The 1,084,799-nt window shown below is 45.4% G+C and overlaps 2 protein-coding genes across 4 annotated transcripts; one reads left to right on the top strand and one right to left on the bottom strand.

The window, feature by feature from the left end:
* Nucleotides 1–18,940: 18,940 nt before the first annotated feature.
* Nucleotides 18,941–89,259, bottom strand: SLC5A9 (solute carrier family 5 member 9). Of its 3 annotated transcripts, none has more exons than XM_075935943.2 (15): nt 89,111–89,259; nt 80,790–80,996; nt 77,508–77,579; nt 70,262–70,366; nt 67,307–67,471; nt 65,245–65,350; nt 62,549–62,629; nt 61,541–61,746; nt 59,424–59,559; nt 54,313–54,420; nt 53,001–53,151; nt 50,573–50,741; nt 48,436–48,651; nt 30,540–30,699; nt 18,941–22,003 (listed from the first exon to the last, which is right to left on the bottom strand). In XM_075935943.2, exons 2-15 carry the CDS (start codon nt 80,907–80,909, stop codon nt 21,798–21,800), a joined length of 2,001 nt encoding a protein of 666 aa, XP_075792058.2. In that variant the 5' UTR covers nt 80,910–80,996; nt 89,111–89,259; the 3' UTR covers nt 18,941–21,797. The 3 variants fall into 3 exon arrangements, with proteins under 3 accessions (XP_075792058.2, XP_025042097.3, XP_075792059.2); XM_025186312.3 differs by having other exon boundaries at nt 18,941–22,006; nt 89,111–89,258; XM_075935944.2 differs by lacking the exons at nt 18,941–22,003; nt 30,540–30,699 and adding an exon at nt 42,475–42,753.
* A 250,465-nt stretch (nt 89,260–339,724) lies between these two features.
* TRABD2B (TraB domain containing 2B) lies at nt 339,725–880,088 on the top strand. The gene is made up of 7 exons (XM_006126436.4): nt 339,725–339,969; nt 341,553–342,113; nt 639,629–639,775; nt 668,780–668,954; nt 790,752–790,842; nt 832,698–832,967; nt 871,420–880,088. The coding sequence occupies exons 1-7, from the start codon at nt 339,862–339,864 to the stop codon at nt 871,640–871,642; spliced, it is 1,575 nt and encodes a 524-aa protein (XP_006126498.2). The 5' UTR covers nt 339,725–339,861; the 3' UTR covers nt 871,643–880,088.
* The last annotated feature ends 204,711 nt before the right edge of the window (nt 880,089–1,084,799 follow it).

Raw genomic sequence — 1,084,799 nt, 5'->3', positions numbered from 1 at the left:
CTTTGTACTTCCCAGAAATACAAACCACCATGGCAGACAACTTCAGCAGGTATTTTATCCTAAATTGCAAATGAGAGTTAGACTTTTGAGTCCCTACCAAATTTTCCTAACTTAGGGGTTCCCAAAGCTTGACTTTTGCACCACGGTAGCCAACATGGAGTGCAAAAAAAAAAAATCTGCTCCAGAGGTAAACGCAAACCTTTATCTCTAGCAGCCACCTTTCTCATTAAATGGACAAAAGTATTATGCTCACCCTTCGATTCCACTGCTTTTAAAGGTTTTCACCCAGGGTCATTTTGATTGTATCAACTTGGTCAAGACTCATTTGGTTTCTTTTCCTCAGAAAACTCACCTCTTGCCCTTGGTGATGACTCCCAATGAATTTTCAACTATTGTCTCAGCATGCAGGTCAAACACTTCACCCCAATCCAAATGTTCTGTGTCTCCAAGCATGATACCTTGATGATTCTTGGGATTAGAGGTGTTCTGGTCATCAGGAGTATAGACTGTACTGTTAAATACCAGGAAGAAATCCACACGACATGCTTCGCTCCAGGAATGGAGAAGAGAGAATCTTTGGTGTAACCATTATCAAACCTTCACTTGTCCAGTCATCTCTTTCCATACTCTTGTATTTACCTGCTGGAACTGAAGGCATCAGGTCTGAGAGTTCCATCATGCTTCACTTAGAATCCATAACCATTTTCCACTTACCAGTAGAAGGCTTCTCAGTTTTCACAAATCTAACCACATGGAGGTTCCTGAAAAATCTTATGAAACTTTGCTTATAAATTAGAGATCTGTTCTGCTTTGCAGTTTATCTTGTCCTTTAACTGCTCCTCAGAATGGCTAGCTACATGCCCTCTGTTACATTTGCCTATGAAGACTGCATTTTTGTTACCATCACTTTTGCTCAAAGGTTTTGGGAGATTGAGGCTCTAGGGAAGACTCTCCCTTTACTGTTTTCTCCACAGAGAATGTATCATCCAAAACGTTCATCTAAGGTTCCTTCTGAGTTCCACAGTAACTAAACTATTCTCTTTCCAATTTTCTTTAAGTTGTATGAGATAATACCAGAGCCACCTGCCATATGCTAGATGTTAAGAGGACATTTGATCTTTTTTTCTGGACCAAACTGAATCATTCAAGAAGTTCCCTGGACTTTTTGCCTCTGTTGCAGACAGGCCTACGTGATCCACCATCTCTGGGCAGTGACTCTCTAAATGGAGCGCTGCAGTGTAGATCTCAGTACTTGCTTTCCCCAGCCATTGTGCTTTGGCTCATGCTACAAGTTCAGATGCTAAAGTAGGCAATGCAGTCCTTTTGTTCAGTGCTGAACTCTGCTCCAGACCTTCTGCTTTCCTAAGGGGTTATAGCAAGGAAGTCACCTAAACGGAGCACACTCCGTGAAGCACACTCCGTGGTAAGACACCACTCAGTGAAAGAGGAGAGGCTACTCACCATTTGCAGTAACTGGAGTTCTTTTGAGATGTGTCCCTGTGGGAGCACCACTAACTTCCCTCTTGCTTCAGAGTTTACTTTGTGTGACTTTGTGGTAGAGAAGGAAGTGAGGCAGTTTGCCCCCTCAGCCTTATAGACCTTTGATCACAAGACCTAAAAAGGTGTAGGGCACATGTATGGGATGAATGGGCGCTTTTACCCAAAATTTCTGATAAAGGCAGAGGGTGCATGCAGACTTGAAATGGAGCACTGTGGGGACGCATCCAATTACTGCACAAGGTGAATAACCTCTCCTTGTGGTTAGGCGACAGAACTGGGAACAAGAAGATTCTGGAAGTGTGTGGTGAATTGCCCTTCCTCTTTGTGCCTTTGTTACTCTATCCATAAAATAGAGAAACTAGAGGTCTCCTACACAGGGAAAAGTGCTTTGACATCTTGAGGTAGAATTTACTACAGAAGTGATTTGTTACAAAATAAATAACCCCACCAAGTCCCATTTCCTATTCAATAAAAAGAGCTTTACTGTGGATTTTCCAGTTTCTTTCTTTTTAAATCATGTAACAGAAATTAAACAAGCACTTTTTGTGTTGAGGCAGGAGTCTGATGTTAAACCTGACAGAGTCCAGTAAGAAAGCAACTGTACAATTCTGACAGCTTGTGGCTTAGAGACTAATCATTATAATAAAGGTCCTAGCCAGCCTCATTGGTTAAATCTTGATCCTATAAGTCTAATGTTGCATTATTCCATCAATTGTTCCATTGTTCCTACATCTGTTTTTCTCTATCCAGGTTTTTATACTTCAGATATGTGTATATATGTATGCATACTTATGCTGCATATTAATTGTTCTTAACCGAGTTAAGGTCAAAATGTGCTTTGCACTTAGAGTGGAAGGTGATACATCATCTTCTCACTCTGTAATCTTCATTTTCCTAAATTCTAAATTTGATGGTATTTTAGAAACATGGAACTGTGCAAAGCAAAATTTTTCCCGGTGTCCTCTCCGTATATCAATATGATCATATAATGGGGAGTCTTTGAATCATGTGGAGTCTAATACCTGTCTTTATTATGATGCTGTGAGTTTACTTGATCAATCAATAGAAAGGTACAATTTATGAGAGGTTATTATTGAGAAGAATTAAAAGTTGGAATTAGTCGTGGTGTTTGGCAGGGACTACTGAGCGTTTTTCTCTTGGAAGTTTATGTGAAAAAACTCTTAAACTTTAGAAGTTTGTGACCAAGATATTCTCCAGCAATAAAACCACCAGAAGCTAGTTTTTTGGGGGATGACTTGAATTAACTGCCTCATTGATGGAGGTGATGCAGTAAAGAAGGAAGTTTTTAAGATCAATTCCAGTGTGCCATAAGAAATGGATTAATATTCTAGGAAAAGATCTGTAAACTCTTTCAGTAATTCCTATTTTTGTCCTTTGTGGGGCAAGGGAAGGGAGGAACACACAATCTTTTAACAAAGAAGCCGTGGAAGGATTGTGGTTTTGGGACCACTTTCCCAACGCTGATCCATTCTGATGCCTGCTATTAGCTGAGTTACTCTTGCTGACTGTCTCTAGCTTTGAGGCCTAGTGGTCAACCTGTTTTGGTGGAGACTCTTTGATCGTAGAACTTGCTCGCTGGCTCTTCAAAGTGAGGTCCTGTTCTTTGGTTAGGCTTTTATTTAACACTGGAGTTGCTGGGGAGGTTTTACTTAGGATAGTTTGGGATGATCCAAAAGAAGGGGATCTTTGTTCAATCTGTTGAGGCGCAGTTTAAGACTTTCTGTGTGCATCAAGCCACCCAGATGCCATGTATGAGGGGTTCATAAAATAGTTATTTTAATCTCTTTAAAGTGAGGCAGGCAATATCCACTTCACCGAACTTCTGTAAATTGGATGCTAATATTTATATCATGAAACCAACTGGAATTTTTGGACTTTGAGCTAAAATGTGTTGTTTCAAAGGCAATAGTGCTGTGAACTGGTTCATTCAGCACTCCTGCAGTAAACACTTGACAGAAGGTTGCTTTCTCTCCCTGCCTTGTTTTCACCACAATCGTGGAGTGTTTACATACATTTTAGCCTCTGTGCCATTTTTTGAAGGCTTTATTTGTCTCATTTACGTTTTTGGTTTAGATAATACTTAAATATGAAATCCATCTGTGAAGCATATTGTATATTTACGTGGAAGGGTAAAACCAGTTTTTAATTAAAATTTTATACAGCACTTGTATTTCACTTTGTCCTGTTTTATTATGAAACACTTCAATCTTTTTCCTAAAACACATATGTCTTGTACGCTTCAAGATGTTCCTTGTTGCTCATGCAGAACCAGCTTCTGAGCTCTGTCAGCAGAACACCATATGTTCTGGGTTTCCTTTAGCTTTTCTCTCTGGTATTTGTGTAGGCAGCATCTTGGATGCAATGCAAGTGAGCTACATTCCATTCTTCTCTTTTGTAACACTTGTCAGGAGATAAAATAGCAGGGGAAAGAAAACACTGAATTATACTCTAGTGAGTTGCATTATAAATAATTTACGATAATCTGGCCAATCAAGATAAGGTTTTTTGGGTGCACTTGAGGATTTCACTGAATGTAAGGCTTGTGCACAGTATATAAAAGGTGTGAATGTTCCAGTGCAGCCTGATGATCCATCAGAAATTAAAGGCTGGAGAGAAAGATACTGTTTGTATCAATAGGAAATGACACTTGTTATGAGTAGCCAGACATCTGAATAGAATAACTACGTAGAAGTGCAAAAGTTGAGTTCTGCAGAGTATGGGTGAAGATGTGAGGCTTTGCGCACCTGTCCTCTGTCTTTGTGAAAACTACATTTCCTTATTAAATGTCTGCAACTGGAGGCATGTCCCCATGGGCTCGATTGTCTCATCTTGGAAGAAAACCTGCCACCTTAGAAGCAATCCATTCCCACCATACAACTTTGGCTCTCAGCTCTAACAGGCTGTGAACCCAAAAGTTAATGTCCATTGGAGGAACTCACTTGTTCTATTTTGTTTAATTCTTGGCTTTTATAAATTGACCCAATTGTGTGCCAGGACTGCTGTGCTGACATTTTAGCTTCTGCGTAACATTATAAAATCATAGAATACTAGAAGTGGAAGGGACCTCGAGAGGTCATCGAGTCCAGTCCCCTGCCCCCATGGCAGGACCAAATACTGTCTAGACCATCCCTGATAGATATTTATCTAACTTACTCTTAAATATCTCCAGAAATGGGGATTCCACAACCTCCCTGGGCAATTTAATCTAGGATTTCATGATCACTTTCACCCAAGCTGCCTTCCACTTTCAAATTCTCAACCGGTTCCTCCCTATTTAATCTAGAACAGCTTCCCTCCCACCCCCCTCCCCCCCTCGGTAGCTTTTTCAACCTTCTGAAATAAAAAGTTGTCTCCAATGCAGTCCAAGAACTTATTGGATAGTCTGTGCCCCGCTGTGTTATTTTCCCAACATATATCTGGATAGTTGAAGTTCCCCAACACCACCAAATCTTGGGCTTTAGATGATCTAATTCGTTGATTTAAAAAAAGCCTCATCCACTTCTTCCACCTGGGTAGGTGGCCTGTAATAGACTCCTAGCATGACATCACCCTTGTTTTTAACCCCTTTTAGCCTAACCCAGAGACTCTCAACACTTCCGTCTCCTATGTCCCTCTCCACCTCACTCCAAGTGTGTTCATTTTTAATATATAAGGCAACATCTCCTCCCCTTTTTCCCTGTCTATCCTTCCTGAGCGAGCTGTACCCTTCCATACAAACATTCCAATCGTGTGTATTATCCCACCAAGTTTCTGTGATGCCAACAATGTCATAATTGTACTTATTTATTAGCACTTCCAGTTCTTCCTGCTTATTACCCATACTTCTCACATTTGTATATAGGCATCTAAGATACTGATTTGACTTTGCCTCCCAGTTTTGCCCTGACCCTCCTTTCTCTCTGCCATTATAGCCCACGCTCCCTCCCATTTCTGATTCATCTCCCAGATGTCCATGTTCTCCACTTACCTCTGGGCTTTGCTTACCTGTCCCCGTCGAACCTAATTTAAAGCCCTCCTCACTAGATTAGCCAGTCTGTGTCCAAATAGGGTCTTCCCCCTCCTTTAAAGGTGAACGCCATCTCTGCCCAGCAGTTCTTCCTGGAATAGCATCCCGTGGTCGAGGAGGCCAAAGCCCTCCTGGCGACACCATCCTCGCAGCCAGGCATTCACCTCCAGGATGCACCTGTCTCTGCCTGGGCCCCTACCTTCAACAGGAAAGATTGAAGAGAAGATCACCTGCGCTCCAAACTCCTTCACCCTCTTATCAGATAGGAGCCAAATATCAAGCCCCGACTTCCACAATTCAGTGATGTTACAAGGCAGGAGCGCTGGGAGCATTAGCTTTGAAAAAGTGCTTCCTTACTGTTCATATTGTTTAAAGGGAGGTGTCAGTGACTTTTCAGTGTAGTTGTTAGAAGGAGAGGAAGGAAAACTCACTCTTATTCTGACCTTGCTTACATGGGCATAAGTTGCGACCAATACCATTAAAGTCAATGGAGTTACACCTGTGTCAAGATTGTGTAATAATCAGAGAATCTGCCCCATGGAATCTATTACCATAGTCCTCTTCTTGAAGAATAGGTTTTTTGAAAAGCTGTTGACTTAGCATTCAGCTCTTCTGTGTGAGGGAATCTGTTTTATGGAGGTTGTAGGTTTTACAGTGTCTAAGAACAAAGCAAAACTACTGACATTTCTGCTTTGATGTGTGTCTAGCTGCAATTTGATTTTGAAATATGAAAGCAAACTGAAACTGTTGCCAGTTTGTCTTGTTTAATAACCTTTAAAGTTCTCAAAACTTTTTCCCCCGGAGACCAGATAAAATTATAGCAGTAATCTTACTTACGGCTGTAAGTCTATCGAGACAGTGGCTGTAGGTTAATGAAAAAAATGACTCTGCTACTTGCCCGTGCTTCCAGCAGAATTTTTTTTCTTCAAACTGATGTGAACTCTAGCACCGTGTGAGACAAGTCTGAGTCTCTCATATTAAATTGAATGTGCCTCTTGCAAATCACACCGGAACATTCTCAGCAATACTGGTTTTTCAAATCATGCAATAAAAAGTACACGTTTCTCTTTAAAAATAAGCCATCTGTGTGTCTAATCTAGTCCAAAGAATCTGCCTCTGCTGCAAAATCTACTGCTGTATTAGTCCTCAGCATCTCTCAGTTAAGGTAGCAGCTACACTACAGGGTAATGATGCAGGAGATGGGGGTACTGAAATGTCCTGGTGCTCTGTTTGCTTACATGTGGCACTAAGGGGGCTGGAGACACCCTATAGGTCACAGCTTTTTCAATAAACCATGTCTCTCTGTGATTACATTTGCAGCATATTGTGAGAGCACTTGCCTGGCCCTTCTGGTGAGTCTGGGTAGAAATGGCAGGGACCTAGCAGCTCGGCAGATAAGCTCATTCTGATTTAGCGGGCTCCAGTTGTGGATTTGGCTGCCATCTTCATCTCTTTGTTTTCTCCTGGCACTGAGGTCCTATTAGGTGGAGACTGTGCTTGGGCAGTTTATGTGCAGTATGATGATACACCCTGGCATTTTGGTTCTTGATACTGGAACTTGCTGCAGAGACCCACCAGTATCGTGGGGGCAGGTCCTGACCATCTGATAACATGCTTGGGCTGTCATATTAGGATCAAGCCATTTCCAAAAGGACCAGGGATGGATGAGTCTAGTTGGTGCATGGAAGTTGTATGTGGACATGGCGACCAAGAGCTAAGCAGGCCTTTGTGCAATGGTAGAGGACTTCCCCTCAGGCAGCAGGGAATAATTAGTTAACAAGAAAATACCATAGGTTCGGGGACCTTTAGGAATCTTAGGAAGGCACTAGAGGACTGCCAGCCCTCAGGAATTGTTTCAGCACTTTGCCCACCCTATGGATATCTTATTAATGGGTAACAAGACAATTTCTTTGAAATACATAGTAGATAGTTGTCCCTTTCTCTGTCCCCATTCCCTGCAGGCCCAATGGGATTATAGCTCTCCTAGTCTCCCTCTTTGGCCCCTAACTGCACTCTGTGGTCATTCTACAGTATAACTGTCCCTCCTACCAGACCCCTTCCTTTCCACTTTGAGAAACAGTCGAATTCCAGGCACATCCCATTGTCCTGGCATAACCAAACCCTGACTTTGCTTTAAGTTATGAAAAGAGGAAACTGCTTCCCAAATTTGGCAGTCCTAGCTTTTACCATTTAAGAGGAGTTCTTGAGCAAACAAAGTCATGGACAGACGGGCACACAGACAGGCACACATTTTAAAAACAGATAGTAAGCTCTACCCAGTGCACATGAGGGGTGGTAGTGTGTGGATAATGGCTACGTTAAGGGGAAACATGCAAGCTCTTCTTTTTGTTAATTCAAACACGATTAGACTGCTGCCATCTCAACCTAATGGTGTTTTTACTATCCTCAACCAGTCACAGATGTCTACATCCCAAGATGCACATGCGTGCACACTCATAGGATAAAATGCATTCCTTCCTTTTCAGGCAGCAGCACTCAAGTCTCACCTGAGTAGGCTCTGAACAGTATAGAGACATTCTTCTGGATTCGGGCACTTGGACAAATTGTGCCCTCTGACATTGTTCCTCTACTACTTGGATTTTATGTTTGGATCCTGGTTGCAATGCTATGTGACACATTTCTGCATAGATTAGTCCAAGTTAAATAGGATCCTTTGCTTTCTCAATAGCGATCATCCAGAATGACAACTGGATCTTATTCAATGGGAGCAAAATTTCAAATAGCTTATACTTACAGTTGGAGCAGATTTTCCAAAGAACTTGTCACCTACCATACAAAACTCTGAACCTCCAGCCTTAATTTTCTAGCGCTATGACATTTCTATCGGTTTCAACATTTCAATGAGCTGCAAATAACATTTCAAAGTCTTAAAACTCCTTTGGTGCAGAGCAAAGGAAAATCTAAGGAGCTGACCTTCATGAAATTTATAGTAGGTTGATTTCTGGGAGAGGCTGGGATGTTGCAAAAGCTATTGCAGTCTAAAAGCTGTAACGTGTGCTTACAGAAAGCCCCTAGCTCCAACTGTTGTTTTCTCAGCTGACTTGGCAAGTAATGGACATAGAGAAAAATGAACAAACACTGGTTGAGCAGAATTCAGCTGTTCTTTCTACCCCCTCTAAAATGTGAAATGCACCAATACTTAATCTGCTGCAAAACAGCAAAGGCCGAGAAGTTAAAATGGTACCGCAGGCTGTGTGTGTGGATATGTCTAGACTACATCACCAGAGGGATGTAAATTAGACATACCGAAATTGCTAATGAAGTGGGGATTTAAATATCCCGTGCTTCATTAGAATAAAAATGGCCACCGCTTTTTGCCGACGTGGCACTTTGCAGGCAAAAAGCAGCAGTCTAGATGGGGATCAGTCGACAAGGAAAGCCTTTTCCGACCAATCCCATATGCCTCGTGCAAGGAGGTTTACAGGATCGGTCGGAAAAGGCTTTCCTTGTCGACCGATCCCCATCTAGACTGCTGCTTTTTGCTGGCAAAAAGCGGAGGCCATTTTTATTCTAATGAAGCGTGAGCTATTTAAATCCCCGTTTCATTAGCAATTTCGGTATGTCTAATTTACATCCCTCTGGTGACAGAGGGATGTAGTCTAGACATACCTGTGTGTGTGAAAAGTTAAACCAGTACAATATTGAAGCTCTTAAAAGAGGACAATGCAAAGAACTACATCAGGAAATAAAGGTAGATGTCCCCACCTCAGCTCCCATACAACTCTGTCCTCCGTGCTCCAGCTTGTAAATAACACCCAACCCGACGCTGCGCTCACTGATGCACAATGGAGAGCACTTTGCAAACTGTGCATGTGAAGACAGTAGAGCAAAGTCTAACTCCTCTGCTGCAGCAGCAGCTGGGTTTAGAGAAATGGTACCATGCCTTTACCACCCAGAACCCTCCTTCTGAGAGCCTGAATTCACACGCCTCTGAGCCCCGGAGACGACTGTCTGCTATGGCATCAGCCTGTTGGCATTTCACCTGGCACAAAGGCACCTTTGTGGATCTCTGCTGACAAAACAAGCACAGAGCTGAAATGAGACACGGGCACTTATTCAAGGCACTCTCTCCACAGACCACAGCCCCTCGTCTACCCCCGTCCCAACCAATCTTGCCCTCCTTCAATTGAGCTGCATAATGAATGCTGCTAGTGCACTCCAAGACTAGGTAAACCCCCCGCAGGGGCTATTGGTAGCCCTAGAGAGCACAAGGTTAAGACTGTGTGGGTGAGAGTGGCTTGGAATGTAATGCTTCACTTCCTTCTTTTTCTATTGTATGTCAAAGTCTGCATGTGTTTGGGTGCTGAGTGGATCTCACGGTTGGGTGCCCAATTCATTCACCTAACCCACTTGTGTTTAGCCATTCTAACGCTACGACAATCCCAACTCCAGGCAGTAGTGCCTTTTCCCTCTAACCCTATAAAAGAAGTCTGAGAGGAGACATGATAGCATTTTTCAAATACCTAGAAGGTATTACAGGAAGGAGGGAGAAAAAAAGGTTCTCCCTGTCTACTGATGATACGATAAGAAGCAATGGGCTTATATTGAGGAGGCTGAGGTTGGACATTAGGAAAAACTTCCTAATTGTCAGGAAAGTTAAGCACTGGAATAAATTGCCTAGGGAGGTTGTGGACTCTCCATCACTGGAGATATTGAAGAGCAGGTTAGACAGACATCTATCAGGAATGATCTAGATGGTGCTTGGTCCTGCTATGAGGGCAGGGGACTGGATCGGATGACCTCTCAAGGTCCCTTTCAGTTCTAGGATTTTGTGATTCCATGATTGGCTCCTTCCCTGCCCCTTCCACTCACACAATTCCCTGCTCCTGCCATGGGTTGCTCTCCTCAATCCTCACTCACTTTTACCAGGTTTGGGCAAGGGGTTGGAGTGCAGGCTCTGGGCTGGGGCCAAGGGATTTTTAAAGTCTGGGAGGGGGCGTTGGGCTGAGCCTGAGGCAGGGGGTTGGGGTGTAGCAGGGGGGTGTGGGCTCTGGGCTGAGGCAGAGGTGCAGGTAAGTGGTGCGGACTTTGGTCGGCAGAATTTACCTCAACCAGCTCCTGGTCAATGGGGCTCCCTGGTTACTCTTGCCCCCCAGTGCTCCTAGAAGCAGCTGGCAGGTCTCCGCTGCCCTGGGATCAGGGGGGTGTCGGGCCAGGTGTCTTTGGCAGCTGTTCTAATCTGTAGGCTCAGCTCCTGCAGCTCTCATTGGCTGCAATTCCTAGCCAATGGGGGCTGCGGAATCAGCACTCAGGGTAGGGACAGAGCACAGAGAGCTCTCACCCACCCTACTTACAGGCTGCAGGGACATACCAGCCACTTCCCGGAGTGGCACAGGGCCAGGGCTGGCAGCCTGCCTTAGCCCCATTGCCCTGCCAGACTTTTCCATAATTTAGCTGCGATAGCCACCGAGTGATACAGTCCAATTCCTGGAGCTTTCCAGCCAAACCAGGAGGGTTGACATTCCTAGTCCTGGCCTAGCCCTCTGCCTCAGTTTCCCCTCTATTTATAATATTTCTCACCTTGTGAACCGTTTTGCGATCTTCCCTGAGCATAGATGGCTGTTTGACACAGCAGAAAAAGCATAATAAGAACCAGCCTTTGGAAGGGGAGCCCCAGTCAGGCAAGAACTAAGCCACAAAGGCTCAACTGTTGGGGTAGTTGGGATTGGTCCTGTTTTGGGCAAGGGCCTGGACTCGATGACCTCCTGAGGTCTCTTCCAGCTCTATGATTCTAACTGAAATGGTTACTAACCATGGGAACAGCTGTCTTTCCTACGGATGTTACAGCCTCCCCATCCTTGATGGGCTTTAAATCAAGCATGTGCAGTGTTCCATAAGCTATAGTAGCATTGAAACAGGTGGTCTGAAGACAGAGATTATGGGTTCAAAGTCTCTACGCCACCTGTGAAAGACATTGAACTATACCAGTGTAATCCTGAGAGGTCACACACATACCCCATGGGGGTCACAGGAATGGCTTGGGAAGGGGGTTGTGGGGCTAGTGTTAGGGGTAGGAAGCAGGGCAACAACAATATTTTTAAGAGGGCACTTTTTCATCCAAATTTGGGTTCCAGTGTAACACACACCGGCTAGGTGTGGTGCACTGTCCCATGTAGTGGCATTTAGGCCACTTACAGAGAGCGAGAGGGAGTTTGCTCTACAACCTGTGCTGAGAGCCAGCTAGATTCTAGCTCAAGCACTAGAGGCTAATGCATTAAGCTCTAGAGGTCCCAGGTTCTGTTCCAGCTGCTGGTGTTACAAGAGCACAAAAAGGGGTGTGATGGGGTGGAGCAACCCCGCCACCAGCCGCAGGCGGAAGGGCCGCCCGGGCCTATTGGAACCACCGGGTCTGCGGCGGCAGCCCCGGAGAACCCACCTCCGGTCCGGCCTCAAGGCGGGCAGGGGCCGGGGAAGGCTATGGCCGGCCGGCCCGAGGGCGGGGAAGATGGCATGCTGCCGCGCCCAGTCATGACGTTGGCTGACGTCACTGGCGCGATGAGCAAAATGGCCGCCGGGAACCGGGAAGTCGGGGGAACCGCCCAAGGGGAGCATAAAAGAGGCTGGAGGGACCAGCAAGAGGAGGGAGGGGAACAGGAGAGGAACGTAGGGGTAGGTAGTGGGTGGGGAAAGGAACCGGAGGGCGGAGAGCTCGAGCGGTTCACCCCGGGGTGGAGTGGGAAGGATTGAGTCCGCCGCCGGCGGGGTCGAGAGGCCCAGGGAGGGTCGTGGAGCCCGTGAACAGGCGAGTTTAGGGGCAAGCCCCCACCTGCTTCCACTGGGAGTTACAGCTCCTAGTGTTAGGGCCCTGGGCCGGGGTTCAGGAGCGAGGGAGGGCCCGGACCCCACCCGGCTGGCGGCGGCTGGCACCTTAACCCCAAGGCCTCCCCGGCTTTGGTTCGTTTTTTTTTGTTTTTTGTGATTGGCGATTCGGTTGAGACGGGGGGGGGGAGGGGAAGGAACCGTGACAAGGGGTACCAACAAAACACTGGACTAGAAGATCCTACTGCTCCTTTCTGCTTTTAACTCAATAGCTAAACAGTGTTCTTGACCAGAAGCTTTGTTAAACTGGTCTAAGTTTGCCAAAACATGCCAGAGGATGTTGTGAAGAGCAGGACTTTAACTGGGTTCAAAAAAGAACTAGATAAATTCATGGAGGATGGGTCCGTCAATGGCTATTAGCCAGGATGGGCAGGAATGCAGTCCCTGGCCTCCATTTGTCAGAGGCTGGAAATGGGTGATAGGAGAGGGCTCACATAATGATTCCCTGCTCTGTTCAATCCCTCTGGGGCATCTGGCATTGGCCACTGTCGGAATGATGGATACTGGGCGAGATGGATCTTATGTTCTCAAAGGTGCCAAAAAAATCCCTAGGCATAGTAGTTATCCCCCAAAATTTGCGTTAGAAACCCAAGGCTGCGGTCAGGTTAATTTTTCAAGCCGCTCAAATATTTATGTGTGTAGCCGATGCAAAATTAGGCCAGACAACCAACCTTAACTCAGCACCTGCAGCGTTGCTCTGTAATATTCAGCCTCCCACATTAAAAATACTGCAGTAACTTACAAACGTGATTTGTTGGTATTTTTCTCTGCCAGGCTAGCTGTGGTTGCAAGACTTGCCCTTAAGTCCTGCTGTCGGGGCCATAGCAGTGTTTCTTCCTTGTGATGTAGAATAGCACGGATGTTGGGTTTGATTTTTTTTCCATCTCCCCTGAAGCTGAAAGCGTACGCTTAGCACTGTGGAGATGAAATGGCTTGTTAAACACCAACCAGTTGACTGGTGTATGTTTTGTTGCCCCTGTGTGATACACGTGCTGCATTCCTCTAGTGACTATGTAATCACTTTGCAACTGCAGCAGCTGGAGGTGAGCAAAAAAAAACAACAAAAAACAACCACCACCACCATCACCAAACCCGACTCTATTTTCTGATGGGGCGGGGGGTTACAACAGTACTTCCAACCTGGCATCTCAGTGTGCGTGCCCAGAGGGAAGGATGGATTTTATTATTTTCTGGATGAGACACTGGCCAATATATAAGATAAAGTTGTTTTAACCTAACCCAGGAGGCACGAAAGCAGGGAGAATGCGGGGCAGTACCAAATAGTTTGCTTTCTACTCCGGGAATGAACACAGTCCTCTCCTTTCTTCAGGCTAGCAATGGCAAAGGTAGAATGTTCCAGAAAGTAATATGGTTCACTTCAGGCCCCAGTCCAGAAGATGCACCCAGGTATGGACCTATGCATGTGAGTAACCTGCCTGGGCACTTATTAATGGACTTATAAGTAGCCATTCTTCTACAAAGGAATTTCACAAGCCAACTACGGAGACAGTGTGGAATTGACTTTCATATGCAAATTGGACACCGGCTCCCTTTGCTGAACAAAGACTTGGCTGGCTAACATTATAACACCGGCTTTCTTTACATTCAACACCCTACTGACATCAAAAGCTAAGTATAGGACGCTTCTGGCCCACTCAATTAGCCTTGTTAACACCAGGACTCCAATTGACAGGTAATTGGTTTTTTCTTTCTCCCTCTCCCTTCTTATTCTGAGGTTCCCCTTTTTTCTCTCCCCTCAAAATCCTCTCATCTGAGGAAGTGGGTTTTGCCCACCACAGCTCATGATACTATGTTGGTCCCTAAGGTGCCACAGGACTACTCGTATGTGAGTCAAGTTACTCATATCCTTGTGTGGTATGTACCTGAGGGAAAGGACAGACTCAGAAGCTGGAAAAACTTCCTGCTAGGAAGAGCTTGTGGAATAGTCAGCGAGGCTGAGGAGGAAGCCCCATTGCTGGGACACTGAAGACTTGTCAGAGCTGGGCAAATGAGCTACAGAGAGCCAGCCTGCATTGACACAGGAAAGGACTGAGGACACGGCCTGGAACTCCCCCTCAAAGGCTGCCGAGATCCGACTAGCTACCCTCACATTCCGCCTTACCACTATGTACCTTTGTCATGCCCATAAGCACACCCAGGGGTTCAGCCCTTTGAAATCCTTGTCTCACCTAGCCTAGCTGGGTCTGGCTCCCCACTTAGCACTGTTGGATGAGCAAGGAGGTTGAAAAACCCCTCTGTGCCACATCAGTTATCAAGCTGTTACCCACCGACTTGCAAAGCAAAAGCACCTACCTCCTTAACTCAAACCCACCACAGCGCCCACCACCCAAACCCAGCTCCAGTCTACCAGGGTTAGCTCCTGGTGGGCCCCCAGACTCTGCTGTGTGTTTGATGGTCAGTGGTGCCCTGAGGGCACATGTCCACCACTGCTTAGGTTACTCTCACTTACGCCACTCAGAGGTGTGAAAAAGACACCCCATCCCCCGAGGAATGCAAGTGTCAATGCCCTAACTGCTGTCCATACCGACTCTATCTTGGCAGAAGATGTTCTCCCACTGAAAAAGCATCTGCTTCTCGTGCACCCCTCACCTGACATGCTGCACCGTTGCAGCTACTCTGATGTAGCGCATACTGAGCAGCCCTGATGCTTCCTCCCTTACTGTTCAGAGCCCCGGCTGACTCAGCTGTCATGCTGGTACAGCGATTTGGCATGGTGAAGCACCGAGTAAGTGCTATGTAGTATTAGTAGCATATGCATCTGTTCCCATGGGAACTGCTAAGGCATAACCATTTTGTGATGAAATCATTGAGGGACTGGACTTGTGAGTAATCATTCTTCTGAGCCAGAAAGCATTTGGTTTACTTGTCCGCCCCCTCTACTCCGTGGGTTTGGAGGAGGTGTGTGGGAGTGAACATGAAGTTATTGAGCGCAAAAAAAAAATCCCATATGTATATGCTTTTGTGGGCTATAACCTACTACATCAGATGCATGCACCTGATGAATTGGGCTCCAGCCTACAAAAGCTCATGCCCTGATACGTTTGTTAGTCTGCTTCAGCAAAAACAATGAGGAATCCTGTGGCACCTTAAAGACTAAGGCCCAGTATACACTCATAGGGAAAGTCGAAGCAAGATACCAGTTATGTTAATTACATAGGTGGAGTTGACGTGCCTTGTTTTTGTGTTTCCCCGCCATCCCCATGGTGGGATGCCAATGGGAGCAAATGCTCCCCTTGGCCTCCCTTACTTGTTGCACAAGCAGGAATACTGGCAGCTGGCCGGGGTGCCCTCTGAGTTTGATTTAGCGAGTCTTAACTAGATCCGCTAAATCAAACTCCAGAAGATTGATTATGTAAGCAGTGATCTTCCGTTTAGTGTGGACATGGCCTAACACGGTTAGCCCTCTGAAACGTCCCACATGTTTATGTTTATCTTATAAGCCTCTTCAATGGGAAACTTTAACATATTTTGGCAGGAGCAGGCCTAACAAAAACTGGTTATCAGATGTATTTTAATGAAAGAAAATTGCAGCTGCAAGATCCTTCCTTTTGTTGTAGAAACTTCCATAGACCTGTGGAGGAATTCAGTTTCCCACAGCCCCTCTGTGCCCGACCTCCTCTCCTTTTTTCCTACCACGATTCTCATGCCTCCACTGGCTTTGTACCATCACATTGTTCCTTTAGTCTGAGGAATTTACTGACGTACATTGATAGCAAGATGCTGGCTCCTTTGCGACCCCTGAATGCAGCAGACGCTCTGGTTGGCTTCATCAACTGAGAAATGCTTTCTTGACCCTCCGTTGTCACCTCCTTGCCAGAGTCCATCCTAGGGAGGTTAGTAAGACTGTCTGTTTAGACTGACTCAATACTAGATTCCCTCTTAGAAAATCGCAGCAAAGAACTACAGCAAAGATGGCGCCATGTTTGCTCACTTGCCATCCATCACTTTTAAATTTATGGAGTTTCCTTTTTTTAATAATAAAATGTGCCAACCGTAGCGTACATTTTAAATAACATTTTTTAAATATTTTCTGGTAAATTAAAGTGGTGACATGTTTGTAGGGTTCATTGTTAATTTCATTTCCTTTTTTGCTCAGCCAACCAGATAAAATGCAAAGTCATTAATCTTTGTTTAAGCGAAGATCCTTTGCTGAACAGTAATGAATGATCTTGATAGATTTGTCAGGAAAATGAATGATAATCATTTGCTGATAGACACAAGCATAGTAGGGATGATAAATAAGAAAACATGTATTGGCATCATTAATAATGTCTCCTGCCAATGGCCTTGAATATCAATTACAATTCTGAATGCAATGTAGTCCTGTTAGACTCTTGCCATTTATCACCGGCTCTGAGCAACAAGGACGTACGACTCCTTACACTGCAGACAAGTTATTCCCTGAGAAATGCTGGCACGGAAGATAAAAACATTGCCTATTTGGGAGTGGATCGGGGTGTGTTTCTGTCTTCTCTCCTTCTTAGCCATTCCTCTGCTCCCATGCCACTTCAGCCTCTTACACACAAAGGTCCACTTGTCTTCATCTCTGCATTGCAGCAGTTCCCTGTTAATCTGGGCACCATTCTGCAAACCCACGACTGCTTGGGCTAACTCTACGACTAATGTAAATCCCCATAGCGCCTTTGACTTTAGTGGAGGGAGGCCAATTTGCTCCACCATGATCTTCTGGTGCCTAGTTAAAAATAGCACAGATTTCAATACAGGTTGAAACTCTCTAGTGTGGCAACTTTGGGAACTGACCATGGCTGAACCAAGGGAGGTCAGTATTATCTAGCACAGGGGCGGGGCACCTCAGGCTTGCCTAGATTCAGCCCCAGAAGTGCAGCATTGGGGTGCCCATGTTGGTGCCCCAGCCCCGCCCGCCACCCACCTGCTGGAACATACGAAATCTACTAGCCTGGTTTTCCTAGACTCTGGTTTGTGATGGGAATACAGGGAATGTCTTTCTCCTTTTCACTTGTGTGCAGCCCCTGAATGATTTTTCTGTGGGTCAGCGGCCCCTGACCCAAAAAAGGTTCCCCACCCCTGATCTAGCAGCATTTCCAACACGTCCACGGCTTACTGGGCTCTTAGAAGACATTTGGGGGTAAATTAGAGCTAAACAACAGCACAGAACACAGAGAGCCAGGACTGGTGGCTGTAAACAAACTTTACGGAACCACAGGAAACTTATGCACACCCTTGATAAGCAGACATCCAGCTAACTAAAATCATGCCGGACCATGGTTGTTGCCGGACTAGAGCAGTTCAACCTGTATTTGCAAACACACTGTGCCATGCTGTCTTTTGGTTACCCTGTGCGCTAGCCCTGACTGATAGAGCACAAAAGGTTCCTACCAGTGTCTGTGCCAGATGTTTAAGTGCTCACGCCTCTTCGTTTATCCCAGCATAACAGTAGCTCTACTTTAGACAGGCAATGCTCTGAGGGGCAAAACCCCTCAGTGACTGAATGTCCCTGGGGCTTGGGGTGAGTCTCAGAATCTCCGTTCCATCCCATCCCAGTCCGAGTTATCCCAGCTGAAGCGTGACACCCGTGAAAGACATGCTTAGGGAAGGCCTTCACAAACCTGCCTCACTGTCTTTTAAATTGTACAAGAGCCTCTCTACCATCTTTGCCGCCTCATATGGTGATCTCCGAATCACGGCCAGGTTACCTTGCCCTTGCCTGAGTGCCTGCCAGGGCCAGTGTTGTGTGTACCAGCCCCACAAATACCACATGTAAAGACAACATGGGCCATCCAGCTCCAAGAATGACAGAGAAGGATCACTCTGCTTTAATGGCACCACTGGCAGTACTCCCAGCCCTCACTCCCATAAGGCAAAGCAACCTGGGTCGGGTGCAGAGCCTAGAGGGAGCGCAGGTCCGTATCACAGAGTAAGCACTGCGCACTGGCACTGACATGAGAACATCAAAGTAGAGCAAGAAATCTCTGTGTGCTTGGGCCATCCCATGGAGGGCAGGGGGCTGAGGCAACTCCCATCCCCCAGGCCTCATGGAAGCAATGGGCATTTTGCTGCCAATCTCCAGAGGCCGAGTTGCCTGTTATTTTATTTCCTTCCCTTCCTACACCAGCTGAGTTCCATCCTCCTGCTCACAGGGCTGGCAGTTTCCCGGGTAAAACTATTTTAGGGCAGGCTGCTGGCTCTATGGCTTTAAATCCCGGATAACCTGGGAAAGTGGAGAAAATAAAGTTATGATTTAAATAGTCCACTGAAAATGACTGACAAATGCTGAGCAATGTGTTACTAGTTTGTTGCTTGACTGTGTTTCCTTTCATTTCAATGCAACAGACAAGATTACTGCAAAAAACAAAAGTTGCCTTTGCATCCTTTAACATGAACCTTCTGAGGCTGGAAATTCCCCTGTTTCCTTTAAAGGATAAGAAATTACACTGGGTGCGTTGATGAAACATTCTGTAGATTTACAAAAGTATTTTCATATTCACCATCAGCCTGGTTAAAAGACTGACACGTTCTATAAACTCCCCTACCTGCACCCCTGGTAGCACACAATGAAACAGTCAAGCAACATGCGTGGAAGCATATATTCAAATGTTTGTCACATTAGCTCAGGGTTATGAACGATCATGAGACAGACCTTAAAGATAGAGTGGTCAGTATAATTATTAATCAAGGGATTTATCAAGAAGCAAATAACTTGTCCAGTCAATTTAATTCATTTTCTGTGACACTTGACACACTCTACAAAGGCCGGTTGGTGCGTGAGACGGATGGTTGGATCTACTGATAAATGGAAGACTTTTTGTGCCATATAAAGCAAAAATATAAAAATGATTCCATGAGGCAATTACAAATGTTGGCCAACCTCCTTCATTCAACCCACACAGGAAAGAAATACATCATTGGAACAAGAAGTAACTGCTCAGCAAAAATCCCGGCTTTTCTGCCATGTTTACTTGCATTTGAAGCAGAAGACTCACCGTTGCCAAAAAGCAACGTTTTTGTCCACTGTCATTCTGCTGGAGCATGGTGGAAAACCTGCAGACCGCCGTGATGCCATCTGACATCAGAGAACGGGGTGGGATGTTCAGCATCAATGTCCAGCAAGTTCAGCAAGCCTCGAATGAACCTTTTCAAACTTTGAAGACATCCATTCGGGGTTATTTGACCCATGACAAAGTTGGTCTGCGCCAGCATGCTGCATGGCCAACCAGACCTGGATAGGTAGACCACAACCCTGAATGCTTCCAATTGCTTAACACATCAGGGCTCCAACTCTGCATTACTGGCACTGAATGTTTTAGGAGTTATGGACATGAGTGATCCTTGAGAAAACACCAAAGCAAATTGTATACAGGCCTCCTGACACTGACTGTGATATTTATGTATATTAGTATGCTCACAGCAATTTCACTTTTTTATTTCTGCAAGTTTAAATTGCTCTCCTAATCTGCTGCCTCATTTGAATATGTAATGCAATTTGAATATATAACTAAAACTGCGGGTTACGTGTGATAAAACAACTTTTAACATGGAAAATGCCATAAACTGGCTCTAACTAATTTTAATCTGGGTGACAAAAAACATGATTTTACCTGACAAAAACCCACTCTGGTAAATACCATGCTATTCTTCCCTGCTAGGTTTGGTTTTATAAACTCTTTGGGTAAGGGGATTTTATTTTCTATATGCACAACAGCTAGAACCATGGTCTGTAAGCAAGACTTCAGTATAAATAACTAGAAGATTTAGCTGGCATTGCTAGAGTCAGCAGTGTCCCCATACAGATTAGGAGGGGGGTGGAGCTTCAGACCCCCTCCCCAGACTTCCTTGAAGGACCTGGGGTTCAGTATGCAGTCTGCCCTGGTCAGAGAGGACTACCCCAGTCCTCACTCACCACAGCCTGTTGCAGCTGCAACAGAGCCCTTGCTCCCCCCTGTGGTCATTATACAGTATAACTCTCCCTGCCAGCAGAAGCCTCCCTTTCTGTGTTATGAGAAACAATCACATTCCAGGCACATCCCATTGTCCTGACACAAACTCTGGCCTTGCTTTAAGTCATCATGGCTACATCTACACTGGCCCCTTTTCCGGAAGGGGCAAGTTAATTTCAGCTATCGTAATAGGGAAATCCGCGGGGGATTTAAATATCCCCCGCGGCATTTAAATAAAAATGTCCGCCGCTTTTTTCCGGCTTTTAGAAAAGCCGGAAAAGAGCGTCTACACTGGCCCCGATCCTCCGGAAAAAGCGCCCTTTTCCGGAGGATCTTATTCCTACTTCATTCACTCCCTCACGTACAGACAACCTCTCAAATATATACAGAAGATAATGACCTGCACTAAAGGTTCGGCTTTTGTTTTGTTAAAGTTCTTCTTCCACAGGCAATGCTCTTGAAGTATAGCATTAGCCCAATCAATAAATAGGAACATGTTACATTAGCAAAGAAATGCCTATTCAGGATACAAGGTCCTTCAGAAGTGGAAAGAGACAGAACTCAGCTGCAAGAAGGCTTGCAAAAAGGGCATTGTTTGTTTGTTTTGTTTGTTTGGAGTCTTTTGGCCCCACACAGACCCTGAGGTTCTCTCTGATTGGCTAACACAGTTTGTGCTGCCCAGTGTTAGCCTGCAGAGCCTAAGTCTTGGCTTCAACTCAGCCATCTTGGAAGGGTTGGGTGATTACAATACACATGGGAATCTGGAGAATACAACGGGTGAAATTCAGCCCAGAGATGCCAGGCAGGCTTTCCGTCCAGTCTGTGAGGGGTGCTTACAGAAGATAGGTCTCTGTACTGGTCCATGCATGGCCTGCCTAGGAGGTCACGGGGGGATGGACTGGGGAGGTCATGGAACAGGGTGGATTGCTGCAATGTTCTTTGGTCCAATATAAGTTACATTAAACACAGCACCTTGCACCTGATTCGCCCACCCCTGGCATTGCTGGCCCTTAGGCATAAATCCAAGGATGTCAACGGATCTACATCAGTTTACTGTGAGGGGTAGCAGGCCCAAGCTGACTGATCTGGGTCCAGACTCCTCAAGAGCTAAATAGCCTTGAACTTGGCTTTGAACTGAGCTTGGATCTAAACTTTCCACCCAGCCCAACACTTTTGAGTTGAACCAAATCCTGCTCTGCCTATCCTTGGGCAGGCTTGGTTCTGAATCCAAACTTTGGGGACCCGTTCTGACCTCATCATATGTTCACTCCTGGAGAAGCCAAGCAGCTAACTGCATTTCCTTCAATCTCTGAATGACTGAAGCTGTACCGAGGGGAAACATAGAGCCTAATGGACAGTCTATTGTCTCTGTTATCTGCCAGCTCCGGGCTGGGGTTAGGATGAGGAGAGATTAATTTGTTTCCTTCAATTAGTGTCTGAATTCATTGTAAATCAAAGCCAAACCAGCCGAGAAGTGTCTGCAGCCCCGTCTTTCAGCCAAAGTATCCCCACAGAAAGACGTTAATAGCTAGCAGGATTATAGCATTAACGTTGCAAACCGTCCTTGAAAGGGGCCTCTCCGTAATGTTAGTAAGTTTCCTTTCCAGGACTGCTTTCTCTTCCTTGGTCAGTGAGGGTCCTGGGTTGGTGGAAATGCCACAGAACCAGAAGTACATCTTCTTCCAGCATGGCGGGCTTGCTGCTGCAGGAAATCCATACCAAGAGGCAGAATGAGTCCCATATTCTAAACGCTGAGATAGTCCACTCCCCTCCCCGTTGTCCCATGCCCTCAATGCACCGGGTCACCTCTCTGAACATCGCCTATGCAGCACTGTTGCTTGAGGCGCATGGGGTGAACACCAACCACACTGAGCTACATCCTCAATGGAAGGGAACGCTTCACCATCTCAGCCAGGTCCAGGAACCAGTGGCTTGAAGCTCAGAAGGGCTCTGAGCAGGGGCTGTGCCCTCTCACTTTGTACTGGCTGTCAGTGCGAGCAACAGGGAGACGGGGCAGAGAGGAGTGAATGGGAGGGCCGGGGTTTTGGGGAAAGAGGAGCTTATGTTGGAAAGGGTGGTGCTAGGTGAGGGGCCTTGGAAGGGAAAGGAGAGCATGAGCGTGAGGCCTCAGAGGAAGGGATGGTACGAGGGTGGGGCCTCAAAGAGAGGGGCAGTGCAAGAGTGGGTCCTATGGGGACTGGTATAAGGAGGTAGAGCCAATGTTTGGGTGCTCATGCTCCCCCCCTCCTTTTAGGGTGCATTTACACTGCACCGTTATTTCGAGATAGCTTTATTTCAAAATAACAATCCAAGCATCTACACAGCCATTCCGTTATTTTGAAATAATTTTGAAATAATGGAGGGCTTATTCTGAAAACTGTAAACCTCATCCGACAAGGAATAATGCCTATTCCAAAATAGCTTATTTCAAAATAGCAGCAGTGGAGCATCTACACACGCCTTATTTCGAAATAGCTATTTCAGAACTATTCCGGAATCGCTTATTTTGAAATAGCTGTGCAGTGCAGACGTACCCTCAGGGACTTTCCATTCCTAAGCGCTTCATTAAAAGGATTCACCCCAACCAGCATTCATAGTCTAGAACTGATCATGACTGTGTCGTTAAAAAGCAGCTGTCTTCTAAGAGCACAGAGCCAAGTCTTCACCTTCTTGCCAGGGCTGCAGAGGAAGCGAATGGGTAGGCTGGTCAAACAGCACTGCCCAGGCCAAACTCACAGCACAACTTAAACCAGCTGAAAGCACCTTTAACGAGCATGCTACATTCATAGCAATGTGCCAAGTGCTGGGCAAACGTTAGCTCGTCTTTGCCACTTGTTGGAGGTGGCCAAGTGAGTATAGCGGTATACAGAAATGGAGATGCACAGCGGTCAGGTGATTTGCAGAACGGCTACTGATATTTTGCACCTCCGTGTTTGGATGCATCACGCGAGCCATTTTCAGAAGTTCCCCATGCCTCGTATCTCCCAGGGAAGTGGACCAGATGCATGGGATGAACACAGCCACTCAGCCTCTGCTACAATCGGACATAAAGAGTCTTACCGTGAGTCCCCAAAACCAGTGGCCCCTTTGGAAAACAGTTACCCTAAATCAGTGGCTCAGCTACAATTAAGATTGAGATGGTCTTGAACCCCAGTCCTGTGTGCAGTCCACAAATCCAGCCTGCTTACTTTGCTTCCTCAGTCTTAAAGAGTAACCCTAGGAAAATCTGTCCTTCAATGAGATTAAATGAGTCCAGTCATTTGACATAAGCAGTGAGGAGTCCTGTGTCACCTTATAGCCTAACCGAAGTGTTGGAGCATAAGCTTTTGTGGGCAAAGACCCATTTCTTCAGATGCATGTAGTGGAAATTTCCAGAGGCAGGTATAAATATGCAGGCCAGAATTAGGCTAGAGATAACGAGGTGCACCTCCAGATCAGCTTCTAGAAGTGGGTCTCATCCTCTGTGATTGGATCCACCTCATCATCTCTAGCCTGATTCTGGCCTGCATAGTTATACCTGCCTCTGGAAATTTCCACTACATGCATCTGATGAAGTGGGTCTGTGCCCACGAAAGCTTATGCTCCAACACTTCGGTTAGTCTGAATCTGCAAAAGCGGCGAGGAGTCCTGTGGCACCTTATAGACTAACAGGGCTACCCCTCTGCTACTCGACAGTCATTTGACATGTGGTCCTAGTGGGCAAGGCATTGGCCTCCTAAAGCAGGAAGCATAATGGACAGTGTTTCGGTAGGGTAGTGGTTATCGTGTTTGCTTAACACACAGAAGGTCCCTGGTCCAAAACCACTTCAGACACACAACATCTTCTCTTAAGACAAGAAGCAATGGGCTTAAATTGCAGTGAGGGGGAGGTTTAGGTTGGGTATTAGGGAAAACTTCCTGTCAGGGTGGTTAAACACTGGCATAAATTGCGTAGGGAAGTTGTGGAATCACCACCACAGGAAATAGTTAAGAGCAGTTAAGATGTCTATCAGGGATGATCTAGATGGTGCTTGGTCCTTCTGTGAGGACAAGGGCCTGGACTTCATGCCCTCTCAAGGTTGCTTCCAGTTCTACAATGCTATAAAGCAGTTGTTGTGTAAGGAATAATGACCCTTCTTAGTTCTCCCCTGACCAACTTCCACCAACCTCCACAAAACTTGTAGGGTTTCATGGTCTCCAACACAGAACTCATGCCTTGTTTATCATGAAAGAAGCACTGTGTTAATTATACCTTTTAACCGTCACTTGCTGTTCTTTCCAAATATAATCCGCTTTGAAAGGTAGCATGTCATAAAAGCTTGAAAAGCATGTTACCAAACCTCATTAAATTGTTGTATAAGCTGTTCTGCATTTCCTTTCCCGTCACTGCTAATTACCGAATTACCAAGATGTCAGGCTATAAAAAGATGCGCTGGGTCAGGTATAATAAGAATCGATAAGACACGACAGCATCATCCGGAACAGCTACACTATGCTTGAATCCAAACTTTCTCCTTTTCCAAGACATGGAGGTGAACTTTTCTTGTGGTATCTCACTTCTCATTCTGATGAGAACTAGTTCAAGCATGGCCCGTCTACACTTAAGGAAATGTAGAAAATCTCACGAGAGCGGGCTCAGTTTGGAAGATCTCCAGTTTTGAGGACTCAAGGGCATTAAGTTTAAAACATGCACCTGATACTCTGGATGGCTTTCCAAAGGAAGTCTCTCAGCACACCAAGAAAGGGCAGGGTGCTGTTTTCTTTCTAATAAACAAATAATTAGAAGTGTGCTCATAGAATTTGCTGATGCATAGTTGGGAGGCGTCACCGCAGAAAAGAGTTGGAATATTAGACAGGAACATCTAGATCACCTTGAAGATTTAAGTAACAGAAATGGGCTGAAATTCAGTAGTACAAAGTGCAAAGTTATGCATTTAGGGGCTAATAAGAATCTCTGTTATAAATGGGGACTTAGTTGGAACAGAGAAAGGCGAAGGGAGACTTGGGTACGGAGGGTGGCAGGAACAGGCGATTAAAACCATTTTCTGGATGTTCACTGAAGTTTTTTCTCAGTGATTGTTAACTCTTTTAGGCCTAACGCTAAGGCTATGTCTACACTGTCAGGTTCTTGCGCAAGAACAGCCATTCTTCTGCAGAGCGTCCACACTGCCTGCCCGCTCTCGCGCAAGAAGATTTATAGTAAAGCGTGATAAGACAGGGCTTCTTGCACAAGAGCTATGCTCTTTTCTAACAAGTGTAAGCTCTCTTGTGCAAGAGTTCTTGCGCAAGAGGGCAGGGTGGACGCGTGGCAGGGGTTTCTTGTGCGAGAAAGCCCTATGACTAAAATGGCCATCAGCGCTTTCTTGCGCAAGAGAGCATCCACACTGCCATGGATGCTCTTGCACAAAAGCACATGGCAGTGTGGATGTGTTCTTGCACAAGAGTTCTTGCACAAGAACCCTTGCGCAAGATGTTCTTGTACAAGAACCCGCCAGTGTTAACATAGCCCAGGTGCCCTGCCTGTGAGAGTTAAAACCATAGAGGATGGGCCCTAGAGAGTCCCCAGGAATGCTAATAAAGCAGGAAGTGAGTTGGCAAGAGGCCAAGAGTGCCCATGGAAACAGAATATGGGCTTTGCATTGGCAGCAGCAGCTTTCCTGTCCCTGTTGTGTGCCCACAGGAGAGTCTGAAAGGAGCTAGGCATGGCTAATCCAGCAATAGCCATGCCTAGGGAAGGACTAAGTCTTGAAGCTACAGATCTGTTAACTATATGGGGGGCAGAGGGGTAGCTCTGTGGTTTGAGCATTGGCCTGCTAAACCCAGGGTTGGGAATTCAATCTTTGCAGATGCCGTTTGGGGCAAAAATTTGTCAGGGATGGTACTTGGTCCTGCTGTGAAGGCAGGGGACCAGACTTGATGACCGTTCAAGGTCCCTCCCAGTGCTAGGAGATAGGCAATCTCCATTGTCAAGTATAGACATAGACTAAGAGTCACCTGGCCAAAGGACTCAGCTTGGGGCTTTCAGAGCCCTTGGGGAGCAGTGGTGCCTGCTTAGTGCACAGCCCCAGTGACTCCTCTCCTTGCACCATGAGCTAGCCCCTCTCTGCACAGGGCCCCTATTCCCCTCTGCCTGCACACTGGGCTACTCCTCCTGCCTGGACACAGCTTCTGCACCTGCACAGCTCACACTTAGACTCCAGGGCTATGTCTACACTTGTGTCTTCTTGTGTGAGGAATATGCATATGAGGAATATGCAAATGAGGCTAAGCGTTGAATATCACTGAGCCTCATTTGCATAACTAATGAGTTGCCATTTTTGCGGAAGAGGTTCTTGCGCAAGACAGAGCTGTCTACACTGCCCCTTCTTGCGCAAGAAAAACCCTCTTACGCAATGCTGTTACACCTATTACTTGAGAGGAAGAACGGCGTTGCGCAAGAGGGTTTTTCTTGCGCCAGAAGGGGCAGTGTAGACAGCTCCGTCTTGTGCAAGAACTTCTTCTGCAAAAATGGCGGCTCATTAGTTATGCAAATGAGGCTCAGTGATATTCAACGCTTAGCCTCGTTTGCATAATACTCACGCAAGAAGATGCGAGTGTAGATAAAACCTAGCTACCTGCACCCTGAACAGTTTTCACTTTTTGAGCCTCCCTACTCTGAGTTATAATTTTTGGTTGAGCGCTCCCCCCATTACCCCCCCCGCCCTTCCCCGCCCCTGACCCAGATGGGTTGGGTGCCCTGCTCAGATGTGTCAGGGAGTGGCGGTGGCATTCCCTCCCTGGGCGTTGCTGTATGTAGCTGGGCCTCAGGCCCCAAGAGATGTCAAACCATGCTTGTACCCAAGCATCCCCAACCGTTGCCTGGAGCTCCACATCTTCCCCTACAGAGCCCTGGCGTTCTTCTAGCATGTTGCAGGGGCTTCAGAGATAAAAAGAGACCTCCCCCCGCCCCGGGCTAGCTAATACTTAGTCCTGTCCCTATGCAGGGGACTGTATTAGCTGACTTATCAAGGGCCCACATTTCTGTGGGTTCTGTGCTAAGGGACAATGTTGGCACAAGAACAAATGGATATAAACCAGCCATGAACAAATTGCAGCTGGGAAATAGAAGGCGGTTTCTAACCACCAGAGGAGTGATGACCGGGAACAGCCTCCCCACAGGAGTTGGGGTGGTGGTGGTGGGAACTGAATTGATTTTAATAACGAGTGAGTGAGAACTGGAAGCATTTATGAGTGTGATTGTGGGTGGGGTGGGGGGTTTTGCATGGAGGTGTGGGGCAGGGCTCAGCAGCCCTATGGGTTCACTTCCAGTTTATGTCATACGTTCCTAAAGCTCATGCTTCCTGGCTTCAACTGGTCACCGGCAGGGGTCAGGAAGGAATCCCCCCCGCACACACGCACGTAATGGCCTTTTGTCACCATCCTTTGAAGCACCAGCGATAGCTACCGCTGGCGGACTCACCCTGGACAGACTAAACTGGTGCTCTCAGGCGGTGGGGAGAGGGAAGGGGAGACAGAGCATTTTCTCATACTTAGGCACTTGGCTGGCTGGTTCTTATTCACATGTGAACTGCACCATTGTATGTGGCATTGAGACAGAAACCCCCCACCCAGTTACCGTCAGAGTATGCTGCCTGCCTTTCCTGGTGTACCTGGGTATAACCAGGGCCAGATTGCCATCTGGTGAAACCCTGCACCTCCACCCTGCTTCCCCGATGCCTCCTCCCATACTCTGTACCCCTCATTTTTGGCCTCACCCTGGAGCCTAATGAGTCCAGCACAGTTAAAGTGCAGGAGCGGGATGGTAGTGCGAGGTCTGGGTGGGAGGTAGGGTGCAAGAGTGGGCTGGGATTGCAGGGTCCAGGTGGGAGGTAATCAGGCTGGGGGTGTGGGTGGGAGGTCTGGGTGGGAGGTAGGGTGCAGGAGTGGGCTGGGATGTGAGTGGGAGGTTGGGGTGGGAAGTAGGGTGCAGGAGTGGGCTGGGATGTGAGTGGGAGGTTGGGGTGGGAAGTAGGGTGCAGGAGTGGGCTGGGATGTAAGTGGGAGGTTGGGGTGGGAGGTAGGTGCAGGAGTGGGCTGGGATGCGGGTGGGAGGTCGGGGTGGGAGGTAGGTGCAGGAGTGGGCTGGGATGCGGGTGGGAGGTCAGGGTGGGAAGCAGGGTGCAGGAGTGGGCTGGGATGTAAGTGGGAGGTTGGGGTGGGAGGTAGGTGCAGGAGTGGGCTGGGATGTGAGTGGGAGGTTGGGGTGGGAGGTAGGTGCAGGAGTGGGCTGGGATGTGAGTGGGAGGTTGGGGTGGGAGGTAGGTGCAGGAGTGGGCTGGGATGTGAGTGGGAGGTCGGGGTGGGAGGTAGGTGCAGGAGTGGGCTGGGATGTAAGTGGGAGATAGAGTACAGGAGCAGGGTGGCAATGCAGGTCTGGGAGGGAGAGAGGAGGTGGGAGGGGGCAAAGAATTGGGGCTCTTACCTGGTGCTGCTGTAGGGAGGGCTCTACATGGCCCTGTGCTTGCCGGCACCACACCCCTCTGCTCCCATTGGCTGCAGTTCCAGGCCAATGGGAGCAGCAGGCTGGATCCTGCAAGCAAGCGTTGCTAGCGGCGATGTACGCAGCTCCAGTGGGGAGGGAAAGGGAGGAACAGCAGCACGCAGAGCCACTCCCCGCTCCAGACAGAGTCACAGCACGCAGGGGCTTTAGTGGCTGCATTCCAGCGCCCCAGACTAAAGGGGGCTCCCTTCGCCTGGGGTCCTGGGCTGCAGCTCCTAAAGCTACTTTCATAATCCAACCTTATATCTCCCATGGGGGGGAGGGGACACTTCTGCATGGATGCATCTCAGCCCCTCCGAGTCTCTGCCTGTGGCACAGGACAGTCTAGTGTCCCAACGGCTGTCAGACTTCAGTTGGGGTTTCGAGGGTGAGGGTTGGTGGTCTCTGAAATATTGAAGGTCAGACTCCAGGTCCTGGTGGTCCCTTCTGGGCTGAAACTCTCCCCTGCTAACCTGCTTCCTGCTACCTCTTTAGCTCATCTGTACAGCCTCCCTGTGGTCACTGGCGCTTATGCCTGCCACAGGGGTCTCTGGGCAACTCAGCTCCACGCAGTGCTTTTCATCTGGAGCGCTCAAGGTACATTATGTAGGGAGAAAGCCTCAACCCCATTTTATAGTAAGGGAAACTGAGGCACAGAGACTTGTGCACGGTCACAGCGCAGTCAGTGGCAGAGAACCCAGGTCCCCCAGATCCAGTGCTCTAGCCACTGGGTGACGCTGCCATCTTGACACGGTTGCATCCCTGACTAAGTTAGGCTACTAGGGCAGGCTAGGGCGGTTGGAGAAAGCGACTCTAGCAGAAGCTGACAAGCAGCAGCGATGGGGCAGGAAGTGCAGCTGATGCGTGTGGAATTGGAAAGGCAGCCGAGGACAAGTTTGTCTGTGACTGCTGTGCTTCATACAATTTGAATGCTAAAAATTAGCAGCGTCTCATTTACATATTTCATGTGCCTAAGGATGCCGGCAGGTAGCACTATGGAGGCTGTTTCCCCCAAGCCTTTAAAATAGATGGTTGTAATTAGCCCGCCACCTCTCTCTAGCTGCCTGAAAAGCTCCTTGCAGAATTATTGTGATGCCATACCCACCCTGGCAGGAAGCATCCCTGAGAATCAGGCCTATTAACACCTCCACAAATTGCCTAAAATAGCCTGTCTCCATCTAAAAATGTCTTGGCTTTAAAGTCCTTATCAGAGGCCCCCTAGGGCTTAAAAGCAGGTGCATCATTGGTCTAACGCACTGCTTCTCTGGCCCCAGTGGCTGGCACATCAAGCTGGGAAGTTTCCCCATCCAGCTGGCTTGGCAGATGTAGGCAGTTAAAGGCAGGATACTTCGAAAATGCTTTTGCTGGTGCCGGGCTGAGTCCGGCTCATCCTGGCTCGGAGGCCTGGGCAATGTGGAAGAAAGGAATTCAGAGGGAGGAGGGAACATTTCTGGAGAAGGTTGTTTTGATTGTAACTGGAAGTTCTCTGGAACTACACAGAGGCCTGGAATGTTAGAATACACCCGGGGGAGAAGGGGGAACAGGCAGAGTGCAGGTGTGGTGGGCAAAGGTAAATGAACTGAGTACGTCTCTCTCACGTCCCCGAATGTGGCATGGTTAGATCCATGGCCCTAATGCTACTGAGGTCACTGAAAGGATGCCAGTGGGATTTGAACATGGTCCCTACGCCCATGCACATGGTAGACATCCACCTATGTGGCCGCCCCAGCTAACCTACCGTCATGGTCTTTGTTCCCTGAATCTGCGTTCTCTTCCGTCGGCTCCTCTGCATCACTCTCGCCCGTTGATGGGTTGACCTCCGCCAACTCGTTCTTGTCCTTCTCCAGGTCAGTCGTGGGAGCGCTGCTGTGTCGAGTCCACCAGGTCAGGCTGGCCAGCTGGAGGCAGCGATGCAAAGAAAGATGGGGAAAAGCAATTGAAACAGCTGTCAGCTCACAGTCCTGGGCCAGCGTAGGCTGGAAATGGGAGCTGTGAATCATAGACTACTAGAACTGGAAGGGATCTCGAGAGATGCCCTGCCCTCACAGTAGGACAAAGCACCATCTAGATCACCCTGACAGGTGTCTGTCTAACCTGCTCTTAAATATTTCCAATTATGGAGATTCCACAACCTCCTTAGGCAACTTATTCCAGTGTTTCACCACCCTGACAGTTAGGAATTCCCTTCCAGCATGATTGTGAACCTACTTTCTGAGAATGGTTATCCAGCCAGTTATGCACCCACCTTATAGTAGCCCCATCTAGGGTGTAGTTGCCTAGTTTATTCATAAGAAGGCTATGCAAGACCATGTCAAATGCCTTACTAAAGCATAGGTATACCATGTCCACCCTTATCCACAAGACTTGTTATCCTATGAAAGAATCCTTTCAGATTGGTTTGACATGATTTTTTCTTTACAAATCCGTGCTGGCTGTTCCCTATCACCTTATTATCTGCCAGATGTTTGCAGATGATTTCCTTAATTACTTGCTCCATTATCTTCCCTGGCACAGAAGTTAAACTGACTGCTCTGTAGTTTTCTGGGTTGTTCTTATTTCCCTTTTTATAGATAGGCACTAGATTTGCCCTTTTCCGGTCTTCTGGAATCTCTCCTGACGTCCATGGTTTTTCAAAGATGATAGCTAAAGGCTCAGACACCTTCTCTATCAGCTCTGTGAGTATTCTAGGATGCATTTCATCAGGTCTTGGGGACTTGCAGACATTTAGCTTTTCTAACTTTTAACTTGTTCTTTTTTGGTATTTTAACTTCCAAATGTACCCCATTCCCACCAGGGGTGTGTCTAGATTACATGGTTTTGTCAACAAAAATGGACTTTTGTCGACAAAACTATACCTGCGTCTACACTACCGCTGAGTTCTGGCTACATAACGTCGACGGAACTCGGCAGTTTTGTCGACGGCGGTAAACCTCATTCTACGAGGAATATGGCGTAGGAATATGCATCTATACCCTCCTTTGCGTCTACACTCTCATGTCGACAAAGCAGCTTGCTTTGTCGACAGAACTGGCTGTGGTCTAGATGCTCGTTGTTGATAGAAGCTTTGTCGACAGTAACTGTCGACAAAAACCTGTAGTCTAGATGTACCCTAGCATTCATTATGTTAGAAAAAAAACCCCAAACAGCACAGTTTTTATGAGGTGAAACCCTCTCCATTTTAATCAGAGAAGATGGATGGTGACAGGATGCCTAATAGTTCTTCTGTGTTCAGTTGGCTTGTACCATTTTAGTCCTTAGGAGACTACCTGAGGCCACTAGTGCCTGCAGGGGGAGGGGGTGCAGAGAGGGCCACCCAGAGGGGCCGGGAGGGGGCACCCCATTTAGGAACTGACATTTTTGGCAGGAAGACCGGGGCGGTGTATGACCTATGTGCTCCCAGGAGTCCCCTTTGAGACCAACACACTTCTCTGTGTGAAGGCCTCTCTCTTTGGCAGGATCTGTACTGGTTGAGATCTGGATGGGGAGCCCAAAAGATGCATGTGTGGAAGTTGCAGGCAGGGCCATTAGGCTTGGTGGTCATCTAGCGTGCCCCCTGCACACATGCTTTGTCTGGAAATGGGCGACGGGGGAAGGATCACATGGGGATTCTGTTCTGTTCCCTCCCTCTGGGGCATCTGACATTGGCCACTGTGGGCAGACAGGACACTGGGCTGGACAGACCTTTGGCCTGACCCAGTGTGGCCGTTCGTATGTGCTTATGCTCCTTTTCCCCCAACATAGGGTCCAGTGAAAGCCAGGGAAATATTCAGCTTTAATGAATTAAGTTGCTGATTTCTGCCCCACCCTGGCAACCTGCCGAACCACAGCCAGCATCGCAGGTCATTAACTCCTGGGCGCGGCAAGCATCCAGGGTGATGACACAAGCAGCTGGGTCTCCAGGGAGACGCAACGGGACAACGGCCACATTCAGAAGGTCGGCCCGGCCAGACCGGGAGGGCATTTTGCAGTGAAACCCCATCAGAGGAACCCCGCTCAGACCCAAGGCACAACCACCCAGCAGTTCAAGGTTAGAGCAAAGGAACAACCACGAGAAGGAACAACAACGGGACAGGGCAAGGCAGAGGCTGGACCTTCCACCACACCAAGGCGGACCTGGTCATTCAGAGTTAGATGGCTCCCACCCTTATTTGGGCACATGGGAGAAAGAGAGAATGTCCCTCAGCTCTGTTGTATGGATTGTGACTCCAGCCATGATGTGCCCTGCTGTGAGGAGGGTGGAGGGAGAGGGGCTAGGAGTGGGGGACTTCCCAACTTACGAACCGGTTACGGACCAAGCAATTGGTCGTAACTCGGTTCGTTCGTAAGGCGGACCCCCTTTAGTTACACGCAACCGCGCTGTTCGTAAGCGCAGATCGCGTTCGTAACTCAGGGTCCGCCATTTATGACAGCTTTGGTCGTAACTGCGAATGGTCGTAAGTTGACCGTTCGCAATTCGAGGACTGGCTGTATTCTTCAGGGGAAAGCACTGCAGAGAATGCATGTTAAAACCAATACAGGAACCTACAGGCCTTCTCCAAAACTCATCAGAGATCGGCTTCCCCACGCCAACCTCCAGCGGGTGTCCGTGTTTCCAACCCTTCCTTGGGGTTCCCTACCCTGGGATGGAAGGTCCTGTCTGTTTGATGGATAAGGAGCAGGTCTTAGCGGGTGGGGAACCTAAGGCCTGGGGGCTTGATTCTGGCCTCAGGTTTGCCTGGATCTGACCCCCAAGGCTTGGGGTTTTCCCCCCAAGCATTGGTGTGCCATCCCCCTCCGCCATGCAGCTGAGCGTGAAGCACCAATGCTGGCTCCCTGCCATGGGGGGAGGAAGCCCAAGCCTTGCGGGCTGGAATCAGGCAAGCCAGAGCCGGGACTGACCCATAGGCTCTGTCTGGCAGGGGGACAAAGTGACTCACGCCCTGCCACTCCCCTGGCTGGCACAGCTAAGCGCTGCCTGGCGGCTTTTCCCCAACAAAATCTACTAGCCCGCACCCCCCAGGTGCTGGTGTGTGAGGGGAACAAGAGGGAAGCCGAACGTCTGTCTCCTGCTCAGTCGCAGACCATGTCCGTGAGGTGGGTTTTTTACTTTTGGCTTTTTTCCCCCTCACTTTTGTGCACCCCCTCCCCAACTGATTTTTCTGTGGGTCAGCAGCCCCTGACTCAGAAAAGCTTCCTTACCCCTTAAACGCTGGGGATGTAGCCACAAGTCTCTACTCTGTCGGCCTCTGGAGAATCCGGTTTGAAGGAGGAGAGCTGAGCCTCCGCAAAAGGAGATATCTCTCTGGAGGCGATGCAGTCTGAGAGAATTTGTCTCATTGCCTTCCCTCCTCACCCTTCCCCACACACTGGGCTTAGTGCTTGCAGGGGCTGTGGTCACCCTCCCCGAATGGATTTATATACAGTCCCTGCCCTGCAATGAAACACAGACATAACATAGTCCGATCGCCCTCAGAGAGTGCAGGAAATGGCCATTTCTGTCACACTAGCCTTCAGAAAAAAGTGAGCAGCAAGGCAGGGACGGGGACCTGGCTCTATACAGTCCACTTGGCCATTCCCCAGCAAAAAGACGGCAGTGTTGGCGTCACAGAGAACGCTACAGCTGTCCTTTGACAGGCTGGGGTGGAGGAGGCGTCTCCTCCCTACCCCTCTGTAGCCCGTGCCAGGCCTAGCCTGCATGTTCAGGGATTCAAGGCACCCTCGCGCTCTGTGCTGGTCTGGAAACGGGCTGGGAATCAGCTGCAGAGGAAGAAAAAAAAATCCGCAACCTCATAACTTTTACAGCACAGCACAGTCAGTTTGTGCACTGACTTGGCACAAACAAAAGAGACATTCAGCAGCGCAGTCTCTTGCGTTCAGGGGAGCCAGCCGATCTGTCTGCACACGCCTCCTTTTTATTAAAAGCCGGGAGGTGTCACATTCACACCGTAGGACGTGCCAGTTTCCATTTCTCAACGGCTTTTGCAGGCCTGGGAGGCCGTCTCCTGCCTCCGCAAGGAGCAGAAGCAGCTGCTGTCGTCAGAAACGAGCGCTCTCTTTCACGCATCCTTCCCGAGGACCCAGCAATCCCAGGATGGGCCAAAACACTCAGCTGGTAGCAAGCAGGGTTGCCAGATGGTTTCCCACAAAAAAACGGACACGTGGTATTTTTTTGGTCGAGCAAAAAAAAAGGAATGCGGGCTAAAAAGCCCCCCCGTTCTGGGGCACCTAGAGCAGCAATCGTGGCCCCGCCTCCCAACTGGGGTGGGGTGGGAGGAGTGGCTGGACAATCACATGCTCCTAGCGCTGATCGTGGCCCCGCCTTCCAGCCGCTCCCCCCGCCCACGCCAGGCTTCCATCCGGTGCGCAGCCGGAAAAATCAGAGAATCCCTGACATTGCACATGTCCAGTATTCTCTGATTTTTTTTTACCGGACAAAGAGCACGAATACCGGACTGTCCGGTAGAATAGCAGACACCTGGCAACCCTAAGAGATGTGCAACCAAACTCACATGTAAATGCTGGACTGAACCAGTCTGGATTTTCCGGAGACATGCACAGTGTGGGCCTGGAACCGAGCTAGGATTTTAATTGACCTGGGTCCGGAACTAGTCACACCCCTTGGTTTATACTCATTCCCTGCTCTGCCCGTGAGGAGGTGGAAAGCGTCGGTTCTTGTGCAACCCACCGTGACCAGTGGGGGCCTATCGTCACTGTTTGCTTTGTTGTGCTGTATGTGATTCATATTGGACCGGTGCTGCTCTGTAGTGACTCTGTGTGTGTGTAGTGCCCAGCAGGGGATGGGATCTTTGGGGAGAACTCCTGAGGGACGGCACGTAGGGAATGGCCCTGCTGTCCTGTCCCCTGATCCTAGGGGCAAGATGCAACCAGTGACAGTAGCTAACACCTTGCCCAGGAATCTGAACAAAGGAGGGGTTGTCTGGAAGGCTGGGGCCAGTTGCTGGGCATGTGAGTTTAGTTTTCTGGCTGGCTTAGGGAGAAGGGAGTCTAGCTGGCTTGGGGGGCCGAGCAGGGGCCCGTATCCCCAAGACGGAGGGTACTGAATGCTCCTGGTTCCTGCAACAATGAATCTGGGCTAAGCTATGTCCCTGTCAATGAATAAACCTTCTGTTCTATTTGCCAACTGTCTCTCACATCTGGCTGAGGGTGCAGGGCCCGGTGACTCCCCCACACTCCGTGGCACCCACACACCTACAGGGTACGGTCACTGTCCCACAGAGCGGCACGGAGACCACTCACAGAGAGAGCAAATGCTCTACAGCCTTAGCTGGGCGGCCGATGGGTTTTAGCTCATGCTGCAGAGGCTCATGTGCTAAGCTCCAGAAATCCCAGGTTCTGTTCCCCCAGCCGGCATTACACTTACACTTGCTCTTTCCTTCCCACTCGGTGCTGGGTGGTGAAGGAAGGAAACGGCTGCTTTCCTCTGGCTTCCCTTCCCACCCAGCATTACAGAGAGGGAGGTGACTCAGTTAATTCTGATCTGCTGACTTCCCATGGGTTGTGGGAACAGGAGCCACCAAGAGCACTGACACTGGCCAATCTATGCCCGTCAGAGCAGCACTTCTGACGCTGGAGAAGATATACTCTTCCCTTCCACCTGCAACAACCTACTTCTCTGCCTCTCCACCTATGGAGAAAGCAGCTAAGGCATTAGGCCCAGATCCTCAAAGATATTTAGGCCTCTAGTGCCCACGGATTCCATATCATAGAATCATAGAATACTAGGATTGGAAGGGACCTCGAGAGGTCATCGAGTCCAGTCCCCTGCCCTCATGCCTTTGAGGAACTCTCACAGCTGGAATCTGACTGTAGCTGGGAGGTACACTGACTGCAAGCCACTTGTGAGTCATCACTACCCTAGCCCTTACCCACAGTGGTAACTTCACATGCTGCTCTTTGCTGTAGAAGACATGGCCATGAGGACAACATGTCCCGGCCATGCACTCTGTAAACCTACAACCAAGTACAGGAAAAGCTCCTTCCTTCGCATAACACAAGAATTAGGGATCATCAAATGGAATTAATTGGTAGCAGGTTTAAAACAAACAAAATGAAGTTTTTCTTCATGCAGTGCCTAGTTAACCTGTGGAACTCCTTGCCAGAGTGTATGGTGAAGTCCAAGATGATAGCAGGGTTCAAAGAGCTAGATAAATTCAAGGAGGTTGGGAACATCAATGACTATTAGCCAGGATGGGCAGGACTGGAGTCCCGAGTTTCCGTTTGCCACAAGCTGGGAATGGGTGACAGAGGATGGATCACTAGATGATTCCCTGTTCTGTTCATTCCCTCTGGGCATTGGCCACTGTCAGAAGAGAAGATACTGAGCCACTATGGCTGTTCTTATATTATGTTCTTTACAACATCTATGATTCCCTGAGTGTTCTGCAGAAAAGCAACAGCAAACCAGGGCTAACCAGAAGCAACAATGGTGATTATATGATAGGCAAAGTCACTTATTTCTCCCAATATCCGGTTGTTCCTCGCTACCTCCCGAGAAACAAAGTTCTCCTCTGCATCACTCCCAAAGTATCACCATTTTAAATGTAGATTTTTTTTTACACACAAAATCTAGATGGCAATTTCCATCTGACACAAAATGTTGCATAAGTTCCAGAAGATTTATAGCTTTATTTAAATCATTTTCAACCAAGATGAGCATCGGGCAAGACTAATCTTTCTTGTCACATTTTGCTAAATTACTTTGATTTGACGATCCTCATCTTTCCTGAGGTTTTTTTTAGTTTATTTTATCACTTAGGAAACGTCACTGGAACATGGCAAAGTTTCTGAGCACAAAAGAATTCAAGAAACTACAGAGCGCCTGTCACACCCAACAAAATGGCTGCTTATGGATGAGGTTTCTCAGCACCTGGAATTAATATCCTAAGGCCAGACTCTTCCTCCAAGCTCAGAACTAAGTGCTGGTTTTCAAAACAAGTCCCTTCCCATGTAGGCCTCAAAATATGGCCAGATTTTCAAAAGAACTTTGAGGATTTAGGCTTTAGCTCCCAATCCACCAAGGTAGGTTCCTAACTTGCCCTGAAATCAGTGGAAGTTCAGAGTCTACCTTAGACCTGAGCTCATGGCCTTTCTGGGTACCTCTTTCAAAAGCCGGGGGGAGGGACGAGATCCTGGCCTTGCTTAAGTCATTGGGGCTGGGTCTAGACTGGCATGATTCGTGCAAATACTTTTAACAGAAAAGTTTTTCCGTTAAAAGTATTTGCGCAAGAGAGCGTCAACACTGGCACAGATGCTTTTGCGCAAAAGATATCTTTTGCGCAAAAGCATCTGTGCCAGTGTAGACGCTCTCTTGTGCAAGAAAGCTCCGATGGCCATTTTAGCCATCGAGCTTTCTTGCGCAACAAATTAACTTGCCTGTCTATACTGGCCCTCTTGCACAAGAATATTTGCACAAGAGGGCTTATTTCTGAACGGGAGTGCCGGAGTATTTGCGCACGCACCACTGATTTTGTACATCACAAAGTCAGTGTTCTTACACAAATGCTTGCAGCCAGTGTAGACAGGCGGCAAGATTTTGCGCAAAATCTTTCCAATGTAGACACAGCCTCGTTGTTTTGCCTTTGACGTCAACATTTCACTCCTGACATTGATCTCCCTGTCTAAGTGAAAGCGGAACTTTGTGGATGCTGAACAGTTAAGAAATCTGGAATACGATTTTTGGAAGAGCCGTTAAGTAGACAGGGGAAGGGCGGGAAAGTGACAGAGCAGAGCTAGATACTCAAGACACATTGGAGCTGTGTGCGCCCCTCTCCCGGCAACCTTCCCTTTCAGAGGTAAAGTTGCTCGTGGAAGTTTGGTGCCTAACTCCCATGGACAGTCACTTGGAATGAGACACCATGAAAATCTCCCCTGGCAGCTTTAGCTGACTTGTCACAAAATGCTTTCCCTTGCACTCCTGTGCCCCAACATGCCCTCCCCCGCTCACCTTTGCATTTGGGAACTTGTCTACCCGCTGTCATTTTGAGGACGTGTCTTATCCTGTGTCCTACCCACCAAGCAACGTCCTAGAAACAACGGCAACAGCTTGCCTTCAACCCTGCCAACCCAAGGACACAGCAGCGGCATGTCTAGTGAGCTCATTAAGCTCCATCGGTATGGATTTACTAACGGGCGATCATGTCTAACAGGGCAGCTATTTTGGAGTAAGCAAAAAAAAAAAACCCAACCCTCTGCTGACGGGCGAAATTTAGCAGCATCATTTATTTGGACCTTCGGACAGTCTTTGACGCAAGAGTCCGGGTGGAGCAGCAGAGCTGGGATGCAGAGGAAACAGACTTGACTGCTGAAGGCGGGGAGGGGGGGCTTTCGGATTGGAATCAGTCACGCTACCAAGAGCCCTTTGTCTTGTTCCTGCGGCAAGCGCCCAGGAAGCAGGGACTAGATTCAGTGTGGGGTCACGCTGGTGCCCCCCTGCCACCAGCTGGAAGCTGCAGCCCTACCGGAGGCCCCCAAGCTCCCCACACAAGGCCCAGAGACCGTGTGGGGATGCACCAAGGCTAGCACACATTGAGCGGGAAGCCGCCTAAGCCCGCCAACAGGAAATGCTGAGGAGACAGGCATGGAGGACGCTCTTCCCTGCAAAGGGAGTTAGGTGCCTCCCTCCCAGCGGTGTTGACAGGGGGAGCAAAGGAGGCCGATGCCCCAGGGCCTAGAGATTTAAAAGGGCCCAGTGGCAGCTCGAGCTCCTGGCCCCTTATATCGCCGCCAGAACCCCACATCGTGCAGTCCGAGTGGCTCTGAGGGCTGGCTGCGCCTAGCCCCGCCCCTTCCGCACAAAGCTCCGCCCCTTTATGGAGGGGGAGACAGGGCTGAGACCTCCCTACCCCACACTGCCCAAGTCCCAGCAGAGTCTGCCAGACCAGCGCCCTCCACTCTGGGAAACCTCTCCTGCAGTTAGGTGCCCAAGCCGAGTCCGTCCTCTCTGATAAACAACGAGGAGATGTGATGACACCCAGCAGCCAGGAATGGGCCACAGGGGTTGGATCGCTTGAGGATTATCTCCTCTGTTCATCCCGTGAGGGGTGCCTGGCATTGGCAGGGCTGGCCCTACCGTGAGGAGAACTGAAGTAGCCGCCTCAGGTGCCAGACTGAGGGAGCGGGGGCGCCACCAGGACCCAGAGGCTGTGTCTAGACTGGCCACTTTTTCCGGAAAAGCATCTGCTTTTCCGGAAAAACTTGCCAGCTGTCTACACTGGCCGCTTGAATTTCCACAAAAGCACTGACGATCTCATGTAAGATTGTCAGTGCTTTTGTGGAAATACTATGCTGCTCCCGTTCGGGCAAAAGTCTTTTTCTGAAAAACTTTTGCGCAAAAGAGCCAGTGTAGACAGCAGAGATTTGTTTTCCGCGAAATTGGCGATCGGGGCTTTTTTGCGGAAAAGCGCGTCTAGATTTTTTGCAGAAAAGCGTCCTGCCAATCTAGACGCGCTTTTCCGAAAATGCTTTTAACGGAAAACTTTTCCGTTAAAAGCATTTCCGGAAAATCATGCAAGTGTAGACGTAGCCAGAGTGTATAAAATCGTGTCTGCTGGTGCATATGTATTCTCTCTGCTCCAGATGCACCGAGATAGTGGAGTGCCATGAGAGGAGTAGAACAGGAAGAAGGCAGAATTGAGACCTTTCAAAGTTTTGGCCCAAGCGAGGCGGCATGGGGGTGTCATTTGAGCTCCCCACCTCAGGTGCCAAAATGCCAGAAGACCAGATCCTGGCCTAGATGGGCCTTTCGTCTCACCCAGTATTTTTGCTCTGCCAAACACAGAGGTCTCCCGAGCCCTCACAAATGGTGTTCTCCCATGGATTGCTCTCTCCTGCGAAAGCCAGTCTGTTTGGAAGACCCTCCCCGCTCCCCTCTCTCACCCCCCCGGAGGAGTCTGGATCCCAGACTTTTGTCTGAGCCCATGTCTCCTTTGCACACGCTGAAGGTCTGATTTTCAGAGGCCAGGAGACTTCCCAAATCTCCACCTGGCATTGTAGGAGCGCAACGCCTTGGCAAACCTGCCACCTCATGTATCAGTCTCACTCCCTGGAGCAGAGCCATTGACGTTCCTCGTGCCATAGACCACAACACAAGCACGGGGCCTGGGAACGTAGCAGGAGACCAGCCTGGGTGGCCCTGTCATTGGCAGCATGTTGCCACACGATTGTGCTACTTCCTTCCCCTCTCTCTTCCCCCTCTCCTTCCCCTCCCCCTGCTCTCCCAGCCCAAGGGACTTTGAGAGAACTTGGCAAAGTGAGAATAAATCCTTCTGTTCCAAAAACGCCATCTGGCACCTGACAGTTGTGTTTCAGCTTCACAGTCTCCAATTTAATTGTAAGCTCTTTTGCAAGGTTTTCAAGGACGGCCTGACACAATATGGACTACCTACAATGAAGACATATGAACTCTTGAGCATACCAAACAAATTCTTTGCATATTTGTTTCCCAGCACAGCATCAATCACCCACAGGGATGGGAGAGGGTCCAAAACAGCAGGGAAAAATGCTACTGCTGGCAGTTCTTGGATTGTAATTCATTTAGAGCTCGGTACATTAACTGCCCCTCTCTGATGCAGCTATAAAAGCGCTGTTTTTCCCTGCTACGCATTGCTATCTGCACTGAGTATATCCATAACTGATGTAAACTGGCCTAGTGCCATCAAAGTCTTAGTATTTTAAGTCAGTGACGCTATGATGACAATCTATATCAGCTGAACGTCTGACCCATCAGTACTTTTCTTAGGCTTTGTGGTGGCAGGTCTTGTTTATTTCACTTGGCAAAATAATACTGCTTCCTAGTTCTTAGCTGGCAGTTTTCATCACTAGGTCTCCAGGCATTTTGCCAAGGAGCTGAGTAGCAGTATCCCAGTTGGGGAAACTGAGGCACGGAGCTGCAACATGACTTGCTCCAGGGAACCAACAAGCCAATTTCAGCAGCTGGATGAAAACCCTGGGGTCCTGAATCCCAATCAGAGCTCTATTCACTAGGCCCTGCTGGCTCCCAGGCTGTGTCTACACTGGCATGAATTTCTGGAAATGCTTAAAACGGAATACTATTCTGTTTTCAGTTTTTCTGGAAAAGGAGCGTCTACATTGGCAGGCTGCTTTTCCGGAAAAGCCCTTTTTCCGGAAAAGCGTCTGTGGCCAATGTAGACGCGCTTTTCCGGAAAAGAGAGCCGATTGCCATTTTTGTGATCGGGGCTTTTTTCCGGAAAAGACTACTGGGCTGTCTACACTGGTCCTTTTCCGGAACAGTGTTCCGGAAAAAGGACTTATGCCCGATTGGGAGCAGAATAGTTTTTCCGGAATAGTGGCTGATTTTGTACAGTAGAGCATCATTGCTTTTCCGGAAATTCAAGGGCCAGTGTAGACAGCTCGCAGCTTATTCCGGAAAAGCGGCTGATTTTCCAGAATAAGTGGCCCAGTGTAGACACAGCCCCAGTGTATAAGCAGGGAGCTGGCTTAGGCCGGGAAAGAGTTATGAAGCTGTTTCATCATGAATTCGTTTGAGTAATCGTCTGCTCAAACCCAGGCAGGCATGGGGCATAAATGTCAATGTTTCATTTTTTTTTAAATCTAATTTTAAAATTCTTTTTTTTTAATCAAATACAAGTTTATTTTTAAAATAAAACCCCACCCTATTTAAATTAAATGTTTTAATAGATTTGTGATAAATTTAGGCCATAACATAGGTTGTCATTTTTTCAAATTCAAATTAAATGAAAAAAAAATAGAATTGAGCGGTATATATTTGCTGCCAAGTTTTAAAGAACGTCAGATCACTAAGCTGGTGGACATCAATGGCTAAGAACCTGGAACAAGAGTATGACGTGCTAAACCAGCTTTTGACAGCAGTAGCCTTTTCTCTAAGAACAGAGAGAATATTTCCTTCATTTCGGTTTATTCAACTAGCTCCGGCCATTCAGCGTTAGAAACATAGGTCATTCAAAGTTATGAATCTAATTGGGAGATACAAAAGCAGAAAAGTCTACTTGCCTCTTTCAATCAGTGAATAAAAACAGAAGAGCAACAAAAATGATTAAAGGTCTAGAAAACATGACCTATAAGAGAAAACTAAAAAAACAGGGTTTGTTTAGTCTGGAAAAGAGAAGACTGAGAGAGGACATGACAGCTGTTTTCAAGAGTGTTACAAGGAGGAGGGAGAAAAATTGTGCTCCTTGGCCTCTGAGGATAGAACAAGAAGCAATGAGCTTAAATTGCAGCAAAGAAGGTTTAGGTTGGACATTAGGAAAAACTTCCTACCTGTCAGGGTGGTTAAACACTGGGGCTACATCTTCACTGTAGCCTTCTTGCGGAAAAGCTTATGCAAATGAAGTGCAGCATGGAATATCACCGCACTTCATTTGCATAAGTAATTAGCAGCTACTTTTAAGCAAGAGGCTTTTGCTCAGAAAGGAGCTGTGTAGATGGCTCCTTTTTGTGCAAAACCCATCTCTTGCGCAAGAGCCATTCTTCCTGAACAAATGAGGAAGAACGGCTCTTGCACAAGAGGGGTTGCTAATTATGCAAATGAAGCGTGGCAATATTCCATGCCGCGCTTCATTAGCATAAGCTTTTCCTCAAGAAGGCTACAGTGTTGATGTAGGTTGGGGGTGCATCTACACTGCACCCTAAGTGTGAAATAAGAAACACAATTTGCACTATGCAAATTGCATATCTTATTTCAAATCTAGTTCAAAATATCTTATTTTGAAATTTGGTGCATCTACATGGCGCCAAATTTCAAAACACTGTGCTATTTTGAGTTATCCCTTCTCCCTCGTGCAATGAAGTTTACTGAGATGGCAAAATAGCATGCCCGTTATTTCGAAAAATTTTTCAAAATAATGGGTGGCTTGTGTAGACATGGGGTAGCTATTTCAGGATACTCTCCAGTATCCTGAAATAGTCATGCCATGTAGACGTACCCTGGAATAAATTGCTTAGGGTAGTTGTGGAACCTCCATCACTGGAGATATTTAAGAGCAGGTTAGATAGGCATCTATCAGGGATGATCTAGATGATGCTTGGTCCTGCTGGGAGGGCAGGGGACTGGACTTGATGACCTCTTGAGGTACCTTCCAGTTCTAGTGTTCTATGATTCTATGGTGTGAAAGGACAAAAGGACAAGATCAGCTTGTTCTAAAACCTTAAAGGATATGGAGAAAAATAATCAGTACAACTCACTAACTACAGATAATGCTGCCTTTGTTGAATAAAGCAATTAGTGTTAAATGCAAAACATGTTTTGAAAAACATGTTTCTTATATAGCCATTATATTATTAATTATTATTATTATTAGTCAATTAATCACAGTTAACTCACATGATTAACTAATTAGGGAGGTTGATTAATCACAGTTAACTCACATAATTAACTCAAAAATAATTTCTCAGAGGGGTAGCCATGTCAGTCCATAATTTTAAAAATAATGAGCAGTCCTGTGGCACCTTAGAAACTAACAAATATATCATATGGAAGTTCATGATATATTATATTTGTTAGTCTTTATGGTGCCTCAGGACTGCGCGTTGCTTCAAAAATAATTGTGATTAGCAAAATTAATCACAATTATTCATCATTTTAATCACATTGTTCAACAATAGACTACCAATTGAAATTTATGAAATATTTTGGATGTTTTTCTACATTTTCATATATATTGTGTTCTTGTTGTATTATGGTGTAGTTGAAGTCAAAGTGTATGTTGGCTTTTATTACAAATGCACTGCAAAAATAATAAATAAAAATACTATACAAGTACTGCTGTGCAATCTCTGTTCTGAAAGTGCAACTTTTAAACAAAGTTTTTTTTCCATATATAACTTCACTCAAAACAAAACAATGTAAATCTTCAGAGCCTACAAGTTCACTCAGTCCTACTTCTTCTTCAGCCAATCACTAAAAAACCAACAAGTTCATTTTCATTTACAGGAGATAATGCTGCCTCTTCTAATTTACACTATGACAAGAGAGTGAGAACAGGCATTTGCTTGACACTTTTGTGTTTTACACTTTTTGTCAGATGTAGTATATTTGAAAATGTGGAAAACATCCAAAACATAAATACATTGTATTCTATTATTGTTTAATGGTGTGATTTATCACACAAGTAATTAGTAATGTTAGTGATATGATTAATATTATTATTATTATTAATAATAATAATAATAATAATAATAATAATAATAATAATAATAATAATAATAATAATTATTATTATTATTATTATTATTATTATTATTGGAGCATTTTAACTGAATTTGAATTTGCCTTCAAATAGAGTGTCACACAAATCACAAGTATTAAATTGATTATCATCTAGTTAATAAGAAATGCATCGTTTTCTAACAATGTCAAAATTAAGAATCTAAATAAATACACATCAAGCTACCCAACTAATCAGATAACCAGGAAGGTGAACCAAACCTACAAACGTTTATGGAAAAGAAGCCCCACATTTCATGTAAAGGCTATATTTAGCTGGAAATCAATGTTTTAATGGCTACCAACTGGTGAGAATAAATCACTCTTTTGGAACAAACTTAAAAAGTATCAAAAGACACAATTAAACAGGGTGCTTTAAATCAAAGTTACTTGCCTCCTGATTTCAATCATGATTAAAATGTCAGTGATTTAAAGCACTGTGATTTAAACCTGTCTCCCTGAAGCCAGGGTGCAATACCCCAAGGTCACTGTCCTTGGATTACTGCTCTGTGGCCTATCTATAATGGGGCCAACAGCCTGGCTGGGCCCGTGGGCAAGGTGGGGGAGGGGGTTCCTACTCTGAACCCTGGAAGGGCAGAAGGGACAGGGCTGAAGTTTGGTAGCCCTCTGGGCTTCCGAGAAAGAGCTGCGGTTCCCCCAGAGATTTAAAGGGCCTGGGGTTTGGGGCCCTTTTGTATCACTAACCTCCCCCGGTTGGCAGGCCTGCCTATGTCCAGACAGCGGTGTCGGTTCAGTGACGCGTGCAGAGGCAATACCATCCCCATGGCCACTTCCCAGGCCTCCTCCTCTCACCTTCCCAGTCTCAGCACATAGTCCACAGACAGGAAACATCTCCCTCCGGCAGCACCAGGGTGGGACAATGTAGGGGAACAGTCCACCCTGTGTAGGGCTGCCACTGGGCACTGCCACCTAGGGCACGTGACAGGTCGGATAATGGCGCCCAGCTGGACTGCCCTGGCCGAGCTCAAGGGACTCCATCCTCCAGCCCCATCACAATGGCCATGTCATGGGCTCGGAGGAGGCAGTGGGTAGAGGATTCCCCATCCAGGGGCTGTTGGGTGGAGATGAATTAGGGCTTGAGTGTCGCAGCCTTACTCAGCCATGCAAAGGCCCTGCTAAGTGCCCGGCTCAAAGTGCCATACGCCTGCAATGGGGAGAACAGAGCGATCCCCACTGGAAACAAAGAGGTTTAGAGGGGCAATGAAGGAAGAGCCCCGGCCATTCCCGTCCCTTACGCACCAGCCAGAGTAGCTGGCCAGGGGCACAACAAGAAGACAGCTGCTCTGCCCCAAGTGCCCCAGAGCAAAGGGGGGAGGAAGAGAGGGGCAGGGAAGAATTGGGACTGAGAGGGGCTGGCTGTGCTCGGTCTGCTGGAGACAGCATGCTAAAAATGGAAGGGTAGCCGTGGCAGCAGGACCTAGCCTCTCCAAGTACAATCCCAGCCGAGCCCTGGGCAGTCAGCTCCTCCTGCCGCATGCACTGCCATAGCCGCCCTTCTACTTCTAGTGTGTTAATTAGTGCCTCTATCCACCCCCCCCCCGAGCTGGAAATGGCCCCTCCTGCCTCCATTCTTCCTCTACTCTGCTCCTGGCCCAGACTGTCAGGTTCCCCCGGACCCCATTGGATTGATTTGCTTGCTCCTGGTGCACAGTTCCATACCTTCTGGTCCGATTTACACTGAGGCATGAAGAAAAGAACAAGACCGTATCCTGACCCAAGGGCAAATTCTCCATCACTGCTGCTTTGGGATGCATTTCTGAAAGATCTGCTCTAGGAAATAGTCATACGATGACCACAGTGGTCCATTCTGGCCTTGGAATCTAGGAATGTCGTTCTCTCCTCCTCCCCTACACATGGGATCACATTCACCCCATGTAACTCCACTGAGGGGAGGCATCGGGGCTCCATGTGGCCCAGAGAATCTGTGTAGCCCATACCCCATTCAGAAAGTCTTTCTAAAAAATTACACTCATGGAACACAGTTTTGCCTGATTACTGTTTGTTCTCTTCCTGCCCTCAATTTTTATTGCAACTGCTCAGCAAACCAAACATCCTCAAACCCTAAACTACTTAGTCTTTTAGCGGTCACCTTAACCTTTATGCACAGTTTTGTTTTAATACAGTAAGTGAAGGAAAGTTGCTTTCTTTTGTACCAAGACGCTGCCTTGTTAAATGTAATTGAGATCACATTGGGCTGGAAGGCTATTTCTCTTATGCCAGTGTTGTGAAGATATTCATCTTGTTTGCTTGCAAGACTGATGGGGACTTTGCTGAAATAGGGCAGCAGCTTCAATTAAAGCCACTTACGTCCTTCTCAGCAACACACTGTAATATGATTTCGCTCCCTTCCCCCCATTTCTTTCCCTTCTCTCCCAGACAGATTGTATGCTGGTGTCTGCATGGCTCTAAGCACAGCACAGGAACTTGTACAACCACCACTGAGCAGGTTTGAACCTGGGATGTCTGGAGCTTAGTATAGGAGGTGCTACAATTTAAGCTATAAAGCCAGCTAGTCAATACTTCATTAAGCCACAAGCAGTGCTGATGCTATGGCTGTGTTTAGACTGGCCAGTTTTTCCGGAAAATCAGCTGCTTTTCCGGAAAAACTTGCCAGCTGTCTACACTGGCCACTTGAATTTCCGCAAAAGCACTGACTTCCTACTGTAAGAAATCAGTGCTTTTTGCGGAAATACTATGCTGCTCCCGTTCGGGCAAAAGTTCCTTTTGCACAAAACTTTTGCTCAAAAGGGCCAGTGTAGACAGCTGAGATTTGTTTTCCGCAAAAAAGCCCAATTGCAAAAATGGCGATCGGGGCTTTTTTGCACAAAAGCGGGTCCAGATTGGCACAGACGCTTTTTCGCAAAAAGTGCTTTTGCGGAAAAGTGTCCGTGCCAATCTAGATGCTCTTTTCCGAAAATGCTTTTAACGGAAAATTTTTCCATTAAAAGCATTTCTGGAAAATCATGCCAGTCTAGACACAGCCTATGGGTATAGCTACACAGCAGGGAAATTTCAGGATACAGGAAGTATCCCGAAATAGATAACCCGCGTCTTTTGAACACACCCGCTATTTTGAGTTAGGTCTCGCATAGTGGACGTGCTATTTTGGCATCCCTGTAACCTTTGTTCCACGTTATTTCGAAATTTGGCGTTGTGTAGACGTGTCAAATTTCAAAATACGCTATTTCGAAATAAGATACGCAGTTTGCATAGCACACATTGCGTATCTTATTTTGCGTATCTTATTTTGAGCACCCTACGAGTTGTGGAAAATGGAAAGATTTGGGAAAGATGCTCTTTTGTAGAGGTGTGTGATAGACCCTGAGAACTCCATAATAGGAGAGACAATAGCGTTCTCTTGGACCCTCCACTATAGTGGGGCTGGAAAGCTTTGAACCACAGAGCTGCTTACCTTTTCCTCTGGGATGGGTGGAGTGCAGAAACTGACTAGGGTAATGATGATGCCTGTGAGCACGCAGAGAATGAGGGCAAAGTACAGGTAATGCACATCCTTTAGGACAGCTGGTCTTAGGTCCTTCTCGCCACAGGATGGCACTTTATAGGAAAACTCCATGATCATCCGAATGGCACCTACTACCAAGCCGAACATGAGGCCCCAGAAAGCACCCTGCAAAGAAAACATGGAAGAGAAGTATGAGGAAATGAGGGCTCATTAAAAATGTCAGTTGATGACCAGTTCCAGTTTTATAGGGACAGTCCCGATATTTGGGACTTTGTCTTGTATAGACACCTATTACATTACATTAATGACATATTATTTTATATGGCCACTTTGCCTGAATTTTTCACAGTTGCTACCTGGTTGCCCTAATTGAACGAAGCATCTTTGTGAGTTTTTTTTATAGTCCCTTTCTAGGAATGGCTCTATCTCCTGAAAGTCAACAGAGCAGGACAGCAAAGGAAGGGAATTCATTCATGTCAGGTACCTTGAATTGCCCAACAAACTTGCAAGCCACTCATTTCCCCTTATGACTGCAATCAGACCCAACCGAGCTAAGGGCCTTCCATTGATTTCAGTGAGGTTCTGTGTGGACACCAAGTTCTGTTGATGTTCCACTCATTGCAGGACTGGTACCTGTTAGTCCAACTGTGTGTCTCAGACAGTGGCCATCCCACCTGCTTCAGAAACAGGGGTAAAAGCCTTTGAAAGAATCTGCAGTCCTTGCATGAGGGAGAAATTTGTTTCTGGCCACATCATAAAGGAGGAGCTACAAAACCAATGGAAAGGTTAGAAAGATGGTTTGAGCTTCATATGGGGTTGCTACCGGAAAGGGGAACGGGATTTTCATTTTCACTACCACTTTGTTTTCCAGGGTTCTAGTGAAAAGTTCTGACGTGACAGAAATAATTGGGGCTGTGAGCTAGGTTCTGAAATACGGTCGGAAATCCCTTTTGGGGTTTCTCCTGCCTCAAAGGCTGAGCTTGTGTCAGGAGCAGAACCAGACCCCAGTGGAAGTTTTGAAACAGTAGGATTAAGCAACCCCATGATGCTCCTCTCTTGTGTGGAAAGAAGAAGGCACAGAGAAACACAGGGCAATGGTACAAATCTGGTTTCCCCCTCTTCCTACTGGACTGGAGGGAAGCCAAACACTGTAGGTGTTTTATACATGAATTCAAACTAGTGAAAGATGCTGGATGGATAGACTTTAATGGAGCTAGGGCAAGGATCTGTCTCCTAGAGACTAAAGTAAGCTCCTCAAAGTTATGGGAGCTAGGAACCTGAGGCCCTATGAAGATATGGGCTGAAGGCTCTCTCTGTTCATAGAATAGTCACAGCACAGACAGTGGAAATGCAAGTTTGCTTCTCACAGACTGCCTTCTCTAGGAATATGAAGCCAGTTCAGTTTCCATGGCCCCTCTTGCTGAGGCTGACAATTAGCCTCAGGCCACATCTATACTTATGTACTGGAGATCAATCTTCTGGTGTTTGATTTAGCGGGTCTAGTTAAGACCCGCTAAATCAAACGCTGAGGGTGTCCTCCAGTCAGTGCCAGTACTCCTTGCAGTAGTGAAGAGTAATGGAAGCCGATGGGAGTATTTGCTTCCGTCAACATCCCACTGTGAAGACGGCTCCAAGCCGACTCCAGCTATGTTATGTACGTAGCTGGAGCTGTGTAACTTAAGCTGACCTTTCGGGTCTAATGCAGACCTAGCCCCTGTTGTGGTGGCTTCTGTAAGGGGGATACCCATCCAACTGAAACAGGGCTATGGCCTGCTAACTCAGGTCACTAAGCCACTTTGTGATGGTCACATCTTTGCTGGGCTGAGTCTGAACAGGTGACCTAGCGATGAAAGGGTCTATAGACCAGTCCCATCCCTCAACCATCACGTCCTGTGAGATTTCCTGTCTAAAATCATTGTATTGGTAAGCCCAAACAACTGGAATGAGTTCTAATTTCTCTGATTTCTAATGTTTCCAATTACTGGTATGCAACAATGTTTGCAAAGAATTCACACAAACACCTCCCCCCATCCCAGTGAGGCGGTGCCGTTACCCCTACTGGCCCAGTCACTGATTCCTCACTTACGGGCTCATTGATCCTCTTGCAGAAGATAGCCAGGATGAAGAGGGCAGTAATTGGTGGGGCTAGGTAGCTGGTTATGGACTGAATGTAGTCAAAGAGCTGACCGCTGTTGGACGTCTGAATGATGGGAATCCAGAGAATACTGACGACGACAAGGATGAGAACAAACACCCTGGAAGACCAGAGATTGGAACAAAGGGTATTAGCTCTGTGTGCTTCAGAATCCACCCGGAAACGCACTCAAGCAAGACATACATCCTTGCTTTTGCAATGACTTCCAAGGGAAACCATCATGACTGAAGTCCTCATCTGAGGCAAAATCTAGGACAGGTTTCTCCTTGTAACTGGAAGCAGGACACACCTTTCATTCACCTCTGGGGGCTGGCAGGCAAACAACCCTGGGCGGAGATCTGGTCAGAATGCACAGATCAAGCTAGGGAGGCCTTGTCAGGACCTGAATAGGAGAGCTGCAAGGAGAACCAGAGCGTGGCAAGATGTGGTGCTGGTGGTTCTGGGAAGGGCACCCTTGGGGCTGGCTGAATCATTACTGCCCCACTAGCCCTACACATTGCAGTGGGAACTCTTCTGCGGGAGGCGTTGTCTCTTGGATGAGGCATTGTCTCTTAGATGACACCTTGTGGTCATAAAATGCCACAGCCACATTTCAGAAGAGTGGAGGTGTTAACTCTGGCACCTCCCCCAAATTCCAGCTTTGTCACTGCCTCCTACTTACATTCCCACAGAAGCTCAGCGGCACACAATACCCTCTTCCTTCTCTGCCTTGAATTGGCCTCCTGTGTGCTCTTAGCTGATGCTTCCAGCCCCCTCTGTCCTTCACCTAACTCACATGGGTGCTCTGAAGCTTTCTTAATATGGGTGACCTCAGCAAAAAGGCTAGAATATTGTGAACAGTCTTAGCGGGAAGGTTTTACAGTCTTGGTGTAATGCAGTACTGGAATCTGCCATTAGAGGGGGCCATGATTTCACTTTGGATTATGTTTAGGAAAGGAACCTCTTACAGATTTAGAGAACACAGAAGAAATGATCTCTCCAGATCTGTGGCAAGTTGAGCCTGTCTATATAACTGAATCTACTCCAAGTAAAGTTGGGAAAAACAACTCGGCTCAGATTTTAAGTTTTTTTTTATTAACATGTCCTAGGCATGTTCCTTTCCGCCCATTTCCCCCCTCCCACTAAACGTTATGCTCTAGTTCAAACGAGATTTGATTCAGGGCAGTTCTCTGACTTGTGTTGTACAGGAGTCAGATTGGATGACCACAATCAGGACTGCCCTTTGGATTTATGGGGTCCTACGTAGTACTATTCGATTGGTGCCCCTGTGCCCGATGGCAGTTGGAGTGGGCAGGACGATGATTTTTTTAGAGATGTGATTTTATAAATTTCAGCAACACGCTAATGAAATACAGGCAGTCCCCGGGTTACGTACAAGATAGGGACTGTAGGTTTGTTCTTAAGTTGAATTTGTATGTAAGTCAGAACTGGTACATATTGTAGGGGAAACTCTAGCCAAACATTTCTCCAGAGCTCAGTTTTATTCTCCCACACCTCACTTCCCTCAGTCCTTTATTCTCAAGCTGAGGTGTCTGCTGAGAAAAGCTGCTCCGTGTCTCCCTGGTCTGCTGGGGGGGGGGGGGGGCGCTAGCTTTGCGTCTCCCTGGTCTGCTGGGAGGGGGGGGCGCTAGCTTCGCGTCTCCCTGGTCTGCTGGGGGGGGGGGCACTAGCTTCGCGTCTCCCTGGTCTGCTGGGAGGGGGGGGCGCTAGCTTCGCGTCTCCCTGGTCTGCTGGGGGGGGGGGCCGCTAGCTTCGCGTCTCCCTGGTCTGCTGGGGGGGGGGGCGCTAGCTTCACGTCTCCCTGGTCTGCTGTGGGGAAGCAGCTAGTGCGGGGTTGCCTCACCCTGTTTGTAAGTAGGGATCCGATGTAAGTTGGATCCATGTGACCCAGGGACTGCCTGTAGTTTTAAAGTGAATTTTAAATGAAGATCCTAATATGGTGAATTCAGAGACTGACAGTCTAGACCTGGGGTTGGCAAATGCCTCTTCGTTACCACTCCAATGGCTCTTTCACAGGTTCAGTGTTCTGCTGATAGCTCTGGCAGGCTTTTTCACTTTGAAGCTAACTAGATCCTCTCTGGAGGAAGCAGAGCCACAGAACAGGGGTAGGAAGAACTGGGTGGATGGGCATTAAGACCCAGTGGTGCCCCAAATTTTCAGGTGCCCCACACAGCTGCATACTCTGCCAATGGGTGAAAATGGCTCTAATGGCAACGATTCCTTCTGACCTTGCAGTCTCTGACTTTTGGTGTAGCCATTAGGATATTTTGGAGAGTTTAAGACCTGCCGTCAAAACAGAAACAACAGAAAATGGTGTCAGCTTAAAATGCTCAGTGAAGCCATAAGGAAGTGAGAGGACCTGCCAACAATCATGAGCTCCTGCTCCGTGGCTTTCTTGCGGAGCCGTTGCCAGATATCTATGGCGAAGAGCGTGCTGCTGCTGTTGAAAATCGAGGTGAGGGAACTCATCAGGGCTGCCATCATCACGGCGATCATCAAGCCCCGGAGTCCTGGGAAACGAACAAGGATCATTAGGTACAGCTCTTTGGTTGTTTAGCTCCTGTATCACATGCTGCCTATGAAAATAAGCAAAGGCCAGAGAACTCTTAGGATCTGTGGCTCAGGCCTGGGTGTATCTCAACTTTTGAGAGCTAATCAACATTTAAAGTCAAATTCTTTTTTTTTTTTTAGTGTCTTTTTTTGAAAATAAAAATTTTACAGGAACTTTTTTTTTTTTAGAACTTTAGTTTCATGTAAAGATGTGAAACATTAAAAAAATCTGTTAAAAACATAGCAAATGTCCACATTTTTAGACACTTATGGGTTTTTTGTTTGTTTGGGTATGTCCACATTACAGAGTTTTTTCAGAAAAATGGCCGAAAAAAATGCGAGATAGTGTCCCTTCAGTGTGGACGCTAGCTTTCGAAAAAGTAGATTGCTTTTCTGATGTGCTTTTGCTGTGTAGATGCTCTTTTTTGGAAGAAGATTTTTTGGAAGATCACTTCCAGAAATCTTTTTCCAAAAGAAGCCTGCAGTCCAGACATAGCCTTTGTTTCTTTTGCTATTTTTCCACAGCAGATACTGTATTCTTTCCCATTCAGCACGGTTACTTCTATTTATCCGCCTATCTGTCAAACGCACATGTACACACATACTCCTACACAATGGAAAAGAAACTTTGTTATCTCTTATTTGTTTACCAACCCAGCTGATAGTTGTAGGAGATTAGTTCTTCACAGAGATAGCTCAAAAGGCACTCCTTTCTGTGTACACAACTGTTCAGTGCTGATACAAACCCATACCAGGCCCGACTTATCCATTAGGCACAGTAGGCACAGTGCCTAGGGCCCACGATATTTTTAGGGGCCCACAAAAATGTTTTAATTTCTTTTAAAATCAGAAGAAAAAAAAGAACTTTTAGGGTCGAAGAAAATATTTTAATTTTTTTCTCACATCAGAAAAAAATGAAACTTTTAGGGCCCAAGAAAATCTATTAAATTTTGCCTAAAACAGAAAAAAAATAAAATGTTGAAGTATTTAAAGTTATATCAAAAATAATTTTTAATATTTTTTTTGTATGGAGGAAGGGCCCACTAAGGTAAAAGTGCCCAGGGCCCACGAAAGTCATAATGCGGCCCTGACCCATGCCCCTGGGAATATAACTTTCTCACCTACAGGCATGAGTCCCATTACGAGCTTAGGGTAGGCGATGTTAGAGCAACCCACTTTAGCACCACAGACGGCTTCACAGATTTTCGGGTCCACACATCCCACTTCATCTGTAGCGGACAGAAAAGATTAGAAACGGACCAAGCCATCTTAAATCTCCTTTGTGGCCTATCTACTCCAGCTATTGTCTTAAAGGAATTGACTCTTAATACCTTATATATATAAGATAAGTCGGTAAAACAGCAAAGACGGTTTTCCAAGCTATAGCAGTGGGAGCCAAACAACATTCTGGGTGGAGCTTGATCGTTACCCATTGCAAACTTGGTTGTGAGCACATGAAACTCTTCACCCTTAGGTGGGTTGGTGGCATTTGGGGTTGAACCAGGGACCTCTGGTTCTAAGCACAGGGGTCTTTTATGGCCTGTGCTAAAAGAGTCAGCAGTGTTATCTAAAGCTCACAGCAGGCTCACTCAGATCTATCTGTGGCCCAGCCATCACTAGAGGCCGGGTCTAACACAGCTTGCACCTTGGTGGCAGAGATGAGGGGATCTTGGTTCTTTCCACAAGAAGGAGTTCAGCCTGGCCGTTGCCTACCCTGCAGAACCCATGACGAAGCAGGATGCGCTTTTACGATTGCATCAAAGGAAGAAACCAGATTCTGTACCTTACTCCCCTTACGTCTGTAATGGTGAGTCTACACTGCACTGTAAACCCACATCCGTGGGACCCAGGCTTGTGGACTCAGTGTTTCCAAGCCAGGCTTGATCACCCACACTGCATTGTAAACGTGGGCTCAGAGTGGCTGGATGTGCAATCGCATCCGTACAGTGCTACGGAGACCTGATTTGGATCTGTGGCATGACCTGCCTCCTCATAGCAAAATGGCAGGGCAAGGACCCAAGTCACAGCAGGATTCAGGCTCCGATCCACCCCCCTAGGAGTTTTCTAGGTCCTGAGTGCTCGCTGATCTGAATCAAACCAATTTGTGTCGTTTTTGTGACGGTACACCCTGGGACAGTGTCCCAGCACCTATTTTCCCATCTTACTTGAATTGAATGGGATTCCCCTCTGGCGTACCGGCACCTATTTCCTGGGGCGGCTTGGCTCCAGATGGAAGCTTGCCCGGGACACCATGCCCTGCCCTTAAAGTGTGACTACAGGGCTTTGGGAGTACGGGTGAAGGAGTTTGGAGCGCAGGTGGTATTCTCTTCTATCCTTCCTGTCAAAGGTAGGGGCCCGGGCAGAGAGAGGTGCATCCTGGAGGTGAATGCCTGGCTGCGACGATGGTGTCGCCAGGAGGGATTCGGCTTCCTTGATCACGGGGTGCTCTTCCAGGAAGGACTGCTTGGCGGAGATGGAGTTCACCTTTCTAGGAGCGGGAAGGCCTTGTTTGGACACAGACTGGCTAACTTTGTGAGGAGGGCTTTAAACTAGGTTTGTTGGGGGCAGGTGAGCAAAGCCCACAGGTAAGTGCTGCATGTGTGGGACTGGGAGATGGGTTGGAAATGGGGGGGACTACGGCCTATAATGGCAAGGAGAAAGGAGGGTCAGGGCACAACAGGGAGGCAAGATCAAATCAGTATCTTAGATGCCTATATACAAATGCGAGAAGTATGGGTAATAAGCAGGAAGAACTGGAATTGCTAACCAATAAATACAACTATGATATCATTGGTATTACAGAAACCTGGTGGGATGGGACGCATGATTGGAATGTTGGTATGGAAGGGTACGGCTTGCTCAGGAAGGACAGACAGGGAAAAAAGGGAGGAGGGGTTGCCTTGTATATTAAAAATGTACACACTTGGACGGAAGTGGAGATGAATGTAGGAGATAGCTGTGTAGAGAGTCTCTGGGTTAAGCTAAAAGGGGTAAAAAACGAGGGTGATATCATGCTAGGAGTCTACTACAGGCCACCTAGCCAGGTGGAAGAGGTGGATGAGGCCTTTTTTAAACAATTAACAAAACTATCCAAAGCCCAAGATTTGGTGGTGATGGGGGACTTCAACTATCCAGACATATGTTGGGAAACTAACACAGCGAGGCACAGGCTATCCAATAAGTTTCTGGACTGCATTGGAGACAACTTTCTGTTTCAGAAGGTTGAAAAAGCTACCAGAGGAGAAGCTGTTCTGGATTTGGTTTTAACAAATAGGGAGGAACTAGTTGAGAACTTGAAAGTGGAAGACAGTATAGGGGACAGTGATCACGAAATAATAGAGTTCATGATCTTAAGGAAAGGTAGAAGGGAGACCAGCACAATTGAGGTAATGGATTTCAGGAAGGCAGATTTTGATAAGCTCAGAGAACTTGTAGGTAAGGTCCCATGGGAAGCAAGACTGAAGGGAAAAACAACTGAGGAGAGTTGGAAGTATTTCAAAGGGACGTTGTTAAGGGCCCAAAAGCAAACAATTCCGCTGTGTAGGAAAGATAGAAAATATGGCAAAAGACCAGCTTGGCTTAACAAGGAGATCTTGCACGATCTCAAAATAAAAAAGGAGTCATATAAAAAATGGAAACTAGGACAACTAACAAAGGATGAATATAGGCAAGCAACACGGGAATGCAGGGGCAAGATTAGAAAGGCAAAGGCACAAAATGAGATCAAACTAGCTACAGGCATAAAGGAAAACAAGAAGACTTTTTATAAATACATTAAAAGCAAGAGGAAGACCAAGGACAGGGTAGGCCCACTGCTTAGTGAGGAGGGAGAAGCAGTAACAGGAAACTTGGAAATGGCGGAGATGCTCAATGACTTCTTTGTTTCGGTCTTCACCGAGAAGTCTGGAGGTGTGCCTAACGTAGTGAATACAAGCAGAGAGAGGGTAGGTTTAGAAGATAGGATTCACAAAGAACAAGTTAAAAGTCACTTAGGAAAGTTAGATGTTAGCAAGTCACCAGGTCCTGATGAAATGCATCCCAGGATACTCAAGGAGCTGATAGAGGAGGTATCTGAGCCTTTAGCTATGATCTTTGAAAAATCATGGCAGACAGGGGAGATTCCAGAAGACTGGAAAAGGGCAAATATTGTGCCCATCTATAAAAAGGGGAATAAGAACAACCCAGGAAACTACAGACCGGTCAGTTTAACGTCTGTCCCAGGGAAGATAATGGAGCAGGTAATTAAGGAAATCCTATGCAAACACTTGGAAGGTAATAAAGTGATAGGGAATAGCCAGCATGGGTTTGTGAAGAACAAGTCATGCCAAACTAATCTGATAGCTTTCTTTGATAAGATAACGAGCCTTGTGGATAAGGGAGAAGCGGTGGATGTCATATACCTAGACTTTAGTAAGGCATTTGATACGGTCTCGCATGATATTCTTATTGATAAACTAGGCAAATATAACTTAGATAGGGCCACGATAAGGTGGGTGCATAATTGGCTGGATAACCGTAGTCAGAGAGTTGTTGTTAACGGTTCTAAATCCTGCTGGAAAGGGATAACAAGTGGAGTTCCGCAAGGGTCTGTTTTGGGACCCGTACTGTTCAATATCTTCATCAATGATGTAGATATTGGGATAGACAGTACGCTTATTAAGTTTGCGGATGATACCAAACTGGGTGGGGTTGCGACTTCTTTGGAGGATAGGGACATAATTCAAAATGACCTTAGCAAGTTAGAGAAATGGTCAGAGGTAAACAGGATGAGGTTTAATAAAGAGAAATGCAAAGTGCTCCACTTAGGAAGGAACAATCAGTTCCATACATACAAGATGGGAAGCGACTGTCTAGGAAGGAGCATGGCAGAAAGGGATCTAGGGGTCATAGTGGACCACAAGTTGAATATGAGTCAACAGTGTGATGCTGTTGCCAAAAAAGCAAATATGATTCTAGGTTGTATCAACAGGTGTGTTGTAAGCAAAACTCGTGAAGTCATTCTGCCGCTCTACTCTGCACTAGTTAGGCCTCAGCTGGAGTACTGTGTCCAGTTCTGGGCGCCACATTTCAAGAAAGATGTGGAGAAATTGGAAAGGGTACAGAGAAGAGCGACAAGAATGATTAAAGGTCTAGAGAACATGACCTATGAAGCCAGGCTTCATGAACTGGGCTTGTTTAGTTTGGAAAAAAGAAGATTAAGGGGGGACATGATAGCGGTTTTCAAATATCTAAAAGGGTGTCATAAGGAGGAAGGAGAAAATTTGTTCCTCTTGGTTTCTGAGGACAGGACAAGGAGTAATGGGCTTAAAGTGCAGCAAGGGAGGTTTAGATTGGACATTAGGAAAAAATTCCTAACTGTCAGGGTGGTCAAATATTGGAATAAATTGCCAAGGGAGGTGGTGGAATCTTCCTCTCTGGAGATATTTAAGAACAGGTTAGATAGACATCTGTCAGGGATGGTGTAGGTGGAGCTTGGTCCTGCCTTGAGGGCGGGGGGCTGGACTCGATGACCTCTTGAGGTCCCTTCCAGTCCTATTATTCTATGATTCTATGATAAAGGGGCCGTGACCCGGTGCATCTTTTTTTTTTTTTTTTTTGCATAACAAACTTTGAGCCTGGAGTACCGGCACCTTTTTTCTTACAAAAAAAGCACTGGACATGTGCAGTGTCTACAAGACAATGCGATGACAGCTGCCCTTTGCAGCTGTCCCAATGGCATAGGCCAGACATGTCCTAAAGCAGCACCCCAAACCCGGAAGTCGAGTCTGGGCCTTGAAAACTCCCTCTGAATTGCTAAGGCATGTGAGTGCCGGGTGGGGATAAACGTTGGGGCCAAGTGAGCTGCCAGACTCGCCAGGCTGCTGGGCAACGTATTTGTATGTGTGTGTGGGGGGGGGGGGAGAGGGGGGGCTCTACGCTCCTAGAAAGGACAGGCCCTAGGGCAGAAGGGGTGGGGCTGCAGCAGCTGTCCCTCAGCGCCATCCAAAGCACGCTGCCCCTCCCTCTTCCGTGCCATCCCATGCTTACTGCCTGGAGCTCTGCAGCACTCCACAGTGGGCCCTGGGGGAGCTTTAAAGGGCCTGAGCCTCCAGCTGCTGCCACGGTAGTGGTGGCTGGCAGCCCCAGGCCGCTTTGAATCGTCAAGCCCCAGAGCTGCAGCATGTCTGCCCCCTCAGGAGGCTTCGACACAGAGAATCCCTGCTCCGTCCAATGGTAGGACACATGAGCGTACCTGGATATAGAGCTCGGCTGATCATCCCCGGCATGACCACGAAAAACATTGGGAGCATTTTCAAATAACCTGCCAGCACCGATCCGCCCTTGGCATGGGAGAGACTCTTGGCAGAGAGAGACCTTTGCACTATAACCTGCAGCCAGTAAGAGAATGGAGAGAGTTAAAAGAAAACCCTGCAGAGAGAATCATCATGGAGTGCAGGATGCGTTCGTCTCAAAGGATCCCGAAGCCCTTCGCAAGCCTATGGTGAAATTCTCCTCTCTGAGCTGCACTGCAGACTAGGGATGGAAGTGACTAGTTGACTATCCAATAAGCATAAGCTTAGCAGATGGTCAGTTAGTCCCTCAACTAGTCACGTCCCCACCCCTTGCTGCGGGGTGGGGAGAAGGAGCTGGTTCACCATGTCCGTGGGGGCAAGGGAAGCCGGCTCTTAATATATTTAAAAAGCAGACGCGCAGCCGACGGGACCCAGCGTGAGCCAGGACTCAGCTGTTCCAGCTTGCTGTTCCCCTTCTGCTTTTGAAATGTATTAAAAGCCTGCCGGCTCTAAACACTTTTAAAAAGCAGAACCGCAGCAGGGTTAGCTCCCAAACCTGCAGATCTCTCCTGCAGATCTCTGTTGCATGGGTCAGTCTTGCTGGCACCAGCGAGGGTCTGTTGGCAGTGAGGAAATTTCTCGTTGCCCTTTACAGGAGTCACATCAACTTGCAATGCAATGCAGCCACCTCTAGGGTGAAATGCAGCCGCTGCTCACCGGTGCCCTCAGCAACGTGAGGCAAGAGGTCAGAGTAGGGAGCGAAAAAAAGAACATGGCATTTGGTTATGAATCCCACTGGATTGCAGTGAGCAAACCTGAATTTCCCACCTTTGAACACTGAGGACTTGGCCTACAATGCAGCAGAAGGTTGACCTAAGATACACAACTTCAGCTAGGTTAATTGTGTAGCTGGAGTCAACATATCTTAAATCACCATCCACACAGTGGGAGGTCGACAGAAACAAACACTCCCCTCAGCCTCTCTTACTCCTCTTGAGGAGCAGAAATACCAGTGCCGATAGGGGCACCCTCTGAGTTCAATTTAGTGGGTCTTCATTAGACTTGCTCAATCGCACGCCAGAAGATCAAACACAGCAGCATCAATCTTCCCCACAGTGTAGACGTGCCCAGAAAGCCAAGCTTTCTAAAGACATGCCCGTTGCTCTTTGCTCTGAGCCCACACTAGGCTTTTGTGTTTGCTCTGTAAATTTCACAAGAGGATCCTAATTCATGATCAGATGAAGGACTTCAAGTGGGTGGGGATCAGCAGCCATGCAATACTTCACACTTCCTCAGCGCCTCATGCGCAGGAATTTCAAATGAATGGCTTATAGATGAGGACTCCGATATTTAAGCAACTTGCACAGAGTCATGCTCCATAGTTGGGACTGGTCCTTCCTGGAGCAGGGGTTGAACTACAACAGCCATGGTCAATCCGCAGCTCTTCCCTGCTTAAAGTGTGGCTCGAGAAGCCTCCCCCGTGGCTCGTGAAGCTGCCCCTGTGTCCCTAGAAATGGCCTCCGGTTCACTGAGCTCATCCGGCATGGCAAAGCAAGATGGTGCCAGCTGATGGGCACCTGATGTGGCCAAAAAGCCAACCCAAGGCTTTCTTAAAGGAGCAGTGGTTTTTTTTTGTTTTTTTGCTTTCTTCAACAGCTTTGCTCAACAGCTTTTGTCTGTAACAGGCTGGCCACCTCTGGACTAGAGGACCTCCTGAGGGCTCTTCCAACTCTAGTCTTCTGTGATTCTATGGTATTGTTGGCCGAGCTAGGAAGAACACAGACATCCTGGCTTTTACTCCCTCCCTCCATAAAGAGAGCGCACATGCTCACCAGCGCGCGGTGCACATGGGGGGAAAACATGGCAGCCTGTTGCTCCCCACCATTAAAACCACCCCTCCTAGAAGCCCTGAATGGCAACAGGAGCTGACTAGCCGTGCAGCGGTGCTCCCCCAAAAGACAGACAGATGGACACACATGTTCGCGGAGTTGGCAGCCAGAGCAGCCAGCTAGGGAGGAGGTTATTGGGACGAACGGTGGCAGGGGAGAAAGAGAAAGAGAACAGAGACTTACTTTACCTGGTCAGTGCACCAACACCAAGTAGCCAGCACAGAGAGGCCGAAGATAAGCCCTGGCCAAGGTATGTCTCCGGTGATAGGGTTCCTGAGCATGTGGAAGGCGTCAGTGCGTGGGAGGTGGCAGGTGGTATTTGGGACTATGACACTGGGTATCGCGGTGCTGTATTTCTCTTTCAGGCCTTCCAGCCAGCCGACTTTTTCAAACCCTGCGAAGGAAGCAGCCCATGGGTTAGGTCCGATACCCGGGTCCCGGGTCGTTTGTCCATCTTGTTCTCTCTCCTTCTTGCTTTGCTTTTCTCCTCGCTTCCTCGCCGTCCTCGCCCCTAGATTCTGGCGGCCCCGTTGTGTGAAGGGGCAGCTGTGTGAGGGGGCAGGGTTCCACCCAGAAACTCTGGGATGCTAATGGGGCATCTGTGATATTCTGCTCCGATTGGTGCATTCTGTGGGGAGCCAGCACCAACACCACAGAGTTCCCTCCACAGTGGCATCATTACCCGGACTGGCAAGGAAGTGTCTCTAAAACCCTGAGTCTCTGATCAAAACCTTCCGGAAGAGCTGAGGCAGAAAAACATGAAGCCACAGGAGGCAGCATTTGGGTTGCTGTTTGGCTGGAAGGCTTAGAGCCAAGTGTAGTTTTTATGCCAGTTATTCACCTGTTCCCCCAGAGTAACGCCACTGAAGGAAAGCAGTAGAGAGGGCTGAAACTCAACGAGTTACGCACACACGTGTAAGAGCCAAGTCTGACTCTGTGGCTCTGATCCAGCAAGCTGCTCCATCAACTCATGAAGGGAGCAAAAGGCGCTCTGCACCTTGCATGACTAAAATAAGCATTTTGGAATAAAACAAGGAAGAGGAGGCACTGGCTTGGTTTATGGAGATGGGTGCCAACTATGCTAGTGCCTCCAATACTCTGTAGAAAGAGGGGGAAATGCTCCATAAGGCCTAGCTCAAGACCACGAATGTGGTTTGACTCAAGCTGGAGGTAACATGGCTCGTTGTTCTTCTTACCTATAAACGAGAGAACCGAAGCTCCGAGGACCATGATCACTGTCTGCAGCACATCGGTGTACATCACAGCTGTTAAACCACCTGGAGGGAGAATGCCAAACAATGGAGTAAGAGCGAGGCAAGGTTGGGGAGGTGATGTCTTTCAACTTCGGAGGGTGGGAAGGGAGAAGCTTTCCAGCTTTTCTGAGGCTAGGTCTACACTGCTGCTTTTCTTCGGCAAAAGGTACACTAATTGCTCTCTGCAATAGTTTTGTCGGAATAGGCTTTTTCGAAATTTTGCCCGTCTACACTGGGCCAAATTTCAGAAAAAGCTCCTCTTTCGGAAGAGGCCTTCTTCTTCGTGGAAGGAGGAAGACAGGGCTTATGAAGGAGTGCGTCTGTTCTTCCGCAAAAAAAAGCGGAAGAGCAGACACGTTCTCTGGACACGGCGGAGTTTTTCCAGGATAACTCCCAGAAAAACTCCATAGTCTAGCTGTAGCGTGGGCTCTTCCTCGGATCTGGAGAAGATGAGTGTATCCCAGCTAAATACAAGGGAGGACAGATTGTTAAACATATGGGTTTCAGGCATGCTGTAGGAGACCGCTTAAAAATGAAGTGGGCAATTAAAGGCTAAGAGTCAGTAGGGTGTGTTACTAGTTTTCTGGCTTTCCCCAACAATTTGTGTCTCCGTGTTTAGTCAAAAATAGAACCCTACAAAAGACTATCTGCCAAAACCCCACAGATCACCACAATTGCCTCCACTGACCTAGCAACCACTCAGACAAACCAATACATCTGTTCTGTAAAGCCAGGCCCTCTTTTTTGAAGAGAAAATCTAGGATACAAGCTTTAAAGCACCTTCCCAAAACAGAAGACAGGACTATGCAGCACTTTAAAGACTAACAAGATGTTTTATTAGGTGACGAGCTTTTGTGGACCAGACCCATTTCCTCAGATCAAATTGTGGAAGAAAATTGGCATGACCATATATATTTCCAATTTTCTTCCACTATTTGATCTGTGGAAGTGGGTCTGGCCCATGAAAGCTCATCACCTAATAAACCATCTTGTTAGTTTTTAAAGTGCTGCATAGTCCTGTCTTTTGTTTCAGCAAGAGCAGACTAACACGGCTACATCTCTATTACTTCCCAAAACAGGGCACTGTACCAGAGATCTAGATTGCATTATGAAACGAGCCTCTCAAAGGGTGTGTCTAAACTACATGGCTCCGTCGATGGAGCCATGTAGATTAGGCTGATCAGCAGAGGGCAATGAAGCCGTGATGTAAATAATCGCGGCTTCATTTAAATTTAAGTGGCTGCCACGCTGAGCCGACAAACAGCTGATCAGCTGTTTGTCGGCTCAGCGTGCTAGTCTGGATGCCTCGTAGGATGAGGTTTACTGGGGAGGTCAATAAAGGGCTTTCATGTCGACAGGGGAGCGTCCAGACTGCCCCGATCTGCCGACAAACAGCTGATTGGCAGAGCGGGGCAGCCATTTAAATTTAAATGAAGCCGCGATTATTTAAATCGCGGCTTCATTTCCCTTTGCCGAACAAACAAATCTACATGGCTCCGTCGACGGTGCCATGTAGTCTAGACGTACCCCAAATGTCCTACAGAGTGTGTGAAATCCTCATGCTTCATTGTCTGTCCCAACTTGTGTTTTGCTCAGATGCACTGGTCACTTTCTGCAGGTGGGAAGTACAACTCCATGAAGCTCAAAAGCTTGCCCCCTTCGAACACTAGAAGTTGGTCAATAACTGATATGACCTCACCCACCACATCTGCGTCATCTCCTGGGCCAACCTGGCTACAACCACAGAGTAAGCAGGTTGCCATATTTATATAAATGGCCAAATCTTCTGAGTTACCAGCCCAATCTGAAAACTCTTTCCTAGGTCTCAATTCTGGCATTGAGAGAGGGCAACCAGAGAATCTTAAGTTAGTATTTATACAGCCCCAGTTGCTGCACAGCCTGAATACCTCATAATCACCAGTGGCTCTGAGCCCCATGATGCTACGGTGACACATAGGAACATTATCCGCAATTTAGCAGAGGGGAACTGAGGCACAGTTTAAGTCCTTTGCTCACAGTCATGCCAGGAATCAGTGGCTGAGCTAGGAACCAAGGACTCCAGAATCACAGTCTGGTGTCCTACCCACTTGACCATCATCAAAGGACCCTGCAAATGACACAAATCTTTGGACCAGGGCCAGGAGGTTTTGGCCTTCTCTGGGGACCAAGGGGCCTTCTGTTACCTCAGAAGCACCCCAGAGAAACAATCTGCTCCTAGAGCTCTTCAAAGGCCAATGTCCAACTCAGGGAGGCTGGGAGAGAAGGAGAATTGTTTGCATCTTGGAGCGAAATGTTCAATGGCCCATGCAACGGGTCAGTTGCGCAACAGTAATAGCCATTATTACTATATGCTTCTTGCACATGCTGCAGTTCAGGGACTGCATCTCCACCCTCTCTCCGTGCAGCCCGGTAGTCCTGCCCTGTAGAGACACAACTGAGCCCTAGCATTTCCCTGTTCGTCTGTGAGTTAGGTGGTGCTAAAGGGCCTGATCCAAAACTCAGATCAATGGACGTCTCTCCATTAACTTCAGTGGGCTTTGGATTGGACCCGGAATGCACCAATGTTAAATGCGTGGGGGGGAAGCTATTCATTCCCAGGCTCCCAGATGAAAGTGATGCTATCAAGGCAGTATAATTACCAGCGATGGTGTAGACCGCTGTCACCACTAGCAAGATCACGGTGGACAGGTAAAGGTTCCAGCCCAGGGAGACTTGGATGAACAGTGCTCCAGAGAAAATATCCGTCTGGAATAAGGAGAGCAAGAAGAGTTGCAGTTTCTAGTGGAGTTGAATTTATTAGCATTTCTCTGGCATAATCTCCCATCCACTGGCAGGTTCAAAACCCAGATTATCTCCCTAAAATCCATCTTTCAGTCGACCTCCTGAGCTTCACAGCCGTCAGACACACGAAGTGGAGGCAGGGGGCAACCTCCTTTACATAATGGACGCCCAAGCTTTGTCTTCTCAGCAGGAAATGTAAAGAGAACTGCATCCGCACATTCTGACACCCCCATTTACTCCGCCCTTCACGCTTCCCGGCAAGCAGGAGGAGGATGAAACTGAGCAGCAAAGTGATTAACCTACTTTCCAGCAGGAAGTGCGGTGCGAAAAATCCCCCTCGTAACTGAACCTCCTGCTGGCCAGCCAGCTGCTAAATACACACTCTGAAAACAAAGGTGTTGCCTCAGAGAAAACACTTACGAGGCCAAATAGCTAAGCCAGGCACACCTGCCAGACGCGTAGGAATTAGCCTTGGATGAGAGGTCACTGAGAATAAGCAATGAAGGCCAAGCACAGACCTCTGAACCGAAAGGCGTTGAAAAATATTGCTCCCCCCTCAAGCCACCTTGTAGCTGTAATGGGCCTGGATTGCTGTTGGCGCCCTCCCTCCCAGTCTCTGGAGACCTACTGTGCAGAGGAGCCTGCAGGTGATGGGGCTGTTCTGAAGCACGGATGGGGAGTTGAAATTAAGCTCCTCCACATCCCAGAGTCCCTAGGGAAGGACCACGGAGCGAGGTCTTTGATGCCCCAGAAATAGAGGCCTAGAGACTGAAGTTCTGTATTTGCCCATGGAACAGGCATCATACAGGCAACACAAGCTTACCTGGACTGCCCCACCAATGTGGCCCAACTTTGGCCTTGAAGAACCCCTCTAAGGTGCAAATGGAGCTGTGTCCATGGTCTATTCATTCCTTCACTTCTCAGCCAACCCTGTTCACTAAATAGCTCCTATGTCGTACTGCACTGAGGCCAGCTGTACCTCTCACAGAAGCTGACCAGAAGTCATCAGGCCAGAAGGGCATTTAGGCCCAGATCCTCAAAGATATTTAGGCTCCAAACTTCTACAGGTTAAAGGATCTGTGAGGATCCGGGCCTTAGTCACCACAGACCTAGGTGGATGGAACAGTAGGCCAGGTCTACACTAGATCTAGAGGGTTCAGGTTAAGGTACGCAACTCCAGCTACATAAAATATGTAGCTGGAGTTCCAGCTATGGAAAATAAGTAGCTACAATTGGCTTAACTTAAGCTGAGCCTGGCACCGTTTTCACAGAGAGAGGCCGACAGGAGAAAATGCTCCCATCGCCTTCCCTTAGGTCATGTCTACACTAGGAAATTATTTCAAAATAACTTATTGCAAAATATGAATTCCCAAAATAACTATTTCAAAATAGTGTGTCCACACTACAGGGAAGCCTCGAAATTAGTCCGAGGCAGGCTCCCTTAATGTGGACGTGCTACTTTGAGTCCCAGGAAGCATTGGGGAGTAATAGTAATGACTTTGAATGATTCTGGGGAGTAGTTATTTTAAAATAGCAGAAGTGGAGTGTCCACACTTACGCTATTTTGAAATAACTGTTTCGAAATAAGTGCTATTCCTCGTGGAAAGCAGGAGTTATTATTTCAAAATAATCCATCCCGTTATTTCAAAATAACAAGCTTTTCTGCAAAGAATTTAATCCACACAAGATACAAGGGATCAGATCCTCCTAGTCAAGGGAGCTAAGCTAATTTACACCAGCGGAGGCTCCTGTCTGATATATGGGGAGGAGTACGAGGGAGGCGAGGATGCACTTAGGGTGCATATTCAATCCCTTCATTATTTGTACTGTGAGTGTAAGGTTCACAGAGCGACTGTTCTGTGTATGTCTGTGTGCCAGCTCGCTGAAGATGCTATGTTGCTTTAACAATGGGATACATACTGATATCTTGGTGAATATATAGAGAATGAGGGACAGTACGGACATGTAGATTTGAATCCTCTGTCCTCCAAATCTCTTCTTCAGGTACTCAGGCATGGTGACAACTCCGGCGGCGATGTAAACAGGCACAAAAATCCAGCCGAGGGCCAGCAGCGCCCATGTAGCCTGGCAATGGGGAGGAGAGGAAAGAAAGGGCCATAATTAAACACATGCAGTAGGCTGTCCACAGTGGACACTTTAGAAAATAAGAATATAAGTACGGCCATACTGGGTCAGACCAAAGGTTCATCTAATCCATTAACCTGTCTGCCAACAGTGGCCAATGCCAAATGCCCCAGTGGGAGGGAACACAACAGGTGATCATCACATGATCCCTCCTCTGTCATCCACCTCCAGAGAAATAGAGGGGAGGGACACCATTCCTACCCAACCTGGCTAATAGCCATTGATGGACATAACCTCCATGAATCTAAATACTGGAAGATACTGGACAGTATGCGAATATGGCATCTCGAAGGCAGGGAATGAGGCTGCTCTATTGGACAGGAAGGCAAGGGTCCCGGGATGCAGGGGTTGAAAGACAAGGTGGTAGATGGATGAATGAGAACACGGTGAACACTGCTGTCGGTACAGCAACAAGCCTTTCGAGGTCTCTCGTGTCTCTCTTTTTATAGGTTGCCAGATCCTGTTCCACTTCCGTGCCTCCTTGGCAAGAGTCCATTTCATTGCACCTAGGTCTATAAAAGGAGATGTCATATCGGGAGACCTTTGGGCTCAGGATGCTGTCACTCGTGCCCAGAAGCTAAGGACAGTAGAAGCCAAAAACCTTGGAGCAGAGGTGGGCAAAAGGGCCTTTGCAGGCAGTCTCCAGCCTGCCAAGCGGGTGGATCCGGCCCACGGAGGCCCTGCCGCTCCTCGCCCCCAGGCCGATTAGGACCTCGGCGTGGGGAGAAGCACATGAAGTTTCCTCTGCCCTGCCAGGAGCATGAGGCACTTTGGAGCACTGCAGGATCCTGGCAGGGCAGGAGGAGACTTTGCCTCAGAGTGGAGGAGCACAGGAAGTCTCCTCCCACTGCCAGGGGTATGGGAGCTTAGTGGGAAGGGGAGGCAAAGGGGCTCCCTCATCCCCAGACCAATCATGGGTTGGGGAAGCCTGGAAGCATCCTGGCCCCGCCTCTTCTCTTTGAGGTCCTGCCCTTTCTGGTATAGCCAGGGTCCACTTCAAACATTTTTCAGAAAATTATTGCCTATCCCTGCCTTGAAGGATCTGGGCCTAACTGACCTTCAGGCTCTCTCAGCTTTGAGCAGCTCATGGTTTTTACAGGCCACTATGGCTCGATTAGCAGAGGGGGATGCTGAATGAACAGACTGGAGTAGAGCAGCAGAAAGAGAATCGACAGGAAGACCTCAGGACAACTTCCTGGATCTGCGCCTGCACATGGTAAAACAAGCGGCAGACCCAGCAACGAAATGGATCATTTGCTTCAGAGGACGCATGTTTTGGGAGATTTAAAGTACTCTCTCCCACTACACCCTGCTGCTCCAAAATCCAGCCCTGGCCAAAATGGAGAAGTTAAAACGACTGGCGACACATTTGTTCTCCGGGACCATCACAATATACCAATGCTGCCAACAGTGTGAAGACGGGCCCACAGGACCCAGGTTCTGCAGAAAGGGCTTGTGAGTGCAAGTTGGAATTTGCAAGGGGACCCAAATCTCAACTCCGGTAGATGCTTTGAAAATGCCAGCTGGAGTGAAAGTATGTACAAGGAAATAGATTTTGGTTGGCCCCCTACTGGCCCTTCGGAGAGAATCTGGCATCCTTATCAGGCCCAATCAAAGGAAGTCTGGGAATGGAATAGGAGAGATCTTGAGTGATCAGAATATTGTGTGTGGCAGGAAAACTAGCATTGGACTCACTTCTAGCCAATGCATCTAGTAATACTTCTTGTACTAGGCCGTGTTTCTGCTCCCAGAAGGGTCAGTGGCTTACCTCCCACCGATTTCAGTAGGGCAGAATTAGCCCCCAATTTGCATCAAGTTGTTGAACACAGACACACACATTTTGGAACCTGAAATGTTATTACAGTGTTGCTAGAGCTTGCGGCCTTATGGTGAGTCTTGTGGGAAAGGGTTGCCAACAGTCCTTTATTACAAGAGACCTCCCTTATTTTTTCATCTCTGTGCAGTAAGACCAGGAGTTGCTGCTGCTGATAATAATTATATCAGGAGGAAGGGGTGCTAAGAATACACTCTCTTATTTTCAAAACATAGTGCTGGCGCATTACTTGCAAGATGAGCTGTTTTGCCTATAGCCCCAGATCCTGGAATCTTGTTACTAAGGCCTTGTCTAAACTAACAGGAAGATCACTGCTATCGTGATCGATCCTCCGGAGTTTGATTTAGCAAGTCTAGTTAAGACTCACTAAATCGATCTCAGAAGGCAGCCCCAGATGGCATCTGGTACTCCTGCTTTGTGAGGAGTCAGGGAAGATGAGGGGAGCGTTTGCTCCCGTCAGCCTCCCGTTATGGGGATGCCACCGGCCTCGGCTTAAAGTAAGCCAACTCCAGCTACATATTCTACGTAGCTGGAGTTGCATATCTTAAGCCGAACTACTGTGTCTTGTGTAGACTTGGCCTTGGAGAGAAGCTCAACTTTCCTCTTCCCCCTAAAAACATGGTTTCTAACCTTCTTGGATGCAGAGCAAAACTTACAAATCTGACCTGAGATCTCCCTGAAGGTTTAGCAAGCAGAAGATACAGACACTGAACCACAAAATGGATGCATTTTATATTTCATGATTTTTAAGCCAGTCTCGTGATTTTAGGAGGCCTGTTTCAGGACTTGTGAGCCCTGGGGGGTGGGGGTGGGGGTGACAACACTATTAACTACTGATTCATGGAATCCCCACCACATCTCCTTGTAACCCACTCCAGGCCAGCCTAGATTCTTACATTCCACTCAAAGCCTCCGACGGCGAGACCCCCAGCTGCCCCTGTGCCGGCAAGGCCAATGAACAAGCCACTGCCCACATTGCTTGACATCAGGGAGGCTCCGATCTGAAACACAAAACACAGGCAGAGCATGCAGAAAGTCAATGCACGTAGCTTCTAAGTGACAGAAAGCACTTTGCCACGGCCCGGCTCTCTGTCGTGTAAGAGGCTATTGTTGGATGGATTTTATCTAAGGATACCCTGCTTTGACTTCTTAAAGAAATCGAATGTGTGTGAGTCTACCCTCTGGTGCAGGGCCTCCTTTGGTGTGTTCTTCTTCAGTCTTTGGGTTCAGTGGGAGTTTTTCCTTTAACAGACACCGCTGAGGGGTTGTCTTCTTGAATTCTGAAGGCTGGAATGGGAGCTCAGATACGCCAGAGAGCCCTGGTCTACACTAGGGAGCTATTTCAAAATACCCTCCCATCCTTATTTGGAAATAAGCAGAGTCCACACTACTGAGCCAGTTATTTTGAAATAACAGGCCGCTTATTTTGAAATCTGTACTCCTGCATTCCTCGAGGAATAACACTAATTTTGAAATAGTTCTTTCGAAATAGTGGTGATGTGGACGCTCCGGTGCCGCTATTTCAAAATAATTACTCCCTGGAGTAGTTTGAACGAATGATTCCCCAGTGTTTCCCAGGGCTCTAAGTCGAGAAAGCGTGTCCACACTAACGGAGCCTGCCTTGGACTAATTTCGAGGCTCCCCCGTAGTGTGGACATGCTATTTCGATTTTGCTATTTAGGAAGTTATTTCAAATGTAGTTCTTTCAAAATAATTTCCTAGTGTAGACATGCCCTGAGCGATACCCTGGCTGCTCCATAGGTAAATAGATTGATGAGGTCTGAGCACAGATTCTGGATGGGGCTCATCTGAAACAAACATTTGCTTCCTATGTAGTTTACATATTGCAAACACATACAGGTTGAACCTCTGAGATCCAGGACTCTCTGGTCCAGCAACATCCCTGGTCTGGCAGGACCACCGATGTCCCTGAATCAGAGAGCCCCAGTGCCCAGGAGCATGAACAGCCTGGGACCTCTGTCCCGGGGAGCCCTAGTGGGCTGGAGCCCAAGTCCAAGACCTGTAAGCTGGACCCCAGTGGCAGTGGTACCAGAGCAGAGCCAGCTACAAGAAGGGGGAGCATCCTGGGAGGCCAATGGCAGGGGACCTCCCTGATCCGGCAAATTCCCTCATTCAGGAAGGATCAGCTCCCGAGGGTGCCGGACCAGGGAGGTCCAACCTTTACATCATTGCGGAGCCTGTTTATGGCTCACTCCAGCTCTGGCTGTGATGGAGTCAAGTTAACAGGGCCCAACCGCAGCTGAGACTCCACAGCAGGTTGAATGCAGCTCCAGGCGGTGGCATGTTTTCTGGATACGCTCTGCAAGCGTGGGGTGGGGGAAGTGCATGTGTGTGAGCAATTTGCATCTTAAGCCCCGCCTTCTTCTCCTATTCGGGCCCCGCCCCCTGCGCAGGTCTCGCCTCCCAGACCAGCCGATGGGCTAATTGCAATGTCACTAGTGCTGCAGTGTCTGAAATACAGGGAGGGAAGGTGCCTTAGAGGCACGGTCAGCGTTTAGCTGCCAGTTTGCAAAGCCCTTTCACTGTGTGCTGTGTATCCCTGTGTGAACACTCCCCATGCTGTATATTCACGGCGTGACGCAGCTGCCCATCGTCGCCCAGTGCTCCATGGAAATGCAACGGAGCAGGAATAATGGCTGCAGAACCAGGGACCACATGTGTGAGGGCCTGTCAGATTAGCAGGTGTTGGGCTGATACCACATGTGCAGGACAGCTGCCTGGGGATCCATCTACACCACGAGCGTTTGCGGCAGAATATATCCTAATGAAGGACTCCTTAGCATGTCACAATCTCATTTGCATATTTTCTGCTGATCCGTTTTTGCGCTAGGGGTTTTTGCGCAAAAACAAGCAGTGTGGACGCTTCCTTTTTGCGCAAGATGGGTAGACCTCCTTTTTTGGAGCATAAGGATCATGCGCAAAAAGGGGGGTTTGTGCAAAAAGGAAATGTCCACACGGCTTGTTTTTGCACAAAAACCCCTAGTTCAAAAACAGATCGGCAGGAAATATGCAGATGAGATCATGACTTATGCTAATGAGCCCCTCATTAGCATATTTTCTGCTGCAAAAACACATAGTGTAGATGCAGCCTGAGTGGCCTCATTGGCTGATGTGAGAGAGGCTCAGTGAGATAACCCAAGGGGCAGGAATAAAAACCTCTGTTTGTGCAAATCAAACAGCCCTTCGCAGCTAAGGCCCTGGCGGGCTCCTTTTAGTGCTGCTGGCTTCTTAACTCTGGGTTAGTAGAAAGACTCGTGTTTCACAAGGGTCGGTGAAACTGCTGGGTGACACTCAGGGCCAAAGGGAAGTGTTTGCAGGCCGAAGGGCAAAGTTTATCCAAATCTCCCTGCTCTGAGTCTGGCAAAGTCAGGGGCTGCAGGCAATTTGCTCTTTCCCCTGTGTAACCCAGAGGCACTGAGACGACTGAGTGGGAGCAGGAAGTCTGCTCTCAAGAGGAAGCTGGCCTCAAGCAGCTGTGGTAGAGCCTTGTCGCATCAGACCCACAAGTCCCGGGTTCAATCCCAACAACCTAGGCCGGTTAGCATTACACCTAGCAATACCTGGCAACGTCCTTTCTCCCTGTGGGCCAAACCTGCCCTGGGCCCATGCAGGGGGTTGTGAGGGAAGAAATCTCTGAGAAGAGGCCCTCACAGAAACCTCACCTCTCTTCCCACCACCCCACCAGTCTGTGGAGGCCTGTCCCCAAACATGGTAGTTCCCCAGGGAACAGGCCCTGAGCTTCTGCACTGGCCATAGTGCCCCATCTGGCCCCAGGTCTTTGTGGGAGCTGCAGTACCAGAAAGGCCCCACAGGGAACCATGCTGAGAAGATGACACAAGGCCAGGGGGATAGAGGGGTGACATTATGTGTCAGATACCCCCATCTCCATCCTGTCTCTGCATGGCTGCCCCAAGCTCACAGCAAGGCCTTCATGGGGGTCTAGGGAGAAGATGGCACCAAGGAGGTGGCTGACCCTTTCTGCACAAGAGGAAGGGGGGAGCCGCATTCAGAGTAAGCCTTCCATCTATGGGGCAGTTAAGGATCTTTGTTTTTCCCTCAGGAAAACTCTAATTGAGTTCTGACCAAGTTAGGAATGAAGATGAAATCTGGTCTACATGGAAGTGAATATGAACGGCAAAATTCCCATTGATTTCAAAGGGGACAATGTTGCCTGCTATCAGGCCAGTGTGGAAGTGAAAGGGTGCCAAAAAAAGGGGACTTTTGCATTTATAATCTCAGCAAATGCACTGCCTTTCTATAGGCAAATATTTACATTCCGAGCCTGGACCTTGAGCGGTTCAAGAAACACTCTCCTGGAAGGAATGCTACATGTATCTTAAAGAGCGTGTGACCTGCAACCCCTGCATAAGTGCGGGTCTCGACACATATAGATGGAAAACTGCAGGAGTCTGGAAAATGTTAACACCTTGGGTTAATTTTAACAGTGCCCCTAGCATGGTCCAGTGATCCCTTAACCAGCTAGATCAAAGCAAGGGCTCTTCACACAGGATCAAGCATCTCTGGCTTTAGGTATTGATTTCCTTGGGGGACAAAGATTTGCCACACATGTCCCTAGGCCAAATTCATCTCAGGTGGCCATTGACGTCAATGGAGATACACCAAGGCTACGTCTAGATTGGCATGATTTTCTGGAAATGCTTTTAACGGAAAAGTTTTCCGTTAAAAGCATTTGCGGAAAAGAGCATCTAGATTGGCATGGATGCTTTTCCGCAAAAGCACTTTTTGTGGAATAGCATCCATGCCAATCTAGACGCACTTTTCTGCAAAAAAGCCCCGATCGCCATTTTCACCATCGGGGCTTTTTTGCACTAAACAAATCTGAGCTGTCTACGCTGGCCCTTTTGCGCAAAAGCTTTGCGCAAAAGGGACTTTTGCCCAAACAGGAGCAGCATAGTATTTCCGCAAGAAGCACTGATTTCTTACATGAGATCGTCAGTGTTCTTGCAGAAATTCAAGCGGCCAGTGCAGACAGCTGGCTAGTTTTTCCGCAAAAGCAGCTGCTTTTGAGGAAAAATTTGCCAGTCTAGACACAGCCCAGGGGTAAATCCAGCCTTGTGTTTCCAGTGCTTTGGTGTCCCTCCTGCCGAAAGTTTGCTTTCCAGCTCCACCTTGTCTGAACAGCAGATTCCGAATATGCCACGGCTGAGCTCCGCGCGAAGAGTAATGGAGTTTGACCTGCTTCTCACCCTCTGAGCAAGTTAAAACATGAATATTGCATGAAGCCGGAAGTGAACACTGCCAGCTGCCTGGCTTCTCCATATAATAAACAGCTGATTAACAGGCTGACTGCTGTAATGTGAAATCATATCTTGGGTAAATATCCTGACTCCCAAGAAATGTAAATATCTTCTCCAATGCACACTTCCGACTGTAGCGGACACAGGTGTGTGGAGCACAGAGGATGGAGAGGAGCGAGACAATGGCCTTATTATTTACTCTGGGGTTGCTTTGTGTCCACACTCACAGGAAGATGCAGATGCTCCAAGAAAAATAACCCTGAAGCCATGGAAACTATTGTCTGCAGATCCACAATCCTTCATGAGACCATGGGGAAGGTGCCTGTTGGACCTCACCGTGGTATTTAACTTATGGGGCTAAGGTTTATAATGTTTTCAATAGAAAAACTTCAGTAGGAAGAAGGTCACACCCTTGTTACACTAATGGAGAATCAGGAGTAACATCACCACAGCCACTGTGCCGTGGGCCGGACAGCCTTCGCCGAGGGTGGTTTTACACGGAGGGGACTCCAGATGTCAGTGGAGTTACTCCTCACTGGAAGACGGGAACAAAAGCTATTGGTCAAAAGCTTCAAATCTGGCTGCCTATCCTCCAGCTGTGGAGGCCCTGTTTAAACATCTGAGCTTCAGCGTACCTGCAACTCTCCCCCCCCAGTCAATGGGAACTTCAGGGGTTAAAAGCCTGTGACTGAGATAGGCCATGTTGAATTAAGGGATTCAGGAGCCCCGGTTGGGGTTCAAGTATCAGAACGATAGCCGTGTTAGCTTGAATCTGCAAAAACAATGAGAAATCCTACGGCACGTTATAGAATCAATAGATTTAGTGGAGCTTTCGTGCATGCATCTGACAAAGCGGGTCTTTTCCCACAAAAACTTATGCTCCAATAAATCTGTTAATCTATAAGGTGCCACAGGACTTCTTGTTTCTTCCGTTTGGGGTTGTTGGCTACATTTCTTCAGACTGTCAGCTATGGGAGGGAAATAGTGCAAAAGGAATATGGGCCCTATTAGATCAGGAGGCAGATGAGTTCTGAAGTCAGAGGGTCATGAACTGGAAATGCTGTTTGGGCCAACCCTTTCTGGAGGAGCTTTGGTACCTCAGATGATTTCAGCTCCCGTGGCCTGCCTTGGAGACCACCTCTCAAGGCCAAACCAGTTGGGATGTCAGTGTTTGAAGCTGACACCCTGAAGAAGCCAGAATGTTGCTCCCCTCTCAAAAAAACAAAACAAAAAAACAACAACCTGGAATTTCCTGGGATGCTAGGGGGTTCACTTTGAGATGCCTGCAAGGAATGCTGGGATACTTCTATTACCACAAGTGCTCAGAATATGGCACCTTCCACAGCAGAGCAGCCCTCTTGCCACATTGCATCAGCGTTTTAGCATGGACGCCGGAGGAAGCATGCCATAACTGGACTCAAGTAGGGCCCAGCACCTCGGAGAATCAAGCCCGAAGTATCTCAAGATGAGCCCAAAAAGCAGAAGCCGGCAAATTCAGAGGCTCCCTTTGATCTAAGTAACTTGAAAGCTGCCAGCTAGTGAATAAGAGAACCAAGACTAGAACCACTCATGTGTTCTAACCACTTGGCTGCATGGCCTCCTAGAACGGTCCAGTCACCAGACACAATGAAAAATAAGAACAGGAAGGATGCTGGGAAAAGCCAGTTTCCTTTCAATGTCTTTTAATACTTCCACTCTCTAGTTACTGAATCACCCCTAACGCTTTTCCCTAACCGTCACCAGGGAGAAATCGGAGCAAAAAACACATTAAAGCAATAACAGCTTTTATATATACGTATGTGTTGCCAACAGACGGTTGAAATTTTAGCCTAGCCCTTCAGGATTTACAGGCTCTGTGTACACAGAGAAAAGTTTTTGGATGAAAACTGTTTTCTGTTACTAGCGACTCATGGGAGAGATATATGGCTGTATATACGGCAGCTGGATGAAAAGGCTATTTATTCCTGTGACACCTTTATTCTTTTAAAAAGTTTAAATTATTTGTGTGTGTACCTTTTGCTCCCATGAAAGTGTGCCCTTTGAGAGGTTTATTCCTTTTTGGGGAATCATTTCAGAGATTTATATTTTTGGGTTTGGAGCCCAGTTTTACTCTTCACATGGTCAATCGTGCGGACTTTACTCCACACAAGGAGGGAAGAAGTGACGGGCCCGACCACGCGATTATTTTCTTCGCAGGCTACAGATGATTTTTACCTCCCCATGTAGACCAGAGTCATCTAGGGTACGTCTACACTGCAACACTATTCCAAAATAACGAGCGCTATTCTGAAATAACGTCATCCGCGTCTACACAGCAGGCCGTTATTTCGAAATAGTGTCAAAATACTGTCAAGCTGGAGGACTTCTTACTCCGACTCCTGTACCCCTCATTGTATGAGGACTAAGGGAAGTCGGAGGGAGTGTTATATTTCGAAATAAGTGCTGTGGAGATGCTCCCAATTTCGAATAATAATCGAATCTGATGTCGCTCAAGTGGCGTAGCTTATTTCGAGTTAAGCCCAGCACTGTAGACGCACCTTTAGTGCACCCATGGATGTGAGCTGGGAACAGCGAGAGATTCTACAGCTAGGAGCGGAGATGGGGGCCCATCACAGAACCTACCTCACCAGGTACCTCATGCCGCTGACCTGAGCAAAAAAGCTGAACGAACTGATAGACCAGGGAGACTCTACTGTCCTTGGCCTCCAAGTAGGGGTCCCTGTAGTTCAGGTCTGAGGGGATTAGGCCCAGATATGGGCAGGTGGGTATCCCTTTGCTGTGCCTGCCCTCAGACCTTTCCAGCAAGTACCTGGATTCACTTGAAACCCAATTTGAAAGTAACAAATGAAAGCACGAGACTTACAGGCCACCATGTCATGGACCGTCCGGCGAGGAAATACCCTCCAACGGTTCCCCGGCTTGCCCGTATGGATGACTGAAATACAGAAAAAGCATTACGTGCTTTCTCCCACGCTCCCATCCATCACACTGGCCCCCCTCTCTTGAGGTGTCCTGCCAACAGCATGTCGGGAGATATCTCAGTTCTACCCTCCCAGCTACTGCTAGAATTTACAACAGGTTGGACCTCTCTAGTCCGGCACCCTCGGGACCTAACAGTTGCCGAACCAGAGAATTCACCGCACCACGGGAGGTCAATATTGTCTAGCGGCATCACCAACACTTCACTGCTTGCTGGGCTCAGGGAAGATATTGAGGGGTAATTTAGAGCTAAATAACAGCACAGAACACTGAGAGCCAGGACTGGTGGCTGTAAACAAACTTTACGGGTCAGCGGGAAACTTGGCCACACCCATGGTACATGGAATGCGGCTAATTAAATCATGGTGGACGATGGATATTTCCAGACCAGACAGTGCCGGACTAGAGAGGTTCACATGTATCTCTCCATACCCAGCTCAGCTCACCCCTATCCTCTGGCTTCTGGAGGATTCAATTAACCATTCTGCAGACGCTAACGGCCAGAGTTAAAATGGGGAAATGACACCCTGCGATCCAGCAGGGTGAAACCTCAGGCCACCGCCCAACCATTCCTGAGAACTCACCTGCTAGCGGCCCTGGTCAGTCTACTATAGAGTCTACTACTCTACTACTACCCTAGAAGGGACTGTGGACAGAACTGAGCCTTAGGAGAGCCAGTCCTTCCCCACGTCTCATTGCAAGGTTGAAACGCATGCCTGGTCCCCTGCACCCACACAGCCAATGCTTCTGGCCAGAGAGCAAGGGACTGCTTCACGCTCAAGGAGCTGATAGAGGAGGTATCTGAGCCTTTAGCTATGATCTTTGAAAAATCATGGCAGACGGGGGAGATTCCAGAAGACTGGAAAAGCGCATATATTGTGCCCATCTATAAAAAGGGGAATAAGAACAACCCAGGAAACTATAGACCGGTCAGTTTAACGTCTGTCCCAGGGAAGATAATGGAGCAGGTAATTAAGGAAATCATATGCAAACACTTGGAAGATAATAAAGTGATAGGGAATAGCCAGCATGGGTTTATGAAGAACAAGTCATGCCAAACTAATCTGATAGCTTTCTTTGATAAGATAACGAGCCTTGTGGATAAGGGAGAAGCGGTGGATGTCATATACCTAGACTTTAGTAAGGCATTTGATACGGTCTCGCATGATATTCTTATTGATAAACTAGGCAAATATAACTTAGATAGGGCCACGATAAGGTGGGTGCATAATTGGCTGGATAACCGTAGTCAGAGAGTTGTTGTTAACGGTTCTAAATCCTGCTGGAAAGGGATAACAAGTGGAGTTCCTCAAGGGTCTGTTTTGGGACCCGTACTGTTCAATATCTTCATCAATGATGTAGATATTGGGATAGAGAGTACGCTTATTAAGTTTGCAGATGATACCAAACTGGGTGGGGTTGCAACTTCTTTGGAGGATAGGGACATACTTCAAAATGACCTTAGCAAGTTAGAGAAATGGTCAGAGGTAAGCAGGATGAGGTTTAATAAAGAGAAATGCAAAGTGCTCCACTTAGGAAGGAACAATCAGTTCCATAAATACAAGATGGGAAGCGACTGTCTAGGAAGGAGCATGGCGGAAAGGGATCTAGGGGTCATAGTGGACCACAAGTTGAATATGAGTCAACAGTGTGATGCTGTTGCAAAAAAAGCAAATATGATTCTAGGTTGTATCAACAGGTGTGTTGTAAGCAAAACTCGTGAAGTCATTCTGCCGCTCTACTCTGCACTAGTTAGGCCTCAGCTGGAGTACTGTGTCCAGTTCTGGGCGCCACATTTCAAGAAAGAAGTGGAGAAATTGGAAAGGGTACAGAGAAGAGCGACAAGAATGATTAAAGGTTTAGAGAACATGACCTATGAAGCCAGGCTTCATGAACTGGGCTTGTTTAGTTTGGAAAAAAGAAGATTAAGGGGGGACATGATAGCGGTTTTCAAATATCTAAAAGGGTGTCACATGGAGGAAGGAGAAAAATTGTTCCTCTTGGTTTCTGAGGACAGGACAAGGAGTAATGGGCTTAAAGTGCAGCAGGGGAGGTTTAGATTGGACATTAAGAAAAAATTCCTAACTGTCAGGGTGGTCAAATATTGGAATAAATTGCCAAGGGAGGTGGTGGAATCTCCCTCTCTGGAGATATTTAAGAACAGGTTAGATAGACATCTGTCAGGGATGGTGTAGGTGGAGCTTGGTCCTGCCTTGAGGGCGGGGGGCTGGACTCGATGACCTCTTGAGGTCCCTTCCAGTCCTATGATTCTATGATTCTATGATTCATTATTAACCCTTTATTCAGACGATCCTGAGCTAACTAGCCTCTCTGGGTCTGTGCCAAGGTCTGGTTGTTACTTTGCAAGTTGCAAAGCTCCTGGGTCTGTCAGGATCTCTCACCCTGAGTTTCCTATCCCGCAGGGAGTCGTTGCTCAGCTCTGATTTGCACAGCATGCTCAGTTGCATCCCGGTACCCAGAACACATAGCAGCCCGGCTGCTTGGAGGCATCTAAAGGTTTGGTCCTCGCTTGCAGCAGACCCAGGGAGACTGGGAGCTGCAGAGTTCTGGCCGAGCTTTTCCATTTTCCTTCCTCCCCTTCCTAAGGAGGATGGCTGCAAGGAGCTGCCTTTTGACTGGGTAAAGGGGCTTCTAGTCCAGTTAGCCATCTCCCCATAAGTGCACATGTTGGGAATACAAACCTATTTCCCCAGCTACACCACTAGGCCTGTCTTCCAAAGGATCTGGGTCAAAGAACATGGGGATAAAATAAAAATCGTTCCAGATTTGCTCAATTCAAGTCCTTTTCTCTTACACCACAAAAATCCCCTAGCTCCCTTTTCAGCATCCATTCCCCCAGGATGCCTCCGCCCCCCCCTTGCTCCCCAGCCCACGAGGGGACCCAGCAGTTCTGAGGGCACCACCCTTCCCTGAATGCTGGTCAGAGGGTTACAAGGAACAGAATGAGAGCTGCCTCCTGCAAAGATGCACACAAGTGTGGGGGAATGTGCCTGCTCCCAACCCCCCTGCGGAACCATCCAGGCCTGCTCCTGGCTCCTGTAAACGCCACGGGCAAATAGAAAAGCAGGCTGTTGATACGCCGCAATCTTTGCACCCGGGAGATGCCGGCGGCTTATTACACACACTGCCTGGCCGCTGGACTCACCCATATCCCAATGGCGAGGACGAAGACGAAGTAAATGACGATAACCACAATGTCCACCACCTCGAAGGTGAGGCTCTTCTGTCCTGGTAGCTCTGTGGAGGCCGGGGTGGGCTGGCTCATGGCTGCGAAGGAAGTGCCGATTCTCTCTCTCTTTCGCTCTCTCTCTCTCACACTGGACTTTGAGGCACGTTTTCCTTCATTATCCTCCTTTAATAATTAACAGGTTTGGGAGAGTGTCAGTGGAGGAACAGAGAAACGTGGGGGGGGGGGAGGGAGGGAGATAACATTGCTGGCAAATTGGCAGTGGTTGGGTTCCCGCCCCCTGCATGCATAGGCATCCTGTATGGAGCTCACCAGCCGGAGCTGAGGATGGGCAAACCTTCCCATGGCTTGGCAGGTGGGCTCAGATAAGCAAGATCCAGGGATAACAAGTGAAGGGCATTAGCCTGGGAATTTAGCAACCCTTGAATTCACGGATAAATGGGCTTAGGACAGCAGGATTATTTTGATTGGTACCAGTAAGGAATCCCTGTAAGAATAAGGGATTCTCCGATAAAGGCTGTAGGACTAACTGAACCTACAATAGGCTGGGGCCAGATCTCTCCACAATATTGAAGAATCATGGAAGAGACCTCAGGAGGTCAAGTCCAGCCCCCTGCCCAAGGCAGGACCAATCCCAACTAAATCATCCCAGCTAGGGCTTTGGCAAGCCGAGACTTAAAAACCTCTAGGGATGGAGATTCCACCCGCTCCCTAGATAACCCATTCCAGGGCTTCCCACCCTCCTAGTGAAATAGTTTTTCCTAATATCCTAGACCTCCCCCACTGTAGCTTGAGACCATTGCTCCTTGTTCTGCCATCCATCACTACTGAGAACAGCCTCTCTCCATCCTCTTTGGAACCTCCCTTCAGGAAGTTGAAGGCTGCTCTCAAATCCCCCCTCACTCTTCTCTTCTGCAGACTAAACAAGCCCAAATCTCTCAGCCTCTCCTCATAGGTCATGTGCTCCAGCCCCTGAATCATTTTGGTCGCCCTCTGCTGGACCCTCTCCAATGCGTCCACATCCTTTCTACAGTGGGGGGCCCAGAACTGGACACAATACTCCAGATGTGGCCTCCCAAGAGCCGAATCAAGGGGAATAATCACTTCTCTAGATCTGCTGGCAATGCTCCTCTTAATGCACCCTAATATGCCATTAGCCTTGTAGGCTACAAGGGTACACTGTTGACTCAGACCCATGCACTGTCATCCCCAGGTCCTTTTCTGCAGAACTGCTACTTGGCCAGTTGGTCTCCAGCCTGTAACAATGCTTGGGGTTCTTCCGTCCCAAGTGCAGGGCTCTACACTTGTTCTTAGCTCAGGGCAAGGGTCGCTTTTCTGTCCTCCAAGGTGCCATCAGAATGCAAAGAATAAATTGTACGGGGCCTGTCCCAGCAGCTGCTGTAACAACTTCGCCAGCACGTATTTTTCTATCCCCAGCCCCGGGAGTCCGGTGATTCAGTGAAAACAGCAGCCCTTATTAGGAAAAAAAAAAGCCCATTTCTTGCCTGACTGGCTACAGAGAGCAGCTTGAAACTGTAATCCCAGGGCAACTGGAAGGCTCCAAAACCAGAAGGAAAACAAGAGATTTGAAAGGTAAGTATATTTGCGGGGTTAGGGGCTAACATGATTTCTGAATGCTTGTGCTTGGCCTTTCTAGTCTAGGGCAGCTGGCTCAGGTTCAGGGTCCTGGTGCTTCTGAGTGCCTATTTATTACAGCCAAGTACTGTCCGGAACCTCAATGCAGCATTAAAAAAAAAGACAAACCCCATCAATTTCTTTTTAAAGGTGAAACAAATATGTAACCAGCGCACATTTACACATGGCTCAGCGCCACCTGGTGTACAGACGAGAGAACAGAAAATTGAATGAGAGTCCAGCACTTCGATATACACATTTCTTTTTGGCCCTCTAGGGTTACATCCGCAGTACAAAGGAAGATCGAAGCTGCTGCTGTAGATCTTCCAGGGTTCGAATGAACGGGTCTAGTGAAGACCCGCTGATTGGAACTGAGGGGTGCTCTGATCAATGATTGTACTCCTGCTTTCACGAGGAGTAAGGGAAGTCGAAGGAAGAGTGTTCTCCCCTCGACTTCCTGCAGTGTAGACATCGTCCAAAGCCGAGTTAAGGGACTTCGACTTCAGCTATGCAATTGACGTAGCTGAAGTTGCGTAGTTTAATTCGACTTTGTCCCATTGTGTAGACGTACTCTCATAAGCAAAGAGTCTTGCTGGCAAATTCACCCCAGATAATGAGACATAAACCAGAGGTCCTAACTACCAACAGTCCTTAAAGATCCCCTGGCACGGTTCTCCACTGCAGGGCCTTACAACCTGGCCAATTTGCAATTTGCAGGGTTGCATTCTATTTCCCTGCTTCTCCCTTGCAGGACAGATTAGGTTTGGGATTCAGCCTCCTCTTCTGCCTTACCCTGCTATGTGCTGTTCTATGTGTTGCCTAAAGTGGCGGCGTTCCGCACCAGAACCAGCTGCATTTCAGCAGCAGGAAAAGAATGACTGTGACTATAACTAAAGTGATTCCAGTGCCGTGTACAAGGTGCTTCCTCCTCTTTCAGGAGGAAAACTGCTATATGCATCTAATTATAAGCTCTTAATTATTACTGGATTCTGCCACCTGCTATAAAATCAAATAGCACATGCAAACAATTGATAAGAGTTTCTAAAGTCCATTCCCTTCGATAGGAATTAAATATGAGCATCAGGGCAGAGCGGGTAGTGCTTGTTCTGCCCTACCTATGGAACCTGCCACACACAAGCATGGCACTGATGGATTTAATTTGCCTAATTTGAGCAGCAGGTATAGTCCCTGGCAAAGAGCTATGGAGTCAGCTTGGAAAAGCAGCTGGCTTTGTGCATTAGTAGTGGTTACGTAAGACCCCCCATACTGGGTCAGGCCAAAAGTTAATCTATCCCAGTATCCTGTCTGCTGACAGTGGCCAATGCCAGATGCCCCAGAGAGAATGAACAGAATAGAGAATCATCAAGTGATCCCTCGCCTATCATCCTTCTCCAGTCTCTGACAAACTGAAGCTAGGGACACCATTCCTACCCATCCTGGCTAATAAGTATTAATATACCTAACCTCCACGTATTTATCAAGCTGTTCTTTGACCTCTGTTATAGTCTGACCTTCACAACATCCTCTGGCAAGGAGTTCCACAGGTTGACTATGCTCTGTGTGATGAAAAACTTCCTTTTCTTTGTTTTCAACCTGCTACCTATTCATTCCATTTGATGACCCCCTAGTTCTTACAGTATGGGAATAAGTAAATAGCTTTTCCGTATTCACTTTCTCCAGACCAGTTATGATTTTCTAGACCTCTGTTGTACTCCCTTCTTAATTTCCTCTTTTCTAAGCTGAAATGTCCCAGGTTCTTTAATCTCTCTTCATACGGGACACATTCCAAACCCCTTATCATGTTTGTTGCCCTTTTTGGAACTTTTCCAATGCCAATATATCTTTTTGGAGATGAGGCGATCACATCTGTATGCAGTATTCAAGATGTGGGCGTACCGTGGATTTGTACAGAGGCAATATTCTGTATCCCTTATTCCTGGCATTCGGTTTAGACCAGGCACACCTCACCCAGGGTTGGCCAGGGAGCTGTAAGCGCTGTCAGGTGTGGCAAGCTTGTAACTCCAGTTCCTGCACTGCATCCTGGCAGTGCCATAGGTCACCTGGCACAGCGGGGGACGACGCCCGGCTGGCAGGAGGGAGTTCTGCATTTATGGGTGCCGCCCTGGATCCTTCAGCCTCAAGCCAAACAGGACCTGTTCCTGCTCCCATTGTCTTCAGGGTAGCCCTCCCGGCAGGAGATAGGAACGGAAGGGAGCCAACACATTCAAGGAGCAGCTGGGTCCTTTAAGCACTGCCACGGCCTGCCTGCGGCTCAGACAACGCAAGGAGAATGAACGTGAGGGAGCAGGGCTAGTGGCTTATCCAGGAAACCAGCCCCAGCATCCCCGGTTCCACCATTGACAAAGGGGGCCTCACTTAAATAGGTTGCCTCAGTTTCCCCAGCTGTAGGGGTGTGTGTGTGGGGGGGGAGATAAGGAATGGGTCTGAGGCTCTTTGTGCTACTGGTTCCAACTGTAGGGAGGGAGCAAAGTGGGCTGGGAGCGCCGGGGGTGTGAGATTATAAAGATGTGGGTGTAAATTGCTGGGTGGGTTGTTCTCACGGTATCACAGACGTCAGCTCAGTTTTCATGGCAGGGAAGTCTCCCCGGCCATCTGTGCCAGGTAACTACTGGAGCCGGTGAGGGTTAGGGTGGCCAGGTGTCTGGTTTTGAACCAGATAGTCCAGTATTTGAGCTTCTGTCTGGTAAATAAATTGAGAAAATACCGGACAGATAAATGTCCAGTATTTTCTAATTAAGTTAGTTTTATGATCTTGGGTACCAGTATGTAGTTGCATTCTGCCTGGCTGATAGACACGCTCACGCTGCCTGGCAGTGTGCAGCTATGCAGTAGTGGGGGGTGGCGGGGGTGGGGGCAGGACTGGGGGTGGGGGAGGGATGGAATCCCTGGGGCCAGACTCGCCCATGCGCCCTGCCGGGACCGTGCGTGGGACGAGCAGCACCCCAGGACCTGCATGAGCCCTGGCCAGCCCCGCTCACTGCAGGCCAATTCTCTCCTCCCCTGCTCCCCCCCTGGCCAGCCCCGCTCCCTCGACCCCCTTTTGGACAGCCCTGCTTCCTGCTGGCAGTTTCTCCCCCCCCCCCTCCTGGCCAGCCCTGCTCCCCTCCTGGCTGGTCACCCCCCATCTGAGATCAAGTGTGTCCGGTATTTTTTTTAAGCCATCTGGTAACCCTAGTGAGGCTTTGCGATGGCCAGGCCGCCCTCTTGGCTGACGTTTCCTAGACGGCTCCAGGGACCTCCGTGTGAGCTGCGACGGCTTGAGCTGAAGAGCCAGGCCACTCTAACGAGGGCAGGAATAGACTCGTCTCCTCTGCACATGCAGCGCAGAGGGGCCAGCCCCTCCTCGATGGGTTAGCCTGACACAGAAGAGTTTCCCTTTTCCCACACACTCTAGGGATTGGAAGTGCCAACAAGTCCTTTTGTCTAGCCCCCATTAGCTCCATGCCAGGAACAGCAGCGCTGAAAGATCTCCAAGCTGCTGTGTCAATCCAGGCTCCAGGGGCTACTTCTCCTCCTCCCAAAGTCACGTACAAAGGGCACCACGTAACCCACAGAGGGGCAGCAACTGGTCAAGAGGATTTGGAGAAGATGGTAGTGAGCTGCACCAGAATGTAGGTGTAACCCGCACACCTGCTGGGTGTGGTTCACTGTGCCACCTAGTGACACATAGGCCAGGTCTACACTAGAGGAAAATTTGAATTCGAATTAAGATATGCACCTCCCGCTACATTAATTGTGTAGCTGGAGTTGTCATACCTTGATTTAAACTTTGGCGCTGTCCCCACAGTGGGAGGTCAACATGAGAAATGCCCCCGTTGACTTCCCTTAGTCCATGCAAGGAGTAGGAGTATCAGTGCTAATGGGGGCTCCCTCAGCATTTGATTGAGCAGGTCCTTACTAGACCTGCTAAATCAAACACTGGAAGATTGATCTCTGGTGCATTGATCTGTGGGTAAGACTAAATACGGCCTTTTAGATCACTTAGAAAGAGAAAGAATGAATGTGCTCCACAGCCTTAGCGAGCTGGCTTTTAGCTCAAGCTGTAGAGACTCATGCACTAAGTTCCAGAGGTCCCAGGTTCGGTTCCACCTGTCAGTGTTACGTAGGCACATTGCCAAAGCTCACACGCTGATGTGAGGTCTTAACCAAAAGATGCTCAGCCCCCAGCATCATTTCATAAGAAGAGGTCCACTTGGTTGCTATTCCAGATTTAGCAGTTTCTGTCCTCCAGCAAAGTTCTCCTAGAACTTACGCAGCACACTGAGGGGTTTGTCTGCACAGTGTGAGAAGAGTTTCCTGCTCTCGCCAACTAAAGGAGAACGCCGGAGGAGATGCGACGTCTGCCCCATGAGGGTGTTCAAGATTTCAAAGCATTTCCCGGCCCGGAGCCCAAATCCCCAAAATCTCAATCCAAGGCTTTAATTTCCACGTTGACCTTTTCTGCTGTCATTACAAATTCAATTGCCTCGTGGAACAAAAGGTCATTGTGGAGGCTAAAAAATGGAATTTTTGGCTTCAGAATGGGTCATTGCAACAACTTTGAAACTTGGGGGGGGGGCGGGGGGAATCAGACTAGGAAAGTGGCCAGAGCTGACCCTGGCCCAGCAAAAAGCTCTGTTTTGACAAATTGCCCTTTTCCAATGAATGAAGATTTCCCGCCCACCCCCAGCTGTGGGGCTGCTCCCTTGCTGCAGGTCTCTGGGGTTTTGGCTCTGCCACTAACTCAGGAGGGGTTGCGACAGAGGGTTGGATTTTAACAGTGCCAACTCACTTCTCGGCCCATCTGGTTGTACACCCAACCCCTGCATGAGTCTGCACACACACACACACACACACACACACACACACACACACACACACATTAAAAGCCCGGTCTCAGAGTGTCCAGGCAAGTAAAAACGATCCCCAATGCTCTAGGGGGCTCTGAGCACCACAGACCCAGCCTCTCAGCATCTAGGGCAAAATCCAGCCCCGGATCCATACTTGGAAACAGTTCCATCTGGCTGCCCACGGGTTCGTCGCTTGTTTCAAGGCGGCGTTTCCTGCCGGGGAGCGGAGCTGTGCAAGGCAGACCTTGCCTCTTTTTCTCCTTGTCGCTACAAGGAGCCTTTTTGGAGCCGTGCTCTGTTCCCTCCTCCCATCCTCATTTGCATTGGGGACTGATTCAGGACTACCCTGCCCCCCTCCCCCACCAAGGGTCCCATCTTCTAAAGCCTCCAGGTCACTTATTGCTCTGGGATTCATTTTCTTGGGAATGCAGGCTGCTAATTTGCTAACCAATTAGTTTTCCCCACTAAGCCTCATTTGCATAAAGCTGCCCAGCAAAACCAAACCCAAAGCAAATTCACCTGCTGAAAGAGGCTAAGAGATTCCAATCGATTCCAATCCGCCAAAGTGTAATTCCTGTCTATTACATACGTTTGTGTGTGTGTGTGCGTGGGGGCTGGTGAAAACTGACATAGAATCATAGAATCCCAGAGTTGGAAGAGACCTCAGGAGTCATCAAGTCCATCCCCCTGCCCAAGGCAGGACCAACCCCAACTAAATCAGCCCAGCCAGGGCTTTGTCAAGCCGGGACTTAAAAACCTCTAGGAATGGAGATTCCACCTTCCCCACCCGCCTAGGGAAATAACTTTTCCTAATATCCAACCTAGACCTCCCCCACTGTAACTTGAGCCCATTGCTCCTTGTTCTGCCATCCATCACTGCTGAGAGCAGCCTCTCTCCATCCTCTTTGGAACCTCCCTTCAGGAAGTTGAAGGCTGCTGTCAAATCCCCCCTCCCTCTTCTGTAGACTGAACAAGCCGAAATCCCTCAGCCTCGCCTCCTAAGTCACGAGCTCCAGCCCCCTCATCGTTTGTGCTGCCCTCTGCTGGACATCTCTCCGCACTGCCACAGTGATTGCCGGGGAGCCGGCAGGCCCCTGTCACCCTTACAGCGGAGAGCATTCGGGTGCAAAGACAGCATCGTGGGATGTGCCAAGTCCCTTCCGAAGAAAGGCCGGACCGGCGCACCTGACACAGAGCGGATCCCAACAGGCCTGTGAGGCCCTCAGTGTCATGGGCTAGCATGAGTGGGGGGTGACCCCGTGGTGTGGGGAGGCTAGCTCCCCGCCAGCCTCTCCCACCAGAGCCATGCTTCTGCCCCAGTTCAGCCTCCTCCCCCCCCACCCCTGCAAAGCAGTTGCTGGTCTTTGCCCCCTCCCTGTCACAGGGTGGGGCCCCCAACTTTCCCCGGTCCGAGAGCTCCAGAGAGCAGGTAGGCGGCTCGGTCCCCAACTTGCCTGTACCAGCTCCTCATTTCACCACAGCAGGCTGGGGGAGTGGGCCTGGGGGCCTCCGATGGAGACAGGTGTGGTAGTTCGGGAAGGCAGTGCGTTCCCCTGCCTACGACACCCGCTGCCCATGTGGGCGAGCTCCCCAGCTTGCAAAATCAGGATCGTTCCACCGAATCCAACTTGCAGCCGCCGAGGAGCCAACCCCAGGGGGTCAGAAGTACAGTGGTTCTTGGCGTTTCTTCGTTAACACGTTGGCCCAAATCCAGTGCCAGTGTGATAATGCCAAAAGTTCCCCCTCAGAGAGGAATTCCAGTCCTTGTTACCAGGCCTCAGAAGGGTACAATACCTTGAACCGGTCTCCTGTGGGCTCCCTCTGGGACTGTGCGCTCCCATAATCACCTACGTTTCTTTTGGCTCCTGCCGTAGAGGCGGAGTGGCCTGAGGGAGGCACAGCAAAGCAGAGGCACGCCCATGAAGCAAGCCAGTTTCCCTCCTCCGCCCGCGACAGGAGCTGGTGTTGCTCCACATTTGCTTCGCCGGGGAGTGTTTTCATCCACCTTGCCAATTCATTCCAAGCCACCCATCCGGAAAGACGGCTTATTGTGTACACACTGAGCAGCGAACCTTAACTTGGGACGTCTGACAGGCTGGCTCCGTGTGGCTGCAGCATTTAGCTCATGTTCCCTGGCTCGCCTTGACATTAAATTGCCATCTGAGTCAATTACCTGAGCAAATGTTTGCTCCTCCCCTCCCTCTGCATCAACAGAGGCTGAAGGTGGTGATCAGTGTTAATTTCACAGGCCCAGGCAACAATAAAAGTTTAACAGAGCTAGCATGTGAGGAGGGAATGTCACCTCCATCACTTAGTGCCCCTGTGAGAGGCATTGCCACAAATGTTACAAGGCCGGGGTATAAAATCAGCCTGAACTCTATTGACTTCAGTGGTTCTGCCCCTGTGAAGTCTTACTAAACCAATACAACGATGCTTAATATTATTTGCTCTCCTCCCGCCGTAGCAAAACCGGCAGGGCATTTGTCTCCTCTGGTGGAGTGTAGTTTGCAGCTCACGTCACGGCAGCAGAGAGAGAGAGACCTTTGCCGGAATGGAAATTACAAGTGGCATTTCTTCAAGTGCAGCTAAAAAAGTGCTAAAGAGCAAATGTTTCTGGGGCCAAAGGATGTTTGGTTAAGTGACAGGCAATTAGTTCCCATAGGGTAACAAATAGATGGGCTTCCTCTTCATTAGGAAGCTAATTCAGAATCGCCAGCAAAGAACTGTAGGGATAATTAGCGGCTTTATATGTGTATTGCAAACCAGCGTACCTACAAATGACAGCAGAGCCCGGACAATGCAAGAGAATAATCACACCTAACCACTTACATAAGGCATTAGTATCATTAATTCCTTCCTTTGGGGTTTTTTCTGGAGCATTAGAGTTCATCTGGCCCTTCATTTTTGCTTAGTCTTTGCTCACTGGAGTTTTGCTTGTGTAAAAGCAAATTCTAATTTGGTGTCAATTTGGTTTACATCCATAGGGAGCAAACTGAAGTGGCCTCAGCGTAGCTGAGATCAGCAGTTGGCCCTGAGTTGGTGCAGTCTTCATGGACAGTGATTTTAGCAGGTTTGGGCCCTTTATTAAGGAGGTTGCGATGGGTTGGTCACATGAGACGAATGGAAGGAGAAGGTATCCCTAAGAATATGTAGTGAGATTCGTGACGTCGGTAAAAAATGAGGTCGCCCTTCATGACAGTATCATGCTGTCAAGCATTTATAAATCTCAACTACCCACCCAGAGAAATAAAAAAGCAAATTGAAAGAGCCAGACGAATACCTAGAAACCATCTACTTCAAGACAGACCCAAGAAAACCAACAATAGAACACCACTTGTCATCACCTACAACCCCCAACTTATACCTGTCCAACACATTATCAATAAACTACAGCCTATATTGGAACAAGATACCATACTCAAAGAGGCTCTAGGAGACAGACCCATAGTCTCCTATAGACAACCACCTAACCTCAAGATGATTCTTACCAACCACCACAGGACATACCACACTAATACCAACCCTGGTACCTTCCCTTGCAACAAACCCCGTTGCCAGCTTTGTCCACATATTCATTCTGCTGATACCATTATTGGACCTAACCAAGTGAGTTATAAGATCAAGAACACATATTCCTGCGCATCCAGAAATATAATCTATGCTATCATGTGCCGAAAGTGTCCGTCTGCTATGTACATTGGACAAACATCTCAGACACTTCGCCAAAGGATTAATACCCACAAAACAGATATCAGACAAAATCACAAAGAGAAAACAGTTTCTTGCCACTTTAACCAGAAAGGACACTCTCTAAATGACTTAGCCACCTGCATTCTGCTACAAAGACCTTTTACATCTGCACTTGAAAGGGAATCCTCTGAACTGTCAATCATGTTAAAATTCGACCCTTGCCAACAAGGACTTAACAAGAAGTTGAACTATCTCACCCATTACCAAGACAGTTTCCCCAATTATCACCTGTAATACCATTAACTCACAAACATCCCACTCTCCCTACCTTTAATATCATCAATTCACAGACACTTACCTTCCTTCCTCCCCCTCCCCCCCCCCCCAGATCCCCCTTCTGTTCTGCAATGTGATTTGTCCTTTTCATATTTGTTCATTTTTTTAATTGTATCCTTTGGTATATATGGTTGTGACTACTTTCTTCCACTATTTGATCTGAGGAAGTGGGTCTGGCCCACGAAAGCTCATCATCTAATAAACCATCTTGTTAGTCTTTAAAGTGCTACATTGTCCTGCATTTTGCTTCAGCTACCCCAGACTAACACGGCTACATTTCTATCACTGTAAAAATAGGGTGAGTCGATATAGAAAGCTGGGAGGAGAGTGCAGAACTCCATGGGAAGGGAACATCTGGCACAGACGGAAACTCACCGTGATGTGGCTTTGGTCCAGAGGAAGGAAGCAAAGCGTGAAAGAATTCAGCGGGGTGCTGCAATCTTGGAGTCCAACAGAGACGATGCCGGGATCCGTGAAATGAGTAGCAAGCGGCGTTGCTCTCGCATTGGGCTGGTTAGCCACAAGCGGGTTTGTCAGGCTGGTGACTGGACCTTTGAGGACACCGTGATCCTGCAGCCAAATGGTCGCCACACAAAATATCCTCTCAATGGGGTCATCAGAGACCATAATGAAAAACCGCCCTCCATCCTAGGAGAGTTACATGGGGATGCTTCAATAGGTGGTAGTGCCATCAAGCCAGGGGATTAGGGGTATGCTTACATGGCCCGCGGCAGCGAGTCTCCCAGCTCGGATCAACCGCTTTGGGATTGTGGGTCTCATGCTAGTGCTCTAAAAATAGCTGTGTAGATTTTTGTTCTCTGCAGCACATCTCCAACTGCCTTAAACACAATTTAAGAAACACTGCTTTAGAGGCTGAGCTCCAGCCCAAAGCACTGAGTTCAAAATGGCTGCCCTTAAAGGGGCAGGTAAACTTTTTTTCTCAGTAAATTGCCCCCCGACTTTTTTTTTATCAATAACTTTTCCCCATCCTCCCTCCTTTTTCTCTTTTTTTTTTTTTTTTTGCTCAACGCCTTGTTTGGCGTTCCTCGGTCTTAAGTTTAAGAAACACTGCTCTAGAAACACTGCTCTAGAGCCTCCCCCTCACAGCAGGTGACTTCATCCCAAGCCACTGCTTCAAAGTGGGGTCTACACAGCTATTCTTAGAGCACGAGTGGGAGCCCAAATCTGTCAAACCAGGCTGGGTAGCTCGCTGCCATGGGCTGGCTGGACATGCCCTCGGAGTCCCTATGTAACCCACACATCCCTGGGTATGGTTCATTGCCCCATGTAGTGACACTGAGACCACTTATAGAGAGAAGAATAAATCTGCTCTGCAGCCTGAGCTGAGAAGCAGCTGGCTTTTAGCTCACGTGGCAGAGGCGCCTGTTCTAAGCTCCAGCAGTCCCCGGTTCAATTCCCCCTGTCCTCACTACCTCTATCAGGAAAGGCCTTAAAAAGCAACTGGGCTAGCTCCATGCCATGCTCAGCAGTTGGTGATAATTAGGGGGATGAGTCATGGCCATGGCATCTCAAGCCAGGGAGAGTCCCTGCAGGTCAGCTCCAACTGAGAGAGCATTACCGTGGTCAAGCCTTATGGGGTGAAGTCTGCACCTTCATTATGGCCTCTAATAGGCAGCAGGTTTAAAACAAACAAAAAGAAGTTTTTCTTCACTCAGCACACAGACAACTTGTGGAACTCCTTGCCAGAGGATGCGGTGAAGGCTAGAACTTTAACAGGGTTCAAAAAAGCACTAGATAGATTCATAGAGGTGAGGTCCATCACTGGCTATTAGCCAGGATGGGTAGGAATGGTGTCCCTAGTCTCTGTTTCTCTGAAAGTGGGAGACAGGAGAGGGATCATGTGAGGATTAACTGTTGTGATCCCTCCCTCTGTATTGGCCACTGTTGGCAGACAGGATATTGGGCTAGATGGACCTTTGGTCTGACTCAGTATGGCTGTTACTTATGTTCTTCACCACCACCACCCCTCCCCTCTTCCAAACTTTCTCTGCTGTCTGACTGCGCCAGCGGGCCAGCTGCTAAAACCAGAACGCGACTGCCACAGTGTAATTCCTGGACACCACCTTGTTGGGCCCAAACGCTGGACATCATGTTTCTGGCTGAAAAGTGCTTGTTGGCAACCAGGATCTTTCTTCTTCAGAGCATGCTAATTGTCAGAGGCGATGCCAGCAGGTAAGGCAGCCTTTCCAGGCCTCTCCTGCTGGTGTGTCTGCAGACGTGTCCATCTGGCCCCTACAAGGCTCGGTTGCCACATTTCCTCCTTGAAAATGCTACCCGTGGCCAGAAACTCAGAGGGAACCAAGTGCCATTAGAGCTCATAGCTCATAGCTCTCATAGCTCATAGCTCTGTTGAAGCGAATGCAATTAAAATGGCCCCTTTCCACGCTCCGCAAGCCGCATTTTGATCTCACTTACTGTGCATCAGCGCAAACATGGCGTAACTCGATCAGGCTTGACTCTGGCCTTCCTGGCACCCGCGTAAAGGGGGTGTAACTCCATCAAGCCAATGGGATCAAACTGGCATAAACCCAGCATGCGACTAGACTTCGGCATACTGAGCGAAGTGGCGTTTCTCTGGAAAGACTCCCCGAATCTACCAAGACTCTGGCTTCAGAGAAGTCCCTCTGTCTTGGCTGTGGCAGAATAGGGACGACGGATGTCATCCGAGTCACTCTGGGTTGGTGTAACAGCACACAAGCTGGCTCCGACTCCCCTCTTGGATTCTGCGTACGGATGTGGTCCCCTCATCTCCAGAAAGATATCTTAACACTGGAAAAGGTTCCGAAAAAGGGCAACAAAAACGATTGAGGGTTTGGAACGGGTTCAGCTGGGGCTGTCTCCCCTTTAAAGGGCCAATTGGCCTGGGGTGAGCCCCGGCACAATCCACCCCAGCTGGGGCCATGAGGCCCTGTCGCGATATAAATGGTCAATCATAAGAAACAAAGGGAGGGGCTGGGGCAGGGAGGGTGGAGTTCTGGTGACAGGAACATGTGGGGGAAAGACACTGGAGCTCTCAGGGATCCCTGCCGACCCCCGGCTCAATCGCTATCCAGAGAGCCACTAAGGGGCAGGGCCCCTCTGCTCCGTACCCAGCCCAGGAATGATCGAGTGACAACTGAATAGCTCAGCTAGTCTCCGACCTAGCTGCTGGTGGCACCCAAATCACCTTGCAAGCCCCCAAGCAGCGGACCCCCCATGCCCAGGTACTAATAGGCTCCCAGATGGGTTGGCGGCAGTGTTCCCTGTAAGCTGCATGCTTGGGCAGACGCCCAGGAGAGATTCAGCTGATTAACAGAGTGCCCATAGCTATCCACAGCACGTGTTTCTATTGGTGGTGCACATCTGCACATGCCTCGGTGCACATGATAAAATGCATTCCGCACCAGGATGGAAAAATTAAAGGGGCCATTGGTTGGCGGAGTGTGCCTGGGGACTGCACAGCTCACTGCCAAAAAAGCAAGAGAATGAAATGGGTTTCAGTTGGGGGGGGGATTAAGAAGGGAGTGGGGTGGGGAGCGCAGGGCAGCAACGGGGCGTGTGGCTAATTGTCCCCCTAGAGAGATCGTCCTCTCCGGTTGTGTGCTCAGTACGCCAGTCCCCAGCACCTGCTCCTGTCAGGTCCCTCTCGCCCTGCCTGGCGCTGTTGGCCGCAAAGGGTTGTGCACGTCGTGTGGTTTCCCGCTTTGCCCCTAATTAGGGAGAGATCATTGCAGGCAGGCTGCGAATGCCAAACGAGCATTTCTCAGCCCCGGAGGCAGGCGTGCGTCAGGCCGCGCCCCGGCCATCTGTGACAAGGCGCACCGAGCGGCGTCTGTGCTGAAGGACGCGTCAGTCTCCGCTGGTGACACATTAGCAGCATCGCGTGGGGCACAGCCAGGAATGGGGCCAGCTTTTCTCCTTGCAGGGAGAGCAACGGCTTGGAAACACACTGAGCCGTCTGGCGTGCCTAAAGAAAGATATTGCCAAGAGCGGGCCAGCAGCCGGCGTGAGCACGCCTGCCCTCTGCTGGACCGACTATCCGCTCAGCTCAATCGTCTTCCTCTTGCAAGCCCACAGACCATGTCAGCCCCAGTGGGTTCCCCACCTGTGGTAGGGCCGGGGGGGGGGGGGGGAGCAGGGGGTTGTGGAAAGGGAAACACGCTTTCTGGTACTTGCCGATATGGCTGAATTCTGTCTCGCCAGCCCCCGAAGTTCAGATATCAGGAGAGAGCCCCAAACCACAATCTCATCATTAAAAAAAAAAACCACACTCAGGATTTGGGGGCCAGTCTTTCGATTGCTCAACTCTCCCCTCTCCAGGGTGTATCTGTAGGAGAGAGAAACAATTCCTATTGCTCACTCCCCTGACCTTAGAGAATACAGGAAGTCCCCAACCTACGCAGGGGTTGGGTTCCAAACCTTTGTTTGCAAGTCGGTAGTTTGGAACTGGGAATGCATTTTCCCATCGAGACAATGTTAAAAAATGGTAGGTAGGTTCCTTGGCTAGCCCCAAAGGCCGCTTTAACCCACAATGTAGCTGCAATGCTGCATATCTGCAATGAAAACTAGTAGAAATTGGGGGGCGGGTTCATTTACCCGTGAGTGCTGGTGCTTGAGAGAAGGCAGGTTTAATTCGTGGGTGGAGATCCTGAGGGGACTTCTGGGCATCTCCCAGCCACCAGCCCTCCCTCTATGGCAGTGGTTCCCAAGCTTTTCGGCATCACGCCCCCTTTTTGATTTTTGAGAAATCCTCACGCCCCCCCCCCCAAATAGCAGCAAAACTTGTTTGAGAAAAAAAAAAAAGAAACTGACCAGGGCTGAGAAGCAAAAATAGCAGTGAAACTTACAGGGGAAGATTGATGGGGGACGAGGGGGCTGGGTTGCCTCACGCCCCCTCTGGAATTTCTTCAGGGAACCCATGCCCTATGGGCTCTGTGTGGGCTCCTATGGCCAGCCCCATCCCCCTCCTCGGGCTGCACCAGCTCACCAGGAGCCGGGCCAGGGGACTCCAGAAGCGGCAGTTTCGCCTTCAAAGCGCCACTTCTCTCCAGCCGCTGGCTGTGTGACCACCCCCCTGCTCCACCCCCCTGCTCACCCCCACCTGTGCCTCTTGCCGGCTCCCCAGGGCCGCAGGTGAGCTTGTGGGTTTCTGTGGAGATGTGCCTGGGTACGGATTTTGGCTCCTGGCCCAGGAGCTCGCCTCTGACTAGCTGCCTGGTGGCAGGGCGCTTCCAGCGCCTCCCTGCACCCCAACAAGCTAAATAATTAATCGGGTGTGTCATTCCCAGCCTCGCGTCTGTGCCAGCAATTGATTACCCACCACTCCCAGCCTCCACAGGAATTCTGTTCCCTGCCCTACCGCCTTGTCTGCTCTTCCTAGATTTCTTCACTTCCCCCACTCCAGCCCCACATGGGGACAGATTAAGGAATTCATTGCCCTTCCCTCTCTCTTCCCAGGCCAGGTGATGCAGGAGCAGGGACAGGAACAGAGAAGACATCCTGTTGCTCTCTGGAGTGGGGATAGAGAAGCAACCCTGAGGTACAGACTCTTTCTGCTCCTTCCTTGCCTCCGAGGTTGGCTCCTGAGGCAAGGGCTCTGCTTGCTTCCCATACCCATCCTGACTGGCTTCCCTCCTCCAGGAGATGAGCAAGTGAGAGCTTTTGGGCCGGGCGCTGCCTAGAAAGAGGCCCGGGACTCAGAGCAAAGAAACTGTCTCCTGCTCCTCTCTCTAAAATCCACCCCTTGGAATTTCAGAGAGATGGTAAAAGGCAGCCAATGAGAAGGCTTTTCCCCAGGGCAGAGCTGGCATTTGTAAAAGCCCCGGAGCACTGTGGTGCCTCGCCAGATGGACTCCAGCCCCAGCCACAATGAGAATACCACAAGAGTCGACAACACTGAGAACGATCCACCCCAGGTCAGGGCCTCCTTGCATCGGGCACTGCACAAGCACATAGTGCGGTACAGTCTCTGCTCCAAGCCGCTTACAATCTAAATAGACAGGGCGAAGGAAGAGTTAGGACCCTAATTTTACAAAGGGAGGGGTCCATGGAAAGGTGCTACTGCTTTTGGGTAGGAAGTCAGGATACGGGGGTCGTTCCTGTTAGATGGAGACATTGATGATGGAGCCAAGTATTTCTGTGCTACAGTCCTACTGGCAAAGAACGTACAAAGTCCCGTTTTCCTGAACACAGCGGAAGACCGTTTCTTTGCTCACCCTTCCAGGCCTCTTTCCAGCCCGCACTCTGCCCAAAAGCTATTCGATTTTTCTCAATGTTTCACAGGACGTGCTTTCTGGGCCTTCCTTACCACCTATTCTGTGTGCTCCTGCCCCTCCCCTCTGTCTTTCTTGCACATGGCACCACCAAGCAACACTCTGTGTACATGCAGACCCCCTGGAGACCACTCAGACCCCATGGAGGAGGGACTCCGACTCCAGCCTTCCATGTGGCCTATGATTTTTGGGGGTGGGTTCTCCTATTGTTTCAACCATCTCTTCCATCAAGGAACTTCACTGCTTCTTACATTATCCTCAATGAAGGTTGCCTGTTACGCTTACCAGCTTCCAAGGAATTCCAACCAACCTGAAGCATAACAGACGGCTCAAGTGACATGCCCATGGCCACACAGGAAGTCAGTAGCAGAGCAAGGAATGGAATCCACATCTCTTAAGGTGAGTGCCTTAATTACAAGACGGTTGCAGCATTTCTAGCCTCTGATTTCAGTAAGTCTCATCTGCCCATCCCCAATTCAAACAGTCTGTGAAGTGGGCAGGGTAGATTAAACACTCTGCTTACTTAGCGTGGCTTAGTATACCTCACAGGAGATCTTTGGAGGGAGCCTTAATTTCTTAGGAGTAGCCAGTAAATAAAATAGGGGCATAAATTAGTTCCAAGATTCTCAAAGCCAAGAGCATCCTGGGTGTAATTGCATGTGACTAGCACAAGCTGTGAATGAAGGACTAGCCCAGGCCGGTGCTGGAAGAACGAAAATCAAACATAATGAATTCTTACAGCTTGTGGGTGTGAGAAAACAAACTCTGGAATAGCCCAAGTTGTCAAACTGTGAGGTAGGGTTACACTCCCCCTACCCAAGTCTGCTGTGCTGGCCTGATTAGGCGAATGAACTCTGGCTGGCTACAGGGTAATCAGTCTTGCTTGCTGTAACCTGGCAAAAGCTAATCAGCCTCCAGAAATGACAGCTCCCTCCTGAGTGCTATTTCTGTAGAAAAACGGCCCCATGGCCGAGTTTCAATCCTGGGGAAAAAATACTCCGACATTCTGCAATAACAGCCCTGAACACTAATCAGCACCGTGATCATAATAACAATAAATACTCTGACGCAGGGCCTGAATCCAGAGGAATAGTTCCAACTGCTTTTCAAAGTTGATGTGCCGCTACGGTCTGTCACTCAAATATAAAAATATCTAGGGCAGGCGGTAGTCGCTAGCTCCTAGTGTGCAGCCTCCGGGAAGAAGTTTAGAACAGCGATCAAGAATTCCATATTTAGTTGGAAGTCCAAGGAAGATGTCAGATGGACGGAAATGGGATCATCCCAATTGGGACTTGGCCAGGACTCCTGGGTTTAAGATTTGCCTCTTGCGGAAAGTGTCGTGGGAGCTCCAACACTGCCAACCCAAGCATTCAAAAATCATGAGTCAAGGAAATACTGATAGATAGAAAAATAGTTCCATTTCTTTGCCTTCTGACTCATGTTTTGAGGGTACATTTTTAAGCAGTTCTCCATAATGACAAGGACTAGAAATGTACTTTTCCATGCAAGCTGAGTGTCTCCCATAATCACATGATTCCAGGTGCAGGGGCTTCAGGATAAATAAATCACCCTATATCCTGGACTGTGATAAATTTGCAAGTGCTGGTGACCTTAACACTTGGAGGAGCGCGAGTGGTCTTTCACATTGTCTTACAACACAGGCCCCTAAAAGGCTAGGCTCAATGTGTCCTTCCCCTGCACTCTGGTGGCTGGCCCACAGAGCTACAGATCTTGTGGAAACCCAAGACGGTACTAGTAGGGTTTTAAGAAAAATGCCATCCCAGAGACCCCAGTGCCACTTCCTGCTAGGCCTGGCTGTTTCCCAGCTGTATTATCATGCAATAGAGGAGACAATCACCCTGAGCTAGCTGAACATCATGATCCCAGACCAAAGTGCTGTTTGGGGCCATTTGTGCAATATATTCTAGTATTAATTTAGGGCCTCTATGGTTATAGTAGGGTAACTTTTGAACTAACCCCAATTAAATACAAAACCCTGGAGAAATACTAGACATCTTATTATCAGTTTTACTTTCTTCGAACTTTCTGCCAGATCTAAGCTGTCGGGAAAAGAAAGCAACACATTTGTACGGGGATCGGTTGACACGCATTCTCTGTCTTTGGCCCGAATCCAGCAATGCTAGTAAGTATGTGTCCAATAAGCATGAAATTGGTCCCTTTGAGGTCACTGAGGCTGCTCAAGTGCTTAAAAGGTAAGCACGTGCTTACCTGGCCTGAGAGCTATTTTCTTTCCCTTGCTGCTGTGATCTGGATTCCTCCTGCACCTGACGCGGTTCATGTCTAGGGTAAATTAGGAGCGAAGGGGTATGTCCACACTGCACTACAAACCCAGCTCGTGGTGTGGTGTTTCTTAGCCTCTACTTGAGAACGCACACGGCAAGGCAAACCCAGGCTTATCGCGGCTGGAGCCAGGTTTCGCCACTGGGCTAATGTGTCCACACTGCACTACGCAGGTCTCCGGATGCGGGTCTGAAACTCCAGCTGCATTCACACTGCAAAATGACAGGGCTTAGGCCCAAATCACAATGGGACTTGGGCTCTGACACACTCTCCCCCAACCAGGCCCTAACCCCCAAATCTTGAGTACTTGCTGAGGGGCAGAGGGAGCGTTCTGTGTGGACGGAACGGGGGCTTGGAGCTCAGATCCGAGTCAGACTCTGGGCTTAAGGTACAGGGTGAACATTCCCTCAAGGATCACATGGAAAATAAATGAATTCACCCTGCCCCAAAACATCAGGGAAATAATCCTGCTCTTCACACTGGCCAGTAGATGGCAGTCGTGGCTCATTAAGCGCCTCTTCAATTAATGCAAAGGGGGGAAAACCTGATTCACACCCCCACCTGCCTCTCTTGCGTTCCTGTATAAATTCTGATCCAGATCAGGCACATGCAGAGTGGAGTGGGAAGGGAACCCCTTTACCTACAGATGTCCCTGCTTGGGCACACGGTGTAGAGTTTGCATGGGAGGACTTGTCAGCTGGGCTGCAAGAGGGGGTTGGCTTGGAGGCAGGAGTAGATGGGACTTGGGGCTGGAGGAACATCATCCCTACTCTCCACCCTATGGAAGCCAATCAGGCTGAACTATCGTTTCTGTGCCCCCCTCAGAGGGTCTAAATGCAGCTGTGATCTGCTGGCTTTGTCTCAGCAGGGCTGGATTTCCGATGTGCAGAGGGGGGCTGGTGTTCTAGGGGTGCCTAAAAGTTAAAAGTGGGTTCGAAATAAAAAAGTGAAGACCTACCCAGTGAACAGAGGCCGGCCTGAGCTTATTTTTAAAATAATAAACAACTCAGTGATACTATGACCTGGGACATGGGAGAGGACATGGGAGAACACCACACCGGGGGCCTCATATTGCACATGGGACCGGCTCTGCTTGTTTGTGATTGGCCAGTGTCATCGCTAGCGTTAGCGGCTTGTGTGTATGCGCTCCACTTAGCTACCTGCCCGCATCTATGCTTGCAGCTCTAGTCACCTGTGTCTGCGGAGGGGGAGCTGATGACATTTCCAGGCCCCCCCTAGGCAAGCTGGGAGGGGGCTCTGCACTCCTGGAAGGGGCGGGACCTCAGGTGAAAGGGGCGGGGCTGCCAAGAGCACACTGTGCCACACCCCCTGGCCAAGCCCTTAGAGCCACCCAGAGCACACCGCATGACAAAGAAGGAAGGCAGCCAATCAGAGGGGGATTCCCCCATGCAGGACTGAAATTCACAAGAGGGCTGGAAAGTCTCCCATCATCCCCTTTTGGCTCCAGAATCACATTGCTCATGACGAAATGGTGGGAGGTGGGGGCATTGAGATTTGTCTCAGCTGAGTCCCTCCCTGTAGTTTTTCCAGGGACAGGCCAGAGCTAGACCAAAGGGAAATCCTGAATGCCCAGGCCTTGTCAGATCGGAAGTAGCGCTGGCTAGGCAGGTCCTCAAGCTCCATGTTACTCGGAATGGTTGGTCCCTCCAAAGCTGCCTGGATCTCCTTCACCCAAGCTCCTCCACTGTCCCTTTATCCTCATCCCTTGTGTTCCTCTGGCCTCTCTTGCCCTTTACCATTTTCTTACGCCCTCTCTGCCACTATCTCACTCCTTCAGGCTCGCCTTTCCTGTTTGCAGCCCTCATCTTGCCTCTTTCTCTCTTGCTGTCTCTGTGGTGCTGCTAGCATCAGGTGGAGTGTCGTGGAGCAAGGCGCCCTGGAAATCCCAGCATATGATTAACTGAGTCATTTGCAATTAGGGCAACTACAGACTTGAGGAGCCTTTTTGGAAGATGCATGGAAGCATGGTAGATGGAGCTGCATGAGAACTCGCAGCCAATCTAATCTAGATTCGGTTTTTCCAAGAGGCCAAGATACTTCAGGGTGAGCTGCATGTGCTGATCTCTTAGACCAGGTGGCTGTTCTAAATGGAGGCACCTGAACTGCACTGGAACGGATTACCTAGGGAGGTGGTGGAATTTCCATCCTTAGAGGTTTTAAGGCCAGGCTGGGACGATCTAATTGTGGTCGGCCCTGCTTTGAGCAAAGAGTTGGACTAGATGGCTTCCAGAATAACTTGCCAGCTGTCTACACTGACCCCTTGAATTTCCAGAAAAGCACTGATGATCTAATGTAAAATTGTCAGTGTTTTTCCAGAAAAACTATGCTGCTCCCGTTCGGGCAAAAGTCCTTTTCTGGAAAACTGTTCCGGAAAAGGGCCAGTGTAGATAGCACTGTAGTGTTTTCCGCAAAAAAGCCCCAATCGCGAAAATGACGATCGGGGCTTTTTTGTGGAAAAGCGCGTCTACATTGGCACGGACGCTTTTCCGCAAAAAGTGCTTTTGCGGAAAAGCATCCTGCCAATGTAGACGCGCTTTTTCCGAAAATGTTTATAACGGAAAACTGTTCCGTTTTAAGCATTTCCGGAAAAGGGTGCCAGTGTAGACACAGCCCTAGGGTTGCTTTTGCGCAAAATCTTGCCAGCTGTCTAAATTGGCCACGAGAATTTGTGCAAGAACACTGACGATCTAATGTAAGAACTCTGATGCTCCCTCTCGGGAAAAAGCCCTCTTGCGCAAGTGTTCTTGCACAAGAGGGCCAGTACAGACAGGGACAGGGATTTTTTGCGTAAGAAAGCCCCGATGGCGAAAATGGCCGCTGGAGCTTTCTTGCGCAAAACCGCGTCTGTACTGGGCACAGGTGCTTTTGCGCAAAAGCAAATCTTTTGCGCAAAGGCACTTGCCAATATAGATGCTCTTTTGTGCAAATAACTTTTAACAGAAAAACGTTTCCGTGAAAAGTATTGCCGCAAAATCATGCCAGTCTAGATGCATCCCTACAGTGGGCATCTGTATGTTAGCGTTAGAGTCATCCTTTGGGTTCTTCGCAACTTCCAGATGCAGCTACAGTGTATGCTACGTACTGGGAAGAATTTCACTATTAATTTCAAGGTAAACTTGGCTCCCAATTTTTAGTGACACACCGGTTATAGATCAATCTCCCTGATTGATTTCATCTTAGCCCATCTCTTCTCTCCTTTCCTTCTGGCCGTTTGCACTGGCTCTGCGTGTATCAAACCAAATTTCTGCCTCACTTGAGCGTCAGAGGGCAGCAGCTATTCACGGATGCAGTAAGATCTGCATCTTGGGCAGCCTTAAGAACGCGAAACGGCTGCTGCTGTGTCACCTCCCACTGATCCCCTTGGAAAACAAGGGACAGAGCATCAGGCCTGCGTTTATTTCCCCCTCAGATTAGAGCAGCCTGATTTTAATTGAGAGATCCGCCACAAGCAGTCATGCGTGTGCAGCTGTCATCAGAAATTCATGTGGCTTTTTTTTTTTTTTGGAGGGGGGGAATATTTACTCAAGCACCAGCACCTCAGATCTCAAGCAGGGCGGGTTTGCAGTCCATACAAGAGCTCTCCATGGCTTGATTTCACAGGACTCTTTTCTGCTTGCAAGAAATGCCCTTGCTGAGGGTCCAAATGTGTTTAAGAAACTGCTGCCCTGCAGAACTAAACTGAGTCCGTTTGATGGGCTTCCACTGTATCTAATACTTGGAGCAGACGCTCCCATTGTCTCTGCTTTCCTGAGGGAAGAGCCTTCTGTGCAGTCCGGCAGGCTGTTCTTTCCTTCCCTAAACCTCTTCTCACAGGGATTTTCTTTAAAATGATCCCTGGGCCGAGGGTGGTTCAAGAATGATGAAAGGTCTAGAGAACATGACCTATGAGGGAAGGCTGAAGGAATTGGGTTTGTTTAGTTTAGAAAAGAGAAGACTGAGGGGGACATGAGAGCCGTTTTCAGGTATCTAAAAGGGTGTCATGAGGAGGAGGGAGAAAACTTGTTCATCTTGGCCTCTGAGGATAGAACAAGAAGCAATGGGCTTAAACTGCAGCAAGGGAGGTGTAGGTTGGACATTAGGAAAAACTTCCTAACTGTCAGGGTAGTGAAACACTGGAATAAATTGGCCAGGGAGGTTGTGGAATCTCCATCTGTGGAGATATTTAAGAGAAGGTTAGATAAATGTCTATCAGGGATGGTCTAGACAGTACTGGGACTGGACTCAATGACCTCTCGAGGTCCCTTCCAGTCTTAGTATTCTATGGTTCTAAGTTATAGGACTGGTAAGGAGATGTAGAGAGCTTCCCTAGCCGTTGATTACTTATTCCCAATATATGATCCACACACTAGCTAGCACTGTGTGCTGTCTAGAGGCGTATTTGTCAGTCCAGGGTTTATTACCTGCTGACAAAGCCAGACACGTGTCAGGGAGCTGTGTGTGTGTGGGTATGTATGTATGCAGGGATATACACGTGTCAGGGAGCTCTGTGTGTGTGTGTATGCAGTGATATACACGAGTCAGGGAGCTCTGTGTGTGTGTGTGTGTGTGTGTGTGTGTGTGTGTGTGTTTGCAGGGATATTAATGTAAACTCTCCAACGCTCAGGTCCTTCTTATCCCTTACCGTCTGTCCATAACCTCCTCTCTGTGCTGGCTTCCCACCTCCTCTGTCACTGGCCCTGTGCTGAGAAAAGGCCTCTTCCACATTAATCGCTGCAGCTCAAATCCTAACCCTGGCATTGTTCCTCTCCATTGCGGCCCGGGAGACTCCTGCTTCCAACCCTGCACCATCTACTCAGTACCATTTTAAGCCACTCACCTGACACCTGGGGCTGCACACCCTTGGATGGAGGAGAGAGGAAGCATTAAACCTGACACTGAAAACTCTCCGGCTGGATAGCCCCTGCAGGTGATGGAAATGCATCATCCAAGACACGGTTGATATCTTGTGTATTATCATAGGTGTAGATTTTATTATATTGCCGGTGCTAACTACCCCCTTTACTGGACTAGTTCTATGTAACTTGGCATTGCTTCCCTTTACTATTTTGTATATAATAAAATTAGAGGCAGAGTTTGTTCTCGGTGTCTACTGCTCCTCTCATATCTAAGATCTCGAACACACAACACATAAACGCTTCCAATATTCCCTGGCCAATTGCGTGCATTATTCCCACATTACCCCTCAGCACATGTGGGGATTAAAGTCTGAATTAAATGTAGTAAGTTGAGGGTCAGTAACATGGAGTCAGCAGGCCTAAATAGAGGCCTATAACATGAAAACAGCAACAGGCCTGCAATCTAGTGAGCAAGACTTTGGTTCAGTAACAGGAGCCAAGAAAGAGGCCCTAATGATAACTGTGTGATTGTGTAAGTTAGGTCGAGCATGGAAGGATACAGGGAGGCACTGGGTACAGACTGAAAGCCAAAGGGGAGTAATGGAACATCTTAATAAGAAATGTCTTGGTACAAAAACTCCCTAAAAACTAATGCACAGACCGACCTAGGTTCAGGACTGGGTCGAAATTGACAGCATGAAGGATAGTAAGTAAGTCCCCCTTCCATAAGGTGAGGGGTGGTAACTAGGCAACAGAGGGTGGTAACCTGGTGCGTAAAGAAATGATGTAAGTTGTTTGTACCTGTCTATAAAAGGACACTGCAGAGGGTGCTCTCCGGCCGACCTTGGGTGGGGTGCACTAGGCACCTGAACGGCAGGTGTCATTGCCTAAACTTACAGAATGCACAGTAGCTTAACTTTGACTAAGTGCTGTTAATATTTGATATATGGCAATAAGCCTGCCTGGTGTTGGTACCTTGTCAACACGGGCCATAGTGCCCAGTGGTGTAACATTGTACTGATCTCTGTTACCAACTGGTAGAGCTTCGCATTTGACAATAAACCTGCTCGATTGATTTCAAACCTTGCCTGCATCTGTCGTTTCCGGGGCCTCTCAGAGATCTCTTGTGTTGACCCAAGTGCACGGGGTCTAACGCTCTAGATAAAGGGAGTACCGATTGTTACGCACGCAGCCAAGAGTTTAACAATGGAGTAGAGGTCCTGTCAGGAGCGCGCCAGGACAACTCTGACCAGACGATGCTGACACTGACAGTCCAGACCACCGAAGGTACCGAGGTACGAGAACACCGAGGTATGACACTAGGCATGTTCAGCAGTGAGCAAAAACATGCAGCATCCCTAAGTCTCCTGAAGTAAGCGCAGTCACACTAATGCTCCGTCCAGACTCCAAAACGCCAGTCGCACTGCTCTCTTGCCACAGGTTGCTGACTTGAGAGAAGTTTCACTGTGACCTGCCGGACTGTTTGTTTTTCTCCATGTTTGGTTGGTTTTTTCTGGTGTGGTTGCTCCTGGTTTATTTTTTCCATAAAACAGTTCTGCCCTAGGTTGGTGTTGAAATCAGCAGGGAAGGAAATCTGTGAAAAGGACTGCATCTGTCTAGGAAGAATTGTGGTTGAAGTTCATGTAAGTGACATTTAGGGGCAGCCTCCGCCCTGCCCTCTCCCCTGCATTCATTCATAATTGAAAAGACCTGAAAAGCCTGGCCATTTGGTTCATTGTGTAGCCAAACTGGGGCCATATCTTTAGCTGGTAGGAGCGGAAAATATTTGTAACTCTGAACGGTTCTGCAGCAGTTCAAGGAAAATAGGAACAGGGTGTAAAAATACAACCCTTGTCCGTTGCTGTAGCTGGGACATATTGTTTGAGGGAGGCAGTGTGGTCTAGTGTGGGGGGAGGGAAACATTTTTTGGTTCGGGGGCCACTGACCCCCAAAAAATCAGTTGGGAGCCGCCCACAAGTGAGACTCAAAAAACACCCACAAAAAAACAACCTCCCTGAGATGGCCACGGACTGAGAAGGAGAAAGTCTCTCCCCACATTCCCAGGGGGATAGCAGGGGAGGCAGCCCTGAGTCTCTGAGCTTCTGGTAGGGGTAGCCCTGAGCCTCTGGGGCTCTCTCTGAGGTCAGGGGACTGGACTTGATGATCTCTCGAGGTCCCTTCCAGTTCTAGTGTTCTACGATTTCCCACCGAGGTATGAGGTCAAGTTGTAGCCACACTAAAGCCAATGAGAGTTTAGGCACCAGCTGCAATGGGGCCAGGATTTCACCCTCCAAGCTTAGCAATTAAAATGGTTCCACACTTGTTTCTAGTCTATAGCTTCGTTGATTATATAGTTGGAGCTCATTAGCTTCAGCAGGCCTAACCACATGCTATAAACTTGGTGCTGTTTCCAAAGCCTCCTTTACTCGGGAGTTTTTAGTTGTGCAGGTGATTCCTTGGCTACAAAAGTGGGCAAAATTATCCTTGGGGTAAGTCCTTTGGACTCACAATTCATTTAGCTCAACTATTTGTTCTGCCTGGTGCTGCAGATGGAAAGATGTCTCAGCTGGGTCAGCGCTGAGGCCAGTGAGAATGTAGTATTATTGGATTTACCGTGATGCAATCAATGGAGGGTTTAATTAAATGACTGACTGTAAAGTCTCAGAGTTGCTGACCTTCACATTTAGCAGGTACTTGTGACACTTTTATTCTTTTCCATGGCAGTTGGTACTACAGTGATGAGACCTGTTGAAAACTCTTATACAGCTAGATGAGCTTCGAGTCACAGGTCAGCTGAAGTTTCTTTCATTCATACAGAGAGAGTTGGTCAAAATGTTTTGTCAAAAATTCTGACGAAAACGTTTCCTTGTTGGAAGCAAACACCTCTGTGGAAATTTTGGGGTCTTATAAGATGGTTTTAATCAATGACAAATCAGGAATCATTTCTCTCCCCACCTCCCCGATGAATACATTTTACTAAAATCAGTTTTTGAAAACGGAAAATGGTGCAGTTTTAGTTTTTGTTGAAAAACGGAAGTGTTGTCTTGGGAAATTTTGACCAAACAATTGTGTTAAAAATGAAAGCTTTTTTTTAATGATTATTTCAAAATTTCATAAAAACAAATTGCTTGGCTCTCCCCATACATCATTGCACAGAGTTGTTCCTAATTCTAGACGTGTCTCAGAGGATACTTAGCCAACTCCATTTGGTTGATGTTTGAGCCCAGAGTCTAAATTATAATTCTAACACTTTGCCCACATACTCTTTACCACACCATGCCCCTGGAAGTCTAGCCCGCATTGGTAAAGCTCCATTCACTCATGGGACTGAGCTAATTTGGCTCAGGATCTGGCCTACTACGGGTGTGTCTAGACTACTGAGTTTTGTCGACAAAAGTGGACTTTTGTCGACAAAACTATACCAGCATCTACACTACCGCTGAGTTCTGTCGACATAACGTCGACAGAACTCAGCAGTTTTGTCGACGCTGGTATACCTCATTTTACGAGGCATAACACCTTCTGTCGACAGAGTTCTGTCAACAGAAGGTGTTATTGCCTATAGGGTTGCGTCTAGACTACAGGGTTCTGTCGACAAAGCAGCTTGCTTTGTCGACAGAACTCAATGTGTCTGGACGCTCTTTGTCGACAGAAGTTTTGTCGACAGTATCTGTCGACAAAACTTCTGTCGACAAAACCCGGTAGTCTAGACGTACCCTACCTGACAGAGGTACCGCGGCCTGTGTGAAATATTGCTGAACTACGTTACCGTTTCTCAGTATAGTTCCTAGTGATATGTCCAGTTCAGAGACATGACATCATCACACACTGAATAAGCCTGAATTTACTATGAATTAAAAATAGGGGGCTGAGCCCTCAGCTCTCTATGTTCACCTACCCCTCATCTCGTTGGCCACTTTCGCTTCTCTGAGAGAGCTTCTTGTCACTGATGACGCCAATGACGTGATGACCTCATTCTATCGCCCTGCCGGAACATTCTGTCATCCGTCAGGAAAAACTTTTTTACATATAGAGAGTTCTAGCGCCCAGAGGCCACTACCAAGTTGAACCCTGTCATGGTAGGTGCTGTACAGATATATAGTACATAGCCTCAAAAAGTTAATAGTCTGGAAGCTAAGGTGTAAGAGTTGGATCTCATCAACAATTGGGATGGGGTAGAATACAAATAATAAGCAAACATACAAATAAATATATGTATTTGTAAATGAAATATGTGCAAATTCTTAGTTCATCAACAGTAGCAGTCATAGTTCTCCATGTGCCTAATAATTACTGTTGTAGATGATTAATTAATACTATTATTAATAATGACATTTAGCTCTTATACAACACTTTTCATCAGTTTATCTCAAAGTGCTTCACAAGCCACACAACATCCCTCTGAGGAAGGGCAGTGTCATTCTCTCCATTTTACAGATGGAGCATGGAGGCACACAGATGCAAAGTAACTTTCCCATATTCAGCCACAAAGCCCCAGGGGGAGGGATAGCTCAGTGGTTTGAGCATTAGCCTGCTACACTCAGGGTTGTGAGTTCACTTCTTGAGGGGGGGGCAAATCTGTCAGGGATAGTACTTGGTCCTACTGCAAGGCAGGTGAGTAGACTTGGTGACCTCACAAGGTCCCTTTCAATTCTATGAGATGGTGCATCTCCATATATTTATACTTCAGTCTCTGCTTGGACATGGGTCTCAAGTCCGAGACTAGTGTAGAAGGGATCTGAGCATAGGTGTGGGAACTAGAGGTGCCTACTGTCCGGGGATCCAGCTGCCATCTTGTGCATCAGGGTTTCCGTTCCCTGCCCTGTATGCTGCCAGCCCTGTGCCTTGGGTCCAGCCTGCTGGGCCCATGTGCCAGGGACTCTGCTGCCACTCCACATGCTGGGTTCCTGGCTGCTGCCTCAGTCAGGGGCTCTGTTTCCTTGCATGCTGGCATCCAAGTTTGAGCCCCAGAGACCTCAAGCGCTGGCCCCATCCCCAAGGTCCCAACTACCAGAACTATGTGACAGGAATTTGCTCCTGGCCTCAGCTGGGGGTGGGCTTGGGTGGGGGAAAGGGACCTTAGTACCCTCACTTTTTAAAATGTTCCTACATCACTGGATTTGAAGGAGGACAAGATGGTAGCTTTATGGATATCAACCGAGAACTTTTCCTCCCATCTTGCAAAGGATGTTTTTCATGGGAGAAACAAAAATGCTTGGTGGAAAAGCAGCCAAAGAAGTGATGGAGGCTGAGTGAAGGCAGACGCTGAACCGTGACAGTCTCATATGTTCTTCGGGTGCATACAATTGAGTTGTGTGCTGTGTTCAAGGTCAAATATTACACCCTGGAAGGAACTCTATAAACATCAACTAGTATTGCTGCACGAAGTAGAGTAATTTCCTTTGGAGAGCTCGGAGAACTTGCTTTCTGTCAGATGTTCCACAGTCTTGTTCAACAACTGTTTTTGTATGTGTTGTTGCTGGGGTTTTTTTTAGCTGAAATGCAAGAAGCTGCAAAACAGTTTTAAAAAATGTTGTTTAAATTAAATCAGCCAAGAAGCACCAAGGTCATTTCCACCCTAATCAAGAACAGTAGGTGACAGGGGCAGGGAGGGAGAGAGGAAGGGGAGGGGAATATCAATGTAATACCATTAGGTAAAACATTATTTTTAATCCACATATGGTAGAACCACTGTCATGCCTATTTCATCATAAATGAAGGATAATATGTGGAAATGTTATCTATTTAGGATCAGATGGTCAAAATTGCTCAGTTCTCATTTAGGCACTAAACTAAGTGGCCAAAACATGGGTGCCGAGCCCTTAGTGAGTGAGAAATCAGAATTCTTTTCAGATGTCTAGCAGAGTTCTCCAATGGCTATTTACACATCAAAGTCAAGTCACATGGTTGGTCCCTGGCATATGAGTGATGGCTGGCCCGTTTTGGGGGTAAAGTGCTACGAAATTCATAGCTTCCCCATAACATTTCGTTCACATGCTCTGAAGACAGAAAAAGAAAATAGTAAATTGGTTGGTAAATGGTAGAGAGAAGGTTTCCAATTTGTAGTGGTTCCCATTGTTTTTCTAATTCTTGGCACAAGTTGACTTATGCCAATTTTTGGCCTAGTCCTGTTCAACTTTTTGGCCTAGTCCTGTTCATCTTTTTTTTTCTTCCATCAAATTCATAAGAGTGGCACATGGGAGCATTTTGGCTAAGGGGGAGCTGGCTAAGAGAGGTTGCCTGTTTTAAAATTAATTTCCTTAGGTGTAGGAGTGCAGCTCATAGTTAGAATAGGGCTAGAAAGTCTTTGTTTAACTTAACGGAGCATAATAAGCTAAGTGTTGCAACCTGGCTTCCTTGCTGCGACCTTCTTTTTCCATTTGCTTAGTTGCGCCCAAAGCACATGCCATGAATAAGCTGTTGAGAAAATACAGCTCTAGTGACACAATCCAGAAACTAAGCTGGTGGATGGTGTGTTCTATCCACAGCCCTTATTTGCACTGGCAAAGGGCACTGAAATTGGTACGGAAGAAAATAGACCCATTTTTCTTGCTGCAGAGGATGGGGGGGGGGGAGATGAAAAAGGAAGGCTGCTCATGAGACCAGAACGGAGGGAAGAAAGGGGGAAAGAGGTGAAGAAAGTGGAGCCGTGAAAGAAACAGCAACGGTTAAATGACAAAAAAAAACCATGTCATTGCCAGTAGGAAAGCAGGTGATGCAAGGTGTATTGTCAATGTCTTAGGTTAAAATAAATGCTGGCACTATGTACGGGAAAAGGCTAAGCTTTTTGTGAATAATACTTGCATAGAAAAAGGGTCAGTGTAGCCTGTTGGGGCTCATGGAGGGGCCCTTCCCCTTCCAGGTCAGTGGGGGGCCACTCTGCCTAAGTCCTCAGAGCCCCTTTAGTCCTGGGTCTCGGGCCTGTAATCCAGCCTGATCAAGGGCAGTACATCAATCTCTGGAATGAGAGGCCCAGGTGGGCCAGAAAACAAGCAGTCACAGAGTTCTGTAACCCCGACCCGGGTTCAGACAGGGCAGCAAACAAACAGGTATGGGGTTCAAGAGCCCAGGCCTAAGTTCAGGGCAGGCAGCAAACAGCCAGCCGGGTTTCCTAGCTAAGGCGGAGATCTGGCTAGCACGGGTGGTTCGCCTGCAGTGGCAGAGGGGGGAGACTGCCACCCGGCGGTTGGGAGGCAGGGGGGGACACAGGCCTGCACACTCCACTGCATCCCAGTCACGTCCCTAGCAGCAGCCGCAGAGCGGCCTGCTGTGGGGACAGCAGGGATCCAGTCTGCAACATGCTGAGCCCAGCTCTAGCTCAGCCAAACGGTGGCCGGCTATCCCTGGGCTACTTCTATCCTCCCGCTCCGCACAGACCTGGTCTCCCAGCAGATCTGCTGGGGTGTTGGGGATCGGCAAATCCAGCAGGGGTCCTGTTGGTTCGGGCCAGTCAGGCCTGAACACACAGGAGCCCAAGACAGTTCTCAGCCTCCCAGCCCAGGAGTACAGGGCAGACGTCTGGTCCCTCTGCTGGCTCAGGCCTGACTGAGCTCCTGGGCTGGCTTTTTATAGCCTTGGCCACGCCTCCTGACTTCCAGTCATGTGTGGGAATAGGGTCAGGCTCAGCCCAAGAGGACTCAGATAGGGGCTCTTCCTCTTCCGGGTCAGCGGGAAGACATTCTGCCTCACTACAGTCAAACATACATCCAATGTACTTGAAGTCACTAGAAAGTTTCCCATAGACTTTACTGACTTTTGCATGACGCCAAAAGACGTTATCGTCCAATATTGCTTTACTTGAGGTCAATGGCAGTTTTGTTGTTGATTTCGGTAAGTACGCTTCTAATCCATGTTTCTCCTGTATTAGCTACTCCCTTTACTAACATCACCACCAGTGTGAAAACTACATTCATTTTCTGGAGCTTGTGAATAAGGAAAACGCATGTCATGAAATTTGTTGTAAAGGGTTTTTGAATTTTAATTATATGTATTACCTGACTCTGATATTGCATTTTTTCACAATACTGTCCCCAAATGGGCATTTTCTTATACAAATTGCCTGAAATTGCTGTTTGGACAAAAACATCAATTTTGAACAAACAGAAACATTTTGAAACTTTCCAATTTTTTTTTAAGTGAAGAGAGAGATTTTCTGCTCACAAGATTATTTTAGTTCTGACTGAAGAGCCGTGACTTGTCAGTATGTTTTTTAAAGGAATGGGGCGACTTGGAAAATAGGAAGAGAAAGGCAAAAACTTCAGTCCTTATGGATTTTCAATGTTTCGTACACCCTTTTAGCATTCTGCCTGGAATGTCCTTTTCAGTAGGGGATGTTATGAATTCCAAATCATCGGGTTTGAGTTTATTTGAGAAGTTTTGAAACTAAAGACTCATCCGGTCGATTAGCCAACAACTGCAGGAAATGTTTCAATAAAACAACAAACATTAATAATACCTACAATTCTGCTATAGCCAGGAGATCTCAAATGGCTTTACCAGAGAGATCAGTAGCATAATCCCCTTTCTAGAGATAGGAAACTGAGGCATAGGTTGGCAAGCGATAGTTGCCCAGTGGGCCGGTGAGCTGGGAATAGAATCCAAGTTGTATAAACAAATAATAAAAAGATTTTCCATTTCCATTGCACTTCCCATGAGAGGACCTTAAAGCACATCCCAAACAAAGACCCAAAACTTCAGCTCCTTACTCCCCAGTGCCAGAAGCACAGCAGAAGCCAGATGCTGTATAAGTACATAGACAAAACCAGATAAACACAGGCACGATGTCTGGAGCCCTAAAATGGCTATGTAGCAGTATGAGGCTCCCAGAGGAGCTGTGTTAGTGGTGTACAGTTTATAGCTCAGGGTGGATAACAGAGTCTCCTCCCTGGGAACAAGCAGGGGAGAAGAAGTGTAACCACCACTGGGCAGATTTGAACCTAGAACCTCTGGGAGCTTCTACAACTTGAGCTATAAAGCCAATTGGATGACAACTTAGGCTGTAGAGCTCCCTTGTTCTTCTCTCTTGCTGTAAGTGGTCTCAGTGCCACTACATGGGACAGTGAACCACACTAAGTGTACATCCACACTGCATGGCTATTTCCGGACACCAGATGTATCACGAAATAGCTACCCCATGTCTTCACAAGCTGCCCAATATTTCAAAATATTTTTTGAAATAACGGGTGCGCTATTTCAGCATCAAGGTAATCCTCATTCTATGAGGGTCAATGGGTTGTCTTGAAATAGCACATTATTTCATAATTTGGTGCCGCGTAGACATGTCAAATTTTGAAATAGCCTATTTCAAAATTCAATCGCAATAAGATACGCAATTTGCAAATAAGACATGCTTGTTCTTAAAGGGGCTGGGCTTCAGAACAGGGCTAGCCTCAAGTTGCCTGGCCCTGGCTCTGTTACAAAGCCCTACATGAAAAACAATGATAGACTCGGATCTGTCACTAGCCATCACCAGAAGAATCCTGACTCCAGCCATGACCTTCCACATCTATTCCACCATACTCACTACTGTGCTGCTACACAGCCCTGTATGCTACCAGATAACCAAATATCTGTTTTGGCAGGTGATAAATTAAAGACCATACATGCAGCCAGTACAAATCACTGGTCAGCCGATGGATATGTTGAATGTAGCCAATAGGGAATTAGTTATTAATTGGCACTAAACACACATGATTGACTCTCCCTTTCTCTCTGTTTGAAGAATGAATTCTGGGTGGCAGAGATCTAACTTTCTTTTTTCAAACTGGTCAGTCTCTATGAGAGAGAACTAATGGACACACATCACATATCCGAAAAGGCAACACACAGAAACCTGTTGGGGAACATTTTAACTTGCTCTGGCACTCATTAATGGGTCTCCAAGTCACTGTATTGTTTCAGGCCAATTCCACAAGCCAACTCCATAGGGAAGCCTTAGAACTTAACTTCATTTACAAGTTTGATTCCTATAACAGAGGTATGAATAAAGACATTGGCTGGATGGCCCACTACATTCCACCTCCTAATGACGTAAAAAACTAAACAATGGGTACTTAAAAACACTTAGTACCTTCTCTATCAGCTTCATGTAGCATGGACACTTTGACTATTTCTTTCCCCTTTTTTTTCCTTCTTTTTCTCTCCTCCCCCCATTTATTGGGAATTGGATCTTTAATAACTCCATTCATCTGAAGAACTGGGTTGTGCCCACGAAAGCTCATGATACCATCTACATGTTTTGTTAGTCTCTAAGGTGCTGCAAGACTATTAGTTGTTTTTTTTAAAAGTTTTTCTAGTTACAGACTAACTCGGTTCGCCCTCTGAAGCTTTCTTTTTTCAGACATGCTCACAATTAAAGAACAGCTCCATGCCTCGGGTTCCTATTTTGCCTGTGTGAATTCCACTCATGATCCACGTGTACCTCATTCACGTACGGTTGGAATCTCAGCCAGTATTTATTTGTAGCATGCCTGCGTGCAGCCAGGAACCATGACATGGGTGGTCAGGCCCAGTGGGTGGACCTGGAGTCACAGCCAAAGTAAGGAAGCCAGTCACCAAAAAAGCTGGAGCCAGGAACTGAAGCCAGCGGTCACAGACAGAGTCGGTATGCTGGCAGGGAAGCAAGGGTGGGGTGACTCGGCAAAACAGGAGGAAGGTTGGGAACAAGGCAAGATCAGGGCTGGAGCAAGGCTAGGAGCAGGGCCATGTGCACTGAGTAGCCAGAGATCACTTGGGTTTATGAACTGGCTTGCTGACATCCTTGGCCAATCAGGCAGAGTAGTCAATTGGGTGGTCCAGCTCATATGCTGACTGGGCAGGCACAGCAGCAAGTCCTCATTCCTAACCCATCCTGCATGTTTTTATGCCCCCCACACCTGAAGGCATAAAGGGTGCCTGCAGCTGCCCTGCTCCTATGCCTCCTCAGTTGGAAGTGCCAAGAACATCCTTAGGTGCAAGCCCTATTCTTAAAGAATCCAAGCCCTATTCTTAAAGAATCCTCTACCAGGTGCATGCTCACCATTCAAGGATTGTGGATAAGGAGGAAGCGGTAGATGTGGTAAACTTAGACTTTAGTAAGACATTTGATACAGTCTCATATGACATTCTCATTAATAAACTAGGAAAATACAACCTAGGGGTGGCTACTGTAAGGTGGGTGCATAATTAGTTGGATAACCTTTCCCAGAGCACAGGTATCAATGGCTCACAGTCATGCTGGAAGGGCGTAACAAGTGGAGTTCTGCAGGGGTCAGCTCTGTTCAATGTCTTCATCAACGATTTAGATGATGGCATATAGAGCACGCTTATAAAGTTTGAGGATGATATCAAGCTGGGAGGGGTTGCAAGTGCTTTGGAGGATAGGATCATAATTTAAAATGATCTGGACAAACTAGAAAAATGGTCTGAGGTAAATAGGATGAAATTCAACAAAGACAAATGCAAAGTATGCCACTTAGGAAGGAACAATCAGGTTCACACATAAAAAATAGGAAACGACTGTCTAGGAAGGAGTACCACAGAAAGGGATCTGGGAATCACAGTGGACCACAAGATAAATATGAGTCAATAGTGTGACACTGTTGAAAAAAAAAAGCAAACATTATTCTAGGATGTATTATCAGAAATGTTATAAGCAAGAGACGAGAAGTCATTCTTGTGCTCTACTCTGCGCTAATTAGGCCTCAACTAGAGTATTTTGTCCAGGTGTGGGTGCCGCATTTCAGGAAAGATGTGGACAAATTGGAGACGGTCCAGAGAAGAGCAATAACAATGATTAAACATCTAGAAACATGACCTACAAGGAAGATCGAAAGAATTGGTTTTTTTTAATTTGGAAAAGAGAAGACTGAGAGGGGACAGGTTATCAACTTTCAAGTACCTAAAACGGTGTTACAAAGAGGAGGAGAAAAATTGTTCTCCTTAACTTATGATAGGACAAGAAGCAATGGGATCAAATTGCAGCAAGGGGGGCTTAAGGTTGGACATTAGGAAAAACTTCTTAACTGTCAGGATGGTTAAACACTGGAATAAATTGCCTAGGGAGCCAGTGAAACTTCCATCACTGGAGATATTTAAGTGGTTTTTTTTTTAGACAAACACTTGTCAGGGATGGCTTAGTCCTGCCATGAGTGTAGGGGACTGGACTTTATGACCTCTCCAGGTTCTATGATTCTATACATGGGATTCACATGGACAAAGACTCAAAGACGAACTACCATTGTGCTTATCTAAATTCTGCAGGCTGCACTTAGATCATACATCAACTTTTTTTGCTATTAACAATATTTTTGAAGAAACTTTTCATAAAGCCAACAATGTAGGAAAAAGATCTCTTTGCACTTATGAATGAATATATTTAAAATGCCTTCCTTCCAGACAGTCTACTGCACTCTGTACTTATTTGGTTGTTGAACCTGGAAACTTCTCAAATGCTTCACATCTGGGTAATTCATGAGTTAATACCAGTAATGAAATGCCATGTTACCAACTTGCAGAAATGTTAGACAAATATAATGACCATATTTTCCAGTTACCTAATACACACTTACAAATGTAAAAACCAAAAGAACAGCATAGTTTTCATTGCTATTAACCAGACAATATTGTTCCAACTAAATATAGTAAGTGATGAAACCAATTTAAATATTCTTCAAGTATTTAACACTGTAAATATTAGACTTCACACTCCATAAATATGTACTTTGATGATGCAGGATTGACAAAAGGAGTCTAGTTAATTACAGATTACGTCATGGCAAGGATAGGCTCATTTTAGGGGCAGCTGTGATGAATAAGGGGTAAAAAATAAATGTAATAAAAAGAAAAATAGTCTCTGTTCAGTGTTCACCTTTCATCTTTATTTTTAGGAGGGAAGGAAAAGGAACATAGACACAGATAAAGAATTCTCCTGATCTTAACTATTCTGCAGTTTGGGCCGGGTTCAGAAAAGCACTTAAGCGTATGCTTAACTCTAAGCATGTGCATATTTTCCATTGTCTCATTCAATAGGATTTCTGCGAGCATAAGTCCTCTCCCAAATACATATGCCTTCTTGAACTGGGGCCTTCTTCTGTTAAATCTCTTCTGCTGGGCGTGTTGTAAAGAATAATGGTATGGCAATGTGTTTCAAAGGGTATGGAATGAATGACCAAAGCTTTTGAGATGGATTAATTACCAATAGCTTCAGAAGGTTACTTACGTTTATGAGCGCAGAGAGGCATACCAAGGAAAGGGACAGTTTTGGGGCTTTATGAGCCTGATTCTTGTCTCACACCAATTGTACTCCGGTGTAAGTCTACTGGAGTTACTCCTGATTTACACCTGCCCACACAAGAGAAAAATCCAGCCCTACATATTCACGAAAGGCACAATTTCTGTAATACATGATGGATAGGGTGGTCAGACATTCCCAAAGTCTGGGAGAGTATGTCTACACTAGCCCCCTAGTTCAAACTAGGGGGCTAGTGTAGACATACCCAGAGAGCATTTGGAGCTGGGCTTTGACTCATGCTCATCTGTAATAGTCACACACACAAACAATGAAGGACAAATTGCCTCTTGTGTTCTATGGAGGCACAAGGAAGCCAAAAACTAAACACACCTCCTTAGCTGCGGATTCCCTCCCAACAGGAGAGCTGAAACTGGTTTAAGGAAGTGTTCTTGAGAGGCCTGTGCATCAAGTTGTCCTTGGCTTGATCTGTAAAGTTGTTTATAAAAGTCGGCAGACATCGGAGACAGCTTGACTGGTACAAATTGGATGGTTTAAGTCCAAAGAGCTGTGCTAAAGGGTAAAGTCATGGGCTGGCATAGCAACGAGCCAAAAAAAATATATTCAGAAATGAGAGAAAAGATTTACAGTTGCTATCACCAAAATGTGTTTGGCTTGGTTCATGGTAATGCGAGGTGGCTACCTCAGGTTGGCCACTGACAGGAATGTGGGAGAGGGACACATAAACTGGAAGAAACAGCTTCACCATCAGGGCTGCCACCCCATCATCATTTTGTGCCCCATCTTCATCCTACGAGGCATTTTTGTCAGACTAGGCCAAGGAGAGAGGAGTAAATACCATCACCATCTCCACTGCCTTTGGGTAAATCCTGACCACCACTGAGGGGTATGAGAACATAAGAATGGCCATACAGGGTCAGACCAAAGGTCCATCCAGCTCAGTACCCTGTCTGCCGACAGCGGCCAATGCCAGGTGTTCCAGAGGGAGTGAACCGAACAGGTAATGGTCAAGCGATCTCTCTCCTGCCATCCATCTCCACCCTCTGACAAACAGAAGCTAGGGACACCATTCCTTACCCATCCTGGCTAGTAGGCATTAATGGACTTAACCTCTGTGAATTTATCTAGTTCTCTTTTAAACCTTGTTATAGTCCTAGCCTTCATAACCTCCTCAGGCAAGGAGTTCCACAGATTGACTATGTACTGTGTGAAGAAGAGCTTCCTTTTATTTGTTTTAAACCCATTAATTTCATTTGGTGGCCTCCTAGTTCTTATATTATGGGAACAAGTAAATAACTTTTCCTTATTCACTTTCTCCACACCACTCATGATTTATAGACCTCTATCATATCCCCCCTTAGTCTCCTCTTTTCCAAGCAGAAAAGTCCTAGTCTCTTTAATCTCTCCCCATATAGGACCTGTTCCAAACCCCTAATCATTTTAGTTGCCCTTCTCTGAACCTTTTCTAATGCCGTTATATCTTTTTTGAGATGAGGAGACAACATCTGTACGCAGTATTCAAGATGTGGGCGTACCATGGATTTATATAAGGGCAATAAGTTATTCTCCTTCTTATTCTCTATCCCTTTTTTAACGATTCCTAACATCCTGCTTGCTTTTTTGACTGCCGCTGCAAACTGAGTGGATGTCTTCAAAGAAATATCCAGGATGACTCCAAGATCTCTTTCCTGATTAGTCCCCATCATATGATATGTATAGTTGGGGTTATTTTTTCCAATGATCATCACTTTACATTTATCCACATAAAATTTCATTTGCCATTTTGTTGCCCAGTCAGTTAGTTTGGTGAGATCTTTCTGAAGTTGTTCACAGTCTGCTTTGGTCTTAACTACTTTGAGCAGTTTAATATCGTCTGAAAACTTTGCCACCTCACTGTTTACCCCTTTCTCCAGATCATTTATGAATAAGTTGAAAAGGATTCGTCCTAGGACGGACCCTTGGGGGATACCACTAGTTACCCCTCTCCATTCTGAAAATTTACCATTTATTCCTAACCTTTGTTTCCTGTCTTTTAAGCAGTTCAGTCCATGAAAGGATCTTCCCTCTTATCCCATGACAACCTAATTTACGTAAAATGCAGGACAGCTACCCCAGACTAACACGGCTACATTTCTATCACTATTCTAATTTACGTAAGAGTCTTTGGCGAGGGACCTTGTCAAAGGCTTTCTGGAAATCTAACTACACTATACCTACTGGATACCCATGTCCTTGCTGGAAGCCCGGCCCATGTTTGCCATTTTCCTTCCTGACGCTACTCCATTTCTCCCCCTACCTCCCCCGCCCTTTTCTGTAGTAAGAGTTTGGCTTAGCCGGCCAAGGAAACACTGTATTATGCAACACCAGCACTTTGAGCAGCGAAACAGCCCAGAAGCAATGCCTCACGCAGCCCAATCCTGGGACAAGTTTGCCGTGCCTCAGCATGGCGAAGGAAACCATGGGTCAGGCCTGTGTTTTTCCAGTAGCAAGGCTGCAAGTGAAAGTCATCCCCAGAGACTGATGCTCCGTTCTCCCTCTGGGCCGTTCTTTTCTCTCCTCTTCTGTGTTTGTCTTGCTTTGTCCTAAGGGAAACAGAACCAGACTTCAACACAGTCACACCTAGATCCATCCAAACTACCATTCTATCCCCCCACCCTGCCAAAATAACCAGTTAATATAATCTTTCATAGCAGCTAAGGGAGAAACCAGAGTTTCCTCTGTAAGACTCTGTGCCTTTCTGGTGAAAGAGAATAAGAGAACCTTCAAAAAAAATGAGACCCTTCACTTACATGCTTTAACAGTTTTTTCTTCCCAGCTGCAACACAAAGTTAAAATGATTTTAGTAGTGGGTGTCACAAAGAGCATCGCCAGCCACAACTTCACACAAAACCCTAGACCACAATTAACTGTTTAATGTTGCAACAGTGAGCAAGGGATTTATTTACACCTTGCACCTTGTTGGGCTAGAGTGGGACCAGCTAAAGAGTTTGTGGGGCCCAAGACGTCCTGCTGACAGCAGGGCCCGGCCGCTGGATGGCATGTGGCTGGCTGCACCGTGTTGCAGGACAGCTCCAAGCCAGGGCAGTGAGTAAGCAGCTGGCCAGGCAGACACCAGCCAGCAACTGCCTTGTTCGCTTTGCCCTACGGCTGGCCTGGGCTGGACTCTGCCCCCAGTCAACACTGCAGGAGTGGTACTGGGTCCTATGACACTCCTGTCCCAGGCCTACGTTGGTGTCATGTTGGGTTGGCACTTCAGGAGAATATGACTGACCGGGAGGTTCCCTGCTCATACAGGGTCAGTGTTTCACTTGTTCTCAGCAAGTGGATGGGCTTACACATAAAAATGGAACAATGGGAAATAGGCTCATGCTTAAAGTTAAGCACGTGCTTAAGTGCTTTTCTGAACCAGAGGCAAAATGCAGAATAGTTTAGATCAGGGGAATTCTTTACCTGGGTCTGTTTTCCTTTCCTCTCTCACTCCTAAAAATAAAGATTAAAGGTGAACAGACACCATTTTTAATTTTATTAGTCCACACACAAGACTAGTGAAGTGCACCCTTAACGTTGCAACCGTGTTTCTTTTCATGCATTATTCAGTAAGGGAGAGACAGTGCCGTCTTGTGGTTAAACCAGTGTTTCTCAACCAGTGGTATGAGTACCCTTAGGGGTACTCAAAAGAAGTCTGGAGAAGTACACCAATACAACTAAAATTTGGAGGAAATGGAATTTTTGTTTGAAGTTTTACAGCGCTTTATTATTTTTGTACTTTTTACACTCAAAAATGTCATCGCCCGCCCGGCTATGATTAAGTTGTTTAAACAAATGTGTTGCAATGGTAGGGGAAAAAATAGTGTGTCTGAAAACTGTAGGTACTGGGGGTACTTATCATTTTGTTTAAAAGGGGTACTTTATAAATAAAGGTTGAGAAACACTGGGTTAGATCACAGCACAGTAAGGCTACGTCTACACTGCACGATTATTTCGGAAGAAGCTATTCCGGAAGAAATACTCTGAAATAGCTGATTTTAAAATAGCGCGTCTACACTACAGGGAAGCCTAGAAATGAATCCGAGGCAGGCTCCCCTAATGTGGACACACTACCTCAATTTAGAGCCTCAGGAAGCACTGCGGAGTAATTACTTTGAATGGCATGGAGGAGGAGCTATTTCAAAGTAGTAGCACTAGAGTGTCCACACTACTGCTATTCTAAAATGGCTCTTTCGGAATAGGCATTATTCCTTGTAGAATGAGATTTACTAATACCGAAATAAGCCGCCCATTATTTCGAAATAATTTCGAAATAATGGGCTAGCTGTGTAGAAGCTCGCATAGTGATTTCAGAATTACGCACGTTATTCCGAAAGAACGCTGCTGCGTAGACTTACCCTAAGTCATGAGATCTGGGTTCTGGCTCTGACATTGATCTTGAACATCTGCTGCCTTCCTTTCCTTTTTGGGTCCATCTTTCTCAGTTGGATTGGAAGCTCTTTGAGATAGTGCCTGTCTGACACTATGTTTGTACAGCACCTAGCACCAGCTGTGGCCCCTGACTTTGGCTGTGGCATCTATTATGGTAATATACATGATATTTGTATCTCTGTAAATCAGAGGAGTGTGTGTGTGTGTGTGAGAGAGAGAGAGACTCTAGAATACTTTAACTGCGAGATCAAAAATATATAGTTCTTTGGCATGCTGGATGGATAACACAATGTCATAAACTCTCTCTCTTACTCTGAAGTCAACTGGCCTGATCACTAGAGCTCTGGAGATTCTGGGAAGTATGGAAAGCCTCACCATAAATCCCCGACCTCGGATGTAATCAAATAATGAGGCTGTTTGAGGACATTACTTGTTAACATATTAACAGGTACAGGGCTAAGTGAGTGTTTATTTAGTCCTAGTGTAAAAGCATGTCTAAAATGATTTATGCCGGAACCCCTTCCTCAGCAAACAGGCTGCTTTCATGAAATCAGGTCAGTCAGTCGCCGTCTCCCTGCCCGCCCTCATAAATCATAGTCAGGTGCTAATATAACCAAAAAGTGGATATAATCAGCACAATCAGCGTGGAGGCTGGGTGGACACAGCAGCAGCTCGCCTGGGTAACCACCTTCTGCTTGGAAGGCGGATGTTTCTGGTGGGCGAATGATTGATTTAAAGTAAAAAGAAAAGAAACGAACTTCCCTGCTACAACCTTGGAAGTCGCAAAGGGTGGCTACTTTGTGTGATAGGATTAGCACACCCAGATCTTATATGCGGGGGAGGGAGAGAGGCTGTTTTTGTGAGGATAGAGTAGGTCTGTCTTTTAGAGAAAACTAGCTGGAGTTACCTGGCGTTGCTCGGGGTGGGTGGTGGGGTCCTGCTAGGGGTGCTCCGTGTGAGGGGCGGGAGGGAAGGGGCACAGGACCTACGGTGGGGGCAAGCAGCCCAGCTCATGCCCGGGGCTGCAGGTGCTGTGGGGGGCAACGACCCCACCGCCTGCCCTGAAATTTACCTGCCGCACCATGGGGCCACGCCAGGGTCTCCCCTCTCCCACGGCGAGCAGGTGCCAGGCTCCCCGCCACGCGACCAGGAAGCTGCGCAGGACCCTAGGCTGCTCCCAGTACCGCCACCGCTGCCTCCCCGCTGGGCTCGCCCCGCTGCACGCCCCCTAGTGGTGGCCACGAGTTCCAGCCTGCCGCTCAGCAACCCTTGGCCGCCACCAGAGGGGAGGGGCCCGGGCCGAGTGACATCACGGGAGGGAGGGAGGAGGGGGCTTCCCCACCCCAGACGCACCTGCACAGTGGAATGGCCTGGTAGAGGCGAGTGGACAGCTGCTCGGAGCGCCACCCCTCCCCTCGCACCTCTGCCGCCAGCCTTAGTGAGTGACTGTCCCAGCTGTTTCCCCCGGGAAGCCACTTCTCCACACAGCAAAAGTACCTCGAAACCTTCTCCTGGAGGAGAGGTTACCCCATGCAAAATTTGGTTGCGGTAGCTCTTATAGTGCCCAAGTTATTAGTGCACAAACTTACAAACATTCTCCTTTATATATTAGCCTAGTCCAGTGTTTTAATGTAACTTAGACAGATGCCAGAACCACCACAAGATACATGGATATCCGATTCCTGCTGCACATAACCCGCCCATGGCAGCTGGCTGGACAGTGGCACATTGGGGAACCTTAGAGCATGCTCATCGATGTTGCCCTATCTGTGAAGAGCTGGACAGAGGGAGCCATTTTCAGGGCACAACCACCACCCTTTGAATTGGTCCCACAAGGCCTGCTCGCAAAGTCGCTCGTTCTTGAGTGCCATTGTGACGGGGTGTATCAGCCCCGCACTGAAGCTCCTAGACTTTAAGGTCAGAAGGGACCATTATGATCATCTAGTCTGACCCCCTGCACAGTGCAAGCCACAGAATCTCACCCACCCTCTCCTAGAATAATCCTCTCACCTAGATCTCAGACATTGAAGTCCTCAAATGGTTTCAGGACCCCAAGATGCAGAGAATCCTCCCGCAAGTGATCCATGCCTTGTACTACAGAGGAAGGCGAAAAACTCAGGGGTTGCCTTGGCCTAGCTGGCTGAAAAGCCCCCACCCCCGCAGCCCTGCTGGGCATGCTCCCAGGGGAGGCAGACTATAAAAGCCCCCGCAACAGTTCGGCCGGGGCTGACTGCGGAAGACGAAGGAGGTGCAAAGAGAGCTCCAGAACCAGGGGAGCAGACGTGGCCAGACCACACCGCAGCAGCTGGGTTGGGAGAGGCAACCTGAGGAGCCACGACACCCGAGCGAGACAACAGGGAAGAACATCGGACAAGGAACGGTAGGAAGTAGCCCAGGGCGGGGAATTGTTCTCCGGGCACTCAGCGTGTTGGGCAGGATTCCCCGCTGAGCAGGCAGGGCATCGCGCTGCTGCCAACAGGGCCCTGGGCTGGGACCCGGTGGAGGGGGAAGGCCTGGGTCCCCCAACCTCCCTCATAGCTAGCCTGTGTGGGAAAAGCCTTCCTACAGGCCTATGGACTAGGCCTTGGGGCCATATTATCCCTAGTAAAGGGGACTTGTCTATGGACTAGGCCTCTGGGCTGTTTTACCCAAGTAAGGGGAATGGTTTTTTGGACTAGGCCTCTAGGCTATAATACCCCTAAAAAAGAGAACGTGAATATGGACTCTGGCCACTAGGCCATATTACCCCTACTAGAGCCAACTGTGTATGGATCCGGGCCACTAGGCCATATTACCTTTAGTAGAGGGGACTTGGGTATGGATCCTGGCTGCTAGGCCGTATTGGCCAAGTCACGTCCTTAAAGGGGATTAGGCTCAAGGGGCCTCCCAGGATAGGGCACCCCTCGACAGTCATCTACTGGCCCACATTCAACTGGCATATTCCCAAGCATCTCTTGTAGATGCCAGCAGCTTATTTGTGGCTGTTGGTGTGAATGTGGCATTGCCTCCACTGAATATCATGGTACATTTGTAGTTTGGAATCATCGTCATGAGTAAAAGGCCCACATAGGGGTTCGTTTTTAGTGGTGGGATCATATTTGTTAACGACAAGCTTCTGGTAAACTGATGATGGCCCGTGAATCACAAATTGTATTGCAATGATAATTGGCACCAAAAGGGCATCATTAGTTATTTGCTACTCATTACTCAATGTTTGTTATCATGCAGTGTGACAGTTTCAGTTATCCAATCAAGCAGCAGAAAAAACAATACCATGTGGCTTAAAAGGCCAGTCACCATGATGGATGAATGGCTGACATGAATGGATAATAAACAACTCGATCGCCTGAAAATGGCTTGTTCAAACCACCTAGCGAAGAGTCATCTGTAACTGTATTTGCAGAAATGTGAAAACTGCTTGTGAACAGCAAAATAAAATGGGGTCACTTAGACAGAGGCTAAGCAGACACATCTCTCTGCTTTCTCACCCTGAGTCTGTTTAGCTTGTAAGTTCTTTGGGGCACAGACTGTCTGTCTCTGGCTATGTGTATGAACAATGCCGAGCAAAATAGGATCCAGCTACAGTTTGGTTCTCCAGGCTACCACAATATGAATAATACGTTTGAAATTATAGCGTTCACAACAAACCAGCTTGATTTGGTTGCTAAGTGTCCTTCCTACCGATGTATGTGAAACACATACATCGTGTCATACAAGCACCCTTGCAAAAAACTGCATAAAGATCATAAAAGTCAATTGATATTTGATGCTTTAATTACACTGGACACGCACATTTTCCAGTGTCTTTTCATTTCACCTCTGTTCTCTCAGCACCGTCTATTGACTTAGTTACTCTGCAATCCTCAGAATTAAGGTAACCTTGAACTTTGACCAGCCCACTGACACAGAAATCAATATAATAGGAGACATCAATAATATACCAATTGCCAGTGCTTAGACAAGTCTAACCAGGTTAGCCAGCTGATGACATATATAAAGCACTGTTGCTAAGCAAAGACTCTGTCATTATCTATTAATATAAGAGTAGCTATCCTAGGTCAGACCAATGGCCCATAACCCAATATCCTGTTTCTGATAGTGGCTAGTCCATGACGCTTCAGAGGGAATGAACAGAACTGGGAATTTTGAGTGATCCATTCTCTTCTGTCCAATCCGAGCTTCTGGGATCTGTACTTCAAAAAACCTGGGAAAAGAACTGGAAACAGACATTACAGAATGGTGAAGAAGATTGAGTCACCTTGAAAATCTATGACGTAATGTTCCATCTGGATAAAAATACAGAAGTATACCACATTGTTTATCCTTGTACACAGGAATATGGTATATTCAGACACAGTTCACATGAGATATGATAAAGGTGGTATTTATTTCAAAGAGCAATACAAGAACAAAATCAAATATTGACATCTGTTGAGATGTGTATCAATATTTATTGACCTTGGATAAATTAAAGATCAAGGAGAAGACACTGGACAATCATTGTCAATATTCACCAACCTAAGAACACAGAATACATATTATTTCATATACCTTATATTAGTCATGGCCAACAATGACTGTGAGAAGAGAGACAGGAAAGATAGGCAGAAGCATTAGAATTAATGATACGTACTACAGTAGCCCCTTCAAGTCCCAAGTGAGATCAGGACTCTGTTGTACTCTATAGTCTACAAAATATCTAGTGTGAGAGACGGGCTACCCAAAGAGCTCTTAATTTAAATACACAGGACAAAAGGTGGGAATAGAATGAAAGAGACGAAGCGTCTCAGTCAATAAGAATGGCCATACTCGGACAGACCAAAGGTCCATCTAGCCCAGTATCCTGTCTTCCAACAGAAGCCAATGTCAGGTCCCCCAGAGAGAATGAACAGAACAGGGAATCTTCAAGGGATTCATCTCCTGTCACCCATTCCCAGCTTCTGATAAACAGAGGATAGGGATACCATTCCTGCCCATCCTGGCTAACAACCATTGACAGACATATCCTCCATGAAATTATCTAGCTCTTTTTTGAATGCTGTTAGAGTCCTGGTCTTCACCACATCCTCTGGCAAGGAGTTCCACAGGTTGACTATGTGTTTTGTGAATAAATACTTCCTTTTGTTTGTTTTAAACCTGCTACTTATTAATAAAACTCAAGGACAAAGGAAGCAGTGTCCTTACTCAGGATTTGAACCCAGATCTCTCTCACCCTAAGTGAGGCTCATACCACCCTTAAGCAACTCTAGTGGGATTTGAACCCAGACCTTTGAATAACTGACCTTGCTCACGCTCACCCCATGGCTTAGAAGTCCAACACACTTCCCACTGCACTTCAGAGATGCGCATTTAGAATCCAAGTCACCTGAAACAGCCCTGTGCCCACTCTGCTAGAGGTTGGGTGGCATTTTAACACAGAGGAGGAAGAAAAGGAAATTAGCCGAGAAAAGATTTTCTCCTGGGAAAAGCAGAGATGATGGAGCATAGACATCGTCAAGACTCTTCCCTACCATTGGGCCATTTCACATCAGCTTGGCTCCTGCACACGCTCTACACAAGGTGAGGAACAATAGAAAGAAGTGACCATTTGCTCCCTGGAATATAGTTTAGTTACCGTGCATGAATCACATATAAGCGCTTGCTGAGTAGTTTGCCAGGCAGTGGGCGGGACTTTTTTCAAATCTATAATCACACCCATCCATCCCGCATGAATAATCTCTGTATATTTGCGACATCCGTAGCATAACCATGTGTACATTACACAGCCCATTAGTCTAGGAATGGTATAAATTATTTAAAGCAGCCTGTATTGGAACGGTTTTGTTTTTTTTTAACATTTCTCATGATGCTTTTGTACTATCTAAAGCCCCCTTCCCAAATGCAGCCAAAATGTAAAACACATTGGGAGAAAATGTAAAACATACCCACTTGATTAGAAGGGGTGCTCTGGATTCTGTCACACACAGTGTTCATTTCGAGCGCATTCCAGTGGCTTCGTCCCTTCCCTCCGCATTCAGTACCAATCTGTTGGAGAAATAGAACACAGACAAAAATAAATAAATAAACACACACACACACACACACACACTGACAGCCTGCCGTGTGTGCAGCGGGGATATGTTCTGGCGATACAGTTTAGAGAGTTGTTTTCCATTAGGAACTCTACATGGTGGGCTGGTGTGTGAGGCTCATTTGCATAATGCCTTCCTGCTGGGTAAACAGGATGCACAAATGGCCAATCCCAGGAATAATGTCTCTGGCTGGTTTAGCATGGTGGGGCGGGGAGGGGGGGGGAATGGAGAGGGGTTGCCTCAGCCCTCTCCAGTCACGACGGGAATGATCAGGACAGCACCGTTCATTGATAAATGGCTGCAACTTAATGAAGTATGTGTGACGTTGTAGCCGGATGCGATTAATGAGGGTAGAGAGGAAGAGTGGCCTTGTGGTTAAGACGCTGAAATAGGCCTCGGGCGATCTGCGTTGTATTCCTGGGATTTTACGGACTTCGGGTGTGACGTTAGGAAAGTCACTTAATCTCTCTGTGCCTCCATTCTCCATCTGTAAAGTGGGCTGTGATGTTGGGTCAGGTTCCCCCTTCTGGTGGCTCACCGGACTTCTGTGAAGAAAGTGCTGGAGTTATGTCTACACTCACGTCTTCTTGCACGAGAAATATGCAAATATGGACTATTGCCAAGCCTCATTTGCATACCGAACGAGCCACCATTTTTGCAGAAGAGGCTCTTGCACCAGAAGGAGCTGTCTATACTGCCCTTTCTTGAAAACCCCTCTTGTGCAATACCGTTCTTCCTGAAAAGTAATCGGCGTAACGGCATTGCGCAAGAGGATTTTTGTTGCGCAAGAAGGGGCAGAGTAGACAGCTCCTTCTGGCGCAAGAGCTTCTTCTACAAAAATGGCGGCGCGTTAGGTATGCAAATGAGGCTCGCGATAGTCCGCACTTAGCCTCATTTGCATATTTCTCGTGCAAGAACCCGCGAGCGTAGACATAGCCCTGGGTGTTTTAAGCCTCCAGAGTCAGACACACCTCACAGTGCAGACGGTCTCTCTAGAATCCCATGTGAGCAGCCTTCCTTTTTCCCATTCTCTGTCGGGTTCCTTTCACTTGTGCGCAGTTCAGAGCCGGGACTGCCTCTCACTATAGGTTTGCCCAGTGCCTAGCACAGTGAGCTCTGTAGAATATAACTATTTATTATTCTTGTTGCTCCTGTCTTGGATGATGGTGAACATGGGTGTACACTTAAAATGCCGTGGCAGCACCAGTATGGTGCTTCAGTAAAGATGCCTCATACATTGATGGGAGGTCTTCTCCTGTGGGCATGGGGAATCCCTCCTCCCTCAGAGATGGAGCTAGGCAGAGGGGAGAATTCACCCCTTGACTGAGCGCCATATACATGGGATAGTAGATCAGTCTAACTCTGTTGTTCAGGGTGATGGTTTTTCATACCCTGCACAACAGAGCTATGCCAGTGTGATTCCCTAGACTGCTCCAGAGTGCTTGTAGGAAGCTATTTTTACTTCCTATCAACATGGTCCTAAAGCATTTCTGAGAGGTGTCAACAACAGACCTAGCCAATTCCCTCTACCTGCCCAGCTCGGTGTGTATGACACCCCATCCATCACTGTAGTACTTGCATATATATTAAAGGTGTAACATCTCTTCTTAAGACATCACAGCATCTCCATGGCATAGCTACAAAGTCCAGCACCAGCTCTTCTCCGTACAACCCCTCAGAAAGGATTTCTTTCAACGACAGGGTATCAAGGGGAAATTCACCCCTCTTCTGAAGGCTGAAGGCTGATTTGAAAATAAAGAAGGAAAAGTTATTTACTTGTTCCCATTACGTAAGTACTGAGGATCACCAAATGAAATTAACAGGTAGCAGGTTTAAAACAAACAAAAGGAAGCTTTTCTTCATGCAGCACCAGTCAACCAGTGGAACTCCTTGCCAGAGGAGGTTGTGAAGACCAGGACTTTTACAGGGTTCAAAAAGAACTAGAAAAATGAATGGAGGTTAGATCCATCAATTCTTATTAGGCAGAATGGATAGGAATGGTGTCCCTAGCCTCTGTTTGTAAGAGGCTGGAAATGGATGACAGGGGAGGGATCACTTAATGATTACCTGTTTCTGTTCACTTCCTCTGGGGCATCTGGCATTGGTCATTGTCAGAAGACAGGATACTGGGCTAGATGAACCTTTGATCTGACCCAGTATGGCCGTTCTTTTATTCTTATATTCTAATGATTTGTATAGGAAACAAGAATTTGTATTGGGAGCGATGTTTCCACTAATCTTTTTCATCCATGTGCAGATTTTTCCATCCATGTGCAGAATATTTTTTCTGTGTGTACTGAGGCATGTGCACCAACTGCAGAAACAAAAAAATGTAGCTGTGGTCACTCTGCCAATCAGCTGGACAGCCTCTCACTCTCTCTTGAGTGGCCACACACAAGTTCACAGGGAACACTGATTGAGACTGCATATGTAGGTGCCTAATTAGTGGTGCAAAGCACATGCTCAGAGCAGCTGATATAATGTCAGCAGACCCCGGTCATCTGTGGATAGAATGAAACCTGGGATTTACGGAGCTTAGTGCATGAGCTAAATGCTAGCTGGGTACCACACTGAGGCGGTGTATGGGTTACAGTGATGTTCAGATTTGCAACCCCAATTCATTTTGCCTGAGCAAAATGGCAGGTTCCATTTGTTCACACAAAAAGGGAATGTACATATTTCCAATCCAGTGGCTGGAGAATCAATATGACAACTCTACTGCTCCAGAGTATTTCGTGTAGGATTTTTAAAAGCACCCAGAATTGACCAAACTCGTCGATACTAATTTCAATGGTAACAGAGTTAAGCAAATACTGAGTGCTATTGAAAAACCACAGCCTTAAAGTGTGGTTGAAAAGTGACTGTGTGAAAATCGCCCCTTGTTACTTTAGAGGGCTGTCTTTTATGCATGCTCACTGTTATCTACTTAAAATACATTTTTACTACTTTTTAGTAGTGTGTGCCCTGAAGAGTCAAAAAAACTATGTGAAAGTGGGCAGGATTCTAATCCAATGGCTCAGCCAGCCACAGATTTGGAGCTAACTTTCAGCAGCCGAGGCCATGGGGTTGTACAGGTATGAAAGTGCCATCTTTAGCTGGGATTTCAATAGGGGCTCCCACTGAATTTCAATGGGATATTGGTAACCAGCAGGAAAGAACCCAGCTTGACTTTGAAATCTCAGCTCTAGCCTGCAGGGAGGATTGTTAAAGAACTTCTCCATGTATCACATTAAAAAAAAAGCCATCTTAGAAAGGCTGATCTTGAAACGACTGTGATATTGAAGATGAAACGGAAGAGTGCCATTTTTACAGCCATTTTCCAGAAGAGAACTGCAATGTAAAGATCCATTCTATTCACCCCCACTTACGGTCCAAATGAAAGTTAACTTGGCAAACCTAAATCAAGCATCTTCACACATTTTAATTGTTGGTTTTTCTCAATCAGAGCACCCGCCACGGGGCAAAATTCAGTGACCCACAACTTCTTCAAAGCCAGTGGATTTATGTTCTTTTACTTCATGTCTGAATAAGATTCCCAGGATCTAGTAATGGAGGAGTCTATTATGCTCTGAAGCCTTCGTTTTTACATAGACAAAACTCACACGTGGAATTGGTCTTGTGGTGACATTTCCTAGCATTCAGCTTGCAACAATGTGAGCTAATAGACGGCAAGATGTTGTTAGTTCCCACAGCTCTGGACATAAGGTCGGTTTGTGCTGACATACTACCGCTAGAAAATGGCTGCATGACAGCTACTTACTTTAAGGTTTCTTCTATTTCAAAAACCTTTCTCTTGAAGCAAGTTTTTCTGCACACTTTCATGGCATTTGGGTGTCGGGTTTATGTAGTTCACCTTCTAGCCAGTAGGTAGAGCTCGCAAACCTCACATCGACCAAGTTAATGCTTAATATTAAATTTTTCAGAAATCCAGATAACCACGACTTCCTTTCCCTCAGCCATTCTCTCAGGCAAAGTATTGTATTTATTAACAATCCTAAACTACTCTTTAGGGAAGGAAACTTATCACTGCCGGATAGAACTGTATTGCTAGCACCGCTGACCTTGTGTAATGAATGTTTTAAGCATTTATCGTCTAATATAAAGGCACGCTGTGGAGATAAAGTTCAGAGCCCAGCTCTCTGCTGCTGTAAATCACGGCAGGTTCACTGAAGTCAGCAGAGTTATACCAGTCTCCATCAGCTGGGAATCTGACCTCACTGTAAAGTGCTTTCAGATCTATTCATGAACAGCTATACAACAGCTAGGTATTATTATATGTTTTAAAAAAAATGTCTTTATGGTATCAGTGTTACTACTAACACAGCGAGAGAGATAGAATGACCAAGTTCTGATCATTTATTTTTCCCTCATCATGTTTGTTTTATTGCTTGAGTTTCACTGACCATGGACAATGAGACTAGCTGAGTCAGTTTCTCCTTTGTTTTGAGTCAGTTTTCCTTTATCCTCCCTGCCTGTTGGACAGTCAGGGAATTGGCTCAAATAAGCCTTAGAGCACCTTTTGACTATGTCTACACTCGCGGCTTCTTGCGCAAGACATATGCAAATGAGGCTAAGCGTGGAATATCGCCGAGCCTCCTTTGCATACCTAATGAGCCGCCATTTTTGCAGAAGAGGCTCTTGCGCCAGAAGGAGCTATCTACACTGCTCCTTTTTGCGCAAGAAAAACCCTCTTGCGCAATGCCGTTATTCCTGAAAATAATCAGCGTAGTGGCATTGCGCACAAGGGGTTTTCTTGCACAAGAAGGGGCAGTGTAGACAGCTCCTTCTGACGCAAGAGCCTCTTCTACAAAAATGGCGGCTCATTAGGTATGCAAAGGAGGCTCGGCGATATTCCACGCTTAGCCTCATTTGCATATTTCCTGCGCAAGAAGCCGTGAGTGTAGGCATAGCGGCTGAGGGCTGGTGTCTCGCCTGCTGTTCCCTGTTTGTGTTAATGGTTCTGCCACTTTACATTAAGGCCTGCATCCCTCCCAGAGCATGGCACCCTCCCCTCTGGGTACCACAGCACCTCCACGCTCTGGGGTCCTGCTCCTCAGGGAACTCCCAACCCCCTATACTCATCTTGCCTCAGTGACCCTGCTGCCAGTCGTCCTCAACCCCTTACCTCAGGGCCAAACTGCATCTGAAATGTCCACTCATCATTGGCATGAGGGTGTGGGGCTGCTGCTTTCTCCTGCCCTGGCTGCCTCCCTGCAGCTTTAACACCCTAAGGTGCCTGTCACTGGGCCTTATCCTGGGATTACTCTGGCCGTAGTTCACCTTGTCTTTCCCCAGCATTGCTCTGTGTTCTCTCAGCTGGCAGGCAGCTAGGTCCCTCCCTCCAAGGCTGGAGTGAGAGCGAGCCAGTCTACACCTCTCAGGAGCCCTTCCTATACTGCCCTCAGCCAGGCCCTATTGGCTGCTATCTGCTGCAGCTGCCTTCTCCACAGCCCCATTGAACCCGTCTTAGGCCAGTGCGGGACAGACACCCCCTCCCAGTCCTTCTCTGACTGCTTCCACATTCAAGCCCAACAGCGCTTCTCCTTCGTATGTAGGAGCACAAGTCAGACTTATTTTCACAGCTTTGTGGAAAGCCCCGTTCTGTAACCGGACAATCCCCAGTGTTGCTAACCCCAAACCTTACTCAATCACGAATCCAGCCCTGAAAAATCTGGAGATTTTCTTTTCTCCCAAAAAAGTCACTGTTTTAAAGCCATGTTGGGCTCCTTTACTTTGCCTTCTTGGTTTCGAGCTTTAGGTAGCACTCGGGATGCAGTTTCAATCACTCTTCTGTGGCCATCAGGTTAGAAACAAGTATTGTTTTTTAACCAAGAGTCCCATTTAATCATTTGTCTCCCAGATCAGGGGTTTACTGGGTAATATCTTGAGAGCTGCTATGAAATCATGAGCTTTGACAATGCTGCAGACCTCTTCATGCTTTCTTTGGAAGCCTTTCACACCTTCTTTCTGTTCTCTGGACTCTGCTGCCAGTTTGGTTTTACTGATATGAGCCAATTATTAATAAAGCTTCAGTTTTCACTGGAGCTGCGTGGCCTTTGGCATATGGCTGTAGAGTGAAAAAAAACAGTCTGTTGGCTCCTGGGGCCTTTGATCTGTGGCAGGTGGGAAAGTATGGGTAAAATCTCTGTTCTAAAGAGGACCTCTGTGCTTTCCTAGGTGGTGTTCCCTATTTGCTTGGGGTTTTCTGTGCTGCTAAAGACACTAAGGCAATAACGCCTTATCCACATGGTGATTTGGGTTCTGGCTGTTTGGTGGAGGGAGGGGACAGGGAGCTGGGGAAAAGTCTGTCTTTGGCATCTGTCTCTCCCACGGTGGGAACAACTCTGGCTGCTCATATGAACATGTGGTCCCTCCCTTCCCCGAACAGCTCATCTGGGACTCAGTCTGCTGAAGCAATCTGGTAACCGCTGTAGTTTGTGCCTCCGTATTCACTTTCCAAACAGGACACAGCTTGGGGAAAGACCCTCCCTTTGAAGTGTATCACGGAGGCTGCAAACCCCGTTACTTATCACGCCCAGAAATAACTGTCTTCGTGACTTTGACTGTGGCTGAGTTTTCCTCGGCACCCACAATGCGGAGTGAGCTGGGGAGGTTGAAGGGTATGGAAATCCCATGCCCTACACTTGAGACCAACTTTGAATCATAGAATCATAGAATAATAGGACTGGAAGGGACCTCGAGAGGTCATCGAGTCCAGCCCCCCGCCCTCAAGGCAGGATCAAGCTCCGTCTACCTTGAAAAATCTGCTTGTCTCCATAATGGTCACACCCAATAGTTTCCTCATCTGATGGAGTAAGGAAGGGTTAGCTAGACACCTAGGGCTACGTCTACACTGGCCCCTTTTCCGGAAGGGGCATGTAAATTTCACCTATCGTCGTAGGGAAATGCGCGGGGGATTTAAATATCCCCCGCGGCATTTAAATAAAAATGTCCGCCGCTTTTTTCCGGCTTTTAAAAAAGCCGGAAAAGAGCGTCTACACTGGCCCCGATCCTCCGGAAAAAGCGCCCTTTTCCGGAGGCTCTTATTCCTACTTCAAAGGAATAAGAGCCTCCGGAAAAGGGCGCTTTTTCCGGAGGATCGGGGCCAGTGTAGACGCTCTTTTCCGGCTTTTTTAAAAGCCGGAAAAAAGCGGCGGACATTTTTATTTAAATGCCGCGGGGGATATTTAAATCCCCCGCGCATTTCCCTACGACGATAGGTGAAATTAAATGCCCCTTCCGGAAAAGGGGCCAGTGTAGACGTAGCCCTAGAGGCACCGAAAGCCTTTATATATGTGCTGGTCTGTCAATAAAACTACACTGACTAGCAGGAAATTCTAATCATGGTTTTGCAGGGAGATGCTGATGCTATTTTAAGAAGGCATTTCCAGAAAGTTAGTGTAGGCAGCAGGCCAGGACTGGCTATCTGGGTGCTTAGTTCACCCTCATTCCTCACTGTAGTAACTCAGCAACTGAGATTTATTCTCACAGCATCCCAGGGAAATAGGGACACGTCTCCCCTGTTTTCTCAATGGGGCACCAGGCCCAAAGTCACACAGGAGGTTTGCGGATGTGTAGTGAACTGAACACAGATGTGACACCCAGGCCAAAGACCTGTCTGCCACTCTGCCAGAGAACTCTTGGCTGGCCCCACCATTTAAGCGTGACTGAGCCCCCAAAATGAGGCTCGGGTGGGTGTCCATTTACAAGGGAGAGGGACAGAGATTAAGTTTATTTGCAATCCAGCAGGGCTAGGCTGACATGGGCAAACTGATGGAAGCTGGTTTCTGTGGCTATCAAGGCCCCACTGTAACCCCATTGACGGCAAGAGCCATTACCTCAGGGAAAAAGATGGCTGAGGAGTTCACTGCTCGTGCTCAGACCGGCAGATAACAGGAGAGGTCTGTGTCCCCGAAGAGCACACAACTTTCCCTTATTTTTCCACAAGGCCAGCCACACGTAGGCCAGAACAGCCATTTTCACACTCCTCTGCCCAAATAAACCTGCCAACTGCCACCGTCCGGGTGTCCCAGCCAGCATCTCTTCAGAAGCAGAAACGGGACCATGGAACTAATTTGGCTTGCGGCTTGGCTCCTTTTCCAGCTCACGCTTTGCGATGTGAAGCACAGGTGCCTTATCCAACCTGCCTTCAGGCTCAGTCTCCTGAAACCCTGTGGTGTTTAAATGCCAGCTGGCATGCCCCACATCAGGCAGGTTACAGAATCCCACACAACTGGCACATACAGGCAAGTGGCTGTAACCTCCCCTCACCACCAACCAAAAGCCAGCAACTAACGGTATGTGGACACTAGAAACACTACAGCTACAATGTAGGAACAGAGACCGTTCCCATAGCAACAGAGGAGGTTTTTCCATCCTGTCGTAAATCCACCCCTCCTACATTCAGTAACTAGGATGATGGAAGAATTCTTCTCTCCGCGTAGTGCTGTCTACACTAGGGCTTAGGTAGGCTGTACTACATCACATGGGGCGTAATAGTTTTCACAGCCCTGAGAGACTGAGATTAAGCAACCTAACTTTGTAGTAGCACCACGGCATAAGGATGAAATTTTGGCCAGGATCTCTGCATTGAGTTCCCGCTAATGTCCCACGGAGCTCCCGCACATGGGCCATGGATTTAAAATGCTTGACACTAAGATCTTTGCAATAGATATTTGGTGGGTTCATTCCTTAATAAACTTTCATGCTTCCAGGGGTCAGCTGATCTCATAAGTCCGGAGAAGTTCTCTACTCATACAACCTTGCACAATTGCCCACATTCATTTATAGGGTTTTGATTTCCTTCCCGGGAGGCATGGATTATGAGCTGAGACAGAATACTTGAGCGACCAATGGAGCAAGCAGGAAATCCTGTGTGTTAATTTTGATAATTAACAGCCATCTTCGTGACATCAGAGGGTGGCATCAGCAGTTGGGCTAAAAGGCAACAGGGCTAGAATAAGGGTACATCTGCACTGCACGCTTATTTCGGATAAAGCTTATCTCGAAATAGAACGTCCACACTACACGAAGGCCTCGAAATTAGTCTGAGGCAGGCTCCCCTAATGTGGACATGGTATCTTGATTTAGAGCCCCTGGTGAGGAGCTAATTCGACATAGCAGCAGTGGAGTATCCCCACACACCCCCTTCCGAAAGAGCTTTTTCGGAAGAGGCATTATTCCTGATGGAATGAGGTTTACCAATGTCAGAGAAGAATATAAGAACGGCCATACTGGGTCAGACCAAAGGTCCATCCAGTCCAGTATCCTTTCTGCTGACGGGGCCAATGCCAGGTGCCCCGAGGGAGTGAACCAAACAGAGGCTGGGGACACCATTCCTTACCCATCCTGGCTAATAGCCATTAATGGACTTAACCTCCATGAATTTGTCGAGCTCTAAAAAGCCCTCTGTCATTTCAATTTTCTTTCAAAATAATGCAATCGCTATGTAGACCCGCGTATTGTTATTCCGGATTAACGGTGCAGCATAGATGCATCCTTAGATGCAATTTGGAATGAGTGTGAAGTCAGATGTTAGGGCTTCTCACAAGGCACGGAAACAAAAAACTGGGGGCGACTACAGGGTTGGGGAAATTAAGCACAATCTTCATTGGACTTTTGCACCCCCAGTTAGCAAATATCTGTGACACCATTACTCAAGTCTCTCTCTTAATAGATTTGACTTCAATAATTAAATTTTCAAAAAGCCTCGGTCTCCATGGGCATCTTGGTCTCCTCTCTTGCTCTATCTGTCAGATTTGTCACCACCACCGATCTGCTGCGGCTCCCAGACTGCTGGCCATATTTTGGTTCATTAAACCACTTATAATTTACGAGTGCATTTTTTAATTTTGGTTGAATGCTGAGCTCGCTTGGTTTCCAAAGGTGACAGCTGAAAAATGTGTGTCCAGAGCATGTCCAATTCACTTTATAAAACAAGCAAGAAAACAGAGCATGCTCTTATTTGCCTTTGTTGGAATGAAAGTGACATTCCCCAACAATGGAGCAGCAGAAAGGTTGGCAGAAAAAAAAAAAAGGAATATCAGAGATAAGGGTTTCCTCACCTTGATCAACATTTCAACAACTGGTCCGGAAGAAATGATTTCACCTTTATTTGTAGCGGCAGATCACTTCTGGTGGCAGGACACTGATGTACATAAACAAGAGGCTTTGATCTTCTCACAGAAAATTGCCAGGGAGCTTGGCCTGCTAATTTTCTCATTTACATATTTGCAAGGAAGAATGAGCATAAGGCTTTGGACTTAAGGCGTTGGTTCGATATCTGCTACTGCCATAAGCTTCCGGTGGGGTCATGTGCACGTTACTGAGTCTCACCGGACCTCAGTTCTCCATCTGCAAAATGGAGATGTGTAACAAATGCAGTCCTTGGGGGCATAGGCAGGGGAGTACCAGGTAGAATTCGTGAGGATAGTACTGGCGGGATAACTAGCTTCTGCTGTGCTAATCCCTTCATGAGTGAATCCCCTATTGGCACTTTGCAGGGCCCCTAAGCATAGCATAAGCAACTTGCTGCAATGTAATGCTACAGTTTCTCAAAGAACACAAATCACATCAACAATCTTGAGCAAGAAATTGGAAGCAGCTGCCACCTAGTCCCCGGAACGTCCTGTATCTTCAGGTGCTTATTGGTCCCCATCACCAACCTACCTGGAAATGAGACCTCCATCAGGAGACTTGCGGGGTCTATTCCAAACTCTGCAGCTAAGGTGCTGTGTGATCTCCAGCAAGTCTTTGGGCACCATCCCTCTGTTGGCCTCAGTTTTTCTGTCTGTAAAATAGGGGTGGTGATCATTCCCCTCCCTCAGAAATGCAGAGTCATCATGTAGGACTCACAAATTCGAAGAGGAGGAGGTGAATAGAGAACACAGACCACAAAATGCCTACCCTCCATATTCAGACAGTCTAACTCTAGGTCACACTCAGCTGAAGTGTAAGAGGGAGAATCTTCTAGAACATTCGTTGAGTGGCTTTTCACATCCTCCTGCACTTAACCGGTGGTATGTGAGACTTTCCATCGTGTGAGCCAACCTCTGAGGAGCTTAGAGGCATAGGGGAAATCTCAGAGCTTCTAGGTTTATGTCTACAGAGTTATCCTGGGTGAGTGGTACCCACATTAGCCTAGCCTGAGCCTGATCAGCCACGAACCCCAGCGCGACCTGAGATACTGGGTCTCCGTGGGTGACACACTCCCTGGTGGGAGTTGTACTTGTTAGGAAACCTGGGGGCATAGCCTGTAGTTCTTTCTGCGGCATAAAATTGAGCCATGCTATAATTCTTCCCTCGTGAATTGTGGGAGAACTTTTCTGTCCTTCTGGGCACTCAGAGGGAATTGTGGAAAGGCAATGGAGGACTAGCAGCATCCTCATTGCAAAATAGGTGGGTTACCAGCTGCCCCTCAGCTCTAGCTAGTATCTCCAGCTAGGCTAGCTAGCTAGGGCTGAAAGTACCAATAAGCATAGGTGAGTAGAATGTGTCTGTCGACAGAGACAGGAGCAGAGTTAAGGGCTGCATCTGACAGGCCATGTCTACACTAGGAAATTATTTTGAATTGATTAAATTCAACTTCTGGATTCCTGATTTAACAAATTCGAACCTCCGTGTCCTCACTACAAGGAAGCATTGAAATTAAGCTATGTCTACACTACACTTCTTTTTCGGAGAAAGTGTTATTTGCTTACCTTTTTCTGATTCTTTTTTCAGAAGAGGTTTTTCCGAAATTTGGCCCACCTACACTGGGCCAAATTTTGGAAAAACCTCCTCTTTCAGAAGAGCCCTTCTTCCTCATAAAATGAGGTTTATAGGGCTTTCGGAAAAACTACGTAGTGTAGACGTAGCCTTAGTCTGAGGCCGGCTCCATTAATGTGGACGCGCTACCTCAGACTCAGAGCCCCAAGAAACAATCTTGGGAGCTGTGGGAGGCTCCCGGAGGCCAATTAGTTCTAATTAATGGCACCAGAACATCCACACTAATGTTATTTTGGACTTATAAGTTCAGGAATAGCATTATTCTGCATGAAAAGCAGGAGTGCAGAATTTGAATTCCATAGCCCCCTATTCTGGAATAGTGGGCTTGGTAGTGTGGACGCATCACTTACTAATTCGAACTTGGTGGGTGGGTATTGTGGACTAAGGTCATAGTGTAGACCAGGGCTCAGAGTGAGCCCAAGTAAACTGGTACGGAGACATTACAGCGAAGGAGGGAACTCAGTGACTGATCAATTAAGGTTGAGGAAACAGAGCCAGCCTTTGGGATCTGTGAAATCTGCAGCCTGCAAACCGAACCCCCTGAATGTTGGGAATCTATGCACAGTGAGGCTAATCTTAGCTTTCGGGTGGGTACATGTACTGACTATAACTCTGGAGCAGGACTCTAGACAGGAGGAGGCCAGAGAAGGCCTTTAGCAGAAAATTTACGGGAAGCAGATCAAATAGCTTTATTGTTATTATTTGTACTGCTGTTGCATCTAGGAATCCTACGCTCAACCTAGGGGTCCACTGTGCTGGCGCTGTACAAACGCAGAAGAGGAAGATGGTTCTAGCCCTAAACTGCTTGCAGTGTTTGCAAGCAAGCTTTAGCAATAGAGCTGTTTGCCCTTGGTAGTGTTGTTTACCATTCAGTGAGGGTATGTCTACATTACAGCGTTATTTCAAAATATCTTACACACAAAATGCATTTTGAAATAGCTTTTTGCTATTTCGAAATAGCGCGTCCACACTGATTGGATGCTGAATCGCATTTAAGGCCAGCTGGAACTGGTTCCAGCAGGGCATCAGGTCAGAAGTTACCTTGTGGCCAGGGCGGCCAGCAGGGCACCCTGGGAAGGGCTGGAGTCTCCCTATTTTGAAATAAGCATCTACACAGCGCTTATTTCGAAATAGCAATTTCGAAATTGGCCCTATTCCTCATGGAATGAGGTTTACCAATTTTGAAATAAGGCCTCCGCTATTTCAAATTAAATTTTGAAATAGCAGTTGACTTGTGTAGACGCTAGGAAAGTTATTTAGAAATAACGGCTGTTATTTCGAAATAACTTTGCTGTGTAGACATATCCTGAGAGAAAGTGGCTCTTACTGAAAATCTTTACGAGTGTCACACAATTTCAACTTTTTTTTTTAAGCGGTGAGTTTTTAGCCTTATTTGTGAGGAAGAGGCACAAAGGCCGGGGCTGAACATTTGGGTATAGAATTTAGAATATATAAATTCTTACGGAAGAGCAGAGAATAAGCGTTTAACTCCCAAGTCCTTTCAACTTGCGGCAGCCATCACAAGGAGGCATATATCAGCGTGCGAAGGGTCGGAGAGTGGGGGAAATGCTGCTTGCAGTATTTCAGTCCTAGGGAAATGGTTCTATTCAGGTCATTAAAGATGAAAGATGACAAGTGATTTATTAGGCAGCGAAACATAAACACCTTCTCCACAATGGTTACATACTTTGGTTCCTAATAAAGGGCACAGTGTGGAAGGAAAGGCTTCTGGACAGAGGCCAAATTACCCAAATCCCAACTCACCTGGCATTCAACACACATTCACCTCACAGAATTTCACCGTGCTGGTCAGGGGCTTGGAGAACTAGGAAAGTTCTTGGGAGCAGATGGGTTTGTAAATGATGGTTGGGCAAAACCAAGAGCATTCATGCAGGTTCTCACAGGCTGGAGTGGGCCATTTGCTTCAGTAGAAAGGGGAGGTGTTGCTTTGCAAGGGTCCCTGAGATTTTCCTCCTCTGTGAATTGTTTCTTCTCTCATTAGCCTGCATCACTCTACTCCTTCCCATCTAGGATTGCGAGACTGTCAATGTACGCGAAACATATTTGGACTTCACCCTAAGAGTTGACATCGAGGAAGTGTCAAAACTACACCTCTCTGTCGACAGAGTTTTGACGGAAAAACGGCCATTTTGATGGGAAAACTTGAGGAACGGCCACACTGCAACTGCGTTCTTCTGCAAAATCAAAGGAACAGAGGAGTTTTTCCAGCATTGGTAATTCTCATTCTATGAGGAAAAAGGCGTGTGTGGACAGGGAAGAGGGCGTTCTTTCAAAAGAAGAGGAAAAAGCACAGGTGCCCTGGTGGCCATTCCGTCCATAGCAATCACAGCTTACATGCATCAGAGCACCCATTCAGCCTGGACACTGTCTGTTTTGACGTGTCTGTTTCTTTACTCATGGCAAGGAATTTCAACTTTGAGGTCTCACACATCATGACAACTACTTATTCCCCACAATAGTCAATCCAGTCTGCTCCTAGCTGAACTACTGAGTCCTTCCCACTTGTTGAAAGCAAAAAGATTAGAGGATTGGTCCAAAAGGAATCTGATGAGGTTCAACAAGGACAAGTGTAGAGTCCTGCACTTGGGACAGAAGAATCCCAAGCACTGCTAGGCTGTGTCTAGACTGCATCCCTTTTCCGTAAAAGGGATGCAAATTAGACACATCGCAATTGCAAATGAAGAGGGGATTTAAATCCCCCCCGCTTCATTTGCATAAACATGGCTGCCACTTTTTTCCGGCTCAGAGCTTTGCCAGAAAAAAGCGCCAGTCTAGACGCGGATCTTTTGGAAAATAAAGCCTTTTCCGAAAGATCCCTTATTCTTCTTAAAATAAGGAATAAGGGATCTTTTGGAAAAGGCTTTATTTTCTGAAAGATCCGTGTCTAGACTGGTGCTTTTTTATGGCAAAGCTCTGAGCTGGAAAAAAGTGGCAGCCATGTTTATGCAAATGAAACGGGGGGGATTAAAATCCCCGCTTCATTTGCAATCGCAATGTGTCTAATTTGCATCCCTTTTACGGAAAAGGGATGCAGTCTAGACACAGCCCTACAGTCTGGGGACCAACTGGATAAACAGCAGTTCAGCAGAAAAGGACCTGGGAATTACAGTGAATGAGAAGCTGGATATGAGTCAACAGTGGGCCCTTGTAGCCAAGTAAGCTAATGGCATATTAGGGTGCATTAGGAGGAACATTGCCAGCAGATCTAGAGAAGTAATTATTCCCTTTGATCCGGCACCGGTGAGGCCGCATCTGGAGTATTGCGTCCAGTTCTGGTTCCCTATTACAGAAAGGATGTGGATGCATTGGAGAAAGTCCAGCGGAGGGCCATAAAAACAATTAGGAGGCTGGAGCACATGACTTAGAAGGAGAGGCTGAGGGATTTGGGCTTATTTAGTTTCCATAAGAGAAGAGTGAAGGGGGATTTGATGGCCACTTTCAACTACCTGAAGGGGGGTTCCAAAGAGGATGGAGAGAGGCTGCTCTCAGTAGTGACCGATGACAGAACGAGGAGCAATGGTCTCAAGTTGCAGTGGGAGAGGTCTAGGTTGGATATTAGGAAAAACTATTTCCCTAGGAGGGTGAGGAAGCACTGGGATGGGTTCCCTAGGGAGGGGGTGGAATCTCCATCCCTAGAGGTTTTTAAGTCCCAGCTTGACAAAGCCCTGGCTGGGATGATTGAGTTGGGATTGGTCCTGCTTTGGGCAGGGGGCTGGACTCGATGGCTCCTACGTCTCTTCCAACCCTGGGATTCTATGAAAAGATAGGGCTAGGCTAGTTCTCCTTGCTGCATAGCCGCAAACGAACCACGAGGTGTTAACGAAGTGCCCATTTGTCACATCTGGGCACAGAGCAACACACCAAGTGGTGATGAGTCTCCAGGTGCACGCGCCATGGCCACAAAATCTTGGCTCTGGAAAGCAAAGCTGCTCGACAAATCCCTATCTTCGAGATGCGCCCGGCTCAAATGGAAAAGAAAAGAAAACACGCACGACGTTTTTATTACAAGGTCCAAAAGGTTTGTGGTGTAGCTGACAGAGGCCATATGTGACCTGCTTAGCGTTCGCCGGGGCTGCTGCGAGATGAAAAGTGAAAGGCGCGTGATGTGAAGGTAAAGTTATACCTCACCTTAATGAGCAGGAGAACTGGGGGGCCGATCGGGTTTCCAGTGACCTGCGCTTCAACTTCCTACATCTTCAGATTTATAGACACGTGGCTGGGAAAGGCAGAGCTCTCTGGGGGAAGAGGGTGACTTTCTGAAGTGGGGGTCTTCTGATGCATAACCTGTGCACCCATTGCTCACCACGGCCTGCAAATCAATGGAGCAGAAGTAACAGCATTTGTGTCTTCCCTGGAGGAAAAAACACCCAGTGTGGACAAGGCACATGCTTACAGATGAAGCTGGGTTTTTTTGCAATGGAGACCCAGCCTCCTTTGAGACCAGCCTGCCTTGTGCTCTCAGTGACATTGTGTACATCAGGAGGAATTAGCCGAGTCAGTGGTGTTTACCCCAGCAGCTGGAAGAGGTTGCGAATGGGTAGCGCATTGCATGCTCAATTTGGGCAAACGTTAGGCAAGGAAAATCAGTCCCCCTCTGTCCATGTGTCAGACGCCACTGGCCCTGAAGCTGACCATCTCAGCAAGGAGAGACAGAGGGTATGTTTCCACTGCAGTGTAAACCCAGGGTCCATGGGCCCCAAGTCTGCGGACCTTGGATTTGAAAGCCCGGGCCTTGAGCAGCCACACTGCATATTGCCCGGAGGTTGAATAAGGAAAGTTGCTTTCACTTCCTGGGAGTTGATTGGCTGCTCTTTGGATCGGGAGGATAAAGGACATCAGCCCAGGAGATTGTGGAATAATGTTGTGAGCCTCTCAGGGCCCAAATGTGGAAGGGGGGGGGGTCAGGCCCAAGTTGCATCCACACTGCAAAGCAATGGCATTTGGGGACCAAGTCCCAGTGTGACCCAGGTTTGAGCCAACCCATCCACCCTGCAGGGTCCTCAGGCCCAGCCCTGCTTCACATAGAATTGTGTGTAGACAGAAAGTGGATCCGGGCCGAAGCCAGAATCTGAGCCCCGGGTTACACTGCAGCGTAGACATAACCACAGTGACCTTCTCACCATTATAGGCATTGGGTAGGCAAGCAGCAAGCTGAGATGTCTGGCCCTCTGTTTGACTTGTAGCTTTGCATCCCCTTCCTGCCCTCCCCGTTGATCTGTTTCATCCCCTTGGGGTACTCTGTCTAGTGCTGAGGCAGGGACTTTGCTACTTGTCTGTACAGCCCCTAGCACCGTGGCGCCTTGATCTAGGCCTTCGTAGGTGCTGCTGTGACAAGAACAACAATAATACAATTATTGATTCATGACAATATCTCAATCATTATCTCCATCATCCGGAAGGCTCACACCACACTTCACAAATGTTGGCTCCGCACGCCACCCATCCACTGTCAATTGCAGGCTCGGATGAGTGAAATCTCCATAAAGCCATTCCCCTCTCCTCAGATAAATCCCTCCTCAAGAGCTTCTTCTGTCTACCGCAAACTGCCGGCCAATGGCAGCTAAAAAGAGGCCAAGTCACACAGAGCAGAAATATATTTAAAAATGAATGGCGATATTTACCCTTGTCCAGCCCCCTTTGGATCTTTTTTGTCTCTTTAGGTCTGTGCTCTTTGCAGTCGACACTAACACCCACGCTACAGGAAAATGCCTAGGATAGTACAGGTGCCCCACCCAGCTAATTCAAATCCCTATAATTCAGCCTGCAGATAACAACAGCCTTCAGGTGATGACATTTTGCATGTTTAATGGTTCGGTCCAATAACTCAAGCTGCGTTAACAGCATGAATGAACTAAGACTTTCAACACCTGCGTGAGACAGATAACGATTATCCTGGTTTCACAGATGGGAAGCTGGTGTCAGAGATTCTGATTTTGTTTGCATGAGTGAAAACCTGGAGTAAGTCATTGATGAGGAGCATTAATGGTAGAGACTGGAACATCTCATTTCTTGGACACAAAGGGTAATTCTACACTTTGGAGCTATTTCAGGATATGAGGAGTATCCCCAAATAGCTATTCCGTGTCTATTGAAGCAGCCTATTATTTCAAAATAGATTTTGAAATAATGGGTGACTTATTCTGACATTGTGGCATCTCTCGTTCCATGAGGGGTTTTTCGGAATAGCGAGTTATTTCGAAATACACTCAAAATAAGCTACACAATTTGCATAGCACAAACTGAGTAGCTTATTTCGAACTAAGGGTACGTCTAGACTACAGGCTTTTGTCGACAGAGGCTTTGTCGACAGATACTGTCGACAAAGCTTCTGTCGACAAAGAGCATCTAGACGACATCCAGTTCTGTCGACAAAGCAAGCCGCTTTGTTGACATAAGTGTAGATGCAAACGACAGTGTAGATGCAATAACGCCTTCTGTTAACAGAACTCTGTTGACAAAAGGCGTTATTCCTCGTAGAATGAGGTATACCGCTGTCCACAAAACTGCCGAGTTCTGTCGATGTTGTGTCGACAGAACTCGGCGGTAGTGTAGACGCAGGTATATTTTTGTCGACAAAAGTCCATTTTGACGACAAAACCCTGTAGTCTAGACACACCAAAAGAAAGCTCCTCTTTCTTGCTGATTGTGCGTATGGATCTTTTTGTGGGTAAGATTAGACCCAAGTGGATTGCTGCACCCATCACTAAAAAGCACCCACATCTTGGGTGGAACAAGGTGTGTGTGTGTGTGTGTGTGTGTTATACAAGTGAGGCCACAAGTGAAAATTCTGCAAGCAGAACGAGTGTGATTGCTCAGGTTGGAAAGACACCAGGGCTAATTCAGCTGACTGCTGCTGGGTCAAACTCATCCCTGATGTAACTTTTCACTTCATGTAAAAGTTTACCAGTGAGGCAGGTGAACCGCTTTGCCCCACTGCACATACATGCCAGAGAGATCCCGCTGTTAAAAAGGTTAATGCAAATGAAGGTATCAAATGATCCCCTTGTTATTTATTGTTTCTTCAAGTAGCAGCCCTTGCACAGCCCTGTAACTCTTTGGCCTGAAATATTATTTCACATAAGTCATGTGGACAGATGTACAAGCAGAGAGGGGAGAGATCTATGGCATCCTGATGTCCCGTCATTATATATCATGTGTTTCTCGCCTCCCTCCCACCCTCCATCTGTGGAGAGGCAGCTTGGTGAAGCTGGCAGGGTCCTTTGATTAATGACACAAAGATAAACAGCTAATTTTCTTCATGGATAGAACTAATTATGAGTGTGTTTGTTTTTATAACCCATAGATTTACTGCCTCTGAGAGAAACATGGCTAATTGAAAAGAGGATTTGTTTAAAAACAGAAAAACAACATCCCAGGTTTTGCCTCATGTTTCTCGATCCCTCAGAACAAAAGGGGACAGTCACAGGAGACGAGATAAATTAACCCATTGGTGTTTTCTTCCCTGGCCTTCCCAGCACTCTTCTACAAAATATCATCTGTGTCCTCCCTAATTTCCCCTTTTGCCATATTATTATTTATATCATAGTTGCTCTGTAGAAACATCCATGATGATAGCTGCTAGAGGTGAACATAGTAAGAGATAGCACTGGCCCAAAATAACTTATCATTTAGATAAACAGGAGAGGCAAAGGTTGAGAGAGGAAACACACACCCAGCAGTTAAGTGATTTGACTAAGTTCACATCGCTCGCCAGTGACAGAACTAGGAATAGCACCCAGGTCTTTTGATTCCTGGCCTCATCACCTGCTCACTAGACAACATTGCCTCTCCAATTATGAGGTGAACTGCCCAAATGGGGCTTCATTTCTGCTCTATTGCTGTTAAAGATCTTCACACATCTGATGAAAACTTGCCTCCTGGCTTGTATGGCTCCCCTTATTCATGCCGGGGGCTGTGTTGCATCAGTGAGCCCAAAGGCTCTTCTGATTTGCTGCTACATGCTGCCCGAGTAACATGACACAAGAGCTAGGGGTCACCAAATGAAATGAATAGGTAGCAGATTTAAAACACACAAAAGAAAGTTTTTCTTCATGCAGTGGATACAGTCAACCTGTGGAACTCCTTGCCAGAGGATGTTGGGAAGACTAAGACTTGAACAGGGTTAAAAAAAAGTATTAGATAAATTCATGGAGGTTAGGTCCATTCATACTTATTAGCCAGGATGGGTAGGAATGGTGTCCCTAATCTCTGTTTGTCAGAAGCTGGAAATGGGTGACAGGAGAGGGATCACTAGATGATTCCCTGTTCTGTTCACTCCTTCTGAAGTATCTGGGATTGGCCACTGTTGGCAGACAGGATACTGGCTAGATGGACCTTGAGTCTGATCCAATATGGCCGTTCTTCTGTTCTTAGTTTTCACATCCCTCTCCTCTTCTGACCCTTCTTTCTGACTCACTGAAATCGGTCCCTGCTGAATTCAGTCTTATACTGGAAGGAATCTGAGTCTCCTCTCATTGGGTGCATCTACACTGCACCCATAGCTCAAAATAAACTATGCAAGTTGCATAGCTTATTTTGAGTCAATTTCGAAATAACCCGCTATTCTGAAATGTCCTTTACTCCTCGTGGAATGCGGTTTACAGGGACGTCGAAATAGCGAGCTCGTTATGTTTCGAAATAATGGGCTTGCGGTGAAGACATGGGATAGTTATTTCGGGATACCAGAGGTATCCCAAAATAGCGCTGCCGTGTAGACGTAGCCATGAACAACAGGAGTAATGTGGCTGAACCCAAGAAAAGATCGGGCTGGTCCCTGAGATGCAGGAGCAAGAAAAGGACTTCTCTGCACTCTCTGCAGGCTGGTGGGAAGGCCTCTACCAGCCCCTCGCCCTTGCAGAGCACTTAGGTTCAAGGCCTACTCAGGCTTTGAGCAGGAGAAATTTTGGCTGTAGAGTGTAAAGCCACTGGATGGATGCTTGAGAGATGCTACGAGAACACCTGGCCAAGAGGTCATAAGTACCTAAAAGGATGTTGTACGGCTAAGGGAGAAAAATAGTTCTCCTTGACCTCTGAGGAGGGCTGAAAATGTTGGTATAGAATTTTGAAATAGCAAGGGAGAGTTAGGTTGGACAATAGGGAAAACTTTCTAACTGTCAGGGAGGTTAAACACTGGAATAAATTGCCTAGGGAGATTGTGGAATCTCTATCTCTGGAGATATCTAAGAGCAGGTTGGACAGACACCTGTCAGGGATGATCTAGATGGTGCTTGGTCCATCCATGAGGGCAGGGGACTGGACCTGATGACCTTTTGAGGTCCCTTCCAGTTCTAGCATTCTATGGGTGTGTCTAGACTACCTAGTTTTGTCGACAAAAGTGGACTTTTGTCAACAAAACTATACCAGTGTCTACACTACCGCTGAGTTCTGTCTACATAACGTCGACAGAACTCAGCAGTTTCGTCGACGCTGGTAAACCTCATTTTACGAGGCATAACACCTTCTGTCGACAGAACTCTGTCAACAGAAGGTGTTAGTGCCTGTAACATTGCGTCCAGACTACGGAGTTCTGTCGACAAAGCAGCTTGCTTTGTCGACAGAACTCAATGTGTCTGGATGCTCTTTGTCGACGGAAGTTTTGTCGACAGTATCTGTCGACAAAACTTCCGTCAACAAAACGCGGTAGTCTAGACGTACCCTATGATTCTACAATGCTGGACTTCACATTGATCTGGGGAGTTTTCTGTTTCCACATCTACTCCTGTGAACATCTTTTGCTTGTTGCCAGCACTATGCCTCGAGGAACAGATGTTAGTGGCTGATGTGGTGTCTGCTGAGTCACTCCTCCACTGCCTGAAATCCCCATTAAGAAGTTGGATGGGGCTGATCTACAATTTCTCAGTGATGGTGCTTGGAGAGCTGTCATTTGGATGTGCCAAATTCTGTGAGTTACAGTGGGATCCCCATGAAAGTGAACAGATTGAATTCTCCTTTTTGGTTCCCAGGGTTTAATTTTTCTGTGTTGTTTTAGTCAGCTTGGGTGATCCCTTGAGGTGGAGGACGATCTCTTCCACAAGTTTTATTTTTATGGGTCCTTGGGTGACTGAGGAGCCCGATGTGTAAGTCTCATGGTGAATTGGCCGATGTTGCAGGAGGCATTGAAATTCAGGGCTAAGCCACGATTGGGCTCGTTTTTGCTTTCTTTTCTGGCTTTTTTTCTGCAATGAGGGCAAGGTGATTTTCCTCAGAAGTGGATGTTCTTTCTTTGACAAGCCTTTGCCAGTTATCCCTGTCCTGGTCTCCCCACATGTGGTGTCAGTGCCACATCTCTTGATGCTGGTCTTCAGGGACGTCTTTAATGTGTTTCTTTTCACCTCCCTGTTTCCCTTCTCCTTTGGTAAGTGTCCGTACAGCAGTTGTTATCGGCATGTGCACACAGTGGCCACTCTACCTCAGCTCATGATGGACAGTCAAAGCCTTAACACTGAAGATGTTGGCTTGTGTGAGGAGATTGACATTAGTGAAGCAGTCCCCCATTTTATGTTGAGGGACTTCCGAAGAATGTGCTGATGCTGATGTTATAGATTTTGACTTGTTTTTCATAGGTCACACAAGTCCCACAACCATAGAGGAGAGCTGGAATTACCAGCCCTTTATAAAGTCTTAGTAGCCCTCTTCCCCAGGCAAATCCATTGAAACCTCTGCTGAACCGTAGTGTCTACATTTAGTTCGTGCTGAACTGGACCCCAACTAGCCTAGCAGAGCCAGATCGACAGGGGAGAGAGAGATGCATTCAGGTCCAACTCATACATCATTTAAAAAATCGTATTCTCGGGTCTTGTAGCCCGGCGAGTGGAACTGGAGAGAAGGGTTGGATTTCAGGAAGGACGTCGTTTGGTGGGACAATAACGCGCTCAGGAATGTGAGGTGAATCCAGACTGCGAGGCCTTGAGCTGTAACGTCAGCCACTCCGCAGACAGTACAGATCTCCTCCCTGGCTCTGCCTGCCACATCTCCTAATGCTAATGGGATGAAACTGTTCTGATTGCAGATCTTTATGGTAGATGGTGCATGAGCCAGATGCACCTGCTGTCCAGATAGCAGGCTAAGTGCAACAAGAGGGGGGGGGGAATCTTATTACTTATATACTGAGCGGTTTGGATAGAGACCCAGCACACCCAGAACCCAGTAACGCCATTTTGTCAAAGCCACTTCTAGGACAGAACAGCACCTCAAGGCAATAGATTCTCTAACGCCTGATGTTTTCAAACTAAGATTGGACATTTTTCTGGAGGATATGCTTGTCAGCCGCAAGTCATTGGGCTCAATTCCCAGGCAAAGGGATGAAAATGTATGTCTTGCATGAAAATGTATGTCTCACCTTCAAAACTGATGAATCCAGGACCATTCTCGCATCCCCATCTCTGTAGCCGTGTGGCAAGGGAGCAGTGCTGGTTCATAACCCCAAAATGCTAAGTGAGGTTCTAACCAAGCCTGAGAAGCCCAGCGTGGCTAGATTCAGTCACAATGCTGCCACGCTAATCTGTTGACTCAGCCTTAGAGAGGCGCTTGCTACAGAGCTGAGAAAACCAGACAGACTTTCCCCCCATCTCAACTCAGCAAGACTTTTTGGCACCAATATCTGCAGCATGCAGTGAGTCTTCATATGCGCATGACTTCTAGGTGCTTTGCAGAGGCCTCACCATACAATGAAAGAAGCTCCATACATCAGCAGTTTTCAAACTTTTTTTCTCAGGACTCCATTGAAGAAAATTGTTGATGCTGTGACCCAACGTAATTTGAGTAGAGTATGGGCTCCGGGGTGGATGCAGGAAGGGGCTCCGGCTGTGTGGGGGGTCAGGGCTGGGCCAGGAGGGGCTTAGCTTGAGTGGCTCTTGGTCAGTGAGTGTGCTAAGGCAGCTTCCTGCCCCTCCTGGCTCCGCAGACCATGCTGCGCCCCAAAAGCAGCCAGCAGCAGGGTCCCAGCCAATGGGAGAGTGGAGCTAGTGCTCGGAGCAGGAGCTGTGTACGGAGCCCTGTGCGCTCCCCCCACTACCTAGGAACCGGGCCTGTTGCAGCTGTTTCTGGGGTGCAGCACAGTGTGCAGTGTCGGGACAAGTATGGAGCTGCCTTAGCACTTCCACCGGTCACCTGATCCTCTTGCAGTAATGAGACCCAGCGCCCGACATTCCACCGCCCAGTCCTGGGGCACGATCCTTAATTTGAAAACCCCTGGCCATAAATCCCCAATGCTTCTGCCGGCATAATAAATCTGCGCCAGGCCAGGCCACTGGCCGCTCCCAAAGCCTGGTAAAAAAGAACGCTGCAAAGGTGCTCTGATCTCCTGACCATATGCTTTCCATTCCTACCACCTCAGCTCCTTCCGCTGTGATCCGTGGCATCCCACCCAACCTTCCCACATCACACTCTGGACATTTCCCATCCCACCTCCTCCCACCAGGAGATGTCTGAAAGTGCTTAATGAGTTGCTATGTCTCCCCCAGCTTTTCCTCCCCTTTGTTCTGCCTGAGTTATGTGGTGCCAAAAGCCCCTCACATCCAAGGCACAGAGAAGGAAAGAGCAACGCACACCGAGAAAGAGAGAGAGGGACGTTACCGGATATTAAAAAGTGCTGACCCTTAAACAATGGCTGATGCTGAGTGCGGATTCTTTTTCACGTGGGAGGGTTGGGTCATTTTCACACACTCACTGGCTGTGTGGGGACCAGGCAGCATTTGACAGCAATAACAAGTTCTCCGGTTTCCTGCCCAATTCCCTGGAGGACTGGCGGAGAAGCCGCATGTGACGCTTTGGATCAGGCCCTGCTGGCCATTGGCAGGCGTTTGTGAAGCCAAGCCTAGACATGCTGTGTGACTCGAGTAACAAAAGTCAGCCCCTCTCCCACGCTGCTCGGCACGTCCTTCTTCCAGATCCAAGACCAGACCCACAAAGACTGCCTGCTTACTGGAATGGGGCTGAGGGGTGTTCTGAGGAATAAACAATGGCACCCCTCACAGCTTAGATAATCAGATATTTGAGTGGTCCCTCATCTGCCTCTCCCCTGTCTTCATCCCTGGATTATAGTTGTGATGGGGTGAGGTCACAGAAGACCCCTTGGGGGGGCTTCCAGAGGGCTGACATGGCCGCTTCCCCTCTCCTTCCTGCTCCCTGGGCTTCTCACTGCTCTGTCTTGCTGAGCCAGCATCCTGCTCTCCCCCGGTCAAGACACAGAGCTAAGATCACTGCCCCTCCTCAAACTATTTGGAGTGTTCTGTGTTCCACGGTTTAGACGTCACCAGAACCCTGCAGAGCAGCAGTCTACATATGTTGCATGTTGCAAGCATGGTTATTTGACACTGTGTGTGCCCATGTGGTTCCTGTATGTTACATATGGGCTACGTCTAGATCGGCATGATTTTCCGCAAATGCTTTTAACGGAAAAGTTTTCCGTTAAAAGCATTTGCAGAAAAGAGCGTCTAGATTGGCACGGATTGCGCAAAAGCATCCGTGGCCAATCTAGACGTGCTTTTGCACAAAAAAGCCCCGATCGCCATTTTCACGATCGGGGCTTTTTGCGCAAAACAAATCTGAGCTGTCTACACTGGCCCTTTTGTGCAAAAGCTTTGCGCAAAAGGACTTTTGCCCGAACGGGAGCAGCATAGTTTTTCTGCAAGAAGCACTGATTTCTTACATGAGATTGTCAGTGTTCTTGCAGAAATTCAAGCAGCCAGTGTAGACAGCTGGCAAGTTTTTCTGCAAAAGCAGCTGCTTTTGCGGAAAAACTTGCCAGTCTAGACACAGCCATATTGTGTAAAGAGTAAGAGACATAACAGACCCCTTGGACTGTAAGATCCTTAGGCCAGGGACCCTCTTTAGTTCTATGTTTGTACAGCACCTAGCAGAATGCCATTCTGGTCTATCATTAGGGCTTCTACAGGCCCCAGTAATGCAAATAATAACTAATATACAGGCTGAGGCTCTATAAACCGGGATTCTCTGGTCCGGCAACGTCAGCCCATGGATGTTCTAGGATCAGAGAGTCCTGGCACACTGAGAAGGATGGAGGGACCAGGAGCATAGCTCGATGCAGTGTGTGTGTTCAGGAGGGTGAGAAGTCCGGCACATGGCTCAGCTGGTCAGGGGAGGCGGCTCAGCTAGGCAGCGGCAAGGAGGGGAAGGCCAACGCACAGCCCAGCAGGGCTGCAGGGGAGATAAAAAGGACAGGAATCCTGACATGTGATTCGGGATGATCTGCCTGGAGGAGTCAGGAATCTGGTGGGACAGCAGGGCAGGAGGTGAAGCCAGCAGCATGGGGGCTAAAAATGATCTCCCCAGGTCTGGCAAAATCCCTCATCTGGGACTAGTCAGGTCCCAAAGGTGCCGGACCAAGGAGGTCCAACCTGTACCTGTAAACATGACATAACTCCCCCTCTCCTCACTTTGTGAATACAGTACAACCTCAGAGTTCCAAACACCCCGGGAACGACGATTGTTCAGAACTCTGACATGTCCGTGTCTCTCTACACAACGTTACGCTGTTATTTCAAAAGTTTACAACTGAACAGTCACTTAATACAGCTTTAAAACTTTACTCTGGAGAAGAAAAATGCTGCTTTCCTTTTTTTTTAGTAGTTCATGTTTAACAGAAATGTGTGTGTGTGTGTGTGTGTGTGTGTGTGTGTGTGTGTGTGTGTGTGTGTGTGTGTGTGTGTGTGTGTGTGTGTCCCTGATCCTGCCTGATTGGGTGCTTCCAACTCCAAATGAAATGTGTGGTTGACTTCTCAGTTCATATCTCTAATGTTCATAGCCCAGGGGTTCTCCTGTACCATTCTTCTGACAAATCGATATACAAAAGGTCGATGAAACCAATAAATCTCTATAGAAATGACTTTAAAAGTCATATAGAATTTACCACACAAATGGTGCCCTTTCTGCTTTTTAAAACCATGGACATCATTACCTTTTAAATGCTAGGGCATGGTGAAAGTACCTTCCAGAAAAATTACACTCTTCTATTAATCCTCCAGGTTTTCTCTGTAGGGCAAATCTTCATTCATGCAAACAATGGCTAATGACACTCCCAGCTTCCTTTGTTGACAGACAGCTGCCACCAGCTGTGAAGACACCACCACAGAGCTGCCTGTTTTCTAGTGGTGAGTGACTGACTGTGAGTGGAGTCTAGAAATACTCTGAGTACTATATTGCTGAAGCTTTCAGATATCATGTCCCCTAGAGCAGCATAATCAGGAGATGCATGTAGAATCAGACACGCTTTGATGTGGACATTGATTTAACGGTCACAAGAGGGGTGCCCCAATCCATACTTGTGTGTGGTATGCTCTTGACTTGCTGGCATGAGCAACGTTTGGATATGACTCCATGCTGCCCGTGGGTGAATTGGTCTTCAGGCTATTTTCTTGAAGACAGGGACTGATGTCACCATTGCAGTTGGCATTCATTGGCCACCCCTTTGGCAGTCACCGCAACAAGTCCAAGGAATGAATAGGCCATGGAGATTAACGCCTCTGTCACTACTAGAGATCGTGAACTTGCTTGAGGGACATTGGCTGGATAGCGTTCAGGAAACCAGCCCTACCAAAGCCCCCCACAAATGAAATGGAAATCAGTAAGCTACATGGTATAGTGAATATGTTCACAGTCATATAACTGGGTTAGCCAATCAAAATTACGGAGATTTGAAGACTGATTTGCATTTTTTCCCACTACAGCTTGAACCTCTCTAAACCGGGACTCTTGGACCACGGATGTTCCTGGACCAGAGAGTCCTGGTAGAGGGCAGGTGGCAGGAGCCCTTCAGGGGCCCAGAATCCAGCCAGGCTGGCTGAAGGGGGGGCTGGTGGCTGGGAGTGCTGCTGTGAAGTTCAGCTGGGCCAGCGGCAGGGTGGCTGGAGCTCCAGTGGGCTACAGTGGGGCAGCGGGCTGCTGCCGGGACCAGGAACTCCAGCGGGGCAGTAGGCTGCTGGCAAGGTCAGGTGCCCAGCAGGGCTGGCAGGGCAGTGGGGCTAGTGGCTGGGGGAAGCTGGCAGGGATGCCAGCAGCAGAGCTGGGCCAGTGGCAGGGGGGGAGCTGGTGGACGGGGCAGGAGTGGAGCCAGGTTGTAGGGCTGGCTGCAGGGTGACCAGAAATGACCTTCCCTAGTCTGGCAAAATCCTTCATTCAGAACTATTCAGGTACCGAGGACCAGGGAGGTCCAACGTGTATTATGGAGATGGCAGAGACAAACTTAGAAGCAGCTGGCGCTGGTTTGTGATTTGAACACGAGCATCCGGAACTCCCTATGCATTTGTGACACTAGATCTTGCCTGGTTACATGATGCCATAAATCACACGGGTCATTAATGGCATTGGCTTCATGCTTAGATAAAAGCCTTGATCATGTGCTAATTGAACTCTAGAGGGAAAGATGGAAAAATGTGTTTCACTACATAGTTGTGGCAGCGGTTAAAGGATAAACCGCACTGTGGTTAGATGTTGCTGCTGCAGAGCTTATTGAATTTGAAACAGACATAGAAGAGCAAATCACTTTGCAGGTTCTTACAGATGTCAGGGAGCAATTTACTCTTCCAGGAACTTGATCCTAAGAGCACCTGCATTTCTCTGACTCTGAGACACCAGCCAACTCAGTGGTCCTAGAAAATGAATGCGAGAGAGTGAAAGTATGTGTACACATCAGTGTTATTTTGGAATAACAGACATGTCTACACTACAAGCCTTTATTCTGAAATAATGTCAAACTGGAGGACTTCTTAGGGTGTGTCTAGACTACTGAGTTTTGTCGACAAAAGGGGACTTTTGTCGACAAAACTATACCAGCGTCTACACTACCGCTGAGTTCTATCGACATAACGTCGACAGAACTCAGCAGTTTTGTCGACGCTGGCATACCTCATTTTACGAGGCATAACACCTTCTGTCGACAGAGTTCTGTTGACAGAAGGTGTTATTGCCTGTAGGGTTGCGTCTAGACTACAGGATTCTGTCGACAAAGCAGCTTGCTTTGTCGACCGAACTCAATGTGTCTGGACACTCTTTGTCGACAGAAGTTTTGTCGACAGATACTGTCGACAAAACTTCCGTCGACAAAACCCAGTAGTCTAGACGTACCCTTACTGTGACTCCTGTAACCCTCATTTCATGAGGAGTAAGGGAAGTCAAAGGAAGAACACTCTTCCTTGGACTTACTGCTGTACACACATTGCCAAAAGCAGAGTTAAACTATTTTGACTTAAGGCACGCAACTGACATAGCTGAAGTTGCGTTGCTTAATTCAGCTTTAGTCCTGCTGTGTAGACAAGCCCTGAGTGGCACCCGCTCCCAGTCAGGATGCAAATCATCCTGACCCCTGTCTTTTTAATTTGCTTCTCGCATCTGTTGGCAAATGTGGCAGTTTCAGTGTGCAAATGCATTACTATCTGCTGCAGCATCTGCCCAAGTGAGCCCACATCTACACTTGCAGGAAGATCGGTGCTCCAAAAATCAATCTTCCAGCTTTCAATTTAGCAGGTCTAGTAAGGACCTGCTCAATCAAATGCGGAAGGTGCCTGTCAATCCCAAAACTCCTCTCAGTAGCAAGGAGTAAGAGAAGTCGATGAGAGAATTTCCCCTATCAAACTCCCATCGTGGGGCCACCCCAGAAAATCGATGTAAAGTACGTTGACCCCAGCTACGCAATTCTTGTAGCTCAAGTTGCGAATCTTGCATCGATTTTCTCCGCCAGTGTAGACCTGGCCTGAGAGAACTGATTTGCCTTTTGCAAAATTTAGCCAGTTAGTAGGTGTTTTTCTGCCCTAAGTGATGACTATTTGTGTTCTCTGTCCTCAGAGTCAAGAAGGAGACTCCTCCATGTCTTTCCCTTCTTTGGGCCACTTGACCTGACCGTTACCCTTTTCCAGTGCCTGAGCCATCTGTCCAGCTTGCCCTGCAGCTTCTTCCTACAGCCTGTGTCCTCAGGGGAGTAGCTTCCAGATGGCAGAGTCTTCTGACTAGGCGGCCTAATCTTGCAGTGAAAGTTTGCTCCATTGTGGCACCCCTCTGAGACATTATGTCTGAGGTGACTGCCAATGAAGACTAAAGCTGCTTCTGTAGGCAAGATGCTACTAAGTGATTGGTGAAAAGAGTTCCGCACTCCAAATGAAGAGCATCTTTAATTCAAATGTCTCCTCTTCTCTTTAGTCCCAGCCCTGAAATGACCTTAGCAGATGCTGACTGACTAGAGGCCTGGTAGATTTGACTAGCTCTTTGGCATGGCTGTCTCTGCTTTGCTTCGGGACACCCAGCCTTTTATTTTCCTCACGGGGGACGAGTAAGGATTCCATCAAAAACCCATCTTGCCTTTCTTCCTACTTCCCCTGCTCCCATTTGTTCTCTCCCCCTCCTGCTCGGTGTGTGTCTGTTCATAATGCAGTGCTGGCTCGTAATCCAAATCTCTGGCCAGCCGCTCTCTCTGGAAGTTGTGGGAGGGTAAGCAGTAGCCTTGGCTTTGGCAGTGGAGAATCACAGCCGTGGGAGTATCTTTAACAGGACATCTGTCCCTCTCACTTTATTACAGATGTAGATTTCTCCCACACACAATCCCATCCATTATTATTCTAACCTTCCTATGTTAAAATGTGCTTCACATTTGGGCCACTGAGACTGAGTTCCCTTTGATCTTCAGTTTGTTCACTGTACTATTCAAAGGCCTCTCAGAAGCTGAGGTAAAGATGCCCCAAGTTACTTACATCTGCAGTGTAATGTGTGTTCCTTTACTCATCTCTTCCGTTGCCTTCAGGACAGGTCATTCCAGTTTGTACTTTCAAGCAGGGGTGGGCAATAATTTTGGATGGAGGGGCACTCCAAGATTTTGGTAACTGGTCAAGAGCCGCACTTTTCTTTGGAGGGGGTACAGGGTCTGGGTGGGGGTTGGGTCCAGAAGGGAGCTTGGGTAGAAGACTAGGGTGCAGGAGAGGGAGTTTGGGAGACTAGGGTGCAGGAGAGGGAGTTGTGACCTGGAGCAGAGGATTGGGGTATAGGGTCCAGGAGGGGGTATGGGTGCAGGAGAGGATTCTGGCCTGGGAGAAGGGCTTGGGAGGGGGTGCAGGATTTGAGAGAGAGTTCTGACCTGTGGTGGGGTGTATGCAGAGTGTCTGAGTAGTGACCTAGGGTAGGGAGGAAGTAGGATGCTAGGGGCAGACTCTGGCTAGGTGTGGCTTACCTAGGTGGCTCCTGACCAGCAGATCAGAGGGACCCTCAGGCAGGCTTTCTGCCTGCCAGCAGCCCCAGACCACTCAAAGTGGCTGGCAGCTCCCTGTGGCTCTTCACAGTGCATGGAGGAGGCTTTAGCCTACTGTCCCTGCCCCCAGCACAATCTCTCAGCTTTCATTGGCTGGTTTCTGTCCAATAGGAGTGGAGAGATTATTCCATAGGCAGGGGCAGCACATGAAACTTCCCCACCTCCCCAGCATGTGGTGCAGAAACCACACTGAGCAATCAGCCATTATGAGTGGCATAGACCTCTGTATGCAGGTCCTGGTGGAGAAGGCCGCAGGCTGGATTAAAAGGCTTGACGAGCCAAATAGAGCCCAGGGGCCATAATTTGCCTGCTTCTGTCTTAGAATCACCTACCTCAGAACAATCTGTTTTCAATGGGAGGCACAAGTCAGAATAGAATGAGTGACACAAACCTCTTTTCCTAACCTTTAATACTAGATTTCCCATGAAATACTCTGCTTCCCAGATTGCATGCTAAGATCAGATCTGTCAGGGTGTGTCTACACGACAGTTTTGTCTGAAACATGGCCATTTTTCAAACAAAACTTGAGGAATGTCCACAAAATCGAAAGAACAGAGGGGTTTTTCTGGCATCGGTAATCCTCATTCTACGAGGAAGAAGCCTTTTTGCAAAAGAGCTCTTTCGGAAAAAGGTGTGTGTGGACAGGGAAGAGGGAGTTCTTTTGGAATAAGAGGAAAGAGGAAAAAGCACAGGTGCTCTGGTGGCTTTTCCATCCATAGCAATCACAGCTTACACGCGAGAGAGTGTCCATTCAGTCTGGACACTCTCCTTTGAAAAAGCAGATCGCTTCTTCGATGCACTTTTGCAGTGTGGACACTCCCTTTCGGAAGAAGTTTTTTCGAAAGATTTCTTCCGAAAGAAGCCTGTAGTCTAGACACAGTCTCAGAAGAAGTGCCCAGTTTGTAAGTGAGGAAGCACAATGGTTAGATCAGGGGACTGGGCATTGGGCATGCTGAGGTTTTATTCCTGTCCCCAACTCACTGTGGGACCTTGGTCAAGTCATTAAAATCAGGTGGCACCCCAAATTTCACATTAGTAAATACCTACTTTCACTTCAGAGCTCTTATGAGGCTTAAAAGGGTGTGTGTAAAACAGTTTGAGATCCTTTGGACCAATTGTAAAATAGCATCATTTAGGGCCGTGGTCTCCAACCTTTTTAAGCATGAGATCACTTTCTGAATTTAAGTGCAATTCAGGATCTACCTCAAACCCAAACACTCTTGCCCTGCCTCCTTCCTGCCCCTTCTCCAAGGTCTTGCCCCTGCCCACGCCATCCTCCCTCCCCAATCCTCACTCACTTTTGTAGGCTGGGGGAAGTGGTTTGGAATGCAGGAGGGATTCAGGACTTGGGATGGGGTTTGGAATGTGGGCTCCAGCTGGGCACCACTTACCACATGTGGCTTCTGGGTGGTGGTGCAGGGGGGTAAAGCAGGCTCACCTCTACTCTGGCCCTGCCCCACTCCCAAAAGCAGCTAGCAAATTCCCTCCATCCCTGCCCCACTCTGCTCTGTGGAGATGTAGTCCAGGGCGGAGGGAGGGATACCCTGACATCAGCACCCCTCTTCCTCTTCTTCCTGTGCCCTGCACAGCAAACAGGAGACTCCAAGGGGTGAGGGTCACCTCCAAGGCAGAGGGCAGGAGCAGCACAGCAGTGCTTAAAGGGGCAGATGAAGTGCTTGCATTTGATAGCCTCCCGGCCAAACCAGTCAGGATCACCTATCAAAGGCTCCAAGATCTACCGGTAGATCCCGATCGACTGGGTGGTGACCACTGATTTAGGGTGACCATATTTTTAACATAGCTTCCCACCCCCACCCTCCGCCACCCAGGCACTTCTGTGGTAGCATCTTTTAGGGATTCAGAATACTCAAATAAAAACCAAACGTGCCTCTTCTAGAATTGTGTTCTGACATTGCTCATGCCAGCCTTTAGCTCAGCCTCAATGTGTCGATTTCTCAGAGACGAGCGTTTTCCCCTACAAATTTAGTCTTCTGAAAAAGTTTATCACAAAACACTGACCAAAGGCTGTTAACAGAGTGGACTGAAAAATGGAATTCCCACCCCAAAGGATATTCTGTGTTTTGGTTTAATCAGGATGAAGAGTTAAAACGTCACAACTTTTTGCAGAATAGAACGCTCCTGAAAAGTTTTGGTTCAGAAGCTCCAGATACATAGCAGCAGCTCAGCTACTCGATGCATCATAGGAGATGTTGATCATTTGGGAAGTGGGGCACACAGGGGAGAAGGTGAGTAGAGGTTTTTGGAATACCAATGCACCAGCGCTGCTCTTTGGGATGCAGAAATTAACACTCACCGGAAACAAATTATTTGATGTTGGGTTGGCCAACCAAAGTTTCATCTCACGGCATCCTGAAACGATTTGTTTGGACTTGCCTGACAGAAAATGCCACCCTCCCTTTCAGATAAGAAAATGTTTTGTTCAAAATTTTTCAGCTAGCCCTAGAGTTTTTTTGAAGTGTTGCTGCATGAAAACACCCTGCCCGTACCTAGAAAGGACAGATTCCTAGTAGTGGCACTATTGCAAGTTATTCTCATCAGCTCTGCTTCAGAGTCAAGCCCCAAAATCTCTCGAGTCATGCTCAGATCCAGCACTTTAAATTAAAACAAGCTCCTGGGAAATTATCCCCTCTTCAGCTAAATAAAAACGAAATGATTGCGCTTGGAGAGCAACTGATCATGAAATACAGCAGGGCTAAAATCTACAGCCCCGCTGACCCTCTCTCCTTACCCCTCCACATTCCCAACAGACAGATTAAAATCGAACATGTGGCTTAACTCTTACACACAACATACTGTGAAGGATGGAAAAGGAAGGAAGACTGTAACAGCATCTGCCTGGGAGGGAGGTCTGCTCCCTTCAGAAACTAGCTAGCTCCCAAAGGCTAGATAATAGTTTTTAAATAAGAGCCCTGAATAAGACTATTAGACCTACAAAAGCCTTCATAAAGATGAGGCTGCTGCTGTGCAGAGACTAAAGACCCATATGCTGACCATATTGTCTCAGTAAAAACAATGAGTCCTGTGTACCTTAAAGACTAACAGATTTATTTGGGCATAAGCTTTTGTGGGCAAAAACCCACTTTGTCAAAGGTGAGACTCCATGCATCTGATGAAGTGGGTCTTTGCCCACGAAAGCTTATGCCAAAATAAATCTGTTAAGACTTATGCCAAAATAAGTCTTCACTACGCAGAAGATCAATGCTTGGTGCGGTGGATCTTCCAGGGTTTGATTTAGCTGGTCTAGTAAAGACCCACTAAATGGAACTCAGAGGGCACCCCTGTTGGTTCAGGTTTTCCTGCTCGACATGAAGAGTAAGGGAAACCAATTGGAGTGTGTGCTCCCATGGCCTCCTGCTTTGTGGATGGCGCAGAAACGCGATTTAAGATATGTCAACTCCAGCTGTGTAATTAACATAGCCAGAGCTGCGTAAATTAATTCAGCCTTCCGCTGTAGTGTAGACCAGGCCTTAGTCTCTAAGGATACGTCTACACTGGCCCCTTCTCCGGAAGAGGCATGCTAATTTTGAACTTTGGAATAGGGAAATCCGAGGGGGAATTAAATATCCCCCGTGGGATTTAAATAAACATAGCCGCCGCTTTTTTCCCGGCTTGGGGAAAAGCCAGAAAAGAGCGTCCAGACTGGCACGATCCTCCGGAATAAAGCCCTATTCCGGAGGATCTCTTATTCCTACTTTCAAGGAAGAATAAGAGATCCTCCGGAATAGGGCTTTATTCCGGAGGATCGCGCCAGTCTGGACGCTCTTTTCCGGCTTTCCCCCAAGCTGGAAAAAAAGCGGCGGCCATGTTTATTTAAATCCCGTCGGGGATATTTAAATCCCCCGCGGATTTCCATATTCCAAAGTTCAAAATTAGCATGCCTCTTCCGTAGAAGGGGCCAGTGTAGACACAGCCTAAGGGTATGTCTACACTGCATTCCTCTTTCGAGAGAGGAATGCAAAAACAGCTGAGCAAAATTGCAAATGAAGCGCGGATTTGAATTTCCCGTGCTTCTTTTGCATAATCGCGTCCGGCCGCTATTTTGAAATACCCTATTTCGAGATAAAAAACGCTGTGTAGATACGGTAGTTTTGAAAGAAACCCCTTCTTTTTTTAGGAGTAAGGATTAACATTTATTTCAAAAGAAGGGGTTTCTTTCAAAACTACCGCGTCTAGACAGAGTTTTTTATCTCGAAATAGGATATTTTGAAATAGCAGCCGGACACGATTATGCAAATGAAGCATGGAAAATTCAAATCCACGCTTCATTTGCAATTTTGCTCGGCTGCATTTGCTTCCCTCTCTCGAAAGAATAATGCAGTGTAGACATTCCCTATGGTACCAGAGTACTCCTTGGTCTTTTTGTGGATACAGACTTACATGGCTCCTCCTCTGATATTGTCTTACTGTTTACTTATAAGTTCCTTGTGCAGGGACCATTTTCATGTTCTGTGGTAGGCACTGTCCAAACACACTAAGAATCTGGTGTGGTTGTGATGCAGAAGCTCTAAGGCAAAGGACCCCCAATTCTTTGTAAATAACTCTCATCTCAGAGCTGAGAAACTCGCTACACCAAACAGATATCTTGAAGGAAATGTATCCAGAAAGCTTAGAATGTAAGGCAGGGCTACTCGACACATGGCCTTTGTTTGCGGCCCATGGTGCCGTTTGGGCTTACGCTCCACACGTGGCCCGTGGGTAGGATCCTTTGAACATGGCCTCCATTGGGAACACACTTCACAATGGCACGGCATCTCCCAGGCAGGGTGAGCACTGAAAGACACAAGTGGACGGGCTGGCTGGAACAGACGGGTACAGGGTGTCAGCATTTCTAGCCCCCAGGGAGGAGGTGCCGGGAGCACTGGAGTATTGTGGGAAATATAGGCTGCTTAGCCTTGTGGGAAGAGCCTGAGAGGTGCTGACTGGCTCAAACTGGCCACGTTTGGGTCTAGCACCATAGCTTAAGCCTTAATCTTTGTATTCATGCCCATCAGTGTAAAAGAAGCAATTTGCATATATTTGCATGTATATGAAACCCTACTTAAATTGCAGCCCTCGGCATGTGCTGTGAGTATCATTGTGTCCCCCGAGGCTTCCAAAGTTGAGTGGCCCTGAGGTAAGGTATCTACAGAAAGCTTGTCACTTGTTAAGCTCCCCACTCCCTGCGAGATGTATGTACAGGTCTTATTTAAGGAACAGTGGAAGTATGCTTAATGGACTTGCAGTGAAAATTCATCACCAGGGCATAAAGTGTCTCCAGGGTGGCCCATTCCAGCAAGAAGATGCCATCCCACCCCGAACAGCGGGGGATGTAGCACGAGGCTGAATCATCTCACCTTGTTCCTTCCTAAAGCTTTGACTGAAAATCCACCCGACAACTGCAAAGAATCGAAAGTACCCCACATATGGCCAAAGACAAAAGGCTGTTTCAGTATTACAGAGTGGGCAAGGCACACTGAGGAGGTACTTTGAGGGGCAGAGGCATCTCCTGAAAAACAGGATCCTGAGTCCTTTGATGCCAATAAATGGAGGGTGGGGGTGTGGGACATGCTTGATTAGATAGGCAAGGTAACATCGACCCACTTGCATCTGACGAAGTGGGTCTTTGCCCACGAAAGCTTATGCTCCAACACTTCAGTTAGTCTATAAGGTGCCACAGGACTCCTCGCTGCTTTTGCAGATTCAGACTAACACAGCTACCCCTCTGATGCAAGGTAACTGTTAATGAGTGCTTGGGCCAGTTCTATTTTATGATTTTGTTTTGTGTTGTCGCCATCTGTTCTTGTCTTTCTCTTGTTTCTAGTAGAATCTCTATCTTTGTGTCAACAACCCTTCTATTGTTTTATTACAGGGCCGTGTGTTATACCAGAAAGGACACTCTCTCAATGACTTGACCACCTGCATTCTGCTACAAAGACCTTTTACATCTGCACTTGAAAGGGAATCCTCTGAACTGTCATTCATGTTAAAATTCGACACTTGCCAACAAGGACTTAACAAACATTTGAACTATCTCACCCATTACCAAGACAGTTTCCCCAATTATCACCTCTAATACCACTAACTCACAAACATCCCACTCTCCCCACCTCTAATATCATCAATTCACAGACACTTACCTTCCTTCCTTCCCCCCCCCCCCCCCCCCGCATCCTCCTCCTGTTCTGCAATGTGATTTGTCCTTTTCATATTTGTTCATTTTTTTTAATTGTATCCTTTGGTATATATGGTTGTGACTACTTTCTTCCACTATTTGATCTGAGGAAGTGGGTCTGGCCCACGAAAGCTCATCATCTAATAAACCATCTTGTTAGTCTTTAAAGTGCTACATTGTCCTGCATTTTGTTATACAGGAGTGATGGTTCGAGGTGAAATGGGGCACGCTATTCCCTGGAGGGAAGAGGATCTGAGACTTCTGTGAGCAACCAGTATCGGGCTGGTTACCGCAGGGGAATGCTTCAAAGGACTCAAGAAAGAGAGCGCGCCTATTGTTAACCTGTGAGGCAAAGGCAGGTCAGGCATAGCCTGGAAGAGAGCGGTTGATACACAGGTGGCGTTAGGGTGCTACCATGCAAGTAGGTGCCGGCGATACCCCCCTCATCTTGGAGATGGACTAACAAGGGACTTACAGTCCTGGGTTCCCCAAGAGCCATCAGGGTTGTGCAGAATAAAAAGCCTCTATAGGATGACTTCCAGGGTGTGTCTAAGACTACGCGACACCATCGACGGAGCCATGTAGATGAGTTTACTAGACATAGCAAAATGAAGCGACGATTTAAATAATTGCCACTTCATTTACATCAAAATGGCCGCCGCGCTAGGCCGATGATCAGCTGATCCGGCACAGCGGGGCAGTCTAGATGTGTCGCGGTCAACAAGGGAAGCCTTTGTTGACTGCTCCGGTATGCCTCGTGAAACCGCTCTGGTATGCCTTGTCGACCATGGCACGTCTAGACTGCCTCATTGTGCTGGATCAGCTGATCGTCGGCACAGCGCGGCGGCCATTTTGATGTAAATGAAGCAGCGATTATTTAAATTGCTGCTTCATTTTGCTATGTCTAGTAAACTCATCTACATGGCTCCATCAACAGAGCCGTGTAGTCTAGACACACCCCCAGGGTCCACAGCTGAACAAAAGCCCCATTGTGTAAAAAGGGAGTTTTGCTCATTTCAGGATGGTAGAAATTGGGCCTAAATAGCTTTGGTTTTTTGAATATCTCCTGTCTTGTGGATCTCTGTCCTGCTGGACATTTTTTATCCCTACTTTTCTACTCTTGCAAACAACACAACTCTACCTGTGGTAGCCACAGCAGAAGGCTAGCAGAGACTAATCTCTTACAATTGCTACCCTCATGTTGTCCAGCCCTGCTAAGAGAAGGTCTAAACCAGCGGGTGGTAAATATGCCAGTGACCACCGCCACTTTGTCTCTCTCTTGGGACCATCAAGGGAGCCCCAGTGATGTTGAAGAAATCTGAGGCAAAAGGGGCTGGATTGGCTAAGGGAGATAATGTGTCTTGGTGATGGGGGCATAGGAGAGGAAATCAGTTCTGGGTTCTAATCCCAGCCTTGGCTGTGATTTTGGGACTGTTTCTCCTCCTCTTTTGCATTTGGGCTGTCAGCTCTTTGGGGCAGAGACTGTCTTAGTCTTTGCCTTTGTACCATGCATGGAGCGTAGGCACTAAAAGAGTCTTAATAACTAAGGGCGTTGGAGTAGAAGACATTTGCTGAGGCCACAGGCTTTGTTTCTCTGCTCTGAATTGCGCTGATTTCATTGGCAGCTCTCCGCAAATAGCAACAAACAGCTAAATGTTAATTGCAACACTTTTCTAAATCATTCCACCACATGCACAAAAAAGGGAATGAGTCCAAATTCATCCCCAGTGTAACACCATTGACTTCAAGGGAATTACTGATTTGAACCAACATTTGAATATCCCTTCTGTTTTTTTGTTTTTTTCCCCTGCAGAGTCAGAATTCATTGGAGACCCAATCTGATTCTGGCAGATTTTTCTCTCTCCATGGACATGGGCAATTACATAGGCACAGTGAAATAAGGTGGCAAAAAAAAAAGGCTTTTTTTATCTTTTCCAATATTTCAGGTGCTTAACTCCACTTTGCAGCTCCTCTTAGTTTAAACGGCGTAAATTATACCATTCTGGTTCCCATCATCAGGAGAGGGTCTGCAAATGAATTGCAGGTAGCCTGTTTGCATTCAAAACAAAATACAGGACTATGTAGCACTTAAGTGCTACATAGTCCTGTATTTTGTTTCAGCTACATCAGACTAACACGGCTACATTTCTATCACTGTTTGCATTCGGTGTGTTTAAAAAGGATGCCAACAATGGGAAAGGATGTAATACAGTGAACACGCACTATATCAAATGGCAAGATTTCTGTTCCACCTGCCCAAATAACAAGTCAACCTCTTTGGTCAATTTTGGAGGCATTGTCTCCCCAGTAACATGTCCAACTGCTCTATGAGTCGTTGTTTTCTTTTCCAGCTTGGCTGGATTGCTCACCATCCAACTGATTGAAACCTCCCCCCACCCTACAAATTACTATCTTTGGGAAAAAGACAGCCTTTGTTCACAGCTCATGGATTAATGATATGCTGCAGATTTATAAGTACAGCAATGAGAAGTCTCAATAAATTAATTCCCCCTGCAAACCTGACCCCTGCTTGCTACAGATGTGAAAAGCGACTTGTGTCAGCTCCCCCAGTGGCTGTCAGGCACTTTGCTATAAATTGTGATTCAAATGTCAACAGGTTTCATTTTTTATTGGCCGCTATGTGACTTCAGCTATCACAGAGCCACCCTGTTCACAGTTCAGCTGCAAGGCATAATCTGCTTTCCTCTAGGATAATTCCTGATGCATAGAGCCTTGCACAGATGCAAAATTTTGTATGCGCATCCACACCTGTATCTGCAAAGATGAGCCACATCTGGATATCCACGGATATAAAGCAGATATCTGCAAATTTGCAGGATTCTAGATACAACATTTGTATCTACATTCGCATCCATGGATGTGGATACCTGGGGATATAAAGTGGATATCCATGGATTTGCAGGGCTCTCCTGATGCACACGCCTTTCTCTCTGTGTGACAGCTCTCCAGAAACCTTCTCTGGGTGACGGTGATTTACGTCAGCAGAGGATCTGGTCGATAGGTGTAAAGCAGCCATCCTGTACAGTGAAGTGGCTTGTCACTCTCCTCCTGGACCAGGGTAATATTTGAAAGATAGGTGTAGGCCTGAGATCAGGCTTGTCGGTAGTGACAGGCACCTGGTAATAAAGGGATTCACACACAACTTGTCATGCATGCACCAGGGGAGGAACAAACTGGAAAGTGCAAATCCTCTGACCATTACCGTGCTTGTAACGTAAAGTGCAAATAGATGAAACACCCCACTCAGCTCTTGATTTTAACTGGAGGATCAAAAGCTTGCAATGTTTAAAACAAACCTTCTCACCAGCTAAAATGTCAGCTTGAAAATATCACCCGGATTAATGGCTTGGAAAAACACAAAGGGCAGTTGGTTTAAGTGGAAGGTATTTGGCAACATGCTACATTGTAAAGTGTTTAATAACATGCCAGTAAGACCCTTGAAGCGCTCGTCTCAGTTTAGGACCCTGTGCAGTAAACAACTTGTGCTCCCATGCACTGGATGTATCTTTTAATTTAAAAGGTTTCAATTGAGTTTACGGCTCAGGAAAGGTGCTGGCTTGATGCTGCTATTTATTTATAGAGCATCTACTGCAGGAGTGGGCAAAAGAGCCTTTGCAGGCTGGATCTGGCCTGTGGAGGCTCTGCCACTCTCCCGTCCCCAGGCCAATTAGGGGCTGGGGGTGGGGGAAATGCACAAAGTCTCCTCCCTTCTCTAGGGGCATGGGATGTCTAGAGGGAACCTCTGTGGTGGGGGCAAAGACTTCACGCACTCCCCCACTAATCGTGGTCTGTGGGCGGGGAAGCAGGGAAGGATACTGGCCCCGCCCCTTCCGCTTGAGGCACCGCCCCTTCCAGTGCAGCCTGCGGCCACTTCAAAAATTTCTGAAGTGGCCCCCAGCAAAAAATTATTGCCCATCCCTGAGCTACCGCATAAACAAAGAGAACCCCCACAGCAAAGCTCCTGCCAGTGTGCCTCTGTCTGGAATATGAGGGTTGCTCTTTCCCCAGGAGCCATTCATTTCCTGCTAAGAGTGTCCAAGAGGCTCTCTCAGCTCTTGGGCGGTGGTTCTTGGGCAGCGAGAAACTGGAGATCCCTTTCATGTGGGGAGGCTTGTAAAATGGTTTGCTAGAACTGACCTTGATCAGGGCCCAAATGCAGCTGTCACTGATGTTCCCAATCCAACAGACCGACTTCCCAATCCCCATGGAGACATCTTGCACCAGTGTAGCCCACCATCATGGGCTGTCATCTTATGATGCAATTAAATATTCTTTAACATGTAGTGGTTGCCTGGAATACAAATGGTTTGGACTAGCAACAGACCCTTCCCAGCTCTACACAAGAACATAAAAGCAGCCATACTAGGTCAGCCCAAAGGTCCATCTAGCCCCGTATCCTGTCTTCTGACAGTAGCCAAAGACAGGTGCTCCAGAGAGAATGATGAGAACTAGGAATCATCACATGATCCCTCCCCGGTTACCCAATCACAGCTTCTGACAAAAAGAGGCTGGGGACATTATTTCTACCCACCCCAGCTAATAAGTATTAAGGGAGCTATCCTCCATGAATTTACCTAGTTCTTTGTTGAACCCTGTTAAAGTCCTAGTCTTCACAACATCCTCTGGCAAGGAGTTCCACAGGTTGACTGTGCATTGTGTGAAGAAATACTTCCTTTTGTTTGTTTTAAATCTGTTAAAACTCGTTGCCTCTCTGTATGCTAAAGCCAACACTTATCAGTCTTTAGGGCACAGTATAAAGCTAACCAATTAGGTTTTTTTTTTAAATGAATTACAGTCTTGTTAGTTGGAGGTGGGCACCTACTGGAGGAATAGGTATTAATTATGTAATACATCATCCTTGTGGTCTATGAGCCATTTTGTGTTATTTTGCAAAAATCTGAATACTGCAGAAATCCCTGAATAAACAACACTTGGAGAAATTCCGCTGTGTGTACACAGTTCTGCTCCTATGTAATGTATTGCCTGTTTTTATCGAAGAAATGAAAGACTCGTGGGCACCAGCCCAGTTCCCTGTTGGTTTTATAGGGACGGCTCAACTTCAAAGTGTTGGAAGCTTCAGTACAAAGAACAACAGAACAGCATGATACTTAGCTCAACCCTCTGAGCGGAAAGTCTCACGAGAACAGCCCTCTTGTGAGAGTTCAGCGACCACCCACTTCCAGCCGGGGCAGGCAGTCATATGATACTCTAGCCCTTCCATTTTTGGCTCCAATTGGAAGTAAAAACTGCAAAAAGTGGAAAATATTGAGACTTAACCAAAGTTTTAGAAATTTAAAAGACGGAAAGGCTTGGCTCAGAACCAGAGTGAAAGTTTGGGCCAATTCTTATTTTATATTTGGTCTTCAGTAGTTTGCCGGTGTGATGTAGAGGGGGGCTTTCCACTCTAGCTTGGGCACTCACTGGTTGCTATGTGTGTTGTGGGTGACCCCTACTGGCCTGTGTCTGTAAGCACTGCCCAGTGGGTGGTCTCCCCTGAGCCCCAGCACCAGCATCTTGACAATGACTGGCGAAAGTTTCTCACTTGACCACGGGAAGAGGGTCTAAACAAAGGAAGGGGTGTGGCTACCTGAGGGATGTGTGTTCTGTGGTTTTGAGAAGGGGCAGTCTTGGCTGGGAAAACATGAAGAGAACAGACTAAGCGAGTACTGGGGGTTCAGAGGCCTGCAGACCCCTACCCCAAGAGGTCTGAGGCTGCCTGCCCCCTTACTCTGATGTCCACATCGAACTCGGCAGTGCGGTATCTTTGAGAAGCAATAAATCCTCTCTATTCTACCGGCTGGCGGAGTCACATCTTGCTGTAGACGGAGTGCAGGGTTGGGGGGGTCCCCGACTCGCTGTCACACTGGTCCTTAATTTTGACTAATATTCTCTGGCCTGTAATTATATTTTAAGGGCTGTCTTATGGATAAAGCCTTGCATTGGAACTCATAAATGGGTTCAGTTCTCAGCTCTGACACAGGCTCCATATATAATGTTGTGTCTTTGTCTGGTTTATAAATTCTAATGCACACTAGAGTGTTGTACACTAAGGCTACATCTACACTACACAGTTATTCTGCAATAAGCTATTCCGTAATAGTTATTCCGAAATAGCTTATTTCGCAATAGCACGTCTACACTGCAGGGAAGCCTCAAAATTAGTCCAAGGCAGGCTTCCCTAATGTATACGTGCTATCTTGATTTACAGCCCCAGGAAGCACTGGGGAGGAATAACTTAGAATGGCCCTAGAGAGGGGCTATTTCGAAATAGCAGAAGTGGAGTGTCTACACACGCCTTATTTTGAGATAGCTATTTAAGAATAGGCATTATTCTTCATAGAATGAGGTTTACAGAAGTCGGAATAAGCCGTCTGTTGTTTTGAAACTATTTGGAAATAACAGAATTGCTGTATAGATGCTCACATAGTTATTTCAGAATAACGGCTGTTATTCTGAAATAACTTTGCTGTATAGATACACCCTAACTGGCCAATGGGGACCATGTGGACGTTCACTAAAAGTTCTCCAGGGCATTTTAATATGATGCAGTTTATGTCCTATGGAACTTTTAGTGCATGCCAACAGGGTGCATATGGGCCAATAAGGGTGTGTCTAAACTACATGGCTCCATCAATGGAGCCATGTAGATTAGGCTGATAGGCAAAGGGAAATGAAGCCGTGATTTAAATAATCGCGGCTTCATTTAAATTTAAATGGCTGCTGCGCTGAGCCAACAAACAGCTGATCAGCTGTTTGTCTGCTCAGCGCGCTAGTCTGGACACTCCTGCGCCGACCTGAAAGCCCTTTATCGACCTCCCCGTTATGCCTCGTAGGATGAGGTTTACCGGGGAGGTCGATAAAGGGCTTTCATGTCGGCAGAGGAGCGTCCAGACTGCCCCGATCTGCCGACAAACAGCTGATCAGCAGAGTGGGGCAGTCATTTAAATTTAAATGAAGCCTAAGTATGCAAAACATTGTGGGAATTAGAATTTATATGACAATTCATGCAGACTAGGTTACATAGATAAGCCCTAAACCTCCCTGTGCTTCAGCTCTCCACCAATTTCAATATTTCCTTCACCTGTCTTGTCCCTTTACATTATTTTGAGCAGGGATTGTTACACGCCTTGGCCATGCCTACACTAGGAAACTTTTTCGAAATTACTACATTCAACTTGAGAACTCCTGATTTAACAAATTCAAGCTGGCGTGACCTCGCGATGGGGAAGCATTGAAATTAGTCCGAGGCAGGGTCCTTTAATGTAGACACGCTCCCTTGCACTTAGAGCCCTAAGAAGCACTGTGGGGAGCTGTTCAAATTAACGACACCAGGGCATCCACACTGTTATTTCGAAATTAGCGTTATTCCTCATGAAAAGCGGGAGTACAGAGCTGGAATTCCGTGGCCTATTCTTTCGAAATAACGAGCTTAGTAGTGTGATCGCACTGCTTATAAATTCAAATGGGGGCGGGTATTTTGGAATAAGGTCCTAGTGTAGACCAGGGTCTTGTTCAGTGAAGTCCTGATCTTCGGTAGGGGCTTCTGAAAATGGTCAATAATACCACTACTAACTAACTCACCTGACCAACTACAAATATGTCCCAGATCCTCATCTGGTTGGAACTGGTGCTCTGCTGATTTACACCATCTATGTGTAGTTTTGAAACACATAGCTCTTATGTTACAGGCACCTCCACTTTATCATTACCAGGCATGACTTTTTAAAAGAGGGAATATAATAAGTACAACATGGCAACCAGAGGCTATAGGCAAAAAGAGAACTGGAGTGTAAGGGCTGTCACAGGAAGTTGGAAAACATTGGGGGACATAGTTTTCTAGTTTGTTTAAAGTTGTTTTTCTTTTATTAAAATCAACTGTGCAAAAACTTAAGTTGGTGGGAAAAATGGCCTCTGCCAAGTGTATCCATCTCTAGATGAAAAACCACCAACCAGGTCTTTAAATTGTGGTATGAATGTTATTTCCATGTGGGTCATTAGTGAGCATTTCAACAATACAAACCCCAAAAATGGTTGAAAGTTTCTACTCTGGCACCACAAGCAACAGACTTTACCACCTCTATTATCAGCCTATGCTGTAGTGCCAATTTGCAGTTATGGGCCTAAGGGAGCACAGAAATACCTACAAGATGCTGTTAACATTTATAATATCCCCCTTACTCAGAGGGCAAGAGGTGTACATTACTGAAATCTGGGGCTACTTTCTCATGCTGGATAAGTCTCAAAATAAACACAGTTTAAAAGGGAAGGATAATTGTTTCAGCACAACTCTTAGTATGGAGACGTGGACAAAGAAGGTAAATATTTATTCCTACTTTTATGTCTTGGAAAGTTCTCATGGGCGTGAGTTGCTCCAGGCTTGGAAATTGCACTGCGCTAGCGAGTCCCAGATCTCATCTCAGAGAGATGAGAGCTTGGTGTGCATGTCCCAGGCAGCACAAGCTTCAGATGCTTATCTGAAATCTTCTCCTCAGGTCTTGGGACCACAATGTTGGACTGGAGATGTCATGAGAATTGGCTTTCTTGCAGGATCGTTTGGGTGCTTTTTGGGAGGCTGGCAGTACGAGGAGAACAGTGGTGCAGGGAGGTATTCCAGCCAATCCACTTACCAATCCAGATCAGAACCAGGAAGTGCAGGGAGGAGCAAAAGTGAATCATAATGGCTGGGAAAAGGCGCATATTTGGGGTAAGGTAGAATTTTGGGCAAAGTATCTATGGCACACAGATAAGTATCTATGCACTGGTTCACCAACAGTGAGAGAGGAGAGGACAATTGCCCCAGGACCTGGCAATTCAAAAGGGTCTGTTTCTCCTGTCCACTGCTACTGTGGCAGGGGTGGCAGTCAGACCTGTGGGCCCTTTAAATCACCACTGGAACCCCAAGCAGTGCACTCTAGGTGGCTCTAAAGGCCTGGCGGGGGCGAGGCTAGTTCCCCTAGCCCCGCCTCTTCCACCCAAGGCCCCACCCCTTACAGGGCATGGAACTGGACCTCTCACTTCAGCAGGGGCCTGACCGTTCTGTCAACCCTCTCTCCCCCCCCCGGCCAATCTGTGCAGATAAGCTTTAGTCAAACTCAGATTACTGGGATCAATACACAAGTGCTACAGCCTGTGGTATACAAGAGATCAAACTAGTGATCAAATGACTCCTTCTGGCCTCAGAATCTGTGACCCATGTTGCTTATTCCTCAGTAAAAGATGACCGTGAAAGGAAAAAAAAATAGATTTAAGCCTCTTTTTGGTTGATTTATAGTGACTACAAAGGGACTACACTTATTATTTTTAATTTCCTGCCTATTCTTAATATTAGAAATATAAGTTTTGTCTCCCAGGTTATTTCGTGTTAGGATCTATGGACAACTAGAGATATAGGAGATTTAAAAAATCAGAGACATTATGCAAGCCAATGCTGATTAACTGAGGGGCAATGTTACAGAGACAAGATGGGTGAGGAGATATCTTTTATTGGACCAACTTCTGTTGGGAAGAAAGACAAGCATTTCCATTTACATAGAGCTCTTCTTCTGCTCTGGGAAATTTACTCCTAGTGTCACAGCCAAAAACAGGGCAACGCACTGTTTAGCATAAATAGTTAACACATATTTCAAGGGCGCCATTTATGGGGGGCTAGGGAGGCAGCAGGCCCCCCTCCTGAGTTTGAGCCCCTGGATTTCATACTTGAGGTCTGCTTAAAGCTGCAGCTCCCGAGGCAGTTCTTAAATGCAACAGAGTTTGAGCTGCTTGCGGTTTTGCCTTTGGAACAGGGAGTTTGTTATAAAAAGAGGGAGGCAGGTGATTAAGTATAACAAAAGGCTGGGCATTCCGGTAACTGAAGAATCGTTGGATCATCATGAAAACATTGCCAGGTACTCCACTTAAAATAAGGAGGGGGAGGAGGGAAGAGTAGAAATGAATGTTGTGCTGCTGGGATTTACATGTGGATCACTGCTGTTAAACTTCTTATAAATGTTCTTGAAAAAGGGGTAAACAGGGACTAATCCAAAATTGACTGCAAAGAGTTACAAAGGGATCTCTCAAAACTGGAAGCTTGGGCAACGCAAGGGCAGATGGAATTCTATGCTGGTAAGTGCAAAATAATGCACATGGAAAAATATAATCCCAATTATAGATACAAAAATGATGGGGTCTAAAATAGCACTCAAGAAACAGATCTTAGAGTCCTTGTGGGTGGGTCCATGAAAACGTCTGCTCAATGTTCACTGGCAGTCTGAAAACTAAATAGCTAACAGAATATTGGGAATCATTAGGAAAGGAGTAGATAATAAGATAAAATACCATATTGCCTCCATATAAAGGCATGGGAGGCCCACATTTTGAATATTGAATGCAGATTTGGTCACCCCATCTAAAAAAGATATATTGGATTTGGAAAAGGGACAAGAAGGGCAACTGGGGGGTAAGGAACAGCTTCCATATGAAGAGAGATTAACAAGACGGGGACTTTTCATCTTGGAAAAGAAATGACTAAAGGGGTAGGGGGATATGCTAGAGGTCTAGAAAATCATGCATGGTGTGGAAAAATAGAATAAGGAAATATTATTCATTCTTCACTAATCTTAATTTGTCTAGGTTCAATTTCCAGTGGTTTCTCCTTCCAAAGTCCAGATCTGAGTTTCCAGACTTGAAGCGCTAGCTCTGGCTAGTCCTCTCCCTGGATCTGATTCATTGGAGACTATTTCATGTGACTTTCCCATAAACGGACATGATCATTATTTGTTATTTGCATGAGGACCTCACTCATAAATCGGAGTCTCATTGTGCTAGGTATACAGAGCACAGAACAAAAACATGATACCAGCCGCAAAGAACTTCAAAGAGCTACTCTTTAAATCAGCCCCTACTGGGCAAAGATCATTAAGCTTAATTCCATTGTAGCTGTCCTTTGTTTTGCAGTAAAGCACCAGGATGTGCTAAATATTAATTACTAGAAGATTTACTGGTGTTTGAGTCCTTCAGGTTTGCCCCATTCTACCTGCCCAAGTCTACTACTGGGGAGCAGGGTATGACCAGAGATGAATTTAAGCAATGAGCTCAAGTTGACGCACAGGCGGTAGGATCCCTACTCCTGTCCTAATAACATTGGGTTTCTAATAACCATTCCTACATTCAGAATATGTGCATTCTCTTGCACACATTTCTGTAGACTCTAGTTAAAGCTTGTGTTTGCTCATTAGGCCAGTGTCCAGCTCGTGAAGGCCTGGCTTCAAACGGAAAGATTTCAAGGTTGGGGTGATTTCTCTGAATTAATTAGAAAAAATAAAACGAGCTCATCAGAGATTGGGTTGTTTTTGGACCTGAGCTTCCGCACGACCGAGTGTTGGGAATCTGTAACTGCACCAGTGTTCTGTCACTGTTTTAACCAAGCAGGCCTCAGGAAGGGCTTGATTTACCAGATAAGATCGGGGCTGGGAAGCTACTGGGCCCATTAGCAAGGAGATTGGATAAAAGAGCACAGGAAGGAAATGGGGCAGAGGGGGAGGAGGCCTGATTAAAGGGAGTTCTGTGAAAGGAGGCACTTCCCTCCTTCCTCTTTCACGAGAAAGGGATGCCGGATGGTTCTAAACACCATGGCTGCACTATCAAACTCCCTCACCTCTGAGCACTCTGGGAAGCTAAGCACTCCCTGCTCACTCTGACCACACAGGGCCTGGAAACTCCTCCCGTCTCCTGCCCCAAGCAGTTCCACGTCTTTTCTCCTGCTCCCTCAAACACCACCTCAGGCTCCTTCCACGTGGCTCACTCCCCCTTTAGTCAGCCTTCCATTGCTGACTTCCTCTTTACCGCTTCTACACACAGCCTGACCTTGCTCCCTCCAAGCACACGCTGTGGTGCTCTTATAACCCGTATCCTCCCCATAGCTCCCTTTGAAAGCCCTGCTGGCTTCTCTTCTCAAGCAGGAAAAGAACAGCTCCAATCCTTCTCTTCAGGTGGTGAGGTGGCTCCAGTGAGCCTCCATCCCCTGTGAAGCAGCCATATACAAGGCCTACTCGGGCTATGACCGGAGTAAAATGATATTGGCCTCAGAAAGGAAAGCCACTTTTCTGGAGAATATAAAAGACTCTGACTATGGATGGGAAGAGGTTTATCACCAAGTGGAGCAGTCCCTCTCCAGAATGAAATAAATATTTATTTGGTCCCGGCTTTTGTAAATCTCCCGTAATGGTGTGTGATTTTTATTTCCTGCCCCCTTTTTCATGTTGGGTTTTCGACAAGGCACATGAAAAAGCCATCTCTCTCGGCTGAACGAGAGACCGTAACACCAATGGCATTATTTTATTTCCAACCTTCTGTTGCTCTTGACATAAATCTTTCTAGCCAGGCTACTTAAAAAGCAGCGGGGCACCCCCCCAGGCAACCTTTCCTATTCTTTGCTTCCAACATACCCTATTTTTATTATAAGGCGATCTCAGAATGGGGCAAGTTTTATTATTATTATTACTATTATTTAATTCTTGCTTTCTATAAATACAAGGGGATCAAGAGCTGAGATCATGTCAGACAGAGCTCTGCAGAGATCTGTGGAGTTACGTTACATTGTGTATCTGTGTATATTTGTGTGTGTGTGTGTATATTTAACCTCCCTCTTGCTAAGGCTATTTGTAACACACTCCCCCCTCTTCCCAAGTGCTGATGGAGTTTTAAAATTCAGGGACTCAGATATTTTAAACCTCAGTATTAACTATATTTCCCCCCTGGGACAAACTATGTAAGCTAGATGTTGATTTTCTTGGCATGCTTAGCTGAGGTTTTATTATATCAATGGTTGTGTGCGTCTCAGGTCACCGGATGACAATTCTCAACCAAGTGTATGTTAAGAAAAAAATTCCATCAATTTTAGGCCATTGTAATCTAGGGATGGGAGATTATTCTCAGGTCTTTATTTATTTCTACATAATGGGCAAAACGTGGAGGATAAGGCTCGTGTCCCAGGGAACTCGCAGCTTAAGAGGGTAAGCAACTTCCATGGAAGAGGTAGGAAGCTGAACTGTAGACACACAATAGCTAATTGAACCAGTTAGTGCAATCCCTAGATGTTTCTCTGTCTAAAAGGAGGAGGATCTGAGGAAGCTATATCCTGTGGAAGGAAAGATGAAGATGGTCTGAGGAGGACAAATAGAGGAGAGATTTCAAGGGGCTTCAGTGTTGTCACAGCAGGGGTGAAAGAGGTGGAAAAAATCACAAGAGCAGATATGAGGGATCGTGGCCCAAGCACCCAGAAGGAATTATCACCACTGGTTACCACCACCTTCAGTTCCTCCATCCCTTTGGCACGTCCGACCAGTGGGGAATAGGGTAGAATTGTGCAAACATTTTTAATATACTGCACAAAGTGAGAATTTAAGGGATAAACACATTTGTCTGAGTAATGCAGCCTTCACTGTGGGACTGAAGCATTGTGCGCGAAACGTTATAAGCAAAAATCATGCAAGACGACGATGCTTGTTCAAGGTCAATGTTAGGGCCAGGATAAAAACACTGGAGTCTTGATTATCTATCCATGAAACCCCCAAACAATAGAAGAACCTGTCACATGCAAACAGGTTCTAATGCATGATGGGAAGCTTCATTGTCTACACTGAATGCTTATTTCAAAATAAGCTATTCTGGAATAGTTACTCTGAAATAGCTTATTTCAAAATAGCACATCTACACTGCAGGGAAGCCTCAAAATTAGTCCGAGACAGGCTTCCCTAGAGTATCTTGCTATCTTGATTTAGACCTCCAGGAGGAAAAACTTAGACTGGCCTTGGGGATGGGGCTATTTCGAAATAGCAGCAGTGGAGCATCTACCCAAGCCTTATTTTGAAATAGCTATTTCGGAATAAGCATTGTTCCTTGTAGAATGAGGTTTACAGATTTTGGAATAAGCTGTCCGTTATTTTGAAATTATTTTGAAATAACGGAATGGCTGTGTTGACTCTCACATTGTTATTTCAGAATAACGCTAGTTATCTCAAAGTAACGGTGCAGTGTAGACACACCCTAAGGCTACGTCTACACTGGCATGATTTTCCGGAAATGCTTTTAACGGAAAAGTTTTCCGTTAAAAGCATTTTTGGAAAAGCGTGTCTAGATTGGCAAGACGCTTTTCCGCAAAAGCACTTTTTGTGGAAAAGCGACCGTGGCCAATCTAGACGCACTTTTCTGTAAAAAAGCCCCAATCGCCATTTTCGCGATCGGGGATTTTTTGCAGAAAACAAATCTCTGCTGTCTACACTGGCCCTTTTGCGCAAAAGTTTTTCGGAAAAAGACTTTTACCCAAACGGGAGCAGCATAGTATTTCCACAAAAGCACTGACAATCTTTCATGAGATCGTCAGTGCTTTTGCGGAAATTCAAGCGGCCAGTGTAGACAGCTGGCAAGTTTTTCTGCAAAAGCAGATGATTTTGAGGAAAAACTTGCCAGGCTAGACACAGCCTAAGGGTACATCTAAGCTATATCCCTCTTTTGAAAGAGGGATGTAAATTAGACATTTCAAAATTGCAAATGAAGCCGGGATTTGAATTTCTCATGCTTCATTTGCATAAACACGTTACGGCGTTTTTTCGAAAAACTATTTTGAAAAGAAAAGCCTTTTTTGAAAGATCCTCTACTCCTCAAAAAAATGAGGTTTATAGGATCTTTGGAAAAAGGCTTTTCTTTTCGAAAGAACCACATCTAGTCTGCGGTTTCACTTTCGAAAATAGTGTTTTTCGAAAAAAAAAAGCCGTGACACGATTATGCAAATGAAACATAGGAAATTCAAATCCAGGCTTCATTTGCAATTTCTATATGTCTAATTTACATCCCTCGTTTGGAAGAGGGATGTAGTCTAGACATAGCCTAAGAGTGCACCAAATGTTCCAACCTGACAATGTGCAGCACACCCTCAATTCCAATTAGCTTCCATGACCATGGTCGTCTTCTCTCTCTCTGCAACCAGCTAACTGCAACTGTGCGCCTTGTCCTGACGGCGCCTCCCCATCCTTTTCATCAGTATTTTATAGCTTCACAAAGTCCATAGCACTGGCCTTCCAGGCTGGGCTATTTTTGCAGCCAAATTTTGTGGATTGTTGGGGATGGGGTGTTGGTTTTGCGGCACCCCATGTTGCCATGTCAGAAATCTGGCGTCAAAATAAAAGGTTCTCTCCTAGCAATTATCCACATACAAGTGGCATCCAGGATCCCGCAGGGGAAGGAATGAGGCTCCACACATCTTTTTATTAGAGTTTATCCATGGGAGGCAAGGGCAATGAGATGAATTCATCCATAAATCTTGTCAGCATTAGATTCTGAATCAATATCCATAGTCAGTAGAATTCTCGGCCACCGCAAAGTAGCTGGTCTCATACTGGGGGCCCTTCTTGGGGAATATATTATTAAAAACAATGACATATTTAAAAAAAAATTGCAGAAAGCGCTCACTCAGAAAATAAAGACACTCATCACTTACATGAATAAGCTTCCCTAACCTAAGTTGTCCTGCTGGCCCACATATATCTGATGTACTGACAAAAAATGCAACCCTATTGCACCAGGGATACATTTTAATATTTGGGGACAGGAGATAAATACAGTGGAGGCAACTTGAAAAGCAGACGCACTCCAGACTAGAGCGGGCAAATAGTTTGTAAAGAATCATTAATTGGTTTCTTATGTCACTCTGCCCCAAATTCTCTGTTAGCCTAGTTCCCCAACAAACACAGCCCTTCTTTCTTCCATGCTGTGCCTTACTCAAGGAACACTCTGTCTGAGCCAAGAAATGTTACTAATCGCTCTGGTACCACAGAGATCCGCCTTAGCAACAAGGTCTTCAGGTGTGCCTCACTCCAGTGCTCGGCTCCTCTGTAACAATGACTGCAATTTGCTTCCCCCACGCCCACATCTTGGCAGCTTTCCTGCTCGAGAAGCTACTGTAAACCTGTGTAACTAGGCAGCCGTAGAGCAGACAGTCAATATTATGCCCCTTTTGTTTGCTTCTTTCCTCTGGCCTGTGCCAGAAAAAGACATGGAGCCATTACTTTGCAAAATTCTTGTCTGCCAAATATTTGACCGTGCAGAAATATGACTGTTCAGCTTCCTCGGCTGTCACTTCGGATTTCACAGCTCCATTGCTCTCAACAATAGAGTAAGCTAACCAAACGGAGCAACAAACAATTCAGGAGCACAAATACAATGAAGCCCAGACATGACAGTGGGAAGGGATCATATCTCATATACAAAAATCTGTAAAACCCCTAGATCAGCGGAGGGGAACCTAAGGTCTGGGGCCATATGTAGCCCCTGGCTTGCGTGGATCTGGCCCTTGAGGCTCAGGGTTCCCCTCAGCATTGGGGAGCCTCAGTGTTTTTTTTGTGAGAAAAAAGGTGCCGATACTCTAGGGCAAAGTTGTTGAGCAAGAAAAAAAAAGGAAAATGTGTTGAGCCAAAAAACCCCCATGCTGGGGGACAAAATTTGGTCCTGGCCCCTTCAAGTGCTGCACTGGAAGCTGGAAGAAAAAGTGTGCGTCCCAAGCAAGCTTCCGCCAGGAGCCGAGCCACCCAGGAAAACAGGTGCCGGTATGCACGGCAGAAATCACATTGCCTTTCTGTGGGCTGGGAAAATAGGTGACGGTGCACCATTCTGGGCTGTACCGTCACAAAAAAAGCACTGGGGAGCCCATACTAGAACTCCAGCACCACCATCCCCCCCCCCCCACACGTTGTCCCTCTGCGGGACTGGAGCACACAAAATCTACCAGGCTGGGTCCCCCTAAGTTCTGGTGTGCAAAGGAAATATGGGGAGTGTCTTTCTCCTCCTCAGTCAGGGGCCACATCAGTGAGTATTTCTTTGTTTGTTTCTCACTTGTGTGTGACCTCCAACTGATGTTTCTGTGGATCAGTGGTTCCAGACCCAAAAAAGGTTCCCCACCCCCAGGAGCGGTCTGAGGTGGGCTGCGGCAGCTGGCGCCCCAGGCGGAACCCGCGATCGGTACCCCCTCCTGCAAGGCCGTCAATGGGCCGTCAATGGGGTGACGTCATCATCGGGCACCCCGTGACATCATCATTGCCGAGACATCATCATTGGGCGCTGTTGAAGGTGGTGCCCTAGGCGACAGCCGAGTCGGCCTATAGCCACGGGCCACCCCTGCCCTAGATAAAGAAGGAATCACTAGTCCACAGATACAATCAGCTTTATTTACACTCTTTCCAAAAGCTAGGCTAGCCATCACTTAAACTATCCCCTCTGCCAGGAATAACTGTTCTCTAGAGTAGATCTAGTGTTTTGACCTTCCTGATTCAAAGGACTATGAAAGATGAGTCCTCTCCTGCTTTCTGGAAAAACCTGACAGCTCTCACTGTTGCGATACTTTCACCTACATTTTTCTTTAGTTAATTTAACCTCGCTGCTCCTTCCCTTTGGTCCCGTGTGAAGCAATACTTCACTAAGTTTATTTCGATTCACACCTTTCATATATCTAGATAAAGGATTTTCTTGAGTTTATAGTCCCTACTTACTGTTACAGTTGCAAAAAAAGCAAACATGATTCTGGTGTGCATTAACAGGAGTGTTGTGAGCAAGACACGAGAAGTCATTCTTCCGCTCTACTCTGCGCTTATTGGGCCCCATTTGCAGTATTATGTCCAGTTCTGAGCACCACATTTCAAGAAAGATGTGGAAAAATTGGAGAAGGTCCAGAGAAGAGCAACAAAAATGATTAAAGACCTAGAAAACATGAGCTATAAGGAAAGGCTGAAGGACTTGAGCTTGCTTAGTTTGGAAAAGAGAAGACTGAGAGTGGACATGGTAGCTGTTTTCAAGGATCTAAAAGAATGTTATAAGGAGGAGGGAGAAAAACTGTTCTCCTTGGCTTCTGATGCTAGGACAAGGAGCAATGGGTTTAAATTGCATCAAGGGAGATTTAGGTTGGACATTAGGAAAAAATTCCTAACTGTGAGGGTGGTTAAACACTGGAATAATTGCCTAGGAGGGTTGTGGAATCTCTATCACTGGAGATATTTAAGAGCAGGTTAGACAGACACCTGTCAGGGATGATCTAGACCAGGGGTAGGCAAAAGGGCTTCCACGGGCCAGATTCTGCCCGCCAAGAGGTGGATCCGGCCCGTGGATGCCCTGCTGCTCCCTCTCCCCAAGGCCAATCAGGTTCTAGGGGCGGGGCAGCGTGTGACTCCTCCTCCCACCCTGCTGGGAGCATGTGACTCTTTGAAGCGCCACGCACTGCTCGCAGGACGGGGGGAGAGCAGAGGAGGTTTAATGTGTTCCTGTGCCCCCAGGCCAATCAGTGCCTGAGGGCGGAGGAGCTGCGTGAAGCTTCCTTCACCCTGCCCCAGCCCTGTGAAGAGCCCTACGGTGCTTCAAAGTGCCACATGTCCTCGCAGGGTGGAAGAAGGTTTCCTGCACTCCCCCACCCCCACCCCCTGATTGGCCCGGCGGTGGGGGAGCGTGCCAAGCCTCTTCCAGGGCACAGGTGCCTAGTGGGAAGGTGGGGCAAAGAGGCTCCCTCACCCCCGGACCAATCATGATATGGGCGCATCCCTTCCTTTTTAGGCCCCGCCCCTTCCCATTTAGGCCCCACTACTTCTTACTACTCCACTACTTCACTACTACTAAATTTTTGAAGTGGCCTCGGGCAAAAATTATTGCCCACCCCGATCTAGATGGTGCTTGGTCCTGCCATAAGGATAAGGGACTGGACTTGATCTCTCGAGATCCTTTCCAGTTCCAGGGTTCTATGATTCTATGATTCAGATACCTCATTTCCCAGTATTTTCTAGAATAAAGAGGTTCAAGTGTGTTAATTATTTATTTATCTGAATACAAAGTGCCTCTTGTGCACTCTAGATGGCTTTTAATCAACATCTCTTGACACATGTATGTGCATCTGTAGTCTTACTTTGCCCTCGTATTAATCAACCACTGACCTTACAAAATTAAGTTTCCCTTATGGAGACTGAACAGTCGGCAACCTCTTCTGAGTATCTGTTGATCTTCATTGTGGAGCTACTGTTCTGAGAGGGAAACAGTCTCACTAGAAGATGGGTCCCAAGTAATTTAAGGCCTTAATCTCTATCCTGAAGTCAATGGGTGCCGATCATGAAGCACTAGTGCCATGTGCACCCCATGGCACACTGACCTCAGTGGACTTCTATGGGGATAAATGAACTCAAAGCCAGAGCCAAGGATTTTAGAAACTAAGAAATACAAACATCCCTTTCTTAATATGGGAACTGTTTTATGTTCAAAATCCTTAAGCGTCTTCAGCGCGTACTGTCGTGCGCTTGATCCCACAGCATGCTGGTGTCAATGGCACAGAAGGAATGACAGGGTATGTCTACACTAGCCCCCTAGTTGGAACTAGGGAGGCTAATGTAGGCATTCGAAGTTGCAAATGAAGCCCAGGATTTAAATATCCCGGGCTTCATTTGCATATTCCGGGGAGCCGCCATTTTTAAATGTCCCTTAGTCCGAACTCCGTACCCACGGTTACACGCAACACGGAGTAGGTAGTTCAAATTAGAATCTCTAATTCGAACTACTGGTACACCTCGTTCCCCAAGGAGTAACGGTAGTTCGCGGGCACGGAGTTCAGACTAAGGGGGATTTAAAAATGGCGGCGCCTGGGAAGATGCAAGTGAAACCCGGGATATTTAAATCCCGGGCTTCATTTGCAACTTCGAATCCCTACATTAGCCTCCCTAGTTCGAAATAGGGGGCTAGTGTAGACATACCCACGCTGATTCCACTGTCCTTTGCATCGGCAGGGTTATTTTCTACAACTTTGGTCCAGAAAGGTCCCGTGCTCCAGGGCAGCTTCCTGCAGGAGTTCAAAGTAGCAGGCGTCTGAAGAGCAGAGCCGTTAGCCACACATGCGGAACAATGGTTTACCCACCCAGGCCAAACACAATGTCAACACAAAAACAAATAGAAAGAGGGGGCTGCGGAGAGGGGGGAAATAGTGTTTCAAGTCTTATACCTACTCTATTTGATTTTTCAAACTAGCAGTGAGCAAGAAGGGGGGGCACTTGCTTGTTTAATGAAAAAAAAATTGAAACATTCCCCATCGTACTCCTATATTGTGTAGACGGCAAAGCTCATGATTCTAGTCTGATTTGCTTTTAACTGGCTTCATTAAAACTTTGTTTATATAGTCACGTTAATTACAGTCAGACCCAAACCTGGGATTGTTCTGAAGTGTGGAAATATATGAAAACAAATAAAGAGCCCAACTGTTAAAATAACCCCACAAAAGGCAAGAAATGTCGGGTTACATTTCTGTTTCTAACTAATCCCTCTCTATGCATAGGTCTCATAATAGTACCTGCTCTTGTAAAAACAAAAATAATAGATGGCATTTATACTGCCTCTTTTATCCCCAGATCTGAGAGTGGTCTGCAAAGGCTGGGAATGTTATTGCCCCCATTAGCACGCTAGCCATGTGCATACAGACTGACTTCCTGGTCCCTCCTCCAGACTCTTCCCACATGCAACTTGTCCTCCTCGTTCCCCACCACATGGAGGTTGTTACATGAGGAACAGAACCCCCATCTCTGTTTCCCAGTCTTCTCCTATAGAACAAGGGGCTTGTCTACCCTGAGTTTTTTTGCCAGTGTAGCTACCTCAGTAAAGCTATGCTAGTGCAAAACTGCCTACTGCAGACCTGTGGCCATGTAGTAAACAAGTGATTCATATACAAAACGTCTACAATAGAGGTATGTCTAGACTACATGCCTCTGCCAACAAAGGCATGTAAATTAGACTACCCAACATAGTCAATGAAGTGGGGATTTAAATATCCCCCGCTTCATTAACATAAAAATGGCCACCACGCTATGCCGGCTCAGCTAATCGTCGGCACAGTGCAGCAGGAAAAATGCGGATCGATCGACAAGGAACGCCTTTGTTGACCGCTCTCTTATGCCCCATGAAACAAGGTTTACAGGAGCGGTCAACAAAGGCGTCCCCTGTTGACCGATCCACATCTTGACTGCCGCACTGAGCTGGCACAGCGTGATGGCCATTTTTATTTTAATGAAGCAGGGATATTTTAATCTCCACTTCATTGACTATGTCGGGTAGTCTAATTTACATGCCTGTCAGCAGAGGCATGTAGTCTAGACATACCCTAGAAGCTTGCACTAGTGCATCAGTGCTGTAGCTACATAAATGTAGCTCCACTGGTGCCAAAAAAAAATCCACCGTGTAGACCAATCCTGAAAGAGACCATGTGTGACTTTGGGGATCTGCCTATCTAGGTTTTTCTATAATTTCTGTGGCAGGTCATCCTCCACAACTTTTTCTTATGGGACCCCATTTCTAAGCACTCCATGGTGGACACTGGTAAAAATCTTAAACAATAGCCCCAAAGGAAATATAAAACGCTGTCCCTCCCATCTCTCTCCCTCAAGGTTTCAGATCCAATGGTGACGCCAGGTGCACCATACCATCAATAGATCAGTGTTGCAATGCAGCCAGCCACTAGGTGGTGCAAAATATCAATTCAAGCTATAATTTCCCACCCAAAAAATGATAAAATCACCTTTTGGATGCTGCTAGCAAGTCCCCTGCTAGTCCAGGTGGGAGAGTCCACGTATTCAAGTGATCGTTTGCAGCATGTGGAACCTATTTCAGTGGGATACACCGGCTGTGGTGTCAGGCTGCATTAACTTCAGCTCTCTGCATTTTTTTTTGGCACTGCTGCATTTTCCACACTGAAATCTCTGCTTAGGACAGGACTGGCCTTACCATGAGGCGAACTGAGGCAGCTGCCTTAGGTGCCAGACTGTGGGGGGGGGGGGGGGGGTGCCACTAGGACCCAGAGCATAGAAAATTGTAGTGTAGCGAGAAGACATGGGGGCATCATTTGAGCTCCCCACCTCAGGTGCCAAAATGTTGTGGGCTGGCCCTGGCTTAGCAACATGACTCAGTGGTGGGAACACACTTCAATTCAGACCCACGAATCAGCTCCATTTGCTCTCATCCAGTACAATGTCAAGAAGAAAAAGGGAGGGAAGAATTTGTGCTGTCAGAACAGACCCAGGAGATATCTTGGGTCGATCCTACAGCCAGCTGGTTCACAGGACCTCGGAGAAGCTCAGCTGTTCTTCGGGAGAACAGTCTGATGACATTAAGAGGACAAGACTGACCAGGGAACAGTGGTGTCGAGATGTTCTGACTCAGCATTGAATATTCCACCCCGCAAGAAGGGCGCAGGGCCATTCAGACTTGCTTGTGATTCCTAAGTGATCCATGAATGTTTATGGGGGTGGCATGTCTCTGGCTCTTGAATGGGAAACAAGCCAATTTATATAAAAAGATACCCTTGTACTCTTGGCATATTTTCACAGGACTGGATTCTGCTGTGTGTGTATATTATACGTGTTCCTATGATTCTGTGATTACACAAGTCTACATTTATTTTATGTTTCCAGTTGCAGGGCTCTGTGTGGGAGTTTTATATAACATCTCTCAGTATTTATTTGGCTAAGTTCGACACGATTCTCCGGCAAAATGATTCTCTGGTGCTAGACCCAGCTCCTGTGATTTGAAAGCAGTTTTAAGATGTTGCTCTTCTGCCAGGTTGAGGTGGCAGCAGTATGGGCCAGGTTCAACATCTAACTATTTCTCTTAACAGAAAACAGAGCCAGCTCGAGCACCACCTAATAATCTGAGAAAACTAAATACCACCCCTGAGCTAAGTGCCCTGTAAGCCGGGTGGCCGTGCAACTGCCTGTTTAGTGCCACCCAGGCACTGAAGGAACCCATCCAGGGACCTGTCACAACTGGGGGAAGGCCACCCCACCCGTGGCTGCAACCTAGCCCGGCCCCAGCTGCAATCCAGCCCATTTCGGGGTGGGGAAGGGGTACAGATCCTGCTGCCTCAACTCCGGAGCTGTCCCGGTGGGGAGAGATGCCTTTCCCTTCCCCCACCCACCCCAGGATTCTCCTCACAATAGCTCTGGAGCATCCTCCTTCACCTCAGCCGCCTCCACCCAGCCCCACCTTGTAGCTTGCACTTCAAGCATTCTCCCTTCACTCCAGGTGCCTCCCGAATGAGTGACATGGCTCGAATGGTCCGAACTGAAAGCAAAGAAGAATTAGACTGCTAAGACTGCTCCAGCGGGGATGAGTGACGAACCTGAGATGACTGACAGAACAATCCCAACGTTAGGCTGAATATCAGCAGAACAATCAGTAACTATTCAGCAGGGTACAATGGGGCCTTCTGCCATGCAGTTATTGAAAAGTAGGCCGACCAAAGATGACACACTCCTCATGGTAGATGTAGCACTTTAAAGACTAACAAGATGGTTTATTACATGATGAGCTTTCGTGGGCCAGACCCACTTCCTCAGATCAAACAGTGGAAGAAAATAGTCACAACCATATATACCAAAGGATACAATAAAAAAAAATGAACACATATGAAAAGGACAAATCAAATTTCAGAACAGAAGGGCGATGCGGGGGGGGGGGGGGAGGAGAGATGGTAAATGTCTGTGAGCTAATGGTATTAGAGGTGATAATTGGAGAAGCTATCTTTGTAATGGGTAAGATAGCTAGAGTCTTTGTTGAGCCCCCCGCATAGAGTGTCGAATTTTAGCATGAATGACAGTTCAGAGGATTCCCTTTCAAGTGCAGATTTAAAAGGCTTCTGAAGCAGGGTGCAGGTAATTAAGTCGTTGAGACAATGTCCTTTCTGGTTGAAATGGCAAGAAACTGTTTTTTCTTTGTGATCCTGTCTAATATCTGTTTTGTGGGCATTGATCCTTTGGCGAAGTGTCTGAGACGTTTGTCCAATGTACATAGCAGACGGACACTTTCGGCACATGATAGCATAAATTATATTTCTGGATGCACAGGAATATGTGTTCTTGAACTTATAACTCACTTGGTTAGGTCCAATAGGTCCATTTTTTAAATTGTATCCTTTGGTATATATGGTTGTGACTATTTTCTTCCACTATTTGATCTGAGGAAGTGGGTCTGGCCCACGAAAGCTCATCATCTAATAAACCATCTTGTTAGTCTTTAAAGTGCTACATAGTCCTGTATTTTGTTTCAGCTACACCAGACTAACACGGCTACATTTCTATCACTATTCCTCATGGTAGAACACTGGGAAAACGCACCTAATGCCCCCGTCTATACGGTACATGGTGTGATCTCTATTGTAACCATTTCCCAGCATTTTAGCCTATATAGGCAAAAGCGGCAAGGAGTCTTGTGGCACCTTATAGACTAACCGAAGTGTAGGAGCATAAGCTTTCATGGGCAAAGACCCACTTCGTCAGATGCATGCAGCTCATGCTCCTACACTTTGGTTAGTCTATAAGGTGCCACAGGACTCCTCGCCACTTTTGCAGATTCAGACTAACACGGCTACCCCTCTGATAGCCTATATACGGTGAGCAAATCTTCAAAATCCCGAGCAGGCCACAACAAGCATTTCTCTTTCTCCAATGCAAGCCTAGGAGCATTCATCAGCCACATGATAAATATTTATCATAAAGGGCAGCTCTAGGGGAGCTGCTGATGTAGGCGAAAACTGGCCCCTAGCAGCCCACAGAGGGTATGTCTAGACTGCATCCCTCTGTCGGCAGAGGGATACAGATTAGGCAGGTTGACATTGCAAATGAGGCAGGGATTTAAATATCCTGCACCTAATTTGCATAAAAATGGCCACAGCGGTTTGTGGACTCAGCACTTTGTCGGCAAAAAGCGGAAATCTAGAGGGGGGGATCTGTCGAGAAAGGAAGCCTTTTTCGACAGATCCTGTAAAACTCCTTGAAGGAGGCATAAGGAAGCTGTCGAAAAAAAGTCTTTCTTTCTCGACAGATCCCTCTCTAGACTGCCACATTTTGCCAACAAAGTGCTGAGTCGGCAAAATGCGGTGGCCATTTTTATGCAAATTAGGCACAGGATATTTAAATCCCTGCCTCATTTGCAATGTTGACCTGCCTAAACTGCATCCCTCTGCCGACAAAGGGATGCAGTCTAGACATACCCAGATAGTTCCTGAACACTTCATTGTCCTAGAGGACTGGCTATCTTGCCTGGATGGGGGAACGGTGCTCATCTTGGTGGCCATGACGTCCAACATCTTGTCCTAAAAATCTCACCTCTAAGCCCGTCTGCTAGCCCTTAAGCCAAAAGAGCGTCTCAGCAGACAGAAAGGAATCTCTGTGTGAGGTGAGACTCCAGGCTCCATTTGAAATGGACAGTGAGAAAAGGAAAACCAGCTTGGAAGTAGCAGAGACACCTCCCTCCCTGAAGACAAGCCTAGATCACTTGTACTCTTTAGGGTTAATGCAAAACATTGTGGACGGGGAGAGCTATTTTAGGGTTATTCGCCATGCCCAAAAGGGCAACATCCATCACACACTGGAGTTCCTGTGTAGGAAGTAAAAATAATTATTCTGTTATTTATTGCTGTAAAAAAAAATCACCTCACAGAAGAGGCCTGAAAAAAAAAACCCAACCAGCATGAAAATATTCTGCATTGGTTGATAGAAGAGCCTTTGCTTTGGATATTTCAAACAAGCCTGTGTGTAGATGTCACAGCATGTCTCACTTAAACATGGACTTGAACCAATACTCAGGATCCAGACACAGTTGAACCAGTGTTCCCTCTAAGATTTTTCCAACCATGAGCCGAGTGAGTTTTGGCTTGGGCACCAATAGAGAGGTCATGTGCGCTGGTTTGGATGTGTGCCACTGTGGTACCCAATTTATTAACACACATGGTCCCGGCTGCTGGAGCAGACCTTGCCCGCCCCTCAGCCATGTGGCATGTCACATTCCCGGCCCCAGACTCCTGCAGAACAGGACCCGGCCCCCCTGCCACGTGGCAGTCCCAGCCACCAGAGCAGGCCTCCTCCCCCCCCCCGCCATGCATCCGTGGCAGGTCCCGGCCCCCTTACCCCAGCGCCTCCTGCTAATGCCGTCTCAGCTGTCCCCGCCTGCCAGAGCAGCCAACTGCCATGCAAGTGCTGCTTCGTGGCTCTCCAGAGGAGGTGGGCTGTGGAAGAATTTTTTGTGCCCGGCTGCACACCTTAGCAGGAACTATGATTTGAACTTTGAGCAAGTTCAGATCCAAATGTTCGCAGTCCATGACCTGTGCCTCACGTCGCACAAGGGGCTGAATCAAGGCCCCATATCCAAACACGCCCATGTTGTGGAAGATTTAAATCCAGATCTGATCTCTGTAGCTTGTCTCCATCTCTCAGCAGAATACGCGTGGAAGGTACTGGCTTGTATGGTTTCTGCTTCAGTCTAGCATCTTGCTGGAGTTATCTAATAAGCTGGGCATGCACTGGAGGTCAAAAACAATATGAAGCGAGTTTATTTTCCATCCTGGAATGTTTTCGGAGAGAAAGCAACCCCACTGTGGCTGTGTCTAGACTACATGCCTCTGTCGGCAGAGGCATGTAGATTAGACACATAGGCAAAGGCAAATGAAGCCGTGATTTAAATGATCGTGGCTTCATTTACATTTACATGGCTGACGCGCTGAGCCGACAAACAGCTGATCAGCTGTTTGTCGGCTCATGCGCTAGTCTGGACGTTCCCCCTGTCAACATCAAAGCCCTTTGTTGGCAGCCCCATTATTCCTCGTGGAATAAGGTTTACCGGGGCTGCCGACAAAGGGCTTTGATGTCGACAGGGGGAACGTCCAGACTAGCGCGCGAGCCGACAAACAGCTGATCAGCTGTTTGTCGGCTCAGCGCGGCAGCCATGAAAATGTAAATGAAGCCGCAATCATTTAAATCGTGGCTTCATTTGCCTTTGCTGAATAAACAAATCTACATGCCTCTGCCGACAGAGGCGTGTAGTTTAGACGTACCCTGTGTGAATAAATTCTTACCGGTGACCTACACGACTCCAGTGGCAATACGGTGTGTGACTAGGAGAGAGACGTGGATTTGAGTCCCAGCTCTAGTCTTTCATTTCCCACGCCACTGGGAAACAGGAGTTCTGCAGAGATGGCATGTTCAGATCTCATGGGGGTAATGGTAGAGGCTCCGCTGGAGTGAATCAATGGGGCTATGTTAATATCAACCATCAGCTGACTATCTGCAGCCCACTGAGTTACTCCACGGTGAGCTTTCTAGTCAACCAATTTGGCAGGCAGCAAAGAGAATTGAATAAAGCAGTGACTAATAGAGATTCCAAGAGCTTCTGTAGAAATGTAGTCATTGTGGGCAGAATATCTCTGGCTACAACGGGAGCTTCTGGCTCCCACCCCTACGGCTCTTCAAGCATCTGGGACTTTAAAGACAGAGTCTTGCATACTCCTTATCAAATGTGGTAGGACCATGTGGGATGGAAGGCAAAGTTCTCATGGCAATGTCCTCCAAAACTGTCGAAATAATGACTACCTTCAACCTGTCCTATAATTGAATAGAACGTGGTATTCTGTCTATATAACTCTACTGGATGTTTGATAAACCCCTAGTAATGTCTCAAGAACATCTCATCTGAAGTAATGGGTTTTGCCCACAGAAGCTCATGTTACTATATATATATTTGTTAAGTCTCTAAGGTGCCACAGGACTACTTGTTGTTTCCATAGTAATGAGTCTATAGTAATGAACCTTTCTCTATTCCATTTTCTAGGTGATTTACCTAGAACTCTATGGACACCACTAGACATCAACCTTACTACAATTCTATAGGATTTTCCATAAGGGCATATAAAAAAGACAGTTGACAGTCACTGTGAGTTAGCAGCATGGGAAGAGGATTGTTTCAGAGTTGTTCCTACACTGGACCTCACTCAAAGGTAGTGCCGGATTAAGGGGGGAGGGGTAGCCGGGCAGCTGCCCGGGGTGCCAACCTATGGGGGGCGCCTGATGGCAGCTGTAAGGGGCACCGCATGCCGGGGGGCGGGGCCACGCATGCGCCGTGCGCCCGGGGGTGGAGCCGCGCATGCGCGCACGGCGCAGGAATGGCTCAAGCCGGCCCTGGCCACGCACCTGGGACTCGGGGCGCAAGAATGGCTTGAGCCGGCCCTGATCTAAGGAGGTTTCTCTTGAAGGGAAGTTCTGTCCTATACTTTCGAGACTGATTCTATAGGAACCGGAAGGCTGATGGCTGCCTGTTTTAAGGGATACACTTGGAGATGCCAGGCCTCAGGCTATGAAAGGACTCATGGGGTCCTGAGTTCCAGTGCAGGCCAGCACCCCAATTTCCCCTGACTTCAATTGGTGCTATGAGTGCTCATCTCCTGTGGAGACTGGATCCCACTGAGAAGCTGCTCCAGCTGTTCTGAGGCTTGGCTTGCTCTTGTGGGTCATGATGGATGACCCATTTTGGGCACGGTGCCACTGCCACCATGCTTGTGCTTTATAAATCAGCCTGAGAAGCGACCTCCCAATGCTTTTGCCTCCCCAAAAACAGCAGCCATCACAATGCAGTAATAAGTACTACAAATAAAACCAAAACTTTCCTTAACTGTTCTTTCCTAGCCCCAAGAAAGCCATGGCATTAGCTATTGCAATACACACTCTCAGGAGCAACTGGTGTAACCATACTAAGAGCGGCATGTGAGTATTGACTAGGCTTATCAAACTACTTGGACCTACGTACAAAGGTATCAGATCCACCCAGTGACTAAGACCTTGTCTACACTAAAAAAAAAAAAAAAAGATTGCCGCTGCTGCGATCAATCTTCCGGAGTTTAATTTAGTGAGTCTAGTTAAGACTTACTAAATCGAATTCAGAGAACACCCCCGCTGGCATCCAGTACTCCTTCCACTGTGGGGATGCCGCCAAGCTCAGCTTAAGGTAAGCTGACTCCAGCTATTTACTGTACATCACTGGAGTTGTGTACCCTAAGGCAAGCTGCCGGGTCTAACATAAACCTGGCTTATAATGAAAAATTAAATGCTATTAGATCACCCTCCAGGGCATTAGCTTCATGCAGTTTAAAGACTTATTTTCAGGAATCTGTTTATTTCCCTGAAATATATTTCACATTTACCTGTGAGCCACAAATTTAGGTCGAAGATTTCCAAAGGGGTCTGCACCTGCGTTCAAAATGTTAAGGATCCAGACCTGGAAAAAGGATGAAACCCATGGGTCTAAGGTGTTATCCATCTTAAGGCTCCAGCCTCTCCAGGGGGCTCTCAAACCTCTTTCTGACAGGAGCCGCAGAATCATTTCAGTCTCATGGATGGAGATGACGTTTGTGGTTTTGGAAAGAGCTGGAGGCCAGGATATCCACAGCTTGAGTGATAGCTCTGCAACTCAAGTTAAGACAAACACAGCCTGCCGCCTGCATCACTTTGGGTTTCTGACGGTTTCCCAACAGGAAGATGTTAGGTCTGTCAACTTGCCCAGAAGAGTGAAAGGATTTTCAGCTGGCTGTCAAAGGCCGAGGAGGGATGTTTTACATTGGCTTCAGGGGGAGGCGGGTGGGACTCTGACATTGCTTCATGAGAAAGTGCCTTTGTCTCTATAGGCAATTCCTAACTCTAGTAAAGGAGAAAAGAGGAAGGATGCTAGAAAGCCATATGCATGGCCTTTCAGTAGAGGACACTGGAATTGAAGGATTTCAGCAGAGCTTAGGTTGCTCCCGGCTGCGTTACCAAGTCTCATTATTTTACTGCCAGTCTTATGCTATTTGATGTTTTAATTAAGGTCCCCGCTTCAGGAGACAAGTGGGGTGGGACTTGCAGCTTCCATTAAAGAAGTCGTTAGCTCTCAGAACACTGGAACAAAGCCTGACAGCAAGATCTGAATGTACCCCGCGGACTATAAAAACCACAAAAGAGCAAAGAACAGAGAACCAAACATTTGTTATTTTAAAATCTCATGATTTGAGGGGCCTGACATTGAATATTTCGGATTGGCAAATGGTGCCACAGTCAGTGAGACCGAGCCACCAAGGAAGAATGAGTCGTAAGGCGTCTGCTTGTCCAGACCTCAGCATATGGAAACAATGAATAAAACCAATGTAAGGGTCAAATTCATTCTTTTCTGGTGATGCCAGGGATGAATCTAGCCTGGCAATGTAGCATCTGGGTACCAACGCAGATCACGCCTAGGGGAGAGAGCAAAAGAAGAGGACAAAGTGCTGTTGTATTAATTTAGATAAATTATATGGACCAATGGTGCTAACATTAGGAATGTGAATGTTTAACCAGTTAACCAGATAACTGGTGGGGGCGCCTGCCACGGGCAAGAGTTTGCTCCATCTCCCCAGGGGGCCTGCTGCAGAAAGGTGTGCGTGGGGGGGGGGGGTGTTCCAGCTGGACTGGAATGACCCTCACCCTCCTTCTCCTTTAATTGGTTAACCAGTGAAATAATATGTTTAACCAGTTAATCAAGTAAATGGGATTTTACATCCCTAGTTAACATAAGACACTCAGGGTATGTCTACACTGCAGAGTTTTTTTTCGGAAAAACAGTCGTTTTTCCGAAAAACTTCACTTACATTCACACTGCAATTGCTTTCTTTCGGAAAAAAAATCGAAAGAACAGAGGGGTTTTTCCAACATTGGTAATCCTCTTTCTATGAGGAAGAAGCCTTTTTCTGAAAGAGCTCTTTCGGGAAAAGGCGTGTGTGGACGTTGAAGAGGGAGTTCTTTCGAAAGAGGAGGGAAGAGGAAAAAGCACAGGTGCCGTGGTGGCCACTCTGTCCATAGTAATCACAGCTTAAATGCAAGATAGTGTTCATTCAGTGCGGACACTTTTTGAAAAAGCGATCACTTTTTTGATGCACTTTTGCTGTGTGGACACTGTCTTTTGGAAGAAGATTTTTCACAAGATCTCTTCCGGAAAAGCTTCTTCCAAAAGAAGCCTACAGTCTAGACATAGGCTAGGTCTACACTATAGCTTTTTCTGACTTTTTTTTCTTTGGAAGAGGCTTTTCCAAAATTTTGTCCATCTAGACTGGGCCAAATTTCAGAAAAAACCCTTTCTCGGAAGGCCCCTTCTTACCTGTGCAACGAGGAATACAGAGGCTTCCGAAAAAGCACGTTTGCTCCTCCATGAAAAACAGCAGAAGAGCAAATGAGTTCCCTCGACACAGTGGGGTTTTCTGGGATACCTCTGGTATCCCAGAAAACCCCCACAGTGTAGGCATAGCTGTAGCCTCACTGATCATCAGGAAACAATGTTAACCAAGGTTCGAGGTTTGGTGTACAGAGATCTCACTGTTTTTCAAACCACGGCAAATATACCATTAAAAGTCACTTCAACCTTTTATAAAAGGGTACAGAAGAAAAGGGGAAACAGTTAAAGCATTTCCTGAAAAGTGAAGTATTCAGTAAGGCTTGCAGTTGAACATTTCTTGCTCCCTTTCCCTTTAGCCGGAGAGAGTTTTAGAAGAGAAGCCACTCCAACCTCCGCCCCCCGCCTCCCCCCGTTTTCTGACAGTCTCTTGGCTGGTAAAGCTGGTATTAACTGTCCTTTTGGATAAATGAGAAGACATTAGCTGACATGAGCTGGAGTTGGTTTTGCTGCCATTAAAGTCTGATCCTGTTTTATCTCAGGTGGGGTTAGTCATTCCGCTGGGGCTGGTAGAGGAGACGATGGAATTTAGGTTAATCTCTCTGGCCTATTTCGGCCAGGAAATCTCTCAGGATCAGAATGAAAATCCTGGATTCCAGAAAATGTCAGTGGTGGTGAATTCTATGATGGTGACTCTTGAAGAGCCGGCCCAAGCTACGGGCTGACCGGGCTACCGCCCGGGGTGCCCCATTATAGGAGGCGCCACGCGGGGCTACTGCTAGTGTCACACTAGCTCGGCTCTCCAGGTCCAGGTGAGTTGAGAGATGGAGCTGAGAGCTACCCTGAGAACTGTTCATTCTCTCGATTAGCAAAATAACTGCAGGGACTTCAGTGGCATTTAAAATTCTTATAGAAATAGACGCTGCCTGTGTCCGAAATGGTTCAGTGGAAGTGTGGCGAGCACCATTAGCATCACACGTCACTAGAGAAACTGCTACCCAGTCAGGTCAGCTAAATGCATCTACTGCAATGACAACTGACTCCGGGTTGCCGGGTTTGGGCTGTCGGACTCAAAATCGCAGCGCCGAGGTTTGGGCTCGGGTTCTGAGACACACTGTCCTTTCCGGAGGCTTCACAGCTTGAGCTCCAGCTTAAACTTGACTGTCCACACAGCGATGTGCAGCCCTGCAGGCCACGTTCCGTGAGCCTGGCCTCAGCTGACCTGGGCCAGCTGCAGCCATGCCGTGGGTCTTTTATTACAGTGCCTCTGTGCCTCCATTCTCGCCTTTGAAATGTCCGCAGGCCACAAACGGAGGCTAACGCTGCCCAGGGCATTGCGGCATCTCCAAACTTTTCAGAGCAAAAGGCGCATGGGAGGAAGTTTGATTGAGCCACTTTAATAACCGTCTTTTCACAGCTTTCCTTGGGTATACGTTAATGTCCTAACTGCATGACCTACTCTGATTCCAGACCGACTCTGTTTTAGTTCTTCAAAGGCGGGACACGGCCCCTGAAGCAAACCAAGTGGGCAACCCTAGAAGAAAAGGGGCATGAAGGCGGCAGAGGCCAATGTTACGGAAGGGTTTAAAACAGCTCGGTTTCCAACTGATGCCCTGAAATAACTAGAGAATAAAATTCTTGATTCTGAAATGAGCCAGGGCAGGGCCTTGGGGATGGTGGGGGAGGGGGTGCAAAGGCTGGGGGACAAGGAGCATGTTCTTCTCACCCAGCCCACTCCTGAGGCCTGTCTCCCCTCTCCGACCATTCCCCCAGCATGCACTGGGCCTGTTCTCCCTCCCCCCCCGCCCCGGAGCCTGTTCTCTCACCCCAGTCACTTCCCCCAGCCAGCCTGGGGCCAGTTCTCTCACTCCCGGACCACCCCCCTAGCTGCCAAGGGCTTTTTTCTTCCCTCTTCACCCCCCAAGGGCTTGGAGGAAGGAATGTGTTTGGAGCAGGGGTGCTACTTACCAGTGTGCTAGCAGGCAAGATGGCAGAACCCCACCCTGCTGACCACTCCCTTGGTGGTATGGCTGCCCCCAGTGGACACTCTGCAGGATAGCTCTCCCCTTCAGGCTCTCTGCCCCTCAGTACCCACACTCATATGGTGTCCCCCCCGAACAGCAGCCCCTCCCTTTTCATGTTATGGAAAACAGTCCTTTTCCTGGGGCTTCTGGTTGTCCTGGCACAAGCAAACTCTGGCCTTGCTTTAAGTTAAGAGAATAAGAAGCTGCAGAGCAAATTTGGTGTCCCTAGCTCTTAGCGTTCAGGAGTTCTTGAACAAATGGATTCGCAGACAGACACAGACCGACAGACACACTCTAACATGTAGATCTAACAAGCTTAGATCCACATGGATAAGACTTCAACTCTTTTTAGCTCACTGCCTCTCTAGGTACATACACCATTAGCCCTGGTAATCAATGGAAAGTTTGCATTATATTTTCTACTGCAAAATCTTGAGTTGTCTGTCTTTAAATACTGGGAACATTTCTCCCTGTGAGTGCTTTACCTTCATGTACATAAACTAGTTCCTATAACTAGTAAATTTGATTGATTGCTCTGTGTGCACTCAGTTGCCAATGGCTTGATTCTAGGTCCTTTTCTTCCTTATTAATCTATTACTTTTATTTCCATTAATAGGGAGCCCTCCCTCCATTTCTCACGGTAACACGAGAAGAGAGGAGTAGGGACAGAGGGTCTCTTTAAAGACGCCTGGCAGCTTTCATAGTGATGCGGTAATAGCTGCTAAGCAAAAGGACAATCAGTCTGGGGAGAGGCTCAGGGCAAATTGCATGTGTGCTGTATTCCCCAAGGAATGGGACACCAAAGCTGTCTTTCCACTCTGCTGTCTCTTTAAATCAGCAGTTCTGCCAAATGCTAAGCAGCAGGCTTTTGTAGTGAGCCAGGTATGGAGGCTGGAGGGGAGCTTAAGAATTCTGCCACACCACAACAGAGGGCTGTGGTACCGTTAATCCATAAAGTCCTTCGATAAGCTTCTTGCTTGATCAAGACCCTGGTCTGGGAGCGTTAATGCTGGTTTCTCTCACCAGGGCCCCTGCGGAGCTGGAAGAGAGAGGTAAGGCAATATGGAGAACCGCTTATGCTCCTGGTTAGCAAAGGAATACACAAGACTCCGTCGATTGTCCTTGATGAAACAAAGGCGTGTTCTTAGAACTGGTTTGGTGTCAGTGACTTTCCCGCAAGGGGGGGAAATTGGAACAGCATTGGGTGGATGAAGGGTTATCAGCAACCCAGAGCTTTGCTGTCTTATCAGGCCAAAAGATGGGTGAAAAATCTGCAGAAGTTCTTGCTGGAAGACGGCCGACATCTTCATGCAGGTACCCTGGATCTGATTGCTTCCACCTCTAAAAGGGTGTTGTTTCTTGTTCACCCCCCTCTTTCCTCCTGCGCAAGTCTCAAGTGGGGCAAATCCAAGCTCCTCTGTGAGGATGTTTCCAGATAAGGGCAGCTGAGGGTGCTCACACTCATGGGGAGGGGGAGGGAACGGGTTAGGCGTTGGGTGCCTGCTGGGGGCAGACAATAGCAGTGAGGCACTTAGAGGTTGGATGAGGTAGAGGCAGAAGAGCAGCTGACTCTAAGAAGGCTGAGGGCTGAGAATCCCAGCAAGCTTGGACTTCAACAGAGATCTGAGCAAGGTCTCTTCCCTGGGCCGGATTAAGACCTTTAGAGGCCCTAAACACTGAAGAGATGGCCCCTTGTATGTAATTCAAAATAAAAACAATACTATACCGTCAAATAAAATTTTATTTTTCGAAATGACACAAAACGTATGTGTCTGCTGAAATTAAAATAGCTTCTTTCTAGATTTTCTGATTGCAAAATTCTGGATAAGTTCATCAAAGCTGACTCGACGAAGCATGTCCACTTCCGTACACAATAGGGAAAGTGAATCAAGTCTGTCCTGACACGTTGTTCTCTGAGGGTTTTTTATTCTTTTCAGCTGAGAAAAAGAGCGTTCTGCGGCGTTCTGATTTTTATCCCATGATGACGACTTCGATATCAAATTTTTTCCAACAAAAAAAATCTCATTTTTTTTTGGTGCCCCTGCTTTGCTGGTGCCCTAAGCACTTGCTTAGTCTGCCTACTGGGTAATCCAGCCCTGTCTCTTCCTTGGCAAAGCTCATGCCCTAGGGGCGGTGTAACTGCAATAGGTTTTAATGGAAGGATCCCATTTATAGAGTCCCCTAGGGCAGTGTTTCTCAACCAGTGGTGCGAGTAGCCTTAGGGGTACTCAAGAGAAATCTGGGGGGGGGAGGGGTATGTCAACACAACTGAAATTTGGAGAAAACCAAATTTTTGTTCCATGTTTTATAGTGTTTTATTATTTTTGCGCTTTTTACACCCAAAAATTGTATCACCCACCCAGCTATGATTAAGTTATTTAAACAAATGTGTTGCAACAGTAGAAAAAAAAGGTGTGTCTGAAAACTGTAGGTACTGGGGGGGGGTATTTATAATTTTTTTTAAAAGGGGGTACTTTATAAAAAAAATGGTTGAGAAACATTATCTTAGGGGCTCAGAAGGGAAGAACATGGAGCTAATTTGGGGCAATGTGTAGAGAATCAGTAAGTATAGTGCTTTGGCCGCGTGACAGGGCATCCCAAGGAAAAAACCAAGCAAGAGTCCTGAGCCAACAATAACAACATCTGCCCGAGTCAACGACCTTCGAGAATGCTGTGTTGGGGCTGTGAAAAAGCACAGTTTGTGAGAAAGCAGGATGTGGACTTTTGGGAAGTTGAGAGGGTATAAAGATAGTTGTAATCTTGCAATAAAATGATTTCCTGCTTGCACCGGCCGGAGTCCGTGCCTTCATACACCACAGCAATGTTAAGAAAGGAAGATAGTATCTGTATGTACGAGAACCAAGAAAGCAAAAGTCAAGATTAGAATAGCTTTTTTAAAGTGAAGATGCATATAAGGGACTTATAACAGATGATTTCCACCTTCAACAACTATTAGAAATTTCAGTTATATTTTAGAAAGCTCCACACCAAAAAGAAATTAAGAAGGAAGAAGAAGAGGCAAAGGGGGAAATGACTGAATACAACTGATAAATTAAAAAACAACAGCATGAAGTTTGTCTTTTGAAGAGGTTTGCATGTTGGCTTCTATTAATTCTGTGCAATGTTTGATAGCAAAGAGTTATACGTGATCTGTGTGCAGTGATATTCTGCAGGTATTTTTATGCTAGTACGGGTATTGTAGTCATAAAGACAGTAAAACTGGGGTTTTTGAAAATTGATCTTAGGGGTTATGTCTACACAGTAGTGTGTACCTCAAAATAAGCTACGCAATTTGAGCTACACAAATTGCGTAGCTTATTCCGAAATAGCTTATTTTGAAATTTGGCGCAGTTTACACATTGCTATTCTGGCGTTTTCTTTCGTCCTCGTGCAGTGAGGTTTATAGAAGGCCGGAATAAGAAGCCCGTTATTTCGAAAGTATTTCAAATGGGCTTCTTGTTAGGCAGTGCAGAATGCTATTTTGGGATAACAGATGTTATCCCAATATAGCACTGCTGTGTAGATGTACTCTAAGAGAACAAGACTGGTTGAGAGGGAGACTGGGGCAGTGGTTCGGGAAGCAGCATAGCTCTTTCCTGTGTTCAATTCCCTGCTCTGCCACAGACTTTCTGTGAGATCTTGGGCAAGTCACTTCATCTCCCTGTGCCTGGGTTCTCCCATTGGAAAAGGGAGACAATAATAATTCCAACCTCACAGGGGTGCTGTGAAGAGAAATATAACAGAGTGTGAGGCTGCTAGAACGTAACGGATTCCACATAGTGTCTATGAGCTGCTGCCACGCACACATTCCTTCTAGATTTGTCTCTCTGAACCCTGCCACACTTATGTCCCTCCAAAGTAGGAGAAGAACAGTAGTTTTTCTTCTCACTGACCTACCATCTGGGCACTGGCACTGAATGACTCGGTGGTTGCCCGTTAAGCAATATCCTGTTTCCCAAAAGCCCTCTGGAAAATATGAGGCCAGACGGCAGAAGGAAGGAGTTCATAGGAGTCCTAGGCAAGAGAAGCTGAGTCTTCTGCTTCCTTCTGAGGTGCCATTGGAGATTGTCCTGAGAGCTGGTTTCAATTGAGGCCATTTCTGGGCCTTGCGCACCCCTCGGCCAGCCCAGGGCCAAATGTGGGATGGAGCGCGTGAGAAGGACCCTGGGAAATGTGTTCATGCGTGAAGTGTAGAACTTGGTGGGGTTCCTTCCCTCTGCATCACGCAGCTAGCTCTGCCTGGCGCCTCAGGGAAAGGATTCCTTACCTCAGAGGCCAATCGAGTGTGTGCCTGGTGGTCACGGCAAATTTCTGTGCAAACGGGAGACGCTGGACCTAAAATGACACCACTGACGTTGGCCCCGGCAGTGAAATCACCAGGCTGGTGGGAGCCCTGGGTCTCGTGGGGGAGAAGAGGCTCCCTGGGAGCTGGGATCGTGCATGCCACCTCCTGTTCCTATCCTGCCCCTTCTCCCACCGTGGCAGGCCGAATGGGAGGTCCTCTACCCCTGCACTCTCCCTACTCCGCTATACTAGGCTCAAGACGTGAGGCTGGGAGGCTCTGTCCACACGCAGAGCCAGGCAGATTCGCCAGGCCCCTGGGGAAGACTGAGGCAGTGGCTCTGTGCTCCCAGAAGGGGCAGGCAGAAGGGACCAGGCCGGCTCTCAGTGCCGACCAGACTGCTCCTGCCTCAGTGCTACCGCAAGAGAAACAACCACCAATGCAGAATCCTGGGCATCAGATAAAGCAGGAGACAAACCCTTGCAGAAAAAAATGGACATTCAACCTCAGCAGCTGGATTTTTCAGCCTTGGGAAGCGTAGCTTGTAGGAGTAGCTCTCTTCATTATTGTCTTTATGCCTGTCAGTGCCCGCTTTAAAAAGGAGGAGCGAACCTGACAGCCTCCCCGCACGCGCGTCGCCTGGCTGAGAAGCACAGGGCTGCCTTGTTCCGGAGCCCTGTGAGGAGGCCTGCTGACAGCAAAGGGTTAGTTCACCGCAAACTGGCTGTGCTGATAACTTGTTAAATTGCGCCGGCAGCCAGGCAACTTGCAGCTGTCAGCCACCCATCACTAGGCGTGCAGAGCGTCTCCTGCAACCGCAGGGTTGTGCACTGCCCTGTCAGGGAGGGGAGGGAAAAGCCAAGGGAGCAACACTAAGGGGAAGCGAAGTATGGAACACGTCCAACCCACTTAATTAGCCTCATTAGCCCTGGCCCTACAATTTTCCTCCCTTCTTTTTCTGTTATAAATTCTGGGTTGCTGTCGTCCCTCTCCAGCTCATCTGATGAAGTGGGTTTGGCCCATGAAAGCTCATGATCCAATATATTTTGTTAGTCTCTAAGGTGCCGCAGGACTAGCTGTTGTTTTTAAAGTTACAGACTAACACAGCCACCTCTCGGAGACAGTTTGAATGTAGGTTTATCTTTTTCAGGAACAGATTTTCATTTGCTTCCACCACTTTTAAATGAATTCCAAGCTTTGCAATTAGCATAATTGTGAGGTGCCATTGTTTTTAATTATGATTTTGTCGTTATTTACAGTAGGGTAGGACATGAAGGTCCCAAGCAGATATGAACCCCCGCTGTGCTGCCAGCTGTACACATATGTGGTAAGAATCATCCCTGTATCAAGGTGATAAGGTATAAGATAAGGCACAAGTGGCTGTAACATAGAAGCATGGCTGGAAGAGAGGGAGGGAAGGGGTGGCAATAGTAATATTAAGATATTGATTTGCATAGACTATGTGTGTGTTTTGCTAGCATAGAATCATAGAGCTGGAAGAGACCTCCGGAGATCATCAAGTCCAGTCCCCTGCCCAAGGCAGGACCAATCCCAACTCAATCATCCCAGCCAGGGCTTTGTCAAATTGTCCTGTTTTCAAATCACAAAATCACAGACTTAAAACAAAAAAAATTTGCACGCTGAGCCTTACAAGTTAGGTGAAAGTGTCAAGACTGGAATGAGAATGCTAAACACAGCCCTAAATGTGGGCAGCAAGCAATATGTTAATACCGCTGATTAACTGATTGTTGGCAATTTGTTAATGAGCTTAGTCATTGTGAGACACAGGAAACTCCTGGGTTATAGACTTATAAGGGACTGGAGTGATCATCTCCTTTAATTCCCGCATGCCACAGGCCGTAGCATTTTAGTGAATGATTCTTGAATTACATCCAATCACTTGGGTTTGATCTAGAACATCTCTTAGGGTATGTCTACACTACCACCCTAGTTCGAAATAGGGTGGTTAATGTAGGCAACCGAAGTTGCAAATGAAGCCCGGGATTTGAATTTCCCGGGCTTCATTTGCATCTTGCCGGGCGCCGCCATTTTTAAATCCCGGCTAGTTCGGACTCTGTGCCCGCGGCTATACACGGCACGGACTAGGTAGTTTGGATTAGGCTTCCTATTCCGAACTACCTGTACATCTCGTTCCACCCTTAGATAGTAAGACATCTGGTCTGGATTCATTTGCGTACAGCTCCCAGCACACACCTGATAGGGACCCTCAAGTTCTACTCTAATGTAAATAATGGCAAAATTCATGGGAGAAAGAATCCACCACATTTTCAGGGGTTAACTACCCCGAGTGTTGACATTGTGCATTTTCTTTCCCATTATAACGGAGGGAATATAGCTCGGGTGTTTGTGTTTGTTTATCTTTTTATTCCTTTGGTGTAATGTGTGAAACTGAAATGCGTAAAGAACAAGTGTTTGAGATCATCAAAAATGAAATCTCCCCACTGAGCTTGGGTCTAACATTTTGCTCATTTTTCAGACAATTAATTTTTCACATAAAAATGGTGATGCTTCCTTGCAGTGACGATTAACTTTTGCTGACAGCAATTTTATTTTCTTGTTCGCCTCTTGCACATGGGTGGTGTTGTTGAAGTCAGGAAAGAGCATTTGCAATGCTATGAAAAAAGCGAAGATTTTATTTATTTATCCATTGTTGTGTGGCAACTAACTCTCTGCCTTAAGTAGTCGCCTCCCCAGCTGTAGTGCCCACAAACATAGTGGCTGTGTCTAGACTGCATCCCTTTTCCGCAAAAGGGATGCAAATTAGACACATCACAATTGCAAATGATGCGGGGATTTAAATCCCCCTGCTTCATTTGCATAAACAGGGCTGCCGCTTTTTTCCGGCTCAGAGCTTTGCCGGAAAAAAGCGCCAGTCTAGACGGGGATCTTTCAGAAAATAAAGTCTTTTCCGAAAGATCCCTTATTCCTTTTTTTCAGAGGAATAAGGGATCTTTCGGAAAAGGCTTTATTTTCCGAAAGATCCCCCTCTAGACTGGCGCTTTTTTCCGGCAAAGCTCCAAGCTGGAAAAAAGTGGCAGCCATGCTTATGCAAATGAAGTGGGGGGGATTTAAATCCCCGCTTCATTTGCAATTGCGATGTGTCTAATTTGCATCCCTTTTACGGAAACGGGACGCAGTCAAGACACAGCCAGTAGGTATTTATCCTCAGTGCCACCCCATGAAGTGGGGAAGAGAATGTCTGGGCTTGGAACTAATCCATATTTAAGCAAGAAGCAGGCAATCATTCCTGACTCTTAAATACAGTACACTAGGCAGCCATGTACCAGTAATCCTCTCTTGTCAATCCAGGTGCTCATTGCATCCTGTCACTGTTCTACCTCCCAGGGAGGCTCACCTTAACCCACAAGTCCCTTTTCTCCTGCAGCACTTAGCAAAGTGCTGACACTATCATTATGGCTGACACTAGGCTCGCGTTTTCATCGCGTTTGTTGCTGCTCATTGATCATGCATTCTGTCACTACACTCTGTTCACTGGGTTGAATGCACGTTCAACCAGCCATGACTTCTATCTCGTGTTTGTGCGTGTCAAACATGTGAGAGTGCCATCTGGTGTCTGTCCGGCAGATAAGTGTTTCGGCTTTGAAATGTTGCCCCTGGGAACACATGAATGTGCTTCTGCACCACCATCAATAGAAGAAGAATTCCAGTATTTGTGATGACGGATGTAATCGTGCAAGTTGTAAGCAGATATTGCTTATTATCTGTACTCGGGGACAGAGTTTATTTGTTTTTAAAGAAAGTTTTAAGTAATAGGATGAAATGAAGCAGACACAATTTCAGAAGGATAGGACAATGAGGTGCAGAGCCAAACCTGGATTTTTAGCATTAAAATGTTTGACGTTTCATCGTTACAAATTGGGGAAACGATTTTCACCATTCCTGAGTTCCAAGATTGGATGGAGAGGAGCCCAGTCATTAAGAGTGATCACTTCTGTGCAAACTCCATCATGCTGCTTCCGGACATGGTGGGAAAGGAGGGTGGAATATTTAGAACCTGAGCCAAAGACATCAGAAACAATCAGAGTCTTTCCATTGATTTCAGTGGGCTTTAAACTTGGCCTTTACAAGTTTACTTGGTTCTTACAAGATCCCTTAAATAGATCCCTGCAAGGCCCTTAGTTAGAACTCTGATTTCAATGGGACTATATATGAGCACAGGGTCAGCCCTTGCTGACCATTGACAGGATTACTGGCCTACTGGATGGGGGGTGGGAGGAAGCTGTAGATGTCCTAGGTTTTGATTTTAGAATGGATAAACAGTCCAACATGACAGTCTCATGAGCAAATTAGGGAAATGAGGTCTGGATAAAATTACTATAAGGTGGGTGCAAAATTGATTGAAAGACTGTACTCAAAGAGTAGTTACAAATGTCTCCCTGTCTAACGGAGAGGGAACTATGCAGGGGGACTATCAGGGTCTGTCCTGGGTCTGATACTATTCAATATTTTTATTAATTACTTGGATAATGAAAAGGGGAGTATGCTTATCAAATTTGTGGGTATCAGCAAGCAAAGAGGGGTGGCTAACATTTTGGAGATCAGGTTTGAGTTCAAAAGGATCCTGACAAATTGGAGAACTGGTCTAAAATCAACCAGATGACATTCAATAAAGCCAATTCAGAGCACAACACTTAAGAGGGAAAAAAATCAAATGCACAACTAAAAATGGGGAATAGGCAGGGATAGGTCAGTGGTTTGAGCATTGGTCTACTAAACCCAGGGTTGTGAGTTCAATCCTTGCAGAGGCCATTGGGGGCAAACATTTATCAGGGATGGTCCTTGGTCCTGCTGTGAAGGCAGGGGACTGGACTCAAGGTCCCTTCCAGTCCTAGGAGATAGGCAATCTCCATTAATTATTTTAAGTCCCAGATGTCAAAGTCCAGTAGGGATTGGTCCTGCTTTTTAGCAGGGGCTTGGACTCCATGAACTCCTGAGATCTCTTCCAACCCTAGGTTTTTATGATTCATGCTCTACTTGGCACTGGGGAGCCCTTTTCTGGAGTACTGTATCCAGTTCTGGGCTCCACAGTTTAAGAAGTATGTGAACAAATTGGAGATAGCCCAGGAGAGAGCAACACAAATGATGAATGCTTTGGAGAACCTGACCACTGAGGAAAGGTTAGAAAATCTGAGCATGTTTAGTCTTGAGAAAGGAAGACTGACGGGGGACCTGATAACAGTCTTCAAATAAGTCATAGGCTGTCATAAAGAGGGCAGTGCTCAACTTTTCTCTGTATCTGCTGAAGGGAGAAGAAGTAATGGGCTTACTGTGCAGCCAGAGAAATTGAGGTGAGAAATTAGGAAAAGCTTTCTAATCCTCAGGCTAGTTAAGCTCTGGAATTGGCCTTCAAGGGTGGTTGCGGAATCCCTATGCTTGAGGGTTTGTAAGAACGTGTTAGAAAACTACGTGTCAGGAACCGTCTAGGTTTCATTCGTCCTGCTTCAGCGGAGGGGGCTGGAAAATGACCAGCCCTGCATTTCTGTCATTCTGTGCTCAAATGAAAACAAGCGCAGAGCACTCTGACTAAGTAAAGGAAAGGGTATTTCAGAAATTGAGGCATGGCAGTGAGGATATTTAAGGGAGACAGATAAAACCAGGTCATGTGTCCGAGACATGGTTCGATCCTCACCAAGACTTAGGAGCAAACAATGAAGAATCCAGCCCTGCAGGTTGACAGTTACACTGGACCCCGGGGTAAGGTGTGTGTGTGGGGGGGCTGGCTCCATGCCCGGAAGGGGTGGGGCCTCAGGCAGAAGAGGCAGGACCGAGGGCAGTCAGCCCTTAGCACTGCCCAGACCATAATGTGCCTCTCTGCCCCCATCCTCCGGGTCACATGGAGCAGTGGTGGTGGCCAAGAACCCCAGACCCCTTTGAATCTCTGGGCCCTGTTAGTGGGCCTGATCCAGACCACAGAAAATCCATCTCAGGTTTTACAGAGGCAGCAGTCCATTCTAGAGCAGGTTGGGAATTTCGCTGAGGCCGTATATATGCTCTGATGTCATCTGTGAAGTTTCTAGTTCCCACCTTCACTACGAAGACTCGATTTAAAGGTCTCCGGGCAAATGACGATATGACAAGTAAAGCTGAGTGACTAACCGAGCATTTGGTTCAGTGGCTGAGCTGACAAATTTGACAAAGAGAATGGTGCTGTTCGGTACAAAAAGTTCCAAACGTCAATTCAGAATGATGGTTTTGAAGTGACATATTAAAAGGGTTCATTTAAAAGATGTTGGAAATGTTTAAATGTTTCAGAATTATTTTTTTTCAGACTGTATTCAGCTTAAATGACGTGGTGAATGTGACCCAATTTTGCAAATAGTTTCAGCATTGGGGAAAAAAAAGAGAGGAAAGAGAGAGAGAGAGAGAGAGAGCATATGGGGACAAATTGGCTATCCACCGAAAAAAAAAGTTCACCCAACTCTAATAATAATGAAGTCAATTTTTGCTCTGAGATTTTAAGGCCTGATAAGATCATTATAATCATCTAGTCTGACCTGCTTTGAACTTCACCCAATGCTTCCTGCTTCAGTCCAGTAATTTGAAGATGATTATATCTTTTAGAAGTACATCCAATCTTCATTTAAATACTCCACACTCAGTTACACCTGTGGAACCACACTGAGGTCAACTGAATTACATTGGTTCAAATATGACCAGCATTTTCCCCTAAAGACTTGCTGTGTTGAAGTGATACATTACCTTGCTTAACCCTAAATCAATCTATCTAGAATCATAAGCAGTATCTCTCGCTTTCAAAACGTACTCGGCTCTTTAAAGGTATCATTAATCTGTCAGCTTCCAGATGCCCACATAATTTTATCAGGCTATGCATCAGGATCTGAGCCTACTATTGTACCAACATTATTACAACTTTGCTGGTGCCTTAGGGTTGGCGTTGATGTTTCTGGGCTCTTGATTTGTGGAAAAATCAATAAAGATTTTAATCACAAAAAGCAACAAAACCAAAACCCTAAGATGAATTTGACAAGCTTTCCTTTTACCACTTTCTTTTGTTGAAAAAAATGCGTAAGAACATTTAAATTAGAGCAAAATATTAAAAAGTGGTTTCTAATTAGCTGTAAATAATGTTGCTGGAGGGGAACGGCTTTTTTCCTGTTTCAAGTTGCGTCAGTACTTTATTATTATTCTTTCCTTCTTTCCATTTCATTTGGCAATGATCCTTGTAGAACTTTTACTAGAAGTATACCGTTAGATGTTCTGTCTACTATGAATCCTGGCTACCTCATCTGCAAATTAAATCAGCTATACCCTAGATGGTGAAAATAGAATCAGAGAAACTTAAGTCAGAAAACAGTTGTAGGCTTTGCTTATGAAACCGTAGCATCACCTAGGCATAGGTGAAATGATGATATTTACATGGAACCTTCCATTTGAAGGTTCTCCAGTAAGTCAGTGGAATTGTGTGATTTTGGACGCGTTCAAGGTATTTTTAGGTGGGAACAATAGCAAATCCAAACCAAAGAATAATTGCCATTCAATCAGAGCCAACACTAAAATCCACAGAAAGGCTCCATTTTTCCTCAGTAAGTTTTGGATCAAGCTGTTAAAATTCAGGGCAAACAGAGACTTTGTCAGGATACCTGAAAATCAGTGGTATAAATGGGGGTATATTCTCCAAGTGGGGTGGACTATATTTGGCACATGGGTACTGAACTCTGTGCTGCATGTAGCATGGAGCCATTTTGTTTGCAGTGTTGCTGAAGCTTGTGAAGAGGAGACCTAGACCCTGTGCTCTCTGCCTAGATCTACGCTGCAATCAAAGAGCCATGAAATGGCCACAGGTCAGCCAGCTCAAGCTGCAGGGCTATGCAGTGTTTGGACATTTGGGCTACATCTAAACCAGGGATCTAAAACTCTATGGCTGTGTCTACATTGGCACCCTTTTCCGGAAAAGGGATGCTAATGAGACACTTCGGAATTGCAAATGCCGTGGGGGATTTAAATATCCCGGCGGCATTTGCATGAACATGGCTGCCGCTTTTTTCCGGCTCGGGGTTTTGCCGGAGAAAAGCGCCAGTCTAGATGGGATCTTTTGGAAAATAAAGCCTTTTCCAGAACATCCCTTATTCCTCTCAAAATCAGGAATACGGGATCTTCCGGAAAAGGCTTTATTTTCCTAAAGATCCCGTCTAGACTGGGGCTTTTCTCCGGCAAAACCCCGAGCCGGAAAAAAGCGGCAGCCATGTTCATGCAAATGCCGCGGGGGATATTTAAATCCCCCACAGCATTTGCAATTCCAAAGTGTCTCATTAGCATCCCTTTTCCGGAAAAGGGTGCCAGTGTAGACACAGCCCACGAGGGGAAGGAGATCTCAGAGCTCAGCCTCCCAGGGCCCAGATTCTGCCTTTTCCCCAAGGTACCTCCCAAACAGATCCTTATGTGAACTGCAAAATCCAAGTCTGACTTCCTGCACAGGAAAGGTGTTTAGTGAGTGGTAAAATGTGTTACTGGGTGAGGAAGCATAAACACACATGTAACCCCCCCACCTACTGAATGTAGTTCATTGTCCCGTAGAGTAGCTCTTAGACCATGCACAGACAGAAAGAGAATGAGTTTGCTCTATAGCCTTAGCTGAGAAGCAACTGGCTTTTAGCACAAGCTGTAGAAGCTCATGCACTAAGCTCCAGAGAACCCAGGTTTGGTTCCATCTGTCAGCATTAAACATGGACGTGTGGTCATATACCCGTTGGCTCTTCCTGTCCCACCCATGAAAGCTTGTAGCATCCTCATTCAGACCTGGGCCAAGAGGACACGTTAGGTGCACCATGCAGTCCCAATACAGGAAATCACACCGATTGCATGGGGGTACTCCATGGTTCAGTGGGATCACTGAGAGTTATTTCCATCTCAGTCACTTTTTGGCTGGACCACAGCAAAGCGGTAAACCCGGGAATGTAGCCTTCAGCACATAGGAAACTCCAGGTAGTTCAGAACACGGCAACTTCTCTCCTCTCCAACATGGACTACTGATCTCGGCTCTACTCTGGTTGCCCATTGAATTTCAAATCAAGTTCAAGGTCTGTCCTTATCTTCAAGCTGCTTCATGATTTGGACCCTACAAGTCATGCTTGAGAACTCCACCCCTCTGGCATAACGGAAATCCCAACGATAAGGGGAAGAGTCATCTATGCCTGACAGGACTTTTGCCCTGTTCCAGCACTGTGCAATGAGCTCTCCGGAGATCAAAGGACCAGCCCCAAACCTCATCAAAGCCCATATAGAATAAAGAGGAGTATCTGGCCTATTGGGCTTTATTGATGGGGTAAAATTCACCCTGGGATAAATGGATCTGGAATTTGACCAGGAGTTTGGCTAGAACATGGTGCACAGAGTCAAGAAATAAGGGGGAAGTGACTATCTAGGAAGGAACACTGCAGAAAGGGATTTAGGGGTCATAGTGAACCACAAGCTAAATATGAGTCAACAGTGTGACATTATTGCACAAAAAGCAAACATGATTCTGGGAGGCATTAACAGGAGTGTTGTGAGAGACATGCGAAGTCATTCTTCTGCTCTTCTCTGCACTGATTAGGCCTCACCGGAAGCATTGTGTCCAGTTCTGGGCACCATATTTCAAGAAAGATGTGGAGAAATTGGAGATGGGCCAGAGAAGAGCAACAAAAATTATTACAGTTATCTAGAAAATAAGACATATGAGGGATGACTGAAAGAATTGAGCTTGTTTAGGTTAGAAATGAGAAGACTGAGAGGGGACATGAGAGCACTTTTCAGGTATCTAAAAGGGTGTCACAAAGAGGAGGGAGAAAAATAGTTCTCCTTGGCCTCTGATGACAGGTCAAGAAGCAATGGGCTTAAATTGCAGCAAGGGAGGTTTAGGTTGGACATTAGGAAAAACTTCCTAACTGTCAGGGTGATTAAACACTGGAATAAATTGCCCAGGGAGGTTGTGGAATCTCCATCACTGGAGATAAATATCCGGTTGGATAGACATCTGTCAGGGATGATCTAGACAGTGCTTGGTTCTGCCGTGCGGGCAGGGGACTGGACTAGATGACTTCTCAAGATCCCTTCCAGTTCTAGGATTGTATGACTCTAGGCGTATGTCTACACTTGCACCCTAGTTCGAACTAGGGATGCAAATTCAGGCATTCAAAATTGCTAATGAAGCGGGGATTTAAATATCCCGTGTTTCATTAGCAGGATCTCGCCAGCATGCTAGTTCGAATCACAGCTGATATGAACCAGGAAGTGAATGCCGGGATGCGTTAGTTCGAACCAACCCCCTCGGTTGGTTCGGTGAGGGTTAGGTTCGAACTAACGCGCCCCGGTGTGCAGTTCCTGGTTTGAATCAGCTGTGATTCGAACTAGCCCGCTGGCGAGATCATGCTAATGAAATGCAGGATATTTAAATCCCCGCTTCATTAGCAATTTTGAATGCCTGCATTTGCATCTCTAGGTCAAACTAGGGTGCAAGTGTAGACATGCCCTATGATTCGAAGTGGTACCCAATGAGTGTCACTGCTAATCTAAAAGGAGTGACACAGTGTTGAGTCGTGCCCATAAGGAAGCAGGAGATGGACAGGAAAAGTAGCCTAGTTTGTTTGTCGTCTTCACTATTTTCTTTCCCATTTCCTCCATGTTCTTCCAATTCCCCCTCTTTATAAAGCTACTGCTTGGCTAAGCTTTACACAATTTGTACTGACACAAAACATTCCACTGCCATGGCAGTGAAACCCCACGATATAAACAGTTTATTTCTCCCAAAATCTGTAAGGAAAACAAACCGTTTTACAAGCCTCCGGCTTTCCTCCCTCCCCGTCCTCTGCATAGCCTCAAAGGGTTGCCAGTATAAAATACAACGGAGAAAATAGACCTTAAACAAACAGAAACGTGAGTATTATTTACTATCTGCTGGTTATTTGCCAAGTAGACATTGGCCAAGCAGACATTAGGAAAATATTTATGCAAGCGTTCATATATTCTTTACACATGACACGTTGCACGTCATTATTTAGTTGTGCTGATAACACCAAAGCTTTATTACCCGGACATTTCTTCCTGTGCTTAGAACTCTTTAAAGCATGTTAAGCTTGCCATTAAATCACCACCAGGTTCACAGATATATTTTGTATATACATGCACATTCCCCATCCCCCACCCCAAAAGCCATCCCAATCTTGAACAAGTCACGGTGTTGAAGGATCTTGTCTTTGCATTCCTGTTTCTTCTGGGTAATTGTATTCCTCCTTCAAATAACCCTTTCTCGCACATCCTAACTATCTTCTCACTGCTCCATGAACATCCGTCCTTGCGATTCCAAGCCTCAGCAAGGTGGCTGGTCTGGATGGATGAGTGAACCAGAAAAGAATACAGAAGACTCCATCCAAATCTTTTCGGACGTTCAAAAAAAGTTTGCTTAACCTTTCATATTTCTAAAATGTTCCTGTCTAGAACTCGAATCTGAAAGGCTTTTACAGATGAAATTATGGTATTTTTGTCCCCCATGGGGGTTCAAAAATGAAGCTCCTAAAATCTCATGTGTAGTCTTGTTCTTCCTAGGGTTCATCTCAGTTGAGCAAATCCACAAGACTGGAATAGTTCACATCTACCCTTGGTAAGTGTTCAAACTTGTGGATGTCTTCTTACAACAAAATATCAATTTATGGAAATATCTACAACATTACTGGCTAAATTGGCACTGTTGTGTTCAACACAGAGATGTAGATGTAGAGGGTATGGCAAAGACACACAAAGTCGATGGGAGAGCATAGAACAGGAGATGGTCAGCACAAAGCTTCTGAAATGATTTGGTTCACTTGAAGACCCCCATTTATCTATTGATCTATGTCATGCATATGGACCAAACCTCAAAATGCTCCCACATTCTTTCCATATAAATCCATGGTATGCTCAAACCTTGAATACTACGTTAGATGTGGTTGCCTCATCTCAAAAGAGATATCTTGGCACTGGAAAAAGTTCTAAAAAAGGCAACAAAAATGATTATGAAGAGAGATTAAAAAGATTTGGACTTTTTTGCTTAGAAAAGATGAGACTAAGGGGGGATATGATAGACGTCTATAAAATCATGACAAGTAAGGAGAAAGTAAATAAGAAAAAGGTATTTACTTGTTCCCATTACATAAGAACTAGGGTCACCAAATTAAATTAAAAGGCAGCAGGTTTAAAGCAAACAAAAGGAAGTTTTTCTTCTGGCAGTGCTCTGTCAACCTGTGGAACTCCTTGCCAGAAGATGTTGTGAAGACCGGGACTTTAACAGGGTTCAAAAAATAACCAGATAAATTCATGGAGGAGAGCTCCATCAACATGTATTTGCCAAGATGTGCAGGAATGGTGTTCCTTGCCTTCGTTTGTAAGAGGCTGGAAATGGGTGACAGGAGAAGAATCTCTTGATGATTCCCTGTTCTGTTCACTCCCTCTGGAGCATCTGGCATTGGTCATTGACAGAAGATAGGATACTGGGCTAGATGAACCTTTGGTCTGACCTAATATTGCCGTTTGTATGTTCTTATGTCAATATTGTGGAGAGAGGAAACTGAAGCATGGAGAATTTTAGTGGCTTGGCTAAATTCATACAGAGAGTCTATGGCATTTTCAAGGACAGGAGCCAGGAATTGTGACTCCCTGTTGCTTGCTCAAACTCCCAGGCTTTCATCAAATGCTTTGAACTATCTTTGCAAGCTGCAGATTTGTGTAGGACTGTAAAGGAACTCGTAAAGTTCCTTTTCAAATGACTTCTTAGGCATGCAAAGGCCTAAAGTTAAAACTTTCTGAGATAAGTTGTAACTTACATTGCCACACATGCCTTCCTGTTAATCCATCTTTTCAGAGTAATGTCACAAGGAATTGCAATCACATGTCTTAAAACAACTCTATTGGCTAGTCAGTCATATGGAGTTTTTCTTTCCCTAGGAATTTGTCACACTTTTTAAAAGGGTTGATCAATAATGTCCTATCAACTTATCACATTCAGAAGGGAAAAAGAGAAGGAAATTGTTAACTCAACTGGATTATTCCCTTCCTTAAAAGAACTGAATACTGGGTCTTGCAACATTTCTTGTGCCATCCGCCAAAGGTGCGTGTAATCACTTGCATCTGTGATCTGGCTTCTTAGCTCTTGGATCAGAGGGAAAACTTCAAAACAAAACAAACAGAGAGCTTTAAGAGAGTGAATTGTTCCAGTTATGCTCATGGGTGTAGGTTAGAATTTTGCCATGGGTAACACACCCCAGCTGTACAGTTGACAGAAAGAAAGGAAGATTTCTTAGAGAGAAAATCTAAGCAATAGGCTATCCTACCAGCCTTCTTTCTTTCTTTCCATTGCAAACATCTAGGACACATCTACACAACATGGAAGCTGCTGCTGTTTATCTTCCAGGGTTCAATTTTCTTGTACTACAGACCCACTAGATTGAACTCAAAGGGCACCACCGTTAGGTGCCAGTACTCCTATTCCTCATGAGGAGTAAGGGAAGCCGATGGTAGCATTTGCTCCCGTCGATCCCTCCCCCCCACTGTGTGGACGGGGATTTAAGAAACATCGACTCCAGCTATGTAATTTACATTGCCGGAGTTGCATATCTTACTTTGACCTTCCCAGATAGTGTAGACCAGGTCCTAGAGACCTCAGAAGAGGATTCTGCATGAGTAGCATCACCAACATGAATAAGGATACTCCACATATAGAGAGACAGCAGAATAGGACCCACAAATTATTTACACCAGTGTAACAAGTACAGCCGCACCCCGAGTTACGAACAAGTTACGGACCAACACTTGGTCCATAACTTGAAGTGTTCGTAACTTGGATCCCATAGAGTTACATGGCAACAGCGCTGTTTGTAAGTGCGGATCGCCGTTCGTAACTCGGATATGCATTTACGACCACTTTAGTCGTAAGTACGGATGGTCGTAAGTGGAGATGGTCATAACTCAGGGAGCGGCTGTAAGCCTATTCACTTCAAGGACCGGTGTGATGATTACAATAGTTTTGGGTTCATAGATTTTAGGGAACCACTATGATGAACAAGTCTGTTCTCCTTTATAACACTGGCCTCCCAAATGCATGCAGTAATTTCTGCATCAAGTCCAGAACTTCTGTTGAAGCTAAACATATCTTAGGACTACTTCTCATAGGAATACACTCAGTCTTGCTGTAAAGGCTTTACGTCTACATCTACACTATCAGGTTGTTTCAAAATAAGTTACTTCAAAATAGTTACTCCCGAAATAACTATTTTGAAATAAGCTTATTCCTCTTCACAAGCAGGAGTTATTTCAAAATAACAAGCCCCATATTTTGAAATAACAGGGTTGGTAGTGTGGACGCTCCTCTTGTTACTTTGTAGAAAGGGGAGTTATTTCGAAATAACTCCCCAGTGTAGACCTGCCCTAAGGGAGAAAGGATCGACCACATTACTAGGTAAGTTGGTCCGATGCTTAATTAACCTCCCCATTAAGATGAATATCAGTTGTAAATATAGTATCCACATTTTCTTGCTTGAAAAGCTAACCTGACTTCCAGGAGGCATATTGCACAGTGGCTTATTTTATTTTTGTTGTGAAAGCCACTGGCTTCTAGTATATATGTATTTTCAGCATTTTTCACCATTAAACACTGACATCAATTAATCCAGTTCCTTCTATGCTCATAGGACATCCATCTCAAGTCTGACTGGTGGAAAATTGGTTGTTGATGCTCAGGAAATAACCGATTTTCCATCTATTATAATGTGGCCTCACTGAAAGTATACATTGCAGAGATATAAACCACTGATTACAGTTTCTAGTTAACAAATGGGTTTTGTCAATTGCCCCAGGCAATGCCTAACAAAGTTGTGATTAACTACTGGTAAAGGCCAATTTCTTTGGGGATATTGCTTAAATGGAGCACAGCTCTACTGTACACAAGCATTGCTATTCATTAGGCACTGGGAAAAAAAATGTGGCATGAAGCCAGAAATGTAATGCAGCCCCATAAGTTGGCAGAGTAGTTTATAATTACTGCTATTAAAGATATATATAAGATTTGCTGAGATGTAAAATGCCAATGTTCATTTCAGGGTAATATTTCTAGAATGATTTCACTCTGTGATTAAGTATTTAGGAAGGAAGAGACAAGATATTAATTAAAGCAGACGAATAAATGCCTTCTTAATTAAGCAATGAAATACAATTTGCATAAAGGTGGAATTTTCCTGGTAACTGCTGAGCGTGTTTTATGTAGTTCCCTCTTTCCCTTCTGCTGTCCTTGGAGAATTCTAAACAAACATTTAGGGCCTGATTCTGATCTTCTCCCACTTTTTATTTCTTTTGACTTTGGTAGCTTTGGCTTTATTCCTGATTTGTAATAGTGTATATCAGAGGAGAATCGTGCCCTTCAATTTCTCCTTTATACAGCTAGGTAAAATTAAACGTTCAAAACAATTAACTGTGAGATATTATCCATTTAAAAACCACTGCCTTGGTTCCCTTACTGTGTAAATCTGTATCTGCCCCCTTCTTTCTTCTCACCCCTTATCTTCTTTAACTCCTTTCGCAGTGGCTTTCTCTATATCCCCACTTGGAAGTCTTGAGGAAAGATGGTTTTGGGGTTAAGGAAGTGGCTAGAGACGTGATCACATATGATTTTTACCATAGGACCCCGCCTCATTCAGTAAGGCTGAGCAGGGCTCACTTAATAAGCTAGAATATTTTGTTTTATCCAGTGTTCAATGTGTGTTCTCTGCTGATTGTTCGGGGGTTTTTTTATTTGTTTGTTTTATCAGCGTTGTTCATTTTACTGGACACTGTTCAAACCCTGCTCTGGAGACAGAATGATTAATGCTCTCTCTACGGCCTGCACACTAGAGTATCAGAATCCCTCACAAGTATTAGGCTATGTTTAGACTACAGGGTTTTTCCGGGATACCAGGGAATGCGTCTGCTCTTCCGCTTTTTTTTGTGGAAGAGCAGACACGTCCTTCGGAAGCCCTGTCTTCCATGAGGAAGAAGGGCTCTTCAGAAAGAGGAGGTTTTTCTGAAGTTTGGCCTAGTGTAGACTATCAGAAAAAGGTATGCAAAACTATTGGAAAAAGGCATGCAAATTTTCCGATAAACCCCCGGGCTGTGTCTAGACTGGCAAGTTTTTCCGCAAAATCTATTGATTTTGCGGAAAAACTTGCAGGCTGTCTACACTGGCCGCTTGAATTTCTGGAAAAGCACTGACGATCTCATGTAAGATGGTCAGTGCTTTTCCAGAAATATTATGCTTCTCCCATTTGGGCAAAAGTCTTTTTCCGAAAGACTTTTGTGCAAAAGGGCCAATGTAAACAGCACAGTAGTGTTTTCTGCAAAAAAGCCCTGATCGCGAAAATGGCGATCGGGGCTTTTTTTGCGGAAAACCGCGTCTAGATTGGCCACGGACGCTTTTCCGCAAAAAGTGCTTTTGCGGAAAAGCATCCTGCCAATCTAGACACGCTTTTCCGAAAATGCTTTTAACGGAAAACTTTTCCGTTAAAAGCATTTTCGGAAAATCATGCAAGTGTAGACTTAGCCCCGTACTCTAGACATATCCTTAATGAATGAAAGTTCACAGCACCCTCATGAGGCGAGGGAGTGGTATTACCCCCATTTTACAGATATGGGACTGAAGCAAAGGGTTTAGGATCAACGTTTCCACTAATTTTGAGTGCCTGCGTAAGACGCCTACCCTGAATTTCCAAAGAACATAGTGTTCTACAGCACGTCACATGTTCAAAGCCCAGCTCTGGCAGCTGGGAACACTCCATGCTTCTGTAAATCAGACCCCTGCGTCTCAAGGGGGGCAGCCAAAAAATGAGGAACTTGCTTTATAGTGACCACCTGTGAAAGTCTGGCTTCAGTAGCTCACCCAGCATCCCATGAAGCAGAGGCTATGGCAGAATCCAGTTCTCAAGGGCATCATTCAACTGTCTTTACTGTGAGATCATCTTTTCTGATTTAATTGGGGTCCTACTTTGAGCAGGGGGTCAGACTAGATGCCCCCCTGAGGTCTCTTCCAACTCTGATCTCCTATGATTCTCCTCCCACAACACTCTGCCTCATTCTCCACAGAGATTTCAGCACGTACAACCAATGAAGCAAGAGTCTTACAGACAACAACAGCCTCTTTCAGTACACAGTCCTGAGTCATCCCCAATGCTGGTCCACTGTGTCTGAATGAGGCAGGAGTTTTGGGAGGGGTGGGGTGGAGTAGTGTGTGATCATGTAATTAAAGCCTGAATCATAATGCGTAGGCATCAAGAGACTGAATCCAGAGTAATGACCAAGCCCACTGGCTGGAGGCTGGGGGGAGGTAAAAGGAGGCAGTTGCCCAAGGACCCAGTGATTCAAAAGTGCCTGGGGCTCATAGCTGATGCCACCGTTACCTCAGGAGCAGCGGTAGCTGGAGCGTGCTCCGGGCTGCTCTAAGGGTGGTGGTGGGGCCAACTTAGTCCACTTTGAGCAGTGCTGAAAGCTTACTGTCCCCAGCTCCGCCCCTTCCACCTGTGGCTCCGCCCCTTCCACCTGTGGCTCCGCCCCTTCCGAGTGTGCAGAGTCCTCCCCCACTCCACCTTGCCCAAGGCCTGGCATCTCCGTCAGACCTCCTAGTAATGACAGACTAGGAGGGCTGCTCTAAGTTCTCACTCATTCAAGGCCTTTCATTTTCAGTTTTTATTTTGTATACAATTTCCTGGGAATTGGCTACCACGGTTTACTTAAAAAACTGGCGAAAAAACAGTACAAGAATTTAACGTCACAATTTTCTGGAGAAGTGTTGGGGTTAATATTGGGGGGTTAGGAAACCCAGAAAAAAAGCAAGAAATGGAGAAACATAACCGTATTGAAAGTCAAAGCAGTTTAACTCTGTGGTGTACTTCATTAAAACTACATAACATATGCATGTGTTTGCGTGTGTACCTCCACTACAATGCCTTTCTTTACATGCCAGACAACCTCGCATTTACTTAGACTAATTTATTATTGACATAAACACATCTGCCTCATGTCATATACTGGATTTTCTCAACATATTCAGTATCCTCATGCATTTGAGTGGGTGAAAATTGGGAACAAATTGAATAATAGCTTTTGGAAACCCAGAGATTTTTCAGTACAAAGTAATAAAAACTGAAAATAAAGGGCTTTGCACAACTTGCAAGGCGCCGCTAGATCAGCACCCTCCTTGAGCAAATCTATGTGCCATTCAAAGCTGCCCCCTTTGCTTATAAAATCCAATGTGGGTTTATACTAGCCTCCAAAATGGAGCTTTTGTCTTGTCTTTCGACTCTCATCCTAACTATGGAATTCTCTCTGCCTTGTCATATGACATTATTTCCCACTGTTGATATAAAAATCTTCTCTTCAGCAGCTCTAGAGATACAGTACCGCCTTTCTAGTCTGTTCTCATCTGGTTTTCATATTGTACGAATCACCATGGTAGCTGTATTCCTGTAGCTCTCTGCTTCATTGACTCTATAACTTTTCAAAGCCCCTTTGAAAATGTATCATTTCTGCTTGTTTTTTACCTTCTAGTTTCCTTCCTGCTAGGATTACTTACCTTTTTTAACCATTTTGGGTTATGATTTTACAAAAGAAGCTAGGTTTGAAATAAGACAGCCTGTTGTGATGTTTAATTGGAAGCTGGTGTGCGCCTACCTCTGGGTTAGGGCCTGACAGCCATGTAAGGCTACGTCTACATTGCAACGCTAATTCGGGATACAAAAGTATCCCGAAATAGCTATCTCGCATCTTACCAGCAAGCCTGTTATTTCGGGCTCGCTATTCTGATGTCCCTGTAAATCTCATTCCACGAGGAGTAAGGGATGTTTTGGAATAGCGGGTTATTTCAAAATTTGGCGCTGTGTTTCAAAATAAGATCGAAATAAGATCCACAATTTGCTTAGCTCAAATTGCGTATCTTATTTTGTGCTATGCTGCAGCGTAGATGCATCTGAACAGTGCACAGCAACAATATGAAAACAGGAAATATACTGTCCAGTTGAAAGTGCAGCGGGATTTGAGGGAAGCCGAAAGTAGCTACCTGAATTGGAAAGCAGCCCAGCTCCAGATTAGCATTGCTGATCTTGCAAAAATGGGCACGAAGATGATAATGACTGAAAGTGGGCTGGGTCTCAGCGGATGTCTAGCCGGAAAGATCTTAGCACAGGGAAAACCTAATATTGCAAAATAGTGCATTTTGGATGGGGAAATCTTATTCCTGCTATGCACTCAGCGAATGATTTCCACAAAGATAAATACTGTTCTGTCTATGCCAGCACCTTTTATTTGTAGGACTTGAAAGAAAGACAAACTCATTTGGGGTTCTTTTGCGAACCACTTGGACCCATGCCCAACAGTTGGTTTTCATTTATCCTCGACATTTTTGACTGCTCCCATTGAAGTGAGATAAAGTAGCACAAAGGAAAACAAACTCCTCTCTTTTCCCTGACTCCTTGAGTCACCAAGCCGTCTCATTTCAGACTGATCCAAGAGGGTATTGTGCAAACATACATGTCCACTGTCCCAGATGACTGGCCGATAGCTGGTGGAACACTGATTTTTCAAAAAGGCTCCAAAAGTGACACAAAGCCTAATTTCAGTACCAGGTAATTGGCTGAGACGATCGTAAAGAAGAGAATGATCAGACACGTAAATGATCACAATGTATTGGGGAACGTTGAGATGGTTTTTGTAAAAAGAAATCATGCCTCAGCAGTCTACTAGAATTCTTTGTGGGCTTCAAGAAACAGGTCTACAAAGGTGGTCCAGTGGGTAAGGTATACCTGGACTTTCAGAAAGCCTTTTAGCAAGATCCCTTATAAAAGGCTCTTACGCAACTTAGGCAGTCATGGGATAAGAAGGAAGGTCCTCTCGTGGACCAGTGAGTGGTTAAAAATAAAAGGCGTGAGTAGATGGTCAATTTTCACAAAGGAGAAAGATAAACAGGTTCCCCAAGGATCTGAACTGGGTAGGGTTTCCAATGGTCTAATTGCACTCCTGCCTCACCTCTCTGACCCACCCCTTCTCTGAGGCCCCACCCCTTCTCTGAGGCCCCACTCCCAACCACTCCATCCCCCTTCCTCCGTTGCTCACTCTCCCCCACCCTCCCTCACATTCACCGGGCTGGGGCAGGAGGTTGACATGTGGGAGGGGTGGAGGCTCTGGGCTGAGAGGTGGGGATGAAGGGTTTGGAGTGTGGGAGGAGGCTCTGGGCTGAGTGTGGGGAAAAGGGTTGGGGTGCAGGAGAGGGTGTGGGGGTTTGAGTGTTAGAGGGGGCTCAGGGCTGGGGCAGGGACTTGGGGTGTGAGAGGGCATTTGGGGCTTTGAGAAGGAGCATGGGTGCAGGAGAGGGCTCAGGGCTGGAGCAGGGGGTTGGAATGGGGGAAAGGAAAGGGTGTGGCCTCTGGCCAGGTGGTGCTTACCTTGGGTGGCTCCTGGAAGCAACTGGCATGTCCAGCTCCTAGGCTCAGGGGTGGCCAGGTGACTCTACACACTGCTTCTGCCTGCAGGCATTGGTCATGCAGCTCCCATTGGCTGTGGTTCCTGACCAATAGGAGTTGTGGATTGAGCACTCAGATTGGGGACAGCATGCAGAGACTCATGGTCACCCCTGCACCTACAAGCCAGAGGGACATGCCAATCACTTCCCCCTGTGCGGAGCCAGGGCAGGTAGGGAGCCAGTTCTGCTGCATTACCAATGGACTTTTAACGGCCTATTAAAATCTCCCAGATGGATTTCAGTAGCCACTGGGAGATTGATTCTAATTCCAGGAGATGTCCAGCCCATCTCGGAGGGTTGGCAAACCTAGTACTGGCACCATTGCTGCTTAACAAACCCATAAATTTTCTGAGGATAGGACAAGGAGTAATGGGCTTAAAGTGCAGCAGGGGAGGTTTAGATTGGACATTAGGAAAAAATTCCTAACTGTCAGGGTGGTCAAATATTGGAATAAATTGCCAAGGGAGGTGGTGGAATCTCCCTCTCTGGAGATATTTAAGAACAGGTTGGATAGACATCTGTCAGGGATGGTGTAGACGGAGCTTGGTCCTGCCTTGAGGGCGGGGAGCTGGACTCGATGACCTCTCGAGGTCCCTTCCAGTCCTATGATTCTATGATTCTATAAATGATCCAGAAAAGGGAATAAACACTGAAGTGGAAAAGGTTACAGAAAATACAGAATTACTCCAAAGAGGCCAGTCCAAGGCGGACGGTGGAAAGTTGCAAAGGTATCGCAGAAAACAGTGATGTGGCAACAAAATAGCAGATGAAATTCAGTGTTAATAAAGGCAACGGCATGAACATGGGAAAATAGAATCCCAACACCACACACAAAACGATGGGGTCTAAATTAGCAGTTATCACTCAAAAAAAGAGATCTTGGAATCATTGTGAATCATTGTGGGCAGAGGCGCTGGAACAATTTGTAGAATGGAGGTGTGACAGCCATTGAACCAAACAGGAAACTCTGCATATGATGGAAACTCTTTCAAGCCAAGGGGTACGGCAGCATCTCCAACATCCCTAATTCCAGCACGCATTGAAGCACCCAGGAATTAAAGACAAATCTTTAATTAAAGAGTATGTCGTGATGAAATCTCCAGGAACACATCCAACCAAAACTGGCAACTCCAGTTGTGAATAGTTCTGTGACAATATCTGCTCAGTGTGCAACAGCAGGTCAGAAAAGCTAACAGAATGTTACTAACATTGGGAAAGGAATAAATAATAAGACAGAGAATATCATATTGCCACTGGATAAATCTCGGGTACACGCAGAAATTGAGTACTGTGTGCAGTTCAGGTCAACCCATCTAAAATATATATATATTAAAGTTGGAGAAAGTACATAAAAAGGGCAACAAAAATTATTAGGGGTATGGACAGCTTTCATATGAGGAGAGCTTAAAAAGAATGGGATTATTCATTGCAGAAGAAGAGATTAATAGGAGGGGAGATCTGATAGAGTTCTATAAACTCATGAATAATGTTTCAGAGGGGTAGCTGTGTGAGCCTGTAACTGAAAAAAAACCCTTAAATAATAACAAATAGTCTTGCAGCATCTTAAGGTGTGTCTAAACTACATGGCTCCATCGATGGAGCCATGTAGATTAGGCTGATCGGCAGAGGGAAATGAAGCTGCGATTTAAATAATCGCGGCTTCATTTAAATTTAAATGGCTGCCGCGCTCTGCCGACCAGCTGATGATCAGCTGTTTGTTGGTAGATCGGGGCAGTCTGGACGCGCCGCTGTCGACAAGGAAGCCTTTGTCGACCGGCACAGATAAAGCTTGACGGAGCCATGTAGTTTAGACACACCCTTAGAGACTAACAAAAAATGTAGATAGTAAACTGAGGAAGGACCACCTATTGCTTCAGACACTAGGCTAGGACATAAGGCACAGGGGTTTCATTCACAGTTCTTCTGAAGGCTCATTGTGTGACCTTGCACAAGCCAGATTAATGTGAACAAAAATAACTTCTTTTTCGTGCATGGCACAATTAACCTGTGGAACTCATTGCCAGAGGATCTTGTGATAGCCAAAAGTATAAATGGGTTAGAAAAAAGAACTGGATACATTGAAGGGGAAAGAAAAAGGTAAGTCTCCCCAAAATTGACCTTTTCCATACACTTTCCCTACAGGTCTGGTACTGGTCGCTATCAGAGAGAAGCCTAATCCGAACTATCTAGTCCGTGCCGCGTGTAGCCGCGCGGCACGGGGTTCGCACTAGCCGGCTTTTAAAAATGGCGGCGCCGGCTTTATGCTAATGAAGCCCGGGAAATTCAAATCCCGGGCTTCATTAGCAAGTTCGGTATGCATACATTACCCCCCTAGTTCGAACTAGGGGGGTAGTGTAGACATACCCTATGCTACTAATAAATCTTTAATTGCCCAGATCTACATGTCCTCTAGCTTTCCGATGGCTTCCTATTGGCTAAAGCTTCCAGAAAGAGATTTAAATCCATTTGTGAATCTATATACTCATTTACAGAGTTCAATTCCCTATGATTCATAATGCCATGGTGTTTGTGGGTATTTGTACATCACCAGCTCTTTGTGAAAATATTTATGATTCCCAAACGTATTACAAACCTTACCCTGAATCAATATTTGTCTCCAGAATTGCCATGCGAGTTTAGTTAATCTCCCGTTTAAAACCTTCCAGGCATCTAATTAGGAAGCAAACACCGTCCTAGGTTACTAATCATACAGCATGAATAATGAATATCAAAAGAGAGCACTTTGTCAGCTCAGCACACCAAAGGGTGGGAATGCTTCATCAAAACTAGTCAGCAAAACACAAATAATTAACACAACTGCTGATGTCAAGACCCGTCTGCTAGCCAAAAAGTATGTTTGGATCTGGTGTCCCAGGTCTGGCCATTGTGCTGATGAAAAATTTGGCATCTTGAGCAAAACTTCCCCGAGTATTGGCAAAGACAGACATAGAGGAGCTTTTGACCTTTTGCCAGACTGGAATCTTAGCTCTTCAGATGAGAGAACTGTTATTTTGACTGACACACTGGGATTTGAACCAGGGAACTCCAGAGCTACAAGTCCTGAGATTCTACTGGGTGAGAGAGAAAACTCTCTAGACTCCTATCTTCTAGATATTTATTATAGCCAGGACTTGTAACATGCAGTCAACAGTGGGTTACACTTGCATGGCTTGTATTAAAAGTGCATTTTAGTAAGTGCTTCCAGCCTCTGTTAGTTCTCCCAGGCAGATTCATGGCAAGCCTTAAAACCAAATAAATCCTTTTAGTGAAACTTCAGTTACAATTTAGCATATACGATTCGAACCTCTCTAGACCAGCACTCTCTGATACAACATCATCCATGGTCCAGCATTATTTTAATTGGCTGGATGTCCACTGATCATGGGTGTGGCCAAGTTTCCCGCAGTCTCATAAAGTTTGTTTACAGCCACCAGTCCTGGCTCTCAGTGTTCTGTGCTGTTATTTAGCTCTAATTTACCCCTCAATGTCTTCTAAGGGCCCAGTAAGCAGAGGCAGTGTTGGTAATGCTGTTAGACAATACTGACCTCCAGAGGTTGGGCAAACTCTCTGGTTTGGCACTGGTCAAGTACGGAGAGGACCAAATTAGAGAGGTTCAACCCGTATATAGGTTGTTTTATTCTGCAGGAGGAACATGTATGTGCCTGTGAGCCTTTTAGAGTGTCTTTTGGGTAAGTGTGATGTATTATTTAGATCGACAATGGTCATGCTTGCTTGTGTGTGAACTACCCATTTAAAGGTCTACACGTCTGCTCTCTGCACCTATAGGGAGAAGCAGAGGTCAACACAGACTGTCATTTAGAATCTTTAGGGGGTAGCTGATATAGTCTGTACAGGATAAACTTAAAAAACAACACATGGTCTGGTAGCACTTTATGGACTAACAAACATGTAGATGGGATCATGAGCTTTCATGGGCACAGCCCACTTCTTCAGATGAAGTGAGTCATTTAGAAGACACACATCCTTTGCTCTTTCTGGGACACCTTACGTTTGCTGCTGTTCTTTTAATGTAAAATAAAAGTCAGCCTGTCTGAAAGGAAATATAAGCTCTTCCTAAATGGGACCTGCCTCCTTCCCCTTCATGCTGCAGTTTGGAGGGTAAGTGTGAGCAAAGTGACTGGGCGGATTGTTCATCTAGAGCTCAACTGGATTAACTTTGTGTTTAGGAAGGAAAGGTTTTCACAGGTGGTCAGGACTGGCCCATAGTGTATGGGGAGGGGAGGCAGGGTGTGAAGTCAGCTAGTTCATATGAAATGATCGTCTCTGGGTGCTCCATGCACAATGGGGAGCAACTCCTGCCTTCACCAGAACAAAAGGTTTTGCAGTCCAAAATAATGATAGCTACTCAGATGTCTTCTGCATGCCTCTGCGTTGAAAGAAAGAAAGAAAGAAAGAAAGAAAGAAAGAAAGAAAGAAAGAAAGAAAGAAAGAAAGAAAGAAAGAAAGAAAGAAAGAAAGAAAGAAAGAAAGTTGTATTATATAAACACAAAGAAAATGCAAATCTAGATCATTAAATCTACAAAGGCTATAGAATGCCTGGCACTTCAGAGACTAAATTCAGAGAGGGTACGTCTAGACTACATGCCTCTGTCGCCAGAGGCATGTAGATTAGGCTACCCGACATAGTAAAATGAAGCGTCGATTTAAATAATCGCCGCTTCATTTAAATTTACATGGCTGCCGTGCTGAGCTGACAAACAGCTGATCAGCTGTTTGTCGGCTCAGCGCGATAGTCTGGACGCGCGGGTGTCGACATCAAAGGTATTTGTCGACCACCCAGGTAAACCTCATCCCAGGAGGCTTACCTGGGTGGTCGACAAATACCTTTGATGTCAACACCCGCGCGTCCAGACTATCGTGCTGAGCCAACAAACAGCTGATCAGCTGTTTGTCGGCTCAGCGCGGCAGCCATGTAAATTTAAATGAAGCGGCGATTATTTAAATCGACGCTTCATTTTACTATGTCGGGTAGCCTAATCTACATGCCTCTGGCGACAGAGGCATGTAGTCTAGACGTACCCTCAGACGTAACAGAAACAGGCATGAGTTTCATTGATATCCATGTGGCTGGTTTACTGCATGCTACATCAGAATTTAGTGGCAGGGAATGAGTCACTTGCTTGAAATGGCTCCCATGCTCATGACATGGCAATGGCCAAATGGCTAGTTGGTAGAGGCCACTACTGTATGCATGATACAAATATAATCTATGGCTACGTCTACACTATGAGTTTTCGCTGCAAAAAATATGCTAATGAGGGACTCATTTGCATGAGTTGTGATCTCATTTGCGTATTTTCTACGGATCCATTTTTTCCGGGGGGTTGGGGTGCGCAAAAAAAAGCAGCATGGACATTTTCTTTTTGTGCAAAAACCCCTTTTCCCACAAGATTGGTATACCTCCTTTTTTGGGGCATAAGGATCTTGCGGAAAAAGGGGGGTCGTGCAAAAAGAAAGCATCCACACTGCTTGTTTTTGAGCAAAAACCCTAGCACAAAAATGGATTGGCAGAAAATATTCAAATGAGGCCGCGACTCATGCAAATGAGTCCTTCATTAGCATATTCTTTGCTGAGAAAACTCATAGTGTAGATGTAGCCTTAGTGTAATAGACCTGGGCACATACATGATTATTTTTGGTTCGGGGACAATTCTGGAAAAAAAAGTAAAAAGGGATTGTGGTCGAACCAAAGCTAAAACTTGTCAATTTTGGGTGAATTTTGTGGGGGGAATACCCATGCATTTCAGATCTGTTCCAGAGCAGGGATTATTGAACCTTGAATCTCCAGCATTCCAGGTGAATGCCTTAACCAGCAAACTAGAAGTACTAAGTACATGGGGCAAGGCTGGGGGAAGGAGCCGATATGGGACTATTGCAGCAGCCTCTGCTTCTCTGGCTGAAACGATTCATGACCAATTTGCAGTGAATGTCAGGTCACTCAGAACATTTTTTCCCCAGCCAATAAACTATTAGCCTTCAACATTTTGACGCATCAAATATTGTGAACTGCATAGTGATCCCTGGGTTTCAGTGCAGAAACCCAGCTGAACAGGACCTAAGTCTGCCTTGCTCTTCTCCGGAGGTGTAAATCAATAGAAGTCAGTGAAGTGCCACTTGTATAAAAGGCACAATCAGGCCCATAGTTTGCACTGAAGAGGGATGAATTCCCCGCAGAACTAACAGAAAATATCTTAGGGAAATCCGAAGCTCTCTAGAGGCAGTCATTACACCGTGACTATCAAAAAGTTCTAATCATCTATGAAAACTTTACATCTTTTCCTCCCCAAACCTCATATTAGGGAGCATTAAAACTTGGTTACCTGCAGGAACACTTGGAGACGGACTGAATTAACATGCTGTGAACTTCAGAGCGGGTAGCCGAAGCCAGGGCTAAGAACCCAAGTGATAAAGCAGACGTGTGCTATTTCCCCAGCGCTGTTCCTTATTCCCAATTTGTTTATCTGCCCTGATTTGTGTGCAGCTGGCTCTCTTGTGAGTCAGCGCAAAACATTACCTCATCAAACTGGTCAACAGAGCACCAGGGATGAGTGCTAAGCCGCTTGATCAAACACAGCCAGACACCTGATTTAATCTCCTGCTTCACTGGGTGTCTTAGGGTTAAAAGATGGTTTTATCAGTGTTTATTTACCTGGTTAGTCCCATTCAAAACTCCCCTTAAGAAGTCAGCTCTGCAGCTGATGGGGACTGCCTGAAATACTCCCCTCCCATTCCACAGGTCCCTCTCTTTTCAATGTTGAAGTTGGGGGTCTGTGATTTGTGAAAATAAAGGGAGATCAAATAGGATTAGGCCAGATTCCCCACTGTGTGGTTAAGCTCTGCTAGCCCACCACACATGCTTTATGTTTTAATGGGAGCAGGAAGATGAGTCAGAGCTTCAAAGGGAATAACAAGGCTGCTGAGAGTGGCCGGGACTCCTTTTAAAAAAAAAAATCAGCCTTAATTAAATTTGCTTCTTATCTGCGCCGATCATTTTAATTTCATAAAAGACAGGAGGTTAAACCGGACAAAGACAATAACACAGGGGGAGTCCGAAAGAGTAAATAGAGCTTTTCTCTGCAGGCAGCAAGTCCTCTTTGTGCCACTTTTTTTAATCATCTTCTGTACACCCCAAAGACAATACAAGGCCCACTAAGGCCAGAGATGCCCTCGTGGAAACAGATGTTTGCATCGGCCTTTGATTCCCAGTTATCTTTGTCCTTTGCTGCTTTGCAAATGTGAGCTCTGCTTCCCCCTCTTGCCCTCCCCCAATGTCTCTGTACCAGAGGGCAGCACTAACCTGTTTTAAGCAAGTCTGTGCTACTTGACTCTTTCGGGATAACGTTGGCACACAGCGGGTACGTCTACACGACGGGAGAAGGTTGAATTAAGATATGCAAATTCAGCGATGTTAATTGCGTACAGGGCTGGCCCGAGACATTTGTGCACCCCGGGCCTCTGGAACACAGTGCTGCCCCCGGGAGCATGGCACATGCGCAGCCCCGCCCCCGCCCGGCCCGGCAGCGCGTAGCACGCCCTACAATGGGGTGCCCTGGGCGGTAGCCCGGTCAGCCTGTAGCTTGAGCCGGCTCTGATTACGTAGCTGAAGTTGAAGGACCTTAACTCGACTTTTGGCGCTGTCCACGGTGAAGGAAGTCGAAGGAAGAACACTTTCTCTTCGACTTCCCTTACTTCTCGTGGAAGCAGGTTATCAGCTTCGACTGGAGCGCTCCTCTCACTTCAAATTAACATGTCTTTGCTAGACCCTGGAAGATTGACAGCAGCAGCTTCAATCTTCTCTGTAGTGTAGACGTACCCGCTAGCGACTCTTCTGACATGAGAGCTCAATTCAACTCCCCAATGAAATCTGCTGAGAAGAAAAGGCTTTGGGGCTTCCTCATAACAGAACAATAATACCTCAGTTATGAACACCTTGGGACCAGACGTTTGTAACTCTGAAAGAAACATTAGGGCCATTATTTGAAAAGTTTACAACTGAACATGGATGTAAGACAGCTTTGAAACTTCACTACCCAGAAGAAAAATGCTGCTTTAAATTTAAATGAATGCTCTTAATTTAAATGAAACAAGCATGATGACAGTTTCCTTGCTTTGTCAAATCTTTTTTAAATTTTCCCTTTATTTTTTGTAGATTATTCATAACACAATACTGTACGGGGCTTGCTTTTTATTATTATTATTTTTCTTCTGATGCTGATTGACTATTTCTGATTCTAAATGAAATGCGAAGGTACGTCTACACTAGCCCCCTAGATCGTTCTAGGGAGGCTAATGAGGGTGACCGAAATTGCAAATCAAGCCCGGGATTTAAATATCCCGTGCTTGATTTGCATGTTCTCGGCCGGTCGCCATTTTAGAAATTGACTAGCCTGAAGTAACTGCCCGCGTCTATACGCGGCAGTGAAACGGGAGTCCAATTTAAAGCCCTAACTCGAATTAGCTGGTATTCCTCCTGCAATGAGGTTTACCAGCTAATTTGATTTAGGGGCTTTAAATCAGAATCCCATTTCACTGCCGTGTGTAGACGCGGGAAGTTACTTTGGGCTAGTCAATTTCTAAAATGCTGACCACTCGGGAACATGCAAATCAAGCATGGGATATTTAAATCCCAGGCTTGATTTGCAATTTCAGTCGCCCTCATTAGCCTCCCTAGATCGATCTAAGGGGCCAGTGTAGACGTACCCTGCAATTGAGGGACCACTCAATTGGCAATTCTGGTGTCCTACTCGAGTGAAGGGAGAATTCGAAAGATATACTTCAGTAAGTATTTTATATACTTCAGTAAGTATTTTATCAAGGACCCCGAGGTCTTATCATCACCAGGAAAAAAAAAGTTCATTCTTATTTTGTGTTAGCAAACACAAGGATCAAAATCTGGAGTTTTAGCATTTTGGCTGCTTTATTTGACTATTACATTGTATCAGTTACCATGCATTAGCTAACTTAAGGTAAGAATGTACCATTTTTCCTAGAGAACATGCACCTGAACCATCAGTCTCCATCCAATCGCCGTTCCATTTCTGGGCCTTGGATTCCTCCTTCATTGTTCTACAAAAGGGCCACAGCCAGAAACAAGGATGCCATAGAAACAGAGGACAGAAAACGAAGCCACCAGAAATCTTAAGTCTCTGACTTTGGTTGGTTTAGAACTCATCATTTCCGGTTCCACTAATGTGGATTGTTTTGTTTTCTAAACTAAATGTCTTTCCCCTCCAGGGGAAATTCTTCCAAAGCCATGATAGAAGAAGCCACTTGGCATTAACAGTGATCCTGTCTTATGATCGAGAGCCAGATGTGTGAACAGCTACCATACCCTAAGGGTAACTGTTGCTACCCTGTCATAGACATGGATGGGTGAGATCATGCAGCTGTTACTTCTGACCTTTCTTTGGCAGTGACATAGATTTAAAAAAATAGCGTTCGTTGCTGCCTCTTCATCTTTAATTGTTGTTATTACAGGCTCTGGGAATTGTGCAACTGAATGCTAGGAATTGCACAGCTGAAACCAAGGACCAAGAAAAAAACAGGAAAAAAACCCACCAGCAAATAGTATCTAGCACATGGTGAAAAGAAGGTTTGGAAGGGACACATTATGGCTTCTGTGTATAGTCACCCTATGGATGTCATTGACATAGGAGATTGTCTAGTCAAAAGCTCAGGCCAAATTACATCATGACCAGTCTTATCAAGCTAAAATAGCCTAATCCAAGTGATTTTCAAACTTTTTTTCCTCATGACCCAGTTGAATAAAATCGTTGATGCCCATGACCCAATATAACTTGACTAGAGCGGTGGGGTGGGGCTGAGGCTGAGAGCTTTGGGACATAGGAGAGGGCTCCGGCTTTGGGGGGCAGGGTCAGGACTGGGGTGGGAGGGGTTTACCTTGAGTGGCTCCCGGTCAGTAGGGGGGCTAAGGCAGCTTCCTGCCTCTCTTGGCACCGCAGACCGTGATGGACCCCAGAAGCAGCCGGCAGCAGGTTCCCAGCCAATGGGAGTGTAGAGCTAGTGCTTGGAGCAGGGGCAGTGTGTGAAACCCTGTGCATTCTCCTTCCGCCCCCCCCCCCCCCCGCCCCACCCTGACTAGGAGTCTGGCCTGCTGCTGACTTCCGAAGTGCAGCACAGTCTGTGGTGCCAGGATCCCCATGGGTCACCTGATCACCCTGCAGCAATGAGAACCAGGGCCCGACATTCCAGGACGAGCCGTAGTTTGAAAACCACTGGTCTACTCTGATGTCATTCTTTGGAGCAGGCACTGACGAATGGAGAAAACTGGCTGGAATAACAGGCATGGCAGTTTGGTTTGGTTTTCCACTAAACCAGATTTGGACCATGAAATATGCTAGGGATGGTACAGCAGTGTCATTTCTGGTGATATCGAAGGCTAGACTGGACACTAGCTGCATTCAGAGACACTGGAAATGAATGTGAGAATGATAGGTAAGAGAACATCAGAACGAGAGAAAGCTGGTGCAACTTAAACCCTGAAGGAGACAAGTCTTCCACAGAGAGGTGTAAGAAGGTGCGAGATAATTTATTCCTTTATTCATTTATCTATAATCATAAAGGTCCCTTTCTGGCTTTAAAATCTCCATGGTTTTGTTTGTTTTTCTTCCTAATTAAAACATATTTAGATGATGAAACAATCTGGGGGTGACACATAGATACACATAAATATTAAGGCCAGAAGGATCCTTTATGATCATCTAGTCTTGTCTGCATAACAGGGAACATTATACAGTATGGAGCTATTCACTCCCATTGGACACCAACTTACACCACCAGGAACATCACCTCTGATGCCCTGTCTCACCCATTTACTCCTCACCTCCTAGAAATGATCTAGAAGTAATGTAGACATCCTACTCTGCTTCACCAGAACGCATTGGATATTCCTCCAGGCACTTTTCCGCTCAAGAGGCTCTATTGTTTTAATATTTCATTGGAGAGCAGTTTGACTGAAAACTGGCACTTGCTCACTTGGGTATACGAATATCTCGGAGGAGGTGAGATTACTTTTTGGCTCATGCTGGGGTTTGTAACAGAGACTGGCGTGAAATCCACGCTTTCGTTCTGGAAGAATTAATGTGATACTCTCTGATGGAAGGATTTGAGATTTTGGTTAAATTTGTAGATCCCCTAGGTGTAGAGGCATGTCACTGTGGGCCATGAAGGTTTCAGAATGGTATGAAACTAACAAAAGAAAATGATGGGATATTAAATGATTCCATTATTCATTGAGGAGGCAATTTGAACAAACCAGCAATTTCCTCTTGGCCTTTAGTTTATGAGTGATTCTATTCAAGCCTTTATAATAAAAGGAGCACAGGTGGGTAATTAAGAAGGTGTGAAATGTGAAGAAATAGCCAACTTTCTTTTAGTGCTCTGCCCAATACTTTGTATAGGGCTTCTTCATCGATGTCGTGACTGATGGATTGACCTTACAGACTGACCTGGGGTCACGTTTTCTTTAAAGCAAAGCAAGACAGAACAGATTCCGTCAATCTTTTGCTGTAAGAACAGCTTACAGCATGGATAGACCAAGAACAGTTTAACAAAAGTACTTAGCTGGTATACAATGCTTTTCATCCTTAAATCTCAAAGTGCCTTTCAGACACAGGTAGTTATCATTATCCCCTTGATTAGTGATGGGGAAACTGAGGCATGGATGATTTGCCCAAGGTTCATGAAGCAAATCAGAACTAGTGTCTGAACTAGAACAGAATCCAGGTTTCCTAATTCTGCTATCCATTTACCCAGACATCCTCCATTTCTGGATTGTTATTTCCTCTGATTCCTTTAATTACTATTCTTGCTCTCATTACACTCTGACGACAACCATGTTCTCCACCCCTAACGAAACAGGAATGCTTGAGGTTAAATAAAAGAAACAGAAGCCTTTTTCTAATTGGAAATTGCACGTTTGTTTTGTTCTTTTCCATTGTCTATTTTGGTTCATGTGAAAGTAAAACTAAACTCAGTAGCACTGCTGTGTAAAAACTCCCCTACAGTTTCTCACATCCACATTCAGCAAGAAGAAATGCAGCCTTAATGTTTCAATACCATAGAGCTCTGGATCCTTAAAATTGCTTCTTATGTGGCTTCATTTTGGGGAGGGGAAGGCCAACGATTGTTTATCTCGTGCTCACTTTCTGCCTCTGGTATAAAATTGGATGAGCTGCTAATCACTGTCTGCATGTTTTACTAGAAACCATGAAAAATACCACTGCTTTAATTTCCATTCTGCCACTTTAGGTTGTGGGGGTTTCATAAGCATAATTTGGAAGTCAGAAAAGGTTTCGAAGCCACAGGAATACAGCACTAATGGGAAAATTGCTATGTAGTCTTTCCTTGTTGATACAAGTTAGTGATTTCATTTTCAGGAGATGATCTTTAGGGACCATCCTTTCAGTGATGGCTAGAATCTCTTTTCCATTTTGACCTTCTTCTTTGTAACTCATCAATGATGACACAATTGGGCTGGCTTCTAAGTCCACTGATTTAATAGATCTTGAATCAAGCCCTAATTGTAATATATTATTGGTAGGTATTCCTCCCAGTTGTTGCTCAGTGTCATAATTGCAATAAAAAGATAGATTGTAAGCTTATTAAGATAGGGACTGTCCTTTTGTTCAGTATTTCTACAGCATTGTAGTGTCCTAGTCGATTATTAGGACCCTATGTACTTCAGTAATACTAAAAAGCAGGAGGAAGTTGATAGTAATTAATATGAATAAGAAGTTAGGAATTGTAGAAAATTGATAAGGGAGGAAGAGACAAAAAAAACCCAAAACAAACAAAAAAATCTACTACGAGCAGAAGAGTTAAGAACAATAAGGAGTTTTAAATGTGTATTTGGAACAAAAATAATCCTAACATTAGCATCGGTCCATTATTAGACAGAAACATTAGAATTATCAGTAATAATGGGGGAAAAAAACCAAGCCAATACATATTTCTGTCCCTTATTTGGGAGAATAAAATGCAAATTAGATAGTCATATCATCATATATAAACCAAATACACTAGGTGTGTGGGTTACAATATCATATGATAATACTTACTCTTTCTAGTCTAGTATCTCATGATACTGTTAAGGGGAAGCCACTACAGTTAGATAATTGTAAAATCAGGGAGTCTGGATAATTTTCATTCAATAATTTTAAATGAGCTGGCTGGGTAGCTCACTGGGTTGTTAATGTTGATTTTCAGTAAGTCTTGGAACATCAGGGAAGTTCAAAAGATGGGAAAAATGCAAATGTTCCTTTATTTTAAATGGATAAGTAGGATAACCTGGGTAATTACAGGTCAGTCTGATTTCTATCCTGGGCAAGATAGTGGAGTGGCTTGTGACTTGATAATAAAAAAAATTAAAGGATATTAATATAATTAATGCCAATCAACATTGATTTGTGAAAAACAGATCCTTTTATACTAACTTGATTTCTTTTTTGATGCAATGACACATTTGGTTGGCAAAAGTAATAATATCAATGTAATATACAGGTTGGACCTCCCTGGTTCAGGCAGCGGTTCCGAATGAGGGGATCTAACAGACCAGGGAAGGTCCTTCCCCTCGTGGACCATGCTGAACCTCTGCACCTGGCTAGGGCTCCAGCCCGGCCCCACTGCTGCCTTCCTGGCTGTGACTCACCTGGGCCAGAGTTCCCCGATTGCCACCAGGGCCAGAGCTGTGGCTGGGTCCAGAGCTCCGTGGTCAGGCCTGGAGCAATCTGACTGCTGCCGAGGCTGGAGCTCCACTGCTGTGTGGCCACTGCAGGCACCCTACTAGTGCCTGGCTGCTGAGGCCATAACTCCCCTCTGTGCCTCCCCCACCTCGCCCCTCACCCTTTCCTTCCCCTGTCACTGGACTCCCCCTGCCGCACTCCTGCCCTGCAGCCAGTCCTCCCTATACCTGGGCTCTGTGGTCCAGGAACATTCGTGGTCCTGCCAGACCACAGATGTTGCTGGACTAGAGAGTCCCGGTTAAGGGAGGAACAACCTGCATTAGAATTCTGTATGACATTTGACTTGGTACCTTATCACATTTTGGGTGTGTCTAAACTACATGGCTCCATCGATGGAGCCATGTAGATTAGGCTGATCGGCAAAGGGAAATGAAGCCGTGATTTAAATAATCACGGCTTCATTTAAATTTAAATGGCTGCCACGCTGAGCCGACAAACAGCTGATCAGCTGTTTGTCGGCTCAGCGCGCTAGTCTGGACGCTTCCGCGCCGACCTGAAAGCCCTTTATCGACCTCCCCGTTATGCCTCATAGGAGGAGGTTTACCGGGGAGGTCGATAAAGGGCTTTCATGTCGGCGCGGGAGCATCCAGACTAGCGCGCTGAGCCAACAAACAGCTGATCAGCTATTTGTCGGCTCAGCGCAGCAGCTTTTAAATTTAAATGAAGCCGCGATTATTTAAATCGTGGCTTCATTTCCCTTTGCCGAACAAACAAATCTACATGGCTCCTTCGACAGAACCATGTAGTTTAGACATACCCTTTGATTAATAAACAAGAACACTATACAATCAATGTAGCACACACTGAATGGACTGAAAGTTGGTTAACTGAAAATCTCAACATGTGATGGTAAAAAGGGGATATTTATAGGGGGTCCTTCAGGACGTGGCTGTATGCTATTCAGTATTTTTTATTAATCACCCAGAAGAAACCAAAAAATCATTACTGATAAAAATTTGCAAATAACCCCAAAACTGGGGAGGCCTAAACAAGAGGGCAAGTCACTAATTTATGGATGTTCAAACCGTTAACTGGTTACACAATGGCACTGGACCAGTTAACCATTTTAAACTAGGTTTCGCTGCCTGACCCGCTGCCTGACTCATTGCTGGGGCCCATTGCAGCTAGTCACAGCTGGAATTAATTGGCAGGTGCCAGTGAACTGGTTAACATCTCCATCCCAAGAATTCTGGATCGCTTGGTAAACTGGGTCAGTAAAACAGAATGTTTTATCTCCCAGGGGGAAGTTGTGGGCAAAAGGGTTAACCAATCCTTGGATGCATAAAGGGGATTCTCAAATGGGAGAAAAGAGGTTGTCTTTTACATATTTTACCTTTGTATTTCACAGACGTGTCATCTCTTTGGAAATACTGTGTCCAGTTCTGATGTCCACAATTCACAAGGGAGGTTGAGAAAATGGGGAGGGGTCATGGAAGATTTTTGAGAATGAATGCCATGCTAGCAACTCACTGCACTAAAGCATAGACCACACTACTCTGTGCGGAGACTCACAGATATTGTCTCCTGCTTAAAACTAATAAGCGAAAGTTCTTCTTCACATAGCTCCTAGTCAATCTGTGGAACTCCTTGCCAGAGGAGGCTGTGAAAGATAGAACTATAACAGAGTTTAAAGAGAATCTAGATAAATTCATGGAGGTTAAGTCCATAAAAGGCTATTAGCCAGAGGGTAGGAATGGTGTCCCTGGCCTCTATTTGTCAGAGGCTGGAGATTGATGGCACGAGACAAATCGCTTGATCATTGTCTGTCCACCCCCTCTGGCACTGGCCACTGTTGGCAGACAGGATACTGGGCTAGATGGACCTTTGGTCTGACCCAGTACAGCCATTCTTATGCTTAGCCCTCTCCAGAGGCTGAACTGTTTGTGGATCCAAACTGTGACTTTTCAAGCTCAAATGGCAAGTGGTGGCCTTATGGTTGGAAGAACCTTCCCATCTGCTCATAGGGAATCCCCACACAAGTGCTTTCCTTTCTTCTGCTTAGGCCTAGTCCGGCATTATAAGACCAATGCCTTTCTAACCTTCCCCAGGGTGGATGCTTTGCTTTTCTGAGGCCACGTCTTCAATCTGGGGAAGAGCGACGCTGCTGCAATCAATGTTCCAGAGTTTGATTTAGTGAGTCTAGTTAAGACTCACTAAATTGAACTCAGAGTGCACCCCTGCTGGTGGCCAGTACTTCTGCTTATGTGAGGAGTAAGGGAAACCAGCAGTGAAACTCCAAACAAGGTATGTCAACTCCAGCTACGTAATTAATATAGCCAGAGTTTCATATCTTGATTCATTAATATAGCTGGAGTTGCATATCTTGCTCCCTTTTGGTGTAAACTTGGCCTGAAAAGCCACATAGAATACAGCTGTCCAGGCATGAGCAGAGGCGTAACATTTTGCTGGGATGATCTGGGAGGTGCAAACATCCCCAGGTGGCTTGACTTAGCAGGTCACGCCTGCAAATCTTCAGAGCCAACATAGACAATGGAAGGAAGCATTAGAAACTGCAGGGAGATGGTAAGCCAAACCAGAAAAAGGGTGGGGCGGACTGATCACCACTCACCTGCTTAATTTAAAGAGGAGGTAGATAAATAAATAGAGGTCAAGACTCTAGTGCAGTCAGTGAAAATCACAGTCTGTCTCAGGAAAACCAGCCAGCTTTTATTCTGTCAGGCTGGGTAAATGAGTCACTGAAACCCCTCAGTCACATAATAAAGAATCCACCCTCTTGCTATCAGGACTTTTTGTTACTCTCAGCCCAGTGGGTCTGATGCAAGCCAATTCTTAGGGGTTAGCTGGATTTATTTATTTTATCAATCAGCCATTGTAAACAGACACGACCTCTGCTTTGCAGCAACATAGAGTGCGAGCTAGATGTCCACTAGCCAAACCTAATTTTCAGGGGAGTCAAGGGACATGCAGATCAGGGAACGCCTGTCGGAATAACGATGAATGAGATGGTGCAAAAGAACACATCCGATAACTGAAAGTCAAAGCTTGTTAGCTCTCCAGTTACATCATTAGTATTTGCTCTGGAGTAAAAACGAGTGACTCTTCCCATTCAATCCCATTGGTTTATTTCCCCTGCAAGAAACTTCTTCAGCTAAATCACTGGTTTGTTCTCCTAGTGAACATTAAAGCCATTATCATGGGAGCCATGGAAGAGTCACTTTAAACACCATCCATCCTACAACACATAAGCAAGCCGTGTCTCCAGTCGGGCCAATGCAGCACGGATTCCATCTCACAGCATAACGTAAGCGTTGTTAGTAAAATTACATAAGAACATAAGAACGGCCGTACTGGGTCAGACCAAAGGTCCATCTAGCCCAGTAGCCTGTCTGCCAACAGTGGCCAGCACCAGGTGCCCCAGAGAGGGTGAACCAAAGACAATGATCCCTCCATCCCTCTCCAGCCTCTGACAAACAGAGGCCACGGACACCATTTTATCCCCTGGCTAATAGCCTTTTATGGACCTAACCTCCATAAAATTATCTACCTTCTCTTTAAAATCTATTATAGTCCTAGCCTTCACTGCCTCCTCTGGCAAGGAGTTCCACAGGTTGACTACACGCTGTGTGAAGAAGAACTTTCTTTTATTAGTTTTAAACCTGCTACCCATTAATTGAAATAATATGGATCCTTAATGTTACATGCTCACTGAGACCGAGGACGGGAACCTTGCTGCTGCTCAGGCTTTTTGGCAGGTGGTGCAAAGCAGATGGGAACTGCTGCAGTACTGGCTACTCTGCCTGACTTCCCAACAAAGGTTTGGAGGCATCCAAAGCCTTCAGAAAAACAGGTATGAGGGAGGTGCAAGGCGCTGGCTGGTCCTCAGAACAGACTGCCATGCCCAGTCTTATTTCTAGGCTGTTGGACAACTCAAACATAGGCAACCTCCTCCCTACACATTCTCAGCCCACCCTGGGTTACAGCACCCATGGGAACATCCTTGGGCCTCTTTTGATTCTTCCAACATGACTCCCCATCTGCTATTAACTGAGTACCATCTCCCAGAGATCTCTCCCTGGACACTCTTTTCTCATAGCAGATTCCCACCACCTCCCCTTCCTCAGCAGTCTGGGAGAACTTCCTGCTTCTCCTTCTCCTGCCCACCCATCCTGCTGGCTGTTGGCCTATCTGTCTGCAGGGAGCAGGCCGTGTCAGCCGACGGTCAGGGTAGTGTGTGTGTGTGTGTTTCCGAGAAAAGGTTTAACGTCTGTGTCTTTACTGCTAGGACTGGGGTCCCGTCGCAGAGGGTGGCCAGAAGGCCAACAGACGCCTTGTTATATAGGAAGAGCTTATTACGCTTTAGATTTTAGCTGCTAGAACACAGGGGTTCCTTCGCGGCGGGCAGCCTAGGAAAGGCTGAAAAGGTGCCCCCAACGGATCTTGTCACTTGGGAGTGACACAGATCCAAACGCTTAAGCTTTCTTTATGTCTGTCTTTTTATGACCGGCTGAAGTTCTTTTAAATTGTGCTTGGTTCTATTACAGCAACTGAAGGAGTCAGGTTAAAGCTTAAACAGTTACAGGTTTATTAAAGAAGCTTATAAATCATATGGTTACAATGGCTATTGCTCTATTTCTTAAATGCTAGCAAATATATATATATATATAGGTCTTAAAAATGATTACAGGAAAAAGGTAAAGATAGAAAATAGAAATAATGGTACCAAGTGACAGCTTAATCTTTAAAGAGCTCTAACACTATGTATATATATACTTAAGCAAAGGACCACATCCAGGTACAATTTTTACCCCTTTCTGTGCCTCTCGACTCCAGCGTGTCAAGCCAGGGCCGGTCCCTCAATTCTTAGGAAAGACGAATACGAGGTGGGCGTCCCCGTGGAACCTCGGGAGATCAAACACCTAACCCGACCAGCAGATAGATGGTAGATTGACACTCAGAGAAAATGTGCTGCTGGACTTACCTATATACCTCTGGGGGCCCATATTCTCTTTCTTATCTAAGAGGCTAAATTCTACTGGTCCGTTTTGTGGCGCCAGTTCTTACAAGCAAGTTTCAAATTAATTTATACTTGCAAGAGAGATAACTAAATTGTGAGTACTAGACATTTTTTTACTGGGTGAGAGATTCCTCCCCCCGCAGATGGATGTGTGTTTGTATCAATATGGGTTTGAGTCAAGGGCACTCCTTGGCAGCTTCTTGGTCAGCAATTGGCGTATCTCTGTTTACAGCCATTCATGGTCACACAGCCTGGGCCTTCTGCTCTGTGTGCCCTGCATGCTCCAGGCAAGCAAAAATGGATGTTACAAGGGGGAGTTCCTGTCTGGCTACAGGCCGCGAGGGTCCCAAATCTGTGCTTACCTGCACTGACTCCTTCTCTGCCCCTTTCCTGATGAAGTCATGGGCATGACTCACCCACGTTTCCCCTCCAGGGTCCAAATGTCTGTTCTTATACCCCAACTAGGGGCCTTCCATCTTCAAGAGACAAGGCCAGCCTGGGTGGGGGTGGAGGATCAGTGGATACTGGATGAAATTCACCCTTGTGCAGAAGGCTTTGCAAGGATTATGAGTAAAATGTTCTTATAAAACAATGTTTCTTAAATCGTGTTCCGCAGCACACTGGTGTGCCACGAGGCAGTCGGAGATGTGCTGCAGAGAACAACAGAGTTCAAAATGGCCACCCTTAAAGGGGCAAGAGACTTTTTTTTTTGCTTAATAACTTCCCCCCCGACCTTTTTTTTATTAATAACTTTTCTCCCCCCCCCCCCCCCGCCTTTTCTTTGCTCAACAAAAAATCCTTGGTGTTCCTCAGAAAAAAATATTGTTTGGTGTTCTTTGGTCTTAAAATGTTTTAGAAACACTGTTACAAAGCATATTTAATCCCTTCCTATAGCAGATAGTCCACACAGAGGCTAAAAGTCTACTACAGCTACCAGTTTGTATCAAGTGGTAAAGGTCTGTCTGTGCTTTGGTTTGGGAGATCCTGGTTTCATACCTGTCTGATGACCTATGATGGAAGTTATTATATAAAAACTATATAGCTAGGTTAGGATGGCTTTTGTGGGATTTAGATGGTGCAAAGGAATTGTATAGCCTCTCTTCACAATGGTGAAATTCATGCACGTTGCTCATGGTGCTTGTGTCTAACTAGCTGAGCCAACTAGCTGAGCCACTGCCGGTGGCATAATAGAGTTTCGCCAGTGTTTAAAAATGTGTCTTCCCCCCTCCCCCCAGAAGTGTGTGCACATCTGATGATGAGCAACCCTCCTAAAAATAAAGTAAGTATTGACCCAAACTTTTGCCAAGAGCATGAACTGAATCTTCAGTTGAGGTTCAACATAATACAGTCAACTTTCCTATTCATCTTTTTATAGCTCAGCAGTTTCCTGATGCCCAGAAACCAGGCCACAAAACTTTGGGGGAAAAAAACAGTGCCTAGGATATTCCCAACCAACATGTTACAGGGTGAATGTACAAGGTGCTTCTCTTATACATCTGGAATGTCTTCACAGAAAGGTCCAAATCTTTGAACACTTACCTGAAATTCAGTAAAGATGAATGAGAACCCAAACCTTAGATCCTAGCACTCCTGAATTTGATTCTATTATTTATTACATCACTCAAAAAGATTTTCTAGGTGCTTTAGGGTACATCTACACAGCAGTGTTATTTCGGAATAACTAACATTATTCCAAAATAACATAGTCCGCGTCTACACAACAAGCAATTATTTCAACATACTGTCAAAATAATATCAAGCTGCAGGACTTCTTACTGAGGCTTTGTCTACATTGCAGGGTTTTTGTGCAAGAAGCTTTTTACAAGAGATCTTCCACAAAAACTTCTTGTGCAAAAGCGCATCCACGCCTCAAAAGTGCATCACACAAGTGATGTGCTTTTGCGCAAGAGAGTGTCTACATTGCATGGATGCTCTTGCGCAAGAAAGTTCTGATTGCTGTTCACAGAATGGCCATCAAAGCACCTATGCTTTTTGTGATGGGCTCTTTTTGCACAAGAAACCCCTGTTGAGTGTTCACATTCACCTTTTTGTGCAAGAACTCTTGCACAAAAAGGAGTTTTGCTTCGTAGAAGGAGGTATACCTATACCGCAAAAAGCCCTCTGTTCTGTCGATTGACTAGATTTTCTTGCACAAAAATGCTCAAGGTGTGGACGCTTTGTGGGTTTTTGCACAAAACCAGCTGGTTTTGTGCAAAAACCCTGTAGTGTAAATATAGGTCAGACTTCTGTAACCCTCATTTTACAAGGAGTAAGGGAAGTCAGAGGAAGAGTACTCTAACTCAGACTTTCCGCTGTGTAGACAGTGCCAAAAGCCGAAATAAGCTATTCCAACTTAAGCTGCACAATTGACGTAGCTCAAGTTGCGTAGCTTATTTTGGCTTTAGTCCTGCTGTGTAGACGTGCCCTTATAGAGCAACTGGGACCACATGCTATCTGGACTACATTGCTTATAATGTAATATTAAACATGATGGCTACGTCTAGACTGGCATGATTTTCCGCAAATGCTTTTAACGGAAAAGTTTTCCGTTAAAAGCATTTGTGAAAAGAGCGTCTAGATTGGCACAGACGCTTTTCCATAAAAGCACTTTTTGCGGAAAAGTGTCCGTGCCAATCTAGACGCGCTTTTGCGCAAAAAAGCCCCGATTGCTATTTTAGCCTTCAGGGCTTTTTTGCACAAAACAGTACTGTGCTGTCTACACTGGCCCTCTTGCGTAAATGATTTGCACAAGAGGGCTTTTGCCCAAATGGAAACAGCATAGTATTTCCGCAAGAAGCACTGATTTCTTACAGTAGGAAGTCAGTGTTCTTGCCGAAATTAAAGCGGCCAGTGTAGACAGCTGGCAAGTTTTTCCGCAAAAGCAGATGATTTTGCGGAAAAACTTGCCAGTCTAGACACAGCCCATGTGACAAGATAGAGATAACAAGTAGTGGAGAGGTCCTGGAAAGAGAATAAAAAAAGTTATAAGATCAAGAACACATATTCCTGTGCATCCAGAAATATAATTTATGCCATCATGTGCCGAAAGTGTCCGTCTCCTATGTACATTGGACAAACGTCTCAGACACTTCGCCAAAGGATCAATGCCCACAAAACAGATATTAGACAGGATCACAAAGAAAAAACAGTATCTTGCCATTTCAACCAGAAAGGACATTGTCTCAACGACTTGATTACCTGCATCCTACTTCAAAGGCCTTTTAAGAATACACTTGAAAGAGAATCCTCTGAACTGTCATTCATGCTCAAATTCAACACTTTACACTTAAGTTTGAAGAAAGACTCTAATTACCTTACCATTACAAAGATAGCTTCCCCAATTATCACCTCTAATATCATTAGCTCACAGACATTTACCTCCCCCACCCCATCCCTCTTCTGTTCTGAAATTTGATTTGTCCTTTTCATATGTGTTCATTTTTTTTAATTGTATCCTTTGGTATATATGGTTGTGACAATTTTCTTCCACTATTTGATTTGAGGAAGTGGGTCTGGCCCACGAAAGCTCATCACCTAATAAACCATCTTGTTAGTCTTTAAAGTGCTACATAGTCCTGTTTTTTGTATTATCTTTGAGGACATGTGATTGCTTTGGTGCACATCATGTTAGTTTAATTAGAATCATGGGGTATCCTCCTCCTTTCTTCAATAAGGATTGTTATTCGTGTGTTTCTGGAGGTGTTGTAGAAGAGGTGGGTGTGAAGGAGGAATCTGATGGAAGAATGAACAGTGTCTTCTTTGTGGAAGTTAGGATTTGCAGCTTAACTTTGTCTTGACCTCTAGCTCTACTAAGATGATCCTTCACCCTGGATTCTCATAGTGCTTGGTTTGGGAGCAGCTTAGATCTGGATCCAGATTTTATGCCTTGGCTCCCAATTCTTTTCTGTAGGGAATCCCTCCAAATGAGGTTATTCACTCTTCACATAAGAATTAGAGGAATAATTGTATTTACTGCTATTGTATTTACTTCTTCCTCCATTCTCAAGGTTCTACATAACCATCATCATTCTGGTCACCCGGGAAGATCAAATTCTGTGTGATGTTTATCACACACCACAATTTCCTTTACCATCCCCTCCTCACTGTAGAATGGTGATACATTTCTTCAAGAGCAGGATATGCGCACAGCACTGCCAACCGCTTCTAGGGCTTACAGTGGAAATCCAACAGAGCTGGTGGGAAAACTCAAGGCAAAGGTTTTCTGACAGAAAATAGAATTCCACGGACATCTAAATACTTCACAAATTGGAGTTGAGGGTTTTTTTCCAAAATCTTGTTATGGAGAAGAAAGAGAGAGGAGTTCTGACAATATCGAAGACTCTCTAAACGCCCATCAATTGGAGCAGAGTTGATGGCTCACAGCTCCGCTCTAGCAAAGCCAGATGCCTCATAGGATCAGGCCTTCGTTTACTTTTCAAATCTTGAACAGAGCGTTATGGAAACCCGAAGGACCTTTCATTTCCCAAATTATGCCTTAGGATGATGGGTCTTTTCATCTCCTGTCCCTGGATGAAAAAAAGTGTTGTGAAGTCTAAGACTAGAACAGGGTTCACAAAAGGGCTAGATAACTTCTTGGAGGATACGTCTGTCAATGGCTATTAGCCAGGATGGGCAGGAATGGGGTTTGTTTGTCTGTTCTGTTTGTCAGAAACTGGGAATGGGTGACGGGACGACTCACTTGATTTCCTGTTCTGTGCATTTCTGTTGGGGCAGCTGGACTTGGCCACTGTCGGAAGACAGGATACGGGGCTGAATGGACTTTTCGGTCTGCCCTGGTAGGGCTGTTTTCCGGTACATGTGGTCAATAGAGCCAGGGCGTTTGTTTTCCTTTCAGTCACATGTAATAGAACAAAGGAAGTTTTGGGGTGGAATTATGGGCAATGGGTGAACTGCGGACTTGGGGGCTAGCCCCCACCCAGTCGCACCCCTTTCACATGAGGCCCTTATTCCATGCCCACCAGAGCCCAGCCCCTTCCATAGTGGCCACTACATCTCCAGCAGGGGGCGCCAAGCTTTTTAAGCATGAGATCACTTTTTGAATTTAAATGCAACCCAGGATCTACCTCAAATACTGTTACCCCACCTCTTTCGTGCCCCTTCTTTGAGGCCCCACCCCTGCTCCCTCCCTCCTCCCTCCCTCCCCCATGCTCACTCTACCAGGCAGGGGCAGAGGATTGGGGTGCAGGCTCTGGTCTTGGGTGAAGGGATTGGGGAGTGTGAGAGGGGCTCTGAGATGAGCTTGGGGCAGGCAGTTGGGTGCAGTAGGGGGTTCTAGGTGCAGGGTCTGGGAGGGTGTTTGGATGCAGGGGTGCTCGGGGTTGGGGGTGCAGGATGGGGTTCATGACTGGGCTGTAGGCTCCAGCTGGGCTCTGTTTACCTCAAGTAGCTCCTGGGTGGGGGTGCAGTGGGGCTAAGGCAGGTTCATCCCTGTCCTGGCCCTGCACCCCTCCCAAAAGCAGCCAGCAAACTCTCCCCTGCCCACGTCTTATTGTGCCCCCTCTCTGCTCTGTGGAGAAAGGATACAAAGCAGGAGAAGGGGGCACTTTGGCATCAGCACCCCTCTTCTCCCTCCCGTGCCCTGCACTGAAAGCAGGGGGCTCCTGAGGAGACAGCTCCAAGGCAGAGCGCAGGAGATGTGCAGCAGCAGGGGGAGGAGCAACTGAAGGGCCCCTTGACAGCCTCTTGGCCAAACCAGTCAGGATCCCCTGTCAGAGGCTCCAAGATCTACCAGTAGATCCCGATCCACTGGTTGGTGACCACTGCCCGACAGGTTATGCCCCCTCAGAGCACTGCAGGGCTGGACAGTAGGGCCTTGCCTTCCCAGTTACAGAGTGCTGGGGGGCCAGGCAGTGGGGCCAAGCCACCCCAGCCCTAGAACACCCCACTGCTGCAGAACACTGGGCAGTGCAGCCCCAGCCTGAGAGCATGGGGAGGCCAGGCAGCCAGCCAAGGATGGACAGCCCTCGGGAAAGGGAGGAGGAATGGCTGAGCCACACCTAGCTGTTTTGGGGATCCGCCTGCCTCTGATCCTGACCGCCCACGGGTGGAATGATGATTTTCTGTACTCTTCTGCAATTCCACCCACCTCCTCTCTCCACCGCTCTTTTCAAAACAATGGATTTTCTAGTCCATTAGGACCCACCACTAGCCCGAGCATTTTTCGCTGCTCTTGGCAGCTGTCATGCTGGCAGAGTTCCCTTTGCCTCCTCAACCTGCTGCTGACGGATCCCCGTAATCCAATCTGTTTCTAGCGAGGCTCTTCCACTCCAATAAAAACAAGGGGCTTCACTGATTGCTGGTTTCAGTTCCAGCTGCTGGAGCCCCGCATTGAAAGAAAAATATTGTGTCTGTGGTTTTTTTAAATGGTGCTGGCAAAAATAAACAGATGCGCTGCTTTTATGAAATGAAACTCAAATGGAGATGGTCTAAGGCTGATATTGTATACACGGCGGGTGCCTCTCTTTTATCATTGCAACTGGTTTTTGTCCTCACATAAATATATGACAGGGACAGAAATGTCAGGATTGCCTTTTCCGGGCCTTTAGGAAAAACAAGCCTGAAGTAACTTGTATCGTATGAGACAGTGGACAGGCCTAGTGCTGCAAACACTTGATAGATCCATACCTACTGAGATGAGAAGGGAATACAGTGCTCATCTCACACGACCTCCTGCATTACACACAACAGAGAACCTCACCCCAGAAGTGGTGACTTCAGTTTGAGCTATAGCAAGATAGCCAATTTTGGCTTGCCAGCTGCAAGTTATGGAGAATGCACGATGTCTCTAGGGCCTGGTCTACACTACAGTGGAAAGTATCAGAGAGGTAGCCATGTTAGTCTGAATCTGCAAAAGTGGCAAGGAGTCCTGTGTCACCTTATAGACTAACTTTTAGTCTATAAGGTGCCACAGGACTCCTTGCCGCTACTACTGTGGAAGGTCAACTTAAGATACACAACTCCAGCTACATTAAGTTGACGTATCTTAAATCGTCGTCCACACAGTAGAACCACCACAGGACCCGATGATCCCATTGGTTTTCCTTACTCCTTGTGAGGAGCAGGAATACTGGTGCCAATGGGGGCACCCTCTGAGTTCAATTTAGTGGGTGTTCACTAGACCTGCTAAATCAAACCCCGGAAGGTCAACTGCTAGTGTTGTTCTTCCCCATAGCATAGACATGGCTTAGGTGAGTTGCTCCAGTGGTTGATTACCCTCACAGTTAAAATTTTGCACTTTATTTCAAATATGATTTGGATTAGTTTCAGGTTACAACCATTCGCTCTCATTACAGGCGTCCCCCGACTTACAACCACCTGACTTACGACCTCCTGCATTTATAACCATTTTTTTCCATTCGAGATAGCTCCTAAAAAACTCCAATTTATGTCTGCAGCTCGCATTTATGATGGTGTACGATTCAGACTCCACGCATCATCCCAAAACAGGAAACGTACAAAGTCAGGCAGACTCGCCAGTCTGCAGCTGCTGCTTGAACTGCACACATCTCCACCACATCGGTCTTCACTTTAGTTATTTTTGTGCATTATTTGAACTTTTTAGTTTCATTTTCCTCCATTTCCATAGTGAATTTTGGTATTTTTAGGGTATGAAATGGTTTTCCAGGCACAGAACCATTGTGCCTATGGGAAATAAGTGTTCAATTTACAATGGCTTGACTTACAATGGTTCTCCGGGAACCAATTAGGCCATAAATGCAGGGGTCACCTACATAACTTTTTCTATTACTTTAACAAGCTGTGTACTATCAAAAAATCTCTTTCCCATAGAGATACTTGAAGACCATGACTTGATGAGGTCACTCCTTAATATGTCACCTTCCATAGAATTAATTGATCTTATTAAATCTCTTACTATAAGTCAGGTTTTCCAAACTTTGAATCACTCTCATAGTTCTTTTCTGAGCAGTTTCCAAGTTTTCAACACTGTTCATCACTCACTACTTAGGACAGTGTTTACTACCATTGATGTGAGTTGCAATATTAATAGTGGTAAGCAGTATGTGGGGTGATATTTGCAGCAGCAGACCCTTCTTTGGACAAAGGACAGCCCCAAATGCCTGACAGCATTAAAAGTAACAAGACAGTGGACTGTATGGCCTGAGAAAATGAACTATTGCTGACAACAGGTACCAGAAAACCATGGTTAAAGACCATTTGGAGCAAGCAATGGTTCTGGAAAGACATGGCTGGATTAAGACCTGCTAAGGCCCTGAGCTCTGTCAAGTTTAAAAGGCCCCATAGCATTGCCAAAAAATGTGTATTATTCTAATAGCAAGGACAATTACATTAGCAATAATAAAGTTTTATATTTGACTTCTCGAGGTCCCTTCCAGTCCTAGTATTCTATAATTCTGTGATCTATACTGGTACATAGGCAAGAATGCAACTAAAAGCTAGCGATCTTTTTTTTATATTTAGAGGCCCCTCATAATCTGAGGCCTTAAAATGTAGCTTACTTAGTTTGTGCATAAATCCGGCACTGGGAATAAGTGTTGATCGTGTTTTGGCCACATTTGTAGTTACGTTGCATTCAGAACCAGCTCAGCTGTAACTGTTGTTGACACTAGCTGTCAGCAGTGGGTAATATTCTTAGTCTAGATAAAGCTCAAATGTTAGAAACTGGAGAAAACTGCAGGGCAAACACATTGAGTTGTTAGCAGCCATTCTCCAGATACTTAAAGAAAAAACAGAAAGGGGGGTGGGAGACAGAGCATCAGTCTCTCTCCCCCCTTTCCCTTCTCCTATTTATTTCGAGATTTCACATCCCCTACTCATAACTCTGGTCATCTGAAGAAGTGGGCTGTTCCCATGAAAGCTCATGATCCCATCTACATGTTTTGTTAGTTTTTAAAGTGCTACTAGATCATTTGTTGTTTTTGCATTGGGTGTGTCTAGACTACAGAGTTTTGTCGACAAAAGTGGATTTTTGTCGACAAAACTATACCTGCGTCTACACTACCACTGAGTACTGTCGACATAACGTCGACAGAACTCAGCAGTTTTGTCGACGCTGGTAAACCTCATTTTACGAGGCATAACGCCTTCTGTCGACAGAGTTCTGTCGACAGAAGGTGTTATTGCATGTAGGGTTGTGTCTAGACTACAGGGTTTTGTCGACAAAGCAGCTTGCTTTGTCGACAGAAGCTTTGTCGACAGTATCTGTCGACAAAACTTCTGTCGACAAAACCCTGTAGTCTAGACGTACCCATTGAGTTGTGAATGCCATGTAATATCAATAAGGGAAGATCGGTTGAGGGCACAGGCAAAAAAAGAAAGAGATGTTTTCACGTGGCATACGAAAGGAGAAGGAGAGTGATAAGACCCAGACACAGGAAAGGCTCTTGAAGGTTTTACTCGGGAAAAGGGCTCCTGTATCATCGGAAGTGAGGTTGCAAGAAAATCAGGGCCAGGTGAGCTGTTTCAGAAAGGGCAGAGGAGGGAAAGAGGCAAGGTCTGGGAGGATAGTTTTTAAGACAAGCCAAGACATTAGGAATTGGATTGTGAGATGAATGAAAGCTCCTTGGGGATATATAATCTTGAGCTGCATCTCTGAGGTTGCCAATAGTGTTGAAATTAAATAACGCAAACAGCAGATGAGCGGGGCTGCCCACAGAGACGCAGAATGAAGCAGTTTCAAGGTTTGCAATGGGGAGTCAAATTCTGCGATTTTTAATCAAGTAAAACTGTTGCTGGAACAGCCCTTGAGCTACATCCCAAACTCAATTGTCTCAGCTGTGTGTATATAGGTACATCTACACGGCACAGCTATTTTGAAATAAGTTATTCTGGAATTGTTATTCCAAAATATCTTATTTCAAAATAGCATGTCTACACTGTAGAGAAGCCTCAAAAGTAGTCCAGGCAGTCTTCCCTAATGTTAACATGCTATTTCGATTTAGAGTCCCGGGAGGCACTAGGAAGGAATAATTTAGAATGGCTGTGGTGAGGGGCTACTTGAAAATAACAGCCGTGGAGCGCTATTTTGAAACAGCTATTTCAGAATAGGTGGTATTCCTCATGGAATGAGGTTTACAGAAGTTGGAATAGGCCATCTGTTATTTTGAATTTATTTCAAATTGATTTCGAAATAACAGAATTGCTGTGTAGACGCTCACATTGTTATTTCGAAATAATGTTAGTTATCTCAAAATAACGGTGCAGTGTAGACACACCCGTAGTAGGAGATGGGATCTTTTGGTCACCCTGTCCTAGATTCCACATAACAAGGTCCTACTCCTTTACTGCACCAAATTTTCTGAGGCGGTTTTTGTTTTCAATGATTGCCAGGCTATGTAGCTTCTGTAGAGCTGATTCAGCAGAGTAGGAGAGTCAGTGAGGAAGGAAATGGCAGGAAGAGGATTTCAAAAGTGAGTGATGGTACCAAACTCCCAGCTAAGCACACTACCAGGGACCCTATTAAAGCACCCAAGGTGCGTCTACACTGCACCCTTATCTCGAAACAAGCTATGCAATTGCGCTACGCAAATGTTAAATTTATTTGATTTGGTGCTGTCCACACAGTGCCAAATTTCAAAATAAACCACTATTCTGAAACTTCCCTTAATCCTGGCAGAATGAGGTTTACAAGGATGGCAGAATAGCGCGCACGTTATTTTGAAAGATATTTCGAAATAATGGGTGTGCTGTCAAAACATGGATTAGCTACTTTGGGATACCAGAAGTATGCTGAAGTAGCGCCGCTGTCTAAAGGCACCCACAGAGAAGTAACACTCAAGTGATCCAAGATTAATGGTAATTAGAACTAGACTAATAATAATAATAATAACTTCAATAATCTTAAATATATGTAATACCTCTCATTTTAAGGGATCCCAAAGCACTTTCCAAGCTGTCTAGGGTTCAGCTGGTGAGTCATGTGATGACACACATCTCATTTCATCCAGGCATTGGCCTAGAAGTGGTCTGTGCTCTAAGCTGCAGGGAGAAGATGGAATTCAGTTTCATGGCAGTTTGTGGGTCTCTAAGATGAACTTTCTTCCTAGTAGGACTTTGATCAGATGGCTATTAGGATGAAAATTCACCATTGTACTGAGTGCTAGTGAAGGTCCTTATGACACACTTAAATCCTACTTACACCTTACACCCAGGTGACTTTCCCCCTGAGTATAGGCACACAATTTGGATTTTAAAAACCTCACATGGTGAAAAAGGTTTTCATGCTATGTTCTTCCTAAGGTAACAGTTTTCTTAATGGACTTTTAAACTTTTCCTTGCAGTGTCTTCAACCCACACAGAATAATATTGGGCTTGGCATGATTTACAGAATCTTGGCCATTCATAAGCAGGGCGTATTTATTAGAGAAAACAGCCACAAGAAAACAAACAGGCTTCCACAGAGTTTGAGTCTCAGATTTGTCTCCTTTGTTTACCAGGGAGCACAGGAACTCTGGATAATACAGAATGACATTCAGAGACAGAATAACTTATGGGACATGAGCACACCATCAATGCTACACTTGAGAGCCAGAAAATGAAAAGGACTAGATTCAGAAAATAAAGCTATTAAGCCTTGTTTCACTATCCAAACAAGGTGACATACAAAACATATGCAAGCAGCATTTTTGTTCATCATGCAGCCGTGTGGTCCAAGGGAGAGGCCACTCTATCGGGAATCTGATCTTCTCTATTTTCAGCTGTGTGTGATCTTGGCTTACTCACTTCCCCTCTATTTTCCCTCCTACTCTGTCTGTTTTGTCTCTATAAACTCTTCAAGGCAGAGACTCTCTCTCAACATGCTTTTATAATATTGGCGCTGTAGTAATCGGTGAGCCCAATTTTAATGTTTTTGGTTTCAGTTGTAATAATCTAAGATACTACAAATGCTCTGAGTAAGAAGTTGTTTTAAACTTTTGATTTGTATCCTGACTATGTTCCTTTAGTTTATCACAGTTATCAGAAACCCCCTGCAAACTTTTACACATTCAATACTGAAGCACTGTACGTGAGCAGAAAACAATAACTTCTGAAAAGGAAACTGAAATTGAGGGTCAGGAATGGCAGTTAAAATGCAGATAGAATCATAGAACACTAGAACTGGAAGGGACCTCGAGAGGTCATCGAGTCCAGTCCACTGCCCTCTGGGCAGGAAAGCTAAGATACAGGCCTCAATTCAACAAAACAAGCTCTTATGGCTTTACTGAGCCAGATTTTCCAAGGCGGATTTTGGTTTCAACGTTTGCCAGGCTGCGTAGCTTCCGCAGAGCTGATTCAGCAGAGTAGGAGAGTTAGTGAACAAAGAAATGGCAGGAAGGGGATTTCAAAAGCGAGTAATGGTACCAAACTCCCAGCTAAGCACATTACCTGGGAGCCAACATGGTTTATAAATGTAAGTGTAATGCCGACAGGTGGAATCGAACCTGGGACCTCTGGAGCTCAGTGCACGAGCTAAAAGCAAGCTGACTCTCTGTTAAAGCTGTAAAACAAACTCAGGCTATGTTTATACTACACTGCTTTATTGGGAAAAGGTACGCAAATTGCGCTCTGCAGTTTGCACACCTTTTTCCGACAGTTTTTTCAGAAGAGGCTTTTATGAAATTTGGCCTGTCTACACTGGGACAAATTTCGGAAAAAAGCACTCTTTCAGAAGAACCCTTCTTCCTCATGGGAGAGGAAGACAGGGCTTCTGAAAGAGTGCATCTGCTCTTCTGCAAAAAAAAACGGAAGAGCAGACACGTTCCCTGGACGCGGCAGAGTTTTTCTGAGATCTGGAAAAACCCCGTAGTCTAGACATAGCCTCATTCTTCTCTCTGTAAGTGGTCTCAGTGTCACTAAGTGGGACAGGGCACCACACCCAGAAGTTGCGTGGGTTACATATGCACTGTGGATTATGCCTGGAAACTTTGACAGGTAATTGGATAATTGACCTTGATGTCAGAGTAGATTGTAGAAGTCATAATTAACAATGTGTCAGATAATATATTAATAAGGTATCAGAATAATTCTGTTTATGGAATCTAAGAATCACCGTGTGTTTGCTTACAATGGACCTGGATGCAGAGAAAAGATGGTTCTTGACAAAGTAGGATGAAAGTCTCAGATTGGTTTAGTTCATTGCTCCGTGCAAACCATATCCTGTAATGAAGTTGGCTTGATATGAAGGTTTTGTAGAGCTATAAATAAATATATTTAATAGGATGTTACTGTCTATACAAAAGTGAGGTTGGTGAGCTCTTTCTGTGCCATTTCCAATACGATTGTACAGCACCCAGCACACTGGGTTGGCTTCTAGAACTACAATAGACATGTTAAAGGTCTAAGTGGTTTAGAAACAGGAACAGGGTCCAATTCATCACTGTTATAACTCCGCTGGTGTTACTCTAGGGACGACGCTGACCTTGGGCTCCCTGTGAAACTCTAGGGCAAGTAACTTAATTGCCTTGCTCCTTTGTTCTCCTATCTATAAAATAGCTGCAATAATATTTACCTCCCTTACAGGGCTTCTGGGGACCTTCACTGCATGAAGTATTGGAGATTTGGGGGGAAGAGCTACAAATCAATCATGCGCGCATGCCAAAGAAAGACAGAAATGATCAGGAGGGCATGCTGTTATTTTACTTTCCAATCAAAACTGAGTTGGAAATCCAATGCAGCAATCAATTCGTTCTTTTAATGAAACTAAAACCTGGTGTTAGCAATTGCATAAGATCACGTTGTGAAAGTCAACGGTGAAAGCTTCTCCATACCAGTAGTGTCTTCCCTGGCATGGTAAGTACTAGGGATGTTAGTGACTAGTCAACTATTCGACTATCTGATAAGCAAAAGCAACTAGTCTCTTCTGCCCTCCCCCTGCTGCCTCTATCAGAGGCAGCAAGGGGGTAAGGCAGGAGCCAGTGTAATCTTCAAGGGGGACAGGGGAGGCAAAGGGGTAGCTGGGACTGGGCACGAGCTGGGAATCAGCTCATTCCCGGCTTGCATCCAGTCCCAGATGCTGCGCCTCTGCTTTTTAAATGTACTAAGAGCCTACCGGCTTTTAGTACATTTAAAAATCAGAAGTGCAGTAGGGGGAGCCTTTTTATATTTAAGACTGGTGTGCAGGGGGACCTTGCGCTGGGTTCTCCTGCCCTCCCCCCGACCTTCCACCGCTGGCCCAGCCTTTTAAATGTATTAAGAGCTGGCAGGCTCCACAGGAGTCTGTTTTCGGACCGGTTCTGTTCAATATCTTCATCGATGCTTTAGATATTGGCATAAAGAGTACAGTTATTAAGTTTGCAGATGATACCAAGCTGGGAGGGGTTGCAAGTGCTTTGGAAGTTAGGGTCATAATTCATAACTATCTGGACAAACTAGAGAAATGGGCTGAGGTAAACAGGATGGAGTTTAATAAGGACAAATGCAGAGTGCTCCACTTAGGAAGGAACAATCTGTTTCACACTATTCTATTATCTGGACAATTATACTGTGAACCAGAGTTGTTGACTCGAGTCCCACGACTTGAACTCGAGTCCGACCTAAGTCGCCTAGGTGACTCGACTTGAGACTCGACTCTGGTTCATTGTTTGTGACTTGAGACTTGACTTGAGACTTGCTAATTTTGTTAAATTGACTTGGTGAAAAAATTGTCCGAAAATGCTGATATTGATGGCTTGTACAAAAGTGACTTGACATTTTTTTAAATTAAGACTCGAGACTCGACTTGAGACTTGAACTGTAGTGACTTGACTTGGACTTGACAATGATGACTTGAAGACAACACTGCTGTGAGCATCATTGGATCTGAACACTTATCTGGACTGAGGCTTTCTATTGCTTTAATAGAGGACAATAAACAGCTGCCAGATGGTGGAAATAAGAGTCATGCTTTGCTGTTTTCCTCTGAGCATCTGAAAGGACATTGAACAACTTTTGGTCACTACCAAGCTGGGATGGATTTGACCTGTTGACCTCAAGGTGAAAGGCTCTGGATCCTATTACCTTTCCCCTGAGCTAGACAATCCCCTCTGAAGTCTTGCTTTGTAGCTAACATGGAGACAGAGTAGCTACAACTGATTACAGCTGTGCAGAGATAACTATGATCGGGGGTGAGGCCCTTTGCTTTACAACTAATCATCGGAAATCAGCTAAATTGACTTAGGGTAACATTTGCCCTGGGTGACCTTTTGCCATTTTCACTTGCACAGAGAGCCTTGAAATGAATTTTCTCAGACACAGGGGAGAAAAATGGAAAGGAACTCAAACAGGTTGTGGGCAAAAATTGGATGTCAAGCTTAATGGTGAAATTGGGTTTTGTTTGATTGGTTGGTTTTTGCCTCATGCTCTCTGTGTGTGAAAACTTGGCATGTGTATTATTTCTTTATTTGGAATTTGATAGCCCTTATACACATCAGGCGAGTTGGTGCGGCACTTTGTGAGGTGTTGTACACATGGAAAATATGTTCCTTCATGCTACAAGAGACCATGTGGCTACCAGCTGATATTTATATACCTTTGTGCTGGTTCCCATCAGCTGGTTCCCATCAGGGTAGAAAACATCTCTCACAGACCCCCTTCCCCAGATTTAAACAACACACAAAACCACAACAAACCTGTCTTTCACTCTCTACACCAGGTTCCCATGTAAGTCCAAGCTCTTGATCCTTATCTTGGCCATCAGGGCTAAATGATTACCTGATGATCCTAGATAGACCGGGGCCAATAATTCCAACTCCCAGGCACCAGGGAACTACCCATGGCAAAGGTAAAATTCACCTGTGCAGGAGGTTTCTCAGGGAATGGTTAAAGGCTGTGGTATGAATGTCTAACCTAACAATCATTATAAAATCCATCCACCTGTCTCTCCCAGTGCGTGGCACACTTCTCTGATCTGCCTTTGCTAATGTAAACACAAAAGGTGGAGTAAGCATCATTTATAAGAAAGACGGAGCAAAAAAACCCACCAAATCTAAGTGCCCTGGTGCGCTTGCAGTAGATGTTTGCCACGTTTTCTATAGAGCTTTTGGAAGATGCTTAGACACTAGAGCATAACACTGAAATGTCCAAGAGAGGAAAAGTGGTTACTTCCAACATGCTTTGGTATGAACCCTGCAAGTGAATGGGAATTAGATGCAAAGAAGCAGTGATATTTCCACCCCCCACTTACACATATTCATATATCAATCCTTGGTCTCTTTGGAATCTCTCTACAAGCCACCGGACCCTGCTGGGAAAATTCTGGAAAAAAACAACTCATGCCAACTCTTTCTGTGGAGCTGAAAGCACATTCCAGATTCTGTTTGAGAAGGTCTTTGTGATGAGATCCATTGTGCATTTTCACAGCTGGATCTCAGCCATCTGGTTGTGTCTAATTTACACATTTTGGCAACATATACTCTTATTTCTCCCAATTTCATCTGTGACTTGAACAACAACAAAGTCATTAAAGAATGACTTCTGTTAGGTTTTCTGTCCTCGGCATAGTAGGAAGCTAATGAAATGGAAAGCCAAGGGAGGTGGTCGAAGCCACATTCCTGCAGATATGGAACATTAGATGTAGAGCTAAATCCAGACGGCTGACTGAGGAAAGTGGTGTTTCCGTGCCCAACTCTGTAGGAATCCATAAAGGAGGGGTAGGCGGTTTGGATCGGACTCTAACTCTGGGGTGGTCATTTCTGAAGCAGGCACAGAAGTGGCCAATACCAGTGTCTTTCAGACGAAGTAAACAATTTCAGGGAGAATGAGACAGTGCCATCATGGGGAGGTGAAATGGATGCCCAGGCCTTTTGATCTTATTTGTGACATCAAGGAGAGACAGAAGATGAGATAGGCCATTAATGGGAAGGAGGGAAATGTGACTCTAAGACAGGGCGAAAAGTGGGGAAAACATGTTCATTCTATCCTCTTTGACAAAGGGTGGGCTTTGGCTTCCACAACAGTCTGAAATCAACTCCAATAGTCAAGCTCTTCTGTAGTAAATTCCTCCTTTAAGCTGCTAGGCATCAATTCTCACTGGTGAGCTGTATAATGTTACTCTTAACTCTATATTCATGGGATAATATTCAAGAACATCTTTGGAACAGGAAGACTTGGAGTTCTCTTTTTCACGTAGGTCAACCTACTTGTGGTCCTGGATTGGTTGTTCACACTGGCCGTTGGAAGGATATCTATCTCCGATCAAGAGTTGGCCTGCACAGACCTCTTAATAAAAGACATTTATTGGTCATTCACTGGGCAGTTCAGAATGTTTGGCACAATGGAGAAGGGGAATACAAAGGTTCTCTTTGTTTCCTTCCAGTGCCATCATTTCAGGGGGAAAAAAATAACTCATCGTAGATTTAAGGGATCATCCCAATCAGACACTGGAACCATGATAAGTTCCTCCCTGATAATGGTCAACCAGGGTTAAAAAAAAAAAAGGTCATTTTGATGAAAACATTAGTTTGAGAGTCAGCTCAAAATGGAAGCTTGTCTGAGTTCTGTTCAAAGTGCTGGGTGTGCACAGTCTCTATGTAGCTGAATGGCGCCTGATGTAATGGAATTTACCAGTATATCATGACTGTTCTGGCACCTCTTTCTTTGCAAATGTTATAAATCTCTGACGGGTCACAGAACACCCTAAGAGAAGGAAAAATGTTCTTGGCCAGGTTTGGAGGGGGACAGAAATTCATGCCTCATCCAAAGAAAACTCAGCTTGGTTCTGTGCTGTAAATGACTCAGCTGGAAAGCCCCTTCCATTGTGCATCCCCTGCAGAGGACCCTGGGATATAACCTGTTAAACCCTACCAAGAACACAACATTTTGGCTTTAGAAGCATTGCTCGTCTCTAAGACAATTACCAAGCATAATTGTTGTTGTTAACGGTGCAAAATCCTGCTGGAAAGGGATAACAAGTGGAGTTCCTCAAGGGTCTGTTTTGGGACCTGTACTGTTCAATATCTTCATCAATGATGTAGATATTGGGATAGAGAGTACGCTTATTAAGTTTGCAGATGATACCAAACTGGGTGGGGTTGCAACTTCTTTGGAGGATAGGGACATAATTCAAAATGACCTTAGCAAGTTAGAGAAATGGTCAGAGGTAAACAGGATGAAGTTTAATAAAGAGAAATGCAAAGTGCTCCACTTAGGAAGGAACAATCAGTTCCATACATACAAGATGGGAAGCGACTGTCTAGGAAGGAGCATGGCGGAAAGGGATCTAGGGGTCATAGTGGACCACATGTTGAATATGAGTCAACAGTGTGATGCTGTTGCAAAAAAAGCAAATATGATTTTAGGCTGTATCAACAGGTGTGTTGTAAGCAAAACTCGTGAAGTCATTCTGCCGCTCTACTCTGCACTAGTTAGGCCTCAGCTGGAGTACTGTGTCCAGTTCTGGGCGCCACATTTCAAGAAAGATGTGGAGAAATTGGAAAGGGTACAGAGAAGAGCGACAAGAATGATTAAAGGTCTAGAGAACATGACCTATGAAGCCAGGCTTCATGAACTGGGCTTGTTTAGTTTGGAAAAAAGAAGATTAAGGGGGGACATGATAGCGGTTTTCAAATATCTAAAAGGGTGTCACAAGGAGGAAGGAGAAAATTTGTTCCTCTTGGTTTCTGAGGACAGGACAAGGAGTAATGGGCTTAAAGTGCAGCAAGGGATGTTTAGATTGGACATTAGGAAAAAATTCCTAACTGTCAGGGTGGTCAAATATTGGAATAAATTGCCAAGAGAGGTGGTGGAATCTCCCTCTCTGGAGATATTTAAGAACAGGTTAAATAGACATCTGTCAGTGATGGTGTAGACGGAGCTTGGTCCTGCCTTGAGGGTGGGGGGCTGGACTCGATGACCTCTCGAGGTCCCTTCCAGTCCTATGATTCTATGATTCTATAAGCAATGTAGATAGGAGAAAGAAGAAACCCAATGGCAGCTTTGAGTCATTTCCCAGTTCAGATATCCAACTACATTTTTCAGTTCTAGTTCCCAAACATCCCCGTCTATAAGATTTCCCATTGGGTTGAAATTCCTCAGCCAGCTGTATGCTGGCTTTCAACATCTAGAACCAGGCTGCGCTAAACGTTACAACTTTCTCATTTATGTTTATGACACTTTTTTCATGGAATAAGAAATGGACACCTAGATTCATAGTTGAGTCGTACATTGTAAGTTGGGTTGTCCTGTGGGAAGTCTACACTATAGGGGAAAGTCAGCTTACGATACACAACTCTAGCTATGTTAATTAGATAGCTGGAACTCCAGCTATGTAAATTAGATAGCTGGAGTCAAAGTATCTTAAATCACGTTTTGGTGCCGTCCACACAGTGGGAGGTTGACAGGAGCACATGTTCCTGTCCACTTCCCTTACTCCTCATGAGGAACAGGACTTCTGGCACCTACGGGAGCACCCTCTCAGTTTGGATTAGCGAGTCTTCACTACACCCACTAATGTAAATCCCAGAAGATCAACTGTGGCAGCGTCAAGCTTCTCCATAGTGTAGACAAGTCCTAAGAGACAGGATCTGATTACTGTTGTTCTATTTGTCACATGCCAGCACTGTGCTTGACCATGAACAAAAGACAGTAGGAGGGTTACTATCCTGAGGAGATTTCAGTCTATAAATGAATGATCTTATAAGTGGGATTTTAAAAGTTACTGAAGGGACAGAAATTAATGGAAACTGGGGGACCCAACTCCCCAAACACTTGATATATATTCCATTGAAATCAGTAGAGACACTCCCACTGAGTTTTGGATCCCGTTGGGAATTGGTTTGCCTCTAATACTAATGGCATTCCCTTACTAGGCATGTCTACACTACAGCCAACTCACATTATTTCAAAATAACAAGGTGAACATCCACACAGCAAGCCTTATTTCACGAGGAATAACACCCATTTTGAAATAGCGGTAGTGTGGGTGCTCCACTCAGGGGCAGCCCGTGAGCCTAGGTGAGCTAGGCAGCTGCCTAAGGCACCACTGGCCCGGGAGCCCGAAGATGACGTCACGGCCATTGATGGCCGTGCAGGCAGGGGTGCCGATTGTGCCGCCCTACCTAGGGCGCCAGCTACTGCAGCAGGCCTTGGGCTGCTCCTGGCTCCACTGCTGCTATTTCAAAATTGCTCCTCCCCCAGGACATTCAAAGTAATTAATCCTCAGTGCTTCTTGGGACTCTAACTTGTGGTAGCACATCCACATTAGGGGAGCCTGCCTCAGACTAATGTCAAGGTTTCCCTGTAGTGTGGGCGTGCTATTTCAAAACCGTTATTTCAGCAGTTATTATTCCAAAATAAGTTATTTCAAAATACCCTTGGGTTGTGTCTAGACTGGCAAGTTTTTCCGCAAAATCACATGATTTTGCAGAAAAACTTGCCAGCTGTCTTCACTGGCCGCTTGAATTTCCGGAAAAGCACTGACGATCTCATGTAAAATCATCAGTGCTTTTCCGGAAATACTATGCTGCTCCCATTCAGGCAAAAGTCTTTTTCCGAAAGACTTTTGTGCAAAAGGGCCAGTATAGGCAGCATAGTACTGTTTTCCGCAAAAAAGCCTCGATCGCGAAAATGGCGATCGGGGCTTTTGCGGAAAACCGCGTCTAGATTGGCCACGGACGCTTTTCCACAAAAAGTGCTTTTGCGGAAAAGCATCCTGCCAATCAAGACGTGCTTTTCCGAAAATGCTTTTAACGGAAAAGTTTTCAGTTAAAAGCATTTTTGGAAAATCATGCCAGTGTAGACGTAGCCTTGTAGTGTAGACATACCCACTGTGAATAAGAGGAGAATGTGCATGAATTCCCCTTGATGCCTAGTTGGGGGTCTGGAAGGACCACAATGGAAAGGCATTCACACAAGTGCTAAATTAGTTTTGAAAATAGGCAATGAAAAGGTGGTGACAACAATGCTCTCTTTTAGGACCAGAATTCAACCGCAATGCTTGAACAAATTGAGGTTCCCTGATACCATGAGACTGCACATGCACAAATCATGGCAATAATTCGGCAGGCTTTCTTCAGATGGTGACTCAAGTGAGCACAAAAAAACCTGTCTCTGATGCTGACAGACCAGAAGAGAGTGAATTGGAGCAGGAGATGGTCATGTAAAATGGCTTTCTGAGACCTGTTCTGAAGTAATTAGTGGCAAATGTCTTCTTTATTTTTCTTCATACAGAAGCTGTTCCATGCCCATCATCATTTTTTATGCCCTTCTGATTTTGTGTATCTTTGAAGATGAGGACAAACAGAGCTGCACGCAGTATTCAGAATGTGGGTTTACACTGAATTTATGTGGTAACATTATATTTTTCGTTTTGCTGTTAATTCCTTTCCGAATGGCATCTGACATTCTGAGATTGATTGACAGGATCCTGACGCCTGAAAACTCTGGCTTTGTACCTAGTTCTGAACGTTGGAATTTGAGCTCATTCTCAATGCATTCAGGAAAATATATTAAAAAAGTGTCCATTGGACAAAAATGTTTCCTTGAAGAACATAAACGAAAAGATGCTTGATAAAGACAGCAGAGTGCTGGCACATTTTTGGGGGAGGAGGTTTGAGTATGGAAAATCTGGTGTTCAAAAGATCCTGCACAGAAGAAAAGAAGAGCTGATTTCTCACTGTTTCTTTTCTGAGTCCTCTCCAGCTGCCCTGAAACAATTTACACCTTCTTTGTTGGAGGTAAGAAAAAGAAAATGTACTTCTTAAAATGTTAAGTCAAACTAACAGACTTGAGATTTTTGAATAGATAATTCCCCCTTTCAACACTGGACTCAAGTAAAATAAGTGGTTTAACCATCAAGATACTTCCTGGAATTAAACATATTAGTGAATTGGAATGATTAATGAAAGACTCCCTCTCGAACTCTCTTCATCTGTTTTTTATCTTCGCTTTTATCTCAGACCCTCCCACCAACCCCTTCTAATCATGTTATTACGAGGCTACTAAAAATACAAGGAGTGAAGACAGATGTGGAGCATTCCTGAATTGTCACCATTAGACACACGTCATTACAGAGTATTTCGAAAAAGACTCCAGAATGCACCATGTCCTAGCCATGTTTACACACTGGACATTCAGCATGGTCACCTCTGCATCTTCTTGTGTGACTGGGGGTTGTGCCACATGCTAGTTACAGTATAAAAACTCAGTTTTATACAGAATCTTTCTTCAAAGCCGTAGGATGCATTGTCAGCAGGAGTAAACTGATTTAACTGAGAACAATGGAGTTAGGAGGATGTATATCCGCTGAGGTTCTGCCTCTGAATCTAGCATGAAAGAGTCAGGAAAAGACTTTGTTCTTCACACCCATTATTTTAATGCTGGGTTCATACTATGGATGTCTCTGCTCTACATCCATGTAAGAATCTTGTTGCTCAACAACAGCTGCTGGCAAACATCTACATTTCAAAGTATTGCTAACTTTGTCAGCATTTTTCAATTATGTCCAGAAATGCTCATCAAAAATCATAAAAGAATTTGTGATATTTTCTTTTGCCACCCTCTCCACCACAAAGACGTGATGCAAAGCCCATTGAAGTCAGTGAGAGTTTTTCCATTGGCTTTGAATTAGGTCATGCATGGCTTGCTCTGACCACAAAACTTGACTAGCAAATTAAGCAAAGATTGCTCATCACATTTTAACTTCCCTCCTGAGAACACTTAAGGGATTTCCCCCCAAAATAAATATTCATGTTAGGGATGTGAAAGGTTAACCAGTTAACCTTAGCGGGTGATGCTTAGCAGTTCTGGTGCGCTCATTGTGGGCAGGGATTTGCTCCAGCCCTGTGAGGCATGACCTGGACAGGGGCTTCTCTGGGCATCTGGCTTTTGAACCTCCTGCTTTTGTTTGAGGCTATGTCTAGACTTCACGCTTTTTTCAGAAGAAGCTTTTCTGGAAGAGATCTTCCGAAAAAACTTATTTCGAAAGAGAACGTCCTCACAGCAAAAACGCAAAGAAAAAGAGATGTGGTTTTTTGACAGATAGTGTCCACAGTGATTGGACACTATCTCGCATTTCTGTTGTGATTACTGTGGATGGAATGGCCACCAGGGCATCTGTGCTTTTTCCTGGAGGTCTCTTCTTTTGAAAGAACTCCCTCATCTGCATCCACATATGCCTTTTTCCAAATAAGCTTTTTCAGAAAAAGGCTTTTTCCTCATAGAATGAGATTTACTGCTGTCAGAAAACCCCCCTCTGTTCTTCCAACTTCCTGTCAAAAGAATGCAATAGCAGTGTGTAGGTAAGTATTGTTTTTCCAGAAAAACGGCCATTTTTCTGGTAAAAATCTGCTGTGTAGACATACCCTGAGACTGAAAACAGAAATACCAGGTGGCTAGGCCTTGACCCAAGATGTAAGCTCCCGATACCTCAGAATCCACATCTGTAAAATGGGGATAATAATGTTCAGTTTACCTTGGTAAAGCACTTTGAAAATGAAGGATGAACATCCCGTAAAAGGTGACATATTCATTATTCACAATTAAAAAAAAGGTATTTTCTCAGTATCTCATAACTGGCCTAGCCAAATAATAGAAATGTCCCACGAAAATTCTCATGAGCTTTCCAGCTTATTTTTTACCCCAGAGGGATACATTTAACTCAAATCAAATTCCCTCTTTGGGAGAGGGATGGTCTTTTTGTTCTATGTGTATGTGGTGCCTAGCACAGTGTGGTCCTGCCCCATGATTGGAGCTCTTAGGGATTATGATCATACAAAGAATAATTCAGACTCATGAACTCGAAGGCCAGGAAAGGACCACTGTGATTGTTTAGTCTGCCTTTCTGTATAACACAGGCCAGAGAGCTTCCCCAAAATAATTCCTAGAACATATAATTTGGCAAACCATTCAATCTTGATGTAAAAAAACTGTCAGTACGGGAGACTTCACCACAACCCTTGATAAATTGTTCCAAAGGTTTATTACCCTCACCATTATGAATGTATGGCTTATTTCCAGTCTGATTTTGTCTAGTTTCTGCTACTAGCCTTTGGACTGTGTTGTGCTTTTCTCTGTGAGACTGAAGAACCCATTTCCAATTTTTTTTTCCCTCATGGAGATACTTCTTTAATTGTGGATGCCAGAACTGGAGACAATATTCCAACCGTGGCCACACCAGTGCCAAATAAAAAGGTAAAATAACCTGTCTACTCTGCCTAGAGATTCCCTTTTATATAGCCAAGGATAGCATGAACCCTTTTGAGGCATATCTATACTAGGAAACTTTTTCAAAGTTACTAAAATTGATAAAAATCAATATGGTAACTAAAATTGATATGATAACTCACAAAATAACAATCAAACTTGTGTGTCCGTACTAGAGGGAAGCCTTGAAATTAGTCCAAGTCAGGCTCCGTTCATGTGGATGCACTACCTTGATTTAGAGCCCAAGGAAGCACTAGGATGTAATGAGTTTGAATTACTCTGTGGAGTACTTATTTCGAAATAGCAGCACTGGAGCGTCCACACTCATTTCAAATAACTATTTTGAAATTCACGTTATTCCCCGAGGAAAGCAGGACAGATTTTGAAATAACCAGCCCATTATTTCGGAATAACGGGGTAGGTAATGTGAAAGCTCCCCTTATAAATTTGACCTAAGGGTGGTTATTTTGAAATAACTCCTTAGTGTAGACCAGGGCTTGATGACCTCATCACATTGGGATGTTCAGCTAATTATCCACCCTGAGCCCCAAATCTTTGTCAGCGTCACTGCTTTCCCAGGTGGAGTCCCATATCCGGTAAGTGTGGCCTTCATTTGCAGTTCCTAGATGTATACATTTACATGTGACTGTATTAGAACCCATTTGTATACAGCCCACCGAGCAATGCAGTTCACTCTGTATCAGTTAACCTGTCCTCTCCATTATTTACCATTCCCCTGATATTCATGTCACCTGAAAACTTCATTCATGATTATTTTGTTTTCTTCCAGGTCATTAATAACAAAGTTAAATAGCACAGAGCCAAGAACTGATCCTTGAGGGACCCCACTAGAAACATACTCATTTGGCAATGATTTCCCATTTATCATTACATTTTAAGATCAATCAGTTAGTCAGCAAAAGTCATGTGGTACCAAGTCAAATGCCTTGCAAAAGTCAATGTATAAAACTTTAACCTACTACCTTTATCAACCAAATTGAACACAACATTCGAAAGAAGATCAACCAAATTGTAATCTTAGGGAAAAAAAGATATCAAATTAGTTTGACAGGATCTATTAGCCAGAAACCCATATCGATCAGATGTAATTATACTGCCTTCCTTTACTAATTGAGCCTTGTATCAACCTCTCCAATATCTTGCCTGGGACTGATATCCCCCTAGTTAGCTATAATTATCTGTATCAGCATGGTTGTCCTTTTAAAACATTGGCCCAACATTAGTTTTTCTTTCAGTCTTCTGGAACTACCGAGGTATTTAAGGCTTATTGAAGGATGGAAGATTTCAGAATCACATTCTAATAGACATTTTGGCTGGTCCAGGCCTGGTTTAAACCAGATATGCATTGTTGGATTGGGCGCTGAGGTTTAGCATTTCAATTGCCTGAATCCATATTTACACACTGTTCACAAATCCGTTATGCTGAAAGGATCCAGTCATTAATTACAGAATACAGTCAACCACATTCTTTGAGATCCATTCCAAGTTTATTTAAAAAGAGGAAAAAGTGATTATGGAAATGACTATAACTTTTTTTTATGAAACTGGTCTTTTTGTGTGTGTGTGTGTGTGTGTGTGTGTGTGTGTGTGTGTGTGTATCCTTAAACCACAAAAATGCTCATCAGTTTTGTAGTTTCCTGTCAAGGAAACCTTTCAAGTTAAGCTGTTAGTTAGAAACATGGATGTGGAACACTCCAAGTGAAAGGGAGGGAACACCACCAAAATGATGTCCCCTCAAGGCAGATGAATGTTTATGTGGTGCCAGGATGACTCAGTTCTCTGTGGTGCAGAGTTCTCTACTGACTCTAGTCTTCCTTAGAGATGTGTGAGTGCAGAGTGTATTGAGAAATCTCTCTCCAAGGGGACTGTTTGCATCTTATTTTTAAAAAGAAGTAAATATTGGCAATCTCTTATCTTTAGGTGAGCTGGCAGTTTGAAACCTCAGGATTTCCCCAGATGCTTCTTACTAGAGATACATTCTCCCATGTCTCTTTGGTTGGGGTTTTATGGGAAGTGTATGCACAAGGAAGGAATTAAAAACAATGAGCAGTCCTGTGGCACCATTTAGTATCATGAGCTTTTAAGGGCAAAAACCACATCAGAGGAGCTGGAGAAGGATAACAGAATTGTCAATTGTTAGTCTTTAAACTGCTACTAGACTATTTGTTGTTTTTTAAGTTTTTCCTGTTACAGAGTAACTAGGGCGGCTCCTCTGAAGAATTGTCAATTGTTGTTCTGGTGCTAATTAGGCTAATTAAGTGGGCTGGAAGTGTCCCATACTTTGCTTTTGATGTAAAAATGAAGTGTGAAATGCAGGGGAGGCTGGCTTTATAATATAACATCTAGTTAATGTCTTTGTTCAAGCCCATGGAAATGGTCAAATTTGCAGATGAATGTCAATTTCTCTCTCTCTCTCTCTCTCTCTCTCTCTCTCTCTCTCTCTCTCTCTCTCTCTCTCTCTCTCTCTCTCTCTCTCTCTCTCTCTCTCTCTCTCTCTCTCTCTCTCTCTCTCTCTCTCTCTCTCTCTCTCTCTCTCTCTCTCTCTCTCTCTCTCTCTCTCTCTCTCTCTCTCTCTCTCTCTCTCTCTCTCTCTCTCTTTGTTATTATTATGTTGATTACAGACCTTAGGCTACATGAGGCATGAAATTGTTTTATCATCCATGTATTAAAAAATCCTACTTCACAATCAGAATCTTGGAGTTTTGTTTAGACTATACATCTGTGCCTCCCTACTCACCTTCCTCATTTAAAAACTTAAAAAACAACAAATAGTCTAGTAGCACCTTAAAGACTAAAAAATCATGTAGATGGTATCATGAGTATTCATGGGCAAAACCCACTTCTTCAGATGACCTCATTTAAGACATTCATTTACCACATATGCAATTAGCACAAAATAAACGCTTTGGCTCTGCAAAGGTGCTGTCCTATCATAAGAGGCTATTCACCCATTATACCTCAAAAGTGAGAAAGATTGCTCTTCTGGCTGAAGAACTAGATTAGGATGAGTCAGGAGACCTGTAAAAACTTAAAAAACAACAATTGTCCTGGAGCACCTTAGAGACTAACAAAAATATATAAATAGTGTCATGAGCTTTCATGGGCACCAGCCACTTCTTCAGATGAGAAATGTGGAGCAAGCGGCCCAGTTTTTGAAACATAAAACAGAAAAAAAGGGAGAGGAGGAAGAGAAAGAAAGGAAAAATTGTTAAGTAAAGTGTCGGTGCTAAATGAGGCGAATAGAGTAGGCTGTAAGTGCCCAATACTTAGCCGTTGATGTCATTTAGTTGTTAAATATAATGGCCCAGCCAATCCATGTCTTTGTTCAGGCCTTGCGAGACAGTATCCAATTTGCATACAAAGGCTAGTTCCACAGATTCTCTCTCTAATTGATTCCTGAAATTGTTTTGTAAGAGAATAGCCACCTTTAAATACATTAATGAGTGCCCAGGCCAGTTAAAATGTTCTCCCAACAGGTTTCTGAGTGTTACCATTTCCAGCATCAGATTTGTGTCCATTAATTCTTTGTCATAGAGACTGTCTAGTTTGGCCAATATACATGGCAGAGGGGCATTGCCGGCACTTGATGGCATAGGTCACATTGGTGGATCACATTGTGCAGTTGTATGAGCCTCTGATGTGGTGGCTTATGTGGTTAGATCCTGTGATGATGTCGCTTGTGTAGATGTGTGGACAGAGTTGCAGACCTGGTCAAAAAGTTTGTGGGGCCCAAGTTGGCATGTTGTGGTTGGCTTCACCAGGCGGCTCCCAGACAGGGTAGTGTGCAAGTAGCTGGGCAGGTGGACGCTGGGCAGCATGGGGCCCAAGACAACCACCTTGCTCACTTTTCCTTAAGGCCGGGCCTGCAGAGTTGGCACCGAAGTTTATTGCAGGGGTGGGTTCCTGGGTGAGTTTGTTTGAGGTGTGATGTGTGATTGCTAGAAAGAATTTGTTTCCAGTTCGGGGGTTGTCTGTAGGCGAGGATGGTCTATGTCCAGCCACCGATTCCTTCTGTGACCTGGGAAAATTCACTCTGACCAAAAATGTTAGGAGTATCCCGAGACCAGTGTTTCTTAAACTGTGTTCCATGGCACACAGTCAGAAATGTGCTGCAGAGAACAGAGTTCAAAATGGCTGCCGTTAAAGGGGCAGGTGACTTTTTTTTTCCCCTCAATAACTTTCCCACAGACCCCCCCTTTTTTTTCCTCATCAAAAAAACCTTGGTGTTCCTCATTAAAACATATATTGTTTGGTGTTCCTCGGTTTTAAAAAGTTTAAGAAACACTGTCCTAGACTCTGGGTAAAGCGGCATGATTTTTTTTAGGGGGGGTCACCATGTAATTTTGACTAAAAAGAGCTTCCTTTGAATACTACCATATTTGGGGGGGCCGGAACAACTTTTTTTTTAAATTGAAAGTCATTTATTTTTTAAATGAAAATATTTTTGTACATCAAAAATGTTTCCTCGCTTGTTTGTTTAGTTTTGTTTTTTCCCATCCGATAGCTGTATGTGGGAGAGTTAGACAAAAATGATTTTTGTTTCAGATTTCCCATGAAAAATAAGTGGCATTTCTGGAGCAGATCTAAATTTGGGTACCTCGTGTTCTGGCCTCCCATCTTGAGACAACTTAATGTGGCAACTGAGCACCCAGGAGACAGGCCCTTTCTGAAGACTCACCTGATTTGTCACATGCCAAATGGGAAGAACAATATCATTTCACAATTGTAGCTAAGCAGTAGTGGGAGGATACATTCGTTAATGTTAGCAAAGGCTTTGATACTATGGTGGAGAGAATGTTAGAATACCTTAATGTATAAACTAAGATGAGCAGATCCAATTGGTATTTGGTAGTAATGGGAAAGGTAAACTGGTTACCTGGTTAACCAGTGAGCACCACACTAAATAGGTAATGCGTGTTGGTTCTGGTTAACCATCACATGCAAATGGCCTTCTGAGTACACAGATCCAAGTCCCGCATGAGCAAACAGTATTGTTTGTATGAATTCAGAAGCAGGATGAAAATGTGACTTTTAAGGTTTTGATATGTCTTGGTTGTGAAAAGACGGTGTGTCACGGGGCTGCCTTTCCTGCCCCCTCTGGAGGGCAGGGGTAGGACTCCGAGTTGCTATATAAAGTCACCGGCCTGAGTTTCTATGCAAAGTCATCCAGTGGTCCTTTAAGGCAGGGCCTACTGGCTCACTGGCTGGAGTCTCTATGCAAAGTCACTGGTCAGCCCTTTACGACGGGGCTGCAGGGGCTGTGACAGCAGGTCACTGATGGGGTGGGGCTGCACGCCTGGTAGGGGGACCCGGGCCCACCCCACTCCACTTGGTCTCAGCCAAGGATACAGTGAGTGTGGCAGGACGGTCCACCACTCCCTCGGCGGGGAATCCACCCGAAACATGCCTATGATCTCTGGGTAGGAGAGGCCTCTCCTGCACCCTCCCTGGGCTACTTTCTACCTGGTCTGACAGGGTCTCGTCCCATGAGCTCATAGGGTCCTCCACATTCCTGGGGGTGGCTTCTCCTCTATAGATGTCTGTGGACATGTCCTAAATGGCCCCAGTGTCTTCACTGGCTTCTGGAGCCGCTACCTGATTCAGGTCAGGGGCTTGCTTCCAAAGTCCTTCCCCTCGAGCAGTCAGCCCAGATTGAGGCTCTCCCCAGGCTTTTATAGCTGGGCTACAGTCTGAGCAGGGCTGTGGGATTAGGGCTTCTTTAGCCAGGTTACCCTGGCTAACCCCTGTGAGTTCAGTACGGTGCTCTTTCACCCCATCACAGGTTGAAATTGCTAACAAACCCTGAAAACCAGGCAGCCCCGAAACTAGGAGAAGCTACTGTTCCATTGGTGTGGTTCTAAAACTCACATCATCCTAATGAGAGTAGCAGACCGACATAGGAAAGCACTAGACCATATGTACATCTGTATTGCCAATCTCATGATCACAAGTCAGGCTCCAAAAATCAAGAGATTGCCTTTAAATCAAGTTTAAAAAAATGTTGGGTATTTTCCTCTGATGTCTGTCTTCTGAAGCCCCCTTCACATTTTCAAGCTTTATTCAACAACCAGCAAGGCTAGAAACAAGTTTATTTGTGAAATGAAAGCTGAGAGTCCCATGCAGCCTCGTAACACATGACAAGCTCATGAGAGTTAGCTACTCTGTGCACATATTTAAACACAGATGTGTGTTACGCTGTCCCTCTCAGCTGCTGTATGTGCTCACAGTTCCTTGCCTGGTCTTACTGAGATTCACCAAGAAGAATAGTGATCATGATAATTTCTCCTCCTAAAACCGAAAGGCAAACCTTTAAGACAAAACTCTTTCAAGTCTTTGCATGGTGAATTCCATCAATGCCACTATATCACACCTTCTAGCACCAGGCAGTAACAAATGTGCTTAAAACCAAAGTCCTTTGAGAAAGAAACAAAGATTAAAAATAAAGTCAACGAAACAACCTTTCATCTTTTCCCAGAAAGCGTATTCCACAATCTTTTATTTGCATCATACTTAATTTTTCATTACACTGAATATATATTTAGGATTGTTTTTTTAAATCCTTATATACCATTTTTCAAAGTCTCTATTTATTTTTGTTAGCCAATTGATTTTACGTCTCTCATCTGACAAAAAGGAAAAAAAATGGCGAGAGTATGGGTTTTATCTGTGTAATAGTTTCTCTCTAAGGTATGCCGAAGAACTCCGGTGCAAAGTCTGAAACTTTAATGGGAAATTAACTGGAATTTGTGGATTCAATTGATGATGTTCTTTCTTGATGAGGTTTTTGAAGCAAAATTGCTACGGGATCACTACAGAAAGGAATATGAGGGTTGATTCTGCAGTCACCTGGATCCTGAACTAGAAAAGGCATTTGTCTTCTGTGCTTAACTTTGAGCATATAAATTGCCTCATTATTTGACTAAGAACATAAGAATATAACAATGGCCATACTGGGTCATACCTTCTAGCCTAGTGGTTCTCAAAGTGTGGTCCTCGGATCACCCCTCGCCCCCACACACACATCAGGGGGCCCATGCTGGTACTTCAGTCAGCCACATGGGCCCCCTCCATGAGGTTGGAATACAGTGCCAGATTCCTCCTGTGGGAGAAGAGTGAGCTTTGCAGGCCGAACCTGGCTTGCAGGGAAAGGAAGCAGCTTTGCACACGACCACTCCTCATCCCCTTGGCTGAGGCAAAGGCAGTGCAGGAAACCGGTCACTTGGAGGCTTTCTCTGCTCGTTCCATTGGCTGGAATCATGGCCAATGGGAGCAACAGAGGGCAGTGCCTGGGTGCAGTAGGAGGCACCAGGTAAGTGGTGCCCATCCTCTTCATGCCCAGACCCCACGCCCATCTGCCCCTTAATACACCCACCCCAGTTCTGCACCCATTTTGTCATCATGAGTGGTTGGCTGATGGTCTGTGGAAAAGTTTGTGTTGAGCGGTGTGGGCCGCAGGCCAAGTAGTTTGAGAACCATTGGTCTAGTCCAGTAGCCTTTCCTCTGACAGTGGCCAGTGCCAGATGCTTCCAAGGGAATGACCAACAGAGGGAAATTATGGAGTGATACTTCCTCTGTTGTCCAAACCCAGCTTCTGGCAGTCAGAGAATAAGGACATGTCTACGCTGCAACTAAACACCTGGGACTGACCTGAGCTGACTTGTGTTTGTTTTCAATGTAGGTGCCCAGACTCCAGTAGGAGACCTGACTTTCCGACCATGCAAGGCGGGAATGTGGCCAGAGAAAGGAGAGTCTATCCTTAATCATCTTGGCTAACAGCCATTGGGGTACCTGTCCTTAAACTCGTTTAATTCCTTTTTAAATCAAGTTCTATTTTTTTGACCTTCATGGTGTGTCAGGCACCTGCTTCCACAAGTTGACCTTGCATTGTGTGAAGAAGTGCTTCTTCTGTTGTTATTGTTTGTTTTAAACCTGCTGCCTTAATTTCATTGGGGGACCCCTGGTTCTCATGTTCTGTGAAGGGGGAAATAACACTTCCTTATCCTCTTTCTCCATAATTTTATAGCTCTCTGTGATAAATGGTTTGCTGGACTGAGACCTTGCACCTCATAGACTTTAAGGTCAGAAGGGACCATTATAATCATCTAGTCTGACCCCCTGCACAGTGCAAACCACAGTATCTCACCCACCCCTCCTAGAATAATCCTCTCTCCTATATCTCAGATACTGAAGTCCTGAAGCAATGGTTTAAAGACCCCAAGATGCAGAGAATCCTCCCGCAAGTGACCCGTGCCCCATGCTACAGAGGAAGGCAAAAAACCTTCAGGGCCTCTGCCAATCTACCCTGGAGGAAAATTCCTTCCCGACCCCAAATATGGCGATCAGCTGAACCCTGAGCATGTGGGCAAGACTCACCAACCAGACACCCAGAAAAAATTCTCTATAGCAACTCCTATCTTCCCACCATTGGCCTATTTACCACTGATCGTGAAAGGTCAATTAATTGCCAAGATCATGTTATCTCAGCAAACCATCCCCTTCATAAATCCATCTAGCTTAATCCTGAAGCCAGATAGGTCTTTTGCCCCCACTACTTCCCTTGGAAGGCTGTTCCAGAATTTCACTCCTCTAATGAATAGAAACCTTCATCTAATTTCGAGTCTAAACTTCCTAATAGCCAGCTTATATCCATTTGTCCTTGTGTCCACATTGGTATTGAGCTTAAATAATTCCTCTCTCTCCCTGACATTTATCCCTCTAATATATTTAAAGAGAGCAATCATATCTCCGCTCAGCCTTCTTTTGGCTAAGATAAACAAGCCAAGTTTATAACTCCAGTGAAACAATGGCATTGCCCTAGTGTTCAGACAATACAAGTGAGAATAGAATTGTTCCCCTATCTCAGAGCCAAATTCTGGACGAGCACCCTGGATCAAACAGAACTAGAAGCTTGTAGAAATGTGGTTGTTTCGGGGATAGTGCTACATTTAACCACTATACCCTGGCCTAAAGATATGATGACAACACTGTCAGTGCAATCAATATATATCACTTGTGAATTTGGCCCGGAGGGTGCTTTTTAAATCCATTATACATGCCAGAAACATGCTGCTAAGAATGTACACTATCTTAATTGGAGGAAAAAAGCAACATCTTGTGGCTTATGTGACCAAGGGCACCATCACTCAAATTTCGGAGGCTGAATTTCAAAAGGTGAGCCAAAGGATAAAGAAAATAATAAACAAAATTTCTTTGGAATAAGGATTATATTGGAGAAAATCGTGATCTGCATCAACACCTATGAAAAAAGGTTAAAATTTTTTGAATAAATTATTCCTTTTTTCATAACTAGCTGAATGCACGGAAAGAGAAAGAGAAAGAGAATTATAGGCACAGATTAGACAGATTAGACAGAGTGACAAGGAATTAATATCCAGGAATATGCACGTTTATTTTTTATCCATTGAAATGGTCACTGAAAGAGACAAATGCTGATTTTTGCGTTGCTTGCATTGTACATATCTTTGAACTCTCTTGGAAGGCACATTGACTGCTACAATGCATCATTTCTTTTAAGGCCATGAAAAAGGAAGTTGATGTTATTATACTCATGATAGACACACACTTCTAGAGAGGTTTAACCCATTCAAAGACAGAAATTAATAAGACATAAAGTTAAGCAAATCTGGAGCCAGATCGCCAGTGGATATAAATTGGACAAGGCCTATTAAAGTCAATTTACACTAGGTGGGGATCCTCTTTAAAGATAAATCAAGAAATTGATTCATTATATTTCTGGTAAAAACAATGCAATGTTTTATACATCTTAGAGGCCTGTGACTATGTCAACAAACTCACCTCTTTGGCATAGATAGAATCACCAGTGAAATATTTCAACAAGTATATGCAAATTACTTCATTCATTGCCCTTATTTATTTCAGACTACAATTTGATCCAAATCTGATCCGGAAAAAAACCAATGTTGCCTTTCTTGTCTATTTCAGATGACAATAGCACCTATGACTCTCTGCAAGGTCAAGTTACCCAGATGGTAAAAAGAATCAACTAGGTAACACTGTGAGTTTGCTAGGAGCTGACTTCATAGATACATCCAAATAGATTACAAGGCAAATGGTAGAGAAATGACCAGAATAATTCCTTCTAAAAGGAAAACAAGCGAATGACACAAATGCTTTCTAACTTCTTCTCATGTATTTGATTAGGGAGCCCTTCTGCATCTGGAGAAAAATTAGTACTACCTAAAAAGCTACCAACCATCTGTTTGGGACCTATGACGCTATTTTGTCAATTTCCTATCCTCAGATAAAATTTGATTTAAGAGAGTTACAGACAGAGAAAACCTGGTAGTCTATCCAATCTCTGTCCCTGACAACACATGTAATGTAAATGTGTTTCCAGCCCTGAGCCTCTTGGGAAATCATCCACAGCTTCATACATCTTATTGTAAAGAAACTTTTTCTGATATTCAATTTAAATTTCCCCCATAATAGCTTAATTGATTGCCCTATTCATACACCCAAGTTGTCATCTTCTTAATTCTTGCCACTTCCCTAGTCATAGTTGGCTTGGGGACTTTTATAGACTTCTTCCAACACCCATGACCATATGCCAGGTTGTTGTTCAGATTGGTCTGCTCTGATATCCAGTCTTGGTACCATGTCTTTGGTCTCTTCTTTGGTCATCCTCCATCCACAGGCATTGCAAGAGTCATCCTATTGAAATAGCTCTCCAGTCTCTGGCTACGTCTAAACTACACCCCTCTGTTGGCACAGGGATGTAAATTAGATGTATTGAAAGTGCAAATGAAGCTGGGACTTAAATATCCCATGCTTCATTTGCATAATGGCAGCCGCCGCTTTTTTTCGAAATCGGGCTTTTCGGAAAAAAAGACAGTTTAGATGGGGCATGTTCGACAGAAATGCCCTGTTTTGAAAGATCATGTACTCCTCACTTATCACATCCATGACAACTGCCAGCAAAAAGGATCTCCGTGGTCACCCCAGTTGCAGGCTTATGCATATGCCCGTGTGCTATGAAAATTATTTCCATGACCTTACTCCCTGAGCAGTGAAATCAATTTCACTGGGACTGCTCATGGAGTAAGGTACCATGCAATGGGACTAGATCCTCAGGTCATAGCTCTAGTGATTTCAAAGCAGCGATGCCAATTTACACCATTGAAGGTTTTAGGCCCGTATGGGTAAGAGTAAAAAAACTAGACTTTGGTGTTTATACTCATCAGATGTCCATAGAGGTGCCTTCTCCTTCCTCCCCCCCACACACACCTTATCATCTTCTGATCTCAGTTACACCAGAGTAACTCCATTGGCCTCACAATATCTGTAGCTAGTAGTGCTTTTAATTGTTACCTCCAGCTACCTGATATCACAATTTGCTGTCCATTACCACGCCTACATCATTTTCAGCATCACCCAGGCTTCTCCCTGTTGATTAAGTTTGCTTCAGATTATTTTTCTCCACATATATTGGCTTGCTTTCATCCAGTCCCCTTAGGTGTCTTTGTATTGTTTCACTGTCCTGACTGATGTTTGCAATATCTTCAAATTTAGCATCACCTGTAGATTTCATTGAATGAAATGCAATACTGTTGAAATGTTATTTCCTCTTGCCAATCTTTGTACAGATGTTAATCAGACCTGGGTGTATACTGATACTTATGGTAGCCTACTGGATGGCCACCTACAATTCAACACACTGCCTTTTATTTAAAAACTCTTTTTATTTATGGTTTGAGGAGGCAGTTTTCAGCTCAGTGACAGCACTCCACTCCAATCCAACTTTGAATAAATTTACCAAGTCAAATTTTAGAAGAATCAATGTAATTATATATTTTCATAACATCCAAATTGCGTCACAAAAAGCAATCCAGTTTGTCAGTCAGGAATCATTTTTTTATAAACCCATGAGGACTTTTGATCATACGTCTACTCTTACTGAATATATTGATTAGCTTTCTCTTTTTATTTCTTCCATTATTTTAAAATTATAGATGCTAGATGTATGGGGCAGTAATTGTCAGGATTGTGTCTATTTCCTTTTTTGAAGAGAGGTACTATTTGTTCTCCTCACTTCTTTCAGTACATCCACAACTATCTATTACCTCAAAAATAACAGTCTGTGGTATGGTAAGTTTATTAAGGCATTTCGTAAATGTCTCTAGGATGCACATATTCTGAACTAGATGATTTGGAGTCCTCCTAACAACCTTGTTCCATCTTCAGAGAAGACTAACCCATGGCTAACCCTTAACTTCGGGGTTTACGGTCTTCATAGCTGGATTCCAAGCAGCACTGAAACCCACAAGAAGGAAAATGGAACCACTAAGCCATTGGTCCCATGTGGGGGATGCTGACTCAGGACAAATGAGGACATCTGTCCTACTCTGATGGAGACAAAGTAATGTTCATGGGATGACTTCAGTAACTCCTATCTCCTAGAACTGGAAGGGAGCTTGAAAGGTCATCAAGTCCAGCCCCCTGCCTTCTGATGAATTTTTGCCCCAGATCCCTAAATGGCCTCTACAAGGATTGAACTCACAACCCTGGGTTTAGCAGGCCAATGCTCAAACCATTGAGCTATCCCTCCCCCTGAAATAAATTGGGTGCCTCAGTTCTCTGCCCAGGTGCTATACAAGTACCTATGGCACAGCTGTTTTCTTGGCCAGCACAGCTAGGGTGTGTCTAAACTACATGGCTCCGTCGATGGAGCCATGTAGATAAGGCTAATCGGCAGAGGGAAATGAAGCCACAATTTAAATAATCGCGGCTTCATTTAAATTTAAATGGCTACCGCGCTGAGCCGACAAACAGCTGATCAGCTGTTTGTTGGCTCAGCACGAGAGTCTGGACGCTCCCGCGCCAACCTGAAAACCCTTTATCGACCTCCCCGCTATGCCTTGTAGGATGAGGTTTACCGCGGAGGTCGATAAAGGGCTTTCATGGCGACAGGGGAGTGTCCAGACTGCCCCGATCTGCCGACAAACAGCTGATCAGCAGAGAGGGGCAGCCATTTAAATTTAAATGAAGCCACGATTATTTAAATCATACTTTCATTTCCCTTTGCTGAACAAACAAATCTACATGGCTCCATCGTCGGAGCCATGTAGTTTAGACATACCCCTAGTGACCTCCAGCGCTAAAAACACAGACCGCGTAGAAGGGACAGACTCGTCACTGAAATGACTCCTGCACAATCACACCGGGACTTAGCTCTGCCCGTTGGTGTGTGCTCACTTTGTCATCACCATTACAGGTGAGCCACACCCGCTCTGATTTTATTAGCACGGATGTTACACTCCCATCTCTGTACCCCTCCCTTTCTTTTTCTCCAAGCATCTCACAAAAACTTTTGCTCTAATAAATTTTGTTAGTCTTTAGGGTGCCACCAGATTCCTTGTTGTTTTTACTGGTACGAGGGCGAGATGCCCCCTGCTCACTACACTTGCCAACCCCCCTCTGTCTGGGGGTAGGCAGTTCTGGCTCTCTCCCTGGCTGCCGGGGTGGGCTGGGCTGTGGCCGCAGAATGGTGGCCCCAGCCTGCTCCCCCCACTGCCGGACCGAGGCCGCACCTTCCCCAGCTCTCCCCCCTGCTGTGAGCCAAGGCTGTGGCAGCCCTGTTTCCCCATCCTCCATCCACCTGGGAAGGCCAGGACAAGGCCACAGCCTCCCCAGTCCTCCCCCTGGAGCACCGGGGAGGGGGTGGGAGGGAGAGAGCCGCACAGCTGAGGGTGGAGGCAAGCGGAGGGAAGCAGAGTGATGTGATGACATCGCTCACTCATCCCACTGGAAAATTTTTATATAGAGAGAGATCAGAAAAATCAGAGCGAGGCTGACCACTTTGTACAAACTTCTAGAGGGCACTATAGAGTCAATCTCTGTAGGTAATCCATGTTTGGGTTACATGTGCTGGCCTTACTCTGAATTCTTAATTCAGGGTGCTGTGCTGCTAAGAAGTAGAAAGTTAGGTGAGCTGAAAAACTAGGATCCTGACTCTGTTCATGATAGATCCTGCCACAGGTTTCTGAAGAGCAGAGGTTGAAGGAGATAATATAAGGAACACCCTGAAAAATCTCTTCCATCAAGCTTCAACTACAGCAAATAACTGTATGGGATGGGAGGTAAGGCGGAAACAAAGGAACTGATCCATGACTAAGTCTCATGTGAGACACCGTGCCCTTTAGAACTGTGAGCTCCAGTACATTTAGCTGTGGTTTATGTATGAATTCCAGATATTATCTCACATGGCCTCCTGTTTCAGCTATGTGTTATTTCCTCATGTGATTGCAACTAATTTTTCCAATTTTTTTTAAACCAGGAGAAATAGAAGCCCAATCATTAAATGCAAAGAACATAGATACATGCACATTAGCCAATCTGTCTTAATTGGAGAGGGGCCCCAAACCAAACCCTACAGCTGAGTAACCCCATGTTTTTGGGGAGGGGGGTGGGCAAAACAAGTATCCAACCTTCAAGTGTGGGTCCAGACTCACATTTTGTTGCAGCCCCGCTGTCTATAATTCACCAAACTAGAATCCTAAATCCCAGCTCCCTCCCACCTCAGGGGACTTCAGATCTGGAGCCTGACTCAAAGCTTGCAGTTCAAACCAATCTCTGATTTTACTCCTCCCTAAGCCTCATCCATTTTTTAAAATGTTTTTAACCTTTTCCATCACTAATGACACAATCCAAAAACCTTGGGAAAGGTTCAGAAAAGGACAACAAAAATGATTAGGGGTTTGGAATGGGTCCCATGTGAAGAGCAGTTAACAAGACTGGGACTTTTAAGCTTAGGAGAGGAGACTAAGGGGGGATATGATAGAGGTCTATAAAATCATGCCAGGTATGGAGAAAGTAAATAAGGAAAAGTTATTTACTTATTTGCATAATGTAAGAACTACTGGGTCACCAAATGAAATTAATAGGTGGCAGGTTTAAACCAAGCAAAAGGAAGTATTTCTTCATGTAGTTCACAGTCAACCTGTGGAACTCCTTGCCAGAGGATGTTGTGAAGACCACAACTTTAACAGGGTTCAAAAAAGAACTAAAAAAAACTCATGATGGGTAGAAATGATATCCTCTTTCAAGGCTGAGACAGAGTGACAGGGGAGGGATCACTTGATGAATCCCTGTTCTGTTCACTCCCTCTGGGGTATCTGGCATCGGCCACTGTCAGCAGACAGGATACTGGGCTAGATGAACCTTTGGTCTCATCCAGTATGGCTGTTATGTTCTTATGCTCTTTTGATGTCAATAGGGATTTCCCCACTGACTTCAATGGGCTTTATGTGTTTCTCACTGAAAAGGATGATTTTTGCTTCGCTTTTTTTTTTTTTAAATGAAGCGCTTAAGTTACCTGTAACTAATGTTTTTAACTGTCTTGTGTGGCCAAATCTCCCCACTTCCTGCTTTATATCTGGTTTATGCTATAAACATGGCATAAAAGTTCAGTTATTCAGCCTCAGGGAGTGATTCAACTCTGGCACACTAATATGCAGGGAGGAATTTAATCTTTCAGAAGGATGCACCTACAAGAAGTTTTCTGAGATGCATACAATCAGGAGAACCCATTGAGCAAAGCCAACCACCTTGCCAGAAGCCAGGAATCTCCTCCCTTCTCTGATCATGTCACCACTGCAATTAGTACTCTGCAAGTAACGACTAAAGATGAGCAAATGGCCCAGAGATTCAATTTCACTAAACCTCCAAATGTTCAAGTCTCTGATCCTAGGCTTCACCCTAGAAGGCTTTGGATCAGCTCAGTGCACTATGATGCAAAGCAACATCAGCCCCAGACCCTGGTAAGACCTAGATCCTGACACCTAGATCATAGATTGTGAACTCTTTAAGGCAGAGGCTGTCTTTAGAGTATTTCAGAGTTCCTAGCACACTTCTGCCATAATCCCTCTCTGCTGTCTACAGCAGCTGGTCTGTAGCAGCTCAGCCAATGTAATAAACTATTTCCAGATTTTGCTGCCAGCACCTTTAAACTAACAAATGCCCAAGAGGTAGCTGATTATTAATCCAGGGCCTTAATCTGGCCCTGGAGTTTTGGACATGAACTGAGAAGTTCCTCTCTCAACCTCCCTCAGCAGCAAACTGGCCTTCAGAAGAAGCAGACAGGCCTTCTTAACATACCTGCCAGCTCCTGATTGGTCAGGATCTTTCTAGTCCTTTGGAGGACTAAGTTTTGTTGGGCTTACTAGGACATGTTTCTGACTTCACTAATACTATCCATGTGCTTACGTTTAGGCATATGCTTAAGTACCTGGGTGACAGAAAGCCCTAGTGAATTGCTGTGAAATTCTCAAACGGAAGGTGCTGTATTACTGTAATTACTGGAGCCTTCTCTTGTTAGACTCCGTACAGAAATAAGGGCATGCAAAAAGTTTTGCTGGAAGGAAGGTGAACGGTTTTAAAAACAGTAAGAATAATCAGTGGACATACACACTAGCAATGAGAGAAACTTGTAAGTTGCCAATGGTGGTTTAAGTTCAGATCACCAGCCAACTAGCAAACTGTGTGCATTTAAGCCCAAGTGGCCTAATTGACAAAGCATTGGCTACCTAAGCTACTGTGTGTGGGTTCAAGTCCCACCTGGGGGTGAAAAGCTATGTCCTTCTTGGATAAGCAGTGGCATAAATTGCTTAAGAAGATTATGGTACCTCTGTCATTGGAAATATTAACAGAGTTTAGACATCCTATTAGCAAGGATGACCTAGATGGTGTTTGGTCTTGCTGTGATAGCAGGGGACTAGACTTGTTGATCTCTCTCCCAATTAGCCTGTTTTATCTTCTATATATTTGAGAGAGTTTGCCCGAGTTAAGCTCTCTAAATTTGGTATACAGCTTCCTCTTATCACAGCTTACAACAATATAAGGTTTTGTGCCTGGACTGGGATTGCTTCTCATAAAATCTGTGGCAAAGTCAAACCAGAGGTCTGCAATCTATAGGAAAAGGCAGCCCTAGAAGGGTAAAAAGCCAACTCCCCTGTTAATTAGAAGTGAGTTACTGCAGGTAAGGCAGGAGCATCTGGGAAGAGTTGTTTCAGACTGATCAGGATCAGCTGGGACAGGACCATCTTGGACCAATGAGGTTCCACTAAAGGCCTGCCTGAGACCTTTTAAAGCCTCCCCCATTGGGTGGAGGAGAGACAGGTAGATAGAAACATCAACAGCTACTGAGCTAAGAGGCAGTGAGGGGGGTAAGAGTGCCAGAAAGAGAGGTTGGGTTCCCTATCCCAGGGAAAGACTACAAGCTCAACCCCCTACTAAGAGCAAGGCTGACTGCCCAAACACATCACATAGGGGGTCTTTTACTTGAGGCCCTTCCTGCCAAGGGGAGAAATGCAGAGACCGGCAAGGGAAAAAGGGCTCTTGCCATAAACCATACAGAAAAGCGGCAGAGCCACCAAATTAAGTACAGCCCTCAAAATTGATACAACGGAGTGAATGGTGAAAGAGACTGAACCAAGATGAGCCAGAAAAACAGAATGTATCTGAAATAGGATTGCTTCTCAATAAACCTTACAGAAATGAGATAAAATGGCGAAATGTGGAGTAGTGCTGTTTTGGCACAACTACGTCAATGCCTAAGGCTTGAAAACTAGAAAATGATATTGGAAACCAAATTGACTAGGGACTTTTTTTGTTAAAACAGAGCAAATGATAAGATTTTACAGGGGAGAAGAAACAAAATATACTTGATCGGATTCCCAAATTGCAGATCCGAGCAATGCTGGGTAAATCTGCTAGTTATTTCTATTGAAGGAAAACTTTAAAGATCCAACCTAGACTTCCCCCACTGCAATTTACCATTGCTCCTTGTTCTGCCATCTGTCACCACTGAGAACAGCCTCTCTCCATCCTCTTTGGGACCCCCACTTCAGGTAGTTGAAGGCTGCTATCAAATCCCCCCTCACTCTTCTCTTGCTGACTAAATAAGACCAAATCCCTCAGCCTCTCCTCGTAGGTCATGTGCTCTAGCCCCCTAATCATTTTGGTTGCTCTCTGCTGGACCCTCTCCAATGCATCCACATCCTGTCTGCAGTGGGGGGGGGGGGGCCCATAACTGGATACAGTACTCCAGATGTGGCCTTACCAGTGCTGAATAAAGCGGAATAATCTCTTCTCTAGATCTGCTGGAAATGCTCCTCCTAATGTGCCATTTATTTAAATTTGTTTGCTAGTTCCTAGACTACACCTTCCAGAAACCTTCTCGCCAAACATTATAGTTAGGGGTTAATGTGAAATGCTGATTTGAATTCAAGCCAACCTGGTTCTCAGATGCATTGCACAAGTGCTGCCGTGGATAGATTTCCTAAAGTGAGCTGCGATGGGTGTCGTGCACCTCAGGTTCAAATTCAACCACAAAATGAGTCAGTTCTCCATTAGTGACTGTAAATTGATGTGCATTGCACAACCAGCTGACTGGAAGTCAGGAGTGAAATTCTGGGATGGGGGGATGGAGAAGACAGAATCACCTTCAGGGAGGTCAATCTAAAGACCTTAAACCCAATTCCAAGAAGATTGTCATCGGTATTTCCACAGCCTTTAGGAAGAGGGCAGGAGGTTAGCAATGTGTGGACTGAAATGTGTAATCCCTGGACAAAACATGAAACAACTCAACTATGAAACGAGTAACTTCCACTGTCAAGTCCCAGGAGGGAATGATGCAACTTTGCAATGTGCGGTATTGGCCATCCAAGCTGTCTGACCCCTACAACGGTTTGTAGAGTGACGTGATAAATAACAGCTGGAGGAGAGAGCCATTCAGAGGCATAGACCAGGGAGAAAAGATGAAGCCTTCAGATTAATTTTGAAAGAGATGGAGCCAATGAGGTACAGAGCTGCTGGGAGTCTGTTCCGGATGGTAGACAATGGAGAGGAGATGGTTCTTGCACAAAATAATTAGTGGTCCAATTGTCACGAGTGGAGGTTAAATGGAGAGAAGAATTTGGGTAGGTGCATGGTGGGTCGCTTAGCGGCACTTCTTCAAAGAAAGCAACATCACGCTGCATCCTGAAAGGACTGCAAAATTAGTAGGGTAGTTGGAGGGCAAAGATGATACAATATATTTTCCTTGTAATAGTCAGAAAGCGTACGGCGCCATCGTACAGATCAGAGTCTGGACTGGCAGGACCACCAGAACTGCAGTAGTCAAGGAAAGTGGGAATGGAGCAATTGGTGGCGGATTTCAACGTTGGGTAGAATCAAGGGTGTGAAATATACAAAGCTGGAGAGACAGTGATGCCTTTAAGACATAAGTGGTAGGTGGAAAGCTCAGCATGACACCAAGCGTATGTACACAGGGGGTACCTGAGTGGAAGGGGAAGATGGAGGTTTGTGGGAGAGCTCCCCCTACCAAAGAGAAACACTGCAACATGGAAATATTCAGCTGAGCCTAGGCTGAGGAGAAGAGGTTTATATTACAAGGACAGAATTCTGGGGTTCCCTCACAACTAACAGTGCCTCCTGCTGGCCACCCTGGGAATGAGCCGTGCTCCCCAACTGGCTGCGTCTTCCCCCAGGCGGGGCTGGCCTGCAGCTCCTCTCACGACTGGGATTGCAGTCTTTTCTGCACAATTTGGCCCTCTAGCCCGGTAATTACGTTCCTTCCGCTTCCAGGGAATTCCAAATTTTTGCAGACCCATTCTCTGGCTTCCCACAGGGTCATACAGGAAACTAGGCCCACCTCTTCCCTGGGTTCCAGCCCAGCAACTTCGTAGCTAGTAGTCACGGTCTCTGCATGGTTTTTCCACTCCTCAGCCTCCTGTTCCGATCTGTGACCAGCTTCCTGGTGTTAGAGACCCTGCCTGTTCCTGCGCAGATGAGCCTGCATGTAATCAGTTAATTGCCTGCTCCCTCTCTTCTCCTCCAGCTGCTGCCTAGGGAGTTAATTGGCCAGCCTGGCCATTTCAACCTCTTCAAATCCCATGCAGGATGAACACCCCATTACAGATAACATAAGTAGCACATAAACAATTCCTTCATCAGACACCAAGAGATCAACAGTCTGGATGGCTTCAAAATCATGATGCAACAACTCAGTATCTTACACTTAAGATGCCAGCGTATCAGAATAGCCATCTCCAGCCACCCACACAATTGACATCAGCAAGTCACATGAAAATTCACTTGTGGGGTGTGATATTGTCCCTCTAATATCTTGTCTTAAGACAAAACATATGTGATCTCGGAGAGAAACCGATTTCTGTTGCATTTTTAAACAGCTCCTCTCGGAGTCATAGTAAATGAACACACATGTGCGTGCGCGCGCACACACACACGCGCACACACCCACACAATGTCGTGATGGAATGGAGAACAGTTTGGTTGCAATTCCAGCGCAGGAGCTATCTCTGGAATGAAAGATAATTACGAGAAGGACAGCACTGTTGGCTCTGAACAGACGCCAGCTGGCAGCTACCCTCAGCAGCAGTGGCCTGCAAAGCTTCAGCCTTCACATTGGATTCTCCTCCGTTGGATACAGGGAGAGAGAATCTCCCAGAGCACGCTGGGATTTCACTTGTTCAGTGATACATCTTTGGATTATAAGAAACAGATTTAAGAATGTTTAGGATACCTTATGGGCCTTGCGAGTCAGACAGCTACTATTTTGGCTCATCTAGACATAGCACAATGTCCCCGCTATCAGAATTGTACTGCTCTCTAGGAAAATACTTGAGACTATTTTCCTTTCTGGACTCATTATTTCACAAGCTGCAATTGCACGTCCCGGGTAAACTGTTGGGGATAATGGACGTGCCTTCTTCTGAGCATAGGAGCAGTGGCCTTTTGTTGCCGATGCTACCGGCCTGGAAACGGGTGGTTTAGTGGTAAACTCACTAGAGTAGACCTTGGATAATGTTGGTTCATCTTTTGGCTTTGTCACAGATTTCTTTTGTGCTCTTGGGTACACTGTTTAGGGTGGGCATTTCACAACTGACTTATTACTATGTGCCTTACCGTAGCATCGAGAAGGTACAGTCATGGTCCAAGACCACCTGGGGCAAGGCTCTGCACAAAACACAGAGCAAAAGTCAGCCTGTGCTCTGAGGAACTTACAGTCTAAGATTGCGTCTACACTGAAGCATTTTTCTGGAAAAACGGCCGTTTTTCTGGAAAAACAATATTTGTGTCGACACGGCCATTGAGTTCTTTCAACAGAAAGTCGAAAGAACAGAGGGTTTTTTTCCCACAGTGGTAAACATTCTACGAGAAAGAAGCCTTTTTCCAACAAGGTTTTTTCAGAAAAAAGGCACGTGTGGACGTAGACGAGGGAGTTCTTTAAAAAGGAGAGGCCTCTAGGAAATAACACAGGTGCCCTGGTGGCCACTCTGTCCAGACTTTTTCATTGCGCTTTTGCTGTGTGGACGCTCTCTTTCGAAACAAGCTTTCCCGGAAGATCTCTTCCAGAAAAGCTTCTTCCAAAAGAAGCTTGCAGTCTAGGGGTACGTCTAGACTACATGCCTCTGGCGACAGAGGCATGTAGATTAGGCTACCCGACACAGTAAAATGAAGCGGCAATTTAAATAATCGCCGCTTCAATTAAATTTACATGGCTGCCGCGCTGAGCCGACAAACAGCTGATCAGCTGTTTGTCGGCTCAGCGCGATAGTCTGGACGCTCCCCTGCCGACATCAAAGGTATTTGTCGACCACCCAGATATGCCTCATCCCAAGAGGCTTACTTGGATGGTCGACAAATACCTTTGATGTCGACACCCGCGCGTCCAGACTATCGCGCTGAGCCGACAAACAGCTGATTAGCTGTTTGTCGGCTCAGCGTGGCAGCCATGTAAATTTAAATGAAGCGGCGATTATTTAAATCGCCGCTTCATTTTACTGTGTTGGGTAGCCTAATCTACATGCCTCTGTCGCCAGAGGCATGTAGTCTAGACATACCCTAGATGTAGCCTAAGTAAGAGACAGCAGCTGGCTAAAGGAGTACAAGGGAACAATGAGACAATAAAAGTCTTCAATGGGAACAGTTAGGTTACAGAGGAAACTCATTCATTTATTCCAACCATGGCCAACCCACGGCTCGCAAGCAACATGCGGCTCTTCCCCCCCCCCCCCGAAAGCGCAGCTCGTGAAGCCGCCCCCGTGGCTCATGAAGCCGTCCCTGTACCCCTGAAAATGGCTCCTGGCTCCCTGTGCTCAATGTCCAGCGTTGCCATTCAAAATGGCATCTTCAAGATGGCTGTGCCCTGATGTGGCCAAAAAACCCTGTAATTGCATTTCTTAAAGGGGCAGGACTTTTTTTTTTTTCCTCGACAACCTTCTCCCTCCCCACTTCAACTCTTTGCACTATACGCACCACTATTTTGGCTCTTTGCCTGTAACGGGTTGGCCACACCGACCTATTCTCTCTCTCTCTGTAAGTAGTTTAAGTGCCAGTACATGGGACAGTGAACCACACCCAGTAAGTGTGTGTGGGTTACATTTTCAGCCTAATTACCTGATTGGGCCCACCTAGCCCAATTCAGTTCATGCAGGGCTAGTGTGGGGATCTCACCCCATCACAAATATTTGCCTTTTTCTGGAGGCCTCCCATCCAAGTGCTGACCCAGCACACCGCTGCTCAACGTATGAGATGCGATGGGACCATGGATAGCAAATAAACCCCACCTATCACACCCACTTTCATAGGCTTGCTGAGAATTGTAGTGCCTTCAGATCAACAAGGAAGGCATTTGATGGGAGAGATTATGGGATTTTCTGGGGTTTATTGCCCAGTGAGTGAATAGATTTCAGTGCAGCTGACAGCACATCACAGCCAGCAAGCCTGGCAGTTTGGCCACAGGTTTCCAGCACTGTATCACTCAGAGATGAATTGGATTAAGGCTAATCTGTGTTGTGAAATCCTGTACAAAATGCCTTTGGGTCTCTGTGGCATCCAGAATATAATTCTCCGGCACTGAAACAGCCGATGTTTATTTGCACAGGTGTTGGACACGAGGTGCGTGCACGCGCGGGGGAAATACATGTGTTTGCCATGTGATGTGACCCAAGAAAAGATGAAAGAAAAATGGTGAATATCTCTAGCACTGTGTCTCCAATTCCACTTTAGCCAACTGTCTAGCGTGAAAAAAGCCATCTAATTCCCTTCTCCAAATTGATTTAAGAGGCAAAACACCACACGCCATCTCCTACACTGTGTGATTTAGACTGTCCTAAATCCTTGAGACAACAAATAAAAAATATCTACATATAGCTCAGATTCCTGCTTTTCTTACCTTAGTTTACTTTAATCTATGAAGTTGGTTTTTTGCTTGTTTATTTGTTTTAGTGCTGGCTTGACACCTCTGGAAATTGAAGTAGATACTCCATATAAAGTATCAGAGGGGTAGCCGTGTTAGTCTGAATCTGCAAAAGCAGCGAGGAGTCCTGTGGAACCTTATAGACTAACTGAAGTGTTGGAGCATAAGCTTTCGTGGGCAAAGACCCACTTCGTCAGATGCATGTCACATGTCACATGCATCTGACGAAGCGGGTCTTTGCCCACGAAAGCTTATGCTCCAACACTTCGGTTAGTCTATAAAGTGCCACAGGACTCTCGCCGCTACTTCATATAAAGTCATTTAATCAGCCTCAATAGATAATTATGTACTAATTTTCCCACAGGGTGAAAGTTTTTTCCTGACCACTGCTAGTTAGTGGATGCCTTATGTCCTAAAGCAGTGGTCACCATCCAGGAGATTGGGATCTGCCAGTAGATCTTACAGTCTCTGACAGGGGATCCTCATAGAATCATAGAACCATAGAGCTGGAAGAGACCTCAGAAGGTCATCAAGTCCAGCCCCCTGCTCTAGGCAGGACCAATCCCAACTAAATCAATCCAGCCAGGGCTTTATCAATCCTGACTGGTTTGGCCAGGATGTATCAAGTGCTGGCACTTTAGTTGCCCCTCTACCCACTGTCATGCTTCTCCTGCCCTCTGCCTTAGAGCTGCCTCCCTGGGAGCCTCCTGCTTGCTGTGCAGGGTGTGGGAGGGAGAAGAGGAGGGGTGCTGATGTCAGGGTGCCCCTTCTCCTCCCGGCTTCTGTACCCTATCTCCATACAGAGAGAAGGGTGCCTGGCCATGCAAATCTGTCACTCTCACACACTGTGTGTGTCTGTCACTCTCACAAACACGTTGGCTACGTCTAGACTGGCACGATTTTGCGCAAATACTTATAACGGAAAAGTTTTTCAGTTAAAAGTATTTGCGCAAGAAAGCGTCTACACTGGCTTTCTTGTAGACAGAATACTTGAGCAAGAGGGCCAGTGTAGACAGGGAAGAACTGTTTTGTGCAAAAAAGCCCCAATGGCTAAAATGGCGATCGGGGCTTTCTTGTGCAAAATCACATCTAGACTGGCCAGAGATGCTTTTGCGCAAAAGCACTTTTTGCGCAAAAGCATCCATGCCAATCTAGATGCGCTTTTGCGGAAACACTTTTAACGGAAAAACTTTTCCGTTAAAAGTATTTCCGCAAAATCATGCCAGTCTAGACGCAGCCTATGTGTTTGTACAATGCCTAGCACAATAGAGTCTAATGTCAACTGGGACTTCTAAGATCTGCAGTTAATACAGATACACAAACACATGCACGCACAAAATAGCTATGTGGAAACTAAACACACAACACCAATGCACTTCAGCTGGGTTTGTAAAACTACACTGGAATACTCTTTCTTGTGATATTTCCAGTCCTTTCTGCTTCTTGCTGGGCTGGGAATATAGTGCCAGCAATCTCCCGCTGGTGTATCCAACCCCAGCCAGGACTCCATGAGCCTGGGGAAGCACATAAATTAAAAATAGCGCTCCACAGTGAAGAAAAACATTTGGAACTTTAGACTACATGCAGATGATTTTTTTAAAGGTTTGTTTTTGTGTGGTCTCTAATTGTAAAATGTGTGAACGCACCAGTGCCCTCAAGTGGGCAGAATTCTAACTATTCAGCTGCGACTCATGGACCGGAGTTCTGCTGCGATTTTGATTTAGCTCACGTTGTATGACCCTGAACTTATATAGGCAAAGGAGTGCTTTGGCCATTAGAGTTTGCACATTTTCATGTACAAAATAAGCTGTATGATGAATGCACTTTTTTCCCCCAATATAGCTGCATCTAGACTAGGCCTTTTGCCAATATAAATTTGTCATTCCAAAAACAATCACCCTCCCCCCCCGCCTCCCAATTCACTTTGCTACACTGGCCAAAGTGCCTAGTGTAGGCGTGGCCTAAATTAGAAGCAGGATCAGCCTTGCTGGGTTGCCACCCTGTTGTTTTCTCTGGACCAACTCCACTTGCACTGAGATTCAGATCACATACCTTTGCAGGAGAGAGAGAATGCACTTAAAGGTACAGAACCATACAAGTTTCTAGGACTTGTCTACACACAGAAATTTCACTTGAATTGGTTTGTAACCCTATTTAATTAAACCAGTGAAAACCGCCTTTGTTCGGTTTAAAGGTGGCTTATTATTTGTTTAGCTAAATTTCTTCCTAACAAACTTGAGCTTAATCGTCTAGCTTCTGTTGATTTAAGAGGGTCCACACGACCTTATAATTCAATCCATTTTAAGTCCAGTCTTTCATTCAGCAGTGCACCCTTACATGTTAACAAGCCCACAGAACTCATTGCACTTAAGTAGCTGCAAATTGGTTACATGGTTCTGATAAGACAATCTTGCCCATCAGGTCAGCAAATATCCCTACAAAACTGTCAGGACTTTGCTCTGAATGCTTAAGCCTGAATAAAACAGAAGGAAGATGGTAGGAAACCAACAGCTTTCTTCTGGGCTGTTTCATCCAGTTAAGAGGCCCTGCTACAACACTTTGGAAAATTCAACATTAATGAGAAATGGCAAAGAAATAAATAATGTTCTTGACAGTTCAGAGAGGGAGGGAATGTATGCTTCAAATATTTCCAACTCAGAATTAATTAGATTTTAAACATGTCCATTTCCTACCCATCAGACTCTGTGTGCTATGGATTCAGTGCCAAAAATATGACAAATGACTTTTTTTTTCTGCTCGCTGGAACTTTTATCTGAATTATCTACCAAGTTAGAGGTCCTGGGCATAACACTTCATTTTTCTCCATTCCACAGATACACCAAGCAGGAATGTTAGTTCCTAAGCCATTTCACAGGCCTGCTGTCATGAAATCATGCAAAAGAAAGTAACTCACAATTTGCTGCCAGTGGTCCGGAGGATGAGTTTTACTCCTCACTGACTTATCTGATCTTTTTTGTAAGCTAACACTCAGATAACGTATGGTTAGATATATTCACTCCACATGACCAGTGCAGAAAGAGTGCAGGGTGATAGACGGCTCTAGACACAATTGTCTCTCAAAAGCTGATTCTCAGATACTTTAAATATTCATTTGGAGCCTTTTCTTAAATCTAACACTGAAATGAGTGGTCTTCTTTTAAGCAATATGTGGGCATGACTTACTCCTAAACTTTTCTGTCCAACTGATTTGTATAATAGAGGGATTTGTGCCACACCTCTAGAAGCAGAGATCTTGAGAGAACCTTAAATACAATGATTTTTTTTCTACACCCACTCTAAGGTCAGTGTCTTCTGCTTAGAAAACCTTGTAAAGACTAAACTAGTTTAAGGAAGAATGTCTCCTTCTCAGTTAAGGCGGCACCTTCTTGTCAAGCTTTGAAAACTCCAGAACATTAGGGAAACAAAACAAGGCCGTGTGAAATGCGAAACTATCCCAGACAGTCCACTTAAAATAGAGCTGGCATACCTAGAACCAGAGTCATTTTGTTAGATGGATTGCAATGGACTGGGTATATATTATCCAAATTATTGGTCTAATATATCAAGCAGAGCTTCTGCTTACAATGCGTGTCAGCACATCGACTGGCTTATTCAACTTCCTGAAAACATCATGCGGAGATAAACCATGTGTGGATATCGTAATCCCCAGTAAGTCCGTGTCGTCTTGTGTAAAACGGTGACATTTACAGGGCACTGATCATTGTCAGATGTTTTATTGAATTCAGCTGAATGGTGAGCGAGACCCGAAGGCACAGGAGCTGTGCTGAGCTTTTCCCAGCAGGAAACTGTATCTGGAGAACTTCCTTGTTGTTTGCAGTCATGTTGTAGCCTTATTGTCCCAGGATATTAGAGAGGCAAGGATGGGTGAGGTAATATCTTCTGGTGGACCATCTTCGGTTGGCAATGGAAGCTGGTCCAATCAAAGATATTACCTCATCCGTGTTGTCTCTAATCTCCCTGGATAAATTACTTCCCGCGGGCTCATGTGGACTTATTCCCTGCTCACACCGCTTTTACTTGTAGTAAATTGAACCGTGCGTGGACACATCACCAGTTGTGGAGTCTTTTGTCAGGGAAGGCAGACCGTTGTCCTCTCATCCTCATGGCTTTTGTGATCATATTTTACCTGTAGAGTGACACCTGTCGTCTTAGGATCTCAAGTCACTTCTTTCAGGTATGTCTACACAACATGCTTATTTCAGAATATGCTGTTCAGGAAGATCTATTCCGAAATAACTTATTTTGAAATAGAGCGTCCACACTACAGGGAAGCCTCAAAATTAGCCCAACGTAGGCTTCCCTAACATGGATGTGCTATCTTGATTTAGAGCCCCAGGAAGCATTGTGGAGGAGCTATATTGAAATAGCATCCGTGAAGCATCCACACCGCAGCTATTTCGAAATAGCTATTTTGGAAGAGGCATTATTCCTCGTGAAATGAGGTTTACAGAAGTCGGCGTAAGTCGCCCGTTAGTTCGATATTATTTCGAAACAACGGAATTGCTGTGTAGATGCTCGCGCAGGGCTGGATTACCCAATAGGCAGACTAAGCACATGCTTAGGGCACCAGCAAAGCAGGGGCACCAAAAAAAAATGAGATGTTATGGTATAATATTGTTTTTATTTTGAATTACATATGGGCGGGCACCATAATCTTTTCAGTGCGTTAGGGCCTCTAAAGGTCTTAATTCGGCCCTGTGCTCACGTTGTTATTTCGGAATCATGCCAGTGATTCCAAAATAACGGTGCAGTGTAGACGTACTCTGACTGGCGAATGAATCAGCACCAGGGTCATTATTCTCATTGTACAGATGTGGAAGCTGAGGCAAGGAGCGGCACTGAAATTTGGAGAGGAGGAAAATGAAGTGTGAGGGTAAGTAGAACATGGGTTAGCTGCGCGGGTAGCCTAATAAATGTAAGGCAGGTCTCACCCAAACACCCTCTCCCTGCTGCTGTTCCTTCCCCTTTCTGCCCCATTAAGGCACATTCATGCACCACCTGAGGTCCCGTGCATGCAGGAGCTTGCTCTAGTTTGCATACGCTCTTAGGCAGAGACAGGCAAAATACAGCCCGTGGGCTGGGTTCAGCCCACCAAAGCTTCCAACCTGTCACGCCATGACCCTTGGGGCTGCCAGTGTCCTGTGGCACCCTCGGCCCTCAAAGCGGCCAGCTGCTGGGGCCATGTGTGTCTCTGCAGAATGCCTTGGGGGCATCTCCACATGCAATTCTCACAGCATCCATTGGCTGGAAACCGAGGGCCCCATTGGGCTGCTGGCTGGGAGCCTGGCATCCCACCGCCTCCCACACTCCAGGTCGCAACCCAAAACCTCTGCACCGCCTCTTGCACCCCTGACCTTGGCCACAACACCCTCCCAGACCCTGCATCTCTCCCCCAGGTGAGAAACCGCTCCTGCACCCAACCCCCCTCCTGGATTCTGCACTCCAATCTCCTGCCCCAAGTCACAACCCCCTCCTTCACCCAAACTCCTTCCCAGACCCCACGCCCCCTACTGCACCCCAATCCCTTACCCCAAGCTCCCTTCTGCACTCAGCCTCCGTCCCAGACCCCCCCATTAATATCATAGAAGAGTGCAGCCCTTGACCACTTCACCCCCCATCAAAAATTATTGCCCACCCCGCTCTAAGGGATCCAGTGGCAGAAAGAGAGGCAGAAGTAGGTGCCCAGAAATCTGGGCCAGCCAGGGCAGCAGAATGACCCCACTGTGTAATAGGAGACCGCTTGTTAATTTTAAAGAGCAGATCTATCCATCCAGGCTACTGCACTGCAGTGGGATGTTTGCCAGGATGTTACCTGAGAAGCGGTTGCTGCTTATTAAATGTGTGAGCGGCTCCTGGAAGAACAGATGTCTCTGCGGACTCACGCTGGTAGGCAGGAGCCACAGCGTCAGAGATGGCAGTGCCTGTGCTCACTGAACCTGACAGCCCCGTGGCTCACCTTGCTCGTCTCGCCTCCATTTGGGGGGCTCCCGTAGGAGGCGAGTGCTAATGGGGTGGTGGTAAGGCAGGAGCTGCTGCTCCTTCACACCAATGTTTGCTGTATGCTGGGTGCTTGGGCAGCCGCTCAGCAGAAATTCCAGTGCTGTTTTTTTGTGTCTACAGGTGGGGCACATTTGTGCATGCCTCGGCGCACATAGAAAAATTTATTCCACACACGGATGGAAAAAAATCCACTCATGGATGGACGAGATTAGAGGGTACATTGACTACACCCTTGGCCTGGGCAAGTTGGGCCCAAATGGACTAAGTCCCTAAGGGGGCATCATGGAGGTGAATATCGTACAGAAGATCTAGGGAGCAGGGGGACAGGAGAGACCATTTTCCTCAGAGACACTAGTGGCAGGGTTGCCTTGGGCTCACCAGGAGCTAGGCCATTCCTGTTGAGGAGCCAGGGCTGGCTTGGCAAAGGCAAGTAGCACTCAGCTGTCTACCCCCTTGGCTTTTGTTTCTAGCCAGGCCCTTCTATGGAGTGTTACAGTCACGCTGCCCCAAGGCCGTGAGTGCTGAGGGAGGATCCAGGTGCCTTGGCAACTGCCCCCTCCTTCTCTGGAGCATGCAGAACCCACGTGCTTGTGCGCGCTGACTGAGGTAAGAGCTATGCCTGCTGCACCTCACACCCCAGGAGGGGCGTGGCTGGGCAGCGCCGAGGCCTGGCCCTTTCTGCCCCTGCACTGAGTGAATAGCGGAGGCTGGCGCTAGGGGAAAACACGATGCGTCCAGATTCGTCCCTACACATGGCTGTGTAGGGAACCGAACATGCAGGGCACCACAGCGTGTCCGATCGCTGTTGCTGAAAAAATGAGGAGTACGGGATCTTTTGAAAAAGGGTTTTTTTTTTCTGAAAGAACCACACCTAGACTGCAGTTTCACTTTCGAAATACCCTTTTTCGAAACAGCGATCAGACGTGAATATGCAAATGAAGCACGGAATATTTAAACCTGCGCTTCATTTGCACTTTCAATCAGGCTCATTTACATCCCTCTTTCGAAAGGGGGATGTAGTCTAGACATAGGCTACATCTAGACTACAAGCCTCTTTTGAAAGAGCGTCTAAACTACAAGCAGATTTTTCAAAAAAGTAAGCCGCTTTTTCGAAAGAGAGTCTAGATGCTCTCTTTCAAAAAAAGCACAGTTTGCATTCAATAGCGCTTTTTTCAAAAGAGCACTTTTCAAAAAAAGGCATTATTCCTCATAAAATGAGGTTTACCGCGATCAAAAAAACTGCCATGTTCTTTCGATTTACTTTCGAAAGAATGCGGCTGCAGTCTAGACGCAGGTGAAGTTTTTTTTAAAAAAAGGTACAGACACATCCATAGCCTCTGTCCACCACCACCATAAAAAGCAGCAAGAAAGTGGCATACAAATCAAGTGTGTGCGTGCGGGTGAGTAGCTAACCAGAGCAAAGGAAACTCTGTGCTTCCAAACATGGGAGCAGACCTAATGCTCAAGCAGAATCGCATTTCCTATAGTGAGATATGCAACTCCTATTTTCTCGAGGACAATTTCACCCAACACCACATGAGCTCCTTCATATGAATGAATGTGTATCTGGATATTGTGTGAGTGAATTTTCAAATGAGCTTTACTGTCTCCTTCTAGAGGGGACATGCACAACGCTAGACAATTCACTAACACACATCCGCACGAGTCTTTCGTAGACCAAATGCTGATGTAAACCATAATGGAAAACATGCTTTGGTTTGTGGAGTATTCTCTGGAGACTTGTGAGAAATTTTCCCCTCCACGCTTCTTAATGATAGGTTTCAAATTGCAACTCCAGGTCACCTAAGATCTTAAAGCAATTTCAGCAGACTTGTCATTTACAGACCTGAACAAACAAATAGGCTGCATTTAGACTGGCAAGTTTTTCCGCAAAAGTGGCCGCTTTTGCAGAAAAACTTGCCAGCTGCCTACACTGGCCAGTGTAGACAGCTCAGGACTGTTTTGCGCAAAAAAGCCCTGATGGAGAAAACGGTGATTGGGGTTTTCTTGTGCAAAACCTCATCTAGATTGGCACGGACGCTTTTCCACAAAAAGCGCTTTTGCGCAAAAGCGTTCGTTCCAATCTAGACGCTCTTTTCTGCAAATGCTTTTAATGGAAAAAACTTTTCCGTTAAAAGCATTTGCGGAAAATCATGCCAGTCTAGACGCAGCCATAATGTATGTGGCAGCAATAAAATATCAATGTTTCACTGCCACGTCCTCCAATGTGTCAAATGCTCTATTGTGAAAGGATGTGAGTTTTTACAGTACAAGCCACTGGCTGGATAGTCCTCAGTCTTAGAAGGCCCAGATCTTTGTATTTCCTTAATTCATCCTCCTGGGACAATGGCAGAAGATGTCAATGACTCGCAGATACTTTGTGTAAAGATTTAATATACCACTGGGAATACGTGTATGGAAAAAAAAATCTAGCTGCTCAGGATTTGATATAAAGATTCAAGTGATATTGGGCAACCAAATAGATCTAACTAAAGCCTGATTTTAAAGTGTCCATTTTGTAAAGGAACGTCTCACCTACTTTCCCTTTGTCGGGGCTCGTGAACATTCAAGTAAAAAAAAATATGGCTGGAATTAAACAACCAGTTCCCAGTGAAGTTCACCTAAGATTCTTAGGCCTTTTTTAAAAAAAAAAACTGTTTGTGTATTTAAAGCATTTCCTTGCTAACACAGTAGGTTGGATGAAAGCAATTATCTTTATATCACGTGTTGGATGCTTTATAGATGTCTACTTAATTGGAAAGGAAAGTGATTTTTATTCAGAGTATTTCAAATTGCAGATATGGGGCCTGTTTGCTATTTGGCCATTTTTGCAGAGGAACATTTGGGATAAGACTTCTCTGATAAAGAGTCATCAACCTCACAAAATACTCTCAGTTCATATTCTGAAACTTCCAAAAAAGTGCTTTCGTGAAACCAGGCAAGCTCTATTTAGGCTTAGCTCATGTGCCTAGCACTCAGCCAACTTTCAGAACAGACTAGGTAGTTCTTTTATTTGCACCCCCTAACATTTTTAAAATAATTTTTTTAAAAGCCACAGACTCAACTTTGAGTTCTTTTCATGAAGCAAAGACAATTACTTGATTTGTCTGAGATTTACTTGTATTGCATTTAAGCAAGCAATCATTCCTTCATTTAAAGTGAGAGCATTTGAATTCCTGGATCTTTGTGAATACTTCATCTTAAAAAAGGCAGGGCTAGATGCATTTCACAATCCACATGCCCCAATGCTGCCCTGAGCTAAATTCCATAGGTGTTGCACATATTCTGAGGGAAGCCAGAACTGCACCCCAAACATCTCTCTTGGAAAAGGATCAGTTGAATGCTCTGAATTCAGAACAAGACCGACAGCCAAATGCCACCCTCTTTGAACACCAAATAATTTAGTCATTACCGTGAAAGTCTGCAAAAATATTGGCACCATCCCCACAATGTTGACTTAGCATTGTTCCTCATCATTTAAAAATAGGACCCCTTCTTCATTCAAGCCGTACAAAAGATGAATCTGTTTAAACCCTTCAGGTCTGCATTTTAAAATAACAATCCTTCAACGTTTTTAATCTTCCTCCAGTAGGTGGAGATAGATGTGTGTTGGATTTCCTCAGGGAATACAAATGAGTGATGCAACTCATAAAATAACTCCATAGGCATCTAAATGACATATCTGCCATGCATTCAATAGAACCTTTGTGTTTTCATCCAGTTACCACCCACTTTTCTCACAAATGTAAAACATGCAGGAGGACGGAGGAGAGATTTTCTGAGGATCCTGGTGAAACACGCCATTACAGCGTCAAGTTTTTGAGGTTAATGATGGTCTAAGCCTACCTAGACGGGTCTGTGGGACTCAAAATAGGAAGTGACCAGAAGGTCCGGTAGCTTTTAATGTGTATTCTCATTTCTACACCTTTCTTCACAGCCTCCATTTTGAATCAGGGGCTCAAAATTACCACAGGAAGGGCTGTTCTCCAAAAAACTTCCTGCTCAAAGCGAGAGCCAAAATGGCAGTCAACAGAACAATTATAGTATACAGTAAGGATCCTGCTCTAAATATGCCATTAGGTGCCTATCCAAACTTTTACAAAATAAGCTTCTTCCATTATGGTCAGCAAATACTTCTGGGCAGTGGTCCTCACCCTGTGGGTCAGGACCCCACAGTAGGCTAGCTTATACTTGCAGGGGTCAGGCCAAAGTCAAAATCCAAGTTCCACACTAGTGGCCAAAGCCCAACTCCCACCATGGGACAACGGTGCCCAGGTTATAGGCCAACCATCTGGGACTGAAGTCCTTGGGCTTTAAATTTGACCCCAGTGAGTCTTGGGCCGACTCAGGCTGCAGTCCCCCCTCCTGGGGTCGTGTAGTAATTTCTGCTCTCAAATGGGGGGCACGATGCAATGAAGTTTGAAAACCTCCTTTTGTCAGTAGCTTGTTTTCTTAGACAGTCTCTCACACCAGCGCATCCATTCTCTTACGCTCTCCACCTTGGCTGTTGTGGAGAAATCCATAGACAGTTAAGCGGGAGAAAGTTTCCATGAACTTTTCCCCAGAAAGTTTACTCCAGAGTTGTCTCGTGGGTAGAGCTGATGTCAGGTTTGATACCCTGCGGAAAACAGATTACAAACTTTACAGATCCTGGAATATCTGACAAAATCCAAGGTTATCCAGGCAGACACCATGTGCTTTTGTCCCGAATGTGAGTCCCTCTCTATTCCCTAGCAATGCAGTCCCTTTGAAGTCCTATGACCAAGTTTTTTCCCCTGAATGTTGGTTGCTTGGGGAGTCCATTAAAAGTTTCCAAGCATGAGGCTGCAGAAAAAGAATAGACACTCAGGCTAAATAATGTTTCCACCCTAATCTCTGCAGAGCAGATGGGAGGGATAATGTACAGCTTCAAGGCCCTCCCCCCCGACTCACCCATTCTTCCCTGCACCATATCCAAACCTGGGGGAACCTTCTGCAAGGTCCAGGAGGTGTTGAAATGTTGATGCAGTAGCATGGATCTGTGCACTATGAGTTCCCATCTATACATGGATCCCAAAGGCACCACTGAGCCCAGAGACATTTCCTAATTAGGTACTGGTCTCTAAACATAATTACCCTGTGCTGAACAGCTCTAGAGAGAGATTTTAGATTTAAAAAAAAGCCTGCCCATTAGAATAACCATTAAACAAAAGTGCGTCAGAAGAGAAAGACCCAAATCCTCCAAGAATTGTAGTCCAACCTGCAGCAATTCCTGGATTGTCAAAGGATTAAACCGAGCCTCACAAGACTCACCCACAGCTTCTGGAGAAAGTTACTTAATGGCACAAAAGGGTGAGGTGAATTTTCCCTTCAGGTTTCCTTTCCGGTTCCGTTCGAAAAAAGATTTGCTCTGGAGAAGCTCAGTTGTCAACGTTAATGGTTTAATCGGCGTTGATAGATTCTGTTTATCCTGGGAGAGGACTCAGGTGGCTCATCATAATGTAAGCATTACGCTGATTGTAAACAGCGTCTCTCTCTGTCTGCACTTCACTTGAGGCTCTTGCAACGCATTAATGGACCTACGCAAAGGGAGAGTCCTGGATGATGACCGAGGGTGGGCCAGCTGGCTTAAGAGGTCATTTCCAGCTCACAATGGCTGTGGTCCTACCAACAAACTAGGAACTATTTCCTGTCCTGTCAGCTACCCCAGAATGAAAAGATTTGAGGGGCTGTATTGTGGTCTCGTTCTCCACTCTGGGAGCAAAGGGGAGGTGGCATGAGCGGAAGCATGACCCAGTGGTCAAGACATTACCTTGGGACTTCTGGGTTGGAGGCCCGGTTTTGAGACAGGGCTTGACATGTTTACAGTATGGATGACATTGTATGATACGGTTGCTAGGGTGCAGCGCTTAATGGCCCTTGGGGTCTCCGTGTGCACAATGAAACCCGAGAGGGTAAAGAGAGATGCCTTGTCTGCTGTATCCCCCACAGACTGTACTGGGACCCAGGCCTGCAGTGAAGGGCTTAGCTGAAAAGAGGCCTTGACCCTAGGTCTGTGGTAAAGGGCTTAGCTGGAAAGAGGCCTTGACCCCAACATAGTCTCTTGCTCCACGACACTCAAATGGCCAGACTGCACAGCTCTTACTCATGCAAGTTGTCCTATTAACTTCAACAGGGGGGTTACTGAACTCAGTCAAAGCAAAAGAACAGCCATACTGCCTCAGACCAGGAAACCCAGTATCCTGTCTTCCAGCCGTGGCCAGCTCCACGAGCCCCGCTCCTCTCCCAAAACAGAGCGTTTGCCATGAAATCAATAAATGACAGAGCCCAGTTTTCAGAGCCCTTTCCAACTTGCAATACCAATGGCAAGTGCAGGCCCAGACGCAGTGGGGGGTGCGAAGGGTGCAAATGCACCCCTCCCCCCAGCGGTCCTTTTATGGTCTGCCATGGGGCCGATTCTTGCTGGCCTGACGAAGGCAGGGGTGGCGCACTGCCCCAGCCTCCTTCCCCTGTGCTCCAGCCGGCGGAAAGCAGAAGCGATGCATTGCCCATGCCTCCACTGCACCGTGCTCTACACAGGGAAAGGCTGTGATTGATTCCTCCCTTCACCTTGCAGGAGCAAGGCTGGGGGCGGTGCTAGGCGATGGGGGCGGTGCTGGGCTATGGGGGCGTGGCAGCCATCAGCCCCTCCCACAGCTTGCACCCCCACCCCAACCTGAAATTCCTGTGTATGGGCCTGAAGTGTGATCCCATTTTACATCTGAATACACATGTTTCTTCTTTGTGTTACCTACCACAGGGCATGTCTACACTGGGAAGTTACTTTGAAATAACCTCCCTTATTTCGAAATAACAAGGGAAGTGTCCTCACTACGGGTATGTCTAGGCTGCATCCTTCTGTCGGGAGAGGGATGCAGATTAGGCAGGTTGACATTGCAGATGAGGCAATGGAGGTTTACAGGATCTATCAAAAAAGGCTTTCTTTCTCGACAGATCCCCCTCTAGACTGCAGCTTTTTGCCGACAAAATGCTGAGTCGGCAAAACATGGTGGCCATTTTTATGCAAATTAGGCACAGGATATTTAAATCCCTGCCTCGTTTGCAATTTCAACCTGCCTAATCTGTATCCCTCTGCCGACAGAGGGATGCAGTCTAGATATACCCTATCAAGCCTGTTATTTCACAATAATAACTCCTGCTTGTGAAGAGGAATAAGCTTGTTTCAAAATAGTTATTTCAGGAGTTATTATTTAGAAATAACCTGGGGGACATAGATATAGCCTAAGGTACTGTATGACTCCCATTAGCATAGCATTTGAACACCTTGCAATCTCTAATGCAAGGATATGCAGTTATACCCATTCCACAGAAGGAAAACTGAGGCAAAGAGCATTTGAACGACTTTTCCATAAGTCTGTGGCACAGCGGGGAATTGAACTGGGCAGTTTTTAAGATCCAGGCTCAGGCCGCAGATCCTGACCCATTCTTCCTCTAACAGACCAGTGCACTCAAGTGAAAATGGGGACCCACTGTACTAGATACTGTACGTACCCATAGCAAGAGACAGTCCCTGCCTAGCAGAGCTTCCTTCTAAATTAGGGCTGTCAATTAATTGCAGTTAACCCAAGTGATTAACACAAAATGAATTAACCAGCTTGAACAGAAGATCGTCACGATTAGTCGCAGTTTTGATTGCCCTGTTAATAACAGAATGCTCCTTTAAATTTATTAGAAATACTTCTTTGGATTTTTTTTTCTACCTTTTCAAATATATTGATTTAGAGTACACATGACACAAAGTGTACAGGGCTCACTTTTTCTGATGATTTTTTTAATTCAAACATTCACACTGTAAAACCGATTTTAAAATGAACAAAAGAAATGGAATGGAAAAGAAATGGTATTTTTCAACATAAATAGGAAAAGCAGGCAAAGGGTGGGAGGGGAAGCAGGTGGAATGGCTGCTTAAGGTGGCATGGCAGGTGATTGGAGGACATGGGAATGGAGCCCACATGTCCTGAGTGCCACCTGTGGATCCTCAGCATAACATGGAGTTTATGTTTACAAAATCTTACAGCTGGGACCTCCCTGGTCCGGCACCCTTTGGACATGAGTGGTCCGGAACCACGGAGTTGCTGGAACAAAGGAGATCAAGGCTCCCCTACTGGCTGTTGGCCCTGCTCCCCTGCCAGTCCCGTTGCCCCCAGCCCTGCCGAGGCTGTGCTCCTACTGGGGGTCAGAGCTGTGCTCCCCACTGCACTGGGGGGGCACCAGGCCCCACTGTCTCTAGCCCCACTGCATGTGGCCTGACTAGGACCAGGTTCCCTGCCACCAGCCCCAGCAAACCAGAGAGTCCTGGATTTTAGAGGTTTAACCTGTACTACGCTCTGGACTGATTAGCTGGCAGGGGCACAGAAGGCTGGAGCAAAGCCCAAAGAAAGCTCCATCCCTTGAGCTTGCCTTTACAGGCTGACTTCGCTTCGGCAGCGCCGATAGCCTCTTGGCTCAGGGCTCCTGACCAGCAGCTGGTAAACGGTGGCTCCTCGTGTTCCACTCTGGGAATTAGCCTGCTCACCGAGCCTGGCACGGCAGGAGCGCAAGTAATGGGCAACCCAAGGCAGCGTTTGAGGGAGAAATCCCATAAACCTTTTGAAAATGGGTTTGCCTTCGCAGATCCAGCTGGGACCGGGTTAAAGGTTCACATATAGGTTAAGGGTCTGTTGGTATTTCTTATTCGCACTTGTTATTGGATTGGGCAGGACAGCAGCATGGTCCACTGGGCGTAGAGGACTGGGGTTAGAAGTCTATGCCAAGCTCCGCCACTGACTCTCTGCATGATCTCAGGCAAGACTCTTCCCCTCTATGTTCCCATCTGTAAAATGGGGACAATGATATTTACCTTTCTGTGCATAGTGTTTGGCAGTGGCAGAGCAAGGTGGTACAGTCAAAGGTGCCTCCATAACAGAGAGTGCATGACTTCCTCCACGGCCAACTCTTCCTCACCCGCTTCCAGGGGCCCAGACCATGCTAAGCAGCAGCCTCCAGCCTGGTACCACACTGTGATATAGTTGGGATTGTGTTCGCTCTGTTAGGTTGCATGTGATTCCTTCTGTCCTGTCCTGTCCTGTTCTGTTGTAACCCCATGTGTGTGCCTCAGTTTCCCTGAATGTTGGGTGTGGCTCTCACTGGAGGCGGGGGGTGTCCCAGGCTGCCTCATCTTAGCACTTACACAACAATAGCTCAGGTTGTCTTGTAACCTGAGTGTAGGTGGAAGATTCAACTGGGTGACACAATTTGCCCAGGAAGCTAGACAAAGCGAAGCTGCCTGCAGGGCTGGGACTGGCTGCTGAGTGTATGAGTTAGTCTCAGATGGCTTAGGGTGCAGGGAGGAGGCCCAGGGCACAGGTGACTCTCCCCCACTCCGGGACATGCTCATCACCCTCCTGGTGCAGAGACGGAGGTGGGTTGAGCAGGGCAGAGAGCTGGAGATCAAGCCAGACCCTGTACTCACCTGGTAATGGTGGCTCCTGTCCCACTGGACTGGGCCTAGTTACACTCACGAGGCCTTGCGGCCGGGTGTAGGGAGTATCAGCACCACTCAGCTTTGGCCTGGCTATCCCTCCCTCTGCCATGACTGAGGAGTGGGCAAACAATATTTGAGCGAGTGGCATTTCGGCATGGGGCATAAGGCCTTAGTACCTCATGCGCCAGGTTGCAATGCTCAGAGCAGGGAGCCAGGCTCAGCGCCGTGGGATAGAAAACACGAAGAGTGTGTTTGCTCTCCAACTCCATCTGAGAAAACACAACGCATTCACCTAAAGGCCTCACCAGGGTAGCAGCTACATCCTGCCCTCTCGTTAGCTCTGCTACTGGTGTGTGGACAGAAAGCCCTACCCAACGGCTCCGTATTATTTTCTGAGGGCTTGGTGGCACCGTCAGCAACCTCCAGAGCGTTGAGGAGAGACGGGGACCAATCCACCATCAGGAAGGTGACGCTGTTTACAAATATGACGGTGACAAAAAATTGTAGTGGCTCTGAAGAGAATGTATTGCTTCATTCTGTTGCTCCTGAACCCATGTAATTTAAAAAGAAATACCCAGGGGCTGTGGTTAAACTGCTATCGATAGGGAACAAAACAAACAAACAAACAAACAAAAAAGGCATCTGCTGGCAAGCAGTCCTTGTGTTAACAGTGGTGGTTTTTTCCTGTACATTGCCTGAGGTGTTTCAGAGGATTCACTTGACTCTTGCTGACTTTCTCGCACGTCTCTTGGCCCAGCATCTCAAACTGTTACTTGCTCTCTGGGGATGTGTCTAGACTACAGGGTTTTGTCGACAAAAGTGGACTTTTCTCGACAAAACTATACCTGCGTCCACACTGCCTTTGAGTTATGTCGACATAACGTCGACAAAACTCAGCAGTTTTGTTGACGTATGTAAACCTCATTCTACGAGGAATAACGCCTTTTGTTGACAGAGTTCTGTTGATAGAAGGCATTATTGCATCTACACTGTCCTTTGCGTCCACACTGTTATGTTGACAAAGCAGCTTGCTTTGTCGACAGAACTGGTTGTAGTCTAGACGCTCTTTGTTGACAGAAGCTTTGTCGACAGTATGTGTCGACAAAACTTCTGTCGACAAAACCCTGTAGTCTAGACATACCCTGGAGCTCCTTAGGCCCCCAGGGCTATGTCTAAACTGCAGGCTTCTTTCGGAAGAAGCTTTTCCGGAAGAGATTTTCTGGAAACACTTCTTTCAAAAAAAAGCGTCCACACAGCAAAAGCGCAACGAAAAAGCGATGTGCTTTTTCGAAAGATAGCATCCACATTGATGGGACGCTATCTCGCATTTAAGTTCTGATTGCTGTGGACGGAGTGGCCACCAGGGCACCTGTGCTTTTTCTTGGAGGCCTCTTCTTTCGAAAAAAAACCCTCTTCCCTGTACACACATGCCTTTTTCTGAAAGAGCTCTTTTGGAAAAAGGCTTCTTCCTCATAGAAAGAGGTTTACTACTGTCGGAAAAACCTCTGCGTTCTTTGGACTTTCTGTCAAAAGAACTCAATTGCAATGTGGACGTAAGGGTAGTTTTTCCTGAAAAAGGTCCATTTTTCTGGAAAATCTCGGCAGTAGACATATCCCAGGAGTCCTGCAGACATATCTCAGGAGTCCTACGAATGAGAGTTCTTGTGGTAGAAGGTGCTATTCGTTTGGCCAGCCTGAAGCCTTGATGGCTAGTTCCTCCCAATAGGACTCTTACGGAAGTCAGTGGTGAGTGAAACTGCTCACCAGCCTGCTTGAGGGACTCAGTGTGACGAGAGGTATTAGAATCCAGTTTGTTTTCACCTGCCTCCCCATGTGAACTCTGTCTGATCCCATGCGCGTCTTCCCCCCACCCCGACGGCAAGACAGAGCGTGCCAAATTCAGAACTGCTGCGCCTTGGGTTGTTGACTTTAGTCGTAGAATCCGAGGGTTGGATTCTCAGGAGATCAGAGTCCAAGCCCCTGCTAAAAGCAGGCTGAATCCCAACTCAATCATCCCAGCCAGGGCTTTTTCAAGCCAAGATTTAAAAACCTCTCAGGATGGCGATTCCACCCCCTCCCTAGGGAACCCATCCCAGTGCTTCAATAGAGTGAGATGGGCTCACACTAGATCTGAATTTAGCCCAGTCCAGTTATTATAAACTCTCCTTCCTAACCCTGATGCATGTGGATGATTGAATCCTGAAGATTTCCATGCCTTTGCGAGAAAACCCTGTTTATGATGATAAAGTAGCCACGGGGCTGTTGCCATGTAAACGTCACGTTTGATCCTTAATACAATCACAGTAAATGGGTTTTTTTGGCACAGGATCTGCCCATTCCTTGGGTCTCTACATCCCTTCCCCCATGCGATACATAAACGGACACCACAACTCTCTGTCCAGGGCCAGTTTTGGCAATGGAGCCAACAAGAAAAGAAACAGCCTGTGCTCTAATAAGAGAAATATTTATGGCTTTCCCTGGCCAACATGCCTTCTCTCTATGAAATATTTTCCCCTTGGGGGTGTTGTCCATGATCTCCCTGACTGGTTCTCTTTTCTCCCCTGCACCAACGGGGCCTGTTCTTCTAAAGCCTGCTGACACCACTCATGAGTTCATTAATTGTTAGAATCTTTAACACTTCATTAATATCCTGACTGAGCTCAACATCCCATTGTGGAAAACAACATACATACACACAGTAAGAGACCGATCTAGCACAGCTCAGTCAATGGACAAAGGAAGCATTTTTAATAGAGATGGGCAAAAATTTTCATCTGAAACTTTTTTTCTAGTGGAAAAGTACAGATCCAGTGATACGGAAAATGTTTCCATAAGTGTTTGTCTGTTTCACCACATTACTTCAGTGAGGGGGAAGGAACCTCTAATGAAACCAAACAAATTCAGAGAAAATCAAAAGGTTTCATTGCAAACACTTTTAAAAAAACAGATCATTTTGATTTCTCAGTTCAAATGGACTTTGTTTCAAAATGTCCTTTATCAGGTTTTTTATTCATTAAAAAGGTTTAAAAACGGTCAATGTTGAAACAGAAACGGGGTTTCAATTTTGTTGAAACCACTTTGTTCAGCCTGAAATGAACCAGGTTTTTGCTTTTCAATTTGCCAAAAAGTTCCTTCCCAGCCCAGTGCGGCCAGAAACAGTTTTTATTTTCTTTTTTGATTTTTGCAGAATTGCCAGAGAACAAACAAACAAAAAATCAATTTCTCTCCCGTCTGTGATGACTAGCCCCCACCCTGCTTTACAGATGGGGAATGGAAACACAAAGCTATTAAGTATCTTGCCCAAGGTAACCCAAGAAGTCTGTGAGGGTATGTCTACACTACAAAGTTAATTCGAACTAACAGACGTTAGTTCAAATTAACTTTGATAGGTGCTACACTAGCGATCCGCTAGTTTGAACTTAATTCGAACTAGCGGAGCGCTTAATTCGAACTAGGTAAACCTCATTCCACGAGGACTAACGCCTACTTCGAATTAAGGGGTGTGTAGCCACTTAATTGAACTAGTGGAAGGCTAGCCCTCCCCAGCTTGCCCTGGTGGGCACTCTGGGCACCACCAGGGAAACTCTTTTGCCTCCCTCCCGGCCCCGGAGCCCTTAAAGGGACATGGGCTGGCTACAGTGCCCGTGCCAGGTGCAAGCCTGCCAGCACCCAGCCAGCAGACCCTGCACCTGGCACGGCTCGAGCCAGTCACCCGCTGACACCCAACCCTCTGCCTCTTCCCGGGACCAGGCTGGCGGTTCCCGGGAGCCTGCCCGGGTCCGCAAGAGGCGGGCGCCCGCCTGGTCAAGTGCAGACATCGTGGACCTCATCCACGACCTCCGCACTAGGCACAGGAAAGTGGCTGTCTAGGGCAGGAGAGCTGTCAGCCTGGCCACCCAGGAGCAGGTTGGCATGAAAATCAAGGTGGTCCACTGAGACCCCCGACCCTGAGCCCTGAGCTTAGAATGGCCGTCCTGGGTCAGACTAAAGGTCCATCTAGCCCAGTAGCCTGTCTGCCGACAGCGGCCAACACCAGCTACCCCAGAGGGGATGGACCGAAGACAATGACCAAGCCATTTGTCTCGTGCCATCCATCTCCAGCCTTCCACAAACAGAGGCCAGGGACACCATTTCTACCCCCTGGCTAATACCCCCTGGCTAATACCACTAACTTCTCTTTAAACTCTGCTATAGTTCTAGCCTTCACAGCCTCCTCTGGCAAGGAGTTCCACAGGTTGACTATTTGCTTTGTGAAGAAGAACTTTCTGTTATTAGTTTGAAGCCTGCTACCCATTCCTTTCCTTTGGTGTCCTCTAGTCCTTCTACTATGGGAACTAATGAAGACCTTTTCTTTATGCACCATCTCCACACCACTCATGCTTTACTAGACCTCTATCATATCCCCCCTCAGTCTCCTCTTTTCTAAGCTGAGAAGTCCCAGTCTCTTTAGCCTCTCTTCATATGGGACCTGTTCCAAACCCCTGATCATTTTTGTTGCCTTCCCCTCTCCCACTCTCTCTCTTCCCCTCTCCCACCTGCTTTTCCCAGTCTCCCCGAGTTTTGTTCAATAAAGAGAGTTTCTATTTTTGACCACACGTGTCCTTTATTTTGTACATCAGGAAGGGGGGCTAGGGAGGGGTAAGTGGAAGGAGGTGAGGGAGGAATGGGGTACGAGCCCCCAATGAGGAGGACTGGGGTGGCTCTATGGGCTCCTCGGGATGGAAACTCTCCTGCAGCCCCCCGATTGACCCCCCTGGATGGCAGCCTGCGGCAAGTGCAGCTGGGCTGATGGCCAAGTGCTGTGATGTGCCAAGTGTGGGCACTCAGGGCACTCCAAGCCAGGACTGCTTTGCAGGCGGGGAACCCCTGAGAACTGTCTGTCCGGGGTGGTGGTCAGGTCCCTTTAAGCACAGCCCTCGACTAGCCTGAGACCGCAGCTCCACTCTCTAAGTCCTATCTGATGCCCTGCCGGCACTGCTTCCGGCCATCCATAACCTTGGTTCAGGGTCCACTCAATGTGGACATGCTAGTTCGAATTAGCAAAATGCTAATTCAAACTAGTTTTTAGGTCTAGATGCACTAGTTTGAATTTGATTAGTTCGAATTAACTAATTCGAATTAAGTTAGTTCGAATTAGCGCTGTAGTGTAGACATACCCTGACAGAGCTGGGAAATAGAATCAGAGGTAGGAGTCTAGGATGGAACCTTTAATCCCAAGACTTTAGAACACTGAGTCTGACACATTTCTTTCTTCCACAATCAGAAATCTTTTTTAACAAAGTCCCTGAAATACCAGGGCCAATCACAGGAGCTATGTGCTATTATTTGACCCCGAAGAACATAAGCAACCACTGCAATTAAAGGGGCATCTTTATTTACAGATACTCACATGTTAGAAAAGTGCCATCTTCTTGCACCCTCCCTTTCAAACTGTTCCCCAGAGCTCCCCTGACAGCTCTCAAGCATGTATTAGATTTACCCACTCTCGCGCCATCCAATTAACATAATGTACAGCACCTGACACCCAGTTCCGCTCCACCGACTTCCAATTATGGTCTTACTCACAGAACTCTTATATGGGCAACATGTCCTCTCAGTCACCTAAGACAACTTGACCCTGCATCCCTTGAGGTCATTGGCAAAATTCCCATTGTTGCCAACAGAGTAGAAACTCAGAAAGTTGGCTGCGCATCAGTAACATCTCTAATTCACTCAGCTACTCACACAAAAGAGCAAAGCTTCTAAAACAAAAGTAGCTCATTGCTCATAGTCCAAGAGTTTGTTCCTTGGGATTGTTTGGCTCGATCCAAGCTCAGTGGCGTAAAGGCAATGGGTGACAGCAGTTACTTGGTGGGGCTGAAGTTTCCTGTGCCAGGACACTGGTGAAGCTTGTCTTCTGTCAATGTGCTCTCCTGTTTGGGAGTGGAAGCTGGGAGGTCCCAAAGGGCACGTGAGGCTGTTGACAAGGAAGCCCTGAGAAGTTCTACTCCCAAGGACACCATGTCCCGATTGCCGACCAGTCAAGATGTCCAGTCACCAATCACACTTGGTAGCCATCTAGGCCCCGTTACTGTCCATCACAAACTTCTGGTGTTTTGATACTCACAATACACCTATAAGATGCTAGAATCTACGTTGTTGGTGAACAACCTGTGACCCACGTGAACAAAGGAGTAACACATTTTCAATCCATCCATGATCCAAGCCTATGCTACCAGAATAAGGGAGGGGGAACTTTGTCATTTCAAAATTCACCAAAATAGGCAGGCCCCGCTGCCACAGATGCCCTGGGTTGCAATGGCTGACTCTGGAGACCTCCTCCACATTGACTCAAGCAATTTACTTCAGCTTCCTCTCAAAAGCCTACAGCTAGAGAGGTAAGTGTAAGTGAGGTGCCAAGGCCCATACAACCCTGGGACTCCTTACTTAGATCACCAACTTGAAGAGCAGCTCTGCTCAGTTCAAAATCTTGCCTCTTCCCCAACGCCAGTTGGTCTGTTAAAAGGCATTACTGCCGCGTCCTCCTTGCCTGTCACAAGAGACCACGAGCCTTGATGGGTCTTTCTGAGTTGGACACATGCTCCTTGGGAGTAGGACAATCACCTGCTAGTCACTGGCCTAGCCCTAGGGTTACAGTTCCTAAATAGAAGGCTTTTTCTGACTAAGGTTATGGTCCCTATAAAAAATGGTCCCCACCCCAGGGTTACAGCTATTATGGGGAGGATTGGGGTCCTTTAGTAAGGGTCCCTGTCCTAAGGTTCAGGTTCTTATGCTAAGAGTTCTTCATGCTAGGGTTAGGATCCCCATCCGAAGATTAGGGTGTATGCTATATACAAGAATGACCATCTGTATCATTGCTACCAATGTTGTACAATTACAACCCATAGTGCCCAAAGTATGTCATGTCAGGGGTCAATGGAAAAATTATGAATTGCCAAGTATGATTCTCCTGTTTATATTCATGTGTCATCTTTCATGGCATTTGAAGTTATGGATATTGGCTGTATAATGGTATTTTACACATGCTGTATGCCTGGGTAACTCTCTCCCCCGAAATTACATCAAGACCAGACAGCTGTGTGTTGAAGGCTCATCGAGGACACTTAATTCTCCCAATCACCCATAGAAAAAAGCTCATTCCATCCAGAGAGCTTTTCCTGGGGACACTTTAGACCGCAAGGAGCCAATGGCCATGTAAGGACATGTGATATGCTCATGTGACCCTGGACTCCGCTTAGGCCAGTAACTTTCCATAAACAAGGGCTTTGGGTTTTCATGGCCTTTGTTTGGGACAATAAAATTCCATGCACATGGCAGAGGATATAAAAGGACCCCTGAGATATCTCCATTTTGTCTTCATCTCCTGCTTCATTTCTCTGGACTGGATTTCAACAAGGAAACTCCCAACAAGGACTGATTACCTTTGATGTGTTTGGGTATTTCCAGAGAGACACTTGCAAGCTAGCAGTTATTCCATCCTGCTTCAAATCTGAGACAAGAAGTTTGCTATCCCTTGCATTTATATGACTGATTCAACCTTTACAAATTCTCTTCCTTTCTTTAACTATTAAATCTTCAGTGTTTAGTTGCTAAAGGATTTGGCATGAGAGTGAAGATCTGAGACAGATATTGTGGTAGCTGATCTCTTGGGACTTGAAAGACCCTATATCCCTTATCATGAAGTCCAGCGTTTGGGAAATGAGCCAAGGACCGGAGTGCTTTGGCAGAGTGTATTTTGTTTTCTAGGTAACCAGTGTGATAAAACAGAAGTCCACTTAGATACTGGCTACGTATAGTCTAATGCAGGCATATGGAATGGTTTGGGGGTCAGGAGCTGCTGACCTACAGAAAAATCAATTGAGGGTCACACCCCAAAAACCTCTCCACCTCACTGATGTGGTCCCCAACTGAGAAGATGAAAGAGTAGGCTCTAGGATGGGGCCAAAAATAAGGTGTGTGGGAGGAGGCTGCCAGAAAGCGAGCTTGGGGTGTGGGGTCTGGGCAGAAAGGAGGGTGCAGGAGTGAGCTAAGGGTGGGAGGACTGGGTAGGAGGTAGTGTGCAGAATCAGCCTGGGAGTGGGAGGGTCTGGGCACGAGGGGGATGCAGGAGCCGAGTGGGAATGTGGGGTCTGGACATTGGGGGGCACTTACCTGACACAGTTCCCCAGAGACACACGTCCCTGGCTGCTCCCAAGCACTGCCCCCTGCTGCTCCTAGTGGCTACAATTATGACCAATCAGAGCAGCTGGGGAAAAGCCTCCAGGCAGCACTTTGCTGCAGCAGCCAGCGGGAAGGGAAAGGGCAGTGCCCAGAGCCACTTCCTTCTCTTCCCGCCTCGTCCCCAGCAGAGCCTCTGGGTCAGCTCTGGCCCTGGCTTGCCTGATGTCAGCCTGTGAGGTGGGGGCTCTGTCCCCCCACAGCAGGGAACCAGCACAGGTGCTCCAGTCCTGTTGGGGAAGCACAGGGCGGGCATGGTGCTGGAACACCAATGTGGTTTCCCCAACACTGCAGGGTGGAGGAGCCCTGAACCTTGGGGGCTGGATACCATATCCAGTCTCTGGGCTTTAGGTGCCCCACCCTGGTCTAATGATAGAATAACCACCCATTTGGGGTGAGTTTGCTCAACTTCTCAACCTACAGTGGCAAAGTGACATAGGGTTCTTATGAGAAGGGCCCTAGACTCACGTCCCCTTAGGTAAAATGCCCTGCACCGGGCTAGTGGATCTTATTGGGAAGGCTCTTCTGGCTAGGCTTAGGGTTGCTCCCATACGGGTCCCTGTCATAGGGCAAGGATTCACAAAGGCAAGGCTGTCTGCCATAGAGTTAGGGTTTCAAAGCGGAGGGCTATTCTTGAGAGGATTAGCGTTCCTGGGGTAGAGTTTCTCACACCGGTGTTGGGGTTCCTATCCTAAGAGCACTTGGATCTAGGATTAAGGTTGCCCAGGGACATAGTTGGGACAAAGGTTAGTTTTCCTCTGGAAAGGGATTCCCAGTATAGGTTTAGGATTTGTATGGGAAGGACTTCAACCCCTAGGCTTAGGGACCCCATGAGGAGGGCTCCCTACCCTAGAGTTAGGTTATCAATGGGGAGGGTACTTGGACCTCAAGTTAGAGCGCCTCATGGAAGTTCATGGTTCTATTTATTTTTGTTAGTCTCTAGAGTGCCACAGGACCACTTGTTGTTTTTAAAGTTCTTGTCAGTAAAATACTTAGAACGTCATAGAATCCTAGGGCTGGAAGAGACCTCAGGAGTCATCAAGTCCAGCCCCCTGCCCAGAGCAGGACCAACCCCACTATATCATCCCAGCTAGGGCTTTGTCAAACAGAGACTTAAAAACCTCTAGGGATGGAGATTCCACCCACTCCCTAGGGAACCCATCCCAGCGCTTCCCCACCCTCCTAGTGAAATAGTTTTTCTTAATATCCAACCTAGACCGCCCCTACTCTAACTTGAGACCATTGCTCCTTGTTCTGTCATCTGTCATTTCTGAGAACAGCCTCTCTCCATCCTCTTTGGATCCTCTCTTCAGGAAGTTAAAAGCTGCTCTCAAATCCCCCCTCCCTCTTCTCTTCTGCAGACTAAACAAACCCAAATCCCTCAGTCTCTCCTCCTAGGTCATGTGCTCCAGCCCCTTAATCATTTTGGTTGCCCTCTGCTGGACCCTCTCCAATGCGTCCACATCCGTTCTACCGTGGGGGGCCCAGAACTGGATGCCATACTCCAGATGTGGCCTCACTAGTGCTGAATAAAGGGGAATAAAGGTTAAAGCTTCTTGGACGCACACTTGGAGTTAGGGTTCTTCACATTCGGGTTTCTATCAGTAGGTTACTTGGAGCTAGAGTTTATGTTCTTATGGTTGGGGTCCTCTGAGCCTTGGTTAGGCTTTCTATAGATCTGGCACTTAGAGTGAGGATTAGGGTTCCTATGGGTAGTGTTCTCTCTCCTCTGTGTTAGGCTTCCTATGGGTATGACTTTCCCTCTTCCAAGGTCAAGTGTCCTAAGGGCAGGTCTTCCTCTTCCCCACAACCATAGCTGGGGTTCCTATGGGCAGGGCTGTTATTTGGGGATATTAAATTTAAAGCTATGGTAATGCCTTTGTTTCTTAGGCAGTGTGAGGAAATAAATCAGTGGGGGACACAGACCTTTGTTTGATAAATGATTGGTCTATACAAGAATGCTTTTATTTAATTTTTTTATTGAGTATAAAGCACATATTAAAATCAGCAGTACTCTAACACACTCAGATACATCAAACGTGGCGGTGGCATTGAACTAGTTAGCTTGTTTGGTGGCCAGCTATTATTTTAAGTCACTGAGGAATTTGAGGCTAGCTTTTTCCTTGTGGAAAATTTTTCTGAAAGTTTAAGCTTTTAAAAAAATGTTTTTAAATTCGTTGTTACAGGGTTTTTTTTAATTAAGCATATAATTTATAGCAGCTTTTAATAGGCCAACCATTTCTTAAATTATAGCCTCGCTAGAGTGAATAATTTATTATTTTACTCATTAGCAAAGCAATTTTAACAAGTAACTTGCAGGTTCAGGCATTTCATATAGGGTGGACTTCCCTGGTCCGACATCCTCAGGGTCTGACTGGTCCCGAATGAGTGAGTTTTCTGGACCAGGAAAGGTTGTGGTTCCAGCCTGCCTGCCACTGGCCCCCAAAACCAGCTTTGCTCCCAGTCCTGGATGCTGCCCTCCTCCCTCCCTGGTTGTTTCCCCACTGTGGTCACTGGCTGGCTGGGCTGTAAGACCCCCTCTCCCCCGCACCTGCAGCTCCACCCCAGGCCAGACCGTTGGTCCCACTGCCACTGTCTCTGGGACAGTTGCTACCCGCCCCCCCCACACACACTGCCTGGTTCTGTTTTCGGCTCCACTCCTGACCCCAGCCTGGCTGCCTGCTCCTTTGCTACCTGTCTGCCGGTCACCATTGCCCCTCTGACCAGCCCAGACAGGCTCCTGGCCCCAGCAGGGCTCAGAAAGGTTGGCTTCCCTGTCCGCAAACTTCGGGTCATTGGGGCTCTCTGATCCAGGAACATCCTTGTTCCTGCCAAACCAAGGAAGTTGCCTGGACTAGAGATTCTCAGTTCAGAGAGGTTCAGTCTGGCTGTGTCTAGACTGGCCAGGTTTTCCGGAAAATCAGCCGCTTTTCCGGAAAAACTTGCCAGCTGTCTACACTGGCCGCTTGAATGTCCGCAAAAGCACTGACTTCCTGCTGTAAGAAATCAGTGCTTCTTGTGGAAATACTATGCTGCTCCCATTCAGGCAAAAGTCCCTTTTGCGCAAAGCTTTTGCGCAAAAGGGCCAGTGTAGACAGCTGAGATTTGTTTTCCGCAAAAAAGCCCCAATCGCGAAAATGGCGATCAAGGCTTTTTGTGGAAAAGCGCGTCTAGATTGGCCACGGACGCTTTTCCGCAAAAAGTGCTTTTGCGCAAAAGCATCCATGCCAATCTAGATGCTCTTTTCTGAAAATGCTTTTAACGGAAAACTTTTCTGTTAAAAGCATTTCCGGAAAATCATGCCAGTCTTGACGTAGCCTCTGTGTATATATAAGTATGCGTCCTGGTATCTGCATATAGATACCTAACTTTAATCGATGAATTTGTCCTTTTATTTTGTTTATTTTAGTTAGTAACACTGCAATTGTGCAGATGTTTTACTTCCATTTGCCTAAGCCAAGGACAGATTCTCGTGACTCTTTTGGGTCCTCACTTTCCGCTTATGGGGGGGCCTACGAGCACAAGATGGTTCCAGATTATGCCAAATCCCATTCTCTCCTAAGACCCCCTCCTTGAAGTTTTATAAGAAGACCTTTTATATTGTTGCTATATAAATCCATGGAGTGCCCGCATCTTGAATAGTACGTGCAGATGTGGTTGCCTCATCTCAAAATAATATATTGGAATTAGAAAATGTTAAGAAAGGATCAGCAAAAATGATTAGGAGTATAGCACAGCCCCTGTTTGAGGAGAGATGAATAAGAGCAAGACTTTTCAGCATGGAAAAGATAAGATTAAGGAGGGAGATGATAAAATCATGACTGGTGTGGAGAAAGTAAGTGAATAAGGAAGTGCAACTTACTCCCCCTCATACACAAGAACTAGCAGTCACCAAATGAAATTAATAGGCAGCAGGTTTAAAACACATCCTAATGACATTAAAAAACCCCAAACAATGGGTACTTAAGAAAAATTAATACCTTCTCTATCAGCTTCATGTAGACTGGACACTGACTATTTCTTTCCCCTTTTTTTCTTTTTTCTTTCCTTTTTTCTCCCTTCTCCTCCCTCCCTCCCTCCCCCCCCCATCCCCTATTTATTTAGAAACTGGATCTTTAATAACTCCATTCATTTGAAGAAATGGGTTATGCCCACGAAAGCTCATGAAACCATCTGTGTTTTGTCAGTCTCCAAGGTTCTGCAAAACTATTAGTTGTTTTTGAAGTTTTACTAGTTACAAACTAACTCAGATACCGCTCTGAAACAAAAGGAAGTATTTCTTCACACAACACATAGTCAACCTGTGGAACTCCTTGCCAGAGGATGTGGTGAAGGCCAAGATTATAACAGGGTTAAAAAAAGAGGTAGATAAGCTCACAGAGAACAGATCCATTAATGGCTAGAGATGGTGTCCCTAGCTACTGTTTGTCAGAAGCTGGGAATATGTGACAAGGAATGGATCACTTGATGAATCCCTGTTCTGTTAATTTCCTCTAAGGTACCTGGCATTGGCCACTGTTGAAAGATGATATCCGGAGCTAGAAGAGCTTTTGGTCTGATCCAGAGTGGCTGTTTTTATGTGTAAATCATAATTAGATCATTGGGGGAAGGAGGTAGGGATTTCAGCTGAGCTTGTTGGATTTTTGTCCCTATCACAGAATCAACCCCAAATCTGGACTATGCTGGAATGGAGATTAGTTCCAGAATGCCCAGCTATGTAGCAAAATTCAGAAAAAGAAGCATGATATGGGATTAGAATTTCAGTACAACAGCAAAGCCATTGGGAAGACCAAGACTTGAAACTAGAATAGCAGAGGGGGCTATAGGTACAGTGCAGTCATGCTTTTATAGTACCGGATGATATTTGGTATTTCTAAAGCCCCAGCTGCTGGAATCACGTGAATACATGAGACTCTCGACTTGCTTTTATTTTGGGAAGGGGTGGGATGGAAGATACATTTCTAGCCTTAATGATGGCAGAGAGATGCTTGAAAAGGAGAATTAGGTGCCCCCGATGGTTCCCACACCACAAGAGCCAGAATAGATTTACAATCAAATGACTTGGGGACCTGTGAGGGGGCACCTGTCTCACCCTGGTCTGACCCAGATTAAATCCAGCCCTGGGAGAGGGTTAGGGCAGTGGAACAAGCAGCTGAGGAAGATACAGCCAATTAGGGCTCAGCTGGGGGTGGATAAATAAGGACTCTTGGAGGGGTGGAGACTCTCACTCACTCTTGCTCCAGTTATGGAGCAGGAGGGACTTAGCTGCCAGGGAAATTAGAGACTTCTGGATACAGAGCAGGGCCAGGGAAAGACAGGCAGGGCTGTGGAGCTCTGGCCAGGCAAGCTCCCAGGCTGAGGCTTTGCTCTCAGGCTACCAGGACTACAGGGAGGGCAGAAGAAGGCAACAGGTCCACACCCTCTTTCCAACGAGGCGTGGCCATTTCAGATACAGTTTGCCCCTGAGGTAGGGGCTAGATGATGATTTTCAGTGGGGTTGCTGAGGCAAAGTGAGTTTAGGGCTTTGGGATTCCCTGAGGAGGGGGGCAGAGTGTGGGGGGCCCTGCAAGGAGGATGGCGATGTCTGGGAGGGACGTGGGTCTGCACACAAAGTGCAGGAGCCAATAACAGGTCACAGAAGGTGCGACAGCAGCCAGAAGGGGGCGCTCTGGGGCTGAAGAGCTGATTCCTGGAGTGACCAGCAGGGGGCACTGCGGTGGCGAGTTGTGCTCTGTTGCAGGAGCCCAACAGGATTTTGTAACCTGTGGGGTTGGCAATACCGGAAATGCATCAGGGAGTCGTGTAGACTGAATTAGTGCAAGGAGGAGAGATGGGGGCCTGAAAGGCATTATGAGTACAGAAGTGACTTGCCTAAAAATCACACATGAAGTGGTGTGGGAGCTGTGTGGGGCCCAGGTGGGCCTCCCCCATCTTGGATCTAACCAGCATCTTTAATGCCTCACTTTCAGCAGCCTGTCCTTTCATTTTCAATGAAAGAAAATAACATCAGGCCGTTTGTGTCACTTCTAATGAAATTACGTGCCATTTTTTTTCTTTTTTTCAGCAGCCTGAAAGGAAATGAACTAAAATACAGCCGAAGGAACGATTTAGGAACACTTAATAAAAAGGGCCGAAGGGAGACAGATGCAAACAAGAGAGCCTGGTGCAATAGATCTTCAACCGGGTTTTATTGGCGTAACAAACGTGCGTATTTAAAAAAACTGCCCCACAGGGCATCTATTCAGTCACCAGCGCAAAGACAGTCAGGGAATTAAAAGGAGGATAGTGTTTTGAATTAATCTAGAACGTTTTTTGTGGATTAATTTACAAGCACAGAACGCCTCAGGGGCTGTGGAAAGAGCGGAGCATTGAAAGCAGGAGGCTGTCTTTTTCCTTCAGCTGGTGATTAGTTCATCTCTCTTTGACAGCCATGTTTACAAGTCCCTAATTGCCTCATTAATACCTCATTATTACTTAGCAAGTGAAGAAGCTTTTAGCTTTGAAGCTGCTTTGCCGCACTTGAAGGGGAATATAGGGTGAATTTTTGAATGTGCTGGTACTAATTATAAGTGAAGTCTCTTTCCTGTTGCTTGTGGGTGGTGTTAATAGCTTCAAAGAAAAAAATGGGCCTCAATGTATATTATACTCTCTCACTGTCACACGCACAGCATTTAATAGTATAAGGCCTAATCACACACACAAGGGACAAATGCAAGGTCCATGATCGTATACAGGGGTCATCACATTTTTAAAGTGCTTCTGGATTACAAAACCTAAAATGCTGGGAAATGCATCTATTGTCCTTTCATGGCTGCACTGTGTGTGCAGTACCCATCTGTGGAGTCAAACCAAATACACACAGCCAGCAAGAATGCAAAACTGCCTAGAATGCAAAGGAGACTGACAGGTCTGATGGAGACATTTTCCCCAATATTAGATCACTTTCAAAGCAAAATCCCACAGATGCTCTCCAAACATGTCAGTGATTAGCAGCTCATCTCATGAGCTTTCACTTCCATAGCCCTGCCTATCCTTTGTGTATTGTCAGCCTTTGCTGCCTTCAATCTAATCTAGGGCTACAAACCTACTTCCAGCCAGAAACACAATCCCTTTGAAGGATATCGAGTAATCTGCATTGCATGCAGTAGTAAGTGTTTCCAGCCCTGGGCCCTTAGGTTGTCAGAGTTTTGGAATACGGATCTACCATTTAAAACACTGAGCACAGCTGAATTGGGACAGGTGCATGAGTGGGCGGAGAAAAACACACAAAAATCTTCTTTCACACCCCATGCAGGGGGAAAAAGTAGGAACTAGCATTTAACTACAACTGGATGAAGATCAGCAAGGGAATTTTTTTTTAAGTTCTCCTGTAAGTTTCTCATGATATTTTCTTTTAGTTCTGCAAAAAATTAAACAACTTTTCAGGCTGGTAAACTTGTTGATTTAAAAACAGCTTTTGGTTAGAAAAAAACAAATACTGAAAATATTTAATGTTAAAAATACATTTGATTGAAAATTAAATGTTTTCTACCAAAGGGAAATAAAACCTTTTTACACAAATAGCTCTTTTTTTCATCAAAAGTAGTTTGCAGTGGGGAAAAACTCCAAGCAGATCTACATTTAATCTACCCTTAAGCAGTAGGCAGTGGGTTTGGTTAACTCATCCAGCATAGCCCCACTGGACTCAGATAAACCAGCTCAGTAACAAACATTTGGCAGTGTCTACACTGGCACGATCTTGTGCAAAAGCGGCTGCTCTTGCGCAAAAACTTGCTGCCTGTCTACATTGGCCACGTGTTCTTGCGCAAGTAAATTGATGTTCTTATATATGAAATCAGGGCTTCTTGCGCCAGAACTCTGACGCTCCTGCTCAGGAATAAGCCCTTTTGCGCAACTGTTCCTGTGCAAAAGGCCAGTGTAGACAAGCAACATGAATTTCTTGCTCAAGAAAGCCCTATGGTTAAAATGGCCATCAGAGATTTCTTGCGCAAGAGAGCGTCTACGCTGGCATGGATGCTCGTGTGCAAAAGCACATGCCAGTGTAGACGCTCTCTTGCATAACTACTTTAACGCAAGAACTCTTGCGCTAAAGAGTTTTTGCGCAAGATCACGCCAGTGTAGACGTAGCCAAATTCTTTACTGGCAGGCAATGTTTCCTCTAAGTTTTTCCATTTGTGTGTAGGATAAATTTTGTTCCATGCACTGAGGCATGTTGCATGTGCACCACCAATAGAAACACATGCTTCTGACTGTGGGCATTTTGCTAATTGGCTGGGTGGCTTTTGAATCTCTCCTGGGTGGCTGCCAAATGCTCAGCTTATAGAGGGGGGAACACTGGTATCAGAAAATATTTTTCTGTTCTGTTTGTACATCACCTAACAAAATGGAGTCCTAACCCAGTAATAATATCCCCCCACCATCTTTAACGATTAGGAAGGCAGGATGACCTAGAACACTTTGCGTCTTTGAGTTTATTCCCCTTTTGTCTCACATCCCTTCCATATGCAAGGGTAGAATTTTGCTCTTCGTCAGTTTCTATATTAATAATCGGCAGTAGCCACAATTTAAAGAAAAGACCACCACGTGATTTTTATCTTGACAGTGACCCTTGATATATGGGATTGTAAATAATAATAATGTTGCAAATACAAAGCAGCAAATTCACCTACGAGCCTGGTCAAAAGTCCCATGTACTGCTGGGTGGAATCAGAAAAAAATTCAGTTTATTTACATTATATTTGATTTATACGAAACAGAAAACAAAACAAAACTCATTAAGACAAGCCAAGATTCTGCTCTTGTCAGCATGCAGAGTTTGCCCAAGTAGACATATTTAAAATATCAATCCAATCTGTCTGTTTATAGCCTAATGCTGTGTTAGATTGGAATGACTCAAACACAGCACAGCCACAAAACATCTGCTCTAGTCACATGGCACAAAAAAACCTGGGGTACAAAAGATGTCCTTCTGGGTGCTCACTTTGAGCACTTTTGTTCTTGTCTGAAGATCTGAAGTGAAATACTGGGATGGGAGCATCATCACTGGAAGCAGTATATGAAGGTTCAGGACTGAGAAAACTCAGGCCAAGTCTGCACTACAGCTGGAAGTCAACATACCTTAAATAACATAGCTGGAGTCAACATACCTTAAGCCGAGCTTAGCGCTGTCTCCACAGCAGCAGGTCAATGACAGACTCATTCCCATCGACTTCCCTTACTGCTCACAACAGCAAGGAATACTGGCACCGATGGGGATGCCCTCACCATTCGATTTAGTGGGTCTTTACTAGACTTGCTAAATCAAACCTTGAAAGATTGATCACCGTAGTGTCAATCCTCTGGAAAGTGGAGGCATGGCCTCAAAGAAAAGCTCTCCAACCCCTAACATTCTTGCATTCCTTCCTAGGGCAGGTCTTAGACTTTTCACAACACATTTCAGGGTAAGACTTGTCAGTCAACCCTAAAAACCTCTCACAACTATAATTTAATTGTGTTGATTGAAAACATGGTTAGCATGCTGTTGGGGATATGCCTGAAGACTTCCATGTGACTAGCCAAACAAGGACCGGTGAGAACATGGTGATACTTGCCATAATGTTCTTCTGGTTCAGCAGAAGATGATCTATTGGTAGGCACTTCCACGGTGAGGTTATGTCTACACTGGTGGGTTCTTGCGCAAGAAGATTTACAGTACGGCGTCGGAAGACAGGGCTTCTTGCGCAAGAGCTATGTTCTTTTCTAACAAGTGTAAGCCCTCTTGCGCAAGAGGGCAGTGTGGACGCACGGCAGGGGTTTCTTGCGCAAGAAACCCCTATGCCTAAAATGGCCATCAGAGCTTTCTTGTGCAAGAGAGCGTCCATTCTGCCATGGATGCTCTTGCGCAAAGCACATGGCTGTGTGGTCGTGTTCTTGTGCAAGAGTTCTTGCACAAGAACCCTTGCGTAAGATGTTCTCGCGCAAGAACCCACCAGTGCAGATATGTCCTGGGAAAAGAGATCATAGAAATGCACTGGGTTTTCTTCCACCACTGACCCATAGAGATTGGCTCTGCTGAAAAGCAAGAGGGAATAACACTTTGAACTGCACGGGGATAGTAAAGCCAGAGAATCAGCATGTGCAGCCAGCTTGTGAGGTCAGGCTCCAAATCACTGGAAGGATTTGCATCGTCTTCAGTGGCTTTGATTGGCTCTTCAATAGGTATCTCGTTCACCCCTCAGTCTGTACAGAGGTCAAGAGAGAAGCCAAGGGAAACGGAAGAGTAACAGATCATCTAGAAGAAATCAACTGGGTCGATGGGTCAACATGCCAGAACTAACCAGGAAACTCGTAGTCTGCTCGGAGTAGAACGTGCTTCCTTTTGGGAGCATAACCATAGCAGTGGGCAAGTAAGCTGATGAGTCTTGATACATGAAATTAAAATAATGAGATCCTGGCCTCTGGCAAGACCAGACCAATGTGAGCTAAGGAACCCATGGAGCAGAAGCTGGATCATGAATAATAATGCCTAGCTCTTCTCTAGCATGTCAGTAACTGTTGCAGTATTTTTCAGTGGAGATCCATAGGATTATCCCCATTTTACAAATGGGGAAACTGATTGCCTTGGTCTTCTTTGGCACTGAAGAGATCCAATAGGAAAACAGGCTCATTCACCCTGCTGGCTCTCCAAGTCCTCTAGGGCAGAAAATGGGATGACTTGTGTCCTGTTTTCCCAGCACAGGGCCAGATCCTGAGCTGGTGTAAATCCTTATTACTCCTTTGAGGACAAAGAACTTTACTGCTACACTAATTTACATCAGCTCAGGATCTGGATCATTTATTCAGGGCATAATCTATTCTCTACTAGCCCATGCAACCTCTTCTACAAAGGTATATTAGCAAACTGCAGACATGCCTCTTAAATGCTTTCAAACACTCTTATGAAAAGAGAACACTGACTTTCAGGTGATTCTCATGGAATGTAGCATCATAGTAGATGGGGGTGGAGGGAGTGTGAGTGCTTAATTAAAAATACATGGTTCAAAGTTCCCTAAATACTGGAATAGATCTGCATTAATTTTTTATACTGTGGATTCCAGTGCTGGTTTACCTGGCAAAAAGCCAGTGGAGTTTTCAGGGATCTGTTACTGTCCCCTGTAGATTTACTGCTTGAGGAATAATATTTCATTTTCTTTATTGTTAGTGCCTTACAAAAGAGTGAAAATATATTGAAGCCATTCATAGGTCATCTCCATGAGGGCAAAGAAAGGTAATAAAGATAGCTCACAATATAGCATTTTACCATTCAATTTATCAAATCAAGCATTTACACAATGACTTGAGGATTAAATGCCAATATTTTTGTTCTGTAGGACAGCTTAGGAATTTGGCAAAGCGATTTCTGAAGAAGAAAGTCAACTAGTTTAAATGGAGTTGATATAAAACCAGGCACTTAAAAAGTGCTTTCCCCTAAGTTTGCAAAGAGTTTTGAACAACATGAATTGATCCTGAGCATCCCAGTGAAGTCGAAAAGTTGTGTTGTCCTTACTTTACAGTTGGGGAAACTGAAGTGCAAGATATTACTTCTGTAGAAGAACTGGGACTAGAACACAAGATTTGTAACATGGTGTCTGACACTCTGGCTACACCTAGACTACTCACAGCTTCCAAAAGAAGATAGGCAAATTAGGTGTAAATTTGCATCTCTTCCAATACCTTTTTTGGAAGAGTTTTTTTTTTTTTTTTTTTTTTAAAAGCTGTCTAGCTGGGGTTTTCACACAAACCACCCTTTTTCGAAAGAACCCTGATTCCTCAAAAAAAATGAGGTTTACAGGGTTCTTTCAAAAAAGGGTTTTTTTGTGTGAAAACCCCCATCTAGACTGTTTGTTTTTTTTAAAAAAACCTCTTCCAAAAAAGGGATCAGAAGATATACAAATGTGTGCCTAATTTGCATATCTTTTGGAAGCTGTGGGAAGTCTACACATAGCCTCTTTGAGCCCTGGTCTACACTAGGGATTATTTCAAAATAAATCCCCTTATTTTGAAATAACAAGCGGAGCATCCACACTACCAAGCCCGTTATTTCAAAATAACAAGCTGGTTATTTCGAAATAATAACTCCTGCTTTCCATGAGGAATAACACTTATTCTAAAATTATTTCAAGAGTTATTATTTCAAAATAAATTATTTCAAAATAATTTCCTAGCATAGACATGCCCTAAGTGTTTAGATGCTCTCTACTGTTGTAGCACCTCATAGACTTGCATTAATTTATTCCTCCCAACATCCCTATGAAGCAAGAAAGTATCATTACCCTTTACATATGGGCAGTGTCTAGACTGCATCCCTTTTCCGTAAAAGGGATACAAATTAGACACATCGCAATTGCAAATGAAGTGGGGATTTAAATCCCCCCCACTTCATTTGCATAAACATGGCTGCCGCTTTTTTCCGGCTCGGAGCTTTGCCAGAAAAAAACCCCAGTCTAGACAGGGATCTTTCAGAAAATAAAGCCTTTTCCGAAAGATCCCTTATTCCTCTTAAAAAAAGGAATCCATGTTTATGCAAATGAAGCAAGGGGGATTTAAATCCCCGCTTCATTTACAATTGCGATGTGTCTAATGTGCATCCCTTTTACGGAAAAGGGATGCAGTCTAGACACAGCCATGGGGTACTGAGTCACAGAGAGAAAGTCTCCGGCCACCTAGAACTGTATGGCAGAGTTGGGAATTCAGTGCACAGCAGCTGAATTCCAGTTCAATGTCTTATCCTCAAGATCAACAACGGAAAAATCATCAAAGAAATACTGCCAGTTTTAAATGTATCCATTACAACGTTTCTAAGCATATCAAACTGGATTGTTCAAACTTAGATTCATGAAAGAGCTTGGCACTAGACATGAAAAAATAAAATAATACCGTAAGCATTAATAATAATGTTTATTTCCACAGGGTTTGCAAATAAGCAAAACCTTTTTCATCAGAGAAAGACAGTTGCTATGCACACACTCCAATTTGCAATAGAAAACATTTCTTCCAGAAAAGAATTCTCATCAAATTCATGACTTTTGCCTCTGGAAAGGAGTTTGGTTGATTTTAGGGATGTAAAGGGTTAACTGGTTCCCTGGTCAATGTTAGCCTTCCTGGCATGCTAACCTGGTGGCTTGGCTTGGCCCAGCTGAAGCAACTCCCTACCCCATGTTGTGCTGTGGGTGTGGGGGTTGCTCCAGCCCGACCAGTCCCATTGTACCATGTGCGGCGGGACCCCTTCTTGGGTCACAAATCAACCAGAGACCCTTTCTGGTGCCTTTTACTGTCAGCGCCAATTTCCCACATCTTCTATTTACAGAGCTTTTCTTCATAGCCAACTCATCCAGCCTCTCCTTCTGCCTTGGTGCATACTCAGCCATACCCTGGCTACTTGCTCTGCCCCTTCACTTCCCCTCTGGTGGCCTTATCTAGCCCTCTGGCTAATGAGGCCCACAGCTGCTTCCATTAGCCCTTCAGGCTTGGGCTTGCTCAGCTGGCTGTAACTGGCCTTTTCAGCCAGGCTGTAGTGGCAGAACTCTAGGGTTGCCAGGTATCCAGTATTGAACCAAACAGTCTGGTATTTTCACCTCCTGTCCAGTAAAAAAATTCAGAAAATACTAGACACCTAAAATGTCAGGTACTTTCTGATTTTTTCCTGGCCAGGAGGCAAAAATCCTGGGCTGTCCAGCTCAATACAGAGGCAACCTGGCAACCCAAGTGTTTACTGGGGAGCTATCCAGCCTGGTGCCGGGAGGCAAGATGGCGGGTAGCTGCCGGCAGCCTGTTAGGGCCAAAAAGCCTTACTATGGGGTGTGTGTGTGTGTGTGTGTGTGTGTGTGTGTGTGTGTGTGTGTGTGTGTGTGTGTGCACACACAACTCTCGGGGGGCCTTTTTTTTTTTTTGCTCAAACTTTTTCCTGGCATATTTTTTGTTGTTGTTTGGTTGGTTTTTTTAAACCATCTGGCAACCCTACAGAGCTCTGGCTTAGCCAACCCTCTGTCACAGTATTAAGAATGTTGCCACTCTATCCTGAGCCACTGTTAATCACTTTAGTCCATCTATGTTTGATGCGTTGTGTTCTTTTAATTAACACACATATATATATATATATAAGGAATTTGGGGACTGTGCAAGAGTGAAAGATAAAGATTACTGAGACTGAAATTCTGCACCTTCACTCCAATGACTATAGCCAGACTGTTCTGTACATTACAGTCTGAAAACAGAAGAGGTGTTAACTCCAGAAGAAATAAACAAGTAGCTGGAGAAAACCGGGAGGGTATTTTTATAACGTGGGGGAGGAAGGAGAGAGTCTCAGAATCTCCAAAGTATTATATTTGAGGGTGTGATTGAATAAATACACTAAAAGGCTATCATACAGATCTGAGTGTTGGGAAGACTTTCCCCAGCAAATTCAAATAGGAGCATATTTATCTGGCTTTAATTCCAGTTGTGTGTCTCATCTTTACCCACCTTCTGTACTTTTTAAAGCATAGTTTTTCTAAAATGTACCGCTTTGGAATCTTGCAAAAAAGACTTTCACAGTGAGGGTCTGAATTAATGCCTATTGAAATCAAGGCGAGGCGTTCTACTGCTTTACCAGGCATTGAACCAGGCCTTACAAGAGCAACCTTTCCAATCATCAATGATGTCTTCCGTACACAGCCTCTAGCACAGGGGTGGGCAATAATTTTTGATGGGTGGCCACTCCAAGATTTTGGTAAGTGTTCAAGGGCTGCAGTTTTCTATGGAGAGGTGTAGAGGCTGGGACGGAGGTTGGGTGCCAAAGGGATCTTGGGTGCCGAAGGGATCTTGGAGTAGGGGGACTGGGATGCAGGAGGGGGAGTGGGGTCTGGGAGGGAGTTTGGATGAAGGAGGGGGTTGTGACCTGGAGCAGGGATTGGGATGCAGGGTTTGGTAGGGGGTATGGGTGCTGGAGAGGATTCTGGCAGGAAAGGATTCTGGGTATAGGAGGGAGTGGCAGAATCCAGGAGGGAATTGGGTTGTTGAAGGGGGATGCCAGAGGCAGTCTCTGGCTGGGAGGTGGTTACCTAAGCAGCTTCCAGCCAGCAATTCCAGACCGCTGGCTGTGCTGAGTGAGCTTTGCTCTCTGTGCTGTCGGGAGGTGGGGGAGAAAGTAGAGGCTTCACACGCTGTCCCCACCCACAGCAAAAATCTCTCAGATCCTATTGACCAGAATCAGGCCAAAGGAGCTGAGAAACTGAGCTGCACTGCTCCTGCCCCTAGCAAAATCTCCCGTCTTCCATTGGCCAGATGGTGCTGATGCCTCTTCCTCCCTCCCTGCAGCACAGAGAGCTACAGGAAGCAGATAGCCACTTTGATTGGCACTGCTTCCTGCTACAGGGGGAAGGATCTGGCCTCTGGCCCTGACCTCGCCTGCCTTGCTCCATCACCAGCTCCACAGCATTAATTTCCCTTCCACATCTTATTTCATTTTCCCAAGAAAAAAACCTGGGAGTTTGAGTGACCTTTGCCGTGTGTTTTACCAGCCAAAAATTCTGGGCTCTTCACAAGCTAACTATCTGTACCACCTGGCTTCCAAAGACTGATCCGCGTGCTTAACTGGAAGCAAAAGTAGCCCCATAGAGTGAACTATTAATTCAGCAGCACCCTGGGCACTTTGATGAAATGCCTCTAACTTCAGATACCATGTGACATGAATAATATCAATCTATGGTAGGGTTGCCAGGTGTCCAGTATTGACCCGGACAGTCCGGTATTTTTGCCTCCTGTCTGGTAAAAAAAATTCAGAAAATACCGAACATCTAAAATGTCTGGTATTTTCTGATTTTTTTTTTTCCTGCCAGGAGGCAAAAATACCGGACACTTGGCAACCCTATGACACACTCAGCAACTGGGCCCGGCCTTCCCCCAGGCCTCCTGCTGGGCCCCGTGGATGCTCCCCCAACCTCCCTGCTTACCTGGTTCCGGTATTTTTGGTTAAACCATCTGGCAACCCTAATTGACAGGCAGCTAGTGGATACAATCCACGGGCTGTAGAATACACCAATCCGCTCCCAGAAGAAGAGGTTTCCCCATGTGACCCGGGGAGTGGGCAGTTAGCCTTTCAAAAGCTGCCCATGTACCTAGAGTGGTGTCTCACTTCAGTACCGCAACATTTACATCTGTGTTTGGAGAGTGCCTAAGCACACGCACCCTGCCCCTCCCTCACCCAATCTCAGCTGGTGCCCGTTAACACAAATAAGTAATACGGGACCATGACAGCGTCACATGAGCTGTATCCTAAATTATTAATTAACGGTGAAACCAAAACCCCACCAAATCCAAACACCACTTTGATCTTTGGGAAAGGTCAGCTCTTAGGCCCAGATCCATCATATATATAGTAGCCCAACCTATGTGTGTCTGTAATGCTGAAATGCTGGCTGTTCCCTCTGGGCGGCGCTGTTGCCTGAAATGCTGGCTGTTCCCTCTGGGCGGCGCTGTTGCCTGAAATGCTGGCTGTTCCCTCTGGGCGGCGCTGTTGCCTGAAATGCTGGCTGTTCCCTCTGGGTGGCGCTGTTGCCTGAAATGCTGGCTGTTCCCTCTGGGCGGCCCGTGCTGCATGAGAGGTGCGGGGCCCAAACAGCCGCTTGCTCCCCTGTAGCGGCCCGGCTGAGCGGTGCAGAAGTCAGCCGAGTGCCACGGCAGAAGGGGACATGTGGTGTGACAGTGGCTCCAGGACCCACCCCCTGGCCATGAACGTTACCACCGCACCCCCCTTCATCTCCCGCCATGGCGCTCGGCTCACTTCTGTGCCGCTCAGCCAGGCCGCCGTGTGGGAGCAAGCGGCGCAAGCGACCATTTGGGCTCCACGCTCTCCATGCAGCACGGGGAGTGGGCTCCACGGTCCCACGAGTGAGAGGCAGGAGGGGGAGGAGAAGAGAAAGAGAGAGGCAGGATGGGGAGGAGAGCTGAGAGGGGGGGAGGCAGTAGGAGGAGGAAGAGAGAGACTGAGAGAGAGACAGAGAGGGGGAGGCAGTAGGAGGAGGAGGAGAGAGAGAGACGGAATGAGAGACCGGAGGCTCAGGAGAGAAGACCGACATGGAGGAGAGACACGAAAATCCCATTTTCTGACAGGCTAATTGGCTAGTTGTTAAAGAAACAGGAACAAGATCAACGCTGAGAGTACAGTGTTTTTTCGTGTGATGTTAGAAAACGTTTCCTGATACAATTTATTAACATACAAGGACCTTGCAAGACAGAATGACCTAGTAAATTTATAACTAATCAGGCTTTTGTTTATTTGATCAACAGATGGTGTTTTTCTAACCTCACAGCTATTTCACATCAAGGCACTAATGTGACTTGTAGACAAAGGAAATTCATCTCGCAATTAAAAGACCCACCAGTTTAAAAATGAGCATGCCTGCACATGGAAATGCACGTGCAACAAACATAAGACATATTTAATGTCACAGGCCGTAAAATAACGTAAGTTGTGGTCTTTTTGTAAGCAGAACTACTAAATAGGTGAATTTCATGAGTGTACGGTTTCATGTACAAAAAGTAGCACTAAAAGTCCAGAGATTATTCTTGCAATAGTTAAGATATTTTTAAAACTCCAAGTCATAGCCAAATTCCATGATGGGCTATTATACTTTGCCTATCTGTTACCTCTTCATTGGATGTGACATTTTTTCATTTCCTGTCTTAAACTTCTGACTACTGTAAGCTGTTAAACAGCTTCCTTGCTCAGCCCCAGAATTGGTTGCATTTCGGTGGTGATTCAAGTGATTCCTAACAATTAGCAAAACAATTTGGGAGCATTTAGGATGAGACATATGATAGAAATATACACTGATGCTATTCAATACTATACCCAAAAAAGTCACATTGCACATTAACAATGAAAGATTCTAGACTCTCCCTCCCCACCAAAGAATGATTATTTTAATGGAATTTATTGAAATTCAAAAATAAATTCCTGTTACAAAATCATTAATTTTCTTTTCTAGTTTGTTCCTCCAGGTAATTTTTTTGCTAGCCTTTTCTGCCAGCACACTAGTGACTAAACCATTAACTTCTTTTACAGGCTTTGGGGTTTCTCACACAGCCCTTAAATGGCTCTAGTTACAAACCTACAGTAGCAGGTAAAGAGCTAGACACATCCAAAGATCAGAACAATTATTTAATGTTTTTGGTAAATATTTACATTAGAAGAGGACTAACATCACTTCAGATTTGCCCTAAACTGCTGTGTTTAAATGAGTAGTACAGGAACATATGGAACTGATCTTAAAAAGAAAAATTACAAGTATACCAAAGAATTAATTTCCCTTGCTGCTGCAGAAGTGATGGCCTCGTAAAAGTCATCTGTCTGCGGCGTGCGTTGAAGTCCTAGGTGAGATGTCCTGATGGATGGCATGCAATTTGCGGTCTGCCATTCCTGCTCCCTTGGAACGTCGACTGAAGTTTCTACAGCCCGACTCCGGCACTTTAATAGGACACTTTGGCTTCTGTCTCCTGCTGGGATGTACGTTCCTTTTCTCTTTACAGTCACTTTAGTCATCTCACCCGCCAGCAGTACAAATCAACAAGTGGTGCTTGCAACTTAAGGGCCAGTTCAGGGATTGTCCATAAAACAGGTATACGTTGATCCCAATGCACCTGCCTTTTACTGCCCTGCCCTCGTGCACAGATAGATCTAGTCTTGTTAGGAGCACTGCGAGCTGGGCCCATACACAACTACCGCCCTTGCTGGAGTGGCACCAATATACTAGGGGACCGATTGAGATTTGCACCCTCCCCAGGATAGGGCATGGGGGGGAATGGACAAATCCTTAGGCAGGTGGGCATAGTAATGCCAAGAGTCAAATGTTCCCTCCCCAAAGCAGAAAGAAGCGTAGCTCATTCATTCCTTGTTCTGCTAATGGGGTGATACAGTGTGACGCTGCCCTTGCAAGGGGTCAAACCGAGCATCACGGTGGTGCTCAGGGGAATGGCAGTGCCATATCCTAGTTACAGTCTTTAGGACAAAGAGCATGTGGAACAGCTTGCTGCACGTGGAACGGCTATGGGGAACAGGACCCTCGGAGGAAGATCAGACTGGGTGTACGCACAGTTGCCATTGCTGGCACTGGCATGAGAAATCCCTTCTCCTGAGCAAGACCTAGTGAGTCCACACTGCATCCTCTCTCAGCAATTCTGAGATCATAGAACCATAGCACACTAGAACTGGAAGGGATCTCAAGAGATCATTGAGTCCAGTCCCCTGCCCTCCCAGCAGGACTAAGTACTGTCTAGCTCATCCCTGACAGGTGTCTGTCTAACCTACTCTTAAATATCTTCAGTGATGGAGATTCCACAACCTCCCTGGGCAATTTATTCCAGTGTTTCACCAGCCTGACAGTTAGGAAGTTTTTCCTAATGTCCAATCTAAACCTCCCTTCTTGCAATTTAAGCCCATTGCTTCTTGTCCTATTCTCAGAGGCCAAGGAGAACAATTTTTCTCCCTCCTCTTTGTGACACCCTTTTAGATACTTGAAAACAGCTATCATGTCCCCTCTCAGTCTTCTTTAACAAGCCCAGTTCTTTCTGCCTTCCCTCATAGCTCATTTTCTAGACCTTTAATCATTTTTGTTGCTCTTCTCTGGACCTTCTCCAATTTCTCCACATCTTTCTTGAAATGCGGTGCCCAGAATGGACACAATACGCCAACTGAGGCCTAATCAGTGCAAACTAAAGCGGAGGAATGACTTCTTGGCTACGTCTACATTGGCATGATTTTCCGGAAATGCTTTTAATGGAAAAGTTTTCCGTTAAAAGCATTTTCGGAAAAGCACGTCTAGATTGGCAGGATGCTTTTCCGCAAAAGCACTTTTTGCAGAAAAGTGTCTGTGACCAATCTAGACGCGGTTTTCTGCAAAAAAGTCCCGATCGCCATTTTCACGATCGGGGCTTTTTTGCGGAAAACAATACTATGCTGTCTACACTGGCCCTTTCGCGCAAAAGTCTTTCGGAAAAGGACTGTTGCCCGAACGGGAGCAGCATAGTATTTCTGGAAAAGCACTGATGATTTTACAGGAGATAGTCAGTGCTTTTCCGGAAATTCAAGCGGCCAGTGTAGACAGCTGGCAAGTTTTTCCGCAAAATCATGTGATTTTGCGGAAAAACTTGCCAGTCTAGACACAGCCCTTGTGTCTTGCACACAACACTCCTGTTAATGCATCCCAGAATCAAGTTTGCTTTTTTTTTTGCAAGTGTCACACTATTGACTCATGTTTAACTTGTGGTCCACTAAGTCCCCTGATCCCTTTCTGCAGTACTCCTTCCTAGATAGTCACTTCCCATTCTGTATGTGTGAAACCGATTGTTCCTTCATAAATGGAGTACTTTGGGAAGGGATGTTTCATGGGGTCTAGGGACAGCAAGGGAAATGGTAGAAAACTACTGCTCCAGCACCAACAGTATTTTTGCCCTTGGCCACGTAGCAAGGATTTCACCTCTTCCGACAAACTGTTAACCTCTGAAGGGTTTTATGGAAAGAAGAGGGAAGATTCACTGCACAGTCCCTGTCCTTATCTGGAGGGGTGGGGGACACACCATCTGTTTTTCTCTAAAGAAAGCACCACACGCTGCAACTGGTTGAAAATAAACACTCAGTTCTACCAGAGTAATGGAAAGAAGATAGGAAGGAACAAACAGCTTTGGATCCTGGACTTCACAGACAGCGGTGATGTTTGACCAATGGTCCCTATAATCTTTTCCATCCATGTGCAGAATAACTTTTAAATGCCCCAAGGCATGTGTGAATGTGCACCACCAAGTAGAAACAAAACAACCTAGCTATGAGCACTCTGCTACTCAGTTGGGTGGGATTTCAGTCTCTCCTGAGTGGCCACACAAGCACTCAGCTTACAGGGAACACTGCTTCTGACCCTGTTTTGGTGTTGTGTTTACAACATAGTATGGTATTCACAGGGCCGGCCAGAATAATTTGTGCACTCCAGGAGCAAGGCGCCACCCGCAGGAGTGTGGCGCATGCGCGGCCTCGCCCCTGGACACACAGCGGCCCCGCCCCCAAGCGCCCGGCACATGCATGGCCCCGCCCCCTCCTGGACCGGCAGTCCCACACGGCGCCCCCTACAATGGGGCGCCCTGGGCGGCAACCCGGTCAGCCCATAGCTTGGGCTGGCTCTGGGTATTCAAGTGAGTGAGGCAGTGACAAACCTCCCAGGTTCCCTCCATACAGGGCATGAGAGATTATGTGCATACATCTTATTCCTTATGCGGCTTTTTGGATTTAAGCAATGGAGAAGCTTCCAGATTAAAAACTGCAAGTGTCCTAATTATCAACTCAATTTACCCCAGCATAGTGGCAACCATCCAGCGGCAGTAAATACTCATCTTCAGGTAACATGTTTACTCAGCCAGGAAGTAGCATTAACTAATCATATACAAAAGTTTCAGAGGGGTAGCCAAGATCGTCTGTCACAGGAAACACTTAAAAACAACAACAAATAGTCTGGCAGCACTTTAAAGACTAAAAAAACATGCAGATGGTATCATGAGCTTTTGTGGCCACAGCCCACTTCTTCAGATTCCCCCCCACCCTCTTTCCCTTTATTTATTCTTGATTCTGGACTTCCAACACTCCAGTTGTCTGAAGAAGTGGGCTGTGCCCATGAAAGCTCCTGCCACCATCTTTGGTAACATGTTTTGTTAGTCTTTAAAATGCTACCAGACTATTTGTTGTTTTTAAGTTTAATCATATAGAGATAAAGCAGCCAGTCTCACTAGGAACACACCCATGGCCTAGCAGTTTTGCAGCCTAACGGCTTTTGCAGCATGCCCTGGAGGTCACCAATGAAGGGTTATTTTAGACCAAAGATGGAAGTCAGTTCCAAAGCTGTCACCAAAGGATGGTTCGTCAGGCCCGGAAAGTGAAGTGCCCAAGAATTCCCCAATGCTACAAAGCACATGTTGCGTGCATAGTCTCGGGCACATAATTGCTAAGTGTTTCCAGCTTTAAGAACACACTGTGAGGTGACTGAAATGGCCCACCCAACCCTCCCCTCGCAAGGCCGGAACATCAGAAGAACGTGAGGCTCGCATCTTGGAACAGGCGGGGTGCCTCAGAAAGCTGCCTCGTTACCGCGGCGATTTACCATGCCCAGGAGTCACTTCACAAGGGTGTTGCTATGGTAACCGGGGGGGGGGGGGAGGCTGCAACATTCAAGCCTGAGAGTGATTTACAAGGGGTGGGGATGCATCCTGCACTCCCCTATTTCCTACCCCCACTGGAATATGCATGAGGAATCACTAGTGAGGCACGCAGGCCTGTCTCGCACGCCCCTTGCACTAGTCTGAGCAGTGGTGATGGTACTTCCAGGTTCTTCACTATAAATAAGGCATGCTTTAATAGTGATTACATCATACAAGGGTAGAGGTGGAAAGAACTGTCTCATGAGTTGCGCCTCGTCCATCAAAAAAGTCCAGAGCCTCCACTGGCCCTCGCTGAGAAGGCCTTGCCAGCACAAAAAGGCTGGGGAGTCCAATTTAATGCTTCTGGTACGTGCAGCTGTGGCAGTCAGCACCCAGGAGAAATGCACTCCTCCTGCTGCACGCGCATGCAGCCGATACACATGTTTACAAATTCAAACCTGGCACCTGCAAAGAGCTCTGCATGGGAAAAGCCATGGTGCAGTTTGCAAGCTTTCCAGGGCTCTTGTAAAACCCTGGTCCGGTACAGACTTACATGCGTAAGGCACTTTACACACACGGTTAGCCCCACCGAAGTCTCGACCAAATCGTGGCCTTGCTGGGAAAAGTCTCTTTCCCTGCCGTCTGTGTGTGTTTCCTATCTCTAGGATCGGTCTGATAAATCCATGGGTCTAATTTTCCTCTATAAAAATGTGCCACTGATATCAAAGCTATTGTTAGGAGAACACACTGTGTTCATATCTGGAGGCCAGAAACTGAATCCAAGCAAAACAAATCTGATTTGCTTTCAACGTCAAAGCCCCTTCAGTCGGCGGGTGTAGTTACAGTTGTTTAACAGTAACCACAGTGACTGATACATGTGACGTCATTTCAGTCTGTGCCCTGCTTTTAGAAGAGTCTTATTTATAATTAGTCAGAGGGACCCGATCCTGCCAGCTGTCACCTTGCAAATGCCCATTAACAAAAAAGAATTTTGATTAAAGGACACAGGAAATAGTACGGGATTTGCACGAGTAAGGAACTAACTTCCTTTTTTTGTTATTAAAAGGCCAGTCACCTTCAATTGCTTCTAGTACAGTGGGCATGTGATACGCACAAAAAGAACACAATACCTGCCCTATGTAGATTTTATGTTTTAACATAGAGCTAAGCTTTGGAAGCTCAGATATATAAACATCTCCAAGTTTTGGGGAGTGTTTAGATTCAGGATTTGGCTTCCTACCGATAGGGACCAGCTGTTTTCTGGATGTGGGCATTTGCAACTCAGCTCCAAGCCAAGATATATACCATCAATTTTAGATTCAGGGATTCCATGTGCAGAGGGGTAACATCAAGGCTGACAAGAGTCTTCATCTCCACCCACCTGAAAGGGGTAGGGCCTTGGATGGAAGGGGCAAGTTTGGAGGCTACCCTCCCCACCCAGCCCTTCAGCACTTCCGAGGGCTCCAGCAGTGATTTAGAGCAGTGGTCTCCAAACTTTTTTGATCACGCACACCTACCGGTAAAAAATTTTTGAGCATGCACCCCCAATATAAGTACATTTATTAATAAATATCTTATAAACCTCTATCTTTTCTCTCTGCTGCCATATCTCCTCCCCTTGCTCCATCAGCTCCCCTGGTGCTTTCTGCCCCCCAACCCCACACCCTCCTCTGCTGTTCTGACTCCTGCCCTTCTCACTGCCTTCAGCCCTGCTGCGACCTGCCCCCCTCCACCAGCCCTTCTCTCCCCTGTGCACACTCCTCCAGTAGCCCCACTCTGATCATGTGAGGTCTGCCTCCTGATCCCCTCTCCTAACACCTCCCTCTACACACCTGCCCTGCCTCTGTCCTCTGGTGCTGGTCCCTCCCCTGCAGGTGTCTGCCCTTCTGCTTCACCCCCAGAATCCCCTGGCACCTGCACCTTCCCTTACCCCTGCACCCTCCTGGTGCTTCCACCTTCCCTCACTGCCCCTGCCCCCTTTGCCCTCTTTCCCCCCCCGATGCCCACCCCCTCACCATCCTCTGCCCCCATTCCTCTCATGCCTATGCCCTAACGCATGACTTGCTCCATCCCCATCTTCCTCATGCCCACCCCTTCTTTCAAGCCTTGTCCCAGCCCCCCCCCTCCTCCTTCTAGCCCCCAATGCCCTTCCCCTCTCCTCTCCCAGTATCACTCTGTCCCCCCTCCCACTAACACCTCCCCTCCTGCCCTTTTCCTCATTGTCTCCACTTGGCCCCCTGGTATTTGTCTCTCCTGGAGGTCCCTGTCCCTTGCCCTTTATTCTCCTGACCTTCCTCCCTCCCCTCAGCACAAGCCCTTTCCTCTCCCACCCCTTCCCCCTATTTTTCCCCCTTCCCCTCCTCCACCTTCTGCTTTCCAATTTGCGAGGCTGGAGTCTGTGATTGGGTCCCAGAAGTCCCTGCAGCCCAGTCCCCAGATGCTTCCAGGGCTACAGACCACGTGCCAGGCTGACCAGTGCAATGCTGGGCCAGGCATTTTTAAAGTCCCGGGCCTTGACGTCCTGCCATGCCTGGGCATCTCCCCTCTCAGCTGTTGCACAGCATTTGAGCATGCTGTACATGCGCTCTGTTGGACCCACCTCCCTTGGCCCCACTGTGCCCTGTACATGGCCGGCACCAGGGAATTTTCTTCCCGTGCCCCAATGGATCATCTTGCACACCCCTTGGGGTGTGCACACCCCACTTTGGAGACCACTGATTTAGAGGGCCCGGGGCTTGGACTGCAGCAGCTGCCGAGGTTACAACAGTGGTGGCCAGAAGCCCTGGGCTTTTTTAAATGTCTGTTCCTGGGGCAGCTGCTTCTTTTGCTCCCCTCAGTAACGTTCAATTTGTCCAAGCAATAAGTAAATGGAAGTGCTGGTGAAATCCTGACCATGATGAAGTCAATGGCAAAACTTTTATGGACTTTAATTGGATCAAGATTTCACCTGCCAACTTCATTCCAATCCTGTCAGCTCTTGGTCCAAACCACCCCTCAGAGCCACTTGGAATTGGTGGCAAGCCACACATGCTTTGAGATTCTTGGACAGGGTCTTACCTGAGTGTCTTCGGTTTGCAAATTGGGCTCAAGCACTTTTTGAACCCAACATACTTTCTCATGGGGCTTTCCAGCCTAATTTCAACCCCCAGGGCCAAAGGCAGCTGCAAAGGGGGATGGATGTGGGAAAATCCATATTCAACAGTTTCAAAAGCTTAAAAGTAAAGTTGTGGTTTGATTCTATAATAAAGGATAGGGGTGCGAGGGAGAGGCATCTGTAATTTTTTTTTACAGTTTGGGGAGAAGGACTCAGAGCCAACTAAAGGAAACACATTCCAGGGTAATGAATTAGACAAACACCCACATGCGATCCTGCCCAGAGCAAGAAATAAAACTGCAGGAGAAAAAAAAATCTTCCTCTTCTTCTCCAGCACTGAGGAGAGAGGTTGGCAGTTTGACAATGATTTGAAAAAGAAACTCACCTGCCCAGACTAATTGAGGGAGGTGTCTTGGACCTGTATGTCCAGAGAGAAAGTCTCAGCCCTTCACTTCCTCCCGTTGCAGGTGAAAAACCAGGCTGCTCCCACTGGGGATAATTGAAGCCCAAGGCCCTGAAACTAGGAACCCAGCTGACGGCTCCAGCTGGTCCCTTTGCAGGCAAGGTGAAGATGATTGTGGATTACGCCTCCAGCGCCAGCTGGTTTAGATGATTGAGAAACAAGCGCCCTCTAGCGGCGCCGCAGCGCCACAACCACCAAAAAAAAAGTTCCAGGAGGATGGGAAGTTTGGGAAAGTTGGAAGTGGCTGGGAGTTTTTGCCTCCTCGCTGCGCGTGTGAGAGAGCCTGACATGCAGATCAGTACCCGCCTTCCCGTGCCTGTTCAAATAGCAAGCCCCGCATCCATCCTCACCCGCGGGGCTCCCACCCACCCCCCTCCCGCCACGCGCCTGGGCTCTCCCACCCCCTTCCCCACGCCGACCAAACTTGCTCCGGCCAGCTCCGGAGTGGCTCCTCCGAGTTGCACGGGAAGCATGGCGGAGGCTGGGGAGCAGCCGCAACGCGGGGCTCAGCCTCTGCGGAGCCTCGGCCCCTCGGCCCAGCCCTGAGCCCGGAGGGAGCTCCGGGCGCCGCCAGCCCCTGGCTTCGCACTTGTCACCTGCGGACGGGACGGGCAAAGTTTGTTTGAAGAACAAGCCGGGGAGAAAGTGGGGGGGACTGAGCTCCGAGGAGACCCAAAGAAGCCGCCCGGGAAGGCTCCGCTGGGGAGAGGCAGGATGCGACCCAAGCTGGCGCTGCTCTACCTCGTCTTCGGGGGGCTCCTGCCGGGCGTTGCACCCAGGAGGAAGCAGATCGACACCGGGCAATGTGAGCTGCCTCGATCGGTGAGCTAGTTTCCCCCTTCCCCAGCCTGCTTGGAGCCCACGCCCCGAGCACGAGCAGACCTTGGCGTTGTCCTCCAGGTGCCACTGTGTGTGGGCGGGGGGTAATTGCTGCTTTCTGCCCTCCCCACCCAAGTCACCCCCCTGCCCCATCAGAGTAGGGAGACCTTTCCAAGGACCCATCCCTGCCTTGCTTGCCTCCCTCTCCTCTGCTGGACCAGAGCTTGCTTCCAGGGGCACAGGATGGCTGCCCAGTTCACTCCAGGCATGCCAGCTACCAGGGTGAGATCCACACATGCAGAGAGCTAGTCCAACCACACCTCTATGCACACCGGGCTGTGCCTCTCGATAGACCCAGCCCTGTGGATGTGGTGCCTACGCACATGTGGCTATGACTGCAGGCTGCATGGCAACATGCACGTTTTGGGTGTCTTGCTTATACTTGGGTATCAATACAATTTCTGTGTTTGTGTACACACACACACGCACAGCCTCCCCTTAGCCCTGCATGGGTATAGGCACTAACATAGCTTCAGTATATGTATTACATCTATAGCTATGTGACTTCGCCATCATCACATGTATCTGTCTGGTTATATACTTACTATGCAGAGGCAGGTACATAGAACTATAGAAACACAGGTAAATATAGTTACAGAAAAGCAATAATTTTTTTTTATGAATTTGCCAAGATACCAATTAGATTTTTAAAGCTGAAATCTTAACCAGCTAGATTTGCTAATTGGATAAGTGTTATTGCCAACAGAAAATGGAATCTAAGCATATTACCTCCCTGTTATTGAATGCAGGGAGTGCTAGCTTGCTAATTTTAAGGCTGGATTCCTTTCAGGGCAACTTGGAAATTGAACTGTATTTCCTAAATATGAGCCCTTGCTTAATTCTTAACTAGCCAACAATTTATTAATTCACCCAGAGCTACATTAGTACATGCTACTGCTACTCAAGTGGAGACAGAACCAAAGTTTTAGATGTGTACTGCACATGAAGTATTGTACGACAAGCAAATAACAATGCAAATGACTAAGATTTCATATACAGATAGGTACATGCACAGAAGCTTTATTTTTTCTGTACGTGTACATTATAGAGGCTCAGAATATGTGTGTGTGGAGTGTGTGTTTGTGTGTTGCATCTGGATCTGTAGAGATATACACCAAAACAGTCTACCTCATAGACATCTCGGCTGATGCAGTGTATTATCCTCAAGTTGGTAGTGTGTGTTGTAGATAAAGTGTGTACAGCAGAGTCGTTGTATGTAAAATTCTCTCGTATTCTATCCTTTGTCCGAGGGGGAGCCGTATTGGTCTGTAACTTTAAAAACAACGAGTAGTCCTGTGGCACCTTAGAGACTGAGGTATCGTGAGCTTTTGTGGGCAAAACCCCCTTTTTTTTTTCTCCATTCAAGCTCATCTGAAAATGTGGGGACTCTCAGATTTTATAACCGAAAAAGAAGGAAGAGGGGAAAAAAAGTACCTGTCAATTGTAGTGCTGGTGGTAATGAAGCTGAAAGTTTTGTGGCCCTGCATCTTGTCCCCAAAACTGACTCTGCCTGTTCCCATCCACAGCAGGGAGAGCTAAATTCCTTCTTGTGGACCATCCGTCGGGACCCCCCGGCCTACTTGTTTGGCACCATCCATGTGCCCTACACACGGGTGTGGGACTTCATCCCGGAGAACTCCAAGGCAGCCTTCCAGGCCAGCACCAATGTATACTTTGAACTGGATCTCACAGACCCCTACACCATCTCGGGCCTGGCCAGTTGCCAGATGCTGCCCCATGGCGAGAACCTACAGGACGTGCTGCCTCGGGAGCTTTACCGTCGCCTCAAGCGGCACCTGGAGTACGTCAAGCTGATGCTGCCGCACTGGATGACCCCAGACCAGCGGGGCAAGGGGCTGTACGCCGATTACCTCTTCAACGCCATCGCCGGCAACTGGGAGCGCAAGAGGCCCGTCTGGGTGATGCTGATGGTCAATTCCCTGACAGAGACGGACATCCGCTCCCGAGGAGTGCCTGTGCTAGACCTCTACCTGGCCCAGGAGGCCGAGCGGATGAAGAAGAGGACAGGGGCTGTGGAGAGGGTGGAGGAACAGTGTCACCCATTGAATGGGCTCAACTTCTCCCAGGTAAGGGGGGCTTGGCCCCATGGGTCTCTTTGTCCATCCCAGCATGGGGAGAGGAAAGCTGAGAAGCACCAGGCTAAGGGGACTCAGGCAGACACAGCATAAGCTAAAGACCGTTGAGGCTGCAAAGACCTTTAGAGCAGTCCCTTAGCAACCGAACACTGATGGTACCGTCTACCTGCAGAGGTGACTTTCCCTCAGTGCGTGTGCGGGACAGCCACCACAACACAAATGCACACCCACCCCACTCTATCTCTCTTTGTGATATTCGGAAGCTTGAGATGTGCTGTCCGTAAGTTAATAAAAATGCAAGGGAAATGCAAATTTCTGCAGCAACTTGGCACAAAGTTTTACCAACATCCTCTCCTTCCCTGCAACTAAGAAGTAAAATTATGAATTGAAAGGTGCCCGGGGGGAAGGGGTATAGTTTTAATGTCATTTTCTGGGTGTTTAATGTTGTACAAGCGGCTTGGGTGTCCTTGTGTTATTCCATGCCTAAAGATATGGACTTTATATAAGCTGTTGTGCGCTGAGAGAAATGGAATTTTCATTTCTCGGATCTGCAACGGGGAGGAGGCTTGTTAAGAGGAGGAGAAGTTTGGAAAGCGATGGACAGATTGAGGAGCAAGGGTTGGCGTAGCTTGAATCCAGAATGTCTCTTTCTGTTGAAGATTCAGCTTTTAAAATCAAATCCCATGCCAGTGACTATTTGGCTTGAGTGGATTTAACTTTGCTCTGTGAAATTGACCAATTAGACAGACTGGAAATTCTGAAAATGAGCAAAAAGAGTGGGAGGGGAAATATTCCAGTGAAAACTATGATTTACAATTACAGTGTATCAGTTTTTGTAACCGGCTTTAATCCTTACTGTAAGTGCAGCTATTTCCAGTTGTAACCCTGCTGTCCTTATTTAAACAAAAAACCCTCAGGGGCCTTTTCAGTGGAGAAACTGTCACCAACTGATGCTTTTTTTTCTCAATTATTTAATGGGGGTTTTGCTTTACAGGGAAAAATCACTTTTTTTTTTGTTCTTTTTGCAAAAGTAAATTCATTTCTTGTTCCCTGTGGTTAGTCTAGCATTATATACAAAGTTCCCATAATAAGTCTGAGAGAACCTGGGCTCTCAGGTATGGAAAGTATACAGTTTGAGTTGTTAAAAATTGTTATTTCTAAACCAAAACCTACAGATATCAGTGTTTTCTGACCAGGCATTTGCTTCTACCTTTCCTTCAAAGGGTTAACTGCCTTTTCTTTTGGTTGATCACATACTACTTTAAAACTGAAGTCTAAATAATTAACCACTGTCCCTCCCAATATTGATCGAGTCCTAAGTTGGCCATAGTAAGTCAAATAGTACTTAAAATGATACACATGAAAAAGCCTTAGCTAAAAATCTACGCTTGGAAACCTTTTAAATGTGAATCCTATTGTACATTTTTGTGTGTGTGAGGGAAATAGAATTGTGCAAAAAAAAAAAAATCATAGCACTTTGAAGATGGAAATTCAACTTATTTTCCTTTTTAGTCACTAATTTTTAAAATGTACCTAGAATCCCCCTTCCTTTTTTAAAAAAATGGGGCAATTACCAACTTTAGTAAAGGAGATTTTTTTTTTAATGGACAGGAAAGGTGAATGTTGTGGAAAATTCTGAATTTATTAACACAGTGTTAGGTTTTGATTATTGAATTTGTCTATTTGATTATGGATTGTTGATGTTGCTGTGAAAATACGTCACCATTCAAGAATCATTTTAAACATGTTTTTTTTCTCAGCGTGAAGCCACTTTTGGAAAGGTGGCTCTTAAAACAACATGAGACAAAATTAAGTAAAACAAACCAGATAGCTCTTTGCTTGCTTCCTTTAGGATGAATACATCCTGGCACCTGGCAAATTGTTTGGTGGTAGTAATTTGTAATGTTATCACTATGTCTGGCAGTCCCACTGTTTGGAGTATTTCTGTGCTAATTGAGAGGTGTGGGTTCCTATAACTAGATTTCTCTCCTCTTCATTCTAGATCTTGGATCTTTCTGTAAGAAACACATAATTAACCTTACTAAAAATGGAAATCAGAACTTGACCAGTTCTTATATTCCACTCCGTCCGTCTATGTGTGTGGTTTGAGAACATCTGCGCTAAATTACACTTCCAAATCTGCTAAGGGCATCAGCACTTTTTACCTGCTTTCAGCATTACTGCAATATCGCATATATTATATAATATTTGGAAATTAAGTCTTGTAATTGTGCCTCATTAAAACCTCTTCATGCTTGTGTTTTTTAGGGAAAAATCCAACTTATTTCCCTAGTAAGTTTAAAAATAATCATTTGCTTCCCCCTCCTCCCCCCATTTGAAAGGCAGCTTTGTGTCTTTGCAGATTTTAAGCAGGACTTTGTATACTCAGTCCATTAATCTGATACCATCAGGAAGGGAAAAGCTACAAGTGATCACCCAGTTGTATTTGACTTTGATTTGTTTCAGAATGAAACTGTCGGTATTTGCATTTTTAACCAGGAATGCTCCATGCCCAGAGTTCCTTCGACTTCTGAATTGTTTCATGCAGATGAGAAAATTAAGCTGTATGCTGAAACTGACTGCTTCTTTGAGAATATCGTAAATCAGTTCCCCATTGGTCAAGTTGGCACTATGACTTTTGTAATTGGGTCCTCTATTTTGCCTGGAACTTCTGTACAGTATTTCCTACTGATATCTGGAGACCTTGTGGTTGCTATAATGCTGCTATACCATTGATTTTAATTGCCCTCCAAATGTTGTTAAAATTGAGAGACGGCCCCCTTCAGTGTGTACAAGCACCCACAATTCTAGTGACTTCAGGGAGAGTTTTGGTTCCATAAGGAATGCCGGACTGGGCCTTGGATATTAGTAAGTAGCAGCATTAGCCAACCACACAGTGCATTATGTGGCGGTGAAGGTTCCTAAATCCAACTGTGATAAGTAAAGGTGGCTCAGAACCCCCTATTCTAGCATTGGGGAAGTCTGGATGCTGATTCAAAACAGATCTGAACTGTATGGAACTATCTGCTTAGCAGCTTTGATTCGGAGTGAAGTTTTTGGGAGAGACCTCAAAGGTTTGGTGCCTAAACCGGTGGGAGGCTCTGGGCCTGTACAATTAACAGACACTGTCCTGAATCTCCAAACTTAGATCCTGCTCCATATTTTGAACTCGCCCACACCTAGGGTGGCCATGGGTCCAGTTTTGAACCGGACAGTCCAGTATTTGAGCTTTCTGTTTGGGAAACAAATGGAGAAAATAGAAATGCCAGGTATTTTCTAAATAAGATGTAATGTCGTTTGTGATGTCATGTCAAGTGTGTCCGGTATTTTTGTTGAAACCATCTGGCAACCCTGCCTGCACTTTGTGGAGTCGCCTGGAATCGGCAGTTCTCATTGAGGCCCAGCTCCCGTTTTTAGGCTCCTAACGTCCTCTCTTGCCATTTAACCTCAGATGAGGAGGAAAGGTGTGTTTATGAAAGCTAGGGATGTGAGTGGATAACCAGTTAACTGGTGTCCTGGTAAGCCTCACCCTTAATGAACCTGTACTGGCTGGGAGCTGGCAGCTCACCCCGCTTCCTCTGCTGCTGCTTCTGTGCCCCTACCCAACCCCCGTGCAACGCTGCCAAATCCCAGCCTGCGTGGCCTCTCCTGCCTGGTTTTGGCAGGTGTTGGGGGAGAGCTGCCCCTACCAACGCAAAACACCATCTTGGCTTAACCACGAGGTCTTGCATGATCTAAAAATAAAAAAGGAGTCCTATAAAAAATGGAAAATAGGACAAATGACAAAGGATGAATATAGGCAAACAACACAGGACTGCAGGGGCAAGTTTAGAAAGGCAAAGGCACAAAATGAGCTCAAACTAGCTATGGGAATAAAGGGAAACAAGAAGACATTTTATAAATATATTAGAAGTAAGAGGAAGACTAAGGACAGGGCAGGCCCAGTGCTCAATGAGGAGGGAGAAACAGTAACAGGAAACTCGGAAATGGCAGAGATGCTTAATGACTTCTTTGTTTTGATTTTCACCAAGAAGTCTGAAGGAATGCCTAACATAGCGAATGCTAGTGGGAAGGGGCTAGGTTTAGAAGACAAAATTAAAAAAGAACAAGTTAAAAATCACCTAGAAAAGTTAGATGCCTGCAATTCACCAGAGCCTGATGAAATGCATCCTAGAATGCTCAAGGAGCTGATAGAAGAGGTATCTGAGCCTCTAGCTATCATCTTTGGACAATCATGGGAGACAGGAGAGATTCCAGAAGACTGGAAAAGGGCAAATACAGCGCCCATTTATAAAAAGGGAAATAAGAACAACGCAGGAAACTACAGACCAGTTAGTTTAACTTCTGTGCCAGGAAAGATAATGGAGCAAGTAATTAAGGAAATCATCTGTAAATGCTTGGAAGGTGGCAAGGTGATAGGGAACAGCCAGCATGGATCTGTAAAGAACAAATCATGTCAAACCAATCTGATAGCTTTCTTTGATAGGATAACGAGTCTTGTGGATAAGGGAGAATGGTGGATGTGGTATACCTAAACTTTAGTAAGGCATTTGATACGGTCTCGCATGATATTCTTATCAATAAACTAGGCAAATACAACTTAGATGGGGCTACTATAAGGTGGGTGCATAACTTGCTGGATAACTGTACTCAGAGAGTAGTTATTAATGGTTCACAATCTGGCTGGAAAGGCATAACAAGTGGGGTTCCTCAGGGGTCTGTTTTGGGCTGTTCAGTATCTTCATCAACGATTTAGATATTGGCATAGAAAGTACACTTATTAAGTTTGCAGATGATACCAAGCTGGGAGGGGCTGCGAGTAATCTGGAGGATAGGGTCATAATTCAAAATGATCTGGACAAATTGGAGAAATGGTCTGAGGTAAACAGGATGAAGTTTAAAAAGGACAAATGCAAAGTGCTCCACTTACGAAGGAACAATCAGTTTCACACATACAGAATGGGAAGTGACTGTTCAGGAGGGAGTACAGCAGAAAGGGATCTAGGGGTTGTAGTGAATAACAAGCTGAATATGAGTCAGCAGTGTGATGCTGTCACAAAGAAAGCGAACATGATTCTGGGGTGTATTAACAGGAGTGTTGTGAGTAAGACAAAAGAAGTCATTCTTCCACTCTACTCTGCGCTATTTAGGCCTCAGTTGGAGTACTGTGTCCAGTTCTGGGCACCACATTTCAAGAAGGATGTGGAGAAATTGGAGAGGGTCCAGAGAAGAGCAACAAAAATGATTAACGGTCTAGAGAACATGACCTATGAAGGAAGGCTGAAAGAACTGGGTTTGTTTAGTTTAGAAAAGAGAAGATTGAGGGGGGGATATGATAGCCCTTTTCAGATATCTAAAAGGGTGTCATAAGGAGGAGGGAGAAAACTTGTTCATCTTGGCCTCTGAGGATAGAACAAGAAGCAATGGGCTTAAACTGCAGCAAGGGAGGTTTGGGTTGGACATTAGGAAAAAGTTCCTAACTGTCAGGGTGGTCAAACACTGGAATAAATTGCCCACGGAGGTTGTGGAATCTCCGTCTCTGGAGATATTTAAGAGTAGGTTAGATAAATGTCTATCCGAGATGGTCTAGACAGTATTTGGTCCTGCCATGGGGGCAGGGGTCTGGACTTGATGACCTCTCGAGGTCCCTTCCAGTCCTAGTATTCTATGATTCTAGCCAGAGGGCTGGAACGTCCCCCTTACCAGTCCCCGTTTAATCAGTTAACCGGTTAAAGGTAACATTTCGCCAGTTGACTAATCAAACGGGATTTTACATCCCTAACGAAAGCTAATGGGAGCAGCAGGGACTTGACCACGAATGTTCCACGAGGTTAGAGGGAGGATAATGCTTCCTGGAGCTCTAGAAGGATCAACATCTCCTGGTGCTCTTGGGACCCCACTGTTTCAAAACTCCATTATAGTTATAACAAGGGCTTTCCAGGAAGCTAAAGCACCTGTTGAATTTTGAGTAGAGATGGACCTGACCCCTCACCTGATCAGGCTGAAATTTGGGGAAGTTCTCATTGAGATTTGGATCTTAACTTTGCAGCAGGCTCCCAACTCTGGAAGGGGACCTGGCAAAATCAGGTGTCCATTAAAACCAATAGGACTGTTGCCATTGACTTTGGTGTGTCTGAGCACCTTTGATTCCCAGGGGAAGGTTTGGAACTTCGCTACTAGGTCCCGCCTGGAGCCCATTGTGACTGCCAAGAAGGTATTTACTGCCCTCCCTCTAATTCCTTCCTATATATTATCCACTTCGTGCTCTTTCATCTCCCATCACTAGTTCTTTGTCCACACAGTTAATCCACATTCAGCTGGTGGCAAAGCCTTTAGTTACTATGCTTCCTGCTTGCAAAGTAAGCCTCCCTGAGTTGTCTTGACAATTTTAAACCTACCCTCTCAATCCATACATGGGGAAATATCCCTGACTGACTGAACGAAGGCTGTGTTCATTATCCTCATGCTGTCTAGGCTTTCCTACTTAGTCATGAACCCGATGATTATCTCGATGGTATCACTTCAAGCTGTGGCGGGATAAATTAAATGAGAGACGTAATACCCAACTGTAACTGACTGGATCAGAGAGAGTCTCAAAGAACGGAGGGCTAGATAGAGTCAGATCAAACTTCACACTTGGCTGTTCCCTTCCTTTCATTTCGACCCTCCCCTTCCCCCCACTCTCTGCACAAATAAACATTGTTTTCCTACGTTCCACCAAGGAGAGTCAGAATGAAGTGGACGAAATGACTTGGTTAACAAAGTCAGTCTTCATTTCCCAGGTCCTGTTGTTGCATCAAGCGCTGGAACATGGCAGGTCTGATTACGCTATTGATAGGATTACAGAGAGTACAAGCACTGCTTAATAAAAGGACAATGGGTGGTCCGTGATGTTTGGCCACTGACATCTATCTGCACTCTTTACATTGGGTCCTGGATTACAAAACCACATGAAATATTGCTCTCCGGACAGGACAATATTATGGTATGCCCGGTATGCCTCCTTTTTAAAAAAAGACAAAATAGTTTTACCTCTGCAAGGCAAGAGTGTAAATCCCATCTAAAATGTTTAACCCGTTAACTGGGATCCTGTAGAGGGGGGCTACTCTGGTTGGGCTGGATCCCAGTTAACCTGTTACCCCAGTAATATGCCCTTTACATCCCTACTACAAGGGCCATAATCTTTAGATGACACAAACTGCTGTAGCTCTGATTTCTGTGGAGCGATGCCAATTTACACCAGCTGAGGATCTGGCCCAGTTTAAAAAAAAAACAGAAATAGATGGGAAAAGTTAATTTGTTTTTTAGACCTAGACACAATTGTCTGAACAAAAAAGATTTTTGCTTTTTTGGGGGTGGGCTAATGTTGGTGGAAAAATAGGATTTTTGTCAAGCAATTTTTTTGCCAAAAAGCCCCAAATATTTCAGATATTGGTTGCTTAAATACCTGAAGATTTTTGTCTACCTTTGCCAAAAGTCTCTCCCATACCTACGTTTTATTCTGTTTTATTTTTTTATGAAAAACTGAATTTCTCATGTGCTTCTGTGGGGGGGAGGGGGAGGGTGTAATTTCTCAACTAGCATTAGTAAATTTATAATGAAAAGGGACATGGCAAAATTAAAATTATTCTGTGTTGTGTCTGGGGGTGATAGAGAGCTAATGAGATGGAGTCACTTTAAAACCTGAGCAAGACAACTCTTGAGGGTAAAAATATGTACTCAGAAAAGAAATCAGTAGCTGCTACTAATAGTTATACCCCAAGTTATCAAAATCTGAATGATTTATAGAATCTAATTTACTTTTCATACACATCTCTAGGGCCATGATGTTTTCCTCCTTGAAATCTCTCTCTGGGTCCTGCTCTGTCAGCATGCCTACTGGAAAAGAAGAAGTTAGACAGTTAATAATGACTTGCAGTGCAGTTGGCAATTCATCTGCTATATTGATATTTAATTGAAAATGTGTATAACAAAATGCATTTACTTGGTTGTATCACTTTACCCATCCCCACAAACCTTCATGTGTCCCTTGAGTTCATAAGCCCCTGTCTTGGTGTTATATTTTGTTACTGTGCAACCTCCATACCTGAAAGGTCTCTATCATTAGATCCAATGGTAGGCTCAGAGTCTAAGGTCACAATGCCGTTTGCCACACTGGAGATTGATCTCCTGGCATTTGATTTAGTGGGTATAATAAAGACACATTAAATCGAACACGGCGGGCACGCCCCGGTCAGCACCGATACGCCTCACGGTTGCAAAGAGTAAGGGAAGCCAACAGGAACAAATGCTTCTGTCAATCTCCCGCTGTGAAGACGGACCAAACTCAGCTTAACGTATGTCAACTCCAGCTATGTTGTTTATTCCAGCTGGAGTTGTGTACCTTAAGCCAGCCTTCGGGGTCTAATATAGACCTCACCTGAGTTTGCTAACTCTTCATGTGTTTTCATGACACTCGTTATAATAATGGTGTGCTGATCCTGGCCCTTGAACATTATTTCAATATAGAAATGAAATTGCAGTAGTTGATATTTATGCCATTTGTCTTCCTTTTTGGATTACAGTCACCGTGTTGCCAGCCTCACACATTCAAAACTCAGGAAACTGGCCCCCCCAAATCAAGAAATACTAAGCTCTTTTATCAGAGGGGTAGCTGTGTTAGTCTGTATCTGCAAAAGTGACAATGAGTCCTGTCGCACCTTATAAACTAAACTTCATGCACATGCTATGAAGAAGCTATGGCTGCTACTCCAAGGCTAGTAGTGAGTTGAACTACAGACCCATTCTTCAGTGTCAGGTCAGGCAGGGTGATATAATGATCCTCATGCTCTCTTGTACTTAGCCCCATCGGAAAATCTCTGACCTAAAAGAACTAACTCATCAGGTCCCTTTGAACTGGTGCTCCCAGTCAAAGGAGACTTTGCAGAAGCCAGACAGAACAATCGCCCGTATGTGCCGTTGAGTATTGGAATACGTGAGACAGATCCATTGGCCTTGGGTGGCATGTCCGAGGCACAAAGGCATGCAATGGATGTCCCGTGTGCTTTGCCAAGACAGGCCACCTCATTAGACTGCATGTTCCTTTGTCAAATGGAAACTGAAAGGCTTTATCTGAATGCCTCTGAGTTCAGGGGTTTCCACTTTCCTCTGTGCCTTTGCTATTGTAACCCGCACACCTGCTGGGTGTGGTGCACTGTTCCATCTAGTGGCACCAAGACCACTTACAGAGAGAATGAATCTGCTTTACAGCCTTAGCTGAGAAGCAGTCAGCTTTTAGCTCATGCTGTAGAGCAATGTTTCTTAAACTGTGTTCCGTGGCACAAAAGTGTACCGTGAGGCAGGCGGAGGTGTGCCGCGGAGAACAACATAATTCAAAATGGCTGTCCTTAAAGGGCTGGTGACTTTTTTCTCTCAATAACTTCCCTCCACTTTTTTTTTTCCTCAACAAAAAATCTTTGGTGTACCCCATAAAAATAAATTGTGTGGTGTTCCTCGGTCTTAAAAAGTTTAAGAAACACTGCTGTAGAGGCTCATGCACTAAGTTCCAAAGATCCCAGTCTGCCTGTTGGCATTACACTATCACAATTACATTAATGGAGATTGCCTATCTCCTGGAGCTGGAAGGGACTTTGAAAGGTCGTTGAGTCCAGGCCCCTGCCTTCACAGCACAACCAAGTACCATCCCTGACAAATTTTTGCCCCAAATGGCCTCTGCAAGGATTGAACTCACAACTCTAGGTTTAGCAGGCCAATGCTCAAACCACTGAGCTATCCCTGCCCCGTAGGTGCTATAATCCCTGATGTTGTCTGGAGGCCAGTGATGCAACAATCCAGGGCAGGAGCTAAGTGTTTCATTTTTGTTTTGTTTTTTAAACTGCACATTCAGGGAGAAACAAAGGTATCTATCCTGATATCTGAGCTGCCTGCTCCCAGGGGCTGGAGCTGGCTTTTTATTCTGTTCATGTAGCGCCTGATGCGGTAGGGCCAACGTCTGGAACTCTACTGCCATACAAATTATTAATAATCCTTGGTGGCTGAAGAGGGCCTGTTGGGAGCAGAAATGGTACAATTCTGCTGTGTAAAGGAGGGGAGGCAAAGTATGTCCTCCATACAACCCAGAGCACTGTTTCCCACAGCCTCATTATGCAGAAATGCATGGGCAGAGGGTAAGAGGATTTTGCAAGGGATCTTCATAACACCCACTGGACTAAAAGCATCATCTGGGGAGTTGACTCCTCCTCCCAGCTGCCTGCCACACGGTGGATAGGAGCCCAGATCAACAAAGCTCCGTCGGCTCCTAACTACCCCTGATTTCAAAGGCTGTTAGGACTCTAATCACAACATTGTGTTTAAACCTTAAGAACCTCAATTCACATACAGTCCAACCTCCAGCCCTCAGTGAAATCTTTAACAATCTTCCCTCAGTCCCTGGCGGCTAGCAGTCCTGCATTATAATGCCAGCCCACATCATTCCGGCTGGTCGGTGGTTCCCATACTGAAACGATCTGTAAGCAAGGGCATTAATTCACTTCGTGCTCCCGGTGGGACTGGGGTCTGCAAGCAGCGCTCTTGGCAAGGCAGGTCTGGGAACCTCAGAGTGATGTACTGTGTTGTAGACAGCAGAACAGGCTTCCCCTGTATTGCACTTCAGGTTCCAAACCCTCTGTCATTAACCTCTTGGCTCATTGTTTGTGGTTGTCAGAGAAAGCGATGTGAAGGAGAAATATTGGTTACTCCACACCTACACTTAATAAATATGGAGGATTTATCCTGTCTATTGACTTTATGGCATGCTTTGACCAGGGTTGTTGCAAAACTTCCGATTTCTCTTTCTCTCTCCTTTCTCTCAGGGTATGTCTACGCTACAGTTTTTTTTTCCCCCAGAAAAATGGCCATTTTTCCGGAAAAACAATACTTAATGGCCACACTGCTATTGTGTTATTTCGACAGTAAGTTAAAAGAATGGGAGGGGTTTGTCCAATGTCAGTAAACCTCATTCTACAAAGAAGACGCGTTTTTCCGAAAAAGCTTTTTCCAGAAAAGGTATGTAGATGTGGAAGAGAGTGGGGTTTTTTTTTTCGAAAGAAGAGGCTGCCAGGAAAAAGCACAGGTGCCCTGGAGGCCAATTCTTCCACAGTAATCACAGCTGAAATGCAAGATAGCATTCACATTGATTGGATGCTATCTTTTTTTAAAAAAGGGTGCTTTCTTGTTGTGCTTTTGCTGTGTAGACGCTCTCTTTTGAAAGACGTTTTTCCGGAAGATCTCTTCCAGAAAAGCTTCTTCCAAAAGAAGCCTTCAGGCGAGACGTAGACCCCCTTCCCCCCCACACACACAGGGTAGGGACTAATTATACACATGAAGAGAGAGATCATTTCACAGCACAAGAACTGATTATTCACAAACACACATGTCCCCCTTTTAATAGTGTAAGTGCAAGAAATTCAAAGGTGAGCCCTGATTTTTTTTTCAGTGCCTCCATTTTTGAATTCCCAATCCGAGGGACTTTACAGGGGCCTCATTTTGAGGCTGCTGAGCCACCTCCTATCCGCTGAAAGGCAGACCCCTTAAACATCAAGCGAGTAGGGGATTCTGCCTCATTACTCGCTTTTGAAAAATCTTGTCCTAAAAGGTTTGAAAGAAAGCTGTTCATAATGAAACTGAAATCAAAAGGGATGAATATATAGTAGCAGTAGAGACAGATGGGCCATCAGACTGAGGTAAGAGAAGATCTCTGGCACCTTGGTTCACGTTTACAGCAACTGAAGTTCAAGAAGTTGGCGGGCCTTTTTTGTTTCAATTTTTTTGAGCCTTTTGACTCTCAGACTCCGGCCATGATAGCAGCTAATTTGATACACCAGAAGAGAGGCAACCAGAAGTGCATTGTATCAGAAATCTCACTCCCGAATCTGCACTCCAAACTATTTATTTCCAGCCTCGTTTTTCAGACTTAAGTGTCGTGGATAAGCTTTTGTAGTCCCATCCCAAATGTCTAGTGTCTTTCCAGAAACTTCTACAAATCAGTTCACTTGGAGACACTGATTGAAGGATAGACATGACTGGTAAGAGCCAGTGTTCTTTTGACAAGCAGTTATGATGGGGATTAAGCTAGGGACTCTACAGTTTAAAGGCATGAGTTGCGAGAGCTTAAGCTAAAAAGGCAAGGCTCTGTAGCAGCCTCCAATGCGCTGCAGATTGGGCACAGAGGAGACCCTGTGTCACACACTCATGAAAGGGTTACCCAAACTCAGTACAGTTCAGCTATCTTGTTCTTCCTTGGATTTCCATCCTCTACTCCCTCTAATGCTCAGGTATGTATTGCAACGGCTTACTCCTGCTCTGCTTGGTTAGGATAGCCTCAGATGGCATTTTGAATCCTCACAAAGTTATAAATTCCTTTGCTGATGCCTCTGCAAATGGCATCAGGTCCAGACTGTTCAAAAGCTCATTTCAGTCACTTTTCTTAGCACTGGTTAGTCTAACCATGTTCTCTAACAGCTGTATTTCCACTCCGTAGAGCATCTATGTTTCTTTGTGGTCCTTGGAAAAAGCATCTCTTGCAAGTCATGTCATTATCCTAACGTGATATAAATGAATGCTGCTAAAGTCTGTAAATAAAAACCATACACTTGGCATTTTGAGATGGTACTGCTGCACGTTGTTTGGCTTGCATAAATCCATCAGCACACATCTTTGTTGATATAAATGATTGGAAAGCTTTTTCATATTCAGATGTTCCAGTATGAGACTGGTTTAACACGGGTTTAAGCACCCATATTCTAACACACTGTTTCTCAACCAGGGGTACAAGTACCTTTAGGGGTACTTGAGAGAAGTCTGGGGGGTACATCAACAGAACTGAAATTTGGAGAAAACTGAATTTTTGTTTTAAGTTTTACAGTGTTTTATTATTTTTGTACTTTTTACACCCAAAAATTTCATCACTTGCCCGACTACAATGAAGTTGTTTAAACAAGTGTGTTGCAGTGGTAGAAAAAAATGGTGTGTCTGAAAACTGTAGGTACTGGGGGTACTTATACTTTTTTTTTTTTTTCTAAAGGGGTACTTTGTAAAACAATTGAGAGACACTGTTATAACACATACAGGCCATGCCTTGAGTTAATTTCTGACATTCTAGCTAGCTTTAGGGTAACTTTGAAAATGTAATTTTTTATTGATTTCCTACAAATAAACTTCACCTGAACACCTCAACCCCTGGTGGGTGAAAATCTGTCTCCATGAAGGACAATGAGAATGCTTCAATTCACTTCTTTTGACCCAGGAAAGCATCCCATATATGTAGGGAGTCAGAAAACTTCTACTGATTATGGGCCAAATCCTGCAGTTCTGCTCACTCAAAAACTTCCTTCAGAGTCTTTCTGTGTGAGGCAGGGATGAGTAGGCAGGGCAGGGTTTGCCCAGGAAATATGCATGGTCATACACAGAAGGGACGAAACAAGTATCTGTAGAGCTACTTATCTAGCCCCTATCACAAGAGTATATGAAAGCCTCATAATCTTTTAATGAATCTATCTTCACTACACCTTTTGTGGAGCAACAAAGTGCTATTACCCTCATTTTGCACATGGGGAACTGAAGCATAGAAAGACTAAGTGACATACCCAAGTTCAGACAGGAATTCTGTTTCAGAGAAGGGAACTGAACACGGTTTCCCTAGTCTTGGCTATGGGCCCTAATCACTGGACAAGGCTTTCCCCTCAAATGGAAATGAGAGAAATTTTGATTTTTTTTCTTGTCTGCATTTTGTTAACAAAATTTTGGAAACAGTGGTCAGGACTTTCAAGTGATCCTGAGTGCATTCAATTGTTTGGGGGGGGGGGGGGGGCATCTGGAGACTTCGTCTTCAGAAAGTGCTGAGCTCCCAACCACTGAAAATCAGACTTCCTCCCAGATGTTGTCACTTTAGCACCCCAAACTGGAAGCACCTAAAATCACCTGAGGAAGTGGGTCTGGCCCATGAAAGCTCATCACCTAATAAACCATCTTGTTAGTCGTTAAAGTGCTACATAGTCCTGTTTTTTGATTCAGCTAGACCAGACTAACACGGCTACATTTCTATCGCTGTCCCTTCTGGGTATTCTGGCCAAAATGGAATATCCTGGCCAAAATGTTTGCCATATGAGCAGCATTGTTCACTGGATTCTGATTAATCGAATTATCTAATCTTTCTCCCAGTCGCTCTGTATCCAAGTTCTTCTATAGCAGGGCAATAATTTTTAATGGGGGAGGGGGCACTCCAAGATTTTGGAAAGTGGTTGAGGGCTGCACTCTTCCATGGTATTAATGGAGGTGTTCTGGGGTCTGTGATGGAAGCTGGGTGCAGAAGGGATCTTGGGGTAAGGGATTGGGGTGCAGGAGGGAGTGGGGTTTAGGAGGGAATTTTGACCTAGGGCAGGTGACTGGGGTGCAGGAGTTTGGGTTGTGACCTAGAGTAGGGGGGGATTGTGATCTGGGATAGGCCACTGAGGTGCCAGATCTGGGAGGGGGTATGGGTGCAGGAGGGAGGCAGAGGGTTTGGGTATGTTGAGTGGAGGGGCAGAGGGCTGGGGAAGGGAAGGCAGGGGTGCCAGAGGCAGGCTTTGACCAGCAGACTTACCAGCCAGCAGCCCAACCAGCCTGCCTGTTTGCAGAGCTTAAAACGTTTCTCAGCCAGCATGCCTGCCTACCCCGTGCCTGCACAGGCTGCAGGGCCATGTGCTTGTGTGAATAAATCAGCTGAAGGCAGAAACTGGCCAATGGGATTGTGTGTGGGGGCGGGGGGAGCAGTGCCTGAACCTCCCTCCACCCTCCAGGATCACAATTTTGAAAGAAAAACGGCCCTGCAGCCGCTTTTCTGAGCAGTGTGGGGAACAAACAGGGGAACCCGCCTGGGCCAGATCCAGTGGCTTGGTGGGCCAGATACCATGCCATATTTTGTCCAGGCCTGTTCTACAGAGTCTACTGTTGTTGTATTGGGGTGTTTATAGAGGACAAAATTACCTGCAGACCATAACTAGAAAAGAAAACTGTCTACAAAAAACGGTGAAACTGACCAGGCTAGTTTTTATGTACAGCAAAGTGCAAAACAAGTAAACCAAATGGTCAGTATGTTGATTTTTAAAGATCTTTCCATTTTCCTACATCAGCTTGCCATTAGTAATAAAGAGGAGAATATTTCCTTATTTAAAGATTTTAAATCTTTACAGCACATTGCCAATATTTTAGGGACTGCACTAGCCCTTATAACTCACCTAATGAGCTATCATGTTTGTTAGCAGTCTGATACTAACTGAAACTGATAATTTGCTGCATGCTAACTGATACTGATTTGCTGTATGCTAACTGATACTGATAATTTGCTGTATGCTTTCTGCAGCTAAGACATTTTTGCTTCCCTTTGATTTTTTTTTCATGGTCATTTTCTGTAATAATAGGTGACAACATAATAATGCAGAAGATGCCTACTCAACGTTAGGCAGATGCAAAACTCTCAGAATAAAGAAGATGCAAAGTCAGCAAAGGGAAAGAGAAAAACGAGACTTGAGAAACATAGCTGAGTTACTGAAGGCCTTTGTATTTTTTGGCCTGTAGCTGATTTACCATGTTTAAAAAAAAAATCAAGATAGTGATTTTTATTCCACTAGTCAAATGTAATTTGAGTCGTTGGGCCAGATTCCCAGCTGGATATTGGCATGCATCTTCGAATTTCAGTAGAGCGGTGTCAGTGTGCAGGTGAGAATCAGGGCCATGAATTAAGTAGCATGAGTGTGTTCAGTGGGGCCGTCAGACTTCCTGGGACTCTTGGCAAGGTGGCGGTAGGAGCCTGGTTCTGTGCTCTTGTAAGGGGGACCTTAGGTAGAAGGGACAGGGGAGGGGAAGCCAGCCCTCAGCACCAGCCGGAGTGCACCGTGCCGTGAGGGGCTCTGGCGGCAATTTAAAGGACCCCTGGCTCTAGCCGCTGATGTAGCCGCAGTAGAAATAGTGGTGGATGGAAGTCCTGTGCCTTTCTGAATCGTCAAACCCTGGAGTAATTGCTCTTTTTGTCCCCCTCTGTCAGCAGGCCTGGGTGCGTTCAGCAGAAATTACTGACTAAAGCGCAGTCGACTGACTAACGCGCATGTTTTCTGGGATACCACAAGTTCAAACAATGATGAGATATCTCTGCTAAGTGCGTATTATGCCATTTAATCACTAGCTGGGTTTAGATATGAAAGAGCTGGGCTTGATTACTCTTCCCCCACCTTACTGAGTAGAATGGGAATCAGAGTTGGAGAGAGACTTTTTCAGAAACAATCATAAAAAGGCTCATGTAGAAATAGGCTAAATGGCAAATCAGGCTACCAGTCCCTGTATTATTGTCCAAATTAGTCTAAAGGGACATCTGTTCCATACGGCGTTTGAGACAACTGTGACAGTCTGTTGATGCAAAGAAATACGAGTCTGGGGTTAGTTTTTTCTTTGCCAGTTTCACTGCTCAGGAATAAAAGCCTGTGCCAGTGGTCTGAGGGGCGTCTAAGGGAATGGGCCCTATGGGCGGATGATTTAGAACACAAGTGGCCGGCTTTTTCTCCAAGGAGCAGCTTGGGAATATAGGTTGGTAATGAGCTTTAAAGCTGCCCAACACTAGATTTCTAGATAGACACCAGTTCAAACGGCAAACACCTTGTTTCCATTTGGTGACTGTGACGGGGGTTTGTGGGAAGAACTGGTTGTCTCAGCTCAGTGCCCACTCAACAAGCTTGACATCAACAAAAATCACTGGTGCTTCTCCGCACCTATGCTGGCATTCTTGAGAGAGAGCAAGGACTCAGCGGGCCTTGGGGACTGAGTTGAGGACCATCTTGCCCTTCAATGGGATACCCTCTCTCTAGTTCTGGATTTAGTTATGGGAGTGGGATGATGCCAGTGGGTTTGGTTCTGTTCTGAACCTGGCTGTGCCTGTCCCATGGCTAAAAGAAGGACTCTGTCTGTGGGCTGAAAAACTAGCACCATCTGCCAGGGTTATATTATCTTATAGGCCACGTATACACTACATGGAAGATTGACGCAGTGGCAGTCGACCTTCTGGGGTTCAATTTAGCTGGTCTAGTGAAGACCCCCTAAATCAAACTCAGAGATCACCGCCATCGGTGCCAGAACTCCTGCTCCTCCTAGGAGTAAGGGAAACTGATGGGAGCATTTGCTCCTGTCGACCTCCTGCTGTGTGGACGGTGAGTTAAGATACGTTGACTCCAGCTAAGCAATTGACGTTGCTGAATTTGCATATCTTAAGTTGACCTTCAGCTCTAGAGTAGGTCAGGCTTGTGCGATTGATGCTGGTGTTAGGCTGTGGCTCTGACTACCATAGTCTAGAAGAAGTTAACCTCCTTTTGTGTCCTGCATGCCCACAGGCCACAACCAGGTAGTGGCACCAATAACTGACCCCCGGCATGCTTTGTAAGTTTTCCATAATATTTACTGAATGGACTTGTATAAGCCACCTTTGATGTTGCCTAACAACACCCCTGTGAGGTAGGGACGTGTTGTTAGCCCCATTGCACAGATGGGGAATGGAAGCACAGAGAGATTGAGTGACTTGCCCAAGGTCACACAGGTTCATCTGCAGACTCCCTATGTCTCCCAGACCCAGGGCTAGCGCCTTAACCACTGGACAGCCTCTCTCCTTGCCTTTTCCCTTCTGTCATAAGAACCTTTCGAGGGAGTAGTAATTTCACAGAGTGCTTCATTCCACATCCAAACATTTCTCCCTGAAATGAGTTCAGAATATGAAGTGCAGGTCCTTAAGCAACTAGGTGTCCTCAGTGGGCCTAGCTGGCTGGCGCTTCAGAGGTCAATTGTGAGAAACCAAGTATCAGAGGGGTAGCCGTGTTAGTCTGAATCTGCAAAAGCGGCGAGGAGTCCTGTGGCACCTTGTAGACTAACTGAAGTGTAGGAGCATAAGCTTTCGTGGGCAAAGACCCACTTCGTCAGATTCATACATACATGCATCTGACGAAGTGGGTCTTTGCCCACGAAAGCTTATGCTCCTACACTTCAGTTAGTCTATAAGGTGCCACAGGACTCCTCGCCGCTTGTGAGAAACCAGTGTCTTCCTTACGGCTCCAAACAATAGCCCATCTTGAATCTGTATTACGTTAGCTCCTCAATATATTTTTTAAATCCCAAATATAGAGCACAATGTAGCAGTTAGTTTGTTTTAAGGCAGTTATGTAAGTACCAGGAAGTCTAATTAGGCAAGTGAAACCTTCTTGGAATAACTTACTCTCCTTGTCAGAGAGGAGAATTGAAAGTCTAAGGGCAGGAGTGTTCCTGGATTTGTGCTGTCGTCTGGCTGTGTGTTTGGTTTGTGGCAGTGACTTACTGCCTGCCGAGGCTGACTGGCTCTTTACCCAGCTAATTGTACGAGGCCAGAGAGGTTTTTCGTTATTAACTCAAGTGGCTTGGCTGTGAAATGAGACATACTGTACAGTCCATAACTCAAGCTTGCTTTTAGAGGCATTTGTTTCATTCTCAGTCAAGCATGGCGTCCAGAGAGATGTGAGCCTTTAATGTCTCTCTCTCAATGTAATAATTTAGCCCCAGTAATGCACAGTGGTTCTGGTCCCAGTAATGAAAGAGAACTTGATAATCTAGACGGGCCCTTCTGAAAAATAAACTGACTGCTTGGAGTGCTCCCTATGTGCTAATTATGATTGGACAAGCTCATGAGCAATTTAATATGCAAAGCTCTGAGCTGGTATGGCTATGAATTTGTAAGAAAGCAGAGATGGGCCCAGGCCACTCAATTCCACCCCGATCTGGGTTTTTGAACATCTAAAATTTCAGGGATCAGAGTCCACTGTGCCCACTTGGGTATGGAGAAGAGAAAGAGCTGAGCTTGAGATGTTGTGTTCCGACCAGGTATGGCTGCTGTCACGAAGACAAAGGATTGAAGTGTGAGATCTGGAAGAAGAACACTAAAGAACCTCCAAGACCTACTTGAGATTCTGGTCTGCCCTTCATCCAAAATCGGTCTCATTTTCCTTTTATTGCCCTGGAAAGATTCTTTTATTAGTGGACTACAGTGGTTTTTTAATTGAGGTGTTGTGCAGCACGTCAAGCTGCGATCTCCTAACACATTGTAAACTGTGGTTAGCTCACTATGGGATTCCAGATGAGTCAATGCACCAGTCATGGCCACAACTCATGAATGGCTCAGCAGTTCTCTTTGATACCTCACTTGACGCACACCAGCTCAAGCCCTTGCTATGCACAGTCAACTCTGGTTAACAGGAAAGTAAGTACACAGAGCAGAGACCTTGATGAAATAAAATGCTCGGCAGATGATTCACCGAGTCCTTCCATAGAGGTTTTAGGCTGTCATGGTGCTATCACCAATTCAGAGACACATGGACACATATCCCTTTGTATTAGCATCTAACAAACTGCGTGACCTTGGGCATTAATATGTGCTTCTAACCAAGCTGTGTTTACCCTCTGTAGCTCCAAGACAGCTGTATAGCAAACAACTAAACCAGAAGAAATATGCCAATAAATATTCAACAGAAGTATCCTCATTGGAAATGGAAAAGAGAGAGTGTCACATTACATGCAAAACATAGTATCAGGTAGCCTGCCAGTATAACAGCTATGCCAGCTGTATCAGGGTCATAGAATCATAGATTACTAGAACTGGAAGGGACCTCTGGAGGTCAAGTCCAGTCTCTGGCCCTCATGGCACAACCAAGTACCATCTAGATCAGTGCTTACCAATTTTATTTGGCCACGGAACCCCTTAAAAAAATGCCAGAGGGAACTGGTCTATTCCCGCCCCCCAAAAAGGGGGGAAAAACTGTCAAGCAAAAAAACCCACAAAAATGCCGGCCTGCCCCTAAGACCGTGGCGGCTGGCGGCCCCTTGAAAATAGCAACCCCGGGAGACCGCCTGGCTCGCCCACCCCTAAGACTGGCTCTGGGAGGGAAGAGTGAACAGGTTCTCGCGGAACCTTTACTTTCACTTGGAACGCCGGGGTTCCACGGAGCACTATTCAGAAAACACTGATCTATATCATCCCTGATAGATGCTTATCTAACCTGCTCTTGAATATCTCCAGTGATGGAGATTCTACAACCTCCCTAGGCAATTTATTCCAGTGTTTAGCCACCCTGATAGGTCGGAAGTTTTTCCTAATGCCCAACTTAAACCTCCCTTGCTACAGTTTAAGCCCATGGTTGCTGCTTGTCCTATCCTCAGAGGTTAAGGAGAATATTTTTTTTCTTCCTGCTCCTTGTAAAACCCTTTTAGGTACTTTGAAAGCTGCTATCATGTCCCCGCTCAGTCATGGCCATGTGATCTGGAACTCACTGAGTTTCAGAGACTGTGGTTAGAATGAATCGGTGGTTTATTATTGTGGGCTGGTGGGTTTTTGCTTTATTTTTCATGTGGGTTGCATTTGGAAAGTCTTCTCTGGCACTTGAGAATGCTGAGCCCTGCCGTGCATTAGGGATATTGATATTTTTTTCCAGGCCCCAGTCGCATGGTCCAGATCATGGTAACAAAGTGTTATGTTCTTATTTGCACTTCTCTGTGTTCTACCACATCTAAAAGAAGGAAGCAAGCTAGGTAGATATAAAGTGATGCCATCATTAAGACAGTGATCAATTAATTGTTCACCCTTTCCTCAGAAGGTAGGACAAAAAATAATCAGCATAATTTGCATCAAGGGAGATTTAGGTTGGATATTAGTAAGAAACTCCCTAACTGTCAGGGTGGTTAATTCCCAATACAAATTAACTGGGGAGGTTGTGGAATCTCTGTCAATGGAGGTTTTTCACAATGGGTTAGACCAATAGCTGTCAGGTACAGCCTATATCAGGGTGGGCAAAATACAGCCCACTGCCGGAAAACAGTGTCCAGTTCTGGTATCCGCAGCTAGGAATGGTGTTGGTGAATTAGACAGGGTTCAGAGAAGTACCACAAGAATGATTAAAGGGTTAAAATATGCCTTGTAATTACAGACACAAGGAACTCAGTCCATGTAGTTTAAATAGATAGGGTTCTTGATTACAGTCTAAAAGTATCTACATGGGGAACAAATCTTGAATAATGGTCTCTTCCATCTAGCGGAGAAAGGTCTAGCCTGGTTCAATGGGTGGAAGCTGAAGAGAGACAAATCCAGACTGTACATAAAGTGGTAAATCGTAAATAGCAAGAATAATTAACAATTGAAGCTGTTTACCGAGGGTCCTGGTGAATTCCCTACCACTGGCAATTTTCAAAATCCAGAATAGATTTTTTTTTTCCCCCTCAAAGATATACTCAGGAGTTGTTTTTGGAGACATTCCATGGTCTGTAAAGAAGGGCAAATTCAGTGATCACACTAGTGCCTTCTAGCCTGGGAATCTAAGAATAGTTAGTTCATGAAGCATGAATTCAGCCCCAGTTGTTCACACGAGGCTAACCCAAATAGATTTTGCCCCATGTACTTGCTTAGACAAAATGCTACCTTAGGTAGTACTATGGCTTCATGACCTTAGGACCTGAACACCCCATCATCTTTAATGTATCCTCCTCATGCAGAGCTATGAGCTCCATTTTACATATAGGGAACTGAGGTGTAAAGAGAGATGAAGGCTGAGTTCATCAAAGGTCTTGATTCACCTAACTCCCATTGAGGATCTAGGCGTACATGGCTTGTCCAACATCACACACGGAGTCTAGTAGAGCAGGGAATCGAACCTGGGTCCTTGACTGATACCTTCGCTACAAGACAGGCTTTCACATTAATACCCTAACCACCTAAAGGCAGCTTACGTCTGGAAAAGACTTTAAGGTGCACCATCATAATACCTTCTCCTTGTTAATGTGTTTGTTCCTCTTATTGGAAAATATATTATTTGTGGGACCTGAACCAGGGAATTGGTGAGGAAAGGTCCACAGTGGAAAGTATGATTAACGTCAGTGGGAATAATCATTGCAGAATGGAGACCGAGGATGCTAGAAGGCTGGGGTTGGTTCATGACACATTCTTCTATCCCTCAGTGTCTATTCTATTTGTCTTAGCCCAACCCAGACTTTATTGCAATGAATTCTTTATTCTACAGCTCCATTTTTCCATACACATGCACAATTTCTGGCAGGTTTTCATGCCAAATTCTAATGAAACAAATCCCCAGTTAAATTGCATTCTTTGAACCATACCCCTTCCGGAAAAGAAAATGACTCATGCTGTGTAAGTAGTAACCAACAGATTCCTCTTGTGTTGTAGTCACCTCTGTCAAGGGGGATATTATTCCAGGTTGATCTGTTGAAAATCAGCTGATTTTGGCCTGGGCTATGTACAGTAAACTTCCTATAATCCGGCACCTTTAGGACCCAGGGGGTGCCGGATTATCAAATATGCTGGACTATCGGAAGGGGGGCTATGAGGGGTCTGGAGTGGAGTGGGGGGGATGCGCCCCTCGGTGCTGCGGGACCAACCCGGCAGCACCCCAGATGCTCTGTCCGGGTATGTCTATACTACCGCCCTTGGTCGAACTAGGGTGTTTAATGTAGTCATTCGAAGTTGTAAATGAAGCCCGGGATTTAAATATCCCAGGCTTCATTTGCATCTTGCCAGGCGCCACCATTTTAAAATCCCCATTAGTGCAGACTCCGTGCCCGTGTAGCCTAATTCGAACTACCTACTCCGTGCCGCATGTAGCCGCGGGCACGGAGTCTGCACTAATGGGGATTTAAAAATGGTGGCACCTGGCAAGATGCAAATGAAGCCCGGGATATTTAAATCCCGGGCTTCATTTGCAACTTCGAATGACTACATTAACCACCCTAGTTCAAACTAGGGTGGTAGTGTAGACATACCCCCCCAGACTTCCCCAAGTCAGCTGCTGCTGAAACTGACCAGCGGCTGACTCGGTGAAGCCGGGGACAGAGCAGCTCCAATTGTCCGGCTGCCCTGAGCACTTCCGGGTTCCAGATGGTGCCAGACCATCAGGAGTGCCGGACGACTAGATGCTGGACAACTGGAGTTTTACTGTAACTTGAAATGGCCCATTTTGTCTGTCTTGCTTTGTTCCCATGTGCTACGGTGTAGCACGGAGTCAGCTTCTTCCGATATCCTTTGATTTCCAGATGTCATAACAAATAAGTTTGCCATCTTCCATTTGTTTATACTGGCATTGCTATGTAGAAGCCAAAATGCAGAGCTGCACCGATTTTTTCAAAAGGATTTAATAGGCCTCTCTGTAAACAGCTCCAAATATTTGCTCGAGTGACATTTATCGTATCACACGTCTTGTGCTCGCATTTAGTTCTTGCTTTGCCTGTGTGTTTGCATTCCCTTGTAAACATTAATGAAGTGTCTGAATGCAAATGAGTGTTTTTGCGCCAGAAGAAATCAAGAGATTCAGGAGATAAAGGGGCCTTAGTAATAATGCTTCAACACATAATCATTTCATAGAATCCTAGAACTGGAAGGGACCTTGAGAAGTCATCAAGACTGGTCCCCTGCTCTCCTGGGAGGACCAAGCAACATCTAGATCATCCTTGCTAGGTGTCTGTCTAACCTGCCCTTAAATTTTTTCAATGGTGGAGATTCCACAACCTCCCGAGGCAATTTATTCTAGTGCTTAACCACCCTGAGAATTAGGGAGTTTGTCCTAATGTCCTACCTAAATCTCCTTTACTGCAGTTTCAGCCCATTGCTTCATTTCTTACATTTTGACCATGACCAAAAATGCTTTATTTATGGGTTACATATGTACACAAAGAGGAATCTAATCTCTTCACTCCCATGTGAAATGCAGCTATCTCTGGGTAAGGAATGAAACAGTTACTTCATAGCTTAATAAATTGCAAAACCAGAAGGGAACAATGTGATCATGTTCCTCTGACCTGTTGTATAATACAGGTCATAGAACTTCCCTAAAATAATTCCTAGGGCATATTTTAACAATGCACAACAAAACTACACAGCTATTTACCACTTGAAGTGAAAGGAAATTCCACATCCAGCTGAAAGAAGAAGTGTACGGTCTGGCTACCTAATGCCACAATATGATTAAAGATGGACGGGAACTGTTGTTCTTGTCCCACAAGAATATTGACACTTTCAGCAACTTTTTCTGTCCTGAATCAGACATCTTGAAAATTTTTATAAAACGAAAATCCACCCCCGTAAAATTCCAGATTGTGCCAGCATTTCAGTCATTTAAAAAGATTTGGTTTTGCTCTCTCCACTTTCTGAAATAGTGAAACTTTGAATTTGCAAAGTCACGTTGAACCAAAAAGCGGAAAATCACAAAATGTCCCTTTTCAAAACACACTTCTTCCAAAGCAATATCTGAATGAGAAATAGGTCAAAACTTCCCCTTGCCCACAAACAGTTCTGGTTTTGATGAATCTGCATTTTCTGACCAAAAAAGAAAATGCTGAAAAATTCCCAACCACTTCTAATTGTGACTTGGACAAAGTGTGGTTTTGTGATGGAGTAGCCACTTCTTCCAGAGAACACTGGATCTAGGTGCGTAGGAGCAAGCAGGACTCCCTTCTTGTAGCATGTAGGCAGAACGTGGGTGGGGAATGGATTTGGTCTCTAAAACCCCATGCTCCCTGGCCAGAGTGGGGATTGTCAAACATGCTTTGGATATAAGCTAAAGGCTAATTAGCTGCTCCATGATAGGATTGCCAGGCGTCCAGTATTGGCCTGGACAGTCCAGTATTTGTGGTCTTTGTCCGGTAAAAAAACACAGAAAATACTGGACATGTAAAATGTCCATTTTTTTCTCAGATGGAAGGGGCCAAAGGGGACATTCTTCCCCTGCCGTGTCTGATGGGGGCAGAGGGAGCAGGGAACATGGGTATTTAAAGGCGCAGTGCCTCTTTAAAAAAAAAATTTTTCTGAACAACTTTTGTCGCCCCCTCCCTTTTTTTTCTCAACCAGTTTTTTCCCTGCCACATTCGGTATTTTGTGTGAAAGTACCTGGCAAACCTACTCTATGCTCACTGGTGCCCGGAGCTAGCAGGGATGAAATTGTGACTCAGCAGTACCACAATGCTTCTTGGAACAACTCCCTTAGTGATGCAGCTTATATCCTTCACCTTGCTTATGGCTGTGCACAAAGGTGCCATCTGGTCCCTACACTGCAATCATAGATGGGCAGAGCCCTGGACTATGACTGGTCTTGGACTGCCACCTCTTTGTGAAAAGCACCCCAAAATCTTCACCCATCAATGACTCTCCTCTGTTTCCAGCTAGGAGACATGCAGCTATTGCCCCTTTTGAGGTCAGGCTGCTCCTTCATTTAACATTTCCAGCTTCACCAGCCAAGCTTACAAGAGCAGCGGTTGGACTTAATTAAGGCCATGGAGAAAAGAGATTCCACGGTAGCCAAGAGGATCTGTTCAGTAATTCCCCAAACCTATGCAAATAAATATTCAATTCCTCGGGGCTGGGAGATGTGTGACAGCAAACGAGGCCTTGCATTTATGTTGTAAGGGGTAAAATTTTAATCAAGGCTGGAAGGAAATCAAAGCTCTTTTTAAAAGAAGATCTCTTATTAGTAATAATAATGAAAACCCCATGCATGACATCTGCAGACCACAAAGCCACAGAAGTCAGACGCATAAGGTTTTATTTGTTTATTGCTTAATAGTTGGACTCTGCAAAGCTGTGGAGTGCTCTGTCAGCGGGGCCGACAGATTTGCCAGGCTCCTGGGTGAGGTGGAAGGGGGAATGACTCTGCACTCCTGGAAGGGATAGGGCTTAGGGTGGAAGGGGTGGGGCTGGGGCAGCAACCCCTCGGAGCATGTGGTGCTCTGGCCGCCTCCGCTTCTGAGGTAGTCATGGCAACGGCTAGGAGTCCCGGGCCCTTTCGAATCACTGGGCAGGCCCTGGGGCCAGTGGTGGCCTGTCAATACAGGCAAACTATGCAGTCATCTAAGGCACCAAGATAAACAGGGCTTTGGAGGTGAGGGTGCCGATTGCGCGCCAATTGCATGTTTCGCCTAGGGCGCCAGTTGCCGGCAGCTCGTCTAGGGCCACTCCTGCCTGGGGCATCTGCCCCATTTGCCCCTCTGTCAGTGGGACTGCTCTCAGTACAATGAGTGGGGTGGGGGCAACCCCCCAGGCACCTTAATCTGGCTAACTCTAGAAGGGGTTAAGAAAATGACCATGCTGATCTAAAGATTGTCTCAGCTGGACTCAGCTGTTCCTATTTTAATGAAATATTAGTCCTAGAAATACCCTTTCATCTTTCTTAATTACTGCGTTGGCTTGTTAAATCCATGCGTTCCAAGATTCCCCCTCCACACATTATCCACATCTGAGTTCCCTCCTTCTAATGGGCTTGTTTGCACAAACCGGAACTCTTCATCTCAGAGTCAAAACGTCGCTTGAAAGAATTCTCCTAAAATCTGTGCCTACGGGAACGCAGGCTAATTGCTATTGATAGGATGCCCAGTTTTTTGTTTTGGTTTGGTGTGGTCGATCTGGAAAAGGGATTAGGTGCTAGCTTGTCACTGTTGTCCACATTGGCCAATAAAAAGAGATTAAATTTGCTGTGTTTTGTGAGGACTCTGTATGTGATGAATGAGAAGGGGAAGGAAGGGAAGAAAGGGATATTTTTGTCATCCTGGTGTTATGATGTGCTAATGAAGGAATCTGCTGTAATTTATATACAATGCGCTCAAAGGTTCCTGCCTCTCTAGCATGCTCTCCAAGACTACCTCCTTTAGACAGAACACAAAGAAGAAAGTGTAGTTGAAACTCATTAGAGTCTTAATTTTATTTTATTTTTTGGATTCCCTGCCAGATTGGAATCTAATCCACAACATATGTTTACAGGCTCTCTCCGTGTTGGAATTAATAGTGATACAGTCTGAACTAGAGTAAATACCTTCTGAGACCTTTTATGATCCTTTGTGTTTATGCCAACACCAAAAATACTCCTTTGGATCAAGAACATGCCCTTTCCCTTGTTTCCAGCCTTTTGAATTTCCTGCTGCATTTGTGATGAAGCAGATTAGGTCTCTGCACTTGTTCCCACCATTCTTACTTTGAAAACAGTCATCCCAACATATGTTACTAAGCCTCGAGACAGGCTGGACAAGCACTAACATGGGTAGGGATCGCCCAAGGTTTGAAAATTTCTGGAGACTCATTATGGTGTTGAGTAGTGTAAGCCAGTGCCCATTTATAAGGCCTGTTTATGGTTTGGATAGGCCTCCTTAGAGTTTGGGACAGGGTGTGCCTGTGGGCACCTCCTGACTGAGTCTATCTTTTAAGTTTGGAGTTCAAACCTGAAACTTAGAACTTGAGAACGTAAGAACGACCATAGTGGGTCAGACCAAAAGTCCATCTAGCTCAGTCTTCTGACTGTGGCCAATGCCAGGTATCCCAGAGGGAGAGAACAGAAACAACTAATCATCAAGTGATTCCTCCCCTGTCATCCATTTCCAGCCCCTGACAAACAGAGGCTACGGACACCATTCCTACCTGTTTTGGCTAATGAGTATTGATGGACCTAACCTCCATGAATTTATCTAGTTTTTTCATGAACCCAGTTGAAGTCCTGGTCTTTACAACATTCTCTGGGCAAGGAGTTCTGCAGGTTGACTGCATGAAGAAAAACTTCTTTTTGTTTGTTTTAAACCTGCTGCCTATTAATTTCATTTGGTGACTCCCAGTTCTTATATTATGGGGACAAGTAAGCAATTTTTCCTTATTCACTTTCTCCATACCTGTCATGATTTTGTAGACCTGTGTTATATCCCCCCGTAGTCTCCTGGGTGTGTCTAGACTACAGGGTTTTTCAAAAAAACTTTCCCTGTGTCTAGACTGCTGACGCATTATTTCGAAAGTAAATCGAAAGAACGCGGCAGTTTTTTCGACTGTGGAAAACCTCGTTTTACGAGGAAGAACGCCTTTTTTCGAAAGTGCTTTTTTGAAAAAAGACGCTATGTAATGCAAACTGTGCTCTTTCTAAGGAGAATATCCAGACTGCCTGGGTGCTCTCTTTCGAAAGAGTGGCTTGCTTTTTTGAAAGTACTGGTTGTAGTCTAGATGCTCTTTTTCGAAAGAGGCTTGCAGTCTAGACGGAGCCCTCTTTTCTAAGCTGAAAAGTCCCAGTCATTTTAATCTCTCTTCACAAGGCCCCTTCCAATCTATTAATCATTTTTGTTGCCCTTTTCCAAACCCTTTCCAATTCCAATATATCTTCTTTTGAGATGAGGTGACCATATCTATACACAGTATTCAAGATGTGGGTGTATGATGGATTTATAGATGAGCCGTAAACTATTCTCTCTCATTCTCTATCCTGTTTTTAATGATTCCTAGCATACAGTTTGCTTTTTTGATTGCTGCTGCACATTGAGTGGATGCTTTCAAAGAACTATCCACAATGACTCCAAGATGTCTCTCTTGAGTAGTTGTAGCTAAATTAGTCCTCCTCATTTGTATCAGTAGTTGGGATTATTTTTTTCCAATATGCATTGCTTTGCATTTATCAACATTAAAATTCATTTGCCATTTTTTGCCCAGTCACTTAGTTTGGTGAGATCCTTTTGAAGCTCTTCACAGCCAGCTTTGTTCTTAACTATCTTGAGCAGTTTGGTATCATCTGCAAATTTTGCCTCCTCACTGTTTAGTCCTTTCTTCATATAATTTATAGGATTGGTCTCAGGACGGACCCTTGGGGGACACCATTAGTTACCCCTCTGCATTCTGAAAAATGACCATTTATTCCTATCCATTGTTTTTTGTTCTTTAACCAGTTATCAATCCATGAGAGGACCTTCCCTCTTATCCCATGACAACTTACTTTACTTAAGAGCCTTTGGTGAGGGACCTTGTCAAAGGCTTTCTGAAAATCTAAGTGCACTATATCCACTGGATCCCCCTTGTCCACATGCTTGTCAACCCCCTCAAAGAACTCCAGTAGATAAACTCAGAACATCTGAAGAAGTGGGCTGTGCCCACGAAAGCTCATGATACCACCGACATATTTTGTTAGTCTTTAAAGTGCTACCAGACTATTTGTTGTTTTTTAAGTTTATCCTGTATTGACTAACTTGGCTACCCCCTGAAGTTTCTTATAGATTAGTAAGGCATGGTTTCCCTTCCCAGAATCCATGCTGACTTTTCCCTAACAAATTATGTTCATCTGTATGTCTGACAATTCTATCCTTAAGTATGGCCAGTTTGCCCAGTACTGACGTTAGACTTACTGGTCTATTATTGCCAGGATCACTAATTTCCAGAAAACTTCAGGAGACATAAATTTCCATTAACTGATAGGGAATACAGATTTGTACAAGCCCTTGTCCCCAGGACACCAAACTCATCCTTTTCACACAGCTCTTGGCATGTCATTTAAAGCAAGTGGTTTGCTTCAGGATTCATCCACCGCAGAAAGACAGAGCTGTGAAGGAGCTAGAGTTTGGAGTGGCGGTCAGGACTCCTCGCTTTTTTCCCGACACTTGTTTGTTGTGGGATGTTGGCTTGGTTAGTTTGCTCATTTGTGTCTCCACTTAGTCCATTGCAAAATATAGATGATCCTGTTTATATACTGCAAATGAGTGCTGGGAAGCTAAACGAGTTAGTGTTTGCAAAGTTGAACACTCTTAGAACCCCAGTGAAAATTCTGCGGAAGGGCAAACTCATGCCCCTATTTAATGATGGGTGGTGTTTGACAGGCATGAATTCTTCTATGAAGAAGATAGGTGACGACTATCACTATATCCCAATATTACGGATAGGGAAAATGAAGGTGAGTAACTTGGTTGTAACTTGCCCTCGCCAGCAAGCGGAGAGGGTGCCATAGGGTGGGAGTCCCATTTGACATCAGCTTAACTCGGTTTACTCAATAGCATCTTCACGGATGTTTAAAGAGGTGAGATCAGGATCAGGCCCAGAGTTCTCATTTTGCTGGTATGAGTCAGTGTGGAAGAGATGGAATCTTTTTTGCATCAGGCTGCCAACAAAATATAAAGAACTAGGGAAGGAAGCATGGTCCAATGGTTAGGCCAGTACCCTGGAACTCATGAGACATCAGCTCAATTCCCTGTGCTGTCATAGACTTGCCATTTGACCTTGGAGAAGTCACTTAGCTGCTCTGTGCCTCAGTTTCTCCTTTGGTACACATTTCCCTCCCTCATAGGGGTGATAGGATAAATACATTCAAGATGTTGAGGTGCTCAGGTACTGCATTATAGGGGCTACATAAGAAACAAAGAGAGTATAGGAATGAGATGGCTTATCTATCTATGGCCCTGCTTTGCCACACGTCAGTTTTTATTCCCATTTTTACCAGCTGATGAAGTGGCCTGTATCTCAGACTCCAAGGAAAAGGAAGTATTTTGAGGTTGTGTTTTTTCCCCAGTGTATTCCCATGGGACTAGGTTGTGTCCTTGCTCTCATTAAATAGTCCTGTACACTGAGTAGCCTCATTGGCATCAAGGGACCTGCGGCACGTGAAGGAAGTTTCTAGTCAACGGCCATCTCAAAGAGTGTTCGGAGAAGCCAGATCTTACCTAGTCTGCATCCAGTGCTCCCCTTGAAAAATTAAACCCCATCTGGGCTAGATTCTCACTTGGACACACTATGTGAATGGGAGCCATCTATGTGCATACCTAACTGTCTCTGCACTGATCCACCGATAATATGGGTTGTTACAATCCCATGCTGCCGAGCTTTAGCTCTTTAGTTCAAGCAGTAGCAGGTCATGCTTTCTGGAGCTTCCTAGTATTGTCCATGGTGTCTTGGCACTCACACATGCCAAGGTAGAGTCTGGCCCTTGCCCGGTATCCCACTGCACCAGTATCTTGCCTCTTGTACCTTCCTGAATGTGAAAACCATAAGAACATTAGAACGGCCATTCTGGGTCAGACCAAAGGTCTATCTAGCCCAGTGCCCTGTCTTCCAACAGTGGCCAATGCCAGATGCCCCAGCAGGAGTGAACAGAATAGGAAATCATCAAGTGATCCACCCCGTCAGCCATTCCCAGCATCTGACAAACAGAGGTTAGGGACACTATTCCTGCCCACCCTGGCCATGAATTTATCGTGTTCTTTTTAAAATCCTGTTCCAGTCCTGGCCTTTACAACATCCTCTAGCAAGGAGTTCTGCAGGTTGACTGTGAAGAAATGCATCCTTTTGTTTATTTTCAACCTGCTACCTGTTAATTTCAGTTGGTGACCCCTAGTTCTTGAGTTATGGGAACAAGTAAATCACATTTTCTTATTTACTTTCTCCACACCAGCCATGATTTTATAGATTGCTAGTGTATCCCCTCTTAGTTGTCTCTTTTCCAAGATGAAAAGCCCCAGTCTTATTTATCTCTCCAATCTTACAAAATCTTTTCTTGGAATTTTGAAAGCCATATTCTATCTTCCCAGGGAGATTTCTTGAGTCCATCAATGTCCTTTAACAGTCTTTATCCCTCTACTCTGTGTTCAGGTTTTCAGTTGGAATTTACACCTTTTCCATGTGTTATTTGTGTTGCTTGGGCAAGGCCATTTCAAAGTAATTGACAAATCAGTAATCCATTGACTCAGCTGTTTGTAGATTTACCTGCACCATGATAAGTAAGAGTAAGATAAGTGAGAGCAACCAGTAAAATCACATGCTGATTAACACCGCAGATATGGAACCTTGTGTTTTGTTCACTTTGTTCTATTGCAATAAAGCAACTTCCTCTGACTTAGGGATGTTTTAGCTTTTAATTGCTTGTGTTACAGGGAATCTTTTATTTGTTAAGTAGCCACTGAATATATCTGACTGAATTCTACTGATTGGTTTGGGTTAACAGAGATTAGAAGCCGCAGGGGGTAGCTGAGTTAGTCTGTACAGGATAAACTTAAAAAACAACAAATGGTCTGGTAGCACTTTATAGACTAACAAAACATGTAGATGGTATAACGAGCTTTTCTGGGCACAGCCCATAGAAACAGACATAAGCCAATACCAGAACAATCTGATCAAACTGCCTTTGACCTGTATGTGAATCAATATCACTAATGCTAGAATCACAATCTCTAGTCAGAAAGGACCTCTTGAATTACTCAATTCACTCCTTTTGTAAGAGTGCTGGATTGGTCACAATTCTAATCACTTAAATATTTTACTTGACTATTCAACACCTTTTTCTAATGCTTCCTGAAGCACTCTCCTTTGGCAACTTAACCCATTGTTTAAGTAACTTCCATTATTTGAATGTTTTTTTCCCTTTTAATGTGTTTAGGATTTTCATTTACCTAGTTCCAGATGTAATTCCTTGTTACACCACTTTTATTCAGCTGAAATATTTTCTTCCCTTGGTGTTAGTACTCCTTATTAAGTTGTATATAGGTGTCACAACATATAGAATCACAATATTCTGGAGGCATTTATTTAAAAAAAGAGCAATTAAAACTACAGGCACAAATTAATAAGCTTCCACATGGCTTGAGTTACAGTTTTGTCTTGTTTGTTGACCAAGAGCCTCCTAGTCACTGAAAATCTACAGCTTACAGAGACACCTAGTGGGTAACTAATATACTATAAAGTATACAAATAGTTACAATTAGAGACCCCAAACCCTGGAATGTTAAATTTTTGAAATTGCACTCCACACAAACAAAAAAGGGAAACAGAAATTCAATCGCATGTCCTTATTGTCTGCTTGGAAGCATCAACTATTCTCAATACATTGATGCACAACAGCTGATTTTGCTTATAAACCTGCTGGTCTCCTACGGTGGATCCTGAGATTCCAGAATGTCATTTCGTAATGGGATGTAAGAGAAGGATGAGGCGACTAGTCAGAACGGGCCTGCTTCAAAAAACGTGCTGAGTACCTAAGCCTCCTGTTGATGTCAGTGAGAATTGTGAGTGCTTAATACCTTTGAAAATCAGTCCCAGGGGGAATCTGTCATAGGTTCTTATGCTAAACAAACCCACCCCACGGCTTCAGATTTCAGTTCCTTCACCAACGTTCAAAAGGAAACTGGGTGACTCCTGGAGGCCTTCACGAATAAAAATATTCAGATGAGCAACTGTCATTTGAATTCTGGGATAGCCAGGTATAATAGAATTGCCAGGTGTCCGGTATTGACCCGGATAGTCCAGTATTTTCACCTCCTGTCTGGTAAAAGAAATTCAGAAAATACCAGACACCTAAAATTTCCGGTATTTTCTGAATTTTTTTTTTCCCAGCCAGATGGCAAAAATACTGGACACCTGACAACCCTAAGCAACCAGGCTCAGCCTGCCTGCCCGCTTTCCCCTCCCCGCCCTTACCTGGTTCTGCGGGGGAGCTGTCTGGTCCAGAGCAGGGAGAGAAGGCAGAGCAAAAAGCTGCCCCTCAGAAAGTCATACCGAGGGTGTACCGAGCATGTGTAGTGCAACTGAGCATCCTCAGTAAGAGCTGCTGTTGCTGTTGCCCTCACTCTGCCACTACACTGGCAGTCTGTTAGGAAAGGCAGAGCCCAGTTCCTGTTCTTAAAGGGCCATGCTGGGTTTATTTATTTATTTATTTATTTTTGCTCAACAACTTTGGTCTCAACTTTGTTTTGAGCATTACTGAGGCAATTGTCCACCCCAGCTGTAATTTTTGTGCCCAGCCTGACTCAGAGAGAATCCCCTGCAGCTTTATCGTTTTTACTTGCTTCTTGAGCCTCTTTACCGGTTGTCCCAATTCACATCCTACACCGTATTTCCCTCATGCTTTTCTATTGTCTGGTTTTTTGAAAGAAGCGAAACCCCTTTTGCTGTCTGGGCAGCTTCCCTCTTTTCCAGTTCACAGCCCTTTCTCTTCCAGTGGTGGGTGGGTAGACTGCGTGTCGTGACTTTTCCTGTCTCTTGAATTCATTTCCTTTGGGTAGGGCTCTCTACAAGTGATAGAGACAGGTACTTCAGACACCACCATTTCGGATGCCTCTCCAAACTCTGGAGCATCTCACGGCTGTGAAGAAACAGGGGAAGGAAGGGTCCGGAAGTTTGGAGCTGGGGCAGGAGATGAATTGTGTGAAGTGAGATTTTAGAGTGCTCCGCAGTGGTTCCCAAACTTTTTGGCATTACGCCCCCCGTCTTGATTTTTGAAAAAAATCCTCACGCCCCACCTGCCAAAAAAAATAAAAAATAAAAAGCAGCAAAACTTGTTGAGGAAAAAAAAAAAGGGCTCTGAGCTGGGCAGCAAAACTTGATGCGGGGGGAAGGGGGGAGGCTGGGTCACCTCGTGCCCACCCTGGAATTTCTTCATGCCCCCCTGGGGGGACCCATGACTTAGAGAAAACAATGCCACATCAGCCCAGCACACACCTGTAGCTAATCAGATGGGTTTCTGCCGTCACCCTTATCGCTGTAGGTTCAATCGTTATTAGAATGTCTATGTGAACAGTGAGTTTCTTAAAGTGAAAGTGACTCCACAGAGGTGTAAGCATTGTCCTTTTTCAGAGTCAAGGGCTTTGCATGTCCTCACCCCAATTAACATTCCCTCTAATCTTTTCCATCCATATGTGGATTTTTTCTACCTATGTGCCGAATAAATTTTTATGTGCACCTCAAGGCATAGGCATGTGCACCACCAGTGGAAACATAAACCTAGCTCTGGGCACTCTGCTAATCAGTGGGAAGGCATCTGAAGCTCTCCTGAGCAACCGCACAAGTGTCCAGCCTACAGGGAACACTGCCCCCCAATTCTCTTCCGTCTTTGTCTTTTAGACTCTGTGATTTCAAAGGCTGAGACTGCCTCTTCCTCTCTGTTGAGTCTACCACACTGGGGATGCTATTGCAATTTGCTTAAGGAGTAATGATGACTTCTCTAACACACACAGGGTCTGATCCTTAGATGGTGTGAACCCCCAACTTCAGTGGAGCTAGGTCAGTTTACTGCACTGGAGGATCCTGCTCCCCCCGTTTTATTCCAGTGGGTTTTCCACGCTGCTTCTCTGATGCCAGTTCTCGTCCTCTCCATGCACTGAACTAAAAACCTGCCCGGCACTGCCTTCTACCTTGTAAAGGGCACATTATGCAGGGAAGCACTAAGGTCCTTCAAGCATTAAGTTTTCCAAAAAGCTCCTGTGTTGATTTCAACTTTCCCTTTCGAAATTGCTTTGACAGCCCAGTGCTTTTCTAGTTGGCTTTGTGGAATATTGAGTCCGCCGTTGGAGTTATTTGAATTGTGCTGAAAGAAAGAAGGGCCTGTTTCCCTTAAAATTCCATATATTGTGTTGCGGAGGCTTTTCATATTCCATAAACAATGCCCTCTTTTTCTACCCCCCCCCCCCCCCCGCCAGAGCCTTGCTTTCCCAACTTTTCTTGACATGGACAACTTAACATTTACGTGGGGAGCTAAGTCTGATTTTCTGCAGATTCCCAAACAAGATCTTATGAGAAGCCCTCAAAATGCACAGGTTTGGGATACAAGTAGCTTGACCGAAGTGAGATTGACACATGCCACATGAACTGAAGGACATTCTGTTGGAGAATCTGGCTTAACCTGTTCTTTTTCTGAACTTTCAAAACTTTGCCTTAGCAGGTCTTTTTTGTTACCATAACTTTTTAGCTAAACAATGGGCTTGAATTGTGGCAAGGGAGTTTCAGGTTGGACAGTAGGAATACTTCCTAACTGTCAGGGTGATTAAATACTGGAATAAATTGCCTAGGGCGGTTGTGGAATCTCCCTCTATGGAGATATTTAAGAGTAGGTTTGATAGACATCTATCAGGGATTAATTAGATCATGGGTTCCCAAACTGAGGATGGGGGGCGAGGTGACCCAGATCCTCTCCCTTAATCCCCCACCCTTCTTTTTTTTTTTTTTTTGCTCAACAAGTTTTGCTGCTATGGGAGGAGGGCAGGAGGATTTCTCAAAAATCAGAAAGGGGACCACTGAACTAGATGGTGCCCCGTGAGGGCAGGGGACTGGACTCGATGACCTCTCGCGGTCCCTTCCAGTTCTAGTGTTCTATGATTCTATGAGCAAGAGATGAAAAATGAACTTTAAAAAGTGCATACAAGGAAGATACTTATGACCATACAAGCTGGTTCTTTGCAGTCTATTGATGTCCCAATCAAAGCTCAGTAAAGCAGGGCTTTCAAACTCCCAGCCTGCAGGCTAGTCCTGGCTAGTGCAATTGCACAATCTGGCCGGGGACTTCAGCGGTCTGTTATCAGCCCCAAGTGCCCGCCCCTTCCTGCCATTGGCCCGGCCTTCCTTCCCCCCCTTAGCTATAGAGTCTCATGATCACAGCAGGGCTTCGGTTCTGTTCCAAGACTTACCATTCACTTGCTGTGTGGCTTGGACCATTGGCAAGTCACTTAACCACTTTGCACCTTAGTTTTCCCTCTCTCTAAAAAGATTTGGATCATATTTACCAACACTGCTCAAGAGGGCTGTTATGTGTCTTTGAAGTGCTTGGGGGAGTGTAATTTCATCTGTCAGCAGTGCGGACAATGCATTCTGCCTCATCTTCCTGGCACACTCAGCAGCAGCAGTGAAAGGGTTAACACAGTATCAGACCTCTTAACAGGCCATTTTCCAAAAGCCCATCCCTGGTAACCCTCCAAGCCGCAGTGCCATAAAACTGGAAACGCGACACCCTAAATATTGATAAATAATATAGCTGCTGGATGCTAATGCTTTTTTAATCTGCAGGCTGCCTTTAAAAATTGCCTTGCTGCCTGGATACTTTGTGGTGGACCTGAGAGGTCCTGGGTTAATGTAATCTAATGCATCCTAATGGGTAGTATAAATGTAACTGCCGTACCAGCTGTCCTGAGGGTATTTAACTCATTTATAGGGAAAACACAGCATGGCAATTTACAGTGTGACATGAAATACTATCATTTCCCCGAGTACTGCATTTTAATTGCAGAAGCAAGACATTGTCTATATAGAAATACCAGGGCTATTCTGTTGTTTTTCACCCAGTATCAACCCACCCTCTTGAAGCACAGATGGCTGAATAAATAGACACACATGGAACCAGGCTGAGTGTAATTCAGAGAGGGGCTAAACCAAGGACAGAAATGCCAACAGGGCAGGCTGGGCAATCTATGGAAGGGTGACCAGACAGCAAGACAAATATTGACAAGCTTCCAGGCTGATGTATAAGAGCCATTTTGATTCTGGTGCAAATCTGGAGCGATGCCGTTCGTTTACACTGGCATGGGAAAGCAATCAGGCTCAGGATGGAAATTAATGGCCTCTTAGATGAAAAATCAGCTGATGCTTGGGGTCCCACAAAGCCTGCCAACAGAACATTCCTGCCCTTGCTTGCCTAGCTTACGAATTTCTCCCTCGTATAGCTGACTGTGTGCTTTACAGGCTGTGCAGCATAGTGCTCTATTCATAAGGGGCCAAATTCGGGAACCTCAATGCAGCCTGAGTGCATGGACTGTGCACAGAGGCCTCTGGGCAGAAGCTGGAGGAGAGGAAATTTCCTCCACCCAAGCCATGTAGTGTAGTCGGACCCTTCAGGGAGAGAAAGGATGGTCTAGTGGTTAGGGATGCTAACCTGAGACTTAAGATTTGTGAAAACAACAAGTTTGTTGCACCTTAAAGCCTAAAAAATTTATTTGGGCATTTCTGTCTATTTCGGACTCCAGGCATCTGATGAAGTGGTTCCGACCCACAAAAGCCAATGCCCAAATAAATCTGTTAGGGCACATCTACACTTGGAAATGATTTCAAAATAACTAAATTCAGAATAACGGCTCCTGAAATAACAAAATCAAAATAGCCTGTCTTCACTATGAGGGAGCCTCAAAATGGGTCCGAGGCAAGCTCCGTTACTGTGGATTCACTACCTCGACTTAGAGTCCCAGGAAGCACTGAGAAGTAAATCCTGCAAATTACTGCGGGGAGTTGTTATTTAGAAATAGCAGCAGCAGAACATCCACTTGACCGCTATTTCGAAATAGCTATTTCAAAATGAGTGTTATTCCCTGAGGAAAGCAGGAGAACAGATTTTGAAATATGCAGCCTCTTATATCTATAGTAGCCCAGTGTCTGAGAGTCTGTAACGCCGAAATGCTGGCTGTTCCCTCTGGGGGGCGCTGTTGCCTGAAATGCTGGTCGTTCCCTCTGGGGGGCGCTGTTGCCTGAAATGCTGGCTGTTCCCTCTGGGGGGCGCTGTTGCCTGAAATGCTGGCTGTTTCCTCTGGGGGGGCGCTGTTGCCTGAAATGCTGGCTGTTTCCTCTGGGGGGGTGCTGTTGCCTGAAATGCTGGCTGTTCCCTCTGGGGGGCGCTCTTGCCTGAAATGCTGGCTGTTTCCTCTGGGGGGCGCTGTTGCCTGAAATGCTGGCTGTTTCCTCTGGGGGGCGCTGTTGCCTCCCTGGTTGTTCCCTCTGGGCAGCGCTGTTGCCTGAGTCACGTCCTTCGCCTCCCACCATGGCGCTCAGCTGACTTCTGCGCCGCCACACTGGGCTACCGCGGGGGAGCCCAAACAGCCGCTTGCTCTGCTTGCTCCCCTGCAAAAGCCTGGCTGAGCGGCACAGAAGTCAGCCAAGCACCATGGTGGGAGGCAAAGGGGGGCGGGGCAGTGATGTACATGGCCAGGGGGTGGGGCCTGGATGAGCATGCATCCCCGATGGAAACAGAGGAGAGCTGAGAGAGAGGGGCGGGGAGGCAGGAGGAGGAGGAGGAGAGAGAGAGAGACCGAGCGAGAGACCGGAGGCTCAGGAGAGAAGACCGACATGGAGGAGAGACCTGAAAATCCCGTCTTATGACGGGCTAATTGGCTAGTTTAGAAATAATGGGCTTGGTAGCATGGATGATCTGCTTATTTCAAAATAAGGGGGGTATTTCAAAATAACTCCCTAGTGTAGACCAGGGCTTAGTCTTTATGGTGCCCCAGGATTCCTCACTGTTTTAACAGACACAGACTAATACGGCTACTCCTCTGCCATTTAGGAAGTGCGGGTTCACTTCCCTGCTGTCAGACAGCTGGATAGGTCAGTTAATTCTCTTCAGGCCTCAGTTTCCTCCCCTCAAAAGGGGACTATTAGTACGTCCTTGCTTACGGGGGGGATAAATGTGGTACAGATTTTGAGGTGCTCCGATATCTGGGCTTGGATGATCAAAACCGGAGAGAGAGATTTGCAGCAGCAACGGTGAGGCTGGGCGTGTTTACCCAGGCCTCCCTCTGTGCTATGGAGGTTGCTAAGCTCTGCATAGTGCCAGTTCCCCCTGTGGGCTCCCCACATCCTGCCTTTCCCCAGGCAACAGCAGCACACAGATCAGCCGTGCTCCATCCCTCCCATGCCAAATGTGTTCGTAAGTCGGGGTATCTGGGAGGCTAGGTCTTGAGGGGACTTGTGCCTCAAGCACTAAGGACCAGACAACAGGCTCCGAAGCACTGAGCTAGCAAAATTCAAGTAATACTTCAAAATACTGAGGTATTATTCTATGCAGTCACTGAGAGAAGTATGCCTCTCTTGGAAAGACTTCGCCGGCTTGGCATTTCATCGCATACACCTGGGACGGACTTCCTAGCCACACAGGCCTCCTTGGTACATAACACCTCGAAGCAGAGAAGAAACCAGTTCTGGAAGGAATTTCCTTGCCGTGCCTGGAGGCCATTTAACTTCTGCTGGACGTAAACATGCTACAGGGCATGGGAGCCTACAACGTGGGCGATGGTGTCTCCAAGCCAAACAGTGCCATGTGCCTGATGCATGATCTTGTCAAAGACAGAGTCCTCTGTAATCTCTACCACAGCCTCAGCTGAGATCAGTGAATACACGCCAGGCCAGCCAGCTCTACAGTCCAGGTGGACTAGCACTCGGATGCATTTCAGTCTTGGGAAGAATTTTTTTTCTGCTCCTGCCCAGTAAATACAAAGGAGATTTGCAGCCTTTTCCATTTGAATGTCATAACTGCAAATCACTTCATTTCTAGAGATTTTAGAGATTCTGCGACTGGTGACATTGAAGGAAGAAAACTTGCCTATGTAACCCACACACCTACTGTCCCATGCAGCGGCACTAAGATCACTCACAGCAGTGGTCACCTACTGGTAGCTCTTGAAGCCTCTGACGGGATCCTGACTGGTTTGGCCAAGGGACACTTCAGCTGCTCCTCTCCCCGCTGCTGTGCATCTCCTGCGCTCTGCCTTGGAGCTGTCTCCTCAGGAGCCCCCTGCTTTCTGTGCAGGGCACGGGAGAGAGAAGAGGGGTGCTGATGCCAAGGTGCCCCCTTCTCCTGCTTTGTATCCTTTCTCCACAGAGCAGAGAGGGGGCACAACAAGACGTGGGCAGGGGAGAGTTTGTTGGCTGCTTTAGGGAGGGGTGCAGGGCCAGGATAGGGATGAACCTGCCTTAGCCCCACTGCACCCCCACCCAGGAGCTACTTGAGGTAAACAGAGCCCAGCTGGAGCCCACAGCCCAGTCATGAACCCCCTCCTGTACCCCAAGCCCCCCTGCATCCAAACACCCTCCCAGACCCTGCACCTAGAACCCCCTCCTGCACCCAACTGCCTGCCCCAAGCTCAGCTCAGAGCCCCTCTCACACTCCCAATCCCTTCACCCAGGACCAGAGCCTGCACCCCAACCCTCTACCCCAGCCTGGTGAAAGTGAGCATGGGGGAGGGAGGGAGGATGGAGGGAGCAGGGGTGGGGCCTTGAAGAAGGAGCATGAAAGAGGCAGGGTAACAGTATTTGGATGGAGGTAGATCCTGGATTGCATTTAAATTCAAAAAGTGATCCAATGCTTAAAAAGGTTTGAGCCCCATGACTTACAGAGCCAGCAAATGAGTTTGTTTTATAGCCTTAGCTGGGAGCCAGCTGGTTTTTAGCTCAAGCTGTACAGGATCATACCCAAAGCTCCAGAGGTCCCAGGTTCAATTCCCCCTGTTGGTGTTACACACAGGTTTTGCAATAGTTCTAATTCAGATTGGCTGTCAATGCATTTAATGGATGGCTCTGTTCCTGGTGACTGGATTAGCTGTAGGGGTTGGGTGAAAAGCTCATGGAGGCTTGAAAAAGGAGCTATTCACGGAGCCAGAGCCCAGGAGTTTGGTGTTTTCTTGCTTAGTCCAAAGGAGAAGTTCTGAGTGTGTGTGTTTGTGCCTGTGTATATAGAATGAAGGATGGTCTACTCCTTTGTTTCTCTCTCTCTTTGCTCTTCTTTCAATGAGGGCATCAATCTATATTTCTTACACTGCAAAACCCTCCCTGGTGAAAAAGACTGATCTTATCCATGAAAAATTACGGCAGGATGCATTGTCATGGGAGGGGAAACAGGATAGAAAGCCTGAAAAGAAAACTGAGTATATATAACAGAGCTCTGAGTCATTGTTTGGTACAAGGGAAAGGAAATGAGGGCTAAGTTAAGAAGCCTCAGACAACTTTTGTACAGTACCCACCCAAATACATATCCTCTAAATACTTACATAACCCACAGCCACTCAGGCCACATCTATACTTACCGTACCGGAAATCAATCTTTCGGTGTTCAATTTAGCAGGTCTAGTTAAGACCTGCTAAATCGAATGCCCAGGACGACTCCGGCCAGCACCAGTAGTCCTGGCAGTCGCTAGGAGTAAGGGAAGCTGACGGGAGCATTTTGCTCCTGTTGGCCTCCCTCTATGACGGTGCCAAGCTCGACTTAAGGTATGCTGACGCCAGCTATGTATTTTAGGTAGCTAGGTTTGCGTACCTTAACCTGATCTTCCAAGTTTAGTATAGACCTGACCTCATTGTGGCACTCTGTCCCTCTCTAGGGCTGGCTGGAGGTTCGTGAACCTTCTACAGACTTGGGTAACAACATCTTTCCGTTCCGGTAATGGAAGCTTGTGGTTTTAGTTCCGGAAGTCCTCGCTTCTATTTCCCACTGCTGTCAATCCACCCTGGATTGCAGCATTACACGTACATCCTCTTAGAGTAGTTTTTCTTTATGTTACCATGTGGAAGCCTTTTCTCTTTCTTTGATGATGTCTGCTCTCCTCATGTTGAGTGAAATAAACCATCAGAACAACTATACAATCACTAGGGAGCGTAACATTGCTTGCACAGGGAATGGTTGTACTTATATCAACAATAACAATGTCTAAATGAAACATGCTTGAGTTACAGTCATATTTTATTACCATGGGTTTTTTTTTTTTTTTGCAAATTGATTAAAGTTTACTGACCTTTTTTGAATATCCATGAGAAGGTCTGGTCTGGCTTTCCTTTCAGTGCCGGGTTCAGATTTAGGTAAATTTGTACTTTAGTTGAACTAGTTTGAATATATGCTTTATACTGAGTTAAGAGACAGACTTTCAGAGATGATAGAATTGCTCATTACAAATAGTATTAGTTGTGAATTTATCTCCCTTTTTCTGTTCAAAAATTAAGTGAGAAGCAGACCTGATTTCTGTGTATGTATTAGCTGTTCATAAGAATTTGGTGGGTGTTTTGGATAAATAATTTTTGACCTAGCATTTGTTCAGCAAATTTGGTCTCCATTATTGGTGGTATGTGATTGGTCACCTACGACACATGGCAACATTTCTCAACTCTGTAAAATAATAAACGTTAACTAAGCTCATAAGCAAAATCCATTTCCGATCTGGTGAGTACTACTTCCTCACAGTTGGATGTGGTTTGGTCTAGTGGCTAGGGAACTGGACCAGGAAACCTGGGTTTCATTCCTAGCTGTGCTGCTATGTGATGTCTCCCCACCCATGTGTCTCCCCGGGGGAGCAGACAGCCTCACCAGGTCCGTGGGCCAGGTGTAGAGGGAGCTTGGATCTCTGCTCCCAGAAGGGGTGGGGCCTTAGGTGGAAGGGGCGGAGCTGAGAGCAGCTAGCGGCCAGAACCATAGCACTCCAGTGGTGATTTAAAGGGCTGGGAGCCCCTGGCACTTTTGAATCATTGGGCCCCTTTGCCCCCTCTCCCCTCATCAGTTGGCCTGTACCTCCTTGTCCACTATTTGCTGCCATATGTTTGTCTTACCTGGTTAGACTGCAAGCTCTTTAGAGGAGAAGCTCTCCTCAGCTGTTTGTACATCACCCTGCGCAATGAAGACTTGACTTAACCAAGGCCTGTGGGCATTACTGCTGTATAAAAAGCAGAGCCGATATAGGGCATAGCATTCCAGTTTTAGAAAACAAGGTCAATACTTGAACAAACAATAAATCTTTGCTCAGGATTTGTACATATAAAGTATGGAATCTAGGATTAGAAAGAGCCTAAACCATCAACCCCTCCCAACCAAAGGGTTCTATCCCTATGTGACATCGTAATTGTAAGCGAAATTAGGCTTGCCACATGCTTTCATCAAAAATCCCCAACATGGCGCAAAAAAAAAAAAAAAAACCCCAACAACAACAAAAACCACCCAGGGAGATCAAACTTGTTGAGCAAAAAAACAAACAAAAAATAAGGTGACAAAAGTTATTGAGCAAAAAAAAAAAAGGCACTGCAACTTTAAGAATCCCTGTGTGCTCCTTGCTTCCCCCTGACCCCATGCCAGGTGCAGCACAGGAAGATTGTCCCCGCCAGCCTTCCGTCCAAGAGAAGCAGAAAATACCGGACATTTTACATATCCGGTATTTTCTGTTTTGTTTTTTTTTACTGGACGGAGCCAGAAAAAAAGGACTGTCCGTACAAAAAACAGACACCTGGCAACCCTAAGGAAAATAGACGAGATGTTCCAAACATGCCGGGATCTAAATAACAGGATTTTGAAAGCAACTCACAGACTGAAAAGTTTGCCATTTCTTAGTGGGTTGTGCTGTGAAAGCAGGTTGAAAACAAGAACTACGGGTGACATTCACACACAAACATACACTCAGGCACCCACAAACCGGCCTACCTAAGAAGAAAAAAAGAACAGGCCATTAACTTCCGAATGAGGTTCGTGCTTTTTCCTTCCCTCTGGGAGCCTTGTTAGTTTTACTACATAGAGGGGAGTATAGAGTTTATCCCAAAGTTATTCTGCACCTGTTTGAAGAGAGCTAGAGTCAAGTTCAAGACTTCAGGCCTGGAGGCAGCACTGCATGAGGAGTAAAACTTAACTGCCCTCACGGCAGGAGGGAAAATGTGGCCTGGTAAGTGATTCTCCTAGATGGGAAAGAACTGAGAAAAGGCTACCAGTCTCTTCAAAGAGAGAAGAGACTCAGAGGCCTGTTTTCCCCAATTGCTGGAAGATTAATGACCATTCATGTTCCCCGTTATGCGTGCTCCAAACTTATTTGATCTTCAGCAATGGGTTTATTTGCCTAATTTATGGTGGCTCTTAGACTTTTACCTCCTCAAATATAAATTAAAGACTTTTGCTCTGTGTGATTTAAAACAACAGTATCCTGTATGACCTATGAAGCCAGGCTTCATGAACTGGGCTTGTTTAGTTTGGAAAAAAGAAGATTAAGGGGGGACATGATAGCGGTTTTCAAATATCTAAAAGGGTGTCACAAGGAGGAAGGCGAAAATTTGTTCCTCTTGGTTTCTGAGGACAGGACAAGGAGTAATGGGCTTAAAGTGCAGCAGGGGAGGTTTAGATTGGACATTAGGAAAAAATTCCTAACTGTCAGGGTGGTCAAATATTGGAATAAATTGCCAAGGGAGGTGGTGGAATCTCCCTCTCTGGAGATATTTAAGAACAGGTTAGATAGACATCTGTCAGGGATGGTGTAGACGGAGCTTGATCCTGCCTTGAGGGCGGGGGGCTGGACTCGATGACCTCTCGAGGTCCCTTCCAGTCCTATTATTCTATGATTCTATGGATGTTGAGTCCAGCAATTGACTTGGCTTCCAGTTTTCTCTGGGCTATTGAAATGGCCATGTCGTTCTTTAATGTGTGTTGTGGAAAAGGGGGCTTTAGATACAAATTGTTAGGTGCTTTTTTTTCTAAAATAAAAATCAGCGTCATCTGCCAAACACTAATGAGAACCTCTGTAATAACAAGCCCGTTGGTGCTAATTTAGCATTATCGAGCAACCCTACAATAACAAATCAGTATTACAAACAGCCCTGACACAAACTATTATCCAAATGCCCCAGAGAGAACATTTCGACTTGGAAACAAATTTGGCTTTCAAACTTCTATGGGATCATAAAGAACAAAGCCATAATGTGTTACAAATGTTTATTAAAAATGGAAAGTCCAAACTATTTTTTCAACACTGATCTGAGATGAATGAACAGATGGGGAATGGACAGAAGGCCTGTTGCATGCCCGGGAAGTATTGCAGGATTAAACAAACTCCAGTTTAAAAAGTAACGATGTAGTGTATGTCCTGACAAGGGGGGAATTAGAAGACCATACGTCGTTTTCAGTGCCATAACAAGGGGTTTATGCATTTAGGATGGGATTTTCCATGGAGGGGAAGGTCAGTAGGTGTTCATCCCGTGTTAAAACTGAATGGTATTTGGATGTCTAAGAATTAGGCGCTTTTAAAAACCCTAGTGTTACGCCAGGGGTGTAATCATCTGCTAAACACTAGAAGCAGCCCACGGAATGAATGCAGTTCACCAGGGTTAGTACCTGGTGGGCTGCTGGAATATGATTTACCTGCACATCTACAGGTATGGCCGCTCACCGCTCCCACTGGCTGTGGAACTGTGGGGACGCTGCTTCCTGAGGCTCCTATGGGCTGGGAATGGCAATCGGCAGCCAGCAGGCGCTGCAAGCAGCCATATGTGCGGATGTGTGGGTAAATAAAGGGCTGGTGACCCACCAGGGAATAACCCTGATGAACCATCTCTGGCTTATTGCCCACACCTGTGTTACACAGATATTCAGCAGTGATTGTCTAATAGTGTTGGAGTGAAGCAGTGTGGCATGGTGGACAGAGCACTAAAGTAGAACCCAGGAGACCTGGGGTTTAGTGCCATCCTGCTGAGTGATCGAAGGCAAGTCACTGCTGCTCCATGCCTCAGTTTCCCCATGTGTAAAATGGGGATAGTGATACTGACATTTGTGAAGTGCTATAGAAGATCTATGTAATATTAGTACTGCCGAAGCAACAGGGATTGAGAAGAAAGGGGTCTGTAAGCACGGAATGCTGCTACAACGATAAGAATGATTTTGACAAGCAGATCTTTTCATGGTCCCGTTCTTCTCTCGCTCTCCTCTTCCTGAAACCACCGGTAATTAAATTCCTCCAGCCTTTCCCCCACCCCTTCCAAAGTAACTGAAACATCGTCTTGAAAACAATAAGCCAAATGTGATACAGCAGCTCTAACTTAAATATAGGGATCAGCCTCCAAAAAGCCAACAAAATCCCACAGACCAAGTGATAACGACTGTTGCGCTTGCTTAAATCTCCCAGTAATCTAGGGGATGAACAGGCTTCGTCGCTGAGAACTGGTCGTCTCGCCGATTCACGGGGGGTTGTTTTTTAATATCAATTTTTATTAAATGTGAAAGAAATCCTTGCGTAAGATTTGCCAAAGAACATAAGGGTTTGTCATAATGGATCAGACGGCTGATCCGTCTAAACCCTCTTTCCCATCTTTGCCAGTGGCAAACAAGTACAGCACTAGATACTTTGGAACAGAGCTGAGATTTTTCATGCTGGATGGCAGGAAGCAGAGATGGAGTTTGCTATCGCCTTGCTGTTGTCCTAATGAGGGCGGTAAGTCAGTGGGGATGCTCCTGTGGATGCAATTTCAATGGCTCTCTTTCAAGTAAAGCGATTCGTTCTTTTCTCTCTCCTTTGGAAAAGATAGGTGAGAGACCATGACTATGACTTATCCGTTTTATGGGCATTTGGTTGCAAACCAAAATTCTCTCTCTGTGGTCAAGGTTCACATGGGGGGGGGGGCGTGAAAAGGTGGTGCTGCTGTAAAATTTCACTCTCAGAATAAGGGCCATACATGCAAGCTGCCAGAATAAGACTCCACTCACAGTAGATTGCACAAATGTTGAAAAAATTCATGGTCTGTGGGCACCCTCTGATGGAAATTGGATAGGTCCATGGGTTCTGCTAGGCCGGGGTGGCCAATCCATTAAACAAAGAGAGCCAAAACAGTGGCGGAAAAAATGCAAAGAGCCGCACCAAAATTGTTGACGCCCCCCCACCCCGGGACACCGACCCTTTAAAAACCACAGGTAGGCTTTTTGGCCACATCAGGCTCCCGTCGGCCCCTGCCATTTTGCCATGCCAGATGGCTTCCCTGCACCCGATGAGCACAGGGGGTTGGGGGCCAATTGTAGGGGTGTGTGGGGCGGCTTCGTGAGCCGCACTTTCCGGGGTGAAGAGCAGCATGCGGCTCACGAGCTGCAGGTTGGCCACCCCTGTACTCGGCCTTCTTCATGAGTGGGGTGTGGGAAAAGAAACACATACGTGATGGTAACTCCCACATCCCAAATTATGTGGTTCACTGCAGCTCCCCGCCCCTTTTCTTACAGGAGGATGAAAGAGTCGATAATGTTGACACTTATATTATCGCCAATGTGCATCAGAGTTAACCCGTCACTGGGATGACTAGGGCAGTTGACACCTCTCTGAAACTGAGGGAGAAATGTCTGCCTGAGTCTGCAAGAAGACTGAAATAACAGCTCACTCAGGTCACATTTCTCACATTTTCTTCACAATCGTAACAGTTAGACTTGTGTTTTCGTTGAATGAAAGTTTAATTTGGCTCTTCCCTTATCCACCTTTCCTGTGGGACCTGAACAATTGCACTGTGGCTTGGTTTGCTCATCTGTCTGATGGGAATAATAATTTAGAGAGTTATGCTGCTAATTTGTGTGGGTGCATGTGGTGTCAGTTATGAACATTACTACTTTGAGATCCTTGGGCGAAAAAATATAAAAGAGTTCTTTGTAGTTTAGTTTTGGATAGTGCTGACACATAGACTTTAAGGTTAGAAGGGACTGTCATGATTATCTGGTCTGACCTCACACCAAAGGAGTACAATGATACTTTATTGTAGGTCCATGTTAGCCTCAAACAAATGACATTAAATTTACATACTCCATTTGGAAGCCCAACATCTACACTTTCAATGTGTTCTCACTCCTAATTGGTGGTTAGCATTCTCACTACTTGAAATGATTGTCTTTGCTGCCTGAATATGGGTAATGTCAGTCTGCTGATCTCTAATAGTCACAGCCAATGTTCCCTCTAATGTTTTTCATCCATGTGTGGATTTTTTCCATCTATGTGCAGAATAAATTTGTATATGCGCAGAGACATGTGTGAATGTGCGCCAGCAGTAGAAATAAAAAAAAAAACCTAGCTGTGGGTGCTTTGCTAATCAGCTGGGCAGCATTTGAATCTCTCCCCAAGTGGCTGCAAAGGTACCCAGTTTACAGGGAACACTGGTCACAGCACAGTTCTGGAGAACCAAAGTACTGTTGTGTTGAACACTGTGGAATGCTGGATTGGGTTTTTGAGACTCAGGAGTTAGTTGTTGTTGTTTTATAAGCACTGCTTTTCTCAAGAACACGGATTAATATAAAAATTTGAGGAGAAACAACAAGGTAGAAGCGTGGATTTATTAAACCTGGCCTGATCAGAAAGTATTTCAAACAAAGTGGCTTTTTGATCAGTGCCTAGTTAGCTGAGGAGAGGGGAAGTTAAGCAAGTTAATAAGCTACACATCCCAGACTCTGGATGCAAACACCTTTGGGCTTTAGGAGCCTCTAGATTCTGATTTGTATTACAGGTGTTCCCGGTCACAAGGGGTAAGGCCCTGAACTTTGCATCTTACTTTTGCAGCTCAGCCATCTTTCTACGGTGGTTGGACCAGAAAAGCAGATTGCTTGACTCCCACCCCCACTGGAGGGGAGGAAATTCAAAATCCAGATCCCGTTCTGTGCTTTGTGGCTCAGCTCCATCTGACACCTAACAGCTTTCCTTTAAAGGATGTGTGTGCTGGCTGTATTTGACAAACAGGTGCTGACTCTTCAGAACAGGTTACTACTCCAACATCAGGAGAATTATGCCAAAGAGGTCAGATCTGCAGGGAAACCACACAAAAGACTCCATTAGCCCCCGGCACTGGTGTGTCAGAATTGCAGAGAGTCATTTATTTTCCTAAAAACTCCTGTTGGTGTAATGTGTGTATTTGGAACCTCGGTGAGGACACATAGCAGCCTTCGTTTGAGTTCTTCTCACTGGTCCGTATTTTAGAGCTTTCATAGCATCATCGGAGTTGTCATAATGCATCTGAGCGGTGGGCCATCTACCCTGATTTGGGGGAACATGCAAGAAATCCTACAACAGGCACGTAGGGATAGACCATCCTAAAGGAGCATTTCTTCCTAACCCTCATTAAACACAGAATTGTAGTAATAAAGGGCTGGAAGGGTGTGTCTAGACTACAGGGTTTTGTCTACAAAAGTGGACTTTTGTCGACAAAACTAAATCTGCGTCTACACTACCGCTGAGTTCTGTCGACATAACATCAACAGAACTCAGCAGTTTTGTCGACGCTGGTAATCCTCATTTTACAAGGAATAACACCTTTTGTTGACAGAGTTCTGTCGTCAGAAGGTGTTATTGCATCTAAACTGTCCTTTGCGTCTACACTGCCATGTTGACAAAGCAGCTTGCTTTGTCGACAGAACTGAATGTAGTCTAGACGCTCTTTGTTGACAGAAGCTTTGTAGACAGTATCTGTCGACAAAACTTCTGTCGACAAAAGCCTGTAGTCTAGACGTACCCGAAGGGACTCTGAGAAGTCACCAAGTCTAGCTTGTTGCTAGAGGCAGGGCCAAGTAAACCTAGATTATCCCTGTCAGGTGTTTGTCCGACCTGTTCTTAAAAGCCTCCAGTGATGAGGACGCCACATCTTCCCTTGGAAATCTATTCCGAAGCTTAACAAATGAATGTCACCCTTGCTGTAGATTAAGTCCATCACTTCTTGCCTTGCCTTCAGTGGATATGGAGAACAATTGATCACTGCCCTCTTGATAACAGCCCTGAACGTATTTGAAGACTGTTCTCTGGTCCCCGCTCTGTCTTCTTTTCTCAAGACTATGTCCATTTTTTTTAAACATTTCTGTGTGGGTCAGCTTTTCTGTTTGTCGCTCTCCTCCAGACCCTTTTCCATTTGTCCTTGTGTTTCCTAAAGGGCAGCACCCAGAAATGGATGAAGTACTCAGACGCTCCCTATAGTAGGGGGAGGAGGGAAAATACACTCGCACCTGTCACATCGCCTCCGTCCCATGCTCGCTTCTCTCCCTCCTCATTTCCCTCTCATCGTTCACCCCGCTGAACGTGGAAGTTCACAGCTCTACCGCTTTAAGGGTGTGTAGCCTACACCTCTCTGTCGACAGAGAGATGTCGATTAGGCACGTCGAAATTGCTAATGAAGCCGGGATTTAAATATCCCATGCCTCATTCGCATAAACATGGCTGCCACTTTTTTTGAAATGGAGTTTTTTCGAAAAAAACAGCAATGGAGTTTTTTCGAAAAAACCAGCAGTCTAAACGCAGATCTGTTGAAAATAAACCCTTTTTCGACAGATCCTGTAAACCTCATTTTTTGAGGAATACGGGATCTGTCGAAAAGGGGTTTATTTTTGACAGATCCACGTCTAGACTGACATTATTTCAAAAAAAACCCCTCCGTTTTGAAAAAAAGCGTCAGACATGTTTATGCTAATAAGGCATGGGATATTTAAATCCCGGCTTCATTAGCAATTTCAACGTGCTTGATTTGCATCCCTCTGTCGACAGAGGGATGCAGTCTAGACGTAGCCTAAGAGCGATGGGCCATGTCTTTCTCTTCCCTCCCCCGCCCTCCCTCCCCGTTTCAGCATCCCTGGCAGGATTTCAGTTGAAGCCATGGAGAGTAGGACAATTACATCTTACATATGACCCAGGAGACTGACAGACCTGCTGGGCCCCAAGGCAAGGTATGTGAGGGATGGGGGAAGCCTGGCTCCGTGCTTGCAGAAGGGGATGGGCCTTGGGCGGAAGGGACAGGAGTGAGGACAGCCAGTTCTTATCACCACCTGGAGTGAACAGTACCAGACACCCCCACCGTAGACATCCCTCAGAGCCCCCCGAAGTGGCAATTTAAAGGGCTTGGCCCTTTCCAATCGTTGGTCTCCAGGGCAACTACCTCTTTGGTCCTCCCTGTTGGTGGGTCTGCATATAACGCTCCTGTCAATATACCCGTGCATCTAACCCTTTTTCACCACTGCATCACGTTGTTGGCTCCCTCCATTTGTGATCTACTCCAACCACGATCACTACCCTTCCTCTCAATAGCGCTCCCGCCTCGCCCGTGACTCCCCAATGTGTAGCTGCCCAGCTGAGTTTTCCTTCCCAAGTGACGTACTTTGCCTTAGTCATTCCTGAGTTTCATTTTCTTGATTTCGGACTCGCTGTCTAATTAACGTGGAGTTGCTTGAGCCCCGACACAACAAAGTACTTCATCTAAAAAATGTCCTGCTTGTTATCCATGCAAGTGATTGAACTCCTGGCCTCAGAGCTACGTAGAGAGTTTGACAGGCAGGGAAAAAAATATTTCTTTTTATCAGCTTTCAGGTTGTGCCCTGCCGCACGACTGAACGTGTCGTTTATTCAGACTAAATTACGGGCCTAAGAGTAACTAAGGATCTCACCAGTGCAAAGACTCGGAGTGGGAGATCTCTGGCACATCTAAATAGTAAAGGAGAAACAACACAGGCAGGTGAGACTCAAATACAATGTAAGGGGACTGTTAGCCTCTTACTAAAACTCTGTGGGAGTTTTTGGTTTGCCAGCTCCCAGTACCAAAAGGGGAAGGGTCCATGAGAAATCAGGGCCCTGAAATGGACAGACCCCAGAGACAATGGAAAGCAGCCAACATGCCAGCTCGGCCTGATTGACAGATGGACAGGCTAGTGAGGAAAGTAAGAGGCCAGGCCCCATCCTCCCTGTGAGCTGGGATTTTTCTGGGTCTCTCTGAGCAAGGAGAGAGCTGAGAGACAGCTAAGAGGAGCAAGCTGTGTGAAGAGGCAGTCCTGCAGCAATAGAGCCAGGCACACACAGCCCAAGGAGTACAAGCTGTGCTGAGGGGCAGTCCTGCAGCAACAGAGCCAGGCACATACAGCCCAAGGAGTGCAAGCTGTGTGGAGAAGCAGTCCTGCAGCAACAGAGCCAGGCACACACAGTCCAAGGAGCGCAGACCCTGTGTTGAGCAGCAGACTGGCAGTGCTGAGAGAAGCCAAAAGGGACAGAGAAGCAACGCAAGGAGCTGGAGACTGGCAAAGCAGCACAGCCTGCAACTGGGTGTGGTGAGCAGCTGGGACCAGCAAAGTGCGGGGAGAGGCTCTGGGCGGGGAGATATCACCAGCCAAGAGGCCCAGCAGGCCAGACTGGGAGAGGGGTCGGGCCACTGAGAGCTTGAGGCTGTGTGGTCGCTGCCAGAGCAAGCGTGTCCAGCCTGCAGCCTCCCTGCAGCACATCCAGGGCCTCTTATTCTTTTCTCTTTAATCAATTGATGTTTAATAAATTGAATTTACTTTGAACCTTATGAAATGATCACTGGGCCAAGAAAGCATCCAGTGAGAAGAGAGCACCCCGGAGTGAGGACACCCTAGCTCCTGCCCCTAGTGACTACAAGGTCGGGGATTAAGCCCCAGGAAACCTGGGCCCAGCCTTGTTGGGGTTTTGAGGACTCTGCTACTCAGGAGAGTGGAGGGGGAGCCCTCAGGGTCAGGGAAGCTGTTGGGTAAAGGAAGTGGGAGCGGGGACTCAGATCCTTTCGCTGGCCCATTTCACCGGGGTGGTTTAGAAGCCAGGAAAGTTCCCCACAATAGCGGGACCATTTCCCCGCTTACAACAAGAAGACAAAAGACAGTCGCCAGGGAGAGTTCATTATGGAGAACCCTAAATCAGCGGTTTTCACACTTTTTTTCCCTCTCATGACCCAGTTGAAGAAAATCGTTGATGCCCCTGACCCAATATAATATGACTAGAATGTGGGATCCGGATGGGAGCTGGTGGAGGGGGCTCCGGTTTTGGTGGGGAGTCCGGGTTGTGGCAGGAGTGGCTTACCTTGAGTGGCTCCTTGTCAGTGGGGATGCTAAGGCAGATTTCCTGCCTCTCCTGGCACCACAGACCATCCTGCGCCCCAGATGTAACCAGCAGCAGGATCCCGGCCAATGGGAGTGTGGAGCTAGTGCTCAGGGCAGAGGCCATACATAGAGCCCCGTGCGCTCTTCCCCCTCATCTAGGAGTCATTCATTCCAGCCGAGTCTAGACCTATTAACTTTCATTGTGACTGGGCAGCCTGGTCGTAGCATCTGTAATGAAGACAGGAACCTGTGTGAGCTCAGAGACGGTGTCAACCTCTCCCCCTGTCAACGTGGCAGGAGAAGCAGATGAGTTCCATATGCCTGGCTCACGGTGTGCCCACTTGTACTTTGGCTTTGTGCCACAGGGACACTGACCTGCATTATTCATGTCGGGGGAAGAAGCGAGATCTGTAATGCACTACCCCCATCCTTCAAAGCAACACACGTGTCTTGGCAGCAGTCAGATCTGGGCTGTTGGATCAGCCCATAGAAATAGAGGGCTTCTCTGTGAGACATGGGCCTGCCCATAGGTCCAGTTTTTGGAGGTGTCTAGGTCCAACCCCACAATGCCGAACTTTGGGGCATTTGAAATTTAGACAGCATGTTGTTTTTTCCGCTTCTCATATCCTACCCCCCCCCCCCAGTAGAAGAGCATCATTTTCATTCCCCACATGCTGTTGCTGAGTGTAACCCTTGTTAAGCGTGACATGCTTTTGTGGGTGAAGGAGACTGTAACGATCTGCTGTCTAGGACTTTACGGGAGTGGAGACAGCCGCCGCGCAGTGCACTCTGTGCTGGGGCTTGGGAGGAGGGCTGTGAGGAGCCCTATCCAGTTACCAGGGTTAGTGGACCCCAGCTGGAATTCTCATGGTCACACATCTGGAAGCGCAGACCTCCGGTATCTGCCGCCCGTCCACAGTTAGCAGCTCCCAGGTTAACGCAAATGAAACTACCAGTTGTATGCGGAAGGCAGTTCCTGAGGAGCAGAGACGAGCTGCAGGGAATCTATCCCTGTGGAGTGCATGTCTGAAACCAGGGGAAAGAGGAGGAGGAGGCGGCCGCATAGTTTATTGTACTAAAGGAAAACAGTGAGGACCTTCTCGCCGTGATTATTGACACAAGCTGCACCAGTCACTCTGGGCTTCCCTTCCACTTATGAGCGACAGACAAAACAAGCCTCTGGCCTGGGGAATCAGGGGCCTGGTGCCGACAGATTTGTTATGGAAAGATGGATCCGCTAGGGGGATTTGCCAGGTGTGACTGGGCAGGAGGGGAGAGCTCACAACTGCAGGTTACTTTATCAATATCCCAGAAAGGGAGACAGAAAAATTGAAGCTGATTTTTCCATTTTGGATCGTGGAACAAAGATTTTCTGGCTCCAGAAAGCAAGCATTATTCCTATCAAATTCACTTTCCGTTTTAGATAGTGTTTGTCACGCAAACGATACCCTCAATTAGATAAAGGCTACAAAGGTTAACGTGTTGATTTAGTTATTATTGTTTAAGTTTGAATAATAAAAAAGTAATGGAAGAGCTCTGGATTGTTACTGGTTATGAGTAATAACCATCCAACTGCATATTTCAACTGGCAAGAATTCCCTTTTGCCAATGAATTAACAAAGCCAGCCAATGAACCAAAATAGCAAAATCGCCTTTTTAAGGCACCCACTTAGCGATGTGTCCTCAACTGTCTGCTAAAATTCTCTCAACTCAATGGTTTTTGCAGTGCGTCTCGTAGGTGATCAAGTCCTTGCTATTTTGGGCCAATGGGAGGGAGGAAGGACTAATGGGAAGGAAAGAGGGGGAGGGGAGCGTACATAAGGAAACAAGCAGGTCTTAGATGAGGTATGGAGAGAAATGGAAGGTCAGTGGGAGACGGATAAAGGAGAGGATCCAGGAAGAGATCTGTCAGGCGTGGCAGAGAGGATGGCTCTCCCACTCCAGCAGTCTCCAAGAATGTGCAGATGGATCAGAGATAGCAGCAGAAGAACTGCGGAGGAGGTTCAGAGAAAACAAGGTCTGTTAGGCTATGTCTACACTGCAGGTTTCTTGCACAAGAATTGTTTTGCGCAAGAGTACATCCACACTGCCATGTGCTTTTGCTCAAGAGCATCCATGGCAGTGTGGATGCTCTCTTGCTCAAGAAAGCTTTGATGGCCATTTTAGCCACAGGGGTTTGTTGCCCATTCACACTGTGTTCTTGTGCAAGAGGGCTTATTCCTCATGGGGAGAGGACTAACTATTGCACAAGAAGCCCTTTTTTCTGATGCTTTCCTGTAAATTTACTTGCGCAAGAATGCACGTGCCGTGTAGACGCTTCACAAGTTTTTGCACAAGAATGGCTGTTCTTATGCAAAAAGCCTGCAGTGTAGACGTAGCCTTCATGTAGAAATTCCATAGATGGTGTTACAAACAAAGGAGGAAATTTGGACTAGACGGTTCAGCAGAGCCGTCAGAGGACGGAGGTGAACACTGGAAGCCATTTTGTGTGTGTATATGTGAGGAGGCTCATGGATTCATAGAGTTTAAGATTATTAGATCATTCCTCTGACCTGTATGTCACAGGTCATTACATTTCGCCCAGTTGACACTACATTGTGCACAATACTTTGTAAAACCAATGAGAAGTCCTGTGGCACCTTAGGCTTTGTCTAGACAGCGGGGCTATTTTTGGACACCAGAACTATCCTAAATTAAAAAATTAATGGAGATTGCCTATCTCCTAGAACTGGAAGGGACCTTGAAAGGTCATTGAGTCCAGCCCCCTGCCTTCACAGCAGGACCAAGTACCATCCCTGACAAATTTTTGCCCCAAATCCCTAAATGGCCTCCATAAGTATTGAACTCACAAGCCTGGGTTTAGCAGGCCAATGCTAAAACCACTGAGCTATCCCTCCCCCTAAAATATCCTGAAATAGCAATTCCGTGTCTTTAAACGTGTCCATTATTTCAAAATAACTGGTGCGCTATTCCGTCATCCCAGGAGCTCTCTTTTCATGAGGGTTAAGGGACTTGTTGGAATAGTGCTTTATTTCAAAATTACCTCAGCATAAGCTACTTACTTTGTAGCTTATTTCAGAGTAAGGGTGCTGTGTGGACACATCCCTAAATACTAACAGATTTATTTGGGCATAAGCTTTCGTAGGTCAAAACCACTCTGTCTGATTCATGCATCTGATGAAGTGGGTTTGACCCACAAAAGCTTATGTCCAACTAAATGTGTTCATTGTTAAGGTGTCACTGGACTGACTCCTTGTTGCTTTCACAGCTACAGACTAACATGGCCACCCCTGTGAGACTTATCACTGTAATTTGTGCTTCTGCTAGAACCCTATCTTTCTGAAAGGCATCCAGTGCTGATTTGAAGACACAAAGAAATGAGGACTCTATCACGTCCTTTGGTAGTGTGTCGTGATAGTTAATCACTCTGATTGGTACAGAGATGTTTTAATAGGTCAGAGTCAATGCACAGTGGGAAAAAAATTACCTCAAAGCTACAGTTAAACGAGATAGTAAATGAAGGTCAACACAAGTGTCAGCCCTGTGCAAAAGAGAAAAAACATGTTTCTTTGGTGTTTTGTTCCAAGAATAATAGACACAGGCTGTTTGTTTACGGGTGTGAAGCATCAGCAAACAGTGAAGCTGCCAATCACAGATGAAAACCATGTGTGAGTTGCAGCAGGTGCTCTTCAGACCTGACTACAGAAAGAGTCAACCAGGAAGGCACATTTCTTTTCTGAACTTTGTGAGTGAAAAGAAAACGACGGTTTCTTGGCTAGATAGGGAATGATGGGAGAATAGCTGTCCTCACCCTGTAACAGAGCAGCAGTCCATCCTCTCTGGGATCATATCTAACAATGGCCGGTGGCGGGTGCTTCAGAGAGAGCACTTTAAAAAGTGGAATTTTCCATTTGTGGGGAATGTTGCTGTTCCAGCACGAATTTGTTTCAAATGGGAATGAAAAGCCAAAGGCTTAAGGCTTAAAAAAAAATTGCCAACATTGTGAACAGTGTGGAAAGGGCCCTTCTTTCCTTTGCCAGGGGTTGAGGCTTCCAGCTGATTCCTGGAATAGGGAGCCCAGCCATTCCTTCTGGGTCTCCCTCCCCTGCTGTGTCTAGTTCTGTAGCTGTTGGTACTTCCCATGTCTCTAATACTCCACACTACACCCTCTAACCGGGGAGGCCTCCTGCTGACCTGAAGTGGAGTCAGCTGGCCCCAATCTGCCCCGGGCCAGCTCCCTGCCAGCTGCTCCTAATTGCCCTGCAACCCCCCTCATCTAATTAGTAGGCCTTTCCCCCTTTTTGGGCTCCCTTTCCCCCACACTGTACCCACCCTCTGGTTTTACCTTGGCACAACAGGAAGAGTTGAGGTACAGACATGTTTGACCAAAATGAAACGATCAGACATTTTGCGATTCACATAGATCTGTCAAAATGCAAAGGCTCATTCGGTACCATTTGAAATGTCAGTTTGAAGCTGCACCTTTTGTTTCCACTCTCCTGATTGGAATTTTTTTTTGTAAATGGACATTGACCATTTCCTGTGAATTTCCATTCACTGAAGATTTGAACCACTGAACATAAGTTGTCTCTAGTGTTTTGGGGCTGACAGCTTAAGGAATCCGGGCTTGTTTGAATCAGTGAGGCTGGCAATATGCAGTCTGAATTCAGTAGTTCCTTGCAGCTGCAGATAAAAATGATGTCATGTAAGAGAATGTCTATTCCACCATGCCTTGTTACTGGGAGAATCACATCTACAAAGAGAACTGTGAGCATCACGGTAATTGGATGAGATTACGTGATTGGATTTCTGAAAGCAGTCCAAGTTTGTATAATATGACTGTTTATAAGTATTCCAAGGTATAATAATCAAGAATCCATTTCCAGGAGCCATGTGTTGTGACAGGGAGAGATGGTAGGTCATTTTGCACCTTCTGATTGACGTGTACATTTTGCAAGCAGTGGCGCATAAATCATGTTAAACCTATTGTGTTTCACACATATCCCATTTCTGACACCTTTCTTCCGGGGATATTTTACATGGTTTTTATTATCTTAATTATCCGCCACCCACTTCCGAATCCAAAAATCTGTGCTGCTGACTTTAACGATCAAATTCAATTGCTTTCACTGGAACTACTCATTTAAAGCAAACAGTGCTCAGTCCTATGAAAATTGGATTTTTTAAAAGTTTCTGCCTCTTGGTACTGCAGTATTCAAATGCTCCTAAGTTTCTACATCTCTAAGAAGATTGGTTCCTATAGGACACCACACCGCACTTGGACATCTAGAACTGGTTTCTATACCAGACGTGCCCAGGGTGAAAACTGAAGGCCATGAATTTCTTAAAATGGGTGTCTAAAGTTGGACAATTAAAGCCAAGAATTTTAAATGTAATTGGTGTTTAAGATGATTCAATTTTTTGGAAGCCCCTCTTGGGTCACCTCTAATGAGGCCTACTGATTTTCAGAGAGCGTATGTTCAGCATCTTCTTTCGAGGCATCTCAGGTTGGTAACCCATAAATTAAGATGCCCAAAATCACCGATCACTTTTGAAAAACATAGTCCTAGGTCTATATTTAGGGTGTCATTTTGATAGATGTGAAGGGCAGAAGAGGACGCTGTGGTCACCTAGTTGACCTCCTACATAATTCAAGCCAGAGAACTGCATGCACTAATTCTCTTAGGAAGGGTTCAGCTTTTGTCGGAGCTATAGGAGATAATTTAGAACAGTTTCTTAAACTGTGCGCCGTGAGGCATTTGGAAGTGTGCTGCGGAGAACAACAGAGTTCAAAATGGCCACCCTTAAAGGGGCAGGTGACTTTTTTTTTTGGCCCAATAACTTCCCCCCTGACTCCTCTTTTTTTGGTCAATAACTTTTCCCCTCCCCCCCCCCCCTTTTTTTTTCTCTCAACAAAAAATCCTTGGTGCTCCTAATAAAAAAACTTGTTTGGTGTTCCTCAGTTTTAAAAAGTTTAAGAAACACTGATTTAGAAAGTCTTGATTAAGGACTTCACGTGATGGAGAGTCTACCCTATCACTGGGACAGTTGTTCTAATAGTCAATTCATTGCCAAAGTTTTGAGCGTTCACTTGCTGCTCTTGCCTAGGGTAGCCATTGTTTCCAAAGGGAAAATGGTATACTGGGGGGGGAGGCTGTCCTGGATGCCCCCCTCATGAGGGGTTGGCCTCAGCTGCTCACCTGATCCCTGCCCCCTTCCTGGCATGGTGCTGGTATCTCCCCTTACTTTAGCACTGTCTGCTTCCTGCGTAGGGCTGGCTCATCACTCATCCCGCACAAGTTTCTCTGCACGCTCATTGTTTGACAGTGTGTCATTTGCCCCTTCACCAGCTGACCAAGTTGGCAAGTGCAAATGGCCCAATGCCCACTTTGGCCAAAACTGTTGGGATGGCTGGGTCAAGGTTTTAAAAAGGGACTGTCTAGATGTATGGTCACACTAAGCCTTGTTCTCAATGGGAGTTTCTGGATGCTTAGAATCCCTGGACAAAGCAACATGCTATTTCTTAATGATGGGAGCCAACCAATGTATTAAAGTCGCTTTCATTTTATACGTGCAAGGATTCTCTAAATAAAGGCAAGTTCCGTCCTTGAAACCGTAAGGAACTTCAGTTGCATAATCAACACAGCATTCATCATCAGTGTTCCCTGTAAACCATGTGATTGTGTAGCCACTTAGGAGAGATTCAATTCCACCCAGATTAGCGGAGTGCCTACAGCTGGTTTTTTTGTTTCTATTAATGATGCACATTTGCATGTGCTTTGGTGCAGATAAATTTTTTATTCCGCACATAGGTAGGAAAAAAATCTGCACATGGATGAAAAAGATTAGAGGGAACACTGTTCATTATCCCCGGAGAAAATATCCGTGGTGCTTTTACTTCTGCTGATCACATGACTCATAAGCCACACATGCTTTGTTCAGCTAACATATGGCAACTGTGTCCTTGTTTATTGTAAACATGAACCATAACCCGTGGTGTATTTTATTGCTTGTGGTTTTTATTTTGTCATATGCAGCAATTACATGCATGGCGCCGTCTTTCCATGTCAATAAAATGTTTCATTTTCAGAGAGCAATGTAATAATATTCCTCGCCTCTCTTGAAGTGCTACTGTGCTAAGCTAAACATTATAATAATCAGGATGAGCACTTGAAAGGCAGACTTATCGAAACAGTAGCATCATTATGGAATTTATTTTTATGTAGGAATACTACAGCTTTTTAGGTGAAAATGTTTGGCCCAATTCTCATCTGATTTATAACTGTGTAACTGAATCTGAATTAGGTTCATTTGGGGTTAATGTTTGTTGACGAAAGTAGAAATGAGTACATGCTGCATGCACCTGTGAACATGAGAGGGAGTCCCTGTTAGGATTCCAGAGGAAGAGAAGAAAGATGGTGGAGACACTTAATTTTTCTGAATTTATTTGGATAACAAATCCAGTTTATTCTTCTAAACTGCCTAGTTACTTAATCAAAACAAGGCACAACGGGACTTCATGTAAATGCTGCGATATTACTAGTTTCCCTTCTTTCACGCTGGGTTCTTCTGTGTCTTTATTTATTTGTATAGTGCATACAGATGTACACAGATCAAGTTATCAGCCAAAAATTGAGAAGAAATCTGCACAAAGACCAGAAACTGGTAGAATAATAGACTTCACTGGGAAGACCGAAAGTGTCTAGTCGTTAATCGATAAAGATATAGATAGATATATTTGGTTTAGTAGTAGAACCAAAAAAGTCAGGAGAAAACGGGTTTGTTTAAAAATGAAAGGTGTTTTTGTTTTGTTTGTTTGTTTGTTTCTCACTGAAATGAAAGAAAAAGCAAGAATTTCATTCAGGTCAAACAAAACTGAAAGAAAAAAGTTTTGTTTCAATTATTGTCAAAATACTTGCACACTTGCAAAATTTCTGTTTGTGGGGTTATTTTCAGCTGACACTATTTCCCCAATTTGACTAGTAGTGGTGCCCACTAACATGCATTTTTTGGGGCAACTTTACTGTTTGCTTATTGACAGCAGTAGACCTTTCTTGCTTTACACAAATGTAGGACGTAGCCCAGTAGATGCAAAATGTTTTTACTATCATGATGTTGATAAAGTGAGTTTGCAGGGAAACTTTGAAAACCTGGAAAGAAACTGGGGGCATCCAGTGACTTTTTCAGGGGCTAGTAGAAGAGATTCTTCTGTGTTTTAAGTCTTGGCCTTTTGTCAATGAAATCATGACAGGATGTGCCACAATGTCATGTATGATGTGTGTTGGAAAAGTACCCCATTTCTCATGTGTCACTGTAATGACTTTAACCAAGATAAATTGAACACCATTGTAGATAGCAGCTTGTTTTTTTGCCATCAATTATTAAATGTTTTCATTCCTAATCAGAAGGTGGAAGTGGGGCAAAGTAATGATACATAAATAAAATCTAGACTTCTGCATCTCAAAATTATTTACAACTAGGAATATGCAAATTGATAGATCGAATGGGACTGTCTGAATTTCCTCTCCTGAAGGGAACTCAACCTTTTCCTCCGGGTTTGATGAGGTCATTTAACTTTCCATCATGAATAAATTATTTCTTAATTCAGATGGGGGCAGGGAGCAGGTACGTTGAACCATCATGAGAAAGGCAGGGCTCTGGAAAATATTCATTTAGGTCAAAAATCTGTTTTCATTAAAACATTGCAAATGCCTCTTATTTTTAAGACTCACAGCACAGATGCAAATTACTACAAACGGTGGCATGAACATACGTACATCAGTTTATTTCCTTTGAACAGATGTCCAGATGAAAAGAACTTTTGATCACAATCAACATGACTTGGACTAAATCAAAGGACAAACCAAAAGTTTCTTATTTTCTATGAACCATGCAGTTTCCTTTGGGTTTTTTTCTGCTTTTTTATCATAATGAATGGAGATACTTTTGAGTAGGTAGAAATCAGATTTGCAGAATGTGCTGAAATATGTAAATCGTCATATTTGGGGGGAATTTTTAAAAAATTATATTCATAAACTATAATTGCGTTCTTTTGCAGATATAAAATCCAAGGCTGCGTCTAGACTGGTATGATTTTGCGCAAATACTTTTAACGGAAAAGTTTTTCCGTTAAAAGTATTTGCTCAAAAAAGTGTCTATACTGGCATGTGCCTTTGCGCAAAAGATTTGCTTTTGCACAAAAGCATCCGTGCCAGTGTAGACGCTCTCTTGTGCAAGAAAGCTCCGATAGCCATTTTAGCCATCGGGCTTTCTTGCTCAAGAAATTAACGTGGCTGTCTACACTGGCCCTCTTGAGCAAGAATACTTGCGCAAGAGGGCTTATCCCTGAGCAGGAGCATTGGAGTATTTGCACAAGAACCACTGATTTTGTACATTTACAAAGTCAGTGTTGCGCAAATACTCACGGCCAGTGTAGACAGGCTACAAGATTTTGCGCAAAAGCGGCTGTTTTTGCGCAAAATCATGCCAGTCTAGATGCAGCCCTATAGTTTCAACTGGTTCATTCATCCATAATTTTTAAATGTTCTCCCCATACTTAATAATAACGATAAAAGGGAGAAAAATCTGATGACATAGGCTAGTTGGAAATTTTGAGGAAAAAGAATTTTTGGATGGAAAATTGGGTTTTTGACTACATGAAATGAAAAAAATTAAGGAAATGTTCATGAATTTATTTTTTATTGATTCCTCTTCTAAAAATCATTTTGGAAAAGAAAATGTTTTTGAGAAAAGTTTAGAATTTTTGGTTGAAAATGTCAATTAAAGCATTTCTTTGTTTTCATTGATGTTTTCTTTGGAAAATAAACCCGTCCTACAGAGAATTGTGAGAATACAGTGCTCTTTCTAAAGTGCATATCAATTCAAAGACCTCGATGCTAAATCTATGTGCTAGAATCTTAATTGAGAACTTTTTAGATCTCTCGAGCCAAGGAGGATCAAAAGTGATGTTAGACACATTGAAGTAAAACCTCGGGTTGACAAACCTAGTTCAGATAAAATAGGTCCCATCCAATCCTTGGCCTGAATCGAAACAAACCCAAATAAAACATTGTTTGAAATTTGGAGGAAAAAAAATCTTCTTTTTGCCTTAATTTTCCATTTCTCTGTCCTGCGGTTGGCAACTGATGTAACAGAATACCATGAGAAAAGAACAGTGTTCGTCACATTCTGCTCTATCTGAATCTATACAGTCAATATAAACAGATAAAACAAAACAAAAAATTCCCAACCTTCCCCCAAGCCCTCACTAGAAAGCCTGATTGTTTAAGATGGGTTGTAGTCCCCTAATTGTTCCTATTTGAATCCATGGAGGTCTCACCATTGACTTCAGTGTGGGCAGAATTAAGACAACTCAGAGTTCTTTCACACATCTTTCCCATCCATCCCCAATATTTTTAGTGCACATTCCAGACCAGAGAGGGTCCAATTCATTTGGTTAAGTGTCCAAAATTTGGACACTTATTGCTCCTAGAGATTATGGCAAAACTTGAAAGGTTTAAAGGTTCTGTTTAGCTAGGATATTTGCAAAGCAGACCTGTCTGCTTGCAGATGTTAGGTGGTGATGAATAACAGTGGTAAAGTGGCTGGCTGGATATTCTCCAGCCCTCTCCTGATTTAAGGTTTCTTTAAAACCCATCATACATACCCACCGATAGATGGTTTCAATGATTTCTGGTTTGGGTTCAGTAAATGTGCTTAATTACTGGCTCATGAATGATAGCAAAACCAAAACCCTTTGGGCTCAACAATCTGGTCCTTCCTTTAGGAGCAGATTTGCAGAAGGTAAAAGCCCAGGTATGAACACGGGAAATTTGTGTGCAAAATATGCCCCCGGTATTTGAATGGGCTAAGGTACTTAACCAACCTTTGAGGGGTGCCAACAGTGATGCCGGTCCCCTGGGCAAGGTGGAGGAGGGCTGGCTCTGTGTTCCCAGAAGGGGTGGAGCCTCAGGCAGAAGGGGCGGGGCCAAGGGCAGTTGGTCCTTCCCAGTGTTGCCTGGAACATGCTATGTGGTACCCCCTAGACAGCCATAAGAGCTGCCTGCAGCATTCCACACGGTGCTCCGGTGGGGATTTAAAGGGTTTGGGGCTCCAAGTGATGCTGGTGCCCCTTTGAGTCACCAGGCCCCCAGAGCAGCTGGCCTCTCCCCCCATTGGTGGGCCTGGCAGCCCTATTCAATTGGCACATAGAAAGGTGGTAGCTGTTCACCATTTCCGCTGCACTTTTGTATACACGTTTTTTATGCACTGGCTCCAGACGTCCATTTTGAACAGTCAAGGGGAGATCCTCACCTGGCATGAATTGTTGTCTCTCCAGTGACATCCTCTGAGAAATTGCCCTCATCGGCCCATGTGGTGTTAACAGTTGTTTAACTGTGTACGCTCAGCAGCTCTGTTGACTTCCCCAGTGCCCTTTCAGACTGGGAAAGAAAGGCCTAGTCAAAGTGCCTCTCTGATATTGCCGCCTGAAGCTCAGGAGCATCTCTTTGTACACAACTTGCGTTTGCACATAGGCATCCAAGCACAGATTTCTGTTGTTCCTGGAGGCGTTCAAGCATATGGCCAATAGAGCTGCAATGGATTTGAACCTATTGCTTCAGGAAATGTTGTTACAAATTGGTTTTCCACCGCAGCACGCTGAGGATTTTCCATGCCACCTTGGGGGTATGTTCTAAAATTCAATTGACCGTCCGAGGAAGGCGAGGCCAGAAAGGTTTGAGGCAATGTGAAACCCATCCACTGCTTGGAGAAAGTTATAAAGGCGCCACCAAAACATGTCAGAATTTAGAAAAACAACAACATTGCCCCTTCCTCCAAAACTATTGCTCAGAATTCAGCGAAACCATGTTTCTCTAACTAACTGGATTAATTTACAGCGTGTGATATAGAAAGAAATAGAAATTACTTAGAATGCAACAAGCCGTGTTTTTCTAACTAAATAGGTTAGATTACATCTTGCAACAGGGGAAAGAAAGCCAACCTAAAACAACCCTGATATTTATTTTAGTGCCCGAGGCTGGTTGGGTTTCTTATGTCTGTGCTTGTTAGCCATAGTAAAATATTATCATTGTTGTCAGGGGCCCTTCTCTGTCAGCCAAATCTTACCCCTGAATTGCTTATGTATTGAAATTTCCTGGGGGAAACCTATGAGCAGGGTACAGTGCTTTGATTCCTGCTCATCATCTGTCTCTTACCTCTCCTCACCTTCTCACTTACCTCTCTCCAGCTTTGATTGGCGTCTTTCCACTCCCTTCAAAGGATGTTGGACGTTTATGGCCAAGCCCTTTTGACCTGTGTGCCAAGTTCCTATGCCTTTCCTACCGTCTCTCAAGGCCTTTGTGTCTTTGGATCAGGACACACTCACACAAAAGCCCCTTTTCCACATAAAGTCCTCATCCAGTTGCTCCCCTCCAAAATAACAGGGCTGGATCCTGCTCAGGTGTAAATGGTCACTGCTCTGTGATGCAAGTTTTCATGGGATTTGAACCCAGGCTTGCAGGGCAACCAGGTCTCATTGTTACTTGTGGCCTACCCACGCACTGTGACCCATAATCCACAGAGGATCTGTGGCATAGGAAGTTCCGCCTTAAGGATCTGACTGACAGCTGTCTTGGACATCCCTGATTGGCTGCTTGTACCTATATAAGCCCATGGGACATATCAGGAGGTATCCAGGCAACAATGTGGATCCCTTGATAGTTGCTTTATCTGCCCTGCTATTCTGCTCCTGAACTCCCCAGTTCTGACGTAGTCTCTGATTTAGATCCTGGCTCCTAATTGACCTCTGGGGCCCCATGACTAGCCCTGATACCAGGTATTGACCCTCACTCTCATCTAGGCTTGCCAGATACGTTCACCAAAAATCCCAAACATAGCAGGAAAAGAACTTGGTTGAGCAAAAAAAAAAAAAGAACCAAAAAAAGGTCGCTGCCCCTTTAAAAATCCCCATGCTCCTCGCTTCCCCCTGCTCGCGCCAGACACAGTGGGGGAACAGTGTCCCCACTAGACTTCCATCCAAGAAAAACAGAAAATACCAGACATTTTACGTTTTTGTTTTTTTTTTTACCGGACAGGGGCCAGAAATAACGGACTGTCCGGGTGAAGACCGAACACATGGCAACCCTACTCTCATCCTTAGCTTGACTCATGAGTCTGACATTGATTCTACCTTCTGGCTTATGTTCTGGTATTTCAGGCTCCTGTCACTAGTTCTGCCTCAATTTAGCCCAGGACGCAGTGTTCCCTGTAAACTGTGCACATGTGCGGCCACTCAGGAGAGAGTCCAGTGCCGCCCTGCTGATTAGGCCTGTGCCCACAGCTAGGTTTGTGTTTCTCCTAGTGGTGCACATGAACATATGCCTTAGTGCACAGAGCAGAATTCATTCTGCACATGGGTGGAAAAAATCCCCCCATGGTTGGAAAAGATTAGAAGGAACGTTGCCCAGGATCTTGACTTTAATGGAGCTTTTTCCAGTTTACACCAGATAGTAGGTTACACACCCTGGCTTTGAGTCCTAAGAAATCAAACTCAATCTCAAACCCAACATGCAATCGTATATAGGAGTAACATACAGATCATACGAAAATAAGGAACAGCTTTAATTCATAAGGGAGTCATTCTTTTATGGAACCTGGGTAGAAAAAAAAAGTTTAGTCATATTGAAAAACTTTTTGACTCCACAGGGCTGGGATGAGTTTCAGTGTGTACTAACCTTAGGCATCCAACTGTGACTTTAGAAAAGTCAGGACGGATTTATTTCATAAGGCGAGTATAATTCACTTTCCCAGGATTGCTCAACCGAGCTCTACTAATAGCAAGCCCGCACCAAAAGCTTCCTTTTTTAAAGGGTGAGGAGCACAAAGGACTCTCATGGGGTTGCATCAGTGACTCAGTTCAGAATCTACCCCTGAAGAGCGTAGGGATCAGCTGGAACTGATCACTGGTAGGGACAAGATACTGGCTTTACCCCACTGGTTTGGTTCATTCTGGTAATTCCTATGTCCCTAGGGATGCAAAAAGTTCAATCATCTTCTAAATATATTCAGTTCTTGAAAAACATTACCTCCTGGGCAAGAAGAGCATCTCTTAAATGTTCTCCACAGCCTGCTATAATTACAACTTCCAGGGAATAGCGTCACATAGATGAGACATGTACTACACACCGGCTGAGCCATCCAGACCGATGTGCTGCAGAGATAATCCAGACATGGGCAAGCACTGGTGGAGGAGGTTGGTACTGAGAACCAGAAAAATGGGTACCCCAAAATGTTGATGAGCAGCCTCCATAAACATGGAGCAGAAAGAAGGCTCTCTGGGGAAGAATTCAAAATTAAACAACTAGAAGAATATGTCTACCTTGAATGCCTGCTAGAACCAAATAGGAAGCAGATGGGAGACTTTTTGAAGAAATCCAAGCTGGCTGGATTGCATTCAGGCAGATAAAAGGCATCACAGAGAACAATCTTTCACTTAATGGGGAGAGGAAGTCCTACAATTCATGTGGGCTTCACGTGATGACACGTGGTTCAAATAACAAGGTCTTCCTCTAAGAAAACAGTGCAAACCCTTGTCACCACCCCTCCAGAAACACGCAGAAGGCAATGGCACTGCTATCTCTATCCTGCAAGATGGAAAGCAGAGCCAGTGTATCTGATGACAACAGATGAACTGATCATATGTTATGGGAGGCAATTAGCAAGCAGTGGCCAGAACACGTCGTCCCTAAAGAATTTATCCTTACATGATGTAGACACATGGGGCCAGAATTCATCCACAGTTTAACTCCATTAAAGTCAGTTGGCTTACCCCAAAAAAGGGATTTGGCTTATGTATCCTCAGAACCTTGCTTTGCGAAAGACTGTGCGCTTGATAATATTACACTGGTGCAGCAACTCCAAACTAAAATGATGAGCAGATTTCTAATGGTTTGCTTTCTCCTGACCCATTCTACCACCACGGCTGCACAACTATATCTGGGAACACATGTTAAAATGTCCTCACTGTGACTCTTTAAACCTATTTTGCGTTCTATGTCCTAGCCGGGTTCTAGCAGACTAGCGGAAGAAGGAGCAAGGTTTAAGAGGTGGTTGTAGAATGTTCCTGAGACGCAAATTCTGAAGAATGTAGGTGCAAAGTATTTGCATCAGAAATCAAACCCTAAAAGGTGGGCTCCCCCCAATCAGGGAGAGATGCTTACTTTGGAAGCTGTTGTATGTCCCCAGTCAAAACATCTTGATGTTTGAAAGTAGAAGAGTCACAACAAATGGCTTGTAAACAAGTTGCATTCCATTAATTGCTGGTATATATTATTCAGCAAGGAATCTACTACAGGTTGGACCTACCAGGTCCAGCACTCACAAGACCTGACCAGTCCCAAATGAGGGAGTTTGCTGGACCAGGAGAGGTTAATTCTGTACTTACGCTGATGGACTCCAGGCTCTCCCAGGGTTCAGCAGTAGACCCAAATGGGTTCCCCTCCTGGTTCTTCACCCCACAGTAGGGCTCCAGGCTCCATAGCCACTGGGGCCACCAAGGCTCTGCCACTCTAAGGCTGCTGTGGCTGCCGTGGCTGCTACCGCCCCAGTTCCACCGGTGCTCCATGGCCGCTGGGGCTGCATGATTGGCAGGGCTCCACTGCCCCAGGGCCACTATGGCTGCCATAGTTCTGGGCCGCCAGTGCTCCAGGGCCACTGGGGCTCTGCCACCCCAGGGCCACTGGGATTCTGCTGCTTGGGGCCAGCTCAGGCCACCTGGCTCCACTTGCTTCTTATAGACTCCTAGGGCTCTCTGGTCCAGGGGAGTTTTCTGGACCACAGATGTTGCTGGTTCAGAGTGTACCGGACCAGAGAGGTTCAGGTTGTATATATCTGAGACTGTTTGTCTGTCTGTTCAAGAACTCTTCCTAAATGGTAACAGCTAGGGTCACCAAATTCAATACAGGCAGTCCCCGACTTACGCGGATCCAACTTACGTCGGATCCGCACTTACGAACGGGGCTTTCTCGCCCCAGAAGTCGGGGCGAGAAAGCCCCGTTGGTAAGCTGCTCCGGTGCCCCTGGTCTGCTGGAGACCGTCTCCAGCAGACCAGGGGCACCGGGCGGGTTCCCGCGCTTCTGAGGCTTTGCTCTGGCAAAGCCTCAGAGGCGCGGGGAACTGCCGCTGCTGCCGCTTCAATCTGGGTGCCTGTGGTCTGCTGGGGACCGTCCCCAGCAGACCACAGGCTCCCGGACTGAAGCCGCAGCCGCGGCGGGGTCCCTCGCCTCTGAGGCTTTGCCAGAGCAAAGCCTCAGAGGCTCTGCTCCCCGTGTCCCTGGTCTGCTGGGGAGGGGCGGGGCAGCTAGTGTGCTCCCCCCCCCCCCAGCAGACCAGGCTTTTGTTTTGGACTCTGGGGCAGAGCAGCTGGGGCGCTGCCGATTGGTCCTGCAGCGCCCGCTCTGGGCACTACTGGACCAACCCGGCAGCACCCCTGCTGCTCTGCCCCAGGTCCTAATTCAGCCGCTGCTGGTCAGTTTCAGCAGCGGCTGAATCAGGACGCCTGGGGCAGAGCAGATGGGGTGCTGCTAGGTTGGTCCAGTAGCACCCAGGAGCGGCGCTACTGGAGCAACCCAGCAGCACCCCCAGCTGCTCTGCCCCAGGCGTCCCCAAGTCAGCTTCTGCTGAAACTGACCAGCGCTGACTACAGGAAGCCCCAGGCAGAGTTGCTCTGCCCCGGGCTTCCTGGAATCAGCTGCGATCAGTTTCAGCAGCAGCTGACTTGGGGACGCCTGGGGTTCTTAAGTTGATTCTGTATGTAAGTCAGAACTGGCGGTCAGTTTCAGCAGTGTCTGAATCTGGACGCCAGTTCCGACTTACATACAGATTCAACTTAAGAACAAACCTACAGTCCCTATCTTGTACGTAACCCGGGAACTGCCTGTACACAGCTTCCTCTTATCATACCTTAAAGTATGGTAAGGGTTTGGTTGTGTCAGGAAAATGGGATGTGCCTAGAATGGGATTGCTTCTTGGAAAACAATGCAGAAAAGAGACAGACTCGCTAAAGCAAGTACAGTCCTCACAATTGACATAACTGAGAAAATGTTGAAAGAGACTGAACCAAGATGAGCCAGAAAAATAGGATGAACGTGGAACAGGATTGCTTCACAATCCACCTTACTGAAAAGAGAGAAAACTGAGACATTTGGAGTAGTGCTCCATGTCGGCGCTCCTGGGTAACGCTGGGTAAATCTGCTACTATTTTTAAATACATGTAAGGCAGTCAAGATAAAGTTTTTGGAGAATTCACAAAGAGAAAAAGCGATCAAATTAATTGAGAGTAAATTATTCACTATGGATTATCCCCCCCCCCCCCCAGCTCCATTCCAAATTCCATGAGAAGGATTCAAATTATACAAGGAAAGCTCTCATTTAAATATTTCCAGCCTTTCCAGAGGCAGCCAGGACTGCAATTCCACTGAGACCGTTTGTTCTTATGAGCCGCACAGACAGATTGCGCCTGTGTTTTGGATAACTGTTTCAAACTTGTGAGTGCTTATGAAAAACCAAACCTGAATTCGGAGCCTTTTGGGGGCCGCCGTTACCATGACTGGAACAAATGTCTCGCCGCGCTCCTGTCTTAGGCTGACCACAGTCGGTTCATATGCACAAATGTTGAGTGTTGTATGTGTGGTAAGTGAAATGTGAGCCAAAGCAGCATCTTGCGATGGAGCCCTGGAGAATTGTAGTCCGATAAGTGCAGCCTCATTTCACTCCTGGCGATCGGGAGAATCCTCACATGGATTTGACCTTTGGCTTTTTGAAAGGGCAGCCATTTCTTCCATTCCCAGCGGGCCTTTCCACAATGGTAATAGGTTTCTTTTCAATGGCGTGCCCTTCACAGCCAGTCTTTCCACTTCCCCATTGTAAAAAACCTGCTAAGCGTCAGGGGTCTATTAAGGTGCTAAGTGTGTGTATGTGAGACACATGTGTTTAATCCACCTAGTTTCTACCGGAGGGGATGTGAAAGTGTGAGTTTAGAATTTAAAACAGAGCAGTTTGGGATTATAAAAATTTAGCTTGGCTCACAAAGGCGGTGTGTAAGCAGAGGCTTAATTGAGTTCTGCTGTCTGTGATGGACCTCTGCCAGTCATTCAGGCTGGGTCGACACGCTGTCACGTAATCTGTGCATTGGGGGAGCCGGACCAATAGTTCCACAATTCAAGCCTTTATTTTAATCGCCCCCTGGAGGGCCAGCCTTCAACATAGGCCCTCTTGGGAAGCTCTTTGTGAACAGCAGCGTTCACCTGTCCTGCCTTCCCGACTCCATTCCTGTTTAATCTGCAGCCCTTGCCTGGTCCTGACACCACATTGTTTCAGTATCAGGTCTTACAGTCTGTGCGGGGTTTTTTCAAATTCTTGAAGAAACTCTCTTCTGCCATAATAGAGGTTCCTGAAGAGCAAAGCCTCTGGAGTGTGTGGAAGGAGGGGTTTAGAACAGAACTCACACAACGGTAGGTGGACACTGTTGTCTAAGAATGTCCCATTAATTTAGGCCAGCGGTGGGAAACCTCAGGTCCAGGGGCTGGATGCCACCCCTGGCTTGCCTGTGAGGAGGGTCTTTCTCCTTCTGAGTCAGAGGCCATGTCCTTGAGGGTTTGGTGGGTTTTTTTTTGGCTTCTCACTTGTGTGTGGCCCCCGATTGATTTTTCAGTGGCCCCAGACCCCAAAAAGGTTCCCCAGCCCTGATTTAGGCAATAAAAGAAATTCATCCCCAAAGCCTCCATCCTAATGAATGCTTCCAATTCCTATGCTGAGGGAGTTTCCCTGTTTCCCTATATTCTTTATCAGTGTCCATTGAGAGCTCTTTATTTTTCATAACTGGCTTCATATTTTGGGGGTTCTCGGACCCTCTGACCCTGTACTTCCGGCAGCAAACTGAAATCATTGCATGCAGGAAAATCGTAGAAAGAAATACGTCAAACAAAATTTTATACCAAATTCTAAATTTGAGCTGACCCAGTTGTCTGAAAAGGGATGTTTCCTAGTTTCCTGGTTACACTGAATATGAGGTTCCAATGAGTCGAGGCCAAATTCTGCTCTCACACTTGGGAGTGACAAGTCTGAGGGGTAGCCGTGTTAGTCTGTATTTGCAAAAACAGTGAGGAGTCCTGTGGTACCTTAAAGACTAACATTTATTTGAGCATATTCTTTCGTGAGTGAAAAACCACTTGGTCAGATGCATGGAGTGGAAATCAGAGGCAGAGATAGGTAGAGGTAGAGTCCTTATTCAGTCCTAATTTGATCATACTAAATTTGCAAATGAATTGCAGCTCCACTATTTCTTTTTGTAGTCTGTTTTTTTTTTTGTAAAATGATGGCTACTTTTAAATTTACTAGATGGGCCGGAGAGGTGAAAGTGGTCTCCTACTAGTTTTTGTATGTTATCTTCCTTCGGACATGTCTATACTCAGAAGAAGATCGATGCTCTGGAGGTCGATTTTCTAGCATTCGATTGAGCAGGTCTAGTATAGACTCCTAAATCGAATGCTGAGGGCAGCCTCCCCTCCAGCATCCGGTATTCCTCCTTCTCTGAGGACTAAAAGAAGCCGATGGGAGATTTTGTTCCCATTGACCTCCCACTGTGTGGATGCTGCCTCAGCTCAGCTTAAGATAACCTGACTCCAGCTACACATTTTACGTTGCTGGAATTGCATACTTTAAGCCAACCTGCCTGGTCTAAAATAGATGTCTGAGTGAAGCCAGTAACTTGGCCCGTAGCTCTATTTAACGGTATCTTGAATCAATATCATATCCATCTGTCCCATCACGTGGGCATTGAATGCTGAGTGTCTACCAGGTATTTAAGGGTATGGTTGCCAACTGGATTCCCTCAGACACTTTTGCAAATCTCACCCTGAAAGTAGCATAGCAATATCCTTGACTATGTCTTCACTGACAAAAATATGATTTTACTATGAAGTAATCAAGTGCACTGGCTAGCCCACTGGAAAAATCTTAGTAGTTTTGATCTTAAGTTATACCAGGTAAGATTATCCAGGGGCATAGAATATTACACTGTCCTCCCCTAGGTACCTCACAGTAAACACGACAGGTACCTTGTGTCATGGCTCCTTCCCCACTCTGGCATGATAAATGCAGAAGTGGGGGCCAGCAAGTGTACCCCAAAGCCTTATCTACCAGGCTTTGGTATAAAACTTCCCCCCAAGATCTTAAAAACTTAGATTTTGGGAATAAAACTTCCGCTGCCACCACCCAAATGTTGATAAAGAAATCAGGGGAAAGATCATTTGGGAAATCTTACCCCTAAAATAAAAATCAAGGCACACAATTAACCACTGCCAGGTTAATGAAAGAAAAGAAAGAACTTTTATTATTACAACAATATTCCTGTTGCAACCATGATGACTAGATAGGGAGGTAACAAAATATACTCATGGAGAAACTCCATGGGCCTAGAACTTAGTTACAAAGAAAAGCCAAAACATCTTTTAAACAGTGCCAAATCTCAGATCCCATACCCAATCCTTAAAACAATAAAACCTAACGAAACTGCCTAAACTTTACCCTACTTACAGAAAATGAAGAATGGTGTCTTGGAGAGAGAGAGAGACATGCTTGTCCCTCTCTGTAGCTGCAGAGAACTCTCTCAGAGAGACAAAAGGGAGAAAAGAAAAAAACCCCAAATTCCTTTGTCCCAGTTGGAAAAGTCCCACCTACATTCCTACTGGTCACTCCACCTGGCTAGGTGTAGTTAACCCCTTAATTCCCAGGCTGCTGGCTAACCCTCATAATCATGACACCTTGTCTCCATTTAGAATTGTACAGCAAGATAACTGTTGCCTATTTGTTACAGTGCTGTAAAAAAACCCACCCTTTTGTCTGTGAAGACTTTGTCTTTTTTACACTTCCCAGTTTGTAGGAGAAATACCTTAATTCGTTGAGTATTAAAACTGTACATTCAGTTTGTGTGTGTTATTGTCTGGTTCTAAGCATGCGTATGTGAAGAACTAATTCATGGAAAGGTATGTTGAAGAAACGAGCTTTGAATGTAGCCCTGAAAATTGTGAAATCCACAGTCTTTCTCATCTTACATGATTATAACTGATCAAAACACGTCAACTGTTTTTTATGGGAAATTTTGGATATTTTAAAATGTCCTGGGGGTTGGGAATTTTTTGTTCAGTCAGAAATACAACTGCATGCCTGCTTCTTTTTCTGCTATCAAAATGTTTGGTTTCCAAAAATTACAAAGTGGAATTTTGTACAAAAAACTTCAGTTTTATTTGGTTTCTGGTTTTCACTGAAACTAAAAAGAAAATTTTCAATGACAAAAAAAGTCTAGTTTTCAAAACCACTTATTTTGATGAACTCTTGATGTTGACCAACTGCTCTTGTGAGTTCCATTTTATTTGTGCCAAGAGTTATGTTTAATGTTATTTTAGTGCTTAGGTCATTACACTGATACATATGGAATAATGATGGATGATTTCATGATTCCCTGTTCTGTTCATTCCCTCTGGAGCATCTGGCATTGGCCACTGTCAGCAGACAGGATACTGAGCTAGATGGACCTTTGGTCTGACCCATTGTGGCCCTTCTTATGATATTTCCCAAAGCACCCAGGATATTAGCCACACAAATCCCATTATTTTCATAGGAGTTTGTGTGGCAAAGTCACTTGAGTAAGCTTTGAAACCCTTAACCAAAGGTTTGATAGATTTCCCTTTCCTCTGTGCACAAGGGGTATCACGTTGTTTTGCTCCAAGTGAGAAGGAATGATAAAAAGATTATTGTATGCAAAATTAAACAAGAAAGGCTGGACAGAAGAATGAAAACACTTGGGAGAAAATAAGAACTGTGCCACAAGGGAGACAGAGAAGTCTCTACTGTGTATCCTTACGTAGAAACCATAGCCATAGTCTACGCTAGGGAGTTATTTCGAAATAATAAGCAGAGCGTCCACACTACCAAACCCATTATGTCGAAATAACAGGCTAGTTATTTTGAAATAGTAACTCCTGCTTTCCTTGGGGAATAACTCTTATTTCAAAATAAGGTACTTAGAAATACTTTCCTAGTGTAGACATACTCATAGAATCATAGAGAAGTTGAGTTTAGAGGGGCCTCAAGAAGTCATCAGGTCCAGTCCCCTGTAGTGAAGCAAGGCCAAGAAAACTTAAATCATCCCTGATAAGCGTTTGTCCAACCTGTTCTTAGAAGCCTCCAATAATAAGGATTCCACAATCTCCCTTAGAAGCCAATTCCAAAATTTAACTACCCTTATAGTAAAAAAGTTTCTCCTAATATTGAAATCTCAATTGCTGCAAAATACGCCCATTACCTCTTGTCTGCCTGCTAGAGAACGATTTGTTAAACACAGTTGTGGCTGGGTCTCTCTTGCAGTGTGTGTGTGTGGGGGGGGGGAGGACCAGTGGATTTAACTGGCAGAAAAGGGGTGCAGACCCCCTACTGCTGATGCCCCGGGCCTAGGAATTCTGGCCTACTATCTGTGTGCAGGCCTTAAGTTTGGAGTGTGGCTCCATGCATCCAAATTTCTCCCTCCTCAGTGAAGGTTTTGAATAGGTTCCCCCTTTTTGCTCCAGGGAGTGGGGTTGGGGGCTTATTTGCTTCTGTGGCTTTGGCTCAGTTCCTGAAAACTGCAGAACCATGATCCCATCTCCTTTCTGGTTAGGCCTTAAGTGAGCCAAGCTCCTTCCTTTTATCCTCCCTCCAGGCCTGGCATTGGCTACAGGTAGGGAGGGGTGGGGGGAAGGGGCTAGCTGGGCCAAAAGGCTTTGTTTGACTCCCTTACAACAATATACAGCATAACATGTATAGAGAGAGGGGGCATAACATGTAAATCTGAAATTTGGGCCAAGTTGATCAAGGTCCATGAATTTTTCTACACACCTGAGCCAATTTGGCAGTAGGCTTGGGGTGACCTTTGAGTGAACTTGGGGTGAGTTTAGTCTGGAGCAAGTTATGGTTCCATCTGGAAAGTGTGTAAAATATAGTGGTTTTGTAAGGTTAAATAGGGGCATGATCCCCCCTTCTCACTGTGAACACTTAGGCTGAGCTAATCAATTCAACATTTTTAGGCTTATCTAGGCCTCCTGAGACTCATCCATCACTACAAAGACAAACTCAGGGTATATCTACACTTGCACCCTCTTTCGATGCAAATGTAGACATTCGAAATTGCAAATGAAGCCAGGATTTAAATATCCCATGCTTCATTTGTATATTCACCTTATGGCGCTATTTCAAAATAGCGCTATTTTGAAAAAAGAAACGCTGTCTAGACGCAGTTATTCAAAAGAAAACCCTTCTTCTGAACCTCCTTATTCCTCCTACAATGAGATTTACCAGTTATTTCAGAAGAAGGGTTTTCTTTCAAAATAACTGCGTCTACACAGCATTTGTTATTTCAAAAGAGGGTATTTTGAAATAGCGGCGGTCTGCGATTATGCCAATGAAGCATGGGAAATTCAAATCCGCGCTTCATTTGCAATTTCACTCCACTGCGTTTGCATCCCTCTCTCGAAAGAGGGTGCAAGTGTAGACATGCCCTCATAGTGAGAAGCCTTTCATGTTTATTTGTATCTTACTAGCACCTAGAGGCCCAGGGCTCCATTGCACTCGGTGCTTTACTTACTCATAGCGAGAGGCCATCAAAGAAATTGCAGTCCCAATAGAACAAACCAAGAGTTGGAGGGGAAGCGACTCACCCAACCTCAGCAGGTCAGCAACAAAGCACGGAACTGAACCTGTGTCTCTTGAGTGCCAGGCCTTTCCATTGGATCATGCCACATTTTCCAAAGCCGCAGAAAGGTTCCAAGTGGATCCTTCCTGGGGAGAGTTTTCTCTCTTCCCCATAAGTACACTTGCACATGGGCAAGCAAGGGAGAGGAAAACAAAATGTTCAGCTAACATCCGAAATTGGAGGCAGAGCAAGTAAGAACATATGAACGGCCACATCAATGTTCCATCTAGCCCAGTGTCCCGTCTGCTGACAGTGGCTGGGGTCAGGTGCCGCAGGGGAAATGAGCAGAACCGGTGAGCATGAAATGATCCATCCCCTGTAGCCATAACGTGGAACGCTGCCGCTACATGGTATGGATCATTCTGGTGAGTGGGAGTGCAGGTGGCAAACTCAATGTTGTGAAGGTAAAAAACAAATTCTCTGGGAGCAAGAAGCCAGCCTAGCAAGCCCAGGCTAAGTGAAACAGACACCACGAAATGAACTGGGAAATTGGTGTTAGCTCTGTCTCTTAATTCACTAATAAGATGTCATTCGATGAAAACTAAAAAGGGGCGATTTCAAAACTAATAAAAGAAATACACCTTTGCACAATACACAATGAGTGTGGGGAACTCATTGCTCCAGTGAATCACTGAAGTAAACAACTTAGCAGGGTTAAAACATATTAGACATTTATATGGATAAGAAAAATATCCACTTATACAAACCCTCAAATTCCAGGGCGTAAGATAAATGCTGGCGGTTGAGGATTAGAGACAAATTGTCCAAGGAGGCAGGTTACTTCATACTTATCTACAGTAAAGTTTCTTCACTAAAGTTGCTGGGACTGGCCACTGTCCGAGGATACCAGACAAGAATATAGTTTACTACTGTGATCCTGTACGGCAGTGTTCTTGCTATTGGTATTAAGATGCATGGAACTTAAGATATCCCAGCCCGGAGCAGAGCAGAGTGGGCAATGGTTTTTTTCCATCTCACAATAATTTTCTGAGAGTTTGAATTTTTTCCGTCCCAAATCAAGACAAGAACTTGACGTTTATTTAGGAACTTAGCCCCCCCCCCCCCCCACACACACACTTTGCTATTTTGAAAAGTTGTGAAACTTTTTTTAAAAGGGTTGAAATATCAAAGTTATCAAAACTAACCCTCCCCCCCCAGAAAAAAAGTTTCAGTGTTGACAAATTGACATTTCCCAATGAAAAGAATGCTCCATTGAATAATTCCCAAGTGGCTCAGATCTGGAGTATTGTTTGCAGCAATGATTACTGTACCATAGAAACATATCATCACCTTTAGAAAATGCATTTAGGCTAATGAGGAGGCTCACAGATCCCCATATTTAAAATGGGAAAGAAAGGTTAAGAGAATCAGGTTTATGTCAACAGAGAAAGAAGGCGCTAAAAATAAAGGTGGTTCTTCAAGTGATGTCCCCAATGGTGATCCACTCTAGGTGTTGGGTTGCCTCAGTGCTGTGGATTAGAATTTTCCATAGCAGTAGCCAGTTGGGGTGCATATGTGCTGTAGGCATCTCATGCTGTTCACACCCTCTGCTTCACTCGCGTGGCCCAACCCCTCTTCAATTCCTTCATTGCCACCCTCGCTGCAGGCGGGAACTCGCCTCGCTCTTCGGAGTCTTTGCCTAAGAACTGCTTAGTTAATTAGTTAGCGTTAATATCATAGTTTTTAAAGTTCATAGTTAGTAGTTGTCACAGTTAGTTTATTAATACAGTTTTTTAAAAAACGGAGCTACAAAGTCCAACAGGCTGCAGCCTCATAAAAAAAAAAGAGAGAGAGAGAGAGAGAGAGAGAGAGAGAGAGAGCGAGAATAGGAAAAGAAAAGAAGAAAATACAAACAACTCCTCCTACTATGCCAGGCTCTCCAGGTTTTAAAAAAGCGGCGAGGAATCTTGTGGCACCTTATAGACTAACTGAAGTGTAGGAGCATAAGCTTTCGTGGGCAAAGACCCACGTCGTGAGATGCATGTAGCGAACGGAATGGGTCTTTGTCCGCGAAAGCTTATGCTCCTACACTTCAGTTAGTCTATAAGGTGCCACAGGACTCCTCACTGCTTTTGCAGATTCAGACTAACACGGCTACCCCTGTGATACTTGACAGGTTTTAAAAAGTGCAAGAGCTGTCACAAACCTTTTGAATCTATCTGCCCAGAATCAACAACACCATGGCAGACACTTTAAGCAGGGTTTTCAACATAGACTATGACTAGGAAATAAATTGGCGGGTACTTAGTCCCATATTTCAAGACTGGGGTTCTCCCCAGATCGATATCTTTGCCTCTCGCACCAATGCCAGATGTCCGGAGTACTCTTCCAGAGTGGACCTAGGTCACGGTTCTCTAGGAGACATTTTCCTGATATCTTAGAAAAATCACCTGTTTTACACTTTCCCCCAATCCCATTTCTCCCAAGAGTCATCAACAAGATCAAAAGGGACCATGCCCGAGTAATTCTCAAAGCTCCCTCCTAATTCAGTTTCCCTATCTCTCTCGGATGTCTCTTCAGCCCCCCCCCCCCATTCCCTCACCTGCCGGCCAAATCTACTGACCCAGAATGGGGGGACCCTGCTACACCCCCATCCTCAAACACTGCATCTAACAGCTCGATGGTTCCAGGACTCAGAAACGCTCTGTTCAGACAGAATAAAACATGCCGTCTTCCACAGCAGGTGCAATATCACTATGCTACCTACTTCCACAAATGGATGAGATTTTCACAGTGGTGCACGCAGTTATCTGCTACCCTGTACATAGCTCCATTCCACGTGATCCTAGACTACATCCTTGACCTAAAACAATCTTGACCATCCTTTCAAGTCCACCTTGCTGCCATCACCGCACTTCATCCACTGGTGGATGGACATTCGGTACTCACACACCCCAGACGATTTCACCAGATGATTTCTCAAGGCCCTCCAGGACCTAATCCCACCTTGCCAGACCTCCACCACTGTCATGGAATCTGGAGTTGGTGTTGGATTCATTATCTCGACCTCCATTTGAACCCTTAGTGACCTGCTCGTTAGCTCTCATGACCCCCAAAGTAGTTTTTCTTTTAGCAATAATGTCCGCTCACAGGGTCAGTGACCTCGCAGCCCTCATGGAATCACCACTGTGCATGGTTTTTACCAAGGACAGCGTTACATTACAACCTCATCCATTTTTTTACCGAAGGTATATTCAGACTTCCGTATCAACAAACCAATCATTTTACCTACCGCGCTCGTCCGCACAAGAGGCTCTCCTCCACACCTTGGATGTTAGGAGGGCTCTCTCCTTTTATTTTGACTGCATGAGACCCTTCTTCACTTCAGTGACTCTTTGTCTCAATGGCAGAGTGATGGAAAGGCAGCGCACTCTCCTCACAATGCATACCTAACATCATAGTCTCCTGTATCACACAGTGCTACACTCTGTCATAAGCTTCTTCTTGTCCAGCCCAGGGCACGCTCCACCAGGGCAGTAGCTACGTCCACGGCCTTCCTAGGAGGAGACATCTGCTGTGCGACCACATGGTCATCAGACCATATTTTTATGAAATGTTGCACCATACTCCAGCATCTTTCCGATGATGCCACAGTAGCCACCACGGTACTTTCCATTATTAACAAAGGGTGACTCGGAATCCCGCCATCTTTGCTTCAACGGTTCATTGCTATGAAGTCACCTACAAAGCAATCCCGTGGGGATGTCACTCGAAGAAGAAAGGGAAGTTACTTGCCTTGTGCAGTAATTATGGTTCAAGGTATGTGTCCCTGTGGGTGCTTCACTACTCCCCCCCTTCTCCCCTCTTCTTTGGGAGGTTTCTCTTTTTTTCAGACACTTGGGCGTTCATGAGGAACTGTGGAGGGTTCGTACCACGTGCACAAAGCAGAAGGCATGGCCCAACTAGCTACTGCTATGGAAAACTTGGATCTGCAGCACGGGGGGGACCCGACACCTACAGTGGAGCACCCACAGAAACACACATCTTGAAGAACCGTTGTTACTGCACAAGGTCATTTGCAAATTTGACACTTCAAAAAACAAAGAGGCTATGTCTAGACTGGCCCCTTCTTCGGAAGAGGCATGCTAATTTCGAACTTTGGAATAGGGAAATCTGCGGGGGATATTTAAATATCCCCCGCGGGATTTAAATAAACTTGGCCGCCACTTTTTTTCTGGCTTGGGGAAAAGCCGGAAAAGAGCGTCCAGACTGGCGCGATCCTCCGGAATAAAGCCCTTTTCCGCAGGATCGCTTATTCCTACTTCAAAGTAGGAATAAGAGACCCTCCGGAATAGGGCTTTATTCCGGAGGATCGCGCCAGTCTGGACGCTCTTTTCTGGCTTTTCCCCAAGCCGGAAAAAAAGCGGCGGACATGTTTATTTAAATCCCGCGGGGGATATTTAAATCCCCCGCAGATTTCCCTATTCCAAAGTTCGAAATTAGCATGCCTCTTCCGAAGAAGGGGCCAGTCTAGACGTAGCCAGACTGTGAATGGCCAGCCAACTGCAAAATCAGTTTCTCCTCTCTTGGTGTTCACACCTACACATCAGCTGCTAGAAGTGGGCCATATCCTCCCTGACTGAATTGACCTCGTTATCTCTGGCCTTCCTCTTGATTGGTACTCCTTTATGTTCATGTGGCTGTATATTTATACCAGCCTCTGGAATTTACATGCATCTGACAAAGTGGGTCTTTGCCCACGAAAGCTTATGCTCCAATAAATCTGTTAGGGTACGTCTAGACTACAGGCTTTTGTCGGCAGAGGCTTTGAGCGTCTAGACTACATCCAGTTCTGTTGACAAAGCAAGCCGCTTTGTTGACATGAGAGTGCAGATGCAAAGGACAGTGTAGATGCAATAACGCCTTCTTTCAACAGATCTCTGTCACCAAAAGGCATTATTCCTCATAGAATGAGGTTTACCACCGTCGACAAAACTGCTGAGTTCTGTCGACATTATGTCGACAGAACTCGGTGGTAGTGTAGACGCAGGTATAGTTTTGTCAACAAAAGGCCACTTTTGTTGACAAAACCCTGTAGTCTAGACACACCCTTAGTCTATACGGTGCCACAGGACTTGTTATTGTTTATGGAGATTCAGACTATCATGGCTACCCCTCTGATACTTGCACAAGGTGAGAAACTTCCCTATCCATATTATGCCCATAAGGTTGTTAATGTTACTGGAAAAATCAGTGGAACAATACAGGCTTGAGGAAGTCCTCAAAGGAAGATGCCGTTATTTTAAGTTCTGGGTTCCCAGCCAGTGTGAATACAGGACATTCTAAAAACCCTGGAAGAGAGGTGGGAATATGGCAGAAGAATTTCACTGAACAGGGGAGCTAAACATATGAAAAAAGTTACCGGGGGATGAAAGCAAAGAATATGAGTGAATTCAAGGGAACAGAGGACTGGTGGAAAGAGTAGGATGGAGGGGGCTGCTGAGAAGTGGCAGGCAGATTGAGCCTGATGCCCCTTTTCCTGTTCCTAAATATTCTACCAGCCTCATGAGAGGAAGAGAAAACAAACCTGGGAATGGTAATGCACAAGGCTATGTAATCAGTGTCAAGGTCTACTAACCTCACTGCTAATGGTTTACGGGCATGCTCAGCTGAATAGCTGCCTGGATTTTTTGTTTATACCTGATCTCAGGGGCTTTCAAACTTTTTTTCTCATGACCTGGTTGAAGAAAATCGTTGATTACCCAACGTGATTACCCAACGTAATTTGACTAGCGTGGGGTGGGGCTAGGGATGAGAGGTGTGGGGCGTCAGAGGAGGGCTCTGACTTTGGGGGGAAGGGTCAGGGCTGGGGCAGGAGAGGCTCACCTTGAGTGGCTCCCGGTCTGTGGTGCAGCTTGGGTGCTAAGGCAGCTTCCTGCCTCTCCTGGCTCTGCTGCATCAGAGTCAGCCAGCAGCAGGTTCCCGGCCAATGGGAGTGTGGAGCTAGTGCTCATGGCAGGGGCAGTGCACAGAGCCCTGTGCACCCTCCCCCCCCCCCCCCCCCAAACACACACCTAGGAGCTGGGCCTGCTGCCGGTCGCTTCTGGGCGCAGCACAGTCTGTGGTGCCAGGATAGGCACGGAGCTACCTTAACCTCCCCCCCCCCCGGGTCACCTGATTCCCCTGCATCAACAAGACCCAGGGCCCAACACACCACCACCCAGTCCTGGGCCTTGACCTGTAGTTAGATAAGGTAGCGGTTTTCAAACACATGCCCAATGACTCCCACCCAATACGCAGGAACTTCTTTGGGTGCTTTCTTGAACCCAGCAAGCCGGGTTTGGGAGTGTAGAACTGAGAGAGACCTTTCTAAGGTCCAGAGCAAAGTCCACGTCTACTAAAGCAGCAGGAAAGGCTGTATGGGGTCACTGCATTGCAGCACATTCATTGGACCTCTGCACAGAGCCCCATATCCTGTGTCTGCCCATCTGGGCGGGGCAACTCCTTGGGGAATGGGAAAGGTTTCTTCCTGCTGGTGAGGTGCAGCATCTTATCATTTGCTGCTGCAGAGAGGGGGGTGGGTGTGGGTGTAGGTGTGTGTGTGTGTGAAACCCACACACCTAGTGCGGTTCACTGTCCCATGCAGTGGCACCTAGACCACCACAACTGATAAGAACAAGAGACCTCTACAGCAGAGGGCTGAGAGCCAGCTGGCTTTCAGCTCAGAGGGGAGAAGCTCCTATACTAAGTTCCAGAGGTCCCAGGTTCAAATCCGCCTGGTGGCAGTTACATGTGCACACCCTGGATCCTCACTGCACAACGTTGCTGGGGAGCTGGGATTTCTGGCATGTAGGGAGATGCACAATACAAATTGTTAAATCATTGGCATAAAGAGGGGCAATTGATTTCACAGCTGAGCCTGAAGGACAGGTCAGTGGAAGTATTTCCAATGGGCTTTGGACCAGGTTCTGTAAGAGGGTTTCAGTGTATCTTACCCAGGCACAAAAAGCAGAGGCTACTTCATCATTTGACAAATCACAGCTTCACTTCTCAAGTGCCTATACTGCTCCTTGCTGAGAGGAGAGAGTTGTCCGATTTCCTAATCGGCACAGTATGAGATTCCACGGAAATGACCACATGAGTGCCCAGGTGTTGTGGGAAGGAAGGATTTAATCCGCGGTTTGTGCTTTTCATAAATATTTACCGTGTGGTAAGTTTTCAGCAGGAGATGCCAGATTCAGTCTTGTGTGGTTCTCGTCTATGTGAGATGAGGGGCTCGATCCTGCGCAGAATACTGGATGGAGCCCTGTGGTTCAGTTTAGCACTGTGCTTCCCCCCCCCCCCCCCACATGAAAATATAAACTGTAAGTCACAATTCTGGTGAATACACAGTCAAACCTGCCCCAGGGAGCTGTGCTGACACACCACCCCTCTCTTAAGGAACCATTTTGATCTGTCCTCGAAGTCCCCCATGCAGTTTGCCTGACTTTTTCTTAAAAGAGTTGCCAGGTGTCCAGTTTTGAACCAGACAGTCCGTTATTTGAGCTTTCTTTCCAGGAAACAAATTGAGAAAATCCTGGACATATAAATGTCTGGTATTTTCTAATTAAGTTTTATTATTATCATGAGTATCAGTATGCAACTACACAGTAGAAAGAAGGGAGGTGAGGGTGGGGCCGGGATGGGATGGAATCCCAGGGGCTGGACTCGCCCGGGCGCCCTGCCGGGGCTGTGCACGGGACAGGCAGCACCCTGGGATCTGCATGTGCCCTGGCTCAGCTCTCTCCTCAGCCAGCCCCGCTCCCCCCGACTCCTTTCCGGCCATCCCTGCTCCATGATGACTGGTTCACCCTGGCTCGCCACTCCCCCCGAACCTGTCTCAGCCAGCCCTGCTTCCCTTCGGCTGGTTCCACCCCCGGCTTCCTCCCCTCCCCTCCCCACTCTCCCTGACCCCCTTCCAGCTAGCACTGCTTCCTGCCAACCGTTCCCCCCCCCCCACCGCAATCTCCTCTGGCCAGCCCCACTCCCCCCAACCTCCTCCTGGCCAGCTCCGCTCCCCTCATGGCCGTGTCCCCCGCCCCCCATCCAAGTGTGTCAGGTATTTTTTTAAAATCATCTGGTAACCTTATTTTTTAATCACCATGTGTAGTAGGCAGTCAATTTTGCTGGTCCCTGGGGTAGTTGCTAAAGATGCTCTAGATGATGCTTGGCGTAAGTTCAGGAGACAGGTTTTGATGACATCTCAAGGTCCCTTCCAGTCCTAGTGTTCTATGACTCTATGCTGTTGCTGTAACTGAACAGGTTACCTGGAAGTACGGCCTAAGGTTGAAATCAGAAAAGTCTCAGTTCGGTAAAGCTTGTAAGTATGCTGATTTTTTTTTTTTAAGCCAAGGATCTGCATATTAAAAGCAGAGAGATCCTAGTTTGGATGGGTGCAAGGCAGATAGCTGATGCTGATCTGCTTCACCATCTTTTGTCTGTCTTGTTTACCAAGATCATAAATCGAGCAGGTCAAAACTCAGAATTTCCATTTAGCAGGAAATTCTGACACTTTAAAATGTCCTTCTGTTGTGAATCAGAAAAGAAAGTTGAAATTTCAAATTTTTGGCAGTATCAAAATGACCTTATTAAAATATTTCATGGCTATAAAGTCAAAGCGCTTCTTTTGACTTTGTGGTATAAGTGTGATAATGTCAGATTTGAAACAAAGCACTTTGACCTTGTCAAACTGAAAATGTTGTCAGAATCGATACTTTCCCGTGAAACATTTAGATTTTATTAAACCAACATTTTCAGATGGAAAAAATCTTTGATTGGGGGGCAAAAAAGAGACTGACTCTAGTTATTGATAAATTTCAGCTCAACATCCACAAATATCCCTGTTGACAGTTTTCTGTTTCCTGTCTTTTGTTTTCATAACTGGATACTTTTCAGTCCTTACTCTGTGGGAGGCCATTTGGCCCTTCCTGGGACACTGAACAAAAATCCCGAGCAGCTAAAAAGCCCCAGATTAATTAGTAAGACAAGGAAAACCAAAAGAAGAAGAAGGATCCTTACCTGCCTTTAATAGGAAGGAATTACTGCAGGAATTACGACAATGGTACTTTTGCAGTCAGGATAGTTGGCGGCAGGAGAGAAGATAATGTCATATCTCTTTATTGCATGTTGCAAGCTACAAGCTGAGGGACTTATTCGAATTGCAGGTCATTAGGCTCCTATAAATTATCTGTGACATTCTAGCTGAAGACCTAGCATTTCCTCCCCATCCATCCCTCCCTCCCTGCCACTCAGCTTTCTTCATGCAGGGGCTAAAACACTGGTAGTAAAGATATTAGGTTTCCACTTCAGTCAGTGCTTTGATGTTCAAAGCTGTTTAATATTCATTAATACTGCTCTTCAGAAGTAATGGCAAGAAATACACTTTTTTATGCTTGCCTGTTAGGGGAAAGGCAGTTAAAGCCATTGCCACAACTGAAGTGTGTGTGTGTGTGTGTGTGTGTGTGTGTGTGTGCGTGTGTGTGTGTTTAGGAGAGAAAGATATCAAGCACTTAGGACTAGCTCCAACCTTTAAAGAGGGTGATACAGGCGTGAGGCCCACCCTCTGAAAATGTATACTTAGTAGGGCTCAGACTAATAGAAACTGGACCGATTGGATCTTGTAATCCAAGAAGCAATGGACTTAAATTGCAGCAAGAGAAGTTTAGGCTGGACATTAGGAAAAACTTCCTACCTGTTAGGGTGGTTAAACACTGGAATAAATTGCCTAGGGAGGTTGTGGAATCCCCATCTCTGGAGATATTTAAGAGCAGGTTAGATAGACATCTACCAGGGATGGTCTAGATGGTGCTTGGTCCTGCTGTGAGGTCAGGGGACTGGACTTGATGACCTCTCAAGATCCCTTCCAGTTCTAGTGTTCTGTGTTTCTATGATTTCCTGCTGTACATGCTACTAATTCCGTAATGTGACCTACAATTTCTCTTCTAGCAAAGGAACATATATGACTCCCCATTTCCATAGTGCCTGAGCATCTCACCATGCACCTTTGAGGTAGGACCGTGCTGTTATTGCCATTTAATAAATGGGCAACAATGAAAAAGCAGAGAATGGAATCAGTGTTTTGTAAGTGATAGATTAGAATACAAACTTGGCTGGCCATCTTTACTCTTCTGAGTCACGCTTTTCTGTAAGTTTTTCAGTACTCTCTGGGCAGAAATTCAGCAGGGATAACTTTTTCTCAGGGTACTTTCTTACTTCCATTTCACTTCCCAGATGGAATAGGGTAGTCCAGATAAGGGAATAATGATAAATGCAAAGCTAAAACATATCAGGGAATGGGAAGGGAGAGGTCTGTAGAGTAAAGGAACTTGTCAAAACTCAGAAGAGCTTCCGATCAGGTTTGCTTTGTGTGTTGGTTGGTTTCTATTGTGCCCATACCTGACAACCAGAACGCTGGCCTCTCGGATGTGTTGGGAACATAGGGATGGCTTTGCTGTATCACAGAAGTGGTCCATGTACTTCAGCAGTCTGCCTGAGGCTGTGTTCAACCTTTGAAATCGAGTTTGATGGGGTGTTTCATAGAACAAAGAACTTTGTCCATTTTGAAACAGCAAAAATGCAGGAATGGCAGAAAATAGAAATTGAATGATGAATTACTGAATCTGATCCGCAGTAACTGAGTTTCTAGGGTGCCATCCACATGCTGTACAATTAGTGATTTCCACCATGTCATTAAAGCCCGAACTTTTTAAAAAAAATCCAGAGTTAGGCCTTGCCAAATTATGGTTTAAATTTTGGGGATTAAGCCCTAAAACTAGTAACTGAGAGTTGATTTGTATGGCAATTTTTGAGCCTTTAATGGTCACCTTTTCAAACTTTTCTGCACAGCTATGAGGACTAGAAACCTACTTTAAAAATGCAAGCTGAGAGTCTCACATAATCACCTGACTCCAGAAGTTAGGAGAGTCTACAACCCAGCTATCACAAGACTTGCACAGAATCATGAGACTCAGAAACTTTGTAAACCCTTTATTAACAAATAAGGATTCAATGTGTCAGTCTCCATGTTGTTAGACAGGGGTGGGAAATAATTTTTCATGGGGAGGCCACTCCAAGGTTTAGGAAAGTGGCCAAGGGCCGCACTTCTCTATGGAGAGGGTGTGGGGTTTGGGACAGAGGTTGGATGCCAAAGGGAGTTCAAGATAGGTAATTGGGATGCAGGAAAGGGTATGGGGTCTGAGAGGGAGTTTAGGTGAAGTAGGGGATTATAACCTGGAGCAGGTGAACCACCACTCATCATCCATTGCTTGCTCAAGCTGCTAATGGACCAAGTGCTTGCTCACCCCCTCTTCTCGCATGGCTTGGTCTCCCTGCTGTATGCGGTTGGTTGAATCTGACTGAGGCAGAATGCACTATCCATCATTTTAGTGTGGTTGGGAAGCTTCCAAGCTATGTCATTGACGGGGGATTCCTTTGTCCCTTTTCCAGCCTGGGAGAGGCAGTTGTAAACATGTGCACACTCCTTGAAACGTTTAGAACCTGCCGTTAGAGCAGGTGGCAAGAATTTCAGGGGAAAGTTTTCCCTCTTTGATGTTACAGATTGCGTTGGGATCTTGGCATAATTCAACTGTGTGCTACAAGGGCTGTTGCTCAGTTCAACATGCCATCCATCAACTACAAAAGAACCACTGTCCACCGCTTAATCACTTGGACTTCATGTCCTTAGTGGAGTCTGGATGGAGTACAGTACATGCAGCCCTAATATAGGCAATTAATGTCAGTCAAATATTACCCCCCCTTCCATCTCCTTTTGAACAAAACTAACATGCTTAATTGCAGAGGTTCTTTTGCACTTAAAAGTATGTTCCACTTAATGGAGGTTTTGCTTACACTGAAAATCAGCTGCAGCAATCCCGTTCCTATTAAAAACCTATTTTCTGCCGCCATTTCCCCCCCTCCCCTCACCCTATCCTGCTCCACTCGTCAAACGTTTGCTTCCTTCATCTCAAAACTATGTGCAGACCAGATGGCTTCAGCCAAAACTAATTTCCTTCCCTGTCTTAGTGAAGCACTCATGTGAAATCTTTGACATTTGACAAGGTGATATTGTGCCCAGTGTGTTAGCATAGCTTCTAAGCCATGCACCGGGAGTTAAAACTACTCTTGATGGATTGCTGAGATGCCTATGCAAAGGAACGAGTAGTTGACACATGGGCAGGTGCAATTACTCAATGCCTATACTACGGAGACTAAGATGGTATAAGCATGGAAGCATAAGGATTCCATGTCAACCCAGCTATACCAGTAGAGCCCCTCACATAGACACTGAAGAAGGACTGTTGCTAATGGAGGAACCCAACCCACCCGTACCATGTTCAGATCTGGTGACAGAAGCCGTCTGTTGTCATACCTGCATCCGCCCTGGGGGTTTGTTAACATTAGTGTGTTGGGTAAGGAATATGGTCTTTTCCCACACCCAGGGTCCACCGAGCTCTGCCAAATATAGGTTTTAAGTGGAGCTGAGGCCTTCGAGCTGAGACCAAAAAGATTTAGAAAAAAGGCAGCTTTAAAATAGTCAGGCTCCACACTGCTGAGCTTTTAAATGAAGGACTAAGTCCCAGATTATTTTCCCTCAATGAATTTGCTTCCGTGTGTATTGTAGCGAGCATCAAGGCATATCCCGCTCTCGAGACAGCCATGACCAGCTTGCCACGCTGGGATCTACTGGGTTCTGTACAACTGAGGTCACTCAGCTGACTCCAGTTCCAGCTCCCAAATATGGGTGACTTAGATGCAAGTTCAGCACAATACCACATGTGAAGGCTGTTCTCTCTATTATCAGACCATGACGTAAGAGTCAGTGTAGGCCAAAACACGTCATAGGCTTCTAGGCCATGCCATCCCTCTGGAGACTGAAAAATGCTGCTTTCCTGGCAGGGAGTGAAGCTTTGAAACCCTCGACTGCACATGGGCAAAGGAGTCACAACCTGCTTTCCCTGCCACTTCACCTACCTTCCCTAGGAGAGGAGAAAGACCTGGCTGTTTCTGAGCTTCTACAGACTTATCTCCTCTTTGGGGTGAGGCTCAGTCAGGCTGTGATTCAGGCTGGATCCAAAGGGAGTCTTCCCTACTGATGTCAATGAGTGATGGATTAAGCCCTGTGGCATCAAGGAATCCATGTTTTGATTCCCTTCACATAATGCATTCTGTACGGTAGTATTACGGTAGCCCCTTTCTGGTCAGTGCCCTGTGTTGCCGGGCACCGCACAAACACCTAACAAAAAGACAACTCCTGCCTCTTTTACCCAAGAGAGCGTCAAGTCTTCAAAGTTGCCAAACAGGAAGGGAGGAGCTATCAAGGCAAGAAAGATGTAGTGTTATGGGGGAGCGTTTTATCAGCCTAGCCAGAGAGAAGATGGAGAGATCTTTTCCTCTACCGTAAGCCATTAAGATTGGTGAGGGTAATAAGAAGGGTGGGGGAAGGAATCTGTGCTCTCCATTGCTCCCTTGCCATTATTGGGCTTGATTCTAGGTTGCAGTTCTTCTTCGTGATGCTGCTCTGAGAGCAAATTGCCTTCATGCTCACTTCTGGTCCCCTTTCTATTGGATGAGTGGCCTAAAAGGAAGCTTCATGCTTCATGTAAAGAACAAATCATGTCAAACCAATCTGATAGCTTTCTTTAAAAGGATAACGAGTCTTCTGGATAAGGGAGAAGCAGTGGATGTGGTATACTTAGACTTTTGTAAGGCATTTGATATGGTCTCACATGATCTTCTGATCAATAAACTAGGTAAATAAAACTTAGATGGGGATACTATAAGGTGGGTGCATAACTGGCTGGATAACCGTACTCAGAGAGTAGTTATTAATGCTTCACAATCCTGCTGGAAAGGTATAACAAGTGGGGTTCCGCAGGGGCCTGTTTTGGGACGGCTCTGTTCAATATCTTCATCAATGATTTAGATATTGGCATAGAAGGTACGCTTATTAAGTTTGCAGATGATACCAAGCTGGGAGGGGTAGCGACTACTCTAGTGGATAGGGTCATAATTCGAAATGACCTGGACAAATTGGAGAAATGGTCTGAGGAAGATAGGATGAAGTTTAATAAAGACAAATGCAAAGTGCTCCACTTACAAAGGAACAATCAGTTTCATATATATGGAATGGGAAGCGACTGTCTGGGAAGGAGTACTGCAGAAAGGGATCTAGGGGTCATAGTGGACCACAAGCTGAATATGAGTCAGCAGTGTGATGCTGTTGCAAAGAAAGCAAACATGATTCTGGGATGCATTAACAGGGGTGTTGTGAGCAAGACACAAGAAGTCATTCTTCCGCTCTACTCTGCACTGGTTAGGCCTCAATTGGAGTATTGTGTTCAGTTCTGGGCACCGCAGTTCAAGAAAGATGTGGAAAAATTGGAGAGGGTCCAGAGAAGAGCAACAAGAATGATTAAAGGTCTACAGATCATGACCTATGAGGGAAGGCTGAAGGAATTGGGTTTGTTTCGTTTAGAAAAGATTGAGGGGGACATGATAGCAGTTTTCAGGTATCTAAAAGGGTGTCATAAGGAGGAGGGAGAAAACTTGTTCATCTTGGCCTCTGAGAATAGAACAAGAAGCAACGGGCTTAAACTGCAGCAAAGGAGGTTTAGGTTGGACATTAGGAAAAAGTTCCTAACTATTCCAGTGTTTGACTACCCTGACAAATTGCCCAGGGAGTTTGTGGAATCTCCATCTGTGGAGATATTTAAGAGTAGGTTAGATAAATGTCTATCAGGGATGGTCTAGACAGTATTTGGTCCTGCCATGAGGGCATGGGACTGGATTCGATGACCTCTCGAGGTCCTTTCCAGTCATAGTATTCTATGATTCTATGCAACAGAGGATCAGTACTGTTGGCTTCATCATCCTACGTGGCAGTGTAGGATGATTGAGCGAATTTACCAGGGCCCCAGGCCCTCGTCAGTCTAAAGTAAATGTGTAACGTCCGGCGCCAAAGATACAAAGTGGTGTTGTTATTAATAATAAACTCAGAGCTAATGGGCATATCTGAACGTACACATGGATAAGTGGTCATGCATTCTGGAGCAGTGAGACACCGGCCATGCCAGCAAATTAATGTTCATATTTGAAAGGTATGTTTTCCTTTAAAGAATTGGACAGGGTTGTATATAATAATAAAGCACTCGTACAGTGTTTATACATAGACCATATTTTATGATGAAGAAGGCGTCTGGTCTGCACTCTCTGAGAGGACTCTTCCCAAAATGTGATCTACATCATTAAAATATCCCCGTACATTGGCAGCTCAACTGGCTTGAATAATCTCAAAGAGGTACGTGCAAAATCAGAGTAGCTCCATGAACGTCAAAAGGAGTAACACCAGCTTATGTTGCCTCAGAATATGGCCCAGAATCCTTTCTGTTCACCTAGAGCTGGGACCAGTACCCAGACCAAATCTTGGATGGTTAGCAGCATTTGATGTTGATGTTGGAAAAACTTGGTTACCTCCCCTTGCCCCACTATTTTATTTTTTGTGTCTCTGTATTTCTTGGGCTTGGCCAAGTCTGGAAGTTCGAGTGTTGAAATACTTGCAATAGAGCTGTTCTCACAGTACTTCCTGATTGATCAAAAGCAAAAATTCTTAGAAATGTTAGGGAAAGACCTGTTTTTTGGTGAATTCCTTCCCCTCTTTGCAAATCCAAGAGGTCTATATAGTTCACAGCCAAATGCTGAGTTCTTATGCTATCAGAATCCCAAACCTAAGTTTTGCCTATCACACTGCACCCTGTGGATGTTCCCACTCGCTCACTTTTTCATTTTCTTAACAAAAACAATATATTTCAGGGTCTTAATATAACATAGCTACTGGATAGGGTCTGATGAAGAACCAAGCCACCTAGATGGAGCCCTAGCGAGTCATGATTCTTCTCAGAGCTCTTAGGAAGTACAGTTGTTACACCAGTCCTCTGTCTGTCAGTCTAGCATTCTATGGTTTTACACACTCGCCTATCAGCACAGAATCTCAACTCCCTCCACCGTAAAGCAAAAGATAATAGGAAAATGTCTGGCAGACTCTGTGTGCAGGGGTAATTATTCCTTCCCACCATTTTTACGAGACGCTAGTATCCACAGGAAGTTTTGGCCAGTTTCCTGAAAAGCACAAGAGCCATGCAGGCTGGCCCTAATCTGTCTTTCGATCTTTCTAGCCCCTTCCTAAAATTAACTTAGTGGCTTTGAGGAAGATTTTTTTTTTTTTTTTTTTTAGACTGCTGAAGATTAAAATCCTCTCAAAATCAGAGATAAAATAACATGTTAGATCAGGATGTTTTCAGAGAGATCATGCAATATTTTTACAGAGCATATCTATGGGAAAGATGGGTGGGGAACGTCCATGTGGTCTGGAAAGGAATATCTCTTGGATTGCTCCTCTTGTGTGGAATCCATTCTATTCACAGTGTGTGCACTAGTGGAATGCAACTCCTGAAATGAATTATACTCTCCATCTCTCTTTGAAAGAAGTTTTGCCATAAGGCAGAAATGCACTTTTATTATTCACATGTAGGTTTACATCTCAGAGACCAAACATGCTTAAGAAGGTGATGGTTCCTAGCAAGAGATGTTCCCTTGAGAGTGTAGAATATGATATTTGCCTCGTTGGAAAAGTATTGTAATCAGAGCTATTGAAAGGCTGCATGCAAACCTTGGGTTTGGTGTAAAGTTGTACTGGTTTGTGCTTCCTCAGTTTTGCTTTTGAGTTTTGAATGAAACCACAGTTTGACTTGGTACAGTGAGTTCTGTATTGTTTTTGGTGTCGAACCATAAACCTGCCCGGGGTTCACTGGAAGCAGGCTAACGCTCACTTCAGACATTCATAAATGAATATTACAGGGCTCCTGGCAACATTTTTGCTTGGCTTTAGGTGCAAGTAAGGCCAGGAGAAAGAGTACTCATGTGAAAAACTTTACCTTTCTCATAAGGAGAGACAATGAACCATAGACGAGAGGCATTACCCATCTGAAGTAGAGCTCTGTGTAGCTCACAAGCTTGTGTCTTTACCAAAAAGAGCTGGTCCAATAAAGAATAATACCCTGCCTTTGTCTCCCAGATGTTCGTCATGTCACTTAATAAACTCCTGCAAATGCTCAGACACTATGGTGATGAGGGCAGTAGGCCTTCATTGGGCTGAGTGGATAGTGTCCATTCAGCTATGGAGGAGGGTTAGTGGTAGGGAAGTACAAGACCACTACCCCACTGGGCTCTGACCTAGAGTCCTAGGAGGGTCAACAGCGTTGACCCTAGGGCAGGTTGTGGACTATCTGTGTTATCCGCCCTGGGTTGTTTTTAGGCCTGCCAGGTGTCTGGTTTTTGACTGGAAAGTTGAGTCAAGAAGAGGACCTGGAAGTGTCTAGTCAGAAATATTGACCAGACACTAAAATTTTGGCCACTGAGGTGGGGTGGAGGCATTGAGTCTTCAATCTCCATCAATCCTACTCAACTGGGGCTCTCCTACTTACATTTCATGGGCAGCCAGCTCCAGATCAGGTTGTGCCCCCCAGCGAAGAGAGAACCAAACTGGGGTGGGAAGGGAGGTGGAGAGGGTCAAACAACAAGGAAGGGGGAGGAGAGAGAGCAGTGAGCGAATAGGGGCAAAGCCTCATGGAAAGAAGTGGAGAAGGGGAGAAGCCTTGATGAAAGAGGTGACATAGGGCCACAGTCTGAAGGGAAGAGGTGAGTACGGAGGTAGAAGAGGGCTGGGAGGGCATTATTCAGACGTTAGAAAGTTAACAACTGTGGTTGCTTCCTACCACTCTTCTCTCTACTTCTAGTCCCTGATCCGGTGGAAAAAAATATATAAAAGGGAAACCAAACCTTCAGCCCCAATGGGACTGAGCATCAAGTCCTTTGTGCCTCAGGGAGGTATCTCTACCTCCTTTTTCAGGAGCCTGCAGGGCAGATCTGCACTTCCCCATCTGTGCTGGGTTGCTCCCTTTTCAAACGTGTCTCCAGCTGGAGCTTGCTCTGCAGACCTGGAGGGATGGTGCTACCTGGAGACACGCTAGTCTTTTAACCCTTTGCATGCCCCATCACAGTTTGTGTAAGAACCACCACAGCAGCGATACTCAGACCCAGAGGTGCAAGCTGCAAGTGGCTTTTTAATGTGTCTCTTGTGGCTCGTGTCCAAGCCATCCAAGAGGCTATCCAGCCTCTTTTTGAAAACCTCCAGTGAACGAGCTTCTACAACTTCCTGAGACACCATTGGCCTTGTCCTTACAGCTAGAAAGGTGTTTGTGAAAGTTAACCTACAGCTGCTGTGCTGTAGTTGGAACCCATTGCCATTTGTCTTGTCATTGTGGCAAGAGAGAACAATTTTACTCTCTCTTTGTATGGCAGTCTTATCGAAATATTTGAAGAGTATTAACAGATCCTCCTTAATTTCCTCTTTTCCATACTAACCTTGCCCCATTCCTTCAGCCTTTCATAGAACACTAGAACTGGAAGGGACCTCAAGAGAGCATCAAGTCCAGGCCCCTGACTTCACAACAGGACCAAGCACCATCTAGATCATCCCTGACAGATGTTTGTTTAATCTGCTCTTAAATATCTCCAGTGATGGAGATTCTACACCCTCCCTAGGCAATTTATTCTAGTAGTTTACTATCCCGACAGGAAGTTTTTCCTAATGACCAACCTAAACCTTCCTTGCTGCAATTTAAACCCATTGCTTCTTGTCCTATCCTCAGAAGCCAAGGAGAATAATTCCCACCCCTCCTATTGTGACACCCTTTTAGATACTTAAAAACTTCTATCATGTTCCCTCTTAGTCTTCTCTTTTCCAAGCTAAACAAGCCCAATTCTTTCAGTCTTCCCTCGTGTTTTCTAGAGCTTTAATCATTCTCGTTGCTCTTCTCTGGACCTTTTCCAATTTCCCCACATCTTTTTTGAAATGTGGAGCCCAGAACTGGACACGATACTCCAATTGAGGCCTAATCCATGCAGAGCGGAGCAGAAGAACGACTTCTTGTGTCTTGTTCACAATACTCCTGTTAATGCATCCCAGAAACACGTTTGCTTTTTTTGCAACAGTGTCACACTGTTGACTCATATTTAGCTTGTGGTCCACTATGACCCCCTAGATCCCTTTCTGCCATATTCCTTCTTAGACAATCACTTCCCATTCTGTATGTGTGAACTGATTGTTCCTTCCAACTCATATGGCTTCCTTCCTTTGCTCATATGGCTTGCATTCCATTCCTTTGATCATCTTTGTCAATCACCTCTAGATTCTTTCCAGTTTCTCTACAGCCTTTCTATACATTGGTGACCAAAATTGGACACAGTTCCCCATCTGAGGCCTAACCAGTACTGAGCAGAGAGGTACTACAGCCTCCCCTGACTTGCATGCTATGCCTCTGTTTGTACAATCCAAATTTGTGTTTTTCTTTTGCGACGGTATTGCATTGTTTATTCATGTTGAGGTTGTGATCAACCATAACTTCTTGATCCTTCTCAGCAATGCTGCTGCCAAGCTACTTATTCTGGTTTTTTGTGCTTTGTTTTTTCTTTCGTAAGTGCAGCATTTTACATTTGCCTTTCCTGAATTTCATTTTGCAGTCCATGGCCCAGTTTGCCAATGTATCAATTTTCCCTGGAATTTTAGCTATATCCCCCAAAGTGTTTACAGGTCCCCTAGCTTTTTTCTTGTGAAAATTTGGCCCATATGTTCTATAGTCATACATCCACGTAATTAATAAAGATGTTAAATAACACAAGATCCAGAACAGATCCCTGCAGAACCCCACTCAAGCCTTCATCTAACACAATTTCATTGACAGTTATTCATTATTTGTGGGGTTTCAACTAAATAGTATTCACTGGGTAATCCCAATAGCATAAATTCTGGAGCGCCCTGTATAACAGCGAGACTTTCTCCATAACAAAGATCCGTTCTGCTAAGGGAGGCCAATGGGAAGATGAGAGAAGAGTTTGCCACTTAGAAGAACTCTTTGTCTAATTCACGGCTTTGCTGTGTGTCTGTGTCTGTGCGTGAGCCCCGCTGATCACAGCCTGACTCCATGACCACTCCCAGCTAGTAAAATATGGCTCTTTAATCTGGGTTATATCACCGCCTGCTTTTAGCTCTGGAAGAGCCTTGTCCAATCCTTGGTGTGTTAACCAAGATGGTGGCCATTGCATGTGATTGTGACTCAGTGACACAGAGAGAGGTGAATCCATGAATCCATAGAGTCTGACAGTGTCTCTTAATTGGATTGGCTCCTAAGTGAGCTGCTTCAAGTTTTTCTCAGCTGGAAGTCACCTTTTTTTGCATATGTGCACATTATTAGTGATGTGTTGAAGACGCTCCAAGACTTTTTTCTAGTTTCTAACATGTATTAATCAATTATGACTTAGAACATATGCATAACATTTAAAACTGAAATTAAGAAATATATTTACATATTGTCAAATGTTTATCCAAACTATCCAAGCCTTTTAGGGCTGCCAAATTGGGTTGGAAAACTTGGAAGCACAGCCTTTTCTCATGGGTAAACAATGTAAAAAACACGTAATGGTATTAAGTGCATGATACAAGATATCTTAAAGAGGCCCAATTCTCAGAAGAAGGGGTATCAGCAGGTTCTGAAAATCGGGCCCCTTTCAGGGTCTTGGCTTGGACACCCAAAGTTGCTAGCCGCTTTTGAAAATTTGGCCCATAAGGTTGCCAATGCTTGCTGCTTCTATTGTGACCCAAAGTATCACAACAGCTTGGTGTGTTTTAGCAGTTTCATTTCCAACCCAGGTGGGAACGAGGAAGAGTAGAAGTGTTAAACTCTGGATACACATTTAACACTTCCAGATACATCTCCATCTCCTGATCTGGCCTTCATCTCTATAGCATACAAGTGTGGATGGATTTATCCTCCACTCCACCCCTGACGGGGAGAGAAGTATGATCCACATTTTAAAGATGGCAAAATAGTAGTGGAGTCTCCATCCCTAGAGGTGTTTAAGCCTCAGCTTGACAAAGCCCTGGCTGGGTTGATTTAGATGGGATTGGTCCTGCCTAGAGCAGGGGGCTGGACTTGATGACCTTCTGAGGTCTCTTCCAGTTCTATGATTCTATGATAAAATAAGACACAGGGCAGGGTTGCCCAAGCTCTTAGATGAAGCTTTTGATCAAGACTGGAGGGTCTCCTGCATCCTTGTCCAGATATCTGATCACCAGACTCTCCTTCCATCCCCAGGTTTGTGCTGTGCTTTAAAAAAGGAAGAGAGTACAGCAGGGTGAGCAGGATGATCTAGCTGGTTGGTGGGACAGGAGCATCAGTCCAGGACTGACCTGTGACACAGGGAATATGGAGTAACAGAAGATCAAGCTGAGGTAGCAAGAGATGGAAGGGATGTAGTAAGAGAAGATCTCCCATAAATAGGTGGGTGTTTTCATCACCATGAATGGACAAGGGGAGATAATTTATAACTAACAAGAAGGCCTTATAGAGAGGTGACTACATGCCACTGGTTGTGCCCAGCTGAGTACCTCTCATGCCATGCTCCAAAGTGCAAGTTTTTTTATTAGCTGGACTGTTTTCTGCTTGTGGTCTCTGCAAACCGCCTCGCGGCAACAAGAAGTTCATTGTCTATGCGGGGCAAAGAATGGCATTTGAGAATGGTGTGTTGAAGCACCAATCACTTTTACATGCTACGCCCCAAAGCCCTGCATCCTGGATACAAAAGTAGTTGTGTTTCCAACAGGAGGTTAGTATGAGGTAAAGCGCCGGGGTGTGAAGCCAGCCATGCATATAAACCATTAAACAATGTCAATGCAAAGCTGCTCAAAATGTCTATTAAACTTAACAGTACCATTAAACATCCACTTTTAAGGTTTCTTTGTTTCTAGAAAAGGCACTTTGACACGTGAATAAGGTGTAACAAAAATTAGCCTTTTCTCAGTACCTATGTTTAGGCCAACGATGAAATGCCGTTGTCCATCCCCCCACCGTTGGTCTTGGTCCAATCCTCTGCTCGCTTTTAAATTTTCTGAGGTGTCAATGTTCTCTTTATGAAATGGGCTGCAGTCTGTGCCCATGTACCTTTTTCCTAAAGAGGTGTTACTTTAATATATGGAAGGAGGACATTTCATTTCACAAAGATAGCTTGTTCAGAGTGGGAAGTAAAAAAAATTCACTGGACAAATGCAGCGTCTCCCAGTGATCTTCAGCTCCAAAGGCGGAGGGAAGCGGGACAGAAAAGCCCATAATACTCTTCTGTATTCCCTGCCCTAAAGTACAGGTGGCTTTGGATAAAGTTTCCTGAAAACTAATTCTGTGGTATAATGGTAGCCACCTAATAATTTTTGAATGCATGCATAAGCACAAGAATGCAGCCTGAAGGATGATCTCTACAAAGCAGCGGAGGCTATGCAAAGAGAAGGCATACCATTCTGTCCAGGATGGTCCGTGGTAAACGGTTTCATAGGAACCTGTCTGATGGCAAGGGGGGGAGCAAGCACAACCCCGATACTTGGAATCAGCTTCTAAGAAACAAAATGTCTGTTGGTGTGAATGGGTACTCCTCCGTTGCCTTCAGCAGAGCTTTGATCTTTCAGAGCAGCTGTTGGCTCAACATCTTTCCAGCTTACATGGGAAATTCTAATAGACACTGTGTGTGGGCTCAAGGTGCAAAGTTTGGATTTGGCTCTCTATCTAGATTATTGGGGTGTAAGCTCCCGAGGTATGTGCAACCTACTATAAAGGTTTGCAAAAAGGGGCGTGAGATCTGGATCTGTCCTGCGAATACTTCCCAGTTAATATTCTTTATTTCTGGGGTTTGGGCTAGCTGTCAATTATTTCGGACTCTGGGTCCAGGGGATATGTGTCTGGTTTACCATTTTGGGAAACAGCTTAGACTAGAGGAATGGGAAATCTTTAGTGTTACCTATTAAATCAACACAGGAGCCATTCTCCAGAAATTGTTGGGGGCTGACTGCTGAGCAGAGGAGAGGTTGTGCAAATTTATTCCGACCACATTTCTCAACATCATGTTTGTTGTGTTTGGAATGAGCTGTAGCGCTTTGGTCTCTCTCTCTCTCTCGGCACATAGTAACTACACTATGAGCTTACTGGACTGACGAACCAAGGTTGTTTCATCCTTCTCATCATTTGAAGAAGCGTGGCACAATGGGGAACCTTAAGCCAAAACAGTCATTTGTTCAATAAGCAAAAACATTTTGTCAAGGACAGCATACAGCCTAAGAAATTTAACCCTGTCAGTGAAAAAATAAAGTTGTGGATAGCATGTCAGGTTTATCTGGGTATATCTCACATAATCCATTCTCTGCCATTACAGGGGGTTGAGGCCAGGGGTGGACTGGCCTGGTGGGATACCAGGAATTTCCCGGTGGGCTGTCGTCTGGTGGGCCGTCGTGTCCACACGCTGTTGCTCCTCACTCCGAGCGGCTCCGCATCTGCGCTGTATGTGGCACGCAGAGCCCGACCCGCCACCTGTGCCATGTGCCAGACATAATGCAGTGGGCGGGGCTTGAGGGGCACGCAGGGGTGACGTCATGGGGAGGACCATTCTCAACCCGTTTCCCGGGCCTATTTTGATTGCCTGTAGGCTCCTGGTTGGAACCTCTCAGAGCATGTCTACACTGGGGAGTTATTTCAAAATAACTTCCCTTATTTTGGTCCGCACTATCAAGCCTGTTATTTCGAAATAATGGGCTTGTTATTTCAAAATAATAACTCCTGCTTGGCCATTATTCCAAAATAACAGTGTGAGCATCTACATAGCAATTTTGTTATTTTTAAATAAATTCTGACATCTGTAAACCTCATTCCACGAGGAATAATACCTATTCCCAAACTAGCTGTTTTGGAATAGCAGTAGTATGGACACTCCACTGCTGCTATGTTGAAATAGCTCCTCCCCAGGGCTAAAGTAATTACTCCCCAGTGCCTCCTGGGGCTCTAAATAGAGGTAGCATGTCCACATTAGGGCTGTGTCTAGACTACATGCCTCTGTCGTCAGAGGCATGTAGATTAGACACATAGGCAAAGTCAAATGAAGCCGCGATTTAAATGATCGCTGCTTCATTTAAATTTACATGGCTGCCGCGCTGAGCCGACAAACAGCTGATCAGCTGTTTGTCCGCTCAGCGCGCTAGTCTGGACGCTCCCCTGCCAATATCAAAGCCCTTTGTTGGCAGCCCCATTATTCCTCGTGGGATGAGGTTTACCGGGGCTGCCGACAAAGGGCTTTGATGTCGGCAGGGGAGCGTCCAGACTAGCGCGCTGAGCGGACAAACAGCTGATCAGCTGTTTGTCGGCTCAGCGCGGCAGCCATGTAAATTTAAATGAAGCCGCGATCATTTAAATTGCGGCTTCATTTGACTTTGCCAAACAAACAAATCTACATGGCTCCGTCGACGGAGCCATGTAGTTTAGACGTACCCTAGGAGAGCCTGTCTTGGACTAATTTTGAGGCCTCCCTGTAGTGTAGACGTGCGATTTTGAAATAAACTATTTCGGAATATTTATTTTGGAATAGCTTATTTCAAAATAACTGTACAGTATAGATGTACCCTCAGTCTCTCCTGTTGTTTGCCAGTGGCACACAATAGGCTAGTTTTCGGAGGTCTATAATGCTTGGCCTAGCATTGGTGGTTGGGTTTAGTGTGAAGATGGCTGGCTGGTGTTTGGTGGCCTGTGATATCCAGCAGGCCATTGTCGATTAGCGATGCGCAACCAAGGCTAATGAGTGGGCCACATGTGTGGCCCTCCATCTCAGTGGGCCACAAGATTGAAATCGGGCATGTGCACTCACCATGATCCCAAGAAGAAGATGAAATACGTTGCCTGTATTGCCTTTGCAACACATAGTGATCCATTTTTAGGAGGACATTAAATGGCTGGCAAAAGTAACATAAGGAAGCAGAGGGAGCCTGTGGCTCTCACAACGTTGTGTGCAATCGTCATGCACCTCACACATGCCCTTACTTTAAATGTCACTTCTCGACCCTCCCCTCTGCTACAGGCCCCGCCCCCACTCCATCCCTTCCTTCAAACCCCCAACTGGCCTCTTCTCTGCCTCCTTTCTCCAATGCAGCCCCACCCTTCTCCTCCCCGTCCCTTCCACCATTTCTGAACAACTGCGAATTGACGGATTCGTGCCCCATCTCTGCTCCTCCCCCACCCTTCCAGAGTGTGAACATTGTGAATCAGCCAATTCACAGAGCTCTGGACATGCTGGGAGTGAGGGTGAGAGGTAACTAAGTGCAAGGTCCCCAGAGCGTGAGAGGAGTGGGCAGAGGTGGCAGTCAGAGGCGGTTATACAGGCCATATGTAGAACCACGATGGGCTGCATATGGCCTGTGGGCCATTGCCCACTACTGGTCTGGTTAATCTGGGAGGGTTCTCATTTGGCCTTATATTCTATGATTCTAGATGCAATACTTTCTGTTCCCCAAGTGGATTTACAGATTCAAGCATAATCAAGAGGAGACAATAATAAGTATGGCAGATCCAAGGAGAGAACCCCAGTCCAAAAGGCCTTTCACTGCATTATGTGGCCATCCACCATCATTGATGCTTCAAGGTCTAGTGTAAGAAATAGTCTGATCTGAGGCTTGCAGAGAGCCCCTGCATATAACCCATGGCTCGGGAGACTACAATTTGGCTCCCAAAACGAATAGTAAAAATATAGAGGAATTTATTTTTAGTGGTAATGTCATTGGACCAGATAGGATCTTCTCTAGTAATAGAAAGACTATCTGGATGCCAAATGACTTCTGATCTTTTTTTGGCACCAATATAGCAGTTCTAAAATAAAATTTCTTGTTATTTCTTCTAGTTTATTTATTATTTTTATGAAATGTAGCTGTGCATGAAGCAGTATCCTCAAAGCATAGACCGCAACGAATGACCTTTCTCACCAGAGTTATGAAGTGTGACCTTCAGACTACTAATTTCAGGGAATTTCTCATGGACATTTTACTGCTTTTAGTCTTGTAATTTATTGTACCCCCAAATCACCTTTGTGTGAAATTTCAATTAAACGGCTATTTTCACTTCAAAAGCACGTGACAAGTGCAACAGCTAAGGTTTCTTTTTTTCCCATGCAAAGTTCCCTTCCACTCAAGAAGCAGGCCTGATTTTGCCTTAAAAAGAACCTCAGTTTCATCTAAAATTGGCAACGTTTTTGTTTGAAATACCTTTGCAACATTTTTTTGCAAAGATCAGCTCATTTTAGTTCATCACAAAGTGCAAAACCACATGATTTTTTTACACTGATTTTCATTTTTTCATGGATATTCCATGCATCTTTATTACTGCATAATTCAAATCTTTCGTCTTTCTTCTCAGTTTAGTTGGAGTATAATTACCTAGAGAGGGCTTATATAAAATATTTTTTAATATGAACAGTAGTTATTAAAGGTTGAAAACTTACAGATATAGAAGCAGGAAGACAAATAGCATACACCTTGGTTATGTACTAATGCAGAACAGTGAGATGTACTATAAGAATATAGCAACTAGGAGAAAAAGAGGTATGGGAGATACTGCAAGTTTAAAATGCTTAGGCAGCTCATTTCATTCATCAAATCCATCTGGTGGTTAGGAGAACTAATTTCTGTTCCTAATCCTGCAACTGGTTTGTTGCATGACTATCAGCAAGCTACTGCACCTCAGAATAGGAGTTATGATCCTTACCTTCCTGTTGCAAAATACTTTGAGATTTCTGGATAAATAGCCCTAAGAAGAGACAAGGTTATTTCAGGTAAAATATCTCCATTTAGAGAGAAATGTAGTGAGCAATCTTTTATTCCCTGTAACTACATAGCAAGAACAATGCTCAGCACTTCTGAAAAGTGAAACCAGGATGTCTTATGTTTCAGAAGTTAGAAATAGTGGGGAAAAGGCATATTTCTGTGACTAATTCTTGCCACTTTTCACAGAAATATTTTATCACAATTTCAAAAATTTGGGAAATTTTGATCATTCTAGTAGCTGATTAGAAAAGATCAATCAACAAAATCTGAGAAAAATTTCTGCAAATTTTTTGTTGTAGAAATTTTGAAAATTCAAAATTGCAACCAGCTCTAGCGATTTACCTATGATCACACAGGAAGTCTAATGAGAATCCTGATCCCTGTTCACCTTGATTCCCTCTTCTGTTCATCAGCTAAAACGCTTCTCCCTCTCTGCAAGGGACTAAGAGGATTCTAGAATCCACCGTATAGCAATTTTGAAACACTTTGTCACATACATTCAAAGGATGACCTGAATTCCCTGAACACAGATTAACTCAAGTCAGTGGTGCGGCATGGAGTTTCTCACACACTGAGGAAGCAGTACCTTGTATAGTAGGGCAAAATCAAAGAGGTCTGATTCTCCATTGCCTTGCACCCTGTTTAGTCATTTACACCAGTTCAGAGTAAGGGCAAATTAGGTGTAAAATACCATCCTATCAGAATGGTGGGATTTTATACCCACTTAGCACTTAGTTGCCCCTGGTATAAATGACAATATAAGCTCATTCCTTAACATATCCTTTCATAGGGTAAATATGTATTCAGCCATGTAAGGCAGAATTAATTGCTTTAGTTTTCCTTTCACTCAAAGACTGAAGATTTCTCCAATCTTAAAAAATATATTCAGTGGGTTTCTTTGCTCTGAAGGAAACAGCGGGGCTTTTTTTAAATACTGCGCCTTCGCCTTTTCAGAGTTAGTTGTCACCATGTGAGATTGTGAAATATTCAATGGTTCAATAAGAGCAAAAACTCCAGTCTCTTTTTCTTCTTCCAAGAGATGCTATGGGAATGGACTGGAAGAAGCATTTTTATTATATCTTATAATCATGCTTGAGTGTCTTATTTTGGCTCTTTGCTTCAAGACCACCCTGAAGGTGACCCTCCCCCATGCTCACACATGCAAAATTTTGCTGTGCATAAAGCCGTAAATTTATAACAAAAAATAGGAACTGAGGTTATTGGAGGATTGCAAGGCAGTGTGCATTGAGTTGTGAAGTCTGTATGTGTGTGAAGGAACACCACCTGTTACATTCAGCTGCATATGTATCTCTGGCTTTCCATTCCCACATAGGGAGTAGAAATATACCTACTGTAGGAAGCAGGGTAGTGTGAGAAAAGGGTTTTACGGGCATAAGTGAGGAATGTGTGAGTGGCAAAGACAAGTGAGCTTTGGAGGCATTTCCAAATGTGTGCAAGAAAACATTTACACCGCATTGGCCAGGCCCCACCTTTGGGCAAGGCGAGCGAGGTGGTTGCCTTGGGCTCCATGCTGCCCAGCTCCTGGCTCCGCCCACCCGGCCGCTCACTTGCTGCCCTGACTGGGAGCCGCGCAGCCACGCGGCTCAGCCAACCACACCGTGCTGCCTTGGGCCCTGAAAACTTTTTGGCCGGGCCTGACATTGACAATGAGAACAGCCCCAGAGATGTTACAGGGGATTAAATATAGTAGGGATAGATAAGTCTTCATACTTCATGGCATAAGCCAGCCACTGACTGTTGCTGGGCTAGGGAGGAACATCTCCTATGGGCACGTAGTTCCCTACATACTCATTCTGGAGCTTTCTTGCACTATTCTCTGAAGCTTCTGACACTGAAATCTTCAGAAGCAGGACCCATTGGTTTGACCTGGTCTGAAACATCCTGGCTGTGTCTACACTGGGCCACTTATTCCGGAAAAGCAGCCGCTTTTCCGAAATAATCTTCGAGCTGTCTACACTGGCCGCTTGCTTTTCCGGAAAAGCAATGACGATCTACTGTAAAATTGTCAGTGTTTTTCCGGAAAAACTATGCTGCTCCCGTTCGGGCAAAAGTCCTTTTCTGGAAAAACTGTTCTGGAAAGGACCAATGTAGACAGCACAGTAGTCTTTTCTGCAAAAAAGCCCTGATCGCGAAAATGACGATCGGGGCTTTTTTCCAGTAAAGCGCATCTACATTGGCCACGGATGCTTTTCTGGAAAAAGTGCTGGTCCGTTTTAAGCATTTCTGGAAAAGGGTGCCAGTGTAGACATAGCCCCTATGTTCTTCTTATGAATTCTGTTACATATTGTACAGAGTTTGTAAAAGATTTGATTGCAGCCCTTTCTCACATTGCTCTGCTTATAATGCTGTTTTCTTAGGGTACGTCTACACAATGCGGCTATTTCGGACTCGCTATTCTGACATTCCTGTAAATCTCGTTCTACGAGGAGTAAGGGATGTTTTGGAATAGCACTTTATTTCAAAATTTGCTGCTGTGTAGACAGGCCAAATGACAAAATACCCTATTTCAAAATAGCATTGAAATAAGATGCGCAGTGTAGATGCACTCTTGGTGTCTCTTCCAACTCCCATTGAAATCAGTGGGCATCTTTCCATTGATGTTTATAGGAATTGGATTGTTCTCCTATTTACTATGGGCACGTCTACACTACAGCGTTACTCTGAAATAACTCACGTTATTTCAAAATAAAAAACGGAGCGTCCACACAACAAGCCCATTATTTTGAAATTATTTCAAAATAACAGGCTTCTTATCCCAGAATAGTAAACCTTCATTTCATGGGGAATAATACCTATTTTGAAAATGCGATTTCAAAATAGCAGCAGTGTGGATGCTCCACTTCTGCTATTTCAAAATAGCTCCTCTCCCAGGCCATTTAAAGTAATTACTGCCCAGCGCTTCCTGGGGCTCAAAATCAAGATAGCGCATCCACATTAGGGGAGCCTACTTTGAATGAATTTCAAGGCTTCCTTATAGCCTTGGACATGCTGTTTTGAAATAGTTATTATTCCAAAATAACTTATTTCGAAATACCCTTGTAGTGTAAACACACCTTATGAGTTGAAGAAGAAGGGAAATTATAACAAATGCATTATAGAAACCTCTAAAACTGATCTAAATTAGCATTATAATATCCTGGGCTAGAATAAAAAAAGCCATAATGCATCAGAAAAGGTAGCATCTGGGATTTCTAATAGTAAAAACTTGCTACTCTAAAACCTAGGTTGTGCTGAGATTTTGGACTTTATACATGGCACTGGGCCAGAAATGAATCTTCAGCCAACCTATAAATGTACACCATGGCTGTAGAGAGGGTTTTGGGCCTGTTTAAAAATGTCTTTTGATTTCAGAAGCACCCAATGAAGTTGGAAAATGTGCTTTTAAATATGACTTACTAGAGCTACTAGACAAATGCAGAATAATTTTTGTGAGAGAAATTGAAAAAAATGCTTGCCAACATTTTAAAATGTGTTTGAGTCTTTTGTCGAAATCGTGAACATTTGAACCCTAGCCTGCATGAACTAGAAATACCACGAGTCCATAAAGCTACCACATTCCTCCTGCTTCAGGCTAGTATATGTGTGCTGGTCCCTGGGAGAGATGCATTGAGTCAGGCATAGTTCCAGTGTAGAGTACTTCTTTCTCCAAGAAGCAAGTGAGACACTGAGGCTATGTCTACATTATAGCCTTTTCCGCAAAAACATATGCAAATAAGGTGGTGTGGACTGTCTCTGTGCTTCATTTGCATAATTAATTAGACTCCGTTTTTGCGCAAGAGGCTTTTGCACAAAAAGGAGCCATCTACATAGCTCCTTTTTGCGCAAAACCCCCCTCTTGCACAAGAGCCGTTGTTACGGAAAAAAAATGCGGAAGAATGGCTTTTGCATAAGAGGGTTTTTTTGCACAAAAAGGAGCTGTATAGCCTTGTGCACAAGGCTCTTGTGTAAAAACGGAGCCTCATTAATTATGCAAATGAGGCACAGCAATATTCCATGCTTCACCTCATTTGCATATGTTTTTGCCGAAAAGGCTATAGTGTAGACATAGCCTGAATCTTTACATACACACCCCTCACCTCTCTGAACGGTTTCAATTTAGGTATTCTACTACAGTGCCCCATGGGAGCTGTAGTTCAGTTTCCTTGTGTCCCCTTTCTTCTGTATGGGCTGAATTCCACAGCCAGAATACAAATCCCCTGATCTATCATGTCCAGGAACTCCCAGTATGCAAAACCCTCTTCACTACAAGGGAGGCAATAGTGCATTATGGGAGATGTAGTTAAGAAGGCCAAGATCTACAGCTCTGCTGAAGTACCATGACAGTATTTCCAATTTGAAATATTTCAGTTTATGTCGATATCAATATCAATATAGATGTAGATAAAAAGGACATTTTCTGATTTTCTCTAATTGAAAATCAAGATTCACCTCTTCATTTGTCCTTGGGGTAGCAAAAAAATTTTGCCCTTGCACGATGCTTGTGGTAAACCCAGGGTTCACACTGATATAACATCCATATATAAAGAAGTGTTATAAAACCACTCATACAACACTGATATAACACCGGTATTGGTATATATATCAGTGTTATACTGGTGTTACTGCTATAATGCTAATATATAACACGGATATAACTCTGTGCTGTACTGACATCCCAGAAACTTATGATCTGACCGTGCAAGGTCAATTTCACACATACAGAATGGGAAGTTACTGTCTAGGATGGAGTACATCAGAAAGGGATCTAGGGGTCATAGTGAACCACAAGCTAAATATGAGGCAACAGTGTGACACTGTTGCAAAAAAAAGCTAACATGATTCTGGGATGCATTAACAGGAGTGTTGTGAGCAAGACATGAGAAGTCATTCTTCCACTTTACTTTGCACTGATTAGGCCTCAGTTGGAGTATTGTGTCCAGTTCTGGGTACCACATTTGAAGAAAGATGTGGAGAGATTGGAGAAGGTCCAGAGAAGAGCAACAAGAATGATTAAAGGTCTAGAGAACATGACGCAAGAAGTAAGACTGAATGAATTGGGCTTGTTTAGTTTGGAAAGGAAAAGACTGATGGTATGTCTACACTTGCACCCTCTTTCGAGAGAGGGATGCAAATGAAGACATTTGAAATTGCAAATGAAGCCAGGATTTACATATCCCATGCTTCATTTGCATAATAACGTTATGGCGCTATTTTGAAATACAAAACGTGGTGTAGGTGCAGTTATTTCAGGAGAACAACCTTTTTCCGAATTAACTGTTAAACCTCATTTTATGAGGAATAAGAGTTATTTTGAGGGAAGAGTGTTCTCCTGAAATAGCAGCATCTACACTGCATTTTGTATTTTGAAATAGCGCCACAACACGGTTATGCAAATGAAGCACGGGATATGTAAATCCCGGCTTCATTTGCAATTTCAAATGTCTTCATTTGCATCCCTCTCTCGAAAGAGGGTGCAAGTGTAGATATACCCTGAGATGGGAAACGATAACAGTTTTCAAGTCTCTAAAAGGGTGTCACAAGGAGGAGGGAGAAAAATTGTTCTCCCTGGCCTCGGAGGATAGGACAAGAAGCAATAGGCTTAAACTGCAGCAAGGGAAGTTTAGGTTAGACATTAGGAAAAACTTCCTAACTGTCAGGTTGGTTAAACCCTGGAATAAGTTGCCTAGGGAGGTTGTGGAATCTCCATCACTGGAGATATTTAAGAGCGGGTTAGACAGACATCTATCAGGGATGGTCTAGATCAGTGTTTCCCAATTTAATTTGCTCATGGAGCCCCTAGGGCCCCACCGTGTTTGGTCGAGCACCGCGTTTGGCTCTGTCACTTTAAGAGGGGGCAGGGGAGTGCCAGCTCTTTGCGGAACCCTTGCTTTCTCTTCGCGGAACCCCAGGGTTCTGCAGAGCACCAGTTGGGAAACACTGGTCTAGATGGTACTGAGTCCTGCCATGATGGCAGGAGACTGGACTCGATGACCTCTTGAGGTCCCTTCCAGTTCTAGTGTTCTATGATTCTAAGGTGCCCTTGACTTCTACGGGAATGCAGGGAGCTCCCCCTATGGGGATACCGAGCACCTTGAGGGGACTGGTCCCATTGCTTTTTGCATATGAGCTCACTTTGGTGGGACCAGCAAGTCAAACCATGCCCCTGGTCTTACTGAAGTCCATGGGAGTATTTTCATTGACTTCAGCGGTGGGCAGGCTAGGCCCTGATCCTTCCGAAACATCAACCTTTACATACTAGGGCATGAGAAGGCCCCTAAGCTAATGAGGGGAAATGGGATAATCTTCCATGCCATTCTGAGCCTATGTAATGCTGGGAAATGCACTAAAAAGCACCAAGTGTGCTCATTTATGCATGCACCATTCTTAGTATGCTGGTTTCATGGCGCTCCAGACATAAAGTCAAATTTAAACCGTCGGGCTTTGCTGTTTGATGCTTTCATTCAAAAGAGTGAGTGTTTTGGTACCGATTTCCATAGAAGTATGATGGGGCCTTTGGAAAATACCTATGAGACCTCTGTTCCTCCTTCGAGATTTCCCAAAGGACCCTCAGTGAGATAGGCACCCAGTTTATTCAATGGGCATTGGGTACCAAAGGGCCATATTTACGTGCTTAATGCAGAAAGTCACCATATGGGATTTTCAAAAGCACGCAAGCAGGTTTGGCACTTCAGAACACTTGAGTGTGATCCCCAGCTCTACCACTACCTTGCTGGGTGACCTCGGGCAAGTAACTTCATCCCCTCCCTCAGTTTCCCCATATATAAGATAATGATACCAACCTCCTTTACAAAGTACTTTGAGATCTGATGGAAAGTGTAATAGAAGTGTTACTCACATTATTATTAGTTTCAACTAGAGTGGATTTAGATTTAGATAGCATTAACGGGACCCTGGACAAAGGGAGTCCCATTTTGACACCATTTTGTCTAAATATGCTGGCCTGCGAATTCTCTAGTTATTAAGGAGTGGTGTATCTTTTCAGCTCTTTTTTTCTTGTGTGTCAGTGATCTGGAGCCTCTGTAGAGCAAACAGACTGCAGTAATCTCTTTCATATGCTTCAGTGTCTGTCTGTCTATACCCTGGGCCAGATCACAAGTGACTAGGATCATGAAAACCAGAATAAAACAACACAGCAGCCATTCAGTATGAAACGATGGAAATTCGTGGGTGAGAGAGTCTGGAGTTTTAATTTTTTTTTTTTTATTTGGAGAATTCATCACTGATCCTCAGTTGTCATTTATTAGACTTAAGTGTGCTGCGGCTCAAACAAACCATTACGTAAATAAAACAGAAAGGGAAACATTTTGTCAATTTCAGAAAAGAGCCATATGTTGCAATCAGATGTGCATGAATAAGAAAAATACCACCAAGAAAGGGCTGTGTATAATACCAAAGGAAGACTTGGCTCATGTTCTGAAGAACAGAACCACGTCTCTTGCTACTCGCTGAATTTTTCCTAGCCCGTGTGCTTAAGTATTTGGTCGTAAACTAGGTTCAAATGGGGCAGATGACAGAAGACCACCGGTAAGTAGCAAAAAGGTAACCTTACCAGAGATCTAGCTCATTCAAAGGTGTCAAAGGGCCAGATTTTCAATGATATTTATGTGCTTAATGATGCAGAATGTCACCAAGTGGGATTTTCAAAACCACGCAAGCGGATTTGGCATTTTAGAACACCTGGGTTTGATTCCCAGCTCTACCACTACCTTGCTGGGTATCCTTGGGCAAGTAACATCACCCTATGCCTCAGTTTCCTCATATACCAACCTCCTTTACAAAGTGCTTTGAGATCTGTTGATGGAAAGTGTAATAGCAGAGTTAGGTAATAACAACAATAATGAGAATAATTCATAGAATCATAGAACGCTAGACCTGGAAGGGACCTAGAGAGATGATCAAGTCCAGGCCCCTGCCCTCACGGCAGGACCAAGCACCAGCTAGATCATGTCTGATGTCTATCTAAGCTGTTCTTAAATATCTCCAGTGATGGAGATTCCATAACGCCCCTAGGCAATTTATTCCAGTGTTCAACAACCCTGACAGTTCAGAAGTTATTCCTAATGTCCAACCTAAAACTCCCTTGCTGCAATTTAAGCCCATCGCTTCTTGTCCTATACTCAGAGGCAAAGGAGAAAAATTGTTCTCCCTCCTCTTTGTAACACAACACCTTTATAGAAAGGTGCTGCTGTCATGTCCCCTCTCAGTCTTAGTTTCACTTAGTGCAGATTTAGCTTGTAGACAGTATAAAGAAGGTCTTGGGCTTTTACTGGATGTGGACAAGAGACATGGCAAATTCAAAGTAGGCTCTAAGGAGCAAAAAGAGGGAATTCAGTGGGACAATCCTCTCAACATCTTAAATTAGAGAGACAAGAGGGATGAAGCATTTTTTTCTTGAACCAACAGAAGATGCCCCAACGCAATACAGTACTTCATTTACCATGTCACTCTAATTGGCTGGGACTAACACAGCTACAATAGCACTGCAAACATCTTAAATACCTACACACCAAAGAAAAGAGTATGGGGATGAAACACAAAGAACTGAAAATATTAGTACATAAGCAAAATTATGATGTAATGGGTGTCCAAAAGAATTGGTGGGTTAAATCTCATGGCTGAAACTGTGGTATGGAGGAGGTATATTGATAACTAACTATCAGTATGGCTTTGTCAAGAAAAATCTTATCAAACCAACCTAATAGCTTTCCTTAACAGGGTAAGAAGCCTTGTGGAAAGGAGGAAGCAGTAGATGTAGTATATCTACTTTAGTAAGGCCTTTGATACTGTCTCTCATGAACTCTCATCAACAAACTAGGGAAATGCAACCTATTCACAGGACTGTTGTAAATAAGACTAATTCTTTTACCCACTCCACGCTGATTAGGTCCCATCTGGAGTATTGTGTCTAGTTCTGGGCACCACATTTTAGGAAAGATGTGGATGAACTGGAGAAAGTCCAGAGAAGAGCAACAAAAAATATTAAAAGTACAGAAAACCATGATCTATGATGGACGTTTGCAAAACAAACAAACAAACTGGATTTGTTTAGTCTGGAGAAGAGAAGACTGAGAAGGGACATAAAAACAATCTTCAAGTACGTAGAAGGTTGTTATAAATGGGATAGAGAAAAATTATTGGCCTTAGCCTCTGAGGATAGGACAAGAAGCAATGGGCTTATATTATAGCTAGGGGTGTTTAGGTTGGACATTAGGAAAAAAATTCCTGTCATAATGGTTAAGCACTGAAATAAATTGCCCAGGGAGGTAGTGGAATCTCCATCATTAGAAATTTTTAAGAGCAGGCTGGACAAACATTTGTCAAGGATGGTCTAAATAATATTTAGTCCTGCTTTAGCACAGAGGACTGGACTAGATGACCTCTCAAGGTCCCTTCTAGGGCTACAATTCTAAGACTCTATGTTAGTGAACATGTTGTTGCTAAGGGCAAACCTGATTTTGCCTGTGTGTGTTGAACTAGATAGGCAGCAGAACTGGTAGAGATGTATTAACAGGAATACCTTCAATGAATTAATGGATGACAAGATGATATGTTTCTGCAAAGTGGTTGCTAATCCAATGAATTCTGCAGAATTGTTCATGGGAGAGGGGGATCCAGTAACCACAAAAACTATTGCAAGCAATGGCATTACTCCACTAAAGGATGCCTATCCATATGAAACACCTGACATTAGCAACTGTCAGAAGCCAGGGTACTGAGTAAGATGAACTACTGAAGATTGGAAGATGTTACAACAATGAGAAGTCCTGTGGCACCTTATAGACTAACAGATTTATTAGGGCATCAGCTTTCATGGGTAAAGACCCACTTCTAACGAACAAGACCCGCAAAAGCTTATGCTCCAATAAATCCGTTAGTTTATAAGGTGTCACAGGACTTCTCACTGGTTTTGCAGATTCAGACTAACATGGCTACCCCTCTGAAGATGTTACAGGAAGTCTAGCTAATAAAAGTAGTATCCGTATGTAGGTAGATAAGAACATAAGAACGGCCGTACTGGGTCAGACCAAAGGTCATCTAGCCCAGTATCCTGTCTACCGACAGTGGCCAGCACCAGGTGCCCCAGAGAGGGTGGACCGAAGACAACGATAGTGATCATAAGTCATTCATTGGTACATCAGTTTAGGGTAAGTAGTATTGCTTATGGTTCAATAGACTTGTCATTATACATTGCACATGGCTTTCTCTGGGCAGCTCTTAATGGCAGAGTCTTTGCAGATGTACCACTCAGGATTTTACCAAAGAATGGACTTCCGAATTTGATTTAGCAACATGAGACCTTGCTACTCAATCTGTTATATCTTTGTTGTAAAGTGGAGAGAAGCCACTGTGTCATATCTTGCAAGAGGAGTTAGTTGCTCAAGTTTGAGGATTAGCAAGATATGAATTAGCAAGGTTCCACAGCATTTAAATTTCTGCCCCCATGGTGCATCAGTTTTAAATGGGAATATCTCGCTCCACCAGATGATATAAATGAGCCCAGAGCCATTGATTTCTGTCCAACTATGTCAATTTATACCAGTAAACGTTCTTTCCCTTTTGCATTTGGCAAGAGTGTACAAAAGTGTTTTGGGCTTTTTTTTTAATGATGACCCTACCACAGTTTCTGCATCATTTCCTGGTATTGTACATTCAGTAGGGCGTGTAAATCCAAAAAAAAAAAAAAAAAAAAAAAAGCAGAGCACATGGTGGGGAAGGGGGGTGGGGGGCTGAGCACGAGAAGTTACTAGATGCCCTCGTAAAACTTTAAAAGGCTTGAATGTCAAATTGAAACCCTTGGGGCCCTAAAACTTGAGTCTCAGGGCACTTCTACCTGCTGTTTCATCACATAAGCCTTTCACTGTTCATGAGCTGCAAACCCAAGATGATTATGACTTCCATTTCCCTGCAGTGTATTTAATTTCCCTTTACTGTTGTCATCAGACCCATGCCTGAACCACCTTTCATCTCCTCCTACCACTCATCATCCTTTCAGTTGCAGCCAGTGATGCATAGTCTTTTTAAATAGAGTGTTCCTTGTGGGCTCTTATATCAAAATCTGTTTAACCTCTTGTGCTTTCCGGCTTAAGGAGAAATCAGCATGCATTAGCCGCTTAATGTGTAACTGCACTCAACAGGAGAGCCGGGGAATCTACATAGGGATGCTGGCGTGTACAGGGATAAATGCCATCAGGGACAGCTGGCTGGCTTGCTCTCCCGCTTCGGTGGATTTAATGTTTGTACGCTGATTCGGACCCATTCCCGCAGAAAATATCCCTGCTGGGCCAGACGCAAGGCTGTGCGTGCTTGCTGGGTATTGACCGGTGAAGGTTCTCGGAGGAGAATAAGCCAATGCAAATGACCTGCGTACCACTGCATCTGCTAGGCTTGGTCCATATGCTCATTCTCCATTGGGACTGGGTGTGATTCTTCCAGAGAAGGGTGTGGGTTTCATGTATGGCTGGGATTGCTTCAGAGCATGATGTAGAACTGTGTTCTGCGGGACACTGGTTGGAGAGAGTTTAAAATGGCTGCCTGTAAAGGGGCAGGCAACCTTTTTTTTTTTTTCAATAACTTTTCCCCTGACCTTTTCTTTTGTGTGTGTGTGTGTGTGTGTGTGTGTGTGTGTGTGTGTGTGTGTGTGTTCCTCATAAAAAAATATTGGTTGGTGTTCCTCAGTTTTAAAAGGTTTAAGAAATACTGATATAGACATACCTGATAGAGTGAAGAAGACTGGTTTCCCCTCCCCCGACATCACTAGTTGTTTCCCAAGGGCCCTTCCTCCCTAATCACCATGCTGACTGGGGAGCCTTCCTGCTTCTCTTCTACTCCCCATTAGTCTATCTATTTATTTATAATATGGGCATGGGCGACATTCACCGTGGCTTCTGCTATGGTGTAATAATAGCAGAACATAGGGACACCGATGCTTCAGAGATGATTTACCTGACCTGCAGGGCACCACTAGGGCTCATTCCCAGGTCAGGGAAGCATCAGCAAAGTAGCTGAATTAACTACTTATTAAGAATCCATGTTTCTGCTGTGGGCCGCTGCTCTCCAGTTATATGAGAGCCGTATGAAATTGTTCTCTTCACTTGGCCACTTGCAAGTGTTTTCAGGGAAATTCTGAGGTGAAAATGACACAACCCTACCTTGAAGTCTGCTCTTGGCTTGCTCATGAAATGAGGCTCTTTTGGGCCATTTTCATGGACAGCTTGAATTTCTCACAGGGATGAGCTCCCTTCCGTGTCTCATACTGGACCGGTCCTAGTACAAACCACTTGGCAACCTGCAGCAAGCTCACGCAGGGGCAGTTTGTACAATCAGAAGATGGGAGAAGATGGAGTTCTGAATTCAGCACCATGGTATGGAAGTGGGAACACCCTTCTGAACTCAGAAATTCATGCCACCTGAAAGCAATAAAAGATTTTTGACAATTCTCCTTTTTTCCCCCTCAAATGTTTTCCAAATAACTTATTTAGCAAAACACATTCCAGTTTCAAGTTAGTTAACGTTGGCGTCCAGCTTCCATAGTAAATCCTATAATTTGATAACCACCCTGAAAGAGAGATGGAAAATCTCCATAAATAATATATTTCTTAATACCAGTGAGGCTCTGATTATATTAGGGCTTCTTGTACATTTCCAGCCCACTCATTTATTTACAGCATGCTAAAAATAATTTAGAAGGTTTTCATTATGTGCTTCAGAAAACCATCTGTAGGTAGTAGCTTGCAGTGTTTCAAAGTACTTAGCTCATGAAGTCTTCAGAGACAAGAACTCCACCTCTCTTAGGGCACATCTACACTACACGGAAGCAGTCAATCTTCTAGTTCAATTTAGTATAAACCTGCTATATTGAACTCAAAGGGCACCCCCATTCATACCTGTACTTCTGCTCCACATGGCTAGGTCTACACTGCCATGTTAAATCAGAAAAATAAACTTTTTCTGATTTACTTTCAAAAGAGGCTTTTCCAAAATTTGGCGCATCTATATGGTGCCAAATTTCAGAAAAAAGTGCTTTTTCGACACATCCCTTATTCCTCATAAAATGAGGTTTACCAGGATGGTGAAAGAGCCTGTACACGTTTTTGAATTTTTTTTCAAAAATGCCTTGGACTTGGCATTGCTTTTCCGGGATGCAGTCTAGACATAGCCCATGAGGGCTACGTCTACATTGGCACCCCTTTCCGGAAAAGGGATTCTAATGAGACGAGTCGGAATTGCAAATCCGCGGGAGATTTAAATATCCCCCTTGGCATTTGCATTTACATGGCTGCAGCTTTTCTCCGGCTTGGGGATAAGCTGGAGAAAAGCGCCAGTCTAGACGCGATTCTCTGGAAAATAAGCCCTTTTCCGGAGGATTTCTTATTCTTACTTGAAATTTGCAATTCCGAAGTGTCTCATTAGCATCCCTTTTCCAGAAAGGGGTGCCAATGTAGACACAGCCGAGGAGTAAGCATTTGCTCCGGTTGGTCTCCACTGTGTGGATGGCGTGGAAATGCAATGCAAGATACATAGCTGTTTACATAGCTGGAGGTGTGTATCTTACTTTGAGCTTTGCATGTAGCGTAGATCAGGCCTGAAAGTTTCCCCATAGTTGCATCCAAACCCAAAACTGTTTTTGGCAATTCTGAAAATGTGGGTTTTTAGTTTTTTTTTAATATTCATCAATGAGTTTTTACTTCCCCCTCATCTCTGACCTCTGCTTCTGCATTCAGACATGGATAAGAGCAGCTGGGCTGAAATATCCTGGGATTGGCTGATCTCTGGTGTCCAGGTACAAACAGCAGCTGTGAGCACTGGAAATTTTGTCAGCGCCTCTACTTCAGAATAATTATTTGTTGGTGCTTGAGTTTGCAAACCTCCAAGAGGGGTGGTTTTGATCTGGCCTCCATTGTATTCGAACCACCCCCACTGTTTGTGGGAAAAGAAATGCTGTGCTTGAAATTTCCTGCTTCATGCTACCTTTAATTCTTATCCAACCCAAATATAAAGTCTGAAGCCTTTAAGATATCTCTATCACTAACTGTACATAAAATGTAGTAGTGGACTGCAGTAGGTTGAGCAGACAAACTAGCACATCGAAGATGTTCATCATCTGTTGCAGGATTTCCAGGTTCTCTTTTATTTGACCAGAATGGTTTTCCTTTTAGCCACAGAAATCCCACACACATATTGGACAGCTTCAATTCCGATTTAGGCTGAGAGCAAATCTGGCCTATCTATTCCACATATTGTTCTACTAATAGCTGAGTGAGTGATTCCTCTTGATTCTCCGTCCTATGAAACCCCACTGTGCTTCAGCTTAGTAGTGGACTCGTGAGCCCAAGGTGGTGCAGATGGGTATATTTTGGATGTGAACCACATTCAGCATCTTAAGACGATCCCATATGACTTCACTTCCAATTTGCACACATAAACGAGTTAATAGCAGGCAGGAATCTTTTATAAGTCACTTTACTTTAATTGACCTATCATTTTAATTGGCAGTTATCTTAATTGATATACAGGACATAAATACCATGCTCTGGAAAGCTTCCAGTCCTCCTTTATTAGAGTATTAAGCCACAACATATGCAGGTTACACTGAAATACTACTGTAGCCATTGTTTCAAGAAATCTCTCTCTTTCCATCTCTCTTTTTTCTTTTTAAGACTGGAGACTTGTAAAATGTAGACTGTTCTATATAAATGCAGAAAAATGATCATAAAGACACATTGAATATAATTGTCAACATCGTCTCCTAAATAATTTCAAATGATCCCTTCTATGGAGCTTCCACAAGTTTTAACACTCTACTTTTGTGGAAATCAGCTTTCAATTCAGTCAGAGTGGAGATTAGATCCAAAGATTTAAAACCCCCATAGATCAAAAGCAGATGCTCTTAGAAGACATTTCAGCCTAGACAGGCCGTCTGGGGACATTGTTACAGCGGGAAAAGACAATTTATCATTAAAACATGAAAGGCGCAGTTCAATAATAACCAGATGTATATGAAAAAAAGCATGGGTGTCAGGATCTTGATTCATTTGTCTCCCCTTAGAAATCATCTTTATCCAGTGCTTATGTCCAGAGTGTGGATGCTTTGATGCCAAGACATAATATAAGGAAAACTGAAACATTTCACATTGTAAATCCTCAGCAATTGTCAAAGAAATTTTAATCGGATAAAAATCCAGAGTGCCTGAGGCAAAGATAAGGAGCAATCCACCTGAAGAACAGAGTCCACAGGTTAAAATAAAGACAGAGGCAGTCTGGCAAGAGTCTTCCAATGTTTTCTCCTTTTTGAACAAGGGAAACCGAGGCACGGGGTGGGGGGAAGACAAGTGGCTTGTCCACTTGTCGGTGTGAGAGTCAAGTAGCAGAAAGGAGAAATCCTGATTTCCCAATCCCTTGCTCTAACCACTAGAAAGCATTCAGTCCACAGCAAAGTGCATAGCACCATCACACCGAAAACCCAACTGTAGTTCCCTGTGTGGAAAGTAGATCACCGTCTGTATTCTGCATTTTAGTTTTAGCTTACCTGTCATGCTCTGGGATAGCAGATGTAATTAATGGCAATATGTGTTATTAAAAGTTTGAAATGCATCAGAGCAATTCAGTGGTCTTAAGCTGCAGCTGAATTAAGAAGGAGTTCATCTGAGCAATTAGAGCAGGCATCTCTTGCTCTTTCATCTTGGCTCTGTTACTGAATAGGTCCCAGATCAATGTGTGTGTGTCTCAGCTGACCCATCTGTAAAATGAATATAAAACCTCTTGCCTATCTCACAGGAGCACTATACGATTATGGATGGAAAAGGCAACATATATATTCTTATTATTGCCTCAGGAACTCCGATTTCCTATTGTGTTGGACAGAGCTTGTCAGAACTTTTCCAACTACATTTTTTTTCCTCTAGGAAATACTGATCAGTTGAAACCCAGATTGTGGGAAAGGATCAGGTTTGAGGCATCAAACCTGATCTGAAAAAAGAAAAGAAATTGAAGCGAAATGGTGACAAATTGTCAAAATGGAATATTTTGACTTTTTTCAAAATGAAAAGGATTATTTTCCAGTGCAAGACACCCTTTGCAATCTGAAATTTTAGTTTACGTATACTAAAGGCAGCAACAAAGGTTGGGGGGAGGAAGTCAAAGGGAAATATTTTCAAAATTATCAAAAAACCTCCTGATTCACCAGATCTGATTTTTGTTTACCGATTGGTTCATGACAATTTGGGAGATTTCAAATTTCTGTTCCAGGTTGGGACAGGACAAAACTAAAAATCACAAACACTTGAAGATGTAAAACCACTTTCTTTCCAGAGTTAGTGCTGGAGCAAAGGACTAGGCCATGTACCAGGTGGTAGTTTGAGGGTAAGAGGTAGTTTGAGGGGCAGGTGCTGGATCAACTATTCTAATTCTGCTGGCAGGGCTTTAGCCTCTAAATTTTAACATGTATCCACTCCCCATCCTGGGGCACTCACCTACCCGTTCCCTAACACTTCCAACATGCTCGCACAAAGCCCAAGCAGCCTTTATTGTTCCCAAGGGCTTAAGGTAGCTGCCTGGTTTCTCATTCACATTTAATGTCTGGAGGTTCCTGCCCTGGGGTTATCAGAATGTGCTTTTGGCTAATCTTGTCAGGAACTTGCCTCCGGAATGGTTTCCTAGCAACCCAATGACCTCAGCTGGGCCCAATATATCCATACTAAGTGACTTTTCTCTTTCATTTTCCTTTGACCACTAGGCCAGACTCCAGCCCCTAGGTCGCAGTGCTTACACCATGGTGTGTGCGAGACAAGCCCTGTGCTTTTGGGGTGGGAGAGTCACCAGGTCAGAACCACTCTTTGATGTGGGAACCGAAAGAGGTGATACACTCCCTTCCTTCTTACACTGAGTAGCTCTGCCCTTGGCTGTACCAAAGCACAGCATATAGTATCCCATAATTCCTTGCATGCCAGACTGACTGTCTAGTGTCCATGGCCAATGTAACTATAAGACCCTAGTGCATGGTTAGGCAATTTCCATTAGTTCACGGGGAGCTTCACTAGAGATAATGAGACACGTACTCAGTAGAGTTAGGGTTCAGAGAGAGTTTCCTGCCCTGCTGTCTGACATGCATTCTGCCCCCAGACAGCAGGGCAGGAAATGATGAGCCACAGGTAATGGTGAGCCACAGGACCTGAAAACATAGGGGCTGTGTCTAGACTGGCAAGTTTTTCCGCAAAATCAAATTTGCCAGCTGTCTACACTGGCCGCTTGAATTTCCAGAAAAGCACTGACAATCTCATGTAAAATCATCAGTGCTTTTCCGGAAATACTGTGCTGCTCCCGTTCAGGCAAAAGTCTTTTTCCGAAAGACTTTTGCGCAAAAGGGCCAGTGTAAACAGCGCAGTACTGTTTTCTGCGAAAATGGCGATTGGGGCTTTTTTGCGGAAAAGCGCGTCTAGATTGGCCACGGACGCTTTTCCGGAAAAGCATCCTGCCAATCTAGATGCGATTTTTCCAAAAATGCTTTTAACGGAAAACTTTTCCGTTAACAGCATTTTTGGAAAATCATGCCAGTGTAGACGTAGCCACAGTCCCATGGGTAAAGGGGAAAAAAGCCAACTGAACAGAGTAGGAAGCTCTGCGAAGTTGCAGGGTGAGAGGAGGTATCTGGGTGAGATAGAGAAGGTAGAAGAAGGAAGGGCTGTATGACTAGAAACTGCCCAGCTATGCTGGACTTTGTAGTCCTGGAACCATCTCTGAGAACACAGTACAGGTTAAACCTCTCTAGTCCGGCACCTTCGGGGCCTGTCCGGTGCCGAACCAGAGTATTTGCTGACCCCCAGGAGGTCAGTATTGTAGCGAATGGGTCTCTATTTTTATTTCCCTGAGGTGAATAAATGGAATAGCGTGTGCAACGCTGCTTAAAAGTATGACTGTTCTGATACACTCCCTATAAGCCTATGCTTCACCACAGCAGATCAGCTCTCTTCATAACGAAGTCCTGGTGTTGTGACACAATTTTACTGTATTGGCACAAGAGAGGAAGGAGATAAAGCATACAAAATATGCTTACACTTGGCAGCATTACCAGCACTTTCACTGCTTGCTGGTCTTTAGAAGGGGTAGTTTAGAGCTAAATAAAAGCACAGAACACTGAGAGCCAGGGCTGTTGGCTGTCGCTTAAACAAACTTTGCAGAACTGCCAGAAACTTGGCTGCACCCATGATAAGTGGACCTCTGGCGAAGTAAAATCATGCCAGACCCCGGATGTTGCTGGACCACAGAGTGCCGGACTAGAGAGGTTAAACCTCTAGAAACCAACGGCCCACCCTGCGTGCTCTATTTCAACTTCTTGCAAAGCCCTGCTCGTCCACACTTAGCCAAAAAAGCTTCAGCTACAACATTGAGTGAAGATGTCTGGTGGTTAGAAAAATTATCCAGTGAAAATACATACCACTTCTGCCAAGGCTGTGGTAAGACGCCTAAAAGCTTGTCAGCTTAGGAGGAATCTAGACTTGCCTGTTAACAAGAAACTGTGGAAGCCTCCAGCAAAACAGTGCTGTTTGCTGCACCCATGTGTGGGGAGTGGGTGGGAAGGGGAGAAACATACTCTAGGCTAACAAGAACTATTTATGTTAGGAAACGGACAGCTTTCCAGAGAATGGCTTCGGATGAATGAAGAATTTCCACTCTGGAAAAATGAAGTGATTCGTATTTTTGCTTTCCCTTCTGGGTTCCTCGTGCTACGTGTTTTGTGAGATACTATTAGGGTGGCCAGGTGAACCGGACAGCCCAGTATTTGAGCTTTCTGTTCAGGAAACAAATTGAGAAACTATAAATGTCTGGTATCTTCTAAATAAGGTGTAATGTAGATTGCGATGTAATGTCAAGTGTGTCCGGTATTTTTGTTGAAACCATCTGGCAACCCTAGACACTGTCAGTCAAAATACTGAGTTTATGGTAATAACATAGGTGCAAATGATTTAGGAAGCCTGAAAGGGGTCGGGGTTGGACTCTCTCTCTCTCTCTCTCTCTCTCTCTCTCTCACACTCACACACACAAACACACACACACACACACACACACACACACACACCCCTATCTCTCTCTCTCACACACACACATACATACACCTCTCTCTCTCACACATACACACACACACACCTATCGCTCTCTCTCTCGCCCGCGCGCGCACACACACACGCACAACATTTTAATCTCGTCGCTGTCCCTCTGATGTGCAGTTGCAGAATGGATATGTCACATGCTCTCTTCTGGTTCTCCATATCCTGATTTTTGGAAATGGTTGCCCCTCCAATAGCTTTGCAAAATGCTACCTCCAGGTTTTATTGAGGGGTAGAAATACACTTTAATGTCCCAAAGCTCAAATGGTGTGTGTATGAGCCGGGGGAGGGATTGGTATCACTTTTCTCATTCATGTCTCAGAAGCAAGTTCTTTGCACCTGCCAGAAATGCTGATGAAGCAGAGCTGGGCTTGAATAGTAAAACCTGGATCAGGTCTTGAAGGCTGCTAATACCGTAAAACAGTGGCACCAAGGAACCATATTCTGTTCCCCACTTATCTCCCCCTCCTCCTTCAGGGACTCCAAGCCTGTGTCAGTCAAGCAGTGCCTGACACGGTACCTGTGTGGCCTATGGAATTTTGAGCAAATGCACAAACTTTTGTGCCCGGCCAGCCCTGTCCAATCAATGCCACTGCTTCAAAGGTCAGGGTATTGCTTTTCTCTAGTAATTGATGAATAATTGAGATGGGAGGAAAGGGCATGTATTTGGGGTCAGGGGTCAGAATATGGATCTCAAATAGAAACACAAGCTCCATATGGTTCATGTTGACCTCTGCTTGTCAATAGACCTGACCAGGGCCTTTTTGATGAAACTGCTTGCTGGAAAGGATCGGCTTAAATGAATTTTCAGTCTCAAAAGGTTTTGGGGAGGAAACGTGGTCACGATGTGCCGTTTTGAAATGTTCTAAGCAAAAGAGTGTGGCTCTTTGTTTCCCATCGGTTTTGAAATGTTTCATTTCAATGTCAACCTTTTACACTTTTTTACTTTTGTTGTTGTTGTTGTTGGAAATTTTAAATCAACGTCAAGCACCAACCCGAAGGTTGTCTTGGAACCAATGTGCTTGGGTCAATCCAACCTGAATATTGTACTGATGTTCCGAATATTCCGTTCGTGAAAATTCTTAACATTTCAAATCTTCGGCTTCATTTAAGGCAGGGAAAACCTCCTGAAAAATTCCCATTGAATGGGGAAAGTGTTTTCTGCCCAGTCCTACTTCTAAGGCTGAGGCCCAATGACAGGGGAGGGAAGGGATGCAAAGGGGGCAGTTGCCTCAGAGACCAGCAATTCAAAGGGTCTCAGGGCTTCAGAATGCGACCGTGGTTGGATCCGCAGGCCCTTTACATTTCCACCAGAGCTTCACATGGCTGCACTACAGAGCCCTGGGCAGCACACTCCGGATGCCACTGAGCAGGGGAGGAGCAGTCCAGGCCCCACCCCTTCTGCCTCAGGCTCCACCCCTTCTGGATACTCGGAGCCACCTCCCCCTTACCCTAGAGGCCTGACAAGGCTGTCGGCTCACCCACTAATGCTCAACTCTTCTTGATCTGTCTAGGGATGACTAATGAGCCCATCACCCCAGTGTCTGAGCACCCACATGCCCAATGGGCATGAGTTTTAAAAAGAAGAGCTACGCTTGCATATACATTCCTATACACATTCACGGTCACTTAGTTTTGTGTACATGATTGCTATGATTGTGAATGAAAATATCTAGTTAAATGTTCAGCTAGCTATTAGCTTGCACAAGTATCCAATTTACCTCAGTTTATCCACACAGTTTGGGCAAAGAAATGCATAAATATTAGTACACCAGTGTATGTACAAAAATTAATGTGGACCGCAGACCTGCTTATACCAATCAGCACATAAATCACACAAAATAAGCGTGGTTTTTTTTTTACAAGCGCTTGAGTGCTGTTCAACTAAAGATTTCCGTTTGGAAAACAAAAACACACAATATATTGAAAACATGAGACTTAATTAATATCTGGAATATAAAATACTCTAGAGTCTTATGCGTCCAGGCTTCAATTTAGATTTGTATTTAATTTTAGCCTTTTTTTAATTTAAGCAACCTTGACTCGTCCTTTAGTGGAAGGTGCCTTTAATATTCAGACTACCACTGAAAAGTTCTGTTCCAGGAAGGTTTTGCCCAATGACACAGATGTATGAAAACACCTTGTGGAAACACATTTAGTAACCAAGAATTTTCCTCCGCTCAGGGTAAACAAATAGTGTGATCTGATCCAAAATGTCTCACCAAAGTTTTGCTGTTTCAAAACACAAATTTGCCAGTTCAGAACTTTTGTATCTGTGATAGTATACAGGGTTTAGATACATGTTTACCTCCCATTCATAAAAGATTCTCAGCTTTAATATTTTGTTGTTTGTAGACTTCACAGCCCTCTTTGGGGATAGGTAAGAATTTTCATGACTATTTTACACCAGTTGCACTAAGGAAATGACTACAGAACTGCATACGGATTGCTGTGGCTACATAGTGTAAACTTCTCCTACATCAGTGAAAGGATTTTTCTTTTTCCCATGATGTACGTATACTGTCTCTCAAAGGGTGCATCTACACAGCACCTTGAACTCGAAATAAGATACGCAATTGGGTATCTTATTCAAAACTATTTTGAAATTTGGTGTATCTACACAGTGCTAAATTTCAAAATAACGTACTATTTCAAACCATCCCATATCCCTCGTGTAACGAGGTTTACCGGGATGGCGAAATAGCACACCCATTATTTTGAAAAATATTTCAAAATAATGGGCAGCTTGTGTAGACGCGGGGTAGCTATTTCGGGATACTCCCAGTATCCTGAAATAGCCTTGCAGTGTAGACGTACCCTGAGAGGCAGTAGCTAGGTTGATGGTAGAACTTTTTGGGTATGTCTAGACTACATCTGTTTGTCGGAAAGAGCTCTGCATTTTGCGTAGCTTTTTCCGATACTTTTGTCGGAAGAGGCTTTTCCGACATTTGGCCCATCTAGACTGAGCCAAATGTTGGGAAAAAACCCTCTTTTGAAAGCCCTCTTCTTCCTCGTACAACAAGGAATACAAGGGCTTCTGAAAGAGCATGTTTGCTCTTCTGCAAAAAAAAGTGGAAGAACAAACGCATTCCTTGGACGCGGTGGAGTTTTTTCAGGATACCTCTGGTATCCCGAATTCCCCCCCCCCACACACACACACAGTCAAGCCGTACCCTTCTTTGGACCTAGCTACATCTACACTGGTAGCTAGGTTGACCTTACTATGGAGTGAAGGCACAAAATTTTTCACGATCCTGAACAATATTGCTAGGTAGATTTCCAGTATTTCTCTTTTATTTAGGAAACGAGCCTAGAACAAAGCAGGTCAGGGTTCAGTTCATGGCTTTGCTGCAGTCTCCCTGTGAGACCTTGGTCACATCACTTAACATCTCGTTGTTTCAAATACCAAGTATAAACAGAGGATAATAACACGTCCTTTTTTTCCCCTCTTGTATAATTAGACTGCAAGCTCATCAGACCTGGGGCTGTTTCTTATAACATAATGGGGCCATGGTCTTGGTCAGGGTATTTAGAACATTACTACAATTAAGAACAACAACACTAGAAAATGCTCATCCTGTTTCTCCTGCTGCTACCATTTCCTTTCCTACAATTTCATTTAAACATCCCTGGGAGCCTCCCTGCATTTGTTGTCTTCTTTCTAAGCAAGACACTTATTTTTTCAGAATCCTCCTTTTCCCACTTGCTTGACTGTAAAGGCCGGGGTGATTGCGGGGGTGACCTAAAATAAATGTGTTCTGCTGATAAATGAGCATAATGGTTCAAGACTACTCCAGTGAATAAACATGATTTGCCAAAGCCAACTGATGCATGAGAGTGGCCTGTGATTAAATAGTCTAAGTGCTGCATGCTACTGGCGCATGAAGCTGTTATTTATCAGCCAAAAACTTGTGCTGGAAATGAGCATAATTCATTGAGCCTTAACTGGAGACCACTTGAGCTTTCCTCTCATCGTACCACTTTGTGGAGAGACGTGTAATGGAAGTTAGAGTAAAGCCAGACAGAGCAGGGGATTGTTAGTTGAGGAGACCTGGGAAAAAATTTCATCTGAAACATTCTTTGGTGGAAAACGGAGATTCGGCAGCAGCAACGTGTTTTGCAAATTTGTGTCAATTTCATGAATTGTTCGTTCTGGGGGGAAAAGCGAAACCAAACCAAAAAATGTTTTGTGTCAGATGATTTTTTTTTTCAAAATGAAACATTTCAATAGTTTGGTTTGAAACAACCTTTCGTTCCACAATGGTTTCCTTTTTTATTGGTAACACCAAGAAGATTGTAAAATCATCACAATGAAAATGAAACATTTCAGTTTCGTCAAAGCAAAATGTTTCTTTTTTTCTATCTGAAATAGATTTTTGGATGATTTTCAAAATTGCCAGGGTCCTGAAAAATCCATTAGTCACTCAACTGTAGTCTGCTCTCAGTTCGGTCACGGTGGGTGTGTCTACACTGCAAAGAGAACCATCTGATGCAAAATCCCAGAGCTCCAGGGGCTCAGGCCCTAGAAAGGGGAAAGGTCTCAGAGTTTAGGGTCCAGACCAAGGGGGAATGTTTACACTGTTATTTTTTGCCCTATGATCCTAGCCTGAATCAAATGACCAGGGTTCTGAGACTTTCTCTTTGCAACATAGACATAGCCAGAGTCTGTAATTTTCCTGAACACCCACAAGTTCTAAAGTGGCAATTGGATGAGCTGCTTCTAAGAACACCATTGGCCTTCATATATCCATGTGCTGTGAACAGTTACTTGTATGCCCTGGTGACTTGAACAACATGATTTAGTTCCTGAACACCCTGAAAGGTCCACTCAAGCGAACTGATGGAATATAGGCTGGGGTCTCCCCAGTGGCAGAGCCCACGCAGAACTATCGGGGGGTGAACTTTGCACTGCCGTGAGCTTTCTCACCTGCAGGGCAGGACTGGTCCTTCTGCATTGAGCCAGAAACTGAGAGCAGACAAAAGGGATCACTCAAGATCGCCCTGTTCTGTTCATTCCCTTTGAAGTCGCTGCCCAAAGACAGGATACTGGGCTACATGCACTATTGGTCTGACCCAGTACGGACACTGTTCTGCTCTGCTCCAGTAAATGAGAATGCAGTTAATTACTTGCACCGACAAGGATTTTTTTTTTTCATTTTCGTGGGCGTGAGCTGGGGGTGGAGATTGAGCAAAGTGATCGCCGGATCTTGGTGCCTTTCAGGAAGTTGCATTTCACAATGCTAGAAAGGATGGGTAGGGAGTGATATTGCTAACCACATATTTTTCACCAGTCTGCTTCAATACAGTTCTCAAAGGGTACTTCCCGTATCCCAAAATAGCTATTCCACGTCTTTTGAACAAGCCCGTTATTTTGAAATATCTATTGAAATAACGGGTATGCTATTCTAACGCCCCTGTAAACCTCATTCCATGAGGATTAAGGGACATTTTGGAATAGAGGTTTATTTCAAAATTTGGTGTGAAATTACAAAATAAGCTATTTTGAAATACACTAGAAATAAGCTATGCAATTTGCATAGCTCAAATTCTGTTGCTTATTTCAAGCTAAGGGTGCAGTGAAGACGAAGGGGTTTCACTGTGATCACTGAAGGCTCTGTTTGCCCATGTCATGACTTCTGTACTAAAATGGTAGAATGGGCCAGGTGTCACACAGATGAAAGTCAATGAGGTTACATCAGTAAGGAATTTCTCCCACAGTATACAATTCTCGGTGTAAATCAGGACTGGGAAGCAGTTGACTCTTTTCCCAATAGTCTCAAAACCACTGTGATGAAAGTCCTTCTCACCCACTTTGCACATGCAGCTGAACACCTAGAACACAAACCAAAGTAATTTCCTATCCCTCATATCATTGTATTACCGCGTTCACACGTGTGTGTGTGTACACACATGCAAAATATCAAAAGTATTGAATGTTCAACCTACACTAACTGGTCAACACCAACCAGTTTTAAAGGGAGAGAAAAGGAAAGGCAGATATTTTTGGCAAGGGAGGTGGAGATGGGTGTAGGGAATTTGTAATGAGGCATAGATGCAGTTGTGGGGATTTCTAGCCCTCTGAATAACTAACTATGCATATCACGAGCTATGGAGCATGATATTTCCCTAGGCGGGTGGTGAAGCACTGGGATGTATTCCCTAGGGAGGCGGTGGAATCTCCGTCCCTAGAGGTTTTTAAGTCCTGGCTTGTCAAAGCTCTGACTGGGATGATTTAGTTGGGGCTGGTCCTACTGTGAGCAGGGACTCAATGACCTCTTGAGATCCCTTCCAGCCCCATGATTCTATGATTCTGTGAGCAGTCTGGATGCTCCAGGATCACAGCATACCCATAGAATGCTAGAAACATAGCACTGGATGGGACCTCAGTGCATCATCTAATCCACTCCTCTTTGATGAATGACTAAGTATTGTCTAGACCAGCGATGGGCAACCCAAGCTAGTGAAACAAAAAACAGGACTATGTAGCCCTTTAAAGACTAACAAGATGGTTTATTAGGTGATGAGCTTTCGTGGGCCAGACCCACTTCCTCAGATCACATAGTGGAAGAAAATTGTTACAATCATATATACCAAAGGATACAATTAAAAAAATGAAAACATATGAAAAGGACAAATCAAATTTCAGAACAGAAGGGGGATGGGGGGAGAAGGTAAATGTCTGTGAAGGGGTGGATATAGGGCGGGGAGAGCGGGACGGCCGCCCCGGGCCCTGCACTTCAAGAAGCCCCGCGCATGCTCCGTGGCGCCACCGTGCATGCGCCATGTCAAAGGGGGGGCCCCGCAAAATTGTGCTGCCCTGGGCCCCACAAAATCGTCATCTGCTCCTGTGTCTGTAAGTGGCTCTCCTTCATTTCAATGGGTCACAAGATGGTTATTACCAAGACGGTGTCCTGGGATATTGTAATGATTGACCATCTGCGTTTGCATGCCTAGAATGTGTGGGGTGTACTAGTTGAACCATAACAGCCCTTTGGTTGGATGCAGAGAGAGCACATGGCTCTCTCTCTCTGAAAGTTGTGCACCATCAGAACGCCCCTCACTTCGCATGCCCTTCCTTCTTTTTTAGGAAAAACTTGCGGAAAACCTCCCATCTGCTTTTGCGGAAAAACTTGCCAGCTGACTACACTGGCCGCTTGAATTTCCTCAAGAACACTGACGATCTTATGTAAGATCGTCAGTGTTCTTGAGGCAATACTATGCTGCTCCCGTTTGGGCAAAAGCCCTCTTGCGCAAATGATTTGCGCAAGAGGGCCAGTGTAGACAGCACAGTACTGTTTTGCGCAAAAAAGCCCTGATGGCTAAAATGGCGATCGGGGCTTTTTTGCACAAAAGCACGTCTAGATTGGCACGGACGCTTTTCCACAAAAAGTGCTTTTGCGGAAACGTGTCCTGCCAATCTAGATACTCTTTTCCGAAAATGCTTTTAACGGAAAAGCATTTCCGGAAAATCATGCCAGTGTAGACGTAGCCCCAGTGGGCAAATCCTTCACGGGCTGTCAGGTCTGTGAAGTGGGGCTAATAGAAATGCTTCCTTTCTCTCACACTCCCTACTCACCTTGTATGTTCTTCAGGGTAGGCACTCTATGCAGCCAGGGATTTCTGCAGTGCCCAGAGCAGGGGTGGGCAATAATTTTTGATGGCTGAATAATTTCCACTCTAGGATTTTGGAAAGTGGTCAAGGGCTGCACTTTTCTATGGAGGGGTTGCAGGGTCTAGGACAGAGGGGAGCCTGGGGTAGAGGATTAGCATGCAGGGGGCAGTGTGGAGTCGAGAGGGTGTTTGGGTGAAGGACGTGGTTGTGACCTGGGGCGGAGGCTTGGGGTGCAGGATCCGGGATGGGGTGTGGGTGCAGGATTCTGACCTGGGGAAGGAATGCAGAAGGAGGTGCTGAGGGTTTAGGTTCTGACCTGGGGCAGAGGATTGGGATGCAGCAGAGGGTGCAGGGCTGAGAAGGGGGTAGGATTCAGGAGAGGATTCTGGCCTGGGGGTGGAGGGGAGGGAGGCTCAGGGAGGGAGTTGTGACCTGAAGTGGCAGGAGGGGTGCAGAAGATTTGGGTGGTGACTTGCAGCAAGAGGGGTGGTGACCTGGGACAGGGGTTTGGGGTGTGGGAGGGGCTGGGATGCCAGATGTAGGCTCTGGCTGGGAGACGCTTACCTAGGCTGCTCCCAGCCAGCAGCCCAGTGGCTCCCTCAGGTCGTTCAAAGCGGCTGGGGCCATGGGCCTCTTTGTGCTGCTTGCTGGCTCCTGTCCAGTGGAGCTGCAAGGATTGTGCTGGGGACAGAGGCAGCACGTAAACACCTCTCCCCGCCCCCACAAGGGGCTCATGGCACCTGTAGGCACCTATGGCACCTATAGGCACATGGCCCCAGTAGCCTGCTGCTTTGAGTGGCCTGGGGGTACGACAGGCAGGGAGCCTGCCTGAAGGTCCCGACAGGCCGCGGGCCAGATCCTAAGGCTGGATTTGGACCACAGGCTGGGTTTTGCCTTCCCCTGGCCTGCAACAATGATGTCCCACTGTGGGTTGGGATCTCTGGCACTCGTGTAATACAAATCACTAACAACACTGCCGCACACCACGTCTTTCTAAGAGGTGAATAGTCCAACAGCTGTCGTGCTTTCCCTCTAAACTCCAGGATGCCACTGAGCAAGCCACGCCAAGCGTTTCTATTCCCTCAAATATGTCCTGACTTACTGTAAAAAAAAAAAAAAAATTAGAAGCTGGAGCTATTTTTGAAATATCCATTAAATTTTTTTTCCAGAATAGTTTACAGTCCCTGTCGCTAGCGTTAACAAAACACTCATGTCAGCGGCGTTTCCCTGCTGAGCCCCAAAGGAAACATTATTGGAAGGGCAAAAGACTGCTGCTTTATTTTATGTTGCCAATTAGCATGTTTGCGTAACTTAATGGACACCATGTCAGGCATGAATTCCAGAATGGATCAGCCTTTGAGCTTGTGTTTGACTTCATGGGTAAGCAGCCGTAGTTCCACAAGGCAGCAACGGCTTCTACAGCAATGGCTTCTGAGTTGGGGTTATCCATCAATGTCTTCGGACCGGCTTTCTGTAAGGGAACCACGGTGAATGAAAACATAGAAAACTGCCCACTGAAAAGCTGACTGATTGCTGTTTGGAAGGGAAGGTGGGCGATACATCCTGTTGGGAAAAATAGCTCCACCCCATGAGGAATGCCTTCAAATACTTTAATATGTTCATACCTCAGAAGACCGTCCTTTACCGGGATCCAAACCCAGCCCCGTGGCTGTGGGAATCCTTTTTGTGAAACTCCAACGTAGGCCTTCGTGCTGTGTTGTCTCAGCTGCAGTGTATAAACTGCTGGTGAGGAGGAAAACCACCCATGAGTGTGCTATTTCCTGCCCCATGCGCTGCAGGTTTTTTTTTTCTTTTAAGAAAACAAGCTGGGTTCTTCCAAAACTTGTTTTCTGTGCTCAGAATAATTTCCCTGCCAAGTTTACCTGATCCAGCTTTCGGTAAGGTCAGTGCAAGAATATCCATTGATTTCAAGAGAGGTTGAGGCCTAAAGAATGTTTTCTTGAGAATAACGGACCAGACATTGGTCGTTAGTGGCCTCACCAAACTTGCTAAAAGCTAACTACTCACAGACATGTGAATTATTGCTCAGTATTTGACTCTGATACTTCTTCTTTGCATGACAGTAGAATCTTGCAGCCCTACTGAGGTCCTCATTGTGCTGTTCAAATGCAGAACCGAAAGACACTCTCCTCAAAAAAGCTTGCATTGATAGGAACTGGATTATGACACCTTTGTTCACAGTGAATAGTACTTACTCCCCATGTAGTCCTATGGAAATCAAAGAGAGAAAGGAGGATGGTCTTGTGGTTAAGGCTTTGGACTGAAACTTATGATTTGGTTTCTCTTAACAGTCTGTGGCCAGCTAGGAATTTCTTGAAACTCTTCCTTGACAGACTGGTAGGCTTGAGTGTTTCGTGTTGTCCCTCTTTCTTCCTGGCAGAGTTTCATCAAAGATTTTCTTACTTGTTAGTAGAGCTGGTAAAAAATAAGCTATTTTTGTCCTCACCATATTTTTCCTTCCTCCCTCCCACACACACACAACTGAAACTAAACTTTAAGGCTACGTCTACACTGGCAGCTTCTACACTGCAAAACGTGCCAGCTGTCTACACTAGCAAGCGTTGTTCCAGAAGTAAATTTACAGTGTTGTAAAACAGAGCTTCTTCCAGAAGAGTTATTCCTCTTCCCCATGAGGAATAAGCCCTCTTGCACAAGAGCTCTTCCAGAAGAGGGCAGTGTAGGCAGGCAACATGAATTTCTTGCACAAGAAGCCCCTATGGTTAAAATGGCCATCAGAGCTTTCTTGCGGAAGAGAGCGTCCACACTGCCATGGATGCTCTTGCGCAAAAGCACATGCCAGTGTAGACGCTCTCTTGTGGAAGAATTTTTGCACAAGAACTCTTCCACAAAAGAGTTTTTGTGCAAGAAGCTGCCAATGTAGACATAGCCTAACACTTTTAAAATTCAGAATTTCCTCCTTATCTGAAACATTTGGACCAGTTCTGCTGTCTGTAGAGTTTCTCTGGGGGAAGCTGACTGCCTACATATTGGGGCCTCCAACCATTCTGTTGACATTTGCTTCTTTTTTTCTGTGTAGATCCCTCCTACTTTTTAAGACAGTCAGCCTCTCTTCAGATAATCAAATTCCTTTACCGTCTGTGTATCACTCTTTTGTGTTTTGCTACTTCGTTTTGTTTCACTTTAATTTGTTCCTTAAAAGGATACCAGGAGGCTTCTGGCCCAGGGAATAGTTTTCTCCTCTGTTATTCAAATCTAGTTCCGGTCATTATCATGACCAGATAAATCCTAATGAGAAATTTTTTTTGTGCCTTGAAATACATTTGCAGAATATTTTAAAGATTACTAGTAGGTGATTATTCTACAAAGTTTGTCTTGTCCATGATTGGGGTTAGACTTGATTTAAGTTTAACAAGATACCTGAGAACGTGCCTATAAAATACAAAGCACTTCGTATGTAAATTGACTTCAGAGAACTGGGGGTGGATTTTATTTTTTTATTTTTATTTGATCATATTTGTACATGTATATATTTAGGAAATATGTAACTAATATACTTTATCTATAAATAGAAGCCATCCAAATTCTGTTTTTTAATAAATCCCATTTCTGGTACAAAAATGTTTTATTTGGACCAACTCCTTTCTACTGTATTGCATATTATGAAAAGGCTTTCAAATGTCTACTTTCTAAATGGCTGTGTGCAATGAAATATCCATGCATTTACTGCCCGGGGAACATACAGATTTAAATGTCCTTTTGAGCTAGTTGTATTATTCATTACAAATCTATTTAATACATTTAGACTTTTTGTTCCTGTTCACAAATGCACAAGAATATTTGCTGTTCATAACTGTTTCCAGACCGACTTATGTGAATGGGTTCCAGCTTATGCATTCTTCATAACCTGCTGTTGATGACTTTTTGCTGCACATTGATTTGTGTTTGGTGGTCTAAACACATAATGTTGACTTTGCTCTTTGATTGGATGGCAGAAATATGTTGACTAGAAAAATGAATGAAAAATTCTTGTTCACCCCTTAATGTATTTGACCACCTATGCACACAGGCATCATATATATAGTAGCTCAACGTGTGTGAGTCTGTAACACTGAAATGCTGACTGTTCCCTTTGGGCAGCACTGTTGCATGCAATGCTGGCTGTTCCCTCTGTGTGGTGTTGTTGCTGAAGTGCTGGCTGTTCCCTCTGGGCAGCACTGTTGCCTGCAATGTTGGCTGTTCCCTCTGGGCGGTGCTGTTGCTGAAATGCTGACTGTTCCCTCTGGGTAGCGCTGTTGCTGAAATTCTGGCTGTTCCCTCTGGGCGGCCGGTGCTGCATGGGGAGTGCGGGGCCAAAATGTCCTCTTGCGCCGCTTGCTCCCCCGTGGCGGCCCAGCTGAGCAGCACAGAAGTCAGCCAAGTGCCACGGAGGAGGGAAAGGAAGGTGGGGCAGTGACGTACATGGCCAGAGGGCGGGGCCTGGCCGTGTACGTCACCACCCCGCCCCCCTTCGCCTCCTGCTCCCGTGGCGGCCTAGCTGAGCGGCTCAGAAGTCAGCCGAGTGCACGGCAGGAGGCGAAGGGGGGTGGGGAGGTGACATGTGACATGTGACGTGACAGCGGCTCCAAGCCCTGCCCTCTCGCTGTGATCGTCACCGCCCTGCCCCCCATGCTTCCCACCGTGGTGCTCGGCTGACTTCTGTGCCACTCAGCCAGGCTGCCGCATGGGAACAAGTGGCGCAAGCGACCGTTTGGGCTCTGCACTCCCCATGCAGCCCAAACGGCCATTTGGGTTCCGTGGTCCTCCGAATGAGAGGCAGAAGGGGGAGGAGAAGAGAAAGAGAGAGACAGAGAGAGAGGCAGGAGGCAGAGGAGAGCTGACAGAGAGAGGGGGAAGCAATAGGAGGAGGCAAGAGAGAGAGACGGAGCGAGAGACCGGAGGCTCAGGAGAGAAAACTGATGTGGAGGAGAGACCTGAAAATCCGGTCTTATGGTGGGCTAATTGGCTAGTTGAGAAGAAGAATGGATATTCGGCAAACATTGCTGAGAACAAATGCCCGTTCATGTGAGTGTTCACCATTACGGGGTGACAATTTTGTGACAATTTGTTTCTGTAATTATTGACCGACTCTACTCGTTTTCACAATCCTCAGCTGGTTTTAAATCATCATCACTCTGAAATCAGTGGAGCTTTACAAGTATCTTGTCCACTGTGTGTTTTCACATTGTACAACAGCAGTAACAGGAGGGCAGGTCATTTTAGGTTTATAATTGCACTTTGTTGGTGACTGAAGTCGCTCAGCCTATAGGCTCATGCCTACAACCTTTAAATATGTGCTACTAGAAGACTTAACATTGCCTGAGTCTTTCAGGGCAGGGGGCAGGCAGGGCAGGCCTTTGAGGATGTGGCGGGGGCTCAGGACAGGAAGATGGAAGCATGGGGGGGGGGTTCAGGAGTCAAGGTGGCGGGTTGAGGAGGGGCTTAGGACAGGAGGCTGGGAATGCAGAGGGGGTGAGAGAGTAGGGTTGCCAGGTGTCCGATATTAACAGTCCGGTAAAAAAAATCAGAAAATACCGGACACCTAAAATGATTTTTTTTTCCCTGCCAGAAGGCAAAAATACCAGACATCTGGCAACCCTATGACACACTCAGCAACTGCGCCCAGCCCCCGGACCTCGCCCCAGATCTCCCACCGGGCCCCTTCTCCCTCCCCCCGCTTACCTGGTTCCTCAGGGGAGCTGTCTTGTGCCCGGAGCAGAAAAACAAGATGGCCGCGGGCAAAAAAGCTTCTTCTTAAAGGGGCCATGCTGGGTTTTTTTTAAATTATTTATTTATTTTTGCTTAATTTTTTTTCTCTGCTCAACAGAATTTTTTTCCCGGTGTGTGTGTGTGTGTGTGTGTGTGTGTGTGTGTACAGTATTTTTGGTTAACCCATCTGGCAACCCTATGAGAGAGTGAAGGTTGGGGTAAAGAGGATGCTCAGGGCAGGGAGAAGGAAGACTCAGGTCACAAGGTAGGGTTGGTTACTGGCTTTTCCTTGGGGTCAGTCCAGAGCAGAAGGGATCACACACACATCCCACTGGCCAGCTCATCCCTGAGGGATGGTAGGGGCTTTCTTCTTCACCTCTCCCTGGGCAGTGGACTGGCCGGAGGCTGTCTTCCTCCTCCGTCTTCTTCTGGCATGGGGGAGACTGGCGGGATCTTTCTCCCTCCCCCATAACCCCTGCCAGGGTGGAGGGGAAGGCAGGGAGCCTACTGGGAAAGGGGAGGTCTGGCAGGGGATGTCTTTGAGGTCAGGGGGCTCCACTTACCTAGTCTGGTGGCAGGGAAGATGGAAGAGGCCAAGGCCTGCTGGTCACTGCCTTGGTGTTGTGGCTGCTCTCAGTGGTCACTCTGCAGGATAGCTCTCCCCTCTGGGTTCGCTGCCCCCAGTGGCCACTTTGGGTATAGCGTCTGTCTGAACAGCGTCTCCCTTTCAGTGTTACAGACACAGTCCCATTCCTAGCACTTCCAGTTTTCCTGGCACAATCAAACCCTGACTTTGCTTTACATTAGGAGAAGAGGAAGCTGCCTACCAAATTTGGTGGTCCCGACTCTTACCATTTAGGAGGAGTTCTTGAACAAACAGACTTAGACACAGACAGACAGATGTGCATTTCTAAACTATATTTAGCTAGATAAAGGCCTGATCCAATGCCCGTTGGAGTCAATGGAATTCTGTCTATTATCTTAAATGGCTGCTGGATCATAGTCTAATTACCTCTGCAATCACTTAGAGATGTCTTATTGATTTATAGGAGAACCGAGTTCTGGTAATTAAATCAGCGAACTCTGGAACCGTGAAATCCATTTTGTTCAAAGATAGTGTCCTTGTTGCCAAGAAGGCTAATGGCGTATTGGGCTGCATTAGTAGGAGCATTGCCAGCAGATCGAGGGAAGTGATTATTTCCCTCTATTTGTTACTGGCAAGGTCACATCTGGAGTATTGCATCCCGCATTGGGTTCCCAACTACAGACAGTGAAGCAGAGGGCAACAAAAAGGATGAAGAGGTTGGGGCACAGGATTTCTGAGGAGATATTGAGAGAACTGGGCTTATTTAGTCTTGAGAAGCGAAGCGAAGAGTGGGGGGAGATTAGATAGCAGCCTACCTGAAGGGGGAGTTGCAAAGGGGATGGAGCCAGTGACAGATAACAGAACATGGAGCAATGGTCTTAAGTCTGGATGGGGAAGGTCTAGGTTGGATATGAGGAAAATCTATTTCACTAGGACATTGGTAAAGTACTGGAATGGGTTACTAGGTAGATGTCTGAATTTTCCATCCATAGAGGTTTTTAAAGCCTGGATTGACAAAGCCCTGGATGGGATGATCAGTTAGGGTTGTTCCAGCTTCAAGCAGGAGGTTGGAGATGACCGCCTGAGATTTCTTCCAACATTTATCTTCTGTGATGATATGGCAGACTATGGGGGTTCCTCATCTACTGCCCCAATGCTACTGGATCCATACAAGTCCAAATGTAGTAGCATCCTTCACCAACCAATTCCTGATGGCTCCCCCTTTGCAAAAGTTTATTTCGAGGCTGGCATGGAGCATGTGGATGATGTACCAGGATATGAAGACTTCTTATGAGCTCTCTGTGTCTGAGATCTGTGGAAAAGCAATACAAAGCTTAAGCGGTATGGGAACTTGCTTAGGCCTTTTGCCTCTGGATAGATTTTATGCTAAATGCCTCCCTTGCAGCACACACAGTGAAAATATCAATAACGACTCGATTATCTGAGCAAAGAAGAGAAGAAGTTTAAACATTCATACTGTCTGTTAGTTGGCCAGCTCTGCAGGCGAAGTTTCGAGCCATTCAGCAATCTCTGTTGTGGATCTGCAGTTGATTCGTCTTTACTATATCAGTTGCATGTGTTTTTGCTATTCTGTTAATGTGCCATTCTGACACAGTTCTTCCAGTCTGAAGGATTGGGGGGGGGGGGGGCGGGGGAGAAGGAAGGGGAAGATGGGGAGAGAACGCGTGGCTCCTTTTTAATTTAATTTAATTTTAATTTTTTTAATGGCTAGGAATCAAGTTGCTCTTTGTATAGTTGGCAAGCAACAGGGCTAAGACATGCTTAGAAAAACCTATATCCCATGGAATGCTTGGCTTTCTTTCCAAAACTGTGGCAGGACATCCTGATGCTATGAAGTTACATGGAAAACAAAATCACTAGCACAAAAGGTCTTCTCTCAGTCAGGGTTAGGAGCTGTATTACTGAAATGTATGTGATAAGTTAATGCATTGCTAGACATTGTATTATGGTGAAAGCAAACCACATCTTTTTAGGGCTCCGTGGGATTATGATATGAAAAATGCCAAGCTCTGGAAAGTTTTAAATAATAGGCAATTTACATTTAATAACTCACCTCCCGTGACCCACAGGTACCATGCCTGCCCTTACAACAGAAACATCTGGCTCTTCTGCTATGCTTATTAAATAATCCCAGGGATGTGGGGAGAAAAAATACAGGGGGGAATTGAGGGGGAAGACAAGCAAAAATAGATGAATTTGCAGCAATAGGCAATGAATAATTCATGGACTGTCATCCAAATTACACTCTCTTTTAATGAGAGTGAGAGCATATGGACCAGCTGTTTTGCAGATGACCAGAAATTTGGAACATGCTACTTGGACAAAGATTTAATTAAGATTTAATTTTGCTAATGCTCTCCTCTTTTCTTATTGTTTTAACACACATAGCATGCATAGAAACCAATAACAGTAATCATTAATAATAAAACCGGCCGTGATCGTCTATGTATACACAGTCTTATTTCAAGCTCACTGAAGTCTATGGGAAAGTTTCCAGTGACTTGATTGGGCATTGAAGTAGGCCTATATGGATCATCTGACCAGACAACAACATCCATTTGTTGTTACCCTATTCCTCTTTGAGAGGTACTAACTCTTGTAGGGGTGTGTCTGCCCTGCCCTAGAATTTGCACTACAAAGGTGTGACCAGCGGAGTACATCCCCTACGTGGATGCTGTTGACATGAATCAAAGTGCTCCTATTTCAGTCATGTCTGAAGAGGACCAGGTGAATGCCAACTCTGAACCATTTCTTCATGTCTGCAGCATCTCTACGGGTGAATTACAGCACAGCATTTCAGTGAGCACTGCTACTTACATTCCAAACTATCAGACAGTGTAAACATGGTCAATTATACCCATCCTACATCTGGGTAAAGTGAGGAACAGAGCAGTTCAATGATTGGCAGACAAAGTTAGGGTCATAACCTAGAAACTCAGTATTTCCATCACCTCTTCTAACTGTTATCCTGTGCCTCTTGAGTACCATCTCTTGTGTAGAGCATGCTTTTGAAGTTAGATTTTAAGTAGACTTGAAAAGACTCCAGAAACATTTGCTAGTGATCAGGATTCTCCTAACAAATTACCTTAATTAGCTTGCCAGGTTCATTAGCCTAGTGAATGCCAAAGGAAGGCTTTTACAAGAGAGTGTGCATGTGATAATTAGGACACATTAGACATAAGAGAGACTGGCTCTTTTCCATTTATAACTTTTATTATTAATTAACTTTTATATTCTTGTAGAATGTAAAGGCCAACTGGCCAAAGCTGCATTCTACTAAATGCTGTGAAAACACAGAACAAGGAACAATTCTGGGCCCCAGCATCTTACAACACATAACAGGTGAATAAAACAAAGAAGTTAGTTACAGTAGAGACAGGGGAAGTAGTGGAAAAAATAAAATAAAGCACAGTTTTTAGCCAATTAACTCACTTGCTGTCTAACTAACTTCTATAATTCAATTCATTGTTTGAGCCGCTGTCATTTCCTTGCTAAGAACTATTTTTATATGTAAAAAAGAAAAAGAATCCATAGTTTGGAGGTGAAAAATAGTTTTACAGTATATTGAACACAATATATTATCCTGTGGTGAAAAGGAAACAAAGGTGTTTTAAAGAAAAGTTACCATTATTTCAACATATGAATAACTTGGACAGTTTTGCATTTTCCCAATAGCAACTTACTACATATTCTTGGTTTCTCGACATCTTTCCATAGTTACTGAAATCTAAACTGCTCATCCCTGATTAATCATAAATGCAAGCTCTTGAAAAATAGAGAGACCCTTGGAATAGATTTTATAATTTCAAGTAACTGCATCCAGAATAAATTTCATCCGACAAAGCTGGTATCATTATATCAGGTAACATTGGTGTCTTACATTTCTAAAATGTTTTCTAAAGGGCAAAGTGGCTATGTTAGTTCTCTTCCTCAGTATATCTTGAGTTTGGAACAAATAAATCCAGACATGTACAGCAGGGCTACTCAACATGCTGCCCGTGGGCTGCATGTGGCCCATGGCCTGTTTGTTTGCAGCCCACAGTGCAAGTTGGGTTAACGCAGGGCTCAACACACGGCCCAAGGCCGGGATCCTTTGAACATGGCCTCCATTGGGAACATGCTCCACAACAGCAAGGCCTCTCCCAGGTGGGGTGAGCACTGAAAGACACAAGCGGATAGGCTGGCTGGAACAGACGGGTACAGGGTGTTGGCATTTCTAGCCCCCAGGAAGGCACGCCGGGGCATTGTGTGAAATAAGCTATTTGCATATGTTTGCATATATATGTGCATGTATAAGCAATCACGCTTAAGTTGCAGCTCTCAGCATGTGCTGTGAGTATCATTGTGGCCGCCAGGGATTCCAGAGTCGAGTAGCCCTGATGTACAGTGTAAGCTTTATTATCATAGAATCATAGAACTGGAAGAGACCTTTAGAGAAGTCTAGTCCCCTGCCCTCGTGGCAGGACCAAGCACTGTCTAGATCATCCCTTACTGGTGTCTCTCTAACCTGCTCTTAAATACGTTAATGGACTCTTGCTATATTAACAGCATGACTGATCCAATGCCTGTTGAAGTCAGTGGGAATTGTAATATTGACGGCACTGATTTTTGATCAACCCCAAAGGCAGATTCATGTATTAGATCCAAGTCGTGCTATATAGCCCCATCTCATTCCCAGAGGAGTCAATGGAGAGCTTTCCACTTATTTCCCTGTTCTTTGGATTAGACTTTTTCCTGTTGATCATATAGCTCACTTTGGGTCTTAAAATTCACACTGGAAGTACTTAGGAAATGTAGGCCAGACTAGATTTAATTGGAAAAATGAGTTCCCATGGATTTGCTGTAAAAACTCAACTTTGACAAATCACATTAATACATTTTTTAAAAAATGAACAATGTGTTCTCCATTTCCACACATGGGCCATGGATGTTAAAAAAAATGGATGTAACTAATGTATTTACCAAATGCTTCAGGCTCTACAATGGCAACCCCCCACCCCAGGCCGAGGTATTTTGGATCACAGCAGCACATGGAGACCTCAATGGAAATCAGGGTCCCATTGGTCTAGGTGCTGCGCAAACACCTACCAGGAGATGACCCTGGCTTGAAAAAACATTACTAGATCAGGAGTGGTACAGGAAACAGTCACAGAGACATGGCGTGACATGCCCAGGGTCACACAATGGGTCAGTGGCGGAGCTAGGATATACAAAGGTCTATCCTCTCCCAGTTTAGTGCTGTATCCATGGGACAAGGAAGGTATTCCAGGTGGTGTGCCCTTTAGTTTTTGTTACTTAATATTGAATTGTTACATGAGTACCACTTTGCTATCAGTTAGGGTTAGACACTTATCTACTTTTATCCCTACAGTATCCCATATTCTGCTCTTTTTTTTTAGTGACGGGTCTGCTTTTCTAAGCAAATGCATCTCTTTGCTGGCCCACAGCCATGTTTCTTTGGCCCATATTCTCATTGTGTCTTGCAGGCTAATTAAGTACAGGCATGTAACACAGTCTGCTCCTGGCTTCTAGCCCCTCTTCATTGGCTACATATTCACTACGCTGTTATTTTGAGTTCCCTCCACCAATGTGTTCACAGTCCAGTGTGACAGAATTATTTATGACATTCTCTGTACTTTCAGCCCTCTCCTCAGGACCTCAGAAGAGCAGAATTTTCCCTTTCCGGGGGCCTCTGAAACTGGCTAATCTAACCTGGTTCCTCGCTGTCCTCTGGCACATCCATCCCGTGCCCTTTTGTTAGTCTGGAGCCAATCGGCTAATTGGCTCATTAGCTGACTCAGCACACCTGCCTAATCACCTTCGTCTGAAGTGGGAGGTGGGGAACTGATGGTTGTCAGAGTGATCAGAGTCCCTGCGCTCTGTCTCAAGGCTAGATCAGTCCGTGGAAGGGAGATTATCTAGGTGAAGGTAGGAAATATTGAAAAAGATTTAATAAGCAGCAGGACTTTCCTCTGTGAGTCAGTCCTGAGCCAGTGACTTAGCACCGTGTTGAGAAGTCCTGCCTTCCAGATGAGAGGTAAATTCGTGAGATGCTTTTCCCGTTGTGGTCGTTAATAATCTCTTGGCTCTTTAAGCACGAGAGTGCTGTACGTATAAAAAGAAATCAGATGTTTAAAGATGAATAGGGAGGAACACGATAAAATCCATAAAATAATGGATAGGATAGAGAAGGTAGAATGGAAATGTTTGTTCTCCCTGGCTCAAAGCACAACGGCGGGGGGACATTCAATTAACGTAAATGGTAGGAAATTCAAGAGCCATACAATGAAATTCTTTTATGAGTCATTGAGACCAAGAACTTAGCAAGATTCCAAAAGGAGGGGGATGTGTGTATAGATGTCATCTTTAAGGAAAGCAAACGTTCCAAGGGAATATTAAACGTTGCGCCCGTGTAACTCTATTGGGGACCAGGATAAGCGCTATTGTGGGGGCTTATATTATCTTACAGCTGCTCCTCCAGGGCTCTCTCACCTTCTTTTGAAGCATCTGGGACCAACCACTGTTGGTGACAGGAGATTGGACTACAGAAGTGACAGATGTGAGCCAGTTTGGATATACTTAGACAGGTTGAACCTCTCTAGTCTGGCACCCACGGGACCTGACTGGTGCTGAACCAGAGAATTGGCCGGAGCATGGGAGGTCAATATTGTCTAGCAGCATTACCAACATGTCCACTCCTTACTGGCCTCTGAGAAGACATTTAGGGGTAAATTAGAGTGAGAAAACAGCACAGAACACCAAGAACCAGGACTGGTGGCTGTGAACACACTTTATGGGACTGTGGGAAACTTGGCCACACCCACAATAAGTGGAATCCAGCTAACTAAAATCATTCTGGACCATGGATATTGCTGGACTAGAGTGTGCTGGACTAGAGAGGTTCAACTTGTATTCCTTTGCCAGGGTTCTTGACTCCCACCCTATCCTATATCCATTACACCAGGGGTAGACAATAATTTTTAATGGGAGGCCACCCCAAGATTTCAGTAAGTGCTCAAGGGCCGCACTTCTGTGAAGGGAGTACGGGGTCTCGGGCAGTGGGTAGGGTGTAGAAGGGAGCCTGAGATAGAGGACGGGGGTGCAGGAGGGAGATTGGGATCTGAAAGGGAGTTTGGGTGAAGGAGGGGGTTATGATCTGGGATGGGGGCTTCGTGTGCACGGTCCTGGAGGAGTTATGGGTTCAGAAGAGGATTCTGGCCTGGGGGGTATAGGAGGAGGTACAAGGTCTGGGAGGGAGTTGTGACCTGGGAGAAGAGGGGCGGGGGAAGGGGCTGCAGAGGGTGTGGGTGATGTGGGGTAGGGGAATGGGGTATAGGATCAAGGAAGGGTATGTGTTCAAGAGAGGATTATGGTCTGAAGGGGACATAGGAGGAGGTACAGGGTCTGGCAGGGAGGGGAAGTTGTGATCTGGAGGAGGAGAGGAGATTCGGAGGGTTTGGGTGGTGGCCTGGGGCAGGTAGTTGGAGAGAGGGGTGGGGTGTGGTGCCAGAGGCAGGCTCTGGCAGGGAGCTGCTTACCTAGGTGGCTCCCGGCCAGCAGCTCAGCTGGAACCTGAAACAGGCTCCCTCCTGTGCTCTCGGCTGCTCCACATGGCTCTGCTCCATCACAGGGAGGGAGCAGGGAAGGTGAGGGAGTGAGGAGTCTTCATTCGCTGCCCCTGCCTTCAGCAAAATTTCTCAGTTCCTATTGGCCAGAAACTGGCCAATGGGAGCTGAGGGATTTTGCTAGGAGGCGGGGACAACACACAAAACTTTCTCCTCCCTGGCCAGACAACTTAGCAATTAGTATCCTGCTGTTAAAGCAGCTGCAGCTGCTCTCTAATAAGCATGCTCGCGAGGCGGCCGCGGGCTGGATCCCGTGGCTCAGTGGGCCGTATCCAGCCCGCTTGCCCCTCTTGCCCACTCTTGCATTACACCGTGCTACTATCTCACCTTTCCATGCCTTCTAGGCAGGGGCACCTGAATAGGAAAATCTCCTAGTGTGTTCAGGATGGAAAATGGAAGGTTTGGTTTCCAGAACATAAGAACGACCATACAGGGTCAGACCAAAGGTCTATCTAGCCCAGTATCCTGTCTGCCAACAGTGGCCAATGCCAAGTGCCCCAGAGGGAATGAACAGAACATGGAATCATCAGGTGATCCCTCTCCTGTCGCCCATTCCCAGCCTCTGACAAACAGAGACTGGGGACACCATTCCTACCCATCCTGGCTAATAGCCACTGATGGACTCAACCTCCATGAATTTATCTAGATAAATCTTGTTAACGTCCCTTCAGAGCATCAGTGAAGAGATCACTGCCTACAGTGGAATAATGTGGGACACATATGCCTCTGTCCATGGGTATGTCTACACTTCGAACTAGGGATACAAACGTAGGCATTCAAAATAGTCAATGAAGCGGGGATTTAAATATCCCGTGCTTCATTAGTATGATCTTGCCGGCGCGTTACTCCAATCAACAGCTGTTTTGAAAGTGAAAGTGCATGTCGGGACGCGTTAGTTCGAACCAAACCCATTGGTTCGAACTAACGTTACTCTTCAAAAAATGAGGAGTAACGTTAGTTTGAACCAAGGGGTTTGATTTGAACTAACGCATCCCGGCACACACTTCCTGGTTAGAATCAGCTATGATTCAATAGTCTCAAGTTGTGGTGGGAGAGGTCCAGGTTGGATATTAGGAAAAACTATTTCACTAGGAGGGTAGTGAAGCACTGGAATGGGTTACCTAGGGAGGTAGTGGAGTCTCCATCCCTGGAAGTGTTTAAGTCTTGGCTTGACAAAGCCCTGGCCGGGTTGATTTAGATGAGATTGGTTCTGCCTAGAGCAGGGGGCTGGACTTGATGACCTTCTGAGGTCTCTTCCAGTTTTATGATTCTGTGATAAGGGGATGGTTTGATGAGAGAACATGATCTTGGTAACTAATTGACCATTCATTATCAGTGGGAAATAGGTCAATGGAGGGATGATAGGAGTTACTATAGAGAACTTTCTGGGTGTCTGGCCGGTGAATCTTGCCCACATGCTCAGGGTTTAGCTGATCGCCATATTCGGGGTCGGGAAGGAATTTTCCTCCAGGGTAGATTGGCAGAGGCCCTGGAGGTTTTTCGCCTTCCTCTGTAGCATGGGGCACAGATCACAGCTGGAGGATTCTCTGCATCTTGGGGTCTTCAAACTATTTGAAGGCTTCAATATCTGAGATATAGGTGAGAGGATTATTCTAGGAGGGGGTGGGTGAGATTCTGTGGTCTGCACTGTGCAGGGGGTCAGACTAGATGATCATAATGGTCCCTTCTGAGTCTATCCCTAGTTCAAACTAGGGTGCAAGTGTAGACATACCCCATATGTTCTGGTGAAAGCATACGTCTATTTTTTCTAATGCTTTACTGGTTGCCATTTGACACACCTGCTTTCCTTGGCTGCTGTCTCATTGGTACCATTGGCAGAAGCCACATTGAGAGGATTGAGCTTAGGGCTGGAGGAGTCAAACCCCCAGACCTGCTCCTGCTGCCCAGGACTCCTTGGAGCCAAGTGCCCCCACCACCGTAGGGGCGGGGAGCCCCAGCCTTCCCTGGCTCCAGTGGGAGCATAGGGTGGGCGGGTGGTGCATGCTCCCACACTCCCCAGCCCTAGGAGGGCTGACCGCACAGCTCCAAGCCTTGGTGGGCCTAAAGCCCAGGCAGCCCTCGGAGACTGAGGAAGATGCTTTGAAGAGGTGTGGGGCGCTGGGGCAGGATGTGGGTGGGGCAAGCTGCCAGTTTACATGAGAACATAAGAACGGCCCTACTACGTCAGACCAAGGTTTATCTAGCCCAATATCCTGTCTTGTGTCAGTGGCCAAGAGTATCCTGTCTTCCTAAGTGTGGGAAGGCATTGCCTTCCCTTCTTCTGATACCTGCCCCCATGTTTGAGAGACAGAGCTTGTCACAGCAGACTTTGCCTAAAAGTAGCTTACAGCCAACGAAACCATCAACAATAAGGAGATAACAGGAGATTTGAAGATAGAGGAGAAAATCAAAGTAACATCTGTTCCTTTTTTTTTTTGTTAGTGGTTATTTGCTTTCTGGGCCTCAATAATTTATTGTTCGTTTTTTGTCCAATACGAGAGATGAATGGGACTGAATTCTTCGATGAAGTGAACATACATTTGGAAACATCATTTTAGTATCAAAATGACATTTCCATATGACATTTCTGAATGAAGCTGTAACTGTATGGCTTGAGCACTCTCTAGGCAAGAAAAATGCAGGCGCTCTAGTTTCGAGTTTGCAGAGCTAAATCTTCCTGTCGTTCAACATTTTCTTGAATATTTTTTAAAAAAATAAAACTCAATTTATTGCTCGTGAATTGGACAGGAAACTAAAAGCTCTCTGTTTATCCTCAGTGTTGGTGTGAGACGGTCAGGTCAGTGCAAGGAAACCGCCATGCTGCCCTCTGATATGCTTCAACCAAGGTCCACAGCAAAGGCGTGGTTAGTTGCCCTATTGAACCACAGGGGGATTTTCACAGCCACAGATGACACGCAGGCGCCTATGTAACCCACACACTAGGGCTATGTCTATACTGCACCCATTTTGCGCAAGAAAAATGCAAATGAGGCTAAGCGTAGAACATCGCCGAGCCTCATTTGCATAATTAATGAGCGCCCGCTTTTTGTGCAAGAGGCTTTTTGTGCAAAAAGGAACCATCTACGCAGCTCCTTTCTGCTCAAAAATCCCCTCTTGCGCAAAAGCCATTCTTCCGGAAAAAAGTGTGGAAGAACGGCTCTTGCGCAAGAGGGGGGTTTTGCGCAAAAAGGAGCTAGTAGATGGCTCCTTTTTTCGCAAAAAGCCTCTTGCACAAAAAGCGGGCACTCATTAATTATGCAAATGAGGCTCAGCGATATTCCATGCTTCGCCTCATTTGCATATTTCTTGCGCAAAACGGGTGCCGTATAGACATAGCCCTAGCGTGGTTCACTGTTCCAGGTAGTGGCACTTAGACCACTTATTGTGAGAGATAAGAACAAGGGAGCTCTACAGCCTAAGCGGAGCGCCAGCTGGCTTTATAGCTCAAGCTGCAGAAGCTCCTGCACTAAGCTCCAGAAGTACCAGGTTCAAATTGAATGCTGCTGAAAGTCAATAGGAGCTAGGGCCGCATCCCTCAAAGTTGTTTAGGTATTTGTGTCCCAAAGAAATCAAGAATCATGCCTCTCAGTACTAGGAACTTACCACTGGTGCCTTTAAAAACCTCTGGCTGTGTCTACACTGGCATGAATTTCCGGAAATGTTTAAAACAGAATAGTTTTCGTTATAAGTTTTTCCGGAAAAGGAGCGTCTACATTGGCAGGCTGCTTTTCCGGAAAACCCCTTTTTCCAGAAAAGCATCTGTGGCCAATGTAGACGCGCTTTTCCGGAAAAGAGCCCTGATCGTCATTTTCGTGATCGGGGCTTTTTTCCGGAAAAGACTACTGGGCTGTCTACACTGGCCCTTTTCCAGAACTGTGTAGGCTGTGTCTACACTGGCCCTGTTCTGGAATAAGGACTTATGCCCGAGCGGGAGCAGTGTAGCTTTTCCGGAATAGCGGCTGATTTTGTACAGTAGAGCGTCGTTGCTTTTCCGGAAATTCAAGGGCCAGTGTAGACAGCTCGCAGCTTATTCCGGAAAAGCGGCTGATTTTCCGGAATAAGTGGCCCAGTGTAGACACAGCCTCTTTGTTTTGCTCTCTGCTAGTCTGCAGTCTCTGCTGTGATGGTTATCAAGGGTGTCTGCCGTGATGAAGGGTTTGTGTCCACACTTGTGGTTTTAAGTACCCATCACCTTAAATAGGCCATTGTCCGGGCATTAGGCAATAAAAATGGTTGTGACTGTTACCAATAGATCTGAGCCCCCTCTCCAGATCAAAACGCCCCTGAACTTGGGAATGTTTAGATCCAGTTTTGAACTTTGGGTCTTATCCCCTCTTTAGCTGCTGATAATCTGGGTAGATGTGAGATGGAGACATACAGTGTCGCTGCTGTACCCTAAGACAGTATGACCTAGTGAGTAGGCCTCGGGAGCTCTGGGTTCTATTCCTGGCTTTGCTGCTGGCCTCCTGAGTGATCTTAGATGTGTCACTTATGCCTCGGTTTCCCCATGTATAAAATGGTTGTCATGATATTGACCTGCTTTGATACCCGTTAATGAAAAGGGCGAGGGCTTATTGTCATATCAGAATCACTCCTCTGAAATGCTTCATCTTTGTATCTGGGATCATCAGGTCTGCTTGCTACTTCCTTACTCTCCCCAGTGTCTGCAATACAGTGGTGGCGTGCAGTTCTCCAAAGAGAGAAGCTAATGGTTCGGAAATATTTTGTCTTCCTTATGCAATAGTATATATTTTAGCGTGCATAGGCACTGATCGAGCAAAGCGCCTAGGGGCGCGTATACCGTTTAGCTTGAGCAGTTCCATGGTCTTCAAAAGCTTGAGCAGTTCCATTGTCTTCTGTTCTTAACGTTACACGTGTGCTGATGCGCCCAGGCCTGATTGGTTTGGCCCTGAGGCATCTAGCCCAAGAAGCCACTGATAGCCCTTAGCTCATGCAGCAGAGGTCCATACACTAACCTTCAGAGGTCTGCTTGGCAGTGGGTGGAACTGTTCTACAGCAGGGCTACATCAGACCCCTGGGCTACATCTAGACTGGCCACAAATTCCGGAAAAGGGATGCAAATCAGGTAAGTCAGCATAGGGAAATCCGCGGGGGATTTAAATATCCCCAGCGGATTTAAATAAACCTGTCTGCCGCTTTTTTTCCGGCTTGGGAAAAAGCCGGAAAAAAAGTGTCTAGACTGGCGCGATCCTCCGGAATAAAGCCCTTTTCCTACCTGAGGTAGGAATAAGAGATCCTCTGGAAAAGGGCTTTATTCCGGAGGATCGCGCCAGTCTAGACGCTTTTTTTCCGGCTTTTCCCCAAGCCAGAAAAAAAGCGGCGGACATGTTTATTTAAATCCCCCGCGGATTTCCCTATGCTGACTTACCTGATTTGCATCCCTTTTCCGGAATTTGTGGCCAGTCTAGACGTAGCCCAGGGGTCTCAACCTCTTGGCTTGTGGGCCATCCCTAGTCAGAGCAGTTGCACAATCCGGCCAGGGAGTCCCAGCTAGCTTGGGGTTTACTGGAGGGCCTGGGGTACCAATAGCAATTGGGTCCCCCAGCATTCCTTGAGGGAGCTGTGGAAAATTGGGGGGGGCACAACTTCTGTTGTCACTGTGCACCAGGTCCGATCCCATAATCCCTGGGGCCATGTCTCTTGGGGGATGGAGTGCCAGGGGGAGGAAGAAGAAGAGGGGGCTGTGATGGGAAAGGGTGGAGCTTGGAGGATGGGAGCAGACAGCCTCCCCCTCAAACACCCAGCCTATGGGCAATCCTCAGCCAGAGCAGTTTCACAATCCTACCCAGGAATACTGGTGGGCGTGAGACCCCTGTTCTACAGGCTCAAGGCTGTAGTGAGCAAGGGTATGTACACACATGTACACCACTTCTCCTTACTGGCTGAAACTGACTGTGAGTCATCATAGGTACTGCACTTCAAGCATCAGAGAATGAAAACTTTTGCAGCAGAAAGAGTCTTTCTCTCTCTCCCTACTAGTAGGGTTGCCAGATGGTTTAACCAAAAATACCGAATATTCTCCTCCCTGCCAAACCCCCCCCCCCAAAACAAAACAAAAAAACCACACATACCACATGGGGGAAAAATTCTGTTGAGAAAAAAAAAAGGGGGAGACCAAAGTTGTTGAACAAACAAACAAACAAACAAAAAGGACCCCGAGAGTTGTTCAGCTAAAAAAAATGAAAAACAAAACAAAACAGTGTGGCCCCTTTAAGAAATGCTTTTGAGCCTTTTTGGCCCTAAAAGGCTGCTGACGGCCCTCCGCCATCTTGTCTCCCTGCTCCGGGCCAGCCAGCTTCCCTGCAAAACCAGGTAAGCACCCAAGATTTTTGTCTCGTGGCTGGGAAAAAATCCGAAAATACCGGATATTTTAGGTGTCCGGCATTTTCTGAATTTTTTTAGTGGACAGGAGGTGAAAATGCTGGACTGTCCGGGTCAATATTGGACACCTGGCAATCCTACCTACTAGTTCTGTCCTGGTCATTTAGTGTTTGTTTTGAGGAACCATGATCTGTAGTTTGGAGAAAATTCTAAGTGGTTACAATATAGTTACAATATATTCTTTCCATATTTTGTATGCTTCAGGGGCACAATACTAAGCGTTTCAAAGTGTATCATTTTTTCATCAAGGGTGAAAATCCAACAGCCTTTTCAGTCGGACTAGAAATTATGAGGCTTCTGGAATCTATTAGCGCATAAATGTCAAAGTAAAATTAATGCCGAGTATTTGCTGAACCTTCTTGTTTTACTCCCCAGTGTCTGTCTTCCTTGTTTTGTTATCTGTGCTTTTGTACAGAGGTTGCAGAGACAGGAATCCATCCTGAAAGAGACAACAAACCTATTAACTATTTTTCCATGTCTCTGCAGCGAGCACATCATATTTTTTTCCATCGAGATAACTCGGCTGAGAAGAATGTTGTGGTATCAAAAAAAAAAAAAAAAAAAAAAAAAAGAAACACGAGTGAGAGAAAAGTAAAAGAAATCAGGATACCAGAAAACCAGAACTAAATTCTTTCTCCTCCACCCCCCGTTAATATTTTTGAATGATTCTAGTAACGCGCCATAACAACAAACAACATGTTTTCGTTAAGTGTAAGTAGATTTGCTGTTCAGGAAGTCCGTGCCAAAACTATTTCTGAACAAGCAGATGCCAGATGCCTAAACAGATTCTGAAATGCATTAGCCATGACACATTTCACTTCCATTCAAATGGAAGGGCCTGAAGACAGAAGGCTTATTAAGTTTTACTAGGTTGTCTGAGAAGAGCTTCCATTTACACCACCCCTCCGTGGGAGATTGATTGTGGCAATGCAGGAGAGGCCGTTCCCGAGCTCAGCATGGAATAGCTGATTTTCCTTTTAAAGCTCTTCAAATGTCTTGGCTATAGCTACAACAAAGTTCCATCATGGAGGACCAGATCATCAGATGCTGTAAACTGGAGTCAGTCCACTGACTTCCTTGATGCTGGTAGGGACCTGGGTTGCAATAGGACAGTAGCTGTAAGAAATTTTCAGTTACTTTCGCTGTGTGCTAGCCCCGTATAGATCAGCCGAGGATCTGACTTACAGAGGTTGTCTATTCCCCCATTTTTAAGGACTGCCTCAATGACAGTACAATTTAGGGTACGTCTACACTGCATGGCTATTTCGGGATCCCGAAATAGCTACCCCACTTCTACACAAGCCGCCTGTTATTTCAAAATATTTTTCAAAATAACTGACACACTATTTTGGCATCCCAGTAATTTTCATTCCATGACGGTTAAGGGATGTCTTGAAATAGCACGTTATTTTGTAATTTGGTGCTGTGTAGATGTACCAAATTTCCAAATAAGCTATTTCAAAATAGATTTGAAATAAGCTACACAATTTGCATAGCACACATTGCATATCCTATTTCGAGTTTAAGGTGCTGTGTCGACGCACCCTTAGGCTAGGTCTACTCTGCACTATAGAGGTTTTGCACAAAAATTCATGGAGTGTTCACACCTCAAGCACGTTTTTGCGCAAGCAAAATGAAAGAAGAAAGGGATTTTTCCAGTGTAGGTATTCCTCCTTCTACGAGGAATAACTCCTTTCTGTGCAAGAGTTCTTGTGCAAAAAGGTGTGTATGGATGGGCAACAGGATTTTTTTGTGCAAAAACAAGAAAGAGGAAAAAGCACAGGTGCCCTGATGGCCATTCTGTGGATAGCTATCAGTGCTTTCGTTCGAGAGAGCATCCATGCAGTCTGGTTGCTCCCTTGTGCAAAAGTGCATCGCTCTTTCAATGTGCTTTTGCAGTGTGAACGCTCTCTTGCACAAGAAGTTTTTGCGGAAGATCTCTTCCACTAAAAGCTTCTTGCGCAAGAAGCCTGCAGTGTAGACGTAGCCTTAGAGATAAACGAAACCAGCAGGACAAATCATACCCTCCACATTGAAAAAGTTAAAGATAAAGTCCCACTTTTCTGGGTAGCAGCTACCAGGGTCCAGGGAATGCTGGGACTGCAATCTGTGGTATTGATGAGGATGAATAGACTGTAAAGGTTGAATACATTATAAGCTTTCGTTTCTCCACTTTCTTTCTAGAGAGTTGCATTTATTCTGGGGTCAGGGAGAGAAGAAATTTGTTCTAAATTCAATCTGATAAAGAATATTGGGTCTGATTCTCATTTCCTGATTCTCATTTGTGCCACGGCTCCTCTACCCCATGAAGATAGTGCAAGTTACTGCTGAAACAGTGCAAAAAGGTTCTTTAGTGTAAATAAAACTCTGGCCTGTTTCATACTGCACCCTCTGAAGATTGGCAAGCTATTTATTTTCCATGTTTGCAAAATACATACGGTCTGAAATTCTCAGAAGTGATGGTTCTGGATCCAGGCCATGGAGAGAGGGCCAGTCTCCATAGCTTTTCAGATTGAACTGATGTTTTTCTATTCAAATACCTAGAAATGGCCTGATTATCAAAGAGCCACATATCCAAACTTCCTGGATACATACAGAGCTGAGCTACAAGCGATGAAATCATCTACCAAGATAGAAATGTGTTGAGTCCGGTACGTTTGGTGTAAGTCAATACCAGGATCACTAAAACCCGATAAAATAACATTGTGGTCCTTAGAAAATGAGGTTGGTGAGACCGCAGTTGTACCACAATCCAGCGATCAATTCAACCATCCTTAGGTTATGAAAACATACAGTGTCATTAGGTTCCAACTTGTGTGAAATCTTGTCCAGGTCTTGTCCTGTCATTATCTTGTTAGTTACATTATAGGATAAGCTTAATAAATTGTGGCAGGGAAACGGATTTAACAATTTTAATACATGGGTTAACATCTTAGTTTTATTATGCTTCTTCCTATTTTGTGTCCTACAATTACCTGGTCTAGGCTACGTCTAGACTACAGGCTTCTTTTGGAAGAAGCTTTTTTCGGAAGAGATCTTCTGAAAATCTTCTTCCGAAAGAGTATCCACGCTGCAAAAGTGCATCGAAAAAGTGGTCTGCTTTTTCGAAAGAAAGGGTCCAGACTACAGGCTTCTTTCAGAAGAAACTTTTTTCGGAAGAGATCTTCTGAAAAAACTTCTTCCGAAAGACTGTCCACACTGCAAAAGTGCATCGAAAAAGCAGTCTGCTTTTTCAAAAGAACAGGTCCAGACCTAATGTAAGCTGTGATTGCTATGGATGGAATGACCAGCAGGGCACCTGTGCTTTTTCCTCCTCTTCCCCGTCTGCACACGCCTTTTTGCGAAAGAGCTCTTTCACAAAAAGGCTTCTTCCTCGTAGAATGAGGATGACCAATGCCGGAAAAACCCCTCAGTTCTTTCGATTTTCTTGTGGAAGATCACAATCGCATTGTGGGCGTTCCTTAAGTTTTGTCAGAAAAACAGCTGTTTTTCCGACAAAACTCTGTCGTGTAGACATAATCATAGACACTACACTATTAGTGATAGAAACAAGCATATACACCAGTGTTGGAAGCCATGGAACAACGCTGATTTTTCATCTGTTGTTCTATCAAGGTCTGTGCTGCTTTGGTTTGGTGTGCCTAGTCCATGGGAAGTGAACTTCTGATAATGAGCGTGGAGAGATTGGGGCAAGGGAGCCAACAGCCTGCGCAGGCTTTTGGGCAAGATAGGAGGAAGACCTGGCTCTGTGCTCCCAGAAGGGGTTGGGCCTTGGGCAATAGGGGAGGGGCCTGTGGCAGCCAGTCCTCTACACCACCCAGAGCGTGGCATGCCACCCCCCTAGCTCTCAGAGATGCATAGAGCGCTCTGGACAGCACTCCAGAGGTGATTTAAAGGGCCGGGGTTTCAGCAGCCACCACCATCAGGGTAGCCGTGGCAGTGGCTGGGAACCTCAGGACCCTTTGAATCAGATCCTGAAGTAACTGCCCGCTTCTCTGCCCCCGTCCCATCTGTGGGCCTGCATCGGGGGGTTGTTTGAAAGCCAGAATGGGGGAAGTTTTCTTTCAGGAAGTGGTTCCCACTGAGTATAAGTTGTGGTGGTTTTATGATACCCCATATGGGTTCAGATGTGAGGTGGTAGGTGACAACGAAGGGTGTGCGGTCACAGGAGGGGTTATTTCTTTATTGAAGCAGGTTCTCTTGGGATATTTGGGTGACCCTTTTCATAATGTGGTCTACTCCATTGGAGTGTCCTTATTGGGTGAAAGTGATTCTGAGTGGGTTAATGTATATACCCTGGACTTTCTCCTTGGAGCATATTCTGTGATATTTGAGTGCCTGGCTGTAGATAAAAGACTTCTAGGTGTGTTTAGTGTGGTTACTGTTCCTAGGGAGGCAGGTGTAGTAAGTTGTGCATTTCTTTTATACAGTTGTCCATAGAGTTTCATTGGTGAAGTTGATTGTGGTATCCAGGAAGTTGATGCTAGTGTAGGAATGAGAAAGCTCAATGAACCAGTGATGGTTGTTAAAGTTGTGGTGAGAATCTGTGAAGGAATTTGTCACCTTCCTAGAGGGTGACAATATCTTCAGTGTTATCTCAGATGTATTATTGGTTTCATGGCACATTACTCCAGAAATTCTTCTTCAAGGTGACCCATGAAAAGAATGGCATATTTGGAAGCCATCCTAGCACCCATGGATAGTCCCATGTTTTGGACATCTAACTTTTAAACAGATCCTAAAGTTTTCTAAGCTAGCACTATATTCTCTAATGAATACAGTGACTACAACATTAGGAAGAAAGGACAGCTGGATGGGGAAATGGTTTTCTCACCGCATGAAAATCTGTAAGATTTCCAGAATGATTCTCATCCTGAGCCAAAAAAAAAGTCAAATTTTTAAAAATGTTCATGAATCAAAATCTGCAAAAAAAAAAAAAAAAAAAAAAAAAAAAATCATCTTGGGTTAATTGAAACATTTTATTTGAATAATTTTGAAAGGTATCATTTTAGTTTCCACCATTAAAAATCTTTTTATAATAATTGGTGGAAATTTTTAAATTAAAAGTAAGGAAGTGATATTTTTTGTTTAGAAAATGTAAAAATAGGCCCCTCTCACAATATAAAGGGTTTTTAAAAAATGCTTCAAGTCAAGAAATTAATTGATACTGACTGTTTCTAGAAGAAAGTTTTAGTAAAGTTTCATTAAAAAAAAGTCTCACTAATGCTAGCAGTGATTAATATGGTCTAGATCTTAGGAAAGATTTTTTTTTAAATCTTGTTTTATGCTCCATAATAGTTTTAAAACAAATATATCAAGCTTTTGTGAATATTGTTTATAGTTATAGATCCTAGGATAGTCTTTGACACCCACAAAGCCCCAGATTGCATGAAAGGTCATAAAAACATAATTTACAGAGTAAGGGTATGGCTACACTGCCACCCTAGTTCGAACTAGGGTGGCTAATGTAGGCATTCGAAGTCCACAAGGAGTAACGGTAGTTTGAATTAGAGAGCCTAATTCGAACTACCTACTCCGTGCCGCGTGTAGCCGCAGGCACGGAGTCCGCACTAAGGGGGATTTAAAAATGGCAGCGCCCGGCAAGATGCAAATGAAGCCCGGGATATTTAAATCCCGGGCTTCTTTTGCAACTTCAAATGCCTACATTAGCCACCCTAGTTCGAACTAGGGTGGCAGTGTAGACATACCCTAAGGTATTAATTATTGAGCAATTTATAAAGGCCCAGACGGATAGATACACAGATTTTTCAAAAGCTTTTAGATTGTGTGTAGGGGTGGGAATTTTGTCAGTGAAAAAATTCAACACGTAAGTAGGGTTGCCAGATACTTTCCCCCAAAATCCCAAACACGTTGGGGAAAAAAATTGGTTGAGCAAAAACAAAAAAAAACCAACAAAAATGGGGGACAAAAGTTGTGGAGCTTTAAAAAAAAAAAAAAAAAGAGACCAACCTTGCTGAGCAAAAAGAAGAAGAAAAAAACTGTCACTGTACCTTTAAATCCCCCCTCCCACACTCCCGCCAGATATGGCAAGGGAAGAATGACTCAGCCGGCCTTCCATCCCAGAAAAACAGAAAATACCGGACATTTTACATGTCCAGTATTTTCTGGTTTTTTAACCGGACAGAAGATGCAATTACTGAACTGTCCAAGTGAAAACGGGAAACCTGACAACCCTACACGTAAGGCAAAATGTGAAGTAGAATGGATTTTAACAAAGGAGTCATTGGAACAGCCACATAAATCTGAATATGATAGAGCAATAAAAGCTATACAGTAAGGAACAATGCTGCACTGTCTGGAAGAAGGACAGAATAAGCTAATTGGTCTTTTTCATCTCTCGTGTATATTAGCCAGATCCTCAGATGGCGTAAATTGAACTAATTCTGAGGATCCAAATCTATGATTTCATGAAGGAGGACAATATTCCATCAATAGAAGAAAGCAGATTCAGGAAAGTACATGAGGACCTGACCCTGTTGTATCAGGGTAGCTCTGAAATCGATGGCACTATAGTGGTATATACCTGGTGTGATATTGGAATCCAGCCCTTTCTGGCCTTTATTTGATGATCAGAAACATGAAGGGGAAAATATGAGGCGAATCAGTGAAATATGGTGTGACAAATTGATGGGAATTTATGGTGAGCCATTGTTCAACGTGCACATCGCATCTAAGATGATGTAAAATAGCTGTCCCTTCCTCCCCCCCCTCCCCCATCCGCCTCCCACACTTCCTGGAAACAATTGGTTCTGTCTCAAAATCAACTCCAAAAGATATTGTCAGTCAAATCAAAAGGTTATTGGGCAAATATTGATTTGGAGTCAAAACTTTGTTTTTAGAATGGTGTTCATGCCTGAGCACCTAACTTTTCCAGACCCCTTTTTATTCACATGAGTAGCCCCCAAAGCAATTATTCATGTGAATGGTGTGAACGATTAGGACCTTCCTCTAGAACGAAGTGGGGGAAGAAGTGTGTGTGTGGGGGGGGGGGGAGACGGAAAGAGGGTCCCTATTTCAAGGATTTTTGATCATCTTGCCCTATGAGTTATATCATACCCTATCAAGAAAAACACAGCACAGTAGCTTGGAAACTCCATGAAATGTCTAAGAGTGAGGCCCACCAAGTCCAGCAATGTCCTGAAATCTACAGACAAATCCCAAAGATCTTGGGGCAGCCTTGGAGGTCAGAAGCATCTTCATGGAAGTCCTGGTGCTTCTTTACTTTTCCGTGGCCTCCCTACAACCAGGGAGGGGGGATCTGCTATCTTCCTCCTGGCTACTGCTCCAGGAGTTTTCCTGCAAATGTGGTTCAGTGTGAACAGTTGATGCCCCCAGTTTTGTAGAGCTGGGGCATCAACTCCTACAGGCCAGAGGTTGGTCGATGGAAACTCCCAGCTCTGTCCTCCATTTGATCACCAGGAAAAGAAAATACAGGAACAACACTGGACAACAAAAGAAGAGCACTAAGGAGGAGGAAAGTTAACCCTTCAGATACGATTCAGTACTCATCATATTGTCACACTCCGCCTGGTCTCAAGTCAATACTGAAGTCTTATAGGAGATCTCCTAGGGCATGTCTATACTAGGAAATTATTTCGAAATCATAACTCCCAAAATAACAACATCAAACTGGCATGTCCCCACTACAGCGAAGCCTCAAAATTAGTCCGAGGCAGGCTCTGTTATTGTGGACCCGCTACCTCGACTTAGAGCTCCAGGAAGAACTGGAGAGTAATTAGTCTGAATTATTCTGAGAAGTTGTTATTTCGACATAGAAGCAACGAAGCATCCACGTGACTGCTATTTTGAAATAAGCATTATTCCCCGTGGAAAGTAGGAGTACAGATTTCAAAACAACCAGCCTGTTATTTCCAAATAACGGGCTTGGTAGTATGGACGCTCTGCTTGTTATTTCAAAAAGCTCCCTAATGTAGATCAGAGCCTAGAGTTTACCTCCTCTTTATTCCCCCAGTTCAGACTTGTACATCTGCTGCACATCTCTTTGTTTAACCTGTCTCCCTTTAAGGTCCCCTGTGCCCCACCTTCAACCTAACCAGCTGCTGCTCTGCACTCACATCTCCTCTTTTGCTCTCCTTCCTGGCCCAGCCCTCAGCTGCAATATTACGAGGACAGCGAGGTGCACTGCCAATACCAGCAAACCAGGCACTCATATAAAACTTTCCCTCTTGGCCAGCGATAATACCCCTATACCATATGTACGCATGGGTTGCAGATGGCCAGATTGGGGCCTCTAGTCACTTGTTTTCCTAGTTAAATGAAATCACATTATCAAAACCATATCCAAGGAAGGAGGCAGCACCGTTTGGCAAACGTATGCATATTCAATATCATTGCTGAAAGCATTTAGACCTTCTCCCTGGCACTCACCGAATAGGGAGGGGAGCAAAGCATCCCAAAGAACAGCAGGTCCTCTTTGGAATCCTTCTGAAGGCGCCTAACACCGAGCACAATTGGGGGCCATCCTCTCCCATTTTCTCTTTAAAAGCAGTGTCCTGAATGCCAGGAAGTCATGCCCAGCAGAAAGGTTTAAGCAAACAGGTTGTTGCAAAAAATACTGGTAGGGCAGCAAATCTTTGTTTGTAAAATGGTGTCCGTGCCTGAGTGATTAATGTTTTCCAAGCTTCTCTTACTTACATGAGTGGCCCTATGAACCTCAAAGCAGTTACTCAGATGCATACAGTGTGAAGCATTAAGACCTCCAGGAAAATCAACCCTCCTGTTTTCCTGGTGTTTGGCAGCGCCATTTATAAGGGGGACTTGGGATTCCATCCAACAGGAATGCCCCAACATTTCCATCTCCTTTTGCCTGTTCTCAGAGGTGAGTTCTCCCCAACTTTCCATCTGGAGCATTGCTAAGGCTTGAATCCAGCTGAAACAATGTAAATCAGGTCCCATAGTTTTTTACCCAGCAGGAAGCTAGTTCCAGCACAGCTTAGGACTTTTTCTTAGTCATTATGAAAGTGTGAGTATTACCACCCAGGAGCTCTTCGTTCCATTTTTGCTGCAAGACTCTCACTTGGGTTTTTCCTAAATTCCTTGGGAAAGCAGCGGCTTCACATTAGACCTGCAGCTGAATACCCGATTAAATCCAAGTTCTTCACATCCTATCTGCACAGGAGGGGGTAGATGGGATAAAGTTCTTTTTTAGGCAGAATAGTGTGTCGACAAATGATCATTTCATGGTGGTCAAGAAAGCAGGAGAACTGCAAAGTCATTACAATTCCACTGAGAGAGACACAAGGAAACATTCGCAAAGAACTTTTATTTGTTATATACAAACCAAACTCTCAGGCTTCCAAGCCTTCTGGCTTTTCTGAAAAAAAAAAAAGAAGAAGCAGCAGCTTTGTTACCGTATTTTCCGGTGTATAAGGCTACTGGGCATATAAGACGACCCCCTAATTTTTTAGTTAAAAGATAGGGTTTCGTCTTATACCCCAGCGCCCCTCCGCCTCCCCGGCTTTGCTCCCGGTGTCCCTGGTCTGCTGGAGACGGTCCCCAGCAGACCAGGGACACCGGGAGCAAAGCCTCTGAGGACGCCCCGGCAGCGGGACAGCCCCGGCGTGCCTGGGATGCCCCGCCGCCGGCTTCCCCCGAGGCTTTGCAAAGCCGCAAAGCTGTATACCCGGCGTATAAGACGACCCCCGATTTTTGGGGGATGTTTTTTAACATCAAAAGTCGTCTGATACGCCGGAAAATATGGTACATCCCAAAAGTCCAGTCATCTGAAGAAGTGGATTGTTCCCATGAAAGCTCATGATACCAGCTACATGTTTTGTTAGTCTTTACGGTGCTATTAGACTATTTGTTGTTTTTTAAGTTTTTCCTGTTACAGACTAAATCGACTACCCCTCTGAAGCAAAAGTTCTTTGTTTGGTTTCAGGGCAGTGATATAGATTGCCAAATTCATTTCTGAGGACTGACAACAGTGTGTGTGGGACTAGTTTTGCTCTTGTGCTGAAGAGACGTCATTAGAGATGAGTTGATGCTCACATTGAGAGTTGGTCTGATTTAAAGAAGTGCCTATTTTATACCCCTTTGCCTGTTTCATCCACTAATCTTAACTCATGGAACAAATGAAGGTAAGTATAATTGTTCCTGCTTTAGAGGTGGTTAAATGTCCTTAAAGAGTAAACGCGAGTTACCCAGAACTGCAGAGTCACTTCTACCTCATGTTCTATGATCCGTTGACTGAAGCTTCCACCTCAACTCGATGTTCAACTGCTCATCAGAAACTTACAAGGCCTGCTACAAGGTTCCAAAAGAATCACACAAAAGGTGGAAAGCTGAGCTCTTCACAAGACTGGGTGTCAAGCAATTGGTATTTTGCCCCTGGTAGTTTATCACCGACTTCCTGTCTGGTCTTCGCTAGATGCAATTGCCACCTCAGCAAAGATATACAACTGGCATTGGGCTAGTTTTTTAGGCTCAGCTTAGTAGGAGAAGACAACGAAGCAGTAAAAGTAGCAAGATAGGCCCATAAGAATGCAAAAATGGCTGTGCAAGGACGTGGTCTATCCGGCCCGTATCTTGCTTCCAACAGCTGCCAATTCTGGAGGCTCCAGGGGAAGGTGTAAAAGCCCCAGTAGGCTAGAGAGGGAAAATTCTTCCCAACCCCAGCTGCTGATCAGCTTATACCCTGAAGCGTAAGCATTGCTATTGCTTGTGATTTGATCCAGGCTTATGTCACTGCAGATGCAGTCTCCGTCACAGCAAGCATCTACTTGTAAGGTAATTGGCCACAGTGTGAGAGATGTGTTGAAAGCCAAAGGTGATTGTGGGTAAAACAAATCAAGTTCAATTATCTGTGACAGAAGACTCTGTTATAATGGGAACACAAGGTTTGTTGTGCCTGAAAGCTGTAGATATTGGTCTTCTGCCATTTCTGTCTCCTCCTTTTCAGCTATCACTGTTTTCGGCGGTTGCAATTTCATGAGCTGCAGCAGCTGCTGTGAAGCCAGAAGCTGGTTTTTCAGAGACATTTTGGAGGAGAAATCTGGCCTAGTGGGCACAGGCTAGGTTTCTCTGTCCCTGTGCTTGCCTTCTGGTCTCAGTCACTTCATGGACTGGCCACAGTGAGGCACTATCTCCAGCTCCTGAGTGGTCATTGGCTCTAGTTCAGTGCCAACTTACTGGGCTTAATATTCCCTCGCATAAAAGGGTGGGGAGGGAAGGGGAATTCCTTCCCTGGTAGGACTCCCTGGATGAAATTCCTTGACCGGTTCTATGCACAATATCAGTCTAGAACTTGATGGCACCCTTCTGATTTTAAAAATAATGAGCTTCTCAAAATGCAAATAACAAAACAGTATAATCTATTGCTCTTTAGGTTCAGTGGGTTATTGACCCCCCGAACTGATACCAGTAAAAAGCAAGAACCTACCAGTAGAAGCTCTGGAAGGAATGCCTTCCATTTCTCCTTAGCCGGAAAGATGGCAACTCCCATGTTGTTTGCCATCAAGTCATAAGGCATAGCAAGTAAGGGAAAGTGGAGATCTTGAGCGCCTACAGGGTATTGGAAGATTTAATCAGGGGGAAAACCTCAGATAAGAAAAGTTTCTCAGGGCAAACTTCAGAGGATTATATAATATGCTGTATAAGCCAAACTCATTCTGGGCTGGTTCCCTGCAGGCAAGGATTCATACAGCTCAATAAGAGCATCTGTAATCAATCCATCTTGCCAGAAAATTCATCCCAAATGGTGCAAAATACCTTGTGTCACTCCCTCTGAGTTCTCTTATCTGTCACTTTATTGTTTCCCCCACTCACAGAAGAATATAGTTCCCATTCATATCCATTAGCCATGTGGTTGAGGTGCCGGCACTGCATGTGTACTGTGGCATATTGTATGTATTGGCTGTAATAAGGAAGTTGTATTTCTGTTTCTCCAGCTCTACAAACCATACCCAGAAATCAAATGCTCCATCAAACCTCCACATTCACTTCACCCTTTAGGAAATTTTCTTCCCCGCCAAATACCTTGTTAGTGGTGGCCTCCATTCAACCCAAAAGCCGTTTTGATTGAACAAAGACGGCGCTTATGCAGATTCAGCATTGTGGTGAAAATTCCTAAGCAAATACCAACCCGTCGTTTTGTTTTGTTTTTATTTTAAACATTTCTGCCGTCTTCCTCCCAGCTTCACTTGTGAGAGGCCAGCAGCATCATGGGGATCTATAGGACTGCAAAATGTTGTGGCCCTCGTGGTTAGCAACAGAAAAAAAAAATCCCCTGGAATGGATGTGGCTAACCAGCTGTTGAAACCGGGGTCTGTTCTAGCCTGAAAATTGACAGGGAAAACCATCTAACAAGCATACTAATCAACTCCGTACAGATCTTGCATCTCTCCCACATCCGTCTCCATAGCCCCCCCATCCACGTATCCCCCCCCCCCAGCCTTGTTACTTCCAAACGGCAGATCATTAGCCCAGCGGCTGTTTGCTTACATTGGGTTTGTGTTTGTAAAACTCTAGCCCGCAGTGTTAAGAGGTTCTTTTCAGTGAAGTGGTTGCTTCCCTCTTGGAAACACAGTGCTTAGTTCATGGATCGCCAAGGACATTATATAAGATGCTCAAAGGGTGGCCTTAGAATGGTCCTTTTATCTCTGCTGGTTCCCAAGAGAAGGGAGGGCTCATGACTATTATTTGTCAGATTCTTTAGGTGGGTTCAGGGCACTGTTCAGATAGTGTCAGAATCTGGAAAATACCTGCAAGCATCTTCATGTTCCATTGACACTATGTCCTGGAGAATCCACTCCATGGAAGACAACCCTCTTCAGTGGACCTATGGGCCTGCCCTTGCAGGGTTCTGAGCGCTTCTTACCAAGTGCAGAGCATCCTCCATGCCCATCAATTTGGAAATTAACTGACTGGTAAAGAAGTAGAGTGGAGGACATTCACCATCCGGTAGGAGGTGCTGAGCTTCTGGAAGTCCAGCCTTTGTTTCTCATGCACTGTGTAAGCGGTACCTTGAGTAAAAGTCTGTCAAACTGGACCCTGGGCAGGGGGTAGGAGAGACAACGGAGGGTGTCTGAACAGAGATGAGTTTTGTTGGAAAGTGAAATGAAAGAATACTGCGGCCAGATTCTACTAGGGAGTTAATTAGTCTTGTTGGCATTCAGCAGAGTACATAGTAGGCCTCACATACCCAACTATCAAAAGTGAACTAGAAGGGGGGAAACTAGCACCCTGCTTCCACACTGGGTTTGTTTGTTTTTTAACCTTGATTTTGTGAATTATTTCTAGGCCTGTTCCAAAGATATGGTGAACACCTACAGGACCCAGGGGAATCTAGTGGAAGATGTGTGGATGGTCAGGTCTCCCTCATGATTTGACCCTTAGGCCGGGTCTACACTAGACCTGGAAGGTTGGCTTATGGTATACAAGTCCAGCTACGTAAAATACATAGCTGGAGTCGGCTTCCCTTCAGCCGAGCTTGATGGCATCCACGTGGCAGGAGGCCGACAGGAGAAGAACTCTCCCATCAGCTTTCCTGACTCCTTGCAAGTGCAAGGAGTACAGATGCTGGTTGGAGCTGGCTTCAGCGTTCGATTAACGGGTCTCAATTGCACTTGCTGAATTGAACGCCGGATTGTCGATCTCCAGTGCGGCAAGTGTAGACGTGCCCTTAGTTTGAGAAAAGTAAGGACTAAGAATCTGATCCTGCCAAGGTGGTGAATTTCTCATTGATCACGGCAACTTCTATTGAAGTCAAGGGAACTGTCCAGAACCTTACAGTGCCAGGTTCTGATACTGTATTGCTATCTATAGCTATGCTTATGGCCAACAGGCACATGAATTTGCTACTTGGTTTGACCTCATGTGGAAGCAACTCCCATGGTGAACCTCTTGAGCGTAGATGTGCAGTCATGTTCTAGCCTGCCAACAGACATCAGCAGACAGGGATAAGATCACTGAAACAATTTTCCCTTCTCATTATCCAAGATGGCCACTGTGAGAGCTATTCCATTGGATAAGGAGATCATAGGGCCCGGTGAGTTTTAAAAAACAAACAAAAAAGAGATCCATCAGCTGACAATAAATGAAGCTGAAGTACATTTGGAGAGGAACATGCTCTTTTTTTTTAAACAGCATAATAAAACGTATATTGAGTAAGGCTTTTAGTTTATAAGGTATCACATTGTCCCTTGGGTTGAAGAACTTGAAAGCAGTTTCTTTTTTCAACCTGCAAGACATTACTTTTCTACTGTAAACCTCAATTCTTATTAATGAGTGGTGTGTGTGTGTATGCAGATAAATAATTGTGTGTATGATTGCATATAGAGTGTAGGGTTGAGACCTAAACTTCGTCTTAGAAGTACTTAGAACAATAGTGTGAACCAGATGGCGATATAATCCCACAGGAGAAGATAATGCAGTAATGCAGACCTTCTGGCAGGAGGCGGAGTGCAGCTCTAAGATGAGGATAAATTTCATATTTAGGCATGATGCCTTCACATTAACTTTCCTTTCTTAAGTGAATAGTTTCAATGATATTTATTTTATGAGGTAATCTTATTATTTCCTCTCAAAACCCTAACTCTTGGTCTAGTGCTGCTATTATCATCAGATTCTCCTGGTTTGCCTTCACCAGCATGTTGCCTTCTGATCGTTCAACCCTGGTCTATAGTAGGGAGTTATTTCAAAATAATCGCCCTCATTTCAAAATAATATGGAGTGTCCACATTACCAAACACATTATTTTGAAATAACAGGCTAGTTATTTTAAAATTGGTACTCCTGCATTCCTCGGGGAATAATGCTTATTTTGAAGTAGTTATTTCAAAATAGTGTTAGTGTAGACACTCCGCTGTTTCTATTTAGAAATAACCACTCCCCAGAGTGATTCAAACTAATTACTCCACAGTGCTTCTTGGGGTTCTAAGTGGAGGTAGTGCATCTGCATAAACGGATCCTGTCTTGGACTAATTTTGAGACTTCCTGATAGTGGGGACACGCTATTTTGATTTTTTTTAATTTCTGGAGTTATTATTTAGAATTTAGTTTCTTGCATCCTAATCTGTATATGTCCCTCCATGTTTTATATTGATCCAATCCTCTGAGCCTTTGTGTCTAATTAATATTGTGTATCCAGTTACCAGTGTTGGCGATATTTTAACAAATGTATGAGAAATTGTCAGTGAGACCTTCCACATTTGCTTTGTCTTGTGTAAATAATTTGGGCTTCTGATTTTTCCTCCCAAGGATTCAATATATTCAGCCGATGGGCCATCTCTTCCATGGATGTAAACTGAAGTAGATCTATTAATGTTTATAGAGGCAGTTTGATTTATACTGGCTAAGAATCTGGCCATATGCATATATCTAACTATGACATACACAGACATACTTACCTCCATATACTTTCCACTATGAAAAGAAAAAACAACAACCCATGAATGGGAATGATTTTTCTGCAGTCTCCCGATAACCACTGGGCATTAAACGTACTGCCTGCAGAGGCATGAAAGTATCAGTAGTTGGGTGTCTATGTTATATGCATGAGAATTATGCCTATGTTTCCAAATGTCTGTTTGGAAGGGAGGTTTGCCCAGGACTGAGTTTTTGTGGCTTTCAAGGCAATTAATCGGAATACAAGTATCTGTGTGTCTTTGCAAAGTGTAAGAAACGGACTGTAGCAAAGCATCAAATCCTGCCTTACGATGTCCAGACCATGCTCCCACAGAAGTGAGTGCTTTCTGAAGAATGTTATATCCACGCTGACCAATTACTGGCCTGGCTGTAGCTACAGGATAAATACTCAGTATCAAGGGAAGTGCATCGCTGCTCAATGTTTTTAACTATTAGAATACTAGAATCCTAGGGCTGGAAGAGACTCAACAGATCATCAAGTCCAACCCCCTGCTCAAGGCAGGCCCAATCCCAACTCAATCATCCCAGCCAAGGCTTTGTCAAGCCGGGACTTAAAAACCTCTAGGGATGGAGATTCCATCCCCTCCCTAAGGAACCCATCCCAGTGCTTCACCACTCTCCTAGTGAAATAGTTTTTCCTAATATCCAACCTAGATCTCCCCCACTGCAACTTAAGACCATTGCTCCTTGTTCTCCCATCCATCACTGCTGAGAACAGCCTTCCTCCATCCTCTCTGGAACCTCCCTTCAGGGAGTTGAAGGCTGCTCTCAAATCCCCCCTCACTCTTCTCTTCTGCAGACTAAATAAGCCCAAATCCCTCAGCCTCTCCTCGTGGGTCATGTGCTGCAGCCCCCTCACCATGTTGGTTGCCCTCCGCTGGTCCCTCTCCAACGCATCCACATCCTTTCTGTAGGGGGCGGGGGCAGAACTGGCCACAATACCATTGCTCATATACCCAGGTGTGAACCCCAGCAGGTGTAGTATCGGTCAGTGATGGATTGAGTTCATGTAATAGGAAGCCGCTGGGAATTTTGCCATTGAGTACTCTCTGAGAAGGCCACTTATGGCCTCAGTAGGACCGCTCACATGAGAAAAGATTCAGGTCCTTAAAACACCCTTTTACGGTGATGCTGACAGAGGGTGGTGACCTGCTAACAGCAGGGCAGGGGGTGAGCAGATACTGCCACCTCATTGTGAAAAGTTCACCTCACATCATCCCCCCTCTCTCCATGTCTTTGTTTCACCCGTCCCTTGTGTCTTGTCACTGCCACAATGCAGCTGCTGTCTTTGTGCAGCCTGTGTGGACAATGTTCAGCACACTCCTCCTCCCCCGACTGGGTGAATCAGTAATACAAATGTGAATCAGAGGCGTAGAAGAAACTGCTTCCACCACCCCCCTAGGCAGTCTGTGCCATTGTCCTACTGTCCTTACAATAGTGGCAGCTGGTTTAAAATGACTTGTGGATAGGCCCGATCCTTTAGGGTGTTGAGCGTCTACGACTGGGTGCCGTGAACCATTGATTTCCATTAACACCAGCGGGGAATGGATTGCATTCATCTCCTTGCAGGATTCAGCCCATTGTTTGTGATCAACTTCTCTGTCTCATGGTGTGTCTAGACTATGACCCTCTGTCGGCAGAGAGATATAAATGAAGCACTTCAAATGTGCAAATGAAGCCAGGATTTAAATATCCCGCGATTCATTTGCATAATCACGTAATTGCGCTCTTTCGAAAAAGCACTATTTCGAAATTGAAACCGCAGTCTAGACATGGCTGTTTCAAAAACGGGACGCTTTTTTGAAAGATCCTGTAAACCCCCTAAAATAGTTTACATCCCTCTGCTGACAGAGGGATGAAGTCTAGACGTAGCCTCGTTCAACACCAGGCGCCCAAATAAGTTTCCCATGGGTTATCATCTATAATCTCTCGCAAGGTGATTTCAGTGCGGCTACCCCTGGAAAATAAATCCTTCAGGATTTTGTCTTGTGTATTTTTCTCTCTCCAACTCGGCCCAGGTCTGTCCTATAGACCAGTGGTCCCCAACGCGGTGCCTGCGGGCGCCATGGCACCCGCCGGGGCATTTATGTGCGCCCACTGAAACATCTGGGCTGGTCCCGCCCCCGGTGCATGGCACATGCGTGGTGCTGCTCCTGGGCACGTGGTACATGGTCAGCCCCTGCCCCAGGCACGCAGCACATGCACGGTGCTGGCCCCGGGAGCAAGGCGCATGGGCGGATCCTGACCCGGGTGCGTGGGTGTCCCCTGCCACAGGTGCGCAGCACATGTACGGTGCTGGCCCCTGGCGCAAGGCACGTGGGCGGCTCCTGACCCAGGTGCGTGGGCAGCCCCGCCCCCGGACACCCGGCAGCCACAAAAGGTTGGGGACCACTGCTATAGACCCTTCTGAGTGGAGAAAATAGTGCAAAAGTGCATTCCCCCTTTTTCTATGAACTCCTCTGTTGCACATACTTCTAGCAGAGCTAGGATTTTCCACTCCAAATCCCTGTTAAGTCCTCCTTCCCCTTTCAGGTCTACCAAGGAACACAAATGGCACTGTGTCCCTGGGAAGTCTGGGAGCAGGGAGTGTTTCAGGCCTGGTGGAAAGAATCAGGCTGGCTGGGCTTAGCTAATCCAAATGGGCAAAGTTCCCTTCTGTTCATAATCATGCTTGCCAGGCTAAACTTTCAATTATCGTGCTAGATTGGAAGTTGAAAAATAAAGGCATATTAATAATCCATATGGAAAGCATGTCGTAAATTAACATTCCGAAGGGGCTGTTTATAGCAAGGACATTTTGAGGTCTTTCGAGTTGGGGTCTTGCCCATGTGAAAGTTTCCCTGCTGCATTTCTTCTGGCTCCCCCGCTGAAAAAGTTAAAAAGGGTTCCTAATAGTTGAGGGAAAAGACGAAAGCTCCAAGAATTCTGCCCATATTCTCCTTTTTGACTATGATGTCTGCGAAACCCCCAGATCTGGCTGTCAGCTGGGAGTGAGTGCTCAGTCTGGTATGGGAGGAAGTAACATCCATGCTGTCTCTGTAACTCATTAGACTGTGGTAGGGTCTTTCCAAATGAAGGCACGAATCCTGCTTTCCCAGAACTCCCAGTAAAATCAGGGAGTGTTTTGCTTTGCTCCTAAGCGGATTTACTCAGGTGCCTCTGACACTCCTTTCTCAAGCAAAACTCCCATCAGGAGTTTCTGTTCCCATGTATTAAATTGCATCAAAGAGAGCTCTGAAGGATGATACCACTGAAGTGGTCCTATTAGGACTTCCACTGGTGGCTCAAAGGCATGGAGGAATACCAAATGCGGTGCTTAAACAACTAACCCATCCCTGTCCTGGGGAAGGCATCGCATTCTGGGTCTCTAAAAAGGAGCAGGATTCACTCCAGTGTGGTGGAAAGAGGCCTGTCCTACAAGTAAAATGAAGCGGCTTCAGTGAGGATGTACCTTTTGTGCTTGCATCCGGATTCCCCACTCCAAATGAAAAATGTATTTTAAAAATAATCTGCCCCCAGAACACCAACTCCTTCACCCTATTGTCTAGCTCCTTGTGGCCGTTAGCATCCGTATTGTGTATGGACATCCAGTGTCGTTCATTTTCTTTTCATGAAGCCGGAGTATGGATAATGCCAACAGATGCTGGTTGTCTGCAGGTGGAGCTGAACTTGGGTTCTCTGAAGTTCAGTACATGAGCCTCTCCCGCATGAGCTAAAACCCAGCTGCCTGGTAGCTAAGGCTGTAGAGCAGGCTCATTATTCGCTCTGTAAATGGTCTCAGTGACACTGCACGGGATAACATACCTCCCCACGAGGTGCGAGGGCTACATGTGCAGCCTTTTTCGGAGGGAAGGAATTGGAATCACTCACCCTAAACAGGGCCCAAGCATGGAGACTGCAGGCAGCAAAGCCCACTAGTGGCTCCTAGTCTGAGGTCTTCGTTTCCCCTTCACACCTCTGTATCTCACAATGGTGGCTCCTGGGACTGGGCCAACATCACCCCCAGTCCATCCCCAATGCCACCCTTTATTTGGGCCTACACTTAGCAGTAGGGTTGCCAGGTGTCTGGTATTCACCCAGACAGTCTGGTATTTTCGCCTTTTGTCCAGTAAAAAAATTCAGAGAATACCAGACACCTAAAATGTCCGGTATTTTCTGATAGTTTCCCCAACCAGGAGGTGAAAATGCTGGGTACCTGGCAACCCTACAAACACTCAGGACCCGGCCTCCCTGAGCCCCACCCCTCGACCCTCAACATCCCCAGCCCCCCGACCCCAGACCCCATGTTTACTTGGTTCCGCAAGGCTGCCGGCACAAAATGGCTGCCAGCAAAAAGACCAAGGGGAAGCAATGCCACCCCTGGGTCTTAGTGCTCAACCGCTCCCCTGTTCCTTGGAGTCCTTTTTTTTCTCAACAACTTTGGTCTCACCCTCTCCCCTTTTTTTTCTTCAACAGAATTTTTTTTCCAGTGTTTTTTTTGGGGGGGGAGGGTGTTCGGTATTTTTGTTTCAACCATCTGGCAACCCTACTTAGCGGCTCTGGAAACCCTCTGGTCAGTATAGGCAGCACACAGGGCTCGGTGATGCAGAAGGCCTTGTGTTGTCTCACCACGCCTGGGTGATTTCACCCTTTGAACTAGAAGGTAGCGGCTGACTAATGAATGCCCAGAAGCAGAGAAAAAGAGGTCACAAGGGGTATGTCTACACTGCCACCCTAGTTCTAACTAGGCATTCGAACTTGAAAATGAAGCCCGGGATTTAAGTATCCTGGGCTTCATTTGCATATTCCCGGGCACCGCCATTTTTAAATGCCCCGTAGTTCAAACTACCTGCCCGTGGCTACACACGGCACGGACTAGGTAGTTCAAATTAAAGCTCCTAATTCGAACTACCGTTCTTCCTCCTGCAAGGTGGGGAGATCAAATGACGCCCCTGTGCCCTCTTTTCTCCTGCCTGCCTGTTAGGTCTCTTGTGTCCTCCTTCCTCCAGCACAGCACTCCACCATCTCTCTGCATCTAGAGCAGAGAGAATACATCTGCACCAGCCGCAGACACAATTTTCTACACTCTGGGTCCTAGTGGCACCCTCCACTCTCCCAGTCTGGCACCTGAGGCAGCCGCCTCAGTTCACCTTACGGTAAGGCCAGCCCTGGTCAGCATAGAAACACATAACAAGATAATCCCTATCCTGAAGGGCCTGAAGTCTAAAGTCAAGACAGACAAAAGGTGGGAAAGGAAGGTGGAGGCAAAACAGCTTGCCCCGGGTATCTAAAAGGGTATTATAAGGAGGAGGGAGAAAAATTGTTCCCCTTAGCCTCTGAGGACAGGACAAGAAGCAATGGGCTTAAATTGCAGCAAGGGAGGTTTAGGTTAGACATCAGGAAAAACAGGTTAAACACTGGAATAAATTGCCTAGGAGGGTTGTGGAATCTCAGTCACTGGAGATATTTAAGAGCAGGTTAAACAGAAACCTGTCAGGGATGATCTAGACGGTGCTTGGTCCAGCCATGAGGGCAAATGACTAGACTCAGTGATCTCTGGAGGTCCTTTCCAGTTCTAGTGTTCTATGTCAGAGAGAGCTAGGATTTGAACCCAGGATTCCTGAGGTCTTAGGGTTCACCAGCTCTAGCCACTAGTCCAGACTGCCTGCCTCTTGCTAGGTACTCCAAACCATGCTAGTTTAAAATAAAATACCTAAGACAATGTCCTTGCTTCCTGTGCCAAATTTCACCTCAAAATGCAGATTTATGGCTTCCATAAATGACCTTGAAGATAAAATAAAAGAAATAGAAGTTTCTGGTAGAAAAATCCCTCCTTACATTTATGATCCTTATTTATTCAACTCAACTAAAATATCATTTTTAAAAAGCAAACAGGAATCATTCTATGAGGCAGGGTCTGAGTCTTTGCATGTGTTTTCCACAGTCATGCACAACCGGGCCGCAGTCTTAATCAGAGGCCTCTGAGCTTGACTGCAATTCAAACAGTAAGCCACTGTCTTCATCTGCAGTGAGCAATAGGAGGAAGAAAAGAAAGTAGGAAGGCCGGGTGTTGATTCACATTTTCTAATTCAGTTCTGAGATGGAAATCTCCAAGAAAAACAATGTAACAATGCAGCTAGATAAGGGTGTGGACTGGTGTTTCCCTCCTTAATTCTCTCTGCCTGGATTACAAGGAGGCTTTGTCAATTAGACCCAAAAGAGAGGGAGGAGTGAATGAAGAGACTGAGCCATGTGCATTCAATGAAGAAGAAAAAAAAGCTTTAACTGAATTGGTCAACAGAACAATTTCCCCTGTAGCTGACTTACAGTAATTAGGAAAGTCACTATGCATTGCTAGTATCGCTGACCTTAAAATGTTCAAAAATCTTGAGTCTGCCCCTCTAAAACTCATGAGATTTGTTTATCGGTTGCAAGATCGACCACGCTTTCTAAGATACCACAGTTATTTCCTCTTCTAAACACAGGAGCTCTACGTTGTAAATACAGGACGCCACGTTGTAAATACAGGACTGTCAGAAACCACAGCGGGGCCTGTCCTGGTTAGTAAATGTTGACTTTTTAATGGCAACCACCGCTGAACCACCTCAAAAGCTTCACAGACACCTGCTTGTGTTTACTTGGGTACCTGTTGCATAGAAGCTGTGCCCTTGGAGGCAGCTAGCACCAGATTCAAAGCAGGTGGGCAGCTAAGAACCCTTTTGAGTTTTGCTCTCGATGTAGTTTCTCTTTAGATTAGGAGAGAGATGTGTGAGCCTCTTTAGCAAATTTGTCCGATTGAAATGATCCACGCTCTTTGCCATCCTGATGACATTCACAAACTGGCTTTCAAGCTATTTGCCTCTTTACTGGAGGGATCTAAAATTTAGAATGTGAGAAAATCCTCAGAGACTGAAACTTTTTGCCCAGATGAGGTAATCTGGTACATTCAGCAGGACTCAGTTTAGGATCAAATTGTGGGCTAGTCTACACAAGAAACATAACATGGGCATTGTTATGTCTCTCAGTTGTATAAGTCCACACCCCTGAGAGACATAATTTATGCCGACCTAATCTCCTCTAGTGTAGAGAGTGCTAGTGTAACACACACACCTAGGCTATGTCTACACTCGCGGCTTCTTGCTCTAGTATGGCCGTTCTTGCGCAAGAATCTGCAGAGCGTCCACACTGCCCACTCGCTCTTGCGCAAGGAAATTTACAGTACGGCGTGGTAAGAGAGGTCTTCTTGCGCAAGAGCTACGCTCTTTTTTAACAAGTGTAAGCCCTCTCTTGCGCAAGCGGGCAGTGTGGACGCTTGGAAAAGATTTCTTGAGCAAGAAAGCCCTATGGCTAAAATGGCCACCAGAGCTTTCTTGCGCAAGAGAGCGTCCACACTGCCAGGGGCGCTCTTGTGCAAAAGCACAGCTCGCACATGGCAGTGTGGACGTTTTCTTGCGCAAGACTTCTTGCACAAGAACCTTTGCGCAAGATGTTCTTGCACAAGAAACCACGAGTGTAGACATAGCCCTAGCGTAGTTCACTGTCCCATGCAGTGGCACCTAGATTACAGCAACAGATAAGATCAAGAGACCTCTTCAACCTGGGCTGAGCACCAGCAGGTTTTATAGCTCAAGCTGTAGAGGCTCCTATACTAAGCTCCAGAGATCCCCGATTCAAATCCACCAGGTGGTAGTTACACTAGGTTGATGGAAGAATTCTGTCACATGGTCCTTAGCTCTTAAAAGCATCTCTGGTCCTCCCCATTTTAACTATCAGGACTTTCACACCAACTTCTCATCCATTTCTTTGTAACCCAGTCTATAAGAACAATGTCATACAGGATCCAACCAAAGGTTCACCTAGACCAGTACCCTCCTTCTCACACTGGTCACCAGCAGATACTTGACAGGAATATGCAAAACCCATATAAGGAGCAATTATGCACTAAGATATTAATCCTAATAGCAGCGGTCTTCCCAATGGAGAAGTTCTTTGTCACACAGAGAGAACCATTTATGATTGACCTTATATAATGGATTCAGAGATGCCTTTCTTTCATCCTCACTGTTTGTTTTCTATCGTCCTTAAAGTTGAGGGTGTGTCTATACGGTATTAGCTTCCCCCTTACAGAATCAAAGCCAAAAGCTGTGGCATCCCCGATGGATCAGACTGCATGCCGTCAGATTCCGTTATATCAACCCTGGCTCTTAGATAGTTTGGCATGTTATCAAAGGACTGGAAACATCAGAAAGATTTAATTTACAGCAACTAAGGCCTAGTAACATGTGCCTCTTTTTTTTCCTCGCTACGTACTGTTCTTATATCTGTGTATTTCATCACAAAACCAATAAGCACCCTTCATGTAGGTCCCCGCTATATCCTTTCTAGTAGCTAGGGTAGGAGCATTCCACTAAGCAAACACAGAAATAACGACACTACTAGGTGACCCTGGTTCTATTTTGACCTGTCAAACTCAAGATCTGTTTGGTGAAAGTCTGCTCTGTGTTCACAACTAGCTGTTCAAACACAGATGCTGCCTGTGTCAAGGAGGGTTTTTTTCCTGCCTCGAAAGTACAGACAAATATTGATTCTCTATTGAGCTTGGAGAGAAGGGCTTGAGCAACACAATGACATGAGATGGAGCCTGAAAGGCTTTCACAGCTGAGGAATTTAGGCTACTAAAGGGCATCTTATTTGCTGATCAGGCAAAGCCTGACATGCATTTAATCCCTCTGGCCCATGTGGTCATGGAGGTTCAGCTTTAACCAATTTCTAATTAAAAGTGTTTACAGATGAGGGCTTTGTTTAGCCAGCATTCATTAGAAAGGGCTTTACTCCAATGAGGAATAAGAAGTGTCTTACCTGCTTTAAGAAAACTCTCACTGGGACCCAGCATCCTTCAGAAGAAGCCATAATAAAGTGACTATAATGACATCCTTTGTGATGTTATCCCAGGTTGATGCGGCCTGGGAGGCAGCATTTCCACTATGTATGCTCTGATTTTCTTGGGTTTATAATGCCTCTCGGACAATTCTGGCTGGCTGGGAACTTGCCAATTACCATCCAAGGTCTGGGCCCAGAAGTCCTTATTTAAACCCCCGTGTCATCACGCTTGGGGGATGCAAGTGTGAAAGGAAAGCCAGGGCGATTGTCTGATTTAAGATGTTTTCTGACATTTGTGGGATTCAAAAAGGGCCTTGGTTCAACAGATGAAACATGGCACAGAGCAGAGGAGGATGGCTTTCCAATTGCCAAAAGTTTGCTCCCAATAGGTGCCTGCACTGTTGTGAAGACCTGAGTGACAGACATAATTGCAAAGGGAATGTTTGGAAGCAGCTGAAGGCACAGGCATTGGGGAAACATTAGCTTGAATGTCTATTGCATTCTACATACATTCTTACAACGGCCCTTATCAGCATTCATAGAATCATAGAACTGGAAGGGACCTCTAGAGGTCATTGAGTCCAGCCCCCTGCCCTCACAGCAGGACCAAGCCCTGTCCAGATCATCCCTTAAAGGTGTCTGTCTAACCTGCTCTTAAAAATCTCCAGTGAAGGAGATTCCACAACCCCCTTAGGCAATTTATTCCAGTGCTTACTCACCCTGACAGTTAGGAAGTTTTTCCTGATGTCCAACTTAAACCTCCCTTGCTGTAATTTAAGCCCATTGCTTCTTGTCCAATCATCAGAGGCCAAGGAGAACAATTTTTCTCCCTCCTCCTTGTGACACCCTTTTAGAAACTTGAAAATCACTATCAAGTCCCCTCTCAGTCTTCTCTTTTCTAAACTAAACAAGCCCAGTTCTTTCAGTCTTCCCTCATAGGTCATGTTTTCTAGACCTTTCATCATTCTTGTTGCTCTTCTCTGGACCTTTTCCAATTTCTCCACGTCTTTCTTGAAATGTGGTGTCCAAAGCTGGACACAATACTCTTGTTGAGGCCTAATCAGTGCAGAGTAGAGTGGAAGAATGACTTTTCGTGTCTTGCTCACAACATTCTATTGTAGCTAAGTATCTCCTTGCCACGCAGCAAACAATCCATCACCCAGGGCAGCTTGTGACACAATGTTAGATGTTGTTTAAAATTATTTTCTTCTTATCTGAGAGGACGTTTTCCCTTAACATTTGAAGTTAAAAATCCCCTTGTCGCTCTCTGGTTTGGGAACTGAAGGATAATGTCACCTGTTATTTCCCGTTCTGAATTCTGTCTTCCCAAAGGATTTGAGGGAATGGGATGCTGAGATATTAGAACAGCTACGATCTGCCATGTGAATATAGCATTGGGTGGGAGCATTCTGAGGTGGATGGGGTTTACGTTAGAGACCTGAGGAGATTTTGGTCAATCAAGAAATACGTTTACCCAGATGCTTTTCGAAATGCAGGGACATGTGTTACCCAGGCCGAGTGTGTGTGTTACTGTCTCCCTCCACACCAATCCACAAGAAGAGGGGCTGGTACAGAGTTGTAACATGCGTTGAAGTAGCAGGTGCATAGCCTTTTAGGTGTGGAGGTCCCCAGTGGGTTAATCAAGAGGGTGCCCATCACATATGCCTTCTGGGAAAAAAGTATTAACTGTCCCTTTGCTTCTTCTCTTATTTATGCTGGATTTTCTCCCCAGGGTGATGAGTGTTTTGAGCCTGATGAGCCATCTGAGGTCATCTGTGAGTAAAGTTCCAGCTAGTCCACAAGCAAGGGTCTAATCAGGTGACCCAAAGGCAGGTATATAGGTTCCTCCTGAAAGTAGCCCCTCCATTCTGCTTCATACTACTACCCACTAGGTTGGTAGCCTGTTACTATTCTGGTCCTTACTCCAGCCATTTTTGGTTGTCCTGACACTCAGCTAGCAGATAATTTCAAGAAGGTTCTATCACCAAGCTCCTCCAAACCATCTCCTTGTGCTCTTGGCTTATTGCAATACTCCTCTCAGATTTGTGGCTGCTTCTTGCTTACCAGTAATTCCACAGTGCACTCAGACCCTGATCTCCCAAGGAAGTTTGCTCAGGCAAGCCCCTGAGTCCACAGCATAGCTGCCTGCAAGCTCAGAAATTTGCCAGCACAGAGTTCAATGCAGGATCATGACCTTATCTGCTCAGCTTTCTATCTTCTGCACTCCCTTTGCTCCTGCGGGGATTCTGTGCCAAACAATGAAAAGTTCTGCTCACAATATTTTAAAGTTTGGCAAAATTTGGTGTATTGTATTTGTCTAAATATCACAATCTAATTGTGCTTGTTTCATAAGAACATACGTGCAGCTACATTGGGTCGGACCAAAGTTCCATCTGTCCCAGTATCCTGTCTTCCAACATGGCCAATATCAAGTGACCCAGGGGGATGAAATGGAATCGAATGTGCCATCATGAAGTGATCCATTCACTTTTGCCCATTTCCAGCTTCTGGCAAATAGAGGCTAAGGACACCATGCCTGCCCTGCCGGGCTAATAGTCACCAATGGAGCTTGTTTGTTTATTAATTATTTTGGCAATTTAATTAAACTACACTTCAATGAATGGAAAATGTGTGTGCAGAGCATGGGAGAAATTCTCCAAATTCCCTTGCCCACTTGTAATGTAGCTATGTTTGACCCTTTATTTCTAGTCACGAGTCACTAACTATATGCAGCCCTATGCTTGATATTACATCAGAGGCAACTGAAGAGCAAGTGAATCCAACTCACAATTTATATTGGCTACTGACCATCTCCAGAAAGGTCAGATATATAGGAGCAGCCTTAGACGAGCTGCCAGCAACTGGGGCCCTAGGCGAAACGCGCGATCGGCGCGCGTTCGGCACCCCTACCTCCAAAGCCCTCAACGGCCGTTTATCTTGGTGCCCTAGGTGACTGCCTAGTTTGCCTGTATTGATGGACCGCCATTGCATATACACTTATAAGGCAAATGCTGTCCTTTACACAACTCTGGCATGGTCCCTTAGACCTTAGACCAGGGGTGGGCAAAAGGACCTCCATGGGCCGGTTCTAGCCTGCCAAGCTGATTGATTCGGCCTATGGAGTCCCTGCCTCTCCTCTGCCCCAAGGCCAATCAAGGCTTGGGGGTGGTGGGGAGAGTGCGAAATCTTATCCCGCCCTGCTCCCGTCCTGCAGGGAGTGCGCGGTGCTTAGAAGCACCACGTGCTCCTTGCAGGAACAGGGCAGGGTGGGAGGAGACTTCACGTGCTTCCCCCTCCCCCAGTCTCTTCCTTCCCTGAAAGGCGCGTGGTGCTTCTAAGTGCCGCGTGCTCCTTGCAGGATGAGGGCAGGGTGGGAGGAGACTTTGCACATTCTTCCCTCCCCCAAACCCTGATTGGCTGGGGCGTGGAGGGGAGTATGCAAAGTTTCTGCCCACTGTCAGGGGCACAGGCACCTGGAGGGAACCACCAGTTGTTCAGAACATCCGGTGGTTCTCTCTGGGGAGGAGGGGGGCGGCATGGGCAAAGACTTCACATGCTTCAAAAACTAATGAGGGTCTGTGGGCAGGGAAGCCTGAAGTGTCCTGGCCATGCCCCTTTTGCCTGAGGCCCCATCCCTTCCAGGGTAGCCCAGGGCCACTTCTAAAATTTCTGAAGTTGCCCCCAGTCAAAAATTATTTCCCACCCCACCTTAGACCATACCGTGCTTTTCAGCAGATTGGATACCCATATTCTCCATGTTTGCTTATCAACTGCCATGTCCTAAGCCCTCCCATTTCAAATTACATTTTCCTATGACGTTGATAATCTTATGCTTCCAAGACATCCTAGGTCTACCCTTGTTGGCTTTTCTGGCTTCCCACTGACAGCCATAAATGGTTGTCGATTACGATCCATTCGTACCACGGGCCCTAGCCATTGATGTCTTCTCTTACAAATTATTGGCAACAGAGACCTTGTATTAGCCATTTTTTCTGTTTGTTTTTCTTTCCTCAGTCCTTACTCCTAACATTCTCCGCAAGCATTTCTGATGAAATGTGGCTAACTTCTGAGCATCTGTTTTCTTAAGTTGCCGGGTTTCCCTGCCATAGGTTGTTATGGCCACAATGACAGCTGAGTAGAGACTCTCCAGCTCACTGTTCCAATAAGCACCTATCTCTGTCTCTGAGGGTACATCTACACTATGGGATAAGGTCGAATTAAGATACACAACTTCAACTACGTTAGTTGCGTAGATGAAGTCGAAGTACCTTAACTCGACTTTTGGCAGTGTCCACACTGCATGAAAGTCAAACGGAGAACACTCTCCATTCGACTTCCCTGATTCTTCATGGAAGCAGGACTACCGACATTGACCGGAGTGTTCCTCTGAGTTCGAATGAGCATGTCTTCCTTAGACCCACTAAATCGAACCCTGGAAGATCGGCAGCAGCAGCTCGATCTTCTCTGTAGTGTAGACATACCCAGCGACTCAAAATGACTTCCCTGCCTAATCAAAGGAAGTAATCATTGCTCCGAAAATGGGTCAGTATTTAAAGGGATGGGTCACAGCTGTTGCAAGTTTTAGCCTTATAGATCTACAATAGCTTGTATCATGTTAATGCATTTGAGTGCCTACAAAATGGGGATGAAATTTTGCACAAGTAATTTGTAAATACAGAATTAGCCTGTAACGTAACAGACACCATCTACTCATTAGACTCAAATGATTATGGCTAACTGGCAACTCTCAACAGAATATAGCCTCATATAAGGTCATCTCAGATTTCTTCCTCCCATTGCCCACTGAGCTCATTTGTCCAGAAGCTAAAATAACTGTAAATATGGAACTTGTTAGATAAATGCTCCAGGGAATCACCTATCAATTTGAACAAAAAATGACATGATTACATTTTTAAAGCATGATGATGAAATGTGTACATGAGTCAGTTCAGCATTGACCGTTATGGATTAGAGAACTAATTGTGATAGTGTGGGCTGAGCATAAATCAGGTTGATATATAGGAAAAGCAGGGGAAAAAGAGAAAATATTTTTAAAAAATTCTGGGAGGAAAGATGTCAGTGTGGTTAAAGAGCTCAGGAATTCTCAGGTCCGACTCCCTGTATGACCTTGGAAAGTCATTTAAACTCTTTGGCTACGTCTACAGTTGGATGATTTTCCGGAAATGCTTATAACGGAAAAGTTTTCCGTTAAAAGTATTTTTGGAAAAAGTGCGTCTAGATTGGCACGGACGCTTTTCTGCAAAAAAGCCCCAGTCATCATTTTTGCGATCGGGGCTTTTTTGCAGAAAAGTAATCTCTGCTGTCTACACTGGCCCTTTTCTGGAACAGTTTTCCAGAAAAGAACTTTTGCCCAAATGGGAGCAGCATAGTTTTTCCAGAAAAGCACTCATGATTTTACATTAGATCGTCAGTGCTTTTCCGGAAATTCAAGGGGCCAGTGTAGACAGCTGGCAAGTTATTCCGGAAAAGCGGCTGATTTTCCGGAATAAGTGGCCAGTGTAGACACAGTCATCAGGTCTTAGTAAAATACCTTTTCTCCCTCCTTGTAATTGTACCATAATCTCTTTGGGGCAGAGACTGTCTAATCCTATGTACAGCACCTAGTACAATAAGGCCTTGATCTTGGATACATCTTTTAAGAGTGGGCTACATAATTGATTGTTCAGTTCAGAGGCAGAATCAAAAAGTCTGGGGGGAAATGGTTTGGTTCAAACAAATTCTTTAAAAAATAATTGGGTCATTTTTTGGATTTTTTTGCCCTTTTTATGTTTTTTTTTTAAATAACTGAATTTCAAAATAAATGCCATTTTGAAACAAAAAGATCAAAACGAAAGTTTTGATGATTTCAAAAATTCTTTCTTTCTGTTTTTCAGTGGAAATTGTCTGCTGCACTTGACCCAAACTCATGAATGGTTTTAGTACCTCAAGAAGGAGGAGTCCTGAGGCACCTTAAAGTCTAACACATTTATTTGAGCTTACGTTTCATGGGTTGGAACCCACTTTGTGAGATGTAGGTTTAGTGCCCCAAAATTCATTTTGTAGCACATGCACTATTTTTATAAATTACAACAACGAACGTAAATGGGCCCTTTCATTTGGATTGCATTTTATTAGGAAATGACTCATTTCCTTACATTTCAATTTGTATCTGTTTCTTTAACAGCGACAACGCTTGATTTAGCAGCCTGTAACCATCTGTGCATGGATGCTAAGTGCGTTTTTTCCTCTCCGTGTCTTTAATACATGTGTCATCACTGGTGAGCAGGTGAGCCCAAACTGGAAGACAACTTGCTATGTCACTGTATCTCCTACTTTGATGCATCTCAGATCTGGTGTTTTATTGAGACTTTACCTGGCAAAGAATTTGCATAAGACTTTATTATTCAATTTTGCAATCCCCTAGTGATCTTTAGGATAAAGTTGAGTTCTACACTGGTGCCCTGTCTGCAATGAATACGCCTGTGAAAGCCTGATTAATGCCAAATTATACTTTAGGGAAATCTTTACTTTCTACTACAATATTGTAAATTACTGAATGCTGCAGAGAAAACTACCACAGGGTCCTTCTAAAAATACTTACCTCTGTCATAGTCATAGGACGCTTCAAAGTTTTGTATCAAGGGGCTATGGGAGATTAATTTCCGCTAAAGATGCAATTTCCTTATTTAAAAAAATCATGTAAATGGCTGTTTTAAAAAGGAAAAAAAAGGAGGTTCTTATGAAGTAAGGGCCATGTGCTGCTGAGAAAATTGCAAGACTTTAATATTCAAACATAAACTAAAAAAGGAGGACTTAACGGGATCAGGGTTTGGTAACTGCAACCTTTTTCCTCATCGTCACTGGTTCGAAGGAAGCCCTCTATGCATAGAATGTCCACTGACGTCAGTGGATGTCGGACAGAGTCAGGTTACAGATCAGTAACCGTTGAAAGTCAAGATCACTGGGTTGTTTGGTGACACTGCCATGAGGTGTCCTAATGATTTAATGCAGCGGCACTCAGAGTCCCAAACCACATTCAGGCCCTGTTATGCTACGTGTTATACACATGCCTAGCAAGATAGTGCCTTTGTCCTGAAGAGCTTATAATCGCAGAGACCAGGCAGACAAACGGCGTGAGAAGGAAGGAGTTATTTATTTTACATGGAAATTATTGTGATCCTATGGAGAGGGGTGACCGTTGGGCTTTACAGACAGGAAAATGAGGTGCAGAAATACCAGTGTCAGAGAAGGAATCTGTGTCAAAGATAGTCCAGGGCCTTGGAACCAAACATCCTTCCTTCTGAAACTGCCTGAGTTGGTGTTCATTGGCTGGGAATTTCTGGAGGGTAACCCATGTTACACAAGTATGATAGAACCTAGCCTATCCGTTCACCCTTAAGTCTGTCCTACCGTAGGGAAATTACCTACTACTGACAGCATATGCTAGCAACATTTGCCATTGCACTGGCTCCGACAGCAGCTGAGCTGTGTGTGTAGACTAGGCAGACTGTTCAGTACCACCCAGAACAGCAAGTTGAGTATCCTGTAAGTTGCATGCATGTAAGACTGGAGGGTCGCAAAACATTTTCTCTGCCATTTTACATATCAGGAATAAAGTTTTTGCCAGTCCCTCATTGCAAGACCCGTGTGACTTAATGGAAATCTCTTCATACACAACGCCATTGCGCTTTTCATACCACAAGAGTTTGGGTCCAAAGTTAGTGGCATTGCCTAGATCAGTGTTTCACAACCTTTTTTTCTATAAAGTACGCCTTTTAAAAAAAATTATAAGTACCTATAGTTTACAGACACACACAATTTTTTTCTACCATTGCAACACATTTGTTTAAACAACTTAATCGTAGCCAGGTGGGCGATGAACTGTTTGGGTATAAAAAGTACAAAAATAAGAAAGTGCTGTAAAACTTATAACAAAAATTCAGTTTTTTCCAAATTTCAGTTGTGTTGACCTACCCCCCCAGACTTCTCTCGAGTACCCCTAAGGCTACATCTACACTGGCACCCTTTTCTGGAAATGCTTAAAACGGAACAGTTTTCCATTATAAGTATTTCCGGAAAAAGAATGTCTACATTGGCAGGATGCTTTTCCGGAAAAGCACTTTTTCCGGAAAAGCGTCCATGGCCAATGTGGATGCGCTTTTCCGCAAAAAAGCCCCAATCGTCATTTTCGCGATCAGGGCTTTTTTGCGGAAAAGACTACTGGGCTATCTACACTGGCCCTTTTCCGGAACAGTTTTTCCGGAAAAGGACTTTTGCCCGAATGGGAGCAGCATAGTTTTTCTGGAAAAACAATGACGATTTTACATTAGATCGTCATTGCTTTTCCGGAAAAGCAAGCGGCCAGTGTAGACAGCTGGCAAGTTATTCCGGAAAAGCGGCTGCTTTTCCGGAATAAGTGGTCAGTGTAGACCCACCCCTAAGGGTACTCATACTGCTGGTTGAGAAACACTGGCCTAGATGCGTGCTTCTTCATTTTCCCCCTTTACTCCAGCTATTTTATTTTAAACAACAGGGAAAGTTGTGAAAGATGATATGAGTGGTATAAAGATCTCCCCTAGTCTCTGAGTCCTGGTTCACACTAGGGCTTTATTTCGAAATAACCCCCATCCCAGGCCGAATTAATAAGCAGAGCATTAGACTACCAAGCCTGTTATTTCAAAATCATGGGCCACTTATTTTGAAATCTGTACTCCAGCTTTCGTAGAGGAATAAAACTAATTTTGAAATCGTTATTTCGAAATAGCGGTGGTGGGGATGCTCCGGCACAGCTATTTGGAAATAACTACTCTCCAGAGGAATTCAAACTAATTATTTCCCAGTGCTTCCTAGGCCTCTAAATGGAGGTAGCATGTCCACATTATCGGAGCTCGCCTTCGACTAATTTCAAGGCTTCCCCATAGTGTGGACACGCTATTTCAGTTTTGTTATTTCAGGAGTTATTACATTAATTTTAGTTATTTTGAAATAGATTCCTAGTGTAGACATGCCCTAAGGGTATATCTATGCTGTTCTGCAGTTTGGATCTCTGTTGAAGGGGGACTAGCTGTGTGAGAACTAGGACCTTTCAGTTTGCATGGGCAGTAGCCACATGGGGGAGTCACAGAGTAGCATTTTGGTGCATGCTGCCGTTCACGCCCCCAATAACCGGAATTGTCAGGCAGTGTAGCAATGTCTTCAGAATACATTGTAGAGTCAAGCTTGGGCAAGAGACTAGATGAACAGCTCTGAAATACAATGGTATGGGATCTGTCTTACCCTGTGATTTGTGAGCCGCAGTAGCTTCACACTATGAGGTCAGTTTGGGTTAAGCAAGCAAAAGTTTGGATGCGTTTCCATGTGATGCTAGCTAGACGTGAGCCCAGACCAAAACTTGGATCTCGATGCCATCAACTTCTGGGAATGTTTTGCCTCCTGGGCTTATTCACACTCTTCAATCCATCAAAACTGAGATGGCAATCTTCATGGGATAAAAATATTAACAGTTCCACAGCACTTTATATGTTCAGTTCTAGAGTGACTTAAGACATTTATCCCAGAGGCATTCCTATGGATTAAATGGCTATATTTGTATGCATTCACAGTGCACACCAAGAAGTTTTATTGGTTCTCCAAAACCTAGCAAGTGCTACATATTCACGAGTGCCATCTACTGAGTGTCTTCCATATTAACCATTTCCATAGGCAAATATTTCTCATTTAGGGTACGTCTACACAGCAGCGTTATTTTGGAATAACTGACATTATTTCCAAATAACATTTCCAAATAACCATTATTTCGAAATAATGTCGAGCTGGAAGATTTCTTACTCCGACTTTTGCAACCCTCATTTCACAAGGAGTAAGGGAAGTCGAAGGAAGAGTATTCTTCATTCGATTGCCTGCTGTGTAGACAGCGCCTAAAGCCGAATTAAGCTACAGGCAGTCCCCGGGTTACGTACAAGATAGGGACTATAGGTTTGTTCTTAAGTTGAATTTGTATTTAAGTCGGAACTGGCTCCAGATTCAGCCGCTGCTGCTGAAACTGACCAGGGGCTGACAACAGGAAGCTGGAGGCAGAATTGCTCCGCCCCCAGCTTCCTGGAATCAGCCACTGATCAGTTTCAACAGCGGCTGAATCTCAAGCCTGGGACAGAACAGCTGGGCTGCCAGGTAGGTCCCTGCAGGACCAACCCAGCAGCACCCCAGCTGCTCTACCCCAGGATCCACAACAAAAGCCTGGTCTGCTGGGGGGGGCGCACTAGCTGCACCCCCCAGCAGACCAGGGACACGGGGAGCAAAGCCACAGCAGCGGCGGGGTGCCGCGCCTCTGAGGCTTTGCTCTGGCAAAGCCTCAGAGGCGCGAGACCCCGCCGCCGCTGTGGCTTTGCTCCCGGTGCCTCTGGTCTGCTGGGGACCGTCTCCAGCAGACCAGGGACACTGGGAGCAAAGCCACAGTGGCGGCGGAGTCCCGCGCCTCCCCGGCTTTGCCAGAGCAAAGCCTCAGAGGCGTGGGACCCCTCCGCCTCCCCGGCTTTGCTCCAGGTGTCCCTGGTCTGCTGGAGACGGTCCCCAGCAGACCAGAGGCACCCGGAGCAGCTTTTCTTGCCCCAGGAGGTCGAGGTGGCGGGACCGCTGCGCTCTGGGCGGTCCTGCTGCCTGCGAGCTCTGGGGCGAGAAAGCCCAGTTCGTAAGTGCGTAACTCAGGGACTGCCTGTATTTCGACTTCAGCTACGCAATTGACGTAGCTGAAGTTGTGTAGCTTAATTCGACTTTTGCCCAGCTGTGTAGATGTACCATTAGAAAGCTCCTCTGTAACACTTTCTTTCCTCTAAAGGAAATTGACTGATTCCAATAAACTCTAGACCCTCTGAAATAACTAGGCATCAAACTCTTTGCATGAGTCCATCCTTAGTTGCTTCCTTCTCCAGAAGTTTTCCTTATTGAGATTTGTTGTGTTACTAGATTTTGTGGCACTACCTTTTCCAACCCCTATGTGTAGCCACTATGTCTACATCTACACTACACAATTATTTTGGAATAAGCTATTCCGGAAGAAATATTCCGAAATAGCTTATTTAGAAATAGCACGTCTACACTACAGGGAAGCTCAGCAATTACTCCAAGGCAGGCTCCCCTGAGGTGGACTTGTTACCTTGATTTAGAGCCCCAAGAAGCACTGGGGAGTAATTACTCTGAATGACTCTGGGGAGGAGCTATTTTGAAATAGCAGCAGTGGAGTGTCCACACTACTGCTATTGCGAAATAGCTATTTCAGAAGAGCTGTTATTCCTCATGAAATGAGGTTTACAAATGCCAAAATAAGCCATCTGTTATTTCGAAATTATTTTGAAATAACGGGCTAGCTGCGTAGATGCTCGCATAGTTATTTCGGAATAATAGACGTTATTCCGAAATAACGCTGCTGTGTAGATGTACCCTGTTTGAGTCCACTCATAGTCATTGCTTGTTTCCTATGCAGATAGCACTCATGTAATGGTAGCTATAGATCATTGTCCCCATTTTACAGATGGAAAAACTGAGTCAGAAGGCAGTATTTTGTCCAAGATTGGACACAGAATATGTGATAGAAATGGAGTAAGAAAACAGGGTTAGAGCTGGGGGTATAATTGATCTTTTCGCTTCACTGACAATTCTGGAGGAGGGGAGCAAGAAGAGGAGAAAGTTTGGGTTGAACCAAAACCAAAATATATCTTTTAAATTGGTGAATCAAGAAGTTAAAAAAATATCATTTTGGACAGAACATTTTATTTTACTTTTGAACATTTAAAAATGTTCTACAAATAAATGGAAGAAAATTCTGAAACAAGTTGTTTAGAATTGAAAAACAAAATCAAAGCATTTCATTTAAAAAATGTCTAAATGAAACATTTAGATTCTTCTGAATTTTTCTTTTTAACAAAACAAGTCAGCAAAATTGACATGAATTCAGGAAATATTTTAGGCTTGCTTAATTTGTATTTTCAACAACCAAAGATGTGATGACAAAAATATTTGCCCAGATCTACTCTGACCTCCTGTTTTGTTTTTCATCCAGAGTTATGTGCAGATTTCTAAGAACATTGCTAGCAGTCTCTGCTTCTCGCCGGGTTAGCTATAAACAAATTTTAGTAGCTTTCCATCAGAACCAGAGAATGCAGAAAATCATAAAAATTAAAAAGAATGGGCAGGAGAAAAAAAAACTTTACCAAAACATTCCAAATCTTCCAAGATTCAGCTTTAGGAACAAAATGTAGGCTTATGCTAAGAGAAGAAAGTAGGTGTTCTGTTTTCACTGTGCTTGAAAGTGAACTGAATTATTTCTTTCTTGGGAGACAGACAGACGGACAGACATATGTCTTTAATTGTCCAATGGTAACATAAAAGATTGAAATGTTTGGGGTTTTGGTATGTCGGAGAGGAGGGGCACAAATCCGTTACTGTATGGTGCATCAGGTCTAAGAAATGCTTTTCTCTCTACTCATTTCTGCTACATGTGAACAAAGAAATCACACAGGTACATCAAATTTATGAAGCTGCCGGGCAATGTGTCTGTGCGGTTAATAAAAAAAATTAGCCTGCAGTGTGCTAGCACACATTTCGCTTTTGTCACGGTGCAATAATGAATCAAAGCCTGCAATGCCATATGAATTTTATATGCCCCGTTTCCTACATGTTTGGAACAGTGGAACCAATTTATAATGTAATGATTTTTCCATGTATAATTTCTTTCTGATGAATTCCACAATATGGAGTTTTCACTGTGTCCAGGGCCAAAGGCAGCCTCATAAATGATATGAAAAGGGGGCTGGTTAAAGTGTCTCATAAAAGAAGAGTTTGAGTGATTTGCTTAGGTGCTCTTACAGGCTCGATTACACCTTGGATTTCTCATCATGCAGCAAGTGATAGCAAAGAGAAACCCCACTTTATGCTCCCTCAGGGCACATCCACGCTGCACGCTGCTTTCAGAAGAAATACTCTGAAACAGCTTTTTCAAAATAGTGCGTCTACACAGCAAATGCCCATTGAAACAGCCGTGGGGCAGCGAGGCTTTGCTCTGCACCACGCACACGCCGGGTCCAGACTTGTATCCCTGCTTGCTGGAGGAGAGGGGGGCAGAGTGTTGGGGGGAGGTGTGTGAACAGCAGATGCTCCCCTGCCTCATTGCGCTGTCCCTGGGAGCTGATACTGGGGTGTGTGTGTGTGTGTGTGTGTGTGTGTGTCCATGTCCCCAACCGCCTTCTACTGGTGGCTTTTGGACGGAGGGTGTCCCACACTGATGTTGGGAGTAAGACAGGCCTATCCAGACACCCTGTGAGGAAGAGAAGAAGGATCCTCTGTTGCAGCCTCCTGGGGCAGTATGCCCCGGACTGGCACTCCATGTGCACCCGTGTGCTCTGCAAACCCCAGGCCAAGAAGGCCGAATGAGGAGGGTGCAACTGCCCCTCACTGCCCACCACCTCCACCCATGTGTGTCTAGGGAAAGTAATGGCACTCACCTGATGGGCCTTCCCCGGCTTCAGATGATGCCCAGGAGACATCCTGGAAGGGGGGTGCGGTACCAGCTCCAGGGTGAGCATGACCTCCTGGCTGGCAAGCATTGAAATGCTGCTGGCCTCGTCCGGCTCCTCTTTCTTCTCCTTTGCAGCGGCTCTGCCCCCTGGGAGGGCGATAACAGGCGTCTCCAGCCCTGAGTCCACAATGAGGGGAACAATTGACCCATCCCATAGGATGTGGTGGAACTGGGCATAATATGGACTGGCCTGCCGTGCCGCCCCTGAGCTCCCTGGCTAGGACATCAGCCTGCCTACGTTCTTTAACTTCCATGCGCCCCTGCTCCTGGGTGCGCATGTGGCCCTGCGTGGCCAGACTGCCAGCCATCCGGCCGTACACATCTGCATTCCTGTGTCTGGGGTGGAAATCCTGGCGGTTTCCGTCCCTTCCCCAGAGCTCAGGAAGAACCAGGATCTCTGCACCAGACCAGGAAGGCGGGCGCCTTTTTTGTCCCCGGGCAGGGTCCTGGACGCTGGCTTCAGGCTCCCTTGCCGCCGTGGGGGGCTCAGTGGGAGCAATGGGGTCGCTCGTGGTGGCTGCCAATGGCTTCTCTGTGGCTCACTGCTGTCAGGGCCTGCTGTGTGCCACAAGCCCTTACCCCTGCGGTTGCAGCTTTAAGGGCTTCAGGGGAAGGGGGACTATAGAGTTCTGAGTCGTGTGGACAGAACGGCCAGCACCTGTGGGATTTTCTGGAGGCCTCTTACTTCGAAATAACTTCAGCTGCCCTGTCTACACACGCCCTATTCCGAAACAGCTACCTTAGAACAGGAGTTATTCCTCGTAAAATGAGAGTTACAGAATCTGGAATAAATATTATTTCAAAATAACAGGCTTGCTCACATAGTTATTTCGGAATAACGTCCATTAAACCGAAATAATGCTGCTGTGTAGACATGCCCTGAATGGACTCTGTGGACTTAGAATCATAGAATCATAGAATCATAGAATAATAGGACTGGAAGGGACCTCGAGAGGTCATTGAGTCCAGCCCCCCGCCCTCAAGGCAGGATCAAGCTCCGTCTACACCATCCCTGACAGATGTCTATCTAACCTGTTCTTAAATATCTCCAGAGAGGGAGATTCCACCACCTCCCTTGGCAATTTATTCCAATATTTGACCACCCTGACAGTTAGGAATTTTTTCCTAATGTCCAATCTAAACCTCCCCTGCTGCACTTTAAGCCCATTACTCCTTGTCCTGTCCTCAGAAACCAAGAGGAACAAATTTTCGCCTTCCTCCTTGTGACACCCTTTTAGATATTTGAAAACCGCTATCATGTCCCCCCTTAATCTTCTTTTTTCCAAACTAAACAAGCCCAGTTCATGAAGCCTGGCTTCATAGGTCATGTTCTCTAAACCTTTAATCATTCTTGTCGCTCTTCTCTGTACCCTTTCCAATTTCTCCACATCTTTCTTGAAATGTGGCGCCCAGAACTGGACACAGTACTCCAGCTGAGGCCTAACTAGTGCAGAGTAGAGCGGCAGAATGACTTCACGAGTTTTGCTTACAACACACCTGTTGATACAACCTAGAATCATATTTGCTTTTTTTGCAACAGCATCACACTGTTGGCTCATATTCAACTTGTGGTCCACTATGACCCCTAGATCCCTTTCCGCCATGCTCCTTCCTAGACAGTCGCTTCCCATCTTGTATGTATGGAACTGATTGTTCCTTCCTAAGTGGAGCACTTTGCATTTCTCTTTATTAAACCTCATCCTGTTTACCTCTGACCATTTCTCTAACTTGCTAAGGTCATTTTGAATTATGTCCCTATCCTCCAAAGAAGTTGCAACCCCACCCAGTTTGGTATCATCTGCAAACTTAATAAGCGTACTCTCTATCCCAATATCTACATCATTGATGAAGATATTGAACAGTACGGGTCCCAAAACAGACCCTTGAGGAACTCCACTTGTTATCCCTTTCCAGCAGGATTTAGAACCATTAACTACAACTCTCTGACTACGGTTATCCAGCCAATTATGCACCCACCCTATCGTGGCCCTATCGAAGTTATATTTGCCTAGTTTATCAATAAGAATATCATGCGAGACCGTATCAAATGCCTTACTAAAGTCTAGGTATATGACATCCACCGCTTCTCCCTTATCCACAAGGCTCGTTATCTTATCAAAGAAAGCTATCAGATTAGTTTGGCATGACTTGTTCTTCACAAACCCATGCTGGCTATTCCCTATCACTTTATTACCTTCCAAGTGTTTGCATATGATTTCCTTAATTACCTGCTCCATTATCTTCTCTGGGACAGACGTTAAACTGACCGGTCTGTAGTTTCCTGGGTTGTTCTACAGACCGGTCAGTTTAACGTCTGTCCCATGTATACAAGATTACGAGGGGCTATTTCCCTGTTTGTTCCTTCCTGGGAGCAGGTGTGAGGGGAAGTGGGTGGGAATGGGGGAGGGAAAAGGCAGAGCGTTAGGTCCACCCATTTACTGGCTGGTCCGTACCTTGGTGGGAGGGGGTTGTAACCTGCTCCTGGAGTAGGCCGGCCAGAAGTTCCTATCTCCCATGCATGGTTCACAGAGGAAGAATTACAGGGCAGAGAATCTCTGCATCACACTGCCTTTTGGTGCTGTTCCTGGATTGGTAACAATGATACCCTACCCTTTATCAAGGTTGTGCTTCAAGGCACATCCTAACCCGACCTATAATTACCCAAAGCTTTGCAAGCCGGTTTGCTTGTCTCTGCCTCTCCTTCCCAGCTGCCTGCTTCTTTATGCAGCACCCTTGGTATAAAGCTCTGAATTCAAGCCAGTCAGAAATTGCTATTTCACTTTTGAAGCCTGATCCTCTTTCCATTGAAGACCATGGCAAACAGGTGCGTTCCTTTCGTCAGGACCTCAATCCACTCTTGCAGACGAGGGCACTAAGGGACACAGCAGAAGAGAGTGAGCAAAGAGGCACAAGGAATCCCCGGCCTTAGAAAGACCAAATTCCTAAATCGGTGGCATTCGCTCCAAGGATCCATGCTCTTCATAGCGACTCGGGATCATTTCCCACAATGGATCCGAGGGTGGATATTGGATCCTGAGGTCCCAGCCTGCTGAAGTATAATTGAATTTATTTTTTTAATAACCTCGCCTGTATTTTGTTAAACTGGAATGAATGTAAAGGGCCCTGTTTCTCTCCCAGCCGAACGCTTCAAGCCTAAATGGCTGTGTATCAAAAGCTGCAACGTATCCTGCCAATAAAGTAATCTAAGAAGCTGAGCCTCAGGAGAAAGCTGAGAAACTGTCCATTTCACAGATCCGATGAGCCAGATTTGGCTGCCTTTCATAACTCCATGGAAAAAAACGGGTGGGGAATAGGCATGTGTCTATCTTAGCTCCCTCTGAAATTCCCAACATCTGACTTATGCAGATTTACCAAGGGTAGGTGGTGGGAAGAATAACAGCTCCCCCACTTTCCGTTTCTGATGTTTTCTTATTACGTGAAGGGGAAATGATCCCGCTATAGAAACTGTATTTTATACACGTGTGTCTATAGTTACTGTCAGCCTTATTCTATTGCACTGACTACAAACTGCTTTGGAGGCCATTCAACTTTCTTTTCTGCAGACCCAGGTTTTAAAACCAGCTTTAAAGAACCATTGGCATCGCTATGCAAACTATAGTAAGTAAAGGCAGAATTATTTTAATAACATATAAAGCAATTGTTTTGTATTAGATTTAAGGGCAGATGTGGTCACCGCAATGCTATAAAATCAACACGTTCTAAATCAATAGATTGGCTGTCTGGAAACAGCAGATTTCCAAAAGAGATGCTTTTTAATCTGAAAAGTCTTTACGGCAGATTAGCACCGTGTAAAATTGAGGCTAGTGATAATTATTACTGAGTGGGGTGCATTACACACACCAATTTCCTCTTTCACAGCCAGTCAGTTCAAACAGCCAGTTTCATTTGGCTTTATGAGTTGGTAAGTCGTTGGTTAGGGATCCCTTCTGCCTGCTAACCAGTGGCGGACACTGGCGCAGATCAGATTATGGGCTGCTTTGGCCATTGTTTCCGTCTCGATTTGTGTCCCTCGTGTTTCTGCAACCAGCTATTCTTTAGCAGCAATGTGGAACACCCATGCAAAGGATTCCCTTAGCCCAGTGGTTCCCAGCCTTTTGAGCATATGGATCCCTTTTCAATCTGTTAACGTTTCACGGACTTCCTTCCTTAGAGGAGGAAAAAAAAAAGGGGAAAATAAGGAAAGAAAAAGAAGGGGAAAAAAAGAATTGTGCCACTATGGTGGGCCCAATTCTTATTTTTAAACTTTCCACAGATCCTCTGAAACACGATCGCAGACCACCAGGGGTCCATGGGCCACAGATTGGGAGCCACTGCCTTAGTTCAAGCCAAGTGGATCTGGGTTAGGCTAGTCTCAGTAAGAAATTGCCTGCTTCCCAGGATAGTGTTTCTCAACCCTTTTGATCCCAGAGACCAGCTTCCTTCCTAAACTGCCTCAGGGCAGTCTCTGGTAAGATCCCTGCTCATTGAAAAGCTCTGTCCTACCATACGCTTCTCAGTCTGCACAGGAAAACTGATTCTGGCCTCCTCACTAGTATCAGCTGTCCCTGACTTAGACACATGAAGGCTGTGTCTAGACTGGCAAGTTTTCCGCAAGATTTTGCGGAAAAACTTGCCAGCTGTCTACACTGGCTGCTTGAATTTCTGGAAAAGCGCTGACAATCTCCTGTAAAATCATCAGTGCTTTACCGGAAATACTATGCTGCTCCCGTTCGGGAAAAAGTCTTTTTTCGAAAGACTTTTGCGCAAAAGGGTCAGTGTAGACAGCACAGTACTGTTTTCCGCAAAAAAGCCCCTATCACGAAAATGGCGATCGGGGCTTTTTTGCGGAAAACCACGTCTAGATTGGCCACGGATGCTTTTCCCGCAAAAAATGCTTCTGTGGAAAAGCATCCTGCCAATCTAGATGCGATTTTTCCAAAAATGCTTTTAATGGAAAACTTTTCCATTAAAAGCATTTCCGGAAAATCATGCCAGTGTAAACGTAGCCAAAATGTGTTAGTGATGCAGCCAGCCTCCCTGGGGACTGTACTGGGCTGGGAACCAGGAGACTGAGGGGGTTTATTTCCAGCTCTGCCACTGACCTGTTGTGTGACCTTGGGCCAGTCATTTCAACTCGCTGAGCCTCTGTTTCCTGGCTCTCTCTTGCCCATTTGGAGCACCAAGCCCAGTGGGGCCTTCGTATGCGGATGTATTAAACACAGTTGGTAATTATTTGCAAACTGCCGCCTTAGGGCTAGTGAGGGCTTCCCAAATCCTGGATGAACAGGGACACTCCATGTGCAAGGAAACCACTCCTCACCATTCTGACTGTGCTGGTTAGACCTGTGTTAACCAGGGCTAACCGGAGAGTGGGTTTTTTGCATTATCCTGAGTGACACACAGCAACAGTTTCAGGCATTGTGCTGCCCTCTTTGGCTTTAGTTTTTAGAACAGCCTCTGTTTTGTGCCTTTAGCTGAAATGCCCGTGACTGGGTTTTATCACTCTGGGTATGGCTGCCCGGGAGCTGGACAATGTCATTTACAGCTCGAGGAGATGTACTGGAATTAGCTCTGACCGAGCTAGTGTGCTAAAAATAGAGGCATGACCGTGGGAGCGATGGGAGGGGGTACCTGCCCTAAGGACAGTCCCATTTGTGGCAGTAAGTACCTTCTTAGGCAGGAAATGGATGACAGGGGAGAGATCACGTGATGATCACCTGTTCTGCTCATACCCTCTGGGGCACCTGGCATTGGCCACTGTCGGCAGACAGGACACTGGGCTAGATGGACCTTTGGTCTGACCCAGTATGCCCATTCTGATGTTCTATGTTATGTTCTTGGGGTGGCTAATGCTTCCCACTGCTTCCCTCCTGCCCACAGCCACACGTCCATTTTTCGTATGCTAGCTCCAGGTACATCTCCTGAACCTGGAACTTCCACCTTCCAGCTCCCACGCAGACAAAACCAAATCCATAAGTGACCTGATTCTCAGAGACACAGAGCACCCAAATCCAGGTTCTCCAAGGTATTTAGGTGCCTAACTCCCACTGGAATCAATGGGAGTTAGCTGTCGGGGCCTCAGGTTCAACACACGTCCCACTGCCTGTGCTGTAAAATGTGTCCAGGTTAATTTACACTTCCATAATTGGGCCCCCAATTACTTCTTGGGCCAACATCTGCAGGTATCAATTTAGAGGCCACATTTCAAAATTAGGCACTTTCCCTTTAAATCCTTCCTCCCCTGCCCCGTGGTCCTTCGTTTTGTGGCGCACTGAGGTGGATGGCCAGGAAATGGAGACTATGACAGCGTGTTGATGTGGGTGTACCTGTGCATAAAATCTTTAATATGAAACTCCTTGCCACTTATGTACAAAGGCTACAGACCTCCATTCAGTATTCTGCGTGCAATTTATGAGTCTCCACTCCCCCAGACGCACATTACAGCCATGCTGCAACACCCAGGTGACTAACATTCCTCTTTAATTTAATTTCCTTATATAAATAGCTTCATTAAGGATCAGTTATATACAGGCTGAGAAAATAGTGTTTGAATGGGTAAGACTCAACCAGTGAGTCCTGCGCTCTGCTACTGTTACAATCGTGAGCCTGTATCCTGCAGCGACAGAATCCAGTGATAACCTCTCCCTCTGCTCTCGCTGTGTAAATTAGGAGTCACTCCACAGATGTCCGAGGAGTTGCTCCAGAATTAATCCAGGATAAAGTCGGGCCCCTCTTTGTTGCCTCCTCCCACCCCCATGAACGTGGTCCAGAATAATAGCCTGTCCCTGTTCTGCTATAAACATCCTGAGTGACTCTGGAATAGCTGCTTAGGTCTTGTCTATACTACTGCAACTTTGGCTACTTGGATAACGTAGTGAAGTCAAAGAACTTAGGTCTGCTTACTGCTGTAACTTCACCATGGTTGACAGGTGACGCTCTTCCCTCAACTCTGCTAACTTTTCTCATTTTGCTGGAGTGGCGGACTCGACAGGAGAGCACTCGGCAATCAATGTATCGCATCTACACTAGACACGATAAATCAACCCCCGCTTGATTGATGCCCGTCGATGCAGACTGTAGCTAAGACATGTCCTTAGTCTCCCTCTTTGCCTCAGTTTCCCATCTGTCCAAAGGGGATGATAATGCCCTTCCTAGCTCACAGGTGTGTCATGAGGGAAACTACATTAACGACTGTGAGGTGCTTATATATAAATACTTTAGATAGAACGGTGCCACCACCGGCATGTCTGTGATCTCACATTGGCTTAGTCCAGACCTGGACAAAATATGGCCTGCAGGCCAGATCCGGCCCATGGACACCGTGGGGAGCCCCAGGCAAGCTCTCTGCTTGCCTTGCCCCAGCTGCATGCTGCTCAGAAATATGACTGGGGGTGTGTTTTCTTTAAAAACTGAGTCTTGAAGGGAGGGAGGAAAGCTTTAGGAGCTGCTCCCTTTCCCAGCACAATCCCATTGGATGGTTCTGGCCAGAAACTGGCCAATGGGAACTGCCTGTTTCAATAACAGGCAACCACGAAGCACAAGGGGCGCCAAAGCACATGGCTGTTTCCTGTGCAGGGGTGGGGCAGGCAGGCAGGCAGCAGTGTTCACTCTAAACTGTGGGGCAGCCAAACTTCACAGGTGATTAATCAGCCCCGCCCATCAGGGCTCCCTGCATTGACCTGACTGCTTGCCTGCACAGGGCTGATTAATCACCCATGAAGCTGTGCTGCTGGGCAGTTTAGAGGGAACACTAGTAGGTAGGGAGGTTGATTCAGGAACGGCTGCTGGCTGGTAAATCTCCTGGCCAGAGCCTGCCTCTGGCACCCCAGTTTCTCCCTTCCCCAGCCCTCTGCCCCCCACTCCTGCCCCCTACTCCATATACCTTAATCCTCTGCTCCCCTCCTGTACTCATATCCCCTCCCAGATCTGGCATCCCAATCTCCTGCCCCAGACCACAGTCTCCTACTGTCCTAGCTCACAACCCAAATCCCTGCACTCTCTCCTGTACCCCAATTCACTGCCCTAGGTCACAATCCAACCCCCTGCACTCCACTTCAGTGCCCCAGGTCACAACTGCTTCCTTCACCCAAACTCCCTCCCTTATCCCAAGCTGCCTTCTGAACCCAACCTCCATCCCAGGTCCTGCACCTTCTCCATTAATATCATGGAAGAGCGTGGCCCTCAACCACTTTCCAAATTCTAGAAGTGGCCCCCCATCAAAAATTATTGCACCTCCCTGGTTTAGACTGAGCCTTTTGCAATGACAATGAACAAACCAGAGAGAGAACAAGATATCTCTCTGTCCTCTTTCATCATGGGCTATGGGGAAACTTTCTTTTGGGTGGATTCTGTCTTCTATTTTCATTCTGTTGGGTGCATGCAGCACCTAACTCAATTAGGACCTAATCCCTGTTTTGCATTCTAAAAAAGATGGTGGATGCAGTTTACAGCATGGGGATATCAGAGGCTTGATTCTCATGTGAACACCCCATTCTTACAGAAGTGCCTGATGGGCACCTCTAGTGAGTATCATATTACCTCAAGTATTGGGGTCAACCATCCATTTTTCTTTCCTAAGGCAAATCAGAGCAGCACCCCCCCAAAATTACCAAAGCAACATGAATAATTAATTACAGGCTCCTACCCTCTGGATGGTCTTTCGCTGCCCCCACGTTCACCAGCTGCTGTTGGCACGAGGCATAAATGAAAGGGGTGCATGTAATTAAACAAGGATCAACGTATTGATCGGACGTCAGGCGGACTTATTGCTTGTCAGCGTCCCTGCTGCAAGTCTTGCGCTCCTGCCAAAATCACAAACAGAAGCATTGTCTGGGGGCAGATGCCGCTAATGGGTTTGACACTTCCAAATGTTCTCCCCACAAGATCATGCTGTTCTGTGTCCATTTCAAGAGCTTAGTAGGACTTAAGGAGAATTAGATACTTTTAGGGATATATCACAGTTATAATTTTTTATCCTCTTTACTGTAAGGGATATAAACTCTCATGCTCCAGGATAAGAGCCAACTGCTAACTGCCTGGGGTTGGGAAGGAGCACTCCTTGTGGGCATGTTATTGCATAATTAGCCATTACTAGGGATTTATACCTTCCTATGGAGCTTCCGGTGCTGGTGGCTCTCAGAAACAGGATACTGAGCTGGATAGCCCATAGGTCTCATCTGGTGGTGTGATTTCTATGCCCTCTAAATCAGTCCTAGAATAATAGACTCATAGGGTACGTCTAGACTACATGCCTCTGGCGACAGAGGCATGTAGATTAGGCTACCTGGCATAGGAAAATGAAGCGGTGATTTAAATAATTGCCGCTTCATTTAAATTTAAATGTCTGCCGCGCTGAGCCGATCAGCTGTTTGTCGGCTCAGCACGGTAATCTGGACGCTCTGTGGTCGATATCAAAGGCATTTGTTGACCTCCCAGTTAAACCTCATTCCAGGAGGCATACCTGGGAGGTCGACAAATGCCATTGATGTCAACCACGGAACGTCCAGACTACCGCGCTGAGCTGACAAACAGCTGATCGGCTGAGCACAGAAACTATTTAAATTGAAATGAAACGGCGATTATTTAAATCGCCACTTCATTTTCCTATGCCCGGTGGCCTAATCTACATGCCTCTGTTGCCAGAGGCATGTAGTCTAGATGTACCCTATAGAGTTCATCTACACAGCAGGGCTAAAGTCTAATTAAGCTACGCAACTTCAGCTACGTCAAATGCGTAACTGAAATCGAAATAGCTTAATTCAGCTTTTGGCGCTGTGTACACAGCAGGAAGTCGAAGGAAGAACTCTCTTCCTTCGACTTTCCTTACTCCTTTTGAAATGAGGGTTAGCATGAGTGAGAGTAAGGAGTCTTCCAGCCCGACATTATTTTGAAATAAAGGCTTGTAGTGTAGATGTGAGTTATTCTGAAATAAAGCCGCTGTATAGGCATAGCCATAGAATCCTAGGGCTGGAAGGGACCTCAGGAGGTCATCGAGTCCAACCCCCTGCTAAAAGCAGGACCAACCCCAACTAAATCAGCCCAGCCCCAGGAAGGGGGCATTTTAAAAGCCCCGCTGGGACTTAAAAACATCTAGGGATGGAGATTCCACCACCTCCCTAGGGAACCCATCCCAGTGCTTCCCACCCTCCTAGGGAAATAGTTTTCCCTAATGTCCAACCTAGACCTCCCCCATTGCAACTTGAGACCATTGTTCCTTGTTCTGCCATCCGTCACTACTGTGAACAGCCTCTCTTCATCCTCTTTGAAACCTCCCTTCAGGTAGTTGAAGGCTGCTATCAAATCCCCCCTCACCCTTCTGGTAACTAAAGAAGCACAAATCCCTCAGCCTCTCCTCATAAGTCATGTGCTCCAGCCTCCTATCATTTTAGTTGCCCTCTACTGGACTTTCTCCAATGTGTCCACATCCTTTCTGTAATGGGGAGCCCAGAACTGGACACACACCCAGATGTGGCCTTACCAGTGCCGAATAAAGGGGAATAATCACTTCTTTAGATCTGCTGGTGATGCTCCTACTAATGTACCCTAATATGCCTTGGAAATGGGAATACATAGTTCTTGGGGCATATTGTTTCAAAGACACTGCTGTATGTCCTTGGAAATGAGAATGCATTTTTGTCAAGGCGTATTGCTTTGCCTCACCACTCTGGAAGACACTGAGGGCACGCCTAGACTACATGGCTCCGTCGATGGAGGCATGTAGATTTGTTTACTCGGCAAAGGGAAATGAAGTGGCGATTTAAATAATCTCCGCTTCATTTAAATTAAAATGGCTGCCGCGCTGTGCCGATCAGCTGTTTGGCGGCACAGCGCTGTAGTCTGGATGCTCCGCGGTCGACATCAAAGGCATTTGTCGACCTCCCCGGTAAACTTCATCCCACAAGGCAGAACGGGGAGGTTGACAAATGCCTTTGATGTCAACTGTGGAGCATTTAGCAGCCATTTTAATTTAAATGAAGCGGTGATTATTTAAATTGCCGCTTCATTTCCATTTGCCGAGTAAACAAATCTTTGCCTACAACCCTAATCCTTTGCCTACAACCCATTGATGGAGCCATGTAGTCTAGACGTGCCATATGTGATGACTAAGGCCTTTCCTTTCCTTTCCTTTCCTTTCCTTTCCTTTCCTTTCCTTTCCTTTCCTTTCCTTTCCTTTCCTTTCCTTTCCTTTCCTTTGTGACTAGAATGAGGCTTGTTTTTACCTGTGGACAAATCATAGGCCAGGCTCTGGCTCTACTTTGCTGTTCTCTCCTGGTGCCCTTCAGAAGTGCTTGCAAGTATAGCCCCTGCTCACAGGAGATGTGTGACAAACTGACAGTGCTTTTCTCAACACACCCACCTGATGAGCAAGCATTGATCCTGCAGGGACAGAGATAAGTGAGCTCCACTCTCACGCTGAGGCCAGTGACTTCTTACTTCACCTGGATAGAACAGGGTGGTTCTCTTGTGGGAAAATGGATGTAGGCTATGGATTGAGGGAGGAACCCATGGGACACCAAGTATCTTGAGTTGCTCTTTGTAACCCAAGCTGTATTGCCTTTGCTAATGAACCCAAAGCTCAGGATGACAATGAGTTTGGACTTGATATAGGAGTTGTTTGTGTGGAGCTTGTTGGGAAAGTCATCTGCTCCGACGGCAGCGATGTATAATCTCTACCCTCTCTTCAGTGCAGAGTTGCTCCCTTATACTATAGTACTTCTCCAGGTTTAAACAATCCAAGGAATGGTGTGTCCGCCACTTCCTCTGGAGGCCTATTAGGCTGTTTCTTTCCTAACATCCCACTTACATTTCTCTTTTCGTTCTTTCATCGCTCTACCCCCTTTTTTGCATGGCCCAAACCATCCATTGCGCCTTAGCAAGTACATTTCTCCTACTAAGCAGCCCACAGCAATCAGGACTTCAGTCATGCCTGTTTAATCTCCAGGACATGCAGTTATTGTTCACTCTGATGCATGCTCCAGGAGAAAGTGAATGATTGACGATGAGCACGAAGGCTTATGGGGTTAAGTTGCTAATGTGTCACCGGTTTTAATTGGTCCCATTTGGGCTGGAGGAATATGCCAGATACTTGACAAGAATGTTGCCCCATTCCCATTGTTAATCACTGAGAGATACCTCCCACCCCTGCGGCTGCTTGCATAAGCCCCAAGGCCTGGAACAATAGTGAAGACTATTTTTGCCATAAACATGTGGGCATGCATCTTTGCTGCTCAAGGAGCCGGATCTTTCTGCTGCAATCTGCCGTTTTAAGTAGTCACACCCTTTCCAATGCCGTCAGTGTTCTCTCTTTTTAGGAGACCTTTAGTAAAGAGCATCCCGCGAGGCCCTGCTTATTTCATTTGGGCCCTACTCCAGCAAAACAGGTCAGCAGTAGGGTTACCAGATGGTTTCAGAAAAAATACCAAAAAACCCCCCCCCCCCAAAAAAAAAAAAGCCCTGGCCCCTTTAAAAATCACGTGGTGAGGCTTTTGGGCCCTAACAGGCTGCTGGAGGCCACCTGCCACCTTGCCTCCCTGCAAGGTGGACAGCTCCTCTGCAGAACCCGGTAAGCATTAGCATTGCCAGGCTGCCTCCGTGTTGATCTGGACAGCCCAGGATTTTTGCTGCCTGGCCGGGAAAAAATCAGAAAGTACCCGATAATTTAGATGTCTGGTGTTTTCTGAATTTTTTTACCAGACAGGAGGCAAAAATACTGGACTGTCCGTTTCAATACCGGACACCTGGCAACCCTATTCAGCAGGTGCTCAATTTTAAGCACAATGAATAATTTCAAAGACTTCCCTGGCATGGTTCACGTGCCTGATATGGCTTTGCCGGACCATGGCCTAAATTTGCTCCCTCCAAATGAAATAAGAAAGGAATGAAAATGCGATTTCTGGCGAAGGTCTGCATCCCTGAACTGATCGTAGAGATAGACGGAGTGGCATAATTCAGACTGAGCTGCAGCTGTGGATTCTGAAGCTACTGAGGTCAGGAGCACTTGGGCATTTAGCTCTTTTATAATTGAGAGTGAACGCATGCATCCAGGCCCACCGATGGGGGAGAGCAAAGGGGCAATTGCCCTGTGGCCTGGCAATTCAAAGGCTCCTTGGGTTCCCAGCCACTGCTGCTGATACTGAGTCCTGAGGCCTTCAAATCACTGCTAGAGTGCCATGTGGAGCATTCTGGGCAGCTCTTAGGGTTGCCTGGGGAGGCAGGGGTACTGCACCGTGTACTCTGGGCAGCGCTGAGGGCTGGGGAGTAAGGGCACATTGAGGTCTAGGTGGCACAGAGGGTTGGCTGCTCCTACCCCACTCCTTCCACCCTCCCTCCACCACATATAGACCGGTGAAAGCTGGGCCAGAATGCATCATTCTGTCCCAAAAGTTCATGTCGAGTTTTGTGACTCAAAAGTTCCATTTGTGTATTCTCCAGCATCTGAGATTTGGATTTGAACAAATGTAAGCGGGGGAATGGTCCCGCTCTTGTGGGGAACTTTCCTGGCTTCTATACACCCCGGTGAAATGAACCAGCGAAAGGATCTGAGTCCCCGCTCCCACTTCCTTTACCCCACGGCTCCCTGATCCTGAGGGCTCCCCCTCCACTCTCCTGAGTAGCAGAGCCCTTGAAACTCCAACAAGGCTGGGCCCAGGTTTCCTGGGGCTTAATCCCTGACCTTGTAGTCACTAGGGGCAGGAGTTAGGGTGTCCCCACTCCGAGGTGCTCTCTTTACACTGCAGGCCTTCTTGGCCCAGTGACCACTTCATAAGGTTCAAAGCAAATACAATTTATTAAACATCAACTGATTAAAGAGAATAGAATAAGAAACAATGAGAATGGTTAAATGAGAACACACAGCCCTGCTCTGTAGCACAGGGACATTAACACAGCAGTCTGCAGAGTGTAAGGACAGTTCACAGTCTCTTCCTTAGAAGCCCTGGATGTGCTGCAAGGGGCTGCAGGCTGGACACGCTTGCACTGGCAGTGACCACACAGCCTCAGTCTCTAAGTGGCCAGACCCCTCTCCCAGTCCAGAGCCTTTCCCCACACTTTGCAGGTCCCAGTAGCTCACCACATCCAGCTGCAGGCTGTGCTGCTTGGCCAGTTCCAGCTCCTTGTGTTGTTTCTCTGTTCCTTTTGGCTTTCTGAGCACTGCCAGTCTGCTGCTCAACACAGGGTCTGCACTGCTTGGCCTGTCTGTGTCTGGTTCTGTCGCTGCAGGACTTCTTCTTGTACTCCTCTCTCAGCTCTCTGTCTTTGCAGGACCTCTTCTGCACACAGCTTGTTTGTTCAGAGACAGAGCCAGAACAATCCCCACTTACAACCTGTCAGTCAGGCTGAGCTGGAGTGTTGACTGCTTTCCATTGTCTCTGGGGTCTGTCAGTCTCATGAACCCTTCCCCTTCTGAAGCTGGTAAACCAAAAAACTCCCACAGAGTTTTAGTAAGGGGTAACAGTCCCCTTACACAAATCCCCAAACTCGACATGAAACTCGGCCCGAACGGTTCAATTTTGCCCGAGTTTAGGTAGAAACCAGTAGAATTCACTTTGTTTCCATCCCAAACCATAACTTGGCCCATGCTCACCTGACAGTCAGTCCAACTTTGCCTTTAACTCAGCTGAAAGGTTTATGATTGTCGCTAGCCTGGCCTCTATTTCAGGTTGGAACAAAACCTCTCCCCGGACTGGTGTTTCCTTTTGCAGCGATTCTGTGGTGAATGGACTATTTCAGGCATAGAAAGTTGAGTAATTAAATCCCTTCTTTTGGTTTCAATGTATACAAATCATAGATTGCATTTGTATTTTCTAAAAGATCATATTTTGAACTTAATTGAAGACTATAAATCATATCCAAAACTAAACAAGAACAGCTGACTCTAAGCAACTGTTAGGCAGCAGATGTGGCAGCAACCTGGCCTTTCGAGCCAAACCTTTACTTTTAAATGTGGAAGGAGCCGGGACACTGTTGTAGATGAATACTTCTGGGGCTACGTCTACACTGGCATGATTTTCCGGAAATGCTTTTAACGGAAATGTTTTCCGTTAAAAGCATTTTCGGAAAATAGCATCTAGATTGGCAGGATGCTTTTCTGCAAAAGCACTTTTTGCGGAAAAGCGTCCGTGCCAATCTAGACGCGCTTTTGCGCAAAAAAGCCCCGATCGCCATTTTAGCCATCGGGGCTTTTTTGTGCAAAACAGCACTGTGCTGTCTACACTGGCCCTCTTGCGCAAATGATTTGCGCAAGAGGGCTTTTGCCCGAACGGGAGCAGCACAGTATTTCTGCAAGAACACTGACGATCTTACATGAGATCATCAGTGTTCTTGTGGAAATTCAAGTGGCCAGTGTAGACAGCTGGCAAGTTTTTCTGCAAAAGCAGATGATTTTGCGGAAAAACTTGCCAGTCTAGACGCAGCCCAGGACATCCTTTGCTTTCCTATGACAGCTGGGTGGTGTTTTTTTCTAGCTAGAGGCCCAGAATAACCATACTTTGACCATATAAAAACTGATCAATTAAATAACATCACATGTCGACACCAGTAGCTCTAGAAGGCTTATGGCATCATGACATCATCAAAGATTATGATGTAGCCGCTTATGTCATGGGGGCTCATTAGACCACTGCTACTCAGAAAGCCATTGAAGCCCAGTGGAAGTATTACTGAAATGATAATAAATTACATTTAGTAAAAACATGTGAACCAAATTCCTACAAACCCAAACAAGAACACCTGAAATATTCATGAAGGTTTTTTTTTCTTATAGAAAAGGCTCATTCTGTGTTTCTTAGTTTTTAATCTATTCAATTCAAGCAAGTCTTTCTTAGTCACATTCAGTAAAACAGGAAAGAATATGATTTAGGATCAACCTCTTTTTGATCCGGTCATTAAGATGAGGCAGAAATAGTATTGGGAAATGGTTCTGGGTTATCCCCACGAAAAGATTAATGTTTTTTCTTCTATTTTTATTGCTTGTGTCGTGATAGTGCCTCACCCGAAGAAAATAATCTGCTTCCTAGAGTCAGCAGTGATTTATTGCCCTCTTCATGAAAAAATAAATGTTATAATTCATCAAGGAAAGACATTTAATGTGCTGGGAGTGGCAGTGTTTATACCATGGAGACTAGGCAGAGAAACACGGAGGGGTTGTTCATTGTGTAGGAAAGGTACCACTGAATTCTCACCCCCAAGGAATTAATGCCTATAGAATGTGACACAGAAAAATGTAAGGATGGGAGAAGTGTTGCTAAGAGGTCTGAGGAGATTTTATATCATTCAATGGGTGGTTCAAACCCAGCCCATGTCAGCGGTAACCAGAAGTTGCTATGAAGAGTACTGGGACTTCCTGTCTACAGGCAGTCCCCGGGTTACGTACAAGATAGGGACTGTAGGTTTGTTCTTAAGTTGAATCTGTATGTAAGTCGGAACTAGCGTCCAGATTCAGCCGCTGCTGAAACTGATCAGTTTCAACAGTGGCTGAATCTGGACGCCAGTTCTGACTTACATACAGATTCAACTTAAGAACCCCAGGCTCCGCAGCTTTGCTCTGCTTTGCTCCCCGTTCCCCTGGTCTGCAGACCAGGGGGACGGGGAGCAAAGCGGCGGAACACGCGGGCAAAGCAGAGCAAAGCCGCGGAGCATGCAGGCAGTGGACAGCCCAGACGCGTCTGGGTTGTCCGCTGCCCGCGTGTTCCGCCGCTTTGCTTCCTCTCCCTGGTCTGCTGGAGACCAGGGAGAGGGAGGGCTCCGTTCGCAACTGCGGATCCGACGTAAGTCGGATCCGCATAACTCGGGGACTGCCTGTATATGATCACAGATACAACTAGTGCATGTGCACTTCCTGGTCGGCACCTTTAAGGTCGGTCTCCATATGCAGAGGTAGGCAGACAGTGAACATGATCATCATAGAACCATAGGGCCCATGAGGGTCATTTAGTACGACCCCCTACCAAGTTGGGCCTTCCAGTTTGGTATATTAGAGGGATGTGATGGTCAGAAAGCAGGGTCTTGCCTCAGAGCCAGTCTCTGGGCAACCGAGCCCAGCTGACTGGTGATATGCTGCCTGATTGGCGACACTGTCTGATTGCTTGGAAGAGTCAGCTGACCGACTCTTAAGCCCAGCAGCCCTAGTTGGCAGGTGGCTGCAGCAGTTATTATGTGTGCTTGTTCCTGGCTGTACTCCCACCTGGCTTTGACTCAGAATCACAGAACACTAGAACGGGAAGTGACCTCAAGAGGTCATCGAGTCCAGTCCCCTGCCCTCAAGGAAGGACCAAAGCACCGTCTAGATCATCCCTGACAGATGTCTATCAACCTGTTCTTAAATATCTGTAGAGATGGAGATTCCACAACCTCCCTAGGCAATTTATTCCAGTGTTTAACCACTCTGATAGGTAGGAATTTTTTCCTAATGTCCAATCTAAACCTCCCTTGCTGCAATTTAAGCCCATTGCTTCTTGTCCTACCATCAGAGGCCAAGGAGAACAATTTTTCTTCTTCCTCCTTGTAACACCTTTGTAAGTACTTTAAAACTGCTCTTGTGTCCCCTTTCAGCCTTCTCGTTTCCAAACTAAACAAGCCCAATTCTTCCAGTCTTCCTTCATAGCTCATGTTTTCTACATAACTAATAATTTTTGTTGCTCTTCTCCAATTTCTCCACATCTTTCTTGAAATGTGGTGCCCAGAACTGGACACAGTCCTCCAATTGAGGCCTAATCAGTGCATAGTAGAGTGGAAGAATGACTTCTCGTGTCTTGCTAACAACACTCCTGTTAATGCAGCCCAGAATCATGTTTGCTTTTTTGCAACAGTGTCACACTGTTGACTCATGTTTAGCTTGTGATCCACTATGACCTCTAGATCTCTTTCTGCTGTACTCCTTCCTGGATAGTCACTGTCCATTTTGCACAGAGTCCTGACTCTACCTGTGCTTTTTGATTCTGGCACCCATCCTCCAATTCCCGTTCTGACTGTGGGCTTTGGTTCCTAACCATTCCTGGCTTGACCATTTAGCTCGACTCCTGATCAAGCCACAAGATATGACCATCCACGCCCGGGTCATGTAACAGCAGCACACCAGGAAAGTTTGCAGTATAGTTCTAAATCAACATTCTTAACTTTATAGTATCTCCCTGAGAGCTCAGGTGAGACACATGCCAACATTGTATGCTCACATAGATTATAAAGTCATCAGGGTAGAAATTGTGTCTTGCTAACAGACCAACAGGAGGCTAAAATTGTTACAATATCTCAATTTACCAAGGGTCAGTTTAGGCAGAGAGGCCCAGCGGTTTTTAAAGGTATCCCAGCATTGCTCAGCTCCTAAGTGACCCTACATCTTCTTTTCAAAAGGGATCTAAGCATTTACCAGTCTAAATTCCATCACCTGTCAATAAGCCAAAGATTTTAACCTGGCACCTCCCACCACCTTTCAAATCAAGGGGGAAAAAAACTAGGAAAATGATCTTCTGGATATTGATTTTAGTTTTTGCGTGATGTTTCGCAACTATATAATTTTTAAAATAACTATTGCTTTTTAAAGCAAAATCATGAGACCCTTATGTCACGGAGCGTGGAGGAGCCACCAGAACCTGCACCCCAGGGCCAGCCCGAGGCATTCATGCACCCCAGGCCCCAGTAGCATGGCGCCACCCCCCGGGAGTGCAGTGCATGAGTGGCCCCACCCCTAGGCGGGCGGTGCCCCCGGGCCCCAGGCACCCGGTGCATGCGTGGCCCCACCCCCGGGCACCCAGCGCATGCATGGTAAACCTGCGTGGCGTCCCCTATATGGGGCGCCCCGGGCGGTAGCCCAGTCAGCCCGTAGCTTGGGCCGGGCCAGCTCTTCTGCACCCTATCTACAGTCACATGTGACTCAGACAGCAGGTAGAACAGAAGGTTTACAGGCGACCCCCACACTTATGACCTAATTGTTTTCTGGAGAACTGTCATAAGTCGAACCCTTATTTTCCATAGGCGCAATGTTATAAATGGCGGTTCTGTTCCTGGAAATCCATTTCATACCTTAAAAATGCCAAAACTGACTACGGAAATGGAGGAAAACTAAACGAAATAGCTCAAATAATGCACAAAAATAACTAACAAGTGAAGACCGATGTGGTGGAGAGGTGTGCAGTTCAAGCAGCAGCTGCGCACTGGCGAGTTTGGCTGACTTTGTACGTTTCCTGTTTTGGGATGATGTGTGAAGTCTGCATCGTACACCGTCAAATGCAAGCTGCGGATGTCAACTGGGGGGTTTTAGAAGCTATCTCGCATGAAAAAATGATTGTAAATGCAGGGCGGGGGGCGTTGTAAGTCGGAGGTCACCTGTATTGATTCACAGGGAGATAGCGTAGCCCGATTTGTTGTTACAGGAAACAGGAGCATTCAGTACAATCCATCTTGGGGAAAGGGGGGAACCACAGCCCCGGATGCCCCAGGCCAGCTAGGCTCCCTTCTACCTAAGCCAGATGAAAAATTAACTCACAGTCACAGCCCCTGCTCCCAGCCCTCCAGGCTGTTTCACCTCCTCCTGTGTTCAGATTCCCCGGGCAAAGTGTCACCTGACTGAATCCTCCACCTAGCTCAGGTGCCAGGCCGGCCTGGGCCATTGCCTCCCTGTCTCCCTCAGGAGTTCCCCCTCAGAGATCCCATCCCCCGCTGGGCACCACACATACCCACACACACACACAAAAAGTCACTGCAGAGCAGCATAGGACACTAGGAATCGCACACAGCCCAACAAAGCAAACAGTGAATGTACAAACAGAGTGAACACCAGAGTACAAGAGTGGGCAAAATCCCCGCGACGTCACACCTTAGAAAGAGGCTTTGATCATGAGCCATATTAAAATATATCAAAATGTCTGGCGGTTGTGTTTTCTCAAGTGGCTCTGGCATTTTCCACGAAACGAGGAAGTGAAGCTTGCCAAGGGCTCTCTATAGCTTAGGACAACGAGCAAGAAAGGGAGGTCACTGGTGACCTGACTTTAACAGGAATGAAATGGCCAATTTCATGTCAGATGGATGCTAATAAAAGACAGCCCTGCGTTTCCCTTTTCCTAGCCCCTTGGATGCTCAGCGCACAGAGTCAGGGGCTGCTTTCAAGTCAGAATGATGGAAAATGGAAGATACTTTCACCACTTGAATCAACATTTGCCTCTCCATAATCTAGTCTGTACATCTCCCCTGTATGTTCCGCCCTTCTTCCAGGCTTAGAATGGCTGGAATAGTTAGGTTTAGCCCCCTTCCACTGTGGCTTAGAAAGAAAGAGGCTATCTCCATCTCTTCCCTGGCCTTTCGTATATTGATAGCTTTAGTCCCTACAAACAAACCACACACATGCCTGTCCTTACTCAGGCTCTTCTTCTGTGTTTCCTTCTGCTCCCCATCTCCTTGAAGCCTGATCCACAGCCACTTCTTTTAACTCCATGGATTTCAATTCTACACTGGGCCACTTATTCCAGAAAATCAGCCGCTTTTCTGGAATAAGCTGCAAGCTGTCCACACTGGCCGCTTGAATTTCCGGAAAAAGCAACGATGCTCTACTGTACAAAATCAGCCGCTATTCCGGAAAAAACTATTCTGCTCCCGCTCGGGCATAAGTCCTTATTCCAGAACACTGTTCCAGAAAAGGGCCAGTGTAGACAGCCCAGTAGTCTTTTCCGGAAAAAAGCCCCGATCGCGAAAATGGCAATCGGGGCTCTTTTCCGGAAAAGCGTGTCTACATTGGCCACAGACGCTTTTCCGGAAAAAGGGCTTTTCTGGAAAAGCAGCCTGCCAATGTAGACGCTCCTTTTCCGGAAAAACTGAAAACGGAATAGTAATCCGTTTTAAGCAGTTCCGGAAATTCATGCTAGTGTAGACACAGCCCAGGAGTCAAAGGAGCGATTCTGTGTTACAGTGTCCGATCGCCTGTCAATCCATTGTCTCTTAAAATTGTAAACTCCGTGAGGCTGAGTCCCTCTATTGGAGCTGACCACTCTGTGGCCCCAATCCTCTTTGTGCTACCGTCATAACAATACTCTTAATTTCACCCTGTGCTATCCCATTTAGGGCCCAATCCTTTAGCTTTTGCTCCTGTGGGAATTTTCTCTGAAGAAGGGCAGATAGATCAGTCCAGTTTTGCTTACTAAAAGTGTGAGGCTGAGACATCATGATAACAAAAGCATTGTCAAATAGGGTAGCTTGCATTTTCTGTAGCAAAGACAACATATTGGTTCAAGAGAGACAGCAGCTGATATTTCCTGCTCCGGCCTCAGCTTCTGCACCACTAAAGGCTGGGGAAGTGTTTCCTTTGTAAAATTGCTTCTTGGTTTTCCCTCAGGTGTTTATAACTCACCTATCAACATTCCCTCTGAAACCTCAGTCAGCCTTAATTGGATTGGAGACATCATAGACTCATAGACTTTAAGGTCAGAAGGGACCATTATGATCATCTAGTCTGACCCCCTGCACAGTGCAGGCCACAAAATCTCACCCACCCCTCCTAGAATAATCCTCTCACCTATATCTCAGATATTGAAGCCTTCAAATACTTTGAAGACCCCAAGATGCAGAGAATCCTCTAGCTGTGATCTATACCCCATGCTACAGAGGAAGGCAAAAAACCTCCAGGGCCTCTGCCAATCTACCCTGGAGGAAAATTCCTTCCCGACCCCAAATATGGCGATCAGCTAAACCCTGAGCATGTGGGCAAGACTCATCAGCCAGACACCCAGAAAATTCTCTCCAGAACTTCACTCCTCTAATGGTTAGAAACCTTCGTCTAATCATATCAGGAGTTAATGTGATTTTTATTGTTTGTTACTTCATCTTATGTAAACAAAACAAGTTTAAAATAGGGGTGTTCGCCATCTCAGAACTGCAGAATCCGATCCTGTACTTCCCCCTCAAACAGAACCCCTACTGATTTTTAGCGAAGAGTTCAGGATTGGTCCTTCTGCCGGGCAAAGGATTAGTCTGTACCATCAGGATATTATTGGCCCCATTGCATACACAGTGACCACCTTTCCTTGTAGCGCTGGTGGTAGGGACTCTCTCTGGCCTGGTCTACATTGGAGCGGAAGGTCAACCTACGATATGCAACTCCAGCTATGTTAAATTGTGCAGCTGGAGACAAAGTATCTTAAATCCTTGCCCACACAGCAAGGAGCAGGTATACCGGCACCAGCAGGAGTGCCCTCTGTGTTCGATTTAGTAGGTCTTCACTAGACCCATTAAATCAAACCCTGGAAGATCGACCACGGTAGCATCAATCTTCCCCATAGTATAGACATGCCCTTTATGTAATGCCGTCTAGATCCAATGCCCGATGCGTAAACTTGATTCTGCAAACCTGTCTCATGTTACTAGCCTTTACCCATAAAAGTAAGATCAGGACTGCACAGTGCTGACACAGGTAATAAAACCACAGTGTAGCAAATCCAGAGAAGTAAGTCAATAGAAGCCACACATTCTCTGTACGGGGTGTTGAGGTCAGTGGGAATTTTGCCTGAATCTGCCCCAAGTATACACCGTGTAGGGATTTCACCCACAGAGTGCCCTTCTCCTGCCCTGTGCTATGAGGATTAGGTGTTATTTTTATTGTTGATAGTACATTTAGCGCTGGTACAACGTGAGTGTTGAAAGCCATGGAAACGAAAGAACTTTGTTTATTATCCAGTCCAACAATTGGCAGAAGAGACAGAATCAGTCCCTAGGCCAATCCAAATATGCTTCACTCCTGACCTAGAAGCACCATTTTTATAGGCTGAGAGTGATTTGGGTTCTGCATCCATTCAGTGCTGAGTCTGTGGCTTAGTTCTCCAAGTAAGCATCATCTGATGGGTGCTAGTTGGACATGCCGTAGACTCAGAGACAAGGCCAGAAGGGACCATGGTGATCATCGAGTCAGACCTCCTGCACATTGTAGATCATCACACTTCACCCATTCACTCCATAATCTCTGGCTACATTACCAAAGTCCTCACATCCCAAGTTCAAGATTTTACATTACAGAAAATCCACCTTTTGCTCTCATTTAAACCAGCAAATAACCAGTGTCCCATACTTCAGAGAAAGTTGGAAAACCTACAGAGTCTATGCCAACTTGATCTTGGGGAACTCCGGATACCCCCAATATAATGATCAGTTAGCCCCTGAGCATATCGGCACAACCCACCAACCAGACACCTGGAAAAGAATTCACTGTAGTCATTCAAAAACACAACCACCACCATCCTCCTCCCCATAGAGTCCCATTTCCAGCTGTTGGGGACATTTGCTACTAGCAGTTACAGATGGGCCATGTGCCATTGTAGACAATCTCATCAGACCATCCTTTCCATCAACGTTTCAAGCTCAAACTAGAAGCCTGTTAGTTTTTTTGCCCCCACTGGTCCCCTTGGAAAGCTATTTCAGAACTTTACTCCTCTGATGGTAAGAAACCTTCACCTAATTTCAAGCCTAAACTTGTTAATGGTCAGTTTATATCCATTTGTGTTTGTGACTGCATCGGCATGTAATGCCACATACTGCCATTTATCACTCTCTTGCTAATCCCCAGCAGACGTAGAAGCACTAAGAACAGGCTTCCATCTCCCAGTCATGGACAGTTTTCATATCACAGGTGTGAAGGCCCTGAGCTACACAATTCAGACATGCCCTGAAATATTGAGCTTTGAATTAGTCAGGAAGGGTGCATCTACACGGCACCCTTACCTCAAAATAAGCTACTCAATTTGAGTAGCTTATTTCTTGGTTATTTCAGAATAAAGTGCTATTCCAACAAGTCCCTTAACCCGATGGCTATGTCTACACTGACACCCTTTTCCGGAAATGCTTAAAACGGAAAACTTTTCCGTTATAAGCATTTTCGGAAAAAGCGCATCTACATTGGCAGGATGCTTTTCTGGAAAAGCACTTTTTGCGGAAAAGCGTCCGTGGCCAATGTAAACACGCTTTTCCGCAAAAAAGCCCCGATCGTCATTTTCGCGATCAGGGCTTTTTTGCGGAAAAGACTACTGTGCTGTCTACATTGGCCCTTTTCCAGAACAGTTTTTACAGAAAAGGACTTTTGCCCAAACAGGAGCAACATAGTTTTTCTGGAAAAACACTGACCATTTTACATTAGATCGTCAGTGCTTTTCCGGAAATTGAAGTGGCCAGTGTAGACAGTGTTACAGGGATACTGGAATAGCATGCCCGTTATTTTGAAATATATTTTAAATATATTTCAGTATCCCAAAATAGTCCCGCTATATGAACATAGCCGAAATGTGGGGGGAGGGGTGGGTCTGGGGTTCCCTCATTTGCTTGGTTTGTCTTTTGTTTCTGCAATCCAGTTTTGATGGGAATAAAAGTTTCATTTCAAATCTTCAAATATTTTCATGGTTTTCCCCCTGCCTCCCCTCCCCCCCTGAAATTCCCAGGCTCTCCAAATTTCAATTTTCATCAATTTAAAACTGAAAAAAAGGAGCAACAATAAAAAAAAAATCAGCTGTTGGCTGAAATCTTTCAGTTTTCTGAATGCAATCCCTGACACATTTTGCAAGTGTTGGATGTTTCCCGTGGACACTTCCGTTTGGATGGGAAATTAGTTTAACACTTGAAAAAGTGCTTTGAATGAAATATTTCAACTAGCATAATTCAGGGTGTTTGGGTCAGGCCCATTACTATTCATGACTGACCAGGAATGTGATTGGGGAAGACAACTGTATTTTAATTCAGGGAGTAAGTTTGTGGCCTTTTCAGATGAGGTACTGTGCTTGCTTTGGCTTTAGATGTGGGGATTTCCTTACCAGCCTCTCCACTTGAAGCCATGGAGCTTTCGAGAAGCACTCCTAATGAGCTATGATTTCCTTTCCCCCTGCAAGTTTTCTTTCATTCACATGCCAGTCGCCAGTGTTAATGTCTTTCCTGTGTTTTCTTGGAGACTTAGATTTTCCAGGCTCACCTGCGGTGTTTCTCCATACGCTTCTTCTCTGTTATGTCTTATCGTTGGCAAAAATCAAAGCTGGCATCACTAGATTCTATCATAGCCGTGGCTCAGGTTTATTTACTGATTTTCTCATCACCTAGTGAGTAGCCCGCGTGAACAATATTGATCTATGATATAGGTATGTATCTTTAAAAACTTTCTTCATTTTGTCTAAAATTCCCTAGTTCCCCTGGGCCACTTTCCATGACAACTACTGGGAAACTGTTCAATAGCTCCACTCTTTAGGTGCTGTGAGTCAATGCAACACTGTGGAAATTAATTAAATTGACACTGATTGGACAGTTCTGTTTGGCCCATGGACTTTTGTCGAACATAAAGACAATTTACACAAATCACTGGTATTCCAATACAGGCAGTCCCCGGGTTACATACAAGATAGGGACTGTAGGTTTGTTCTTAAGTTGAATCTGTATGTAAGTCGGAACTGGCGTCCAGATTCAGCCGCTGCTGAAACTGACCGCCAGTTCTGACTTACATACAGATTCAACTTAAGAACCCCAAGCGTCCCGAAGTCAGCTGCTGCTGAAACTGATCAGCAACTCTGCCTCGGGCTTCCTGTAGTCAGCGCTGGTCAGTTTCAGCAGCGGCTGAATCAGGACGCCTGGGGCAGAGCACTGGGGTGCTGCTGGGTTGGTCCAGTAGTGCCCAGAGCACCGCTGCGGGACCAACCGGCAGCGCCCCAGCTGCTCTGCCCCAGGGTCCACAACAAAAGCCTGGCCTGCTGGGGGGGGCACACTAGCTGCGCCCCCCCGTCCCCAGCAGACCAGGGACACGGGGAGCAAAGCCGCAGCGGCAGCGGCAGCGGCAGCGGCAGCGGAGTGCCGTGCCTCTGAGGCTTTGCTCTGGCAAAGCCTCAGAGGCGCGGGACCCCGCCGCCGCTGCGGCTTTGCTCCCGGTGTCCCTGGTCTACTGGAGACGGTCCCCAGCAAACCAGGGGCACCGGGATCAAAGCCGCAGCCACGGCGGGTTCCCGTGCTTCTGAGGCTTTGCTCCCGGTGCTCCTGGTCTGCTGGAGACGGTCCCCAGCAGACCAGGGGCACCGGGAGCAGCTTTTCTCGCTCTGGAGGTCAAGGTGGCGGGACCGCTGCCTGCGAGCTCCGGGGCGAGAAAGCTCCGTTCGTAAGTGCGGATCCGACGTAAGTCGGATCTGCGTAAGTCGGGGAGTGCCTGTAGTTAAATTAACCAAGGGAAAATGTAGGTGGGATCCCAGGAAAATGTACACATCCACAAGAACCATATGCAAGAGAAGAGATGCGGCATTTGAGAAGGTGTTATTAGGAGCTATATTAAGTATAATTAATATTATTAATTAATTATATTGATTACTGTATTAACCAGCTGTTGCACATTCCAGAATGAAGAACACAGCAAAAAGCTATATCGCTCTCAGAAAGAATGCTCAGGTTGAAAACCAGCCAGTTCATGGGATTTCTAGCTCAACTTCTGATTCAGCTATTTTGGTGTCCTGTCCACTTTAGCTCTACTTCTGCTGTGTGAACAAGTGACAGTAAATAACGGATAAATTTGTCTCTTTTTATCTCAGCTCAGGAAGTAGCCACACACAACCCGTGATGTCCTGAAATTTATTCATTATTCAGGAAGTGATTCAATAGACATGGACCATTCTCTGGTTGCTATTAGCTGTCTGAGCTGTGATTGGTCAGATAAGTCACCTGGCTTTGTGTCCATTCCATGAACTGATAAGCGAGCAAAACATCCGCACAGGTAGGAATGCAAGATGTGTTGGCTACTGGTATTCCAAGAGACCTCAGGAGTCATCAAGTCCAGCCCCCTGCCCAAGGCAGGACCAACCCAACTCAATCATCCCAGCCAGGGCTTTGTCAAGCTGGGACTTTAAAACCTCTAGCGATGGAGATTCCACCCCCTCCTTAGGTAACACATCCCAGTGTTTCACCCCCCTCCTAGTGAAATAGTTTTTCCTAACATCCAACCTAGATCTCCCCCACTGTAACTTGAGACCATTGCTCCTTGTTCTGCCATTCGTCACTACAGCCTCTCTCCATCCTCTTTGGAACCTCCCTTCAGGAAGTTGAAGGCTGCTATCAAATCCCCCCTCACTCTTCTCTTCCTCAGACTAAATATGCCCAAATCCCTCAGCCTCTCCTTGTAGGTCATGTGCTCCAGCCCCCGAATCATTTTGGTTTCCCTCCACCGGTCCCTCTCCAATGCATCATGAACCATGGGTCATTGCCCTGTGAAAGCACTACTTGTGCTGGTTCTTGCCTAGGGGCAAATTTCTCCCAGAATGTGTTGCAGTATTGACTCCGGTCTATGCAGTTCACTGGCTGCAATCTAGTTCATGCCAGACATAAAGGTTCTTACCACAGGGGTAGCTGGCCGTGGATTGGACCACTGTTCTGTCCATCTGTTTTTCTACATTGTCTGTTCTTTATTGGTTTCACATGCACCACTTCATCGAAATGTAGTAGTTCAATGTGCCAGAAGCCAAGTTTCCATCTATGTCCTAGCTTTAGACTTAGCAACTGATCCTTCCAGGGGCAGCTTTGACTGATATCACTTGGGTTCGGGCTTCCCAGATATGCCTTCAGCTAGCACAGTTTTCTCTGCACTGGATATTCGCTTCCGGGCCCTTTGCATCTCTTCCAACTGTTCTTGCCTCTTCTATGAGTGCCACGTGTAGAGAGCCAGGTTCACCTCTCTTCTCACGAGTCCTAGTTTCCCTCTGGGTATGTCTACACTACCACCCTAGTTCGAACTAGTGTGGTTAATGTAGGCAACCGAAGTTGCAAATGAAGCCTAGGATTTGAATTTCCACGAGGAGTAACGGTAGTTCGGAATAGGAAGCCTAATCCGAACTACCTAGTCTGTGCTGCGTGTAGCCGCGGGTACGGAGTCCGAACTAGCAGGGCTTTAAAAATGGCGGCTCCTGGCAAGATGCAAATGAAGCCCAGGAAATTCAAATCCCGAGCTTCATTTGCAACTTCGGTTGCCTACATTAACCACCCTAGTTCGAACTAGGGTGGTAGTGTAGACATACCCTCTGAGATTAACCCATGCTGGTCATTCTGTACTTCTGCTCTTTGAGCCCGGGTTTTGATATTTGGCTTCTTCTGCCACCCATGGCTTCTTTCCTAGTCTTTGTGGATGTCCATTTTAAATTGTGCTCAGTCACTCTTCCAGCACTTTTAATACCATGGCCCATATCCTGTACCAGAGCAAATCCATTGAACTCAATGGGCTTGCAACAGAAATAAATGAGAGCTGATATGTTTGTTCTGGAGGTTAAATACAACTATGTTCCTGATGAATTGGGCACTGAGTTTGCTCAGCATTGTTCATTTTAGTAGGCTGAACCTCTCTAGTCTGGCACTCTCTGATCTGGTAATGCTCATGGTCCGGCATGATTTTACTTAATGATGTTCACTTATCATGGGCATGGGCATGGCCAAGTTTCCCACCATCCCATAAAGTTTGTTTACAGCCACCAGTCCTGGCTCTCAGTGTTCTGTGCTGTTATTTAGCTCTAATTTACCCCAAAATGTCTTCTAAGAGCCCAGCAAGCAGTGGAAGTGTTGGTAGTGCCACTAGACAATATTGACCTCCTGTGGTTTAGCAAATCGTCTGGTTTGGCACCGGTCAGGTCCCGAGGGTGCCAGACTAGAATGGTTCAACCTGTAGTGGAATGTGTAGGATTAGGGCAGTGTCCTTTTCAGGTACTCACTCTGCTGTAAGTTTTAGAAGCTGTCAGAAATCAGAATATAAGTCAGAAGTCAGAGATGCAGAATATAAACAGCTAGAGCTAGCATAAAAAAATCTTAAAAAACAAATGGTCCTGTGACACCTTCCACACTCACAGAAAATATAGATTATATCATGAGCTTTTGTGGGCACAACCCACTTCCTCAGAAGACGGTTATGTAGCAACTAGCATGGTAGCAAATAAGGGTATTTGGGGCACAGCTGGGATTGTGTGGCTTCTTCATGGTCCTTATGTTCAAAGAGCTAAAGGCCCAAAACAGGCCAGGTTCTCAAAAGCAGGACAGCAGACATCACGGGGTAAACTCTTTCCTCTGACCCAGGCCTTCCAATTGCATACTTCATCTGAGAGCATGTAACCTTTCATGCCTCCCCTCCACCCTGCACCAGGTATGCAATCGTGTTAGCTAATAACAAACAGTGAGCAGGACTGGTCGTTCTCAAGTTTGGGAATGAAGGAAGAACATAATACATGGCACATTGACCTGCCCCTAAAGGTACTTGGAAGGCATGAAAATAGCTTCTAAGCCAGCCATCTAGGACCTGAGAATTGTTTCCAAACTGTTGTCGGTATGAATTATTTTTTACTGTATCTAATAACTACCAAGAAAGTATGTGTTAGTTATCCACACTGACCTTTTAAACTTCCAACAGAACTGCATATTTTCTACGGCCCCTTGTAGGGCCTATTAATAATAATTCTCCCCTACTGAGCACCATTGATTAGTTCAGGTCCTGTTTCACACTGGTTTTTTTTTAAAGGTCTCTAGAGTTTCTGTGCACGCTTTTCTTCTTGCATTTAGCGCGCCTTGACTACAGATCACACCCCTCTGCTAGCACAGAGTTTGGGGCATGTTGATTTATCACGGAGCAGTGGCTCTGAAAATTAAAGGGGGAGACAAGGTGAATGTATAAATTGGGTGGAAGCAAAAACCCAGGGATCAGATACAGCACCTGGATTTAAACTGGAGTGATGGGAGTCAAGCAAGAGGCACAGCTGTACATTAACAACAACCCATGGCTACATTTTCATTTCTGTTAGCGAACATTTCTTTGTGAATAAATCTACTTTCCTGGCTGGACTGTGTTAGTACTTTAGTTTCATTAAAGAGCCTGGAAACACCCTAGTGGCTCAGCCTTGAGATATAGAATACTGCTAACACAGATTTGTTTCATAACCCACAAACTATTAAAAATATTAGTGTCCCGCCGAGAGTTCCTCTTAAAGATTCCCTTTCTCTTTCTCTCACTTTCAGATTGGGGCTAAGAAAGCCAGCAGCACTGCAAGGCAAGCTGGATTTATCCCGTTAAAAAAAAAGAAAAGAAATAGATCCCAGGATATTTTAATACTTCTGAAAACTTTCACAGACTGAATGTGGCTTTGTGTTCCAGTGTTTGTCCAATGTAAATAGCTGTTGTGGAGAATGGCTGGAGGAATGTGGGGGCATTTCAAAAGGCAGGGTTTACCTTTTTGTAGTGAGAACATATTCTATTGGAAGTGAATGCCATCTAGGACCTTGTAACTAGATATACTAGCCCTTTAAGACGGAGCTGGGAACACACCAGAGAGTCAGTTCCAGGGTTTGAGTTCTACCTTGGTGAGAAAGGAAACAGTCATGGAAAGAGAAGTAATAGTTCTGGATGGCAGTTTGTAGGGTGGGGAAAAATCCCAGGCTGCTGACTATGTCTAGGGATAAAGATGTGAGCTTTGAAGCCTGGGTGGGTCTAGAGTCTCTTCTCTCTCTCTCTCTCTCTCTCTCTCTCTCTCGCTCTCTCTGCCCCCAGGACTCCTGGGAAATGTAGTCCAAGGGGCTGTTTGGCTTTGTAAGACTCTGAGGCCTGGTCTACTCTACAGTGGAAGGTCAAAATAAAATACACAACTCCGGCTACATTAATTACGTAGCTGCAGTCATGTATCTTACATTGCGTTTCTGCATTGTCCACACAGCGGGAGGCTGACAGGAGCAAACACTCCCATCGGCTTTCCTTACTCCTCCATCCTTGACCTGCTAAATCGAATGCCAGAAGATCGACCTTTGGAGCATTAATCTTCTGCATAGTATAGACGTGCCCTGACAGGAGGCATGCAAGAAAGCGAAGCAAGCTGCAATAAGCCTCCTGTCTCTCATGACAAGAGACTGCAGAGGGAGTTAGAGGTGCAGGCAGTCTCTCCTTGACAGGGCGAGAGCTCCGAGCAGATGTTTTCTTTTAAGTGCCAGAACTCTGTGGGGAGAATCTGGAACCTAGCAGGATTTCTGGGAGGAGGAATGGTGTTTGAGCTTGAGTCTCAAGACTTGTTTTCACATTGCTTGTTTGGACTTTGCCACCCAACACCAGAAGAGAAATCCAGACCTATGGGACAAGGAAACAATCCTGGAGTTCTCCCGAAATTGGAAGCCCCCAAAGAGGAGCCATATTGTTCATTTACTTGTAAAACAGATGTAACGGATGTGGCATTTGCTGACCATTGGCTTGGTACTGGTCCTTATCAGCAGTGCGCGCTGTCCGAGGGTGCTTGGCAGAGCTCGACAGTGACTGTCCCTTGAGCTCAATGCATTTGTATTCTGGTCACTCGGGGCGTGACGTAAGGGATGCCAATTTCCAGTGATGTCAAGGGGGATTATAAGACAGAGGATGGGGACTCTATATCAACAAGGTGCTGTTGGAAGATGAGGATGCTTTTCATCTGATCCTTTTTCCAATCACGGTTTTACAGTTTCCCTTTTCTTCTGCCTATACTCGGTTTCTCCAGACTGGCAGATGGTGCTGGATGAATTTTGTTGAAATATTGCTTTTATGTTGTTCCCTTACATAGGACAAGAAGCAATGGGCTTAAACTGTAGCAAGGGAGGTTTAGATTGGACATTAGGAAAAACTTTCTAACTGTCAGGGTGGTTAAACATTGGAATAAGTTGCCTAGGGAGGTTGTGGAATCTCCATCTCTGGAGATATTTAAGAGCAGGTTAGATAGACATCTATCAGGGATGGTCTAGAGATGATACTGGGTCCTGACATGAGGTCAGGGGATTGGACTCGATGACCTCTCGACGTCCCTACCAGTTCTAGTGTTCTATGATTCTATATTGTTACAAGTGAATGAAAGACACAAAGAAAATACATTAGAATGAAATTTTCTGTATAAAGTAAGAAACACACCAAATCTTTACCCTGGTGATTCAAATGGGGAGAGGTGGCATTCATCCCGAGCTTTCATTTTCTCTGAACTCCAAGGATCTGGTCAGAATTGAGGGGTAAAAAGATGGTTTAAGAGAGACTGTTCTAGTGGCGTATTGATTGTTATATTCCGGTAGCACTTAGAAGTGCCAATTGACACCCCATTGTGCTAGGCATCGAACCTACACATTGTATAAAGTAATCTCTGAACCAAATGCTTATAGTTTAAATAGATGGCGTAAGAAAAGTATGGGAGAAAAGATTTAACAGAAGGGAAACTGAGGCACATAGAAATTAAGTGATTCACTCAAAGTCATGAAGGGACACAGTGACAGCGTTAGGACTTGAATCCATCCTAAGTCCCCATCCAGTATCATAGTCACAAAAGCATCCTTTCTAGTTCTGCTGGAAGCCAGCGGTACAGCTATCCCTGCCTGAATCCTGGTTAATTTGTCCAGCATAGCTTTGATTTCCGTGAGAGCTTTGCATAAGATCAGCAATATTTAATTCCACCAGAGAAACCCAATTCTGAGATTTTCAGACAAAGGATCTGATCATCTAGATCGTTTTAGGAAGTGCCTGAAGAAACACCTGAACTTCAAAATCCAAATCGGAACAAAAATTTTTTGAGCATTCCTCACTGCAAACCATGAGAACATCCCTCCACATTTTGTGCGCTCTCCTTGCTCAAGAAGGAAATACAGTAGCACTGTTTGACACAGAAGAAATTAGATTTAGGTGGAATTCCCTTTCCCCGTGTCTCTCGTTTTATTTCCGCCAGACCTGAAATTAACAATTGGCAATGTTTCCTTTTCAGACAGTGTGGTTCTTATTATAGAGGCCACGGGAGTTGAAAACATTCTCTGCACAAACAGCGTACACAACAACCTAACCCATTTTTTATTTCCCTGGGCAGTGCTAGCATTGCAGATGTTGTACGAAATGTGTTAGATGACACGGGTTTTATTTGTCTTCATTACAAGTAAGAAACACATCTAGTGACATCTGCTTGGAGTCTTTGATTTCAGATAAATGGAACACATCTTTGATGAGGAGCTGGCTTTTGAGTAAGGCTTATGTCAAAATCTGGCAGCAATAAACAAATGGAATCTGACATCGTAAAGTAACTCTACTTTAATCAGCAGGTGTGGACAGCGCCACTTTACTATTAGGTGGAATTCAAACCCCTCCCTCTGACAAGACATCCTTTCCCCGAGTACCAATCCAGCTCTTTTTTAAGGATTCAAATAAGGTCAACTTTGCACAACTTGGAGTTAGAAAAGAGAAACCAAATCTCTGTAGCAATTCCATATGTTAGACATTTCAGTCTAAGTAGTACGATGTGTTCCCTTCACAGCACTTTGATCATTAGGATACTCTTGATTTCTTTTTTCCAGGTGGAATCTATGGAAGTCAGAAATTATTACACAGGGAAACATGTATTTTCTAAGAATTACAGCATCTTAGGAATGTCATTGAAATATAACTGGGTGTTTTGTGGGTGTCTAAATAATGTCTAATCCCCCATTTTAACACTAACACGAAGGGCATGTCTACACCGGGGAGTTATTTTGAAATAACTCCCCTTATTTCAAAATAACAAGGTGAGCATCCACACTACCAAGCCTGCTATTTCAAAATAATGGGTTTGTTATTTCGAAATAATAACTCCTGCTTGTGAGGAGGAATAAGCTTATTTAGAAATAGTTATTTTGGGAGTTGTTATTTCGAAATAACCTGGTAGTGTAGACATAGCCTCAGAAGGGACAGCAGTGGCTTTAGAACTGGATTGCTGGATCTGAATGTGTTCTGTAGATTTTGATTCAGGGTTAGGTTCAAAGCTGGTAAGAACTAGCTTTCAATTCTGGTTAAGATGTGGCTCCAAAATGGCTGATCTCACAAGATTACCATAACCTCGGTTGAATGCCTCACATGAGACTTCCGAAATCCTGCAGGTGAATCCTTGTCCTTATTCGGTTTCTTCATACCTGCTTCTCAGCCTACCGCTATTTACTAGTTTCTACATTAATGAAAATGTATACAATTTTCTATGATCTAATTCTTTATACATACAAACTAGGCAGCTTAATTCCAAGAGCTCTATAATGTATCCTCTGAAAGAAGTGACATGTTAAGGAATTGACTTAGTCTCCCCAAGATGGCTTTATATCCCCAACTTTGTCTCCCCAATGTAAACATAATCAGCAATACATCAGCAGAACTATTAATACTAACTCTATAAACTCTCAGCCTTTGGCAGGTGGTATGATCACATGACAGGTGGTTTTGGCTGCATCCTTGCAGGATGTGGCATAGTTCATTAACTTCTTATGGTGAGGAGCAATCCTAGCAGCAAGACACACAGGGCCTAATTCTGATCTCCTTTCAGATGCAAATCAGGAGACCTCCAAAGAGGTAACATCATAGAATCACAGGGTTGGAAGAGACCTCAGGAGGTCATCGAGTCCAACCGCCTGCACAAAGCAGGATCAATCCCAACTACATCATCCCAATCAGACCTTTGTCAAGCCAGAACTTAAAATCCTCCAGGGATGGAGATTCCACCACCTCTCTAGGGAACCCATCCCAGCGCTTCATTACACTCCTAGGGAAACCGTGTTTTCCTAATATCCAACCTAGACCTCCACTGCTATAACTTGAGACCATTGACCCTCGTTCTGCCATCTGTCACCACTGAGAACAGCCTCTCTCCATCCTCTCTGGAACCTCCCTTCAGGGAGTTGAAGGCTGCTATCGAAGCCCCTCTCACTCTTCTCTTCTGTAGACTAAATAAGCCCAAATCCCTCAGCCTCTCCTCATAAGTCATTTGCTCCAGTCCCCTAATCATTTTCATTGCCCTCCGCTTGACCCTCCCCAATGCATCCACATCCTTTCTATACTGGGGGCCCCAGAATTGGGCACAATACTCCAGATATGGCCTAGCGGTAACTGGTGTAAGTAGCAAAACAGGCTCAAGGGTGGTTGTTTTTTTAAAGAGCCAGAAACATGCTTAATCCTTTTAGAAAATAATAACTTGTAGCAAAAGGAATTAGCTGCCTCAGGGTATACAAATACAGAACAGCATTGCCAAGGAATTGTAGGTAGGGTTGCCAGATGTCTGGTATTCACCCGGACAGTCCAGTATTTGCGGGCTCCATCCGGTAAAAAAAACCCAGGAAATGCCAGACATGTGAAATGTTCGGTATTTCCTGTTTACCTGGAATAAAAGCCAGGCAGGGACAATTTTCCCCTGCCGCATCTGGTGGGGGAGTGAGGAGCATGGCAGACGAAGGGGGGCACGAGGGGGCACTTGCCAGGTGCCGTTCTAGGGGGGTGCCACGTTGAGATGGGAGCAGAGCACACACTGCTCTGGCCCACGTGACCAGCAGAGACCGGGATCTGGCTATGTGATGCTTCCCTCTATACAATGCGAGCCAAGGCAGCTGGGCCGGGAGGCAGGAGCAGCCACTTTAAAAGTCAGACTGTTCCTCTGTGCCTGGCTCTGCTGGGGAGAGAGGGGAGATTTGATTGGGGCGGGGGCTCCCGATGCTGGGGATGCCTGCCTCAGGGGGAGGAGGGAGTCCACTGGGAGGGGGGGATGCTGGGGAGCTTAGGCTTGAGGCAAGGGTGAGTGCATTGGAATGGGGGAGCACTAGGGGACCTGGCTCTGAGGCAGGGGTGAGTGAATGGGGATGGGGACACTGCTCGGCCTGGCTCAGGGGGAGGGGTGGGTGCATTGATGGTTAGTGTGTGGTCTGAAACTGGAGATAGTGGTGCAACTTTTGCTTAACAACTTTGGTCCCTCCCCCCAACCCCCCTTTTTTCTTTTTACTTAACAACTTTGGTCTCCCCCTGGTTTTTTTCCTTGACAGATTTTTTTCCCGGTGATTTTTTTGGGGGGAGGGGGAGGAGGCAGGGGGGTGTTCATTATTTTTTGTTAAGCTATCTGGCAACCCCAATTGCAGGTTTCAGATGGCAGGACTATTGGAAGCTCAACATTTTAGACATTCCAGCAGAGCAGAGACGGGGGCGCCTCAAAGTACCAGCCATCATAAATCTTCCCTTCCAAGAGCAAGGAAAGCCAGAGCCAGGGCCACCGATGGTGGGGAGACAGCAGCAAAGGGGACAGCTGTCCCAAGGGCCTAGTACTTTAAAAGGGCCCGAGGCTCCCAGCTGTTGCTATCTTGACAGTGGCTCACCAGAGCCCCGGGCAGTGGATGCCTGGTGGCACAGGAAGGCTGGTTGGGGGAGGCTAGCGCCCCATCTCTGCCCCTTCTGCCCAAGTCTGGGCCCCCCCTTGGCCTGGGAAATTCTGTCCTCATCCCTGTCCAGAGCATAGGTTTTATCCGCCATGTGTTAAGTACACCTGACACAGCCTTTAAGAAACTTTTAAGCATGAAAGGTTCTGCAGGAGAACCTTTTGGAAAAGAGAGAAAAACCTCTGTTATGTAGAAGGGCCTGATGTTTCCACTGCAGAGTCCTCAGCCCTCAAATACAAGGCTACACTGTGGACGGGAATGCTTCCCCAGTGTGCTAAACAGAAGGCTTCCTGTGGAGACGTGCTTACTTACTTGTGACACTATTGATGAGGTGCTATGTCAGGGCTGATACCTGCTCTGGCACTCCGAGTGCAGAAGGTGGAGACCCACAAAGACCATAAATACCTTGGCCTCTAGGCTCTGCTTACACAAAACTCCCCAGAGTCACGGTTTTACTGACTTTGGGGGGCAGCTGCCTCCATCAAGTGATTTACCCTAAAAAACCAGGGGGAGAACACTTGAATTCTTCCCCAGAGGTACCCCAAGCTCTTTTACCACAAGAGAGCTTGAAAAACAAGAGATTTTGACAACAACTTCTCTCATCCAACATGTCTACTTTCTGAGGAAGATATTCAGTTTTTGGCAAACTTGAAATATTGAGGCCCAACGGGTGTTTTGGTGTTTGGTTAAAATTGTTTCATTTGTTTTCATTGAAAATTTGGAGTGCCCTCCTCTCCCTCTGCGCACTATTTTCCTACCATCTCCAGCATTCAGCTCCCTGTGCACCATCTTCCTTTGTCATCATCAGAAACCAAAAGGCATTTTTGGTTATGCATTTTTAGAAAAGGGTTTTTGAACTAGCCATATTGCAAGAAAACAGACATAGGGAAAGGGGGTGGAATTTTTCATGGGACAAAATTCAGACAATCTTCCTCCCAGTGGGAATTTTGCCCGAATAAGGATTAATTTCTGCCATCCATACACAAACCTGTCAGCCAGCATTTCAATCAGATTGGTCATTCCCTTAAAGACCGGACAACATGTATCTTACAACATTGAGACTTTAACACCATATTACAGAGGGAGACCTCAAAACTTTTATTTATGCTAAAATTTGACACATTGCTAATGGGCCTTAATCGAGACCATAATTATCTCACACATTACAAAGACAGCATCCCTACCTTTTGATATTCATAGTGACCCCAGATTAGCCACTTAATTGACTTTTACAGTAAGCAGTTTCCTCCTTTGTCACCTTCCCTTCGCCCCCACCTTCTGTTCTATGTCGCTGATTTGTTGGTTTGTAATTTTTTTACTTTTTTCACTGTATCCCTCTGTTATATAATGATCATGCCAATTCGCTTCCAGAAAATGATCTGAAGAAGTGGGTCTGCCCCCACTCATCACCAAGTAAACTATCTTGTTAGTCTTCAAAGTACTACTGCTTTTTCAGTTTTACCAAGATCAGACTAACACAGCTATCTTTCTGTAACTTACTAACCAAGTACAGGTTGAACCTCTCTAGTCTGGAACCTCTCTAGTCGGGACCCAACTGTTGCTGAACCAGAAAATTTATCAAACCACGAGAGGTCAATATTGTCTAGCAGCATTACTGATGCTTCCACTACTTACTGGGCTCTAAGAAAACATTTAGGGTAAATCAAATCTAAATAACAGCACAGAACACTGTCCCACCGAATTCAGCTCCTCAATATACCATCAAACCCATTGGAACTATTTACCCATGAAAGTCATGCCAGGGCAAAGGGGGGTGAAACAAAGCCAAAGCATCAATTATTTCCTCTTTCAGCCCTGAAATGGAGGGAAAGATGGGTGAGTGTGTCTTGTGTTGGCTCTCTGCCCAGGTGTGAATTTCAGCTCATCATACGTGATGGTCACCATCTTGGCTAATACAGGAAGGCCGTGAACCTGGGCTCTCTAGAGCTAGAAGAACGTGCTTATATAGATAAGCTAAAGAACTGTGGTTTCCCTCCGGGCGGTATAACAAACTCTTATCCTGTGTGGATTGGATACAGAGAAGGAAGTGTAACAGACACTTGCAATGGGTTACAAGAGCACAGCACAATGGGCTGAAAATCACCTAAATGTAGATCATAAGATCTATAACCCAAATCAGCTCATTGAGCTTCTGCCTGGGTTGGAATTTCTTTCTGTACCAGAAAGGGTGGAAGTTCAAAACAAGAGTGAGGGTCCCAAGATGTGATACAATAACTAGGCCTTCATCCCATGCCCTCACACTTTATACATGAGTGTTACGCAGCATACATCTGGTTCTTCATAATCTCCCCTTTCATGTGGCGGGAAGTGCGTTTCGATTTCGCAGAAGGCGTTAACAATCCTGACTTTATAAGACTGTTTATTGATCTCCTTTCTGTATTTCTTTCTTTTTCAAAAACATTAATGCATTTTTAAAGATGTATTAATTACTTTGCTTCTGTTTAAGTTTAACAGCATTTCCAATCCACCAGACTTGTGGTTTTTACAGCGCCTTCACTATGTTTTGTTGGTTAAAAGAAGGGAAAAAAAACCCTTTTCTTGACCGACTGTTTTAATTCCCTTCTCAATTTGCTCTTTGTTTTGAGCAACTCGTGATGTAAGAAGACCTGGCCGGACCTCGAGCCAAAAAAAAAAAAAATATGGAGAAGGGAGCATGTGAAACCAGGAAAGAAAAATATCTCTCCGACTTTTAGCCTATTCACAGACTCTTTTGAAATTGTCTTCCCATTTCACATATCATAATTCCAAGTAATTAATGTTCGTAACCACAACCGGTATCATTAAGAGAGGCTGAAAAGGGTGCTGAGGTTTGGTTTCTACTAAAAAAAAACTGCTTCCTTTCAGCAATCTTCAAAGACCTTGTTGGGTGAGATGCTGCAGCTATGAATACACGATGATTTGTTTAAAGAAAGGGGCATCTTGCAGTTGCAAAGAGCAACTCACTTTAAAGCATTTGAAAGTGCTTCCTAGCCAATGACCTACATCTTGTACTCCATGAGTATGTCTACACTTCATTCCTCTTTCGAGAGAGGAATGGAAATGCAGCTGAGCGAAATTGCAAATGAAGCACAGATTTGAATTTCCCGTGCTTCATTCACATAATCGTATCTGGGCGCTTTTTCGAAATAGCCTATTTCAAAAGAAAAAATGCAGTCTCGACAGGGTTATTTCGAAAAAAAAAACCCTTTTTTTGAAATAACCCTTAAATCTCATTTTATAAGGAGTAAGGGTTATTTCGAAAGAAGGGTTTTTTTCTCGAAATAACCACATCTAAACAGCGTTTTTTATCTCGAAATAGGGTATGTCAAAAAAGTGGCTGGCCGCGATTATGCAAATGAAGCATGGGAAATTCAAATCTGCACTTCATTTGCAATTTCATTTGTCTGCATTTGCATTCCTCTCTCGAAAGAGGAATGCATTGTAGACATACCTCATGTGAGCAAAGTAGCTTATGCTAGTGGATCAAACAGCAGGACTAATGTCACAGAGTGGTGAGCTAGGAAAATGTTGCACGCACCAGGCCTGCGTCTGTGTCTTTTAAAGTCAATGACAAAACTCTCTTCAGCTATGGCCCAGGTGCAGGACCTTAGCCTCGTAGACAGTCTTGGCCACCTCTCTGCTTTCAGATAATTGAGTTCAGGCCCTTGCCCTCATGGCAGAACCAAATACCACCCCTGACAGGTTTACCCCAGATCCCTAAGTGATCCTCTCAAGGATTGAACTCACAACCCTGGGTTTAGCAGGCCAAATGCTCAAACCACTGAGCTATCCCTTCCTCTGGGTGCTAAGAGTGCAAAGAAGGGCAGATATAAATTCCTGGATGCAAAGGACTCTCCATGGTAGGAAATATTGACAGAGTTCCCTGTATGCCATGTAGGCAAAGCCAGGCTACACCATGCTCCTCCCAGGGACGAGCGATTCTTCCTAAAAGTGGGGCAGAGCATGAAGCTTTGCCCCTTCTGCAGCCACGCCTCTGCCCATCCATGCGGCCCTGCCCCCTGGCCAAGCCAGAAGCTGGAGCCAGGCCAAGGAGCCCACAAAGTCCTGCCACATGTCTGAGGTTGAGGGGGGCTAAGAGCAGCCCCAGGCCCATGTTCCTGCCCCCTGAGCCTCAAACCCAGGGGAGGTGGAGGGTCTGGGGAGGTGGAAGGTCTATTGCTCCTGCCAGTTGCCTGTGATCCACAGGCTACTCTTACCCATACCAGGGCATGGAGGAAGCTTGAGGGGCAAGAGGAGGGGCAGGGGGATGGGCTTGTGGCAAAAGGTGGATGGGCCAGATCCCTTCACTTTCAAAAGTGTGAGAGCCATGGCCCATTGACCCCTCCGGTTCTCTCAAAATTCCTAACCCATAGAGAGACCCCGGAGAACTGCTCTAGCTGGGGGAAGTTAGAGCTATCCTTAGCGATGGCCACAGGGGGGCAAAAATCAGGGGAGAAGAAAGGTGACATAGAATGAAGCGTGGTTGAAACCAGAGATCAGTATCCCTCTTTTCCTCTGTCCAACGACACTCGAGTCATGTTTGCTCTGGACGCAGGGATCCAGGTCTGTGCCTCTTCACTTCAATGTGGGTCCATTTCAGGCAAAGCAGGGGAGATAGCTCCTCTGTTAAGACAGCTCTTTTTTCACGGATACATAACGGCGAGAGACGTCCACGTAGACATCCTGGCGCATTGGGCAGTATGAGCTGGGGAAGAGGCAGAGTATGTTGGCTTGGAATGAATTCTCCCCACAGCAGTGTGCTTAGGTATAATTTTGTGTGCAAGAGGAATTAGTGTGACAGCCCTTGACCTGTGCATATGCTCAAGGGAAGGGGTACAGCAGGGATGGCTAACCTCAGGCCCAGGGGCCAGATGTGAGGGTTTTTTTTGTTTTTGTCTGTGTCCCCTCCCGACTGATTCTTCTGTGAGTCAGTGGCCCCGACCCAAAAAGTGTTCCCCACTCCTGGGGTAAAGGATTGCAGTTGTCAATCAATTAGGGGTGAAAACAGCCAGCAGAAATAAACGCCCTTTTAAAGTCAATTTCCTCTAGTGGAGCCTACCCTTAGCTCCATTAAACAGCCCCACAGTTCCTAGGACATGAAATTTTACAGCTCCTAGACTAGATTAGTAGATAGGAATGTGGCAGGCGCGGTTTTGTCAAAGTGAGATCCAAGTCCTCTTTCAGCGCAGGGTTATGGTTTTTTCTCTCCTTGCGGTTATGAAGCATCTAATAGAACCAGCAATATGTGGCTGGTTATATTATAGGGTACATGCAAAGCATGAATTTAAACCGGAATCCCAGGAACTGGCATCTTAGCCTGAGGCACTAGGAGCAGCTCTATTAATCCAGCACATTAGTTGCTGAATAAAAGTTGAAATTTAAAGAGCCAGACTCTCCTAGAATTAGTTTCTAGCCTTTCCACAACAGGCAGGGCATTTGCTCCGGTGTTTTTACAAGTCACCTGTCTCTTTCTGCCGTTTAAGAGCTGCTGTTAGCTCATGATCCTATTTACTAGGAAGGCCATTCACGATGGTGACTTACTAATCAGAGAGAATGAATGTAACCCCTTTGCATCTGAGGGTACATCTAGACGATGTTCTTCTTTCAAAACGAAATATGCAAATGTGGCACTAATTTGCATATCTCCCAATTGCTTTTTCGAAAACAATTTTTTTTTCAAAAAATGAGATGTGCAGAGTTCTTTCAAAAAAGGGTTTTTTTTTCAAAAGAACCACGTCTGAACTGCTTTCTTTTTAGAAAAAAAATGCTTTAGAAAAAGCGATCGGAAGAAGATATGCAAATTAGTGCCAAATGTGCATATCTCCTTTCGAAAGAAGAACGTCGTCTAGATGTACCCTGAGGAGCTCAGAGTTGTTTGTAAACTAAAATGAGGTCCCCCAGACAGCAGTGAAGCCTGTCTTTATGCTCATCAGCCCCAGGGTGCAGGCATGGAACATGGGCGGCGGGTATAAGAGGCAAGAGGTGGTAATGTCTCTCCTGGGTCTTAGTGCTCAACCGCTCCCCTAGTCCCATCTATATTCTGACTATTCCTGAGGGCTCCCCCAGCACGTAAGTCATAGCTTGCAAACTGGTGACTCTTTCCTGGAAGTCTCAGAGGTGTAGCCGTGTTAGACTGTAACTGAAAAAACAACTAATGGTCCTGCAGCACCTTAGAAACTAACAAAAAATGTGGATGGTATCATGAGCTTGCATGGGCTCAACCACTTCTTCAGATGAAGTGGATCTCTTAGCATAAAAGTGAAAAGCCTTCCAGCTTGCCAGACCTATTAGCAGGGCTCGACAAATTATACAATCTACTTGCCCATAATGAGCCGGGTTTCGGGGATCTGCGCATGCGCAGATCGCCGGACAGCGCGGCTGGCAAGCGGGGCTCGTCGCGGTTCGGCGAGCCTTGCCTATTAGCATAAGCCTGAACCTGTGAAAGAGCTGCTAAGTGGTAAGGGAACCATTTAAGAGACATGAGCAAACCCTGAATTTAATTACAAAAACAGTTGTGCATTACTATGTCTACAGGACCGTAGTTTAAAATTTTCTTTAAACATTTTGGTAGTTTGTGGCTAAAGATTATAAAATCTCATCTCTAAAAAAATCCATGCATAGATCTCTAGGTGCACAGTCTGAGTACTCAGCTTTAGCCTTACATGCTTGGATCTTCAGACGTATCGCTTTTTCTTCAAAAGGCCCCCCTTATCTAAAATACATGTTTTAATTTTAATTACTATCGTACAGAAACTTGCTTCCAATGTCTTCCTGTCCTTTCTTATCCATCCCTACTCTCCTTTAGGGTTGCCAGATGGTTTCACAAAAAATACTGGCACCACCCTTCCAAAAAAACCGCCGGGAAAAAATTCTGTTGAGCAACAAAAAAGGCCGCAGGAAAAGTTGTCCCAAGTGGCTTTCCAAGCCGGGCCTCAGGAAAAACAGAAAATATCGGTATTTAGATGTCTGGTATTTTTTGAATTTTTTTACCGGATGGAAGGTGCAAATACCAGTCTGTCCAGTTTAATACCGGACAGCTGGCAACTCTACTCTCCTTTTACTCCTCCCTCTGCCCCTCCATTGAAGAGAGATTTTATGGGACAACATTCCTTTTCTTCCAGATAGCCGGACAAATTAATGTTCCTTTTTATATCTGAGTATTTGATGAACTAGTTTTAAGAGAACCCTCCACCAAAATCAGGACCTTAACTAAGATATAACATCCTTTGTTATGCCTAAAATCTTTGGAAATGCATTTTAACATAAACATATAGTGAAATTTCATAAACATGTCTTGTTGTGAAAACCACACAAAATAAATTAACGTTTCCTTTTTCTGAAAGCAATGACCTTTGTTATGAACACACTAAACTGCCCTGGCTGATTACCTAATAATGTCTTTTTTTAGTAAGTTTAAATCTGGAATGATTACTTTATGAAGAGTTAAGATTATATTTAAAATATACTTAAATATTGTATAAATTATACAGTAAGGAAAATTGTATACTTAAGTATATATGTATACTTAATATACATTTAAAATCAGCTTAGAAATACTGACAACGAAAATGAGAAGAGAAGGGCTGCATCGTGTATTCCATAATATTTAATGTTGAATTCAGAAGGACAATTGACTTGCCCTTTCTACAAAGTTTTTTGAATAAATCTCTGACAAACTTCAGGGGAGATTAAAAAACCCACGATTGATCTTTTTTATTCCCAAATTTGGTGCTTTTAACTAAGAACCCTCTGTGTGTCCGATCTTCCACTGGCAGGCAGTGGAAAACATGCTCCATTTTCTTTAGAAAAGAATTTTAGAAAAGTGGTGGGTTTTTTTCCCCAATTGTCATTTGCTGCATTTGGCTGGAGTGGGTGAGCAGAGGGAAGAGGGAGACAGTGGAGAAGGGGTGGGGCAGTGAAGAGGGGGTGGGGCCTGAGCAGAGTTCATCCCCATTCTGTCAATCTGGGGTGCGCTGTTCCATAAGAATTCCCATCCCTCGTCTCAAGATGTCCAGGTCCCCAAAGAAATGCCATCACGACCGGCAGGGTCAGCCCGATGAGATGTGACACCTCCATGGTGAACCCTCAAGCTACCGAACAGGAGGAACGATCAGGTCTTGCGGGAGATATTTTCCCTTTGCCACCTGCAACCCAGTGAAAGTCAGATTTTGCAGCAGCCAGGCAGTGCAAGCGTCTGCAGATGTTGGGGAAGGGAAGAGAAACAGATGCAACCTTTTTAACCAGAGAGACTTCACTTGTGAACATCTGCTTTTTTCCACAACTCACCTCGTAGTGGTCATCTGGATGGGTCATCAATGGGGATCCAGTCGGGGATCCTGGATCTGAACATGCAAGCCTGTGCCTGCGCTGGAAGACCCAGCTCTGGAGGCTGAAGCAGGCTTATCCCCCAGGAGATAAGATCCAAACTTCTTCAGAATACGGGGTGAACTGGGAGGGTCCAAACTATGTACAAGGGGTTGTGTGGCATTCTCCCTCCCCCCCCCCCCCCGGCTATGAACTCTGCACCAGACTCAGGAAGGAGGGATCACATAGGTTACCCCTTACCCTAGTACTACATCATTAAATCCCTACAAGAGGATGATGCTCCTGTGTCATGCCAGGCCAACCTCAGGGAGCCTTTGCGTGCTTGGTGTAGCCAGAGCCCAGCCCGGGATGTTTTCAGAGCCCTCGTGAGAAAGGAATACAGAAGACTACATCCATATAAGCTGCCCCAGGTTGGTCACGGAGCCCCTCTGGCTTAGAGCAGACCTGCATTTAGCCCAGGGCAATTAGCTCTGCTGCACCTTCACAAACTCCCCATGGATTTGTTGATGCCGCTTCGTTACATTCCTGACGTCATTCAGGAAAATGAACAGTGACCTTTTTTTGACCCAAACCATGAAAGAAAAGCGGTTTCCTATTTCCCGGCTGCTTGGTGCACCCTCCTGATGGCGGAGGAAAGGATGCCGGGGAACTTGCCACTTGGCGTGAACGGAGAGCCGGGAGACTTTTATGGACTGTTTATTATGTGACACAGTGATAACGGTACCTTATTAGTCACTCAAGTGGGCAGCCCTAGAGCTTTCTAAACAATAAAAAAGGGAGGGAACAACAATAAACTCACCAATGGTTGCAAGTCACCCGTAATAATTCATCTCTGCATCTCAAACACCCATTGCGCCCTCCCCCCTCTGATTGACAATGACGGTGCCCATTCACAAGGGACTGTAAAGCTATGGGGTCATTAGCTGTGCAGGTGCAAAGGAGTAACGGCCCCTGGAAATCACGGGCATATGTGAGAATGGAATCAGCTTGTGTTCCATTCAGATTTCAGTGGGAAATGGCAACATTTTGTAACGTGTTTTTTGTTCCAACTTGGTTCTGCCACTGATTCCCTGTATGACCTTGACCATGTCACTTAGTATCTTTGCTCCTAGGGTTACTATATTTGAATTTTCAAAAAAAGAAGACAATCCCGAGAGGGGATGTATCTGTATCAGTAGCTACCAAGTCCTGTTGTATTAATGTGTTCTATATACTGTAAAGTGACCAAGAACAGCAAAGCCTTCAGGATTAAGCAAGGGAATCAGGACCTCATGGCACAGACTCTTGTATCTTCAGGATCTTTACACAAATAGGTTCTTCACTCAGGGTACGTCTAGACTACAGTGTTTTGTCGACAGAGGCTTTGTCGACAAATACTGTCAACAAAGCTCCATAACTCTCCTCCTTTAGGGCTTGGTAGGGGAATCCAGGCTCACCTGCTCCACCAGACTCCAACCCAGGGTTCTGGTAAGTCCTGTGCCTGTGGCCTGGCTCCCTGGAGGATTTCCTCCCAGTGCCCTCTCTTCTCACCACATAAAACAATTAGCACAACGACGACACCCTTTCTGACTTGCAGAGGCCCCAAGATCCCTCGTGTGTGCGCTTGTCAAGTCACTATCCCCACATCTCCGGCAGCAAGAGCTCCTGTGATGCACCTGATAGGTTAACTCACCCCTATTAGCTGCCTGCAACTGAGAGGGAGGCTCCTCCAGATCTGATGGGTGGGGCTGCCTGGGCCCAGGGTAGCTCTTTAACCCCTTCCTTTCCAGTACGAGATTGTACACCCCATCCCAGGGCTCCTGAAAGATCCCCCTTATCTGTATGGTGCTGCGAGGCACTGACATATAAAGCAATGCTTCCTTCAATAAATAATACTTTGTTTCCCTTTAAAATTTTCCTGCCATTCTAGGGGAAGGGTGTGAATTGAAGGTTGACATTCTAGGGGAAGGGTGTGAATTGAAGGTTCTCACCTGAATGGAGCAACTCTCCATCAATGCCTACGAAAGCTCATGATACTATATGTATATTTTTGGAAAAACTTAAAAAACAACCAATAGTCTAGCAGCACCTTAAAGACTCAGAAAACATGTGGATGGTATCACGAGCTCTCATGGGTACAACCCACTTCTCCAGACGAACGGAGTATTAAAAGTCCAGTTCCAAAATAAATAGCTTAGTCCCTAAGATGCCACAGGACAACTCATTTTTAAAGTTACTGACTAACACAGTTACGTGCTCTGAGACTTTCGACATCAGTGTGTGACTGGTTCTTGAAAAGTCTGAGCACATCAGCAGTTTTTCTGGTTCATCATCCACAAGTGATCCAGAATGATTTGTCCTAGGCTGGGAAATTTTCTCTGGCAGTAAACGTTATCCTTCCGTCTAGAGGGGAGGCTGCCAAGTCGGTTAGGCCACAAAGTTTGGTTCTCTGAGTAAAACAACATAGGTTTTGCAAGGCTTTCTATGAACAGCACTGTGAGCTTGACTTTCGAAATACATGTGAATTGGTCACTTCTTATTAAAGATCAGCAGACTGTTTCCCCCTCTCCCCCCCAAAAAAGTCAAGCTAAGAATTACTCCCTTGACTAAAGCTGGCAGGATTGGGCCCCTGAAGTGTGACTAGTTTCAAAAGCAAGGACATGTTTTTGTTAACTATATAGGGCCAAATCATTAACTGGTGTAAATGAGCATGCCTTCACTGGAATCAATAGAATGATGCTGCTTTACACTAGCTTGAGGCTCTGGTTCTGTAATGGAGTTGCTATTTCTGAACTGTCCCTTTTGTATAAAAACCCCTAGCTCTGTCTGTCCCATGTAAACATCACTGAAAATCCAGGGCATTATTTGGTATACCTAGTGAAGATCCGGGAGTCCTTTTAAACTCTTCCTAATTGATGAAGATCCCTATGTGATTAGCTAATGTGTTCTGTGATTGCTCCCCGCCCCACCCACACATACTGTTCAACATAATAATTGGCACCATCCCCCCCACCACCCTAGCCCAGCTGTCTGATCCTTGCTGGGCTAGAAAGTCTCAGAAGCTGCTTTCTGTCAATTTGTTGATGTCTTCTTCTTTTGCGCCAGCCTGCCACTGGATCTGCTTTTGTTAGTTTTCCTTTCAGTAATACATATGCACTTCAGCATGAGGTCTGGCAACCTTTCCCCTCCAGGCATGACTAATTCCCATTTACAAGACCACTACAAACTCCATCAGATCAAAAACATCAAGGAGCCAGGAAAACCCCTGCCTGTCGGGTTGGCTAGCGCCGCTTTCACTGTGCTGCTTGACAGAGGCGCTCTGTTGGCCCTGCTTTGTTATGATAAGGTCAAGTAAAAATGGCACTTGGAAAGAATGGGGGGGGCGGGGGAGTTTATACTTTTCTTTTCAAACCCAGCAGCCACTGTGGCTGTAATCCTAGCCAGGGTTAAGGCAATGAGAGAGACTGCAACTGAGGACTTGGGAGAGATTTTGCAGCATAAAAACTAGGGGTGCTGGTTTCTATGACTGTAATTGAGGTTGTATGTAGTGTTGCCAGTTACTTTCAGAAAAAAGGCTGAACGTGATGGGAGAAAAAAAAATTGGTTGAGAAAAAAAAAGGGGGAAAGACCAAAATACACAAAATCCCCTTGCTCACCACTCCCCCCACCCCCACCAGATGTGGCAGGGGAGGAATGTCCCAAGCAGCCTTCCGTCCGAGAAAAACATTTTACATGTCCGATATTTTCTGTTTTTTTTTTTTTACCGGAAAGAGGACGCAAATACCGGACTGTCCGGGCCAATGCTGGACACCTGTCAACCCTAGTTGTATTTGAAAATAGAAAACTAATCAGAAGAAAGCCCTGGCTGGGATGATTAAGTTGGGGTTGGTCCTGTTGGATCAGAGGGTTGGACTCTTCCTACCTTAATCGCCTATGATTCTGCAAGTCTATGGCAGTCGCTCCTGATGCATGGGAAGGAGTCTGAAGCCATCTTCTGTGGTATTCAACAGAGCGAGTGAGGGACGTGCAGCTTGATTTTGGGGGGGCAGGATGTTAAATGTTTAACCAATAAGCACGAGGCCTTGCTGGTGAACTCCAACAGCAGCCAGATGGACTGGGCCGGAGCAGTCCTGGCCGCAGAGGGCTGGTGGGCCAGGCAGTGGGACCCCATGGCCACAGGGCTGGGCAGCAGGCCCGGAGTTAAAACAGTTAACCAGTTAACCAGGTTAACATTCCTCATTTATTTCTCATAGTGGCTGGCTTTCCTATGACGGATCTCTCCGAATACTTTAGGCGGCTAGCTACAGCATGGGCCGGAGGCCTAGAAACACTCAGCTTTGGTTTAATTCAGCTATCCTGGAGCTCAAACTCCCATTGGCTTCAATGGGAGCAGAATCTGGCCAATGATGAGATGGAATAGGTCAATGGCTATTAGCCAGACTGGGCGGGGGTGGTCTGACCCAATATGATTGTTCATATGTCCAACTATGAAGAAGGGGAAAAAACACAATGGGCCCAAACCCAGTTTACTGTTACATGTGACATCTACAAAGTTTCAGTGGATGGAATCAGGACCTGGGAATGTATGTTGGATAAAATCTGGAGCACAGCAACAAAACAGAGACACAGATTAACAGCTGATTCAGCCGCTCTGTTGGCTTCCTTGCATGGAGCCATTTGCAGGACCTCACTGTGCCTTCATAATCGTATCCCTGCAACTTGGTACGGAGCTAGGCATGGCCAATTTATGGTGCTTCTGTTTTTCCGGCAAGCACTGGATTTTCTCTCTGTAGAGGTCTGATCCACCACATCCCACTACAATCAGTACAAGTCTTTCCATTGCTTGCTGCATTAATTTCTGAGCACTGAAGGTAAGCTGACTGGTCTGTAGTTCCTTGGCTTCTCTTTATTCCTCTTTTTATAGGTTGGCACTACAGGCAGTCCCCGACTTACGCGGATACGACTTACGTCGGATCCGCAGATACGAACGGGGCTGCCCCAGAGTACACGGACTGCGGGACCTCGCGGTCCTGCCGCCCGTGTACTCTGGGGCTTTCTCTGCGTCTCCCTGGTCTGCAGACCAGGAAGACGCAGAGCAAAGCCATGGAGGGGCTCGGGCAGCCCAGGGGCGCCTGGGCTGCCCTCGCCCCCCCCTCGCCCCCCAAAGCTGCGGGGGGGGGGGGGAGGCTCGGGCAGCGAGGCAGCCCAGGCGCGCCTGGACTGCTCCGCTGCCGGCTTCCCCGTGGCTTTGCAAAGCCGAGGGGGGGGGGCTCGGGCAGCGGGGCACCCCAGGCGCGCCTGGGCTGCTCCACTGCCGGCTTCCCTGAGGCTTTGCAAAGCCGCGGGGGAAGCCGGCAGCGGGACAGCCCAGACGCCCCGCGGCTGTCCTGCTGCCGGCGTCCTCGTCTCCCTGGTCTGCTGGTCTCCAGCAGACCAGGGAGACTGGGAGCAAAGCCGCGGAGGACCCAGGCGGCGGGACCGCGGTGTGTCTCGGTCCGCTGCCCGTGTCTTCCTGGTCTGCTGGAGTGGGGGGGGCGCAGCGAGTACGCCCCCCCCCAGCAGACTAGGCTTTTCTCCGGACACCTGTGGCAGAGCAGCTGGGGTGCTGCCGGTTGGTCCCGCAGCGCCGCTCTGGGTGCTACTGGTCCAACCCAGGAGCACCCCAGCTGCTCTGGTCCTGATTCAGCCGCTGCTGGTCAGTTTCAGCAGCGGCTGAATCAGGATGCCTGGGGCAGAGCAGATGGGGTGCTGTTGGGTTGGTCCAGTAGTGCCGAGGAGCAGCGCTACTGGAGGAACCCAGCAGCACCCCAGCTGCTCTGCCCCAGGCGTCCTGATTTAGCCGCTGCTGAAACTGACCTGCGCTGACTACAGGAAACCCGAGGCAGAGTTGTTCTGCCCCGGGCTTCCTGGAATCAGCTGCTGATCAGTTTCAGCAGCAGCTGACTTGGGGACACTTGGGGTTCTTAAGTTTATTCTGTATGTAAGTCAGAACTGGCGGTCAGTTTCAGCAGCTGCTGAATCTGGACGCCAGTTCCGACTTACATACAGATTCAACTTAAGAACAAACCTACAGTTCCTATCTTGTACGTAACCCGGGGACTGCCTGTATAACTTCTGGCTTCTCCACAGTCTTCTGTGACCATTTGAAAATAATTGCTAATGGCTCAGATACCTCCTCAGTTTCTTGAGTGTTAGAGGCTGCATTTCATCAGGCCCTGGTGACTTGAAGTCATCTAACATACCCTAAGTAATTGTAAGCTTGTCCCCTTCCTCCCAGACAGACACACACTTTAGCCTCTGAATTCTATCTCATTTTCGCAGGCATTCACTATTCTGGACGTCCACTCGCTACTAACTCTTTTGGTGAAAACTGAAACAAACAAAAAAGTCATTTAGCACTTCTGCCTTTTCCACATTTTATGTTATTGTCCCACTGCCCTGTTGAGTAATGGGCATATGCGGTCTTCAGTCTTCCTCTTGCTTCTAATGTGTTGGTAGTGTGTTCTCTTGTTACTCTGTATGTCTCTAGCTAGTTTGAGATCATTTTGTGCCTTGGCCTTTCTACAAATTTCTGTTATTTCTTTATATTCATCCTTTGTTATTCAAACTTGTTTCCACTTCTTGTAGGACTCTTCCTTGAGTTTCAGATCAGTGAACTTCTCCTGCTTAAGTCAGAGTGGTCTCTTGCCATATTTCCTATCTTTCCTACACAGAGGGATTGTTTGCTGTTGTTTTCCTACTAACGTCTCTTTGAAAAATAGCCCGATCTCTTGAACTGGTTTTCCCCTTATATTTGCTTCCCATGGAACCTTATCTAACAATTCCCCAAGTATGCTAATGTCTAACTTCCTGAAATCAGTTATCTTTATTGTGTTGTTTTCCTTCCTACCATTTCTTAGATGCTCGAACTCTCTGATTTCATGCTCCCTTTCACCCAAGCTGCCTTCCACTTTCAAATTCTCACACCAGTTCCTCCTTATTTGTCAAAGTCAAATCTAGAACAGCCTCCACCCAATAACTTTCTCCACTTGCTGGAAACCCCCCCCCCCCCAAAAAAAAACCACCTTTCTCTAATGCAGTCCAAGAACTTGTTGAATAACCTGTTCCCTGCTGTGTTACTTTTCCAGTAGGTGTATGGGCAGCTGAAGTCCCCCCTCCATCACCAACAAGTCATCTTCTTTAGTTCTATGACAAGCCAGAAGTTTGCTACAGTGTGGGTAAAGGCAGCCCAAAAGGGGAAAGGCCTGCTAATTAGAGGCGGAGGGCTGCAGGGCAATTAAGAGCAGCTGGCAGGGAGTTGGCCCAGGTGGACTGGGCCAGCTGACTCTGCTTCAGGCCTGCCAGAGGCCTTTAAAAGCCTCCCCAGCTAGCAGGTGAGGGAGAGAGTAAGGTGAAAAAAAGAATGAAGGGGTTAGAGAGCAAGTGTTTGAGACAAAGTACTAGCAGTTATAGAGCTAGAGACACCAGGGGAGGGAGTTCTTGAAGGGGTGGGTGGGCTCCCTAGCCCAGAAACCAGCCACAAGCCCCACCCGTGGCAAAGGGCTGGGCAGGGAAAAAGGGATTCTTGCCACAGTTCTGACCATAAGCATGTGATGAATGGACTTTAATTTAAACCCTAATGTGTGGGCAAATGGTGGGCAGGGCCTAGACATAAGAATGTCTCCAGCCTCTAAACATTACAGCCACATTAGAGGGGGTTTAAGGCAGCAAATTGAGCAGGAAAATCCCATGCTGTTGGTGAAACCCACACTCCTTCTGGGTGTGGTGCAGTCCCACCTCGTGGTACCAAGGCCACATACAGAGAAAAGAATGAGTCTGCTCTACAGCTCTTTAGCTCCAGCCGTGGAAGCTTATCCAGAGGTCACAGGTTCGGTTCTTCCTGCTGGCATTCCACTGGAATTTCAGAGGTTATATTTCAGAAGTCCAGGCACCCTCATTCAGAAAGTAAAGATGTCCTTGAAGAAGTTTGAGACTAAAGCAGATATCCCTTATCAGCACCATGTTGTCTGAGTGCAGCTCCTTCTGACTGTAGCCACTTAGCATTTTTCATAGAACCAACATCTAGATAGCACCTCAAGGGTCGTCTTGTATCGTTCTCTGCTAAGGCGTAAGGAGCTTGTATTTGGCTTCTCTCATTTACACTAGTTTTAGACTGGTATAACCCCCTTGACTTAAAAGAAGTTACTCCTGATTTACACTAGTGTACGCTAGAGGAGAATCACTCCTAGATATTAAATAACTGTCTCTCGGGCAGCTGTTTAAATCGCTAGAAGGTCACAGCTGAGTTACTCCAGTTTATACCAATGTAGATTCAGGCAAGTTCCACTCAGGCAAATGTGGGGGCAACATAGGGGTACCTCAGGCCATGTTTCTTTGACCTGATGATCTAGACAGGATGTCTTTTGAAAAGATGGGCTCTGTAGTAGTTTAAAATTACAAAAGTTACTGACCTTACTTCTAAAATCACTCGGTGAAATTCTATAGCACGGATTGTACAGGTCAGAGTAGCAAATCATAAAGATCTCTTCTGTCCGTAAAGCCGGCACTAGTTTGAACTAAAGCTCCTTTCAGTGACTTCAGTGGTATCAGGCTATGGCTAAGGAATTGACCTAGATGTTTAATACTGACTCTATTGTTTAATACCAAATCAATTATTATTTGTCTAATTAGTTTCTATGTAGAATTTCATAATATTATTAGACTTTTTTTTTTTTTTTTTTTTGGTGGGGGAGCGAGGGATAGGGTTTGTGGTGAAAGTAAGCTTTTGGGAGGCTTTTAAAATATCTACTGGCCTAAAGACGTACATTCATATTTAGTAGGAAGGTTTCCTTTGTCGTAGTTCTGAGTGGTTGTGTAAGAAGACTGCGACTAAGGTTTTGCTAAATTGAAATTGCTCATAGCTTGCCATGATAATCAAAGGGGCCGTGTGTTGTTATAAACACACTGTCATTTTTCTTCGGGCTTGCAGAGTTGTTGTTAAGCCAGAGGTTCAGAAGTTCAGGGATTATAAAGGGATAATTTGTACAAGAAGAGAAAGGCGTTTATTTCACAAACCCTGATGCTTCCACTGGGAATCAGCAGTAGCTGGGGTCACACGGAGCAACCATGTATTCTGCTCCCACTTAGGAAGCTCCTAATTTTTAACTTTTTAACAGCCACGGCCTTAAGTTTCTAGCAATAAAATGTGGCGGGAATGTTGGAGGAGTTCCTAGTCAAGAGAAAAATAACAAACTTCAGATGATGATTGACTCTCTTTTATGTCTCTAGAAGGGGCCCAATAAATCCCCACAGTTTTCTCTTCAATGGCTAGTTGTTCATTTTGCTTAGTGACAACTTTTATTTTAAGGGGGCATAATTCTTCAATTAACCCATGTTTGGACTCAAGTCTCCTTGTTTAGCTTTGCCTAGGCCTCCCACTGATATATTAAACCCTAACATAGCATAATAAATTTGTGCCTACTTGATGGTTGTCATTAGACTGCATGCCATGGGGCCATTTAAAAGTTATTAGGTACAGCAGGGATGGATCTTTGAACCTCCTACTTCTAAAAGCACAATCATGTGTTACTAAAGTTTAGGGGAATCTTCCTCAGATGTTAGTCCTATAGACCTATGGAACACAGTTGAGCAGGGAGAATTCCATCCACTAGAGGTCAGTGATAGCCATTCACATGAGACAATTAATTACCAGGTAGAAGGGTTGCAAAAGTTCCTCTTTCATATTACAACTCTGGGGGACGGAGCAAGTTGATGGGGAAACAAACACCTCTGATCCCTCCTCCTTTGCAGTTTTTAGAATGGAAGCTGAACTGACCGTTTAAAATGATAGGGACTAAATTAGCTGTTACCACTTGAGAGAGCTTCATCATGGATGGTTCACTGAACACATGCACTCAATGTGCAGCAGAAAAAACCAGAATGTTAGGAATAATTGAAAAAGTGATAGAGAGTAAGGCAGAGAAAATTGTATTGCCTCTATATAAATCTATGGCACACCCACATCTTGAATACTGTGTGCAGATGTGGTCACCTAATCTCAAAATTGGAATTGGAAAAGGTTCAGAAAAGGGTAACACGAATGTTTAGGGGCATAGAACAGCTACTCTGAGGAAAGATGAATAAGACTGGGACTTTTCAACTTGGAAAAGAGATGACTAAGAGCGGATATGATAGAGGTCTATAAAATCATGACCGGTGTAAAGTAAATAAGGAAAAGTTATTTAGCTGTTCCCATAACACAAGAACTAGGGGTCACCAAATAAAATAAATAGTAGCAGTTTTAAACCAAACTAAGGGTGTGTCTAGACTACCGAGTTTTGTCGACAAAAGTGGACTTTTGTCGACAAAACTATACCAGCGTCTACACTACCGCTGAGTTCTGTCGACATAACGTCGACAGAACTCAGCAGTTTTGTCGACGCTGGTAAACCTCATTTTACGAGGCATAACGCCTTCTGTCGACAGAGTTCTGTCGACAGAAGGTGTTATTGCCTGTAGGGTTGCGTCTAGACTACAGGGTTTTGTCGACAAAGCAACTTGCTTTGTCGACAGAACTGAATGTGTCTAGACGCTCTATGTCGACAGAAGTTTTGTCGACAGATACTGTCGACAAAACTTCTGTCGACAAAAGCCTGTAGTCTAGACGTACCCAAAAGGAAGTATTTCTTCACACAACACACAGTCAACCTGTGGAACTCCTTGCCAGAGGACATTGTGAAGGTCAGGACTTTAACAGGGTTCAAAAAAGAGCTAGATAAATTCATGGAGGATAGGTCCATTAATGGCTATTAGCCAGGATGGGTAGAGATGGTGTCCCTAACCTCTGTTTGTCAGAAGCTGGGAATGGACAACGGGATGGATCACTTGAACATTACCTCTGCTGTTCTTCCTTCTGGGAGACTTGGCATTGGTCACTGTTGGAAGACTGACCCAGTATGGCCTTTCTTATCTTCTTATTTCAACCTTCTACAATTTAATCTCTGGCTTTATAATTGTGCCTTTTCACACTTCCAACTTCTGAAAGTTCCCAAAGTCCCCCAGAAAAGTCCCAAACAAGAGCAGCCACTTCCACCAGCACTATCGAAAATCTTTTCGCCAGCTATGCCAATGTGTGGATTGGGGTCTCTTAGGTTCTGTGTGCTCCTAGTGGTATGCACTTTTCCAAGAGCGAATAAGAAGCATATTCTGGTGCCTGCCTGTGTGTGGCCTGTAATATCTGCAATCTCTGTGTTATAGCCTTCTGTCAGTGACCTGTTATTCAGTCCTGGGGCGTAATTCTTAAGTCAACATCAGCTTAGGTTTCATGGAATCCTGAATGAGGCAGGATTGCTCAGGTCTATATTTGTTCTGCCAGAGAGAGAGAAAAAAAATCATATGGATAATGCAATATACTACTAAGCATCTATCATCTCTTCACAGGTAGTGAATTAAATCGGGGTTGAATGGAGCACTAAGGCAAAAACTCATTGCCCTGTTTAGATCTCAATCAGCAATAGTTAAATTAGTGATGTATGCAGAAGGATCAATGCAACTCCCAGTGATTTCAATTGTTTCCACCCATTATTTGAATTCATGCATTCCTCTTGTACGGTTACTTGCTAACATTGAGGGCCCGATCCTGCCAGGACTTCTCTTGCAGCTAGTGTGTCTGGTCACACCTGGGTGTAAATCAGAAATGACCCCACTGACCTCAGTGCAGTTACACTAGTGTAGCTGAGATCAGAATTCATTCCAGTGCGGTTGCAAGGATATGAAATGGAGGAGATTTTGGCCCTGGGGGGTTTAAATGCACTATGGTTGGTACTTTCAAAGGAGCCTATGGAAGTTGGGTGTTAGAATGCAAGCTCTTTGGAGCATGGATTGTCTTTCTGATTGTACAGCGCCTAGCACAATCCTGTCATGATCCACAATGGAGCTTATAGGTATTTCTGCAATAAAAATTGTAGTAACACCACTAATTAGTAGTTGTCCAATCCAATTGACATCATTCCTGTAGGTTTTTTTGAAAATCCCAATCGAAGTTATGAAATCAAAGAACTGAGAAAGTCCTCTGATGTTTTTCCAACCTCCACATGCAATTTCATGAGTTCATGAAATAATTTTGAACTGTGTGCATTCGATTCAGTGATTTTTGTTTGAGATAAATTGATTCATGAAATGACCTATGCCCTTTCAGCTTCCTCTTGCAAAGCATCATGAGAAAATAAAGAACCTCTCACCCCACATTTTCCCCAAAACTTGAGCCATGGCTTGTAGAAGATTTTGGAAAATGTGGGGTGAATGGGTCAGTCGTTCGTTCATTCGTTCGTTTGTTTGGGATTGTTTTTTAAGTTCTCATTCATGATCAGAGACAGGACAAAAATATCAATAGCTATTCTTGTGATACTTCTGTACTGACCAGAAGCAACCAGTGTAGTGTATTTAGCTATGTAAGGGTACATCTACACTAGTCCCCTAGTTTTAACTAGGGAGGCTAATGAGGGCGACCAAAATTGCTGATGAAGAGTGGGATTTAAATATCCCGTGCTTGATTAGCATATTCCCAGCCGGTCGCCATTTTGGAAACTGACTAGCCCGAAGTAACTGCTTGCGTCTATACACGGCAGAGAAGCGGGATTCTGAGATAAACCCCTTAGTTCGAATTAACTGTTACTCCTCGTGGAATGAGGTTTAACAGTTAATTCGAACTAAGGGGTTTATCTCGGAATCCCGCTTCTCTGCCACATATAGACGCGGGCAGTTACTTCGGGCTAGTCAGTTTCCAAAATGGCGACCGGCCGGGAATATGCTAATCAAGCATAGGATATTTAAATCCCGGGCTTCATTAGCAATTGTGATCACCGTCATTAGCCTCCCTAGTTCGAACTAGGGGGCTAGTGTAGACATACCCTAAGGCTACGTCTACACTGGCACCCTTTTCCGGAAATGCTTAAAACAGAACAGTTTTACGTTATAAGTATTTCCGGGAAAAGCACGTCTACATTGGCAGGATGCTTTTCCGGAAAAGTGTCCGTGGCCAATCTAGACATGCTTTTCCGCAAAAAAGCCCCGATCGTCATTTTCGCGATCGGGGCTTTTTTTAGGAAAACACTACTGTGCTGTCTACACTGGCCCTTTTCCAGAACAGTTTTCCGGAAAAAGGACTTCTGCCCGAATGGGAGCAGCATCGTATTTCCGGAAAAGCAGCTGATTTCTTACAGGAGATCGTCAGTGCTTTTCCAGAAATTCAAGGGGCCAATGTAGACAGCTGGCAAGTTATTCCGGAAAAGCGGCTGATTTTCCGGAATAAGTGGCCAATGTAGACACAGCCTAAGAGTTATCATTTTCTTTCCCATGCATTGCACTTTTACATCCCCTAGAACTCTTCTGTCTGAAGAGAAAGGCAGCCAGTTTATGGTCATTTCAGCTCTGCCATCTACAAAGGACACAAATACACACTCTCTCAAAGAGACTTGACTTTTGTTCTTTCTCATGTGTTCGTTTTCATTGATCTCAAATAGAAGTTATTTAAATTGAAAAGGTAGAGTGCGGGAAAAAATGTAATACCCAAGATTAAGGCTTGTCCATTTTTGTATTCTCTGCAGTACAGTTTTTGGAAGTTCTTGGAAGAGATTTAGTAAACATTGAATAAGCACTCAGATTTCTGGGTCCTCACTGAAATAAAATTTCGGAACCTTTTCAGGTTCTCCCATCAGCACTGTGCATGATGTGACCCTTTGCTCTACAATAAGTAAACTGTCTGTCTTCTGACATATCCAAGAGGGAAAATGCATTACAGTGGCTTCTTGAGTTATTGCAGCCCCCATTGCTAATGGCATGTATTTTTAGACTCCTATATTCTCAAATTAACACTGAGAACCATATCTCTAAAGAAACAGCAATATATTTCCCCCTACCATGTATAGAACATCTTTCGATGATCCAGACCTATAATATTTACTGTTGCAAGTATTTCTGTTCGCATACGAATAATCCCCCTGACTTTATATCTTTGCGTTGGACTTGGCTTAACTTTATCATTTTTGTAGACAAAGGGCAGTGGCAAAAAATAACTTGGAAAAAAAAATCCATGGTAGTTTTTGTTGCCTTTCGACTTTTACGCTTTACCCTACTGGAAATGCTGTGAAAGACAATTGTCTTGGGCTTTTCTTCCGGGGACGTTTAAAGAGTAAATACATCTTTGACAAAACTAGCCAACATGTAATGGACAGATTGTTGTGGGGTTTTTTTATTTGACATTTTTGCATAGATTTGACACTGCACATTTCTAACTTAGTGCATATCAACTTTAAAAAGAAAAATCAGTGTTAAAAAGGCCGGTAGGTTAATGGAGGTACCTTTTACTTGATGTTATTGATTCCTTTTCAGTATCTCTCTGCCTGGGAAAGATCAGAGCTCTGACTAAGCCCTCATGGTCAGAGCAAAGAAATGTGATTATAGGAAAAGAGGCAGACAGGAATGTAAAGTAGCTCAATGAAAGTAATCACAGGGTCAAGAAAGATCACATAAACAGAATAAAGAAGTCAAAGCCTCCAGTTTAATGAGGAAAGCATTAAATGTTGGTGCTCTGTTGCATAGAATCCAGTAGCATTTAGTTAACAGAGAAGAGCAAATCATTGTTACCAGGAAACTTACCTCTTACTCTTTGTATATATTCAAAAGCTTCCGACAGGGAGCTGAGTTAGTCTGTAACTGGAAACATTTAAAAACTAACCAATAGCCTAGCAAAGACTAACAAAACATGTAGATGGTCTCATGAGCTTTATATGGCTAGTGGTTGTGTGGATTTTTGTTCTCCCATGTGTTCATTGTTGGAAATCATTTGATAATTCTAGCCCTGTAGATTCCTATTAGCAGTTACAATATTTGATATTTCAAACTGAAGCTGCAGTGGTTTAAATGTGACAATTATATCTCTTGATTAAAATCTTGGGGGGAATGAGATGACAGACAAAATATAAATACAGGGCAACATTCTCTACTGGAGCAAATCAGTATTGGTATACTGAACTAAATGGATTCATGTGAATTTCCATGAACAGAGAATATAGCTTATAAAGAATGGCTAATTACAGTCTAGTTCGGGGTTTTTTACAGGGCCATCGTGACTTTCTTTTGTGGACTTTTACCAACTTGTTAAATCAGCAGCCCAGAATATCTCTTCTGTCTGGGAAAACTATGTCCTTTGGCTGTCAGTGGTTACGGTTCCTCACCCCAGACTGGGGCTGTCTCTGGAAACTCCAATTTACAGTGGTTAACCTGAGCAGTGAGGAGATAGATGATTGATTTAGTCTTCGCTTTAGAGGGGGATGATTTTCTAAACCCTTAGGCTGTGTCTAGACTGGCCAGTTTTTCCAGAAAATCAGCCGCTTTTCCGTAAAAACTTGCCAGCTGTCTACACTGGCCGCTTGAATTTCCGCAAAAGCACTGACTTCCTGCTGTAAGAAATCAGTGCTTCTTGCGGAAATACTATTCTGCTCTCATTCAGGCAAAAGTCCCTTTTGCGCAAAAGGGCCAGCGTAGAAAGCTCAGATTTGTTTTCCGCAAAAAAGCCCCGATCGCGAAAATGGCGATCGGGGCTTTTTTGCAGAAAAGAGCATCTAGATTGGCACAGACGCTTTTCCACAAAAAGTGCTTTTGCGGAAAAGTATCCATGCCAATCTAGATGCTCTGTTCCATAAATGCTTTTAACGGAAAACTTTTCTGTTAAAAGCATTTCTGGGAAAACATGCCAATCTAGACGCAGCCACTGTGGATGATGTGTATTTCCTAATAGCCCGATCCTCCCATTGAATACACAGACCTACCCAGAGAGCTGGATGGGAAAAAAAAATTTCAAAAATCAGATTTGGGTCAGTTGAAATATTATGAGAATTTGTATCAAATTTTATATATATTGCTGTTGGGGAAAATAATCTTTGAAAAAATTGAAATGTTTCCTTCCAACATTTTCAGATGAAACCTGATTTTTCCTTTTGAAATGACTTTTGGCTTTGAATTTTCTTTCAATGGTATTAAAAATAAAAACCACTGAGAAAGGTTCCTATGACTCAGGACTTTATTATTTATTTTTATGGATATTTTGATTTGGTAAAAATTTATTTTTAATCATTTGATCTTTACTACTGTTAAAAATTACCAGAAACAAACAAACAAAAAAAATCAAATATTTGTACAGCATTGTCCATGAACCAGAGAAGGATTAGAGCTCGAGACCGAGAGATGAAAGAAATAGTTCTCCAGCATCAGTCTCCCAATCCATCCTCTTCTTTCTACATTATAGTGTTTAGCAAATGCAAATCAGCATTAGGTTTAAAACAAACAAAAGGAAGTTTTACTTCACTCAGCACACAGTCAACCTGTGGAACTCCTTGCCAGAGGATGCGGGGAAGGCTAGAACTTTAACAGGGTTCAAAAAAGAGCTAGATAGATTCATGGAGGTTAGGACCATCAATGGCTATTAGCCAGGATGGGTAGGAATGGTGTCCCTAGCCTCTGTTTCTCTGGAGATGAGTGACAGGGGAGGGATCACATGAGGATTACCTGTTGTGATCCCTCCCTCTGGGTATCTGGTATTGGCCACTGTTAGCAGACAGGATACTGCGCTAAATAGACCTTTGGTCTGACCCAGTATGGCCGTTCTTAGTGAAGTCAGTGGAACTTTCTGCCTTACAGCAGCTGGGAATCTGGCCCTGTATTGCCTGTTTTTTTTATGATGAATAGTACACAACCTGATATAAAATCCAGGTGCAAAAGCAGCATGGTTGCAGGAGTGTCAATCAATGCAAAGAGGGAATCTGTAATCTGCGCAGCACATCCCGTATTTGCACACACAAACCCCCATTGCACATTCTGTACCCGTTCCACAACAGAATTCCCATTGACATCAGTGGAAGTTCCGTTCCGGGGATAAATGCTGAATCTCTACCAGCTGTTCTTGGTGCAGAACAGTCAGGAAAATTCTGCCTGGAGTGTGGGCTCAAAATGCCCAGCCCCGGTGCAGATTGATAAGCAGATCCCAGATCAGAAGATAGGGAGAGAATTCCGTGTCACTAGCGTTTCTCTACACACACTCGCCTCCATGCAATAACAATTCCTGACCTTGCTTTGTTCCGGGGCTCTCTTAACTTCTCGCGCGTGCTTCCACAAATACAAAGCAGTCTGTCGCTTGAGGGTTTGCTGGAGGATTTCCTGTGAGACGCAGCCGTAGACGGAGCAACATGGTAAGAATTTATGAAGTGTTTTGGGGAATGGCAGCATGTGCCAATTTGCTGCCACATATGTGCCTATTTATGGAACATCAATATTAATCAGGCAAGCAATTGGGGAGAGACTGGCCCTTCCAGCGATAGACACTGGGGATACTTCCCATTCTTTGGGAGGGCGAGGGAGGAGAGTGTAAAACAAAACTGCAAAGCAAAAGATAAATGTAAGTTGCTTTCCCCAGCTGCTTTCAAACCCGTTCTGAATTTCTGTGCATCGTCTTTGGCAGATCGAAACATGGAAAGTGATCGATTCTCTCATATCTGACATTCACAGGAGGAATGCCTCCACTTTCAGAAGTATTTCTAGCCCTTTATCAGGCACTTCCTCATACCTCAAGGCTACGTCTAGACTGGCCACATAAGACGGAATAGGCATGCAAAGCAGGCAAGTCAGAATAGGGAAATCCGTGGGGGATTTAAATATCCCCCGCGGGATTTAAATAAACATGGCTGCCGCTTTTTTTCCGGCTTGGGGAAAAGCCGGAAAAGAGCATCTAGACTGGCGTGACTTGCAAGTAGGAATAAGAGATCCTCCGGAAAAGGGCTTTATTCCGGAGGATCGCGCCAGTCTAGGCGCTCTTTTCCGGCTTTTCCCCAAGCCGGAAAAAAAGCGGCGGCCATGTTTATTTAAATCCCGCGGGGGATATTTAAATCCCCCGCGGATTTCCCTATTCTGACTTGCCTGCTTTGCATGCCTATTCCGTCTTATGTGGCCAGTCTAGACGTAGCCCAAGAGTAGAACTGGTTGGAATCATTCCAACAAACATTTTTTTCCCCAGAATTGACTGATGAGCAGAAATTAAATGTTGTGTGGAGATGGTTCCATTTTGATGACACTCCAATGGAGTTGCTAGCTGGGTTTCAAACCCTTACCTGCCCACCAGGTTTCCCTTAGAACCTGCTTGGATTCCTGCCAATTTGCCTGCCTACCACTACCTCAGATTTGAGCACCACAGGGTTTCTAGATTTTTGCAGCTGCCAGGCATAGCTGGGGACTTCAGGGCTCCTGGAGTCTGGGACTCTGTGGCAGCCAGACAGCCAGGGTATGTCTAGACTACGAGCCTCTTTTGAAAGAGATTATCTAGACACCCACAAGACTTTCAAAAAAGCAATCCACTTTTTTGAAAGAGAGCACCAAGGAAATCTGGACACTCTCTTTCGAAAAAGCCCTGTTTGCATTCAAGAATGCCTTTTTTCCAAAGAGCTCTTTCGAAAAACAGCATTCTTCTTCATAAAATGAGGTTTATCTCTGCCAAAAAAACTACCGCATTCTTTCAATTTAATTTTGAAAGAACGCGATGGCAGTCTAGATGCAGGTGAAGTTTTTTTCGAAAAAAGGCTACACACACCTTGTACTTTTGACTCCCTAGCTATGAGGAAATTAATTATAACACACAAAGGTCCACCTTTAAGGAAGCGGCTATATTTTTCTTGTGTGTTTTGTTCCCAACTGGAAGCACATTTGGAAATACCCAAATCCCTGTGAATGTGAATGAACTTTCTGGGTGTGTAAATTAAAGCAAAGAGACTTCAATGAATAACCTAAAGTTACACAATAGTTGTAAAGGGAACAGAACCCAGAAGTCCTGATTCTTAATCTCCTAACATAACACTTCATCTGCCTGCGCAGCTATTCCCACAAATGAATCAGGTTTGCCACAGTAAAAATGGAGTTGTTTATTTGTGGTTTAAATCCCCAGTGAAAGCACTGTGTCTGTATCTATTGCATGTCCCTATTCACAAGAAAAATACAGCGGCTTCCATAAAGCTACAGAGTTAAAAGTATGAAGTGAACTCAAGCATCTAATCTTGTCACTATGGGGTACATCTAGACTACAGGGTTTTGTCGACAGAAGTTTTGTCGACAGATACTGTCGACAAAGCTTCTGTTGACAAAGAGCATCTAGACTACATCCCGTTCTGTCGACAAAGCAAGCTGCTTTGTCGACATAACAATGTGGACGCAAAGGACAGTGTAGATGCAATAATGCCTTCTATCGACAGAACTTTGTCGACAAAAGGCGTTATTCCTTGTAGAATGAGGTTTACATACGTCGACAAAACTGCTGAGTTTTGTCGATGTTATGACAACATAACTCAAAGGCAGTGTGGACGCAGGTATAGTTTTATCGACAAAAGTCCACTTTTATCAACAAAACCCTGTAGTCTAGACACACCCTCTGAGCTGAGAAGCAGAGAGAATAATCTATCACCAATTAATTTGCATGAATTTCTCTTTTCCTGTTTGTAGCTTGGCTGCCAATAGATCATTATTTTCCTGAATGTGTTCACTGAATAAGTCATGTAACTTTGATGCTTAGTTCACAATGTATTTTGAACTCATTTTACAAGTCCTGGTTCATTCAAGGGAAAACTCCCATGCACCAAGGGTGGAGCTCTTAGCTTGCAAGATTAATAGGACTCTTGACAATGAGTGTGTCAATTCTGTGTCTCCTCTCACCTTCCACGCTTTGTGAGGAGAATGATGTAACAATGGAAACAGTGGATGTTATCAGGGAAGGTTCACAAGTCACAACTCCACATTAAATAACCATTCATCAGTATTGGGTTGCATGTGCACTGGGGAGCATTTTGAAGAATACATGTTCCAGGAGCAGAATCATTGCTTTCTAGACTCAACAGTTGTTCCACAGTTGTTCCCCGAAGGTTTTCCTGAGACAGTCTAATGGTGTAACTTTATCTTTCTGCCCTGAACTCTCCTGCAAAAGGCTGTACGTCTGGTTGTCTGTTGTATGAAATATGATTGATCACCTTAGTTGTCCTTTCCCAGGCTTTGATAACGTAAGCGTTCAAGCGGTTATCCTTAGGATTGCTGTAGTCAGCTACTGCTACTTCAGGGGCCTTAATGTCACGGACTAATTGATTTCCTGACAGCCTTCTTTACTCTGGTTTATTGCTGAAAAGCGAGATGGTTTTGAAGGCAGCAGCCGGAACTCAGACGGTCTGCTTGCTAAGAATCTGATCTTGCAGCACCAAACATCAGTTGTTGTCTTCTTGTTGAGCAATATGAGGCCTTCAGACTCATGTATGAAAATATTTGGGGACAATCCCACATCCTCAGTTGACTAGACATAGAAGACCATGGGTTTGCTCAGTACCTGGACCTTTCTCTGAGGGTATGTCTAGACTACATTGTTTTTCAAAAAAATGGCCCTTTTTTCGAAAAACTTCACTAGTGTCCACACTGCAATTGTGTTCTTTCGAAATGAAATTGAAAGAATACAGGGTTTTTTCGACATTGGTAAACCTCAAATTACGAGGAAGAATGCCTTTTTCGAAAGAGCTGTTGGTTGTCTGTCGTATGAAATATGATTGATCACCTTAGTTGTCCTTTCCCAGGCTTTGATAACGTAAGCATTCAAGCGGTTATCCTTATGATTGCTGTAGTGAGCTACTGCTACTGCAGGGGCTGTAATGTCGTGCACTAATTGAGCTCTTTCAAAAAAAGGCATTTATGGACACTGAACAGGGTCATTTTTCAAAAGAAGAGGCAATTGAGAAAAGCACAAGTCTGGACGCTCTCTTTTGTAAAAGCAAATCACTTTTTCGAAAGAAACTTGCAGTCTAGACGTACCCTGAGAGATTTTAATGACACGACCCTTTTTACACAAGCACCCTTTAGAAGCCATACACTCCACTACTCCTGTGCAGACTAAATCTGTTTCAAATTACTTCATGGGCTATGTCTATACTGGGCCACTTATTCCGGAAAATCAGCCGCTTTTCTGGAATAAGCTGCGAGCTGTCTACACTGGCCCTTGAATTTCCGGAAAAGCAACGATGGTCTACTGTACAAAATCAGCCGCTATTCCGGAAAAACTATTCTGCTCCAGCTCGGGCATAAGTCCTTATTCCGGAACACTGTTCCGGAAAAGGGCCAGTGTAGACAGCCCAGTAGTCTTTTCCGGAAAAAAGCCCCGATCGCGAAAATGGCAATCGGGGCTCTTTTCCGGAAAAGCGCATCTACATTGGCCACAGACGCTATTCTGGAAAAAGGGCTTTTCCGAAAAAGCAGCCTGCCAATGTAGATGCTCCTTTTCCGGAAAAACTGAAAATGGAATAGTATTCCGTTTTAAGCATTTCCGGAAATTCATGCCAGTGTAGACACAGCCTTAGGGAGTAGGACATGGCAATCTTCTATAGCTGAGGATGGCAGAAAAAGATCAGAATTGCTCAAAAGAAATGATGGAGATTGTATTGTTTTCAATATAATGGATTTGTTTCATTTAATTTTGTCTTTAGTTTAAACAGCAAATTGAAGGAACCAGTGGCAGACTCGGTGTCTTCCACTTAATTTAACACCCAGATCTTTGAACCTTTACTTCAGTAGTTGTTACTTGCACATGCAACCCAATTGACAGTCCGCAGGGCAGATGAATGCCTCTCCTGAGATACACTCCGACAGAAGACAGGAATCTGGGCCGATGGATGCTAGAACCTTGAATATTCATCGAGTAAGGTCAAACCCAGAGGGGTTTGAGTACCCATCATACTTACTACCACTCTCCACTTTATTCCCTTCTCTTTCCAACTTAGAAATTAGGGTCTTTGAGGTTTCTTAATTGGTGGATGCTTAGCAAAATCTTAAACCCCGGCTCCTTTAATGCATCTCAGGTGGGATGCTTAAAAACGGAGGCACCAAAATCGCTACCCACTTTGAGTGGTATCTGTGGAAGTACGTAAGTGCCTAAACCCCAGATTTAGGCACCAAAGGCTCTGTTTTAGGTGGCTAGGTCTCAGTTTGAACACCTCAAAACTCCTGGTGTCTAAACTCACTTGGCACCTGAGTGTTTCAGAGTAGAAGTTCCCTAGGAACCCATGTTTCAGCTCCTGGTTGTGTACACTTCAGCTGCCTCCCTCTGGGTGTCCTGCCTATCTCTCCACACACAACCCCTCCCAATTCAGGGAAAGACAGGCATTGGGCCACATGCAGGATCTGGGCTGGCAGGCATTCTCAGAAGTGGCTCAGGTCCCGTTCCAAGTGTGGCTGCAGGAGAACGTACCTAACTTGAAGGCCAATGGCTAGTTCACTCACTGGGGATTTGGGAAGCCCATGTTCTAATCCTGTCTGTTTGAAGAGGGGTCTCCTTCCTCATAAGCCCATGCTCTAACCATTGAGTTATGGGCTACTTGGCTGTAGGGCTCCCTTAATCTTTCTTGTGGATAAATAACAGAAGAACGGTTGGAGCCAGAAGTGGGACCATGGATCTCCCATTTCCCAGGTGGGGGGTCTTAACCTCTGGCCTACAGTCTCCTTCTTACTCAGTCCGAATGATTCCTCCATTGTGTAGCCACAGTATCAAGGTCACCATCTCCTCGTTTTCCAGCCTCCTTGTGTGGAGCAAGTCTGATCCCTCGCTCCCTTCCTCAAGTAACACTAAACCCGTCTCTCTTGAGGGTGGTGGATTCTCACTTGGGATTCACTAAGCCTTTCTGGAGCCTGACCTTAGGTGCCCACATGTCCCAGTGTCAATGTTGACAGGGGAAACTGAACCTGGGACCTTTGCAGCTTAGTGCATGAGCCTCTAAGGCTTGAGCTAAAAGCCAGCTGCGTCTCAGCTAAGGCTGTAGAACAAACTCATTGGCTATGTCTACACTGGCGGCTTCTTGGGCAAGAACATCTTGCGCAAGGGTTCTTGCTCAAGAAGTCTTGCGCAAGAAAACATCCACACTGCCATGTGCGAGCTGTGCTTTTGCGTAAGAGTGCCCATGGCAGTGTGGACGCTCTCTTGCGCAAGAAAGCTCTAATGGTCATTTTAGCCATAGGGCTTTCTTGCGCAAGACATCCCTGCCGAGCGTCCACACTGCCCTCTTGCACAAGAGCTCTTGCGCAAGAGGGTTTACACCTGTTAAAAAAGAGCGTAGCTCTTGCGCAAGGAGCCCTCTCTTACCACGTCATACTGTACATTTCCTTGCGCAAGAGCGGGCGGGCAGTGTGGACGCTAGGCAGATTCTTGCGCAAGAACAGCCGTACTTGCACAAGAAGCCGCGAGTGTAGACATAGCCATTGTCTCTCTCTGCGAGTGGTCTAAGTGCCGCTCCATGGGACAGTGACCACACCCAGCAGATGTGTGGGTTACATCAGCATCTCTCATTAGCCAACATAGGCAGCTTCCTGTGTGGCATTCACACTTGTAGCCCGCATACCTAGGAGCTTTCTCCCAGTTTGTGGGTACCTAATTAAGCTTTGGAGATCGCCGTGCTGTTCCTGTGATTTTCTGGGCAACTAAACGTTAGACGCTGTGACGCTCAGCATTGTCATGTCGAAATCCCTTTGTGGGCCCCGTGCCTGGATCTTTTTCTTTAAGGGCAGGTCATCTGTGGGTGTGACATGAGCTGATTCAAACACTCCCCGTCCAGAGACTGGTTTATTCCCAGATTTCTTCTGTTAACTTTGTCACAAATGTAACAACAATCCCCCTCACCTCCCAGAAAAGCTTTGCTTGTAATCTGCAAGCACAAACAAGGTTTCAGGTTCTTGGGAAGGTTTTAACATTTCCCCTTTGAAATGAACAATTGTGAACGTGCGACAATGTGTCCATTTAAGAAGAAGGAACCTGATCGTGGGCACTGCCCTCTTGGTCCTAGGCAGACTGCCAGGTGGTGCTTTCTGGAAATGCAATTGCTGTACAGACTACCAGAGTCAACTGACTAATTGGTCTGTCTCGTGTGATTTTCAAGGAAGTCTGCATTGCATAGATTAGACAGCTGGATATTGATAAACTAATTGGCACAAGCATGCACAGTATGTATTTTAATGATAGAAAGAAATTATAGAGTGATATTTCAGTGATATGACTGGAACACAGGGTCATAAATCCCAAGGGCACATATTTATTCTAACTTGAATGTGTTCCAAAGACCTTTGGGTTCCTTCTCTTCTCAGTCATCCTCATGTAATTGCACTCAAGTTACTGAAGTTGAACCTGTGGGTATAAAGAGGGAAGCTGGCCCTCTGAGGTCATGTCTTCGCTACATGGAAGATCCATGCTGCCGTGGTTGATCGTTCAGGGCTCAATTTAGCAGGTCTAGTGAAGACCTGATAAATCAAACTCAGAGGGCACCCTCATTGGCCTCAGTCCTCCTGTTCCTCACAGGGAGGCTGCTCCCATCAGCCTCCCACTATCTGGAGATGCAATTTAAGATATGTTGACTCCAGCTACGTAATTAATGTATTTTAATGCGTATTTTAATTTGACTTTCCGCTGTAGTGTAGACCATTCAACCTTCTGCTGATCTTAATTCAGCCTTATGCTGTAGGGTAGACCAGGCCTGAATGTAAGGTTTTGACTAAGGATGTTACATTTTGACTAATCAGCTAATTGAGTAGTTGATAGATTTTCACTCTGTGCCCCCTTCCTAGAGAGCATACAGTGGAGAACCCGGGATGAGCGGGGGCTCAGGCAGTCCCCACTCATGCCAGGTCTGACTGCTGCTACCGTGCCTTATGGGGCTCTTGCTACATTTAAGAAACTGAGGCACAAAAGTCAGACCTAGATTGAATCCACGCTTGCACCGTTTCATGTGCTGTGCCTCTATCTCCCTTGCCCCCCTGCAGAGACAATGCTGGGGGGGCAATCAGCTTTTAAGATGGCTCCCCCCAGCACTGGCTTCTGCTCTCCCCCCCCTTACTGCCTCTGATACAGAGGCAGCAAAGGGCGGGGGAGCGACTAGTCAAGTAGTGATTCAACTACGTGATAAGCCTACGCTTATAGGTTAATCAACTAGTAACTTACATCCCTAGTTGTGATACTGACCAACCCAGAGCAAAATACGGGGCAGCAAATGACGCTAAATGAAATTCTGCCTTTATTTGCATGCATCCAATGACATTGGAACCAATGGGTCAGTTCTCAGAGAGTTACATATCCAAGATCTACACTAGATGCCCCCTTCTCAGATGGTACACATGAGATTGACTTTAAAGGTGCTATGCATGGGTGGATGTGCTAGTTGTGTATGCTTTTAATGGCTGTCTTGATAGTTTTAACTGAAAAATAGCACATAGGTGAATCTGATGGAAAATCAAATCCAGTTTCCGGAGCACTGGCAGCTCACTCGCTCATTAGGAACGTTTCTTTTTCTCCCTCATATAAACATGGAACATGCAAGGGAATATGTAAAAGCTGCAATTTACACAGTCCAGATTGAGTTAATTAAAAGCTGATTTCTGGCTTTAGAATTCTTTTCCCCCCTGGTAGTTTTTGGGCGCTCAGCTGTATGGCCTCTGAGATTCCAAAGTGGTAAAATAGTATTATTGTTATTTGCCTAGGATTAAAAACAATGGCTTAAAAGTCTCCCAGCGGGTTTACTGCTCCTGGGCCATATTAATCCCTGGCATAAACATTGCAAACTTGGTTAACTTTTGAGAGGAGGTGTACCAGGTGCCCCTTGCTGAAAGCCCCCTGCCTGTAGCATATCCTGTTCCAAAACGGTGTCCTTTGAGGGATGGAGTGGGAAGAGAATACCAAGTTTAGATCTGCAGGAGGGGCCTAGAAAGGCCACCCAGGATCAGCTGCAGGTGGAGCCAATAAGAATTGATCCTCCAAGGGCTAGAGTAAGCAGAAACCAATCAGGACCTAGCAGGCAAGATAAAAAGGGCTGGCCGCTTCATCTGGGCATCTACTGCTGGGTGGGGCTAGTGAAAGGGAAGGAAGGGTCACCCCTTGTCTTATCTCAAGGAGGCTGGGTGAACTCTGATGGTTCCTTTTAGTTTGAATCAGTGAAAAGGTCTTTGGTTTACATTGTGGTGTATAAGTTCCAGATGGGCCATCCCAAACTGAATATTCAGTTGACATCTGTAGAACTTGGTGAGCCTGTGACAACAGCACTGGAAAGACAGCCATTTCCAACAGATGTGAATTTGTTGGAACGGTTCTCTTCCTATTTACCTATCACTATGATAGCAAATTGCCACAGAATTACACTCTGCAAATAGATTGTCCTTGTAAATACTTCCTGCTGAGCACTGAAGGCAGGTAATTGTTTGTTGAACAGGCTTTTATATGCTTTTATATGGCTCCTCTACTGCAAACAGTTAGACAGGCAAGCAACTTTATTCTTATCGGCAGAACCTTTGAATTCACAGCAACTTTAGTGAATAAAGTTTCCCACATTTCACAGACGTGGGGTCCTGGGTTCTTATTCAGCGAAGTACTTGAGTAATGTGCCTAAAGCTAAGGATATGGGTAAGTACCCACTTATGATGAAATAGCATACATTATTTCAGGGAAGATTTATGGTCTGTGTTATGCAGATCATATGGTGTTGTGGCTTTAGAATGAAATTGACTAGAGATTATTTGTATTAGTTTTTCATTTTGGTTAAACTGTGAACTCCTCCTCCCATCACTTCTTTATTTGCAGAGCTTCCTTTTGAGCCGTCACAGAAGCTAAACTCATCCCTTTAGAACTAGATTTCTTTGCTGTCATTGACAGAAAAGGAGAAATGTCAGCGTGTTTGTATGTTCCAGTAAATAAAAGGTTTATGAAACACAAACAGGAGGTAACCCTAGTACAAAGTAAAGAGACCATGTTACCCTCTGTAAATTATCTACACTAACTATTCATTTTCTTCTGCACTGAACATGTTGTGCATTCAAGGGTCACGGGCATTTAGACATTCTTGATTAATAGCTTTATTTTTAATGGAGCAGAAGAAAGTTGGATGATAGCCATATGATTTATTTGCTGGATACTTATCATAAACTAAAGCTCTATGTGGAGTTAATTTTTTTCCAGTTAAAGTAATACGGGGGGGGGGGGGGGGGGGGAGAGAAGGGGAGGAAGAAGTCTATTCCCTATGCAATTGACATCATCACAGGTTAAAGGGGAAAATATGATTTTATATTACAGTGGCCCTTAGAGCCGTCATGCCTAGGTTCTGTGCAATCAGATGATAAAATGACAGTCCCGCCCCACAGTGCTTACAATCTAAGGGTAAGAAGAAAGACATAGTGACTACGTCTAGACTGGCATGATTTTCCGTAAATGCTTTTGACGGAAAAGTTTTTCCGTTAAAAGCATTTGCGGAAAAGAGCATCTAGACTGGCATGGATGCTTTTCCGCAAAAGCACTTTTTGTGGAAAAGCGTCTGTGCCAATCTAGTCACGGTTTTGCGCAAGAAAGCCCCGATCGCCATTTTCACGATCGGGGTTTTTTTGCACAAAACAATACCGCGTTGTCTACACTGGCCCTCTTGCGCAAGAGGGCTTTTGCCCGAATGGGAGCAGCAAAGCATTTCCGCAAGAACACTGACGATCTTACATGAGATCATCAGTGTTCTTGCGCAAATTCAAGAGGCCAGTGTAGACAGCTGGCAAGTTTTTCCGCAAAAGCAGAAAAAGCTTTTGCGGAAAAAATTGCCAGTCTAGACGCAGCCTGTGATTCTATCTATCTCTCATGGTTCTACCATGAATTTTGGGATATTATTTCCACTGAAAGCCTCACCTCCTTGAGTCATGTTGGTCTGTGAGAATCTCACCTTTTGCGGGGGGGTATAAACAACTTGAGAAGTTACCAACTCTCAAGACAAAAGAGAAATGGGATCTCATAGGGCTCAAACACAACCAGCCACCAAACCATTGCCTAAAAAAAGGCCAATAAAAAGAACACGGTTTTCACTCCAATGATCTGAAAGCCAGTCTCGTGATTTTGCTCATCCTGACTCAGGACATTTGCATGTTTGGGGCTGGCAATTCAACAGGTGGATCAAACAGACAGTGGACATAGGGGAGCTAACAGCTACTCCAGGCCCCTGAGCAAGGTGAGGGGTTGGCTCCATGCTTACAGAAGGAGTGGGGCTGCAGGCGGAAGATGCAGGGCTGGCTTAGCCAGCCTTCGGTGCCCCCTCCTCGGAGTGGGCCAGGCCTCCCCACTCCAGCCCTAAGAGCTGCCCAGAGCATGCTGCATGGTGCTCCAGCTGCAATTTAAAGGGCCTGGTGTTCTGAGCAGTGACCACCAGGAGCTACAGGCCCCGTAAAATCGCTGGGACCCAGGGCAATTGCTCCCTTTGCCCCCACCCTTCCTGTCAGCGGGATTTAACAGACAGCACCAGGTAATGAGATGATGCTGATCGGTATCCAATTGAATATACCTCTGACCATTTGTGCCCTTTCTTGAGATGTTCCTGTGTAGTCGGTTGGGATAGTGAATCTACACTGGCCATTTTCACTTTCTGTTTATACAGAGAAAGCTTTGTTATCCGGCACTCTGTTAACCAGAAAACGTTGTTAACCGGCATTGCCCCCAGCCACAATACTGTCACATCTTCAGGTGCACAGGCCTGGCTTGGTTTACCATCACTGGCTTAACAATTTTTTATTTAAGAAGCACTAATCCTCCTTAACTCAAAATAGAAATGTGAGACCAACTGCCACACACTACAAAACCACCAATATTAAAAACGTGAGCTTTACTATTGTTGTCCATTGTTTTTTCTCGGTTGATGGGACCCTCAGATAACTGGAATTTTTAGATAACTGGAATGCCCTAATCTCCGAGCGTGCCAGATAACACAGGTTTTACTGTAATAGGGATGTAAAATCCCATTTAGTCAGTTCATCGGTTAAACACCAGGTTTAACCAGTTAACTGATGAAGCAGGATCCCGAGCAGGGGACAGCTCCAACCCAGCTGCAGCAGCTCTGCCCTGGCCCACAGCTGGGTGCTGGTTAACCTTTACTAGGTAAGCATCACCCGGTAAGGTTAACTGATTATCCGTTCACATACCTAGTTTATAATCAGTTTTACTTTCTCAAGCATGCGGGCACCAGGCTGTACTGAGGGCTTCATTTGTGTCAGGGGGTGGTTAAATTAAACATGTTTTCACTGACATAGGTTTAAGGACTGAGAAAGGAGATGGAAAGGAGAAGACTGAGAAGGGGACATGATAGCAGTTTTCAGATATCTAAAAGGGTGTCACAAGAAGGAGGGAGAAAAATTGTTTTCCTTATCTGAGGATAGAACAAGAAGCAATGGGCTTAAACTGCAGCAAGGGAGGTTTAAGTTGGACATTAGGAAAAACTTCCTCACTGTCAGGGTGGTTAGACACTGGAATAAGTTGTCTAGGGAGGTTGTGGAATCTCCATCTCTGGAGATATTTAAGAGCAGGTTAGATAGACATCTATCAGGGATGGTCTAGATGGTGCTGGGTCCTGCCATGAGGGCAGGGGACTGGACTTGATGAGGTCCCTTCCAGTTCTAGTGTTCTATGGTTCTATAAGGAGAGGGACCGAGAGATAAAAATACAGCCTCAAATTGTACTTTATAAAATCACTATTTTTAAAGTGAAATCTGAATGTGGACTTTAATTAGCTCAGAAACTCCAAATCATTAGCTTTGCAAATAAAGATGATGGGCCTGATACATTAATACTTTATCTAGATCCTAATTAGCACTCTTCATTAGTAGATCTCCCAGTACTTTACAAAAGAGGCCAGTGTCATTTCCCCCATTTTACAGGTGGGGAAACTGAGGCCTAAGATGTGACTTGCCTACGGTCACACAGGAGGACAGTGGCAGAGCTGGGAATAGTGCCCCTTAGTTTCAGCCCCGTGATCTATCCACTAGGATGGACAGCCACTTCTCTGCCCCTTCTCGTATTTCAGCCTAAACCTCAATTAAACCTGATTTCAGTGACAATTAAGTGCCCAAATGACTTTGAAGATCCAGGCCAGTGGTTTTCCAGCAGTGGTCCACAGATCCCTGGGGGTCTTCAGTAAGGCTGTCCTTAGGATTTATGGGGTCCAATGGAGTACTATTACATTGGTGCCTGTATGCCCAATGGCAGCCCATGGGGAGGAAAGGTGATGCTTTTACAGAGATGCAATTTTATAGTCTTCAGCAACACACTAAAGAAATACTAAGGTCCTGTGAACTAACACAGTAAATTCAGAAACTGACAGTCTATACCTGGGGATGGCAAATACCTGTTAAATGGCTTCATTACCACTCGAACGGCTCTTCCGCAGGTTCCATGTTTGGCTAATAGCTCTAGCCGGCTTTTTCATTTTTAAGTTACCTAGATCCTCCGTGGAAGAAGCAGAGCCACAGAACAGGGATAAGGAGACATGTGAGGGTGGGCATTAAGACCCAGTGGTGCCCCCGATTTTCAGGTGCCCCACGCAGCTGCATATTCTGCATATGGGTAAGGATGGCTCTGGTCTGCAGCCTATGCCTAAGGGGTTCGTATCATAGGACAGTGGTTTTCATCATATGCTCCACAGACCCCTAAAGGTCCATAGACTCTACCTAAGGTTTTCAAAGGGGGGTGGACTGCATTTGGGTTGTCCTAGAGCAGTATTTCTCCACCAGCGGTACGAGTACCCTCAGGGATACTTGAGAGAAGTCTGGCGGGTACATCAACACAACAGAAATTTGGAGAAAACTGAATGTTTGTTTTAAGTTTTACAGAGCTTTTTTATTTTTGTACTTTTTACACCCAAAAAATTCATCGTCCGCCCGGCTAAAAATTAAGTTTTTAAACAAATGTGTTGCAACGGTAGAAAAAAAATTTGTGTGTCTGAAAACTGTAGGTATTGGGGGTACTTACAATTTTTTTAAAGGGGGTTCTTATAATTGTTTGTAAAAGGGGTTCCTTATTAAAAAAAAAAGGTTGAGAAACACTGTTCTAGAAGCCCACAAATAAGAAAAAGTAGAAGAGCACTGATCTACACCTTTGGGTACAAGTGACGTGTCCCCCTTGTGGTTTTCCTGTAGCGTGGCTGAGACCAGCTATTGCTGTCGCTCATCTAGCATAAGTAGAACTCTGGCTGTGAAACAAAGGGGCCAGTGGCTAGTCCCTGGAGTAATTTTGCTCTAGCAATGGCTTGCAGTCCATGGATTCACTGCACTGCAAAGTGAGAGAGAAGTTGGGTTTGTACTGTCCTCTTGTCACCAGGACTGTGGAGTGTGATGATCAGGGGTCCAACACTGTGAAGCCCAGGGAAACCTTACCCTTGCTATTAGCAGGAGAGTTAAGTGTGCAAGGAATGCAGGATCGCTCCCTACTGCCTCGTAACTTCCCAGCCTCTAGAAAACCCATCCTGTGGCTGCATGGTATTGACACTGAAGCATCGTACCACATCAACCCCAAGTTTCAGCCCGAATCGCACTGTAGGTTATGTCGCGGTTACAGCGAGTTTTCAGAACTCCGCTGTCAGATTTGTACCATGTTTATTAAACTGGTTAATTAGCCATTTGAAAGGGAAAAACCAAGGTCTTAAGGTCTCCCGGGTCAGTGCCAAGCCACAGCCTGTTAACTACTCCTGCCTTTCAGAAGCAATAAGTGAGGCTTTGGGGAACATATGGAACCAACTAGTCAAAAGGCTTTTATGAGCAAATTTAATAGAGGGCACAGTTTTGTGAGCAGAAATTCCAGTGGATGAGTTAATAGTTTCACTTTTCTTTGGCTGCTGCTTTTATAGAAACAACACCACCAAAAAAGTCACAGTCGCTCCTCCTTAGTGGCCCAAGTGCCCGATATTCAGAGGCATCCAGGGTTTTTTTTTCTGGACACTGGAGGCATCTTTTAAGACAGTCCCTCTGGAACCATTTTTCAGAGCTATTTCCTGCTGCTGACCTCATTATGTGAGTTTCACAGCTCACTAATTCCTTGCAATAGCACTTGTGCGTCAGGGACCATATGGGGGGACTGCCCATCTTCTGGGAGCAGTAGGGATTTGGGCAAGCGCTTTAATGCCTTTTGATAATCCAGAATACCCGCATTTTTTTGCCCTTCTGGCCCCTTATTTTGCCCTAAAACTCTGCATTTCATTTTCTGTTCAACTCATGAGACCAAAAATACTCAACAGCGGTAAGCCACAGTCAGTACTCACCACAGCCAGGAGTACTGGAGTTGTTGAAGGCCTGGGACTTCCTGAGTTCTGATCCCAAGCTGGACCCTGTAATGGTAGGTTAACTAGACAGTTGCCTGTTGTGATTTATTTGCCTTGAGGAGCTTCAGTTGTAGAACAAGATGCCATTGTGGTAGGCCCAGAATAACGAGATGGTCCCTTTTCCCAAACGCTTAACTCTAATTTTGCACTGTCACCGTATTATTATAAAGTGTATGCCACCTCATGGTTTTTTCCCTAAATCACCAGCTTTAGGAGTCATGTGACTACATTGTTCGTATAGCTAAATGGCCTCTATGGCTCCCATTGCGGTAGTAGGTGAATGTCTCACAATTTTAAATGTATTTTATCCTCAGACAGTGGGGCTGACAGACTTGCTGGGCCCCTGGGCAAAGTGGGGAGGTTGCACTGCACTCCCGGAAGGGGCGGAGCCTCTGGTGGAGGGGGCAGGGCTAGGACCACTGGCAGGGGTAGATGACCATTTTGCGGGGCCCCGGGCAGCATAATTCCGCGGGGCCCCCCCCTTTGCCACGGCGCATGCGCAGTGACGCCATTCGCAGGCGCGGTGGCGCCACGACGCATGCGCGGGGCTTTTTGAAGCGCGGGGCCCGGGGCGGCCGCCCCGCTCGCCCTGCCCTATATCCGCCCCTGACCACTGGCCCTCAGCGTTGCCAGCACCGTACCCTCCCCCTCCGGCCGCCCTCAGAGCCACCTGGAGCGCACTGCATGGCACTCTGGCAGTGATTTAAAGGGCCCATTTGAATTGCCACACTCTGGGGCAGCTACCCCCTTTGCTCCCCCGGCCCCAATCGGCGAGTCTGTCCTAAAACACTCCTGTGAGGGAAGGGAATGTGATTGCCCCCATTGTCCAGATGGATAACCGAGGCACAGGGAGACGGAGAATATGTCAGCACTGCTGCTAGAAGTGTGCTTCCCAGTGTAGCTAGACAGACATGGACAGCACCTCGGCTAGCATGCTAAAGCAGCAACATAGCCAGGGCTAGTGCTGGCTGCAGCTCATTCTAGCTGCCATTACATGTAGCCAGGGAATCAGAGAGGGTCTGTGCTCAGACATTTCATCCAAGCCGTTATCTCTCTCTCCTCCCCACCGACTACCCTGCTGTTTTCCGCATGCTCCCTTGATCAGATCCAGTTCACCTGGTTACCCCAGCTAGGACACCTGATCCCAGGTGCAATGTAGACCCAGCCTAAATGTCCTGCCTCAGGAAGTTCATACAGAGAACTGAACGCAAGATCCTAGGTGAAGTGCATGAACCACTAGGCCCTGCTGCCTTGGTGGAAGCTGGTGAGAAGGGCAGGAAAGGTTGTAAAGAGAGTAGACGTTCCCAAACGTTTTCTGCTACACCCCCTTCTCCAGGGGAGTCACATAACAGCTGCCCCAGCTATCAGAGGCAGTAGGTAACTCCCCAAGAGGTTTGGGTGGCTTGTGGCAGGATTTGGCCGGTTCTATCCCCAAAGAGCAGAATGGAGCAGGACTCCTTGCTTTCTCCATGTCCCAAGCCTCTTCCCACTGGTCCCACAGGGTTTTAAATACCTGGGACTGTGGCCAGCTGGGCATCCCGGGCAGGGCAGAGCACGCTGGGAGTACCCAACAGTGAGGGGCAGGGAGAAGCAATTGTCAAGCTATGATGGGGGTCTCTGTGCACCCCCCCCCCACCCTGCCCTACCTGGGCTTGGATACCCGTTCAGCTGCAACCTTGCATCCCACTGCTCACCCCCTGATAGTCTGGAGCAGGGAGGTTGCCCACCTGCCCCACAATTTAAAAACCCATAGTGCAGAGGATCCCAGGTCTGGACATGCAGGGGACCTGGTGGGGCAGGACAGAGGGGCTGGAGCAAGTTCTAGGAGGATTTCAAGAACTAGAGCATGTTTTGAAAGAAGGGAAATCTTTAGGGACTCTTTAAATGTGGCCAGACAATGGCAAGGGAGAAGTTTATGCCCTTCCTTTACTTTGCTGTATCGGATGAAGAGGGCCTGGATTTCCCTTCCCCCTCCTGCCCCCTCCAAAAGAGTTTTTGTCTTTCCCTGGTGCATTTTTTGTCTTCGTAAGCTCAGGAACGCCTAGTTTGATTTCCCCTAGTGTTGCCTGATCTCTTGATGATATATTCGCAGTATTAGTTACTTAAGAATTCCTGTTAGCATTGTGTGGTCTGGCAGCAGGCCCACTGACAGGGAAGAGCCAAGGGCTCAGTTTCCCCAGGGCCTGGCAGTGTAAACAAGCCGGCCTGGGGCTCCCAGCTGCTTGGACTGTCGCAGTGGTGGTAGCCGGAGCACTGGGCTGTTTGACTGGCTGCCGGAGCGCCACGTCACACACTCCGGGCAGTTCTAAGGGCTGGGCTATGGAAGACGCCGCAGGGGGACACATCAGTTGGAAGTAACAGAAGAGGAGAAGGACCTCGGAGTCCTGGTTGATCACAGGATGACTATGAGCCGCCAATGTGACATGGCTGTGAAAAAGGCTAATACGGTCTTGGGATGCATTAGGCGAGGTATTTACAGTAGACATAAGGAGGTGTTAGTGCCATTATATAAGGCATTGGTGAGACCTCGTTTGGAATACTGTGTACAGTTCTGGTCTCCTATGTTTAAGAAGGATGAATGCAAACTGGAACAGGTACAAAGAAGGGCCACTAGGATGATCCGAGGAATGGAAAATCTGTCCCATGAAAGGAGACTCAAGGAACTTGGCTTGTTTACCTTAACCAAAAGAAGGTTGAGGGGAGATGTGATTGCTCTCTCTAAATATATTAGAGGGATAAATGCCAGGGAGGGAGAGGATTTATTTAAGCTCAATACCAATGTGGACACAAGGACAAATGGATATAAGCTGGCTATTAGGAAGTTTAGACTCGAAATTAGGCGAAGGTTTCTAACCATCAGAGGAGTGAGGTTCTGGAACAGCCTTCCAAGGGAAGTAGTGGGGGCGAAAGACCTATCTGACTTCAAGATTAAGCTAGATGGGTTTATGAAGGGGATGGTTTGATAAGATAACGTGATCTTGGCAATTAATTGACCTTTCACTATCAGTGGTAAATAGGCCAATGGTGGTATGATAAGAGTTACTATAGAGAAAGTTTTTCTGGGTGTCTGGTTGGTGAGTCTTGCCCACATGCTCAGGGTTCAGCTGATCACCATATTTGGGGTCAGGAAGGAATTTTCCTCTAGGGTAGATTGGCAGAGGCCCTGGAGGTTTTTTGCCTTCCTCTGTAGCATGGGGCACTTGCGGGAGGATTCTCTGTATCTTGGGGTCTTTAAACCATCGTTTGAGGACTTCGGTATCTGAGATATAGGTGAGTAGTGGGTGGGTGAGATTCTGTGGCCTGCACTGTGCAGGGGGTCAGACTAGATGATCATAATGGTCCCTTCTGACCTTAAAGTCTATGAGTCTATGAGTTCAGGTGGCACTGAATGCTGGCTGCACTAGCCACGCCCCTTCTACCTGAGGCCATGCCCCTTCCAGGAGTGCAGCGCCAGGGCCTTCCCTACATTTTGTCCAGGGGCTTACGGAGGCTGTCGGTGCCTCTGTCTGGAAGCGTCTTATCCCTCAGACCCAGCGTTAGTAGAATCATGATTAATCTAGGGAGGCTGATGTGCACGGAAGGAGCAATGACACCGGGGAGGGGGGGAAAACGTTGGGATCTGCAATTGTTTTATTAATACCATTAGTAAAGCTGCAGAGATTTCAGCCCAGCAGAAGAATCTACGACGAGTGTCTGGACTATACTCACTACGAAGTATTCATCAACCTCCTCCTCATTTCCTCATGGCCTGCCGTCAGTATCCTGAGCACGCAGGCTGGGATGCAGCTTTTATAACGTGTTACGCAGATGCCCCTCTACCTAATACATATTCATTTGGGGTTTCAGCCCCTTCTCCTTATTTGGACTTCAACACCCCTCTACCGTCGAGGTGCCCTTCTCCTATATGTTACAAGACCTCTTACCTCATACTGATTTGCATATACGTCAGTTGGCTTCCATGGTATCCTTGTGGTTAGACATCCACTGATGTTCCCAGCTTAACATACCTCAAACTGGTATCAAGTGTCATTTTGTGCTTACCTGTCAACAGCCAGTGCCACCCTTACGTGTACATAGAATACAGAGCTAAGCAGGGCACTTGAGAATTTGGGGCACCTGTGGGTCTTAATGTCCGTCCACCTGCCTCTTCCTTTCCCTGTTCTGTGGCTCTGCCGTTCAAGTGGTAATGACGCCATTTAACAGGCATTTGCCAACCCAAGGTCTATACTGTCAGTGTCTGAATGTACTGGGTTAGTCCACAGGACTAGAGCTTACAATTTGCGTTCAGAATATTTCATTAGTGTGGTGTTGAGGATTATAAAATCACACCTCTACAAAAGTTGTCCTCACCCCGGCGGCCATCAGGCATAGGGGAACCAGTTTAATAGTGCTGCCTAGGGCCTCATACATCCTAAGGATGCTCAGCAGCTGAGGCAAACTTGCTTGATGCAGTGTTCTATCGTGTGAGCTACTTAGGTCAAGGCTTTGCTAGCCCTGCCTAAATGTGGCTATGCTATTATTTTACATACCTCGAGGCAGACACACAATGCACTTCCAAGCCTCAAATTCTACCTCGCCCTCACCTTGCAAATACTTATTCCTCTGGGCCACACGGGTTTTGCCAGAAACCGTATTTGAGGCCTCAGATTTGGGTTGTGAGTTTTCTCACTGTTCCATTTCTGACCTTCCTCAGAGATAGCCAAAAAGGGCACTGGCACAGAGTGAGTGCTGTTAGCAGCTACAGATGAGCCTCACTGGAAGCCAGAATTGGGATCACTTCAACCGGAGGGTTCTGGCTGTAATTAGAGGAGGACAGACATCAAAAGTGTGAAAACAATGAGTAGTCCTGTGGCAAGTGGAAGTATCCTGAAATAGCCATTCCATGCCTTTAAATGCACCCGTTATTTCAAAATCTATTTCAAAATAATGGGCATACTATTCTGGCATCCCTGTAACCCTCCTTCCACAAGAGTTAAGGGACTTGTCGGAATAGTGATTTATTTTGAAATTTGGCGCTGTGTAGACAGCGCCAAATTTCGAAATAAGCTATTTCGAAATTACCTCAAAATAAGCTGCGCAATTTGCGTAACCAAATTGTGGCACCTTATTTCAAGGTAAGAGTGCTGTGTAGATGCCCCCTTAGATGCCAACCAAAATATATAGAATCATGATCTTTCGTGGGTAAAACCCTCTTCATCAGAGGAACTGGAGAAGAAATAAAAGAAACCAAGATATGTAAGTTCCTGTCAATTATAGGACCCATGTTAATGAGGCTGATTAAGTGGGCTGGATGTGACCCATTCATAGCTTTTGATATGGAAATGTACATGTTAAAGGCAGGAAAAATTAACATGGGTCCTACAACTGACAGGTCTGCTGTCATATATATAGATATTCGTTTTTATTATTTCCACTCCAATTCATCTGATGAAGTGGGTTTTACCCACAAATGATCATGATTCTGTATATATTTTGTTAGTCTCTAAGGGTATGTCTACACTACCCCGCTAGTTCGAACTAGCGGGGTAATGTAGGCATACTGCACTTGCAAATGAAGCCCGGGATTTGAATTTCCCGGGCTTCATTTGCATAAGCTGGGCGCCGCCATTTTTAAATCCTGGCTGGTTCGAACCCCGTGCCGCGCTTCCTAGGCTTCCTAGTTTGAACTACCGTTACTCCTCGTGGAATGAGGAGTAACGGTAGTTCGAACTACCTAGTTCGTGCCGCATGTAGCCGCGCGGCACGGGGTTCGAACAAGCCGGCTTTTAAAAATGGCGGAGCCGGCTTTATGCTAATGAAGCCCGGGAAATTCAAATCCCGGGCTTCATTAGCAAGTTCGGTATGCCTACATTACCCCCCTAGTTCGAACTAGGGGGGTAGTGTAGACATACCCCTACACAGCTACGCCTCTGAGATCAGCAGTGTGAGTCTGGCAAAGGACCATGCCCTCATGCCCTCATAAGTTCACCTACAGAATAGCACTGAGAAGAAAGCCAGCAGTATAAAAGGCTTAGTGAGGGAGAGAGGCCCTTGGTATAACTGTGTTGTGATGTACCTAGCGCATGTGTAACGGCGACAGGCAGAACTGAACCTGGGACCTCTGGTGCTCCATGCATAAGCCTCTGCTGCATGAGCTAAAAGCCAGTACGCTCTCAGCTAAGGCTGTGGAACAGACTCATTAGCTTTCTAGTTAATTCAGCTAGAGGCTCTCCAGGCAGAGTTTCCAAGAGCTGAAAGGGGAACCCATATGCAGGCACAAACCCATTTCTTGCAGGCACTTTTAACTCTCCCTCTGGTCCTTGTGTATAAACCCTGAACTGAATGGCTATTGATCATTCTAGCAAAATGATTTAGACCTATATTAGCAAGGCCTTGGGAATTTCATCTGGCCTTCAAACGTCCACGTCTTTTCTGAAAGGTCTCCTGTTGGCAGCCACAGGCCCGTGTGCAGATGTTACCACTTGAGACCCTGACTTGTATTGCAGCAGGGCAAATTCTAAAACCTAGCAGATGGCTTGAAGGCCATAGTGCTGCCTTGAGACCGCAAAAAGGTTGTGGACATGGAGCCAAGTTGTCACCAAAGTTCAGTGGGTTTCAAGGTCTGTTAAAAAACAAAACAAAATGGGCTTTTGCCAAAAAAATCCTTATTTCATAAAGTCACGGATTTTAAAGGCAGAAGGGGCCATTATAATTAGCTGCTTTGCTGCATAGCAGAGTTTAGAGAGCTGCACTCAAGCTAGATACCGCAAGTGCTGTCACTTCTGTTTGAGCCATAACATTTCTGTTTAGCAAAACATGCAGCCTTGATTCAAAGCTGTCTAGATAGCACTGGTTGAAAACCAGGATTTCCTTCCCAGAGCAAATGCCAAGAGTTTGCAATTTGTTTGTCCCAAACTGAGGCTAAAAAGGCAAACATCTGAAATTTTCCACATAGCAAAAGTGGTAGGAAAGAAAAAAAAGTGAGTCGGGAACATCAAGATGAGCGATCGAAATGTTTTGATAACGTTTTGATGTTGTATCTAAATAAGGACCAAATACCTCATTTTGAATTTGAAATGAGATAACCAAACAAGCTCCATTTATTCCCCTCCGTGACATTACTAAATTTAGTTGAAAAAAAACTATAGAGGTGTTCGCATCCTCACGGTATTTGGTGATTGTCCCAGAAAATAATCCACAAATAGAACAGAATCGGTTACAAAAGTGGAGTGGAAAGTTATCTCCTGTGTGATGTGAAAGGGAAAATAATTGGGCACCATGAAAGAACGGTAAGTATCGTGTAAATGAATCCAGACAGGCAAAAGTTTCAGGCAGGATCACAATAAGAAGAGCTAGGATTTCTTCTCTTGAGCTGCAGCAGACATGACGCTGCTTTTAAAAATGACCTTGGAACTCTCGATTTGGTGCTGCATGTTTGTGGCACAATAAAATGTGATTTATGGATGCTTCAGAGGGTTCTTTAGAACAGGTGGAATTTCAGCTCACCATATGCTGTTTCCTAAGGTGGAGGATGAAGTAAATCCCCTGTAGAAGAGGCTTTTATTGCAACATCCCAGATTTTCTGCACATCGCCTATGTGCATGCACTTCGCCTCCTAATTGGCAAAGGTGGGAAAGATTTCTTGGGTCTATTTTCTTTAAATGGAAGTGCTTGATCAAAACCATCATCTCTTTAAAACCTCAGGCCCCTCCTTCTGTCTGCTGGTGGCAATGAAGTTCAAGCTGTACCAGTACACATTTCACAGGTGCCGCTCCTGTTATATCCATGTAGATGCTTTTTTATAGAATGCCAGTCCCCTTTGACACACTTGCAATCCAGCACAGCTTTTCTGTATCAATTTTTAGTCCAGGGTGTTTTTTGCATTTCATCTTTTGAAGCTGGAAATAAATGGATTAACCATTCATGTGGAGCGGTACGTGCATGTGGGTGTTAGATTTTTGTAGCTCTTGTTTTTCATTAATATCGGAATCCCTTTGGTGAGATTTTTTCCAGAGGAAAAACATTTCCTCGGTGTCAGAGTAACAGGTTGAGTTACTCGCTGTGGTCCCAGCCTGGCAATTGGGCCTTCATAGAGCCCTTGATCCTGCAGAAAAGACAGCACTGAAGAAAAAAAAAAGCATCTATCACCACAGACATTATTTATGATTGAGGGCAAAAATGATTGGCAGGGAACAGAAGTTTCAGAGACTAGCTGCCAATGTTCCTTCTAATCTTTTTCATCCATGTGTGGAATAATTTTATGTTTACCAAGGCATGTGCACCACCAGTAGAAACAAAAAAACCTAGCTGTCGGTACTCTGCTAATGAGCTGGGTGGCATTTGAATCTCTCCTGAGTGGCCACACAAACACACAGCTTACAGGGAACACTGGTAGCTGCATTTGTCTGTTTCTTCAAAAATAATGAGGAGTCCTGCAGAACCTTAAAGACTAACATGTTTATTTGGGCATCAGCTTTGTTAGTCTTTAAGGTGCCGTAGGACTCTTTGTGGTTTTTACTGAATAGAAACAATGTCTTGATCTTGTTCTCCTATTGACTTCTTTGTTAGCAGAATCCTTCCTAACCGTGAATGAATTCTTAAGGATTTTACAAGCTAAGCTGACCAATGCAATAATATACACAGAGAGCACCCTGGAGGATCAGAAGCTGCAAGCGTTGTAAAAATAGTGCTGATCAAAGCGTTGATGTTCACTGCCTACATAGGAGTGTTTTTTAAAATGGGGATTAAGAAGGAGAACATGGACAGAGTAAGACAAGGAATTACATTCCATGCACTGTAGCCCCTCTGCCAACAAATTAATTCAGTTTGACAGCAAGCTCCTTGGGGACACAGGTGGACTAGACTGGCAAGTTTTTACACTAGCTGTCTACACTGGCCGTTGGAATTCGCGCAAGAACACTGACGATCTCATGTAAGATTGTCAGTGTTCTTGCGGAAATACTATGCTGCTCCCGTTCGGACAAAAGCCCTCTTGTGCAAATGATTTTGTGCAAGAGGGCCAGTGTAGACAATGCAGTATTGTTTTGCGCAAAAAAGCCCCGATCGCGAAAATGGCGATCGGGGATTTCTTGCGCAAAACCACGTCTAGATTGGCACGGACACTTTTCCACAAAAAGTGCTTTTGCAGAAAAGCGTCCGTGCCAATCTAGATGCTCTTTTCCGCAAATGCTTTTAACGGAAAAACTTTTCAGTTAAAAGCCTTTGCAGAAAATCATGCCAGTCTAGACGTAGCCGTGGTGTTTGCCTTTCTTTTTGTACCTAACATCAACAGAACTCAGCGTTTTTGTCGACAGCTGTAAACCTCATTCTATGAGGAATAACGCCTTTTGTCGACAGAGTTCTGTCAACAGAGGGCGTTATTGCATCTACACTGTCCTTTGCATCTACACTGTCATGTCGACAAAGCTGCTTGTTTTGTCAACAGAACTGGATGTAGTCTAGATTCTCTTTGATGACAGAAGCTTTGTCGACAGAACTTCTGTTGACAAAAGCCTGTAGTTTAGACGAGACTAACCAAATTATTAGGGCCTCAGCTTTCATGGGAAACACCCACTTCATCAGATGAACTGGAATGGAAGTTGCAGAAGCAGGGGTATATATAAGGAAGAAGTTACTTATGTAATCAGTCTAATCAGGTCAGGTTGGGAGTGGGTCATTCACAGCATTTGGGTGTGGGGGACTTATTTGCTGTGTGCTGAGCTTGTGTTTGTCTGGTTGGTTGGTTTGTTTGATTGTTTGTTTGTTTGTTTGAGGGAGCTTCTAAAAGGTTTGAAACCTAGAAGCTTCTGTTAATTGGCTGAGCCTCAGTCAGGGGGAGGGGCTACCAGAGCTATATAAGCCTGTGACTCAGTGACTAGGGAGCTTGCGAACAGGAACAGCTAACAGGAGAGTTTGGAGAGAGAGTTCTCCAGGTAAAACAGGAGTAAAAATGGGACCCTTGTGGTAAGTGGCTGTCTGAAGTGTGTGTTTGTGTGGGGGGGAGTTATTTGCTGTGTGCTGAGCTTGTGTTTGTCTGGTTGGTTGGTTTGTTTGATTGTTTGTTTGTTTGAGGGAGCTTCTAAAAGGTTTGAAACCTAGAAGCCTCTGTTAATTGGCTGAGCCTCAGTCAGGGGGAGGGGCTACCAGAGCTATATAAGCTGGTGACTCAGCGACCAGGAACAGCTAACAGGAGAGTTTGGAGAGGGAGATTAGAGGGGGAGGTTAGAGGGCACTACTGACTTCGGACCTTTTTAAAACATAACTCTTAAAATCTATATTCCAGAGGTTTAAAAAGAATCCCAGTTTACACTTAAACTTATTCATTAGAAAAATGGAGACAGAAGCCCAGCAGCAGAGTGGGGGCTATCCTGTTTATTGCGTCGAGTGTAACATGTATGATTACCTGCCCTATGGGTGGGTGGCGTATGTGTGCACTTGCTGCAAGGAGCTCCTGACCCTCAGAGACCAAGTTCGGGCTTTGGAGGCCAGGGTGGCTGAACTGGAGGAGCTAAGGAAGGTAGAGAGATATGTTGCTGAGACTTTCCGGGACACTGTAGTACTGTCCCACCTCCAGTCTGAGAGCCCCAGTGCTCTTAAGGAGGATGAAAGTCTCAAGGGAACAGAGCATTCAATGGGAGCAGAGGGAAATCATCCCGTAGTTGGGACCCTCCTCCCAGAGGATGTTGCGGTATCCTCTCGCCCTGAGGATACCTCTGAGGGGGAGGGAATGCCAGTTAGGAAGAGGCAGGTGTTAGTAGTGGGTGATTCGATTGTTAGAAACATAGATAGTTGGGTTTGTGATGACCGGGAGAACCGTATGGTCACTTGCCTGCCTGGTGCGAAGGTTGCGGATCTCTCGAGGCATCTAGATAGACTTATGTGTAGTGCTGGGGAGGAGCCGATGGTCGTGGTACATGTTGGTACCAATAACATAGGGAAGGGTAGGAAAGATGTCCTGGAGGCTAAATTTAGGCTGCTAGGAAAGAGACTGAAATCCAGGACCTCTATGGTGGCATTCTCGGAAATGCTTCCAGTTCCACACGCAGGGCCAGATAGGCAGGCAGAGCTTCAGAGTCTCAATGAGTGGATGAGACGATGGTGTAGGGAAGAGGGTGTTAGATTTATTAGGAACTGAGGACACTTCTGGGAGAGGGGTAGCCTATACAGGAAGGATGGGCTCCACCTAAACCAGGGTGGAACCAGACTGCTGGCACTAAACATTAAAAGGGCCGTAGAGCAGTTTTTAAACTAAGAGATGGGGGAAAGCCGATTGGTGCGGAGATGCACGTAAATCGGAGGGAGACTTCTCTTAGAGGAGAATCCATTGATAGAGATTCTCTAATCTGTAGTCAGAAAGAGAGATGGGGAGAGGACAAACCATGGGCCATAGCAGACAAACAACCGCATTCAAAGGAATCCAATGAATCAGGGAAGGGCAGACAAATAACCAATGGCAAATTTTTAAAGTGCTTCTACACAAATGCTAGGAGTCTGACTAATAAGATGGGTGAACTGGAGTACCTCGTATTAAATGAGGAGATTGACATAATAGGCATCACTGAAACCTGGTGGAATGAGGAAAATCTGTGGGACACAATCATACCGGGATATAAAATATATCGAAAAGATAGAGCAGGCCGGATGGGTGGCGGAGTGGCACTGTATGTGAAAGAGAATGTAGAATCAAAAGAATTAAAAATATTAAATGAATCAACATGTTCCATAGAATCACTATGGATAGTAAACTAATGCTCCAATAATAAGAAATTAGCAGTAGGGATAGATTACCGACCACCTGACCAGGACAGCGATACTGACATTGAAATGCTGAGGGAGATTAGAGAGGCTACCAAAATAGAGAACTCTATAATAATGGGGGATTTTAATTACCCCCATATTGACTGGATACATGTCACCTCAGGAAGAGAAGCGGAGATAAAATTTCTCAGTAGCTTAAATAACTGCTTCTTGGAGCAGCTGGTACAGGAACCCACAAGGGGAGAGGCAATTCTGGATTTAGTCCTGAGTGGAGTGCAGGATCAGGTCCAGGAAATAACCGTTACAGGACTGCTTGGGAATAGTGACCATAATATAATAACATTCAACATTCCTGTGGTGGGAAGAACACCTCAGCAGTCCAGCACCCTGGCATTTAATTTCAAAAAGGGGAATTACACAAAAATGAAGAGGTTAGTTAAACAGAAATTAAAAGGCACAGTAACTAGAGCCAAATCCCTGAAAGCTGCATGGAAACTTTTTAAAGACACCATAATAGAGGCCCAACTTAAATGTATACCCCAAATTAAAAAACATAGCAAGAGACCTAAAACAGTGTCACCGTGGCTTAACCGCCATGTAAAGGAAGCAGTGAGGGACAAAAAGGTATCTTTTAAGAAGTGGAAGTCCAATCCTAGTGAGATAAATAGAAAGGAACATAAACACTGTCAAATCAAGTGTAAAAATGTAATAAGAAAAGCAAAAAAAGATTTTGAGGAACAGCTAGGCAAAAACTCAAAAAGAAATAACAAAATGTTTTTTAAGTACATTAGAAGCAGGAAGCCTGCTAAAAAATCTGTGGGTCCCCTAGATGATCAAGCTATAAAAGGAGCAATCAAGGACAATAAAGCCATTGCGGAGAAACGAAATGATTTCTTTGCTTCAGTCTTCACAGCTGAGGACGTTGGGGAGATTCCCGAATCTGCACCGTCCTTTGTGGGTGATGAATCTGAGGAACTGTCCCAGATTGAAGTGTCATTAGAGGAGGTTTTGGAACAAATAGAAAAACTTAATGTTAAAAAATCTCCAGGACCGGATGGCATTCATCCAAGGGTTCTAAAAGAACTCAAATGGGAAATTGCTGAGCTATTAGCTGTGGTTTGTAACCTATCCTTTAAATCGGCTTCCGTACCTAATGACTGGAAGGTAGCCAACGTTACGCCAATATTTAAAAAGGGCTCTAGAGGCGATCCTGGCAATTACAGACCGGTAAGTCTAACATCAGTACTGGGCAAATTAGTCGAAACAATAGTAAAGAATAAAATTGTGAAGCATGTAGAAGAACATAATTTGTTGGACAAAAGTCAACATGGTTTTTGTAAAGGGAAATCCTGTCTTACTAATCTATTAGAGTTCTTTGAAGGGGTTAACAAGCATGCGGATAAGGGGGATCCAGTAGATATAACATACTTGGATTTTCAGAAAGCCTTTGACAAGGTCCCTCACCAAAGGCTCTTGTGTAAATTACATGGCCATGGGATAAGAGGGAAGGTCATTTCTTGGATTGTGAACTGGTTAAAAGACAGGAAACAAAGGGTAGGAATAAATGGTAAATTTTCAGATGGAGAGGGGTAACTAGTGGTGTCCCCCAAAGGTCAGTCCTGGGACCAGTCCTTTTCAACTTATTCATAAATGATCTGGAGAAAGGGGTAAGCAGTGAGGTAGTAAAGTTTGCGGATGATACCAAATTGTTTAGAATAGTCAAGACAGAAGCAGACTGTGAGGGACTCCAAGAAGATCTCACCAAACTGAGTGATTGGGCAGCAAAATGGCAAATGAAATTTAATGTGGATAAGTGTAAAGTAATGCACATTGGGAAAAATAACCCCAACTATATGTACAGTATGATTGGGGCTAATTTAGCTATGACAAATCTGGAAGGGGATCTTGGAGTTATCATGGACAGTTCTCTGAAAACTTCCACGCAGTGTGCAGCGACGGTCAAAAAGGCAAATAGGATGCTAGGAATTATTAGGAAAGGGATAGAAAATAAGACCCAGAATATCTTACTGCCCCTGTATAAAACTATGGTACGCCCACATCTTGAATACTGTGTACAGATGTGGTCTCCTCACCTCAAAAAAGATATTTTGGCCTTGGAAAGGGTTCAGAAAAGGGCAACTAAGATGATTAGGGGTTTGGAACGGGTCCCATATGAGGAGAGGTTAAAGTGACTGGGACTTTTCAGTTTAGAAAAGAGGAGACTGAGGGGGGATATGATAGAGGTCTATAAAATCATGAGTGGTGTGGAGAGGGCCGATAAAGAAAAGTTATTTATTAGTTCCCTAAATAGAAGAACTAGAGGACACCAAATGAAATTAATGGGTAGCAGGTTTAAAACTAATAAAAGAAAGTTCTTCTTCACACAGCTTGTAGTCAACCTGTGGAACTCCTTGCCAGAGGAGGCTGTGAAGGCTAGGACTATAATAGAGTTTAAAGAGAAGCTAGATAATTTCATGGAGGTTAGGTCCATAAAAGGCTATTAGCCAGGGGATAAAATGGTGTCCTTGGCCTCTATTTGTCAGAGGCTGGAGAGAGATGGCAGGAGACAAATCACTTGATCATTGTCTTCGGTCCGCCCTCTCTGGGGGACCTGGTGCTGGCCACTGTCGGTAGACAGGATACTGGGCTTGAAGGACCTTTGGTCTGACCCAGTACGGCCGTTCTTATGTTCTTATATCCAGATAGGGGAAATTGCCTTTGTAATTGAGTTGAGATCCTTATTCACTCCTAAGTTGATAGAGCTCTGAGAGTGATCAAGTAAGTGCCACAGTGTGATAGGTGAAGTGTGTCTAAAGAGTTTATGCAGAGGTCAAAAACAGTATAGAACAAAGCCTGATTTTTGGCTCCCTTGACCTTAAATACACATTCGTGTTGCTATTAGCACCCACCCTTAAAAGGTCTTATTCCAGAATCCAATAGTTTGGAAAGGAAAGGTGGAAAAATTGTGAGGTTTTCAAACTTTGGTTTGGATTCTATTGGAGTTTCTTATTTCAGAGCAACTAGTTTGTCCATACTTAAGCGGTACAACTGTTCCTTGATGGGCAGAATTTTGATCATCTCTTTGCCTTTGTGGTTGTGACTGTTAGGTGTAAACACTTCCTAGAATTCATTATGAGCCTTACTTACTACTTCATGCAACACACAGTCAACCTGTGGAACTCCTTGCCAACTTTAACAAGATTCAAAAAAGAACTTGGTAAATTCATGCAGGTTAGGTCCATCAAGGCTTATTAGCCAGGATGGGTAGGAATGGAGTTCCTAGCTTCTGTTTCTCGGAAACTGGGAATGGGTGACAGGGAGGGATCACATGATGATTCCCTGTGCTGTTCACTCCCTCTGAGGACACCTGCCATTGGCCACTGTAGGAAGACAGGGCACTGGACTAGATGGACCTTTGGTTTGACCCAATATGGTCATTCTTATGTTCTTAGGTTATATTCTTTCATTGAGGTGTAGCTTTTGTTTGGTGGAAATCTATCTTAATTAATTACATGTCCTCGATTACTGTAACTTTAATACACATGATGCCAGAAAGTACTATTATACCCATTTTACAGATGCAGAAAACTGATACACAGAGCCTGAGCATATCTACACTGCATTTGAAGGCCTGTAGCAGTGAGTTACCTACCGAGTCAAGCTCACACTATGGCAGTAAAAACAGCAATGTAAACCTGTGGACTCAGGCTGGAGCTTATATTCATTGACCCAGGTTTGAAACAGTGTAGGCGTGCCCCAGGAGACTTTATTAAAGGTTAGCCAAGAAGTCTGTGGGAGGCTGCAGCACTGAATTAATGTCTTCTAACTCCTGGGTAGTGTCTTAAACTGTGAACTAATGAGACTTTTTGTATAGGAAAGTGCTCTGCATGTGGAACAGGAGGTCCACAGTCTGACAACATCTGACCCACCTAATGTTTTCTGAGTTTATTGGCTTTAAGGCCTCTTTAGAAAACTGGAGCCAGATACTGTTCTGGAGAAACTGCTTCCAAAGCGCATGCCTACATGGATCATAAACTGCATGAATGAAAATGTTCTTTCTCAAAGGCCAAGTTGTAATTCTCCATCTCTTTCCCCGAACAAATGCATCCTGTTATATTTATTAGGTGGGGCCTTCCATAAGCAGTCAGCTCTGAGTATATTTATTTTGAAGTCATTTGTTCGATATGCGCCTCTAGCGGCCATCACTAAGAAAGAGAGTTAGGCTAGACATCACCGGCGTTGAGATGGAGCAAAAGGAGAGAAATGACACGGTTTGGGTGACATCAGCCAAGCAGTCAGAAAAAAATTAATCTAATCTTGACAATGGTGTTAACCTGACCCCAGAGGAAATGGTCCATAAACTTCAAAGCATCGGAACAAGAGTCCAGCACCACAGCCAGGTTTGAACTATGGGACGGAACATAGGGTGTTTACGGCTCTTGCAAAAGACAAGGGAGTCCTTCCTTTGACTGGTTTGGGGATTTGTATGTCTGCCTGACTGTAGTAACCCACTTTCCATCCCCCAGTAACACCTCTTAGGCAGAGGTGAAAGTGAAGCAGCTCGTTCCGGCACATCTCTCTGGGAAGAAGGAGCCAGCTGGCAATGGGGCGCTCCATGGTAGGAGGAAGGGCGGTATGTTTCCAGCTGGGCTCCAGGGCTCTCCTTCAAGCTGCCACACCAAGCAGCAGCAGCCAAGCAGGTGATGGGGCTGTCTGGGTGTGTGTCTTCCCCCTCCCCATCAGTCCAGGGCTGTCCCAGAACTGAGCCCCCCCCAGTATTCCTCTCACTCTGGCTGGGGAGGGCAGGGGGCAGATGAGCTGTGCATGTTCCCTTTTGCTCCCTGACAGGAACAGGAAGGGGAGGAGCAAGCAAGGTCCTGGTACGAATCTCGGGGGTGGGGGCGGGAAAGGTTTTACCCCTCCCCTCCCTGTTCATCTCCACACACACACACACACACACACACACACACACACACACACACACCCCAACCCCCTGCACTGAACCCCCCATACCTCTACCCCTAATACCTGCACCACCACGTGAACCCCAAACCTCTGCCCTGAGCCCCTCCTCACCGCCCTCAACCCTGACTCCTGCACCCTCCCGTCACATTCCCATACCCCAACACTCCCCAACCCTCTGCCTTGGCGATCCCCTCCCCCCGCCCACACTGCACCCCACACTTAAATTTCTTACAGGTACTGTTGTATCACAACCTCCTCCTCCCCCACAAACCTCCTGCCTGGGATATGACAGTCGCTGTCTGAAATTTAAGTTACTTTCCCTACTGCTCAGGGGTCACCTTCTGGATTCTTCTCTCGACCCAGAGAAAGCCGGGGGAAGCGTTTCAAAGATCGAAACCCACATTTTCAGCCGCACCTACCCCTTCTTTCTTGTCTAAAAGTACACGCTTGATCCCCGCCCTAGAAGAGCTTTGTTTGTGACATTTGTGGCAGATCAGTGGGGCTATTCAGTTGCATGAGTAGGCCAACATAACCTCTAAAGTACTTACTTCACTTGAAAGAAATATTACCATTTTTAATCCGGTCATTTAGAAATAACTCCAGTTTAAAGCCCAAAGTCTGATTTTCATCTACTGGGAATCTAAATACCATTGGGGTGCATTGGGTTCCCTAAGAGGTAGTGATAGTTGCAACCATGGAATGGGGCACGACACAGGCAGACCTTGCGTCTATTGATTTACAGACTTGTTTTGATTCCTCCTTTCCTGCTTTTTCAGGATAGAAATGCATGCAGTTGTGCCAAGGATGTAACTTTTAAGGCATGCTCTGTGTTCACAATGCTGTCTTCCTTGCCCCCTTATCCATTCCCATTCGCTCTGCAGTATACATACAGGGTGTGTACATGTATACATACATCTGCTTTGCCCTGTGTAAATTGTTGATTTAAAGTGTTTTGTGATGTGAGAACTGCCTACGTCAACTAAAACACTGTACGTCGTAAACAGGGGCGGGTATATTTGTATGCATCACCTGGTTATAATTGCGCATTATGTGGGTGTTCACATTACTTAATTAGGGCTTAAAGGGTGATATGATCAGTAAGTGTATTTACATACTAAGATAAAAAGGTGTACCTGTGGTCAATTTGTTGGTCACTCAGGCTATGTCTACACTGCCGAGGGGTTTTCGGCAGAAGATATGCAAATCGTGCTCTCGTTTGCATATCTTGTGCTCTCATTTGCATATCCTCTTCCAATCCTTTTTGCAGAAGAAGTTTTGCTGCTAACAGGCCCCGGGTAGATGGGGCCATTTGTTGGAAAAAAACCCCTTTTTTTGCAAGATCCTGTAAACCTCATTTTTTGAGGAATAAGGGATCTTGCGGAAAAGGTTTATTTTCCGTCTACACAGGGCTTTTTAGCAGCAAAACCGCTTCCACAAAAAGGATTGGCAGAAGATATGCAAATGAGAGCACGATTTGCATATCGTCTACCATAAAACCCCGGCAGTGTAGACATAGCCTCAGATCCCAGGGTGTGAGAGGATCCATGACAGAACAAGTATCTGCAATAAAGGAGTCCTTCTTCCCCATCTGCTTCTGGGTCCCCTGTTCTTTTTTTAACAAATACAAATTTAGGCTCCTAGATAAGTGCCTTGATTTTTTTTAAAGGTTCTGAGTACCTTTAAAACAAGAAATCAATGGCACCTTTGGGTCTTCGGCGCCATTAAAATAACAAGCCTTTCGGGTCCTTATTTAGCAAAACCACCCACACTTAACGTTGAACGGGCACGTTAGGGATTTATCATTGAAAACAAATGGTTGACCAAACAATATTCAGACCAAACTGAATTCAGAGCTCAAGAGGGTGTTTGGTCTACAGCCCAGCGGCAGACACTGCACGTGTGAGGTCGCGATTATGACTGGTTCACTCTGTGACTTTACGTGAGTCACAACTTTTCGGTCCCAGTTTTCTCATCTGGAGGGTGAGAGAGGGGGGAAGAAGGGGGCGGAATATAAGACCCTACTGAGTTTGTTCATAGTCTAGAGAATACTTTGAGAGCCTTGGTACCATGGCAGTGTCAAATATTTTATTACACTATATTTATACACTATATTTATAGGGGGAGGAGGGATAGCTCAGTGGTCTGCTAAACCCAGGGTTGTGAGTTCAATCCTTGAGGGGGGCTGTTTAGGAATTTGGGACAAATCTGTCAGGATTGGTGCTGCCATGAGGGTAGGGGAGTGGATTCCATGACCTCTCAAGGTCCCTTCCAGCTCTATGATATAGGTATATCTCCATGTTTTATTATTAGTATTATCTGTAACCTCCTGGCTGGACTTCAGTGTCTGTAGAGAGTTCAACTGTGAAAAGAACAAGTTCTCCTTCTAGGTTTTGAGTTCTGGCAGAAAGAAATGCTTTGTCATTTCAAAGATCAGTAAGTACAACAAAAGCATGATTTAGGATGCACTAAGAGACTTTAAAAATAAAGCTCTGTTATGTTTTATTATAAAAACAACACTGTTAAAAATCATTGTAGGTGAATTAAAATAACGAACTTTGGCAGATTTTTTTTTTTTAATTTTGACAGGTCTCAATGTTTTATTTGTAAAAAATTGTTTCCATTTATTTTTTGGGGTGTTAAGCATTTTTTTAAAAATGTTGTCAATGTAAATGCACACGGTCATGGGAAGTCACAAGTGGACTAGACAATGGGAGAGGAAATCAATACCTTCATGATTGCAGGCTCAGAGTTAAAGATTTATAATTGAAAAACAAATTGTCAAGAAGGCAATATTCCAAGCAAGTATCCTTAAATAAAGCACTAATAAGTTCGCAAGCAGCACTCTTCTTATTTTAAGCCTTTCTGTAAATTTCCATTATTAGAGATGAAAATATTTTTCCACTGGCTTCTGTGTGAATGGTGAAATCAACCTTTATCAACACTACTGTTAAAAACCTAACCCTTCTAAGCCTACCTAGATGTTCACAAAACCACAACACAAAATAGCCAATGCACCAGAAAAAATGTAAAAACGTTGGAGGATATTTTTTTAATATCCTGTACATTTGTGATGTATCCAGTAAAGTTGTTGGCCCTGGATCCTGTTGTTGGTCTTGTTGCAGAACCAGGGGCTAATATCCCATTGTAGCTTCTTACACAGCTTTCAACTTCTCTGCAGGCTCTGCTACAAAAAATCCAGTCCTTCCCCCACCCGCAGTCTACATTTCAGCATCTTTCATGGCCCATAAAATCCAAGCTGAGCATATTTGTAATTTGAAAAAGCTGTGAAAAGCATGGTTTAAAGGATGTTTAGCCTTTGGAAAGATCTGAGTTTAGCCTTTGGAAAGATCTGAGCTTTTTCCCAAGGGCAATAGCCAAAGGAGGAAACGTCTCATCCCAGGATTTCCTTTGGATTCTAAACATTGGACTAATAAAAATGAAAGCTTTAGAAAAATGTTAATGGGGAAGCGAGAGCAGTGCTTTCCCTAATATGCTTTCACTGAAAACCTTCTTGCAGGCTGACAGTTTTTAACAACACTGCTCAGGTGTGGACGAGTGTGTCCCACATGGGAAAGGTAACATAGCCTTATAACTTTTCTTCTTCATGTGCTGTTATCTTTAGGAAGGGAAGAATTTTTTTCTTGTTGGTAAAAGTGGGTACATTTCTATTTCACTGAATCCACAAATGGTCAAAATATTTGCATTAATGATCATTAAAATTTGCAGATGGGAAAAGTAAGAAAAATGCTCCTTTGGGAATGTATGGAGTTGTATTGAAGGATCTCTGCTTTACACATTTGGACATGTGATGACAATTTGATTTTGAACAGTCATATAAAGCTTTAGCTTTTTGAAACTCAGCATCTAATCTCACTAAATAATTGCCTGATCTCCCTTGGCATTGTCTGCCTCAGCTGTAATGTTTTGCAACTGTAACCATTTAAATGTATTTAAAAAAGCTTAAAACCTATAATTTTGCCATCAATTTAAATTGGGAGGGGGAGCTTAAAAATAAAATTAATATCTGTGGAAATCATATATGCAAAAATTCAAATTCAGCCAAGGCTGAATGCCAACAGCTGCATTATTTTATTTAAAAGGATGTTGCTGTCAGATCAAATTTCATACACAACTTAAGTTGTGTGGAGGGATGGTTTTACAAAACCTAAGACCAAAAGAATGTTTCCCTTAATTAAAACACATGCCCACTGGCAATGTTTTTTTAAACAAAGAAAGAACTCAGTCTAGTAAACATTTATGCGCAATTGGTTTTAAGCACATGAACACACCTGTTGTATTCACTGAGATGCACTTCCATATTTGAAGCAGGTTAATAAAGCTCGGAAGGAAAGGGTCAGTAAACCCAATCCTGCAATCCTAAATCCCTACACATACATGGGGAGGTTGCTGTTGGACATTAGGAAAAACATCCTAACTGTCAGTGTCGATAAGCACTGGAAAAAATTGTCTAGGGAGGTTGTAGAATCTTCATCATTGGAGCTATTTAAGAACAGGTTGGACAGACATCTATCAAGGATGATCTAGATTGTCCTTGATCCTACCTTGAGGGCAGGGGACTGGACTTGATGATCTCTTGAGGTCCCTTCCTGTTCTAGTGTCCTATGATTCTATGAGTAATTCCTCTAAGATCAGAAGGGTTTTCTGTGGGAGAAGGTAAGGACTTTCAGGGTCAGGATCTGACGAAGTGGGTCTTTGCCCACGAAAGCTTATGCTCCTACACTTCAGTTAGTCTATAAGGTGCCACAGGACTCCTCGTCGCTTTTGCAGATTCAGACTAACACGGCTACCCCTCTGATACAGGGTCAGGATCAAACACCCTTCTGAAGTTTCTGGGATCATTCCGGTGAACCAGAAAAAATGAAACTGACTAGAAATTAAAGATGTGCTTGGAAGGGGAGGGGTGGTCCACTGTGTGCTGAGCCTAGGCCGAGAGCTTCCTAACGAGGCTGTAACCTGCCATCCTTTGATCCCTCATCCCATCAGGATCCCTTGAGAAGGGAGAACAGGGATTTTAAAAAACAGCCCCTAAGCAACCAGAGTAGTTTGGCGAGAGAGTGCGAGAGCCAGACACTCCTAATAAATATTTTCTAAACCTAGGCCAATAACCCTTCCTTCCCCACCTCCACCACCAACTTCACTCCACCACCAACTTCACACCCCACAACAGAAACACTAATCCAGGAACCTAGCCCTGCCGCAAACCCCATTGCCAGCTCAGTCTGCACATCTACCCTTAGTGACACCATCCCAGGACTTAACCACATCAGCCATTCCATCAAAGACTCATCCCCTGCACATCTACTAATGTGAAACACACTATCACGTGCCAGCAAAGCCCCTTTGCCATGGCCATCTGACAAACCGGACGGCCTCTCTGCAAAATGGACACAAAACAGACATTAAAAACGGCAACAGCCAAAAGCCAATGGGAGAGCGTTTTCACCTCCCTGCGCACACAGTTTTAGATTTGCAAGTTGCCATTCTCAGACCGAAAAACTTGCGGAACAGACTGCAGAGAGAAACTGCTGAGCTGGAATTCATATGCCAATGTGACACTCTGAATTAAGGTCTAAACAAAGACCTGGAGTGGTTCTCCCAGTTCAATAGGTAATTTCTCATTCAGATACTCCCAACTTCTCACCACTGTTGGAGAGGAGCCGAATTCACTCTGGTTTAATTAGCACTGATGTCACACTCCCATCTCTTCATCTTTTTTTTCCTGTCTTTATTTTTTGCTTTAGCATGAGGAATTGAGTTGTAGCTCACGAAAACTTACACTCTAATACCCTAATAAATTTGTTTGTCTTTAACGTGCCACCTTGTTGTTAATGGACTCCTTGTTGTTGTTAGGAAGACACGGATAGTAGCAATGGGGAATTTAATTATATGGAATTGTTGAGTGTGGGATGGCCAAGAGAACCTCATGGTGAATTGCCTGAGAGCTGCAAAGATTTCAGTATTCTCAGCACATGTAGATAGGTATTCTGGTAGGGCTGGACAGAGCTGGTAGCAATGGCAAATACAGGGTAGTGGTGACATAGTACGATTGAAGAGAGGTCCTGGAGGCCAAAGTTAGGCTGCTTGGCCAGAGATTAAAGTCAGGCCTGGCCAAACAGTGTGGCTATGTCTACACTGTAGGCTTTTTGCACAAGAACGGTTCTTGAGCAAAAACTTGCAGAGCGTCAACACTGCACGTGCATTCTTGTGCAAGTAAATTTACAGTACAGCATCAGAAAACAGGTCTTCTTCCAGAAGAGTTATTCCTCTCCTCACGAGGAATAAGCCCTCTTGCTCAAGAGCTCTTCCACAAGAAGGCAGTGTAGACAGGCAACATGAATTTCTTGCGCAAGAAACCCTTATGGCTAAAATGGCCATCAGAGCTTTCTTGCGCAAGAGAGCGTCCACACTGCCATGGATGCTCTTGTGCAAAAGCACATGGCAGTGTGGACACGCTCTTGTGGAAGATCTTTTGCACAGAACTCTTGTGCAAAACACTTCTTGTGCAAGAAGCCGCCAGTGTAGACGTAGCCTGTGTGGGGCCCCGGGCAGCATGGCTGAGCCAGGTGTGCGGGGCCGGGAGTAACGCAGGGCCCTGAGTGAGCGGCTGGGTAGGTGGGGCCGGGAGCTGGGCAGCACAGGGCCCTGAATGCGTGGGGCCCAAAACAGCCACCTCGCTCGCCTTGCCCAAGGGCCAGGCCTAGTCAAAGTCCGACGTTTACATGGTCATTACTCTCTAACGTGCTTCCAGACCCACACGTAAGATCCCGTTAGGCAGGCAGGAAAGCACACTGAGACGATGGTGTTCGGAGGAGGGATTTAGGGTTATTAGGAACTGGGGTACCTTTTGGCAAGGATGAGCCTATACAGCAGCAATGAGCAACCCAGATTAGTGAGGGGGCAGGATAAGTGTCCTTCCGTCATCTCACTGGGCCGCAAGATTGTCCTACCCAAGACAGTCTCCTGGGATTGGGTAGTTTTGCTCACAGCGTGTGTCACTTTAGTAATATCGATGGGTAAAAAACGATGTGTATGGAAACCAGCGGAATCTGGCAACCCCACGTATGAGCAACAGTAAATCACATGTCTTGCGGGCCACGCATAGAACCCTTATGGGCTGCATGTGGCCAGTGGGACGCAGGTTGCCCACCACTGTTCTACAGCATAGGCAGCGGGTGACACTTCTCCTGGTGAAGGCTAGCTCCTTATCCCACCTCTTCCACCCTTGGCCCCATCCATACTCTACACCCGCGCCACCCTAACCCCACGCCGCCCCCTACCATCGCTTGCCACATCCCTCCTCCCCTTTCCCTCCCACTGCCACTCACCGTGTGCACCTCTCTCCTCTTCTTGATCTAGTGACAGCAAGGGGCCTCACTTCCCAACCGAGCAGTCTCCTGTTGGGAACTGAGGCTGGGTTTCTGAAGTGCTGGGCACTGAGAGGAGGCTTGTGGCAAGCCAAGACCATTGGCAGAGCTAATGTTTGGACCTAGTGGTAGAGAAAGGGGAGCTGCTGAGTCCTGCTGAGGGAAAGCTGGCAGGATTCACTCCTGATCTACCAGAGCTCTGACTCCCTCAATGCCCTACAATCCACTACCAGGGCATCTCCCTAGCTGGCCAGCCAAGGAAGCCTGCTACCACACAGCCACTTCACTCAGAATGCATTTCCTGGACAGCTTTGGGCACGGCCTGCCACTGCCACACTCTCCAGCCCTAGAGCTGGTACTGGGAGCTGCCATGGTGGGCTGCACATGACGAGTGGAGGCACAGGGGGTTAAGTGAGGAGAAAGAAAGGCGAGGAGGGATGCAGCAAGTGGTGGAGTGGAGGAGAGTTGGAGAGGAGCAGCCAGGCAGCAGTAAGTATTCAGGGCCTTGGGGAAGGGGAGGAGCAAGGAGAGAAAGAGGCAGGTTCACCACAGACCAGGTGTCCAATGGTAGGGGCAGCAATGGCTGCACAGGGGAGGTTTGCCTCCCTTGCCTTATTATGCCCACCACCATCAGGAAGGATTGGACCCACCTAAATCAAAATGTAGCCAGAAAGGTCACAGAGGAGTTCTTAATCTGAGGATTGGAGGAAAACTGACAGGTGTGGAGGAGCAAATGGTTTGGACGGAGATATCCCCTAGGGGACGATAGAGTCAAGAGGATGTTCTATCCTAGTAAAAAGGCGAGGATAGAAGTTGATAAAGTACAGAAAGGAACTGAGGAGAAACCGTCACACAAAAAAGCCCCATTCAGTTACATTGGAGGCAGACAGTTAAACTGTGACCAATTTTCAGAGGGGTCGCCGTGTTAGTCTGTAACTTTAAAAGCAACAAGTAGTCCTGTGGCACCTTAGAAACTAACAAAAATATGTCGCATCATGAGCTTCCATGGGCAAAACCCAATTCTTCAGATGAGATGAACTTGAATAAGCATTTGTATATACATGTTAGAAGTCTAAATACTAAGCTGAGTGAGTTTGAGTGCCAAATATTGAAGGAGGATGTTGATATAGTAGGCCACACAGAAATTATATAGAATGGTGCTAATCAAAGCAACATGATACAGTAAAACTCCAATAGTCCGGCATCCAATAGTCCGGCACTCCTGATAGTCCAGCATCAAAATGGCAAGAGCCTAGTGAGTGATCTTTGGCAAAAAATGAGTCACAAGGTAACAGCGGCAGCAGCTGAACTGAGCAAAAAGGGTAAAAAAGGCTTAAAAAAACTAAAACATTACAGTATACTGTATACAGCATGTACAATAAAAAGGGTTAAGAACACTTTCTATATAGTATATAACGTATACAGTATATATATATCCAGTTTATAGTACCTTTTGATAGTCTGGCATATTTGATAATCCAGCACCACCTAGGTCCCATAGGTTCCGGATTATCGGAAGTCTACTGTAACAGGGTATAAAATATGTAGAAATGACACCATAGGTCATGCTGGTGGGAAAGTGACACTGTGAAAAAGAACATAGGGTTAAATATAGTAAAAAACTTAAATGTCTTGACCTGTACTATACAGTCTCTTAGGAAAGAAAGTCCATGCTTGAATAGTAAGAATATAACTGTAGGAATATGCTACCAACCACCTCACTAGGATGGTATGGTGACTGTGAAATTCTTAGGGATTGGAGAAGCTAAAAAACCAGAAATATTAGCAATAATGGAGGATTTCAACTATCCCCATAATTACTGGTACACATTGCCTCAAGACAGGATGCAGAGATAAAAATTCTAAACACTATTAATGGAAAAGCTGGTATTTGGAACCCATGAGGGGAGAATTTGTGATTTAATTCCAAGTGGCGCACTGCATCAGATCCAACAGGTGACTATAAGTGAACCACTCCATAATAGTGACTGTAACATAACTAAATTGGGGGGGAGGGAGGAATACCAAAGAAACCCACCACACTAGCATTTAACTTCAAAGAAGGGAACTACCACAAAATGAGGTGGAAATGAAAAACAACAGCCATAAGAGGGAAATGCGTGCAAATTGCATGGAAACATTTAAAAAATACCATAAAGAGGTTCAAGCTAAACATATACCTCAAAAAAATCAGAGAACCAAAAAGAATCCCACCAGGGCTAAATAAAAGAGCAAAAGAGGTACTCAGAGGCAAAAAGATATAATTTAAAAATTGGAAATCCAGACTTTCTGAGGAAAATAGAAAGGAGCATAAACATTGGTAAGTCCACTGTAAAAGTATAATTGGCCAGATGTAACGGTGGCCATAGAGAAGTCCTCCAGGCAGCTAGAGTGACTAGGAAGAAATCAGCCAATCAGGGATCAAGAGGGACTATGTAATAAGCTGCGGGACTAGAGGCATTTCAGTTGCATCCCAGACCTGGAAGGGAGGTCAGGGGTGGCTGGCAGAACCAAGGACAGCTCAGAGTGGGGAGCTGTTTAGAACATTGTCTCAAGGAAGAGAAGCCCTGAGGTACCACTCTCAGACTGAGTGGAGAAACAGACAAAAAGAATGGACCGGACTCAGAGACACTCTACCAGAGGCCTCTGATAAAGTATATACCCCGGAAGGGGTTGTGATTTTTCACACGTGGCTGTGAGACTCAATCAGAGTGCTGAGTAGCTGAAAAGGCCTTTTAAAGCAACAGTGCAGGCAAATGCACTCTACCAAACAGGGGCACTCAGTGGAGTGGAGTGCCACACCATTACAGCAAGCCAAAAAAAAAAAAAGAATTTGAAGAGCAACTACCAAAAAAAAACACAAAAATGTTGTTAAAGTTCATCAGAAGCAGGGAGCCTGTCAAAGAATCCATGAGGCCAACGGACAACTGAGAGGCCGAAAGAGCACTCAAGGAAGATAAGGACGTTGTAGAGAAGTCAAGTGAATTATTTGCTTCCATCTGCATTGAAAGGAATGTAACGGAGATTTTCATCCCAAAGCGGTTCTGTTTTGGTGGCAAACCTGAAGAATTGTCACAAGGCTTAGGCGGGCTTTGAGCAAATTGATAAATTAAACAGTAATAAAAAACCAGGACCAGATAAGGGTCACCTAACAGTTCTAAAGTCAGACTTGACATGGCAGAATGGTGGGATGGAAATCAGGCTCTGTACCAGATGACTGGAGAGTATCTCATGGAATGCCAATTTTTGAAAATAAGGCTCCACATGTGATCCTGGCAATTACAGGCTTGTCAACCTAACTTCAGGTCCAGGCAAATTGGTTGAAGCTATAGTAAAGAGCAGAATTATCAGACCCACAGAAGAACATGGTATGTTGGTAAAGAATCATCACAGTTTTTATAAAGGTGTGGAAGATAATGAGCCTTCACTCTGTGTTGTGTTTAAGCAACAAGTTGCCAGAGGCAGTTTATTTGAGCAATATTGCAAGGGAAGACAGCATAAGCGGATCTTCAAATACAAAACAATTAAAAATCAATATACCGTATTTTCCGGCGTATAGGGCGACTGGGCGTATAAGACGACCCCCTAATTTTTTAATTAAAAGATAGGGTTTCATCTTATACCCCAGCGCCCCTCCGCCTCCTTTGCTCCCTGTGTCCCTGGTCTGCTGGAGACGGTCCCCAGCAGACCAGAGGCACCGGGAGCAAAGCCGCAGCAGCTTTGCAAAGCCTCGGGGGAAGCCGGCCGGGGGGCAGCCCAGACGTGCCTGGGATGTATACCCGGCGTACAAGACGACCCCCGATTTTTGGGGGATGTTTTTTAACATCAAAAGTCGTCTTGTACGCCGGAATATACGGTATATACCTTTCCGCTACATATAACATTAAACAATTACTTCCCTGCCCACTCAGTTCCCATCGGACACTGTCTTATCTCCAAGGTTCTCACTGAAGTCAGGAGAGCGCGGCAGAGAGGCGAATGCAGCGTCTCTTCTAGCTCTCGCGTTAGCAGGAGTCAGAGTGAACCAGACGCTTGCTCTGCTACTGACAAACCCTGAAATGGCCACCCAAATCCCCTCTCCCTTAGTCCTGCTTCCACACTGGGAAATCATGCCTGCCCCATCTATTAGAAGTCTTCAAAAGGGTCAAGAAACACGTGGACTAGGGTGATCCAGTAGATATAGTGAACTTGGGCTTTCAGAAAACCTTTAACAAAGCCCCTCACCAAAGGCTTTTAAGCAAAGAAAACTTTTCTGGGATAAGGTGGAGGGTGCTCTCATGAACTGATAACTAGCTAAAAGACAGGAAACAAAGGATAAAAATAAATGGTCAGTTTTCACAGTGGAGAGAAATAAATAGCGGAGTCTCTAGGAATCCATACTGTGTTAGTCAACGTATTCATAAATGATATGGGAAAGGGGTACATACTGAGGTAGCAAAGTTCTCAGAAAATATAAAATTTCTCAAGGTAGGTAAGTCCAAAATGGACTGCAAAGAGTTAAAGGGATCTCCCGAAACTGGGTAATAGAAGGAAAAAAAGTCAGATGAAATTCAGTGTTGATAAATGTGAAGTAATACACATTGGAAACTGTAATCCCACCAATACGTACAAAATGATGGGATCTAAATTAGCTGTTTCCACTCAGGAGATAGATCTTGGGGTTATAGCGAATAGTTCTCTGAAAACATCTGCTCAGTGTGCAATGGCAGTCAATAAAGCTACACTTTTAGCAACCAAGAGGAAAGGGATGGATAATAAAATAGAAAATATCATAATTCCACTGTCTAACGTCAGGGTACATCCACCCCTTGAATACAGGAAAAAGTGCAGAGATAGGCAATAAAAATGATTAGGAGTATGGAAAAAATTCCAGATGAGAAGAGATTAAAAAGACTCTGTCTCTTGAGCTTAGAAAAGATACAAATAAGGAAGGGATATAGCAGAGGTCTGTAAACCCATGAATAGTCTGGAAAAAGTGAATAAGGAACTGTCAATTATTCTTTCACATTACATAAGATCCAAGGGTTACAGAACAAATAAGTGGTAGGTTTAACGCAAAAATAACATAAGAACGGCCAGACCAGATCAGACCAAAGGTCCATCTAGCCCAGTGTCCTGTCTGCCGACAGCAGCCAATTCCAGATGCCCCAGAGGGAGGGAATACAACAGGTAATCCTCACGTGATCTCTCTCCTGTCATCCATTTCCAGACAAACAGAGGCTAGAGACACCATTCCTACCCATTCTGGTTAATAGCCATTGATGGACCTAACCTTCATGAGTTCATCTAACTCTTTTTTTGAACCCTGTTAAAGTCCTCATTGTCACAACATCATCTGGCAAGGAGTTCCACAGATTGACTGTGGAAGTACTGCATTCATTCGCAGTCAACTAGTGGAACTTATTGCCATGAGATGTTTTGAAGGCTAAAAGTAAAAATGGGTTCAAAAAAGAATTAGGGAGCGATCTTCTAGGAATTTATCAATGGCTATTAGCCAAAATGGTCAAGGATGTAACATCATGCTCTGGGTGTCTTTTACCTTCTGACTGCTAGAAGCTGGGACTGAAAGACAAAGGGGAGAATCATGCAATAATTTTTTCACTCCTTTTTTTCACTCCTTCTCAAGCATGTGGCACCAGCCACAGTTGGAAGAAGGATACTGGACTAGATGAACCATTGGTTTGACCAAGTGTGGCCATTTTTGTGATAAATAAATGGGATCTTTCATTTGATTATGGAAGTGAAATAATAATGGAAACAGCATAAACCATGAAAAACAATGACAACCAAATCATATACATGTAATTTGATCAAACCTTGTACTGTTTACCTTAAGCTTGGTGTTAACAGTGTATGGGGCCTGATTGTGTTAGCAGCTTGTGTTTTCTTTTACACTTGTGCAGAGAGTACATTTAGGTGCCAGCCACTGCATTTCTTAATTGGTAGAGCTGTAGATCCCCTCTGCATGGGTGTGATTGGCTGCATTAAGGACAGGGCAGCTCGCACTAAAGACCGAATTTCAGTTTAATTTGACATTAGTGCGACATATATTTTGTTCACTACGGACAAGCAGCGAGCGGTGTGACTGGAGGACGGGATTTCTTCTCTATTACATGTAGAGCCATCTGACAGTGAAGTGAGATGTCTTTTTTGGATGCAAAATTCTGCCTTCATCAGCCATGGTCTGAACCTTGTTGTGTCACAGGCCCACTAATGGCAGGGTGGGGGGAGACAAAGGGGGAAATTGCCCTGGGCCCGGCCATTCAAAGGGGCCTGGAAATTCCAGGCTGGTGCAGGAGCGGCGGCAGCAGCGGCCGGAAGACTAGGGCCTCTTTGAATGGGGGCAGGAACTCCAGAGCCTCTCTACCCAGCTTTGAAGGCTGGAGAGGAGGGGTCCAGCACCACAGTCTGGGCGGTGCTAAGGGATGACTGCCCTAAGCCCCGCCCCTTTTGCCCTCAGTCCCACCCCTTCCAGGGTACAGAGTTAGGCCCCTGGTGGCTGTCGGCCCCACTGTTGCATTATGTAGCAGAAATAATCAAAACACAATCTGCAAACGTGATCCTGTTCTGTGACTTGATAAAAAAAAAAACCTATGGCCTAGTCATATAGGGTACCTAGTCAGCCGAGCACCACAGCGAGAGGCAAAGGGGAGTAGGGCGGTGACGTACACAACCAGGGGGCGGGGCCTGGACGAGCATGCATCCCCGACGGAGACAGAGAAGAGTGGAGAGAGAGTGAGAGGTAGGAGGGAGAGAAGAGAGAGATGGAGAGAGAGGCAGAAGGCGGAGGAGAGCTGAAAGAGAAAGGGGGAGGAAGTAGGCGGAGGAGAGAGAAAGAGAGAGAGACACGGAGCGAGAGACCAGAGGCTCAGGAGAGAAGACTGACGTGGAGGAGAGTCCTGAAAATCCCATCTTATGATGGGCTAGCTGGCTAGTAATGAAAGAAGAACCCAGCACACTGAAGTGGTGGCATGTGCCATTGAAAGTGCTCTTGTGTTGCTATAAACGAGAGCAGAAGAAACTGCAGGAAAACGTAGTGCAGATGGACCTGTGACATGTACCGAAATAACCTCCAGGATTACAAAACCAAATACTTCCTAGGAAACCCTCCTGTAAAACCACCCAACAACAGGAACTGATCCATGACTCGGATGCCTAAGAGCTATGATCATACAAATAAATAACAGAGGTTCTGTTCGTCCTGCCCACGCAGATGCTGTTCTTCCAACCATTCTTAGACTGTCCCTAGAACAGCTGGTCTGTCAGGATCTTTGAAAGCTTGTTCTGTAATCAGCATAAATCTCCCCCTCCCCAAAGTCTGCCACTAATAAGCACAGGTAGATGATCACTCATTTTAAACGTAACTGCCTTTTATGAGAGATGGAGACAGAAAATTATACAAATGAATTTTTTAAAGGAAATGTTTTATTGCACGGCAGCTCAGATACTTGTGCATTTCAAGATGAATAACCATGAATGTTCCAATCGGCTTAGGTTTCTCAGCTCATATATTCCCGTTGTATTTCCAGATCTGCGATGAGAGAGCTCAATTAGCCCCCTGGGACAGTGTAACAACTTGACTCAGCCATTTATTTTGTTAAAGGGGGAAGCAGAAAGGTGCTGGAGGAAGCGGGAAGGGAGAGTGTATATTCTGCCTGTTTCACAAGTGCCGGTTCCCTGGGGATCTGGAAGGTTCCTGTATGCTGCTTATTATTTAACAACAACAGAAATGTCTCAATACACCAGAGTTTTACTATGAATGATGTTAGGAAGCTACTGAATGACATCTACCAAGATTTTTCCTATTTCTCTTTGGCTCTGGATTTTCATTAGCTGGTGGGGACCCTATAGTGACATATTCCAAACCCTTCCCAGTTTTCTCTTCTCTTCTAAGCTCTGCGTCCTTTTGACTTGTCTTTCCATTTGGGGACTGATCCATGTACAGTAAAACTCCAATAGTCCGGCATCCAATAGTCCGGCACTCCTGATAGGCCAGCATCAAAATGGCAAGAGCCTAGTGAGTGAGCTTCAGCAAAAAATGAGTCACAAGGTAACAGCGGCAGCAGCTGAACTGAGCAAAAAGGGTAAAAAAGGCTTAAAAAAACCTAAAACATTACAGTATACTGTATACAGTATGTACAATAAAAAGGGTTACAAACACTTTATATACAGTATATAATGCATACAGTATATATATAACCAGCGTATAGTACCTCCTGATAGTCCAGCATATCTGATAATCTGGCATCACCTAGGTTCCATAGGTTCTGGATTATCGGATGTCTACTGTAGCTCCTTCCTGAGCCATTCCCTTGGTTGGCCAGAGGGGATCGACAGAGAGCAGAGGGCCCTCATTTAGGACTGATTCAGGTGCCTTTGCAGTGCTTCTTGCCTTCTGCTGATCATTCATGCTCTTGTGAGCTCCACCGACCCATGTCTGTCTGTTGTGTGTGTTTGTACAGGTGCTGTTTGCTTTGAACCAAACCTTGCTGCAACATGAAAGTCTCCGAGCGGGCAGCTTGCAGGCCCCATACACTACTGAAGATCTCATCAAGCATTATAACTGTGGAGACCTGAACGCTGTCATATTTAATCATGATACTTCTCAGGTAAGAAGGTTCTCGTAGGGTAGCACCTCTCCTTAAAACTTAAGGCCGGGCGTTGTATGGCAAAGCATCATCGTTATTGTTGTTAATGATACCGCTTATCTGGTTTGTCCATCTCGCGCCCTCAATGGCAGCTGTGAAATCCCTATCCGGTGGTGTGTTCAAAATCAAATCCCAGATTAGTCTCTAATTTCTGACAGGGCCCCTGTCGCTGTAACAGAACACATCAAACTGACCCTCAGCTTAAAAAATCTGTATCTAGCTTTCAAGTTTGCATTCTTGGCCCATGGAAGGTTTAAAGTACCCAGCTGTGTTCAAGAAAAGGCTTTGCAGCCTATCAGGCTAGTTAAGTGCCCATCCTCACCTCACCCCTGTGAGGTAGAGAAGGAGTCCAGAGATAGGGAAACTGAGGCAGACAGCAATACAACGCATAGGGAGCCAGTAGTCAAGCAAGGAAGAGAATCCTGACTTTGAGTTCCACTCACATTCCTTGACCACAACCCCCTCTTTCTTCACCCATCAACGTGTTCTTCCTATTCCTCTTGTTCCTTTTTTTTTTTGTTCTCCATGGCTGTGTCTAGACTGGCCACTTTTTCCGGAAAATCAGCCGCTTTTCCGGAAAAACTTGCCAGCTGTCTACACTGGCCGCTTGAATTTCCGCAAAAGCACTGACGATCTCATGTAAGATTTTCTGTGCTTTTGCGGAAATACTATGCTGCTCCCGTTTGGGCAAAAGTCTTTTTCCGAAAAATTTTTGCGCAAAAGGGCCAGTGTAAACAGCAGAGATTTGTTTTCCGGAAAAAAGCCCCGATCGCGAAAAAGTGCTTTTGCGGAAAAGCGTCCTGCCAATCTAGACGCTCTTTTCTGAAAATGCTTTTAACGGAAAACTTTTCTGTCAAAAGTATTTCCGGAAAATCATGCCAGTGTAGACATAGCCCATGTGTGTCTCATTTGTCGGGGAAGAGCATGGTTTTACCTTTGGGTTGCTTTATGCATGTGGGGGGGGGGGGGAGGGAAGGGGGCGGTAACAACCAAAAAGCTTTGCTAGGAATGTGTCCAAACAAAAGATGGAGTGAACCTTATGTAAATAGCCTACGAGGCTAAATAACTTCTCAAACATGCCACAGTCCAAGAATATTATATGTGTCTGTTGCAGCCCTCCGGTCTATGTTGATTTTAGTTATCTGGTGCTAATAAAGGCTTTCAGTGTAGCTGGAACCTGTCCTTTGCAGACCAGCTGATGGCTTGTGGCAATCTGTGAGAGAGCATTCTGGCTTATTATGTATACGCTGATTTTTTTCTCACTGTTAACTGTTTGGGAGCAGTCTCAGGATACATCTATGCTGTTGCACATTGCTCGAAATAAGCTACGCAATTTAAGCTCTGCAAATTGCGTAGCTTATTTCGAGAGCGCCTATTTCGAAATGTGGTGCTGTCTACACCGTGCCAAATTTCAAAACAGAGCACTGTTCTGACAAGTCCCTTAAACTTTGTGCAACGAGGTTTACGGAACATTGGAATAACAAGCCCGTTATTTCGAATGTATTTTGAAATAACGGGCTTCCTGTAAAGATGCGGAGAAACCTATTTCAGGATAACATCTGTGTAGATGTACCCTCAGAGGGATGGCTGTGTTAGTCTGTGAGCTGGAGTGGAAATAACAGAACCAAGATATTTAAAATAGGTGGGAAATCCACCAGTCCTACAATAGACAGGTACTCTTCCCCTGTCTCCTCTCCCTCTCCGCCCTCCCCCCCCCGCCATTATAAATACCTTGTTTCTTTTTTTCCCCCACTCCAGCTCATCTGATGAAGTGGGTTTGACTCACAAAAGCTCATGATACTATATATAGTGATAGAAATGTAGCCGTGTTAGTCTGGTGTCGCTGAAACAAAAAACAGGACTATGTAGCACTTTAAAGACTAACAAGATGGTTTATTAGGTGATGAGCTTTCGTGGGCCAGACCCACTTCCTCAGATCAAATAGTGGAAGAAAATTGTCACAACCATATATATCAAAGGATACAATTAAAAAAATGAACACATATGAAAAGGACAAATCAAATTTCTGAACAGAAGGGGAATGAGGGGGGAAGGTAAATGTCTGTGAGTTAATGATATTAAAGGTGATAATTGGGGAAGCTATCTTTGTAATGGGTAAGATAATTAATGTCTTTGTTTAAGCTTAGGTGTAAAGTGTCAAATTTAAGCATGAATGACAGTTCAGAGGATTCTCTTTCAAGTGTATTCTTAAAAGGTCTTTGAAGCAGGATGCAGGTAATCAAGTCATTGAGACAATGTCCTTTCTGGTTGAAATGGCAAGAAACTGTTTTTTCTTTGTGATCCTGTCTAATATCTGTTTTCTGGGCATTGATTCTTCCCCAATCTGGGTCTGGCCCATGAAAGCTCATCACCTAATAAACCATCTTGTTAGTCTTTAAAGTGCTACATAGTCCTGTTTTTTGTTTCAGATACTATGTATGTTTGTTAGCCTCTAAGGTGCCACAGGGCTACTCATTGTTTGGAAGCAGAATCTGTGTTTCTTGGGCTATCATCTACTGCTGCTTTGATTCAGGGCGACTTCACAAAGAGGACACTGGACCGCGACTCAAGAGGACAATGAAGATAATGGGATAAAGTGCTTTGAGATCTATGCATAAAAAGCTCCATACAAGAGTTACGTTGTGCAGGGGCAGGGAACCGTTTTTGAGCTAGGGGCTGCTGAAAAGTCCATTGGGGGATGCACACAAGTGAGAAACAAAAATAAAATAAAATAAAACAAAGTCTCACTGATGTGGCCCCCGACTGAGAAAGAGAAAGACTCTCTTCACATTTCCCTCACACACCAGAGCCTAGGTGACCTCACGCTAGTCGATTTTGTGTGCTCCAGCCCCACAGATATCCAGTCCTGGGGGAGAGAAAGGGGGAACCCTGAGCCTTAGTAGCTGGATCCAGACAAGCTGGGGGGCCACATCCAGCCACCGGGCCTTAGGTTCCCCACCCCTGACGTAGAGTAACATGAACACCCAGCTTAGCTAGGTCTTACCTGCCCCTGGGGAAAGAGCTGTCTCTTTCTTACACCCCCGACAACACTTATATAGGTTATCCTGGCATACGAGTCCCATTGCGCTGCAATTCAGACAGCTCTGTGATGTTAAAATATGCAGAGAACATGCTGTTCCGCCAAGGGAGAACCACACGTTAACGAACTAAGAAGCATGGATCCTTTTGTCAGTCTAAGAAGAGGCAGCCGAGAACCTTCCATCCTTTCGGGGCCTGACTCCGACTCCTCTACCCATGTGGAGTAGCAGCACCCTGTGTGAGTGGTCACGCTTTGTCAGTGGAACGCTGGACCCTTCGCTACCCAGCATGCAATGAGTGAATGTGGCCAAGTTGGGTCATTAATTCAGCGGTTCTAAGACTGTGGGGTTTGGACTAGCAGAAGCCCCTCCTGAGTACTGCTGAGAAGACAAGCAAAGGCGTCACTTTCCCAAGGTGCCGGTGGTGCTCAACCCCTCTCTTCAGCCCCATGGAAAGAAAACCCTAATCACTAGTTCTTGTTGTGTGTATTAGTGTAGTGCCTCAGGCGACGGCTAGACTACATCCCTCTGTAGGATGCAAATCAAGCACTTCGAAAGTGCAAATGAAGCTGGGATTTAAATATCCCGTGCTTCATTTGCATAAACGTGGCTGCTGCTTTTTTTTAGATGGAGTTTTTTCGAAAAAAATGGCAGTCTAGACGCAATCTTTTGAAAATACAACCCTTTTTCGAAAGATCCCTTATCCTACAAAAAACGAGGTTTACAGGATCTGTCGAAAAAGGCTTTATTTTCTAGACTGCCTTTTTTAAAAAAAATCTCCATAAAAAAAAGTGGCTGCCATGTTTATGCTAAAGAGGCATGGGATATTTAAATCCCGGCTTCATTAGCAATTTCAATGTGCCTAAACTACATCTCTCTGTCAACAGAGATGTGTAGTCTAAACACACACCCAGATTCTCAGGCATGGACCGGGATCCCACTGTGCAAGGCGCTGTACAAACACAGAACAAAGATGGCCCCTGCCCCAAAGCGCTTACAATCTAACCAGAAGGCAAAAGATGAGAGAGGAAGCAGACAGATATATGGAGGAGTTCAAAGAAAAAAGGAGGAATTTGGGTCCGGCACCACCATACCAGCTGCTTAGTTATTCTCTAGTTAATGTTTCTGGAGGGATCATGGTAAAAGGATTTGAAGGAGCATAGTGAAGTGACTTTCAGGGTATTAATGAGGAGCTCCTTCAAAGCATAAAGGGCGGCATGGAAGAAAGCACTAAGGTGTTTGTTTATCCTTCCATCATCTACTCGTTACATTCACAATCAGAGATGGGAGTCGACCCTTTGATACTGAATAAGGGATGATAGATAGGGTGGGTGTAGACCACAAAGAGCCATGAAAGAGAAGACAAGTAGCTTATGTTTAGAACCACAGAGTTAGGAGGGACCTTTGTGTGTTGATGTATTAGAGAAGAGGATACCAGTGGAAGGCTGCAAAGACAGGATCTCAAAGTTATTTGGGGCAAATATATGACCATTTCACAGATGGGGACCTTAGAGGCTCAGTGATAAGTTGGCCAGGGTCAAAAACAAGTGGCATAATCAGGAGTAGAATCAAGGTGAGTAGATAGCCTGTCTTACCTTTTCACCACTTTAAAACAATACAATCTCTCCAGCAATATATCCATGCTCCAGAGAGCAGTTTGCCATTGTTCCCATTGATTGCAGTGACATATAGGAACTCTGTGTCAATAAATCGCAGATATCTGCAATTGACCTGCATTTTAGACTAGCGAGGAAGAGAATTTTTTTTTTTTAAAGTTCTTCTCCTTGCAAATTCTAGGATCAAATACTAAGTTAAAAACATGCCATTCCACCTCAGGGGAAACAATAAAGGTTCTAAGCAACCTCTCTAGCCAGAGTACCACAGAGCAGTTAGATTAGACCAGTGTTTCTCAACCTTTTTTTTTATAAAGTATCCCTTTTTTTAAAAAAAAAATTATAAGTAACTTCAGTACCTACGGTTTTCAGACACAAAATGTTTTCTACCCTTGCAACACATTTGTTTAAACAACTTAATCGTAGCCGGGCAGGCAATGAAATTTTTGGATGTAAAAATTACAAAAATAATAAAACTCTGTAAAACTTAAAACAAAAATTCAGTTTTTTCCAAATTTCAGTTACGTTGATGTATCCCCTCCAGCCCCCTCCTCCCCCCCTCCGACTTCACTGGTTGAGAAACACTGGATTAGACCACTTACAAGCCGAGGAAATTTAAAATTCCGTAAAATACTTCAGGCTACATAGCAAAATGTTGTCAGTGGCAGAACTCTTGTTGACTTGACTGGGGACAGAATCAGGCCCAGTAAGTCTTTTTTTCAGATTATTTTTTTTAAAGGCAGCTTTAGATTTCATGAAAGACAAAAATATGCCCTTTGAACTACTCAGCATAGCTCCAAAGTTTGTTCTGGTTTGGTGTGTTTTTTTTCCAGGATGCATGGAAATGCCATGTGATCTGGCTACCAAATTAGATTAGCCTTTATGAAGTATGTATAAAACATATCCTTTTTCTGGAGCACAAAGGATTCTTGGCTTGACTGTAAGCAGTGTGGTTTCTGATGAACTGATAAGTTTGCAACCCTACCCAGGATGTTATGTACAGAACATGATAGGCCCACAAGTAGAAAAAGACTGTACATTCCAAAAGCACAAATATCATTACTTACATTTCTGGGTAAATACAATATCTCCTTATCCTGGTGGTAGAACTGTCAGCCTTCTTGGAAGATGGCACCATTCTTCTGTGATATCTGTCAACTGGGGCACCATTTCAGAGCTTCAGGCTAGTCTGTGCAGCTGGTACCAGACAAAGTACACTGTGAAATGTCACATGGAAACAAAACATTGTTGGAGTGAATGGTTTGGGGTGTAGGACACTAGGTATAAATTAATATCCGAGCGCAGTAATTCAGCTAGCTAACATTTGCAGGTCATGCTGCCACGCAGAATAATAATTTACCCAAGATTTAGTTCCAGCCTGAAAGATGCATGTAGGATTTTTTGAGAGATCTGTTTTACAGAGGAAGGATGAGCCAATGGTTAGGACAATGGAAATGTGGGTTCAGGTTCCTGATCCTTCTTGCATGTGCTTGAACAGGTCATTCAGGGTATGTCTAGACTGCATCCCTCTGTCAGCAAAGGGATGCAGATTAGGCAGGTCGACATTGCAAATGAGGCAGGGATTTAAATATCCGGCACCTAATTTGCATAAAAATGGCCGCAGCGTTTTGCCGACTCAGCACTTTGTCGGCAAAAAGCGGCAGTCTAGAGGAGGATCTGTCGAGAAAGCAAGCCTTTTTCGATAGATCCCTTATGCCTCCTGCAAGGAGGTTTACAGGATCTGTCAAAAAAGCCTTTTTTTTCTTGCCATAGCCTCCTCTAGGCTGCCGCTTTTTGCTGACAAAGTGCTGAGTTGGCAAAATGTGGCTGCCATTTTTATGCAAATTAGGCACAGGATATTTAAATCCCTGCCTCATTTGCAAAGTCAACCTACCTAATCTGCATCCCTCTGCCCACAGAGGGGTGCAGTCTAGACATACCCTCAGTGTCTCAGCTCCGCAAGGGGGATTAGAACTTTGCTACCTCCCGGGGTTGTTGTGAAGTTAAATGCATTCAAGTGCCTGCTGGCAATGCAAGCCCTAAGTGCCTTCTGTAGCTATGGGCCAGGTGATCAGATGGTGTAAATTGGCAAAGTTGTGCTGAATTGAATGGTGCTATGCCAGTGTAGACCAGCTGGAGCTCAGGGTATTAAAGGTTCCAGGTGGGTAGCTTTCCATCTTACCGGATCAATTCATAACACAGCTGTCTTTGACTGCTGAAACTCATGCTGATGCACCTTTGGATGGGGGAATGGCTTGGCTGAAGACAGCTAGCTGAAGAAGGTGTTCTAATATCTTGAATACTGTGTACATACTGTGTATAGATGTGGTCTCCTCACCTCAAAAAAGATATTTTGGCCTTGGAAAGGGTTCAGAAAAGGGCAACTAAAATGATTAGGGGTTTGGAAAGGATCCATACAAAGAGAGGCTAAAGCGACTGGGACTTTTCAGTTTAGAAAAGAGGAGACTGAGGGGGGATATGATAGAGGTATATAAAATCATGAGTGGTGTGGAGAGGGCCAATAAAGAAAAGTTATTTATTAGTTCCCATAATAGAAGAACTAGAGGACACCAAATGAAATTAATGGGTAGCAGGTTTAAAACTAATAAAAGAAAGTTCTTCACACAGCGTATAGTCAACCTGTGGAACTCCTTGCCAGAGGAGGCTGTGAAGGCTAGGACTAGAACAGAGTTTAAAGAGAAGCTAGATAATTTCATGGAGGTTAGGTCCATAAAAGGCTATTAGCCAGGGGATAGAAATGGTGTCCCTGGCCTCTATTTGTCAGAGGCTGCAGAGGGATGGCAAGAGACAACTCGGTTGATCATTGTCTTCGGTCCATCCTCTCTGGGGCATCTGATGCTGGCCGCTGTTGGCAGACAGGCTACTGGGCTAGATGGACCTTTGGTCTGACCCAGTACGGCCATTCTTATGTTCTTAATAGTACGGCCATTATTGCCACATAAGTGGGTGCTAGACAACAAACTTTCTCCTTTTGAAACTTGGATTCAACCCTGCATCACTGGGCAGCATCTGGAATAAACTGAAGTATCCCCAGCACAAAAGCACACTGCGCCTTGTCAGTGCCAGCAGACACAGCTGCCAACAGGAATGGAAGAGCAGAGGGTACTCTCTGTTCGTACTGAGTGCATTGGCCAGACAGATGGATGGCAGAATGGGAGTGCATGCTGCATTTGGGAATCAGGTTGATTCGACAGAGCTGGATGAGAGAACCCGTACAGAATACTCCTCATTAGAGCCCTGCCAATGCACTCAGATCTGCTTGATATCTGTAGCTGTGGATGCAGATATCCGCGACTCATTTTTGTGGATACAGCTGCAAAAGCGAATGCTAATTTTGTGTCTAGAACCCCGCACATTGGTGGATATCTGCTTTATATCTGCAGGAATCTGTATCCGCTGCTGTAGATGCAGATAGCCATGGCTTGTTTTACGGGTGTGGGTACAAATTTTGTATTTCCACAGAGCTTTACTCATTATTGCCCTGCCGCATGTCAGTACATTCAAATGAGACCCTTGCGTTCCCCGCCACTAAATAAATCCACTGCCATTTTTTTAAATCCATTCTTTTTAAAGGGGAATAACTCCAAACCCTGTTGGCTCTCTGCATAGCCAATCACAGTCTCTCCCTGTTCATAACTCCTTAATTAAACTGAATAAACCACAGTAGGTCCAACCTTATTCAGTTAGACTGTGACACAGAAGTTGAGAGATTTATGCCGGACAGTCTGGGCGGAGAGTCAAAGCGATACTGAAATGAAAATACTATAAATGTAGAGATGGGGAAGGAGTGTTCTGCTTTTTGGCCAGGCTTTATTTTTTCCCTTTATGGAAGAATGCTGTGATATTCAAGCAGGGGTAGCCCCACCAGATTAGATCAACAACTGTCTTGTTGATTATCCTTTTTCACAATGTGCTCAACCACAAACACTTCAGAAGAAGGCGCAGAAAAAACTTTTTTTGTCATGATCCAGTTGAAGAAAATTGTTGATTCTGAGACCCAATGTAATTTGACTGGAGTGGGGGCTCTGGGATGGGGCTGAGGAGGAGAGATTTGGGGTATAAGAGAGGGCTCCGGCTTTGGGGGAGTCAGGGCAGGGGCAGGAGGGACTTACCTCAAGCAGCTCCCGGTCAGTGGTGCACGGGGGTGCTAGGGCACCTCTCCTGGCATCTCATACCAGCTGCACCCCAGAAGAAGCCAGCAGCAAGTTCCCAGCCAATGGGGGTGCAGAGCTAGTGCTCAGGGTAGGGGCAGCACACGGAGTCCTGTGCGTTCTCCCCTTACCCCGACGTAGGAACTGGGCCTGCTGCCGGCCGCTTCTGGGGCACAGCGCAGTCTGCGGTGCCAGGAGAGACAGGGAGCTGCCTTCACCCCCCCCACAGCTCACCCGATCCCCCCGCAGCAATGATACCCAGCTCCCAACATTCCACCCCCCGAGTCCTGGGGCATGACACCTAGTTTGAAAACACCTGCATTAAGCTATTTGACTTCAGTGGTATCCTATAAGGGGGAGTTCCACCAGTGAACTATGTATGAATTTAACTATGGGTTAATGGCCAATGTGGTAACTTATTGGCTACGTCTACACTGGCATGGTTTTCCGGAAATGCTTTTAACAGAAAAGTTTTCTGTTAAAAGCATTTTCGGAAAAGCACGTCTAGATTGGCAGGATGCTTTTCCACAAAAGCACTTTTTGAGGAAAAGCGTCCGTGGCCAATCTAGATGCAGTTTTCCGCAAAAAAGCCCCAATCGCCATTTTCGCGATTGGGGCTTTTTTGCAAAAACAGTACTGTGCTGTTTACACTGGCCCTCTTGCGCAAATGATTTGCGCAAGAGGACTTTTGCCCGAATGGGAGCAGCACAGTATTTCCGCAAGAACACTGACGATCTTACATGAGAGCGTCAGTGTTCTTGCGGAAATTCAACTTGCCAGTCTAGACAAGGCCAGTATGTATGAATTTAAGCATCCAAGAATTCCTTTAGTCCATTTGAAATGGATTGCTTCTCAGGGTAATTGGATTTTTCTTTGCTCTCGTATTGAGAGAGGCTACATAGGAGGGCCTCCTTATTATTTTGTCTACCTTTCTATCCAACCCCCATCATTGGCTTCCTTTTTTGCCCTGGATTCCATTTCTACGTCACCTCATCCCTCCTCAGAAGTCTTCTGACTTTCTGCCCTCCTCCATTCTCAGCCTCCCTCTCTTGTGTCCTCCTCTTGGGCCGTGTTGAAGCTGGACCGCTTGTGAGTCCCCGTTTCTGCACTGCTTTTTGGCACCAGTTTTGGTTAAACTAGATCCCACTGGATACTGAGGTGTGACATGCCTGGGCTGCTTTATTGAGATGGCAACTCAGCAATCATAATTGATGTGTATGTAGAACCTTTACACACTGTGCACCGTACCAGGCCTGATCACAAGCCCTTTGAACTCAATGAGGCATCTTTCCAGTGACTTGAACGGGTGTACGATTAGCCCTGCATTGTGCAGCAACTCAGTGGGAGAAGCCTGCCCCTTGTGTAGTGCATGTAGCACAACTGCATGCTCCTGAACAATAATAATTAATATCTAGCTCTTCTATGGCCACGTCCATCTGCAGATCGCAATGCGCTTTATGAAAGAGGTTGGTATCATTATCCCCATTTCACAGCTGGGAAAACTGAGGCACTATGATGTGTCTTGCCCTTCAAGCCAGTGGCAGAAATGGAAAGCCTGAGTCCAGGGCTGTATCTACTACATCACACAGCCCTCCAATTACATTTCCCTACAATCTGGCCCAGAAAATTTCCCTCCAATCTGGCCCAGAAAATTTGTTTTAAACCGCTACTGTGGCAGCCATCACTGTGCACCGAAGTGAGCTGACAGATTTTTGGGGCCCCGGGACAAGGGGAGGGGCTGGCTCTGTGGTCCTGGAAGGGGCGGGGCCTTGGGTGGAAAAGGTGGGGTTGGAACTGCCGGCTCTCAGCTCCACCTGGACCGTGACATCATCCTCCCCCAAGTACAGTCCAGAGTGCACCACCTGGAGCTCTCCTGCATGGTGTGTGGGGTTCCTTTTGAATCACCAACCTCCAGAGAAGTTGCCCTCTTTGTCTGCGGAGGCCCTACCGTGCCTCTCCCCCACCCCCCTCACACCCATCCAATTAGGGCCTGGGAGCGGGGGGAAGCGCACAAAGTTTCCTCTGCCCTGCCCCCGCCCTGCAAGGAGCACATGGCCCTTAGAAGCGCCACGCCCTCCTGGCAGGGCGGGAGGAGACTTTGCAAGCTGCCCCGCCCCCCAAGCCCTGATTGACCTGGGGGTAGAAGGAGAAACGTGCAACGTCTCCTCCCACCGCCAGGGGCATGGACGCCTAGGGGGAATCTTGAGGGGGGAAGAAGTCTTCACACTCTCCTCCACCCCCAGACCCATCATGGTCTGTGGGTGGGGAAGCAGGGAAGTATCCTGGCCCCGCCCCTTCCACTTGAGGCTCCGCCCCTTCCGGTGTGGCCCAGGCCCCAGTAAAAAATTATTCCCCCCCCCCCGATCTAGATCATCCCTGACAGATGTCTGCTTTTAAATATCTCCCATGTCACATCAAAGGAGTCTGCCCCCTCTATCCCAAGAGGAAAGCTGCGGCGTGTCACTTTCCAACTCGCTGGGTGTCTGCAAATCACTTGGTTGCGATACGTATCCCTGGAGCAACGTTCTCTGAGCATCCTGCATTTCACCTGCCCTTGGAGACAGAAGGGTCCTAAGAATTCTAATCGCGTCATTCACTTGCCTCTGTGCCAATGCTGGAGAAACACCATGGCGTGTCTGGCTCGCTTCCAAAGCGAGTCAGTGAACCTGTAAATACAAACCGCACGGCTGAAGCCATTAGGTGACGTGTTGAATGATAAGCAGGCCCCTGATGCGTCTAAGGCATGGAGCTTTATGGAGGCGAAAGAAAATAAATCTGCTGCATGCCACGTGGGAAGCTATTGAAATGGGGCTGTTGGGAGCCATCTAATCACCTTCCGGGCTGAGGAGTGTAGATGAGCTATCATGGCCCCTTGTCTTTCCTTCGGAAGAGATTGCTCTTTCCAATGAAGCTCTGCCCAGAGCACTCCTGGGCGCCCCACGAGTTGACCCAAAGGAGCTGTGTTCCAGACAAAAATCAGTCCTGCAGCCCTTGTGCAGGTCTTCAGGCCAGCTGAAGCCAGGAGGTCACCCATGATCGGGCCATTATGTCTGGTCACCAGAAAAGCTGATCTGAATTGTGACATGATTGTTCGCACCAGTTCATGCTCCTGGGTGTGAGAGAACACCAGCTTGCTGCATCCTTCCGCACTCTGGGGCAGGAAAGAAAAGAAAGTTCTTCTTCACACAGCGTGTAGTCAACCTGTGGAACTCCTTGCCAGAGGAGGCTGTGAAAGCTAGGACTATAATAGAGTTTAAAGAGAAGCTAAATCATTTCATGGAGGTTAGGTCCATAAAAGACTGTTAGCCAGGGGATAAAATGGTGTCCTTGGCCTCTGTTTATCAGAGGCTGGAGAGAGATGGCAGGAGGCAAATTGCTTGATCATTGTCTTCGGTCAACCCTCTCTGGGGCACCTGGTGCTGGCCACTGTCGGCAGACAGGATACTGGTCTAGAAGGACCTTTGGTCTGACCCAGTACGGCCGTTCTTATGTTCTTATGACACTTTTAGGAAAATCTTCTGCTCCACTGTGTGCATGAACCACAATTTTGGATCCTCAGATCTTCCGACTTTTTAGGCTTTGGGAACAAGACCCCAGATTGAGAGCCAAACGTTCGCAAAAGGCTGCTAATTTTCACAATGGGTCAAACCAAAACACCAGCTATCTAAACAATCTCAAACTCTGGCCCAGGGCCAGGCATGTCGTTTTTTGGACATTTGGATCCAACATTTTGCAGGTTGGGTTCCGTTTATTTTGAATAGCTCTGGTCCAGAAAAAACAAACACGAGCACCAAATTTTTTTCATGGGGATAAAAACTGCGTGATTCAAAATGGTCATCCCAGAAATGGTGGAAAACCATTTATTTTGTTTTTTTGAAACCTTTCATAACAATGGAGTTTCAAAACTTGGAAACCAGAATGCATTTATCCATTCAATATTCATGTAGTTGGAGACATTTTGATCGGCTCTGCTTAGCTACAGGGGAGCAAAGGATAAAAGAGGTGCTGTAAAGAGAACAAGGGCTTGACTATTACAGTGGGTTTGCTAGTACAGGTTGAACCTCTCTGGTCTGGCAACACCCATGGTCCAGCATGATTTTAGTTAGCCAGATGTCTACTTATCATGGATGTGGCCAAGTTTCCCGCCGTCCCATAAAGTTTGTTTACCACCACCAGTCCTGGCCCTCAATGTTCTGTGTTGTTATTTAGCTCTGATTTACCCCTACATGTCTTCTAAGAGCCCAGCAAGCAATGGAAGTGTTGGTAACGCTGCTAGACAATATTGACCTCCCATGGTTAGGCAAATTCTCTGGTTGGCACTGGTTGGGTCCCAAGGGTATTGGACTAGAGAGGTTCACCCTGTATATCAATACTGATATAACTAGTGGAGTTTTTCAGATAGTATAGATAAACCTATTATTTTTATGGGTTTTTTTGTTTTGTGTTGTTGCCGGGTAGTTTTCTTGGTTAGAGTGTGTGTGTAGTATTTTGGAGTGTGGGTGTATTGTTTTTTCCCCACACACACACCTAGCCAACATAGCCAGGCTGGTAAAACTTTTGAGTAGACCAAAATTCAGTGTAAGATGTCCTCGGAATCCAAAAACATCTGTCAGTCCTGTGTCAACTGCTGCAAAGCGTTTGAACAGTTCCTGGCTTTTAAGGTGCTGTTTTTATGAAGTTGGCCTTGGAAGGACTTATTTAATCCTACTTGTTCAAGGGAAATGGGAAGGACTTGTTTGTTTTTTAACTCTATTGTAGCTTAACGATGGGAGATGCTGTTTCTCTTTTGTATTGTAGCCAGAGGACATTTTTGTGACCTCATTATAAAAAATAAAGCATTTGACTTCCCTGACTTGGCAGGATTAGAATTCAAGCATTCCACAAGAACTCCCACATGCTACTTGAACACCATAGGTCAGATCCTCATTGAATGTAAATCAATGTAACTCTGTTACAGTCAATGAAGCTACACTGTCTTACACCAATTGAGAATTTGGTGATGGCTAGATTTTAATCAGTGGGAAGGGTGCATTTGTGTATAGACTAAGGTCAAATCCTGGATGGATTTATATGTTATACAATTCTACCTTGCACAGAAACTGGTTGCCTTGATCTGCCCTGCGGTAATGACATTGGTCTCATTTGGAAAGGGAATCACAACCCTATTTTAATGGGGTTGCCACGGTTGGTTTAGGGATTTGGAATGGGTCCCCTATGAAGAGAGATTAAAAAGACTTGGACTTTTCAGCTTAGAAAAGAGGAGACTGAGGGAGATATGATAGAGGTCTATAAAATTATGACTGGTGTGGAAAAGGGAATAAGGAAAAGATATTTACTTAGTCCCACAACATAAGAACTCGGAGTCACCAAATGAAATTAGTAGGCAGCAGGTTTAAAACAAACAAAAGGAAGTTTTTCTTCACTCAGTGCACAGTCAGCCTGTGGAACTCCTTGCCAGAGGATGTTGTGAAGACTAGGACTTTAACAGGGTTCAGAAAAGAGCTAGATAGATTCATGAAGGTTAGGTCAATCAATGGCTATTAGCCAGGATGTCCCTTGCCTCTGTTTGTCTGGAAATGAGTAACAGGAGAGGGATCCCGTGAGGATTACCTTTTGTGCTCCCTCCCTCTGGGGCATCTGGCATTGGCCACTGTCGGCAGACAGGACACTGGGCTAGGTGAAACTTTGGTCTGACCCAGTATGGCCGTTCTTATGGGTTAGATGTGCTTGTGATAAGGGCCCAAGCTCAAGCCACATGGTCCGAGCCCTGTTTCAGCCCTGGACACCAGGGTTCAAGTTATAGGTCCCCTTCCTGAGGTCGAAACCCCTGGGTTTGGACTTTGACCTGGCTGTCTGGGATGGTGGGGCTCGTAATTTCGCTTCCCACTTGCTTGGGGTAGAGGGCTTAGGGCAGGGTCCGGCTTCGGCCCTTCCTCTTGGGATCATGTCATAACTTTTGTTGTCAGAAGGGGGTCACAGTGCAATGAATATAAGAATGGCCGTACTGGGTCAGACAAAAGGTCCATCCAGCCCAGTATCCTGTCTGCCAACAGTGGCCAATGCCAGATGCCACAGAGGGAGTGAACTCAACAGGTAATGATCAAGCGATCTCTCTCCTGCCATCCATCTCCACCCTCTGACAAACAGAGGCTGGGGACACCATTCCTTACCCATCCTGGCTAATAGCCATTAATGGACTTAACCTCCATGAATTTATCTAGTTCTCTTTAAAACCCTCTGGCAAGGAGTTCCACAGATTGACTATGCGCTGTGTGAAGAAGAACTTCCTTTTATTTGTTTTAAACCTGCTGCCCATTAATTTCATTTGGTGACCCCTCGTTCTTATATGATGGGAACAAGTAAATAACTTTTCCTTATTCACTTTCTCCACACCACTCATGATTGTATATACTGTTCTTATGTTCAGTCCAGATGCAAAAACTCTCACAGCTTAATCAAGCAGCAGAGGCTCCTAGAAGGCCAGAGAGAGAGCTGGGCTAGTCCTGTTGCAGAGTTAATTCAGAGTCCATGCTTTGCTGGGGTGTTAAAGTCTACACTTCCTGAATCAAAATGTCAGGGCCTCAAATCCACCAGGTCAGAGTTTGGAAGAGGAACCCAAATTGGGTGCTGAAACTTGCAAAAGGCTCATAACTTTCCTCATGGCTCAAACCAATGTACCAGATTTGAGTAATCTTCTTTTGACTGGGTGGAGTACATTTGGATATAGGTTTTCAGTGCTGTTGTTGCACTAATCTAGAATTCCTCCTAACCTTCACTGGGAACTTTGCTTTTTGTGGAATTTGACAGACCTCTTACAAACTGTATCTTTTGGGTTACGCTTTTTGGAGGGGGGGGGGGTTAAATCACGTTTCTAATGCTTTCGAAACATCCAGGCTGGCCACAAACATTGCAAAAATATAAGAATGGCCATGCTGGGTCTTCGACCATGGCCCAATGCCAAGTGCTTCAAAAGGAATGGATAGAACAGGGCCATGTGAAGCAATCAATCTCCTTTCATCCAGGCCTGTTTTCTGGCAGTTGGAGGTTTAGGGACACCCAGAGCATGGAGTTTGCATCCCTGACCATCTTGACTAAAAGCCATTGATGGACCTGTCCTCTGTGAACTTCCCTAATCCTTTTTTTTAACCTAGTTATACTTTCAGCTGTCACAGCATCCCCAGGCAGTGAGTTCCACAGGTTGACTGAGCGTTGTGTGAAGAGGCGCTTCTTTATATACTGTCTGCCTGTACAAAACAGATATATATATATATATAAGCCACATGGCCATTTGCCCTCAAGCACAGACAACACCTACTCATGAAAAACCATCCCAACCAGCTGTTCTCCCAGTTTGTAGCAGAGAGTGAAATGGAAAATACCTTTTGAAAAAAGAATGAAAGGTTTTAATATACCACACGCACACAGAAGAGGGGAAAATAGGGCTGGCCACAAGCTCCTGGCTTTATTGCCACGCTCTTTCCTTTGATCAGGATCCTCAGTTGGGCGTCTTGGCAGCTCCAAGGCGCTGGTTTTAGTGTCGGAATAGCAGAAACGTTTTGTCAAAGGAAACAAAGGGTTTGGAAGAAAAATAGAAAGACATGAACTTTTCCATATGTTTGCAGCTGGCAAGGGTTTGCCTCGACAGTCCCAACTTTGGGGGCTTTCAGGGGATATTAGTAAGCATTAGGGGTTACCCTCAAAACTGAAACCTAACCTTCGAGTTGCATATCCTGGAGGCTTGTCATCCTTATTCAATTAATACCTGGATCCCAATAATCCGGCCCTAAGTATACACTGCATACTTGGGTGACGCTTGTAGAAAGAGGCTACGCTCATTCTGACTGTGTTTTGTTAAGCCTTCTTTAATCAAAACACTCATTCAGATAGGGAGGCCGGCTGCATATTTTGGCATCGCTACCAAAGAGGGAGAAAGGGCGGGGGGGGATGTTGATTTCTTTTTCCTTTAAGTGCTCGGAAAGTGACTATTTAACTGATGTGGAAAAACAAATAGAAAACATACATGGAGGGCAGGACTTCGCCGAGATTCACTGAATATCTTTGAACAGCGATAAACACCCCATGCGCCCCAAGTGTTTGCGAGACGCATGGCTAGTGTCTGCAACCATTCGCCCTCCTCCTACCACGCCGCACGCATAAATTCCTAACAGTGAGGAAGGGCAGAAGGAGGTTGGTTCTGGTGTCCAGTCAGAGCCGAAGTGGCAGAAGGCTTTCTGCAGACCTGCTAACGTCACAGCCCCAACTCTGAGGAAGCCAGCTGCTCAGTTCGGGCCACCTCTGCTGGGGTGGAGCACCACTGACGTTGCTGGTGCTTAGTGGAGGTCCCAGCCGATACTCATCCAGGGCTGTTCCAGAGATATAGGCCTGTTGGGGTTTTGGAAGCATCTCTGTATCTCTGGAATCACTGGCGGAGGGGGGAATTGGCCTGTCAGGTCTGTCACGTTTCAGTCCTGGAGAAGGAGTAATTGAGCCTGGAGTTCCTTCCCCAGTGCTTGCTGCCCTCAGCGTTCTTAGCTATGGTAGAAGCGACAAGGAGTCCTGTGGCACCTTATAAACTACAGCCATATTGGAGCATAAGCTTTCGTGGGCAAAGGCCCACTTCGTCAGATGCATGTCATGCATCTGAAGAAGTGGGTCTTTGCCCACAAAAGCTTATGCTGCAATACATCTGTTAGTCTATAAGGTGCCACAGGACTCCTTGTCGCTTTTGCAGATCCAGATGAACATGGCTACTCCCCTGATACTTAGCTATGGTAGAGATTTATAAATCAAGATGCTTCAAGGCCACCAACAGTCTAGACGAGATGAGAGAGGCCACCTAGTGGCTGTCACACAGGCCTCCTGAGCTCGGAACCAGCCACGGACACAGGTTCGTCGTCCCAGTGTTTCCCTCCCCTCTTCCCGCCGCACATAGCTCCTCCTCCATTCCCCTCCTTCTTTTGTCTTTCTAAGAACATAAGAATGGCCATACTGGGTCAGACCAAAGGTCCATCTAGCCCAGTGTCCTGTCTTCCAACAGTGGCCAATGCCAGATGCCCCAGAGGGAGTGAACAGAACAGGTGATCATCATGTGATCTCTCCCCTGTCACCCATTTCCAGCCCCCTGACAAACAGAGGTTAGTGACACTATTCCTTCCCATCCTGGCTAACAAGTTAATGGACTCATCCTCCATTAACTTATCTAGTTATTTTTTGAACTCTGTTAAAAGTCCTGGTCTTCACAACATCCTCTGGCAAAGAGTTCCACAGGTTGACTGCAAAAAAACACTTCCTTTTGTTTGTCTTTCTTACTCCTTCCTGCCCCTTCTGTATCCTTCCTCCCATTGGGGCCTGGGCCACATGAGGATCATGGGAGATATACCTATCTCATAGAATTGGAAGGGACCTTGAGAGGTCATCAAGTCCAGTCCCCTGCCCTCACGGCAAGACCAAGTACCATCCCTGACAGATTTGCCCCAGCACCTTAAATGGCCTCAAGGACTGAGCTCACAACCCTGGGTTTAGTAAGCTAAATGCTCAAACCACTGAGCTATTCCTCCCTTGGAGCCTTTTCATTTTCTTCCTCCCACCTTGTTTCTTCCTGGCACTGCTTGTCTCCAAGGAAAAGGGACACAGGCCGCCTACTGTTGCCATGTACCACAGAGAGCAAGTCCGGCCTCCTGCTACTTTTCAGCTGATCAGGTATGGGAGGAAGAGCCGTCTTCGCTAAGGAAGCAGAAAAGACTGCACATCAGCCCCTGGCTACTAGAATTTGTTCCTTCAGCCTCATGCAAGTGTAAGTCAGCCTGCGGCTCACAATGAATTTGATATGCGTGGTCTCAATTGCAGCACCAAGAGGAGAAGCGAGCTGCCCAAGGTCCCATCGCTAGGAGTGGAACCCTGGTTTTATGACTTCCCTGCCATTCCCAATTGCTGAGGCCGTTTTGTGACCGGAGGAGGAGGCAGGTGCCCTGGTGCCTTGCAGTGCCTTCAAAAAGTAGATTCTCACTGAGCATCAGCAAAGGGCAGGATGGAAAAACGATTGCAGGGCTGGAAATGCTGACTGAGTCCAAACCGCAACACCACTTCCTGCCGTGCTCCCTCCCTGGAGCGGGGCTTGGGACAGCTTGGCCTCGGACAAGGTGGACATTCCAGGGTAGACGTTCACAGGAGAGTTATTTGTTTTCCTGACACTTCTCCCACTGAACATGGCCGCTTTGTGACTGAACAGAATGAAGGCTCTACCCTGAGCTGGGTGGGAGGGTGGGAATGAAATCCGACGAGTAAGGCCGTGAATGTGTTTTAATAGTTTGAGATTTCTGGCCCATGCGAGTCCCAGGACAGATTTATGCCTCATGTTAAGGCTCCTGTAAACCTCTCCCACAGCCTGCCTGCCAGAAGATCTCCCTGGTGGGATCAAGCTGGCTTAACACTTCCTGGCTGTGCCCTCTTCCCTTTCCAGCATGCCCTGCCTGAGCACTAGACACCTCCCCACTCAGAGCTGTCTCCAGTTCTCCACAGCTTTGCTCTTTGTTTAACCACTTACAGCTGTGCAAAGTGGGTATGAAAAGCCGCCCTCCAAACAGACCTATAGGATGGGGCCTGGTCCGGCATCTAAACTGTGGCCAGTGCCAAATGCTTGAGGGGCAAGAACCCCACACCAGGCAGATGTGGGGAATTGAACCCCATTCTGCTTCAGAGCGAGCCGATTTTGCCCTGAGTGAGATGAAGGAGTAACAGAGCTCATTTCTCCACCTTCGCATAGAAAACCCTTTCACATACCTGCCAGGCTTCCGGGGTTTTATTTTTTCCGTTAGAATCAGCAACAAATGGAAGACTCGTTTGGCTGGTGGCAGGACGATAATCTACCCACCACTGTACATCGCTCCTTGACGGTTTCCTCTTTCTCCATTTGGTGTAATGACCCAGGTGTTGAGCTGCTCGGAAGCCACCGGCTTTGGACCATGCCAAATTAATTAGCTGCCTCTTTTCTTGGCTCCTGAGAGCCCTGGTGGAAGGAAACTCAAGGCTCCTGGAGCAGAAACTGTTGAGTCAGCAGCAGTCATTTCAGCAACCACAATCCCATGTCAGCTTTATCCTTCTCTTAGCTCCTCTGATGCTCCCAGTTTATTCGGCATGTGCTAGCGGAATTCTTCTCATTACGGTAACCATAGATTGTTCAGCCAGATGTGAGAAATGTCCATAAATCAGCAGAGAACAGGTGTCTCCCAAGTCTAAGTAGTATATTTTGTAGCACTGGAATAAAAAAGCAATTCCCTGTTGACCTTTGTTAGCAGTAGAGTCCCTTCCCCTGTATACAGGACTATGTAGCACTTTAAAGACTAACAAGATGGTTTATTAGGTGATGAGCTTTTGTGGGCCAGACCCACTTCCTCAGATCAAATAGTGGAAGAAAATTATCACAACCATATATTATACCAAAGGATACAATTAAAAAAAAATGAACACATATAGTGGGTCTGGCCCATGAAAGCTCATCACCTATTAAACCATCTTGTTAGTCTTTAAAGTGCTACATAGTCCTGTTTTTTGTTTCAGCTGCACCAGACTAACATGGCTACATTTCTACCACTATTCCCCTGTATAGGCCATGATAAACCTGTCTTAAATAACAAGTAGTCCTGTAGCACCTTAGAGACTAACCAAAATATATAGAATCATAGACTCTTAGGGTATGTCTACACTACATGCCTCTGTCGGCAGAGGCATGTAGATTTGTTTGTTCAGCAAAGGTAAATGAAGCCGCGATTTAAATGATCGCGGCTTCATTTACATTTACATGGCTGCCGCGCTGAGCCGACAAACAGCTGCTCAGCTGTTTGTCGGCTCACCGCTAGTCTGGACGTTCCCCCTGTCGACATCAAAGCCCTTTGTCGGCAGCCCCGGTAAACTTCATTCCACGAGGAATAACGGGGCTGCCGACAAAGGGCTGTGATGTCGACAGGGGGAACGTCCAGACTAGTGCGCGAGCTGACAAACAGCTGATCAGCTGTTTGTCGGCTCAGCGCGGCAGCCATGTAAATGTAAATGAAGCCGCGATCATTTAAATCGCGGCTTCATTTGCCTTTGCTGATCTGTCTAATCTACATGCCTCTGCCGACAGAGGCATGTAGTCTAGACACAGCCTTAGGGTTGGAAGAGACCTCATGAGCTTTCATGGGTAAAACCCACTTCATCAGATGAATTGGGGGTGGAAATAGCAGAAACCAAGATAGATAGATAGATAGATAGATAGATAGATAGATAGATAGATAGATAGATAGATAGATAGATAGATAGATAGATAGATAGATAGATAGATAGATAGATATAACAGCAGAAAAAGTACCTGTCAATTGTAGAATCCATGTTCATGAGGCTAATTAAGTGAGCTGGATGTGTCCCATTCATAGCTTTTGATGTGAAAATGCCAATGTTAAACGCAAGAGAAATTGTGTCAGATTTGAAGATGAATTCTAGTTCTACAGACTCTCTCTATCATTGCCCAGTGAAATTCCTTTGTAGGAGAATGGCTACTTTTAAATCCATGATTGAGTGACCTATAATGTTCCCCTATAGGTTTTTGTGTGTCATTTCTGATGTCTGGTTTGTGTCCAGATTTGTGGACTTCTCGTTGCTTTTAAAGTCACTAACACGACTACACCTCTGAGACTTTTTAACGTCTTAAATGTCCTGCCTTTGCTGAAAAACATTGGTATAAACTAAGGGCAGCTCAGCTGGGCTCAGTTCGAATCTCACATACTATGGCGGGCTGGCAGACTTTAGAACTCCCCTTAACGTCTTGAGAACCCTGTTTGAGCATCATCGTCAGTTCTTGTGATTTTAATCTAAAGTCTCCCGGTGGCTGGTGTTTTACTTACGGCTCCGGATTTCAATAAAGCAAAATTCTAGCCTCTATGGTTGCAGAGAAAAGCTAGGCAATGTGAAGTATAAAGGCTCAAAACCCAAGGCCAATCAAAGTGGATGATCTTTAAAAAAATCTCACTCTTGTTTAAGGGCTTGACTCGTGATTTTTTCATCTCACCAGCTTGGCAAGACTGTTTATGGGCACAGGGCTCTTCTGACATGTCCTGTCAATTGAGAAAGGATGGTCTTGTGGTTTTAGACCCTGCATTCGACCTCAGGAGTTCCATGCCATGGACTTTCTTTGATCTGGGGCATGTGGGATACTGCATGAGTTCTCAGTTTAGACTGTGATATGTTTGGAACAAGTACCTTACCTATTCTGTGTGTGTGAGAGAAAGTGTGTGTATATATATATATATGTAGTGGCCCAATAATGGGAATTAGAATTTTGAACCCTACCTGCAAGTTAACTAGGATTAGTGCTTGTGATGGGGTGTGCTCACAGAAGTCCCTTGGGGGTTGTCCCCTAATGTGCTGATCATGCCACTCACACCCTCCTTTTCTCTCTCTGGGGCTCCCCACTACCATGTCCTGCTGGGCCAGATCCTCTGGTTTCCCCTAGACCAGGCACAAAGTTGAGGTAACTACCCCCACCCCTGAAGAGCAATGCAGACTCTGAACCACTTCAGCTCTCTGTGGATGCAGTTACAGGGCTCAGCACACAGGAAACCAACTCCCAAATGGGACCAAATGAAACTATAAATAAATCCATCTTTCTCTGCATTCAAGTTTTACAGAATGAAAATGTATCATGTAATCTCCCTTTATGAAAGAGAGAGATGCACAGTGGTTGTTTCCCCTTAGTAACAATTATTTAAACTAGGCCTGTTAGTAATCAAAAGTGTTTTAATTAAATACAAATACTAGGATTTAAGTGGTTGCAAGTGAAAAAACAGATCAAAGTAAACTGCTACATTAAGATGAAAAGAAAATGAATAACTAGCTCTACTTCACAACATCTACGTCCATACTGCACCTGAAAAAATGAGGAAGAATGGCTCTTGTACAAGAGGGGGTTTTGTGCAAAAAGGAGCCATCTACACAACTCCTTTTTTCACAAAAGCCTTTTGCGCAAGAGCGGTCCCATATTAATTATAAAAATGAAGTGTGGCAATATGCTAATCCACACTTAATTTGCATAAGCTTTTGTGTAAGAGAGGTGCAGTATAGACGTAGCCTAAGAAACTTACTTCATGCAGAATCTTACTTTAAAGAGCTGTTCTTATTTCAAGCATAATCTTCAGGTCAAAGACAAAGATTTTTACTCTGTCTTGAGTCTCTGCCCTCTTTGCAGAGCCATGACAAGGGTGGGGCAAGTGGGACACTTGCCCCAGGCTCAGTACATTTACATAATTAAAAATTAGAAAGTTAAAATATTATTTCATTTATATCTTTACTATCATCTATTTGCGATCTCAATATATGTGCAATTAATATGTGCAATGAATAAAATTAATATGAAAAATTAATAATTTTATCATGGGGAGGGGCAGTTCAGTAGCTTGCCCCAAGCACAGAAAACCTTAGTTTCGGCTCTGCCTCTTTGTACCATTTTAGGGTGTGCCAGGCCATTTCCAAGGCAGAGTCACCTGGCCTGGGGAGGAATCTGTGTTTGACTTTTTTGCCAGTATTGCCAACTTGTGTTCCCTGTAAGCTGCAGGGCAGCACCGCTTCACAACCCCACCCAGTCAGTCAGCGCCATGCATGGAGCCCTGAGCCTCTGACTGGGTGGGGCTAATTAAACACCTCTGAAGATGTGCCACGCAGCTCAGTGAACACAACGTCAGGTGCCAACCTCAGGAAAGGGACTGTGAAGTCTGCATAGTGCAAACCTAACCAGCTGTGACACTGGGATGTCTTCAGTCAGGTTTCTCTGTTTTAACGTGGAGGTAACTGAGCAGAATTTGAGGGGTCCCTGTAACATATTCTTATCTCGTCCTCATCCTCCCAAATCACAAATAGAATAAAGCTTGATGGGTCCCACCTCTTCTTCACCCCACCAGTCACACCAAAAGCTCAAACCAGACCAAATACGGATGCCCAATATCCAGGGCGCGACAAATCCGTTTATCTACTTGCCCGTGGCGAGGAGATTTCAGCCAGTTGCCCCATTCACCGGCAGTACAAACATGCGCAGTGAGGGTCTGGCACATGCGCGGTGCGGGGCTGGCGAGTGGATTTTGTCGCGGTTTTTCGAGTCCTGCCGATACCTGTGCAAGCGTTTGGGCTGAAGTCATCTATGACTTTAAAAAGACCTGACTCTGGTTTCATTCTTACTGGTGCAAGGCTATGGTCCTGAATGGAGCTAGTCCATATTGAGTAACTAGAGCACGGGCCAAATAGGATGTAAGTGTTTTGGGAAACAGAGCTATCTGTAGCTTGTCATAAATAGTGAAAATTGCACCATTCTGGTGTCTGCTGGACCTCATCTTGATTTCACAATGGTGTCAGTCATGAAAGGGCAGTCAATAAGGGTGTTATTCAGGGATAAGGGAGATCAGAAACAGTCATTTCTGTTGTGGCAGGGGGGAAAACTAACTGGGATTGTAAAAGGCCTATAAGTATAGAGTGGTTCTGCTTTGTTTGATTCACCCACAAATTTGACTTGAAATGTCTGCACTTACACGTGTCCGAGAGAATTGTTTTCAGGCAGATTTGGTCAATCACTGATTCTTTGGGTGAGTCTAAAACTTCTCTAACCATTTAAAAAAATGCCCCTGGGAAAAAAGGTATTTCGGGGCTTAGAACAGCTCCATTGTGTTATGTCAAGAGCTAGACCGTTACCCCTCTCTGTGTTTTGCTTCCTGTAGGATGTTTTCTCTCAGCAGGATTGCACGGTGGTGTTGTGGAGATCAACATGACATGCTTTACTAAGTTGTGGCGTTTTACAGCTCTTCATGCAGGCAGCTGTCATAGAACCATCTTCAGATAACATTTACAGTCATTCAGACCTATAATCTGGGGAACTTCTTTAACCTGGACCTCTTTCTACTTCCTTACATCTGAGTTATGTCTAGAATTTGTGGCAGAATGCTACAGTTCAATTGTTCCCATTGTACAGATGGGTAACTGTGGCACAGGGAGACTAAGGGTGCATCTACACTGCAACCTTAGCGCGAAACAAGATACGCAATTTTTTCTACGCAAATTGCGTATCTTATTTCAATTCTATTTCGGAATAGGCTACAGCCTCTCACTGAGTTACGAACGAGTTACAGACCAAACACTGGGCCATAATTTGAAGTGTCCATAACTCGGACCCCATTGAGTTACATGGTGACCGTGCTGCTCATAAGCGTGAATCGCGTTTGTAACTCGGGGACTGCTTCGGTTGTAAATGCAAGCGGTTGTAACTCGACCATTCGCAACTCAGGTACTGGCTGTATTTTGAAATTTGGTGCGTCTACACAGCGCCAAAATTGAAAATAACACACTATTTCGAGACATCCCTTATTCCTCCTGGAACAAGGTTTACAGGGATGCCAAGACAGCGGGTCCCCTATATTTCACAATAGCGGACTCATTCAAAAGATGCAAGATAGCTATTATAAAATGTGCAGTGCAGACGTACCCTAAGTGTCTTGTCCAAAAATCACACAGGAAATCTACGATGATCAGGGACTTACGCATAGGTCATCTAAGGACAGGTCTATGTCTGCACTGCACCTCGCATCTTTTGAATGAGTCTGTTATTGTGAAATATAGCAGACCCGCTGTCTTGGCATCCCTGTAAACCTTGTTCCAGGAGGGATAAGGGATGTCTCAAAATAGTGTGTTATTTCCACTTATGTTGGCAAAACTTTTGTCGCTCAGATGTGTGAAGAAAACATACCCTGAGTGACTTAAGTTTTGTCAGCATAAGCGCTTGTGCACAGCACTATGTCAGTAGGAGATGTTCTCTGGCCAGCATAACACGACAACATCAGTGGTCTTACAGCAGCGTAACTGGATCAGAGTAACTGTGCCACTGTAAAATTGTAAGTGTAAATGTGGCCTGGATCTCAGATTAGTGTCCTAGCCATTGGAACGTTCTTCCTCTTTCTTTCCTAAACTTCCCACTGACTTCCGTGTTGCAGGTTCCTGTCAACAGAACCCTAGAACCAAATTCTTACGTACATGAGTAACTTTATCTGTGGGCCTCCTGACTGGGAGTGTTCATCTGGGTAGAATTATATATCTAGTTTAGGGCTTGTCTACCCGCAAAAATTAATCTGGAATAAAGTAGGGTGTGAATTAGACTGAAATAAATATTCATGAAAAATTACAGCCTGGACTACACTAAAGGGGAAAGTTGAATTATGATACGCAACTCTGGCTATGTACTTAACGTAGCTGCAGTCGATATATCTTAAATCGTGTTTTTGAGCCATCCACACAGCAGGAGATCAATGGGAGCAAATGCTCCCGTCAACTTCCCTTAATCCTTATGACGAGCAGGACTATCACTGCCAACGGGCTGCCCTCTCAGTTTGAATAAGCCGGTCTTCATTAGACCCACTAATTTGAATGCTAGAAGATCAACCTCCGGATGGGTCGATCCTCTCCATAGTGTAGACAAGCCCTACATGAGTGGACATTCTGACTCTAGAAGAAGAGGGTTTTGTTCCCCTTCAGTACCAACTTTGTATTCAGCTGGCTACAAAAACCGCCTTGGTCAAAGGTTCCAAAATTATCACATGCTGCTCTTCGGTTGTACCAAATTCTGATGCCCACCCCAAATCAGCAGGACTGCAAGGAGGCTGAATGCTTAGCAAAGAGGCTTCATATTCACTTTCCACTCCGCTCCTGCAGAGAGCGTTCTCTCCACATGATGCTTGCCAGTGAGTTCCCTGAATATCTAAATGCTTCTTGAGTAGATTAATAGTAGGGTTCTAACCTGAGACTTTTATCAGCAGTCACTGCTATATAAAGCTACCAACACATCTTGCTTAGTTAGTAGCACTAGTAGGTTGTTTCCTTTTAGCAACTCAGCCAGTAGTGGGGGTGGCGACATATTAAACATGCTCCACTAGGTGGTGATGTATATAATTCATCTCAAAATTTTTAAAGAACGTCTTTCATGGAGGGGGAAAGGAGAATGAAAACATCAGGCCTTCCAGGGAACACTTAACAGGAGGGCATCAAATCCCCCTGCTGAATTCTTGAGGTTGCACTTTTACAATAACAATCTGAAAAAAAATTAACTCCCGGCGACGGTTAACAGCTTGCTAATTGCATGCAACTGTTTCTTGAGTTTCTGATCCCTGTCTGGTGGTTAAGCAGGCAAAAAGCCTTCATAAATCAGCAGAAGCAGCTGCCTCCTTCGAGCCAGGCATGGTGTATGTCACAAACTGTAGAAAGGAACTGAGCTATTGGAAGAAGTGGAGATGATTAATGGAGTAGCCGTTGAGGTTCGGCGAGTGCTTGCACTGCTGTATAGCGCTATGCACGCTTCAATCGTTTATCTTCTCTCCTCCTGCTACCCCCCTCCCTTTCCCAAGCAAGGGGGCAGTTATGCGAAATGTGGTGGCCATTAGACTAATTTACAAGGTGCTTAAAGACCCGGCATGGTGTTGCCATTGTTGACTCTTAAATATGTCCCTTCCTAGTGTTCTTTGGGAGGAGAATGGAAATGGATTCTGGAAATCCAATGCCAGATCCGAAAGGACTGCTCTGGCTTCCACAAATGCTTTCCTGCTCAGGAGGAGAAAAATCAGTGTCCCTTTGGCGTACAGCGGTTGATCGGTTTATTGTTATGCAGAGCAGGCATCTCAGTGAGCAAAGGATAGGAGAAGGACAAGCCAGGAGCAAAACAATTAAATGCAATTAACAAGGCAATGTGTCTTGATTCTAGTAGACTGGGTTGTAGCTGGCTCTATGCAGATGGGGTGGGAATATGGTGCAGATAACTTTCTTTTTGACCCAGAGCTTCATATAATTTCCATCCCTGTGTTTTCTGGACTGGTGGAGAAGGTGAGCTCCAGCAACAAAGCTAGCCTTGCTATGGTGGTGTGGTGAGGGTGGTCCACCATCCTACATCGCTGGTCCTATATTCATATTTTGCAAGGGCCACTGATCTAGAGGTATCCTACCTCATTGCAGAATAAAGCTCTGTCTGCTTCTATAGAGCCTTCATTTCCTTTGGGAAGTGAATGGAGAAGATTTTTCCACTCCTAGGTGCTGGGCCTCCAGACATCCTTAGACCTGCTGAGATATAATTTCATTGTCCAATTCAGTGTCTAAAAGCTCCTGCACTGCTGGCTATGGTCCAGCGTCCTGATGCTCATTAAATATGGACCCTTGATGTACAAGGAAATACAAAGGCTTGTAGAATTTATGTAGAACCAATTGATTTTGGGCTTTCCTTTACAGCAGATACTGTGCAGAGTGCCAAGTGCGGAATGGCTATGATTTACTCAAACATCGTCCCAGGGATAGGAATCTGTGATTGGCTTTCCTCTTTCCTTGGGATTCGAAGTGGATGTGCCTTTTGCTCTTGTAACCAGAAGCTTCTCCCCCCCCCCCCCCGCCGCCTTTAACATCCCTAGATAATTTCTCAAACCCAACATGAAACGAGTCTCGTTTTGAAATCCAGAGACGTTCTGTTAATTTTTTTGGTCCTGTTCTTTAGTTTTCAGTTTCATGCTCTCTCTCTCTCTGCACCTCACAGATCAGTCAAAATTCCAATATTAAAAAAATTATTGTGGAGTTTCCTGCAATCTCACAAGGTTTGCACACCTTGGATATGTCTACACTGCAACACTATCTCGAAATAACTAGTGCTATTCCGAAATAACGTGGTCTACGTCTACACAGCAGGCCATTATTTTGAAATAGAGACAAAATACTGTCAAGCTGGAGGACTTCTTACTCTGACTCCTGTAACCCTCATTGTACGAGGAGTAAGGGAAGTCGGAGGAAGAGTGCTCTATGTTGAAATAAGTGCCGTGTAGACACTCCCTATTTCAAAATAAGCTATTTTGAAATAAGCTATGCAATTGACGTAGCTCAATTTGCATAGCTTATTTCAAGTTAAGTCCTGCAGTGTAGATGCACCCCCTTGTGAGCAGTGCAAAGAAGTTTGGGCAGCTTAAGTAAGCTTGGGTTAAAATTTTGGATGCTTAGCAGAATGAACCCAATTCTTTATTCATGTTCTCCTGCCCCAAGCCTGCTTCCTTCAGCATATGTTTCTCTCTATCTCTCTCTGTATCTGACCCGCAGAATTTCTTTCCATTGCAGCTCCCCAATTTCATCAACACAACACTCCCTCCACATGAGCAAGTGACAGCTCAGGAGATAGACAGCTACTTCAGACAGGAGCTCATTTACAAGAGAAACGAGAGGATGGGGAAAAGAGTGATGACCCTTTTAAAAGAGAACACCGACAGGAGTTTCTTCTTCGCTTTTGGAGCAGGTAAGGAAGCAAATACCCTTGTGTGTTTCTTTACATGGACTATGCAATTGAAATCAATGGCTTTCAATAGGGGGTACATCACTGTAAAACTTGGCCTTCAGTTTGGAATTCTTCCTCTTGGGAATGTCTAAGGCAGAAGCTCTTCTCTCCATGACCTATTTCAGGCCCTGGCAGTGATGTGGATTGAAACATAAACTCTTTGCACTTCCACAATTTGTTTTAAATGCCAACATATGTTCACTTATTTTTCTCCCCTTGTTGTAAATCTGTTCATGTTTTAGAGTCAAGACATTCTTGGACTTTATTAGTAGATTTGATACATGCCAGGGTACATAGCAGCCTTCCAAATCATTGCAGAACATCTTCAGTGTTCCTTAGCATGCACGATCTGCTCCCAAAGGGACTCCATACAGAAAAGGTGCCCACGATAGCTTGTTACCGAGTACACCACTGCCCCTTTTTCTTTTTTAAACACAGTAGAAACTTTTCTAAGGTGTAAACATTTACCTTTCTAACGTCCAATTTAGCCAAGTCCTTAAGCACCTGTTAAAAGTTGATCACTGAAGTTAGGATTCATCTATGCTTACCGGAAGATTGATGCTCCAGAGGTTGATCTTCTGGCATTTGATTTAGCAGGTCTAGTATAGACCACTAAATGGAATGCTGAAGGCCACTTCCACCAGCATCACATACTCCTCCTTTTGTGAGGAGTAAGGCGTTTGCTCTGGTTGGCCTCACGCAATATAGACCAAGCCAAGGCTCAGCTTAAGATAAGCCAATTCCAGCTATGCAACTCTATTTTGCATAGCTGGAGTTACATACCTTAAGCTAATCTTCCCAATCTAGTGTAGATCAGGCCTAAATGACTGTCATGCTCCAAACCCATCGTGAATTCCTACTCTCTCTTTTCTGGCTCTTGGTCAGTCTGTGATCCAGGACAAAAGTTTGCCTCTCACACCATGACTCTTGCAAAGCCTGTTGGCAAAGTCTACGTTTGCAATCCTTACTCAGACAAAGCTTCCATTAACACTGGTGGAAATGTTGCTTAAGAAGGACTGTGGCGTTTAGTTCAGACCTTCCATTGTTCCTTGTTACAGAAACGACACATTTTAAATTTTTTTTCAATAATTCTAGAGCAGGGGTTTTCCAACTTTTTTTCTCATGACCCAGCTGAAGAAGAATGTTGATGCTGTAACCCAACATAATTTGACTAGTGTGGGGGCTCCGGTTTAGGGTTAAGGATGAGACCTTTGGTCTGTTGTAGGAGGAAGCTTTGATTTTGGGAGTGGGAGTGTCAGGCGTAGGGCGGGGGGGCTGACCTTGAGCGGCTCCCGGTCAGCGGTGCAGTGGGGGTTCCGAGGCAGCTTCCTGTCTCTCCTGGCACCACAGACCAGGGTGCGTCCCAGAAGCAGCTGGCAACAGGTTCCCAGCCAATGGGAGTACAGAGCTATTGCTCAGGGAAAGGGTAATGCATGGAACCCTGTGAACTCTCCTCCACCCCACCTGGGAGCCAGGCCTACTGCTAGCTGCTTCTACGGCACAGCACCGTCTGTGGTGCCAGGACAGACAGGAAACGTGCATCTCCACTGCTCACCTGATCTCCCTGCAGCAACGAGACCCAGCGCCCCACATTCCACCACTCAGTATTGGGCTGTGCCCCGTAGTTTGAAAACTATTACTCTGGCTTGAATTTTCTCTGGCACTTTTATTTTCCTATTCCCTGGTGTTTCCATGTTTTGGGAAACTGAGTTTTGCCTAGCTTTTCCTACTGTAGGAAAATGCACTTTTTGAGATGAAAAGAAGGGGGAACAAGAGAGAAACAGAAAGGGACGTGTCAGATGTTTAACAGCGAAAGTGCTAGAAATAACACTACACAAAGGTCACTGCAAGCTTATTTCGGAAAAAGCTATTCCGGAAGACATCTTCCAGAAAAGCTTATTTCGAAATAGAGCGTCCACACTACAGGGAAACCTCAAAATTAGTCCGAGGCAGGCTCCTCTAATGTGGACGTGCTACCTCGATTTAGAGCCCCACGAAGCACTGGGGAGGAATAACTTTACAATGGCCCTGGTGAGGAGCTACTTCGACATAGCAGCAGTGGAGCGTCCACACACACCCTCTTCCGAAAAAGCTTTTTTGGACGAGCCATTATTCCTCGTGGAATGAAGTTTACCAACACTGGAAAAAGCCCTCCATTATTTCGATTTTCTTTCGAAATAACGCAATTGTTGTGAGGATGGTAGTATTGTTTTTTTCTGGAATAATGGCCATTATTTGGGGAAAACAGTACAGTGTAGACACACCCAAACACAAAACTACACACATCTGTTCCTAACAGTCATGGCTCAACTGTGGAAGTTCAGGACTGTTTTGTAGCATCCAAAATGGACAATCTGAAGATTATCCAGACTACTTTAATTGGAGAAACTGGGTTAAACTCTCTGCCAGGAGACATGTTTCACCATATAATTTTCACTATAGCCCGTTTTGAGTGTGTTAGAACTAGCCTTTGTCACGACTCTTCTGCAGCCTGTTCTAGCGGCAGCCAGAAAGAACAGATACAAGCAAAGGTGGGGAGGGGGGAAGTTTGGTTGATTTTTTAAAAATGTAATTCAAGTACAGGCAGTCCCCGGGTTACATGGATCCAACTTACATCGGATCTGTACTTACAAACGGGGTGAGGCAACCGCGCACTAGCTGCGCTCTCCCCCCCCCCAGCAGACCAGGGAGACGCGGAGCGGCTTTTCTCAGCAGACACCTCAGCTTGAGAATAAAGGACTGAGGGAAGTGAGGTGTGGGAGAATAAAACTGAGCTTTGGAGAAATGTTTGGCTAGAGTTTCCCCTACAATATGTACCAGTTCCGACTTACATACAAATTCAACTTAAGAACAAACCTACAGTCCCTATCTTGTACGTAACCCGGGGACTGCCTGTATCTACTTGCAGGTCCTTTAGAGGAAACACATTAGATCTTCACTGAAACAGTGTTTATTGTGCTGCAGAAGATAAATTGTCCCCAAACGAGGATCTCCCCGACTTTTGCACGTATAGCTTCGGGTAACTTTCATTAGCACTCGATTGATTTACAGAGCTGAACAAAAAAAAAAAAATTTTTTTTCCTGCAGGAAAGTCCAAACTTTCGGCTATTTATTTTGTCCCAAACCAGGATGAAAAATTGAAAGATTGATTTTTTTTTTTAAGAACAAAATTTTTTGAAATATTTCATTTTGGAAATGCTTGTTTTGGTTTTGTTCAGCCAAATGGATTTTTTGTTTGTTTGTTTCAGGTTCACTGTTAAACAAGGACCCTTCGAGGTTCCAAAGTGTTTCTCAGGCATTGTTATTCTAATGCTGCAAGTCCTTATTCTTCCTATGGGCTGGGCTCTATGGCTCGAAGTCAGCTCTCATGAAGCACCATGTCGCTTGGTGAGAGATCACAGTGTATCATGGGAAGTATAGATCAGGCAAGGACTCTGCCTATAGGAGAGAATAAAGCATGAAGCACATGAACTACAACTACAACCTGACTCACCCTAGGTAGGAGAGGGCTGGCATCAAAGTGACTTGAAACAAACTATTTGGTTTCAACCTGTCCTGGTGGAAAACATATTAATACTAATAAAAATCAGTAAAATCAAATTTTCCCATGGAAAATTCCCAACCAGATCTCATTGTTTGTCACCCACTGAGCCAATACGTGTGTCTGATAGAAATGGCCTAACTTGTGATGCTCTATATAGGATGCAAGGTATGTGAGGCCTTGTCTACACTAAAAGGAAGATCACTGCTGATTGATCTTCCGGAGTTTGATTTAACGAGTCTAGTTAAGACTCGCTAAATCAAATGCAGAGGGCACCGCCACTGGCATCCAGTATTCCTCCTTGCCTTAAAGTAAGCTGACTCCAGCTACATATTGTAAGAAATCTGCTTTACTTATCTATTTTGTCCATCCCTCCTTGGTAAGCCTGTGCATCTCTGGACAGAACATGAAGGGATGAAATCTATTTTTCAGTGATTCAAGCTGTGCAGCTTCTGCCACTTCCCTCAAAGAGACCATTTCACAGTCTCTTAGGCATCATTATGAGCATTTTTTCTTTTGATCATTTTAACCGCATTGCATTTAAACATCCCAGAGCTGAGTGCTGAGCTAATAAACTGAATATTAAATGCCCTTCGATGTTCCCGAGATCTCTGGTTCTAAATATAACCTAGAGTCCTCCACTATTCTCTGGTCTATTCAACCTTTATGGAGTAAGCATTGGGAGAGATTATGGATTCTTCCTTGCCAGAATGTTGCTGTGGTTTTGACACACGAGTTCATTTTCCTTTATGATTCAGCTACATTTATGGTTGAAAAATTGCCAACTCCCAAAAAAATCACAAGTTTGGCTTAAAAATCATTTTTTCCCTAAATACCTCTTGGGTTCTTTTTTATTTGCTGTCTAGTTCCTGCGTTTAGGATGCATGCAGGTCATATTTTCAAGCTTTTCTCTATAACAGGGGAGGACAGCCTGCAAGGCTTATGTGGCCCACTGGGGCTCCACCTGCAGCCCCCCATCTGCTGCCCTCTCTCACAGGCTTCTCACACACTGGCCCTGCACTTCCTACTCCTCCCCCTCTCTCCCAGTGCTTTTGGAGCACTGTGAAGCTCCTGATTCGTGCGCTGTCCCTGCTCCTCCCCTTCTGTCTCCCAGTGCTGAAATGCTGTGAATCGGCTGTTCGTGACTGTTCAAGGTCTGGGCGGGAGGGAGAGGAGCAGAGAGCAGCGCAAATCAGCTCACTCATGACTTTGAAAGTGCTGGGAGGACGGGGGAGGAGCAGGAAGTGCACGGATCCTGTGCCCCAGCATGTGAAAGGCGTGTGGGGGAAGGGGGCAGAGAGGGGATGCATGGGCCAGAGGTGGAGCTCCAGTGGACTGTGGGCTGCTGTGGCCCATAGAGATAAAGGAGGGCCACTCAGACAGCCCACTCACTATTTTCAGTTGCCCGTCTATAACCATGAGCAAGGGTGCTGGAAATAAGGTTGCTGGAAGAATTACTCCTTATCCACTGTGCCACTGGAGGAGCCCCCCAACCCCTCTACATTTTGGGCCCCCCAACCTCACTGCATTCTGGGCCCCCCTTGTCCTCCTTTTGTTCCAAGGGTGCCTAGTCCAAGCTGTTGGCGGTGGCTGTCCCGGGAGGGGCTGGCGGGCTCGGCCCCTCCACCTTTGGGATTCAGACGGGGATGGATTCTATTCCGTGCTCTGCCTCTGGATGGCTGGACCAAGTTCCATAAATCACTTCCCCTCTCTGTACAATGGGGAGAATGATATTGACCTCTTTGTAAAATAATTAGCGATCTGCTGATGAACAGCACTGAAAACCCATCACACCCTGGCTCAACTGGTTTCCATCATAGCCAGGGTTTACAGTTTGGTTCAAAGGCTCTGAGCACCCCTATTAAGGGGTGCATCTCCCCCCCCAATTTTGGGCCCACCTGTCCAGGCTCCCTGGCTACTAATGCCTACGCAGCCCTTGCGGCCTAGTCATAAAGTTAGGGTCCCTCTATCAGGGGATCTACTGTCCTTGTGGTCTAGTCATAAAGTTCAGATCCCTCTCTTCAACGGATCTATGTCCCTTGTGGACTAGTCATAAAGTTCAGGTCCCTCTATCAGGGGATATACGGCCATTGTGGACTAGTCATAATTTCAGGTCCCTCTATCAGGGGATATACGGCCCGTGTGGACTAGTCATAAAGTTCAGGTCCCTCTATCAGGGGATATACAGCCATTGTGGACTAGTCATAATTCAGGTCCCTCTATCAAGGGATCTATGGCCCTTGAGGCCTAATCATAAAATTCAGGCCCTCTCTCAGGAGATATACGGCCCTTGAGGCCTAGTCACCAGACTATGGTTCCTGCCCACTCGGTGGGGAATCCGGCCGGTACACGCCGAACCGCACTATCGGTCCCCTGCCCTGAGCTGCTTCCTACCCCGCCCTGGCACCCCTATGGTCTGTTGGCCTTCCGGACCGGTCCATACCGGGACTGGTGCTGGGGCTGCGGGCGCTCCTGCCTCACCGGGGGCAGCGGCTGCTGGCTCGGCTCCGGGGTTGGCTGTGGGCGGCGACTCGAGTCTCAGCGGCTGCAGAAACACTGGCGCGGCCTGACCTACACCTTCCTCCAGTGGCTTCCCCCCGCTGCAGGGCTCTCTCTGCCTTTATACTCTGGCTCTGCTGGGAGCATGCCCAGTAGGGCTGGATGGGCGGGGCCTTCCCAGCCAGCTGGGCCTGGGCTACTCCCCGCCCTTCAGCACAGGACCTGTCCGCCCCGTCACAGCCCCCCACCATAAAAATTGTTCCAGCACCTGTGACCAAGAGGGCTAGAAATGTACCTTTAAACAAACATCAAAAGAGCAGAATTTCTCCCACTTTCCCATGACCCCAAGTGTTGAGGCTCGAAGCAGCATGCCATATAGCATGGGAAGCACAATAAAATGGCGAGAACTGGTATCTGATTTGTTTTACAAGGTTGCACAACGTTGACTGATGCCATTTTGCTTACGGACCCAGTGAGTTTTGCTCCATGTAGTTGCTGAGGATTGTCCATTCTGGAGCCTGATTTGGAGTCTTGCTTCAGTGCAAAGACAGCTTCTCTTGCAGAGCAGAAGATTTGCATAATGTCCATATGACTCTACCCACTCACGATGCAGATGCCCCCATAAACTACAATCTGGTCGAATTCAGCCTACCCCTTTCCACGATGCTGACAGCAGGACTTGTATAGAGTAGTGTAAGAAACGATACCCTTGTTTAGATTAAGAATATGATGGACAGGGGCTCATGGTGACCATAAGCCTAACGGAGTTGACAGGTTACATGTTGACTGTAACTATCGCACATCAAGACATTACGCTGGCTAACCACTAATGCAGAATCCCAGTGCAACCGAGCTAGCGGTTAGTTCTGGAAAATCCCAACTATTGGCAGCAAAGGGTTTGATTAGTCAGTGTTGTGGGTTTGGACGGGTGAAAATTCCTACTGGGATAAAACCTCATGGCAGCGTAGGGCTCAATCTTCTTAATATGGAATTTCCCTTATCACTAAAAATATAGACCACAAATTGTGGCACAATGTTACTATGCACCAGAGTGTGATTTCTCCTTGCTTGGCTGTGCAGGTGTGGGAAGGCACAAAAAAATCTTTCTCTGTGTCAATCTTTCATCCCTTCTGCATGGGTTTGGCCCGTTTCATTGTCTATTCTCTGCTTAGAGCCGGGGCTGCCTACCACTATTGTGTCTCATCTACATTGGAGCCGGAAGGGGTATTTCGAGGGTAGCCCCAGTGGCAAGGATGGGGCTTGGGGAACCAGGTGTAGTTCAGATGGGATGTGTCTTAGGACTGTTAGTCTGTCTGGCTTGCTTGCACAGCTCTGCCTCCACAGCTGTTTTTAGCACTTTGGTTCAATCAAGTGTGACTCCTCCCAAATGATGCTGAAGTGGCTCTTGTCCTCAGTAGCTCATGAAATGGGAGGTCCTGCCGGCCAGCCGCAGAGAGGCGTGCACTGCACAAGACCCCTTCTTAAGGGGTGGTGAAGGGAGATTGCTCCCCTACAACTTGGTTAGCTCATGTCAAAGACATGGTGCCTTTCATGGGGTCAGTGGGTTACTGTCGATACAGAACAGTAATTCCCAACCTTGACCTGGCCCGATACGCATGCTAACCACTCCTTTATGTTACAGAGTTGCGCTGTCACCAATCTCATTTTACTGAGCTACAATTGCATTCTAAACCCATCCGCTGGCTTATAACCTTCCGCCTTGATTTTTTCCCCATTGATGCTCTACAGCCTAAAAGTAAAAATCTGAGGGCAGTTCTAAAGCAAAATCCATCGGGGGAAAATGTTCTCAACTCAGACCCCCCAATAAAGACTCAATTTGGGGTGTAGAACATGCCCAGATATAGAATTTAACAAGCACAGATGACAGAGGATTCAGAGTCCTGCTAGGGTTTCTTCACAACTTGGCCACTCACTTCAGCCACATTTTTTAGCTCCACGTTTGTATAAGTGGCCTCAATTTGTCCAATGTGAGCCGGAATGAAACATTTTGATGCTGTCCAAACATTGTGTGTCGATAAGAAATGCTGAAAATGTTTTGGCATATTTGCATTGACATTTTTGTTGTGCTGCCAAAATATTTAGGGGTTTTGACCACTGGGAAAAATAAAATTTCCAACCTACTCAATGCACAATGCTCACATTTGCAATGCCCTGGAACAGGTCGAGACTTTCATTCTCCTTCTTTATAAAACACACCTGTTGCAACGGAACATTTATCCTACCCTCCTTTCTATTCCTTGCCCCTCCCCCCAGGAAAAAATATAGTTGTAGCAATGTGGAGAAAAAAGGACTCAGCTTTGAAACATGGTAATTCTCCAAACTCCAGACCTGTCCTTCCATGATTTAATCTACCCAGCGAGTCTTGCTGTGTGCTCCAGCATACGATACGGTTTTCACTGTTCCAAGTCAACGCCTTGATCACCTCCCTTTGTGGTGAAATCAACGAGATTAAAGGAAGCACTTTGAAGCCAAGTTGGTCTTTGCTTGAAAGACCCATCCTCAGGAGTCTAAATGCAACAGCAAAGAGCCTAAAAGTTCAATTATATGGGGAATTTTTCAAAGCTCTTTTACAATCCAGAAACAGAGAAGCAGCCAAGAGCACATGGGCTGTTAAAAAGAGTTAATATTTTGGCAACTAAGAATATACACATAAAATCAATGTTCACTTCTGGTTTATTTCATTTTTATGGACAAGTAATTTTCAAGTAACACTTATGATAACAGATGGATAAATTTATGTCTGCAGTTAATTTGAATGATATTTTCCTTAGGATGTTTTACTTTCTCATGTTCATTTCTATCTCTTTTTTTAATGGAGCTCTGTCATTTTGGGGGGTTGATGGCTGTATTTATCACCTCTGACGGTCAGATGCTGTTCCAGTTCACAGTGTGGAATAACAGTTGCATCATTAGCGTAAAAGGCAGAGCTTTGCTGCATAAAAGAAGGATATTGAAATCAGTGGTTGTCCTCAAGTTAAAGGGGAGCATCCATAGCTAAGCTGCAAAAGTGACTAAGTGACTACTAAGTAGCTTGATTTGCAGACTGAGCAATCATAAGTCTGCTTCCCTGTGGCCAGGTCTATACTAGACCTGGAAAGTTGGCTTTAAGTATGCAACTCCACCTACGTAGAATACGTAGAATACATCCCTGGAGTTGTGTTACCTTAAGCCAAGCTTGGCGGTGTTCATACAGTGGAAGGCTCCCATTGGCTTCCCTTACTCCTTGTAACTTCAAGGAGTACAGGTGCCGGCTGGAGCTGCCCTTAGCATTTGATTAACAGGTCTGTATTAGACCCATTAAATCAAACTCCAGAACATTGATCTCTGGTGCAGTGAGTGAAGACATGCCCTGTGAGTTTAAGTGGCTAACCTTAGGCGCCCAAGTTTGAGACTTTGGCCGCCATGTCTATTATACAAGACCAAAAGAGCCCCACTGTGCTCTAGATATTTCTGTGCCCAAATCACAGCTGAGAATTTCAGCACACATTAAGAACATTGTTTTTTATAGGTTCACAGAATTGGAATTCCTATCATTATCTTCCCATGCAACTGAAATTATTCTAGTTTGAACTGAATTGATGGCGTCATTAATAACAGGGAGCAATATAACGTTCACAATTATGTTAATAGAATGTCTCAGTTGTCATATTGGAAGGCTTTTGCAAACGGTACCTGACTCAATATACAGCTACATTATGAGGAAGACCAATAGTATCCTCTATTGGGGAATTTGAGGCATAATTTTGAAAGCTCATCTATGAGCAGAAACCAGTATCAAAGTTGGGCTTAGAACGTAGAACATCTTTATTCCTAGTCCTATACTCACCCTGCACATCTCTTGTGTTCCCTTTCATCATTATGCGATGGGTCTTCAGTGCTGTTCATCAGTAGATCTCTGATTACTTTACAAAGAGATCAATATCATTATCCCCATTGTATAGAGAAGGAAAGTGATTTATGGAACTTGATTCAGCCATCCAGAAGCAGAGCATGGAATAGAATCCATCCTCTTCTCAGTCCCACTCCAGTGCTCTGCTTACTCCTTCACACTGCCTCTTTCACACTACTGGATCACAAAGTGCCTTACAAACCAAGAGGGAGAATTTTAGGAAGTTATTAGCATCTGCCACCCAGATGGAATCTGGCAACGGGATCAATAAAGGTTTACTATGGGATGTGTAGGTTTATTATAGAGCAAAAATATAGTTATTTCAAAAGGAACACACATCTATATATACATTCATAGACTGATCACCATTGTTCATGCAAATGACCTGCTAGGGGATTGGCGGTCCAAACTGAAATAAATTTGCATGCAAATTAGGCATAAAATGGCATCCACGCTCATGTGCATGAGGAATCAGACTTGCTGGAAGAGCTGCACACTTCTTTCCAGTGTTCATTATCCTTCTTTTATCCCCTGCAGAATATGTGTGTGTGTGTGTGTGTGTGTGTGTGTGTAGAACTCAACAAACTGTGGCAAATCCACTCACCAGCCCTGCACCGCGCATGCGCCAGACCCACACTGTGCATGTGTGCATCTCTGGTGAACGGGGCGACCAGCTGAAATCTACTCACCATAGGCGAGTATATATATTTGTCGAGCCCTGTGTGTGTATATATATACATAAGTAGAGAGAAAATCTCCCAATAACAGAGTATGAAGAGACTCTCATCCCAGAGTACAGCTCCCTGCTCCAACATTGCAATGAGCTGAAGTGGGGATGTCTTTAGCAGCACCACTCAGAGTTGTCTCAATGGAGCAAGAAATTGGCGACCATGTGTCTGAGCTTGGCAACACCACAAAAGAGCAGAAAAGGGTGAATTAACAGTTTGCAGATGCCAGAATCCCTTGCGTATATGTTTATTTAGGCATGCAGATCCTTGTAGTAAAGCTGAGCTGCTTTGTTTCTTTTAAGGCAAAATGTCACGTACCTTTAAAAAACAAATGCTCATTTTCACCGAGCTCTTGTAACTTGCATTTAAAGGTCTTAATTAAAAATGAGGGGTATGATTTGTATATCAGCTGCTTGGGTGTAAAACAGGTATAGCTCAGTGGAAATGCAAATCCAGCCTTTTAAAAATACAGGGAACTTGTCTTATACATGGAACTTTTATCACAGGGATATTTGGAAGCCTCTGCAATTATATATATAAATAATATATTTCCCCCTGATACTGCACAAAGAGAGAGCCTGAATCAGAGAGGCCAAATAGTAGAAGAAACCCAGCTACAGTACCTCATTTGTTCAAGGAAAACTGCAATGATTAATTACATCTAAGGATGTTTCCTGCCGTGCTCCTTCCCCACAGCATGCCTCTTACTCTGGGATTGGCTGCGGGAAAAGCTGGCCCAAGAATTGGGTTTGCTGATTTTATGCCAGGTGAGAATTGCAGTCCATCCAGAGAATTGTCCGCTGGCCAGTTCTGGTGGATGCTGGCCCATTTGTACTCCCAGAGTAGCATTGTAGGTCAGATTCCTAGCTTCCTTGTAATGAGAAGCATTGACCTCATTACAATGGCTACATCCCATTGCAATTTTGCTTTTAGAAATCCCCACCTCGCCGCACATATTTGGCATGCTGTTGTTTGATGCTTTGTGGGATGAGTGAGACTGTCTGTTTACAGTGGAATCTTGGGTTTTAAAAACTCATCTGTTAATGTCAGCGCCTTGAGATCCCTGACAAAAATCATATTGCATCATATTTATGATTACATCCGTGCCACGTCCTCTTGTGCTTCTCTCATTCTGAGTACCACCTCTCCTAAAGGAAGCCAATCTCTGTTCTCCCATTTTGTCATGCAATATACAGACTTGGCTGTGTGCTGATCTTTTTTTTTCTGGGGCTGGCAGGACATTTAAAAGGACTTAAGAACAGAAGAGAGTGATTCAGGAAATCACTCGAAGCAGGAGTTGATTCAAGCACATGCAGAGATGCTGTGCTGAACAGAGATCGATTTAAACCCCTCCTGACGTGTTTTTCATACCTCCCTAAACCTCTGCATGTAACCCACTTGTCATCAATAATATTTTGGCCTTGTATAATGCTTCTTGTCGGGGGATCTCAAACACTTGTCACGCGTTAAATGGAGAACTCTCACAGACCTGTGAAATAGGTGCTACTATGAGACCCATTTCCTCAGATGGGGAAACTGAGGTATGGAGATGTTACAGGCAGATTGTGGCCCTTTTATTGGTTCTTAAGAAGGTTCCACTGGAGTCAATGGAAGTACTAGTGTGAAGGAAGCTTTGTCAGTGCTTAAACTGCAGATGTGGCCATGGCACGAACACCGGGAGAGAGATCTCCCAGCATTCTCTGTAAACCACCCCTGCAAAGGGAGTAGCTGTAGCTTGGTTCACATTGTCATTTTACACCGCTGTAACTGACTGTGCTCGGGAGAGGAGGGTGTTTTCTCACACCCCTGAGCGAGGTTCCCTCTAAGCTACGTGGCAGGGCAGCCCTGCAGCTGCTTAATGAGGCCTTAATGCTGGGTGAAGGGAGTCAAACCAATGGAACTCTGTGTGGGGTGTGGACAAATTCCACACTTGCATGAGGATTGCCATTTTGAGGGGCAATGCTCCCTGTTCAGCCTCCCTCAGACTATGCACATGTTCAGGACTGGAGCGGGGCAAATAATGGATTTGTCAATTTGCTGGCAATTTAGATGAAAAAACCCCAACAACTTGTGTTGAACCAAAAATGATTTCCAAAAAATCAGCAAATCAAAAAGTGATAAAGAAGTGATTTCCGGTTGGGCACCATGTTTTGTTCCATTGTCAAGCATTTTAATGCTTTTATTTTAAAAAAAAATGTAAACTAAACTAAAACCACATTTAAAACCATAGAATAGAAAAATCAGAGACTCATAGAAGACTGGGGTTGGAAGAGACTTCAGAAGGTCATCTAGTCCAACCCCCCTGCTCAAAGCAGGACCAACCCCAACTAAGTCATCTCAGCCAGGGCTTTATCAAGGCACCTTAAAAACCTCTAGGGATGGAGATTCCACCCCCTCCCTAGGTAACCCATTCCAGTGCTTCACCACCCTCCTAGCGAAATACTTTTTCCTAAGATCCAACCTACATCTCCCGCACTGCAACTTGAGACCATTGCTCCTTGTTCTGTTATCCGTCACCACTGTGAATATCTTGGCTTCATCTTTTTTTGGATTCCCTCTTCAGGAAGTCGACGGCTGCTATCAAATCCCCCCTCACTCTTCTCTTCTGCAGACTAAATAAATCCAGTGCCCCAGCCCTGTAATTATATGTGTTGCCCTCTACTGGACTCCCTCCAATGTGTCCACATCCTTTCTGTAGAGGGGGCTCCAAAAGTGGACACAATACTCCACAATACTGGCCTCACCAGTGCCAAATTGATGGAAATAATCACTTCACTAGATCTGCTGGCAATGCTCCTACTAATGCACCCTAATATGCCATTAGCCTTCTTGGCTGCAAGGGAACACTGTTAACTCATATCCAGTTTCCCATCCACTCTAATCCCCAGGGGTATGTCTACACTACCCTCCTAGTTCGAACTAGCAGGGTAATGTAGGCATACCGCACTTGCAAATGAAGCCCGGGATTTGAATTTCCCGGGCTTCATTTGCATAAGCGGGGAGCCGCCATTTTTAAAACCCCTCTGGTTCGAACCCCATGCAGCGCGGCTACACGGGGCTCGAACTAGGTAGTTCGAAGTAGGATTCCTATTCCTAACTACCGGTACACCTCATGGATTTGTCTAGGTCACCCTGGGCCCTATCCCTGCCCTCCAGTGTATCTATATTTCTCCCCAGATCAGAGCTGGCCCAAGCTACGGGCTGACCAGGCTACCACCTGGGGCGTTCCATTGTATGGGGCACCGCGCGGGACTGCTGCGCATGCACCGGGTGCCCGGTGTCGGGGTCGTACATGCGCCACACTCCCGGGGGCGGCACTGCGCTCCCAGGGCCCGGGGCACACGAATGGCTCGGGCCAGCCCTGCCCCAGGTTAGTGTCATCCGTGAACTTTCTGAGGGTGCAATCCATCCCCTCATCCAGGTCATTAATAAAGATGTTAAACAAAACTGGCCCCAGGGTCACTCCGCTTGATACTGGCTCCCAACTAGATACTGAGTAGTTGATCACTATCCATTGAACTTGTCTATGTAGCCAGTTTTCTATCCACCTTCTTGTCCACTCATCAAAGCTGTACTTCTTTAACTTGCCTGCAAGAATACCGTGAGAAACCATACCGAAAGCTTTGCTAAAGTCAAGGTATATCACGTCCACTGCTTTCGCCATAGCCACAAAGCCAGCTATCTCATCACAGAAGGAAATGACGTTGATCAGGCATGACTTGCTCTTGGTGAATTCTGTTGCTGACTGTTCCAGATGACCTTCCTCTCCTCCAAGTGTTTCAAAATGGATTTCTTGAGCACCTGCTTCATGATTTTTCTCGGGACTGAGGTGAAGCTGATTGGTCTACAGTTCTCTGGATTCTCCTCCTTCCCTTTTTTAACAAACTATGGTACATTTGCCTTTTGCCAGTTGTCCGAGAGCTTCCCCGGTAGCCAAGAGTTTTCAAAGTTAATGGCCAATGGCTCTTCAGTCACATCAGCCAACTCCCTCAGCACCCTCAGATGCATTAGATCTGGCCTCATGGACTTGTGCAAGTCCAGCTTTTAGGAATAGCCCCTAACCTGTTCTCTCACTACTGAGGGATGCCCATCTCTTCCCTATCCTATGCTAGCCAATGCAGCAGTCTGAGAGCTGACCTCGTATGTGAAGACCCAGGCAAAAAAGCATTGAGTCCTTCTGCTTTTCCCACATCATCTGTTACTAGGTTGCCTTCCCCATTCAGTGAGGGTACATCTACACAGCAACATTATTTCGAAATAACTAGCATTATTTTGAAATAGCTCAGTCTGTGTCTACACAGCAGGCAGCTATTTCGAAATAATCACAAAATACTGTCAAGCTGGAGAACTTCTTACTCCAACTCCTGTAACCCTCATTGTATGACGAATAAGGGAAGTTGGAGGAAAAGTGCTGTATTTTGAAATAAGTGCTGTGTAGATGCTCCTAATTTCAAAATAAGTTATTTCAAAATAAGCTACTCAATTGATGTAGCTCAATTTGTCGCTTATTTTGAGTTAAGCCCGGCTGTGTAGATGCACCCTAAGGTTACGTCTACCCTGGCATGATTTTCCGGAATTGCTTAAAACGGAACAGTTTTCCGTTATAAGTATTTCCAGAAAAAGCGCGTCTACATTGGCAGGATGCTTTTCCGAAAAAGCATTTTTTCCGGAAAAGCGTCCGTGCCAATGTAGACGTGCTTTTCCGCAAAAAAGCCCCGATCATCATTTTCGCAACCAGGGCTTTTTTGGGGAAAACACTACTGTGCTGTCTACACTGGCCCTTTTCCAGAACAGTTTTCCGGAAAAAGGACTTTTGCCCGAACGGGAGCAGCATAGTATTTCCGGAAAAGCGGATGATTTCTTACAGAAGATCGTCAGTGCTTTTCCGGAAATTCAAGGGGCCAGTGTAGACAGCTGGCAAGTTATTCCGGAAAAGCGGCTGATTTTCCGGAATAAGTGACTAGTGTAGACACAGCCTAAGGGTATGTCTAGACTACAAATCTCTTTTGAAAGAGAGCATCTAAACTGCAACCAATTCTTTCAAAAAAATGAGCCGCTTTTTCAAAAGAGAGCACCCAGGCAGACTAGATGCTCTCTTTCGAAAAAACCCTGTTTGTATTCAAAAATGCCTTTTTTTGAAAGAGAACTTTTGAAAAAAGGCGTTTTTCCTCATAAAATGAGGTTTACCATGGTAAAAAAAAAATGTTGCGTTCTTTTGATTTAATTTCAAAAGAATGCAGCGGCAGTCTAAATGCAGGGGAAGTTTTTTTGAAAAAAGGCCACATTTTTCGAAAAATCCCTGTAGTCTAGACACTCCCTAAGAGTCCCATGCCTTCCTAACTACCTTAAAGTGGCTAACATACCTATAGAAACCCTTCTTGTTTTGCTTCACATGCCTTACTAGGTGCAACTCCAGTTGCACTTTTGCCTTCCTGATTGTTCGAGAAATATGTTCATACCCCTCCCTAGTCATCTGCACAAGTTTTCACTTTCTGTGAGCTTCCTTTTTGTGCTCACTCAAGATTTCTCTTCAATCACATTTTTTTATTCCCCTCCTCACTTACATTTCTTAGTTTTTGAGTGGGCAGGGTTAGAGAAACAATTTGGTGGAATCTGTGGAATGGCTGGGTGGTCACTGGATCTTTATTTCTCATAAAAAAATAGGCTTCATTCAAAAACTGTCATCTATTCCTACTTAGGAGTCTGGGCATCTGCAAATTAGACTATTTTTACTGGCCCTAAAAATGGCCAGTTCCTATGCATTTTTAATGGGAACTGTGCATGCATGCACAGCCCTGTGATGGCTTTCAAAATCTCAGCCTAAACATTAATTTATGGATCTAACTTTGACCCCTCTGGTTTGAAAATGTTAACAGTTAATTCCCGGTTCTGACCAGGTGTAACACCCTATGCAAGATTTTAACAATGGACACTCCTGAGTCTGTTACTCCTCTGCCTAAAAGATCTCTGCCGTTGTACAAAAACCAGGATGCAGTTCTCAATAGGAGGATATGACCATGGGCGGCCAATGGCTATAGGCAGACTCAGCCGTCGCCTTCAATGGCGCCGCCTTCAATGGCGCCCGATGATGATGTCACGGGGCACCTGGGGTGCCCTATGATGACATCACCCCATTGACCGTCCATTGACCGCTATGCAGGTGGGGGCACTGATCATGCGTTCCACCTGGGGTGCCAGCTGCCGCAGTCCGCCTCAGGCCACTCCTGGATATGACGCGGCATTGCAAAGCATTCTGGGCCCCCTGCTCATTTGCCGTAGAACAGCATAGACACAGTGACTGCATCACCCACATCCCCATAGTTGCAGTGATCAGGAACACGAGAATATTTTCATCAGTGGATTTTGTCCTCCTGAACCTGCACTGCAGGATCAGTAATTTTCTGATGTTTATTGACTGCATGCTTTAAAGTACCATAATAAATCCCTGACTGCTGAAATTATTGACACAAGGCAGCTAACAAAAAGCACTGGGGTCTTGACCAAAAAATAAACGAATGCACGGGGACCTGCGTGACATTGCAAACTGGCAAAAAGTGACATTTTCCAGCCTTTAGCGAAATTCCTGCTAGTTGATGATGATGCCTTGCTGTTTGAAAAGTCCCCCATTGTGAAGCCGGGGAACAATAGAATTCAATTCTCTTTAAACACATCTGGAAGAGCACAAATTGTTTCTGAGCAATTGTGTTTTAGGGCGATTTCTTCCTAATTATCCCTAATATAGAAATGAAGTTGATTATTCTCAAAGAAATGAAAAAGAAAAATGTCCCATGAGATAGATAATACTGAGGCTCCGTCTAACTTCAACAGGAAGCAGATTTGATTTGACACTTCTATTACCCCCTTAACTTTGCTTCTTTGTACCTACCTACAGAGGTAGAGCCTTGCAGAAAATCTCCTAAGATGTATATTCATTCCCATAGGTTCTCTTTGGGACTTTCCCACTTGGCACCGGTTCTAGCCCTGTCCTTCCCTCTCATCTCCTGACCCAACACGTACGTGGGGAGTAGTTGTTACTACTTGTACTGCTTGCAAAGTGGGTTCTTTTTCGTTTTTGACTTGTCCGTGCATTTCATAACTTTCATTTCTCTCTTACGCTTAAATTTAATTCTTTGAGTAGTGAGTTCTAACCTGGCATGTCTGGAGTCATTAACTCTGTGGCAACTGGGTTCCTTCAAGTGGCTGGCATGTCCCTGCAGCCCCTGAGAAAGTCAGAGCAGGGGGTCTGGAAGACCAATATTGCAATGTCTGCATTACAGTGGGTTTAATAATACAGATGAATAGTTGGTTTGACACATTTTTTCAAGCAATGTTTGCATCAATCCTTCCTGGCGAAAGATCCTTCCCCTTGTCTGAGTAGCTGAAATGAGAACAGACCTTAGAATCACAGAAAAGGGGAGACAACAGTAGGGGAGGATGGGTCTCCGGTCTCTTGGTGTTTTGTAAAGATCTGTAGCTGGCGAGTGCTCTCTGAATAACGTGTTTGTGGTTGAGAACTTCCTTTGCTAGGAGCCACAATGCCCACAGCTCCGTGGAACTTGGAGGGAATGATTGACAAGAGCTAGGAGGCTTGGGAGGCCTGAGGCACTGGTTTGGGGGACCATGGTAGCTGCACTGTGGAGACTCATACCCAAAAGAAGCGCTCAAATAATAGGGCTGACCCTGGGAGTTCATATCTAGAAATAGTGACTAGACTCAGTTATCTTAAAAACACGTTGGACCCAATGGTGGGGTCCACTTAGAGCAGACTGGTGCCCATACAGAGGGGGACTACCCCACAGGGCCATATAGCTTTTTTTCATCATTACATTGCAGAGTGCCTTAAGGAAAGCAATATCATTAGCCCCATTTTACAGATGGGGAAATTGAGGCAAGAGATGGTGAAGTGACTTGCCCAAAGTCATGCAGTAGGGGAGAGCTGAGAATGCAACCGTGGAACAGGCTACGGCTAAGAATACAATGAGGGCTCCTTATTCATCATCGAGTGTGTGAGCCTTTGGGCCACACTGCAGCCTGAGAAGACCTTTGCCCCCCTTCTGCAGGAAAATTTTTCATTAATATTAGCTTCATCCACCTCCAACGTTTCTATTTAACAATCTAAACAACAAAGCTTGCCTTCTAGAGATGCTAATTCAAAGGCGAGAGAAGTTGTGGGCAATGCATAGTCATTGGGCAATAAACAGTCATTTAAGTCTCGGCTTGACAAAGCCCTGGCTGGGTTGATTGAGTTGGGATTGGTCCTGCCTAGGGCAGGGGGCTGGACTCGATGGCCTCCTGAGGTCTCTTCTATCCCTGGGGTTCTATGATTCTATGACTGGCATGTTTCTATTGGATACAGCATTCTTCATTTCCAGTCCTAAATCACTGTGGACTGTTGCTGTTTGTTTTTAAGGCTCCATCTGGTTCAGAATCAAGCTCTAACTTAGCTGTCTGATTCATGATTCAGAAGGGATGCAACGGATATTGCAAGTGGATGATTAGCAAATGTGGGTAGAATTAGGAGACCCTATAGAAGTTTGCTTGTAAGTTGGATGGAGTCTTAAGGAAACATTGTCGGTCCAAAAATGAAGGATGGACGTCTCATTAAAACGGACAATCTTGTGAGAGTTCCAGTATTGCCCGACTATGGTTGGGCCAGAAGTAACAGGAGAGCAACCTTGTTGAAAAGTGCTTAAAGATATTGGCCCAAATCTTCTTCCCGTTGAAATCAAAGGTTGTTTGACTTCCATTCTGATTTTTGGGTAAGATACCCTGATCTAGATCATTTCTCTGACATTGCTGGAAAACACCATCTTCCTTTTTTTTTTTTAAATCTGTTGAGTTTGCCCTCCAGCATTATTTTCTCTATGGCAGTGGTCCCCAACACGGTGCTCGCAGGCGTCATGGCGCCCGCGGGGTCATCTGTGTGCGCCCACCAAGTGCTCGGGGCTGGCTTGGCCCCGGGCACATGGCGCACGGTAAGCGCCGGCCCCAGGAGTGCCGCGGATTGGCCGCCCCCGCTCTGGGCACGCGGTGCATGGGGGAGGAGCGCCGGCTCCGGGTTTGCGGCACTTGGAGGGGGCACCAGCCCCGGACGCGCGGCTATGGGGGGCCCCGCCCACTCCGCTCCGCCCCGCCCTCTGGCGCCCGGTGGATGAACGGCCACACCCCCTGGCACCCGGCAACCTTAAATGGTTGGGGACCACCGCTCTATGGGATCAAAAGAGGTGTGTCCAAAATTTAAAAAAAAAAAAGAAAAAGAAAAAGAAAAAGAAAAAGAAAATATGTATGTAATAGACTTCTCCCTCCCCTTTTCCCCCCTCCTCCGCCCCCAACTCCCCACTGCCCAAATATTTAAATGTCAAAAATGTAAAGGAAAGGCAGAATTACGTAAAGAGGCAGAAGGGAAGTAATTAGAACACCAGTCAGGTGTACCAAGAAGAAATGTCAGAAACTTCTTTAGCTATTAATGTCTTCTTGATATTAAGGAGGTAAATTTCTACCACTCTTCACCGGTTATTCCGAGGCCTGTGCGAAAGTGCTAAGGCATGTTTCACCCTCGTGGTGAAAGCTGAAGATGCAAATCCCCAATCCAAACTTCGGAGAACTTCAGGCCCTGCTGTGTCTCTCAGGCCATGTCTACACTAGGGCTACATCTACACTACAGGATTCTTGGGCAAGAACTGTTTTGCGCAAGAGTTCTTGCGCAAGAAGGCGTCCACACTGCCATGTGCTTTTGTGCAAGAGATGTGCTTTTGCGCAAGAGCGTCTATGGCAGTGTGGATGCTCTCTCGCGCAAGAAAGCTCTGATGGTCATTTTAGCCATAGGGGTTTCTTGCTCAAGAAACCCCTGTTGCCCGTCCACACTGCTTTCTTGCGCAAGAGCTCTTGAGCAATTGAGCTTATTCCTTGTGGGGAGAGGAGTAACTCTTGTGCAAGAATCCCTCTGTTCCGATGCTTTACTGTAAACATACTTGCACAAGAACACGTGTGCAGTGTAGACGCTCTGCTAGTTTTTGCGCAAGAACAGTTATTCTTGCACAAAAAGCCTGCCGTGTAGACATAACCTAGTAGATTATTTTGATTTACTAAATTCCGCTTCTGGGCACCCAATTTTACAAATTCAAACTTCTGTGTTCTCACTATGGGAAGCATTGAATGTAGTCTGAGGCAGACTCCATTAATGTGGACGCGCTACCTTGGCCTCAGAGCCTCAGGAAGCACTCTGGGGAGTTGTGGGAGGCCTCCCAGAAATGAAGCCATTTGAATTAGTGGCACCAGAGCATCCACACAAACGTTATTTTGGACTTAGAAGTTTGGGAATAGCATTATTCCTCATGAAAAGTAGGGCTACAGAGTTCAATTTCTACAGCCCCTTATTCTGAACTAATGGGCTTGGTAGAGTGGACGCACCACTTATGAAGTCAACCTGGGGTGTGTGTGTTATTTCTGATTATAGTCCTAGTGTAGACCAGGCCTCAGTCTGGCCTCTTCTTTATGTGATGGGCCTAATGGAAAACCTGGATCAGAATTAGAGTTGAGGGAGACAAGCTATTCTATGTGGTGGAGGATGTAACATTTTTGATATTTGGTTTTGTTCCAAGCTGGAAGAAGACACCAAAAATTCAATGTTTTCCATGATGAGGAAAGTCCTGGAGTCCTTGGCCCAGGAGCAGTCCATTGGACAGGCTGCCGTCGAGCCACAGATGATGGAAGCCCTATGATCCCGGGCTGCCAAAGAGCCATAACTCTGGAAGCACGAGTGAAATGGAGAAAGTGAATAGGGTAGTGTACCGTATTTTCCGGCGTATAAGGCTACTGGGCGTATAAGACGACCTCAGAAGCGCGGGACCCCGCTGCTGCTTCGGCTTTGCTCCCGCTGCCTCTGGTCTGCTGGGGACCATCTCCAGCAGACTAGGGACACCGGGAGCAAAGCCTCTGAGGACGCCCCGGCAGCGGGACAGCCCTGGCGCGCCTGGGTTGCCCCGCCGCCTGTATACCCGGCGTATAAGACGACCCCCGATTTTTGGGGGATGTTTTTTAGCATCAAAAGTCATCTTATATGCCGGAAAATACGGTATGTATTCCTGCACATAACTCACAACTAGCCATCACTGGTGAAATTAAGAGCCAGCAGGTTTGAAACAAACAAAAGGAAGCACTTCTTCACACAACACAGAGTCGACCTGTGCTGCTCATTGCTGGGGGATAAGAACATAAGAACGGCCATACTGGGTCAGACCATCCAGCCCAGTATCCTGTCTGCCCACAGTGGCCAATGCCAAGTGCCCCCAAAGGGAGTGAACAGAACAGGGAATCTTCATGTGATCCCTCCCCTGTCACCCACCTCCAGGCACACAGAGGCTAGGGACACCATTCCTACCCATCCTGGGTAATAGCCATTGATGGACCTAACCTCCATGAATTTATCTAATTCTTTTTTGAACACTAGTAAAGTCCAGGTCTTCACAATGTCCTCTGGCAAGGAGTTCCACAGATTGTTGAATGTTGTGAAGGCCAAAAGTCTAACTGGGTTCGGAAAGAATTAGATGAGTTCATGGGAGATAGGTCCATCAATGGATTCCAATGTCTAGATGTCCCTAAATTTCCAGAAGCTGGGACTGGATAACAGGACTCAAAATAAAAGGAAAAACTATGTAGCACTATAAAGACTAACAAGATGGTTTAATAGGTGATGAGCTTTCATGGGCCAGACCCACTTCCTGAGATCATATTCTGAAAGAGAATTGGCATGACCATATATACCAAAGAAATACAATGAAAAAAGTGAACACATTATTAAACTGACAAATCAGATTTAGTACAGAAGGTGGGGTGAGGGGGAGGGAGGGAGGAAATAGCTATTTGAGTTAATGAATGGCTAATTAGGGGTGATAAGTGGGAAGCTATCTTTCTAATGGTTAAGGTAATAGCTATTCCCTCCCTCTCTCCTAGGCTGCGAGAAAGCTATTAGGCAAAAGCAAAGCTATAGACAGTGCTTTTCGTCTTGTTTGGGTGAACCCCTAGCTTGGCCATTGGGGGGTGACTGGGTTCCAAAGACAAGGGCCGTCCACCAATACAGCCCACTTCCCTCCATCCTGGAAATGTCTCTGGTCAAAATCTTCCCAGCTGGTCCTAACTGTTATGCCAAGACCTGCAACCAGTCATGATTTTACGGGAGGTGTTGTTTTTGTGGCGGAGGAGCTGTGATTATAGAAAGGTTATGAGTAGCAGCCCAAGGAGTTGCATTCTCTCCACCTTTATGAAGGCACAGGGCAGATGGACATGGTTGTGCAGAAGCGTAAAGCTTTTCCATCTTTTCTCACTTGCCATCTGCAGGGTGGGAGAGCTGTCTTTGGCTTGTGGAGAGAGAGTCAGTCCCAAGCCTGGCCCGTATAAATAAAGTACACTCTGCCGTGAGAATGGTATGTTGTTTCTCTTCGCTACGGAGGGGTGTGTGTTTCGTTGGTCTGGGAGCAAGGGAGAAGAGAGCGAAAATGAAAATTTCATTGCAGCTGGAATGCCTGTTTTTCCCCAACTTACATTGGTATAAATCAGGAGTAACTCCTTTGGATCCAACAGTGTAAGTGAGAAGACAACCAGGTTCATAGTGTCTTTGCAGTTTTTGGAGGCTACTTGTTTTATTGTACATGAGACTTTAAAGGGAGCAGGAGAATACAACTAAAATAAGAGCTGAAAAAAGAACTCCAAATGGAACCACTAGACAAGATTCCACTTCAGAGACGCTGCTAAGCACCTCTTGCATTTCTGAAGTGCATCGCCTGATGCAAGCATCTTATGTAACCCACACACCTAGGGTACATCTACACTGCATGGCTATTTCGGGATACCAGAGATATCCCAAAATAGCTACCCCATGTCCTAACAAGCCGTGCTATTTCAGCATCCCGAGAATCCTTGTTCCACGAGGGTTAAGGGATGTCTTGAAATAGTGCGTTATTTTGAAATTTGGCACTGTGTAGATGCGCCAAATTTCAAAATAGCCTATTTCGAAATTCAATCGAAATAAGAGACACAATTTGCGCTATGCAAATTGTGTATCTTATTTCGAGTGTAGGGTGCTGTATAGCTGCACCCCTAGGCTATGTCTACACTGGCGCGATCTTGCGCCAGAGCTATGCAAATGAGGCTAAGCGTGGAATATCGCTGAGCCTCATTTGCATATCTAGTGAGCCGCCATTTTGCGGAAGAGGCTCTTGCGCAAGAAGGAGCTGTCTACACTGCCCCTTCTTGTGCAAGAAAAATCCTCTTGCACAATGCCGCTACGCTGATTATTTTCAGGAATAACGACATTGCGCAAGAGGGTTTTTTTCACAAGAAGGGGCAGTGTAGACAGCTCCTTCTGGCGGAAGAGCCTCTTCCGCAAAAATGGCAGCTCATTATATATGCAAATGAGGCTCGGCGATATTCCACGCTTAGCCTCATTTGCATAGCTCTGGCGCAAGATCGCGCCAGTATAGACATAGCCCTAGAGTTGTTCATTGTCCCATGTAATGACATTTAGGTCACTGACAGAGAGAGCTAAGAATGAGTGAGCTCTACAGCCTATACCATGAGTCAGCTGCCTTTATAGCTTAAGCTGCTACTGCACCTACTTTAAGCTCAAGAGGTCTCAGGTTCAAATCTGGCCAATGACTTATACAACTTCTTCCTGAACTTATATTTTTAGAAGCCATTCATCCTGCACAAGAAAAGACTATTTCCCTGCATTTTTTTACCTTTTGGCTCTCTTGTCAAACGGGAGCCCTCCCTTGTAACAGTTTTGTTTTTCTTTACATCTGCCAATCATGCTGTTTGCCTTTGCCCAAAGTTTGTTGTCTTTGCAGTTGGTCACAGCATGAGCTACCAAAAAGCTCACGGAGCTTGACAGGAGATTCTGTTAACCTAACCTTAGCATGTGAGCTGGCACCTTACCAGAACACAAAGGGGCTTTTCACAAGCTCGCTAGAGCTTGAATATTTCATTTCACGTGTTACAATTAATCTGTATTTATTACCACTTATCTTAAATGGCTACAATATCAAGACTTTAAAAAGTGCTTTTAATGTCAAACTGGGTCAATTAAAAGTCTACTTAAAATATTTGCAAAACTTCGGGCCTGAAAATTGCTCCCTCCCTCTGCTGCTAACCAAAATGTCTTAAACAAATACACTCCGCTTAAGGAGAATGGCATTTTGTAAATTTCCCCTTTAGATCTTTACAGATTCCAGGATCGATTTCCCATGCTTTTGCACTTTTATGCTCACTGGATTCTAAATATATGTAGTAATAACAATAATTAATAATAATTCAAGGTGGTTATAAACATTTGACAAAAAAATTCCTTCAATCCATTAAAAAACAGGAGACCGTTTCATAGATTTTAAGGCCAGAAGGGAACATTAGATCATCTAGAATGACCTGCTATATATCACAAACCATAGAATTTCATACAGTGACTGTATTGAGCTAAAGGACTTGTTTCGCTAATGCACATCTTCCACAAAGGCATCTTGTCTCAATCTGAAGATTTCATCTGGAGCTCACTTTGCAGAAAAGTCTTGTTGAGTACTGCAAAAAACGTGACGATGAACGTGTGTAGGAATTCAGTTCAGTTCAGCTGCATTTGCTGCCTGTAATCATTAGAGATGAGCAAATAATTGATTTTTTTTTAAAATTTGGAGACACACTGAAGAATCTGAGGGAAAAAATTATTCAGTTTCAATGAAATGTTTTGTTGAACCCATTATTTTTGCATTTTGGGGGATCATTTTTGAGTGTCGCTCATTTCTCTCTCTATATAGATATATATTTAAAACAATTTTTGGTGGGATGACAGAATGACATCATCAGCATCCGCATGCCACCGCCTTTGTCCTCCGGTGCTTGCTGTGGCCAGCCTTGGCACCATCCACTCCGGCCATGGGCTTTTCTGACTCCTGCTTTATGCCCCATGGGAGGAGTTGATGGATGGATGGGTCCCCTCCATCATCCGAGCCTGACCCCACCCCACCCCACCCTGCCACCCCACGTCCCCTCCATCATCTGAGCCTGACCTCCCCCCCCGGGCCTTCCCATATCCCCTCCACCATCAGCACCCCCAATGTGTGTCTACTTATTCATTGGCATGTGTAGCATTGGCATGCCCCAGGGGGCTGACTGCCTGGGGCACGAAGCAGTTCCAATCTGCCGAGTCTCTCTTCACACATAACTTTTCTGTGTCTCTAATCATTTTCACTGCCTGGCCTGCAAATCTCTCCCTGTCTGCTACATGGTTCTGGAGGTAAGGTGACCAAAAGTGAAGACAGACAGCACTGCTGGGGAAGGCAAACTCTCAATTTATAGAATGGCATAGAAATAAAGGTTCTCAATGAATCGGAGTTAACTCAAGTGATTAATTACACAGTGTTCCCTGTAAGCTAAGTGCCTGGGCGACCACACAGGAGAAATTTGTATACTACCAAACTGATTAAGAGAGTGTCCACAGCCATCCACAGTCAGCAGCATGTTTCTCCTGGTGGTGCATAATTTCACATGCCTTGGTGCACATAACAAAATTTATTCTGCACATGAATGGAAAAAGATTAGAGGGAACTTTGCCTCTGAGCCCAATTTCAGGGCAGCCTGCACCCTAAATCCCTCCTCCCTGGGTCCCACCACAGATCCTGCACCCTCATACAGAACCTTCACCCCCTTGCATGCTAAGCCCAGCCTTCTGCTCCTGCACCACAAAACCCACATCCTGGCCCACCACAGAGCCTTCATCCACAGTCAGAACCCTCATGACTCCACATCCCAGCCCTCTACCTGAACCATGAGCCCCGTCTCAAACACCAAATCTCTCAGCCACACCTCTGCCGTGCATTATCTTTGTATTGGCGCACATAACAAAATTCATTCCGCGCATGGACATAAAAAATAAAGGGAACTTTGCACAATGTCGTCAGTCACGCATCAAGAATAACGAACAGCAGAAAGTTGGCATGAAGAGTTTGCAGAAAACCCATAGGCTGAAATTTGCTTGCGTAAACCAAAAGGGTGCAAACAATGAATCAGGAACATGCCTAGCACTGTCCCAAATCTTCAGAGTCGACCTCTGTCAGTCTGGTTTGCAATCTGCATATAGTGCAGAAATTATTCTGACCTGGGTCATTGATGTTCTCCTGCTGGGGGCAGGAAAAATCGAGTGTCGAGGCTGATTTTTATTTTATAGATCCTTCCCTGGCCTTTGATAATGCTACCCAAGAGGTGTTGTTGATATGATGATAGACATCATCAGGGAGGAAGATCGCTGCTTCGGATTGGATGGCCTCACGCCTCTCAATAAGGAGCGCTGTGAGTGGTTGCTGTTTGTCAGCAAGAGCTCTCTTGCACGGGGCACCAGTGTGTTCTGCTCTATCCCTCCATCTGTCTAATATGAATCATAGACTCATAGGATCTTAGGGCTGGAAGAGACCTCAGGAGGTCATCGAATCCAGCCCCCTGCCCAAAGCAGGACCAATGAGGCAAGTCTGAGAGATGATCACCCTTTTGGAGGACTCAGCAAATCAGTGGAGTATGGTAGAAAGTCTGATTTGGGGAGGGGGAAGATGAAACATCATAATTTTTGAAAATATTGTATCCAGATTTGGCCATCAATAAGTACAGACATTCAGCTTTGCTGTTGCACCCCCCGGCAGCTCCCATATTTGGAGAGATAGCGCACGTAAACTTACTTGGATAAAGCAGAGGTGATGATGGTAAGTTGAGAGAAACAACCTCTGGCAAGAGAGACTATTTTAGTGTCTGCGGATCTTACATCACTGAACATTTTAAAACTGTTGTTTTACAATCTCTTCCTGCCAGGAGATAAAGGCAAGTGGGAAACAGGGGGCAAGGAAACTTGGGGCTTGAAAATTGGTGTGTATCGGGGGAGACATTTTAACTGCTATCCAGATCTAGGCTTGCATCCCTTTAACTGTGGGAAAATGTGATGAGACAGTGTAACCAAGCACATCTGCTTTTTCTGTGTTCATTCTGCTCCGGCGTGTTTAAACCGACAATGATGGATTGTCCCTGGGTTTTGCTGGTCATATCTAAAAGCCCTGGATTGAATTGTCCTGTGTTTATTGCACAAAAGGAGCGAATTACGAGCCAGGCTGTAGCATCCTCAGTGGAAGTCATTAGTAGCACTGCAGAAAGCAGGGATAAAACTCTGTCAGTGGGACACACCCCCTCTCCCGGGCTCTACTGGAAAAAGCTTGTGAATTCACTACCTCCTGCCAGTGAAAGCGCAGGGTGAAATGCAGAACTGAAAGCAGCCAACGGTTCTATATTCAATTCAGATGTTGTTGGGATTTCATTGTTGTTGGGTTTTTTTCTTTGTTGAGTATGAGCTCAGTTGGGGAAAGGAGAAGAATTTAGAAACCCAGAAGAGAAATAGCCAAGGGAAGTGTTTTTCTGATCATTGCCGGTTTGTGTATAGAGTTGGCTGGGATGTGCCGGAAGGGATGTGGAGGAGAGTTCTCAGTCTGATTTTATTAATCTTAACCTAGGCTTGTGATGTTTTCAAAGCAAACAGCGATTATCATGATTGTTTGTATTAGCTTCATGCCTACGGGCCCTAGCCATGAAACCCAGACTCCATTGTGCCCGGTGCTGTACAAACACAGAACAAAAAGGCAGCCCTTGGTCTGAAGGAACTCACAGATTAAGTATCAGAAAAGAAAAATTAAAAAAAAATAGTCTTGCAGCACCTTAAAGAGTAACAAAACATGCAGATGGTATCATGAGCTTTCATGGGCACAACCCACTTCTTCAAATAGACTGTGGTCAATTTGCCTACATTTACCTAGTCAGGCAGCTCTTGAAATCGTTTTAAGCTAGGCATAGCGTCGATCCAGAGGGCCAGGGCCCCAGTGGCAGATATAGGGCAGGGTGAGCAGGGCGGCTGCCCCGAGCCCCGTGCTTCAAGAAGCCCCGTGCATGCGCCGTTTCAAAGGGGGGGCCCCGCGAAATTGTGCTGCCCTGAGTGCCGCAAAATCCTCATCTGCCCCTGCAGGGCACAACAGGGTTGTAGATTCGCTTCAACACAGTGCCGATTAGGAATCATATACTTTATTAAGCTCACTACTCCACTGCTACTACTCTTCACAGGGTACACTCTAGCAAGCGAAAGCACTACAGAACAATGGTTAAAGGAGTAAAAGGCTCCTTGGAATGGTTATGGCCCTTCAGGTCTGCAGGGAGTCCCGTTCCAGTTACCTCGCACCCGGCCGCAGTGGACGTGACTGCAGCATGAGGGGAATCCCGGTCACCCCTCAAGGTTGCGGCCCAGGGTGAGCCTCAGCTAGGGGTGAGACTTTCTACACTAATTATACTACAGTTGTTTACCAGGTGTGCGCGTACCTCGCTCAATGCCATTCTTATCACTGAGACCGAGGTCACATTTATTTACCGCTTTGCAGTTTCCCAGCTCAAGGCCTGGGTTAACACTGATAAAGCCCACAGCTGTTGTTTGGGCTTGCAGTGTCCCACACTATGCTAAGGTGGGTACGGCGGGGATGGAAACTTCCATCTTAGGCCTCCTAAGCTGCAGGACCCACATATGACTTTTATGTGACATGTAGGGCTGGGAAAATGCGGGTTCGTGCCCGGCCTTTAAGACGTCAGGATAAGTCATTCAAAGAAGGGCATGGAATTTGTATTTTTCCCCCTTTCGTTTTGTCTGTGCCTTCCACTAAACCACTGCAATTCACTTATACGGGAGTAGCAATGAAGTGGGCGGCGTGTGCAAAATGCTGCCCTCTGCTGGGAAGTATGAGCACTGCTCCGGTGTCTTACAGACTGTTCGCTGCTAGCAGCAAGTGGCTGTTCTCCTCCAGGACTTGAGTCAATGGGAAAGTTCACGTGGACTTGAATCTTGCAAGATTAAGGCAGGTGCTCAAATGCTATGCCAGTTCTTTGGGAGGGTCTGACTTGGTTTTTCATGACCACTGTGAAGTTATGATTTGCAGCAATATGACAAGCATGACATTCCAGATACTTTTTGGGTAAGGACGTTGGATATGCACAATAGCATTATATACTACATTTGTACACCTAGCATTTAAGTCTGTGCACCCACACACCCATATGCACATATATGCCTTTATAGAAGGCTTCTGTGGATTTATAGAAGGTTACAACGTTGCTCAACATTCTGTTCCAAATATATTAATAAAAAAAATCCAGGAATCTAATAGCACCACTGGGTAGCATACATAATTCATTTCACTGAGACCCTATAGGTGTGTTTGCCCATCACAGACTGGAAACTGTCCTGTCAGGGGTGGTCCGTGGATACAGGCAACCTCAGCAGTTGCCTAGGGCACCACATGGAACACGGCGCCCAATGATGACATCACGCCATGGCGGCCTATGGAGGCGGGGTCACCAATCACACGTTCCGTCTAGGGCGCCAGTTGCCGGCAGCCCTCCTTGAGCCGCTCCTGTGTCCTGTTACTTAATAGCAGCTAAGAAGAGCGATTATGCCACATGTCATTGTGACAGGTGAGTGATAAGGACAGGGATTCACAGAATGTCTGTGGATGTGACCGCCCCCCCTCCCCCCAGGACGCAGACAGCTATTTTTGTAATGCCTTCATAGGAAACTGAGGTCTGTGCCTCATGAAAAAATCAGCTGTTGACTGAACAGAACAGTCTATATTCTCCCTCCTGTAGCTCTACTGATTTACTCTGGGTTGCTCATGAATGACACAGCTGTAAGGAAGAGTAAGAGGTGGCCCGACAAGATTTAGCAATGAGGGATTTGGAAGACGGTGTTATGTTATGTTGTCTCTAGGTGTGTGTCTAGACTCCAGGGGTTTGTCAACAAGGGTACGTCTAAACTACATGCCTCCGTCGACGGAGGCATGTAGATTAGCCAGATCGGCAGAGGGAAATGAAGCCGCGATTAAAATAATCGCGGCTTCATTTAAATTTAAATGGCTGCCCCGCTCTGCAGATCAGCTGTTTGTCGGCAGATAAGGGCAGTCTGGACGCGCCGCGCCGACAAAGAAGCCTTTCTTGATCGGCACAGGTATGCCTCGTGAAACCAGGTTTACCTGTGCCGATCAAGAAAGGCTTCTTTGTCGGCGCGGCGCATCCAGACTGCCCCGATCTGCCGACAAACAGCTGATCGGCAGAGCGGGGCAGCCATTTAAATTTAAATGAAGCTGTGATTATTTTAATCGCGGCTTCATTTCCCTCTTCCGATCTGGCTAATTTACATGCCTCCATCGACGGAGGCATGTAGTCTAGACACACCCCAAAAGTGGACTTTTGTCGACAAAACTATACCTGTGTCTACACTACCGCCGAGTTCTGTCAACATAACGTCGACAGAACTCGGCAGTTTGTCGACGGCGGTAAACCTCATTCTACGAGGAATACGCCTTTTGTCGACAGAGTTCTGTTGACAGAAGGCGTTATTGCAGCTACACTGTCTTTTGCGTGTACACTCTCATGTCGACAAAGCAGCTTGCTTTGTTGACAGAACTGGATGTAGTCTAGACGCTCTTTGTCAACAGGAGCTTTGTCGACAGTATCTGTCGACAAAGCCTCTGTCGACAAAAGCCTGTAGTCTAGATGTACCCTAGGAGTCTGGAAGGTGTTTGGTGCTTCAGTGGGGAAAGTTGAGAGTTAAAAGTTAGACAAAAGTCCCATGGGGCTGGGAATGTTTTCATGGTTGCTCCTCTAGCACCCCAAAGTACATAAAAATGGGGTGCTGCCACTGAACCATAGGATTAGCTAGGACTGCAAAGGTAATTTAGTCTGACCCCCTGCCAAAATACGGGATTCAAGACAGTTGGCTTGGCCATGAAGAGCTTGTAATCTGAACAGATGTAAAGCGGGCGTAGAGAGGGGATGTTGGGTGCACACTCTACCCTTTCTGAGGCCATGTTTACATGGGAAAATTGACCAGGATCACGACTGTAACAAAACCTATTCCGCAATATCTAGAGTGGAGCAGCCGCCCCCATCTATTCTGGAATAAAAGTGATTTAATTCCAGAGCAATTATTCCCCTTTATAAACAGAATAATTATTCTCCAGCAAAGCCACTTTTATTCTTGCATAACGTTAATGCTGGGAGCTATTCCAGGGTGGTTATTGTGGAATAACTTTGACCAGCATTGCTCTTTGGTGTATTTCTTCAGTGTCAACAAGCTAATATTTGCTCCTGCTCAATCCCCTTACACCGGAACCCCAGAGACAGATTCTCAGGGGCTCAATGACACCACCTAGGGTTTTATTTTCTAAAATGCTCAACTCCATTCAGCACGCAACAGATTTTCTGATTCGAAGGGGTCCGGGTTTCCTAGCCTCCTTTGAATCACCTCAGCGAGTGTGTCCTGTTAGCGCCTGGTGATACAACTGCATTTTCAAAAGAATTTTAAATACCCCATTTGCCCACCTTTGAATATATGGCCCTTTATTTTGGTGTCAAAAAGGGAGCAAAACCCGGCCGGTCCTCAGTATGTAACATAGAGTTACAAATGCTTTGTAATTCTTTGCATGGCCATTAAGCACAATGAGACAGACGGTTTTTTATGCAGACCTGCCAATGGGGGAGGGGAGCAATTGCCCCGGGGCCGGGTAATTCAATGGATTCTGGGGCTCCCAGATACCTGTATTGTTCCTGCAGCAGCAGCCAGAGCCCCAAGCCTTTTAATTGCCACTAGAGCGCTGCCCCACAACCTCCCAGCAGCACTAAGGACTGGGAGAAAGGCACAGTGCCACACTCTGGGCATATCTGAGGGCTGGCTGCCCCCAGTCCCGCCCCTTCCTCTCAAGGCCCCGCCCCTTCCTCTCAAGGCCCCACTCCTTCTGGGAGTATGGCTCTGCTCCCCCCCCAACACATACACACTCCTTGTCCACGGCCCCAAGAAAGCTGCCAGCCCCCCTTGCTTATATGCACATGTCTTCAAAGGGCCGCCTGCCTGAGAGACACGGACTCCAGCAGGATCTGTCACAGGATCAGGCCTCTGAAAGGGTGTCCCGTGAGCACCAGGCTCAAATCATTCCCAATGCCAGGATTCAAAGTGACAAGCCATAGGGCGAGGGGCAGCGGGAGCATCTTCCTCCCTAGGCGTTTCTCTATAACGGAACAAAAACCCCACTTGATGAGTGTCTTGATTTATAAGGGAACATTCGCTAAAGTCAACACAAGGCGGTATGTCTCTCATTTGCCAATGAGGTCATCTGTTTCTTTGTTAGGAAAGAAAAATGTGTTTCCTTGCCGACGCCAGGGTCACAACGCCGGCAATGTACATGAGCAAACAAAGACGAGGGCTAGCACCACTAAATAAATAAAGTACATGCAACCATAAGTGGCCACCAAAGAGCGTGCTGCGCTGCCAGAAGAGCTGGGGGACCAGTGCCAGAGGGCTGCTGTTTGCCAAGCCTTCCCAGCTCAGCCTCTCCTGCATTGGGTGGGGGCGAAGTCAGTGACTTATGGCCTAAGTAAAGCATCTGTTTGCAGCAAGTCAATTTCTGCTAGAGATGAGCAATAGAACAGGCGGTATGTCTATACTAGCCCCCTAGTTTGAACTAGAGAGGCTAATGTAGGCATTCGAAGTTGCAAATGAAGCCCAGGATTTAAATATCCCGGGCTTTATTTGCATGTTCCCATCCGGTCGCCATTTTTAAATTCCACTAGTCCGGAGTAACTGCCCGCGGCTACACATGGCAATGAAACGGCAATTCGAATTAAGTCCTTAGTTCGAATTAACTGTTACACATCATTCCAGGAAGAGTAACAGTTAATTCGAACTAAGGACTTAGTTCGAATTACCGTTTCACTGCCGCGTGTAGCCGCGGGCAGTTACTTCGGACTAGTGGGATTTAAAAATGGTGACCGGACGAGAACATGCAAATGAAGCCAGGGATATTTAAATCCTGGGTTTTATTTGCAAGTTCGAATGCCTACATTAGCCTCCCTAGTTCGAACTAAGGGGCTAGTGTAGACATACCCAGGAACAGTAATGCAGGATTGTTGATTTCATAGAATCATAGAATCTTAGGGCTGGAAGAGACCTCATGAGTCCAGCCCCCTGCCCAAAGCAGGACCAACCCCAACTACGCCACTGTTTAGTTACAGCCTTTGTGAAAAGTAAGTAGGCAATACTCCAGGCAGCACAATTCTGATGGCTGTAATAACTGTCTCTTTTCCGCCTCCTAGTAAGAGATGGAAGGCCTGATTCTGATCTTTCCCACCAGCTATTTTCCAGGGCAAGTTAGTGAAGTTACTCCTGATTTACCTCTTTGAGATCAGAATCAGGCCCAGAGGGTTCCTGATACAGTGTGAGATTTGCCAGGCTGACCGGCAGAGCAGCTACCAGCTACAGACAGTACCTCACCATCTGCCAGCAGGTGAGAATCCCCCCGGAAAGGCTGCAGTTCAAAGGAACAGTGAAAGTGACGTGGTCATAATCTACCCCAGAGCTCACTGCAGAATGAGCTAACCCTGAATGGCTTGAGACATTACCCCAGTCTGACACTGAGAATGTCTCCATCACAGTGCAAAGATCACTGGGAGAAGATTCTCTTTCTGAGACTAAAGCTATTGCTAGAAACGATCACTTCTCTATCCTGGACAGATTGTTCTGAGATCGCACGTTTCGGATATGTTATATCCCAGGTGAGGGTGACAGTTGTAGCAGTAAATCCAGTAATAGTTGCCAAAGCAAATTTCAGTTCATATGGTGACCCATTTCTCCTCCACATCCTACAGGCACACACTTTTGCTCCTCTTAAGATCGTGGTCACCAACCAGTAGATTGCGATCTACCGGTAGATCTCGGAGGCTCTAAGAGTAGCTCTTGAGCCCTCTCTGAACTGCATGCCTGCGCAGTACATTTACATTAGATTTCCTCATTTGAGGAGCAGCTACTCACTGAGCAACAGCACAGGTAAGTAGCTGCGAAAAATGGTGGGAATTTTTTTTTAAAGTAGCAATATAAGGATTGGGGATAGCAAGTGATGGAGAAGAGGAGAATAGAGAGGGCGGGGCTTCAAGGAAGGGGCGGGGCGATAGATCTTGGCTTGGTCTGTCAATTAAAAAGTGATCTTGGGTGTAAAAAGGTTGGAGACCACTGTCTTAGGGTATGTCTACACTACATGGCTCCGTCGACAGAGCCATGTAGATCTGTTTATTGGGCAAAGGGAAATGAAGCGGCGATTTAAATAATCCAATTAACCCATCCCCTTAACCACAAAACTATCGTTCCTCTTATTGAGGAGTGGATAATTGCCCCTCAAAGACAACTGTTGCATTTGATTATTTAGAAAAGGAAAAGCCCATTTAGTTTAGACAGACAGCTATGCAACCATCACCTTGATCCCTAGGTACCAATATTACAAGCAATACTGTCCAGCCCCTTAATGCGTCCCCCTCCTACCATGATTTAATTGCCTGCTAGTAACATCTCAGTTAGCCTCTTACATATCTACACAACAGGGCTAAACTCAAAATACACAACAGGAGGTGCGCTAATTGCGTCGCTTGCATTGAAATAGCTTATTTCGAATTTGGGTACGTCTACAGAGCACTTATTTCAAAACAGAGCACTCTTCCTCCGACTTCCCTTGCTCCTCGTACAATGAGGGTTATAGAAGTCGGAGTAAGAAGCCCATTATTTTGAATTTATTTTGAAATAATGGGCTTACTGTGTAGACGCACACTACATTATTTCGGAGTAACTGACGCTGGTGAGTAGACGCAGCCTTGGACACATAGTTGTAAATTAGCTTCATTCTAATTCACAGAACACCAGTGCACCAATGTATCCACTCTCCTTGGGGTTCCATGGCTACAACTTTTTGTCCAATTCAAAGTCCCCCCCCCCCCGCCCATGACTGTAACTATATCCACCAGGGGATCACTAGTCAAACTCTTCTCCCCTGATGGAACCCCACTGTCCAGAACACAGCCCCTCCAAGTGCTCAATGGGGGGCGGGGATCTCACCAATACCACAGTGAGACACAGTTGCCACTGAGGGGCCGAGGTAGCTAGCTTGGGTCCTAGAACAGCCACAGACCAGGCAGGGAATATAGAAAAATGGCTGACACACAAAGCACCACTATTCATTTGGATCATAACCAATTACCAGAACCCAGCTCATACCATTGTTTCTATTTACCCCAAAGCCTGGTTAGATGAAAGCTTTGGGATGTTCCCCAAGTTATTTGGGTAAACAGGACAATACTTCATTGGGCTCTATAGGTGTAGGCCCCACATTCAAATCCAGTGCAAGCTGGTAGTGATTGAAAATAGTTACTGTTTGGTGGTCTCAGACTAGGCCCCACTTCCACCCTCCCCCTCCAAAAAAGGAATTTAGTCGATATGGCCCCCTTCGTGGGAATCTACAGAGCAACCAATGGGTGAAAGCTCCATCCAGCACGCATTGAATTCAATGGGTAAATTCCCATTGATGTTACTGGTACAGGATGGAGCCCGGAGTTGGTAACGTGGCCCTGGCAGGTGATGGTTCAGAGAACTTGGTAGGACAGTTTGATGAGGCTGTTTCTCCTGTGCTTGTAGCTGGAGGAGGGTTGTCTGAAGGGCTGTCTGTCTATCTTTTGCCATGATTTAATTGACACCGCAGCTTTAAAAACGGAAGAGAAATTACAACACGCTTCCAGTGCAACTAGAAAGGGACAACACTAAATCTAGCCTCTGCTTAAACTTTTGAATGACTGAGGCATGATGCATGTGGCTGATATTCCCTTGTTTTGCAACCTCCTGCATACTGCCATGCTGCTAAAATGAAACTCGGTGTCCAACTGTGTCCATTATTTTTAGTAGAAATTCATCAGAGGCCCTGCAAATCATATTTTGCTGCACGGTTTTGATTACAGGCTTGTAACACATTTATTGTGAATAAAAAGCCGTGATGAGTGTGAGAGAGTCCGGGTAATTCAGCAGTTGTGGTATATTCGAGGAATGGATGCAACTGTTGAAAAACAAACTCGTTGAAACGGTTTTCTTTTATGAGCAGTTGCTCATTTATGAACTGTAGCAGAGGAGTAGATAAAATCCACTTATCAAAGGCAAGAATCTCCAGTATGGAACTCCATTGGGATTATTAAAGCTGGAATGTAGTTCTTCAGACTCTGAGACGGCCAAGAGTACCTATTCTGTGTAGTGCCTAAGCACCTGCTTAATCGGAGGCCTGGGCTTAATGGGACCTTAAATGTGAATGTACTGCTCAAATATTTTGGTTTACAACTCGTTCAGGCTGCATAAGGGCCTGATTTTAGGGTCTGAGTGACTCCTGATGTGTGCAAAGAGACCTTGGCAACCTCTATGGGAATTAAGGACCTGAAACACCTCACAAGATGGTGCCTGTATTGAATATTTTACACATGGGGTGATTAATTCCAGGGATCCCATTTCTGAACTGGTGGCTGTGGAGTCTCACTTTTTACCTGACTAGCTTTCACTATGTGGTAAGACCTTGTGGGCACAGATGACTCTAAGGACTCACATGCCCACAGCCGCTAGAGCGGGGCTACTCAACATGCGGCCCACGGCCCGTTTGTTTGCAGTCCGTGGTGCGGTTTGGGTTTACATGAAGTAACAGGCTTAATCTGCAATACAGGACATGAAGTTAGGTGTTAGGACAAACGTGCTCTCGGTTTCCCTTCCAGCTCTTCGTTTCTCTGACTGTCTTTTAGGCACAGCTTGCTCCTCCAGTGTACTTGGGAGGTGGAGTTATGGCCATCCCCTTCCCCAAGCCTTCTGGGGTAGGGGGGGGGGTCTGTACACCCCTTCAAGGAGCCCTTGCAAAACTCAAGGGCCACTGCAAAGGCGACTGCTTCAGAAATTCTTTATCTGTCCTCCTTTCACCCCCCTTCTCCAAAAGACTAGGTGCAATCTGGGCTTTGGGCAGCGTCTTCCACAGCCCCTTCCAGAATCTTGTTCTCATGTGCAGTGAGGGTGGTAGAGGATAGTCAGCTTGGCTTTTAGCACAGACAGCCCCAAACAGCACTACCAGATCTGAGCACCCCCAAGCTCTGGGATGTTTGGAATCCCAATCTGGATCCAGATCCTAATGTGGCAGCTGAATCCTCTCTCCATCATGAGCCACACCAGAACTCCAGCCTCAGACACCATGGCTACGTCTACACTGGCGTGATATTGCACAAAAACTCTTTAGCGCAAAAGTTCTTGAGTTAAAGTAGTTGCGCAAGATAGCGTTTACACTGGCATGTGCTTTTGTGCAAGAGATGTGCTTTTGCGCAAGAGCATCCTTGCCAGTGTAGACGCTCTCTTGCGCAAGAAAGCTCTGATGGCCATTTTAACCATCGGGCTTTCTTGCGCAAGAAATTCATGTTGCCTGTCTACACTGGCCTCTTGCACAAGAACAGTTGCACAAAAGGGCTTATTCCTGAGTGGAAGTGTCAGAGTTCTGGTGCAAGAAGCACTGACTTCATACATTAGAACGTCAGTTTACTTGCGCAAGAACACGCGGCCAGTATAGACTTTTTGCGCAAGAGTGGCCACTTTTGCACAAGATCGCACCAGTGTAGACACAGCCCCTCAGTGATATTTTCAAGGAAGGGGTACAAAATTGAGACCCAGGTCTGACTTGTGGGAAGTGGGTCTGCATGGACATCCTAGCCCTTGTGCTTTCGGTGAGACAGCAGCAGCTGTGGTTGATTTCAGAGGCCCACTGTTTGTTTTTTCACTCCAGGCAATGCCCTGTAGTCTTTATTCACACAGCTCATTCCATGTGGCTACCCAGCAGATACTTAGCTGGAGAGGAGCCCACAGTTGAGTTAAGGTAAGAAGGCTGATAACAATGCATCTGTAGCCTCTGCAATATAGACTACACCCAGTAATCCAGCCTGACCTGGGTTAGAGGTGGCAAATAGACCCTACAATTGCTGGCATGGCTCTTCCATAAAGGTACAGATGATGGGATATAAAACAGAAGGAGGCAAATGTCAATGGATGGACAGACAAGCAGCCATGGAATGACCGAGCTAAGTGTGGTTCTAAGACAGCTTACAACATCCAATGGGTGTGAGCCAGCAGCCTGAGGCATGGTGCCAATGGATGCATTAACTGGAGTGTTGTGAGAAAGATGTGAGAAGTCATTCTTCCACTCTACTCTGTGCTGATTAGGCCTCAGTTGGAGTATTGTGTCCAATTCTGGGCACCACATCTCAGGAAAGATGTGGAGAAATTGGAGAAGGTCCAGAAAAGAGCAACAAAAATGATTAAAGGTTTAGAAAGCATGAGCTATGAAGGAAGACTGAAAGAATTGGGCTTGTTTAGTTTGGAAAAAGAGAAGACTGAGAGGGGACACAATGACAGCTTTCAGGTACCTAAAAGGGTGTTACAAGGTGGAGAGAGAAAAAATATTCTCCTTGAGCTCTGAGGACAGGACAAGAAGCAATGGGCTTACAATACAGCAAGGGAGGTTGAGGTTGGACATTAGAAAAACTATTTAGCTGTCAGGGTGGTTAAGCACTGGAATAAATTGCCTAGGGAGGTTGTGGAATTTCCATCACTGGAGATATTTAAGAGCAGGTTAGAAAAACATCTGTCAGGGATGATCTAGACAGTGCTTGGTCCTGCTGGGAGGGCAGGGGACTGGACTTGATGACCCTCAAGGTCCCTTCCAGTTCTAGGGTTCTATGACTATCTAGGACCCAAAGACTCACATCTGCTGAATCAGAACATGAGAATCCCCCTGGCTACAGCTCCCTAGCCCCCATTTCTTCTCCCAGACAGAGGTTACTGTAAATAAACTCTGTTCACATGGCTTTTGGCATCTGTATGGAGACACTTATCTGAACCCCTCCCTACCCCCAGGCCTTTGCTAAATGAGCCTGTCTGACTGGGAGTCATTCCAATGGCAACTCCCTCTTGAACTGATAACGAGTTTAATGAATAGGCTGTAAGGATGGTGACATAGGCAGGTCATAATAATGCTGCAAAGCTACAAAGTCCCTGAGCTCCTGGTCACACTGCAGATTAACTCTGTGAGCAGGAATCCACCCTCAGCCCCCATGCCAGAATGCCAATCTCTGTCCTGGATGAAATGCTATTCTCCTAGGAAGTTCAGAGCTTCTCCATAGTTAATAGTTACCAGCGGGGGCAGCTAGTTAGATGGGCCCATAGTGCCCAGGCTCTAGGAATATTCCTGGTCTAGTGACCTGGCTGCAGCAAAGTTGAGGGCTGGGTCTCTTCCCTGGCCACCCCTGTATGCTCCCCCACTGATTAGTGACCAGAAGGGACCTGTTGGCCAGAAGGGACCACAAATGACCATTCTATCTCATTCCCTGCAGAACACGGGATGAGTTTTGTTATATTTCCTTTCTTCCTCCAATGATTTTCATATCATGCCATCCAGACGGAAAAAGGCCAGGAGGGTAGACATACCATTAAAGGTGCAGGTTGAACCTTTCTCATCCGGCACTTTCTGCTCCAGCAACATCCGTGTCCGGCACGATTTTAGTTAGCCAGATGTTCACTTTTCATGGGTGCGTCCAAGTTTCCTGTGGTCCCATGAAGTTTGTTTACAGCCACCAGTCCTGGTTCTCACTGTTCTGTGCTGTTCTTTAGCTCTAATTTACCCCTCAATGTCTTCTAAGAACTCAGTAAGCAGTGCAAATGTTGGTAATGCTTCTAGACAGTATTGACGTCCTGTGGTTTAGGTCTGGTTTGGCATCGGTCAGATCCGGAAGGTGCGGGTTAGAGAGGTTCAACCTGTATTTTTTCCTTTCCCTGTGTTATTGGGATGAAACAACGTAAACGATCTAAGCTACTTTTTGTCATTTATACTCTTTGTTTACTTCATGGAGGTTAGGTCCATAAAAGGCTATTAGCCAGGGGATAAAATGGTGTCCTTGGCCTCTGTTTGTCAGAGGCTGGAGAGGGATGGTAGGAGACAAATCGCTTGAACATTGTCTTCGGTCCACCCTCTCTGGGGCACCTGGTGCTGGCCACTGTCGGCAGACAGGCTACTGGGCTGGATGGACCTTTGGTCTGATCCAGTACGGCCGTTCTTATGTTCTTACTTACTTGCATTTTGCTCGTTTTGGATAGTGGAACGATGTTGGTCAGTTTCCCTCAGTTTAAAATTAATTTCATCTGCTGGTTTCTATGCTGCAGCATGGAGTTGCTTTGTCTGGATTCCAAACATTGCCAAAGAATGTTTACATTACAAATAATCTTCTTGTTGAATTCTGAATCTTGAAAACACCCCCGTGGAAGCCAATCTGCTTCCATTAGGTTATGTCTGCACTAAGACCGAGGGCTGTTTTCCTGGCTCGTGTCCTCAGGCTTGCACTAGTGCTCAGCAAGCGAGCATGAGTATAAATAACAGTGTAACGGCAATAGTATGGATAGCAACAGTGGAGGCATAGCAGAGCCAGGTCAAGTGCCTACCCACCGTTTCCAAGCGGGTGTGTGCCTCCTGGTTAGGAGATACGGGAGAAGAGCCAGCACGGGTCTGTCCGCCCATGGTGAGGAATGACAAGCTCGCTCATAGAGTTGATGTAACCCAAGAGTAGAAGTCAAGTCCTCAATTGTAGCATCTTCGCACTAGCTGGGACCTCTCATCCCACCCCCCAGCTGATTTTGGATCATACTCCAGTGCCGCTCTAGACCAGTGGTTCTCAAACTTTTTTTCTTACAACCCAATTGGAGAAAATTGTTGATGCCCAGGACCCAACATGATTATGTCTTTGGGCGAGAGTTGGGTGTAGAACCAGGGATGAGGGTGCTCCAGCTTGGAGTGAGGCTCAGGGCTGGAGTGGGGGATTAGGGTGCAGGGTTGTAGTGCGGGCTTATGTGTGGGGGCTCCCAATCAGCAGCACAGAAGTGGTGCTAAGGCAGTTTCCAACCTACCCTGGCATGGCGGATGACACTACAGCCCAAAAGCAGCCAGCAGCAGGTCTGGCTCCTAGGCAGAATGGTGCAAGTGGCTCTGCAAACTTCACTAGCAGGCAAGCACCACCCCCTCACTCCCATTGGCTAGTACCTGACCAATGGAAATAAGGAGCTGGTGCTGGGGGCAGGGGCAGTGCATGGAGCCTCCTGCCCACCTCCTTCCCCTAACTATGAGCCGAAACTGTGGCTGGCTGCTTCCAGGGTGCAGCCTGGTTCACGGTGCATGGACAGGTGGGAACTCTGAAGGTCACCTGGTCACCTTACAGCAAGGTGATGCAGTATTTGACATTCCGCCACCCAGTACTGGGTCCCCATCTTTGGAAACCACAATATTGGCCTGTCCTCCCCCCTGCTGCTTCTACGTTCCCCCACCCCCCACAATCTCCCAAGCAGGGGAGCCAGCACAGTTTGTATAGTGGGGGTGCTGAGAGCCATTGAACCAAACTGAAAACCCCTGTGTGATGGAGCGTAAATGCCCTGCCACTGGTTGGGAGCCACGGCGAGGAGCTGTGGCCGCCTAACCCCACCCCTATGCCTGTGCGGCACATGCTCACGCCAGATTCCAGGTATTTTAAATGCCGGTGGTGCGGCAGATGGGGAGGGCCGAAGCCCACCCGAGTCGGAGCCCGGGAGCAGTGCAGGTAATCGGGGGAACGCTCCATCCTTGTGAGGTGGAGAGCGGGGCGAGCCACCGCTCCAGGAGGGAGAATGGTCCTTTCAACCGGGGGAAGAGCAGCCAGTGGAAGCTGGCCAGTCCGGCGACTCTTTGCCAAGTGAAGTGGTTGGCCCCCCCGAGAACGACACCCTGGATCCAAGTGTACAAGGGTGAGTGCGGGAGTGGTAGGGAGAGGTCCAGAGTGGGCATTGGCCGAAGTGGTTGGAGGGTGGCCCCCAGCCTTAAAGGGTTTGATGTCTAGACCCATAGGGCTCCGGGCCGGGACCCGAAGGTGGGGGCAGGCCCAGGTCCCCCTACCCCACCCTAAGCAAGCATTGGGAAGAACCTGACCTGAACTGAACCGGGCTGCATGGTTCTTAGCAGCAATAAACTTACTGACAACCCAGCCTCCTCAAAGGGCGTTGGACTGGAAAGGGGAGCATTCGAGGGACACTCTGAGTGAACTGTAATCCCTGGGGGTTATAGATGGCATGAGGGGTGTGAAGCCTGAAGGGTCCGGACCGAATTAGGCACGCCTAGGGCAGAGGAACATCTGGCAAGAAGCATTGGCTTCTCTCGTCCCACGGACGTCCCTCCAACGGGCTAGAGTAGGAGGGCGGCGCAGCCCAGATGGTCCCCCTGCAGGGGGAGGTAAAAGGGGTCATGGCGGGCCACCTCCCGACACCCTGCAAGCCAGGATTGCTGTTGCACTTCTGGATTGCCCCACACCTATGCTGCCACACTGCAGTCCCCACCTTTCCCTAGCTTCTCCCCTGTGCATGGTGCAGTAGATGGGGCACAGTGGTATCATGGGGCCAGAATGGTGTTCCAGCATCTTCCTTCTTCACTCCTCCACCCCCGGAGAGTGTCGGTGTGCTCCCACGGGCAGAAAAGTGGCTGGCGTGGAGGAGGAGGCTTACAAGATCTGGGATCTAGTCCCAGCTTCTCGGGGAACGTATTCAAGTGATTTTGCCTCTATTCCTTTGTCTAGATCACGCCCTCAGACTGCAAATGGTTCAGCGCAGCCGTTGTCTTTTGCTACGTTCCCAAGTCTCGCAGGGCCTTCATCTCGGTGGGAGCTTCTCGATGTTCCTCTGATTCCAATAACAATCGGGGTGGTTCGTTTTACCCCCGTGCGAGAGCAGGAAACAAATAATTTTTTAAAACCCTAACTTTTGCATCCAAACTCTTTCACCGTGGCACTTCCACTTGGTGTTGTTTTGCTTCCGAAAGGGACGAGAGGGGTGATGGATGGCAGGCCGCAAAAGGTTTCAAGTGCTCCCCAGTGGAAAAACAAATATTCAGGCAATTACAATGACTCTTGTTCAAAGACCAGATGGAAGCAAACGGCCGCCCTTCTCAGGCTGTGCATTTCCAGGGGTATGGGATAATCAGCACCACAGCATCCCAATTGTGTTCGATTATTTGCCTCTCCACCTGCCTGAACTCTCCCTCTCTCAGCTGATTAGCATTTGATTAGCCCACTTTTAAAATACCCTCAGAGCTGCAGCAAGGGGAACACTTCCCAGGAGTGTTTTCCTCTTCCCACTGATTGCATCTGCATTAATTATGCTAAGTGCTGAGACAGGAACAATATTGATGTAACAGAAGTTTGCTAGGTTGCTATGGTCATTCAGCCAAAAGGGCTTACAGGGCAGCCTGCCCTTTGGATTTGGCCTCCTCTGTAGGAAATGTCAATCTCATTCATATTCCAATTGACCTGGTTTGGGTCATTTCTGTCTGGGAGAAGAGGTAGTTTTGGAACGTAATTAGCTTATGGACATTTGCATGTTAATAAGGTGCTTGATTGTGTTTTGCTGTTCTTCACTTTAGGGTGCAGGAGCGGGAAAAACGGGTGGTGCTGAAGGATTTGTAAACTCGCTAGCTCCATTGAGGGGGGGATTTTTTGGGCCTGGGGGCCACTGAGCCACAGAAAAATCCGTCGGGGGCTGCACACAAGTGAGAAGCAAAGTGAGACACCCCTGACTGAGAGGGAAAAAGACACTGCTCATATTCCCCTCACACACCAGACCCTAGAGGGCACCAAGCTGGTAGAATTTGTGCACTCCTGCCCTATGAGGGGATGGCAGGGGGACTGGAACTCCAGTGCAGGCTCCCCAATGTGGGGGGGAACCCTAACCCTCAGGGGCCGGATCCAGACAAGCTGGGAGCCACATCTGGCCCCCAGGCCTGAGGTCCCCCACCCCTGATTTCGTGTTTGCCAAAGTATTTTTCAATTGGCCGTGGCCTTTTTTCTCTGTGATTTCAAGCTGTTTTCCCACAAGCATGGTGGCTATCTGCTACAGGGGTGGGGAACCTTTTTTGAGTGGGGGGTTGCTGACCCACAGAAAAATCAGTCAGGCGCTGGGGGGCTGAGGTGTTATAGCTGGAGAGCCACCATGAGCTCTCCAATGCTGGGGAAGGCCCGAAGCCTCGGGGCCAGATCCAAGCAACCGAGGGGCTGCAATTGGCCCCCGGACCTTAGGTTCCTCACCCCAATCTACTATATAGATTAAAAGATTATACAACTTGAAGGAACCATTGTGGTCACCCAGGTTGACCTAATGCGTAACCCTGAAGTTTTAGCCTTGTTTAACAGAGCTAGGGCAAAGGGGGGAAATGGGACAAGTGTGGTATAGTTCAAACCCAGATCTCTATGGCCACAGGGGTATGGGAACATACTTTCCATTCCACTGCAGTGGGATGTGATAGCCAGAAAGCCAAATTCTCTTTTCTGTCTCCTTCACCAAAGAGAAAGACAAGGCTCTTTGTACAACTTCTGTACAGCATGACTTGGAGCATTGCATGCTTTCAGGCCCTCTGCTGCTGGAAAAGAGGCTTCACAATATTACTTCCTGCATGGAGAACTCACTGATCTGCATTTTATGACCATTAACAATGAGGCTGACATCTCGCCATCTGCCTAGATGAGGGACTGCATGTAGTTATGAAGCCCCGTGTCATAACCATGAGGGGTAGCAGCAGCCTGGGGACTAAGGGGTTAACTGTACCTAGCCAGGTAGCAGTCAGCCAATAGAAATGCAGATAGGGATTTCAAACTGAGACAAAGGAATTTTCCCTCTTTTGTCCCTGGGTAGTTGACTCTTCAGATACTGAGGCGGAGAGACAACATGTCTCTCTCTACATCACCTCTAATCCCATTAACTCACAAACCTCCCACTCTCCCCATCAATTCACAGACACTTACCTTCCTTCCTTCCCCCCCCCCCCTGCATTCCCCTCCTGTTCTGAAATGTGATTTGTCCTTTTCATATGTGTTCACTTTTTTTTTTTTAATTGCATCCTTTGGTATATATGGCTGTGACTATTTTCTTCCACCATTTGATCTGAGGAAGTGGGTCTGGCCCACGAAAGCTCATCATCTAATAAACCATCTTGTTAGTCTTTAAAGTACTACATTGTCCTGCATTTTGCTTCAGCTACCCCAGACTAACACGGCTACATTTCTATCACTCTCTCCAGGAAAAGATTCTTCACTGTCTGTAAGTAGGGTAAAGTCTAGATAAATCCATTAGGTTTTATTGTTTTATGGTTTGGGATTGGGAATCTGATGTCTGTGCATTTAGAAATGGGTTTTCCTCTCTTTCATAACTAAGTTTTGTTCTCATGGGAAAATTCCCCATGAGTTTATTAATTGGTGGCTCTTACCACCTAGCCAATCCAACTATGCTTGAAACAGGAGTATTGTTGTGATAATAAAAGTTCTTTCTTTTTTATTAACCTGGTATTGGTTCAGTTCTGTATCCTGGAAAATCTGTCTCTGGGATCTGCATTCCTCTGACTGCAGTTTGTATTTTCTCTTTTCTTTTTCAAGTTCTTTGGGGGAAAAGAGCTTGGGGTGCTCTGGGGTTAGTTTCAAATATCCACCCCTGTTTGTGGGTTCAGAAGCACTTGATTGTGGCAGTGGATTTTTTAACTCCAAAATCTAGGATTTTAGGCTTTGGGGGGGAAGTTTTATACCAAAGCCTGGAGAGAGAAGGTTTGGGGTACTTTTGCATGCCCCCACTTCTGCATTCAGCGTGCCAGAGTGAGGAATCAACTATGACACCTCGGGAGAAGATCGAGTGCTAAATTGTGACCCAGAGAGCAGATTTTCCATGGGGGACATAGGGATCTGGGACTTTCTGAGGGCACAAATTGCTTCTCCCTTTGTGCTGGTGGGTGCTTTTGGGGGGAGCAGAGTCAAAGATCCCCAACTCCTCCTCCTCCTCTGCTTGACCACTGGTCTCATGAAAGAGGGCAGGGCCTCAGAGGAAGGATGAGAGAGGGGTGTGGCCTTAGGAAAGGGGGTGGGGCAAGGGTGTTTTTGTTTGTGTGATTAGACAATGTGTAACGCTAAAGCCCAAGCAGGGGCAGGCCTTGGAATGGGGAGGAGAGGGGGCATAGTTCAAGTGCACCTAGCCTCCACCAATGGAGGTGACATGCACCACACATATGGTGGGTGGGTGTGTGTGCGTGTCTTCTGCCCCATCTCAGTTCATCTCTCTCTCTCTCTCTCTCTCTCACACACACACACACACACACACACACACACACACACACACACACACACACAGAGTGTGGACCTTTCTGCTCACATGTCCCCTTTGTCCTAGAGGGTGTGCGCTTAGTTATCTTATTGCTATCTTAAATGAAGGGTGGAGCTCATGCCCAATGGCTTAAACAAGACTTACCTAGGGCTGCCAAATCGATTGCAGTCAACGCACATGATTAACTCAAAAATGAATCACCGTTAAAAGAATTCATCACAATTCATTGCCGTTTTAATTGCACTTGAAACATAAAATACCAATTGAAATGCCCCTGTTTGCACATTGGACAAACAGGACTGTCTCTGTGCAAAAGAAGAAATGGACACAAATCAACAGTAACATATAAAAACCATTAGGAGAGCTCTTTAACCATTGCAACACTACCTGGTCTTCATTTATAATTTACCCTGCTGATTAGCTCTCTACTAGTTCTGCACCCAGTCCACCCTCCCCATGCCATTCCTAGTTTGAAGGGAAGACATCTTAGGGTACATCTAGACTGCATGCGCTTGTTGGAAAAAGTTATGTAAAATGCACTCCTGTTTTGTGTAGCTTTTTCCAATACTTTTGACAGAAGAGGCTTTTCTAACATTTGGCCCATCTAGACTGGGCCAAATATTGGGAAAAAACCCTCTTTCGAAAGCCCCCTTCTCCTTCGTAGAATGAGGAATACAGGGGCTTCCAAAAAAGCACATTTGCTCTTCTGCAAAAAAAAAAGCAGAAGAGCAAACGTGTTCCCTGGTCTCCCGAAAAAACCCCCTGCAGTCTAGCCATACCCTTAGAAAGCTTTAGCTTGTGATGACCAGAGATCCTAGTTTTCCATGAGGAATAGTCTATGAAAAGGGAAAGGACCATTTATATAGTTGTTGCTACCACTGTAACAAACCAACATTTGAGAAGTTGTCCTCTACTAAGTAGGATTGCCATGTTTCTGCACACGGATCCTCTTTGTACATGAAGTCATGAAACTTTGCTAGGTGATGTTCTGTTACTTGGGTGACACCCACAAGGCAAATTTACATCCAGACTCCTCATCACCCCTATTTTGGGCCATCCATGTGGTGATGGGCTGTTCAGCCCTTCCTGAGGATGCCTCATACCTACCTCACACATAGCTACCCTATGATTGACAAAGTGTGTCAGGACAGGTGATGAGGTCATGTGATCTAAGATGCCATCTTTTGCTAGTAACTTTCCATGCCCATGAGAGGAGCTATAAATGCAAGCTGTGACATCACAGCTTTGTCATCATTCCTGCTTCTTATCTCCAGACTGTAATATTCTAAGGGAATTTCGGATAAAGAACAGAACAAACTCCAATCCACTTGGGTGAACCAGAGAGCCTAATTACAAGCTAGCAGATTTAACATCACTAATATTATCCTGACCTGCAAACTCTGAATATCAAGGTCAGGTATATGATTCCTTAACCATTTAATAACTCTCTTCTTTTCTTTTTTACTATTAATAAAGGCCTGACTGGGATGATTTAGTTGGAATTGATCTTGCTTTGAGCAGCGTCTTGGACTAGATGACCTCCTGAGGTCTCTTCCAACCATAATCTTTTATGATTCTAAAACTTTAGTTAATTTACTTAGGATTGGCTGACAGAATGATTTTGAGGTAAGATCAGAGTTATGTACAGGCAGTCCCCGGGTTACATGGATCCGACTTACATCGGATCCCTACTTACAAACGGGGTGAGGCAACCTCGCACTAGCTGCTTCCCCCCAGCAGACCAGGGAGACGTGAAGCTAGCGCCCCTCCCGCCAGCAGACCAGGGAGACGCGGAGCGGCTTTTCTCAGCAGACACCTCAGCTTGAGAATAAAGGACTGAGGGAAGTGAGGTGTGGGAGAATAAAACTGAGCTCTGGAGAAATGTTTGGCTAGAGTTTCCCCTACAATATGTACCAGTTCGGACTTACATACAAATTCAACTTAAGAACAAACCTACAGTCCCTATCTTGTACGTAACCTGGGGACTGCCTGTATTGACCTGGGGAAGTGATTGTCCTTTGGGATTAGAAGAACTTTATATATGATGAGTCTAATTGTCTAGATGGTTGATAGATGAAAAGGACTGGGTTGCCTACAGGGACTGTGTTTTGACTTCTTGTTCATTAATGCTAAACAAGCTCATTTTGTTACCAGTTTGGTGAAATTAATTATAGACTAACCTACCAGTTTTGGGAGAGTGTCTGCTTCTTTTCTACCATTTCTTTTGACTGGTATTCTCAGTGGTGATCCATACCCGGCATGGTCCACACCACGATAAAACAAACAAACAGTATTCTTTGTTAAAAAACACATACAATTCCACATTTTTCCATGATTAATATGAAACACGGAACTTTAGTTTCCCTAGCCACAATGTAAACAAGTATCAGTTGAACACAATGTTTTAATGAAATATTTACATTTTTAAGCAAGTTCAAAGTCCACCATTATAATAAAATTAATGTAATGATGCAGTCACCGTACATTGTTTCCTTACTGTTGTCTGTGTCCCTGCTGTTTCAGTCACTTGGTTTTGTTTCTTTTCATGCAGTTTATGTTTAGCACTTCCCGTATGGTTCACAATTGCCTGCCTTCAAATATAATCTATAGCCATGCTACATACAGTACAGAGTAGCATATTACCATAAATGTGAAATTTGTCCTTGCCGAACTCCGTGGCGTGATCTTTAGGAGTGAATTTTAAAGGTTTCAGCACCTTTTCATAAATTAATTGCTTCTGGAGATTGAAGTGAAAGTTGAGAGATATTAAAAGTTGAGCTCTTCTATGCCATTGAGTAATGTCGATACGCTGGAAGCACTTTATTGGTTTATTTGTAGGCATGTTCATTTAAATTGCATTTAAAAGTCAACCACAAGAGGGGGAGGTTTCATACATTGAGTAAATGACACTGGTACTTTCAGTAAAATGTAGTAAAATGTATTCTATGTTTTTATGTTTTCTCAAAGTGTAAAAACTGAAGATTCCCTGTAAAAATGTAAATTCCATGTTCTTCCATGTTTTTCTGTGGCAAGCAGATTTCTAGGCTAGTGATGACGTGACTGGTAATAAACCTAGTCTGTACTTTTAATCACATCTGGGCATTTTCCCTTGCTTACTGTGCTTGTTTTCCTTCTGTATATTCATCAATATATTTTAAAGTGAGTTAGGTTGTCTTTCACAGACGATATAGATCTAATGGAAAAAGAAGTGACATAATGGCTAGATTGTGGATGAAAGGTCACATGTGGAAACGTTCTATAAGAACGACCATACTGGGTCACACCAAAGGTCCATCTAGCCCAATATCTTGCCTTCTGATAGTGGCCAATGTCAAGTGCCCCAGAGGGAATGAATAGCACAGGGAATCCTCACATGATCCATCCCCTGTCACCCATTTCCTGCTTCTGACAAATAGAGGTTAGGGATATTATTCCTGCCCATCCTGGCTAATGGCCATTGATGGACTTATCCCCCACAATTATTTTTTAAACCCCATTAAAGTTCTGATCTTCACAACATCCTGTGGCAAGGAGTTCCACAGTTTGTGCATTGTATGAACAGATACTTCTTTTTGTTTATTTTAAATCTTCTGCTTAATAATTGCATTTGGTGACCCCTAGTTCTTGTGTGATGGGAACAAGTAAATAACTTTTCCTTATTTACTTTCTCCACACCAGTCATCATTGTATAGACCTTTATCATACTTCCCTTTAGTCATCAGTGTTTCAAGATGAAAAGTCCCAGTTTTATTAATCTCTCTTTATATGGCAGTCATTCAATACTCCTAATCTTATTTTTGTTGCCCTTTTCAGAATTTTTTCCAATGCCAAGATTGTTTTTTTAGATGAGGCAACCACAGTTGCATACACTATTTAAGATGCAGGCATATCGTGAATTTATATAGAGGCAATACATTTGTCTTATTCTATAACTCTTTCTTAATGATTCCTAACATTCTGTTTGCTTTTTTGACTGCTGCTGCACATTGAGTGGATGTTTCCAGAGAACTATTCACAATGACTCCAAGATCTCTCTCTCGAGTGGAAACAGCTAAATTAGGGTATGTCTACACTACCCTCCTAGTTCGAACTAGGAGGGTAATGTATGCATACCGCACTTGCTAATGAAGCCCGGGATTTGAATTTCCCGGGCTTCATTAGCATAAGCGGGGAGCTGCCATTTTTAAATCCCCGCTGCTTCGAACCCCGTGCAGCGCGGCTACACGGGGCTCGAACTAGGTAGTTCGGACTAGGTTCCTATTCCGAACTACCGTTACTCCTCGTGAAACGAGGTGTACCGGTAGTTTGGAATAGGCACCCTAGTCCGAACTACCTAGTTCGAGCCCCGTGTAGCCGCGCTGCACGGGGTTCGAAGCAGCGGGGATTTAAAAATGGCGGCTCCCCGCTTATGATAATGAAGCCCGGGAAATTCAAATCCCGGGCTTCATTAGCAAGTGCGGTATGCATACATTACCCTCCTAGTTCGAACTAGGAGGGTAGTGTAGACATACCCTAAGTTTCCACAGTTTTATATATATAGTTGGGATTATAGTTTCCAATATGTGTTACTTTAATGTTCAACATACACATTCAACTGCCATTTTATTGCCCAGTATAGGGGTTTCCCTCAGGGGGAGGGGCTTACGTCCGCCCTCCCTCGGTCCTTTATGGCAGTTGGTGGCCGGTACACCCGGCTCGACTCCCCTCAGCTCAGCCGGTTGGGGGAAGGAGGTCCCGGCCCACCCTTGCTCCGGACCCCGGCCCAGGGCCCTAAGGTCAGGGATAGACTCCCTACCTAACGGGGGGGGGGTTGAAAGCCCTAAACTCCCCCGCTCTCAGGGTCCACGTCCCCGCCCTGGGCCACTTCTTCCCCCAAATTAAATGGCTTCACCCTGCGGGCCTCCACGCCGGTCCCGCCCAGGGTCTCCAGTACCTGGCTTCTTCCACTCACCCCCGGGGTGGGTCCGTTGCCTCCGCGTCCTCCCCTCTCGCTGGTCCACTGCATCCTTTTGAATTCCCCGCCGGTCGCAGGCAGATGACGTCACCCCCCTCATCGGCTGCCGGCCCCCCCCTCTGGCCGGCCTCCCCATGACGTCACTCCTGCGACCTCCTTTCCCTGCCCCACGTCTGCGCCGTCGGCCGACCCTGGCTCGTCACCCGGCCGGTGCGCCGGCCCCCCCACTTGGGGGGAACGGACGGCTATGCACGTCGCGCCGGGGAGTGCTCCTTTCCCCCGCGGACGCGGCGCCCCGGCGGCCTCCGGGAGGGGCGGGGCTACCCCGCCATACCCAGTCACCTTGGTTTTTTGATCATTTTGAAGCTCTTCACAGTCTGATTTGGACTTAACTATCTTGAGCAGTTTTGTATCATCTGTCAATTTTGCCACCTCACTATTTACCCCTCTCTCCAGATCGTCTATCAATATGTTGAATAGGACTGGTCCCTGTACAGATCTCTGTGGCACATCACCATTTTGCTTAAGAGCCTTTGGTGAGGGACCTTGTCAAAGGCTTTCTGGAAATATGAGTACACTATATCTACTGAAACCCCCTTGTCCACATGCTTGTTGACCCCCTCAAAGAGTCCTATTAGATCGGTGAGGCATGATTTCCATTTACAGAAGCCATGTTGACTTTTCCCCAACAAATTGTGTTCATCTATGAGTTTGACAATTCTGTTCTTTAGTATAGTTTTAACAAATTTGCCTGGTACTGAATTTAAACGTATCAACTTGTAATTTCCAGGATCACCTCTCAAGCCCTTTTTAAAAATTGGCACCACATTTGCAATCCTCCGGTCATTTGGTACGGAAGCTGATTTAAAGGATAGGTTACAAACCACGGTTAGTAGTTCTACAATTTCACATTTGAGTTCTTTAAGAACTCTTGGGTGAATGCCATCTGGTCCTGTTTAGTTTATCATTTGGTTCCCAAACTTCCTCTAATGACACCTCATGCTGGGCCAGTTCCTCAAATCTGTCACCTAAAAAGAATGGCTCAAATTTGGGAATGTCCCTAACATCCTCAGCTGTGAAGACAGATGCAAAGAATTCATTTAGATTTTCCGCATTGACCTTATTGTTCTGGGGTGATCCTTCAGCATCTTGATCATTCAATGGCTGTTTAGCAGGCTTCCTGCTTCTGATATACTTTAAAAAATTGTTGCTATTATTTTTTGAGTTTTTGGTTAGCTGTTCTTCACATTCTTTTTTATCCTTCCTAATTATATTTTTATACTTCATTTGACAGTGTACCTGTCTATTTTAGGCTCCTTTCCATTTTCTTCATTAGGGTTATAGAATCATAGAATCATAGGACTGGAAGGGACCTTGAGAGGTCATCGAGTCCAGCCCCCCGCCCTCAAGGCAGGACCAAGCTCCGTCTACACCATCCCTGACAGATGTCTATCCAACCTGTTCTTAAATATCTCCAGAGAGGGAGATTCCACCACCTCCCTTGGCAATGTATTCCAATATTTGACCACCCTGACAGTTAGGAATTTTTTCCTAATGTCCAATCTAAACCTCCCCTGCTGCAGGTTTAACTTCCTCTCTTTACATGATGCCTTTTTGTGTCTCAGTGCTTCTTTTACTTGGTTGTAAAGTCACAGTGGCATTTTTTTTCATTCTGTCACTATGGGATTTTTTTTATTTGAACTATACACTTAAGTTGGGCCTCTATTATAGTATCTTTGAAAAGTTTCCATGCAGCTTGCAGGAATTACACTTTCAGCACTCTACCTTTTTGTTTCTTTTTCACTAACCTCCTCATTTTTGTTTTGTTCCCCTTTCTGAAATGAAATGCCACAGTGTTGGGTTGCTGAGGTGTTTTTCCCACCACCTGGATGGTAAATTTAATTATATTATAGTCACTATTTTCAAACAGTCCAGCTATAGTCACCTCTTGGACAAGATCCTGTGTTCCACATAGAACAAAATCAAGAATTGCCTCTCCTCTTGTGGTTTCCAAGAAGTAGTCATTGAAGGTGTCAAGAAACTTTATCTTTGCATCTCATCTGGAGGTGATGTGTACCCAGTCAATATGGGGATAGTTGAAATCCCCATTATTATTGATTTTTTAAAATGTTTATAGCCTCTCTAATTTCCCTTAGCATTTCACAGTATCACTATCAGTATCCTGGTCAGGTGGTCGGTAATATATCCCTATTTGTATTATTAGAGCATGTGATTACTCTCCACAGGGATTCTATGGAACCATTTGGTTCATTTAAGATTTTTCCTTCGATTGATTCTACACTTTCTTTCACATATAGTGCCACTTCCCCACCAGCACGACCTGTTCTGTTCTTCTGATATATTTAGTACCCTGTTATGACTGTGTCCCATTGATTATCCTCATTCCACCAAGGCTGTGTCTACACTGGCATGAATTTCCGGAAATGCTTAAAACGGAATACTATTCCGTTTTCAGTTTTTCCAGAAAAGGAGCGTCTACATTGGCAGACTGCTTTTCCGGAAAAGCCCTTTTTCCGGAAAAGCGTCTGTGGCCAATGTAGACGTGCTTTTCCGGAAAAGACTACTGGGCTGTCTACACTGGCCCTTTTCCGGAACAGTGTTCCGGAATAAGGACTTATGCCCGAGAGGGAGCAGAATAGTTTTTTCCGGAATAGCGGCTGATTTTGTACAGTAGAGCATCGTTGCTTTTCCGGAAATTCAAGGGCCAGTGTAGACAACTCGCAGCTTATTCCGGAAAAGCGGCTGATTTTCCGGAATAAGTGACCCAGTGTAGACACAGCCAAAGTGTCTGCAATGCCTATTATCACAATACCCTCATTCAATACAAGGTACTCTAGAACAAAGTTGTAGCTGGTTAAGGTATGGCATCCAAAATGTGTGAAAGCCGTCGCTGATGTGAAAACAGTGATAGGAAACATGGATCACAACTGCCTCTTCAGGTTGCTGATTTGTAGACTCTGGTAGTAACAGCTTTCATTCCCTCTTAGGGATCCTTGAACTGCATCCAAGATCTACGACAGGCAAGAAATAGGCTCTGAGTTTTCAGACAAGCGCTATAATTTCCTTGCTCCAGAGGTGGTGACAAGACTTCACCAGGCCCTGGGCCATGTGTGGGGAGGGGAGCTTAGCTCTGGGGCCTTGGATAGAAGGGGCAGGAATAGGAGCAACTAGCCGTCAGCACTGCCTTGACTATGCTATGCCTCCCCTACCCAGCTTTCAGCGTTGTGGTGGCAATATAAAGAGTCTTTGTCTAATAGTTGAGCGCAAGTGTAACCACCACCAGGCAGATTTGAACCTGAGACCTCTGGAGCTTAGTATAGGAGCCTTTACCCTTTGAGCTAAAAGCCAGCCCGTTACACAAGCTGGATATAATATGTTCCCATTCATCTATGGGAATGGAGAAGTGTCTTCTGATAGTGTTTATACCTTCTTTGCATGCACCTCTACTCTCATCTTCATCCCATGGCCTCCTGCTACAAGCCTCCTTCTAATCTAGCTGTTAGGAAAACAAAGCTCTCATGAATATGCTCCGTATTTATGATGCTGACTGGCTATTGGTATTGTGTTTATTACTCACACCCTGATGCAGTAAAAGATCAAATATAACACATACGGCTATCCTATATTATTGAATCCACTCTGTGGCTTCTACTTTAGCTTCGCTATGTTCCGTTCTTTCCGATGAAGGCTACAGATAGACACGTGGCTCACCTCCACCCTCGTTATGTAAGATATCATTGTTAGTATTATTTACTGGATGTGCCTATTGCTGTGCCATTCATTGCACAGTAACCTCATCACCAGATCTCGCAAGCCAGGAGGCCCAGTTCTCATCTGGTGTAAATTGCCGTAGCTCCAATAGAACATAAGAACGGCCACATTGGGTCAGACCAAAGGTCCATCTAGCCCAGTATCCTGTCTTCCGATGGAGGCCAATGCCAGGATCCCCCAAGGGAGGGAACACAACAGGTAATTCTCGCGTGATCCCTCTCTTGTCACCCATATCCAGGTGGGAGGCTGGGGACGCCATTTCTCTACGGAAGCATGGGGATGCGGGTTTTCAAGTGCTCCAGGTACCAACATGGGATTGTTCCCCAGTGCTCCAGAAAGTTCTTGGAAGTGGATGTGGCCTCTCGGCCATCCCGAAAAGAATATGTCCACTCTGCTAGCAGCATGTGCCTATTGAAGGGGCTTGATGCTCTGAGTCACGGGCACATCAAAGCATGCCCTGGCTGCATGTCCTTCAGACCCAGCTTGCAAAATCCTTTGCCTGGCAGGCAGAGTTCCCTAGGAAAAAACAAAACGTAGGTGAATCCAGTGCTTAGGAATTCTCCAAGGGTACTGCTTGAGTCTGAGTTGTATTCCAGTGGGCTGTGTTGTCCCAGGCTATGCTGGCCCCTTTCAAATTGGCTCCTTCCAGCTCACCTGTACCAGTCCAGGGGCACCCTAGATTGGTAGTGTCATGAGAAGAGCGGGACTGCCCCCTGGAGGTCTAAAGGAGAGAAAGCCCAAAGGGAAGGGGATTCCAGCGTGGGAGAGAAGGACTGAAGGGGTAAGTCTAGACTACAGGCTTTTGTCGACGGACGTTTTGTTGACAGATACTGTCGACAAAGTTTCTGTCAACAAAGAGCATCTAGACTACAGCTAGTTCTGTTGATAAAGCAAGTCGCTTTGACGACATGACAGCGTAGACGCAAAGGACAGTGCAGATGCAATAATGCTTTCTGTTGACAGAACTCTGTCAACAAAAGGTATTATTCCTCGTAGAATGAGGTTTACAGCCGTCAACAAAGCTGCTGAGTTCTGTTGACATTATGTCAACAGAACTCAGCAACAGTGTAGACGCAGGTATAGTTTTGTTGACAAAAGTCCACTTTTGTTGACAAAACCCTGCAGTCTAGACATACTCAAGGGCTGTGTCTAGACTGGCAAGTTTTTCCGCAAAATCAGCTGCTTTTGCGGAAAAACTTGCCAGCTGTCTACACTGGCAGCTTGAATTTCTGCAAGAACACTGACGATCTCATGTAAGATTGTCAGTGTTCTTGCGGAATTACTATGCTGCTCCCGTTCGGGCAAAAGTCTTTTTCCGAAAGACTTTTGCGCAAAAGGGCCAGTGTAAACAGCACAGTAGTATTTTCCGCAAAAAAGCCCCGATCGCGAAAATGCAGATCGGGGCTTTTTTGCAGAAAACCGTGCCTAGATTGGCCATGGATGCTTTTCCGCAAAAAGTGCTTTTGCGGAAAAACATCCTGCCAATCTAGATGTGCTTTTCCAAAAATGCTTTTAATGGAAAACTTTTCCGTTAAAAGCATTTCCAGAAAATCATGCCAGTGTAGACGTAGCCAAGGTGTTTAAAAGGAGAAAAGCAACAGAGCTGTCCTGGGAACTTCAGGGAAGGGATGCCCCTGAAGGAGGGAACAGTGAGAGCTCCCTAGTTGAGCAGGGAGGCAAGGAAGGGCGGAAAAGAAAGACAGTAATCTCAGAAGGACTCACCAACAAACTTTCCCAGGCCAGGGAGCCATGGTCAGAGAGGACTGAAGGGACTCGAGGCCAAGAGCAACAGAGAGAGATGCCTACTGCTTCTCTGGGATGGAAAGCGGAAGCCAGAAGGCCCAAGGGGCTGGGGAATGGTGGAAGGCTAAGCAAGCGAGAGCTCACAACAAACCTGCAGCACAGAAGAAGGTGGAAAAGCACCCCCCAGCTAGAGGTAGCTAGAGATGTCAGAGTCGAGTGCAAATGGGGGGAGAGCTGCAACTGTACAGGATGTCTGGCCACGATAAGAGAGGCCAGAGCCATACTCAGTGTAGTGAGGAAGTATTGGAGCTCAGAGGAGTGACTGTCATGTTTGGAACGTGCTGGCATTTCTGGCTGTGGGAATTTTGCCATAAATTCACCCTGCAAACAGCTGTTTATATTGCCATGGACAACTGCCTCCTGGTTGCCCTTAAGATCAACGTCCTTAAGATCATTGATCTTAAGGGAGATCAGTGATCTTAAGATCTTAAAGGAGGTTCCAAAGAGGATGGAGAGAGGCTGTTCTCAGTGATGACAGATGGCAGAACAAGGAGCAATGGTCTCAAGTTGCAGTGGGGGTAGTCTAGTTTGGACATTAGGGAGAAACTATTTCCCTAGTGAAGCACTGGAATGGGTTGCCTAGGGAGGTGGTGGAGTCTCCATCCAGGTTTGACAAAGCCCTGGCTGGGATGATTGAGTTGGTTGGTCCTGCTTTGGGTAGGGGGCTGGACTCGACGACTCCTGAGGTCTCTTCCAGCCTAGACTTTTATGATCAATACTGTGCATAATAATAGCAAGAGCTTTGTCGTGCTCCATGCAGACTCTGTCTGAGAAGCTCAGCCTTTAAAGACACAGACCACCACCCCACCATGCTACAAAGGACTTATTTGCTAATATAACAGTGACCATGACAAAATTTAGTTTTAAGGCTCATGTCCAGGTGTGAGACTCCTCTATGGAAAATCCGAGGTGCTGCAGGAAGCATTGGTGGTTAACTAGATAGGACCTTGAGTTAGTACTGAATAAATATACTCCTGGGGGGTTTAAAACAGTGGTCACCACCCAGTAGATCAGGATCTACCAGTAGATCTTGGAGCCTCTGACAGGGGATCCTGACAGGTTTGGCTGGGAGGCTGTCAAGTGCCAGCACTTCAGCTGCTCCTTCCCCCTCTGCCCTGCTGCTCCTGCCCAGAGCCTCAGAGCTGCCCCCCGGGGGCCTCCTGCTTGTTGTGCAGGGTGGGGAAGACAGAGGCGGGGGGCGCTGAAGTCACTCTGCCCCCCTCCTCTGTCCCCCATCTTCACAGAGTGAGGAGGGCAGGGACTCAGTGAAGGGGTGGCGCAGGGTTTTGGGTAAGGGATGGGGCAGGGGTGTTTGGGTTTGAGATAGCTCCTGGTCTTAAATTCAAAAAGTGATCTTGTGCTTAAAAATGTTGGAGACCCCTGGTTTAAAAGATACGGTGTGATGGGTTTGCTTGGAACGGAGCTAGTGACAATGACGAATGTTAGTCATTACCATGGAACTCACTGCATTTTTCACAAAACCTGGGGTGTAGGCTGTTGTCATCTGCCTTCATTCTAGTTATGGTGAGCATGTTCTGCAACTGAATTAGCCCCGTCCTTTCGTCTGGAGGCTGTTTTGTTACACAGCTGCTACGCTCTTCCACAAAGACCACTGCGAGCAAAAAGCGATCCAAGCAGTACCCCTTCCACTCCCCTTCCCCGCCGGAAGAAAGAAGTGCTGCAGAAGTAAAACCGATCTCGTGACTATCACCGTCGTTATTTTCACGATGGACAAGGGTCCACTTTCCAGGCGCGATGCGTATGTGTGGCGCCCGTCTGCCACACATGGGATAGATTTAGCCCAGAGTGCGGGTGGCAAGGCTGTTGTTTCTCGTGATAGGTGGAATTTTAAGCCACAAAAATGCAACCACAAAATCAGCAGATTACAATTCCCATTTGCAGGGCATAAATAATAATTATGGAGTGATGGCCCTGGGGAATTAACACGGCTGCTTTCAATTCCGCTGTTCAATCTGCTGCTACATTTCTTCAAGTACTTCTCTTCCTTTTTTTCTTTCTTCGCCCCTTGGTTGTCATGGTGATTTATGTTGATGACTCACAACTCTGTGTTGGGGTGCATGTGCACAGCTATCCGATGCACCTGTTAGTGACCATCAGGGCAACAGCACACCCAGAACCGATGGGGCTGTTTCATTCCGTTGCCAGGTGGATTTACAGGGTTTGCTAATTGTCCCTGATAGATCTGCTCTGGCTTATTGCCAGTGGGATGCCTGGCACCATAAATCATTCTTGCACCTCAAAGGGGAGTCCTACCTCTAGTTCAACTTCCCAAGCAGCAGAGCCTCCTAAATTGAAACAAATGTTTAAAGAGGTGGATTCTTTCTAACACAGGCAAGCAGTCGCAAGCCCTGGATAGCATCTCTCCATCTGAATCAGTCAGCCTTGGCTTATCCTGTCCCATCCTGCACTGTACTGAGCGCCCTCCACTCCCACAGATGTGCACTGCAGGACTGAGATACAAACTGTGGGTATGGCCAGAAAAATTGACGAGTAAACATTGTCGCCTGTTTGGTCCAATACCTGGGCACTTGCACGGTTGTTTCTGTTAAGTGGGTAAATGGATGACACAAAGCAGGTATGTTCTTTGGAGCAATCTTCCACCTTGGAGGAGAGCAATCTTGTTTGTTTACAGATGTGTGTGTATCTATAGCCAGACAATGGGAGTAGTGATGCTTGTGCTTGGGGTGGGAGCAGAATGCAAAGTCCCGCCCCCCCCCTTCCCAGTGCGCAGTGCAGGGAGGCTTTGAGCAGCCTGGGGTTGCTGCAGGAAGAGAGTCTACCTGAGGGTCCTGGCAGGCTGCGGTCTGGATCCAAAGTATATCTACACCAGGCAATTCCTTGCACTAAATCCCCGAGTCACCCCAGCAAGCTCTGTGCCTAAAAGCCCTGTCACTGTGATTCCTCTCAGAGGCAGTGGTTACAACTTTTCCCTCTGGCTTTCTGCATCCAATTAATACAGGTGGCAAAAGGAAGCTCTAGCTAGAGCAGTCACAGCAGGGTACCATGGGATGCCTCCCGGAAGCCAATAGCCTCAACTTTCGCCAACGCTGTGTGTATGCTACTGCAAACTCAACCATGCGAGGTTGGGAATAGCGTTACTCCTCGTGACATCAGCAGGAACCAACGTCGACCTCAGCGGCCCTTTAGATCCACGCAACAGGCTTGGTAGTGCGGACGCATCGTTTAGAAAATTGACCTCATGAGGCTAAATTCGATGTAAAGTCCAGGAGAGGGATAAGGATATTGTGCAAAAAGGGGGTTTTGCGTAAAAAGGAAACGTCCACACTGCTTGTTTTTTGCACAAAAACCCCTTGCGCATAAATGACTCGGAATAGATTATGCAAATAAAGTGCAACAATATGCTAATCTGTGCTTCATTTGCATTGCCTTTTCTGGCAAAAGCCATAGTGTAGACAAAGCCACTGCCTGGGACAGTAACCTACACCCAGCAGGTGTGTGGTTTCTACTAGAATTTTATATCTAAACAGTGTGACGATCAGCAATATAATATAACAGGGTGTTGCTGGAAACCCAGTAACAATGATGAGAGCTTTTCCTCACCCAATGTATTTCTTTATTTCAATTTCTTCTGTGCTTTCCACCTCTCATTAGTCATCAGCAAAACACTTAACCACATGCAGAACTTTAAGCCCATGAGTAATCCCATTGACTTCCATGGAATTGGTGCCTGGCAGAGTACTTTTAAGTGAAGTCATGGTCCACATTAGCAGATCCAGTTTTGCTGAATGGAAAACCTTTCCTAAGGGTGAGTCTCATGATTGAATTGGGGGCCCCTGCATTTAAAATGGGTTTGAAAATATCTCACTTGGGCGAATGGGACCTGCTCAGGGGTGTCCATTTATAGAGTTTGCATGGGGCAAGCGTGGGCAAAAACTTGTGAAGTGGCCCTGGGCCGCCGCAGAAGGGGTGGGACCTCAGGCGGAAGAGGCAGGACCAGGACACTTCCTGTGCTCCTCTGCCTACAGACCATGATTGGCCGGGGGAGAGGGGAGGAGCATGTGAAGTCTTTGTCCCTTGCCCTCCCCTCTTCCCCCCGTGCCTAGAGAGAATCACCAGCTGTTTTGAACAGCTGGCGGTTCCCTCTAGGCACTGCATGCCTAGAGCAGCAGGAAGGGACTCCACGTGTTCCTCCATGCTCAGACCCTGAATACAGGGGGATCCCCCACCCCCAGGCCCTGCAAGGGGCATGCAGCACCTAGAGTGAACTGCTGGGTGTTAAAAACAGCTGGCGGTTCATTCTAGGTGCCATGCACCCGTGGCGGCTGGAGGAGACTTTGTGCACGTCCCCCATCCCAGGACAATCAAGTCAGGGGCGCGAGGGAGTGTGTGAAGTCTTTGCCCTCTGCCTCCACCATGCGAGGGGTGTGCAGTGCCTAAAGTGAACTGCCAGTTGTTCAAAACAGCTGGTGGTTCCCTCTAGTGCCGGGTGCTGGTGACAGGAGTGGGGAGAAGACTTTGTGCATTCCCCCATCCCTATGTCTCGATTAGCCTGGGAGCAGGGGAGTGGCAAAGCATACATGGGCCAGATCAACCTGCTTGGCAGGCCATATCTGGCCCACAGAGGCTGTCTTGGCCACCTTGGCTTGAGGTGATAACTGAGCCTGGAGGAGTCCTGTGGCAGCTTAGGGTATGTCTACACTACCCCGCTAGTTCGAACTAGCGGGGTAATGTATGCATACCGCACTTGCTAATGAAGCCCGGGATTTGAATTTCCCGGGCTTCATTAGCATAAGCGGGGAGCCGCCATTTTTAAATCCCCGCTGCTTCGAACCCGGTGCAGCGCGGCTACACGGGGCTCGAACTAGGTAGTTCGGACTAGGTTCCTATTCCGAACTACCGTTACTCCTCGTGAAACGAGGTGTACCGGTAGTTCGGAATAGGCACCCTAGTCCGAACTACCTAGTTCGAGCCCCGTGTAGCCGCGCTGCACGGGGTTCGAAGCATGGGGGATTTAAAAATGGCGGCTCCCCGCTTATGCTAATGAAGCCCGGGAAATTCAAATCCCGGGCTTCATTAGCAAGTGCGGTATGCATACATTACCCTCCTAGTTCGAACTAGGAGGGTAGTGTAGACATACCCTTATAGACTAACTGAAGTGTAGGAGCATAAGCTTTCGTGGGCAAAGACCCACTTCGTCAGATGCATGTAGTGGAAATATCCAGAGGCAGGGATAAATATGCAGGCCAGAATCAGACTAGAGATGACGAGGTGGATCCAATCAGGGAGGATGAGGCCCACTTCTAGTAGCTGATCTGGAGGAGTGAATTCCAAGGGTGTGTCTAGACTACATGCCTCCTTCGACGGAGGCATGTAGATTAGCCAGATCGGAAGAGGGAAATGAAGCCACGATTAAAATAATCGCGGCTTCATTTAAATTTAAATGGCTGCCCCGATCTGCCGATCAGCTGTTTGTCGGGGGAGTCTGGACGCGATGCCCCGACAAAGAAGCCTTTCTTCATCGACACAGGTAAACCTGGTTTCACGAGGCTTACCTGTGTCGATGAAGAAAGGCTTCTTTGTCGGGGCATCGCGTCCAGACTCCCCCGATCTGCCGACAAACAGCTGATCGGCAGATCGGGGCAGCCATTTAAATTTAAATGAAGCCGCGATTATTTTAATCGCGGCTTCATTTCCCTCTTCCGATCTGGCTAATCTACATGCCTCCGTCGAAGGAGGCATGTAGTCTAGACACACCCCAAGAGAAGAGAAGCTGCTTTTGTAGTTAGCGAGCCATTCACAGTCTTTGTTTAATCCAGAGTTGATTGTGTTATACTTGAAGATTAACTGTAGCTCAGCAGTTTCTCTTTGAAGTTTGGTCCTGAAGTTTTTTTGCTGAAAGATGGCTACCTTTAGATCTGCAATTGTGTGTCCAGGGAGATTGAAGTGTTCCAGATGTGTACCCCGAAGCCTCCTGCTACAGGACAAGCCCAAGAAAGAAACCTACAGAACACCACTGGCCATCACCCAGAGTTCTCAGCTAAAACCTCTCCAATGCGTCATTAGTGATCTACAACCCATCCTGGACAATGATCCCTCGCTTTCACAGGCCTTGGGAGGCAGGCCAGTCCTTGCTCATAGACAACCCGCCAACCTGAAGCATATTCTCACCAGCAGCTATACACTGCGCCATAATAACTCTAACTCAAGAACCAATCCATGCAACAAACCTCGGTGCCAACTCTGCCCACATATATACACCAGCAACACCAACACAGGACCTAACCAGATCAGCCATACCGTCACTGGTTCGTTCTCCTGCACATCTACTTACGTAATATATGCCATCGTGTGCCAACAATGCCCCTCTGGTATATACATCGGCCAAACCGGACAGTCCCTAGGTAAAAGAATAAATGGACACAAGTCAGATATTAGGAATGGCAACATACAAAAACCTGTAGGGGAACACTTCAATCTCCCTGGACACACAATTGCAGATCTAAAGGTAGCCATCCTGCAGCAAAAAAACTTCAGGACCAGACTTCAAAGAGAAACTGCTGAGCTACAGTTTAACACAATCAACTCTGGATTAAACAAAGACTGTGAATGGCTAGCTAACTACAAAAGCAGCTTCTCCTCTCTTGGTATTCACACCTCCAGATCAGCTACTAGAAGTGGGCCTCATCCTCCCTGATTGGATCCACCTCATCATCTCTAGCCTGATTCTGGCCTGCATATTTATCCCTGCCTCTGGATATTTCTACTACATGCATCTGATGAAGTAGGTCTTTGCCCACAAAAGTTTATGCTCCAACACTTCGGTTAGTCTATAAGCTGCCACAGGACTCCTCGCCGCTTTTGCGGAATTAAATTTAAACCCCCACAAATGTAGGCTGAATATCATGAAGCTGTTCATCCCAGTGAAGTCTTTTGGGCCAGACACTGTGAAGTTCTGAGCATCAAAAAGCACTGAGACCTTCAAGTATGGAGGAATCTCCCAAGGAAAATAGTGGAAGGGTCCCATTATGAATCACCTTCAACGGACTTCACAAAGCACAAAAGCATGCAGTGGGAAAAAAATACCACATCAGCATGATCTAGAGGGCAAGATACAAGGCTGGGACTCAGGAGACTCACGCTCTGTTCACCGTTACGTTGTGTGATCATGAGGAAGTCCCTTCCCCCCTGTTTCCCCGACCACGTCTTGTCTTTCTTGTCTATTTTGACTGCAAATCTCCGGGGCAAGGAACGACTTGTTTTCTAAGTTTGATACAATGGCACCATGATGACAGTAGGGTCCTGTTCTCCATCAAGGCCTCTAGGGGTTCCACGTACTGCTGTTTAAATGATTATTAATTAGCCGAGTCGGGAAAAAACGGCCGAGTTGATCTAATAAGGTTTTAATGTGACTTTTGTTCCTAGTCTGGAAATATAATAAACGAACAGCTACTCACCACATCCTATGTAAAGTCCAGCTGTTGCTATGGTTCTAGAGTGCCATTCTCTGTGTCCTTAGACAGATTGGTTTCCCACGGCTTTCATTCAGCTTTTTGCAACCCTCTCTACAGCTGATCAAAACCACAACCCATGATGCTAACTAAGTTCCTATGACAAAGGCGCACCAGAAAACTGTCCGAATATCCACATAACTGATTTGGGGACCAGCCCATTGATATGAGAGTCTGATAAATGAAATGACATTCTGATTTACTTGAGTATTTGGGACTTTTTCCTCTTGTTTCAGCTGTTGCCGCATAAATGAAGTTGTGACTAGGTCTCTGAGGCCAGTTTTCAGTTTCTGTAGTAAAATACTTCATTACGAGAGCATGCATTCCCTCTGGGGATCGTTCACCCATATAGTTCATTATAAGCATCTGTGAAAAATATAGAAATAAATAAAATTCATTCAGGTTCCTGACTTCAAGAAAAAAATTAATTAAATGGAGGTTGCGTCCCTATGGAAGGTAAAGAGGCAACTTTAAAGACACATTAAGTTTTGGTCTTCAGGGTTTCCCTTCCCCCTTTTTTACCTAATAAACTCCAACCATGGATTATGTTTCACAGTTCAGATGCTAAAACGCTTTTTAAAAGACACTTATGCAAAGGCACAAATGCTTAACCCAGACATTTTATGGGATGTCATACTTTTTCAGCTGTTTGGAACATAAATATAAAACAACTAAAAAAAATACTGCATGTTCCTTTATCAAAAAGCAAGTTGATTTGTAATTCCCACAGTAGATTCATGAAAATACCTCAAGAACCATAAGGGGAAAAGACATTTATGTACAGTAATAAAATTAGCTGACTGTAGAACAAATTTGCTGAAGGCTTTTGGAGTAGAAAACACCTGCCCTTGCCCACCTCATAAATCAAACATAAATATTCATTTTATAGACCAGCAAAATGCCTCCTCTGACAAATCAAAGCCCTTCTTTAGGGAGCCAGTGTTTTCTCCAGCGTTAGCCTGGGAGAGCTTTAAGGCTCTGACCAATGGCGTCATTGGTAAAATGTCCACTGATAGCAGAAGGAGCAGAGTTGAGACCTTACAGATGGCCTATGGAAATGAAGCTCAGTTCAGTCCTGTCATTTCCCTCGCTGAGCTCTCTGGAGACTGAGGGTGCCTGACCTTGCATAGCACTCAGGACCTGTTCCGAGTGGTGGCGAATGCCCTCAAGCCCTTTGCCAGCCAGCAAGAACTGTGGATGATCCACACCTCGCAAGACCAAATTCTCTGTTCGGAGAGAAGCAACATGGCTAAGCTCTCTTTTCAAAGTTCAGAGCCACATACTACCTCCTCCCCCCAGCACACAGGTGGAACTTAAATTGAAGTTCAGGGGACACCCATATGGACTTATATCTAATGTGAGTCAAAACACAACTCATAAAGTCATAGGCTACGTCTAGACTGCAAGCCTCTTTCGAAAGAGGCTTTTTCGAAAGATACTTTCGAAAAAGCCTCTTTCGAAAAAGAGCGTCTAGACTGCAAGCAGTACTTTCGAAAAAGCAAGCCTCTTTTTCAAAAGAGAGCATCCAGGCAGTCTGGATGCTCTCTTTCGAAAAAGCCCTGTTTGCATCCAAGAACGCCTTTTTTCGAAAGAGCACTTTCGAAAAAAAGGCGTTCTTCCTCGTGAAATGAGGAGTACCGCCGTCGAAAGAAAAGCTGCGTTCTTTCGATTTAATTTCGAAAGAACGCGGCTGTAGTCTAGACGCAGGTGACGTTTTTTTGTAAAAAAGGTTACTTTTTTGGAAAAAACCCTGCAGTCTAGACACAGCCATCGTGTGAAGGCTGGAGGGACCATTAGATGATCCAGTTCCTGTTTGTCGCTGACCTTTAAGTTACATAGTGTAAGGGTTTTCATCAAGGGGAAGTTGACCTTTTGCTAGGATGGCAATGAGGCGTGAGGCCTGGCCAGCAAAGAGCCTGCTTCCACACACCCCAGCATCGCACTGGGAGGTCATTGTTAAGTTGTATGTCCCCTATGACTCCTAAATACAGAGTCCCTGCCTTCAATGATATAATTCACCTATTCCCGAGGGGTGGCCTGTATTCCTTGTTCTTAGGTATCTAACTTTGCTTTTGGCTACATTCAACCATTTTTTCCTAGCTTATCCAGAAAGCAAAAAAAGTGACATATGGCTGCCTCGTCTTCTCCATCATTTACCACACTACCAAGTTGTGTGTCGTGCACAAATTTTATCCACGGTCATTTTATATTTTCTGCTAGATCATGTATGAAAATGTTGACTATTATTGGACTTAGGACTAGCCCACGTGGAACCTCACTAGAAACACCCCCATTTCAGAGCAATTCGCCAGTGAGAATTACTTGTGGAGGTCTTCTGGGCAGCCAGTTATTAATCTACTTGACGTGCTTCCTGGCACAGTGGGGATTGTTTGAAATCTGAATGTGGTGCAGTACTAAAGCAAATACCTTACAAAAGTCCAAGGGGCTGTCTTCACTACAAAATTAAATCAACCTCCGACAGGTGGCCTTACGGCCACCCAAATGATTACTAGGGTGTTTCATGACCACACCACCCTCCTTCTGTTGTGGTGCCCATCCTCACTAGGAATGCTTCCACCCTCTTAAGATGGGCAGTGTGGGGCACTGAGATCCAGGAGTCTTGGCCCTGCATAGCGTTACCTGCCGGGACCCAGCTGTGACTGGGATTCTCAGTGGAGCTCCCTGCCAGGAACCTGACGGCTCCCCAGGCTTGTGACTCCCCACTCCCTGGCAGGAATCAGGGAACAATATGGGCTCTGTGCATGGAACTCCTTGCAGAGAGCAGGAAGCTCAGACCCTGGGCAGTCCTGAGCTCCCAGTGGGAACAAGAGAGCCTGGAGTCCAGATGGCAGACAGCCTCCAAGCGGGGAGTGGGAATCTGAAATCCCACACGATCGATAGATTCCCCCAACTACCCCATGTGATGGACCCTGTTGTGAGCAGAATCCTGGGTTCAAAACAGGATCTTGCCAGCCTCCCTTTCAATTTCACAGCTCCAGCCTGGAGCCTTGAAATTGACCAGAATGACAGCCAGCCACCGATGTAAGTAATGTAGTATCTAAACAGACAGCGCATCAGCCTAACTACACTGACATAAAACCTACAGCTCTCATCATGCAGGTGGAGTTACCAAGCTCCTATGGCAGGGTCCTTACATCAGCTCTGTAGTGTGTTCATTATGCTGCCTTACTTCAATCTGAGTAGTGTAGATCAGGCCTCGATGCATTTACCTTTATTGACCAAACTTACAATTTCACTAAAATAACTAACTCGGCTTTCAAGTCTCAGAGAGTGTCCGTCTGCATCTGCAGAAAAAACGAGGAGTCCTGTGGCACCTTAGAGACAAACAGATTTATTTGGGCATCAGCTTTTGCATGTAAAACCCACTTTGTCAGATGAATTGGAGTGGAAATTACAGAGGCAGGAGGAGCTGAGGAAGTGTTGTCCGAGGTCAGCCATAAAAATGTTGGCATACTGTGGGGCCACACACCACACCACAGAAACATGGACCCAGGAACCTATCCCTGCTACAAACTCCATTGCCAAGCATCACAATCACATGACCTAACCACATAAGCCTCATCATTAGGGGCTCATCCGCCTACACATCTACAAATGTGAAATATGCCAGTAATGCCCCTCTCTCATGTATAGTGGCCAAACTGGATAGCCTCTGCACCAAAGGATAAATGGACACAAATCAGACATCAAGAAAGGTAACATTTATAAACCAGCAGGATAACACTAGCTTTCCTGGAGACTCAGGAATGGATTTAAAAGTAGCCACCCTTCAATAAAAACCAGACTACAAACCAGACTACAAACATAAACAGCAGAGCTGCAATTCATTTGCAAGTTTAACATGATCAAATTAGGTCTGAATAAGGATTTAGATTGGTTCTCTCATTACAAAGGCAATTTTCCCTCTCTTGGTATTCACACTTCCCCATCAGCTGCTGAATTGGCCTCGTTAGCACTGAATTGGCCTTGTTAGCACTTGTCCTACACTTGATAAGCAACTCCCTTCTTTTGATATACTAGTACATATATATCCCTGCCTCTGTAATTTCCACTCCAGTGCATCTGAGAAAGTGTTTTTTGCCCACAAAAGCTTACGCCCAAATATATCTGTTAGGGTACATCTACACAGCAGCGTTATTTTGGAATGACTAACGTTATTTTGAAATAACATAGTGCATGTCCACACAGTAAGCCATTACTTCGAAATAATGTCAAGCTGGAGGACTTCTTACTCTGACTCTCGTAACCCTCATTTCATGAGGAGTAAGGGAAGTCAAAGGAAGAATGTTCTTCCTTTGAATTCCTGCTGTGTAGACAGCGCCAAAAGCCAGGTTAAGCTATATTTACTTTAGCTACGCAATTGACATATCTTAATTCGACACAGAACTCATCGTTGTTAAATCAGGTTTGTGTAACAAGACTTACTTTCCCTAAAACCATCTTGCCTGGCTTTAATTATATCCCTATCCTTTGATTCCTAATTAATTGAATCCAATATAATCTTTTCCATTATTTTGCCTGTAACTGATGTCAGGCAGCCTGGCAAAACTGAATTGGAATACAAACATAGCTCAGTGGTTACGATTAGTTGGACTGGGTTTTTAGTTTTCCTTGTCATCAGATCTTATCTGTTTGTTTGTTCTGTATAATGCAGCAGATGCTAGAGGAATTTTTTTGGACACTGATACTTAAACAGCACAGAAAAACAAAGACTTAATGTATTTCCTTATTTTGGATCAGGGTCTAATCTCCATCTCAGAGCCTGCACCTGAATTATTGCAGAACCTTTCTTGCATTCAATTAAATTGCAAGTGTTTGGGAGATTCATTTAAGTGACAGAACATATGCTTTCAGGATTCTGACATGTTCCAGAACTATAGGCTGATTTCCCTTTTGTTTTCAATTGATTATTTATTCAAGTTTTTTTTCCCTATGTCCACTCAATGATCCAGCTTTCTTTAATCTCATGTGAAATTTACCATATGTCCTGATGTACCTTTCTTAGTTAATAAAAAACGAAGCATCAAGTCTTCAGCTTCCATAGGCTGGCCTAGATCTCTAGGAATCATTGGAGGTATAACGACTTGTACCAGCTGAGAATATGGCTCAAAGTGATAACATAGCTCAGGGCTACTCAACACACGGCTCGTGGGACACATGCAGCCTATTTGTTTGCGGCCCGTGCTGCAGTTTGGGTTTCCGCAGGGCTCAACCCGTGGCCTGTGGGTGGGATCCAAAACAAAAAAGTCGTCAATATAATGGTCAGCTGTTGATATGGGGTTTAGTAGTTCAATTCTGGACTGTCATTGCTCATTAAAAGTGCTGTCCTATGGGTGGAAATCGGGTAAATATTGCATGTTATTAATAACAGCAGAACTGAAATGGGGCCTGCGGGTTGTATACATAAGAACATAAGAATGGCCATACTGGGTCAGACCAAAGGTCCATCCAGCCCAGTATCCTGTCTGCCCACAGTGGCCAATGCCAAGTACCCCAGAGGGAGTGAACCGAACAGGTATTGATCAAGCGATCTCTCTCCTGCCATCCATCTCCACCCTCTGTCAGACAGAAGCTAGGGACACCATTCCTTACCCATCCTGGCTAATAGCCAGGGCTCGACAAACTATAGAATCTACTTGCCCGTAATGAGTAGATTTCAGCCGTGCGCCCCGTTCACCGGCGGCATGCGCATGCGCAAAGTGGATCTTGCACATTCGCAGTACGGGGCTGATGAGTGGTTTTTGCCACCATTTGTCAAGCCCTGCTAGTAGCCATTAATGGACTTAACCTCCATGAATTTATCTAGCTCTCTTTTAAACCCTGTTATAGTCCTAGCCTTCACAACCTCCTCAGGCAAGGAGTTCCAGAGATTGACTATGCGCTGTGTGAAAAAGAACTTCCTTTTATTTGTTTTAAAACCTGTTAAGTAGTCTAAACCTGCTAAATAGTCTTGCCTTAATCTTTGTATTCATGCCCGTCAGTGAAAGAAGCTATTTGTGTATATTTGCATGTATATTGGCCTGTATATGCGAGCACACTTAAGCTGCGGCCCTCGGCATGTGCTATGAGTATCATTGTGGCCCCCAGGGCTTCTGAAGTTGAATAGCCCTGACATAGCTATTTAAAAGTGGCTGAAGTTGGAGAGGCAGGAGTAAGAGACATTCTCTTTCTTCCTCTCAGATCCTTCAGAAAGTACATGGGGATCACTTTTGGCTAGTGACTGGAGAAATGGATTTTTAGTTCTTTTTAGTTCTAATCAAAGTTTGTGCCCTTGGAAACGTTTCCTTCTGCAGATGTGTGTTCATAAGTCAGTATCACATATCAGAGGTTTTTTGATGACAGCAAGAGTACATTTTAAATTGCACATGCCTGCTTACAGAAGCATCCTCAGCCCTATGCAATGAAGCAGATACAAATGAAAAGACACAGGATAGGTCTGCCCTGTTTCTTGAAACCCAGGGCAGTGAGTCTCATCCCCTGGCCTACAGACTTCTAGCTTGCTTTGTGGCACTAAATGCAGCAGAGCCAATGTTGCCGCTCGAGCGGGAGCTCAGGCAATGCCGCCCATCCTTCTTCCTGGGTCTCGGAGCCCTCACGCAAACCTCTGCAAGCTGTTTTTAGCAATGTCGTGCAAGCCCCGCAGACTTCCTTCTGCAGTTCCAGGCGCAGAGGCTTGCTGCTGTGGGTGTTAAAACGCCCTGGAGACATGCCCCAAAGAACTGACAGGGTTAAAACCTGGTTGAAATAAAGCCATACATAATCTCCATGTGTTGGGGAAAAGAAATAAAAAGGTGAGCAAAATCTACTGTAATCTCTACTTTCCTGGACTGAGGTGAGTTTTTTAAGGAGTAAGGGGACCAGGGAAATAAACAGTGACAGCTAAGACAAGCGGGTGTGTAGGTGTGGGTGTTCTGGAGCACTTAGAGACAAAGCAACAATGCAGAGCTATAGAAGATGGCCAGATGAACTACTGACACACTGTCATCATTCACCTCTGCACTAGTTGGCCAAGTACAAGAGCTTTGGTTGTGCCTGCCTGCAGTAACAGAGCAGGAGGAAGCTCTGTGCTACTAGCTAGGATGCTGGGAGAAGCGATGGCAGGCAACTTGCACCACTAGCCAGATGTGATCTGTGTGCCCAAAGGGATCCCTAAGAAATTCCATCAGAACCATTTACACCTGGGTCCATTTGACTGGCAGATTCAAACCAGATCACTCACGGTAGGGATTCTTGGAACTACCGACAGTGGCCAACAGGAAGCAACAGAGACCAGATGAAGGGTTTCAGTGGAATCTGATGGAATTTCCACTAAGAGCTCAGCATTTTAACCCTTGATTGGTTCATTCATTTCATTCACATGGGAATGAAATACCTAAGAAGGCTAATTCACAGTCCTTGTCAGGCCACACGAAAAGACATGCTAGATTTTCAGCAACTGGATATTTCCCACAAATCCCAGTCAACAACAATCACATCCTCTTGGGCTGTTAATTAAAAAAAAAACATTTGACAGCAAATTTATTGTATTACGAATTATCATATAGTGAAGGGTTGTTGTCGGAAAGGTTTTCCTGCTGATACACAGGCCCTGTGTGTGAGTCGGTGATCTTTTAGTCCCCACCAGCACCTCCTTTTCTTAATCCTTCTCCAACATCCTGTCCTTCCCCCTCTGATGCCTGGTCGAGTAGGAAATGAAGAAACACAAGGGAGATGATATAGGGTGTCCATTCCCTCAATGTAAACTTCCTCAGGAATTGAAGGTATTTGAGAAACAGCTGCTTGAAGGACATTACAATTCAGATCTGCACTGTACACATCTTGATGGACCAAACCAAAACACACACACAACCCTTCCGCCACATAATAAAACAAGCCAAAACCATAACAATTGACGGTCTCACTATTATTTTGACTTGATCAATATTCCCAAAGCAAACTAACATGCCGTTCATACTTCCTGCACATGTTGTTTCTTTGCAAAAATATTAACATTTGAAAGTCTCTGCTGCATTAATCTCAGACTGAATGCAAATCCAGTGCCTGGCTCCTGAAGGAGCAAAACTTAACCCCCAGATTTTCAGCACAGGAAGACTTTTGTGGCTTGTAGTATAATCACATATTTTTCCTCATTCACATTCCATAGTAGCTCTGAAAAACAGCACTACCCTCTTGATGTGTGTTGCAAGTGTATTGAGAAACTCATACCGTTGATGTTCTTATTCTTAAAAGGCACTTAAATTCCTTCCAGTGACTTTACTGGAAAGATAGGAAGGATACAGCTGGACAGGAAAAAATTTTCCCATCCCATAAAAATTTTCAAGATGCCAAAACATCTTTGCATCCTGAATTGGAACAAAAAGATTATTTTTAAGAAAAGAAAAAAATACAGACACAGTTTCCATTTGAGAAAATTGAAATGATTCACTTAGCTATTTTGACACATCTTGTTCTGATTTTAAACCCCCTTTTAACTTTTTTTTAGTGAAAATTGAGTTAAATTTTGAAATGAAAAGTCTTTCCAAGTGAAAAAAAATGAAACATTTTGTTTCAAAAAAATGTTGCATCAAGAGAGTGAAATAAACCGACCCTGTTTCAGGAACTGTATTGGTTTCAGTAAACTGGTATTTTTCGGAGAGAAAATGATCTGGCAAAAATTCCTGAGCAGTTCTACCAGGGATATGTTAAATGGTTTGTGTCTATCCCCATGCATGAATTAGGGACAATGAATAGTCCCGTAGTACTTTAGGACACGCCTACACTAGGAAATTGTTTCGAAATAACTAAATTTGGAACAATAACTCCTCAAATATTAAAATCAAAATAGTGTGTCCTCACTATGGATGTGTCTAGACTACTGAGGGGTTTTTTTTAAGTAATCTTTTTTCGAAAAAACTTCACCTGCATCTAGACTGCCACTGCATTCTTTCGAAATTAAATTGAAAGAATGTGGTGTTTTTTTTGAAATTGGTAAACCTAATTTTACCAGGAGGAATGCCTTTTTTTGAAAGAGCTCTTTCAAAAAAAGTGTTATTGACTGCAAACAGGGCTTTTTCGAAAGAGAGGCTGAGGGAGGACATGATTGCTCTCTTTAAATATATTAGAGGGATAAATACCAGGGAGGGAGAGGAATTATTTAAGCTTAATACCAATGTGGACACAAGAACAAATGGTTATAATAAGCTGGCTAGTAGGAAGTTTAGACTTGAGATTAGACGAAGGTTTCTAACCATTAGAGGAGTGAGGTTCTGGAACGGCCTTCCAAGGAAAGTAGTGGGGGCAAAAGATCTATTTGGCTTCAAGATTAAATTAGATGGGTTTATGAAGGGGATGCTTTAATGAGATAACATGATCTTGGTAACTAATTGACCATTCATTATCAGTGGTAAATAGGTCAATGGAAGGATAATAGGAGTTACTATAGAGAACTTTCTGGGTGTCTGGCTGGTGAGTCTTGCCCACATGCTCAGGGTTTAGCTGATCACAATATTTGGGGTCGGGAAGGAATTTTCCTGCAGGGTACATTGGCAGAGGCCCTGGAGTTTTTTCGCCTTCCTCTGTAGCATGAGGTACAGATCACAGCTGAAGGATTCTCTGCATCTTGGGGTCTTCAAACTATTTGAAGGCTTCAATATCTGAGATCTAGGTGAGAGGATTATTCTAGGAGGGGTGGGTGAGATTCTGTGGCCTGCACTGTGCAGGGGGTCAGGCTAGATGATCATAATGGTCCCTTCTGACCTTAAAGTCTATGAGTCTATGAAAGCATCTAGATTGCCTGGGTGCTCTCTTTTGAAAAAGCTGCTCTCTTTTTCAAAACCCTTGTGGCTGTCTAGACAATCTCTTTCAAAAGAGGCTTGTAGTCTAGATGAACCCTATGAGGGAGCCTCAAAATTAGTCTGACAGAGGCTCCATTATTGTGGATACAATACCTCGACTTACAGCTCCAGGAAGTACTGGGGAGTAAATACTTCAAATTACTTTGGGGAGTAGTTATTTCAAAATAGCGGCACTGGAGCATCCACACTACCATTATTTCAAAATAACTATTTTGAAATAAACGTTATTCCCTGAGGAAAGCAGGAGTACAGATTTCGAAATAACCAGCCTATTAGTTTGAAATAACAGGTTTTGGTAGTGTGGATGCTCCGCTTATTATTTTGAAATAAGGGGGGTTATTTCAAAATAACTCCCTAGAGTAGACCAGGGCTTCGAGACTAACAACAATATATATAGTATCATTAGCTTTTGTGGACAAAACACTTCTTCAGATGAGCTTTAGTGGAGAAAAAAAGGGGGGGGGACCTTCACAATTTATAACAGAAAAAAGAAGGGAGACGAAAAGTACATGACAATTGTAGTGATGGTGCTAATGAGGCTTATTGGGCTGCAAGTGCCCCATACTTAGCTTTTGATGTCAATGGGGATGTTGAATGTAAGGAAAGCTGGTTTTATAATGGGCTGTCCAGTTCAGGTCTTTGCTCAAGCCCAGGGAAACAGCGTCAAATTTGCATATGAAGGTTAATTCTGCACAGTCTCTCTATAATTAGCTGGTGAAATTCCTTTGTATAAGAATGGTTATTAATGAGTGCTCAGGCCAGTTAAATTAGGGGGACAGTAATTAATACAAATGAATACAAATTCAGGGCCTGGTTATTATTTCTTGCTTTTATTTGTTTATTGGGGGGAGGGAGAGCTCAGTGGTTTGAGCATTGGCCTGCTAAACCCAGCGTTGTGAGTTCAATCCTTGAGAAGGCCATTTGGGGCAAAAATTGTCAGGGATGTTACTTGGTCCTGCTGTGAAGGCAGGGGACTGGACTCGACTCAGTGACCTTTCAAGGTCCCTTCCAGTTCTAGGAGATAGGCAATCTCCATTAATTTATTTATTTAGCATTACCAGGGTAAAGACTAGCGCAATGTTTCTTAAACTGTGTTCTGTGGCACACTGATGTGCCGCGAGGCAGTTGGAGGTGTGCAGTGGAGAACAGCAGAGTTCAAAATGACCACCCTTAAAGGGACAGGTGACTTTTTTTCCCTTCCTCAGTAGCTTTCTCCCGATCCCCACCCCTTTTTTTGTTTTTGCTCAACAAAAAATCTTGGTGTTCCTCATAAAAAAAATGTTGTTTGGTGTTCCTCCATCTTAAAAAGTTTAAGAAACACTGGACTAGAGGGCCCTGCTATGCGAGGCACTGTACATACACATAGTCCAAAATAATTTTAGGAGGGTTTAACAATATTTTTCAGTAATCTCTTCATGAACTGCGCTGTAGGTATGTGCAAGGCAATTTAGAAATTGCTGGTATTTATGTATACCTCTTGATCCAGATGCTAGAGTAATGGAGCTTTAATGACTGTTTATTACCGAGGGTGACATTAGAATGATGTGACTGAAAACAGTGGCTTAGGTTACAGCATTCTGATGATGCCTGGAGGTCTAAGTACCGCAGCATGAAGACCAACTGGTGTGAGAATTCTCCGATGGATTCAAACTGAATTCCTTGTTAGCTGAGAAATCAGAGTTAGAACCTTTCATCAACTGAGTGATGTATGCCTTGTCAGTTTCAAGTTAATCTAAGGACTACAAAATTTGGAAGCATTTCGTATTGTGCATGGATTTTCGAATGCCATGGGCTGTGAAAAAAAATCCTTTATTTTATTTATAACCTGAGTTTGTGATATCAGCATAGCTAGGAACTAAGTAGCTTAGGTAGAAGCAAAGAGGGAAACTTCACGTTGTATTATAAAGTTTAACATGATGTCCCCATTTTTGGTCTCCTCCCAAATTGAACTGTTCTCTCTGGGTGGAAAATCTGAATCACTGGTAGGCATCTGTGACAATTGTATAATCTATACAAGCATAAGGAAGCCAGATAAACAGAAATTAAAAGAAACAGTCACAAGTATGAAATGCTTGACTGCAGCATGGAAATATTATAAAAATACCACAGTCAGGGCTAAAATTAAATACAAAGAAAAAGAAAAAAGAAACCAGCAAGAGGACCAAAAAATGCCACTGTGGATAAACAACAGAGTAAAAGAGGCATTTAGAGATGGAAAGACATGCTTTAACAATTGGAAGTCAAATCCTACTGTAGAAAATAGGAGAGAAAATTCTGGCAAGTCAAGTATAAGGTATAATTAATCAGGCTAAAAAAAGAATGTGAAGAGCAACTAGCAAAATACACACAAATTAACAGCAATTATTTGAAGTACATACAAAACAGGAAGCCTGCCAAATAATCAGTGGGTCCCTGGCCAATAGAAGTCCTAATGGAGCACTGTCCAGAAGCCAAATGAGTTATTTGCATCCGTCTTCACTGCAGAGGATGTGAGGGAGACTTCCATACTGGAGCCATTCTTTTTAGGTGGTAAATCTGAAGAACTGCCTGGACTGAGGTGTCATTAGAGGAGGTTTTGGAACAAACTGATAAACTTAACAGTACCAAGTCACTGGGACCAGATGTAGAATAGTGATAGAAATGTAGCCGTGTTAGTCTGGTGTAGCTGAAACAAAATACAGGACTATGTAGCACTTTAAAGACTAACAAGATGGTTTATTAGGTGATGAGCTTTCGTGGGCCAGACCCACTTCCTCAGATCAAAGACTGCACTTGAAAGAGAATCCTCTGAACTGTTATTCATGCTAAAATTCGACACTTTACACCTGAGTCTGAACAAAGGATCTAGTTATCTTACCCACTACAAAGATAGCTTCCCCAATTATCACCTCTAATATCATTAGCTCACAGACATTTACCTTCCCTCCCCCCCATCCCGCTTCTGTTCTGAAATTTGATTGGTCCTTTTCATATGTGTTCATTTTTTTAATTGCATCCTTTGGAATATATGGGTATGTCTACACTACCCCGCTAGTTCGAACTAGCGGGGTAATGTAGGCATACCGCACTTGCAAATGAAGCCCGGGATTTGAATTTCCCGGGCTTCATTTGCATAAGCCGGCCGGCGCCATTTTTAAATGCCGACTTGTTCGAACCCCGTGCCGCACGGCTACACGCGGCACAGGCTAGATAGTTCGAACTAGCAAGCCATTCCACACTATCTGTACGCCTCGTGGAACGAGGATCGAGGAACGAGGAATGAGGAATGTGGAACGAGGCGTACAGATAGTGCGGAATGGCTTGCTAGTTCGAACTATCTAGCCCGTGCCGTGTGTAGCCGCGCGGCACGGGGTTCGAACAAGCAAGCATTTAAAAATGGCGCCGTCCGGCTTGTGCAAATGAAGCCCGGGAAATTCAAATCCCGGGCTTCATTTGCAATTGCGGTATGCCTACATTACCCCGCTAGTTTGAACTAGGAGGGTAGTGTAGACATACCCTATGGTTGTGACAATTTTCTTCCACTATTTGATCTGACGAAGTGGGTCTGGCCCATGAAAGCTCATCATCTAATAAACCATCTTGTTAATCTTTAAAGTGCTACATAGTCCTGTATTTTGGGACCAGATGGCATTCATCCAAGAGTTCTGAAGGAACTCAGATGTGAAATGGCAGAACTACTAACTGTGGTTTGTAACCTGTCCTTTAAATCATCTTCTATACCAAATGACTGGAGGACAGCTAATGTGATGCCCATTTTTAAAAAGGGCTCTAGAAGTGATCCTGGCAATTACAGTTTGGCAAGTCTAATGTCAGTACTGGGCAAATTGATTGAAACTATGGTATGGAACAGAATTATCACGCACATAAATGAACATAATTTGTTGGGAAAAAGTCAACATGGTTTCTGTAAATTGCAGAACTAGTAACTGTGGTATGTCACCTATCACTTAAAGGAGCGTCTATATCAGATGATTGGAAGATAACTAATGTGATGCTGATTTTTTTTTAAAAGGCTCCAGAGGTGATCCTCCAGGATGGCAAGTCTAACCTTTGTTCTAAAGAAATTGGTTGAAACTATATTAAAGAATAGGGTTATCAGACACATAGATGAATGCAACATATTGGGGAAGGGTCAACATGGCTTTTGTAAAGGGAAATCATGCTTCACTAATCTATTAAAATTCTTAGAGGACGTCAAAAAGCATGTGAACAGGGCGACTCAGTCAATATGGTGTACTTGAACTTTCAGAAAGCTTTCAGCGAGGTCCCTCAACAAGGTTCTTGTGCAAAGTAAGCAGCCATGGGATAAGAGGGAAGGTTCTCTCGTGCATCCGTAACTAATTAAAAGACAGGAAACAAAGAGTAGGAATAAAAAGTGAATTTGACAATGGAGAAAGGTAAATTGTGGGTACCCCATGAATCCATCCTGGGACCAGTGCTGTTCAGGATATCAAGCAAATGTCTGGAGAAAAGGAAAGGTGGCAATATTTGCAAATGATTCAGAATTATCCAGGGTACTTATGTCTAATGTTGATTGTGAAGAGTTAAAAACAGACCTCACAAAATTGGAGGATTAGGCAACAAAATGGCAGTATTTATAAATGCGAAGCAAATCACATGACAAAACATAACCCTAACAATTCATACAAAGGTTCGGAGGTAGCCGAGTTAGTCTGTACAGGATGAACTTAAAAACCAACAAATTGTCTATTCTTGGCCCTCTATCCAACCGCCTCCCCGCCACTCCCCAGTCCCTGACTGTGACACCCGAGGCTGGTGGCATTGCAGCTGCGCCACCTGGAGCATCAGAGTGCTGACTGCATTGCACAGGCACTAGGGAGCTGAGGCTGCGGGGGGAACGGGGTGGAAGGAGAGGAACCGGGGTCTAGTCTTCTCTGTGCACTGTCCTGCCCAGGAGTGGGACTGGCTCCTCCTGGCAAGGCAGTTCCAAACCGGCCCCCCACGTGGGAGCCAGATTAAAAGCTGGATGTGGTTTGTCCCCCTCTGCTTTATATCATATGTTTTATATGGGTCCTGCCATGAGGGCAGGGGACTGGACTCGATGACCTCTTGAGATCCCTTCCAGTTCTAGGGTTCTATGATTCTATGATTCATCCCACATTATTTAAATAGGGATAGGGAACTTTAGGCCCAGGGGCTGGATTCGGCCCCTCTCTTACCTGGATCCAGCCCCTGAGGCTCATAGTCCCCCCAGCATTGGGGAGCCTGTGCTGGCATTCCAGCCTCCTGCTACCGCACTGCAGAGCTGGGGCACCCAAAATCTACTAAGATGCCCCCCCCCCCGGCTGTGGTGTGCAAGGGGAATATGAGGGGTGTTTTTCTCCTTCTCAGTCAGGGGCCACATCAGTGAGGGTGTGGCTTCTCCCCCCCCCCCCCCGTTTCTCACTTGTGTGTGGCCCCTGAGTGATTTTTCTGTGGGTCAAAAAAGGTTCCCCACCCCTGGGCTGTGTCTAGACTACATGGCTCCATCGATGCAGTCATGTAGATTAGGGTTGTAGGCAAAGGCAAATGAAGCCGCGATTTAAATGATCGCGGCTTCATTTAAATTTACATGGCTGCCGCGCTGAGCCGACAAACAGCTGATGAGCTGTTTGTCCGCTCAGCGTGCTAGTCTGGACACTCCCCTGCCGACATCAAAGCCCTTTGTCGGCAGCCCCGTTATTCCTCATGGGATGAGGTATACTGGGGCTGCCGACAAAGGGCTTTGATGTCGGCAGGGAAGCATCCAGACACGCGCGCTGAGTGGACAAACAGCTGATCAGCTGTTTGTCGGCTCAGCGCGGCAGCCATGTAAATTTAAATGAAGCCATGATCATTTAAATAGCGGCTTCATTTGCCTTTGCCAGAAAAACAAATCTACATGGCTCCGTCGACGGAGCCATGTAGTCTAGACATACCCCTGCTTACCATGTTGCCTGTCATTAGATTATGTACCACTTCAGTCACCAACTATTTTCCTGTAGTGATGGCGAGCCCCAGAAGGAGGAGAGTTACTGGATGGCAGATAATAATCCTATGCACCATATTCTTTATCAGCAAGAAGCTAGAGAAGTGATGGGTTCAGACCATTGTAAAGTGAAGGGTGTACGTGAGATTCTTACTGACTCATTTGCATCGTTGGATCCAGTTCTGATTTGGAAACCCCTCAAGCGCTGGATTTAGGCCTGTCACTGCAATTTATCATATACTCCTTTGATGTCAAAACGAGGTGTTAAATGCAGAGAAGGTTGGCTTTATAATGCAACATCCAGTTAATGTCTTTGTTTAAGCCCAGGGAAACAGTGTCAAATTTGCATATCAATATCAATTCCACGGTCTCTCTCTCTAATTGGCTGAGTGACATAATTCTTTCACAAGCCAATTATAGAGACTGAGGAATTGATATTCATATGCAAATTTGACTGTCTTCCTAGGCTTGAACAAAGATATGAACTGGATGTCTCATTATAAAACTAGCCTTCCCTGCATTTACCACCTCAGTGACATCAAAAGCTAAGTATGCAACACTTCCAGTCCACTCAATTAGCCTCATTAGCACTGGTCCTACAACTAATAGGTACTTTCCCTTCCCCCTTCTTTTTCTGTTATAAATTCTGGGTTCCTGTTTTTTCCACTCCAGCTCATCTGAAGAAGTGGGTTTTGCCCACAAAAGTTCATGATACTGTATATATATATTTGTTAGTCTCCAAGGTGATGCAGGACTACTCATTTTTAAAGTTACAGACCATCGCTCTGAGACCATACATTCTCTTGGTATTAACAAGTCGGGGTAATATGTAATTGCGCATTAAAGTCTACTTTGGTATTCTCCATCCTTTGTTATCAGTTGCTTCAGCTATTAATATGCTTACGCACTCAGCTGTGGTCATTGCTGTGTCTAAATGTGCCAATAGCAGGGAAGTGTGAAAATGGGAATTTATAGCAAAAGAAGGGGAGGGGGTTATCCCTTATTTAATGGCATGCAGGCTTTGACCTGAAGTGTAACTTTCTGCACATTTAAGGCAGATAAAGTATCTTTAGCAGTCAAAGAAAAGCTCAAAGGTAACATTATCTAGCTAGCAAACAGATGGAGGAGTTAACATTCTTGGTAGCTGAAATGTTGGATTTTTGCCAAAGCCCGTTAATGGGTTTTTTTGAGACTTCATTCTCTTTCTGTAAGCGTGCTGGAAGCAGATGAAATATATATATATTAAGGAGAAAACATCTATCTATATAGAGAAGAGCAAGCAAAGATATTGAACTGCTAATGTAAGACATGGGAAAAGGGCTTATTTTGAAACACAGGGGCATGATGGATAAAGTAGAAAGGACTATGGTAACACAGCTAGATGGGCCTGTGTCATTGGGTGAATGACATAGAATATCCTGTTTATTAGTAGGAGAAGTTTTGGCACAATAAGGTTGCACCTGTGCCTCAGATGCTCTTCTCCTTTGTGTGAGATTTGTTACAGCTACATGATGGAAGGCCTCTTGTGAAGGGTTTTTGCTCTGGTTGAGTAATATAAAAACAAAACCAAATCCTGATTCATGAATATGATCATGAATGAAAACTCAAGTTTTGGTGATGGTGATTCCCAGAATTGTATCGGTTGTGCTTCTTGAGGATTCAGATGGCTGCTCAGAGTGTGTGGCAATATTCACAAAGCCCATATATTTCATGAATTTTAGCAGGAATGAGAATGTGTCTGAAAACTCGTTATGCAAGTGTGATTGTTCTCCTCTTTACAAGGTTTCAGCCTTCCAACCAAGGAACGTGCGCAGTATCACCATGCGACTAAACTAACCAGTTGCACGACTTCATTTGTAAGAGGTCAAAAAAATTAATTTGAGAGTCATAGAATCATAGGACTGGAAGGGACCTTGAGAGGTCATCGAGTCCAGCCCCCCGCCCTCAAGGCAGGACCAAGCTCTTTCTAGACCATCCCTGACAGATGTCTATCTAACCTGTTCTTAAATATCTCCAGAGAGGGAGATTCCACCACGTCCCTTGGCAATTTATTCCAATATTTGACCACCCTGACAGTTAGGAATTTTTTCCTAATGTCCAATCTAAATGTCCAGTCAAGTGATAGAAGACAGTTCCGCAAAGGGCAACAAAAATTATTCGGGGGCTGGAGCACATGACTTATGAGGAAAGACTGAGGGTTTGGGCTTGTTTAGTCTGCAGAAGAGAAGAGTGAGGGGGAATTTGATAGCAGCCTTCAACTTCCTGAAGGGAGGTTCCATAGAGCATGGAGAGAGACTGTTCTCAGTAGCAATGCATAGCAGAACGAGGAGCAATGGTTTCAAGTTATAGTGGAGGAAGTAGGCAAAATTATTTCACTAGGAGGATGGTGAAGCACTGGAATGGGTCACCTTCGGAGGGGGTGAAATTTCCATCCCTAGAGGGCTTGACAAAGCCCTGGCTGGGTTGATTTAGTTGGGATTGGTCCTGCTTTGGGTAGGGGGCTGGACTTGATGACTCCTGAGGTCTCTTCCAGCCCTGGGATTCTATGATTCTATGATTGGTTTCAAACAACTGCATGAAAATGTGCAAGTTACAGACACACCTTAAGAAAATGGAGTCAGTTCGAGATCTGGCTTTGCAAAGAAAGGGCTAAAGTTGCAATAAATGTTTGCATACACTTAGTATGACCAGTTCTCCTCTTTTCTAAGGTTTGGGAGAGCACAAATGATCTTAATACTCAGAGAGACGAGGTGGGTGAGATAAAACCTTGAAATCTCCTAGGACCAACCCAGTTACGACAGAACTTGATACTCTGCCGCAACTACACATACTGAACAAGCCACATGGGACCAATGCCTTCAATCCTGATCACCCAGGATTGGGGACACCATTGGATTGGGGTATGATCGTGGTAGCTTTCTCTTCTCTAACACACTGTCTCAGCACTCCAGATCCCAGAACATTGTGAGTGTTGGGTTCTGGTCTGTTTCCAAATAAATACTGGGGCTCCGGAGCATCGGTTTAGAGATCCCACATTACATTAAATATTACGGAAAGTGCATCGGAGCCCAGGAGACATTTCATAGGGGGCTTTAAGCCTGATCCCTTATTGCAGCGAGTAGACAGAATGCCATTGACTTGACCTTTAAATCAGGCTCCTGATTAAACCCACCAGTTGTGGTCTTTAGCTTGTCCTCTTGCTCCCCTTGCTGTTGGAAGGGCTGGCACCACGGCTGCATGCTGTGGTGGGGCTCTCGACCCTGGAGAAAGCGGGTGTGAGAATGTGTCAAATTCAGTTAAATCTGACAGCTTTATGCATGGCAGGGCAGCATGCCAAATGTGCTGTGTTTTGGGAAATGGTTTTGGGCTTCACCACAGCGCAGTTGTGGAGAGAACACGAGATGTCTCACCAAACTCCACTTTAAATATAGCACCGGAGCTTTTATTTTTTTTTAATCACTCCACTGATAAATTATCTGCCCAGTACAAGGCTGTATGGATGGCAGAACAAGGAGCAATGGTCTCAAGTTGTAGTGGGGGAGGTCTAGGTTGGATCTTAGAAAAAACTATTTCACTAGGAGGGGAGTGAAGCACTGGGATGGGTTCCCTAGATAGGAGGTGGAATCTCCATCCCTAGAGGTTTTTAAGTCCCAACTTGACAAAGCCCTGGCTGGGATGATTTAGTTGCGATTGGTTCTGCTTTGGGCAGGGGGCTGGACTCGATGACTTCCTGAGGGCTCTTCCAGCCCTAGAGTTCTATGGTTCTATTATTCTAAGGTTAAAGACTGGATAGTGAGCATTGTGAAGCCTCCATGGATGTAAAACACAAAATTTATTTGGCAAATAATAATACAGAATCATAGAACACTAGAACTGGAAGGGACCTCGAGAGGTCATCAAGTCCAGTCCCCTGCCCTCCCAGCGGGACCAAGGACCATCTGATCATCTCTGACAGATGTCTATCGAACCTGCTCTTAAATATCTCCAGTGATGATAATTGTCCCTAGACAATTTATTCCACTGTGTAACCACTCGGACAGAAAGTTTTTCCTAATGTCCAACCTAAACCTCCCTTTCTGCAGTTTAAGCCTATTGTTTCTTGTCCTATCCTTGGAGGCTAATTTTTCTCCCTCCTCCATATAACAGCCTTTTAGATAATTGAAAACTGAAATCATGTCACTTCTCAGTCTTCCCTTTTCCAAACTAAACAAGCCCAATTCTTTCAGTCTTCTCTCATAGCTCTTGTTTTCTAGACCTTGAATCATTTTTGTTGCTCTTCTCTGGACCTTCTCCAATTTCTCCACATTTTTCTTGAAATGTGGTGCCCAGAACTAGACACAATACTTCAAATGAGTCCTAATCAGTGCAGAGTAAAGTGAAAGAATGACTTCTCATGTCTTGCTCACAACACTCCTGTTAATCATGTTTATAATATATAATATATAATACAATCATACAACTTTTCACCTGAAGACCACAACAGGCTGTAGAAAGGATAGTCCAGTGGTGGAATAATATTATTTAAATATTTTTACCCCACCTTTCTATTTAAAATATTCAAGGCGGCTTACAAAAACAAACAAAAAATACAAATATGTATCAAAATTTAAAATATGAGAATTTGAAATATGAAACCCCAGAGGGACATAACCAGCTAAAAATATATAAAGAGGAGGAACACACACATACAGACTCAAACATTAATAAAAGCACGAGTAAAAGCATTCACCTAGGAGATGTAAGGTCAAGTCCCTGTTCTGCAACAGACTTCCTTTGCCACTTTGGGCAAGTCATCTATCTCTTTGTGACTGAGTTTCCCACCTTTAAAATGGGAATAGCATCACGGCCCTATCTTACAGGGCATTTTGATGCTAGATTGTATAGTCTTAGGAACCACATAGGTACCTCATGCCGACAGAAAGGTAAATAAGTAATATCACCCTGAAGAACCTAGGTTGTAAGTTCTTTAGAGTTGTCCCTTGTCTTTAAATAACCATCTGCAGCTGTGGCACTGTAGACAAATATTAAACAACTACTGTTCTCTCTAGAGAAAATGAGGCACAGAAAAGTTAAATGGCTTCTTCAGGGTCTCCCAGGAAGTCAGTGGTGGCGTCAGAACCAAGATCTCCATGCTCTGCTCAAAAACAAGGTGACCTTCCCATCGATGTGTGCAAGGACTGTGTGGTGAGGCAGTGTTAGTCTCCTCAGCAGTTATCTGTTTGGGGCCCATGTTCAAATCCTACCACATGTGAAAATGAGCAAAGCGATGATTTTCTCCTGTCTGACTATGGGAAAATCACCCATGAAGAGAAGATCGCTGGAGTTGTCTACACCCATGGGACCTGCTCCTGGACTCTTTCCATCATCTTCAATGGATGGTTGTTCAGGTCTGGTCCAGGTCTGGCAAATGTTGGACATCAGGAATTCGGTGCATTGGAAATGGTGCCAAGTGAAGCAGCATTTGAAGGCATGCCATGAATCAAACACCGCACAGAGCATCTCCACTTAACTTCTGCAGGGCACTGGGTGGCGGTTTCATCACAGTATTACGGAGATCAACAAACCATTGTTCCACTGCTGGGGACAGGTCCATGCTTTCAGGACCCCGGCATCCCACAGCCCCCGCTGATCCATTGAAGATGGTGGAAAGAACCCTGGAACATGTTGCATGAGTGAAATAAATGCAGTGGCCAATGATGTCCATTTCAATGGGCCTGATTTGATTGGGGGCTCAGTCAGACAGTGACATGAGGACAGCATCCCCATTCTTCATGAGCAAAGGTGTCAAAACGGAAGCATTGCTATTGCCTGGCTGGTATTCAGAAATATTCTCATGAAGGAGGACATCAAAGTGAGTTTTTCACAGGAGTGATGCTAACGCCTGTGGAGGTTCTTTGAGTTAGGTGTGTTCTCACATGATTCGGGTTAGATATAGGTGTATTATTCTTGCAACTCTATGATCGCTGCATTGCCTCTGAGCGTATATGTCCATATAACATTTTTCAGCTATCGCAACCCTCCACTGGTTAGTACAGAATCTACCAGACCCTCTTAAGTAGCTTATAGACTATTCAGGAACAGTTGGGTTCTCCTGGTTTTCTTGCTCACCTGTTTCCATAAGCACCAATAAAACTACTTGATCCGAGGCAGAGCGCTGGCTCGCACAGAAATAACACTGCTTGAATACTTTTGAACCATATTTCATATGCGTTAAGGAGCAGGTGTTTTGAAAAGATATCTGAGCTCCTCAAGCAAAAAGCTTGGGAGTGGAGGGGGAGGGCCGCCACAAGCAGAAAAGTTCTGGGATTCCTCAGTAATTAGAAACAGATTCTGACTTTTAAGAGGGGGTGGGGAGAAACACGCTGAACAACTATGGATCTGCCTCCATGTACACACACTTTACCCTACTGTCCCTCCCTCCCCCTAGTCTTGTGCGCCACGCCACCATCTCATCCAGCTCAGATTCTAGTCTCTTGTGGATAGACACCAGCTGTAAACAGATCAGAAAACGTAGACACTCTTTTCTTGGAAAGAAGCGTGGATTTTTTTTTTTCAAATGTAAGCACACTGCTGATTTCAAAGCCATGTGGTTTGGGTGGTGGCCCAGACTTCTTGGCTTTCCATTCTCCTTGCTCATCTTGTGAAATATAAATCTTATTTTTCCATGAAATACATACATATATATGTAGATATTTATAATATGTATGCATATCAGTGAACTTTCCATAACTAGATAGTGGATACGGCAAGTTCATCTCATCATTCTGCCAAAACCGAAAGGAACATATAGTCTCCTTGCATAGTGGTCACCTCCCATGTTGACCTCTAGCTAAGGATCTCTGACTGTCTGATTGGATATTTCGTTGATGCCAATCTTATCTCACCACTGAGGCTTTTGGTGACCACAGGGTGACTTGCCGTAAGGGGACACTATAGAAAAGTGATTCGTTGATGTAAACAAGAATGAGCTGTGTGAGTACTTCTCTGCCATCTAACTGCACATCTGTTAGCTGAATGCAGCCATGCCACTGCAAGCTGGGATCTACAGCTGATTGGCGTCGTGATCTTTGGGACAGAAGCATCCCAAGCATCGTTACAGGCTGGGAACCGACTGGCTAAGCAGCAGTTCAGCAGAAAAGAACCTGGGGATGACAGTGGATGAGAAGCTGGATATGAGTCAAAAGTGTGCCCTTGTAGGCAAGAAGTCTAATGGCATCTTAGGATGCATTAGGGGGATCATTGCCAGCAGGTCTACAGAAGTGATTATTCCCCTTTATTCGGCACGGATGAAGCCACATCTGGAGTATTGTGTCCCATTCTGGGCCCTCCACTACAGAAAGGATGTGGACACATTGGAGAGGGTCCAGTGGAGGGCAACCAAAATAATCAAGGGGCTGGAACACATGACCTACAAGGAGAGGCTGAGGGATTTGGGTTTATTTAGTCTGCAGAAGAGAAGCGTGAGGGGGGATTTGATAGCAGCCTTCAACTTCCTGAAGGGAGGTTCCAAAGAGGATGGAGAGAGGCTGTTCTCAGTAGTGAGGGATGGCAGAACAAGGAGCAATGGGCTCAAGATACAGTGAGGAGGAGGTCTTGGTTAGATATTAGGAAAAACTATTTCCCTAGGAGGGTGGTGAAGCACTGGGATGGGTTCCCTAGGGAGGGAGTGGAATTTCCATCCCTAGAGATTTTTAAGTGTTGCTTTGCTTCCTCCCCTCAACTGTCACCTGGCCTTACTGTGCCCATGGTTTGTAGATTTTCAACGGTAGTTGAGGAGATTCCCCAGATAGGATATTGTTAGTAGACACAACTTTTAAAAAGGGAGGAAATCAGTAAACTGGCTTTCACTGAATAATGGCTATTGGATCAGGAATCCAAGTAGATTCAAGAAAATCTTACAGATTTTGTTAATAACCTGTGGAGATAATCCAACATCCATCTCTTCTCACTGTTCATCTACAAAACGGCATGCTGCAGAAAACACATCCCATTTCCTCCTGGTAAATGAAAGGCGGGTGTTCCAATAGATGTGCTAGAGTGGGATGTTTGCAGAGAAGTTTTTTCCTTTCAAGAAATAACACTAATGCCAAATGATTACACACAGTTCATTGGGGAACCTCTTCATCCTTTGACATTACCTGCAGGAGAGTTTCCTGCCCTTTATTGTCCAAGAGGACTTCTTCTGTGTTTAATACAGATGTTATATGCAATGCAGTAGCCAGGCTGGTCCCAGAATACTAGAGAGATATGGTGGGTGAGGTAATATATCATTTTGAACCAACTTCTGTTGGTGAGTAGACAAGCTTTCAAGCTACCCCAAGCTCAGAAGAAGTGATTTGTGTGACCTGATCAGTCACTTTACTTTTCTAATATGTTTCTCTTTTGCAATCTGTAAAATGGGCGCAATGGTTATGTCCTGGTTCCTCCAAGGGCGAGGGCGAGAGACAAGCTTTTGAGCTTACAAAGGACTCTTCTTCAGCTTTGGGAAATATCACAGGTAAATATAAGGTGGGGCAGCAAAATTAGTTTACACAAATTTCAAGGGACCTGTCCTGAACTCATAGCTGTGCCTCCTTCTCTGGGTCAGAGGGAGGCAATAGAGCCTCACTGTGTCACTGGGCTCACAACCTACAGGTTAAACAGCTTTAGTCTGGCACGTTTGGGATATGACCGGTGCTGAACGGGAGGTCAATATTGTCTAGTGGCAGTACCAACACTTCTGCAGCTTGCTGGGCTTTTTGAAGGCATTTGGGGGAAATTAGAGCGAACGAACAGCACAGAACACTAAGAGCCAGGACTGGTGGCTATGAACAAACTTCATGGGACCACGGGAAACTTGGCCACACCCATGATATGTGGACATCCGGCGAATTCAAATCATTCCAGACTACGGATGTTGCCGGACCAGAGAGTGCCAGATTAGAGAGGTTCAACCTGTAATATTAGGGGGAGTCAGCAAATCAGTGGCTAGGGTCAACCCCTTTAGCAGGTCAAATAAGCAATCTCTAAACTCCAGCCCATAGGCAGGTCGGAGCAAGAATACAGTCTATTGATCTGTCCCTGAGGCAGGAGAGAGCTGACATCAATCTATAACACTATGTTGGGGAGGTTGCTACCCCAGAGGTGGGGTGGCAGTCATGGGGGAAAGCAGGCCTGCTTGAGTCCAGCCCAGGGCCCTGACATTGGGGGAATGTCCCATCACTGGATCAGCGGGGATCCTCCCTCAGCATGCTGTTAAGCCACAACACCGTCCAGCCAAACCCCTGAGCGACTTCTGACCCGAGTTCCAGATCAGGCTCTGTGCTATCAGGCTTCTCTGTTTTGTCAGGATACTCCACTGCTGGCAATCCCACTAGCTCCAGCGTCTCTTGGCCTCGGGCCGCTCCAGGTCCAGGGCACTGCATTGCTCAGCAGCAGGGTCAGTGGGCAACAGCCAAGCGGGGCACATCGGGCTTCTTCCCTGGCTCTATCCCGCCTGAGTTATGGGGGCTGCCTTTTGTACTTCCTGTCCCACCTCTCAACATCCAGTGGGAAGGCTGAATGCCTGGGCAGAGACATTGATTCCTCCCACATTGGGAAGACACGCTGGCTCGCTATCAGACCATTCAAGGTGAAGTGACCCATGAACACCCCCCCAGTCACAGGGAGAAAAGGAAGCAGGTTAGTGGCTTATAGATAGTTGCAATAAGCATAAATCCAGGGGAGAAGGGGCTTTTACTTGTTTGCACAGCACCCGGTGCAGTGAGGCCTGAATCTCTGATTGGCACCTATGGGCGCTGTTATAATATAAATAGCAAATAAGTCATATTGAGTCTGCAACTAGACACATGCTCATGTTGGCTAGCCGTCCCTCAAACAGCCCTGTTGCTTTCCATGGGACTTCGTGCATAAATAACTATTACTCATTGTACATGCAAGTTACAGGCTGAGGCCGTAATCACTGGTTATGAAACACATCAAGAGCCTATTATTAGTGCTCCTCTTTGCTACTGATTTTTATCTATTGTGAAAGTTGAGGTGAGGAGATGCTTGAAAGTCTGCTTGATATCAGGGTCAGGGCTAAACTATGGATTAATATTTTCCTGAGCAAGAAGATTCACATTTTGAAAGTTGCTTAAAGGATTGAGATGCTCAGCTAATGAGAACTACATGAAAAAATCCCTTAGGTATGAAATTATCAACCTAAATTCAGTCTGTCACAATTACAGGGGTTGGCTGTCTCCTTTCAGTTGTTGCTGCGGGCATCTAATTCATGTCCTTCTGAGTAATGTTCCCTCTATTTTTCCATTGTGTGTGGAATAAATTTTGTCAGGTGCCCTGAGGCCTGTGGGGATGTGCACCACCAAAAGAAACACATGGTGGCAGCTGTGGGAGGCTGTGGGTGCACTGCAAATCACCTGGGTAGCATCTGAACCTCTCCCACCCAAGTGCACAGCTGATAGGGAACACTGATCTTGACTAGTCTTGTTAGTTATTTGACTCAAGGTAAGAATGTACTTTTATTTTTTCCTTAGTGAAGACCAACCCATTCAGTCTCAGTGTTTTATAATCATTGTCCTGATTGATGCCTGTGTCTCCCCTTAGGAAAGAGTGTTTGAAATGGAAGTGAAAGCACCTGGCCAAAGTAAGAGAGCTAGTGATGAGCCAGAAGGGACCTCGAGAGGTCATCAAATCCATCCTCTGTGCTATGGCAAGATTAAGGATTTGTTTACACTAGTACTTTTGTCGGCAAAACTTTTGCCTGTCAGGGGTGTGAAAAACACACACCCCCTCCAACCAACGTAAGTTTTGCCGATAAAAGCACCAACGTGAGCAGCTCTTTGATTGCACACAGACAAAGCTCTCACACAGACAAAGCTCCCACCGAACATTGGAGGTGGTTTAATTATGCCGGTGGAAGAGCATAGAGTGGCTACACAGGAGACTGTCTAGAGGCACACTGCAGCACTGCTTTCAGGCCCATAGACTACGTCTTCACTATGAGGTTTTGCGGGAGAAAATATGTTAATGAGGGACTCGTTAGCATAAGTCACAATCTCATTTGCATATTTCTGCCTATCCGTTTTTTCGTTAGGAGTTTTTATGCAAAAACAAGCAGTACAGATGTTTTCTTTTTGCGCAACCCCCCTCTTTTTGTGCAAGATCCTTATGCTCCCAAAACTCATAGTGTAGACATAGCCAATAGTGTACACATAGCCTAAGAGGTTTGTCTAATTCGTAAGCATCTCAACGGATGCAGATTCCACAGCCTCTCTAAAAGTAGCCTATTCTAGTGCTTAACTATCCTTATACAGTTTTCCCCCCTAATATCCAGCCTAAATCTTATGATCTGTTCAGTTCAGCTTTAATGTCTCCATTACTATCATGTATTTAGGTCTAAAAATTTGTTTAAAATGAATACAACAAAACATTAAGAACTGAATATTTAAAATAACACATTATTGCTTATGGAAAAGAGGTTTTACTGCTTACAAATGGGTTGGCAGGTTTATTTATGGCTTATATTCTGTGGAACAAAATGGCAGCTCTCTGGTACAAAATTGTGGGACAATGACTTATTGCCCACATTCATATCGCCTAAAGTTTTTTTTTTCCTGTGAAAATTTTCAATAAAACCATTTCCCCCACTGTTTTCTGACAACAATTTTCCTCAACGTTTTTGTGGTTTTCATCACATCTTTTTTTTCGGTCTTTGGGACTTCATCGACTTTAATTGACCACGGCCAACCTAAACCCAAATTCCTTTTTAGTTGCCAAAAACAAAAATGAATTTTGAACAAAAATGAGAAATTTCTCAATTTCAATTTGCCAAATTTCTTCTAAAACCGTTTTTCTTTGGCTGTATCTACTCACTTGTCTACTTCCCAGAGAGAGGGCGGAACGTCAAGAGACAATCATATTTCAGGGTGCAAGATAAGTACTCTCCTGAACTGTGCTAATTCTCTGAGTACCCAGCACTGAAGGCACTTAGAGAGGGAGGATGGATTCATGTTTCATGGGCCATAAACCAGGGCATGCAAAAATTAATTCAACTGCACGTGAATCCTGGTAATCTTGAGCACACGCTACATGTACATGCAATTAATCATCGGGAAAAATGAACCCTCGGATACAGAGGTATATGTCATGAAGAATATTTAACTTCCACAGTGAAATGTTCAAGATCGATGTACAGTGTTGTCCAGCAAAGACTGTCATAAAAGTTAATGCATATAATGTCACTATGAGTTATTAGCTTGGAGCTTGACTGTTCCTGTTCAGTGTGTTTTGATGCTATGTGGCAATTATTTTCCAGGGTGGTTGAAAACCGTAAAATCCCTTCATTAAATAACATTCTACTGCTGCTTTGTGGGATGGTTTTCCTCCGATAGCTGCCTGGGGTCTTTTTAAGATGACATTGGCAATCTGTGGAACTGATATTGCAAAAGGTTTGGAACGCGAGGTCGGGGCTCTGATAGAGCGCCGAAGTATTTTGAAGTCCACATAATAGGGAGAGAAGAGGGCTCTTTTCAGAAGCTGCTTCTTTGATTGCTGGAGCCTTAAAAGTGCAACTATGCAAAAAGAGGCAGGAGGGGCAAACCCCATTATTTAGTTATTTGTGTTTACATTAGCATCTTGAGGTCCCAACTTTGACCTGGGACGTGTTACAGTAGGTGCCATATAGTGAGGTACAGTCCCTGCTCCAAAGAGTTGACAATCTAAATAGACAAGACAGGCAGAAGGCGGAAGAAAGGAAAAATCATTATCCCCATTTAACAGGTGGGGATCCAACGCAGGAATTTGAATGATTTGCCCAGTCATATGGGAACGCTTCAGCAATGTTGGAGCTTGAAACTGGCTCTCTTGAGAAGCAGTCCTATGGGATAGGAATGATAGTTGAGAGCATTGTATCTATGGAAGTGCAATATGTTTTCCAAACCAGTTTGTCTATCAACATATTGAATGGCCAACTCTTGTTATGCTCTTTCACTCGCTCAACTCATCAGTCTCGTGTAGACACCCCAGCAACAAACTTAGAAGAATCATGAGGGATTAGGTAGAACAAGCCAGAAAGAGAGAGTGAATGTGACTTCTTGATTGATCTTGGAAATTCACAGTGCATCTTGAATGCCTCCAGGAATGTTTTTCTTGTCTCACTCCACAAGGCATCGGCTCTGGCATGGGAAAAAAAACACCGTTTTTAGAACAAGCCCTTTGCATTTTTGTGGGCTCTGTATTGCTCTTGTCACTGACCCAAAGCTTTCATGATTTTTTTTCAACGTTCTTGAGTTAATTGGCCTCAATGAAAAGTGTTTTGTTTCCTGCAGAAACTTGGATGAGCGGAAAAAGCGTGGAGGCTGGGAGCAATCTACCAGCCTGGTGCCAAAGGGCTTATATAATAGAAAAGAATAGTTAGGCAAAATATAGTGTGTGGGTTTTGCCTGGAGAGCTGGGGAGGAGAAAATGGCTTTGGGAATAGGGCAAAAAATCGGGTTATGCAGGCAGTGAATTTTCTTTTCTTCAGCCTAGGATGATCTGAGTTTTAGCAATGAAGGCAGCAAACTTTTCCAAAAGACCCAATAAACTGTTCATCTAAATGACTACAGAAACACGTATTTTCATTTTGCTTTTTGTTCATAACTTGGGCCCTGGTTCAGGAAATCATCCTGGTCAACTCTTAGCAAGCACTTAAGCCCTGGTCTTGCACCAAAAAGATCAATGAAAACCACTGATTTCATACAAGTCATAGTTTTTTAGGGGACAAATGGGAGCCTTATCCTACTCAGACCTCCTGCTTTCCTACGTTTGGGCCTTCATGCAGAAGATGAACCATACATGACATAGGTAAAAGTGACACAAACCAGCAATGGTACAGAATCTGCTCCTTCAAAGCTACCCTCTGGCTCCAAGGCTGCAGTCCCCCGGGTTTATTGTTCCATTCTATATAGCGGAGTCCTAGCTGGGATGAAATCCGTGAGCTGGGCTGATTTACGCCTGGTGTAGATTGAGTACATATGATGCACAGTAATTGTCTGATGCCCCACTGAAGTGAATGGGCATTTTTCCATTGACGCTTGTGGGCTATGTCTACACTGGCATGATTTTCCAGAAATGCTTTCAACAGAAAAGTTTTCTGTTAAAAGCATTTTCAGAAAAGCACGTCTAGATTGGCAGGATGCTTTTTCACAAAAGCATTTTTTGCGGAAAAGCGTCCGTGGCCAATCTAGATGTGGTTTTCCACAAAAAAGCCCCGAACGCCATTTTTGCGATTGTGGCTTTTTTGCGGAAAACACTACTGTGCTGTCTACACTGGCCCTTTTGCGCAAAAGTCTTTCTGAAAAAGACTTTTGCCCAAACAGGAGCAGCATAGTTTTTCCGGAAAAGCACTGATGATTTTACATTAGATCGTCAGTGCTTTTCTGGAAATTCAAGAGGCCAGTGTAGACAGCTGGCAAGTTTTTCTGGAAAAGCGGCTGATTTTCCGGAAAAACTTGCCAGTGTAGACACAGCCGTGGAGTTTAGATCTGACTCCACATTCAGAGAGTGACACCAGAGGCTCGTTGGCAAAGAGTCCCCTGTTCTTCGCAAACAACAATCACCAGAGACGTGACCGATTCGCTACACCAAACACGTGTGGCGGGATATCTCTTCATAAATGGTCACGTATTAAAGTACCTACAGGAAGCTCATAACTTTCCCAGACTCACAAGCTCAGTGAGATGCATATCCAGTTAATATCTAAGGATTAATGAAACTATATTGACAGCATCCTTTATGAACTGGAGTAAACCTTAGTCACTAGGGGTTGTGTCTTGATGATGGCTCAGTCAAGCAGGAGGCAGGTGTCATCCTGCCCTGATCAGCTGGTGATCATAGAATCCTAGGGTTGTAAGAGACTCAGGAGGTCACCAAGTCCAGCCCCCTACCCAAAGCAGGGCCAGCCCCAACTCAATCAACCCAGCCAGGGCTTTGTCAAGCCGGAATTTAAAAACCTCGAGGGATGGAGATTCCACCCCTCCCCAGGCAGCCCATTTCAGTGTTTCACCATCTTCTAGTAAAATAGTTTTTCCTAATATCCAACCTAGACCTCCCCCACTGCAACTTGAGACCATTGCTCCTTGTTCTGCCATCCGCCACTACTCTCAGAACAGCCTCTCTCCAGCCTCTTTGGAACCTCCCTTTAGGGAGCTGAAGGCTGCTCTCAAATCCCCCCTCACTCTTCTCTTCTGTAGACTAAATAGACTCAAATCCCTCAGCCTCTCCTCATAGCTCCAGCCCCTGCATCATTTTTGTTGCCCTCTGCTTGACTTTCTCCAATGTGTCCACGTCCTTTCTCTAGTGGGGGGCCAGAACAGGACGCAATACTCCAGATGTGGCCTCACCAATTCCAAAGAAAGGAGAATAATCGCTTTCCTAGATCTGCTGGCACAGCCCGGAGGAAACCGAGTAGCTCATGGACTGGTGGTGTTGGGTGCAAATAGGCCTGCCAACAGGGGAAGGTGAAAGAAGGCAGTTGCCCTGAGGACCGGCAATTCTAAGGGACCCAGGGTTCCCAGGTACCAGTGCTGCTGCTAGTGTAGTCACAGCAGCGGCCAGAGTCCAGGGGCCTTTAAATTGCTACATGACATCTGCAGAGCTCCGCTGAGGATGGGGGGCATGGTCCGGAGGGCGGGCTGTCTCAGCCCCGCCACTTCTGCCTGAGACCCTGCCCCCAGCTAACCCAGGGCCCAGAAAGTCCGTCTGCTCACCTGGGCGTGAAGCCCAAGCTACTATGGGCAAGTGTACTTCTTACTAGTGGCTGTGGGTAAGAGGATGACTCAGAGCCCTGGGCACTCTGAGTACCAACCCACAGGGCTATGGGGCCACTGGCTCTGAGAATAGTGCACTGGCCCAGAACTGTGTGAAGTACTGAAATGAAGAGGAGCAGTCTCAATCTAGCCTGGAAGGAAATGTTATTTTCATAAATATGTAGCTGTAGATTTAGACCCAAATTTGTTCCTTTGAAGGCAGCAGGACATTTTAGTAAGGATTTTGGCTCCGTTTCCCATCTCTGCTGGACATCGTAGCACTGGCCAAGCTCTGAGTAGGCCCGAAGAATGAAAAACGTCACTCCTCACGGTGGCTACTTAACCCATCGTGGGATGAAATCTCACGTTGCACCTACCAGAATTCTTACAGCAGAGAGGAAGGATGGTGGTTCGGTGGTTTTAAGGTTCTGGCGTGGGTTCAGCTCCCCCGATCAGACACAGAATTCCTGTGTCACCTGGGACAAGTCATGTAGGGCCAGTTTTTAGACGCTATTAAGTCATAGAACTGGCACCCAGTGGGACTTTTAAAAGCGAGATTTTGGCCCGTTAAAAAAATCCCGGTAGTTGCCTAAAATCTAGTCCTAACTGTATTTGTGTTTCAGTTTGTGAAAGAATTGTGAAGTGTTCAGGTATGATGGTCATTGATATCACATAACCCCAAACAGATAGAACTGGGGAATATTTTTACAGGGGCGGCTCCATTTTTCTTTGGTCCCGCTTCATTGGTGCAGGTTCGGAAACCCAGATTTCTATGAGTCTTTGCGATTTGCTGCTGCAGTTACCGCCACCATCATGAAGCTTCCTGGGTTGGGATGGGGTCATGGGTGGTTTGGAAAGAATGGAAAGGAGAACTTGTTTTGCTGCTGCGTTCGTTAGTAAAACTTTCTGTCTTATGCTGTAGGGCAGTGGTAGGCAACATGAGGTTTGAGGGATGCATAGTCCATCAGGGTTTGATGTGTGGCCCGCAAAACATTCTGTTTGCTATTGCCTAGGTGCTGGGTTGCCAAATTACATGATTTTCTGTCTGCATATTTTTTTTCCTGCTGGTATTATAAAGTGACACATACTTAAAGAAAGGGCACATGAAGGGAGGTGCATGTTGATTGCACACCGCATTGCCTGTGAGAACTGGGCGCTTCCTCTGCAGCCAATCAAAGCGCTGCTACAGTTCAATCCGCACCACCCGCCAATTCTAGGTATGCCAGCACAGTGAGCAAAACTAGCCCATCCTAGGAGACCATCTTGGTTATGACAATCGTACGGCGCATTGAGAGGAAGGAGAGTCACTCCTGCAATCCACTCGCTAGCCTCGGTTGCCCCTCGCTGCTACAGGATATCATCTGATTATATATTTTCTTGTTGTCAGCTAGGGATAAGTTTGTGTTTTGTTTGGAGCAGGGGTGGAAACAGTTTCCGAACCTGTGAGAATTTCTGACATTTCAACAACGTTTCCCTTCCCAGGATGAGATGAAAAAAAAATCATAAAAAGTGACATTAAAAATACATTAAAAAATACATAAAAAAAAGCCAGAATGGGGTCAACTGAAATGTTTCATTTTGATTTTGACGTTTTAATTATTATTATTATTTTACTACCAGTGCACTTAAACTTTAAAAGGAAGTTATTTCAACCTGAAAAATGAAAATGGTCATTTAGGACAGCAGTGCACAACCCGTGGGTCACGACCCCCTTGGGGGTCACGTCTGTCTTCCTGGGGGGTTGCAGCATAGGGTCAGCTGCCATTTTGTTTTCCGGCTTGGCACCCAATGTACACACTCGGGGATAGGCAGGCGAGTGGACCATTGCTTTAAATTAAAAGCACTGCAACAAAATGTTCCCGGCACTTTTTTTTTCTCAACAAAGATTTTCCCGGCCCTGGGGGTTGTGAATTTAAAAAGGTTGAGCACCACTGATTTAGGAAATGGTGAAATGGGTTATTTTGAGCCTTTCCAATCATTTCCCTCCTCTCCCCCCGAAATGGTGTAAAGCAGGAAATTGGTCAAAACCAACCCTTCTTGGCAAACAAATTTGGTTCTGATGATTTGGCATTTTACAGTGAAAAAATGGTTTGCCAAACCATTCCCAACTCACTCTCCCTTTGGTGTCTCCAGCTAAATAATGAACATACATACATGCACCACTCTTCTTTTTAATGGGATGCCATCCAGTTGATAGAATGGGAGGCTGCATAACTTCATGTGGACAGTGCAGCTGTCGTACTTTGAACATGCTTGCTGGGATGGTTTATTCATAGGGGGCTGAAGTACAGCATCGAAGGCTGGCAGGACTCATCACATGACCTAGGCCAGGCTCCTATGCATCACAGGCCACGGACACCAACCAACATCTGCATAGGGGCAGGGCAGTTCCTTCCCGGCCTCCACATGTGATGATCAGTTAGACTTCAAGCAAGAAGCATCCAGTCATACTTGGTGCTATCTCAGAGCACTGCCCCTCCCTGACCAATGTCCCATCTCCAGCTATGGTCACCTGTGATGCTTCAGAGATGGAAGACAAAAACAGAAACAACCCCTCGCTCCCCTCCACACAAATTGCCTGTAATATTTTGAGGCAGGGGAGAGGATAAGTCCCTTCCTGACCCTTGAAGATGAACCAAAGCGTCAGCCCTTAGGAACACAAGGCATACACCCCAATGAACCCTCTGGGTTTTCAGACTTCTCAATTAAACCTATTTTCTTTCCATAAGGCAGTGAGCGTCTTTGCTGCCTCCCTAGTAATGCGATGTCCATTAATCTGCTCATCCATCTTTTATATTCAGCAGACACTATTGCCAGTTAAAAAAACTGTATGTGCATCTGAAAGGCCTGGATAATTATTTAAATGCCCCTATGGCTGTCAGCGTCTAAGCCAAATGTGAGAAAACGAACTGGCCCAACCTAAATTACAGCATCACAGAAACTTTGCAACTCACCCAATATGGCTGAAGTGGCTTCTGATGTCTTTCAGTGCGGAACCTGGTCTCTCCCGGAGTAGAAGTGCTGTCCTCAGCTACCGGATGCTTTTCAGGGTGGAAAGTCCTTTTGTCGTTAGCTACTAGAGCCACACTGATGAACAGCTGTGGATTGTGTTTCATGGCTGGGTGGGGAGGAGGGAAAAATAACCCTATTCGGTGCTCCGATTCAATTAGGATATTACTGTGAAGGCATTAATGCTGGATGAGTTATTGATGGCAGTAATGACTAGTTCATACTTAACAAAAAGTAAATTTTCATTGGTGTCAGAAATTTAATCCTTAAGTCAACTGTAGGAGACAAGAAACTAGTTTCAGTTGCCATGTGTGCAGGACAACGCATGGGCTGGAGGCCCGAAACATTTCAGTTCTGGGAAGAAATTCTGTATCTTCTTTTCCCTCCACTCACACCCATGTTTACATGTATGTCCTTCAATATTTTGCAAAGCTTTCCTTGCTGTGACATGCTGGGTATATCCCCCAGGCTATAATAAAGCAGCCTTCCTAGAGAACTGGATTTCTGCTGGGTGGTATATTTGTTTCCAGATGTTTTCATATTCATAAATACAAATTTGATCAAAGGGATTATTTTGCCCACAAATCATCTACTCTCGACACTGGGAAATCTTATGAAGACAAGGACAGGCAGTCCAGTCTGTGGTAGATTTTGCAAGACCTGGCTCCCAAAGACCCGACTTCATTGTTCTACAATAAATATGTATTTAATCCGCTGCTGAAACGTCCATTTGGATCTGAGGCTGCTTGCACAGCAGGAGTGTCAACCTCACAGGGAGGAGGGAGCCGGACTCCATGTTCAGTTATGCTATGTGGGCTGGGCTATACATTCCAGTCTGGATTCTCCCTCAATCCACAGCCTTTCTCTGGTGGCCTGTCGGGAAGAGGTTTGCACAGAGATCAAGGGCAGAATGCAGCTTCTGTGAAGTAATTAAATGTGTATCAATTGTTGATTCAGAATTTTATTGTCACATTTTGTCTCTGCGCTGGAAAATCTGCTCTCTTTTAGATCAAATCTACTTCTGCTCTTGGCTTTTCTTCCTTCCCCCAACTGCCCTAATCTTTTCTCTGACTTTGTATGGAATCTGCTTTTCTTTCCCACTAGCAACTGGAGAAGATCCAGCGGTGGGCAACCAAAATGATTAAGGGGCTGAAGCACTTGACCTATGAAGAGAGGCTGAGGGAATTGGGCTTATTTAGTCTAGAGAAGAGAAGGCTGAGGGGGGATTTCAACTGCTTGGAGGGGGGTTCTAAAGAGGCTGGAGAGAGGCTGTTCTCAGGGGTGACAGATGGCAGAACGAGGAGCAATGGTCTCAAGTTGCAGTGGGGGAGGTCTAGGTTGGACATTAGGAAAAACTATTTCCCTAGGAGGATGGTGAAATATGGGAATGTGTCACCTAGAGAGGGGATGGAATCTCCATCCCTCGAGGTTTTTAAGTCCTGGCTTGACAAAGCCCTGGCTGGGTTGATTGAGTTGGGGTTGGTCCTGCTTTGGCCAGGGGGCTGGACTCGATGACTCCTGAGGTCTCTTCCAGCCCTAGCATTCTATGATTTTCAGCCCCATGAGTTTCAAGATCACCTTTCACCTGCTAATCTGATCAGCAACGGAATAGTTAGTGCTGACCATGAACTGTCCTCATTGGGCAGTAAAGGTGATTCTTGAATCGGATTCATAGGGGGCAAGGGAGCTCACACCTGTGAGTTCCTGATTCAGGCTGGACCAGAAGGCTAGAAATGTATTTATTACAAAAAATGAAACCCTTAGTTCTGTATAATCTGAATATGTCACATAGATTAAATAAATGAATCTTGCGGGGCACCCGGCAGGGTGTAGGCGAGGTACTTCCCTCACGACTATTGTTCTGTCTCTTACTTGCGATCCCAGATTCCTATCCAATGCTGCAAAATAGCTTTCTGCAGTAATATAGCCTTCCAAGCTCCAAACTTGTGTTTAAATCAAATTGTTTAAGACTGAACCAAATAGATAATAGAGGACTGCCATGGGGGTATTCAACAGATAGATGGAAGGGATGGGAAGTTGCATGGGGACTTAGAAATAGAAAAGCTCTGACCTGTATTCAGGCCTTAGTCCAAAACTCAAACTAATGCAACATTTTCTGAGGTTCTGAAAGCTGGGCTGGAGTTTGTTTATTCATTCTTGCCTCCTTCGGCATGCCTTGCTATGATCCAGTAGCATGCATGCAGAAAGGCTCGGAGAGAAACCGGATCTCCAGGTCTGGTGAAATATAGAATGAAGTAAGGCCATGGTCCCTTCTACATGCCCCTACACACTTCTGCAATGAAAACAAACCATAACAATAAAGAAACCTGGCCTTGAAGATTTCCAGCAAGAATTCTAGACTTTTGGGGTGTTTGTCTAAAGAGTATTCAACTTCTCGTAACTGTCTCACCTCTGCTGCAAACATCATGTAGCAATGTGGGACCCTGGAGGTGTTATGACTCAGAGGGTGTTGTGACCACCCCTCCTGCTTTTACAAATTCTCATAGCAAGGAGGTATGTTGATTGGTTGGTTTGTTGTGGGGTGGGATTGGGTTCCCACTAGACCAACAGGCCAAATTAGGAGTAAGAGCTAAGCTTGGCATGAATTCTCCCCAGTAAATCACACAATTTGTGACATCTTTGAAGAGAGTGAACAAGCCTTGAAGAACTGAAAGAGTTGAGCCTCGCTAGCTTTTAGGGGTGAGCCAGGTGCTTCATGGGCAAATTATTGCATAATTGTCAACTTTGGGGTTTGCTGGGACCTTCCTGTGAATCTGATACTAACCACTGTCAGAGGATACTAGACTATGGATTCTGGACCTTATCTGATATGGCAGTCCAGAGAGGCCTGTCTATTTCAGGGCAGAGAAACAATCCCTCATTACTGGGCCCATCTTCAACATGTCCATGGCAGCTCCATTCCATGGCACCATGGAGACATCTAGGTGGAAACTGACAATCAGGTACTGAAGGATTTCCTACACTGACAGATATTCTGGAAGGGTGATTTCCCCAAATCAGACATCCAATATTGCATTTTTCTTGACTTAATGAGACAACAGAATCAGAAGTGTCAGCCCATTATTCTGATGGTGTTAAGAGAACAAGCATGTGTGTGTGGGTGGGTGTAAGCATTGTTGCACCTTTATAAATAAGAAACACAGACAATAGTCAAAGGGCTTTTGGAGGGATCCCATTTATCCTTAAGGAAACTTTTCTGGGAAGGTAATTCTCATGCGTGTGTACGTGCGTGTGACATGTTTTCAATTTATCAGTTGAAAAATTAAAGTGTTGGATCGTCCCCTCTGTCCTTAGTTATGTCTTCCTTTCTTTATCTTGAAAGTCGATGGCGTATGCTGCTACAGCTTAATTTACATCAGTTGTGCCCCTCTGCTCTTAGGACATGATTCTGTAAAGCACATAATTAATTTTAGGTGGAAGAAAAGTCAACGAGACCGCTCATGTGCCTTTCAAGTTAAGCAGGTGCCTACGTGCTTTGCTCAATTGGAGCATTAAACAGTAAGGTGATGGCAACTTCTTCAGTTTTCTTATTTCTTGGATTTATTCTCCTTTCTTTTGGTATGTGTGTTTTAAATATGGTCCATTCCCTCGGACACTTTATAAACCATGGCTTACTCAATGTGTGCAATTCATTTAAAAAAAATCATTCTTCATACCCCTTTCAACTCCGTTATCCAGAGCGCTAACCTTGGCCAAGCTAATAATAGATATTTTAAATGGTATATACATAAACATTCATTATATCTTTCCTGGGAGGCTGGGAGAAGGAATGGCTTGGCAGTGCCAAGTTTTGTTCAGCCGTGTGGGTTTCCAGCTGTGCCAGACTCAGATTCTCTTAACATACTGTTAAAACAAAATGTAGGCTTTGCTTGAATGTTGTCCAGCGTTACTAAAAGAAATATCAAGCATAATCTTATTAAGGCTGCCACTCAGGAACCATAAGGCTGCAGCGGTGCTGTATCTCTTTAGTCCGCATGTGTGAACAATTTTGCTCCGTGATGTTTAAACAGGGGCTTTTATTCTGTAATGAATAGCTTGGATAAGAAGAGCTAAAAAATTGGACTGCAAACCTGTGTGAGTGTGTGATTTAAAGGGGACTACGCAGCAAGATTGCGCTTGCTTGCTTTAATTTGAACATCTGACTCAAGTACCGCTTGGGTCCACCTAACCACAAGGCTTTTTGAAACCTGTTGTGTATATTTTGAGGTTTCCAAACATCCGTAATGACTTATTCAAACCACTAAACTATTGAAACTGACCAAGCATCATAGGGGACAGCCATTTCTTGTGAAACTGATACAAATCTCAAAATTCCCTGCTTTGGTGTAGCTTCCCAGACTATCTAATAGGCCAAATTCAAAAAGGGATAATGAGGAAAAAGATGCAGAGTTTTCAAATATATAACGCTCTTCTTCTGTTATTGATTTTTCTACTTTAATGCATTGTCAACAAAAGGTAATCATAAAAACCAAGAGGGTTTATGATAGTGTAACACCAGAGTAAAGCAGTGGTAAATGAGGTCAAGTTTCACACTTCCCCCCATTAATATAGGTATGGAAACCAGTATATCAGTTCACTGATATTCACAAAACACTGAGACTCTCGGAGAACTCTGTTAGATGCACAGCCATCCATATAACTGAGGACAGAATGTGATCCTTGGGTACACTACAAGAACATGAACAAAATAGGGTGTCGGTTTACATTTGATGGGCTAATTGGCGATTAATAAGTAGTAAAAATACCTTGTAGATTTAATTTGTGTAAATGAATAGTACTCTGAGGCGCAGAACTTTCCATTACCTGACTTTTTTACATTTCCATTCATAACCCAAATATTACATTAGTAGAGGCCCAGTCCTGCAAACATTTATGCACATGAGTTAATTTTATTCATGTGAGTTCTCAACAGGACTGTTCACGTGTAAACTAATGCACATGTGTAAGTGACTGTAGGATCAGGCTTGTAGCTTTTTTATTATATTTAGAATGTATAACACATGTATGTAACTTTCACATTTAACAGTGAGAAGGATTTGTAATTATATTGTACTTTGTACCTAGGGATCTCAAATACAGTGAGGAACTCTACACATAATTCCTGCTAGCTATTACATTACTGTCCCCATTTTATAGATAGGAAGGCAGATGTGTCAAGAGGTTAATTGACCCAGGTCACAGAGGAAATCTGTACCATGAATGGGAAGAGAACCTAACTTGTATGACCTTTAATCACATGACCCACCTTCCCTTCCATCTAATTTCTTTCTTTTGTTTTCCATTGAAAGAAAAAGAAAATAAAGAGTAAAAATGTTTGCTGGTGGTTTCTAATATTCCAGTTTCTGTGGTCCCTTTAAACACTGAAGGACATATCTAAGGCCACATCTCCACTTCCTGCTCTGGAGATCAATCTACTGGCGTTCAATTTAGCTGGTCCAGTTAAGACCTGATAAATCAAATGTTGAGAGTGTCTCTGTTCGGTGCCTGTAATCCTCGCAAGAGAGGCCATCGGCCTCCCTCTGTGAAGATGACACCGAGCTCAGTTTAAGGTAAGCCGACTCCTTACATAACTGGAGTTGCATACCTCAATCTGACCTTCCGGGTCTAGTGTAGACCTGATCTCATTGAGATTGAATTGAAGGGGAAAGAGGAGAGAAGCAGGAATGATTCATGCAAACGGACAGGGTGATTTGTTGGTGCGTGCATTGTGCAGAAAGTCCTATGCATTTGCCTGCAGAGTCTGGTGGAATGCTGAATGATACTCATATGTTGACACTAAGTTCTGTACTTTTAGGCTCCCACATCAAAGAAACCCAGTCACCAGCCAAAATAAGTGGTGTTGGCAACCTCAGATAAACAGCCATTTGCAGACTTGAGTCACTTTGCCTCTGTCTAGTCACAGACTTATTTGTGAACTTCCTTCTGTAGTTTTCTGCAACAACGACACCCAGTGGCCAGCTAAATTATTCCAGGAAAAAGCATGAAGCATCTATAGCCTAGGTCAGTGTTTCTCAGCCAGTGGTACGAGTACCCATAGGGGTACTTGAGAGAAGTCTGGGGGGTAGGTCAACACAACTGAAATTTGGAGAAAACTGAATTTTTGTTTTAAGTTTTACAGCGCTTTATTATTTTTGTACTTTTTACGCCCACAAATTTCATCGCCTGCCTAGCTACAATTAAATTGTTTAAACAAATGTGTTGCAATGGTAGAAAAAAAAATGTGTGTCTGAAAACTGTAGGTACTGGGAATACTTACAACTTTTTTTTTTATGCGGTACCTTATAAAAAAAAAGGTTGAGAAATACTGGCCAAGGTGATGGGTCCCATTATTATTGAAGTGTCAGTAGCTCCGTGTTTTAATAACCAAGGAGGGCTTGAAAAATAGCCTGATAAAATGGAATATGGCACCATTCTTTTAAAAGGATTGTTGTTTGAGGTTTACTTCCTACCAGCTGCTGTTCACCTGAAGAACACTAACTTAGGAAGCAGTATAGGAAGCACTCAGACTGCTATGTCTCAATGTAGGGGTACGCCCTGTATCGCCGCAAGTACAATATGGTCAGCATCTGATGAGTGAGTGTCCGTGTTGTTGTTCAGAGGCACATTGTGTCTCCTATGAAACAGCCCATTTCAGTTTAAAGTTTTATAGTCACCACCATCCAGATGAGCCTATAGAAACGGATTCCTCTAAGAGGTGAAGGACATCAATTTAACCTAAAATAACCACTCAAAATCAGTTTCAAATTACAATTCAGATTCTGGGAAACCTGTTCTGTGCACTTCAAGGTTTCATTTGGGGTTTTCAGTCCAAACATTAAAAAAAAAGGGTACGGAATGTAATAGAAAATGATAACCTTTCAGTGTTCGGTGTGATTGTAACCATGTCGCTTACTGGCTTATTGTTGGTCCAGTAAAAGATTTTACCTCCTCTACCTTGTGTCACTAGCCTTTCTATGGATTTTTTGAATTTAGTAGAGAATTATAGCAATACCAACAAAACCTATAGGATGGTGCAAAATTCCATATAGAGGGATTATCATTTTTATATTCAGTTCAGTAGATCTTCAGAGGAATAATTATCCATCCCTACTGATTTTCTGAAGGAGCCTATTGATTGCATCATTATTAAATTTCAAAAGGCTTTTCTATAAAGATGCCCATGCGCTCTGTAGTCTTCAGCATGGGCCATACCCAGATCCCATTGCTGTAGGACTGAGTCCTAGCTGAGAGCGAGAGAGAAATATTTTAGAAAACGGGCGGACATGTTCACAGTGCAAGAGCAGTTTTCCCTGTCTGTCAGGATCTTCCCTCAGCCTCGCCCTCTGCTGAGGTCTGCCTCGGGTTTATCGTTGTGTTTGTTTTAGTAACATGTGCACCTCACTTCAGTTATCTTCGTCACAAAGAAGGGAGCCAGACTTATGAACTCTGGAAGTGGTTCCCACCCCTGGCTTTTGGCAAGCAAGAACTTGTACATTCCAAAATAGCTTGGAGGATTTGCGATGGGATATGAAACACTTCACTTGGAGGTTACCTGTCGGAGTCCAGCTGCCGCGATTGGAACGCCGTTCCTAGCCCTCGGGCTTTTCAGTGGCGTGTGTGAAATGAGTTGGTGATCTCAGTCCAGATCGTAAGAGGCTAACTACTTCATCAAAATCCACAACCCCCAGTAATGGATACCCTTGGGAGAGAGGCGGCATCCTCTTCCAGATGGCGAACCCCATCCAACCTGTGGATGGTGCTCCGCTCATTTCTCAACGTGCTGTCTTGAGCAGCCTGTAAATAACGGTGAAAAACATCTGGTTCCATTAAAAGGACAAACACGCTCTTTTCCTCTGTATGAGAAATGTCTTTTGTAAAAGGGGGAAAATACTATTGGCCACAGTCTCTGCTGAGTCTCCTTACTCAGGGTGTCATAGATAGTGAACTAATCTCATACTCTGGGCCATCTTTACCCAAATGCAGAATATGCAGATGCATAGGGCACCCAGAAATTTGGGGCACCACTGGTCTTAAGAACATAAGAATGGCCATACTGGGTCAGACCAAAGGTCCATCCAGCCCAGTATCCTGTCTGCTGACAGTAGCCAATGCCAGGTGCCCCAGAGGGAGTGAACTGAACAGGAAATGATCAAGCGATCTCTCTCCTGCCATCCATCTCCACCCTCTAACAAACAGAGGCTAGACACACCCATTTCTTACCCATCCTGGCTAATAGCCTATTAATGGACTTAACTTTTAAACCCTGTTATAATCCTAGCCTTCACAACTTCCTCTGGCAAGGAGTTCCACAGGTTGACTGTGCACTGTGTGAAGAAGAACTTCCTTTTATTTGTTTTAAACCTGCTGCCCATTAATTTCATTTGGTGACCCCTAGTTCTTATATGATGGGAACAAGGAAATAACTTTTCCTTATTCATTTTCTCCACACCACTCATGATTTTATAGACCTCTATCATATTCCCTCTTAGTCTCCTCTTTTCCATGCTGAAAAGTCCTAGTCTCTTTAATCTCTCCTCATATGGGACCCATTTCAAACCCCTAATCATTTTAGTTGCCCTTCTCCGAACCTTTTGTAATGCCAGTATCTATTTTTTGAGATGAGGAGACCATCTTAAAGTCCACTCACCCACCTCTTCTACTACCTGTCCTGTGGCTCTGCTTCCTCCAGGGAGGATCTAGGGAACTTAGAAGAGAAAAAGCCTGCCAGACCTATTAGCAGGACACTGAACCTATGAAAGAGCCATTTGAGTGATAATGAAGCTATTTAATAGGCATTTGCCACTCCCATATATACTGTTAGTCTCTAAATTTACTTTAGTTTAAAATTTGCTTTAAAATATTGAATTAGCGCATTGCTAAAGATTATACAATCATACCACTTAAAAATCATCTATTTATCTCCCCCCAACTCTCCCATTTGCCATTGGGCATAGGAGCACCAGTTTAATGGTATTGCATAGGATCCCATAAAGCTTAAGAATATCCCTGGTCCCATGCTTGGAAAAGGACCTGCCCACATGGTGTTTTCCCTAGGGATTTCATTTCCACGTGCTACCATTCCAGCTCCTGTCACCAGTAGAGATGATTGAGGGTTTGCCAACAAAAACATTTTTTCCTCCCAAAATGTCATTTTATTTAAATGAAAACTTTCTGTGGAAACTTCAGTTTCCACTACCTTTCATTTTGGGAATAAATATAAAAAAAAAATGAGGAGGGTGAAATGTTCTGGTTTGACACTTTTAGAATAGAAGGTATCGATTTCTCATTTGGAAATGACTTTTCATTTCAAAATGTATTTTAGTTCATATTATAAACATGAAAAAAGATGAAAAAAATAAAAAGAAGCTTTTTCCCCCCCAACTGACCGTAAGTGAGTTTTTTTTTTAAATTGTCATTCTGTGGGGAATTTCTACATTCTTCATTTTCATTCTAGTTCAGAACAAACTTTGAAATTCACAGAATTTCCCACAAAATGGATCCCATACAATTGTAATCACAGGCAAAAGGGAAAAAAATATTTAAAAGGCTTGTCTCTTTAATGTCCCCTGCAAAAAAGACCCTGTTCACACTTTAAATAGATTAATTGTAGGTTCACTTAGCATCAGCAAGAGGAGTATGGTGGTATCCCAAAAAAAAATCAGGACTAGATGATAAGATAATGGATTGTGTTTATGTAAAAGGTGGACACCTTTCTGTATTGTATTTCTCTTCCCTTTAGAATCAAACCTCAATGCCCCATCAGCAGTTAATGTATTTAATGTATTTACATTAAAAAGTCCTGAGCATCCTTTGTTATACTCTCTGTCAGTAGGGCTATGTCTAGACTGCAAGCCTCTTTCGAAACAGCCTCTTTCGAAAGAGAGCGTCTAGACTGCACGTTGAACTTTCGAAAAAGCGGCTTGCTTTTTCGAAAGAAAGCATCCAGTGAGTCTGGATGCTCTCTTTTGAAGAAGCCCTATTTACATTGAAGAATGCCTTCTTTCGAAAGAGGAACTTTCGAAAGAAGGCGTTCTTCCTTGTGAAATGAGGTTTACCGCCATCGAAAGAAAAGCCGCGTTCTTTTGATTTAATTTCAAAAGAACGCGGCTTGAGTCTGGACGCAGGGGAAGTTTTTTCGGAAAAAGGCTACTTTTCCCAAAAAAACCCCTGAGTCTGGACACAGCCTAGGAGAATTCCACACTATGCTCCATGTGCATTAAACTGTAATGCCTCTGTTTTCCGTACCCTCTTGTTGAGCTGCTATGGTACATTCTGGAAGTCCTTGGCCATGGTGCATAATGGGAAATGTAGTTCTACTGGGGAACCCAGACTATAGAGTGAGGGTCTGACACAACCAAATTCCATTTCCCTTGAGGAATTGTGATGGGACTTTTTCACTGACCGGAGACAGGGGGCGGGGAAGAGAAAGAAGAGGACAATTGGCCAAAAATGACTTGAGTTTTCTTGTCTTTTGGTGAAATATCAAAATTTTCCTCAGAATCAAAACATGTTGTGTGTGTGGGTTTTTTGTTTTTTGTTTTTTTTTTGTTGGAAACCTATTTTCTCTTGAGAAATAGAGGTGACAGAATGGGAGAAGAAGCAAAGATGACACAGTAGGAGAAGGACACAGATACATAATCAAGAGGACAGGGCATAATGACGGAACTGCAAAGGGAATGCATGTGCTGAAAAAATGAGTTTTTATTACATCTAGGAACAGTGAGAAACAATATCTTGGACCGATTCTCTGAGAGTCTGTGCAGGCTTGGGGGAGGGGGGGGTAAGTCTCTTAGTATAGCACTACATTGCAGCTCTAAATGAAACAAGAGGGATCAAAATCTGCTCTTAGTCACATAGGCGTCTGTCTGGAGAAACCTCATTGATTTTTGGTTTTCAGTCGCTCTCTAGCCATCTACAGTACAGCCCTGGTCCGAAATGTATTATGGAAGTATAGCCAGAGAAGGGATTACACGTAAGGAAGGAATGAAGTGGGGAATGGGACCCATATGGAGTTGCTCAGTGTTCAAAGTGTTACGCTTTTTGCCCTTTTCTGTTGTATTTCTTCATTCCAGCGGCAGTGTCCAGATGCAGTTAGGAGTCAGAATGTTGCACTGCCGAGAATAACATCAACCAGCATGGGAAAAAGATTTCTGCCCCGGCCCCTAACCCAGAGCCACACTGTGTGTTTGAGAGCCTGCTGCCCAAAACCAATGCCCATAGTTTGCACAGAAGTCCTTTAGCACACACTTTAGTTGCAGTTCTTCCCACCCAAGATAAAGAATCAGAAAGGGCCCCCTGCCTCACCACCACCCCCTCCCCATTCATACAATTCTTTGAAATGCAAAATATTATTCTGACTCTTGTTCCCCTTCTGCTACGATCAGCTTTTCTGGAAAAGGACAGGTGCCACCGGTGACATTTTGTGTTGCAGTGGAAGAGGTGCTGCATGGACCTTCAGCCCAGGAACGTTGCTCCCTCCTTTTCTTGGCCTCTTCCAGGGGCTGGTGCAGCCTGCAGCCTTGCCAAGGCATCTTTGGAGGGGCCTTTTTAAATGCAGCAACCTCTCCAGGCTGCCTGGTCTCTCTGAGTGCTGCATGCTACACCCACAACCCTTGAGGCAGACCTGCCCCCATCATGCCCTCTGGGCCATGTGCTAACGTTTGTGAGAGGGTACCCAAAGGGCACAATTTTCCACAGAGCGTAAGCTGAGGGAATCTTCCCCTGGGGTGGACTGGGGCTTTTAGGGCTAATTAGTGCCACTCCGGACTTTTTGCCTGGCATAAAGGGGCAAAAGAGAATTTAGGACGGAGGCTCGTTCCACAGGTTTCATGTGGCTTGTGGCTGCAGATTCCACCTGGGAGGAGGCGGGGTTGGAACAGCTGGGGGCGTTGAAAGGAAGTTTGGGTGTGTTAAGCAGGAGTGTCCACCCCGAAGTGGGGGGAGGTGCTCATGGAGAAAAGGGAGTCTAGAATGGCGGAACTGCTGCCAATCTTAAACTTAGCAAACTACATCCAGGAGCAGCAGAAGCTCCGTAGAAGTGGGGGGTACTATGGTCCTGCCCCCTGCACTGCCTGTTCAGCCTGAGGCCTCATCTCTACTCCACCCCAAGCCCCCACCCTCATGCTGCTCTTTCTTCCAAAGATCATATCCTTGTGCCACCCCGTCCTCTGAAACCGCACCCCTCCTCTTCCCTTCCCCCTCTCCCCCCACCCCATTCCCATGCCCTTGACTCCATCTTCCAACTAATTAGGTTTTTTACTACCACTGCTCCTATTAGAAGGTTGTTCCAGGATCTCACTCCTCTGATAGATAAAAACGTTCTTACAATTTCTGACTTCAATGTATTTATGGCTACTGCAGACCCCAGTTGTTCTTCTGCCAACATTGCCCCTTGGTTTGAACAGTTTAAATCCACCCTGGCTTTCTTGAAACTGGTCCCAGTTTCTTTTTTTTCCCCTTTTTTCTTTTAAAGCACCAGCCTCGGGGAAGCTTTTGACTAACCTTGTCTGCGTTTCCTTCTGGTTTATTATGGATCCAAACCCGATGAGCTTTGTAAGATTTTCGATTTCATTGGGCAACATTTTAAACTGCCTGGAGACATACTCCTCCGGCCCTGAAATCTATTCATCCTGGACCAGTGCACTCAATTCATTTCATTTTATATTCATATGATGACTGTGGCGGGCCCCTCCCGCCTGGGTCCCCGACACCCTTGTGATACAGTCTGGCCCTTTAAGCCAGGCCGAAGGCCCCCTGGCCTGAGTCCCCAAAACAGTTTATACTTGGCCCTATAAGCAGGGCCGAGTCCACAAAGCAAGTTTATCGTTGTAGCGGGGACACCCCCCAGGTAGGGGGACCCGAGCCCACCCTACTCCACCGGGTCCCAGCCCAGGGCCTTGTGAGCGACCAGGTACCGGGTCACTCCCTCGGCGGGGCCATCCAGCCGAAACGTGCCGAGGTTCTCGGGCCGGGAGAGGCAGCTCCCGCTCCTGCCCTGGGCCACTTCCTACCTGGATCCCCGGGCTTCCTTCCCCTGTACTTGCTCAGCTGGCTGCGATCTCCAGGCCGGCGTCCCCTCGGCAGGCAGTCTCCGGGTTGCACCAACTCGCCTCCGCCTTCCTTCCGGCCTCTCCTGGAGTCCCTGGCAACCACTGAGGGAGAGCTCCCTTCTCCAGTCCTTCTCCTTCGGCTGTCTCCCCAGACTGAGTCCTGGCCCAGGCTTTTATAGCCCTGCTGCAGCCCGGGCATGCTCGGTAGGGCTGTGGGGGAGGGGCTTCTGCAGCCAGGTAACCCTGGCTGGGCCCTGTAGGTTCAGTGCGGGGCTGCCTCGCCCCGTCACAATGACAAAACACTTTGCAGCAAATGGCAGCTGAAGAGGAAAGGGAATGTTTCGACTCACATGGGTCCAGATTGCAGAGACTGGAGCTGCATTTAGCTCCAATGTTCTTCAGACTCCAGCAGTTGTTGAGGGTGACTGAGAGAGAGTGACTCGGAAGGATGAAAGAACCTGTTAGCAGATGGGGCAACTTCTGGACAGCCAAGTGCCCCTTCGAGTCTCAAATATGGTGCATAATAATGAAAAGATAGATAGGAGCACAACATTTGAAGGAATGGAGTTTGTTGGCAAGGGGGTATGTATGAGGTCACCAGTGGAGTGTGGAGTGACACAATGGAGGGGTTAAAAAAATCCAGAGGTCAATACTTGCTGGTCACCTACTACAGTCGCATGGTGCCTTTCTGATGCACTAATCAATCAGCCTCTGCAAATGTTAAGTTAGACCTGTCTCAAAAAAATACACAGTTTGGAGAAGCAGTAAAGGAGTCAGTAAATATTTGCTGCAACAGTGACTATACAGCACTCGATTTTTGCATCTCCACTGATTGCTTAATTCTCGTGAAATTCAACTACAATAAACACTCGGGTTGTGCCAAATGTACTGAAAGTCAGTGTCCGAGAGAACGTGAAGTAATGACTTCTGGCTTCTCCTCTGAAGGAGCCCGAGGCCTAAAAGGTAACAAAACCTTATACTCAATGTCTCATTCACGACATGGAGAATGTAAAGAATTGAGACCTCCCGACACAGTTTACATTGGTCCTTTTTATGACTAATTGTGCAGAAAATAGCTCAGCTTGTAGTGTGCACGGAAACAGTTCAGGTTTCTGCTGTGTGTCAGCTAATGGCCTAGCAAGCCTTTCCTAGCCTAACTTCAAAGGCTCTACAATGGAGGCCTTTTGTGTGGGAATTATCTCTTGCTCCTTTGTACCATTTTATCCCTGTAAGCCACAGAACAATGAATCCTGAAGTGAACAGACAAAGTAATTTGTAGTAGCTCCCCAAATCCAGATAAAGCACATAATGTTTGCTTAGAAGCATTCTTCTTGCTCCTGTCACCTAAGGCAGATCGTATTTTTGTGTGTAAGAACTCCTGGGCTTATTTAACTTCTAAGGATTGTGGTTTGGTGCTTAGATACAAAGCTAATGGCTGAAATAAAAGACAGAAGTATGTAGCACTTTAAAGACTAACAAGATGGTTTATTAGGTGATGAGCTTTCGTGGACCAGATCAATATTGATCTGAGGAAGTGAGTCTGGCCCACGAAAGCTCATCACCTAATAAACCATCTTGTTAGTCTTTAAAGTGCTACATACTTCTGCCTTTTGTTTCAGCTAGACCAGACTAACACAGCTGCATCTCTATCAGTAAAGCTAATGGCATCGCTGAATATGCCTAAGGAAGCGCATAAAATGTGGATCTCTAGGACTACTTGCTTGTTGCTCTCAGAAGTGTTTGGAAAATGTCCCTGCAAGTCCCACCCAAAATATTTTGCCAAAATTACAAATGAAAATAATTGTATAATGATTTTCAGTGACAAACTTGGACTCATGGCAAAAAATTAAGAAAAAAGGGTTTTTCCCCCTGTTCTTTAGTCAAAAACTGTCAACCCTTCTCCACCCTATCATGCATTCATCCTCACCATTGCACTGATTTTCAGTTTTCCAATGAAAAAAAATCACTTTTTTTAAAGGAAAGCAGACACATGCCCTGAAAATGTCCATGTAGTCCAAACAGCAGTTTTCCAGTAGAAAAAAAAAGAGATGAAATAGGAAAATTTTGACCCACCCTAGGCACCATGACACACAACGTCTTCACTGAGAAATGCAGATCATCTGACCCTAAAACACAAGTTCGTACCTCTTGAGCGAAAAGGTGAAATCCTGATCCCAGTTAAGTCAAGGGTAAACTCCTATTTACTCATCTACACAAAGAGATATTCTGTGGCTACGTCTACACTGGCATGAATTTCCGGAAATGCTTAAAACGGAACAGTTTTCTGTTATAAGTATTTCCGGAAAAAGAGCGTCTACATTTGCAGGATGCTTTTCCGTAAAAGCCCCTTTTCCGGAAAAGCATCCATGGCCAATGTAGACGCGCTTTTCCGGAAAAAAGCCCCGATCGTCATTTTCGCGATCGGGGCTTTTTTGCGGAAAACACTACTGTGCTGTCTACACTGGCCCTTTTCCAGAACAGTTTTCCGGAAAAAGGACTGTTGCCCGAGCGGGAGCAGCATAGTTTTTCCGGAAAAGCAGCTGATTTCTTACAGTAGATCATCAGTGCTTTTCCAGAAATTCAAGGGGCCAGTGTAGACAACTCGCAGCTTATTCCGGAAAAGCGGCTGATTTTCCGGAATAAGTGGCCCAGTGTAGACACAGCCACAACGTATCCAGTTTAATAAAGTAAATTATAGCCAAACTTTGAGTTCACTGAGGCTGCGTCTAGACTGGCATGATTTTCCGCAAATGCTTTTAATGGAAAAAATTTTACGTTAAAAGCATTTGTGGAAAAGAGAGTCTAGATTGGCACGGATGCTTTTGCGCAAAAGCACTTTTTGCAAAAAAGCATCCGTGCCAGTCTAGACGCGGTTTTGCGCAAGAAAGCCCAGATAGCCATTTTAGCCATCGGGGCTTTTTTGCTCAAAACAGTCCTCCCCTGTCTACACTGGCCCTCTTGCGCAAATACATTTGCACAAGAGGGCTCATCCCTGAACGGGAGCATCATAGTATTTGCGCAAGAACACTGACAATCTTACATTAGATCGTCAGTGTTCTTGCGCAAATACAAGTGGCCAGTATAGACAGCTGGCAAGTTTTTCCACAAAAGCAACTGCTTTTGCGGAAAAACTTGCCAGTCTAGACACAGCCTGAATGTTTAGCATTGGAAATTACCCTCTAGCAAAGGCCTTTAGTATCGTCTTGTTTAAAAAGCATATGGATTACTTTTACTCCCCATTCCTGTTCTGCATTGAATCAAATTCAGTGAAAAAGGGTAGAAGTTGACTCTAAATATGCGTCAATTCAGGACATGTTAATTAGAAATGTAGTGCGGCAGAGTTTTCTTAAGAGATGTCTCAATTTTAAATGTTGTACAATACTTATTACAGTACTAACAGCTATTTAGACTTCAAACAGTCATGAGTTTGACTCATGTTTGTCATGAGTATTATACATACAGATGTATTTATAGGCTTGGGACAAGTCTATTTTTTAAAAATTTTTACAGAGTTTTTTATATTTTGATCTTCTTAAATTTCCACAGTTGTGCAAAATTATAGGTTCATTACATTTTTGTATGTTTATTTTAAATGTTTAGAGTTGCACTATATTATGCACAGGTCAGGTAATTGCTTAATGACACTAAATGTTGAAATTCAGAAAGGTAAAGCTTCATAACCATTAAAACACAAATTGTCAACGTTGCATGTCAAAATACACAAAGTAGATATCCTTATATCAAACTCTCATAAACTCTCAGGCACCATTTTCTTATTTTCCCTTTATTACCATTTGTTTGCAACAATGAAGCTCATTTTAACTTAAATTGTTAATGGAGATTTTGCAGTATTCATGTTAGTGCCTCATATATACGCAATACCACATAAACTTCTGTGTAGCAGGTCTTTTATTTCTCCTTTCAGCTGCTTTTCTCTGCATATTTACTCGGTATTCCCAGGATAGTAGATATTCTGACCTTTTTAGCATTAGCTCTCATCAACTGTCACACTAAATCAGGATAATATGTAAAGAATTTTTCATCCAAGTTTAGGATAAATAGTGAGTAGCGGCTGAGAAGATAGGTTATCTATCTATCTATCTATCTATCTATCTATCTATCTATCTATCTATCTATCTATCTATCTATCTATCTATCTATCTATCTATCTATCTATCTCCAAAGTTTTCAATGAGTCTAACTTCCTAAAGCTTTTACCTTTGGCTATGTCTAGACTGCAAGCCTCTTTCGAAACAGGCTTTTTCGAAAGATACTTTCAAAAAAGCCTCTTTTGAAAGAGAGCGTCTAGACGGCACGCGGAACTTTCGAAAAAGCAAGCCGCTTTTTCGAAAGAAAGCAGCAAGTGAGTCTGGATGCTCTCTTTCTAAAAAGCCCTGTTTGCTTTCAAGAACGCCTTTTTTCGAAAGAGCACTTTCGAAAAAAGGCGTTCTTCCTCGTGCAATGAGGTTTACCGCCGTCAAAAGAAAAGCCGCGTTCTTTCGATTTAATTTCGAAAGAACACGGCTGCAGTCTAGACGCAGGTGAAGTTTTTTCGAAAAAAGGCTACTTTTTTCGAAAAAAACCCTGAGTCTAGACACAGCCTTTGAGGATAACATTTTCCAGGCTTCTTCTCTAACAGAAAGGGAATTATTTTGGAAAGTATTAACAAAAAGGTGTTGCTATTTTTCAGTAAGTGGAGAGAGAATGAAATATACCCAAGCTACTACAGGTTGAACCTCTGTGGTTCGGAACTCTCTGGTCAGCAACCTCCATGGTCCGGCAGAATCATGGATGTTTCTGGACTAGAGAGCCCCAGCACAGAGGTTACCGGTGCTTGTGAGCAGAGCTGGCCAGTGGGGCAGGGGAGCCCACAGGGCACCAGAGCCTGCAGCCAGCCAGGCTGGGAAGCCAGAGCCCATGGGGCAGGGAGGGCAGTAGAGTTCACAGCCGGTGGAGCTAGGAAGACAGCAGAGCCTCCAGAGTCTGCTTATAGCTTATATCAACTTTTGGCGCTATCTACACAGCAGTTATTTCAAAATAGAGCAGTCTTTCCCTGACTTCCCTTACTCCTCATACAATGAAGGTTACGGGAGTTGGAGTAAGAAGCCCATTATTTCAAATGTATTTAGAAATAATGGGCTTACTGTGTAAATATGCACAACATTATTTCGGAATAAGTGACATTATTTCAAAATAACTCTGCTGTGTAGACATAGCCTTTAAGACCAGCTCTTCTGTTTCCATGGTGATGTTTCTGGGAATGCTTAGTTCCTTGAAGAGACAGTCTTTTGGACATTAGAATAAGTGGGTTCCAGCTCTTGTTTCCTGTGAACTATCTGCTTTGAAATATATTAATCTCATGAACAATCTTTGATTCTGAGACTTAGCAGTACCCTCTCTTATCCTCTGCAATTTCTGGGCAAATCTAAAGCACCACTGTGATACCATTAAAAAGTTTTCCTAATGAATAATTAAGGCAGAGGACTGGAGGGCTCAAGGCAAAGTGATGGATAGCAGATCTTTTTCCATTTATATGTCTGGTTTGGCTCCTTCTAGGTAAATAATGAGCAAATATTGATAGGGTCCAAACAGGGTTGGGCGACATGATTAATAGTCTCTGTCCTCATCCTGGAATTAACAGGTAGCAGATTTAAAGGAGAAAGTATGTCTTCACTCAGGCTGTGTCTAGACTGCATCCTTTTTCGTAAAAGGGATACAAATTAGACACATCGCAATCGCAAATGAAGTGGGGATTTAAATCCCCCCCGCTTCATTTGCATAAACATGGCTGCCGCTTTTTTTCGGCTCAGAGCTTTGCTGGAAAAAAGCGCCAGCCTGGATGGGGATCTTTCGGAAAATAAAGCCTTTTCCGAAAGATCACTTATTCCTTTTTTTAAGGATACAGCCACAATGAATAGTCAACCTGTGGAACTCCTTGCCAGAGGACATTGTGAAGGCCAGGACTTTAAGGCTATGTCTAGATTATGGAACAGGGAATGCGTCTGCTCTTCCGACATTTTTTTCAGAAAAGCAGACACACTCTTTTGGAAACCCTGTCTTCCTCATGCCATGAAGAAGAAGGGCTCCTCCAAAAGAGGAGGTTTTTCCAAAATTTGGCCCAGTATAGACAGGCCAATTTTTTGAAAAGCCTCTTCCAAAAAAACTATCAGAAAAAGGTCTGCAAATTGCGTACCTTTTGCCCCCCAAAAATGGTAGTGTAGACCTAGCCTAACAGGGTTCAAAAAAGAATTAGATAGATTCATGGACGATTGGTCCATCAATGTCTATTATCCAAGATGGGCAGGAATAGTGTCCCTAGCCTCTGTTTTCTTTGGTCTGACCCAGTAGCCATTTGAATGTTCTTATGTTCTGGTGGATAGGTGTCTGTATGAAAAAAAATGTTAATTAATAGAAGCCAGCCCCAACACTGTTGTATTTCAGCCCACTACAAATGGCAGAAGACAGAGAACAAGTGTGTGCAATATTTGGAATGCAGCGAGAAGAAAGCTGCCACCACCCATACATCCTTCAGCCTATATAACTTAGGTACTCAACAAAAGCCAACTGACTTCCTAGATAGCATCCTTAACAGTCTTAACAGAGAGCCCAAGGGATCAGAAGGCAACAATATCCTCTCTCCCCAAATGTACTTAAAGTGTTTTGTTGGGAAGCTTATAATGCCGTTGCCCAGGTCATGACTGTAATGTAGATGCGGATTTACGGTTGTCATTATGCTACTTTTGACCAGGACTAAATGAATGAACAACTATGAAGGATTACAATTGTGTTTCTTTTGGCATTATAATGTAAAGGTCACAGGTTAATAGAATTCAGGACACTTGTTCTCACAAAGAAAATAGTTGGCACTGAATATTCCATTTCATGAAACACTAGGGCGTTGGAAGATGAACACTGACACATCTTTGTTCCTTCCTCATCCCGCTTTCAGGCCTCTGTTTAATTGGCGGTAGGATTGAGCCATTGTTTGCTCTGGCGTTGCTTAAAAAACCCCCAGCACTGATCAGATCAAATTAATCAGTCTCAAATGTCGTACGCTCTCACTCTGAGGGTGTGGAACACATTTTTGGGACGGCTCCGTTGGCTTTCAGTGTAAGCAAGTTAGCCAGGGGAAAAATCAAATTTTGATTTTTCTGAAAAGGAGGTAATGGAATCCTGGAACACGTTAGGGCCTGCAAATGTGATTTTAATCGCTTGAAGAAATGTCTTTTGGCTAAAACGTGTTTACGATGCTTGCGGGTTGCACTAAAACCCCTCTCGCCCCCTCACCCTCACAACTGATACTAATTAGCATCCTTGTTGGCAGTTTAAGCAGGAAGGCCAAGGCTTAAAAAGACTGGAGACTGAATTACCCTTGAATTCTCAGGGTGCATCTACACGCAAGTGGTTGCCCACGGCAACAAGAATCAGAGCCCAGGTTGACAGACATAGGCTTGCTCTCCAAAAAATGCCTAGGGAAGGGGCTAAAACTCTGAAACCTAGAGGTGGGGGGGTGCACTTCAGAAAGTCTATGGACAATGCCCTGTGGGAGGGCTGAAGAGATCCAAAAGGTAGAAGAACATTTTTGTTTGTTCAGAACATTTTAGTTTGGACTCTTGGTACTCGAGAAGAGATTACACTTTTGTGACTTGGCTGGAGAGCAAAGTCACATCTCCCACCCAGATCTGTATCTGGGACACTGAGAAGACCAACCTCAGAGAGGGAAACTGAGGCAGGGGGTGTCAGCCATAGAACACCAAGCCAACATGGCAGTCTGAGATAACTGCACCCTTGTGACAAATCCCAAAGGCTCAAAACCCCACAGTCCCATGGAAACAATCCAGTATGCATATTTATTGGTCTCGTGACGTATTAATATGTGGAGTGAGCAATGCTGCAATTCACCGATGTGCAGAAAACCAGCTTAAGATCTATCCATTCTGGGTCCCACTTAAGCCATTTACCCTAGAAAAAGAATTATGTCCTAAGCCATCATGCAAACATAACCATTCACACAAGTATTAGGAACATTAAGTAACAAGGAATATAAACACGGCCAGAGAGCACCGTGGTATTTATCAGAGTATTTGTGTCCTGCGTTCCACCCATGCCTACTCCTGAATAGAAACCTAATACAACTAGGATAACTAAATAATCTTTCTCTCACCTTTTGCAGGTACAATTGTACTACAAGTTGAGCCTTGCTAGTCCGGCACTCTCTGATCTGGCAACATCCGTGGTCCGGCAAGATTTTAGTTAACTGGATGTCCACTTATCATGGGTGCGGCCAAGTTTCCCGCAGTCCCATAAAGTTTTTTTACAGCCGCCAGTCCTATCTCTCAGTGTTCTGTGCTATTATTTAGCTCTTATTTACCCCCTAAGGGTACATCTAAACTACATGGCTCCATCGACGGAGCCATGTAGATTAGTGTACTCAAAAAAGGGAAATGAAGTGGCAATTTAAATAATTGCTGCTTCATTTACATCAAAAAGGCTGCCACACTGTACAAGGACTTTCCTTGTCAACCGCGGAGCATCCAGACTTCCGCGCTGTGCCACCAAACAGCTAATCGGCATAGCACGGCACCCATTTTGATGTAAATAAAGCGGTGATTATTTAAATCACTGCTTCATTTCCCTATGTCTAGAAAGTTCATCTACATGGCTCCGTGGACAGAGCCATGTAGTCTAGACATACCCTAAATGTCTTCTAAGAGTCCAGTAAGCAGCTGAAGTTTTGGTAATGCTGCTAGACCATATTGACCTCAAGTGGTCCAGCAAATTCTCTGGTTTGGTACCGGTCAGGTCCTGAGGGTGCCGGACTAGAGAAATTCAACTTGTATCTGTGTGAAGAGATTATTTTGAGTGTGCATGTACATGTGTGTGTTTAAACATTTGTTCCTGCCATGAGGGCAGGGGACTGGACTCTAGGACCTCTCGAGGTGCCTTCCAGTTCTAGTGTTCTATGATTCTATGAAAATTGCAGCCCTGCTGGACACCCCCAACAACGTGCAGGTTCCAAGATACAGTTGGAGAATTGGCCCTTCAGTTGCTCGCCCATCTGATTGATCTGTTGCCCACATAGGTCAGCGCATTAGGCTACCAGTTGGCTAGTCTCTTTCCTACTGCTCAAAGAGCCATAGTGGACCAAGCTGTGAGAAGCTGAGTCCTGTTCAGGAGTCAGGACCTCCGTGCTTGTGTCCAAAGGAGGAAGGGCCTTCCCCAAGCAGTGTGAGTGATGCTGCTGTTTTTATGTCCCCGTTTTAGGTCATTTCCTGGGTAACAACACCGTGATTGATGTGCTGAGACAGGCTGGCTTTGAAGTGGAGCATACCCCTGCTGGACAACCTATTGGAACGTAAGCAGCGGCCTGTAGATCCTTTAGCCTCTCTCTCTCTCTCTTTTTCTGCAAGGGAGCAAGGTTATGTTATTGAATGGGGAGGGTGCATTACCTTCTTCCCTATGTAGTGACAGGTCCTTGTTTCAATGGACGGCATCTGAAATGCCAGCAGCTCTACATCGATTGTGCGACACTGTGGCAGTAGGTAGTTCCTGTCACTGGTGTTGACATGGATGCTACTTATTCATGCCAACGGTGCTGCAACCGTTCATGTAGTGGGGGGTGCTGAGAGTCATTGATCTGAACTGCAAAACCCTATAGATGATGGAAACCACTTCAAGGCAGGAGGTGTAGCCGCCCCCCCAGCGCTCTTAGTGCACATGAGATCAGATGCACCATGGTAGACACAAGAACAGGTCAATGCATTGAGAGGTGGTACCATTCCATTGTTAAGAATTACCCTTGTCCTTGTCAGTTTCTTCCCCGGTCAGCTTTGCAACTGCCTCTTCCCCTATCCCTTCACCTCAGCACGTCAGGGCTGTGGCGTATTGCTGGCGATGCACCTGCCATGGAGCTAATATTGATGCTTCTTTATGCTTGGCCCCCCTCTTTTCAAGAGAGGGATAATGATTTTCCTATAAGGGCTCGTGTGTGCATCTGTGTACCAGACAAAGTGCCCACCTAGAGAGGAGTTCTATCCAGGGAAATGCAGCTAACATTGGCGGACATTGTTTCTCCATCAGAGTGTTAGCAAACCCATGTGTAACCCACACATCTACGCTGCGTCTAGACTGGCATGATTTTCCGCAAATGCTTTTAACGGAACAGTTTTCCGTTAAAAGCATTTGCGGAAAAGAGCATCTAAATTGGCACGAACGCTTTTCCGCAAAAGCACTACTTGCGGACAAACGTTCGTGCCAATCTAGACGCGCTTTTGTGCAAAAAAGCCCCGATCGCCATTTTTGTGATCGGGGCTTTTTTGCGCAAAACAAATCTGAGCTGTCTACACTGGCCCTTTTGTGCAAAAGCTTGCACAAGAGGGACTTTTGCCTGAACGGGAGCATCATAGTATTTGCACAAGAACACTGACAATCTTACATGAGATCGTCAGTGTTCTTGCGGAAATTCAAGCAGCCAGTGTAGACAGCTGGCAAGTTTTTCCACAAAAGCAGCTGCTTTTGTGGAAAACTTGCCAGTCTAGACACAGCCCTAGTGTGGTTACTGAGCAATGCAAGTGGTACTTAGACCACAGCAATAATTAAGACCAAGAGACTGCTACAGCATGGGTTGGGAGCCAGTTGGTTTTTAGCTCAGAGGGTAGAGGCTCCTATACTCAGCTCCAGAGATTCTAGGTTCAAATCCACTTGGTGGCCGTTACAAGTGGTAGCAGTTACACATGCTAGAAATAAGTTCTAATGGCTCAATTCTGAGCAACTTCAGCTGTGTTCCCTCCCTATGGCCTGTGAAGGGCACCCACTCTCAGCTTCTGGCTCCTCAATCATCACCTTTCTTGGGCAGGGGCTTATATCTCGTTCGTGCCTCACTAGGGTTTTTCCTGGCTGCACTGATCCCTGCCTACAATGTGCGATTCCCAGCAAGCTAAATGGCTTAAATAGACCAAAGTCTGTGCTTTGCTTTGGCTCCAGAGGCCATGAACAGCATAATGACCTACCATGGTACATTAGTACATCACTCTGCATCCACAAGAACATTTATTGTTGATGTTAAAAAAAATCCAGAGAGAAAAAAAAATACGAGAACCTAAATGCATGCTAAAAGGTTTACCCAATGTCATCCCAGTTCCAGCCTTTCAGGTGTCAGTCCTTCAAAGTCCACTGCTGGGTTTTACCGACAGGTTACAAGTTCATCACAGTCTCAGATTCACAACCAGCATGGCCCGGAGTAGTTCAATCTTTTCTTTATACAGCTTGGGCCTTTGATCTTGGCCTCTTGTAACAGATGATTGGAGGACAATGGTCCACTCTTTGGGGAATACTTTCAAAAGGCTGGATTTGTGCATACCCAGAGGTAAGGAATTCACATTCACATCTCCCGAGAAATTCCCGAGGGAAACAGTTTAATATATTTTGTTCCCCAAACCCATTTTTGCCTAGCACATTCTTCTATATCAGGGATGGCCAACCCATAGCTCATGAGCCGCATGAAGCTCTTCAAAAAGAAAATTGTGGCTCTCGTACCCGTAGCTCGTGACTCTGAAAAGGGCAGCGTGTTTCTGTCTGCACGGGACGCTGGTGCAGACTTCAAAATGGCCACTCTTAAACGTGCTGCGGCTTTTTTTTGAAGGGGGGAGGTTTGCTCAACAACTTTTTTCCTCAGCTCTTTGTGCTGTATCCACCGTTACTTTGGCTCTTCGTCTGCAACAGGTTGCCCACCCCTGTTCTTTAGAGTCCCTTTAGCTTCTGGCTCTTACACTTCACACATCTCCCCCCATCAAGAGATTACATACAATCATAAGAACATAAGAACATAAGAACGGCCGTACTGGGTCAGACCAAAGGTCCTTCTAGCCCAGTATCCTGTCTACCGACAGCACCAGCACCAGGTGCCCCAGAGAGGGTGGACCAAAGACAATGATCAAGCGATTTGTCTCCTGCCATCTCTCTCCAGCCTCTGACAAACAGAGGCCAAGGACACCATTTTATTCCCTGGCTAATAGCCTTTTATGGACCTAACCTCCATGAAATTATCTAGCTTCTCTTTAAACTCTATTATAGTCCTAGCCTTCACAGCCTCCTCTGGCAAGGAGTTCCACAGGTTGGCTACACGCTGTGTGAAGAACTTTCTTTTATTCGTTTTAAACCTTTTAGTCCCAGCTCACAAGCATATATAAATGATTCATTCAATACAATGGACTCTTAGGATACTTAAACTTAATTCAATAAGGTCTCTCTAGGATATTGCAGGAAGTTGCCAAAATCTGCCAATTGGTAGCATTTTCCTGTCCTTAGTGGGACCAACAGGGTACAATGCTAAAATGAGGTGAGTTTCAGTATGCAGGAGCAATTGCAAGGTTAACAAATCTTGCCTGTTTGTGCTCTGTGTATATAGACGCTGTCAAGATTGATACAGTCCTAACATTTGGCTGATTGAACCTTGTTTGCAAAATTCCTGCAATCCTTCATATGGAATGGGATACATTATTTTCCTGCATAAGTATCCTTGACGCAAAGTTTATCCTAAATGCCACACACACAGAGTTTGTTCAGCAATAAAACTTCAGAGTTAAATAATATCAGGAGGAGAGAGAAATGAAAAGGCATCAGAATGAAAGAAGGACATGCGGTCAGCGATGAAATGGAAAGTCACTAGGGACAGAAAGACTGAAATACTTAGTAAATGGGAAGAGTTTGTGGAGTTTAACTGAAAAGAGTCGGAAAAGGTCCTCGCCCCTTCCTCACCCATGGCAAATGTGGATGAAAACAAACTACTGGGTTAGCGTTCATCAAAATTTTAATGAATAATGTTGATGGTTAATAAAAAACATAAAAACAAAGATTCCTAACATTTTGAGGGTTGGGGCTCTGCTTTCCAACAAAAAAAAAAGTAAGACCTTTTCCAGTAGCAGTGTCAATTGTTTGAAACCTACTCTTCTTTTTGTAAAAAAAAGTTTCATTTGAAGATTTTTGAGCAGCCCTAATTAAAACCATAAATTCTTGGTGCTCCAGTCCAAGAGAGTATGACGTAGAACAGAGCCGAACTAAGGTACAGGCCAACCAGGCTACCGCCCGGGGTGCCCCATTGTAGGGGGCGCCGAACAGGGCTGCCGGGCCAGGCAGGGGCGGCACTGCACATGCTCTACGCACCTGGGGTGATGCCACGCATGCGCCAGGTGCCCGGGGGTGGCGCCGCGCTCCCGGGGCTCGAGGTGCGCGAATGGCTCGGGCCGGCCCTGATGTAGAATTATATGAGAGACTTAGTAAATTGCTGTATTCTGTCTCCTAAACCCATGGACTCTGTGTTTTTGTTGTTCTCCGCTCCCATAAAAAAGAATCGTAAAAAACTTGCATGCTATGGAGTAGCAAGGATATGAAAGGAGAGGGAGGAGTCCTGTGCTAGATATTTATATGTATGTTAGACAAATAGCTACCAGGGATGGTCAAGGAAGTTTATATAAACTTGCCTCTGCATGGGCAGATGGATTACATGACATCCTGAGATCTCTCCCAGCTCTCTAGTCCTATGATTCTATGTGAGCTAGATTAAACTAGGAAGAGTTGTTGTCTAGTAGTATACTATGGAGTTTGGGTATGGCATTGGTGAATAGGGCATAAATGCCTAAAGAGACATAGCCATAGCTGTGGAGATTTTACTCCATGTCTTCACCAAGTGTAAGTCTACACAGCAGCATTATTTTGGAATAACTGACATTATTCCTCAATGATGAAGAGCATGTCTATGCTGCAAGCCGCTATTTTGAAATAATGTCGAGCGGGAGAACTGTTTACTCCAACTCATGGTAACCCTCATTTCACGAGGAGTAAGCGAAGTCGGAGGAAGAGAGTTCTTCCTTAAACTTCCTGTTGTGTAGACCTGTGGATGTATGGCAGGGAAGAGAGATTATCCTTTAGGTAGCCAACGCATGTGGTTTTCATTATTTTCCTTTCAGGTCACTAGGTTCCATGTCTCCAAAACAAATCTCGCTTTGCTATTTTCTACATCTCTCACTTGCTAAACGTCACTCTCCATTCGGAGTGATGTTTGCAAATCAGTGTTACCTGTACATTTCATGAACATGCCATTTACACCTTTGTATAGACCACTGCGGTGCGTCTACACAGCAGCAATAAAGCCGAGTTAAGCTATTTCGACTTCAGCTACACAGTTGATGTAGCTGAAGTTGCGTCGCTTAATTCAACTTTATTGCTGCTGTGTAGACGCACCCCAGTGGTCTACACAAAGGTTAAATGGCATGTTCATGAAATGTACGGGTAACACTGATTTGCAAACATCACTCCGAATGGAGAGTGACGTTTAGCAAGTGAGAGACGTAGAAAATAGCAAAGGGAGATTCATTTTGGAGACATGGAACCTAGTGGCCTGAAAGGAAAATAACGAAAACCACATGCACTTCCTATCTGAAGGATTATCTCTCTCCCCTGCTATGCGCCCACAGGTCTCCTTTGTAAAGGAAAGGCAGCTGTTGAGAAGTGGGAGCCATGGAAGGTGCTTCCCCCCTTGGTCTGAAATAATCGGTATTTGGCCACCTCTGGGCATGCTCAGGGTATGCTCCCAGCATAACGAGGAGCAGAAAGAACGATTTTTGGAGTCAACTGACTGGCTGAGTTCCTGTCTGACTGACTATTTAATGGTGCTGAGTGTATGTTGTAATATGGAGTGGTAGGGAGTCTGAAGTTTGTACAAGTGCCTCTATTTTTTAAAGCTATTTAAATTGATTTAAGTACAAATACACAAAAAGGGAGGGAAAGTCCTGGGAAGTCCTTTTGCTGAAAGAGACACCTAGTGGTGGTCATGGACAACAAATATGAGCGTGGCTCAAAACAAAAGTCCCATACACTTTTGAGTCACATGCAGGGAGACATAAATTTAAGGAACCTGGTTGCTTTTGCATGAACTTCGTAAGACTGCACACGAAATAATAATGGGTCTGAGTGTCCTCTCATTTGTGCCAATGCAGACTAGGAGAATCTCTGCTGATCTGAATGGAATTACAGTGGCATAAAAGAAGAGGAAATCACTGTGTTGCTATACTGGCAAAAGTTAGTTGAGAAACTAAAAGGAGTTCAAAAAGGAATAGCCTGGTGGCACCTTAGGGCTTGTCTAGACTATGCTGACGTTTCAAAAGAGGATATGCAAATTCCACGGAGAAAACTGCGTAAACCTCATTTTTTGGAGGAAGAGCGGCTTTTCGAAAAAGGAGGGGGTTGCCGAGAAAACTGTGTCCCGACGACTTTCACTTTTGAAAGCTCCACTTTCGAAAGTGAGATCGGAAGAAGATATGCAAATCCGTGGCAATTTGCATATCCTCTTTCAAAACTTCAGCGTAGTCTAGACATAGCCCTAGAGACTAACAAAAATGTATCTAGTGTCATGCGCTTTCGTGGGCACAACCCACTTCCTCAGATAAGCTGGAGTGGAGAGGAAAAAAAAGGAGTTCAGTGAAGATTGGCTGGACTCTTGATTGGCCGGGGTCATGGGCAGAATGGATGGCTTGCGTTGCAAGAAAGATTTAAAATAGTTCCATGTGTCTAGCTTGGCCAAGGGAATGTTAAATGAGAAGATGGGGAGGACAATATCTGAAAAGGGGAACATTGATGGAGAGAAATCATTTAGGATCGCACATGGAGGCTTATGTAAGTGTAAAAGGGGCAAAATTAAAGAAGGGAACATTTAGTCTAGACATCAAAAGAAGTTTCCAGGCAGTAGGTTATATTAGACTAGAGAAAAGTCAGAAGGCCTCCTATTTGGAACTTTTCAACTAACCTTGACAGGACATCCTGCTCCATGCTAAAGGGAACAATCCTACGTTGGCAGAGCAATGAACCAACAGGCCATGTTTGTCTTTAGGGTTTCAGATCCTGGGATTTTATAAATAGTTTGAACTAGAATAGTCTACAGGAAAATTAAAGAAAGCTGCAAATAGGTTCCTAGCCAAGTGATCGCACCTGAGGTCATTTCATTTAGGCTGTGAAATCTGTTTGAGTTTCAGAAAGGACAAGTATATGCTCAGCTTCTCTCTGGAAGTACCTACTGGGTTTGATCATGTGTGTTAGAAGAAGTGTGAGACTCAAATAGCACCAAAGTAGAATCCAAAGAATAAAATCCAAAGTGTTCTACTTGAAATCTTAACTATGTACATTCAACCAAATATGAAATGTAATTGAGGCCAAGTCTGTACTGCAGGGGGAAGGTCAGCTTAAATAGAATAGCTGGAGCTGATGTACCTTCGGCTGAGCTTGGCACCATCTCCGCAGGGGGAGGTCGACAAGAGAAATGCTAAATCAAACCCCAGAAGATCAATCGCCAGAGCGTCGATCTGCCTGTAGGTGGAGTCATGGTCTGAGAAGAGCAGAGATGATCCTTTTCCCAAGCCCATGAAAATGAAAGATCAGCTTATGAGCAGGCTTTTCAATAGATCTATATAGAAAGACTCCAGGACACATCTCACCTGTGCTGGACAACTGTGGTACCCAAACTCTCCTGTGCATAAAGACTTCAGGACAAGCCATCCCAAAGGCCATACTCCTCACCCACGAGCAAGTCATGGAAGAGTGTGAATGCTGTACAGTTCTCTGGACTGGCGCAGCATGTAGGTTCATTCCAGGTATCAGCTGCTGCTTCTACTGATATGTGAGGCCTATGTAGGAGGATGGTAATTAATTTCTGCAGTATAGCCTCAAGAGATGAAGGACGGAAATAAAAGCACAGCCTATATTCTCCTTTTCACTAAGAGCATCCCATTAAATATACAACCCAGCAGAGTTAGTTGTTCGATGGAAAGGGGTACTACCATGCATTTTGTTGGCCTACGAGACTGTATCCAGGACATAAAACTTTGGCACACGGCTGAACGGTGGAGTAGATTCTAAGAATTCTTGAACAATAGAGAATCACTGGCCACAGGTGCTTCCTGAATTGATCTTTTAGTTCTGCCGTTTCAAATTAAATTTGCAGCAGCTGCGGCAACTGATCTGCTCAAGCGATTGGAATCTTCTAAGAGGCAGAAAAGTCCCCCTCCCTGCTTTCTGAAGGAGCGGCGAGAGAGAGAGAAGATTGATTTTCTGTGGAATGTGTTCCCTTCCTCAGTGAAAGAGGCACAAGCCAAATATGTTTGCTGTTATCTTGGGGCGAGGTTACCAGATACATGTTTAGATGTTCATCGTCAGAAGCCTCTGTTTAGGGGCTCTGATGGGATCCAAAAAGGAAAACAAAATGCAAATGTTTTTCCAAGTCACCCAGCAAATATACTTTGAGGACAATTTTTTTTTAGGTTTAAAAAAATAGTTCCAATTTAAAAAATATGCATTGCATTGCAGTCCACTCAAAGTGCATTTTGATGTTGTTGATGGAGCGGAGGAACTTAAGGAGGGCATTTTCAGAGCGCCTAATGGTCATCTTGACCAAGGTAGTTAGGCAGCTAAAGTTTATAGATTAGAGCCCTCATGGAATTTACAAAATGCCCTGGCAGGCTAGACTCCCATGGAAATCAAAGTATTTTACCTGCGTCAGTACAGTTGGACATTCACTAGCTGCATCGTTAGGTGTCCAAATACCTTTGAGAATCTGGCTCTTAAGCACTTTTGAATATCATAGAGTCCTAGGGCTGGCAGAGTCCTCAGGAAGCCATTGAATCCAACCCCCAGCTCAAAGCAAGACCTATCCCAACTAAATTATAACAATGATTTAGGCAACAAAACTGAGTAGGGATTTGAAATGGGTGCCATATGTAGAGAGATTAAAAACACTGGGACTTTTCAGCTTAGAAAAGAGGAGACTAAGGGGGGGATATGATAGAGGTCTATAAAATCATGACTGGAGAAAGTGAATAAGGAAAAGTTATTTACTTGTTCCCATAACATAAGAACTAGTGGTCCTCAAATGAAATTAATGGGTAGCAGGTTTAAAACGAACAAAAGGAAGCTTTTCTTCATGCAGTGCAGAGTCAACCTGTGGAACTCCTTGCCAGAGTATGTTGTTAAGACCAGGACTTTAACATGATTCAAAAAAGAACTAGATAAATTCATGGAGGTTAGGTTAATCAATACTAATGAGTCAGGAGAGGTAGGAATGGTGGCTTTTGCTTCTGTTTATCAGAGGCTGGACATGGATGACAGGAGAGGGATCACTTGATGATTCATGGTTCTGTTCACTCCCTTTGCAGCATCTGGCATTGGTCACTTTCAGAAGATAGGATTCTGGGCTAGATGGACCTTTAGTCTGACCCAGGCTATGTCTAGACTACAAAGATCTATCCGAAAAAGATACGTAAATTGCAAAGCGCAATTTGCGTATCTTTTTCCACTTTTCTTCCGAACGAGGCTTTTCTGACAATTGGCCCATCTACACTGGGCCAATTGTCAGAAAAAAAGCCTCTTTCAGAACATCCCTTCTTCCTCGTAAAATGAAGTTTACAGGGATACCGAAAAAATGCATCTGCTTTTCCAAAAAAATTTTCAGAAAAGCAGAGCTTTTCTGGGATATCTCAGCTCTGTAGTCTGGCTGTACCCTCAATATGGCCATTCTTATGTTCTCTTATGCCACCCTAAATGAAAAGGCAATGGCCTCCCCTTATTACTTCCATAAGGCTTGTATTTTATGGGTCATGGTGAAACCTATCTGATTCCTGTTGTCCTTTTAATTCACTTCACTGATGTGTAAGTTCCAGAATGCAAGAGATCTGCACGTAAGAGTAATAGCCATAGTGCAAGCAAACGCACTGTGCCCCTAAATATATCTACCGCAGCCAGGGTGAGTAGCAAGCACACACTGAGCTGCTGAAAGTACAGGACGAAACAGGCAGGCTACACCTGGAATGCAGCTTATTGACCCTTGACATTCAATTGATTTTAAAGAAATATTCATGGGGCACTGACCCCATAGAAACAATGGTGCTGGAACAGGGTGCTGAAAGCTAGTGGTCCCCTATTTTTTTTATCTCAAGCCTCCCTTACCTCTGTCCACTCAAATTCATACACCCCTCCAATCTGGGGCCAAAGCTCCCTTCGTAAGTTGGTGCAGACAGGAGTTGAGGGGGCAAGGTTGGGATAGGGAGCAGAGCCCCAGATGTGGGGCCCAGGACCTGGTGCCATGACCCTGGGCACAGGACCAGTCACTGCAACTCCTGGCCCAGGATCGGGAGCCTAGTCCTGTGCACAGAGCAGACAGCAGCCAGGACTTTGAGACTGTGACTGGTAGCATCCAGGATCCCAGGTGCGTGGCCAGCAGCTACAACCTCAGGCACTGTCTAGGGATGCTGCAGCTTTGCCCACACCCCTAGTTTCTATTCTTATCATAGAATCATAGAATCCCAGGGCTGGAAGAGGCCTCAGGAGGTCATCAAGTCCAGCCCCCTGCCCAAAGCAAGACCAATCCCAACTAAATCATCCCAGCCAGGGCTTTGTCAAGCTGAGACTTAAAAACCTCTAGGGATGGAGATTCCACCCGCTCCCTAGATAACCCATTCCAGTGCTTCACCACCCTCCTAAGGAAACAATTTTTCCTAAGATCCAACCTAGACCTTCCCCACTGCAACTTGAGACCATTGCTCCTTGTTCTGCCATCCCTCACTACTGAGAACAGCCTCTCTCCATCCTCTTTGGAACCTCCCTTCAGGAAGTTGAAAGCTGCTCTCAAATCCCCCCTCCCTCTTCTCTTCTGCAGACTAAACAAACCCAAATCCCTCAGTCTCTCCTCGTAGGTCATGTGCTCCAGCCCCCTAATCATTTTGGTTGCCCTCTGTTGGACCCTCACCAATGCATCCACATCCTTTCTGTAGTGGGGGCCCCAGAACTGGACGCAATACTCCAGATGTGGCCTCATCAGAGCCAAATAAAGGGGAATAATCACTTCTCTAGATCTGCTGGAAATGTTCCTCCTAATGCACCCTAAGATGCCATTAGCCTTCCTGGCTACAAGGGCACCCTATTGACTCATGTCCAGCTTCTCATCCATTGTAATCCCCAGGTCCTTTACTTCAGAACTGCTACTTAGCCATTCCGTCCCCAGCCTGTAACAATGCTTGGGATTCTTCTGTGCCAAGTGCAGGACTCTGCCCTTGTCCTTGTTGAACTTCATCAGATTGCTTTTGGCCCAATCCTCTAATCTGTCTAGATCACTCTGGACCCTAACCCTGCCCTCCATCATATCTACCTTTTCTCCCTATCTTAGTGTCAGTTGCAAACTTGCTGAGGGTGCAATCCATCCCCACATCCAGGTGATTAATAAAGATGTTGAATAAAACCAGTCTTAGAACTGATCCTTGGGGCGCTCTGCTAGAGACCGACCACAGAAGAAAACCCTGAGGGGCAGCATCAAACAAATGAGCTGAGTGCTACAGTTTTGCTAGAGAAGAGGTGGCTAAATATTAGGGAAAGGCTTCAAAATCAGGGGCAGGGAAGCAGAGATCTCGGTGAAAATGTAAAGACTCTCTCCCTTCATAGCAAGTGATGAGTTATGGCCAGTCTCTGCCATGCTGTTGATGCCACACGCAGGCTCCTGGGCACCTTCTGAAAGAAAAGATTAGTTTTACCAGGAAAAAAAATGAAATTATTCCCAGTTCTGCAGCGCCCCCTACTGGGGAGCCCTGGCTGCCAGAGTCTCGTATTCCTAGGCAGCCTTTTGCACGGCGCTCCTAGAGCTCCTATGATCCCAGGTCCTTAGCCTAGGAAGCTACAGCTGAGGTTCATCGAGCTAATTCAACGGCCCTTAAAGGCAGTAGAAAGCTGCCGCTCAGGCCTGACAATGAGGAGGGAGGCCAATTGGCCAGCAGTTCTAAACTAGCTGGAGCTCCCAGCCATCTTGGCTGCTACTGCAGCAATGGAGGTGACCAGGGCCCCGGGCCCTTTAAATCAGTGCTGGCGCCCTGTGTGGTATGCTCTGGTGAGCTCTGAGGGCTGCCTGAGGGAGGCTTGCCTCAGCCACTCCCCTTCCACCTGAGGCCCCGCCCCTTCCAGGTGGGGAGTGCCGTCCCTTCCTCCTCCGCCTTGTCCAGGGCCACAGTGACTCTGCAGCACATCAATGGTCTTTCTATCTGGCCCATTCTGGCTGTTTCATGGCCTACAGGAAATGGGTTGCTTTTTCTGGCCTGCCTCCTAGGGGATCGCTCTCCACAGGACAGGAGCCAGTGCTAGAGCTGGCAATAATAAGGCAGCTTTGTTGGTGTCCCCATCAGGGAGGCTACCGAATGAATCAGAAAGGAGAAAGAATGACCCTCTAGCTCTAGCAAAATGTAGGACAATGTAGCACTTTAAAGACTAACAAGATGGTTTATTAGATGATGAGCTTTATTGGGCCAGACTCTAGCCCACGAAAGCTCATCATCTAATAAACCATCTTGTTAGTCTTTAAAGTGCTACATTGTCCTACATTTTGCTTCAGCTACCCCAGACTAACACGGCTACATTTCTATCACTATTCCTCTAGCTCTAGAGATTCTGGACCAAAATCGGTCGATGTAGTTGTGCCCAGTTTACACCAGTGGAAAATTTGGCCCATACTCGCTAAAAACAGGATTGAGGCAAGAGTGATTACGTGGGAGATTGTCCTGTCAGTGATTGCATTGCACTTGTCCTTGGGTCTGTTTCATTCTCCGGTGATATCAGTGCGGACTAAAGGGCTGCTACACTTTGTACCAGCTCAAGTGGTACGAAGCTATCAAGTGGCATCTTGTGATTTGAAAGACTGTTGCGTTTATCTAGGCAAGCCTGCAGTGTGTTTGCAGTCACTCAGTCTACCCAATGTCGACTTTCTCAACCCACGTTATCATACTGTCATGCAAAGAGGCCTCACACATTTGACCTGCTAGCTTTTCTACTTCCAGAACCATCCCTTTTAACAGCGGCGTCTGTGGGATGTGCTGTAATCATTAGAACTACTCATCAGCACAACGGCAAGTAATTCCGCATGATATGTAGAAGGAAGTGTTTGACCTGGATGGTTTCCTACAAACAAAGAGGGAAGAGAGAGATTCCAAGGTCTTTTCTCTATGGCTACGTCTAGACTGCAAGCCTCTTTCGAAAGAGCATCTAGACTGCAACCAGTACTTTTGAAAAAGCAAGCCGCTTTTTCGAAAGAAAGCACCCAGGCAGTCTGGATGGTCTCTTTCAAAAACGCCCTGTTTGCATTCAAGAACGCCTTTTTTCGAAAGAGCACTTTCGAAAAAAGGCGCTCTTCCTTGTGAAATGAGGTTTACCGCCGTCGAAAGAAAAGCCGCATTCTTTTGATTTAATTTCGAAAGAACACGGCTGTAGTCTAGACACAAGTGAAGTTTTTTCAAAAAAAGGCTACTTTTTTTGAAAAAACCCTTGAGTCTGGACACAGCCTATATTAGCCTTCTGGCTGACATTCCAGCAAGAAAAAATTCAGTTCGCAAGAATAGTTGCTGAAAAGGAAAATGCTGAGAATAGTCGCATTTTCACCATGAATACACCTACAAACACATTTTCACGTGTGCCATGGTGCATGGCCATCTTGGATGTCCTATGTGATTTTGGACGTCATCTAGGCCACACTAGACCTGGAAGGTCAGCTTAAGGTACACAACTCCAGCTACATAGAATTTGTAGGTGGAGTCGGCTTCCCTTAAGCTGAGCTTGGCACCATTCACACTTTGGGGGCTGAGGGGAGCAACAACTGCAAATGCCTTCCCTTACTCCTCGTGACTGCAAGGAGTACAGACGCTGATTAGAGCTGCCCTCAGCATTTGATTTACAGGTCTGTGCTAGACCTGCTAAATTGAACACCAGAATGTCAAACTCCGACGCAGCGAGTGAAGATGTTCCCCCAGAAACAAAACCATGGGACTTAGGTGACCTGTGATACTGGGCTAGATTGTGGAGTATTTACGTTGTTGAGTGTCTTCACTTCAGTGGAACAAGTGGTGTAAGTAAGAGTTCACAGATACAAGTAAGCACTCCTCAAAATCCAGTTGCAGAACTAATGAATGACAAATGGCAACTATTTGACGAACCAGTCGGCAAGTAATTTACATGCCGGAATGCTTGCATATAAAGCCCAGTGAATTGTTATGACTAACAATCAAAGTACATTCCTGATCATTTGAAAAGATCAAAATCCATCATGTAACTGTTTTGCTGCAAATAGATTATCAAGCTCCCCTTCTGATATATGTTAGACCAGTGTTTTTCAAGCTTTTTTTTCTCATGACCCGGTTGAAGAAAATATTTGACTACAGTGTGTGGGCTCCCGGCGGAGCTGAGGAGGAGAGCTTTGGGGTGTAGGAGGGGGCTCTGGCTTTGGGGAATGTCAGGGCAGTGGCAGGAGTGGCTTACCTCGAGTCGCTCCCGGTTAGCAGGGGTGCTAAGGCAGCTTCCTGCCTCTCCTATCACTGCAGACCAGGCTGCACCCCAGAAGCAGCCAGCAACAGGTCCCCAGCCAATGGGAGTGTGGAGCTAGTGCTAAGGGAAAGGGCCGTGAGCAGAGCCCTGTGCGCTAGACTCCCCCCACACCTAGGAGCCAGGCCTGCTGCCAGCCACTTCTGGGGCACAGCACAGTTTTGTGCCAGGACAGGCAGCCTAACTTAGCCCCCCACTGCTCACCTGATCCCCTGCAGCAATGAAACCCAGTGCCCGACATTCCACCACCCAGTCCTGGGTCATGACCCATAGTTTGAAAACCTCTGGGCTAGAGAAGCAGCCAAAGTTGTTCTTCTTTCTGTGAGCCAAAGGAATTGTCAGAACCTTTTGTGGTTCACCCTTCCCCACAGTTCATGCTACTTCCAAGTGAGGATCACACCAATCTGGTTTCCATTTCCTGGAGATTAAATTCCTGTGTTTCACATCATTTTAGCTTAGTCAGAACTTCCCAGCAAAGCAACTCCTCCACTTTCTATGTGTGTCGAGGGCAGCCTCCTGCGTATCAGTGCACAAGGCAATACTTCATGCTTCCTGAACTACAGGGAGCACAAGTTCAGCTCTTCTCTTTCCCCCCTGCAAACTTAATTAACATTAATCCTTTCGGAAAGACACTAACTTTTTCCCCTTTCACTCCCTGATGTGCTACATCTCAAGGAGAAGGAGGAATGAGAATGTCTCTATGAAAAAAAAGTTGGCAAAAGGAATCAGGTAGGTATGTCTGGGGCTACATCTAGACTACAATCATAGAATCGTAGAATACTAGGACTGGAAGGGACCTCAAGAGGTCTTTGAGTCCAGTCCCCTGCCCCCATACAATACTTTATTGGAAAAAGGTACGCACATTGCAGAGCGCAATATGCGTACCTTTTTTGATAGCTTTGTCGGAAGAGGTTTTTCCGAAATTTGGCCCGTCTATACGGAGCCAAATTTCGGAAAAACCTCCTCTTTCAGGAGAGCCCTTTTTCCTCATGGAAGGAGGAAGACAGGGTTTCTGAAAGAGCACATCTGCTCTTCTGCAAAAAAAAGCGGAAGAGCAGAGGTGTTCCCTGGACGCGGCGGAGTTTTTCCAGAATACTTCCAGTATCCCGGAAAAACTCCGTAATCTAGATGTAGCCTGGGAAACAAATGAACAACTGCCATCTATCGAAACAACAACTCGATAGTGCCAATATGAAGATGTTCTTTTGAGGAGAGAGATTTTTCAGTGAGGCGCCCCAATACTTATTAGCCAGGATGGATAGGAATGGTGTCCCTAGCCTCTGTTTGTCAGAGACTGGAAATGGATGACAGGATGACACTTGATGATTCCCTATTCTGTTCAATCACTCTGGGGCATCTGGCATTGCCCACTGTCAGAAGACGGGATACTGGGCTAAAGGACCTTCATTCTGACCCAGTCTGGCCGTTCTTATGTTCTTATGATAGAAAAATCCAAATTTGGGATTGGCACACACATTTTTAGTGAAGGGGCAAGGCAAGAAGTTAGGAGAGCCTGGTGAAAACTGAATTTTTTCTGCTTAGGCCTTTTCCTAGAATTATTATTAGTAAACCCATTGACTTCAGTTGTTCTACTTGGGAGATGCACGGCTAGAATCATAGTATCATAGAACCCTAGAACGGGAAGGGACCTTGAGAGGTCATTGAGTCCAGTCCCCTGCCCTCATGGCAGGACCAAACACCATCTACACCATCCCTGATAGATGGCTATCTTACCTGCTCTTAAATATCTCCAGAGATGGAGATTCCACAATCTCCCTAGACAGCTTATTCCAATGTTTAACCACCCGGACAGGAAATTTTTGCTAATGTCCAACCTAAACCTTCCTTGCTGCAGTTTAAGCCTAGTTTCTTTTCCTATTATCGGAGGGCAAGGAGAACAATTTTTCTCCCTCTTCCTTGTAAAACCCTTTTAGATAAAGAAAACAGCTGTCATGTCCCCTCTCAGTCTTTTCCAAAGAGAGTTCTACCCCAAACAAGTAAAAATTCTTCACCAAAAAAAAAATTCTGCACATACTATTTTAAAATTCTGTAAAATTTTGCAAATGTTATTTGTCAGTAAATAAATGTGGAGGCCCCAGCATGGAAGGGGGAAATAGGGATGTCAAAATGCAATTACTTTTTTAATGGATTAGTCAACAGATTTTCTGTCGATCAGTCGATTAGTCGATGAGGATAGGCAGTCCCAGCATTCAGCCTGGCTAGCGCCGGTTCACAGCATAACCTCCCCAGCTGGTGCTTTGCATTGCACAGCCTAGGGAAACCTCCTGTGAAGGCGCTGAGTTGGTCTCTGCTCCACCCATTTCTGTTTGTTCATCACCACAGAGACGCCAGGCTGAATGAAATGAAACACATGGAGGAGAGACTGTGCAATGCAGAACGGTAACTAGTGTCTGTGTGGGTACGTCTATACTACATGCCTCTGTCGCCAGAGGCATGTAGATTTGTTTACTCGGCAGAGGGAAATGAAGCAGAGATTTAAATAATCGCCGCTTCATTTATATTAAAATGGCTGCCGCGCTGTGCCGATCAGGTGTTTGTTGGCACAGCACTGTAGTCTGGACGCTCCGCGGTCGACATCAAAGGCATTTGTCGATCTCCCCGGTAAACCTCATCCCAGGAGGCATAACAGGGAGGTCAACAAATGCCTCTGATGTCAATCGCGGAGCGTCCAGACTACAGCACTGTGCTGACAAACAGATGATCGGCACAGTGTGGCAGCCATTTTAATTTAAATGAAACGGCGTGGAACGAGGCGTACAGATAGTTCGGATTAGAAGCCTAATCCGAACTATCTAGTCCGTGCCGCGTGTAGCCGCGCGGCACGGGGTTCACACTAGCCGGCTTTTAAAAATGGCGGCGCCGGCTTTATGCTAATGAAGCCCGGGAAATTCAAATCCCGGGCTTCATTAGCAAGTTCGGTATGCATACATTACCCCCCTAGTTCGAACTAGGGGGGTAGTGTAGACATACCCTCAGAGGGAGTGAACAGAACAAGTAATAATCAAGGGATCCCTCCCCTGTCACCTATTACCAGCTTCTGGCAAAGAGAGGCTAGGGACACCATTCCTACCTGTCCTAACTGATAAATTCATGGAGGCTAGATCCATTAATACTTATCTAGCTCTTTTTTGAATCATGTTAAAGTCCTGGTCTTCACAACATCCTCTGGCAAGGAGTTCAACAGGTTAACTGTACGATATGTGTGAAGAAATACTTCCCTTTTTTGTTTGTTTTAAACCTGCTACCTGTTAATTCCATTTGGTGACCCCTAGTTCTTATGTTATGGGAACAAGTAAATAATTTTTCCTTATTCACTTTCTCCACATATTCATGTTAAATAAGAATTTTACAAATGAATCAAGGGACGATGATACAGGTTGAACCTGTACTGCAGCATTCTCTGATCTAACAACATCCGTGGTCTAGCATGATTTTAGTTTGCCAGATGTCTACTTATCATGGATGTGGCCAAGTTTCCAGCAGTTCTATAAAGTTTGTTTACAGCCACCAGTCCTGGCTCTCAGTGTATAATTTACCCCTAAATGTCTTCTAAGAGCCCAGTAAGCAGTGGAAGTGCTAGTAATGCTGCTAGACAATATTAACCTCCTGTGATCAGCAAATTCTATGGTTTGGTATTGGTCAGGTCCCAAGGATGCCAGACTACAAAGGTTCATCCTGTACTTCCATTCTAAGACACGACTGATGTATATGTCCAGGTATTTAGGATAGGATTCAGCATAAGGTGGCAATGTTGTGTATTCTTTGGAATAAATGCAGTTAGAAGAGTCAGAAAAATCACCTGATGTTTACTTTGCTCTTCTTATCCTGTAAAAGCTAGGAAAAGGCATGGAATTCCTCATGTGGTGTTCTCCATTGTAGACCTATGGTTCTGTAACTGAGACGGCTGCCCCAGGGGGTTACAGAGCCTGGGACTAAGCCAACCTGATTGCAAAATGTGACCCACCTGTGGGGGAATCAGGCAATCAGGTGTCTGGTTGCTGGATCTTGCCCTCATGCCTGGGGTTCACGTGATTGCCACACTGGACATTGGGAAAAAAATTTCTTGCAGGTCAGATTGGCAGACCCTGAGGAGGGTTGGTTTTCTTTGCAGAAGGGGGCCAGGGTCACTTGCTGTTTTAAACTAGAGTAAATGGTAGATTCTCTATAACGTGACGTGTTTACATCATTAACTCAGCCAGAAGTTAGGGATGTATTACAGGGGTAGGCAGGAGAGGTTCTGGGGTCTGAGATGAGAGAGAGAGGGAGATTTGTGTATCTGCCTGTCTGCAAATTGTGAATCCATTTGTTCAAGTACGCCTCCAAATTTGGTAGGCAGCTTCCTCTTATCCTATCTTAAAACAAGGCCAAGGTTTGGTTATACCAGGAAAATGGGATGTATCTGGAATTTGACTGTTTCCCATTACATGGAAAGGGAGGGGACTGAGTGAAGGGGTGTTGTACTCACAGTCACCACTGGGGGCAGCGAGCACAGAGGACAGCTATACTGCAGAGTGACCACTGGGGGCAGCCACGCCAGGAGGGGAGTGGCCAGCTGGGGATGGGGCTCACCATATTGCCCAGGTAAGTGGCTCCCCTGCCCCAAACTCCTACCCCCAACCCTTAGCCCTTGCCTGAGGAGCGCCAACAGAAAGCTTGTGACTTCCCCCCTCGTCTAGTAACCAATAAAGAGCAGAAGGTGGCGGCCTTCACAGAGATGAAGGGCCAGGCTTAATTGATAACAAATCCCAGGGAATAAGTTCCAGGTAGGAAGTTCATAGCAGCTAGGGGAAAGCTCCGGATGAGACCCTGATTAATCAGGGAAGAGACAGAGACCCAGAGGGTAATTTAAGAGTCTGAGTAGGAAGGGAAAACGTCAGGACAGCTAAAGGAGCAGAGCTCTCTGTTCAGATCAGGGTCCAGAGTCAGACTGGGTTCTGTTCCCTGACTGGCCTTGAGGAAGGGTGTGGACAAACCCACTGCAAAACGTATCAAGCCCCATGGAAGGCTGCAGGCTAAGTCCCAAAGAGAAGCTGAGGAAAAGCCCTGGAGATGGCAGAAGGCTTTTATCTGCCTGAGAGTCATTTGGGGACTTTCACTTTGGACAGCTGTGGCCCCAGAAGGGGCAGACTTAAAACAGTTGCTTAGCCAGGGGCCTGAGAGAAACCAGAGCAACTGTTGGCAGGAGAGCAAGTGATCTGTTAGGTCATGGTTGACCACAAGGGGACACTGAGTACAGAGAGCACCAGGGCCATCCTGAGGGAAGCCTGAGGCAGCACCCCAGTGCCCCAGACATGGGGCAACGTCCTCTCACAGGCCCCACCTTGCCCCCACTCCACCCCTTCCACAGGAGTATCTCCCCCATTTGGTAACAGTATAGGGCACAGGACGCTGAGTTAATTCTGTCCAAAAGGATTCATTGTTACAATTTACTTTAAGAAAACCCATACAGAGATCTGACTGGAAATCTGAGAGAAAGTTTCACATGAAAAGCCCTTCACTACCAAACAGGCATTGTGTTCTGTCTTACATAAACACATTAGCAGAGACAACACTGCACTGTGGGAAAGGAAAAATGAGCAAAGAGGCTTCCAAGCTGTCCTAGCATCGCACTACAGTACGGAAGCACAGCACCCAGAGTGCTACAAAGTAGCTAAATGCCTGGCAGGCTTTCAGTGCTAGCCCTGGTGTTGCTTGAGGGGAGGGATGTTACGCTGCTACGTTGCACCATGAATGAGACGCCAAGATACCTGCTCCGAAAACTGGCACTTGGATAAAGCATTTTCAACCAAACAAACATATGCTCCAAAACACACACGCAACCAGAAAGATGCTTCTGAAATGACATCGCAGGCTCCGGGGAATGACACCGCAAGTGGTTTTCATTTGCTCGATGTTTCATTTCTTGTGGTATGGGGTTTTCCTTACAGGAAGCAAGCTGAACTTCCTTGCATCCCCGAGCAGAAATCATGAAATGTTGTTTTTGTTCAAAAACACGTCGAGAGCCTGGTGTCTCTCGCTCTTGTGAAACAGCCTCAGTGAATAGTCAGTCCATCCTCCCCTCCTGTCTCCTGTCTGAGTCCTTTTTTGTCCTCAGCAAATGCAATCTTCAGAATACACACATAGTATTCCCTGTAAGCTGAACATCTGGGCAGCCACCTAGAAGAGAGTCAGGTGCTGCCCAGCTGATTAGCAGAGTGCCCACAGCCAATGGTCTGTGTTTCTATTGGTGGTGCACATCAGCACATGCCTTGGTGCACAGAACAAAATGTATTCCGCAGATGAAAAAATGAGAAGGAGCATTGCACACAGGTCTCCCGAATGGTGCTGGTGCACAGGGGCATCAGTGAATGTGCCTGATACTCCTCTAAATCATGGCGGCTTTGCACTGCTTTACCAGCACAAAGCTGTCCCCTGGCCAGCCACGGCAGCCTCCCCCAGTACAAGAATATTATCTCCTGATACAGCCACCATCGTCATTCCCACCATCCTCTTCCCCCTGCAGTCAGCAGCAGAGGGTGTGAGCAGGGACAATAGGATGGGGCGCCAGTGATCCCTGGCCATTGCTGCTAGTCAGGTCCAGTAACAGCCACTCTGAGCGGGTCAGCCTGAGGCTCAGGCAGCCTCCAAAGTCAATGGTAGTTGAGAGAGCCCCTGAAAGGCACCATGGGACCTTACCGCAAAGTCCCAAACTTTTTAATCGCTCTTCATGTGGGACCCGTTCCAAACCCCTAATCATTTTTGCTGCCCTTCTCTGAACCTTTTCCAATACCATTGACAGCAATGGAACCAAGAGCAGAGCCATGTGACCTGCGCTGGTTTAATGGTGTATGTTGTAAGCAAGTGTGAAGCGGCATACTACTTTTTAAAGGGCCAGGCTGTGGCTGGCAGCCTGGGGTAACCACGGAGGTCTGCTGGGGTTATTTAAACAGGAACACTTAGCTGTCTAGGAAGATAGGGGAGTACCAGCTGTGAAGGCTGCAGAGAGTGAAGTTTTCTCTCTCAGGCTTGAGGAGACCAACATAACCTTGATGTGTGGACTTGAAGTTTGAGAGTTCACAATCAGGGCCCTATTCACTTTTATCCTGAAACCTCATTAGAAGGGGACCTGCTCTTCTGTGAGGTTATGTCTACACTGGCATGATTTTCCGAAAATGCTTTTAACGGAAAAGTTTTCTGTTAAAAGCATTTTCGGAAAAGCGCGTCTAGATTGGCAGGATGCTTTTCCACAAAAGCACTTTTTGCAGAAGAGCATCCGTGGCCATTCTAGACGTACTTTTCTGCAAAAAAGCCCCGATCGCCATTTTCGCGATTGGGCCTTTTTTGCGGAAAACAGTACTGTGCTGTCTACACTGGCCCTTTTGCACAAAAGTCTTTCGGAAAAAGACTTTTGCCCGAACGCAGGTCACATGGCTCTGCTCTTGGTTCCATAGCTGTCAATGGCATTGGAAAAGTTTCAGAGAAGGGCAGCAAAAATGACTAGGGGTTTGGAACGGGTCCCATATGAAAAAGACTTTTGCCCGGGAGCAGCATAGTATTTCCGGAAAAGCACTGACGATCTTACATGAGATCGTCAGTGCTTTTGAGGAAATTCAAGCGGCCAGTGTAGACAGCTGGCAAGTTTTTCTGGAAAAGTGGCTGATTTTCCGGAAAAACTTGACAGTCTAGATACAGCCTCAGTGTGTGTTGGCTCCTCCTTGCCCCAGGGCATTAAAGTTCACCCATTGCTGCCTCAACTGCAGGAAATTCAGCGAAGGCCAAGCCAGGTTGCAAGGGGGAATATGGGGACGCCACATGACTTTACAGAAGGGATTCCCTGATGTTTGCTGGCACAACCTCAGTTTAATGATGTATCTCCTGCTGGAGCCCCAGACAGAATGGAGAACGCAATTTTGAAGAGCAAAATCATGTCCTCCACACAGCATGACTTCACACACACTGAGGGTATGTCTAGACTACATGGCTCCGTCGACGGAGCCATGTAGACTTGTTTGTTTGGCAAAGGGAAATGAAGCGGCGATTTAAATAATTGCGGCTTCATTTAAATTTAAATGGCTGCCCCTCTCTGCCAATCAGCTGTTTGTTGGCAGATCGGGGCAGTCTGGACGCTCCCCTGTCGATATGAAAGCCCTTTATCGACCTCCCCGGTAAACCTCATCCTACGAAGCATAACAGGGAGGTCGATAAAGGGCTTTCAGGTTGGCACGGGAGCATCCAGACTAGCGGCTCAGTGTGGCAGCCATTTAAATTTAAATGAAGCCGTAATTATTTAAATCGCGGCTTCATTTCCCTCTGCCAATCAGCCTAATCTACATGGCTCCCTCGAAGGAGCCATGTAGTTTAGACACACGCTGAGTGTGCACTGTCATGCTGCACGGGGAGCACCATTTTGCTCCACAACATGGCATCCTCTGCACCGTGTGATCTTGTCCATTGTGCGGCGCATTGGACACCATGTTGTACAGCAAAATGGAGTCCTCCGTGCATTGTGACCTCACAGGCACGGTGTATATGAGGTCACCCTGTGCAGAGCAAGATGGCATCCTTGGTACATAAGGGCTCCCCTCCCATCACCTCTGCTGTTATGCAACCCCAGTTGGGATTGCAACCCATAGCTGGGGAGCCTGTACCTTTCAGCAAGGTTTTAAACTCTGATTTAATCATGATCGTTACAAATTAGTCTTCTGTTCCCAATAGCTCTGTTCATGACCTAAAATGTTTGCCAGGCACTCAAGTTGTGTATTAATCTCTATTCAGATAGAGTTTTATTTCTAATGAAAGAGGAGACTAAAGCATGCCTTTTTTTCTCTCTCTCTCTCAAGGACTTGGCATAGTGGTAGAGATGTAGCCGTGTTAGTCTGGGGTAGCTGAAGCAAAATGCAGGAAAATGTAGCACTTTAAAGACTAACAAGATGGTTTATTAGATGATGAGCTTTCGTGGGCCAGACCCACTTCCTCAGATCAAATAATGGAAGAAAACAGTCACAACCATATATACCAAAGGATACAATTTAAAAAAAAATGAACACACATGAAAAGGACAAATCACATTACAGAACAGAAGGGGGATGTGGGGGGGGGGGGGGGGAGAAGGAAGGTGAATGCCAGTGAGTTAATGATATTAGAGGTGGGGAAGGGGAAATGTCTGTGAGTTAATTGTATTAGAGGTGATAATTGGGGAAGCTATCTTTGTAATGTGTAAGATAGTTGGGGTCTTTATTAAGTCCGGTGTGGAGGGTGTCGAATTTTAGCATGAATGCCAGTTCAGAGGATTCCCTTTCAAGTGCAGATTTGAATGTCTTCTGAAGTAGGATGCAGGTTAGCAGGTCATTAAGACTGTGTCCTTTCTGGTTGAAATGACAAGAAACTGTTTTCTCTTTGTGATCTTGTCTGATATCTGTTTTGTGGGCATTAATCCTTTGGCGAAGTGTCTGAGATGTTTGTCCAATGTACATAGCAGACGGACACTTTCGGCACATGATAGCATAGATTATATTTCTGGATGCGCAGGAATATGTGTTCTTGATCTTATAACTTACTTGGTTAGGTCCAATAATGGTATCAGCAGAATGAATATGTGGACAAAGCTGGCAACGGGGTTTGTTGCAAGGGAAGGTACCAGGGTTGGTATTAGTGTGGTATGTCCTGTGGTGGTTGGTAAGAATCATCTTGAGGTTAGGTGGTTGTCTATAGGAGACTATGGGTCTGTCTCCCAGAGCCTCTTTGAGTATGGTATCCTGTTCCAATATAGGCTGTAGTTTATTGATAATGTGTTGGACAGGTTTAAGTTGGGGGTTGTAGGTGATGACAAGTGGTGTTCTATTGTTGGTTTTCTTGGGTCTGTCTTGAAGTAGATGGTTTCTAGGTATTCATCTGGCTCTTTCAATTTGCTTTTTTATTTCTCTGGGTGGGTAGTTGAGGTTTATAAATGCTTGGTAGAGATCCTGAAGCTTCTGGTCTCTGTCAGTGGGATTAGAGCAGATTTGGCAGAAATGGACAAGCTTTCTCTTCCAGGAAACTTAATGAAGAATGGATTTTTCCATTCGGAAAGATTGTTTATGATGGCTTGTTTAGCAAGTTTGTGTTAACACGGGGCTATGTCTATGCTGCCATTTTTTGCGGCAGAAGATATGCAAATCACACTCTTATGTGCATATCTTCTGACGATCCTTTTTGCGGAAGAGGTGATAGCTGAACAAATGAAGTTTGGTGGGCTCTGGCTTAAACAACATACTGCCAGGTAGCATGCTATGATTCCGTGTTTCAAGAATAAGTTCTGAATGGAGTTGCCTGCAGATAGTTGGATGTGTCATCTTCTTATACAGGATGAATTTCTCTAGTCCAGCACACTCTGGTCTGGATACATCTGAGGTCTGGCATGATTTTAGAGAGCTGGATATCCACTTATCATAAGTGTGGCCAAGTTTCCTGCAGTCTCATAAAGTTTGTTTACAGCTACCAGTTCTGGCTCTCAAAGCTTTGTGCTGTTATTTAGCTCTAATTTACCCATAAATGTCTTCTAAGGGCATGTCACTACATTAGGAAACTCTTTTGAAATAACTAAAATTGATTTAATAACTCCAAATTACAAAATCGATATAGCGGGTCCACACTACGGGGAAGCCTCAAAATTAATCTGAGGCAGACTCTGTTAATGTGGATGCCCTCCCTCGACGTAGAGCCTCGGGAAGCACTGGGGAGTAATTAGTTCAAATTACACCGGGGAGCAGTTATTTCGAAATAGCACTGGAGTGTCCACATTACCGCTATTTTTAAATAACTATTTTGAAATTAATGTTATTCCCTGAGAAAAGCAGTACCGATTTCTAAATAAGTGGCCCATCATTTCGAAATAATGGGCTTGGTAGTGGATGCTCCACTTATTAATTCAACCTAGGGGGATTTATTTTAAAATGAAGCCCTTGTGTAGACCAGGGCTAAGAGCCTAGTAATCAGTGGAAGTGTTGGTAATACTGCTAAACAATATTGACCTTCTGTAGTTTGGAAAATTCTCTAGTTCAGCACCAATCAGGTCCTGAGGGTGCCAGACAAGAACGATTCTACCTGTACTAATCTAGGATTTGTATTAGTCTAGGAAAAAGTGTCTTGGTCTTTTCTGAGTCTCTCGGGTCCAGTGATAAAAAGATGTAGCTATCTTCAGCAACATTTCTGGAAGGATTCACTTAATCCCTATTTTAACTCAGCAGCTAGAGTGTTTCACTGTACAAGTTTTGTTCCTTATGGGCTGGAAAAGTAGATTCAGTGTAACTTAGATGTCAGGCTCTTCTGACAGATATCAGGTTCCACACTGCACCTACTATATAATCGGAATGATCCCTGTCTCTCTCACTGTTCAGAGTTGAAAGCAGCTCGTCTTTCATCTCGTAGATTTAAAGACACAGATTCAGCAAGGTGCATAATGCAGAAATTGCTACATTGGATCAGATCTGTGATCTATCTGGTGCAGTGGTAATCAGTTTGCAGTGGTTCGGCAGCCACAAGAGTGTGAATTAATGTGACGGGGAAATGTTTCATTCTATATTTTTCTTGCAGCAAAATATCTGACCAAGTATTGTTATAATAGTCTTCTTCTTAAACCCTTGTACTCCGAGCGGAGCATAAGTCTTCTACAAGTCTCCGCCACTTCGCTCTGTCTTGAGACTAAACTTCTAGCTGACTCCAGGAGTACCCCAGTTGTTCTCCTTCAATCTCAGTAGATCTTCTCCATGTTTGAGGTCTTCCTTTTTTGCATTTTCCTTGTGGGTTCCATATGAGAGCTTGACTGACTATGCTGGTTTTCTGAGAGTGTAGCTTAGCCATCCCCATTTTCTTTTCTTGATTTGAACGTCAAGTGGTTCTTGTCCTGCTCTGTTCCAAAGCTCCTCATTTGTGACAAAGTCTTGCCATTTGATTAGTAATAGAGAGGTAGCTGTGTTAGTTTGATCTTGCTAAACAAAAGGGAAAACTATGTAGCACTTTAAAGACTAACAAGATGGTTTAATAGGTGATGAGCTTTCGTGGGCCAGACCTACTTCCTCAGATCATATTCTGAAATAAAATTGGCATGACCATATATACCAAAGGAATACAATGAAACAAGTGAACACGTTATTATTGTCAGTTTAATAATGTGTTCACTTTTTTCATTGTATTCCTTTGGTATATATGGTCATGCTAATTCTCTTTCAGAATATGATCTGAGGAAGTGGGTCTGGCCCACGAAAGCTCATCACCTATTAAGCCATCTTGTTAGTCTTTAAAGTGCTACATAGTTTTGCCATTTGATGTGAAGGATGTACCTCAAGCATCTGTTTATGAATGTCTGCAGCTTGTGATTTGAAAACTTTTTAGTATGCCAGGTCTCGCATCCATACAAGAGTGCACTCTTCACATTTGGGTTGAAGTTTCACGGTTTCATCTTCGCAGATATTATTTGTGAGCTCCATAGGGGATGAAGAATCTTGAAGGCAGCTGTTGCTTTCCCTATCCTAGCACTGATATCCTTGTCTCTTCCTCCATCTCTGCCCATAATACTTCCCAAGTAGATGAACTGCTCCACATCTCCCAGTGTGATGAGCACAATAGTACTGATTGACTAATAACTTCGACTGGTTAATAGTTAAATCATACAGTGTTTTGAGCCACAGGAGATACATGAAAGAGCCACTTGCAGTTCTTGAGAGCCAATCTGAATATCACTGATCCACAATGTCTTGTCTCCACAGTGGCAAGTGCCAGAAACATCAGGCCACCTCCGATAACTATAGGCAGACATGGAATTATCTGGCCATAACTTAAACTTAAAGTCAATGGCTGTGTCTAGACTGGCAAGTTTTTCCGCAAAAGCAGCTTCTTTTGCGGAAAAACTTGCCAGCTGTCTACACTGGCCGCTTGAATTTCCACAAGAACACTGACGATCTCATGTAAGAAGTCAGTGCTTCTTGAGGAAATACTATGCTGCTCCCGTTCAGGCAAAAGTCCTTTTGCACAAAAGCTTTTGCGCAAAAGGGCCAGTGTAGACAGCTCAGATTTGTTTTGCGCAAAAAAGCCCCGATTGAGAAAATGGCGATCGGGGCTTTTTTGCGCAAAAGCTTATCTAGATTGGCACGGATGCTTTTCCACAAAAAGTGCTTTTGCCGAAAAGCGTCCGTGCCAATCTAGGCGCTCTTTTCCGCAAATGCTTTTAACGGAAAACTTTTCCGTTAAAAGCATTTGCGGAAAATCATGCCAGTCTAGACGTAGCCAATGGGCTTACCTATGTGCTTCAAATTAGTCCACGTCTACACAGGCGGAGAAAATCAATGCAAGATATGCAATTCCAGCTATGAGAATTGCGTAGCTGGAGTTGACGTATCTTGCATGGATTTTCCGGGGCAGCCCTACAGCAGGTGGTTGATTGGAGAGTTTTTCCTTTCAACTTCCCTTACTCCTCGCAAATGCAAGGAGTTCTGGGGTTGACAGGGACATCCTCAGCATTTGATTTAGTGGGTCCTTACCAGACCCACTAAATTGAACACCAGAAGATCAATCTCTAGAGTGCCAGTCTTCCTGCAAGTATAGATGTGACCTTAATCATATGCTTCAGTACCTTGCCAAATCAGAGCCCATGTCTGGAGTTTTTTTCAGATGGGAAGGTAAATTTCTGCTTATGCACATTTCTATTTTGAAAGAGAGTACCCATAAGAGTATAAAACAAACAGATCACAAAGGAGGAAACTGGGCAACAGAACTAGAGGTGGCCCTTGGTCCATTAACACCCATAGTAGTCTGGGGAGATGGGTTTCCATTAGTCAGTATGCTCAAATGATTCCTCAGAAATGCCGACCCTACTTTCAAAATGCTGTGAAATTAGAGGTGGACTAGAATCAAACTCTCAACTCAAAACTTTGGCTCTGGGTCTGGGGAACCTCAGTTTGGCAGATTGGGCCATCCTGAGGATGCGTTATCTGGCTTTTAAAACATAATGAACAGTGTGCTAGGAATGGTTTTGTCCAGTATCAAAAACATGTTGCTGTCTATGACTAACATGACATCATCTTCTCTAACACTGAACCTTCCAGCTCTGAGGGAAAATAGGGAGAGCAAATAGCGATCTCATACTCTAATAATAAATTTGCCATTTTTCTTTATTAAAGTAAGACATGTGAGTATTAAAAACTCATGTTACAAGGGGGAAAAGTTGCATGTTTTCTGTTGCTACTGATCTTTTTCAAGCCCTGAGCCAGAGCAAAATGGATGGAATAAAGTTAGAGAGCATTCGTCTTGTTTAATAAAATGTAAAACTACAATCCTGAAACAAGGATATTCTCTGATCCTCCATATTAATGGAAAGCTCTAAGTGAATTAGATTTCCATCCCATGGAAACTTTTGATATATGAACTTTTCTTTTTATCAAATCAGGACAAAACCCCTGCAATACCAGTATTGTTTGTGGAATAAAATGTCCTGAAAAAAAATCAGAAATGATGACATATTTCAGTTTGTCAGGTCAACTTTAAACTCTCTCTCCCTCTGGGGGTGCATTGCCTCATGGGAGCAGCAATTTGAAACTGATGATGCCAACTTCCTCTATGGACAGGGGTCCCTGGCTTAATTATATCTCCCATAATGCACATGCAGTCATGTGACTCCCATGATCCATCACACCACTCGGTAGTCTGGTCTACACTAGACCAGGCAGGTCAGCTCAAGTTACACCATATGGCTATGCAAAATGCGTAGCTGGATTCAACTTGCCTTAAGCCAAGTTGCCTCAAAGGAGGCTAAGGGGCGCTCATGCTCGTTGGCTTCCCTTACTCCTTGCAGATTGAGGAGTACCGGACACAGGATCGGACTGCCCTAAGCATTTGATTTAGGGGTCTACACTAGACCTGCTCAATTGAGTGCTAGAAGATCAACCTCCAAAGAGTTGATTTTCTCTGTAGTGTAGATATGCCCAGAACTACTTCATTGTGTGCTAGATATTCTTTAGCTAGGAAAATGGGGCTTCCGATCTTTGAATACCACTCCCGGGATGTAATAGGATACTACAGAGGGATGCAATTTAATGTTAAACTGCCTCAGAACAAAACATTTCAGGTCAGTTTAACACACTGAAATATTTCAGTTCAGGGGAAATGGGAGAAATATTTCATCTTGGCAGGACTGGCCCACAACATTTTGGCACCTGAGGCGGGGAGCTCAAATGACGTCCCCATGCCCCTTTTCTCCTGCCTGCCTGTTATGTCTCTTTTGCCCTCCTTCCTCCAACACAGCACTCCACCATCTCTGTGCATCTAGAGCAGAGAGAATACATCTGCACCAGCCGCAGACACAATCTTCTACACTCTGGGTCTTAGTGGCGCCCCCCACAGTCTGGCACCTGAGGCAGCCACCTCAGTTCACCTCATGGTAAGGCCAGCCCCAGAGAAAAATCACAACAATTTGGCACAGTCCCATCAGAAAGTCTTGATGTTGCAGAAACGTGTGTTTCCTAGAAACATCCTGGAATCTGTAACCTCGAAGCGGCGTGCTTACCCCACGGGTGCTTACCCCACAGAGATGATATCCTGAAGCCATAGTATCACACATGTACAGTCTCTGCTACAATACAGAATTATATTTGGAGTCAGTTCTTTGTTTGCTCTAAGTAGTGTAAAAGGTCCTTAAGCGGGGTCATATAGTTGCCAGGTGTCCAGTTTCAACCAAACATCTGGTTGATAAGGGACCTTTCCCAGCATGGTGAAAATGAGTGATTGAGTAAGGGGGGGGTGAGCAACCTAAGAAGGGGGGAGGGTGGAGAGAGCAGGGTGGGGCCTCACAGAACAGGAGGTGCAAGGTTTCGTGCAGTCAGAAAGGCACAATAACAACTCCCAGAGCTGTGTCAAGAGGTCTTTTGTGCAGGTTCTGGACTAGAAGTACAAAAGTCCTAAGAATTCACTAAACACTGCATGGGCCTTATTCTCATTTATGCCTCAACAAGAGCTGAGGTAAATTTTACGACCAAAACTTTTTTTCAGGAAAAAAAATCAAATTGTGCATTTCCCAAATGTTGGTTTTGCCAAATTGTTCAGGATGGGTTTGGTTGATTGTTTTTTTTTTTTTTTTTAGGGGGGTGGGGGAAGGAGGGAGAGATTCTCAGAATGGTTTGATCTGACATTCTTCTGCTCATCTACTCTGCCTGATGCATCCTTAGCCCAGTTGTCAGCTAATTTCTAAGTGCAGAATCTTTCTGGTGAACACTGAGCAGAAGGAAAAATTGGGAAAATCCTGATGCCTCTGGGGCATGCGGGCAGAAGATGAAGGACATGTGTAAGTGAGCAAAAATTCTTGACTTGACAAGCACTCCCCAACTGGAATTTATGAGAATCCAGATATAATAAAATGATATTAGCTAGCATTTGGCTGTACTCTGTGTGCAGCAATGGAATGATGGCACGGAGACGAAGCTGCCACATCACACATTCTTGGCTTTTACCACAGCTTCCCTATTGAGGAAATGAAATCTTTCATTTTGTCGGTTAAAACTATAAAATACAAAAAAAATGAGACAAAAAATCAGTAGGCTTGGAAGGACAAGAGACAATAAGGCAGCTTTGCAAGTCAGGAGTTTCGTTTTCCCCAACTAAAAAGAAGAGATGCATATAGCAAATTGCCAAGCTGTGTTTTAAAAGGTTCTCTGTGCATCTTAGGGAACATAAATATTTCAGTAAAATAAGGGAAAACTTGGTCTTGGATTTTGGGTGTGTCAAAGCCTAAAGTGCATTTATGTCTAGAATAATATGTAGAAGTATCATCTTGCTGAACAAACAATGATGCTGTAAAGAGCGGGGGTTGGCTTATGAAGGGGTCATTGCGTTTTACCAGTTCTTTTTTAGCATGGGTGGGAGTCGGCAAACTTCAGTTCCCCGCCCAGCACTGCAAATCGCTGGCATGGCAGGACATTTTAAGTACCTGGCATGTCTGCAGGCATAGAGCCCCTCAGCTCCCAAGTCGCTGCTGTTCGCCGTTCCGGATCAACAGGAGTGGCAGCCAGCACATCCCAGAGCCTGCACTGCTTCCCACAGCTCCTATTGGCTGGGAACGGTGAACGGCAGCCAATGGGAGTGGAGAAGCTCTGTGCCTGCAGGCAGTCCAGGTAAACGATACGTTCCAACATGCCATTGGCTTATGCTGACGAGCTGGGACTGAACGTTTGCCATCTACGTCAGCTTATAAATATGTCATTGTGATTTTTACCAATTTTTTTTAACTTGGGAGGGTTGGCTTATGGTCGAGTACATACAGTACCTGCTTGCAGTTGTAAATTAATAGCAGTTGCACTGAAAAAAGTGTATTTTGCCCATTGTGTCTGAGTCATATTTCCTCACTTACAAGCAAAAATAGGACAAAAATCCTGGCCCATTGAAATCAGTGGGGGGGGGGGGTTGCCATTGTCTTTAACAGGGCTAGGTTTCTATTACAGTTAACCCTGATGAAGCCAATGGGAGATTGAGTGGTAATCTATTCTGCTCTGATGCTTTCTTAACACAATTGTCTGCTCATTTCTAACTGCAGAATCATTTCTGCTGGTGGCAAAGAGGCAGGCAGAAAGAACTCCAGAGGTGTGGAAACTAGAGGTGTGGGGGTGCTGTAGCACCCCCAGGGTCCCAGCCTGCTACCTGGGGATCCCAGCTGCTGGCCTTGCATGTCGGGGCTTTGCTCCCAGCCTCAGCAGGGGGTGGGGAGCAGAACAGGAGTAAAGGGGTGTGTGTCAGCACCCCCACTCTTAAAAATGTTCCCGCGCCACTGAAGAACTCAGCCAGATTTTCAAGCTTCGGGTTGAGTGTGGCGCACCAGCAGCTAGGAAAGAAGCAAAGCAAAACAATTAGATTTGGAACCATTGAGAGAGTTTATATGTGCAACTCCCAGATGTCACTTGTACAGACCTGCTTTTCTGACAATAGCTGCAGCTTAGCTCAGCCTGGTGATGTTTTAAAACTCAAAGGTAAATGGCAACACGCAAAGAACCCAGAGAACAAAAGTGAGGAGCCCTGAAGCAGATTAATCTGAACCTGAAATATCAGCCTGGCAATGTTTCATTAACCCTTGTACAGGATTGACAGCAGAAAAGCTAACAGGAGCGAAATATGACACTGAGGCCTCTCACTGTGTCTGGACCAAGAGTTTTACAGAACTAAGACGATTAAGTCTTCCCATAAGACTGAAGCCTCAAAAAAACCAATGTTTCTTATATCCCAGGAGCTCCGAAGAGAATGTGCTTATGGGTTTCCACCTTGATTTCATGATCCTCAGCCTTTGATTTACCAAATCATTGTACAGAAGCAAAGTAGAAAGTTAAAGTCTGTGTGAAAAACTCATCCATATGCCAGGAAAGTCCAGGAATTTCTATTTTCAATGTTCCATAAGGAGAAGTGGGTTTGGGAAAGGTGGGTCCTTCAAATCTGAAAGTCCTATGAAACAGATGCATTTGTGTCTAGGTGTGGAATTTTCTCACTGGTCTTAGAGAAAATATCTCCTGGCCCCAGAAAACCAAGAGCTATCCTTCTCAGAGGAGTAGCTGTGCTAGTCTGTAACTTTAAAAAACTTCAAAAAACAGTGAGTGGTCCTCTAACACCTTAAAGACTAACTATATATAGTTAGTTGATCGGTTGACAGGGAACACCTTTGCCGACCGATCCTGTAAAACTCATTTCACGAGGCATAAGGGATCAGTCAGGAAAGGCTTTCCTTGTCGAACAATCTGCGTCTTGACTGCCGCGTTGTGCCGACGATCAGCTGAACCAGCACAGCGTGGTGGCCATTTTTATTTTAATGAAGTGGGGGATATCTAAATCCCCGCTTCATTGATTATGTTGGGTAGTCTAATTTATATGCCTCTGCTGGCAGAGGCATGTAGTCTAGACATACCCTTATAGGAGCCGGAGTAAGAAGTCCTCCAGCTTGACAGTATTTTGACACTCTTTTGAAATAACTGTCTGCAATGTAGACGCGGACTAAGTTATTTCGAAACAGCGTTAGTTATTTTGAAATAGTGTTGCAGTGTAGACATACCCTAAGGTGCTACAGAACCACTTGTTGGTTTTTACATTTTGTTAAGACTTATCCTTGTTTTCTTCCTTGTCTCTAAAAATGGCCTGGTTAATAATAGTGAAAGATAATAGTGAAATAATAGTGAAAACATCTGCAAGTGGGGTTACCTACCAGTATTTGCTCTATTTTTTTCCATGTGTGGGTGGAATAAATTTTGTTATATGCATTGATGCATGTGTGGATGAGCACCACCAGTAGAAACACATGCTGCCGGCTATGGGCTCTCTGCTAATCAGCTGGGCAGCATTTGAATCTTTCCTGGATGGCTGCCCAAGTGTTTGGCTTACAGGAAACACTGTTACCTACTACATACTAATACATGGATGTATTAACACTAGTGAACAAAGATAAGAACTGAGGCCAGGTTTACACGTATAGGGAACATCGAATCAGGATACACAACTCCGGCTATGTTAATTACATAGCTGGAGTTGACGTATCTAGTTTTGCATTTCCCTGCTATCCCTATAGTGGGAGGTTGATGGGAGCAAAAGCTCCCATCGGTTTCCCTTACTCCTCGCGGGAGTACCCAGGGCTGGCCTTACCATGAGGCGAGCTCAGGTGCCAGACTGTGGGGGGTGCCACTCGGACCCAGAGTAGAAAATTGTATCTGCTGCTGGTGCATGTATTCTCTTTGCTCTAGATGCACAGAGATGGTAGAGTGCTGTGCTGGAGGAAGGAGGGCACAAGAGACATAACAGGCAGGCAGGAGAAAAGGGGTATGGGGGAGTCATTTGAGCTCCCCGCCTCAGGTGTCAAAATGTTGTGGGCCGGCCCTGGGAGTACTGGCAGTTGGAAGGGGCACTCTCTGAGTTTGATTTAGTGAGTCTTAATTAGACTCACTAAATCAAACTCTGGAAGATCAATTATGGCAACAGTGATCTTTTGTTTAGGGTAGACATGGTCTCAGAGAAACCAGAATAATAGGGAAAAAACAGTACAAAAGTCAATAAATCTAATGGCAAATTCCCTCCTCTATAATCTAATTGAAGCCCATTTCTTTTTAAAAATTAATTGCTTATAAAATCAGAAAATAAAGAAATGTGCAAGCCCTTCATGTAGGGCCAAAGCCTATTGAAATCAGTTCCCATTGACTGATGTGAATCCTATCATGGTTTGACAGGATAGATTACAAATATTCATGTAATATAGCTGGATTAATTTTCCATGTTCAGTTAAATTCCATTTTTGTTTATATTTCTGGTTAAATATGTTTGGGATAATGATCAGATGGGGGGGGGGGGAAGAAGGTCTCTGGAATTTGATAAATCAATTTCAAAATATTTTTACTTTTATGCTACTTAAACACTTTTTGTTATTGTTGTTATATCCAATTTTTAGGGATTTCCCTTTACTTACTTAAATAATCACTTGATTATGTTTCCACTCCTAAGTGACTTTATGGCCATATTCGCTAGGGTTCATCTACACAGCAGCATTATTTCAGAATAATGGCCGTTATTCTGAAATAACTATGCAAGCATCTACACAGCAGTTCCATTATTCAGTATTTGGTCCTGCCATGGGGTCAAGGGACTGGACTCGATGACCTCTCGAGGTCCCTTCCAGTCCTAGTATTCTATGATTCTATGATTATTTCAAAATAAAATTGGAATAATGGATGGCTTATTCTGGGTTCTGTAAGCCTCATTTCACAAGGAATAATGCCTCTTCTGAAATTGCTATTTCGAAATATCACTCCACTGCTACTATTTCAAAATAGCTCCTCCCCAGAGCCATTCCAAGTAATTACTTCCTAGTGCTTCCTGGGGCTCTAAATCAAGGTAGGAGAGTCTGCCTCGGACTAATTTCAAGGCTTTCCTGTAGTGTAGACCCACTATTTTGAAATAAGCTATTTCAGAGTATTTCTTCTGGAATAGCTTATTCTCAAATTACCCTGCTGTGTAGACGTACCCCTACAGATGTATTTCCACCTCAGATTCATAGTCATTTATTTTCTAGCATTGTCATTCCTGGGGGGCATATTCTGGTGATCTTTGAGGGGGTATAGGCCACAGATCTAAGTGTGCAATCACAGACTGATCTACTAGGTCTTAGTGAGATAATGACTGGTACAAAAATAATAGAACAAATATTAACCAAAGGTAATATACAGCTCTCACAACTCAGCTGGTCACAATACACCAGACACTAAACAAAAGAGTGGTTAGGTTTATGACCCTCTGTAGGGTATAAAATTTTATAATTGTTCCACTATCCTCTTGCTGAAGAATGTTCCAAAATATCGAGTTTACAACCCATGAGTTTTGTAACAGCAGCGGAAGGAATTATGACAGAGAGTTTCAAAGATACCAATGGGATTGGTTGCCCCATTAAATTTAATGGGAATAGGTCATCCAACTCTCTGGAAGGGGTTTCCAGAATTTCAGCCTACAACGTTTCCTCTCAACTTGCTCCAAAATTTTCTAGGAATTTGAACACTGTGAGCTCTTGAAACAAGGAAAATGGTGACAACGTCTCAGTACACCTTTGAGAAAACATTCATAGAGTCCAAGGTGAAAGGGAACCATTGTGATCATCTGGTTGGACTACTCTTTGCATCACATAAGCTAGAGAACTTCCTCCTACATGAGCTACAACTTCCAAATTTCCTTGTAGAAATCAGCATATATGGCACTTTGTTTGGCATGTACTGGCCAGGGGTGGATGAAGAGATTGTGTGGTACCTTTTAGCAGATTTTTCAGAACATTGGAAACATTTTGGGAGCTGTGGAAATAAATATCAACAGAAAAAAATTCATAAAAAGGTCATGTGACTGGGAGATAGACAAATGCTATTACCCCCATTTCACAGATGGGGACTTGTGGCACAAGAAAGAATTAGTGAGTTGCCTGAGATCACACAGGAAGTCTGTGGTGCAGCAGGAAACAGATCCAGGTCTCTTTGGCCCTAGGTGAGAGTCTTCACCTCTGTCTCTGACAGCCACACTCCCCCTTAGGTACATTTACATCACATTTTAGCATCCTTCCGTCACTCTCCTGGAATCCCTTTACATCACAATTATCACCGTGGTATCTCCTTAATATCACTGTGCTTACCATGCTTAGTAATATACTAGTGTGTCTATATAATCACGATTTTATCCCTGTTACTGTCACAGGGAGAGAAGCATAAATGCTCAGTGGGAAACTGAGAATGTAGGGATTGATGAGGTTGGCAAGGTAATATATTTTATTGGACCCACTTCCTTTGGTCACAGAAACAAGCTTTCAAGCTACACAGAGCTTTTTTTTCTGATCTGGTTTTGTTGTGCTGCCCAGTCACCCAGTTGTGTGAGATCCCTTTGTAACACTTCTCAGCCTGCTTTGGAGCACTTTTGTACCTTCTGCAAACTTTGTCGGTTCCCTGGTCACCCCTTTTTTCCTCCAGATCATTTATGAATGGGTTGAACAGCATTGGTCCCTGTACAGATCTTGGGGGCACACTGCAATTTACCTCTTATCATTCCAAAGACTGATCATTTATTCTTCCTCTTTGTTTCCTATTGTTTAACTAATTAGGGTACATCTAGACTACGGTGTATTTTTGAAAGAGGTGTATCTTCTTCTGATCTCACGTTTGAAAGCGGGTCTTTCAAAAGTGAAAGTAGTCCGGATGCATTTTTTTTGGAAACCCCCCTTTTTCGAAAAACCACTCTTCCTTAAAAAATGAGATTTACGCAGTTTTTCAAAAAGGGGAGGGGTCCAAAAAAACTGCGTCCAGACTACTTTTACTTTTGAAAGACCCGCTTTCGAAAGTGAGATCAGAAGAAGATACAGAATTTGCATATCCTCTTTCAAAAATACACCACAGTGTAGATATAGCCTTCCTAAGTCATGAGAGGACCTGCTGTCTTATCCCATGACTGCTTACTTTACTTATGAGCCTTTGTCAAGGATCCTTGGTGAAGGCTGTGTGAAAGTCCAAGTACACTGAACCACATGCTTGTTGAGCAATTCAGAGAATTCTTATGGGTTGGTAAAACATGATTTCTCTTTACAAAGGCTGTTTATTCATCTGTCTACTCGTTCTGTTCTGTACCACAGTTTCAGTCAGTTTGCCTAGTACAGGCAGTCCCCGGGTTACGTACAAGATAGGGACTGTAGGTTTGTTCTTAAGCTGAATTTGTATGTAAGTGGGAACTGGTACATATTGTAGGGGAAACTCTAGCCAAACATTTCTCCAGAGCTCAGTTTTATTCTCCCACACCTCACTTCCCTCAGGGTATGTCTACACTACCCCGCTAGTTCGAACTAGCGGGGTAATGTATGCATACCGAACTTGCTAATGAAGCCCGGGATTTGAATTTCCTGGGCTTCATTAGCATAAAGCCGGCTCCGCCATTTTTAAAAGCCGGCTAGTGCGAACCCCGTGCCGCACGGCTACACGCGGCACGGGCTAGATAGTTCGAACTACGTAGTTATTCTGAACTATCTGTACGCCTCGTGGAACATACTACTCAGTGAGTAAAGGTGTCAGAATTTGTGTGTCTGAAATTTTGAAGTGTCAAAAAATATCGGATCTTTCTTGAAATTTCAAAACAAACCTTGAGAACTTAGTGAAAGTACTCTTCTAGCTGGTGTAGGAGCATTATTGAGCTCTGAAGAATCTTATTATTACTTTGAATGATAAAGTTACTGTGCTTTTGTTCATAAGTCTTCTGTAAGTAACAATGAATACCTAGTAGCAGTGAGGATCCAGATGAGTGACATTGGAAAGACTTTTAAGGGCAATATGAGATAGTGGAAAGTGACTTTGACTGTTCTGAGTGCTGTCTTAATGGATTTAAGAACAAATTAGCGACTAATAGTAGTAGATATGAATCTTTTTTGGACTAGAAGAAAATGTTCCATAATGAAACATGTGGTTTCACTTTGAAGCACATTTTGTAAATTGTCACCAATAAAGTTAAGAAGCTTTTGTTACTCGGTGATTTCACTCAGGAAGCAAAACTTTTAACTGGGCTTTTACTGTTTTTGCCAAAAAAGTCATCGCTTCAGTGTACAGGCGGCTCCCGACTTGCAACGCAATTGGTTCCTGGGGAAGTGTCGCAAGTCGGGGGCATCGTAACTGGAACCTGCATTTACGATAGGCACCATGCGCCGTCATAAATGTGGGCCGAGGGTGTAAGTAGGGGGTTTTTGGCCCCTTCCTTACTTACAAAAATCATCATAAGTGCAGAGTGTTGCAATGTGGGCCATCATAACACAGGAGTTTCCTATAATAGACATAGTTTTCCTGGCCACATTGACTACATGTTTTTAGCAGTACCCTTTGAGCCACTCTTTGAATAGTAAAGATTTGATCTTTCCCCAATTGAACCATCACTCAAAACTCAAATCTAACAACTTTTCCTGAAGTTATGAACAGTTTCCATTTGTTGTATTATTTTGTATGCTTTGTTTTGAGTACCTTAGCATTCTCAGGAGTGGGAGAATGTTGTATTGTGTTTCTAACTTCACCATAAGCAAGAATTGTGGAATTATGGAAAAATGGGAAGCGACTGTCTAGGAAGGAGTACTGCAGAAAGAAATCTAGGGGTCATAGTGAACCACGAGTGAAATATGAGAACAGGGAGAAAAATTGTTCTCCTTGGCTTCTGAGGATAGGACAAGAAGCAATGGGCTTAAATTGCAGCAAGGGAGGTTTAGGTTGGACATTAGGAAAAACTTCCTAACTGTCAGGGTAGTTAAACACTGGAATAAATTGCCTAGGGAGGTTCTGGAATCTCCATCACTGGAGATATTCAAGGGCAGGTTAGACAGATACCTGTCAGGGATGGTCTAGAAGATGCTTGCCTCTGCCGTGAGGGTAGGGGACTGGACCTGATGATCTCTCAAAGTTCTCTCCAGTTCTAGTGTTCCATGATTCTATGATTATTGAAAGTTTAGCAAAACAAAAACACACAGCAGCAACAACAACAACAACCCACATTTCTCATTGCAGTGCCACCCAAAGCGTACAGGTACAAGGTGGTAAAGGGACTCAACTGCTCTGGGTTCAGGTCCCACCACAGGAATAGACTTCTTGGATGATGTTGCTCGCCCTAGGCATAAAATGGAGCTCACAAATAATCATACTGAAAGCAGGTCTTCCACATCCCCATCCTAAGTCCTGGATCATCCTTCCTCAAACGTAATAGGGTTTGGCTGCCCACATGCAATTACCATGTTTTCTTATCAAAGTGGAGGAAAGGAGAGAAATAGAGCCTATATACCGCTTGACTTCAACGAAGGTAACCACTTGTTAGCAACAGCGTTTTTTTCCCTCCGAAAGAACACAGCCGTACCATATAAGCCACAGACCACAGTAGGTGGTGATACAAAATCAATTGGAAGATCATTAGTGTATGGTGGCATAGCAGGTTGAGCACTCAGTGCGACGCCTCCTGCTGGTCTAGCCAGGAATGAGTTCTTCCAGCCCTGGGGTGCCCCCTGTGGACTGGTGGCTCCTCCTTAATTATTTGTCTTCTGCCCCGTGTCCCTCCCAGCCCATGGGCCTTTCCTCACAGCATAGTCCCACAGTAGTGCCCCGACACTCTGGGGACCTCCCCTCCCAGGAACCCCAACCCCTATTCCTCAGTGACCCCACTGCCAGTCGTCATCTAGCCTCTGCTTCAGTGGCAAACTGCATCTGAAATGGCCACTCCTCATTGGCTAGGGGGTGTGGACCTGGAGCCTTCTGCCCTGGCTGCCTCCCTGCAGCCCCTAGCACCCTCAGGCCCCTGTATCACATCTGCAGCCTGGGGGTTGGGTCAGGCGAGAGCCCCACAGCTCTGTCTGCCTGTCCCCAGCACTGCTCTGTCTCAAGGACCCTCTGTAGCTTCCCAGGCAGCCAAGTCCATCCTGCTGTGCATGTGTGCTTCAGCTTAGCATCCCCTCTTTATACTGCCCCATCTGGGCCCTGAGGCTATGTCTAGACTGCAAGCCTCTTTTGAAAGAGACTTTTGAAAAAGGCTCTTTCGAAAAAGAGCAGCTAGACTATAAGCAGTTCTTTTGAAAAAGCAAACCGCTTTTTCGAAAGAGAGCACCGAAGCAGTCTGGATGCTCTCTTTTGAAAAAGCACAGTTTGCATTACATAGCGCCTTTTTCCGAAAGAGCACGTCTTCCTCGTAAAACAAGGTTTTCCGTGGTCAAAAAAACTGTCGATTTATTTTCGAAAGAACGCAGCTGCAGTCTAGATGCAGGCAAAGATTTTTAGAAAAAAGGCCACTTTTTTTCGAAAAATCCCTGTAGTCTAGACACACCCTAATTGGCTGCTACCTGCCTCAGTTGCTTGTGCACAGTCTCAGCCCTCTCCCAGGGCTGGGTTTAACCCTTACTTTACCTGGGGCAGGCAACCATCATGCTGTAGGATGCGGGGTGGGATGGGGGGAGTGTGCAAGATGCAAGAAGGAATGGAATTATGGTTCAGCTATTTCCCTTTGCTCTTTAACTCATCTTATTTAAAGATGCATCAATCCCCAGGCCAAAAGGGACTAATCTGATTATCTGTCTAACACCTTCCCCCAAATAATTCCTAGAGCAGGTTTTCTAGGAAAACATCTCATCTTGATTTTAAAATTGACAGTGGCAGAGAATCCACCTCAGCCCTTGGTAAGTTGTTCCAATGATTAATTATGCTCACTGTTAAAAATGTCCACACTATGCCCAGTCTGAATTCAGATTCCACCCCAGAACAACATACATGCATGGAGGACAGGCCCATCGGTGGCTACTAGCCAGGATGGGCAGGGCTGATGACCTTAGCCTCAGTTTGCCAGAAGCTGGAAACGTACGATGAAATGGCTCATGTGATGATTGCCTTTTCTGTTCATTCCCTCTGGGGTATCAGGCATTGGTCACTTTTGGAAGACAGGATCCTGGGCTAGATGGACCTATGGTCTGACCCCATATGGCCATTCTTATGTTCTTATGTCAAGCTTTTCCTGACATTGGAACACATCATAGTTTTTCCTGCTAGATTGAAGGTCTAATTACTGGGAAATTTCTGAAGGAAAAAATGTTTCATCCAAAAATTCCCAGCCTGCTATAGGAAAAGCGTTTCTCCTCCTCGTCTACATTAACAATGGCAGGGAGCATTCAAGCCCTGGTGGTTTAGCTCAGGGGTTTCCAAACTTTTTTCAAAGAGGGCCAGATTTGATGAAGTGAACATGCATGAGGGCCGACCATTTTGCCTGACATTCTTTGAACCATTAAAATTAAATGCAAATTAACTATTTTATGCAAAGTTTATTGCAAACGGCATACTTTTCATTTCGTCACATGGATGACAAATCTAAACAGGTGTTAAATCACTCTGCCTTTCATATCTGAAGGCCAGATGAAAAAAAAAATCCAGGAAGCTGAAATATATGTCAGGAACATTGTAAAGTACATTACATATTATTGGTAATAAAGGTTGTCTGTCAACTTTTAAGTTCAAAAAATATGAACAGGAACATAACACCAAGTATATATGTTGTGTCCAAATATATTTATAACTGATTTAGACCAACTGACATTAACTGAGATTTTACAATGTATTCATCTCAATACATATGGATTCGTTGGGGGCCATAAAATATAGATATTGCCAAATTACCTGGGGGGCCGTATTAAACCGGACGACGGGCCGCAATTGGCCCGCGGGCCGGACTTTGGACATGCCTGGTTTAGCTGAAGCGCATGCCTATCAGGAGGTTTTTGCTTAGGTCACTCATTGACACGTTGCATTTATGTGTGTTTTGCAGCTCTCAGACAAAGAACACAAGCCCTTCTTCAGTGGGGTTCTCAGGAACAGCGGCATCTGCGGTCCATATTTTTGAGCACGCACCGCTGTCTTCTCCCTCTTCGATGCCTCTTCAGTCCGATGAAGAAGACAATCTTCCGCCTCATCTCCTGTTGCCAGATAGCATCAGCCAGCTGGAAGAGTTCGGCCGCCAGAAGAAATGGCACAAGAAACAACACAAACGCCATCGCCAAAGGCAGTTCAATGACCTGTGGGTCCGAATAGAAGACAGGTGAGTCATGGCTGTCACCCCAGCATTTTTTGGCTCCTCATAGTCTGTTTTACAGGTATTGACCCCCATCGATTGGCTGAAGTAACAATCCATGAGTCATGAAGGGAATCTAGGGGTAAGGCCTGAGCGCTCGGAAGTGTGATGGTATTTTTCAGGAATGGGGGTGGGGATATCGGAATTGGGATGAAGGCTAAGATGCAATAGATACATTGGATCAAAACCAGAAAGGAAAAGAGAAACGTTGGCTGGGTGGTGTTTAAATTAAGGGTAACAGGCGGGCTAACAAACCAAAGGGAATGAAACAAACATGATTTGGAACTGGCTACCTATCTATCAGTATAGCTCTCCATCTTAGGTTACGTCCTAGTACCCATCACAATGTCTTCCATCTAAAATTGTTAGCAATAGCATGGAGTCTCTAGTACTTCTCCAGTGTTGGGGTGAAAACTGTGCTGGGGGTATTCCTTTTTTGTTGCGTATTGTGTAAGGCAAGGGTGGCCAACCTGTGGTGCCAGAGCCACATACAGCTCTTCAGATGTTATGAGGCTCCTTGCATAGGTACCAAATCCGGGGCTGGAGCTACAGGTGCCAACTTTCCACTGGGCCAGAGGGTGCTCCCTATTCAACTCTGCCCTGCCACTTCCTATCCTCTCCACTGAGTCTGTCATACCCATGCTTCCCCCCTCCAGTGTCTCCAACTGAGAGAGAGCTGATCCCAGTGGGCAGCAGGAAAAGGAGAAGAAGGCATTGACCAGTGAGGCTGCCAGCGGGTGGGATGTGCTGATAGGGGTGATGAGAAGATGATCAGGGCTGGTGACATAGAACTGTTGCTCTTTGGCAATGTACATTGGTAAATTCTGGCTCCTTCTCAGGTTTAGGTTGGCCACCCTGGTGTAGGGTTTGTCAAATTATTTTATTCTGTGATTGGTTGATATACTCATGACACTAGTTTTATGTCCCATTTTGGGTGGGAGTATGGACAGACGGGGGTGTCATTGTTGTGAGTGCTGTGATGGCGGAAAGGCTTTTTTTGGAGATGGAGGCTTCGCAATGTCTCTTAAAGAGAGATGGAGTCTGGATTCTCTGGGAAGGTTGTTCAATGGAGGGAACCGCTTTCTTCCCAGCTTCCATGTACCCAGCCCTGGGTTTTGTGATCTGAGTTATCTCCAAGGAGGGCAACCCCTTTGATTTCCATTTGAAGAGTCCCAAGTCCACCAGTGTCCTTGCATTCCATAGGACAATCTATCCAGGCTCAACTGAGAATCATAGAACACTAGAACAGAAGGGACCTCGAGAGGTCATCAAGTCCAGGTCCCTGCCCTCGTGGCAGGACCCAGTATCATTTAGACCATTCCTGATAGATGTCACATGGGACAAAATGGTATGTTAAAGGGTCAGATTTGGCTGGGGCACGGGTGTTATCCACACTCCCTGAATGATCTACGTATTCAGCTTAAAGAGCAGGACACCTGCTATATTGTGTAGCTCTGAGTTCAAATAGCTGGATGGAATGGGATGTTTGTTTTTGTATTACAAGTATTGCCTCCAAAAATGGTTTGGAGAAGGATGGCTCCCCAGCTTCGAGTTACAGCAATGTTTCACTCCCCCTACAGGATCTCTTCTCAGTCCCAACCTTTTTACTCCTTTCCATTCAGTGACAATTGACGAGATGGTAAAAGATCACAGTCTACTGGCTCACAGAGCCTATGATGAACAAGTTTTAGCATGACCTTGGCTTTACGGCAGTGTTTCTAAGGAGGTCGATGTGGGGTTCAGTGGGAGACCAAGGACCTAAAATGAAGCAGGGGAACAAAATCTGCTTTAGTGCTTTCCGATTTTATTTTATTTTGCTGATCCAATTCTAAAGCGACTTCAGTTAAAAACAAATTACAAACTGTTAATCCAAAACCAGAGGCTCATGGGAAGCATTGGTTTCCTAATAAAATGGATAGGCTATTGACATTTATAAAACAGCTGCTGCATTTTGTGCAGTTGGCAGTTCTGTTTCATCAACATCAGTTGCATTTTGGGGCTGGCACTATGCATTGGACAGAGTATTATTTTTTAAATGGTTCCATTCCATTCCAAGTTATTAGAGTCTGTAGACCTATTATTCCCTGAAAGGATGGAAGAGAATAATTCTTAGGCTGACTTGAATGGGATAGATTCACAGCTGAGCTTTGTGGATTTTACACCATCTCGGACTCTGGACCAATATACCAAGAATGCTGGTCCAAATCATGGCTGTTTACTAGCTTCTTTTTTATCCAGTTGTCACACACTGGAAATGTGGGAAGAGGAAAAAGGGCATAAACCTGAGATAAGTTTGGGGGAATCTGTGTCTTTTTAATGATTTCACATGAAAACCATGTAAAACGCAGTCGATTTCAAGCCAAAGCCTTCAAAATTCAATATTTTCAGTTGAGTTTCAACCTGAAAAGTCAAAGCCAAATGTGTAGGTGGGGGAGCAAGTATGCACATTTAAACCAGATTAAAGGTACTTGCTTGAACCCCACTGAACTATGAAGTCATTGTTTTTCGGAGCTCTTTTCCAAAGCTTTACTGACTATGGATTAGAGGACTTTATGAGCCATGAGTTGCAGGGCTTTTATGGACTGTGGCTTACAAGTCCATCTCCTACACTTCCATGGAAATCTTAGGGTGTTTTTTTAAGCTTCCAATACAGAAACAAAGGAAATGAACAAATGAGAACAATGTTATAGGAACATCAAAGGTTTGATTTCAACCTATAAAAGTCAGGAAATCCATAATTAATGGTTCCACTAAGGCCTTAACTCATATAGTTTTTCTAGTCTGCTCTAGGGTTATAACCACCATATGAAATAGTCTAATAAAAATGAGTCATCATTTAATCTCATACATTATTATTATTTATTTTAGAGGTTGTCTCTCTCCTTTTCTTCTATCCTGAGAGCTGGGACCAGCTGTCACACATAAACTGATATTCTCTAGATTTGTTTAATGTCCTGGTGTTTTGCTGGAAGGTTTCTAGATCTGGAATTCACCTTTTTCTGTTTCTCTGACAAAGCCAAGATGTATGCAAAACCAAACTATTTCATATGGGGGTACAATTTTCTTTCCACAACATTTTTAAAGGGAACAATTTCATTCAAAAATTTGTCGGGGCCAAATGTGATTATTGTTATTTTAAAACAATCCCCCCTCACCCCCCACGCTTAACATTACATTTTCCCTTTCTAACTCCAGTGTTAGTTGCCAAAAATCAAAGGAAATGAATTGAGATTTGTAATTAGAAATGTGGTTTTCATTTCAATTTGTAGACATCTTTGTTTTCTTTTAAATGTGTTTCCCTGCATGGAATATTTTGATTTCCATAAAACTACATTTTTGATGGAAAAAAAATATTGATCGGTTCATCTACTTGAGCAAAAGTGGCTTTTTTGGGGTGGGGAGGGAGCACGGATAGATTGTATTGAAAGGGTCATGGCTTCTGTCAGATGGGGAGAGTTTTACTCTTCTGTTGACACTATTAGCTCAGTTTCCTCTTCTTCTACCCCCTCCAGTGCAACAGGGAGCCGACACTGGTACTCTAGACCCCCTCCCTCTCCCACCTTTGTGAGGTTGGAGCCCCAGTGCTGGCTTCCCAATACAGGAGAAGGGAGAAGCCCCAAGTCTCACAGGCCAGATCTGATTGACAGGATAAGCTAGCGAGGGGAATGGCAGCACAGGGAAGCACAACCTGGAGGCTTTCCCCTCTGCTTCCATTGGCCAGAATCATGGCCAATGAGAGGAGTGGGAGGTGGTGTCTGAGACACAGAAGGGGATAAGCATCCCCCATTCCCTAATGCCCAGACCCTGTGTCCTCATCCTTCTCATGCACTCCCCCGATGAGACTCCGCACCATCATCCCCTCCAGCACCCATTTTGTCTTCATGGGTGGTTGGCTGGTGGTCCACGGAAAGGTTTGTTCTGGCCCCCCAGCCAGCAAGTTTGAGAACCGCTGTTCTAGGGGCAGAGAGGTTGGTAAATGTCTGACTGATTCAAGAGTTGTGATAGCTTGGAAGAAGGCAGCGAGTCTGGGGAAAGGGACAAATAAGAGGAGTAGGAGGACAGACTGGATAGAGCAGAATGAGAGTCGGGGGCAAATCAGTGATTTACAGCTGCGTCAAGCTTGGGGTAAGCGCTGTTCGTGGGGTGGAGTTATGGAGCACACAGGGCTGGATTAAGCCATGGGTTAGTCGGGTAGCTGCCCGGGGCGCCAACCTGTGTGGAGGGACTGAACGCGCACCTTTATAGCTGCCATCAGGTGTCACACGCCCGGCTCCTGGATCGCGGGCTGCAGCAGCTCCCAGTGGCCATCCTGCAGTGGCTGCCTGGGGCAGGGGCCGTGTTAACCTCCACAGTGCCAGCCAGCAGCGCCCTTCCCCCCACGGCCACAGGGCCCTGCATGGCCAGACTCTGCCTGCCCCGGGCGGCCCTCGGCTCCACGCCAGCGGCAGTAGCCGGGCTGGGCCGAGCCAGGCACATGTGGCCTGCCGCCGCCTACTCTGCGCACCCTCCCCCACGCGCTGTGCAGGGGTGGGGCTGCGCATGCTCCCTCTCCCACACACCGGCGGGGCCGTGGATGTGCCCTCCCTCACATGCCGGGCGGAGGCGGGGCCATGCATGCACCATCCCCCACACGCTGGTGCAGGGGCGGAGCCATGCATGTGCCCTCCCCCAACCCAGAGCGCAAGTAACCTGTGCGCCGGGGCGCTGGAATGGCTCGGTCTGGCCCCGGGAGCACATTGAAGGTGAGTAGAAGCTTCAGCAAAATGCAGGATGAAGAATAGGAGAAAATGCATAAAAGTTCAAGGAGGAAGGAGAGTTGGTCAGAAAGGAGGAAAAGGACTGTGTCCTTCTGATGGAGCCCTGGATCTGCAGGTCTGTTATTGGCTGAAAATGAAATAAAATCTCCCTGGAAACAGGAATGGTGTTTCCTTGATATCCCATTGGTTTGTAGCATAACAAACAGCCGTCTCTTTTCCATGGGGCAGCTATTTCAGCCTAAAAAAAATTAACCCGGTGATGAATGAAGAGTGACAACATGCTGTAAACCACCCTAATCATGCCCGTATACACTGAACCTTATCAGCCAGGCTGGAATTTCAGCTAGTTAGTCTGTTATCCTTTCCTTTGAGACAATGTTGTGAAGGAAAACAGAATGCTGTCAGTTCGTACAAACTTTTAATTCTGCTTAACTGCGCCTGAAAGGTAAATTTCAGTAAATGAACCCAAATTGTTTCCTTTTCACAACACGCCGGGCTGAAATATGGTACTTAGTCTCATTAAAGAGAAGGCGGCTTTTCTTTTTTAGGAGAGCCAGCCACTTTTGAAGTGTAACAGGTAAATTGTGGTCAGATGACTTTCTTCCATTTGGTGGGTTGGAGACTGAAAGTCCATAACTGAGATTTTATTTGTTTAAAATATTCCTTGCGTCTCTCTGTTTAGTATAGTGAATGCTAACGGGGCTGCATAGCCACTGATGAACAACATGGGCTCAATTCTCTGTTCAATACAGGAAATGGAGCGGGAGGTGCTTGATACAGGAAATGGAGGAGGAGGGTGGCTCTCTGGTTTGTGTTCCCCTTGTTGTCAGATTGGGTAGAGCCCTGTCTAGACTCCGGCATTAGTTAGGGAGTAGTCTTGGGACCAGTTACCTAGGAGGCCACAGAGCCACCAGGGACAGAGAGACTTAAGCAAGGTGTGTCAGGATCTCAACATAGGCAGTCGGGACGTGGGTCAGAGCTAGGGCAAACAGAGGCTGGGAGTAGCAGAGGTGTGCATCGTCAGGTTCCAGACCAGGGCCAATGCCAAGGATCAGAGTCCAAGTGAGATTTCATGCTCTGAGTCACAAGGTGAAGTCCAAATCGAGCTGAGGTCAAAGCCAGGTGTTGCGGAACAAGGAATGTTCACGGTCGCTACAGAGAATCCGCATTGTTGCCTAGACTCTTCCTGTAATACCGCATAGGTTTATATGGGGGGGAAGCCAATCAGAAGCCATAGGACTGGTGTCTGTCAGAGTCTTTGAGGCGGGACTTCTGCTGGTCTGTGTCCACGGCTGGTCATGGGCAGCAGAGCACAAGCCGATTACAGCATGAGGATGCCAGCTTCCTTGCAGCTCTGTGCTAGACCCACAAGGCTGTACAATGCTTGTCTTTCCAAACCCTGGCTCCTTCAGTCCACCTACACTAGAGAGCTGCAAGATGGGAAAGCAGAGCTGCTACTTGTCCTGCACCACCTGGAAATTCCCTCTGTGCTCAGAGAATTCTCTGGTGGCCATATCCACCCCTTTGTTATCCTCTTTGCACCTCCAGAGAATCATAAATGACGTGATCCTATATCTCACCGCAGTATGTAACCTAAAGAAGTTACTGGAATTTGTCTCCACTTCCAGGTTAATTGCTAAATCCAGCATTTTCTTCTTCCTTCTACGCAGCATTTTTTTTTCTTGTCAGATAGCTTTGTGATATTACCATGAGTGCTCTCAAACAAGACGGGATATTGGCTTGATTTCCTTCCAACTTGTTAGATAACATGCTCTCATGGTAGCTCTTCAACAAATATTTGAGTGGCTACGAAATGCACTTAGTTACTAACCAGTTCAGTGTACACATCAGCTCTCAAATGTCTTCTGAGCAACTTGGGGGTTCTTATGCTCTTTCTGGGCACCACATTTCAGGAAAGATGTGGAGAAATTGGAGAGAGTCCAGAGAAGAGCAACAAAAATGATGAAAGGTCTAGAGAACAGGAGCTATGAGGGAAAACTGAAAGAACTGGTTTTGTTTGGAAAAGAGAGGACCAGGAAGTAACTAAAAGGATGCTGCCAGGAGGGGGGAGAAAAAGTATTCTCCTTGGCCTCTGATGATAAGACAAGAAGCAGTGGGGTTAAATTGCTGCAAGGGAGGTTTAGGCTGGATATTAGGAAAAACTTCCTGTCAGGATGGTTAAGCACTGAAATAAATTGCCTAGGGAGGTTGTAGAACCTCCATCACTGGAGATATTTAAAAACACATTAGACCACCTTCTATCAGTCCCACATGGTCTAGTGGTTAGGATTCCTGGTTTTCACCTACGCAGCTTGAGTTTAACTCCCGGTGTGGAAATGAGAGAAGCTTTTTTTAAATGGGTAGCGGGATTAAAACACAAGGGGCTGCGTCTAGACTGGCAAGTTTTTCCGCAAAAGCAGGTGCTTTTGGGGAAAAACTTGCCAGCTGTCCACACTGGCCACTTGAATTTCCGCAAGAACACTGACGATCTCATGTAAGATTGTCAGTGTTCTTGCGGAAACACTATGCTGCTCCCATTCAGGCAAAAGCCCACTTGCGCAAATGCTTTTGCGCAAGAGGGCCAGTGTAGACAACGCAGTATTGTTTTGCACAAAAAAGCCGTGATCGCGAAAATGGCGATCGGGGCTTTCTTGCGCAAAACCGCGTCTAGATTGGCAGAATGCTTTTCCGCAAAAAGTGCTTTTATCCGTGCCAATCTAGACGCTCTTTTCCGCAAATGCTTTTAACGGAAAAACTTTTCCGTTAAAAGCATTTGTGGAAAATTTTGCCAGTCTAGACGTAGCCAAGGCAGTATTTCTAGAGAAGTGATTATTCCACTTTATTTGGCGCTGATGAGACCACTTCCGGAGTATTGTGCCCAATTCTGGACCCCCCGCTACAGAAAGGATGTGGATGCAGTGGAGAGGGTCCAGTGGAGGGCAAACAAAATGATTAGGGGGCTGGAGCACATGACCTATGAAGAAAAGCTGAGGGATTTGGACTTATTTAGTCTGCAGAAGAGTGGGGGGAGGGAGATTGAGAGCAGCTTTTAAATACCTGAAGGGAGATTCCAAAGAGGAAGGAGAGAGACTGTTCTCAATGGTGACAGATGGGAGAATGAGGAGCAATGGTCTCAAGTTACAGTGGGGGAGGTCTAGGATGGATATTAGGGAAAACTATTTCACTAGGAGGGCGGTGAAGCATTGGAATTGGTGATCTGGGGAGGTGGTAGAATCTCCATCCCTAGAGGTTTTTAAGGACCGGTTTGACAAAGCCCTGGCTGGGATGATTTAGTTGGGATTGGTCCTGCTTTGGGCAGGGGACTGGACTCGATGACCTCCTGAGGTTCCTTCCAACTCTATGACTCTATGATCAGCAGTGATTTGGATGGTAGGTGATTTGGAAGGGCAACTAAAATGATTAGAGGTTTGGAACGGGTCCCATATGAGGAGAGATTAAAGAGATTAGGACTTTTCACCTAGGAAAAGAGGAGATTAAGGGGGCATGTGATAGAGGTCTATAAAAACGTGAGTGGTGCGGAGAAAGTGAATAAGGAAAAGTTATTTACTTGTTCCCATCATATAAGAACTAGGGGCCACCAAATCATATTAATGGGCAGCAGGTTTAAAACAAATAAAAGGCAGTTCTTCTTCACACAGCGCATAGTCAATCTGTGGAACTCCTTGCCTGAGGAGGTTGTGAAGGCTAGGACTATAACAGGGTTTAAAAGAGAACTAGATAAATTCATGGAGGTTAAGTCCATTAATGGCTGTTAGCCAGGATGGGTAAGGAATGGGGTCCCCTGCCTCTGTTTGTCAGAGGGTGGAGATGGATGGCAGGAGAGAGACGCTTGATCATTACCTGTTCGATTCACTCCCTCTGGGGCACCTGGCATTGGCCACTGTCGGCAAACAGGATACTGGGCTGCATGGACCTTTGGTCTGACCCAGTATGGCCATTCTTATGTTCTTATTGTGCTTGTTCCTGCCATGAAGGGAAGGGACTGGACTTTGAGGTCCCTTCCAGTTCTCGTACTCGATGATTCCATGATTCTTAATCAGATCTTTTTGTATGAAATGAAGTATGAAGTTCCTAGCCAAATCTTGCTCAGTATTCTCTCGTGAATAGTCCCCTGGAAATAGCTGTGTGCCATTTTGATGAGATGGTGTTGCTTTCTCAATTTAAAAGTAAGGAGGTGAAACCTGAAGCACGTGTGTATCTCTATTGCATGAAGTCCCAAACACACGTACTTAAAGATGTACTGGATCAGGCCCTGATTTGCTTTGCAAAACGCAGACCACTGGGAATCTTGCTTACTCTGTGCAGTCCCTCGGACTTCATCTCGACGACTCACAATTAGATCTGATCTGGAATTTTTCCATGAATTGTTCCATGAATTAATGATTGAGAAATGCTGGTTGGTCTAAACTGAAATCCAGGTGTTATGTAAAACATTCATTTTATTATTTATGATCGCACTTTATTTATTAATCAGAGCCAGATTCCCAATCAGAACCAGGAATCAATCCTCTATTATTTGTTGGAAACTAATTAATCCTGTGTACCAAGCTCAGAGACGGTAATTCATACTTATGCTCGATAATATCAGAATATTATCAAAACTATTTGTACTTTGAAAATGTAAGGTGGGATTTTCCAAAGCATTGTTCTGACAGGCCTTCCATTGAAGTTGGTGGTAAAGCTTCAGTAGCAGCATTGTCAGGCCAACAGTGAGTGTGAAAATCCCAGCTGTATTCGAGATTCTATGCTACTGGCTATACCCCGAATGTTCAAACAGCTGTGAAAGGGTTGTTTTTTTAAAATAATGAGTGTGAGTTCTTTTCATTTCCCTTCTGGTTTCTGTACCATCAGGGTGCATTTTGGCTTTGTTTTCAAGCTGATCTCTGCAAAGATGAGGGCTAGAAACTTGTATTATTTAAATGGAGGCTGAGAGAAAAGATGGGCCATTGGACATGGTAATAATCTAAGATTTGAGCCGACCTGTGTTCAGTTCGCTGCTCTGCTGCAGACTTCCTGTGTGACCTCTGATGAATCTCCTTGCCTCTTTTGCTCAGTTCCCTATCTGCCCAAAATGAGACAGGCCCTGCCCTGCCTCACAGGGGTGTGGTGTGGAAAAATACATGAAAGACCATGAGGTGCTGACTGACAATAGCAAAGGCCTTGTGAGGTATGTGCTTCAGATAGATAAATTCTCATGGGATCACCTGACATCTAGGCACTGAGTCGTTACATCAACTATCAGGAGAGTCACCCTAATGTCATTTGAACTGGCAACCCAGCCCCCTGATGGGGGTAGGGTTGCCAAGTGTCCAGTATTGAGCCAGACAGTCCAGTACTTTCACCTCCTGTCCGGTAAAATTCAGAAAATACCGGACACCTAAAATGTCCAGTATTTTCTGATTTTTTTCCCAGCCAGGAGGCAAAAATCCCGGGTGCTTACCGGGTTCCACAGGGGAGCTGTCTGGCCCAGAGCAGGGAGACAAAATGGGCAGATGGCCGCTGGCAGCCTGTTAGGACCAAAAAGCCTCAAAAACATTTCTTAAAGGGTCCTTTTTTTTTCTCAACAACTTTGGTCTCCCCCTTTTTTTTCTCAACAGAATTTTTTCCTCGGTGGTTTTGTGTTTGTTTGTGTGTGTGTGCGGGGGGGGGGGAGGGGTGTTCAATATTTTTGGTTAAACCATCTGGCAACCCTAGATGGGGGGAGTCAGGGACAAAGGTGGCTACTGCCCTGGGCTGCGGCAATTCTACAGGGCCTGCTACTGGCAGAAATGAGGGCTGGTTATCCCTGGTGCCATCCCTTATACACAGGGCCCCTTCCTGAAGCATGGAGCTCCCCTGCCCCTTTTGCCCAGGGACCTGGGGTGACTGTTGGCTCCCCAGTGGCAACCTTAAAACAAAACCCCTTTAACACCAATTAAGAGAAATGTTGGATTGGAAGGGGCCTCAAGAAGTCATCAAGTCCAGTTTCCTGTGCTTAGGCAGGACCAAGTAACCTAGACCATCCCTGACCGGTCTTTGTCCAACCTGTGCTTGAAAACCTACAGTGATGGCAATTTCACATCCTCCTTTGGGAGCCCGTTCCAGGGCTTAACTTCCCTTAGAGTTAAAATGTGTTTTCCTCATATCTAACCTAAATCTCCCTTATTGCTGATTAAACCCGTTACTTCTTGTCCTTCCGCCGGAGAACAAAGAGAAAAACGATCACAGTCCTCCTTGTAACAGCCCATTTAAAGACTGTAATCTGGTCCTCGCTCAGTCTTCCTTTCTCAACACTAAACATGCCCAGTTGTGTTAATCTTTCCTCTGAAGTCAGGTTTTCTGAGCATTTTATCTTTTTTCCCTCCCCCCTCCCGTCTGGATTCTCTCCAGTTTGTCCTCATCTTTCCTGAAGTGAAGCGCCCAAAATTAGACACAACTCTCCAGCTACAGCCATCCCGATAATGACCTCCTGAGTGTTGCATACAATGTTTCTGTTAATACACCTCAGATGGACATTGGCTTTTTTTCTCAACTCCATCTCATCATTGACTCATATCCAGCCTGTGACCCACTAGAACCCTTTCCGGAAGTACAGCTATCCAGCCAGGTTTTATTCTCCACTGGGTAGCTGTGCGGCTGAGTTTTCCTCAAGTACTTTGCACTTGTCCTGACTGCATTTCGTCATGGAGACTGTTGCTAGAGGAATCCATTCTCATCCCATTTACACAAATGCAATCGCACTCTTATTAATGATTGTTATTCGTTTATCATCATCATCCTCATCAAAGTGCCTGGAAGCACTAGTCCTCGATCTAACCCCCCTCCCCGCAATGTGCTAGATCGGTGGTTTGCTACAGGTTGTGACCCAGGACTGGGTCGCAGAATGTCAGGCCCTGGGTCTTGTTGCTGCAGGGGGATCAGGTGAGCAGGGGAATCAGGCTCCGTGCCTGTCCTGCACCACAGACTGTGCTGCACCCCAGAAGTAGCCGGCAGTAGGCCCGGCTCCTGAGTAGGGGAGAGAAAGCACAGGTCTCTCTGCCCTGAGCACTTACTCTGCACTCCCATGGGCTGGGAACCTGCCTCTGGGGCGCAGATGATCTGCAGTTCCAGGAGAGGGAGGAAGCTGCTTTAGGACCCCCTCTGCACCACTGACTCTGAGCCACAGAAGGCAAGCACTTCCTGCCACAACACTGACACCCCTGCCAAGCCAGATCCCTCTCCCACACCCCAAAGCTGTCCTCCTCAGCCCCTCCCCAGAGTCCACACTCTAGTCAAATTCTGTTGGGTTGCAACAATTTTCTTCAATTGGGTCCTGATGAGAAAAAAAGGTTGAAAACCCTTGTGCTAGACAACACACAAAAGACATCCCCTGCCATTCAGCGAGTTACACTGAAGTATAAAGTGAAACAGTTCAATGAAGTTGTGTAGGCATTCAGCAGGATTGGGTCCAATATCAGTGCTTGACATTGACTATATGCTGGGGAAAGTGATGAGTGTAGAGAATTCTTGTGGAAATAGAATAATGGCACAGCAGAACTCCGCGCAATATGTATCAGAGGTAAATCTTTTTACTGCAGCCTGTGATGTGGTGTTGACATAGTTTCTTTCCTGGATTTTATTAGTGTTTCTTGGATTAGCAGGTTGGTCAAAGAGCACACGATGTATTAATTAAGACTGTGAAATGTGTTCAGTTTAGGATTCTGTCATGCATCGCAACAAGACATGGAAAACTCTGACACGTGTCTTAGCCTCTAGCCGGATCACGCTAATACACCAGATTTGGCAGCCTGCTAGTGGTGATAACGTCTTCCACCTTATAAAAGGACAAGGTTCATTTGTTATTCTCCAGACATGTCTAAAGGAAAGAGATGTGCAGCCGCGATTTCACATGATAAACAGGCTATGTGTCCACAGCTCCTTTTTGTTCATTCTGTTAGTTTCACTAGGTTAAAGTTTCCTGGTGTTCTTGAAAAACTTGCATGGCTGAAATAGGGAGAGCTGACAATTTTTATTTTCCACAAAATCTAAAGAAAAATATCATTGTTTTTGATTTGCCATAATTTAAGAAATGTGCCTCCCTTTGATAATCATAGTGCAGTATGTACACTTAGGGCATATCTACACTCGGAAACTATTTCAAAATAGCTAACATCGATTTAATAGCTCCAGAAATAACAAAATTGAAATAGCGTGTCCTCACTATGAGGAAGTCTCAAAATTAGTCGGAGGCAGGCTCCATTAATGTGGATACGTTACCTCAACTTAAAGCCCCAGGAACCACTGGGGTGTAAGTAGTTTGAATGACTCTGGGGAGTAGTTATTTCGAAATAGCAGTACCGGAGCATCCTCACTACCACTATTTCAAAATAACTATTTCAAAATGCTTCAGGGGGTAGCCAGGTTAGTCTGTACAGGTAAGCTGAAAAAACAGCAAGTGGTCTGGTAGCACTTTATAGAATAACAAAACATGTTGATGGGATCATGAGCTTTCGTGGGCACAATCCACTTCCTCAGATGACCCGAGTGTAGAATGTCTAGGACCAAACTAAACAGGAGAGACGGGAGGGGGGGTGGAGGAAGGGAAAATTAGGAAGAGAGGGAACAAGAAAAGGCAGTGCATAAAAAATATGTCAAGGGAAAGCCGAGTCTGTAAGCAAAATGAGCATTATTCCCCGAGGAAAGCAGGAGTACAGATTTTGAAATAAGCAGCTTGTTATTGCAAAATAACGGGCTTGGTAGTATGGACGCTCCATGTATTAATTCAGCCTCAGGGCAGTGTTCCCTCTAAACTGCAGGGCAGCACAGCTTCTCAGGTGATTAATCAGCCCTGCCCAATCAGAAGCTCAGGGCTCCATGCACAGAGCTGATTGAGTCTATATCTACACTACAGAGGGGTTTTTTTTTTTTGGAAAAACAGCCATTTTTCCAAAAAAACTTCACTTATGTCCACACTGCAATCGTGTTCTTTTGAAAAAAAATCGAAAGAACAGGGGGTGGGGGGGTTCCAACATTGGTAAACCTCTTTCTACAAGGAAAAAACCTTTTTCCAAAAGAGCTCTTTCGGAAAAAGGTGTGTGGGGACAGGGAAGAGGGAGTTCTTTCGAAAGAAGAGGAAAGAGGAAAAAGCATAGGTGCTCTGGTGGCCACTCCATCCATAGCAATCACAGCTTAAATGCGAGAAAGCGTCCATTCAGTGTGGATGCTATCTGTCAAAAAAGCAGATCGCTTTTTCGATGCGCTTGGTCAGTGTGGACGCTCTCTTTTGAAAGAAGTTTTTTTGGAGCATCTCTTCTGGAAAAGCTTCTGCTGAAAGACACCTGCAGTCTAGACGTAGCCTGAATCAGAGGCAGGAATAGTAGCCAAGAACTCCAACTTCCAGTCTCTCACTGTAACTTATGAGACAACATCAAGTGGATTTAATTAAATGTACCTTCAGTAAAAAAATGGAAAATAGGGCAGGCTACAGAAATACACATTTCCTAAAAAATAATTCTCCAAAAGTCCACGGGTGATTTTCCTAGTCATACTAAAATGCTGCAATTTTTTATTTTATTTTGGTCAAGTGCACACAAATTTTGCTCTCAGATCCATCTACAGAACTGTCACTGACTTTAGCAGCATACCTACATGTCTCACAGAGGGTAGAAATTCGCCTATAGAACTATCTGGCTTTCTAGAGCATGAAGAAGCAGGCAACATGTTTTCTATTCTCTTTACTACTTTCAGCAAAAAATTACCTTAAGCAAAGCTTTTTTCCCTACAAAGAAACATGTAGACTAGAACCTTCATATCTTCCTGCTAGAGGATTTTGATCAGTCTCTGAGTCTAAATTCTGCATTTGTTACTGATTAAATATTTACAACGGGGTGAATGAGTTGAAATGAACCAAACTCGAGGTCAGATCTGCAAAGATTCTTGTATGTAGAGTTACTTTCTACCCAGGAATCCAAGAACATTTTCCCTTTCTTTATTCCCAATATGCTGAATAGGAATGTAAACGCAGACACAAGATCTGGTATGGATCCTACACAAAAATCTCTCTTTCATTTCTGTTTTCTAGTACTTGCATGGCATCTAGTGTTTAAGAAGATGCATGATAAATATTCATAATGTTGCGGGTTCTTTGCTTGCAGAAGTATAACCCTGCTGCAACCAGGTTTTGTTAAGCTATTTCAGGTCTGTCTGTCCTGATATAAATGAAATGTTTGGTTAGGACTTGGTCAGTGTTGTCTTCAAGTCGTCATTGTCAAGTCCAAGTCGAGTCTCAAGTCACTACAGTTCAAGTCTCAAGTCGAGTCTCGAGTCCCTAAAGTCACTTTCGAGTCAAGTCCCAAGTCGAGTCTCGAGTCTTAATTTTAAAAATGTCAAGTCATTTTTGTATAAGCCATCAATATCGGCATTTTCAGACAATTTTTTCACCGAGTCGATTGAACAAAATTAGCAAGTCTCAAGTCGAGTTTCAAGTCACAAACAATGAACCTGAGTCGAGTCTCAAGTCGAGTCACCTAGGCGACTGAAGTGGGACTCGAGTTCAAGTCGTGGGACTCAAGTCAACAACTCTGGACTTGGTTGCAAGAACCACTAGATGACAAGCTCTGATAATCACATCCCTTTTATGCTGTATTAGGTGGTGTGCATGTCCTCAGACTGCCGGGTAACTGTCTACATATGTGAGGCTGCATGGTTTTGAGGTTAAGACAGACGTGTTCAGATCCTAACTCTTTTATTTTGTGACCTTGGGCAAAATACTTAATTTCTCTGTGCCTCTCTTCCCTGTCTTTTGTTTGTATTTTATATCTCTTTCTGTCACCCTTTTCCTATCATGCCTGTTCAGTCCCTGATCCTACAAAGACCTATCCAGGTGCTTAACTTTATCAACTGGGAATAATCCCATTAATTTCAGGACAAACAGGTTAAGCACTTTCATAAGCTTTTGAAGGAGCAGGATGTTGGGACAATGAACTGGATGGAGAAGGGACAATTTCTGACTATGTGTCCGGGAAATGCCTAACACGATGGAGCCCCCCTATGTGGATGGTGCCTCTAGGCATTACTGTAACACAAACAATAATGATTGTGGTCTCCTGTATGCAACAACTTTCTTTTTTAATAGAGACCATCACTTTCCTCCATTTTATTTCTCTGTCTCCCCTCCCTCTTTCCTTAACTACTTTTTATAGGTGGCACCGGTATTAAGTAAATAAGATGCTGACTGACTGGGCCCAGCTCCTTAAAGATATTTCATTGGGAACATAAGAATGGACATACTGGGTCAGACCAAAGGCCCATCCAACCTAGTATCCTGTCTGCCGATAGTGGCCAGTGCCAGTTACCCCAGAGAGAATGAACAGAATAGGGAATCTTCAAGCAATCCCTCTACTGTCACCCATTCCCTGCCTCTGACAGAGGTTAGGGACACCATTCCTACCCATCCTGGCTCATAGCCATTGATGGACCTAACCTCCATGAACTTATCTTTCTTGAACCCTGTTAAAATCCTTGTCTTCACAACATCCTCTGGCAAGGAGTTCCACAGGTTAACTGTGTGCTGAGTGAAGCAAAACTTCCTTTTGTTTGTTTTAAACCTGCGAGTTAGGTGCATAAATAGATTTGGTGGTATATCCACACTGCAGGCTGGAGATGTGACTACAGCAAGTGCTCTCGTACCTGAGCTAACTTGGATCTAGCTAGGTGAAAGCCAACTTGAATAACAATAGCAGTATAACTGCAGAGGGTGTGGGACAGCCTAGCTTTCTGCCTATGACCCCGCCCTCAATACATACTGAATCGGAGCTAACGCAGGTACATCTACATATGCGGCAATCACATCTCCTGATTGCAGTGTAGACATACACTGAAGAGCTGGGCCTTCATGTCTGTGAAAAGTGTCCTATAGGCACCTAGAACAGAGGACTAATTAGTAGAGTCCCTCTGTCATTATTAATTATTATTATTATTATTATTATTAATAATAATCTGTTACTGTTGCTTTTTTGCAAGGGCCTACAAGATATTCCTTGCTAGCAACCTCTTGCAGGAAAGATGCCTGTGCAGACTGAACCTCTAAAATCCAGGACTCAATCCTGCCAGACCATGGATATTGGTGGACCAGAGAGGCCCATCTGACCAGGTTCAGACGCACAGCCTGGGCTGGGTTGGTATGGTGGGGAGCGCAGCCTTGGTTGGGGCTGGCATGTTTGGGGGGCGCAGCGCCAGCCAGGGCTGGCAGTGGGGAGCACGGTAGGCAGTGGGGCCAGCAGCTGGCCAGCACCATGAGGGACACAGCCCTGTTAGGGATGGAGGCCGCAGGGCCAGCCTCTATCTGGGGCTGGGGCAGTGGGGGATGCAGTCTTGCCCCGGGCTGGCGCAGTGGGGCCGGCAACAGGGAGTGCAGTCCCAGCTGGGAGCAGAGCCTACAGAACCTCCCTTCGTCCAGCAGACTCCATGGTTTGAGACCACTCAGGTCCCGAGGGTGCCGGATCAGTGAGGTCTGTCCTGTAGTATAAATAGAAAAGAAATGTCATTTGACCTACAAATCTTTTAATGTGTGATCTGTTGGCTACAATTGTGTTAAATTAGGCTCTGTTCCAGACATGGGTTTCATCCCCTAAAGGCCACGGGAGCTCATGGGAGTTTGGGGCTCAGGATTGGACCCTTGCACAAAACAAACTAGAGAAAAATGTGGGATTTTCCATTGACTGGGTTGCTCCTCAGTGGGTTTGATTCTGTGTAAATGCAAGGGTTTTTTGCTGGCTATTTTCAGCCCATTCCAGGAACAGATCCCTATAGGGTCTGGAATATAAGAGCTTTGCTGTGAGGTTTGCAAAGCTCTGTGTTTCTGTGTTGTGAGAACAGAGCATTTATGTGGAACCAGAGCACATGTTCCTTCAGCTACTCAATGAAAGGGCAGGCTGAGCACATGATCCATGCGTGTTTATTGTTGCCTGTGAACAACTGTGTGCAGCAAACAGACTCTGGAGGAAAGCTTGTTAGCAGATGTCCTGATGGCCCTTCCAATTTATAAATATGAGCCTCTACATTTATGTTTTCCATATTCAGAGCTTTCACTTGCCAGATGTTCCCATGGCTGGGTCCTTGAAGTCTTTTACTAGGAGGATGCGTGGCATATTGTCTATTTCATAGAAGAGGAAAGAAAATCAGATTGCTATCTCTAACAAACAGATTGTGTGTGGGGGGGGGGGGAATCCATGCTTAACACTAAACCGGCTTTTAATGCAGTAAATCTGAGATGCACTATTAGGGTGCACCCTTAGCTCAAAATAAGCTAGGCAATTATTTCAAAATCGCTTATTTCAAAATTTGGCACTATCTACACAGTGCCAGATTTCGAAATAACCCCCTATTCTAAAACGTCTCTTACTCCTTGTGGAATGAGGTTTACCGGATGCTGGAAAAGCACGTCCATTATTTTGAAATCTATTTCAAAATAACAGGCTCTCTCAAAAGTCATGAAATAGCTATTTCGGGATACTTCTGGTATCCCAAAATAGTACCGCAGTCTAGACGTAGCCTTATATAGCTTTGTAAAATTCTGTGGATGCTGCAAAGCTGAATAAAAGTGCATCTCCAATTTAGGTGCATCTCAGGTAAGTACACTCACCTGAGAATTGTTTTTGTTAGTTTTTTAACAGACTTTTAAAATACAAGCAAACAATGGCATTTTTATGTTGATGGTGAATGGTGTTGCTGATTTTACAAGCCTGATTTAAGTTCACGTTTCATTTAGATTAAGCAATTGCTTTATTATTTTCCGATGCTAAATGCTTTAAGAGAAAGAGAGTGATAAATGGCGTTAAACCAGAGGTGAATTCGACTCAATATCAGTTTAATATATAAAATGTCTAATAAGAACATAGGATCAGAATGAGCTTGCAATTCAAGCGTCCTGAACTTCAAGTCCCCATGTAAATACAGGTTCCGTTACCTCCACCACAGCATTTCCCCTTCTCCAAACATTAGAGACCTCTCTGTGGGTTATGCACTTAGGGTGCATCTACACAGAAGGACTTAACTTGAAATAAGCTACACAAATTGAGCTACATCAATTGCATAGCTTATTTTGAAGAGCTTACTTCGAGTTCTGGTGCTGTCTACACAGCACTTACTTCGAAAACGAGCACTCCACCAACTTCCCTTATTCCTCGTACAATGAGGGTTACAGAAGTTGGAGTAAGAAGTCCTCCAGCTTGACAGTATTTCGACATTATGTCAAAATAACAGCCGGCTATGTAGACGCGGACTATGTTATTTCGAAATATGTCCCTGTGTAGACAGAGCCTGAGAAGCGTTTTCATTGGCCAGGATCGCCAAGAGGAGAATATGGACGACAGAGAATTATACCTATATTGGACATTTTAGAAAATCGAGAGCATAGACTTTCTCTGGGAGCACCTCAGTGTCTGTGGGACGAAGAACACTGGGAATTGTTTTGAACTTGGACAAACTGTCTGTATGGGTTCAGAAAAAGCTTAGGTATGGTTCTATGGAGACACTTAACTCATTTCCAGATAGAATGACAGTTTACAGGTATCGCAGGGAACCCTGGTTAGTGAGCAACATTGGGCTGTCGAAGATCTTTCTACAAATAAGTACGGGCCATCTCCAAGACTTCGGAGGGTACTTTGCTCTGGAATTTTTGTTGAGATCGGGAATATGCACCGTGCCTGGTTCTACTAGATGCTTTATAAGATATAAGAAGTAGAATGTGTCTTGTTCTACTTGTCTCGAGGGCAAGCAAAGGCATTAACAACCTTTCAATTTTACACTCTCAAATATGCAATCTGAAACATTTCCCACCCAAGCATCAGACCCTCGAATCCAGGGAAAGAGAAGGGAACTTGCACTTTTTTCCAAGCTCACAGGTTGCCTAAATTCAACATTGCTCAGGCATAGTAGGTTCAAAGATCTACCCTGAACTTGACATCATTAGCCTAATGTTCTCTTTGAGAGACTGGGGGAAGCGGCGGTGCAGAGACACAAGACAGAATTCATTGAATAAAAGAGAGAAATATGGGGCTGAGACCAAGCAGAGAGAGAAAAACAAACAAATGAACGATGACACGGAGATGGAATAAATTTCAGAGAGAGAGAAAGGGGGGGGGGGAATCAAATGGAAAATTATAGTGTTTGGTACACCAGATCATGTTTTGGGTGTTCCCTTCATTCCCTGATACATAGCATAAGCTTACTTTAGCTGGAATTATTTGGAATGCTGGAGAACAGTACAAGAGAAAATAGTTAACAGTTTTAGTTATATGAAGACAGTTTTAGTTATATGACTATACCAGCTCCGCTAAACCTGTTAGAGAAGGTGGCCATCTATCTTAAAGTGTATTACAATAAAGGGACATGGTCAAATCTGTCTGTGTATTCCCCACATGTATCTAAATATGCACCGTTTAGTCTATGCCTTTGCAAAGAATATTTGAACTGCAGACTCCCCACAATCCCTAAAAAATACAGGTTGATCCTCTCTAATCTGGCACCCTCGGGACCTGACTGGTGCCGAATCAGAGAATTTTTCAGATCATGGAAGGTCAGTATTGTCTAGCAGCATTACTAACACTTCCAGTGCTAACTGGGCTCTTAGAAGACATTTAAAGTTAAATAATAGCACGGAACACTGAGGGTATGTCTAGACTACATGCCTCTGTTGGCAGAGGCATGTAAAATAGGCTACCCAACATAGTCAGTGAAGTGGGGATTTCAATATCCCCGGCTTCCTTAAAATAAAAATGGCTGTCGTGCTGTGCCGGCTCAGCTGACCGTCGGCACAGCGTGTGAGTCAAGATGCGGATCAGTCCACAGGGGAAGCTTTTGTCGACCGCTCCTTTATGCTTCATGAAATGAGGGTTACTGGAGCAGTTGACAAAGGCTTCCCCTGTTGACCGATCCGCATCTTGACTCGCCCACTGTGCCGATGATCAGCTGAGCTGGCACAGCGCAGCAGCCATTTTTATTTTAATTAAGCCAGGGATATTTAAATCCCCACTTCACTGACTATGTTGGGTAGCCTATTTTACATGCCTCTGCTCATGTAGTCTAGACATACTCTGAGAGCCAGGACTGGTGGCTGGTAAATAAACTTTATGGGACTGCGGAAAACTTGGCCACATGTTAAGTGGACATCCAGCTCACTAAAATCATTCCAGATGACAGATGTTTCTACATCAGAGAGGTCTGGACTCGAGAAGTTCAACCTGTACATGAATAAGCATAAGAGCATGAAGCACTTTCCATTCATTTTCTGATTTAACTTGCGGTTGAACTCAAGATAGACAATTCCGGCTCCCCTCAAGATTGGGGTGTTTGTAGGTGGGCATTTTGGCTCAGACCATTTTAACAACAGGGGCCAGAAAGTGGATAAAAGAAATGGATTCGAATTTCAACCCCATAGCCTTTGGGGAGGAAGGTTTGACACTACCTAATGTTTGGCTTCATCACCTGCAAAGCTGCTTCTTTTACTGGCCACATGTTGCAGATCAGTCAATTGATGGTAACTGTCAATGAGCACACACTGGGTGGATTTTTCCTAATTTTCTGGATGCCTTTGTGTGCACTGCTTGTGCATTCGCGCAGCACGACTGTGCTGATTATCACAGCGAGTGCACAATTTTCCAGTTAGACGCACAATTGTCCAATTGCACACAGTTACGATGATTATACAGGCAACTGCAGAAACTGCATGCACAAATGAGAGCTGTGTTTTTTCATGTCCCGACGTGTGCACAGAAGAAGCATGTGGGCTCTTGTGAGCCAATATTACCAACCCAGAAGCTTTACTGAATGCATTTTGGCTGGGCTGTGTACAGAGAACAGGCCAAACACACAGTTCCAAAGGATTCCATCTCAGCAAGAGCTGAGTCTCAGATAAAAACTGGGATGGATTTTCCAGGTTCGGTGGCCATGGAAGCCCTCCTCCTCAAAGGTTTCAATGGAAATCAGGAGCCTAACTTCTGAGGATATGGCAGAGTCCTAACAGGAAATCTTCTGAGGATCTTAGAGAACCATCCCAGCATTTCTAAGGAGGGCAAAGGGAAGAAGGAAAGTTGTCATCTCCTGTCTCTGGACCACCCAAATACTATCCAACAAATCATGTTTTTTTTCAGCTAGGGTATCTTGACATATTGTTCACAGGGATTTTAAAGAATTTCATTTCATTCCTTTTTTTTCCCCCTAAGGATGACATGTAGTTTCCTGACAGGCTGGTTTTAATAAGGTTGAAATCTTTGTTGTTGCCAAATCCAAGAGGAATAGAACATCTTTAAGTCATTAGACGGGAATGGAGTAATCACTCAGAGGGTGCGCTTCAAAGGTTATTGGTTTTTTACAGTGTGTTCACCATTCTGCAGTTGTCTGAAAAATAACCTGGGTACCAATTCTTCATCTGCTTCATTCATGGTACAGTGGGCACAAGGTTTGTAGGCAAGGTCATTGAAGGATTTTCCTGGCATATTTGGCATGTGAGGTTTAATAGGAACCAGTGTGGGTATTAGTTAGGGATGCATGTAACTGCTAGCAAGACATAAGGGTGCTCCTGCTCCCTAATGGTCATCCCCCTCAAAAAAAAAACCAAATAAAAGCAAAATTGAATTCTTCCTCAGGCTTGGTGAGTGAGCCAGTTCTATAATTTCCAGGGAATTACCTGTAACAAAGGACATAATTCTGTGCTGGTTTGAATGAGTGCAACTCGGCTCTCTTCTGCAATTTGCTTCAGAAGTGAATGTGGCCACGGAAGTAAAACAAATGCATCGAGAAAGTCTGTTTACCAGGAATTTTTCATAGAACCTTGGCAGCAGCGTGGTCCAAATCTGAGTGAGCCTGTGAAATGTTTGTGCTAGATGATGCTGATGCTCATTATTGTTATTGTTTTATTAAAATCCCAGCCAAGATCATATTGTGCTAAATGCTCTACACACATGGCTAGTCCATGCCCTAAATAGTTCACAGTCTCCTTAGAAAAAGTGGAAACAAAAGCAAAATGACTTGTCCAGGGTCACCCGGTAAATCAGTGGCAGAGTCAAGCGTAGCAATCCTCCTGACTCCCAATCCCTTTTCCTAGCCACTGAACTATAAGGGAAGGAGTCAAGCATTTGAAATGTTGACATCTGATTAGTCTTTGACGTCCACTGCACACCAGCATAGCTTCTTCATTGGAATTACTCCTGACTGCACAGCCTCCAATGAGAGGAGACTCAAGTCTCAGCCAATGGGGATTCACAGATCAGATTAGACAGTCACATGTGTGAAAAGGATCAAGCCTAAACTCCCAGAAGTTCACATCTCAATAGTTTGTGTTAGACTTAGGCACGTGGTGTACTTATTGCAGTTTCTCATCCCATAGAAATTCAGTCTAAAAAATGTTTCTTCCGGGAGTCAATTTGTGTTGCCATCAATTCAATTCCATACATGATCTTTTAGAGCAGTGTTTCTTTAACTGTGCTCTGCAAGAGGGAGTCAGGAGGTGTGCTGCAGAGAACAACAGAATTAAAAATGGCCACCCTTAAAGGGGCAGGTGACCTTTTTGTTGTTGTTGTTGTTGTTAATTATTGTTTGGTGTTCCTTGGTCTTAAAAAGTTTAAGAAACACTGTTGTAGAGCATCAGAGAGGTAGCCATGTTAGTCTGAATCTGCAAAAGCGGCGAGGAGTCCTGTGGCACCTTATAGACTAATTGAAGTGTTGGAGCATAAGCTTTCGTGGGCAAAGACCCACTTCGTCAGATGCTGATGTTGTAGAGCATCTTTCATTCAAACCCTTGATACGCCTAAGTACAAAGGTCTGGTTTAAAAGCAAAAGGAGAAGGAAATGAAGTGGTTAAAGACAAGGCAGAAAGGAAAGGCTGCGATAAGGAAAGATGGCAGTATTTGCAAAGGAGAAGACTCCTGCACCAACGTTAAGTGTTGCACAACAGAAGAAGCAAGCTTCTAGGGTGCCTCTACACAGCACAATTATTTCGAAATAACAATGTGAACATCTAAACCACAATTCCGTTATTTCGAAATAATTTTGAAATAATAGACAGCTTATTCCGGTTGCTATAAATCTCATTCCACAACGAATAACACCTCTTCTGAAATAGCTGTTTTGGAATAGCAGTAGTGTGGACACTCTGCTGCTATTTTGAAATAGCTCCTCCCCCAGGCCATTCAAAGTAATTACTCCCCAGTGCTTCCTGGGGCTCTAAATTGAGATAGCATGTCTTCATTAGGGAAGCCTGCCTAGGAGTAATTTTGAGGCTTCCCTGTAGTGTAGATGCGCTATTTTGAAATAAGCTATTTCAGAGTATTTCTTCCAGAATAGCTTATTTCGAAATAAGCGTGCAGTATAGACGTACCCCGGGGCTGTGTCTACACTGGGCCACTTATTCCAGAAAATCAGCCGCTTTTCCGGAATAAGCTGCGAGCTGTCTACACTGGCCCTTGAATTTCCGGAAAAGCAACGATGCTTTACTGTACAAAATCAGCCGCTATTCCAGAAAAACTATTCTGCTCCCGCTCGGGCATAAGTCCTTATTCCGGAACACTGTTCCGGGAAAGGGCCAGTGTAGACAGCCCAGTAGTCTTTTCCGGAAAAAAGCCCCGATCGCGAAAATGGCGATCGGGGCTCTTTTCCGGAAAAGCGCGTCTACATTGGCCACAGACGCTTTTCCGGAAAAGGGTTTTTCCGGAAAAGCAGCCTGCCAATGTAGATGCTCCTTTTCCGGAAAAATGGAAAACGGAATAGTATTCCGTTTTAAGCAGTTCCGGAAATTCATGCCAGTGTAGACACAACCCAAATGTTTATCCAAACCTCTTGGATCTGCAAAGTTGGGCTGGAAACCCTTTTCTACTTCAGACTTATACTTCAGGCAGGAGTACCCAGGGGAGCTGACAGCCCAGGTGGTGTGAGCAGGTACTGAGCTCCTGGAAAGGGTGGGACCTCAGGTGGAAAGGGCGGGGCTAAGGCAGCCTGCACTCCATGCCACTCAGAGTGCGTTGAGCTGCCTCCCCAGTCCTCAGAGCTTCATAGAACATGCTGCATGATGCTCCAGCAGCGATTTAAAGGGCCCAGGACTCACTGTTGCTGCTGCCAGGCTGCAAGCAGGACCCTTGGCCCCTTTGAATCACCAACCCCGGGGGCAACTGCCTCCTTCTTCCCCCCTCCCTTTCCCTCCACCCCAAGGCCGGCCTTTCTGATGCTATTTTCCCATGTCTGCTGTTGTAGGAAGAGAGCCTACAACATCAGCCCTTGTATCTGAGGACTGGTATGAGGCAGGACCCACTCACAGACTCTGGCAAGCACAAGGCTGATATTCCTGAAATACACATTCCTAAGAAGTGCTGGTCACAGAGGACTCACGCAAACACAATCCCAATAGCAAGGGATACCAGAAGATCCAAATAACAAGGATGGTACAAAAAACATTCCCCAGCAAGAACACACAGTTCCCTTCTGAAAGATACGGTCAGGATGACATTACAAAGTGCAGATGTTTGGGATAAACCAACATGTCCATAGTGATGGATGATACTAGCCACACTGGGGACAGTATCTAACTATGTCAGAGGACAAGACTAACTTGTTTATATTGGGGTACAAAGCCATATCTCAGAGGGGGCATCCTTGGGCTAAGGAGGAATAGAAAGACCTGCTGGTCCGTTGTTATGGGCAAACATACATTAGCCAATAGAGTCTGCAAAGTACTTCATCATAGAATCATAGAGCTGGAAGAGACCTCAGAAGGTCATCAAGTCCAGCCCCTTGCCCAAGGCAGGACCAATCCCAACTAAATCAACCCAGCCAGGGCTTTGTCAAGCCGAGACTTTAAAACCTCTAGGGATGGAGATTCCACCTCCTCCCTAGGGAACCCATCCCAGGGCTTCACCCACCCTCCTAGGGAAATAGTTTTTCCTAATATCCAACCTAGACCTCCCCCACTGCAACTTGAACTTGAACTGTGCTTTGCCAGCAACAAACCTGGCTGTGTGCCTTTGTCCCTTAACGGGTCTTGGGGTCATTGGGCAGTGCACATGAGGCCTTCGCAGGACGCACAGAGCAAACACGCCCACGCAGCCAAACATTGATCAACATCTAATCACACCCAGAACCCGGGAGCGCAAAAGCCGCACAAAAACACAAACTAAAGGCAAAGGAGGAACAAGGAAAGACTTTTTTCCTTCCTCCCCCCCCCCCCCAGCCTCAAAAAAGGGCCACGTCATTGGGGGCAAAGCTTGGGTCAGTTCTTGTTTTGCCCAAATTTTGTAACTTGTGGCACCCAGCCTTTTTGATTGGCGCTTGCTGCTGTGCCACCGGTGAAAGGCCAGCCCCAACCTGGTCCTGCAGCTCAGACCACCTAGCTTTTTTTCCCTCTCCATTCAGCTTTTCCTTCTCACTTCCTCCTCCATTCGGCTTTGTGTTTTTAACCCTCTCCCGACTTTTGTTCGCCGCTTCTTTGTTCCCTTTCCCTCCCAGCCCCAGCTCACCCGATGCAGCCACTAGAGACAGCACCCGACCCGTTGCTGGAGTGGCTGACTTATGCAGTGAGGCTAGAGATACAAAGCTCATGACACCCAGTTGGTTCCTGAGGCTGCAGCCCGGAATGCCACCATGGTTCCCATGGCCTGGCGGTGTTAGCAAGCTCGGCACGATCACAGAGGGGCAGCCCATTACAATGAGCCGCCACTTTACTCCATGCAGCATCAGCAGTTTTTCTGGGCCCTCTGGACTAATTTGCTTGCCCTGCATCTTACAAAACACTGGTTAACCTAGCCCCAAGAGCAGGGGCGGCGGGTATAATCGGTGGGGGAAGGCCCCACCAGACTCCACCCCCAGAACACCTACTGTAGGTATACTTGGGGCAGAGTGCTGCTGGGCCCGAGCGCCCACCTGCCCTGTGCTTTGGGGTTGAGGAGGCTGGGGCCACGTGCCACCACACCTCCCCTTGGTGGTGGGGGCGGGACTTGGTTCCCATGGGTGCAGGGCCTGGGCAGAAGGGGTGGGATCTAGCAGGGCTACCCCCACTGTGACCTCAGCTGTTGGAAAGTTGGTGAAAGTTTGCAACAGAGTTACTATTGCTCCTCGCAGTAGATTTTTGCAGGTGCTGCTAACGTTGGCCTAATCGCCCATCACACACTGTTTGGAGACAAGCAAGCAAGGCATAGGGGCTTTTATCTGACAGCACTTTGGGGAGGATGGAATTTTAATGGCTTCGTACCTAGCTGTCCAGATAGGCCAGGAAGATGCCACAAGCCGCCGCCGCCTTGTTACATCTTATCAGACACATGCTGACCAAGTGTCTTGGCGTGGGGGAACACTTGTTCGCAGACGTCTGCTCTTTCAAAGCTGTCCTCTCTTGGAGCGTCCCCTCGCTCCCTGGCAAAGATAAGCAAGCGACGGCTGCAGCTGATAACGCAGACCAGGTCCGGTGGAATAAATAGATGGCTATCCGCGGCGTTGTGCTGCCCTCTGCCTCCGCCTGTGCATCACACAGTCACAGGTTCCTGCGGAAAGGGTTCATTGTCAGTTTCTCGCACAGTCAAAACATTTGATCAACAGAGCAGGTGGAAATGTGGTTTCCATTACAACCATGCCCAAAGGGGGCTGTTATCCTCAGCGGCAGCCTGTTAAGATTTCCAAGTTGTAGCTGCTCAGACCATAGGAGCATGGTGCATCACTGGCTCTTGTACCCTTAACTTTGCCCTGTGACATAGCATTGATCCCAGCAATGGAAAGCACAAAAGCACGGAGGACTGAGATATGGGAAATATCCATGGATCTGGTCTTCAAAGACCCTTGGCATGAACAGAGACCAATAGACATCTCATTGTGTCAGTAGCAAGTCCTATATCTACCTTGTAGGCCACATTCCAGACGACAACATTGCTTCCCCTCATTCAGACACAAAGCCAGGTCATAATGGCCCCATTAATGAATAGTGACCTCTCCAGACCAGAAAGGACCATCACTGGTATCTTTAAGGCCGTTCAAGTTATTTTCTGTGAACTGAACCCTGCAAAAGGTGCTATGGACTGCCCCTCCTGCAGCAAGGCATGTAAGGGTACATCTACACTGCACGCTTATTTCGAAATAAGCTATTCCAGGAGAAATACTCCAAAATTCCTTATTCCAAAATAGGGTATCTACACTACAGGGCAGCCTCAAAATTAGTCTGAGGCAGGCTTCCCTAATGTGGATGTGCTACCTTGATTTAGAGCCCCAGGAGGCACTGAGGAGTAATTAGTCTGGGGAGGAGCTAATTCGAAATAGCAGCAGTGGAGCATCCACACTACTGCTATTCCGAAATAGCTATTTCACAATAAGCATTATTTCTCATGGAAGGAGGTTCACAGAAGTTGGAATAAATAATCCATTATTTCGAATTTATTTTGAAACAACGGAATTGCTGTATAGATGCTCGCGTTGTTATTTCGGAATAACGGCTGTTATTCTGAAATACCGCTGCTGCGTAGCTGCACCCCGTGTGTTTCATTTTGAGCATGTAAATATTGTATTTAAAACTGAGGACTATCAAGTGCTGTATCCAAGCCAGAGTGCTCAACTTCTGGAAAGATTGGACCTGTGCAGTATAGATGCTGCGATACAGTGTCTCCCTAGTAGACATGGGTAGATCTTTGGTCTCCAACAAGGGGGGCTCCTGCTCCCCACCAACCAAAGTTTTAAAAAATCTCCTTACATTTTGGCCTATTAATTTTCCTTTTTTCCCAAAACTTAACCCTTTAAAACAGATACACTTTCTTTAACAAAACACATTTGTGTGTGTTTTGTGGGGTCACCAACCTTGTCCTCCATTGAGCCCAAAAACTTGTGTCAGATCAAAGCCTCTCTCAGAAAAGCATTGAAATCTTGACTTCAAGAGATGGAGGATCCCCCATTTCTCTCTGTTCTAATGGCTAGTCACCATCCCTGTTAAAGAACCTGTGCCATATTTCTCATTTGAATTTGTCTGGCTTTCACTTTTGTTATGCCTTTTTTCCTTTAGTACTCAACATATTCTTCTTGTGAAGTTATAGAACATCTAAACAGCATAGCAGCCATCATCCTGCATGTGGCTTGTCCAAGGAGCCTGTGAATCTTATTGAATAGTCTTTAGTGAGACACAAAACAGTCCAGTTAGATCCCAGGGAAACAGCCCTTCCTTTCCAAAAAAAAAAAAAAAAAAAAGAACATTATTTCGGATCTGAAAAAGCCACCACGAAAATAATTTGATTGACTCTTTCCCCATCTGTGGATAAAATACAAAACAAATGCAACCATGATTGAGCTTTTGTTTTCAAAATGAATAGGGAGCACATACTGAAAATCATTTTAAAAAAGAAGAGATCAACGCCAAATCACAGACTTGAACCAGGAATGATATTATGGCGCATTTTGACAGAAACATCGTTGCAACTAACCAGTGCTTTGGTCTTTTGATTGCAAACTCCATTTTTTAAGGCACAGTCTCTGTTGACATGTCATCTATGACCTCTTTTTGCCAGATACCAAACTCTGGGCTTGCACACATTGGCCAGATAAAGAAAACCAAACTCTGGGCTTGCACACATTATTATGTAGCTTGGTTAACAATAATTGCCATATATTTACTTAATGCTTTCATTCAGATGGGTCCCAACATACTTTGTAAACCTGTGATGTCCAACACTCTAGCCACTAGCCATATGTGGCTATTTGGCTGTCTGAGTGTAGCTAGTTGGCTCTAGCAGTAGCCACTACTATATTATTTACATTTTCAGAATAATGTGGCGAGTTCGCTAGAGCAGTAGCCACTACAGTTGGACACCAACCAAATGGTTGGACACCACGGTTGTAAACTGTCTAAAAGTATCACTCACCCACCACTGAACTTCACCCATCTTTAAGATGAAACGTAGCAGCTGTTTCATGTGATACAGCAACCGCACATAGAATCTTTGGGCACCCTTCAACCCTTCTGTGCGTGGAATTCCCATTGATCTGAAAGGGAGCCCTGTGACTGGAAAGTTTGCTGGATGGAAATATTTGGCCAGGAGGTGATGACAATACTATTGACACCTGAAACTGCATGGGTAACGGAGGTAGACGGATACATTTGCTCATTTTGAAGCTAGACCTTTTCATGTCCCTCTCTTTGGGTGTGTCTAGACTACTGAGTTTTGTCGACAAAAGTCGACTTTTGTCGACAAAACTATACCAGCGTCTACACTACCGCTGAGTTCTGTCGACATAACGTCGACAGAACTCAGCAGTTTTGTCGACGCTGGTATACCTCATTTTACGAGGCATAACACCTTCTGTCGACAGAAGGTGTTATTGCCTGTAGGGTTGCGTCTAGACTACAGGGTTCTGTCGACAAAGCAGCTTGCTTTATCGACAGAACTCAATGTGTCTGGACGCTCTTTGTCGACAGAAGTTTTGTCGACAGATACTGTCGACAAAACTTCTGTCGACAAAACCCGGTAGTCTAGACGTACCCTTTGTTAAGAAGGTGCCACAGTGAAGCTATGACAGAGAACTGGACCTCAGTTCCATACCTTGGTCTGTCTCTGATTTGCTCAAAAGTAATTTTAGGCCCAATTTTCAAAGGATATAGGAACCTAAAAGTGGAGATTTGTGCCTAGCAAGGTTTTCAAAAGTGCCTTAGTGAGTTAGGCAGCATTGAACTCTGTGCCTCAGTTTCCCCTTAGGTAAACTGGGAATAATGATACTGACCCCCTTTGTAAAGCGCTTTGAAAGGTAGGGATGAAAAGCCCTGCATAAGAGCTAGGTGTTATCAACCAGGTTTCAACTGTATACACCATCTGAAAGACACTATGTCCAGGAAAGAACTTCTGCTTGGTGTAGAGGATATTTGAAATTCACAAGAGGTGCTAAGAGCAAAGGTTGTGCCTACAACTTGTCAATTCTATGGATTCTACTATTGCAACACCAATACGTATTGCCAATTATGTGACCAGTTTTGTAAGAACAAGCTGAGCCAGAGAAAAATAGAACTGTAGTTTTGCTACCCCTCAAGTACTAAAATGAAAACAGAATTGATCACCCAAATCAAAAGTATTATGTGTGTGTGTGTTTTCATTTTGGTGTGCAAGTACTTAAACATGTGCCCAGTTTTAAACAAGTGAAGTCAATGGGACTGTTCATATATTTCAAGTCAGGTACATGCATGCGAAATGTCTGAGGTCTGTGTGTTTGCTGCTTTTTGGAGGAAGGGTCTCCACCCATGTTAAGGCTGGGGGGCCGTGAATGGCCACCACACTGATTTTAAAGTTGCCATATCCTCTGATCAAAAGTGCAAGCTTGTGAACGTGATGCTATAGCAGGTCATTTGGCTCGGAGAAACTGGGAAGTTTCCAGATTTGTATAACAATTGCGTAAATGGAAAGGGGGAAAGAATTTCAATCCCAGCTCTGCCAAATGTTGCCCATTTATTACATGCTCTGGCATACATTTTGCTGAAGGCATTTTAGCATGGCCAAAACTCTCCAATATGGAACAATTCTGCTTTGGCCAGGGGATGAATGAGGTGCACAAGAGAAGATAGGACAAGCCCCTCCACACTAATCTGCAAGTACACCAAGGTACTGCCCTTGAAGGACTACTGTGTAGGCCTTTTTACAGCCCTTGGATGCGCTGGTGTGATAAAGGCACTGGTTTCTGAGGGGAGAATTCTGGCATGTGTCTGCTTTTTTTGTGGAAAGTTTCAACCTTTTATCAAAAAAGAAAAAGAATCATTGTGGCAGAAAATAGAAATTTTTTACTGGTACCTGAACACTGTTTTATTCAACAGTACCAGCTGTGATGCCTCATGGAAGTAGTAGTGAGGGTGACGCCAATCCTCATTCTTCTTCATGGGCCAGGTTCTCCAGCTATACTTCATCTCCCATGATGCACCATGACCAACAAGTCCCATAATGAACCACGACTGCTGAGCTAACGGAGACATCATGAGAGAGATATGTTGGTGGGAGAACCTGATCCATGGAAGAGAATGGGGGAAGGAGGCATTCAAACAGCAACTCCCGTGAAGCTCTCATGGTGGCATGTCTGAATCCAAATTTTCACTTTTCCGCAGAAAGTTTTTTCACTGAAAAGCTGGGTTCTCTTCCCCTCCCCTGCATAGGGAATTAGGTGTCTATGCACTTGTAAAAAAAGACCACTTAGTGCCTACCTGCATCTTTAGGTACCTAGGGCTATGTCTAGACTGCAAGCCTCTTTCGAAAGAGTGCGTCTAGACTGCACGGAGAAATTTCGAAAAAGCATCTTGCTTTTTCAAAAGAAAGCATCCAGTGAGTCTGGATGCTCTCTTTCGAAGAAGCCCTATTTACATTGAAGAACGCCTTCTTTCGGAAGAGGAACTTTCGAAAGAAGGCGTTCTTCCTCGTGAAATGAGGTTTACCGCCATTGAAAGAAAAGCCGCGTTCTTTCGAATTAATTTCGAAAGACGCGGCTTGAGTCTGGACGCAGGGGAAGTTTTTTCGAAAAAAGCCTACTTTTTTCGAAAAAAACCCTGAGTCTGGACACAGCCTAAGTACCCTTTGTAAATCTGACCCTGAGGCACGTTTGAAAATGGGGCGTTCGATTCCTCCCTCACTTGATCATTTTTGAAAATTTTAGCCTGAGGCTGAAATTTCCTAAGGATTACTAGGGGCCCAGATCCCAATGCAGTTCAATAGAGTGCCTGATCCCCTTAGACCAGTTTGACAATCCTGGCCTTAGGTTTAATTTGAAAACTATTATTTTTCATTTAAATATCTATTCATCAATGTTACACAAACACAAATAGAGAATAACAACTGTGCTGTGGATACGACTCTACAATAGTTATTGCTAAGTTATGGTCAATAAATGTATGTTAAGCTTTTATTTGCAGTGTAAGTATAGCCATATTGGTCCCACAATATTAGCTAGTATCTTTTATTGGAGTGACTTCTGCATAAAGAGATATCTTTTAGTGGTCTCTTGGAACATATATTGGGCAGTTATTTCACCCGCCTTGTTTCTCTGTTAAACTATTAAACACTTTTAGCAACAATAAGAGGACTCAAAGTTACAAAAGAGAGGATAACAATGTAGAATCATAGAATACTAGGACTGGAAGGGATCTCAAGAGGTCATCGAGTCCAGTCCCCTGCCCTCATGGCAGGACCAAATACTGTCTAGACCATCCCTGACAGACATTTATCTAACTTACTCTTAAATAGCTCCAGAGATGGGGATTCCACAACCTCCCTGGGCAATTCCAGTGTTTGACTACCCTGACGGTTAGGAACTTTTTCCTAATGTCCAACCTAAACCTCCCTTGCTGCAGTTTAAGCCCATTGCTTCTTGTTCTATCCTCAGAGGCCAAGATGAACAAGTTTTCTCCCTCCTCCTTATGACATCCTTTTAGATACCTGAAAACTGCTATCATGTCCCCCCTCAATCTTCTCTTTTCTAAACTAAACAAACCCAATTCCTTCAGCCTTCCCTCATAGCTCATATTCTCTAGACCTTTAATCATTCTCGTTGCTCTTCTCTGGACCCTCTCCAATTTTTCCACATCTTTCTTGAAATGCGGTGCCCAGAACTGGACACAGTACTCCAATTGAGGCCTAATCAGAGCAGAGTAGAGCGGAAGAATGACTTCTCATGTCTTGCTCACAACACACCTGTTAATACATCCCAGAATCATTTTTGCTTTCTTTGCAACAGCATCACACTGCTGACTCATATTTAACTTGTGGTCCACTATAACCCTTAGGTCCCTTTCTGCTGTACTCCTTCCCAGACTGTCGCTTCCCATTCTGTATGTGTGAAATTGATTGTTCCTTCCTAAGTGGAGCACTTTGCATTTGTCTTTATTAAACTTCATCCTATTTATCTCAGACTATTTCTCCAATTTGTCCAGATTATTTTGAATTATGACTCTATTCTCCAGATTAGTCACAACCCCTCCCAGCTTGGTATCATCTGCAAACTTAATAAGCGTACCTTCTATGCCAATATCTAAATCGTTGATGAAGATATTGAACAGAGCCAGTCCCAAAACAGACCCCTGCGGAACTCCACTTGTTATGCCTTTCCAGCGGGATTGTGAACCATTAATAACTACTCTCTGAGTATGGTTATCCAGCCAGTTATGCACTCACTTTATAGTAGCCCCACCTAAGTTGTATTTACCTAGTTTATTGATAAGAATATCATGCGAGACCTTATCAAACGTCTTACTAAAGTCTAGGTATACCACATCCACCGCTTCTCCCTTATCCACAAGGCTTGTTATCCTATCAAAGAAAGCTATCAGATTGGTTTGACATGATTTGTTCTTTACAAATCCATGCTGGCTGTTCCATAGAAGGGATATGAAGCCTCATGTTTCAGGACATTACCCATCGACTGGCTGCCTAGGGTTAGGATGGAATTTTGTCCTAAATCAGGTGATTTTAGAATTCTCCTCATGGGAGGGTTCTCCCTCTTTGGAACATCTGCTACTAGTCACTCTCAGACATGGTACTGACAAGATGGACCATTTTTCTGACAATTCCCATGTCCCTAATTTGTACTGGACATGTGTCTTCTTCAAATGAATGTTTTACTCTAATTAATTTTGCATCTGTTAACTTTAATTCTAGCCAACAATAGCAGGTGATATACATTCTGGGAATAATAAGGCAACATACATTTACAAAAAAAATCCCTTTGGGAAAAACAAATGAGACTATGAAACATAGGTGTGGAGAAAGAACGGAGTTATCACAAAACCCAGAATGGAAGTGTGACATTGTACTCCGATCTAATGTCTTTCGTAAGGTACTGCCTGATGTGTATGTTTAATACTGCCCTCTAGTGAAGGGAATCAGACCTGGTCATATTATTATTATTATTATTATTATTATTATTATTATTATTATTATTATTATTATTATTATTATTACAGAATTTGAAATTGTATTATCTACTCCAGACTTTTTTAGCTGGCCTTGATGGAATCTATAACCCTTAATATTAATTGCTAATGGTCATTTTGGTTTTGCTCAAAAGGAAGAGATCAGTCTGTTTGGATCCAATGCAAATGAGTTCTAGATCTGTGCTGCATACGTGCAGTTAGAGAGCAAACTAACAGAGCTTGACTTGTTTCGGCTAACAAAAGGAACATTGAGAGGAGATCTAATTGCTCTGTATAAATCCACCAGGGAGTTAAGTTCCAGGGAGGGTGAAGAGCTATGTACGCCAAAGGATAATGTTGGCACAAGAACCGATTGGCACAAACTGACCGTGAATAAATTCATGCTGGAAATTAGAAGGTGGTTTCTAACTGTCAGAGAAAAGCAACTCGGGAACAGGAGTAGAAGAAGCAAGAAACCTAACTGGTTTCGAGATGAAGTTTGATACATTAATGAACGGGATTATACAATGTGGTTGCTTGAAATAGCAGGCAACTGGATTTGATGACTCAAGAGATTTGTTCCAGTCTTATCCTCCTGGTTAGCTGTTGATCCTTTTGTCTGTGATTTTTTTTGGCACACACACCCAGTGTGAATCAGTATGGCTCTGACTGTTTGACTCTTGTTTATGCCAATGGCAACTCTGGCCACAGATTATTCTGTTACCTGTGTTTGGGGGTTCTTTTATTAGAATTTATTCAAATGCTTTTCCCTCTTTACATCCCTCTTTTTAAAGTGGTGTACTTGTGACCTGCCCCAGGAGAAATGTAGCTAACAGGGCTGTTTACTGCCTTGCAGTCCTGTTTCACTGTTGATTTAAGAAAATAATGGAGCGAATCTGTGGATACCAGCTCTCACATTACATTGTCACAGGCGTGTCTCTCACTTTTCACCTTGTTGGCCAGGAAAATGCTCTGCTTCGAAGAGGATAATCTCGCATAGATGCTCCAGTATTTGCTGTAGTTGACTAAAGCTGTCACACCAGAGCCCATGAATGCTTTTTAATTACTGAAGGCTGATCGTGTATTTGATGATGTTCATTGCATAGAAGCAGCTTCTGTCCGACATGGGGTTTACCATCTAAGGCAGGGGTGGGCAATAATTTTTGCCCAGTGGCCTCTTCAAAAATTTTTGAAGTAACCCCGGGCCACCCCAGAAAGGGCAGGACCTAAACAGGAAGGGGCATGACTATCCTACCCCCAGACCATGATTGGTCTGGGGGTGGGGAAGCCCCTTTGTCCCCCCTTTCCCACTAGGCACCCATGCTCTGGAACAGGCTTGGCACGTCCCCCCACCCCCAGGCCAATCAGGGCCTGGGGGCGGGGAGCGCAGGGAGCCTCCTCCTGCCCTGCGAGGAGCACATAGTACTTTGAAGTGCCATGGGCTCTTTACAGGGCTGGGGCAGGGTGAAGGAAGCTTCACGCAGCTCTCCTGCCCCCAGACCCTAATTGGCCTGGGGGCAGGGGAGCAGCAGGGCCTCCATGGGCCGGATCCACCCGCTTGGTGGGCTGGATCTGGCCCATACAGTTCCTTTTGCCCACCCCTGATCTAAGAGCAAAAACACAGTCAAAGAGGGCTTTTGACTTTGGACTAGAATTTGATCCTTGTCACATATAGGGTGGTTTCCTGCAATACCTTTGGGAGATATGACTGTGTTAATGTATGTAGCATTGCGGACCAGCCAGGCACTGTATGTAAGTCTAGGGGAGAGAGTAAGCACAGCCCCTCCAGGAACTATAAAAAGTGGGGTGCTGCTAGTTCAGAGTGGATTTTCCAACCGATGCAGAAAGGACTTTTGGATTAGTCTGAATTTAGCCTGATTCAAGGCCTTCTTTTGAGTCCGGCGGACAGAGAGGGCGTTCTATCCAAGGGACATCCCAATGCTTCGGGAAGGGTTGGAAGGGCTCTGGAGTTCTTGTGGAGTAGGAGGGCTGGACTCCGGACTTATGAGCAAGCATGTAGGTGCTTTGATTGTTTTAATATGTTTTCTCTGGCGTGCTTTTATCTTACAGATAAATGTGCTTGCTTCAGCAGAGCCATGCGGTCCCTTAAAATCATAGGCAATTATGCTGATATTAGCCTCCGGGAAGAAAAGCAAAGCAGGCTTGTTTAGGCAGTCTAACTTTCTGGGGAAAGGAAACTGAGCCTGAAAATACCTTAGTCAAGAGGGAGGTGCATGTCTGTACCCAAGAGAAGTGATGGCTGGGAAGCCAAGCGGCCTAAGGGTAAGAGCCTTTGGTGGACCAAGGGCACATCTTCACTCGCCACGCCGGAGATCAACGTTCTGGCATTCAGTTGAGTGGGTCAAGCATAGACCTGTAAATCAAACACTGAGGGCAGCTCCAGTTGGTGCCTGAACCCCTTGCAGTCACAAGGAGTAGGGAAGCCGACAGGCCTCCCACTGTATGAATGCTGCTATGTATTTTACATAGCTGGAATTGTGTACCATAAGCCGACCTTTCAGGGCTAGTGTAGACCTGGCCCCAAAAGGGGGAAAAGGTGCAGTTGCCCTGCATTGTGACAGTCCTAACAACATATCTACCCTAAATCCCAACCCAATGGGAAATAGGTTGGGTTTTTTTGTATTTATTTCAAAAGTTCAGTGAATAATCAGTCATGTAATTATTAGCTCAGACCTCAGTTGGCATAGCCTGACATAGCTCCCTTGAGTCCCATTTCTAGTACAGTAAAACCTGTGTTATCCGGCACGCTCGGGGATTAGGGCATTCCGGTTATCTAAAAATTCCGGTTATCTGAGGGTTCCATCAACCTAGGATAATCTAATGGATAATAATAATAAAACTCAAGTTTTTAATATTGGTAGTTTTGTAGTGTGAGGCAGTTGGTCTCACATTTCTATTTTGAGATGATTAGTACTTCTTAAATAAAAAATTGTTAAGCCAATCATGGTAGACCAAGCCAGGTCTGGGCACCTGAAAATGTGACAATATTGAGGCTGGGGACAATGCCGGTTAACAAAGTTTTCTGGTTAACAGAGTGCCGGATAACAAAGGTTTCACTGTATATTGTTTTGAATAACAAGACCTTGAAGAAACACTCACACATCCAGGGTTGCACATAGAGGTGTGGCAAAGTGATCAGAGTTATGTCTCCTATTTCTGACTTTTTCAGTAGGATAAATCAGGTAAGTCACTTCCCTGGTGTTTCTGTTCCACCCGTCCACTGCAAACATCCCCAAGAAAAGCAAATGAATTGTACCTTTCTTACAGGGAGGTGGTGCAATAATTAGCACAGGGAACTCTTCTATGAGAAGAAGCTATAGATGTACAAACTCTGGTTATTATTACTCATCAGAGTTGTTAACTCGAGTCCCACGACTTGAACCCGAGTCCGACTTCAGTCGCCTAGGTGACTCGACTTGAGACTCAACTCGGGTTCATTGTTTGTGACTTGAGACTCGACTTGAGACTTGCTAATTTTGTTAAATTGACTTGGTGAAAAAATTGTCCGAAAATGCTGATATTGATGTCTTGTACAAAAGTGACTTGACATTTTTTAAATTAAGACTTGAGACTCGACTTGGGACGCAACTCGAAAGTGACTTTAGGGACTCAAGACTCGACTTGAGACGAACTGTAATGACTTGAGACTCGACTTGGACTTGACAATGACGATTTGAAGACAACACTGTTACTCATTAGGAAGATTATGGACTCAGCAAATTCTTGTTTGTTGAAAAAAGAATCCTGTTTAATTTTGTTCTCTTGTCCTTTCTCCTAGCACAACCACGCTACCTTCAAACATCAGGATAACCAATGGCTACATCACAGTCAATCCTCCCGTTTGGTTTTCAGACCAACTGGATCAGAGACCACGTTCAGATCTCCCGTTCCACCATCAGCCAAAAAGCTCAGCACCTGACAGCACATTGGTTCCATCCATAACTGCTTCTTTCTATGTGCCAATAGCGTCTTTTCTCCTGAGTTTTTTGAGGCCTTCCTGACCAACCTAGGATTATGTGCAATACCTACAATGGAGAACAGAAATACTTTATGGAAGAGTGGGTTGTTCCCTCAGCCACGGTTCCAACCTGGACCTTCTCACTGAGGAGAAATGGTAGTGCCTCTAGCTGGTTTTGTCTCTTAGCCCAGATATATTTTGAAACTCTAAAGCTTTATTATAACACTGACTTACATCTTCTTTTTTGTAGAAGGATCTTTATTTCCCATAGTGCTATGGGGCTTTGTAAAATATATGTGTTCATATATATAAAAATGAAATAGAAAAAACGTATTTATTCAACTGGTAAACTTATTTTTGTTGGTATTGGATATATTAATAACATCCCCATTATACAGTAGTAATGGTGAAACAGATAAATTAATATTTTCTATATTTGTTTTATAACCAATATGTCAACAAAAGGATACTCAAGTATGTGTTTTTGTCATTGCAATGTTACATGAACCCTCCCTGAGAGAAATTTGTGAGATTAGTGGGTGAAGGGGGATATATCCATTTAGCATGTTTTAGACATATTTTAGACAAGTCATGTTGTCTGTGGCCTTGACATCACTTCACTCGAATTTGTGAACCCGAGGTAAAATCCTAGTGAAGGAAACATTTTTGGTGGTGTTCACATGACTTGGCAAATCAAGATAATCACTAAGCTTCCCCCATTGCCTCTCACTCAACCTGCTAACTTGTAAGACAAGTGCAGAGTGTGTTGTCTTCACTAGGATTAACAAACTAATGCATCATGGTAGCTAACTCCAGTCAAGGTCTCACCTTTTTCCTCGTGAAAATGCCTGGCATCAGTCTGGAGTAACTCTGCTGAGTTGGTTTCTCCTGTCACATACTTTTTGCATGAGTGTGACGCCTCACTAGATTTACCCAAGTGCTAATGAGAGCAGAATGTGGCCTACCCACTATATTTAAATGTTTAATATCATGCTAGTCGATAACGCTGTGGCCACATGTCCTCCAGAGCAAGCCAGGGTGCAGAAACATCTTAAAATTCACCTTTGTTGCTATGATCCTGTTGCTGTGAAATACATGGCTACTTTCTTGGTATTGGATTCTGAGCTGATCCAATACCATTAGACTTCCATTGATGTCAGTGGACCTTGGATTTTGTCCTTTTAATGGGTTTTGGATTTGCTTCTTAGAAGAGCATGAAAACAGAAGAACCAGATTTTCAGCTGGGGTAGACCATGGCTGCACTGTTGAGTTAAACAGAGCTATGCCAATTCACACCAGTTGTGATTTTGGATATCTATCTAGGTAGCCAGTTTTGAGCTTGGCAGTGGTGGAAAAAAGTCCATCTCTTGTTCATAATTCCAAACATATTTGGGGTATGTCTCTACTGCAGAGCTTAACTCAAAATAAGCTATGCAAATTGATCTGCATCAATTCCTTATCTTATTTCAAAATAGCTTATTTCTAAATAGGAAGCGTCCACACAGCACTTATTTCAAAATAGAGCTCTCTTCTTCCGACTCCCCTTACTCATCGTACAACGAGGTTTACAGGAGTCAGAGTAAGAAGTTCTCCAGCTTGACAGTATTTTGACACTTTTGAAATAACTGCCTGCTATACAGACGCAAACTAAGTTATTTCGGAATAGTGCTAGTTATTTCGAAATAGTGTTGCAGTGTAGACATACCCTTTGGAAAACTGAGCTGGAGAAAAAGAGACATAACATACAAAACCTTGCCTGAGCATAGTCCTCATTGAGAATTAGTCGTGCCAAAAGATAGTTTGGTTTGTAGAGCTGGTTGAAATGTTTTAATCAAAACACTTTTTTGGAGAAAACACAAAATAACCAAACTGAAACAGTTTTGCAGCACATTCAATTTTTATTTTTAGAGAAACGGTACAAACCCAAGCAGGTCCACTGCCTCGTGAGCTAGGCCTGTTTTGCCAGGGCAAGCACAGAACGCTTCAGGTGAAATGGAAGACATTGACCTTTGCCCCAATGAGAGCTTCAAGCCAATCTCATGCATATTTTTCCATTGTATATTTTGGCATGTGGAAGATTAGAGATGTTGGTTTTGGAAGGAAGCCATTCGCTTTGCATGATATTTATTGCACTGGGCCGCATATTGGAAACATGTTTTAGGAACTTCCGTTACAGCTTTATTTGAGCTCTTACACTGTGGAGAACTTCATTTGAATATAATGCCTTTGAAAGCCTTCAAATTCAACCTTACTGCCCCTCAGCCGGGAGGGCTCTCTGGCTGTTTCAACACAATGAACAGATCATCTGGACTGCGAACTGTGAACTCATTCAAAAATAAGCAATCCCACCGTAAATGGACTTGCAGGTAATACAGGTTTAAAAGCATAGAGGGGGAAAAAGTAAAACAAAACAGGATTATTATTACTTGTAATATAGTAGCATGGCACACAGGGGGTCCAGCTGGGTCTTCCAGGACCTAGATATTGTACAAATGCATAGAGAGTGACCATCCCTGCTCCAAAAAAAAATTACAATCTAAATGGAGAAGACAGAGAAAATGTGAGAGACAGAAAAAGAAGTTCACACAGCTGAAGTGATTGTCTCAGCTTACATGTCGGTGACAGAGCTAGGAATGGCATTAAGTCTTATAACTCTGAGACCACTGTCTTATCCATTGGACCCTACTGCTTTTGTTGTTGTTGTTGTTGTTGTTGCACTGTTGCAAGTCTAGGAACATCTAAGGCACCTCATAGTCAACTAGAACGTCATCATGGCAGAATGGCTAGAACACGGACCTTCCTGCTCCAAAAGCCTGGCTCCCTACCATCTGAGCCAAAGGAGAGTCGTCATTAGCATTATAAAGCCTATGACATGCGGCTGAGTAGTTTTGATTTTCTCTCCTATAGGATAAGAGCACACATATTACAATATTTATTCTATATATATTTCAGCTATACCTGACACTTCCCAAGAGTTCATCTATACCTTCATGGGAAATAGGCATTGCCACCGTTTGTTGAATTGCTCTATACTTGGATGTTCAAATTTCATAGTGTGGTCCATATTTTCCACAGAGACTTCCTCCTGGAGACCTCCCCTCCCATTCACAATTTGGCCACTTTCCCTCCAATTCACAGTCCTAGAACATCTCTAGAGCAACTTTCTCATGTGGAAAAGTAGAATCAGATACAGGCTGACCCTCTCTTGTCCAGCACCCTGGGTACTTGACCAGTGCCAGACTGAAGAATTTGCCAAGCCATTGGAGATCAATATTGTCTAGCAGCATTACCAAGACTTCTCCTGCTTACTGGGCTCTTAGAAGGTAAAGTCGAGTGAAATAACAGCTCAGAACCAAGCGAACCAGGACTGGTGGCTCTAAACAAGCTTGGAAACTTGGCCACATCCATGATAAGTGGACATCCGGCTAACTACAATCATGCTGACCACAATGTTGCCAGAACAGAGAGTGCCAGACTACAGAGGTTCAACCTGTAGCTATTTAATTCATCATTAGCTGTTTTGAAGGCCATTTTGAAGCTGGAACTAAGGAGGAGGAGGACCCAGTACTGGCTGATCAAGCTTTCCTTGGACTTGTGAGAACTGTGCTGAAGTTATTATCATTGGGGTTCCCTGATTAATTTGATAATATTTGCTGTATGCTTTAGTGTATAGACCTCTGTCCAGCTAACTGGTTCCAATCAACTGTTTTAAACCATAGCAGAAAATATGGAAAGGACTATAAATAAAACTTCCTAGCATAGACAAAAATGGAATATTTAGTAATTAACTGTCAGCCCAATACTAATAAAAAATACATTAATACTACATAGTATGTGGCTCTGTTTCTGAAAGATTCTTTATTCAGATGGGCCATGTTAATGTCATGAATTTTCCACATGAGTTTGGAGAGTGTCTATATAATTCAGAGAGAAAACAAGCTGGATTCAGAATAGTCATAACCACATACTACCAGCTGCACTGCGATTTTATTTTCATTCTCTTCTTTGAGTCTTTAGGGTTCATATTTTCCAGCACTGCTCAGCAACCAAGAGGGCTGGAAGCTGATTTTTTTCTCTTATGAAAACTGAGAACCTCGTGTCACCTGAATCCAGGAGCTGGGGATTTTAGCCACACCAAGATATCAAAACCACTAAATACCACAAAACTCATACTACAATGATAAGAGTTGGTGACACGGTTTGCATGTGGGAATCACATGGAATCGCCAGATTTCCTGAGATTTGTGCTACTCAGGGCCAAGATTTAGGCATTGTTGAATCCAAATGTGACACTTTTCTGATTTAGTCTCATAGCTGTATCCTAGGCTAAAATCAATATTTTAGTACCCTCTCCCCTATATCTAACTGCGATATTGCGACTTATGCCAGTTAACTATTGAGCTGCTATTTTTTGCCAAAAGGAATGTACATGTTGAACTGGTCTAGTCTGGCACTTTCTGTTCTGGCGACATCTGTGGTCTGCCATGACTGTTAGTTAGCTTGTTGTCCACTTATCATTAGCATGGCCAAGTTTACTGCAGTCCCATAGGATGTGTCTACACTTGCAGCCTAATTCGAAGTAGGGATGCAAATGTAGGCGACCGAAATTGCTAATGAAGCAGGGATTTAAATATCCCATGCTTCATTAGCATGATCTCGCCGGCGCGTCACTCCACTCAACAGCTGTTCCGAAAGTGGAAGTGCGCACCTTCAAAAAATGAGGAGTAACGTTAGTTTGAACCAAGGGGTTTGGTTCGAACTAACGCGTCCCAACGAGCACTTTCACTTTCGGAACAGCTGTTGAGTGTAGTAACATGCCGGCGAGATCATGCTAATGGAACGTGGGATATTTAAATCCTTCTAAAAGCCCAGCCTTCTAAGAACCCAGCAAACAGTGGAAGTGTTGGTAACGCTGCTAGACAACATTGACCTTCCACAGTTCAGCAAATTCTCTGGTTTGGCACCAGTCAGGTTTTGTGGGAGCTGAACTAGAGAGGAAAGATTTGATAGCAGCCTTCAACTTCCTGAAGGGAGGTTCCAAAGAGGATGGAGAGAGGCTGTTCACAGTAGTTGATGGATGGCAGAACAAGGAGTAATGGTCTCAAGTTACCTTGGGACAGGTCTAGGTTGGATATTAGGAAAAACTACTTCGCTAGGAGGGTGGTGAAGCACTGCAATGGGTTACTTAAGAAGGGGTGGAATCTCCATCCCTAAAGGTTTCTACATCTTGGCTTGACAAAGCCCTGGCCGGGTTGATTTAGTTGGGATTGGTCCTGCTTTGGGCAGTGGGCTGGACTTGATGACCTCCTGAGGTCTCTTCTAGCTCTGTGATTCTATGAACCTGGACAATCCCACAACCAAAAGAGCAAGGGGACTCTATTTTATTTTGTTAATCATTTCCCTTGGCAAAATGCACTGCAATTTAAAGATCATGTAGAAGATGCATTGTGTTTTGTGAATGGCATCTTTTTGGTTCAAGTCCTCGGGCTATTGAATAATGCTATTGTCTTCCTGGAACTCTGTAGACAATGGCTGCGGAACAGGATGAACGATAACTATGCTCTAGATACGTGTCCAAATACCCCATCTTGAGCCTCCCTGTCCCGTCCAGCAAACTCCGTTACAAGCAGTATGACTCAGTATGGGTGCTGTGTGTTTCTATAATCTTGTTGCTATTGTGCTGGTAAGCGAGTGAGGAAGGCAAGCCATCCTGAAGGCAGCGATCAGTGTATTGGCATGACCAGGTGTTTCATTACAAAGCATCATCTATTTAAGGCATCACTTGTCCACAGCGCGTTACAGTTATGGCAGAGAAACTGAAGGGTGAAGGTTTAGCTTTTTCAAACCTATCAGCCCGGCATACTTATCCTGATCCCAAATTGTCACTCAGGGTATGTCTACACTAGCCGCCTAGTTCGAACTAGGGAGGCTAATGTAGGCATTTGAAGTTGCAAATGAAGCCCGGGAATTTAATATCCCAGGCTTCATTTGCATCTTCCCGGGAGCCGCCATTTTTAAATCCCCTTAGTCCGAACTCCGTACCCACAGCTACACACGGCACGGAGTAGGTAGTTTGAATGAGGATCTCTAATTCGAACTACCATTACTCCTCATGGAACAAGGTATACCGGTAGTTCGAATTAGAGATCCTAATTCGAACTACCTACTCCGTGCCATGTGTAGCCACGGGAACGGAGTTCGGACTAAGGGGGATTTAAAAATGGCGGTGCCCGGGAAGATGCAAATGAAGCCTGGGATATTTAAATCCTGGGCTTCATTTGCAACCTTGAATGCCTACATTAACCACCCTAGTTCGAACGAGGGGGCTAGTGTAGACATACCCTCAGTCACCTCTGGCATTTCTACCCATTGTTTACATAGCGTGGGCTGGATTTCAGTTTCAAATTTGAACCTGCTCTGAGCAGGAGAAAAATCCAGCTGCCTGATTTTGATCTCAATTCACCAATTTTGGCACCAGCATGATTTGGTGAAGACATTCTTGGTGTACACCAGTGCAAGCCAAGAAGCATAAGGCATGATGTGATAATAGCATGTAAGTTTCTACGTGGGGAAGCAATATTTGATCATGGGCTCATCTGGGGCTGTCCGAAGGGGATCGGGGCAGGGGGGTAACTCCCCCACAGGTCCCAGTTCTGTTCCACCCCTGCCCCCTCTCTGCCCCTGTTCCACCCTTTCCCCCAAGTCTTGCTCCTTCTCCACCCTTGCTGCACCCCTTCACGCCCCTGCTTCGTCCCCTTCCCCCCAAGTTGGGGACTTCCCAGGAGCTGGATGGCAGCAGGGGTTGCCCACCTGCACTCACCAAGGCGGTGGGAGCAGAGTGTCCCTGCAGCCTGCTCCACTCTGCTTTGCCCTCCCAGCTCACTGCGCCTCACTTTTTCCATGGCAGCAGGAACCGGAGCGCCCGCAGGCTGGCCTGTTTTGCTGCCTGCTGCTGTGGAGAAGCCGGACGCACCGGGCCGGGAGAAGGCGGCGTGTCCGGGCAGGGTGGAGCAGGTTGCTGGGCCGCTCCGGCTCCCACCACCGGGAGTGCAGGAGGTGGTGCTCTGCACCAGATCCATGCATAGGATGGTTGAGGCAGCCGCCACGGGGGCCCCCAAAGGACAGGGCCTAGGCCGGCTTCCCCGAACCCTCCTGTGGACTAGGGATGCTCGGTATCAGTTAATTGAATAGTCGAGGAACCTCATGACTTCTTATTGGTTACTTGACTATTTTATAGTTCCCGGGGGCAGCAGCTAGTGCACTCCAGCCCCACTCCCGAGGCACCCCCTGCTGCTCTGTGCTGCTGCCTCTGTATCAGAAGCAGCAGCGCCGGGTACCAGACGGGAGCTCCTCTATGAGGGGAGCCAGTTTAAAAAGCAGCTCCCCTCATGGAGTGCCTGCCCGTCACCCCACCCTGCTGCCTCTGGTACAGGGGTGGCAGCAGCCTCTGTTTGCGGGGGAGAGGGTCTGAGCTCCTGGACACAGTGTAAGCTGGAACTGAGCCAGGCTGCCAGCTCCTAATACACTTTAAATGCAGAGCCACAGCAGGGGTTGGTCCTGGACCCATCACCAAGGCCGGATTAAGGGGGGGGCTAGCTGGGCAGTTGCCCAGGGTGCCAACATATGGGGGGCGCCTGATTGAAGTGGCCCAGGGGCAGGGCTGTGCATGCACCGTACGCCCGCTGCCCAGGGTGCAACTATGGCTCGGTCTAGCACTGCCCATCACAAACCAGGATTGAGACAGGTTGCAAGCCAGCCTGCTAAAAAAATTACAGGCGGGGTTTGTGTGCAGTCTATAGCATAACCTATACGTTTTTGCTTATTGGTTAATTGCCTACACTATTACATCCTTACTATGAAGAAGCCGGCTCTGGGCTCATCAGTCTAGCAGAGAACGGTCTAACACAATCCAACAGCTGGAAGCTAGACAAAGTCAGATGGAAACAAGATGTTCATTTGTAACAGTGATTGTAATTAACCATTGGAACAATTCGCCAAGGGGCATGGAGGTCCTCCAAGACTGGCCATTTAAAAGCAATAGTGAATGTTCTTTTTAACAAGATCCAAGTTAGGAATTATTTGCAGGATGTTATAGAGGAAATCAGACTTGATGATCACAGTGATCCTAGCTGGCCTTGACGTCTCTGAAGCAGAGCTGGCTCAGGTGTAGCTGTACCCCTGGGACTAGCTTTTAAACGGGTGCCATACGCTAGGGAAATTCCATGAAGTCCTCCCCGCTCTTAACGCTGCTGCAGGAGGGTTGGTCAGTCTTCATCTGAAATTCAAGATGCGCATTTCTCAGTTGCCACTTCAAATGTGTGTCAAATATTTCTAGGATTTTTTGTTATTGCTGTTCTGCTTCCTCCTCCCCCGTTTGGGGCCTGTTTTGCAGCGTGCTTGAAGAGTGTAATTAAACAGATGCTTTCTAATGTTATTTTGTCAAAATATTTTTGTAGCCTAATATATGAATAAAAGCTTTTATAAATCCACCGCAGGCAAAGCTTGTATGCCGAGGTTCTTCCCCACAACCGCCGCTTCCTGCTGGGAGCTAGGTGGGGGTTGAAAACACGTCTCCAGTTTGGAGGGCAGGATTGGAAAGCTGCCTTTGGTACAGGGTGAAGTCTTTTCCCTGGCCATGGCGGCCATTTCAGGGTGGGAAATGCATGAAATGGCGGCAAGCTTTGCAACAAAATGGCGTCCTTCTTTGAAGCCATTGTGAACAGTGGGAATAGCACCCGTTCATATACGGTACACCAGACAAAGATGTGGCTTCAGGCCCATCCACAGCAATTTTGGGCCCCAGGGCAGAAATCAGCCACCCAGAGGAGCCCCAGGTGCTCCACCTCTGTCAGAAGAGACCTGGGCCAGCCCCGCTCTGCCCCAATCGGCTGGGACGTGGCCCAGGATTGCCCCACCAAACCGAGCCTCCTATCCCTGGACCCAGCCTGCCTGCTCTGGGGAAAGCCACAGCAGCGTCTCTGAAGGCAAAGATGTTTTCAGTAAGCACCATGCAGGGCCCAGTAATCCAGCCCTGCAGCCTGCATGGGGCCCATAAAAATGTCTGTGAATCAAGAGACACTTTTCAGCAGAGCTACCGTGGCAGCAGCCAGGCCTCCAAGACTTTTTATATTGTCCTGCCTAGGGTGATCATATTTCCCTATGCCCAATATTGGACACTGGTGGTGGGGCGGCTGCTGGTGCTCAGGGCTTTAGCTCAAAGCAGTCGGGACTCCAGCCCAACAGTGGGGGAGGGGGAGCACCGGTACTTGGGGCTCCAGCCCCGCCGTGGAGGAAGGGGAGGAGGAAATGGGATGGGGCAGAGGCTGAGCCCCATGGCGTGGGGCCACCCAGGAATGGGGGTTTGAGATCTGCAATCGGGGCCACTCAGGAGCAAGGCTTGAGCTCCACGGTGGTAAAAGGGCCTCACCCTGCCTGGGAATGCGGCTGGAGCCAGCGGTGGGGGCGGGAAAGGGGTTTCAGTTCTGGGGGAGGGGAGGAAGCACCAGCGGTCAGGACTTTAGCCCAATATTCCGGAAAGTCTTGCCAATTCCCCCCCTTCTTTAGGATGCACAGGGAGAAACGACACTGCTCCCTGGTTTCTTTCTATGTTTCTCCCTCGGCTCCTTGCCTGACTCCAGACACCACATGCTGGTGCCTGCTTTACCACCAGCCACAAATAGGAGGCAGCTGTGGCTGCGTTGACGGGGGAACTCAAGGACCAGCAGGGGGCATGCAAATATGGGACATTTCTCTCTTTTGAAATAAAAAGTTGGGATGCCTGGAAGACAGCTGAAACACGGGGCAGTCCCAGTAAAAACAGGACAGATGGCCACCCCAGTCCTGCCAGATCATAGAATCCCCGTTTAGAGAGGTCCAGCCTGAACACTCTCAGGTGAGCTCACACAGAACAGTGATAAAAGTCAAAAAGAGCATCTCACCTGGGGAAGAACAAGCTTCACAAACCAATCTGAGTTCTCGGACTCCCTCCTCAAAGGACACCTGCCTGGCAGCTTAAATCCATGACTGTGCTAGACACTAACGTTTGTGGTCTTAATTCATGGCATTGATTTGATCCCTTCCCTGGAATTAATGAAGACCCATGGTTTCTGTAACCCATTAATACCCCTTTTTTGGCGTGTGACTGCAGATGTGTCAATGGTTACTTCCTCTTGAAGGGTATTTCATTGCATGTTAACTATTTGTGCAAAGTGATCCGTTTCACTTTGTATTTAACTGTGCCATTTTGAGCGTCTTTTGGGTGTAGGAATCGCTTTTATTGATCCAGCTAAAGAAGCTCTTCTACAGAAAGCATTAAGCTCAGTGTAAGTTCTGCTGGACCGTGGATGTTGCTGGACCAGAGAGTCCTACTTTAGAGAGGTTCAACTTGTAGTTTAAAAGTCTCCTGTGAGAAGAGGTTTAGATGTTGAAGGCCTGTGGAAAACATGCCTTTATTTGTACACGCATCCTCTTGCTGAAGACGTGTTACTCCCTGGCTTCTCCTCTTGCCACGGAGGGTCAGAACATTATAGGGACCTTTTGCTCAACCTCCAGTAGCTGATAGCTCTGGAAGACCATGGTCCAAAGTCTAATGTACCAGCTACGAGGGGAGACTGTCACACACACATCTAAGTACTTCATCTCCAAGTACTCAACAGCACATCCCGTTTTGTGCATAAGTAACCCACAAACCCTTTGTCCCCACTAGTGGCACTAGGGCCACTTAGGGTAGATCTCCACAGCAGAGTTATTTCAGAATAACTGATGTTATTTTAACATAGTGCGGGTCTGCACAACAAATCGTTACTTTGAAATAATGTCGGGCTCAAGGACTTCTTACTCCGACTCTTGTAACCATAATTTCACGAAGAGCAAGAGAAGTCAAAGGAGGACTTCCTGCTGTGTAGACATTGCCAAAAGCCTAATTAAGCTATTTTGACTTCAGCTATGCAATTGACGTAGTTGAAGTTCCATGTCTTAATTCAACTTTCGCCCTGCTATGTAGACGTGCCCTATTAGGGTGTGTCTAGACTACATGCCTCCTTCGACGGAGGCATGTAGATTAGCGAGATCGGAAGAGGGAAATGAAGCCGCGATTAAAATAATCGCGGCTTCATTTAAATTTAAATGGCTGCCCCGATCTGCCGATCAGCTGTTTGTCGGCAGATCGGGGGAGTCTGGACGCGATGCCCCGACAAAGAAGCCTTTCTTCATCGACACAGGTAAGCCTGGTTTCACGAGGCTTACCTGTGTCGATGAAGAAAGGCTTCTTTGTCGGGGCATCGCGTCCAGACTCCCCCGATCTGCCGACAAACAGCTGATCGGCAGATCGGGGCAGCCATTTAAATTTAAATGAAGCCGCGATTATTTTAATCGCGGCTTCATTTCCCTCTTCCGATCTCGCTAATCTACATGCCTCCGTCGAAGGAGGCATGTAGTCTAGACACACCCTTAGAGATTAATGAGTCTACAATAGCCTTCATTAAAACTGTTAAAACTCATGCAGTAGAGGCTCATGCATTTAGCTCTGAAGGTCCGAGGTTTGTGCTTCCTCACCAACAACCAAGGTCTATTGGTGCTACGCATACACGTGCATATTGTACGGAAAAATGAAAACTGTATCCTTTAAATCCTCATGCCCTGTTGGAAGTAAAAGTGAAACCAGCAGGACTCCAGCCGCCAGTGGAGGACATCCAACCAACAAAAATAACCCGAGACCCATAGTTCTGTTGCCAGTAATAACTGCAGTAATGGGAAAATGAGTATGTATGCAAGTTTACTAAACATCTGGATGGTGAAAATGTAATTATCTAATTTCAGAAGGGTAGATGGGAAACACCAAAAAGCTTTACTGAAAGATACAAATTTCATTCAGCTTGCTGTGACTGATGATTTCCTTGGCTGTGAATGACATCCTCAGATGATTTACTTGTGCTGCTCTTGGGTGATTGTCAGCCCCCGGCGCTTGGATGGATGGCGTGCAAATGTGATGGAAATGTAATCAGCGCCAACAACTGTAAAATCCCAAGAATTTACTACAGGAAACAGTCCTGTACTAGACATTCTAGATAGCAGTTTGGTAAATGATTTGACCCAATGCTCAGTGGAGTGAATGGGAAACCATCCAGAGTCTCAATAGACTTTGGAAAGGGTTTTAGATGACTGGCTTTTCTAGAACCGTGGTTCTCAACTATGTCTACATGGTGGTCTTCCAGAGAGTACATCTAGATATTTGCCTAATTTTACCACAGGCTACATAAAAAGCAGCAGCTAAGTCAGCACTAACTAAAATTTCACAGAATGACTTGTTTATACAGCTTTGTAAACTGTGCATAGAAATGTCAGTCAAATATTTATATTCCAATTGATCATAATGAGAATGTCAGCTATTTTTCAGTAACACTGTGTTGTGGCACTTTTATATTCTTATGGTTGATTGTTTAGGTGTAACTGCTTCTGGGTGGATTTGAACCTGGATGCTCAGTATAGGATGCTCTACAGCTTCAGCTATAAATCCAGCTGGCTCACAGCTTAGGCTGTAGAACTTCCTTGTTCTTATCTCTTACTGTAAGTGCTCTAAGTGCCACTACATGGGCTAGTAAACCACACTCACTGGGTGTGTGGGTTACATAGGCAAGTAGTTTGTATGGGAGTATGCAAGACAAATCAGACTCCTGACAGTGGTACAGCAGTCTGGAAAGGCTGAGAGCCACTGTTCTAGATTGTGAGTACAGATTGCACGATTTAAACCGGGACTCTCTGGTCCGGCAACAACCGTGGTCCAGAAGGACCACGGATGTTCCAGAATCAGAAAGTCGCGGTGTGCTACAGGGGGTGGAACACCAGAAGTCCGGCGCGATCCAAGGTGGGGGCGGAAGCTGGCGTGTGGCTTGGCTGGACTGAGGAAGCAAGGGGTAGCAGGGCGGGGAGGGGACTGGCAACAGAGGGGCCAAAAATGACCGCCCTTGCTCTGGCAAAATCCCTTATCCGGGACCAATCAGGTCCCAAGGATGCCGGACCATGGCGGTCCAACCTGCACAGGATCCTTTAAGAACATGAGGAGCTGCATGGACTCTGTGGGATCAGTGTGCTTTGTGGGCCAGCAGATTTCTAAAGCAATTCACTTGACTTCACTTTCCTGTTTACTACAGATGGGATTAAAATGTCACCAATTACATGAAACCAAAACACTGCTGTTTTGATTGTCAGAGGAACAGAGGAACTATAATAATAGTGGCAGCCACATTATATTGCTAATAATGATCATTCACATCCGGGATCCCTTGATTCTTACACAGCAGGAAGAAAAGGGTCAGTGTCATGTGAGAAAACATCAACGGCCACCAGACTGTGGCTCCAGCTGGATAGCTGGAGGTGGAAAATGGGAGATTTCTGCTCTGATTTACACTTAAGCTACAATGAAAAGGGCAAAGGCTGTAGTGTTCTTGAGCATTCTGATGTGCATTTTAGAATGTGTTGGCTCCTGTAATTCACAATCTTTTTCCTTTTATAAAATCCATCCTTTTATTGTCTCCATGCAATAAAATCAAGTCATTTTGGGGAGGAGTGAGGGAAATACTTCTAAAGGTGCTGTTTTAGGGTTGCCTTGGCCTCCCAGAATCACTTTCCTTCCTCTCTAGGTCGCAGAAATGAATTCCAAAACTAGTCACAGAAATGAATTCCAAAACACCCAGAAAGAAGAGGAGGGTGAATGGAAAAACTATTTAGCGTGTCTGTCCCATGCTTTCCTCTTGATTTTTCTCTTGCTTCTGAGCCCAGCACCCAAACCAAGAGGGTGGAAGACAGATCCAAAATGATGATTTAGAGAGTGATCCAAAGTGAAGGGAAGTCTTAGGTCAGGTCCCATGATTTAGAAGGTCACTTCATAGTTCCAGCACATGCTCTGGGACAAGTTTGATTTTTTCCCCCCCAGAGGTTCTATGGAATGATTTTTTTTCATCGTATTTTTCAGGTTCATCATGAAGGGCAAAAAAGTAGCGATCCAATGAAAGGGTGCTCATAAATGACCATCTCTGTCAAATACTGTAGCTTGATACAGCTTTAAAAATAATGCTCCTTTTGTCCAAGTCCTTTACATACACTGAGTTCATTTTCATGGTGCTGAGCAGTGCTAGGAAAAGGTGTTACACCCATATTATTGAGTGGGGAAAAGTAAGGGCACATCTAGACAGTGGGGATACTGGAGGCATACCAAAATAGCTACCCCACGTCTTTTAAATGCGCCCGTTATTCAAAATATTTTTCAAAATAATGGGCGTGCTATTTTGGCATCCCTGTAAATCTCATTCCACGAGAGTTAAGAGATGTCTCGAAATATTGTGCTATTTTGAAATTGGGCGCTGTGTAGACATAAGCTATTTCAAAATAAGAAATGCAATTTGCATATCTTATTTCGAGTTTAGGGTGCTGTGTAGACGCACCCTGAGACAAGGCAAGTTACTGAAAGCACTCTATCAGAACCTTTAAACCTCACTTTTTTAGGAATAAGGGTTCTTGCGCAAAAGCGATTTTTAGCACAAACCGAACCCGTCTACACTGCTTTTTTTTCGCAAAAATCTCTTCCCCAAAAAGCATTGGAAGAGAATATGCAAATGAAGTGCGAGAAGTTGCTAATGAGTGCTTCCTTTGCATTGCCTCTTCTGCAAAAAAGAGGCTGTGTAGACGCAGGCTAAGTCACACAGGAAGTCTGTGGTACTGAAGGGAGTGGATTTCCTTCCTGGTTTATAGAACTCAGAGCTATGGTAGACAGCAGTGGCGGGCAAACTGTGGCCTAAGGGCCACAGACGGCCCATTGGACTTCTGTGTGTGGCCCACGAGACATTTTGTTTACTGTTGCCCACGCACAAGGTTACCAGATTCTGCTGGTACTGTGGTACTGAAGGGAGTGGATTTCCTTCCTGGTTTATAGTACTCAGAGCTATGGTAGCTCGTAATTTTGTCCACAGAATTTTTTCCTACCACTGTTACTGAAATGACGGCCACAGAAAGCAACGGCATGTGATGTGAGGTGGGTGTTGATTGCACACCGCATTGACTGTGAGAGCCGTGTGCTACCTCTGCATCCAACCAAAGCGTTGCTATGGTTCAATCGACACAGCCTGCAAATTCTAGGTACGCCAGCGTAGTGAGCAAAACTGCCCTTCCCAGAAGACCCTCTTGGTTATGACAATCTTGCAGCCCAGTGAGAAGGAGGGCCCACTCACTAGCCTAGGTTGCTTCTCACCGGTGTAGTCTCAAGAAAGCTCTGATTGCCATTAACAGAATAGCCACCAGAGTACCTGTACTTCTTTTGATAGGCTGTTTTTGCACAAGAAACCCGTTTGCCATCCACACACACCTTTTTGTGCAAGAGCTCTTGATCGAAAAGGCTTAATCCTCATAGACAAAGGAATACCTAGTGCGCAAAAAGCTCTCTCTTCTGATTTACTATAAATTTACTTGCGCAAAAACACGCTTGTAGTGTGGACGCTCCATGGCTATGTCTACACTCGCGGCTTCTTGTGAGAGTCATATGCAAATGAGGCTAAGCATGGAATAACGCCGAGCCTCATTTGCATACCTAATGAGCCACCATTTTTTTCAGAAGAGGCTCTTGCGCAAGAAGGAGCATCTACACGGCCCCCTTCTTGCGCAAGAAAAACCCTCTTGCACAATGATGTTACACCTATTACTTGAGAGGAAGAACGGCATTGCGTAGACACTTCTTCTTGCGCAAGAGCCTCTTCTGAAAAAAAATGGGGGCTCATTAGGTATGCAAATGAGGCTCAGCGATATTCCATGCTTAGCCTCATTTGCATATTACTCTCACAAGAAGCCACGGGTGTAGACATAGCCCACGAGGTTTTGCGCAAAAACTCTGCAGTGTAGATGTAGCCCAGGTATGCTGAAGTTATTGGGGATTATACTGACCACTGGGTATATCTACATTACAATCGAACATCTATGGTTGCCCTGTACCAGCTGACTCTGGCTGTGGAGGATGGGCTCTGTGATGCTTATGGGGGAAAGGTCCCAGAACCCGGGGTCTAACCTGCACCTGAATATCTGCACTACTGTACAGCTTTGTAGCCTCACATCGCAAGTGTGACTCAGCTGACATGGGCCAGCCGTGACTTTTACTGCAATGCGAACCTACTATCACCTTGTATCTCCTCTCTGTCCGTTTGTGGTCTCCATCGCTTTCATGTCTTACATGTAGGGGCAGGAATTGTCTTTTCTTCTGCATTTGTACAGTGCCTGTCGCAGGATCCATAACAGGGGTCCTTAGGCAGTATCTCAATGCAATTAATGACCATTATTAATGGTGACTGTACCAGCCCCATGGAAAGAAACCACGTGGAGGTCACAGGCAGTTCTGAACAACATCGTTTTAGATTTTTGATGCTTTCATTTCTTTTCTTTCCCTTCAACCGATGCTTTTTTTTTTCTGTAATCCCCGTGCAGAGCAATATGTTTTGGCAACGTGATAATTTGATGATGATGTGGCAGAAATGCCCTGGTGCACAAGCACTAATCTTCGGGTAAACCATAATGACAGTGTGGGAAGCCATTCGTTCGTTGTGGAAACTTGTGGCCGGCTGTGTCGTTCCAAGCTATTATGAGAATTGACTGTAAGAAGGTTAACTGGAAGGCATCAATACTGTCCTTTACATCTTGTGTTGTAAGCACCCCAGGCCAGATGCAAAGGCTGGTCACTAAATCTCAGGGGCTGATCTTGTTAGCGACAACACCAGTCTGCTCACTCTCCTGGAACAAAGGGGGAAAAGCAAGCTCTGGCTAGTTTAATTTGCATGCATTACCCATCCTTCCGCCTACTGAGTTTTGTTGTTTTGTTTGGAAATAGCCGCACATTTACACATCAAAATATAAACTATGTTACTATCATTACTGCATTCACTGCAGGTCATAGGAATTATGCAGGATATACCCTGCCTTTTAGGTGTCACCCTAACTTTATAAGTAATGGACTTTGAATAAAAATCTCAGGCTGAATAAAAGGGAGGGAGCCGCTGTTGTCTGGTGAGAGGGAGGTCTATTCCGAAGATAGAAAAGGGATAGAAAATAAGATGAAGAATAGCTTACTGCCCCTATATAAAACTATAGTACACCCACATCTTGAATACTGTGTACAGATGTGGTCTCCTCACCTCTAAAAAGATATTTTGGCATTAGAAAAGGTTCAGTAAAGAGAAACTAAAATGATTAGGGGTTTGGAATGGGTCCCATATGAGGAGGGGCTAACGAGACTGGGAGTTTTCAGTTTAGAAAAGAGGAGACTGAGGGGGGATATGATAGAGGTTTATAAAATCATGAGTGGTGTGGAGAGGGTGAATAAAGAAAAGATATTTACTTGTTCCCATAATATAAGAATTAGAGGACTTCAAGGCTATGTCTACACTGGCGCAATATTGAGCCAGAGATATGCAAATGAGGCTAAGCGTGGAATATCGCCGAGCCTCATTTGCATATCTAATAAGCCGCCATTTTGCGGAAGAGGCTTTTGCGCAAGAAGGAGCGGTCAACACTGCCCCTTCTTGTGCAAGAAAAACCCTCTTGTGCAATGCTGTTATGATGATCATTTTCAGGCATAACAGCATTGCGCAAGAGGGTTTTTCTTGTGCAAGAAGGGGCAGTGTAGACAGCTCCGTCTTGTGCAAGAGCCTTTCTGCAAAAATGACGGCTCATTAGATATGCAAATGAGGCTCGGCGATATTCCACGCTTAGCCTCATTTGCAAAGCTCTGGCGCCAGTGTAGACATAGCCCAAATGAAATTAATGAGTAGCGGGTTTAAAACTAATAAAAGAAAGTTCTTCACACAGCGCACAGTCAACCTGTGGAACTCCTTGCCAGAGGAGGCTGTGAAGGCTAGGACTATAACAGAGTTTTAAAAAGAGCTAGATAAATTCATGGAGGTTGGGTCCATAAAAGGCTATTAGCTAGGGGGTAAGGAATGGTGTTCCTTAGCCTCTGTTTGTCAAAGGCTGGAGAAGGATAGCAGGAGACAAATTGCTTGATCATTGTCTTCAGTCCACCCCCCTCTAGGGCACCTGGCACTGGCCACTGTCAGAAGACAGGACACTGGACTAGATGGACCTTTGGTCTGACCCAGTATGGCCGTTCTTATGTTCTTATGAGCTGATGCTCCATCTAAGAGATCCGCTTTTCTTGCTGAAGAGCAACCGTTCTCTTTCGGAAGCCCCTGTATTCCTTATTCCATGAGGAATAAGGGGGCTTCCGAAAGAGGGTTTTTTTCTGACATTTGGCCCAGTCTAGATGGGCCAATTATCAGAAAAGCCTCTTCCAACAAAAGAATCGGAAAAAGCTACTCAAAATGCACTCTGCATTTTGCGTAGCTTTTTCTGAAAAACCGGTGAAGTCTAGACATAGCCATTGTTGCAAGGCCAAACTAATTTCGAATCCTGAATCTCATTTTTGACAGGCATTTTGGCTCAAGGTGCCTAAATCCCTGTAGAAAAATGAATTGTGGGGTCCCAAAATCAGGTGTTGCAACACTAAGGCTATGTCTACACTGGTGGCTCCTTGCGCAAGAACTTCTTGTGCAAGGAGTCCTGCGCAACAACACGTCCACACTGCCATGTGTGAGATGTGCTTTTGTGCAAGAGCACCCATGGCAGTGTAGATGCGTGACAGGGATTCATGCGCAATAAAACTCTATAGCTTAAATAGCTTTCTTGCACAAGAGAGTATCCACACTTGTGCTTCTTGTGCAAGAGCTATGCTCTTTTCTTACAAGTGGAAGCTGTCTTGGCAAGAGCTCTTGCACAAGAAGCCTTCCCTTATCACGCCATACTGTATATCTTCTTGCGCAGGAGTGGGTGGGCAGTGTGGACGCACTGCGGATTATTGCGCAAGAACAGCTGTTCTTGTGCAAGAAGCTGCAAGTGTAGACATAGCCTCCGTATAGAAATACCTAAATACCTTTAAAAAAGTGGACTAAAACAACGGCGCCACTATATAGGAATTCATGTGAAATCAGACGAAACCTTCTTTCCCCAAAATGTTACCCTTGTTCAGAAATCAAAGACCATCTACGTTAGTGAACTAAAGCGAGCCCTGAGCCAGCTCTTTCACTAGTTACTTGTAAGCATCTTGTGTGAAATTCACCGCCGGCACAGAAGGCCGGATAAATGACTTACTGCCTGCTCAGCTCCCCAGGTGATCATAATAACAAATCCATTTATGACCCTGGGTATCTGCCACCTCAGCGCATAACTGCATGAACCCAGTGAACTACAGGCCAAGTTTCAGCAGGATTTCTGGAAGACGTAGAGCTTGCCATTTGCGCAAGAATGCTTGGCCTCCCTTCTGCACATCACTGCACATTATTTCCTGGTCTTTAGGTCTCTGTCACACTGTGATGACAGTAATGTCCTGAACATATTGTGCACAAACCAGTTATTGCTTTTCTTAGCTCCTGTGCCTCTCAAACTGCTGTTTCCACTATGACCAAACTGTTCCCCTTCAGCTTTTACACTTCAAAAGAAAGCTAAAGTCCCAGCTGCAAACAGCTGGGTGGCATGGTAAAAAAAAAAAAAAGCTAGGAGTGGCTTGACCATGCAATAGGTAGGAAGCAGGGTAGAATTACCATCACCTCATTTTCAGCTCAGATTTCATTGCATCCATGGTTCAGGGCCCAGTGCTGCACCTGCTACATGAAGTATCCCTCATTCATGAAAGAAGATCCATTAATTTCAGAGACAAGATGGGAGAAGCAATAACTTTTTATTGGATCATGTTCTGTCTGATGAATGAGACAAACTTTTGAGGTTATGAAAGAGCTCTTCTTCAGGTCTGTAAAAAGTACTCAAAACATCATCACTAACCACTTACTTAGGTATTAGATGTAATAAGTATTTAATAGTTAAATTTAAGTTTACGTTAAGTACTTTATAGGCACTTGTGTTGTGACATTCTAGGTATTTTTTCCCAGGCCTGAAGAATAGCTCATAAGCTTGTCTCTTTCACCAATCTCCCCAACCTTCTCTCTCTAATATCCTAGGACTACCCTGGCCACAACAGCACTGCAAACACCCTTTGCTTCTAGCAGACAGCTCACACTATAATGTGCCTGTTTTGCATGTGACTATTAGAGCAAGTCAGAAAAGTTGTCCACTTTTTTTTATGGAAAATGCTAGTTTTGTTGAAATGAAAACACTTTTAAAATGTCAATTTGGACAAACATTTCTGCAGGAAAAAAATCAAAATTAAGAAAAGTTTCCCAAACAAAAACATTTCCTAAATGAAATTCAGGAATTTTGCTTTGGAATTTTGAAATTTTCAATTATGAATTTCAAAATATGTTTTGGAATGTAATTTTTAAATTTCATAACAGGTCAGCATGATATGATATGGCATAATATGATGGAAATATTAAATTTTTGAACCACTAATGACAGTTGCTAGCTGGTAGTGACTGAAACATCTTCTCTAGATCAATGTGCCTACTGTGTTACAATGAAAAAAATCTGACACTTTGACACAGAGATGTTTCAATTAGTACTAAGTAACCACAGCCCTTAATTATTTTAAAAATAAAATATTATATCATTGTATGCCATTATGATGGTGATAGTAGAGATTATAAATATGGACACATTATGAAACAGTATGAACATAAAATGAAACCATTTAAAATTTCTGGAATTCTGAAACCAACATTTTCTAAAACCCAGCTTTTATTGTTGATTTATTCATTTTGTACCCTATAGGGCTAGCTCGGCTTTATTATATTCAGCAGTAATACAAGGAATTGTAGGTCTGTATCTCGTAAATGATAAGAACATAAGAATATAAGAACGGCCAAACTGGGTCAGACCAAAGGTCCATCCAACCCAGTATTTTATCTGCCAACAGTGGCCAATGACAAGGGCCCCAGAGGGAGTGAACACAACAGGTAATCATCACATGATCCTGCTCCTGTCATCCATTTCCAGACAAACAGAGGCTAAGCACACCATTCCTACCCATCCTGGCTAATAGCCATTAATGGACCTAACCTCCATGAAATTAGCTAGCTCTTTTTTTAACCTTGTTAAAGTTCTAGTCTTTACAACATCTTCTGGCAAGGAGTTCCACAGGTTGACTGTGCGCTGAGTGAAGAAAAACCTTCCTTTTGTTTGTTTAAACCTGCTACCTATTAATTTCATTTGGTGACCCCTAGTTCTTATGTTATGGGAATAAGTAAATAACTTTTCCTTATTCACTTTTTCCACACTGCTCATGATTTTATAGACCTCTATTATATCCCCTGTTAGTCTCCTCTTTTCTAAGATGAAAAGTCCAAGTCTTTTTAATCTCTCTTCATATGGGACCTGTTCCAAATCCCTAATCATTTCTGTTGCCCTTCTGTGAACCTTTTCCAATGCCAATATTTTTTTTTTTTAGATGAAGTGGCCACATCCGTACATAGTATACAAGATGTGGGTGTACCATGGTTTTATATAGAGGCACTAAGATATTCTCTGTTTTATTCAGTATCCCTTTTTTAATTATTCCTAATAATTCTGACAGCTTTTTTGACTGCTGCTACACACTGAGTGGATGTTTTCAGAGAACTATCCACAATGACTCTAAGATCTCTCTCTGGAGTAGTTGTAGCTAAATTAGTTGTGCAGTACTTTACATCTATCAACATTAACTTTCATTTGCCATTCTGTTTGCCTAGTCACTTTGTTTTGTGAGAACTTTTTGACGCTCTTCACAGTCTGCTTTGGTCTTAACTATCTTGAGCAGTTTAGTATTAACTGCAAATTTGCCACATCACTGTTTACCCCTTTCTCCAGATCATTTATAAATAAGTGGAATAGGATTGGTCCCAGGACAGACCTTGTGGGGTACCACTAGTTTTCTCTCTCCAATCTGAAAACTAACCATTTATTCCTACCATTTGTTTTCTGTCTTTTAACCAGTTATCAGTCCATGAAAGGACCTTCCCTCTTATTCCATGACAACTTACTTTACTTAAGAGCCTTTGGTGAAGGACCTTGACAAAAGCTTTCTGGAAATGTAAGTACACTGTATCCACTAGATCCCCCTTGTCTACATGTTTTTTGACCCCCTCAAAGAACTTTGGTAGATTAATAAGGCATGATTTGCCTTTACAGAAACCATGTTGTCTTTTCACCAACAAATTATGTTCATCTATGTGTCTGACAATATATTCTTTACTATAGTTTCAACTAATTTGCCCGGTACTGACATTAGACTTACCGGTCTGTAATTGCCGGGATCACTTCTAGAGCACTTTTAAAATATTGGCGTCATGTTAGCTATCTTCCAGTCACTAGGTACAGAAGCTGATTTAAAGAATAGGTTGCAAATCACAGTTAATAGTTCCGCAATTTCACATTTGAGTTCTTTCAGAACTCTTGGATGAATGCCATTTGGTCCCGGTGACTTGTTACTGTTAATTGTATCAATTTGTTCCAAAACCTCCTCTAGTGACACCTCAAATGGGGACAATTCCTCAGATTTGTCTCCTAAAAAGAATGGCTCAGGGTTGGGAATCTCCCTAACATCCTCAGCCGTGAAGACTGAAGCAAAGAATTCATTTACTTTCTCTGCAATGACTTTATTGTCTTTGAGTGCTCCTTTAGTATCTCGATCATCCGTTGCTTTCTGATTCCAAATGGGACAGAATACAGAAATGCCAAAACCATGGGGCTTTTCCTGGGGCCTGATTGGAATCAGGAAATACTGGCAATATCATAAGAAGGCCTGTTCTTTTCAGATTTCCATTGTCTCTCAGACTTGTGGTGTGTCTAACCATCCACGTTATTGGCTCTGTACCCAAAACCCCGACGAATCAATCGGAAAGGAAAAGTTTTGCTGAAAAATCTGCTTTGTGTCTTGGTGGTGTTTTCGGAGGGGACTTTTACAGTAACCGATCCTGTGCCGGCTAAATGATCCCATGTCCGCGAGAAACTAAAATTTCTCCACACCGGGCTTGCCTGACACAGTGCAGTTCCCCTGTCAGACAAAGAAGGAAAGGAGGAGGCTTTTCAAACAGTCTGCCCTGATTTAAATGGCTGCAAATGGAGCTCGTGGTTGCTGGTCACTGGCATGCAAAGATAAAAGGACAACAACAGGCCTTGCCTCACAACACAGACCCCTCCCAAGCCACAGGTAGTGGAGGGATGTGGCAGTGGTTTTAGAGCAATTGTTGCCAGCCAGTAGATCGGGATCTACCGGTAGATCTTGGAGCCTTTTGATAGGTGATCCTGACAGGTTTGGCAGGGAGGCTGTCAAGTGCGGATACTTCATCCCCTCTCGCAGCACTGCCGTGCTGCTCCTGTCCTCTGCCTTGGAGCTACCCTCCACCCCCAAGACCCTCTTGCTTGCTGTGCAGGGCCCAAGAAGAAGAGGAGGGGGCAGTGATGTCAAGGTGCCCCTTCCCCTACCCTGTACCCCATCTCCACAGAGTAGAAGTGGGGCAGGGACAGAGAGAGTTTGCTGGCCACGTTTGGGAGTGGTGCAGGGCCAGGGGAGGGGTGAGCCTGCAATAATCCCCTGCATCACCACCCGGAAGCCACCTGTGATAAACGATGCCCAGCTGGAGCCTGCATTCTAAATCCCGGCCCCCGTCCTGAACCCCTCCTGCACTCCAAGCCCCTTCCCTAGCCCTGAGTCCCTCTGCACCCAAACTCCTTCCCAGAGCCTGCACCTCCTCCTACCCCTCAACTCCCTGCCCCAGGCTCAGCTCCAAACCCCTGCCACACTCCAAATCCTCTAGCCCAAGATCAGCATCTGCATCCCCCTCCCCCACACTCCAACCCTCTGCCTGATAAAAGTGAGTGAGGGTGGGGGAAGAAGGGAGGGAGGATGGAGTGAGCAGGGGCAGGGAAGGAGGCAGGGCAAGAGTGTTTGGGTTTCAGATGGATCCTGGATTGCACTTACATTCAAAAAGTGATCTTATGCTGAAAAAGCTTGGAGACCCCTGTTTTGGAGGATGGAAATAGCATTCAGACACAGCCTATGCATATTCCAGGGAGGAACGTATATCTCAGCAGCAGCTTTATCCCATTCGGATTGGTGGTATCACAATCCACGGGGATCCTTCCAGCCTGCCCTGAAATAGGGTGAGCCCATGACCTAAATTCTCACTGAGCTATTCAGGGGCTCAGGGTTGCAGCAGGGACAGATGAATCTACTGCCGGCACCCATATGGAGCTGCTGCAAGTGGGGGAAGGGGACCGACTGCACACGCCTCACACCGGCCCTGGTACAAACATTTGTTTTGTAGAAGTAAAATGTTCCTTGCGACATATACAAATAAGGTCGAAATACATATATCCCTTTTAAACCACGTGCCATAACAAAGTCCGGAATGTGCGTGCAGCAGTGTAACATTCAGAGAGATGCACCGGGCACCAATGCATTTTAACAATTCTGAGTGTGTTAACGACATTAATTTGGTGGAAGTAGGGTTTCCAGGTGTCCAGTATTCACCCGGATAGTCCAGTATTTTCAGCTCTTGTCTGGTAAAAAAAAATCAGAGAATACCGGACACCTAAAATGTCCGGTATTTTCTGAATTTTTCCCCAGCCAGGAGGCAAAAATGCAGGGCACCTGGCAACCCTACAAACACTCAGCACCCGTCCTGCCCCCCCGAAACCTCTTCTGGCTCCCAGCACCCCTAGATTCCATGCTTACCTGATTCCCCAAGACTGCTGGCACAAAATAGCTGCCAGCTAAAAGACCGAGGGAAAGCAATTCTTTCCCCTGGGTCTTAGTGCTCAACCACTCCTATCCCTGCACTCACTTTTAAAGGGGACATGCTGTTTTAATGCTGGTTGTTTTGTTTTGTTTTGTTTTGTTTTGTTTTGTTTTGTTTTGTTTTGTTTTGTTCAACAACCTTGGTCTCCCTCCCTTTTTTTTCCCCTTCAACAGAATTTTTTCCCATGTTTTTTTGGGGGGTATGGTGTTGGTATTTTTGTTTCAACCATCTGGCAACCCTAGGTGGAAGGTGACTTTAATTACAGTTTTTGTAGTGAATTGGGATTTGTTTTCTCTGTCATTTTTTGGCACCACCCAGTGTGTATGTAATTGTGTGTGTAAAACATGAGTGTGTATATAGGTGTGTATCTATTATATATTTTCAAGAGTTTGTTTGTGGCTTTATTTGTGCAAAATAAAGTCATACTTTGTGATGATAGGATTGCCAGATAGTTTCACAAAAAATATCGAACATGGTGGGAAAAATCTAGGTTGAGCAAAAAAACCCCCACCAACAACTGCACACAAAAAAAATAGTCGCGGCACCTTTAAATCCCCATGCTCACACCGCCTCCACCAGATGCGGCAGGAGAGGAATGTCCCAACCAGCCTTCCATCCGAGAAAAACGTAAAATGTCCGGTATTGTCTATGTCCAATATTTTCTGTTTTTTTAACCTGACAGAAGCCGCAAACACCGGAATGTCCAGGCCAATACTGGACACCTGGCAACTCTACTTTGTGATTACCTACAGACACCAAATTTTGCATAAACAATCCTGCCACTTAAATTAGCTGAATATACTACTTTCACACTGGAATATGCTGGGTGTAAGGTTTAAATAATTATTTTTGGTTTTCATCGGAAAAAAGCCATGACTTTTATGAGAGTCCATAAGAAATATTTGCTAACAAAATTAAAATCGAGTCGCCCATTCAACTGTCATTTTAGTGCAAAGAAAATTTTTACTGTTACAAATCACAATTAAAATTAGTTACAAAAAGAGTAATGGAAGCTTTATGAGTTTCTGATTCAAATTTACTATGTATGGTATTTATTCAATAAAATGAATAATGTTTGAAGCTGAAATCCTACCAATTTAAAACTGTTCTTTTTACTTCCCTTTTGCAAGCACATTAATAAAAAAATTCTATTACATATATTTAATTTCTTGACCTTCCTATAAGTGTAATCTATGGCAAATGACTTTGCCTTGTCAACAACTGGCCTCACCTGCTAGTATATAATATAATAGACATCCATGAATAGGTCCTATTCCTGCTGTATATATTCGAGCTAGACTCTTCAAATAATCATGCCTGATAACAGAGAGTTGAGTAAGTAGTAAGTAGTAAGTTTCCAGTACATGATTGAATGTAAAAGCTGTGTTTCTAGAGGGGGACTTAACGCTGTGCATTTAATTCTGAAGTCCATATGGGGCCCCAGAATGGTAGACTTGGATCTCTTGCAGGAGATCTGAAATTGAACTGTATGCGGAATTGCCAGGTTACTTCTTAAGCAAATGAAGTAAGTTCTCCTGTAAAGAAAACTCTCTCTCTCTCTCTCTCTCTCTCTCTCTCTCTGTGTGTGTGTTCTTAAGCAAATGAAGTAAGTTCTCCTGTACAGAAAACTCTGACTCTCTCTCTGTGTGTGTGTGTGTGTGTGTTCTTAAGCAAATGAAGTAAGTTCTCCTGTACAGAAAACTCTGACTCTCTCTGTGTGTGTGTGTGTGTGTGTGTTCTTAAGCAAATGAAGTAAGTTCTCCTGTAAAGAAAACTGTGTGTGTGTGTGTGTGTGTGTGTGTGTGTTACAGCAAATTACACCTAACTTTGTAAGTGAAAACTGAAATGCAGATAATCTCCCCAGAGGTTAATCAGGCCTAACAAGAATGTTCTCTACAATGTGATTGGGTTCCAAATTGGAGCCCTGTGTGGGCCTATTATTTTTACCCCGCCCCACGATTCCCAGTCCCACATTGTTTCTTGCATTTTTATATCTCTTCCACCCACAGGAACCTTAGATCCCACAGGAAAGACAGCTGTTTCCCCACACCATTACTACAGAATAAAGGGGCAGCGGGTTAATATAGATATATATGGAATTCAGACAAAAAAAATGTACCACTGAAAGAATAACACCATTCTTGCTTAACCCATGTGAACAGTACTTTAACTCCTGTTAGAATAGAAAGTAAATCTCTTTCCACACCTCACTTCAATGTAAATATTAACAGGTTTCAAGTGTTTTCCCACAAGCTACCACAGCTGGGTGTTTTTGCCTACCCAAGCCCGCCCACAACAAAGTACATTTTACTCTCTCACGCTTCATGGGTAGCAGGTCCTGTGGGGCCCACATGGTCGCAATCCTGCTGCAGGGCGACATTCCCAAACTACTTTCTTTCTTGAGCCAAGAATGATTGGTTGCTTGCCTTTCCCCTGCCTCCCCCTCCCATGGCATGGGGGGAGGGAAATTCTGCAGTGGGGATATATTCTAGTGTCGGGCTTTGTCCAGGGCTGGCCCATGAGTATAGGCCGACTCGGCCGTCGCCTAGGACACCATCTTTAACAGGGAGCCCGGAGCACCCAATAATGACTTCATGGCCATTGACGGCCGTGCAGACAGGGGCGCCGATCGCGCATTCCGCCTGGGGCGCCAGCTGCCGCAGCCCACCTCAGGCCACCCCCGGCTTTGTCTACACTTAAAATTTTTAAAAGCAGCCACAGCAGCACTTTACACTGTGCTATGTCTACACTGGCAGCTTCTTGAGCAAGAACTCTTTTGCGGACGAGTTCTTGTGCAAAAAATCTTCCACAAGAGCATGTCCACACTGCCATGTGCTTTTGCACAAAAGCATCCATGGCAGTGTGGACACTCTCGTGTGCAAGAAAGCTCTGATGGCCATTTGAACCATAGGGGCTTCTTGCGCAAGAAATCCATGTTGCCTGTCTACACTGCCCTCTTGTGGAAGACCTCTTGCGCAAGAGGGCTTATTGCTCATGGGGAGAGGAATAACTCTTCCGGAAGAAGCCCTGTTTTTCAACGTTATACTGTAAATTTACTTGCGCAAGAACGCTCGTGCGGTGTAGACAGCAGGCAAGTTTTTGCGCAAGAACAGCTGTTCCTGCGCAAGAAGCTGCCAGTGTAGACACACCCAAGTGTGGCTGTGGCATGAATGCTTGAGAGACAGCTCTCCCAGCACTCCATGTAAACGACCTTCACGAGGGGAGTAGTTAACAGTGCTGGGCTCCTGGCTCCCAGCGCAGTGGCCTGGTTCACACGGGCGCTTTGCAGCGCTGTGACTTGCTACGCTCAGTGAGGGGTGGTTTTTTCACACCCCTGACCCGGAACGTTACAGCGCCGTAAAGTGCCAGTGTGGACATAACCTCAGAAGCTGTGGTGAAGCCTCTCTACTGGTATTCCCAAGAGTTGGCTTTACTGCAAACTACCTGTGTCACTTGCCCCAGCGGTAACGTGAGGTAACCTTTCATCTGTTTTGCTGTGGCGGATTTGGCGCGGCCTCTAATGATTTCTTAATTCTGGACCTTGATGGGGCCTTTGTGGCATTGCCCACCCCTAGATATTTTGTTTATTCATTCCATGTTTGCCACAAAGTGCACCCAGGGAAGGGGTGTGGTACCTGCCCTTCAGCTCTCCTGGAAGACACTCCATGGGATAAGAGACAATGCAGAGCGATTCACTTGCTGCCCTAGCTCTGTCTCCCTGCTAGGCCTGGGCAGCCATATTTTCACCAGGAGGAACCCAGCCACTATGTGGGAGAGTGTGTGTGTGGGGGGGGGGGGGATCAAAAGCATCAAGAGGGTTAAAAGACAGGGTTAAAGGGGAGAGGAAGGTGGAGACTTTTAAGGAGCAGAGTGAAATAGGGATGTTAAAGGGGAATGGTTAACCGGTACCCCGGAGCGACCCCCGCCTGTGGCCCGCTGCAAGCACAGAGCTGCGTTAGCCCTACCAGGCTCCTGTACAGAGCTGCCACTTCTGACCCCATGTGGAACTCGGAGCCGATAGCCCCATGAGGGACCAGAAGCAGCCTCTGCCCATGACAGAGCCACAGTGGCTCCCCCACCTGCTCCACATTTAATCACTTAACTTTTGACCGGTTCACTAATTAAACAGGAGCTTGAGTCAAATAGGCCTACCCGAGATAGACATGCCCATGGACTGGTTTAAGAAAAGCTCATCCCATATGCTTTATCTTGGTCCTGTTATTCAGATTAAACAATACTTTGATTAGGTCACCGTATTCACCACTGAAGGGAAAGCGTCGAACCCAGTCAGAGCTGCCGGGTAATTATTGTTGATATACAGGGCACTATAGCCCAGGGTGAAGTATGAGTGTGGAGGAAAAGCCGGGAGGTAAAAGCGCGAGGCGCAAGGACCAAGCAAGTGTGCACTCAGAGCCCACAAACGTGGTCACAGGTGCTACAAGCCATGAACTGTGACACTTGGCTATTTAGACTGTAGTTTCTTTGGAGCAGGGCCTGCCTCTAGAGTTGCCAGGTGTCTGGTATTCATCCGGACAGTCCGGTATTTTCGCCTCCTGTCCGGTAAGAAAATTCAGAGAATACCGGACACCTAAAATGTCCGATATTTTCTGATTTTTTCCCCAGCCAGGAGGCGAAAATGCCAGGCATCTGGCAACCCTACAAACATTCAGGGCCCAGCCTCCCTTCCTTCTCCCCCTCCCCGAGCTGGCCCCCAACACCTCAGCTCCCTGCCTCCACGGTTACCTGGTTCTGCAAGGCTGCCAGCACAAAATGGCTGCCGACCAAGGGGAAGGTCTTAGTGCTCAACTTCTCCCCTGTTCCTATCTGTGCACGCACTTTTTTTTTTTGCTCAACAACTTTGGTCTCCCTCCCCCCCCTTTTTTTTTCTTTCAACAGAATTTTTTCCAGTTTTTTGGGGGGGTGGGGAGGGTGTTCGGTATTTTTCTTTCAACCATCGAGCAACCCTACCTGCCTCTCATGATGTGATTGTACAGCACCGTGCACAAAGGTGGAGCTCCCTACACACTGTTGTACTATATGAACAAAACAGGCTAGAAGCTGAGCTTATTCTTATTTATCAGTCCAGAGCCAGTTGCCTCATCTTGCACTGTCCACTCTGTACAAGTATAGCATCTACCATAATGCAGACTGACTGAATCATGACTGATTGGCCTTCTTAAATTAGTGAGCTGGATCCTGCATGACAGCCTACTTGGTATAGGGGTTAGAGGAAGAGACTTTGGGTATGTCCATGTAACCCATGCACCTAATAGGGAACTATCTCTTTAAGAGACCCCTGTGGGGCAGGTAAGAGTGAGTTGAGTGTTACTCTTGCTGGGCACTCCATCCAGAAGTTTCTGGAGTTGGGTTTAGTAGTTTGGGGTCAGCCTTCATGAGCAAGCAGGCAGGGCAGCTGCTTTTCTAAGGCCTTTGTGAGCTGGGAAAGATGAGCCAGGAGCAGAGAGCCGACTGCTGTTCCCCATGCTGCAGCAGGTAGTGATGTTGTTAACCCTCTACCAGGGATCATGGGCAATGCTACTTAGAGCAAGGAGAACCTGGGAGGGAAAGTAACCTCTTCTGTGTTAAATGTCTGCTTTAAATGCTGTTTTGATTTTAGACCAACTATTTTAGTGACTTTCTCAGTATGATTCTTCATCGTCTTTGTAACTGTACTAATGAGGAACGCGTCCTTTCTACTTTGTTATTCTCAGTTTTTGTATTTTCTTGTAACACGGTTTATTTAAGCCCGTTCACATGTGAGTTAACTGACTAGTTTAATCAGGGATCTAGCTGCCTAGCAGTGATCCACAGCAGAGGAAAAGGCTGCCTGGACTTCAGCTGAGCATCCCCTACAAGCAAGTGGAGAGATGCTTCAGACTCTGCTTATCAGGAGCAGCTATAGGGCAGGGCGAGCGGGATGGCCACCCCGGGCCCCGCGCTTCAAGAAGCCCCGCGCATGTGCCATGCCAAAGGGGGGCCCCGTGAAATTGTGCTGCCCTGAGCCCCGCAAAATGGTCATCTGCCCCTGCTGCTTATAATGCAGATTTGATGATCAGAGGCACAAACTGAGGCTCTGGTGAACTAAGTCTAAGCTTTTGGGACCGCTCAGTCTTGTCTTACCATGTTTGTGTGGACTGAACTGTTCAAATTTTACTCTTTGTTTTCTTTTTTACTTCTGTTTACTGTAACTATGGACATTATCTCTGGGTTATAAAATAGCGGTGTTCTTTTGTAAGAATTAGATTGTTTCTGCAGAAGATTTTATAAAGTTATTTAATTAAATGCATTTCTTTAGTTTCTTTTGGAACTTGAATGTAGGGAGGCTGACACTTGGCAATCCTTGCTGAAATTTTTTATAGACTAAACTCTGGGTCTCCAGTATTGTATGGCTGTGGGAGTGAGTTGGGTTTTTTTTTTTAGGCACTGGAGAAGGGCAGTGAAGTCTAACCCACCCGAAGTTACATCTACACTGAACGCTTATTTTGAAATAAACTCTTCCAGAATAGTTTTTCCAAAATAGCACATCTACACTGCAGGGAAGCCTCAAAATTAGTCTGAGGTAGGCTTCCCTAGTGGAGATGTGCTATCTTGATTTAGAGCCCCAGGAGGCACTGGGGAGGAATACCTTAGAATGGCCCTGGGGAGAGGCTACTTCATAATAACAGCAGTGGAGTGTCTACACATGCCTTAATTCGAAAAAGCTATTTTGGAATAGGTGTTATTCCCCTTGGAACGAGGTTTACAGATTTCAGAATAAGCTGTCCGTTCTTCCGAAATTATTTCGAAATAACAGAATGGCTGTGTAGATGCTTATTATTTTGAAATAATGCTGTTATTTCAAAATAATGCTAGTTATCTCGAAATAACGGTGCAGTGTAGACGCACGCGTAGAATCAAGACCGCCACTGATGGGCAGTGTGGCCTTTGACACATCACTTAACCTCTGCAGGATGGGTATCCTCCTTACATTTCCCACAGGGCAATGCTGAGACTTAGTAAACAATTGGTGCATAAAAGACATCTATGTAAGCCACAAAAGATATTGCACCCTCCAAAGTGTGGAAGCAGGAATAGCAGATAAGGGGATTTGTGTGCAGCCGTCTTAGGGTTTGTCAGTAGCAGAGCAAGAGTCAGGCTAAGTCTGTGGCCTGACAACGCGAGAGCTGTAATAAGACGCTGCCTTCGCCTTTCGCCGCGCTTGAGGAGATAAGGATAGAATGTTGACTGAAGCGCCAACCTTGAGATAAAGGAGCATCTGGGTGGAACTAAAATAACTGTTAGCCATTGGTGTTTGTAATGGGAAGAAGACTAATTGTTTATTATTATGATATGTATTAGATAGTATATAAACTGCTTCATAATTGCTTGTATTCGAAGATCTGCCTGGGGGGGGACTCCCGCCCCCCTCTCCCTCCCCGTCTGAATCAGTTTTTCCCTTGCTGCAGCTCGTAATAAAACTGCCTCTGGCTACTTGTTGCTTACAAACACAGAGTGAAGGCTTGTTTTCTTCCACAACAGTAACATTAGGTGAATCCTGGTTTGGTGCAAGCTGTTGTTACAATGCTTTATTAATGCAACATGTACTCATATTTGCTTTTATTTTGGGATAGGGTTTTTTTTTCTGATTGCAGTAACAAAAATAAAGGCACATGCAAAATGAGCACATGGTTGTAATCAGGCAAGCTTGTTTGGTCCTGGGAAAAGTGGCTGTCCAGACTGTAAATGAGAGCCTCCTGCCGTCTTTCCTTTGGCATTTTCTGCCTAGCTGAAAGCTGAAATAACCTTCCCTTTATGCACTTGATATTGTAGCATAATAGCTAAATGGGTTTTTAGTACAAAGTATAATTTTCTACTTTGCTTTCAATCATCACTTAATGGAAATGCCTCCTAATGTCTTGATCATTCTAACAATCTTCCTTGGCTTCAAATAGTGGCTTTTCCCAATGAAAGTGAAGAGCAAATTGTCTTATAAAGCTACATTTATCTAATAATAATAATAATAACAACAAAATGATCTTTTGTAGCCTGCTGCCCCAAGTCACTGAATTCTCACAGCATGTTGTTAACTTCAAAAGGGCCGAAAGCAGCGAAGGTGCCATTAACTTTTGCACCGTCTTTCGTTCACAAATCTTTGTATCTTGATGAAAGGCAGGCTGGGCTTCATTTTTCTCTCTGGAGTAGTTAAAGAATTGATAGACAATTGCAATTTCAAAGGCACAGATGAATTTGAGCTGTGTCCTTAGATTGCTCTGTCTGAAAGCCTGCTAGGAGATTTGCATTCTCTCCTTGCATAAGGCATTTGCACAGTCTGAGACCGAGCTGATGGCACCTGAAATACAAAGAGGACAAAGCTTTAAATCGTTTATTGGTAGTATATGGGGCATATAGGGAAAGGGGCTAATTTTGCAGATGCACACACTTCACTTTAGGCACCTGAGGCTAAATCTAAACTACAGGCTTCTTTCGGGAGAAGCTTTTTTCGGAAGAGATATTCCGGAAAAACTTCTTCCAAAAGAGAGTGTCCACGCTGCAAAATTGCACTGAGAAAGCATCTGCTTTTTCGAAAGAAAGCATTCAAACTGAATGGATGCTCTCTCGCATGTAAGCTGCGATTGCTAAGAACAGAATGGCTACCAGGGCACCTGTGCTTTTTCCTCTTTTGTCTTCTTCTGAAAGACTCCCTCTTCCCCATCCACACACACCTTTTTCTGAAAGAGCTTTTTCGCAAAAAGCCTTCGTCCTCATAGAATGAGGATTACCAATGCCAGAAAACTCACTCTGTTCTTTCAATTTTCTTGCAGAAGGACACAATTGCAGTGTGGCCGTTCCTCAAGTTTTGTCGGAAAAATGGCTATTTTTCCAACAAAACACTGTAGTGTAGAAATACCCTGAGTGGCTGACTAAAGTCTGTGAAACTATTGTCATGCGTAAAGTTAAAAAGGACTGGGGCTATATTAAATATAATCTAAGACTAATATATGGATATCACCAGGGAATGGTCATGGGGCACGGAAGTTTTCACTTCTTGCCTTCAGTCTAATTTTCTAATTGAAATTCAATAGCCTCAGGCGCTGACATTGTAATATTTCATGTTCATTTTGTGAAACTGGCCTAATTTCTGTGACACGTTTTTTCCAGTTTTTCCATTCAAAGCTATGACTATTGTTGAATGAAAAGAAACACCAAAAGTTCAGCACTTCTGCAATGCTGAAAAGTGCTTTTCGATGAAAAAATCAAGTTCCACTTCAATATGCCTGAAACTGCCCGCGCTTCACAGACTTCGTTGCAAAAATTGTCTTTTTTTTAATCAAAACCCAAAATCTTTGGGTTAAGACATGACCCAGAACTGAATTGTGACTCTTTCTTCACGACTGTTCACTGAAAAATGCTTGTGACTGTGCTTGCCTAGGTGTTGATTTCAATCTAACACAGGTTGAAAATTGTTGAGCTTTGATAGCTTCTTGGTAGCCCCTGTGAATCTGAGGAACTCCTTGCCAGAGGATGTTGTGAAGATCAGGATTTAACTGGGTCAGAGGCAGCCCATCCATATGGGGCACCAAATGGTGGTGCAATATCGTTGAGGGGTTTGGAGGTGGGGGCGCCGATTGCATGGTTCGCCTAAAGTGCCGGTAGCTGGCAGCTAGAGTGTTGAAAGAGGTTATGCAAATTCGGTGGGAATTTGCATATCTTCTTCCGATCTCACTTTGGAAAGTGAGCTTTCGAAAGTGAAAGTAGTTTAGACGTGGCTTTTTCGGAGACCTCCCCCCTTTTGTCAAAAAGCCGGAGAAAAAACCTCATTTTTTGAGGAAGAGCGGCTTTTCGACAAAGAGGGGGTTTGCCGAAAAAGCTGCATCTTAACTACTTTCACTTTCGAAAGCTCCGCTTTCAACATTCTAGCGTAGTCGAGATAAACCCCTAGTGGCCAAGTGCCTACATCTCGAAATGTCCACCACATTGATGGGATTGACTGGCAGCCTTGAATGGCAAACTCTGAAGACCATAGACACTGCCCTCACCTCTGCTAGACTTTCTCCAGGTGTTGGGGGTACGAGGGAACTTGAATTGCTACAATTGTTAAGCCAACCTCTGTTATGCACGGAAAGGACCATTCTCCTGTAGCCCTCTGGCCTGATCCAACAGGATCATTCGCTTGTAGGGGGGATGTTGGATGATGATGGAGCAGGCATCTAACGGTCAGGATTCAGGGTCTAGTAGAAAAGAGACTGGGAGTTGTGAATGCTCGATTCTGTTCTGAGGTGTGGCTGGGAATGTTGTCCAGTAGATGGTGCAGGAAATCGGATATCTCTGCAGGGATCTGTTTCTGGATTTGCCGGTGACTCCCTGCATGTGTGAGTCACCCCTCTGTCCTTCAGTTTCCCTGCCAGCAACATGGGATAATTATCCTTTAAAAAATGTCACTCTCCTGAAGCCCTCCAGCCTGATCCTGTCATACCTGTTACATATGCACACATGGCAGCTCTGTGTTTGAAGTATCGTCCTCCCTCCCCCTTCTAAATACTCTATGGGCTTGATTCTGCCACGCTTCCTTTCATTACGAATTTTATTCCACAAGTAGTCCCATTGTAACCAGTGATGAGCAACAGCACGGTGAGCATTAGAATCATAGAATCATAGAATACTAGGACTGGAAGGGACCTCGAGAGGTCATCGAGTCCAGCCCCCTGCCCTCATGGCAGGACCAAATACTGTCTAGACCATCCCTGATAGACATTTATCTAACCTACTCTTAAATATCTCCAGAGATAGAGATTCCACAACCTCCCTGGGCAATTTATTCCAGTGTGTGTCTATCCTGACAGGAACTTTTTCCTAATGTCCAACCTAAACCTCCCTTGCTGCAGTTTAAGCCCATTGCTTCTTGTTCTATCCTCAGAGGCCAAGATGAACAAGTTTTCTCCCTGTTCCTTATGACACCCTTTTAGATACCTGCATTAGAGGATGTCTCTTCTAGACCATTGATTTACCGCTCACAGGGTATGCTTTTGCATAAGAAAATATCAACATCTTGGATAAAGGAAGCAAAAACAAACTAAGCCATCATGGGAGTGGGGAGCAACAGATCAGAAAATCAAGATAGGATCCTAGTCTTGCACACCACCGTGTGAAACTGACCAGGAGCTGTGTGACCAGCCTGCAGACTCAACCAAAAATTAGCCCTATTAAAAACACTATCAAATGAAGTTGGAAACTCTCTATTTAAGAGCAACTGAATCTTCCTCATAAAAAAGGATCATGAAGTATGGAGAAAGGAGTCCTTACGCTGGTTGGATTGAGCTCTTCCCTACCACCACCTCCTACTGCCAACAACAACAACCTTCCTCCTACTTAGCGTCTCCCCACACCTAACACCGTATAAGCTCCGTGAAGTAAGATGCTTTCTAGGCAGCTTGGCAAAAATCGAAACTGAAAACTTTTATTGCCATAGTGCCATCTACAGGCAGTTAAAGAAATTGCATTAAATGAAAGTGGATTTTTAGAACCGTGTTTGGGTTTGTTTATCGCATATTCTGCCTTTAATGGTATTGTCGGCTAGTCTGATTGTTGATTTTCAGCCTTACTATAACCCTCCAAAAGTTGGATCTAACGCCTACTGATGCCAGTGGAAAGAAATCTATTGAGTTCAGTGGGTTTGGATCAGGCCTTGGCTACTTTGCAAGAGTGAAAGTTATAAATAATTATTATCGTTATTAACTCATGCTTGTGAAGATACAAAGGGCTCAGCTCAGCAAGATCCTTAAGCATGTGTTTAAATGCTTTGCTCGGTAAGAATTGACTTCTGAATCGGGTCCAATGAATACAGTGAAATGATGTTTATTCTTCTTAATCACAATGCAAAGGGTTATGCTACTGATGATCCCTGTCTATCAGTGAAAATGACTTTTTGTAAGATCCCATTCTTTTCCTGTATATTTTTAAAACCATGGAAAACAAATCTATGGGGGAAACTCCTCAATACATTAATAGGCTTCTGGATGGTAAACCATTGCAGATGGTGTTTAAATTATTCTGAGCAATTTAATAATCATTAAGTGATCCCTCTCCTTTCACCTATTCCCAGCTTCTGACAAACAGAGGCTAAGACCACCATTCCTACCCATCCTGGCTAATAGCCATCCTGGCCTTCACAACATCTTCTGGCAAGGAGTTCCACAGGTTGACTGTGTGCTGTGTGAAGGAAAACCTTCCTTTTTTTTTGTTTTAAACCTGCTGCCTATTAATTTCATGTGGTGACCGCTAGTTCTTATGTTGTGGGAACAAGTAAATAACTTTTCCTTATTTGCTTTCTCCAAACCAATCATGATTTTATAGACCTCTATCATATCCCCCCTTTTGGTCTCCTCTTTTAGAAGCAGAAAAGTCCCAGTCTTTTTAATCTTGCTTCATATGGCATCTGTTCCAAATGCCTAATCACTTTTGTTGCCCTTTTCTGAACTTTTTTGCATTCCCGGTGATCATGCTTTGCTGATCAGCTGAAGAAATCCAGCAAAACTCCAAGGTACTTTTTGCCTGATGTGGGTTAGAAGGACATCCGGTTCTATGCTGCTTTGTTTCTGTTTTGGATGGACCATCTACCTGCCCCACAGGTACTTTAAATAAAGTCACGTCAGTATCAATCCTGTGGACAAGGGTGTGCAGGGATTTCAATGTGACTATTTTTGGAGGGGCATTTTAAAAAGTGCCCCCCTGGTTTCCCATCCCTCCTGCCTCCCTCACCCCTCTGTCCTTTACTGCTTCCCCCCACTCATCCACCAGGCCCCTGCTGTCTCCTCTGGCTCCCCATCCATCCCTACGGGACCCGGGGACCCAACTGCTGCCCCCTCCCTCACATTGTCCCACGCTCCCTTCTGCACTCCCCGGAAGAGTTCCAACCCCATTCTCGAGGCTGGGGGAGAGGGAGGGATGGGACTCAGCAGGTTTCACAGCGCCCCCTTCTGGCAGAGCTGTGCTGCCAGCCTGACTTCTCCACTCCGGGCGCCCTCTAGTGGAGCGCAGCAGAAGTGCTAACTGCAGTATCTTTCCCAGATACATCGCTCAGCCCGACAGCCACCCTGGCGGAAAAGATTGAGGATGGGCTTGGGGGAGGGAATTCCAGGGTAGGAGGATGGGGCAGAAGCTAGGGGTGGTGGCAGAGATAATGAATGGGGGGTATCCCCCTGCCTCACTTCCTTCCTGCATTGTACACGCCTCTGCCAGGTTTAAGTTGGGGGTTGTAGGTGATGACAAGTGGTGTTCTATTGTTGGTTTTCTTGGGTCTGTCTTGAAGTAGATGGTTTCTAGGTATTCGTCTGGCTCTTTCAATTTGCTTTTTTATTTCTCCGGGTGGGTAGTTGAGGTTTATAAATGCTTGATAGAGATCCTGAAGCTTCTGGTCTCTGTCAGTGGGATTAGAGCAGATGCGGTTGTATCGAAGGGCTTGGCTTTAGACGATGGATCGTATGGTGTGTTCTGGATGGGAGCTGGAAGCACGTAGGTAACTGTATGAGTCAGTGGGTTTTCTGTAGAAAGTGGTGTCTAATTTTCCATTGTTGATTTGTACTGTGGTGTCCAGGAAGTGGACCTCTCATGTAGAATGGTCCAGGCTGAGGTTGATGGTGGGGTGTAGGTTGTTGAAATCTCTGTGGAATATCTCCAGTGTTTCTTGGCCATGCGTCCAGATCATAAAGATGTCATCGATGTAGCGTAAGTAGAGAAGGGGTGAAAGGGGACGGGAGTTGAGGAAACGTTGTTCTAGGTCAGCCATAAAGATGTTAGCATACTGTGGGGCCATGCGTGTACCCATGGCTGTGCCGCTGATCTGGAGGTATATGTTGTTCTCAAACTGGAAATAATTGTGGGTGAGAACAAAGTTACATAGGTCTGCTGTCAGGTTGGCAGTGGTGTCCTCTGGGATAGTGTTTCTAATTGCTTGTAATCCGTCTTCATGTGGGATGTTGGTGTATAGAGCTTCTACATCCATGGTGGCAAGGTTGGTGTTATTGGGGAGGTTATCGATGTTTTGTAGTTTCCTTAGGAAGTCAGTAGTGTCTCGGAGATAGCTGGGGGTGTTGGTTGCGAAGGGTTTGAGAAGAGTGTCTACATAGCTGGATAGACCAGTAGTGAGCGTGCCAATACCAGAGATGATGGGACGTCCGGGGTGTCCAGGTTTATGGATCTTGGGAAGCAGATAGAACAATCCTGGTCGAGGGTCAGAAGGTGTTTCTGTGTGGATTTGTTCCCGAGTAGCTGTGGGGAGGCTTTTAAGGAGACAGTGTAGTTTCTTTTGGTATTCCGAGGTGGGATCAGAGGAGAGAACTTTGTAAAATGTGGTGTTCGAGAGTTGTCTGGTTGCCTCCTGGTTATAGTCGGCCTTATTCATAATGACCACAGCACCCCCTTTGTCAGCTGGTTTGATCAAACACATTTTGCTTCAGCTACACCAGACTAACACAGCTACATTTCTATTACTTTACTAATGTCTAGGTATACCACATCCACTGCTTCTCCCTTATCCACAAGACTCGTTATCCTGTCAAAGAAAGCTATCAGATTGGTTTGACACGATTTGTTCTTTACAAATCCATGCTGTCTGTTGCCTATCACCTTACCACCTTCCAAGCATTTACAGATGATTTCCTTAAGTACTTGCTCCATTATCTTTCCTGACACAGAAGTTAAACTGAGTGGTCTATAGTTTCCTGGGTTATTCTTATTTCCCTTTTTATAGATGTGCATTATATTTGCCCCTTTTCCAGTCTTCTGGACTCTCTCCCAACTTCCATGATTTTTCAACGATGATAGCAAAAGGCTCAGATACTTCCTCTATCAGCTTCTTGAGTATTCTAGGATGCACTTCATCATCTAACTTTTCTAAGGGTATGTCTACACTTGACCCCCTAATTCGAACTAGGGGGGCAGATGAAACATACCGAAGTTGCTAATGAAGCACAGGATTTAAGTATCCCGTGCTTGATTAGCATATTCGCGGCCGATCGACATTTTAAAATGCCGGTCTCCTGAATTAACTTGCCGCATGTAGACACGGTAGTCCTATCCAAAACCCTTCCCTCAAATTAACTGTTACTCCTTGTGCAAGTGTAGATATACCCTAAGTGATTTTTAACTTGTTATTTTTTAATTTTATCTTCTAAACCTACCCCATTCCCACTAGAGTTTGCTATGTCAGGCACTCCTTCATCAGATTTCTTGGTGAAGAGTGAAACAAAGAAGTCATTCAGCAGCTCTGCCATTTCCAAGTTTCCTGTTACTGTTTCTCCCTCCTCACTGAGCACTGGGCCTGCTCTGTCCTTGATCTTCCTCTTGCTTCTAATATATTTATAGAAAGTCTTCTTGTTTCCCTTTAGGTCTATAGCTAATTTGAGCTTGTTTTGTGCCTTTTCCTTTCTAATCTTACCCTGCATACTTGTATTGTTTGCTTATATTCATTATCATGAATGCTGAAAGACTGAGCCAGCAGCTACCCTTCACCTCTAAACTAGAAAACAGTGATATGTAGAATACATTTATTATGCTCCAAGGAGAACAGGTTTATAGTCAAAGCTGAGCTACTAAGGCAAAAGGCTAAGCATCTTATGAAAACATATTGTAAAGTTAAATTGTGATGAATCACCTCGGATTAAATATGGGGTGTGATTTATCTTTCCAGTGAAGAGCTATCTCTTTTTAACTAGGAAGTCAATAAACAACAAAGCAGGGAAGGTCAACGTAATTAGGGTTAAATATGGGGAAGTGCCCCAAGCCACAAGAGGAATTCAATAGACAGCTACAAATCTGTGACAAGAGCATGCTAATATTTTGTATACAGAAAATGCATTCATTAACAATGAGACTAGGTAACACATTTTCTATGCAAACATATTTTCCATGGACATGACCTTCTAATTCAATGGAAATTTTTGAAAATAAAAATATTGGTTTTGTTGATAATGTTCGGATCTCCAGTTTTTTTACAACATAAAAAAAATGCAGAAGGAAATTCTAACTGTTCTGCTAATAATTCCTAGATAAACCTGTACACTGTAAGGCTACGTCTAGACCGAATTCCTCTGTCGAAAGAGGAATGCAAATGAAGGACATCAAAAATGCAAATGAAGCACTAATTTAGAAATCTTGCGCTTCATTTGCATAATCGTGTGCCAACGCTTTTTCGAAAAAGCCTGTAAGCCTCATTTTTTCAGGAGTAAGCGTTATTTCAAAAAAGGTTTTTTTTTCCCCAAAAGAACCCAGTCTACACTGCGCTGTTTGTTTGTTTGTTTGTTTGTTTGTTTGTTTAAAAAGCACTCAGACACAATTATGCAAATGAAGGGCAAGATTTGTAAATTCACACATCATTTGTATTTTCGATGTCCTTCATTTGCATTCCTCTTTTGCAAGAGAAATGCAGTCTATATGTAGCCTAAGTGACAATGCATTCAGATTAATGATTCTTAAGTAAGTAAATACTGCAGTTACCAAATATGAATTTCTGTCGCCATTTTGAAGAGCCCGTGTATTGTTTTCACCAAAAGATTGCCACATAATTATGAATGGGGGTAGCTGCTTAGTGAACTTTTTTCTAGCACTGAAGGCTCAGTAGCCAAATCAGAGAATAGAAACAATCCTATGTAGTATCTTAGACTAATCTCACAATGCAAATAGTTGGTTGAAATTTATTGAAATTTATTGAAAGTCTTTAATGGGAGATGTGGCATATCGCACAATTTTGTCACTTTCACCAAAAGGCCTACATGACAAACCGTATCATATGCTGTGGTCAGGTCAAGAAAAACTGAACCAGTTTTCCATGTATCTGGGAATCACTTTGCGATGAAAGTTCTGAGTGTCAGCATGTGACAGCGGATGCAGGATGATATGTACTATGATAGTGGGAAACCTATCTGGCTCTGGTACCAGCATAGCTTCCAGAGATAGTGAAACTCTTTTAAACATCAGATGTACAAGCACCTTAAAGCAGGCACTTAGGCATTAAAATGGTCCATAGTTCAAAGGATTTTTCCCAAATTTCAGCAAGACAATGACCTCCAGTTGGCACCAAATTCTAGGCGGTCTGGATTCCCATAGAACTCTGCTGAAAAACAGAACGAGCAATTCTAAAGCACAAGGACTCAGACCTAGTCAACAAATTAAGCTCCAGCTCTCCCGGCTTCATCAGATAAAGCCAAGTCCCGTGGTCACTTCCTCTCATCAAGGGCATGCAATAAGGAAGTTATTTACTTGTTCCCATAACATAAGAACTAGGGCTCACCACATGAAATTAGTAAGTAGCAGGTTTAAAAGAAATAAAAGGAAGTATTCATGCAACACACAGTCAACCTGTGGAACTCCTTGCCAGAGGATGTTGTGAAGGCCTGGACTTCAACAGAGTTCAAAAAAGCCCTAGATAAATGAATGGAGGATAGGTCCGTCTAGGGCTATGAGCCAGGATGGGTAGGAATGGAGTCCCTAGCCTCTGGGTATGTGCAACAGGGGAGGGACCATATGATGATTCCTTGTTCTGTTCATTCCCTCTGGGGAACCTGGCATTGGCCACTGTCAGAAGACAGGACACTGGGCTAGATGGACCTTTGGGCTGATCCAGTATGGCCGTTCTTATGTTCTTATGATTCTATCAGATGATCTGCGTTTTCAGCTTTCGAAACAGCACAGCAGAAATGAGAGTTGTCTATTGTCCCCTTACAGGGTCCGTTTTTCGCCGCCAGTGAAGTCAATAAGCTATGGAAGTTTGCACCAGAGGGGGAGCTGTCCCTGAGGGCACCAGGAGCTTCTGATGCAGTCTAGTGCGGTAGTTCCCAACCTTTGGAACTCCTTGCCTGAGGAGGTTGTGAAGGCCAGGACTATAACAGGGTTTAAAAAAGAGCTAGATACATTCGTGGAGGTTAAGTCCATCACTGGCTATTAGCCAGGATGGGTAAGGAATGGTGTCCCTAGTCTCTTTTTGTCAGAGGGTGGAGATGGATGGCAGGAGAGAGATCGCTTGATCATTACCTGTTCGGTTCACTGCTTTTGGGGCACCTGGCATTGGACAGTCGGCAGACAGGGTACTGGGCTGGGTGGACCTTTTCTCAGACCCAGCATGGCCATTCTTATGTTCTTTTTTATGCCATGGACCAGCAAACCAATTCACACACTTTTAGCGGACCGGCAACATTTTACGTGCATATTTGAATATTCATTTTGCAAATAATAAATATGCAAATGTGTAAATAAAATGTTACCTGGCCACCAACCCACTCGCCCTCTGATCCTGGCTTGTCACTACACATCCCTCTACCTCCAGCCCCAGAAGTCTCTCATCCTACCCAGCCCACCCTGGTACTCCATGTCACTGTATTAGGAAACCTGCCAAACCCATTCTCTGATAGTGCCTACCGCCTACGAACCCTGTTACCTCACAAGTCTGCCTTGCCAAGCCTGCCGCCCCAGTGCCCACTGCCTCCCGCTTCCCAACACCCCCTGCTGCCAACTTCCTTTTCTCAGCCACCTCTGTCTTGCCTGGAGTCCATCCTGCATCCGCTGTCACTACCAATTTTGACATGCAGTGTCCCTGGAACCCCTTAAACAGACAACCTTCCATTTCCCCAGATCCTACCCCCCCAGCCGTGCTCCCTGACCTTGCCCCATGCACCCCTAACACCATGACTGTCTGTTGTGCCAAACCCTGATCCTGCCCCACTGACCCTGCAACTGCCTGTTTCACAAGCTCTGAGGCCCCTGACCCTGCTCAGATACCCTCACCAAATGAAATTAATGGGTAGCAGGTTTAAAACTAATAAAAGAAAGTTCTTCTTCACACAGCGTGTTGTCAACCTGTGGAACTCCTTGCCAGAGGAGGCTGTGAAGGCTAGGACTAGAACAGAGTTTAAAGAGAAGCTGGATAAATTCATGGAGGTTAGGTCCATAAAAGGCTATTAGCCAGGGGATAAAATGGTGTCCTTGGCCTCTGTTTGTCAGAGGCTGGAGAGGGATGGCAGGAGACAAATCGCTTGATCATTGTCATCCGTCCACCCTCTCTGGGGCACCTGGTGCTGGCCACTGTCGGCAGACAGGACACTGGGCTAGAAGGACCTTTGGTCTGACCCAGTACGGCCGTTCTTATGTTCTTATGTTATGTTCAGATCTGCTGCCCCCCAGACAGAAGCATGAGCAGTGCTCCATAACCGCTGACCCACTGCAACCCACTCCCTCTTGCCCTTGGAGCTCTAACCCCTGCCCTCTCTCTGCCCCAGCTCTCCCCCCATAACTCCTAGCCCCTTGCTCCCCGGTGCCTAACACCCTTTGACCCCCATCCCTATGCCCTCTGACCCTTCAACCTCTGACCCCTACAGCCCATGCCAACACCCTCTTGCCCTGTGACCCTACCAAACACCCCATGCCCTCACTCCCCAGAGTGAGGCTGCCCCTCTAGCGACTGTGTCCATTACTGCCACATGGGCAGGGGGAGCGGCCGTTGGCGGCGTGTGCTCCCCCTCCTCCTTCTTGCCCCCTGCCTCCTCAAACACATCTCTGGCCCCCATGGGAAGAGGCAGGGGAGGGGAGCTCAGAGCCCCAGCTGGACCGTCCTCTTACCTGGGTTGAAGGGGGAGGTGGTGAGAAGGAAACGCCTCCTTCTCCTCCACCTCCTGCCACTGCCTCAGCCCCAATGTCACCGCCAGGCAAAATCAGCCACGCTGGCTGCCAGAGCTGAAGCCAACTGCTGTGAGGCTGCTCAGGGGTCTGGGGTGAGCCCCAGCTCCCAGAGCTGCTGTGAACAGCCGGCTTCAGCTCTGGCAGCCACCGCGGCCCAGCAGCCAGCGGTTCATGGCCCGACACCAAGCTACGGACCGACGGTTGGGAATTGTTGGTCTAGTGGGTACAGTGCTCAGCTGGGAAACCTGGGTTCTAATCCTGGCTCCGCACCTCACTTGCTGGGTGACCTGGGACAAGTCACGCCCTGCCCGGTGCCTCAGTTTCCCTGCGTGTAAATTGACCAGGAGATCATTGAGTCCAAACCCTTGCTCAAAGGAGGACCAACCCCAACTAAATCATCCCAGCCAGGGCTTCGTCAAGCTGGGACTTAAAAACCTCTAGTGGTGGAAATCCCACCCCTGCCTAGGGAACCATCCCAGTGCGTCACCAGCTTCCTAGTGAAATAGTTTTTCCTAATATCCAACCTAGACCTCCCCCACTGTAACTTGAGACCATTGCTCCTTGTTCTGCCATCCGTCGCTACTGAGAACAGCCTCTCACCAGCCTCTTTGGAACCCCCCTCACTCTTCTCTTCTGCAGACTAAATAAGCCCAAATCCCTCAGTCTCTCCTCATAAGTCATGTGCTCCAGCCCCCTCATCATTTTGGTTGCCCTCCACTGGACTCTCACCAGTGCGTCCACAACCTTTCTGTAGTGGAGGCCCCCAGAATGGGATGCAATAAGTCAAGGGGAAGCCTTTCAGCGTCGGCCACTGGAGCTGGATCCTTGTAGGCTCCTGTGTGGCCTAAGCGCCGGCGGCAGTTACTAGAACTTTTCCGATCTTTGCTTTACGAAGCAAGCCGAGAGCCTGAGTCACTGGAAAGCCTGCCACAGGCTTTGATGGAGCCCAGCGGCAACTATTTGCTCAGATGTGGTTTTTTTTCCAGCGGAATTCAGATCTGCAATGAAAAGTGTTCAGGAGGGGGAAATCAATTCCGCCCACGTTCTCCACCACTCAGGCTGGAATAATGCAGTGCGTGAACTTGTCATTCCACCCCTCATGCCCAAGGGGCAAGAAGAGGGCTCTGCTGTTACATCAGCTTCCAAGTATAATTTCCTATAATTGTAAAGTGCTTTTGAGGTACTTCTGAACTTGGCTGAATAGCTCCTAACTAAGCTAATAAATAGCCCAGTTCTGACTCATCTTCTTAACAGACAGCCCTGAATGAGGCAGACTTAGAAAAGGTGGTGCCTTACATTAACTATGCGATCCAAACACCTGAACCCTGCTAGATTAGTTCAGTAGAGGTGAGTGATAATTTGCTCCAAATGACAGTCATTCAATGTGAGCATTCAGGCTATGTTACAGGGAGTTTTTCGTTTCCTCACATAAATTGTCAGCTTTCCACAAAAGACTCCAGCCGTCAGATCAAGCAAACATATTGCCAGTTATTTCCAGGAAGAGTTCCAGTCCCAAGTTGGGATGGCTACCAGCTAATGTCAGACATTGCCAGGGGAATGTTTTACAGTCCCCATCACCCTTTGTTCAATAAAGGGTCACTGATTAAAAGAGTGTAGGAGCAGATTATTTTTTGCATGTGTTCTGTGAAGCTATTGTGAACCAACAGGAAACTTGCTAATTATTATTTTCATGAGATCCAGACTTGCAGTGCAGCTCATGAACGAACTTAAGCTTCTGTGTACAAACAAAGAAGCTTCCACCGAGCTTGAGTTCCAGCATTGAGTTCCTCTTTCACTGGGAGTACACTCTGGAATTCTGGCACCAGCAGGGGTAGGGCTCTCCTCTGCACTCACTGGTGGTGGTGAGAAGCCGAGCAACTGCTAACTCCAGTCCACTCTGCTCCACCAGGTCCCAGTGTTACAGTAAACTTCCGATAATCTGGCACCTTTGGGACCCATGGGGTGCCGGATTATCAGATATGCCGGACTATCGGAAGGGGGGGCTATGAGGGATCTGGGGTGGGGGGGATGCCATCCCAGACCCCTCATAGCCCCCCTTCCGATAGTCTGGCTCTGCCCCAGGCGTCCCTGATTCAGCAGCTGCTGAAACTGACCACCAGCGGCTGAATCAGAGATGCCTGCGGCAGAGCAGCTGGAGTGCTGCCAGGTTGGTCGGGTAGCACCGACCCTTGGCGGGGCAAGACCAACCGGGCAGCACCCCAGCTGCTCGTGGGGACACCTGGGGCAGAGCAGCTGGGGTGCAGCTGGGTTGGTTCTGCAGCGCCACTCCTCGGCGCTACTGGACCAACCCAGCAGCACCCTAGCTGCTCTGCCCCAGGTGTCCCCAAGTCAGCTGCTGCTGAAACTGATCAGCGGCTGATTCTAGGAAGCCCGGAGCAGAGCAGCTCTGCTTCGGGCTTCCTGGAGTCAACCGCTGGTCAGTTTCAGCAGCGGCTGAATGGGGGACATCTGGGGTGCTGCCTGGTTGGTTCCACATTCCCCAGGGGCAGCGCTAGGGGACCTACCCAGCAGCACCCCCAGCTGCTCTGCCGGCTTCCCCGATTCAGCCGCTGGTCAGTTTTAGCAGCGGTTGAATAGGGGAAGCTGGGGGCAGAGCAGCTCCAATGGTCCGGCTACCCGGAGCACTTCCGGGTTCTTGATTGTGCCGGACCATCAGAAGTGCCGGACCGTCAGATGCCGGACCATCGGAGTTTTACTGTATTTGGAGAAGTGGTGGAATGGGGACGGGATGTGGGCAGCGCAAGGGCAGGAAGAGGCGGGGCAAGGCCTCGGGCAGAGCATGGGGCTTGTCTCTCACCCCCCAGGACATCCTTGCCTGCAGCCATCCTTCCTATCAACTACAGGGAGGAAACAAAGCAGAGAAGGTGTAGTCTGTTACTGTAGCGACTACAAGTGATCTCTTTTCTTTTATTAAGGAAGGCAAAGCAGAGAAGAAATATTATGGCTGTACGGATGGAGAATGGAAGCAAGTCTAGTGTTGATGTAGCATGTTGGCCTCAGAAGAAAAGACAGATCTTCCTCAGACCTGAAGAGGAACCAACAAAAGACTGAGTCCATAAGCCCAGATCTCCCTAGTGTGCTGCTTCCGAGAGAGAGAGAGAGAGGGAAAAAAACGACAGGAAGAACCACACGAGGGGAGGCCCTTCACCATCATCAAGGGAGCCATTTGTGTGATTGCAAGGGCTCAGCTCCTCCCTTCCTCCAGCCCCAAGCAACACAAACACTCTCCTCCAGGCCTCTCACACTCTGGATGTGACATCTGTAGTGACATAGGGTACTTCACAACCCATAGGGATTCAAATGGGAGCAAGTAGAAGTGATGGCAACCAATGGGTTCATATAATCATACCATGCCTTCTAGAGCCTGCACTTAAATCACACAGGGTGCGTCTACACAGCAAAGTTATTTCGGAATAATGGTTGTTATTCCGAAATAACTATGCGAGCGTCCACACAGCCATTCCGTTATTTTGAAATAATTTCAAAATAACGGGCGGCTTATTCCGACTTCTGTAAACCTCATTCTATGAAGAATAATGCCTATTCTGAAATCGCTATTTTGAAATAAAGCGTGTGTAGATGCTCTGCTGCTACTATTTCGAAATAGCCCCTCGCCAGGCCTATTCTAAGTTATTCCTCCTAGGGTTGTCAATCGAGAGCACGTCTACATTAGGGAAGCCTGCCTCAGAGTAATTTTGAGGCTTCCCTCAGTGTAGACGTGCTATTTCGAAATAAGCTATTTCAGAATAACTATTCCAGAATAGCTGATGCCAAAATAACTGTGCAGTGTAGACATAGCCACAATGTCTTCATTGCCTGTGGAGATTGCGCACAGAAAATCTTTGCTGTGCTTTGCTGTCTGCCTCCTTCATGAAGGATTTGGTGTGTCTGTACTCTAAGACAGGCCAGGCCTTTCTCTTCATTCAGAAACAGAACATCCTCCTGCCCCCGTGTGGTTCTTCCTGTAGTTTTTTTTTTCTCTTGTAGATTTCACACGTGCTCAATTTACAACTGGCTCAGTAAGCAAGTAGGGATACAGTGTGAGGCATACATTACAGAAATAGCCAGACAGGAAGATAAGTGTTGTTTACCTCCAGGTAACCTTCCTTAATGCCAAGATCGTAACAACATAATTTGTAGTATAGCTACATAACGCCTTGAATATTATTAATGTATACAGTTCACAGTGATTATGATGATCTGTGGGCTACTGGCTCTCAATAGAAAGCTCATGTGCCGCCCTTTGGTGAACTGTTATAGACATATATGATTGAGTAGATCACAACAGAAAGTACCTCCCATTTGATGCTGTAGAAACTGAAAGGCTCAACACAGTATCTACAATAAACAGCAAGGGGGGTAGTAACCTGTTAGTCATACAGAACATGCCAGAATCAGAATTTGAAGGCAATTATTTTGGTGGAACAAGTTTCTTGGCAACATCGACGTCTATATCCAGACCATCAAAGTCAATGCCTGCAAAGTCATAGTGAGCTGTAATTGTTTTCAGTTTCTCAGAATCAAGAGCATTCACCACTCTTTGGGTCACCAGAAGTTAATGCAGAAAGCAAGCTGCAGTTGGAGGCGAATCGTCTCACAAGCGCTGCAAGAATTCTGTCCACACCAGGCTAGCAGAAATCAGATTTTATAGGTTCTCGAACATCAGGCATAGATGGCTGATCCGGTGTACTAGCAACAAAATACAAGGCCAGCTGGGGGGTTATGTTTTTAGGTCTTTTTGCCATGGTTGTATTGCAGTGCTTAGCAGTTGTGACTATGTAACAGCCACTGGGTGGATTTGAACCAAGGACCTCTGGAGCTTAGTATTTGAACCTGGGACCATTGAAGCTTAGTGGAGGAATCTCTACAATGAGTTAATCAGCTTATGCTGTAGAGCTCCCTTGCTCTTATCTCTTGTTGTAAGGGGTCTAAGTGCCACTCCATGGGACAGTGAACCACAGTAGGGCTACATCTATACTGTACCCTTTTTGCGCAAAAACTTATGCAAATGAGGCTAAGCGTGGAATATCACCATGCCTCATTTGCATAATTAATGCGCGCCCATTTTTGCACAACAGGCTTTTGCACAAAAAGGAGCCATCTGCACAGCTCCTTTTGGCGCAAAACCCCCCTCTGGCACAAGAGCCGTTCTTCTGGGGGAAAAAACGGGGAAGAACGGCTCTTGTGCAAAAGCTTCTTGAGCGAAAAAGGGCGCTCATTAATTATGCAGATGTCACCTCGTTGTGTGGGTTACAACTGTACTAGCAATTTCAAATTCCTTGGCAATGCTTACAGCTTCATCACGTAGGTCCTTCCATTTGCTTTCGGGTGTTCTCATTTCTTGAAGAGCAGCAACATCGCTTGCTCCTAATTCCACAGCACTTGGTCGATTCCGATTTTTCATTTTGTAGGACTTCGGAAGCACTCTTCAAAATCTTGAATAGTCTTCCCAAAACCAAGAGCCTCCACAGAAAGAAATGAGTCTTTAGCCTTTCCATCAAGCCGTTTGCAGTGTTAGCTGATAGGACAAAGCCATCAGCACTCGGAACTGAAATGGTTTTTGGTGTTTCCAAGTTATGCCATATCATGCATGCAGTTTTTGGGGGCAGTTGTACCAGCATGGCCTGCAAGTTTAACATAATCTACCTAGGTCAAGTAACTTCTGGCCTAGCTTTCGGCTGTGCCTTCACAAACAGTGCATGATGTTTTTAACTAAGGATGTTTGTAACAGCAGGGTTGCAGTTGCACTTTATAATTCCAGGATTTTTCCCCAGAAAAACTCTTACAGAGCTGCTGGTCCTTTACACGTGCAGATACAAAGCGATGCTGTCCTGTTAGGGTACATCTACACTGCAACACTATTTCAAAATAACTAGCACTATTCCAAAATCACTTATTTCAATGGACAATGTCACGATCGTGAGGGTTAGCCAGCAGCCTGGGGACTAAGGGGTTAACTATACCTAACTCAGGTAGAGTTGGCCAATAGGAATGTAGGTAGGAAATTCAAACTAGGACAAAGGAATTTGGGGGTTTCCCTCTTTTGGTCTCTCGCGAGTTCCCTCCAGCTACTGAAGGAGACAGACATGTCTCTCTCGCTCTCCAAGAAACAATACTTCACTTTCTGTAAGTAGGGTAAAGTTTAGATAAATCCGTTAGGTTTTATTATTTTATGGTTTGGAAATGGCATCTGATGTTTTGGCTTTCTGTTGTAACTCAGTTCTAGGCCCTTGGAGTTTCCCCACGAGTATATTAGTTTGATACTTTTCCATCTAGTCATTCTGCTTGCAACAGGAATAGTGTGGTGATCATAAAAGTTTTCTCTTTTCTTTTTATTAACAGTTAATGGTTGTGTCCTGGTTTGTACTTTAGAAGTGAGATTTCCCAAGTAGTCTCTCCCCTGATTTTCTTTATTAATGTTTGGGTGGTAGCAGCGGAGATATTATTCCCAAAATCTAGGTTGTTAAGATTTGGGGGGTAAGTTTTATACCAAAGCCTGGTAGATAAGGTTTTGGGGTACTTTTGCTTGCCTCCACTGGCATTTATCATGCCAGAGTGGGGAAGAAGTCATGACAGACCATCATCTCCTCTCTTTTTCCAAATGGCAGAGCTGGGTTTTGCAAGCAAACCCCTTTTGCGGAATGTCCCTTATTCCTCAAACAATGAGGTTTGTAGTCTCTTGTGCCAAAGGGTTTTTTTCCCGACAAATGGCCTTGTCTACATGGGGCTTTTTAACAGCAAAAACCTCTTCCGCAAAAAGGATCGGAAGAGGATATGCAAATGAGAGTGCCATATATGCAAATGAGTGTTTCGTTTGCATATCTTCTGCCAAAAACAACCCACCGCGTAGATGTAGCCACAGAGTCCTGGTCCCCTTTCAGATTCTACCCATTGCAGACTCCAGCCCACCGCTGCTTAACAATCAGCTTTGCTGGGCGTTGCTGAACGTTCCAGCTGCGATTAGCACCGTAGGGGGGATCACAGGGCAGGTTTCATTGTCCAAGTAGCTTGTAAAGCCATTCAGTAAACCTGTGTAAATCTCGCCGGGAGCTTTCTTTTTACAAGGCGACTTAGTTCCCTGCATCCCAGTTCCATTTACGAGGTCATTGCAGGTGGAAGAGCAGCCTGAGAAATAGAGCTACTGCTTCAACTGTGTGTTTTATGAGCCTGGGGAAAACATCCGTTTGGACTGTAAAAGAGACTCGTTGCTTGCTTGTTTCTTTGTGCACTGATTAGGCGGTTCCCTTCTGCACGCAAACACCCCTTCAACTGCAGCCAGATTAGGCAGGGGCAGCGTTCCTCTGTGGCTGGAACTTAGCACCACTTTCCTTTCCATTGAACTTTGGAGTCAAGGCTCTGCACCACAGAAAGCCCCAAATGAATTTCGGCTACCGAGTATCCTGAAATAGCTGCAGAGTACGTTGCACACAGTGGGTGTTTTGAGCTCTCCTGCAGCCAGCTCTGGGGTGGAGCGAAGTATCTACAGGTTGAAACTCCCTACGCTGGGACTCTCTGGTCCGGCAACATCCGGGGGCTAGCACACGTATTGCAGGACTAGAGAGTCCCGGTGGAGGGCCAGCAGCCGGGAGCCCTGTGATGGGGCTGGCAGGGCATTGGGCTGCCCATAGCGAGCTGATGGTGGAGCCTCCCAGTGTGTGCTCAGCGGGGCTGGGAGACCCGGCATGTGGCTGCACGGCGGGGGGGGGTAGTTGGCACCACAGCAGTGGTGGCTGCCCAGGAGGGCAACAGGGCCAGCAGGAGGCAGGGGGCTTGGGCAGGAAGGGCTGGTGGCAAGAGGGCCAAAAATGACCTTCTCTGGTCCAGCAAAGTCCCTCATCCAGGACTGGTCTGAGCATGGGACTCTCTGGTCCGGAAAGAAAGATGTGGAGAAATTGGAAAGGGTACAGAGAAGAGCGACAAGAATGATTAAAGGTTTAGAGAACATGACCTATGAAGCCAGGTTCATGAACTGGGCTTGTTTAGTTTGGAAAAAAGAAGATTAAGGGGGGACATGATAGCGGTTTTCAAATATCTAAAAGGGTGTCACAAGGAGGAAGGAGAAAACTTGTTCCTCTTGGTTTCTGAGGACAGGACAAGGAGTAATGGGCTTAAAGTGCAGCAGGGGAGGTTTAGATTGGACATTAGGAAAAAATTCCTAACTGTCAGGGTGGTCAAATATTGGAATAAATTGCCAAGGGAGGTGGTGGAATCTCCCTCTCTGGAGATATTTAAGAACAGGTTAGATAGACATCTGTCAGGGATGGTGTAGACGGAGCTTGGTCCTGCCTTGAGGGCGGGGGGCTGGACTCGATGACCTCTCGAGGTCCCTTCCAGTCCTATTATTCTATGATTCTATGATTCTATGCTGGACCAGGGAGGTCCAACCTGTATTTTGCTGCTCTTTGTTACGCAACAGAATGGTATGAGGATGTGGAGAAGCCAATAATCTGATGGGAACGACAGAGGGTATGGAAGAAGGCAAACTGCAATTACTCTTAATTGAGCTACAGCTCCATACAAGGGCAGGGGTTGGGAACTTAGCTGTATGACATCAATGGGAGTGTTCCCAGAAGCTTCAAGAGGACCAGGATTTCACCCTGGCTAGTGTCCTGCCGCTGGCCAAGAATGCCATAGTTAATTCAGTGCTTGCAGCCTTCTGGCTCATTAGAAAGAGAACAGCGTTGCGCTACTGCTCCATCGTTCTTGGTGGCATTGCCAACACCGTTTCGTATGGTGCCCTGGGTTTCCACAGAGCAGTGTTTCTCAACCCTTTTTATCCCAGGAACTGTGCGCCCTGTAACGTGCGTGCTGGGATGGCCACCCAGGTGAGATTCAAATGCCACCCAGCTGATGAGCAGCTCCCGCACAGCCGGCAGCATGTGTTTCTCTGGGTGGTGCACATCCACACATGCTTTGGTGCATGAAACAACAAATTTTATTCCACACAGAAAAACTCGTTAGAGGAAACATTGCCCAGGGATGGGCTTCCAGCCTTCCTAAATCATGTCAGAGAGTGCACAGGGACTAGTGTCAGCCGATGGTCGTTGAAAAACACCGCCCCAGATGTCCTGCTGCAACCCAGCCAGATGCTGCTGCTAGTGTCCTGATCACATTTTAACATCTGGCTTACCTAAATCCCCCCTGCAGGCTCAATGAAATGTAGCGCACTTGGCATATGTCTACTCAAACCTGCACAGCTTCCAGCCCTCGTATGCTAAAACTCACGTGTAGCTAGCACGTGGAAGGTGTGGGTCCAACTGAAGCTCAGGATCTCACGCCCATTCCCCTTCCTAGATATCAAAGCACAAAAGGCACCTTCAACATGCTGAATATACAGTGAGTTTTAGAGCACTAACGTGAGCCCCTCAAACCAAGCTCTGTTGACCTGAGCTGGGCTGCTCTCTGCCTCGGGCTGCATAGATGTTTCCACGACGTCCACTGCCGTTGTATGGAGCCATGCGGTGCTATCAAATAGCTGCCAAGTTCCACCCCAGAGAGGGGGCGCACTAAGGTACTGAATGGATTGCGGCCTTCTTTGCAAGCTGTGGCAAAGGCGATTGGATTGCGTGTGGGACAGGCAGCCAAGCAGCCCTGGCTTCTGCAACTGCCTCACTCTTTGTCCTCGGTCAAGTCACTTATCCTCTCCCGGCTGCTGTTAACCCCTTCTTTGAGGGGTCACAATATTCAGTCATGTGCCTCCTGTGATCGGAGGATGAAAAGTGCTCTTGTAGCACAAAAATCAGTTTGTGCAATCGTGTTGGATAAAAGCTGCTCTCATTTCATAGGAGTAGCCCTGTAGCAGCTGAATGGGGTGTGGGTGCTTAGCCTACCGTCAGTGCAATGGATGACACTTATCTTGCAAGCCTCCCGTCTGGATGTAAGAGGAAATGTTTCCAAGGCTCAAGAATGCCTTGTGTCCGTGAACATGTCCCATGACCTTAGACATAACTTCTGCCCTCAGAGATCACATGATAAACACAGGCAAGCACCATGGTGTTGAGTTTAAAAAAGGTCTTGCAATATTTGGGTAGTAAAAACATCCCTTGGTGCTTCCAACGGGCCAGAAGGATGGCAGGATCCTGCTCTTTAAAAATAGATTTGCTTATATGATTCCTCAAACAGGAGGATCTTTGGGGCAGAGGCTGGTTTTTTTAATCTGTGAGTGAGCAGCACCTCAGGCAACACGGTTCTGGCCCGTTAGTTGGGCCGCCGAGCTGCTCCCACGATGCAAATAATAATAACAATAATTAATACAAATGGGGCCCGGGAGCTCCAATGTCTTGCAGGAAATCAGGGAGGCAGTGAACAAAATCAAACCCAGGCCACTTATATCCCAGCCCTAGTTCTGAGTCACTAACGGCTTCATGGTGCCAAATTTTGAACGCACTTAGGAACCCGCCCGAAGAAGGGTTTCTTGCTCTCTCGGATATGTATAATATATGTATAGATCACTGTTTGTAGCTTAGCTTCTGGTCCTTAATGGCCCCCTAACACCTGTTTACTTCCTGGCTTCTTATTTTTTCATGGTCTGCCTTTATTGGGTAAAACAGGAAGGTGGATCCACAGGCACCGTGTGCTTCAGTTCCCCATGCCCTGTAGACCTCGCTGCTCCTAGAGCATGTTTCATGTTAGCTTAGCGGGTGCAGCCGTTGTTTCTGACTGAAATACCTTTCTGGTTGACTTGTAAAAATGTATTAACAAAACCTTGCTTGCTGGGAGACGAGACGCTAGTTGCAATGGACCTGCCAAGTTTTTTGTTCGGTCAAAAGGGCAGAACTTTGAGTCACGTGGCAAGGAGTTGTCTTCCAGAGGTACCATTCCGTCTGGTGCACGCGTGCAAAAGGGGTCGTTGGGTCACAGCTCTTGCCGTGTTCCTATAGCGCTTCCTGTATACGGGGTGTTCTCTTGCCTCCAACTGCTGGTGAGCCATCAGATGGATATTAGGACTTGCCACGCCACAAAGGGGAACCAGCGTTGGTCCGTGAGCTACGTATACACTGTGGTTTTTTTTCCAGCAGAAGATATGCAAATAGAATGCTCATTTGCATATCTTGCACTCTCAATTGCATAACCTCTTCCGATCCTTTTTGCGACAGAGGTTTTGCCATTAAAAAGCCCCATGTAGACGGGGCCATTCGTCGGGGAAAAAAAACCTTTTGCGCACAATCCCTCATTCCTCAAAAAATGAGGTTTACAGGATCTTGTGCAAAAGGGTTTTTTTTCTGACAAATGGCCCCCATCTACAGAGGGGTTTTTAAACAGCAAAACCTCTTCCACAAAAACGATTGGACGGTTATATGCAAATGAGAGTGTAAAATATGCAAATGAGCATTTTATTTGTATATCTTCTGCCCAAAAAACCATAGTGTAGATGTAGCCAATGTGTCCACCAGCCAAGACTGTGCTGACAAGTTTACTTTGCTTATGAAGAAGTCAGAGAATTTCAGCCAGGGATTCCCATGACCAGACTACACTACTGGAGAAAGTCAGCCTATGATATGCCACTCCAGCTATGAGACTAGCGTAGCTGGAGTTAACATACCTTAGACCAAATTACTGCAGCATCCCTACTGTGAGAAGTTGACAGAAGAAATGCTCCCGCCCACTTCCCTTACTCCTCGCAACCCAGTAGAGCATCGGGATTGAAGGGGGCTCCATCAATGATCGCCTTAGTGGGTCCTTACTAGACCTGCTCAATCAAACCCTGGGAGATCAATCTCTGGAGCATCAATCTCTGGGTGAGTGAAGACAAGCCCCAAGACCCCACTCACACTCTGGGATTGAATATCTCATGGCAGAAAACTAAGGTCCAGAACCATGGAGCTGGGTCATCAAAATCCCAGGTGCAGGTGGGACCGAGCTGTGACGGTGAGTCGGGGAGCCCCCGATCCTGCACCCACATCCACAGCCAGATGTGACTCTCAACCAGACAGTAGAGTAGAAGGTTTATTGGTTCCCAGAGACACAGTTTAGCTTAGGATCAATGTTAACACGGAGCCAAGGTAGGCAGCCTTATTCCTCTTGAGGGGAAGGGCTTACGGGCCCTGAACCCCCACCCCCTTCCTTGATCTAAAACATCCTCACTCATCCTAGCCCAGCCAAGATTAACTCACCCTCCTAGAAGCTTCAGGGGGTAGCCGAGTTAGTCTGTACAAGATAAACTTAAAAAACAACAAATGGTCTGGTATTACTTCATAGACTAAGGGCATGTCTGCACTAGCCCCCTAGTTCGAACTAGGGAGGCTAATGAGGACGACCGAAATTGCAAATGAAGTGTGGGATTTAGATATCCCGTGCTTCATTAGCATGGTCCCAGGTGGTCGCCGTTTTGGAAATTGACCAGCCCGGAATAACTGCCCGCGTCTGTGAAACGGGAGTTCGAAGTAAAGCCCTAACTCGAATTAGCTGTTATTCCTCCTGGAATGAGGTTTACCAGCTAATTTGAATTAAGGGGTTTACTTCGAACTCCCATTTTACTGCCACGTGTAGACGTGGGCAGTCATTCCGGGCTAGTCAATTTCCAAAATGGCGACCGCCCGGGAACATGCTAATGTAGCACGGGATATTAAAATCATTTGTAATTTTGGTCCTCCTCATTAGCCTCCCTAGTTCGAAGTAGGGGGCTAGTGTAGACGTACCCTTAGAAAACATGTAGATGGCATCATGAGCTTTCATGGGCACAGCCCACTTTCTCCGCCTCTTGCGTTGTCCTGCTCCCAGACCCACGGTGTATCTCTTGTCACCTGGTCCACAAGAGGTGAGACACTGACATACTTCCACAGTGAATCGTGCCTGGCCTCTCCCCCTCTCATGCAGAGAAAGCTGCAGGGGGGTGGGGGGACTGAGGTACACCCCCCCACACATATACACACACACACACAATACAGCAGTGACTGTAACAATACCCCCACGACATCACACGGGCACTGTCGAAAGCATTCATGAGTTCATATACATAGGCTAATCAGGATTGTCTGGGAATCTCCGGGAATTAAAACGATTAATCTTTAATTAAAGATTATGTCATGCGATGACACCTCTAGGAATACGTCCAACCAAAAGTGGCAGCCCTAAAATAGACTGCAAGCGGAGTTCAAATGGTCACCTCAAACCAGACTTCTTCCAATTGGTAGGTCTCATCGAAGAAATCCACGTCTCACCTGTTGATGCAACATGTCTCTGAGTTGAGACAACATTCAGGGTCCATCAAACCTCTATACTACCTGTGTTGCTGTAGCGTTCGGAAACTGGGACCCTCTTAGGGTGGACTTGGTGGTGCTGCAGGCATGTCAGGCCACCAAAGCAAGCCTGGTTTGACTCTGCGAAATGCCACGATAGTCCACAAATCGGGCCTTCCTGCAACCCCTCACTACATTCAAAGGCAGCATGCTCATTAGCCACGTCGTCCAGATGAACAAAGCCCCTGGCTCGCTGTGCTCGTAAACTATCCACGGATGCACAAAGGGGTGCATGACTTTACCTTAGCTGGCATTGCCCACACGCTACCTGCAAAGCCTAGTGGAGACTCAAGTATGGAGCTCGAAAGACTTTGGCCACAAGGATGTTGTGCGACTGGAAGTCCCGTGATATTGCTTGTTGGTTCTGCATGTTAATTGCAGAGCCCAGCAAAGAGCTGTATCATGAAGACTTTGATCCAGGCCACTTGTTTAGTCAGATTTAGTAAAAGTCCAGCTGGCTGTAATAATATCTTTGAGCACTAGATGGCGAAATCAAGTTGTCTTTCATCCTTCCAGGGTCTCACCAGGCATTGTAGACCCCTGAGGAAGGAAAGCTGAGATCCCGGAACGGAGCTGCTGCTGTGGGTTGAACTGAGCATCTTTCAGACTCGAGAGGAAAGATTTTGTACGTGGGCGCAGGCTGGGGCTCAGAGGTGGGGATGCCCAAAAGGGATTTCCCAGTCGTGGGGCGGTGGGACTGCCCTCGTCACATCGTTTGGAACAGATAATGAGCTTAACCTCCCACACACACACCCATCATAGGACCAGTGAGCGTCACATGGCTCCCGTCACCTCCATGTGCCACCTGTACCGCTGTTAAAGGTACGACTGGGTTTGTAAAAGAAGGTGGCTCGGTTGGGGGAAGACAGTCCTATCAATAGCTATTAGCCACGACGATCAAGGATGCGACCCCACGCTCTGGGTGTCCTTCAGCCTCCAAGTGCCAGAAACTGGCACGGGACGATAGGGGATGGATCACCCAAAATTTCCTGGTTCTGTTCATTCCCTCTGAAACACCTGGCATTGGCCACTGTCCGGAGACAGGATCCCGGGCTGATGATCTGACTCCATTGGATTTACTTTGTTTTAATGTACAGATTCCGTCATGCCTCCATTCTACCTCTGGCTCTGTCGTACCCATCCCCCTGCCACTGACCCCACATTGATGGTTGCCCCATCTAAGGCCAGGAGGAGATCACTCATAGGATCTATTATCTTGCCACCTTGTCCATCACAAGGCGTCCCAAGGGGGGAACACGCTGGATCAAAAAATAATAACGGCCCACAGGAGATGGTCCATAGGCACCTCACGACGTCAGTCACGGCATAGCTTGATGGGTTGCTACCACCCAGGTATGGGTTGAATCATGCCCTACAGAGTCCGTGCCACTTGCATAGCATCCCGGCCCAGGACTCACGGCAGTTGCAGCGCACGCCCAGAGATCCAGGTGAGTCAGGAATCAAGGTGAGCAACCCGAGCACAGCAGGGCACCAAAGCCAGTGGTCACATTTCACTCCTGGCCAGGCCTACAGCCCCTTTGTGTCTCTAGCACTCAGGGACCTGCCCCAGGGCATGCAGGAAGGCTGAAACAAAGCAGGGAACTGCCTCGTGGGCTCCTAAATCCTGACGAATCCAGCCACCCCTAGATCATTCCTTCTGGTCTCCACCATCATCTGTGACAGCTGCACTAGCAGCCTCTCAGCGGGTTCTCCACAGCTGTCAGCGGTCGAGTATTTTAGCCGTGTTTCTGGCTCCGCTGGGGAACGGTCTGGTCTTAAACTGTCTGCCAGGCCCGTTTTTTTGGACTTGTTCACCTGCAGCTTCGTGCCTGGCCTGCAGAATAATCGGCCTCGCTGGCTACACTCAGACTAGCCAATTACCTCCCGAGGCAAATAAACAGTGGGGGGCATGATGGAGCCATCAAAGCCTGCCCCACCACAAGGCCCAGCCATCTCCGTTTTAAAGGGCTGGGCCTATGTCACCATATGATACCCCTGACACCATCGCGCCGACACACGGCGAGTGTGGTCCTCGAGATCTTGTCCAGGATGTCAGAACCGCCCCAAGCCAAGTGCTATTTGCAACCAGCTCGTGAGGGGTCGGGGAGACCTGACTATCACAGCGCATCCCGCAGCGGTGACTGGGAGGCAGCGTGAGGCAGTGGGTGAGCCTTTCACGTGAGCCGGTCTCGTTAGGCCACAAGTGGCTGATTCCCAGGTTGCTATTTGCTCAGGGACCGCCCCATATCTTTGGCAGCCCCTAGAATCATAGAATCATAGATCTCAGGAGGTCATCAAGTCCAGCCCCCTGCTCAAGGCAGGACCAATCCCAACTAGATCAACCCAGCCAGGGCTTTGTCAAGCTGAGACTTAAAAACCTCTAGGGATGGAGATTCCACCTTCTTCCTAGGGAACCCATCCCAGCGCTTCACCACCCCCCGAGGGAAATCGTTTTTCCTAAATTCAAGTAAAATCCAGAACGGTGGCAGCAAAGGAGGATGGGATTCAGAACTAAGGGGTCCTGTGTGTAGGAACGTGGCAGACCGAGGGACAGTCACCCGCCAGCACAAGGCAGCTGCGTCTTTGACGTCCTGCTCCCTGCTGTGCCTGGAGGCAGGTTTTTCTGCACCACTCAAGCCTAGGAGGAGGGAGGCGATGCTTTCTGGGCATGATCCGTCCCACACATCAGGAACGTCACTCTCACGCGGTGGCAGCCCGTCAATACAGGCGAACGAGGCGGTCGCCTAGGGCACCAAGGTAAACAGCCGGGGAGGGCTTTGGAGGCAGGGGCGCCGATCGCGCATTTCACCTCGGGTGCCTGTTGCCAGCAGCGCATCTAGGGCCGCTCCTGCTCTCGCGGAAGAGAGGGGCTGGGCGCATTGGCCGCCAGCGGCCGACGTGAGCTGCAGTGGGCGAAATGGACCGCCAGGCAGAGTCCATACTCCATTCAGATCCCAGAGGCGGGGCTTGCAGCTCTCAGGTTCCACCCACACAAACAGCTGGCAAGAGGACGGAACGGCTGATTTGGGACTGCATTCATAAAGCAGGAAAGGAGGCTAACGGAATGAATGCAAATAACTATCGATGTATAGGAGCCTAAATAAATATAGCTGTAGAAGAGCCTGTCAGACTTGATTTTTTTTAATGCCTTCCCATGTTCGGCTGTAAAAGTGAATTGGGTGGGTGTCGTATACGTGGAATTCACCAGGGCATTTGACGTAGCAAGCCATGGTATTGTGTTTAAAATACTAGACCCTGTGGCAGATTACCATACAGCCCAATGGGGCCACAGGCAATTTGGGGACCCCTCCAGGGCACCGTCATGCTAGCCATGCTTTTTTCCCCTCCCCCACCTCTAGCCCTGCTCCTCCTCTTCTCCCAGAGATGGAGCTGTGGGAGGGAGCGTGTAAGTCCCTCTCCCATCCCCCACGCTCCCCAGCACTGGGTTAGCCTGAGTGTCTCTTCTTTTCTCCCTCTCACCTCTGATTGGAGCTGCCCCAAGTCTCTACTTCACCCCGCATGGAGCTGTCCCAAGCCACTCAACTCCAAGTCCCCTTTTTCCCCCTGCAAGGCTGGCCCAGACCCCACTCGTCACCCCTGCCCTAGCCCCTTTATGACAGAACTGGGCATTTGTCCCATTTACTCTTGCCAAGGGGTGATCAGCTAACAAGAGCAAACTGGATAAATACCCAGTTTTGCCAAGAAAGTCAGGCTGTCCAGGGCGCAGGCCATGTCTTCACTCTGCCGAAGATCAACACAGCCACGATCGATCTTCTGGAGTTTGATTTAGCGAGTCTAGTTAAGACTTGCTCAATCAAACTCAGCGGGTTCCCGCATCAGCAGCTGGTACTCCTGCTTTTGTGAGGAGCAAGGGAAGCCAACGGGCGTGTTTGCTCCCATCAGCTTCCTGCTGGGGGGACTCTGCCAAGCTTGGATTATGGTAAGCCGACTGCACCTACATATTCTATGTAGTTGGAGGTGCATATCTTAAACCGAGCTGCTGGGTCTAGTGTAAACCTAGCCTGCAAACTCTTAGTATGAGGAGTGGTGCTCAGTGGAATTACTCAAGAGGAACCAGAATTCCCACGGCTAAAATTTTGGTTTTGCAGGATCAGGACCATACTTTCCACTACGGGTTAAACCTGTCTAGTCCAGCACCCTGAGAACCCAACTGATGCTGAACCAGAGAATTTGCCGAACCACAGGAGGTCAATATTGTCCAGCAGCTTTGCCAACACTTCCACTGCTTGCTAGAGACAATTAGGGGTAAATTAGAGCTACACAACAACACAGAACACCAGGAGCCAAGGCTGGTGGCTGTAAACACATTTGATGGGACCACGGGAAACTTGGCCACACCCATGATAAGTGGACATCCTGCTAACTAAAATCATGCCAGACCACGGATGTTCCACAGTGCCAACTAGAGAGACGCAACCTGTCCTGTAAACATTTTCGCCTCCACGCACACACCTTAAAACCAAATTATTAGAGGCCTTCAGGGGCCTACTCTCATTGAAATCAGGAGGAGTTTCGGATCCAAATACTTTTTAAAATTTCGCCCTTAGCATATCTCTACCTCATTCCCTGTTGTGTAAAAATACCTGGGATGTGCTGGTGACGTTTTTGTCTTGGCGCTCTTTTCTGTTTAACGGCAGCTGAGGGCTGTTGCCGAGAGACGGCTTAAGAACAAGAAACAGTTGGTCTAGTTTAAAGAACAAGCTGTAAAGCAAACAGCTTTTCCTCCTTTCTAAAGCCCCACAGGACAATATTTACTTTTCTAAAATATCATTTTGTCATGGCTTTGGGACTTTGCTTGACAAACTTGGGGGTCTCAGAGCAGTTCAAAGTGGGCTTGACCTATAGTTGAGCATGGAAAATAGGAGCTGCATATAAATAACTAAATTACAAAGGGATCAATTCTCAGTCAACTCATTAGCAATGCTCTGCTTCTTTAAGTGATAACTCCACGTTCTAAGACCCCCGGCGTAATTACTTTGCGCCAGTCACATTTTACCCTTTGGTTCACAAGTTTCATAAATGAAGGTTAAGTTTGCTTAACCACCCAGGATTTACCAACCATGGTAAAGCATAAAATGTGCACGCTTCTCCAGAAATGGTCTTGTTGATTTAGAGACTCCAAGGTTAAATGGTTAGCGCCTGAGTCCAAGTGAGTTTCCCAGGGGAGAACCAGCAGATTTGTCTTGAAACATCATATCCTCCTCTAGGTGAGGTTGACTTAACAGGTTTGGAGTTATGATAGCAGTGATTGCTAATGCCAGAATGGAAATCTGGGGTTTAAAGTAAATTACATCCATGAAAGAGATTTCAGAAGCATCTCATTAGATACCGTCCACCACTGAACAATGCTATAAAGTCAATCTAGCTATAAATGTGTGAATACATCATTCTATCTAGCTGTGTACATATGTGTATGTGTGAATGTGTGTCAAATTAATTTATATCATAAATACCTTGTATAAATTAATATGTGTGTGTGAGTTATTCTATAAAAATGATATAGTATAAATGATTGATAACTCCATGTATGTAAATTAAAACTTTCCTTTTATTTTATGTTTATTTTATTTTATTTAACTCTTTAAAACCAGGGGCCCAGATCCTCGGCCAGCATAACACAACATAGATGTAGGGACATTCAACCCAGCAACACATCTGGCCAACTATTTTCCCAGTGAAATCCCTACATCTTGATGCATTTGAAAGGCTCTCTATGTTCCACATCATTCTACACGGCTACAGCCCTTCCAGCCAAGAATCTTGACACATCTCACAAATATCAGTGAGCTGAACCTCACCGCGACCCTGGGAAGTTCCCATGTGTTTATTAATCCCATTCTAATAAAGGGGGGCTCTGAGTCACACGGAGTTGAAATGGCTTTCCCAAGGTCACACAGGAAGTCTGTGGCAGAACTGGGAATACAGCCTAGATTTCCTGGCTTGTAGCCCTGTAACTTGACATAAGGCCTTAATTCCCCTCCATATCTGGAGCCATCTGCTGCTGCGTTATTGACGTTTTGTCGTAGGTGTGCTCGTTGCGAGAGAAGGCATCCAATGGCTGGATTGGCTCCTAAGCTGGTGTCACGTTATCGTCTAAACCTCCATCAAATCATGCTGCCTATGAAAGGGCAAGACACAACCAGCCCCTGCACATAATGGTAATTGTGTGTCTCTACATTAAAGTGTGGTCTATCAGCTTGTTGGGAAATACACTCGCCTTGTCACCCAAAGCAATTTACTTGACTTCTGACAGCTCTTTCTCAGTTCCCAGGGGAACGTGCACAACAGCCTATGGTAATTCAAACCACAATTCCCTTCCCTTGCATTGCTAGAGTGACTTTCAAACAGTCAAAGGAGCAAAGAGTCCAAAATCGCTAGACCTCCTGAGTCAGCAAAACTTGGCCTGGTCTTGCAATCCTTATTTAGACAAAACGTCCATTGGCCTCACTTTTCCTAGAGGCAGGAGCCATCCAGAGGATTCCTGCCTATCTAGTCTGCTAAGATCGCCAGTGAGCTTAACACACTCTGGATTCTTGTCCAGTACTAACCACTCTGGGATCACAGCAGTGCCCTTTATCAAAGATTATTAAACAGTTGTCAGAGAGCAACAATTTCCACACTCCTGCATGCTGAATGTCATAGAATCATAGAACACTAGAACTAGAAGGGACCTCGCAAGGTCATCAAGTCCAGTCCCCTGCCCTTACGGCAGGACTCAGTACCATCTAGATCATCCCTGATGTCTATCTAACCCACTCTTAAATAACTCCAGTGATGGAGATTCCAGTGTTTACCCACCCTGGGTATGTCTACACTACAGCACTAATTCGAACTAACTTAATTCGAATTAGTTAATTCGAACTAAGCTAATTCGAACTAGTACATCTAGACCTAAAAACTAGTTTGAATTAGCGTTTTCCTAATTCGAACTAGCATGTCCACATTGAGTGGACCCTGAACCAGGGTTAAGGATGGCCGGAAGCAATGCCGGCAGGGCATCAGATGAGGACTTAGAGCGTGGAGCTGCTGTCTCAGGTTAACCGAGGGCTGTGCTTAAAGTGACCCGACCCCCACCCCAGACAGACAGTTCTCAGGGGTTCCCCGCTCACTTGTCTAACTCGATGAGGGACAGCAAAGCAGTCCTGGCTTGGAGTGCCCTGAGTACCCACGCTCGGCACATCACAGCACTCGGCCATCAGCCCAGTTGCACTTGCCGCAGGCTGCCATCCAGGGGGGGTCAATCGGGGAGCTGCAGGAGAGCGTCCACCCCGAGGAGCCCGCAGAGCCAGCCCAGTCCTCCCCATCAGGGGCTCGTACCCCATTCCTCCCTCACCTCCTTCCACTTACCCCTCCCTAGCCCCCCTTTCTGATGTACAAAATAAAGGACACGTGTGTTCAAAAATAGAAACTCTCTTTATTGAACAAAACTCGGGGAGACTGGGAAAAGGAGGTGGGAGAGGGGAAGAGAGAGGGTGGGAGAGGGGAGGGCAACTAAAATGATCAGGGGTTTGGAAGAGGTCCCATATGAAGAGAGGCTAAAGAGACTGGGACTTCTCAGCTTATAAAACAGGAGACTGAGGGGGGATATGATAGAGGTCTATAAAAGCATGAGTGGTGTGGAGAGGGTGCATAAAGAAAAGTTCTTCACTAGTTCCCATAATAGAAGGACTAGAGGACACCAAATGAAATGAATGGGTAGCAGGCTTCAAACTAATAAGAGAAAGTTCTTCTTCACAAAGCAAATATTCAACCTGTGGAACTCCTTGCTGCAGGAGGCTGTGAAGGCTAGAACTAGAACAGAGTTTAAAGAGAAGTGAGATAAAGTCATGGAGGTTGGGTCCATGGAGTGCTATTAGCCAGGGGGTAGAAATGGTGTCCCTGGCCTCTGTTTGTGGAAGGCTGGAGATGGATGGCACGAGACAAATCGCTTGGTCAATGTCTTCGGTCCATCCCCTCCAGGGTACCTAGTGCTGGCTGCTGTCGGCAGACAGGCTACTGGGCTAGATGGACCTTTGGTCTGACCCAGTACGGCCATTCTAAGCTCAGGGCTCAGGTCGGGGGTCTCACTCGACCACCTTGATTTTCATGCAAACCTGCTCTTGGGTGGCCAGGCTGGCAGCTCTCCTGCCCCAGATGGCCACTTTCCTGTGCCTAATGCGGAGGTCGTGGATGAGGTCCACGATGTCCGCACTAGACCAGGCGGGCACCCGCCTCTTGCGGACCTGGGCAGGCTCCCGGGAGCCGCCAGCCTGGTCCCGGGAAGAGGCGGAGGGCTGGGTGGCAGCGGGTGGCCGGCTCGAGCCGTGCCAGGTGCAGGGTCTGCTGGCTGGGTGCTGGCAGGCTTGCACCTGGCATGGGCACCGTAGCCAGCCTGTGCCCCTTTAAGGGGTCCGGGCCGGGAGGGGGGCAGACGAGTTTCCCTGGTGCTGCCCAGAGTGGCCACCAGGAAAAGCTGGGGAGGGCTAGCCTCCCACTAGTTCGAATTAAGGGGCTACACAGCCCTTAATTCTAACTACTTAATTCGAACTAGGCGTTAGTCCTCGTGGAATGAGGTTTACCTAGTTCGAATTAAGCGCTCCGCAAGTTCGAATTAGCAGTTTCCATGTGTAGCGCCTATCAAAGTTAATTGGAACTAATGTCTGTTAGTTCGGATTAATTTTGTAGTGTAGACATACCCCCTGAGAGTTAGGAAGTTGTTCCTAATGTCCAACCAGGAGTGGCCCGAGGCCGGCTGAGGCAGCTGGTGCCCCAGGCAGAACGTGCGATCGGCGCCCCCGCCTGCAGGGCCGTCAATGGAGTGACGTCATCATCGGGCACCCCGTGATGTCATCATTGGGTGACCCAGGCACCCTGTTAAAGGCAGCACCCTAGGCAACGGCTGAGTCGGCCTATAGTCACAGGCCGCCCCTGTGTCCAACCTAAACCTCCCTTGCTGCCGTTTAAGCTCATGGCTTCTTATTGGGTCACGGTAGTTATCTGGGCAAGCTAGAAGTGAAAGCTTTCCTGATGCATGCAGCCATTCTCTTCAATCCATCTTTAACCAAAAAAAATGGCAGTCATTAAAAAGCATCGTATTTCCTGAGATCTAAAAGACAACTGATGATTCAGTGGATCCTCTGTTGATGTGGTCAGGCATGTGACTCATGACTGTCACATACTAAGAGCTGAGCATTTATAAAACCTTTATTAAGGAAAAAATTGAAGATAAATTTTGAACAAAGGATGTTCAGAGTACTCCGTGTTCGAGCTATTCCTCCAAGAGGTTCTCGGATGCCAGGTTCATTAACAAAAGCTTAATCAAATAAAATGGGGGGGCGGGAGTTTCTGGATTGTCTGTTCGCTAGCAGCGGTGCATTCCTCGGGCTGCGGCAGCATTGCCTTTGCATTGCTGTGCCTAACGCTTCTTCGATGTCAAAGACCACGGAACGTCTTTCAGGGGGTTCGGTTGTGTTGGGTCGGCACGTTCCGCCGACGAGTCCCTGAGCTATTTACGCCACGGTGCCTCTGGCAAGGCCACGAGCAGCAACGCTGGGATTCAGACCACTTGGCTTGTTGAACTGAGTCAGAAAGAAGAAAACCGGGGGAACGGTGGAACATGCTGGCTCCAGAGGGAGAATACAGAGACTTCCCTATTTCAGCCAGTGGGTCGCATTCTGCCGTTAAAGCCGTTCTCTATCATTCTTGCACCATCCAAGGACCAGGCCCTTTCCATTAAAAGCCATAGGATGCTTTCCATTGACATTGATAGGCATTGCTTCTGGGGCACCTGGCCCATCTGTCGGCAGACAGGCTACTGGGCTAGATAGACCTTTGGTCTGACCCAGTACAGCCATTCTTATGTACTTATGTTCTTACATCAGGCTCTAAGGCAGTGGTCACCAACCGGTAGATCAGGATCTACTGGTAGATCTTGGAGCCTTTGACAGGTCATCCGGACTGGTTCGGCCGGGAGGCTGTCAAGTGCCGGCTCTTCATCTGCCTCTCTCAGCACTGCCATGCTTCTCCTGACCTCTGCTAGGAGCTGCCCTCCACACCGGGAGCCTCCTGCTTGCTGTGAAGGGCATGGGAAGAAGAGGAGGGGGGGATGATGTCAGGGTGTCCCTCCTCCTACCCTGTACCCCATCTCCACAGAACAGGGGGGGTACGGATGGAGAGAGTTTGCTGGCTGCTTTTGGGAGTGATGCAGGGTCAGAGCAGGGGCAGTAGGTTTAAAACAAATAAAAGGAAGTTCTTCTTCACACAGCACACCTGTGGAACTCCTTGCCTGAGGAAATTGTGAAGGCTAGGACTATAACAGGGTTTTAAAAAGAGCTAGATAAATTCGTGGAGGTTAAGTCCATTAATGGCTATTAGTCAGGGTGGGTAAGGAATTGCGTCCCAACCTCTGTGTGTCAGAGGGTGGAGATGGATGGCAGGAGAGAGATCGCTTGATCAGTACCTGTTGTGTTCACTCCCTCTGGGACACCTGGCATTGGCCACTGTTGGCAGACAGGGTACTGGGCTGGGTGGACCTTTGGTCTGACCCAGTATTGTCATTCTTATGTTCTTATGTTCTCATGTTCTCACCACCACCCAGAAGCCACCTGTGGTACGTGGTGTCCAGCTGAAGCCTACATTCCGACTCCCTAACGCAGTCCTGAACCCCTTGTGACATAGTGGGGGTACCTGGCTGGTTTCTATGCTGCTGGCTCTGGGGTAACCCCCACTGGCTGCCGTGGGTACCACGACCCAGCAAAACAGGATGAGTCACTATGCAAACCAGTGGCCAGACACCCCCCATGGAGAGGAACAAAGGAAGGTGGAATGCTGCCCTGGCTGGGGGGCAGGGCTGGAAGAGAGTTAGTGAGTTGCTGGCTGGAAGCATGGAGGAGACAGCCTAGGGAAAGGGACTGGAGTTTAGGGGCCCAGTCTCCCCCATCTCAAGGGGGCCTGAGGCATCCTAGCCCAGCTCTGTGACCAGATTCCATCTGTGCTGTGCTGTATCCAGGAGAGGCAATAAACTTCCTCTATTCCACTGGCTGGTGCAGTCTGTTTGTGCCATTTCGGGGTGCAGGAGACGGGGGACCCCCAACGCGCCGTCACACCCCTCCTGTACTCCAAACCCCTGGCCTAGTTCTGAGTCTCCCTGCACCCAAACTCCCTCTCAGAGCCTGCACTCCCTCCTGCACCGCAACTCCCTGCCCCAGGCTCAGCTCAGAGCCCCTGCCACACTCCAAATCCCTTAGCCCAAGACCAGAGCCTGTATCCCCCTTCCCTGCCCTCCAACCCTCTGCCCCCAGCTTAATAAAAGTGAGGTTGGGGGAGGGAGGATGGAGTGAGCAGGGGCGTGGCCTTGAAGAAGGGGAGGGAAGGAGGCGGGGCCAGGGTGTTTGGGTTTGAGGTAGATCCTGGATGGCGCTTAAATTCAAAAAGTGCTCTCATGCTTAAGAAGGTTGGAGACCCCTTCTCTAATGAAACCCTTTGCCAGAAAAATGGATTGCTCTTTGAAAACAGGGAGACCCAAAAAGCCACACGACTGGCATCTTCAACATTGTGGTTCAAGGGGGAGCACCGTAAGGAGTGATTGCTTTATTCAGCCTCACGCCACCTCTACACAGAACACCGGATTTAAAATAAACCCATCAAGGCTGGGATGAAGCAGTTATGAATGAAGCACAGGGTGTTCCCCAGGAATTAGACATATTGAAGGATTGCCCCAAGCTATGTAATCCTCAAGAAATGCTCCATACCGAGAATGCTAATGTATGCGTTGCAAAATTCCCAGCTGGGGAAATGCTTTCTCCCTCTTAAAATTCCCCCTGTCCATCTGGGCATGGCATTTTCCTTCACTTAGGGTATGTCTAGACTGCATCCCTCTGTCGGCAGAGGGATGCAGATTAGGCAGGGTGACATTGCAAATGAGGCAGGGATTTAAATAACCGGAGCCTAATTTGCATAAAAATGGCCACCGCATTTTTCTGACTCAGCACTTTGTCAGCAAAAAGTGGCAGTCTAGAGGGGGATCTGTCGAGAAAGAAAGCCTTTTTTGACAGCTCCTGTAAACCTCCTTGCAGGAGGCATAAGGGATCTGTCGGAAAAGGCTTTCTTTCTCGACAGATCACCCTCTAGACTTCCACATTTTGCTGACAAAGCGTTGAGTCGGCAAAACGCGGTGGCCATTTTTATGCAAATTAGGCACAGGATATTTAAATCCCTGCCTCATTTGCAAGGTCGACCTGCCTAATCTGCATCCCTCTGCCAACAGAGGGATGCAGTCTCGACATATCCTTTCTTCCCTGTACCATCATATTTCTGAATAGTGTTCATTGGCTTCCTTGGGCATGAAACTGGGAATTTAATTCTCTGTTATTGCAGGCCACATTGTTTCGATCATAGCATTCCATTCCATTTACATCTCAACCCCCCTGCTTGTTTCTTACCTGATTGAATTAATTGACAAGTCAGCAGGTGACGAAGAAGATTTGATGTTCCATGAGTTAAGAATCCAACATCCATCCTACAACAATGAGTCAGTCAGTGCCAGTATGTGTGGGTCAGAGAGCTGGTCATGTTATTCATTACAGATGAATCACTGGCGTAATTTAATCTTTGCTTTGTTCTTGAATCTTTGACATTCTTCAGATACTTTGTTATTCCCAAGCAGAACACAAAAACACAAGGGGAACAAAGCCGTGAAAACACGATTGACCTTTTTTCCCGTTTTTGTTGCTTACATTTTTTTAATATCTATGTAAAAATTCAAAATTAAAAAAAAATGTTGAGCAGCTTACAACCAGCTGAAAAAAGTGAGTGGATTTTAAACCTGTCACTGACTTTTATTTCTAGTGTTTTCATCAATATTGCACTTGTATTTAAAAAATGCTGTGGGTGATTACTCAAGCTATGGTTTGAATAAGCAATCTTCAGACTATGGGTGGTTTACAAAAGCTGTTCACATTTGGGAGGGGACATTTGAGCGCTGTGTGACATCTGAGTCATATGGTCTCCTTTCTGTTTCTTGATTGGATGATGCAAGCATTTTAAACAGGAGAATAAGGAAGAAGTGGCTAAAAAGATGATCCAGAAGAACAGAGACTATTGAACAGCAAACACCTTCTTTGTATGCAAAAATGAGTATTTGCATAAAGGAAAGACGGTTCCAAAATTGTGAGCAAAATTAACTTCCAGCCATTGTAAAGACCTTAGATGTTGATATACCCTGGGTCTTTCTCATCTCTGCTGTGGCAGACAGTAGCTTAGAGTCATGGGGACTTTGCCTAATTCTGGCTGCTGGATGTGTTGGTGGGGGGCTGTAACTAAGCAGAAGTTAATGGCTTGTGATAGAATGTCGCACTAGACGTCTTGATGGTCCCATTTGGCCTTCATCTCTAGGACTCCAAGAGCAATTGCCCTGAATATTCACATGGAAGGCATTAACTGATTTCAGTGGGCTTTGGATCAGCTTTAATGACTTTACCTCCAGCCTTAAGGGGGACACGTTTTTCTTGTGCACACCCGTGGAACCTTACAAACTACCGTAATTTCCCAGAAGTTTGATGATAAAAGCTCTTGAGGGCTGTCCCCAGCATTCAGTTCCTAGAAGCAGGGCTGAGCCCTTGGTCTGTTGTCCGTTCCCTCTTAGTTTGGATGGGGAGGGTTTGAGGCTGGAATGTGAGCCAACCCCGTGGAATCTGTCCTTTTAGGATCCACATACATAAGAACATCAGAACGGCTATAGCGGGTCAGACCAAAGGTCCATCTAGCCTAGTGTCCTGTCTGCCAATGGCCAGATGCCCCAGAGAGAGGGAACACAACAGGTAATCCTCACGTCATCCCTCTCTTGTCACCCATTTCCAGACAAACGGAGGCTAGGGACACCATTCCGACCCATCCTGGCTAATAGCCATTGATGGACTCCATGAATTCCAGCTCTTTTTTGAACCCTGTCAAAGTCCTTGTCTTCACCACATCCTCTGGCAAGGAGTTCCACAGGTTAACTGTCCACATGGAGAACGAGTCATGGCGGAGGAGATCGTGTTGTAAGCGATTGTCTGTAAATTGCCTCGAGTCAAGTTATAAAAACCAGGTCGAGTCCCTCCTTTCTGTCACATCACCAACCTGCCCTAGAACTGGAGATGGTAAAAAAAAATCACCATTTTAATGCCAGCTGTACAAGTAAGGCCAGGCCAATTATAACACTCGTTAAGGGGTTGGAACAAGAGTTCCAACACGGCTGTTTTGCATGAATAGACAGGCCCTTCCACAGCAGATTCAGAAACTCGTGGGTCCTCGGTTAATTGTGCTATTGGGCTGTAGGCCAAGGAAGTATTGAACGATGCCTCTTCCTCTCTACCAACTTCACATGGCCCCTAGAACTGAGCCCCCCTCCCCTTTTCCCCCAAAATATTGATGAGAGGAAATGAATCTGGAACGGGTGCCCGAGGTTTTCCACAGTCACCTCCCACTGTTATCCCCAATGAGCTCTGAGTCAGCATGAAGCCATGGAGTAGAACACAAGCAGGAACCAGTATCCCAGCAATGTGGCCTAGAAGGCAGAGCAGTAGATGTGGACTCAGTAAAAAGAGCAGGTTCTGTTCCTGGCTCCAACCCTCTGTCAGTCGACAGTCAGAGCAGGGTGTGTTCCTATACCTGTCCCTTAGGACCGGCTGAAGTTCTTTTTAATTGTGCTTGGTTCTGTTACAGCAACTGAAGGAGTCAGGTTAAAACTTAAACAGTTACAGGTTTATTAAAGAAGCTTATAAATCATATGGTTACAATGGCTATTGCTCTATTTCTTAACTGCTAGCAAATATAGATCTTAAAAATGGTTACAAAGAAGATAAAGATAGAAAAATAGAAATAATGGTACCAAGTAACAGCTTAATCATTAAAGAGCTCTAAGTCTATGTGTACACTTAAGACAGAGGACCACATCCAGATACAATTGTTACCCCCTTCTGTGCCTCTTGACTCCAGCATGTCAGGCCAGGGCCGGTCCCTCAATTCCTAGGAAAGGCGAAAATACAAAGTGGGCGTCCCCATGAAACCTCGGGAGGTCAAAACACCTAACCCGACCAGCAGGTAGAGGGTAGATTGACACTCAAAGTGAGTGTGCTGCTGGACCCATCTTTATACCCATGGGGTCACGTATTTCTCTTTCTTGTCTGTGATGCCAAATAGTGCTGGTCTGCCTTTTGTGAGACCAGTTCTTACAAGGGAATTGTGAACTTAATTTACACTTGTAAGAGAGAGAACTAAATTGGAAGTACTGGAGATTCTTTTCTCAGTGGGAAATTCCTCTCCCAGGGACTGTGTGTGATCGAATCAACATGGATGCCAGCCTGGGCAGTTCTCGCAGCCTCGAGGCCAGCTTATTGCCTTAATCGCTCTCTCCTCATATCTATGTTTTCAGCTTCTCGGGATCAGATGAGCCAGCATAGACGATGCTGATTTTATTGCTCCTTCTCTGTCCTGTATGCTTCAGGAACCTCAGAGAGGCAAATAAGATGGATGAGATGGGGGAGGGAGGGGATCTGTCTGGCTACACCCTCTTGAGTGAGCCACTTCACCCTCTAAAAGGGAGGTCATCATATTCCTTTGAGATCCGGTGGTGGAAAGAGCGAGGTGGTATTTTCACTCTTGTCTTGATGGGCAGGAGTCCCCATGTGCCTGAAGCAGCATCTGAAGGCTTGTCTCCACGAGGCCGGGGACTGATGCTGAAGCAATCAATCTACTGGCCATCGCTTTGTAAGCCTGCTTAGACATGCTAAATCATTCTCCAAACACTTTCCTATCAATGCTGGTACTCCACCAGAACTAGAAGAGTATCTGGTGTCGACAGGAGAGCAGCCCCCAATGACCTTACCACATGCAAGATGCTGCGGTAACTACATCAACGTCAACTGTGCTATTTGAGTAGCTAAAGTGATGCAGATTAGATTGACTTTGCGGGTTAGTGTAGACTAGACCTCAGGTCAGATCTACCCTAGACCTGGAAGGTCAGGTGAAGGTACACAACGCTAGCTAGCTATGCCTCTGACGAAGTGAGTCTTTGCCCACGAAAGCTTATGCTCCTACACTTCAGTTAGTCTATAAGGTGCCATAGGACTCCTCGTCACTTTTGCAGATTCAGTCTAACACAGCTACCCCTCTGATACTGAACGCTAGCTATGTATTTTACGTAGCTGGAATCAACTTATCTGAAGCCAACCTTGGTGCCATCTTTACAGAGGGAGGCCAATGAGAGCAAATGCTTCCATCAGCTTCCCTTACTTCTCGCAACTATGAGGAACACCAGCACTGACTGGAACTGCCCTCAGTATTTGATTCAGCAGGTCTTAATTAGACCTGCTGAATCAAATACCAGAAGATCGATCTCTGGCACAGTAAGTATAGAAGTGGCCTTTGTGACTCTCTTTCTGAGTGCAAGGAATAGGAGAGCAGATGCCACGGTCCACCTCTTTAGCCTTGAACTGTACCCCTGGGCCCAGTGAGCCCCTGTGAGGGGCATGTAATAATAAATACAAGATATCTTTTGTAATCCCTTCCTTCGCTGCATGAAAATACATGCCTGCCAAATGGGTAACTACACAATGTCCCAGATGCTGCAGCTAGACTCTGAGTTATGACTCCTTTGGGGATGGGTAAATGTCAGAAGGCAACCGAGACAGCCTGCTCTGTCAAAGAACTGAACAGGATCTAGCACAAACTCTTTTTAAAAGGACAAGTCACAGGTTGACTCAACTTTCTTGTTTCCCTCTCTAGATTGTTTCTGATTATTTTGCAGCAGCTCCCAGAAAAAAAATGGGGGAAAAAAAGCATCCGGTTTTGCTGCGGCAGAGAGGGGAACCACACAATGAGAAATGTTTTCTTTTCTTTTAAAAAGTAAAAAAGTAAACTAAGTTAATAGGCCAAACCAGTTGAGTCTGAATCATTTTCAGTACAAACTAACCACAAAGGATAGGAGACTAGATTTACGTTCAGGACATAAGGAAGGGAAGAGATTATAAAATAAGCCATGGAGTCAATTTTTTTTTAGGCATATAATATTATCCGTGATTAGAAGCATAATCATGAACAGTTCAGCTTGAAGTTGTCAAATGACCCCTAGGAGGCACCCAAACAATAAAGAAAGTTCTTTAGTGGCCAGCAACTGGAGAGTGTGGAATCAAAAGATGTTATTATAAAACTTGTGCAGAGAATAATACATGTGCTTTTATGGCTTGATCATTTTTCTTTAAACCTATTAGGGCTTTTCTCTTGACTGTATTGGGAATAGAAGGAAGGCCTTAGTAAAGGTCTCCACTCGTGTCTTAAAAAATTCTTCTTTTCTTCCAAGTTCTGCAACCTGATCATATATTTCAGTGCATGATCTCTTTGTATTCGCTCATCAGTAGATGTCCATATAATATACTGTATTAAAGTCAATTAGAAAACACCCATTAAAATCAGTAGGACCAGAATTTAATAACAACATTTACATTTTACTGCAAGATAAACCCTGCAGGCTTTACTCTGGCCTCATTCTAGAATGATTCCAATTTAGTAAAGTAATTATGGTAAGGTGCCACTGCAATTAGTGGGACTTATGTGCATGCTGAAGTTAAGCACTCACTTAATTGCTTTCCTAAATAAGGACTTTTTTTCTGAATTGGGGCATATGGAATATGCTTCTTTGATAAGATAACGAGCCTCGTGGATAAGGGAGAAGCGATGGATGTCATATACCTAGACTTTAGTAAGGCATTTGATACGGTCTCGCATGATATTCTTATTGATAAACTAGGCAAATATAACTTAGATAGGGCCACGATAAGGTGGGTGCATAATTGGCTGGATAACCGTAGTCAGAGAGTTGTTGTTAACGGTTCTAAATCCTGCTGGAAAGGGATAACAAGTGGAGTTCCGCAAGGGTCTGTTTTGGGACCTGTACTGTTCAATATCTTCATCAATGATGTAGATATTGGGATAGAGAGTACGCTTATTAAGTTTGCAGATGATACCAAACTGGGTGGGGTTGTGACTTCTTTGGAGGATAGGGACATAATTCAAAATGACCTTAGCAAGTTAGAGAAATGGTCAGAGGTAAACAGGATGAGGTTTAATAAAGAGAAATGCAAAGTGCTCCACTTAGGAAGGAACAATCAGTTCCATACATACAAGATGGGAAGCGACTGTCTAGGAAGGAGCATGGCGGAAAGGGATCTAGGGGTCATAGTGGACCACAAGTTGAATATGAGTCAACAGTGTGATGCTGTTGCAAAAAAAGCAAATATGATTCTAGGTTGTATCAAGAGGTGTGTTGTAAGCAAAACTCGTGAAGTCATTCTGCCACTCTACTCTGCACTAGTTAAGCCTCAGCTGGAGTACTGTGTCCAGTTCTGGGCGCCACATTTCAAGAAAGATGTGGAGAAATTGGAAAGGGTACAGAGAAGAGCGACAAGAGTGATTAAAGGTTTAGAGAACATGACCTATGAAGCCAGGCTTCATGAACTGGGCTTGTTTAGTTTGGAAAAAAGAAGATTAAGGGGGGACATGATAGCGGTTTTCAAATATCTAAAAGGGTGTCACAAGGAGGAAGGAGAAAATGTGTTCCTCTTGGTTTCTGAGGACAGGACAAGGAGTAATGGGCTTAAAGTGCAGCAGGGGAGGTTTAGATTGGACATTAGGAAAAAATTCCTAACTGTCAGGGTGGTCAAATATTGGAATAAACTGCCAAGGGAGGTGGTGGAATCTCCCTCTCTGGAGATATTTAAGAACAGGTTAGATAGACATCTGTCAGGGATGGTGTAGACGGAGCTTGGTCCTGCCTTGAGGGCGGGGGGCTGGACTCGATGACCTCTCGAGGTCCCTTCCAGTCCTATGATTCTATGAATAGAATTTTTAAAGAATGTACATGGTCTGAAGATACAAAAAAGTGTACGGTGGGATTTTCAAAGTCATGTAGGATACTTAAGGGCTGTGTCTACATTGGCGCGATCTTGCGCCAAAGCAGCCGCTTTTGCACAAAAATTTGCTGCCTGTCTACACTGGCGGGGAGTTCTTGCGCAAGAACACTGACGTTCTAATGTGTGAAATCAGTGCTTCTTGTGCAAGAACTATGATGCTCCCACTCAGGAATAAGCCCTCTTGTGCAACTGTTCTTGGGGGCCAGTGCAGACAGGCAACAAGGGGCCAGTGTAGACAGGCAACATGAATTTCTTGCGCAAGAAAGCCCGATGGCTAAAATGGCCATCAGAACTTTCTTGCACAAGAGAGTGTATACACTAGCAAAAATGCTCTTGTGCAAAAGCACATCTCTTGCACAAAGGCACATGCCAGTGTAGACGCTCTCTTGCACAAATAGTTTAATGCAAGAACTCTTGCGTTAAAGAGTATTTGCGCAAGATCATGCCAATGTAGACATAGCCAAGGAGTGTCCATACAACCAAGCCCATTATTTCAAAATAATGGGCTGGTTATTTAGAAATCAGAATTCCTGCTTTACTCAGGGAATAACACTTATTGGCTGTGTCTAGACTGGCCAGTTTTTCCAGAAAATCAGCCGCTTTTCCGGAAAAACTTGCCAGCTGTCTACACTGGCCGCTTGAATTTCCGCAAAAGCATGGACTTCCTACTGTAAGAAATCAGTGTTTTTTGCGGAAATACTATGCTGCTCCCGTTGGGGCAAAAGTCCCTTTTGCACAAAACTTTTGTGCAAAAGGGCCTGTGTAGACAGTTTAGATTTGTTTTGTGCAAAAAAACCCCGATCGCGAAAATGGCCATCGGGGTTTTTTTTGCGCAAAAGGGCGTCTAGATTGGCCATGGACGCTTTTCTGCAAAAAATGCTTTTGCGGAAAAGCGTATGTGCCAATCTAGATACTCTTTTCCGCAAATGCTTTTAACGGAAAACTTTTCTATTAAAAGCATTTCCGGAAAATCATGCCAGTCTAGACGTAGCCATTTTGAAATAGTTATTTCAAAATAGTGGTCGTCTGGATGCTCTGTTGCTGCTATTTCAAAATAATTACTCCCCAGAGTAAATCAACCTAATTACTCCCCAGTGCTTCCTGGGGCTCTAAGTCGAGATAGTGCGTCCACAATAACAGAGTCTGCCTCGGATTAATTTTGAGAGTCTCCCATAGTGTGAACATGGGGGACATGCTATTTCGATTTTGTTATTTTGGGAGTTATTATTTCAAATTTAGTTATTTCAAAATAATTTCCTAGTGAAGACATGTCCTTATATACTATAGAGCCTCAGAGATTATAATGAAACACCAAATATTCCCATTTATGTATGTTTCTTTTGTTCCGTCGCAAACAAACTGAGGAACATCAGCTCTGTGTTTACTGCCTGTCCCCAGTCTTAATATTAATTGTACAGGCTTTGAAAGCTTTGAAAATCTGTATGAAACCATCTGCCTTTAACATTGAGCTGTATTTAAGCTTTGCTTCACTTCATTTTGCTTTTCCAAGAAACCAAAACGAAAGCAGAAGGTTCTTTCACTTAGTTACTTTATAAGGTGTTATTTCATTAATTAATCTCAAAATTGAGCTAAATAGGCAAATCACAGAAAATTCTGGGTTTTTTTTCCTGATTCTATTGCAGATACTGTAAAAATCAGTGCAATATTCAGAAGGGAAGAAAACTATGATTATTTGACTATATTTTTAATGCATATTTCATGATTCAAAATGCTATTTATAACTAGATTAAACATTTCAATTACCCTTTATTTTTCTTCATTCAATATTATTTGTTAGAAAAACAAAAAAAAAAGTCATTTTTCCCTTATCAATGTCAATTACAATGTTACCTTAAAACAAGAATGTTCACATTTTTGCCAGTTGTTGTCCTCTGAAAAACCTGAAATATGCATCAGGTAAAACAATGAACCCTCCCTCTAAATTTGGACTTTAAAAGTTCATAGCCAAAAGAAAGAGTAATTGGTTTTCTTTTATATTTAAACAGAATATACATATCAATAAAGCATTTAATGATGCCATTGAAAAACAAAACTGTAATGTTACCACTAAATGATTTTAAATATTTTTTAAATCGGTAACAGACTTTCAGTTTCCTGAGTAAACGGTTTCTGATGAGAGTATGTCTGTAAACATCTTGATACCAAATGGGCACTCCAGTTTATTCTAGTACATCACAGTGGAAATAGTATCATATATTTCAACTAGCAGTGGCCACACAATTGCTATGATTAAGAAACTAGCAAGCTTTAGCACACAGGGTTCAGAAATGTCATTGTCTTTCTTCTCACAAGCCTTTTTTAAGCCCTCTGGCATCCTATCTCTCCTGATTTTCCAAATTCTTCTGCCATATAGGATGTGCTATGAAATGCATTGCACACCACGTCTTCGGTAGGTTTTACCTCCAGGCAAAAATAAAATGACCCTGAGTTACCAGCAGCTGAAATCCAACATAGGTTTCCAAGAATTGTATGTGCAGCTGGGAACTTTGGGAAGAAGAGGCCAGTTGTTTTGGGAACAGATGTTTACTTCTTCATGCAACACACAGTCAACCTGTGGAACTTCTTGCCAGAGGATGTTGTGAACAAGGTTAAAAAAAAAAGCTAGGTAAATTCATGGAGGATAGGTCCATCCATGACTACTAGCTAGGATGGGTAGGGATGATGTCCTCAGCCTGGCTGTGTCTAGACTGGCAAGTTTTTCTGCAAAATCATCTGCTTTTGCAGAAAAACTTGCCAGCTGTCTACACTGGCCGCTTGAATTTCCGCAAGAACACTGACGATCTCATGTAAGAAATCAGTGCTTCTTTCGGAAATACTATGCTGCTCCCGTTCAGGCAAAAGTCCTTTTGCGCAAAAGTGCGTCTAACTTTTTCGTTAAAAGCATTTGCGGAAAATCATGCCAGTCTAGACATAGCCCCTCTGTTTGTCAGGGGCTGGAAATGGGTGATAACCTAGGATTGATGATTCCCTGTTCTGTTCACTCTTTCCAGGGCACTTAATCTTAGCCAAAAGACCGAGAAGCGATACAAGCATTTTTTTTCTAAATGGGTTATAAATATTAATCAATAGGAGGGAGGGAAATGCTCTATAAATATTCCTAACAAAACAGCATCTCGCTACCAACAGATGAGGGACTGTTTTAAAGAGGATGCTGATCAATTATTCTCCAGGGCCTCTGAAGGTAGGACAAGAAATAATCGGCTTAATTTTGCAGCAAGGGAAATTTAGATCAGATATTAGGGAAAACGTCCTAACTCTAAGGTTAACTGAGAACTGGCACTGGTTGTCAAGGGAGAATGTGGAATCCCTATCATTTTTTAGGCACAGGCTGGACGGACAGCTGTCTGGGATGGTTTCTAGTTGGTTCTGCCTCATCGCTGGGGGCCAGCCATGATCATTTCTCAAGATCCCTTGGTCCAGCCCTAGATTCTCTCAAAATTCAGTATCTAAACATTTTACCCTGGTTAAGCATAACAGGTGAGCCAGAAAACAGCCCACCCTGTGTGTCCCCTCTCTGTGTCCTGGCCTCCTCCCATTTTATATTTCAGTGGCTGGGGTGCAGATCACTGCCTGTGTGTGCAGTTTATTGCCTGGTTCAGGTGCGGCTAGGTAAGGTCAAGGACAGCCAGGGGCCCTTAAAATGCCATAGGGGAGGAAGTGCGAAGTGTGGGGTTGTAAAGGCTTTATTTGAACAGGTTGGTTGTGCACCGTGGCAGGAAGCTGGGTTGTTTTCAATCAACTCACCTAGATTGCAAGAGCAGAGAGAGCAAATCCGGCCTGGCCTTGACTGGCGGGAGGGGGAGACTTCGTTTTAAGCCTCGCTAATGGAGAAGGAAAGGGGAGGAAGGGCTAGGAGCACCCATCTGAAAGTGCCTTCTCCTCCACAGGCAGCTCCAAAGGGAAAAGGGAAGGGTGGGTACCAGTGGTTTGAAAACATTTCGCCTCCCCTCTGTTATTCAGGAGGTGAAAGGGGTGCTGCCGGTCATGGATCGATCCCAGTTCACACACGCTCTCCCCCAGGTTTGAAAGGGGAAGTGAGGACACCAACCAGGGCTGGAGAGATGGAGATGGAAACAATCAGAGACTTCATAAAGCCTCGCCCTTGCCCACGGAAGTCAACGAAGAGACGCCCACGGATTTCTGTGCTGTTTGGATCATGTCCCGAATAAAGAGCTAGCTGGCTTCCTTGCCCATCACAGCGGTAGCGGAACACCGGGCACAGCTGATTCGGTCACCCTTGTTCAACGCAGAACAGCGCTCCGGCGGATTTATTCACCCCATTCAACATAGAACACCGCTCTCAGCTGACTCATTCACCCCTGTGGAACATAGAACACCGCTCTCAGCTGACTCATTCGCCCCATTCAACATAGAACACCGCTCTCAGCTGACTCATTTACCCTATGGAACGCAGAACACCGCTCTCAGCTGACTCCTTCATCCCTGTGGAACATAGAACACTGCTCTCAGCTGACTCATTCACCCCATTCAACATAGAACACCGCTCTCAGCTGACTCATTTACCCTATGGAACGCAGAACACCGCTCTCAGCTGACTCCTTCATCCCTGTGGAACATAGAACACCTCTCTCAGCTGACTCATTCACCCCTGTGGAATACAGAACACCGCTCTCAGCTGACTCATTCACCCCATTCAACATAGAACACCGCTCTCAGCTGACTCGTTCACCCTATGGAACGCAGAACACTGCTCTCTCAAGCACCTGAAAGGGGCTACGCCTGGAAAAAAAGCACCATTCCTAAGACACAAGGCTGCAGCCTTGCAAAAATTCTGAGGCGCGATCATTTTCTTTCTCCCTCGCCTGTTCCCCGTCAGCCCGACCGCGTGTCCGAATTTGCGGGGTGGGGGGAAGGGTGCCCCCCCAGAGCTCTCTGCCGGGAAGCCAGTGTTTTGCTTGGGTCACTAACAGCGGCTGATAGTTTGTCCTCATTACAGGGCGGGGCGGCTAAACGAGGGCGAGCTTCGCCCTGTGGCTGCCCCTTCTCCGGAGAGCCCGGGAGTGGAGGGGCCCCGGGACCATTCGTTTCCTACTTCAAGCGTGCCAGCCGCCACCAGCCACTACTATGCCAGTGTAGGGTTGCCAACTCTCCAAACCACACGGACGAGAAGCCATTGTCCGGTCCGGGAGAGTTGGCACTCTGTGATATTTGGCATGGCCCCCACATGGCGTTGGGAGTTTGGGCAGGAGCAGAAGCAGAAAATTGCCCTATTGCTGCCACATCCCTCATTAACCTCCCAGGTTTGTGCGCTAGCAAGCCACTGGCTGCTGACCCTGTTCCCAAGCGTAGGCTATGTAATTAAAGACAGGGTTTCAATTTTCCTCTTAGCCTTGACACCTTTCCCTGTCTACTTGCCCCTGGAGGTAGAGTTGGACACACCTCTATCCACTGACTACATTTCTGAAAGTCTAGGGACCAACGCTCTATCCTGCTGCTGACAAAAGTGGACCTAGGTAACACCCATGCGGATCTGTGAACATGAAACTGTCCCCCAAATCTCTATGAGTTAGTTAAACCGAGGCAAACTAGCTAGATAATTTAGCCCATCAAAATTAACCCTTGACTCAACTGACTAATCCTTACTCCTGCAAGCAGTGGTGAGTGGGTAGGTCTTTCCCCCACCTTACAGCTATTTAACAACCACCAACTCGAACTACACCTCCTAGGATGTGTCTACACTACACCATTATTTTGTGATAACTAGCATTATTTCGAAATACCAAAGTGAGCGTCTACACAGCCATTCTGCTATTTTGAAATAATTTTGAAATAACAGACAGCTTATTTCGAAATCTGTAAACCTCATGCTATGAGGAATAACTCCAATTTCAAAATAGCTATTTCAAAATAAGGTGTGTAGACACTCCGCTACTGCTAGTTTGAAATAGCCCCACACCAGGGCCATTCTAAGTTATTCTTCCCAGCGCCTTGTGGCAATCCAGATAGCACGTCTACATTAGCAAGGCCTGCCTCAGATTAACTTTGAGGCTTCCCACATGTAGGCGTACTATTTCAAAATAAGCTATTTTGGAATAACTATATTCAAAATAAGTGTGCAATGTAGACGTGCCCTCAGAAGGATCAATGAAGAGCCAAAAATTTCAAGGGTCCTAGGGATGCCTCCTTAGACTATTCAGTGATCAGGGGAGAGCCCACCCAGATGGTGAATCTACACAAACTTATTTCGAAATAGAGACCTCTTCCCCCAACATCCCTTGCTCCTCCTACAATGAGGGTTATGGGAGTTGGAATAAGTCCAGCTTGACAGTATTTCAATATTATTTTGAAATAGCTGCCTGCTGTGTAGATGCCGACTAAGTTATTTTAAAATAACACTAGCTATTTTGAAATAATGTTGCTGTGCAACAAACCCCAGAGGATCTGTGCAGTGACATTCGTTTAACTTGGGGGGTGGGGTTACCCATCTTTAAACTGCTTCTTGGTGCTTGGCACCCAGTAATGTGAATAAAAGCATTCGGGAAGGCGTATGGAGTCTGCTGTGCTATGTGGTACCTGTGCTAGCAGTTAGGTTCAGTGCGAACCGCTCTTCAACATCACTGGATTTTTGTGCGCAACACCAACACACTCTAAATGGCAACTGACTGCCAGGTGACTATCTTTGACCCTAATCCAATTCTTAATGTTTTAGCTAGTGGCTGGTTATACATGAGGGTTTCCTTTTCTTTCTACGCACTATATTATTTCGTGGCTCTTTTTTTTCTTCTTCTTCGAGCCTTAAGCATCTCACAATTGTCTGTCTTCTGCTTCCAACGCGGCAACTAAAATATGAAAAGTAACAGAATTGTTTTAGCCTATTTCGAGGGATGGTCCTGGAGTCCTTACTCAGACAAAACTCCAGTTATTTGCGAGTTTTGCGCTACACAATCGGCGCCTTTTGCACAAATGGAATGGTGATTTTTTTTGGTCTGGCTTTTCTATCATTTGATCCCTTTTCCTTACACTTACACACACACACACACACACACACACACACACACCCTCTCAACATATAACCACAACTTCTTGTGACCCATTCCGACTGGTTATAGCAGAATTTCTGCCAAATTCTAGCCACCTATTAAGAAAAAAAATTAAACCACCCAAGCCTTTAACTCTAATTTAACAATCCTCGCCCACGCCCATTCTCGAAGACCGCACTGCATTGGAGAATTACAAATATCGCGGTGGGAAGCGTTGTAGTCATAAAACCACGATCAATAACAGCATTGGAAAGCGAAGCCTTTTGAAAAGCAGCGTGCGACAAGCACTTTGCTTTGCAGACCATAGGGGGCGCAATGGGATTGTGCCTGCTCTTGAAAACGGTTTAGGCTGATCCGGGTTTTACAGACGTTTGAAGGCTGTGGACAGAGTGGAGAAAAGATCTGGAAGTGTTGGAATGCAGAAATACAACCAGTTCACCAAGCAGGCTGTTGGGTGAAGTGCTTGTTCAGGGAAGAGGCTTCGCTTTGAAAGCTATAAGTAGCGTACGCGTTTTCTGAGCTTTATCTGGAGAACCCATACATACACACACACAAAACTCTACAGAGGGGCTTTTAAGAAAAAGTGCAGGGAAAAATCACGCCTTTTACTTTTCGAACTGATCTGACAGCTGACTGAACAATTGGGAGGGAGGTAAAACTACCCTTTGTACAAATAAACAAACACAGATTCACCTGGGGAATTTTGGCTGGGGGGGAAAAGTTCTTTCTGTTCCATCCCTGGTTGGCTGTGTCTAGACTGGCAAGTTTTTCCACAAAATCATCTGATTTTGCGGAAAAACTTGCCAGCTGTCTACACTGGCCACTTGAATTTCCGGAAAAGCACTGACGATCTCATGTAAAATCATCAGTGCTTTTCCGGAAATACTATGCTGCTCCCGTTCGGGCAAAAGTCTTTTTCCGAAAGACTTTTGCGCAAAAGGGCCAGTGTAGACAGCATAGTACTGTTTTCCGAAAAAAAGCCCCGATCGCGAAAATGGCGGTCGGGGCTTTTTTGCAGAAAACCGCGTCTAGATTGGCCACGGATGCTTTTCCGCAAAAAGTGCTTTTCCGCAAAAGCAACCTGCCAATCTAGATGTGATTTTTCCGAAAATGCTTTTAACGGAAAACTTTTCCGTTAAAAGCATTTCCGGAAAATCATGCCAGTGTAGACGTAGCCGTTGTGTATGAGGGCTTATCCCTGAAATATTAAGGGATAGGTGCCAATAAACTGTAGATTCATACCAGCATCGATCAAAGATCTGGTATTTACATGAGAATTCCTATAGCATTAACCTTAGGCATATCTTTAACTAAAGCTTTCCTATTACTTTCTGGCATCCTCCTCCTCCAATCAGTTGAGATGATTTTAAGCAAACAGCGTTGCCTAGGGCCCTGCAAAATGACAGGATGAAAAGCCAAAGATTTATTGTCCTTCATCAACAGATCGTTTAGGTCATTACAAGCCCATTAAGGAGAGACAGTAAAGGCTGACTGTGAACCAGGGAGTTCTCCACGTTGTCCTCTGGGGCAGTGTTTCTCAACCTTTTTTATAAAGTACCCCTTTCCCCCCAAAAAATATTATAAGTACCCCCAGTACCTACAGTTTTCATATGCAACATTTTTTTCTGCCATAGCAACACATTTGTTTAAACAACTTAATCGTATGGGTGGAGATGAACTTTTTTTGGTGTAAAAAGTACAAAAAATTAATAAAGCGCTGTAAAGCTTAAAACAACAATTCAGTTTTCTCCAAATTTCAGTTGTGTTCAGACTTCTCTTGAGTACCCCTAAAAGTACTCCTACCACTGGTTGAGAAACTGCTCTAGCGCTTTGCCTTTAGCTTGCCTGCCCAGAGCACCTTTAAAGACCGCTCCTCACCCCTTCCATTTGCTGGGAAGGGGGATGTGATGCTGTTATTTGCCCCCACCTCCATGGAGTCCAACTTTAAATGTGTTTGGAAACTCTGCAACACCTCTTTTATTATTAGCTGCCCCCAACGTCTACACTGCAACACTATTTTGAAATAACTAGCGCTATTCCAAAATAACTTAGTTCACATCTACACAGCAGGCAGTTATTTCTAAACTGTTGGGCTGTGTCTAGACTGGCAAGTTTTTCTGCAAAATCACATGATTTTGCAGAAAAACTTGCCAGCTGTCTACACTGGCCACTTGAATTTCCACAAGAACACTGATGATCTCATGTAAGATTGTCAGTGTTCTTGAGGAAATACTGTGCTGCTCCCGTTCGGGCAAAAGCTCTCTTGCGCAAATAATTTTTTGCAGAAAACTGCATCTAGATTGGCCACGGACGCTTTTCCGCAAAAAGTGCTTTTGCGGAAAAGCGTCCTGCCAATCTAGATGCGATTTTTCTGAAAATGCTTTTAACTGAAAACTTTTCCGTTAAAAGCATTTCCGGAAAATCGTGCCAGTGTAGACGTAGCCTTGAAGTACTATAAAGCTGCAGGACTTCTTGCTCCAACACCGGTAACCCTCATTTTACGAGGAATAATGGAAGTCAGAGGAAGAATACTCCATTTCGAAATAAGTGCTGTGCAGACACTCCCTATTTCGAAATCAGCTACACAATTGGCATAGCGGAATTTGCGTAGCTTGTTTCAAGTTAAGACCTGCAGTGTAGATGCACCCAAAGTGACTCAAAACCGAAGCAGCCGGTAGGTAGTTTCTGGGGCTGTGTCTAGACTACACCCCTCTGTCAACAGAGAGATGTAGATGAGGTATGTTGAAATTGCTAATGAAGCAGGGATTTAAATATCCCCTGCTTCATTAGCATAAACTTGGCCACCGCTTTTTTTCAAAAAGGAGCTTTTTCGAAAAAAACTGGCAGTCTAGACACGGATCTGTCGAAAAATAAACCCTTTTTCGAAAGATCCTGTAAACCTCATTTTTTGAAGAATCCAGGATCTTTCAAAGAAGGGTTTATTTTTCGACAGATCCACGACTAGACTGCCGTTGTTTTTCAAAAAAGCTCCGTTTCAAAAAAAAGCGGCAGCCATGTTTATGCTAATGAAGCATGGGATATTTAAATCCCTGCTTCATTAGCAATTTCAACATGCCTAGTCTACATCTCTCTGTTGACAGAGAAGAGTAGTCTAGACATATCCCCTGGGGAAGGGACAGCGAAATGCACACCTAACCTGCCTCTCCCAGGGCTTGATGCATGTTAAGCCAACATGGTGGGAAGCCAGCACTGCCAGTGCTAAGGGCTGTTGTGTTTCTCTGGACACCAGTTAGTATTTCAAATGCAGTGTTGTGTTGAAACACATCTAGACTGGCAAGATTTTCCACAAAAGCAGATGCTTTTGCGGAAAAACTTGCCAGCTGTCTACACTGGCCGTTTGAATTTCTGCAAGAACACTGACGATCTCATGTAAGATCATCAGTGTTCTTGCGGAAATACTATGCTGCTCCCTTTTGCGCAAGAGGGCCAGTGTAGACAACGTAGTATTGTTTTGTGCAAAAAAGCCCCGATAACAAAAATGGCGATTGGGGCTTTCTTGAGCAAAACTGCGTATTGATTTGCACGGATGCTTTTCTGCAAAAAGTGCTTTTGCGGAAAAGCATCCGTGCCAATCTAGATGCTCTTTTCTGCAAATGCTTTTAACGGAAAAAAAAACATGCCAATCTTCTACCCAGCAGTGTTATTTCAGAATAACTGATGTTGTTCCAAAATAACAAAATGAATGTCTACACTACAAGCCTTTGTTCTGAAATAATGTGGAGCAGGAGGACTTCTTACTCAGCCTCCTGGTAACCCTCATTTCATGAGGACTAAGGGAAGTGAGAGGAAAAGCATTCTTCGTTCGACTTCATGCTGTGTAGACAGCACCTAAAGCCAAAATAAACTATTTCAACTTAAGCTACACAATTGACGTAGCTGTAGTTGCATAGCTTGTTCTGACTTTAGCCCTGCTGTGTAGACATATCCCATGTGTGGGTGGGGGAGGGTTGGATTCAATTTTATTTTTCTTTCTTCCCCACAAAATCTACCTCCCCTCCCAATTTGTGACCTGGACAAGAAGGTCCAGGAGGGGGGAATTAGGAAGGTATCTAGGGCAGTGGGACCTTGCTCACTATAAGGGTCTGTCTAGACTACAGGGTTTTTTTCCAAAAAAGTGGCCTTTTTTCGAAAAAGCTTCCCCTGCATCTAGACTGCTGCCGTGTTCTTTTGAAAGTAAATCGAAAGAACGGGGCAGAGTTTTTGACCGCAGAAAACCTCGTTTTACAAGGAAGAACACCTTTTTTTGAAAGTGCTCTTTTGAAAAAGGCGCTATGCCATGCAAACTGCTTTTTTGAAAGAGAGCATCCAGACTGCTTTTTCGAAAGTACTGGTTGTAGTCTAGACGCTCTTTTTCGAAAGAGGCTTTTTCGAAAGTATCTTTCAAAAGAGGCTTGCAGTCTTGACGTATACGGGTAAGGGCGTCACTCAAAATAAGCTGTGCAAAGTGAGCTACATCAATTACATAGCTTATTTTGAAATAACTTATTTGAAATTGGGAGCTTCCATGCAGCACTTATTTCAAAATAGAGCACTCTTCCTCTGACTTCCCTTACAATGAGGGTTACAAATGTCAGAGTAAGAAGGCTTCCAGCTTGACAGTATTTCAACAAGTTTTTGAGATAACTGCCTGGTGTGTAGATGCAGACTAAGCAATGTTGAAGTAATGCTAGTTATTTCAAAATAATGTTGCTGTGAAGAGGTACCCTAACTTCTCATTGGGGTGCTCAGAAGAACAATGTTTTTATGAACTACAAGATTGGAGAGAGTAGCAATGGGCTTCAATTGCAGCAAGAGAAGTTTAGGACATTGGGAAAAACGTCCTGTCAAGGTGTTTAAATACTGGAATAAATTGCGGAGGGAGGTTGTGGAATCTCCATCACTGGAGAAATTTAAGAGCAGGTTAGACAGACACCTGTCAGGGATGATTCTAGATGGTGCCCTTGATGTCCCTTCCAGTTCTATGATTCTATGAATATTCCGATGTCTTCATTGGAAATTCACACAAGTGCAACATGGCTGGCCGGTGTCCCAAATCCCAGTGAAGCCAGAGAAATCTTCCCATTGCCTTTGAATCAGGTCTAGGTGCTTTCCCATCATTAGCATCCATGAGCTTCCCTCCCTCCTCCCACCTGGCTTAATCAGCCCCTCCACCCCATCTCCAGATGAGGTAGCTCATGCATAGAGCTCCGCGCCTCTCTTGCCTCCCACCGCCCTAGTAATTATGCAACCTCTCCTGACCCTCCTTTATGTCCCTTTTATCCCGGCCTCTGTGCCTATTCGCCTCGGCAGACAAGGCTGAGCCGCCGGAGAGTGCCAAAGGGGTCCCTCCATCTGGCACTTTGTCTGTGCGCCCCCACTCCAGCGAGAAAACAAGGGTCACTTTTTTGGATCACACACCAAGGCCCAGCACAAATGAGCCCGGGGGCTTTGATGCCTGTGTTGGGCCACAAGCAATTATCTCTAATGATTGTTTTGCTTTTCAGTTTGCCCAACTCGAGAGAGCCTTGAAAAGGAGCTTTAAAGAGGGGGCTCCGTGGAGTGAATAAGACACTTCTCTAAGCAACCTCTACCCCCCCCCCCAAATGCCCCTCGCTCGGCTCCTCCACCTCGAGAGAAACAAAAATCTCCCCCCGGGTTTCAGACACAATATGGGCTGGGCTGATCCACCCCCTCCCCCTTAAGATGATTTCTAAAGACACAGCAACATGTGGACAAACAAGGCGCAGATGGGAACGGGTAGGGAGGCTGGAGAAATGGGTTTCAGCCAGGGTAGGAAGTGAGGAGCCGCAGCGCTTTCCCACCGCTCGGACTTAAAACCCAAGACCAGGCCTGTGAGCAGATCGCACTGGCGGGCAGGCGAGGCCCGACGCCGCGATGAGGGGCCGCAGATCAGAAAGGACGCACCTGGGAGAGGGCCGCGGCGCGTGCCCATGAATACTGGGAACGCAGAGGGGGGTGAAACCCTGTCCCCATTCGTGGGCAACACGTGCAGTGACATCAGAGGGGTCAGACTCGCCCCTAGCCACCCAATTCCGCGTCTTAAAGGGAACCGGACCGTGGCCCTTCGAAATCAGCCCCCCTGGTGGCTTCCTCCAAGAAGCGCTTATTTCAAGTCCCCCACGGAGGCGCGCAGGGCAAGGGGGAGGATGTGGGTGGCTGTAAGAAACAGAGCGAAGCAGGCTTTGAACCAACCACTCCCTTTGCGGGGGGTGGCGGCACGTTGGGGTTTCCGGCCTCCTGCACCCCCTAGTGGCACGAACAGACTCCACCAGCCAGTAGAATAGAGGGAGTTTATTGCTTCTCCAGGATACAGCACAGCACAGATGTAATCTGGTTACAGGGCAGGCCTAGGATGCCTCAGTCCCCCTTGCAGATGGGGGAGGCTAGGCCCTTAACTCCCAGCCCCTTGCCTAGGCTGCTTCCTCCATCATCCCAGACAGAAAAAACTGCCCCACTCTCCTCCAGCCCTGCCCACCTGCCAGGGCTGACCTCACCCTCCTTTCTTTGTTCCCCTCCCTGGGAAGTAACTGGTTGGACAGGTTCAGAGCCCCCTTGCATAATGACTCATCCCCTGCCCTACTGGGCCTGCTACAGACAGCAGCCAGCGGCGGTCACCTACAGCCCAAGCCTAGCTACCAGCAAGGTACAAACACTAGTCACAGGGGGGCAAAGGGGAGCTGGGGGGGTCTGTGCCTGTTTCCCTGGATTCTTCCAGTTTCTCATCAGGTTTCCCCCCCTCCTCCCGCAAAGACAGTCTCAGTCCAGCCCCATCTCAAATTGCAAGGACCAATCTCTTTGGGGGGGGGGGGCGGTCTTTAGTCTGTCACTTTATTTTTTTATTAATTTTGTCAGTGACACTGCTGGGGATGCGAGGACCAATGGGGTTTATGTTATCGATTTCCTCTGAGGATCAACTTTATTATCAATTATCAGAGGGGTAGCCCTGTTAGTCTGGATCTGCGACAGCCACAAAGAGTCCGGTAGCACCTCAGGGTATGTCTACACTACCCCGCTAGTTCAAACTAGCGGGATAATGTAGGCATACCGCACTTGCAAATGAAGCCCGGGATTTGAATTTCCTGGGCTTCATTTGCATAAGCGAGGAGCCGCCATTTTTAAATCCCCGCTGGTTCGAACCCCGTGCAGCACGGCTACACGGGGCACGAACTAGGTAGTTCGGACTAGGTTTCTATTCCGAACTACCGTTACTCCTCGTGAAACGAGGTGTACCGGTAGTTCGGAATAGGCACCCTAGTCCGAACTACCTAGTTCGAGCCCCGTGTAGCCGCGCTGCATGGGGTTCGAACCAGCGGGGATTTAAAAATGGCGGCTCCCCGCTTATGCAAATGAAGCCCGGGAAATTCAAATCCCGGGCTTCATTTGCAAGTGCGGTACGCCTACATTACCCTCCTAGTTCGAACTAGGAGGGTAGTGTAGACATACCCTCATAGACTAACAGATGTATTGGAGCATACGCTTTCGTGGGCAAAGACCCACTTCATCAGATGCATGTCTGACAAAGTGGGTCTTTGCCCACGAAAGCTTATGCTCCAATACATCTGTTAGTCTATAAGGTGCTACAGGACTCTTTGTCCCTTTATTATTAATTGTTGTTGTATTGTGGCTTTTATTTATTTTATTAATTACCGCAATCATCATATTATTTCTTGCGGATCAGGACGGGTACCACGGGCGCCTCTAGGTTTCGTGGTGGTGTTTTTCCTCTAGGTTTCCTGGTGGTGTTTTTCCTCTAGGTTTCATGGTGGTGTTTTTCCTCTAAGTTTCGTGGTGGTGTTTTTCCTCTAGGTTTCCTGGTGGTGTTTTTCCTCTAAGTTTCGTGGTGGTGTTTTTCCTCTAGGTTTCCTGGTGGTGTTTTTCCTCTAGGTTTCCTGGTGGTGTTTTTCCTCTAAGTTTCGTGGTGGTGTTTTTCCTCTAGGTTTCCTGGTGGTGTTTTCCCTCTAAGTTTCGTGGTGGTGTTTTTCCTCTAGGTTTCCTGGTGGTGTTTTTCCTCTAGGTTTCGTGGTGGTGTTTTTCCTCTAGGTTTCCTGGTGGTGTTTTCCCTCTAAGTTTCGTGGTGGTGTTTTTCCTCTAGGTTTCCTGGTGGTGTTTTTCCTCTATGTTTCCTGGTGGTGTTTTTCCTCTAGGTTTCCTGGTGTGTTTTTCCTCTAAGTTTCGTGGTGGTGTTTTTCCTCTAAGTTTCCTGGTGGTGTTTTTCCTCTAGGTTTCCTGGTGTTGTTTTTCCTCTAGGTTTCCTGGTGGTGTTTTTTTCAGAAAGTCACTGGCGGCGGGTGGGCGCTCCTGCCTGTCTGCAGGACTTGTCAATATCAACGCTAGTCAGAAAAGCGGAATAGCCGGCCCGCTACTTTTTAGAGAAGGGGCACGCGAGAGGGGCCCAAGATGTCCGGGGAAAGGTTTGACCCCCCCTCCCCCGCTTTACAATGATGCAGCGTGGAACAACACCCCTCCCCTCCCCCAAATAACTCCCTAAACCTCAATTAAAAAAAGAAACCGGGAAACACAGCGGATGACACTGGATTGGTTTAGAAGCGGGCCAGATGTGCGCAAATGCGTTCCAAATGATCCAGCGTTGTGCCAAGGGCCGGGGGCCAGGGGGAGGCAAGGAACCAAGCTGCCGGTTGCATCTCCGGGTTTTCCTGGGCTGGGGTCTGCCGCGTGACGCCGCCTTTCTGCCTGGGGGAGGCCGACGCGTGGGGTCCTGGGTCGAAGCTGCTAATTGAACCGGTTCACAGTCCCCGCGCGGCAGCGCCTTGGCCAAAAATTAACTCGTCGCTGCTCCGGCGCGCCCCTGGGGGACCACACACAAGCTTTTGTGTGTCAGCAAAGGGGACGCACAATGGAAGGGGCGAAAGGGAAGGGGGGCGATTTGGTAAAGACATCGGGCAAGGTACGTCTAGAGCAAGGGAGGCCAAGCGGTTCCCAAGCGGAGATCAAAAGTTGGGCTTTTGGTAGGAGCCGCTGAACAAACCGGTGGCCATAATGAGCTGGAAACCCAGCTCCGGAAAGCACCGCCCAGTCTCCATACACGTCTGGCACCTTAAAAACGAACAGATTGATTTGGGCAGAAGCCCGATGCATTTATACCTGCCTCTGTAACTTCCACTCCATGCATCTAGCAATGTGGGGGGTTGCCCAGGAATGTTTCTGCCCGATGGGCTTAAAGTTACTACCTGACTCCTTGTTGGCTTTTGTGGGCACAGGCTGACACCCCCCTGATACCTATAATACACTCCAGGATCTGTCAGACATACAGTAGCCATAGTAAGAAAGGGGATAAATTGTGTGCATTAGAGACAACACACACATGTACACCCCCACCACTTGAAAACACACCACCGCTTATGTACATGGATGCATCTCACACAGGCCTGTAGTACACTCCCACACATACTGACTGCACGTGTGTTCATTCTGTCTGTGAGTGTGTATAATACACCTAGGCTGTGTCCAGACTCAGGGGTTTTTTCGGGAAAAGTAGCCTTTTTCCGAAAAAACTTCACCTGCGTCTAGACTGCAGCCGCGTTCTTTCGAAATTAAATCGAAAGAACGCGGCTTTTCTTTCGACGGCGGTAAACCTCATTTCACGAGGAAGAACGCCTTCTTTCGAAAGTGCTTCTTTCGAAAGAAGGCGTTCTTCAATGTAAATAGGGCTTCTTCGAAAGAGAGCATCCAGACTCACTGAGTGCTTTCTTTCGAAAAAGCGGCTTGCTCTTTCGAAAGTTCCGCGTGCAGTCTAGATGCTCTCTTTCGAAAGAGGCTTGCAGTCTAGACATAGCCCTAGTCCTGTAGATATAATTCACTCCCGCAACAAACAAGGTGGGCCAGGTAATATCTTCCAGTGGACCGATTTCTGTTGGGGAAAGAGACAAGCTTTGGAAATCTGGGCAGAAGAGCTCTCTGAAGCTGGGAAGTTTTTTTTTTTTTCTCTTTCCCCAACAGAAGTTGGGCCTAAGAATGATCAGGTATCACCTGCTTTGTCTCTCTACTACCCTGGCACCACAAGGGCCACAATTACACTGCACCCAACAAAGCAGAACACATAGGCAACCACAGAAGTGTATGGGAGACAGCTGCATTTTATACAAACTGCGCTGCAGCCTACTGAAATAGATGGCCCAGGTCGAAAAAAATAGCAAATCGGGGAGTGAAACGGATTTTCAAAGTAGTGTAAAAATGAAAGATCAGCACACTATCCGTCCACCCTGATCTGTCTGTCTTGCAGCTATTTCTTATGGCATTTTTTTTAGTAAAGATGACAGGGAAAAGTTATTTCAACAAGGACATATTGGCTGCTTTCACAGAGGGAAAAAAAATGCTCCAGATTGCTATTATGTTTATGGATATTCACAATACTCTTTGATGAGCAAAGTATGGGTGTGAGGAGAGAGATTGCTGGAGGAAGTGAGGCAGCATTCACTGCCAGATCTTAACAATGCACAGAGCACTGATCCTATGTGCTCTCTGGCTAAGATTGGCATTAGATTTTAGATCCAAAATCATTAGGGGGAAATAGAATTCTCGCTACCTAATTTTGTGCTTGAGTAATATATGCCTAAGTTATAAAACTAGGGGAAAATACGTAACTGACCCAGGCTGAGCTATAACAAGGGCAAACCCCCAATTCTTCAGCTACAATATTTTCATACCAATTGGTTTTGTTCACCAAAATTATCTCTAGGAGGAAAATTAATGGAGACATCAGGGCTGTGTCTACACTGGCATCCCTTCCGGAAAAGGGATGCTAATGTAGCACTTTGGAATAGGCAAATCCGCGGGGGATTTAAATATCCCCCGCGGTATTTGCATTAACATGGCTGCCGCTTTTTTCCGGCTTGGAGATAAGCTGGAGAAAAGCGCCAGTCTAGACGTGATTCTCCGGAAAATAAAGCCTTTTCCGGAGGATCTCTTATTCCTACTTTCAATAATAAACTAATAAACTTTCAAGTAGGAATAAGAGATCCTCCGGAAAAGGCTTTATTTTCCGGAGAATCACGTCTAGACTGGCGCTTTTCTCCGGCTTATCTCCAAGCTGGAAAAAAGCGGCAGCCATGTTAATGCAAATACCGCGGGGGATATTTAAATCCCCCGCGGATTTGCCTATTCCAAAGTGCTACATTAGCATCCCTTTTCCGGAAGGGATGCCAGTGTAGACACAGCCCAGGTGTTTCATAGATATCCTGTTCTTTAAGAGATAGGCCATCATGTCAGGTGTCTATCTTATATTATTTCATCTTTTAGAACTTAAGAATGGCAACACTGAGTAAGATCAAAGATCCATCTAGCTCAGGATCCTGTCTTCTGACAGTGGCCAATGCTAGGTGCTCCCAGAGGGAATGAACAAAATAGGGAATCATCAAGCGATCCCTCCCCTGACACCCATTCCCATCCTCTGACAGAAATTGGGGACACCATTCCTAGCCATCCTAGCTAATAGTCATCAATTTATTTAGCTCTTTTTTAGCTTTGTTAAAATCCTGCCTTTATAACATCCTCTGGCAAGGAGTTCCGCAAGTTGACTGTGTATTTCATGGATAAATACTTCCTTTTTTTGTTTGAAACCTGCTACCTATTATTTTCATTTGGTGACCCCTGGTCCTTATGTTATGGGTACAAGTAAATAACTTTTCCCTATTCACTTTCTCCATCTTTTATCTATGGTTACCTGCACAAGCACTCAATCAACCCAACTGATTGAGCCTACTGCTGAATCCACAATCAACACATTTTTTAACCTACTTCCGTCAGTCACTCTCTTGTCTCCCCTATGTAAGTTATCTACAGGGACATATCTACTTCAAAAAAAATGGCATATGTTACTATTTATGAAGACATATTCCAATGGGGGTAGCTGTTAGGGAGGAAGGGATGGAGAGGAAAGAAAAGGAGGGCAATTAATGCATGATTAGCAATTATTCTGATTAATTAAATCACCTACTGGGAGATGGCATGCTGTATTTGTGTGGGGTGGAATTCAATGAGCGCTCCTGAAAGCAGCCAATCAGAGAGACTCAGACTCTTGTTTCACAGAACAGCTGAGTAGCTTTCCCTACCTTGCCTTATAAAAATACCCCAACCTACGTTCCATGCTCATTCAGTGTCTGTTAAGACCTCAAATATCAATAGTCAATCAGTGCTGGTTTTTAAATGACATTTTTGGTGGCGAAAGGAAAATGTTTTGGCCAAATGTGTTCGGATGTTGATACCATGGAAACTAATTCAAATTCATTGTAGTTGGCTAATAAAATGTGAATAGATCTATATGGGGAATTGATCTATATTTTTCTACACAGTATAAAGGTGACTTGATCTATATGTATCCACATTGGGAAAGATTTCTGACAGTTGAAGTTTCTTTACTTTACCAAAGGCACAATGAGGTCCAAAGGCTGGGAGTTAAAATTAAAATTCAAGCAGGAAACAAGGTGCACACTTTCTAACCAGGATGGAAATTAACCGCTGAACAGCTGTCCAAGGAGTGTGTGTTGCATGATTAATCTCTGGGGGTCTTTAAGGGCATGTCTACACTGGAAAATAGTTTTGAAATAACTACATTTGAAGTAATTCCTGAAATAACAAAATCGAACTAGCGTGTCCCCGCTACAGGAGAACCTCGAAATTAGTTGGGGGCAGGCTCCATTATTGTGGATGTGCTACTTGACTTAGAGCTCCAGGAAGCACTGGGGAGTAAATACTATGAATGACTCTGGGGAGGAGCTATTTCAAAATAGCAGCAGCGGAGCATCCACACAAACGCTATTTCAAAATAACTATTTCAAAATAAGCATTATTCCCTGAGGAAAGCAGAGTACCGATTTCGAAATAACCATCCCATTGTTTTGAAATAATAGGCTTAGTAGTGTGGATGCTCCGCTTATTATTTTGAAATAAGGGGGGTTATTTCAAAATAACTTCCACGTGTAGATCAGGGCAAAGTCACAATTCAGGGCCTTTCAAAAATACCTGCTTTAGGTCAGCCATGAGTTAGTGTATTTGATGCTGCAATGACTGAATGAAACTCAATATGGCCTGTGCTATGCAAGAAGTCAGACTAATCACAATAATCCTTACTGGATTTATAAATTCAATACAAAGAAGCCCATTAGTTTCAGTGATCTTTAGATCAGTATTCCTCCAGTTCCTGAATATTTGCTTTGAATGATACACATGATCTGTTTCTCCATATAGTTCTACATGCCATTGCTTGTGTGATAGATGGCAGGGACACTGCCCTTTTCTAGACATTCCAGCTAAAAGGTTAACCCAGAACAGTGGGTATCCAGGAGGTGTTGGCAGGGATCCAGGAGAGACTATGGGAAGAGAGTGAGAGATTTTAAATGAAACAGTATTTGCCTGCTTTCATTTGCCTAGTTTCATGACAAGCTTGTTCTCCACTCTGGAACTTTGAGTGCAGAAGGTGAGAGCTAGCAAGAGACCTTAAAATACCCCTCAACTAAAGGCTTTTGTTTTAAATATATCTCCCCAAGATTACAAACTTCCTAAAGTTGGGTGCTATGCTGCCACCACCCAAATGAACCTCCCCCCCCACCCTTTTTGAACCCATGAAGATGCACTTGGGATTTTTTTTCTATGGGTTACCCCAAACTCTTAACTCTTCCTTAGAAGAGAGTTTGACAACAATCTATACTTTCTTAATAGTAGACCTTCGGGTTTAGGCATGTGTACACAAAATCTCCTGCTTTCCTTCACAGGAATCAGATCATAGTCTTAAAAAAGGTGATTTTATTAATGAAACAAAACAAAAAAGAAACATACTTGGTAAAGCATACTTGGTTGCTAGGTGTTACAGAGCAACAAGAAAAAGATTAAAGCACAGAGATTTACTTCCCTGGGATTCAGTTTTAGTCATAAGTACAGGAGGGTTTTACATTTGCACAGAGACGTTCCACAAACTAAGAAATAAAGGGTGTGTCTAGACTACAGAGTTTTGTCGACAAAGGTGGACTTTTGTCAACAAAACTATACCTGTGTCTACACTACCACTGAGTTCTGTCGACATAATGTCGACAGAACTCAGCAGTTTTGTCGACGCTGGTAAACCTCATTTTATGAGGCATAACGCCTTTTGTCGACAGAGTTCTGTCGACAGAAGGTGTTATTGCATCTAGGGTTGTGTCTAGACTACAGGGTTTTGTTGACAAAGCAGCTTGCTTTGTCGACAGAACTGGCTGTAGTCTAGACGCTCTTTGTCGACAGAAGCTTTGTTGACAGTATCTGTCGACAAAACTTCTGTCGACAAAAGCCTGTCGTCTAGACGTACCCAAAGAAAATAACCCGACTGCATCTAACTACATATCCCCTCTTCACTTACATATCCTTTGTTCCAGGGTTCAGTCTTTCCTTAGGCATGGACATTGCTAAAAAACATGCCTTTATTCCTAGTTCAGTCCATTTTTCTCTCCTCAGCACAGCTTGGGTCTTCTTTCAACGATGGATGGCTAGTTGAAAAGTCTTAACGTTTAGGCTAAACTGAAGGCAACACCCTGCAATTCCTTGTCAAGAGCACTGACGTTTGTAAAGGCTTCCTGGAAGACAGGCCTTCCCTGCAGTGCTTTTGCACTTTTAGCCCTATCAGCAGGTTAAACAAGACCATGATAGAACGTTCCCCTAGTGGAAGGGCTGTCAGATGCACTGTTTGCTTAGACAGTTCAGTGGGCATTGGAAACTGTGTTGATGGTCTTGAATGCAAAGCAGGAGCAGCAAGGACATGCTCACCTGATTCTCCCCATTAAAGTCAATGGTTGTTTAGCCCATGAATGAGGGGTTCAGAGCAGGGCCTGGAAGGAACACCACACTGACCCATAGCAATCCTTCCTGAGGTATATGAAGGGTAACCTCAAGTTATGGGGCTCCATCTGTTCCACATGGAATGGAAGGTATGGTACTGTCCCACCTCCTGGTTCTGTAAGTCACAGAAACTGCTCTAGGGCTGTGTCCAGACTCAGGGGTTTTTTCAGGAAAAGTAGCCTTTTCCCGAAAAAACTTCCCCTGCGTCCAGACTCAAGCCGCGTTCTTTCGAAATTATTTTGAAAGAACGCGGCTTTTCTTTCGATGGCGGTAAACCTCGTTTCACGAGGAAGAACGCCTTCTTTCGAAAGTTCCTCTTTCGAAAGAAGGCATTCTTCAATGTAAATAGGGCTTCCTCGAAAGAGAGCATCCAGACTCGCTGGGTGCTCTCTTTCGAAAAAGCGGATTGCTCTTTCGAAAAATCCGCCTGCAGTCTAGACGCGATCTTTCGAAAGAGGCTCTTTTGAAAGATGCTTTCGAAAGAGCCTCTTTCGAAAGAAGCCTGCAGTCTAGACATAGCCTAGGTGTTCAAAGGGAGAGAGACAAGATGGGACAGGCCAAGGGAAGGCCAGGGCAGACTGAGGATTTGGTATGGGAAGGACAAAAAGAAAATACAGCTTGTAAGTGTGGCTTCACTGAATTGTTCTTAGAGGACTGCAGGCCAACTCTTCCAGGCCTGAGCCTGCACTTGTTGCATACTCAAGAGTGTCATTGACTTTAGAAGGATTTTTGAGTTTCAAAGGCTGCCGGATGGGGCTTCATGTCTTTTCAAGTTCATTGCCTATTTCCAGCTGATGCGCCAGTTTGTTGCTCCCACTTTCTTCTTGCGCAAGCTAGGGCTGCATGGGTGTGACTGATGGCTACGCTTGGCCCAAGATGTTTCAGAATACTCATGCTTCAATAGGCTCTTTATTATATGATCTTGTCCAGTAGTAAAGGCATTGAACTGGATCTCAGGAAACCAGGATTCCTTCCTGGCTCTCCAGCTGACCTGCCTGAGCAACTCCCTTTCCCTCTCTGTGTGTTTTTTTTTTTTTACTTCCAACTTTTAGTCTGTTTAGTCTGATAAGCATTGTGGGGCATGGATCATCTCTGATTTACTATATGTCTATACAGCGCATAGCACCAGGGGTAATGATTTTAACTGTGGCTAATACGAATACCCTAAGGGCATGTCTACACTAGGAAACTATTTCAAAATCAATGTAATAACCCCTGAAATAACATCAAAATAGTGTTTCTACACAACAGGAAGCCTCAAAATTAGTCCGAGGCAGGCTCCATTTAAGTGGATACGCTACCTTCACTTTACTTCCCAGTGCTTCCTGGGACTCTAATACTTCAAATTACTCTGGAGAGTAGTTATTTTGAAATAATGGGCTTGGTAGTGTGGATGCTCCACTTACTAATTTGACCTAAAGAAGGTTATTACAAAATAAAGCACTAGGCTGCATCTACACTCTCTTGCACAAATACTTTTAACGGAATAGTTTTTCCGTTAAAAGTATTTGTGCAAGAGAGCATCTACATTAGCATGTGCTTTTGCGCAAAAGCATCCGTGCCAGTGCAGACGCTCTCTTGTGCAAGAAAGCTCCAATGACCATTTTAGCCATCGGGCTTTCTTGCACAAGAAATTGATGTTACCTGTCTACACTGGCCTCTTGCACAAGGACACTTGCACAAGAGGACTTATCCCTGAGTGGGAGCATCAAAGTATTTGTGCAAGAAGCCCTGATTTCATACAGTAGAACATCAGTGTTCTTGCGCAAATACTCAAGGCCAGCGTAGCCAGGTGGCAAGATTTTGCGCAAAAGCAACTGCTTTTGTGCTAAATCTTGCCAATGTAGACGTAGCCCTAGTGTAGACCAAGGCTAAATGTTTGCAATCACTTTCCTATGTACCATAATCAACAGTGTCTATTGCACTATGTCTTGGCTGGTTGTGAGAGACAGAACACCCTTCTGGAGAAATAAGGCATTCCTTTTCGTGTGTATGTGTTTCCTTGTTTTTTCTTTGAAAATCATACAATTCTTGTACGTGCATAAAGACCTGACTGTAGTGGTCGAGAAAATCATGGAGCACAAGAGACAACTCAATTAAACTTATCACCAAGTCTCTCTATTTTGACCTCGCCCAGGAAGAAAGCAACAAAGCCATTGCTGCTAGCATATTCCTAACAAAAAGTCTCCCATGGTTTCCAGATCTTGATACATATTAAAAGCAGCATAGGGCATTTCTTAATTACACACATGATTTCTTAATAACAGCCACAGAAGGGACAGAATGGTGGAACAGGTTGTTTTGCTTTATGAAACCTGCATAAAATTTGTAGCCCTGCTTAGTCAGGAAAGTATTATAGAAAAACTGGGCTACATATGTGGGCTGCAATGTTTTTACATATATTAAGCAGCAAGAGCTACATTCTGCTCCAATTTGCAATCCTGCAGAATTCAAGGGTTTCTTTACCCGATAAATTAATACCCTTTGTTTCTGTCTGACTATGCCTCTCACATTAACTTCTCTGCCCAGTTCTTGGGATAGACACATATTGGGCCACATTTAAGGATGGTGTGTAAAGCGGTGTAAATTACATTCCAGTAAAGGGTTTGGAGGGAATTAGAAAAGTCTAAGGGAGTCTAAGGCCTTGTCTACACTATGGTTTTGTCAGCGACAGGAAGCTTTTGTTGTCAAAACAGTGGAGGTGGACCCCCCCACCATGCTCCTCTCACTGACAAAACTCTCCCATTTTGTAACCCAAACCAAACTGCATCGATGGGAGGTACAGAGCTTTTTGCGGTAAAGCTAGGCCGACAAAGTGCACGGTAGATTAATAGCCCCCTTGTGGGCTCCTTTTATAGCATTGTGCTCAGAGCACAATCCTGAAGAGCAGTGCAAGATCCCTGACAGAGGATGCATTGGAGAGGGTCCAGAAGAGGGCAACGGAAATGATTCGGGGGCTGGAGCACACAACCTACGAGAAGAGGCTGAGGGATTTGGGCTTATGTAGTCTGCAGCAGAGAAGAGTGAGGGGGGATTTGAGAGCAGCCTTCAACTTCCTGAAGGGAGAAGCCAAAGGGGACAGAGAGAGGCTGTTCTTAGTAATAACCAATGGCAGAACGAGGGGCAATCGTCTCAAGTTGCAATGGGGGAGGTCTAGATGGGATATTAGAAAAAGGTATTTCCCTAGGCGGGTGGGGAAGCGCTGGGATGGGTTCCCTAGGGAGGTGGTGGAATCTCCATCCCTAGAGGTGTTTAAAGTCCTAGTTTTTAAGCAGGGCCGGCTTTAGGCCAATTCGCCCGATTCCCCCAAATCGGGCCCTGTGCCCTAAACCCGGAAGTGTGCCGGGTATGCTGTGAGAGGGGGCGTCAGCCCCGGAGGAGCGCAGCGGCTTCTGTGCACCGCAGGAGGGGGAGTCAACCTCTGGGTTTGGCTGGAAGGCAGGACTCTGTCCTGTAGCTGGGGACTTAACGGGGCTGTGACTTGTTTCTTTGTTTGCTGTTTTTTTTCTCAACCAAAATTAATTTGCGTGTGGGGTGTTTTTTTTAGGGGGGGGTCAACAAAAAACTCCCGGCTGCTGGGGCCCCGTCGAAACGGTTCAAATTGGGCGTCTACTTCCTAAAGCTGGCCCTGTTGGCTGGGATGATTTAGTTGGGGTTGGTCCTGCTTTGGGCAGGGGGCTAGACTCGATGACCTGCCCTAAAATTCTCTGATCTCTTTCTTCCAGCTCTTCCCTTGTATATCACTTATGGTAAAGAAACAAGTTTAACATACAGGCTAAGGAACTAAGAGGAACTTTAACAAGGTATTGGGAGTGGTCCTCACATTCATGTCTCCTGGTAATTGTTCTTCCTGCTGCACATCTCTGAACATGAGTGTCTCCATCTTTGACTAAGGATGCCAGTTTCATTGTTGGTGGATGTAAGATATATGTTAGTATGTGGGTGAATGTCGAAGATGGTTTCATATACAAGCTGGGAAGGGCGGGGGGATGGTGGAAAGTTTACCCACTGGGAAATCTTCAATTGTTTTAACACTAAGGGTACGTCTACACTGCAACACTATTTTGAAATAACTAGCACTATTCCGAAATAACTTAGTCCGCGTCTACACAGCAGGCAGCTATTTGGAAATAATGTCAAAACACTGTCAAGCTGGAGGACTTCTTACTCCGACTCCTGTAACCCTCATTGTACGAGGAGTAAGAGTGCTCTGTTTCGAAATAAGTGCCGTGTAGACGTTCCCTATTTCGAAATAAGCTACGCAATGGATGTGGCTCCATTTGCGTAGCTCATCTTATGTTCTAAGACTCACCTCTGAATGTGGACCATTACCTTGGCAGCTTTTTTTTTTCAATATACCACACCTAATTTTGAGTACAAAATTAGACTCAAACCCTCTGTATCCCTTACAATAATAACATGATTGTACACATTCCAAGAACAAAGCTAGTGGAAAACAATGAACATAAACAAGTTTTAAACACAACCACATTTGGTGTAGTAACGTCCATTCCTCTAGCCAAACGTTTATTACTATGAATATGGCACCGAATATGAACGACAGTAAGTGAAGAATATCAGAGGAGTAGCCGTGTTAGTCTGAATCTGCAAAAGCGCGAGGAGTCCTGTGGCACCTTATAGACTAACTGAAGTGTAGGAGCATAAGCTTTCGTGGGCAAAGACCCACTTCGTCAGATGCATGTCTGTGAAGATGAAGATGATAGTAAGTGAAGATGATCCACATGTAACCTGATAAATCTTCATTCTCACTCAGGAAAAGGTGACTCATACAGTTGCTTCCTGGGCGTAGGTAGCAGGAGAGTTTATTAATAATTTGCCAAGCGTGTTGAGATCCTTACATGCAAAGTTCTAAACCTGAGCTGGAAAAACAAAACAGGCAGAGTTGTCCCATCCTTAGGACGGTTTTGATTGGCTGCCTCTAGCCCTGCACCTTAGGGGGCCCTGCACTGGCTGCCTCAATTGTCCTATGAATGGGCTCCTGGGGGACCTGGTGTGGAGTGCAGCAGTGGTCAACCCCCCACTCACTCCAGGGACAAGAACTGGAGCAATCCAGCAGCTTGCTCCGCTCTGCCCCACCTTGTTGCTCTCTCCCAGCCTGCTGTGCTCTGCTTGACTGCAGCAGCAGAAATCAGTGACCTAACCGCAGGGTGCTCTGCTTCCTGCTGCAGTGGGCTGAGGAAGGGAATCGGAGCCAAGCAGGCTGCTGGGTGGTCCCAGTTGCCGCTGCCACAGAGAGTGGGGAGAGAGGGGCAACCCCTGCTGCCACCCCATGCCAGGGCCCTAGCTAATCCCCTGGCTCACATTGCTTGGGGGGGAAGGGACTTTGGACAAGGGGTGGAGCAAAGTTGGGAAAAGGCAGGAAGAGGAAGGGTGGAGCTTGGGGAGCTTGGGGAAGAGGCGGGGCAAGGAGGAGCAGAAGCAGGGTGGGGACAGGGCCTGCAACAGGTGAGATTGCCCTGGGCCCCAAGCCAGGGAGGAGGCCTGCCGGAAGTCACGCACCTCCCCCGGGGCAGCCCTGCAAACAGGTTGCTACTGAATAATTGGACCATAGACTGTCAAGCACAGATGAGTGGTGTTGGTTTTTTTAACTGCAATGGGTTTGACCATTGTTGCTACGTGGTTTTACCTGGGTTTCTGTACTATGCTCACAGAGTGCCTGACTCGGCTCTCCTTATAGATAGAGCCTTGCAAATCTGTGGATATCTGCCTAATATCCGGGGGTATCCACATCCGCAGATGGGAATGCGGAATCCTTTTGTGGATACTGATGCAGATACAAATGTTGCATCTAGAACAGTATTTCTTAAAGTGTGTTCTGTGGCACAGTGGTGTACCGCGAGGCAGTCGGAGGTGTGCCGCAGAGACCAACAGAATTCAAAATGGCCACCCTTAAAGGGACAGGCGACTTTTTTATTTTTTTGCTCAATAACTTTTCCCTGACACTTTTTTTTTTTTTGCTCAACAAAAAGTCCTTGGTATTCCTCATAAAAAAAATTATTGTTTGGTGTTCCTTGGTCTTAAAAAGTTTAAGAAAGACTGATCTAGAACTCTTCAAATTTGCAGATATCCACTTATATCCACAGGTAGCCGGGGATCATTTCTGCAGATGCAAACGTGGGTGCAGATACCTATTTTGTATCCATGCAGGACTCACATTATAGATTCATAGATTTTAAGGCCAGCTGGGACCATTCAGCCATGTAATCTGACCTCCTAACAGGTAATAAAATTTCATATAGTTACTTTGGTATTGATCCCAATAATCTGTCTTTGGCTAAAGCAACTCTCCAAGAATAGAATCCAGTCTCCACGTGATGACTTCAAGAGACAGAGAATCCACCATTTCCTGAGGTAGTATTGGATTGAGTCTCCATTCACAAGCGGTGTATATCAGGAATAACTCCACTGAAGTCACTGGGTGAAAAAGTGTGATGCCACTGATTTCATTGAGGTCCCTCTTGCCTTCCAACGAGAAGTGAGAGAAGAATTTGGCCCGTGGAGTAGCACAGCAACAAAACGACTTGTGTGCGTAAATGCTACTCAACGTGAATAAAGATGGTGGAATCAGCCCTTAGCAAAATGAAGATGGGAGGAAAAGAACACAGTCAAACCAAGCGAAGGAAACCCACGCTGAATTCTCTCATTATTTTTCAGCTGATGAACACATCTTACAATGTTCTCAATCAACCCCAAGAGATGATTTATTAGCATCCAATTACTGCGCAAGAGAAGAACAAAGAGGCGCATCCATTTCCTACCGTAAGGGGATGGTTTCTAACACAGTTTGCCTCTAACTGCCCAGCTCTTCCCCATCAGCCTACCTGATAATTAAATATCAAAGCGACCCAGGTGCAGTTTGTGTACAAAGGCAAGAACAAAGAGCCGAATTGCTCCTCCAGCCAGAAGTGTAAGTGCGCTATTACCCTGCACCCCCACGGCACGGCTTTGTTTTCTTAAGTTCTCTAACCTCTGCTGCTCGAGGAAACTCCTTCGCACATTACAGGAACATGTAGAGGTTCTCTCTTTGAACTGCTCAAGCTAGTGATTAGGGTAATAAGTATGCCTGTTCTCATACTGGCCTTATTCTGAGCTCACACCATACATCTTCACTGTGTTCACAGAGGCCAATGGGACTGAGTTAAGAACTGGCCCCAGCATACTGCTCATTCCACAGGAAGGAACCAGGGCTGCCCCGGGGCCTTTCTTCCTCCACCCTCAATCTGAAACGTTGTCTTTGGGTGGTACACAATAGCGCAGGGGTGGGCAATAGCCTGCCAGCAGGCTAGATCTGGCCCACCTAGCTCTTTTATCCAGCCCACAAAACAGTTCCTGGCCACGGCCGCTAATGCATTGCCAGGGAGCCGGAATGCGTGAGTCTTTTCAACTGCTTCTATTTAAAGGGCTCGTGCCTTCCCTGCGGTGGTCAGGCAACAGCCACGGGGAAGGCGTGAGCCCTTTAAATAGAAGCAATTGAAAAGGCTCGCTCATCCCCGGCTCCCAAGCAACACGCTAGCAGCAAGGCCGGGAGCAATGAGCCCTTTAAACAGCAGGAGTTAAAAGGGCTTGCAGTTCCTGCCCCCCCCCCCCCGCTAATGTGATGTCCCCCCTGGGAGCTGCACAGGAGGCATGAGCCCTTTTAACATCTGCTGTTTAAAGGCCCCACCCCTTCCACCCAAGGCCCCGCCCCTTCCTGGCAGCTAGCGACCACTTCAAACATTTCTGAAGTGGCCCCCCCCTTTAAAAATGATTGCCCACCTGCGATAGCGGTTAAAGGGAGAAACTGTGTTATGATACGTATTGAAAATTAAGGGCCCCGTTCTACCAGGCCTTCACATGGGCATGCAGTGGGGATGGAAGGGAAGCCACAACCAAGTTAGAATTCAGGCAGAATTGTAGCCTCTGCACTCAAAGAAGCACTAAACCTGCTTCTCCTTTACCCTGGGGGCGCACTGGCCAGCAAAGGATCCCACTCAACTCCAAAATTAAATGTGGTTTTCTGGTGCTAACAGACCCGTGACCGAACCCATTCTGCGACCAAAAAGAGGGCCTGCCTTCTATTGTTGTTGAGCACAAAACGGCTGCCCGCATTGCCTTCATGGTCACTCTACTGCTCTTATGCAAGGGCCTCATCTCCGTTTGCGCATGTTATTCCAAGTACGTAGCCTTCTGGGATTCAAATGTAAAGAGCTTTAGGATGCCCTGAGTGCCAGTGAAACTTTGGGAGGCTGAATTCTATTCTAAATTCTCTATTCTATTGCTCCTTACATTTCCTGTGAGATTCAGGGCACACGGTTTTGTGTAGCCACTCCCTTTTCTAACTCGCAGGGCTCAGAGAAACAAAATGCTACATGGCACTTGATGGAACAGGGATAGAGCTCATGTAGTACTTTAATTAAAAAAAGAGGCCAAATTCTGCTCTCCGCCACGTCTCTGTCACCCGGCTGAAAACAACCCAGGGCAGCATGTGACTCCTGGCCCCCATGTTAAAAATAACAAAAATATTCCTTCGGATTACTGGATCATTTCCAGTTTCTTCTTCCTTTCCAGCACATGGTGGGATTTGAACATGGTGGAATATCAGGATCTCGGACTCCATGTCCAGAATTGAATCTAGTCTCCTCTGAGGCCAATGTGACATTGATTTACCTGTTGATTATCTCAGTAACACCATTCTGTTAGGGTACGTCTACACTAGCCCCCTAGATCGATCTAGGGAGGCTAATGAGTGTGACCAGAATTGCAAATCAAGCCCGGGATTTAAATATCCCGCGCTTGATTTACATGTTCCAGGCCGGGTGCCATTTAAGAAAACTGACTAGCCCGAAGTAACTTCCCGCGTCTACACGCGGCAGTGAAACGGGATTCCGGAATAAAGCTCTAAATCAAAGTAGGTGGTATTCCTCGTGGACTGAGGTTTACCACCTAATTCAATTTAGGGGCTTTATTCCGGAATCCTGTTTCACTGCCGCGTGTAGACGCGGGCAGTTACTTCGGGCTAGTCAATTTCTAAAATGGTGACCGGCTGGGAACATGCAAATCAAGCGCGGGATACTTAAATCCCGGGCTTGATTTGCAATTCCGGTTGCCCTCATTAGCCTCCCTAGATCAATCTAGGGGGCTAGTGCAGACGTACCCTTATTCTATTGGATTACTATGTTTGTATTGTGCATTCTTTTGGGCTTGCAAGTGTATCCAAATAGGTTAGCATGGGGTGGAGTATTCGGACCACTGACTCTCTAGATATCGGATCCAGTAGGTAGGTAGTTCTTCCTAGCAGTACAGGAGGTGAATAGCTGCTACTCATTGTGTCCTAGCCCACAGAGAGAGCCTGAAAGTGGGCTGGATATAAGCAAGAGTCAGTGCTATTGGATAGCTGATCGCATGGGTCAAGAATGCGTCTACACAGCAGGGCTTACCTTGAAATAAGCTATGCAAATTCAGCTACGTCAATTGCGTAGCTTATTTTGAAAGCTTATTTCAAAATAGGGAATGTCTACACAGTACTTATTTTGAAATAGAGCACTTCCCTTACTCCTCATACAAAGAGGGTTACAGGAGTCGGAGTAAGAAGACCTCCAGCGTGACAATATTTTGACACTATTTCAAAGTAACTGCCTGCTGTGTAGATGCGGACTATGTGATTTTGGAATAGCGCTAGTTATTTCCTAATAGTGTTGCAGTATAGACATACCCCCTACTGACCTTTCACCCCTATGATGGCACACTCCATGAAAGAACTAGGAGCGCCTGAGGTTGCAGAAGCAACCATATTGCAGTTTGATGACCTAAGAGACACCAATAGCCTGGAAGGTAGTAAAACTAAACACAAGACATGCTCCATTAACCTGCCTTCTCTAAGAAAACACTGTGGCTATGTCTACACTGGCATGATTTAGCGCAAATACTCTTTAACGCAAGAGTTTTTGCATTAGAGTATTTGAGTAAGAGAACGTCTACACTGGCATGTGCCTTTGCGCAAAAGCATCCGTGCCAGTGTAGACGCTCTCTTGCACAAGAAAGCTCCGATGGCCATTTTAGTCATCGGGCTTTCTTGCGCAAGAAATTAACGTTGCCTGTCTACACTGGCCTCTTGCGCAAGAACAGTTGCGCAAGAGGGCTTATCCCTGAGAGAGAGCATCAGAGTATTTGCACAAGAAACACTGATTTTATACATTAGGACATCAGTGTTCTTGTGCAAGTACTCACGGCCAGTGTAGACAGGTGGCAAGATTTTGCACAAAAGCAAACGCTTTTGCACAAAATCTTGCCAATGTAGACACAGCCACACTGTACAGTAACCTGCCTTTGCTAGGAAAACACATCTGAATAAAATAGAACTCACCCAACAATTCAATATACAAGGGGCAGGAAACCTAAGGCCTGGGGTCTGAATGAGACTCCCAGCTTGCCTGGATCAGGCCTCCGAAGCTCAGGGCTTCCCCTCAGCACAGGAGAGCCCACGCTGCATTCCAACCCGACCACTGTGCCATGGAGCTGGAGCATAGAAAATCTATTAAAAAATCTGCTACTCTGGGCCCCCCTAGGCTCTGCTGTGTGAGGGTTGGTGTGGGTTTTTTTTGCTTTTTGCTTCTCAGTTGTGTGCAGCCCTTGACTGATTTTTTCTGTGGGCCAGAAAAAATCTGTGGGTGTTGGACAGAGCAGAAGGATACAATAGAAGCAAATCTTGTCTGAAATTTTTCTATGAAGTGTTTTTTTTTTTTTTTTTGTCAGAAAATATCTGTTTGTCACAACCCAAACTGGTCACAGGGAAGGGTTAGTTTTGACCAATCTCCCAGTTCAAAAAGTTTGTTGTTTCTTTTTTTCTTCTTCTTCACATTTTTGACATTTTCAGACCAAAGAGCATGAGCGGCCTGTATGCTAGGAAAGGGAAGGCGTTGCCTTCATGAACTGCCAGCCTGGCCCCGCCCACACTCCGCCTCCAGAATGCCTACTGTAGCATACTGGGGGTTCACTGTTGCTGCCTTCCCTGTGCTCCAGGACCAGGGAGGTTGGGGCTGCCCACCCTCACTTCCTATGCTCTGAGGTGGCTTGGGCCTAGTGCCACCCCAACTCCCATGATGAGGGTCATGGCCTAGGCAGATAGGGTGAGGCTATGGACTTGCCTCTCCCATCCCTACCTTCACCCACCACCAAAGAGTTTATTTTGTACTGTGAAAAGACTTTATTTCACGCTTTTAGTTAATTTAGACTAAGATATTTAATTTAAACATTTTAAAAAACTTAAAAAGATCAATAGCAATGCTTTTCAAAATGAATGAAAATACAACATTTCATCTGATACAATCCAGAAAGAAAAAAGAAATCAGATCGTGAGTTTGAGTAGATTTTTGAGATTTTGACTCGTCCTCCTGATTCACTATGGGAAAAGAATGTAAAACCTCAAAACCTCTCAGCTCAGAACGGAACAAAACAGAACAGGACTCTGGTCTGGGATTTCCTCTTCCAAGCCCCATATAGAACCCGTGCTCTGAGTCCATGCAGTCAAACTTTGTTCTGGATACAAGTTCTGGCCTGAGATGGAGAAGGGCAGGGAGATCTCAAGCAAAGCTCACTGTTTGGCTCAGATTTTTGAGTGTCAGTTAGAGGTAGGCACCTAACCCCCTTACATCCTTGTGAAATTCCCAGGCTTCCTTTTCAAGGGAAAAAATATTAAACAATCTGTCTGTGCAACAGCCTGAGAGGCTGAGAGAGATGATCCAGTTTCATTTGCAGCGTCACTCATAAAGAATGAATAGGTCAATTTGTTTCACTAATACAAACTACACCACTGGGGCTGGTTTTCTCCCTCTCTAGATTGATCTGCATAAATATTAATACCACATCCCCTAATTGAATTCAGAAGCATATTTACTTTCACCAACTAGACACTTGTGTGTCAGAAGTGGGGTTCTTTCCATGAAACTTTACAGCCTGTGAAATACAGAATTTCTTGGCAGGAACACTGCCGCTTGGTAAATAACGTGGCGTATTTTTGAACGCTGGCTTACGTGCACTCCCAGCACACGCTTATGTGGAGCAAAGTCAAAACAATGTCAGAGATCTCAAAGTTGCTACAGAATATATGTATACTGACCAAGTGCAATGCTTCAGCTGGGAAGTTTATATAAGTACTTGTTCTTAGTGAAAATGTCAATGGTTATTTTATTAACATCAGTTTTTTAAACTTAAGTGCAACAATAACCTTTTGTGTATCCTGGAAAAGGCAGGCTCGTTCAGCGTGTGCAAAAGTTCTTGGCCTCTTTAAAGTAAGTATTAATATATGTTAATATAATATATATTAATCAGCACCTAAGTATGTTCTGAGTGTGCCTCATCTGAGTTTCCATGGGAAAAAGTCTCAGGGGCTTCAACAGGCTTTGGAACAGAACCTTTTGAACCACAGGGTTCAACAACCGAAGATGACTGCAAGACTTCGATGTCTTGGTGTGGACCTTAATCACAATAAATCACCTCTGGGCATGCTCAAATTCAGTCGTGTGAGGGCTGGATTACCCAATAGGCAGACTAAGCACGTGCTTAGGGCACCAGCAAAGCAGGAGCACCAAAAAAAAAAAAAAAGAGAGAGTTTTTTTGTTGGAAAAAATGTGTTATTGAAGTCGTCATCATGAGAAATACCAGAACTCCGCAGAACGCTCTTTTTCTCAGCTGAAAAGAATAAAAAACCCTCAGGCTGTGTCTAGACTGGCAAGTTTTTCCACAAAATCGTCTGATTTTGCGGAAAATCTTGCCAGCTGTCTACACTGGCCGCTTGAATTTCCGGAAAAGCACTGACGATATCCTGTAAAATCATCAGTGCTTTTCCGAAAATACTATGCTGCTCCTGTTCGGGCAAAAGTCTTCTTCCAAAAGACTTTTGTGCGAAAGGGCCAGTGTAGACAGCATAGTACTGTTTTCCGCAAAAAAGCCCCGATTGTGAAAATGGCGATCGGGGCTTTTATGCGAAAAACCGCATCTAGATTGGCCACGGACGCTTTTCCGCAAAAAGTGCTTTTGCAGAAAAGCATCCTGCCAATCTAGACGTGCTTTTCCAAAAACGCTTTTAACGGAAAACTTTTCCGTTAAAAGCATTTTCGGAAATTCATGCCAGTTTAGACGTAGCCTCAGAGAACAACAGTGTATCAGGACAGACTTGATTCACTTTCCCTATTGTGTACGGAAGTGGACATGCTTCGTCGAGTCATCTTTGATGAACTTATCCAGAATTTTGCAATCAGAAAATCTAGAAAGAAGCTATTTTCATTTCAGCAGACACTTATGTTTTGTGTCATTTCGAAAAATAAAATTTTATTTGACGGTATAGTATTGTTTTTATTTTGAATTACATACGGGGGGGCACCATAATCTCTTCAGCGTTTAGGGCCTCTAAAGGTCTTAATCCGGCCCTGGGTGGGACCCATAATGCAAGCAGGACGTGGATTTAGATTCTGAACAGCCCCAAACTCCTGAACGTTTGCATCGACGATTTGGATCTGGGGCCTCTTTACAACTTTCCCAAGTGAGCAGTCAGGGCCATTTTGAGGGGGATGCAGGGCTTGGGGCAACCCCTTCCCCTAGAGACCCAGGTGCGGGGCCCATGGCAGCCATCCCCCACCCCAGGCCCCACCCTGCTCCTGTACTACCCCTCCCCCCACAGTGTGGCCCAGGGAATTATGGGGGGCCTGGTGTGGTGGAAGAAGAGCCATCCTCCCCCAGCAGCAAGTGCTGAGTGGCCTGGCTCTGCCCCACCATGTCACCCTCCGGCCTGCTGTGCCCCGTTTCTCCACGGCAACGGGGGAAGCAGAATGCCCTGAGGCCAAGGCACTTTGCTTCCCACCACTGTGGAGATGGGAGTGGGCGATCCCTGCTGCTGCTGTGCCAGGCCCCAGCCCCACATCATCCCATGGGTCCCATCCATGGAATGGCTGAGGCAGCCACCATGGGGGCCCCAAACCTTGGGGCCTAGGGTGGCCAACCTGAACCATCCTATGGATGAGACTGCTCTGTGGACAGTGACCATAAAGCTTCCCAAGCTTAATTCTCAGAGGTCTTTGAAGAGAGCTTCATTTCATCTGAAGAAAAAAACCGAAGGGTAGGATGCTATTACTGCCCCACTGGAGTCACTGGGGAGCTCTGTTTGGACATCCGTGGCAGATGTCCCAAAGATCTATGAACGGGATGAGGACAGGGGAAGCAACAGCCAGTTAACCACCTTGTGAATCGGTGTTGTTTATCGCAAGGAACAACGTAGTGTGTGGGTGAGGCGAGGTTTATTTTGCAGTCAGCATCACAATTACACTAAGTTGGTGCTTTTCCATCTGTTGTCCAATAAACTAAGTAAATAAACACCACAAAGGACACTCTGTTCTATGCATCTGAAAGTCACAATGGGAGAGTTGGGATGAAGGAAAAATGAAATACTGAACAAGGAGCCCAAACCATAAAACTCGGCTTTGTTTTCCATTCAGCAAAATAGTACAATTTGTTTCCCCTCTCTCATTTCTTTTATGGGGGTTTTAAGGTGACTTTTCCATTGTAGGTGGCTCCATTCATAAAATAATGTCTATGGCACAGGAAATCACTCTATTTTTCATGACCATATCCTCGGAATATGTGCTGTAGGCTAAAGGGGAAAATTATAATTCCTGATCCGCATTTCAGGATTCCTGCTATATACAGCACAGCTCCCACATCAATGGGAGAGCTGCATGTGGGGGGAGGGGGCCGGGATGGGGGGAATGCAAGTAGCTGCTGGGCAGATTGGCAAAGTGATTTTTGGTTTGGTTCCAGTTAAAGAAAGGCAGATATTAAAAGTCTTTAGCCAGCTGGGGTACTCCAGAGTTTGCAAAGAGGCTTGAATCCACCCAAAATCTGGACGGACCTTGAGCTGTGTTACAGTTTTTGCCAGGATCTGTGAATATATTTGCTGAATTTAAATGGAGAGTGATCCCCTATTCACCACCAACAGCCCAGAAGCCAGAACAGACATATGCACATGCATGTATACACACACACACACACTCTGTGTTGCATTCACTAGAGTCTGATTGAGGGATAGACATTATAGGCCTATTCTTAGGGTCCCAGCTACGACAGTTACCTCAGAACCTCAACTTTCATTTTGGCCAAGAACAAGTTTTTTGGGCTCCCTGGCTTCAAAGAAAAGCTCAGCAATGTGAAGTGAATAGAACTAATGAAGTGATATTTGCCTGAGTCTGTAGAGAGCCTGAAACAATAGCTCGGAAAGGGGTAGACTGCTCCATGCAATTCAATGGGGTGTTAACTCTATGAGCTCATGCTCTGCAGTGGGGGGGACTAGCCCACACCATCCCCACCATAACAGAGGACTGTTTGTGGCAGGAACGGAAGAATGAAGTGAAGGCAGCTGACCTACTCATGCAGATATTCCCTGCTGCCTCCCCTTCCGTAAGCGCTAACATATCTACAATCACACTTTCACTTGTGCATTGACAAGGTGGGGAGAAGGAATTTACACGACTACCACTAAGGAAAAAGGATCCCATGCAGCCACCCCCAGTCCAAGGGGGGATAGAGTGAGGTGATGAATCAACCCTAGACTAAAACCTTGTCTAGAGTGAGGAATCATTCCTGTAGTAGGCTTCGGCCAATCTACAAGCCCGATGCTGGACTGGTGTCTTTCAGAGCAAACACATAAGCCTTCCAAGAACTTTGCTCGTTCTCGTTCTCTCTCTCTCTCTCACACACACACACACACTATATTGGGTACTGTCATGCTATGTGTCTTACGCCTCGTGCAATGAGGTTTACAGGATCGGTCGGAAAAGGCTTTCCTTGCCGACCGAGTCCCATCTAGACTACTGCTTTTTGCCGGCAAAGTGCCATGTGGGTAAAAAGCGGCAGCCATTTTTATTCAAATGTGAGGAATATTAAAATCCCTGCTTCATTTGCAATAGGCATGTGCCTAATCTCGGTTGGCAGAGGTGTGCAGTTTAGACACACCCACCCAGAGAGAGAGAGAGAGAGAGAGAGAGAGAGATTATATTGGGTATTGTGATACTATGCAGTTTACACACAAAGGTGCTCTATACTGTAAGGCTACGTCTTCACTGGCATGATTTTCTGGAAATGCTTTTAACGGAAAAGTTTTGCGTTAAAAGTATTTTTGGAAAAAGCACATTTAGATTGGCAGGATGCTTTTCTGGAAAAGCACTTTTTGCGGAAAAGCATCCATGGCCAATCTAGACGTGGTTTTCCGCAAAAAAGCCCCGATCGTCATTTTCGCGATCGGGGCTTTTTTGCGGAAAACACTACTGTGCTGTCTACACTGGTCCTTTTCCAGAACAGTTTTCTGGAAAAAGACTGTTGCCCGAATGGGAGCAGCATAGTTTTTCCAGAAAAGCACTGATCATTTTACATTAGATGTCAGTGCTTTTCTGGAAATTCAAGTGGCCAGTGTAGACAGCTGGCAAGTTTTTCCAGAAAAGTGGCTGATTTTCCAGAATGACTTGCCAGTGTAGACACAGCCTAAAGGTTTAAACATGTACTTAATTCTATGCCCAGGAACTATCTCTAACTTTGCTGAGGCTACCCACCCATGCAAAAACAAGCCGGGGCATAAGGTTTGGAAGCATTATAAGACATCTACCGACCCCGGAACCCTTTATTAACCCAACAGAGAAGGGATTTCGGAGGCATGTCCTCTAACTGCTAAGCAAGCCCTTGCAGAACAGCAAAATAAAGCCCCGATAATCCAATTATGTAGAATCCAGGGAGGTTCCTTAGAGCTGGGCAAATAGGGTCTGATCTTGTTCATGTTTAAAGTCCCACGATTTAAACAGTGCAGAATGAGATGATGGGGGGAGGTGAATATTCTATGTGAAAAAACTAAAAATCTGTTCATGAAACTTTTCTCTCTAAACCAAAGTGTGTGTGGGGGGGGGGGTCGCCAAACACTGCGTGTGGTGTATATAAAATATCCTAACAGTGTCGTTTGCCTAACATTAATCGAGAAATGTACCTGACCCGCCCCCCGGCTGTTTCTACCCTCTCTGTGTGCGCTTCGGCTTCCGAATCCGTTCACACGGTCTTAGGACGCAGCTTCTATCCCGCTATGCGCTAGCTTCCCTGGGTATCTCCTGGTCGCTGCTCGGGTTGCAGCTATCTCTGCCCTTTCCAAACTAACCAGCAAACCCACGTGGGTGATTAATTCTTGTGTGCCGATCGTGAGGATCTCCCTCCCCCACGCTTGTTTAGATGGAAGGGACATTTGCTTTTAAAAAAGAAAGGTTAGAAAGTGACCGCGGGGGAACCGCTCCACACCCCGCATCTGAGAACTCGGCGTTTGATTCGCAGGGGTGATTGCTTCTAAACCTGCCGGTTCTTCCCCCCCGCAGATCAGTGACTTGGAAACACACGTGTCTCCAGTTTTAAAACCCATTCGATATTTTTCGGAGGGCATAATTTACGATTAATTCATTTCTCCCTGTAGATATTTCCGTTTCGATTTGTGAGGCTATCGCCGCGGGTTGGTTTGTTTGCCAGTTCCTAACCGAAGCGGTGTCACCGAGGCCGGTGTATAGACAGAAAGTGCAACTCTCCGTTTTTGCGATCGTTGCAGTTTCTGTCATGCTGCACCGGTGTACCTCCCACAATCTGGGGGGGTTCCCAGGCAGACCTGCTCATTAGCCCTGTGGCCGAAATGTAGCCTTTGAACTCTTCCCCGAGCGGCTAGAGAGAGGGGCTGTTGCAAAGTCTGGTGCAGTGGTTCTGAGCGCCGCTCGTGATCCGGAGTCTCAAATCTTCCCCCCACCGCACGGATCAGAACATGAATCGAGTCCATCCATTTCTAGGCAGGTGTGTCCCCGCCCCCTAAATTGCCAACGAGTTTTAATCAACCGAGGGCAGATAACCCTCAAACGCTGTTAATTTCCAACTCATCATCCAATCCAGATGCTGGAGCGATGTGAACAAACACCGGGCCCAACGGCCCTAGGAAAAATCAAACAAACAAGCATGAAACGATTTCAGATCTCGCCTCACCTCGCCCAGGACCCGCAGCGAGCTGCCCATCTTCCCAGAGAGAAAAAGAGAAAGGGGGGAGGGAATGTAAATAGAGGTAATGTGGACCACGTGTTTGCAACTGGATCGCTTTGCAGCCAGGCGTCCTGACAGAAAGCCCGCACGCAGACACATTTACCCCGAGGGAGACGAATTGCATCTGGTTTCGCATGGTGCTCGTCCATCTCGGGCTACCTCCTGCAGCCATGCTAACGTTCGGAGCTGGCTCGCAAATGGAACGCAAATGGAACGCTGCGGCATTGTCGTGGAACGTTGCTACACTTCGCACAGGTGGAAACGAAGCTACTCACGGGGTGATCAGCGGTGAGGCTCGAAAGGAAAACACCCACCCGCACCCCTGGCAAGCAGGGCGGCATCACACGGCGTGATTTCCTCTCCCCTTGGACGCAAACCTGGCTGGACGGGAAACAGACGTCCGGGCCTTTACAAACTTCACTCAAATCAGGGCAGCTCAGAGAAGTGATGACCCACGCCTGAAAAAGAATGGTGCCCCCTCCCTCCCACACACCGCTCGAGTGCCTCGTTTACCCCCTTCGCCCTCGTGTATTTACTTGAAGTGCTAATAATGTAGTAGCGTTGCCCTTTATTTGTCTTGCAGCCTCGCAGTGGGACGATCCCAGAGCCCTGACACTGAATTATTGCCCCTAAGCAGCAGTGGCATTTAAATCAGTGAGAATAAAATCGAAGCGGCCTCGGTCCCGGTAAAGAGCTTATTTTGCTTGCGCAGAAGCATTGGGAGACTCCCTCTGCCTAGATTTCACTGGGCTGCTTCTTGTAAAACAGAAGTTTCGGCTCTGATCACAGGCTGCGCGCTGACTTATGAATGTTCTACAGTTTTCGAACATCTCTCACGTCCTTCGTGCCTCGATCGCTGTCTTTTTAAGGAGCCCAGCAGCCCCTTTTATCATGGGATCACATGGCGGCATTTTGAGCAGCTAATGGCTTGCAGATGGTCAGGCAGAAACTTAAAATTCAGTCGATCGGTTGGCATTTACATAGAAACGTGCAAAACTAAGAGAGGCGGAGGTACGGAGGAAGATGTCTTGAAACATAAAAGCTGAAACGAGGCAGAAAGGAAAAAACCAGGATCTCTGCTCAGAATTCACAAACTGTTTGGCTTCCTGAGAAAGACAGAGTTTAATTTGTCACATTCCATTTCCTGGCCACTGCTAATAGACACAAATGATTGGAAAACCTTGAAGTAAAGGGTTTTTTTTTTTAAGTATATAAAATCACCAAATAAAAAAGTCCAATAAAGCATTCCGTTCTGGGAAGTCTGGAGGATGAGTTGCTATTGAAATGTTGTTTAGGTTTTAATTAAAAAATTCCACCTTATTTTATCAAAATAAAATTAGCTTCAAGAGCAAGGCCCAAGTTGTTTTTGTTTTATATGATGCATTAGGCCTTGCAAATAGAATTGGGCAGGAATACAATAGAGCTTGGAATGTGGAGGCTATTCGAGGGTAATCTGTCCTCAGCCCCATCCTCTTTCCAGTTGTACTTTCTTATTGTATTATCTTAATGGGGAAGGATCGTTCATCCAGGTTTTCAATGGGAATAAGGTAGCCCAATTGTAATTACAGTAGCAGACTGACCAAGGCCCTGGGACCAACAGATAATGAAAATACGATTTCTGCTCCCATAGTTATCCCATGTGAGGGGAAAACACTGTATTTAACTTGGGTTTACTTTAAGGCAATTCATACATGAGAAATCTTGCAATGTATTGATTGCATGTGACAAGAGCTACTTAATACCCAGCTATTTCATTATTTGTGAGTTAGCATTTGAAAGTCTTAATGAACTTATTTAGCTCAGTGTTTCTCAACCAGTGGTATGAGTACCCTCAGGGGTACTCCGGAGCAGTTTGGGGGGTATGTCAACGCAACTAAAATTTGGAGAAAACTGAATTTTTGTTTTAAAATGTACAGCATTTTATTTTTGTACTTTTTACACCCAAAAATGTCATCACCCACCCAGCTACAATTAAGTTGTTTAAACAAATGTGTTGCAATGGTAGAAAACAAACTGTGTGTCTGAAAATTGTAGGTACTGGGGGTACTTATACATTTTTTTAAAGGGGGTACTTTTTTTAAAAAAGGTTGCGAAACACTGGTTTAGCTACCCTTATTAGTAGCAATGCTATGTACTCTATTTTCTTCTTCTTCAGAATATACACCTCTCCTGGCATAATTAGGTCTTGGGGATCAAGTGTAGGACAATCATTTAAATGAAGTGTGTATCTATGTATTAATTTAGAAATGTGCATACATTATATATAGATACACACTTTGTTTAATGATGGTCTTATGCTTGATTCCAAAAGACTAATTTTGCCACAAGAAATTTGTCACAAGAATTTGTCAAGCCCTGTGTGTGCGTGTGTGTATGTGTGTATATATATATATATATATACATACACACACACACACACACACACACACACACAGGGCTCGACAAATCGCTCTGTGTGCCCCATTCACCGGCACTACGCGCATGCACAGTGCCGGTCTGGCACGGTGCAGGGCTGGCAAGTAGCTCTTGCCACAGTTTGTCGAGCCCTGTGTGTGTGTGTGTGTATATATATAGATAGAGAGAGAGAGAATTTGTTTATTTGATTAATAACTCCTGTTAAATGGTAAGAACTAGGACCCACACAATTGGTATACACCTTCCTTTCATCATAACTTCAGCAACATAAGGGTTTGGTTGTGCCAGGAAAATGGGATGTGCCTGGAATGGGACTGAGTCTCATAAAACCAAACAGAAAAGAGACAGACTCACCAGATCAGGTATAGTCCTCAAAATTGACACAACTGAGTAAATGTTGAAAGAGACTGAACCAAGGTGAGACAGAAAAAAATAAGATGAACTTGGAATAGGATTGCTTGTCACTAAACTTTACAGAAAAGAGATAAAATGGAGATATTTGGAGGAGTGCTCTGTTTTGGGACTACTGGGCAAAGCCAAGTCCATCTATCTGCTAGTATACACATATAGCCCTGGTGTACACTAGGAATTTATTTCAAAATACCTCCCACCCTCCACACATACACAAGGTCAAATTTATAACTGGAGTGTCCACACTACCAAGCCCATTATTTTGAAATAAAAAGTCATGCAATTCAAAATCTGTACACCTGCTTTCCTCAAGAGTAACACTAATTCCACAATGGTTATTTCAAAATAATGTGTGTGTGAATGCTCCAGTGTCACTATTTCAAAATACTCCTCAGCGTAATTGAAACTAATTACTCCCCGGTGCTTCCTGGGGCTCTAAGTCCGAGGTAGCACATCCACTTTAATGGAGCCTGCCTTGCACTAATTTCTAGGCTTCCCCTTAGGGTGGATGTGCTAGTTCAAATATGTTAAATTGGGAGTTATATTGAATTGACTAATTTCTAAATAGTTTCCCAGTGTAGACATGGCCGTAAAGTTAAGTGCTTTTTGTTTTTTACCATTCACATGTATAGAATCACACGTTAGTATGTACACACAGCATCTATCAGTGACCACACAGAATCATACAGACGGACACAGAGATCAGATCTTTATGGGGCAGGAAATTCTGAGCTCATTTAAGTCTCCTAATCTTGATCACAACACAACTTACCCACAGGATATGGGTGCTTGCAAGAAGAAGAAAAAAATCTAACTTGCCAAACCAGGCCTTCTAGTGAAACAGAGAAACAGCATCACCATAATTATCTGTGATGTCCCTTCCTTTCAAGATAGCAGCAAAAGACCCTCTTTCAGCAATTCATGGTAGTTTTAGATCACAAATGTGCAGAGCAGTTAGCCCAAACATTTGCCTTCTTTGGCTTTTTGGTAGCGTGAAGAAATAAACCAGCCACAATGCTTGCTCCCAAAGAACTTTCCTTTTCCCCCTTTGCAATTCAGGCGGCTCTCTTCTCGCAGGTTTTCCCTTGCGTGTATAATCTCCATTTCCCCTCAAAGTGTGTTATTTGGTTTTGGAATTATATCTATTTATCCAGAGTGGAAGTTGCACAAAGGTTGTGTTTATGCGAGAAAATTGTATCACTGACAAACGCTGATTGGCATGCAGAGGCTGGGAGGGAAAACTGCAGAGGACGTTTTCATCAGCTTGGAATAACACAATGATTGTATTTTCAGCAGAGCTAATTGATCACATACTTCGGCGCGCTCTGATAGCTGTTTGCACAAAAGACGGCTTCCCAGATGCAGCCCACAAGAGCTTGGAATAAGAAAACACATTGCAGCAAACGTAATAATCATAATAATGGATGATCATGGATTATCCATTGAATTAAAATTCTAGGGGCTAGTTCTCTTGTACCCTAACCCCTTTAAATCTCTCTAACAGTATAAAAAGGTCTTGGAGAGGATGCAAATGACAGGCACTTCCTCAGCATCAGGGAGGCGTAAATGGACGATCGTGTAAATAAGAATCAGGCCTTTAATCTAGCCTCTCAATGTCATGGGAATCAAACAAGATTAATATACTATTTAGTTGTTTTCCAGTTGCACAGTGTATGCAGTGTCCATTCAATTTTGTTTGGAAATAGTTCCTTGTTATAAGAAACTTCAGATAGCTCAGTGGTAGGGCTCAGCCACATAGGAGCAAAGAAGGAAAAATGGGCCATTTACAAGGAAAGATATTATCTATTGCCTCACTGTTCTCTGCTGAGTTGCGCTTCAAAACCAAAAATAAACAAATGCACCAGAAATGTTTTAATGTGGTGCCTGTGTGAAAATCAGCAATCCTTTATAGGAAAAGACAGATCTCCTTTCTAATTGAGATTAGCATTTCTGGACATATTTAATTGTAATGTGACTATCCACAGCAAGAACAAAGCACAGAAACCAAGCGGTCTGTGCTTTTCACAGGCTTACATCCTTCTATATACAGTTTCTGCCTGTATATGAGATCTAAAAATGCAGACGAGACATAGTTTCATTAAAAATCAACACAACAAAGAAACAAAACCATACACACATTCACACGTAGACACAATTACACACACAACCTGGAGTGTGTGAAACAAAAACATTTATTTTGGATATATAATATATCTCTCACCAGCCTTGTTTCCTGGTTTTGTATGTGCAAAGATTCTGTCAGTCTAAAAAAATTAAAGCACTATGTTAGTTTATTATATGTTCCCAATTCCATGTCTATTCTTGCCTCTCAGAAAGTCTAAATCTGTCACATGTACTCCAGAGGGACGTGTTTGATTTTGCACTTTGTTGCATGTCATCTGCTACTGTGTTTAAAGACCCTTCTTTTGCACAACGGATCAGAATCTGATAATATTTCTCTTTGCAAAGTCAACATTCTATCAGTGTTTCGAATTCAATTATGCAGCAGTCTCTCTGTGGTATGCAAGCACTATATTTAGGTTATATTAAATTATGTTTTAATAACATCCACTGGCTGTTTTTTAATCTACCTCCGCCTTTAAAATTCTTAGTGTCTTTAAGGGGGGGATGCAGGGGGGATAGTTTATTAATGCACCACATTCAGAATTGTTTTTTAATTGGAAACATTTTGCAGCGAAGACCATTAATAAAACTCAATTCCAAATCCAACTGCTATGTGTATGTTATTTTTACTCTGCAGTCAAACACTTTTATTAGATTTAAAACTTTCACTGTTCTTTTTTATCTCTAGCACTGTAATGTTCTTCAATAAAAAAAAAAAAGGCCAGTGACTCCAAAGTCTGGCAAAATAATATACTCTTTTGGATGTCTGTGTATGTTGCCAATTAGTTTTGCTGTAAATACAGACCTCCATCCATCATCAGTCTCTGGGTGGCTATAAGAGATCTAATTTGTTTCAGATGCCTCATGGTTTCTGAGCTATTCACCAACTCTGCTGACCTGCTGTGAAGACCAAAAGCTACAGAAGGATGACTGACAAGGGAAACTCAGAAAAAGACCCTTATCTGCTTAGGGGCTGATCCTGCCTCACCAAGTGAGAAACAGAGGCCATTACAAGGGTCTCTCCTCCCCCACCTCTTTGCCCGCCCCAATCTTTTCAGAAGCTTGCAGGTTTAGAAAGAATCTCAAAGGCATAAGACTCACATTAGGGAGGCTGTGACAAGGTAATGGAAAACTCTCCTCCCCAATCCGTTCTCCCACCTTCCCTCTCCTCCTTTTACAAGGCAGGCTTAAAACCTTCAGTTCCCTAGGAATTTTATGAATGCCTGAGACAAGCCAAAATAAACTCGTAAAGAAAAAGTTTCAAAAAGAGGTCACAGACCTGTACAGCAAGTGTTAACCAGTAAATATCAACTCCTAAGCTAGAAAAGGTTTGGTGAAAATCTTGTGGCTGTCCACAACATGGCAACACTTTCTTTTGTGTATCTAAAGCGCAAGATTTTTCCCAAAGGTATTCCCTCCCTCGAATCCCAGCATAATTGAATAGGAGATATAGTACAAATATTGTCATTGACTTGAAAGAACGACCTTGCTTTCAACTTTCTTTGCATAAATAAAAACTTCAGTGGGGGAGCCGAGTTAGTCTGTAACAAGAAAAACTTTAAAAACAACTAGTCTAGTAGCACCTTAAAGACTAAACAAAACATGTAGATGGTATCACGAGCTTTCATGGGCACAACCCACTTCTTCTGTCATCATCTACATGTTTAATTTGCATAAATAATCAGGCTACAGTTAGACACCTAAATCCACATTAGGACACCTAAAGGGAATTCAGCATCTCTGGGGACAGAGGGGGTAGGAGGGAAAGTAGCTTCTTTTTTAGGGCTTGATCAGGCTAAGCTGTCTAAGGTCCTGATCAGAGCCGGTCAAAAATATTCCATCTTCATTATTTTTGACAGAAAATTGGATTTTCAATGACATGAACTTTTGGTGAAAAGAAAATCTGCTTTTCTGAGGAAAAATGTGATTATTCATAAAAAATGGATACCTCAGAAACAAAGTTTTTGGTTTTCTGCTGAAAATGGAAATATTTTGATTCTGAGACATTTCATAGTGCCTCATGGGAATTTTGCCCCAGGGCTAGAAGAGACCTCAGGAGGTCATTGAGTCCCGTCCCCTGCCCAAGGCAGGACCAATCCCAACTAAATCATCCCAGCCAGGGCTTTGTCAAGCTGGGCCTTAAAAACCTCTAGGGATGGAGATTCCACCCCCGCCCTAGGGAACCCATCCCAGGGCTTCATCACCCTCCTAGTGAAATAGTTTTTCCTAATATCCAATCTAGATCTCCCCCTCTGTAACTTGAGACCATTGCTCCTTGTTCTGCCATCTGTCACTACTGTGATCAGCCTCTCTCCATCCTCTCTGGAACCTCCCTTCAGGAAGTTGAAGGCTGCTCTCAAATCCCCCCTCACTCTTCCCTTCTGCAGACTAAACAAACCCAAATCTCTCATAGGTCATGTGCTCCAGCCCCCTAATCATTTTGGTCGCCCTCTGCTGGACCCTCTCCAATGAGTCCACATCCTTTCTATAGTGGGCGGCTAGTGGTGGGCAGGGGAGGGCAATGAACGTCCTTCCTGCCCCTCCTTGGTTGCTCATGTTCTCTTTCTGCTCTATGGACTAGGCTCTCCAGCAGGACTTCATTTCCCATGATGCACTGTACCCCATCGGACTCCCATGATGCACAACCTCCGTGATACATGGTACCTCATGAGAGATGTCGTCTGAACAGACAGTGTGAACTACAGAGACTGGGAGCATGGGGCACCTTAGCTACAAGTCTCCTAAGGTACCACGGTAGCAGTTATAAATCAAACTATTTTGTTTTTAGAAGAAAATATTTGGTGGTTTGATTTTTAACCCGTTCCAGCCCTATCCAACAAATCATTTCAGCATGGGTTAACTTCAGGAGTGAATAGTCAAGATACCTGCATGCCTGATACGGAGATCTGGTCTCATATTCTTCCTACCAGGCTCACCCTACCTCCTGGTACACTTTCCGATTGTTAAACAACCGCTTCTTCAGACCTGCCATGCTCTACAGTACCTGCCTGCAACGGGCTTCGTAGCACTAATGGAAGCTGCTGTGAATTTGGCTCACACAGTGCAGACGCCTCACTGAAGCTGCTGCCGGAACCGTTTCTGAAGCAGATCCATTTTCGTCTTGACCACCTGCTCCTGCAAAGTGGCTCCAAGTGCCCTTTTGATTGCCAGTTGCATCTGCTCTGTTTCAGAGGTACCTAGTCCAGCCCTGCTGATGGGATGGAGCAAAGGGTACAGTCGCCCTTGGGCCTGGCGATTCAGCAGCCGCAGCAGTAGCCAGAGGCCTGGGCGCTTTAAATCACCACTTGTCCAGGGGGCATTGAGGGCTGAATAGGGATTCACCACTCTCTGAGCAACAGGGAGGGCTGGCTGTCCCCGGCCCCACCCCCTTCTGCTTGAGGCCACGCCCCTTTTGGGATCATGGAACTAAGGCCCTCCACCTTCCCCAGAGGCCTGCAGAAGCTGTCAGCACTCCTGGCCTAGACTTCATCGGAACCATTGCCAATAGACTGTTGCAGTACAGCCTGATCCTGCAGGCGGCTGAGTACCTCTGACAAGGTGCTCGGCACACACAACTCCAGCTAGAGTCCATGGGAGTGAAGGGTATTTGGCACATTGCATGGTCCTGTCTTGTGGTCAAAGCATTGGTCTGGGTCTAGAGATCTGCGTGCAGCTGCTGGCTGCTTTGCACACTTCCTCCGTAACCTTGGAGCAAGGCACTTACAGAGTCGATGGACCTATTCTGAGGACCACTGAAGTCCACGTAAAATCTCTCCCTGAATGTCCGAGGCCCTCACTGCATTAACTCCATGTCTGGACGATTTAGATTCTAATCCTTCATTTCCATACCTCATGGCTTTTCTGGTCTATTTGGATTGTAAACACTTCAAGGCAGGGACTGTCTCATTGTTCGTTTGTACAGCTCCGAGCACAATTGGGTCCCAAGCTCAGCTGCAGAGTCTAGCTGCTACAAATATTCAGATTTGTTGGAGACATTATAATACTGCATAATGTGCTCAAAAAACTATAATGTTCTTTAGAAAAACACTGGGTACATTTTTAAAAAGTGCTTAAGAAATTTAGGATCCATTTTCAAAGTGACTTAGGTGTAAACACCTTTTAAAGTCTAGCCCTATCTGCATCTTCACGCACCTAGATACCTCATAAAATCTGGCAGCTCTCTCAGGCTACGTTTAGACTGCAAGCTTCTTTCGGAAGAAGCTTTTAAGGAAGAGATCTTCTGAAAAAACTTCTTCCGAAAGAGAGCGTCCACACAGCAAAAGTGCATCGAAAAAGCGATCTGATTTTTTGAAAGATTGCGTCCACACTGAATGGACGCTATCTCACATTTAAGCTGTGATTACTATGAACGGAGTGGCCACCAGGGCACCTGTGCTTTTTCTTCTTTCCTCTTCTTTCGAAAGAACTCCCTCTTCCTCGTCCATACACGTCTTTTTTCGAAAGAACTCTTTTGGAAAATGGCTTCTTCCTCATAGAAAGAGGTTTAACAATGTCGGAAAAACACCCGTTCTTTCAATTTTTTTCCGAAAGAACGCGATTGCAGTCTGAATGTAAGTGAAGGTTTCCCAAAAAACTCTGCAGTGTAGACATACCCTCGTTGACCTTCACCCTCTAGGTCTACACTAGACTTGGAAGGTCGGCTTAAGGTATGCAACTCCTGCTACATAGAATGCATAGCTGGAGTTGACTTACTTTAAGTGGAGCTTAAAGGCATCCACATAGCTTCCCTGCAAAGAGTACAGGTACCGGTTGGAGATGCCCTCAGCAGTCGATTTACAGGTCTACTGGACCCACTAAATCAAATGCCAAAACATCAATCTCCGCGAGTGAAGACATGCTCACAGCCACTTAGGTTTCTAAATATCCTAGTCACTTTTGAAAATAAGATGAAGGCACATATGTCACTTAGTCATGTAATCCATGACCTCTCTTCAAAATTAACATCACCAGTTCAGCATTCACTGAAGGGAAAAGAGAGGAAAAATATGACCCTCGTCCATCACATTGCATGCTTAGTTTTCATCATGTTCGGAGGAAATTGCTTTTACTCAGAGCCATATGTGGAGCATCAATAAATGCACATTCTGTAACACGGGGAGTTGTGCAAGTGAGATTACAATGCTAGCAATTTATAGCAGCTGCATAAGTAGCCCCTCTTTCCACACATTATTCTGTCAACATTGTATTTTCCTTGGAAAAACACCTACAGTAGTTCAAATCTCTTTACTGAAAACAAATCTACTACAGGTGCTTTTGAGTTCATCCATGGGATATGAGAGGGTTGAATGTCCCCAAGAAAGGGAAATTTATGTCGGTAATGACTAATTGATTTGCTTGGCTTTAAAATCCCCAATGTATTTTCACTTTCCCTCCTCCTCTTTTACAACTCTAGTAAAAGAAGCTACATCATATATTGTGTCGTATGCAGGTTTGTTCTGGAAATCCTTACTTTTTGAAAAGTGTTTATGTTTTCCCTCATTTCCTTCGACTATCCCTTATAAAAGGGCTTGTTTTTACAGTCAGGCAATAGGCTAAAGGTGAGCAGTACAGAAAAATGTGTGTTTGGAAAATACATTCTGAAATAAAGGTAGAACCCAAAGCCTAGTCTTTGTGGCTAGAAATGAGACACACACTTTGCATACTCATTTGGACTAAATGTAATACATTACAGCAAAACACCAGTAGCTAAGGTTGCAGGTCACTTTCTGTATAAAGCTGACCATTCTTTGTCTCTAAAATCCACATGGTTGCTCACATTGTTTTAAAACTTGCTGTGCCTCCAGGGGTGCAAAGTAAGAAATTTGAGGTCATTTGAATCACCGTGTCCCGAGATTAGGCCTCCTAAAAATCAGCAGGGTCTCCTGGCATTTTTTGCACACACAGATTCTTAGCTCTGAAGGGCAGAAAGCACTTCTTTGATCAGTTAGTCTGACCCATAGCAGGCTAGAGAACTCCCTCAAAATAATTCCTAGAGCATGACTTCTAGAAAAAGATTCAATCTTGCTTTTAAAATGGTCAGTGATGGAAATCCACCCTTGGTAAGTTGTACCAATGGTTAATTACTCTCACTATAAACACATACACCTTATTTCCAGTCTTCATGGCTACGTCTACACTGGCATGATTTTCCGAAAATGCTTTTAACGGAAAAGTTTTCTGTTAAAAGCATTTTCGGAAAAGCGCGTCTAGATTGGCAGGATGCTTTTCCGCAAAAGCACTTTTTGTGGAAAAGCGTCCGTGGCCAATCTAGACGTGCTTTTCTGCAAAAAAGCCCCAATCGCCATTTTCTCGATTGGGGCTTTTTTGCAGAAAACAGTACTGTGCTGTCTACACTGGCCCTTTTGTGCAAAAGTCTTTCAGAAAAAGACTTTTGCCCGAACGGGAGCAGCAAAGTATTTCCAGAAAAGCACTGACGATCTTACATGAGATCGTCAGTGCTTTTCCGGAAATTCAAGCGGCCAGTGTAGACAGCTGGCAAGTTTTTCCAGAAAAGCCAGTCTAGACACAGCCCATTTGTCTAGCTTCAACTTCCAGCCACTGGATCATCTAATACTTTGTTCTGCTGGCTGTAGGAGCCCAAATATTTCCTAACATTCTGCATGTTGGTATTTATAGACTGTGATCATGTCACCCCTTTAACTTCTCCCTGTTAGCCTAAATAGAGTTCCTTAAGGCTACCATCGTAAAATATGTTGTCTAATCCTTTAATCATTTTTGTGGTTCTTCTTTGAACCCTCACATTTATTAGCATGCTTCTTAAATTGTAGGCACCAGAACTGGACACTGGATTCCAGTGCAGCGCCAAATACAGGGGTAAAATAACATCCCCACTCTTACTCAAGATTCTCCTGTGTATGTATCCCAGGACTACATTATCCCTTTTGGTCAAAGCATTGTACAGTGAGCGTATATTCTGCTGATCACTCATCATGCTCTTCACTCTTTCAGAGTCATTGGCTCCCAGGATCCTCACTGCTTGTCCTATACGGAAGACCTACAGCCTTTTGTTCCTAGATGCATGCACTTACATTTAGCCACATTAAAATGCAAACAGTTTTGCATTTTGGATCCAAATAGATTTGGATCCAAATCACCTGTCCTCTTCATTACTCACTAATCTCCAAATTTTGGGTCATTTGCAAACTTTATCAGGGAAAAAAAATATTTTCTTCCAGGTCATGGATAAAAATGTTAAATCGTATAGGGCCAAGAGCCAGCCCCTGTGAGACCCCACTAGAAACGCACCCATTTACAAATATACTTTATCAGTTTGTCACATTTTAATCCATTTGGTTTGTGTCATAGTAATTTTATATCTTTCTAATTTGTTAATCAAAATGTCATGCAGTACCGAGTCAAACGCTTCACACTTAAGAATATTACTTCAACATAATTAGCTTTATGAACCAAACATGTGTTCTCATAAAAAAAAATAACATACTTTAAATGGATTGATTTTTAATTTAATTTTAATTAGGATTCATTATATTACCCTCCTTTAATTCTTAATTCCTCAAGTCTCACATCAGGCACTCCATTATCTGGCCCAGGATCAACATCTGACTGACAGGCCAGGACATCCTGTTTATCCATTTCAAACATGGTACCATATTAGCTTTTTTTTCAGACTTCTGGAATTTCCTTGGTTGAAAAAATCAACAGTAATGAGCCCCTTAGCCATCTTTTTTAGATGCAAGTTACCACATCTGCTCATTTAAAAATGTCTCACTTCAGTATCTGCTATTTAACTTTCTGCCGAAATTCTAGTGGAATGAAAAGAGTCATCATAAAATATCATCTGTTTTTTCTCCAAGGGCAGAACAGAAATAGTTATTGGACATGTCTGCCTTTTCTGCATTATTATTGATAATTCTACTATTTTCAGCTAGTAATGATGTAATACCATGGCTAGGATTCTTTTTATTCCTACTATACTTAAAAAACTCTTTCATATTATCCTTAACTCTACTGGACGTAGGTTTCTCTGTGTGCCTCTTTGCTTCCCTTTTCGGTTCTCTACAAGTTCTAACTTCTGACCTATATTCATTATTCTCAGCTTTCTATTTATTCCATTTGTTTATACATATAAAAATAAATAACTTTATAGTTAACTTGCCTCAAACATGTCCTTTTTTCTTTGATTGTGGGCTGCGGCTTTATGAGCATTTAATAAAGTTTTCTTAAACAATTCCTAATTATCATTCATATTTTACTGATTACATTTTTCCTCCATCTCTCTTTCTGTGTGTGTGTCTCTCTCTCTCTCTCTTTTGAGCTTTGCAAAATTGGCCTTCTAGAAAGGACATGGAATCTATATCACTGGTCTGGACTGTATTCTGTTTGCACATTAAAAACTATGATCAAGTCATGATCACTTGTATCTAAGTGATCATTATGTTTAAGTTCTATGACCAGTTCCTCTTTATCTGTCAAAATGTATCCAATATAAAATTTACCAGTGTTGACTTTTTGGGTCAGGAAGATGCAATCTATAATTTTTAGAAACCTCAAAGTTGTTTTACTGCAGGTATCACCAGATCTCTGCCACATGTCATTCAGATTGAAGTCTCCCATGACATGATAGATAGTTGTACAAGAAACTAATCATCCTGTTTCCCTAATTTGAATCGGTGGCCTATAACAAACAACCCCATCTTGAGATTTATCTCTTAGGACATTGATCCATACACTTTCAAGATAATTTTATTCCAGGTTATCAGTGACTGAGAAATTAGTAACACTATTTTTGACATGGAGTACAACTCCCTCTCTCCTTCTGCCCACTTGGGCCTTCCTAAAAATTCCAGTCATGGGGTTCATCCTACCAAGGTTTCTTTAATAGCATACATGTTATCTAGTTGATAATAAATTATCAATTCCAATTCCTTTGTTTCTTAGGCATTCTTCTAGCATTGGTGTAAAGGCATAACATAATTTCTTTGCTTCACGTCCTTGGGCTCCTTGTTAATCTTGTTCTTATCACCTCAGTTTTGTGCTGCCTTCGTAATTTGCTTAACACCATCCTGACAATTCTAACCTGCATGTCCCCAAGAAGGTTGGTCCTCTTTCTATTGAGGTGAAGGGCATCCAGATGATACAGTCTCCTCTTCTCATAGAAGTTGAACCTATGGGCTACGTCTACACTGGCCACTTTTCCGGAAGGGCCATGTAAATTTCATGAGTCGTAGAAGGGAAATGCGCGGGGGATTTAAATCTCCCCCGCGGCATTTAAATACAAATGTCCGCCGCTTTTTTCGGCTTTTAAAAAAGCCGAAAAAGAGCGTCTACACTGGCCTGGATCCTCCGGAAAAAGTGCCCTTTTCCGGAGGACCTTATTCCTACTTTGAAGTGTTCACATATATGATCACATATATATCAGACAGTGCTTTATATCATCAAGACTTTTAATAATTTATGTAGACGGAGCTTGGTCCTGCCTTGAGGGCGGGGGGCTGGACTCGATGACCTCTTGAGGTCCCTTCCAGTCCTATTATTCTATGATTCTATGATTCTATTTGTTGAATTTAATAATTCAACAACCAGACTCCAATTTCTAAAGCTATACTCAACTAACATCATAGTTAACTGACTAAGGTAGAGGAGTGGAACTTAGAAAGCCCTGTGTTCTGTTCCCAGCACTTCCATGTATGTACGGCCTGCTGTATAGCCTTGGGTAAGTTGTTTTTTTCCCAGTGCCTCAGTTTCCATATTGTTCAAATGGGAATAATGTTATTTTTACCCTCATTTGCACATTGTTTTGAGACTGACAGATGAAAAGCCCTTTGTAACAGTGTGGTCTATCAATAACTGAGCATTTAAAGACCTGCAGCCACCAACAGTTGTTATTAATTATTAATACTTCATTTTTAGTGAAAATTAATGGAAATATTTGGGTAGCCCCTAAACACCCCAGTCAGGAGTATCCAGAAAACTATTGTACCGGGGACTGTGCAACCATAGCTAAAGAAACAGCCCCAGCCTTAGAGGCTGCATCTAGACTGGCAAGATTTTCTGCTGCTTTTGCGGAAAAACTTGCCAACTGTCCACACTGGCCGTTTGAATTTCCGCAAGAACACTGATGATCTCATGTAAGATCATCAGTGTTCTTGCGGAAATACTGTGCTGCTCCCGTTCGGGCAAAAGCCCTCTTGCGCAAATGCTTTTGCACAAGAGGGCCAGTGTAGACAACGCGGTATTGTTTTGCGCAAAAAAGCCCCGATGGCGAAAATGGCGATCGGGGCTTTCTTGCGCAAACCCGCGTCTAGATTGGCATGGACGCTTTTCCGCAAAAAGTGCTTTTGCGGAAAAGAGTCCATGCCAATCTAGACGCTCTTTTCCGCAAATGCTTTTAACGGAAAACTTTTCCGTTAAAAGCATTTGCGGAAAATCATGCCAGTCTACACGTAGCCAGAGAGTTTGTATTCTTAAAAAAAAAAAAAAAAGCTATTGCTTTTAGATTCACCTTTTCATGTGCTCTCTCACAGTGAGGTCAGTCTCCTTGCAAAAGTGCTCCTGATAAACTATTACCCCGTTTTAATCATAGATGAGCATAGGAAATATACAGGTAACTTAGGGTACATCAGCGTTATTTCGGAATAACTGATGGTATTCCACAGTCCACGTCTACGCAGCAAGCAGTTATTTTGACAGAATGTCCAAATAATGTCAAGCTGGAGGACTTCTTCCTCCGATCCCTGTAACCCTCATTGTACGAGGAGTAAGGGAAGTCAGAGGAAGAGGGCTCTAACTCAGTGCCACAAGCCAAAATAAACCATTTCGACTTAAGCTACACAATTGACGTAGCTCAAGTTGCGTAGCTTATTTCGCCTTTAGCCCTGCTGTGTGGACATACCCTTAGTGGCCACCAGTATTACTTTAAATTACAATGAGTAAAGGAGAATGTAGTCCAAAGAACACAAGGTATCCATATGTCTCCATATGTGTCCACACAGGCTCCTGTGCAAAATTTATAGCTACCCCGTGGAATAAGGAACCTGGCTCACAGTCTGACAAATGCTGTAGAGGTTACAGAATTGATGGTTCCCCATTTCCTCCTGTGGTCTTATTGTCAAGATCTTCTGGGACATGCTCTGTACTAAAAATCAATTAACTTTCCCAAGGACTGCTCCCCCTGAACTCTCAGACCCCATCCACCCAAGTTATTATCCTCAGGCCACGTGAACTTTGGCAAACTAAACATTGGCATGTAGCGCACAGCTCTGGAAGTTATTATCTCAGGAAACTTGCAGGGTCCAGCAAGTTTGGGATGCTGCTTCAGCTGTGAAATACAAACCGGCTTTCTGATTTTGCAGTGCATGGCTTTTGCACACCTGTGATCTCTGCCTCGTGAATCCACGTGACAGAAAAGGCACGTCCTTTGGCTTCTCAGTCTTAAAAAAGATCAATGCAATGATTTTTCAGAATCCATATTCAAGCATCTGAACACATTGTAGTATCTTTAATAAAAAGGGCAGCTCCAAAATGTTTTGCACGGTTGATAGAGATGCAAGGGGCTGGATTTTAGCTTCCTGGGGGCATAATGCTGTGCCCAACATAAGAGTAAGGAGAGGGAGGTTGGGGGCAGGAGGAAAGGGAAGATGGCATGGCTGAGCAGAGCTCTGTGGTGTCTGATCCACCACAGAGATAAAGACCTTACAACAGAGCTTGACACAGGCAGGAAGGACCTCACCTCAGTGGTGTAAGTTAGGGCTGGTCCCAGCATGTCTCACGGGCACCAGGGTCAGGTGGCTTTGCATCCAGGAGCTAGTGGAGATGCAGAAATGTTACAGATGACAGGTGCTTGCGGAGAAGAAGGCTCTCATGCCAAAATACTGGACAGGGCAGAGAGATTACAAGCACAAAGGGCTGGATCCAAAGTTTGCTAAAGTCAAAGATTCTCTTGACTTCAAGGGGATTTGGTGCAGCCCTTAGATAATCACAGGGAGTGGCCAAGAAACTGAAGACCCATGGAGCAATGTGAGGAGGGGGCACTCACCACCAGTGCCGCCTTGTGGCCAGGCAGGGATGTAGCAGGTTGCTTTCTTTCAGGGCACTCCCTTTTTTTGACTACCACTCTGCCCTGCAACAGTCTGCCATCTCAGCGTCTTAGCCCTAGAGCCTGGTCACATATGCGAGTCAATCCTTTTCAGGGGATAGATACAGAGTCCAACAACGGAGAAGTCCTCAGGATGAAGCAATAGAGCAGGGGTGGCCAACCCACTTAACAAAGAGAGCCGAAACAGCAGTGGGAAGAGCCGCACTAGAATTGTCAAGCAAAAAAAAAAAAAAAAAGGAGGCTGCCCCTTTAAGAAACAAGCTTAGGCTTTTTGGCCATATCGGGGTCCCATCAACAGCCACCATCTTGGGTGCCGGTGAGTACAGGGGAGCCGGGGGCGGAGGCGGAGGAGGCAGAGGTCGTTGGGTGGGAGCACAGGAGCAGCTTCACGAGCCGCACTTTTGAGGGAGAAGAGCTGCATGCAGCTCACAAGCTGTGGGTTGGCCACCCCTGCAATAGAGTCAGAGCTTCCTCCTGGAGTCAAGGGTTTATCGTCCAGATCCTTGTACCTACAGAGTCTTCCCCACAAGGTTCCTCACCAAGGGATAGGCTTCTATTATTGTCCCACTTTAGGGATGGGTAGAGAAGCGTGGGCCCACCCTTTCTACCGGCTGCACTCCAGCACCCAATGGTAGGCAACTAAGTCCCACGCTCCGGGTGTTACCTTACTGCCCGCCTTGATCATGTGCAACCAGTCCCCTATCTTCTCACAAAGCCAATAACTAAACTGCCAAGATATAGTTACTACCTTCAGAGAAGCCCAAGTCTGCCTTTGTTGGCTTGGTCAGGTCCAATATTTTATTTTTTTCTATCCACATGCAGATTAAATTTTGTTTTGTGCACCAAGGCATGTGCAGATGTGCACCAGCAGTAGAAACACATGCTGCCAGTTGTGGGCGCTTTACTCAGCAGCTGCATGGCATTTGAATTTCCACTGGGTGGCTGTCAGGCAAGCCAGGAGCCTCATCCAGCCCCCAGACTTAGGTTCCTCACCCGTATTTTAAAAGCTGGTTGCTTACATTTTTTATTCCTATGTGAGTGGATGGGAACTTAGTAGAGGAGTGATATAAAGATGGGTCTATTTAAGTACACAGGTGGTGCATCTCAAATATTTTGATTGTGTCTTGGACTGATAAATGATTCATGGTATGAAGATATTACTGAGTAGCCCTTTTCATAATACAACTAACAGTGCATGTAATTTATAACTTCAGTACAATCCAGCATTTATTTTCAGTAACTACTTCCAAGTATCCATATCAATTGACGTCTCTCAGTGAAGTGCCAAGTCTTCACAGTATGTTTGGAAAGTCCGATATGGTTGCATAATACAAACCTATGTCATGTTGGCAACTCGTTTGACTAATAGATCTTTAATTAGATCCGTGTGATAGACTTGATTTTCAAAAGGTTTCATTTATAGGATAAATTCTCCCCAGTAAATGTTCTTTCTGGTGTCCCAATAGGACAGACATTTTCTCAGACCTGTTTTCCACTAGTGATAGAGCTGCAGCCGTGTTAGTCTGGTCTAGCTGAAACAAAAGACAGGACTATGCAGCACTTTAAAGACTAATAAACCATCTTGTTAGTCTTTAAAGTGCTGCATAGTCCTGTCTTTGGTTTTCCACTATGTATTCATTGATGTGCTTGACATTTTAAACTTCTGTAAAGTATGTGAACGGTGGATCTATTGATAAAGAAGATAAAGGATTTCACGGGGAATTGATCCGGAAGAGCCGCATCTAACATATCTTTCACCCTTAAATGTACATATAGAAACATGTCTCTTGAGGATGCAAATTATATATGTCGCTCAGGTAATATGCAGCTGTCACTGGAGCTGTAGTACAGAAACCACAACAGGAAATGTTCATTTTCTCAACCTTAATAATCCTTTCAGTACCAATTACTTTGGATTTTTAAGAAATGACCTTAATTCTCAATTAATGTGTATTGCAAGGTGTTTCACATTGAAGCAAGTCAATACTTGATCATGCAGGGATTTCTTAAGTCAGCTCCTTGACTTCTCATTTAAATGGCTGTTGCGCTGCCAAGAAAATGTAAGTTTAGCCTGTGAGGTTGCCTCAGGGGAAAGAAACCTTCAAATGCAAAGGAGCACAGCAGGAGAGAATTGCCTGCTCTGGTAGAAATGCAGAGGAATTGACATGGCCGAACACTGGGCAGAAGTCGAGAGAATTGAACAGACGCGGCAGATCTAAATTCTAATCGCCACAACGAATGCAATAACTGCGGTGTGCCAGTCCTGTGCGAGCATGAAGCCAAATGATGCTGCTTAGCTCCTGGAATATTCACTGAGGTCTATAGGAGTCGCAAGCACTCAGTGCTTCCAGGTTTTGGCCTATGCATAGCAAGATAATAAATTAGTCCAGTTGTCACCAGCAATGAGTGTGTGTGGGGGGGGGGGGTATGTCCTTCTTGCCTTCTGCTCCCTCTTCCTGTTTTTTTCATGGTTCCTGCTCCTGGCACTCAGTGTTCTATTCCCTTTAATCTGTGCTGGTGAGTTTATAGCACTGGGTATGTGTAGTTACTCAGGGGCTGCCTCTACATACCTGTTACAGGACTGTTTTGTTTGGTTCAAACTGTTGTCGACTGTTGCCACCTATTCCTTGCTGCCATCTTGTTAGTCTTTAAAGTGCTACATTGTCCTGCATTTTGCTTCAGCTACCCCAGACTAACACGGCTACATTTCTATCACTCTGATAGAGAGATGTGTGTAGCCATTAGGAATAGCCTGGGCTTATTGGTTAATCGTGTAAATGACTACATGATACCATCCCTAGTTCACAATGATGGGCTGTGTCTACACTGGCATGAATTTCCGGAAATGCTTAAAACGGATTACTATTCCGTTTTCAGTTTTTCCGGAAAAGGAGCGTCTACATTGGCAGGCTGCTTTTCCGGAAAAGCCCTTTTTCTGGAAAAGCGTCTGTGGCCAATGTAGACGCTTTTGTGGGCAAAAACCTACTTTGTCAGATATCCGATGATTATAAAGGAAAGTACAATTATTAAGTTTGCAGGTGAGACCAAGCTGGGAGGGGTTGCAAGTGCTTTGGAGGATAGGGTCAATATTCAAAATGATCTGGACAAACTAGAGAAATGGTCTGAGGTAAACAGGATGAAGTTTAATAAGGATAAATGCAAAGTGCTCCACTTAGGAAGGAACAATCCATTTCACACATACAGAATGGGACGTGATTGTCTAGGATGAAGTACTGCAGAAAGGGATCTAGGGATCAGAGTGGATGACAAGTTAAACATGAGTCAACAGTGGCAGAGACACTGGGGAAAGATATAGGTCGCTTGCCATCTTGAACTAGCATAAATGGTAGGTTCTCCATAATTTTAAAGCTTTAAATTAAAACAGCAGGACTTCATTAACTTAGCCAGAGGTTGTGGGTCTATTACAGGACTACAGTTTCACACATACAGAATGGGAAGCGAATGTCTAGGAAGGAGTACTGCTGAAAGGGATCTAGAGGTCATAGTGGATGACAAGTTAAACATGAGTCAACAGTGTGACACAGTTGAAAAAAAAGCAAACATGATTCTGGGAGGCATTAATAGGAGTGTTGTGAGCAAGACAAAAGAAGTCATTCTTCCACTCTACTCTGTGCTGATTAGGCCTCAGTTGGAGTATTATGTCCAGTTCTGTGTACCACATTAAAAGAAAGATGTGGAGAAATTGGAGAAGGTCCAGAGAAGAGCAACAGAAATGATTCAAGGTCTAGAAAACATGACCTATGTGGGAAGACTGAAAGAACTGGGCTTGTTTAGTTTAGAAAAGAGAAGACTGAGGGTATGTCTACACTACCACCCTAGTTCGAACTAGGGTGGTAATGTAGGCAACCGGAGTTGCAAATGAAGCCCGGGATTTGAATTTCCCGGGCTTCATTTGCATCTCACCGGGCACCGCCATTTTTAAATGTCCGCTAGTGCGGACTCCGTGCCACGCGGCTACACGCGGCACGGACTAGGTAGTTCGGACTAGGCTTCCTATTCCAAACTACCATTACTCCTCGTTTCACTCCTCGTTTTACTCCGAACTACCTAGTCCGTGCCGCGTGTAGCCGTGCGGCACGGAGTCCGCACTAGTGGACATTTAAAAATGGTGGCGCCCGGCGAGATGCAACTCCAGTTGCCTACATTACCATCCTAGTTCGAACTAGGGTGGTAGTGTAGACATACCCTGAGAGGGGATATGATAGCATTTTTCAAGTACCTAAAAGTTACAAGGAGGAGGGAGAAAAATTGTTCTCCTTAGCCTCTGAGGATAGGACAAGAAGCAATGGGCTTAAATTGCCACAAGGCAATTGGACATCAGAAAAAACTTCCTAGCTGTCAGGGCAGTTAAACACTGGAATAAATTGCCTAGCAGGGTTGTAGAATCACCATCACTGGAGATATTTAAGAGCATCTTAGACAGACACCTGTTAGGGGTGATCTAGACAGTGCTTGGTCCTGCCATAAGGGCAAGGGACTGGACTCGATGACCTTTCGAGGTCCCTTCCAGTTCTAGTGTTGTGTGATTCTATGAAAAGCTTGGAACTGGAACTGCTATTTCACTATGACCGTTTTGTAATTCTCACTTCTAACTGGCATGGTGTCAGAGAATCAAATCTCTCACTAGTTCTTAGATACCCCTCACCACCCAAATAAAGACTGGATGGTGGACCCTTGAGTTTCCCTGCAACAGTTATCTGTGTAGACAGGAAGACAGACAGACTGAAATAGCTGACCTCAAACTCAGTATTTGTGAAAAAGAGCTGCTTGGAAATTTGTCATCAACACTTCCCTCTCCCCCGCAATGAAACAAGCCATTTATAAAAAATTAATGGCTTTGAAATTTTGTTGGTGTCAACAAAACTTCATGTTTTAAAAAAAGAAGCATTTCAACAATGTCAGCATTTTTGCTTAAAAATTATCTCCCTCCCCCCCAAAACTAAATTAATTGTTTTATATAACATGCATTGTAAAATGTTTTAAAAGCTCAACATCAGAATGGAAGGTCCTGGTTTCATAAAAATGAAGCTGTTCAATTGAACTGAAATAAAAAAAGTGACATTTGGGGGAATCTTAACAATATTTGCTTTGGTTTCCTTTTTGGAATGTGAAAAAACAATATTACTGAATAGCCAATAAAATGGAAAATATGGCCTGGTCCCAGCTCTTCTGATGTATTGGAATTAGTGATACTGCACTGCACTTTAATATCCACATCTTCTTTTCTTGCTTTGTTTTGATTTGTACAGAAAGCTGGTATAATATTCATAAATACTGATTATTATCTTCATTTAGGAAACAAAATTTGGGTCTGTAAACTACTGCTTTACTTAACCAACACTAAGCCATACATACCAGCTACATGGATAATGTACACGCTGTTAGATCTTGAATATCGAATGCACACCATTCAGAGGGGGCTCATTTTACTGTTGTTTACTTAGACAGCCGAGGAATTTAAACCCGGGACCTTCTATGCTAAAATCAGGAGACTTGACTGCATACGTTAAAGGGCTAAGTTGGAAAGAGCAGTAGATTCACAGTCCTGTTACCCTGACTCTCCAGTAGAGGGTGACAGAAATCAACACACTCGTATTTGAGGTTTCAGCCTTGGATCCATTTATATGCCTACATATCAGCCCTGATGATGATATTCAGAAGCAAAACACTTATCTCCAAGCCATGAAGTGCTTCTCTGGGAGCATTAACAGAGACATCCAGCCCTCAGGTAAATGGTAGAGCTGTATCATGGTCAGCTCCTAAGCCAGCCTACATAAAACAGTTTAAAGTTAGAGAGAGGCTAGACCCAAAGATCTATTAACTGCCTCACCCCCCACACACTTTCCTAACATGCCCTACCCATCAGCTCCTCGAGTGAAGACCCCTCATCTGCAAAACTCCTTTTAAAACAAAGGGGCAGATTTCATGACCATTAGCTTCTCTGTCCATCTGTTTCTTAGAGATGGGCCTGAGGTTTGCAGTCCAGATCCAAAATCCTTCAACATCTAGGGGTGTCCACATCTGGGTTTATGATAGGGGGCCAGTCCAGTACATCCCAAATTGCTCCTGCCATTCCTGGCTGCCCACAGGGACTCTAAAGCATGAGGTGTGTTAAAGGCTTACGTAGCTGTAAAATAATGAAGTAAAAAACCCATCTCTACTACATTTACTTCAGATGCACAAATGAACCCATGGGCATAGAACTGCCCTAACGTCCTCCCAACTGCATTTTCACCTGCTCCTGTGCTGTGCACCTATAGCAAGCTGGGGATGTATTTGCTCTCGATGGGGGAGAGGGTCCTCAGGCCTGGATTTTTGGTCCTTCACACGAGGATTTGTGAGTGAGGAGTGTGTGTGTGTATGTATGTGACTTATATAACCTTCCAAACCAGATCAGCAATTCCTAGCTAGAATGACAAGTTTGGGGAGCATGCACTAAAGGGCACAAAAGGCCTCTCTTCTCTTCATGTGAATGTATGAATAATTCTCATTAATTCAATGACAGATTCGGGGGGAGAGATGTATGGGCAAGAGCAATTGTGAAGAGAAAAGTTTCAGATCCAAGTTCAGGTCACCAGAACGCTTGAAAGTTTGAGGGTCTATTAATAGGCATGGTGACTAAAAGAATCAGGTTGCGTCTCCTCTGTTTTTTTCACAATCAAGATTTCATTCTCATATTCTTCATATTTAAAACCACCTCATTCACACCCTAGGCTACATCTAGACTGGCATAATTTTCCGCAAATGCTTTTAACGGAAAAGTTTTCCATTAAAAGCATTTGCGGAAAGGAGTGTCTAGATTGGCACAGACGCTTTTCCACAAAAGCACTTTTTGCGGAAAAGTGTCCGTGCCAATCTAGACATGGTTTCCCGCAAAAAAGCCCCGATCGCCATTTTCGCGATCGAGGCTTTTTTGCGCAAAACAAATCTGAGCTGTTTACACTGGCCCTTTTGTGCAAAACCTTTGCGCAAAAGGACTTTTGCCCGAACGGGAGCAGCATAGCATTTCCGCAAGAAGCACTGATTTCTTACAGTTGGAAGTCAGTGTTCTTGTGGAAATTCAAGCGGCCAGTGTAGACAGCTGGCAAGTTTTTCCGCAAAAGCAGCTGCTTTTGTGGAAAAACTTGCCAGTCTAGACGTTGCCACTAGAGTTTAGGATCTCTCCCTGCATGTGTAGGATCTTCAGCTTTAGTCACAAGCCTGAGCAACTCGAAAAGAAGAAGCTATTTACTTCAAAGATGGCATTTCTGGCTCTCGAAGTTATCTGGCTGTATTTGAGAGAGCTGGTGTCCAGGGAGTTTAAAAAGAGAATCGGTAAAACAGTTAAGAATCTGTAGACTTTTAGTGGGTAAATCTAATTATCAACATGCAGTTTTGCTTTAAACATTTTGGGGACATGAACTTTGTTCCTGGGAAAACGAGGAACTTAATAACATTAGCGAGTGCCAGATACACCCAGTGCAAGTTTGCCACACACAACTCTTAGTGCGCTGCACCCTTCACATCACCCTGAGCGCTGACTCCATTCCTTAGCCTCACTCAAGCAGAGATGACCAGCTGGCTTGGAGTCAGATGTATTCTAGCAGCTAATAAAGATGCCCTAGATAATGGTGAGTACTAGGGGCTGTTCAGCAGAGCGGAGCAGATGAACAAGTTGGTCAATATAACTGTGTTGCAAGCACATTATGGCCCTTAATTTTGATTCACAAATCAGTCTCTTTTTTTTTTGTTACGGTAACCGCTGGAAATCACAAATAGGTAATGCTTTGAAAGTATAATAAAATAGTATGACTCAGAATCCTTAACATTTCCACCTCCGCTGTCTGAAAGGAGATGTGTTATTTTACTTCCAGGATCTCAATGTTACTCAATAGAATCAACCTTGCAGGAAATACAGGAGAGCAAACATGGATGTCATGGTTTCAGAAATTGGAAGCAACTTGTTTGAATTTGGATCAACTTGCCTGGTGTGAACAGAAGCCCAGCTTACAGCCCTAATGCTGAACACACACAAAGATTGGGGGGGAGAGGGGGGGGAGGAGGCGTGGAAGACAGCTGACATGCACACCTAGATCTGAATTTTGCACTCACAGTATCTTTACAAGGATCTGGACCAAATCCTGACTTCCCATCAGCCCTAAAGTGGCATTTGAAATCTGCCGCTGAAGTTTGTCTACATGATACATTAGCCTGCAGTAGAGATGTAAATTCTAGTACATACTAGCATGTTGCATACTAATTGGCTTGCATTTACCTTGCAGGTACTACATTGACATGCCTTAGGGGACTTCTAGTGTGCACAAGCAGGGTTCACACGTGCCCACTTAGTATGAGACAACCTGTGGAACTCCTTGCCAGAGGATGTCATGAAGACCAGGATTTTAACAGGGTTCAAAAAAGAACTAGATACATTCATAGAGATTAGGTCCATCAATACTTATTAGCCAGGAGGGATAGGAATGGCGTCCCTAGCCTTTGTTTGTCAGGGGCTGGAAATGGATGACAGACGAGGAATCACTTGATGATTATGTGTTTCTGTTCACTCCCTCTGGGGCATCTCACATTGGCCACTGTCAAAAGACAGGATACTGGGCTAGATGGACCTTTAGTCTGAACCACTAGGGTCATTTTTATGTTCTTGACACTACTGCACACTAGATGTATATCTCTCTAGTGTAGATTAACGCCCGGTGTGGACAAGTCCTGAGCTTGGTGTGTAAGGCTACCTTGGGTATGTCTACAGGGCAATAAAGCACACACACATCTGGCTCAGGCCACCTGGTGTGGGCTGGGGCTACAGGGCATTCTAGTGTAGATGTGTCAGCTCAGGCTACAGCCTGGGCTGTGAGCAGGGAGGGTCTCAGAGCTGGACTCCATCCTGAGCCCAAATGTCTATTCTTCAATTTTATAGTCCCAGAGCACGAGCCCAAGACAGCTGTCCCAGCCTAGCTGCGGGTGTTTTATTGCAATGTAGACATAGCCCTTGGTTCTTGTCAGGTCTCCTTAGACTATGATAAAGGAGGACAAAACGCTAAGCAGACTTGTTGATGGAGGTGAAACTCAATGGTTGCCAGAGACTGTTTTTGGAAACAGTGCAAACTCTAAACTGAATCCTTACTGGCATGCAAGACAATCTTTGCTTTTTACTACTAGGCCCAAAACTAACATTTTCATAATAATTTTCCAGTATCAAAGTGATAGTTTTTATCCAAGACAGCTGAATACTGCAGAACTGTGTAACAATCAGTTGGTGCCAAACATATGCTATGTATCTATTTTAACACCTTTGATAATAATAAAAAATGCATGTTCATAGCAGTTTTCTCAACTTTCCTGCAATAACAACATCCTAGAGTTGATGCTTTTTGTTTTCCTTTCACATTATTACGAACCTGTGTTTAATTCTCAGGGCCGGTTTGGCTTTTTAACCTCTCTTTCTACATTCCACTAGTAATGTCTGATTAAGAAATTAGCCTTTCAAGTGCTATAAAAAAATCCAAGAAATACAGTAACACAATACCACGGAAAACCGATATAATCTTCTCAAAACTATAAAAATTGGTCACCCGAAGGAACATCTGCATGGTAAAAATTTTAAACAAACTAGAAAGGAATCAGATAGCCCATAAAGAACGAAGCAGCTAGAAGACCCGTTGGTCGGCTCACATTTTTTGCTGTCATCCTGACTCAGAAAGGACTATCATTCTGAAGCATGTTTCTTCAGTTTTAGTTACCAGCATCTGGAATGAATTCCGGGATAGAACACTGAAAGTTTTTAAAAGGAAACTCAACCTTACAATAATTATTCCTTAAATCATTAATATGGTGAAAGCGCCAGATGTAAAAGTATGAAAAAAATACAATAAAATGTGCTCCCAGGTATCAGTCAAATCCCCAATGTGCATCTGTCTGTTTTCTCAGTTCATTAATATGGGTTGTAGCCTCAGATATTTTCTTTTATGTAAAAATTTCCACTTGCTTGTTAAGTCTTCTGTCTTGCATTAGATTCACTGCTCCACCATGCAGAACAGCCTGGCAGCGTATGTTGCTGCACTGGGGATCTATCATAGTGTAGGCTGTCTCCAGCAAAAGATAAAAGTGCACTAGTCTGTTATCCAGCAGAATGAGAACTGCTTGAGTGGGAAGGTTTTCACCTGGGCCCTGGTCCTTAATGAGCGGTATATGTTGGCACTGGGGTCTGCCCATGTGGAGCTCATTGCAGAATCATGGTCTAATTCACGGATAAGGGATCTGACTTCATAAGGGCAAGTTGGGATTGCAGACAAGGAAAGGAATCGTTCAGGTTGCCGTGCTTTTGATGGGCTCATGTTCTCAACTGACTTAGCAACTCTCCCCACCCATTTCTCAGGCTCACTCTTCTGCGCTCGGACACTCCGCTGACTCCCAGCCGTGGAATTTTCTCCCCAGAGCATGGTGACTGGAGGGAGTTTTCACTTCCGTGAAGCCTTGTTACAGATCACTTGCCAAGATAAGTGGGTAGCGCTCTTAATCAGACCCCCGCCATGGCTGAAGCTGAAGCCTTGGGCACAGATGCACTTCCACCCTCCTATTCTCCACCTGTGGCACACAACGGTTGAGTCTCCTGTGGGCACTCGGATCTCATTTTGGTTGTTGGGTTTAGTGTAGCAGTGTTGGGGGGTACTGATGGACTGTGACATGCAGGACATCATACTAGATGACCTGGTGATCTCTTCCAGCCTTAAACCTCTAAGGTATGTCTAGACTGCCTTTTTTCCCCTCTCAAAGGGAGATATGCAAATTCGGTGCTAATTTGCATCTCTTCTTCCAATCGCTTTTTCAAAAGTGAAAGTAGTCTGGATGCATTTTTCGGGGGAAAAAAACCTTTTTCAGAAAACCGCGTAAGCCTCCTTTTTTTAGGAAGAGCGTTTTTTTCGAAAAAAGGTTTTTTTTCCCCCAAAAAGCCCATGTCCAGACTACTTTCACTTTAGAAAAACCCGCTTTCGAAAAAGCGATCAGAAGAAGATATGCAAATTAGCACCGAATTTGCATATCTCCTTTTGAAAAATCCCGTAGTCTAGACATACCCCAAGGCCATGGTGTCCAACATGCTAGCCGCTAGTCACATGTGGCTATTTGGCTGGATGAGTGTGGCTAGTTAGTAGCTATAGTGGCTACTGCTTCAGAACTGGCTGGATACCCTGGCTCTAAGCTGATGACGAAGCACCTGGCCTAGGGAAATGAAAGGCCCTCGATTCATCAGTCTGGCAGGTTGGGGCTCCATGCTTACCTAGGAAGGGGACACAAACCATAAGGCTATGAGTGACCTCACTATCATAGTGGTGTCTACCCAAACTTGGGGAGCCTCAGCCTGGTGCATTGCATAGGAATGTCAAAACCTCCCAAGTGACTTCTGAGCACAAGTCCCACTGGAAGGCTATGAGGCTTGTGGGCCTCACTCACTTAGACACTAATGAGAACAGGAGCAGGCCGAGGTCAGCTGCTGCAGTTGGCACCCTAGGTGGAAGGTGTGATCGGCGCCCCCGCTTCACGGCCATCAATGGCCATGACGTCCATCAATGGCTGTGACGGCATCATCGGGTGCCCGGGCCCCCCATGATGTCATCATTGGGCGCCCCGGGCCGGCGGCGCCCTAGGCAACCGCTGAGTCTGCCTTTGCTCACGGGACGCCCCTGACTGAGAATCCCACCCATTCCCTGTCTTGCACTACTATTCCCACACTCAAGTAAGAAGATGCCCCCACGCTACTAAATGTTCTTGCGGATAAATGCTCATTTGAATATTAATAATTATTCCAGGCAAGTGTGTAATTAGAATCATAGAACTGGAAGGGACCTCAAGAATTCATCAAGTCCAATCCCTGCCCCTTGTGGCAGGACCAAGCACCATCTAGATCATGGGGGGTAACCACAGGTCCAGTCCCTGGTTTGCCTAGGTCAGGCCCCAGAGGCTCGGGGCTCACCGACCCAGCATTGGTTCCAGCCCTGACCCCCTGCTGTCTCCCCGTGGCGCTGGGGCACACAAAATCTACTAGCCCAGGCCCGCTTAGATTCTGGTGTGTGAGGGGAACATGGGGAGTGTCTTTCTCCTTCTCAGTCAGGTGCCACTTCAATGAGGGCTTGTTTTTGTTTTGCTTCGCTTCTCACTTGCATGTAGCCCCTGACTGATTTTTCTGTGGGTCAGCGGCCTCCAGACCCAAAAAGTTTCCCTTGCCTGATCTAGATCATCTCTGACAGAAGTCAGTCTAACTGCTCTTAAACATTTCTAACTGCTCTTAAACAACCCTCCTAGGCAATTTATTCCAGTGTTCAACTACCCTGACAGGAACTTTTTCCTAATGTCCAACCTAAACCTCCCTTGCTGCAATTTAAGCCCATTGTTTATTGTCCTTGCATCAGAGGTCAAGGAGAACAATTTCTCTCTCTACTCCTTGTAACACTCTCCTAGGGTATGTCTACACTACCCCGCTAGTTCGAACTAGCGGGGTAATGTAGGCATACCACACTTGCAAATGAAGCCTGGGATTTGAATTTCCCATTGCATAAGCGGGGAGCCGCCATTTTTAAAACCCCGCTGGTTCGAACCCCGTGCAGCGCGGCTATACGGGGCACGAACTAGGTAGTTCAAACTAGGCTTCCTAGTTCGAACTACCGTTACTCCTCGTGAAATGAGCCGCGCTGCACAGGGTTCGAACCAGTGGGGTTTTAAAAATGGCGGCTCCCCGCTTATGCAAATGAAGCCCGGGAAATTCAAATCCCGGGCTTCATTTGCAAGTGCGGTATGCCTACATTACCCCGCTAGTTCGAACTAGGAGGGTAGTGTAGACATACCCTTAGGTACTTGAAAGCTGCTATCACCTTCCCTCTCAATCTTCTCTTTTCTAACAAAACACACCCAGTTCTTTCAGTCTTCTTTCTTTGTATTAGATGCATACAGTGTTTATTCCTCACTAAAAATAAACAGTAGACATCCTGTTTGCAGTCTGTTCCCACCTACCTTTCCAGTTTATATGCAGTAGACTATAAATGGGCTTCCTGGAGACCCAGATGGAGCTGGAGGGACCCAGTGATGGTACAGGGAGAACCTGTCTGAAAACCCTGGTTAATTTAAATAGGAAAGTTGCCACCCCTCCCTAAATCCTGCCTCTATCACCTGACATATGACCAGAACTTCGCACAGCATTCTAGAGTTGCCTTTTCCAATGCCACAAAGTGGCGGAAGAGAGGCATGTCCGCGGATCAGAATGAACATCTCTTCAACTACTGTCAGGAAGCGTTGGTTGGCCGGTCACTATCCGAACGCTCATGTACCCCATCTCGTGGCAAAAGTGACAGTTTGGGGTGAAGGAGAAATTGGAGAAGGTCCAGAGAAGAGCAACAAGAATGATTAAAGGTCTAGAGAACATGACCTATGAAGGAAGACTGAAGGAATTGGGCTTGTTTAGTTTGGAAAGGAGAAGACTGAGAAGGGGACATGATAGCAGTTTTCAGGTACTTAAAAGGGTGTTACAAGGAGGAGGGAGAAAAATTGTTCTCCTTAGCCTCTGAGGATAGGACAAGAAGCAATGGGCATAAACTGCAGCAAGGGAGGTTTAGGTTGGACATTAGGAAAAAGTTCCTAACTGTCAGGGTGGTTAAACATTGGAATAAATTGCCCAGGGAGGTTGTGGAATCTCCATCTCTGGAGATGTTTAAGAGCAGGTTAGATAAATGGCTATCAGGGATGGTCTAGATGATACTGGGTCCTGCCATGAGGGCAGGGGACTGGACTCAATGACCTCTTGAGGTCCCTTCCAGTTCTAGTGTGCTATGATTCTAAGGGAGCTCTCAACCCAGCCCAAAGTGAACAAAATGGCTTCTGTTAGATCAGAGCCTGTTTCTTTCTACCTTTTAACCAAATGCATAGGGGACTTAATAACAGGTTTTCCACACCATTAAGCCAACCTGTTGGTTAGTTGATAAGCCTTGACTGTGCTTGGTGCTGCACAATGACCAAATTGCAAGTGTGGAAAAACTGGGACAGGGAATTGGGGAGGGAGATACAACCCCAAATACTGGGATTGTTCCTATACACTTTGGATATCTGGTCATCCTAACACTGCATGAGACATACATAAGGACAATCCCCACCATGGTGAAAGGATGCAGCAGACTGGCACATGTACCAGGAAAGTCTGAGGAGTGGGTACCGCTAACTAGAAACTTGTCCTCCCTTTCCTGCTCCCTGATAAGACAGCTGTGGAGAAAGAGCCTGGCTGATGAGGTAAGGCAGGGTTTGTGGATCGCCTGGTGGATGTGAATCATTAAGAGAGATGAGAGCCAGGTGATCACGTGTATTGGGATTACATGAGGCAAACATGGAAGGGGACGTGAAGATGGGAATGAGAAGCGGATACAGTGGTAGCAAGGGCAGCACACAAAAGTATCGAGATGAGAGTCCCTGTGCAGGAGATGGAATTGTAGAGTCATTGAACACTAGAACTCATCGAGTCCAATCCCATGTCCTCATGGCAGGACCCAGTACCATCTAGACCATCCCTGATAGATGTCTATGTAATGTGCTCTTAAATATCTCCAGAGATGGAGAATCCACAACCTTCCTAGGCAACTTATTCCAGTGTTTAACCACCCTGACAGGAAGTTTTTCCTAATATCCAACCTAAACCTCCCTTGCTGTAGTTTAAGCCCAATGCTTCTTGTGCTATCCTCAGAGACTAAGCAGAACATTTTTTCTCCCTCCTCCTTGTGACACCCTTTTAGATACCTGAAAACCGCTATCATGAAGGATGGAGTTCACTTGGTCCTGGAAAGAGAGGATAATAGAAAACATGAAAATGTTTTATATCTTTGGTTGTGCCCAGTAGCTGTGATCAGGACTCGAGCCCTGATGTTGTGGGTGCTGTGCAAACACGTGGTCACCAGACACCACACGAAAGATCTTGCAATCTAAGAAAGACCTGGCAAGAGAGACCTGATGAAGGGCCTGAGTCTATATGGAAGACAATTGTAGTGACTATGATTTGGCTATAGAGATGAGCTCAAGCTGGAAACTCAGGACATGTCTTCACTAGACGGAAGATCAATGCTGCTGGAGTTTGATTTAGTGAGTCTTGTTAAGACTTGCTAAATTAAAATCAGAGGCAATGAGTACTCCTCATTCTACGAGGAGTAAGGGAAGCTGATGGGAGCCTTTGCTCCTGTAGGCCTCCTGCTGTGGGAATGGTGGGGAAATGCGAAATAAGGTACGTCAACTCCTGCTACATAATTAATGTAGATGGAGTTGCATATCTTGATTCTACCTTCTCTTTTAGAGTAGATCTGGCCTCATGGTCTTCAGGTCTCTGTGTGTTTGGTGTGAGACCACCTCTAGATGCCCTAGCTTGCTGGGGAAAGACAATGGTATGGGTAGCTTCCGGACACCACAGAGCACAAACAAACCATCATGAAGTGACCAGGTATGTGACAGGCAAATGAAAAAAGCCTTGTACAAAAATCAGGGATGGCCAAGACAGTATGGATGCAATAAAGAATCACCCCCACCGGTCATCCATTCTTTAAACCTGACTTGAGGCTTCTGGCTGATTTTTATTTGAATATTTTCAAATAATTTTGTGCTCCAACGCCCTTAATGATTTGGCCAGAGGAGGAAGCTGAAATATCAGATGAACCCAGGGAAAGCATGAGATTGGCAATGCGGCTCAGCCTGCAAAATACCGGGTGGTGGCTCTCACCAGAGGGTGAGTTGCTGAGAAAGCTGCAACTCAGTTTTCAGGGCAGGCAAACGTCAGATACCACATCTGCCCGCCTTGGTGGCCACGCAGCCTCTCATTATGATCACAGGGTGTTCTAGGGCTTCTGTCACCACAGTGTCTGTCTGTGCAGCTCTCAGCTGGTAGGGACACAGTCTGACTCAGAGTACATCTAGACTATACCTCTCTGTCGACAGAGAGATGTAGATTAGGAACATCAAAATTGCGAATGGACCAGGAATTTAAATATCCCGTGCGTCATTAGCATAAACACAGCTGCTGCTTTTTTTCAAAATGGAGCTTTTTTGAAAAAAAAAACGGCAGTCTAGATGGGGTTCTGTCGAAAAATAAACTCTTTTCCAAAAGATCCTGTAAAACTCATTTTTTGAGGAATACAGGCTCTCTCGAAAAGGGGTTTATTTTTCAACAGATCCCTGTCTAGACTGCCGGGTTTTTTTCGAAAAAGCTCCATTTCGGAAAAAAGCGGCGGCCATGTTTATGCTAATGAAGCACAGGATATTTAAATCCCTATTTCATTAGCAATTTCGACGTGCGTAATCTACATCCCTCTGTCGACAGAGAGGTGTAGTCTAGACACAGACTCAGAGACAGAGGACATGACTTGGCCAAAGTCATTGTACCTAGAGCTCCTGCAACCCAGTCCAGGGCTCTGACCACATGACCATCCTTCCTCTGAATGACAGCTGATGTTCACTTGGACAATCAAAAGTAGAATTGCAGGGAGGGGTTCGATATGGACTAACGGCTGCAGCCAATGCAGTTGTCGGTGAACGGCCCAGCTTGTCTCTGCACTGTGTGGTTGATCAAGGAAACAAGGGCTGAATGGGCAGCCCTTAGAGAGGATAGGGGATATGTTTAGCAGAAGCAATGCACGCCAGCACTAGTGACAATAAGCAGAGGCAAAGCAGACCTCAAAATGACAGGAAGTAGGACTTTGTGGCTGGAATGCAAGCCTGAGACTCAAGAGACCGAGACTCAAGAGACCAATTCCCTGCTCCCCTACACACTTTATCAGAGGGGTAGCTGTATTAATCTGGATCTGCATAAACAACGAGAAGTCCTGTGGCACCTTATAGACTAACAGATTTATCGGAGCATAAGCTTTCGTGGGCAAAGACATGCATCTGACGAAGTGGGTCTTTGCCCATGAAAGCTAATGCTCCAATAAATCTGTTCCTACAGACTTTGTGCATGAAACTTGGGCAAGTCATGTAGCCGCTCCGTGCCTCAGTTTCCCATCTGAAAACATTGGATTATAGCATTGCCCTGCCTCAGGGAAGTGATCTGAGCGTAAATAATTGAAGACTGTGAGACAATTGGACACTATAGTAGTCAGGGCCATAAAAGGCCCACAGATCACCCTGTGTGAAAGTCAGGATTAGACAGCATGAACTAGTTTAGGAAAATTGACTGGATAGCTAGAAAATAGCTGGTGTTTCCAGGATGGGTTTAGATCATGGTTAGTCCTGATATTCAGGACGGGGTTATGAATGGGCTTTCCCTGACTATATAGGGGAGGCCAAATATACTAGTATTTTTCCCTCTTTTGTAACATGGGGACATGGCAGGGGAAAGATAGAGAAGCACAGATTGAATGAAACTGTTATTTTATTTTACAAGACATCCATTCTTGTATGGGCACAAAATACTGGGGGATCCTGGGTGAGCTGTCGTGGGTAGGCAGGTGACATGGTGAGCGACATCAGAAAAAAGCGAGGGCGCAGACTAGTTCATTGGCAGAGAGAAGATGCAGAGCCAGGAGGTGGCCCGGAGTAATTCTAAACTAGCCTCCGGAGTAGATCTGCACAGAATGTGTCAGGAAAACCAATGGCGGACTCTTGGGGCAGAAAATGGGTGAGCAGGGACTCACGAGCCAGGAAGATATATGGAGACGCGGAGAGAGAAATACAGAAAAGTATTTGACAACTTGCCAAGAAAACCAAAAGTATTCTCCAAAGAAGGCCCTAAATTGCCTCTGTGCAAATGTGCGAGGGTATGAGAAACAGACGAGGTTAGCGTCATGTGTGAGCATGGGCTGATGACTGAAATATGCTTTGTATAACAGCGAGGCACTGGGGTGACACAAACTCGTGGGAGGCAGAGGTGGGGGATTTCCATTGAAGAGAGACAATACAGGAGACTGTAATTTAGAGAACCAAAGGAGACAAATACTTTATAAGCCCTTAGAGCCACATGTCGTAGAGCTCAGAGGCTGAGCCCTTGTAAAAGTTTGGCCGTGGGTACACGGATGCGATTCCAATTAACGCCAGTGAGAGTTAGTCTTACTGAAAAGCACTCCTGTAGGCTAACAATTCAGACAAGCGCCTAGAGACACTCCCACTCAGCGTATGGCCTCCAATAAGGGCTCTGAGTTAGCACCTCTGAAAGGGCATGTTGACACTAGGGATGTTAAGGACTAGTCAACTATCGACAGGATAATCAACAGGATAGTTGACTAGTCCAGTGTTTCTCAACCTTTTTTTTATAAAGTACCCCATTTAAAAAAATTATAAGTACCCCAGTAACTAGTTTTCAGACACACATTTTTTTTCTACCATTGCAACATGTTTGTTTAAACAATTTAATCGTAGCCGGGTGGGCAATGAAACTTTTGGGTGTAAAAAGTACAAAAATAATAAAGCACTGTAAAACTTAAAACAAAAATTCAGTTTTCTCCAAATTTCAGTTGTGTTGACCTACCCCCAGACTTCTCTCAAGTACCCCTAAGGGTATTCGTACCACTGGTTGAGAAATACTGGACTAGTTGCTCCCCCCGACCTTGCTGCCTCTATCATAGAGGCAGCAAGAGGGGAGAAAAAGGGGGATACTTCCAACTGGCAGTCTAGATGGGGTTCCGGGCTCCATGTGCTGCTGCCACTTTGAAATGCTGCAGCAGTGTTTCAAAGGCGCAGAGCCACAGAGCTGATCCCAGGCTCAGTGCGGTGCTGCCCCTTTGAAGTGCTGCCGTAGCATTTCAAAGTGATGGTGCTGCCCCTTTGAAATGCCATGGCGGCGTTTCAAAGGGGCAGCATCGCCCTATCAACTAATCGGACAGTCAACGCAATAATGCTTCGACTATTCGACTACTGAATGACTTAAGGCCTCACATCCTTAGTCGACACGAGGGAGTCATTTTGAAATAAGTTATTTCGAAATAACTCGTGAAATAACCATTTCGAAAGAGCACCGCTCCTCTTCGCAAGCAGGCGTCATTATTTCAAAATAACAAGCCCTTTATTTCAAAATAACGGGCTTGGCAGTGTGGATTCTCGCCTTGTTATTTTGAAATAACTCCCTAGTATAGACAGGCACAAAAATATTGACTAGGTGCTTGGTAGACAAGTTTGAAACTGCTGGCCTCAGTTTGCAAAGTGACGCTCTGGGGGTGATACCTGGAGTTGTTTGCTTACAAGGGCATACCCCAGTCATGGGCAACCGAGGGTAGTGAGTGGTCGCATGAGTGACCTTCCTGTATCTCAGGAGGTTGTAACCAAGATAATCTCCCAGGATAGGGTAGTTTTGCTCACTGCGCTTAAGTGCCTAGAATTTGTGGAGGGTGCCGCTTGAACCATGGTAGCACTTTGATTGGAGGCAGAAAGAGCAGATGGCTCTCACCGTCAATGCTGTGCACCATCAGCACACCTGTCACTTCATGTGCCTTGGCTGTACGTGTGTGTCACTTTAGTAACACCGGTAGGAAAAAACACAATGTGAACAGAAACCAGCAGATTCTGGCAACCCTGCGCATGGGCAACAGTAAACAAAATGTTGTGGGGTACGTCTACACTAGCCCCCTAGTTTGAACTAGGGAGGCTAATGAGGGTGACCGAAATTGCAAATGAAGCACGGGATATTTAAATTAGATGTTCCCGGGCGGTCGCCATTTTGGAAACTGATTAGCCCGGAATAATTGCCCATGTCTATACGTGGCAGTGAAACGGGAGTTCGAAGTAAACCCCTTAACTCGAATTAGCTGTTAAACCTCATTCCACTAGGAGTTCCTGGCCTTCACAACATCCTCTTGCAAGGAGTTGCACAGGTTGACAGTGCGCTGCGTGAAGAAAAACTTCCCTTTGTTTGTTTTAAACCTGCAACCTATTAATTTCATTTGGTGACCCCCTAGTTCTTATGTTATGGGAACAATTAATAACGTTTCCTTATTCACACCTGTCATGATTTTATAGACCTTATCATGTCCCCCCTTAGTTTCCTCTTTTCTAAGCAGAAAAGTTCCAGTCTTTTTAATCTCTCTTCATATGGCACCCCTTCCAAACCCCTATGTTAGTCACCGGAGTACAAACCCAGCTGGATTGCCTCGGAACAGTCCCAGACACCTAGCCCAGGCTGCTGCCTTTGTGACTACACTCCTATTTTTAGCTGCTAGCTCTGTTCTCGCTAGCCCTTGTCTGACTTCCCAAGCTGTAAAGCACTGTCCAATGTATAGATTGCTGTATAGATGGCTGCTGTATAGACGTAGTCCTAGTCTCCTCTTGGAAGACAGGCTCTTCTATCCTTTGATCACCCTAGTCGCCCTTCTCTGCACATGTTCCAGTCTGAAATCTGGACTCAGAACTGGACACTGGAGGACTCTATGGCTATGTCTACATTGGCAAGATTTTACACAAATACTCTGTAACGCAAGAGTTTTTGCAGTAGAGTATTTGCGCAAGAGAGCGTCTACACTGGCATGTGCCTTTGTGCAAAAGATGTGCTTTTGCACAAGAGCATCCATGCCAGTGTAGACGCTCTCTTGCGCAAGAAATCTCTGATGGCCATTTTAACCATAGGGCTTTCTTGCGCAAGAAATTCATGTTGCCTGTCTACACTGGCCAGTTGCGCAAGAGGGCTTATTCCTGAGCGGGAGCATCATAGTTCTTGTGAAAGAAGCCCTGATTTCACACAGTAGAACGTCAGTGTACTTGTGCAAGAACTCCCCGCCAGTGTAGACAGGCAGCAAGTTTTTGCGTAAAAGCGGCCGCTTTTGCGCAAAATCATGCCAATGTAGACACAGCCTCAGACATCCCCCAAAAAGCTCAGCAGGGCAGGAGAATGAGAAACAAAATCCAAAGGGGTTCTGGAACACGTGGAGTGAGGTGTATAGACGTAGTCCTAGTCTCCTCTTGGAAGACAGGCTCTTCTATCCTTTGATCACCCTAGTCGCCCTTCTCTGCACATGTTCCAGTCTGAAATCTGGACTCAGAACTGGACACTGGAGGACTCTATGGCTATGTCTACATTGGCAAGATTTTGCACAAATACTCTGTAACGCAAGAGTTTTTGCAGTAGAGTATTTGCGCAAGAGAGCGTCTACACTGGCATGTGCCTTTGTGCAAAAGATGTGCTTTTGCACAAGAGCATCCATGCCAGTGTAGACGCTCTCTTGCGCAAGAAATCTCTGATGGCCATTTTAACCATAGGGCTTTCTTGCGCAAGAAATTCATGTTGCCTGTCTACACTGGCCAGTTGCGCAAGAGGGCTTATTCCTGAGCGGGAGCATCATAGTTCTTGTGAAAGAAGCCCTGATTTCACACAGTAGAACGTCAGTGTTCTTGTGCAAGAACTCCCCGCCAGTGTAGACAGGCAGCAAGTTTTTGCGTAAAAGCGGCCGCTTTTGCGCAAAATCATGCCAATGTAGACACAGCCTCAGACATCCCCCAAAAAGCTCAGCAGGGCAGGAGAATGAGAAACAAAATCCAAAGGGGTTCTGGAACACGTGGAGTGAGGTGTAACGGTAGTCTGAATTAGAATCTTTAATTCGAACTACCTACTCCGTGCCACGTGTAGCCATGGGCACGGAGTTCGGACTAAGGGGGATTTAAAAATGGCGGCACCCAGGAACATGCAAATGAAGCCCAGGATATTTAAATCCTGGGCTCCATTTGCAATACCGCTTGCCCTCATTACCCTACCTAGCTCGAACTACCGAGCTAGTGTAGACGTACCCAGAGTGTCCCGATAGCTCAGGCTGCCACTGACTTGAGCAGAAATTGGCATGATCCTTCTCAGAGCTGCTGCTGCAGTAAAGCATCGAGGCCCCACTTCCAGTGCTGGTGTGCGCTTATCAGACACAATTTGATACCAAAAATTGAACAGCAGAGACAGGAGAATGGAGAAAAGCCCTAGGAAAGTTTCAGAGTGCCTCAAAAAACAGTAGAAAAGATTACAGAGGGACGCTACAACCCGACAGCTTGGCTAACAATCAGACTGAAGTCGAGAAATCCTTGGGCATCTGAACAGAAGGCCGGAAGTCAAACCTGAGGTGAGATGGTTTGATGGGTAGATTTGGCTTATACCTGCGGTACTAATGACTAATAGTGTTGTAGGACGCGGCTGACCTGTGTGTGAAATGGTCCGTGCATGGCTATACATGGTATTTGAGCAATGTGGACCACAGAGGAACATAACAGACATATAAATCAGCCATGTCAGTGCTACAAGGGGGAGATGCATGAGACGAACGAAAAGGAATGTGAGAAAGTTGTCAAAAATATCATTCTGGAAAGGAGTGAAGATTGAGCAAGCCTGCAAGGCAAATAACACAATACGTTAAAGATGCGTAAGGGGGAGGAGGAGGTGGTCACGGGAGGACAGACAGGAGGGCTCTTGGGGAACTGAGTCAGGGAACAGCCTCAGAGGAGGCATCGGCAGATATTTCAGAGGGAAGCCTTAGCATTTATCAGGGAGGGCAATGAAAACATTCCAGAGTCTAACCTCTGGTTTCTTCTGAGGCAGCAAAGATGGACAAATTGCTGGGAGAAAATCGGTGCCACCAGAACAGGCCCAAAGCACGGCAGAGGAGTAACCAGGGTAACAGTTTTGAAAGTATCTATGGCACTGAAGAGACTACGTGCCATTTCCAAGAGCTACATAAGCACTTAGGAGACCCTGCATCTTTGAAAAGTCCATGGGAATTAGGCTCCTACGTTGTTTTTGAAACGTCAGGACTTTGGTGCTGCTTGAAAACGTCTCCCACCCTTGAGCAGGTCTATGGGTGGTGGCACCTGAGGCCTCCAATCAGAATCAAAGGCCCAACTGCTGAGGGAGGCGCTTGTGCAAACGTAGCAAGGCACAGTGCCGGCCCAGAAGGGCTTAGAGGCCAACTGGAAACTAGAGGCAGCAAGTGGGGCTGGCGAGAAAGGGGAGGGCAGAGGAGGGGGTATGAGGAGAACAGTAACAGGCACCCACAGTCCCACTGGCTGTTGTGGGCACTAGTGGATAGTTCCAAATCATTCCAATGAGGCTGGGATTTTCAAAGGAGCTGAGCGAAGCGCCCCTCTCCTACTGGAATTTGGATACCTAACTCCCAGGGGGTCCTTGCTCATGGTCACACAGAGGCACTGTGTCTACACTGGCCACTTATTCCGGAAAATCAGCCGCTTTTCCAGAATAACTTGCCAGCTGTCTACACTGGCCCCTTGAATTTCCGGAAAAGCACTGACGATCTACTGTGAGAAATCAGTCGCTTTTCTGGACATACTATGCTGCTCCCGTTTGGGCAAAAGTCCTTTTTCCGGAAAAGGGCCAGTGTAGACAGCACAGTAGTGTTTTCCGCAAAAAAGCCCCGATGGCGAAAATGACGATCGGGGCTTTTTTGCGGAAAAGTGCGTCTAGATTGGCCACGAATGCTTTTCCGGAAAAAGTGCTTTTCCGGAAAAGCATCCTGCCAATGTAGACGCGCTTTTTCCGGAAATACTTATAACGGAAAACTGTTCCGTTTTAAGCATTTCCGGAAAAGGGTGCCAGTGTAGACGTAGCCAGAGAGTGCTTTGCTCTCCCCCTGATCTCTTGGCTGCTGGTAGGAGAGGCAGGACTGGATAGTGACCAATTCAGATGGAAAAGGGAGTTGGGGCCTGGGGGAGTTGTCTCTGCAATCGATGCCACTAGCTGGGGAAGGGGCACCGGCGCCACGGCCGTGGCACCTCGCGGTTCCCATTGGCTGTTTTGTCCTTTGCGGCCAGGGGGTGGGCCAGGCCACCGCTTCCTGCAGCTCCCGTTGGCTGTGGAGGCCGAGGTGGGGCCAGTGGAAGCTGCCGTGGCACCAGCGCATGGACAGACCGGGGCGGCCGTTTCTGGGGGTGTTTCCGCGGTGCACTTTCAGAAACACTGGTCTAGATGGTACTGGGTCCTGTCATGAGGGCAAGAGACTGGACCTGATGACCTCTCACGGTCCCTTCCAGTTCTAGTGTTCTATGGTTCTATGATTCTATAGGGCCTTGGTACCTTGTGGGAGGCCAGATCCCTTTCTCCACGCAGGTCTGAGTCTTAGTAAAACCACCTCCCACAATTCCTCAAGACATGGTAGCTACAAACAGAAAGGAAGGGTGGCAGGGATGTTCCATTCTCCACTGGCAACAGGAGAGGTACATAGAAAACTAGGAAGGAGGAATTGTTGCATTCCTGTGTCAGAAGTGGAGAACTCAGTTGGTCTGGGTAATGGGGAGAATTGGAAGCCACGAAGTGAAGGGAACATCAGAAGAGCATTCATTGGCCACAGAGAAAGCGGGAAGTGCGTCCAAAGCAATGAAGTGGGCATGACTTTAACGTACAAATTTTGACCACCTCTAGAGATAGATTTTTTTGGACAGAAAACGGCTTTTCCAACCAAAAAGGAAATGGAAATGGGGGTAGAAACAGTCCCGGTTAGTCAAAAGCTTTTTTTCTGTTTTTGGCAACCAAACCCCAATTTTTTAAAGAGGTTTTAACTTTCATTTTCTCGGGTTTTCCCAAATATGCATATATTTTGATGAAATGATCATTTTTGTTCTTATTGAAATGTTTCAGAGGGGAAAGAAATATCGCGTTCCCATCCGCTCTGAAAGATTTTGAGCAATTCTCCTCCTGACAAACCCCTGAAAAACAGCAAGGAGACACTAAGAAGGGTCTGGGATTTGGCCTTATAAGGATTTCCTTTTTTCTCCACGGGCAACTAATCTCTTGGGTGCAGGATCAAACTTTCATCTCCTGTATCTAACAAGAAGCCCAGGAGTGTGAGCTAGATGGAACACATTCCAAGTCCTGATGTGCTTAAGGAATAGGGTATAGCTTTCGCTCTCTCCTCCTGTTAAACAATAACGTGCTGACTGAAAACGTCAAGCTTAAGTTTAAACAAAATAAAAGACTGTCTGGCTGCAGGGAGAAATTTAAACATATATTAATTATGTTTGCTAATACTCTGACATTTTCAGGATTTTAATAAACTAATACATATTTCCTCTTCATATTTCACTGACATGAAATCTGTTTGGCACGAGTAATTTCAACAACTCTGGACAACGGGTGAAAAAGGCAAATGAATGTGTAGAGCCATTAGCATGAACCAGTTGTGCCCTCAGTCAGAACAAGTCATATGTAACCCAGTTACATAAATGGCGAAATCACCACTCTGGGGCTTTGACAGGCATTTCTGCATTAGGAACAAATGATTTGTTTAACTAATTATCGTACAGGATCAGATGTAGGAGGAAAGATACGATCAGAAAGGCTGTCTCCAGAATATGACCGATTGGAGTAAAAGTCCCACTGAAAACATTTCAGTGGTAGCATTTTAAAAGTATTAGCAAGAAGTGGCAGGGTTGCTGTTCAAAAATAGTTGTCAGAGGACAACGTTCTAGACCAGCATGGGAGCTCAGGTAGTGCTGGTATTGTGGTGTAAAGGAAGAGGATGGGCAGTCGGTGGAGGTAGGGGTGGAGGAGGCAGGCCCTACCTACAGCCCCGCCCCTTCTGCTGAGGCCCCGCCCCCCACCATGGGGAGGGGAGGAGGCAAGGCAGCATGTCCCAGCCTCCCTGGCCCAGAGCACCAGGGAGAGAGGAGGGCTCATGGCTCTAGCCTGCCCGGCCTGGAGCACAGGCATTCAGGGGCAGCAACACTCCACCTCAGTATGCCTACAGCAGGCATTGTGGGGGCGGAGTGTGGGCGGGGCCAGATGCCTTCTCCCGCCTAGGGTACCGGACGCCTATGACAGAACAATATTCTTTACGTTGTTTATGAGCCCTGTAGTGGCTCTCAGGGTATGTCTACACTACAGCACTAATTCAAACTAACTTAATTCGAATTAGTTAATTTGAACTAAGCTAATTCGAATTAGTGCATCTAGACCTAAAAACTAGTTTGAATTAGCATTTTACTAATTCGAACTAGCATGTCCACACAGAGTGGACCCTGAACCGGGGTTAAGGATGGCCGGAAGCAGTGCCGGCAGGGCATCAGATTAGGACTTAGAGCATGGAGCTGCTGCCTCAGGCTAGCCGAGGGCTGTGCTTAAAGGGACCCGACCCCCACCCCGGACAGACAGTTCTCAGGGGTTCCCCGCTTGCAAAGCAGTCCTGGCTTGGAGTGCCCTGAGTGCCCACACTTGGCACATCACAGCACTCGGCCATCAGCCCGGCTGCTCTTGCTGCAGGCTGCCATCTGGAGGGGCTAATCGGGGGGTGCGGGCTGCAGGAGAGCTTCCACCCTGAAGAGCCCGCAGAGCCACCTCAGTCCTCCCCATCAGGGGCTCGTACCCCATTCCTCCCTCACCTCCTTCCACTTACCCCTCCATAGTCCCCCTTCCTGATGTACAAAATAAAGGACACGTGTGTTCAAAAATGGAAACCCTCTTTATTTAACAAAACTGGGGGAGACTGGGAAAAGGAGAAGAGAGAGGGTGGGAGAGGGGAGGGGGAAACCTGGGAGGAGGGAGCTGGAAGGGGGAAGCCAGGGGAAGAAGGAGGAGGGGAAGTATCAAACTATGGTACGCCATATCTTCAGTACTGTGTACAGATGTGATCTCCTCACCCCAGAAAAGATATTTTGGCCTTGGAAAGGGTTCAGAAAAGGGTAACTAAAATGATCAGGGGTTTGGAACAGGTCCCATATGAAGAGAGGCTAAAGAGACTGGGACTTTTCAGCTTAGAAAAGAGGAGACTGAGGGGGGATATGATAGAGGTCTCTAAAAGCATGAGTGGTGTGGAGAGGGTGCATAAAGAAACGTTCTTTATTAGTTCCCATAATAGAAGGACTAGAAGACACCAAATGAAATGAATGGGTAGCAGGCTTCAGACTAATAAAAGAAAGTTCTTCTTCACAAAGCAGATAGTCAACCTGTGGAACTCCTTGCCACAGGAGGCTGTGAAGGCTAGAACTATAACAGAGTTTAAAGAGAAGTTAGATAAAGTCATGGAGGTTGGGTCCATGGAGTGGTATTAGCCAGGGGGTAGAAATGGTGTCCCTGGCCTCTGTTTGTGGAAGGCTGGAGATGAATGGCACAAGACAAATGGCTTGGTCATTGTCTTCGGTCCATCCTCTCCAGGATACCTAGTGTGGGCCACTGTCGGCAGACAGGCTACTGGGCTAGATGGATCTTTGGTCTGACCCAGTATGGCCGTTCTTATGTTCTAAGCTCAGGGCTCAGGGTCGGGGTCTCACTGGACCACCCTGATTTTCATGCAAACCTGTTCCTGGGTGGCCAGGCTGGCAGCTATCCTGCCCTAGACGGCCACTTTCCTGTGCCTAGTGCGGAGGTCGTGGATGAGGTCCACGATCTCCGCACTAGACCAGGTGGGCACCCACCTCTCGCGGCCCCGGGCCGGCTCCTGGGAGCCGCCAGCCTGGTCCTGGGAAGAGGCGGAGGGCTGGGTGGCAGCGGGTGGCTGGCTCGTGCCGTGCCAGGTGCAGGGTTTGCTGGCTGGGTGCTGGCAGGCTTGCACCTGGAAGGGGTACCGTAGCCAGATCGTGCCCCTTTACGGGCTCCGGGGCCGGGAGGGGGGCAGACAAGTTTCCCTGGTGGTGCCCAGAGTGGCCACCAGGTCAAGCTGGGGAGGGCTAGCCTCCCACTAGTTCGAATTAAGTGGCTACACAGCCCTTAATTAGAACTACTTAATTTGAACTAGGCGTTAGTCCTCATAGAATGAGGTTTACCTAGCTCGAATTAAGTTCGAATTAGAGGTTTGTATGTGTAGTGCCTATTAAAGTTAATTCGAACTAACGTCTGTTAGTTCGAATTAGCTTTGTAGTGTAGACATACGCTCACTGTGTTATATGTTTTAGAAGTTGCCTCTTCCTAACCAGAGCAACTTGTCTATGTAGCCAGGTCTTGCATGCCGGGTATAGTCAGAAAACATGGTTACATGGATCCCAACCCGCCCATGTGGTTTCTTCATATTATGCTTGTTGGGCAAAGAGCCAGACACACAATTATTATTATTTATAGTACTGTGGTGACTCTTAGAGGCGGACATTGTACTGAATACATAAATATACAACAAAGAGTAGCATAACCCAACTCCAGCTGGGAAATCGGGGGGGGGGGGGGTGACGCTGAACTCAACACTCTGGCACATCAGAGAAGCAGGGAGGAACACCCCTCAGAGAGAAAGATCTCAATTTTGGGGATGGAGTAGAAAGATGATGGGTTACGCAAGTTTTAAGCAGGTGCCATGACCTAGGTGGCTCCCATATTGCTACATGGGAAGGGGGCTGATGCAGGAGAGGGTTCTGGTATGGAAAGGACCAAGAAGCCATATATAGGTTGAAACCTCTTTAATCCGGCATTCTTGGGACCTGACCGATGCCAAACCAGAGAATTTGCTGGACCACGGGAGGTCAATATTGTCTAGCAGCATTACCAACATGTCCACTGCTTACTAGGCTCTTAGAAGACAGTTAGGGGTAAATTAGAGCTAAATAACAGCACAGAACACGGAGAACCAGAACTGGTGGCTGTAAACAAACTTTCTGGGGCCATGGGAAACTTGGACACACCCATGATAAGTGGACATCCAGCTAGTTAAATTCCTGGCCAACCACAGATGATGCTGGGCCAGATAGTGCTGAACTAGCGAAGTTCAACCTGTACTACAGTAATGAGTGATCCTCATGAAACTAAGCAGACAGATCTAGCACCAAGTGCAAAGTTTGATATTTAGCTAGGAAGAGATTACAGCTGGGACGTTTTAAGATTTCAACATTTCCAATTTTGAAAGTGAAAAACAAAATCACGTTTTTGTTAGCAACAGGTCTGGGAACAATTTTTTAAAATGTACAAACATCAAAACTCACCTTTTAGATAAATGGCATTTCGAAGAAAAAAAAACCCACAGGGAAAACATTCTGAAGCAATTTTGACACATCAGTTCCTTGCCGTCAACCACCTCCAAAGATAAACCATAGTCCCAGGCAGAATAAGCCATCCTGTCAGTGACAAGTTTTGCCCTGGGATGAAGCTGCTATCACTATATTAATAATAGCCATTAGCTGAATCACATTACAGTGTAAGGACTCCTGTCTGCAATCAAGGGCCCCCCTGGTAGCAGGATATAAATGCTTATTAAGAGAGTCATTGCCGTCAATGAGTTTCCATTTGTTGATGCAATCAGGGAAACGCGGGAGCAAAAGGCAACGCAGAAAGAGAAAGATTGATCGATACAGCAGTGGGGTTCCTGCAGATCTACACTGCTGCTACTGAGGTCGGAATCTGGGCCATTATTAGCAGCAGCAAGTTGTATTACAGTAGAAGTTGAACCTCCCTGGTCTGGAACCCTTGGTCCTGGATGAGGAGTTTTGCTGGACCAGGGGAGGCCATTTCTCCCCTCCCACGCCCTGCTGCTGGTCCCATCCCCTGCAGTGCACCTGGGTCACATGCCAGACTTCCTGTCCCCCTACTGCCCCACCCCCAGCTCAACCAGACCATGTGCCAACCTCTTTGGCTCCCCCTACCCCTTCCTCTGCAGCCCAGTTGAACCACATAAGACCGTCTAGCACCACTCTAGCAGATGAGTTTCCTTTATTTGTACTAAAGCTTGATTCATTCTATATGTAGCAATGGTTTTGTTTCTTCTTCTGCATGTTCTGACATTGAGGAAAGCCATTTAAAGCTCTGCAGATGAGACATGGAAACCAATTTTACTCACACTCCACCACATTAAGTTCCACTGGGAAAATTAAGTTAAATGAGACCAGAATTGTGCCCATCATCTAGCCTTCCACAAATGCGCAAAGAATTAGAATGCAATTCCCCATTTGCTTTAATGGGAGTTACCAAAGTAAATCCCTGTCTACAGAGGAGTCCTCTCGACTTTTAAATTAGGTCTTAAATTATAAGAAGGGTCTGATTTATTGGTGGAAGGAGACCAAGAGGAGAAAGCGCCCTAAGGGATTCATTTCATTACAAAGCTGAGTGCTGATACGTAAGAATCGTGAAATAAATATGATCTTCAGAAGGAGTTTGACATCAAGCATGTGTGTGTGTGTGGGGGGGGGAGGGACAGGACTGGCTGCAGAATTCTGAAGGTGACTGGTGAGAGACAGATATGAAATGGAAAGGAAAGAAGCCAGTAGTGGTCACTGAAGGATTGGAGCAATGGGAAACACCCAGAGCAGATGGAGGAGATGAAATAATGGACACAGACTCGGAGGAGCTCAACTCCATTTTCTTTCTAAAGCTGATGTACCGATAGCCTGTGACAAAAGCCTTTTGTGATCAATGTTTGGGGCTCTGGTGTTTGATTTGCTGGACTGGGAGGCAGGAGACTTGTCTTCTTTGTAGACAGTAACATGAGTTTTCATGGGCACATCCCACTTCTTCAGATGACTGGAGTATTAAACATCTAGTTCCAAAATAAATAGGGGATGGGCGGGGGGGAGGACAGAGAAGGGTGGGGGGAAATAGTGAATTAGAGTATTCATGTTACATGATGCTGATAGAGAAGATGCAAATTGTTCTTAAGTACCCATTGTTTGGTTTTTTAAGTCATTAGGATGTGGAAGGTAGTGTGCTAGTCAGGTAATGTCTTTTTTTCCCCTTCCTTCCCCCCTCCAACCACCTATTTATTTTGGAACTGGACTTTTAGTTCTCCAAACATCTGAAGAAGTGGGTTGTACCCACAAAAGCTCATGATACCATCCGCATGTTTTGTTCGTCTTTAGGGTGTTGCTAGACTGTTGGTTGTTTTTTAAGTTTTTCCGGTTAGAGACTAATTCAGCTACCTCTCTGAAGCTTTTGTATTCTTTGCTTCTGGCTGAATTCATGCAAATCGCTTAGGCCTGGATTTTCAACTTTGGGAGCCTTGGATTAGGCACACAAATCTATATTGCCCAGCCTGATTTTTATGGGTGCTAAGCACCAGCAACTCTCGTGGACTTCCAGGCCCACTCCTCACTGTTGGGAATATTGATTTTAATTCTCCGTGCCTCAGTTTCCTCATCACATGCACGGGGGCAATATTACCACCCCTTTTCCCCCCAGGTCACTTCTAAGGTTCATTTGACGAATGCATGTAAAGTGCTTAGAATGACTAAGATGGAAAGTGTGACAGCAAAGAAATATGCAACAATGATAAAAGCAGATTTCATTTTGAGCAATTACTCTGATCATTGTAATATTGTTCTTTCCACCAAGGTACTATCATAAATGACACACAAGAGATAGATAGACAGACAAAGCATTAGCCATTCTTAATTATTATTATGTCTAACACATGAAAGTTAAGGTCTCCACTACTTCTACAGTCTAAAGCACAAGTCAGAGACACCGACCGAACTAGAAGCAAGATGCTCCTTTGATGCTTTACAAGACAAAACCCACATTATTATTCAGAACTAAAAAAAACCCCAAAACGAAGCTATTCATAGCTGGTATTTACGTAGCATATGTCCTCTGACAGTCTCAGTGCAGTGTAAAATGACCTTAATGGAAGCTGTGGGTGTTAAACACTTCTGAATATCAGCCCATTAACGGAGACAACTAACTATGGCATTAGTTGTCTAATTTGAATCTCCCACATTGGAACATTTTGACCCAAGGCTATTGATGCGCAGCCCTTTGATCTAATTGCGAGAGCAAATGAATAAAGCACTTTAAATGCAGTGCCCTTTTCTTTTCAGGGGTTCTAAATAAATGGACATGGTTTTAGACACTGCAGATAAAACATGATGTAGGAAAATGACAAAGCCTCGTCTGTGATTCCATCCACTCCCTATCTCAGGCTTTGTCTACACTGCAGGGCTACGTCTACACTGGCATGATTTTCCGAAAATGCTTTTAACGTCTAGATTGGCAGGATGCTTTTCCTCAAAAGCACTTTTTGCGGAAAAGCGTCCGTGGCCAATCTAGACGCGGTTTTCCGCAAAAAAGCCCCGATCGCCATTTTCGCCATCGGGGCTTTTTTGCGGAAAACACTACTGTGCTGTTTATACTGGCCCTTTTGCACAAAAGTGTTTCGGAAAAAGACTTTTGCCCAAACGGGAGCAGCATAGTATTTCCGGAAAAGCACTGACGATCTTACATGAGATCGTCAGTGCTTTTCCGGAAATTCAAGCGGCCAGTGTAGACAGCTGGCAAGTTTTTCCGCAAAAGCAGATGATTTTGCGGAAAAAATTGCCAGTCTAGACACAGCCCAGGGGTTTTCTGGGATCCCGGAAAAACCCTGCTGCGCCCAGGGAACGCGTTTGCTCTTCCGCTTTTTTTCGCAGAAGAGCAGACGTACTTTTTCGGGGAGCCTTGTATTTCTTGTTCTATGAGGAATAAGGGCTCTTCCAAAAGAGGAGTCTTTTCTGCCATTTGGTCCCATTTACACAGGGCCAAAATGCCAGAAAAGCCTCTTCTGGAAAAGCAATTGGAAAAAGCTATGCAAATTGCAAGAATTTATCCACCCCAGGAGGCTGTTCTATTAGAAACCAGAGGACATTCCCTCTAAGGAATCTGCCTTGAGCAAGAATGCTCTTTTCTTGCAGAGGAAATTTCTCTTTGAACGGGGCCCTTTCTCTGGAAACAGGCATTTGGTTGCATGTGCACACACTAAGGATGTTAAGAAGCGGGTAATTCACTAATCACATAATCAGCACATTTGGTATCGACTAAATGATTAGTCGATAAAGGCAGGCGGGGTCCAGGAGCTACTCCTGTTGTGCTTCTGCAGTTTAAAGTAGCAGGAGCTGGGCACACGGGCAGCCCAGCCTCTTACTACATTTAAACTGCAGAGCCGCAGCGGGGGTAGGTCCGGGACCTGGCGCCAAGCCGGGACTGAGCAGACCTGGCTTGCACCGGGTCCCAGACTGCTGCACCTTTGTGTCTTCTGCTCCCTCCCTGCCACTACGGAGACAGTGCTGGGGGAAACTGGCTCCTGCTTCCCCCTCACCTTGCTGCCTCTGATACAGAGGCAGCCAGGGGGCGGGGAGTGAGTAGTTGAGTAGTGACTCGACTACTCGATAAGCCTAGGCTTATTGGGAAGTTGACTACTCACCTAGTCGCTTACATCCCTAGCACACACACCCAAATGTATACACAAAATCCAGCAATTTGGGATGATAATTTGCTTTCTTTAGACTTGCTGCCATGAAGCGCTCTCTGGGGCAAAGCTCAATTTAAAAGCACAATCTGCTTAAGAGACATAACACGTAGGACACATCAGTCTTGGAGGTGGCGGAAAGGCTGCAACAGAGAGGCTGGCTTGAATGGAACAGTGTCACAGGCCTAGCCGCAAAAATGGCTGCTTCTGCCCACTTTAAAGCCCCTTTATGCATATGTGGGTGGGATAAAAGGGCCTCAGTTTCATTGCTAAAAAGCCCCCATACTTTGACTTCAGCAAGGGGTGTGCTAGACAGAAACCATTAGTCCGTGCTCAAAAGCTAAAGGCAATGCTGGAAATTTTAGAGAAAGTGTAAGAACTGCCTGGAGAGACTGGTGCGTTTGCTATGAGTCAACAGCATGTCCCTGTAGCCAAGAAGGCTAACGGCATATTGGGCTGCATTAGTAGGAACATTCCTTTATTCGGCAGTGGTGAAGCCACATCTGGAGTATTGCATCCAATCCTGGCGCTCCCTCCCCCCCATTACAGAAAGGATGTGGACACATTGGAGAACGTCCAGCATAGGGTAATCAAACTGATAAGGGTGCTGGAGCATATGACTTACAAAGAGCGGCTGAGAGAGTTGGTTTTATTTAGTCTACAGAAGAGATGAGAGAAGGGATTTGAGAGCAGCCTCCGGCTACCTGAAGGGAGGTTCCAAAGAGGATGAAGAGAGGCTGTTCTCAATGGTGACTGATGACAGAATAAGGAGCAATAGCCTCAAATTGCAGTGGGGGAGATCTAGGCTGGATATTAGAAAAAACGATTTCCCTAGGAGAGTGGTGAAGCACTGGAATGGGTTCCCTAGAGAGGGGATGGAATCTCCATCCCTCGAGGTTTTTAAGTCCCGGCTTGACAAAGCCCTGGCTGGGTTGATTTAGTTGGGATTGGTCCTGCTTTGGGCAGGGGCTGGACTAGATGACCTCGTAAGGTCTTTTCCAGCTCTAGGATTCTATGATTTTAAAAGTTGCTCCTCATACCATAACGAGTTTTCTGTCATACCCGCTTTTGTCCCAGCTGCTCAGATAGCAGGATGGTGGGCGTGTGATAAGACAGGCAAACAATCAGAGATCTCTTTCCCGTTGATGGTGCTCTCAGCCCCAGCTCACAGCCTACTGAGGAGATGACAGGGCTCAGGGAGACCAAATGTGACCACACCGCCTGCATGAACATTGCATTGGCTCTGAAACCCAGCACGGAGCAACCTCTCGCACATCTACCTCCAGAACAGTGACACTTACAACATTCCTTTCCTTTACATTCTGTTCTGGGTAGGCACATTTGTTATTAATCATCCACTTGCATGTCCATACTGTGTTTTTTAACCATCCAACCAGATATTCTATCCTAGCAACTTAAATTAATATTTGTTTGAATAATCCACTTAAAATGATGCCGGGCCAGCCATGTGGTCTGACTGGCAGGACTCTGTATTTCCAAGTGGACATTTTTATTTGCTTTTTTTTCCTGTGTTTTCTTCTTCTCCTCTTATTTTATATCATCCACCAAAACTTTCTGCTCAACTGGATTTTCTCTGCCAGTGTTTCTTTTGCATTCAATCAATGGAGGTCACGTTTCTTCTTTTCTTCTCCCAGCAACTTTGGATAGGTGACTCAATCAGAAGTGAAGATTTCTGAGGAACTTTTTTTTGCATTCATTTCTTTGCAGAGTCTAATTGTTCTGTAGCATTTATTAATGAGGGGCCTTCATCCTGCAATGGATCTCATCTGTGGGCACTCTTATGAGCCAGCACAGTGCCCCCTTGAAGGGCGTGCAATGCCTCTGCGGTATGTGAATAAGTCCATGTGCATTACATTTCAGAGTTAGGACCAGACTATGGTGATTCATGGAAAGGTGGGTGGGCAATTATCTGGGGTGGGCCTAAACTCAAATTCCAGATATAGACAGCCTCCAGCTTTGGAAAGTTTGAAATCCAAATCAATTTTTTTTCCCCATTCAGGCCCACCTCTGCTAAATACTAATGAAGAGCAATCTTCATTCATTTTGAGCAGCTATTACCCCACTGAGTATTTCTACTGATTCCTCATGTGAGTCGATGCTATTCAGGGTGAATAATGGGTTCAAACTCTGTCCCAAAGTCCTCTACAATTCAAGGAAAGAAGAGAAACCTCTCTCATTAAAAAAGAACTCCGACTCAGACGTTTTGATCAATCTTGGGTTGGAAAATAACATTTGACAGTGTTGATCATTTTCAGAATGCATCTGAAGAAGTGGGTTTTGCCCACGAAAGCTCATGATACCATCTACATCAGTGGTTCCCAAACTTTTCAGCATCACGCCCCCTTTTTGATTTTTGAGAAACCCTCATGCCCTCCTTCCCCCCAAAAATAGCAGCAAAACTTGGAGTGGGATTGAGGGGCCAGGGGGAGGGGGTTGGCTGGGTCGCCTCGCATCCCTCCTGGAATTTCTTCACACCCTCCCAGGGGGGCACACTCCCAGTTTGGGAACCCACAATCTACATGTTTTGTTAGTCTTAAAGGTGCTACTAGACTATTTGTTGTTTTTTAAGTTTTTCCTATTATAGACTAACTCAGCTACCTTTCTGAAGCTACAGTACAGATAGTAATTCATCCTGACAACATCCTTGTGAGATCCATAGGTAAGTGTAATTTGTTCTCACTTTCCAAGAAACAGAGGACGTAACCCAACCCCCTTTGAAGTTGACTTTCCATTTGCTTCTATGGATCAGGCTCAGCGGTATTAAGTGGTTTGAATAAAGCTACAATGGGAGTGTGTGTCCAGAGCTGGGACTAGAACTCAGGAATTCTCACCTGTTTTCATCATCCCTACTCTGACAGGATTTCATATGAGTCCTCTCACTTGCATGTGCTCAGTTAATGGGTCTATACCTAGTCCTCTTTGCTAAATCTTCTCTGAAATACAAACTCTGAACCTTTTGGAACTTCAGAACAGGTGGAAAATCTCCCAAGAAAATTGTTCTCCTTTTCCTCTTTTTTCACAAAACCCAGAGTTTCCTTCTTCTAGCCTAATTGCCTGCAAAATCAGCCTCTCCCAGGATGCTGTTGTGGTGTTTCCTTCTTGAATCTGGATATTGAGAAGCATGAAAAATGGTGGGGAGGGCTAACTCAATATTTCTGGACCACAAAGAGACCGAGTTTGAATTCTGGATGGGGGTTCATATTAGGTTTCTATTATCTGTACAGGTCTTCAACCATCTAGTTCAGAAAATTCATGAAGTCCTCTGGCTCTTGACAAACAAAAATGAGAAAATTATGACTTTGGGGGAAGATTCTCTCCTTATTCCACATGCAGGTCTTCCCGAATGCTCACGCATATATCAAGGGGAGACTGTGCCCCTTTGTTAGCATATTCCAAATTGGTATCCATTCCTGTAATTAGAATATACTTTGCCACATGTAGCTTCAGCATAGTTATTGATCCATGAGCTCATCTCTCCTTACCCCGTTCACCCTTCATGCCCTCCTGTTCAAATACACAAAGAGGTTTCCTATGGCGATAGTCAATGTTGGATAATGAGCATTTGCCCTTCTCAGGGGCTTTGTAAATCCTGCTTCCCCACTGCCCAGTGGAAACAGCACAGTCTTACTGTAGGCAGGACCTGCAATGGCCAGGGATGAGGAAGTAAATTTAGTCCTTTACTATTTGTGTTCCTAAGACTCCAGCAGACTTAGGAAACCAACCTTAGCAACACAGGTAGCTTTGAGTTTATCAACCTCGTATTAATGTAAAACTATTTTCTGCAATTTAACTGTCCCACACTCATTCCTTCATACCCTGCAAAGGAATTAATGCCAAAAAAAGGTCCTAAAAAAATCTTCACTTCTGACTGTCACCTATCCAAAGTTATTACCTAATTAATAGATAGCAGGTTTAAAACAAACAAGAGGAAGTACTTATTCAGGCACCACACAGTCAACCTGTGGAACTCCTTGCCAGAGGATGTTATAAAGGACAAGACTTTTACAGGATTCAAAAAAGAGCTAGATAAATGTATGGCGGATAGGTCCATGAATGGCTATAATAACCCAGGATGGGTAGGAATAGTGTCCTTAGCCTCTGTTTGTCAGAAACTAGGAATGAGCAACAGGGATGGGATCATTTGTTAATTATCTGTTCACTTGATGATTCTGTCTGGAGTCATCTAGGATTGGCCACAGTCTGAAGACAGGATACTGGGCTAGATGGACCCAGTATGGCCCAGTATGGCCGTTCTTATGTTCACACACACGACACGCACTCATGCAAACAAAGCAAACCTAAAATCTGTAAACGAATCTAGGCATTTCTCCTGAAAACTGGAAAAGAGGAGAGAGAAAAAGAGGTGAGTTCCTATTTCGATTTTTAACCCCATGTGAGGAGAATAGTTAGAATAGTGCTGAGGCAGGGCTGGGGCGAGGATAGATAAATGGGCAGATCTTTGAGCAGTTTTGAGACAGTTTTATTAGAAGCAAATCACACAAAGTAACAAGGCCTCGTGTTTGCGATTGACCAGGACAAATCTTTATCTGCTTGTCAAATTGAAGATAATCTTCAGTAGACATCTATAGGGATCGCTACACTAAAATTGGTTCAGGGCAAAGAGCAAAATAGCATATTTTGGTTAAAAGCTCATTTTCCTGACAGCTATGAAGTTACGATGAGATCAACTGCTTTTTTCTTTCACCTTTAGTTTTTCTTCATAAATCATATGTCAATGATCTTTATGACTGTCTATATATAAACACTAAAGGGTAGCATAATATCTCACCTATTATAATGAAGTCTTTTCTTTTTCCACCATAGAGGAACATCACTGTAACTGAAATAGTAATTTGCACATGGCATCGCAACAAAGCAATTGTAAACTTAAAAACATAAGAACGGCCATACTCGGTCAGACCAAAGGTCCATCTAGCCCAGTATCCTGTCTGACGACAGTGGCCAATGTCAGGTGTTCCAAAAGGAAAGAACAGAACAGGGAATGATCCCTCTCCTGTCATCCATTTCCAGTCTCTGACAAACAGAGGCGAGGGACAGCATTCCTACCTATCCTGGCTAATAAGTATTGATGGATACTTTTGGTTGATGGATACTTTTTTGAACCCTGGTCTTCACAACATCCTCTGGCAAGGAGTTCCACAGGTTGACTGTACACTTTGTGACAAAAATGTTTCTTTTGTTTGTTTTAAACCTGCTACCTATTAATTTCATTTGGTGACCTCTAGTTCTTCCATTCTGCTTTATGATGGGACTATGCCTGAGGGATATGAGGGCCAGTTCTCAAGTAAAATTGAATAGACAGTTGGAAATGGGATTTTTTTTAAAATCGGTGAGAGGGATGGTAATTGAAAAAATTAAAAATTCCAAAGCCCAACATTTTGAGCAGTGCAATAGTGAGCTGACAAAAACATGGCTTTTTTTTTTTTTTTTTAGCAAAAATTGATTTTTGGCAAACATTTCTTTTTCATGGAAAAACCGTTTTTTTTTTAAATAAAAAAAGTACTTCTGAAAAATGTTCACTCATAGAATCATAGAACTGGAAGGAACCTCGAGAGGTCATCAAGTCCAGTCCCCTGCCCTCATAGCAGGACCAAGCACCATCTAGATTATCCCTGACAGATGTTCATCTCTGTGTGTATCATCTCTAGTACTGAGCATTTCCATCCTTGATTTAAATCCCTGAAGCTGCAAATTCTAAGCTCCTCTCAGGATTTGGACTTACAAATAGAGTTTCCTTTACCTAAATTGGCTCAGCTTAAATCCTTGTTCAGTTTTGATTCAGTCCTCGCTCAGGCAAAGCTCCCATTTAGGGGTAGTGAATAAGGGCTTTAGTATCTGACCCAATTGCCAGCTTCCACTGTATATAAGACAATTATTATTAAGCATGGCCGTTAGTCAGCAATAGGCTCTCTTAGCACTTAAACTTTTGGTGTTCCCACAAGGAAATCTATTGAAAGACTGTGCTTTGTAAATTCAATTCCCTTTGCTGGCTTATAACACAGCTGCTATATATTATCTTATACATTTGACCACAAAGGTTCATTCTATAGGCAAGATTGATCCATTACTAGTATCCCTTTTTACTCATTCACTGCTTTTCAGTGTAATGTTTGGGGACCCTGTTCTCAGCCACTTGTACATTTCAGCACTTCAAACGCACCAAGAGGGACAAACACTTGACTAATATCTCCACCTTAATATCTATACCCGCCTCTCTGTTTCTCTAGCTTTCTCCCCAACCCATTGTGTTGACCAATTGTTCCATCATAAAGCAGAGTGGTGAGGGATGTTTTGTGGTGGTGAAGAACCATGCAATCACAAGCTTTATTGCATGCCATACCATCTCGTGACCCTGGTTCTTATCATGAGAGCCCATTCAAGGGGAAATTATACCAGACTTCAACTGGGGAAAGTGTCCCTCTGTTTCAAGGCTATTCAGGGCTGTGACCACAAAAGGTGAGAACCTCAGAACAAGCCTCTTCTGCTTTAATTGTGAACTATTTCAAGCAACTCACACACAAAAAAAAAAAGAAAAAAAAAACAACAAAAATCCTATTGAGATCAGGTAGTCCCAATTCCCTGAGATAAACAAGTTCAATAATATAGTGGTCAACAGAGTTAGCCTATCTTCAACAGGCTTTTGTGTGTTTAAAAAAGGACTAAAATAACCACTTGGAAATGCTAAACCAAGGCATGGCATTTTAATATGAAAATAGAGGCCTAGTATATTTTTGGCTCCCTCTAACAATGATTGCCCTCAATCAGATCACTTAGACACGGCAAATTGGCTCCTGCAAGGGTTTGTATGATCATAAAAATAATTCATACATATTTATGGCAAGCTGCTTTCAAGCAGGGGCATTTTTTGCTTATTACCATAGTAACCACATGGTCACAAGTGCATATTTTGGCTCCGTTCCAAAACAACATTTAAAAATGTTCTTTCTGTCACTTTTTAGCAGGGCCTGCAATGAATATTTGAATCTATTTTCCAATTATGCAAACTCAAATGCTTTCCGATGACTCTGGTTTTTCCTTCATCTACAGAAAATGTGCCTTTTTTTATTATGCCAAGGACTTTTGAGACAATAGCCACAGACACTTTTTTCCCCAGCTCTGTGTATAATGATATCTAATTCTGTGCTAATTTTTAATGGTCAGGATTCCCGGAGGAGTTATTTGCAAATTTCATCAACTTGAGTTCCTGCTTCATTTACTGAAATGCAGTGCTTGGAACTGACCCAGCTACTAGGCATACTTGTGTCCCTCTTAAAACACGACAGCTTAGTATAATGGACATTGACTAGTTATCACAAATAAAATGCCCCATTGTCTAGAGAATCAGAGAACACATTTCGTCTTGGGTGAACTCGCTGAATCAGATGCATCATTGACCCAACTTAAACAAACACACACTGCATTATAAACCTTGAATTTCTACTTAAACCAATAGGACGGGGGCAACTTACAACAGAAAGGGAACTTTAGACATTCCATTCATGAGTAAGTAGTTCTGCAAATGGAAGTAAACAATTGATATCCACTCCTGAATTATCTTATTAAGAGACACAGCTGAAAAACTCTTAGTACTCTTTCTCTCAAGGTCTTCATAATATGTCACCATCATACATTTCCTAATGTCTCTATAGCACTGCCATTATCTAGGCCCTTCTTCTATTATCATTCTCCATATCATGGTAAGGCAGCCTCTTAGTCTATACATGCCCAGTAATGCAAACTGTGGCTCTGATCCTGCAACAAAATGCAACCTAACCCATTTACCCGCAAAAAGCCCCTTTGGCATCAATGGGCTACATGTGTGTACCAGGTTGCAGGACCAGTGCCTATTCGCCTATACCTGCAGGGGGTGGGATCTAATTTTTATCTTGTTCAGAACACGGAGTGATTAAAGAGGAACTGACCTATCCTATCTCTGGCCTCTTCTGAAAAGAAATCTTTACTTTGTTCTTAGGGTATGTTTTTAAGGACCTTAGGTAGGGACTCGTGTGGCCAGCCCATGCAACCTCCATTGCTTTTGTTTATTGAACATCTAGATTGGGGTGGGCAAATACTGGCCCATGAGCAGGATCCATTTCCCCAGGAGTAGCCCTGGTGGACTGTATGTACCTGCACCTATACAGCTACGGGTTATTGTAGCACCCGTTGGCTGTGGATCTACTTCCTCAGCCAATGGGACTAGCAGGAAGTAGTGTCCTGGTCCACTGCAGCTCCTATTGGCTGGGAAAGGCGATCCATGGCCAACAGGAGTGGCAATTGCCTGTACCTGTGGAGGTGCAAGTAAATTAAGAGGCGGCCCACCAGAGGGCTAACCCATGAATTACTGCCATGTTATTGCCCTCCCAAATCTAGATCAAAGCTAGCTCAGGTATGTCCACATGTGCTGTAATCACACCTCTGATTACAGTGTAGCTGTAGCCTTAGTAGTAAACCACAAGGGTAACTTTTGCTCATCCTAAGGACAGGAAAGACGAAGAAATCAAGATATTCTAGATGATGACTGTAGGTGCCTCCATTTTGGTTGCCAACTTCAAACACCTGATTTCCAGAAGTTCTGGTCAATCAAAACTCATATTTGCAAGCAAGGCAAGTTGTGAGTGCTTGGCATCTCTGAAATGCAGGCCCTGTATTTACCTCCCATGCATAGTTATATATGCACCTTGAGTTAGACATACCAAACATAATTCTATCTTAATGTAGTACAGGAGACCCCCGAGATGTGACTGCCTCAGTTCTGACCCCCCACACTTATAACCATTTTTGAAAGTGCGGAAGGGGCCGGAGCCCCACAACTTACGTCCTCAGCCTGCATTTACGGCAGTGCACGGCGCCTACCATAAATGCAGGTTGGAGTTACAAAGCACCTGACTTGCGACTCGTCCTCCAGAACCAATCGTGTCACAAGTCGGGGGCCTCCTGTATTAAATCAGCAGGTTGGAGAGCTCTTTATGTTATTTGACAATCCCAATATGTGGTTTATTGTTTGTACTTTATACAGGCTCCTCATCTGGAGAGTCTGCAGATATAAATCTACTGTATATTTGAGACAATCTGTGTGAGCGAGTCTGTCTGTTTGTTCAAGAGCTAGGACCACCAAATGTGGTAGGCAGTTTCCTCTTAGCCTAAATTAAAGCAATGCAAGGGATTGGTTGTGTCTGGACAAGGGGCTGTGCCTGGAATGTGACTGTTTTTTCATAACAAAGGGAGAGGCAGAGGCCTGTCAGCAGCAACAGTTATACTGTAGAATGACCACAGGGGGCAGCAAGGGGCCAGAGTGGGACCTGGACAGCTAGAACCTCACTGTGGCAGTGGGGTGGGGTAGAGGAGAGGTTCCCATGTTGGTGCTGGGCATGATGAGCTCACCCCTCCTGTTCTGGCTCCCATCCCCCACAGCTGGAGTCGAAACCACTCCCTCCACCCTTGCCCCAGTACTGGACAGCTGCAGGTGGAGAGACTAGGCCCCACCTTGATGAGCCTGACCCATCATGGTGCAACATTGACAGCCGCTGGATGGGTACAGTGCAAACAGGCTGCAGTCCTGTAGCTCGGATGGCCAGGCACAGGGGTTGCTGCCCCAAACCCAGGGATCCAGTAGCTAGGCCCCTGCTGTACTGGCCAGCCCTGGCTATCCACCTCCTGCACAGTTCAGTCTTTGCTGCCCTGGCTAGCCCTGGAGATCCATTGCCCATGCAGCATGGCCCCCACTTCTCCAGCCAAGCCCAGGGAGCTGCTGCCCGGGCAACGTGGCCCCCAGTGCCCTGACCAGACCTGGGGACCCACCAACTGAGCAGCTTGGTGGCCATATCCCCTGCCCTGAGCACCTCGTATATCCAACCTCCTGCCCTGCCTCCTGCACTCTCCCCACTTCTGCCCTCAGCCCCCCCTCCTCTCCTGACTCCTGCATCCCCACCTCCTCCCCGAGCCCCCCCACTCCATGTCTACCCACTTCTGCCCTCAGCCCCCCCACCTGTCCTGACTCCTGCATCCCCGCCTCCTCTCTGATCCCCCCCACGCCATTTCTTCCCATTTCTGCCCTCAGCCCCCCTCCTGTCCTGACTCCTGCATCCCCACCTCCTCCCCAGAGCCCCCCACACCTCCCAACCCCCTGCCCTAACTCCTGCACCCCCCCCCCCCACACACACACACATACACACACCCTGCCCTGGTTTCTGTGGTGAGATAGGACTGGGTTTGTGCTCTCTCCTTGGGGCAATCTACCTCTTGAATCTCACATCCCCAGCTCCACCCCAGAGCAATTAACTAAATGAAGAAAAACAATGCCAGGTACATCTTCTTGTACACTCTATGTGCCAAAGGACTTTAAGTATGAGAGAGAGAGAGAAAGGGAGAGCAATTGTTGAAGTAGCCAAAGTGTTTTATGTCCTTCTAAACTGAAATAAAATTTTGGGCCCATTGACTTCCCTTGATGTCAAAATCCATTGGATTAGACCCACCGTCTCTGCCTTGCACACTTTCCAAACAAAAATACTTTGCTATTTTCCTCCAGTGTTTTATTATTGCATGAAACAGCCATTAAAAAAATCTACTCCAATGGGTTTGATCAGAAAACACTTAAATAATACAGAAGGAATTTGCAGGTTTTTGATACTGCATTATTACACTAATATCATAATCCTTTACCAATGACATTTAAATCCCTATTGGGATCTGGATTCAAAATTACATTATTTAATGTTTATACAAAAATAATCCAAACAATATTTAACACTAGCAAAGAAAAAGCGCACACACGCACATCCTGCTTTGCCTTTCTTAGCAATTATCCAACCCAAGGCCCTATTAAATTATTAAATTACCCTGATTTTATGCTCTTAAAATGAAACCAACCTTCTGTTCCAAACAGTCTGCAGAAGAAATGCTTTAGATACATAGTGGCATAATGGAGCTCAGTTCCAAAATCATATCCAAAGCCTTTCAAAACTCAAGGCTGTGTAGAAGCATTTTAGACGTTCTTGGTCAAACCCATTGACTTTCGATGGGGCCAATCCTGGTTCCATGGACTTGACTGGGGGCAAATTCCAGGCCTGAAAGAGGGGATGAAAAATGGAAATTATACTGGAAATGCAGCGTCTGCTTTCTTTTGGGTTCTTTGGCTTCAAACTCATAATATGGTTCCGGTAACTGGTACGCTGGGCCTGCTGCTTATAATCCTGATAATAATTACCTTATGCTTTCCCATGTGTTTGCCATGTACACCTGTTATCTCCTCTTACACTAAGGCTGTGTCTCTATCTAGGGTTGGCACAATTCCACTTCTTAAATAACATTGACGGTTATCAACATTCATGTTTTCTTTTATTGATAGAGACATTTGCACAGCAGTCTAGTAATTGAAGCTTCAAGTGCTGGTTTCTATTTTTATGCATTTCCATTTTCACAGTTATGAAAAATGATGGCACAGTCAGTCAATAATCACTTAATGACCGTGAAGGCTGAGATTTCAGAAAGGTAAAACTTTAAAACTGTTAAAACACAAGCTGTCACAATATACTCAATGAATATCCTGAAATCAAATGCTAATAAATTCTCAAGGAGCATTGCTCTTCTTTTGTTTGTCTCTTTATATTTTTTTGTGTTAGGCTATGTCTAGACAGCAGCACTTTTCTGGGATATCGAAGGTATCCTGGAAAAGCAATGCTGCATCCAAGGAATACGTCCACTTCTCTGAAAAAAACATCAAAACATCAGTAATCTTCCTGAAAATACCATCCTGACCACCATGGATGTAGAAGCCCTCTACACCAGTGGTCTCCAACCTTTTTACACCCAAAATCACTTTTTAAATGACAGACCAAGCCAGATCTATCGCCCCACCCCTTCCTTGAAGCCTCGCCCTCTCTATTCTCCTCCTCTCCATCACTTGCTATCCCCAATCCTTATACTGCTACTTAAAAAAAAAATTCCCACCATTTCTCGCAGCTACTCACCTGTGCTGTTGCTCGGTGAGTAGCTGTTCCTCAAATGAGGAAATCTAATGTAAATGTACTGCGCAGGCGCGCAGTTCAGAGAGGGCTCAAGAGCTACTCTTAGAGCCTCCGAGTTCTACCGGTAGATCGCAATCTACTGATTGGTGACCACGGCTCTACACCAACATTCCACATGAAGATGGATTACAGGCCATCAGGAACATCATCCCTGATAACACTGCACATCTGATTACAGAGTTCTGCAACTTTGTTCTCACCCACAACTACTTCCAATTCAGAGACAATTTCTATCTCCAAGTCAGCGACACAGCCATGCGCACTCACAATATGCCAACATCTTTATGGCTGACCTTGAACAATGTTTCCTCAACTCTCTCCCCCTAACACCTCTACTTTACTTATGATACATCGGTGACATCTTCATCATATGGACCCACAGGAAAGAGACTTGAAGAATTTCACAAGGATTTCAACAACTTACACCCCACCATCAACCTCAGCCTGGACCAGTCCACATGAGAAATACACTTCCTGGACACTACAGTACAGTTAAATAATGGACAAATTTCCACCACCCTATACTGAAACCCCACCAACCACTACACTTACCTTCATGCCTCCAGATTCCATCCTAGACATATTTCTCAGTCTATTGTATATAGCCAAGCCCTAAGATACAACTGGATTTGCTCTGACCCCACAGACAGAGATAATCACCTACAGGATCTTTACAGAGCATTCCTAAAACTGAAATACCCACCTGGAGAAGTGAAAAAACAAATTGACAGAGCCAAAAAAGTATCCAGATCTGAACTACTTCAAGACAGACCCAAAAGAGAAAATAACAGAACTCCACTTGTTGTTACCTCTAGTCCACAACTCAGACCCCTCCAACGCATCATACACAATCTACAGCCCATCCTGGAAAATGATCCCTCACTCTCAGAGGCCTTGGGAGAAAAGCCTATTTTCACCTACAGACAACCCCCCAACCTGAAATTAATTCTTTCCAGTAACAATGCCACACAACCATATCATAAGCATCCAGGAACCCAGCCCTGTAACCAAACACGATGCCAACTCTGCCCAAATATCTATACTAGCGAATTCATCACTGGAGCCAACAACATAAGCTACCAAATCAAAAGGTCATTTGACTGCACCTCCAGTAATTTGATCTATGCCATCAAATGCCAGCAGTGCCCCAGTACTATATATATTGGACAAACTGGACAGTCTCTGTGGGAAAGAATCAATGGACACAAATCAGATATACATAAAGGAAACATACAGAAACCTATTGGGGAACACTTGAAGATCTTTTAAACAGTGATTTGGAAGATTAAAGTGGCTGTCTTGTCAGAAACCAGTTCTACTAGCCAGATACACAGAGAAACATTGAAATTAGAGTTCATCCACAACTTCAATTCACATGCTAATGGACTCAATTGTGATGAAGGGTGGTTTGGTACTATCAACTTAACACTCATTGAAGGTGCAAACAACTCTTTATATAGACTCCTATGTCAGGAAGGTTAATATCTATTGACTTTGATTCTTATCTGCTTCATTTTAACTATCCAATCTTCAGATACTTACTGATCTCCTCTAGCTCCCTGTCTCCCACTCCCCTCCTTTTTTTCCTCCTCCCATTTATTTTGGGTCTGCACATCCTAAACTCAAAACTCCGGTCATCTGAAGAAGTGGGCTGTGCCTACGAAAGCTCATGATACCATCTACATGTTTTGTTACTCTATAAAGTGCTACCAGACCATTTGTTGTTTTTTCTGTACAGACTAAGGGTACGTCTACACTTGCTCCTTAGTTTGAACTAGGGATGCAAATGTAGCCGACCGAAATTGCTAATGAAGCGGGGATTTAAATATCCTGGGTTTCATTAGCATAATCTCGCCCGTGCGCTATTCCACTCTCCAGCTTATTCGAACCAGGAAGTGCGCTCCGGGACACATTACTTTGAATCAAACCCCTTGGTTCGAACTAATGTTACCCCTCAAAAAATGAGGAGTAACGTTAGTTCGAATCAAGGGGTTTGATTCGAACTAACGTGCCCCGGAGCGCACTTCCTTGTTCTAATCAGCTAGCGAGTGGAATAGCTTGTGGGTGAGATTATGCTAATGAAGTGCGGGATATTTAAATCCCCTCTTCATTAGTAATTTCGGTTGGCTACATTTGCATCCCTAGTTTGAACTAGGGTGCAAGTGTAGATGTACCCTAGCTTGGCTATCCCCTGAAGTTTTGTAATCTAGACGTCTGTCTCTAAGACACTTGTTTTTTAACAAGTTAGGCTACTCTTCTGACACCTTGTTTGTTTGTTAATTTTGATTATTATTGGTGGAATTTTGTTGGCGGTTTGTGTGTCTATGGTGAAATCCATGTTTACCAGTATTTACCAATAAAAATCTTATCCTTCCAAGTCTATCTACACACAAAAGTTATATCTCTATAACAATATAGTTTAAGTGATACAGTTCTCCCAATATGTAGATGTAATTATATCAATATACATGCAAACTTACACTGGTATCATCTTATAAGTGAAAGGGAATAAGTTATACTACTAAAAGGTACCATATAACTCCATCTACTGTAGAGGTTGTACCTGTTTAACTGTACCACATCCCCAGTTACATTGTACAAAAACTGCATGTAGACCAAGCTTTAGTTTGTTAGCTCTTTGGGGCAGAGACTTTTTGCTATAGGTTGATAGGGTGCCAACCACCAAAATACGGTACACATAAATGAATAACAAAACCTAGCTGTGAGTCAGATCAAAAGGAATGCAGATTGTATTCAGTCACTGAGAAAGAAGCACCCACTACATTTTTTTCTCCTACTATGAAAGATTGACCTCCTGTGATTTGGCACATGTTCTGGTTCGGTACTGGTCAGGTCCCGAGAGTGCCAGACTAGAGGGATTCAGTCTGTACAATGGTGCAGGCTCTTTATCATGAACGTATTCTATTCTTGTTGAGCAGTGCTATTAAAACTCCAATTAATCACATCTATTTTAAATCTAGTGAATTTGTTTTACATCTAGGCCTCATCTAGACTACGCTGAAGTTCCAAAAGAGGATATGCAAATTCCGCAGGTTTTTTCGGCAACCCCCTTCCCCTTTTTTGAAAAGCCCTGTAAACCTCATTTTTTGAGGAAGCGCAGTTTTTCGACAAAGGGGGAGGGCTGCCGAAAAAAATGCATCCCAACTACTTTCACTTCTGAAAGCGAGATCGGAAGGAGATATGCAAATTCCCACAGAATTTGCATATCCTCTTTCTGAACTCTGGAGTAGTTTAGACATAGCCTAATTGTGTGCAATAACTGCAATTATTTGACAGCCTTACTTTGTAGGATTCAATTCAGTCTCTGCCTTCTGCTCTGTACAGTGGCTGTCCATAGAGTATCAAGTTCAAGATCTCAGACCTGGTCTCCTAGACAAACAATGGTCTGGGATCCAGGAGAGCTGGCGGCTCACTTAAAAAACCTGGGATGAGGATCACAACTGACTCTCAGCTCCTCAGTTGCAATGGAACTTTTTACCACAAGGGTCTGGTTACTCCAGACTGGGGAACAAACTCCCACAGGAACTAAAGATCATCCAAAACAACTTTCCACTTCAAGTGCCAGATGTACTTTCTTGAACCTACCTTCTCTCAGATCAATCCAGCACACTGGGTACATGTAAGAAATCCTATCAAAACAACCACTAGATTGCACATACAGTTCTCCCCTTGTGGGGGGAGGAAAGGAAGGAAAGAAGGAAGCTGACAAGCTCTTGAATTCTAGTGGCACTGCTCATCAGCATTGTAACATCTTACACAAGCAAATGTGAGGAAGGGAATGAAGAAATAGGAAACAGAAATACTTTCTGGCTTTGTGTTTTCTGTGCGGGTCAGATAAAGAAAACAAATCTTGCCTTCTGGTTTGCCACAATTCGTCGTTAAGAATGAGTCGAATTTAGGCTGTAAAGGGTCAAATCTTTCCTTTCTCCAAATGCTGCTATATTAAAAGAAATCACAAAAGATAAACAGACACTTTCCCTGCTAAGTTTTCATCTCTGCACTTCAAACCTGCCTTAATCAGTGGCGTAGATTTTTGTTTTTGTCGTCTTCTTTTGTGGAACATTTCTAATTGAAACCTTTACTCTTGCATATAAAACTCAACTAAGCGTGTCTTGAGGTTGTGGCACAGATGTGTGTGTGTGGAAGAGGAGAGGATGGGTAGACGTGAAGGAAATAAATGTGGTTTTGTCTCTCTTTGAATGGAAAACATTGTTACAGGTTTATTTGTAACTAGCCAATTAGCCTGTCATAAGACGGGATTTTCAGGTCTCTCCTCCACGTCGGTCTTCTCTCCTGAGCCTCCGGTCTCTCGCTCCGTCTCTCTCTCCTCTTCCTACTGCCTCCCCCCCTCTCTCTCTCAGCTCTCCACCACCTCCTGCCTCTCTCTCTTTCACTTCTCCTCCCCCTCCTGCCTCTCACCCGGGGGACCACGGAACCCAAATGGCCGTTTGGGCTATACACTCCCCGTGCTGCATGGGAGGTGTGGAGCCCAAATGGTCGCTTGCGTCGCTTGCTCCCAGGCGGCCTGGCTGAGCAGCGCAGAAGTCAGCAGAGCGCCATTGGGGGAAGCCAGGTGGTGACGTTCACGGCCGGGGCAAGGGCCTGGAGCTGCTGTCACGCTGCACGTCACCGCCCCACCCCCCTTCGCCTCCCACTGTGGTGCTTGGCTGACTTCTGCGCTGCTCAGCTGGGCCACCGCGGGGGAGCATGCGGCGCAGGCGGCAGTTTGGGCCCCGCACACCCCATGCAGCACAGGCCGCTCAGAGGGAACAGCCAGCATTTCAGGCAACAGCACCGCCCAGAGGGAACAGCCAGCATTTCAGACAACAGCGCCCCCCAGAGGGAACAGCCAGCATTTCAGGCAACAGCACCGCCCAGAGGGAACAGCCAGCATTTCAGACAACAGCGGCCCCCCAGAGGGAACAGCCAGCATTTCAGCGTTACAGACTCTCAGACATTGGGCTACTATATATATATGATATTCTGTCAAAGAAAGACAATATAAAAAGATTTCCTGGTCTCATGTCTATTTCATCTCTGTCATAAGGGGCCAAATGAGTTTTATTCCACTATGTCAATCTGTAAATATATAATTTTAAAAATCCAATTCATAGCCACAGACACATTAGTTAATATCACAGACTCTTGTAGCTTGTCAATATATCAAGTATAGAACCTTATGCTAGAGAGCTCAACAGAGGAATCATTTCAAGATCACATGGACTGAAATTCTTGCTGACAGATAGAGGGAGAGAGAGTATCTAATGCAGGCTGAACCTCTCTAGTCCGGAATCCTCAGGACCTGACCGGTGCTGAACCAGAGAATTTGACAAACCACAGAGGTCAATATTGTCTAGTAGCCCTACCAAGACTTCCACTGCTTACTGGGCTATGAGAAGACATTTAGGGATAAATTAAAGCTAAACAGCAGCACAGAACACTTAGAGCCAGGACCGATAGCTGTAAACAAACTTTATGGCACCGTGGGAAACTTGGCCCCACCCATGATAAGTGGACATCTGGCTAAGTAAAATCATGCCAGACCATCGCTGTTGCTGGACTAGAGAGTGCCAGACTTGAGAGGTTCACTCCATATAGTAATTCGACATCCTTTCCCACCCACCAACCTTCGGATTGTGCATGGCAATTTTGTTCTTAAAGTCAATTGAAATATTAAGGTTTTAATGCCATTCGGGCCTTTGTTTGAAAATTAGCAACTAAGCATGTTCAGTAGTTGTTATTCATAATTTATGTGCCAGCAACAGCGATGGTCTGGCATGATTTTACTTAGCCAGATGTCCGCTTATCATGGTGGGGCCAAGTTTCCCGCGGTGACATAAAGTTTGTTTACAGCTATCGGTTCTGGCTCTAATTCTCTGGTTTGGCACCGGTCGGGTCCTGAGGATTCCGGACTAGAGAACACCATAGTGAAGCCCATTAGTCTGATAACAAATCTGGACATATAAAGGCCCGTGTGTGCACCTGTTTTCCTGCTTTTTATCCTGCAGGTTTCAAACAGCATTCCAATCCAGTATTGCAACGATGTGGCATGTAAGCCTGTTCTGTTTCCCAGCAGAGCTGGAGGACTGGACCAAAGTCATTATTAGCCCTGAACCAACTTTCTTCCTTGTCTAACTGCCTATGACAGTTCATTACAAGGAGCTCACAGCAGATCTGAGAGACCTGCTCATGGATTTAGGGTCCCTTCCATCATGATTCACCATCACTTGTGGTTTGGAAAAAATAATGCTGGTTGCTTTCACAAATTGCCTGAGGACCAGTCTAGATGGCTTCTAGGCAGTGTGCTTACAACAGGCCCTGGCAGCGAGGCTAGAATTAGCTCAGCACCATTCAATACCTATGCAAAACTGAATGGGCTAACATCAAACGGAGACTGTGACTGTGCAGATGGTCCCATTGACATCAATGGAGCTCTGTATGAGAGGCTGCCGGCATAGAGACAATGGCTGGAGAAAGGCAGATGGCCCTTATTTTTTCAATCAGTGGGATGCCCAGAAGGAGTAAATGTCTACATTGAATTTACAGAACCTTTCAGAAGGATAAATTTAAAGACCATGTCATCTGCACAAAGGGGCAGAGTTAAGGATATACTAACATTCTGAGATAGTTTTGAGTGCTTGACTTGGCAATCTCTTAAACATTCTTTTAATGTCGCTTTTGCATGTACCATAAATTAGCGAATATAGCCTGCAGGTTGTCCGTGTTTTTATCTTCCACACACACCCCTCCCTCCGCGGGGTATATAGGTCCGATTCTTATGCAATTTGATTTGTACTCATATTACAAGAAGACAAGATCAACATAATAAAATCAGCATCTTGGATTTAATAATAATTTAATAAGAGGGGCAATGTTGTTGTGTTTACTAAAATAAAAGTTAAAACGTTACTTACAGTGAAGCTACTAAATAAATAAATGTTAATATATACGATACTGCAGCTTTAAAAAAATCCATCCTACGCATTGTCATAAAATAAATAGTACATGCTGCATGCTGAATAAGTTTATTCTGCATCACTTGAGTCATAACTAGGAGCATCCTCCTCAGTGTCTGAATTTTCAAAACTGTCAAAACTTTCATCATACTCACTGTGTTGAAAAACATCCATAACCTCGGCAAGAACATAAGAATATAAGAACGGCCGTACTGGGTCAGACCAAAGGTCCTTCTAGCCCAGTATCCTGTCTGCCGACAGTGGCCAAAACCAGGTGCCCCAGAGAGGGTGGACTGAAGACAATGATCAAGCGATTTGTCTCCTGCCATCTCTCTCCAGCCTCTGACAAACAGAGGCCAAGGACACCATTTTATCCCCTGGCTAATAGCCTTTTATGGACCTAACCTCCATGAAATTATCTAGCTTCTCTTTAAACTCTGTTATAATCCTAGCCTTCACAGCCTCCTCTAGCAAGGAGTTCCACAGGTTGACTACTACAAGGCATGCTTCATTGATGGTTGAGGCCTGTCATGCTGCATGATTCGCTGTTGTAGTTGGATTCAGAGTCGACTTCCGGAAGAATTTCACATTTATGGAATCCATTGCGAATAATAGCCGGTGTTATTCTTTCTCAAGCTGCCAATACCAATTTGCAAACTTCAACGTAAGTTGCACAGCGCTGTTGACCTGCCGGAGTCAAGGTGTGCTCCCAATTTTGGAATCCCCGGGGGCCACAATGATACTCACAGCACATGCCGAGGGCTGCAATTTAAGTGTGGTTGCATATACGTTCAAATATATATGCAGATATATGCCAATAGCTTCTTTCACACTGATGGACATGAATACAAAGATGAAGGCAAGACTACACAACACATAGGCCCCATTTAAGTCAGTTCCGTTGATATTAATAAAATGCAATTTTTTCCCGATTTCCACCCATATGACAGCACTTTTAAGGAGCAATGACAGTCCTGGAATTCAACTACTAAAACACATATCAACAGAAGACTAGTTTTTAATTTGGTTCCCACGCGCAGGCTGTGTGTTGAGCCCTGTGTAAACATAAACTGCACTTCAGGCCGCATTCAGACAGGCTAAGGGCAGCATGCAGCCTGTGGGCCACGTGTTGAGTAGCCCTGATCTAGATCATCCCTGACAGATGTCTATCAAACATGCTCTTAAATATCTCCAGTGATGGAGATTCCACAACGTCCTTAGGCAATTTATTCCAGTGCTTACCCTCCCTGACAATTAGGAAGTTTTCCTATCTTCCAAACAAAATCAATCTTGCTGCAATTTAAGCACATTACTTCTCGTCCTATCATCAGAGGTTAAGGAGAATAATTTTTCTCCTTCCTCTGTGTAACACCCTTTTAGGTACTTGAAAGCGGTTATCATGTCCCCTCTCAGTCTCCTCTTTTCCAGACTAAACAAACTCAATTCTTTCAGTCTTCCCTCATAGGCCTAGTTTTCTAGACCTTTAATCATTTGTGTTGCTCTTCTCTGGACTTTCTCGAACTTGTCTACACCTTTCCTGAAACATGGTGCACAGAACTGGACTCAAAATGGGGACAATCCTGCGGAGGATGGACAAAATAACCCAAAATGACCACCAGCCCAATAACGCAAACCTCAAATCATGATAAATAGAGACAGTACTTGATGAGTCACAAAAACAAGACCAAGAGGCATGTCTCCCACCTTGACTTACTCAAGGTTTTCCACTTCCAGTCCTTGGAACATTATCATATGTAGCAGCGTTTGCCAGTATTGGTTGAACCTCTCTAGTCTGGCTGCCTTGGGACCTGACCGGTGCCAAACAATGGGAGGTCAATATTGTCTAGCAGCATTACCAACACTTCCACTGTTTGCTGGACTCTTAGAAGACATTTAGGGGTATAGTATACACTAAGGCTACATCTACACTGGCATGATTTTCCGAAAATACTTTTAACGTCGGAAAAGCACGTCTAGATTGGCAGGATGCTTTTCCACAAAAGCACTTTTTGCGGAAAAGCGTCCGTGGCCAATCTAGACATGGTTTTCTGCAAAAAAGCCCCGATCGCCATTTTCGCAATCGGGGCTTTTTTGCGGAAAACACTACTGTGCTGTCTACACTGGCCCTTTTGCGCAAAAGTCTTTCGGAAAAAGACTTTTGCCCGAATGGGAGCAGCATAGTATTTCCGGAAAAGCACTGACGATCTTACATGAGATAGTCAGTGCTTTTCCGGAAATTCAAGCGGCCAGTGTAGACAGCTGGCAAGTTTTTCCGCAAAAGCAGATGATTTTGCGGAAAAACTTGCCAGTCTAGACATAGCCTAAGAGCCAGGACTGGCAGCTATAAACAAACTTTATAGAACCGCGGGAAACTTGGCCACATCCATGATAAGTGAACATCCGGCTAACGAAAATCATGCCGGGCCACGGATGTTGCCGGATCAGAGAGTATTCAACCTGTAATTTGTCTAACTCAAACGGTGTAACCATGAAGACAAGAGAGCCCGGAATAAATTCACGACAAGCTAAGAAAGGTTCTCAGGTTTCAAAACAAAGCTTAAGCAAAGATCCCAATTAGGGTGCCCAGACTTCTTGATTTTATTGGCACCATCATGATATTAGGGCCTTTTGCTTATATATGCAACTATGCTCACCCTTCTCCCCCGAATAAAAAAAAGTGTCCAGATTTTTCACACTACCTATTTGGTTACCCTAGTCCCAACATGCACTGGGGTTTTATTGTTGAGTTCTTTTAAAGCCTGACAGGCAAAATGAATGTTGGGCCTTGCCCCGAAGTTCCAAATTAATCATTCATAGGTCCCATGTTTATTACAGGTTTCTCTGGAAGGCGGGCCTAGCCAACGAGACCTGTTAAGACGAAGCCTGGGGGAGCTGTTCTGTTTTGGAGGACTGACCCTGAAGCCTTTTCACATGGCAAGCAAACCTCCCCCCCCCCCCAGATAGGATGCCTATTTGGATAATTATATGGCCTTCACCACTACATAAGCAACGAGAAGTCCTGTGGCATTAGTGGATTTAACCTCACATCATCCCTGGGAAGGAGGGAAGTTATTATCTTCACTTCTCTGATGAGAACTGAGGCACAGCGTCAGCTAAGTGACTTACGCTGCTCCCAGGCAGGCAGGCTGTTGCTGGGTGGGCGGCTGAAATCAAGTCGACTAGTTCAGGGTTCCTTCCATTAGACCATCCTTCCTCCCCCTTCCACGTTTTTTCAGTGGAAGGGGATGATCAGAGCCAACCTGTGAGTGTGTGGTTACTGCAAATGCAAAGAAGCTAAAATACATTGGCAATCCTAAAACCTATGTTTGCCGGCTGGGTCAAGGAGCTATTTTACTTGCTACCAATAGGAACTTTGGGAATGGAATCAATTAGTATTAGTTTAAAACATCATCTGGTTTAGTTTAGCAGAAAGCTTCTGTTCAATGAAATACAGCATTGGTAAATGAAAAATAAAAGTTCTCTAATTTTAGTAACTCCTAGAGTAGTAGTTTAAGACACAAACTGCGGTGCAGTGCATCTGGCACAACCGTGTGCTTAGATAAATCACCTTTGTTCCCCTTAGGTTTTTTTCTTTTTTTAAAGTGTTTTCCTATTCCTCTATCCCTGCAACAGCCTGGAAGAGAATAAATAACACCTTCACACTTCACATGAATCTTGCAGTCTGATTGAATATCTTCCTTAGGGATAGTGCCAGGTAGACCGCAGGTTAAAAAGTGGAAAAAAAATAGAACTAAGAAACAAATCACAAGGAAAAAAAGATGATGTTGATTTAAGATAATTCATCCTTGGGCAGAGCAGTACTGGGTTCGTAACCAGGAGCAAAGAAATCACCAGGTCTGAGTTGTACCATCCATGTTTCAGCCTCTGCGGCACGAGTCAGGAGGAAAAGTGAAAAGGGGGGGCTAAGCAGAGCGTGGAGTGAGATGGAACAGCTGTTGGCCTTCCGAATTGGTGGAAACATGGCAGCACAGCCCATGTCAATTGGCAGCTACTGATGCAAAAGTGGAAATTTCCAGATATATATTTTACACGGCGATAATGATTTTAGCAGATGCCTGATGCGTTACAGCCCACTTCTGGATCCTTTCTCACTTCAATGACTTGCTTTCTATTTTGTTTGGGAATAATAATCTGTTTGCGTTTATTGCCCATTTATAAACATTTCATCTCAATCTACTAATGAAATGAAGAGGCGTGAACACTGTTACACAAATGCAGCGAGGGTTGAGAACAAGTGTGGGTCAATGACAGCAACAAGGCTAGGCAGCAATGTAAGGAAACATCTGTATCTTGAAGTCAAGGAGAAAAGTGTGATTCCTTAGTGTGACGGTGCAGTTGCCCCACACTGGCCCATAATGGGTTAAAATAGCCCCAAGTGAAGGCTGGGGCAGAGGTCCAATCAAAAGAGGGCTAGAGACAGCCAATCAAGGCTTAGTTCGGCCCTATAAAGCAGGGCTCCTGGAGAGGAGGAACACTCACTCTTTTTCCAGCTGTTGAGCAGGAAAGCCCTGGCTCTCTGGGAATTTAGAGAGGGTACCTGAGATGGAGCAGGACTGAGGCCTTGGTCTCAAGGCCTATGGGTTACTAGGGCTCCAGGGAGCCATCTAAGGCAGGGGAAGGCAGCAGGTCCACACCCCCTTGCCAGTGACTTTAGTAAGGCACTTGATACAGTCTCACATGACCTTCTCATCAATAAACTAGGCAAATACAACCTAGATGGGGCTACTATAAGATGAGTGCATAACTGGCTGGATAACCATTCTCAGAAAGTAGTTATTAACGGTTCATAGTCATGCTGAAAGGGCATAACAAGTGGGGTTCTGCTGTGGTCTTTTTTGGGACCACTTCTGTTCAATATCTTCATCAACAATTTAGATTTTGGCATAGAGAGGACGCTTATTAAGTTTGCAGATGTTACCAAGCCGGGCAAGGTTGCAAGTGCTTTCGAGAATAAGGTCATAATTCAAAATGATCTGGACAAAGTAGAGAAATGGTCTGAGGTAAATAGGATGAAGTTTAATAAGGACAAACGCAAAGTGCTCCACTTAGGAAGCAACCATCCATTTCACGCATTCAGAATGGGAAGTGACTGTCTAGGAAAGAGTATGGAGAAAGGAATGTGGGGTCATAGTGGACCACAAGCTAAATACGAGTCAACAGTGTGACGTTGCTGCAAAAAAAGCAAACGTGATTCTGGGAGGCATTAACAGGAGTGTTCTGAGCAAGACACGAGAAGTTATTTTTCTGGTCTACTCTGCGCTGATTAGGCATCAATTGGAGTATTGTGTCCAATTCTTGGCACCATATTTCAATAAAGATATGAAAAAACTGGAAAAGGTCCACAGAAAAGCAACAAAAATTATTAAAGATCTAGAAAACATGAGCTATGAGGGAAGACTGAAGGAATTGGGCTTGTTTAGTTTGGAAAAGAGAAGACAAAGAGGGGATATGATAGTGGTTTTCAGGTATCTAAAAGGGTGTCACAGGGAGCAGGGGGGGAAATTGCTCTCCTTGGCCTCTGATGATAGAACAAGAAGCAATGGGATTAAACTGTAGCAAGGGAGGTTTAGGTTGGACATTAGGAAAAATATCCTGTCAGGGTGGTTAAACACTGGAATAAATTACCTAAGAGTGTTGTGGAATCTCCATCGCTGGAGATTTTTAAGGACTGGACTTGATGATTTCTCGAGGTCCCTTCCTGTTCTAGTATTCTATGATTCTATGATGAGTGGCCATTTCAGATTGTGGTTTGCCCCTGAGGGAGGGGTGGGCAATAATTTTTGGAGAGGGGCTACTCCAAGATTTTGGAAAGTAGTCAAGAGCCATGCTTTTCTGTGGAGGAGATGTGAGATCTAGGAGGAAGGTTGGATGCACAAGGATGCACCGGGTAAGGGACTCGGGTACAGGAGACAGTGTGAGGTCTGAGAGGGCGTTTGGGTCATGGAGGGGGCTGTGACCTGAGTCTGGAGATTGGGGTCAGAGAGGGAGAATGGGTGTAGAAGATTCTGGCCTCGGGAACAGGTGTAGGAAGGGATACAGGGGCTGGGAGGGAGTTGTGACCCGGAGTAAGGGGGGTGCAGAAGGTTTGGATGGTGACCTGGGGGAGGGAGTTCAGGTGCCGGAAGAGCTGGGGTGCCAGAGGCAGGCTCTGGCTGGGAAACACTTACCTAAGTATCTCCCGGCCAGCAGCCCTGCAGCATCCCCAAGGCAGGCTGGGCTCCCTGCCTGCTGCAGCCCCAGACTGCTTAAAACTGGCTTCTCCCTCCGTGTGGCTCTCAGCTCCGGGAGTGGGGAGAGGATTATGCTGTCCCCGTCCCCAAGGCCAATCTCTCAGCTCCTATTGACTCACATGAAGCCTCTCCCTCCCTCCAGAGCAGAGAGTCACATGGAACAGCTCTGTGCCTAAAACAGTGGCTGCTATGTGCCTGAGGGTTCCAGCAAGGGGGTTCGTGGGCCAGATCTGGTGGCTTGGCAGGCTGGATCCAGCCTGCGAGAGGTATCTTGCCCACCCCTGGCTAGGTAATGATTGACAGCGAGTCACTGAGGCAAGGTGGGGACTGGGGTTCCCTGGAAGAGGAGGACCCCGAAGTGTGGGGAAGGGCACAGTGGGCCAGAAAGGACACCAGGCCTGAAGTAGCACAGAAGAAAACAGGTCACTGAGGGCAGGACATGGGCCCCCAGGAATTGCTCCAGGGATGGAAGAGCTAATTGCTAGATAGACAAGCAGGAGGCCCTGCAGGGGTGAGTCTCAAATTGCTACACTTAGAAAAATTGCTGCCTTGAAAGAAGGAAGATGGCAAGCTAGAGTTTCTGAATGTTTTTTAGACCTGACCATAGATATCTCTAGCCTATCCCCCTCCCGACCCCACCGCAGCACTTCCTGTTCATATCCGCTGTGTCCACAAGACGGCTTCATGCCACCAATGCTATGGTGGACGTGGCTGCATGAAGCCACTGAGGAGTGTTTCACCACGAGAGCCGAGGCATGAGGAGGAGAGTTATTGAGAAGCAATTCCTTTTCCACCTGGTGTCACTGATGCTGGGAAAATCTGTATAACAGTGGTCGGCCACATTTTCAAACCAAAGAGCCACATCACAGCCCCGGCCCAGGAGCAGACAACCCACTGCCTGGGTCCAGCTCCGGTATGTGGGGCAGCAACTGACCACGTGGCTCCACCAAGCTGCGTGGTGGCCACCAAAGCTGGAAACAGGGCTGCGGTGCAGCTGTCCCAGTAGGCTGTCCCAACCTGGCTTTGGCTCTGGCACACGGGGCAGCAGAAATGGCCAAAAGAGTCATATTTGGTGTCGTACTGACCCATATTTGGTTGGCGAACCGAAGGTTGCCGATTCCTGTTCTAACTGATGAGTCCTGGGAATCAAAGAACACCCACCACGTAGTGCACTCCGGCCAGTCCCCGGACATGCTCCTTACCACGGTGGCTAGAGGCAAGGCCTTCCCCTTTACATCGGTTCTACGGTAGCCCAGCAGACCAGTTAGTTTAACTTCTGTGCCAGGGAAGATAATGGAGCAAGTAATTAAGGAAATCATCTGTAAACACTTGGAAAGTGGCAAGGTGATAGGGAACGGCCAGCATGGATTTATAAAGAACAAATCATGTCAAACCAATCTGATAGCTTTCTTTGATATGATAACGAGTCTTATGGATGAGGGAGAAGTGGTGGATGTGGTATACCTAGACTTTAGTAAGGCGTTTGATACGGTCTTGCATGATCTTCTTAACAATAAACTAAGAAAATACAACTTAGATGGGGCTACTATAAGATGGGTGCATAACCGGCTGGATAACCGTACTCAGAGAGTAGTTATTAATGGTTCACAATCCTGCTGGAAAGGTATAACAAGTGGGGTTCCGCAGGGGTCTGTTTTGGGACTGGCTCTGTTCAATATCTTCATCAATGATTTAGATATTGGTATACAAAGTACGCTTATTAAGTTTGCAGATGATACCAAGCAGGGAGGGATTGCAACTAATCTGGAGGATAGGGTCATAATTCAGAATAATCTGGACAAATTGGAGAAATGGTCTGAGATAAATAGGATGAAGTTTAATAAAGACAAATGCAAAGTGCTCCACTTAGGAAGGAACAATCAGTTTCACACATACAGAATGGGAAGTGACGGTCTGGGAAGGAGTACGGCAGAAAGAGATCTAGGGGTTATAGTGGGCCACAAGTTAAATATGAGTCAGCAGTGTGATGCTGTTTCAAAGAAAGCAAACATGATTCTGGGATGTATTAACAGGTGTGTTGTGAGCAAAACACGAGAAGTCATTCTTCCGCTCTACTCTGCGCTGATTAGGTTTCAGTTGGAGTATTGTGTCCAGTTCTGGGCACCGCATTTCAAGAAAGATGTGGAAAAATTGGAGAGGGTCCAGAGAAGAGCCACGAGAATGATTAAAGGTCTAGAGAACATGACCTATGAGGGAAGGCTGAAAGAACTGGGTTTGTTTAGTTTAGAAAAGAGAAATTGAGGGGGGACATGATAGCAGTTTTCAAGTACCTAAAAGGGTGTTACAAGGAGAAGGGAGAAAACTTGTTTGTCTTGGTCTCTGAGGATAGAACAAGAAGCAGTGGGATTAAACTGCAGCAAGGGAGGTTTAGGTTAGACATTAGGAAAAACTTCCTAACTGTCAGGGTGGTCAAACACTGGACTAAATTGCCCAGGGAGGTTGTGGAATCCCCATTTCTGGAGATATTTAAGAGTAGGTTAGATAAATGTCTATCAGGGATGGTCTAGACAGTATTTGGTCCTGCCATGAGGGCAGGGCTCGATGACCTCTCGAGGTCCCTTCCAGTCCTAGTATTCTATGATTCTATGATTCATGCAGGCAATTTTCTTAGATGCCATTTCCATCTCCCTCTGGCATTTCCAAAGGGGGCCTTAGTCTGACTGAAAATCAAGTCCTAAGTAGATATCTCGTGTTTGTGCAAGGCAAGAAATGAATCTCCTCTGAAATAATGCTAGCAGGCCAGCCTTAGATCTAGCTAACAATAACTAGCGTTGGCATCATTGCTCAGTTGAAGACTATTTTATCTAATGTAAACATTTAATTGCTTTTCAAGGTCCTTGATCTTTTTAAAACTTGAGCTATGAAAAGGGTTCTGTGCTTTACTCCAATGTTAGAGCTGAATTGTAGCCGTCATCTTTTTTTTTTTTTTTTTTAAGGAGTGTGTTCTTCAGACAAGAAGATGAACAGACACTACAGCTGTCCTTGCAGAGAAGGTACAATGAGGAAGGACAGAGATTCAATCTCCCATTTGCATTTCTAGCTTCCTTGAAAATAAAAAAGCCTTTTAAAAGGCTTGGATCGCACTATAGCTGGTTGAAAAATGGGTTTCTTTCCCTGCAGACAAGGTCAATTGAATTTTTTTTTAAAAAAGCAGACCCTATTTGCGAAAAAGAGTTTTTTGAGCTGCAAGGCATTCAAATGATTTGAACACAGAGCGTGACCTTAAACAGGACAAAGCAGAATACAAAATAAGTGGAACAAGTGGTTGTTGTGCCCCAAAATCCCAGCTAGTGTAATCTGGATGTAGCTCCTCCCACACTGCCTTCTTTTCAGGCCCACCCACAAGGCGGAGTAAAAGGGGCAGCTGCCCCATTGGCTGGCGATTCAGAAGGGCCTGGAGCTGCTGGCGTGGTGCACTCCAGGAAGCGCTATGGGCTGGCGGGGGAGGGACGGGGCATGGCTTGCTCTGCGCAATGCTGAGGGCTGGCTGCCTGAGGCCCCGCCCCTTCTGCCTGAGGCCCCGCCCCTTCCAGATGCATGGCGCCATCTCCCCTCACCTTGCCCAGGGACCTAGCAAGGCTGTCAGCTCCACTGCCTCCTTCAACTCTTAGGCTACGTCTAGACTGAAAGCCTCTTTCGAAAAAGCGCATCTAGACTGCAACCAGTACTTTCGAAAAAGCAAGCCGCTTTTTCAAAAGAAAGCACCCAGGCAGTCTGGATGCTCTCTTTCGAAAATGCCCTGTTTGCATTCAAGAACACCTTTTTTTGAAAGAGCACTTTCGAAAAAAGGCGTTCTTCCTCGTGAAATTAGGTTTACCGCCGTCGAAAGAAAAGCCACGTTCTTTAAATTTAATTTCGAAAGAACGCGGCTGTAGTCTAGACGCAAGTGAAGTTTTTTCGAAAAAGGCTACTTTTTTCAAAAAAACCCTTGAGTCTGGACACAGCCTTAGAGGGGCATGCTTGGAACAAAGAACTTGTGGCTGAGAAGTCCGTAATCCCCAGCAATTCTTCACTGCCATTACAAGACCTTAGGTCAGGGATGGGCAATAATTTTTAAAGGGGGGGGGCACTTCAAACACTTTTGAAGTGGTTGTGGGCCGCCTAGAAGAGGCAGGGCCTTGGGCAGAATGTGGCCTTTAAATAGGGCTCAGGCCTCCCCTGCAGCTTCCAGGCATCACATTAGTAGAAGACACGAGCTGCGAGCCCTTTCCATTCCTGCTGTTTAAAGGGCTCATGGCTCCCAGCCTCGCTGCTAGCGGGTTGCTTGGGATCTGGGGATGCGCAAGCCCCTTTAAGTGCTTCTGTTTCAAGGGCTCGTGCCTTCCTCATGGCTATTGCCTGACCACCATAGGGAAGGCACGAGCCCGTTAAATAGAAGCAGTTGAAAGGGCTCTCATGTCCTGGCTCCCAGGCAACGCATTAGCGGGCGTGGTCAGGAACTGCCTTGGGAGCCGGATAAAAGAGCTAGATGGGCTAGATCCAGCCCATTGACAGGCTCTTCCCCACCCCTGGCTTAGGTTCATGTTCAATCAATATAGAAGCAGCATAAAGCACAGCTCAGCCAGAACAGAAGACGGATCACGTTACATGTAAACTGGATCTCAAAAATGTGAAATTAAAGATGGGCCCTGTGGATTCAGACATCCCAATACTGAGATAGAGCAGAGACCTTTTGTCTGACTCAGGGTGGCTGTGCTTAGGTTCTGGGTGCGTATCTAGATTCTGGTCTGAATGTTGGGTTGATGTCTTTCTCATGGGCTGAACCAAAATCTGGGGTCTAAAGAATACTAGGCAAGTTCAAGTATGAGCTGCCATCAGGGCCTTCTCCATGAAGGAACCTTGACTTTGAAATGCATTCATCCACATTTCTTGGTCCACAGTAAACTCAATCAGTTTATCATTCAGGTAGGCTTTCAAACCGAGCTGGTTAGGAATTTTTCAACTCACTTTTTTCTTGAATGAGAAATGCCGACTCATTGGGAATACTATCCCATGAAAAGGGTCAGTTTTGACAAGTTTTTCTTTTGAAAAGAAAATGAATGTTCTTTCCCTGAAATTATTGAAAAACAAAGTTTCAACGTTTTCTAAATGACAAAGTCTCAGTTTCTGGTTCGTATCAACTTTGTTTTAGAATCTAAATTAAGTTATAATAAAATAAATAAAAATATTGAAGGTCCAAATTATAATAAACAATTAAGAATTATTAAAATGAAACTGTTTGATTGATCCAATCCATTTTTTCTTGGTTCATACAATTTTGCAAGTTTTTGACTTTTTGAGAAAGGAATTTTTTTTTTTAAACATTCTCAAGGAATGGGATTTTTTTTTTTTTTTTTTTACCAATTCTACTTCCAAGCTTGCCTATCTGAACAGATAACTGGAAAGTGCTGGTGGATAGAGAGGTTTCATAGAATACTAGGACCGGAAGGGACCTCAAGAGGTCATCGAATCCGGACCCATGCTCCCACGGCAGGATCAAATACTGTCTAAACCATCCCATTTATCTAACCTACTCTTAAATATCTCCATAGATGGGGATTCCACAACCTCCCTGGGCAATTTAGTCCAGTGTTTGACCACCCTGACAGTTAGGAACTTTTTCCTAATGTCCAACCTAAACCTCCCTTGCTGCAGTTTAAGCCCATTGCTTCTTGTTCTATCCTCAGAGGCCAAGATGAACAAGTGTTCTCCCTTCTCTTTATGACATCCTTTTGGATACCTGAAAATAGCTATCATGTCCCCTCTCAGTCTTCTCTTTTCTAACTAAACAAACCCAATTCTCTCAGCCTTCCTTCATAGGTCATGTTCTCTAGACATTTAATCATTCTTGTTGCTCTTCTCTGGACCCTCTCCAATTTCTCCACATCTTTCTTGAAATGCGGTGCCCAGAACTGGACACAATACTCCAACTGAGACCTAATCAGCGCAGAGTAGAGCGGAAGAATGACTTCTCATGTCTTGCTCAAAACACAACTGTTAATGCATCCCAGAATCATGTTTGCTTTTTTTGCAACAGCATCACACTGCTGACTCATATTCAACTTGTGGTCCACTATAACCCCTAGATCCCTTTCTCCTGTACGCCTTCCTAGTCAGTTGCTTCCCATTCTGTACGTGTGAAACTGATTGTTCCTTCCTAAGTGGAGCACTTTGCATTTGTCTTTATTAAACTTCATCCTGTTTACCTCAAACCATTTCTCCAATTTGTCCAGATCATTTTGAATTATGACCCTATCCTCCAGAGTAGTCGCAACCCCTCCCAACTTGGTATCATCTGCAAACTTAATAAGCGTACCTTCTATGCCAATATCTAAATCGTTGATGAAGATATTGAACAGAGCCGGTCCCAAAACAGACCCCTGAGGAACTCCACTTGTTATACCTTTCCAGCAGGATTGTGAACCATTAATAACTACTCTCTGAGTACGGTTATCCAGCCAGTTATGCAGCCACCTTATAGTAGCCCCATCTAAGTTGTATTTACCTAGTTTATTGATAAGAAGATCATGCAAGACCGTATCAAACGCCTTACTAAAGTCTAGGTATACCACATCCACCGCTTCTCCCTTATCCACAAGACTTGTTATCCTATCAAAGAAAACTATCAGATTGGTTTGACATGATTTATTCTTTACAAATCCATGCTGGCTGTTCCCTATCACCTTGCCACCTTCCAAGTGTTTACAGATGATTTCCTTACAGATTTGTTTACAGATGATACCATTTACTGTAATAGGATCAGCCATGCCAAACAAAAGAAGAACAGAGTAAGTAAAAGCAACTCCGGACACTTTTTATCCTATTAAACTGCTGAAGATAGTTAAGACTAAAGCAGACTATGAAGAGCTTCAAAAGGATCTCACCAAACTAACTGACTGGGCAACACAATGGCAAATGAAATGGAATGTTGGTAAATGCAAAATAATGCACATTGGAAAAAGAATTCCAACTACACATACAAAATGATGGGGACTAATTTAGCTATAACCACTCAAGAGAGAGAGAGATCTGGGAGTCATTGTGGATAGTTCTCTGAACACATCCACTCAATGTGCAGCAGCAGTGAAAAAAGCAAACCGAATGTTAGGAACCATTAAAAAGGGATAGAGAATGAGACAGAGAAAATCTTATTGCCTCTATATAAAACCATGGTACACCCATGTCTTGAATACTGTGTACAGATGTGGTCGCCTCGCCTTCAATAAGATATATTGGCATTGGAAAAGGTTCCGAAAAGGGCAACAGAAATGATATGGGGTTTGGAACGGGTCCCAGATGAAGAGAGATTAAAAAGACTTGGACTTTTCAACTTAGAAAAGAGGAGATAAGGGGGAATATGATAGAGGTCTATACAATCATGACAGATAATGGAGAAGGTGAATAAAGAAAAGTTATGAACTTGTTCCCATAACGTAAGAACTAGGAGTCACTCAGTGAAATGAATAGATAGCAGGTTTAAAACAAAGAAAAGGAAGTTTTTCTTCATGCAGCACACTGTCAACCTGTGGAACTCCTTGCCAGAGGATGTTGTGAAGACCAGCACTTTAACAAGGTTCAGAAAAGAACTAGATACATTCATGGAGTCCATGAATACTTATTAGTCAAGATGGGTATGAATGGTGTCCCTAGCTTCTGTCTGTCAGAGGCAGGAAATGGATGACAGGGAGAAATATCAGAAGAAATATCAGAATTTGTCTATTAAGGGATCACTTGATGATTCCCTATTCTGGTCACTCCCTCTGTGAGGTACTGGCATTGGCCACTGTTGGAAGACAGGATACTGGGCTAGATGGACCCAGTATGGCTGTTCTTATGTTATGTTCTTAAGTTTACAACCATGAAAGGACTTCTGTAACCAGACCTGTTGACAGGGTAGTAGAGAAGGAGAGCAAAGGGCACAGTTGCCTTCGGGCCTGGCTACTGTGGCAGCAGTGGCTTTTGGAGCCCTGAGCCCTTTTAATCCCTGCCAGAGTACTGGGCTGTGTGTACCATGTAACTCTGAGGCTGGGGGGGGGGGGGGGACAACAACGAATGCCATGCTCCAAGCAGTGTGGAAGGCTAGCTGCCCCAGCTCTGCCCCTTTCATCCGGGGCCTGTCCCCTTTCAGGAGCATGAAGGCCCTCCCTCCCTCACTTGCCCAGGCATCCTTGTCTGCAACAAGAATCCTAAGGAATTTTTAGCCCGAATCTTTAGAATTTTTTCTGTGTCTTTCGTGGTTTTTAAACTTATTTAACTGGAACTGTACCTGATCAGAGAAATGAGACAGCCAAATTCCATCAGAATATGTATTTCCAAAGCTTCCCTCCATTGAGTTGATTTTGCTGGAACTTCATTTCAGAAGCAATCTAGGAAAAATAGGCCTTACCATGTCAAAATGTCCCATTTCAATATATTTAGAACAAAATGTTTCATTTTTTTGAACGACTTTTTCTTTTCAAGGTTTTTTTTATTTTGTATAATATAATATCTTACATTATAACACGCACATGTTAAAAGTAAACATCAAATTGAAGAGCTTTTGGCCAAATTGAAATATTTAGATCAACCCAAAATGAAATCAGGGAAGAGGGAGAGGAAATTTTTCAGCTTTCACTTCACCCCACGTTTGCTGCCAAAATGAAAACAAATTTCAAAATCCTTTGTGAAGCAGAACGTCCATTCAGTGCACGATGTAATGCCTAATTAACGTTTTAGATAATGGGCACTTTGTTCAAGATGCAGCTCATTTAATATGTCATCCGGCAAAGCCAAAGAAAACTAGGCTTGATAACGATATTTCTAAGATATTTTCATGGCTACCCTTGGGAACCCATGCAGGGGTGGTAAGTGAACTGGTTCATAACATGCAGTATTAATGGTATACCCAACGTTTGATTATTACTTATTTATTGCTTGTATGATAGTATTGTTTTGAAGCCACAAGTAAGTGAACACCGATGTTCTAGATACTATACAATCTCATAGAGAGACTTTCAAACTTGAAATCTAAATAAACAAGAGGGGAAGCAGAGAGATAGGTGCCATCTGTGTGGGTGTTCTGGGGCTGGAGCGTCCGTGGAAAAAAATAATGAGCACTCAGCACCCACTAGCTATCGACTGATCAGCTGTTCAGTGGCGGAAGTGAGGAGCTGCAGGGAGGGGGCCAGAGCGGGAGGGTGGGAAGAGACAGAGCAAGTGTAGGATCTTGGCAGAAAGGGCTGAGTGGGGGTGGGACCTTGGGTTGGAGAGGAGTACAGAGTTCGAATTCCGCAGCTCGTTATTCCAAATTAATGGGCTTGGTAGTGTGGACACACCGCTTACTAATTCGAACTTGGTGGGGGGGGGGGGGTTATTTCAGACTGAGTTTCTAGTGTAGACCAGGGCTAAAAGTAAAATCCAGGGTCAGAGTCCAATATCATTTACCATCATGTGAATCCACTGAGCTCAATGAAATTATTCGTCATTTGCGCCAGTGGGGAGTCCAGGATTTGGCCTATTAACTGGAAAAAAATGTCTTACTGACGCAGTATCTTCCATTAGAATAGTTTTCAGCAGCATTTACTCACCTTATGGCAAGAGAATGGGGATCCAGGACTTTTAAGTCAATTTTATCCATGGTTCATTTTTAATTTGTGGATGTGCTCAGATGCTTCATGGGTGAGGGATAAGATGGGTAAGATGGATCCATGAGTGGTAAAATAAATCACATGAACACTGACTGATCAACAAAATGGAAATGTTCACCAAAAATCAATTTTACTTGAAAATGTTGAGGTTTTATTGAAAATAGATATTCTAAATGTACATTTCTGGCTAGTGAAAACCAACATGTTTTCAATTTTTGTAGCAATTGAAAAACTTTGTTTTCAGTGACACAAAACAAAAGTAATTTCAATTTTCAAGTTTGGAGGAAGCATGGTTTTGTTTGCTTTGTTTTTAACAAAAACCTCAACATTTACAAAAAAAAGTATTTACTTCTATAAAAAATATGGCGGAAAAAAATATATAATTTCCTGGCATCTCTATGAGACAGAAAAGAAGAGATTAAATTAGACTAGCTCAGGTCATCGTCAGATGATTTAGACCATTTGAGGCTTTTTTTGGTTTGGTTTTTGGTACAACACAGAAGAAAACCAGGAAAATGCTTCTTTTTTTCTCTGATTCTCTTGGAATGTTTAACAAAATGTTAGAAAACTTAAACCTATATGGTGATATAATTCCTAAAAATAAATATTTCCATTGTGGAATATTTTCATTACAGACACAGGAACTAATACATAAAGCATGATTTTGACTTATTTTCTTTGAAAATAAAATAGTGGTGATAAAAAAATTCCTGCTATTAAGAATGAATTTAATTTTACGTTATATTTTCCAGCTGTAATCTTTCTATAGAAGTAAACCTCAACTCCTGGAAGGTTTTTAGTTTTACATGTTTATTTCATTTTGTTTAATATCCTAATCGGTTCACAGTAAATTTGACCACACACACATATGCAGTAACCCCAGCTGGTTGAATGTAGCAACTGATGCCAGAGACATAATCCAAAATACCAGTACTAATGCTGAAAACTCAGCAAAATTACAAACAGGATGCTTAAAATTATGAACTTGGCATCAGAACCCAACAGTCATAAGGATAACAGGATTTTGCAGGAAAACATGTTCCATGCTCTTCTATGTCTAGATGCTTGTTTTAAAGGAAACACTCACAGTTAACTGGTTTTGATTTATAGTTTTATAGCCCTTTTGGCCACTGTTATGGTTTTAATAAACTTGTCTGATAACTGCTAGGTTTTTCCTTGTAGGTAGGAGAATGAAATAAATTAACATCTGAATGAACTCTAGGGTCTGAATGGGCAGACCCTCTGTGTTGTTCCTGTCCTCACTGTCAGTAGAGTCCTTGTCTTATGCCGCTCTACTCCACAATAATATATATATAAAAGCAAACAACAAAACCCTTTGTTAAAGAATGTCTGATGCTCATGGAAAACACTGCAAACACTCTAGGCCAGTTCTCTGCCCTGGTGATTCAGTCCAGGTAAGGGTCTATTGAGAAGCAGTACCTCTTACATTTGTAATTGTCTCTTGCCTCACTTCTTTCATTACTATGGAAATTTGTACTAAAACGGGGATCGTTTGAAAATAAAACCCTTTTTTGAAAGATCCCGTACTCATTTTTTCAGGAGCACAAGATCTTTTGAAAAAGGGTTTATTTTTGAACGATCTTTATCTAAACAGCCATTTTTCTTTCGAAAAGCCCCTTTTCGAAAAAACCACAGCTGCCATTATGCAAATGAAGTGCGGGAAATTTAAATCCCGTCTTCGTTTGCAATTTCAAAGTGTCTAATTTACATCCCTTTTTTGAGAAAGGGGTGTAGTTTAGACAGAGCCTTAGGATATGTCTACACAGCAGAGTTATTTTGGAATAACTGACGTTATTCCAAAATAATATAGTCCGCGTCTACATTAAAAGCAGTTATTTCGACATAATGTCAAAATAATGTCAAGCTGGAGGACTTCTTACTCCAACTCCTGTAACCCTCATTTTACAAGGAGTAAGGGAAGTCGGAGGAAGAATGCTCTTTCTCAGACTTCCTCCTGCGTGGACAGCGCCAAAAGCCGAGTTAAGCTATTTGACTTCAACTATGCAACCGACGTAGCTGAAGTTACGTAGTTTATTTTGGCTTTGGCCCTGCTGTGTAGACGTGCCCTAAGGGTACATCTACACAGCACAGATAAAGTCGAATTAAGCTACGCAATTTCAGCTATGTCAATTGCATTGCTTAAATCTAAGTAGCTTAATTTGGCTTTTGGCGCTGTGTACACAGCAGGAAATCAAGTAACACTCTCCCTTGACTTCCCTTACTCCTCATGAAATGAGGGTTACAGGAGTCACAGTTAGAAGTCCTCCAGTTTGACATTATTTTGACATAAAAGCTTGTAGTGTATACATGCACTATATTATTTCAGAATAACATTATTCTGAAATAACGCTGCTGTGTAGACCTACCCTAAGCTGCTACAAGACCATTGTTGTTTTTAAAGTTTATTTTAGTACTAAAACAAAGATCATGTGTCTAAAACGTCATTCGACTACCCTCTTCCAATCTCATGGGGCTAGATTATGATCACTGATGTAAATCCAGAGTAACTCCACTGAGGCAAGCGACTCACTTTCGAGTTACACTGACGTCAAATCATGATGTGGCCCAGAGAGTCATAACTTTCTGGAGTATCAGAGGGTCAGATCTTTTACTCTTCAATGACTTCAGTGCAGAGCGTGGGAGCGAAGGCAGGATTGTGAAGGAAATCACTGCATATTAAGTATGCAGTACTTGTGTTACACCGACAGGACTCCTGTCATCTGCAGACAGAATCAATCCTGGGACCTCTGAAGCTTCATGAGGTACATGAGCCTCTACCTTATGAGCCAAAAGCCAGCTGTGTGGTAGTCAAAGCTGTAGAGCAGACTCATTATTTTCTCTATCAGGTCTCAGTGCCACTAGCTGGGACACTGCACCATACCCAGAAGGTGTGTGAGTTACACCTGCATGTTTCCCCCAGTGAAGTCTTCTCAAGTTGCTCCCAATGAAGTCAATGGAAATTTGGGGTACATGCAGGATGAAAGAAGACAACATTAATTCAAGCAGGGGGAAAAAAGAAGCCAAATCAGCTCAACTCAAGAAACAAAACCATTTCCCTTCTTCCACGAGTGCCCCAGAAAAAAAGAGAATAAAGGAGAAAGGAATAGACACAACAAACTCAGCAGGCAGGCAGAACTGTTTCTGTATAGGCTGAACTTTTCTAGGAAAAGTGGGAATCTTTTAGCTTGAATCCATTAGCTTGAGAACTCAGACTTACGAGTAGATGACTCAGTGCAAAGATCAAATACATCAATGATCAGAAAGAGATAAAAAGTAGAGGGTGCAGAAAACATTTTTATCTTGACGGTAGCCTGCCGAGCTCTGTTTGCTATGTCTACAAGGCTAATCAAAAACTGAAATCCTTCATGCAATAAAGCTGGTTATCAAGATTCCTCATCTGGCCTGAACATCTTAATTTAATGATGATACGGCAACAGAGCCTCTCCACTGCACAGCACAAATTAACACATTGACTTCGGAGGATGTAAATCTTCCTTGGCATTTCCCCCCCTGGAGTTTTACTATCCAGCTAGGAGGAGGTGAAATCAACCAGGAAGTGCATAAGGAATATTTTAAATGGACAGTGAACAATAAAAGCCCTGATACGTTCTGCAGCTTTGCACAACTATTACCACAACATTCAAGCATATTTTTTATGCTCCTCAGCTACCCTATTTTACACCCAGCTGGTGCAAATCAACATGGCTCCACTGAAGTTAATTTACACCCACTGAGAATTTGGCCCATCACTTCATACACTGGCATCCATCAAAAGCCATCCTAGTATAATTTAGGCTCATTCCTGGGGTTTCTTTTTGCAACATATTTTTTGTTTTAAATCTGTATGTTTCTCCCTTTCTGAACAGATTTCGTTCGAACTGGAGATAGAATCACATCTGTATTTGGCCAATTCCAGCCTCTAAGTGCACTCGCTAATTAGAAGAGAGGCATTTAAGTAAGTGTATAGGGTAGTTCAGGACAGAGTCGCTCACAGGAGACTTGTGGAATCAATCCACAGCTGATGCATAACATACTTTCTCTTACTAAATGTCTCGGATCTGCCATCTTGATTTGGTACTCAAGATGAATTCACAGGAAAACCATTTATCTGGCTACATCACTTAAGTCAATAAAGAGAGGGGGGGGACCAACACAAGAATATGAGCAGCTATATCCCTAGCCCACATTTATTTTGAAATGTTATTATTATGGGATGGAGTGTTAAGGATCTGTCAGCATTTCTATTACAAACCTCAACCTTCAGAGGTTTATAAACGCAGCCATTTAAAATAACACCACATTAAAAGTTAGGTATGTGAGTTGTCAGCAGTGGTGAGTCTGGTTTCTTTAAGATGGTTTAAAGAAGTTTAAGCAGATTATGAGCATTAGAGAGGTCAAAATTAATGGGGGTGGGGGAGCGGTTTTTTCAGATTTTTTTTGGCCATCTTTGGATAAATACTGGTTTCATTTTAAAAAATTCAGTGCATAATGTGGACGGTCTTTAAACGACAACCAAAAAAAAGAAACCCCTCACTAAGTGACCATGATATTTATGTTCTAGGAAGGATCTCCTGCACACGCTGTGATGTGGGTAACATGATACAACAATAGGTATGTTCTCCGAGAGGCTGCTTCTGTGTCCTTAGCTCACTCCCTGGAATCCAATGTTATTTTGGGGCTCTGGCCCTGTTTCCACTTATGACAACAGCCTTGAGCTAACAGGAACAGGCGCTGCACCTCTCTAGTCACTATCTACAGAGTCCTGGGAGCTTACCACTCATAGTATCAATGGGATGGAGCATGTTTTATTATGCTTAGTGGTACAGTCACACCAAGAAGTCCCACCTGGTACAGACTTACACTAGGAGACAGTCCCTATTTCCAAAACCGATGGCAAACATAGACATCAATGTGCAAACCCATAGCCAGCCAGGAATATATTCCCGGTCTCCTGACTCTCTGCCTCATGATGCATCCACTAGACCAGGAATGGGCAAGAGCCTATCAGTGGATTGCTCTTTTATCCAGCCCTCGAGGTAGTTCCTGGCCATGCCTGCTAATGCATTGCCTGAGAGCCAGAACGCATGAGCCTTTTCACCTGCTTCTATTTAAAGGCCTTGTGCCTTCCCTGCAGCTGTCAGGCAACATCCATGGGGAAGGTGCGAGCCCTTTACATAGAAGCCCTTGAAAGGGCTCACTCATCCCCGGCTCACAAACAACACGCTAGCAGCAAGGCCAGGCGCAGGAAACCCTTTAAATAGCAGGAATGGAAAGGGCTCGCAGGACGTGTCCCCCACTAATGTGATACCTGGGAGCTTCAGGGGAGGCCTGAGCCCTTTTAACATCTGCTTTTTAAAGGCCCCACCCCTTCCGCCAAAGGCCCCACCCCTTCCGCCAAAGGCCCCGCCCTTTCCAGGTGGCCCATGACCACTTCAAACATTTTTGAAGAGGCCCCACCTTTAAAAATGATTGCCCACCCCTGCACTAGACCATCATGCTTCTCATTTGTCCAGTGTAAAATGAGACGACATCGATGGTTCCACCATATTGGGCTTGTTTCTGGCCTCATGGTCTAGACCGTGCTGGGTCCTGCCTTGAGGGCAGGGGATTGGACTCGATGACCTCCCAAGGTCCCTTCCAGTCCTAATATTCTATGATTCATTTATCTCAGTGCAACTCGGGCAGCTTCAGCTGAGACAGTGCCAATTCAGTTTCGGGCAAGAGGAGAATCAGGCCCTTTCCTTATAAGATGTAGCCTAACGGATACTAATCCAGGATGGGGGAGGCATCTAGTTCAGCTCCTACTTCTCCTGACAAGAAGGGATTTGTCATTGCTCAGGGAGTGCCCTGCCTAGGAATGTGGAATCTCCAGCATGGGAGATATGTAAGCGCACATTAGACAGACACTTGTTAGGAATGATCTAGACAGTGCTTGGTCCCGTCGTTAGCATGGGGAGTTGGACTTGGTGCCCTCTCGAGGCCCCTTCCAGTTCCAGGTGTCTATCATTCTCTTTAATTGTAGGATGGCTGCTGCAAGAGCAGTGGCCCTTGAGGCAATGCTGAAAAAGGTTCAGATGTGCAATTGGCTGGGGCAGTCTCTAGCAAAATGCTCCTTTCTCCACAGTGAGAATGGCAGATGTGACATTTGGGGCTCACGGTAGTTGAGGCTGAACAGCAGTTATGCTGATCATCCTCTCCAAATCAACACAGCATGTGCAGTGGGCCACCCAGGCCAATAGCTGGCTTAAGAGCTTCAAATGATCTCCGTTCAGCTGTTGATCTCCTCTGTTTGGTCGTCGCTTCAAGATATTTCTGCCGAAATGAAGCAGCTGCAGCACTTTCTATTTCTCTTGTGCCTTATTCTTCTCAATGAAAGTTTTTGATCACATCCTGTGGGTAGAAACTACAGATTTCTAGTGGGGTTCTACTTCCAGCTTTTCCATCTCATTCAAGGGCCTGGTCTAAAAACCGTTGACGTCAACGTGAGGAACCAGCCTATCAAACATTATACAAGTGCTATGTGTGTATATTATATATGAATTTCCTTGCTAGAGTATCTATGGGTATGTCTACACTACCCCGCTAGTTCGAACTAGCGGGGTAATGTATGCATACCGCACTTGCTAATGAAGCCCGGGATTTGAATTTCCCGGGCTTCATTAGCATAAGCGGGGAGCCGCCATTTTTAAATCCCCGCTGCTTCGAACCCCGTGTAGCGCGGCTACACGGGGCTCGAACTAGGTAGTTCGGACTAGGGTCCTATTCCGAACTACCGTTACTCCTGAAACGAGGAGTAACGGTAGTTCGGAATAGGACCCTAGTCCGAACTACCTAGTTCGAGCCCCGTGTAGCCGCGCTACACGGGGTTCGAAGCAGCGGGGATTTAAAAATGGCGGCTCCCCGCTTATGCTAATGAAGCCCGGGAAATTCAAATCCCGGGCTTCATTAGCAAGTGCGGTATGCATACATTACCCTCCTAGTTCGAACTAGGAGGGTAGTGTAGACATACCCTATCTTTGATACTTAAAATAGTCCTATTACTATAGTAACAAAGGATACGTCTACACAGCCCCCTAAACTCGAAATAAGATACACAAATTGCGTATCTTATTTAGATTGTATTTCAAAATAGGTTATTTTGAAATTTGGTGCATCTATTCAGCACCAAATTTTGAACAACATGTTATTTCAATAGTGATAGAAATGTAGCCGTGTTAGTCTGGGGTAGCTGAAGCAAAATGCAGGACAATGTAGCACTTTAAAGACTAACAAGATGGTTTATTAGATGATGAGCTTTCGTGAGCCAGACCCATTTCCTCAGATCAAATAGTGGAAGAAAATAGTCACAACCATATATACCAAAGGATATATATAAGGATATAATAAACCATCTTGTTAGTCTTTAAAGTGCTACATTGTCCTGCATTTTGCTTCATGTTATTTCAAGACATCCCTTAATTCTCATGGAATGAGATTTACAGGGATGCTGAAATAATACTCCTATTATTTCAAAAAATATTTCGAAATAACAGACACATTTAAAGGACAGGGAGTAGCTATTTCAGGATACCTCTGGTATCCCAGAATAGTCTCACTCTCTAGACATACCCTAAATGACTTGTAATCTTTAATGAATTTACTCTAAGAACACCCTTTTGAGTTATGTAAGGGATAGTATCCCCAGTTTACTGATGGAAACTGAGGAACTCGGTGATTTATCTAAGGGCATACAGGAAGTCTGTAGGGCTATGTCTAGACTGCAGGCTTCTTTCGAAAGAGCCTCTTTCGAAAGATCGCGTCTAGACTGCAGGCGGATCTTTCGAAAGAGAAATCCGCTTTTTCGAAAGAGAGCAGCCAGCGAGTCTGGATGCTTTCTTTCGAAGACGGCCTCTTTACATTGAAGAACGCCTTCTTTCGAAAGAGGAACTTTCGAAAGAAGGCGTTCTTCCTCGTGAAATGAGGTTTACCGCCATCAAAAGAAAAGCCGCGTTCTTTCGAAATAATTTCGAAAGAACGCGGCTTGAGTCTGGACGCAGGGGAAGTTTTTTCGGGAAAAGGCTACTTTTCCTGAAAAAACCCCTGAGTCTGGACACAGCCTAGAGGAACAAGGAATCAGACTTGAGTCTCCAGAGTCCCACACTAGTACCCTAATCACTTACCCATCCTCCCCATCTTTGAGGCATAACATATTAGCTCATTAACAATGAATACTATAAACATATTACACGTATATAGCTATTTTTCATTCCTTGTGCTGTTTACTTTTTGCACTTCATTGAACTTGGGCAAGAAAATAGGACTTGTCAGTTTCACGTTCTGTTTATACTCAGTTTAACATTTCCATGCATCAACACAATGGCGCTGCCTTTAATTTCACAACATGGCATGACAATATTTAAATTGAAAAATGAAGGCGCCAGTCTTGCACTAACCTATTTATGCTTCGGTATATGCCTGTAGCTCTATCTCTGTAGCTCAATGACATCTCTCTCTTGTAGGATTGGGATCTGCATTATTTCCTAGTAATTTTTCTATTAACCACCTTGAAAATCTTTTTTTGCCCAATTTTGCTGTTTGTGCCAGGTTCGGGATCAACCCTAACCACAATCCACTATGTGTAAGTGGATACATTTTGTATTTAACACCAGAATAAATTAAGAAATGACAGCCCATGTACAGCTTTTATTATACATGCAATAAAGAATTTCTCAGTAATAAAGAATGGGCAAGGGGAGGAGGAACAGGTCACCACATAGAAATTCATCCCTTACTGTCTTAAGATACAGGGGGAAATTCTCCAGCTATGAAAATGACCCTTAGGAAATAGGTTACCTGACTGAACCAAAACAGTGCACAAACATCATATTGTAAGCTGTAGTTGTTTGGGCCATTGCTGTATCATAGGCCTGAATTCTGTAAAAAGACTTACATACCTGCTTATGTAAGTACGTACAACCAGAGTACATACAACCTTAAATGCATGTGTAAGTATCACAGGGTCGGAGCTTTAGTTTACAAAGGATGCTCTGTTCAAAAAGCCCCGACTAGGCTGTGAGAAACATTCGTGCTCAATAGAAAACATCCGCACTGTTTACTCTGTAGGTCAAAATTACCCTTGCATGCCCAAGAAATGTACATTTAATTTAGACACAGCACCTCATTTTTTCATAGCTTCCTGTAAATTTTAATCAAGATTCCCATTGATCTACATGGTCTTTGGATCAGACTCTATATACTAGGCTAGGAAACCAAAAGTGCCTTCCTGAGGGGTAACCCCCACCTGGCTTCAGAAGGACTCTAGGGCATTGTCTGTGTCGGACTGACTGGGACAGTCTTTGTCATGTCCCCATTGGTGATTAAAGTTGATGTTTATTATTTTACCCAGTCAGAGTCCCAGTTATCATTGTGCTCAGAGCTGTATAAACACAGAACAGAAGGATGATCTCTGCCCGCAAAGAGATTGCAATCTAAGCTAAGACAACAGAGGTATGTCTAGACTGCATCCTTCTGTTGGCAGAGGGATGCAGATTAGGCAGGTCGACATTGCAAATGAGGCAGGGATTTAAATATCTGGCGCCTAATTTGCATAAAAATGGCCGCCACATTTTGCCGACTCAGCACTTTGTTGGCAAAAAACGGCAGTCTAGTGGGGGATCTGTCGAGAAAGAAAGCCTTTTTTGACAGATCCCTTATGCCTCCTGCAAGGAGGTTTACAGGATCTGTCGAAAAAGGCTTTCTTTCTCGACAGATCCCCCTCTAGAATGCCGCTTTTTGCGGACAAACTGTGGAGTTGGCAAAACGCGGTGGCCATTTTTATGCAAATTAGGAACGGGATATTTAAATCCTGCCTCATTTGCAATGTTAACCTGCCTAATCTTCATCCCTCTGCCAACAGAGGGATGCAGTCTAGACATACCCCAGGAGGAGTTGCATGGATGCATGGAAGAGTAATAGGAGGAAAGAATGAAACCGTATTAGTCAGCACGACAAGCAATGGTCTCAGCACATCAGCTGCCTCACTATTTATCTTTACTATATGATATTTGTGTGTGGCTCATAACAGTTTGTTTTCTATTATTTCTATGTTTGGCTGCAGTAACTCCCTGGAGTTATAGGAGCAAACCGATAGGCTTTAAAACTAAACAGTGTTGTGTAAAGTAAAGGTAGCTATTTCATATACAACTCAAAATACAGCAGGCTGATCAGCAGCACAAAGCTGGGAGATTCGGTCTTAGTTTGATCGACCTTAAAACATTTCTGCTTTCCCAGGTAGAGCAGAGCTAAATCAAAACCCAAGGACTCTTGATTTACTCACATAGGTGTGGTGATGTTTATAATGGTTATCACAACAGAAGAAATACATTTACGGCTACATTCCACAAACATGACATCATAAGCTGTCCTGTTAAAAACTCCCCTTACATCCATTCAACATAGCTACCAGGAGAGGAGTCACATGTAGCAATCTTGATAAATACACCATATCAAAAGAAAACATTTAACTTATTTGACATTATATTCATGTCTCCTGTACATCTGTCAACATACATGTGTAGTGGTTTCTAATCATGCAATTAATTAACTTTGTTTAATAAATTTAAATTGTCAGAGGAAATTATTATCCAACCTCTCTCCTTCTACTCAAAATTCCCGTTTATGCATCCCAGAGTTGCATTCATTAGCCCCTTTGACCAGAGTTGCCTCAGAAGCTCATGCTCAGTCAATTACCCACCACAGCGGAGCTAACAGACTCGCCAGGCCCCTGGACATGGTGGGAGGTCCCGGCTCCATGCTCCCGAAAGGAGCAGGATTTGGGCAGAAGGGGCGGGACTGGGGGCAGCCAGCCCTCAAGTGCTCTGCCTGGGCTCCGCAATACCAATAGCCAGGAGTCCTGGGCCCTTTCGAAATGTCAGGCCCAAGGTAGTTGCCTCCTTTACTCCTCCTGTCAGTGCGCCTGATCCACCATGGCCCCCAAGTCTTTTTCAGAGCTGCTTTAAACCTACAGCATTTGCTTGCACCCGGCTTTCTACATCACCCAGAATGCTTTGCATCAGTGATCTGTCCGCTTCATTATTTACCATGCCACCAATTTTTGTGTCATCTGCAAATGTTATCAGCAATGGTTTTAATTTTTTTTCCCCCAGGTCACCGATAAAATTGCGAGAGAGCTCGAGCTGAGAATTGATCCCTGTGGGATCCGACTAGACGCAGCCGAGTTCAAAGATGGTTTCCCATTTTCAGTGACATTCTGAGGCCTATCAGATAGACAGCGGTTAATCCAAATGACGGGTGCCATGTTCATTGCATATCGCGCTCATTTTTTAATCAAAACATTGTGTGTGCTGCCAAGCCAAACACCGTACAAATCTTCTTTAAAGTGCTACTAGACTATTTGTTGTTTTCTAAGTTTTACCATACAAAACATTAACTGAAATAAACCAGCCGCTCAGTTTCAGCTAGGATAACCCATGGAAGTCAAGGAAGCTGCACTGATTTGCACCAGTGGAGAATCCGTCCCCAATTTCCCAAGCCCTTTGCACTATTTTTAGCACAAGGACTTTGACTAGGATGAAAAGTGACTCAGTTGGACCATGTAGCAGATGGGGAGGGAGGA

The sequence above is a fragment of the Pelodiscus sinensis genome, chromosome 9 (genome assembly GCF_052426305.1).
Source record: "Pelodiscus sinensis isolate ZL-2025 chromosome 9, ASM5242630v1, whole genome shotgun sequence".
Lineage (NCBI taxonomy): Eukaryota > Metazoa > Chordata > Testudines > Trionychidae > Pelodiscus > Pelodiscus sinensis.
This window is presented reverse-complemented; position numbering and strand designations above follow the sequence as displayed.

What these genes read in the sequence shown, in the direction of transcription:
- TRABD2B (XM_006126436.4), top strand. Translation starts at nt 339,862, where the DNA reads ATGCGACCCAAGCTGGCGCTGCTCTACCTCGTCTTCGGGGGGCTCCTG. An exon ending in TTAATCATGATACTTCTCAG is followed by an intron (nt 639,776 to 668,779) that starts GTAAGAAGGTTC and finishes TTTCCATTGCAG; the next exon opens with CTCCCCAATTTCATCAACAC. An exon ending in TGGGTCCGAATAGAAGACAG is followed by an intron (nt 832,968 to 871,419) that starts GTGAGTCATGGC and finishes CCTTTCTCCTAG; the next exon opens with CACAACCACGCTACCTTCAA.
- SLC5A9 (XM_025186312.3), bottom strand. Translation starts at nt 80,909, where the DNA reads ATGAGCCAGCCCACCCCGGCCTCCACAGAGCTACCAGGACAGAAGAGC. An exon ending in AATGGGACTCATGCCTGTAG is followed by an intron (nt 53,152 to 54,312) that starts GTGAGAAAGTTA and finishes TTCGTTTCCCAG; the next exon opens with GACTCCGGGGCTTGATGATC. An exon ending in CACCCATCCCAGAGGAAAAG is followed by an intron (nt 30,700 to 48,435) that starts GTAAGCAGCTCT and finishes CGCTGCCTCCAG; the next exon opens with CTGGCCAGCCTGACCTGGTG.